At 44.5% G+C, this 1,030,175-nt stretch overlaps 6 protein-coding genes across 14 annotated transcripts; 2 read left to right on the forward strand and 4 right to left on the reverse strand.

The window, feature by feature from the left end:
• Nucleotides 1-20,436: 20,436 nt before the first annotated feature.
• Nucleotides 20,437-26,936, reverse strand: ZIC5 (Zic family member 5). Its single transcript, XM_074983144.1, has 2 exons — nt 25,781-26,936; nt 20,437-20,885 (listed from the first exon to the last, which is right to left on the reverse strand). Exons 1-2 carry the CDS (start codon nt 26,934-26,936, stop codon nt 20,437-20,439), a joined length of 1,605 nt encoding a protein of 534 aa, XP_074839245.1.
• An 8,988-nt stretch (nt 26,937-35,924) lies between these two features.
• ZIC2 (Zic family member 2) lies at nt 35,925-39,229 on the forward strand. 2 transcript variants are annotated; one of them, XM_074983146.1, is made up of 4 exons: nt 35,925-36,924; nt 38,536-38,699; nt 38,930-39,083; nt 39,186-39,229. In XM_074983146.1, the coding sequence occupies exons 1-4, from the start codon at nt 35,925-35,927 to the stop codon at nt 39,227-39,229; spliced, it is 1,362 nt and encodes a 453-aa protein (XP_074839247.1). The 2 variants fall into 2 exon arrangements, with proteins under 2 accessions (XP_074839247.1, XP_074839246.1); XM_074983145.1 differs by having other exon boundaries at nt 38,930-39,229.
• A 41,522-nt stretch (nt 39,230-80,751) lies between these two features.
• On the forward strand, nt 80,752-550,224 carry PCCA (propionyl-CoA carboxylase subunit alpha). Of its 3 annotated transcripts, XM_074989641.1 has the most exons (24): nt 80,752-80,857; nt 95,727-95,804; nt 100,329-100,376; nt 100,472-100,540; nt 151,762-151,875; nt 153,543-153,596; nt 207,160-207,291; nt 236,623-236,659; nt 246,050-246,128; nt 258,562-258,664; nt 267,831-267,925; nt 273,620-273,770; nt 307,626-307,769; nt 309,285-309,359; nt 314,877-314,945; nt 319,981-320,056; nt 353,208-353,318; nt 366,747-366,849; nt 402,342-402,444; nt 449,224-449,322; nt 468,930-468,983; nt 530,460-530,600; nt 545,553-545,630; nt 549,882-550,224. In XM_074989641.1, exons 1-24 carry the CDS (start codon nt 80,786-80,788, stop codon nt 549,948-549,950), a joined length of 2,154 nt encoding a protein of 717 aa, XP_074845742.1. In that variant the 5' UTR covers nt 80,752-80,785; the 3' UTR covers nt 549,951-550,224. The 3 variants fall into 3 exon arrangements, with proteins under 3 accessions (XP_074845742.1, XP_074845750.1, XP_074845757.1); XM_074989649.1 differs by lacking the exon at nt 207,160-207,291; XM_074989656.1 differs by lacking the exons at nt 80,752-80,857; nt 95,727-95,804; nt 100,329-100,376; ... (2 more) ...; nt 153,543-153,596; nt 207,160-207,291 and adding an exon at nt 233,945-233,959.
• On the reverse strand, nt 509,897-632,648 carry GGACT (gamma-glutamylamine cyclotransferase). 5 transcript variants are annotated; one of them, XM_074989701.1, is made up of 5 exons: nt 632,325-632,336; nt 631,485-631,586; nt 627,725-627,802; nt 560,924-561,407; nt 550,370-551,087 (listed from the first exon to the last, which is right to left on the reverse strand). In XM_074989701.1, the coding sequence occupies exon 4, from the start codon at nt 561,404-561,406 to the stop codon at nt 560,927-560,929; it is 480 nt and encodes a 159-aa protein (XP_074845802.1). In that variant the 5' UTR covers nt 561,407; nt 627,725-627,802; nt 631,485-631,586; nt 632,325-632,336; the 3' UTR covers nt 550,370-551,087; nt 560,924-560,926. The 5 variants fall into 5 exon arrangements, with proteins under 5 accessions (XP_074845788.1, XP_074845802.1, XP_074845780.1 ...); XM_074989687.1 differs by lacking the exons at nt 550,370-551,087; nt 627,725-627,802 and adding an exon at nt 509,897-510,703 and having other exon boundaries at nt 632,325-632,396; XM_074989679.1 differs by lacking the exons at nt 627,725-627,802; nt 632,325-632,336 and adding an exon at nt 632,525-632,648.
• Nucleotides 632,649-633,734: 1,086 nt separating this feature from the next.
• TMTC4 (transmembrane O-mannosyltransferase targeting cadherins 4) lies at nt 633,735-710,435 on the reverse strand. 2 transcript variants are annotated; one of them, XM_074989618.1, is made up of 18 exons: nt 710,338-710,435; nt 706,910-707,125; nt 699,555-699,670; nt 695,701-695,917; nt 691,588-691,675; nt 671,366-671,463; nt 668,912-669,004; nt 666,325-666,486; nt 664,768-664,970; nt 662,272-662,443; nt 662,053-662,184; nt 655,655-655,734; nt 651,388-651,495; nt 651,150-651,291; nt 650,217-650,331; nt 648,750-648,862; nt 641,356-641,425; nt 633,735-640,827 (listed from the first exon to the last, which is right to left on the reverse strand). In XM_074989618.1, the coding sequence occupies exons 2-18, from the start codon at nt 707,069-707,071 to the stop codon at nt 640,676-640,678; spliced, it is 2,223 nt and encodes a 740-aa protein (XP_074845719.1). In that variant the 5' UTR covers nt 707,072-707,125; nt 710,338-710,435; the 3' UTR covers nt 633,735-640,675. The 2 variants fall into 2 exon arrangements, with proteins under 2 accessions (XP_074845719.1, XP_074845729.1); XM_074989628.1 differs by lacking the exon at nt 710,338-710,435 and having other exon boundaries at nt 707,031-707,091.
• Nucleotides 710,436-824,221: 113,786 nt separating this feature from the next.
• On the reverse strand, nt 824,222-843,654 carry LOC142005992 (maestro heat-like repeat-containing protein family member 6). Its single transcript, XM_074983147.1, has 14 exons — nt 843,523-843,654; nt 842,323-842,477; nt 841,780-841,948; nt 839,911-840,080; nt 837,876-838,010; nt 837,632-837,746; nt 836,717-836,860; nt 836,186-836,365; nt 830,300-830,455; nt 829,834-829,926; nt 829,393-829,495; nt 828,257-828,322; nt 825,929-826,010; nt 824,222-824,243 (listed from the first exon to the last, which is right to left on the reverse strand). The coding sequence occupies exons 1-14, from the start codon at nt 843,652-843,654 to the stop codon at nt 824,222-824,224; spliced, it is 1,722 nt and encodes a 573-aa protein (XP_074839248.1).
• Nucleotides 843,655-1,030,175: the final 186,521 nt, after the last annotated feature.

The following is a 1,030,175-nucleotide window of genomic DNA, read 5'->3' on the forward strand; positions in this document are numbered from 1 at the left end:
AGTTGGTTCCCTCCATTGTCCTACTCATCATCCTTTACGGTGCCCAGAATGGGTCCAAGCAGAGCCATCCTGTTCATAGGGTGATCCAGGCCAACCCATGCTTCTGGGGGAGGTGGAATACAGGGCACCTTGGGAGGTTAGCAGAAGGCCTGGGCTGGCAGCAGCAAGCAAACCAGGCCGCCATTTTCCTGGTGTCACTCAGGAGAAGGGGCAGAAGCCAGAAAGAGGTGGGGGTGGGAAGTTGGGGGAAGAGTGGAAGCGGGTGGGGTACGTCTGGGGCTTGGGAGAATTGAAGGAGTGGGGCTGGAGCAGAGTGGGCGGGAGACAACTGAGGCCTGGTTGCTCTCTGCTAACAATGCTAGTCCCTGCCACCAATGGCTCCTGCTGCCCTGCACCACACAGCCCCCTGAAGCACAGAGTCCCCCAAAGAGTGGGGCCCAGAGCGGTTGCCCTGGGCTGGCATAAGGACAGGATGGCTCTGAAACTCTAAGACCAAACATTGGTGGAGCCAGGCCCATATTTCAGAATATTCTGTCGTATAGGCACCACAGCCCTATGCAACTCACAACCTAAGGCTGCATCACCGAGACCTGAGCGGTTTCCTCACGCCTGCGGTCTCCTCTCTGGCCTGGGGCCAGGAGTGAGGCGGTGTGGGCTGATGATTTACCACCATCCCACAACCCCCCGCCCAGTGTCAGATGGGGAGCACTGATGCCTCCTGCAGCGACTAGTGGACAACTGCAGATAATAGTTTGGGTGCCTTCCCCCACCAACCTTTCCTACTTTTTGTTTTCTTGCCTTCTCATAACCAAATGGTTTGGGGCCACCTTATTTCCTGCTGAAGGGAGTAGACTACAGAGCCAGGTTGTTGTAACAACTTAAAACACACACAAGAACCGTTGCGGGCTGAATAGGAGGAAACTGGAAGGGGCTGATCATGTGAAACCAACGATGGCGCTTCTTCAGAGAGCTTGTCACCAGGCGTTAGGCGACATAGTTAGGCCAAGTCTCAGTTTAGGCCACATCTCTACAAGGGCTGACGCTTTAGGATTCTTCCAAAGGAGCTATTATTACCTGGTCCGTTACCTATTCAATCAGGCCCCTAGTTTTCATGACATTCCGAATAAGAACAGGTTTTAAAAAACATGAAATCAAACCCTCACTGGTCTCCCAGCTTCCTCCTCCCACAAAACCAAGAACCAGACCATTTTCTGAGGCTACTGGATCAGGGCACTCAGCACATAACACAATTCTGCCTGTGGCCTAGATGGACCATATAAGAAATAACACCTCGGACACCTCTTTGGACACAGTCGATCCACCACGACTCATTGCAGGGTACACACTGTGCATCTAGTGCAAATGTGCCCTACCAGCCACAAGCCACAGTTCCCATTGCCCGTGCTCCAGCGATACTTTGAGAGTCTGAGCTGATGTGCTATAGTTAGGAAATTTCCCTGCTAGCATCTGGCAAAAAATTATTACCAGATGCAGAAAAATGTGGCCTCTCACCAATACAGCTGGAGCCAAAGTACCAGAAAAAAACATTGTTTTTGGGCACCCACCTCTACTCAAGGGCTGGTGGAGCCAGGCTGACGAGTCTGTAGGCTGTAGCTAGAAGGGGATTCCAGCTCAGAGAGGGTGGTAGTCTCCCCCCTTGCAATTAGTCTAATTATTATTGGCGTAAGAAGTTGGCCCAGTGCCCGTCAGCAGCTCCTTATCCCCTGTGAAGCTATAAGCTTGGTGATCCCATCTAGCTTTATAAACAGTGTGACCACATAAGGAACAGAAGGGGATAAATAAACCTGGCGCTGCCCACTAATATACATGGAGTAGCCACAGACCCCTCAGGCATGCTGTTTGCCAGCTCAAGGTGCTTCACAAGTGTTAACAGAAGTAACCAGGTGCTAGTAACACACAAGCTTTAAAACAAGAATGGACAATTCTTATGGGGCATGTCACTACAGCTGTAACACAGGTGATAGTGGTTTACCGCCACAGCTACCCGTCGCCAAAACCCCACTGCATGGCCACCGCTCTCCTCCGTTTGGAACACGTACTCACAGAAAAGCCCAATATTTATAGATTGCTTCTGAACAGTACTGTGCCAAAAGGGAGCCCGTATTTGCTACAGCTCATTCTTTGGATGGAAATATCACATTACTGTGAGGCCTAGGAGCCCCTACTGAGATAGGGGCCCCCGTTGTGCCTGGCACTTTACAAACCAAGTCTGAGAGAGTCCCTGCCCCAAAGAGCTTACAAGCTAAATAAACAAGCCAGACGTAGAACGAGTGAGGAACACACTTGCCCAAGAGCACATAGCTGAATACAGCTGGGAATAAAAACCCAGGCCACCCTCTGTTAGTCCCAAGCTATTGTCTTCATGCTGGACTCCACTGCCTCTCCGACAGACACCTTCCTCCCAGCTCACATCTTCCCAGTCATCAGCTCAGATATAGCTGTTTCTGGGGTGATACTCTTCTGCTTGGTAGTTTACCATAGAAGAGTTGTGGGTCATGGCAGTTGCACTTCAGTAACAGCATTGGTTATTTTTGGCTGGCATTCAGTATAAGGCACTGTTGCAGCAGCCCTTGTTTGGCTGGACTTTTCCCCAGTAAGACAGTTGCACAGGCGCAATAGCAGAGCAGTGCTGCAGCGTTAGCGTGTCGCTCAGGTCTGATGACTGCTCCAGGCATATGGAAGAGGTGGCCAGATTAGTGCATATAGCCCTCTTTCTCTTTGGCTGTAATGGCCTTTCTTGTGCTTGATCTCAAGTCTTTGTGCTTTATTTCAGACTGAAAAATCAAAGGCATTTCTTCCCTGTTTTCTCCCTGACAATTCTTCCCTATACAAGGTTGAACCTTTCTTCTCCACCTCCCTCTGGACCTGCTCAGCGCTGAGTGAATTTGGTGGAGAATGGGAGGTCAATATTGTCTAGCAGCATTATCAACATTTCCACTGCTCACTGGGCTTTCAGAAGACGTTTGGGGTAAATTACAGCTACATGAAAGCACACAACCCTGAGAGCCAGGTCTGTTGGATGCAAACAAATTATATGGGATCACGGGGAACTTGGCCACAGTCATGATAACTGGTTGTCCAGCGAACTAAAATCCTGCCGGATGACAGATGTTGCTGGCAAGAGAATGCTGGACTAGAGGGGTTCAAACTGCACTAGAGTTAACCAACAAACTAGCCAAGGACAAAAATGCACTTTCAAATGCTGTTTAGAAGTTTCCCTTTTCTCCCTCTTCTTCAGCTCTAGGCCTGCTGAAGCCTTTATGAAGGAGGGGCAGAATCACCAAAAAGTGCTGCTTCTGTGTTCTATTTACATTGCTTCTTGTACAGACACCTGCTTGGATTGAGACAGGTGCACAGCTCAGGGTGTCACAATGTGGTGTCCCTAGCATGATTATTACTTCCTATTTCAACAGCTGCACTAGCTCTGGGACTTTAGAAACACCAGTTTTCTAGCTGATCTAGATAGTTAATTAAAAAACGTATTTTGAGGTTAACGGGGAGAAGCCAAAGTGAGCCCACAAAGCAAATAGCAGGACGCTCACAAGCATTTAGAAATCTGTTTGCTGGGAGAACAAGTGGTTTGGTGCAGCTCTAAAAGCATGCAAATAAAAAAACAATTTTTGTGCTTGAAATTAAAGGGTGCCTTCTCCTAGCCCATACGTGAGAACCTGGAATATTACATTGCTGTATAAAATGTATGCCAACCAAACTGCAATAGCTGCAAAATATCTAGGACTATCATGTTGCAAGCCGGATGCAATAACAGGTACATATGCACACAACAGCATTTACTCCTTCTACCAGCTTTAAAAATATTCAATAATCTATGTCAGTCCTGAGAGGGAAAGAGCTACAGTAAACTCTGTCGTATCCAGCATTCTATCAGCCAGAACTCTCACACACCCGGCTTTTTAACCGTGAGTAAATTTTCATTATGTTTTCCATAAGTACAGCTTAGTGAAAGTAAATAGGAATAAATACAGCACATACAGTACACGCTGACAGTGTGCAGTACTACGTTGTACGTAGGTAAAGTTGTCTGCATACATTTTTGTTTGTTGCTTAACATCTAAGCTGTTTTTTTCTTTAGTGTTATGCATTGCTAGCTATACCTCTCTATTATCCAGAGTATTTGAATATCCCACAACCTCCCTGTCCCAGGACTGCTGGATATGAAAGAGTTTGCTGTAGGTTGTATTCTTTCCATTTTACAGATGTGGAAAGATGAGGCTGGCATGGTTTGCTAAAAGGGGAATCAGTATTTAATTAATTAATTAAGAGCTGGGATTAGCACGTGTGCTGGGGAAGGCCAAATTCTCAATTTCAAGCACAGCTCATTTGCCTCTGCTTCGCGGTGTACATAGTGAATGGAAGATATTCTTTTTCCCTGATGTGGGCAGGAGAGAGGAGAAATCTTCCAGCTTCTGATTAAGGGAATTATTTCCTTAGCAAAGAGCTCATTAAACCTCCTTCTGATGGTGCTTTGTTCTATTTGGAGGGCACTATTAGGATTTGCTAGGTTTAACATTCCCACTACTGACTAAAATGTAATGTTCCAAAGTGGCCTAACATAAGACATGCATTTTGGAGCAGGGAATAACATAGGCTGTAAATAATCATCAGTCACGTACAGGATCAGATGGCAAGTGTGGGCACAGTGCCTGAGAAATGGCCATACCCTGTTGGAACAAATGTGCCAGCTGGGATGTAACCAAAGCCTCACTTCAGCCAACTAGATTTTGAAACCCCTTACAAATGTTGCTTTATATTGGATGTTCTCAGCTTCTTCTCCCATTCCAGCCACCCAGTTCCAGCCTGAAGAGACCAGTCTAGCTCCTGCTGGAGTCATGGTCAAAACCACCCTGCGAATACTCTGGTTTTAGACCCATCGTAGTGAGGTGAGGTCTTATCCTGTCCCCACCACTCATTGATTGAACACACCTTGGTTACTCACACCTGCTGGGGAGACAGGATCATCTTGGCAAAGTAAAAACAGATCCTCAGGTGTTAAAGGTCTGAACCACTAAGTAGGGTGGTCCTAATCAATAATACAGATCATTTAATAGTGTTTCTCAGCCAGGGGGATGGATACTTTTTGGAGTATTCAGAGGTCTTCTAGGGGGTACATCAGTTCCTCTAGGTATTTATCTAGTTTTACAACGGGATACATAAAAACACTAGTAAAGTCAGTACAATCTAAAAGTTCATTCAGATAATTACTTGTGTCTACCGCTTCCTATGCCTTATGCTGAAATATGACTAAAATATTTCTATTGCACTTCATTTATTTGGTAATAAGATGGTAGAAAGTCAGCAAGTTTTCAGTAGTAGTCTGCTGTGACATTTTTGCAAGTAGGTAGTTTTTAAGTGAGGTGTAACTTGGTAGTATGACAAAAAAAATAATCTGAGTCCTGGAAAGGGTTCAGTAATCTGGAAAGGTTGAACGGCATTTGTTCCAAAACCTCAGATACCTTAGGACCATGTTTCTCAATTGATGGTATGTGCAACCTTAAGGGTACACGGAGAAGGTCTAGGGGTACGTTATCAATTTTTTTAAAAAGAGGTACTTGTAAAAAAAAGTTGAGAAACAGAGATTTTAAGCCCTCTGGTTGCCAGAAAGGCTCTGTTTAAGTTTGACACGTAGAGCTCCGAAGTTTTCAGCTACCTTGCAGAATGACAGAATGATTGTGCAGCACAGAAGTTGGCAGTGCTTAGGAATCAGCTTTTTGTAGTCATGTATTTCGAGTGACCACTGAGGGTTACATATGTTTAGGGGAGTGTCACCGGAGTAGCCCTGTGAGTCTGTATCCGCAAAAACAGCCAGAAGTCCTGTGGCACCTTATAGGCTAACAGATTGGATGAGGAGGTTTTCTTGTCGCGTTGGATTCTGAAGGTTCCCACGTGCTACCTGAATTGTTGCCCTCCTGCAGCCTACGACTGGCTTGTGGCAAAGCACGGTCCTGGCTGAACCCTGGCTGTCAGCAAACATTTTCCTACTTGTCTCTTCAAGCCTTATCCGGTCCCCTTTCCGCTGCCCAGAGGTCATGCTCTCTCCGGCAAGGACCGCATCTTCCCCGGTTGTTGTTCCCGGGCTGGAGTTTGGGTCATTCCGAAATAAGGGTGCAGAAACTAAAGATTATTTTCCAACCTCCTCTGTGCGCAGCACCGGCCAACCCAGCTGGGGCGCCGGGGAAGGGCGCAGCCTGGTCCCCTTCTGGCGGGCACTCAGCTTTCCAGGCGCTCTTCCGCGGCGGTTTCAAACCTGCTGCCGTCTCGCTCAACTCCCCGGCTCCCTGCCCTGCTAAGCCGGGCCGGGTGCGAGGCGCCCACCGCGAACCCAGGCAAATCCCAGCCAGCAAAGCGCGCTGAGCGCAGACCTTTGGCTCCCGCGTAAGGCACTGACAGCCCCGCGCAGGGCCGCCCTGGCTTTGGGCATCCCTGGGCCGCCCGGCCAAGACCAGCTGCTCCGGGGAGGGGCTCGGGGGCAAGCGGGCCGGGCTGTAACGCCCCTGCTCCGGCAGCAGCTCCAGCGCCAGGAAGGTGGCAGCGCGCTGCAAGCCTGGGGACAGCTAAGGGGAGATACACACCAAGGAACAGGCTCAGCCCTCCTGCCCCGGCCCTCCGGCTGCATGAAGCCGGGCGCCTGCTCACTCGGGAGGGGGAAGCTGGACAAACCCTCTGAGCCAAGGCCGCGGCTCCAGCCGGGCTCCACGCGGCGCCCAAGGGCGCTCTGCTTGCATGGGGGAGGGGCACGGTTTGGCCCTCGGTTCTCGGGACCGCTTTCCCGGCACGCAGCCGCGGGCAGCGCGGGACGGCCGCTGTGCTTTCGTGGCGCCCCGGGCTGCTGGCGGCGCTGCGCTGCTGAGCGAGCCAGGGGCGTTGGCTCCCCGGGCGCTTGGAAACGCCCGGGTTAGTTTTCGCCCGGCCCCGAGCAAGGCGCGTGCGCGGGGAGAGCTGGCCCGCCTGGCTCGCAGGAACAACGCCACGCGGGAGGGCCGGCCCAGCCGGGCCCCTGTGCAGCAGCCTGGAAACAGCCTTTGTCCTCCCAGCCCCCCGCTGGGGTCTGCTGGGCCCTTCCGGGACTCACCTGCCCGGGGCCCCCGGGGTGCTGCTGGCTGCCACCCTTAGGTCACCTGGCACCTGCGGGGAAGTGCCCCCGATCTGCGCGAACGCGGTCCTTAAGGCGCCTGGCTCCTGCCCGCGGGCTCTGCTAGCCGTGCGTAAGGGGCGGGGCTTGCACGGACAGATGCCCTGGGGAGCACATGCACCACGGGCCGGGGGTCTCTGGTTTCTCCGGTGCTGTAAGGGGGGAAGCACCATTTGCAGACGTCCCCTGATTAGCAAATGCTGCTATGTCCTTAGCGCTGCACCGCACTAACCTCCCCGGGACACGTGCGCCCCCGCTCCCCCGCCGTCTTCACCTGGCTTCTGACGGCGGCTGGTGAGGCCGAGCGTTTTCTGCCTCACACCCGGGCGAGGCTGGGTTCCAGCCGGGCACCCCTGGCACCCGTCTGCCAGGCTGGTGGCCCCGGGAACGCGGGTCCTGGCCACTTGCGGGGGGTTGCCCTGTCAGAGAGGACTGGGGCGGGGCAGGCTTAGAACCGATAACGGGTTCCATGTCTCCAGCCCCTGCAGGATGCGGCAAAGGGCGGAGGCAGCCGGCACATGACCGTTGCCCGCTGGAGAACAGACATGTAAGCGCGGACAAAGTCCGTGGGAAAAGCCAGGCTCCGTCACGCCCAAGCGCGGTGCGCTCTGAGCGCTGATGGGGAGATGGAGTCGCCTGAAAGAGTCCAAGCTCCCCAGGGAACGGATGAGGGACACTTTCGAGAGAGGCTTTTTCCAGGGGCGTGGCGAGGGCGCCACAATGCCCGGACTCACCCTGGAAAGTCGGGTCTGCCGGCAGCGCTGGCTGAAACCCCGGCTGCCGCTCAGGCCCGGCGACCCACCGGCAAACTTGCCCTCCGCAGAGTTGTCCTAGTTTAACGCTCCCTGAGTACCGCTAAAAAGCCCCCTCGCCAGGCAGGAATTCGTTTATGGTAGAGATGGGACCCCCGAGCCCGGCCGTAACTGGCGGGGGCTTGCGCGGGATTTTAAAAGAGAAGTTTTATGCCCCCGCCGAGACCCTGCCTTGTGGGGAGAGTGAAATAGTCCTGTGCTGGCTCGCGGCTCCTAGCAGCAAGCCAGGGCTGCTGGTATTTCATGCCGCTTGGCCGTTGTACAGCAAGGTACTCCCTGGCTAGGCAGGGACACGCCCGACGGCCTCCCCTGCTAGGTGCGCTCCTAGCGCAGCTTTGTCTCAGAAGCAGCCCAGCTTGAAATCCGGCTTTTTACCCAGCCCGCCGGGCGTGGGAGGCAGCCCTTCTTGCGGGCCCAAAGAGGTGGTAGAGCAGGCGCTGGGGAGGAGAAATGGCCCGTAAATGTGTGTGTATGAACTCCAGGGCAGCGATCTCCCCCGCTATCCCTAGCGCTAGCTGCAGAGCCTGCAGACTGGGCGGCCGGCACGGGCGCGGCTGAGCGCGTGAATTCAGCTGAGCGGCGGGCGGGGAGGGAGATAACCAGGCTCAGGCGAAGTCTGGGAGCGGAGGTGTGTGGGTAGGAGTGTTTCACGGCGTGCCTGTCCCGGGGGGACAGCAGGAGAAAATCCCGCCCGCCTCAGAGGCGGGGGTGGCCCAGAGTCGCTGCACCTCTGCTCCCAGAGACCCCCGCCCTGTCTGGAGACTAAGGCTCCCCGCGGGGTGCGTGCGCCCTGGCGCCTGGCGCCCTCGAAACCCGGCGCGCGGTGCGTGCGCCCGAGGCGCAAAGCCGTGTGAAAGTGGAGCCGCGTGCGGGAGGGGGGCTGGGCTGGCAGCACACCCGCTCTCAGACCTAACTCCGACAGCCACGCGAACCGGGGCGTCGGTGGTGGCGAGGAAACCCTGCGGGCGCGGGGGAACCGGCAATGGCTACGCTGCGCTTGGGAGTGCGCGCCCGCCGCCCCGGTGAGCCTCTGGCCGGCTTCGGTCGCTGTGCCATCGCGGAGACCCTCCACTTGGGTTCACGCGCCAAATCTGAGCCTCCAGCTTGCTGGCCGGCAGCCAAACTTCCCTCCTCCGCGGGCGCCGGGCCCCAGCCGTGGTACACGTTGCACTTCACACGATGAGGCCGGTCTCACCCCCCACAACCCGGCCCAGGGCTTCGCACGCCCAGCGGAGCCGGCCGCGGCCCGCCCCGAGCTCCCACGCAGCCCCCAGGAAGAGAAGTAACTTGAGGTTTTACTACTTCCCCATTTAGAGCGCGATTGGGGAAACGGGCCGCTCCCCCATTGACTTGCCAGGCCCAGCCGTGCACCCCAGCGCGGCAAGACACCGGCAGCTGAAGTGGCTCTTGTGTGGGAGCGCGACGCGACAAGACCATCCACCGCACCTGGGTGTTCCCGACGGAACTGCCCCTCCCTCGCCAACCTGAGGGCTGAGCCCCGGCAAACGCCCTTCCCCAGAAAGCGCTTGCAGAGAGCGTGGCCGGATGTCCCGCACCTGTCCTGCCCTCTGGAAGAGCCGGTCTGAGCCGTGCTTGGGACTGGGCTGGCCCGGAAGCGGGGGGACCCCACTGAAAGGCACTGGCATTGGGCGCCGCCGAGGCTCGTTTCTCGGGAGCTGGAGCGCAGACCGGTGCGCGTTTCACTGCCCCGGCTGGCCGCGGTGGTGGCCGGCCCTGGGGAAGAGCGCGGGGCGGTGCCTCCCCCACCGCTGCCTCGGGGACTGCTGCAGTCCTGGCCACACTGAGAAAGGCAATCGGGGCTGTGTGATCACCAGCGCGCCAGGCCCGCGCCGCCCGGGCGGGTTACCAGGGCTTCGCCGCGGCAGCGCTCGGGCGAGGCTTTCCCCCGCGCTCCCCGCGTGTTAGAGTCACACCGCGTAACCATTAGTTTCTTCTGCACTGAACCAGCGGGACCCCTGTGGCGAGTGAATAAGACGAGCCGCGTTCGGGCTACTCTCCAGGACAGTTCCTCTAACACGTGCCCATTTCCGCCCAAGCGCACGGGGAACCCCCGGGCTGGAGGCGAAGCCACCGCTCGCGGGGAGCAGGGCGCACTGCCGCCCTAGCCGGCTTTTCCGTTACTGCGAGCCGGGGAACGCCCCGCCCTCAGAGCCTGGGGGGTTTAAACGCCGTTGCTTTGCATCTGGAGCACTGATGTAAAACACCCTCCCCCCGAAGGAATTGAACTGGTGTCTGGCTCCGGGCACTCGTCGCCCTGTGTGCGCGTTTCACACCTCAGTGGTGGCGTTACCTGAAATGGGCGTTTTCCTCCCTACCTAGCGCTACGTGGCGGGCTGCTGCTTTCTTCCTCCGATCCCCGTCCCGGCATCTGCCCCTTGCTGCAGGCGGGCGGGACCCGGCTTCCCTAGCCAGGCAGGGACCCTAGCCTAGGCAGGGCGTTGCGTGTGCAGCCCGGGTGGGAGCTGCGGATAGACGCGCAGCGGCGGGGCGGGAGGTACAACCGAGGAAGGTTGCGGCCGGCAGCTCCTGGCCGAGGCTTCAAACGCAAGTAGGTCAGCCCGGAGCAGGGAGATCACCGCACCTCAGTGAGAGCTAAAGTGCCCGCTCCTCGGTGCAAGGGCTGGAGCAGGTCCCAGGCGCCCGAGCCCTGGCGAGTGTGAGCAGGCAAGGGCTGGGCGTGGCCCTCTGCAAAGCAAAGCCGGGGCGGGGTGGAGGTGAGTCCCTGGAACCGGGCAGCCCCTGCGGAACAGGCCGCCCGAGGCTGGCTGTTGAGGGTCACCCCAAAAAGAGCCCCCGGGGGAGTGTGTCTGTGTCCGTCTCCACCGACTCGCCCTGTGCCAGCGTTCTCTGTGCTCTGCCCCATTCGCACCAGGGGAGCCGGTAGAGAGGGGCGGCCTCTCTGCGCCTTAGCGGGGTGACCCGCATTCCTCGGGCCGGCCGGACTCTGAGGCGGGGCCCTGGGGCTGTCGGTGTCACTCCCGTTCCTCTGGGTGGCCCCCGGGTTATTGTTCTTCGCGCAGCCCCGCCTGCGGCCACTGACACTCCGGGCCCGGCCGCCCTCCTGGCTTTGGCTCAGGCGGCCTCTCCTTGCGGCTCCGGCTCTGGGCGGCCCGGGCAGAGGCGCGTGGGGCCGGGCACGGAGCTACCGCAGCGGCTTCTAGAAATGGGTTTTTCTGGGACCTGCTAGAGAGCGCCGGGTTACAGCGTCGGGGAGCGGCCCGGCCCGCAGGCGCGGGAACGCTCCGGGCGGCGCCGCTGGGCATGCCCAGGCCCGGCGCGCACAGCCAGGGGCGCACGCTCCCGGCGCAAGGGAGAGGGGCCAGCGCCCGAGCCGCCGGCGAGCAGCCCCGGCCCCGCTGGCGCCCTCCCAGCGCCCGCAGGGAACCCGCCGCCGCGGCGGGCTGCAGCGCACCTCCCGCCCGGGACACCCGACGGGCCCCGCCCAGCGCGCGGCCGCACACGTGTCCCGGTCGCGGCCGGTCTCCCCTCGCCCCGCCTGCGCTCCGCGGCGCGCAGCCGGCCGGGCCCGCGGGAGTCACCGGGGAGGGGCCCCCTGCCGCGGAGACTGGCGCGGCGCGGGGCCCCGCCCACAGAGTCGCCTCCCGGGGACCCTCTTCTGCAGCCCGACTTTCCTTCGGGCGGGGAGGTCGGCTAGTCCCCGCCCGGGGCCGGCTCACGCCAGGAGTGTTTGCTACTGGCCGAGGGGGCGAGCGCGCGCACACCTACGTGCGCAAAAGCACGCGCGCGTACATGCTCACGTGCAGGCACACACGCAGCCACACACACCTGCTTGCACGCGCGTGCGCACACCTACGTGCGCACACACGCGTACGTGCACTCATATCCACCCCCATTTGCAAACACACGCGCAAACACGCGCACACCCCTGCAAGCAAGCACGCGCGCACATGCGCGCCCGTGCAAATACAGGCGTGCTCGCACGCCCGCGTGTACACACTCGTGCGCACACACACGCGGCTTCCCGCGCTGGCCGGCAAGCTCGCTTTTGCCCGCGGCAGGCGCACAGCTCTCTGTGCCACGGCTCTGGTGTCCGACACACGCACCCCCCGGCTGGGCCCGTGGGTTGCAGCTGTCAAGCGCATTTCCTGCTCCTGGGGCCCCCTTTGTTCGGGGCCTGGACGCCCCATCTCCCTCCCCCTTTGCCTCCGGCCCCTCTTCTCCCTGGCCCCTTGCTTCTCCTCTGGCTCCTCCGTGTCCTCTCCCACCGCTGCCTCCACTCCTTCCTCTGCCCCCTCGCCAGCCCCCGCCGGAGCCGGAGCCTCCCGAAACCCGCCCCCGCTCGCTGGCAGGGGCGTCACCGCCTCGCTCCCGCCTCGTCTGTCTTCCTGGCCCCAGCCCGCTATGAAGACGTACAAAGCTTCTCCCCTTTCCCTGTGCCGGGCTCACAAAGCCCCGGGCCTGCCCCCCCGGCGCACAGAAGTGCTTGTCCCACACCGCCGAGCCCGCTGGGAGTCGGGCCGCGGGCTGCGGCGAGCCCCGGCGCTCCGGTGCTAATTACAGCTAAATGATGATGTGCTCACTCGGTAATTGATTTAATGACGGTCCTAGGAAACTATTAAAAGCGGGGCGAGGTCAGCCGGGAGGCGACCCGGGGCGCCCGCTCCGCGCGTGCAGCTCCCCCGGGCTCCTGGCACGGACGGCGGGGCTAACAGGTGAAGTCACCGCTGGCCCCGGGGGAGCCCCAGGACTCGCGTCCCAGCCGGCCCCAGCCACTGCGGCCCCCTGGCGCGGCCAGCTCCCTCCCCCAGCGCACCCCCAGCCGCCCGGCCGGGCCCCCCCTGGCCAGGCAGGCCCCGCTGGCGGGTACTCACTCCAACCTCCAGCCGAGCCGGCTCGCCACTGGGCGCCTTCCAGCCTCCCCGAGTCTAACTAGAGCAGGGGGCAGCCGAGCACTGAACTTGGCCCTACCACTGCCGGCCCACTGTACCCCGCCCCCCGCTTCTTCAGGGAACTTCGGCTGGGCTGCCAGGTAGGGTGCTCGGCCGGGCTTGGCAAGGCGCCTGGACGGGGGACGCGCGCCCGCTTCACTGGACGGGCGGGCTTGTGACAGGCCGCTCGGCGGCTGCCAGCTGCGGGGAAGGGGGGCAGGGGCTTTATCTGACGAGCCGTGTCTGGCTTTGCCTCCCTGCTCCTCCGGCGGGGCGGACGCAAGGGCCCGGCGGACACGCACCGCCTGCGCCCGCCCTTGCTTGGCGCTCCTCCGCTACAGAGCTCGCTCCGAAGCGGAGCCCTCGCCTGGGCTGCAGAGCCCCGCGGCTGCCGGGCTCCGGGCTGTCCCGGCTCTTCTCCGAGCGGCCAGCAGCCAGCGCCGGGGGTAAGAGCGCGAGCTGCGGAGCCCTGGCCTTGAGGTCTAACCTCAGCTCCTTGTGTCTGTTTTACCCCCGGCGGGGCCCTGCGCTGCCCCCCCCCCCCACGCCCGTTTTTCAGCGGACACTGAAGTCTACTGGGGTGCGGAGTCTGTCGCCCTCCGCTCACAGCGCACCTACCCCCGCCTTCAGCTTCAGGTCCGGCGTCTCCAGGCTAAGCCTCACTTTGGTGGGGGCTCACGGGAGCGCACAAACCAAAGCAAAGCGAGTCCCCCAGCGCCTGAGAGCCTGGCCCTGGGTGACCTCTGGCAGGTGCTGCAGGAGGGCTGACTCTGTCCTGTGAAGCTACAGCCCGGCAGGGCCCCCTCTGAGGCTGTCGAAGGGGCCGTGCCTTGGGTTCAGGGTTTTGCGGGGTGACTTATGGAGAGAGACTTGGTGCAGGCTGGGGGCCCCCGTGTTTCTCCGCACTCTCTGCAGCGCTGCTTCTCTGATCGCCTCTCACCGCCCCAGAGGGAAGGCAGCCTCAGAGGAGAGCCAGGCCTTTTCTCCCGGTCCAGCCACACGGCTGACTCCCACCCCGATGCCCGCTTCCTGGAAGCCCCGTGGCTGGCTCCAGCTTTCACTTGGGAAACCATCTGCCGCCTGGCCTGGTCCCTGCGCCGGGGAGGCTCCAGAACCAGAGTCTGAAGACAGGGGCCATCCCCGCCCAGGGGCCTGACCTAACCACTGAAGTGCGGAGTCGGGAGGGTGCTGGGTTTTGGCGAGGCGCAGGGGCTGGTATCTGCCCGGGGTGGAGCGGCGAGGCCCCGGGGCGGGGGAGCAGCTGGCTCAGGCTGAGCTGGGAGGTTCTGGCGATTCACGTGGCGCAAACGCGGCCGGTCTGTGCTTTGCCAGCCAGGCTCTGGAGAAGGTGCGAACTCCGCCCTCCACCCTGTGCTGCTGCTTGAGTCCCGCTGCCCCCGGCCGCGCCGGCCCTGCGAGTCCTGCGCGCGTTCCCCTGGCCGACAGGGGCCCCGCGGGGCTCAGGACAAGAGGAGGCCGGGAGCGCGGGACGCGGCGAGGGGAGCTCACAGCTCCAGTGCCAGGGGCACCCCGAGGAGCCCAAGCGGGAGCCCAGCGGACGGAGGCGCCGCCTTACGGAGCCCATCTTGGGCAGGGCCGCCCCAGGCCAAGGGGAGGAGGGAGGTTCAGGCTGGGCGCCCCTCGCCAGGCGCTGTCCACCCCCGGGCAATCCATACTGAAGGCCCCGCCTGGGAGGCTCCTCCTGGGGCTCCCTGCTCCGTGCGCCCTGCGCGGCTGGGCCAGCCCGGCGGGCAGAGCAGCTCCCACGGGTTGTTGTCGGGCTGACTTACAGCTCGTGCTTAGCACAAGCCTCCCGAGGCCGCTAACAGGCGCAGCCTCCAAAGCAAACAGCGGCCCCCGGGGGACAGAGGCCGGCGCACAAAGCGCATTGTGCGGCGGCCTGGCCCCTTCCTCCGGGCCGAGCCGGGGGCCGGGTTACTTTGCAGCCACCGGCCGGGGCCCAGCAGCAGCGCTGTGCGGGGGGCCCTGGCCAAGCGCCGAGGGAAAAGAGTTGCCTCCCGCCTCTCCTCCGCCGGGCGCTGGACGCGTCACCTGCCGGCTGGTCCCGGCAGCGGGGCTGCCGGCCTAGCCCCCCCCTCCAGCCCTGCGGGGAGCCCCGCCCGGCGGAGAAAAGGCTGGGCGGCGCGGGGGCTGCAGGGGAGGGTGCGGTGCAACACCCCTCCTCCCCCCGCCCCCCAACCAGCCGCCGCCTGCGGGCGGGGGGGCGTGGGGCGGGGGTCCCGACCGGTGTCTTTTGGTCCCCCGGAGCGCGGCGTCGGCGGGTCTGCGCGGGGCAGCGGCTGCTGTGCGGGCAGCCGGGCCGGGCAGCGCTGGGAGCCGCGGCCGCGGGCCGCCCGGCCGAGGAGAACAAATCGCGGACAAAGGCGAGCCCTTTCCATTCAGCGGCGTCGTTAGGGCAACCCCCAAGTATTCCTCCCCCCGGAGGGGCCACTTCAAAGGGCGTCTCCTCCGGCGGGGCCGCCCGGGCCCTTTTCGGGAGGCCGGGAGCAGCTCGTGGGCTCTTTCCCAGCGTGTTTGTTTTTCCCCGCGCCCGCCCCGCGCCTCGGGAGCGAACAAAGCCCGAGCGCCCGGGGGAGAAGCGCTGCCCGGGGGTTGCTTTGCTTTGCTTTGCTCCTCCGAGTTGGCCGGCGGGGCCCGGACTGAGCCGCGGGGGGCGGGAGGGGAGCCCCCAAACCCGGCGCGGTTCGGCTGAAGTGGAAATTGACTGAACTAACGCGGCATGAAACGAAAGGTCAACGCAACTGTATCTTAATAGAGTGTCTCGAATCGGGGTGGAGCGCTTTGAATGCCGCCTGCTTGTGCTCGCCTCATTGCCATAGCAATCCCAGCGCGCCGTGCTGATGGGCCAGAAAAGCAGGAGTTTGAATTTCAAAGCCCCTGCCTTTGAACTTCTCCCTGCCTGATTAGGTACTTGCCTTGGGTGCGAGTCTGTGGCTGGGAGCGTGGGGCATGGGGGGGAGGCTCGGATCCCCCAGGAATGGCGTCGGGGGAGCCCAGGCGGCTGGGACCAGGGGGCTTGGCACTGGCGTGGAAGCCACAACGCGCTCGTGTGACTGAGTGGGGGTATGACGGCGCTGATGTGGGTGCGCTTCCCGGGCCGCTCGCGAAGGAGCAGCGGGAGGAGTTCCCTTGCGTGCCAGCCTAGGAAGCCATGTTTCCAAGTGTATTCACAGCGGCTTCACGTGGTAGCCCCGTGTGCGGAAGGTATAGAGAAAGCACGGGGCTCCCCCCCCCGGAAACAAAGCCATGGCCTCAGTCACTCCCTCTGTGGCTGTGGCGACAGTGCCACGCGTGTGCACACTCACGTGGGCCGCTCAGAACTCGCTCGGGTGCGCGTGGGTACCGGAGCCGTCCGCCCCTCGAGCGCCGGGCCCTGTCATTTCCCACGCTCGCCACTTCCCGGACTCGGTCGAAGTTTGGTCGGGCTGCCCGAGCCCTCGGAGGACTGAACGGCCTCTGCGCATAGTAACGCGCGGTGCGAGGTCTCCCAGCGCTGAGCACAAAGGTGGATGATTTAAACAGTGGTGGCGAGGAACACGTTTTGCCGAGAAGAGATGAAGTCTTTGATGATGGCCAACTTAGTGTCAATAAGTGTCTTTCTTTGAGCCATATTCAGATGAGAACGTCTTGCTTGCCAATTGCCATAGAAATCTTAACACACCATGAAGATTGTCCAAGCGCCAAGCCTTCCGTTCTGGGCTAAATTACTTTGAAGTGGCGCAGGACGTGCACTGGTCAATTTTAACTCTATAGACTGGACAGAGAACAGTAGGAGTGGGGGGATTGTGCGTTTTAAAGCAGAAAATAAGAAGGGGAAACTTGTTTTATACTCTCTATACAAGATTCTGCTCATTGTCAGATATCTTTTATCTTTTATATTTCCCATGAATGATTCATGTCTCGGTGGCTTTGTGTTGCCCTCCTTTTCACAAGAAACTTCATTAGAGAGCTATAAGTTTTCCCATTGATTGGAGCTCTCGTTTATGAGTGTTTTTCTGCTTCGTATGTTGGTTATTGTCATTCGGCTTGAAACAACTCTTTGCAACCTGTTTCACCTTTACCACATTTAACAAAACTGACTTTAAAAAAAAACACTATAACCTTTTTGGTGAAATTGTTATTGACATTTTGACCAGCCATTTTCAAGTATTGGGACACCGCATTCAAAACGCCTGAGCTAGCTTTAAAACATGAACAAAAACAGAGAAAAAAATGTCGTCCCTAATACTTAGGTACAGATAGAATACTTTTATCGAGCCTTTTTTTTTAAATATATATGTTAGTGTTCTCTCACTTTTCATTTTCTCCACGAAAACTCACTGATATGTAGTGATGTATTTTATGCAGCTGGTAAGAAATTTATTTGACATGATCCCATAACATTATAGTATATATTAAACGTAAGGTGATATATAATGTTATGAGATTATTTAAATAATCCAGAATAATTTTCTGGAGCACCATGTTTATGCCAGGATTGCTAATAATTACAGCATTCGATACTTTGGATGCAGGATTTGTCCCGAGTGCCAGGAATGTCCAGACAGCTATTACAAAATACACGTGCGTATGTTAACTGCTGGGATTGTCAACACTGTTACTATGATTGTTTTTTATTGCAGAAGTGAGATGTAACATAATACACAGTCTGTCTCGATATCTATCTATCTACGCCCCTGCCAGTAAAGATTTGGTAGCATGTTTCATTGTTTCATTATCAGGAGCCAAATCCTGTATTTCTTCCACCATTCAAGCGATTAGCCCGGTTGACTTCAGTGGGAAACTACTCAGGAGAGTAAATATAGCAGACATTCATGATGAAGCGTGGATGTATGCATTTAAAAGCTCCCAGTTTATCCGTATATTTGTTGACTTAAAATCAAATCTAAATAGCAACAAGCAAAAAAAAATATTTTTGTTGGAAATAATCACAATAGCTCACAAGACTAAGCAAAATATCCTGACTGTACATCTTATTGTTCTTCACTGATGTATTATGACCTGATGTACAAAAATGATCTAGCTAGCTAGCTATCTCAGAGGGGTAGCTTCACACAGACACACACACACCCAAAAAAACCCAAACAAACAAAAAAAAACAACCGAGCAGTCCAGTGGTACCTTAAAGCTAAAGCACTGCTTGTTTTCCATCTAGCTACCTATCTAATCTACACTTCACGTGTCTTTGATGTCTAGCTATCCCTCTATCAGTAAAGCACATGCAATACATAGAAATAATATTTTTATTTATTTGGCGATCACTCTTGCTTTCGTATGGTCGGGTTTACAGAGATGAAGGGTGTTTTTATTTAGGAAGTATCGTGTGTCATCAAATTGATGGGGAAGCGTGTGACCTGGTGTGTGGTATAGTACATAAAAATAGTAGCGTATCCCTCAGTTTCGTATTTTAAACCCCCTGCGATGTAGTCATGTATAGTGCAATCTATTGTTGAAAATTTGTATAAATTAAACCGTTTGGTATAAATCAATAAGACAATTATTTTAACAAGATTGTATTACATAAATTATCTTTGAAAAATCCATACCTTCCTTTATTATTTTCTATTTATTTGAATGGGCTTTGAAAGTGAAAAAAGCAAATAAAATAAACTTTAAAAATTATTTTCTATTCAAGTTTTCTTTCTGATTTTAAAGGATGTCTGTATCTTTACATTCACCGTAACAATATAAAGACAACGTTTAAAGGCTTCCAGTTTGACAGCACCATGCACTGTACTAATATAATATCTCTATAAACTATATATATCATCACCAACACACTGCACAGGAGACATGCAGGAAGAGCTTGTTTTCACATTACATTGTTCATTCAAGTAAGCTGAAAAATATAATGATTTTTAAACAAACCACGGAATCATAAACAACAATCAATCACCAAAATTAATAATAGAATTCTTTGGTGTGTTCTGTACTCTTCCAGAAAAGGAGGATGTTCGAAAATAAATTAATTCAACTGTACAAAATAATAGCAGTCACATACAAGTTATTAACAATGACAAGACTACATCAACCAGTCACAGCACACAAAACAAATTTCTACAAACCCTGTGGGAGGGAAGGCTACCTGTTTACGTATTCAGGGTCTCGGAGGATAAATTAGTGCTCTTTAGTTTATTTGTATGATGCTTATGATGGACTAACATTTTGCATGTGAAATGTGCCGTACCAACCGCAAATAAATTGACTAAGAGTTATTGTCACAGTTCCCTGACCTTTTTCCTTCATTGCTTGACAGCTATACCAAAGGTCATGAACTCATCAGTTTTTTTGCTCCAACTACAATCCTTTCAAATTTTAATAATTGTGACAATTGTTTTCCTCTTTTACTGTAACTGACCACTCTACATGGTCAATTGAGAATTGCAAGGGGAAGGGAAAGAATGAATTCAACCTCGGTTTTATGTTGGAAAATACCAAGCATTTCCCAGTGCCTATCCACAATAGTATAAAAGGAGACTGGTCGGTCTAAAATATCAGTTTTCACAACAGGGTCACAGCTTCTCATATCTGAAGATTTTGCAGTAATAATGGCTCTGATGTCCAAAGCTCTTTTGACCTAACAACACACTCTGCTCCATGAATGGGCTGACTAACAAGATGCAGGATCTTCTCTTTTAAATAAACTTTGCAAAAGGGAACTGAATTCACTTCTGAATTCCATGGGCTATATTTTTTTTTTTAAAAATCACAGTATCACAGGTGTCAGATAGCAGCCGTTTTCTTTTATTCCCCCCCTTTGTCTCAAGACTCAGAATGATACAAAATTGTGCAGAAATGTTGAGAGAAATGCTGCATCTTTTCTTTTAAAAAAATTTTGCACATTGTATACAGCTAAGGGATAATGAAACAAGCCTTGGTATGAAATGCTGGATTTGAGGGAAACCTCAGGCCTCAGATTAAAAAGCAAAAAATTACAAAGTATGTGAACTGAAAGAGGAAAAATAAAAATAAAACAAGGTGTAACTGGTCCAGGATTTGTTGGAAATGCAGCAGGTGGTGATGGTGGTTTACAATCGAGGCCTTTGCGTAACTGGGGCCTACTCGGGCTATTGAGAAGTCCCCCGAATGGTATATGAAGTATTTCAGGGCCATTCCAGTAAATGAACAGGGCCGGATCAGATGGCAGGACACATCCTGAACGCTTCCTCTCTCTTTTAAAACCGCTGCGTTGGCATTGGTGGTGTGTGATATCGACAAACCGGTCTGTCTGTCGACTGAGCTCCCCTGGCATCTTCCCCACCCCTGCAAACGTGCACCTTGGTTGACTGAGATAACCCAGCTTGGTAGTTCATTTATTATTATTTTTAGATATATATATAAAAAGGTCCAAGTCTCTTAATTAAATTAGTGATGTCTACAAACACCATAGGGTTTTATAGACTGAATAAATAGCGGCGACTCAATATGATGGCCGGGTTGTGCCACCCTTTATTTCAAGCTTCCTGTCAGTACATCTGCGTGGTCCAAGCACCCCCAGGTCAGAAACTTGCCGTTGTTTTCCTGGCTAGTGGATAGTTCTCGGCTCAGAGTTTCTATAAGCCTCGTCGTCCTCTTCCGATTCGGAGGCTGTTAAGTTGCTGGAAGGTGTGTGAAGGTTATTGGAAGCCCCGCTGGCCTGGCAGACGTACCACTCATTGAGGTTGGTGACCTGAGGGGAAAGATTGGCAGAGCGGCCCCTGGCTGAGTCCTGGGCAGGGGACAGGGGAGCAGCTAGCGGGGTTCCTGCAGGCTGGTACCCGTGGGAACCAAGAACGGGAGAAAGTGGTGGGGATTTGCAGTGGATCTTCATGTGCTTCCTTAAGGAGCTGGGGTGGGTGTAGGACTTGTCGCAGCCGCGCACTTTGCAGTAATACGGCTTGTCACTCGTGTGGACGTGGGAGTGTTTCTTCCTGTCGCTGCTATTGGCAAACTTCCTGTCGCAGCCGTCAAATTCGCATTTGAAAGGCTTCTCCCCTGCAAGGGAAAACACGCGTCAGTGTGGTCTGGGAGAGCAGCTCCAAAGCCTGGCCGCTCCCGCTGCAGGCCCGGGCGAGGGGCCCTTTACAAACAAACAAACAAGCAAACAAACAACAACGCCTTAAGTGGAACGTGGCCCAGCTGGGACCCAACCAGGTCCCCGGGGGAAAAAAGTTCGTCGCAAATCGCCTCTGGGCTTGTCACGAGGAGATTCCCGGCGCGGTTGGGAACTCGGGCGAGACCTGCCCTGGCGTTCAGACTGCGCTGGGTGGCCCAGGAATGGCATTGGGTAAACTGTGAAGTGTTAACTGGGGCTTCCCACGAGACTCGAGCCGGAGCCAGGAAGCGTCTCCTTTCGCGCGCACAAACGGGGCCCGCGAATGCCACTTTCAAACCGTGCCCCTGTTGCCGCTCCCTCCCCCCACCAGCGCACTTGTCATGCCAGGGCTGCCTTTGCCCGTACAGGGCCGCAGCTCGGCCTAATCCTCTCACAATAGCCTCTAGCAGGCGGAGAGTCTTTCCTCCTCGGGAACCAAAGGAACACCTGTCTGAGCGCAGGGCAGACTTCAAAGCGAGCCACCTCCGTGCGCAACCTGCCCTCGGAGCGAACAGTGCACAGATCCAGCAATGGGCGGTAAGCACGACGAGAGCGGACGGCTCCGCCCGGATCTAGTCACCTGCGACCGAGCTGGGTCTGCACATCTGCTGTAATCGCTTTGCGCCTTGCTCAACAGCTCAAGTGGTTGTGACAAGCAGCCCTCGGCCCCTTTGTCTGGCGTGCCTCAGAGTCCCTCCCGCTCCCGCCACACGACGCTTCGGGCCATGTGTGCGCTGTGACGCAGAGCGGGGCTGCGGATAAACTCTTTCCCGGGAGCCCTGAACCCGGGAGGTGCACAGGCCTCTGGGTGCGGTGACGGGGGAGAACGCGCCGCAGCACTTCTTACGCACGGACTTGAGAAGAGTCGTTTCTCGCCTCTGTCCGATTGCACGCGAGGCTGGTACAGCTACGAGTTTAACGCGCTGGCTGCCAAGGGGTGTGGAAAATGCCGGCGTTGTCCGCCGCTCTGCCCGGCGCCCCCTTTCGCACAGAGCTCGGGCCACATTTGCAAAAAGAGCCGCCGCCTCCGGCCCCAGCCACGGAGCCGCGCCGAGTTTTAGTGCAGAAAAGCTCGGGACCCTGTGCTTTTGGTACAGTTACATCATCTCACACCGCTTAGGACTTGAAAGCAAGGCGGCGAGCTCTCTCGTCCGCGTTTTGCTAACGCCAGGCAAACCTTCCCCGTTCTAGGCTAACTCCAAAGCGAGCGACTCGCTTTGAAATGACACACAGGCCTTTGCGCTTAGTCACAGCGCCCAGCAAAGGCCTAGATCCCCGCAAAACAATCTCTCCTCCCCCACGAATTACGGTGATGAAGACAACCAACCGGGTACTTTCAAACTGCAGTTTTCTAGTACACAGAAACGCCCGCGCACTCACACCTCCCGCGGGAAAGGCTCTCACAACACACACCAAGTAACTCTATCTGTTCATTTGATCTCACATATAGCGCGTCGGGTGGGGGGAAATGGCTGCGTCTGTGGTGTTTCCCCAAGTTATTAGCTTTATATATCCTGTTGTCATTTGTACTCTGGCTAGTCTTAAGAACACTGTTGGAGAACTGAGGTGATTTGTGCCGTTTGCATCAGACACGGGAATGGTTATTAACAATCGGTTCCACCCGTGGTTCGGAAACACGCAACTGTCTCGTTTGGTGACCCCCGGCTTGCAGGGATGAAATCTCACAAAAGGACAAGCCGGCGAGCTCCAGAGCTGTATTTGGTACTCTGACGAAGCGTTTACGTCAGGGGTTAACCATTTGCAAATTGTTGCGGTTTAACGTGGCGAGCTGAAAGGGCTCTGAGGACACACAAGGGAACCTTGTCAAAGTTCTCCAGCACACACACACACACACGCGCGCGCGCGCGCGCGCATCCCAACTCGTGAAAACACGTGCTTCTTTATTGCCAAACAGTGCGCACGCGAAACATTGTCCTGCGGCGGGTCCACGTTTTAAGCCATATGTCCCATTAACATTTTGAAGCAACGCCTTCGGGGATCAGTAAAATATTTGGTTGGAGACAACAGATTTGGTAGCTTTAAGCTGGGAGACCGAAACCGTTTGGGATCACAATCGTCCAGTGCAGCTTAAGAAGCGGGGGAAGGAGGGAGAGAACAATTCAAATTACAGACCTGTTTCTCCTGCCTGGGGGGCTGCAGGACAGGCACAAAAATCTACCAGCAACGCAACCTAACCTGACTGTGAGGGTTTTAAAGGGCGACACTGACAAGAGCTGTGTTGCACTTTGCTCAGTGCTGAGGGACAGCCGAACGGGAAAGCGCGAGGCTGCGGCAGTGAGCTCAGCTTTTCCTTCCGCTCTCGGATTTGGGACCCGAGAGCCGGGAACTACCCCTTCTGCAGGAGACGCGCCTCCTAGCAAAGAGCCGCCGAGCCCGAGCGGTGCCCTAAAAACAACCCCTTCCTTCTCCTCCTCCTCCTCTTCCCGCGGGCCCGGCTCTCAGCCGGCTGGAGGGAAGCTTTGCTTTCGCAGCCGCAGCCCGGAAGGGGCAGCTTGTCTGTTGCAGCCTCTTCCTTCCGTTCCCGGAGGCTGCTGGTCGGCCATGGCCTCCCCGGTGGGTCTGGAGTACTCGTGTCTCCCGCCGCAGCCTGCTTGCCGGTTTCTCCGTCTCCCTCCGGGTTCGGTGTGGGCCGCTCCCGGGCGCGCTGTCTCCAGACCTCTGCGCGTGGGGCTCCGGCTCCCGGTGCTTCCGCGGGTGTGTTTAATGTGCCTGTGCATTTCCGCGGGACTCTCTCTCCGCGCACGTGCACTGGAGTGTGCGTGTTTGTTTCCCTCGGTCCCGGGGTCTCTCTGGATCGGCGCCCGGTTCGGCACAGCTGCGTGCCACTCCGCATCTCCGTGCGCCCCGCTCCCTAGGCATCCCTGTGCGTTTGGCCCGCGCATCCTGCGGGTTTCCCGCTGGGCCTGAGCCCCCTCCCTGCGTTCCCACGGCTGCCCGCCGTCTGCATGGGGGTGTCTCTGCTCTGCATGGGAAGACACCAGGCAGAGAAGAGGCCCGGGCTGAGGCCCAGCCGCCCCTTGCTCCAGCCGCGGCCCACTTCTCCCCAGTTGGGCTCAACAGCCAGCGAGAGCAGCCCCCGAAAATCGCCGCTCGCTTTGTCGGCAGGACGCCCGCGAGGGAAATCAGCCCACCGGAGCGCAGGTAACCGGGGGAGCCGCTCCTGGCCAGCGGCGCTGAGTCCCCGCACCCTGCCGGGGGAAGGTGCGAGCCGCGAGCGGACAGGGACCGCGCTCCCCGAGTCCCAGATCGGCGCCCCGAACAACTGCCAACGGGGGGCGCGCTCTGGGGCCGCCCTCGGCGTGTCCCCTGCGGAAGATCCAGGAGTGAGCCCGGCCGTCCCCGCGCGCTCCGGCCAGCCGCTCCCCGGGCTGGGACTAGGAGACGGCGCCCAAGCGGTCCCCCTTTCGCTTGCCGGGGCATCCCCGCCGCCTCCCCCCTCGCCAGGCCCCGGGAGCCAGGGGGCCCGGCCGCTCCGCGGTGCAGTTTTGGCTCGCAGAGCAGCGCGGCAGACGGCTGCGGACCCACTGCCCACCCGCGGCTGCTCGGGAGCGCCTCCATCCAGCCTTTTCCTCCGGCCGCAAGGCCCGGAAAGCAGAGCCGCCGGCTCCCAGCTGAACTGAGCCGCCAGGGCCGCGCCGTCTTCCTCTCCGCCAGCGCCTCGGGGCGCCCGCCTGCCGTAGGACGGAGAGAAAATCGGTGATCCAGTCCAGCCGGGGCCGCCCGGCGTCACACGGGAGCAGCGTGGGGCCCGCTGCCCTCTTGGCAGCAGCGCACACTCACTGTAGCCCCCGTGCCGGTCAGCGTGCTCGGCGGGGGAATGGCTGGCTGCAGCGAGCACGCCCCGCTCCCTTCCGTCGCCTCCCGGCTCGCTTCCTTTTACCTAAACCCACCCGGCTCTCTATCAGCGCCCCCAGGTCCCAGAAGCACAGCCCTCGCCAGGGATCCCCTCCGGCTGGGGATGGCCCTGCACCAGACGGGTGCCTTTCACTCACACCTCTGCTCCGAGGCACAGCTTGGGCTGGGACCAGGCGCAGGCGGCTTGGAAGCTTCTTCCGCGACAGTGGGAGAAGCAACGTCCTTAAAAATTCACTCACACTCACTCACACAGGCCCAGCACCGCCAAGCCCGCACCGGATCTCGCTCCCCGTGGAACGGGGAGGCGGGCAGCCCTTGGCCGGGGGACTCCCACGCGCGCCAGTCTATCCCTTGCACCTAGCAAACGCGTTTGCTTCATTTAAATAAGACCCGCGGCCCCCCCCCCCACGCCGCCGCGCCTCCCCCCACCGGCTTCAAATGAAGTTCGGCCTGGGACAACCCTCCCGTGCGCCCTTCGGCTGAGACCGTGCCCGGGACCAGCCCCCCCCACGCCCCAGAGGCTCAGAAAGGGAAACATCACCCGGTATTTCGGGCGGGGTGGGGTTTGGTCTGCAGTGGAAGATCCCACCCCCGGTCCCACAGTCCACGCAGGAAAGCGGGGCCTGGCGAGACGGGCCTTGATGTCCTCCTCCTTCCCGGCGTGCGGCTTCCCAGGCCCTGCCTAGTTTCTAGCTCGGGGGGCTTCTGGCTCGGAGGTTTGGCGGCGGGCTCCGGGTTTGGCCGCGCGGCGCTGTGCGTGCGGGAGAGCCGGGGGGGGGGGGGCGCCCCGCGTGCTGCTGGATTACTTATTCATGACAAAGTCACATGGCTGGATGTCCGCGCGCTGAGAGGAGGGAAGGGGAGAAGGAGCCGGCGAGGGAGCGCGGGAGGCGGCGGAGGCCGGGGGGGGGGGACCCACCTGTATGAGTGCGCTTGTGGATCTTGAGGTTCTCGGAGCGCGCGAAGACCTTGCCGCAGCCCGGGAAGGGGCAGGGGAAGGGCTTCTCGCCGGTGTGCACGCGGATGTGGTTGATGAGTTTGTACTTGGCCTTGAAGGGCTTCCCGTCCCGCGGACACTCCTCCCAGTAGCACACGTGGCTGCTCTGCTCCGGCCCGCCGACGTGCTCCACGGTGACATGGTTCACCAGCTCGTGCATGGTGCTGAACGTCTTGGAGCAGGGCTGGCGGGCGGCGCCGGGCGGCTCCTGGTCGATCCACTTGCAGATGAGCTCCTGCTTGATGGGCTGCCGCATGTAGCGCAGGAAGGCCGCGGCCGCCGCCCCCGGGTGGTGGGGCGGGCCGGGGGGGTGCCCGTGGCCGGCCGCCGCCAGGTTCAAGCCCAGGGCGCCGTAGCCGTGCAGCGAGGAGGCGGCCCCGTAGGGCTCGGCCCGGCCGTACAGCTCGGCGGCCGCCAGCCCCAGGCGCAGCTGGCCGTTCAGCGGGTGGGGGCCTCCTGGGGCCGGCTGCTCGTGCAGCGCCGGGAAGCCGGCGTGGGCCGCGGCCCCGTCCGACGGGCCGTAGGTGCCGGCGGCCGAGATGAACACGCCGTGGGGGTGCGGGTGGGGCGAGCCGGCGGCGGGGTGCGGCTCCCCCAGAGCCCCGGGCATGGCCGCGGCGGGCAGCTCCCTCCGCAGGATGAAGTCGCGGACGCTGCTGGTGCCGGCGCTGCTGGCGGCGTAGGGCGCGGGGTGGGCCGCGCCGGCCGGGTAGCTGCTCTGGGCGGCCGGCGAGGCAAAGGCGGCCGCGGTCTGCGCCTCGGGATGCTGCTGCGAGGGGCTGAGCTTGAGCACGCCCGCGTGGGCCATGTGCTCGGGTCCGAACGGCGTGAGGGCCGCGCCGGGGTCGGCGCCCAGCTCCCCGGGGTGGAGGTGCGCGGCGGGGTGGGCGTGGGCGTGCGCGCTGCCCAGCCCCGGGAAGCCTGTCATACTCGGAGGAGGCTGGGGCTGAGCCACTGCCAAATCCGCTAACCTCAGGGCCGGGCTCCGCTTGCGCACGGGGGGCTCCATAACCACCCGCGCCAGCCCATCTACGCGCCCGGGTGTGACTTTTTTCCCGCTGCCCGCCTTCCAAAACATGTATGTATTAAGCGGCTCTTTAACTTCTTTTGTCTGCGCGCCGGACTCCGCGGCCTCCTTCCCCGCTCGCTCCTCCAGCGATTGGCAGAGCCCTCGCCGCGCGCCGGCGGCGCAGTGGGAACCCGGGTTTGGCAGGGGCGCGGGTGGGATTGGAGGGAGCCGAGTGATTGGCAGGGGCCGGGGCAGCGCGATTGGCTCCCGTTCAGGCCGGCGGCCCAGCGGGGACCCGCCCTGACGCGCTGCGCTGGCCCCCTCGGGTTGCTTTTCCCAAAGTTGGGCTGGCCCGAAGTTAGCGAGTGCCAGCCGGCTCCTGCCGCCCCCTCGCCTCGCAGAGCCAGGGCCCCGGGCTCAAACGCGCCTTCCCCCACGCTTGCCCAGCCACGGGACGCTGGGCTGGCCGGCCGGGCTGGGAAAGCGGTTTTACAACTACCTTCCCCCACTCCCCCCTTTCTGGCGCGCTCGGCCCCAGCAGCAATGTGCTTCTGTGTTTATTTGCAGGCTGCAGGCGGCTTCGCTCTCCCCGTCTTCTGTTCAGAGCCACGCTGCCAACTGGAACAAGTTGCGCAGGCAGCTGTTTGGAGAAGCCCAGCCAGGAGAGTCTGACATTCCGGGGAAGTAACGCCTTGGTGCAGCCCTGGAAGGCAAAACTACGCGCCAAGGCTGATTACAGAGCAAAGCCCATTATTTAAGGCAATAACCGCAGAAGCGGCGTGTATTAAGCCGTGTTTCTTTCATTACCAAATAAAGCCAAAGGCGCGTTGCACGGGGCAGAAGCGAGGTTTGCCCAACGCGTGTTGTCAATCTTTACGCAGAGATCCAGAACGCCTGCTGTTCCCAGACAGTCAGGCAAAAAACCGGAGCTATGTGTCTCAGGTAAAGTGGCTGCAACGAGACAAGCGGACCTGTGACTCTTCCCCCTTCCACGTGGCACTGGGACAGCACCCACAACCCGCATGGTTTAGAGAAAACGCTAGATCGGTCCCTTCGTTTCTCACCATTTCAATAAAAGTCCCAGCACACGGAGAGACTTGGACAAACAGTTGATGAAATCACCGGATAATCAAGTGACACGTCTGAGGGGTTTGTTTTTATCTTAGAGCATCAAAAGGTAGATAAAATAGGTAAATACCACGAGGCTCGTTCTTAAAACGGAAAAGCCTCAGACCTCCTGAGCATTGTGCTGTGAGCAATCAGAGAAACCTTCTAAAGGGAGCCTATTACCTATTACCAGCGATTTTATGAACAGGTGCGCAACAGTCGGCAAGAACATTGAAATTCTCCTTGAGGTTGAAACCTTGAGTTGATCAGATATCTCTCTTACGAGATGGCCAACATTTTTGTACAGATCCTCGATAAAGGAGCGAGACTAAGTCGCAATTCGCTTCGAGGGGATCTGGTAACTTTTTCTTAGTCGATTATAAAAGTGATGAGACTATCCTTGGAGCAGGGAAGGTTGGTGTTCCTATTTTTGTGTGCTGCAAGGAAAGCTCCAGCGACTTCTTCTAGAAACCGAATAAAATACCGACGTTTACTCTTCTTAAGCGATGAATATAAAATAGAAAGGACGAGTATGACAGTTATAATCCCAGGCCAAATTTGGTACGCATTCTGTACTCGATACTATTTGCTTTCTCTAGTGACCTGTCCATGCGGAAGCTAAGTGCAATGAAATGGCCATTAGAGGCAAAAATAAGACGAAAACACTGCAGGCAAACTTCAGTTTTCTGTATCTGTACAAGAAAAACTCTCCTTTTTAAGATTATGAGATAAACCTTTGAACTGAGGATCCCATGAAAACGGGCTTCTTAGTTCAGAGTATCCCTCTTACCAGGGCAACTGGCAAAAGTGTTATCGATTAGGTAGTAATTCGGGTTAGTTAGTTTGTTTGTTCTTTAAACGTGTTTAAGAAAACCCTGTGATGATTTTGCCTTTCCACTTAAGACCGGATAAGGGGAGACGAATTTGGACCATAATCACGTTAGAAAGAACGGCTCACTTTCCATAGGCTTACGTCAGGCTGCGGCTTGCTTAGAGAGCGCCCTGTGCTAGCTTTGTTCCACTGAGGAATACCTAGAAAAAAAAGAAAACACTACTCCAAAACCGAGGTTCAGCACTTGGCTCAAGATCTTGTGAGATTTTAGTCAGGTTAGAAGAAAAGAACAAAAATAAACAACCCCTTGCTTTTAAAGCGGGCTGCTGGATGTTTTTATTGTGCAATAAAACCCTTTCTCTTCCAAACAGCTTTTCACAAAAAATTCTGAGCACTTGGTTTTATTGAATTACGGAGATTTAATGGTTTAATGGGTGAATGCACGGAGGAGAAGCTGTAAACGTGAATAATAGTACCGCAGCTATGCGGTATCTTGTACACGCCTCCTTGTACAACTCTTGTTAAACACAGCGTGATATGTATCTGTCATCGATTTAATATGTCTTAATTCAAATATATCTCTCTGATCAATTCCATTTAATGGGGGGCTGTAAAATAAAGAACATATTTTATGGTCAAAGGATAGACGGAAAAACGCCGATAGACAAGTAAGAAGTTTAAATGATAGCCTGAAAACTCCTCAATCTCTGAGGAAACATGAGCCCAGGGAAATGAAGGTGATTGCTCTCCGAATCTGGACGTTGGAACTTAAACTATAACTTCAAACCAGTCAACGCAGTAGTTATGACTACTAATATGATTTCATATTAGGCCTATAGTGTCCTAAAGATATATATTGTGGTATATGAAGTGCACAGAAGATCAGGCAGACACACACAGAGGATAGGTGGGTACACAGACACACACACGTGTACATAAATAGGTAGAGCTCCGCCTTCAGAGAGTTTTACAAACCCGACATTCCCTTTAAACTCTCCTGGACAGGAGCCTAACTCCTGCAAGAGAACTTCTCCAAGTGCATGTTCGGATGGCAGTTTACAAAAGTCAGAATGAACTCTCCTGAGCTTTGGAGCAGGGTTGAAAAATTCCATTTTAAAAATATACAACAATCTTGGCTTTTTTACGCTTGCTTTAAATGTGCGGTAGGTAGTTGTGTTATGTAAATATATGCTAATGAACGCTAGCACCACTTCCAGTCACTCGCCTTTAATGCGCATCTTATTGCTGTTCAGGGGAAAAGAGAGCAACATTTGATGACATGTAAACCTTCTGGGGAACAAGGAACAGGAGAAAACAGATAACGCTTGCCTCAACAAGCCCTTGATACCTGTTAGTAGACCCAGGCTAGCGTACCTTACCCCCTTAAACACAATCGGGTTACTTTTTATGCAAGCAATCAAGAAGACACCTCCCAAACTTCCACCAGCGCCAGACCTGGTTAAACCTCTACCAGTTCTAGGACACTCGCGATGGTGTCAGGGCGGCCCCACATTCTTGCCAGGTGTGGCCCTTCTCCATTAGCTGGCGCCTGGGGTGGGGGTGCTCACAGACACTCCAGGCTAAGGCCTGCTTGCACGCCCTGAATCGCTGAAGAGATACCCGTTTCTTCGCGATGGGAGCAGGCAGGTAAGAAGGGAAGGGAAGGGAAGGGGCCGGGCGGCTGGCAGCTCTGCCGTATTTGTGAGTAGTTTGGTTCTTGAGCTAAGGGGCAACAATGGAGCTCCCAGGTTTATTGCAACGTCAATGAGCCCATGGTGGGTCAGGCGTGGTTGATGCCAGGTTGACTTGCTGCCAGGCGGGCTATTGAGAATGGCAGGGAGCGTGTCTGCCCGGGGACTGGTGCGAAGGGCTCGTTCTGTGCTGGGCTGTCCGGGCTCATCACGCGGGAGTCGGCAGAGGTCAAGGCTGACGCCCCACTGGGCTCCAAAACTCTTCTCCGAAAACCTGCGTCGGCACGAAGCGTCCTCGCCCCGTTCTGGGCGAAGTACGCGGGCCGGAATTCCGCGCTGCCGACAGCACGGGCGGGAACAGCCCTGCCCAAAACGTACGCGTTCAAAGGCGGCGAGGTTTGCCTGAGAGGCGCTCACGTGCCCCGTTTCCAGCCCATCACTCGCCCCAGCTCCGGAGAGCCGAAGGAAAGAAGCCCGGGGCTGATGTGTTTGTGCCTGGGACCGGCGGGGACACGTGCCTCCAAGACAGGCCCTTCTGTTTGCTCCCGCCCAGGGCTCTGCCCGCGCGCGCCTGGTTGTTACCACCCCGAGTGCTGGGTGGCATTGCGAGTTCCTGCAAAGGCCAGCGAAGGGGCTGGTCTCCGAGGCTGCAGAGTAGACGTGCAGGTGGAATTGCCAGGCACTGAGAGGGCTCTGTTAGCGATGCTTTCTAATAGCAGACGGCTTTGCTTCCCACAAACCAGTTAGAGGCAAGGGGGGGAGTTACTTTTGGTCAGGCTCCCCTGCCAGGGTTTAAGATTAAACGTCATATGGTCTTGCATGAATACAGCACAGGGGAGTAAACTGACTTAAAGGTAAAAAAAGGCAGCAGACCCCGGGAGGCTAAGGGTGTTTACTTCCCTGCTGCAGGGCACAACTGGCTCCCCTTCGCCTAGGCTGTGGCTCCTCCAAACTTCAGCTGCTAACAATGAACGCCAACTTTTCCAGCGCCTCCTTTTCCTACGTCCAAAAAGAAGGTAGAAGTCACCGTTGTGGTCGGGCACAAACTGAGCCCATGTCATGAGTAGCCTCCGTTGCGTCCTAAAGGCTTCTCTGATAACGGGCTGATGATATGGTCTGAAAAATCAAGACAATTCCTCCTATAAAACGTGACGCGTCCGCCCCAGGTCTGTCCCAAGTACACTTTTAGATGGCAGAACGCTCTAAAGGCAGCAATTTTCAGTACCCTGCCGCTTAGTAAAAGCGTGTAATAGTTCTAACAGGCCGAGGTAACCCCGAAGACGTCTTACAAAATAGGAAATTGGGCTTTACAGGACAGCGTGTTCATTACACTGAGCTCCAAATTTGGCGTATTTTTTTCTCTCTAGCTGAACGTCAAGGTTTGAAGAAGCTGTTGAGATAAATCAAACGGTGACATTTTGACGGCTTTACTTGTATAAGCAATATGGTTACCATATGGCATTGTTATTTATGAATGACAGCATAAATTGTATGACAAAGTCTATCGCAATAACAGTGCGGTTTATTGCAAAGCTGCTCTGCAGCCACCAGCATTTATAAGGCAGCTTCCATGTGAAAAAGGTGTGTCAGTCAAATTACACTTTCGTGTTTCACATCTTGCTTTTAGGGGGGTTTGGGGGGTTATTTTTACTGTTTTAAAAATACTGCTGCAGCCTGGTAGGGGATTCAGCGTGTCTGGTCTGACAAAATAAGTCTGTGATGTGATGCAGTAGCACAATAACAACTGTGAAAAGCTTGTCCAAGTATTCCCTATTGTTTGGCCTATTCTGCATCCCTTAACCAGCCCCCCCCCCACTGTACTCTGCCTCGCTAAATCACTGGCAAATTCATCTTTATATAGCAACTTTTTATAAGTACAGCTGAGAGAACAATAAACGTTAATGGTATGAAAGAAAGGCGCTCCTTTGTAGGTTCCCTATAGGTTGTGGTGGGTTTTAAGAAATGGCATTTAAAAGTTACAGCTTTGGCTGAGATTTTCATTATTTCCCTTTTCTTTTACATTACACTTCTATTAAACTCTGACAAAGAACTTTTGTTCCGAAGTGTGTTTTACAGAGGGAGCTACAACACAACACATGTGGTCTTCACGGGTCATAGGTCGAACGGCCTAGAAGTGGCTAGGATCGGCAAAATCAAAGGTAACCTGCAACTTAATATCCTGTTGATGATCTTGTTGAATTTATGAGTGTCTGTGATACAGACAACGGTGCAAGTGATTCTGTTAAACTGCTCTGTTCTTTTCAGGTTAAACAGAGCATCATCCCCCGCCCCCCATACTCCTCTTTACTTCTTAAGGAAACAAAGCTTTGATTGTGTACTGAATTTTGTGCGTCTTATCTGTATGTTAAGCCATTAATTCATGAGAGAGAATATATATATATTCACACAGTATATATAAATATACACCCACCCACCCACACGCCTTTAAATGCATCCTCACACAACCATGCCTTCTAAAACCTTCGGCCACACGAATTGTTACAGCTCTACCTAGCCCACACCTCCAATGTAAATAACAATTCACTGAAAAAACCCGGGCGGTGTTTACATCTAATGCTAAACTGCTCCCTTGAAGGTCGGTACTCAGGCAGTAGCAGATTATAAAGGAGGAAGACAACACGGGAGGTTAGGGGGAAAAAATCCCTTGCTCTCCCCCTAGCCCGGGAAGCAATCGGCAGCGGTAAGAGCAGCGCCGAGGTAAAGAGAAACACGTAAAACTTACGAAGAGGGCCGTGCTTCTCGCGGGAAGGGGCTGTGTGCTCCGCGGCTCCGACAGGACCGCGCTGCGGGCGCTTCCACCGACCTGTTGAAAAACTTATTTCAGCCCCTCAGTTTCGGAGGGAGTCGGGCCGGCCGCTCGCTTCCCTCTGCAGAATGAGCTGAAGGCTGCATTTCTGGCAACGGCCCCGCAAGCGGTGGCAGGTCCCCCCCCCTTTCCCTTTTCACCCTGTGACACGGGGGAAAGGGGCTCGGCGGCTCGCAGGGAAATAAAGCGCTTCTCAGAGGGGCCGGCGACATGACTTTGAACTTGGATCAGCTCCTCTGTTTCCTGCAGAGAGAGCGGGACTGGAGCCCTGGAGGAATAGCAAAGAGCGTCCAGGCTGCGGGCTCTCCGGCTGGAATGAAGGAGCGCTCCGCGACCTGGCCCGGGCAGGGCAGGAGGAAAGAGGTAGGCATTGGGTGTGTTCACCTTTTCCCACGCTGGGCGTTTAACCCTCTGTTTTCGCGGACTTTCTTTTGCGGGGGGAGGCGGTTTCCTTTCTCCCACGCGGAATCTGCCCTTAGACTCTCCCGCCGGAGAGGGGTGGACCGCTCTGCCTCTGACTCGGGGGGGCCCTCCGCCCTGCAATGCCGTGGAGAGAGGACAACATCATCTGGTTGCCGGCTGGCCGCCTGGGCTGGAGGGTCAAGCCCGGGGCAGGGATGGTGCAACCTGGAAAGAGGAGGCCGGGGAGCGGCACCCGGGCGCAGAGAGGCAGAAGCGAGGGGCGGCTGGGAGCGAGGGCGCGGGGCTGGAGCTAACAGGCGAGGGTGTCTAGCCGGTGGGCGGCCAGGCCCACGGCAGCTCGGGAGGAAGGCCTGCGCTCGCAGAGGAAGCGCAGAGGAAGCGCTGGCCTCGGCGGGGAGGAGGCGGCGTGCTGGAGCCGGGGCAGGCGTTGAGTGTTTTGAACCAGTCGGTGCAGGGCGGGGGACACCCTCACTTCAGCCCGCCAGGCAGGGAAAGCTGTTTGCAATGGCGGGTTTACCCCACGTACCGCAAAACACGGGAACCTCGCTCCGTCCCTCGACAGCGCTTTGCTACCCCCCGCTCGTGCGCCCGGGGCGGCGCAGCACAGGCCCGCGCGGGCGCCGCTAAGTGTTTCTTCTGCCGCTCTGAGCCCCCCGCCCGCGAGCTCTCGGCTCGGCGCGCTCGGGGGGCCCCGGCGGAGCAGTGCGAGCGGCAGGCTGAGCGCAGGCGGGGCCAAGCGCCCAAAGCTGACCGCTAAGGCGCCGGGGGCCGGGCCCCCACCCGGCTCCGCTGCGGCCACGGCCACGCATGGGCCCGGCGCGCGTTCACCGCGGGGGAGGGGAAGCGGGCTGGCTCCCGGCGCGGCTTTGTTATGGTGAAGGCCGTCGCTGGAACCGACCGGGCTGCGGGCGGCGGCCGGGAAGGGCGCAGAGCTCCCCCGGCGCGAGGGCCGCGGCTCCGCGATGGAGGCGGCCAGGCGCTCGGCTCCCCGGCTGCCCGACAAGCCGGGCTTCCCAGTGCCCTTCCTTCCCCAGCGGCGCGCCGGCTCTGCCGCCCTCCCTCCGGCGGCGACGGGGCGGGGCGGGGTGGGGGCGGGCCTGGCACGGCCCCCCCGCCTGCCTCTGCCCGCGTCGTGCCCCCCGCCCCGGCCCAGCTCCCATGGCTCGCACAGGGCGGCCGAGCGCCGGGGAGGGAGCGCGGCGCGGGAGCGGGAGCGGGCGCGGGAGGCGGGAAGGAGCGGGGAAGCGCCTGCCGCTCGCTGACCGGGCCGGGCGGCTGCCGGAGGGGCGGTGGGAGCGGCGCTGCCAGCCCGGCCTAGGGGGGAGGGGGGATAAAAGCGGCGGCGCCCACCGAGTGCGGGGAGAGGCGGGAGGCGACGCGGAGCGCCCGGCGCCGGGGCCCCGCTCGAAGCCAGCGCCCGGGGAGGCTCCGCTGCGGCCGGCTCCGCGCCCCCTCCCCCCCCGACGCCCCCCGCCGGGCTCCTGTCCTCCGCTGGGGCCGGTGTGAGCCAGGCCGCCCCTCCCCCACCCGCCCCGCCCCTCCCCTCCCTGCCCCTCCCCCCGGCGCCGCCTCCTCCGCTCAGCCCCGGCTCCCGCGCGGCAGAGGGGGGCAGGCGCTGCTGAGCCCCGCGGCCGGGGCGAGTCGGGGCCCAAGTGGGCTCCGCGATCCCCGTCCGGCGCCGAGCCGAGGAGAAGAGGAATAAGAGCGGAGCGGGGGAGAGGAGCCCCCCCCCCCAGCCCCGGCCGCCGGCGGAGCTCGGGAGAGCAGCGGGAGCCGGGTGGCAGCGCCTGTCGGGGTGCGGGTTGAGCGGGGCGCCGGGCGGAGGTGGGCGGCAGTGACATATCCCGGGCAGGCGGGCAGTCTGCGTGCGTGTTGTGTTGTGTTGTGTTGTGTTGTGCTGCGCTGTGTGGTGTGTGTGTGCATCGCAGGGAAAGGCAACGCGATCGCACCCCTCCCTGCCCCCTCCCCCCGCTCCCCCTCCCTGCCCTGCCCGCCCGCCCCCGCCTCGGCTCCTTTAATACACTTTGGTTCTCCGCCTGCCTGTGGACTCTTCGCTCGGTGCCTGGCTCGGCGGCTGCTGGCGCGGCTCGGTGCAGCGGGGGGACGCCGGGTGCCTGGATCCGCCCGCCCGCCGCCGCGGCTGGGTGCGCCGGGGAAGGGAGCGGAGCGGCGGGACCATGCTGCTGGACGCCGGCCCCCAGTTCCCGGCCATCGGCGTGGGCACTTTCGCCCGGCACCATCACTCGGCAGCCGCCGAGATGCAGGACCGGGAGCTGAGCCTGGCGGCGCAGAACAGCTTTGTGGACTCGGCGGCGCACATGGGGGCGTTTAAACTCAACCCCGGGGCCCACGATCTCTCCCCCGGCCAGAGCTCGGCTTTCACCTCGCAGGCTCCCGGCTACCCGGCGGCCGCGCTGGGGCCGCACGCCGCCCACGTCAGCTCCTATTCCGGGGCGCCCTTCAACTCCACCCGGGACTTCTTGTTTCGCAGCCGGGGCTTTGGCGACTCGTCCCCGGCCGGCGGCCAGCACGGGATCTTTGGCCCTGCGGCCGGGAGCCTCCATCACCCGCACACGGACGCTCAGAGCCACCTCCTCTTCCCCGGCATCCACGACCAGCACGGCCCGCACGCCTCCCAAAACGTCCTCAACGGGCAGATGCGCCTGGGTTTGCCCGGGGAGGTCTTCGCCCGCTCGGATCAGTACCGCCAGGTCTCCAGCCCCAGGACTGATCCCTACTCGGCGGCTCAGCTGCACAACCAGTACGGCCCCATGAATATGAATATGGGCATGAACATGGCAGCTCACCACCATCACCACCCCGGTGCCTTTTTTCGCTACATGAGACAACAGTGCATCAAGCAAGAGCTGATCTGCAAGTGGATCGACCCCGAGCAGCTGAGCAACCCCAAAAAGAGCTGCAATAAAACTTTCAGCACCATGCACGAGCTGGTCACCCACGTCTCGGTGGAACACGTTGGGGGGCCCGAGCAGAGCAACCACATCTGCTACTGGGAGGAGTGCCCCCGGGAAGGCAAGCCTTTCAAAGCCAAATACAAACTGGTCAACCACATCCGCGTGCACACGGGAGAGAAGCCCTTCCCCTGCCCCTTCCCGGGCTGCGGCAAAGTTTTCGCCCGCTCGGAAAACCTAAAAATCCACAAACGGACGCACACAGGTAATTAGCTGCGGGGTCGGAGCTCGCTGGCGGGCCGGTGGCTCTAGCAGGGCGCTCGCTCCCACGTGCGCGGGGTGGAGAGGCTGGCCCCGCCGGCGCGCTGCGGCCCTTCGCCGGGGGTGCCTCCGGCTTCCTCGGCGTGAAAGGATGTAGGGGCTTTCTTTGTACTACTGCGTTTATTCCCGTGGCCCTTTACTCGGGCGGGACCGTGCGGAGACTTGCCCGGAGCGCTTTCCGGTGTGAGATGCCAGGCCGGCTGGCCTCCCTCGGTCCTCCCGAGGCTGCACGGTCAGAACTAGAGATAGGATGACGTCCGTGCTCCTCTAGGGCTTGGGGGTGGGCCCGCCTGGGTATTTGCCATGTAAACGGCCCCGTAGGAAGCGGGGAAATTTCCCCTTCCGGGAATGCTGCTCATTACAGGTCAATAGCGCGATTTGAGGCCGGCACATGGCAGGGAGTGTTTTAAAGCCTCCCGTGAGGAGGTGGCCGAAGGGGCTGCGGCAGCAGTTTAGCACAGCGTGCGAGCGGTGGCCGGGGGTCTGAGGGTTAGCAATTGACCCAGAAACCAGGGCAGGTCTGAGAGAAGGACGCTCCCCTTCCTGGGGGTGCCAGGCGAGAGCTGAACAGCCGCAAAACCGACTCCCGCTTCATAGATTATTCATTCCTGTTCCTCCCGGTTTAGCCGTGGGCCGGGGCGCGTCGGAAGAGGCCGGCACACGTTCCAGCAGCTATTTCCGTGAGCGCGAGTCAGATCCATGGGCCTGGGGTTCCCGTAAGGGGTCAGACAGAGGCAACGTTGCGAGACGAGCTTCCTCCGGGTTTAAACCTGGGGAAACGGAGGTGCAGGGAGCGCCCGCGCCTCGGGCATTGGGTGGGAGCGGAGGGGCGTGAGGAGCAACGCAGGTGCTAGTGGAATGGAACGTTCAGTGGCTTCGTCCCCCCGGACGGGGCTCGTTTGGGTTCTCGCCTCCGCAGCGCTCGGGCCACTCGGAATGCCGGCCCGACGGGGCAGGCGGTGTCTGGCAATGACACGGAGGGGTTTGCAGCCGGGGCCGGCTTCGCACAGCCACGCGCGAGATCCCACGTCTTTCGCCGGGACTCTGTCACGGAGGGGTCGTAGTCTGAGGGGCTATTGGATTTTATAGGAAGGGGCAAACGTCTCCCGCTTTTAACTGATGCTTTCGAGCCGGGTGTCCGCTAGCACCAGTGGAAATAAAAACCAGAGCCATAACTTCACGCGGACAGCGCCGTTTCCCCGGCCGTGCCGCAGAGCTCCCTACCGGCTTCGCCGGGGAGTGCTGGGGAAAGGCAAGGGCGGGATGGGGCCCCGGGATATGTCGCATTTCGTGATAAAATACCTTCTCAGGGCACTACGCAAGCGGGCACCTGGCAGCTGCGAATCCCGGCGCCACCAGAAACCGACCCCCGCGGTCCTGTCTTAAGCCCCCGGTGAAGTTGCCCCGTAAACAAACCCTCAGGCGTTTTAAAAAGGGGGGAAATCTTCCTCTGCCCCCCTTTGAAGGCAGGCGCCTGCGGCACGTTGCGCGGTAGGACGGGAGAAGGCCCAGTGGGTCGCTTCGGCTAACCAGCCCCGCGGTGTTTCTCTTGCAGGGGAAAAGCCTTTCCAGTGTGAGTTTGAAGGCTGTGACCGGCGCTTTGCCAATAGCAGCGATCGGAAGAAGCACATGCACGTCCACACCTCGGACAAGCCCTATCTGTGCAAAATGTGCGACAAGTCCTACACCCACCCCAGCTCCCTGCGGAAGCACATGAAGGTACAGCCCCCCGGCGGTTCGTCCCGGGGCATCCCCGGAGGGGCCGGGGGGAGGCTCTCGCTGCCATTTCTCCGGTGGGGAGGGGAACGCAAAGCGGAGCCGCCTCGCCGCCCGGGTGTCAGGTCAGGGAGGCTCCGGCTGGTGGCTGGGGCTGGGCGTGCGGCTGCCCTGCCGGGCCGGGCGCGCCTGGCTCACTGGGACGCTGACTTCCTTGTCCCGTTGCTTTCCAGGTCCACGAATCTTCCCCGCAAGGCTCCGAGTCCTCCCCGGCGGCCAGCTCGGGCTACGAGTCCTCCACCCCGCCGGGGCTGGTGTCCCCCAGCGCCGAGCCTCAGAGCGCCACCAACCTCTCCCCGGCGGCGGCCGCGGCAGCTGCAGCGGCCGCGGCCGCCGCGGCTTCTGCGGTGCACCGGGGCAGCGGCGGCGGCGGCGGCGGCGGGGGAGGCAGCGGCAGCGGAGCCGGCGGGGGCGGAGGGGCCAGCGGCAGCCACAGCGGCCTCTCCTCCAACTTCAACGAGTGGTACGTGTAGGGACCTCGCCGGACTGCTGGGCCACGCCCGCCCTCCCCGCCGAGGGGCCGGGAGAAACAGAGCCGCCGGGAAGGCGCTGGATCGGGCTTGGGTTGGGCTTCAGCCGGCCACAGGATTAACAACTGCAAGGGCCTCCGAGCCCAGGAGAGCGACCCCCCGCCGGAGCCTCCGCACCCACAGCAGCTTCTCTCTTTGGCCTCCCCCCAGCGCCCTCCGGCCCGGCCAGCTGTGTACATAGAGGACTCACTCCTCCTCCTTCCCCCGAGGTGGGAACCGAAGGGTTACTGGATTCTTGGTGTATAGAAGTGCGTCCCATTTGTACACTACGGATTGATTTCCTCCTAGCCCCAGCCCCCAAAGTGAGGGGCTTTTTTCTTTGCTTTTTTTTTTCTTCTTCTTTTTAGTTCCTCCATTAAAAAAAAAAGTAACGTGGAAGAAAATGGGTTCCTTCGTAACTGTGATAATGAGTATTGTGTTCCTTTTTGAGAGGCAACTTGATTGTAAACTTAATTCAACTCTAGACTGGGGGGAAAACTGTGCCAAAGTCTCCATTCTGTTATACACACACTCACTCACACACACACCCCAACAACAACGCTTGTGAATGTATTTTTCTGTTAGCTGGGTTTACACGTGATGTTTTAGTGCTTTTGCGAGTTCAATTTGTTAGTTCCTGTTTGGAAGATTGTGAGGAAAAATAAACGTCGTGCCGTTAGCTTTTCCCTAATAACACCCTTCCTTCTGTAAATACCTGTTACCATATTTATCCATTTGTAATTAAATTATGGTATTAACTTGCTACAGAGGAAACAGTATTTATAAAAATGTTTCTTAACTATAAATATGTACAATTGTGAGCATAAACTGTTTCAGATTTTTTATTTGAAGGTTTAAGTGGTTTCATCATTTCTTGTGATATGTTTTGAGAGTAATGCATACAGAAATATAATAAAATGTGTTGAAACTGCATGTATTGGTCCTTTTTGTGTCTAAAGGCGTTCTTAAGCCAAATAGGTTGCCCCTAAAGAATGAAATTAATTGTGGCTAGAATCTGCAAAACGTTTTTAAGAACTAGCAAAATACCCTTAAGTTGTTTTTTTAAATCACAGGAAATTTCTTCTGTTATGATGGCGTTAACTGTCCTCCACATATCGCATATTCTTTAAAAATCCACTTCATTGGGTGCTAAAAACAATAGTCTTTTGGAAACATGTACATATATATTGGTTGGCTGTATGTTTACATTGAATATAAGATGCCTTGAGCTTTCCTCTGCAAAGTATACCTATGTTCTCTGTTTTACTCGATACCCCATTTAGGTTCTGCATTACTTGTTTTTGTAGAGGGTATCAAAATAGTGTACACTGGAATGTTGTCGAATTAGAAATTCCCAAAACATTGATCTACAGTTGCTCTTTTGGCTGTGGCAGTTGAAATTTCCGTTTATTTTTAAAACCCTTAAACTATTTTTACAGCTTAAAAACACCACCGAAGAGGAGGAAATGAAGGTAGCTTCATTTTCTCGGCAAGAAAAATTTTAAAATGAATTGTAGTGATTTTACTTAAAATGTGTGACAGGCGTAGCCAACACAAAGCTACAAATATTAGCCGTGGGTTTGCAAAGGGGAAGACTAAACCGGGTCTTAATTAACTCTTGCTTACCACTGGATTTTACTCAGAGGCTGTAGGGGTGCGGACCAAGCACCCCGAGTTTCTTAAGGAATTAGACGTCAAATAAAATAGGCGATTTCCCCTTTGCTGGGCAGGGAGCAGCTTTCTGGGAACACCCAAGACGTGCGCGGCACCGGTTGAAAAGGCTGGACTTTGCCAAACAGATTTCTAGCCAGCTAGATGTTGAAAGCAGGCGGATGGAAGAGCCAGCTCCTTCCAACGGGACTCCTAGCGCCCTGGTGTGGCTACGCCGTTGTCAGCAAAACCGTGCGCAGATACTCGGCTCTCCGCAGCGATTGCTGTTGTTGTCCCGGTTTAAAGGGGACTGAGGACTGAGTGCAGCGCTATGTGTCTGTGGGACCCTGATGGAAGCACACACGGATGGCAACGAGCGGTACGTGCTTAGCAGCGGGAGAGGGGCGGAAAAACCTCCCCAGATGCTGCTCCGGGAGCGAAGGAGCCCTGAGCCGGCCCTGCCGAGGCCCAGCGCTGCTGCGGGCTGGAGCCTGCCCTTAATTCCTGTTGCATAATGCAAGACCCTGAAGTAATCAAAGAGCTATTAAAAGCCAATTTATGCGCTGTAATAATATTACACCCAATTATTAAAGCCCTTGACGCGCCGCCGCCGCCGCCGGGCCCCTGGAGCCGCAGCGCTGCGAAAGGCAGCTGGGGCGAAGTTCGCTCTCCTTGAAACGGGCCGCCCGCGGGCCAGCGGCCTTGGCCCAGAGCGCAGCGCGTTGGGGCTCAAACTCCGGCTCCGTTCGGCCCGGCCCGCCCGCGGCTTCAAGCCGGCGCGGGGCCCGGCTCTTCCTGAGTCCCAGCGGCGCGTCCGCGGTGGGGCGGCGCTCGGCTGCCCGGGGGCGGGCGGGAGAGGTCCCTGGCGCGCCTCGGAGGCGGCTGAAGGAGCGGCCCGCGCTAGCCCCCTCATGCCCGGCTCGGGGCAGCCCAGGGCTGTGCCACCGGCTCGGCCACGTGGCGGGGGGGTTTGCCCTTGGCTGGGCCCCGCTTCCCCTTCGGTGGCCTGGGAGCCGCATTCCCCCCGCACGCGCTGAGCGCGCTTGGCCTTTCTAGGAGCCTCCCCGCCCCCCGCACGGGGGCGTCAGGACCAGAGCCGCCAGAGGAGCCCCCGCCGCCTGTTCCGGAAGGGCCCCGGGGAGCAGAGGGCAACGACCGTGGGCCTGAGAATGCCCCTCCCCCCGCACTGGCCGTGAACTTGAACTTGACTGGCCGCTGCCTGGGGAAAAGCAATCGCCTTCCCAGCCCCCCACCCCCCCGCCTCTCGGGCGTTATTGACTGATGGGTAGGAGCACGCGGGAATCGCCTGGCCTCGCTGAGCCCAGGGACGCGTGCGGCGAGCGCCGGCCCTGCCGTGGTCTGTCTCAGGGGACCCTGGCTCCAGCCACGCCCGCCTGGAGAACTCATCCCCCCGGCGGGTGGGTACCCGTGGGGAGAAGGGTGCTCTGGGGACGCGAACCCGTGGGCAGGACGCAGCCTTCTGGGCGCGGCACTGCGAGCAGCACCCCGCTGGCCCTTTCTGCTCTCTCCCACCTTTCCCCCGCTCCTCCCTTTGTCTCTCAGGTTGAGCGCCTGGGGCTGACTAAAGACAAACGCGCCCCCCTCCTCCCGCACCCGCACGCCAAGGAGCTGGAGGCAGGGAGCTCTGCTCCCCGGCAGACTACCTGAAGGCCAGGTCAGCCCCGGGGGCTGCCGAAAACCACAAGAGCTCCAGTAGTCTGGGCTTCCCCTATGCCTAGTTCAAGTGAAATAGCAGCGGGGCATTCAGGCTGTCCCAGCGGAGGGGACATTCACTCTGAGCCCCGCACTACCTGCAAAACCCCAGGCCCAGCTGCGTGTATTTACTGCAAAATTGCAGCTCCCCTCCCAACGACGTAGCTGGAGGTTACGCTGCAAATCAAGGCAAGGCAAGCGGGTCCCCTTCTCCTGCCTTTGGGTTTTGACTCTGTCGAGCACACTGAACGATTTTGCCTGTAGCTGGTTCCTACAACTTAGCTCCCCAAGCGGCAAACGCAGATTTAACATATAAAAGAGTTTAGCTATTTTCTCCTGCCTGTAGGTAATGCAGATTGTGTCCTGTAATTTGCTAGAAATCCACCTTTACCTGTACCTTTATTTGAGAGGGCTGTAACAAATTAGTCGCTTAAAAAAACAAGAACCAAAAAAAAAAACCAAAAAACTTTTTTTAAGAATCCCTGGGGAGGCGGGAAAACTCCGTGTACCAGGGAGGCCGGTATTAAAGTGATAGGTTTAATACGGTGTGAGTCATTTTATGATTTAATACCCCGAACATTCTCCCTTCTGCCCAGCAAAATAAAAACACAACGTAAAATACAAGCGAAAGGTCAGCTTGCCTGGGATCAGCCTGCCGAGAATTCACATGGAAAGCCTCCAAGGTTGTTCAGTTTCATTCTGTCTAGACTTCCCTAAGCCTGGAGCAGCCTTTTAAGTTTCCCCTTTGTTTTCAGAAATTCACACACTCTTTTTTCCACCCCTTGAAGACAGCAAGCGACACAAACCCGCTACCCAACCGCATGTGCGCACTGGCCATGCCGGTTGGTACAGCGAGGTACGTATACTTCTCCCCTAACAGCGTGCTGGGGTTTGGGGGGTCGGGTCAGGCTTCCCCCCACCAGGCGCCGGAGGGCTTCTCCTTTCCCCAGCCGACGTGAACGGCACGTGGGACGGGACGTGGCAGAGATTAAACCCCACTTGAAAGGCTCCAATCCCAAGTGCAATTTAACCCCAGTTCTGGGGGGGGTATTTCCTTCATTCTAGCCCCCCCCCCCCGCCCCAGGCTGCGCCCAGACTTCGCTGCCCAACACCTCTGTGCTCAGAGTTTGCCCCTCTGTACAGGGGCCAGAGGTTCCGTGACTTTATTTCATCGTGCGCCAAGGTCATTGCTCGCCGTTGTCCTAAGGAGAGGAAGCACCACGAGCCGGCTGCCTACCAGGGGGCTGCACCGGGCAGTAAACAATAACAGGTTCTCCCGAACCCCCCCCCCATTGTACCACGTTCCACGCAGCTTTGGAACCGCGCCCCACAGCGCCAGGCCGCTGGCCGACCCGTTTTAGGACAACCCCTAAGGCTCGGTGTGACCCCCACCCCCCGCAGGGGTGGGACCCAGCTGCGGCTTCCTTCCTTCCCGGGGGGGAAACGCGGCGGGCAGAGGAGTGTTGTCCTGCCCAGGCGGGACTCCCGCAGCGCCTTGGTGTGCCAGGAGCCACCCCCAGAGAGCGCTGAATGTGGGTGCCGGCGGCGCCTCTTTCGCCTCCCTGGGCAAAGATCGCGCCCCGGGGCCCGGGCAGAGCGGCTGCCAGTCAGTGGTTTTCCACGCAGAGCCCCTTCGCTGGGGAGCGCGGGCTGAGTGAGAAGCACGGGGAACACACCTGGGTCTCCCAGCGCCAGGGTGGCTCCTGTGCGCCCAGCGATTTCCGAGGGGCAGCGTTTTGCTCTCTGCCGCCTAGCTCCCCCCGCTCCCTGTCATTATTGGGGTGCGGCGGCCGGGGAAGGTGCTGGGGGGCCGGGCCGTGAGGCGGGGAAGGCAGACAACGCTTGTGGATCGGGGCGGGAATGTAATGCGGGTGGCTCCTGGCCCCCAGCACCGCACAGACGCTACAGAGAGTGCAGAACCCACACAACGAGCCACTCCAGCTCGGGACTGGGTCGGCGGGGTGAGCGCGGGCTCCGAGCGGCCGGCCGGCGGCAGAGCGACTGTTTTGTTTGGCTCTTGCTTGAAGCCGGTTGTTTGCGGCGGGGAAATGAGCAGTGTCCCTTCTAACTTTGCAAGTGCCCGTCCCGCTCTCTCGTGTGCGGGGTGTGTGTGTGTGTAAACAGCCCTTCCGCGCCTTCAGTGCCGGGCGCAGGCTGAGGATTAAGCAGCAGTTTTAATGAGAGCCGCGGCTGGTGCTGCATTAGGTGGTGCTAGTTATGAAGATGATCTGACCCGTTTTGATGTAGAGGATCTGACCTGTAGGGAGAGAGTGAAAGGTCAGCTCCATGCAGTGACCGGATTCCTGCTCATTCCTGGCACATGCTGCTACGATATTGATCCAGGGAGGAAGATAAACATAAAAGCCAGATCCTGTGTCATGAATACTAATGAGTGTTGGTTCCAGATTTTAATTGGTGTTGATTTCTCTCTCCCTCTGTTTTTTTTCCTACGGTAAACATTTATTGCAGAGCTCCATCAAGCGAATCTTTTCGGGGGTTCTTCCCCCTTGTGCATCTCTCTTCCTGCAAATCTTCGCTGCCATTTACTTCCCCGAACGGCCAATGTGGAGTCCCAGGGACGCCATTGACTGCATTCATTTCCATAGCACAGTTCGCAGGGGGAGATGCTGCTGAATTAATGAAAACGGGAAAGGCAGAAAAGTTCTTAGAAGACGCATTCTTTCGACCAGGACCCGCATTTCGATCATCCGGTGATTTGTTCAACATATTTCTCTGCAGCCTTCCGCGGGGAAATCCTTCGTATTTATTCTATCTTCTTCTTGGAGTCTGGACCCAGATTATCAGCATACAAAGGGGGAGGTTTCTCTTCAGAGACACCCTCCTCCTCGAAATGTTAAGAGACTAGCCAATGAGCCCAGAAACATGACAATTATCCCGGGGAAGCACTCCTTTGAAATTAACTTTCCTCCCTAGTTCTCTCGGTTCTCTGTGCGTAGGACAGATAGGGACGCCCGCGGAAAAGCGTTGGGAAACGGTTCCAGCAACGCTCCCCTTACGAATTTACTTGCTAAGAATCATTTTATCTGCAAACTCGGAGCTGAACGGTTTTGTCCTCTGCAGTTGACTGAATGAGCTGGGATTCAGGTGCAGTTGTGTGGGCCATAGGAAAGCCCCCTGCCCTTCATGCTGCAGCTAACGTCACAGAGCCGGACGCCCGTTGTACATAGGCACAATGTGCTGTCCTGCAGCAATGACCTCTCCCAACTTGACCTTTGTAAAAAAGTTAAACTCACAGGTCACGAATAATTGTCACGCAAATAGCTCCTGGAAAGATTTTTCTCCCTCCCTTGCATTTTCAGGCTTTTTTTTTTTTTTTAAATCCCCGGAGTGATTTATTATGTAAGTAATTTTAAGGGATACAGTTTACAGCCTGAATTATTAGACTAAACACCTCTGGCTGACACCATAACGCATTGCTTTTGTGCCTGCAGCTGTGACCCACCGCCCCGGTTTCATACCCTGCCTCTGCACATTCCTTTACAATGTGGACTTCCTTCTCGCAAAGATCAAACGGGCTGCAGCCAACGGGTCTCTTTTAACGTACAGGAAAATTAAAACTAAACACGGGCGTATAGGGGAAACAAACGCTCCGTTTCTTTCCCTGGCCCGTCCCCACGCCCCTCCACCAAATAACCGCGGAGCTGAGGAGCCCTCCGAAAGAAATGACGACGGCAGCGCAGGGAAAACAATGGATTTCGGCTGAAACGCTGCGGCAGGAACGGGCCCGGTGGTTTTGCATTGCGGGTGTGTTTTAGACTACACGTGGCAATGCCAGGGGGAAATGCTGTAGCCATAGTCTCCCCCTAACACGCCGGCCTCGGTGATTTCACTCGGGCGCTGCAAGCCCCGGACAGACACACTGACTAGGCGGCTCTCCCCGGGCTTGTCAGCCAAAGGGATTCTGCGCAGGGCCTGGTCCTTTGCAAGGCCTCCGCGGATCGGGCCCCGTCCAGCGGAGCGGTCACAGCCGCCTGTTGTTCGGGAGTTGTTCTGGGGAGTTGGTTTGCTCGGCAGGGGCACAGGTCCCAGGCGCCGGGCTCACTTGGAACCCGCCTCACGCGGGGGGGTGGTGAGGAGGCTGCCCCGAGGCTGGGCCATCTTCCTCCATGCTTCACGCGACGGTGGGTGAGAAGAGGGGACGGTGTAGCTGTGCGCTCCCAAGGCGGTGGGCTCCCGTCCTCTCGGCGCGCCTTCCTGGGCAGCGCTGAACTTCGCCGGCGGGCTCGGGCTCCGCTTGCCTCCCGCCCGCAGGCGGGCTCGTCGTCTCTCCACTGCCCGCCAGTCGTCTCTTCACAGGCAGAGACAAAACAGTCCCAGGGCGACAGGAGGGGACCGACAGACGCCCCCTCACTCCTCAGCGCCCCTTTATTACGCCCCCGGACCTCAGCCAAGAGGCTGGTCCCCGGGAAACAGAGCCACGACTTTGGGCGCTGGTCAAACCTGGGCTGGGGCTGTGCAGAACCGAGGCCATTCTCCTGCAGGTGCCAGGCGGGAACAGGCTGTGACCTTGGCGAACTGGAGCAGCGCCAGCTCCCTGGGACCAAGGACACACCGCTCCCGTTTCCAGAACAGGAATCAGCTCGGGGGTCCCTGGCGGCTGCGGTGCAACTTGTGGTTAAACTCTCAGGCGCGAAGCGCGTGCACCTGGTGAATCAGGCGAGGCTTAGGCGCCCGACTGCATCACCGGCGCAATCGACCGAGAGTTGCCCACTTGTGAAGAGGAGCAAAGGGGGCGAACCGTTCGATGCTGTGCAGGCGATGGCGTTAGGACTGCGTGGGATGGGGCGAGCCGGTTGTGTGCCAAGTGTCTGAAGGCTACCCAGACCGGGGACTCCGGCTTTTTTAGGGGAGGGGGGGAAGAGAAGGGCGCAGTCCGCGGGACGGTCCGATCCGGATCGCTTCGCAAGTCAGCAAAGACAACAGAAATCTGTCGACAGCGTCTGGAGGCGGGTTGTTCTTGGGGAGGGTTTACCGGCTCCTGGGATATACTTGATAAGTATCACGGGGCAGCCGAGTTAGTCTGTATCTCCAAAGCCAACAAGAAGTCCCGTGGCACCTTATACGCTAACAGATATTTTGGAGCATGAGCTTTCCTGGGCAAAGACCCGCTTCTTCGAAGCGGGTCTTGCCCAGGAAAACTTATGCTCCAAAATATCTGTTAGCGTATAAGGTGCCACACGTCTCCTTGTTCTACTTTATAATGTGATGTTGTTCCTTCTAGATCACCGGGACAGGACAGGAGGCATCGGCTCTCAGATCCCACTCACCACCTGGCAGGATCGGAGCGCTTATAACGACCCTTATGCCGCTCTCGGTCATGAGGTTTGATGCGCGTTTCTGCGTTGGAACGAAGTCGCGGGAGAAGCGGTGAGTTTCCAGGATGCACGTCGCCTCGCCAAGGGGGAAACGTGTCTCCACACGGGGCAGCCTGGCTTCTCCAGCAGACCTGTGCGTCTTCCCCTTTATCAGCACGTGCCTGGCTGTCGAAGGAAGCCCTCGGAGAAGATTTGCGATGTGCCGATGCGTTGTCGGGGAGTTAAAGCTCCCCAGCCGTGGAGCACACAGAGGCGCGCGCCAGCGTGTGCTAACCCGGGAAGAGCTCGACCTGTCAAACGCCAACAGGTTGCAGATGCAGCTCAGCAGTGTCCGGGCGACGAGGAGATCTGGGGCTGGGACGTGTCAGAGGGGCAGCCCTGTTCGTCTGTAGCTTCCAGAACAACAAGAAGTCCCGTGGCACCTTGTAGACTAACAGATATTTTGGAGCATGAGCTTCGGTGGCCAAAGACCCGCTTCATCAGATGCATCATCCGCTCTGGGTCTGGGAAGGTTCTTGAGCTGCTAGGCTGACGGAAGTCTCTAACGGCGGACCTGGCTAGCGAGTTCCTTTGGTTTTGCTACAGCGCCTACGCTCTTTTCCCCGGCATTTACTTCTTGCGTCCGTTTGCCGTCGTTGCTTGCAGGGCTTCAGCGCTTAAGGCGACCTCTGAGTGTTTGCGGGATGCCCAGAGGTGCTGCCTTGAGCTGGGTTTGGCAGCCTCAGACGGGATGTGGCTCTCTGAGAGCTGATGCTTTGGGATGGGGGGCAGAGAAGGTAGCGATAGAACAGCCTTTATCTGTGCAGCTCAAGTTTCTCTCCCTTTTGCCCTCATTTCTTTAGCAACAATTTAACAATCGCGCTGGACTTTTGCACTGGGTTGGGTCCTTTAACGCGTGGGTGCAGGTGACTGGAGTAGGGATTTCCCGAGACAATTAATTTCTTACTCGCTTGCCTTTGCAAAGAGGCTGTCTTCAGGACCACGCTAATAATTTTTCTCTGATCGTCGCGTTTCATTTGTTTCCTTAACACCCGTTATACTGCGAAGAGCGAAGAGTCAGCCCCTGTCTAGGTAAATCATCAATTAGACTCTGAGCGGGATTTGGTTGCACAATAGTTTTACAAGCGAGCTAACAAATCTTGAACCTGTGGATTGGCTCTGTTCCGACCCCAGCCGGAAGGTCGGTAGCTTTGCTTTACCCGCCCATCTCACACTTGCCCAACTTCGTTCTCAGGTCGGGTTTAACGCAGTCTAGACCTACCCGCACCCTGCGTCCCCTGCAACGTCCTGCAGAATGGGTCCTAGTGAAACCTGCTGCTTGGGCTTCCCATCTGCAAACCAAAAACCGCTCCTCGGCTGGCTGGACCTGGATTTATTTATTTGCAAGCCCAGTGTATCCCCCTGGAACTAGAGCGTGCTCGGCGGTCCAGCGCCGGCCGATCGAGTTGAAGGTCTGGACATGGTGCCAAGGAGCAGATCAGTATGTGTAACACAAACGCGTTTTGTTAGACCTGATGGATGCTATTTTCCCTTTAATAGGTTTGTAGCAAACGAACACAATCGCCCAATGTATTCCTTTTCAAGGTGCATTGTAACTCAGGTCTATTAAGCCTGCCTCGAGCTCTGTCTCGCTCCTATTGAAGTCTGTTGCTCAAACACAACAGCCAACAAGCGCCAGCTGCCGCAACAAAAGTACAACCCTGGCCCTTTTGTGGCGCGTTTTAGCCCAGAGGAGTGGCGGGGTTTCATTCACAACACGGAGGATTCACGGAGACAATGGGAGCCCAAGTTCAAGTGGTGCCCTATTGATGTCAGATGCTTTTACTAGCAATGGGTATAATTCCTCCTTTCCGCATTAGTTGGGCGGATGGGAAAAGGCAGAGCCGGCGATCGCCTGAGACACCCGCCTACCGCCACTGGGCTAGGGGCGAAGGCGTGCCACTGCCCGGCGCCGCCCATGTGTGCGGTCGGCGAGCTGAGCCCGCTAGGGGAGCTCGGGAAGGGAAGGAAGGACCCGGGCGCTCTGGCGTCGAAGAGGCTTTGGGGCGGTGTCAAGGCGAGGAGTGCGGGACGCTGGCGGCGAGGGGCGGGAAGGCCCGGGGGTGCGGGCTGCGGGCACACAGCCCTCGGGGAACAGCTTGATCTCTGGGTCGGCTTGCCCGGGGAGCCGCTCTGCACAAGCCCCCTGCCGGCCCGCGGTGCTGCAGGCTGGCCCCGCCCCAGCGCTTAGCCCGGGGAATGGAAGTGAGCGCGGGCCACGTGGCGCGCCGGTCGTGGTGCAGTGTGGCTGAGCCCTGAGCGCCCGCGCCCGCTTGGCTCTGCATTGCCCTGGCACGGGCTGAGTTCATTTCCCCTGCTCCACGGCGGCACACACAGGCGTCGGCTGAGCTACCCGGGCCAGTCCCTGAGGAGGAGCCGCCCCGCCCCTGGCTCTCCAGACTTGGGCGGAGGGGCCGGGGGACGCGTGCAGCAGCTCTGCCCAGCCAAACCAGGTTAGGCCTTAGCAGGCAACTCCAACCGCCTTCGAGCTGCTGGGAAGCTGGCGGCCCGGTCGAGGGGGTGGGGATAGTATTGCCCCATTGGCTGTGGACTGTTGCGGATCAGGGGGTGTGGCCTTGGGACTGATCTTTACTGGGCACTAGCTGGAGCGAGCAGGAAGGCATTGCGGTAAACTGAGGCCACGCGTTACACCAACCTAAGGAAAAAAGCAGTCCAGTAGCACTTTAAAGACTAACAGAATAATTTATTAGGTGATGAGCTTTCGTGGGACAGACCCACTTCTTCAGACCATAGCCAGACCAGACCAGACCAGACTCAATATTTAAGACACAGAGAACCAAAACCTGTAATCAAGGAGGACAAATCAGAAAAAAATGGTCAAGGTGAGCAAATCAGAGAGCAGAGGGGCAGGTGGGGGAGGAAGTCAAGAATTAGATTAAGCCAAGTATACAAAAGAGCTCCTATAATGTCCCAGAAAATTTTCTGATTTTCAGCCTTGATTGCTGTTTCGGTTCTCTGTGCCTTAAATATTGAGTCTGTTCTGGTCTGGCTATGGTCTGAAGAAGTGAGTCTGTCCCACCCAAAGCTCACCTAATAAATTATTTTGTTAGTCTTTAAAGTGCTACTTGACTGCTTTTTTGTTTTGATAGTATATAGACTAGCAGGGCTCCCTCTTTGTTACTGTTCAACCTAAGGAAGAGAATGGGGATGGGGGCAATGATCTCATCCTTTCTCCTGCGTGTTGCAAGGGAAGGACACATCACCCCGGCGATCAGGCAACTTTCAAATTGGGGGCCCTTAACCAGAGCTGGGGAGGGGGCCCAGCTGGCAGAACGAGGGAGGGGGGGCTCTGGTGCAAAAGGCCTGGGGAGCCTCGGGGGGAGGAGTCCCTTCTAGGGAAGAATGGCTCCAGCCCTTCCCCCTCCATCCCCACAGTCTCTCCTCTCCTCACTTCCACTCCTGCCCCACCTCTGTCAGCCGCACTGTCCCACTTGTCTTGGCCCCCCTTCCCACAGCACCTCTCCCTTGTCCTCTCTGGACTGGCCCCTCTCCTGTCCCTCCCCAGGCCCTTGTTCAGCCTCCTTGGCACAGCCCGCAGCTCCTGCAGTATTTTCCCTCTATTCCTGTCAGGACACAAGAGAAACTGTGGTTTGCCACTTTCCTATTTTCATAGGCAGCTTCACATCAACCATACCAGCATCTCCTCTTTCTGCTCCAGCCTACCGGATGCTTCCTTCACCATGTAGGAGCCCATGCAAAGGGAGGTCTATGGTGAAGGTTTTGTGGGGGAAAGTGTAACACAGCGTGTCTTACAACACAAGAGGGATCCCGGAGCCTTTTTTCGGATTGGTGCCTCTGGGGTCTTCCTGAAATAAGGCACATCAGACAATAGGTCTGGAACTGGGCATGCGGAGGGTGCTAAAGAGCCTCCTGACTTGAAGTGATTTCCATTAGATACAGGGTTTGTAGTTGGCTTCAGTGGCACTCAGCACAGCCGCTGTAAAAACTGTTCCAGCATACCTGGATTCTACATAGTAACAGAGAGGAAGCCCTGCTAGTCTATACACTATCAAAACAAAAAGCAGCACTTAATAGACTATTTTGCTAGTCTTTAAAGTGCTACTTGACTGCTTTTTGTTTGGATTATACATGGAATCATAGGTGAGCAGCAGTTCATTGGTAGGGCCATGTGACAGAGTAATTCTTCCCAGCCCCACCACCAAGCAACCTCCCTAATGACTCAATTCTGGTGAAGCATTTTTCTCTTCTCCTCATTATATATTCTCAGTGGTTTACATTAGTTGGTAATTCAACTGTTTACTTCCCTTTGCAGCTTCCTGTGTGGCCTTCCACATCCACTTTAGTCCTTTCACAACTGCATTGAGGCTAGACTGCCACAACATTACTCAGTACCTTACAATTTAAGTAATCCCACAGAAAACACTGGAATTGCTTGTGGGGTGACATACCACAAAAGATGATTCAAGGGAGCACATTGAGTCTGGCCCCATGTTATTAATTAAAAGCAAAACTAAGTAGAGAGAAGGTCTGCTTTCTTTGCACTGAGTCTACAAACCACACCTGTACATCTCGGAGAACTTTACAAACTCTAAATCTTGATTCAAATGCAGATCTTTACACTTTATTAGCTTATGTCATATCCTGTCTCCAGATACAAAGGTGTATTGTTCAAATGGTAAAGAATATTTGTAATTTTAAAAGAATGTTACAGAAGCATCAGGCAGTGTTGGCTGCTTATCTAAATACTGAAGAGCTTCTTCTAAAGTGTTTAAACATGTTAATCTCTTTTAAATATGTCAAAGCGAGAGAAAATAATAATAATAATAATAATCTCTTTGCATTTTGGTGGCATCTAGGGGTTACAATGAGGGAACAGAGCCACACTGAAAAATTAACTATTGGAACTATTTATCAAGAATTGTGGTGGATTTTCCATCATGCACAGGATTGTTCATGTTAAAATCATGACTGACATATTCATAAATGCTGTGCTCTAGGAATTATTCTAGGGGAACTTCAGTGTCCTGCGCTATACAAGAGATCAAGACTAGATGATCACCCTTTCACACTGGGTTTCTTTTAATTTTTTTGGCCTTGGAATGCATGAATTGTGCTAGGGAGCAATCCACACGCGGAACTAAAGGGACCTCAGTCTAGATCAGTGTTTCTCAACCTTTTTTCATATAGTACCCTTGAAAAAAGTTATAAGTACCTCCAGACTTCTCTCGCATACTCCTAAGGGTTTGCCTGTCGTTGGCTGAGCAACATAAGTAATCCGAAGTCTTGAAACAAGTGCCATTCAACCTTTCCAGATTACTGAACCCTTTTCAGGAGTCAGATTTGTTTTGCATACCACCAAGTTACACCTCACTTAACAATTACTTATTTACAAAAGCATGCACAAATATCACAGAAGACTACTGCTGAAAACTTCCTGACTTTCTACCATTTTATTCCTTTTATCAAATAAGTAAATTGGAATAGAAATATTGAATTTATATTTCTGCATTAGGCATATGAAGCAATAGAAATAAGTCATTGTCTGAATGAACTTTTAGACTCTACTGAGTTTACTAGTGTTTTTTACATAACCTGTTATAAAACTAGGTAAATATCTTAGATGAGTTGATGTACCCTGTGGAAGACCTCTCAGTACCCCCAAGGGTACACATCCTCTTGGCTGGGAAACACCGTTCTAGATAACTGGTATTTGGTGTTAAAATATTAGTAATATTCTGTAGTCGAGCAGAACAATATAAGAAGATGGCTTTTCTTTCAAGGCATAGAGGCCTGGGATCTGCCAAGCCTAGTTACTAAGCAGGCCCACCTGAGCAGGCATCAGCTGCAGTAGAAAGACCAGCAGAAAGCTGGGGTGAAAGAGTGGGGGGAGGAAACAGTATCAGCTCATCCTGGAAAGAGGAATGGGGACCAATGTATCTTTGTGGCCACTTGGGGGGGATTCATATACCACCCAGCTGATTAGCAGAGAGCCCACAAGTAGGTGTTTTGTTTGTACTATGGTACATATTTCCACATGCCTCCATGCACTTAAAAAAGTATTCTGCACATGGATGGGAAAAATCTGTACACAGATGAAAAATATTAGAGGGAACATTGCTGAGGACCCACATCAGAGGGACATTTACTGGGGTTGGGGCCGGGAGGGCTAATGAGTTTCAGAACAAAATAAACGGCACTCTAATAAGGTGTTTTAATTACCTCTAGCAGGTCTCTGATCTGGAGTTTTGAGGGGTCCAAGAAGGGAAATAAAGACAGGATGTTGCAGTGTGACTTCCAGTCACCAGGGGTGCATGGGAGATGGCTGGCTCTGGTACAAAGAGAAAAATAGTTTTCTTGACATACTTCTGAGGAGAGAAGAAAAATACTCTTGAATGTTCTGTCCATCCGTGCATGCTACATGTATCTATATCTATATCTATCAGGAGTCAGCAACCTTTCCAAGGCAAAGTGCCAAAATTTGACCTTTGACCTCTATGTATGGTCCAAGTGCCAGTGATACTTTTAACATCACAAATAGTCCTACTTACAACAGCTTCATTAATAATAAATTAAGCTGTAGAGCTTTATCGTTTAGGTGGTGGTTGGTAGCATTAGCTGGTCTTTTGCTACTCCACAGGCGGCATGGCATGGCTTTGAGCAAGCTCTCGGCTGCATGGCATGTGTGCGTGTATTTGTGTGTGTGTGGCAGCTGTGGCAGCTAAGCTCTCACCTCATGTGCCAAAGAAAATTGGATCGTGTGCCACTTTTGGCGTGCATGCTGTGTGTTGCTGACCCCTGATATATATCATATGAAGACAAAATTTGAATACAATAATATTGATCTATAAGTCCTGTAGGAACTGTGTATATACATGTTCCATATAAACCAGGCTGGTTGATGTCTGTCTCCCTTCACTGGGCCCTGGGTAGTATCTGTGCATGCGGGCATTGGGGGCTTGGCTCCAGGCCCCCCTGGAATGGCAGAAGAATGGGGCTAGGGGCTAGCCTGCCCCAGCCAGCCGCCAACACTGCCTGAACTGCACTGCACGGGACATTGGCAGCAATTTAAAGGGCCTGAGTCCCCAGCCACTGCTGCTGCAGTAGCATAGGAGATGGCCATGGGCAACTGCCCCTTTTTCCCTCCCTGTCAGTGATCCTGCATTAAAAACATGTTGAAAGAGCATTAAGGGACAAAGTCAAATATTCAAAAGTTAGAACATGCTGGATTTAAGGTTGTACCATGCAAACTTAACTTGATTTTCTTGTGAACAGACATCATGCTACTTTTGTCCTATATCGCATGGGAAGTCTGCAGCACAGCCAGGGTTAGAACCCTGCTCTACCTCTTTCTTAAGTACAAAAGAATAATCTCTCCGTCTTTGAAAATCTCTGTCTCATTCGGAGCCTTGCCTCATTTGGAGCCTCCTGAGGACTGTGGGAGGCTAGGGCTCTGAAAAGCAAAACAGAATAGTTTAATTAATTGCAAATGGTGTCATTAGGATTGTATATGATCTTCTAGGTTAAAAATAGACAGGAAAATGAGAAATTCCATTTTGTGGCACTATACTGGCTTCCTGCATTGCGACACCCACGGAGCTAATGGGTTATCTGGTACCAATAGCAGACTCTCATTTTCAAAGTACACCAGACATGAGAGGGAGAAGTCTGTATTTTACAGGTATTTGCCTCCCCACCCTCTAGGACAGCAAGAAGGGGAGGCTGGCTGGTGTTGTTCAATGGCAAGGAATATGAAGGATCCCAAATCCGGGAAAGCCACTCCAGTGCTGCTATAGTTACTCCAAGTGCAGAAATTGGGCTAAAGAATCAGACCCCACCAATAGCCAGTGAACAGTTACATACTGTGGTTTCTCCTGGTAAATACATTTCAAATATTGTCTGTGAAACAATGTTCATTCATGGCCAAGTTCAGCAGTGAGCATTTAAAATAAAGGCCCCTGGAGCATTATATGTTTGCGTGCCTTGCTTGCACAGGGAGTTCCAGTCACTTTGTTTGTAATAGCAACTAGTTTCCTTGATTTTTCGTATTCTGAACCTATTACACCCTCACCTCCCACCAGACACACCACACTGTCTTCCTGCTCCTCCTCACCTTTCAGACTGCCTGGTGTACCTCCATCTCACCCTACTGCTCCTGCACAGAAATTCCCTGTTATATTCCCTCTCCTAGGACATGGGATAACTCCCACAGAGGTCAATGGAAAGACTCCAATTGACTTTAGTTCAGCTGAACTCAGCTGCAATGAGAGCTCTTGTCCACCTTGTCTGTTTAGAGAGGATGTGCTCATCCTCCACTTGTAAAAAGGATCTTTTGGGATTTATGAAGCAATTGAGAGCAAGAGCCTGGCACTGACCTGAAAATAAAAAATAATAACAGTAAAAAAAAAAAAGAAACACAAATACTGCCATCTTTGTTCTTATGGTTGTTTGTGGGGGGTTGAATATCACTGAGAAGCCCTTGCACTTTCATTTTCTTTAATTTGTGTTTACATGGATTACATTTTTGAGGCATTGGAAAAACACCTACACAGGAAGTGATCCTTAGAGGAGTACAAACAGCTCCTCTGAGAGCTTAACAAAAGCTCCGTTGTACAGAGTTACAGTAACAGAAACAGCCTTGCCAGAAGAATTAATGTCCACTAGCACAACAGACCATATGTATACTGAAGTACATGTTTAAATTGACACCTGTCGAAGAAATAAGCATGTATAAAGAATAATCGGTTACTGCACAAAGGTACAATGAAGTGTAATGTTAACCTAATATTGGATCTGCCATGTGAAATGATGACTTTTTGTGAGTGCTACACCAATCATTTCCTTCCAATGAAATTCAGTGGTGTATTATAGACAAAGAGAATTTTGCAAATGAATGGCTGAATGACAGACTATAAAAATGCTAAAAATTGTAAAATATTTTGTTTGTGTTCAATGGAGTTGTATATTCAATATGCTGTTACTGTCCCATAAAGCCTTAAGAAACTCTGCTAGACTAGTTGATAGTAATGGTATGCTGTAATGTATATTCTGAAAACCCCAGCATAGTGCAGTTGTTAAAACAGGAGATTTATGGAGTAAACATTAGAACCATAAGCCATTCAAGATATTTCTTCCATATTTCCTTGCCAGAAGCTGGGAATGGATGACAAGATATGGATCATTTGATGATCATCTGTTCTGTTCACTTCCTCTGGAGTACCTGGCATTGCTGCTGTCCAAAGACAGGATACTGGTCTAGATGGATCTTTGGTGTGACCTAGAATAGTAATTCTTATGATATTAATTGTCAGTATGTATAAATTATTGTTGCAGTTACACTGTACACTCATAAGGAGTTGTCCTGTTGAGACCACCTTAATATCAATCACATTCAAGTATTTTGTTTGTGCTAACAAAGACACAGTTTACTATGTTTAAGTAGTGATTGCATCAAACATAAATCATACAATTTTTCTTCCCAGTTTGGAGCTCCATGAGAGAATGAAGAAGCAAAGATTCCAGTAGCCATACACATTATGGACCTGACCATTACTAAAGTCAATGGGAATCTTTCAGCTTATTTGCATGCAGAGGTACCCAGGATCTTACCATGAAACAACAGAAACCAGTTAGGTATTTTTATCCTTCAAGTATATTTAATTGCTATCCTTAAGTAAACCTTAAATATATTCCCTATTCCATTAATGGGGTTTACATTTAAGTAGATCTTGAGTGATGCAGAGACCTTGGATATCTCTTTTACAAAGAAATGTATTTTGCTCACCATGACTTGTTATTTGGCAAGTAATTCTTGGGTAGGTGCTTAGGAAATATTTAGATAAATGACACAGTCCTCTGTGATATCAGAATTAATTGCTGAATTCATTGCAGTAAAGAGACTGCAAAAAAGGAATGAGTAGTAGGAATAGATAACTTCTAAGTTAAAAACTTAGCTTCTTTTCATTCAGTAATCAAGAACCAGAAGAGACGAATACAGAAAATATTTGATATTTTAGCAGAAATGTTTTGTCAGAGAATGATTTCCATGAAATGTCACCTGCCTTTTAAGCATACAGTACTGAATTTAAGAACATTTTCTACAGGTTGGCCTCTGTAGTCTAGCACTCTCCGGACCTGACTGGTGCCTAATTAGAGAATTTGTTGGACCATGGGAAGTCAATATTGTCTAGCAGAATTACCAACACTTCCACTGCTTACTGGGCTCTTTGAAGACATTTAAGGGTAAATTAAAGTTAGATAATGGCACAGAACACTGAGAGCCAGGACTGGTGGCTGCAGGCAAGCTTTAGGGAACCATGGAAAGCTTGGCCACACCCGTGATAAGGGGATATCCTTAGAGATATAAAATACAGAAATAGATCCAAAAGATTAATTTTTTCAGCGTGTAACTAAAATCATCTGTTTATCAAAAAATTTTATACTGAAGTTGGAGCTATTTGGAATGCAGCATTTGAGCTCTGCTCTGAAATCTTAGTTTTCAGTTTTCTTTAAATCACTCAGTAGGACCATTTTCTCCACTTTAATAAAGATTGGATTACAGTTTACCGTGACTGAATTTTATGAAACTTCATAGTCATTATGGGACCCTAATTACCACTATAGAACATAGGAAATAAAGTCCAACATGCAACAAAATGGAAAGATTTTTAATTTACTGCATATTTGTGGTACACTTGCTGACCAGTGTTTATGATGAAGTCACTTTTCAAGCTCCCACACAAGCACTTAAGGGTGGCATATAAGACATTTTTAAAGATGAGTAAACACCCATATGTATAGCAACACATCATTAAATGAGTAGTGGATGGAGTCTGGGAGGGGCTGTGAATCTAGGTCACTTAAACTCTCTTTTCAAGAATTGTTGGATGGACAAGTCTTTCTGTTCCGACAATTATAGAGGAGAGGAACCAATAACAAAGAACAGTTAGGTTTGTTAACAAATAACAAAACCCAAGAGATATTTTAGTGTCAGTTAATGGCATGCCCACAATTTGAATGCTGCATGAAGTTGTGGTTACACCATATCAAAAATATATATTAGAATTAGAAAAATTACAGAAAATGGAAACAACAGTTTCTGTGGATATATGAAACAGGTTTCATATGAAGAAAGATTAAAAGCCTAGAACTGTTCATTTTAGAAAAGAAACAAGGGGAGATATGATAGAAGAATAGTGAAGTGTTATCTATCCCTTGACATAGTACAAGAACTAGAGATCACCCAGTAAAATTAATAGGCAACGGGTTTAAAAGAGACTAAAGTAAGTATTTATTCACACAGTGCACAGTAAACCTGTAAACCTATTTGCTATGGGAGGTTGTGAAGATGAAATAGCTATGGGCTAGCCTCCCTGAGCTCACAGTTCACCAGCTGCCCATGCCAGGGACACAACCCCATGCTCTGAGTGGTGCAAAAACTTCAACTGCCAGAATCTGGGGCTGGACTATAGGGGATGGATGGATCCCCCAACCTGAAAAGAAGCGGTGAGTGATGTCCGTGACACTATCCCTCACTCACTTCTTCCTTAGGGAAACCGCACCGCTGTTGCTTCTCACCTAATATGCTCTCCGTGGCAAGTCTTAGGAGGAGGAGAAGGGGACTGGCCACACTGTATTATCAATCTGTGCTGTCCTGTCAGATTTCCTTATGGATATCCAGCAGAATGTTTGTACTGTTGGGAAATGCATTAGTTCCCATAGGGCCCTCTAATGCGTCTCCAACTTATTGGGAGGCCAGGGAAGAGAATGGATTTCTACCTCCAGAGGAGAGGGCTGACAGAAGGCAGAAGCTTCACAGATAACTATTACCTGAAGGTCCCTCCCTGAAGGTAGGGAATGCCAGATCCTGATACACCCTGACAGGGAGTCATTTGCCTCTGTGTTTTACAGCAGGCGGTTGCAGAGACACTGCATCCATTGGAAGGAGACACAACAGTGGAGAGAGAGCAGCTATCCCATACCTGGCTACAGGGAGGGGCCACCAGTGAGTCGACCCCTCTTCCAAGCTCTCCTTGGCTTCAGGGGAAGTTAAATGTACAAAACTGAGTGCCTGGTCAGTTCACTACTGAGTAATAAGTGCAGGATTTTGCTGATGGAACCCTAGTATTTTCAGCTATGTCCCCCAAGCCATTTTGAATAATTAGGGTTTACCTGAATTAGTTAATTAATTTTCTGCTAATGTTCATCATGCTTAGTAACATGACCAAGTGTAGATAAAGAAATTAGTGGGCGGTTTGGTACAATAATTGAAATACAGAATGAGTTGTGTTTAAAAAAACAAGCATTACGCTATGACCATTCCTTAAACTAGGGCTGAACCCCAACTCAAAGGGAGCTCTTTGGGGTAGGGGCACAGCCTCAAGAAGTACAAAGCAGCTCAGGGGCTGAAGCCAGCAAGAGGTATAGTTTCTTCTCAAATAAATGACATAAGATAGTTATTAATACTAAGGCAAAAAATCAGGTATAAGCACATACTGGAGGTATTCCTGATGCTGTTTTAATATGCTGACCTGCTGTGCTTTTTGAAACCAACCTAGAGGGAAAAAACACTTTTTCCAATAATTGTAGAGAATCAAATTTAGATAAAATTGTCTCAAAAGATCTCTAGACATTTCCTCCTGTGACGTTGCCTGCATCCCTAAAGCCCACAAGTTTCAGATTAAAAGAGCTTTCCCTTTTTCTTTTGTTAAGATACACTCTTCTGTAAAGAGCTTTTAAAGCAGCTTTTCAGTATAGATTCATACTTACACACTCCAGGCTCACAGCATTATGACATACTTTAATATTAATGTCCATCATTTCAAATGTTCAATTATCTTTGTATCTACCAAAACAAAAAGCAGTCAAGTAGCACTTTAAAGACTAGCAAAATAGTTTATTAGGTGAGCTTTCGTGGGACAGACCCACTTCTTCAGACCATAGCCAGACCAGAACAGACTCAATATTTAAGTCACAGAGAAGCAAAAACAGTAAGCAAGGAGGACAAATCAGAAAAAGATAATCAAGGTGAGCAAATCAGAGAGTGGAGGGGTTGGGGGGAAGGTCCAGAATTAGACTGAGCCAAGTATGGCTTGGCTCAGTCTAATTCTTGACCTTCCCCCCCACCCCTCCACTCTCTGATTTGCTCACCTTGGCTACGTCTACACGTGCCCCAAACTTCGAAATGGCCATGCAAATGGCCATTTCGAAGTTTACTAATGAAGCGCTGAAATATATATTCAGTGCTTCATTAGCATGCGGGCGGCAGTGGCGCTTCGAAATTGACGCGGCTTGCTGCCGTGCATCTCGTCCCGACGGGGCTCCTTTTTGGAAGGACCCCGCCTACTTCGAAGTCCCCTTATTCCCATGAGCTCGTGGGAATAAGGGGACTTCAAAGTAGGCGGGGTCCTTTCGAAAAGGAGCCCCATCGGGATGAGCCGCGCGGCGGCAAGCCGCGTCAATTTCGAAGCGCCACTGCCGCCCGCATGCTAATGAAGTGCTGAATATGCATTTCAGCGCTTCATTAGTAAACTTCGAAATGGCCATTTGCATGGCCATTTCGAAGTTTGGGGCACGTGTAGACACGGCCCTTGATTATCTTTTTCTGATTTGTCCTCCTTGCTTACTGTTTTTAGACTAGCACGGCTTCCTCTCTGTTACTATTGATAAATTCATGGGGGAGTGGTCCATCAATGGGTATTAGCCAAAATGGTCATGGACACAGACCCATGTGCTGGGTGTTCCTAAACCTTGAGTTGCTAAAAGTTGGAACTAGATGACAGAGGATGGATCATTCAATCATTGCTGTGTTTTGTTCTTTCCATCTGAAGCATCTGGTGCTTGCTGCCACTGTTGAAAGATGGGATACTAGGCTAGATGCACCGTTGGGTATGGCCCAGTATGGCCATCCTTATGTTCTTATGAATGTAATTCAGTTTCTCAATCTGCTGTTGCTGAGTCTGTTTTTTTTAATTAGCATTTTGTCTCCACTCTCCTCTGTCTCTTCAGTTGGAAAAAAGGAAAGAAAAGAAAAAAGAAATTCAGGTCAGGTGATGCAAAAGGAGGTGGCCCTGTTTAAGAAAAACAAAATGTCAGCCATTTATATACAGCTAAGGAAGAAGGTGACAGTAAAAGTTCGCTAAACCAAAGTAAAATATTTAATCTGTATATTATTTAAATAATAAATGCACCAGAGCAATTCTTGGAAGGTAATATCAACACAGGGCCAATCTTGCTTCATGGGAATTCAGTGGAAGTTTTCCCAAGGATTTCAGAGGGAAAAGAATCAGGCCCAAATTCATTATAAACCACGTAATTGCTTCCAAAAAGCCCACTGCAAACTGCAGTAAGCAAAAAAGAGAACATAAATTTTTAAAAAACTGCCACCTATAAACAATGTTCTGATGGTACAAGAGGGAGCTGTCATTTTATTTTTCATCCCCTCCTCACAGAAATTACACCATCAGGGGCCAGGAAATGTCACAGCCCATTGAATTTGGTAGCACAGGAGAAATGGTGTTTCTTGCCATCCACAGTCCATGCTGGAAGGGCTGGGGCTGCTGGTGGTAATAGTGGGATGAACAGGCCCTTGTGTTTTTGAATACAAGTGTAGTATCTGGGCTGAGTATGAAAAGCACTTGAGTGAGCTTACAGCACTCCATTTTAAAAGCTTGCTTGATGTTGATAAATTAAATGTGATAACAAGAAGTAATATTCACTGAAAGACTTAACTGGGCAGTTCAGCGAGGGAATATGCATGAAGTCCGTAAAGCTAAGAAATTCCAGTTTTGTTATATATCTGATAAAAAAAAAGGCCATATTAAAAGGTATATGGATGAGGTGACAATAATGATGGTGTGATGAAAAATGATATGATAAATCTTTTGGAGCTTCTTGATTTTTCAGCTATTATTTTCTTTACCTTAGCATGGTGTTATATAGGATATGTGTGTGTGTGTGTGTGTGCGCATGTGTGCGTGCATGTTCAGATGTGTGGAATATTAATGGAGGTCAGAATTTTCATATGTGAATACATAAAGACATACATCTAAACAGCACTGGAAGGATTGCCAGCGGTGACGAGCAAAGTCCTCCTTAACGTCAGGGGGAATTGCAGGTGCTGATGCTCACCACTTATGAACTTCAGACCTTATTCAGGAGCCTAACTTAAGGCACCCAGTTGTGAATATTTGGAGCCTATTGCCCACATAGGAAATATATTTTGAGGTTTTTCTTCCCATAAGGAGAGAAGATCACCAGGGAGAAAGAACACTGATGCAAGAATGGAAAGTGAGGCTGAAATGAAATAAACTTATCAAAAATATTTACATGGCCATGCTGAGTTTGTTCATTTGTTTTAAGGACAAGAGAGTAAATCATTAAATATCTTCTGAAAAGAGACCTGCTTCCTCCCCCCACCAGGCAGAGTCCATGGGCCAGAGCTGGTCCGAGCTTGCCTGGATCTGGCCTGCGAAGCTCAGGGTCATTCCCTCAACCCTCCTAGTGGAGAGCTAGTGCTTCAGCCATGCAGAGGGGACTTCTGGTTTGGACTGCCAATGTGAGCTCCTTAATGGTGGGCGGTGAGCCCCAAGCCTCATGGACTGGAGCCAGGCAAGCTGCAGACTAGATTGTAGGTTTCTTATTCATCCTCTAACTGAGAGGTGCCTCCCTACAGCCCAGGTTTAGGCACCTATCTCAAGAGGGTTTGAAGCATAATGTATATCCCACACTGGCTAGCTTACAAGACTCGCCACCTAGTAAACTGGGCTGGTGGATCACTGTTTAAGGTACCCCTTTTCTGCCATTCATTGTATAGGAGCCCAGGCACCTAACCAAGGGTACATCTACACTTGCCGGAAGAGTGTCATGGTGGCGGTTGATCTTCCAGGGTTTGATTTAGCATGTCTTGTGGGGGCTGTACCAAACTGAACAATCAGGGCTCCACCATCGACCCTGGTCAACCCTGCAGCCACGAGTCTTAAGGGAAGTTGACAGAAGAAACCCTCCCATCAGCCTCCTGCTGTGGGGTGGCATGAAAAATTGATTTAGGATACGTCAACTCCAACTATGCAATTGAGATAGCTAGAGTTGCATGCCCTAAATCAATTTTTCCCCATAGTGTAGACCTGGCCTGAGTCTTTGTAGTTCCTGTGGTTTTGTGGGGGGCCAGAAATGAGGGGTGCTGTGATGATGAACATTGCAATACCTAAAATCTGTATGTGGATCCCAACCCAGTAATTAAAACAACGGAGAAAATCTGCCCAATTCACTTTGGAATAGGGATACTCTTGTGGTGAATTAACTCCTCCCTGAAAAATACAAGTCTACTTAATAAAGGTCTCTGCAAAGTTTTCACATATAGACACTTGCCCAGAAGAATGGGACAAAAACTTAGGAATCAAAAATGGAAGTTGGGGGATGTTTAATACCTGTGAGACTTTGGTTCTGTAAGTACAGGGCAATTAGTTAACACAGAAGATAATCATACATGGAGCCTTTCACCAGATGAAGTTATAAAGACAGAAGTGAAAAAGGAAAAGAAAAGAAAAGTGAAAGGAGACCCACATTTTCAAACTGTAGAGGCCAAAAACGTTGTCTCCTGTGGGGTAGCCATATTAGTGTACATAATGACCAGACGAACAAATACAAATTTGGAAACTGTGATTGCAGTTGGGTGACTTTGTACTGAATTAGCTCTCAGAAGATACAACTGCTAGATCAGTACAGAAGATTGCAACAAATGACAGGTTAACTGCAGCAGTGCAAATGCATGCCCAATTTAGAGTGAAGGCCTCCACTTTCCATTTCTGAAAATGTAGGTCTTCTAGTCCATTTAATTTTCTCAAGATTTCTTGTGCTGTAGCAAACTTTTCCTCTGGCTGCTCTTTTTCAGCTACGAAAGATCGACTGGATTTTGTACCAAGCTCATTATAAATATTAGATAGGTTTTCCTCCCAAACCTCCTTGTACTATGAAGTTATAAATGATGTGACATAAAAGTAGTCAAACACATTTACAAATTTGCAGTGCCTATTAAGAATCCATTTACTATGATACGACCTGACTTTCAGACAGATGCCAGACCAGATTGTTATTTGACCATAAGTCATACTTCTATTGGCAAGTGGCAAAAAAGAGAAAAACGTGGAAAAGATATCAAGAGTCTAGATTAGTGGTGGAAAAAATGCAAAAATAAATATAAACTTCAACTTTAAAATTAATATTCTTGCTTATTTTATTAACCATGTCTCAGTAACAGGTGCTATATCGGAAATCATGGAAGTTTTTACTTCAAATTAGTATATAATGGTGTTGAAGACAATGATGAAAATATGGCAGGTTTTTGTTACTGTTTTTTGTGACCAGGAATAAACAAAGATGGATCAGTTTTACATCTAATTGCAAGAGGTCTTGTATCACCTACACTGACCACAAGTCCTAGCACTCATTCAGAATCTTCCACAGAAGCAAAACCCTTTGGTAATTCTAGAACAGTCATTAAACAGTCTTTAATCCATTGGCTACTTGCAGATCTGTATCCTCACATCTTCTAGCAAGCTCACTGATTTATTGACACTGCCTGCCAAGTCTATGGCTGCATAGCTTGTTTGTCTCTCCACCCCACGCCCAGTTTTCTGGTATATATACACACAACATTTGGATTGTAAAAGGTCTAATACGTTTGAAATATTTACATGGAATTAAAAGACTTTGTCTAAATTTTTAGAGGCTGAAGTCTGTGAAAAAAACTTCAAATTATACCTTTTTTTGGATGGATTTTCTTGAAAAATCAGAGCTAAACTCAGTTACAATGAAGTAAATTGGAGTAACTCATTTCAACGGAGTTACTCGGTATTTGCACCTGAGTGACCAGTAATTAGAATTTACTTGTAATTTCTAAACAATATTCTAAGAGAGAAGCTTCCAAGTCTTTTTTACTAACTTTTGTGGGCCACTTCCTAAAGACTGCTATTGCTAGAGTAACTATAGCAAAATTTTAGTCTACTTCCAGGTCTAGTGCGAAAAGGGACTTTTTCCCTTGAGAACTGTGTGCATAAAGATATGTTATGCTGTATATTAGGAGAATAGTATGGTTTTACTGACATCACTCTCAGACAAAATGGTTATGTCTACACTACAGAGATCTTTCAAAAGAAGTCCTTCTGGAAGATATCTTCTGAAATAACTTCTTTCAAAAGAGTTCATCCACACACAAAAAAGCAGATCAAAAGAGTGATCTGCTCTTTCGAAAGAGAGCGTCCATGCAGGCTCCGCTCTTCCAAAAGAACAGGTCAGGGACTGAAAAATCAGGTGCCATGAGGACTGCTTTTTTGAAAGAAGGGCCCTGTGGCGCCTCTGCACATGTTTTCTCTTGAAAGAAGCTTTCGAAAGAAGGTGTTCTTCCTGAAATGGGAAAGGAAGAGCGATTTTGAAAGGAGCACCGCAGTCTCTTGGTTTACTTTTGAAAGAACACTATTTGTGTGTAGACGCTCTGTGGGATCTTTTGAATGAGCCCCTTCTCTTGAAAAACCTTTTGAAAGAACTTGCTAGTGAAGATGCAGCCTATATGTGTCCATATTCATGAGAAAACTATACTATAATTGTGTGACAACTTTATTTCGATGAGGTTATTAAGATTGTGGTTTAAGACATTGATAGACTATATGATACTAGACTCTAGAAATGTACACCTCTCCCTTCAGTCCCAAAAAGATGGTGAAGCAAATATGTGCCCCTGAAGGACTGTATCTTTGAGGATTAGTGTTTCCCTCTCTTGTGCTTCTACCTGGGAGTATGAAGCCCTACACAGATAACAGTATGTAACATGTCAAGCAAGGTAAGTTAAATATGTCAATATTATGTAACACTTCCTGAATTGTAATTCACACTCTGGTAGACTCTCTGCCTGGCCCTATTAAAGTCATTTAACTGCTGTGTGTCTCCTTTTCCTCATTTGTAAATCAAAAATACTCATATCAGATGGATTTTGCGTGGATTGATTAAAGAAAATATGTACAATGACGATATTATGGGCTATGTTTCATTAGTAAGTTATTTATCGTCTATGTCATGATGTATATGATTGTGGCAAGATGGATACTGTAAATTAATCCATAACTCAGTAGAGGTACATTGGCAGCTAAGCCACTATTGTAGCATATGATGATGTGCTTATATGAGAAACATACATATTATTTTCATCTCATTACAAAATGATTGTTGTAGTGTTACAAGCCGTTATTACTTCAATGAACCTAACTTTTGTGTTAAGTATCTTGCTATTATTTTGTAATTTATAAACAAGTCTCAGAGTAGGTTGCAATCTTGGTTTAGTGGAGTAGTTCAGTAGTATAAAACAACAGTACCTCTGTTTCCATGTCCTTTTCACTGTGTTCAGTCTCTTCCCTGAGGTGTTGGACTTCAGACATGTTTTATTAACATTCTAGAGTTGTACCCTTCTGACTAAGCAGCCATTAGCTGGCTCACTGATCCTTAACTGCAGATCACTCTCTCTTATATAGGCTGCATTTCCCTCAGGTTCCAAAATAATTAGTCTCACGGCTATGGATGTGATTTCCGTTTAAAGGAATGTAGAAGCAGCACCTCAATCACTGCTGGTGAGTATCCTTATTCATGTTATGTGCCTTTTGTGGTTACTATTTATAGAATACCATATTCTAAATCTACTTAACAATTAGGCTAATACCAGAGAGGGTTATATTTGCCTTCCAGCACAATTTTCAGCACTGAGAGCAAGGAGTTACACATACAGAGCTCCCATAGCAACATGTTTTTGTTAACTGATGTTGTGTGCATAGCTCCATGTACTAAAAATTCACTAAGGACCATGTCAGCCATCAGACTGGACACTGGTCAAGCATCTGAGGACAAAATACTCCTGTAAACGTATAAGGGGATTTTGTGGTAAGTGAATTGTCCCTAACACAGCAATATCACTATTGTAAGCTATACTATTTTGGACACCTACTAAAAATTAATGTGCTCCTTTTTTGTAAGGAATGAATCTAAAGTTTTCATTATTACAGAACATTTTGAGTATTACTTCTGAAATGGTAGTGCATTGAAAGTCCCTAAATCTTTAGTTCTTTGATATAAAAACTGTATTTCTAATCCATTACAACATCCAAAAATGAATGTATTGCTACCCTGGAGGGAAAAAATACCTTTATTTCAGAATACAGAGGGAGAGGCAGGAATGTAATCAGATACTGATGACTCCTTTCAGTCTCATCTACATATATTCATCTTAAATGTCAATATTAAAGAGAAATAAAACAGGATCAATTAAAAATCCCCCTGACATTGATATAATAGCAAAATTAATAGGTATAGTTTTACATAAACTGTCTTCTTCTGGGATCAAAAGAAAAAAATCTGAGAGTAAAAATATCTGACAGATGAAGTTTCATTTAATATAGCCACTTTAACAGAGACTCAAGAAGGTCCTGGGTTCCTAATTAAATTAATTAGGTGCCAAAATGTTTAGCTATTATAATCTTTTACATTTTATCCTGTGGCTTTCATCCCACTGGATGCATCAAAAGTTGTCATCTACCAATAGTAACAGACTATACAATTATTTTAATACAATAACTGGATTAACCATCCCAGTAAAAGCTGTTTATTGTTTCTCTTATTCAGTGGTAGACCAGTGGATAATCTTTTAAGAGAAATCAGGCAATATTTACTTGTTTTAATATAGTAATTGTATATAAATGAGACACTAAGGATGCATGAAGGATATAGGCCCAGATCCTCAAATGGGGAATAGTTACAGAGAGGTAGCTGTGTTAGTCTGTTTCTTCACAAAGCAGAAAAGCAGCCCTCTAGCACTTTAAAGGCTAGCAAAATAATTTATAAAGTGATGAATTTTCATGGAGGAGACCCACTTCTTCAGCTGTTTCCAGACCTCAAGAAGTAGATCTGCCTCACAAAAGCTCCTCACCTAATAAATTATCTTGTTAATCTTTAAAGTGCTACAGGACTGCTTTTTCATTTTGTGCAGATCCTCAAAGGCATTTAGGCCATTAACTACCATTGGTATTTATGCAGCTAAATACCTTTGAAGATCTGGGCCATATATGTAAAAAAGCAAAACTGCAACCAGTTTAAGAATTTGATTGAGTCCCTCTTGAGAAGTGCTGGAGTGTTTTCAGCTCCCACTGAGTTCTGTAGAGGAGGTGATGCTTTGTTTAGGAAAACCACCTAGTGCTCACTGTTCCCTCTTACTGCCTTCAGGGACACACATCATCCTACCTAGAAGAGATAAGGGCTATCCTCCCTAGAAAACCCCACAAGTGGTGTAGGTCTGCCCCTGTGCAAGCTAGGTTGTAAATTACACAATCTGACCTCACAGTATGCCAAACAATTAGGGCTTAATTTGATAGAAATAACTTACCTTGTTTCACTTGTAATTTTTCATACATAATAGGTGCAAATTATGGCATTAAGGTGTCTGCTTGACTTAAAGATGCAGCCACCTGTTTAGATGTCTGAACACTAGCATCTGCACCTTCACAATGGTAGGCTGACCAACACACCTTTCATATTTAGACTTGCAAATGCAATACATATTACTTTGCTAAGGATATGAGAACCTGTCAAAATCTTGATTAGATATATATAATATAAAGAAATATTAGTTAGCAAACAATAAATTAGAAGTTACCATCTTTGGAGGGTAAAAGCAATCCCTTCTGTGTCTCTTTCTTTTTGTACATGTGTATGTGCCAGCCAACTTGTTACAAATGTGGCTATTTTTCTTTTCCTTAATGTGAATCAGACATATAGCAAGAGCCTTTTTATCTCTCTGGGTGGGGAACATTGGGACAATTTGCATACTTACTTTTTTATTGAACTGCATATTTCTTGATAACTCATTTAAAAATGCCAATTTCAACCATTGGCTTTGATCTGTTTTCCTGGTAATTAAGTTGCCTGCCTTTAAACTTCCATCATTTAAAATAACCCTTATTAAGACAATTTCCCCAAACTTCAAATATTGGTTTTCAACTCTGGTGTTAAGGGAATTAATAATGGTTCTGGATATATTTATTTAAACACAAACTGGTTATGCTAAACTAGGAAATTGATTTCCTTGCCTCTAAGATTAACTAAGGACATGAGCCAACAACTTTTTATCCTGTCAGAGGCCTGGGTCAGGAAATAGTTCCATTTATTTCACTGGAACAGCTTACATTAATAAAATCTACTCAAATGACTAGGGATTTTCTGAATTGGTTCCCAAGACATGCTACCATCCTTCTAGGCAGAATGAAATAATCATCTCTGGGTTGGCATTTTAGAAAACGTCCCTTGTGAAATAGCTTCAGTTCTCAAACACAATGTAAGTAAAGATTTATAATTATATGTGTGTAGATAAAAATTTAAATACAAAGATCTGTACATCCTACAGCCTGACTGAACTGCTTCTGAGCTGAATGTTAACAGATCTGAGAGGGATCTAATCAGAAGTTCCAGCTGTGTGAACATTCTTGAGAGAATAAAATAGAAAACAATGTAAGGAGTAGATTGTGCCTCTTAGGCACACCCATAGAAGTAATTAAATAAAATTTACAAGTCTCTGTTTTAATCTGATATAAATAGAACTACACATTTCATGGCATTTTAAAAAATCACTCTCTTCTTCTCTAATTACACCTTTGAATATATGGTAATAGTTTTGATTGCGAGTTGGTTAATAATCTGTGCTGTACAATATTAATAAGAAATTAAAAGGCCTTTTGTTCATATGGAAATACCAAAAACAAAATTTGTTTAAGGGGGATTTTATATTTCACTAGTCGAATGATGGGGCTTTTGTAAAGAAAACCTTTCATCTTAAACATTCAGTACTCCATCACAACATAATTACCCTAATTTGTATTCCACTGCAGAAATAGGCTTTTTCAGTTTAAACAAATTAAGCAACAAATCACTAAGCATACATGACCAGCATTTTTTCAGGTAACACATTATCTGCTCTAGCTATTACAGCTTTATCTTTATAAACTAGAAATCCTGTTTTGTTTTCATGATTTTTCTGAGGATTATGTTGGTCAGACTCTCTAAAGAGGCATTGTGGCTCACTGGTTAGGGCAATAGATTAGGAATCAAGAGGTTATTCCCCACTCTTTCTTTACTGATCATGAGCAAGGCCCTTTGGGCCAAATCCTTTCCTCATTTAGGCCCCAGTTACGGAAAACACTTATGCATATACTTAAGTTTAAGTGCATGAGTAATCCCTCTTCAGTAAAGCACTCAAGCGCATGTTTAAGAACACTAGTGAATCAAAGCTATTCATTCCCAATGATCTCAGCAGATGACATATAACAATTTATGTTCCTTATAAACTGGGATAGTGATATTCTGTCTCTGTGTAACTCTGATTGTTCTGGCTGCCTATATAAATGCATCAGGGCATAAACCAATTTCTAACTGTGATGAGGATGTGAAGAAATTTCCCCTCTGGGCAGTTTAGTTCAGAATGATCTACTGCAGAGTTTCTTGTGCCTTCCTCTGAAGCACCTGACACTAGCCTCAGAGAAAGGGTACTGCACTAGATGAGCCACAGGTAGGACCACTCCTGTAAAATCAGTGGAGTTAAACTGCTTTAAAATAAACTCAACAACAAAAGTAGAGCCAATGTATTCACACTGATGCGGCCATGCACTTCAAAGCATAAAGCGCATGGTTAAGTGCTCTGCTGAATTGGACCCTCAGAGAGAAAGTAAGAGAGGAGTCTTTGCCTATGTCTACTCTGCAATAAAAAATTAAAAAATCTGTGGCACTGAACCTTAGTCAATTGACAGATCTGCAGCGGTTAGGTTGAAAGGGGAGGTGAATCCTGGAGCCCAGACGCCAGCCCCAGACCAAACATTTATTTTGCAATCTTTACTCCTGCTGCTTGAGCCTCACAAACCTGAGTGAGCTGACCCAGACCAGCCACAGTCATGTGGCAAATCTCTTTACTGCAGTCTTGATGTCTGAGGCTAGGTCTACTCTAGCCGCTGAAGATCAAACGCTTAGGTTTGATCTTTCGGGTCACCATTTTGTGCATTCACGAAATGGCGCATTCCGGGATCAGTGCCAAACCTGGAACTCCTTGGGAGCCAGAAGAATTAAGAAATGTCAGTGGGAGATGCGCTCTTCTCAACATTCTGCAGTGAGGACAGGGATCAATGTCAACGGCTGCAAAATCGATTTTAGGTACGCAATTGGAGTACCTAAAATTGTACAGCAGCCTTCAACATTCCTGGTAAGTGTGGACATAGCCTAAGGGTGAATCTACATTTATCTGATGATCGACTGAGCTACAGTTTATCTTCTGGAGACAGCAAAATTGAGCTCTCTGGGCTCAGCCATCAACCGTGGTACTCCACGCTATTGCATGGAGTAAGGGATGTCAGTGTGAGCCCGAAGAGCCCCCATCCATACTAGGTAAGAAAGGTGATTCTGATATGTCAATACTAGCTGGGAGGGGATGGCGTTGGTCCTGTCAAGAGGGCAGGGGACTGGACTCAATGACCTTCTGAGGTCCCTGCCAGCTCTATAAGATGTGTGTGTGTATGTGTGTATTGGTGCAGCTGGAACTGCGTATCGGAAATTTACTTTCTACCCTAATGTACATCAAGCCCCAGGGATAAGTTCAAATGTATGTATGCAGCATTCTCAATTATACAAAGTGAATGTGGTCCCAGATCCTTTATATAATAACAGAAGAAAAGTGGTAGTGATTTAGGCTACGTCTACATGACAGCCTATCCTCAAAATAGGCTATTGTGATGAGGCATAGAGAGATGTCAAAATAGCATACCTGTTATCTTAAAAATTGTTTTGAGACAATGGGCACATTGCATACACGCAGGCAGCTATTTTGCGATACCGCCATATCCCGAAATAGCACCTGCCATGGAGACATAGCTATAGACACATCAGGACTAACTATACAGTATAATCATTGACAGCATGTGGTGGGGCAGTGGGAGTAGTAAAGGAAGGAATTTTGTCTGAATAGCTCAAGAATGAGTAAATTGAATGAGAACCATCTCAGTACCACATTTCAGTGATGTGGGCTTGCAATGAAAAGTGACTATAGCACGTCAGGCCAAATTCAGCACTGATACAAATAGATGGTGTAAAAGTTATACACCTAGGGTCAGATTCATTGCTGTGTTCCAGCTGCTTTTGCACCTTTGATGTAAATACCCATTTTAATGCAAATAAACTGGATTAACAACATAGCATAGCTTGAACAGTCTGCAATGATGCACCTAGTCTCCAGAAGACATTGGTTGGAAGGTGGGTATAAGTATGCTTAAATAGTGAAATGGTATTATTTTTGTGGGTTTGCAAAAGCATGCAAAGAAGATAAAATAATTTATATCAATTTGATATTTTATTGGGACAAAATTCAGTCATCATTAAAGGTACAACTGAACTGACCCTGGCAGTGTCACAGGTGGTACTGTAAGCTTGCATTATCTTTCACCTCCCTCTGGATTCTTTATCTTTATAATACAAACATGCCATGAAACATAAGTTACATTAATTTTGCACAGGCACTGAATCTAGATTAGTAAAAGTTAGACTACAGTATCAGAGGGGAAGCCGAGTTAGTCTTTATCTTCAAAAACAGCAAGAAGTCCTGTGGCACCTTATAGACTAACAGATATTTTGGAGCATAAGATGACGAAGCGGGTCTTTGCCCACAAAAGCTTATGCTCCAAAATATCTATTAGTCTATAAGGTGCCACAGGACTTCTTGTTGTTTTTATACTACAGAGTCACTTTACACCTGTTTCTGGCCAATATACATTCAATGTGTAACATACATGGCCATTAATATCACCCTCAATATGGTGCGGAAAATTCCACAAATTGCCCAGGCTTACTAGCCTGCATTTAGATGAATTTGTCCCTATATCTGTTGCTGTTCTAGATCTCTTGTAAACAACTCAGTGGATACATGTATTGGCTGAATGGACTATTCAATGTCTGTTATAGAGCATTGAATAGAATGATAAAAGAGGGAACACGGATTACAGAGTACATAACACATATTTAAAGTTTATTCTAGCTTTGAATCATTTAGGCACAGAGTTTTCTGTTATGGTTTTTACATGCTATAAATCTAATACTCTATGTAAATTATAATTAATCTATGCAGTTTCCTTCTGCGAGTTGTTGCTTAAAATTAAATCATGCGTAAATGTAGGGTTATATTAGAAGACAAAAGTTTTCAGTTCTCTGATCAGGAAGAAGCAAGTCAATTTATGATGTCTGAAACTGTAGGGTTTGTTTTGTTTTGTTTTTGGCAACCAATGGGCATCCTGAGAAAATATGGGGGCTGGTCTTGTAGGCACTTATAAACATGGTGAACTTCATGAATGTAAATAGCTCCAGTAATTCTTAGTGCTCTCAGGAGTAGAATTACACATGTACTAAAGTATTGTAGAGCATCAGGGCCTTAGATTTTACAATTTTTTAAATAAATGTTTACTTAGGAAGTTTTAACAGGTTTATAAATCAATACTTCATAAGTATCAAAACCAAAACAGTAATAATTACAGCCATGAAATTTTGTTTAGAGCTATTCTATGGTAATATAGGCATCCAATATCTATTTTACAAGGTGTTACTGTATTAGAGTGAGCATCATGACAACACCTGTGACATAGCATTGCCAGTGATTTTATGAACTTGACTGAAATCTCCAATTACACATATTTAACAGACCAGGCATGTCAATGAAATATTATTTTTAAACTATTTATTTAGATTTTATAAACAAATATGATATCCTTGACTTTGAATTGTACTTTTAAAATTTATGCATATAATGAGTGGGAAGTTTTTACCAGAGTTGACCCCCTATTGTTCTTGTAAATTTGGCAGCAATAACTGTGTAATTTTGATCAATTAAGTATTTTTCTTTTTTCTTTATGTACAATTAGTCTTTTTGGGTGACTGACTGTAAAATTAGGATTTAAATGTTTATAAATAAAAATAAATAAAATATAGACGGAAAGCCAAAGTCATCATTCTAGAAAGCAAAAAGGCTTCAAATACAGATGGAGGCTGACTGGGATTCTCCTACACTTTTTCTCCTGTCCCTTCCACAGTGTCCCCTGCCTTGCTGCTGAAGGAAAATGACTTGCATTAGTCAGTCTCCTGCTGCATCAGGTTCTTTATGCATTCGGTGGCTGCAAAGTTGCTCTTTGCAGCCCCATCTCTGTGTAATCCTAGTAAGTTTCCCTTTGCCACGGTGGGGTGCCTCCTTTGATGTGGCACCGTGGGGGTTGCCTACGCTTGAAGGAAGGCCTGCAAACAGAACCCCTTCTGTGGAGCAAAAGAAAACACCAGTGTGATGTCATGTGACTTTTTAAAATATATACTGAGAAGGAACTGACATCCATGTCAGAATTTTGTTATATGGTTTAATGATATTATACAGTGATGTAGATTCGATAGAAAAAGATTTCTCCTCTAAGGGACATCTACTCTACACCTATCTTATGCTATATATAATTCAGAAACTTTCAGGATTTTCCAGGGAAGGTGGGTAGAAGAATTTGGGATGGTTGCTTGCAGGGCATTTTTAGTGGGATCTTTATTGTTAAATATTTTATCTGTGACACCGATGAATTAAATATATTATGACAAATCTTTAAACAGTGTATGTTTTTACATTCGATTATTAACACTTGTATGGCTTGAGTCAGCATTTCTAATAACATACATGGAATATTAAAAATGTAATATCAACAGGGATACGTCAATTTTACTTTCACAGCTCAATTTATATGAGGAAGATAAATTTAACTAATATTTTTGTCCTTTAGTAAGCAAGAGAGATAAAACTAGAGTTCAACTGTCCGCCATTCTGCATCTTCTTTCTCCATGCAATTTCAGTAAATTTATTGCCATGAGAAGTTAGAAAAGAGTTGACAAAATTGATAAATCTATGTCAAATTTTTCAAATACCTGGTTAGGTGCATGTACACACATAGAGGTACAAACTGCAAGTTGATCCCTGAGGGAATTTACAAAGATTGGGTTCACCAGGCACTAACATATCTGAGCAGTCCAAGGGCATGAGAGAGAGGCCGGAAACAGTGTCTGAAAAAAAAAAAGTTCTCAAAGGGCTCGGAGTGCTCAGCAATTGCTGTTCGTGGTCCAAAGTTAGTTGTGTCAGAGGAAGCACACATTAAGATGTTGAAGCAGCATTCCTTCATTGATTTTCTCAGGCCTCTGCACTCTGGAAAAAAGACAGTAGGAAGGCAGGTACTTGACACTATGTAAATTTGAGAGAATCAGACACTTTGCCATGGATTTATGAGATTAGTACACAGGAAATAGTATAATGTATCAGATTAGTCTATCAAGGAATCTAGTAGCCTGTCTCCAACATTGGCAGATGGGTCAGAGGAAACTGAATGTATGCAATAATTTGACTAGCTATAAAGTTTCTTCTTTAACTCCTTCAACAGGAAGTTGGTTTATGTTTGGAAGCATGAGGGTTTAATCTGTTCCAAACCTTTCAGACCTATTAAATACAACCATATAGCTATATTTTCTGAATGAACGTCCATTTTTCTGCTGTTGTTAACCTAGCAGTATCATGTGGCAATGAATTCCATTGATTAATTTCATAATGTGTTTGAAAGTATTATCTTCTGTTTTAAATTAGTTGCCTTTTACATTTATTCAATATGCCCTTTGTGGTTTTGAACACATGGAACCCAGTTATCACCTCTATACTCTACCATTACTTTGGGGACCCAGATCTTCTATAGAATATCTCCCCTGGGACCCTTTGAAAATTTCCCTTCCTGTTTCCCTACAATCTTTGCTGTAGAGTCATAATGAATTCATAGAACCATAGGGTTAGAAGGGATTGATGTTTTATGTTATAGTCAGACTAAATTTAGTCAGACTAAGGCTCACGAGATGCAAGTGGCTCTTTAATGTGTCTTCTGGGTTTTTTTTGCAGTGGATATAAAAATGTTGTGATCTAATTATTAACCATCCATAGTTAATATCCAATTGGGATGCTTTTATATTAACCATGTGTGGTTGATAAAATAAATTAGTAATTTTCCTGAGAGAATATATATCTACATAAACACTAAATATTTTGCCATCACACTGGCTGAATATGAATATATAGCAAATCACACAGTGAATTAACATGACTGTGATTCTTTTGCCTAATGTTGATTGCTGATTTGGCTCTTGAACCAATTGCTAATTTGGCTCTTGTTAGCTTGAAACAGTTTAAATATTAATTTTGCTGGACAGAAGATGGGCTGCCTGCAGAATTCTAACCCCTTGGCATCTATCATCAGTTTGGTGTAGTTATAACACAGGCAAGTTGGGTTAAAATACCTGGAGCTTTATTGAATAATGCAAAGAAAACTAGCATTTAATAACACAAATAAAACTAGGACTCTCTATAATATAAGGATAATGGCTTGGTTATAACTTTAGCCCTAATTCTTACAATAGGACCATGAATAGGAGAAAAATTATACCATATCCTGGGTGACCAGGAAGGACATGGGAACTGGACAATGATGACACCAGGAACTGGATACCAGGAATGTCATGAATGGGTACAGATTGCACATCCCTTAACTGGCCTGCTCAGGACCTGACTTGTCCTGGACAAGAGAATTTGCCTGATGAGGGATGTGTAGGGTTTCTGCAGGCAGAAAGCTATGCCGTCAGGGGCTGCTGCACCTCCAGCTTGCAGCCTCTCTCCCCAGCCCAGGCTGCCATGGGGCTCCAGCCAGCCCCTGCCCCGACTACCATGAAGCTGCAGCTCTCATCCCCATGGCAGCCTCCTGGCTCTTGCTGCCATGGGGTAGGCAGGTGCTCTTGGCTACCAGCCCCCCACCCCTCCACTGTTCTTGCCTCAGCCTCATGCTGTTGCAGGATGACAAGAACTGTGTCTTCAGTCCCTGCACTTCTGCAAGACAGTGGGCGCTCTGGCTCCAGCCCCAGTCCCTATGCTGCTGCAAGGTGCAGGGGCTCCTGTTCTGGCAGGGGATCTGGCCCCCGACCTCCACACTGCTGTGGTCCGGCAGAAGCTCTGGCTCCAAGTCCTCTGGAGGCTCCTGCACCAGTTGCTAGTCTTGCCTCTGGCAACATCTGTGGTCATGCCAGAGGGTGGATGTCGCTGGACAAGAGAGTACCAGATTTCAGAGGTGCAGCTTGTATGTGGATTTCTTCAGTCTTCTGCCTTCTGCTCTTGACCAGCCACCCTGCATGTAGTGATTGGACCCTATCTATGTGGTTTGCACATGCAGTAAAAGACGGGATCCCTCTGGTCTTCCTCTCAGCCAGTTGGCTCTCTGTGGGACGGTCTCTGTCTCTCACTGGAATGACCTGCCAGTGCAGCATCCAGCAACACAGAACCCTGACTGGGTGACAGCCACTCCCCCATATCTGGTCTGGTTGCTAGCAGATTTGCCATCACATTGCACTCTATGTTCCCTCTCTGTCCCCATTTTGGTGCCAAAAACCTGGAGAAGGGGCACCAAAATGGAGGCCAAGTTGTTTTTTCTCTCATCTAAGATGGGTACCAAGATAGTAATAAACCATTTTTTTCCAACGCTCTGAGGTTTATCATTTGTCTAAACCAGAGGTGGTCAAGATACAGACTGTAAGCAGGATGTGGTCCACCGAGATGCTGGATCCGGCCCATGGGCTGCCTCAAAAACAGATCACTCAGACACTCCTTTAAGCGACTTCCTGTTCTCTGCTCCAGATGCTAGAGGAGAGAGGAAGGCTACCTGTGCTGCTCCCAACCCCTTGCAAAATATCTCAGCTCCCAATGACCGGTTTATAGCTAATAGAGCTCAGAGATTTTGCTGGGGGATGGGAGCAGTGCGTGACGCCTCCCCCTCCCTTTTGGCATATGGGGCAGATAGCTACAGGGAACATGCAGCAGTTTTGCGTGGTCTGGGGCTGCAGCCGGCAGAGAGCCTGCCACAGGGCTGTTGGCTGGGAGCCTCCCAGATAAGTATCCTGGCTGCAGTCTGCCTCTGACACTCCAGCTCTTCTCTCCTTCTACCCTTCTGCCCCGCCCCATAATCCTAACCCTCTCCTCTGCACCCCAATCCTCTGCCCCAGGTCACAGCCTAATCCCACCCTTTGTTGCAACCCAACCCCCTGTAATGCTTCCTGCCTCGCAGACCTCTGCCCCAGGTCACAAAAGCCTCCTTTGCCCCAACTCCCTCCCAGACCCCATAGTTCCTCCTACACTTTAACACCTTACCCAAAGCTCCCTTCTGCACCTAAACTCTATCCCAAACCCCACACTTTCTCCATTAGTATCATGGAAGGGTGCAGCTCTTGACTGCTTTCCAAATTCTTGGAGTGTCCCCCCCATCAAAAATTATTGTGCACCCCAGTCTAAACCTATCATAGCAGGTCACTGTCCAATCAGGTCTCCTTTTGGAAACTTCTAGCAGAGGTGCTCATATGACCTCCCTAAGCAGTTGGTTCCATTAATGTACCTTTTTTAGTTAGTAATTTTTTGCCAAGATATAATCTATAGCTGGTATGCTGTAGTTTGAACCCATTGTCTCTTGTTCTCTCCTCTATGGCAAGAAACAACTTTTCTCAAGCAGCCTTTGAAATAGTTGAAGACTATTTTCTTATTTCCCCCCTTCATCTCCTTTTTTCCAAGCTAAATATACCCAGTTCCCTCTGCCTTTGCTCCTATGGCTTGTATTCCATTCCTTTTATCATCTTCCTCACTCATCTCTGGATCCTTTCAGTTTCTCAACAGCCATTCTAGTCACTGGTAACCAAAGTGGGCCACAGTAATCAGTGGCCCAGTGCTTGATAGGAAGGGGTTTTCTACTATGACTTATCTAGCCTAGGAATGTTGCCAACTAACAGCCAGACTAGTCACACCCAAGCACCCCTGGGTGAATGAAATGAACATTACCTGCTAGGGTGCACAACGTGTGCAATGGGCAGGGAACAGCAGCCATGGCTAATTCCCCCTCCCCAGTTTTGAGATGACAACAAGAAGGCGTGTGGCACCTATAGACTAAGCTATTTTGGAGCATAAGCTTTCGTGGACAAAGACCTGCTTCATCAGATGCATGAGGCTGATGGACTTCCACTTCATATGGCTAAATTCAGTGCACGGCGAAGCGGGTCTTTGCCCGCGAAAGCATATGCTCCAATATATCTGTTAGTCTATAAGGTGCACAGGACTTCTTGCTCTTGCGGATAACGACTCACACGGCTGCCCCTCTGATACAGTTACGAGCTGCTGCTTACCCGGGGGAAGACGCCAGCACCACTCAATGGATTGGAGGGGTAGGATGCTTTCTGCGCTTGCATGCAGCACAGCACTTGCCAGCACGGCTGCCAAGCTTCCCAGGAGGCTGGGGCTCCGGGAAGAGGCTGGCTCAGGGCTGCCTGGGCTACGGAAGTAGCCCCAACAGCTCGCAGCAGAGCCTGGCTCGGCGGCCCAGGAAAGGCAACGCAAGATCCCCCGCCGCGCGCGGCCAGCTGGGGGCGGGCAGCCTGGAGCGCGCCGAAACCCTGCCCTCTCAGAGGCCAAGCCGGGGAATCCCCGCGCTACTAGCCGCCTGCCGGGCGCGCAGGGGAGAACGGGTGCGCGCGCGCGCCCTCACGGGCGCTCTCTCGCGGCCCGGGGGCGGGGCAGAGGGCGGGGTGGAGGTAGGCGAGCCGGATTGGCTGAGGGAGGAGGTGAAAGGGCAAGCCGAGACTCAGGCTGGCGGCTGCGGCAGCGGCGATGGCGGCGTTTTTGCGCCAAGTGGTCGTGAGCGCCTGGCGGCAGCCGGAGCTGCGGCTTCGCGCGCTGCAGGTGAGCGGGAGTGTTCGAGCTCGCGCGCTGTTTCAGCGCCGCCTGGGGTGGGGGGTGCGCAGGCGCCGGCGCCGGCGCCGGTGCCGGTGCCGAACCGAGTCCAGTCCCGTCCAGTCCCACGCTCCAACGGGCGGCGCCGGGGGAGCCCCGAAGGGGAGCGTGACGGGCAGTGGCAGGAGCCCAGCGGCGCGGCGCCGAGTCAGCCCCTCGCTGAGCTTGTCTGGGCCCGGGCCCCGCCCCAGGGCTTGTCTCCGGGCAAGGTACCTCCTGGGGTTTGTGCCCCTTCCCGGCCCCAGGTCGCTCCGAGGGCTGCCCAGGTGTTGCTGGGCTGTGACAGGCTCGTGCCGCCCTCTGCAGGGGGCTGGCAGGGCCAGGCGCGAGTAGTGGTACAGTGGACTTCCACATTCAGCGCCCTTCCTTTGGGAGCCAGCTGGCGTCTTCCTGGTTGCTCCGGTGTCTCTCCTTTCTCACAGGAGTGGGCACAAGCTTGTGAAGGTCTTAAATGAGGCACTGTCTTCATGGGGAGCTTGTGGGGGCGGTCCTTGGACTAGGTGTTGTCCAAACAGACAAACCCACACGTTTGTTCAGAAAAGCTTGTGCCCAGTATAATAGGGTGTATGTTGTAACTGCAGGAAAGCAGTTCTCAGGACGGTTGTAAGGCCAGACACTTGGCTGGTATAAATCAGCAAGTCATGCCAGTTTGTTATTGACATATCCAGCTCTGAGCTTGTTGTGCTAATATGAGCTTGGATCACTCTGCATTACAGACCTGCATCGGGAAACTCTGTTAGTTGAGTGTGAAAAATCTACGTGTCTGTCCTGAGCATCATAATTGTATCGGCCTAACTTGTTTTGTAGACTGCTGTGTCAATGGAAGAACTTCTGTCAACATAGCTACCACATCTCCAGCAGATGGATTAAATCCCTTCTGTGTAGGAGGGTCTTTGCTTAAGTGCTGCAGTGGCTCAGCTATCCCAATGCAGTGTTTTACGTGGAAAACTGCCATTTGAGATAAATGCTACACCCCAGACCTCCTGCCCTCAACTTCTATTTCTGATGCATGAGCCAATCAACTTCAATATTATAACTTGATATTTAGCACACTGAAATGTTCAGCTGCAATTTTTTATATGTTGTGTAAAGTTTGTCTTTGTGCTCTCCTTTGAAAAGACATTTAACCTTACCCTGTACAAGAAAGTTAATCATTTAAAAAAAAATGTAGCAATGAGTTCAGTCTCTCTTCCCTTGACCATTTTTTCTTTTGTTTGTTTACTTGTCACTATTCTGTTGACTAGTTTAGCCAGTCTTGTTTGCCATGAATCTTCAGTAATGAGTCTTAGCTTGTTTCCACGCTACTGCGGAAGATCAACCCAATCAGGGTTGATCTTCTGTGGCTTTGTTTCTTGCATGCATGAAATGGCACTTTCTGGGGTCAATGTTGAGAACCACTCATTGATCTGTAGCAGCAACAAAGGGTCCTGTGGCACCTTATAGCCTAACAGAAAAGTTTAGAGCATGAGCTTTCGTGAGTTAACTCACTTCTTCAGATGCTGGTCCTGGTCCTGGACCAGCATCTGAAGAAGTGAGTTAACTCACGAAAGCTCATGCTCTAAACTTTTCTGTTAGTCTATAAGGTGCCACAGGACCTTTTGTTGCTGCTACAGATCCAGACTAACACGGCTACCCCTCTGATACTCATTGATCTTGTGTGAGGACAGCCATAGCGGTCAATCGCTGGTGGTTAAGTTGACCTTTTCTTTTCTTTTCTTTTTCTTTTAAGCTATGTTATTGGCATAGCTACAATTGCGTATCAGCAGTTGACTGCTGTGTGTAGTATAGACATAGACTTTTGTAGAGTCCTCCATTTTCAATTCTGTAGTATGATTGTCACATAAGGAGTTTGGGTTGGCTGAAAGTGACCATCTGATGCAAACAATCCTACTATAATATTTTTGGGGTTAACCTTTACCCTTCCAGAAAGTTGAAGGTAAACCAATTCAGTAGTCCAGTGACAGTGTAAGACACTTCATGCATCAGCTGTTTCTGGACAGAGGCATTGACAGGGCTTTCCTACTGCCCAGTCTAAGAATTCTGCAGAAAGGATGCAGTGTGGCTGCCTGTGGTTCCTTAAGGCAAGTTGCCTGGGAGTGGATATTTGAAGTAGTCGAGGGGGGAGGAGGAGCTGACTTAAGGAATGGATGCAAAGGAGGGCCCCAACTAAAGGGGGAAATATGTGACCTCCCCCATGACTCCCCGTATGACTACTTCCTGCTGTGATTCCAGCCTGGGGCCCTTGTGCGCTCTTCATCCCACGTTACCTCAAGCACATGGGGCAGGGGGGCCTCTGTCCTCCTGGTCTGCTGAACACAGACTTTTGAGCTGCAGGGCTTTCTGGAATGGCAATAGTTTTTTAAAAGGCAGAACAGGGGGCTGCTTGGCAGCCCCACACTAGCATCTCCTACAGCCTAGTTGTATCATCTCCATCCCTTCTGTACAGTTGATCTCTTGAAGTCTGTACAGTCACAACTGAGGACAGGGCTGTAAATGACACCAGAACAGCCATGCTGGAGGACTTGCTGGTGTGGGGTGTTGGCTCCTGGGAGCAGCAAGCCTATGCTCTGCTCCTTTTTCTGTTGTGGATTCTGGGAGAGTGCTGTAGTTCAGGCTCTCTCAGGAACTGTAGCGAGGGGAGGGGGGTGGGAGGAGCAAAATGTGGGCCCCATGCCAGGAACTCTTCCAGCCATGTCCTCTGTCAAGGCTGTACAGACCCCAGCAGATGCAGATGATTTGGAAGGGTTGGAGGCAGTGCAGCCATGCTGGAGGAGCTGCTGTCATGGGCCCCAGGGAACAGCCCCTAAGTTTGGCTCCTTTCCATTGAGGTTCCCTGCTGAATGTGCCCCTCTGTCATCTGGGGAGGGGCATGTGGTCCTTGCCCTTCCCACCTGTCATTGATTTAGCTGATCAGCAGAACTCTGAGCTCAGCAGAATAGAACCGGTCAACAATATTGTACCTCTTAAGTATACTGGCAGCAAAGCTGACATACTACATGTCCTAGGAAAGGGAGGTCTTCGGCAGGTGAGTGATAAAAGCCCTGTTGTAACACCTTCCATTTCTCTTTGGAGTTGCCAGGAAATGGAAGGATGGCTTAAAAATTACATGGCACAGAGCAGTGTTAAATGTTTTGAGACCACAGAACACCAAACTAATTTTTATGTGGAACACCTATGAAAAGTTTCTTAAAAAAACTGTCAGACCAAAAAATACTGAACAACACACACAGCAAAAACACAAAATGAAGGAATTTAATCAGGGGTCATAGCAATGAAGAAGTAACACTGAATCTGATTTTAATAACAGGAAAAATATACATGTACCACACATCCTTGCTAGTTGCTACCCTGCCACAATGCAACTGCAGGCTACTCTTGGAACACCAGCATTTCGTGGAACATAGTTTAAGAAGCACTGGCATAGAGGCCTTGGTACCTGTTCAATGGAGCTCAGACACTGAAGCTTAGGAGCAGAGGTCTTGCATTCAGTTTTTCCGTAGAGCCTGTGCCAAATCCTCCCTAGGGGGCCAGTGGATACCCTTCTCTGGCAGGGCTCTTTGGAAGGGGGTCTCCACACGTTTCCCCCTCCTCCAATGTGTCCTTTTGGCTCTGACACCACTACCACCAGTGCAGCGGGTTGAAAGAGGTTCTGGCTGCTAGCTCTGCACCATTGCTAACATCTTCCTATTGTCCATGGGAGCTGAGTACATGGGTGTCCCATCCTGGACCCAAAGCTTTTCGGGGGGTGGGGGGGGGGAGTGTCCCATGGTGGCTGCCTCAGCCTATACAGTAGCCAGTTCTGTTTGGCCACCAGCTCCCAACTAGCTCATGTTGGAGCTGGGGAGCTCTGCTTCCCGTCCCCACTGTGAAATGGAGCGACTGGATTGACCTGGGAGATAGCAGCCTCTGCTCTGCCATGTCGCTGTGCATCTCCACGGCTCCCACAACTATGGTAGTGTGGCGGGGATGATGACACCTGGCTCTTGCTGCTGCCCCATACCTGGCTCACTGGTAATCCATGAATCCCTTGGGGGCAGGTACTAGTGGGAAGAAATGTGATTTGGGAGAGGGAGGAGCAGGACCTGGACTTTAGACTAAGGGTATGAACACGTAGCCAGGGCGGCCGAGACTGGAGCACAGCTGCTGAGATAGGCCAGATTGTGGAACTGCTCAGGCTGCAGATGGGCCAGACTTTGACTTGCTTAAGGGCAGGCACCCTTCCCACAGAAGTGAAAATATTTTGTGAGAAAAAAGTTTGTAGATCATATGAATAACTTTACTGAAGTATATTTAGTAAATTCTTAGATCTCTTATGAACATGTATCATAACTAGTGAGGTGTATAATAGAAAAACTAGACTGTCACTGACTTTCTTAAAATGGATTCTAAGCCAAACAGGAATAAATTGGAAAGCTTAGTTTCTTGCTCTAGATGTTGACATATATAATTTAATTGAAATAATTGAGGGGAAACCTGTAATTAGACAAAATGCATTATGGGTGGGCAGTAGCTTGTCATACTTAAGTCTGAAACTTATAAACTAAGCCCATTACAAATCCAGTTTCTAAATATCTCTTCCAAAAAATCTTTTCTCTGTGCCAACCTCACAATCTTGCAGTACTTCATTCCGGGGCTGGGTGGGGGTGGGGGTGGGGGGTTTAAAGGAAGTTAACTAGTAAACAGTTAAGTTTATTTGCTCTCCTACCTGTAGTTCCAAAATGACTTGATTTTTAGCTATTCCAAATTTGAGAGTGTGCTATGGAGTTAAACATGAAAATGTTTCTCCACTGCCTTATATTAGAATTTATTTTGTAGTGTGTGTGTGTGTGTGTGTGTGTGTGTGTGTGTTGTGCTCACTTGCAACCTACAGTTTGAGAACCCCTGCTTTACCTCTATTTTAATATCAAAACAAAAAAAAGCAGTAAAGTAGCACTTTAAGGACTAACACAATAATTTATTAGGTGAGCTTTTGTGGGCCAGACTCACTTCCTCAGACCATAGGTCTGGCCCACGAAAGCTCACCTAAGAAATTATTGTGTTAGTCCTTAAAGTGCTACTTTACTGCTTTTTTGTTTTGATAGTACACAGACTAGCACGGCTTTCTCTCTGTTACTATTCAACATGCAAGGCACTCCATTTTAATAGGGTCACAAAGGTCTGGTGTTACACTTGCTGGGGTCCTGGGCCAAAACTTAAGCCTGAGTTCAAGCCCAAACCACTCCATCGGGGCTTCAGCAATAAAATGCCCGTTCCCCTGGGCAGAAGCCCTTGGTCAGCTGCTCCTGCAGCCTCCTTTCTGTCTAGACCCTGCATCTCCAACTGCTCTTTCACCTTACCTTCCACCGAGACTCTATCTCTTACCCATACCCTGCACCTTACCTCCTCCTGAGATTTCGCCGTCCTCCTGCACCCTCCTTCTCAAGCTCCATCCTGCTCTCTTGACAGCTCCCTCCTGCACATTGAACTGCCTCCTTTTTTGGAAGAGGGGGGGGGTGTCTCTACTTCAGAGTCTAGGGATGCTCCACAAAATCTGCTAGCCCTGGGCTTGCAGAAGAGTTAATTTGGCTTGGGATTCAGGATCGAAGTTGTGAGGTGCCTCTGTCAAGGGCCTCATCAATCAGGACTGGTGCTCCCCCCATGTGTCAGTGGCCTCCCAACACAAAAAGGTTTGAAATGGTGAACATCGCCACATGCAGTAAATGGAAAGCATATTAGACTCAACAGATCTAAAAGTTCTGAAGACAAAGTGGCTTGTTAGAGCTGCGCACATGGAGCACCCTCTGCCCGCTCTGTGTGTGTGCCCTACCGCTTGATGGGACAAGTGCATGGCACCAGTGGCGGAGGTGGCTCCTCCTGCAGCTCCCTGTGGTTCTAGGTGCCTCCCCAGTTGTGGCGGCAGTGGTTCCAGTGGTGGGGCAGCTTGCATGGTGGCATTGGCTCCAGTGAGTCACTGGCAGTTTGTGCAGGGGAGTGGGTGCCTGGCTTGGGGGTTGAGGGGCAGTGCTGGGCTTGGGAGGGGGCACACAGGCTGTGGCAACTGTTTTTCTGGGACATCACTGTTTTAGATGCAATATACCATGTTCCTGGGACTGTGCTGAGCATGCAGCTGCCATCCAGCTCATGGATACCAAACTGAGCGCTGCCCTGGTAGTTAAATGAGTGGCAAGCACTTTAGAAGCTTGTGGCCCTGAATTTCTACCAGTTAGTGGAAGTCCCTTTGTTATGTAAGTGTGTCAGTCCACTAATTGTTTCCTGCTATACTAGACTGTCAGCATTGGTAAAGTTCATGTGATGGTGGATGGATTTTCAGTAATGGGGTCCATGAACTGAGAGAGGGTGATAAGGCGCTCATATTCCCTATTTTAGCACCAGCTCACCTTGCCGCAGTGGATTAAGAGAAGAAGCTTCTCTTCTGTGGTTCTGCAGTTACTGATATATTAATGGGGATGCTTTACCAGATTTGATAAGGTGCTATCACCCCCTCCCCATCCCAGCCATGCCCCTCAAGCCTCTGCCAATGGGGGCTACTCCAGCCTGCTGCAGCCTCACAGGGCTGGAGGAACCCCATGCCCACAATGGGTGGGGGAGGAGGTCTGCTCCATCCCCTACTGGTTAACTATAACTGATAAGCCTCATCTGTTTTAGGGTGAAGTCTACTGGTTAAACATAACATCCATAGCATTGATGCTGTCTAGTCAGGGAAGGTGCATGACACTCCCATCCTTAAGAATGCAGGCATGTTCAGAAAGCTGCAAATGGAGATATTTTGTCAAGGCTGGTACATGTGGCATTTCTTTATCAATGCTGTCAGGATCACAGGGAACCTAGCTTACTACTTGTTTCTGTGGCTTGTGATGCTGGTGGCTCATCAGGTGCAGAATAACAGCTAAATGTGCTTTTGGTAGATTGAAAGCACCTTGTACAATAAGAAGTAGTGGGTGCTTCCCATTAAGCGTAATTGTTTTGGTACATACTAATGCTTTATGAAGTAGAATATGATATAATGTACCAAAACCAGTGCAAACTAAAATTGGGCAATTGAAAACAAATGTGTTAATGGAATGGAAGTTATTTTATTTCAGGAATTAAAGGAGAAATCATTCGTGTCTGCTACATAACAAAAAAGCAGTCAAGTAGCACTTTAAAGACTAACAAAATAATTGATTAGGTGATGAGCTTAGTGGGTCTGTCCCACGGTCTTCAGGCCATAGCCATACCAGAACAGACTCAATATTTAAGGCACAGAGAACCAAAAACAGTAATCAAGGAGGACAAATCAGAAAAAAATGATCAAGGTGAGCAAATCAGAGAGTAGAAGGGTGGGGGGAGGTCAAGAATTAGATTAAGCCAAGTCAGCGAATGAGCCCCTAATGACTCAGAAAATTCCCATCCCAGTTCAAACCACATGTTAATGTGCCAAATTTGAATATAAAAGACAGCTCTGATCCAACTGACAGAGACTGAAAACTACAAGATCTTTACCAAATATTCAAAACCGTGAATTATCCACCAGGAGAAATGAAATAAATAAAAAAAAAAATAAAAAAAAAAAAATTGACAGGACCAGACAAATACCCAGAGACTAGCTACTCCAAGATCAGCCCAAGAAAGCCAAGAACAGAACACCACTGGTCATCACCTACAGCCCCCAACTCAAACCACTGCAATGAATTACTAAAGACCTACCACCTATCCTTAATCAGGACGCCACACTCCAGAAGGCCCTAGGTGACATGCCTGTTCTCTCCTACAGACAATTTCCCAACCTTATGAGGATCCTCACCAACAGCCACAGTCTATACCCCAGGAATACCAGTCCTGGAACCGTTCCTTGCAACAAAGCCTGCTGCCAGCTTTGTCCACATATCTACTCTGGAAATACCATCACTGGACCTAACCAGGTTATTCGCAGAATCATGGGCACATTCTCATGTTCCTCAACTGACATCATATATGCCATCATGTGCCAACAATGCTCAGATGCTTTGTATGTTGGACAATCTTCTAACTCCCTTGGACAAAGAGTTAATGGGCACAAAACAGACATAAAAACACTCCTGATCACAAACCAGTTAGTCAGCATTTTAATGGGGTGGGCCATTCTGTTAATAACTTAAGAGTTTGCATGTTACTGAAGAAAAACTTTCACACCACTATTGAAAGGGAGACAGCTGAGCTGTCTTTGTATATTCAAATTCGGCATATTAACATGTGGGTTTGAACCAGGATGGGAACTCTGAGTTGCTATAGGGGCTCGTTTGCATACTTGGCTTAATCTAATTCTTGACACCGCCCCCCCCCAACCCTCTACTCTGATTTGCTCACCTTGATCATGTTTTTCTGACTTGTCCACCTTGCTTACCGTTTTTGGTTCTCTGTGCCTTAAATATTGAGTCTGCTCTGGTATGGCTATGGTCTGAAGAAGTGGGTCTGCCCCACAAAAGCTCACGTAATGGATTGTTTTGTTAGTCTTTAAAGTGCTATTTGACTGCTTTTTGTTTCTATAGTGTATAGACTAGCATGGCTCCCTCTCTGCTACATAGTGACAGAGAGAGTCTTTAAAGTGCAACATGACTGCTTTTATGTCTGCTACAGTTCATTTTGGCTGCAAGTATAGCAATGGTGGCGCACTCAGGTCAGTGTGTGTGTGGTTCTCTTTACTCTACCCAGCAGGGACTTGGAGTGATGTGTGTCTTGATGCCAGATGGAATGTTGTAGGGTGATGTTAAAATGGAGTTCTCCATTGACCGCAAAGGGAGGTGTGCCTATGCTCATTGAACCTGTAAGTCGATAAGAGTCTGTAGCATCTGTGTTTGCTGCCCCAGAAGCAGCATTGTAACCTGGTGCATCTTTCTCTTTTTTCCTGCTGGAATTCCTGGGCTTTTCTCCTGTCTGCTTTTTTGCTCCCTTACCATCTGAAACAGTCATGCTCCAGGCTATCTGTTTGCAGGTCAATGCAGCACTGGCTTGGAGGCTCTCGATGAACATTCCTCCTACGTTTTCTTCTTTCTCCTACTTGTTGTGGTCCAGCTTTCATGGGTGTTGGGGCGGGGGGGGGGGAGGTAAAATGCAGTTATTGAATGAATGTGTGGTCACAATACAAAGCAAAATTTAAGTTTTAGAACTCCCCCTGGCACCCCTCTTTTCACAGTTTTAAACCAGGCTTATTGACCTTTTGGTTTTGAGGTGCCTCTGAACAGTACTGCTTCCCAGTGCTGTGTGAGTAATGGAGGGGGAACAAATTGGTAACAAAAAAAAAAAACTTATTCCCATGGTTTTGAGTGTAGGCTGGTGGCATGGACCACTGGCACTATTTTTTTTTCCACAGGTAGTGGTGATTTTTAGATAATGTCTTGCTCTTAGGAGTAACAGAGATGCAGAAAGCAGAGTTGCTGCTGGTATTCTGAAGTCACCTGGCCCTGTGTGCTCCTGGCTTTGCTGCTATGGTGACAGCCCAAGTCATTGCAGATCGGTGTGATAAAGTGTCTTACTATGAAGGAAGAAAGGCATTTACCATCCCTAGAAGCTTTTGGGAGAGGATTGCGGTGTATCCCTTTTATAAGTTTCTTCAAGGTCTTTTGAGGGGTGCCCCCATGTATACAAACTGCTTCATGTTGCCTTCCCACCAACTCCGCAGGGGAATGAAAAGCAGATACCAACTCTGCCTCTGTTTGTTGTACTGCTACCTCTTCTCGTATGAATGCATGAATGAGATCACTATGCAGTTTTGTGGAGGCTGGGCTCCATCTGTGTACTTAAACACTGTAACAGGATATGGATTCTTAAGCTTTGTCTTAGGGTTTCTTTCCCCTACAATGGACTCAGCTGCTGGAGTTGACAAGACAGTGGTGGAGTCTTGCATGGATTCTGGATCTTGGCATAGCTGAACCTTCCTGACTGTATGTCCTCTCCTGTCTTCCTTCTCTTGGCTGTTCAGGGGGGCTTGCAATGCTGGGCTCTTCAGAGGTATCTGTTTTCTGAAGGATACTAGTGGGGTCTCCACCAAGCATGATATGCAAATTGTATTAAAAGCAGCAAGTGTGTGGCTCAGCATCTGATTACCTGTTGGTCCTGAATGGCCTTTTGGTATTCCTGCTGCCATTCCTTCGCGTTCAGGCAGCACTACTGTTAATGCACATAATACTTCATTGGCTGTGTCTCCACTGCAATCTGCCTGCCCAAGGTCTGTGTTTCCAGAACTGCTCTATAGTTGTGTTTATACATTAATTCTTTCCATGCCAAGAGATCCAGTGCCTCCTGCCTTTTCCAGGTAGGAATATGTCTGGAGCACGAAACCAGTATGGTCCATTGGGCAGTTGTCAGCACCAAAAAAAAATGCTGCTAGGTATGTTCCTTTAACTGGGGAATCAGGAAGAGCTTTGCAAAATGTGTGTGTGACTCCTGATCTGTGTGAACCTGAGCAGTGGAGTTTGATTGTGGCCAGTGGCTAGCATTGTGGGACAGCTGCTGGAGGACTGTCAGGGTCAACCTAGGTTACAGTATCTGTGCTTGTACTATGTCAACCATGATAAGCCAGCCAGCCAACCAACCAGTGCTGAGTCGTGGTGGGTGTACTGCTTTGCTGTAATGCATGTGTTTACATCAGTAGTTGGTAAATTGGAGAATATCATCTTATTGTAAATGTTTTCCTACTCGCTTTATAGACATCTTGGCTAGCTCCAGAGCTGTCAAAACAGGCTCAACCAATGTTAGAAAAAAACAAAACAATGTGACTTAAGTTTGTGTGTGGCTTGTTTAAAAATGTAACTGCGATGCATTAATTGAGTTAGATTACAACTCTGCTGTCTTCTCATGGCTGCTGTGGCTGCCCAAGTGGTCACTGTACTGTATTGCTGTTCCCTGTGCTTGCTGCCCCCAGTGGTGAGTCTGAAGTATGTCATACCCCTTTTGGTGCCCTCCTGTTTCCAGGTTTAGGAAAATCTTGGATTTCATGCATTTCCCAATTTCCAGGTACAAGCACCTTGATTAAAGTTGGGCTAAGAGGAAGGTGCATACCAAATTTCATGGTCTTGGCTTTTGCATTAGAAGAGGAGTTCTTGAACAGGAAGATGCACTCTAAAATGTATAGTAGAAAATAATAAAAAATTGAATATGGCTTCTTGCTCCGTTCTTTAACTGCATGACAGCTTTTCTGTTCTGATAACAGGTGTTTACAATAAATTCTAAGACCTTAAATACATCTTAATTAGCACCATTTCTTCCCTTCTAAATTGCTTTGTTAGTGCACAAATCTCCTTTTCCTGTGCCTTCAGAGTTAAGTTGCTTTGTACCAAGTTGTTTACAGGAATGTTTAGTAGTCTGCTGTTGTAAATTACTGTAGGCTGAAACACTGAAATCTGAGATTTTTCATCCAGCTACATCCATGGTCTGGCAGAACCATGGACTTTCCAGGACCACAGTGTCCTGGGGTGTGGAGGGGGAGGGGCCAGCATGACTAGGTGCCAGAGCCCATGGTAGGGCAGCCACAGCTAGGCTGGTGGCGAAGTGGGTAGGTTGGGGGGAGAGAAGCAGTGGCCTGGAAGCCTGGGCCAGGAGCAGCTGTGAGCTTGCCTTATCCTGGAAGGAGTGTTTGGAGCTAGGAAGCCAGCAGCTTGGGCTGGGGAGTGGCAGCTTGCAGGGGTTCATGGCCAAGGCTGTGCAGCCCAGGGAAGCTGGCTGGGGCTGGAAGAAAGTGGACTGGAAGTCATGGCTGAGGCCAAGGAATGGCAACTGCTGCTGAGCTGTAGCTGGGGAACCTGCAGGGGTCAGGCAACAGCTGGGAGGGGAGCCCAGGAGCTGGAATGCCACCATTGGTTTCCTCTGGTCTTGCAAAATCCCTGGTCCTACATGGCTCAGATTCTGATAGTGCCATACCACAGAGGTTCAACCTGTATTGTTGTTTGTGTTGGTTGGTTGTTGTTTATATATACACTTGGTCCACATCTCTCTGATGGATAGCAGCACCTCTTCCATGCAATTTTTATTCTTTAGGACATGCCTATGATTCTGACTCATTCTGTATGAAGAGCTACCTCTACCTGGTTTCTCTGGGATAAATCCTGCTCCACTGATTGCATTGAAGTCTGAGGAAACCAGGTTTTCACCCTTTTTCTCTGACTGTCTCTCAAGTACTTAGACTCTACTTTGACCCCCTTGCTTCTCTGTGCTCTGTCACTTCCCCTTAAGCCTGACCTTCATACTTCTGGGCCCTTGAGTGAGTACTCATGACACCTAGGAGTGTAGGAACAACTTGTACAGTAGGAATGCTGAGAGTCGCTGAACCAAACTGTAAACTCTGTATGTGATGAAAACCATAAAGCACTTCAAGGTAGGGGGTGTAGCACTAGTTCCCACACCTATCACAAACATGGATGTTCAGATGACTGACTGATTATTTGTGTTGCCTGGAAGTGTTACTAATCTGCAAAAAAACTTAAAATGAACCTGCCTGACTACTCTCTGGTAAACTCCTCATAAGATAGCGATACTTTCAGAGTCAGATAAAAAGCAACCGTCATCTGAAACGGCTTACGCTGCTACATTGTTAGGTGCAGACTCTTCAAAAATGGTATATTTAGATATGCACATAAAAAGCTTCAGAGAATCTACTGGTCTACAGTTGTGGGGCTTCCTAAGTGTTACTGAACCTGTTGTTGCCAATAGCCATCTCTTTCTCTCCCCCCTGCCCCCCTTAAAGTGTCATTAGCAAAGAGAAGCCCAGTATAAGAGAGAGCATGTATTTATCTTAATGCTGCTTTTCCGAGTAAACAATCTAAATGAACTTTTATAAGAGAGAACTTAGTTTTGACTGGGCAAAGTTCACTCTGACTTTGGCAGGAAGCATACGTGTGAAGGGCACATCTGAGCTTGCTGTCCAAGCTGGGCAAAACACACAGTATCTTTCTGTAAGATTCCTCTTTGTCTGAGGGTTTATATCCCTATCAAAACTCATTTTATAAAGTCTTATCCTGCTCACTCCTTTTGACTCACTTGCAACTTCTGATGATGAGTTTTATACAGGATTATTACAGACTGTGTGAAAAGTATATTAGGAGTTGCCACAGTTATATCAGATCTTTAATCATGCCATATGATGGGTATCACTGACTTAGCATTATAAGAATCTATAAGTGAAAAATATTATAATACTTTGCTGTTCTGACTGTTTTGCTCTATGTTCTGCAGTGGTCTTAATTAAGTTGTCAACAGTAGTGCTCTATTATCTTTCCTGAATTGAAAAATGGGATTTAGAAACTCTTAGGTATAAGAGTAGTTGAATTACTCCATCAGGTGTGAGTTATTTATCAGCAGTGAGTTTCTTTGCTGTTCTTCTAGTGCTGTGACTTGAACTGCTCTCTCTGAAATTGCTCAGTTTCTTCCACTCTTGGCTAATCTAAATAAGTCTCTTACTAGAAGACTTTGCTGCCTAACTGTTCATAGGTTTGTTCACATAACTATTTCAATTTATTAAACACTGCTGCTAGTAAAGAACCTTCTAATGCTTTGCATTTTTTTGTCGTGTGCTCTGCTTTTAGCAAAACTGGTAGTACAGGCTGAACCTCTCTTGTCTGGCACCCTTAGGACCAGACTTATGCTGGATGAGAGAATTTGCTGAACCATGGAAGGTTGTTATTGTCTATCTCATTACCAACACTTGCACCGCTTACTGTGCTCTTAGACTTTTTTAAGGGTAAAGAACAGAACAGAACACTGGAAAACTAGGATTGGTGGCTGTAAAACTTTTTATGGGACTGTGAGAAACTTAGCCACACCCACGTAAGTGGTCACCTGGCAAACTAAAATCATGCCGCTTATGGGTGTTGCTGGACGAAGAGCTCTGGAGTGAAGAGGTTCAACCTCTTGTTGGCGGAATATTTCATTTGTGCTTTAGTCATATTGAGAGATTGCAAAAGCTAGAACATGCAAACTTTTATATCTTTTTACAATAAACTGTGTTCCATCAGATGACAGGTTTTCATTAGATATAGCTCTGTGATATATATGAAAAAAATGGGTGCTACACAAATAACGCCTCTGAAATTTTGCTTCCTCCTATAAGTCAGCCATTCTTATGGGGTGTCATCTTTCACTGCTCATCCAAAATTGCTTCTTGGAGACTTGAAATAACTCATCCAGTGGTCTGAGGCACTGGTTAGACAGACCACCAGACTTTCACTTGACCACTTATGTGGCTCTTCACATTTTGTTTTAAAATATATGCAATGGAAAAAGTTGGATATTGAAGCATGACCTGCTAATAACCAGTTTGTAAATGTTTCTTAGCCACCTAAAATTGCTTTTGCCTCAGAAGTATGTACTCTTAGGGGCTATAGTATTTCAGGGATGAGATGTACTGGCAGTATGGTGTGATCAAGCTTGTACATTAGAACTAAACTCTTCTTAGTTCTCTGGCAATGCATCTCCTGAGATGCACTCACTTCCTCTACTCCCACTTGGTTAATAGTAAAACAAATACACTCAATGTAAAATCTTAGGGATAAGCTTTGAAAAGGGCAAACCATGGCAGTAAAAGAGGATTCAAGGCTTATAATTTATGGTACTTAATGCCTCTAAAATTAAATAACTTTAAATCACACTGCTATGAAGACTTTAGTTTTCTTGTTTGGGAATGGAATAAGCTTTTTGGGTCAACCACAATACGCAGGGAAAACTGTCTGGTATTTAATGTCTCTTTATTTTCCTTAAATATAAAAACTAAGAAATTCAAGTACCTCTACTTCCTTGCTGCTGAAAACTTCAAGAAATTCTGTATATAAATTAATTTTGAATCTTTATCCCCTCCACTTTTTATTTGTAGTGTGCAGCATGCCATTCAAGATGGTGCCTAATATCTTCCCGTACTCTGTATACAGCTGAATATGATCCCAATGAAAAGGTAAGCTATAAAATTGGGCTTTCAACTGGTGGGTGTGGGTGTGCTTGGTTTTCCCCCCCACCCCCAGTGTGGTGTTTTTATACTAATACTAGCACGTTGACTTGGTTGCTCACATAGTTAACTGAAAAAAGGCTCTTTTTTTTCTTTTTCCCCATTTGAAAAATAAAATATATAATCTTATCAAACAGTTGTATTTTTGGAAAAGGAAAAGTTTTAATTCTTGGTGGTCACTTGATAGTGAGTAGGACATCTGCATGTCCCCTTCCTATTTGTGAGTCTGTGGATGGCTGATCAGCCCTATTCTGGAGCTACAGGTCTTATCCCAGAAGGGGGAGGTGTTGGTAACTGTCAGAAGGGCTTGGGGCATTTTCTTTGCCCCTCTTTTCTTCTCCTCTCCTTGTGTGCAGTGGTGGAACCTCTCAAATTGTGCCACCCCCTCATGGATTACTGCTCCCCACTGGAGGTACTTCTGGGCAAGGTTCTCCCAAGTGTCCGCACTAATGCCATGCTTTTTCATGTACACCTTCAACATGTCCTTATATCATTTGCTCTGTCCTTGAACTCATGGAAAACGGAGTCTGTTTTGCGAAGTGCTGATCAGACATCCGAACCATGTCATCACTTCCGTTCAGTTGTTGACGATTTAATGGCTTCAGTGGTGTTCATATTCGTCTCTTCCAGGACGCTAATGTTTGTGCACCTATCCTCTAAGAGATACTTAGCTTTCTCCTGAGGAAAGCATTCATGCTGTTCTGGTGCCTTCAAATGATGCTTGTATCTTGTCCAGGTTTCACATGCATGCAGCAGCATTGGAATAACCACTGCATGTTTTGCAAGGAGCTTTGTCTTGGGAGAGATGTTCTGGTTTTTAGAAGAACCTTTGTCTTGGGCAGACAGAAGCAGAGCTTGCATAGCTCATATGTTGGATTTCCTCATCAGTGTCAGCTTTAGTGGAAAGATGCCTCCCAAAGAATGGGAAGTGCTCTACACTTTCCAGCAGTTCTCCGTTGACTTGAACAGAAGGTGCATGAGAGTGTTCTGTTGGTGGAGCACCTTGATTTCTTTTTGATGCTCAGTGTGAAGATGACCTGAAGGACTCCGGTAGACAAAGAGCAGCAATCATGTTGTCATCCACATATCAGAGCTCCGTGATTTGATGTTGTAGAGATCTTACTTTTAGCCTTCACGCTCCTAGTGTTGCAAAGCTTCCTGTTCATTTTATATACAATCTGCATGCTATCAAAGAGGTGAAGGGTCATGGCAGTGACGCAGCCTTTTTAGACTCTTGTCTTTTAGCCTTTGAGGGGCAACTTTGGGATCTATTGTTGCTCAGTACTGGAGCAGTGGTGGTGTTGTGAAGCAGACTCAAGATGCTAATGAATTTTTTGGGGCAGCTGACATTTTGAGAGGATGGTGCATAGGATACTGGGATTGATAGAGTCAAATGCTTTGGTTCAGTTGATGAAACTCGTGTATAATTGCTCTTAAAAGTCTGAGTGAGTCAAAGATAACCTAGAGCATTTGCAGTCTTTGTCTTGTATTAGAATAAATGGTGGGGGGGGTAGGTGAGTGTTTGGTGTGGGAGGGATGACAGTAGGGGTTGGGTGATCTAGCAGGGGGCTGGGAAACTTTGAGGGGGATCAGGGTAGGGGGTGGAGGGTGCTGCAATAAGGGCATAGGTGGTGGGATTGGGGATGGAGAAGTGAAGGCAGTGGGTTGGGAGTGGGGGTAGTGGAGACTCAGAACACAGTGCTTTGGTGTGAGTGAGGAGGGTCTGGTTAGGACAAGTGAGCAAACGTTTTATGTCAGGCCCCACTTCTCATCCCTGCAATTAGTAGGGCCGCCCATCCTGTCTCATGTAATCCAAACCAACAAATTTAATTTCTGTTCATGTTGAAAAATTGCCCCTTTCAGCATGTAAGAAAATAAGCCTGTAAAATTGATAAATCTGTATATAAATAGAAAAACAGTAACAGATATCTCCTCCTCCTTCTCCTCCTCTTTTTTTTTTTTTAAAATTAGGTGGACGAGCCTGAGACCTAATAGCAGATCATGTTGCTTCTCCTCCTCCCCTGGCCCAAGGAAATTTCACACACTCCTGAGGGGGCCTGTCTTGCACTTTGAGCACCTCTGGCTTAGGGAATGGGGGTGTAGATGCCACAGCAGGGGTTCTGGTGTGGGAACTGCTTAGGGCAATGGTGGAGTGTGGTAGTCTGAGGGCAGGGGCTGGGGGACAGAGGGCTGGGGCAGTAGGTGGGGATGGAGGGCTGGGGGGTGGGGAGCTTAGTGCCAGGGGTGGGGCTGGTATGGTGAGGGCAGAGTGCTGAGGTGTGTGTGGAGAGGGTCTGGGCCAGGGGTCTGCAATCTGTAACTCTCTGAGGACTTCTTTGTGGCTCCAGATTCTATATAATTGCAAAGTGTGGAAAAAAAACAAACAAACCCACTCTCCTGTTTGCTTTTGTTGTTTTGGTGAGCATCCAAAAGTTCAGCAATGAACAGCTCATGGCTAAATAGCAAATGATATGTGATGTTGAAACATTGGATAACTCCCCACTTTAATATGTGCAGTGCATTGTGGTATGTGTGTATGCTCTGTTTGTAAAATAGGGGTTACAAAAAGTTGCTTCACTATTAAGGACAGTCTCGTATGTACTTCAGCTCTTGAGTTTAACCAAATTCTGGGGTGGTGGGGGGGTGGCTCTTCTTGCTCTTTTAATTGATCCCTCTTCTGGGTGGAGGGTGAGGGTGCAGAACTCACCCTAGGGGTTTTGTTGGGGAGGGGGTTCAGGGCCATGGTGGGAGGTAAGAGGAATGAGAGCTGTGGGAAGGGGGGAGCTAACAGCAGACAGTTGGGGTATCGGGAGGGTGAAATTGCAGAGCGAGGGGCTTACGTCAGGGGGTTGTTAGATCTCTGGGAGTCTAACCGGGATCACAGTATGGAAGGTGGAGCTGGTCTGAAGGGCAGAGCTGCACGGTCTGGCCCTGGCAGTTCCTGGTCCTAACATCTCTGAAAGGGGAGGGATGGGCCAGGAAGGCTTCTGCAGATCCACCTATAGTTCTGTGAGAGTGAGGGGGAGGCGCTTTCCCATACTCTAGGGGAGGTTGGGCTCCTTGTTGCAGGTGGTCTTTCCCTTGTACCATTGTGAACAGGGCATGAGGGGCAGGGCCATGGTACCTTTTGCTGACCCCATGAGGGGGGTGTGTGTGTGTGTGTGTGTGTGTGAGAGAGGATGCTGTGCCCACACTTTCTGCGGAAGAAGGGCCTTCTGGAAGGGGGATTTCCTTCAGAAGGACCCCTGTTTTCCTTCCAAAAGAGCACTGTCTACATAGCAGCTTTTGCCCCACAGAAGGGGATCTTCTGTAAATGAGATCTCGTGGGAATAAGCAAATGAGGCACAAGAGATATTAATCTGTGCCTCATTTGCATCTTCTACTCCGCTCATCACCATGCCCCTTCAGGAAAGGAGGTGGGGTAGCAGTGTAGATGCGGCCTATAAAGATAAAGTAAACTCTCAAATTATGAGGCAGCTGCCAGATCTTTTTTTTTTTTTTTTTTTTTTTTTGGCTACTTCATGAGTCAATCTAGCCTGCAGCTACTAGCCAAGCAAAACTTTTTTTTTTCCCCCCTCCCTAGTGGGAGGCTTGTTCACTTGGCTTCCATCTAAAGTAAATATGATTGCAGATATTGTGGCAGGATGTGCATTGGTATTGGGCGGCAGGGTAAATATGGCAGTCGTGTTTTATTTTGGAGAGTACAAGTCATTACTTCTGTAGTGAGACTTCAACCTATGGCAAGGGATGCTTCCTGTAATACAAAATGAAGGATGTGTGGAAAATGGGATTTATTGAACAGCTTCTGAAAAGTAGCTTCATGCTTGGCGTAAATTTTGAAAGTGCAGTTTCACCAAGTCTTGACTGTCACTTATTCGAGACTGCCCCTTTCTCTCCCACTATGATTTCTGGTGTGTGTTAGCATAGTTCTCCATTGGCAGTGAAACAGGGTGCTGGGTGACCCTCAAACTGTTAATTTGAAGTTGGGAGAGTATATGCCATGCGTAGAGGCTTTTTAAAAAATATGACCTAAACACTTTCTAAAGCATTGTAAGAAACTGGGGGTGAGGTGGGGTGGGGGGCAAACAGACAATAACTTCCATATTGGGCAGGGGTTGGGGAGGGACGATGCAGCCTTTTTAATTATGCTAGTGTAGTTGAAGTGACAACTCCTAAACAAGGACAAAGGCAGAGTTGAAGCCTGATAGAGCAGCAAATTTCAGTTCAGAATTGGAAAATTTACGTGGAAGGAGACTAATTTGATCATTGCTAATCTAAACTGATTGTCTTCCTTTCCGTAACAGTCATCAAGACTAGATTATTATGAATAGCTTTTTCTTCATGTTTATAGAAGACACCTCAGATTTTTACTGGAGTGGATTTTTTAGATATTTATCTCTTTTTTTTTTTTTTTTTTTTTTTTTTAAAAAAAAAAAGTTGATTGATTCATGAATATCTATTTTCCCCTTTCAGACATTTGAGAAGCTCCTTATTGCCAACAGAGGAGAGATTGCATGCAGGGTAAGTTATAACTAGTAAAGCATTTTCTTCTTTTTCACTTCTTGAACTTTGCCACAAGATTACTTAAATACAGAAAACTCTCTGTTTGTTAACAGGTGATTAAAACATGCAAGAAGATGGGCATTAAAACAGTTGCTATACATAGTGATGTTGATTCCAGTGCTGTAAGTATAGTTTTCTTTTTGCTTTGTGGTGTTTTTGTTTAAGCTTCATACTGAACAACAAGTGTAGCACCACTCAGCAATGCAGCTCTTAACTTTTAGATGACTAGGAATTATCTGGACACTGCAAAGCTTGAATTAGGTGTTTTGGCTTCCTGTACAATTTCTGTGGAGCAGGTAGCATAGACCTGACCCAACGCAGCAAATGTAATGTATCCTATGCTACAGATAATCTCTTGCAGATAGGCATAAGAGGATTTCAAAGTTGGTGGGGTCCTTTCAAAAAGGACTCCCATTTGGATGAGCCTCACGGGAGCGAAAAGCAGCAATTTCAAAGTGCCGTGGCTGGCAGCATGCTCATGAGGGGAGGTGCTGAATGTGCATTTCAGTGCCTCATTAGTATTCTTCGAAATGGCCATTAGCATGGCTGTTTCAAAGTTTTTCCTCTAGGTGTAGACGTGGCCTTAGAGTACAACATTTCAGGATATGCAACAACTTTATACTCCTAGGGATTCTCCGGATCACTAAAGACATACCCAACCTTGCATTCACAGACTACGTAGTAGGGCAGGGAAATGACCTTGGGTCCCAAAATCCAGGCAGTGTCCAAACCCCTGGATGGTTCTGGTGGACCATCTTTTTTTATTTCCCCCTCCCCCCCCACCTTCCCTGAGAAGAACAGACCCTTCATGACTTGTGGCTGAAAGTCTGTCCAGACCAGTGGTCACTGGAAAATATTGCTGTTCAATGGACAATGAAAAGAGTTTGATCTTATTCACCTAGTAGGAAGATCAGGTTTAGAGCATTGGCCTTCTAAACCCAGGGTTGTGAGCTCAAGCCTTGAGGGGGGCCTTTCAAGGTTCTGGGGCAGGTTAGCTTCTAAAAAAAAAATCAAGGATTGTGAGAGGTCCTGCTGTGAGTGCAGGGAACTGGGCTTGATGACCTTTCAAGGTCCCTTCCAGTTATTTGAGATCTGTATGTCTCCTGTTCTGTGAGATGTCAGTTATCAGTAAATAGTGCTTTTAGCAATTTTAGTTGGAAGTCAGTGATTTAAGTGGGTATGATGAACTGACAATTTCACTAAGAGGTATGCTTACACTGCAGCAGGAAGCATGCCTGTTAAGTATAGAGGAATATGGGGGAAGGTGTGTTGGTAAGATGGGAAAATTTGATGCTAGCAATGACATAACCCCGAGTCCTGCTGCAGCTGTATTTTGATTATAATTGGGTTTTAGCAGAGCTTTTAGTGAGCGTGTGTTTGTTTGTTTGGTAATAGTGGATATTAAAATGTTGCCCATAATGACTATATGGGAAGGATGTTGTTGCACACGTTAGTTTAAACTATGTATAATGAAAAAAGCCAAAGAGGTGGCAGGACGTGAAGATGGTCATATGTAGGTTAGTATTCTGGAAAGAGTAGTTTCTCTAAATAGCAGAAAACAAGTTGAAGCTTTAATGGTATACCATTAAAGCTAAGTCTGCAGCTCTGCAAGGAGCTCTTCCATTGGAAAGATTACTCCACCTTGTTGAAATGCATAGGATATGGTGTCGGGAGACCTGCTGACATAATGTGAATGGCCAGCATGAAACTTGTATCACTTGGGGTGGAGGAGGGGAGGCTTTTTCGCACTTTTGAGAGAAACATAAATTCTTCTTTGAGTGTCCCGGTGGGTGCTCCACAATAGGTGTCGGGCTCGCCCGGCGCCGCAGATCGGATCTTCCAAGCAGTTTCTGCCGGACCGCGCATGCGCTGGCGCGCGCCGCTCCCTTGCACACTCCTGGCCACATGCGCGATCCGGTCCCCGCCAGTTCTTCTTAACCGCCGTCGGCTGCAGACGGAATCCGAACTAGGCTAAGGCAAAGTTAGCGTATTCAATGGTTTTAACTGGTTTTTCTTTAAAGTTTTCAAGTTCTTAGGCTACTGCATGTTAACCAGTTGGGTTTTTTTTGAAAAACAACAAGTGGGACGGCATTCAGTCCAGTCCCAGTAACAAGCAGAACACCGGAGGCCAGGAGCCTAGGGCCATCAGCCCTCCTGCCATGGCAGGCCATCGGAGAAGGGGAAAAACAGCACAGAGAAGGTGTTAAGTACCCGTTAACAACTGAAAGACTCACCAACAACGTCCTCTTCAGGATTTAAGAAATGTGAGTCCTGCCGAGAGGCAATGCCAGCGTCTGATGGGCACAGTCTATGCATACGGTGCCTGGGGGAGTCCCATGTCACGCAGAAATGCTCCTTCTGTGCAAAACTAACAGCCAGAGCAAGGAAGGACAGGGAGATGCAGCTTAAAATGCTGCTCTTCGACAAGGCCCTCCAGCCAGACGTGCCGGAGCGGCCACAGCAGGAGGGACCCTCCGGGGCCCATAAAAGGAAAGCCGCCTCCCTCACCCCATCAGCGCAAAAACGGAGGAAAGCCTCCCCAGCCCGATCCCTGCCGGCAGCAACAGCGAGCGGGACGGGAGGAGTGCGCAGCCCCCAGCCGCAGCAACAGCTGATCGGCGGCGGCACGGAGAGCCACGTGGAAGCGGCTCAGCCTCCGATAATTAAACAGCCGCCCCGCATCGCAGGCAGGGCGGCGGCTAAACAAGCGCTGGTACCGGCGGCACCGCAAGCAGCAGCACCGACCCCCGGGGAACCGGCGGTGCAGAGCGCGCAGGCACGCAGCCTGCAGGCACTGGAGGACACCACCCGTGCGGCACCGCCCGTGAGCGTGCCGAGCACGGCGCGGACGGGGCAGAGGTCCCCTACACGCCAGGGGACGGAGTTACCTTCTCAAGGGAGGGGGAAGGCTGCACACAAAACGAGGCACCGCAGCCCCTCTCCAGACAGGGCTGCGGAGTTGCTTTCTTTCAGCCCTCCGCTTATGCTGCAGACTCCAACCAGAAGGCAGGAGTACCCCCCTAGCCTACCTGGAGCCCCCTTCTCCATTTTTACAACCAGCCTCGCCCTGGCTGGGACCACCTTCACCGTTCCTGGGGTTTGAGCCGCTGGAATACTATCCAAAATCGCTCTCTCCAGTGTCCCAGATCTCTCGACGATCTCGCTCCCCCAGACGCAGAGGGTATGCACCAAGGGAGTGGTCTAGGTCACCTTCCCAAGAACAGTGCCTATACTGCCATGGTCGCCCCTATCACGCGGGGCATAGACACCACCGGCAATCTACCAGGGAAAGATCCCCACAGACGATCTCGTATCCCCGAGGGCAATCGCGAACGGGGACAGAGACTCAAGTATCTCAGGGGGGACTGGTTATGGAACCCTGAGATTTTTCCCTCGCAAGCCTCTAGCGAGAGGGTGTACCATCACCAACAGGAACCCGAAGGGTCCAGAGAGGCGTACCCCAGTGGTTCCTCGCTCTCCTGTCCGGACGAGGCTACGGCCCTGGGGGACGTCCATCCTCCGGACGATCTCAGTTTCAAGAGCTGTTTAAGAGGGTGGCCTTCACGCAAGGCATCCAGACAGCAGAGTTGCAAGAGAGACACCATAAGCTCCTCAAAAATCTGAGACCTCCGGCCTCCTCCAAAATAGCAATACCGCTTGATGAAGCAATCTTGCAGTCCACCACTATGATATGGCAGACCCCTGCGACTATTCCGCCTGTCCACAAGAGAGTGGATAAGAAATACTTCGTGCCGGCGAAGGGCATGGAGTTCCTGTTCAGCCACCCACAACCAAATTCCTTGGTGGTGGAGTTGTCGCAACAAAGATCAGACATCTCAATTCAGGACAGGGGGAACAGACAAAGATGCCAAGAAGCTAGAGCTGTTCGGCAGAAAGGTCTACTCCTCCTCCACTCTACTGTTGCAAATGGCAAATTACGCAGCGCATTTAGCGAATCATAATTTCGACAACTACACTAGGTTCACCTCCCTCATGGACTCGCTTCCAGAGGACAAGAAACCGGTGCTCAAGGCCATCGTGCAAGAAGGCTACGCGGCCTCGAGGACGGGAGTTCAGATCACCCTGGATGTTGCGGACACAGCAGCACGTTCCACAGCTACGGCAGTGGTGATGCGAAGGGAGTCCTGGCTCCAGACTTCGGGTATACCGAGGGATCTGCAGGCAAAGATAGTCTATCTTCCCTTCGACTCGCAGAAGCTGTTTGCTGAATCAACTGACTCGGTCCTTCATTCCAGTAAAGATTCAAGAGCCACACTTAGGACCCTGGGGATTTACACCCCTCCATACAGAAAGAAAAAGTACTACCCTCAACAAAGACGGTACCAGCAACAGCGTCCCCAGTACCACAGGGGTTACGAGCAAGGGCGACATCAACAGCACCAGCAGTACAGAACTCCCAGGCGACGTTCCCAACAGAGCCGTCCGTCCTCGGGGCAGGGCCAAAGGCCACAAGTTTGACACACAGATCCAGGGCTGCGCTATCACTACCATCACACAAGGTCATCCGAAGCAGCTATTCCACCATCACCTCCGACCATTCTATGACCAGTGGCAAAGGATCACCACAGACAAATGGGTGCTGGAGATCATAGCCACGGGGTATGCCATCCCCTTCCAGTCGCTCCCACCGCCACGACCTCCACCCAGGCCCCACCTCCAGGAAGCCTCCCACGTAGCGAGGCTCAAGCAGGAGGTAGACCATCTCATGCTCATAGGGGCAGTGGAAAGAGCCGGAGCAACTGCAAGGAAAAGGGTTCTACTCGAGGTACTTCCTCATGGAGAAAAAGACAGGAGGCTGGAGGCCCATCTTAGATCTTCGAGGCCTCAACCGGTACCTGCACAAGCAACACTTTCGGATGATCACAATCGCCTCCATCCTTACGGCACTGGACGATGGAGATTGGTTCGCAGCCCTCGATTTACAAGACGCGTATTTTCACATAACTATCCATCCGGCTCACCGGTGATTCCTCCGGTTCATGGTAGGCAAAGAACATTTTCAATACAAGGTCCTACCGTTTGGCCTCTCCTCGGCCCCCAGAGTCTTCACCAAGACCTTGGCAGTGGTGTCAGCCTACCTGCACAGACAGGGGGTATTTATATTCCCGTATCTGGACGACTGCCTACTCAAAGGGGCCTCGAAGGAGGAGGTACTATGCATGATATGCGTCACAGCAGGCACGTTCTCTTCGCTCGGCCTGGTTATCAATCTGGCAAAATCAAAGATAGACCCCACACAGGACATAGAGTTCATAGGGGCACGCATAAATTCTATTACAGCGAGAGTATATCTACCAGAGACTCGCTTTCGGGCCATCGGCTCCGTCGTGCAGGTCATCACCTTCAGCCCTACGGTGCCAGTCCTGACGTGCTTACAGCTGCTGGGCCACATGGCAGCGGCGACGTTCGTAGTACAGAACGCCAGGTTACACATGCGCAGCATGCAGCACTGGCTGGCGAGCGTATACAAACCGGCAGCACGCACCGTTCACAGGGTGGTGTCGCCCACAACAGAGGTGCGCAAATCCCTGCAATGGTGGGTAAACCCCCAAGAACTTGCTAACAGGGGTACCCTTCCACCAACCACAAATATCGGTTTTTCTTACTACAGATGCCTCCCTCATAGGGTGGGGAGCACACATGGGCGAAGAGGTGACTCAAGGGCTGTGGTCCTCCACGCAGCAGTCACTGCACATAAATATACTGGAGCTCAGAGCAGTGTTCAACACCTGCAGACACTTTTGAGACCAATATACAAGGCAAAGTAGTCGGGATCAGTACAGACAATACCTCCACCATGTTTTATATAAATCGGCAAGGAGGAGCTCGGTCCCGTGCCTTATGTGCGGAAGCAGTGCGGTTATGGAACTGGTGCATCGCCAACAATATAATCTTGAAAGCCTCGTACCTACCAGGCGCTCACAATGTAAAGGCAGACCAGCTGAGCAGGCGTTTTGCACTCACGCACGAGTGGCAGATCCGTCCCGATCTGCTACGACCGATTTTCCACGCATGGGGTTTTCCCCAGATAGACCTGTTTGCCACTCAACACAACAAGAAGTGCCCACGATTCTGCTCCAGGGCAGGACTGGGACGGGGGTCCCTGGGGGGACGCATTCGCGATCTCGTGGAGGGGCCCCCTGCTTTATGCTTTTCCTCCCACAGTGCTGATCCACAAAGTCTTGCAGAAAGCCAGGAGGGAAGGAGCCCGAATGATCCTGATAGTCCCAACGTGGGATCGACAGCAATGGTTCCCCCTACTCCTGCGCATGTCAGACCATCCACCGATGCCTCTTCCGGTGGCGCCGCATCTGCTCACGCAAGCCCAGGGGTCTATAGTGCATCCGCACCCCCAAGGCCTGCGACTACAAGCGTGGTTAATCCATGGCTCAGCTCCCTAGAGAGCACATGTACGGAGGAAGTGCAGCAAGTCCTAGAAAGTAGCAGGAGGACTTCCACCAGGAAGACCTACAAGCAGAAATGGACTCGCTTCACGGCTTGGTGTTCTACCAAACAGCTGGCCCCCCTTTCGGTGCCTACACCTGTAATATTAGAGTATTTACTGGACCTTGAGAGGAGGACTCTCCCTATCCTCGTTAAAGGTCCACCTTGCTGCCATTTCGGCGTTCAGACACGAGGAGGAAGGGCACACGGTGTTTGCCCATCGCATGGTTACCAGGTTCCTCAAAGGGTTGGTAAACCTATACCCCCCTCGGAAACCGCTTCCACCTTCGTGGAACTTGGACCTGGTGCTTAACGCGCTAACGGGACCACCGTTCGAGCCCTTGGCCACGGTTTCCCCTCTGCCTCCTTACGATAAAGACGACCTTCCTTCTCGCAATTACGTCAGCTCGCAGGGTGAGCGAGCTTGCGGCAGTTATGGCAACGCCACCCTGCACTGTTTTTTCCAAGGAGGCGGTAACCATACGGCTGCATCCAGCCTTTGTTCACAAGGTTTCTTCTGAGTTTCACATTAACGAACCTATTGTTTTACCCTCGTTTTATCCAAAGCCTCATAACTCTAACAAAGAGGCGTGCCTACACCTCCTGGACGTGAGGAGGGCGCTAGCCTTCTATGTAGACAGGACCAAGTCCTTCCGGAAAACGGATAGACTCCTAGTCTCCCTTGCTCCCAAATCGAAAGGAGAAGATCTCTCCGCAGAGAATCTCGAAGCACATCGTATCCTGCATAAAAATGTGCTACGAACTCAAAAAGACTCCTTTATTGGCCACTCCCAGGGCTCATTCCACTAGGGTGGTGGCGGCATCAACAGCCTTTTTCAAGGGCGTTGCGCTAAAAAACATTTGCAGAGCGGCGACCTGGTCATCCTATGACATCTTCACCAAACATTACGCCCTTCACAGGGTATTCCAAGAGGATACCCGTCTCTCGACAGCGGTCCTCTCGGGGACAAGCTGCACATAATCCGATTACTCACCTCCTATCTTGGGTTACTGCTGGGTAGTCACCTATCGTGGAGCATCCACGGGGCCAGTCGAGGAAGAAAGAGAAGTTACTCACCGTAGTAACGATGGTTCTTCGAGATGTGTCCCCGTGGGTGCTCCACTACCTGCCTGTCCTCCCCGCTTCGGATCTCTTAGTGTTTTTGCAGGAGCATCCGAGGCAGTTGGTCAAGGAACTGGCGGGGTCCGGATCGCACAGGTGGCCAGGAGTGTGCAAGGGAGCGGCGCGCGCCGGCGCATGTGCGGTCTGGCAGAAACTGCTTGGAAGATCCGATCTGCGGTGCCGGGCGAGCCCGACACCTATTGTGGAGCACCCACGGGGACGCATCTCGAAGAACCACCGTTACTACGGTGAGTAACCTGTCTTTAGACCAGCTTAAGCCGTAGTGCAGACTTGCCCTCAGGTACAGAATTATAAGGCTGTGCTTTATTCTGTCAGTCGACTGATCACCCATTGATACATAATTCTATCTTTTGAATGTCAGTATAATTGTAAATGGTGGTTTTTGTCTGGTTTACTTATCTAAACATTTTTTCTTTTGAGTGAAGTTTGTTTCTATCAGAGTATCCTCTGGGGATCTGTACTAAATTAAACAAACTAATCTAGATTCTTGAACCCAAAAACTGATGGATTTATTGTGCCTTAGCTTTAGCAATTTCCCATTAATTGGGAACATTTAAAAATCAAGGTTTAATCCATCGAAGTCCTGAGCCACACTAATATGGGGGAGTGGAGGAACAAAGGTAGAAGCAAGAATAGAAAGTGTGAAAAGTGTCTGGATGTATCCAAATTATGTTTCAGTATTTAGAATGGAGTGAGGTGAATGAACTGAAGTAGTATCAAAGCTATTTGAGATATGTTTACCCTGCAGTAAAGAACCCCACAGTACAAGGTCTCATAGCATGGATCAATTGGCTTGGGCTAGTGGACTACAAATTTGTAGGTCAGATGTTCAAATTGTGGATGGAGCTTAGACTTTGCAATCCCACCCAAAAAAGGGATGCAGTCTGTAATATTGAAGGGAAGGATTTTGTGTCAGGTTAAATCCTTCTTCTTCTTTTTTTTTTTTAATTTTAGAAAAACAACCTTAAATGTCCAAATATTTTTGGGAGGCTAGAATTAAGCATAGGAATTTCAGGGAAGAAAAAAGCTGATCTCCTTTTGAGAACTCTGTTACTTGTATCTTCCTCAAAGATTATATTGGTGTGTAATACAACTTGTAGGCAGATCTCTCTTCTTGGCCTCCTAATTTTAGTCCATTGATGGCTGATTGGCCCATTTGTGGACCCACACGTTATTACAGAAGGTGTGGATGATGGTAGCTATTGGAGGGGCACAGGGCAGTTTTTTTTTTTTCCATAGAATCATAGAACACTAGCACTGGAAGGGACCTTGAGGTCATAGACTCTAGTTCCCTGCCCTCTTGGCAGGACCAAACACCATCTAGATCATTCCTGATAGGTGTCTACCTAATCTGCTCTTAAATAAATATCTCCCACCAATGGAGATTCCACAAACTCCCTAGGTAACTTATTGCAGTGTTTAACCACCCTGACAGAAAGTTTTTCCTACTGTGTAATCGAAACCTCCCTTGCTGCAGCTTAAGCCCATTGCTCTGTGCCCTATCCACAGGGGCCAAGGAGAATTAATTTTTCTCTCTCCTCCTTGTAACCCTCTTTGAGGTACTTGAAAACCGCTAGCATGTCCCCTCTAAACCTTTTCTTTTTCTAAACTAACCAAGCCCAGTTCTTTCACTCTTCCCTCATAGCTCGTGTTCTCTAGACCTTTAATTCATGTTGCTCTTCTCTGGACCTTTTTCAATTTCCCCACATTTCTTGAAATGTGGTGCCCAGAATTGGACACACTACTCCAATTGAGGCCTAATGAGCACTGAGTAGGGTGGAAGAATGACTTGTGTCGATACATCTCAGAATCACGTTTGCTTTTTTTTGGCAACAGCCTCACACTGACTCATATTTAGCTGCTTGTCCACCATGACCCCGAGTCCCTTTCCACAGTACTCCTTCCTAGACAGTTGTTTCCCATTCTATATGTATGAAGCTGATTGTTCCTTTGTAAGTGGAGTACTTTGCGTTTGTCCTTATTAAAGTTCATCCTGTTTACCTCAGACCATTTCCCAGTTTGTCCAGATCATTGTGAATTATGAACCCATCCTTCAAAGCAATTGCAACACCTCCCAGCTTGGTATCATCTGCAAACAATGAGTGTACTCTATGCCAATATCTACATCGTTGATGAAGATATTGAACACAACTGGTCCCAAAACGGATACCTGTGGAACCCCACTTGTTGTTCCCATGCTTTTCTTCTTAGCCTCTCCTTGTCTGCGCTGCAGTGAGACTTTTCAGAATGTGCCACCCCCTCACGGAATACCATTCTCCACTGGGGACAGTCTTGGGCAAGGTTCTCCCAAGTGTCAACACTGATGCTGCACTTTTTTCATGTGTGCCTTCCGCATGTCCTTATGTTGCTTCCGCTGGCTCCCAGTGCTGCTGTCCTTCCTCCAACTTCCTTTCCCAATGGCAGCCTGCCAGAGGTCCAAGTTTCTTCTGACTCTGGCATTGAACTCCTCCAAGAGAATAATCTTGTCTTTGGGGGGTGTCTCTTCAGGACTGTGTCCAGTTGGGTATAGAGCTTCTCCTTTACATCCTCTTTGGCATCTAGAGGTTTTGTGTGTAAGCACTGATGACAGTTGCCTGTTTAATTTTTGGCAAGCTTCAAGCAGAGAATCATGAGATACTCACTGATGCCAATGGGGACTTCAGAAAGGATCATGATCAGTTCAATTCATTTTTGATGGGAAGTCCTTTTCCATGAATTCATTTTTTCTTCCTTTTGGGGTTCCTTTCCAGAAAAATATGTGCTCTCTGCCTTCTCTTAGCTGTTTTTCTGGCCTATGCATTTCTGCCAGGGCAACTGTATCCATGCTCAATCATTGCAGCTCTTGGGCAATAACTGCCGCATATCTTTCAGGATGCTCACTGTCTGGGTTGTCCAATAGAGACTGAATATTCCATGTTCCAGAGTTTGCTTTTCAACTTCCTCTGCTTAGAGGTGTATTCATTGGGCCTTGTTATCCACAATGGGGATTGAGGTGGAGTATGTTTAGGGCACTGTTTTGAGCTCCCTCCCCATGTGGGGTAAGCACAGCAGATCCTGAATAGGGGTGTTCTTTTGTGGATATAGCAGCTGGATTGTTCTGCCACCTCAGTCCTCAAAATGGAATGACTGAGACATATGTACTGGTCCATGACTTAAAGCTTGCAGATTTCACAATCCTGCTCCCATTGCCATTCACCAGTTGCTATAGGGCTTAAGTTTAGGAGAGTAGAATGCAGAGGAAGAAGCCTGTGTGACTTGATTTGACACAGGGGGGACTGTTTGTTTGCACTGCAGCCACCACGTGGTTCTTGATGAATAGAAGGCTCAGATCCAAGGGCTTGGGATCCATGATGATGAAGTCTTCTGTCCACTGCAGCATTCATCTGCTTTATCAGCTGTTGTAGCATTACCTTTGCTACCTTCCTCCTCCTGCTCTGCTGCTGCTGAGGACGTTTAGGATCATTCTTTGTCTGGACCCGCCCCCTTAACCATGTCGCCATGGCTGATCTTGCTAGGAGTATGAGAATCCCTATGGCATCGCTCTCAGGTTCATTGGAACACACACAAACCCACTCACCATAAAGTGACAACCTGATGAGTGGGGTAGTCAAATCATCAGGATGACGTCTCTTTGTCACTAGCACAAATATTTAAATTCAATGTTCTAATGATCTGACACACTGATAGAATACAGGATAAAACTTGATTTTTTTTTTTTTTTGAGGAATTAAGAATTTTGGGAACTAAGCATCCTGAATAGGAGTATCTATTAAAATCCTTGGGCATGGAAGACACAGTTGGAGGATTCAGATAAACACTGACTGAGATGGAGTTGACTAAATTATTTGAGGAGAAAAAAAAAATATAAGAAATATTCTTGCTTCATCAGCCACAGCTCTGAGATCTGAACAAATAAGTACTTAAAATGGAGTGGAAAAGGATAACCAGTGCCACTTAAAACTGGTAAAGAAAAGACACGGGATTGACTCTTTCCCCCCACCCCCCCCACTGTAACACACCCTGCAAAATCAACATAATTAATGTTGGGCGGAAGTGATTTAAGAGAAATAAGTATAAAATGAAGCCTAACGTGAAGTTTGAAGATGAAAATATTAGACTAATGTCCAGAATGAAGCAAGAAACAAAATCAAGATGTCTGTAAATTAACTGAGACACTACTGCGTTAGAATACTTTCTATTTAAAGGAACTAATGGAATTGGAATCTAGGAAGCTTCAAAGATCTTGGCAATATAGGTGTCAAGGAATAGGTAAAGGATATTGCTGGCTATGGAAATACAAAATATATGTACATAGCGTATGGCCTTAAACACTTGGAAAATATTTTAACTGCAAGCAATTATTTGAAGTAGTCCAGGAAATACTTTATTGTGAATTATTTGAAGGCAGTATAAGCATATGAAAAGTGTAAGTGGCAAAATGAATCTTCTTTCTGCTTAATTAAAAATTGTGCCAGTGGGATATTTGCCTGATGTTTATTTTAGACTTCTTTTTGTTAAAACCAAAAATTGCTGCCTTTTATTGAAAGGTAAAAAGTGTCTAAAACAGGGATTTAGATATTCTTTCCAGAGTAAACACTATTTTTAAGCATTGTAATGTCTAACATAATGAGCTAAAAGCATATGATAAATGAACAGACTAAGACTAATTGGATATGAACAAAAGAAGATATAGCATAAAACAGTGAATGACACACAATTTTATCTGGCATTTTTAACACAGCAGGGATTTTATAGACATAAAAAGTAATGAACTATAAATTACTAGAAAAATCTCATGGGGAAAGTCCATGTAAATCACTGGAACTCTGAACTTAAAAGATGAGTGGTAGTACCTTAATGCAGGCTGTTATTGACTGTTGCCTTTTTCTATGCTGAATTCAGGACTCGCGTGTAATCTGCTTTTGTAGCAAAGTATGCTAAAACCCAAGCGATTTTCATGTTTCTCATTCTGTGGATTGGCTATTTACTGGCCATCCAAACATATACTTTCCCATGAGCAAGAATAAAGCTGACAAAATAAATGTGCCCGAGTTGTTTCTGAATTTACAAATACTGTTCTTGTATAAAAGCAATTTTGTTGGATTCAAATGTCCTGTAGAAAAATCCTACATTGGTATAAGGGGATAGAGCAACTATATCTAAAACTGTACGTAATGTCTCTCTTGTGGCTTTTTTGAAATTCAGTACATTACAAAAATAATTTAAAGCAACTTTTTTTTCCTCTTTGGAAGGCTATACACAGTATTCTTAAAATGTCGGCCTCTACTCAAGAACAAGGTAATTCAGTCATGCATATTTGTTCTAACTGGTCTACTCCTTTAAAGCAACACTATGATTGCTTCTAGTTTTTTGTCTCAAGTTAGTTTGCTTTCAAACCTGCATTCCTGACTTTTTAAATCTACCTTGGCAAAAATAAATAATAAAAGTATAGGAGTTGAGTCGGTTGGTTGGTTAACTTCAGACTATTTCCATTTTGGAAATATTTGCCATTTTGTTTTTTTTTTCCTTTCTGAAAAGTGGAAGCTCACATAGTATGCTGTTGTGTCCAGTTTTGATAAAGTATATAACTGTAGAGGCCTAGTAGTAAACAGGCTGCAGCCAAACCATAAAACACACCTACCTCAACATATATATGTACAGGGTCACTCCCATGTAATAGACCAAGGTAGAAACATACATGTCTACTGCAGTGGTGGCCACACATGGCCTGGAATCCAGTCAGCAAAGCTTTTCTATCTGGTCAGCCGGCAGAGAATGAAGCCGCTGCAGTGGGGGGAAAAAAAGACTTCACAGGCCAAAGTGAGTGTGGGCTGCAGGGTGTAGTCAGGCTAGAGCAGGGGTCAGTAACCTATAGCTCAGGAGTTGCATGCAGCTCTCTCCACTTCCAGTGGCTGAAATAATGGAACTAAACTTTAATTTGGGTGGTTGGAGGGATCCAGCCATTAAACCAATTAAACTCAGTTCCATTTCGGCAAGGATGGGCCCAGGCTGCAGGGGTGGGGAAGTGAGCAAGAGAGCTGGGGGGAGGGATGGCAGAGTCTGCCCCTGGGGGAGCTGTGCAGCCCTGCAAGGCATGGGTGGGGAGGAGAAGGTGATGGCTGCAGAAGAACAGAAGCAGCGCGTGGAACCCCTCTGATGCAGGTTAATCTTGGGGGAGTAGGGGGGGCGGGTTCAGGACTGAGAGGGGTTAAGCCTGGGAAGGTGGGGAGGTGCTTTGGGGCTATTTTGTGTTTGTGGGGTCACCCCAGAACATGTAAATTGCCATGTGGCACCCACTGCAAAAGGTTGACCACCCCTGCTCTAGTGTGTATCTGGGAGGTGGCTATTCTAGAAGAGGGGTCAGCAACCTGTCTTGGGCAGAGTGCAGAAATTTGACCTTTTGATCTCTGAACAGTCAGTGCCAGTGCTACTTTTGTAAGTCGTTAATAGTCCTCCTTACAGTGGCCCCTCATCTTAGTGGTAATTTTTGCTTAAGGATTTCAGGATGGGAAGGAAGTGGGGGCCACAGGATCAAATCCTGACTCTTTCAGAGTCAAAATTATTAGTAATTTCAGTGGTGTCGGGGTTTTGCATCAACTGAGGATCTGATTTCTGGGTAACTTAGCACTGCTCCCAAGCAACAAATAATTCAGAGTAAAGATGGGTGATCATGTTTTCAAAGCAAGAAAATACCTACCTTAGTGCTTCTAACAAACTTTTAAAAGGTTATTTCATATTTAGAAAGATGAACACTCACCAATTCGCAACCAGTTTACAACAAAAGTTTTAAGCTATCATACTTTGACTCTGCTACACACCTGACTTCCTCAAACACATTCATCCTGTGATCCTCCATACTACGCTCTCACATAGTCAAGCATGGAAGCAGAGTGCATAGCCCTGTTAAAAGCATGCCTGTAGGGGTGGGGAGGTGGCACAGAACAGAACCTTGTGTAGGTGCTGGGATCTCTGAGCAGGACTGTGGTGGGCACAGAGGAGAGCCTTGGCCATATGTTAGGTGGTACTGGCTGCAGATCAGGGCTCCTGGCAAATCTTGTGGGGGAAGTAACAGAACAGAGCCCGGATATGTTGGGTGGGATGGTCTCAGGGAACAGGTCACTGGTCATAGGTGCCTGGAGGATGAAGTCACAGTGGCATTGGTGTTGGGGATCATGGCACATGCTTCCTGGAGCTAGTGATTGGGGCAGCTGGAGAGAAGGGTTGGGATGCAAGGGTCAGGAAGCATGCCCCAAGCATGTGCATAGAGGGGGAGTGGAGTAGTGAGTGCAGGGACCTACTCTGCCTGCTGTTGACCCTATGTAATGGGGCAGTTTCCTCAGTGCGGCTGAAGCTAGTGTGGCCCCCAGGAGTGCGGGCAAGTGGCTGCTGGAAGGGGCAGGCTGCCCTGGCCATCTTCCATGGCCTCTGAGCAGCCCCGACTGCTGGCACCACATATCACGGGACTGCGGTTGCTCAGAGGGCACCACTCACGTGTTGCTCTCTTAGTTACCTCTTGCCTGGGACCCACACTTCTGCCCCATGTGCCCCTGAGGCTGACAGAGGCAAACTCTTTGCAGTGGCAGTGCTGGGAGCTGGTTGATGGCAGTCTCCCCAGGGTGGGGTGGGAGGGGCTTCTGTGGTGAGCCAAAGCACGATCAGGGCTGGCTGGGCAGGGGACAGCCTCAGTGTTTTGACTGGCATCTCTGCCTGCTTCCCCTGTCCACGGACAGTAAGTGAGTAGAACAGCCCTGGCCAGGGAGCCACTGCGCTGGGAAGCTGTATTGGGGGGGAGGGGTGTAGCCTCATGTCAAAGAAAATTGGCTCATGTGCCAAGAGTGGCACGTGTACAGGGGGTTGCCACCCCCGTCCTAGAAGTTTGGGGGTGGTTATTTCACTGAGGGGTAGGCATCTTGATACCAACCCACCACAACATAACGATTAAGGTGTGTGTGTGTGTGTGTGTGTGTGTCATAGGTGATTTGGGGAATATGTTTATTCAACTTACAAACTCTGGGCGTAGTTATAAGATGGTTAAGAAAATTGTACTTTCATTTGAACACATCTCTGCATGTGGCTTTAACCCTTCTTGACAAGAACTACCCATCTTCATTCCCAGACCAGTACAGTGGCGGAGGGTGGGGGGCGGGGGAGGATCTTTAGAAAGTCACTAGCTCCAGTTCAGGTGGAAACATCCTGGGATAATGGGGTAGCCTAGGCCTAAAAAGAACAGTTATCCTGTGTCCCTGCAAGGGATTGGGTAAGTAGGGAGAGTAGAAAAGTAGTGGTTTCTTTTTTTTTCTCCTCCTTTGGTAACTGGGTCTCTGCTATTCCAGCTTAGCTTTAGGACCAACCAAAGTCAGAGCAAACTGGCTTAGAGCAAGAAGAGGGTGGGGAAGCAAAGGGGGCCAGGCACCAGAAAGGATCCTGGGTGTTCCCAAATGACTCTGAACCCTGCCCAGAGAATGTTTGTTTGTTTGGGAGAGGAATGCACAACATTTAATACTTTTGGGGGGCTGTTGTATTTCTTCTTGAAGTAAAGAACAGTGGTGTTTTAAAATCCTTTACGTGGGGTGTATGTGACACCTATTATGTGCTTTCAGAAGAGCTAACTTCTGAGTTTTGAGAATTCCTGTGGCTGGAACTTGGGCAGAATGTATGTCTGTCTGAGATTTGGAGGCATTTGAGGGGTCAACACTGATCCTAGGGGCTGAGTAATTGGACTGTAAGTCTTGGCTCTCAGAGCAGGTGCTAGACAGGCAATATGAATCGGAGAATCCTAAGGTCCCTTCCAGCCTTAGGATGTCATCTCATCCAGCCCCCTGTCAAATCAAGATCAACACTAGCTAAATCATCCGAGCCAGGATTTTGTCAAGCCAGGACTTGAAAACCTCTAAGGATGGAGATTCCATCACCTCTCTCAATTTAAAGCATTCCAGTACTTCACCACCCTCCTAGTGAAATAGTTTTTCCTAATTGCCAACCTAATCCTCTCCCTCTAACTTCAGACCATTGCTCCTTGATCTGCCATCCATCACTATTCAGAACAACCTCTCCCCATACTCTTTAGAGCTCCCCTTCAGAAGGCTGCTATCAGATTTCCCCTCCTTCTTTTCTGCAAACTAAATAAGCCCAAATCCCTCAGCTTCTCCTTATAGGTCATGTGCTCCAGCCCCCTAATCGTTTTCGTTGCCCACCACTGGACCCACTCTAATGCATCCACATCCTTTCTGTATGGTGGGCCCCAGAACTGGATGCAATACTCCAGATGAGGCCTCACCAGTGCCAGATAGAGGGGAATAATAACTTCTCTATATGTGCTGGAAATGCTCCTCCTAATGTACCCCTATATGCCATTAGCCTTATTGGCTAGAAGAACATGTTGACTCACATCCAGCTGCTTATCCACTGTAATCCCCATGTCCTTTTCTGCTGCACTGCTACTTAACCAGTCTGTCCCCAGCCTGCACCAGTGCTTGAGATTCTTCTGTCCCAAGTGTGGGGCTCTGCACTTGTCCTTGTTGAACCTCATCAGATTTCTTTTGGCCCAATCCTCCAAATTATCTAGGTTACTGAGAACCCTTCTCCCTACCCTCCAGTGTATTTACCTCTTCCCCCAGCTTAGCGTCATGCGCACGTTAGCTGAGGGTGCAATCCATCCCCTCATCCACATCATCTAAGAAAGATGTTAACAGCACCGGCACTAGAACTGATCCTTGGGGCACTCCACTTGAAACCAACGACCAACCAGATATTGAGCCATTGATGGCTACCTCTTGGGCCTGGCCCTCTGAGCAGCTCTCTATCCGTCTTACAGCTCATGTATCCAATCCATATTTCCTTAAGTTACGGGCAAGAATGTTGTGGGAGACTGTATCAAAAGCCTTGCTAAAGTCAAGGTAATCACATTCATTCACTTTTCCAATGTCCACAGGGCCAGTTACCTCCTCATAGACGCTAATCAGATGGTCAGGCTTGACTTTCCCATGGTGAATCCAGGTTGACTACTCTTGATCACTTCCCCTCTTCCAAGTGCTTCAAAACAGATTCCTTGAGGATCCCCTCCATAGTTTTTCTGGGGTCTGAGGTAAGGCAGGCTCATCTGTTCCCTGGATTGTCCTTTTTTTCCCCTGTTTTTAAAGATGACCACTACATTTGTCTTTTTCAAATCAACCGGGACCTCTATCACTCTCTCCATGAGTTTTCAAAGATTACAGCCAAAGGCTCTGCAATGATAGTTACTATATGGTGCACTTCTGCGGAGATGGATGGAAACAAAGTGAACAGTAAGATGCCTGTGAGGCAGTGTATTACACGAGTTCTTGAATTACTTATTGACATTTTTTGAACACAACGAGGTAGCTTCTAACTGGATGAAATGCTGATGCTGAGAGTTCAAGGAATTAATTTATACTGTGTGAAGTTTGTTGCACACTCACTGCTCTTTATCCCCCAAGTGACCAGTTTCTGAAGATGTATATCTGGTTTTGATTTTTGAGATGAGAACTGTGGATCTGTTATCCTTAGTCTTCTCTTTCATAATTAAAAAAAAATGCATAATTGAAAAGTTGTTTCTCCAAAAGATTACAAAATATTTCTGTGTGCACATTGAATCTCTCTAGTCCAGCACCCTCAAGACCTGATCAGTGCTGAGTGAGTGAATTTGCTGAACTACAGGGGGACGATATTGTCTAGCAGCATTACTGACACTTCCACTGCATACTGACCTCTAAGAAGATATTTAGGGGTAAATTAGAGCTAAAGAACAGCACAGAACATAGAGCCAGGACTGGTGGCTATAAACAAACTTTATGGAACCCCAGGAAACTTGGCCATACCCAGGATAAGTGCACATCTGGTTAACTGTAAAACTTTGCTGGACCATAGATTTTGCTGGATGAGTGTGCCGGACAAGAGCTGTTCAACCAGTAGTACTTTCTTATCTCAGGAATGAAGAGTGGTGCTCACAGTCAGAGGCAAATATTATTAGCATAGTTTAGCAGAACAGTTTCCCACTACCTGTCTTAATGATGTATACAAATTACCACTCGGATCTGGGATAAGATTAGCACGTTTTGCTTTCACTTGTGCATATATGTGCAACTGTATAAAAAGTCAAGATTAAATTAAATCCTGTTTTAAAATGTGTGCCTTTTTAAAAGCAGACTATATTAGCCTGTCTAATTCTGCAGGAACTATAACCTCTTATGAACTTTGGACCATTCTTTTGAGGAAAAATTAACACTGAAAAATCTTGGTAAGCGTAAAAGATGTGTATCAACTTTTTTGTACCACAATTCACAATATACCTCTGTTTATATGAGGTAGAATATGTAGGGGAAATATTGCATCTTTATTTCAAAGTAAAGAATAATATTGAGGCTTAATATGTGGCCTTTTTAACCCATGTTTCAGGTAGTAAAGGATCCTTCTTGGGAAGGGCCTGTGAAAAGCTCTTCATGCAGTTGTACAAAAGACGTAATTTTACCTTTTTTGTCATGTTGCCACACAGCTACTAAATTGCTGCTTTCATCTTTCTCATAAGTATTTTGGAATGTTTCCATTAAAAATTGTGAGGCTCTTGTGTGACTTCTTTCAGAATTCTTTCTGGACATGTGGACTTCCCTTTCTCTCCAGTGGCTACTCATGTTTCTCAAAATTTTGTATGGGCGAGTTCTGGATTGCTTTCTCATTCTGGGTTTTCAAAGATGGATTTTGGGAGCCTGTGCCAGCTTCACTGCATCTTGTCCAGTTCATTTTGGTGTCATGGTGTTAAGCTAACTTGCATTATGTCTGGTGCGGATTTGCTTTTACCCCCTGAAAACGTTCTGTGTCAGGAATGTTCTGCTTTTTTTTTTTTTTTTTTTTTTTTTTTTTTCCCTCCCATTTTAACCTTAAAACTTTCTCAGTGTAAGCACAGGCTATGCATGTTGCAGTTTTACCAGTCTTGATGCAGAGTTCATGTGGCCTGTGAACCAGGAATACTGTGTGTGTGTGTGTGTGTGTGTATGTGTGTTTTTTTTCACTGCCTGAACAAGTGTGAAAAGATTGAGCCATCTGAAGATAATCTTATGAGGTTACTTCCAAAACACTGCAATCTGTAACCTTCCAGTTAGAACTGATTGTTTGGTAGAATTCATGTCCTGTGAATTTTAAAAAAAAATTGGCAGAAAATTTCCACTTCACTTCCTAAACTTTGTCGTAATTTTTACTTCCTCTACAGTTGTGCCTCTGCTATACTAATGCATATTAAAAATTAGCCAAAGCACAGGACTTGATGCTGATGTGAGACTTCAACTTCCCTGGTGTCTGTTGGGAAAATAATACAGCGGGCCATAGATTAATCATGTAGTTCTTGAAATGTGTGGAAAACCATACTTCAGACAGTGGAGAGAGCAACTATGGGAGAAGCTGTTCTAGATTCTATTTTGATAGAGAGGAACGCATTGAGAAATGGCAGAGTCTATGATTCTAAGGTGTGGTAGGAGGGAGAACAGAATTAAGATGATGGATTTCAAGAAGACAGACTTGAGCAAATTCAGGAGAAGATGGGGAAGATCCTCCTGCAAAACAAGTCCTAAAGGGCAAACTAGGCTGAGGGAGCTGGCAGTTCTTCAGAGATATTAAGAGCATAAGAGCAAACTATTTTGCTGCCTAGAAAAGAGGGGAGGTATGGCAAGAAACCTCCTTGGGTTACCCAGGAGGTCTTCAGTTATCTGAAACAGAGTCCCACAAAAAGTTGAAAATAGGTGAAATTCCATAGGGTAAATATAAACAACTTGTAGAGACAAAATTAGAAAGGCCAAGGCTTAAAATGAGATTAAGGTACCTAGAGCCATAATCCATAACAAGAAAAAATTCTTCAACGAGTAGTAGGTAGGCATCCTTCAGTCCTTTTTAATTTTGTTTTTGAAAGCCAGTCTGATGGTTCTTCTTCGAGGGTTCCCGTGGGTGCTCCACCTTAGGTATGTCAGGACCGCTGCATTCATGGGCCGAAGAGTTTCTTAGCAGTGCCCCTCAGCTGGCTGCCCACAATCACAGGGCACAGGCTCAAGGCTCCTGTGACATCTTCTGCACGTGCATGGGCAGCCTGTCACCTCAGTTCTTCTCTTCTTGCCACCGGCCCCAGTTGCATTTTACTTTCTTACCCTCAGTTTATCCTCTCTGTCTTCAACTGCTTCAGTGGTACAACTTGCCACCCCAGATGATGACTCTAAGTCCTTTCAGGACCTGTTTAGGAGAGTCACAGACAGATTTGAAATATTCCTTCCAACATCAAGTGACTTAAAACACAAATTGACAGACATTCTCCACACATCTACATGTAACAGACTGGCAATTCCAATTAATGAGGCTCTGCTAGAGCCAGCCAGACTCCTCTGGAATACTCCAGCCTTGATTTTTGCCCACCTCAAAGAGGCAAGAGCTCAAATACTGCATTGCCCCCTTGGATGCAGAATTCCTTTTCTGTCACCCTTACTGCAACTCATTGGTAGTGGATGCAGTAAATCGGAGGGGAAAGCAACACAATTACAGGGTCAGCCTTGGGAACAAAGACTGGAAAAGGCTGGATGTAGTGGGGAAGAAAGCATACTCCTTCAGCCAGCCTACAATTTCGAATTGCCAATTATGTGGTCCGCCAAATATACTCATGGTTTCGACCAGCTCTACACCTTTTCAGATACAATTCCTGACGACAAAGCAGGAGAATATAAGGCACTCATGAACGAAGGCTGTCTAATTGCAAAAAGAGCCCTGCAATCTGCGTTAGATTCAGCAAATACTGTGGCCAGGTCCTTAGCCTCTGCAGTACTCATGACGTGAGTATCCTGGCTACAACCATCCAGACTTCCCAAAGGGGTCCAGGCCACAGTGGAAGACCTGCCCTTTGAGATGTCTTGCCTCTTTGCCGAGAGTACTAATGAGATTTTACACTCGATCAAAGAATCATGGGTAACCTTGCATACCCTGGGCTTGCATTCGACTACCTCAAAGCTCCCTCAGAACAGACAATCCAACTACAGATACAAGGCACCGTCCTTTAATAACAAGCAATTTGGTAATAGGCGATGCCAGAAGCAGCCTAGGATGAGTCAATCTTCAACCCAGTCCCTGGCTCATCAAGTCCCTTTGCGCTAGTCAGTTTGAAGTTTTGGTTGAGAGTTGGACAGCCCTCTTAGAGCCACACACCATCTTTGGCCCAAGGCTAGCAGCAGTCTACCCTGCATGGCAGACCATCACAGACGACCAGTGGGTCCTGAAGACTGTGCAAACAGGCTATGTGATCCTGTTTTAACGCCAAGCCCCAACACCATATCCCCCCTTTTCAGGGACCCCTCTCACGAGTTGCTGCTCATGCAAAAGGCCCAATGATTACTTTGGTTGGAGGCCATAGAAGAGGTACCCACCGAGAACAGGGGAATGGGACTTTATTCAATGTATTTCATCACAGAGGAGAGACCAGGGGACTGGAGACCCATATTAGACCTCAGATACCTGAACCGACACATTCTCTGTCAAAAATTCAAGATGATAACGCTATCCACTGTTGTCCCTGCTCTGCAAAGAAGGGGACTGGCTGTCCACTCTCAACCTGCAAGATACATACTTCCATATGTATCCATTCACCCAGCACACAGGAAGTTCCTTAGATTCACCATAGCAAATCCAATGTTACCAATACAGGGTGCTTCCTGTGGCCTATGTACAGCCCCAACGATCTTTTCAGACGTCCTGGCAGTGGTCACTGCTTTCCTGAAAACAAAGGGAGTAACCATCTTTCCCTGTCTAGACAATTGCCTGATAAGGGGTCAATTCGGAGTGCAAAATGAGCAAGCAATGTCGTTTACCAGGACTCTTTTTTTTTTTTTTTTCTCCAGTCTAGACAGGTGCATAAACCTTCAAAAGTGCACCTTTACACTAACTCCAAAACTCAAATTCATAGGGGCACTCCTAGGCTGCTACAGCCTTGCTCCCATCACGTGGGCTGAAGGCGATACAAGACCTTGTCGCTGGTCTGCAGCTTATGTTGATTGTACCTGGCAGACCAGTGCCTACTAGGTCACATGGCAGCAGTGATGTCGGTGGTGCCACGTGCACGTTTATGGATGAGACCCATGCAGGCGTGGTTCAGAGTGATATTCAGGTCTCACCTACATCTGCTGAACAGGACACTGAGTGTCCCAGCCAAGGTCAGGAGCTCCCTCACCCGGTGGATGCAACCTAGCAATGTGTGCATAGTGGTGCCTTTCTAGAGACCCCTCCCACATGCACAATCACATCAGTTGCCTCCCTCATGGGATGGGATGCTCATCTTGGGGACCAAGTAATCCAGGGTACATGGTCCACAAGCAAGCAACTGCAACACATCAATCTCCTAGAGTTGAGAGCAGTTTGGTACACGTGCATGCATTTCTCTGCCCAGATCTCCAACACTACAGTCTGCATACTAACAGACAATATGACAGCCATGCGTTTTATAAACAAGCAGGGTAGGGTACGTTTGAAACAACTCTGCCAGGAAGCAGTACTGTTCTGGGAGTGGTGTATCCCTCAACAGATCCAGATTATTGCAGTTTATATCCTGGGCAAGAACAACATACTGGCGGACAATCTCAGCTGCATTTTCTCAACAGACCACAAATGGGAAATCAACAAATCCTCCATCTACCACCATGTTTTCTGCAAGTGGGGCTTCCCGATGATAGACCTGTTTGCTACAGTTTCCAACACTCTCTGCCCCTTATTTTACTCCAGATTTGGATTAGGCTGCAACTTTCTAGGGGATGCATTCAACATCACATGGATTGTACCTTTTAATGTATGCATTCCCACCAATACCCCTCATTCAGAGGGTGATAGCCAAGATAAGGTGGGATGGAGCTCGGGTCACCCTCTTAGCACCCAGATGGCCCAGACAAACCTGGCTCTCTGACCTGCTGCTTCTCTCCAGGAGTCCCGCTCATCGCTTCCCTCCTGTTCTGACAATCCTCTCTCAGCAGAACGACTCAATTTGTCCCACAGCCATCAACCGTCTCCACCTGCACTCATGGTACCTGGTTGGCTGACAGACCTGGAGCTCCTGTGCCCACTGTGGGTTCGGGTGATCCTGGAAAACAGCAGAAGACTGACAACAAGAAAGATGACATCTCAAAAGTGGCAGTGTTTTATACCATGGTGCAAATGACAATCATGCGAACCAGTGCAATCAGAGGTTCCACAAATACTCACTTACCTGACCCACCTGCAACAAATGAACCTATCAATAAGTACCCTCAGGGTCCATCTAGCTGCCATATCAGCATTCCACCCACCAATTCAGAACTGTTCAGTCTTTACTCACCCTTCAGTCAAATGATTCCTGAAGGGTCTTCAGAACCTGTTTTCCCCAAATTAAGGACCCAGCACCGGCTTGGGACTTCAATTTAGTTCTCGCATCTCTCATGGGGAAACCCTTTGAACTATTGGCCACCTGCTACCTGCTATATCTTTCCATGAAGGTAGCTCTTCTTGTGGCAATAACATTGGCATGCAAGATAGGCGAGATCAGCACTCTCATGTCAGAGCCTCCCTACACAACCTTTTACAAAGACAAAGTGGTACTACGTACACACCCTAAGTTCCCTCCTGAAAGTGCTCACCTCATTCCATTGTAATGAGCTAGTCTACCTACTGGTATTCTTCCCCAAACCACATGCCAGTGATGAGCACAAGTCCCTGCATACCCTGGATGTATGGCGAGCACTGGCCTTTTACCTGCAAAGAACACAAGATTTCTGTAAGACAACTCGACTGTTCATCTCCATGGCGGACAGATTCCCAGGGCCTGTCCATTTCCAAGCAGAGACTCTCTAAGTGGATTTCTGGGGTCATAAGACTCACCTGTGCTAACGCGAATAAACGGCCTCCTGCAAATCTTTGGGCACATTCCATGCGGGCAATGGCTGCATCTACCGCCTTTCTCAAAGGTGTAGCCGCAGAAGACATATGCAGAGCGGCAACGTGGGCCTCTGCACATACTTTTACACTTCACTATGCCATACAATCCTTCTCAGACTCTCAAACCAAGTTTGGCCACACCGTACTGTTATTGGCTGACGCATAACATCCTAAGCTCCCACCTCAAAACTGCTTTATAGTCACCTAAGGTGGAGTACCCATGCGGATCCTTGAGGGAGGAGAGGTTACTCAGCCTGTGCAGTAACTGGAGTTCTTCGAGATGGGTCGTCCCCGTGGGTGCTCCACCACCCATCCACCTCCCCTTCCCTTTGGATTTCTACCTAGGAATCCTGATCAGACAATAACAGAGGTGACAAGCTGCTCATGCATGCGCAGTAGCTGTCATAGGCGTCTTGAGCCAGTGCTCTCTTCATCTGGGCAGCCAGCTGAGGGACACTGCTAAGAAAATCTTCAGCCTGTGAGCGCAGCAGTGCTGACACATCTAAGGCAGAGCACCCACAGTGGTGACCATCTCAAAGAACTCGTTACTGCACAGGGTGAGTAACCTCTCCTTTTCCTAATAGGATTTTTATGTGTGTAATGAAGAGCAAATAAAATTTGGTGATTCTCTGGTAGGTCAGCAAAGTAAAAGTTTGTCTTTATTTTTCTGTACTATAGTTATAATAATAGAATGAGTTATAGCTTTTAATTAAATAAGATACATTATGATCTCCCTTACATGATTATTAGCTAGGTATATGCGCTGTTGCTTAAAAATTAAAATATTCTTCCCTAATTACAGCTATTATTGGTGGTGGGGGAATAAAACAGCAGAAATGTAGCACTTTAAAGACTAACAAAACGATTTATTTGGTGTTGAGCTTTTGTGGGACAGACCCACTTCATCAGATCAGTGTAATTCCAATACAGACTAACATTTATAAGTACAGAGGGCCAAAAAAAAAAAGAAAAATTGCAATAGAAACTAACAAATCAAATCTATAGGAGGGGGATGAGGGGTGCGGAGGGTGTTAATTGTCCTGCCTGAGATAATTATGAGCATCAAAGGAAGGGAAGCAGTCCTTGTAATGCGTGCGGTAATTGATATTTCTGTTCATACCACGTGTTAATATGTCAAATTTGAATATGAATTCCAACCCACAAATTTCTTGCTCTAATCTGTTTTTAAGTTCTTTTTGCTCCAGGACACACGTTCTTAGGTCTTTAACAGAATGGCTCACTCTATTGACGTGTTCACTGACCAGCTTTTATGTATTGAGTTTCTTGATGTCTGCTCTGTGTCCATTTATTCTTTGGCAAAGGTTTTGCCCAGTCTGCACAATGTACATAGTGCTAGGGCATTGTTGGCACATAATGGCATATACAGTGTTGCTGGAAGTGCATGAGAATACACCTTTTGATCTTGTAACTAACACGGTTAGGTCCAGTGATGGTATCCCCAGAATAAATATGTGGACAAAGTTGGTAGCGGGGTTTGTTGCAAGGAAAAGTTCCAGGATTAGTATTACTGTGGTGTAGCCTGTGATTGCTGGTGAGAATTTTTCTTAGGTTAGGTGGTTGTCTATAGGGAAGAACATGCCTGTGACTTAGGGCCTTCTGGAGCGTAGCATCATGATACAGAATAGGATGTAGGTTTGTAATAATGTATCGCAGGGATTTTTGCACTGGGTTTTCGCATTTATAAAAACAGATTGACAGGGCCAGATGAACACCCAGAAACCAGGTACTTCAAGATATGCCTCAGAAGAGCAATAACAGAACACCACTTGTCATCACCTGTAGCCTCTAACTCAAATCCCTGCAGCACATCATTAAAAACGTACATCCTATTCTTGATCATGATGCTATACTACAGAAGGTCCTAGGTGACAGGCCTGTTCTTTCCTATAGGTAACCTCCTAACTTAAGAAGTGCTCACCACTTCCAATAAGACAATTTTTTTCTGATGGCCAGTTGAGGTCATGCAGCTCTTGCTTTTAGCCTTCGGTCTCTTGAGATTGAAAGCTTCCTGTTTTGTTCTCTAGACAATCTCTACGCCATATAGAGGCTCGCCATCAATGAGGTGAAGGATCCTGGTGGTGAAGATGCAGAACAGTGCTGGGCAATGACACAGCCTTGTTTGACTCCGGCTTTGACCTCAAAGGGATCACTTTGCCACAGTGTTGAGTAACAACAGATCCCATTTGTGGTGTTGTGAAGCAGTCTCAGGATGCTAACAAATTTCTGGGGGCAACCGATCTTTGCGAGGGTGGTCCATGAGGTGCTACGATCGGTTGAGTCAAACACTTTGGTCTGATTGGTAAAACTTATATATGACGCTTGGTTTTGTTTGCAACATTTTTCTTGCAGTTGACGGGCAGTGAAGATCATGTCCGGTGTTCCTCGAAATGGTTGGAAGTTGCACTGGGATTCTGGGAGAATTATTTCTTTAAGTATTTGCTCATGTGCATTTCAAATTGGGTGCGTACTCCAGTTTGGAATGGACATGAGCAACACATCTCAAACACCAGTTATGGAACAGGTAACTGTCTTTTCTGAGAGTGCCAGGAGTTGGTTGCAAAGATTCAAGCTAAGATTTTCCCTGCCTTCACCAGGAGGCAGATGGCGCAATAGCTTCCACAGTCTGATTTATTGCCCTCTTTGAAGAGACTGACAATCCGTATGTCTCTGTACTCTCATGGCTTCTGTTCGTTATCCAAGATTTTGAGAATCGGGTGTTGAAGTTGTTTGTGGAGCTCTGGCCCACCTTCTTTGAAGACTTCAGTGGGGATTCTGTCTAGTCCAGTTGCCTTGTTGCTCGAATAATGGCATTTTTCAATTGACGCCAGTGTTCTTCTATCTTCGGGGTGTACAGTCAGCTCTCCAAAAGAAGCTGCCATCTGGAAGTGACCCCATCTGATGGGATCCTTCAAGCCTTGTACGTTGATCTTTCATCGGCTCTGCATTCTCCAGTGGTGGTTAGGATTGTCACCAAATGTAGATTGAATGAGGCAGTGATCGGTTCAGCAGTCATCATCACTAGTCATTGGATGTGTTAGAAGGACCGTCCGCTGATTCTGAGCATAGACGATGACATAATGGCACTGCTTTGATTGAGGATGTTGCCATGAATTTTTAAATTTTGTTTTTCTGTCATAAGACTGTGTGACAATAAGTTCGTGTTTTGCACATCTTATAAGCAGGAGCACTCTTTTGGAGCTTCTGTTGAAGACTAACTTTTCAATGGTGGTGTGCCTCTATTCTGACCCTGGCATTGAAATCTCCCAAGAGAATAGTCTTGTCTTTTGGGGAATATCTTTCAAGACTACGTCCAGTTGGGTGTAGAATGTCTTCATGTGATCTTCAGCGTCTAGAGCTGGTGCACAGGCACTCAGACAGTTTCCTGTTGTTTTTTTTGGCAAGCTTGAAATGGAAAGTCATGAGATTCTCATTGATGCCGAGAGGGCTTTCAGGTAAGAAACTTGTCAGCTGATTCTTGATGGCAAATCCTACTCCATGAATTTGTTTTAATTTCTTTGGGGTTCCTTTCCAGGAAAAGGTCGCTTTCTCTTAGCTGCTGTTCTTCTGGCCTACACATTTCTGCCAGGTGTTGAATTGTTGCAGCTCACGGGTGATAATTGCCATTCATCTTTCTGGTCATCCACTGTTTGGATTGTCCATTTAGAGTGTGAACATTTCATATTCCTTTGATTTTTGACTTCATAGAGGTGAACCTATTGGTTGTGGTTATCTAGTCAGGGGGCCTGAGGTTGATTATCTTTTAGGGCACTTTTTCTAGCTCCCTCTGCATGCTGGGTGAGCAGAGCAGTTCCTAAATAGGGCTTTTCAGTTGTGGCCACAGCAGCCGGACCATTCTGCGACCTGCTTCTTGAATCGGAATGACTGATACACAAATCTGCCTACATGCTGGTCCATGACTAAAAGCTTCTGGATTTCACAATCTTGCTCCCATTGCCATTTGCCATTCACTGTAGGGCTTAAGTGTAGTATGCATGGGAAAGTGCCTGTGTGTGATTTCTTCAACATGGGGGGACTGTTGCACTGCAGCCACCACACCATCCTTGATGGATGCAAGGTCCAGGTCCATGATGACGGGATCCATGATGATTGGGAGTCTCCTGTCCACTGCAGTGTTCATGTGCCTTCACAGATATTGTAGTATTACCTTTGCTATCCTCTTCCACCTGTTCTACCATTGAGGGCTTTTTATGATCATTCTTCATCTGGTCTCTCCCCCACTTGACCTTGCTGCCATGGATGACATGAGAGTATATGACTCCTTAAGGCATTATTCTCAGGCTCATTGGAACATGCAAGCCCAGTCACCACAACAAGGTGGTGATCTGGGGACTGAGTTTCTTTAAATTAAAATAGCAAGTAGATTAGACTTTTAATGTTGGTTTCCAGAGTGGTAGATGGTAAGCTCTCTCTTTTAAGATGGAAAGTCCTCTTGATATGTTAGGCATTATGCGCAGCACTCTCAGGATAGACATTGAAAATGGACTTTGTAGCTCTAGACCTCACCCACTGCAACTTGAGACCATTGCTTCTCATTCTATCATCTGTCAGCATTGACAATGGCCTCTCTCAATCCTGTTTGGAACCTCACTTCAGATAGTTTAAAAGCTGCTATCAAATCCCCTATCACTCTTCTGCAGACTAAGCCCAAATCCCTCACCTTGTAGGTTATGTGCTCTTGTCCCCTAAACAGTGGTGCATTGCTCTTCCAGCCCAAGGTCTGTGCTCAAACCCTCAGAGCTTGCAACCCAAACTTTCTCCCACATACATGTTCCTTCCCACAACCCAACCCCTTGTCCCTGTCTGTATCCTCCTGCACCTCAGTCCCCCCATCCCTAAAGTCTTGTACCTGCAACCCAAATTCTGTCCCAGAGCCTGCACTTCTCCTCCTCCCAAACTCCCTCTCAAATAGCCTTAGGAAGTGGTGAAGGGGTGAAGGTGCTGGGTGTTCTGAGCATCACAAACATTTCTGTAAACATGCTGCCCCTGCCTGGAAGTGCTGGAGTTCTGTTCTCAAGGCAGAACTGCCCCTGATCTGTGGACCTTGAGACCTGAAGCAGCAGCTGAGCGAATTTGATGATATGAATTTCATGGCTGCTACTCAATGAATAGTAACAGTGACACTGACAAATGTAAATTTCACATTTGTTTTGGGATCATCATGTATTTGGTTTTCCAATTAAATTTTCAGTTCACAAGACATTTTGGTAGACTCTTGTCATTCCCAGTTGGAGTGGAGGGGGGGGATGACCAAATTTTTTGTGAACTAGGTCTCTGAGAGTTAGCTATCTGTATTGTAGCCCAATACAGCAGAAAATGAAAAGAACCAAGGCCTATATCTACCAACTTGTAACTTGCATTGATTTCTGGTTTTTAATTTCCTTTTGTGGATCTGGACCTAAAAGTCTTACTTCTGAATTTTGTAATTTAGAGGATAATGCTTAATCTTCACCTGAAAAGAACAAAACATAGCTTTGCTGAGAAATTAATTGGAAAAAGAAGCAGTGACTTTTTCTTTTGCCTTCCAGTTCACTGACTGACAAAAATGAGCGCATATTTTTGCGGCATAGTTAATATAGGTAGTATTTATTTACTAATTGATATTCTGAGGTGTTTAGGAAATATTATACAGAGACATTGAGTAGATAGTTGACTTCTCTGAAGCTTTTGTTTGTGGATTCCCTTATTATTCATGAAGGGGTTATTTTGCTTTTCTGCATATTACATTGTGCTCAGATTATTTTTGCTTTTCTGCATGTTACATTTTGTGTTACGTATTCTGTTATTAATGGGACTGTGTATTTTTTCCATTATGAAATCAGAGTCCAATGCTTTTAAATGTACGCTATCCCTCTTGCTGCCTGCTTTGAAAACGCCCAGAGACTGCATTAGGTGAACATCAGATAACAAAGCATATTCCAAATTAAAATCTAATAAATCTAAGTGCCAACATGGTCACGAGCACAGTGGTTACTTTAAATAAAGAGTTTGATTATTTTCCTTTTATCTTTCTGCATTATGTAGCAGATTTAATGTAAATTGCATAATTTTCAAGTTGACTTTGACTCATGAAAATAGTAATTCATTTAAAGTTATTCGTCCAAAATTGTAGATGTAGAATTAATTTTTATTTTATTTATCAGTAAAGATATTTGTCGTGGTGATTTTGAATTTGTTTGCCTTCATTGTTATGACTAATAAATCTATAGAGATTCCTAGGCAGCCTGAATTTGAGGTAACATGGTTTTCTATCCAAAATGTATATCTTGGAAGATACTTTTGCCATCTTTCACTGTTCTAGAACTTTCACTTAATCTTCATTGTGTAATAATCTGAGGAATGTTAATGCTGAATCCAGTTTGATTTTTTCCCCATGAGGCTGTTGCACTGAAAGTGTAACCTGCATTTATTTCACTCCAACTTGTGGAATGTTTTGAAGATAGATAAGATCTCAAATTAATTCTGATTAAAGCAACTAGAAAAGAAAATACTTTTTGGTTTGACACTGGTAGATCTCAATACAGGTAAACAGATCAGTAGTTATCATGAACTATCCTTCTAAAATGCCATCACCTGTCCTTGATGGGGAAAAATTTCTAGGTGATTTTCTTTCTACAGCTGTGGAAAAAAACTTCTTTATACTGAAAGACCAGTGCTCAAATAACTTAATAGGAAGGTTCACATATTTTTATTTATATAATCTTCCAAAGGCTGCTGCTATACACAAAGTCAGGACTGAGGTCTTTTCTTCACTGTCACATAAAGGTGCACACTAATGATCTCCCTGCAAAATCCTACGCATGGACAAAGCACTAGCGGTATTTAATGTGAGGTAGATATGCTAAACACTATACTCCCTGCCTTTGGTTGATCTTACATAGTCTACCTCATGGTAACCACTTCGGGTCCTTTATCACCACCAGGTTTTTACAGCAGGATAGCTAAATTGATACTTTTTTTTTTTAAAAACCTTGTGGTAAAACCCCGCTTCCCCACCTTTTTTGTTGGATCAGTGAAGGCGTAGCTTCAGATGTACTGTATTATCATAAGTGCTAATCAAAAGCCCAGTTCTTTGATACTACTGTTTAGGATTCTATTTAAGGGTCTGTGTCCTTGAAATGCCTGTTTAGTTTTTATGCTTTCTCAGGGTCTGTAATTCTAATTTTATAGAAATATTATGTGAATGATGTTTGAACAATTACTTCACTTACAAGAATGGTGAAACTTCTGCTTTCTTTCACATGTCTTTTTCTGCCTGTGAACAATTTTCTTTCCGACTAAAACAAACTAAACATCTCTCGCTTGTTTTTTTTCATGAGCTTTGTCTTGGAAAAAATGACAGTACTAATTTTATTGATGGTGTTAGGCTAACGAGATTAAAAATTGCAATATTCTACTCCTGGGAGAATTCTGTGCCAAAAATTAAAAATATTTTACCAAAAAATAAAAATGCTCCACGCTATCTTAAATATCTGCAAACATTTCCATATTTTATTTGTCAAACAGAATAAGATAGTCCTGCCAATTTCAGTTATTTTGGTAATTTATGTCAGGAAGTATGTGTGTAAGAGAACAGTCAACAAGAAAAATTTGGGACACTTTTGCTAGTCCTCCATGTTAATATGGAACTTGGGGCTTGTCCGCACTAGCCCTCTTCTTTGAAGGGGGCACGGCAATTTGTCTGAGTGGGAAATATCAATGAGGGTACTTTGAAGTGCCCTTGATCCCAAAAATTTTTATGTGAATTGGCCAAAATTTTTGGGAGTAAGGGCACTTCAAAGTACCTGCTCAACTTCAAAATGCCTGTGGCTACACAGCTTGCTGGCGCTTCGAAGTTGCTAACTTCAAAGTGCCTGCAGTGAGAATTAGCGTACTGAGGTGCTGCATATGCATCACAACACATCATTGCTATTCCCCACTCGGGCTGATTACTATGCTCCATCTGAAGAATGGGGCTAGTGTAGACACAGCCTTTGAGTAATAATTTAAACTACAGTACAGAAATATTCCCTCCATGTTTCAGCAGCAATGCAAAAGCGTGGAGGTCTGGGGGTAATGGAGAAGCTGAGGAGCCTTGGAATGAACCTGGAGGGTTATGGGTGTGGGTGGGAGACGTCATGAAAAAGTGTGTTTAAGTGGAAAGGGAGAGATTGGGAGCCTCTCCCATGCAGACACTGGTTGACTTAATCTCTCATTCAGTCAGGTATATCTATGCCCATCCCCATGTAGCCCTGCAGCCCCGCTCCTATTCATCCTGTGGCTCAGTGCTGTCACCTCACTAATTCCTGAGCCCATACCTTAGTTTGCCCTACCCCACTAGCTCTTTTGAACTCTGTGAGCCCCAACATCCTTATGTCAAGTATCGGAGGGGTAGCCGTGTTAGTCTGGTTAGCCGTGTTAGTTAGTTAGTAGTAGTACTGCTGGTAGTAAGCCTCACCCTTGCTGACTGAGCTAACCTTGTTACCCCACCCTTGCTCTGGCTTATTTATACCTGGTCCTGCAGATTTCCAAGACCAGCATCTGATGAAGTGAGTCTGTGCTCACGAAAGCTCATGCTCAAAACTTTTCTGTTAGTCTGTAAAGGTGCCACAGGACCCTTCATTGCTGTTAAAGCATCCTTGTGTGTTTCTCACTGTCTTTCCTTTGGCTCCTCACCTGGCCCCACTGTGAGGAATGCAGCCTTTCCCCTCAGCTGGCTGGCCTCTCTTCTGGTGCCACAGCAGCCCCTGGCAGGCAAAAGTTGTAACTGAGGTGCCTCGCCAACAAGCTATAGTCAGTGGAGGAAAAAAACTTGACTCTAAGACAGAAATAAATGGTGTCTCTTTTAAAGCTCATTTCTTCGTAGAATATGTTTCTAAAATAATTAAAAGGTTCCCCTCTTCCTAGAGATACAGAAGGGCAATTAGAGTGATGAGTTGAAGAGTCTGCATATTGGAAGTAAAAGGGTGAAAACACCTGAATGTTTGTACCCCAGTTAGTGGTGTTAGATACAGAAGTCCAGAGTGTATGTTCAGGCTTCCTGGTACATGAAGGAGTCGCATCCATGGTGCAATAACTTTCAGTCATCTGAACTTTCCAGGTCAAGGTATAATGCATTTTAAATACCCCATTGCATCTCAATAGCTAGTTCAGTCTGCATTCATAGCAGTCCTGCGTGGTTGGAGTCAGGGTTGGAGGGCAGTAAGTTACAAAGCATTCAGATGTAGGAACTTGGACAGTCTTTCTAACATGATGAATGGTAGTTCCTGTCATTATCTTGGGAGAGAGGGAGACATTGGGAAAGAGTATTCTGTAAGCATCATTAAGGTACCAGTGGTGGTAAACTAACTACAAAATATATATATATATAATATAAAGCTGCTAAAACTACTTATGTATTCTCTGTACTGTCATACGGCCATTACAGCATTTACTGGCCATAAGTGATACAGTAAGTTGTATCACTCTCTCTGGGGCATATCCTCCAATGCTCTTCTTGTAAGCAAGAGTTAATAAATTATGTGAGGTTGTGTTCTCCTAAATGTGTTATGTAAGCAATTGGCCGATTCTCGTAACATTTTGTGGAGCAAGTGATGATTAATTAGATGAAAGTATCTCATCCAAAGTATCTAACATGGGAGTAGAAAGGAATGTAAAAAATACACTCAGTATACTGAGCATGTTATCCCTGGCCTTAAACAGCTTCAGAGAAATTGCTGCTGCATTCCTGATGCTGTCCAAATTTGGAAGTGTCTTCAAAAGACATGGACAAAAGAAGTACCTCATCAGAAAGCTGAGCAGTTAAGAAGCAAATGGATTAAGCACTAACTCCACCTCATTTTCTTGTAAAGATTCTTAACCCTAGCTTAAAGGTAGGTACCTAACTTCTTAAGATGTTTCTGCTGCCATGTGTAACACATAGGGCTAACCTGATTGCTTGCTTAGAGATGTATAGATGTATTATTTCCTTATGGTTTGATTATATGTTTGTTATAATAACTTACAGTAGATTTATATTGGCAATTAGTAACACAGGGGACTTGCAGGCCACAAACTGTGTTGAGCTAAGGCAAAGCTAGCATACACGGGCCGAGGACTTTTCACCTAGACAGCAAAGTCAATGCACATATATTTGGAACTTGTCACCTAGATAAAACAGCCTGCAGAGGGAGTTCCAAGAATGCCCTCAAACTTAGCAGGTACATAATTACTTAGAAAAACATAAAACAATCAGGAAAAAAAACATAGATACAACAAATGTGATAGACAACCACAGAAGGCCCATGGTAACGAGTTGACGTATGTGATTGTAGGTTGATATCAATCATATATTGACCTACAGGGAAAAGAAAACACTTCACTATTAATAAAGTAAGGAAATATAATTAAGGAGAAAAAAAAAAAAGCATCCCTTCTGAATACGTATGCCAGTGTAACATTTATAAAAGTCACATCCCAGCCTAGGGGCCCTAGGAGAAGATGATGTACAGTAAATCTCAAAATGTGCGATTTCTAGTTGCACTTAACTTTCACTGTTCATGGGCAGGAATGAAGAGAAATAAGGAAGATTGCTGCTCTGCTCCTCATTTATTAGTAGGCAAAGTATAAGCTATATGTTTGACTTGGATACATCATGAATTTTGTGGAAGTTTCTGTTACTTCCTATGGTGAACTGCACAGGAACACGGAATTTGTGGTTGTATACTTTTCTGCCACATCAAAGGCCAAACTGCATCCTTGACATTAATCTTAAAAATTCATATTTAAATTTTATTTTCAAATTTGAGTGTTTAGGGGCAAAATATATATTTTATTTGTTTAGACTTCAAAGTTCACAAGTTTAGCTTGATTAATTTTCAGTTAAAATAGCTATTAGACCTCTGAAAATCTTGTCTGATGTCCTTAAAAATGAATTGCATCTCTTTAGTCATGTTCTTTTCCCACCAGTGTATTATAGATATGCTAAAATGTGTAAATATTTGACATTTGCCATGTTAAAAAAAGAAAAGTCAACAAAATTCATGAAAATCTCTGAGTACTGCATTTTATCCATGTGGCCTGCTGCTTGAAATATAACTCCTGGTGTGTATTGTACTATTAGCCCTAGGATTCAATAATGAGATTGAGTGGTGTCTTTCGTGAGCACTCCTGAATGATTGACAGTGAGGTGATGTGAATCATCGTTTATCAAGATATTATCATGTCTACCCTTGATAATTTCTCCCTGCTGTCTGGGGAGATGGTGAGGAAAGATATGACTTTGTGATGTCAAAGTAATTAGTGTTTGTAGGTTTCCAGCTGAACAAACTGGGAGCTCTAATGATCAGGTAAATGAAGATAGAGTGCATTAGTGTCGAAAAAGTTGCAAGGACCTTGGGGAAGAGTATCAACATTTCCTAGGGTTATTTGAGTTTGTCTTCTAATTGTTTAGCTTTATTCATTTGTAAGCCATGGAGAAAATTGCTAACAAGGATTCCTCACAAACAGTTTTCTTATTTTCATGGCATTTGTTGATTTCTACTTTTGGTTGAAGTGTGCCTGCTGTGGGTTGGAGACCGACGCCTTACTGTTAAAATTTGGATACTCATATTCAATAGAGGCAACTGATAGTTAAATTGCATTAAAGAATCATGGTGAGGGTTGTAAGGGGTTTTATGTATGTCATAAATTACTGGAAATCACCTGTGCTTTTTGATTTCTCTGTCTTTTGACCTCTCGTTGGATCACTTGTTCTCTTAGGCTACAGTTAGAGAGTGGTTTCTATTTGGGGATGCATTTGCAGGGCGATTTTTAGTGCAGTATTTTGTTCCCGCTATCCCTTGTCATGAGAGGGGTAGTGGGGAGTTTGAAATAGGCACTTATTTCAAACTTTAGATGGCACCGAGTTCGAAATAAATTACCTCAAAATAACTTGCATGATTTGTGCAATGCAATTTGCATATGTTATTTCAAGGTACAGCTATAGTGTAGCCCTATCCTTAAATATGTTTGGGTTGCTAGTACACTGAAAATACATGGATGTTTTAATAGAACTGTGTCTTTGTACTCTGCATGTGGAATGTCACAATATGTACTTAGCAAAGATAGTGTTTTTAGTGCCATTTAAAAGTAATGGGGTGCATAAAGTCATTACTGAAATTATTCTTTTTAAAAATGGATTGTGTGCATACACTTACCATAATATTTTGCATAATAGTGAAGTTATAAGACCAGCTGAATATAATTTATCCACAAAGTCCCTTAAATCAATATATGGTGGCCACAGTTTTTGGTATACTTAACATGGAGATAGCAATCAATTGCTGACAGTAATTAACATTTATTGAAAAATTATCAAATGTGCTTGCTTCTAACATGTCTTAAATTTACTTCTTCATTTATTCATAACCATGTATTCACAGTGTCTTAACCTTCAGATTTCTTCATGGCTATGTAACTAAATGCAAACAGAATTTAAGAAATTTTAAGAATACATTCCCCATTTTCTCTTCAAGGTTTTCTTTATTTTTTAAACCATCATTGCAAAATCATTAGGTGGGTTAGAATTTAAATACATGGCTTTAGTATATATTGGCAGTTTACTTTCTTGGGTCCCATTCATGTTCCATCCCCACCCCTCCTTTCTTAGGTGAAAGTGAGTAGGCTAGAATCCCTGGCAGGAATTTGTCCACATTAATATGGCTCATCAGAGACATTATACTTAATTGGAGAGCCTGCGGTATAGTAGCAGGAGGCTGAAAGGAATTATTTAGCATTAGCAATGGCTCATCTGGGAGTTGTGCACTAATCAAGGAGCTTGTGTGTTAGCTGTGGGGATGATGGGAATTATGACGATTATGACATGTTAGCACATGTCTGTATGAGAACTGGACAGGCAATGAGTTAATCAAGAAGTATATTAAATAGCTCCCATGCTGATTCCTTATTACTCTGTGTAATGTCTATCAGGTTGTGTACATCAAAAGCAGACAAAATTGTTTCTTGCAGGTAAAGTAGTTACCATTTTATAACAAAACATTTTTTTCTAACAAAGAACCTCCCTGCTTTTGAAGCAGAGGCATGTTACATCCATTCTACCTAAACCGCACAGTAAGTACATGTTTTGGGCTTCAAGAGACGTACTTTAACAGTGTACACCGGTCATCTAAATCTTTACTTTTAGTAGATACTACTTTTACTATATTGTGCTGCGCAAAGGTCGTAATTAGAAAAGGAAATTAACATTACCTTTTTTAAAATGGAAAGCAATTCAGTAGCCTATTAATATTTAACACTTGGCAGCTATAGGCAAATAAAAGCATTAATCTTTCCCAGTGTCAAAATGCTCCAAACCTTGCAAAAAATTCCCTTTAGCTGTAGAGGGTGGTCTGTTTATGTGCCAGCTAGACCCATCATGTGCCCAGCATGGGTAGAGGCATCCATTTCAGATCTGTCATGAAGCTATGAGTTAGCAATGCTAGGAATGTACATGTTTCTAGGAAATAGAACTAATAAATTGAGTTCATTTAAAAAAATTGAAATGTTGCATAAATCCACAAGTACACTGGATTAAATCTGTAGGAAAACTGTCTTAGAGTTACTGTAGAGATGAGCACACACAATCTTTTTTATTATTGTAAGCACTACCAAATTTAATAAAACTTTCTGCCAAACTGTGACCTTCATGTATTAACTTAATTAAAGCAGTATCATGGCTAGTACTCAAAGTGTTAACCTGTAGGAGGTTGTTATTGAAATCCATTTTATCTACGGAGTCAGTATTAGTGGTCAGCAGCATCAGAAGTAAAACTGCAAGAAAAACCCTCCCTTGGGTGCTGTGAGCTCAGCAGGTTAAACTGTCAAAGCTGCTTAAAGAACTGATAGTTAAACCTCCCGGAGTTATAGGTAAAGCAATCATTTGCCGTCAGCAGGGAATGACTTTATTTATCAGGCAGAAAAAAATTCAGTGCTAACAGGAAAGCGGATTTAGTCAGAACCCTCATATTTGCAATACTAGGTTATGTATATACTGTGTACTTTGGCAAAACTTCCTTAGAATTCCAGGTTTCTTCTTTTGTTTAACGGGAAATTAGTTGTTTTAGCAAAGTTTTATAAAATAAAGGGGTTGAATAGGCTATTTGTACTGTTAAGTCCTATCCGATGCTCAAGTTTGTGTGGAAGTTTAAATTTAAGTGAAGGAAAAAGTTGCCTTTTTAAAAAGGGGAGGGGTTATCAGTATGTAGAAATCTTAATTCATATGAAATTTTTACAAAAGGAAAATAATATAAATGTGCAGACGTGCATACAAAATTCAGGAACCCTTTCTTTATGGAACCCTGACCATGTTATCTATTGATATTTTTCGTATGTGTTAAACAAAACATAGTAACGTAATCATGTGCAGACCATAAAACATATATGATAAATATCACAAAAAAGGTAGCATAGTTACTAACACTTTTTCTCAATTTTATTTTTTATGTTTTAGACATGCAATCTTATGCTCCCATAGGAAGGCAGTTATTTTGCGTACAATTTCCTTGTTTCTCTCTCTTGTAAAGGAAAAAAGATTTGTGTGTAAATTTTAATGTTTTAGCTGGTCCCAAATAATCTGTAAAACTAATACTTCTCATTGAAGTATGTACATAGGGAATGAGAGCTGAACACATGCTTTTATGATAACTATTTGGTATGAGTCTGGATGTGGGACGATGACAAACCATGATAATCTTGGCACTTGTCTGCTGGGAATTCTCCAAGAGATTTTGCCCTCTCCTCCCCCAAGTAATTTTTTGACACTTTTGACTGACCATTTTCATTTTTGTACTTCACTGTTGGATTATATAGTATTTCAGAATAAACACCTGTTTAAATATCAGTAATCTGTTTGCACTGCTTTCACTTGTGTAATTCTGAGCCATGCCAGCTACATTAGTGTAATGCAATGGACATTAAGGCTCAGCTGCTCTTGAGTCTGCTGAGGCAGAACTATATTTTTACCTGGGGGAATTGTTCAAAAAGTACTAAAGCAACTGAAAAGGAGGAGGTTCCAGTTTACAATGGGAGCTGCTCAATAGTGTAGCTGTATTAACTGTAACATTGACTGAATACAGTATTTCTTTTGGAAACCATGGAGTATCATTGTAGTCATAATCAGAGAATCTCAAAAATGTGTTGCCGTTGTAATGACGACAGGATTTATGAAGAAGGAGAGGGATGGTCTGGTGCAGAAGGAACTGAGCCATGGCCTCTCACTCACCCTGACTCATTTGATCTACATCAGGGAATGTAGTGCTACTGTATGTAGTTGTGCTAGCAGAACCAAGGACTAGCATTTGAAGAGAAAACAGTGGGCCCAAGCACTCTGTCAATATGTGCTCAGAAGAGAATTCAGTATGGCTGTAAAAGCTGAAGCTGCGGCAACGATCACCTAATAATCTGTAAAACTGTTTTATCAGTGTTCTGTTGTGTAGCAATTACATTATATGTAACTCCAGATACACATGCGCCTGCTGAGTTTTAGGTATATAGAGAGATGATGGTGCATGTGGGACAGCATAGCATAAAACCCTCAATCATTGGTGGGCAACCTTTTCCTCCCTTGCAGAGCTGGAATGCCAGGAATCAGCTGTTTGCAGCTCTTCCAGCTCTGGGAGGGATGGAGTGCAAATTGGGTGATTCGAAGTACTCCTAAAGTGCTGGGAGGGAGAGGAAGGAGCATAAGGGTAGGTCTTCAGTGCCCTTCTGTTCCAGAGGTGCCTGGGAGGGAAACAGATGGGAGGGTGGGGGGAGGGCCGCAGGTTGAGCCCCAGTGGGTTGCTGCAGCCCATTGGGGTGAAGGAGGTCCACTCGTGGCCTACTCACCATCCGTGGTTGCCTATCACTGCTGTAAGCTCTATTTATAGGTGAAACAGAGACCAGTGTAATGATAGTTACCTTCATTTACGTTAAAGACCATTCTACGGCTACTGATCACCATACAGCTATACTACAGAAGTATTTCAAAATAAGATATTTCAAAACAGCTATTTCAAATTACTTTTATTGCAAAACAGCACAGCTACATGAAAATGCATTTCGAAATGGCATTTCCGGACACACAGAGCTATTTTGAATTTGTGCCATTGGGTACCACTGTGGCTTATTTAGAAATAGCGTTATTTTGTGTCTTAATAGGCATAATTTATCCTGCAGTGAGGGTTACTGATTTTGAAATAATGCACCTACTATTTCAAATTTATTTTGAAATAGCACATGCCTAGTCTGGATGTTAGACAATTTATTTTGAAATAAGAGCTGTTAACTCTGTAGTGTAGACGTAGCTTATGACATCCAACTTTTGCAGTTATCTGGCCAGTAGTGTGGGTTTATCCTGTTGGCTTGGTTTTGAAGTTTTTTCCTAGGAGATCCCATTCATCTGCCCATGTAACCGGTGAGTCTGGTTTTTAACTTTCACGTCTTTCTGGTAGGTTATTCCAAAATATATTTCGCCATGTGATGTTCTTTATTCTTGACTACTGGGTGTTTTGTGCTCACCTCTGGGGAGCATTGTGCAACAGCTACCTAATCTTTATTGATTGAGTACATTGGTGCAAACAATTATATGGCAGTGTTGTTTGTGTAAGCATGGTTAATGCTTGGTGATTTTTCAAAAAAGTTGCTGTATGGAATTAACAATATTTGTTGTAATTGGTTCAAATAAATGTCATAAACTGACTAAATGAATATGATTATACTTTTGACATAGACAGCACCCAGCTCTTGTTTCTGTTATACGTAGAATGAGCTGCTTTGAATTCACGTCACTCCAGTTGGTGGTCTGTATAGTAAAATCAGCTCATGTATACTGAGGGGTGTGTGTGTGTGTGGTGGACTTCTTAGTTGCATGTCTGTTAGCTAAGAAACTCAACTCTAAAATTTAACTTTTATTTTAGTGTGTGACTATACTGTGAAAACTTACTTCAAAAGTAGTATCCTGGCATTCCTAGTTTACTGTATTTCAGTGTCTTCCACAGCAAGTTTATTCAGATGACAAGTATAAAGACTTTTTCTATCATCACTGCAAATTCTTTTTAGAAACTGAAAATCAACCTGTGTTCTTCTTTGCTTTTGCATCAATATTAGTAATGAAGATTCTGTGGGCCAAAATCTGCCCTCCATATGCTAAATGGAACCCTTTATCTTCAAATTCACACCCGTAATTTATTAACAATTCTGATGCTTCAAAAGCCAGAAGAGAATTCATCTCAATCTCCTGTTCTATTTGTTCTGTGAGACTAAAGATGAGAAAAGTATCAAAATAACTGAAAAAAACACATGGAATTAATCTTTTGAATGAGAAGATAACTTTTCAGCATCGAACAACTCTTTGAGCACAATGAATTCTGAGCTTTGGTGAAAATCTTATGTATAACTTAAGCCATTTAGTAATGGATATAAGATGTTGGTTTAGGAAGAATGAGAAGGTACTGAAGTACAGGGAAAAGGGCTAGTCACATAAGTAAACATTATGCAACAAATAAGTGCTTGTGAGAATGGGCCCTTGAAGACCAATTTCACAAAAATTACACACACCTCTTTTTGGGGACTCTCAGTTCGGATTGTGTATGCTTCAAAATAGTACTGCAGTCTCATGAACTCCTAATTTTCATCATTTATATTTTTATATGAGAAATATAAAAATACATATTTTATATTTACATAAATATAATTATATAAATATAATAAATATTTACATATTTATCATATATCATATAATTTTGATTGCATTTATCTCGTAAGATGGGGCTTTAAAAATAATTTTATCACATCTGTGTTTTAGTGAGCAATGGGGTATATTTTTGCAAAGTAGTGAATTAAAACTTAATTTGCATTTTTTGGAATTTTTTAATGCCATTTTGTAGGTTTTTAAAGCTACATCACGAAGCGTGTACCCATTAGCCCCATTTTATGATGTGAACTAATTGTAATTTGTCTTGCTGAGCTATATTCAGTTTGGGTTAATTGATTGAATCCACTTTATATTGGAACAACATTGCTCCAATATTGATTTGAACAATAAAATGAGTATTGTTTGATTAAATTTTTGTCCAAACACTCAAGATCCCAAAGTCAGTCTTCGCCAGATCTGAACAGTAACTCTGTGTGCATGTGCGTGCGTGTGTGTGTGCATGTGTAATCATGAAATCTGACAATTAAGAATAGATTCTGCAGGATTCAATCCAGCTGCCATATAGTGTAACTGTGTCCTGAAGAAGTATAAAATTCTGCATATGAAGACCTGCAGTCACAAAAGGTGACCTAGTCTGAAAAACTGGGATACTGGGGAACTCCAGACATCTATCTCCTGAGGGATTGCAGGAAGGAGAGGGCGGGGGGAGAGAAAGTGGGGGGTGTGTGTGTGTGTGTGTTGGGTAGTTACACTCAAGTAATTGGCTTCTGTCACATAGTAAACATCCTCGGCTGTCAAAGGTGCAAGATTTGTGTGAGTGTAACACAAGTCATATTGGCACTTTGAATGTGATCAGATGTATGTTTTTTCTTTTCCACTTCTCCCTGCAAATTAACTTTTAGTTTTTGTGAAGAGTGGGTGGGGAATTATGCTAAGGAGAATGAAAGACACTTTTATATCACGCTATGTCACCAATATACATTGTGATCTCAGTGAAAGAAATGAAGTCCTTTATAGTTTAATGTATACTTGTAGTTTTAGATGCCTAACGTAAATTATACCCTATGGCTTCTTTTAAATTATTTTCATTTTATAAACTGTAAACACTGTAGTTACGTTATGAGTGTTTCCATTCACATCAAAGTGTTCTTATTACATATACGTACCCCCACTTTTTCCCATAACTTCCCATATTTAGAAAAATAGTTGGATTACTGTTTTGAAAATGTGATACATGCAGTCATTTGGAGCATCTGGATGACTTAATGGTGAAGATAATTACCTCCTGGTTAGGTGATCATGCATATTTGTCCTCTGGGGGAGAGGGAGGAGAGTGCGTAGGTGGGTGGATAAGCTCCTCCATGCAAAATTACAGTCCTCCCTTTACAGCTCTGACCATGCCACTCCTCCAGACCCACCCTCTACTCCCAGTCCTAGCTCAGGAGCCTTCTGATTGGCAGCCAAACTCTGATTTACACTCTACCTTGATGAGCCTTGACTATGTCTCTGACTCTCCCCCTTCTCTATGCTTGCCGGCCCAAACTCCTCCCTCTCAGTGAGCAGCCGTAGGGTACTTGCCTCGAGCTCCAGACACACCTCTCTTTCTCATTGAATGACTGCATGCTCCTTCCCTGCAGCCTCTTATTAATCTCCTTTTTTTCTGCCCCAGACAACTAATTGGCCCATTTAAACATCTCCCCCCTGCAACTCTAAATAAATGCCCTTCCCCAGAGCCAGGGCCCCCTCCTCCACAGTTCAAGCTGAGTGCAGTCACTCACCAGGAGCCATGCTGGGGCCTGAGCTGCGGCCCGAGTCATGCCAGCAGGGCCTGAGCTGTGGTTGCACCAGCAGGAGCTATACTGGCAGGGCCTGAGCCACGACCTGAGCTGAACCAGCTGGATTTGTGCCAGGGCCTGAACCACGGCCCAAGCTATGCCGGGTGCCAAGCTGCTGCCACCAACACTTGTCCCACCAAGTGGTGGGGCAAGTATGTGGAGTGGGCAGATAGCACCCATGTTTGTGTCTTGGAGGAGTTGCATGCGGCTCCAGAGTCAGTCACCACACCGTAGTGTCCTGTTCACCACATGTGACAAGCAGGGAACACTTCTGGCTTTTTGTGTGGTGGACACTCATTCATGTGCACCATTGAAAAGTTGGGTAGGATGAATACATTTAGAGTGCGTCTTCACTATACTCAGCAGTATAGATACATGTATCTTACCTCACACTACTCCTTGCATGGGTAAAAATAACAGAGTTGGTGGTGAGGCAAATAGAACTAAAAGATGCTTAAAGTGTGTGGGTATGATATGAAATAGACTACACTAATTTTATTTGTGTAGTGTCCTGCTGCCTTCCTCTGTGTATGTGGAGGGTGGAGGTGGGAGGCAGTAGGGAAAGGCTCGGGCAGCCCTGCTCCTGGAGCTTTTCCCAAACCAGGGCCTCTTTCTTACTGTAGTGAAAGGCTTTAGCAGTAGAGAGCTGCTGAACCCTTTCCTCATTGCTTCTCCTTCTTCCAGAGTCTTTCACTGACTCTTGTTGCCACTCGCACCCTACAGACTGTTATGAGATTTCTGGCACCATGCTCTTAATAACATGAAGACATAGGGGAATAAGCACACGGGTTTGTTGTTCTTAGTTATGGTCTTAACATGTTGTCAGTTATTAATTGAAGGATTGCCCTACCTACAGATGTCATCCTTCTGTATTTGCCCTCCCCCAGTCCCCCTTCGCCCTCCTGTACAACCTGAATTTGGCGGTTCACCAGAGTTGCCGCCGCTGCCTCAGGAACCACAGAACCATGCTGACAGAAGCCACGCCGGGGCCTGAGTCGAAGCCCGAGTTGCTCTGGTTGGAGCTGTGCTGGCAGGAGCTGTGCTGGGGCCTGAACTGCTGCTGCTGCTGCTGCCACATGCTTGTTCTCCGTGTGAAGCAGGCGGACGGCACCCACATGTGTGGCTTGGAGGAGCTGCATGCGACTTCAGAGCCAATTGCCACACCATGGTGTCCCATTCACCACACGTAGTGAGTGGGGAGTGTATTGGACGTGGTGGGTATGAAGCTGGTTTGGTGTGTATAATAGGCTGGGGAGGCTCTGCCTCTCCTTTTGTAGCCATGGCCACTGGACCCTTAGTTGTGGGGTTTGGGGGAGAAGTTTTTGATCTGTGATGTCCAGGACAGGTTCTGGGGCAGCTGAGGAAATGGTAGGTACTATTTAACTTCTCAGTTTCTTCATTAGTGATGAACACAGGAAGCTGTTTAGCAAATACTGCCTCAGCCAACTTGGAACTGTCATGGTGAAGAGCAAAAGTGTCTTCTGGACCAGAGGTGTTTTTTCTTGCAGCAACTTGGGACCTGGGGAGGAGACCCCCATTCTGGCTGCATCTCAGGACTTCTCTGGGCAGGTGGGTAGGGGGTTCAGGACTTTGGCTGGCCTGCAGCTCCTCCAGCTGAGGGGTGTGTGTCTGTGGGATTGCCTCTGGGTGGATGGGTGATCATCTCCACTCCTGCTATGGGGGGATGTGGGAGGTATGGGGCTTCAGCTGTGGGGTGATGGAGAGGGGAGAGGTGCACCTGGGTGTTAAGGGCAGAGCCAGGGCTAGCCTTCTCTAAGGGATGCTCCCCCTGTTGCCTACTGGCTAAAGTATCTTTGTTGTTAGCATGTGTTCTTAACTATAAAGATGGGATGTGTTCAAAAGTCTTGTGTCCTGGAGAATGGCAATTCAGCTCAGAGTTGATGCATGGTCAGAGATTCAGAGCTCAACATATGGCCATGAGAAACTTTCACATGATCTGTTTTTTTTTTTTTTGGTTTTCCTCCTCATATTGTGATGGAGAATGTCTCTCAAGCTGCATTTTTGTGTGTGACGTGACACAGTTCTGGTGACTTTTTTTAAAATAAGAATAGCCTGTCTTGTATTACATTGTAAGGTATATGCTGTCACAGTGCTGCTGTGTCACCTCAAGATTTGCATAAGCATTTTCTAGTTCATGGATTCCCAACCTCTGGGTTGCAACCCAATCATGGGTCACAATTAGATTTGGTAAGGGTTGCCGGCTGGGTGGCTCTGAGCCATGTGTAGCTCTTCAAGGAGCCATTTGCTGCTCTGCCTTGCTGTGCTGAAATGAAACTCAGTTTCTTTGGCTTAATGGCCTGCAGGAGGGATCAGACCATTGAACCAATTAAGTCCCATTTCAGTGTGGCAGGACACATCAGGGAACTGCCTGCTTTGCAGGTGGGGGAAAGGAATAAGAGGGCCATGGGGAGCTGGGCAGAGGAGGCAGCAGTGAGGGTCATCAGTAGCAGCTGCAGCTCAGAACTCCTGTGTGAGGTAGGTCGGGCGGGGTACTAACAGGGGTTTAAGCCTGGGACAGGGTGGTGCTGAGCAGAGCTGAGAGCTGGCAGCACCAACTGTGGGATTTCCAGATGGAGGGGGTGGTGGCACCCCACAGCCCTGTGGCTGGGAGCTGGCTGGGGAGCGGAGCCCTGGCTCCCAGCACCAGCCACAGGACTCCCAGCCAGAGGAGGCAGGGGGACCTGCAGCCTCCCCTGGCTGGTGCTGCCAGCCAGGGCTCCACTTCCCAGCTGGCTCCCAGCCATAGGGCTGTGGGGTGCCATCCCTCCCCTCTGTCTGGGGATCCCACAGTTGGCGCTGCCAGCCAGGGCTCTGTGTCCCAGCCGGCTTCCAGCTATGGGGCTACAGCCCTCTCTTCCCCCGTGCCCCCACCAGTGCTGGGGATCCTTCAGCTTTGCTGACTAGGCTGTGCACCCCAGTTGGCTCCCAGCTGCAGGGCTGCCAGGGTCCCTGCCTCCTGCCCTGATTTTTGGAAATCTTAGTGGGACAGGCAGCCCTGGCTGGGGATTCCACAGGTGGGGCTGCCTGTCCTGCATAAGCTTTCCAAAAGTCTGCCAACTCTAGCTGAGAGGGGTTTAAACTTGGGGGTGGAAGAGGGGTTCTGGTGCTGAGAGGGGTTTAAGTTGCGGGGTAGAGGGAGTGCATTTTTCCTGGGGAGAACCTTCTTCTCTTTCCCCCCAACCCCACCCCCACATATTTTGAATTGCCTTGATCACTGTCTTCCCGAATTCTCGAAAAGGGTCCCTGTCTCAAAAAGGTTGGGAACTGTTGTTCTAGTTGGATGTTTCTTGGATACTTTAATTCAAAAATATTTAAATTATGTAGGCATCATCATTCTAATTTTTCCAATGGTTGAATCACTAATTTAAACGTAGAATATTTGCCATCATGTATTGGTCATGGATGCAGGGTTTGGGATGAAATAATGCTGTGAATAAGTATAATATGTTGATTTGATTTGTGAATTCACATTCATGGGAGTATTGCAAATCTCCATGATGTCATGGATTGCTTAAAGTTTGCCTTTAAGTCTGAGTTAGCTGAAAGATGTGTGATAACACATTTTAGTAGATCTTTTCACTAACCTTTTGAAGAAACTCTGCTGTCTTATGCCAATCATGACATGAGAGAGCTATTCATTATAAAATGTTCTAGATATGTTACTTTTGCAGAAGATAAGCAGCTTGTATGTAGGTGTAAAGACATGACATGAAGTCTCATTTTCAGTCCCTCCCCCCACTCATTCATTAGCATCTTATGATCCTGTTTGAAATATTTACTTTGGAAGTTGGATAGCACAATATTGTTAGTTTAGAGCAGAAACTGACGTGCACATCAAAAGCATACATTCTTCCACTTGTTGGTACTGCCCAGGTACAGAACTGAAGTTCTAATGTTAATCAAAGTCCAATGATTAAATTAATTAAAGTCCAGCGATTTCAACATTTGTACGACATCCAAGTTTTTGGAAAGTAATATGCCTGGCTAAAATCAGCAAGGGAGCAAAGTTGCTATGGCTAAATTTAAAATGTCCACACTACAGGCATTTAATGGATAGGCTAAAGCAACCTGAGTTATGGAGAAGACCTCTGACATTTGCAAATATTGTGAAGAGAAACTTATTAATTCTTCACAATGTAGAAAATATACATGTATGTTTCTGGTCCCTTCAGAGAAGGGTATGTGCAGTATTACTGTGTGTGTCTTTGATCATTGTGAAATAATTTGAAGGGTGCTATTGTAATGTAGATACAAACAATGGCTTTGCAATAGTTACCTATAATTCTGGGTACTGCATATGGTTTAGCTATTGGTATCATATTTCAATGTAACGTGGTATAAGTTATGTAATTTTTGTGGCCTGGTACATGAGCATACATCATGACCCAGTGTGTTACATAGGTAAAATGCCTGATCTAACTAGTGTAACAAAGAGATGGTACAGGAGTATGAATTGATCTTAAAAATGTGACGACCCAGTAAATAATCAGATATGCAAAAGGTTCGTATCACTGCCACGTTCCTTCAGTCACTCAAGCAGCTGTCATTAGTCAATAAATGCCAACTGGCATGAAAATCTTTATGGCTTGGCATGCAGAGTGTGTCTGCTTTTGTGTGCCATGCCAGAGCAGAACAGGCAAAGTGAAACTGATAAAGGATATTGTTGATTTCTGCTTTTTTTTTTTTTATTGTGCTTGCACATACAGTTGAGCAAGTAGGGGAAAGAGTGAATTGATTCTAAGCTATGAGCAAGCCATGGGGAAGATGTTACATGCCAGCAATTATGGAGAACTTGTGGGACGTAGAGAGAGAAGTGAAACAACCAGAAAACAAGGATGGGAAGAAGGAAGAAAACAGGGAGTGCTAAAAGCAGAGGAAGCCCCTCTCCCCCCAAAAAAGCAGGGATAAGAAGGGTACAGGGAAACAGAAATAGAAAGAAGAAAAGCAAAAAAAATCAAAACACACAAATTTCCTTTGTCTCTTACAACCAGGATTGTGAACCAAATGTATATTTTTGCTTGTCATTTTTGTGTGTTTCTCTTGGTACTCAAAATGGTTTTCTAACTCTTCATCTGAAGACATGCTACTGTGCTTCTGTAAGGAAGGCCAAAATGCTGCCAGCATTTACCTGCCTAATGCCATTCAACTGAAAAGTCCAACTCTGATAGTTCACATGTCGTAGATTAGAGATTCCATGAAGTAATGTGCATTTGTAGGTACTGAAGTACATGCTTAAGTTGAAGCTTGTGAGCAGCTCCACTAATTACAGTGGGATAAATTGTGGGAGGTTGTAGAATCTCCATCGCTGGAGATGTTTTAAGAACAGGTTGGATAGACATCTATCAAGGATGGTTTAGATAGTACTTGGGCCTGCCATTGGGGCAGGGGGCTGGGCTTGATGGTCTCTCGAGGTCCCTTCTAGTCCTAGTGTTCTATGATTCTATGAAATTTTATGCTTCAAATTAAGCAGGAATTTAAGCACCTTGCTGAATCTGGGAATTAGGGTTTAATTTTCCAGACTCTTAAAAGCACAACTGAAAATTAGAACCAAAACTCAGGTTCAGAGTCAGTACCCCTGTACCAGGGGTCAGCAACCCCCATCCCCGGGACCAAGAGTGCCATATGAGCTGATTTTTCACCAGCACATGAGGCGGGAGCTCAGCCCTGCCACTCTTCCCACTTGCTTACAGACATGTCACCTGTGGATGCTAACACCAGCCACCACTTAAACGGTAAAGCCCTGCATCCTGATTTGTTTATTAATGAAGGTGTTGTAAGTAGGACTTATTAGTGACTTTAAAAAGTATCACTGGCACTTGGACCGTACATAGAGATCAAAAAGTCAAATTTTGGTATTCCGCTTGGAAAGGTTGCTGACCCCTGCCCTGTGGTATTACAGAATTTTGCTTCTACTAGAAATGTTTTGACCTTGTTGGTTTAAATGCGTCTCAAGCAAAATATTTTTTGTTGCCTGTTCTGTCATTTTTATGCCTTCATATATGTGTGCATGTCTGTACCTTCTATTTCTTTGAATAATCCTGTAGTATGCAGAGGCCAGTTTAAGAGAGAGAGGTTTTTTTTTTTATATACTCATGTGAATTGACAAGTTCATACTCTATTTACAATGTAATATTGTTATTCTGTTGGAGTAAGACTCCTAAAGGAAAATAATCAAGGAACTGAAAATATTCTAAATTACGGTACTTATTTTCATGTAGTTTTAATGCCAGTGTCCAGCTAACTTTAATAAATTAATTAAAATATTTTGCTTATGGTGTTTTTAAAATAATGGAAGATACTAACAAATGGGCCTTAATGTATGCTTGGATTTGTACAAATGTTGGAATGTCAAAACTGATATGATTTTAAAGTCAGTGTCTGTTAAAATATATTAATTATGCAAATTGTAATTAAACATTTCTCATTTGAGATTATATATTTTTTAAAAAATGTATATTAGAATCACTTTGGCATTTCCAAACCAATGTAAAAATTACTGCTTAGTTGCAGTTTTTAAGTTCTTTCTCAAATGAAAATAACCCATGTGTATTATTCAGATGATCTGTTTAAATTTTTCCAAAACCTTTTCCTTTAATTAGTGCTCTAAACTGTGGGGAAAATGGTTATATTTTTATAAGCTAAAATTTGACTTAGATATGTACTTCCCAGTTGCACATGTGAATCAGGATACTATGGATCAGGAATTAAATATGAGCCTGCTTAAATAATTTTCAAGATTTTCTGGTTCACGTACATAGATATTGAACTCTTTAGTCACAGGCTTTAATTTGTGCATGGTGCTGACCTGATGCTGTGCAGGGACACTCACTGCATCCCTTCATTCAATTCACTCTAATTATCCCCAACTTCCTGGGGAGTCTGCTTAGAATTGGCCATGAATGTTTGTTGTTTAAGTATTAAGATATTAGGCTACCCTGGTTACATGTAACAAAGTAGTTTTAGGCTGTGAATTTACATATAGATAATCAGTACAGGAAGCTGAAATTATATTTTGTCATTTATTTAACAAAATATAAAGTATGTATTGAAATAACAAAACATTATTACAGTGACTTAAGCTTGGAGGAAGTGAAATGTGATTTAATATTACTTTGAGTTCTTGTACATTTGATGTTTAATTTCAGTGTGCATTTTAGAAATGGCTATGGTGTATGTTAATTATCTCTGAAACAATCAGTTTTGTGTGCATATTTCAGAGTGGTAGTAATTATTTTTGCTGGGAGCATCTGTTAATACAGAATTTTGCCTCTTCAGGTTCATGTGAAAATGGCGGATGAGGCTGTCTGTGTTGGCCCAGCTCCCACCAGCAAAAGCTACCTCAACATGGATGCCATCATGGAAGCCATTAAGCAAACCAGGGCCCAAGCTGTGAGTCTGAATGAGCCTATCTGCTGCAGCTGTTTCATATATAGAAGGAAGGAAAGCCAGAGTTTGTATTTTAAAAAAAAAAAAAAAAAAAAAAAAAAAGTGATTGAATATGCTATTCCAGTTAGTTCATGTCACATGAGTTAAATGTGGCCGAAATCGCTACTGGAAATCAAAGGCTTTGTAGCATCTGGCAGTGCTGGTCGCTGATCCTGCAGGTGGCTGCTGGATTCAGCTTTCACACCAGGGAGCAGCTTCAGTTCATTCCCAAATTTGCTTCAGGAAAAAAAAAAAACAAAAACCAATTAGTTTTGAGCACTAACCCTTTCCATGCCACAGCAGCTTTTATCAATGTTTTTATAAAGTGTCCAGAAAATGCTTTTGTTTAAATACAGTTTTAATTATTTTTAAAATTACACACATAATTGCACTTGCAAAAAGGTAAATGGTGCATCTAGTAATTGTTTTTGTTGTTTCGTAATATTCACAAAATTCACATTAGCATACGGGGAGCCAAAGTTTAACAGGGATTATATTGGAAAAACAAGCATATAGCAGACTGGAACAATGTTTTTTGTTGTGGTACCAGTGAATTAAATGCATCACGATGAACAAAAATATTTAAATAAAATTTTGATGGATGGAATCAGTCAACACCAGTGATTACGTGGGAGTGGCTCAGTTAGTATTATCACTTCTTTTGAAATAAATGCATTTCAGTACGGCGATTGTTTTAAAAAAAACAAACAAACAAAAAAAAAACCCACTACCAAACCAAAAAAATCCCAACTCTTGAAAATGAATTTACAAATAGTGCAGATATCTGTACTGTTTAAGACCTAATACAGATAAGAATTTGTTCTTGAATCTGTGAGTGTTTCTTTAGGTGACAGTTTATATCAAATTTAAAACAGTGCTGTGTTTGTGTGATTATGCAGAATGTGTGGGTACATAATTTTGGTTTGAGGACACATTATTTTTGTCCCTATTGAAAAAGCAGAACACATTATTCTGTTGGTCATTAGCAGTGCTGTCAGTATTAGAGGTGATAGCACTTCTAATGGTAGTCATTAGAACTGCTGTTAGGTTCTTGTGCTAGAACAATTTTGTGAGAGAAGAGTTGGTGGTGGTTATCAGGGCTGGTGTTTCCTCCACTTTTTCCACTCATGGGTGGAATAAATTTTGTTATGCACTGAGGTATGTGCACATGTGCACCACCGATAGACACAGCTATTGCCAGCTGTGAGAGTTCCTGCTAATCAGCTGGGTAGCCACCGAAGTGCTCATCTTACAGGGGCTTGTGGGGTTGTTAGGGAGGAATAGGAAGGGAGTGGTTGAGTATAAACATTGAGATATGTTTAATAGAAGCATGGCAAAGAGAAAAGGAAAAAAAAAATCTCCATTCCCCCAGAGACAGTCCGCTCCTTCTGTCAGAGACAAGAAGTGCTGCCTCCAGCAAAGCAGTTTTAGCCAATGAATGTTAGTAGATGTGATTTGGCAACGCCAAATCACTTAATCTAGGCTGAGGATAAACAGTCTTGAAATGTTGAGCTAATTTAAATAATAATTGGTGAGGCAGGTGTCTTACCTTGAGAGATGTCTGTGTATTAGTGTCTAGTCTTTGAAAACTGTTTAAATTTTAAAATTCTTCCTGGCTTTTATTTTCAAAGGTTCACCCAGGGTATGGATTTCTTTCAGAAAACAAAGAATTTGCCAGGCATCTGGTAAGTGATTTTTTTTTTTTTTGTATTGTTTTTGTTTTGTGTTTGTGAATCTTTTGTAAAGCACTGACATGGAGAGGTGTAGTAGATTCTTTGAAAACTAGTGTATTAGAAAACTTTAAACATTATCATTATAGCATTTTGAAGACAAAAGTGCACATACTCCAGAACAACCTTCTAATCTGCCAGGGTTAGTTCCTGATAGACCCCCACCTCTCTGTTTACCTGTGCCTCCACAGTTAACGGGCAGTTACTGCTCTCACTGGCCATGGAACACTGTTCACAGTCAGTGGGCGTGGTAGTAAGTCGTGTCCTAGTCTGTACTGCTTCCCTCCTCAGCCAATGGCTTTGAACAGCGATTGTCCAATACCTCAGGAAGCAAAGGTAAATATAGCAGTGGTGGCGGCCTGCCAGAGACTAACCCCTACTCTAATGTGAAGAGCGAGATTGTGATTGGCTTATGCTTGACATATCAAAATAACAATTCATATTACGTTCAAAGGTTATGTTAAAATAAAGGGGTTTTGTGGAGCTTGGGTCTGGAAAGGAAGCATTTTAATGGTGTGGATGGACTTTTGCATTTTGAGACATTGAGAGTGAGGTTGTTGAAAGGATTTTTGAACTAAACGCTGGAGTTTTATGACATACTGAAAAGTACACATAATCACATTAACTCTTTTTATGATACAAATGCTGACTGAATTTAATTCTAATCATCGAGCCTACAACTTAGTTTTGCAAGTAGTGCCATACTGAATGGTCCCAAGTAAAGGTGTGGTGTTTTTGATTGGCGTATGGTGGGAAAAGCCAAAATCCTGAGAGCAGCTTGTTTGTTCACACACCTGAAGATGGTGGTAAATTCCCTATTGTTTCTAGTGCTGTAATATCTGGCAGTTAGTTTTACTGCAGCCTGTTTCTCAAATTTCAGTAGAAAAGTGTTTGTGTGTCCTATAACTAACAGGGTCACTAGAGCCAATGAGCAAAAGTCTGTTTTGTTTTCGTTTAATAAGAAGCTCCTGTCTCAGACTCAGGGTGGGTAGATTTAAATCACTCCCCAAAATCACGGATGTTTGTTTTTTTTTTTTTTTTTTTTTTTTTTTTTAAATCAAGTTACCAAAAAAGCAAAGATTGGCTATGCTTAGATTGCACTTAATTTTGGAGTAAGCCCCACTGAGCTCGCTGGCACTTCTCTTTTCTTAAAAAAGCAAGTATAGGCTGATGTTTCCTTGGAAAAGCTGAGTTGTGCTGAAGTGAAATAGGGAGTAGACTTACAGTATCACCATTGTGGTCTGTGGCCATGATATTCTAAAATAAGGGGCATCCATTATGAAATATAAAATAAGCAAATGACACTGGCATCTTGCAACTCTAGATTTCTTGCTCTAGCTTTCAGTATTGTATACTTGAGTGATCGATTCTAAACCTCCATTCATTCATTCATTCATTCATTCGTGCCATGCTGATTAGCGTAGGCGATCGTGGCCCTCCACCCCTGTCTATTACAAGTATTCTGGAGGATCTCCACAGTACTGTGGCAATGCAACCATGAAGTGATACTGTCCAATATTTTCTCACATTGTCTACCTCATCCTCGCTTTCCATTATACTTTCCTGTTGTCACTAAATTTTCAAGTGCAGACTTTCTAATTATATGGCCTATAAATTTTGCCTGCCTTGTTCTTATCCTATTTAAGTGTTTTTTTGCTGTTGGCTTCATTTAAGACACTCATTCGTCCTTTTGGATGTCCATGAGATGCACAACATCCTTCTTAAAAACCACATTTCTGTGGCTTCGACATACTTCTCAACTTGTTTACTGATAGTCCATGATTCGCATCCACACATGAGGACTGGTTCTACATAACATTGCAGCACTCTTTTCCTAATCTCCAATGATAAAGATGTGTTTGTGAGAATGCTTCTTGTTTTCTGAAATGCTGCTTTCGCTTGAGCGATTTCTGCATTTTACTTCAGTTAAACGCCTACCATCGGATGTGATATAGGATCCGAAGTACTTGAATTTAGTCACTTGACAAAGAACTGTTCCATTTGCTAGTACCTCACATGTTGGCAGTACCTTTTGTCTTCATAATAACCATTACTTCTGTCTTTGAGATGTTCAGCTTGAGTTCCTTCAGCTTGCTTTCTTTATTGAAAACATTAAGCAGTTCCTGAAGATCTTTTTCACCTTCTGCTGTTAAATACCTCAGTTGTTGATGTTACAGCCTCCAATGTTTAATCCTGGCAAACCTTCTATTTTGCACATTATTCTTTCACTGTACAAGTTAAAGAGATCAGGTGAAAAAACAAGGAGTGAGACAAGGTTGTGTTCTATCTTCGCATATCTACTAAGATTTTTTCCGACCCTGATGGCTGCTCTCTGTTCCCAGTAGATGTTTTTAATTATTCTCAAATCCTTCCCATCTATATCCAGTTCTTCCAACAGTTTCATCATTTCTTCATGTTTTACTTTGTTGAACACTTTCTCATAGTTGATGAAGCACAAATATATGTCCTTTGGAACTTCTAGTGCTTTTTCAATTAATGACCTTAAAAATCTAGATTGTGTTACCAGTACCTCTGTCTTTCAAAAATCCACATTGTTCGTCAGAAGTCTCTGACTGTGATTTCTAATCCAGTACATAATAATCTTCAAAAGAATTTTGGTCATGTGACTCATGAGACTGATTGTCCTATGCTGTTCATTCAGTTGCATGTGGTTTCTTCGGCAAGGCAATAAAAACAGATCTTGATAAGTCTTCTGGGATGTGCCCTGTACTGTAAATATCATTTAAGAATTTCATAATTGTATCAATACCAAAGTCTTCTAAGACTTCAAACATTTCACACTTGAGTTTGTCCAGACCAGGTGCTTTTCCTCTTTTCATGCATTTCAAAGCTTTTCTTTCTTCTTCCTTGAGTATAGGTGGACCATCTGCATTCTTAGAGGGACTCAACTTTTCTACTCTCTCATCATCATAGAGTTCTGAAATGTATTCTGACCACCCTTCCAAAATTTTATCCTTTTCCATTATTATCCTATCATCCTTCGACTTCAGACAGCCAGATGATGAACATGGTTTTCCTTCCTATTACCTACTGGATTCGCGTATGCATCTCTTTTGTATCACTCCCATGTTGCTATTCAATGATCTTACACTGTTCATTTAACCAGTTCGCCTTCTAAACCTAATTAACTAATTAAAGAAGCCATAAATAGCTTAACTAGCCTATTTTTTTCTAGTAACACTCAACTCAGCAAACAGCTTGGGAATTTTACTGTTAAATCACACTTATACTGAAAGACACATTACAAAGTGAATTATTTGTTCCACTCAGCCATATCCACATTTTCATCCACATAATTTTCTCCCAATAAGCAGTTTTCCTTATGATGTTTCTTCCTTGCAACTAGGCTCTACAGCATCTTCTTGCCCTGCTAACACTTCTCTGTTCTTACTCAGGGAGTTAATTTCTTCAGACTATTCCTAGATAGGATCTCTCTTATGCCCACAAGGTGTGACAGATCTTCTGTGGCAAAAGTGTGGGGGGAATATAGGAAAGTGTGCGTGTTTACTGAATATCTTCCTTTTTTTTTTTTTTCGCCAGTACACTCTGCTTCCTTCATCCTTCTCTATATATTTGTCTCTTTGATTTTCAAGATAATGTCTAAACTAACTCCTCTGCAGTACTTGTCCCAGGCCCATAAGCATAAAACAAAAACAATCCTATCCAGTTTATATCTTTCTTTGCATGTTATTTTTCAGTCTGCTGAGAAATGGAAACAGAAAGCTGAGAGCTTTCAAGAAGAACTAATAGTTAGGCTGGGGAAACAAGAGCCGTTAATTCTTTTTTTGAGATTGTAAATGGATGTCTATTATGTTTAGGATGAGATTTAATTGTAAATTATTGTAAATAAGAAATTTAGTATTTGATTTAAAAAATATCAGTTTTATTTATTTTATTAAACCATTGCTCTTTATCCACACTGCCCAGACTCTACAAACTCACTACCCCAATACACCTAATCATTATTGGATACACATACATTTAATATGTCAGAAATAATGTAACTTAGTCATTGTGGTCTTTGTTGTGAAAATAAGTTATCAGGGAATCCTATGTGTCTGCTGGCCAGTTCAAGCTAAACTGAATTAACATCTCGCAGGAGCTAGCTGCTTACGTAGTGTTGCAATAGTAGACAATTGAGCAATACAACAGAGTAAAGTCAATGGAAAACCACCAAAAATAAACTGTAAACATTAAAACCACTTGGAGATGAAAAGGAAACATCATGACAGGCGATTGTCCTGCCTAGGAATGAAGAGAGGAGGCAGATGTAATAGTACTGTGCACTGGGCTCCAGCATCACATTAACATAGTATGAAGTGTGTACCCACCCTCATCTCAACTCAGAAATCTGCTCCTAGATACTCTTAACTCCACTACTGACAAGCCTATGCTTTAAACTTCATGCAAATAAACTTCTCCATCTGTGAAGAAGGACTGAGACGACATCCTTTCCTCCTGCTGAAGTTGGAAGGAGTTGTGGCCGCTTGGTTTTGCCTCCCAATTCTTTTAAAACATCTTAAACTGCTAGCTCTACAAAGTTAAATTTTTCATTGTAATTGCTGTTACTGGTATGAAGAACACTATACGGGCCAGGGCTTGAAGTCTCTCTTTCACTTATGTTGGTTTTAATTTTAAGTGACTTCTTTTCCCATTGGATTACTCTAACATTGTAGCTAGTTTTAGTTGGCAGTTCGTTTAAAAATAAAAAAAGAAACAAAAGTATTTGCTTATGTTGTATAACTATTTTATGTTGTGTATATTGCTGTTAAACTTTGAAATTTGATAGTAATTCTCCGAAACTGGGCACATTTGCTAATAATCTGGTGGTTATTTGGTGGTATGTATTGCACTTTGTGTGACAATCTGGAATGCTCTTTTGGCAAGGCTAAGTAGAATGAAGCAAAGGGGATACCCTCTGCACCTCCTGCCCCACCTGGCTTCCTTTCCACAATATCTACAGACACTCATTTTTATCTGTGGGATAAAATGTGGTGTCTAAAAATTCTGGCTGGTGTGACAAAATGAAAGTATTTTTATATGGTTTATTTCACAAATTTATATACTTAGTATATAAAAAGAGAATACAAATTATAATGCTTCTAATTAATTTTTCCTTTTTAAAAATATTCTTTATAAAAGATTCACTTAAGCCCCAATCCTGGTCCCATTGAATGCAGAATTATACTATATGTCTCTAATATAATGATTCCTGTTTTTCTTAATGATCACTGTTGTATTTCTCATCCATATATTTAAGCTACAAATTGAAGGCTCCTTCATTTCTCTTCATTCCTCTCTGTCACAACCGTCCTGGATTAATGCTAGGGTTGTCAATTAATCACAGGCATCTACTGCAATTAATGTGTTAATTTTGCTAATGGCATTAATCATGTATCTTTGGTTGGGGGGAGGCATCAGCTGCAGAGGGTCCTAACAGTGTCAGAACAGGCACAGTAACCCAATATGCCTCTTGAGGGTGGGAAAAGGAGAGGAAAGAAGAGGAAGTGGCTCCTATCCTAGCTCCAGGGGAGGGGGAGGGATCCTGACACCACCATGCCTGTTTGTCCCCAGCCAGCCCCTTGTTCCAGAACATATCCTTGGAGAGAGAACAGAGACCTAGCCTAGCAAGCTCAGCTTCCTTGCACCAGCCTCTTCTAACTCTCCTTGTCACTGTGTCCCCCCACCCCCCGTTCTCTTTGACTTTGCTCCTGCACAAGTCATTGTTTGCTCATGCTCCCTGAATACAGATTTCTGAGATGAAACTGTCTTCCCCTTCAAACAGGTGGTGAGCTTAGAAAACCAGACCAACAGGAGCAATGTCAAGAATGTCTGTTTCCTACACAGTACCCCATCCCATTTCCAGAATATTGACTTTGAGATTTAAAAAAAAACAAAAAACAAAAAAACCCCAAAACCTTATCCCTTCAGTAAGCCAAGACTCTGCTAAGGGAGTCCCATACAAAATAGTACACACAATAAAGGCTGACTCAGCAGCAGTAGCTCTGGGGGGCAGGAGAGAGGGGGAGGGAGGGGAAACTTGCACAATTCACTTCTCTGTTGAATGGTAAAATCTTTTCATATCCATGTCAAGGACTGAGTGGATTTGTAGGGTCTAAAGATTAAATATATTTGAGAGCAGATTTTTTTAAAAGAAAAAACAAACAAACAAACAAAAAAAAACCCCCAAACCCAATTCTGTGTAGGTTCAACTTTCTTGATAAAGAGATTGAACTATGGCATTTGTACAAAATGAATTGAAGTACTGGTTTTTTACAGTGAAAATATTTCAATTAAAATTGAGTGAACACTGTACACTTTGTATTTTGTATTGTAATAGAAATCAATATGTTGGAATATTTAGAAAACATCAATATTTCCTTGATATTCTGCTTAAAATAGCAATTCATTGTAATTTTTTAATCTCAAAATTGTGTTATTTTTAGTTACTTGACGGCCCTTAGTTAATATGCAATAGCATAAGTTGGGTTTTTCATTCTGCGGTTTAGTGTAGGTTTGGGTTTTTTATTTTGGGGTTTGTGGTTTTTTTGCTTTCATAGGCTGCTTTTGATATTTAAAAGTAATGATAAAATACGTTTGTGTCCTGATTCATGCATATGCATCAGAAGCTATGCCACACAGTTCCCCAAAGCTTAAAAAAAAAAAAAGAAATATACTAAATATCATAAAATCACTGCTCTAGCTATAAGAGCAATAATGAGTGAAAGGAGAGTTTTGTCTTTAACATGTGGAAGGTCACTTCAAATGTAATCCTATTGTCTGTGATTTGAACAAAAGCATGTCTTTGTGTTCATTATTGCTGAAATGACTCATTGAAAAATACACAGCAGCAAACAGCTCTCATAGAGAAGAGTAATCTGCAATGGTCTTAATGTGTTGCTCATATAATCTGTTTGCTGAATTATTTTCCCTTTTTCCTGCTTGTGTTTTCTTCGTCCTTGTAGCAATTCAATAAAATGGAAAACCATATGCATCTTTGGGATTTTAAAAAAAATCCTGTCAGCTTTGACAGAATACCATTTTGGAAAAAAGTGAAATGTACTTACACCTGAAAATCAGAGGTGGTGTTTGAAAAGGTCCAGTCGAAGCTCATTACTCGCAGCCCACTTTCTAGGCTTATCCTTTTTTATTTTCCTCTCATTACATAGGAAATACAGTAGGCCATTTTTTTTGTTTGTTTGTTGTTGGTTTTTTTTTTTTTTTTTATTAAGTAAAACTCTCTGTGGAACATTTCATAATCAAAATTTAATGTCCATATCTAAGATATTGAGACTTATTTTTTTATGATCTTGTAATTCATTTAATTTCTGTGAGCTAAGTAACACTGAAGTTTGCTGTACACTGGATATCTAAATTCTGTTTTATTAAACTGATATGCGCATTGCCAAGTAAGTGTGTTTGGGCCTGACAGCCTTATTTTACATTTCAATTTTTTTTCACAGGTTGAAGATTTCTAGTCTGTACATCTGTTAATGTCTTATGTGGAGAGAGTGATTTTATTAACTGGGGTTACCTAATTCAATCCACAAATATTTCAGTACTTGTAAATGAAATTATAAGCATAAGCTACATGTAATCAACTTGAGTTTTGCTGGTAGAGTAATAGAACGCCATCTCCTATATTGACAGAAATGTAAAGGAGGAGTTGTAAAGTTCATCATGGAAAAGATTTTCAAAGGTACGACTGATTACTAGGTGTCCAATTTAAATGAAAGTCAATGAAGTTAGGTGTTCAACAACTATTTATGCCCTTGAAAGCTGTCTCTGTATAACAGAGGGAGTTCTAGTAATCTCTAGTGTTTAGGTCACACAACACTTCCTGTATAAAATGGAAATTGTTCTTCTGATCTCTTTGAGAAGTTCTAACATCTGCATTATTTACCATAAGCCTTTGAAATTTGGCCATAGGAAAGCTCCCTGGGTAGAGAGATTTCTTTGTCACCCATGCATCTGTTATGTTTCTCTTTCTTTGCTGTCATTTTTTGAGGAAAATTTGGATAGCATGCCAAAATAACTACTGAGCATAAAGGGTCTAATGACCCAGGACCACACAGCAGCAGCACCATCACTTTCATCCTATACAATGCATTGTGAATCCCTGGAAATTACCAGATCAGCTATCCCAGTACAGTTGGAGAGAGCTCGGCCAGGCTCGCACTCAGAGCACCTCTTTAGACCTTGCGTGTCAACCCCACGGCCCATTCCTTTCTGGGGGCATCAGATAAGGCAGGCATTTCTCCACCTCCTGGTGGATGGAGACAAAACAGGTGTTGGGCTGGGATAGAGAAATTTGCTTCAGCAGCCCATCCGTTCCTGTTCCAGGAATATAAGCCTTCACCTGTTACCAAGGTGTGATGAAGGAGAGGAGTAACACCCTTTTCTGGACATTCCAGCCATTCAGTTAACTAAAGCGGTTAACTCTTGAAACCTCACCTTAATTTTCTTGCCTGTAAAGGTTAAAACCATAGGCAGTGGTTCCTAGAGACTCTGGAGGAATGCTACAACAGCAGGAAATGAATTGTCTCTTCTGACAATGGAGACACAGTTTGGGGTTTTGAATTGGAAGCAGTAACCTTTCTGGTCCTATCTGTGTGTGTCCAGAGGAGAGCTGCACAGACATGATTTAAGCCAGGAAGACAGGCATGGAGGATTCATCGATGACATGCTGAGGGAAGGACTAAATCTTGAAACTACAGATGAGTTAAATAAAACAGAAATGTTTAGTCAGACGCAATCAAGTTATTTTCTTTATTTTTGGGTTTGTGAATTTCCGCATGCTGAGCACATGTAACTACCTCTTCTCCTCTAACACACACACTGACTTTCCAAGCTGAATCTCAGGGAAGCAATTCTGTGTTTTAAACCATTTTTTTTAAAGTTGTTCTGTAACACCTTGCAAACAAGTAACGTTTCACCAAGTATGTTTCCTTTGTTTTATTAATAAACATTACCTTTTTAAGACTGATCTGATTCCTGTGTCCTAGATTGCAAGAGGTTCAATGTGCATGTGCCTAAGACTGCAAGCCATGTTACTAGGAAAAATTAATTTTCCAAGCTCTCTCCAGAGGGTGGGTTAAAGAACTTGGTTGTACCCCGCCATCAAGGAATTTCCAAATGTCTTCCTTGATTCTTAAAGGGCTTTTGTGCATTTGGGTGGTGGCAGCAATACCAATCCAAGGCCAGGGAATCTGTTACCCTATTTTTTTTTTTTTAAACACTTTCCCTTAGTGGGAAGGTATTTTAAAGTCTCTTGTAGACCCTGACCTTCTGCACCCCAGAGTGGGAACAGCCTAGCTATCAGGCAATGCTAGTTTTTAGTCTTAAAGCTCTATGGCTAGGGCTCCCTGCTGCAGCAACATCCATTGTTGTGCTGGACCAGAGAATGCAGGATAAGAGTGGTTCAACATTTATTAAAATCCTGGACATTTTTAAATATATAAAAACCTAGCTGGGCAGAGATTTAAAGACTGAAATGCTAAAGATCTGTCTTAATTTGTTAATGAAGCTGCTGTAAGTAGGACTACTAGTATCACTGGCACTTGTGCTGTACATAGAAGTCAAAAGTTCATATTTGAGCGCTCCGACTCAGAAAGGTTGCTGACTTATGATTTAGTATTTTCTTAAATTTTGAGTGCTTGGATTTTGTAACTAAAGAGGGTTTTAATAGGATTTTGTGCTGTGCAATCTACAGAAGTACATCTGGATAAATATCTAGGTTCCATTTTAGTGGTGAGGTATGGATCTTGCTTGTGCAGTGTTTTTAAAGTTTTAATAAAAAATGCTTACTCCTCTTCTATTAATTACTGTACAATGTGGCTGTGAAAAGGTCCAAGCATCCACAGCTATATTTAACCTTTTGAAGGCTGTATTCAGATTCTTGGTGGAATTAATGTTTTAAAAACACCCGTAGTAAAATAACTGAAGAAACAAGATACATATGGAAATAACTAGTCACATGATTGTAAACTGTTATAAGCCTTGTCTTTCCTATTACCTCAAACTACTCATCCCTTAAATCTCACTTTTTGTAGTAAGACAGGCTATATCTAGACTAGACATAAGTCGACCACTGATGCACAATTTTAGCTATGCCAGTTGTGTAGCTAAAATAAACTTATCAGTGCTATGTCTCATCTAATGATAGTCTTATCTAATGACTGCTATGGCTGTCTATACAGAGGAAGGTGACAGGAGTGTTTCTCCTTAATCCTCACCACTTGTCTAGAGTTCCAAAGTCGACTTTGATCCCGGAAAGTGCCATTTTACTTTGATTCGCTCTTGCCTCCTTCATTGGTATGCAGTGTTTTCTCTCCAAGCCTCCTATAATGGCTTGGACAACAGCAGGTGTCTGCCATATTGGCTTTTCAAGATATGGCAATTTTGAGTAGCAGAGCTATCTTTGCTTGTGGATATGGCTATAGGATCTTGGCAAATTTGTGCTGGTCTCTGACAGCTCTGCTAAAGAGATGTCTATGGAGGCCGAAACTCTTTTGAATAGGTCCTGGAAGAGCCAGGGAACCAATACAATCTCAAACACAGGGTTAACAGCATTTTATTCACATTATTTTCTCCCCAAAAAAAACAATTGCTGGAGATGCATTGTGAACTTACGTAAACTCAACAAGTTTTTGTGGACTCAGTGCTTTAAAGTGTTAACCCTGGCAACCACAATTCCACCATTACAGAAGGGAGTGGGTTAGGGTTCTCTTTAGAGAAAGGAGGTTGACTCTCATTCCCCAAACTCCAAGAGGCCTATCTTCATGTCACTATTAATCCAGTGTGCAGAGTTCTGCACTTCATACTAGGCCACGTCCAGGCAAAATACAGCCACGGTCTGGATTCGGCAAACCAAGCCACAAGATCTGGGCCACAGATGCAGTGGGTAGCCATAGACAGGCTCCATGGCTGCCCCACTCCTGTATGCTGCTCAAAGAAGTGGCTGTGGGGCCCTTTTTGTATTACAATAGCTGTGAACCCATGGGTGGGGGGAGGTTTGAGTATTGGCTGGTTTTGGGCCAATGGGAGCTTCCTGTTTAAAGCACCACTGCCCCTCCCCTCTGGTCTGTAGCTATTCACAGAGGCACACAGCCTGCCTATGAGTTCACCTGTGCTGCTTGCTGGGAGCCAATCAAGTAAGTCTTGCAGCCAGAGTCTGCCTCTGGCATCTCCAGCTCTCCCTCCTCCCAAACCACTCAGCCATCCACTGTTACGTAACCCTAATTGTCTGCTCCCCCTTCTCTACCCATACATCATATAACCCAAATCCTCTGCCTCTCTTCTTGCACCCATGCCCCCTCAGAACCTGCCCCCCAAACCCCTGCCCAGGTCACAACCTTCTCCTTCCATAGGTCACACCCAAACTGCTGTACCCACTCCTATGCCCCATTCTTTTATTCCAAGCTCCCTTTTGCACTCAAGCTCCATCCCAGACTTTGCGCCTCCATTGATATCATAGAAGAATGAGGCCCTTGACCACTTTCCACATTCTTGGAGTGCCCCACACCACCATCAAAAATTATTGCCCACACCTGCACTAGGCTATCAACATTACCAATGCAAAGTGTTTCTCTTCAAATTATTAACAGCTGTAAGGTATTCTGTAAGGTTCTAGTTGTTACTGCAGCTCACCCCTACAGGGTAGGGCTAATGATCTTCCCATATTTGGTTGACTGCCTCATATGAGCACCAACGCAACAGAGAGCAATACAAGCTGCACAAAATACATTAACCCTCTTCACCATCCCAGTAGTAAGGTGGTATTAATAACTATTGTCCAGGCTGATCCCCTCTCTGACACTCCAAGTGTGGAAGGTGAGGGTCTGCAAGAGACCTTAAAATAGCTTGCCTCCATAGGCTTCTACTTAAAAGCTTCCCAAGGTCACAGATTCCCTGATTCTGGGAGGTAGATGCTACCACCCAACTGAGAAAACATCTCTTTAAAACCCAGAAAAATCAAATTTGGGATATCTCCCTGTGGGATAATCCCAAACTCTTAACACCTTTCTTAGGAGACAGCTTTAAACAAAGAGGAAGAAAGTAAGCTGCAATCTGATAACTGACCTTTCAGTCTTAGTCATACGTATACACAGACACTTCCCTTGGACACAGGAATTCAATTATTGCCTTAAAGAACAAGTAATTTATTAATAAAAGATAAAGTGTACCAATAAAGTGATGATAAAGTATACTTTGTTTCTAGGTGTTACAAAGCAACTTAAGAAAAGGTAGGTAAAAGCACAGAGAATTACTTCCCTGGGATTCAGTTTAGAAGTTACAGTGTATGGGGGGAGGAGGGTGGTACATCAGTAAGCCTGAAAAGTTCCACACCAAACCCAAAATAACAAATAACCTGATCATATCTGACTAAATATTTTCTTTCTGCTTACATATCTGTATGCCCAGGTTTTGTTGTGGCCTGAATATTTGCTGGATTTAAGCCTGTTGAGGATTAAACATCTTGGTGTGTCTGCTCCAGCCAGACAAAAGAAATATCTTCTAAGCAGGTAACTGCTTCAGTTCAAAAGACTCCTCTCTCCCCACTGGCTCATCTGGCTGCTTGCCAACAGAGAACCCACTCTTTCTGGGTTGAACCCTTTACAGGCATTCATGACATTAGCCTTGTGAAACCATTTTAAAATTCTTGTAACTGACAGCATTTCTTTGTTACCAATAATCACATTCTGTACTCTATGGGTCTTATATCAGTCATCCATTTCTAGTCATTTTGGAAAGTAACGTTTTCAGTAACCGTCTGCTTAAAATTCCTAATAGAATTGAAAAATTGTGTTACTCTTTTTTATGGAAAGTGTTACAGTAAATTGGCAAGTAACAGTATAGTATCAGGATTCAGTGCTTTAAAGATTAAGATGAGGAATAATTAATGCCATTTATATGTTTTTGTGCCATATCTTCCAAAAGCCCACATTTCTGTAAGTTGGGTACAAAATTACTTTGTTTAGCACTGGCAAATGTTTGTTTTCATGTACTAATCCAATTTCAAAATTTTCAGGTGTATATTTTTAGAGGCTCTGGAAAACGTTGTCTATTAAACAGATAATCTGTATAGGTATAAAGAATGCCCTGGTTTGTGACAAAAAATACACACTTTTGTCTTCTGTTTAGGTTAGTATTTTCTGTGACCTCTCTGACTTTACTTCATTGTGCATTATCTATTTGGCTTTATTTTTGCTCAATGCATACAAGACACTGTTTTCCTCCTCTGTGACAGAATCTAAATATATTTCCCTTACCCTTTTATTTACAAAATGTTTGTTTTTAAACTCCAATAGTCTGTTGAAATGTGGTGTGAGCCAATTTCTTCAATCTGTGGGATTCCTACAAAATCTGTTGATTCTAAACTAATGTAACGCTTCTTCTTAATCATTTTGTCACTGTGTCATAGAGTCCTGATTTTTTTTTAAATGATTTAACTATATACATGACAGGCAAAATATCTTGCTTTAACATGCGTTGTTGTTTTTCCCATGAGACGCTTTTCAGTAGCAGTTCATTTAATAAAGTTGGCGGTACCATAGGTGAGTGGATTTATGGAATTCTGATTTGTCAGATTCGTTATTTTTTCCCCTGATGAGCGGCAGGGAGCTGGCGCCAAGTCTCATGCAGACCAGCTGCTGTGTTCAGGTGCCGCTGCTCTTGGGAGTGCGTGAACTTGGGCTATCTTGAACCAGCAGCAGCATCAGTTTCTGGGCGCCAAATGGGGCCAGCTCTTCTGCTCTGTCTGGGAGAGTTGGAGAACTTTGAGTGCCACCTGCAGGAATCTTGCTGCCCCGGTTCCTCCTCCTCAGTATAGAGGGGGTGATGCAAACATTGCTCCTTCCTGCTTAAGAGCCTATCCCCAGGCACAGCACTGTACTTGTCCTTATTTACTTTCCAATCCAGGGTTGAAAGTAACTTAAAATTTCTAACTGGTACAAATCAGTGTGTGTGTGTGTGTGTGTGTGTGTGTGTGTGCTGTTCTTAAAATAGGGGTTACAAAAGTATAGTTTGACATTTATTTTTTAAAGACTGTCTCATATTCACATGCATTGCAGCTCTTGAAGTACTGATTTTTTAACTGAATTTGAAAAAAGGTTCTTCTTGCTGTTTGGTTGCAGACTCCTGGTATAGCATAAAACTGTCCCTCCCCATCATGAACTGCTGCTCCCACGTGCCATTGATGTGCATTGTGAGCTATGGACCTGCTTCCATCTTCCTGCAGTTGTTTCGCAGGACCCTAGAAATATGCGATTTAAAAAGGTTTTCCAAATGGATTTAGTGTAGGACAGGCACATTTTTATTTAAATGTGGGTCATTCCCTTACAGCATGAGATGGGGGCAAACCTACTTTTAGGATTTTCTCCTTATTCTGCTTCATTGTCACTCTTCTCATGTAGGGCATATTTACAATAAGAAAAATAAGATAGAGAATTACCTATCAGTGCAGGTATGGTTATCTACTTTGCTGCTGCCTCAGTGAGAAGAGGAACGTTTAGAGCCCTAAGAATTATTTTGCACTGGAGTGACAAAAATACAATTTACTACCTTGCCTCTTGGCAGGGCGGATGGGGGAAATTTTACTGTCAGGATTCACAGTAAAATAATCCTTTTTCTTGAAACAGCATCCCTTGCCCAAGGAAGCTGACCTTCAGTCAATCCAGTGATGCCTGCCTTCCTGTCCTCTGGGGCTCCCTACCACCTTGTTCTGCTGGGCCAGCAGCTCTGGTCTCCAGCCAAGGAACGGAGTTGGGGTTACTGCCCCCCCCCGTCATAGTGACCCTGAACCAGCTCACCTTTGTGAGGGCTCAGCTACAAGGCCTGTTAATAGAATCCAAGAACACCCCTCTGTGTCCCCCATCCCCCTTGGACAAAAATGCCAAATAAATCTGTCATACTCTGTGTGAGATGGTCTAGATCAGGGGTCTGCAATCTGCAGCTCTGGAGCCACATGCAGCTCTTTAAGGACATCTTTGTGGCTTCTGACTCTCTAATGGCAAAGCTTAGAAAAACAAAAAATAAAACCTCCTGATTATGTTCAATAAATGGTGAATGTCTAAAAGTCCAAAAATCTAGTAGCTGTAACAGCATCATCCTTCAGTCTACATAGACTATGGAACGCACCCTTCGTAGTTCCATTTGGGATCATCGTTTGCAGCGTCGACTGACTGTGAAGGCCCACACGAGAGTGACAGTCCTTGCTGCATCTGTTGCATGTGTAATGGGGGTCTGGCAGGTCCTTACGGTGCTTTCTGTGGGCTCGCTTCTCCTCTGCTAGCTGTCTGATCCTCATCTCACCCTTCTGAAGGCCCTTGTGTAGTTTCTGCCTCCATCTGCTGTGATCGTCTGCCAGCTCCTCCCAGCTGTCCGACTCGATGTCTACCTCCCTGAGGTCCCTCTTGCAAACATCTTAAGTCCAAAAATGAACAACTTATATCTAAATAGCAAATGATATGTGATCTCGAAATGTTGGTTAATGCACACTAGCATCCTCCAGAGAGAGAAGGTTCAGGAGCGAAAGTCAGGAAGACAGTGGTATAAAATGCATAGAGAGTGTGAGGATATAGAATATATAAAAAGCTTGTGAACATCCTGCAATAAACATGTATCACATTACAAACCATTGTGTATGTGCTGTTCTTAAATAAGTGTTACAAAAAGTGTGGTTTAATGTTATTTATGAAGGACCTCCTATTCACATGCTTTGTGGTTGTTGAATTATTGATTTTCCCCCCCGCCCCCCAGTTGAAAAAAAAATAAAGGCTCTTCTTGCTCCTTTGGGTCCTGACCCCTAGGTCATGCTTGGACCTGCCTCAGCACAAGAATGGAGTAGCTGAGCTCTTGAGATCCCTTTCAGTCCTATAAGTCTGTGACTGTGATATTTTTGCTTTCTCAATATGAAAAAATGTTGTTCAAGTTGTACAGAATGCTTTTAAATGAAACACTGCTTGGAAACCACACTTTTAAAATAGTTCACTAAGGAAATTATGACATTTCCAAAAATTCCTTTGTACTTTACCTGGAAAAACAAGCTGAATTTGCCCCAGTTTAATTAAAAAAAAAAAATTTTGGTGCCTCAAAATAATTTTCTGATGAATTTATTCTTCATTTAAAAAATAAAAGCCCATACAGATTTACATTCAGCCGTAAGGGTGCATCTGAAGTAGGAAAATTCAAACCTGTAATCTTCCAGTGGTGTTGATCCATATTTAATTTTTAACTTAAGCAATTTTTAGGGCAGGCTTCATCTCTTTGTGTGTGTACAGAGCCGAGCAATGCTGGACCTTTAAGCTTCTGCAGTTTAAACTATTATTTAGAATTAATGAATCCAGCTCTCAAGATGAGGGAAAAGCAGAAGAAGCATTTTTAATTTCAAATATATTATATACATAAGTATGTAATTGGTAAACCTCATTTGCCAGCACTTGTTAAAAGCCCTTTGTTGATAGAGCCAGTGTAGTAACGATGCAGTAAGAATCAAACTTTTAATATCTGCTAACACTCAAAAATTTGTGCTTCATGTTCCATTTTGAAGATCTTATTCTTACTTCCCCTGGAGAGTTTAAAGTGCTTCCTATATCTTAATAATGCAGTTAACGATAAAGAATTTTCTTTTTATCTATTTGATTCTGTTTGAAAGGTGGTTTACAAATATATAAAAGATGTTCAGAGTATTCACTAAGTTTCTACATTTTAAAATCAGCTAACTGTAGTAAGGATAAATTCCTTTAAAAATATAGGGATGACTGAACAATCACTTTTTGAGTTATAAATGTGGGAAAATACATTATTTATATATGTGTTCAGTGCATTTTTATTTAAAAAAAAATAAGGTGGCGGCACTCAGCCAGCTCTGTGTGCGTGCCACCAGCAAATCCTATGACTGGGGCTACCAAAGTGCCTATATTAAGTATCAGCACAAAAAAGCACTGTATGCATGTGTTGCTTATTACTGAAAATGTCGATAGTTCAAATTTGGTTAAAATATTAAGGTTAAGCTGTTTTACTGGAAATTTTGATAAATAGCTCAACAATTTCAAAGTTAGGTACCAAATTTTGGCAACCTAAGTGAGTGGACCTGCTTTTCATACACACTCAGCTCCTATATCTTCCACTGGTTTCTATGGAATGCAGTTAACCCCTATAAAAATAAGACTGCTTATTAAGGTGAGTAAATGAGGATGTAGGTGTCTAATTTGGCATGCAGATTTCAAAAATTATGTCCATATTTTGTGAGTTCTGTTGTCTGTCACCAACATTTAGATGTGTTTGCGATAAAAACTTTACTACATTAATGAATCCAGTGTTAAATAACAGAAATTCCTCAACTGTCAGATTTTTACATGCCCCCTTCTGCTCAAAACTAAGTAATTGTAGTTGTTCATCCCAGTGTTTTGCACTGGTCTTACCTATTGGGGTAACATCAAGCACAATATTAATAAAAGGAAAGGGTACTTTTTTGTCCCCTAAACCTAGGGAATTTCAGTTTTGTCAAATTGTAATAAGGAGGGAAAATGTCACAAGGATTGTGTGCTGTGTTGGTGGAAAACCGCGTGAAATAATGAAGAGAAATTCTTTAAGATGACTTCCCACTTTGGTGAATATTTGCTGACAAGAAAGTTTTTGTTTTATTCAATGATGTGAAATTTGACACTTAATATTTTACATTTACCAACTACGTTTCTAAAGCAATAACCTCTTAGGCAATCCAGATTAATTTATGAGGATGCCAGTGTTGTTGGGGATATAATAGTGTACATATTTCTGACTGATTAAATAAATCTATGAAATGTCAAATGATTTTCTTAACCTTTAGGTCAGAATTAGTAGGTAGCAAAATACTGCTGGGTAGCAGCTCTGTTACTGTTTGCAGATAGGTTTTTAATTGGTGCTGAATTGTGACTTTCAGTACATACAGGGTTAAGTGAAAAGATTGTAGTAATCTAGTGAATATTTTTCCTTTAATGTGCTCATTAGCAGTGGAAGGTCTAGGTTTTAGCACATGTTAGTAATTTACATTTCATTGCTGAGTGGCTGCCCTTGTTCAAGAGTTGTTTCTAAGCCTGATGAATATACTTGTATTGGGAATAAACAGAGTAGAAGAATTGAAAGCCAAATACCCTGCCAGGCTTTTCAGTAGGTTCTGAAGTTTCCAGTAGATCACTGATTAGCAATGCATGGAGCAGTAAGAAAAGTGCAAAGATATGGTCTGCAAAAGTTATCACAGATGGGTTATCCCATTAAGTCCCCCACTCCCCCCCACTTTTTTTATAGCTACCTGTGCACCAAATTCTTTCTTGGCAGGCCTCCTGTTAATATGAAAATAGTGTATTAGATGTGAACAATGCAATGTCAACCAGGTTCCTTTGCCCCCTCCTAACTTCTAAGCTAAGTCTAATTGTTATTCAATGAGTCCTAAAGAAACAAAGGACTTGATAGGCTTTACAGCTTCCTGGGATCATATTACTCTGATTTGGATCATGGTGAATATTTGTTCTGGACTCAGTTATTTCCTTCTGCCTGATTTGGTACCAGTTTCTTCTGGTTTTATTTGAAGATTTGCACAGGTAACAGTGTAAAAACAAATGCACACAGAAGCGTGTGCACGGGCACACACAGTGGTTGCTGAGATATGGGGCACTTTTTAAAAACCTGTGAGCTGTTTTGAGAGGTTGAATCTAATAGGTGTGGAAAAAATTGTTTAAGTTGGTACTAAAAGCAATATCCTTAAAAGATTAGTGAAACGTATTCCTCACGGAGTGATATTTTTACAACTTTGAAATGCTAATTTAGAAAATGTGTATTCTGAAATACTTTGCTTTGTAAAGAGGATGTGCCATGTACAAATGGATGTGATAGTTATATAAAGACAAGCAGATTTAACAATATACAGTTATATATATATGAAGTTACACAGATTACCAAGCATTTTTATTGCAGATGTCCTAGTAGAAACATACTGATTCTTCTATGAATATTAGAAGCTTTGCGAAAGAAAGTTGACATACTCACAAATAAAAGTGTTGAAGTGTGTGATGTACAGGATTGTTTATATTTAAAACTGCTTTAATAGGATTTTGGGACAAAAATATATTTAATGACTGGAGCAGGGGAAATACAGTAAAAGGTATTCTTAAATATTTAAATATGTAAATTGATAGTACAAGGCAATAAGAATGAGGTGGAGTTATGGCTCCCTGACTGCAAAGGTTCAAATTAATTCAAACCTCACAGTGCTGAGAACTGGGAGTGAGTTTGTTGTATACCCAGATTTTGCATGTACATCATGTTGCCATCAAGCCAGTATGCAGGCCAGTTAGGTTTAATGAGGTTGTTTCTTCCTTGCCTTAGCGTTGTCCCGACAACTAGGGTCAGTGGCTCTTGTTTTGTCTCCAAGTGTTCTTGTTGAATATCTCTTACAAGCTAACACCAATCTTCTTCATGTCCTTCTCCAGAATCTCAAAGCACTTTTTGTGGGGCTGGGAATTGACTTCAGTTTAACTTCTGTGCCAGGAAAGATAGCGGAGCAAGTAATTAAGGAATTCATCTGCAAACATTTGGAAGAAAATAAGTTGATAGGTAACAGCCAGCATGCATTGTAAAGAACAAATCATGCTGAACCAATGTGATAGCTTTTTTTAATAACATAACAAGCCTTGTGGTAAGGGAGAAGCGGTGGATGTGCTGTATCTAGACTTTAGTAAGATATTTGATACAGTGTCGCATGATCTTTTATTAATAAACTGAGCAAATAAAACATAGATGGGGCTAATATAAGGTGGATGCATAACTGGCTGGATAACTGTTCTCAGAGAGTAGTTATTAATAGCTCACAACCATGCTATAAGGGCATGACAAGTGGGATTCTGCAGGGGTCTGTTTTGGGACTGGTCGGTTCAATGTCTTCATCAATTATTTAGATATTGGCATAGAGAGTATGCTTAGTAAATTTGCAGATGATACCAAGTTTGGAGGGACTGCAACTACGTTGGAGGATAGAGTCATAATTCAAAACGTTATGGACCAGCTAGAGAAATGGTGTGTGGTAAACAAGATGAAGTTTAATAAGGGCAAATGCAAAGTATTGCACTTAAGAAGAAATAATCAGTTTCACTCATACAGAATTGGAAGCAACTGTCTAGCAAGGAGTATTGCAGAAAAGGATCTGGGGTCATAGTGGGCCACAAGCTAAATATGAAATCAACAGTGCAGTGCTGTGGCGGGGGGGCGGGGGTGGGAAGACAGACATATATGATTCTGGGATGCATTAACAGGTGTGTTGAGAGCAAAACCCGAGAAGTCATTCTTCTCTTCTCTGTGCTGATTAGGCATCAGCTGGAGTATTATGTCCAGTTTTGGGCACCACATTTTAAGATATATATGTGGAGAAATTGGAGAGGATCCAGGGTAGAGCAACAAGAATGATTAAAGGTCTAGAGGACATGAGCTATGAGAGAAGACTGAAAAAAATTGGGCTTGTTTAGTTCAGAAAAGAGAAGATTTAGAGGGAACATGATAGTTGTTTGCAAGAACCTAGAAGAGTGTTATAAGGATGGGGGAGAAAAATTGTTCTTCTTGGCCTGTAATGATAGGACAAGAAGCAATAGGCTTAAACTTCAGCAAGGGAGATTTAGGATGGATAGTAGGAAAAACTTCCTGTCAGGATGGTTAAACTTTGGAATAAACTGCCTAAGATGGTTTTGGAATCGCCATCACTAGAGGTATTTAAGAGCAGGTTAAATAGACATCTGTTGGGGATGGTCTTGACCAGGTGTCTGCAACTGAAACAGTGAGAAGAGACGTTTTTTCAAATTCAGGTACAAAATCAATACTTCAAGAGCTGCGATGCATGTAACTATGAGACAGTCCTTAATAAATGATGTCAAACCGTACTTTTATCACCCTGTTTTAAGAACAGTACACACACAATGATTTGTACCAGTTAGGAAGTTGCTACCCCCATCACTAGGCTTTACCTGCCTCAGCCCCCAATTCCACACCGTATCCAGAAGCTTTACCCTCCCACTGCCCCATCTCACACCCCTCTCCCCCACCTTCAGGGTTCTAAATCAATCATTCAGGAATTAAGAAATGCCAGAATTAAGGCTGCCCTTGAAATTTTTATTTGGTTCCATCTTGCTGGTGCATTTTGGTAGTAGCTAATCACATGATCACATAGTTTGTTTCCATAGTATCCCTCCATCATTCAGTGATTCAGTACTTGAAATTTTTTTATCCTCCACGTTCAATGGGTAGTCTTATGGCTTATATGAAACATGCCAGCCGACCCAGAACAGAATACAAAATTATAAATTTCTGCCTGGGTTATTTATTTATTTAGGGCACTTACCACAGTTTGAATAATTTAGAAATGTTAATCAATTTGTCTTCTCATGGCTCCTCTGCTCCCGTCCCTGCCACCCCTGTTCCTCCCTTTTCAGCATTCTGTTGTGGCCTGGTTGTTTCCTCTTTTTCCTTCCACATGGCTGGGATGCTTTTGCCAGGAGCAAAGAGAACATCCAAGATATTGTTTCTGTTTATGGCCAGACAGCTCTTGAGACGATCCATTTCAGAGAGAAGTTTTCCTTAATTCCTGAAGCTTTGACTTAAGCATGCTTCGTACAGTTGGACTCTATAGAGAATTAAAATGGCAAACTTGAAGAAGTATCTAAGCATGTGCAAACTGAGACTTTCAGAGGCTTATAACTTAGCCAAATTTGGGCATATTTTCCAAGTATGCTCTTGGTACTAGAGCATCTCTCTTACCAACTTCCAAGTTTCTAATACAAAGCATAGTGGAACTAGAGCTTCTCAGTGAAATAGCAGGAAGAGCTCTTTTAACAGGAGGAAAATGATGTATTTTCATTCTTGGAAAAGTCTGAACCATTTTTGTTGAAGCTTTCCCAAAAGAATTCAGTCCAAGTTAGAGGCCAGATTTGGAAACCTTCCATACAAACTGTTAAAGTGTGGCCAAAATACAAGCAGTAAAAAAGAATCTTGTAATGTGGAGTGTCAAACAATTTTAACTAGAGTTGAAACTGTAATGGGGATCAGCTTCACCTATTATACTGAAATCTATACAAGAAATAAAAATGTGCTTGCAATAATGAATTTGTCCTGCTTTCGCCACAAATTTTTTGTCATTTTTCAGGTATTAATAGGGGTGCATTCTGTAGTAGTTTATTGTACATTTTTAAGGGTAACATTATTTTTGACTACATTTTTAGTTACTTCAACCAAACTACTTAAAACACTTTTATAGTCATTTCAATGCTTGATAACTTCAGGGTTCAATGCCCCTGTACATTTTTCAAATTATTAGCTTCTTAATGCATATGGTTTTAATTTACCCCCTAGTGGTGTCCTTAAATGGGTTTTCAAGAATTTTGAAAGTGGACGACTGTAGTTGTGCTTCAGTGCTGGTCCTGATTGCTGACATAGAGTTTCTTAAGTAGCTCCTACAATTAAAGGGATGGGAAGTTCAAACAGCTCCTACAGCAAAACCTAAAAATCCTCTTGAAAATAGATTTGGATTTGGTTTCCAAGAATCTTTTTGCTGTGTTTATTTCTGATGCTTTGCCTGTTGCTTTTGTGAATGCTTTACTTCAAAAAATTTTACTTTAATAAATTGAGTACATTAACTGTGATTTGTCTGTTCTTCTGAACTTTTTTCAGTTTTAAAATTCTACATAATGTTTTAAAAATGTGTTATTAAAATACCATTTATAACATAAAAGTAATTTATCAGAAGTTGCATGAGGCTATGTATATTCTCAGTAACCAAGACTTGAGTACAGACATTGGTCTTAAATCTGCACAATTAATTTTGCTAAACATTTGCTTAACATAAATTTGGATAATATGCTTTGTTCCACATGTCAAGAAGTTACAGAACAGGGTGGATTGATTTTAAATTAATGCAATTTAAAATGCTAATTTAAATCGAGTTTCCCACTGATATTACTTCACATTTCTTCAAGCAATGGTGCAAATCTGATCACTAAATTATGTAAATTTACAGCTCAGTACAGCATTTTACATGATCTAAGTATACTTTGTGTAATTTTTTTAGGTAACATGATTTTTGTTAATTTAGGAAATAGTAGATGATACTCATTACCTATGTCAAGCTGGAGATTCAGTAGCAGTACATTAGGAATGACAAAAACTAAATTCACGTCATGGAACTGGAAGAGACCTCCAAAGGTTATCAAGCCCAGTCCCCTGCACTTGTAGCAACGCCCAGTACCATCCTTGACATTTTTTTTTTTTTTTTAGTGCTCCAGACCCTTGAAAAGCCCCCTCAAGAATTGAACTCCAAACCCTGAATTTACAATGCCAATGTTCTAACTGCTCATACACACAAACACAACAGCACTTATATTTTATTAAATTAAGTGTTACATAAATGTTTCATATTTGCAATTGCAGCAGTCTCCTGAGTTGCAGGCTGGTGTCTGTCCTTAAATGCTTTTTTTTTAATTTTCGGTTTTTATTAACTCTAACAGGCAAGTCCTGAGAACGCTAAATGAGTGGTGTCTTTAAAACTTCTGCACCTAGCTCTCATCTTGCCCACTCCTGCTGTCATTCCGATGCAGATTAGATTCCAATTTACTTAAAAAAAGCTAAAATTAGACTGTACTTAATTTTTAGAGTAAGCCCCGTTGAAAACAAGTGTAGGATGGGGTTCCTTTGGGAAAGCTGAGTTATGCTGAAGTGAAATAAGGAATAGATTTATGGCATCACCACTATGGTCTGTGGCCATGATCTACCAATATAAGAGGTATGTATTATGTAATGTAAAATAAGAAAGACAGTGGCAATTCCAGATTTCTCTTACTGCAGCTTCCTGTACTATATACTTGAGTGATAGATTCTAAACCCAATTAAATAACTAAACCTACAATGATTAGCTAAGATGATTTTTTTTCCTAGCATTATCCAACCCAGCAAAGAGCTTGGGAATTTACTTGTCAAATCACAATTACACCGAGTCTTGAAGAGAGATGCACTGCATAGTTTATCCACATTGTTTTCAGACATATCCACATCAGTTTCTCCAAATAAGCAGTTTTCCTTATGATCCTAGAATACCAGAACTGGAAGGGATCTCAAGAGCTCATCAAGTACAGTCCCCTGCCCTCACAGCAGGATCAAGCACCATCTGTATCATTCCTGTTAGATATTTATACAACTGTTGTTAAATATCTCCAGTCACGGAGGTTCTACAACCACCCTATGCAATTTATTCAAGTACTTAACCACCCTGACAAGAAGTTTATCTTAATGTCCAACCTTCGTTGCTGAAATTTAAGCCCATTGCTTGCTTCTTGTGCTATCATCAGAGGCCAAGGAAAATAATTTTCTTCCTCTTCCTTATAACACCCTTTTAGTTCATCAGGTTCTGGTGAGTTGAAGACATCTAATTTTTCTAAGAAATCTTCAGCTTTTTCTTTCCCTTTTTTAACTTATTGTCTTACTCTGTTTCTGTGATCAGCTGCTATGTTAGCCATCCAGTGTCCATCAGCCTTCTTGGTGAAAACTGAAATACAGATATCATTGTGTCGCTGCCATTTTCACATTTTCAGTTATTGCTCTTCAATGAGCAACAGGCTTACCCTGTCCTTGGTCTTCCTCTTGCTTCCAATATACTTGTAGAATGTTTTCTTGTTTCCCTTTATGTCTTGAGCTAAGCATGCTTTCTGTGGGACCTCACCTACCAGCTCTGAGTTTATCAAAGTTTGCCTTCTTGAAATTCTTTGTTTTTCTGTTTTCCCTTCCACCACTGTTCAGAATCACAAACTCTCATCATTGCATAATCACTTTCACCCAAGCTGCCTGCCACTTTCAAATTGTCAACCAGTGCCTCCCTGCTTGTTAAAATTCAATCTAAACCAGATCCCACCCTCCAGTAGCTTTCTCCACTTTCTGAAATAAAAAATTGTCTCCAGTGCATTCCAAGAACTTGTTAGATAATCTGTGCCCTGCTGTTTTTGTTTTCCCAACAGAAATGATGTTTTATTCTTGCATTTAGGCCTCATATCTTCTTAAAGTGCTTACACTTGACATGTTTTCCTTTTACACAGGGGATATATTTCTTCAAAATAGCTCTGGGTAGTGTCTATTTTACACCCAGAAGTCAGGCCAATTTTTTGTATAGGAAGCTGTGTGTGCCCTGAATGAAGTCCTTCACTTTTTTTTTCTAGTCCACTGCACTGGGCCTTTCTGTGCTGCCTCCTTCTTTTCCTACATATTGTCTCTCTGTCTCAAAGACAACGTCTGAACTTACTGCTCTGCTGTATTTGGTTGGTGCCCACTACTGCATGATCAAAAAGCAAAAACAATCCAATGCAGCCTCTATCTGCCTTTGCATCTGTTAGTTTGAGGCAAAGGTTGAAAATGAAAGTCCAGAACTTTCAAGCAGCAAGGTTTGGTTACTAGGCTTGACAGACCAGAGCCATTGGTTCATTTTTATGAAGTTGTAAATGTGGCTGTAGCAGGTTTGTGACATGATTTTAATTCTGTTATTTTTAAATGAGAAATTTAGTATTTTGGTAATAATTTAAGAAAATAAAATCTGATTTAAATCTTATTTTTAAATATTTTAATCATTGATTTTTTTTTTTTAATCCATCCTGTTATAGGACCTGTTGCTCTAAGTTTTCACTAGAGACCACCCCAGGATTACACTCATATGTCTTTTATGAAATGCCACTATTGGATTAAAGGAAAAAGAGAAACTAAATTTCAAGCCTGCATGTGCTTCCACCCACACATGCAAACCCTCCTGCACTCATACACTTACACAGGTGAACTCAACCGGGCAAAGAGTTGCACAGGGATAGCAGAAAAGAAGCTGAGTAATAGCTGGTCCAGTGTGTTTGCCTGGAGTCATGAATCTAGGGCAGTGAGCTGATTATAGGACCCCCTTGTCAGTATGTTCTCTTATTGGTGTAGTACTCAGGATCAGGCATCCAGGCCCATCCATCATGGGGAGACAGGTAGGGGGCCGTGGCCTTGGACCACCTCCTGCCTCCCCACCAAGCTAAGACTTAACTCCTGCAGAGAGGTGGTGGCAAGAAGAAAGTGAGAACTCCTGGAGTTTTGCACCCATGTTTGTATGCTTCAGTATGGTCCCCCTGCCCCAGGACTCTGTATGACCATGAGTCATCGGCTAACAGCAGATGGGACTTTGATCTTCACTTGATGAGGCCTCTCTCTCTTTCTCGTGTGGATTCTTTTGCAGTGCTCAACTCCTATTATTCTCTAGCCATCAAGGGCTGCTGGCAGCTGGTTGTCTAGACAGGCTGGCTTCAGGGACTGATTCCGTTGCACACCCACATTCACAATTTCCTCACTCTGGCAAAGGAAAGCTCACTTCAGAGAATGAAATCAACTCATGAACCAAAACACAAACATATAGAACAAAGCCACATCTACAAAACAAAGCTGGTTACATAGTTTACAGAAAGTTATAGAACTTAAAATCAGCAACCACTGTAAGTAGCAGAACTTACATCTGCATTGTACTGGACATAATGGAGTCTTTATCCATTGTTTTTTAATTAAAAATAGCTTTCAATTAAAACACAGTATATGATTTTCATGGGTAAAATGTCTAAAGCTGTGTATTTCTTTGTGTGTGTATTACGTTTGTATCCAGTTTCAGCCATTTACACTTTCACATTTGTATTGCGAAGATGCTGGTTTATGGCTGATTTGTGATGTTCTCAGTTATACTCTTTTATCTTTCAGCAAACTATTGCATTGTTGTTGTATTTTGTTGCACTGAAAATTAGTTAAAAATGTGTTTGAACAGTTAATTGTTTTCTTCAATAGGTGGTGTTGGTGAGGATTTTTTCCAGAATTTTTTTTTTTTTGTCACAAGCAACAACCAAATATACCACATGTTATTTTTGACCAAATTAAATTAGCTGTTTCCTTCTGGAGAAAAGGAAGGTAGCTTTTCATTATACTTTCAATTAAGGCATTAGTTTTGCTGAGGGATAGGTAAATGAGGCGTTTTCCTAGTGGATAAGTTCATTATTTTTAACAACCTTCCATTGGTCCAAAGATTAAAAGCTGGTGATCACAAATCAAGATTGGGTAAATGTTTGGATTCTGGTGAAGAGTCAATTTTTTTAACTAGGTTAGGCATCTGGTATAACTTATTCTTGTTTCAAGTATTTCATATTATTGCCCAATGCAGAAACCATATCGTACATAAGAACTGGTTCTCATATGCTGGGTTTAGCCCTATGCACACTGAAACGGTGGTAGCATGTCTGTGTTTTGATCTTTTATTCCTATGTGTGAGAGGACCGTGTTGGCATTTGGTCCTTTTGAGTATTTGTTGCTCTCTGTGGACTTGGCAACAGACTGGTTCACATTGAAGGTATGTTTACACTGCGTAGCTTTCAGTAACAATGCTGTGTCTACAGAGCCCTGTTGCCAAAAGTCAGCATGTGTGAATGATTTTTATTGACAGTTCTGCCAGCAAAATACTTCCATCCCTAACACTTATTTTGCTTTGTTGGCAGGGGAGTTAAGCACCCATGTATGACAAAAGTTTTGTTGATCAATTGCAAATGTAGACATAGCCCCAGAAGGTTAAGTTCGCGGCTTCAAGGGGTGGAACCTTATTTTTTTGTGAATAAAAGTATTTATGCAGAATCTGACAGCAGGCAATCCGGAGGATTTTGGTATGTTACATAATCACGGATTGGTTCATCCTTATCCCTTTCGCTAGTGTGGAGAAGTGAGATGTGGCATTTTGTATTCTGGATGGCACAGAAGATTTAAAGTTGGAAATTAATTTAAACAAGGAGTATTAGTGAAGTGGAGGATGTTGGATACACTCTCCTCCATAGCTAGTGTGTTTTGCAACAAAGGGTCAGATTTCAGCTGCTGCTGTTTTTTGAGTTAAGTACAATTTAGGATGGTTTTGAATGAAGAACAACAAATATGGAAGGCCTTGTTTGTCTATAGGGTTTTTCATTTTTCTGTTGTTAGAGGATTGTGTGAAGATCTATATACAAATCATCATTCGGTAGCATGTCAGTTTGAGCAGGACAGCAATCCTCAATTTTGTGGAATTAATTTTTGTGAGACAGAAATAGTTTCCTATGATTTCTTACCTATTATTGTACTACTTCATAGAGGCCCCATTACAAAAGGGGAAAACAAAACCAATCCCTTTCCCAGAGAACGCGGAATATTTTTCTTCCTTTGTATTTGCTCATAAAGCACTCCATTTCTTCTTAGTTACCCATATATACCTTTTTAAAAAAACAATCTAGGAACATATGTTGTTAAAAAAAACAAATTGTTTATGGTTGTTATTTAATACAGATTGAAAATTTCTAGTCTGGCACCCTCTGGAGCGAACAAGAGAATTTGCTGGACCAGAGGAGGTCAGTATTGTCTAGCAGCATTACCAAAACTTCCTTTTCTTACGGAGCTCTTAGAGGACATTGAGGGGTAAATTACAGCTAAATAACACAGAACGCTGAGAGCCAGGATTGGTGGCTATAAATAAGCTTTATGGGACCACGGGGAAACCTGACCACACCCATGGTAAGTTTTAATCTGCCTACCTAAATTATGAATGTTACCAGGCGAGAGTGTGCTGGTTTAGAAAGGTTCAACCTGTGTGATGTTTAAATATCAAAGCATGTTATGGAGACTACTAAATGAAGCTTTTTTCAGACAGAGGGATGCACTCTTCCTATAAATGCCAGAGTGGTAAATTATAGCTGTTGTAGTCGTCAATGATCTTTTTCCTACAGTCTTTGATGTTAGAAGGTCTATTTGCATGAATAAAGGTTTGTAGGATTGGGCCATAGGTCTCCCCTTCCCTCCCACCCAAAAGCTTTCCCTATATTGTTCTGGAATTCTTATTAAACTTACATAAATCTAGCATTAAGATATTATGTGTTCCAGACTGAAATTAGTGATTTCCTTATTTTCACATTTTTCCTATGTTTTAAAGATCTTTGGAAGCCAGCATTTTTGCTTGATTTTCCAAAATATGCCTTAACTCGCTTTTTTTAACAACACCTCTGATTAATTACTTTTAGAAAATGCAGAGAGGATTTTCCCTTGAATTAGTTCATTCTGCACAGTTGATCATACCATTTTTCCATCAATTTGTGGTTTTTAAATTTTGTTCTACTGGCTTTTGCGTAGTTTATTTATCTGGGGGGTGTATGATATGCAACCATTTTGTAGATCGTGAAGACTGTTGCGAACATGTAAACCTCAGCATTATTGTACTTGTTTTGGTATTCTGCACATTACATGATATCTCTAGTTTAAGTATAGTTAATACAGTCTTTCATGTAATGGCTCATTTTAGAAAAATGAATATGTACATTTTGCTCAGAGTTTGGGTAGTTAACAATATACTGTATCAGTAGGAGAGTTAGGTCTAGTAGCAACACCTATAGTTAAGGTTGTCTAACATTTTCTATTACAGATGCTTATTTTTAGTTATAACTTTGTCACACTTCGACACTTTGGGCTCCTTTTCTATGCTTACTCTGTCTCGAGCAGAGTTTTCTTCAAAGTTTAAGTGAAAATGGTTGAGCTATTTCCAAAAAATGACATTAGAAGAAAAAAGTAGTTCTGCCAATGCCAGAATATTTTCCAGACAATTTTTGAATGGATTTGGAGCAGTAACTTTAAATTCATTATCAGTACTGCCTACCAAATTCAGGGCCATGAAAAACCTGTCATGGACCATGAAATCTGATCTTTTGTGTGCTTTTACCCTATACTATACAGGTTTCACAGGGGAGAGCAGCATGTCTTAATCTGAGGGGTTCTGATCCAAAAGGAAATGGCAGGAGCGGTCACAAGGATATTTTAGGGGAGTCGCACTAGTGTCACCCTTGCATCCATGCTGCCTTCAGAGCTGTGTGGCTGAAGAGTGGTGCCTGTTGGTCAGGTTCCCAGCTTTAAAGGCAGCACCCCTTCAGCATCAGTGTAGAGGTAAGGGTGGAAATACTATACCCTGCCACCCTTATTCATGTGTGGCTGTCTTCAGAGCTGGGAGACCTGGAGAGTGGCTGCTGATGGAGAGCCCAGCTCTGAAGGCAGCAGAGTTAAAGTAAGGGGTAGCAGTAGCCCAGCATACCATCGTTACTTATTCAAGTAATGTTTCCATGGGAATTTGGAGATTCTTCTATAGTTCCTTCTCTACTGTCCTTGGCTGCAGATGGAGCTTCTCTCTCTGTCTCTGTCTCTCTCTGTTGCTGAAAGGCAAAAAAAGCGATAGTGTTTTTGTTCTACCCTTATCCAAATAATCTTTCCTGTTAAAGCTTAAAAAAATAAGTTTTAGTTAAGCTTCGTGTTAGAACTAGTCACTGCATCATCGCTATGCTGGTCTCACTGGGTTTCAAGCGATGTGCAATGTGCAGGGCATCAGTCTGCTGAAAAAACTGGCACAGGAGACCAACAGTACAGACTCTGTGCATCCCTCTTCCTAGGTCGGCATCCCAACTGCCCCAATATATTGCTGGCCTCCAGTGCCGCCTTCATGGAAAGCGCCAGATGAAAAGGCTGCTGTGATGTCCCTGGCACCTTCTAAGCTGGAACCACTCAAACGGACGCTCTCAGAGCCAAGCTGTCAGCATTTGGTGCCTTCGGCGCCTCCAGCACCATCGGCACTACTAGCTTCAGCTGTGTCCACACCTGGGTATAAGAGGTCATCAAAAACTAAGAGCCCTCTCTCAGTGCCAGAAACGGAGCACAAATAGCACTGCCCCAAGTCTCCACACTACTTTCACGAGGCGCTGACTCAACACCGTGCAAGTCCAGGGCCAGGCATTGCCTTGTTCTTGTGGGGCACTGGGACACTGCTTTGTCTAAGCCTCCGTCACTGGACTGCAACATGGCATCCAAAGACTCCCCATCAAGGGTATACATGGTGGTCCTAGTGCCACCCAGCTTGCCACAATGTGTGTTGCCAGCACCCCTTCCATCCCCATGTTTGTCGAGGCTTTTGGGGTTCTTGCATGGCTCTGGGACTAAACTGTTCACCCCAGGAGGGGATGGCTGTGACTGAAGGAGTGTCTTCTCATTACAGCACTCCAGTCCCACACTCTCCAACTGGAAAGACACACTGCCTACAATGTCTTACCTGCAGCTGCCTGTGCTGTCGTTTGCACACCACTATCTTTATGCACAAGAGCCTGCTCCTCACTGGTCTTCTTGGCAAGCATGGACCCATGCACTGCCAGCACCATCCACTGTGTCCAGGGAATGGCCCTTGTTACCATAGCCCACCACGTCAGCAACATATCCCCTGCTGGAGCATTCCAAGGCAGAGGGCTCCCTGTCAGACGGTGAAGACAGGTCCCTGTTGCACCACTCCTTGTTTTCACCAGGCAATACGGTAATCTCAGTCTGACCTCCCCTTACGGACGACTCACAGGCTATCCAGGCGCTATTTCAGCGGGTTGCCCATGGTCACGAGAAGGACCTACAGGAGGTGCAGGTCAAGCAGCATAGGCTTCTCCGCACTCTGCAGCCTCCCACCTCCTTCAGAATCGTGCTGCCTATGGATGAAGCAATAATGGACTCTACAAACATAATCTGGCAGACACCAGCATCTATTCCTCCCCCCAACAAGAGGAACAGCAAAAGGTAGCTTGTGGCCTTCAAGCTATTCTCCCATCTACAACCAAACTCACTAGTGGTCAAAGTGGTCCATAATAAGTCAAAGTCCTTTCATTCCACTTCTCAGGACAAGGTGAGCAAAAAGTGGGACATCATGAAGTTTATTCTTTGGGCACCCTATTCCTGCAGACGGTGAACTATGCAGCCATGCTGTCTGATTATCACAGAATCATAGAACATTAGAATTGGAAGGGACCTTTGAGAGAGCATTGAGTCCAGTCCCCTGCCCTCACGGCAGGACTGAGCACATCTAGACCATCCCCAATAGCTGTCTGTCTAACCTGCTATTAAATATCTCCAGTGATGAAGATTCCACAACCTCCCTAGGCAATTTATTTCAGAGTTTAACCACCCTGATGGTTAGGAAGTTTTTCCTAATGTCCAACCTAAACCTCTTGTGCTGCAATTTAAGCCCATTGCTCCTTGTCCTATTCTCAGAGGCCAAGGAGAATAATTTTTCTCCCTCCTCCTTGTAACCCTCTTTTAGGTACACTACCCCCGAGATATGTGAAGATTGCTTTTTCTGGGCAACCTTGCGTAACTCAAATTTTGTGCAAGTTGGGAGGAGCCAGGAACCAGGCATCAGCCTGGCTCCCAGCTCCCCTCCACTGGTAGGAGCTGGGAAACTGACCAGAACACTTTTGATAAGTTTCCCGTCTCTTGCCAGTGGAGGAGAGCTGGGAGACAGGCTGCTGTCTGGTTCCCAACTCCCTGCTACTCCTGGGGACTGGGAAACTGACTCGAGCAACTGCTGCTCACAGGAGACAGGAAACTGAACAGTGCTGCTGTGCTGGTCAGCTTCCCCACTTCTGTCAGTGGTGGCAGCCAAGAGTCAGGCAGCTCTTCCTGTCAGGCTGTCTGCTGCTGCCCTGACAGGAGCCGGGAAACTGACCAGCGCAGCAGCTGGTTAGTTTCCCTGCTCCTCTGAATCTTGTAGAGCTGGTGCCTGGAGCCAGGCACCAGCTTCCTGCCACTCAAAGTTTGTGTTTACCTGAGATATGTGCAAATTGAGAGCACAGATCTTGAGGGGGGGGGGAGGGTAGGGAGTCTATTATATTTATAAACTGCTATAATGTCCCCTGTCTTCTCTTTTCTAAACTAAACAAGCCCAGTTCTTCCAGTCTTCCCTCAAGCTCACGTTCTCTAGAATTATTCTGGTTGTTTTTTTTTCTGGACCGTCTCTAGTTTCTCCATATCTTTGTTGAAATGTGGTGCCCAGAACTGGACACAATACTCTGATTGAAGCCTAATGAATGCTGAGTAGAGCGGAAGAATAACTTCTCGTGTCTTGCTCTCAGCACTCCTGTTCATGCATCCCATAATCATGTTTGATTTTTTCACATCAGCATTGCACTTTTGACTCATATTTAGCTTGTGTTCCAATACCTCCTCTATCAGCTCCTTGAGTATTCTAGGACATGTTTCATCAGGCCCTGGTGACTTGCAAACATCTAATTTTTCTAAGTAATTTTTAACTTGTTCTTTTTTTTATTTTATGCTCTAAATCTACCCTTTCCACTAGCATTCCCTGTTAAGTATTTCTGCATCAGACTGCTCAGTGAAGACTGAAACAAAAATATTAAGCACCTCTGCCGTTTCCAAGTTTCCTGATGATGTTTCTCCTTCCTTACTGAGCAGTGGGCCTGCCATCTCAACTATTCTCAACTGAGGGGGTTGGTTTCCACCTTACCTAATCAGCAACACCCAGCCTTCATGAATGCTTTATCCAAAGTGCACACCACTGCCTATATGGCACTCCAGTCCGCAATGGAGGAGGTGGACATGGTGGCTAGAGTCATGGGCCTTCACTGTCAACATGAGGAGTGCTTCATGGCTCAACCATCGGGAGTTCCCAAAGACTTCAGTAGAAGGTGGAGGAACTTCCCATAGACAGACCACACCTGTTTGCTGAGAAGACTGACAATGGTGAAGGATTCTCTCAGTGAAGAATTCTCGTACCATGCTGGGGATGTACACCCCCCAGTTTAAGCGGGCTCGGTGCTGTCCATACCAAAGACCACCGGAGCAGTTCCAACAACAAGCACAATGCTCTGAGCCCTACCAACGGCACAGGTTCCCGCAGTGAAAACCTCACCGACAGCCACACCAGCAGTCTGCGGCATCCCACCCTTGACAGCCTAAGCAGCAGTTTTGAGGGTCTGCTTGGGAGCTGGAGAGATCTTCCTGCTTTAGCTGTCTTCCACTCTGCCATTTATTCCCCACTAGCTCCCCCCCACCCCGATCTTTTTTCATTGCTGGGTTGCCATTACCTTGGCAAAGTGGGTCCTGGAAGTAGTGGCCTGGGGATATTCCATCCCATGTACCTCTATTCCTCTGACCCACCCCTGCCATCTTGTTTCTCTTCCAGAACTCTTCTCACAAGAATCTACTTGAGCAAGTGGTACAACACCTCCTCTGTGTGGGTGCTGTCAAGCCGGTGCCATCAGAGTTTCAGGGCAGGGGATTCTACTCCATGTACTTCTGAACCCAAAAAAAGAATGGGGGAGGAGGTCCATCTTTGACCTCAGGAGGCTCAACAAATACGTCCTCTATCGACGATTCCAAATTGTGACTCTTCTGACAATTATCCTGGTACTCGAGAGAGAAGACTGTCTCTCAGCTCTTGACCTACACAATGCCTATTTCCGCATCACAATCCACCCCGATGCACAGGTGCTTCCTTTTGTTTTACAGTGGCGTTGCGCTACTACCAACCTCAGGTCCTCCTCTTTGGGCTCTCCACTGTGCCCAGGGTGTTTTCCAGCACTCCGGCGGTTGTGGCCACCCACCTGTGTCATCATGGAGTGATTATCATCCCGTATCTGGATGATTGCCTCATAAAAGGTCCCTCGTTTCCGGAGACCCTTCGCATGGTAAGGGACACGACAGATCTCCAGCTCTGCCTCGGCTTCCATATAAACTACAAGAAGTCCATACTTCAACCCACGCAATCTCTAGTGTTCATCAGGGCCCAGATAAACACCACAACCGCCAGGTCCACTTTCCCAGTTCAAAGATTCCAGGCCCTGCATGATCTCGTGCTGGTGCTGCAACTGTCTCCCACTATCACGGTGTGTGTGCGCCTCAAGCTGTCACGTGGCCACCACCACATACGTGGTCAAGCTGACCAGACTGCACATGTAGTGCCTTCAGACCTGGCTGGCCACGTGCTACACCTGGAATGGAAACCCGCTGTCCAAATTAGTGACCATCTTCATTGCACGTTCTTGTTTCCCTTCAGTGGTGGACATGTCCTGCCAACTTTCTTACCAGGCTGACGTTCTACCAACAGCTCCCGTCTATTACCCTTACTACGGATGGTTCCCTTATGGTCGAGAGCAAATGGTCCTTCACTGAGCAAGTGCTCTGCTGGAATGCAGAGCGATCCGCTGTGTTTGCCAGCACTGACAGCACCTCACACAAAATGGTCAACATCCTCACAGACAACACCACGTGCATATATTATATCAACCCTTGGGATGGGTTCGGTCCCCGTCCCTGTGCGCAGAAGGCATAAAACTGTGGACTTGGTCCCTTCAGAACCACATTATTCTGGTGGCCACATATCTGCCCGGGATACTGAACGTAACCACAGACACCTTCAGTTGCTTGTTCTGTGATCGCCACAAGTGGGAGATTGATACGGTAGCCCTCAACCATGTGTTGCAGCTTTGGGGTCAGCTGTGTGTAGACCTGTTTGTGACCCAAGTCAATGCATTGCCTTCACTACCACTTCAGAGTGGGCCTGGGGAGGCACTCACTTGAGAAGCCTTCTCTATCAAATGTGATGCGCCCTTTCTTTTATGCATTTCCTTCTCTTTGCTTAATTCACAAGCTTCTAGTCAAGGTCAGACTGGATTCTGATAGCCTTATCCTGAAAGTCCCATTGTGACCAAGACAAACTTGGTATCCTTACCTGTACTGGCTGTCAGTGGTGACTCTGTATCCCTATCTTCCTTGCAACAACCTTCTGTGTCAGGACTTCAGCCACACACTTTACCCCAATCCATTCCAGCTGTCTCCATGCATGGCTCCTGCATGGTTCTAGAATGCTGAAATCGTATGTTTTGAGGGAGTGAAAAGGGTTCTCATTAACAGCAGATGGGAGTCCACCCACAAGTCCTTCTTGTACAAGTGGATGCCGTTCTCTTGGTGGTTGGGCGCTAATCATCTTATGCCGCCTCACATGGTGCCCTTTCCTGTCCTCCTTGACTACCTGCTGCGCCTGTGTGAGTGAGGCTTACCCCTCAGTACTATATGCGTGTATGACACGGCATTGGCGGTGTTTCACCGAGCAGAGGATGGGATCTCCTTCCTCACTCGTCTTATCACAAAACGTTTTTTGATGGGTCTGCAAAACCCTCTGGTCTTTATTTGGGACCTTAACCATGTACTCCACTGCCTTATGAAGCTGCCGTTTGAACTGCTGGCAATGTGTTCCTGGCTGCATCTGTTGATGAAGGTGGTGGCCAGGGGTGTCGGGGAGCTTAGTGCTCTGATGGCTGAATCTACTTTATGTGGCGTTTGCCAACGATAGAGTCAGGCTTCTCCCTCATACTAAGTTTCTCCCTAAGTTTCCCTCTCGACTTCATATTAACGAACCTATCCACTTACCTGCATTCTTCCTGAAGCTGCATTGTAATCCTGTGCATGTGGCTTTGCACAGTTTGGACATTCATCATGAGTTGGCCTTCTACATCAATTGCACAGAGTCTTGGCGCAAGTCTCCTAAGCTCTTCTTCTCCTTTGCAGAGCAATCCAAGGGCCTGTCCATTTCATCTCAATGGCTGTCCAAGTGGCTCTCCACCTGTGCTTCACTGGAAAGATCTTCCAGGTGCTGTCACCACCCATTCTACCAGGGCTGGGTCTTCTACTACTGCTTTTCTCAAGAACATACCCCATAGGGCCATATGCAAGGTGGCGATGTGGTCCTCCAGCAATACATTTGCACAGCACTGCACTCTTTCCTCTTCATTTGACTTCTTCTGTTGACTGTAATAGTTACAGTACTGGGCTTCAAACCCAGCTCCAAAGTTTGACTACTGCTTTATAGTCACCCAGAGTGGAATATCTACAGGGACACTACTCGAAGAAGAAAAGGAAGTTAATCACCTTGTGCAGCAGTGATAGTTCTTTAAGATGTATGTACCAATGGGTGCTCCACTTTCCTCCCTCAATCCCCTGCTTTGGAGCATCCTGCTCTATTTGCTGGGGTGGAGAAGGAATGGAGGATAGTATGAGAAGGTGCTACTGCTCATGTGCAGCATGAGAAACATAGCTGTAAAAGAATCTTTGAGCACCAGCACGAGGACACACCAACACACCCAGAGTGGAGCACCCACCTCGAAGAACCATTGTTACTGGACTAGGTGAGTAACTTCCTCTTCTGAGCTGCTGGTGGTGGTGGCTCTGTATTCAGAGGTGGGCTCCTGACTAGCAGTCATGCAGAAGTAAAGGTAGCAATACTGCAACCCTCTCCTGCTACAGCTCCTTTTTGATCAGGATCGCGACAATTACAACGCTATGAAATTTCTGATTGAAATAACTGAAATCATGAAATGTTGTGACTTTTATAAAGTTTTATAACCATGAAATTTACTGAAATGGACTATGAATTTGGTCAGGTCCCAGTTGTGTGTATAGTTCTATGCTCAAAGGTGAATCCTTTGCTATGTCTTTGCAAATCTACATAGATTTCAGTTTGGCATATGCTCAGTAGAGCTTGTTAAAATGTGACGACTGAGATCCATGAAGCTGCACTGAGCATGTTTCTTACTCATAGAGCTCTCTGTGTGCCACCTACATTGCATGTGGTCATAGCCCTCAGCAAAGTGTCGTGTTTTTTTTTGTGGGCAGCAGATGTGGTTATTCCATCTCAAAAAAGATCTATTGGAAGTCGTAAAGGTTCACAAAAGGACAATGCAAATGATTGGAAGTATGGAACGGCTTCTGTGTGAACAGACTAAGACTGGGTCTTTTCAGCTTGGAAGAGAGAGGACTGGATATAATTGAGAGCTATAAATCATGACTGGCATAGAGAAAGTGTTGAAGGACATGCTATTTACTCCGTCTTATAACACAAGAACTACGGGGTCTCCAAATGAAATTAATAGGCAAGCAGGTTAAAAGAAAGAAGTATTTCTTCAGGCAGTGCACAATCAACCTGTGGAGCTCTTTGCTAGAGGATGTTGTGAAGGCCAAGACTGTAACAGAGTTAAAAGAAAAAAAATCATGTAGGATGGATCCATGAATGGCTATTACGTAAGATAGGTGAGGACACCCTCCCAACCTATGTTTGTTAAATGTTAAAATACAGGGGCCTGATCCCAATTCCCCAAACCATCCTGTGGATGGAATAGCTTGCTGACTGCTAGCCCCTTATCCTTCCCCTCATGTTGTTTGGTGGGATGGGTGTTGGGGGGGGAAGGAGGTGGCGGAACAGGACCCACATGTCTCCCATGAATGGGCAGGTGTAAAGTGTTCGTCCCTATATTTATTGCTTGTATCGCTGCACTACATTATCTTCAGCTGTTTTTGTCACATAGTAACAGAGAGGTAGCTGTGTTAGTCTTTAAAGTGCTACATTTCTGCTTCTTTGTTTTGTTGGAGTGCAGACTAACAGAATAATTTATGCGGTGGTGAGCTTCCGTGGGACAGACCCACTTCTTCAAATCTGAAGAAGTGGGTCTGTCCCACGGAAGCTTATCACCAAATAAATCATTTTGTTTGTCTTTAAAGTGCTACATTTCTGCTACTTTGTTTTTGTCACAGTTCATCCCATATGCCTGTAGCTACATCACATGCCACTTTTTTATTATGTTCACTTATATGTTCATTGCTTGCTCAAGATCATCATGCTGTGTATTGTAAGATGGAGCATATTCTCTTGTCTGCATTGCTAAGTGGCATCTAGGCTGGAACTCCAGGGTCCTAACATATTTCTGTATTTTCAAAAGCAGTCAATATGGTGTTGATGGTGGTCATGTAAGTTTGATTCGTATACAGTAGAACTTCAGAGTTACGAACACCAGAATCTTGAGTTGTTAACCAGATGCTGCTTCATCGGGAATAGGAAGTATGCTGTCAGACATCAGCAGAGGCAGCCGCTCTCCCCAGCCCCACTGCCTAAAAACTCCCAGCCCTGTAGAAGCATCTGTGCAGAGAGTGTGATGGCTTTCAGTTGGTCAATAAATTGCAGCTCCGGAGATGACGTTTGTATGTTCTTTACATTTTTGAGCTCTTTTGTGTTCTGTCATCTATACCCATTCAGTGCCTTTGTGGAAGTGAGTCTTTTATGACTGTTGTGTGAGCTGCATAATTAATATGAATTTGCTGTCATAATCCAGCAGACCTAGCAGCCTTTATATTTCCGTTTTATCTTCTGGTCTCAGCATGTTCACTGTTGCTTGAATCACTGATTTAACAGGCAAGATTTCCTTTGAGGAATCTCTTCCAAATATGTTGCCTTCTTGTTTGAAATTGACATTTGGCCTTACTCAGTTTAAGGTTATTAGCTCTTGTAATGTGCAATTTACATTGGCCAAACTGGTCAGTCTCTATGTAAAAGAATTAATGGACATAAATCAGACATCAACAATGGTAACATACAAAAACCTTGCATGTTGAATAGTAACAGAGAGGAAGCCGTGCTAGTCTATACACTATCAAAACAAAAAGCAGTCAAGTAGCACTTTAAAGACTCGCAAAATAGTTTATTAGGTGAGCTTTCGTGGGACAGACCCACTTCTTCAGACCATAGCCAGACCAGAACAGACTCAATATTTAAATTTAAATATTTAAATATTGAGTCTGTTCTGGTCTGGCTATGGTCTGAAGAAGTGGGTCTGTCTCACGAAAGCTCACCTAATAAACTATTTTGCTAGTCTTTAAAGTGCTACTTGACTGCTTTTTGTTTTGATACAAAAACCTGTAGGACAACACCTCAGTCTCCCTGGACACTCAGTAGCAGATTTAAAAGTAGCAGTCCTACAACAAAAAATATTCAAAAATAAAATGGAGAGAGAAATTTCTGAGCTGCAATTCATTTGCAAATTTGACTCATCAACCAAGGATTTCAGGGAAACTGGGAGTGGTTGGCCCATTCCAAAGCAGTTTTGCAGTTTCTCTCTTGATGTTCACACCTCCACATTAGCATCTGACAATGGGCCACATCTCTTTCCCCCCCCCCGCCCCATGAACTGACTTGTTTTCTCCTCTCTTGATGTTCACAACTCCACATTAACTGCCGATGATGGACCATTTCCATCCTGACTGAATAGAACTTGTCAGCTCTGGCCCTCTCCTTTACTGAGATCCCCTCTTTAAATCCACCTCTGAACCCCACCCCCAACGGGTGAAGCAGGTCTTTGCCCATGAAAGCTTATGCTCCAAAAAATCTGTTAGTCTATAAGGTGCCACAGGACTTGTTTTTGAACATACTGGGGGATCAGTGTACTTACTAATTAGCTTGGGCACTGATTAGAAGAGGCAGAGTTTAATATTTGTAATTTAGAGTTCAAATTTAGCTGGTAATATTGGTGAAAAATACAAATTAATGTAATGATATTATAATCAGAGTTTTGTTGCTTTTTAAATACAAAGGGTCAGATTCTTGCTTGTTTTACTCATTCAAGAGTAGAGCTATGTCTGCACTTGCCCTGAACTTTGAAGGGGGCATGGTAATCGGGCTGATGGGAGCCAATGAATATGCAGCACTTCCTTAGCCTAATTCTACCTCGCAGCAACTTCGAAACATCGAACTTCAAAGTGCCAGCATGCCATATAGCCATGGGCACATTGAAGATTTTGGGGAGTAAAGGCACTTTAAAGTAGCTTGCCGGTACTTTGACATTTCAGAGTTGCTGTGGGGGAGAATTAGCCTAATGAAGTGCTGCATATTCATCACAGCACTTTATTAGTAATCTCCCATCAGCCTGATTAACATGCCCCCTTAGAAATTCGGGGCAACTATAGACCTAGTCTAAGTAAATTGTGTGCCGAAGGTGAACATTGCCACATGTGCAGGCCTTCATATGCTGTAAGTGGTTAAATCAGCAGCTATAACACCCCACTCCTCTGAAAATAAAAACAAACAAACAAACCACATTTGTATTCAGGAGGAGGAAAAAAACCCTGTATTATAACTTGCCTGATATAATTTAGAACAGTTGAACACAAAACAGAGCAGTTGGAAAGAAACAACCGAAGAAGGAAAGGCTAGATATTTGGTGTATTTCAGTGAGCTTGTTGGTACTAGCGGCAAGAGAGTTTATCTTCCATTACCAGATAATCGATTTATCCAAGAACAACAAGAAGTCTTGTGACACCTTATAGACTAACAGATGACATCAATGTAGCACAGGTAGAGGAGGGGCGCTAGGGGATGAGCACTGAGAAAGTGTTGTTCCGGGTCAGCCATAAAAATGTTGGCATACTGTGGGGCCGTGCGGGTGCCCATAGCAGTGCCACTGATTTGAAGGTATAATTTGTCCCCACATCTGAAATAGTTGTGGGTGAGGACAAAGTCACAAAGCTCCGCCACCATTTGTGCTTTTGTCCTATCAGGGATAATGTTCCTAACAGCTTGGAGTCCATCTTCATGTGGAATATTGGTGTAAAGGGCCTCTACATCCATGGTGGCCAGGATGGTGTTTTTAGGAAGGTCGCCAAAGGATGGTAGTTTCCTCAGGAAGTCTGTGGTATCTTGAAGAAAGCTGGGGGTGCTGGTAGCATAGTGTCTAAGTAGAGAAACACATCCTGGTAGTATAGGGTCTAAGTAGAGAACCCCTGCAACAGACCTCCCTACCAACTCTGCTCACATATCTACACCAGTGACATCATCACAGGACCTAACATCAACCATACCATCAGGGGCTCCTTTAACTGCACATCTTCTAATATAATATAATGCCATCACGTGCCAGCAATGCCCTACTGCAATTTACATTGGCCAAACTGGACAGTCTCTCTGTAAAAGAATAAATGGACGTAAATTAGACATCAGGAATGGTAACGTACAGAACCCTGTGGGAGAACACTTCAATCTCCCTGGACACTCAGTGGCAGGCTGAAGGGTGACAGTCCTAAAAGAAAGAAATTTCAAAAATCAAATGGAGAGAGAAATCTCTGAGCTGTAATTTATTTGCAAATTTGACTCCATTAACCATGGATTAAACAGAGACTGGGAGTGGCTCGCAGCTTACAAATGCAGCTTCTCTGCTCTGGGTATTAATATCTCCCCATTAGACTCTGACAAAGACTCACATCCCCCTGTCTGATCTGACTTGTTTTTCCTCTCTTGATAAGTACTATTGATACTGGGCCATTTCCACCTTGCTGAATAGACCTTGTCAGCTCTGGCCCTCCCTTTTACTGGGACCCAACACTTTAAATACCCCTCTGAAACCACCCCCCCCCCCCACTCATGCATCTGATGAAGCAGGTCTTTGCCCATGAAAGCTTATGCTCCAAAATATGTTAGTCTATAAGGTGGCATAAGACTTCTTGTTCTCGAAGCTACAGACTAACACGGCTACCTCTCTGGTACTTGTCAGCTTTATCCAAGTTTTCTGCGCACAAGTTCAAGCGATGCTTTTTATTCTAGCAAACAATTTTTTTTATAAGATGGTTTATTCTCTCTATTTGTGAAATGATGGTCTTCTCACACTGTGGTATTGTTGGACATTGTAATATATACTGTAATATGTGATGTGGTTAGATTGTGTTACATGTCTCATAGTTACTAGAGTTTATATAGATGTTGAAAGATCTTAACACTTCACAGCCTTAAATTGACATATTTTAGAATGGTTTTATCTACCAATAAAGTGCCTTTAGACTGAGGGATGATCCTATTCAGCTTCAGTTTGATAGCGCATAACAACAGTCAGTGTTCCTTTTGATTTTTCCATCCATGTGCAGAATAAATTTTGTTATGAGATCCACCAATAGTAAAACATGTTGCCAGCTGTGGGTGGCTGTCGGCACTCTGCTAATCAGCTGGGTGGCACCTGAATCTCTCCTGCACAGCTGCCCAAGCACTCAGCTTATAGAATAATACATTTTTGCCCGTGTTCCCATGTAAGGGCAGGAAATGAAGAATACTGTGTCCAACTGCAAAGTAAGGGACGGTAAGTATGCAGGATGTAATTACCCAATTTGGAATGTGTTCAGGAGAGTGGGCTTACAGCCTTAGTCTTCTGAAAAGTGCCACTGGATATTTAATGACCACCTCATTTTTTTTGTCATTAAAAACTGGGACCTCCCACCATCATGATGCTCCAGGCACCCTGCTGTGACACTAGCTCATTACTAATTTGTTGAGACAATGCCACTTACTTACTCACCAATACCACTTTTTCCAACATCAGTTCTGCAACAGACTTACATTGGGCAAGTCATCTGTGCTCTCTGACTCAGGATTTCAATTTGCAATACGAGTTGATTGATGCTTATTCAGCTTTATAACTACTGCAAGATCTTTGCGGGGGGTAATATTGAACGTTATTCTTATTTGACTTAGATGCATTTTCTCTAAATTCTGATTCGCTCATATGGGATTACTGAAATTAAACAAAATCCTGCAACTACAAGGTTGAGAGCATAAGATCTTTGGATAGAGACTTTTCGCTCCCAATGTTCGTACAGCACCTAGTACAGTGTGGTCGTGCTACCTGACTGGGCACGTGAGGCACTACAATAATACACACCATTAAGAATTTATTATGTCTGTTACTGATTATCATTATTTGTTGAGCGCACTTGTGTTCATGTTATTTTGTTACAAGCACGTGAGATAAGCAGAAGCATGATCTTCCTGCAGAATTGGAAACTGTTGTAAAAACTTCAGAGAAGAAAGTTTCATTCTTCTATTTATTTGAAAGGCTTCATGTCCACCTATTATAGTGAATGGACAAAGTTAGAGTTGTAGGATATGTAGATAAGTCTCATGCATGTACATATTTTGAATTGTTAAATACAGGTTTGTAGGTTTCTTTTAATTTTAAGTTTTAGCTTGGTAATGTACAGAATGTAAAATGCTCATAAGAAATGAGCCTAGTTCTACAGTAACAAGGGAGACTTGTTTAGCGAAAGGAACCCCTTCCACCATCAGTGCCTGTTTTTCATTTAGTGTAATGTATATTTTATATTAAACATCTACATCAGTGTTCTGTGCCAAGTGCAGTTATTGCTTCCAGACTGACAGGACAGCCAACAGCTTGGAAAATAAAGTACTGGTAACTTTCTCTACTGCAGATAGTAACAATCACACTTTGAAATAGTTCCTTTGGTAAAGATAAATGATAGGTATATTAGAGGAATCCTAATTGCCTTCCCCAAACTTTCTTTGGTGAGCTGGGGAAGTGAATACTCTGTGAAGAATAAATCTTAGTGGCTGTTTATATCCTGGAGGAAAGGTAAGTTGCATGATAATTAGTGTAACTAAAAGCATTGATGGGAATGGTGTTGCATCAGATGAGTAAAGTTTTCTGCTCACACTTTCAGATGGTTTTGTACAACCCTTGCATCTTGTGAATGGTTTTAAATATTACACCCAAAAACTTGTACAAATGGTGAGCTCTTGTCTCTGGCAAAATCCTCTATCAATGGTCTTGCAAGGACTAGAACTGATAGAACTTTTTTGTCTTGCACTAAAATTGAAAATGGTCTTTACAAGTGTGGAAGATTGAGATTACACTTGTTAGCGTTTGCCATTTCCTTTGTGTATACCTGATTTCTTCCCTTTATCTTCATGTAATCAGCAGCTATATCCATTTCCAGAATCTAATTGAACGTAATGAAGAAAGAGGTTGGGCTGTTAAGCCTTTGCATTCTCTGCCCTTTGTGCTGATCATGGTGCTAAAAAGAGATGAGTTAACATAAACCTGACTAGGCTGTTTAACCTTTTTTTTTTCCTTCTGGAAATGTAGATGCAATAACATTTGCAGCTGAAAAGGCTCATTCCCAGTTTCTAATGTTTAAGGATGCAAATGAAGCATTTTGTCTTTACTGTCGCCTGGAGGTGTTATGCAAAAAAACAGAAAAAGGTTTCTAGGATTAGTTCCACAGATTTCTTTTATCATGTAAAAAAAACCAAGGCTGGTTTCAGTACTATGAACTGAAGAAAACAATATGGAAAACACCCAGAGAAAATTCTTACTTGTTTCATCTGTTTTTACCTAAGTTTCCTGGGTGTTCATTACTTATGAAAAGTTAAGTATTTAGTTCTGTTTTGGTCCATAGTGTTAGGTTAACTTTGTATCCTTTGTGTGATCCTCATTTTGTTGTTTTTTCGAAAAAAGTATTATGGAGACAAATTAAGGATCAGTTGTTTCAATGCCATGTAAGTTACTGTACACACAAATCTTGAAGTAGCTTTTCTGTTATAATGTGGTTTCTGATAACATATATGGTCTAGTTCTGCATTTAGGTTCTTGAGAAATGTAGTTACCACAAAAAGGTGAGTACTTAGATAATGCTTAAGCTTTGATTTGGTATTTTGTTAAATAGATTTGTCTGTAATATTAAAATCCAGAGCAAAAGTTTGAAGGTTTACAGTCCAAATGTTTTCATATTTCTTCATGAAGACAGTTAGCTTTTCGAAAGTGGAGGAGAAAGCTGCTTAATTTTTTTGCTGTTGTCTTTTCTTTTTATTAATGATTTGTGTTATTACATTGTTACAAATTGAAACATTCTAAATAAAGAAAATATAGTGTATTGCATGTATTATGAAATTCCTGTGTTATGGTTGAAAAATGGGAAAGTTAGTACATACTGTACAATAATGTGATTTTTGGAACACTTGTGCCACTATGAGATTGATATGCATTATTGTGCCATTGTAACAATAGTAAGCATACAAAAATTAATCAAAACAAAAAAAGCAGTAAAGTAGCACTTTAAAAACTAACAAAATAATTTATTAGGTGAGCTTTTGTGGGACAGACCCATTTCTTCAGACCATAGCCATACTAGAACAGACTCGATATTTAAGGCGTAGAGAACCAAAAACTGTAATCAAGGTTGACAAATCAGAAAAAAAAAATTATCAAGGTGAGCAAATCGGAGACCAGAGGGTTGAGGGTGGGGGGTCAAGAATTAGATTGACAAGTATGCAAAAGAGCTCCTATAGTGTCCCAGAAAATTTGCATCCCGTTTCAAATTTTCTGGGACACTGTAGGGGCTCTTTTGCATACTTGGCTTAATCTAATTCTTGACTTCCTCCCGCTCCCACCCCTTTGCTCTTTGATTTGCTCAACTTGATAATTTTTTTCTGATTTGTCAACCTTGATTACAGTTTTTGGTTCTCTCTGCCTTAAATATTGAGTCTGTTCTGGTATGGCTATGGTCTGAAGAAGTGGGTCTGTCCCACGAAAGCTCACCTAATAAAGTGTTTTGTTAGTCTTCAAAGTGCTACTTTTGCTGCTTTTTTGTTTTGATAGTATATAGACTAGCACGGCTTTCTCTGTGCTACAAAAATTAATATATGAGAAACTTGAAAATTCATTTCTAGCATTATTTTAATTTAAAAATTTGTGCCTTAGGTGATGCTGACTGTCTACATATATTGTTACTGTTCCTTGACTCTTACCCAAGAGGTTACATACCTTTTTTCTGAAGCAAGCAGTTGCAAGTGTAGTGGATGAAAACAAAAAAGCAGTCATGTAGCACTTTGAAGACGAACAAAATAATATTTTAGGTGATGAGCTTTCATGGGACAGACCTACTTCTTCAAATCTGACTTCAGTGGAATTAGAGTCCTATAATGTAGTCTTGTGTACAGTCTGTATTGGGCCAGAAACAATGCTTGGAAGCCATGTTTAAACTTAATTTAAGCATGGTTCCATGTAAAATGGAATTGTGAAACAAATTAATTATCCTTATTAGTGTTAATTCTGGTGGAACTGTACTTAAATGTAGTGTAAACACTAGGGTTGCCAGATTTTTGGGAAGGATTTGTGGGACAGGCAGCCCTAGCCATGGGACCCCCAGCTGTGTGTGTGTGGGGAGGGGGTTGGGGGAGGGAGGAGGAAAACCAGCAGCCCTGTGGCTGCCATGGCTGGGAGGCTAGTGCTGGACTGGGGCACCTCATGTGCCAGCTGGCTCCTAGCTGCAGGACTTCTGCCCCCTGCAACTCCCTGAGGTTCCCATGGCTGGGAGCTGTCTGAGGCGCAGAGCCCCACCATCAGCTGCAGGAAACCTGGCTGGGGCTAGGAATTTCCATGACAAGTTCTGCATTTACGCAAAAATGTCACTGCAGGCCATTTTTGTGTAAATGCAGTTACAGGACTTTTCATGGAAATTCGGGCGTGTCCCACACATTGTAGGATGTCTGGCAACCCTAGTAAACACTGTGCCCGTACCCTCTTTGCAACCCATTACAGATAAGGCAAGAGTTCAATGTTTGGTGCAACATGATGTCGTCCTGTTTTGTACCCTGACCATAGGAGGCTTCTCCTTGTCATAATGCCAGTAGGTTACATCGATTATGTATGTCATTTTATTAGTGCTGTAGGGCCAAAATTCATCATGTCAAATAAAATGATGATCAAATTTATTTCTTGCTAAATGACTGTCTGATCATGTGTATATATTGCCATAATTATGTATGTGTTAGTGAAGAGAGGGCTTAAATTCATTGTCGATGGCGGGTTGAGAGTTGTTTTAAAATCTCTTCGGAATTGTTCCAGAGTCTCTTTGCCATGGGGCCAAATGCTAAAGCTACCATCAATATAGCGTAAGTAAGAGGAGGAGTAATAGGGGGCAAGAGCTGAGGAAGTGTTATTCTAAGTCAGCCGTAAAAATCTTAGCCTACTGTGGAGCCATGTGGGTGCCCATAGTAGTGCCACTGATCCAGAGGTATAAGTTGTCACCAAATTGGAAATAATTGTGGGTGAGAACGAAGCTATATAGGTCAGCCACCAGATTTGCTGTGATAACATCAGGGATAGTGTTCCGAATCGCTTGTAGTCCATCTTCATGTGGAATGTTGGTATAGAGAGTCTCTACATCCATTTTTAGCTGTTCATAAGTGTAAGGAACCATAATTAAGCAGAGAAGGAAGGAACCTACTGTAACCCTCCTTGAAAAGCGTAGTTGTCTCATCCTAGGGAGATTATGGCAAAAAGCCTTAGATTTGAGTTTCTGTTGAAACATAAAAAAGACTCGATTGCTGTAGAAAACATTATAAATTTATTCCTAACAAAAGTAGAACCATCAAAATTCCCCTTATTGTAATCTGCTTTTCTGCACACATGAAACAGCTAACAGATTTTTACCATTGAATACATGACCATTATCTTTCTAAACAAAATGAAGATGCTTGTTATGCTGAGTTTGTGGTGAGACCTGAGTGCAACAGCATAAACACAAAATAAAAACTTGGCAAGGTTTGGTGTTCAGTAAGTTTTGAGCATATTTTTGAATCTTATATGTGGGGAGAGAAAAGTTGGAAGTTCTTGATATTTAGTATAATTTGAATTTGTCATTCTCGGATGAAAGGGATTTGGTCTGCTTTTTTGGCATCTTTCTTGGATATTTGTTGAATTTGTTTTATTGTAGTATTAAAGAATATAATGTGTGGAGTCCTGCCTTTTGAATGATAGTCACACTTCATAGTGTAAAATCACTTTCAGCATAATTTAAGCAGTGGGAAAGAACTAGAAGGTGACATGACCCACTGTAACTAAACTAGCTTCACATGGGGAAAACCTGGTAGTACTTTCTGTCTCCTGTTGAGATTTTTAGAGTAGTTTTATGGAAATATAGACTTGGAGTTGTCCGATGTACGAATTTACTGTGCTACGAGTGTTTTTGAAAGGGAGGGATTGTTACCCTCCCTCTTTTTGGGGGGGATGGGAAACTCAATTTTTAAGCTTTAAATTTGAAGGAAATAAATTGAAATACACCTTTTTAAGCTCTGTTCTTACTGCTGAAAGTGTAGAAAAGAAATAAGTCTACATTCTAATGTGGAGTGGAATCATCTCTCTAGAGTCTATTTTTCCTGGGTAGTTTTGGTTTTTTTTAGAAAACGAACAAGAGAGATGTTTTATTTGTAGGAACTATGGACTGCTCAGTACAATGGGAAGCCTTGGCCTGGCCACAGGATCTGTTCCTGTCATTTTTAGGTCTTTAGTACTGCTTTTACAGAGGAGTATTCAGACTTGATCCTGTGAACTGCTGAACTCTAGCTTGGATCCAGTAAACGTTTACACATGGGCTTAACTTTAAGACTGTGATTGGTCCCAAGTCAGGGTGGTTACTTACATGCTTAAATAATTTGCTGAATGGGCTTAACAATGTTCCCTCTATTTTTTGCCATTCATGTGCAAATAATGTTCTGTGCCCTGAGACATGTGAGGAAGTGCACCACCATTAGAAACACATGCTACCAACTGTGGGTGCTGTGACACTGTGCTAATCAGCTGGGTGGCATTTGAATTGCTTCTGGGTGGCTGCCCGAGCTCTCAGCTTAGCGGGAACATTGGTCACAATACTTGGCTCCTTGTAGAACTGAGTCTGTAATGCTTTCCTCTAGGCTTTTAGGAGAAGTTTTTCTTCATTACTTTTTCTGCTCCTTTTCTTCTTAGGTTTTCCTTTATTCCTCTTCCTCCTCTCCCCACCCCTCAACCTGCACTTTCCCAATGTATCAGGATCTGAGCTGCCAACAATACACGCAATAACTGGCACTCATATTACTTCAAAGACCCCTTTTTAAATAGAAAAATGCAAAAAAAAATAAGATTTTTTTTTTTAAAACAAGTTGAACCTTTCTAATGAGATACCCTTGGGACCAGACTTGGTTCTGAATAAGAGAATTTTGCCACACCAATAGGAGGGAGGTCAATATTATCTAGTTTTATTACCAACACTTCCACTGCTTACTGGGCTCTTAGGCCTGGTCTACACTAGGGATGAAAGACAATCCCAGATACACAATTCTAGCCACACCGTTTGCGTAGCTAGAATTGACGTATGAGGATCAGCTTTCTTCCCTGGTGTAGATCAGGGATCTTCGGGTTTGTGCTGATGTCCCTTACTCTGAGCATCAGCATGGAGAACCTGGGTGGACGGCCAAGCTCAGAGAGATCAGTTTTTGCTATGTCTTCACATACTCAGTAAAATTGATCCCCTGAAGATCAATCATAGTGTGCCGACACCCCCATAGGCATAGATGTGTCCTTTGAAGACATTTAGGGGTAAATTGGAGTAACTAACAGCACAAAACACTGAGAGCCATTATTGGTGGCTGTAAACAAGCTTTATGGGACTGGAGGTAACTTGGCCGTATCCATGTTAAGTGGCTAAAATGATGCTGGATTACAGATGTTGCCAGAGGAGAGCGTGCTGGACTGAAGAGGTTCAACCTGTACCAGTGTCTTCGTCAGTATTGTGGACTGAATGGTAACTGCTTCCTGAGGGAAAAAAATTTGTTCCTGTTTTGTATTCACAACTACTTAAGATGTAAGAATAAGAAAAAATCCCAAACACCCTCTTTATTGTACCAATAATATCGATGAATCAGATTCTCTTTTTAAATTAAGTAATTGGTCATTTCTTCAGAGTGAAATCTCCAAAAGATCCAGTTTTTAAATGGATTACATGTAACTTAAGGACTTTTTCAAATGTGCTGAATTTCCCCCTCTGTGATTTGTGAAATTCTTTCTTTTTCCTTCACTCGCTTCTGGAAGATGAGTCCCTTTCTTCAAAAGGGGGTTCTTTGGGTGGGTCTTTGCCCACAAACACTTATGCTCCAATATATCTGTTAGCCTATAAAGTACCACAGGACTTCTTGTTGTTTTTGTGGATATAGACTAACACTACCACTCCTCTGATACTGGTCCCTTTTTGATAGTTCGAGAAATAGCTCAGGTTTTTTATTCTGTGTGCTAGATCCACCTGAAGGAAGCATAACACCACATTCTCAACCACCTATGTCAGTGTTTCTGTCAGACACTTTAAAACAGAATTCAACTTAAATATCTTCAAAGAATCTCCTAGTTTTCTGTTTTAAGACTAGTTTACATTCATATTTGTTTTCTGCCTTAAATCCATTTAAAGACGTAAGCCCTAAGATCACTTAGTCTGAAACTAAATCTGAACTTTGTGCTGCAGGTTCTCAAACAATTCTCTGAACCACTCCAACAAACCCCTTAGTATTATCTGTTACTTGACTCCCTCAAAATATGCCTTTTTAGATGTAGTCAGAACTGATTTTATTTTTCCTGAACAAAGTAATTGGTGCTTGGACCACTCCCCCCATGCTGAGCTCTAAGATCAAGTCTTTATTTTGAATCAGTGAGAACATCTCTTTACTGTCTCTGCATTCTAAGCAATCCCAAAGAGACCATTTTACACAAACAATGTGCATTGATTGTTATTTTGCAACAGTGATGTTACCTTTTCACACTTTGATGCTATATCAATAAGTTGCTCTTTATTGACACATCAATATAATGTGAAGGCAGAACTACCATGACATCAGCCATAGGCATAATAAATGATTACACTGTTTTTAAAACAATGAGGAGTGCTGTGGCACCTTAAAGACTCTCAGATTTATTCGGGCATACTTTTAACCATAAAAACTTCACTCTGTGCCCAAATAAATCTGGTAGTCCAGGGATGGCCAACTAGTTAGAGATTAAGCGCCACAAATAGAGTGCAAATAGCCATGTAGATAGATATGTGGCTCTTTGCACTCTATCTAAATATATAATACATGGCTCAAAGCCCTCCTCCTCCACTAGAATGAGGCACCCCCAGCCCCTGCTATAGCCCATTGCCCCCATGTATCCAGATCCAGTCACCCCAGTCTCCCAGCTCTAACCCAATGCTTGTCCCCTCCTGCAGAACCAAGCCCACTCAGCCTCCAATGCCCTCTCACTCCCCCAGAACCGGGCACCCCAGTCCCCTGTTCAAACTTGATGCCGGCAACTCACCAGAGCGGCCATCATGGTTACTGCTCCTGCCATGTGCTTCTCCTACGACGCACTGGAGCACATGCACAAAGTCGTGGATGGCACTCCAGGTGCACAGCTCCAAGCAGGAGCTGCACTGAATTGCTACAAGAGCCGCATGCGGCTCGAGAGCTGCAGGTTGATCACCCCCGTCATAGGTGAAAAAGAAGATCCCCATTAGCATTACCTGGACAAAAAGAACAAAATTATGTTTTATCTGGACTGCCTTGCTGAGGAGTTCATGCACTATTTTCTAGAGGCCACCTATTTGAAAATTCGTGCAGCCTAAGAGCCACAGGTTGGTTAGTTTTTCAAGTGCCACCGGACTCGTTGTGTTTGCAGATACAGGTGAACATGGCTACCCCTCTGAGACTGTTTTAAAAGGATAAAATAAATAGCTGGCAACCTAACATATGCATACACCCCATACATAAAATAAACTTTAAATGTGAATTACGAATTCGAACTTCAAAATAGCATGAGTGTTAAATGGCTTTTCTTCAAATACTGAAATACAGTAAGAAGTCCTTCCTCAGTGCTTTCTGTTGTGGTAGGTTCTATGTCTACACTGAAGAGCTCTTTTGGATACCAAGGTATCCTGAAATAGCTGCTCCATGTCCATGAAACACACCCGTTATTCCAAAATATTTTTTAAAAATAATGAGTGCACTATTTTGGGATCCGTCTGTACCTGGTTGCAGGAGAAGTAAGGGATGCTTTGAAATAGCACCGTATTTCATCATTTGGTGCTGTGTAGACTGTGCCAAATCCCAAAAGAGCCTATTTTGAAATTAACTCAAAATGGGATATACAATTTGCATATCTTATTTTGAGTTTAGGGCACAGTGTAAATGTAGCCTTAGAGGGGTTCTTTATTTTATATTTATTTTTTAATCAAACTAATGGAAAAAGCCATAGTGAGTGGCATGACTGCTGTTTTGATGGTTAACCATAGTCCTACTTTGATATAATTGTTCTGGCTCTAATTTTTGAGTACAAAAAACACGCAAGCTTTCCAAACTATATGTGTGCATGCACACACAAAATGAAAGTAGTAACTTTTACCAAAAGAGACTGTGTTGCACTTGCACCTGCGTAATATTGTCCCTTAGAAGATGCCAATAACTGTTATAAAATGTAAAGTTTTAATTTAAGAAACCCCAATTTTGTTGCCTAGCATCATAGGGAATAAATGAAGAACATCATAATTCATGCTATTGGTATTAGAGTAACTTTTATGCCATCCTATACCAACTGAATGTGGAAAACCCCATTTGTAAGATTTTGCTTTTCTGGACAATGCATACAAATATTATGTTTTCCGTATTCCAGTATTTTTAATATTTTTTTAAGTTCAGTCTTCAAAGTATTTTATAATGTTAAATAAGAGACTTTGTACTTTCATTTTGAAGTTGGAAAAGGCTTTGGTTTAAAGAATGCATAATGAAATTTTGAACTGTATTATATTTTAGCAAGCAATCTTTATAACTCACTTGTGGCTATTTCAATCATTGGTTAACTAGGCTCCTCTCAGTCAAGGGATATTCCTAATTTTCAAGTTGGAATACTTTGACTTGCTGCTGTTTTGTTTGGCCTGGCTTTGATTTATACAGGCACTGATTATGGGGGCTTTGCATCTGTGGGTATTCATGTTTAACGAGTCTGTATATGTTTTTAATGTAACAGCTCAAATGCTTCTTACATTTCAGTTGTGTTTCAGCATAAATGTTATTTTCCAAATAAAGTTTCATTGAGAAATTTGGAATTTTTTGTGTGTGTAAACCTATAATGAACTCCTGCTTAAGGATGTTTTTTCTCAATTTAAAACTTCATTGTCTCCACAGGCATCAGAAGGTGTCACATTTATTGGACCTGACACACATGCTATTCAAGCTATGGGAGACAAAATTGAAAGCAAATTATTAGCCAAGAATGCAAAGGTCAATACAATCCCTGGCTTCGATGGAGTGGTCAAGGTGAGAAACTGTTAGTTTAATGGCTATCTCTGCTCTGTAGAATCTCACATTGTTTAAATCAAAGTACCACTCTTTTCAAATGAGTGATATAGGATGCAATCATAAATTCAATATTCCAACTTCAGGGGAAGATCCAGCTGGAAAATGTCATGGCCCTGATATTTTTAGTGGCAAAAACGCTGAAAAGGAAGGGCTGTTTTAAGAATGGAATGTTCTGTCAAATATTAAGCAGCATGCCATGGACAGCATACAAAGCGTGATTCCTCAAAACACATTCATGTTTTAAATTACTTTTGAGATAGGTTAAGATGGTGAGTATGAGTTTAATATCACTAGGTGTATGCGCGTGCACACACATGCATGTACTCCTTGATGTGTGTTTTTTCTTCATTTTTTCCCTGTTATTTTAACTTTATTGGCATGACTTAAGTAAAGTATTACTGAAGTTAAAATATTAAATATTTTATTGGCAACACAGGTTTCACAGTGGCATTTGCATTTCATAAACCATGTGTATTTTGAACTTCCCTTCAGTAGTGAGTCTATTGTAGATTACTAGGTATTACTCGGTATTTCTGCAAAAAAAACTGTTTCTTTTCTTCCAGAGTTATGGGCAGTGCTTCCTCCTTGCTTGGAGTAGGAATTCTTACGCTATTTGCTATAGGTTGTTCAGCCATCTTTGCGGTGTTTCTTTGTCTCATAAAATGAAATGGAAAATGTTTTGATTTCATCTGTCCTTTGCCATATTGGTTGTGATGTTGGTTTCTTCTTTAGGGTGTGTCTGTTTGTGGGCTATATAATAGCGGCTTATAATACAAAACTGTTTTGACAAAATTAAAATTTGTTAAAACTTCCAGCTTTTGGGGTGAACTTTTCATGTTTGCTGTTCAACCTCAAGTTGACTTTTTAGGGTAAATTTGAGCAAAAATCCCTTCATTTGTTTTTGTTTTGGGATAAAGGAGAAAATATGTTGCCCACATTTTTAAAAAAAGTAATCAATGAATATTGTTGCATTTTGAAGATGATGTGAGCAAATGAGTTTCTTGACATAATGGTGACCATGCTGCCAGAACTGGGGGGAGGAATAGCTCAGTGTTTGAGCGTTGGTCTGCTAAACCGAGGGTTGTGAGTTCAATCCTTGAGGAGGTCATTTAGGGACTGGGGTAGATAGATATCAGGGATGGTGCTTGGTCCTGCTAAGAGGGCAGGGGGTTGGGCTAGATGACCTCCCAAGGTCCCTTCTAGTTTTAGGAGATGTGTATCTCCAATTATATATATATATTTTCATTATATTTAACATGGGGAATTTAATGCAAAATGTCTAGGCTGTGAATTTAGAATATAGTTGTGCCTTTGTACAGTTTGGGTTATTCCTCTTTCAAAATGGACTAAGCTAAACTCCATAAAAGCATTCTTTGCACACAATAAATGTGTCCAAATAAGGAAATGGTATGGAATACTCAGGCCACATGTACATTACAGCGGAAAGTTGATTTAAGCTACACAACTCCACGTACATAAATAACATAGCTGGAGTTGTTGTATCTTAAATGGAGTTTCTGCAGTATCTACGCTGCAGGAAGGTTAATAGGAGAAACTCTCCCATCAACTTCCCTTCATCCTCTCAGCTGGAGTAGTGTGACAGGGTTGACATGGGAGCGATCTGTGGCTGATTTTGGCAGGTCTTCAGTAGATCTGCTAAATCAGTTGCTGTTGGATTGATCTCAGCTCATCAGTCCAGGCTGTATTGTAATTGTAGCCTGAGGCATAGTTTATATCCAGTGCTTTTTTGTCTAGCAAAAAGGGTGCTGGAACTCAAGCCCCAAACTGCCCCCCCTCCAACCCACAGGCCACTTAACCCCCGCCTCCCCAACCCACAGCCTCTCCTGCCCCCAGGTAGCTTAACCTTAAGCCACTTCAGTCCTGATGATTTGTAAATAATTCTCTGAACTTTTGTAATTGTTTCTGCTGCACTGCCTTTTAAACTCTGCAACTCCTTGTTGTTTTAGATCTTGCAACTCAAAAATCTTTGTAACTCTAAGCAACTTTGCTTTCTAAGTTCAGAAATTTATTGTAAGCTTGGTGATTTTAATTTTTTGTAACTTTTATCCACTCTGCTTGTGGCTTGTTGTGGGCTGCAGTTCTTTCCTCAAATATGAATGTGTCCCAGCAAGGCTGAGCAGGGCTGGTCTCTCTGGTTGTAGGGAAGTCCCCAGGCATGCTCCTTGATGGTGAATGTGGATGAATCACAGGGGTGGTACAGAGGCAGTAAAAGAAAAGAGCACCTGGTCTCCATAAGTGTCCTGTTTGTGTCCCACAAAGCTAGGCACTGCTCCTGGCTCCCAGCTCTCTGCTACTAGTGGGAGCTGGGAAACTGATCAGGGATGCTGTGCTGTTTTAGTTTCCCAGATCCCACAGCTTGGGGAAGGCCAGGAAATTGACTGGGGCTGCTGCACTGTCAGTTTCCCAGGTCCTCCAAGCTGCAGGGACCTGCGAAACTGACAATGTTGCTGCACCTGGCTCCCGGCTCAGAATGTGGAGCTGAGGGAACTGTGGTATAGGTTCCCACAATGCACTGCTGCAGCAGTCGGTGTTTAGTGATTTCAGTGTGGAAGCAATGTGTTGAATTTGTTGGGAGCCTGTGGGAAGTGAGGATACTTAGAATGGAATTTAAAAAAAACAGCATTATAATATCAATTTATATGTAGGTGTGTGTGTGTGTGTGTGTGTGTGTGTGTGTGTATGTGTGAGAGACAGTGAGAGAGCAGGCGAGCTGGTTCCCTCTCTAGTTTAAACCGTTAGTGGCAGCTCTGTCCTCTTTAGTTTAACCATATAATGGAATGTTTAATTCCTTGATCAGTAAACACATACTAGTGTAACCCTGCATGGTAGGTCTAGTGTTTAATTAAGGCAACATCAGCTAGGTCCCATAAAGTGAGAGGCATGAAACTGATGCTGCTTATAAAGAGAAATCCCTCAGGCCCTCTTCAGATCCAGAGAACCTAGGTCTCTACCATGAGAGATGTCTCGAGGAGCGGTCTTAGACTGAAGACCCATCTACCTCCTGCAAAATCCAAGCAGTCTACGAAACATAAGCTCTCAACTTCACTCCAGAGAGAATAAGAAAGAAAAAGCATTCTCCAAACAAGAAATCAGCTCCCGTAATCATGGCACTCTCCATCTCTGGCCAAGAGGTACCTGCAATGTCCGGTATGCAGATGTACCAAGGGCAGAGACAAAAGAGTTGCCATGCCCTAGCTCTAGTGCACATGTGGAGAAACAGCACTCCAGCTTGGCACCATCAGCGCAGAAGTTGGCACCGTCACCAACTGCCATAATGCAAAATACAGGTCCCTCCAGTGCTGTCAGTGTAGGTAACAATGCTCACGCTGGCACTGACATTCCTGGTACTGCCACTGCATTCTAAACACCCAGAGTTAGCATTAACTTGGGTACCTGGAACACTGTTCAGTACTCATACTAGACTAAGCTACCCATCACTTACTTGGTCATCACACCAGCAAGTTTGGCATCTCCATTCTGATTAGGTAAGGAAGAAGTGGTAGAAGCGATGCCATACACACCATGCCGCTCCTCCCAGTCGCGTGTCTTTGGCTTTAAGGGACCTAGCTGATGTTGCCTTAATTTACCCTAGAGACTTCATTTATTCTACCTGGGCAGTGGGAGTCTTATGCTTAGATGCCACCACCAGTATGCTTGGCCATATTGGAACCCTTGGACAAAATACAGAAATCAACCCCAGTTTACCTCCACACCCATACCTCCTCCACCTACTCAAACACCCTCACTGTCTGCTCCTTCACATGTTGAACCAGACAGTGTACCTGAGCAGGAGAGCTTGCAGCCTACGCATATGTTCTCCTCCCTCCCAGATGAAACCATAATGCCCCTCACCCCCAACTGTGGGGTATAATTTTTAAATAATTTGGAGATGTCTTTAGGAGGGTGGCAGACTCACTGGACATTTTTATGGCAGAACTATTGGCGTCTCACCACAAATCAACAGATATACTCCAAGCATCCCTAACAAATAAAGTAGCTCTGCCTTTCAATGAAGCCATTATGGGCCCTGTTTAAAGTCCTATGACAAACTCTTGCCACAATCCCACCAATCTTCAAGAGGGTAGATACGAAATATTATGTTGCAGGCAAAGGCACAGAATTTCTTTTCAACCCTCTAGCTCCGAACTGCCTGGCAGTTGAGGCAATGCATTATGGAGGCAAACAAACACCATTCAAGTCAGCTCTGTATGACTGGAATGAGAAATACCTGAATACTTTTGGAATAAAATCTTATTCATCAGCCTCCCCACAGTTCTGCACAGCAAACTGTTCTGTGCATTTGACAAAATGAAAAACCTTTGTTCTTCCTTGAGTGTCCCCGTGGGTGGTCCCTGATAGGTGTCGGGCTCACCCCGGCGCTGCAGGTTGGATCTTTCCAGCACTTTCTGCCGGACCGCACATGCGCCGGCGCGCGCCACTCCCTTGCATGCTCCCGGCCACGTGTACGATCCGGTCCCCGCTAGTTCCTCTTTAACCGCCATCGGCTGCAGATGGAATCCGCTCAGGCTACGGCCAGAGTTAGCGTATTTAATGTTTTTAAAGTGTTTAGAGTTTCTTTTTCAGTCTTTTAGCTTAAGTTAGCTTGTTATTGTTTTCAAAAAAAAAAAAAAAAAAAAAAAAAAAAAAGAAAAGAGAGTAAAAAGTAAAGTTTTACAGCCTTAGTAGCAAGCGGAGCAGCGGAGGCCCGGGAACTTAAGGCCATTAGGCCTCCTGCCGCGGCAGGCTGAGTCCGAGAGGGGAACAGGCACAGAGAAGGTGCTAAGTACCCTATTAACAACTCAAAGACTCACCACAATGTCCTCTTCAGGATTCAAAAAGTGAGAGTCATGTCGCGAAGTGATGCTGGCCTCCGATGGGCAGAGTCAGTGCATTAGGTGCCTCGGGGAATCTCATGTCACCCAGAAATGCTCCTTCTGCGCAAAGCTCACAGCCAGAGCAAGGAAGGACAGAGAGATGCGGCTGAAAATGCTGCTCTTTGACAAGGCCCTCCAGCCAGACGCACCGGAGCGGCCTCAGCAGGAGGGACCCGCAGGGGCCCATAAAAGGAAAGCTGCTTCCCTAACCCCATCAGCGCAAAAATGGAGGAAGCTTTCACCAACCTGATCCCTGCCGGCAGCCACAGCAAGGGGGATGGGTGGAGTGCATAGCCCCCAGCCGCAGTCCCAGCTGAGCGGCAGCGGCGTGGAGACGCACGTAGCAGAGGCTGAGCCTCCGATAATCAAACAGCCACCCCGCACCGCGGGCAGGGCGGCGGCCAGGCAAGCGCCAGAACCGGCGGCACCGCAGCTAGCGGCACCAACCCCCGGGGAACCGGCGGTGCAGAGCTCGCAGGCACGCGGCCTGCAAGCACCGGGGGAGACCACCCGCGTGGCACCACAGCGGAGCGTGCCGAGTGTGGCGCAGACAGCGGGGCCGATATCCCCTTTGTGGAAAGGGGCGGAGCCAGCCCCACAGGGGAGGGGAAAGGCAGCACAGAAAACCCGGTACCGCAGCCCTTCTCCAGACAGGGCTGCAGGGCTACTCGCTCTAAGCCCTCCACTTATGCTGCGGACTCCAACGAGGCGGCAGGGGTCACCTCCAGTATACCCTGAGCCCCCATCCCCGTTCCTACAGCCAGCATCACCATGGCTCGGACCACCATCGCCCTTCCTGGGCTTTGAAACCCTGGAGTACTGCCACAAATCAGTCTCTCCATTATCTCAATCACCCAGACGATCTCGCTCCCCCAGACGCAGGGGGTATGCGCCTCCAGAGTGGTCCAGGTCTCCATCTCCGGAACAGTGCCCGTGTTGCCATGGTCGCCCCTATCATGCGGGGCATAGACACCATAGGCATACTCCCAGGGACAGATCCCCCCAGACGTTTCAATATCCCCGAGGGCAATCGCAGACAGGGACGGAAACGCAGATATCTCAGGGGGAGTTGATTCTGGAACCCCGAGATTTTTCCCTTGCAAGTATCTAGCGAGAGGATGTATCACCGTCAACAGGACCCAGAGGGGTCCAGAGAGGCTTACCCTAGCGGTTCCTCACTATCTTCCCCTGATGAGGCCATGGCCCCAGGGGACGTCCATCCTCTGGACCATCTCAAACAGTTGCAAGAGCTGTTTAAAAGGGTGGCCTTCACGCAAGGCATCCAAACAGCAGAGGTGCAGGAGAAACACCATAAGCTCCTTAAAAACCTGAGACTTCTGGCCTCTTCCAAAATAGCTATTCCGCTGATGAAGCAATCATGGAGTCCGCCACCACAATATGGCAGACCCCTGCGTCCACTCCGCCTATAAACAAGAGAGCGGATAAGAAGTACTTCATCCCGGCGAAGGGCATGGAGTTCCTGTTCAGCCACCCGCAACCAAATTCTCTGGTGGTGGAATCTTCTCAACAGATGTCAAAAACTTCTCAGTACAAGACAGGGGGAATGGACAAAGATGCCATGAAACTAGAGTTGTTTGGCAGAAAGGTCTACTCCTCCTCTACCCTACTGTTGAGAATGGCGAATTACGCAGCGCATCTAGCGAACCATAATTTCGACAACTACTCCAGGCTGACTTCCCTCATGGACTCGCTTCCAGAGGACAAGAAGCCGGTGCTCAAGGCCATCGTGCAGGAAGGCTACGCAGCCTCTAGGACAGCAGTTCAGATCGCCCTAGACATAGCGGATACGGCAGCACACTCAACAGCTACGGCAGTGGTCATGCGCAGGGAGTCCTGGCTCCAGACATTGGGTATCCCGAGGGATCTGCAGGCGAAGATCATTGATCTCCCCTTTGACACGCAGAAGCTGTTTTCCGAATCAACCGACTCGGTCCTTCATTCCAGTAAAGACTCAAGAGCTACTCTCAGGACCTTGGGGATTTACACCCCTCCATACAGAAAGAAAAAGTATTACCCCCAACAAAGACGATACCAGTATCAACCACAGCGTCCCCAGTACCACAGGGGCTACGAGCAAGGGCGACATCAACAGCACCAACAGTACAGAACTCCCAGGCGACGTTCTCAACAGAGCCATGCGTCCTTGGGGCAGGGCCAAAGGCCACAAGTTTGACACACAGATCGAGGGCTGCACTATCACTACCATCGCGCAATGTCATCCGAAGCTACTATTCCACCATCGCCTCCAACCATTCTACGACCAGTGGCAAAAGATCACCATAGACAAATGTGTACTGGAGATCATAGCCATGGGTTACGCGATTCCCTTCCAGTCGCTCACACCGCCACGACCTCCACCCAGGCCCCATCTAAAGGACGCCTCCCACGAAGAGAGACTCAAGCAGGAGGTAAACCATCCTATGCTTATAGGGGCAGTGGAAAGAGTGCCGGAGCAACTCCGAGGGAAAGGGTTCTACTCAAGATACTTCCTCACAGAGAAAAAGACAGGACGCTGGAGGTCCATCCTAGATCTTCGAGGCCTCAATCGGTACTTGCGCAAGCAATGCTTTCGGATGATCACAGTCGCCTCTGTACTTACGGCACTGGACGATGGAGGTTGGTTTGCAGCCCTCGACTTACAAGACGCGTATTTCCACATAACTATTCACCCGGCTCACAGGCGTTTTCTCCGGTTTATGGTAGGCAAAGAACATTTTCAGTACAAGGTTCTGCCGTTCGGCCTCTCCTCGGCCCCCAGAGTCTTCACCAAGACCTTGGCAGTGGTGTCAGCCTACCTGCACAGACAGGGGGTGTTTATATTCCCATATCTGGACGACTGCCTACTCAAAGGGGCCTCGAAGGAGGAGGTACTTCGCATGATATGCGTCACAGCAGACACGTTGTCTTCGCTGGGCCTGGTCATCAATCTGGCAAAATCAAAGATAGACCCCGCACAGGACATAGAGTTCATAGGGGCACGTATAAATTCCATCACAGCAAGGGTTTATCTACCAGATGCCCGCTTTCGCGCCATCTGTTCCCTCGTGCAAGTCGTCACCTTCAGCCCTACGGTGCTGGTTCTGACGTGCTTACAGCTGCTGGGCCACATGGCAGCAGCAACGTTTGTGGTACAGAACGCCCGATTGTATATGCGCAGCATGCAGCACCGGCTGGCAAGTGTCTACAAACCAGCAGCACACACCGTCCACAGGGTGGTGTCGCTCACGACAGAGGTGCGCAGATCCCTGCAATGGTGGGTGAACCCCAAGAACATGCTAACAGGGGTGCCCTTTCACCAACTACAAATATCTGTTTTTCTCACTACCGACGCCTCCCACGTAGGGTGGAGAGCACACATGGGCGAAAAGGTGACGCAAGGACTGTGGTCCTCCATGGAACAGTCACTGCACATAAATATACTGGAGCTCAGAGCAGTGTTCAACGCCTGCAAACACTTTCGAGACCATATACAAGGCAAAGTAGTCGGGATCAGTACAGACAATACCTCCACCATGTTTTATATAAATCGGCAAGGAGGAGCTCGGTCCCGTGCCTTATGTGCGGAAGCAGTCCGATTGTGGAACTGGTGCATCGCCAACAATATAACCTTGAAAGCCTCGTATTTACCAGGCGCTCACAATGTGAAGGCAGACCAGCTGAGCAGGCGCTTCGCACTCACACACAAGTGGCAGATCCGTTCCGATCTGCTACGACCGATTTTTCACGCATGGGGATTTCCCCAGATAGACCTGTTTGCCACTTAACACAACAAGAAGTGCCCACAATACTGCTCCAGGGCAGGACTGGGACGGGGGGTCCCTAGGGGACGCATTCGCGATCTCGTGGAGGGGCCCCCTGCTCTATGCATTTCCTCCCACAGTGCTTATCCACAAAGTCTTGCAGAAAGCCAGGAGAGAGAGAGCCTGAATGATCCTAGTAGTCCCAAGGTGGGATCGACAGCAATGGTTCCCCTTACTCCTGCGCATGTCGGACCGTCCACCGATGCCCCTCCCGGTGGCGCCGGATCTACTCATGCAAGCCCAGGGGTCCATAGTGCATCCACACCCCCGAGGCCTGCGACTTCAAGCATGGTTAATCCATGGCTCAGCTCCCTAGAGAGCACGTGTACAGAGGGAGTGCAACAAGTCCTAAAAAGTAGCAGGAGGACTTCCACCAGGAAGACCTATAAGCAAAAATGGACTCGATTCACTGCATGGTGTTCTACCAAGCAATTAGCCCCCCTTCCTGCACCTATACCTGTAATACTAGAGTATTTACTGGACCTCAAGAGAGGCGGACTCTCCCTATCCTCGTTGAAGGTCTACCTTGCCGCTATATCGGCTTTCAGACATGAAGAGGAAGGGCACACAGTGTTTGCCCATCCCATGGTTACCAGGTTCCTCAAAGGGCTTGTAAACCTATACCCCCTCGGAAACCACTTCAACCTTCGTGGAACTTGGACCTGGTGCTTAATGCGCTAACGGGACCACCGTTTGAACCCTTAGCCACGGTTTCCCTCCATCTCCTTACGATAAAGACGACCTTCCTTCTTGCAATGATGTCAGCTCGCAGGGTGAGCGAGCTTGCGGCAGTTATGGCAACGCCACCCTGCACAGTATTTTTCCAAGGAGGCGGTAACCTTACGGCTGCATCCAGCCTTTGTTCCCAAAGTTTCTTCAGAGTTTCATATTAACGAACCTATAGTTTTACCCTCGTTTTATCCAAAGCCTCATAACTCCAACAAAGAGGCGTGCCTACATCTCCTGGACGTGAGGAGGGCACTGGCTTTCTATATAGACAGGACTAAGTCCTTCCGGAAAATGGATAGACTCCTAGTCTCTCTCGCTCCCAAATCGAAAGGAGAAGGTCTCTCTCTTCGCAGAGAATCTCGAAGCACATCGTATCCTGCATAAAAATGTGGTACAAACTTGGACTCCTTTACTGGCCCCGCCTAGGGCTCATTCCACTAGGGCGGTGGCGGCATGGACAGCCTTTTTCAAGGGCGTTGCGCTAAAAGACATTTGCAGAGCGGCGACCTGGTCATCCTATGACACCTTCGCCAAGCATTATGCCCTTCACAGGGTATTCCAAGAGGATACCCGTCTCTCGACAGCGGTCCTCACGGGGACAAGCTGCACATAAACCGATGACCCACCTTCTGTCTTGGGTTACTGCTGGGTAGTCACCTATCGTGGAGCATCCACGGGGACAGTCGAGGAAGAAAGAGAAGTTACTCACCGTAGTAACGATGGTTCTTCGAGAGGTGTCCCCGTGGGTGCTCCACCACCCGCCCATCCTCCCCGCTTCGGATCTCTGTTTAGTGTTTTTCAGGAGCATCCGAGGCGGTTGGTCAAGGAACTGGCGGGGACGGGATCGCGCACGTGGCTGGGAGCGCGCAAGGGAGCGGCGCGTGCTGGCACATGCGCGGTCCGGCAGAAACTGCTGGAAAGATCCGACCTGTGGCGCCGGGGCGAGCCCGAAACCTATCGTGGAGCACCCACAAGGATACATCTCGAAGAACCATCATTACTACGGTGAGTAGCTTCTCTATATATTGCCCCTGAATATCCTCTGGGAGTTCAAGTCCAATATAGCTGAGGGCTCTGTTACAGCAAAGACCACATTGCAGGCCTCACTGGGCTTGGCAAGTACAGCAGCATGATCTTGTCTATAGCCCTAGTAATGGACTGTATCTCATGGCTTCATCTCTCTATCTTCTCTGAAGAGGTACAAAGTACAGTTCAAGATCTTACCTTTGAGGGACAAAAATTATTTGTGGAATCCAGACACATCTCTGTATGTGGTAAGGGTTCTCCTGCCACACTGAAAACTCTAGCCATGTATGTACCTCAACCAGGTTAAAAACAGGGATGCTATTATAACCAGTGCTTCCATCCCACATGTGCAAAGAGCGTACTACCAAGACTGGAGACGAAGATAGCCATGACAATGCCTACAGCAAGAGAGACCGGCCTAGATTTTATAGGGGTACCTTTGCTTCAGTTATGCTTCCCCCACTCCCACCCCCCCACAGAAAAATTGCTCTACAAAAGCATGTTTTCCTATGTGGATTCCTTTTTGGTTTGTCCTAAGAATGACCTATATCGATAATGACTGAAAGCTGGGTGCTCATCAGTATGGATCTGCAAACACTGAACAAAATGCCATTGCTAGTGCTGGTGATGGAAATGCTTGTGGGAGGGGCTGAAACGTCTGAATTGCTTGTATTCAGAGAAGAGTTCATTGGGATTTTACAATGGCATTACCATCAATAAGCATACACTGCCTTGGATCAAACCTTGATAACTCTTCTAGCTACACTGGTGTGCTCTCAGCTTGTGCAGTCTTTATGTTGATGGGAGTGCTGAAGTATTGCAGCAATAGCATGCAATCTCTGATCCACTGCTGGCTTCTGTGTCCTGTCTTTCAGCAGCTACTTCATGCAAGGTTCCAAAGACTTAACAACTGTCTAGTTGAGTGGTTCTTGTTCGAGTGATTGCTCACATGCATTCCAAGTTGGGTGTATGCTGGCGCATGCTCAGTTGCTGGAAGCGTTTTGTCATTGCCAGTAGCCATAGAGTCAGTGCAGCGCCCCCTGGAGTGGTGCCTGTATGGCCTGCCCCCCACTCAGTTCCTTCTTGCCGTGCTGTCAGTTGCTGGAGCTCTTTCACTTCTTGTGTGTTTGCTGGTAGCCTTTACCTGTAGTCAATTGATAGTGTAAATAGTTTAGATAGTCACCTGTTTGTTGTATATAATTCTACTTAACGGGTACTTAGCTGAGGTGGGACTCTAACTCCTCTTGGTGCTTTGGCCAGGGGATGTTGGGCTCTCCAGGTTTTAAAACCTGCTCAAAATGTGGCAAACAAGTGTCTAAAAGTGACTGAAGCGAGGTGCCCTGGCCTCCCCCAGACTCAGAGGTGGAGGAGGCTGCTCAAAAGCCCTGGTGGGCGGACCCTGAGCTGGAACACCAGTGCCCTGCCCCGCAGAGGGCGGTTCCTAGGGCCAGAAGGGCAAGGGATGGGGCTCGAGGCCCATTAAATGCTGGGCCGCCATGCTGGGAGGAGCCAGCTGACAGTGCTGCTGGGGGCGGGAAGCCCCCCGCCAGCCAGCTTGTCGGCCAGAGCTGCCCCCCACCTGCCGAGACCAGCCTGGGCAGCTATGGATAAGGATGCCACAGGCGTACTTCCTGGACCTACCAGGGTCCTCACGCTGGTGGAGGGCCCCCTCCCCTGAGCCCTGGTCAGGACCAGAGAGACTGTCTGGGGCTAACTACCCAGAGGCCCCGGAAGCACCCCATCCCAGAGTTTGGCCGGACGCCTGCAGCGCAGAGGCCTGCGACTGCCCTGAGCCTGCAGTTCTGCCACCGCCAGACTACCCCAACGTCATAGAGATGTCTGACTGGCCGGAGCCCCCGAAGGCAGACTACTTGGATGAGACCTACCCACCGGGACTGGCGACCGGGCTGACTTGGATCCCACACTGATGGAGATTGAGGTAGGAAGTGGCCCGGGGGACCGCTCCCCCTGAGCCAATGGCGGTGTGTTGCGGTCTGGATCCCCACTACCAAGCTCAGGTGTGAGCGATGCACAGGGCCCTGGGCCGGGTCACAGTGGAGCGGGAGGGCCTGCGACCCGCTACCCCCTCCCTGGTGGGGTCACCCCTCGCCTCTCTAAAGTTGACCCTGGCTAGGGGGAAGTATTGTGACTGCTGCCGTGCCCTGAACCAAGAGCTGGGCTTCCCCAAAACTGTGGGCACATACCTGCAGCCCCACCCTGCTGCAAGGGCTGGGCGTCCAAACTACTTGCGGGACCCTTGCCCTGCCCCAAGCTGAGGGCTGGGGCCTGTAAGCCGCCGTTTGGCCACTGCCTGGCCCTGGACTAAGGGCTGGGCTTCCCAGGACAGAGGGTGTGACTGCTGCCCTGCCCTGAGCAAAGGGCAGGCCCCTGACTGTTTGACTGACCGCGGCCATGCCCCGAACTGTAGGCGGGGCCCTCCAGCTGCTGGCCGACTGACTGCCAGCCCTTAAAGGGGACAAAGCCCTGGCACAGCTTGACCCAGTGGGCAAGCTGTATGGGCCCGCGCCACCCAGAGAGGCACAGCCATAGCACCAGGCTATTACAGTGACCCACATAAGACTTGTTTCAGCTGCCTCAGTGAGGCTTACCTCTGAGAATGCTGCTCTATATGCAAGGCCTTCAAGCCTAGAACTTTGAAGGACAAGGCACAATGGTTGAAGGTTTTCCTGATGATGGAAACCTCACAACCAGACATTTCCCCAGTGGGAGCTCAGAGCGGTGCATTGTTGATGCACAGCACTCCGGCACCATTGGTGCCATCGAGAGCTCCCGACTCCGGGATGAGGACTTGGCACTTAGCGCTTCACGATGCCATAGGAGTCAGTCCCTGGTGCCTCGCAAGATAAAGAGGTGAGACCAGGGCTGGTCCCATGAGAGGGCTAAGCACAGACAACCCTCTAAGAAGTCCTCTGGTTTGCACTGTGACCGGGGTCCCGAAGTATGAGCATCGGCGCTGGCACGAGGCAAGAGCCCGCGCTTTCGAAGGCTTCCCTCAATGCTGGAGGCTTTCAGTGTGGTGCAGGGCCTCTTACAGATAATGATGCCGGTACCAACACCTTACCGGGAGTCTTCATTGCCACAGGAGTGTGCACCGCAGACGCAGGCGCCAGCACAGTTGGCAGGGGCACCAACATGGTTTCTGACACTGATTCAGCCCCTGAAAGTGGCTACCCCCTTTGGTGCCTTGTATCACGCAACACAAAGCGTGCAGGAGCCATTGAGCAGCATGGGTCCCATCACACTGCCATGGTCATCGGCGTCTGAGTCGGCATCGGAGTCAGACTCTTTTTTACTCCAGCTCAGCTCGGAGTAGGATCACAAGGTCGTCTCGGCGCAGTGGACATCAGTACCAGTATTGGCACCCTGCAGTGGGGGATTGGCAGATGCCCCCCCCAGGGCACCCCACCATGCCCTTTTTGGGCCCCGTCGGCAGTCCACGAAACACAGGGGCAGGCTGTGGGACTCCCTACCAGGGCGCCTGGCACTCCCTGTGTGCTGAGGTCTGCACGGTCTGCTTCACTGAGAGCAGGCACCCTCAGCAACTTCGGCACCGACACTGGCCCCGGCTCAGTCAGCACCAGTCCAAATTTGGGCACTGGCCCCACAGGCGTCACGAACTATGGTGCCATCAGTGTCGGCACCGGCAGGCCCAGTGCCATTCCAGGTGCTGAGCTACTCTAGCATGACGGCACCACAGCCCACGTTGTTGTGGGGTGCTGCACCGCAGGTGCTGAGCATGGCACCACAGACTACAGTGCCGGGGATTCAAACAGGGGAATTTGAACCCCCCAGGCTGGCAGTCTCAGAGGGAACTGGGTGGTTGTCCTCATCCTTCCCAGACAAGGCATTGATGGGGACCTCAGCATCCCCAGTAATGGGAGAGCATACCAGCAGTTACTGAGAAGGGTGGCCCAAGGCTTGGGTGTGCAGGCGGAGGAGGTCAGAGACAAAACGGACCTGGTGACAGACATTTTATCAGCGTCTGGGCCCACTAGGGTGGCACTGCCCATTTATTAAGATGATGGCCAACATGACAAAGACAGCATGGCAGGCCCTGGCCTCAGCCCTACCCACAGCCAGAAAGAATGAGCGCTGGTACTTTGTCCGGTCCAGGGCAATAAGCACGTTTTCACTCACCCTCCCCCGACTCCCTGGTTGTGGATGCGGCTAACCACAAGGAAAGACAGGGGTTTCAAAGCCCTTTCCCGAAACACAAAGAGGCCAAACACCTAGACTTGTCTGGCAGAAAAGTTTATTCAACTGGTGGCCTTCAGTTAAGGATCACTAACCAGCAGGCTGTTAGCAGATACGCATATAACAGAGCCAGCTTGTCTCGCTTTTCAGAAGTGGTTCCACCAGAGAGCAAGACTGAGTTTAATGCTGTGGTGGATGAGCAGAGGCTCCTATCTAGAGCAGCGCTGCAGGCCACACTAGACGCAGGGGATGCGGCTACCAGGGTCATGGCCTCTGATATAGCCATGTGAAGAGGGGGAGCATGGTTACAGGTCTCGGGGCTCCCCTATGTGGTCCAACAAACTATACAGGACCTTCCCTTTGAGGGACCCTCTCTGTTTTCTGAAAAAAACAGATAAGACTTCACAGTCTGAAGAACTCAAGGGCCACCCTCTGTTCGCTGGGTCTGCACACACCCGCAACTCAGAGATGGCACTTTACCCAGAGACCCCATTTTAGACAATTCCCGCAACAGCACCTGGACATCAGCAGGAGATGGAGCTGCTCCAATAGGAGATGTCAGGCCCACCAGACACAACGCCAGAGTCACCAAAAACCCCCTACCGGGGTCTGAACAGCAGTTTTTGTGGGGTGGTTGGGAGCGACACACCGGCCAGTACCTCAGTTCCAGCTCAACTTTTGTTTTCATCCCGCCTATCCCGCTTCTACCGTGTATAGTGCAACATAACGTCAGACCAGTGGGTCCTCCTACAGGGTAGAAAGGGGATATGCTATCCAATTTTCTTCTTACCCTGCTTCTCACCTCTCCTCCCTGTCCCTCTTCAGGGACCTCTCTCATGAGACATTGCTGAAGTTGGAGATAGTCCCTCCTACAAAGGGGGTGAGGGGGGCGCTGTAGAAGCGTTGCCCCAACAATTCCGGGGCAGGGGGTTTATTCCTGTTATTTCCTAATCCCCAAAGTGAAAGGGGGTTAAGGCCCATTTTGGACCTGCGAAACCTAAACAAATTTGTGAAAAAGATAAGATTTCATATGAGATCCCTGGGCCTAATTATCCCAATGTTGGAATGAGGGGACTGGTTTGCTGCTCTCGACTTACAGGACATACATTTCCACATAGCAATTTATCCAACCCACAGGACATTCCTCCTGTTTGTAGTAGGGAAAGACCATTACCAGTTCACAGTCCTCCCATTCGGCCTCACCTCGGCCGTGAGGGTCTTCACCAAATGCATGGCAGTGGTGGCAGCCTTCCTGCGCAGACAAGGGGTGCACCTCTTTCCCTACCTGGATGACCGGCTAATCGGAGGTCACTCGCAGTGCCAGGTGGTTCAACACGTGCAGCTGATATGACAGACATTTGACACACTAGACCTCATAGTAAATGAGGCAAAGTCAGCGCTGACCCCCACTCAAGTCATGGAATCTGTGGGCATCCGACTGGATGCAGCGCAAGCCAGGGCCTTCCTGCTGCAGACAAGGGTTCAAGCTACGGCATTTTACATACACAGACTGATCAGGTTCCCTACCACAACGGCCAGAGGATGCCTCGGGTTGTTGGGCTACATGGCATCATGCACGTTCATAGTACAGCATGCCAGGTTATGAATGCGTCACTTCCAGTTGTGGCTCACCTCAGTGTACGGGCCTGTCAGGGACAATATAGACATGTTAGTGACAGTCCCTCCACGAGTGCTATTGACACTACACTGGTGGCTAGATGCTCATTTAGTCTGCATGGGAGTGCCCCTCAACCCTCCTCAACCTTCCCTCTCCCTAGTCACAGATGCCTTGGACTTGAGCTGGGGAGCGCATTTGAGGGAGCACCAAACTCAGACCCTGTGGAGCAAGGACGACACTCAGCGCCACATAAATGTTCAGGAGCTCAGAGCGGTTTGGCTGGCATGTAAAGTTTTTCAGAGCTATCTGAGGGAGCAGTGTGTCACAGTCAGCACAGACAATACCGCAGTGATGTATTGTATTATATAAACAAACAAGGGGGCACAGGCCCTTGCACTCTGGGACTTCTGCATCCAGCACCAGATTCTCCCGAAAGTGTTTTACTTGCTGGGGGCACACAACCCCCTGCAGACTGTCTTAGCAGGCTCTTCATGGACCACGAGTGGTCATTACACCGGGAAGTGCTGCATGTCATTTTCCAGAAGTGGGGATGTCCCCAGGTGGATCTCTTCGCCACCCATCTCAATGCGAAGTGCCAGACGTTCTGCTCTTACCAGAACCAAAGCCCGGGCTCCTGGGCAGATGCCTTCAGCAGTCACAGGTTGGGCTCTCTGCTGTACGCCTTCCCTCCGGTACCACTCATCCACCGAACACTACTCAAAATTCAGTCAGATGGCGCATCAGTCATTCTGATGGCCCCAGCATGGGCTGTACAGCGTTGGTACTTGGCCCTCCTGGAGATGTCTGTCTGTGACCCAGTGGCACTTCCATCATGCCTGGACCTGCTGACACAGGAGGAGGGGAGGCTGCAGCACCCAATCTCCAAGCACTACATCTCATAGCGTGGAAGCTCCATGGCTGAAAGCAGTGGAGCCCTTGTGTGCTGAACCTGTCAAGGAAGTGTTGTTAAACAGTAGGAAGCTCTCTACAAGGGAAATATATGTAGCTAAATTGAAAAGGTTCACTGTCTGGGCAACTCAGAGGGGGCTATGCCTGGAGCAGTCCCCAATACCACATATTCTAGACTTGTTATCCTTGAGCCAGGAAGGGTTGTTGCTGTCTTCTTTGAACGTGCACTTGGCAGCCATCTCAGCCTTTCATCCTGGGCCAGGGATGTTGTCAGTCTTCTCAGACCCTGTGGTAAAAAAGTTCATGAAAGGAATGGAAAGGATCAAACTGCAGGTCTGCCCCCCTTGCCAGTGTGGGGCCTCAGTTTGGTATTGTCAAAATTTATGGTCGGGACATCTGCAGGGCAGCCGCTTGGTCCTCCATACACATGTTTTCAGCCCATTATGCATCGATGCAGCACACATGGGAAGATGCTATGGTGCCATCATATAGGCGCCACTCCAGGGGGCACCGCACCGACCCTATGGCTGCTGGCTAGGGCAAAAAGCTTCTGGCAACTGGGCATGCGCCCAGCGCACACCCAACTTGGAATGGACCTGAGCAACACATCTCAAAGACACCAGTTACAGAATAAGTAACTGTCTTTTCCTGAACTTTTTTGACATGATACTCCACTTTTTGGTTTTCCATAAACCTTCATGCTCTCCCCCATTTTTTGATTGACATGAATTTAACCTTCATGAGTTCATGATCAGCTAACTCTTAACAATTCTTATAGGGAAGATTAAAAATATGCATAAAACATTAAATAGTATTTTATTGAAAATTTTAAAATGAAGAAAAATATCAGAGTAAATATTTTAATCAACTCTTAAACCACTTCAGAGCTAACTAAAACTTGACTAAACTGCAGTAAACTGAATGAGGAAGCAATGTACTGGTAGTTAATGGTTAACTGAATAACTTTTTTCTAGTCATTTACTTTTGAAGACAATACAGGAAGCTGAAAACAGAAATTTAAGCAAATAGAAGCAATTTCAGTCAAATTAAATTGAGATGGATGATGCTGTTTTTCCCTCACAAGTTCAAAAATTCTAGGTTTGAAGGATGAAAGAACACAATGCAAGTCACTTTCCACTTCCAGCCGATTGCACTGTTTTGGATTTTAAGAGCATGAGAGTTGAAAAATCAGCTCTACAAAGATAAATAGAACAAAAAGGAATGATCAAAAACAGTGCTTCTTTTCCAACTCTATGGTAAATGGGGAGGTATTTTTACTCAAAATTCTTGCAGACTCACGGGTTTGAAATTATCCTTTGCACTTGAATCCACGCATGTCAGTACAATGTCTTGTGCTTGCAAAAGGTCTGGCAATGAATCCACATCAGTATTGAATGGATCTCACACCAATTTTCAAAGAAAAACAAAAGAGCAGTCAAGTAGCACTCTAGAGACTAACAGAATGATTTATTAGAGACCCACTTCTTTAGATCATAACTATACCAGAACACACTCAATATGTTTTCAAGGCTGGCAAATAAGAAGAGCAGAGGGGTGTGGCAGGAGGAGGGTGTGGGGTGGGGAAAGCAAGAGTTAGATAAAACAAAGTATGTAAAAGAATCTTTATAATGGGCCAGGTAATTGCTGTCCTGGTTCAAACCATATGTTAATGTGTCTGTGCTTTATATATTGAATCTGTTCTGCTATGGCTGTGATCTGCAGATGTGGGTCTGTCCCACCAGAGCTCATCACCTAATACATCATTTTGTTAGTTTTTAAAGTGCTACTTGACTGCTTTTTTGTTTTGATTGAATACAGACTAAGAGAGCTATCTCTCTGTCACTATTCAGTTTTGAAATAGGATTATCCAAGGTGGCATCCGGAAAATAATGCATGAACTCAACAAGGCAGTCGAGATGAGATGTAATTTTGGTGTTTTGATTCAGGTAATGTTGATCAGGATCTTCTTTTTCAGCTAAGAGCTCATTGCGATGAAGGAATGACAAAGTTTTTACACAAAACAAAAAAGCAGTCATGTAGCACTTTAAAGACTAACAAAATAATTTATTATGTCATGAGCTTTCCTGGGACAAGACCCACTTCTTCAGATGTGGAAATTCTGGTGAAAGTAAACTGGCCTGGGCTGGCACTTCCAAAACTGAATTTTATCCATGAAAGCTCTGATTGCATCGTAGTGGGCAATGATATTTGCATTTCTTCCTTGTGCCTTGAAAGTGAAATTGATAGCCTCAAAAACATCCTTAGGGTATGCCAGTGAAAGGTAGAATGTTTCATCTGTGAAAACACCAAACAATTCTTTTTTTCTTAACTTGGGAGAAAATTTCCCCTTATGCTTGAGGTTTTAGAGTCAGCTCAGCATGTTTCCTTTCGAGAGCCAGTGGACTTCATGTGAAACAAGAGCTTTATGATCAGCTCCCACATCTTAATAAAGAGCTGCAAAAAACCTTTTATTTAAAGTGCTCCTCTTCATGACATTGACGAGTTTGATTGCCAAAATCAGCAAATTACACAGGTCATCTGGAAGGGTCTCAGCAGCCAAGGCTTGTCTGTGATGATGCAGTCAATCCTAGTTATGGCTGGATTCTTTTCTTTGAACAATGTCACAAATCCAGAGTGAGAGTCAAGTATAGCTGGGGCACCATCAGTGCAGTGCAAACGCTGACCAGCTTTTCTCATGAAAGACCATTTTCTTGAAAAAACTCAAACTGTTGCCAAAACATTGGAAGCCTTTTATGTGGTCTCCAGTGCTTTTGTGAACAACGTTTTTTTTCCACAGCTCCATCATCCACAAACTGACAAACAACTGACAGTATTGAACTTCATCAGTGGTATTGTTGCACTGAATTGCGAAGAACCTAGATAGGTTTATTTTTTTCCAAAACTTGTCTTTTTATGTGGTCTGTAAATCCATCAAGGTGATGCTTCACCGTGTTATCAGCAAGCAAAATTTTTTATAATTGTTCTAGGTTTCAGCACTAAGTACAATATTCACAACAATCAACAAGCACAGTTTTACAAGTGTCTTCAATCACATAAGCTTTCTGTGCTTTGGCAATGAGCAGTGACCCCTTGTAAGATGCTTGCACCAGTTGGGCTATCTCCTGATGGAAAAACTCCGATAAAAGTCCGGCTTCGTGCATTTCAAGCATTGAAGTTGGCATCAGAATACTCTTTTGGCTGGTCTTTCAATGCCTTGTGGTTTGTCTTCAAATGTTGCTCCAGACGGCCAGGTCTCATGATGTTATTCCTGAGAACTGCATGGCATAAAACACGCTGAGGGAGGTCAACCCCCACACCTTTTTTTTTTTTTTTTTTTTTTTTGGGACGGTTAAGCCAAACTTGATTATACTCTTCATCATGCTTCCTTTTCTTTGTCACAGACATTTCTATAAAAAATTGTTTGGGCCTTCAATATATCAGAAGAATTTCAGCCTCTCAGTTCACAGAAATTAAATAAAATACTGTTAAAATTGCTTTAAAAATTCTGTAATTAACAAGACCCATTTATGTCTCTGTCTCTGTTTTTCTCTCTCTCTCTTTCTGAAGAATTAACATAATATTTTGGTGACATAAACTTAGATGCCAAATGTAATGATTATCTTTGTTTAATTAAAACAGTCACAAATGATTGAAAAGCATTACACACACACAGACACAGCAAACTATTATAGGGTTATAATCGACATTTGACATTTTAAAAAGAATAGAATTTATCTTCTGTTGAAGAAATGACAAATAACACAGACACTATCGTGGCAGTGAATATCAGCAAACTGAGCAGAACATGTGGCTTAAGAGAATGTGATTTATTTTCCAAGAAAGCAACTGAAAGGCAGATAATATTGGCATTTGTAAAAAAATATCTACGATACAAAGAAGTTGCTTTACATGCTTCAGACTCCCCTTTTGTTAAAAATAACTCTTTCTTCTTTTAAGGTCATGTGGGGATGCTGAACCATGCTCATTATCTGACGATGAATAATACAAATAAATGTTGACATCTACCCGCTATTTTTTTAATATTTGGAATAGATTAGCAATTCTGATGGGTGCTTATGGCAGAGGTGATTAAATGCAGGTGAAAACTGAGTTTCAGCTGAATTCGACATTAAAAATTGATTGTTTTTCTTATGGTCTCAGGCTCCCCATAATCCTCTCACACACCCCTATGGGGATGCACCCCCACTAGTCTAGTTGTATAGTAACAGAGAGATAGCTCTGCTAATCTATATACTATCAAAACAAAAAAGCAGTCCAGTAGCACTTAAAAGACTAACAAAATAGTTTATTAGGTGATGAGCTTTCGTGGGACAGGCCCACTAGTCTAGTTGTTACTCAGCTGAACTCTGCTTTTTCTGGCACATTGTCCCTAATCCTAAGGTCAAGTGAGGACTGCCACTGGCAAGATTATCCATTGAATAGGATCCATGGAGTTAAATGTTCATAAATGGCTTTTATTTTACATACGCACAATCATCAAATGTTTATAGTACACTTAGAATTGTTATATTGCTATTTGTAGGGACTTGTTTCTTTTTGTACATTGTGAAAAGCAAGCCCACAAAATCACGATAAATTGTTAGTAAACACGAACAATACAACTAATAAAACCAGTGGGGAATTTGACGATATATAGTTTTTCTGAAGGCCTGTTGTTGAAATGCTTTTTGAACAAACTAGCTCAGAAGCTCTCAGAAATGAATGGAAAAAGGAATGTTGGTGATATGATGTTTATATTGTATGTGGATTTCAGGCTGCCATATGTGACCTTTAATACCAGTTACAAACAGCAGCGTCTTCTAGCCTTCAGTGTTTGGATGAGCTCAGTACCTGCTTCAGTGAAGAGCGATGTCCATCAGAATTCCTCTTCCCCATCCCTGAAATCCTGCTAAAACAAAACTCTCAAATCAGATTATATTTCCTGCTTCCTGGGGAGAAAGGGAAACTGTTTCTTTTTGATTCTTGGAAACGAGAAACAACCTACAGATATGCATGCTAGTCAACCCTGTTCCAACATGAAGTAAAGCCTTGAACAGAGGACAGGTTGACTTGAATGGTGAAGCCTTTTATACAGTGTGGGTAGACCCATTAAGAACCCCATCAACTGAAGCAAAGGATGAAAGTGCCTGCCTGGGATTGCCATTAAATCCCTGATTGGAAGGAATCACAACAGGTGTAAACCTGTTTATTGTGTTGTTTCTGCATCACAAAATGTTACAGGGCTTTTAGTCCCTGGTAGACAAAGTTTTCTTAATCAATCAGCCAGGGTGCAGAGCATCTTTACATTCCATTCACCTGTTCAGCCAGGCAGTGAGGAGCTCAGTGGATACTATGATGCATCTGATGAAGCGGGTCTTTGCCCACTAAAGTTTATGCTCCAAAATATCTGTTAGTCTACAAGGTGCCACAAGACTTTTTGTTGTTCTCGAAGCTTCAGACTAACATGGCTACCTCTCTGGTACTTATCACAGGAGTTGTAGATGCATTGAGAATAATGAGGAGCTTATGGTGTTAAGGTCTCAGACTTGCATTTCTGCCTTTCTAGTGACCACTTGGCCAGTGAGTGGGAAAGCCTTCAGGCACTTCGGTGTTTGAATCCCTATCTGGCTTTTCATCAGAACAAGGCAGTCGTGAAGAGTGGGATGTTTAAAGAGACAAAGGGCTGTTTATGTTCTCTCTTTCTCCTGAAATTAATTGAGAGTTGGATACCTAACTCCCCTTTGTGCCGAAATCTGTTCTCCTTTTTCTTACCATGATGATTTCCTTTTTCCATTTGGAGCTTAAAGTGTCTTCACACTCCCTGTGTAAAGGGGATTTTGCATAATACTCTAAAGACAACTTCACAAGTTAAAAAAAAAAAAAACTCAACCCAATCTGGCTCTCTATTTTTTTGTTTTGTTTTGGTGGATAAAAAGCAGTAAGAAAGATCCAGTGCTTCACTATCTTGTTCAATTCAGGACTGCCTTTAGGGAGATTACATTGCAGGGTGAAGAGCTGTCTGTTTATTAAATCACCTAATACATTATTTTTGTTAGTCTTTAAAGTGCTACAGGACTGCTTTTTTGTTTTGTGAAGATACAGATTAACATGGCTGCTTCTCTGTGTTTATTAAATGTCATATAAGAAGCGCTTTGACATGTTACTGGGTGCTTTACATGGGTGTATGTCTGCACACTGTATAAGATTTTCAAAGGGATTTAAGCCTCCATTTGAAATTTTGGAGGGGCCTGCAAATGAAAAAAGTTGAAAATCAATGATTTTAAGATGTAGGAGACAAACAATGAGCTGAGCACAGCACTGCACAACAGTTCAGGCAGGAGATGCTGTGGAAAGGTTATTGAAGAAGGTATTGTACAGTAGAAAGGATGCCTTCAGGGGTTTGTCTTTTAAGAAGATAACTGAAAAATAGAAGAAGAGATTACCTGGCGTACAAGAGATGGGAGCATAGCTGTTCTGTCCAGCAATCTGTTGGACCTGCCCACTGGCAGTGTTGGGAAGCAGTCTCAGTTGGCCCCAGCCTACTCTGCTCCCCTGTCTCCCAGCTGTGGGAGGGCTTGAGGCAAAGGTTGGAACCACCCCTGCACTCACTGGCGATGGCAGAAAGCAGAGCACCATGGCTGGCTGTTGTAGGAGCGGAGCAGGCTGGGGCCAGGTGGCTCTGCTTTCCTCCTGTGATGGACTCCCTCTTCTCCCACTGTGAATAGAAATATGCATAACTTGGAGATGGTTTGGACAAAAATCTCATGCAAGCTATCGATTTTAATGTCTGCCGGATCTCTCTATTCTACTTCTGGGCATGTATCACTCTTGTATATGAAGTTAGAAATGTTGTGTGTATGTCTGTTATAACCCATAGTTTTAAATGTGCTAGCATGAGGTATTTTGTCCAAAGTGCCTTTGAGATATGCATATTTATATTCACAAATGAATTTTCATGAAGCCTAGAGAAGGGTCCTTCACACCTCCACTGTGGGTGAATGTGAGAGTGGGCCTGACCACCTGCTGCCAGCACCAGGCCCCTGATCGGCTCCTGGGCCGTATCATTTGGGGAAAGGGGTTTTAGGAAAAGGCTAGAATAGCAGTGGATGGGGGACAGAATGGGGGTGGGAGCTTGGTGGAAAGGGGTTGAGTGGGTGGGAGTCTGGAGCGGGGAGCGGGGGGCATTGGGCCTGGATGGGAGACTGATCAACATGCATGAAGATCTAAAGTCAAGAGTGGACGAGGAAGATGAAGGAATCATTGAAGGTATAGAGCAGGGGTCTCAGAATCATGGGCTGAGCCATCTATGGCCAGAGCATATTTGCAGTCCCATCCAGAGTGGGAGGGGAGTGTAGCCGTACCCATTCCCCAAGCTAGCCTCCTTCCTCCCATTGCCCTGCCCTATCCTCTTTGTTGCACCACACCTCCCCAAGGAACATGACCTTGAGGATTCTGGTGGTGCTTGTTATGGGGTGGCAGCAGCGGGTGGGTCCCCCTCCATTTCCTGTGGTTGGCTGTGCTTCCCCTTGGGTCTCACTGCTATGGGGAACATGGGAGGGCCCGACTACTGGTGCAACCTTACAGCAGGCTCTTCCTCCTGATAACCCAGAGTCTGTGTATCCTGGGGCTGAGCAGAGGTGGAGCTTGGGGAATGGGTATGGATAGGCCTATTTTACCCCTCATCTCTGTATTGTACAGATTGTTAATATGCACTGGCTGTAGATGTCCCATGGACCGTGAGTTTGAGACCCCTGTTATAGGATATTGAGAGGAGCAGAAAAAGTAGGGGTAAGAGAAAATGAGAGCACAGCTGCAGGTGAGAGCAGAATTATGCAGGGAAGTGATAAGAAGCTTGAATTTAATACAGTAAGATAAAGGGAGTCAATATGGGGGCAATTCAGGATTGTGCAGTGACGGCTTGAGAATGTGAGATTTCAACAATGATTATGGCTAGATTAGGGCTTGGTCTACATCTTAAAATTTAAATCAACATAGCTGCATTTCTCCAGTGTGTGGAAAAACCCACTTCTCTGAGTCACATAGCTATGTTGTCCTAATCCCTAGTGTAGATGCAATTACGCTGAAGGCTGTCATTCTCCAGCTATGCTGATAGTTTCTTTAGTGGAGACATGGCAATTAAGGAGGGAAGTGAGAAGCAGAGAGACCAACGCGAAAGAAGTTCCAATAATACTCAAGGTGAGCAATGACCAAGCTGAGTGGTGATAAAGAAGCATAGGTGGGTTTCTTGCAGTTTGAGAAGCAACTGAAGGTAGGGTTTTACAGGGTAAAACTGTAAGGGAGGAAGCAGGGTAGTGAGGAGGAGGAGGAAGAGGAGAAGCTGTAGTGAAAGGTGGGTGTGGGGAAGATAGTGAAGGAAAGTTTTTGTTGCTGGATAGTGTCCAGTTTACTTGAACAGCAAGTGCCGCAATGGTAGGTGTAGGTCCAGCAGGATATCATCTGTAGATGAAATTCTCTCCCTCTGAAGTCAATGGGAGTTTTAAGATAGATTTCAATTGAGTGAAAATTTTGATATGTATGTTTGAGATATTTCTACTTCAGCTCATCTGATGAAGCAGGTTTTACCTATGAAAGCTCATGACCAACAAACTTGTTAGTCTGTAAGGTGCACCAGGACAAATATTTGTTTTTAAAGTTATAGACTAACTACTGGCTACTCCTGTGAGACTCCTATTTTTGTATGTACAGTAAAATCTTTCATATCTGTCATTCTATCACCTGAAACTCTCAAATAACCAGCATTTTAACCATAGGTAAATTTTACTTATATTTTCCATAAATACAGTGTAGTGAAAGTAAATACAAATAAATACAGCAAATACAGTATAAGTTTACGGCGTACAATAGTACTGTCGTTGGTAAATAAAGTACTCTGCATACGTTTTTGTTAATATCTAATCTGGTTTTTCTTTAGTGTTATGCATTGCTAGGTATACAGCTCTATTATTCAGAATATTTGAATATTCGGCAGCATCCTGGTCCTGTGACTGCCAGATGTGAAAGAGTTTACTGTATATATGTATATATACCTGCAAATCATGCATCTGGTAAACTGGACTGTATTAAAGCTTATGCCCAAATAAATTTGTTAGTCTTAAGGTGCCACAGAACTCCTTATTTTTTGCTGAAACAGACAGTTACTCCTCTGAAAACAAATATTGGACGTTAATAACTGTTTACCCATTAGTTTATGTTTCCCAAGTTCCTCTACGCAACCAAACATCCCCACTCCTGAAAAGTATTATGTAGTCATTAATAAGTAATAAAAATCGTAAAACTCCCAAAGTCCCTCAACTAGTTTACCTAGGCAATATACTTGTTCACAGTAGTTTTACTTTTTTTCCTGTCTCCATGTGCTGGTGCCAAGCAGAGGGGAATTTAAAACAAATGAATAGGTAAGAGATTGCTATTTGATATAACCCAAATTAATTTTAATGGTCTTCTAACTTAAATAATAGATTCAGCCATTTGTAAAAAATATAAGTTGCACCATTTTAAATATTTTAAGTATATTGTCCAAATTAGTAAAACATTATTATAAGAATGAAATAATGTGGTAGAGTTGTGTAGCTCTCTATAACTAATCTGAACAAAAACTCGTACAGCTTATTTGTATTTACAGGAAACATCAGTGGTCATCAATGAAACTGTTACAAAAGATGAAGTCCCTTAGAATATTTTAAATTGCTTTTTTAATACTCATGTTTTCTTTGTATACTTTCCACACATGATCTTATGCACTGGGCGGTCCATTATTTGTGATACTGAATTTTTCCATGGCAGCTATGCAGTGGCTCTGTCAGAACTACTTAGCACCAATAATGTAAAAATAACTTCCCTAAATTTTTATTATAACATGGATAGTTGCCATATTTATGTAATGCTTAAATAAAATGCACTGTATTAAATTTTCTGTTTCAGGGAAAGAGATCAAAAGGCAAATTGTTGGAGACTGGATTATGCCAGTTGTTTGTACATTTTTCTTGTTTCAAAGCAGACCTTGAAAGCTGAAAAAAATGCATTTAATTGCTGTTGTGCAATTGTAATCTTAATACATTAGAGCTGGTAAAAATACTGATGTTAAAATAGTGTAAATAAGTGATATCTTCTTAAATTTGCTGCTGTTTTTAGGTTGAAATGATTTGAGGCAATTAATGCCCCTGATATTGCACGATTTATTCTTCAAAATTGTTGATTGTATGTGTATAAAACAAACATGACTCTGGAAAAATTGTCTTACAGTAATTTGCTGCTTGTCTTTCTCTGAACTTGCAATTCCTTAGCCACTTGTTTGCAGGTAACTAAGTGAAAAAATTTACTCTATTTGCTTCCCCCTCTCCCAATTCTAGTTTGCAAATATATGACTGAATTTGCAAGAGAAAAGAAATGTAAAAGTTTCCTTCTTGACTCTAATCGTGGCTCTTCATCAGTCATCACTCTTCCTGCATTTTGTTCAAGAGGCTCTAATTGTCTGCATTTGGCAGGTTTAACACTTCCTGACAGAGAGGCTATTAAGGGGAAGTATTCTCGCATAACTGTCACAGGCAGGAACAAAGAACCTTCAAACTCAATGTGTGGAAACCACTAACATTCTTAAATGACCCTTTTCATGCATTTTTATCCCTTTAAGCTAAAATTTGGAGAGTGCAGGGTCATGGAAAGCAGCAAGGTGTAATAAAACAGTAAACCTTGATTTTATTTTGTAGATTTATCTCTGACTTAAAAACAATTGTTATTTGGAAAAATCTCATTAACAGATGTGACTGCTTGGAATAAAAAGACTTAAAACTGATGTAGCTTTCAGGACTGCTTTGAACTTAACAAGCACCGATTTGTGGAGCAGACTAGCTAATGAAAGGAAATTAAATTTTCTGACAACTTCCCCTGCCAGCCTCCTTATTCTTCATGGGGCTGTTACTAGGTACTGAAGACTTTTAAAGAGGATTTTGTTTTATTATTGGACGTAAATGAACCAGGTATGAACATTTAGTATGTATTCTTAAAAATGTTCTGACCTGGGTGCTTTTACAATGAGTTGCCTTGAAAACTTTAAAAATATGTCAACCACTTAAGTTTCAGACACACTCAGCAGCTGCTGGTTTCCAGACATTTCTGCCTGTCATTCAAATCTTTAAATGAATGTATAGTACATACATAGTATAAATATTAGCATTTTTACATGGAATTTTCAGACTTAAGCTGTGTCACTATCATAAAAAACTTCTTTTTACTGTAATCTAATGGAAAAATATTGTTGTGTGTGAAGGGAAGCAGAATTTAACTACTGTATGAGATAGAAACTTTGGATGTTACAAGTGAACCTGTGCTCAAAGTACCTTGGGAGAATCATTTTACTTTTCCTGGCTTTTTGCTCACCACCACTCCATTGCAGTTTCCATAATAGCGTTCCATAATAGCATCTTACAGACTGCTTTTGGTCATAGAAACAATCATTTCAATTTATGCATTTCATACAACAGTTCAGTTCAAAAAACTAAAAAAGGTATATTGAAGGCTGGAGGTTTAAAAACTGCAAAACTGAAGTTGATGTGAATTATACGTGGAATAAGATCGGCAAGATTTAGCCCTTAAAGAAGTTCTGTGAGATTCATTCCAAATCCTATCCAAACAGTAGAGAATCAACTCCCCCTGCTGACAGCATCTGGAAAAACACAACACATAAATAACTGAGGACAGAAACAAGCAGGCAATGGACAAGCTTTAATGATCTGATTTATGATCCATTATTGACTGTAAACTTCTAAATTCTACCATTTAAATTCCTTCAACTGCAGAAAATAATTTTGAGATTCTGGTAGTGCTTCCTGTCAGCTGATTACTTGTTGCTTTGAGTTTCTCAGTATAATAATGATGAGGTAGAATTTACATTCCACTTATGGTATTAATTTTACATTCCTCTGACTGAAAAGGGTCACAAGGTTGTAAAATCAAACATTAAATGAATCAGAGGAGACAGTAGTGCAATATATGACTGCCCTAAGGACACAGTGCAATGGCTGATGGGATTAATGTTAGGTCTCATTTCCTGCTTTTACAGGATGCAGATGAAGCTGTCAGAATTGCAAGGGAAATTGGTAAGTTCTTAAATTAGCTATGGTGGGATTTGTGTGCCTCTCAGCAGACATGGTTGACTAAATTGAATGTGTAATAAGTAATCCCTAAAGAACAAATAATGTTTTAATGGTTTTTAAGTTCCCCCATCTTAACGCCCTCTTAAATCATCACATTTTAGCTTTACAAACTGAGGTTGAAAGACTGGGTATGTGAATGAGTTGCAGACAGCATATAAGAGACAGTGAGCATTGGCTACTTTAAAAAAAGGAATTTATTTTAACGTATTCATGAAATTAAATATGGTATCCTTTTTGCCTAATATGTTAGGCATGATACATTTTATATGGAGGCTAACAGAATGTTGGTTAGGTTCTTCATCATTATTTGGACCACAGTTGGCATGCATACAGTTGGGACCACCAACTTTTCTGCTGTCCTATGCTTGATTAAAATTAAATCACCATTCTGCACCTAAATACACTATAGAATGGAAAAAAGTTAACAAAAACCTACTTGGGACTCTTATTTTAGAGTGTGATAGATGCCTTTGGACCTCTTTTAGGGAAGCTTCCTTCTGAGGAAAGTATATGTTCATGTTCTTCCAGTTGAGCACATGCTTAAATGCTTTCCTGAATTTGGTCCTAATACTGTAAAGCAGTGGTTTTCAACCTGTGCTCCACAGAACACTGGGGGCTTGCAGACTGTGCTTAAGATTTCCAAAGGGGTCCATACTGCCATTTGAAATTTTGTGGGAGCCTGCAAATGAGAAAAGATGGAAAACGACTGCTGTAAAGTTGAGGGGACAGCTTGGATGGGCTTGCTGGTTACTGTTGTTACATAAATCTAAGGACGTGTCAGGGATTTTTTTTGGTTGTAATATGTTTTTAATGGTATAGCTACGCCAACATGAACCCCTACTATGGATGCTATCAGTGCAAAAGATGATTAGTGCCATCACATCTTAGACTGGGCTAAAGGGGGTAATTTGTGGTGCTGAAAAATACCTTTTCATACATTCCTTCTGAGTTTTCATTGCTGTAACTATATTGCACTGGTTTAACTGCCCCAGAATCTCAGGTATAGACAAGTTTTAAATTAGGATGGCAAAATTTAATTCAGCATTTCTTTTGGCTAGCTTTTATGTCACTGTTGTGAGAGCAGGTGGTGATTGATCACTCGCTGTTCAAGCGGAAATGAAAGGAAGACAAGATTACTAGCAAAGGTAGAATTTTTGCAGGAGAAGTTGTTTAAATTACTGTGTTATATTATGGAACCTTTTCGTACTTTTATATACATCTTCTTCAACTTTATTTGTATACAGGTTGAACCTTTCTCATCTGGCACCTTTGGGACCTGACTGGTGCCAAATGAGAAAGTTTGCCATACCAGGAGAGCTCAATATTGTCTAGCAGCATTACCAACACTACCGCTGCTTCCTGGGCTCTTAGAAGACACTTAGGGGTAAATTAGGACTAGATAACAGCACAGAACACTAAGAGCCAGGATTGATGGTTTTACACAAACTTTATGGTACCATGGGAAAGCTGGCCACACCCATGATAAGTGGATATCTGGCTAACTGAAATCATACTGGACTACGGATGTTACCAGATGAGGCAGTGCCAGATTAGAGAGGTTCAACCTATATTTTGATTTGCAGAGTTGGCTTTGTGGGATTTGTGATCTAAAAGACTTACCTACAAATGTTTTTTTGTAAATGAACCAATGATGTTTGATGCACACAGGAAAGGGCAATGGTGCATTCCAAATGACTTTTAAAACTTATTCTTGCTTATTTTTCATTTTTGGTCCCCCTTATGTCCTTCTGACTTTACTTTTTCTTATATGATTTACCCCAATAGGCTCATGATATCGCTTCTTTTTATTAGCCATGATGGGCATTGGAGGCAATTGTAGGGAGTTATATAGGTAGCAGAATTTTTTTGTTTCTCTAGTTTTAAAAACTGTGTTTTAAAAGTTTACTGAATTCTGCTGTATATTAAAGGGGGGAAAAAGTCACTTTTTGTTCTTCACCCTGCCAGCTTAAATAATTGAATTCCACTAAGATTTCTAAGGCTATGTCTGCACTTGCATTTGCTTGATGAAACTTTTGTTATTCATAAATGCTTATCCTCCCTTCCCACCGCACGTCGAAGTATTGGCACCATAAGTGTAAATGTGAACACTGCTTTGTTGACAGGAGCACACTCCTGCTGATACAATGAAAGTCACTAATTAAGGGTAGAAGTATTTTGTTGGCAAAAGTCACACACTCTGATTTTTAGCAAAAAGACTTCGTCCACACAGCCTTGTTACACAGTATAGACATACTAAGTTGTTGTACAGTTCTCATCATAGTTAAGTGGAAACAAAAAAGCAGTCCAGTAGTACTTTAAAGACTAACAAAATAATTTATTAGGTGATGAGCTTTTCTGAGACAGACCCACTTCTTTAGACCATAGCCATACCAGAACAGACTCAATATTTAAGGCACAGAGAACCAAAAATAGTAATCAAGGTTGTCAATATTGAGTCTGCTCTGGTATGGCTGGGATCTGAAGAAGTGGGTCTGTCCCATGATGGCTCATCACCTAATAAATTCATTTGTTAATCTTTAAAGTGCTACTGGACTGCTTTTTCGGTTTGATGGTATATAGACTAGCATGGCTATCTCTCTTTTACTAGTTAAGTGGAGTGCATCTTTTCAGAGTTTTAGCTGGTGGTCTGTGATGTAAAGGGATCTAAAATGAGGAAATAGGATACAACTGAAATCTCCATTTGTATTGTGCCTGTCCCTTGTGCAGGTTACCTTTTAACTGTGTTCATTGAGACAATCCTGTTTTTCTAAAAAGCGTTAGTGTAAAAAAACAAAAACCTGTTCTGATGTCACCTGGAATGCATATATCAGTGTTCCATCCAAGTAATGCCCCTGGCTGATGCCGCCACCTGCTTCTTAATGGTGCATTCTGACTGGCTGTCTGTGAGCAATACTGGATGTGTAGCATGCAGCATCAGTTTTCTATCTAATAGTGTCTGTAACTTTAAGACAGTGATGGACAGCCACAAATCATGGGTGGGCCTCATGAGTGGCTCTCCTTTACCTCAGTGGACCACAGCAGCTCAGGACCCACAAGAGCTCTGCCCATGGCTCTGCAGCCTCCCCTGCCCCATTGTCCCTCTTCCATGGAACTCTCGTGCATTTGGGTTATTTACTCCTCCCTCTCTCTCCCAGCACTTTCTGAGCACCGCACATGTGCTGATTCATGCTCCGTCCCTGTTGTTCCACCTCCCTCTAAGGGCTTGAACAGCTGTGAATGGAGCAGTGCAAATCAGCCAGTTCTGGGAGGGGGCAGAAATGAAGCAATAGTGCTGTGGGGGGCGGGAGAGGAGAGGAACAGGTAAGTTCAGAACTCCTCTGCCCCAGTGTGTGAGGGACATAGGAGAGGGGAACAGCCAAGAAGTCCTCAGGCCTCCTGTGGAGCCCCAGTGGGCCACAGTTTGCTTGCCACTGGTCTAAAACAAGGCCATCATTACTACTAATAGTTAACCCTCGTACTCTGTGCAGAGCATCTGTCATCTACAAATCTCCTCCATTTTACTCTACCTTGGGACAGAACTTTTAACAGGCTGTCATTACAAATATCTTAAAAGAAAGACAAAACATATTTTGCTGTCCAGTCATAAGTTAGGCAATTTTTTTCTTTCCCCTGCATTAATTGGTGTAGCATTTTCTTGATTTTCTTCACCATGGACATCTCTTGTTTTCTCTTACAATTTGAATATTCTGTCTTCCTGTTTCTGTAAGAATTTTAGTTCTTCCACAGTTCTTTCTGTAATACATGTTAATTTGGTCTTATCACTTGCTCTTCTCATTTAACATTTTTACGTATTTTTATTCTCTTCTCCCATCACTTTTATGGATTGTCAGTTTCTTTTCCTCTTCTCATTTTGTTGTTGTGGTCCATTCTTGCTTTCTTCTTCTCTTATTGCTCCATTCTGAAGAGCACTGTTCTGTGTAATGTGCAGGCAGTGATATGAAATCAGCAGGGATTTTGTTTTTGGGTAATCTCCTGGCTGTTCCAGCTATTCAGGCTGTAAGTTGCAAATTGAAACTTGAGAGAGTCCTGATTTATGAAGTGTGGTCAGGATCTACTAAGTTTCACTTTGCACCTTGCCATCTGAGTGAGCAGAACAGCCAGGAACCAAAGTCAATATAAAACCAAACAAAGCCCCATACAATTACAAAGTAGCTGGAAAAACATGCTATTGTCATGTTTCAGTCCACTCACAGCTAGCTGATGTTAATGTTGCTTAAGAGGGATATGGAAAATAAACTTTTATTTCTGGACATAGACAACTTTTGGTTCAGAGGCAGCAATTTTATAAAAATAACTTGAGAGTACCTGACAGTAAGACATATTGACAATGGTAAAAGCTAAGTAGTAGCAGAGAAAGGGAACCATCACAAGTCCTTACAGACTACATTGGATGCTAAGATACTGAATATACCTAACTATGCATAGACTGATTAGGCCTACTAGATGTGCAGGTGAATAAGTCCCTGATGGTATGGTTGATGTGGTTAGGTCCTGTGATGACGTCGCTGGTGCCAACTCTGCGCATATCTACATCAGCGACATCATCTCAGGAACTAACCACATCAACCACACCATCAGGGGCTCATTCACCTGTACATCTACTAATATAATATACGCCATCATGTGCCAGCAATGCCCCACTGCAATTTACATTGGCCACACTGGACGGTCTCTATGTAAAAGAATAAATGGACACACATCAGACATCGGGAACTGTAACATACAAAAACCTGTAAGAGAACACTTCAATCTCCCTGAACACTCAGTAACAGATCTAAAAGTAGCCATCCTGCACCAAAAAAAAAAAAAAAAAACACCCAAAAACTTTGAAACCAGACTTCAAAGACAAACTGCAGTGCTGGAATTCATTTGCAAATTTGACACCATCAACCAAGGATTGAACAGAGACTGCGAGCGGCTGACCAATTACAAAAGCAGTTTCTCCTCTCTTGATGTTCACACCTCCAAGTCAACTGCTGCTAATGGGCCACATCCCTCCGTGAGTGAACTGACTTGTGAGCTCTGGCCCTCCTCTTGACTGGGACTCCCTCCTTTTCATGAACCTATAAAGTTAGACCCTCTTCTGGAACCCCCACTCATGCATCTGACGAAGCAGGTTTTAGCCCACGAAAGCTTATGCTCCAAAATATCTGTTAGTCTGTAAGGAGCCACAGGACTTCTTGTTGTTTTTGAAAATACAGACTAACTTGGCTACCTCTCTGATACTAGGCACAGAAATGTAAATCTGGGGCAAAGAGTAGAAGACCCACCTTGTTCAGATATTTTGCCACTGCATGGAAGATTAATTGAATCCTTGCTGCCAAAGCATACTATCAAAAAGGCTATTAGTTTTGAGTTTGGCTGGATTTTTTAATTGTTGCAAATTTTTAATCCTTGTGCATTTATTCAGGTTATTGAGATGGCAGTCAAAGTCTGAGAGGTGCAGGCCTATCATTGACTAGGACAGTGATAATTAATGCTTCAATATGTTTCTCCCAACTGATACACAAAACTTCCTAAACCAAGCCGAAGCATTCTCAGCTCCTATATAATAATATTGACAAGCCTATTAAGTTTGTCAAATACCTAAAGGGTCCCATTGGGCATCAGTTCCATTCTTGACCTGAGGCCAGTGTCTCAGATGATCTTAAATGATTCTTAAAGTTATATGTAGAAAATAAATGAAAGTGCTCTGATTTAGTTTAGAAATGTTAAATGCAAATTCTGTTAAAGTGAAAGGCAGCTACTCTGCTTAGCATCTTTGAAAACAGGCTATTTTTTACATATGTATTTTGGAAACTAATCTTAAACACAACTTTTTTTTTAAAGTATTGGTCCTACTTTATTGTATATTGGCTGTGTCTATACTTGGCCAGAATTTTGAAAGGGCCATGCTAATGGCCTAATCAGAGAATACCTATGAGGTGCTGAAATGAATATTCAGTGCTTCTTTAGCATGCTGCTGGCCATGGCACTTCAAAAGTGCTGCACTTCAATTGCACGCGGCTCATCTACTTGGGGCCCTTTTCAAAAGGCTTTCGACATTTGCGGGGCCCTTTCAAAAAGGGCCCCATGTAGATGAGCCACATGCAATCGAAACATGGCACTTTTGAAATGCTGTGGCTGGCAGCATGCTAATGAGGCACTGAATATTCATTTCAGCACCTCATTAGCATGGCCCTTTCAGAATTTTGGCTAAGTGTAGACACGGCCCTTATGTTTTTAATGTTCTGCTGCCTTTTCAAATGAAGCATTTCTAATTTAAATTTCAAGGGCCACATGTCTCCCTGCCCTCTTTTAGCTGGCATTGAAAACATTTTAGGACACAGACCAAACAGAACAGTATTGACAAACACAGAAACCTAGAGGTAGAGTTCTGTTTTAGGGAATGGTTGATGCATTCACATAAAATAGGAAGCAACCTCTGCTCAAAATTCACATATGGACTTCTATGAAATTTGAAAAAGGTTGGTACTCTTTTCTCCCAATTATTTTTTGTTTTTCTTTTCTTATTTCAGCATATCTCTTAAATACTGTTTTTGAATCCTACTGTAACATAGAACTGCCAATTCCCTACTACCTGATCAAACTGAGAGAAACTATTTCAATGGGAGACCTGTTTGAATCATTTTCTAATGCAGAAGTCAAACATGAGTCTATTAGCTAGGTTTGTCAATATGCATGGGTGTCTTTTTTTGGTCCAGTACTTGCAGGTACTGAGTACTGGCACCTTGGCAGCCCTAGCTACAGGATTGGCTGGATGGGAATGGGGGTGAGAGGAGCCGTCTGAATACCAGCCCCTCATTTTTTTCAAAAAAGGCATTGGTTAATGCTGTTGTGTTCAGTCCATGACTTAATTTGTTTTCAGTGCCAGCTGAAAGAGGATTAGGAGAAACCATTACCGCATTTATCATTTTTCCTCTTAACTAATAAAAAAAACTCTCTTGTAAGGCACAAAAAAGAGTTGACTGCACACATAAATACACACTTATATAACAGTATTGCTCTCATCTGCTGACTTCCTTTTAGGTTCTGACTGGAAGCAGAATTTGTAAGACTATTGCAGAAATTTTCTCCCTTACCATAGAAAGTTGTATGTGTGTGTAAAAACTTGTGCTGTTTTTTTTAACATATACTGTGACTATCTATAGTTCTCGATTTGCCACCTTACTCTTGCTTTTTGGCAATATTATATGTATGGATTTCATATTAGCTGTACATGCACATAAAATGCTGCAAAACTCAGTGGGTCATGTCAAACAGAAAACCCCTTTACATTTTAAGTTAAATAACCCAGTTTAGTCATCCTAGATGAGATGTGATTTAGGGGTTTTTCGGTATATAAACACACGGTATACGGCACCCCCAGCCCCTGGAACTAAATGTCAGTACAATTACAATTATTCTTAAAATGTCTGTAGCTTCTGTGTATAAGAAAAATAAATGTGTCACTCAGTTGAATATAATGGGTTATACTAGGATGAAATGATTAGCATTGCTGGTAAGAAGATGAACTTTTCAAGCTTCAAGTGGTATTATTACTATGGAGCACATAACATTAATTTTTATTTTTAGCATTAGATTGGAACATAATAATTGTCATACTGGATCAGACCAATGTTTCATGTCATCCAATATGTTGTCTGTGATAGTGGCCAGATGATTCAGATAATGGAATAAGAAATCCACAGTAGACAGCTGTAGGGTAATCTCCTTCCCACAATAGAACTCATCTAATCTTGAATATTTAGATATTAGCTGAAGGCCTGAAGTATGAGGTTTTACATCCCTTCCAATATACTTCTTTTAGCCTAAATGATAACTGAGATATTCTTTTTAGCCATAAAAATGTCTAATCCCTTTTCTAAATCTCGCTAAATTTTTGACCTCATTGATGTTCTGTGGCAAGGAGTTTCACAGTCAAATTACATTTTGGGAAAATAGTTTCTTGTATCAGTTTTGAATTTGCTGCCTCAGTTTTGTTGAATGTAATTTTGTTTTTGTATTATCAGGCAGGAAAATTCAGATGCTTCCAATCTGTCCTCCCTAGACCATTTATTAGTTTATAGAAGCTTTACTATGTTCACTGTTGCTCACCTCCTTTCAATGGTAGAAAACACAAGTCTTCTCAATTTCTTGTTGTGTAAAACCTTATCCAGGTCCCATTGTTCTTGCTGGCCTTCCTCTGACTCACTTGCACTTAAATAGATGTGAAGTGTTTGAAAACTGAGGGACGAAACTATTCACAACTGGTAGAGCTAAATAAGCAAACAGTAAAAATTACAGTGAAATTTGTTGCAGTCATTGATTTGGCCATCCTCATTTTGACTCAAATCCAGATATTCACTATTTTCCCCAAATACCTTAATTCCAAATCTATCACCCACAGAAACAAGTCTTCATGTTGCAAGGACCGATCAAGTTTTTAGTGCCGAGACAAATCAGCTTGGTTAGAATTTGCTCTAATTAGCATTCTCAGAAATTATACTTGCAGCCCTGTGGCACGAGTGATTTTTTTCCCCTATTTTGCAAAATACCCAACTATCAAAGAAGCTATTCCAATCTGATATTTAACTATCAACTGTCCTACAGAATAGTGTAAGACTAAGGGAGATGAATCAATGCAAATATGAAATGACCTTTGCAAAGTTATTTGTAATTGAAGTAGTTATGCTACTTCTATCTCTCTAACACATATTCAGAAAACTTTCAGAGCCAGGCTGAAAAATTCTTATTAAGTTAACTACTTAATATGAGCAAGTGTGTCTGATTTTAGTCCCTTAACTTGGTGTTTGCATCACATCAGTTCGTGGAAAATTTTCTAACTTCTATTGGTATATAATGTTCAATATTTTTATTTACCTTTTTAATGAGAGTACAGCACGGCTCTTTTGTAGTATCAAATAAATGTAGTGTACTATTGGCCAGTATCTAAGTTGTTACTGTTGGCTACGTTGACTTGTAGCGTAGAAACATCCCTGATCTATTTCTGCTTGTAAAATGAGTGTTTTTAACTTGATCAGTAAAAATACTTGTTTCATCAGTAGGACACAAATAAAATTTATTTGTAAAGTTATGTCAGAAGTAAAATACATAACTTTTCTCACAAATCACTTTGCTACTTGGTGAATCTGTTCACTCTTTTTTTTAAGGGGGGGAATAAATGAAATAGAACTATATTTTTATGACCTCAAAATACTATATTGTACTGTAGTCTCAAAAAAGGGCAAGTTTTTGAATAAACCACTTACTTTGTCGCTGCATTATTAAACATGGTCAAAGTTTGAACTTCTAATTGTTCCCCCCTATTAGGTTACCCTGTCATGATCAAGGCCTCAGCAGGTGGTGGTGGGAAAGGCATGAGAATCGCTTGGGATGATGAAGAGACCAGGTGAGATGCTGTCCAAAAAAACTAGTCTTATCAAAATTCCATTAAAACACTGTGAACTGACAGTCAGCTACCAAATGTGAAATGGAGAAATTAGATCGTTTTTGCTTTTATCCCTTTTGTGGAAATGGTATAGAAAGTAAGCTTTATGCTCTGGTGGCTTCTTCTAACTCCGTTTCTAGTGTGGCCTTATTTATTTTATCAAAGTCTTGCAATTGTTTTTATTTGATATCTTTCAATGTATTTTTATGTTGTCAGCATATTAGGTAAAGAAAACAGTTAAGCCCCAGTCTTGCAAGTATTTATTCATGTAATTAGTTCTCTTATATTCTCCAGGACTGACCACTAATGTCCAGAAACACATTTGTTAATATTTTCAGGATCTGAGCCATATCTGATATTTAAACATAAAATTATGTAATTATCAATAAACTACGAGATGCACCTGACAGGTACTGGACAAGAGAATTTGCTAGACAAAGGGAGGTCCTGGGTTTCTGCTGCCAGGTGGCCTGGTGCACCCAGGAGCTGCCACAAGCCCAGCCAGCCATGTGGTCCTACGGGACTCCAGTCCCGGCCCTGCATTGCCATGGAGCTCCAGCCCCTGGCCCCACTCAGGTAGGTGGGCAGTTGCAGGACCTGGCCCCACCTGGGCATGCGGAGATTCCAGGCCCCAACCCTGCCCAGGCTGACAAACACCTCTGTTTGGTCTGACCGCCGCTGCTCTGGCCCTAGGTGGGCTGTTGGCCCCAGCCCCAATTGGGCTGCTAGAGGCTGGCCCAAGACTAGGAACACACTGGTCCTGGAACACCCACAGTCCTTCCTGACCACAGATGTTGCCAGATGAGAGACTCCTGGATCTGAGAGGTAAAAGGTTTCAGTATTTTATAATAGGTCTTCCCACGAAATAGTGAGCCCTATATGGCACTTCTGAATTCACTGTAAATATTTCAGGATACATTATTTATGACCTAATAATCAGGAGTCCAGTTGCAACTTACTGTGTTAGTGACATCACAGAATAAAATATTTTAAGATAGCTTTAATGCACTAGGAATTGTCCGAAAACTTTCTCAGTGAGAAAAAAATTAAAGTTGTTGTGTCTTTGCCTAATTTAATACTAAGTTGAATGCTGCCTATGCAAAGGCTAGTGGAAAATTCAACACATACATCTATAATTAACTTATTTTGATTTTACTTTATAAATTTGTCTTCACTGAATTGCTTCTGAGTATATAAAGGCAAATTTGGTTGTGTCATTATTTAAAAATTAAATGATTATAGGTTCTAAAATCTGGAAGAAAATAAACAAAAATGAATAGCCAATAACTAAGCAAATTTTACATATAAAGAAAACAATGTTATTTGTGTTCTTCATTTCCCGTAGCTTCTTTATGTTGTATTTAAAGTAGGATATTAAGGATAGCCTGTTCAAATGAGGATTTCGGATAATACACTCCATATTTACAAGGATGCTTTGCTCCTTTTGCTATAGAAATACAGAATTATTCTGTTGGGCTGTTATATTCAGATATTCACTTCTGGTTTTGTTCAGAAATTTCACAAAATAAGTAACTTTTTAAAAATGAAAGTGCAATATGAAACCATGATTGCTAAGTCATTTTAAAAGAGTTTGGGTAATAATTGGGGTAGTTAGAAAGTTCTCTGTTGCAGATGAGAGATGTCAAGAGAATCTAATTAAACAAAAATCACGTCTATCTTAATGTTGCTGCTTTAGGACTAAAAGATACTTTTTTTGTCTATGGACAAACTGCTGGAATACCATTCAATTTTTCAAATAATAGGGCATACTACTTAGTACAGGGACTCTGGACCATACAGGAATCACATCTTCATATAAATATCCTAGAACTAAGGGCGGTACGCAGGACTTGCGAACAGTTCCAACCACTAATCCATCACAAAATGATCACGATATCACAGACATTATGGCATGTTTATATTGTATCAGTCAACAAGGTCAGATGCAATCCTGACACCTGTGTACAGAGGCTATACGTGTCTGGAACTGATTGATAAATAACCATATAGACAGCTTGGCCATATGTCTTCTGGGGAAGCAGAACTCCACAGCAGATACCCTCAGCAGGCAGTTTCACCAAAATAACGAATGGGAGATGCAGCCCCAAGTTCTACGTATCATAGTCTGAGTAATGTGATTTTCTGACTGTAGATCTGTTTGCCACAGCACCCAATACTAAATACCCGAGGAGGTACTGCTCCTGAGCTGGACTGGGGTAGAACTGCATGGGAGATGCATTCTCACCTCCTCAATGTGTTTCCACCCCATTCCCATATTACACAGGGTAATCCACGAGGTGCAACAGGATGGCGCATGACTTCATACTCATAGCACCTCTTTGGCTTCGACAAATCTGGTATCCATATTTGATGCAACTGTCTGTAACTCCTCCATTATGTATTCCTCCACGTCTCACTCAGGACAATGGCAGACTCAGCCATACGCATCTCAGAGCATTCCAACCAACAACCTGGCTTGTACAGGGGGAATGGAACTAAAACTAAAATGTTAACAAGGAGTTCAATCTGTACTGCTTAACAGCAGAAAGCCCAAGTACAAGAACTTGAATGTGAACAGCTTCATAACAGTACACTTGGCTGCTGTTTCCATGTGTCACACTAAGACTGATGTCAAGTATCAGAGGGGTAGCCGTGTTAGTCTGGATCTGTAACAGCAAGGAAGGGTCCTGTGGCACCTTATAGACTAACAGAAAAGTTTTGAGCATGAGCTTTCGTGAGCACAGACTCACTTCATCAGATGAAGTGAGTCTGTGCTCACGAAAGCTCATGCTCAAAACTTTTCTGTTAGTCTATAAGGTGCCACAGGACCCTTCGTTGCTGTTACTAAGACTGATGGTTACACAGTATTTACACACTCTATCATAAAAAAGATTTATAAAATGCTTTAACTCATTCCTACCTGTAAAACCACCAACTCCTGCATGGGAGTTAAATATGGTACTACGCACACTTATGGGTAAACTGTTTTGAACCTATGGCCACATACTCATTGTTTCATCTTTCAGTGAAAGTGTCCTTTTTGATAGTATCACTGGAGCCACAAGACTGGCATCATTTGTGACTGATCCACCCTATAACTTATTTCAAAAGACAGGATCACATTAAGACCACATCCAAAGTTCCTACCAAAAATCATATTTCATATCTATCAACCAATATGCTTACCTGTGTTTTTTTCCAAAACCACATGCAGATGCAGAACATGCTAGACTCCACACACTCAGTGTCAGATGAGCACCCGCTTTCTATTGGCAAAAACAAAATTTTTTGTAAATCTCCAAGACTCTGGTATCAACTACAGAATGCTCTCAGCAACACCCAGTTTCCAAACATAGACTCTCTAAGTGGATATCTCAGTGTATGAGATTTTATTATGAACTAAATAACATACCTACGCCACAAGTATGTACGCAGTCCTCCGGAGGTGCTGCCGCCATCTGGGCATTCCTTCACAGCATCCCAGTCGATGATATTTGTAAGGCAATAATGTGGACATCAGTACACACATTTATGAAACATTACGCAATCAAGCAACACTCATCAGCTGATGCCCATTTCGGATGGTCCTCCCTGAACATTGTTTAAGATCGTATTCTGAATTCCCACAAACCACAACAGACACTGATCCTTAATCTCCTTATTTGGAGCACCTACAGAGACATTCCTTGAAGGAGAAGAGAAGGTTATGCACCTGTGCAGTAACCTGAGGTTCTTCAAGATGGGTCTCTCTGTGGGTCCTCCACAACCCACTCCTCCCCCTACTTTGGATTTATAATACTTTTCCATGGTAGAGAAGGGATGAAGGGTGGTGTGTGACGGTTAATGGCCACTATAAGCATAAGCTGTGAACCACGCATGAACCGCAACTGGGGGTACCATTGCTGAAAAAATCTCTGCTTATAAGCACAAGGTGCCAAGACATCTCATGTGGAGCACCCACAAGGAAATGCATCTTGAAGAACCTCAGATACTGCACAGGTGAGTAACCTTTCATGTTGAGAGTGAGGAAAAAAAGTTTAGAATCTGAACTCTATTTTGCAGAAGGAGAAATATAATAAAACACATCTTTTTAATTTTTAAAAGTTATCATTGATGACGTGACATTTAAATTGTCTGAGTATAGTAAAGTATTTTTCTGTTTTGTGTAGCTACAAGAGAATAATTTCTGATTCTAATCACAAGAGGCCTATTGACTTTCATTTTTGAAGTCGGTGGCTCCAGGGAAAAGTGTTTTGCTGTTCTTATCTGGAGCTTCTTATTCTGAATGTGGTCAGGTGGGTAGTGACAAACATTTGCCACCTGATTAGTTACTGGTATCCTGTGAGGTGAATTTGTGAATTCAGTCCACTTGCAGTTTTAAAAAGATGACAGTTTTTGGTGTTGGTGATCTAAGCATGGAGACTGAATTAATCTCTCAACCACAGAGGCAGTACTTCTAGAACAGTTGTGTAATATGTTGGTAGATGAGTGTATGCGAACTCATGTTGCTTTTTCCCTGTGGAGGTAGTTCTGAGCTCTGTGAACATGACACCTTCCATAAATTCTAAATTCATTTTAAGTAACTTTGTTTTAAAAAACAATTACTGGATTTTTCAGGATATAGAATATTTGGTGCAGTTTGTAATCTATATTCAAAAACAGGATTCACAGTGTTTTGCTTAAAGAATTAAGGTTAAAGAATGTAGATTACGGTTTCTAGCATAATAGAAATTGAATTTAGAAAAGACATATTTCAACTACTTCACTCCTTACTATTGCAAGATTATTACCCTGTTGTGTCAATACTAGTGCTTCATCCTTTCTATTTTTGAAGGTCTTATGTGATAACTTGAGATTTTATTATTTAGTCCTATGGATCTCAGTCTTGGAAAAATTTTCAGCCTAAATTTTCCCATATTAATTTCATCCCATTATTCCTAATTATATGTCATTCTGCAACCTTTAATAATTCTTTTCTCTGTTTGGTATTTATACTCATCATGCTGTTGGAAAGTTATCAAGACCCTCATTAATCTCCATTTTACTGATATTCTTCGTAAGTAATTTTGGCCAGCTTCCTCACCATTTTTATTGTACTCTTCTAAACTCCCTGCAAGCTATGAATACCTTTGTGGTAATGAGATGTCTAGAATGACCAGTTGTAGCAGAGCTGTATGAATGACAATTGTCCCCTTGTGTAGTGAATAACTTCTCTGCATAGACAGTCTAAAATCATGTGATTCCTCTAATTTGCTATCTACGGTCACCTCAAGCACTCTGTCAGCATTACTTATGTCATGGAGAAAATGCATCTCCCATTCAATTTTCCACTTGGGTGTATGTTTGGAACAGATTTCTAGGGAGTTTTTATCTGTTGGCAATTTTTATAGTGGTCTCCATTAATTTTTGCAATCATGTAATCAGTCCTGAAAATCTAATCCAAGGTCTCTGGTCTCCCTTCATCTCCAAGAATGATTGCTCAACATCAACATTTGGGAGCTTTTGTTTTTCAGTCCTACGTGCCTCTCCATCAGCACTAGGAATTGATGTGGCGAGCGGAGGGTTACCATCTACAAGCATAGTCAATTTGTGCCTCCCCATGCTGGGAGGTGAGAAGGGCATGATTTGAAGGGGAGGCTGTGACCAACCCACCTATCTCCCTTGCCCAGTGGACCTTGCGCCTCTCCCCCTCACCCCCATGTCCTTCCTGGGACTGCTGTGCTATCCCTGTATCACTGTTCCAAGCTTCCTGTGGAGAAGGTGTGTGCAGGCTGGGTGGCGGATCTCTGCTGCAGTAGCTACTGGGGACAAGGGTCAAGTGAACTGGAGACACCTCTCCCTTGCTGACAGCCAATCTCAGGCAGGGAGTGAGCTACCACCGCCCCACAGCCACGCTCTCAGGTAGAAGTCATTAGTGGCACAATGTTGTCTGTCAGGCCTCACGTTCTCTGTATAGGCACCCACCCTTATCTTAGAGCTTGAGCTGTGGAGGTATGTAGTGGGAGGCATCTCCAGGAAGGCTACAGATTGTATGCATCTCTCAGCAGCACGCATCACTCCTTTCTCCCCTTTGCTTGGATGGGAAATATGCTCACCTCAGCACTGGAATTGGTGTTGTGCAGGAGGTTGGATATATGCAATCCTGTTCTCTCCGGCATGTTGTGCTGCCTCGTGCCCTCACGACAAGGTGGTTTTAAGAAGAGCCCGTCAATGCTCTTTCTGGTCATATGTTGGCTATTTTACTTCTTTGTGGTCCCATAAAAGGTAGAGCAGGCGCAATTACGCTATTTATATGAGGCAGCATTTCTGCAATGGGATTTATCCTTGTTTTTCTAGAAAAACACAGAATCCCATTCAGACCTTTGGATGACATAGTCATGAAACTATAAATACATAACTGCTTCAACAAGGTGTTATTTTCAGGTGTGTTATGGTAGCCTTTAGACTTGGAAATTATGCTCAGTGATTTTTCCTTCTTGTCAGTTTAACAGCAGCCCTAAGTACATTCTTGAGATGCATTTGAAGTTTTGTTATGATGGGCCATTTGTTTGCCTAAGTTGTGCCCTGATCTCTTTGTTGCAGCTGAGGCAATTTCTGTCTCTCCTCACATTTCTTGGTCTTATATACCTCCCACTCAGTGTTGGAGAAGTTTGCAAATTATCCTTTTGAAGGTTGTCATAAGAAAGCCACTAAGACTGAAGTGTCTGTGAATTAAAGATAATATTCATCAGCCTTCAATTGTGTTGAAAGGCTGTATTCAATATTGTTAAATGCTGTTCTGTAAGAGGCATGGGAGTTTTGTGAGTTTTCAGGGCGTAAGTATTTTCTTCTGAAACTTCAAATGCCCTCTGAGTCATTTCCTCAACTCCTTATCTGGCATTACTGGTTGAATCTGTCTTTGTAGCTCATAGCTATTAGATGCTTCAAGTGCCCTTAGAAGGTAAGGCCACCTTGCTTGGTTTACTATTTTACAACATTGTCTTTAGTTGCTACTGTTGAGCATTGTTGGAGAGGAGGAATATAACATGAGACAAAATAATTCACAAGTAATTCTATTTGTCATAGTCCTGTTTCCTTACCTTCCTATCCAAAGAGCATCAGTTGGAGTTTTGTCTATTGCCCTGCTCTGGAAGCGTCCCTGTAAAAGAAGAGAATAAGTTGAAACTTCTATACACTTGCCTTAATTGAGACAGAAAGTGTCTGTGCAGTGCCAGCACTTAGACTGGCATTTTCCCCCATTAATTAGTATTTGGTTGCGTCCAGTATTGGATATTGTGATGTCACATTATGTCCTGAGTCTTATGTATGCTATCTGTTTCTGCTCAAAGAAGGTGGTTTCTACAAGTGAAGTTAGGCTGAGCCTTACATTGAAGGCATGCAGTGATCTGGATCATTCCATTTCAATTCAGCCAACATCAAGAAAACTTGAGGGTACTGGTTTTTTTGAATACATGTTTCCTACCAAGAAGTGTAGTCTAGGTGGGGAAAAAAAGACATTAAAGGAACCCTACAGCATCATTGGAGCACTAGTCTAGCGCACAGTTCAACCAGGACTGGCGCAGTGCAGAGACTATCCTTTCACTGGCCTCTCCTGAGCTGCCAATGAGCTTGTCAGCCATGTCAAGGATCTGAGGTGGTATTTCCTAATGATTTGGCTTACTGTGCCACTGGTTCAGTAGCGATTCAAAGGGAAGAGTGGAGCTCAAAATTCATAATATCTTTGTATGGCTTGCATCCAGACATTGTCTCTCTGCCTAGACTGTGTAATGTGTAATCTGACTAGATCTTGTGGCTCCCTTCAAAATGAAAATGAAATTAATTTATATATTAATATTCTTCACTTTGTGGGCAAAAACACAAAAGATTTAGAAAACAAGTGGATAAATAAGGTCAAAGTATCTAATTGAGAAAATTGCGTATTTTTAGGTTTTACAGAAGCATAGTGAGGTAATTAGGCATATTGATTTTTTTTTTTTTAAACAAGCATTGCAGTCTGGATTTTTAATTTGCACATGCTTCAATGGAGGAAAAATAAAGCAGTCAATCAGTTGTGCATAATGCTGTCTGATGTAATGTTTACAAAAGCAAAACCTTTGATTTAGTACTTAAAATGGTTCCAAATCTGTTTTGATAAATACAGATGTATCTCTGTGTGTGGGTCTGTATTTTGCACCATTTTAGTTTGTTATTTAGTCAGATAAACTAAAGGTGTTTCTATTTGCATACAGGTGGTATAACTTTGTTTGTACAGAGCATGAATACCCTGAATTTCATCATCCTCTTGAATAAATAAATTATATATAGAGGTTAAAAAATAAAAAAATGGTCTAAGGGAAAAATGGAATGCATACTAAACAAATTCAAAATCGTTTTAAATTATAAAACAACCATTACCTAAATGTGTATGTTGCAGAGGATGATAGAAGTACCTTTAAATATAATACTCAAAAGTGCGCCACATTCACCCATCCTACAAAAATACTACCAGAGGCTTAGCTTAGGACACTGAACTAGGTTTGGGGGAAAAGAAAGTCACAGCGACCTCCAACTGATAGGCGAGTGTTGAGGACTGCATCACAGCCCTTCCCTGACTACTATTCCAGTCCGTAGGCTAGAACAGAGACTGCTACCATTCTGCAGGAATGCTGATAGAGCTACTGCATTCCTGCATGTGAAGATACAGTGGATCACCACCCACCGCTCCTATCAAGTGACCTGTTTGCGGACAGCTCAGAACCTATTTCTGCTGGGTGAAGCGGTTGCAGAGACCACACTATGCAGTCTTTTGGACCCCATTCACTATAGTTATGTCTACACTAGCACATTGTCACCAGAAGTTACTCTTGGAACTCTTGTGTCACTCTTCTGCTGACAGAGTGGCCAAACAGAGTGGACCCCAGAAGTCTGTCATGCAGGGTTGCATGGCTGGCAATCCCTTCTGCCCCGTGCGATGCCCATTCCTTGCCCGTGCTGAGGTGTGCCTACCTCCACGAGGGACAGCACAGCTACTACAGCAGAGTTCACGCTCTTTCTGAGAGAAAGACAGTGTTTTCCAGATAGTCATGGTGCCCTGGGCTTGCACTGGCCCCACCCAGAGGTGCTTCATCTGCTGCATGTGAGCACGGCTGCCCTCTTCCTCCTCTTCCCCAAGGAAGGTGAGCCTGGCATGACTTTCAAAGAGCACAGGTGTTCAGGGGGGTCTGAAGGCACAGCACCAGTTCCTACTGGTGGGTATGGCACATCATGGGGCAGTAGGACAACCAGCAGTGGTTCCAAAATTTCTGCATGTAGAAGGACACCTTTCTGGAGCTCTGTGCCTGGCTTGCCCCCGCCCTCCAGAGACAGGACGCCCGGCTGTGGCCTGCCATCCCTGTGGAGAAGCAGGTCGCCATCACCCTATGGTAATGCTCCACTCCTGACAGCTGTCGGTCTGTTGGGAACCATTTCGGCATGGGGAAGTCCTTCATTGGAACCATTCTCATCGAGGTAAGGCACTCTCAGGCTGCAGGCCCTGGAGTCTGTGTGTGTGTGTGGTGGGGGGGGACGCAAGGGAAAGCGAGGTCAGGGGTGCAAAGGATGGGTGGGAAAGCCTTGTCCCTGGGGGACCATGCCATCCCACTCTCACACAGGCTTGCTGTCGGGGGAGCCAGCCTTCTGGAGGGGCACCTGTAGAGCTCAAGGGGGAGTGGATGAGAGGGGGCAGGGGCTCCCACCCAGGGCTCCCTCCCTCAGTCCCTGATGTGTGTATTTGGTCCCTTCCTCTTGCAGGTCATGTCAACCATCAATACATTCCAGCTGTAGAGGGTCATCCGTCTTGCAAACATGGACATGGTTGTGGCTGGATTTGCCACCCTGGGGTTCCCCAGCTGCTTCGGGGCTGTCAACAGAATCCACAACCCTATATACACCCCAGAACACAGCTCAGCCAAGTTAATCAACCTCAAGGGATATTTCTCCATTGTGCTGCAGGCCCTGGGCAACCACTGTGGACAGTTTTTCGATATCTATATTGGGTCGTTGGGCTGGGCACATGAAGCGTGGGTGTTCCGCAACTCTGGCCTGTGCTGGAGGATGGAAGCGGGTACCTTTTGTCCCTCACCAGGAGCTGACTGTCAGGGACTTGCATGTGCTACTGTGCCTTGTGCGGAATGCTGTCTTTCCTCTCATGGCCTGGCTTATGAACACCTACACCGGTCAGCTGGGTCCAAGCCAAGAAGTCTTTAATGCCTGACTCAGCTGGGCCTGGATACAGGCTGAGTCCACGTTCTGCCACCTGAAGGCACGCTTCAGGTGCTTCCTTACTCGCCTGGATGTGCGGGAGCACAGTGTGCCCTGAGTAGTGGTGATAGCGTATTGTGTCCTCCACAACATTGTGGAGGGGAAAGGGAAGGCCTTCCTCCTGAAATGAGAGGCAGATGCTGGCTGCGGCTATGAGCAGCTGGGCACAGCTCCTGTCCGCCAGTCACATTGGGATGGGCTGTGGATCTCAGAGGCCCTAAGGAAGAGCTTCTCCCATGGGCCCCCAACCACCATCCCCAGGGCACCCCCAGTGGGGGCCTTGGACCTGCAGCCCTACCCCATCTCCACCACAAGCCCTCCCTTTGCGCTCTCACTTCTCCCTGACTCCTCCCAAATAAAGAGGGTTGTGGGGGTGGTCAGCAAACATCTACTTTACTTAAACAGGGATAAACAGTTTGAAAATAAACATTGTGATAAAAACCTCTTTACATGCAGTGTGATAACAGTGAACTATACACTGGGGGGGCTTGGGACAAGAGGTGAGGGGGCATCAGAACTTGGATAGTGGGATGGAAGAGTGGGGGGCATTAATCCATGGTGGGTGGGCACAACTCTGGGGGGCAGCAGGACCCCAAGTGGTGGCCTCCGGGTCCCTGTTGGGACAGGGTTGGGGCCTGGAGCACGGGGAGGTATGGAGGAAGTGGGGCTGAGCTGTGTTGGGCTTGGTAGGGGGAGCAGGGGAGGGTTGGGTGTGGGGGAGCGGGTGTGGCAGGGGGGCGGGTCGGCATGACCTTCATCTCTTCCCCAAAATTGAGGAAGGCTTGGGGGATGACTGGTGGGGGCAGGGGAGTGGGGATGCCTGCCGCAGGTTGTTGGACCAATAGGTCTGGCCAGACACCAGTGGTAGCGTCTAATGGGACATCAGTTGTTCCCTGGCCCATGTCCACCACTCCCGGTCCCATGCCTGCCACTCGCAGTCATCTTACAGCCTCTGCTTCAGGCAGTGTGGGTCCTCTGGAGGTTGTCATTCCACTTGCTGCTTCTACCCACAGGGTTTCCAGGGCTCCCTGCAGCTTTAAGGGTGGTCAGAGGCAGGGACCATAGAACACATCTTGCTTGTTGAGAGGGTGTCCCCCAGAGCAGCTGCACAGCTCCCTGGAGGCCTTTTCTGTCAGCAGAGGGCTCCCTGAAACATCCACACTGTCTTTCTGTTGAGAGGTCTCTGTGAAGAGAGTTGTTCTGCCTCATGGATGAACAGTAGAACCCTGTCAACAAAAGTGCTGTGTTCTGTCAATTTAGTGTCGACAGAATGCTGTGGTAAGGTGGATGCTCTGTGGTTTTTGTTGACAAAACGTGAGTTTTGTCGACAATACTCTAGTGTAGATGCAGCCCCTGTGTAAATCTTACTCAGTAGAAATTATTCTTAAATGTGTGTTTCACTAGTCGTATCCAACAATAATAGCTACCCTATGAGGAAAATGGAAATCAATACATTCAGTATCTCAATAATCAGATGAATGAAAATTGAAATTGTTACGTCGTAGAAAGAATAAATAAAGGTAGGAGAAGAAGTCACATTAAGGGCTTAGTGCATATAATATAAGCCTGAGATCTACCATAGTTTTGGGAAGAAAAAGCTTGTGACTGTAGTCAGGTATGATGTTAAAATTGTGCAGTTAGTAATGTGGAAAACAGATGAATTTACATAGAAGAGCACCCACAATTTGTCCTTTAATTTACGTGAAGCTAACCTGTGGCTCTGTTGTTGTTTTTCAACTATTGGAATTTCTGAAAAAAAAAAGCGGATCCTTTCAAAATGTAAATATTGTATTACATGATTGTTTTTGGAATTTTACCGTATTTTCTCATGGAAAATATTTAACTTTTGCAATGTTGTCCAGTTGTCTTAAAAATGCTCAAACTTTTAAACTCCTCTGAGTTCTTTGTGGGAGAAGTTTTTTACTTTTACTTTACTTCTGTTTGTTCAAGAGAGTCTTTGTTTTGCACTGTTAAAAAAAATGTACACATAGTGAATCTTGTGTGTGTGTGTGTGTGTAAGTAAAAAAAAATTGATGGTTTAAGTAGAAGCTGAATTTGTAAGGGGAATAATTTTCTGTATTGTCAGCCTGGCTTTTTTGCTATTGTTTTTTTAAAGGGAAGGATTTAGATTTTCATCTCAAGAAGCTGCTTCAAGTTTTGGTGATGATCGACTTTTGATAGAAAAGTTTATTGACAACCCTCGTCACATAGAAATCCAGGTTTGTACATCTTCCATTTGAAATGGTCAAACCATGAGAATGATTAAATATCCATTATAACTGCAAGCATGCTCAAATGTCTTGCAAATTTAAATAAATTAGTACAGATATAAAACTTTACAGTCATACCCCAAGATATGCCCATTCGAGTTACGAGAATTTGACTTTGAGGAGTTTCATTTAATACTCCTACTTCAGCTTACAAGGCATTTCTTCCCATTTACGAGGACTGATTTGGAGGCTGGCGGCTCTGGTAGGCAAGTACCAAGGGGATGGAGTCGGCCACATTGGTCTTGATGAAGAGGCTGTACAGGGAGGTGGCGGTGCCCTGCGAGCGGGCAGCAGTCTGGTGCGGGCAGGTAGACTCGTCTGAGTCCCAGCAGTAGATTACACCGCTCTGCAAGATGTGGATGCTGGGCATGCAGCCCATCCCGACCCCACTGCTGCCACTCGCCTCCTGGGCGTCTTGGCGGCCGCCGCCGCCCACCCTGCACAGCTATGCCTCGGGCACTGCTTGCCATCTGCGGTGCTCCCTCCCATTTAGTGCCTGGCTCGCCTGCTGCTGTTGCCTTGGCTGCTGCCGGTGGGGCCTCTCTGTCGTGCAGCCCCACATGAGCGAGGCCTCACCCCTCGCCAGCTGGGGGCCCCCTGTGCCTGTTTAGCTCCCCACGTGGCCAGCCCCTGGCAACGCCCCCTCCCTGCTTAACCTAAGCTGCGCTCAGGCCGGGCTGCCTCCCACTGCCCTGCTTTGCCCTGCCCGCCCCCTTGCACCAGATTTAATGGGATTTGGTGGTGGTTTAGCATAAATGGGTGTAAATTTTGGAGCTCAGGAGCGCATAAAATTTTTCCCATTGAAATAAATGATTACATTTTCAACTTATGAGAATTCACCCTAAGAGGGGTTTTTCAGGAGTGAATTACCCTCGTAAAGCAGGGGAAGACTGTATTTTGTAACTCAGAGACATTGATTTGGATTCAGCTGCCCTGTGAAGTTTCTTTCAGAGTAGATTCTGGAAGTGGCAAGCTTTTTTCTTCCACTGCACCATCTCTTTTGGTAGAGTGTTCTGATGGGTTCATCACAGCTCCAAAAGTGTGTGGTGGGTGCTGCCTAGTATGTTAGGGGTGACTGTCGATGGTGGCTATACAATGTGCTGATCTAGAACATCTACTGAACTGCCTCCTGCAGTAGCGGTCTTGCAGAGTATCCATCGCAACTTAAATCTCCCCTTCATGGCAGAAGCTCTGAGTGAGGCTATTTGATGCATTTTTACTGGTGCTAATTCATGGGGATGGGTTTTACTGGGAGCTATATTTTACCCCTTTCCATTAGCGTAGATTTAATTTAGCCCAATGTTATCACTCCTGTACTTCAGATGGTAAAATACAGCTGTGGGATGATAAAATAAAAGCCTTGCCATCCAGTGCTTTACTATCAGAAAAACTCGATTACCTGATACCTGCTATACACAGCAATACAATTGCTCCCTTCAGTTAACTGGAAAAATTCTGATAGCTACCTGTCATCGTTTTCCAGCACTTGTGGAAGTCAGATTTGTAAACTTGCCGCAGTAAAGGTTGTTCTTGTCATGCCTCTGAGTAGAAGGTGCAGTGTTAAGTAAGATTACTTCATTTCTTAAACAATTTTGCATTTCGTGAGAAGGCTCAAGTAAGTGCTGGCTTTGATTAACCAGCAATCTTCATTTCCCGTGCATCCCAGATAACAAAGCTTCTACTGTAACATTTTTGCTTCTACTGCCCTTCTGTTTTCCCAGAGGATGGGAGATGATGTACATCATTTGTCTGAACTTCTAGTGCCCACATTTTCTTTTTTCTTCCCTCCTCCCTATCCCACTATCAAAGCGCTCTTCAAGCTAAGATGGTCTAGACCAGGGGTTCCCAAACTTTTTGGAATCGGGCCCCATCTTTTGATTTTTGAGAAACCATGACCCCACCATCCTTTACCATCATCCAACCCCCTTTTAGCAAAAAATTCAATTTGTAATTTAAATTAAACACAAAAGCTTGATATAAAAATTTTATTTAAAATTAAAAATAAACACAGATAGTTTTTCTTGGCCCCTTGTGGGGGCCTGGTGCAGCCCCAGCAGGCCAGCTGCCTGAGCCCCATGCCAGCCACAGCCCGCCTGAGCCCTGTGCTGCCAGAGCCGTCCATCAGAGCCTATTTAGCCCCATGATGCTGGGGACGGCTGCCCACCTGCCAGCCCGAGCCACCCCAGCCCTGCGATGCTGGGGCCAGCCACCCGAGCCCCGCAAGCTGACTGCCCGAGCCACTCCCTTCCCCCAAAGCCAGGCACCTCCAGCCCCCCACTCTCACCCCATCCTCCTCTCCTGAGTCAGGCACCCCCAGCCCTCATCCAACCCCACCTTCCTCCTCCTCCCCCTCCCCTCCCCAACTGACATTCACTCATCTTTTCAGGAGGCAGCTAGCTCCAAGTGGGTCTTCACTGGCTGCCTTCTTTTATAGCGGCTACATCGGGTTGCCCACGTAAAATGGCAGGGGCTGAGAGCTGGAAGCAAAGGCTGGTGGTTTCTTCGGGTGGGGTGAATGAAAGTGAGCGCTGGGTTGCCTCATGTCCCCCCGGGTTGCCTCCCCCCCCCTTTTTGGGAAACCATGATCTAGACCCAGTTTTTTCCAGAGCATATTTAACATTTTCTTATTTGTCTAGAGAGGATTGTTAAAGTCAGTGCATTTTCTGTGGAAAAAAAGAGGTGCCAGTACTCAGCCAGCTCCCAGCTGGCAAGTACCAGCACAAAAAAAAGCACTGGTTTAAATCAGTCAAGTGCATTGGATACAACACAGGAAAATGAAATGAAGATCATCAAGGGGTCTGCTGACTTATGATGCATATAATTAGAACTACGTGCATGTAGTTGCTATGTAGTCAATTGAGCCACTTAAGGAGTGTGTAGATGTAGCCTCATGGTTCACAGTATACAACTGCTTTTTTACTTGGAAAGGTTAGTTACAAAAGAAGATGGATTTTGATCTTGGGCCCGATCCCCAAGTGACGTAATTTGTCATAGCTCCACTAAAGCAAATGAAACTACTCCAAATGCCCTCTGCTACAAGCAGCTCTTTTTAGTCTTGAAGATAATTTTTTTTTGTCTCAGAGACACTACTACTCTTTCAAGAATTCACCAAATCTCAAAATTTAAAACAAGGCTGTGTTTTGAAAATTAATACATTTAAAGATGTCTTAACAAGTGGGAAAAATATCTTCTAATGCATAAGCATTAGAAGAATAACACAGCAAAATATTACGAAATCTTCCAAGATAATATCTTTTGGATTTTTAGTACAGAACAAGAAATTAGCAGCTCAAAGATCTAAATGCAGAAGTGCAATATCAACTACATAAACACAATTGTACATCAAAATTGTGCTAAAATTTTAATAATCTGTATGTTAAAGAATTGTTAAGTTGTTGCCCCAGTGGGTGTATAATATACTGTGCTTGATTCATATTCTATAAGCAATATCTGAGTAATATTTAGACTGAATTCAAAGTCAAAAGACCATTCTCAGACTCATCAATTGCTCACAATTTTGGGGAAACTTAAATTTATTTAAATTATTTTATTTTATTAAATTATTTAAATTATTTAAAACATTTTTGAGAAAAAATATCCTTAGATTTTCAGGATTGATTTTGTTTTTCGCATTTTAACACATTCTTCAATAAAGTATAGTGGCTGTTCTGACAGTGTTTGTATTGCGTCTAATTTGATATGGAAACAGAAACATATCTGTAAACTGTACCATAGAAATTACCCTCAGATCTGATAAAGATGAAACATATTTATTACATCATACTTATATTTTAATTTAGTCAGAATATGTGGCTCTAGCTATAATTCCTAGGTGCAAAACATTGGGCATGGCATACGTTTAAAACAATCAGTGTTTTGGATACAACTGTAACAAACCTGAATGGGATTCTTTTACTGTTTTCTTAAGACTCTAGGTAAAGCAATGTGAATAAAGATTTTTCAAATATATTTATAACTAATCACCAACTCCTGTATCTTAATGTGAGAGGTTTTTTGCCAGCCAGAATTGTGAAGAATCAAAATTGTGGAGCCCAAACAAGTACTATTAGTAAAACTTGCTGACTTCCTTCTTCAGTTGTGTTTGCATCAGTGGGTATTGTAGAAATTTAAAACAAATAAAAAAACCCCACCCCAAATCTACTGATACAAAATGCTACTATATTCAGGCACACAGAATTTGGTAAATAGTTATACCTGTTTAGTATTTTAAATCTTTTCTTTCCTATTTTATCACTATAATGTAGCTGTGGATGCTACCCTGAATGAACCTCTTGTGTTAAGAAATCTGTGTGTCTCAGTTTCCTTAATGGAAGTTTCATTTGTTTTTCCTTTCCAAAATATAAATTCCTTATAATTTCTGTCATGTGATCTTGAGATACTTTGACAGCAGTTCAATAATTTGATATAAAAAAAAAAAACCTTGCCGATTTTGTGGACTGGTATCTACTAAGGATGAATGTTAAGGCTAAAACTGTATTCTGGCTTTTGAGTGATCTGGGACTGGTACGATTGAACCAGTTAGCTTCACAGAACACATTAGAGTTCACACAAATAGAGCTTTGGGACAAATTTTCAAAAGTGACTTGGTTTTCATATCCCTCTTTTGGGGAGCGGAGAGGGAAGCGCAACTTCAAAAGGGTCTAATTTTTCACAAGGTGTTGAATATTTAGCATCTGAAAATCAAATGGAAAAGCATCAAAGCATATGACTCAAATTAGACACCTAAAACCATTATTCACTCTTAAAATTTTCGATGCCTATTCTTCCTTTGTGACACTAAATATAATTTCTTCAGTCTCTTGAAAGATACCAACATTAAAATTTAGTGAAATGTCAGCTATTAAATAAGGTTTATAAACCAAAATGATTAATGTTAAATTATATCAAAGTAGCTCCTCACATGTTTATAATTAAGCACGTGTGGTCATAGGCTTGGGGGCCCATAGAATAATTTGTTCCTCAAAAGGGGTAATGTCTGCTTTCAAATTATTTTTTATAAAAGGTAAAAAATGACACACCTCCTCCTTGTTTTTATTTCACTGCATCAAAAAATAGTGAGAAGTCCTGTGACACCTTATAAACTAACAGAGTTTTTGGATCATAAGCTTTCTTGGGCAAAGACCCACCTGATGAAGTGGGTCTTTGCCCTTGAAAGCTTATGCTCCAAAAAATCCGTTACTCTATAAAGTGTCATGAGACTTCCCACTTTTTTTGTGGATGCAAACTAGAAGGGCTGCCCCTCCTGATAATTCTCATCAAAAGAGTAAGCAAAACCACCCAGATGTTTGTGGCAAACTTTCCTGCCATTTCAGTGAATACAGAATTGGATCAAAAGTGTTTTGAAATGCACAGTGCATGTGGCACCTGAAGTGGGGATGTAAGGCTATTTAAGAAGCTGAAAAGAGATTCAGAAAGTAAGTTGCCTGTTTGTGTATTTTGCTTTATATTTAAAAAATGTTAGGATATTTCACATTTGAGAACAATGAGATACAATCAATCAAGTAACATCAGAGATCAAACAAGATGCCATTTATTTTTATAATTGTGGAATAAGCATAATGAATCATTTTTGTCCTCATAATGTATTAGCATACTCTTTTAATCTAGTGTATGCTTTTAGCTACATATTCTATTCAAGTTTGAGAGATTGACCTTGATTCATGTTCAGACTGCTGAACATGCACTTTGAGAACAAGAAGTCAAATATTTATTCATTTAGTGGTAACTTTTAAACTGAGTTTTTTTAACTTTCTTGCGCAGCTGCAAATCTTCACATTCTTAAAAATTTGAAGGGGTTTCCTGTGCTGAGGAATAAAACAAACACTTGTAAAACATAAGAAAAGGCTAAAACAATTAACAGGAAAAAAACAGATTTCATGGCTTGAACAGATTTTTGGAGTCTTGTTCTTATATATCTGACATGAAGGATCTCTGTTTAAAGGAAGAGTAAACCAATGTCCGACTGTAAGGTTTTTGGCTGAATGCAAGTATTACAAATCGAAATGGCATTTGGCTGAATTCAAATAGGAAGTAATGCAATAAATATTATATCATTATTTAGTGTAATGGAGTGTCAGTAATAAATAGCACTGTTTAGCTGATCTTGCAACTTCATAAACTGACCACTTTTCTTTAGTAATTTTTAAATTACTTGTTTTTATCACCACTAATTAGGAAAAATGACATAGGTAGAACATACGTTTTTAATTAGAGGCGGATGGGAATTTCAGTTCACCCTGTAATAATTAAAGACTGTTATTTCCATTTTCTGTAAATGCATTTTGGCAGTGAAACTGCTTCTGAAAACAATTACTTTATTAAACAATTATGTTTGTGTTGTTTCTAAAAACAACTTTTCCATAGAGAAGGACCAAACTCTGGATGTTCCTTTGCTTACTCTGCTGGGCAAGGTGGTCAAAAGCAAGTCTTTGACCCTAATAAGTACTTATGTCTGCTTCTTATAAGCCAAGTTCATTGTTAGTGGCAAAATAATAGTTTTAAGAAGCAGAGTGCAAACATGAGTAATGATACAAGTGATCATACTAGAGACCATAAATACCTCACAACTGGGAGATAAGAAAGGGAGAAGCCAAGTGGTTTTCCTCACGGGGAAGTACATAGATGAGATCAGATTCCCCACTCCGCCACCCCTAAAAATGCTAACCCCTGCTCTATACCCTCATTCCAATTCAAGTCCATGACTCCAAAGGTGTTCTATGGAGTTCAGTTTCTGCAGTCATGGACTTGAACTGGAATGAGGGTATAGACCAGGGGTCAACAACCGCCCTGCCGTGGGTGCAGCCTGTTGTCATTGGCATGCAAGGTGGGAGCTCAGCCCATCCTCTCCTCTGCCATGCAGTTGAGAACTTGCTCAAAGCCATGCCACCTGAGAATTAACAAAAGACAAGCTACTCCTACCAGCCACCACCAAAGCGGTAAAGATCTGCATCTTTATTAATGAAGCTGTAATAAGTGGGACTGTTAGTGACTTGAAAAAGTATCACCAGCATTCTTGACTCTACATAGAGGTCAAAAGGTCAGATTTCAGCACTCCATCTCTGAAAGGTTGCTGACCCCTGGTATAGACTATGCTTTGTAGGATTCTCTATCCTTCTACTCCAGTGCAAGTTAATATACCCAGACACTATGTTGTGTTGCTCTATGTCCTGCAGTGTGCATCAAAATATTCCTTTTAGGAGATTCAGGGGCCAGTTGTGCTTAAGAAACTCTTATGAACATTGGCTGTACAAGCATTTGTGCTGTACAGGGCTATTGGGAAGCAGTGGGGATCAAGTACCAGCACATAAGCAAAAGGCATCTTTGTGGATTTCTCTTGTGGTTCCCCTCAAGTTCCGCAGGTTAAGTAGGGACAAATTAAGCTCCATCCTCACCCCTGTCCCTTGAGGATTTCTATGAAAATGTTGAATTGACATTGCAAATAGATGATGTGGCCCTGCTCCACAAAGCATTTTAACATATGATTAAACACATAACAAGTCCTACTAAAGAAAACTCAGACTTTTCTCTCATTTGACCTAGGTTATTTCTACATTAGTTAACTATTTTGTTGCTGATGTGTGAGCCATAATAGAATTGAGTTCCCTCTCTCATAGGTCTGTGTACTCTGCGGTGCTAAAAGGAACAATAAGTAATTGCTTCAAGAATAGGGAGCAGCATGAAACAAGATACAAAATTTGGAAAACCCACAGAGGCATCAAGGAGGATGGTGTGTGCATAAATGAGTGTAAAGCCAACAAATCTGGGTCATCGGCAGGAGGGAATGCCCTGCAACATTAGGCTATGTCTACACTAGATGGTTTTGTTGACAAAATCCAGGGAGTGTCCAGATTCCCAAGATGTTCTGTTGACAGTAAATTGACAGAACACAGCACTTTTGTTGACAGTCTTATCCCATTCTCCACAAGGCACAATGCCTCTGTTGACCGAGATCTGTCAAGAGAAAGCTGGTCTGGATGTTCTGGGGGGTGGGGTCAGGTGAGGGGTTGGCCTTCTGTCAACAGTCAAGGCTTCCAGGACACCAGGCAGCCCTCTCTGCTCTCCTTCCAGTTGGTCATTTGCTGTGCTTCCACTGGCTGGGTTGTCTGATCTGCTTGGCAATTTGGCCCTGGTCTGGCAACGGAAGCTTTGTTGGAAGATACCTTCTGACAAAAACTTATGTCGACAAATTGCTGTAATCTATTTTAGGGGCTAAAGCCCTGTGCTCGACCACATGAGCTAAAAGCCAGCGGGCTCTCAGCCCAGGCTGCAGAGCAGACACTTAACTCTCCCTTGTCAGTGATCTGTGTGACATCCTCTCTCTTTCTCATCAATGTTCCAAGCTTGCAGGTGCTGTGGCAGCTTCAGTAGCTTGGGAAGGCTCCTTGAAACAACCAGTTAAATTTTGAACTGTATTGTTGAGAAACCTAGGCATTACCTTGCAAGTCTCCTTCTCTTTCCTCACTTTAGCCAAGAGACTGCAAAGTTTTTGAACATTGTTTTTGAGCACTTGTTTTCTGTTTGAGTGGCACTGTCTTATGATTAGCCCATTGGGTAGGCTTCAGTAGTAACTGTTTCTGAAAGCTTTTTATCCACAGATCAATAGCTAAATTGGACATTCTTTGAATAGTATTCCCTTTTGTTGTTATAGGCTATTGTTAATGATATAGTTATGTTTGCAACACCATTTTATGAGCTTACAATATGATTTCATCTCCATCCATTGATTTTCACTTTTTATTTAATTAATTTCATTTTTGTATTTTTCACAATATTTGAAGTGATTGGAACTTTTCCTCCTATAGCCTACATAAATAATATTTAAAAATATAAGTATTGGAGATTTTAGAAAAAAGACAGTTACTATGCTTAGAGGTTGAAAGAATATCAATATTATGAAATAATATTTGAAATACAGCTAATTTTCTATCTAGGCAGTGTGCATTTCTGTTTTTAGCATGTTTTGTGAGTCTCCTTCCTTTTAATGTTTAGTTTGGTGAAACATTTAGATGTTATCCATATGTAATGATATTTGTGGCACACAAATGAAATGACCAAATATATGCATGTGTTTGTTAATGCCAACATATTCTGCTAGGTTTTGGCAGATCAGCATGGCAATGCTTTGTGGCTGAATGAAAGAGAATGTTCCATTCAAAGAAGAAATCAAAAAGTTGTGGAAGAGGCACCAAGGTGAGTGTAAACGTCTCCTCTTATATGTTTTTATTATCATTGATTGCACTTTGGATAGCTACTTCTTTTACATAATGTAGAAATATGAAAAATGTTTGTTCATTGAAAACACCATAAAGACAAGTAGTCGTAGTGTTTAAGTAACTAATGTACTTCTGATGTTGAATGTAGCATCACAATAATCGGGTCTAGCATCGCAATGTTTATCCCATGTTGAGTTGTTATAGTTTTCATTCATAATCTTGTATAAAGTAGGTAGTGAGAGTACTTGTCAGGTAGTTTAGACATACACTCAGAAACTACCTTCTCCTTTTATGATTGCCTCATATCAGTGAGTGCAGAAGCCAAATGAAGATTTAAACACACTGTTTCTGATTACTTTGATTGCTGCATTAATAGGATGGCAGAATCTAGCTCTGCTACTCAGGTGCTCAGTAGCTTACACCATAGCAAGTCCCAATCTAATCAAAGGTGAGTATGAATTAGGAGACGGGTACACCTCCAGCTGCTCATTGTTTAGCTCCATTCATTTCAGGAAAAGTTCAGGCATATTCAATCTTCACAGGATTGGGTCTTTAAAAGCTCATGCACCATCTTACAATATGCTGCAAAGGTTTTACCAGAAAGAATATATGGGGAGATAAAAAAGGAAGTTGCAAAACCTGGATTGTACAAAATCAGGAGGATTCAACAAACTGCATTTAATTATCTATTATTAAATGCAGCCACATTCATGTCTGATATTGCAGTTGTTCATCAGTGCAGTAAAACATTGTACAACAATTTAATGTTCGCACATCCCATAGACATTTAGGATCGTTGTAAGTTACTCGAGTTAAAATTTGATTATGGCTGCAGAGCTACCTCTTCCCATCAGTTACAAATAGCATTTAGAACCTTGATTTTTGTATTGAATCTGACAGCACATTTAACTGCAGGGTGTCACATAACATAATACACTGGCTAAACACGGACTTGGAGGAACCTGACTCACTCATGAGCTCTGATCGCGTTAGAGCAGGAGGTAGTGCTGCTCCTAAGGATAGAATAGGTGGTGTGGTAATACAAATACCAAAAATAATAATTCTGAAACCTACAGAGTACCATAATATGTTACAGACTGAACTCAAAATATAAATTACTGCAGTAAACTCTTGTTTATCTGGTATTTGATCAAGCAGAACTCTCAGATAACTGGCATAATGCCGGCAAACTGTGAAACATGATGCAGCTTCCCTTTTTTCTTTCTTCAGACAGTGCCAGGGTGCTGCGCGAGCCCCCTGCAGGCTGAGCGGATTTTATTGGTAGCTCTCAGCTCGGAGCTGCCAGGTGAGTCCTGCTGCACAGTGGCTACTCCTCCCAGTGCTAGCCAGGGCACTCACAGGTCCCTGGAGTCCAGGCAGAGGTTTGGCTACAAGCCAGCAAACAAGGCTCCCTGTGCTGTGCAGAGATCTCTGAGCCCCATGCCATGTGGCTAACTCCGCGCCCCATCAGCGGTTTGTTGAGCCGCACGGCAAACTCTGAGCCCCACCAGCAGCTCTCTATGCCACGTGGCAATATCCAAGCCCTGCGAGCAGCTTTCTGCACTGTGTGGCAATCTCTGAGCCCCACAAAAGGCCTCCCCTCTGCCTGGCAAACTCCGAGCCCTGCTAGCAGCTCTCTGCCTTGTGCAGCCCACTTCAAGCCCCGCCATTGGCCCCCCGCTGTCCCCACCAAAAGATAAACAGGGCATCAGTTTTGGGGAGCGGATGCTGGGGGTGGGAGGAGCTTCACTTTCTTATGCAGGGGCACTGACTCCTGCCTGTGCCTCCCCCTAGTTACTCTTGATAAACCAGATTATTTGCATATCTGGCAACCTCCCGGTCCTGGGGTTGCTGCATACGAAAGAGTTTAATGTAACTTCCAAGCTCCACAGTATCATCAAAGAACAGAATATATTGGAAAATATTTTGTATTAAAGTTCGATTGATGACTAGAGATACTATTGCAATGGGGAGTAACATTTGCTCTTGTGTCCATCGTTGAGGATGTAAAAACAATAAAACAAGTCAATTGTATTTTCTTTGGCTGTACACTGTCTTGAAGGAGGTCTCAATCGAAATGTCACATCTGATCATATTTTCTCTTCACAAGATAGAAGCATCAAGAACTCTTTCTTCTGCAGCCTTCATGCTGCTAGACGAGCTATTTAGTTAAAAGTATAACAGGTATGTGAGGTGGAGAAGGAGTTGAAGTCAAGTTTAAAATGTTACATTTTAAAATGGTGTGTGATTAGGTTGGAGAAGGGGCTATTTAGGGTTATTGGGTGGTGGGGAGCAAGTGGTTTAAAAGATAAAGAAACAATGCATGTAAAAAGTAAAGGCACTGCAGGGAATAGGAAAACCTCAGTTAATTAACCTAGCTGATTGCAGAGATAATCCAGTCATTTTAGTGTATAAAGCTTAACCACATGGCAGAGATCAAGTTTAGCAGTGTGACACTTCTGTTCCATTCTTCAGCTGCAGCAGGAGGCAAACAGAGACCCCTCAGATATACATTTAGCAAATATAGGAAGATACTACTGTAGTACAGGGAAGTAACTGTCCTTTTATCTATATGAGAAATAATAATGCCTGTTCTTGAAAAGGAGAACGAGGGCTTTAATTCCAACTTAGAAATGTGCTGCTCTTCATAAACCATTCAAACTGTGCTCTGTGATTCATGACATCAACAGAAGTCCCTTTATTAAATTATAGCTTTTTATTTAACTAGTTTCTATGTCTTATTCTGTTCCTGAATCAGAATATAAACCCTCATCTCTTTATATTACTGGAGCATAACCATGCTTTAGTAAGATGTGTTCATTGCTTTCCTCATCCTTGTGTTTCTTGTGATCTCACCAGAAGTGTTAGACCAAAGACTGATACCTTTTCTGAAATCAGACATTTTGTTTTCAGATTACCTTTTGTTATATGTAGCTGGCAAAGAGTATCTTTTTCCATAAAACTAGAGAGCTTCTCTTAATGTGCTAAAAATCTCTGTTTTATATCTGTCCATATGAATACAGATATCTTACCACTCTGCAGAGGAGTGAGGCTAAAGTAGCATTTTTACCTATAAAGGAAAGATCTCCCCATTGTCTGTGGCTAGTACAAAATTGTACACCACTTCTCTTTTGCTTGATGTCAAATATAACTCATTTTACTAGCCCAAATTCTCTGATCATTCATCTTTTAAACAATTTTTTTCAATTAAAAGTCAGGGAAAATACTGTAAACTAAGGCACTGATCTAGCATTTGACTCTGTTCTCTGTGGTTGTGTGGAGCCCCATTGATTTTAGTGGGGCTCCAAGTAACTACAGGGGCCCCCCTGTTTGGTTCTCTTTGTGGGGTGAGACCTATTTCTCTAAAACAAGCCACCATGCATGTTTTAAATATCCAACCATCTCTAAGCAACTCTCTTAAAAACAACTTACGGCAAATCACTTGTTACAGGTGGCCTGATTCTCTATTATCTTTTCATATTTTATTTGCTTGATTATAGTTCTGTGAGATTTCTAAAATAAACTGCAACATGGGTGTAATAAATATTGTTGCTTACTATTGCAAATATGTTTGCTTACTCTTGTTTTGTTTCTAGTAAAGGAAAAATGTGATTTTTTTTTTCCCCCATTTAAGACCACATACAAGGTTCAGCATCTTCCAGGGAAAAAATTTTCCATAGCTTTGATAAAAGCATAAGAAGTTTCCTTAGCTCTAGGTTAACAACCTGGATAGGTTAATCTAAATCTGAACTTGTGTAGTGGAGAGGAATCATCAGAATATATGTTCTTTTGAGTTTGTAAATTCAGTGGCCTGTTGGAGGTGATTTATTTCGTCTCCTGGGGTGAGGAAGCTTGACTGTTGGGGAGCAGTCTTAGCAATGGCTCCCAAGGGAGTAGCTGGTTGCACTTTGGAGCAAAAGAACAACACTGAATGGTGGCCATGCTGTGTTGAAGGGAATAAATCAAAATCAGAAAGTCACATAACTAAAACTCACAGTTTAAGGGTAAAGTTGAGGGAGGAGATTTAGGATCTGAAGGTTGAAGCAGCAAACTGTCATTGGTTGTCAGACTCAAATGTCCTAGATTCTGAATGTCCTAGATTCTCTCATCACAGCCTTGTCTGCATACAAGAAACCCAGATTGAAACAAAACACAGTACAGATGCTCATTCAAACCTCATGAACTTCCAAAGTTTACTATAATTTGAATTACGGAGCAAAACACTATGAAACAACCACACACTTACATTTCAAACAGATGCAGAAAATAAGTCAACCATTACCCTTGGATGCACTCTTCTTTATCTAGGCATTAATATTTCTATAGTGCAGCTATAGTCTGCAGGCTTCATCATTGGCCAGAATTTTCTTAATGTTGCTTTTTTGAGGATTATATCTGCCGTCCAAATAACTGATGCCTTTTTAGTTTGTTTTTTCAAGATCTCAGTATTGTACAAAGTGTATATTGATTTAATTTATATCTTGAAAGTATTTTCTTGTTACTTGTCTGGAATATACTATTAATATTAAAACACATTAATACTGATTACCTTGAATGTTGAATGTGATCATTATTGTTAAAGAAATTCAGAGTGAAGTAATCTCTCTTTGTTAATTCTAAAGTTATCAATCTTCTGAGCATGGATGGAAGTATAGGAATTAATAGTCCTTTAACGATTTTAAGGAAATTTAATGTGGATTAAGGTAGTGTGTGAATTTAATAGACAATATTTATTCCTGATGACCTCTCTGTATGGTGAAAACTAATTCAGAATAAGGCATTCTTATTTCACGTTAAATATGTCTACCTAGAGAGTTGATCAGGAACAGCTCTTCTAGAATAACTCCTGGGCTACGTCTACACCTGCACCCAACTTCGAAATAGCTTATTTCGATGTTGCGACATCGAAATAGCCTATTTCGATGAATAACGTCTACACGTCCTCCAGGGCTGGCAACGTCGATGTTCAACTTCGACGTTGCTCAGCCCAACATCGAAATAGGCACAGCGAGGGAACGTCTACACGCCAAAGTAGCACACATCGAAATAGGGATGCCAGGCACAGCTGCAGACAGGGTCACAGGGCGGACTCAACAGCCAGCCGCTCCCTTAAAGGGCCCCTCCCAGACACAGTTGCACTAAACAACACAAGATACACAGAGCTGACAACTGGTTGCAGACCCTGTGCCTGCAGCGTAGATCCCCAGCTGCCGCAGAAGCAGCCAGAAGCCCTGGGCTAAGGGCTGCTGCCCACGGTGACCATAGAGCCCCGCAGGGGCTGGAGAGAGAGCATCTCTCAACCCCCCAGCTGATGGCCGCCATGGAGGACCCAGCAATTTCGACGTTGCGGGACGCGGATCGTCTACACGGTCCCTACTTCGACGTTGAACGTCGAAGTAGGGCGCTATTCCTATCTCCTCATGAGGTTAGCGACTTCGACGTCTCGCCGCCTAACGTCGAAGTTGGTGCCGCTACTTCGAAGTAGCGTGCACGTGTAGACGCAGCTCTGGTGTACATAAGTCCTTAATTGTTTATTCACCAGCATACAATAAAGTGCCTTTGGCCAGAAATGGTGTCCTATTTGATATATATTTGGGATTTTTTTTGCCTTTCTTTTTATGTAGCTTAAGAAAAGGATTAAATGATCCAATTTGTTTTTCTGCATTTCTAGCACTTTTCTGGACTCAGAGACTCGAAGAGCAATGGGAGAACAAGCAGTAGCTCTTGCCAAAGCAGTAAAATATTCCTCTGCTGGAACAGTAGAATTCCTTGTAGACTCCAAGAAGAATTTCTATTTTTTGGAAATGAACACTAGACTTCAGGTGAGAGAAGCAACTTTTCAGATTCAGAGACAGGGCTAACTAAAATTTTATATATATATCTTCTCCAAAATATACATAGAGCCTGATCCTACAAGTATGAGGAACTGTACAATGAAGCTAATAGGTCCACTTGCACGAGGAAGCTAATGTGCACAAATCTTTGTGGGAATTGGCCCTTGCACAACATATAGAAATGAGCTTCAGTGCTTTGCTCTTTGTTACACTTGACCCGAAGACCTTGCAAGAGGTCACAGTTAAGTGCTACTGTGAGTTCACAGTAAGTGGCTAGGCTTTATGCTTTGATACTTTTCCCTCTTGGTAACAGAAATTTCCTTTTTATTTTTCATCTTTGGCGTGAGTTTGTTGAGTTTCACTAGCAAGGTGATTAAAATACACTGATGTCAGAAATAACAATATCGACAAATTGGATACTACTTAACACATGAATATAGTACAGAAATACTAAAAAAGGATAGCTTGGTGAATTTCAAGATGGTGTTTGTTCTTCCTTGTGGAAAAGACACAATAAACTCTTCCATATTGGGCAGCTCCAGCACCAGGAGGCTGCCAGATATTCAAATATTCTGGATAATAGAGAGGCATACCTAGCAATATATAACACTAAAAAACCCAAGGTTAGATATTAAGAAACAAAAATATATGCAGAGTACTTCATTTACGAACAACATTAGTATTGTACACTGTAAACTTATACTGTATTTATTTGTATTTACTTTCACTATACCATACTTATGGAAAAACATAACTAAAATTTACTTATGGTTAAAATGCAGGTTATTTGGATGTTCCAGATGATAGAATGCTGGATATGAAAGAGTTTACTGTAATATGAAATAAAAATATCTGGGAATAATTATTTTAAAACATTATATATTTATTAGAGGGTCTTCTGTTTAGTAGGCGGTATGTTAAATAACTCTACCTTTGATGATACAGTAGCAGAAAGTGTAACATGCAAATAATTGTTATACAGGGAAACAGTGCATGTCTCAGACTTTATATAATATTGTCAAAGATATAAAAATGCAACTTGCCATATTTCATGTAAAAATACAGTATTATCCCTTTTCTCACCTCCTTTCCCCATGATATTGAAGTGTTAAAGATTAGAGGTTCATTTTCTATATCTGAAAAGGACCAAAATGTGAAACAGTGCAATGGGAACAATAAAATTCGTTCAGTTTCCAGCAGCTTTTAACTCACTAATTGGATCAGATCCCGCCGGATGCAATGGTATGGGGAGGGTATAAGGAGTTCCTCCTGCCTCCATCTTCCATGCTTGACCTGCATAAGGGCCTGTCATATGTGTGGTGTCTGTGCACCAGCGGAGGGGCAGAGAGTAGTGGCCTGTCAAGCTCTCTGGAATGGCTCACAAACCACAAATCTCTGGGCAATCTGGAGAGACAGGGCAGAAAACTCAAACTGGTTGAGAGTTCTCTCCTTAGATTCACCAGCCAAGCATTGAGTGTGATCTTATCAGGGACTATGAGAGTTACAGACAGTCCCGTTGTGTATTTCCATTTGTCTTGCCACCCAGTCACATGCAACAGCAATCACAACAATATACTTATTACTCCTATATTCCCAGTCTCAAAGGACCAGTCACTTATCCCAGGTCAGCTGCACCATGGGTCCTACACCGAAGACAATAATTGTAGCCAATCCTATAATAAACTAACTGAAGATTTATTAACTAAGACAAGAAATAAGAGTTATTTACAAGGCTTAAATAGGTAAAACACCCAAAATTGAGCCTATGTTCCAACAAATAATAGAAGCTATTGTCATATGCAAATACTATGATTTCTTTTGGGCTAATCGAGGCTGAGCCTAGGGGAATGCTTGTTTGTGCTTAGAAATCTTTGCTCATCAGAGTTCAAGCAACACAGAGATCATCAGTTCCTTCTTGACAAGGATTTTTATTCCCTCCCACTGGCATTCAAGCTGATGGAACAAGTCCACCTGCATATCTCCTTTTCTTGGGCATGGTGGGGAGAAGTCAACAGGTTCTTTTGTTCTTTGTTTTATAATGGCTCAGTTGGTGTCAGTGGACAGCCTTGTGTGCACGACCTAGCACTTTCTGTAGTAAGCCAGCCTTTACGTTAATGTTCTCTCTTGTCTGAGGTATATAGCTAAAGAGGTTTACAGTATGAAAACTCAGTACAATGCAAACAACTTTAACATGGTTACATGTTACATGAGATTAATGCATGCAGTATCCTACAAGCATTTCATAAGCTGTAAACACACGTTTAGATATCTAATGCCTATTTTAATAATACAAACACACCGTTGAGCCAAACTGGTACCCTGCTATGCCTTCATTCATATTCATTTGAAGCCTAGGGGCCTGGGCATTAACTGACACCTGATCTGTCAGACTCATAGAGCCATATACCTGTCTTCCTTTCCATCACCCTGCACTAGAGGCACTCCATAACATTGATCCTCCTACAGGCAAGGGGTAGTATTTGGTGGCTGCCTTGTATGGCTTTGTACAGCTCTTGCTAAGGCTGTATCTACCAGGTACAAAGCAGTCCTATGTCAGGTTTGATGAGAAGTGATAATGTCCAATAATTGGTAAGCTGAAGCGCTAATAAATACTTATTTGTTCTGTATATACAGACTGTAATTTGTACTTCCCAGTTTAGTATTTCATAGAAAGCTTCTGATAAATCTTTGGTTTATGATTAAGAAAATTCATATCCTGATACCAGCAGGGATACAACGTCCTAAATTTGCTCTTTTGACTCAGCGTTCATTATTTATTAAGGTGCTAGACTGAAATACAAATGTGATCAGTAGAGTACCCTTGGGCTCAGTTCTCTCTTTAGCTTTTGTTTTTATCATTGTATCTGTCTGTAGGTTTTGCACTGTAATATGCGGTGATAAAACTCTTCCAGTTCCTCATCATCAAACTCATTCAGCTGTGGTGGTGTCCAAATTGCCGAGAAAAAAAAGCCATCAGAACGGAATGAATGCCGTCCTTAGAAAGTTCTTTTAAATATTGTGTAAGCAGTTTGAGAGGTCCCTTCTAATAGCAGGCCCATTCTTTCCAAGTCTAAAGAAATTTACTAACCTTAAATTACAACACTTATGTACATTCTCTAATTCTACTATCTTGGCTCTGTATTGTCTGTAATTAGCATTTCAGTTTGAGGCTGGAGAGTAGCAATTTTCTTTGTTTCTTCTCCAAGCTTTTCCAATAGATCTGTCACTTTCCCCGGCTCTCAAACTTGAGTTTCTGTTCCACTAACAGATATGTAACTAGCATCTAGTTTTTGCTCCCTTCTATTAAAAGCCAAACATAGACACTCTAATGAACCTTCTCCAAATTTAACTTTAGAAACAGGAGAATCTCCAGATGTCCATGTATTTACACTCACTTTTACTGGTACATGCCTCAGCCGTCTGCATCTTGTAAAAGCTGGTTAACCAGGATTGCTGCAGGGTTTGCTCTTTCTGCTGTTTTTCTGCAGAGCTCCCTGCATTTAGTGAAACTTCCCTTGAGGGGCAGTTTGTTAACAGTGCTTTTTAAAGCCACCTCCATACCAGGATTGTCCGAACGTCTTCTGGTGCCCTACACAGACTGAATACCTATGCCCCCTCCCCCCACCCTCTGGGGAGTGGGAAAACAGCTCTGTGCAGGGGTACTGTTCTCAGGGCTGTAGGGCAGGGATTATAGGGGGAAATGAACTGAAAGTGAGCGGTGCAGCTCATCAGTGCTGCAGGCCAGGCGACTGGGGCTGGGTAGGGGAGTGGTGGCTGAGAGGTTGCGAGGGGAGCCAGATGGGAGGCAAAGCAGGGAGCCAGGGATTTGGGCTGCCAGGGCTTGGTGGTGGAGTGATGGGCCTTGGGAGATTGGGCCAATAGGGCTGGATCTGGGAGGTGGAAAGTGGGCCAGGGGATTAGTCCACCTCGAACAAGAGGTGGAGGAGGGGCTGGAGGGTGGGAGATTGGTGCTGCTTCAGTAAGCCATCACTAGGTACACACAGTACAGGGCAATACTTAATTTGGGGCATACTGGTACCCTATGCAGCAGCCTTCTATGCATATGCCTAGGAATGACCCTACCCATAGCACACTTCAGGCACTGTTCCCTTTATTTTTTGGCTTCATTACAATTCATTCCATGTAAAATGCACAGTTGTGTGTCAGCCTTCATTTACCATAGAATTAGTCCCAGCTAGAGCTGATTGGGATTTTTTTCTGCGAACTGGTTTTTGGTCAGAAAATGTTGATTTATGTAAACTGAAACTTTTAGCGGAAACGTTTGTTCCAAAAAAAACTTTCATCAGGAAGGTTTCTCAGGGCTAGGGTTGGGTATAGGGAGGAGGACAAAGAAATGGTTCCATCTCAGGGTAGCTGATAGTAGTGGGTAGATCACTCACTTGGGCTGTGTGAATGCCCAGGTTCAAGTTACTGCTCAGCTTGATTTGGAGTAAGGTCATGAACTTGGATCTCCCACATCCCAGGTGAGAATCCTAGTCACAAGGCTGTACAGCTTCACTGTCTGGCCCAATGATTATTCACAGAAAGCAGAATAGCTCCAGCAGCAAAGAGTGAGGAAGGCATCAGAATAGTCAGTAGCGTGGTGTTTAGGGCACTCACCTAGAGTGTGGGAGACCTACATTCAGAGTCTCACTCTGACCTGGACAGAGCAGGGATTCACATTCCAATGTGTTTCCTAACGACCAAGCTATTGGCTGTTCTAGAATGGGTTGGCATAAACTCACATGCAGTTAACTATATTGGGGCAGATACTGGCCTCTGTTTTAAACTCTATGCTGCCTTACTTATCTTGCTAAAGTAATATGTTATACATTGTTCAGAAACATATGCAGTTGGTCTTACCCTATCATGCTGTTTTAAATTCTTTCTGGATGGTGTTATATTGTGATCAGTTCCTTGGGAAGATTCTTTTTTACCACATAATCCTGTAAACAAACAAAAACAAAGGAAGTTTTTTTTCTTTTTATTTCTGTGAAGATAGAAGATTGAGAGAGCCAGTACACCAGATATACGATTTCTTTTGCCATTGACATGAGTTGTTTGTTACAGATGTTTTATTCTCAATCAGTGGTTCAGGGAAAGTGAATTATTATTTGCTGTCAGCAGAAAAATTTTACATCTAACTGTCCTGCCATCTGCTGAAGACTACAAGAGGGTGTGAGATCAGCTAATTTTGTTAGAGAATAAATCATTTTTGCTATCATGCAGAAAGTATACAGCCTTAGATCCTTCACGTATCATTTACAAGTGAGCTTGCTGTGTATTGTTGGGTATTGCACATTTGGAATAGCTTTCAGGCAGAGTTACCACTGTTAGGCAGAGCAGATGTTGCATATTTGATGCTTTATAGCCACTCAAGGAGTGCATTGGTTCATGTTGATTAGTTGTCATTTGGTTAACAAAAAAAAAAAAGAGTAATCAGAAGTTGTGTAAGCAAGCCTTGAAATAAATAAAAAGCAGAATTTCAGCTGTATAACTTAGGGCAAAATTTCCCTTTTCAGCAAACATTCAACATTGTTTTCTTGCTTTAAGAACACTTTTGTTGAAATATTTCTATTTGGCTTTATTTCTTGAGACACTAATGTTTATGAATAGGGTATATATGTAATAAATACAATGTTGCTATATTTCCTCTAATACAAATCATCTGATGAGGGCAAAAAGGTTCAAAGTGTTAGAAGTAATTGTTTGAAATACTTCAAATTCAAAAATGTAACAACTTAATACATGGAAAATATTTGTGGAATTGTCCAAGGTATGACGACAGTTATTTAAACAATTTAGTGTATATATAGTCCAGGGATTTAGGCCTATGTATGTCACTTGTGTATATATATTATTCTGATGTTTTAAAATCAGGATTGATTAGTATAATATGAATTAATGTTTGTATAAACCAAACTCAGCATGATATGGAAAATATGGCATGTCACTTTTTTGTCAAAATACGAACAACTTTTGGAAAATATCATGCTATAGTCAGAAAATTGTATCCTGACTTTCATTTTTTTATTTTTTAAAAGAAAAATTTAACACAGCTCTGACAGGGTGGGTTTCACCACTGGCGTGCCTCCTGCAGGCTATCCTGGGAGTCAGCTCCGTTCACCATTGTGCCCTATTTTTGTGGTGCCTTGCCACATTTACTTCTGTTGCTGGACCTTTGTCACTACAAGGACCCAGTATCCTCTTCAGGACACAGCCCACTGGCTATGCTGTACGGTGTGCTCCCTGCCTCTGGGAGAATGTCACGGTCCTTTAGTTTGGTCACTTCCAAAGTGGTGAGTAGGAATGGAGAAGGACAACCTGGACCCATCTGCTGCTTCAGGTGCTGGCCCAGAGAACCTGTAGGTAGTTGCTGCTTGCGGTGCTTCTTGTGGTGACTCTTTCGACTCCTTAGATCACACTGGGCCCTTTCTCTGAGGACCTCACAATCTCTTTGACCTTGCCTGAGGGCCTTAGCTTGCTGATCCCTGCAGTCTAGCATGCTCTGCCTTTAGCTCCCCAGGTTTTGGCCTTCAGCACTGCTCCATCCAGGGTGTTTGCTGCCTTCAGCATGCAAAGCACTCAGTCCTCCTCCCTCCTCAAACTTCAAAGAGTGACTGCAACTGCTCCGCAATGCTGCTTATATGGGCATGCCTAGCCCTGACTAGCTGATCCTTGCAGACCCCTCTAATTCGCTGCTGCCTAGGGTTCTGTTAAATCCTTATGAGTCTGTGTAGGGCACCTGTTCCATCACAACCACCTGCGAATATAAGTGTTTTGGAATTCATTCTTGCCCACTCTGATGTGAGTGTTGTATGTCTGTACTTCACAAGAATGGAGAAAAATATCCTTGCAAAGTATAATTGATAGAATTTCATGTCTTTATAGTAGAGCCACCAAAAAACAAAAACCAACCAGACCGGAAAACCCCCCCCCACCAAACTAGCGTCTCTGATGTTGCAGGTGAATGCCCTGACCATGATTGAACTATTGACCTAGAGGTGAAAGGTTTCTGACCCTCTTACCAACTAGAATGGGTTGGTCTTTCTGTTTCCTTTGTGACAAATTTGGAAAGATCTCAGGTTTTTTGCTTGATACAGATTTGGAAAATATTTTGGAACCTTGAAAACTTTCATGGCATGGGAAAAATGTATTAATGTCCAACTCTTGTAATGAGCTCTGTGTAAATAAATAGGAAGATACAAACAGAAGTTGTTGCTGTCTGTAGCAAATCTCTGAGAAAGTGATAGTTTTTTGTTTGGTTTTACAGGGGAGGTAAGGTAAGTGGGAAGAGGTGGTTGTCATTATACCAGAAGATTGGACTGTTGAAATATGCGAAGTATCTCAAAGCAAAATTTCAAGTGCAGTTTGCTCAGGCTTGTTGTATGTAGCATTCTTTTCACTTTGTCTGTCAAACAGGTATCAGATAGTAAAGGTTTTCAGTTGTTACTAACCTGTGTTGGATTTGAACTATTAACCTAGAGGTGAAAGGTTTCTGATCCTGTCACAAGTCACCTAAACCTCCTAGAAACTAGTCTTTTTGCAAAGCTTATGCCAGTTGTCCCTGACTGTTTTTGAGCTGTAGGAAAAGGTGGTTTTGTTGCCGGACAGCACTTCTTCACTCAAGATGGGCAGCTGACAGTTGATTAGATTTTACCTCACTCTTGCCTCCTTAATGCAACTTGCATTATATAGGTGCTGGTTCCTTTTCAGACTCTCAGGAAATGTCTAGCTTGCAGGCTTCTGTCAGGAGCCCAGAGGTCTCCCAATAGAAATCTGCCACTGCGGGAGCCTTCTGCCGACATCCTGGTTATCCTCTTTCCATGAGGAAGAAGGGAAGTTTCAGCAGAGGGGTTTTTCCTGACATTTGGCCCCATGTGGGCAGGCCAGATGTCAGGAAAGCCTCTCCCAACAACAGTTTCAGCAGGAGACATTTGCGTATCTCTTGCCAACAGATCTCTTCAATCTAGACATAGCTTGAGAAAAAACTACAAACACCATGCACCTGTAATAAAATATATCAAAAAGGGAAAACACAAGAATTTCTTTTTTGATATTGAGAATAAGCCTAAAGAAAAAAACCTGAAGATCTTTCTCCAAGCTTCAGGTGAGTTTATTAGTTTTAATTATTTCGATATGGAGAATATTTAAGAATGTGGCCATAGACAGCTTAGTTAGAGGACTTCAAGAGGACTCTGAGGCTATTGCTGAATATAAGGGAATCTAGAGGAAATGGAACATATAGAAAGAAAGGTGTAAGAGTCTATCAAGTGTAAAATGAGAAGAAAATTGTACAGCATTAATAGACTGTTCGGATTTTTGAATAGCAGAATTTTAGTTTACACAGAAATCTTGGAATTATGAAAAAGGAAATACATTGAATTTTCAAGAACAATGTGAAAAATTATACTTTAAAAATTTAACACAACCTGTATAAGTAAGCACTCTGGAAATGACTTTTGACTGTTATCTGTGGGATGTCATATGTCTGTGCAGCACAGCTTAACTGCTGACTTCCACTTTGTCCGGGTGAGAGGAGAGAGGTAGTGCTCGACCCTCTCTCCTCTACCCCATTCTCACTGCCACTCTTTTCCTTCTCCAAGCCTTCTCTTTGCCTCTTCCCCACTTCTTTCCACCCTCTCCAATGAGCAGGCCCCATCTCTACTTCTCCTGGGGCTATTTTCGTGCTGCAAAACAGCTGTTTCATGGTGGGATGCAAGGGGAGACAAGTTGATCATCATAGCTGAGAAGTGTTGAAAAGAGGAAAGGACGGGAGATCTTCGCAGCCCGTGGGAGCTGAGCACCTTCTAATTTTTCTCCAAAGGTGCTCCAGCCCTGGATCACCCACAGAGTCCATGCCTATGCAGCACAGTAATAGGGGCAGAGGAGGGGGCAGGGGATGGGATGGGAAGGGGATAGGAGAAGGGGAAATCATTGTGAAGTAAATTTCACAAAATAGAATTCTTAAATTTCAGATGTGTGGTAGATCTTCCAGAATATCAAAATGTGGAAAGTTTTATGGTGATCATGGGAAGAGGATTATGAATCTCATTAGAGCCTGTAGATACAGGGAAGTTTTATGAAAGTATTTGGTACATGATGTCTTTATTAATTCTGATGTATAAAACCAGGAGGGTGCGCCCTCTGCTCACTGTGCTCGCCAACCCCCTCTCTTCTCAGAGGAAGAGGGAAAAAATAAGCATCTGCGATATCTTGGAATCATTTATCCAGTATCTGTTATGTAAATATTAGTTTGGTTTGGTTATTTAAACTGTATTTTGTTGATAAGGGAGAGTCCATAAGGTCTCAAGTAAGTCATGCTTTTGTGAGTCCATAAGGTCGCAAGTAAGTCATGACATAATTTGAAAACTTTGCGTTGTTATTTGAATGTAAAGAGTTCTATCACATTGCTAAAACCAGAAGGGATGATATATTACTTTTAGTCCTATTGAAATTCAGATTCTGTGGGCCACTGTGCCTTTACCAGTCCAGTTCTTGGCTGGATTTGTTTACAAATGTTATTGTTTCAGTGGTTGTAGTCTGTAGCTCTGTTTAATTGGGTGAATAGATGATTGTGATTAGGTATGATTTGGAAGCCAGAGGACAAGCCTAGGGTCCAGACGCATCTGCATTCTAATTCATACTCTGACACTTACTGGACTGGGACTTTGACTAAGTTACTCTTTGCGTTTTTATCTGTGTCCCCAGAAGAGTTAAGAGAGGCTAAGTAAGCAAATATATTTCTTATTTCTGCTCACCACTGGGATACCTCCTTGAAGCTACATCTGATGAATAGATCTGCCTGGTCAGATGCTCCCTTCGGTCTCCTGTTTATGCTGCGTCCCTTTCATTCTTCAAGACTTGCAGAGCTTTCTTTTCCTAACTCAGAACGCTCCCTTTTTGTGTGTTGGGATGTTGCCTTTTTGTAGTTTGGCCCTCTGGCCAGGTCACTATGTGGTTTCCCCCTTCCGAGTCATTAAGTCTCTGGATTGACTGTATGAATATTGTTCCTGGCAGTTCTGTAATTCAAAACTGTGGCTCTTCCCCAGTGGCAGTAAGGGAACCCCTACTACTACTCTGGATTCTAGGTCAGACATCCATAAAGCAATGGCCAAAGTCTGCACTAAGACCTTGCTGCCCTTTCCCTGGGCCTTTGCCTGCTCCATCTCTATCAGACTTCTGTTTCAGCACCCTATTGAGTAAACTGCCTTTATGCTCTGGATTCCAGAGCTTCTGCTGCCACGTGAGTTTCTGCCTTTCCCTCTCAGAGCCCAGGGACACTGAGCATTCCTGTCGCACCGTATAGACTACTAGATTTATTTGGGCCTAAGCTTTCTTGGGTGAAAAAAAAATCACTTTGTCAGCGGCACCTGACAAAGTTATTTTTACCTACAAAAGCTTATTGCCCAAATAAATCTATTAGTCTATAAGGGGCCACAGGATTCCTTGTCGTATTTGCAAATACAGACTAACCAAGCTATTCCTGGTGGTCCAGAGAGTGACTGTAGACTTCCATACTGTAGCCCCTTTCTGCTGCTAATTTTCCCAATTTTATACCATGCCATCTGCCTCCCACCCAGCTGGCCTCCATCCTCAATCAGGGCTTGTTTATCAAGCCTATTTATCCCTCAGATGTGGCCTGTCAGTTACTTATCCCCTTTTACACTAACCCTTTTTGGGCTAGTGTGGTACGAACACCCCATCAGAAAGCTAGCTGCATGTTATGGTGGATCAGAAGGACATCAGTGACTAGCTTTGAAGGGGGTGTCACTTCTGCTCTCCTTCCAGTGGTCCTTGCAGGTGGTCCACATCAGTATTGGCATGTCCTGGCACCACAGATCAGAACGTTTTGAGAGCAGTGCTCCCCCAAGCACCACACCTGCACATTCAGCATCTCGAATTGCTGACACTCCATGGAGTGTGTGTGCGGCACAGTCCCGGTCAGATTCTTTTTACCCATCCAGGCTGAAGACGGGCTTCAGAGCAGCTCTTCTTTCTGACTGGAAAAAAAATAGAAATTCATCATTAGCTTTGACTTTGTACCTCATACTTTTAGTAGTTTTACCTTTTTAACACACCGGGGGGGGGAGGGGAGAGCAGCTGCTGCGGTGGCGGCTTTTTTCCTTTTAAATATGCTGCATTCCCCTGGAAGAAAGAGATGTGACTCATGCAGAGACTCAGCGCCTATTTCTGATGGCCATGTCTCTTGTGTGAAATGCTTAGAAGAGTCTCATGCCTCTCACAAGTGCCCGTATTACCTGAACATGTGGGCAAGAGTGAGAAAAGACTGTGAAGTGCGGCTCAAGGCTGTACTCTGGGAAGAGTCACTTCTTCCATCAGGGGACAAACCAGAGGTGATGCAGGTGCAGCACCAACCCTCTGACAGGGCAGCTTTATCACCCTGCAAAGGCGCTCAAGCTGCAAATGCTTCACCGGCATGCTCTGCTTTAGTGCTGCCCAGAGCCACTTGCTTCCTGATCCCATCAGTATCTGGCACTGTAGAGACATGCAGATCAGCCTCAGCCAGGAGAACTGAGGCAGAGGCCAACCTAGCCATGTCAGTTGGCATTTTTGAGGCATCAGCTTCAGAGAAGCTACATATGCCTCCACCAGCACCTCCTACCAGCTCTTCTTCTGTGCCAGAACAACCAGCACCACAACACAAAAAAGCACTGCTTAAGACTCGGCACCTACAAAAATCACCTCAGCCTGACACAGGAGCAGTAGCATGTTTGCCACACTCCACAGTGTAGGGGCACATTAATATCCCAGACGGTGCCCCATGCTCATCTATAACACTATCCCCAAGATCCAGTTATGGTAGTGGACACAGAAGTAGGCATTCTTCATCGAGTGTCCCCGTGGGTGCTCCACAATAGGTGTTGGGCTCGCCCGGCACCGCAGATTGGAAACTTTCCAGCAGTTTTTCCTGGATCGCGCATGCGCCGGCCCGCACCGCTCCCCTGCGCGTCCCCGGCCACGTGCGCGATCCAGTCCCCGCTAGTTCTTTCTCAACTGCCATCGGCTGCAGACGGAATCCGCTCAGGCTACGGCCAGAGTCAGCTTAGTTAGAGTTTTTTCATATAAATTGTTGGTTTTTTTCTTGCAAAAAAAAAAAAAGACGAAAGGACAAAAAAAAATGTAAATATATAGTAAAAAAAAAAAAGAGAGGAGCGGAGAAGATGTGGGGACGTGAAGGCCAGTAGGCCTCCTGCCTCGGCGGGCTGGGGTCTGCGAAAGGGGAACAGGCACGAATCTAGTGCTAAGTACCCTGTTAACAGCTCAAAAGACTCACCACGATGTCCTCTTCAGGATTCAAAAAGTGTGAGTCCTGCCGCGAAGCTATGCTGGCCTCCGATGGGCGTAGTCAATGCACTAGGTGCCTGGGGGAATCACACGTTACCCAGAAGTGTTCCCATTGTGCTAAGCTCACGGCCAGGGCCAGGAAAGACAGAGAAATGCGGCTGAAAATGCTGTTGTTTGATAAGGCTCTCCAGCCCGACATGTTGGAGAGGCCTCAACCGGAGGGATCCGCTGGGCTCCATAAAAGGAAGGCGGCTTCCCTCACCCCCTCAGTGCAGAAACGGAGGAAGCTCTCTCCAGCCTGATCCCTGCCGGCGGTCACAGCAAGCGGGACGGGCGTAGCACACAGCCCCCAGCCGCATACCCAAACAAGCGGCAGCGCAGCAGCACACGTGGCAGAGGCTGAGCCTCCGATTACTAAACAGCCGGCACGCGCAGCAGTCAGAGCGGCGGCCAGGCAAGCGCCGGAACCGGAGGCACCGCCACAGGCAGCACCGACCCCTGCGGCGCCAGCGGTGCAGGGCCAACAGGCACGCAGCCTGTAGGCACCGGAGGACGTTATCTGCGCAGCACCGCAGCTGAGCATGCCGAGCGCGGCGCTGACAGCAGGGCTGAGATCCCTGGCATGGGAGGGGGCGGTGCCAGCCCCGCAGGGGAGGGGAAAAGCGAGAGTAAAAACCCAGCACCGCAGCCCCTCTCCGAACAGGGCTGCAATGCTACTGTCAACAAGCCCTCCCTTTATGCTGCGCACACCACCCAGAAGATCTGGGTCTCTTCTAGCCTATCCAGAGCCGCCTCCTCTGTTCCTCCAACCAGCATCACCATGGCTTGGGCCACCTTCGCCCTTTCTGGGATTGGATCCCTTGGAGACGCTGGGGGTATGCGCCTTGAGAGTGGTCCAGGTCTCCATCCCAGGAACCGTGCCCGTGTTGCCATGGTCGCCCCTATCATGCGGGGCATAGACAACATAGGCATACCCCCAGGGACAGGTCCCCTCAGACGGTTCACTGTCCCCAAGGTCAATCGCGGACGGGGATGGAAACGCAAATATCTCAGGGGGAGTTGATTCTGGAACCCCGAGATTTCCCCTCACAAGCCTCCAGCGAGAAGATGTATCACCGTCAACAGGACCCAGAGGGATCCAGAGAGGCTTACCCTAGTGGTTCCTCTCTATCCTCCCCCGACGAGGTTACAGCACCAGGGGACGTCCACCCCCTGGACGATCTCAAACAGTTCCAAGAGCTGTTTAAAAGGGTGGCCTTTACGCAAGGCATCCAAACAGCAGAGGTGCAGGAGAAGCACCATAAGCTCCTCAAAAACTTGAGACCTCCGGCCTCTTCCAAAATAGCTATTCCGCTCGACAAAGCAATTATGGAGTCTGCTACCATGATATGGCAGACCCCTGCATCCGCTCCGCCTATAAACAAGAGAGCGGATAAGAAATACTTCGTCCCGGCGAAAGGCATGGAGTTCCTGTTCAGTCACCCACAACCAAATTCTCTGGTGGTGGAATCGTCTCAACAGAGGTCAAAAACTTCTCAGTACAAGACAGGGGGAATGGACAAAGATGCCAAGAAGCTAGAGTTGTTCGACAGAAAGGTCTACTCCTCCTCTACCCTACTGTTGAGAATTGGCAAATTATGCAGCAGATTTAGCGAACCATAACTTTGACAATTACTCCAGGCTGACTTCCCTCATGGACGCGCTTCCAGAGGATAAGAAGCCGGTGCTGAAGGCCTTCATGCAGGAAGGCTACGCAGCCTCTAGGACAGGAGTTCAGATCGCCCTGGACGTAGCAGATAAGGCGGCATGTTCAACGGCTACGGCAGTGGTCATGCGCAGGGAATCCTGGCTTCAGACATCGGGTATCCCGAGGGATCTGCAGGCGAAGATCATTGATCTCCCCTTTGACACACAAGTTGTTTGCTGAATCAACTGATTCGGTCCTTCATTCCAGTAAGGACTCAAAGGCTACTCTTAGAACCTTGGGGATTTATACCCCTCCATACAGGAAGAAAAAGTATTACCCTCAGCAAAGACGATACCTGTATCAACCCCAGCATGCTCATTACCAAAGGGGCTATGAGCAAGGGCGGCATCAACAGCACCAACAGTACAGAACTCCCAGGCGACATTCTCAACAGAGCCGTGCCTCCTCGGGGAAGGGCCAAAGGCAACAAGTTTGACGGACAGATCGAGGGCTGCACTATCACTACCATCGTGCAATGTCATCCAAAGCTAATGTTCCATCATCGCCTCCGACCATTCTACACCCAGTGGCAAAAGATCACCACAGACAAATGGGTACTGGAGATCATAGCCACAGGTTACGCGATTCCCTTCCAGTCGCTCTCACCGCCACGACCTCCACCCAGGCGCCATCTAAAGGACGCCTCCCACAAAGCGAGACTCAAGCAGGAGGTGGACCATCTTATGCTTATAGGGGCAGTGGAAAGAGTGCCGGAGCAACTCCAAGGGAAAGGGTTCTATTCAAGATACTTCCTTACAGAGAAGAAAACAGGAGGCTGGAGGCCCATCATAGATCTTCAAGGCCTCAATCGGTACTTGCGCAAACAACACTTTCGGATGATCACAGTCACCTCTATACTTATGGCACTGGACGATGGAGATTGGTTCGCAGCACTCGACTTACAAGACGCGTATTTCCATATAACAATCCACCCGGCTCACAGACGCTTCCTCCGTTTTATGGTTGGCAAGGAATATTTCCAGTACAAGGTTCTTCTGTTCGGCCTGTCCTCGGCCCTCAGAGTCTTTACCAAAACCCTGGCAGTGGTGTCAACCTACCTGCACAGACAGGGGGTATTTATATTCCCATATCTGGATGACTGCCTATTGAAAGGGGCCTCGAAGGCAGAGGTACTACGCATGATACGCGTAACAGCAGACACGTTTTCTTCGCTGGGCCTGGTCATCAACCTCGCGAAGTCAAAGACCGACCCCACACAAGACATAGAGTTTATAGGGGTACGTATAAACTCTATTACAGCAAGGGTCTAGCTACCCGACGCCTGCTTTCGCGCCATCAGTTCGCTGGTGCAAGTCATTACATACAGCCCCACGGTGCTGGTCTTAATGTGCTTGCAGCTGCTAGGCCACATGGCGGCGGCAACATTTGTGGTGCAGAATGCCAGATTTCATATGCGCAGCCTGCAACATTGGCTGGCGAGCGTCTACAAGCCGGCATCCCACACAGTCCGCAGGGTGGTGTCGCCCACGACAGGTGCGCAGATCCCTGCAGTGGTGGGTAAACCCGAAGAACATGCTAACGGGTACCCTTCCACCAGCCACAAATCTCTATTTTTCTTACTACCGGCGCTTCCCACATAGGATGGGGAGCACACATCGGCGACAAGGTGACGCAAGAACTATGGTCCCCTACGGAACAGTCACTGCATATAAATATACTGGAGCTCAGAGCAGTGTTCAACGCCTGCAAACACTTTCGAGACCACATACAAGGCAAAGTAGTCGGGATCAATACAGACAATACCTCCACCATGTTTTATATAAATCGACAAGGAGGAGCTCGATCCTGTGCCCTGTGTGCGGAAGAAGTCCAGTTGTGGAACTGGTGCATCGCCAACAATATAACGCTGAAAGCCTCGCATTTGCCGGGCGCTCACAACATGAAAGCAGACCAGCTGAGCAGGCACTTTTCACTCACGCACGAATGGCAGATCTGCTCCGATCTGCTACGACCGATCTTTCACACTTGGGGGTTTCCTCAGGTCGATCTGTTTGCCACTCAGCACAACAAGAAGTGCCCCCAGTACTGCTTCAGGGCAGGATTGGGGCAGGGGTCCCTGGGGGATGCATTCGCGATTTCATGGAAGGGCCCCCTACTTTGTGCGTTTCCCCCCACAGTGTTCATCCATAAGGTCTTGCAGAAAGCCAGAAGGGAGAGAGCCCGCATGATTCTAGTAGTCCCAACGTGGGATTGACAGCAATGGTTCCCCTTGCTTCTGCGCATGTCGGACCGCCTACCGCTCCCCCTTCTGGTGGCACCGGACCTACTCACGCAGGCCCAGGGGTCCATAGTGCACCCACACCCTCAAGGCCTGCGCCTACAAGCATGGCTAATCCATGGCTCAGCTCCCTAGAGAGCACATGTACGGAGGGAGTACAACAAGTCCTGGAGAGTAGCCGAATGACCTCCACCAGGAAGACCTACAAGCAGAAATGGATTCGATTCACTGCATGGTGTTCTGCCAAGCAGCTAGCTCCCCTTGACGTTCCTATACGTGTAATACTAGAATACTTGTTGGACCTCAAGAGGGGCGGGCTTTCCCTATCCTCACTAAAGGTCCACCTTGCCACTATATCTGCTTTTCAGCATGAAGAGGAGGGGCCCATGGTATTTGCCCATCCTATTGTTACCAGGTTCCTGAAGGGGCTGGTAAACCTGTACCCCCCTCGGAAACCGCTTCCACCATCGTGGAACTTGGACCTGGTGCTCAGCGTGCTAATAGGCCCACCATTTGAACCCTTAGCCACGGTTCCCCTATGTCTCCTTACGATAAAAACAACCTTCCTTCTTGCAATTACGTCAGCTCGCAGGGTGAGTGAGCTCGCAGCAGTTATGGCAACGCCGCACTGCACAATATTCTCAAAGGAGGCGGTAACTTTATGGCTGCACCCAGCCATTGTTCCGAAAGCTCTTCAGAGTTCCACCTTAACGAACCCATAGTTTTACCCTTGTTTTACCCGAAGCCTCACAGCTCCAGCAAGGAGGCGCGCCTACATCTCCTGGACGTGAGGAGGGTGTTGGCCTTCTACATAGACAGAACTAAGTCCTTCCGGAAAACGGACAGGCTTCTAGTCTCTCTCGCTCCCAGGTCAAAAGGAGAGGGTCTCTCTTCCCAGAGAATCTCGAAGCACATTGTGTCCTGTATAAAAATGTGCTACGAACTTCGAAAGACTCCTTTGCTGGCCCCGCCTAGGGCTCCCTCCACCAGGGCGGTGGCGGCATCAACAGCCTTTTTCAAGGGCATCGCGTTAAAAGACATCTGTAGAGCGGTGACCTGGTCATCCTATGACACCTTCGCCAAGCATTATGCCCTACATCGGGTATTACAAGAGGATACCCGCCTCTCGACAGCGGTCGTTTCGGGGGCAAGCTGCACATAAACCGATTACCCACCGCCTTACTTGGGTTACTGCTGGGTAGTCACCTATTGTGGAGCACCCACGGGGACACTCAATGAAGAAAGAGAAGTTACTCACTGTAGTAACGATGGTTCTTCGAGATGTGTCCCCGTGGGTGCTCCACCACCCGCCCATCCTCCCCGCTTCGGATCTCTGTTTAGTGTTTTTCAGGAGCATCCAAGGGGGTTGGTCAAGGGACTGGCGGGGACCGGATTGCTCACGTGGCTGGGGACGCGCAGGGGAGCGGCGCGTGCCAGCACATGCGCAATCCAGGAGAAACTACTGGAAAGTTTCCGATCTGCGGCGCCGGGCGAGCCCGACACCTATTGTGGAGTACCCATGGGGACACATCTCGAAGAACCATCGTTACTACGGTCAGTAACTTCTCTTTCATCGGGCTGTGCATCTCCTTCTCCATCACAGGCCTCTTGGCACTCATACACGGAGTATTCCCTTCAGCTACATCCCATTTGGGCCAACCAACCATAGAATCATAGAACAATAGAGCTGGAAGAGACCTAAAAAAGCCATCAAGTCCAGCCCCCTGCCCTAGGTAGGACCAAACCCATCAGATCAGCCCAGCCAGGGCGTTGTCAAGGCGAGACTTAAACACCTTGGCTCTGTCTACACTAGCCAAAAACTTCGAAATGGCCATACAAATGGCCATTTTGAAGTTTACTAATGAAGCGCTGACATACATATTCAGCGCCTGATTAGCATGCGGGCAGCCGTGGCACTTCGGAATTGACGCGGCTCGCCGCCGCGCGGCTCGTCCAGACGGGGCTCCTTTTCGAAAGGACCCAGGCTACTTGGAAGTCCCCTTATCCTATCTGCTCGTGGGAATAAGAGGACTTCAGAGTAGCGGGGTCCTTTCGAAAAGGAGCCCCATCTGGACAAGCCGTGTGGCAGCGAGCCGCGTCAATTTCGAAGTGCCGCGGCTGCCCGCATGCTAATGAGGCACTGAATATGTATTTCAGTGCTTCATTAGTAAACTTCAAAATGGCCATTTGCACGGCCATTTCGAAGTTTTTGGCTAGTGTAGACACGGCCCTCCAGGGATGGAGACTCCACTACTTCCCTGGGTAGACCATTCCAATGCTTCACCACCCTCCTAGAGAAAAAGTTTTTTCCTAATGTTCAGCCTGGACATTCCCAAGTGCAACTTGAGACCATTGCTCTGTGTTCTGCCATCCGTGACCACTGTGAACAGCCTCTCTCCAGCCTCTTTGCAACCTCCCTTCAGTAAGCTGAAGGCTGTCATCAAGTCCCCTCTCAGTCTTCTCTTCTGTAGACTAAACAGTCCCAATTCCCTCCTCAACCTTTCTTCATAGGTCATATACTCCAGCCCCATAATTATTTTGGTTGCCCTCCGCTGGACCCTCTCCAGTGTATCCACATCCTTCTTATACTTGAGGGCCCAGAACTGGGCACAGTACTCCACATGTGGCCTCACCAAAGCTGTATAAAGAGGAATAATCACTTCTCTGGATCTACTGGCAACGCTTCTCTTCATGCAACTTAATATGCCATTAGCCTTCTTGGCTACAATGGCACACTGTTGACTCATGTCCAGCTTCTCATCCACTACAACTCCCAGGTCTTTTTCTGCAGAACTACTACCGAGCCAGTTGGACCTCAGCCTGTAACAATGCTTGGAATTCTTCTGGCCCAAGTGCAGGACTCTGCATTTATCCATATTGAACCTCATCAGATTTCTTGCAGCCCAGTCTTCTAATTTGTCTGAGTCACTCTGGACCTTATCCCTTCCCTCCAGCATATCTACCTCTCCCCCTAGTTTGGTGTCATCCACAAACTTGCTGAGGGTGCAGTCCAACCCCTCATCCAGGTCATTGATAAATCTGTTGAACAGAACAGGACCAAAAACCGAACCTTGGGGCACTCCACTAGAAACCGACCACCATCCCAACATCACTACCCTCTGGGCCCAACCTAGACAGCTTTCTATCCATCTTACTGTCCATTTATCCAATCCACATTCCTTTAACTTGCTGACAAAAATATTGTGGGAGATCATATCAAAAGCTTTGCTAAAGTCAAGATAAATCACATCCATTGATTTTCCCCTATCCACAGAGCCAGTTATCTCATCGTAGAAACTAATCGGATTTGTCAGGCATGACTTGCCCTTCGTGAATCCATGCTGAGTATTCCTGATCACTTTCCCCTCCTCCAAGTGCTTCAAAATGACTTCCTTGAGGAGCTTCTCCATGATTTTTCCAGGGACTGATGTAAGACTGACCGGCCTATAGTTCCCTGGATCATCCTTCTTCCCTTTTTTAAAGATGGGCACTATATTTGCCTTTTTCCAGTCACCCGGGATCTCTCCCAATCTCCATAACTTTTCAAAGATAACAGCAAAGGGTTCATCAATGACGTACACCAAACTCCCTCAGAACCCTCTGATGAATTAGGTCTGGGCCCATGGAATTATGTACGTTTAGCTTTTTTTAGATAGCTCCTAACCTGTTCATTCCCCACCAAAGGCTGTCCACCTTCATCCCACAGTGCATCACTTACCGCATTAGTCTGGGAGCTGTCCTTGTCCATGAAGACAGAGGCAAAGAAAGCATTAAGTACTTCAGCTTTCCTGACATCATCTGTCACTGGGTTACCTCCCTCATCCAGTAGAGGCCCCATGCCCACTCTGATCACCTTCTTCTTGCTAGCATGCCTGTAGAAACTTTTCTTGTTATCCTTCACATTCCTCGCGAGTCGCAATTCCAGTTGTGCTTTCGCCTTCCTGATAACTGCCCTACTTTCTCGAGCTATACATTTATATCCCTCCTTAAATACCTGTCCAAGTTTCCACTTTTTGTAAACTCCCTTTTTGTGCCTAAATTTCCAAGGATTTCCTCATTAAGCTAGTCCGGTCTCCTACCATATTTACTTCTCTTGCTGCACATCGGGATGGTTTCTTTCTGCGCTTTCAATAGGGCTTCCTTAAAATACTGCCAGTTTTCCTGGACTCCTTTTCCCTTCATGGTGGCATCCCAGGGGATTCTGCCCATCAGGTTGCTGAAGGAGTCAAAGTCTGCTTTTCTGAAGTCCAAGGTGTGTAATTTACTGCTCTCTTTCCTTCCTTTGGTCAGGATCCTGAAGTCTACCATCTCACGATCACTGCTTCCCAGGTTGTCACCCACCTCTACCTTCTCTGTTGGTTCCTTCCTGTTTGTAAGCAGCAGGTCGAGCTGTGCACGACCTCTGGTCGGGTCCTTCTGCTCTTGTACCAAGAAGTGATCCCCAACATTCTCCAGAAACTTCCTGGACTGCATGTGTACTACTGTTTTGGTCTCCCAACAGATGTCAGGGCTGTATCCCCCACATCAGTTTCCATCTCAGTGGGGCCCTTGGGATGTATGGCAGGGCTACTGACCACATTTCTCTCATACCTACCTTTCAAGACACACAACCTCTACACCTCAGCATCAGCACACCTCCAGGCACTCACCCACAATCTGTGTACTCCTCACCTGCTCACCCACTTTCAGTAACCTCCCAAGTGGGTTCCAGTGAGCACGATGATTTACCTCACTCAGACTCAGAGAGCTCCTCTCAGGGGCCTAGATCCAGGCAGTTTGAAGCAGTTTTCCAGATCTTGTCTGCCCCACCGGCAGATGATCTGAAACAATTCGAGGAATTATTTAAATGAGTAGCCCAATCACAAGATTTAACATTACAAAAGGATCAAGGCAAACAATATAGATTATTTACTATATTACAGCCCACAGCATCCTTAAAAATAGTGTTACCCATGCATGAGGATATCTTTGAACCTTCACATGCTCTGTGGGAAAAATCCAGCTTCTATTTTGCCCACAAAGCACAGAGCAGATTGAAAATACTTTGTCCCTGAAAAAGACGTGGATTTTCTTTTTTCCCATCCACAATCAAATTCAAGGGTTGTGGACTCACTGGGACCTATAAATTATCAGATAGGATTATACTATCCCTTTTACTTCCATGCCTCCTACCCAGTCCCTTTTCAGGGACCTATCTCATGAGCTCCTATTACAAGCAGAGGTGCAAAAGTTGCTCACCTTAGAGGCAATAGAACCTATCTCCAAAGAACATTGGGGAAAGGGGTTCTACTCCAACTATTTCCTCACAGCCAAAAAGACAGGGGGATAGAGACTGATGTTAGATCTCAGGAAACTGAACAGGTTTATCCACAACACAGAGCTCAGAATGGTGACCTTTGCAACCATCCTACCGACACTGGACAAAGGGGACTGGCTCTCAGCCCTCGACCTCCAGGATACATATTTCCATGTAACTATCTATCAGTCCCACAGAAGATTTCTCAGATTCATTGTGGCCCAAGACCTTTACCAGTATAGAGTCCTCTCTTCTGGCCTCTCTAAGGCCCCTCGAGTATTTTCAAAGATACTTGCAATAGCCACAGTACTTCTCAGAAGACAAATATATCATCATTTCCCCCTACTTCAATGACTGTCTAATCCAGGGCCCTGCCTACTAACAAACTACTTTCATACCAGCTACTACCAAGGAATTGTTTTCCCAACTCATCCTGCTTATCACTATACAAAAATCTACCATACAGCTCACAGAAAAGATAGGGGCATTACTAGACTCTGTCACAGCAAGAGCTTACCTACCACCCCAAATATTCAAGGCAATTTTCAATCTCATTTATTTGATCAGGCAGGCTCCTTTCTCCATGGCTCGGATGTGCCTCCAATTATTGGGGCATATGGCTGCCACCATGTTTGCAGTTCTATTTGTGAGACTACATGTGCATTGCCTAAAATAGTGGCTCACTCACAATTTTATACCAACCCGACACAACCTGTTGAAGTGCCTTGCTCTCCCCCCCCCACCAGTGCTACAGTCTTTTGAATGCTGGATGACTCCAGCCAATCTTGTTGGTGGTATAACCTTCTACCGACCAGACCCTTCAGTGATTATAACAACAGGTGCTTCACTCATGGACTGTCAGAGGGGCCCACTGTGGCACAACATCAATACAGGGAACATGGGACCAACATGAGAGACACTTTCATATTAATATCCTAGAGCTCAGAGCCATTTGCAGGGCTTGTGCCCATTTCCTTTCTCTGATCAGAGGCAGAACTATCTATGTTCTCACTGACACAACACCCATTATGTTTTATGTCACCTGACAGGGGGTTGCCTGATCACACACTCTGTGTGCCGAAGCACTCAGATTCTGGAGCTGGTGAATCAAAAATCAAATAACCCTGACAGCAATGTACATATTGGGACAACAGAAAGTGAGAGCCAACAGACGGAGCAGATATTTTTCGGATCAGCTTGAGTGGGAGATCAATACCAATGTACTCCTCTCAATCTTCCACAAGTGGGGCTTACCAATGATAGATCTCTTTGCCATGCCTCACGACTGCAAATGTCACAGATTCTGCTCCTGAGTGGGACTAGGCAGGAGATCACAAGGGGATGCCTTCACCATTCACTGGACAGCTCCTCTACTCTATTCATTTCTTCCATTCCTGCTCATTACCAGAATGATTAACAAGATCTGATCGGGCCACTCGAATCCTAATAGCCCCAGTCTGGCCCAAATAACTGTAATTCCCTTATCTACATTATCTATTGATAGATCAGTTGCTCCTGCTTTTGCTGGTGCTGAATTTCCTGACACCACGACAAAATATGCCACTTCAACATCAAAACCATGAAACTCACTGCATGGCTTCTCCATGGTTCCAGAATGAAGAATTTACCTTCTTGGACAGGATCAAACATGTCCTCCTCAACAGCCATCATCCCTCCACCAGAAGCCCCTACCAGAACAAATGGGTGTGCTTTCAACAATGGTGTATGATGTGCAATTTACATCTCACTACTGTCCCCAGAGCTACCTTGCTCAACTACCTCATGGACCTCAGTGACACAGGCCTCACTATCAGCTCTGTCAGAGTATACCTGGTGGCAATCATGGCCTTCCACAAGTTGGTAGATCATTCCTTTCTCTTTGCACACCCCAAAGTGAAATGTTTTCTTACAGGCTTGCAGAAAATGCATCCAAATTGACACCCTCCAGTACCACCATGGGACCTAAACTTGGTGCTAGATGCATTCACCAGATCACCCTTCAAGCCATTAGCCATTACATCTGCACAATAGCTATTAATGAAAGTGGCTTTTATCGTGACAATAACATCCACTTGAATTATAGGAGAAATCACATCCCTCATGGTGGACCCACCTTTCACTCAGGCCCCATCCAAAGTTTCTCCTGACAGTTATAACTGACTTTCACGTAAACAAACGCATTTACTTACCTGCTTACTTTCCTAAACCTCGTACCTCTTGCAAAGAGGCAATATTACTTACCTTTGTTGCAAGGTGGGAAGTTGCATTCTACCCTAAAAGAACTAGGGAAACTAGAAAATCAGACAGACTCTTTGTGGCGTGGTTAGGGCCTCGCGCAAGAACAGCTGTTTCGGCACAGAACCAGTTCAAGTGGATTGCAGGTTCCATGTGCACTGCATATCAACTCCAGGGCAAACAACCCCCACAGACTATCAGGACTCACTCTACGCAGGTGGTGGCCACTACGACAGCCTTCCTGAATAATGTAACATTAGTGGACATCTGTAGGGTGGCCACATGGTCTTCACACCACACGTTTGCACAGCACTCTTCTTGGTAGTCTATCATGTCCGACAATTATGTCTTCAGCTTGCCCAGGCTCATCGGTTATGGACTTGTATGTGGCTGAGGATTCCAAGCCTTGAACAGCATGGGCATTCATAGTAGGGGCAAGGGATTTGTCTTGGCTCTGGTGCTGTTGCTTTTCTCCTTTCACGAGCATCAATCAGGCGTATGCATCGCTGCTCTTCGAAGTTGTCATACACGTGTCATACGAGAGCACACCAGCCTGTTCAGTCTTCTGCATGCTGCTCTAATTGCTATGGCTTTACTCCATCATGAGCAATGTTGGTCTTCACGCAGTCTTTATACCTCTTGCAAGGTATACCTTGATTCCTTTTGCCCTGGGAAAGTTCACCCTAGAGGAGATGCTTAGGGATTCTTGACTCCTCCATTTGTATGACGTGCCCTGTCCAGCAAGGCTGTGCATTCAGAATCATGACTTCAATGCTTGTGGTTCCTGCACTGTCAAGGACTTCCAGGTTTGTGACTGTCATGCCATCGAATGTGCAGTATGGGCCTCAGGCTGCATGTGTGGAAGTGCTCCAGCAGAGTGTCATGTTTTCTGTAGAAGGTCCAGATTTCACATCCATAGAGGAGACTGGTCAGTACTACAGCCTTGTACACTTTGTTTAGTGGACTGTCGGATATTGTGCTGATTCAATACTCATGCTCACAGACGTCCTAGTGCGTGGTTGGCCTTGCAGATCCTGGCATTGATTTCTTTGTTGAGGGAGCCATTATTGGCTATCACGCTGCTGAGGTACTTGAACTTCTCCACTGTTTTTAACTCTTTTCTTTCAATAGAGATTGAGTGGGGGCGAGCAGCAGATCCTGGAGCAGCCTGAAACAATACTTGTGTCTTTCTTAGGCTAGTATCAGAGGGGTAGCCGTGTTAGTCTGGATCTGCAAAAGCAACAAGGGGTCCTGTGGCACCTTATAGACTGATAGAAATGTATGAGCATAAGCTTTTGTGGGCAAAGACCCACTTCGTGCATCTGACAGAGTGGGTCTTTGGCCACAAAAGCTTATGCTCGTACATTTCTGTTTGTCTGTAAGGTGCCACAGGACCCCTCGTTGCTTTGTTAGGTGAATTATCAAACCAAAGAGGTGAGTGGCTTTAGCAAACTTGTTGACGATAAGCTGGAGATCAGATTCTTTGTGTGCCATAAGTGCACATTCGTCAGCAAAAGGGCTTCAAGGATGAGCCTCTCAAGTGTCGAAAAGTGACCCATGAAGCCTATACTCCATTGTCCAGGTTCCTAACTGTGTGGCTGAGGATGCCCATGAAAAAGAATAGCACTGGGGCCAGGAGGCACCCTTGCTTTACACCATTGGATATCTCAAATTTATGTGAGGACTCTCCCTTCAAAAGAACAAAGTCAGTCATGTCATAGAATAGGCATATGAGGTTGTCGAATCTTCTCAGGCAGCCAAATTTTGACAGGATAATCCACAGGGCTTCTCTGTTGATGGAGTCAAACTCCTTGTTCAGGTCTATAAAGACAGCATATAGATCCAAGTTTTGCTCCTATGCACTTTTCCTGGACCTGACGAACAGCAAAGATCATGTTAATGGTGCTGTGGCCTGGATGGAAACCCCACTGTTCCTCTGGTAGGTTCTTCTTTGAGATGTTGGTGATCAGACAGTTGAGAATGACTTGAGCCAAGATCTTCCCAGCAGTAGAGAGAAGTGAGGTGCCCCTGTAATTTCCACAGTCAGCTATGTTGCCTTTGTTCTTGAAGATTGAGATGATTATGGCATCCCTAAAGTCTTTGGGTGTGTCTTCTTATTTCCAGATGCTGATCAAAATACTGTGAAAGGCTTCAAGTGATACTGGTCCTGCTGCCTTGAAAATTTCAGTAGAGATACCGTCCATCGCAGGGGCTTTGACAGAGCTGGTCTGGCTGATTCTTTTTTGACCTCATCCATTGTGGGGGGCAGGTCAAGGCTGTCTGTTGTGGGTTTCTGAGGGATCTGGTCTAGGGGTGCAGGGTTGACAACGGAGGACCTGTTGAGCAGGTAGCTGAAATGCTGTCTCCACCAATCGCTGATACTGCTCTTCTCCTTCAGGAGGGTCATACCATCTGCAGACTGGAGAGGTGAAGTACTTGGCTTTCAAGGCCCATACAGCTTTGATAGCACTGAAGGACATCTTGGAGGTCTTGGTGTCAGAAGAGTATTGGACTTCATCAGCTTTGCTCTCCTCTCACTCATCTTGCATTTTGCGAAGTGCAGTTTGCACCTGACTCTGAAGGAGCTTGAAACAGTCATGTTTGGAGATTGAGGACTGATTGTTTTGCCGTACCAGAAACGCGTTCTGTTTTTCCTCTAAGATCTTCATGATAGTCTCGTCATTTTCACCAAACCGTTCTTGGTGAACTCTTTTTTTAGTCTGTGTCAACTTGGCTGACTCCATCACCAGGGTTTTAAACTGGTCCCACTTTTGTGTTGGGTCTCCAGTCAGAAGTCCATGGGATATCAAGACTTCATCAACACAGGCTGCAAATTGCTCACGATGACCAATCTGTTGCAGCTTCCTGATGTTGAAGGAGGGCCTGACAACCTTGAGCTTCTTGCAGTGCAGTGGTGTGATGTGCAACATAAGGATAGATCTGATGAGTCCAAGATCAGTCCAGCACTCAGCTCTCCACATGGCCCTGGTGATCTTAACATTGTGAATGCCCCGCCTGCGACTGATGATGTAGTCAGTCAGGTGCCACTGTTTTGATCTCTCAGGTCTCATAGTGCTCTCCCTTGTGGAAGAGGGTGAGAATGTTCCAGGCTCCAAATATGATCTTTCTTTTCACTGTTTTTTGACCAATCTGAGGGTAAAACTGCCAGCCATGGCACATGGGCCAGTTTGGTTGGGACAAGCAATTTCTGGGACACCTTTTCTAGTCTCCTCCCTCACTTGAGGGTGAGCAGTGCTGCTTCTAAAAAAGTCTGCTCAGTTGCCTGGGATGTTGCTGAACTCCTCTCTTGTCCCGGGGTCAGAGCCGAGTGACTAAAGTCCATAGGCCTCCTATGTGCAGGTTTGGAACTACAACTCCCAGTGGTCACCTCCACTTGTTGCTTCACCCCTTTCCCATTGTCGCAGGACTTTGATGTACAGTAGACCTTCAGGTTATGCGAGAGTTCGGTTCCACGCACCATGTCAAAACTCGAATTTCATGTAAGTGGGGGTCCTGTTTTTCCCCCTGCAGGCGGGGAAACAGCAGAAAGGTAAATGGCGGGGGCAGTTGGGGAGGGTTAAGGCTGGCAGTGGGTTAAGGTCGTGTGCTATGGGGGCTAAGTCTGGGGTTTGTTAGGGTTGCAGGGGGATGAGGGGTGGAGTTGAGCCAGAGCTGTGCGTGGGGGTTGTGAGCTGGAGCCCTGCTCAGGTAGTGAACTGGACCACGGGGCGTTTGAACTGGGGCCTCACATGGAGGGTTTGAATCAGAGTGCGGGGGGTTGAATTGGAGCCACGTGCAGAAGGTTTGAACTGGGGTGGGAGGATGGAACTGGAGCTACCCGGGGGGGGGGGCCTTGAACCTGGATGGGGGTGTTGAATTGGAGCTGTGTGGGGGGCTTGAAGCAGGGCGGGAGGATGAACCCAGGGCTGCACATGAGGGGTTTGAACCAGAGCAGGGCAGGGCAGGGCAGGAAGGTAGTTTGAACTGGAATCACATGTTGGGGGGTTGAACCAGGGCAGGAGGATGGAACTGGGGCTGCGCATGGGGGGTTTAAACCAGTGCAGCGGGGCGGGGGGGGTGAGCAGAAACTGGGGGTGGGGGTGGGGAGTGAGCCAGTTGGGAGGTTGAACTGGGGCCAGGGAGGTTGAACTGGAGTTGTGCCTGACCGGTGGTGAGCTAGAGCCAGAGGTGGGGGTGGGGGGTCATCAGGAGCTATGCATGGGGGGTGGGGGGTGAGCCAGGGTGTGCGGAGCCAGCGGGGAGGGGCGTTGAGCCAGGGCCAGGCAGGGAGAGAGTTAAGCACAACTGGAAATCACACATTTCCAGGATTTACTGTAGGAATTGGGGGTCAGCCATGTAAGAACAGAGTTGCATACTCTGGGTTTGCATACTCTGAGACCTTACTGTAAACAGAAGATGTAGAAGAATAAAGTAGACTAATAAAGTAGACTGATTTGAGAGATGACAATGTGCAAAGAACCTGTGCAGGAGAATGTTTAAAATGGAAAAGCTGTTGGGTAGAGGCAGTTCCACTTGGCCTCCAAAGCCTGGTTGCAGTGGTACGAAAAGTCATCACAGCTGGAGGCTTCCTAGGCTGTAGTGAATGGCAGTGCCATCTGCGGTGCCTCTCATGCCCTTTGCTCTCCACAGAGCATTGCAGAGCTACCTTCCTGGTTGTTGGATCTTATATTGATCTCATCCATCCAGTCTGCCAGAGCCGACTTTGCATGCTGGGATAGGCAAGTCTCGATCTCATTGAAGGTTTCAGACCTGTCGGCTACCCTCACCTGGTTTAGCTCGCCTGTTGAAGTGGTTTATTGGGGTGTGGCTGCTGCGCATGCTACAGCTTTTTGGAGCCACAAGTGAGAGCTGAATGCCAGGTGGTGACCAAAGGTCTACGAACTACCTCCGAAGAGTCACAAGTCCCCCCACACCAGAGGTGCTACCCCTGCTTGGACACCACATACACCGCACAGCAGTACGTTTTACAAGAAGTGCCAATACTTGCCACAGCTCGGCAGATGCAGTCCTTCCTCCATCCACGTAACACTCCAATACCATCTCCACCAAACGGGTGCTGCTACAGAGTCACCTGAGTGGAGCACCCTTAGGGACCACTCAAAGGAGAAGTTATTCACTTGATGCAGTGGTGATGGTTCTCCGAGATGCGTCCCTGTGGGTGCTCCACTGCCCTCTCGTCCCTCCCTCTGCTTGGAGTCTACAGGGACTTGAGGTAGAAAAGTTAGAAAATGGGGACTGTGCCATGCATGCACTTCACAAAGCAAATACAGCTCAAGATGCTGAATGCCCAGGCGCGGCACATGGGGGAGCACTGCTCTGAAAACATGACAGTCTACAGCACCAAGATGTGCAGAGATGTGAGTGGAGCACCCGCAGGGACACATGTAGGAGAACTATTGCCACTGCACCAAGTGAGTAACTTCTTTTATAGATGGTTGGTGACCACAACAAAGGGGGCTTATGGGGAAAGGGAGTTCAAAATTGAAGTGTAGGGAATGGGTCCTCTGGATACTAGCTATATGTGGGGGATTAAGTGAAATTTCTTCAGCAGGTAGATTTTGCTCCTTGGGGCATTGAAATAGGAACTTATTTCTCATTGTAAATTGCATATGGCCAGTTGCATATTCTCCATTTGTTAGCACCACCACCGTATCATCCTGACTGCTCATGTTAGAGACCTATGACTCAGGCTACGTGGAGACATGGTGGTGGGTTCTTCTTTGCGTGGCACGCACCTCTTTTTACACGTCTGCAACTTGTCATGGGATCAGTTATGTTGGGCTCCTTGGTCTTGTGATACTACCTGCTGCAGTTTCTTTGTTTTCATACAGCACTGTTAATGATCCCTGTAGTGGTACTCCTGGATACCCCATGCAGTCTTGTAGATGTCGACATTTTTGCATCCCTTCCATTGCTGTGCCTGTACCATTTGTTCTCGTCATGGGTTCTGGAGATCCAGTGCTTCCTGTGTACTCTACTCTAGACTAGAGTGCACCTGATGTGTGTACCCAGCCTGGTCAGATGGGTAGTTGTACACAGTAATGGGAAACGACAAGATATACTTGCTAAAATGGACACTTGGAAAAAGTCATTCAAAAATTCAAAGGGTTTTAAAAATTAGGGCTGGAGGCTCTGGTTTCTGTGACCACTGGGCCATAATTGTGGTCAAAACCGTTTTAGGTTTTGTGAGAAGGCTGCTGGATGACTGTTAGGATTAATATAGGCAATGAAGTGTCTCTATTTGTGCTACATGGTCCTTGGTGTGTCAGTCATGGCTCAGTGCCACTCAGGGAGCTGGTATTGCTACATGGGTGCAATGGGGATCTAGCATCAGGGGAGATAAATGGAGACATAGTCCTGGTTTACTTTTCCAGTGGGTCTACACAGAGTAGCTTCCATTGATGTAACTCACCTACTACGTACGTAGGCATCCTTCAGTCTGCACAGACTATGGATCGCGCCCTTTAAAGTTTCAATTTAAGTCTTCATTTACAGCGTCTATTGTGACTATAAAGACCCACACGAGAGTGACAGTCCTTGCTGCATCTCTTGCAGATGTAGTGGGTGTCTGGCAAGTCCTTATTGTGCTTTCTGTGCGCTCGCTTCTCCTCTGCTAGCTGTCTGATCTTCAACTCGCCCTTCTGAAGGCCCTTGTGTAAGCCCTGCCTCTATCTGCCGCGGTCGTCTGCTAGTTCTTCCCAATTGTCTAGCTCGATGTCTACCTCTCTGAGGTCTCTCCTTGCAGACATCTTTGTAACGCAACTGGGGGCGTCCGGGGGGTCTTTTGCCAGAGGCTAGCTCACCATACATGATGTCTTTTGGAATTCTTCCGTCATTCATCCTGTGGACGTGGCCAAGCCAGCGGAGTCGATGCTGCCTGAGGAGGGTGTGCATGGTTGGGATTCCAGCTTGCTCGAGGACGGCTGTGTTAGTAATTCCACTTCTGCAAGGAGTTTAGCACTTAAGTAGTTGTCTGTGTATACGTTATGTTGCTTACATCACTGTTGTTGTCTCTTAGAATCTGTCCCACAATACCTTTATCTGACAGTTAAATCAGTGCACGTGCTCCTGGTTAGGACACACATCACTGTCACAAGGAGAATAGTTTGGATATACGAAGACTATATAATTACTGCAGTGGCTGTATGCCAGTGTAACTTAGACTACTTAATATTGTAGTGTAGACTTGCTTGTAGTTAGTTAGTATAGTTAGTACTATAGTTAGTACTATTAGTTAGTATAGTTAGAATAGTTAGTACAGAAATGTAAGTTGGAGGAGGAAAGAAAAATGAAAAAGAAGCTATAAGCACAAAAGGAAGTCATCTCTGAAAAGAGTAAAAGCAAAGTAGAATAAATAACCTATTGAAAAAGGAAGATTACATTAAATAAGGAAATCTATTTAAAAGACAAACAGGGGAGAGAGAGTAGGAAATAAATCCAAGACCACTGTGAACAAAAGAAAAATATTTAGCAAAATAATCACAATGTTTCCATTACTTGAGGGAAAAAAATAGTTTCCTTTTAAGGAGCCAATTCAACAGCCTTTGAGCCCTCCTCCCCTGTAAGACTTGTGGGACTGGACAATTAGGTTCAGATCTTGCAGGTGAGCTCTGGGGGTGTGGATATTTGAATCTTCATGGAGTTTATTACAAGATCAGGACCACAGTTTGAACAGAATAAAATAATTTTACTCACTTGGACTAGAGCATCATATTTTGCATATTGCTAAAAATATAAAAAAAATGCAAAAAAGATTACTTTGACTGCTTCATGCCACTGACATAGTTAAAAATTCAATTTAGAATATACAGATCAGTTTTCACCCAATTTTATGGATGATATTTTGGAGATCTAATTATGCAAGTGTGCTAACAAATTATTTGACTAGAAATTTCTAATAAAACAGTCTGTTAGTTCTGATGTAATATGTATGTAAAAGAGCTTAATTGCCATTTTTAATACCATTTTCTTCAAATACAAAGGGAGTATTTTGAAACAACAAGATAATATTGACCAAGTCAAAGAGCCTTATTGTAGTGTAGATTAAATAAATGTTTGCGACTCCTAAGAACCAAACAAAAATATTTCTCTTTCCAGAAACATTCCTTGTTATTTTGATCATCAACAATGAAGCCGAAAAGCACAATGATGGTATTGTGCCTGGAATGCTAAGTGTAGTCCAAGAAAAATGATGAGACTAAATAATAAAAATGTCATTTTTTTCAGAAATGTTGCATTTCATTTTTTCAGCATTAAAATTCTCAACAAGTTTTAAAGTTAAAGATATTTGTCAATTATAATCCTAACTGTGAGAGCAAATTTTCTTGACCAAAGTTTATATACAAATAATTTGCTCTTAAAATTTGTTATAATAAAAATTAAGTGCTTCAGTGTTAAACCAAGTATGGCTGCTGAATTGCTTCCCAATTTCTCCAGCTAGGGTTATTGAGTGTGACATATTAGAAAGTATCATGTGCCAGGTAAAATCAAGATTGAATCCCAAAGGTGTGTTCTTAAACTGCACAATCAGATCCTTATTTTCAATCCCATGTCTATGCTTCAAAGAATAGGTGTTTATTTCAGTGATGATTTGTCATTAAAATTATGTCAAAATGTCTTAGAATGTTGTTGAAACTATAAAAACACAACACACAGAGGACTAATTATGGGTGCCATCTGTTTATTTTTACAAAGCTTTTCTTTTCTTTTTTTTCTTTTTAAAAACCAGTGCATCATCTTGCTCTGATAAACCACAAGATTATTATAATGACTCTTTTCCTTCAATTAATATACTTAAACTAAGGAAGACAACAGATTTGTTCATTGACCTTTTCCTGTATCATAAAATGTATATAATATGACATCTCTTGATAGAGAAATCTTTGTGAAGTGCATTTTCTTAAGATATTTGGTCCTTAAAATAAAATTGCTTTATGATAAACATGGCAGTTCTGTCATATTTTTTACTTGAGCATTGCAACTTCCCTCATTGTGTGTATGGTATGTTAATAGAGTATGTGTCTGATTGTGTGTACATAGTAGGACCATAATCCAAATTCTTTGGGTGCTTTCATTGCACAACTTTTCCACTATGATTTGTCAGAGATTGCTCTAAGTTAATAAACATTTTCAGTTTACAACCACATAAAAACCACGTGTATGTGCATGCGCGTAAGTTTGCACATGCACCCAGCCCTATCCAGCTGTAGTCTGAATGATGGGTATTCCCATGGCAGCATCATCCAAAGCCGTTAGCAGCAATTTGCTGAGAGAGCAGAATGACTCAACTGGTCCAGCCCAGCTATTGTGCCTGCTAAGCACTACACAGATAAGTCTGGAGGGAAAAAAAAATGAAGGATCCATCTGCTCATTTCTGCTACACTGCGCTGATGTAAGATTACGCTAATCTGGTTGCTTGTCAGGACAGGTTAGTGAAAACAGGCGAATGGGTGAGATTTAGGGTAGACTAGCTCTATGGAAAATCATAAGCTGCTCTTGTATATGCCATGTTAAGTGTAGCAAAATGGGTTGATTATCAGCTACTTTGAGGATTTCAGTTAAAATATATTACGTTGCTAGATTAAAAATGAGTCCCTTTTAAAACTTCCAAAGAAACAAGAAACTAACACATCTTCACCAAATACTGTTGTGCTGTGCATAATAAAGCATGCTTTCCTGTTTTTGCAGTTTTGTTTTTACTCCTTGGGGTTAGTTATTGTATTTACAGTTTTCTTATTTATTGTACTTAAATGTTTTCTCCCCAAAAAGATTGTTACTGTTGTTGGTGAATGTGTATGAGTTTTTTGTTTTTTCATTTTGTTTGTTTTGTTCTTGGGCTTGCTTGTTTCTTGAGTTTGGTTTGGTGAAGAAGTCCAGATTTGGAAATTAATCCTTGTCCCATTTTTGGCTGGTGAGATTTGTTTTTCTGTATTTGTTTATGATGTGTTTTTTTGGTTGTTTTTGTTACCTACTGACTGTCAGTTCTTGACCTTGCAGGTTGAACATCCCATCACAGAATGCATTACTGGCCTGGATCTAGTCCAAGAAATGATCCGTGTTGCTAAGGGTTACCCTCTCAGGCACAAACAAGCTGATATTCCCATCAGCGGCTGGGCACTTGAATGTCGAGTTTATGCTGAGGTAAAATAAGTGGTATGGGGTGGGAGGCTGTATGTGGAGCAGTAATACCCAGGTGTAGAGAGACACTAAGGAGAAGTGAAGGTTAATAATTTGAGATTTTTGATTTGCTACTTGCTAATACAACTAATTAAATAACGCTTTATGTTGATTTTTATGTCATAATTCAAAAGAATAGTCTGTGACCAATAAAATTGCCACATAATACCTTATAAAAACCTGTCTCCTGCAAGTAGCCAATAATCAATTCAAAGGAAGTTAATGCCACATTTGCAGCCCAATTTAATACGATGATTGCGCTGTATTCCATTTTCTTCTGCACTACTAACCAGTACTTTGGGTTCACTTGCTTCCACACTTTTGTTAAACCTTTTGGCTTAAATATTTAGGTAATATTTTGTAAACTGTCAAGCTTTTAATGGTACTGAGACATTTGCTAATAGTTCAGGAAGTGTGTTTGCTCTTCTGAACCTATATTTGCTTTATATGACCAACTTGAAAAGTGAATTTCAAAGCCATAATTGCTTGTTAAGTTATATTATGACTTCTGATACTAATATAGGGAAAAAACCCTGATTTAGGGAAAAAAAATCCTTTTAAGCATGACGAGGAGACCAGCATTGTACATTAATTTGTTGCTAGCATTATTTTTTGCATTTGGAGATTTAGACTTTTCCACTGAATGAATAATATTCAGCTGCCTCCATTTTGTTTTAAGAATGTTAATGTTTTAGGCAATGGTGTCTTTATAAAAATAAAAAAATCAGCATCTTGGCATGTGTTTTTCCATTTGACTATTGCTGCCTTTATTGCCCAAGCCATCTTAATATATCTTGTTCTTCTTTCTTTATTTTTTCATGACAAAACAATTGTTGCTTGTTCTGCTCATTACAGCATGTATATGACTGTTTAGATGAATAAATGTATTTGATCTGAGTGATAAAGTATGCATTGAGTATTAGTATGGCTTTACTAAAGTAGTGGGTATTCAAAATTGTTGCTCAACCATCTCTGAGTATTAAAGGAGAATGAATAACAGAATCCTGTTTCACCATGAGTATGTTGTTCTGTTCACCACAGAATTTGTTGTACTGATAAGAGTGTAAGGAATATTATATAGGAGATTTTTAAAGGCACAAGGGAGCCAATTCACATAGAAGCTCAGCTTCCTTTGACTTTCTAATGACCCTTTTTGCCTTTTGAAAAATCTCCTTTTATGTCATCCACTCTCCCTTCCCCTCAAACCTTGAAGATGGCGAAAGAGATGACTCTAATATAAAGATTTCACTGAGCAAAGTTACTCTTTCCTGCATTATTAATTACATTCCAGAAAGATGAGTTTGTGACAAGTGTTCCAAATTTTCCAGTGGAAAAAGAGAGACCCCAAAATAAGTGATTCTGGAAAGGGAGTGTGAATCCAAGATAGAGGAGGCAGAAGCTGTTAATTTTGCAACTACTTAAGCTTGTTTCCTGTATGTTATGACTCCAATGGTTTCTCATGTTTTACCTTCATTTCAGGATCCCTACAAATCTTTTGGTCTGCCATCTATTGGCAGATTGTCTCAGTACCAAGAACCTCTACATGTGTCCAATGTAAGTGACTGATACTCTGATTTTCATAGGTTCGAGATGCTCAGGTCTTTACAGGTGATTAATCCCTCTGACAGTCAGGCCCTCAGTTTCTATAATTTCCAAAAGGTGGTTTGGGGAATTAATGCAGTTGTTTGTGCTAATTTAATATTAGATATAAAAATGCTATGCTAACCAAATGGGTCTATAAAGTTTTGTTCTGTTTTGGAATATTTGCATTTTATGTGTCACAGTTTAATCCTTTCAAACAATCCTAAAATATAAATATGCTGTAGAGGAAATCAGATGTTCGAATAATTATTTAACTGCAAAGGATTGCATACCCCAAAGAGAAGCTGGACTACTACTACTGTTCAAATTTTCAGCCTTTTTAAAGTAAATAGTTTATTACACTTGAAGAAAACTGAGTATTACACATTTTAGTACATAGTCAAGCTATTCGGAATGGCTGCTTAACAAACAGTTTTCTGATGCATGAAAAGAACAGGGACATCTTTCTGTGTAATCAAAGTAATAAGTAATAAATCCACTATGTCAGCTGGTAGAAGACCAAGACTGTACCATCTGTGAATGTGATTATTCAGTGTGATTACTTGCATGGAAAATAGTGAAAGATTACAGGAGGAATCCTAAATTTGGAGATGTTATTGGATATATGATTTATTTCACTTCTTAAATTGTTTTTGCCCATATGCTTCCTAAAGGGACCTGACCCTTTCTGGGCTGTAAGGCTTCATGCTGTGTTCAAAGCCTGAAAGCAGAAGAAAAAATTGTAAAGATTTAACAGGCATTATGTGACGTTAAATAGAAGATAAGAAAACAAGTATCATGGGATGTAGCTAAACATTTTTAATGAAACAGAGTGTATTAAATAAGAATTTATAATGATTATGCGAGTGGTTGCTAGACATTTTACCATGTTATAATAGCTAACAGGATGTCAAACATTTTGCCCTTGCAAGTTTTTGCAATTTGCAATTTTCCAAACGTGAGACCTGTTGAAAGTACAAGTGATAATGGACAAACTATACCCCCTACAGTCTTTGTCCCACCAAATCTTTCTTCAATTAATGTTGCAGCAGGAGTTTTATGTAATAACATTTGCGCTTGTGAGCCATCCATAGAAAGAAAAAACAATTAAAATGCCTTAAATGTTCTGCTTACTGCTGTTATTTGCTTGTGTGAATGTTGCATGTCAGCTAAATGGACCACGGAACAGATAAAGTGATTGGGTGCAGGAGAGTGCACACCAAGCTCTGTCTATCATTATTGCTGGGAGCAATCAAATTGATGCCAGCAGGACAGTAGACGCGTTGACAGCTGTAATTATGTATCTCCATGGTGATCACTTTTGGCCTGTCATGTAGGCCCACAAGTCCCCTCCCTTGCAAGTATTTAATCAGATTGGGCTGTCACTTGTCAGGTAGACAGGGCGGGCTGGGAGTTGTGCTTAGGGGGAGAGGTGAATTGAAAATGAAGGGTGGGAGATGGCTGATAGCTTCACGTGGCCCATCATGGTACTGAAAAAAAGAAATTTTAATTATGCTGGAAGCTTCAGAGAAATGGTTTGAGTATCTCAGAGAGAGTAGCTGGGCTGTTTTCTTTTTGTTTACTCTTATTGGCTTATTAAAAATAGCTGTTCTATTTTTATTTCACAAACCATATATTTAGTCTTTTCTTCTGTGGCAGCAGAAAATGTGCAATATTGGAGATTAATTTGTCTTGTGAGGATGTCACATACTTAAGAATAAAATTAATTTGACTGAAGAAGTTGAATATTCTATTGAAGCTATTGGTACTTCACCATTTTTTAAAAAATTTGCTCGGAGTTGAAATTTGGCATAGAAAGACTCAGGGAAAAAACATGATTTAAATGAGTTTGGTGGCTTTTGAAATTAAAGGAGGTAAGGGCATGTGGGTAGTTGGCTGGATGAGGGAAGTAGAAAGAGGAAAGTTAAGAAGATGGGGCCTTGGTGAAATGTTTTTCCTGTATGCCAAGAATTCTATATTGGTGGTTGTTTTTATCTCTTTCTTTTCATATAGACAATTATACAACTTATAAGAAATATACCAGCTGATAGCTCAAAATATTTGTAAGGTAGCGAGTATTTAATTTGTTAAAAAAAGCTTAATAGGAGGCTGCAACAAAGAAATCGGTATCATCAAGATTGTGACAATAGAAACTTCTTTCTCTTGCACCTTGTACCAAACTGACTGTGCTGCAGTTGTCATTAAGATTTGAAGTGCTCCCAAGCCATTAGCTGCTAATGTAATCAACAATCCATTATTCAAAGATGCCTGTGTTCACAGTCTGAAGGAGTGAGCCTCCCTGGCTTGGCCAACAGAGTTGGCATAGTGGGGCTTATCCTAGAGCAGAGGTGCGCAAATTGAGGGGGCGGGCATGAAATTTTGTAGGGGGAGTGCGGCACGATGAGTTGCTGGGTCTCAGGCTCGTCCATCTAATTAAAAATGTTGAAATACGTTACTGGTTTCATGTAAGTGTGGTCACATTTATATACCAATTAATAACGTTTTTACATTTTATAGACTTATTTTCTTACACCTGCCGAAAGGGGGTCTTTTTCATATGACCGTAACCAAAATTACCATTGCCTTGGATTACATTAACAGGTTGGGGGACTCTGCTAATTGCAGGGATGAAAAGTGGGGCCCAGTGTAAAAAGTTTGCTCACCCGTGTTACGGCTGTAAAGCTGTGAAGACTGTACTTTGAAGCTGGGGCTGGAACTTGAGCTCTGAAGCCTAGGGAAGGGAGAGTAAGTCATATGTCTCTTAGACCCAGTATTGCAAGGAAGCATGTGTGAATGGAACTCTGGTTGCTTAAGATAGTGGGATTCCCTGGTGGTAATGTGGTCTGTCAGTGCAGTGTTCAGGTTTTCTTAGACTACCTAACATTTAATATAGTAATGCACAATGGCACCACAATATTACATTGCTGAAAGTATTTGGGCTATGAAAGGATCTTGAATTGTATACTCCCTGTAGTATTTTTTTTAAATACCCAGAAAAGAAAAATATTAAGTAAAAATAATGCTAATAAGTGTTACTCTTATCTATCAAGATAAATGTGCACAGGCCTCTTAAATAAAGGTGTCTGTTATATCCAATTGTAATTGTTCTGTTGCACAGTATAGTTTACAGGATTATCTTTTGTCAGTCTCCTCATACACTGAAGCAGAGCAGAGAGAATTGAGAATAACAAAAGTATTTCCTTTTTGCTATCAGTTTGTCATTTTTATTTAGTTATTTTATAAAGATTAAATTTTAGAGGGAATGAAAATTATTATTTAGAAAGAGGCCCTTGGCAATTTTTTTCACAAGTTTATGAAATTATAAAGCAGTTCAAGAACCCTTTTTAGTTCCTTGTTGTTTCAGTGTATTTCAATTTTTGAATTAGTGTGGATATATCCAAGTACATTACTATTATATATGTCTCTGTGTGCAGTATATATGGTGGAAATATTTGTAATATTTGTAATGTAATTAGTACATTACAAATATGTAACGTAGAGCTGGGAAATTCTAATTTCTAATCCTGGTTGTCCCACTAACAGCCAATCACAGTCAAGCATAAACGACTACTCCCATTTATGTCTGAAGCAGTAGCATCTGCTTATTTCACATCTGAATTTGTCCCTTTGTTCTATGTTTCCTCACTGTAAAGTTGACATAGTAATCTTTATATATCTCAGAGGGATGTTATAAGGATTAATTATTTTACATCTCTGGGTTGCTTTGGAACTGAAAAGTGCCGTATAAATCCCAGGTGGTGGTAGAATACGTACACAGGTATGCTCCATGTTATATATGTACGTACTATGCAGTATAAAAAGCAATATGTTGTCTGTAGGAAATAGTCTCGACTGGCACTGGATGGACTGGATATCTTAATGGTTCTTTCCTATCTATGTGTACGTGCAAATGTAGTTGCTGCACAAACACATAACCGTTCACAGGGAGGAAGGGTGGCTTGGGCTATGTCTACACTAGCCAAAAACTTCAAAATGGCCATGCAAATTAATAAATTTTATTAATAAATAAAATTATAAAATTATAAAAATAATAATAAAGTGTTTAATAAAGAAAATTCTGTCATTAAACCCATGCAAGGATGTAGTGTTCATTGGGGAAATAGAATAAAGCTACTAGGCTGTCTTTTAGGTCATTTGGATAGTAAAGTCCTCATCCTGCTCACATGGTTTCTGCAGACAAAGAGGGTCTACATGTGGCCCCTTGATAATTACCTAAAGTAAGATAGTAAAGGTCTAACCACCATTGTGTTGACTTTTTTCTGCCTTACTACCATCAAATGATCTGTTGTTTGTTAGAAACGGTCCTTCCCACAGGTAAAGATTTAAGTGAATTTCTAGGTCCCACTTACAATGTAAGGTATCAAATCTCCAGTGTTTTAGCACTTTCTAGTTGGATTCATGTGTCCTTAAGATCCTGGGGATGTGCTTGTCAGTCTTGAATTATGTTGATTAGTGTTTTTTTTTAAGTGCGTTAGATTCCAATATTCACCAGCAGAAATATAATAAATATTTGTTTTCTAGAAATTGCTCACTTTTAAAGTTTTATATGGCTAACCTTAGTGCCCCACTGATGAAATCAAACTGAGAGATGAAAACAAGAATCAGCAATATACCAACTGACTTGTTGGCTGGTTAACAGCAATCAGTTTCTTCAAAAGATTTTTTTGAACTTGTGCTACTCCTTCCGCTATGAAAATTGTGGAATCCGAGCTTTAATTGGGGCTATGTCCTTACAAAGCAAAACCATGGAAAAAGCTGTGTAAACATTAAACCCCCAGAGGAGCAGCAGCAGCAGCAGCAGCTGAAAAAAAAAAAGTGGTTTATTGTCGATAGGGTGAGGCAGAAAAGGAAAGTGTTACAGACATGAAAGCTACAGGACTAGTATTCCTATAGTGCTGATAAGCAGAGTTCCAAAGTTCCTGCTGAATGAGCCTTAGTTGTGTCCCCGGCAGAGCTCTCAGAAGGGCAATAGTGGGACCCAAGGGATGTGATTACATACGTATGAGAAAAGTATGCAATTACAAGGGGCATCTTTCATGCCAAGTGTCAGTTGTAGGAGTAATTACAACCACATTTTATTACAGTAATTAAGTCAGCATTGATTACATTGAAAGCTCAGTTTTAGAGTTGCATAAACCACTATATATTGAAAGTGATCAAACCCCAAATCTATCTGCTCTTGAATTTAACAAGAAAAGCAGTAATTTTGACTAACAGTGTAAGTCTGCATTTGTGTTTTTGTTTTAAAGGAGGGAGTAGTAATTAAATACTTTTCCCATAAGAGGGAGGTGGGAGAGGATTTTCTAGCCCTTCCAGAAGAAGATTATTTTACTTTCTTATAGGAAAGTGTGAAGTGTAGGTCTTCTGTGAGGTCAAAACTTGGTTTTTATTCCGTTGTGAAGATCTATTTTCTCAATATCTCTCTCTCTCTCTCTCTCTCTCTCTCTCTTTTTTTTAAATTTTCCGAAGGTACGTGTTGACAGTGGCATACAAGAAGGAAGTGATATTAGCATCTATTATGATCCCATGATCTCAAAAGTGAGTTGATTTTTTTTATATTCTACTATATAAAATACTAATTTAAGATTGAAAAGTTTTAAATCAAGAGACATTTTGTTAATGAGCCAGTATTTCAGAGCTGCTTGATATGATATGTATAAATGAAATATGAAAAGGAAAAGTCTATGTTGAAAGTGAAGCTTAATATGGAAGAAAATTTACAAGTATGCCTGATCTCACGGAAATTAATTTGCCCGTTTATGTGATTTTTTTTTTTTTTTTTGCATAATTCTTGCTGTATTTTCAGATTTTTAAAAGCATTTTAATTTAAGCAAGAGTTTGTGCTCTCAGGCTACATCTACACTACACTGCAATTCAAAAGGACCACTTCTGAAATACACTTTTCGAAAGAATGGCCTTCAAAATTGCACATCTACAAGCAAAAGCCACGATCCCCTATTTCGAAAGAGTGGCCCAGCATTTCAAAAGAGAGGGTCTACACAGCCATGGCTGCTATTTCAAAGTAGTGGGCCAGGAAACAGGGTGGGAGTATGTGGCGTCAGCCACAATGCAGGGGGCACAGTGATGTATCCCACTGGGAGCACCCACAGGGGAAGTAGGTGCCCTCCTGCATCCTGTGTCCCAGCCACAAGTTCCTAAACACCCGGGCATCATGAGCCCTGCCCAGCTACCCCACATGCTCGTCCATGAACTGGCCCCAGGCGTTGACAAGAGCCTAAAGGACCTGTACCCCTTCTGTTCACAAAAGCACCTGTGCTATGATCCGGGTCACGGATGGCGATGTGCATCTCATCCAGAGTGCTGAAACAGTTTGGGAAGCCCAGCTCACGAAGCCAGCAAGGGCAACGTCTAGGTCTTCGACAGCAATGATCTGGCACAGGAGGAGGGTGCTTATCTCCCAGATGACCTGCATGGGGTGGAAGACACATGGCTTCCAAGCCCTTCTGGGGCCTGCAGCCAGCTGCTCCCTTAAAGGGCCCCTCCCAAAACTCACACCCTGCCTGTGCTCTGGGCTCCAAGGCTTGCCACTGCATACCCTGCATACCCTGTGCAGAAACATGAGCTTTACCAGGGACACCATGCCCATGCCTCCCCAACAGTTGCCCAAGGAGGAGTTCATCTGGGCCATGGCCAGCCTGCTGGCTGTGCTGTTTGCAGCTCTCCTCCAGCAGCACTGGAGGGCCAGTTCCATAGGCCTCCTCCTGCGGGCCATCTGCCAGTGGCTACTTGTCCAATTTGGCAACACTGGGTGTACCCCAGCATCACCGAGTGGTGAGACCACCTGATGCTGGGGGAAAGGGGTGGCTGCAATACTTCAGGATGACCAGGCAGACCTTCGAGGAGCTGTGCCACTGGCATGGCCCAGCCCTCCAGCACCACAATATCGTGATGCAGCCTGCGCTCCCTCTGCAGAAGAGGTTAGCGATAGCAGTCTGGAAGCGGGCCACCCCAAACGGCACCTGTCTGTCAGCCATCAGTGTGGAGTAGGCAGAGTCACCATCAGGGAAGTCCTACTTGAGGTAAGCCTGGCTCAGGCCACACACCCACCATGGTAAGGTGACCACCGGGCCAGGGGCCGGGGAGAGGAGACCCTGCAAGGGGCCAGGAACCACACAGCCATGCAAATGTGTCTTTCACCCCATGCAGGTCATCCAGGAGATAAGCACCCTCCTCCTGTGCCAGGTCATTGCTGTCAGAGACCTGGACGTTGCCCTTGCTGCCTTCGCAGGGCTGGGCTTCCCAGACTGTTTTGGCACTCTGGATGGGATGCACATAGCCATCCGTGCCCCAGACTATAGCACGGTTACTTTTGTGAACAGAAAGGGTACCACTCCGTGGTCCTTCAGGCTCTTGTCAGCACCTGGGGCCAGTTCATGGATGTGCATGTGGGGTAGCTGGGCAGGGCTCATGATGCCTGGGTGTTTAGGAACTTGTGGCTGGGGCGCAGGATGCAGGAGGGCACCTACTTCCCCTGCGGGTGCTTTCAGTAGGAGACATCACTGTGCTCCCCTGCATTGTGACTGACGCCGCATACTCCCTGCACCTATGGCTCATGAGGCCCTACACAAGACTTACCAACCCGTCTCAGGATGAATTCAACACATGCCTGAACCAGGACAGGAACACCATTGAGTGGGCATTTGGGCGTCTCAAGGGGTGCATTCACTCCCTCCTCACAAGGTTGGAGGTCAGAGGTCAGCCTCCCAAATGTGCCCTTGGTTGTTGCGGTTTGCTGCGCTCTCCACAATGTTGCGGAAAGTAAACAGGAGCCCTTGATGCAGGCCTGGGCTGCGGAGACCAGTGCTGGGTACGAGTAGCTGCCTGCTGCCCGTTTCTGCCAGGCACAAAGGGATGTGGTGCGAGTCAGGGAGGCCCTGAGTGAGGCTTTCGCCCAGGGCCTGCAGTGACCTTCCCCCATCCACCCTCCCTGAACACCCCCCCCCCCCCGCCATGGCCCACCCCTCACTGCTCCCCCCCAACACACAATAGGGACTTTAGACAATATAGACTTCAAAACTGTAGTAAACTCTGTAGAGCTGTAGCAAAAATAAACTTATAATGTAAGCTTAACAATAGGTGCCTGCAACTATATATGGGGGGACTATGTATAAGAGGGACCCAGGGTGGCATTGGGGAAAGGACTGAAGTTGGGAGAGAGCACCGGGGTGGGGGTCTGGTGAGCCATGGGGGCTGCAGGTGCCTTTACTGCCCTGGGTGTGGGGCCTCCTATGGGGCAGGGATGGGGCCGAGACCACGGGGAGGTAGGGGTGAGGGTTGGGGGTGCTGCAGCCTCAGCATTCCCAGGGTGTGCAGGGAAGGACGGGGGGCTACAGGGGCTGGTGCTGAAGGGGCCACATTGGCCACCAGCCACTGCTCCAGTTCCAGGCAGTTGGCTGTGGAGAGGTCCGGAAGGATCAGGGCAGCACTAGAGAGATGCAGGGGGAGCTCCAGGGGGGTGGTGGGTGAGGGAGGGGTTGGTTGGTTGAGGTGGGTGGCCACAGCCTGGTGAGGGTTTCCAGGTAATCTGTCGCCCGTACCCACATCTCCCACTCTGTCACCAGCCAGTCCCAGAGCACAGCTGTCACGTCTCGTATGACGGCCGGGTTCACCACCTCCCCCTCATCCCCCCTGTTGATGATGGAGTCTGGCCCGGAGGTGTCTCTGCACAGCCTTGGGATGGAATGGGGTGGTGACCCCAGGGGCCAGGGCTCAGGCTCCAATGCCCTCCTACGCCCTCCACAATCCCTGATGGCCTGGGGGCCCCATGGCATACTGGATGCAGAGTGGTCCCTGCATGGTGGGGCTCGCGCTGGGGTTGGTCGCCCCCGCGTTCCCTCCCCAGTTGTGCGGAACATGGGGCTGTGCAGGGGGCAGGAGCTGAGTGGCCACCTGCTGGCTGTGGCAGGGATGGGGTCCCCCTTCCCAGCCCCTGAGGCATACCGAACACCCAGTACCTACCTGCTGCTATCTCCGTGAAGACTAGAGATGCTCAGCTGGAGAGGGCCTGGCCGGATGATCCGGAGGGGATTGCAAAGATGAGGGTCCCATCGCTGAAACCCTCATCATTGCGGGCAGCCTGTAGGTTGCGTTCCCTCTGGTGGGGGATGGTCACACCCGAGAGTCCTGGCTCCTCCTCCTCTGTGGCTGCCTCAGGCTTGGGCTTGGGCTGGGGGTGGGGTGGGTGGGCTAGTGGGTGGCTATGTCGAGGGTGTGCTCAGGGGGTGGCACCTGCTTGGGCCCCAGGAGGCAGTCCTCATAGTGTGGACACCAGGTGGGAGGTGCCCCAGAGCGGCTGCTGGCATCTCGGCTGCGGCAGTACGCCTTCCTGGGCTCTTTGACTTTTGACCGCACCTTGTCCCCAGTGCGGCTGGGGTGCCCCCTAGGACTGAGGCTACTGGAGAGGCCGTCCAAAGCATCTGCATTTCGGCGATGCACCCAAGTCTGGAGGAGGACTACCTCTTTCCCCCAGAGGCTGAGGAGGTCCTTGAACTCCTCCTTGGATCAGGAGGGGCCCCTTCTTACTTGCTGCTGTCTCAGCTCCCAGGAGCGCTGGGTGGACTCACCAGGGGACCCCTGTGGCGCATGGGACTCCTGGCTACTTGCCATTGGGACAGGGTTGGGGTGGTGATCTCTGCCCTGTTGTCAATGGGAGGGCATTCAGCTGAGAGCTTGTGCTCCCCATGCTGCCTGCACGCTCTCTGTTTCTTGCCATGAGTTGCCGGGTGTGTATTTCCTTAAACGTGGCCAGCAGTGACAATAGAGCCCCACCTGGGATGGCCAGAGCATCTCTGTGCTCCTGCAGGCTGCTGCCACGGCAGACCTGCTATTTTGAAAGACTGGACTGCAGAGCATCTACATGTTATGCTTCGAAATAGGGTGCTATTCCCAATACAGGAATGGAAAAACGACTTCGAAATGTGGCCCCATTACTTTGATCCCAATTTTGAAGTAGTGAATAACATGTGTAGGTGCTCTGTAGAGCTTTTTGAAAGGAGGCCTTATTTTGAAATTATTTTCTAAATAAATTGCTAGTGTAGACACGGCCTCAGATTTATCCCTTGTTAGTTTAACACTTCGATTTTTTTGAGGAAAGACCATAATCCCTGACAAAAAATGTGGTTTGTCTGACAGTACATTGCAGTTATTTAAGCGTAAAATTGCTATAAGGATATTATAGTTAGTGTTTTAAGGATCCATGAAATTCAGAATTAAACTTACAAGTAAAGAAGATCTTAAGAAATATGTACTTTCAAAATCTGAGTTTCTGACCTTAATTGTAATTGTTTTGTAGCTCCAAGGAGAACAGAGAGACATATATAGATATGATTAAATCATATAAAGAAAAATCCCTGATCTTCTGTCTTTTAATGCCAGAGGGTGAGATGCCTCTGTCTTGTTTCGGGGAAGGGGCTCCCGGAGACAGATAGTAATATGTGCAAAATTATTTCTGGAAAATACATATATATGATCTATGAAGTTTTTTTAAAGACAATTATAATTAATTTAGAAAAAAATGAATTTTTATAGCTAACTTAAATACTTCTGTTTTTAGCTAATTACATATGGCTCTGATAGAGCTGAAGCATTGCAAAGAATGGAAGAGGCTCTGGACAATTATGTAATTCGAGGTAACTACGGAAATTTGAGTTCCTAGTGTGGTAGGCTGGCATCTATTTCAAGAAAACAGCTTGAAAATGTAGTAATTAGCAAATTGAGTAAAGTTCCTGCTTATTAAGTGCAAATGAAACCAGGAAAAGCTTGTGTTAATTAATCTGAGAAGATACATCAAACCTAAAGAGACTTCATTTTTTCCTGAAGCATTTTAGTTGAAAGTAATTAGTTAAATAATTTAATTTAATTACTTTCAAAAACTGATAAAAGCTCTTGAAAACTCATGCTGGATCCTGCATTTATCCTGTATTTGTCCTGTGAAATTCAAAGGCAAGTATATTGTAAGAAGTAATCACTCTTAGTACTTTCATATATTTACGGTGTTCTTACAGTACCCAGGTTCAGCCAGTTGGGAAGAGGACAAAATGGGGCATTTGACATGGGGCCCAGCAGTTCAAAAGGTCCCTGGGTCTCCAGGCTGCCACTATCACATGAGCAGCAGCAGCTGGATCTTGTGTCCTTTTAAATTGCTTCCTGAGTGCTGTGCAGTGTACTCACAATGGCTTTCAGGGCTGTTTGGGGGTTGAGGGAGTCCAGTATGTCGCTTTGGGAGTCACCAAGGCACGGTCTCTTCTGGGAGTGCAGAGCTGCTCCCACCTTGCACAGGGGCACAACAGGTCTGCCAGCCCCCCATATGCTTTTTCATTTTAAAGGATGTTGTTAGCACTGGGGGGAATATCAAATCAGACACATTTGGACAATATTTAGAACTCCCCTAGATGATGATGATGGCGAACATCTATTTCAGCTTTCTTCCTGGACCCAGCTCTTTGTGGAACATGGATGATAGATCTTGACTCTTCCTCTCTAAGATCTGGAGAAGGTCTTTGTTTTTCCTCTGAGTTCAATGGTGAATACATGAAGAAGCACTGTCTTGGGGAAAATTTTGTGCACTTTCCAACCTGTGAAGGTCCCTGGGTGGGGCATTGTGTCTGTGTGAGAAGAGCCATCAGGATGATGGCTTAGGTTACCTCCTTGGCGGTGTGGCTGAGAAGGAGTTCTTCAGTCCCCTTCCAATTTGGAGTCTAGGGATGGAGAAGTAATAGTTAGAGGTTTTCTGGTTTTTTGTTTCGTCTCTCCTGGTGCCTCCAGAGGACAGCACCAAGGAGATGTAAGGTCTGGGGCTGGAGGTACTATACAGATCATCTTTCAACCACATAGCAGAGAAAGTTGACTTTAAGGCACTTAACTCGATTTTACATTGTGATTGTCTTCACTGCAAATACCATTAGGTCGATTTTATGGGGTGCTAAGGTCAACTTTCTCACCCCACCCCCCCAAGCGTCTTCCCGCATGCTAACAAGGCGCTGAATATGTATTTCAACACTTCATTAGTAAACTTCGAAATGGCCATTTGCATGCCATTTCGAAGTTTTGGGCTAGTGTAGACGTAGCCCTAATGGTCTGCTTGCCATGTTTTGGAGATGTGAGTGCAATGGCCCCCCTAGAGTGTTCTTCACATCTCTATGGTAATGACCCACAGATTTCTCTCTCTCTCTACTTCAAACCTGGCTCCTTCAGCCAGATACACTACCACTACTGTACCACTTTTCCATTGTATTTTCTTTCCTTGAGAATAATAGGAAGTCTTTCCCTAGTTGCATGGATCCTGTTAAGTTTATTTTCACTGAGGGAAGAGAAGCTAATCACTAGAAATGAACGCCCTCTGTCTTTCTCTTCTTCTTTTGAGTCATGCTAACCACTAGACACCAGTGGCCTCTGAGATCCCATACTTCTTCTTCGAGTGTCCCCGTGGGTGCTCCACCATAGGTGACGGCTTGGCCAGCGCCGCAGATCGGATCTTCCAAGCAGTTTCTGCTGGACCGCGCATGCGCCGGCGCGCGCTGCTCCCTGGCGCGCTCCTGGCCATGTGCGCGATCCGGTCCCCGCCAGTTCCTCTCAACCGCCGTCGGCTGCAGACGGAATCCGACTAGGCTAAAGCCACATAGCGTATTCAATGACTTTATTTGTTTTCTCTTTAAAGTTTTCAGTTATTTAGGCTACCATAAGTAGCCGGTTGTTATTTTGTAAAAAAAAACAAGCTACGGAGGGACAGCTCAAGCCAGTCCCAGTAACAAGCGCCGGAGGCCGGGAGCTAGGGCCATCAGCCCTCCTGCTGAGGCAGGCCATCGGACGGGGAAACAGCACAAAGAAGGTGCTAAGTACCCATAAACAAACTCAAAGACTCACCAACAATGTCCTCCTCAGGCTTTGAAAAATGTGAGTCCTGCCGAGAGGCGATGCCAGTGTCCGATGGGCACAGTCTATGCATAAGGTGCCTGGGGGAGTCCCATGTGGCACAAAAATGCGCCTTCTGTGCAAAATTAACAACCAGAGCACGGAGAGACAGGGAGATGAGGATTAAACTGCTGCTTCTTGACAAGGCCCTCCAGCCAGACGTGCCGGAGCGGCCGCAGCAGGAGGGACCCTCCGGGGCCCTTAGAAGAAAAGCTGCCTCCCTCACTCCATCAGCGCAAAAACGGAGGAAAGTTTCTCCAACCCGATCCCTGCCGGCAGCAACAGTGAGCGGGACAGGAGGAGCAAGCAGCCGCAGCAACAGCTGATCGGCGGCGGCACGGAGAGCCACGTGGAAGCGGCTCAGCCTCCGATAATCAGCCAGCCGCCCCGCACCGCAGGCAGGGCGGCGGCTAAGCAAGCGCCGGTACCGGCGGCACCGCAGGCAGCGGCACCGACCCCCGGGGAACCGGCGGTGCAGAGCGCGCAGGCACGTAGCCTGCAGGCGCAGAAGGACTCCGCACGTGCGGCACCGCCTTCGAGCGTGCCTAGCACGGTGCCGACGGGGCCGGGATCCCCCGCCCATCAGGGGGCGGAGTTACCTCCCTTAGGGAGGGGAAAGGCTGCACACAAGAGGAGGCACTGCAGCCCCTCTCCAGACAGGGCTGTGGAGCTCTTTTCTCACAGCCCTCCGCTCATGTTGCAGACTCCAACCAGAAGGCAGGGGTCCCCCCTAGCCTACCCGGAGCCCCCTTCTCCTTTCCTGCAATCAGCCTCCCCATGGCTGGCACCACCTTCACCCTTCCTGGGATTTGAAACGCTGGACTATTATGCAAAATCGCTCTCTCCAGTGTCTCGACGATCGCCCTCTCCCAGACACAGAGGGTACATGCAAAGGGAATGGTCAAGGTCACCTTCCCAGGAACAGTGCCTATACTGCCATGGTCGTCCCTACCACGCGGGGCATGGACACCATCGGCAATCTACCAGGGAAAGATCCCCACATGCTACCTCGTACCCCCGAGGGCAATCGCGATCGGGGACAGAGACTCAAGCATCCCAGGGGGGACTGGCCGTGGACCCACGAGATTTTCCCTCGCAAACCTCCAGCGAGAGGGCGCAACATCACCATCAAGAACCTGAAGGGTCCAAAGAAATGTACCCCAGCGGTTCCTCGTTTTCCTCCCTGGATGAGGTCACGGCCTTAGGGGACGTCCATCCTAAGGACAATCTCAAACAGTTTCAGGAGCTGTTTAAGAGGGTAGCTTTCACGCAAGGCATCCAGACAGCACAAGTGCAAGAGAAACATCATAAGCTCCTTAAAAATTTGAGCTCCCCGGCCTCCTCCAGAGTAGCAATACCGCTTGATGAAGCGATCTTGGAGTCTGCCACTACCATATGGCAGACCCCTGCAACTATTCCGCCTGTCCAAAAGAGAGCGGATAAGAAATACTTCGTGCCGGCGAAGGGCATGGAGTTCTTGTTTAGCCACCCCCAGCCAAACTCCTTGGTGGTGGAGTCCTCGCAACAAAGATTAAAAACATCTCAATTTAAAACAAGGGGAACGGACAGAGATGCCAAGAAGCTAGAGCTGTTCGGCAGAAAGGTCTACTCCTCCTCCACCTTAACGTTGCGAATGGCAAATTACGCAGCGCACTTGGCGAACCATAATTTCGACAACTATGCCAGATTAACTTCCCTCATGGACTCGCTTCCAGAGGACAAAAAGCCGGTCCTCAAGGCCATAGTGCAAGAGGGCTACGCGGCTGCGAGGATGGAAGTTCAGATTGCTTTGGACGTTGCGGACATGGCAGCACGTTCCACAGCAACTGCAGTGGTGATGCGACGGGAGTCCTGGCTCCAGACCTCGGGTATACCGAGAGATCTGCAGGCGAAGATAGTCGACCTTCCCTTCGACTTGCAGAAGCTGTTTGCTGAATCAACTGACTCGGTCCTTCATTCCAGTAAAGATTCAAGAGCCACACTCAGGACCCTGGGGATTTACACCCCTCCATACTCAAAGAAAAGGTACTACCCACAGCAAAGGCGGTACCAGTACCAGCAACAGCGCCCCCAGTATCACAGGGGTTACGAGCAAGGGCGGCATCAGCAGCACCAGCAGTACAGAACCCCCAGGCGACGCTCACAACAGGGCCGTCCGTCCTCGGGGCGGGGCCAAAGGCCACAAGTTTGACATACAGATCCAGGGCTGCGCCATCACCACCATTGCACAAGATCATCCGAAACGACTTTTTCACCATCGCCTCCGACCATTCTACGACCAGTGGCAAAGGATCACCACAGACAAATGGGTGCTGGAGATCATAGCCACGGGGTACGCCATCCCCTTCCAGTCGCTCCCGCCGCCGCGACCCCTGCCCAAGCCCCACCCCCAGGAGGCCTCCCATGTAGCCAGGCTCAGGCAGGAGGTGGCCCACCTCGAGTTCATAGGGGCGGTGGAAAAGGTGCCGGAGCAACTGCAAGGGAAAGGGTTCTACTCTCGGTATTTCCTGACGGAGAAAAAGACAGGAGGCTGGAGGCCCATCTTAGACCTTCGTGGCCTCAACAGGTATCTACGCAAGCAACGTTTTCGGATGATCACGATTGCCTCCATCCTTACAGCACTGGACGATGGAGACTGGTTCGCAGCCCTCGATCTACAAGACGCGTACTTCCACATAACCATCCATCCGGCTCACCGGCGTTTTCTCCGGTTCATGGTGGGCAACGAACACTTCCAATACAAGGTCCTACCGTTTGGCCTTTCCTCGGCCCCCAGAGTCTTCACCAAGACCTTGGCAGTGGTGTCAGCCTACCTGCACAGACAGGGGGTGTTTATTTTCCCGTATCTGGACGACTGCCTGCTCAAAGGGACCTCGAAAAGGGAGGTTCTCCGCATGATACGCGTCACAGCAAACACGTTCTCCTCACTTGGCCTGGTTATCAATCTGGCAAAATCAAAGATAGACCCCTCACAGGACATAGAGTTCATAGGGGCTCGCATAAACTCGGTCTCGGCGAGAGTATGCCTACCAGAGGCTCGCTTTCGAGCCATCGGTTCCCTCGTGCAGGTCATCACCTTCAGCTCTACAGTGCCGGTCTTGACGTGCTTGCAGCTGCTGGGCCACATGGCAGCGGCAACGTTTGTGGTACAGAACGCCAGGTTGCACATGCGCAGCATGCAACACTGGCTGGCAAGTGTATACAAGCCGGCAGTACACACCGTTCACAGGGTGGTGTCGCCCTCACCTGGGGTGCGCGAATCCCTGCAATGGTGGGTAAACCCCGGGAACTTGCTAACAGGGGTACCCTTCCATCAGCCGCAAATATCGGTTTTCCTCACTACGGATGCCTCCCTCATAGGGTGGGGAGCGCACATGGGCGAAGAGGTGGCTCAAGGACTGTGGTCACCCACGGAACAGTCTCTACATATCAATGTTCTAGAGCTCAGAGCAGTGTTCAACGCCTGCAAACACTTTCGAGACCGTATACAAGGCAAAGTCGTCGGGATCAGTACAGACAATACCTCCACCATGTTTTACATAAACAGGCAAGGAGGAGCTCGATCCCGTACCTTATGCGCGGAAGCAATCCGCCTATGGAACTGGTGCATCGCCCACGATATAATCCTGAGAGCCTCATACTTGCCGGGCGCGCACAACGTGAAGGCAGACCAGTTGAGCAGGCGTTTTGCGCTCACCCACGAGTGGCAGATCCGTCCCGATCTACTATGGCCGATTTTCCACGCATGGGGGTTTCCCCAAATAGATCTGTTTGCCACTCAGCACAACAAACAGTGCCCACGATTCTCCTCCAGAGCAGGGCTGGGCCGGGGGTCCCTGGGGGACACGTTCGCGATCCCGTGGGGGGGCCCCCTGCTTTACGCGTTTCCCCCCGCAGTGCTGATCCACAAGGTTCTGCAAAAAGCCAGGAGAGACAAGGCTCGGATGATCCTGATAGTCCCAATGTGGGATCGCCAACAATGGTTCCCCCTACTCCTGCGCATGTCGGACCGCCCACCGATGCCTCTTCCGGTGGCGCCGGATCTGCTCACGCAAGCCCAGGGGTCCATAGTGCATCCGCACCCCCAAAGCCTGCGACTGCAAGCGTGGCTAATCCATGGCTCAGCTCCCTAGAGAGCACATGCACAGTGGAAGTACAGCAAGTCCTAGAAAGTAGCAGGAGGACTTCCACTAGGAAAACCTACAAACAAAAATGGACTCGCTTCATGGCTTGGTGTTCTACCAAGCAGCTGGCCCCCCTTTCGGTGCCTATACCTACAATTCTAGAGTATTTACTGGACCTCAAGAGAGCAGGACTCTCGCTATCCTTGTTAAAGGTCCACCTTGCCGCCATCTTGGCGTTCAGACATGAGGATGGAGGGCACACGGTGTTCGCCCACCCTATGGTTACCAGGTTCCTCAAAGGGTTGGTAAACCTCTACCCCCCTCGGAAACCGATTCCACCCTCGTGGAGCTTGGACCTGGTGCTTACCACACTCATGGGACCACCGTTCGAGCCCTTGGCCACGGTTCCCCTTCGCCTCCTTACAATAAAGACGACCTTTCTTCTTGCAATTACGTCAGCTCGTCGGGTGAGCGAGCTTGCGGCAGTCATGGCAACGCCACCCTGCACTGTCTTTTCCAAGGAGGCGGTAACCATACGGCTGCATCCAGCCTTTGTTCCCAAAGTTTCTTCCGAGTTTCACATCAATGAACCTATTGTTCTACCCTCGTTTTATCCAAAGCCTCATAACTCCAGCGAAGAGGCGCGCCTACACCTCCTGGACGTGAGGAGGGCGCTAGCCTTCTACGTAGACAGGACCAAGTCCTTCCGGAAAACGGATAGACTCCTAGTCTCCCTCGCTCCCAAATCGAAAGGAGAAGGTCTCTCATCGGAGAGAATCTCAAAGCACATTGTCTCCTGCATAAAAATGTGCTACGAGCTCAAAAAGACTCCTTTGTCGGCCACTCCCAGGGCTCATTCCACCAGGGCGGTGGCAGCATCAACAGCCTTTTTCAAGGGCGTTGCATTGAAAGACATTTGCAGAGCAGCGACCTGGTCATCCTACGACACCTTCGCCAAACATTACGCCCTTCACAGGGTATTCCAAGAGGATACCCGTCTCTCTGCAGCGGTCCTCTCGGGGACCAGCTGCACATAATCCGATTACCCACCACCTATCTTGGGTTACTGCTGGGTAGTCACCTATGGTGGAGCACCCACGGGGACACTCGAAGAAGAAAGAGAAGTTACTCACCGTAGTAACGGTGGTTCTTCGAGATGTGTCCCCGTGGATGCTCCACTTCCCGCCCATCCTCCCCGCTTCGGATCTCTGTTAGTGTTTTGCAGGGGCACCCGAGGCGGTTGGTCGAGGAACTAGCGGGGACCGGATCGCGCACATGGCCAGGAGCGCGCCAGGGAGCGGCGCGCGCCGGCGCATGCGCGGTCCGGCAGAAACTGCTTGGAAGATCCGATCTGCGGCGCCGGCCAAGCCGTCACCTATGGTGGAGCACCCACGGGGACACATCTCGAAGAACCACCGTTACTACGGTGAGTAACTTCTCTTTCTCCCTCCTTCCTTGAGAATAATATGAAGTCTTTCACTGGTTGCATAGATCCAACTTTGTTCCATTTGGGTATCATGGACTTCAGCTTCTGAAGTCCACGTGTTGGGTGTATTTTCACTGGGGAGGACAGACTGCTGAAAAATGGGCATGTTCTTCACTTCTGTGTAGTGACAGCTCATAAATTTCTCTCTCTAGTTCAAACCTGGCTTCTTCAGACTGCTCCCCCCTTCATTTGTATTTAATGTCAGTTTGGAGTCTTGAAAAAACTTTTGTAAAAGCTACCTGTTTCCATAAAGATGGTTTTCTGTTTAAAAAACAACAACGTTGCCTCTTTCTGTAATGTGGGTAGCTGAAACAATTTCTGTCATTGGGAAAAGAGACTGCTTGAAAATGGCTCCCTGTTTTCAATAGCAGGGGAATGAAGGCAATGAACTGGGAAGATGACATCACACAACCACTAGCAATGGGGTGAAGGAACTGTGGAATAGGTGCCCACAATGCACTGCTGCAACAGTTGAACTTTGGCGATTTAGTGGGGATGCACTAAGTTGACTTTGTGAGCAGGTGTGGGCACTCAACTATTAAAATCTACTATTAGAAAGCTGACTTTAATAATTTTGACTTTATTTTGTCATGTAGATGTAGCCTTAGAGAAATGGGAATACTTGGCTTATCACACAGATCAGTGATTCTTATCCTGGGGTGCACACACCCCTGGGGTTGCGAGATGCCCTTTCTGGGGGTGCAAGACATGCCAGAATTTTTTAGAAAATAAATCATCAAAATCACAAATTAAGCACAGGCACATAAGTACAACTACTTTGTTTAATCAAATCTATGTATTTATTAACATTATACTTTTTTAATGATTACTGTAATATGAAAACAAAAAAATTATTTTTAAGTTTTTAAGCTATTTTAGTGAAATTATCTCACTACAAAGTACAGCGTATCGCCCTGTTGTGGGGTATTTCTTGACGCATGCGCAGATGATGATGTGGCAGTGCCGCGGCTTTGTTTGAATTCGTTCTGCTGCTAACTGTTAACGCGTAAGTTACAGTTACTTCCACAGCAAAACTCTGCAACATCTCTGGGTAGTACTTGCGTATTTTTTATGCCTACTGTTCTATTATTGTAGTGAGAAATATGCATTTAAAAGTGTATAGGCCCCCCATTTCCATTTTTGATAAGGGGTGCAAGAACGTATTTTGAGAGCTGAAGAGGTGCATTCTGCAGTAAAAGTTAAGAACCACTGACATAGATAGGGTTAGGTATATGCTTGTGGACTCCAAGCTTGTGTTTAAGGCTTTTGGCAGCTCATTAAGGGATTGGGAAATGTATTAACGCACTAAAAAAGTAATTGATTGACTGAAAAACATAAACCGCATTTACATGGCAAATTTAGAGCCATACTGTGCTACTGAATTGGAAGCAGAGTTTCCTGGAACAATTGATATAATAATGTATTTATTATTTGATACATTTATTATCATGTTAGAACAAGCTTGAAAATAGTGAAAATTGGGTAACCGCCTTGACAGATTTTAAATGGCTTTTATTAAGAAACACAGAGAATAGCAATATTGCAATTTTAAATGTTTGTGTTTGGATATTTTGTTGTTTTCCTTGCTATAATGGCTAATTAATATAATAGGTTTATCTACAATCCATGTTCTCCCATGGCTTTATTCTGCAGTAGTTGTTATACATTCTTATTCTTACTTGTGTCCCCATTGTGGGAAGGAAATAGAATTAGTTAGTTTTGCTATTGCATGGCTTTCAAGGCTATTGGATATTCTGACAGTGTTTGGAGGTTTTGTGTATGTCGTAGTTAGGCTAATGTAGCATATGCATCTGGAGAAACTTGGGGCACGTCTACATAGTACTGCAGTGTGTTCTCTAGGGGTATGATTTAGAGTGCTGTAACGTGTTGTATTCTAAGTTCCTATGCCGATCCTCCTGGTGTGAACTAATGCAGTCCTGTTTCAAACAAAATTATGTTAATGTGTGCCATGCTTTTTTCGAATCATAGAACACTAGAACTAGAAGATACCTCAAGAGGTCAAGCACCATCTAGACCATCCTTGATAGGTGTTTGTCTAACCTGCTCTTAAATATTTCCAGTGATGGAGATTCTGCAACTTCCCTAGGTACTTTATTCCAGTGTTTAATCACCCTGACAGTTAGGAAGTTTTTCCTAATATCCAATCGAAACCTTCCTTGCTATGGTTTAAGCCCATTGCTCCTTGTCCTATACTCAGAGGCCAAGGAGAACAATTTTGCTCCCTCTTCCTTGTAACCCTCTTTGAGGTACTTGAAAACCGCTAGCATGTCCCCTCTAAGACTTCTATTTTCTAAGTTAAACATGCCTAGTTTTTTCAGTTGTCCCTCATAGCTCATGTTCTCTAGATGTTTAATCATTCTTGTTGCTCTTCTCTGGATCTTTTCCAGTTTCTCCACATCTTTCTTGAAATGTGGTGTCCAGAACTGGACACAATACTCCAGTTGAGGCCTAATAAGTGCTCAGTAGAAGAATGACTTCACATGTCTTGCTGTCAACACTCCTGTTAATGCATTCCAGAATCATATTTGTTTTTTTTGCAACAGCATCACATTGTTAACTCATATTTAGTTTGTGGTCCACTATGACCCCTAAATCCCTTTCCACAGTACTGCTTCCTGGACAGTCGCTTCCCATTCTGTATGTATGAAGCTGATTGTTCCTTTCTAAGTGGAGTACTTTGCATTTCTCCTTTTAAAACTTCATCCTTTTAGATTATGACCAAAGCAACTTCGAAGTCCCCTTACTCCCCACTACTTCCTGAGGAATAAGGGGAGTTTGAAGTTGCCCGGGCACTTTGAAGTACCGGTGGGTGCGCCGTGGCTAGATGCGTGCCGGTACTTCTAAGTTGAAAACTTTGAAGTTGCCGCAGGGGAGAATTTGCTTAATGAAGTGCTGCCTATGCATGGCAGCACTTCAGTAGTAAACTCCCAACACCCTAATTACCATCCTTCCTTCGAAGGAAGGTGGTAGTGTAGAGAAGCCCAGAGACTCACCAGGTTATCAGAACCAAGATAGGCTTGTTCATGGAACTGGGTTTTGTGGATCAATGCCTAGAAATCACCCCTGACTTCAGTGCAGTGCCTGGAATTCATAAAAGTCATCCTCCAGCACATTACCAGCTAGAGCACTTCTACGCCCACATGGGTTCCTTTCTTTGACCACACTCTCACGTGTGCTGTGCAAAATAGTCTCCAAAATATCAGTCAGATATATCAGCTCTGGGGGCACACAGCAGCTGGCGGAGCAGTGTTGCCACATGCTTGGCTTTCCCTGTGGTGTTTGCAGATGTGGGTCAGTTCAATTAACAGACCAAACAGAGACAGGTTGTGCAAACCTGTCACTGCCTGTTGTATAAAGTCTCTGCACACCCCAGTACAATGCAGATGTAAGTCCTTTAATTTTCTGTAAGCTTTGCAACAGTCACTGCTTGTATAACCCTTAATTTTTGTAACAGTAGCTTTATTATTGATTTAGCTTTATTCTATATATTTATATTTTGTTCCATAAGTTTGTTTTGTACCAGCTACTAGGTCTGTTTTAAGTATTATAAGTTAGTAAGCAATTGTTTACAGATGCCATTATTCTGCGGGGCAATCTTTGTTGTTCATTTGTAGGGGAGCTTTCTTTCTTTGAAGCGAGCTTTCCTTTGTGTGAGTGAGGAAGGTGTGAATTTGGGTATGCAATGGAATGAGTCACTGAAGCCAGCCTGTCTGGAATAGCCAGCTGCCAGCAGCACCTTGATAATAGGAGCTGAGCCCTGCAAAAGAGCCCACCCAAGAAAGAGAGAGAGCCTCAATCAAGAGAAGATCCAAGTCCCATCTGCTGTTAGCAAATGACTTATTACAGTGTCCTGTGTCAGTGGTGATGACTCATCCTAGGGCAGTGGGACAGGACAATCGATATTGGAATGAAACATATAAAAAGATGGGTGCAAAGCTATAGGAGTGTGTGTTTTTTTTTTTTTTTTTTCCTTGCCATCACCACTCTGCAGGAGTGAGTCTCGGCTGGCAAGGAGGCAGGAGGAGGCTCGTTAGAATGAGGTGCACATCTAAAGGACCTTACAACATAAGGCAAGCAGTCATCCATCGTGATGTCCCCTTGCATCAGACTCCTTGAGCTCAGGGCATTTGGAAATGCCTGCTCCCATTTCCTCCTGCTGACCAAAGAAATGCACATGAGAGTCCTAACAGATAACATAACACATATGTACTACATAAATTGACAAGCAATTGAGTCACCCTCCCTTCGTACAGAAGTAATGTACGTGCACAAGACGACAGGAGAGCCTTAGCTTTTTACCTGAATTGCGCAAAGTTTTTGAGGAAGTCCCTTTAGGCTTTTCCTCTCTATGGAAGAAAGATCCACAGGCTCAGCAATATCAGCCCAGAGACCTTCCCAAGAGAGGCTTGACATTATCAGGCATTATTACCAAGTTTGCAGTGTGACCCTTCCAGGTGCCATTCATACCGTACTTCATGAGGTCAATCTCCTCATCCAGCACATTCCTCAAGGAGGTTCCTGTCTCACGGATTTGTAGAGGAGCGATGGAATCTTCAGTCCACACTTTGCCAGAACGCTGTGGAAGCTCTGGGGGCTGCACCCCGATGCCATGTTCAGTTTCATGATACTCTTATTTGTAACAGACCCAAATCTGAAGTCTAGATGCTTCCAGAAGTGTGCTGCTCAGGAGTTACCTACAGTGAAGCACCATGGGCAGTGTTCCCTTTAATTTTTTCCATTCAGGTATGGAACAAATTTTATGGGCATCGAGGCATGGGTGGATGTGCACCACCCATAAAACACATTCTGCGGGCTGTGGTTAGCTGTGGTGCTCTGCTAGTCAGCTGGGTGGCACCTGAATCTCTCCTTGTTGGCTGTCCAAGTGTTCAGCTTATAGGGAACACTGCACATGGGGATACTACTCAAAGATGTTTTGCATTTTGTGCGGTCATGATAGATCTTCAAGATGTGTTCCCTTATGGGTGCTCCAGAATCCACCCTCTTCCCCTCTACTTCATAGCTGTTGTCAGTGACTCTGTGATGAAGAAGGAACGGAGTGGGGTAACTGTGGACAGTTGCTAGTCTTCTGCAGGTCTATAGGATGCTGCTGCTGAAATTGTCTCATCAGCAGCACAAGGATGCACGTACCCCTAGAGGGACAGCTTGAAGAACCATTGTTGCTGCACATGGTGAGTAGTTAACTTCTTTTGGGACCATTACATTGTAATCTGGTAGAGTGCACTACAATTTACAATGTTGTAGACCTCACTGCTTTACTGTATAGATGAGCCTAGGTAGTAGTAAGCCTCTTCCACTCCTACATCTTGGAGAATAGGCCATTGACAACCATTCACCAGTGTCCCCTGTCTTGGGTGATCTTTTCCAGTTCTGACCAGGTGTATCCTGTTTTTTCAGTGTCTGCCTTCAGGTCTCTATGCCAGGTGTTTCTTGGGTGCCCTCTTTTTCTTTTTCTTCTGTAAGTTCCAACTTAAGGTTTGTTTAGTGATGGTGGTGGTTAGCTTTCTAAGGGTAAGATGAGCCTACTGAAGATAAATCTTGGTCCAAATGCTGTCAATAGAAAACACTCCCACTGACTTCAGCTGGGACTGGTATTTGGCTCTCTGCAGCACATTGTCTCTTTATTCTCTCATACTGTGTTCTGCAAAATGTTTAAAAGAAAAACAACAAAAATCTGGTACTTGGGTTTTTGGATTCTGAGTAGTTTACTTCATATTAATGATACAGTCTTTCATGTATAACACATTACATAATGCTCGTGTGAGTCAGATTTTAGCATGAACTGACATAGCACAGCATGGTGTCATGTTGTTGTACATTAAATATAAGTTTTAAATGGAAATCAGCAGATATTTTTCACACTGTACTTATTGTGCATATAGCTAGTGCATAATCTGAAATGAAACCAGTAGACAGAAACAAAGGATGTACTGTAAAATACAAAGTATGCACCAGCTGCTGAAAATTCTGGTTTGCTGGTCTACCCAAGTTATCTTTAGTAGTGTTGCAAAAGTTAACAGGCTCTCAATAAGTTTTTAACCTATAATCCAGCAAAAGACAGGAAGTTTAAATTTCTGTGTGAGGCATAAATGATCACATCCAAACAATATAAAGTGATAGTCCATAATCCAAATACCAGATGACTGTGATGGTGACTGTCAATGAATTAGTAGCTTCTGTCTAAAGATCACCAAAAGAAATATGAGCAGCAATCATTTTAATTAAAAGTTTCTGTGGTCAAGACTAGAGTTTGTTTCTGACCTCTCCCCTTACAGGTTTACTCAGTTTACATAAGAAAAAGACATGACCAAAGCACAGTAAAGAGGAAATCAGTTTTATAACCACAACATGTGAGGAAAATATTTTATTGCGGATAGTTCTCTGAAAAGACCTGGTGTTTGTGCAGCGGTGACCAAAAATGTAACAGAATGCTGGGAATCGTTAGGAAAGGGATCAGTCAGACAGAAAATACACTTGAGCCTCTTTAATCAGATGATGTAAGAAAAGCCGAAATACTCAATGCTCTTTTTGCCTCAGTCTTCACTGTCAAGGACAGCTTCTACGCTACGGTGCTAAATAGTGCCGTATGGCAAGGTGGAGGGCAGCCATTGGTGGGGAAGAAGTGAGTTAACAGCTTCCTAGAAAAACTAGATGTACACAAATCCATGGGACTGGATTTAATGCACCCAAAAGTACTGAGGGAATTGGCAGATGTCATTGCTGGGCCTTTGGCCATTATCTTTGAAGACTCTTGAAGATCAGGAGAGATGCCAGATGAATGGAAAAAGGCAAATGTAGTGCCCATTTTTGAAAAAGGAAAGGAGGACAATCCAGGGAACTATAAGCCTGTCAGCCTTACCTCAGTCCCTGGGAAAATAATGGAGAGGATCCTCATAATATCCATTTTGGAGCACTTGGAAGAGGGGAAAGTGGTCAAGAGTAGTCAACATGAATTCACCAAGGGCAAGTCTCACCTGACCAATCTGATAAGTTCCTATGATCAGGTAACTGGCCCTGTAGACATGGGGATGTCAATGAATGTGATATACCTTGACTTTGGCGAAGCTTTTGATGCAGTCTCCTACAACATTCTTGCCCATAAGTTGAGGAGCTGTGGATTGGATCCATGGACTATAAGATGGATAGAAAGCTGGCTTGATGGTCAGGCCCAATGCGTAGTGATCAATGGCTTAATATCTGGAAGGCAGTCGGTTTCAAGTGGAGTGCCCCACTGCTTGGTTCTGGGGCTGGTGTTGATCAACATCTTTATCAATGACCTGGATGAGGGACTGGATTGCACCCACAGCAAGTTTGCAGATGACATGAAGCTAGGGGGGAGATTCCGTATGTTGGAGGGTAGAGATGGGATCCAGAGTGATCTGGATAAATTAGAGGATTGGGCCAAAAGAAATCTGATGCGGTTCAACAAGAAGTGAAGCGTCCAGCACTTGGACGGAAGAATCCGAAGCATTGTTATGGGCTGGGGACCAACTGGCTAAGCAGTAGTAAAGCGGAAAGGGACCTAGGGGTTATGGTGGATGAAAGGTGTCGGTGTTAAAAGGGGGAATTGCTAACCTCTCTACCCGCTCTGGGCAGCCCCAGCTAGCGCAACTGGGGGCGAGGCTCCCAGACACCAGCTGTCCGAATTCTCAAGGGCCTAGGCCTGAGATGGTAAGGAGGGACAGCGGAGACCTGGCGACGTAAGCCACCCTGCCCCTCTGCAGACTGCCCCCATCCCCCTCCGGCAGGGAGACCTGGGGTTATGCATGTACCCTTATCGCAGTACGGTGGAACTTGCCCCTGGCAGGCAGTGGCTGGTTACCAGGGCAAGGTTGAGGCGAAAGAGGGAGGCTTTAGGTATGGACTTGGTTAAACTATTGATTCTATTTATTTAACAGAGCCAACAGCAAGCAAACAGGCAACAACACATATAAAACAAACACATAAAACAATTCATAATAAATCCTATAGACTCACACTTATTATTTTTAATATTAACTCCATAAAGGCAACCTGTAGGACTTTCTTTATTTCACCGGAAGGCAAAAGAGTGAGGTTAAGGGAAACTTTTAGGAAAGAGGTTTAAGAAGCTTTGTTAATCTTAGCTCCGGGGGGCGGGGTGGGCGCTACTTCCCCCCTTTGTGCCCTGGCCGGGTTGCTAATTCGACCTATTGGGGACCTTAGGGCTGTGCCTTCTAAGGCCTGCTCCCAGCTGAGTGAGTGTCTTTGGCCTCCCCAGCTGGGGCTTGGAGAATCAGGATAGGGAAAAAGGAATAGGACATGTGCAGGGTAGACTCGGGGAAGCGGGAGGCTGAGCCTCCACCGTATCGACCCACCTGCACAATAAATGTCACTAGTAAGTAAGAACCAACGGTATAACTATTTAAACTATAAACTATTTTAAACTATAATCTATAAACTATTAATACAAGTATGCAGCTTTGGTTATTGCTCGGATTTGGGCGGTCAAGCCCGGCCCTAGGGTCGAGCCCCGGGTGCAGCCCTTCCCTGGCGCTGGAAAGGGCGCGGTTGGGGTGCGGCCCCAACCCCCTGTTAGGGGACCCAGTACCCAAAGTAAGTGTTTTGCAATGGAGTTAGGTGTCTAATTTGTTGATGACCCGGGCTGCGCCATGGTACAATAGGTAATTTACGTATTTAATGGTCCAGTCCAGGTAAGTGAGTCACGTCCGGTGTGTATGTAGATCCAGATGAGCAGGCACAGACGCCGGGGAGCGCTGATGGTAGTGGTGACGGGTCCCTGGTTGTGTCACCGGGTACGCAGTACACCCACCAGAGTGGGGGCCAGTTCGCCACCCGGTGACTTGGCCAAGGGACCCGCTTGCTGCTCCCCGACGCAATGCGCAGCTCGAATGCACTGAGGCGCGCGGGGGCGTTGGTGTCGCTTCTGCCTTGATAGGCTCCTGAGGTGACCTGGAGCTCTGGTGTCCCTCAGCTCCCAGCTAGCACCGCCTAAGGGCAGGCACGCTGTAGTGATGTCAGCTCTGGCGCCACCTGAGGGCAGGCGCTGCAGTGATTTTTCAGCTGTCTTTGGCTAGGTAAGCCTGGCCTCGGAGTTCAGTGGACGCCACTGAGTGGCCACACTCCTCTGTATGAGGTGACAGGGTTCTCACCTGATTCCCTCAGGGCTGCAGAATGGTGAGCGGCTCCTGAATTTATAGAGCAGTCTCATAAATATTTATAACATGATTAGCATACGAAGGTTCTGTGCAGGTAGTTTTCAACTAGATCCTCCTCTTGGCTGAAGGTGCTAGAAACCTTTCACCTTCAGCCAATCGGAGGACCCCTTTTCAAACCTGCTGCTATGAATAATTCATGAGTTCAGGTTGCCGGGGAAACCAACTGACACAGAGTAACTGTTGCAGGGGGCTGCTAAATGGCAGCCTATGTAACTTTAGATTCTACCTGTACCTGCATTGATGTTAATGGCCAAAGGCTTGTTTCCCCTGGCCCACGGGGACGATAATGCCCAAGAGATAAAAATCCCTGACAAAAAGCTGGATATGAGTAAACAGTGTGCCCTTGTAGCCAAGAAAGCTAACGGCATACTGGGGTGCATTAGGAGGAGCATTTTGAGCAGATGTAGAGAAGTTGTTGTTCCTCTCTATTCAGCATTGGTGAGGCCACATCTGGAGTACTGTTTCCAGTTTTGGGCTCCCCAGTATAGAAAGGATGTGGATATGCTGGAGCAGGTTCAGTGGAGGGCAACAAAAATGATTAAATGGTGGATCACATGACCTATGAGGAGAGGCTGAGGGATGTGGGTTTATTTAGTTTACGGAAGAGAAGACTGAGGCGTGATTTAATAGCAGCCTTCAACTTCCTGAAGGGCTGCTCTAAAGAGGATGGAGAGAAACTGATCTCAGTGATGTCAGATAGCAGAACAAGGAGCAATGGTCTGAAGTTACAGAAGGAGAGGAGTAGGTTGGATATTAGGAAAAACTACTTCACCAGGAGGATAGTGAAGCACTGAAATGCGTTGCCTAAAGAAGGGATGGATTCTCCATCCCTAGAGGATTTTAAGTCCCAGCTTGACAAGTTCCTGGCTGGGATGATGTAGTTGGAGTTGATTCTGCTTGAAGCAGGGAGCTGGACTAGATGAATTCCTGAGATCCCTTCCAGCCCTATGAATCTGGCAATCTTGGGAAGCAGGCTGTGCCAGATTATGGTATTTTCTGGACCATGGGGGTTCATGTACCCTTTTTGTTTTGAAGGTGAAAATAAAAACATTTTGCAAAGTACTGTTTTTTTCTATTTCACATGTAACATAGACAGCAATACATATGGGAGCCGAAAGGAAGGTAGGACGCAGGAGCATGCTGTGGGTAGGGCTGCAGGGTCTGGAAGCTAGGGTGCAGAAGTTCACTGGGGTGCGAGGAAAAGAGAGTACATGATGGGGATGTAGGGCTTGGGCATGAGTGGGTGGAGCACATACCAGGTTCCCAGTTCCCAGGGGCACACATGGATCTGTGTCCCCCTGCTACTTCCAGGCATCAACCCCCTCCACTATTGGAGCAGTGGAAGAAAAGCCTTGGGACAAGTGCTTCACTGCGCTGTGGTTCCCACAGCTGTGGAGAGAGTGGGAAGCAGCAGTGCTCAGAGCTGCTTCCTCTTCCCCCGACTAGCACAGTCTGAACCACAGCTTGCTCCTGGATCATGATCACACACATGAAGGAGGTTCAAGTGCATCATATTTTCTCTGCATAAATCCAGGTGATGCCCACACCTTGAATACTGCATGCAGATGTGATTGCCTCATCTCAAAAACAATATGTTAAAATTGGGAAAGGTACAGTGAGAAGCAAAAAAAAATAATTGCGAGCATGGACAATTTTGGAAGATATGATACTGGGTGAGATAGACCATTGGTCTGACCCACTGTGACCACATGTATGTTCTTATTTTTTTCAAACTACAGCTCAGAACTGGTGTTCTTTTTAAACCCTATAGCTGCGTCTACACGTGCACGCTACTTCGAAGTAGCAGCACCAACTTCGAAATAGCGCCCGTCGCTTCTACACGCGTCGGGCGCTATTTCGAAGTTAACTTCAACGTTAGGCGGCGAGACGTCGAAGTCGCTAACCTCATGAGGAGATAGGAATAGCGCCCTACTTCGACGTTCAACGTCGAAGTAGGGACCGTGTAGACGATCCGCGTCCCGCAACGTCGAAATTGCTGGGTCCTCCATGGCGGCCATCAGCTGGGGGGTTGAGAGATGCTCTCTCTCCAGCCCCTGCGGGGCTCTATGGTCACCGTGGGCAGCAGCCCTTAGCCCAGGGCTTCTGGCTGCTTCTGCGGCAGCTGGGGATCTATGCTGCAGGCACAGGGTCTGCAACCAGTTGTCAGCTCTGTGTATCTTGTGTTGTTTAGTGCAACTGTGTCTGGGAGGGGCCCTTTAAGGGAGCGGCTGGCTGTTGAGTCCGCCCTGTGACCCTGTCTGCAGCTGTGCCTGGCATCCCTATTTCGATGTGTGCTACTTTGACGTGTAGACGTTCCCTCGCTGCGCCTATTTCGATGTTGGGCTGAGCAACGTCGAAGTTGAACATCGACGTTGCTGGCCCTGGAGGACGTGTAGACGTTATTCATTGAAATAGACTATTTCGATGTTGGCTGCACGTGTAGACGTAGCCTATATTCCAATAATTACTCATGTACCTCTGCTGCTGTCAGACAAGGCAGGTAAGCATGCAAGAACGTAGTGAAAGTTTTGGTTGATGGAGAAATAGTTGAATATTGAATGTAATCATTTGACTTGATTCTGGTCACTAATATGATCAGCAAACCATTTTTGTGCTGCAGTGTGGTGTTCTGTGAGTTCCCATCTCTCATTCTCATCTCAAAAGAGGGCACAGTGATCCCAATCAGTGCTGCTGCATAGTAATTTTCTTATTAACACTGCTTTAGGAAAATCTGACTTGAACATCTATGTTTTTAATAGAATTTATCTTTTCCACAGACTTTTAAATTTTATGTCTGAAGAAGATAATCATTTGAACTACAAGTACAAAATACAATGTGATTTTGTCCAGAATTCCCATACAGAAGACAGAATGTTTGAGTAGTTGGATATGATCATTTAAGTTGATGCTGGTCCCTAATATGCTGAGAAAACCTTTGGTGTTCTGCAGCTTTGGCATGATTTGTTCCTGACAAATCCATCCTAGCTATTTCTTATTACCCTGTCATCCCCGCAATGTGTTCAATTTTATTGTTTAATAATTTGTTCCAGTACCTTTCCAGTTATTAAGGTTAGTCTGATTGGTCTGTAATTCCCTTGGACTCTCCTTGTTCCCTGTTTTAAAGATAGATAAAGTGTTTGTCATCCTCTAGTCCTCTGGAGCTTCATCGGTCCTTCAGCGATTCTCAAAGATAATTTTGAACAGTTCTGCAATTGCTTCAGCTAGTTCTTCAAGTAGCATAGGAGGAATTTTGTCAGGTCCTGCCAACTTGAATGCATCAGATTTACAGAAGTTGTCTTTAACCAGTTTTTTTCCTGTTTTGGCTTGCATTTCTTGTTAATATTGTTGTTAATATTGTGCTGAGTACCTGGCCACTATTAAACTTTTTTTATTGAAGACTGAAACAAAATAAGCATTGAAAACCTTCGTCTCTTTGATGTCACGAATTGTTGCCAAATGGAGGACCTATACTTTCCTTTATCTATCTTTTGCACCTAATGTATTTAAAGAACCTCCCTTGATTGCCTTTTATATCCCATGGTAGGTTTCCTCTTTCATTTTTCTGATTTTGTCCATACATGCTTGTGCTATTTTTTTAACTCTTCCTAAGCAGTTTATTCATGAGTCCAATTTGTATAGGATTCCTTTTTAATTTTCAGGTCATCTTGGCTGATATATTTTTCTCTTGCATAGAACCTAGCTTCTTAAATTTTGGAATTCATGTTTTGCTTTCCTAACTTTGTAGTCTTAATCATCCATAAGTATTCTTTTTGGTAGTTAAATATTTATATTTGATATTGATTCTTTTTCTTCTTGGCAAGATTACAAACATCTGATCTGTGAGCAAAAAGTGGCATGGTGAAATTAAAAAATAAAAACTTAAGAAATTTATAAATATATTAGCGACATAACAATAAGACCAAATTATTAACCTGTAGGGAACCAGTTTTAGCTTAAGACGAGGTCCCAAAATTTCATGAGTTTACAGGACTTGACATTTTCCTTGAGAGATACTAGTTTCTATTTGAAAAGCAACGGAGTTGGGCACAGTTTTGCACAGCTCAGAATCTCTTCCCTTTATTTATTAAGATTGAGTATTTTCATGGATTCCAAACTCTCTCTGCTCTAGAGGGTAATGCCTAATGGGATAATCTCAAGAATCTTGTTTATATTGTATTTGTCTGAACTGCATTGACACACAAGGTTTGAAGTTCAGTTGGTTAGAACTTGTGTATATCAGTGTTAAAAAAATGAGTGCAGAAGAAATACAAAATTCCATCCTGTTATCTCTGTGGCATCTGATGAAGTGGGTCTTTGCCCACGAAAGCTTATACTCCAAAAAGTCAGTTAGTTTATAAGGTGCCACAGGACTTCTCATTGTTTTTGCAGATATGGACTAACACAGCTGTCCCTCTGATACTCTGTGACATTCAAATCCCAATGTTAAAAATAAAATATCTTTTTTGTTCAAACATAGTCTGCACATCTTTAATTTAAAATATTAAGGTTTTTATTTGATTTATTGATGCAATATTAAAGCAGAATTAAAACTATTTTGTAATCTCAAAAATGGAGCTAGTATATGATGTAGTCTCACTCTGGAGTTACTGCCCATCTAAATCCCACAAGTGGTAGAAGGGTTAATTAAACTTCATTTTGAAATTAATGTACCAGTATGTGCATTGTATTTTTTTTTATTTTTATATGTATATAAATTATCAGAACAGCTAAGTTCCACCAAATGCTGGTTTTGGTATGCCTCCTTTTAAAAAAGAATAAAATCTGCTTGGATCGGTACATCATTTTATATTAATATTTTGTGCTTTATACAAATCGTCCGTTCTTCTTTAGGTAATATACTGCACTGCCTAAGAGGGGGAGAAATTTTTGTTTACATGGTGTTTTATGTGAACATCTCCAGGTAAAAGGTATTTGAGTCTTTGAAAATTTCTATGTAAGAGTTCAAGAATCACACTGTTTTCCAAATAAAAACATTTACTCATTTTTAGGGGCGGGGGGAGGAGGGAGGGACAGAGAGAGTGACTGGCTAATAGCCCAGGGGACTACAAATGGATGGCTCAGGGACCGCTAATGGAATACACAGCCTTTCACCACTTCTGTGTCACTAGTTCAAAGCAGACACAGGTTGACAAGGACTTTTATTGCTATCATTTTAATGGCTAGTTGGTGACCTTTAGGTCTTAATAGAGTTTCTAGTGGATAGGTATCCACCAGGAGCAAAGCACACCACTACAGTCTCAGTAGAGAGTCTAGGGACCGAAATGGCATGGTGACTGAACCACCTTCTCCCACGAGATGGTCCCTTCATGTCTGGTTAAAAGCATATTGGAACAGGGTAAGGAAGCTTCCTATGCTCCTTTTGTACTTGCTCTGTGATCAGGTAGAAGACTTTGTTAGTGCTGCCAATATTACACGTTTCATAAGCACTACATTTACTTAGAAGATGTGTAGTAAAATTATATGGTTTGCTAGGAGAAAATCAGTTTCTTCTTTATGTAGTTTCCCTATGGGAAACTCTAGATGTGCATGCATCCTTGAGCTGCTGAAAAGAGAGCTCCAGTAGCAGTGTTCATTGGACCCACACATGCACCATGTCTCCTCATACTGCACCACAAACTCACCATTATGCAGGGGCTAACCCCTTTCAATATCTTCTTAACTGCCCCGGGCTAGCAGTCTTTTAAAAATACCCTCTGAATCTACTTACCTGTGGCTACTCTCCTAGTACTAATTGCATTTTTCCCCTTTTTAGATTTTATCTGAGAAAAAACAAAACAACACACTTATTTTTTTCCCTCCCTTTTTGCCCTCAATGGGGTACTTTTCCCCAAATGGGATGTACCTGGTTCATTGAGCTTCACAAGGTGTTTCACTTGTAAAGAGTCAATGCTGATCAGGGATAAGCACTCTCAGTGTATTTGCTACCTTGAGGAAAGTTAGATACAACCAAAGTGTAGTCTTTGCTAACAGTTCTGCACAAGATCCTGCAAAGACAGAGAGCTCCACTAGAAGATTATCTTCATGGAGGTAGCTGTCTGATCCCAGAGGTACCAACCAAGCAGACATAAGTCTTCCCCACAGATATATACATCTAAGGGCTGTGGGTCACAGAGGCAGCTGCACCCCTCTCTCAAATCTTCTAAGGAGAGAAGGAAGCCCCCTTAGTGAGTCCTGAGATAACAGCAAGCAATCACCATCTTGCTTGGTGTTTTTGGCACCATTGGCAACAAGGTCATATCAGTTCAGCATCCCTGGCTTATGAAAACTGACAATAGTCAGTACCACTGACAGCCGTGGACCCAATAGGCACTGGTACTGAGTCATTGGTACTGAAGGACATGGTATGTGAGCCTGCGTTGGTACCGGTGGCTCAACTAGCAGAAGAATAACCAGTATGAACAAGATTTTCATCCTGATGGCGATAGAATCAATAAAGGCAGAACTTGGCCATTCAAGAGACATTAATGTACTGGAATTAGTGCATTCCCTTTAATTGAAGTGCTCTCCCACAGGTTTCTGTACATTACTGTTCCTGAAGTCTGATTTATGTCCATTTATTCTTTTACATAGAGACTGTCCAGTTTGGCCAATGAAAATTGTAGTGGGGCATTGCTGGCACATGATGACCTATAATATATTAGTAGATGTTCAGGTAAAGGAGCCCCTGATGGTGTGGTTGATGTGGTTAGGTCCTGTGATGATACCACTGGTGTAGATATGTGAGCAGAGTTGGCAGCGAGGTTTGTTGCAGGGATTGGTTCCAGGTTTAGAGTTCCTGCGTTGTGATATATAGAAGGTGTGAATGGGCCACTTCACCTGTGGGAGAGCACTTCAGTCTCCCTGGACACTCAGTAACAGATTTAAAAGTAGCAGTCCTAAAACAAAGAAATTTCAAAAATCAAATGGAGAGAGAAATCTCTGAACTGTGATTTATTTGCAAATTGGACTCCATCAACCAAGGATTAAACAGAGACTGGGAGTGGCTCACCCCTTACGAAAGCAGCTTCTCAGCCAGGGGTGTTAATATCTCCCCATTAATCTCTGACAATGGGCCTGTCTGATCTGATGTGTTTTTAGTTCTTTTGATAATGGGCCATTTCTACCTTGCTGAATAGACCTTGTCGGCTCTGGCCCTCCCTTTTACTGGGACTGCACCCCTTTAAATTCTCCTTTGAACCACCTCCCCCAACTCATGCATCTGATGAAGCGGGTCTTTGCCTACAAAAGCTTATGCTCCAAAATATCTGTTAGTCTATAAGGTGCCACAGGACTACTTGTTGTTCTCGAAGGTACAGACTAACACGGGTACCTCTCATACTTGTCCCCCTCACTGAGACCATTATAGGCCTGGCAAAGACCGTCTGGAAAACTGGGATTTCAGTAGCCCTGACCTGCAGGCATGTGGAACAAAAATTCTATGCGATTTCTAAGGAATCTGAATTCCTTTTCTTCCACTTGCCACCCAACTCCATTATGCTGGACACAGGCAACTGTCACGGCTGATGACACCAATCAAGGGCTTTTCATTGCGACAAGGATTGGAAGCACCCCAATCTGTGTGGCAAAAAGTGCACTTGGCCACTCTGCTAGATTCACTGGATTTACTGGAATCTGCAAGACTGCCATCTTTTGCCTCTGGACAAACTGGTAACCTCTGTGTCTCCTGCTCACCGTGATGAATTCAAGTAACTCCAGAATCATCTCCATAGAGTTGTTGGTGAACTACAGATTCCTCTAGGGATCCCAGCAGAAACTGTTTGACATCATCCATGTGCCTAGATCCAACATATTGTTCCATATTAATGAAGTTATAATGGAGCCAGCTGGAGCTGTAGGGCACATTCTAAGACATTCTAAGACTTGTGATCCCACTTTCAAGAGGCTGGACAAGCTATATTATGTGTTAGCCAAAAGGGCCGTGTTTTTGTGTTACTATTTTGTGTCACTATTCTTCCAACTCTTCTGTGGCTAAGCATCTTTGAAAGGCTTAGACAGCAATACCTTTAGTCTGCTCTTGTGGACAAAGAGGTGCGCACCTATATCTGTTGGGGAGAAAGGTACTCTTGTCATCTATTCAGGATTTCAGGGTAGCCAACTACAGGGCATTAGTCCAAGTCCTCTGACTGCAGAGGTGTGAATGGGCCACTTCACCTTAAATGGTCTCAGAGAATAAGTGTTAACTATTTATAGTCTCATTCAATTTATATTTAGGTGTAACACTCTGAGCCAGGCTTTTCTGCACTGCTGTAGCATCCTCCTCTTGGTAAAGGTAATTCACTTTACTGAGACTTGGTGGGTAGGTCGATGGTAGAACTCTTGGGCCGTGTCTACACTATCCCAAATACATATTCAGCACCTCATTAGAATGCTGGCAGCCGCGGCACTTTAAAATTGCTGCGGATCGCCGCTGCACAACTCGTCCAGACGGGGGTCCTTTTTGAAAGGACCCCACCAACTTCAAAATCCCCTTATGGGGGGGGGAATTGCCGTGGCTCGGGGCTTTGAAAATCCCCTTATGGGTGGGGAATTGCCATGGCTTATGGGGATTTCAAAGTTGGTGGGGTCCTTTTGAAAAGGACCCCCATCTGGATGAGCCGCGCAGTGGCGAGCTGCGGCAATTTTGAAGTGCCGTGGCCACCAGAATTCTATTGAGGCGCTGAATATGTTTTTCAGCACTTCATTAGTAAACTTCGAAATGGCCATTTGCATGGCTATTTCGAAGTCTTGGGATAGTGTAGACGTAGCCTTGTTGTTTAGATCAATTTAACTGCATTGGTAAAGAGTGGGGATTTTTCATACCCCAAGCAACATGGTTATACTAACCCAGTTTCCTAAGGTACATTTCTGATTTGTCAACCTTGATTACCATTTTTGGTTCCTGTGCCTTAAATATTGAGTCTGTTCTGGTCTGGCTATGGTCTGAAGAAGTGGGTCTGTCCCACGAAAGCTCACCTAATAAACTATTTTGCTAGTCTTTAAAGTGCTACTTGACTGCTTTTTGTTTTGATAGTATATAGACTAGTACGGCTTCCTCTCTGTTGCTATCCAGACCTCAGTACTATTTCTAGACCTGAAGGAGAGATTTGTGTAGCTCAAAAGCTTGCTTTTTCACCAACAGTAGTTAATAGAATAAAACATATTACTTCATTCACCTGGTCTTTCTCATATCCTGAGACCAATAGACTACAATATCACCATAAACAGCAACGGAAGATGCCAAATTTTGGTGTCTGAAATGGAAACTCCACAACATGAAGGGAAATAGTAAGCAAAATTTAACTGCTACATCTACTTTCTGAGAAAATGCAACAAAGAAAACTCGCTGTCTGTAAGCCTCTAACTACTTCATAGAATTCCAAAAATGCTAAACAGCTTTGCAGAATTACTTCAGAAGAGCTAAGTTACCATCTCGTGACCTCATACACTCCAAAAGGGCATACCTTAAACAAGAAGACATCACATAATTCTGCTCCAGCATAAACCATTGCATCAGGACACACATCATGAATACTGCACAACACCCCCACTTTCACCAGTTTATGAAGCTTATTGCTAACTGGAACAGAGTTGTCTGTACTCTCGAAGGGACTGACTTTCTGCCCCCCCCCCATAGAATATGTCATACTAACTGGCAGAGAGCTGAAATAATTATTTTGCCAACACTGCCTCAAAGAATTCTGTCACAAAAATTCATCCACATCTGCGAACTGCCCACTATCAGCCATAAGAAAAAGAATCATTTGACTGAAACCACACACTTGATCATTGGTTTGAGTGCTTCAGCGGAAAAACAATGACTGTGAAATCCTTAAGAAACATAATATCTACCACAGTCTTTCCACAGCTGACAGAACAGATGTCTCAGCCCTGAAATCTAACTACCAGATAGAGATCAAAAAACGTGCCATCATAGTTCTCAACTGTGATGATTATGTTGAATCAACTGTTAACACTTTGACACCATCTACTATAAAAAACTCAAAGGATCTTATGCCACAGTTTACCAAAGGATTTAGGTTTATCATCCAGTCCTTCCCCAAGCAACTTCAAAAGACACTCTACAACATCACCCTCTCCCAAAACTTCCTACCTGCTTCCCAAGATAGGCATTTATCACTCACAGTGGCTGCTTTGCTGCCTGTCTCACATATCTACAGAAAAATGGTAAATATTCAGATCTCTGCCTATAACACATTGCCAAACTTATCCATTCCATCTTCACCCATAACTGTTTCTTGATCAATATGCTTTGTCCAAAACATGAGAACATCCAGGAGTAATAGGATAGCTCCCCAATCTCTTCATAGTCGAGGAATAATTTTGCAACAAATACACTCTGAAATCAAAGATATACCTGAGGTACATTGATGATATTTTTATATTCTTGACAAGCTGCCCCATAGACTTCTATCACATCATCTACAGCTATGACCTATCTGTAGAACGCTCCCACACCAGCATCAGCTCCCTGGACATGACGATTCAAACCTTACGGACAACAATGTATAAGAAACCCATGAATAATTCCCTTTTCCTTCAAAAATCTAGTAACCACCTCAAATACACCAAGTACACTTGGTTATCTGCAGCCAAGCCCTCATGTAACACAGAATATACTCAGAGGAGACAGTCTGGGATACATATTTTAAAACATTTGAAATTGCCTTCATCAAACAAGGACATTCTGCCAGAGAAGAAGATGTATCATGGAATAGGCCACTAAAGTACCCAGTGAGAACCTATTTCCAGAAAGAAAATAATCCCTTTGCATCACACATCCCTAGTTGTCACTTACCAACCCATGCTGGAATCCATATGGGGTATCATTAAACAATTACAACCCACATGTGATCAGGTGAACATCTGGAAAGATTTCTTTCCCAAACAGTTGTTCAGGTCTTCAGACAACCCCTATCTAACCATTCCAACTGCAAGGACATTCCCCATAGGTCAGGATCAACAAACAAAACAGCATCAGGCCCTTCTGGAACAGATGCAAAACCTGCAGCTCTGTCTCCACTTCTGCAGTGATCATTGTCTGGAATTGTGACTCAGTGTAATACTTGAAATTAATTAGTATCTGAGGTTCTTGTATAGTAGTCTCCAACCTTTTTATCTCCTTTTTATCTCTTTTTGAATTTAAAGACACCCCTAGACCTACTCTTGACTTTCCCTGAAGCCCTGCTGCACTCACTCTGCCCCTCCTTTTCTCACTCTTTCATTGGGCTGGATTTGGGATGGGTTGGGATGCAGTAGGGGACTCTTAGGGATGTGTGTGTGGCGGGGGTGGGGGGTTTGAGATGCAGGAGGAAGCCCAGGGGGTGGGGTGGTATGGAATGTTGCTCTGGAAGAGGGATCTGGGCAGGGGGTTGCAGTGCAGGAGAGGGTTCAGGGAGCAACTAGGGAAGGGGCTAAGAATTGGGGCTTGGTGCGCAGGAGGAGATGTAGGGTGGTGGCCTGAAGAGGGAAATACAGTTGGTGTGTGGCCTTCTCCCAGGCAGCACTTACTGCTGACATCTCCCAATTTAGCAGCACAGCGAGACAAAGGCAGGCTTCCTTCCTGCCCTAGCACCATGCCGCTCCTGGGACGGGCCAGTGTGCCCCTGTGGCACTGGGGCAGAGTGTGGGGGACATACGGTTCCTTGTGCTGTCCCTTTCTGCTAATACTGCCCCATTATCTGGGCTTGGTGGTTACATGCAGGAGCAGTGCACCAACACTACCTCCCCACCTGCTCACCATGCACATGGGGCTGGCTGACTGTTTCTGGGAATGGGCTGGCAGCATGAGGCTAGGGCAAGCAGAGAGCCTGCCTTAACAGCAGCCCTGTTCCACCACCAGAGAGCACAATCGACCGGGAGACTCCCCGGGATCAACCAGTCAATTGTGATCGACCAGTTGGTGACCACTGTTCTTGTGAGACAAAATAGAATGCCTACTCAATGTAATGACTTGTAAAGTATAGCACTAGAGTATTTTTTCAAACTTGCTTTGCTAAAACATCAGTCAATTCAAATTCCATATAAAATGAACGTTGTTTTAGCAATCAATAAGTATGCAAATAAAGTTCTTTCCATTCCACTTAACACAATTAAAATTCTCAGCAAGTTAAATATATTGAATTGTTTATCTGTGGAGAGGCATGTAGGGCTCCAATTAAGTTTACATGGATAAATGCAGATTTGTGTTTGTGAATGTCAAGCTGACAGAAGCTTAATACTGTAAAAGGGCTAATCAACACTGAATATGTTTAGTGTCAGTAAATATTTATTGTGAAAATCTTGCTCGTGGAATGCTAAGGCAGAAAACCAAGTGTATTCTGTTTTCTTAGTGATTAAATACTGTAATTTGTATATCATCCTATCTGTGATCTTTCTTTACAACTTTGCTTTGTGTAAAATCATTTATATCACTTCATTACTTTGGTGATGATGTTTTGGAGAAGGACAATATATGAGCTTGGCTATAGTTGTTTAATAAATTTAAAAAGGGGTGAATTTATTGGTATTTTTGGTTTTGCTCCATGAGCATATTACAGATAGCATGGAATTGGAGCAAGTACAGTGTAGATAGGTAGGCAATATACAGATTTCATTATATAGCTATGACAGTGAATTTTGGGCCTTCTGTTTGTATGCAAGGGTACAAAGAATACTAAACAAATTATGCCAAATTATGTTGTGGTTTTGCACAGTCATTGATGTTCACTAGGAAGTAGTTTCAGACCACAAAATTATTGGACCCAAATGGTGTTCTATATAATTTTAAGTCTCCTTAAATTAAAAGCTAAAGCATTAACACAAAGCATCCTCACACTTTTTTGAGGCTGCAGTTGAGGAATATTGACTGAAAATTAATAGATAGTAATAAAGACTTAGAAGTACATCTTAAGCAGATATTTTATTTCATATTTTAAGGAGGACAATATGATGGAAAGAAAAAAGTTTTAAAAAAAAAAAAAAAAAAAAAAAAAAAAAAAAGCTACTGGCATTTACTACTGAATTTTAGTGTATTTTACCTCACAGCATGTATCTTCACTTCCTGGTCCAGGTCAACTGACTCGGCTCTCGGAGCTCAGGTTGCAGAGTTATAAAATTGCAATGTAGCTACTTGGGCTGGAGCCTGGGCACTGAAACCCAAAAAAGCAGGAGGATCCAAGAGCCTGAAGGTCTACATTGCAGTTTTATAGCCCCGCAGCACAAGCCTTGTAAGCCTGAGTCAGCTGATGTGGCCTAGTCATGGGTGTTTTATTGTAGTGTAGATGAGAAGTCAGAGACTGGAATAACAAAGCTGTGATTGTGATACTTATTTGTACTGGCAACTTTTGTAACAATGTGAATGAGAGGTAGAGAAATAAAAGGGTATTTTATGAAGGAAACAAAATGGAACTGAATTTTAGTGATTTTTTTTAAGCTCATGGTTTTCTTGATTACAAAATGTTGTTTATTTTTATTTTAAGTGCTGGACTGATGGCAGAATTAGTCAATTGCAGTAGTTCAGTTTAGTTTCTAAGTTGCATGAAATAAGCCATAGCTGTTGGCCTCTGTTTGATCCTGTGGGAGTGGGGGCTAATGTCTGGCCAGTGTTTGGGAAGCAGCAGGTAGTCAGCAGCAAGCTGTTCTAGGGGTCCATGTATCTGTAGCCTGGCAGTTATTTGCACACATATGGAGACCTTATGAACTATGACAGAGTTCATGGTAAATTACAAATGTAAAACTTCTAGACTTCTGAAGACTTAGGATGGCTTATTATTGTTGTTAATATTTTCAGTCTATGACTGGGACCATCACTGAAGCTGTAAATTCTCTTTTAAGGAGTAGATCAACCATCCATTCATTGTTTAGATTAGTGATCTTGGGAACAGATACAGTCTTTCATGGTACTTTGAAAGAACCTACTGCATATTAAATTGCTAATTTACATATGTAGAACACACATATCATTTCCCAAATACATAGGCTTTCCTGCTTTTACTGAGCCTATAAAAGGACTTTTAGAGTTGAAAGCACTGCAGAAGCCTCTGATTTTTTTTTTTCCTGTTGCACATGATTTGGAGCGAATTAAGATAGTTATGGAAGTTTTTGATTTCAGGTCTTTTGGGGCAATCAGTTGAGACACCAAGATCTTTGTCATCTGTCATCAGCCATCATCTCAACAGGGATCTTGCAGCGGTTTAGGAAAGAAGAACATGAGATGATATGGTTTCGCATTGTAACATATTACGTTTTGCATTCAGTCCAAGTCAGAGAACACTGAAAGGCTAGTCTGTTGCGTTTTAATTACAATTCTGAAGCTGCTCTTGAAAATCAGTCATTTGAACTGAACTGCAGTTTCAAGTCAAATGGGAAAATTAGAGAAAAAGTTACTAGGTAGCCTTTTATGCTTAGATAGCTCTGCTCTGCTCTGTCCAAAATATAGATATTTGTTCCCAGTTCACATTCCTTTATCTTCTGTAACAGTTCTGTGTTTTTTTCCCCTAAACTGTTAGGTATATGTAAAATGGAATGTTACATGTATATAAACATACAAGCAGCTTGGCTGACCTAATCAGCCAGGTGGTTTAGAAGCTCATCTTCTTTTAATCTCATGGTCATATTCTCATAGTTGAGCTAGATGCATGATGCTGGTTAATGGTGCATTAGCTAGTCTTTAGAGCTGCAGCATTGTTTCAGGAGGCATAAGTCAGATTCCATGTGTTGAAAGTGGTTTCAGTATCTGCCACACAGAGAGCTAAAAATACATACAGACAGCAGACTATAGATAGAAAATGTTTTTTAAAAGTGTGTGAACTGGGTTGTGCATAAGATAAAGAGAATGTTTGCTTTCATTTCTCAAGCTGGAAAAGGAAAAAGTTTATTCCTTAAAAAAAACAACTATTCCTTAAAAAAAACCCTGATGCACTTTGTTTCTTGGTGGTAACTTCACTTCCAATAAGAGATTGTAAATGGCTATGTGGATATGAAGCTTGATTACATTTTCCTATTTTGGTGACAACGGTAAAGCATTTTCATGTTTTGTTATTTTCAATTATGATTGTCTTTAAGACTGATGTGTAGTTTCTCCTGAGCTCTGAAAATATGCCTGTCAAGTGGCAGTCTCTGAAATACAAAACTAAATGCTTTCTTCTGAACGTTACAATGTTGTCCCCCAAAAGAAGTAAGATGGAGGGGAAAAAGTAAAGAAAAAGATGAGAGAAGGAAGTGACAGAAAAGAATAAGCAGAAGGGAAAATGCAAAAACCAGTTTTTAACATTTGCGCCTGTTAGTGCAACGTAATGCTGATGGGTAGAGACACAAGGGAGTGAAAAAATTGATTAGAGATTTGCCTGGGCAAGGTTGAATGAGAGGATATGAAGATAGTATTTTTAGAGGGGATGGCATACAAGTATGAAGAAAACACAGATCAATCTTACAAAATAAGATACATGACGGTTAGCTATAGATTTTATATAAATGCATCAAACTCACTGGAAAGACAAAGTGGGTGAGGTAAAATCTTTTAATGGACTAATGTTTCCATTGCTATATACGTAACTTTAGTAACAGAATGTTTCTAAAACCTAAGAATGGTAAGGTGGGTCTGGTTAACTGGAAACACTAGGCTTGTTGCACTGGTACTCTGATGGATCATCACTGAGCTATCTTGAGGTCCTTAGTATATATGTTTGGACTGAAGCAAAAAACCTTTCAATCACTTTTTACCCATAATGACTTCATTAGATTTTTGGATCACGATCTGTTAGAGGTGAGAATTGGAATGTTGTATGTCTAATTAAGCTGAATTGTCCAGGAATAGCCAGTGTCTGAATACTACGTAGAGCAGCTTCCTCAAAAAATGGTTGTCGCTATTATGGTTGCAAAATTGCCTGACTGGAATTCAGTGGTGGGGTGGGGTTGGGGGTGGAGGGGGAAGAAAAGCAGCCCTCGGAATATGTTTTCATTTTGTTTCTCAATGTTGCTTGCAATGAACACATTCATCTGATTTGACTCAATGTTTTATTCACAGGTGTGACTCACAATATAGCTTTGCTGCGTGAAGTCATAATCCATCCACGCTTTGTTCAGGGGGACATCAGCACGAGGTTTCTTCCTGATGTGTATCCTGATGGCTTTAAAGGTTTGTCCTCCTGTGAAATGTTTTGTGTGTGAAAAATACTCTTCGTTATTATAATTTCTGTTTTACTTCCTAAGTGAGTTGTTCTCTAATCAGTTATTCAGTTTTTAAATGAGATCATTTGTCTACACAGTGTTTTGGAATTTTTAATAATGGGTTGTAAAATTGGAATTATTGTCCTTGAACTTCAAAAAGACATTTTTTGTCTCCAAATTGAAAATTAAATATAATGTGACAGGGAGAAATTATATATTTCACATACTTTGATACTTAAAATGCTAGAAGAGTCATTCTGCTGAATATGGGCACAATCACAAGTGTTGCACTCATAATTCCTGTTGGCAGATGGGTCATCAGTGGGAGTTTGAGGCACTAACATCTTGCAAGAGACACTGCATCAGATTGGGCCCTGTGGTATCATGGAAAGCACACTGTAATTTATCATTTTTAATATTCAAGTAATAAGTAATAGAAGTTAGGGGAAGTAATGTCTTTGTATTTCTATAATCTGTTGGAAACTTAGTTGTTTCACTGAGAAATTAAACCTATTAGGCAGTCTTTTTTTTTCCTTGTGAGTTTTTGTTTTTGGGACCTCTCATCCTATCTGTCTAATTGAGTAATGATGCACATATATATTTTATAGCAGATAGAATTCAGACTCTTGGAAAACAGTACATGACCAGTAAGGCCAGTGACAAAAAAGGAAGCAATTTAGATCTTACCTTTCCTGTAGTAGTCACAGGACTTTATGAAAAGGAGGTCTGGAACACCATAACATGGCCATAGGTCCTTCTGACAGAATTTGTCTATTGATCCTTCTCACAGACAAATTCAACCTCCAAGCAGTCATTTTGACTGATTGAGGACTTCATACTGACTACATCCACCTATTCCTTCCATTGGCAGATGCCTATCTGTCTTTCTCTGTGTTTGGGAAGAGATCATGTCAGACGAGTGAGTGCTCATGAAATTGAGGCAGGATATGTTAGCTAGGTTCATGTCCCTTTTCTGACTCCCCTCCATCTATACACACCCCTGCCCCTTTTCTGGATCCATTCTCCTGAGACTGTTTTTTTGTTTTGAGCAACAGAGTAGATCCTCATCTGTTCATGGTATTTCCTGGTCTCACAGTATTCTGGTGGCCTTCATCCCATTCAAGATCTAAGAAAGCTCTGAATTGCATTATCAGGAAACATAGTTTAGGATGGTCACCCTGTTTATTCTTTGGGGAGTAGAGACTGGCATGGTACCTTATATTTATAGGATGCTTACTTATAGCAGTATGTCTCTGCTACAGGACTTTATGTAGATTCATAGCAACAGCTATTACGGGCACACAATGCCTCCTTTTGGGCTGTAGTCAGGTCTGAGGGTCTTTACCAAGTGCATCTCACTTTAAGCATTCAGATGTTTCCTTATGTGGATGATTGACTAGTTTACAGTATATCAGGCAACTCTCCAGTCCAGAACAACATGTGTGTCATCAGGGAGTTGTTCTCTCGTATAAGTCTGGAAGTAAAGTTGGACAGAAGAAAGTTACAACCAACACTACGCAAAAGCTTTATCAGCGCAGATCTCGATGCTATGACTGCCGTGTTTTACATTCCAGTGGAAAGATTTTAGTCCATAGCCTTTCTTCACAAAAGTTTCTAGTGCAATCTATTGAGAACAGTGTATGTGTCTACAGCCCTGTGGCCTTTTGCATGTAGATAACTGTTCATGCCAGTCTTCAGTTGCTATCTGCAGGTGTGTCTCCAGTCAATAGATCATGCTATCACACGTCCTCTAGACATATAGACTCCATGAGTGCTACAGTCTCAGGACTGATAGTTGGTACCAATGTATGCAGAGGGTGGGGTTCCTTTCTGTCCCCAGTTCTGAATATGACCCTGGTGACAGATGTATTTGCTGAGGGGTGGCGGACCCATCTCAGTCAACTTTGAGCACAAGCTCTTTGGTCATCTGAGGCACTCTCATTCCACATAAATGTGGTGGAGTCAGAGCTATTTGTTGGGTTTTCAAGGCATTTGTTTCTGCCATCAAGAAATGTGAGCTACAAGATCTTATGGACAGTACCTTCTGAACAGTCATAGAGATGCAAGATCATCTCAGCTATGCAAAGATGTCATCCCATTTGCAGAATCAATGTACAAGAAGCAATGTCTTTCTGAAGACATTCCTCCCTTCAGAAGTGAGGGACATAATTATAGTCTCCCTCAGCAGGGATTTCATAGACCATTACAAGTGGTCAATCGGAAAGAATATCCTCCAAATCTTTTACCAGTGGTGGGGCGGCAGGAGGCATGAGGATGTAACCTATGATAGACTTGCTTGCTACTGACCTGAAAATCTAGTGCAAGAGATTTTGCTCCATGGTTGGGTGCAGTTGGCGTTCCATTTCAGAAGCCTTTCTTCTTCCCATGTTCACTCATCTACGTGCATTCCGTCCAGGTCGTCAAATTCCAAGGATAGTATGGAAACTGAACAGAGAAGAAGCAGCTTTAATTCTCATGGCACTAGCCTGGCCAAGGTGCTACTGGTTTTGTTTTGTGTTTTGTGTTGGTTTCCATTACATCTCCCAGTAACTTTGTCCCTACTCAAGAAACGTGTATCTCAAAATCAGCACGGGGCCCTGCATTCCAGTCTCCAATCTCTCCAGCTCATGGTATGGTTGATCTGTGGTTGAATACTCATGAAAGATTTGCACTTTTAAAATGTTCAAGCCATTTTGGTGAGCAGCAGGCATTATGTGCACTAGAGTTACAGCTACTGCAAAGTGGAAAATATTTTCAGTTTTGACACTCTCTCAACACACAGAGCTCAAAAATATACTTGTCTGTTTTGTTACACCTGAATTATCTGGCCTTTAGGTTAGCTGCTTGGGAGTTCACCTGGCTTCCATATCTGCTCTGCATCTGCTGTTGGGGTGGATTTTCCATCTTCTCTTACCTTCTGATTTCCAGGCTTCTGAATGGTCTTGTCAGCATCTAGCCACTTACTCAGACCATAGCCAGACCAAAACAGATTCAATATTTAAGGCACAGAGAACGAAAAACAGTAAGCCAGGAGGACAAATCAGAAAAAGATAATCAAGGTGAGCAAATCAGAGAATGGAGGGGTGGGGGGGAAGGTCAAGAATTAGATTGAGCCAAGTATGCAGACGAGCCCCTATAGTGACTCAGAAAGTTCCCATCACGATTTAAACCATGTGTTAATGTGCTGAATTTGAATATAAAAGCCAGCTCGGCTGCTTCACTTTCCAGAACGGTGTGATAATTCTTCTTCAGTAACACACATACCTTTAGGTCATTGACAGAATGCCCCATTCCATTAAAATGTTGACTAACTGGTTTGTGGATCTGGAGTGTTTTGATGTCTGTTTTGTGCCCATTGACCCTTTGTCTAAGGGAGTTAGAAGTCTGTCCAATATACAAAGCATCTGGGCATTGTTGGCACATGATGGCATATATGATGTTAGTAGAGGAGCATGAGAAAGTGCCTGTGATTCTGTGAGTAACCTGTTTAGGTCCAGTGATGGTATTTGCAGAGAAGATATGTGGACAAAGCTGGCAGTGGGCTTTGTTGCAGGGAAAGGTTCCAGGACTGGTGTTCCTGGGGTATAGACTGTGGCTGTTAGTGAGGATCCTCATGAGGTTGGGAGGTTGTCTGTGGGAGAGAACAGGCATGTCACCCAGGGCCTTCTGGAGTGTAGTATCCTGATTAAGGATAGGTTCCGCACCTAATAAACTATTTTGCTAGTCTTTGAAGTGCTACTTGACTGCTTTTTGTTTTGATAGTGTATAGACTAGCACAGCTTCCTCTCTGTTACTAGCCACGTACATTTGACTTAGCACCTTTATGGATTCTTAACTTAGTCTAGTGTAGCTTAATAGGTTCTCCCTTTGAACCTGTGATGACAACATAATTATCTTTATTGTTCAGGAAGACAGTGTTTCTGATGGCAGTCACTTGTGCAAAGAGAGTTTGAGCTTTTTCAGCTGGTCCTCCTTTCACAGTCTTTCAAAATTTAGTATTAGGTTATACCCTAAGTTTATGCCAAAAATAGTATCAGCTTTGCATCTGAATCAAACTGTTCATTTTATGTGTGTTTTTCCTGAAATCTCATTGTTCCAAAGCTGCAAAGAAATTCCATACTTGAGATTTTTTCAGGGCATTGGCACATTATGTGGATTGTAAATCCTTTTGACTCTCTCCAGGCTTTTTGTTGCCTATGCTGAGGGTTAGAGGTTAACTAATAACAGCCCAGCCCATTTCTTATGGATTTCTGTTTGTATTAAAGCTGTTCTGTGATCTTGATAAAGTCTCCCTCCATGAAGCAGAGTTTATCAGAGAGCATAGTGTATGCTATGTGCTATTCTGAGCAGCATCCATATAGTGACATCCATGCTGCTTAGCATACAGTACTTAATTTTAGTTAAAATGAAAACACAAATAAGTTTAGTATCAAAGAACAAAGACTCACATGAGTGTAAGTAAAAATATTGGTAACAAAGTTTACATAGAAAAGAAATCTTAGCATAGCAGTGTTCATCCCCGCTCACAAAAGTGAGAATCTGTGTATGGTCCTTTTCAAGAATGGGGTTTAATTGTATGATCTGAGTTTTGTATTATATTTTTTCTATTTAATTTTATTGTAAAATATTAAAGGTAAAGATATTAATAAGGTTGAAAGGTTTAAAAGTTTTTTGTTCTTCCGATAATTCATAGACTCCTAGAATCATAGGACTGGAGGGGACATCAAGAGGTCATCAAGTACAGGTCCCTGCACACAGGCAAGAACAAACACTATTTAGACTGTTCTTGACGAGAGTTTGCCTAACTTGCTCTTAAAAATCTCCAGTGATGGAAATTCCACAACATCTTTCAGCAATTATTTCAGTGTTTAACCACCCTGACAGGAAGTTTTTCCTAATGCTCAACCTAAACCTCCCTTTCTGCAATTTAAGTCCATTGCTTCTTGTCCTAGCTTCAGAGGTTAAGGAGAGTAATTTTTCATCCTCCTTCTTGTAACAGCCTTTTAAGTACTTGAAAACTATTATATCCCCTTTCAGTCTTCCCTTTTCCAGATGAAACAAACCAGATACTTTCAATCTTGCCTCATGTCAAGTTTTCTAGACCTGTAATCATTTTTATTGCTCTTCTCTGGACTTTTTCCAGTTTGTCCACATCTTTCCTGAAATGTGGTGGTCAAAACTGGGCACAATCCTCCAGTTGAAGCTAATCAGCATAGAGTAGAGTGGAAGAATTACTTCTTGTTTCTTACTTACAATACCCTTTTAATGCATCCCAGAATGTTTGCTGTAACAGTATCACAGTGTTGACTCATATTTAGCTTGTGGTCTACTATAACAAGTCCTAGGTCATCCCTTTCCGGAGTATTCTTCCTAGGTAGTAATTTCCTACTTTCTTTGTGTGCAACCCATTGTCTATATCATTGTGAATTATAATCTTATCCTCCAAAGCACTTGCAACCCCTCCCAGCTTAGTGTCTTCAAATGTTACAAGTGTATTTTCTATGCCATTATTGAAATAATTGATTATGTCTGAGGAGTCTGTCTTTTTTCCATTTAAATATCATTTTTAGAAAGGGACCTGCCCAGCCCCAAAACATACTGTTCCCCTCTTTCTCCCATGTGCATTCCAGGTAACACAGAATCACACACCTGGAGGCACAAATATCGGTGTACACCTTACGATGATCACGGGGAAAACCAAGACCAGCCATGTATCAATGACAAATTTGAGTTTTTCAGGAATTAGTGTCCTTGATAATGTCAAACCTCCTGACTCATATGAGTTGGCGTCTGACATATTTGCCAACCAACCGGCAATTAATTAAAAAAAGGAAGTTAGCATCCATTTATATTAATCTAACTTTAGATTATGCATTGTACTTTCAGCCTCATTAGTTTTGTGTTTAATTTTTGTTCACCCTGAACAGATAACAATTACTATGCTAGTATTAAATGAAAAAAAAATGGGCAGAAAACCAGTTGAATGTGGGGGGTGGTGTTTCTTGTTATTATTAGGACACTTTTTTCCTGACAATGAAAACGAGATTGTTACAGAAAGAATGACCTTTTATGTAATTTAATTTGAAGATGATTATTTAAAGTAATTGCAAGACCTGTTTTAGCTCAGCTTGGGGGATACAGGTCTGTATTGATTTAAACAGTCATGACATCAGAGACAAAAATACCTCTTCTCTTTCTTTCTACCAAAACAGTATTGTGCTGTCTAGTTGTAATAAATGAGTGCCAGCTAGTTTTAAATAACTCAAGCTGCAGAGCTTTTGTCACTTTTGGAATGACTTTTATTTTGATTTTAAAATGTAAACCTAAAAGATTTTCTGTCATGTATGTGCTTCTCTGATTTGTGATACAACAGCTTTACAGTCAGTGCTATAGTTTTACATATGAGCAAGCACAAGGAAAATCTGTTGGGGGGGCAAAGAATGTGTGGAGATGGGGGTAAAAGTTGTGTTTATGCCACCTTTATGTGTCTCAAATTTGGGGTCTCTCTAGGATGTGGCTCCTGGTGTAAGGTAGAGCAGCCCCAGGGCTCTTCAGCAGGAACTGTGTAAGTGGGCAAGGCAGGGTTATGTATGTTGTGTCTAAGCTGCTTCTGCCTCTGGAGAAATCAGGTATGGCCCCTCTACATCACAGAAATGGCATAAAGAAACTAGTGAGGGCTGGAATCTAGTGCAGGTTATGCACTGGAATGATATCTGAAGAATAGGAGATACCGTCAAAGAGGACCATACCTAACGTGGAGTAGGAGTTATAAGGGAGGTGCAGAGCTGAAGTTTACTGTGTACCATGGTCATGAGATTTGCCTTGTCAGCCAATTCACTGTGAGCAGGCGAACTGCCTTTATTTCATTAACTTTATACATGATGCATGAAAGTGGTGGTCTGAGTTATTGTGCTTTTGATTGGCAGAGGAAAATGAATCTGTTTACTTATAAAGCTAGTTTATGCATTCGCTAAATGGTATGGGAAATCTGGCCAAGCTGACTGCCTCTGAATGCTCTCTTCCTTAATCAGTTAACCTCCCTTAACATATCAACTGCTTATTTTCACAGCTCCTGTTATATAATACCGCTTATTAATGATTCTGAAGATGCAGCAACAGTCAGTGGGGAGAATAAAGATAAATTGGGAACTGGCTGACTTTTTATGGTGAATATAAAACATGCATGCAGTCTAGGGATCTGCAGTGTGCTGGAACCAGAGTATTTTGGTGAGGTAGTAGCTTCTCTTTGAAATTCTGGAGTCACTGCTTCTCAAATATCTACTTATCAAAGAGAAACTGTTTTTCTTTCTGTCTTGCCACCCTGGTGAAGAATGCTTCAGAGGTGACTGCTGCTTTCAGATCTCACTATTGCATGACTAATGCTAAGGGCTGGATTGTGATACTGTTACTGATGTTGAGTATTATCATAGAATTCGAGCAAGCCCGTTAAAATCTGTGAGGGCTATATATGGAGTAGGTAGCATAAAATGTGAAATAAGGATCTTATTAATTGATCCTAACTTAGGACAGTTGTCCCTGTTTAGTCTTTTAAGTGGAAGTTTAAAAGCAGCTGTGCACAGAGTACACTAGCAGAACCAGAACGGGTAGGTCAGGGATACTGGGGTTTAGAACAGTAATGAAGCCAGAAAATTCATCTGAGTTTCATAAACTAATTTAAATAGGAGAGAAGATGTTCTTGAAATAAAAAGGTCAGACATTAAACAGGTGCTTCTTATTCTGATCATTGTGGAAAAGTTAACAAAGTTGAGATGTGGCAACAGTATTTTTAAGGAGATATGCCACTCCTCTCCTCCCCTTCACTTTATGTAATATTGGAGTATTGTTACTATATTTTCTTTCATTTGTTTCCCCCATATCTCTTGATTTCTCTCCAATGATATATTTGCAGTATTGTTTTAGTCATGTCGTTCCCAGGATGTTAGCGAGAAAAGGTGGATGAGCTCTGTGTGGTTTGAAAGCTTCTCTCTTTTACCAACAGAAGGTGGTCCAATAAAAGATACTGGACTTTACCATTACAGAGACAACAGGAATAGATTCTTCCCGTATTGTCTAAATCTTGCAGTTAGATCCATGTGGACAGACCAGGGCTATCTAGTTGCATTGTTGGCTCTCATATTAGTGAGATGATCTAGTGATGACATGTATAATCTTGTCTTTGTGGTAGATGTAAACACATTGAATCAGAAAGACCATTTACAGCATGTCATTAGGCTGAGTTCCAACAGTATCTTAATAAAGCTTGTCATTACATGATCATACAAACCTGTGCCATCTCATACAATTTGGCAGTTAACGTAGTACAGACGGTCACATGCAGCAATGGTTGATTTTTTGTTTTTTAATGTAATGCATTTTTCAGTTGTATAGCAGCTGTGAAAAAATATGGTCTTACAGTGACTGATAAAGTCCATAAATGTTGTGTGAGCCTAAAATGAAAGACTTGTTTGTCATGCACAGGGAACTGTGCTATGTTAAATAGAGTCTTAAATTTCCTGAACTGAAGAGAGATCATAACTTTAAATGTTTTTACTTTTCAGCAAATATCTCAAGTCATGACATTATATTAAAGCAGTTTTTCCTTCGATAGTAACAATAAACTGTCTATATAAAGAAAGTAGTCGTATATAGAATTTCATAAGTATATTTCCAAGGCTGTGCTCTGAACATTCTTCAGTAAGGTGTGTAGGTGTCGTTGTGTGATTTAGCATTATGCTCAATTCATGTTTCATACATGATCAGTGTATGCTAAATAGATTTAAACTGTAGGATTACAGATGTATAAGAATGTTAAGTTTTCAGGAGTGATGAGTATGTGTAAGGTATAGAGGCATGTCTGGAATGCAAGACCTGCAGCTTAAAAGACCAGTGAGATTTTAACTTAGCCATAGGCCACAGGCTTAAGAACACTTGGAGTGAGTGAGTGAGTGATCTAGGAACATCCAGTGCTAGCAAGGCCACAAGATTGTTCCAAAAGATGTGCCAATAGGTAATGGTACAGAGACTTATTTTGCAAGAAGTCTCAGTGTGCTATTCAAGATCATTAGACACCTGATTTTCACATCCTGAAATGTCCCTCGCCTAGACTTGACTGACATGGTTACATTGTGAGGGGGTTAAAAATTCACAGCTTGGAGCAATGTAGTTATGCCAGTCTATCCCACCCCCCGGAGCTCAAGATGTAGGTATGACCTTACATTTAAACTAGTAACAATAGGCATCCTTGTCTTGCTTTGTTTTCTGTTTGTTTAACAACAAAGGCAAACCATGACAAATAAAGCAGATATGCATTTTTTCTGTGCTTTTAATAGTGAAGACCTGCATGTATCTCTTACTCTGTTGTTAAACTGTTTCAACGTACTGACATTTTGTTTGCTGTTTGGAGTTTGATTTTTATTGACAACTGAGGGAGAAGATAGTTTTTGCAATATGGCAAGTGCAAAAATAGTTATTGATTTAATCCAAGATGAAGGTCATAAAATAAAACCTGCAAATTGGAATCTGTAGTTTTTCGTCATTCTCATGTACAAGTTGATGCTATTTGTACTCATGGGAGTATGTTCTCACACACACATTGGCACACGTGAATTTAATCACACATACTTGTTATGGGTTTTTAGGGCGGGGGGAAAAGGAGATCTATTTTTCAGCATATAAACAACTCTGCTTTATTGGGTCAAGACACAGAAAAACAAAATGAAATCTCATTATTGATAACATTTACACACTTGGAGATAGAAAGCTGGGAGCTCACTTCATCTTATATGTAGTGGTCAGATCAGTTTGTTCATGCAGCTGTGGACTCATGTACGTTCAGTGGTGCCCAGAGCTGCATGCATGGTGCCGCCCTTTGGCAGCAATAAAAAACAGTAATGCTGGCTGCCCTGCTGTCCACTCAGGTTTGACCATACTGGCCCTCCATTGTGATGGGGTGGCAGGTGGGCCAAAATTGATGAAAAGGTGTGGCAACCTGACGTGACATCCTTTCTGTCTCCCAGGTACCAGATCACAACACCATTCACCCACTTTTGAAGCCACTGCCATCTCATCATGCTAGCGAGCTGGCAGGGACAAATTTGAGTGGACAGTGAGGTGGATGGTGCTGCCCCATCTCATCATGCCAAGGAGATGGCACCTGCCTGGGGATTCCCCTGGGAGACTGCTTGGCTTTTTCCCACTTCCAATAGCCCATGTCTCCCTCTGGGGTCGGAACTGACTCTGCACCCGAGCAGGCTGGGCTGGACTGAAAGATGGGCTGAGCATGGTACAGATTCAGTAGGCAAGGTGTCAGTTGCTGCATCAGGGATGTCTCTACAGGAACTGATGGTGTGTACTGCCTCTAACATTTCTGGGGCGTCCCTGTGTTTGTCCCTAAAATACACACAAATTCAGAGGTCCACATTTTCATTGTGCTTCCACATGGTTTCCACGACACAGAAAGAGAAAGCTCAAGATTTTTCCTTTCAGGAGTTCTATTTGTCCATGAGTTCATTAAAATACATTCAGTTTCCATTTCCAGGCAGAAGGAAGCAATAATAAACAGTGAGTGAAGGAAGTTAGAGTAATCTGTAGCCAGAATAGTTTAATACTAAATTTAAAAAATAATCTATGCAGACCTGTATGTTTTTGTCATTCCTTGTTATCCTTAAATTTTCATTCTTTGGTTTGTGTCAAATGAAGGCATTTGCCATTAACCTACTTGGATACCACTGCTGCTCTCTGGATTTCAAATAGCACCTTCCAGAATCTCTTTGCAAGAAGTGCCAACTCCAATTATTGTACATACTCATCCAATTGTCAGAGGGCATCTGTATTTTGAAACCATGCTACTGCACAATTTATAGTAAAGCCTGCTGCAGGAATTTTCAAGAATATATGTAATATATTTTCCCAAGAAATGTACTAATTTGACTTTATGGAAATTAACATGTGTTAATAATGATCACAGGTAGAATGAGAATAACATTGAAGACCCTTTCGAAGGGTCATTTGGTGATGATGATTGCAGCTTTCTGTACATGACTCCTTACTTATGTACCTGTGCTTCATTTTAAGCAACTCGTAACCCCTTGTGCTTTGCTTGTGGTGCCACACTTATCCTTCCATATGCTATCTTCTCATGTAAACTTCTCTGTGTTGTCTTGCATGCTATCTGCTGTGACTGGAAAGCTCCTCTTGAGCTAATCTGCAATGCCAATAACCTCTTGATATTTAGGCCTGACTGAAAGACTGAATTCTGTTGTGCTTCCTATGAGAAATTTGCCTGATTTTACTATGGAATCATACAATCACAGAAGATTATGCTTGGAAGACACCTCAGCAAGTCATCTAGTTGAATCCCCTCTTAAAGCAAGACCAAAGTCAAATAAATCATTCCAGACAGGGCTTTGTCACACCTGGCCTTTAAAATGCCTAAAGATGGAGATTTCACCATCTCCCTCGGCAACCCATTCCAGTGCTTAAACTCCTCTCACCCCAGTGAAATAGTTTTTTGGTAATATCCAACCTAGACCTCCACTGCTGCAACTTGTTCCTTGTTCTGTCATCTACCATCACCAAGAGCAGCCTACGTGCATCCTCTTTGGAACCACTCTTCAGGTAGTTGAAACCTTCAATGAAATTCCCCACTCATTCTTCTCTTCTACAAGTTAAATAAGCCCAGTTCCCCCCAGCCTCTTCTCAAAGTCATGCACCCCGGTCCCCTAGTCATTTTAATTGCCCTCCACTGGACTCTCTCCAATTTGTCCACATCCTTTCTGGAGTGGGTGATACCAAACTGGACACACTACTGCAGATTTGTTCTCATCCATGCTGAATAGAGGGACATAATCACTTCCCTTGATCTGTTGGCAGTGCTCCTATTAATGCAGCCCAATATGCCATTACCCTTTTTGGCAGCAAGGGCATGCTCACTCATATACAGCTTCTCATCTACTGTAATTCCCAGGTCTTCTTTTTAAAGAACTTCAACTTAGCCAGTTAGTCCCTAGCTTCTGTAGCAGTGGAGGAGATTCTTCTGTCCTAAGTGTAGGACTCCTACACTTGTTCTTGTTGAACCTCATCAGATTTCTTTTGTCCCAAACCACCAATTTGTCAAGGTTCAAGATCACTCTGGACCTTATTCTTACCCTGTATTGTATCTACTTCTCCCCCACAGCTTAGTCGGATTCTCAGACTTGCTGAGGATGCAATTTATCCCATCATGTAGATCATTAAAAACTGACACTCCACTTGTTAATTGGCTGCCAACTAGACATCAAGACATTAATCACTACCTGTTGAGCCTGATGATCCAGGCAGCTTTCTGACCACCTTATAGTCCATTCATCCAATCCATACTTAACTTGCTGACAAAAATAATGTGGGAGGTCATATCAGAAGCTTTGCTCGAGTTACGGTATAACACTTACACTCCTTTTCCCATATCCACAGAGTCAGTTATCTCATTATAGAAGGCAATTAGATTAGTCAGACCTGAGTTTCCTTTGATGAATTCATGTGGAGTGTTGTTAACCACCTTTTCCTCCAAGTGTTTTGAAATAGATTCTTTGAGGACCTGTTCCATGATTTTTCCAGGGGCTGAGGTGAGGCTGACTGCTCCGTAGTTCCCCAGATTCTCCTCTTACCTTTTTTAAAGATGGGCACTGCGTTTGCTTTGATTGAAGACGAGGCCAGGGATCATCTTAAACACTCCACTTTTATGTTATATCCATTCTTCATAACCATAATTTGGCTGTCTGTCTTTCTAGTCAAGGTCTGTGGGAGAGAGAGTTCGTACCACTTTTCTGTTGAGAAAACACCTACTCTACCATAAACAAATAATGATCTCCCTCGTCATACCCATGTACAGTGCATGTGTGCATTCACGTGCATGAGTTTAATAGATGGTAGGTGTAAAAGGGTGACAAGTAATTTCAGTTCCAGGTATTTCCAGTAGGATATATTGGTTGCAGTGGGGAGGGAGGGAAATTAATCTGTAGCTTTTATAAGGTAACATATTGAAAAGAATTCTGCATATGTTGAATAAGTTCAAATTTACAGATGGATTCTTTATCAGCATGAGCCACAATATGTCAACCAGTGACATTTTACTAATGAAAACAAGATGCTTACAGAATCACTTAGTTTTTTCTTTCAGTTGTCATATTGTTTTTAACATAGACACCAGTGTTAACAGTAGGGCTGAGCTGTATGAAAACATGTTATTTAAATCCTGGAACTGTGAACGTTTGCCATCATAAGTGTTTCTTAATTTAGGGAAAAATAGATTTTGACTACAGGCCCTAAATAGTGTTTTTACTGATTATTATTTTGTGTGTGGATAGAAGCACTACATTAACTCATGTTTTATAATTTTTAAAATTGTTTTGAAAACCAGGACACAAACTGACAGATCTAGAGAAGAAGGAACTACTGGCAACAGCAACTTGTCTGTATGTGGCTGAACAACTGAGATCACAGCAATTTCTGGGGACTTCAAGGTAAGTTTATTTCTGGGAATTAAAATGTAGTGAATAATTTTCATAATGGTGTCTTTCCATGCACAGGAGGATTGCTGGTGAAAAACTGCATGGTTCCTTAATATAGTCTGTTTTTTCTAAGTCCAAATGAGCTTTAGTTTAGATTCTGCCCTGGCACCTCGTGCTTCCTGCAATAATTCATACATAGTTATTTTATCCCATGTATTAACAAACTGGCACAACAAAGTGTTATGAGCCAGTGTTGTAATTAACGCGCATCAGGATTTTCATTAATGCAAAATTTTGCTAGGTTAATAACTAACCACAAATTGAGCATCACAAATTTCTCATGTGCCTGTTTGATGTTATCTCACCATTTTGGGAAAGGATGACTATTCAGCTGTGTAATAAATATTCTGAAAATTTTGTGCATTCATGACTAATTCTGTACCTTAATGAAGAGACTTATTTTAGGGTCTAATCCTGCGAACACTGTCTGATGTGTAAAAGTGCAGAATGAAGGCCTTGCTTTCGAAGTATTTTCTTGAGTACAGAGATTAAATAGGAATCACTTTTTTCCCCCCCATTCTTTTGTGTGGTAGTTGTTGGTAGCCCACTTCACCATTATTATTTGGCCATGCACTTTTAGGTATATTGTGGCATGGATTACCCATGTTGTGCACCCTGCTGGCCAAACATGGCTCTACCAGTGTGAGTTTTTTCTCCAGGATGAATAATCTCAGCTCTCCACATAGTCATCTGTGCTGGAGATGCAGCTTATCTCTCTAGTTAAGTTAAAAACAAAACTTAGCCCTCTTGGGGTAGCAAAAATCCAAACTGAAAAAGTCCCAACAAACAAAGAATCCTTTTGCCTTTGGGGATCTTCCTCTTCAGAAGAGGTAGCCTACTCTCTGGGCTACCTGTTTTGGCGTTTCTGTGAGAGGTTTTCTGGCTCTCAGAGGACTCAGCCCCCCAGGGTGATTCCACTGGCTTAATATTTTTAACCTCTTCTGGGCTCTGTTCCTTGCATCCTGTTCTGCCCCGTGTGGAACACTAGTTCCCCTGGAGTTTCTGGCCATCTACAGACTCTGGGTCAAGGCCTTCCACAGAGGTATGCCTACTCCCTGAGGTTCCAGATCCCAGACTGAGCTCTCTATGCTTTGATTAGACTTAAGTGTCCATTAAGCTGGCATCTGACTTTCTTTAGATTCACCTTCTGGTGGGGAAGCAGGTAATTAATTGACACTGGTGTAGCTGGCCTCAGTTTCCTGAACAGGGCCAACTATACCAGTGTCGTTCTGTGTCATAGTAACCAGTGACAGAAGACTAATTCATTTCTTTTGTTCTTTGGAAGACTGCTTGTTACTGCCATGATGCAAGCATCAGGTCTCAGGCCTGGGATCTTAAACTGGAGTCTTTCTTAGTGTATTTCAGAACCTTGCTGCTTTTAGTCAGCACGTGTCCAGAAAAGGGTCCAGAAAGGAGCGACAAGAATGATCAAAGTTCTAGAGAACATGACCTATGAAGAAAGGCTGAAAGAATTGGGCTTAGTTAGTTTGGAAAAAATAAGATTGAGGGGGAACATGATATTTTTCAGGTATCAAAAAGGGTGTCATAAGGAGGAGGGAGAAAACTTGTTGTTCTTGGCCTCTGGGGATAGAACAAGAAGCAAAGGGCTTAAACTGCAGCAAGGGAGGTTTACGCTGGACATTAAGAAAAAGTTCCTAACTATCAGGGTGGTCAAAAACTGAAATAAATTGCCAAGGGAGGTTGCAGAATCTCCATCTCTGGAGATATTTAAGAACAGGTGAGATAAATGTCTATCGGGGAGTGGACAGTACTTGGTCCTGCCATGAGGACAGGGGACTGGACTCGATGACCTCTCCAGGTCCCTTCCAGTCCTAGCATTCTGTGATTCTATGTGAATATATAGCCTTTGTCTGGGAAGTTTGCAACCACTGCATATAATTCATCAAAATTTCAGCGTGATTCTTTTATTTATATGTTGTTGAGGTTAATGGCTTTTTTAAGTGATAGGCAGAATGGAGGGTGGACATTCAAATTCTGTGTTAGTGGTTTGACAAAGTATATTCTTGTAGAGTACTGTTGATCTGGATAAACCATTTTTACAGTGGTCAGAAGTAAATCAATGGTGGTTTCTAGACATCTTTATTTTTATTTCAATCCAGAAAGACAAACAGTACCATATTTAAAAAAAAAAAAAAAAAAAAAAGAATTTACAAGCATTAAGGCTTTCTAAAGCATCTGTAAAGGAAGATCATTGCTTGCATTATGCATCCACACTAGGGAGAATAGTAACAGAGAGGTAGCCGTGTTAGTCTGCAGCTCCAAGAACAACAAGAAGTCTTGTGGCACCTTATAGACTACCAGATATTTTGGAGCATAAGCTTTTGTGAGCAAAGACCCGCTTCATCAGATGCATGAGTGGGGGTGGGGGGGAGGCTTCAGAAGGGTATTTAAAGAATGGGGTCCCAGTAAAAGGGAGGGCCGCAGCTGACAAGGTCTATTCAGCAAGGTGGAAATGGTCCATTTTCAATAGTACGTATCAAAAGAGGCAAAAACAAGTCAGATGAGACAGGGGGATGTGAGCCATTGTCAGAGTCTAATGGGGAGATATTAACACCCAGGGCAGAGAAGCTGTTTTTGTAAGCTGCGAGCCACTCCATCTCTGTTTAATCCTTGGTTAATGGAGTCAAATTTGCAAATAAATTGCAGCTCAGAGATTTCTGCCTCCATTTTATTTTTGAGATTTCTTTGTTTCAGGACTGCCACCCTTAAATCTGTTACTGAGTGTCCAGGGATATTGAAGTGTTCCCCCACAGGCTTCTGTACATTACCGTTCCTGATGTCCGAGAGTAGGGAGAATAGGGGAACTTGATACTCCCTTTATTCTCCTGCATGAGTTACAACTCTCCATACCTCACAGTGCAATGGGAGAGGCCATTGCTTCTCAACCAGAGGGAAATGAGTGATCAGCGGCATGAATGGACCAAAGCTTTGATTGTTCTTGGCACTGGTCAGAGTAGAGAGTTAGGTATTCTGCTAGTGCTAGTGAAAAGTAACAGATTACTCTCACCCTTCAGACAGATAGGTTGTTCCTCCCCTTGCATGGTGAGATATGGAGGATGTAAAAGAAACAGTGGGCTCTCAAAAGTCCCAGTTTTTCTTCTTTGCATCTGGCTCTGATACAGTTTGGTGTCCATGCAGAACTCAGTCAGGATATTTCATCCATTGATCAGGCCAAATCTCTATTTTTTGGGATGAGAGAAACCAGAACACGCTATGGCGAAAGGGTAACATATTTGTTTATCCAGTGCTCCATGAGACCCTGATCTCCAGGTGCAACTGTAGTATAAATATAATAGTTGCAAAATTTTGGTGAACTCAGCTATGCTGGAGCTTCTCCAGGAGCTTTGCCTGGAGTCCTGCCATGAAGCAGCATAGAAACACATGGCAGTATTTTGTAGCCAGAGACACTGAATCCTCCATTTGAGTATCAGGTGCCCAGTTTAACCACAGTGATAGATTAGAGAAGCCAGTGACTAGTCATTCTGTTTGCCATTACTCTGAAAGGCAAGCTTGGAAATTAGTTCACATATCCATACAGGAGCCATATTATCTTTGTTCTGAGGAAAAGATTATTGTGACAGCTCTAGAAATCTTTCTGGTCAAAGTAAGCTCTCCTTTCTACAGTTGGAAGGCAATAGTGTTCTCATTGTTTTGTTCTAACCTTCGGAAGGTTGTGGCGTAAATGGCATTCCTGGAGTTCTGAAGATATAGCTCAAGAATATAGACTGTATGTGCTGATTGTACCCTGTTCATCTCATTCTTTCCAAAAGACGTAGGGCCTCAAGATTGCTGCACTTGGTGGCTTGCTAGGTATCTGGCAAACATTTCATAAAAGTCACAAGAGGCACTGGGGGAATGTATATGAGCCTCACCTGAAGAAGGTTTGCAAAAGTAAGTTTTCATTCTTCTGCAAAAGCCTCCTTTGCTAGGAAGGTGCTGCCAGGTGTGTTCCACGTAATACCTTTGATTATGAAGCTTTTGCTTTATATGGCGGGAACTTCAGTTCCAGCCTACTATTCTGCCAATTAAACTCTACTAATCCTTTCTCTCCCTACTTCTGAGATTCACTGCTTGCAATTTCCCACAGCTAATGAACGCAGGGAGAAGCAGTACACAGAATGAGATATTTCTTTCTTGATAATTTTCTTTAGCAGCTTCTCTCCAAATTCAACCTACTCTAGAAATGTGGTAAATTACCAGAATTTAAAATAAATGTTTTCTTTAAAGGGTGACTAAGATGTATAGAATATCCTGCACAACCCACAGAAATGATCCTTCCAGCTTGATCAACAGAGTTGGGCTCATGGAGCTCATGTTATTGTGCTAACAATAGCTGGATAGAGAGCCCTCTGAAGTAGTGGCTAGGGCTGGAGCTTACAGCACCAGCACAGATTCCACTAGCCCATGTCTGTTAACCAGGCTGAGACGCTCACTTCTGTGGGCTGTGTAGACATATTTGTAGTTCTTATTAAATTAAATTTACTTTATATCATATTATCTTAATGCCAGAAGAGGTTGCTGAAGAGTTTATGTAGCTGAAGAAGAACTTTTCTGCTGGCCTGAGGTGAAGGGCAGAGCTTAGTGCTGAAGCCTCCAGCAACAGCACTGGGCTATCTCTGAATTCTACAAGGAGGGGCCATTAGGTAGTTCATGAGGAATGAATGGAAACATTGCTAACAGAAAATTTTCAGGTGAGAGATTTCTTGATTTGAATGTGCGGGCAAGGAATAAAGAAAAGTTCAAGGGTTACAAAATCTCTAACATTTTATTCCTAAAGAAAATATTGTCTTGAATGTTAGCTGTACAGTTTAAAAGAGAGAACAAATTTGAACCAATTTCTACTGCAAAGTCAAATTTGTAAGCCAAACGTTATGGGAGTAAGGTAGCTTGGTAATTCTGTCATTTCTTTCAGTGGTCTTGTTTAGTGGCAAACCAACAAGAACACACTCAGAACTTGACTGTTACCTTTTACTTAAAGTTCTGCCACATGAAACTCTTCCTTTACATCCCCTCAGCATAAGGAAACAAGTCCTAGAGACCTATCTGAGCCTTGTTAGCTAATGCTGAATGTTATCACAAACAGATCCTATGTACCATTGAATTGATTCATTCATGTCAGAAGTCAAAATTGAAAATCACAGCTTCAAAGGTGGAGATGTATTGTCATTATGGTGTGAGGATGAGCTTCTTTGCTGTCAGTTAGCAGTATGGTGTGTTTTCTGGACTTTCAGATTAGAGTCCAAGAGTTGATCCGATCTGACTGTGCCCAGTGAGCAGAGTCCAAATGAATATTTCTTGTAGTTTTCCCCTTCAGTTTTCACAACTGGGTGATTTAGAGGCCAGTATTTACTTATTGGTATCTTTGAGGTGTATGGATTTTGTTAACAATATCGTAGAACCGCAAAGATTCAGTCACCAGTGTTATGGATTGACCAATCAACTGGACTCCAGGTGAAACTGGAAGTAAACAATCAGGCTGAAGCAGAGACTTGATCCCCGACCCCCCCCGCCCTCCCCCGCAAAAAGGAAAAATAAAAGCCAAAAGAGCAAACACTGTACAGTGCTTGTATTGCATCTTAAAGGAGGGCACATCTGAGCTGCCTGTCTCCCTGCCCCCTCCCAGTGTGTGGGCAGCCACTGATAGTAAGACACTGGGGCTGCCAGCCTAAGGCAGTTGGAGGCAGCCAGCAAAACAGGAGCATCCCTGGGGTCTTCATTGCTTTCAGCCCTGCCCTGGCTGGGAAAGGGCTGTGAGCTGTTTTTACACACACCACTGCTGGGAGGGGGACAAGCTTGTAAACTCATGTGAGGCCTGACTAGGGAGCTCAGCAGCTGCTGAAGTCTGGCCTAGAGTATCAGCTGCTGGATCTGGAGCCCAAACTATGCTTTGTTCAGAGTTGCAAACATTTCAGAGTTACAGGCAGCCTCCATTCTTGCGGTGTGCCTCACCGTGAGGGTCTGGTGCAGTAGCACTGCCTGCTGAGGCCAGGTAGCAAGAAAGTGACATAAAAAGGTGTGCTTGTACTTACAAAAGAAATAAAAATAAAATTACCAATGATTTTTGAATGATGAAGCTTTTCTAAGGGAAAAATCTGAAAAGATAAATATATATTGTATATTGGGGGTGTGGAATCTGTAGCCTGCAGGCTGATCCAGCTCATTGCTTCATTTGAGCCAACCTGTGGCAAGTCTCTGCAAAGCCTGTCCCTGCAGCACCAAGGCAGAGAAGCAACTGGGGAAGCTCTGTATGCTGCACCTGCCCCTTGTGTCAGCTCCAAAGCTCCCATGGGTTCAGAACTGCAGCCAATGGAAGCTGTGAAGGCGGGAGCTATGGGTACAGGCAGCGCCCACTGCACAGAGCCGCCTGGTCCTTTTGCTTAGGGACCAGACATGGTGAAAACTTCAGGGGCCAGCGCAGAGCCAGGGCAGGCAGGGAGCTTGAGGTAAGCTCCATCTAGCAGGAGCTCAGATACTGAACCTCCTTCTGCGCTCTAACCCTCTGACTCAGGTTGGAATCACCTCCCATGCCCTAACTTCCTCCCAGAGCCTGCACCCCCGCTCACATCCCAACCCCACCCTCCTCCCGCATTCACATTCTCTCCTGGAGCCTGCGCCCCAAAGCTCCTCCTGTACTCCATCCCCCTCTCCAACCCCATCCTGAGCTCACTACTGCACTCCAAGCCCCTTTAGCCTGGTCTGGAGCCTCCTCTTGCACCCCAGAGTTCACACTCCTCCCCAGCTGGAGCCCTCTTACACCTGTATCCCCTCTGACACCTGAACCTTCATTTCTGGCCTCACCTTGGAGACTAGGGGGAGCCCTGAGCACCATCCCACCCAGCACCCATGGGGCTGTATGGCTCCCAACTTATTTTATTTCTGTGGTTCATTGGCCACAGTAGAGAAGATGTTCCCCACCTCAGTGATGTAGTATTCTTTATAGTGCTTGTTCATTATTCTTTGTTTCCAGATCCTTTCACCCTGAGCAAACTAAAGGTTTAGTTCCTTAGCTTGACTTTGTGTATTCTTAGCCTCACTGTTTCTTCCCACCATGTACCCCACCATGTGTTGCATTAGAATTACGCTTTTACAGCTTTTTTACTTTTGTGTCAAATCTATTGCAAAATATATCTATACAGTTGAATGGTTATTTTGATTAAGAAACAAAAACAAAATAAGCAAGACTTGCTCGTGCTGCATAAAAACAGCTAAAATAGTCCTTTTTAGTTATATTTTTATCTTGTGTGTTTTAGGCGATGCTATTCTGTTTTGGAAGTGGGATGCTATACCATCCTGAGGGGAGAATTAAGGGACATTGTAACTCACAAACTGCTATATCCATTGTAAGTGTTCTGTGTCCCAGGGGAATAAGGAGGGACTGGCATGAGGGGCAAACTGCATATATCTTGCTTTGTATGAAGAGAGCCATTGCAAACTGTTGGAGATGTGTCAGTAAGGAAGAAGAGCAGAATAAGGACCTGTGTTGTTGGCAGTAGACCAAAAAGCTTGTCTGTTTGATGGTCTTCACCAAGCATGTAGTTCATTATGGGTGAAATGCATGCTTGAAGTTTGTATTCTAGATCTTGGTTGGGTGATAAATCAGGGTGGGCCTGGATCCTTGGATCTAGCCTGCGAGGCTTTGGGCTCCACCTTCCAGAGCAGGAAGCCTGAACTCACTCTCCAGAGCTGGGAGCTCTCCATGTAGCTGAAATATCAGTGCCAGCTCACCACTCCGTTTGTGGGCAGGTGATCTCCAAGCCTCTCAGGCTGGATCCAGTCAATCCAAGGCCAGATCTGGCCTTCAGGCTGTGCCTGGCAGGGGAGGGAAGTGGCTCTGCATACAGCTGTTATCCCTCCCCCTGCCTGGGGGAACAGCAATGCTGGGAAGTGCTCCTTTGGAGGCTTTTCCACAGCTGCTCCCATTGGTCTTTGGTGGCAGATGTTGTCAAAGGCTTTCTGTGCAGACATCATTGCTGTACCTTGTTTTGGCTGGAGGGACTGCTTCATGAACCTCATGAAGTGATTCCACTACCCAACCAAAAGTATTTGTTCCTAGTCCCTATTGGCCTGATGAGTGGAAAAACTGGTTTCTGCAATTGAACCCAAATCCTTTGCATGATTGTGTGAAACACTAATTACAGGGAACTGGCCAGATCCACTGTGCTGACAAGTTGAATTATGTTTTCATTAGGGTCAAATACACAGCTTGTTTCATCTATTCTGAAATAGATGGGGTTCTTTGTTAGGACTATGTGACATAAATAATGCAGGTTGACAGACTAAATACTACAGTAAACATCTTAACTGTATTAAAATGATTAGCTCTCATGAAAGGTATGGTAACGTGGCTGGAGCGTACACAATTATTTCCACTGTTGGCATGTATGCAAGCATAATTGGGCACCAATCCTTTTGGATACATTTATGAACCACTAATTAGAATAACTGATGAGGGAAGTAAAATAATGATAGTGATAGAACAGCAGATATTTTTCTATTCATATGCTCGGTTTACAGAGGCCTATAATGCCAACAGCTTCATGGAAATGAACAGTGTCACAATTGCAAATGGCTGCTCATTAGCATAATCACACAGCTAATTGGCATAGCTGCACGAGATCTCTCTGCCAGCAGAGGTTGCTGCCGGCAGTACACAGGCCATGTAGCTGTGCCTTTGCCAGCAAAAACCCCTTTTTTCAGGTGTAAGGGGCTGGCGACGGGGGAGGGGTTTGCTGGAAGAGGCACATCTACATGATCTGCTTTCTGATGTCTGGGAGATCTTGTGTGACTATGCTAATTAGTGGCATGATTATGCTAATGAGCAGCCATTTGCAATGTCAAGAATGCTCATTTCCATGAAGATGCTGGCACTGCAGGCCTGTGTAGACCCAGCCATACAGTATAAATTTTCCTTGTTTTTAAACTGAGCTGGTTATTCTTTCAACAGTTGTCTTGGGAAACTAGAACATTTTTTTTTTCCCAAGCCAATTAGCTAATGAAATGCTTTGCACCAGGAAAGTCAGTTACTAGTGTGATTATTTAACTGTGATATTCAGATAATAGGAGCGCACATTTCCTACAGGACGCAGCTGTGAATGATTGATGATTGTTTCATTGTTCAGCTTTCACTTATTTTACATATAACCTTCCCTGTTTATTCAGTAGTCCAGTTTATTGTGAAAGTGGTGCCACCCACAGCTGCTGAACAGATTTACATCTTCTAGTAAAATTTTGAGGCCTTCGTGGCAGAATTTGATCTTCTTTCAAGTGGAAACATATTTGGCTAAAGTGATTCCATCTTATTTTATGTCTATTTGATGTAGTTGAGCCTGTGAGACCTAGCTGATGTTGAATAGTTGAATCGTCATGTTTTGGCTTTAGTCTTGTTTTTGTTAGTGGCTTGGGAAGGGTATAGAAGAGAGTCTGCAGGTGTGGCTACATCATGCTATCTCATGGGTCTACTAAAGTAGTGTTTATACTTCTAAACCCAATTGCTGACAGTGCTTCCTATGTGTTGCTTATGTTGGCTGCTAAGCATATTTTCCTAATTTTTGTATGGGTTTTACCCTTTCATCATTTATGAGTTGGAAAAAACCACTGAGACTCCATGCCCATATTACCTGATACTGCATGTAAAAAGAATGGTAATGCGTTAAAAAATATTATTATGCCGCTTGGGAAAAAATGAGAGGTTTTCTTCGGTCTTGATACTGAGGCAGAAGACTGGAAACCAGGATATTTAGATTATATTTTTAGCTCTTGTTGTGTGACCTTGGGCAAATTACTTAACTACATTTTGCCTCATCATCAGTTAATTAAATTATTTTCTTACGATACAAGATTATTGTGAGGATGTATTCGTTAGTGTTTGTAAACTGTTTTGAGATTCTGTAATGGAAGATACTGCAGAATTGCAAGTTATTGCATAAAATAATTTTTATATAACTGTATTTATGTAGCTGTGATATTCAATTACACATGTATTAAAATATTTGTTTCCAAAGAAAAGTATCTGCTGTTAAGATGGTATCTTCAAATATTAAAATAAAAGTATCTTGTTTCCATCATTTAAAGCTTATTACATAGTAAGGTGGGTCGAAAAGACTTCTGATCAATTGATTCTCATATTTCTGAAACAACTGACTCAAAAACTTTAAATAACTTATAACCTTACTAAAGCCTTGATGCTGTATTCAAAATAAAATTAATGAGCTAAGAAAACTGAAGCATCTGCAGGAAGGCTTCTGTCTGTGTAGTTGTGGTAGATTTGTATACAACACCTAACTAAATGCTTTGGACTAAAACCTCACTTACACACAATAAGTTCTGGGATGAGGGAGTCACAAGTCAGTTGCTTGCAGCTTCCTAGCCTTGTTTCTTATTTTCTCTGTCTTCTGTCTAGTTTGGAGCAGCTATTCAGGGATCAGCAGAGTGCAAGACCTTTCAGGAATGCTTGCTTCTCTACAGCACGTTGATGGATCTGGTAGGCTGTTTCTACACATGCTAATAAACAGCCCAAAATATGCTAATGAGGTGCATATGTAAATTCTTGGCACCTTCATTAGTATAAGGTCACATGATTTGGAGTCCGGAAGATGCTCTTCCAGACTTCAAAATGGCGTGTAGAAGTGTGGCCCTGGGGGGGTCTTCCGTAAGGATGTCCTCCTTCTGGAGGCCCCTTCTTCCTGAAACAGCCGACATGTTAGTGGCATAATTACAGCTTGAGATGATTAGAAATAGCCGTAGTGTGTGGCCTGGAGTGCACTGCGTGCCAGCCAAGGATTCTCCCGTGCTGGGTGAATGCTAAGCTTGGCTGCTCACTTGAAGAAGCTTTCTGTTGCTGTTGCACAAGTGGAGAAGCACAAAGGAGCCAATGCCAGAGCCAACATCAGGCCTGTGACTTGCAAAAAAGAAAAATTGCACTGATATAAAAACAGACTTAAATTTAGTAGTGTCATCTATGCAGGCCTCTTGCAAGGAGATAGTGTTCTCATTTGTGGCACAGTCTAAATCATCAGTAAATAGTATCAGCAATGTTATGCTATTTTTATAGAGCTGCAATAATAACATGAACTGTTACTGTAAATATAACTAAACATTTATAGTTCACGTTACTCTAGAGATACACCTCTCATGTGATAGAAAGAGAAAACTATTTGTTTTCATTTGGTGAGGATGACTACGTGTAACTCATTTGTGGCTTTATTTCATTCTACCACTTCAGAGTTGTATAGTCATTCTTAATGTATGAAAATAAGTCTGTGTCCTGATTTCATTGTCAACAACTCAAGCATCACTTTCAAGATTTCTTATGATGGCACCAGAATCCCTTGCTGTATTAGTTGCATAATTACAGCTTGAGATTATTATGATACCTGCTCTTTTTCTTTTCTCTGCAGACTATGCCCCTCTTTTTCTTTGTAACATCCTTGCATGTACATGGATATATTTATGTTTTGCCTCTAACTTTTTAAGCAGTTCTTGAGTATTTTTGACCTCTCCTCTTTTTCCTAAACCATTTTCATGTTTGTTGCCCTTTTCCTGGAGAAGGCTAAACTGTTGGCTTATATAATTATTTAAAATCTGGCATTTGTCATTCTTTGTGTTTGATGTTCAGATACTTATGATAAAAAGAAGAGGACACAGATGCAGGTGCATTAGAGAATTTTTTAGCTACTGAAGTCCACCTAGAACTATCATAAAATATAAATGTTTGAAGGGAATATGTTAAAGAATGTATCATGGGATAGTATTCATGGAAAGTAACTATCTTGAGAGACTCGATTTACTGGTACTTACAAGTCAGTGGTAGTGGGATGAAGAGTACATGCTGTCTGAAAGGACAGCAAATGACAAACATTTCCAAAGCCAGTTGGTCTTCCATTTATACTTGGAAATCTATTGTGATGATGGTTATGAAATTGGTGGGGAAAACACCACTGTGGGCATTCATTCATGCATAGGGCAACCACAGTGCCCTGTCCCAAATATGCAACAGGGAGATGGTGGGGTAGTGGGGTGGCTTCTCCAAGCCCCGGGGAGCTGGGAAGGAGCTGGCAGCCACAGGCAATTCCTTGGAGCCCTGGGGAAGTGGCAGCCCATGGCAATCCCTGGGAGTCCAGGGAAGCGTCCGCCTCTGGTCATCCCCCAGCGTCCTGGGGAAGCTGCAGCCAGCAGCCACCCAGGAAGCCCCAGGGAAGCGGCAGCCCCCAGTGCTCACAGAGCCCTAGGGAAGTGGCAGCTGCCCATGCTCCACCTGGTTCCCAGAGGCTCAAGGAAGTGACTCCCACCAGCAGCTGCTGGCGGAGAAGATGGAGGAGAGGGCTGGCAAATACAGGACAATTTGTCCCTTTTAAAAATTAAGTTGGGACACCTTTTTGGTATCCCAAATAAAGGACTGTCTCACCCAGTATGGGACGGATGGTCACCCTGTTCATGCAGCCGTTGGAATTACCTACAATAAGCAGTATGAATGCTTGAACTTGATTGACTATCTCCTCCTAGTGTAGGCCTAAAGCAGCAGGCACCATTGCAGTTGAGGATGCAGGGGATAAAACCAAACCTTTCCTGCCTCCTGTCAGACAGGGTGACCCTCCTGAGACACTGGGCTCATTTCCCGTTGTCCTCCTCACCACCTGCGGAAATAGCAGCAACTAGAGGAGCCTTCACAGTCTCTTGAGGTGACCAGTTACTTAGCCCTGAATTATGAACTCCATGTAGTTTTGCAGTGTATGCCTATTGGTTGCTGGTCCATCTTAATCCTACTGCTGTCCCTACTAATGCAGCCATTCAGCTGCTGAGCCTTTACCCCTCCCCATTATTGTGCTTTCTTGCATTCTTCTTCCTGTTCCATCTCTCCTTTTGCCTTTCACCCCTTGGTTTCCTTCTCCCTTTATCTGCTTTCTTCTCTGAATCCAACAATCCCTTCCTCTCACCTACTTCAATGCCATTTAACGTTGTCTTGTGTTTGTGTGCGTGTACATGCATGTGAAACATATATTATATGACCTAGAATTAACATTGAAACCCTTCCCTGGGACTACTCGCATAATAAAGAGAAACAAGAGTTAAAGTGTTAGCATAATCGAGCCCTTAGACTGTAAGCTCTTTGGGGGCATGGCCTGTGTTCTCCTGTATGTGTTTGTATAGTGCCTAGCATATTTTGGATGCTATTGCTTATAAATATTAACAAAATAAATGTTGCAAAAGTGGGGAGAAAAAGTGTCTGTCTCATAGAAGTAGAAGTTTCATTCTGTATTGCCATTTAAGTTCAGCATACTTTTACATATATGTGTGCTAATTTTCTATTTTGTAACACACTTAATTTATGGCTCACAAAAACTATAGTTAGGTAGAAAGTATAGAGTAAAAGAATAGATAATGTATTTATTCATATTATGGAATAGCACAATTTTAAACATTTCTCTTTTCTTTATTCTGCTGCAGGAGTGGGGTGAGATATAGAATAGCCTCATTATTGTAGGAGTATTTCTCTGTTCCCTGCAATGATTCCAAAAGCTCTTGCACACTTCATCAGTATTATTGTAATTCTTTGGCTGCAGGATATTTGGCAGCTGTTGCACCCCACTGGCAAATCCTATTCATACTTCTCTTCTATTCACATTGCCATTGGAGAATTGATTTCTCTCTCTCCTGCTCTAACCTTTCCCAATTCATTTTGGATTGTTCAATGTGAAACATTTTAATTTCATATCATACAGCCACTCAGCTCACAATCCTTTTTTAACCTGTCTCCAGGGTAACAGCATAGCATGCTTTCTTTAAGCAATCAAGTTTTTATTTCACATGCTTAATGTTGCATTAAATGTTTGCATTTTGTTTAACCCCCTTAACTACTTTGAACTGCAAATATGTTCTGTAGGGTAATGAAGTCTCTGATTTCAGTGTCAAGTCTTCATAAAAATTGCCTTTTTAAAAATAAAATGTCCGAAGATAAATGTAGTTAATAAGAACATTATTTAGTAAAATCCCAAATGGCTGAATAGGATAAGCATCTGTAGAATGAGAACAAAAGTTTTCCATTGGAAAAACGTTCCAGATGCCTATAATCACTGGACCTGCACAAATGAGAATTACTTTTTACCTGTATGTGCTTCTGATTGCATTAGTGCATATGAATTATTAACACTGCAATAACATAACTAAGACATGAAAAATTTCACTACACCAGTCATCCTGTGAAATTTGTATACCTGATGTGTATAATACTGTTCGCTGAATAGCAAGTGTTTTTAAATAAGTAAAAAATTAGAGTTTAATATGGTACAGTTGACCTGAGAAAGACAATATGAAAAACTTCATATTTCCCTTTCATTCCAAATATAATGACAGTAACCACAAACCCTGAACCTGTAGTTTTGGAAACTATTGGAAAATGAGAATGAAAAGGAGTGCATATAAAATACCGAAATGTAAATAATTAAAAAGTAAAATGAAACAAAATGCACGTTGTGATATCATATTGGTTGCTTTCACATATGACCTTGTGTGCAAATCTAGCTTTTCTTGCTCAGATCAGTAGGGCCAAAAAGTTGTCCCCCGCTCCCCCCAGTCTGGTATTTTTTTTTAATTAGAATTCAGTAAATATACTTAAAATAATCAGAGTTCTAGTGTTTGATTTATCATTCTGTGTTTTTAAAGTACTGCTTAAAGCTTTTTTTTCTTCCTTTGGTCAGATTTTTTTCTTTACTTACATGCGTGTATATACAGAGAAGCTCCATTTATTTAAATTTAATTTACACCAATGTTACGAAGTACAAAGTTTGGTTTAACAATATATCCAGGCTTTAGAAAAATAACACTTAAATTGTTGCACAATTATGGCATTGTGGAATAATATTAATGTACGCTCCCAGCCTTTTAAAATTGGACTCATTAGTGAGTTTCTAAAAATGCATTTGCTTTGGTATCCCATCCTAAATGAGGTTTTGGTTTGATACAGCTCTTCTGTCTTGATGAGTTGATGGCTCATGATAAAGGTAGACCCACGTAGTTTTTTTCCCCTTTCAGTGGCACTCAGCTAACCCTAATAGGATTTAAGTGCCAGTTAATCTATTAATTTCTAAACTCCCTTTCCAGTCTCCTTAACTACCAAATGCTATTACCTGCCAAAGAAGTGGTTTGGCAGGGTTTGCTACTGAATTTTGCCAAAAGGAGCCAAACGTATGGGAACTGTTAATTTATTGATTCTTTTAACCTCAAGGGAGCTCTTGTGGAAAGTATATTACCTTTTTATCTAATGTATTTTAACAAATCAGGAGCTATTGGCTCGAAATTTGATATGCCAGTATACAAGCTGAACTTCAATGCAGTTATATTGTTTTATTTAATTTAGTGTGTGTTTTTTAAGATTCAGTGTAGAAGACTAAACGGAGATTTTTTTACAGTGTCAGATCACCTCTGCATAATTTTTGGTGTTTAATTGAAAATTAAAGCAACATTTTTCAGACGGAAAGAAGTCTTAATCCCTGCTTTATGTGCTTGATAAGACACTCGCAGGTACACATGTTGGAGAAGGATAATCCCAGAAAGAGATCACTGTCATTGCTTTCTCTCATTTATGAATCGTGGCATTGTCTTCCGTTGCTCTTTCTAAGAAACTTACGCTAATTCTCACATGAATATAATCATAACTAGGATAAAGTTCCTCAAAAACATGCCAGTCTTCATACCCTTCCTCCTTCTGAGAAGGGAAAGGGGCTCCCTTTTTATTGGCCCTACTATCGTCTCATTCCATTGTAAATTAGGAGGAATTTCACTATGTCAACAGCAATGCCGGTGTGAAGCTCCCTTAAGTAGGGTCACAGACCCATTTGTTTGCATTTCATAATGTGGACTTTTCTATCTCTGATATTGAAAGAAGAGTGGCATGAATGCATCACTAATCTGAGTCTTTATTGAATAAATCAGCTCAATAGATGAACATTTATCGTTGTTTAAAGACACTCTCTGTGTTCCACATAATATGTGTACTTTCTTTTGTTGTACTCTGGCATTGTGTTTACTTTTAAAGGAAAACTGTGATAATCTATTGTAATGTTACAGATGTTTAAGTGATTGAGTATTTAAAACCTTAAAATAAATTTACTCCATCTCTAAAGGCTTTTCATAAGATTTCAAAGAAATTAATTTTCTTTCCTAATCTGTTTTGAGACTTCCAGAATCACAGCTCCATGTCTGATTATTAATGGTATTGTATTATATTTCAAACATTGAATTGATTGGTAATTTACTTTTTTATTGGATGTAGTGCTTTAGCTTGTCTTAAACTCTTGTACTTCAAGTGGAGCATAGGACATCTACAAGTCCCTCTACTTCACTCTGTCTCAAGACAAAGCTTCTAGCTGACTTCTGAAGTACCCAGTTTTTGTCCTTCAGTCTCATTAGATCTTCTCCACGTTGTCTGGGGTCTTCCTCTTTTGCATTTTCTTTGTGGGTTCCATGTGAGAGCTTGATGGACTATGCTGGGTGATGGTTTTCTGAAAGTGTGGCCTAGTCATCCACACTCTCTCTTTATTTGAATGTCAAGTGGTTTTTCTACTGTGTTCCAAAGCTCCTCATTTGTGACAAAATCTTGCCATTTGATGTGAAGAATGTACCTCAGGCATCTGTTTATAAATGTCTAGCTTGTGATTTGAAGACATTTTAGTACACCAGGTCTCGCATCCATAAAAGAGCACATTCTTCACATTTGTATTGAAGATCTGCAATTTCGTCGTCACAGGTATTATTTGTGAATACCATATGGGATGAAGAGTCATGAATACTTTCCCTATCTTGGCACTGATATCCTTGTCTGTGGGAGGGGTTGTGGTGTGGATGGGGTAGGGCTGTGTGGCCAACACCCCACTGGGGGTGTCCTGGGGAGGGTTACTGAGGGCCATGGGAGTTCTCCCTCAGGGCTTCCTGGATCCTCACCCTATTCTGATGGGCCTGGCAGATAGCAGCTGTGCTCAGCTGCTCATATGCACACCCTTTGTGGCTGATGGTTACCATGCACTCCAAGAGTAAGGCCTCCCTCTTCTCTTCCACACTATTGTGCAGGACACAACATGTTGCCACAACTTGGTGGATGTTGTGCTCCCCCACATCTAGGCAGGTGAGCAGGCGCTTAAAGCATGCCTTGAGGTGGCCAAAGGCACCCTTGGCCTGCATCCTGGCCTGGTTCAGGGGGTCATTTAACAATTGCTGGGTGTGGTCCAGCTGGCTGGCATGAGGCTTCATCAGCCAGGGCATCCCCCATGGTGCAGATTGGCATCTGCACGTCCCTGACCACCACTTCATTGCAAGAGATGAATGTGCCCACCTCCATCCTCAAGCACAGGCTGGATTTGCAGAACACATGGGTGTTGTGTGCCCAGCGCACTTACGTGGCGTAAATGTCTGTGAACTGTCCACAGTGGTTGACCAGCGCCTGCAGCACCATCAAAAAGTGTCACTTCTGGCTGATATAATTGTCTGTCCTATGCTCTGGGGCACAGATCGGGGTGTGGGTCCTATCAATTGCCTCAATACAGTTTGGGAACCCCAGGGCAGCGAATCCAGCCACAACTGCATCCACATCTCCCATATGGATGACCCTCCACAGCAGGAGGAGGAGGATGATGATTGTCACAACCTGCAGAGGGAGGGGACCGAACACACTTGTTGGGGACTGAGGGAGGGAGTTGGGGTGCCAGTCCCCTCCACCTTGAGCTCTCCAGGAGCCCCCGCCCCCCGAGGCCATGCCCCAGCAGTAGGTCTGTGTGAAGGTGGGACAACATGGTAGTCCATGGGGGGGCTTCCCCCACACCCTACCCCCACCTCTTACACCCCTGAGCCCGCTTCCCTAGGGCCCCCCTTGGGTAGAACACCCCACTTCCCCCTGTACAAGAACTGCAACCCAAGAGTGTTTTACCTTCCTATGCTGAAATGGCTGCCCACTGAGTGGTAGCAGTTGGGGGTGGTGAGCATTTAGAGGGTGAATGCAATCTGCTTCTCTATGGGCACAATGGGCTGCAGCCAGGTGTCCTGTCTCTGGAGGACAGGGGCGTGCCAGGCACAGAGCTTCAGGAAGGTGGCCTTCCTCATTTGGAAGTTCTGTAGCCACTGCTGGTCATCCCACTGCCCCATGGCCCGCCTGTCACATCAGTCGGAACTGGTGCGATGCCTCCAGATCTGCCTGTGCAGCTGGGGCTGGGGTGGGGGGTGGGGGCAGGTGCAAGTGTGACTATTCTTTAGCCATAGTGAGGTCCTCGCCATTGGTCTTGAGCTTGCCCTATGTAGGGAAGAGGAGGACAGCCATTGGAAGGTTCAGCAGCTGCTGAAGCACCTCCATGTAAGGCCAGTGCACGCCTGGGAGCTGATCTGGCACCGTGACTCCCAGGGATGAGCTGTCTCCCAGAAAGAAGCAAAGCCCTGCTCTAGCTGTGCTGTCCCTCAAGGAGGTAGGCATGCTTGTAGCGTAGGCAGGGAACAGGTGTTGGGGGTAGTAAGGGGTTCCTTTTCAGAGTGCAACTTGCTCAGGCTCCTGGAAGGAAATGGTGTCCTGCGACCCTGTCCGCTATGGTTCTGGGTAGCTGTTTCACCGGTAGAGCAGCCGGACAGACTGTCCACTCTATTTCGACAGAGCAGATCACTCTTTTGATCTGCTTTGTGATCTGGATGTAATCGGTCAACAGAAGTTTTGTTGCAGGATATCTTCCCACAAAAACTTCTGCTGACAAGTTGCTGTAATCTAGACAGAGCCTTTGATTCAGCAGTACTTTTCCCCAGCCTGTGTTGTCCACTTTTCTATACAACAGTGAGGAGCTGCTGCTACACCAGCCTTTCTGGTGCCAAACGCTGGCTGCCACAAAGTCTCCTCTCCTAGTTCAAATTTCCCCAGCTCCCCGGTCTCTCATAGACCACCCACTTTCCATACCCTTCTTAGCATCAGCTCCCCCTTTCCCTGACTTTATCTGCATGTTACCCCATTCTGAGATCCCTCATACCCTTCCTTGCTCTAAGCCCCTTATGTGCCATTTCTCCTTCCAGCTGCAGTTCCCAGTACTCTACAAATTTACTTCCGTCTGGCTTCTCCAGCCCCCTTCTAACCTACAGGCATCTTCCCAAGAGGGGGTCATGGGGTTAATGGCTCTATTCCTACTCCTTGGTTTTCATAGGGTTGCCAGCTGGCCCACTTCCCAGGTGCTATCTTCTGGGAAACTACCAAGTAGGGATGCTGCTTCCACAGTAGAGCAGGCCACCCTCTCTCCCCTCACAAAGGAGGGCTGAGGAAAGCACCACATTCAGTAGGAGAGTTTGACTTGCATTCTGAGGGAATCTACATCAAGACACTGAGTGCAAAGAGATCCTGAGCCAGGGAGGGACAGCTAGATTGGAGGTTTGGGTTGAGTCTATGGAGCTGTGAGCACCCTATCCCCTGAGTGTCAAAATCTCTCCCTGCTGTGCTTCCATCCTAATACCTGTATATCTTCCAGACAGCTATTCTGCATTTTCATTAGAAATTATGGTCATCGTATTCTTGCCATTCACTATTCCCTGTTCAGCTGCAACTGGTGGTGGTTCCACCTAGTTTCCAGGAGGTATCAATTAGAATATTATAGACTCTGGAGTTTGGACCAAAATTATCAGTTGTGTAGCTTTGTTGAGGTTATTATGCCATCCAATTTTATTCTTATGCCTCTGATACCTGCTTCTGGAAATTATTTGTTTTTTGTGTTTTACCTATCTTCCTGAATAACTGTTTACCTTCAGGATTTCAAAAATCGTGTTTGCAAGTCAACAAAGTGTAATGCATGTCATCTTTGTATAACTTCCATTGAGTATTTTTACTATCTGATTACTTTCCAAAGTATGGGCAATTTATTTTTCTCTATTTTTCATCTGTGGAAGTGATGTTTGATAGAATAAGTGATTTTATCTGAAAGCTTTACGAAGAAGAATTATCAGTATTATGTGTGTTATAACACAAAATGGGAAATGTCTGTTCATTCATTTCTACCAACTAATAACAAGGAGTGTGAGGAATCATGTTGAAAGAAAAAGTGTTTTTGTTTGTTTGTTTGTTTTAATAGATTCTCATGGTCAACAAATGCTTTATCAATAACTTACTCCGTTCTGATAAATTTGGAGACACATTTTGTAAGAATAAATTGTATGTCTACGCTAGAGAGGCTTGTGTGTTCAAACAAGAAAAAATATTTTCATAAGAGCAATTTATAAGCATCTAGTGATATCGAAAATAAATGATTTTGTTTCCTGATTTACCAATCAAGTGCACAACTGTGGACACACATACACAACAAAGTAAAAACCCCACCCACGGCAGTGAGCCTCAGAGCCTGGGTCAACTACTTGGGCTTGCAGAGCTCATACTGTAAGGCTGAAAATGGAAGCACAGACTTTCAGGCTTGGGCTTCTGTTTTTAGGCCCACAGTATAAGTCCAGGTCAGTTGACTTGAGTTCTGAGACTCCCAGGCATTGTGTGTGGTGGTCTTTTTTTTTTATTTTTATTTATGTATTTATTTGCATGTGGACATACCCTGTTGTAACCAACCAGGCTCAGGTTCCCCAGAAGGTGAGTGCTATATTTGGTTTATTGAAAGCACGTGACACCCGCGATGGGAGCCCCGGAGACGCCGCAGTCACCAGTGGGGGAAAACCCGATGCGTCGGAGCTTCGCTTGGGGAGAGGCTGTGTAACAGGCCTCCTAACACTAGCTGATAAAGCTGAACTCATTAACATAAGATTGCCTAAAATTGCCTATGCATTCCTTATCACTATCTCTTGTGGCCTACTGCCAGTGTAGCCTTGAAGTCTTGGCAAGTGCACCTTGTTCTGCAGTAGTTCCCATGGCAGGGTTAGTTATTTTGCAGCTTTTCACCTTGCACAGACTGGTCTGTTTAGATTGTCCTGAGGATTCACAGAGGGGTCGGACTGCACTCTTGACCATTACAATGTCTTCTCGCACCCTACAACTGTATATGCGGGTAATCCCTGGCCTGTTCTTTTGAAAGCCCAGGGGCTGTGTGAATGCTGTCTATTGAAAGAGCAGATCAGTCTTTTTGATCTGTTTTATTGTGTGTGGCCCTGATCTTTCGAAAGAAGTTTTCTAGAAAGAGATCTTTCAGAAGAACTTCTTTCAAACATCGCTGTAGTGTAGATATAGCCATTGAGAACAAAACACTGTTGTAACATTTCCCTCTAGATCCTTTTACTTCTCTTAGCCATTAATCATGGTATGATCAATCTGTCCTGATGACTTACTCACTCTACCATATGAAGAAAATAGACAAATATTTCGTAATGTTTCCAGATTTAAACTTCTCCTTCAGTAATCTGATTTGTAAGAAACGGAGAATACCCTGTTGCTCCCCACACACATTTATTTATATAAGGGACAAAAAGGTCATCACCACATCAGTTTTCTACCAGTGACAAGAATATATGTAACTGGGCCCACACCTCAAAATTGGCTTCTTTTTGGCACTAATTGCAGTGATTTCTGGGCTTTCGTTTTACAACCACATTTTATATGCAACAGAGAATCATCTTTTTAAAAATTTAGCCCATGTGGGGAAAAATGGTTATCAATAAAGAGCAAACAAAAATTAGAAGAAAGTAGAAATTAAAGCATCATATTGAAAATAATGCTGCCATAATTACTTGTTCTATAAGCACTTCACAAATTCGGAAGAACTGGACTGCAGTAAGCCACTACTTGAATGGGAGATATCCAAGATATAGCTGAGTATTAGAGATGTGGTGTTGATCATTAATTAGGTGTTGCTGAAGCATGGCCTTAGCATAATATTGGGATAAGTTGAACTACAAAGACTGCTCTTAAGATGAGCTATAAAACAGATCCAGATTACTTAAGGACAACGTATTACCTATGGGCCTTTTCAAAAGAATATAGCATTACTAGCATCCTGGCAAAATTCCATTAGGTGTATTTTGCCTAAATTTCCCCTACAGTTTCAGCTGACTGCAGTAGCGTTCTTCATTTCCTGCTATATGCTTTGATTTGAAGAACACTTAGCATGCTTTTAAAGTTTAAGTGGCTGAATTGCAGTCCAAAACTATTGGGAATTGTTGCTGTTTACTTTTAAGCAAAGCTTCATTCCCCCTCTTTTGTGTGTAATTGTCTGTCTACAAATATGATATACTATTTTGATTGGTGTAAATTGCTTTGAGAAACAGTAAGATAAAAGATGCTGTGTAAGGGCAAGGTATTTTTAAACAGAACTTTAAGCATCTATTTTTAAAAAAAAAAACTTTGGCCTACCATCAGTTTTAATGGGTGATGGATTTCTGGCTGTGACATTGAACCTATACTTTTGAAAAAAGGCAATGGAACATTATTACAATTTCCCCTAAGCTACTTCTGTCAAAAAATAAGACCTCACTTTGTTCACAAGTATAATGGTATTTAATCTCTGTATATATCACTGTGTGCTACCCTGTCAGGATCTGAGCCAAAGTCACAATCACATGAACCTATGGCCATGAAGTTAGAGACTTAACATCCAATGACCATATTGTCAAAAAGTGGTGTGATTTTTAAAGTGATTAGTAATGAAACAGTGAGACCAATATGGTAAAATGTTGGTAAATTTCACTATTAAATTAGTAAAGCAAATCCCACAAGTAAAGCTTGTTCAAAAACGTATCCGGCATTCAACACTTATCTTTTATGTCAGACTGAAGGCATATTATAATATCACGAGGTCTTAATACATAAAATATTACTAAAACTAAAAACTGAGTTTTAAACCATACCAAACTTAGTCCAAATATCTTCATGACAAAAACTGCTATACAATCAGATGGAGTTAGCATTGTCTGCTGAAGCAAATTCAGGCATTAGGATTAGAGCCCCACAAATCCTTGGCTGTACTCTTTATAGAGTATTGTTTAAGAGTTTGGACTCACGGACCTCCTGAGGTCTCTTCCAACCATATGATTCTATGACTGGATGTAGATACAAATTTTGTATCTGTACAGGACTCTAATTAAGATACCCAAGTCTAAATAGGGGTTTCGTGCACTGAAGATCTGCTCAGGAAAGCCTGTGGCTTGAGTCATTATTAGTCCTTTATTTCACGATTATTATTACAGTTACTCTTGTCATTTTATGTTAAATAATTGTTTAAAAATGTAAAGAAATGGGTGTAAAATGCATTAATCTGTGTGATGCAATGTTCTCCCAATAAAATGTTAATGTACTGTGACACGTTTGATAGAAAAAATTATAAAATGCAATAATTGTATTGGCAAGTATAGTAATACTTTTCTGTTTGCTTGCAGTTGCAATGTTTTTCTTAATATGTCAGTGCCATTGACTGATACAAATATAGTTTACATGAATAGTCCCTAATCCCACAAGTACAGGTCTAACCTCTCTAGTCCAGTAGTCTTTGATCCAGCAACCTCTGTGGTTCAGCATGATTTTATTTGGCTGGATATCCACTTACCATGAGCGTGGCCAAGTTTTTCATTGTCCCTTAAAGTGTGTTTACAGCCAACAGTCCTGGTCTCAGTGTTCTGTGCAGTTATTTAGCTGTAATTTACCCCTCAATGGCTGTTTCTGCATTACAAAAATAACTTCGAAGTTGCTTACTTAGAAATAAGCAACTTCAAAGTAGAGCATCTATACACACCCTACTTTGAAGCTAAACTTTGACGTAGGGCACTACTCCATTCCTGAGAATGGAGTAAGGACTTCGAAGTTGGGCTCCCTACTTCAAGTTAACTTGAAGCAAGGGAAAAGATATTTAGATTCTCTGCTGGCTACTTTGAAGTAGTGCCTAACTTCAAAGTTAGTTCCTAGTGTAGATGCACCCAATAACTTCTAAGAGCCCATGAAGCAGTGAAAGTGTTCGTAATATTCCACGCAATATTGACTTGTCATGGTTCAGTAAGTTCTTTAGTTTGGCACCAGTCAGGTCCTGGGAGTACCACACTGGAAAGGTTTAACCTTAGTCCCATTGACTTGGATAGATCTACTCAAATGAATATTGTTCACAGGAATGTACTCATAAATTCATCAAATTATTTTTAAAATAAATTCCTCTTATTTGTACTTGTCAGAACATGATCTCAGTATTCTTTTTGTCACCTAGGAGGACACTGCAAAATAAAACCAGGAGAAATATCTTTTTATCCAGTGTTACGGGGTTTTAGTGTTTTGATTTTTCCCAGGAGAAGCACAATGCTGAATTTGGGCCCCAACAGGTAATAAGAGATCTCGAGTTCCAGGTACCTGGATTTAAAATAATTTGTGTAATTTGAAGACTATACTGGCTTTTGAATTAGTTTAGAATCACTTCCCTTATTCACTCAGAACCTGATCCAAAGTCAATGGGAAGCTTTCCATTTATTTGACTGTGAATTGAATGAGGCCCTTATATTATATTAAATCCAGGGAAATTCTACTTGCTGGCATTCTGGATTTACACTTTTGTGTAAATGATGCCAGAATTTGCCCCATATTGTTAATGTTTTGATTTTATTCATTTAACCTTCAGTGTTACAAAATCACTTTGCTACTCAGTAGTCAACTAGCTCGTCCCTTAACTGGCTGACAAAAGGGTGTCTAGTGACTATAAATGTTTATATTTGTGCTTGATCCACATTTAATATAAAGGCAAACTAAATAGAAAAAAAATTGCTGGAACTGTTGAGTAATTCTTTCAGGCTTTGTCTTACAAGCTAGCACATTATGACTAGCAAAGGCCATTTTTTCTGTGACATACTCAGAACTGTAATGTAGCTTGTTATAGTTTGTCTCTTGATGAGACATATATAAATGAGAGAGAGAGAGAGATGTGTTTTTTATATACGTACATGTGTGATTATGTGTATGTATGTGTGCATGTAAGTAAAATATATAGTTACTGAGTATGATATTCTCAGATTTTTAGGCCTATTTCACATAATTTTTAGTTCTTAAAAATGCCCCATGAAAGTGGTGCTTTTATCTTTTCTGTGCAGTGATGAACTTTTATGTTGGAAAGTGTTGAAAGTACTCAGATAGCAATGCTTAGATTTTTGTTTTGTTTGGCAGTGCACTTCTGCTTAGAATTCCTTTAATCTATCCCTTCTATGCTTTTATATTCATCTTGATAGCTGAAGGTTCTCTGAAGGATTTTTCTTTTTATATAAACTTATTAAATTAATAGAGCTCAAAAGTGTGAGCCTTTTCTTATTTGGGGGAGGGACATCATAAGATGGACTCTTGTGTGAGCTGTTAAATTTCTATTTGCCTTTCTTAAAAAAATAATAATTTATATGGTAGATCTAAAGTTTCATTAAAACTGCTTATGCCCTGTCCCAGGCATTTTAAGTGGGCCATCTGTCTAAACATCTCTGTATTTTTTTCTGATCATTTCCTCGACTTATTCATGAGCCATGGGAGGGCTCCTTTGTAGTCTCCATGTAGCTGGTTCAGTCTACCCCCACTGAATACATCTATGTGCTTGCATAACATATCTTTTCACAGTGCTGAAAATTCTCTGAACTTGGTTCAGATGAATGGCCCACTTTCTGAAGGTCTTTTTTTCCCCCCTGCAAAGATTTGTATGCAGAAACTGACCTCAGTGGCTACAGAATCCAGCACATTATTCTTGATCATTTTACAGGCCACCTGCTGTGAAAGTTATGATGAAGGATTTCTTAATGATTCTTTGACCATTAACATTGTTTTAAGTCAATATTTCACTTTTATTTAACTGCTGAATAGGTAATTGCACAATTGAAAAACAGCTTTACTAAGTGTCACATAATCTAGTTTGCAATGATCATAATCTTTGATAACTGGAGAATTTGTTAGGATAGTTTGGGGGCCTGTATTTATCTAAAATTTTATGCAGCAAAAATATAAGTGTAACGAGCATTTGTAGGATTTTTAGAACATTATAGCCTACATTTTGAATAGTAAGAAATCTATATTCCATTTCATGATCCTTTAGGAGATGGTGATATTTATTTTAGCCCATTACACCATTAGCAGCAATCGGGAGACTGACGTTTATTTGCCACACGCTACAGAAAATTGTAGTTTTACTGAGCTCCTCCATTCTGATTGGTTGGTGACAGTTAAAGTGGAGCAGCCTCAGGCAGAGCTATTACTTGATTCGCTTTTGTGAATGTCTGTTGTGCTTGGTTGCTTGTTTTTAACTAGAATAGATGAAAGTTTAACTAATGTATGTTTTCCAGGAACACAATAAGTGCATGTTGATCTAAAATTTCAGCATTTACCAGTTTTTCCACACTGAAAATATACTGCAGCAAAAAAAAAAATGAGAAATATAATTTCTGCTGCTCATGTAATATCAAATAAACTTTTTATTGGTTGCGGGAGAGAAAAAGCATTGCATGTTGAACAATATGTTCACATATATTATGAGACTAGGTTAACATTTATTAAATTTAGGGGGGAAGTCAGAGATATAGTGCCTCAATTTACATGAGGGATGCATTCCCACCCACCCTCGCGTAACTGGAATTTTGTCTAAGTCAGGGAGAGGGCTTTTTTCCCCTTGCAGAATGCACATTCTGCAGCTGGGGGAGCAGCAAGAGCACCTGGAGCTCCTTTTGAGAGGTAAATCCTGGTGTTGGAGGGGGCAGTTGGGGAGGGTTAAGCCTGGCAGTGGGTTGGGGCCATGGGAGGGGGTGGGGGTAAAGCCTTGGATGGGTTAAGTCTGCGGGGGTGGAGGGTGGAGTTGAGCTGGTGCTGCGTGCAGGGTGGGCAGTTGAACCGGGGTGGGAGGTTGAGCTGGAGCCACATGTGGGAGTGGTGAGCCAGCGCTATGCTTGGGTGGTGAGCCAGGCTGCCAGGGATTTGAACTGGGGCCAGGGTGGGGGAGTTGAACCAGGGCAGGGGAGTTGAGCTGCAGTCATGTGGGGAAGGGAGGGTTTGCACCGGGGCTGTGCTTGACGGGTAGTGAGCTGGCGCAGCCTGCGGGTGGTGAGACAGCACAGGGTTTGAACTGGGGCCGTGGGGGTTGAGCTGGAGCCGTGCGTGAGCTGGAGCTGGGCGGTGCGCCAGAGCCTTGCACAGGTGGTAAGTGGGGTTGAGCCAAGGCTGCTTGATGCTGGGGGCAGGGTGTTGAGCCAGGGCCGGGGGGAGCAGGTTTTTGAGATGCACTTAACTCGTGTTAATGCAAGTTACACGTAACTCAAAATAGCACATTTTGAGGGTTTACTGTATACAGGAAGTAAATAATACAAATTACTGATCATTTTCTCTTCCATATTTTTTGATATTTTGACAAGAAATATTCATAGAAGTGACTCTAATACTTAAGAGTTCTTACTCCTAACATGTACCTGCCTACTGTTTTTCTTAACACTTCCCTCAGAAGGGGATTCCAGATCCAGAGGCTTAGAATTACTGTACCTTTCGAATACCTGTGTTGCTGAAGGGCACATTGCTGTGGACCATGCTCACCTCTGCCCTATACCCTCTTCCTGTTAGAATTTCCTCTGCATCTCCCTCGCTCTGGTCCTTCTACTGCAGTTTCTCATTTCTCGCCTCCTTTGCATGCCCACATAATACTCATATTAAGGGAGAACAACATGCAATAGTCCATGGAGCCACCCGCATCTACTCCATTTTTTCCACCAGCACCCAAAACCAACCATTATTTTTCGCCTCATTGAATAGCAGATATTTTGGAGCATAAGCTTTTATCAGATGATGAAGTGGGTCTTTGCCCACAAAAGCTTATGCTCCAAAATATCTGTTAGCCTATAAGGCACTACAGGGCTTCTCATTGTTTTTGCGGATACAAACTAACATGGCTACACCTCTGATTCTTATATTTTGCCTGTTGTCCTTGCCCTTACCATGGATTGTGAGATTTGTTTGAGATCCCTTCAAAGAAAGCTTGTGTGAAACTTTGAGCCCTAGTCCCACATATTTTATAATGGTAAAAGTATGTGGAGATAGGGAGAGTTCTTTGCTTTTAGTCTGGTACAAATATATCAGATTTTGACCCAAAATACAAAAGTTGATATAAAACTCTCTTAAAATGACCCTCAAGAATGGAAATGCTTGTGTACTGGCTTTGGAATGTTCTTCACTTATAATGCTCATGCAAGTAGATGTTAGCAATGTCAGGGTGCCAAATTAGGGAGGCACATAATAAATGCATATTTGATTCTTTTCCTGCTATCTGCTTTCCAGGTACTATGTCTTACATTTCAACCACCCCGCTCACCAATCATCTTCTTCTTAACAAATGCAAGTTCCCATCCTTTATTTGGGCTAGGAATGTTTTGATGCAGTCTTTGCCACAGTTTCTGCATAGCTGATCAGGATTAGTCACCATTGCTCCTTGGATCTTGGATGTTCAGCATTGGCCAGTTCATTCATCTGCACCTCAGTTGTCATATGTCCTTTGCGTTCAGGCTTGTTTCCCAGTGACAACAGGATTTCTTCTGACTCTAAGCCTCAGCAGTTCAGCCACGCCACATGGGTCAATTCAGGAAATTTTCCTGGTGGGATAGATTCTAGATTGGAGTCCAGTTGCTGTTAACTTGAAGTACCCTGCCCACTCAGAAGATATAAAACATATTTGCTGTTGAGAAGAAATCCACCTTCCTGTTCCTCCAGAAGTGAGAATTTTTCAGAGGAACAAATGGCCAGATACCTTAATTTTCAGAGCTCTAGATCTCAGGACTCTGAGGAGTATCCACACAGGACAGAGAGCCTTGTCCAGTGGCAAGAAGAATTATTATTTTCCAGTGCAGCCTGACCTCCTAAATATCATCACAGAAACTTTTTCTTGGACCGTGGGTGGGGGGAAGAATCACATATCAAGGCAGTTTAGCAACTTTGGTTCCCCTTCTAAGTCTGGGAAGCTGTCCTTAGGTTAGACTTAGTAACCATAGGATTATGAACAAACTGCATCCTGCTGAAGGACACTCTATCTCTCAAAGTCTCATTTAAAGGGAAATTAATCTAAACAGATTTAGGATTCTCAGGAGCTAACTTCCAAATCCATCTCATTCAGCACAGCTGCAACCAACTATTACAAACCCATGAATGCTCAGTTAACAGAGCTGGAAAAGTTAAAGCACCTTTCTTTGTACAAGCATATTGCAGTTTCAGGAAACAAGAGAATTACAGCTAGCAATAAGACATAGCTTTGCATTCATCCTGCTGTCCACCAGTGTGATAGAAAGAAGGAGCCATATGACTGAGCTCATGGCAGTTAATCTAATGAGATTAAACAAGGACAGGACTTTGCATGGATGGAAGAATCCCAAGCATTGTTACAGGCTGGGGATTGACTGGCTAAATAGCAACACAGCAAAAAAGGACCTGGGGATTATAGTGGATAAGAGGCTGAATGTGAGTCAGTGGTGTGCCCTTGTAGCCGAGGAGGCTAATGGCATATAAGGGTGTGTTAGGAGGAGCATTTCCAGCAGTTCTAGAGAAGTTGTTATTCTCATTTATTTGGTACTGGTGAAGCCACATATGGGTATTGCATCCAGTTCTGCCATCTCCTGTTCCCAAGTATAGAAAGGATGTGGATGCACTGAAGAGGGTCCAGTGGTGGGCAATGAGAATGACTAGTGGGCTGGAGCACATGACCTACGAGGAGAGGCTGAGGGATTTGGACTTATTTAGCTTGCAGAAGAGAAGTGTGAGGGGGTGATTTGATAGCAGTCTTCAGCTTCCTGGAAGGGGGTTCTACAGAGTTTGGAGAGGGGCTGTTCTTAGTGGTGGTGGATGGCAAAACAAGGAGTAATGGTCTCAAATTGCAGTGGGAGAGGCCTAGGTTGGGTGTTAGGGAAAACCATTTCACTAGGGCAGTGGCTACACTAGCCCCCCCCGCCTTTGAAAGGGGGATGCTAATGAGCCACTTTGGCGGATGTTAATGAGGTGCTGCCATGAATACACAGTGCCTCATTAGCATAATGATGGCTGTGCATGTTTTTGAAAGTGCCGCTTTTGAAATGCGCACTGCTGGTGTAGACAGGGGCCTTTCAAAAGGGCCCCCTGGATTTTGAAAGCCCCTTCTTCCCAAAACCAAATTGGAAGTGGAGGAAGAGTAAAGGGATTTAGAAGTAGCGTGGGCACTTTGAAGTACCTGCAGCTGACCCACAGCTACATGCAAGCTACCACTTCAATGTTTCACACTTCAAAGTTGTAGCAGGGGATATTTAGCCTAATGAAATGCTGCTTTTGCACCGCAGCACTTCATTAGTAATCTCCCAATACCCTAATTACCATGCCCCCTTCGAAGTTAGGGGGTAGTCTAGACACAGCCACAGTGTTATTTACAAGTGTTGGCAGTATAGACAGCACCTCTAGATAAGATCAGCTGGGAATTTTTGAGTGTGTCATACTTGAGCATGTATGCCTTTGAGTCCAAATTCAAGATTTTCAGAGGTGACTAGTGATTTTTGCGTAATGTGGCCACCTGAAATGAAAGAAGTATGCAACCTGTATACTACCTTGGTGTGTTCCATGTAGTTGAATTGTAGAATAATAGAACTTGGAAGAACCTTGAGAGATCAAGTTCAGTCCCCTGCACTCATGAGAGAACCTAGCACCCTTGAGATCATCCCTGACAGATGATTGTCTAACCTGCAGTTAAATATCTTCAATGGTGGAAATTCCACAAACTTCTATGCATGCATAATGAAGAGCATGTGTATTTGATAGGAGGATGAGGAAAAACAGGCACCTGTGTAAAATGAATTCCAGTATTATCTATATTATTATACAAGAATAAAACTCAAAAATTTGGAAAAAGAAAGATATACAGATTGTTTATCAAGACTGTGCCTTTTGGAATAAAACTAAGATGCTTTTAATTTTTCTTTTTTAAAACTTTGTACACTTTGGCTTCTCACAGCATGTAAATACAGGGAAGCGGATGAGTTTTTGCATGTATGGTGCTGTAATATGATGTATAAACCCCTTACTAAATGTAGATCGGGTGAGGAGAGTCCTGTTCACAAGCAAGCAGCTTCATAACAAACTCACACATCTACAACTCTGAGGTAGGAACACACAGCTGCAAACAGTAGAGGAAACAAGTCCTGCTATAAAGGGGAAAGTGCAGAGAAGGAATTGGGGGCCGAAAGATTTGGGGTACCAAAGAGGTGGCAGTCCCATACAATGTTGCCTCCAAGAAAACAGTCAGGACACTGAAACAGATAGTAAGCCACAAAAAATGATGGGTTGACAGGCTGAATTGAAGGTGAGGGTCCAGGAACTGACCTGACTGAGTAAACTAAGCTGTCTCAGGAGAAGCTGAAGCCTCTCAAGAGGTGATGACAGGGACCTAAGTGTATGGTGAGCAAGAACTGGTGAAATACAACACATGGGGCAACTCAAATTAAGAGTGGGACATTTATAACCAGTTAAAGGTTAAAAAGAAGATCATGTGTAGTAGTCTTGAGAAAAAAAGACTGAGTGGTAATATAAGTCTTCAAATATGTTAAGTGCTGTTACAGAGGATGGTGATCTGTTCTCTATGTCTCTTGAAGGTAGAACAAGAAGAAACCGGCTTAATTGTCAGAAAGAAAGATTTATGTTAGGTATTAGAAAATGCTTGTAACTACAGAGGGTCCCCATTATAAGTCCAGGTTACATTCCTAAATCACGCAACTTCTAGCGAAACAACTTATTAAGGGGATTAATGCCCATGAGGAATAATGTAATTAGCTTGAGATGTGTTCCCAACACATACAGTTCACACACTTGTAAATACATATAATGTACATATATCCCATAAAAATGAATAGAAGTAGATAAAACAAGTATGTTGTTCTTGCCTTGTAAATGGATTTGTTGTGCTTGATGGTGGAAGTAGCAATACTGAAAGAATACCTCCTGCTTGGTGAGGGTTAGGTGGAGTAGAAGGGAGATGGGACAGGGGAATCATCCACCACCATCTCTCTCTCATCCACAGTGTCAATTTCTTCTTCCTGCTCGGTGCCTAAAGGCTGTGCAACAACTGTTGGTCCCACTTCTTCCATGTCTTGAAGGTCTGACAGTCCAGCTTCTTCCATGACTGGTTCAGATTTCTTTGCTTTCCTAAAGAAAGACTCTGGTGTTGTCTGCTTGCCACCACAAATTTTTGCATCCAAAATCTCTTGATAGCATAACAAACTGTCATTTAGGAGATGTACAAACTTGGAAGAGCGATCAGTTGGATGATCATGAGTCTTCATTGTGTCGATTATTTCATCAGCAAGGTTAAAAATATGGTGAAGAGACTTCACTGTAAGTCCTTTATTTTCCTTCTTTGCTGTTTCTTCTTCATCTTCATCCTGGCTTTTCTCTTCAAATGCTTGCTTATTTAGCTCTTCCATATTTTCATTACTTAGAGGTTCTGAATAAGAAGCAAGCAATTCAGTCAAATCCTCTGTCAACGTTTTCAAACACTGTCTTTGCTAGCATCATCAACTCCTTTCAAACTGTAGTCTCATCAACACCAACAAAGTCATTCACTGCTTCAGGAGAGATTTTTTTCCACATACTGTTCATGCATCGAACACTTATTTTATCCCATGCTGTGCCAATGTGCATTGCTCCATCCATTATGTTCAAAGTTTTATAAAATTCCTGCACGGTTGGTTTTCCTTCGCCATCTGTATCCTTGATGAGTCTCCTGAATGTCCTGTGTAGACATAGGCTTTAAAGTTAGCAATCACACCTTGATCCATTTGCTGGATCAGTGGCGTAGCGTGTGGTGGTAAAAACTCAACCTTAATGTTGGGGCATAATGATTCGTAGTCTTAGTCATGTGCAGCAGCATTGTCTACAAGAAGAAGAATTTTGAATGTTAGATTTTGTTCTTTGCAATATTTTTTCATTTCCAGAACAGAATAATCCATGAACCAGTCATGGAATGTTTGTTTTGTTATCCAAGCGTTTCACTGAGACTTCCATGTGATGGGGGGATGTGACCTGATGTAAATTTTCATGGTGCAAGGGTTCTCGCTGTGACAAACGACCAGTGGTTTAATTTATTGTCTCCCTTGGCATTGTCACCGAGTAAGAGCATCCAGCAGTCTTTTGAAGCCTGGCACACTTTTTTCATTAAGAGAAAAGTAGGCTTATTTTGGCATTCATTTCCAATGAAGTCCCATCTCATCCACATTAAAGAGTTGCGTATCATATCCTCCTTCTTGAATGAGATCTCTCAACTTTGCCTTGTACACTTCAGTTGGCTCTGTGTTGGAACTCGCTGCTTCACCTGACACTCTAAAGTTCTTGATCCCATAGCTTGATTAGAAACTGTGAAACCAGCCACAGCTAGCATTAAAAGCTTCTTTAGAAGTACCTCTCATCTTCTGCTTTTCTTTATCTTTCAGGAATTGGAATAACCTCACTGCCTGAATGGCACTGAGACTTATCAACGTATTCTGCATATGCAGATCATCCAACCAGGTAGCCAACATTGTCTCCATCATTTCCATCACCTTGTTGCTTTGCTGAGCAGTCTTTACAGACGAATGCTGTGTTGTATGCTTAGCCTTTTACATTATATCATCAGCATTCTTGGCAATGAACCTTTGTTGGAGGTAGGCCAAGATGGTGAGCAGCATTGGCAGCCTGTTCACCATTTCTGATGCACTTTATCACCTCTATTTTCATGGTGGGACTCTCACTAACATGTTGCCTCTTGAAAATAGTACTTAACTTTGCACTAACACTTGATTTCCCAGTCATGGTTAAAGGATTACACAAATATATTAAGACAAAGTATGTGCACTTGCAATTTGTTCATTTCAAAACTTACAAACAGTAGGGAGGATGATGCAAAGGATTGTGGTCCCTTGAAAACGACTTGTGTGGATCTGTGCAATGTATAATGAGTTTAGTTTCCTTAATTAATTGATAACATATGTGAAATAACTTATAATAAGGTGACTTATAACGGAGACCGCCGTATAGCTATAATTAAGCTCTGGAATACATTTTCAAGGGAGGTGTTGATACACTGCAAATAGCTATGATTGATAGTCTAGGTTTTTTTTTTTTTCTCCTGCCTCAGTTCAGGAGGCTGCACTTGGACTTCCAGAACTTCTGGCCTTACGATTGTATGAGTCTGTGATTCTACAATTAGCATAATATATGATGGATATAATGCTTCAGGTATCTAGTAGTCACCAAACATTTCATAAGCATCACACTAGGATTCAATTTTAAAAAGAGTTAAATCTGGACACTATAGTGTATTTTTACAAGGTGCTCTTGCAATGCAGAAGAGGCAGCATGTGAGACCAATTGGAACCTAAAAACATCAACTCAGTGAAATTCAGATTCTTGACCAACCTGGATTACTATTTCTTTCTTGTTGCTAAATTTGTTCCTAGAATCCCCAACAATATTGAAAGCCCATTGCACTTGTCCGTACCATGACATATAGAGATAATCTCTCAAAAAAAAATTCCACTTAAAATTAAGACACACGTTAATATAACAGACAGTAGAGAAGGCAAGATGAAGGTAACAACTGATACACAATGTATGTATTAGAAATACAAATTTCAAATATAGTTTAAAACTATACAGCTGCAAATATTTTCTATTTTTTTTAAGCCTGACAAGACTTGAATTTCAGGTTCTGGTTCCCTTCTGTATGTTTGTCACCAATTTGATGTAGCACAGAAGCTACAGTTCCCTGGATTGTCTTAATTGTGTGAGGTCATAACCTCCTGTAGGAAGTATATAGAATGCTGAACTCAAGTTCCGGCATGCAAAGCCTTCAGTTTATTGTATCTCCTGAGATCTGTCGGTAATTAAAGTGTGTGTATTATTAAAAATAGTGCATGCATATTTGTTTGGCTGGATTTCTGTGCTTTTGTATCTAACTGGCCTTTAACTTAGATTTGTTGTGAGTAATTATGATGTGTAGGGGATGGTGAACCGGGTTTGCTCTTGAAGTTCCAGGTAGTCTTACCCATCCCGCTCCCCATGCACCCAAGTGCCACTCCCCTTCTTCCCTCAAATCATCTCCTCATCTGTTTTTCACTCTTTAAATATTTCTTCCATTTATTAATTTTTTTCATCTGAGGAAGTGGGTTTTACTCATGAAAGGTCATAACCTAATAAACTTGTTAATCCCTAAGGTATCATAGGACTGCTCATTAATTTTCATTCTGTTTGCAATATCCCCACAGCAATGATGTCTGCATTTTGGGATTCTCCTTAAACTTCATCAGTGCACTTCCTACACAAGGTGTCACGGCAAAGCAGAAAATATCTCAAAAGGCTTCTTTAAAAAGTTTTCTCTTTATGTGCCATAAAGGACACGAAGTTGTATCTGCTAGTTTTTCCAAACATTGACTGTGACAGTAGCCCTTAGGAAAAAAAAAAGTTCACGTGATTAAAAATGGGGAAAAGCTGAAATGCTGTTAAAATATTCTTTTTCCATTCCTTGCTTTAGAATTTCTCTTGCTAAAGTGGAGCTGAGGCACTGGGAGCTGTCAGTACAACTAGGAGATGGAACTTTCTCTGCTACAGTTTCAAACAACGGGTCAACATTCTCCGTAAGTTTTGCTTGTTTTTTAAGAAATGTGAGGCATTGACTCCGTATATATTATTCTTGATTGTGGTACAGATCTCTCATCTGTTCAGTGAACTAATGCAGTTACACATTTGTTTCATCTTCTGCAGGAGGTCTTATTGTAAATTAGAATATCATCTTCCATATGCTAAAAATGGTACATTTCCCAAACAGGGATGTAGCTATGTTCTAAAGTCGATGGAATATTTTTGAATTCTACGTTCTTCTTATATATGTTTTCTAATTAACATAGTTGTTGTCTAATCCTTACATAGAAGTGAGCTTTTATGCTTTGCCACAAGGGATATTTGAGAGTAAGAAATGAAGTTGTAATTTAAGATACTGGCACAAATCAGACTAATCAGAAAAAAGTTGTATTGGAAGAGATGACTGTTAATCTCAGGGTGCAAGTTGTGTCTAATTGCTCTGTATGCTGACCCTTCATTTTTGTCTGTAAACTCTTTGCTTCAGCTGCACAAATATGCATGAGTTGACTTTTACAAAACTTACTAAACAGTTTTTTTTTCCATTTTGTGCTATTGACAGTAAAAGGCATAAAGCATTGATTATATTATGGTGGAACGATAATTATTGATGACAAAATGAAATCAAGCTAAGTCAGTAGTGGGTAAACTTGGGGGGTTGGGAAGTGAAGTTTGTGGAGGAAAATATTTTTGTAAGTTTATAGTGCTAATTTGAGAGCTAACCAGAGCATTTTAAAAATGGACACAAAATTTACTTGGTCAGTTAAAGTTTTAAGGCTGGTATTTTCCAAAGAACTTCAAAATGATATGCCTTCTCAGAAGATCCTGAGGTAAACAAGTATCTCCTGTTACAAAGGCAACTCTTTCAAGTTTTCACTTTTGCTTTGTTTAAAAGCTCTCTTTATTTAAAAAAAAAAAAAAAAGCAAACCTGTAATGATTTTCACTTGAAATTAGTCAGATTTTAGGTAGCCATTCAAATTTTTATGAACTCAGGTGTATTTAATAGTTAGATTTTTTTTTTCTTCCTTTCATAAATGAGGCAGGGATGTGGCTAACTCCACCTGCCAAAACTTCTACGGCCTTCTGCCTCCCCTGTTTCTGTTCCCTGTCCAATAAGAAATACATTGACAAATAATAAGGGAGCAGAGAAGTAAGAGAGAGTGGTTATAAAGAGAGAAATCTTTTGAAGATGGGAGATCAGCTCAGTCCCAGATCTGAGAGGATAGATATCGTACACTGGAAGGACAAAGGATCAGGTGAGCAGTGTGGTCAATGTTTCTTTTTATGCCTGTACAGCTCTTTAGCCTCTGAATTTTTATGAGGAAGAAAGTAGTTTCAAATTCTGACAAGTGTCTGGTTAATACTCTCCACTTTTGTGAAGAATTCCACAAACTCTTTAAAGAGTACAGTCCTGAGAATCTGAGGTTTTCATTGTTCCGTAGCTATGGGAATCACCTTGATGTGAAATTATGTTCCATGTTCTAAGGCTGTAGTGTCCAACTACTTCTGTAGCCACATTATGTGGAAAATGTATTTATTGTTTAAGCCCGCTAGCCACACTCAACTGGTCAAATAGACACTCCTGGCTACTGGCTAGCATGATGGACAGCACAGTCCTAAAGTTTCCTTCACACCCCTTTTTCCTAAATAACTAGCAGTGTCTTTAACCTAGATAATTTGTTGCAAGTGTGTTTTGTGTTCAGGTTAGTTTCATTGGGGTAAAAATAATAAATAGTGTGCGTAAAAACTTGCACGAGTTTAAAACATACTGTCCTCAGGCGACAGTTAAACTGGTTAAGTTTGTATGGAAAAGGCCTTTAAAACCAGAATTAAGTTTCTGCCCATGATAGTTATCAAGATGGTCTTGAAAACACAAAAGGGGTACATTCATTCTAGAGTCTGCATAGAGCCTGGCATATCTGAAAGGTGTGAATTGTCCTGTTCGGCTCAAACATACAAAAATGAAGAGTACATTTTAAATGCCAGTATTGTTATTTTATCAGGAAAAAAGCACATGTGCATATCCTACAATTAAAATGATCCCCCTTGCCTTCCCAGCTGTGAAAAGCCCCATCTGTCCACTAGCCAGCTGTCAGAGCCTCCAGCTTCTTCAGTGCCAAAAACAGCAACATATCAAAAAGTGAAAATGTTGTGACAGCCTAAAATAAATGGAATTTAATATCAAAATAAATAACACAGGAGGAGTGGTACTGATTGAATTAGCTATGAAAAAGAAGATAAAACCATCAATATATTAATTTAAGTGAAGCTGCTCCAAAATTCCCAGGGAACCCTAATGCAGAATTTAGGTCCAATTTGTCATGGCCTCTTTGGTTCTACATGCTATTCTAAAGACAGCACCACCATCATAATCAAAGGGTAAAGAATATGGTGTAGGCAAGAATGAGTAGCTAAAAGGGAAACTTTTTGCAGTACTTAAACTGTAACTTTAAGAAAACAAAAGAGCAGTCCTATAGCACTTTAAATACTAATAAAATAATTTGTTAGGTGATGAGCTTCTGTGGCACAGACCCACTACTTCAGATCTAGAAAATGCTCAGAATTTTCCAGATCTGAAGAAGTGGGTCTGTCCCACGAAAGTTCTTCACCTATAAAATTAGGATGAAAGTCTTTAAAGTACTACCAGACTGCTTTTTTGTTTTGTGAAGATACAGACTAACATGGCTACCTCTCTGTGACTGACTGTGAAGAATTTATTATCATTTCATGCCATTTCACCTGAGAGAGAGAAGCTGGAGGGCAGGACAACAGGAAAACAATCTCTGGAGTTCCAGCTTGGCAGAACAAGATGGCCGCAGAGGTTCCTACCCTTGTCCCAGTATTCCAGGCAGCAGGTTTATGCTTTTCCCTCAGGCTGTAGACTGCAGACAGGAGCCCTACTGGGCATCTCCACACAGTGTCACAGGTCAGTATGTAATAAAACAAAATACATGAGGGGGAAAGGGAGGAGTAACTGGACCCTGTGCGGTCTAATGGGTCAGCCAGTAGCCTGCTGGGTTGTCGTTCTAGGATGACCAATAACTTGCTACCTACTTTGGATAAGATGCTGTATTTCTTTATATTTTAACCAACCTAACTGGAAATGGATGAGAGAGGTGAATCTCCCAAGTGATCAAAGGCTGTATCTGACCTAAACTTTACTGGGTCCGAATATATTAAAAAACAAAACCCAACCTTTGGGGACTGCAAAGCGAAAGATAACCATTATTCAACACCAAGACCATGGTAAAAGCAGATTATTGGATAATTAAAGACCAACATCATTCTGTGTTTATAACTTTCAAATTTCTTCTTACCCTCACCTACGTCATGGGTGTTCTTGGCCACTGTACAACATAATAAAAATGATCAAATCAAAATCTTTTGAACATTGTTTTAAAAATCATGATGAGAAAAAAAAAAAACCTCTTAAAACTTCAAACAATAAAAATTGAAGAAGTGGCAGAGAAGTCCTGTTTTTTTGAGAAGTGGGTGTAGTATTCTATGGATAATGCAAAGCCCAACTGCACTGACTTTCCAGTCAAACTTTTCACCTAGAATGTGAAGAAGCAAATACAAGCCATATGTTGAACTTTTAGATATACTCTTCCCTGTTGTGCTGATGTGACCAGGGATGCTGATTTTGTGCCTTCATAGGTTGTAACAGAGGTATCTGAATCTGTTGTACAGTTGGATAATTCTGTGGTCAGTGAGGGGATCATCTTCCCAGCTCTGTTTGGTTTCCTGGGTTCTCTTTATAGTTTTCTTCTCTTACTGTTATTGTGAAAGTAATAAAGAATATTGTGGAGTGTCAAGCAACAATATTTATTCATATTTTTGTAACCTGTTGATATTTTTAAACTCATCTGTCCAGCATACTCAGAGCTCCCACCATGTCAGACTCTCTCAGTTTTTAGATCAGACTGCAGTGGCATATCTTCCCAAAATATATCTGCCAAAGGGCCCAGTTTACAGCGATCACTTCAGGTCTCTAAAATACCATAGATGTAAAGAATATTTTCTATTTCTTGTGCCTACAATAAGGTTTGGAAAATAAACAGCCCAAGGCATGTTACAAATAAATTAAACTCTCCATTCCCCATTGTCCCTCAGCTACTCCAATATTAAAACAATTTGTGCAAATAGTAACAGAGAGAAAGCCGCACTAGTCTATATACTATCAAAACAAAAAAGCAGTCAAATAGCACTTTAAAGACTAACAAAACGATCCATTAGGTGAGCTTCCGTGGGGCAGACCCACTTCTTCAGACCATAGCCATACCAGAGCAGACTCAATATTTAAGGCACAGAGAACCAAAAATAGTAATCAAGGTGGACAAATCAGAAAAAAAAATTATCAAGGTGAGCAAACCAGAGAGTAGAGGGGCAGAAGAGTGGGGGAGTCAAGAATTAGGTTAAGCCAAGTATACAGACGACCCCCTATAATGACCCAGAAAACAAGGGTTCAAACCACCTGTTAATGTGTCAAATTTGAATATAAAAGAGAGTTCAGCAGCCTCTCTTTCAAGAGTGCTATGAAAATTCCTCTTCAGTAAGACGCAAACTTTTAAGTAATTAACACAATGGCCCACTCCATTAAAATGCTGAGTGACTGGTTTGTGGATCAGGAGTGTTTTTATGTCTGTCAGTAGGTACTGCCCCCAACTCAAACCACTGTAACAAATTTTTAAAGACCTACACCCTATCCTTAATCAGGATGTCACACTCCAGAAGGCCCTAGGTGACAGGCCTGTTCTCTCCTACAGACAACCTCCCAACCTTATGAGGATTCTTACCCACAACCACAGTCTATACTGCAGGAACACCAGTCCTGGAACTTTTCCTTGCAACAAAGCCCGCTGCCAGCTTTGTCCACATATCTATTCTGGAGATACCATCACTGGACTTAACCAGGTTATTCACAGAATCACGGGTACGTTTTCATGTTCCTCAGCTAACATCATATATGCTTTCATGTGCTAACAATTCCTGGATGCTTTGTATATTGGACAGACTTCAAGCTCTCTTAGACAAAGAATTAATGGGCACAGAACATACATAAAAACACTCCTGATCCACAAACCAGTCAGCCAGCATTTTAATGGAGTGGGCCATTTTGTTAATGACTTAAAAGTTTGTGTCTTATTGAATAGGAATTTTCATAACACTCTTGAAAGAGAGGCTGCTGAACTCTCTTATATTCAAATTTGACACATTAACATGTAGTTTGAACCGGGATGGGAATTTTCTGGGTCATTATAGGGGCTCGTTTGCATACTTGGCTTAATCTAATTCTTGACTCCCCCCACCTCTTCTGCCCCTCTACTCTCTGATTTGCTCACCTTGATAATTTTTTTCTGATTTGTCCACCTTAATTACTATTTTTGGTTCTCTATGCCTTTAAATATTGAGTCTGTTCTGGTATGGCTATGGTCTGAAGAAGTGGGTCTGTCCCACGAAAGCTCACCTAATGGATTGTTTTGTTAGTCTTTAAAGTCCTACTTGACTGCTTTTTTGCTTTAATTTGTGCAAAGTATGTTTATTTGAGCTTTCTAGATCAGGTGGTATCCCTGTGTCAGTTTATCTACACGTACCTTAACTATTCAGAAATTTTACACCTAGTTGTTTTGTTTAAAATCTTGTCTACCTTAATGAGATCTGTTGTCTTGTACAATATAAACTCACTGACTTAACTCGATTTTGTTTTCTTCGCTTTTTTGATTATCCTTTTGTACTGATTGCCAGAAGAACCTATGCTTATCCCATTTCAGTCCTTGAAAGATAAAAGTCTTCATGCTCCAGCCCTCAGTTTTCTTATCAGTTGTGTATTTTTTATCTTTCACGAAATTATTCTATCATCATGATATCAACAACCATTTTTCAAACCTTCTGGCTTTGCCTACACTTCGAAGGTTTTGTCGACAAAATCCGTGGATCATCCAGATTCCTAAGGCATTCTGTCGACAATAAGTCAACAGAACGCAGCACTTTTGTCAACAGTCTTAATCCCACTTCTCAAAAGGCATAATGCCTCTGTTGACAGAGATCTGTCAATAGAAAGACAGCCTGGACATTCTGGGGGGCCACCTGTTGACAGACAGGGCTCACAGGACATCAGGCAGCCGTGCGTGCTTTGCTTCCAGTTGTTTGTTTTGTCAAAGAGCAGCTGGACAGTCCAGCCACTCTCTGTTGACAGAGGGGATTGCTATTGCGATCCGCTTGGCAGTTTTGCCACAATCTGTCGACAGAAGTTTTGTCAGAAGACATCTGTCAACAAATGGCTGAAATCTAGACATAGCCTCTGTGCACCAGCATAGTGCCGTGGCGCTGGAACAGTTTTTAGGGTTGAGTGATGAGTTATGTGCCCCCTCCCCCCCCCCCCCGTGTCTTTTCATGAGCCTTTGACAGTTGCCAGCTGTCCTGGACTGACTGGACACCACGCTATTGAAAGCCAGTGTGAAGACACTTATGTTATGAACAGGGTTATGAACTTCCATGACTGGCCTGGAATCTCCTGGAATCAGCATCAATCTCTTGGGGACAGCTGAAAGCAACCAGGGAGATTTTAAAAGGATATTTTTTAAAAAAATGAAATTAATCATGTTGGGGAAAGCATCTCCTGGAATAGCTTCAGTCAGTTGGGAACCCTAAGCTGCAAATAGGGAGTGTCCTGTTCAGCTGTTTTGCCAAGAGACCATCTGTGTAGGTGCTGTGCACAGTATAAGTGATGTGAAGGGCTTTGGACTGACCCTCTGCATTGTGGGTGAATGTCATATCTAGTGAGAACAACAAGAAGTCCTGTGGCACCTTATAGGCTAACAGATATTTTGGAGCATAAGTTTTCCTGAGCAAAGACCCACTTCGTCAGATGCATGAGTGGAGGGGGGTGGTTCAGAGGGTGTTTAAAGAGGGGGGTCTCAGTAAAAGGGAGGGCTACAGCTGACAAGGTTTATTCAGTCAGGGTGGAAATGGCCCATTATCAGTAGAATACATCAAGAGAGGAGAAAACAAGTCAGATCAGTCAAGGGGGATGTGGCCCATTGTCAGATTCTAATGTGGAGGTGTGAACATCCAGAGCAGAGAAGCTGCTTTTGTAAGGGCCAACCACTCCCAGCCTCTGTTTAATCCTTGGTTGATGGAGTCAAATTTTAAATACTCCTCTGACCGTCTTCCACCACTCATGCAGCTGACGAAGCAGGTCTTTGCCCACAAAAGCTTGTGCTCCAAAACATCTGTTAGTCTATAAGGTGCCACAGGACGCCTTGTTGTGCTCGAAAATACAGACTAACATGGCTACCTCTCTGATGGCTGGTGAGAGTCTTTCATCACGGAAAGCTTAATTTAGTTTTATTTTATAAGAAAAAGTAATGAGAATGATAGAGAAATTTAAAGAGATATAAACAAGGGAGAATTTTAAATACAGTAGTCCAGAATCTTCTGAGCTTTAATTTATTGAATTCGCCACCCTATAATTTTCCTGTTGCAAAATAAAGGGTTCAGTGAGGAACAAAAGAGTGAAAGATAAATAATTACATGATTGTGCGTGTCCTCTTTTCACTTCTACAACCCACCGTTTCTTCTTTTCCCTCAGTAGTTTTCAGTATTTCTTTCTTTCTGTTATGAATATTTCCAGAACCAGAAAACAACAGAACAGTTTGAATTAGTATCTTTATTATGGCGAAGATGTTGGCAGAATGGGGAGGATTTTATTATTGTTTTTGGCTACACACACTAACTTCACAAAAATTTAAGGGTGAATCCAGTGGACATCATCAGTAATTACACTTTAGAAAGAACACTGCTTTCTCACTCTTTTGTTATTTAGAATTTTACAGTGCCCATAAATATGTCAGTTGCTTTGGAGTACATATTAAATGCTATAGTTCTGCCCAAAAGGGTGTACAATCTTCTTTGTTGCCTGCTTACAGCTCATATTTCACAATGTATGTTGATATTCTTTTAAAATAACAATGAGAAGTCTTGTGGCACCTTATAGACTAACAGATTTCTTGGAGCATAAGCTTTTGTGGGCAAAGACCCACTTTGTCAGATGCATTCGTCTGTCAAATTAACAAAGGATTTGCAGCTATGCAATATACTATTACATATATTTTAAGATATATCTTGGTAAGGTAATTTTATATAAAATTTGCCTCATTCTTTGTTTTAATCTTGCAAGTTCCCTGTGTTCAAAGTATGTGAGAGCTACTCTGAAGCATTTCTTTGCAGTTAGCAATAATTTTTCTCCTTTATCACATTTGAATATTTGCTCCATCCCTCTAGGACTTTTCTTTGCTCTAGCAGGTACATACACATGGCTTAACCTCACCCGCTCCATTTATATGGCAGAGAATTTCCAGATGTTTTCATTTACAGAGTAGCTTCTTATCACTGTAGCGTTGTCAAATGTAAGCTGTAAAACAAAGTCACGTGAACAAGGTGAAGTAGTTTGGGAGTCACATCTAACAAATGGAAACTTGATCTATTCCCAGTAGGGGTCTGTGTAAATCAAAACTCAAAATAAAATGGATAACAGCTCAGATTATGTTTTCAGATCACTGTTAAAATAGTGTTATATTTTTTCATTGTGTTGAATCATTTCTTAAATTCAGGAAAAGCAAAAGGATATAGAAGTGAATTTATGTGGGAACCAGGTATGACTTGTTCAGCATAATGACATTTATTTAATGAATGTATATTAAAGGCATGGTTATTTAGGAGAACAGCTTACATTTTTCAACAAGATACTTGTTTTACATGTCTACTTAGGTGGACAGTTGCACTTAAATACATATTAACATTTTCAAGAGCAAAGCTACTACTGTGGATCTAATTGAGAGTATTAAGATACATGCATAAGTTTGTCTTGTGAACTGGAGTCATGATTATTATTAATATATACAATTTTACAGACAACATGCTGTTGTCAGTAATTGACCATATCCTGTGTTGTCAATATATTGTAATTAAGTAGCTGTATGCCTGAATTAGTTAATGTATGCATGTGTAATTAATTATGGTTAAGTCTCAAATTAAAAATGTAATTAATTAAAAGCATGATGTAATCCTGTGTTCATTTGCTGCAAATCCAGTTACTAAAAGGTACAATGGATTTTTAAATTATTTTGAAGATATTGTTTGTTTAAAATATCCTTTAAAATCAGCCAAAATCACATCAACTGTGACAAAGTTTATAAAATATTGTAAAATGAAAACGTATAGTATAATATAAAATGTAGATTATACATAAAATAGTTTTACGTGTCCCCAACCCCCATTTAATGTATTAAACACAAATATATGTGCCATAGAATATTCAGATAACTAATGGGTTCTCCCATACTCATGTCATATTTATATAAATATATAGCAGGTTTCCCAGACCTGCCTCTCTAAAATAAATTATTTAATTTAAAAGCTAAAATAAAAATAAATGAGACTATTACTATTAATATAATTTATAGTTAATGCCATTGTGGAAGGTGAACTTTAGGCATACATGACTAGGGTGTGAGGGCAGAATGTTAGAGATGTACCACTAGGTGTAATTGCCAAAAATCTGTAAGAGTTAAAAAAAGAATATTTAGGGGAAAATGTTAATAATCTAAGGTAATTAATGTGTTCTTTATGTGAAAATAGGCTTTTCCCTGTCACTGTTTTTCTTTTTAGTTAGAGTCCTTTGTTAGTTTGAATGAAGGGAAGCAGCAGATTTGAGGGCACAAGTAGAAGGGGTCAGGTATATTTCACAAGGGAGAACTGATCAGTTTACAGCTATAAGCAGAAAAACTTTCCCTGCACTTTACAAAATGCCAGTGATTCACTTGAACAGTCACATACTAATATGTCATCACTGTAGGTGCGCAACTGTCCAAGATGCTTAAATTCTTCTTTCAAAAATGTTTTTAGGTACTAGTTTGTATAATTACTTCTTACTGTGCATTTAAAATACTTCATACCTAGACGTACTGTCCTGACACGGTTAGTTTCAGGCTTCCTTTGGCACTAGGCATCAATTTGTGTCTCAAACCCCAATATAGAAAGTTAATTAATTCAATGAGGGATAGCCCAGCAACAGCTTTAAAATAAAATAACTAACTTAAAATAAAATATAAAATAGATAAGGAAAATGTGTATCAGAGTATAACTTCTGTTGGCATGAAAGTTGCTCATTCTGGTCTCCTGCCTACAGAATATTTTTAGGAATTCTTTTTCCTTGAAAGTACTCAACTCCTTTTTTTTAATGTATGCAAGATTGCAGTTTGTGTAGATTTCTTGGGTAATTTTTAGCTATTTGTATAAGTTCCATCCCACATTTAAAAAAATTGTCATGTTACAAAGTAGTCCACTAAACTTTCTTAATTGAGGCAGGTATGAGATTTTTTTCAAAAGTTTTCTTATCTACCTCATTGAACTGTATAAATTTAAATCCTATGCTGAACTTCTGTTTTTATCAAACAATAAAATGTTATCTAATAACATTCAGTTTGATTTTAAGTATCCTAAAGTGCACTGCTTCAGTAGCATTATTAATATATAGTGCCCTAAATTATGCTCAGTGGCTCAGCTTGGAAGTGTAATGTTCTTGAAAGCCCTTTGTGTAATAGCTATAAGGATCTTTTGTTGATCTTCTGTCTTATATAGCTATTTGCTTAACCTCACCTGCTGCCTGAGAATGGTTTGAAAGAAGGAGGGAGTTAGAGGATGAGATGGAGTTTCACTGAAGAAAGTGTAAGCTGAAATTATTATCTTCTGCTTCCCCACCATTTTGTTAATGGGACAGAGTTTGAAGAAGGCATGGCATTTTGTTGGGGAGTGATCTGTTGTCATTTTTCTCTGATTTATCTAGAATTTCTCCTTTAACATGCTGAACATCCAACTTGAATTATTTGGAACTATTTTACTGCTTCCTTAATTGTCTTTTCTCTTTGTTTGTGACGCAAGTAAGAACAAAAAGAAGTCCTGTGGCACCTTATAGACTAACAGATATTTTGGAGCATAAGCTTTTGTGGGCAAAGACCCGCTTCATCAGATGCAAAGTTAATGCTAACCGTAGTACCTTTTTCCACTGTTCTCTGAACTGGTTGCTCAAGAGCACCTCAGCTTTTTACTATTAGCACCACAGCTATATAATTTATTCTTTTAGTCTAGTAAGTATTTCAGAAAGCCAATAATACTATTTGTGTACCATCATCAAGTCACTTTGTCAACAAAATGTAGTTAGAAGGTGTAAAAATGACTTTCACTTTAGCAATTGCTCCGGATTGTTCTGGATCAATCTATATATGTTCAGTTTTGGAAAAAAAAAAACAAAAAGTATTTACTTTAAACAATATCTCTTGAGCAGTGATGGGCAACCTGCAGCACGTGGGCCTCGTGTAGCCCACGTGGGCCTCGTGTAGCCCACCAGGGCTGCACTTGAGGTCCCTGGACTCCCTGGTGGCTGCCCCTTCTCCCACAGCATTCCAGCTCTTTTTTTCTTTCATAACTTTCACAGTCATCTTTTTAAGTGAAATTTTGAAGCATGATATCTTATAATGTTAAGTAAGCTTACCATTGGTCAGTTTGTAAATTTTTAGACAACATAAGAAGGCCCTTGCTTATATACTTAGTTACCCTCGGGTGAATTTCTGTGATATAACAAAAACAAAGAGAAGTCCTGTGGCAGCTTATAGACTAACAGATCTGCCACAGGACAGAGAAATTGCTTTTGCGGATACAGACTAACATGGCTACCCCACTGATAATTGTGATAGAACAGGTACCATTAAATGCACATGATTTTACAAACTAGGAATGACAAGAGTTTCAATCATTGAAAGTAAAATCTAAGTAAAATATGTATGAAACTATAACATTTTGCTTTTTTTAGAAATCCTGTCTTTGGGTAGAACTATATTTATTGTGTCTCTACTGTCTTCCTTTCTCTTTTTGGTCTTTTGTTATTAGATTGTAAACTTCTTGTGGGTGAGGGCATTTTGTTTTTATTTATTTATGTTTTGATTATGACTATGATACTTTATTAAAAGTAATATGTCATTAATTCAGGATTCCTAAAACAAATCATAAGTAAAATATCTCTAGGAACCTTTTTCATCACCAAGTTGTATCCAAGACCATTTTTTTTTCTTTTAAAAGAAAAAGAACCATAATTTTGTAGAATGAATAGATGAAAAGAGTTATGAGCTCCTCCTGCTGGTGCAGCAGCAGCAGTAGTTGTAGGGAAAAGCATGTTAACATAATGTTAAGAGCCTGGCTTAAATCCACAAAAGCAGCAGTTTAAATCTGCAACTGCTGACTGAAGTTTCAACTTTAATTTTGTTGTCTCAGTATATATGAACATAAACCAATAGGCAGCCTCATGCTTCACATCTGGGATCGCTGACTCGTAGGCACATAGGGGCTAGGGTGCAGGGAGGAAGTATAGGGTAGTTTCAGCCTGGAGTTTCTTTCTTAGCTCTAAATTTTCTTGCTTTTTTCAATGCAAAGAAGACTATTAACATTACTTTAATGTAATTTTTATGGTTGATAAAAATAATGCTGTTGTAATGGTTAGATGTGCGTCAGCTGTGACTAAATGTTTTGATGTAGTCTTCTCAAAAGACAGACTAGAGCTTTCCTTTGAAATATGTGAAGCAGTTTTAGACACAGCTTCTCAGATGGATCTAATTAGTCTTTCATAGGACTGGATGTCCGTTTGTTGCAGCTGAATTCTCATTTCATTCACCCATAACTAGAAACACCTCTCTTCAAACGTGTTTCTTCAAAGAAAGAAGGGTGTAGGATTCCATGTTTTACTGCTTTTTGATGTTGGTTTCCCTTTAACTGAGAAGACCTTATGTTTATACAACTGTTATTATTAAGAAAACATAGCTTTGTTCATGAGAGTTGACTCTGTATCAGTGTTGGCTGTTGGTAGAAGTCAGAATCTATTTAATAGAGCTTGCTATATCAGACTAGTGGGACAGCTATATGTCTGGCTGTTAAGCTAACTGAAGAAATATATGAATGTAAACAATGTTTTAATAAAACAGGAAATGCTTTTTGTAACAGGATAGAAATAAAGATTAAGGACTACCGGTTACTGGATTCATCATATTTGTTACTGGATGAATTTGTTACCGGTTACTGGATTAATCATATTTGTTACTTAAGCACAATTGCTGCCAGAAGAGCATTGTCTCCACAGCTATATATACCTTTGCTACAGCATTCCTTATCTTAGAATGAGAAACATTGCAAATACTTTGGGTCATAAATATTTGCTGAATTAATATGTAACTGTTAAATAGCTGATACTTAGATATATCAGTGGTTGGAAATGCCTCAGAAAAGGGGTCAAATTCTCAGCCTACTCACAGCCCCAACTGGCTGCTTTTGGTAGTGAAGATCAGCTGTCTTGAATGTTCCCCTAGAGCAGTGTTTCTCTGTGACTCCTGAATCGCATCTGTGGCACTATGGTGTGAGAGTGTATATCAAACAGGCAAACCAGGAAACCAGAGTACCTGCTGTGCAGCATTGACATTCTAGTATGATGATGTTTTATTTGCCATAAATAAATATTGACTCACCGGAGGGTAGCATGTGGCAATATATGGGGCAGTGGTGTTCGAAGAACAATTTTAGGTTTTTAAAGATTAATTTGTTTTTAAACTTCAGTCACAGTCAGGAGTGTAGCAATGGGAAGGGCCCTTTGCCTGTCCCCTCAAACTTGTCTCTGTGCCAGGACTGTTTTTTCCCCACCTGTCGAATTGTCCCTATCCCATTCTACTTCCTAGTCCAACCTAGTCTCCCATCCTCAGCCGTATCATCACAGTTCCAGTCTCACTGTACAACCAATCCTGGTTGTCACTACAACTGCAGTCTCCCAGCCAGTCCCAGCTCCTCACTTCAGTGCCTTATCTGATATTTAACTTTTCTTCATCCCAGCCTCCAGTCCACATGAGCTTCACAATACTGTTTCCTTCCATGGGCTCCTTGTCTAATTCCAGTTTTACCCTCCAACTACTTCTCCTACAGCATTTTGCCCCTATATCTCTGCCCAGCCAGCCCTAGTTCTCATTCTGCACCTTGACACATCAGGTCTGTCAGTTGTAGGGAAAGACGTGCTCTGCCTCAAGCTGAAGCATGCCCTGTTCAGACAGACTATTTGGAGATTTTAGTTGTTAAGCTATAGCAAATCTCTTCTGAGCATGTGCAAACTGCCATTTTTTCAAGGATTTTACAACTTGCGATAGTGTGGGTATGTTTTTTTCCCATGGAGATGGTAAAAGATAAATCCCTGATACAAAGGCAACTCTGTGAAATTTCAAGTCTCTTACTTCAGAGCATAGTGATGTGAAAACTTCTTGAAGGAAAAGAGCACTAGATAAACTGGGCAAAACAGCATATTTTTTTTCTCACTTAATTTTTTTGAAATTATGAAATCTGTTATTTGTACTGAAAGCAGAGTCTTAGAATAAGATTAATAACAGTCAGTGTTGCTAGTCCCCCATGTTATATGGTTCCAAATCCTACATCTATATGCTGTACAAGGTATTGCTCTGTCCCTTTCATTTTATCTTCATTCCAGTCCTCCTTTTGCTGTTTCCTGTTTCACCTATCCAATCTATTTGGTTGTCTCCTGAGCAGCTCCATCAGCTGCTTCCTTCTTTACTGTGATCACTTTCTGGCTTTTTCACTGTTGGAGCAGCTCTGTTCTTGTGTACTAGCGGTTTGTACTCTAAGTCAAGAATTTTTGTTATGACAGTTTTGCCCCATTGGAGGAATGTTATTGTATCACTCTGATGAATCTCCAGTTAAAGCTGCTATAGTAGACCAACCACTCTGATAGCAATAATTAACTTTTTTTGGACTTCTTGGTATGTAGAGAAGTTTGAGAGTGTATGTTTTATATTGTTTGCAGAGAGGATTCAGTTTATATGTTATATGTTTGACTGTAAAACCAAATGGGAATTGGGCATCAAAATCCCCTGGATTGCTTTGAGGAAATAAGTCTTAATTCAGTGATGGTGTTTGCTGATGGAATGAACATGATGAACAATAAAAAGTAAATTTTAGTGTTCCTGATAAAGTTGTTGCTTTATTAACACATTTGGGACCTGAAATTTTCTATTTACCTACTGATAGATTACAGCTCTCATCAGTGAATATAAATAGATTTAATCTTTTAAAGAAATAATTTGGCAAGTCTGGAAATGGAATGCAGACATTTTATTTTTATTATTTGTTGTTTTTTTATTTTTACAGGCTGTTTTCTTAATGTTTTTGATCATTCTTTGGTACTGTAACCCTGTTTCAAAGCCTTACTTTGACCTTCTGGCAGTGGGGACAGAACCAGACTCAACAGTTTAGGTAGTAATACTCTAGCCTAATGTGACAAGGCTTATTAAGAATTTTGGATGACCTTTTTAACTTAAGATATTTCTGCTCAAATGCTGTTCTATTGAAACTCAACCATCCTGTCAATGGGACTTCTTAATTTCCTTTGGAGTCACTTTACAGGAAATAGTCAATCCATATTTTTTATTTGTATGTTGAAATGGATCACTGACTCTTGGCTGGAAAAGGGATTCTAAATGCACCTTTGTTCACCTATACTCACTGTGAGGATTTTTCATTTCCATGGCAACTGGCTGGGATGCAAAGACTTCTGCCATGGGAAAAGCCTGCCCAAGGATTCTATCTCAAAAATAGTAGCAGCAATAATTCCAGTGCTTAAAAAATCTGCAAATCACATTGTTTTAATAACTCAATAATGCTGTAATACAAAATACTTTAAAAGGCCTTATTCGGTATCTGACTCAGACTTGATACACTTTACTTCCTTATAGTCCCCAAGGCTGTAAAAGATAGATACAAAGAAACACACAAAAGTATTTTGAAATTTGCCTCATATGCATTAACAAGGTCAGCTCCCAGACTATGGCACTAGACACTGCAGTATTGGAAGGAGGTGGGCAGCCCTAGATGGGGAAAGGACAATTTAAGAGCTATTTAGTAGAGCTAGATGCACACAAATCCATGGGTCTGGACTTAATGCATCCAAGGGTACTGAGGGAATTGGCAGATGTCATTGCAGAGCCTTTGGCTATTATCTTTCAAAAATCATGGAGATAGGGAGACGTCCCAGATGAGTGGAAAAAGGCAAATGTGGTGCCCATCTTTAAACAAGGAAAGAAAGACAATCTAGGGAACTATAGACTGGTGAGCTTTACCTCAGTTCGTGGGGCAGTAATGGAGGGGATCCTCAAGAAATCCTTTTTGAAGCACTTGGAAGAGGGTACAGTGATCAAGAGTAGTCAAAATGGATACACCAAGTCCCACCTGACCAATCTGAAAAGTTCCTATGATGAGGTAACTGGCCCTGTGGACATGGGAAAGTCAAGGAATGTGATATATATTGACTTTAACAAAGCTTTTGACACAGTCTCCCACAACATCCTTGCCCGTAAGTTAAGGAAATATGAGTTGGATACATGGCCTGTAAGATGGATAGAAAGCTGGCTAGATGGTCAAGCCCAACAGGTAGTGATCAATAGCTCAATGTCTGATTGGCAGTCAGTTTGAAGTGGAGTGCCCCAAGGACTGGTTCTAGGGCTGGTATTGTTCAACATCTTTATTAATGACCTGGATGAGGGGATAGATTGCATCCTCAGCAAATTTGCAGATTACACTAAGCTAGGGGCAGAGGTGGGGATAGGGTCCAGAGTGACCTAGATAATTTGGAGGATTGGGCCAAAAGAAGTCTGGTTAGGCTCAACAAGGATAAGTGGAGAGTCCTGCACTTGCGATGGAAGAATCCAAAGCATTTTTACAGGCTGGTGGCAACTAGCTAAGTAGCAGTGCAGTAGAAAGGACCTATGGATTATGGTGGATGAGGGTCTGGATATGAGTCAACAGTGTGCCATTGTAGCCAAGAAAGCTAGTGACTTATTGGGCATTAGGAAGAGCATTTCCAGCGGATCTAGAGAAGTTATTCCCCTTTATTCAGCACTGATGAGGCATTATCTGGAGTATTACGACCAGTTCTGGGCTCCCCATATAGAAAAGATGTGGATGCATTGGAATGGGTCCAGTAGAGGGCAACAAACATGTTTAAGGGGCTGGAGCACATGACCTGTGAGGACAGGCTGACTTGGGCTTATTTAGTTTGCAGAAGAGAAGAGTGAGGGGCGCTTTGATAGCAGCCTTCAGATTCCTGAAGGGGAGCTCTAAAGAGGATGGAGAGAGGCTGTTCTCAGTAGTGATGGATGGCAGAACAAGGAGCAATGGTCTGAAGTTACAGAGGGAGGGGTGTAGGTTGGACATTAGGAAAAACTGTTTCACCAAAGCTGGGTCTACACGCGTCCCCTTTCGAAAGGGCTAAAATTGACTTTTGGCAGTCGAAATAGCGGCCGTCGAAAGGGAGCACCCGATGCCATTAGTGGATTGACATTTCGATCCGCTCTTTCAAAGTGCTGCTGCGGTCTTTTGAAGGAGAACGTCCACACGGCTCCAAGCCCTCTTTCAAAAGAGGGGAGGCAGGAAACATCATGGATGGGATCCCATGGCCAACAAGCCCTTCTGGGGCAGCAGTCAGCCGCTCTCTTTAAAGGCCCCCCTGCCCGCCCTCCACTCCACAGGAGCCGAGTGCTCCCCAGCTTTTCCCAGCCCAGCAGAGCTCACTTGTGCTCAAGATGGAGGTACAGCAACAGCTCCTGCAAGAGGACACCCTCGTCATGGACGCACTGCTGGCAGTGCTGTGCACCATCGCTGCAGCTGCACCCGATCTCATCGGGTGGCTAGGTGGTCCCCCTGGGGCCATGGGGTCCTGCAGCCAGGACACCACTGGGCACCACCCCGGGTGCCTCGACACCTCTAGACCTGCCCCAGCAGCACCAACTGGTGTGAGTTCCTGGTGTGAGGGGAGTGGGGCAAGGAAAGGTGGCTGCGGAACTTCGCATGTCGAGGCAGACCTTTGAGAGGATCTGCCACTGGCTCGCCCCTGCACTCTGGTACCAAGACACCTGCATGCAGCCAGCCCTCACCCTGGAGAAACGGGTCGGGATCGCCATCTGGACGCTGGCCACCCTGGATTCCTACCGCTCCGTGGGACTTATGGAGGTAAGGTAGGGCTGGGGAACACATCCCCCATGGGTAGGTGGAGGGGCTGAGACGAGAGGACCCACCGCTGCAAGGGCCAGATGGAAGGGGGCTGTATGGGGCTGGAGCCAGATGGGAGGGGGGCAGAATGGGCCTGAGGCGTGTTAGAGACGGCCCGGCACACCTGCACTAGAGCACGTGTCCCCCCTCCCCACATGCAGGTCGTCAGAGCCATCAACACAATGCTGCTCCATAAGGTTGTCCACCTGGGGGATCTGGACAACACCGTCGCCGGGTTCCAGGACCTGGGCTTTCCGAACTGCATCAGTGCTTTGGATGGCACGCACATCCTCATCTGTGTCCCACCACACAGCACTGGCAAGTATTTCAACAGGAAGGTCTACCATTCAGTGGCTCTCCAGGCCCTGGTGAATGCGAGGGGCCAGTTCACCGACATCTATATGGGCTGTGCTGGCTGCACCCATGATGCCTGGGTCTTCCAGAACTCTGGGCTCTGCTGGCGCATGGGGGCCGGCACCTTCATCCCCCCGTGGGAGATCCTGGTGGTGGAGGATGTCACCATGCCACTCTGCATGGTGGCAGATGCGGCATACCCCCTGCAACCGTGGCTCATGAGGTCATACACGGGACACCTCAATCTCACCCCAGAGACATTCAGTCAGCGCCTTAACCACGCCCAGAACGTTGTGGAGCGGGCCTTCAGGCGTCTAAAGGAGAGGTGGAGGTTCCTCCACACATGGCTGGAGGTTGGAGTCCTCAACATGCCCCAGGTGGTGGGCCCCTGTTGCGTCTTCCATGGTGCTATGGAGGGAAAGGGGGATGCCTATGTCCCCGGGGGAGGGGACCCCTCCATCTGGCTCCAGCTATGAGCAGCCGGGCACCGCCCCCCTCCACCAGGCCCACTGGGATGGCCACCGCATCAGGGAGACCCTCAGGCAAGCCTTTGCCAATGGCCACTTCTGACCCGCATATATACCCACATCCCACGCACATCCACCAACCCCACCGACACCCCACCCACACATCCACCACCCACCATCCCCCCCGAGGAGCACAGCACGGAGTGGTGAACTGTATATTTATTGAGACTATGTGTTATGAACTATGTACAGGTGGGGGGAACTTAACCTGGAAGAGGGTTGGGAGTGCAGGGGTGGTGGGCCATGAGCCCTGTCGGCCCCTGGAGCCCCTGCCTCCCCGGGTGTGGGGAGCACTGGCACGTAAGGCCCAGAGAGTGGCGGCAGTGGGGGCAGGCTCAGCGGGGTCCAAGAGGCAGGCAGCATTGGCTGCATGGTCCCAGAGGGTCTGGCCAGTACCTTTTGAGGGTCTGCAGCAGCCTCTTCTTCCACCACTCCATCTCCGTCTCAGCAACCCACAGGTGCTGCTCAGCCACTTTGGCCTGGCACTGGCTGGCTTGGTCCTCCTCGGCTTGGCAGGGGAGCCCTCTGGCCATGGGCCTGCCAGTGTGCCATGTGGGGTGGTGTCCGGCTGCCTCCGATGTCCACCGGGGGGGGCTCTCTGGGACGAGGGATCGCACTGGGCTCTCCCGCTGCACGGATGGTGCGGCTGTATGGAGAAGGGGACAGCATGTCAGTAATGTGCCCTGGATGGAGAGGGATCTGGCTGTGGCCCACCCCCCTGCAAGGGGCACTGCCCCACCCCCCAGGGGCTGGGCATCCTGTCCAGTGGGGGTGCATCTAGGGCTCTCTCGTGTGGGTGGCCCATCTCAGCCTGTGGTATGCAGTCCACAGGTGCTGTTCAGCACAGAGCGGCTGCTGCCCATGTGCGGCTTGTGACGCCATCCACTGGGGGTGGGTGCTGGGCATCGCTGGTGGACCACCACAGTGTGCCGCATAACATGGTGGGCTGGCATGTGTGCGCCCAGGACCACTGGTCCTGTGTGCAGGCAACTACCTGTTGCATGACCCCCACCCTACGGAGCGGGTGCGTGCCCCTCCATGTACGTACTGGAGGGTCCCTCTATGACGTCCAGGGATGCCCAGCTCCCAGTCGCCCAGCTGGGATGATTTAGTTAGGCTTGATCCTGCTTTTGGCAGAGGGCTGGACTAGATGACCTCCTAAGGTGCCTTTCAGCTTTATGATTCTATGCACCTTCCATGTACATGCTAACCACAAGTGCTGTCTTAATTGCAGATAGCACACCAAGTTTACAGCAGGGGCAGGTCAGGTTTCTATTTGCTGGCCAGATTAATAAATATCTAAGAATGGCTTTGTTATGTCAGACCAATAGTCCATGTAATCGAGTATCCTGACTTCTTACAGTGTCCAGTGCCAGATGCTTTAGAGGAACAGAATTTTATTGACAGATCATATTGTCATCCAGTACCGTTTTCTAGACATCAGAGGTTAGGGACACCCAGAGCATGGGGTTGCTTTACTGGCCATCTTAGCTAATATCATTAATGGACTTCTCTGCCATGAACTCATCTAAATCTTTTCTGAACCCAGGTATACTTTTGGCCTTCACAATACCCACCTGTGTAGTATTCCCTTTTGTTTGTTTTAAATCTGCTGGCTGTTAATGTCATTGAATAACCCTCTTGTTCTTGTGTCATGTGAATGGGTAGACAAGACTTTATTATTTACTTTTTCTACATGCCATGCAGGATTTATAGACTTCTCTCAGATCCCTCCCTAGTCATCTTTTTTCCAAGCTGTACAATCCAGATCTTGTTAAACCTTACCTCACACGAAAGCTGTTCCCTACTATTAATCATTATTGCCCTTTTCTGTACTTCTTCCAATTCTAATGTATCCAGTTTTTTTGGACTGGGTTAACCAGAATTGTATTTAGTATTCAAGATTTGGGCATACCATGCATTTATATATAGATAGTCTCTGACTTACAAATGGATTACTTTCTGAACAACTGGGCATAACTTGATTTGGTCGTAAGTCGGAAATACCCTTATACTGTAATTCCTTGAGGTATGCTAGGGTCATGTTCCACGCAACCCTCGTGTACCTTGAATTTTGTCTAAGTCAGGGAGGGCTTGGGTTGGGGCCCTGGGAGGGAACGGGAGTTAAGCTTGGGATGGGTTAGGGTGGGAGGGGTAGTGGGAGGGTGCAGTTGAGTTGGGGCTTGCAGGGGGCTGGACCCAGGCAGCAGGGGGTTGCGGCGGGGGTTGAGGCCGGCCAGGGGGTTGGAGCCAGGGCTGCGGGGGTGGTGGGTAGAGCACAGTGTGCCACTCAGAGGGAACATGTGGGGCCCAGGGCTGACTGCTCCAAGCCCTACCCTTTCTACCCCTGGCTCCACTCCACGTGGGTCAGAGGTTTGGGATCCCACTTCCATCTTGCCCGTAGCACCAGTCAGTGCCACTGACTCCAAGATCTTTCTTGAACAGTAACAGCTCATCTAGACCCCATCATTTTGTATGTATAGTTGGGATTGTTTTCCAATGTTTTTGCATTTGTCAACATTCTGGTTTTTTTGTTGCCTGGTCACCCTGTCAGCTTTGGACTTAACTGAGTTATTTTGTATGTTTTCAGACTTTACCACCTTTGTCTTGTTTTTCCAACTTGTTTATGAATATGTTGAACAACTCAGGTCCTAATACTGATCCCTGAGGGACCCTGCTGTTTACCCCTCTTCACTGTGAAAACTGACAAATTATTCCTACCCATTTGTTCTGTTTTTAACCAGTTACTGATCCATAAGTGGACCTTGCTTCTTATCCCCAAGACTCCTTACTTTGCTTAAAAGCCTTTGGTGTAGGACCTTGTGAAAGGCTTTGTGGAAGTCTGAGCATACTTTCTGCATTGGATCATCCCTGTCCACACATTTGTTGACACTTTAAAGAATTGTAACAGGTTGGTGAGACTTTTAGAAAATCTGGCACATCATCTGTGGCACATCATGTTCATTTGTTCAATTTGACCGGTACTTAGCTGTCTGTAACTGTCTGGAGTATGTGTGTGTGGGTTTTTTGTTTTGTTTTGTTTTATTGTTTTTAAAAAATCAGCATCACATTAAGTATCTGCCACTCGTGATCACAGATGGTGATTTAAATAATAGCTGAAATACCACAGTTAGTAGTTCTGCAATTTCATATTTGAATGGCTTCAAAACTCTTTGGTGAATTTATCTGGTCCTGGTGCCTTATTACTGTTCAGTTTATTATTTTATTCCAAAACCTTCTCTATTAACATCTCAGTCAGGGACGGTTTGTCAGATTTGTTACTAAAAAACAATGGCAGAGGTGTGGTGCTTCAGCCCCACACTTACATCTTGTGTAGTAAAGACCAATTAAAATAATTAATATGGCTTCTTTGTAGAGGCCTGGTCTTTGTTGAGTAACCCTTTAAGCACACCAATCATCAAATGTTCTTTTTTGGCCTAAGTATACTTTTACACTTGACTTGGAAGAGTGTATGCTCCTTTCTATTTTCTTCAGTAGGATTTGACTTCCAATTTTTAAAAGAAGTCTTTTTGTCTCTTTACTCTGTTTAGCCATTGTGGCATTCTTTTGGTCCTCTTAGTGCTTTTATTTTTTTAACTTGGTATGTGTAGTTGGAACCTTTATGAAAGTGTTTTGTTTCCAGTCATGTTGCAGGGATTTCACTCTAGTGATGGTTTTTAATTTTCATTTAGCTAATCTCATATTTGTGTAGTTCCCCTTTTTGAAGTTAAATGCTAATCTGTGGGGTTACATTGATATTTCTTCACCTCACCCTCCCACCAAATATTTTATCACATTATGGTTGCCATTACTGAACGGCTCACCTATAGTCATCTCTTGGACCAGATTCAGCATGCCACTTAAGACTAAATCACTCTGCACTAATTTCATAGATGATACCTATCCCAGCTTTCCTACAATATGTTGTTTGGTGGACAGTACATCGCTCTCTAGCTCCCACTGTTGACCACTCTGTCTTCAGTCCAAGGAACAAAGATAAGCAGGTGCATTGAAAACACCTTGTCTTCTTCCTGATTTCTTATCAACAAGTTTTACTGGAGAATCTCTTGAGTCCTGGAGAGTCTCCTGAGTCATCAGCTGCTGGAACCTCAGACTATTTATAACTACCGTTGCCAGCTTTTTTATGTTTTATGAGCACCCAGTCTTACCTAAGGTATATAACCCACGCCAGATAACAAAGAAAGCACCTAAGAAAGTCTAACGCCAGAAGAAATTACCAGTATGTCTAGTCTGACCTCCCTTACACCAGCCTTTAGGAGACTAAAGTATTGTTTGTCACAGGCAGAGAAGAGGAAAGACTATGGTCTACCATGCCCTCTGCCGTAGAGGCAGAGAACTGATATGGCACAATATATCCAGATGATCCTAGAAAGCACCCCTTTTGTGCCATGCTGCAGAGAAAGGCAAACCAGAAAAATGTGGTATCTGCCAGTTGAACATTGGCAGAAGTTATTTCAGGACCTTTATAATTGTGATCAGGTAAACTCTGATCATGTGGGCAAGACCAACCAGCGAAGCGTCTGAGAAAGTGAATTTGCTGGCTTGCTTCAGAGCATGAACCTACTTCTTCCAATGTCTGTCTTCAACCATGGTCATCTCTAATACTTTAGAGCAGTGTTTCTTAAACTTTTTGAGACCACAGAACACAAAACAATATATTTGTGGGGAGCACCTAAGAAAATTATCTTAAAAAAAAAAAATTGTCAGACTGAAAAAAACCCCAAACCAGCCAAACAACAACATATACAGTAAAATCAAAATGAAGTAATTGAATCAAGTTATCATAGCAATGAAGAAGTAACATTGTATTTAGTTTTAATAACAGAAAATACATGCCATCAGTGTATGATATCAAAAATTGTCAGTCCCTCGTGACGCACCTGTGAGTTGTTCACGGAATGCAGTTTAAGAAATTCTGCTTTAGAGAACGGAGATAAAAAAAAAAAAAAATACTTTCTTTCTGACCCATGCATGCAGCTATATGAAGTTGTGAAGCCTGAAATTGGGGAGCAAAGACAGAGGGCCAGAAAAGATTTCCAGGACTGATGAGCATAAGCCTCTTATTACTGTAGGGATCCCTGTCTTATAGTCCCACTCAAAAGTTTATCGAGCTCTATCTTAAAATCTAATTAGATTGTTTTCATTTAAAACTTACTGGGAGACTGTCCCAGAACCTTCTGTATCAGGCAAGAAGAATCACAATCATTCAATCCTTCCAAGGAAATACAAATCATAGTTTTCTGTGAGCAAAGAAATGTTTGTCCATCAGCTTTTGTCATCAATGTCACACAACGCCCAGGCAAACTGACTCTGCATGATAAGGCTGGATTAGGTAGACTCTCTTCTTTATGTAGAAGTATATATGTCATGAAAATGTACATTTTTTGGAAAATTGACTACAGTCTTGGGGCTGAATGCTCAAAAGTAGTTAGGCTGCTAACATCCATTGATTTCTACCTCTTTGTGAGCCTTCAGTACCAAGTACCTGATTCCAGTGCTACCCAGACCCAGAAATTCCAATTTATTTCAGGCGGTATTGTGGGGCTTAGCATCAGTGCAAATCAAACTTACAATTGTTATCTGAAACATCACAACCCACAAATGAAAACGGCACTACTTTCTACTACCTTCTCCATTGAAATAGTTCAAATAATAGTTGAGAAGCTTGAGACAAAGTTCAGGTTCTGTAGCTTCCTAAACTTGAGGTGAAATTTTCACTTCCTGTGCCTCCCAGAACAGACTTTCCGACATTAGGCTCAGTTCTACATCTGAGTCTCCACAGCTTTTGAAATGAGGCAACGGAATATAACACAGGTTTCTTTTACGGAGTGACAGAAACCATGACACCCTCCAAGAACAACTCTGTTAACAAGGCCTGCAGTATAACGTGGCTCAGAATGAGACTGTTGTAAAGACATGGAATCATGACAATGTAGATGAAAAGCTAGCACATATTGGAATTGTTTAAATTATAGTTTTCTTAAAATAGATTCAGCCTGTGTCCTGAAAGTAGAAGTCAAAATGGCTATATTTATCAAGCATTAAACTAAGATTCATTTTGGCACAGCCCCATAATGCCACATTCTTTGTAAATAAGAGTTAACAGTTGCCTGTGGTGGAAACTAAATGGAGTTCTTCAAATTTCAGTTTTCCATCCATCTGTTTTCCAGCCTCTGCATTAAGTCTTATATCGTCTTCTAAAATTTGAAGTTGCTAGCTAAGTAGCAGTTATGCCAACAAAGAGTATTTTGCAGGTAGGCTCTTTATTAACAGATGAACCAAACTACAAAGATACAGTTGTTCAGCAAACTATAATCCTGCTTTCATTCACAAAAAAAATTTTCAGTTTTTTGTCACGTGCATGAAAGAGATCTGCCTTCTTTTGTCAAGAGACATAACGTAAGAGAAAAAAAAAAGTCCCAGATTATATGTAAGGTGTAATATTACAGTACACTTCAGAAGAATTGGACAGTTTTGGAAAAAATAGAAAGGAACCCAGGTGTGTTATCTTGCAGAGGGTTCTGCCTCTGATGGGGGAAACATCCAGCCCCATCACTGACTGTGCAAAGCTGTGTTTAAACAAGGAAGAAGCGCACAAAGTTCTTGGAGTTAGAGAGAATGCCCTGGTTGGCTGGCTGTATGGACTCCCTCTGCTTACCTGCATTTCTGCCGCCTCCTAGTTCCAGCCTCCCCACCTGTGCCTGATACCTGTCCTCCTTACTTCAGACTCTTCTCTAATTTGTTTTTCTGCTTCACTCTACGTCTCTGCCCTTATGCCTCACCTGTGGCGCTGGCTCTGATCCAAGGCTTAGCACCTGATTCTAACCATTAGGTATGACCCTTGTGTCCAGATCATGCATTAGGTAGGCTTTCCCTGGGTGCCATCCCAGCCAGAGGAAGGAAGGAGCTTGCCACGCAGACTGTTGGTGAGCTGCATGATCTGACAAGGGGCTGGTTCTCCACAAAGCATCAACCCATCAGCGGAGTATGAAGGAGCAGTGGGGCAGGTGGGGTAAATAGGCACAGCAGGGAGAAGGCTGTGAGAGAGGAAGCATGTAAAGGGCGAATGGGTGAAGCAGAGGTGGCATGTAATCAGCCGCTGCCCGCTTGCCTGCCTGCACTCGCTGGCCATTGCTGCAAGCAGCCAGTGGTGGCTGCAAACAGGGTCTGGGGAGCCTGTTGGTCAAGAACTGACATGCCGCAAAGACTGTACTGAGGGAACAGCTTGGAGAGAAGCCAGCCCCACACACTGCAGTTTTGCCCGATCACCATCCTACTACACTCATGCCCACCATCAGTCGTAGGAACACAACCCCCCATCCCTCTCTTTCTCTCTGCTAGTGGATGGGCACTGGCCGTGAATGATCTGGCTGGCAGTAGGAACTACCACTACTCATGGGAGGGAAGAGACAGAAAATATGGGTCAATGTCTTCATTTTTTAAAAAAATAGTAGGGATGCCAATGTCTTTTTCTTCTTCTTTTTTTTGGGGAGGTGCGGCTGTTTCCTCAACTTATCCAGTTTTACCTACAGTCTGTGATCATATTCATATATTTAATAATACAAATACAAAACGAGGTTTCTGAATTAACTGTGAATGACCATTTTAATGTTACTTTGCATGATGTGTATGTGAAGAACAAGTGACGCCTTTGAAAACTGTATTTTGTGTTAGTAATTGTTCTGTAGTCAGGTTAATGCTTTCCAAAGTCTTACAGGAAATTGAAGATCCTGATTTGAAGCCACTGATAAATCAACGCGTATGTTTGAAGGATGGATATACAAGTATACAACAGATTTCTACCATATATGTGATAAAATTATTATATGTAGTTGCTAAAATGTATAGAGTACAGACTATTCTTGCAAATTATGTAGTTTTAAGAGCCATATGCATTTATTGGTATTTAGGGAGAGCCTTTTGTTTTGAAAGATACTTCAGTTACAGAAGGGAATGCTATTAGAACTAATAATATCTCTCAGAGAGGAGACGACTTTTCAAGTGAAACAAGTGTTTGTGAAACTCCTGAAAATAGTAGAACTGTGTGTATGTTCTTTAGTCCCTGGTAAATTCCCCTACAGCAGAGGTGAGCAAACTGGGGGCCGGGCTCCCCTTGGAGAGGGAGTGTGAAATTTCAAAAGGGGAGGGGTGCACGGCATGATTGGCTGCTATGTGTCGAGCTCATCCATCTAATTAAAAATGTTGAAATCTGTTACTGTTTTTATGTACGTGTATTCACAGTTATATACTGATTGATGAAGTTTCACATTCTAAGTACTCATTTTCTTACACATGTTGAAAGGTTTTTTTTCGTATGAACATAACTGAAATTTCCATAGATTTGGATTACATTAGACAGGTTGGCAGGGCCCTGCTAATTGCAGGGACAAAAAGTGGGTCTCAGTGTAAAAAGTTAGCTCACCCCACCCTACAGTACCTACCAGAAAATAACAAAAGTTACAAGGTTGTCATTTTAAATCTAATCTTTTAAACTTATACCTCCTGCTGCCATAGGTCTCTGTCTAAATGCCATTCAGAAACATAGATATGTATTGAATGTTGTTTATAATTGTAAGAGGACAAAGTGAGCATTATAGATTTTTAAATATATGATTTATCTTGGAATACAAACCCATATAGTAAATAAAACTGTATTTTACATAGCCATAGGTTTGTGAGGTCTTTTCCCTCCTCTTTAACATCAAAACTGCAGAATGATTTGAGGGTAAGGGAAGGTTGGATGGATGTGCACAGTTATTTGATGCTTTTGGCAAAAACTAATGTTCTCTACTACTTATAATAATAGTACAGTAGGGTCTCAACATTCGTGAGGGTTCCATGTTCAGAGCCCTCGCAAATGTTGATTTTTGCAACTATGGGGGGGCAGGGGCTCAGTGCCCTGGGGGAAGTGGTGGCTGCTGGCACTCCCCACCCTGGAAGAGCGGCGGCTACCGGTGCTCCTTCCCTGGGGAAGTGGTGGCTGCTGGCGCTCCCACCCTGTGGCCCCGGGGAAGTGGTGGCAGCTGGCACTCCTGGCCCCAGGGAAGCAGCGGCTGCCAGCGCTCCCGGTTCCAGAGCCCTGGGAAGCGGCGGCTGCTGGTACTTCCCGCTGGAGCCTTGGGAAGTGGCAGCCTCAAGCTGCCGCTCATGAATAATTGAATTCATGAATATTAAGTTTGCAAATATGGGGACCTTACAGTATAGTTAGTATGTTTTTGGGATACTGACATAAAACCTGCGATATCCCTTTCTTTTATGTATTAACATTTACTTGAGTAAGTTGTAAAGCCTGAAATAAAGATCAAATACATTAAAATCAGGAGTATAAACCTTATAATATGAAATTATGTAAGTCTAAAAAGTGCTATGCTTAACGAACGTTCCAGTGCTTCTGAAGAGGTTAAAACCTGTTCTGGCAGAGTCCAGTGCCAAATGTTGTAACTGCGGAATGATTAATGTAAAGATTAGCCTTTCCAGTTCCACCAATATCAGACTTCCTATGTGGAAATAAATAAAATAGCTTTTAGTTTGCTTCTGTGGACATTTATTACAACAATGTAGATACGTTCCCAGAGATGGTTCTTATTTCTTATATAGCATCAATGAAAATTACAAATTGCTCTGTTAACTTGGCTTGCCTATTAGTTTCACTATGCCAAAGAAAAAATCTCTGGATGGTAGAGAAGAAATATTTGTTTTTCCTGGCTGTTTGTATGTGCTGTTTTTATTTATAATTAAGCATGAATATTGACATTCTAAGTGGAACCTATTTTTTGACTTAGTGAAGTAATTTTCCCACATTAACCACTTCTGTAGTTATTGTGCAATGTTTTTCATTATACAGAACAAATAGATGCAGAATGGTAGAAAATCAATAAAATAGCACCCTGCATATTAGCTGCAAAGAAATGGCTGCAAAGTCTTCATCTGGAAGGATCTGTAGGGGAAAGGACACAAAAAAAGCTACATCAAAAGCAAAGTGGGGAATTAATGTAGAGAAGATGAAAGGGAAAGAAGCGAGCAATGTAAGTGGAGGATTAAAAAAAGCAGAAGCAATCTTTTTTTCATGCAACGGATGAAAAGATGTTGGCTGGGTCTACATGGAGCTGCTCTCCTGGCAGCTCCATGCTAATGAGTAGCCTCACAATTACAAATGACTGCTCATTAGCATAACCACATGAGAGCTCACTCTCGGCAGAAGTGGGGTGCCAGCAGTAAAGAGGTTGTGTGGACATGCCTCTGCTGGCAAAAAGCCCCTCTCTGCCAGCCCCTCATGCCTGTTTCACTTACATCTACCCTATCTTCTCCACATTAATTCCCCAGTTGCTTCAAGCATAAGGGCTGGCAACAGATGGGCTTTTTGCTGGCAGGGGCACGTCCACGTGCTCTCTTTACTGCCAAGAACAAGCTCTTGTACGGCTATGCTAATGACCCATGGGACCATGCTAATCAGCAGCCATTTGCAATTCTGAGGCTTCCCATTAGCATGGAGCTGTCTGAAGAGTGGCTCTGTGTAGACCAGGCATTGAGAATAATTGTTACAGGAAGCCAAGCTGCGCCATCAAGTTGAAAATGACGTATATTTACTAGCCATAAGAAAGCTAGGGCTTGTCTATGATTTATGAAATCATTCATTTCCCCTGTGGTGGCTTCCTAATAGCTCTCTTAGGAAAGTGTATCACCTTCACTGTGAGACTCATGAAAGCCTATTTAGCTCTGTCAGAAGTTAAAATACCAAGAAACCGTCACTCAGCATTAAATATTTAGTGGCAACTATTTTATTTTAAACGCCTGGAGCCAGATCCTCAGTTATTGTAAATTGGCATAGCTCCAGTTGATTTCTGGCTGTGTGTATTTGCAGTGCACCCATCCCTCATTTAATGAGTTCTTTACTTATGAGTACTTGCTAAAACAAGGAACATATATACCTACCTTTATTCGCTATGTGAATGAACATCCCCCACTTACATGAGTGGGGTCCCTGGCCGGGGAGGGGGCGGGGCAGGCCTGTGGCTGGCTCAGCTCCAGCCATGGGATCCCTGGCTGTGGGGTGCACCCGCAGCTGGAGCCTTCTTCCTCCTTTCCCTCAGACATGCAGCTGTCTGACAGCCCTTAGGCTGGGGGAAGAGGGGGGAGAAGGCTCTTAGCCTGGTTCCCTCCCTTGCAATGGCAGGAACGTGAAACTGACCAGCCATGAAGTGATCAGTTTCCTGGCCCTGCAAGCCACGGGGAGACTGGAACCAGCCTGCCCCTGGTTCCGAGCTCCTGTTACTCTGGGAGCCAGGAAACTGACCAGCCCTGGTGGTTCGTGGCTCCCCTCCCCTTACAAGAAAATTTGAGTTATGCAGAGGTTGCAGGAACAACCCCGGGGTAACTCCAGGGTTTACTGTATTCGACCACCCACCTGCCTCACCCTTGGCCAGGTTTTAACTGCCCGCTCATGGTCCCAAACTGCCTCCAGCCATAAACCCGCCCAGCAGCCACAAACCTCCTCCAGCTTTGGACCCTCCCCTGCAGCCCCAAACTTCCCCCTGTCTTAGACCCCCCATGCATCCCTCAACAGTCCCAGCCTTAGACACTCCTCCTCCTCCTCTAAGAGCCGCCTCACTGGGGCTGCTAGGCTTGGTTTCCCCCCAACCCTCCTGCTCCCAGCAATTAACTCAAGTGTTAAGGTTTCAGCACCTAGGCATAAGGTAATTGCTATCTCTAGTGAAAGAGAGAGCTGTCATCTCCAGCATTTATCACTATTGGTAGATATCTGCCTGAGGCAGCAGTATTAAGAAATTGCAAATGGCTTCTTTAACAGCTACATGCCAGCTGGGCAGTTCCAGCTGAGACCTTTAACATATCTAATGAGACCCACGTATGGGTCCCGACCCATAGGTTGGAAATCCCTGCTCTACATGCATACACTGCATCCTATTTCTGGTGTCAAACTATTCAAATACATCAGAAAAGTACCTAAACTCACCTGGTTTATGTCAAGTTACAAGCCCTTGGAACAAACTGGAGACTTTTACATGTATTTTAATGGGAATGAAGTGTCGCTCTTATGAGTTTTCGCTTACGAGCAGAAATTTGGGAACCAGTTGTGCTCATATAGCAAAGGATGAGTGTATTAGGTTAAAACCTACCTGTTTAAAGTTGTTTGTGTAGAAACAGCAATATGTAGTTACTTGTTTTAATAAGTGGAAAGTGGCCATGATACAAAATAAACTGAAGCTATAATTAGGCAAAATAGTGCCTTCATTTTCTAAATAGTGCTGCTGATCATTTAGAGCTAGATTGAGCTGCTGAACAGAGCAACAAATCACTGCTGAATAAAGGATAACATAAAGCTATACGTCCAAACTGGGGAATTGGGATGCAGGAGTTTCTTCTCCCTGGTTCCGTTTGGTCCAGTAGAGAACTAATTCCTTCAGTTCTTTATAGGTTGCAGCATTTTCTCCATCCGTGTTCCATCAGCGTTTCACTCAGTCCACTTGCTTATAGGTGAGAGCAGAAGTGCTGCAAAATCTACTTGTTTATTGGAAGGCCACACATTAGGATTGAAAGGAACTACAGTAAACCTTCAAGTTACACAGGGGTTGCGTTCCTGCAACCCCAGCATAATTCAAATTTTTACGCAAGTTGGTGTGGGTGGAGAGATGTGGACCAGGCTGCAGCCGGGTTCTGAGCTCTCCTGGGCTTGGAGGAGCTGGGAAACTGACCAGCCAGGAGCTCTGCAAAGGGAGGGGAGCTGGGAGCCAGGCTGCTGCCTGATTCCCAGCTCCCTGCTTCTTGCAGGACCTGAGAAACTGACCGGGCTGCCACTTGGTTCCTGCATGAGCTGGTCAGTTTTCTGGGTCTCCCAAATGTCTGGGAGCTGGAAACTAAGCAACAGCCTGGCTCCTGGCTTCTCTGCCCTTGCAGACCAAGGAAACTGACTAAAGCAGCAGCCTTGGTCCCCAGCTCCAGCCAGTGGAGAGGAGCCAGGAACCAGGGACAGTTTGGCTCCCAGCACCCCTCTGCTCCAGCCCTCCACCAGGCTGCTGCCCTGGTCAGTTTCCTGGCTCTGGAAGTGGAGGGGAGCCAAGAACCAGGCTGCTGCTTGGTTCCCAGCTCCCTTCCATTTACGGGACATGGGAAACTGAACAGCCCACCAGGCCTTATGGCAGTGCTGTTGGGGGAAGGCAAGGAGAAGGCTTTTAGCCTGCCTAGCTGCCTGCCTTTTCCATGCAGCACCACTGTCAGGCTGACAACCACGTGTCTGGGGGAAGGCAGGGAGAAGGGGATCTTAGCCTGCCTACATGCCCGCACCTGCTGGCATCTATGCAGACTGACAGCCACAGAGCAACTTCTAGTTGTGCTTAATTTGTTTTAAGGTGAGTTATGCAAAACTTGAAGCCGTGTATTTCAAGGGTTTACTGTAAATTACCCTGCATTGCTGCATTAGGAACAGTGAAAGTCTGTCTCTTTATGAGATGACAAACAACTGTAGTTAGGGAAGAGAGAAATTCTGCTTTCATACTACATATATTGAAATCTGGCAGAAATACTAATTCTTGCAATAGGAGAACTCGAGCATTAATTTCTGCCAGGTTTGTTTCCAGTAATGGAAAACAGTGTCGCCAGAATCTGCCTGCTCTCATGGGAGCAACCCTTTCAGATGGACAGGGAGTAAAGAATGTAGTGTGTTCTTTCAGTGTGTGAATTGTACTCGGTTCCTCTAGGACAGGGGAATCAAACCTTTTTTCATCAGGGGCCACATGGCAATTTTTTACATGTTCCAGGGGGGCTGAACACAAAATAGACCTAAAATCTGTCCCCCCATCCTCAGATTTAACCCCTTGCAGCCCCAAACGGCCTCCCCTGCCCAGGCTTAAACCCCTTGGAGTCCCACACTGCCCCACCCCCAGCCTTAAACCCCTCCCCCAGGCTTAACCCCTCTCAGCCCCAAACCCAGGATTAACTTACCTTCCACAGAAACTCCACCTGCTGCTACCCCCTGCTGCACCTTCTCTGGGCTGCCGTCTCCTCAGCATGGCTCTGTGACCCCCCCCGCCCTTTTACTCCCTTCCCCCATGTACAGTGCGAGCAGCTCCCTGCCCTGCAGTGCTGAAATAGTGGGAATCAATTTAATTGGTTTAACAGCTGGATTCCTCCTGCGAGCTGTTAAACCAATTAAATTGAGTTCTACTCTTTCAGCTCAGCAGGGCAGGGGGCCCGACCAGGAGTGAGCGGCAGTAGTGGCAGGAGCCACATGTGGCTTAGAGCCACCCTTCGTGCCTTCAAAATGGCGTTGCTTCTGGCTCTGCAGGCCAGATGAAAAGGCTCTGTGGGCCATGTGTTGAACTCCCCTGCTATAGGAGGTGGAGACCGTCTCCCCCTGTATTTTAATTTTTCCCCCTCCTTTCCTCTGCTTTTGAACATTGTCCGTAGGCATCTGAAACAAGAATTGAGTGCGCAGGTTAGACTGCTAAAGGCAGCTGATCAAGAAAGGAAGGCAAACATAAGATTTTGGAAGAACAAATTTCACTCCTAAGAGACCAGGAATGTTTTCTTTGGGAGAATTGAACTATTTTTAAAGTTGTGTGTGATCTTTTAATTTCTCCCCTTTCTGCTGTGAGTGCTGTGGTTTCAAGGCCTAGTCCTCTCCTGTTAAATGTACTTCAGTGTGTGCCTAAGTGTGTGCCTATTAGGATGATGTAGCTTTATGTCACCCCTTGTTCAGCATGGATTTGGTGCAAAAGCTCAGTCTAGCTCTAAATGATCTGTCACATCCATATCTCATGATGCCCCTGAAAATGGCCAAAAAGTGAGAAATTAACAATAGTCAGTTTTATATTTTCTGGAAACTCCGTGATTACACTGAAAATGAAATTTTCTTTACTTTAAAAATCATAGAATCCTAGAAATTGAAATGGAATAGTCCTGTTAGGTTAACTTGTCCATGTTCTCGCCAAAGTAAGGAAATTTATTGTAGAAAACAGTTTTCAATCCAATCTAGTTGGAAATGTCCCTAACTTCTCTACTTGGGGGATGGTATTCCATGGCCTAATATATGAATTGATCAGGACACATAGATAAATAAGATACAGGGATTTAACTCATTAACACTGGATAAGAGGGCAATATGCCACCTGCCCATTTGTCTCCCTGTTTGATTGAACATTTAATTAGGTCCACTGCAGGATCCAGGACTACCTGCCATATAACCAGTAGCTCAGGGTAGGCCCTGTTGTTTCCCGCTCAGTGATATGATGCTGCTTCATTTATATTATATCAGTCCTTTTTGCTGCTGTATTGAATTTCAAACTAATTTCTCATTTGCTGAGTTCAAGTAGTTTTTCTGATCTCTCTATGCCTTGTGAAAGGAAGATTTTAAAGACCAGTTCAAAAGTAGTACTGCAGGTTGAACTGCTCTAATCTGGAATGCTCTTGTCCGACAACATCAGTAATCCGGAATGATTTTAGTTAGCCAGATGACCACTTATCATGGGGGACGCCAAGTTTTCTGTGTTTCCATAAAGTTTGTGGCTCTCAGTGTGCTGTGCTGTTATTTAGCTGTAATTTACCCATAAATGTCTTTTAATAGCGCAGTAAGCGCTGGAAATGTTGGTAATGCTGCTAGGCAATATTGACCTCCTATGGACAAATTCTCTTCTCCAACTCCAGTAAGCTCTAGAAAGTGCCAGCCTAGGGAGGTCCAACCTGTAGTAGCTATCTCTTTTAATTTTTAGTTTCACACCCTTGCATTTCTCCCCCTTTATTACTGTCCCTCCTTCACTTTATACTATTACAGGTTAAACCTCTCTTGTTTCATTGTGATAGCAAAAAACAAAAAAACCCCAAACAAACAAACAAAAAAAAGAACACTTGTCTGTGAGAAGCCCACACAGTTGCATGTTGTTTAAACAGGCTAGGATAATATTTATGGTATATTCCTACTTTAGATTTTGGTGACCGAGGTGCAGTGTGTCCTGTTATATTGTATCCGGTATGAATATGATAGTCTTTTCTCCAATTTCTGAAATTGTGGGGGATGCCTCAAGAATATCTAATTGTTACAGTAAACATGACTTTCTTTGTTGTATGGTATGCATGTTTATTTCAGTCAACTGTAAGACTCATTCTAGTGTTGATTTGCAAAAAAATTTGAATATAGATGATTACAATAAAGAGGTAGTTTAGAAGGCACTCACTTCAATTTGGAGTTACAGAATTGCATTTGTATCATAAGGCTTCTCTGGTGGGGAAATTATTTTCATTTAAGTCTAAAGGATGTCGGTAATCTGCCTTTAATGCCAAAGTATTTCAGGGTGTGCACTTTACTTTTTCCCTTACATTTACGTAGAATGGAAAACTGAGTGTTCCAAACAACTTGTGGAAAATTTTCCACATCAGCTTTATATGTGCTAAAATACAATTACATGTGTTCAGTTGAATACATAAAAAGAAATAGAGTTAATTACTGTGGGAAAGATTTTTTTTTCTTAAAAATACTGTTGATTACTTTTTAACTGATACTTTTAACATGGCAAATTTGAATTCAGCCCCTGGTTTAAAAAATCAGTGGCAGACTTTTAGCACCTAATTATACTTGACTTAGTGAGAATACCAAAAATCACAGCATACATACAGCATTTATTTGCACAAGACATATCAATGTCAATGTCTACCTACTAAACAACATAAAGCCACTATATGCTCAAATAAATAAAAATAAACGTAGAAATTTCATGTTCGTTTCTACCAAAGTAATTATTTTTAAAATATATTTCTGTTCTAAAATCTGATTGCCATCAAAAATGGAACAAGATTAAATCTACTTTATCATCATGTGACATGGCTTTACAATAAGGCCATTTTCCTTTCTTATCAGGCTTCCACAGGTAAGTGGGAAGAGATTTTGGATCATTGTCAGAGGCAACTGGTTCAGGGACTGCAGAGGGAAGCAGCAGCCCAGTGCTGCCCCTACTCTGCCGTGTCTACCACATCCCACAGAAGTACCACGCTGCTTCCCAGGGGAAGACCGTCCCTTCCCCTGAAGTGGCACAGCCTACGAGTCTGGGGAAGGACAGGGCTGCCCCCGTGCTCGTCAGAAATGACACACACAGTGAGTGTTGGGGATGCCTGTGCTTTCTTGTGCACACTCATGCGTCACCAACAACCATCATCTACCTCTGAAGTGGAAGAATGGAAAGGTAGTAGTAGTAGGCGTCCTTCAGTCTGCATAGACTATGGATCGCGCCCTTTAAAGTTTCAGTTGAGGACTTCATTTACAGCGTCTATTGTGACTATAAAGACCCACACGAGAGTGACAGTCCTTGCTGCATCTCTTGCAGATGTAGTGGGTGTCTGGCAAGTCCTTATTGTGCTTTCTGTGCGCTCGCTTCTCCTCTGCTAGCTGTCTGATCTTCAACTCGCCCTTCTGAAGGCCCTTGTGTAACCCCTGCCTCCATCTGCTGCGGTCATCTGCTAGTTCTTCCCAGTTGTCCAGCTCGACATCTGCCTCCCTGAGGTCTCTCTTGCAGACATCTTTGTAGCGCAACTGGGGGCGTCCAGGAGGTCTTTTGCCAGAGGCTAGCTCACCATACAGGATGTCTTTTGGAATCCTTCCATCGTTCATCCTGTGGACGTGGCCAAGCCAGCGGAGTCGACGCTGCCTGAGGAGGGTGTGCATGGTTGGGATTCCAGCTTGCTCGAGGACGGCGGTGTTGGTCACTCTGTCCTTCCATGATATTCCAAGGATGCGTCTGAGGCAGCGCAAGTGGAAGACGTTCAGCCTCTTTTCCTGGCGGGCATACAGGGTCCAAGTCTCGCTGCCATAAAGGAGGGTGCTGAGGATGCAGGCTCTGTAGACTTGCATTTTGGTGTGAGTGTACAGCTTGTTATTCCACACTCTTGCTGAGTCTGGACAGAGTTGTGGCCGCTTTTCCGATCCTCCTATTTAGCTCAGTGTGCAACGACAGGGTGTCAGTGATGGTGGACCCGAGGTAAACGAACTCGTGGACAACCTCTAACATATAGTTGTCAATGCTGATTGATGGGGATTCAGCAACATCCTGACCGAGTACGTTCGTCTTCTTTAGGCTGATGGTAAGCCCAAAGTCCTTGCACGCTTTGGAGAACCGATCCAGCAGTTTTTGAAGCTGGTCTTCTGTGTGAGACACTACAGCAGCATCGTCTGCGAACAGCATGTCTCTGATGAGGACTTCTCGCAGCTTAGACTTAGCTTTCAGCCTTGCAAGTTTAATCAGTTTCCCATCAGATCTTGTGTGCAGCAAGATGCCCTCTGTTGAAGATCCAAAGGCATGCTTCAGGAGGAGTGCGAAGAAGATCCTGAACAATGTCGGAGCAAGCACGCATCCTTGTTTGACGCCACTCCTGATTCTGAAAGCATCCGATAATGCGCTGTCATATTGGATGGTTCCTCTTATGTTTTCATGGAACGACTGGATCATCTTGAGTAACCGTGGAGGACAGCCTATCTTGTGGAGCAGTTTGAACAGACCATCCCTGCTGACCAAGTCAAAAGCCTTGGTCAAGTCGATGAAGGCTATGTAGAGTGGCTTTCTCTGCTCCCTGCACTTCTCCTGCAGCTCCCTTAGAGAGAAGACCATGTCAACGGTAGACCTCTCTGCGCAGAATCCGCACTGCGATTCGGGGTACACCCTCTCAGCAATCTTCTGGAGTCTGCCAAGGATGACGCGAGCGAACAGTTTACCAGTGATGCTTAGGAGGGAGATTCCACGGTAGTTGTTGCAGTCGCTTCTGTCTCCTTTGTTCTTATACAATGTTACAATGTTAGCGTCACGCATATCCTGTGGAACCTCACCCTCTTTCCAGCACAGGCACAGTAGCTCATGCAGGGGTTCCAGGAGTGTGTCCGCAGCATATTTGATTACCTCTGGTAGTATACCATCCTGACCAGGGTCCTTTCCTGCTGCAATGCTGTTGATGGCTGTCTTCAGTTCATCCACAGTCAGTTCTTGATCCAGTTCGTCCATTACTGGTAGGAGCTCGACGGCATCGAGGGCTGCGTCAACCACAACGTTCTCGCGTGAGTACAGCTCGGAGTAGTGCTCAACCCAGCGCTCCATCTGTTTAGCTTTGTCAGCAATGACTTCACCAGATTTGGATTTCAGAGGTGCCATCTTGTTCTGGGTGGGTCCTAATGCCTTCTTGATGCCCTTGTACATTCCTCTGAGATTACCAAAGTCGGCACAGGTCTGGATGCTGCTGCATAGCTGGAGCTCCAGCTATGCAATGGAAAGGAAAGTTAGTAAAAAGTGGTTTTTCAAAAGTGAGATATAGCAAGTAAAAGACAGTTAAAAATCAGTCTTGCTTAGTGCTTGCAATGAATAGACGTGAGATTTTACTTTTAATCTTCATCAAAGAAGGGGGAATATCTGCTCTATTTTGCCATTTTCTGGCTGGTCCTATATGAGGCCTCTTGTTAACAGCATACAGTGTAGCCAAAGCACTGCTTTAAACTCTCTCACTTAGTGACTATCCCAGGTACACCTTCCACAAGCTGAGGATGAGACAGAAAATGGTGCATTTAGGCCACATCCTTATGTCTAGCCTAAAGGGAATGGCGTGTGAGCTAGCCACACCAGTTGTATGCTCTGGGGACTCCCTGCTAGGACAAATGCCAGCAGGATAATGCTGAATAGTTTCTGTATTCTTTGTGCTACAAGGTTGGTGCAAATGGAATGGAGCAGGGAAGAGAATCAGGCTGTCTCTTTCTTTCTTTTTCTGTAATAAGTCTGTGAAAACTTAGAATCATAGACCTGGAAGGAACCTTGGCTACGTCTATATTTAACAAAATTTCGAAATGGCCATGCTACTGGCCAGATCAAAGAATACTAATGAGGTGCTGAAATGCATATTCAGCGCCTCATTAGCATGCCGCCATGGCATTTCAAAATTGCAGCATTTCACTTCTGCGCAGCTTGTCTGCATGGCCAACTCATAGGAATAAGGGGATTTTGATATTGGCAGGGTCCTTTCAAAAAGGACCCCTGTGTAGACAAGCCCCGCAGGAGCAAAATGCGGCAATTTTGAAGTGCCGTCGCTGGCAGCATGCTAATGAGGCACTGAATATGCATTTAAGCACCTCATTAGTATTCTTCGATCTGGCCATTAGCATGGCCATTTTGAAATTTTTGGTAGGTGTAGACACAGCCCTTGAGAGGTCATTGAGTCTTGGGCCCTGTGTTCATGGCAGGACCAAGGGTCATCTAGACCATCTCTGACATGTGTTTGTCTAACCTGCTCTTAAAAATCTAACATAATGGAGATTCCACAACTTCCCTATGCATCTTCCCCCTCAATTTCTCTTCCTGACTAAACAACCCCACTTTTTCCAATCTTTCCTCATAGGCTGTTTTCTAGGCCTGTAATCATTTTTGTTGCTCTTCTCTGGACCCTCACCAGTTTGTCCATATCTTTCATGAACTGTGGTACCCAGAACTGAACACAGTACTCCAGCTGAGGCCTAATCAGTGCAGAGTAGAATGTAAGAATTACTACTTGAATGATGGTTACCTTTTTTTTTTTTAAACATTGTCACACACACTCATATTTAGCTTGTGCTATGACCCCTAGATCCTTTTGCATGGTACTCCTTTGTAGACAGTCATTTCCCATTTTGTCTGTGTGAAAGTGATGGTTTCTTCCTAAGTGGAGTTCTTTGCATTTGTCCTTATTGAATTTTATTCTATCTGCATCAGTCCATTTCTCCACTTTGTCCAGGTAATTTTGAATTATAATCATATCCCCCAAAGCAAGTGCAACTGATTCCATTTTGGTGCCATCCACAAACCTTACAAGTGTGTTTTCTCTGCCATTGTCTGAATCATTAATGATACTGAACAGATCTGGTCCCAAAACACACCCCTGCATAATCCCGCTTGTTATGCCTTTCCAACATGACTGTGAACCATTGATAACTACTCTGTGAATGGTTATCCAACCAGTTATGCATCCACTTTATAGTAGCCCCCTCTAGGTTTTTCCTACTTATAAATGAGAATGTCGTACAAAAATGTATTGAATATTTTATTAATGTCTAGATATTCCACAACTACAGCTTCTTCCTTATTCACGAGGCTTGTTATCCTATCAAAGAAAGCTATCGGGTTGGTTTGACATGATTTATTCTTTACGAATCCATGCTGACTGTTACATATCACCTTATTATCTTCCAGATGTGTGCAAAAAGATTCCGTAATTATTTGCTCCTTTATCTTTCTGAGAATAGAAGTTAAGCTAACTAGTCCAAAGTCTCCTGGGTTTTCCTTATTTCCCTTTTTATAGATAGGCACTATATTTGCCCTTTCTCATTCCTTTGCAATCTCTGCTATCTTCTGTGCTTGTCAAACCCTCTACATGTCTGCAGGTTAAAGGTACTGCGGCTGTTACAAAATATCCTGATAAACACCAGTTTCTCAGCATCTAATTTCTTTAACTCTTTGTACTAGTGGGTTTAGACATACTGGCTGTGTCTACACTTGCCCCCAGTTTTGAAGGGGCATAGTATTCAGGGCCACAGGAGATTACTAATGTGCAGCACTTCATTAGGCTAATTTTCCCCTGTGGCAACTTTGAAGCGCTGGCATGCGTGTAGCCCTACTTCAGCGTCGCTTTACTCCTCAAACTTTGAAGCTTTGAAATTGCCGCAGGGGAAAATTAGCCTAATTAAGTGCTGCATATTCACTGTAGGACTCTATTAGTAATTACCCGTCTCCCTGATTACCATGCCCCCTTCGAAGTTGGGGGCCAAGTGTAGACAAGCCCATTGAGAAGTTCCAGCTGAGGTCTGTGGTTTTAGGATATCATCTCCCTTGTCTGAGCCCCCTGAAGACATAGCTCTAACACGAGAGTGGCATTACAATCAGATTATATCCCCCTCCTCTGCTGTTTTCTTACTACATTTATTGGGACTTTAAAAAATCTCTGTAAAATAGCTTAAATGCAGCCTGTTCCTATGTTCTGCCAAAGTGAAAATTGTATCCATTTTTGTTAGAGCCAAGCAATTGACCATGAAACAAAACAGGTTTCCCTTAAGCAGACCATGTGGTGTTATAGGAAAGAAGGTTTGATCTATGTATGTCCCTACATTTAATATTTGCTAATTAGTTATAAAGGGTTAGGAAGATAAACATCACGTGTATGTGTGCAGTTAGCTTACAAATATAAGCCACTTCTCAGTGATGACTCTGCAAGAAAATTTGAAACCACTGAACACCAAAGCATTTACCATAGTAAAATTCATTTAAAGGTATAGTCTCTGTGTCTCTTAGACTTTTCTAAGGGGACTTTTACCCTGATGAATGCCAAAAGCAGGCTCTTGTTGATCAGATGGATAAATGTCATTACTTTTCTCTTTCTTTGTTTTGCATTTTATTTCATTGCCACCAGCTGAAAAGATGCTATTCGTTCTAGTCTTTCCCCATTACCTCCTTAATGGTACACTCCAATTTCCAAAGTGAAATATAGCAAGCCTCCACTGAAAATGTACATGAATCTGTTACCTTGCACAGTGGAGCCGACAGCCGCTGTGGGCCCTGGGCTAAGGTGTGTGTTTGTAGGGGGTATGGGGAGCTGGCTTCATGTCCCTTGAAGGAGCAGGTCCTCAGGCAGAAGGGTTGGGGCTGGGGCAGCCAGCCCTGAGTACCATCCAGACTGCACAGTGCCCTACAGGTGTAGTGATTCAAATGGGTCTGGGGCTTTGGCTGCTGCCACAGTGGGCACTGGGACAATTGCCCCTTCCTGCCCTGGTCAGTAAATCTGCCTTGCAGAAAAGAAATCAAATATGGAGCTGACTTTGTGTATATTTGAGTTAGTGGAGAGGAAAATGATTGTGTAGTTATAGGCTATCCACTCTCTAAATGTGCTAAAATGCTTTGAAAATCTGAAAGACATCATAGTACTCCATACAACACAGAAACGTGCATTTGAAGTAAGAGCATAGCAATTCACAATCTTCTGGTCTCATTCATAGCAGGTAAAAGGCTGCCTTGATGATACTTAGAGCAAATAAATTTCTCTTCTGCTGAATACGTAGCTTGATCTAGTTTGGCACAAAAGGGCAGGAGCTATAAATAGTTAACTGAGCTTTCTCCAGCAAAGTGATGAATGGGCTTGAACACTCTCTTGGGGCCTTTTTTAGAAGGAAGTGCAAATATGAAGAAAAGGAAATTTTATAAAAATGGGTTCTTTTAATGAGATTGAAACCTCACATATTTTAACTTTTTTTTGAGAGTACAAGGATGACCTTCAAAGATATTTAATACTGACCTTGCATGCGTTTGAAAAAACAGAGAAGAGAAGTAGTCAGATTTGTGTTAAATTGATGTGACTATACTTTTGTCAACATGCTAATAAGGATAATGCACCTTATCACTGACTACTTAATTTGTGCCAAGGATGTTCCTATCATACAAGCTTTACCGCATCCAGCTTTTATTTGAAAGCCACTGCTAGCAGGCTTAATGTGAGCTCTCCTCTTTCGTTGCCTTTCCTGATCTGCCCTTGCATTGTGCTTCATTGTACTTTTCCCCAAAAGCCTTGCCTGTCCTGTTTACTTTCAAGCACCTTTTCTGCAGCTCCTCTTAGATTTGTTTTAACCATTGCTGTCATTGTGGAGAGTGATGTTCTGGATCTAGCCTAAATAAGACTGTAAGTTTTATACTGTGATATAAATACCTCCATTGAAATGTCATGTCAGTGATGAATATAGTAAATAACTCTCTTCAGAAACCTGTTGAAGAGACATCTATTTTCATGATTTTTCCAGTTCATTTTTTTCTGAGGAAAGGTAGTTTTCAGTTGAATTTAAGCAACTGAAAGTCGTGAGTCTAAGCTAAACCTCTTCTTTCTCTCACTTTGCCATACAGCCAGCCCAACCAACCAAATGGTCTTGCACATTCAAAACCTGGCATGTTCCCTCCAGGGTCCATAGGAGTTTCCTGATTGGAGGGTGTAGTCTTACATTAGCCCAGGACAAAAATTAAAGGATTAGTACTTCAAAATTTACTGTTTACTACTTGGTATCCATCAACCATTCAGGCGTACTCTTGTCCTAGTGTGTCAACTTGTATGGTCCAAATGGTTGTTGACAGGGGGTGGTATCTACAGATCTCAGGCTATGTCTATACTAGAGGGCTTTGTCAACAAAACTAACATTAGTTTTGTTGACAAAACCTGTGGCGCATCCAGATTCCCAAGGGCATTGTGTCATCAGTAAGTCAACAGAACGCAGTGCTTTTGTTGACAGCTATACCCCACTCCCCATGAGGAATAACGTCTCTGTCGACAGAGATCTGTCAAGAAAAAGGTGGGTCTGGAGATTCTGGGAGGCTTCTGTTGATAGAAAAGGTCTCCAGGGCACTGTGAAGGTGCCCTGTGGGACAGCCTGTTTACAGCAATTGGGCTCCCTGAGGAAACCTTGTGGTAGGAAGCTGAGAGCGTGGAAGCCGCAGAGGTACCATCTGCAGTGCCCTGCAGCCACTCTTTTCATCTTGTCTGCTGTGGTTCTGGCTGGCCATTTGTTGAGAGAGCAGCCAGGCCATCCAGCCACTCTGTCGACAGGATGGTTTGGCCACTCTGGCCATGTCTACACTCAGAGGAATCTTCAAAATAGCCATGCTAATGGCCATTTCGAAGAATACTAATGAGGCACTGAATGCATATTCAGTGCCTCATTAGCATGCCGCTGGCCATGGGACTTTGAATTTGCCTCATTTTGCTCCCACGCAGTTTGTCCAGATGGGGGGTCCTTTGCAAAAGGACCCCACCAACTTTGAAATCCCCTTATTCCTATTACCTGTCCCTTTTAAGCATTAGAGATTTTGCTACCCCCTGTTACCTTTCCAAAACTTTCTTTGGACTCTCTTTAGTGAACACTGCATATTTTACTTCCTCATTTGGCTCTACTTATCTTTCTCAATGGTAAAAATAGGGTGGAAAAATTGCAATGTCTGAATTTTCTCCTTTTCTACACAATCCACAATAAATGCTTCAGTGTTTGAACCAGGCTTCACTATTCAAGCCTTCTTCAGAGTCTCTGATTAGCATCATCTCCACCCTCACAGTGCATTCTTACCCAGTTCCTGAATGCTAACTTCACCTGAATCACAGATGGCTGTATTTGTATATATTCTACTGAGTACTCACAGTCTGGTAAATTGACAGTGCGATGCTTTCTTAGGACATGTCTATGCTACCCACCAGATCAATGGGCAGCAATCAGTCTAATGGGTTCCTTTATTTGTCTAGCATAGACACAATGAATTGATGGCTAAGAGCTCTCCCATAGGCTCTGGTATGCCACCAGAATGAGAAGCACAGACAGAGTCCATGGGAGAGCATACACCATCAACTCACTGCAGTGAGGACTCTGTGGTAAGTAAAATTAAATGTATTGGCTTCAGCTGTATTATCCATGTAGCTTAAGTTGCGTAACTTAGATCAACAGCCCATAGTAATGCTGGCTAGGCCTTTTACACAGCTGATTGCCGTATGGAGGTGTTTGAGTTGCACTCTTCACTCTTGGCTATACATACATTCAGCTGTGGCTGCTATCATACTATACAGGAGTCTTGCAGAAATACAGCTCCAGAGTGGAATCTCAGTTGCTGCTTTGGTCTGCTCTGACATCTGCTCTCATTTTCTTGATCTTGAAACATGGCAAGATGATGATGATTTATTTTTATTACTTATTTGTATTATAGCGCCAAGGAGCCCCAGTCAAATACCAGAAACCTATTGTGTTTGGTACTGTACAAATACAGAAGAAATGATGATCCCTGCCCCCAAAGATCTTAATCTCTATATAAGAGACAACAGTTGGATACAGACAGGGAAGTACAAGCAAAGAAAGATAGATAGTAGTCTCAAAACACTCACAGCCTAACTGCTACCATGTTCTGGTAGGCATTGCAACACAGGAGGATTTGGAGGAGGGATTTGAAGATGGTCTTCTAAGGTGGTTGTTTTTAGCACAACTGTTTCTTAATAGTGCTCATAGTGATGTCAGTAGAGGTTTGTCTTTTCTGTAAATTTTAGTTTGGGTGGACAGCTTTCTGGTGAAGAGTGTGAAAACAGGGCTCCAGGTTTGTTCTGCTATTTCACAAGTTTGTACTGTTTTCAGCAGAGATAATACCGGCCAATTCATTTTTATTGACATGGGGACAGATTGACTGGCATGTTCCGGCTGCTTTGTGCTGCTCCTTCAATGCAGAGCAGCTGTAAACCTAGTTTAACTTAAGCCAGGTTGATGGCTGTTTCGTGTCTCTGAAACAGTGCAAAGCATCTGGATTGTGCCAGCTGGTCTAGCCTTTTGGTGAACCATTATAAATTACTTTGTTTTATTCATGATCTCTGTATATAACAATATTTAAAGTACATTTTATAGGAATGTTGAGTAGATCATATCAGTTAAAGAAACTCTTATATTTTAAAATAAGCACCTGAGGATTTAGAGCTTTCTTGGACTAAAGGTTTTCCAAGTGAAAATGAATGTATGCATGTTGGCCATAGATATGATGTAATATTTGCTGCATTATCCTATTGTGAGTTATACTAAATGATTGCTAAATATCTAATTTTTAGATGTCTTTACCATGTTATCAAAAAGTGCAGTTTTTCTGTGACATGGTTTTCTTCCAGTTTTCTGAGATAAATTAAGTGGCATGAAATACAGGTGATTTTGGTAAACCTAATGTCATTGATTGGACATATTGTGGGTCTTTTGAAAGTATAACTGGATGAAGGATAACAAAATCCATACTATTTTCCTATTATTTAACATTTTTAGTTGAGATTTCATTTATGCTTTGCATTTGCATAAATAGCATTTTATATGTTCGAAGCACTCCACGCATTAATCAATATAATATAATTGAATATCTTTTTAAAGGTTTTTACTAACATTTTGTTAAACTGTGCTGTTACTGTAAGGTCCTTGTAGCATAATACAACATTCAGCAATTTGTGACAATATTATTTTAACAGAGGGCCAATAGCCCAATTAGAGTGAATATAAGAGGGTACAGTCAGCCTTATTCTTTTTACTAACTGTGTTTCGTAACTCAGCTTGTTTGTTCTTCAGTAGAAAATTTTTTTTATTTAAAAAATCCAGGAAGAAATTTTTTCCCCCAAAGTCTGTCAGAATAACCATGTTGGAATGTAAAGTGTGAAATCAGTCCTCTGATTAGCAGTGGATAGAGGAAAAACATGACAACTTGCAAAGTTTGTCTGGACTTTGGGCTGTAACACCAAAGAATTAATTACTGCTTCATATTAATCAAGATGATAATGCAAAACCCTTCATTAGGAGTACCAGGAGAGTTCTTCCTTGGTCCTTGGAGAGGATATTATATGCAAGCCCTGTGGTGTAGGTTGCAAAGTGTCACTAGAATTTATGTGCATTACTTGTCTAATTGCAGTAAATGTAGCATGTCCAGATAGATTTAAAAGTTGGTTGGGTGTTTGTTACTTGCTGGAAATCATTCGAAATCTCACTACTCAGAGGCAGCTGTTCACAGGTCCTTCACCTCTCCCCAGAGATACCTAGAAGACTCTGTTGTTGGACCCTGTCTTTTACGGCAGAAGCGGTAAACATGACAGGTTGTTTGGGAGCCATCTGTTTTAAAACGGTTTCTGCTTGGTATGCAGCAATGAACTTGAGATCAGTGTTTTGTCTGTCTTCATGGTAACAGTCTTGTTTGGTGTCACAACAGGTGGAAGTTGATGGAATGAAACTAAATGTGACCAGTGAATGGAACCTGGCTTCACCCTTACTATCTGTCACCATTGATGGCACTCAGAGGACTATACAGGTAAATTCACTGACATGTTATTTGTAGAACTGAAATGACTGCACCCCTTCAGATCTAAAAATACTGTGTATCTGTATGGATACTAAATTTTATGTATAGCAGAAAAAATATTAATACCTAGTTGCTCTATCATAGTCTTTCTCCTTCCATTTAACAAGTCTGGAGTTTTATTGAGGTGGATTTCTGGAGAAAATGTTCAAGAAGCTAACATGTCAGAATGCTCTCTATATCAGAGGCAATATCACATCTTTCAAGTCTCACTTTTTGGTGGACCTCACTTATTTTAGTCTGAGACTTATCTATGTTTCTCACAAGTACAGTGTCTCCTCTCTTTTATTGTTGAATTTATTTATTTATTTAAGGAAAAAATCCCAAGTCATTCCTGCATGAACAATTTTGTGTGTCCCTCATTTTGAGTTTTTCCAGATTGAAATGCAAGAACTGATATTTCCCGTGTTACTGTTTTTTAATGAATGTATATCAGTTTCTTGCTTTAAAGAAAGAAAAAAAGAGCAACAGCCTAACCCCCACAAAACTAAAGAATTGCATAAGTTGCATCTGATTTTAAATTATTCTCTGTGAAAGTATTTAAAAACACAAAATTGCACAGCCAGTTTTTTTTCTCAAGGTAAGGTGGTTCAGAATTTGTTCAGGCTACATCTACACTGCCACTTATGTTGATATAACTCATGTCATGTTGGGCTGTGAAAAGCCACCCACCAGAGCTTCATAAATTACAACGACCTAAGCACTAGTGTAGACAGTGCTATGTCAGTGTGGGAATTTCTTCAAACAACATAACTACCGCCAGTCATTGTGGCTGAATTAATTAAGTTGACAAGAGACCGCACTCCCATCAGCTTAGAGCTGGGTACACTAGAGCAATGGTTCTTAACTAGGGTATGCAAAAGTCTTCCAGGGAGTACACCCACTCATCTAGATATTTGCCTAATTTTAGAACAGCCTACAGGAAAAGCATTAGACAAGTCAGTACAGACTAAAATTTCATACAATTACCTTTATACTCTATACAGTGGATGCTGAAATGTAAGTACAATATTTATATTCCAAACAATTGATTTTATAATTAATGGCGAAAGAAAGAAAGTAAGTAATTTTCAGTAATAGTGAGCTGTGTCCCTTTTATAGTAGTCTGTCTGATTTTGTAAGTATGTTTTAAAATAAGGAGAAAGTTGCGGGGTACGCAACACAAGTTAGACTCCTGAAAGTGGTATAGTAGTCTGGAAAGCTTGAGAAGCACTGCACTAGAGATCTTACAGCAGTGCAGCTGCACTGGGTCAGCTATACTGCTGTAAACTCTCATGTGTAACAAGAGCCTCATTTACTAAATATTCATTTTGATCAGGGTATCTGCAGATCCTTCAAGTCAGGAATGTAATTAAGACTCTGAAACCCTTGAATTATTTGAAAAAAGCATAAATGTACTCAATGATTGAGCATTTTTTAAAAAATTACTGCTGAACACGAACATCTGTGTTTTGCCTTTTTATTTATGGCAAATGCTGCAATGATGACCTTTTCTGTGTGACTGAATTTGAACAACTTGAGCTTTGCATATTCAAAATGGTTGTATTTCCTAAGCATGGTACGAGTAGGAAATGAGTGATTGCTCACTAAATGCCCAGGCATACATATGCACAAATGGGTGTTTCTAGCATATCTGTGTTTTTTAGGAACAATTTGAAGTTTTCTTGGAGGAAAGGTGCAGATGGACAACATTCTCACCTTATGTCCTCCAGAATTGACCTGCTATTATCTAAAGAAAATCTTTAGAGTCTGCTCACTTCATTAACATTCAATAAGACGCAATATACATTTATAAAAATATAAAAGCTGAGCAGAAGAAATCCAGCCTATTTGGTGTGCACTCGTGTGTTTTCAGCTGAATTTCCATCGAAACTGATTAGGACTGCATAGTAAGGACATAGGACAGCGATATGTAGCATTAGGAAGCTATTCTTTTTGCTGACTAATAATAGGAAGGTGGATTATATACCAAAAGCATGATATCTGAACTTGCATCTTCATTTAATGTACAAGCCACAGAATGTTGCCATAACTGGACATGTTTGCTGCAAGGTGGCTGAGCCCATTAATGGGTTCCTTGTACTGCTGGAATACTTTTTTTCATGAAGTGGTTGCAGAGTGACTCCAACTGCTGTACAACAAATATGTTGGGGGTGTCAGTAATAAAAGGTATAATAAATATGGTTATTGTTTCTTCTTGAGATATCTGCAAACCTTTGTTTATGTTCAGAAATCCCGTAGCTTGGAAAGTTATAGATGCTGTTATTATCTATATATGTAAAATTATGGTTGCAATGTGATTAACCCTTGATATTTGCTCATTGGGATCCAAATTGGATTTTTTGTTGTTTCTCTAGACTTATTCCTCTGTCAGGACCAAATTAGACTAATGTGTTCCTATAGGTCAATTTGTCCCCAAAAGCAATTGATCCCCTTAGTGTATCTTCCTTCAGCAAGTGTTTGCCCTAGAGCCATTTAAGCAACTAACATAAATGAATCGAATAATTCCAGCTGTGCTTTATTAATTTTCAGACATTCTAATTTCTCTCCATAGTTTCATTCAGCTAAATTTGTTTAACCAGTGTTTTCTTTTTGAGTATTACATTTCTTCTGAAGATTGATTTATGTACCTGGGGCTTGATCCCAAAAGGTGCTGTGTGATTGAATCCAAATCCAGCAAAGCCTTTAAGCACATAAGGAGTGAAGAAGGAAATAATTTTCAAACATTTTGTTTTAAAATATATTTATGCAAATTATAGTGTAGCTATTCAAATTGTTTCATATCTGTCGCCCCCTTAAAATTACCAATTAGACAAGTGAATCCACTTTCATTCATCTGCTAAAGAATCTGGGTTCAAAATAGGTAAAGGAAGAAATGGTTAAAGCCAAATAGATAAGTGATGTGCAAAAATGGGTCAGTACCAGAAAATATCTTGGTCCTGAAAGGCTGAAATCAGTGGGTTCCTTTTCTTAAAACTGTGTTCTTATGTGGTTTGAGAATGCAATGCCCACTCCTCTGAGAGTCTTTTACTGATGTGTCTCAAATACTTTTGTTTATTACAGTTTGTCTTATATGTGTTTCAGACCCTAATTACAGGAACTGCAAAACTTTGTTTATTTTTGTTAAAGCTATAGATAAATTTGGAATGCATTAGCAAGTGATGGGCATGAAAACTGATTGATATCTTCCAATTGTACACAGCTTTGTACACACTTCATTACTTTCACATTGAAGTGGTTGCACCATCACTTTTATTATCTTTGTGAAAGAGAAATATTTTGTGTGCTCCCTCTTCTTTTTCGCAGATGAGGAAATAAGCCTGGCTTTCCTCTGAGCTTATAGGATCACCCTATGTTTTTCTCATTTTTTCTGTAAGCCCCCAATCATCACAGCAAAAGGAGCTCATTCGTGTTTCTTCACACATGACAAGAAGGGTTGCTGCGCAGTGACTGATTTTTCATTGCTTCGCTTGTCACCTGTTCTTGTCAGTTGAAATAAATGCAAGAGATTTCTCAAGTGCTAGTTTAAAAAACAGCACAGCCTTCCTCTGCATTCTCACCCCTTCTATCCCAAATCCCTGAGAAAAAGGAAAAAAAGATCAGTGAGTTTTGCTGAAGCATGGAGTACTGTATTTCACTCTTCCTTTAAAAACAAACAAAAAAAAAACCCATAATCTCTGTTGTGCTTGATTCTCTGTGCTGTCCCTCATTATTTCCCTACCTCCTGTTATGCAAGCAGAGTGGTGGTTCAGCGATTCCTCTTTCTCCATAGCAATCCTAAGTGCTTAACCTGATTTTATGAAAGAATAAGACAAAAGATTTCTCTACTTCTTTTCATTCAGAGACAAAACCTTCCAGGGCTTTGATTCCTGTACCAAGCCACCCACTAAGTGTTCTCCCTCCCCACTTATGGAGGAGTAGGTTAAGGCTAGGTGTTTGATTATAATTGGTCAATTGACCAGTCAAATAATGTCAAATATTTTAAAGCACTAATTTATAAGAAAAATGACAAAAAAGTGTAAGACTTTTGGGTCTCAAATAGGCTTACCCTTAGGTACCCAACTACAAAAAAATGCAGTTACTTAACTAAGTCATTTTAATTCAGAAAACTTCAAAATAGAGTGAACTGATTTTCTCAAAAATGAAAGAATAATTATTTTTATTTTAAGCAATATGAGGTTGGCCTTTAAATATGATCATTATTCATAAAATGAACGAAATAAAAATAAAACACACAAATGGACTCCATAACCCGCCCCCAACATAATTGTAAAAAACGTTTATGCTAGTCAGGCAGCAGGCCAACTCTTCAAGTCATTTTATGGCTATGCATCTTTCCTGTGTTGGGGGCAGAAGTTTAATGACTCTGAGCCTTCCTCTTCTTCTCCTACTCCCTTTTGAGTTTATTTCTGTATGATTGCCTAGTCATTTGTAGGTTGTAAGCTTTTAGGAATAAATACTGTGTCTTTTAACTTGTTTTTAATATGCTTTTTAAATGGCATGGTATGCAAATAAAGATATACATACGTACAATGTTTCTAGACGATTCCAGCCAGTCAAGATTCTCTACTTTCAATTAATTAATGCCCCAGTTGGCAGCATTATAATGATCAAGTGAATGGCCAAGATATTTTATAGTAGGTTTGTTAACAATGGATAACAAGAGGCGATGAAAAAAGTGAGTCTCTTGACTACATCTTGGCACTCTGGCTGGAATATCTGACAATATTTAACCATGTTCAATTTATGGCTGTCAGGTTACACTGTTTGATTGATTGAATGGCTTGCAAGATCTAGAACAGCGTAAACAGGGCAAACCAAAAATAAGGTGGTCCATGTGTGAAAAATCCTTCTAAAGAGCTACAGAAACATTGCTCAGACAGAATAATTTTCATCCTAAGAAAGTGAAAGAACTAAGAGAATGGGCAGATTCCCCTCTTTTGTGCTATACATCTATACAGACTTTTCTAGAGACAGCTCCAAAAGGACAAGTGTTAGTGTTCTTCTTTTCTCTTTACAAAATGAGCCAACCATAACTGGCCTGGTCCGGTCTGTTCTGTTCTGGTCTGTTCTGTTATGGCTATGGTCTGAAGAAGTGGGTCTGTCCTATGAAAGCTCACCCAATAAACTATTTTGCTAGTCTTTAAAGTGCCACTTGACTGCTTTTTGTTTTGATAGTGTATAGACTAGCACGGCTCCTTCTCTGTTACCATGACTGTTCAGGATTGAAGTCAAAATACCACTCCCCAGCACCAATAGTTCATTGTCTTACATCCACCATCTAAGGTAGTTTGATTCCAGGTTCTTAAGTGGGCTGTTGAGTCACATTTGGCATCCTTTCAAAGGTGTCACCATTGGGGCCAAGCAACTAACATATAAATACCTAAAAAAAAAAAAAAAAAAAAGGAAATTCTCATCAAAACTGAAATTTGGCATCCCATTTCATTTTGTCTTCAAAGAAATCTTTTGAGAGGAGTGAAAAATTCTTGATAAAGGCTTAGCTAGCAAAACTGGAAACTCTGCAAAGTGCTACAACACAAACTCTTCAAGATCCCTAAAATTGGTGCCACAAGGACATCCGAGGTAAATTCCACTGAGAGAAGCCACCATTAAGGGGATTCGCCTCTTCAGCATGCTTTACAGTCTGTATGTAAATCATTTTGCTGCATATGATCATAGCAGTAATTAACTGGGGGCTCGTCTACATTAGCCCCCTCCTTCGAAGGGGGCATGTAAACAAGCTAGATCAGGGAATACCAATGAGGTGCTGCACTGTATGTGCAGCACCTCATGAGGCTAATTCTCGCTGCCTGAACTTTGAAGTTTGCTTCAAAGTACTGGCAAGCTATGTTAGCCACAGGCACTTTGAAGTACCTGCACAACTTGAAAGTGCCCTTACTCCCAAAATGTTTTGGGAGTAAGAGCACTTCGAAGTTGTGTGGGTACTTCAAAGTGCCCGCGGCTACATTGCTTGCTGGTGCTTCAAAGTTTGTAACTTTGAAGTTCCCATGGTGAGAATTAGCCTTAAGAGGTGCTGCATATGCAGTGTAGCATCTCATTGGTGTTCCCTGATCTGGCTTGTTTACATGCCCCCTTCTAAGGCAGGGGCTAATGTAGACGAGCCCTAGGTGTACTTGCCAACACGTGAATTATCTGCTTCAGTTTGTCAGCTAATTCATCCGTGTTGGTGAAAGACTCCCCGCACTCCGCATGCAATAAAATTGATACTATCAGCACAATATTTCATTGTTTACAAGTGGATGGTCTGAGAAGGGACTGAGACTTCCTTTGTTTTTAAGAGCAAAGGGGACAGAAAGGGCTTTCGTACGCCCACATCATCATCATCATTTTTCCCAGAGGAGTTACAAGTCCGAGAGACTCAAAATACTTGATATGAATGGTTCACACCCAAACAACAGATGAATATGTATATTCAAGCATTACTTTCAACTAGTTAATGTGCTTCTCTCCTGATACACAAATTGTCTAGTATTGACTATGGGCTCTTCTGAAAAAAGGAGCAGAAATACTTTATCTTTAAAATGCAGTATGCGTGGGCTGCAGGTGTCATAGGCACGATAAGGTCTTCTCTTCCCAAACTGCCTGAGAAAGCCCCACCCGTGCTTTATCACTAGGTCCTCTCTTGCCTGCTCCTGGAAGCTGGGGCAGGTAAGCTAAGGACATCGTGCACCCCTGGAGCCACTCTAGCCACCTGACACTGCGGATGGTGGCTCAGATGGGGCTTTGGAGTGCTTCATGGTAGGAGGGCCAGGCAGGCAGTCTGGCTTGGGGAGGCTGCAGGTGCATTGCCCACTCAGCATGTCACCCAGTCTCCCCACGCTCCCAGGGCTGGGGACACACTGTCCAACAATTTTGGGCTCTGGGGCCTGGAAGCAGGTGCCAGTGGCTATGATGCTGGGGGGGGGAGTTGTTGGGGCCAGTGCCCGTGGAAAGGGAGAAGTTGGGGCTGCCTCCCCCGCCAAGGGGTTGCTTGCCACCCATGGCAATATGCTAACATGGGAGAAAGGGGGACAACTAAGAAGAAAAAGGTATCATGGATTTCTGGAAGAGGGTTTGTGTTCAGCCCCAACTGTGGTCACACTGATGATTATTTTGAAGTGTAGGATTTCACAGTGGTGTGTTGTCTGCACTGCATGACAATTTAAGAATACAAGGCATTCCAGCACAAGAAAATTTGTGCAGTGTTTCCAAAACTTGCTAACTATTTTGTTATGCAGTATTATTGTAGTCATGATAGTCCCAGGATTGTAGAGAGACAAAGTGGAACAGACGTAGAATAGCTCTGTGGAAACCTGAAAGCTTATGTCTCTCACCAACGGATGTTGATCCAGTAAAAGATAGTGTCTCATCCCTCTTGTCTCTCTAACTGTTCGGTTGTGAATTAACATAATAACATGATTTAGCGAAAACAAATCTGAAAAAGTCATGAGGCGGGCTGATAACATTTTATTGGGAACATGCACAAGACCTAATAACTAATCAAGATGACATTGTTGAACTGTTTAACCAAACAAGCAAAAATCGACTAATTATGTGCACCATTTATGGGAGTTATGTTCATTATCATAAGGCGTTCATTAGAGACTATTAAAAACGGTACATTGTCTAATATTACAAATAATTAGCTAACTGGTATTCTTCCCACTGTGTAACAGAGGCTGTCATAAATTGGAAATGAGTTCAATGTTGTAGGCAAATTCCACTTAGGCTGTGTCTACATTATGAGATAAAATCGAATTTCAAGGGGTTAGCTCAATATTGTAACGTCACTCTCTTCGCAGTTAATATTATTATCTCGATTTATTGAGCCATAATACCAATTACAATATATTGATATTACAGGACTGGGTAGCATCAACTTAGAATTTAAAATCCGAATCAAGGCTAGTGTGGAGGCGCCATATCCTTAATTCGATTTTATTAGCCTCCAGAAGTGTTCTGTATATATCCCAGAAAGCTACTTGGTGACCCTCCATGTATGGCCGCTTCATTGTACGCTGCTGTCCATCCAGGTGTGCAGGAATATCATCACAGTAAGCCGTCAAAGTTTTGATTGAGCTGGAATTGGAATTCAGCAGTGCCCAGCCCTGTAAATATAAAGGACGCCTATTATGAAAAAAATTCTTTGCCCATCGCATTGCACCCCATTGGTAGCCATTGCATCATTAGCCATCTACAGCAATCATGAGCATTCAGGGTAGTGATCTGCCCAGTACTTTTCAGAGTCACAAGAGAGCTCCAGTGTGGACCCACTAGGAGAGTCTGGATCTTCTTGTGATTTGAAGAGACCAATTGGTGGCGAAGAGACTTTGGGTGACCAAGAGAAATGCGGCAGTCTGTGATCAGAGGTCGCGCAAGACTACCGCCCATGGTTACACCCAGGACTCAAAGCAGTGCTGAGTGAAGGTGAAAGAACTCTGTCAGGTCTATCAAAAAGTCCGGGAAGCCAACCAAAAGCTGGGGCAACTCCACAGACCTGCTGCTGTTATGAATAGGTGCATGTGCTTATGGTGAGCAACCCCACCATGGAGCCCAGTCTGAATTGTGACACTTTTGGAGGCCCTGGTGTGGTATTCAGGGTGAGCCCAGAGGAAGAGGGCAATGGAGAGGAGGAATGGGGCAATGAGCAGGGGACGAAGGAAGTTCTGCCAGACAGCCCAGAGTTCTTCACCATAGACTGGTAGCAGAGAAGAATTGAAGAAGAAAGAGGAGCGAACAGGATCTTATCCTGCAGCACATGGAAAAGGATGAGGCAGAGCACACCAAGCTGATAAAGGAGGCTGCTAAGTAGTGTCGTAATACAGCTGAGTGGCATCAGTCAAGCTGAGTTTAACCAGAGAATGCTTAACTTCCAGCAGCAGCAAGCGGCAAAGCTGACTGGGCCATGGCAAAACAGAGTGAGGCCACGTCCAATCGCGTAATGGCAGTTACAGAGCAAACAGAGGTCTTGTGCTTACTGCTGCAGCTGCAGTACCCAACACAGTACTCCAGGAGCCGATGAAAGAGCATGTGTAGATCCTCCATAGGCCCTTCTTTTGAAAGAGTACTCTCCATGGTGCTGGATTTTTTGTTCCTTGGCCCATTCTTTTGAAAAAGCAGGGTGGCATGGATCCTCTCTATTGAAAAAGTGGATAAATTTTTTGTGTGTTTTTTTATGTGTGGACTCACTCTTTCAGAAGAGTTTTTTGGAAGATCTCTTCAAGAAAAACTTCTTTTGAAGGATTGGTGTAGTGTAGATGTAGCCAGTGAGTTAGATCTTAGATGACAGATAAAATGCTTTTTAACTTGTAAACAGCAGTGATATAAATAGGGGTAGTTTTGGGATATATCTTCAAAGCTCACCTTCCTGGGTAAGGTGAACATGCTTCAAGACAAGAATTGCTTCCTGGAATTGAGGATATGTTTGTCTCATTTGGTTATTGTATGGTATAGTCTTTAAATAATAAATGTAGCTAAGCTTCAGATAGTCTGTTGAACATTCTTAATTATGAGCCCCAAATGTAGTCAGTCAGTTTGCTGTGCATTTTATTCAGCACTTTGACTCCCCGCAGAGCCCTGCTTTTGCCTTTTGGTGCCTAGTGCAGCCCGAGCACCTGCACAACCCTGTCTCTTGCTAGGGAGCAGAGCAGTAAATTTGCAAGGTGTGGGGATGACTGTTTTCAGGGCTGTGGAGTCAGGAACAGGGAAGGGAGAGTAGTGCAGCCTATTAGGGCTGTGGAATGAGAGATTTGGACGACTGGGCTGGGGAGGTGGAGTGAAGGGTCAGGAGATTGGGGTATCAGGCAGCGGCTGGGTGCCTGGGAGATTTGGCCACTGAGGCTGGAAGATAGGGCAGGGGTCCAGGAGATTCAGGTAATTAAGACTGGGTGGAGGAGCCAGTGGCCCAATCCTGTATCACTGGGAGGCAGAGCTGAGGCTGAAGGGCCAGGGGATTGAGCCATTTGACCCAAGAGGTGGACTGGTGTTGGAGGGTGAGAGATTGGAGCTGCTTGAGTTGGACGACGCTAGGCATATGCTGCATAGGGTACTAATCAATTCAAGGCATAGTGCACCAAATTTAGAGATGCCCTATATAGCTGCATACTCTTTGTATGCCTAGGAATGGCCCTGACTCAATCACATGGGCCTCTGAAGAATATCAGGCGGGACTAGGTGATCCATCTCCTAGGCTTCAGAGTCAACTTGTTGAATAAATTACTGTGGATCTAATTTGCAGTAATTTATGGAGTGTTGTCATCTCACTGTGGAACTCTTAACAGCTCTTTCAGCCACAACCCTGGTTAGACAAGTTCTTTAATGCAAACCTTAGCTAGGGAACAGAGGTAAGAAAGGTGCCTATGAAAACAAGGGGCTTCTTGTTGCCTCCAGATCTCTCATGTGGATCTGGGCAGGGAAAAGGAGTGTGTGGGGAAGGGAAGGGGTGCAGTGTACGTTCTCATCCAGGGAGAGAGGAAAACCATGAAGGCAGAAATTTGGGGATGTTTCTCAAATTTTAAAATACCGATTTTTTTTTTCCTATTTCTCTAGTGTAGAGATAAGTCACATGTAGGTATAGTCCATATTTCCATAGGTTAAATTATCTAAATGTCTAAAAATTTTGGACGAATCAGTGTTTGGGTTCCCAACATGATAAACCTTGGAACTGATTTTGAAAAAGTGTTGGTACCCTCAATGCCTGTTGCATCCAGCAGTGTGTCAAGTTGGAAACCTCTTGATTCACTCTCATGTAGGGGTTCCAGGAGTGTGTCCGCGGCACATTTGATTACCTCTGGTGGTATACCATCCTGACCAGGGGCCTTTCCTGCTGCAATGCTGTCGATGGCTCTCTTCAGTTCATCCGCAGTCAGTTCTTGATCTAGTTCGTCCATTACTGGTAGGAGCTTGACGGCATCGAGGGCTGCGTCAACCACAACGTTCTCGTGTGAGTACAGCTCGGAGTAGTGCTCAACCCAGTGCTCCATCTGTTTGGCTTTGTCAGCGATGACTTCACCAGATTTGGATTTCAGAGGTGCCATCTTGTTCTGGGTGGGTCCTAATGCCTTCTTCATACCCTCGTACATTCCTCTGAGATTACCAAAGTCAGCACAGGTCTGGATGCTGCTGCATAACTGGAGCCAGTGGTTGTTGGCACAGCGCCTGGCTGTCTGCTGTACTGTTCTTCTGGCCTCTCTAAGTGCTTCCTGGGTACTCTGGCTCGGTGAGCGTTTGTACTCCAGGAGTGCAGCGTGCTTCTTTTCAATTACTGGAATCATCTCATCGGAGTTAGCTTCAAGCCAGTCATTCGTGTTTCTAGCTCTTCTTCCAAACACCGACAAGGCCGTGTTGTAAACTGTATCCCTCAGATGTTGCCATTTGGATGTTGCATCGGCACCCCCAGGGCCGCTGCGCAGATTTTCCTGGAGGGTCTCTCTGAACTTTTCAGCTTTCTCCGAGTTTGCCGTCTTTCTGGCGTCAATGCGGGGCCTTCCAGCAGGTTTAGAGTGGTACAGCTTCTTGGGTCTCAGCTTGAGCTTGGAGCAAACTAGCGAGTGATCTGTATCACAGTCAGCACTATGATAGCTGCGTGTCAGAAGGACGTTTTTGAAGTTATTAAGCCTAGTGATGACCACATCTAGTTGATGCCAGTGCTTCGAGCGTGGGTGTCTCCACGACACTCTGTGCTGTGGCTTCGTTTGGAAGAATGTGTTTGTGATGCACGGATTGTGGTACGTGCACAGTTCAAGGAGACGCTGTCCATTGTCATTCATTTTTCCCCACACCAAAGTGTCCTAAGCAGGAAGGCCATGAGGCCCAATCAGCTTCAACTCTTGCATTGAAGTCACCCAAGATGTACAGTTGTTCACGAGCAGGTATTTGCGCTACAGCAGCACTAAGCACGTCACAGAATTTGTCTTTTACTTCTGGTGTGGCGTACAGGGTTGGAGCATAAGCGCTGATCAGGTGGACGGGACCGGCGCAAGTTTGAAGCGTGATCCGAAGAAGTCTTTCTGATCCGCCCATGACTAAATCAACCATTTGTAGAAGGGTGTTTCTGACAGCAAAGCCAACACCATGATCTCTGGGTTCTTGTGGCTGTGCTGGAAAGAGGGTGAGGTTCCACAGGATATGCGCAACGCTAACATTGTAACGTTGTGTGAGAACAAAGGAGACAGAAGCGACTGCAACAACTACCGTGGAATCTCCCTCCTAAGCGTCACTGGTAAACTGTTCGCTCGCGTCATCCTTGGCAGACTCCAGAAGATTTCTGAGAGGGTGTACCCCGAATCGCAGTGCGGATTCTGCGCAGAGAGGTCTACCGTTGACATGGTCTTCTCTCTAAGGGAGCTGCAGGAGAAGTGCAGGGAGCAGAGAAAGCCACTCTACATAGCCTTCATCGACCTGACCAAGGCCTTTGACTAGGTCAGCAGGGATGGTCTGTTCAAACTGCTCTATAAGATAGGCTGTCCTCCACGATTACTCAAGATGATCCAGTCGTTCCACGAAGACATGAGAGGAACCATCCAATATGACGGCGCATTATCGGATGCTTTCAGAATCAGGAGCGGCGTCAAACAAGGATGCGTGCTTGCTCCGACATTGTTTGGGATCTTCTTCACACTCCTCCTGAAGCATGCCTTTGGATCTTCAACAGAGGGCATCTTGCTGCACACAAGATCTGATGGGAAACTGTTTAACCTTGCAAGGCTGAAAGCTAAGTCTAAGGTGCGGGAAGTCCTCATCAGAGATTTGCTGTTCACAGACGATGCTGCTGTAGTGTCTCACACAGAAGACCAGCTTCAAAAACTACTGGATCAGTTCTCCAAAGCGTGCAAGGACTTTGGGCTTACCATCAGCCTAAAGAAGACAAACGTACTCTGTCAGGATGTTGCTGAATCCCCATCAATCAGCATTGACAACTATACGTTAGAGGTCGTCCACGAGTTCGTTTACCTCGGGTCCACCATCACTGACACCCTGCCGTTGTACACTGAGCTCAATAGGAGGATCGGAAAAGCGGCCACAACTCTGTCCAGACTCAGGGAGAGAGTGTGGAATAACAACAAGCTGTACACTCACACCAAAATGCAAGTCTACAGAGCCTGCATCCTCAGCACCCTCCTTTATGGCAGCGAGACTTGGACCCGAGGCTGAACGTCTTCCACTTGCGCTGCCTCAGGCGCATCCTTGGAATATCAGGGAAGGACAGTTACCAACACCGCCGTCCTCAAGCAAGCTGGAATCCCAACCATGCACACCGTCCTCAGGCAGCGTCGACTCCGCTGGCTTGGCCACGTCCACAGGATGAATGATGGAAGGATTCCAAAAGACATCCTGTATGGTGAGCTAGCCTCTGGCAACAGACCTCCTGGACGCCCCCAGTTGCGCTACAAAGATGTCTGCAAGAGAGACCTCAGAGAGTTAGACATCGAGCTGGACAACTGGGAAGAACTAGCAGACGACCGCAGCAGATGGAGGCAGGGGTTACACAAGGGCCTTCAGAAGGGCGAGATGAAGATCAGACAGCTAGCAGAGGAGAAGCGAGCGCACAGAAAGCACAATAAGGACTTGCCAGACACCCACTACATCTGCAAGAGATGCAGCAAGGACTGTCACTCTCATGTGGGTCTTCATAGTCACAATAGACGCTGTAAGTGAAGTCCTCAATTGAAACTTTAAAGGGCACAATCCATAGTCTATGCAGATTCACTCTAAAATAAAGGCTGCTTTAAAACAATTAGCTATGATATTTAAAATATATTAAGAATATTCCCAAGGGCTATAATTTAATTGTAATTATTTTTAGCTACTTTTTATGTTTTGTTTTGTATATTTTGATACATTTTATCCCTCTGTTCTTGCCTTGGTGCCAAACATTTACAAACACATACCACCAATAATATTTACATATTTCTAAAAAAAAACAAGTATTTTCCAGTCTTACCTTGAGCAAATGAGGTAGTTTTCAGCATCATAATATAAAATTTGTTTGCTAAGATTTAATACATATATGTGTATTTGTTAGTGAATATTCATGTTGATTTAACACATTGTTTTTTTATTTGTAAGTGAAGGTACTGCTATTGGTCTGTTTCAGTTTCTTTGTTTGCAATCATTTCTTCTCTCCACCTGCTCACAGCAGGTAATCTGCAGATCCAAGAGTATCTGCACACTTTTGGCAAATACCATGAGAGCTTATTTTCTAATATCTGCATCTGTGTGGTGTGTCTGTCTCTCCCTCATATATTATAGTTGCGGGAGTGGAGGTTAGTTTCCCTTCCCTTTACCTCTCTTTTATAGCATATTTTTCAATTTCATTTTTATCTGAAGGTACTCGTTCATTTTAGCTTTAAGTACCATGCTTTCTGTAACTCTGCTTTGTTGTACCCTGAATAGTTCATTGATACCCAACTAAATGTCAAACCAGAAGAATTTGGAGTAGTGCTGCACAAACTTCTTCTAATTTAGTGGGAAACACCTGATTAAATTGATTTCTTGCAGAATGCTTGCATTATTGCATCTAGTCAAGCAGATATGTGTGACTGCACCCATGTCTGTACTTGTTAGTATGTGCACATGGATTTATCCTTCATAGATATATACTTTGTTTACTCAGGTTATATTCTGAATGCACACGTAATATTTGTGTGTGTATACATTTACATACATGCACACACACAAGAAACATAACATATATAAAAACACATAAAATTAATCATATGTGAATTTGATGGCCATTAAAATTTAAATGATTTTTAAAGTTAAATCCTATTTTCTACAAGTTTTGGTTTAGTTTAGTTGTCTGTCACAAGAGTGCCCATGAAAAAAGTATTACAGTTTTAAATGGGATTTTGTTAATTTAGAATCTCAACGTGTATGAATTTAATAAAACAAGAATACAGAATATGTGATTCACACATATATGCAACATAATGTGACCGTTTACTGTTTTCACAGAAGAAAATATACTTAAGCTTTGTGGAAACAGTTGACATATGCTTTGCATTAATTATTTTCTGCTTCAGACCTCTAAGAAAATGTTTTGCAGCTTACTTTTAAAAAGATTTTTTACATGTTACAAATAGTCAGCTATTCTTTCTGGTTACTTACATTTGATTACTTTCCCATTATCGCACATAATACGCAACTGTGTATTAGCATGTATAGTTCATGTAAGTATACATCTTAGAATAGGTAAAACTGATACATTCTTTTTCTAAAAGTGTAGAAATAGATGGAGACTGTTATAGCCTTTTTCTAAAAATATAGAAAGTAACAGTAACTCATAACCATCTTTTTTTATTTTCCTGACAATATCAATTGCATTTGCCAATCTCAGAAATAAGCCCACCAATAGAACAAAAATAACTCCTTTCAATAAGCTTTAAAAAATCTAATCACATTTAACAGCTGAGATTTATTTATAACTATAATTTGAGACATTAATTATGATGATATGCTGACTTCTTTTATAATTTGATGTTTCAAAGCCTGGCAGTTTTCTTTTTGGTCTTGCTAACATATGTTTGATTTGCAGAGTCTATACACTTTTTTTGTTTGTTTTTAATATGCCCAGAAGGAAAATTTCTTTCTCCCCCCTCTGTGTTTTTTAATTTTCCTCTCATTCCCTGCCCCGACTTATTTCTCCTCGCTCAGTTAATTTGAGCGATGGAATTTAATGTTTACAGTGAACTCTTGATACCATTGAAGACTGAATGCTATACTGCATATTGGATACAGTGTAAGTAGGTGCCATGGGGACTTATACTGCAAGGCCTATGCCCTTTCAACAGTGACAGGCTAAGGAAGAAGATATTTATCTTCTTAACCCTGATGTTGTGGTTATGGAAGACAACATCTGGGTATAAAAAAGTGTTTGGTTTTAGATTGTAGATTACAGCCTACATGTTTCTGAATTTATTTTCTAGATGACTCAACAGGTATCACATGAGCAGGCATTTTAATTATTTGAAATTGTGATGTAGTCCTTGCATTCTTTGGATCTGTTAGCTGTGAGTAGTCTCATTTGAAACAAAAGGACTGCTTATATGAATAAAGACTACCTGCATGAGGTAAGGTTTCCAAGATTGGATCCATATCTACGAAAACCCGCAGGTCAATTCATGATACAAGGCTATTGTTTATAAGTATTTAAAGGATAAATAGAGTCAAGTTTTGTTTTGTTTTGTATTCTTCTATGAAATTATAGCAAGTGGCAGGTTAGCCCCAAAATGGACATTTTATTATGCTATGAAATTATTGTTAATGGCCTCTTCAAGAGAACAAAAGGGCAGCACAATAAGTGACAGCATTCTAATGAGGGTGGAGGGCATTCCAGGAAAAAAAAAAAAAAGAAATTAAATCCCTTAGGTTATTTTTTTTTCAATGTGCCATTTTCTGACAGCTTATCAAGTGGTCAGTGCTTGTTTGTTTTGGCATATAGTTCATTCATTGTAGACTGTCGGTGCTTTGTTCTTCCTTGCAGTTTCCAAAACCTGATTGTGTTTATCCTAGACTGTGGGAAAAGTGTATATTCCTGTTTCCTTTATAAAAGTAAACGTTAGGTTTTGTATGAAATTTTATTTCCCATATTTTCCATTCCATTAATTATTATTGTTGAAATATGTCAGGCCTTGGCACATCCTTCTTTGTTTTCATATGATTGTACAGATTGCAGTGTCAGTATACGAACTGTTAGAAAGTGTCTCTCCCCGCCCAAAAAAAAAAAAGGCAATGGTAGGAAAGCTATTGCTTTTATTTATATATATAGCTGCAAAACATGCCAGATTGACAGCATTTAACTTAGAACCACTACTATTTAATATTTTGTCACTTCATTGTAATTGTTTTTAAAATGTAGAAGTTTTAAAGATAGCTATCAGTGTTTGCATGGTTTACCTTTCTGTTTAAAATATTGTCTATTCTATACATACCCTGTATATATCTATGCATTTTTACACGTTTTGAATTTGGTCGTTGTTCAGCAAAGCACTTAACCACATACACCGTTTAAAGGTCTAGGCATACAGTAATTAGTGATCAAACTGAAATGCTAATTCTAAGTCAAAACACTTCTTCTCATCAAAACACTTCTTCCCATCAAATACGTTATTAAGTATAACAGTTTCGGTTAACATAGAATTTGTCTGTGAAAAGTGTGCTGTGTACTGTTTTTGAATTGATGGAGGAAAAGACTCAAAAGAAGCAATAATTCCTTGTATATTTCCTGTATTTAGGTTACAGGTAATACCACGTATAACCAATAATGTGCTTCCTTTTCTGCTGCCTAGTGGCTTAATGACAGTATGCTCTATAGGAGGTTAGAGACTTCAGCCAACAGCTCCAAGCGCAGTAGATAACAAAATATTTCACATTTTTTTTTCTTTTTTCAAAGGTGGAGCCTTGAATGCATGCATTTTACAGCGCTCTGTCACAAATAGGAGACATAAATATCTTTTTAGGATAATTGACATACTTGACATTTACAGTGCTGGGCTATATGAAGTGCAAATACAGATATACGTGTGCCATAGAGTCACAGACCCAAGAGTTGAATAAGTCCTCGTGAGTTACAGTATCACAGAGTTAGAGGGGACCACAAAGGCCATCTAGTCTAACCCCCTGCCAAGATGCAGGATTTGTTACATCTAAGCAATCCAAGACAGATGGCTATCCAGCCACCTTTTGAAAAACCTCTGGTGAATGGGCTTCCACCAGCTTTCTAAGCGGTCTGTTTTAACTGCTCTTAGTTATTATAATGTTCATCTCCCTAAAAACATACATTTTTCATTATACGTGTCATATTTAGAAAAGCTGGATATGCACAAATCCTTGGGGCCAAAACTAATGCAGCCTAGAGTGCTGAAACAGCTGGCTGATGTAATTGTAGAGGCATTGACCATTATCTTGGAAAACATCTGGTGATGGTAATTGTGGCAGATCCTGGCTACCTGAGAGAAAGCCAATATAGTGCCGATCTTCAAAAAAGAGAAGGAGAATATGGGGAACTACAAACAAGTCAGCTTCACTTCCGTGTCTGAAACAGTCATGGAGCAGATCCTCATTAATCCATTTTCAAACACTCAGAAGAGTGGCAGGTGATCAGGAACAGTCAACATGGATTCACCAAGGACACATCATTCCAGATCAATCTAATTGACTTATATGATGAGATAACTGGCTCTGCGACTAGGGGAAAAGCAGTGGACATTAGCAAAGTCTCTCACAGTATTCTTGCCAGCAAGTTAAAGTAGTATGGCTCGGATGAAGGGACTATAAAGTGGATAGAAAGCTGGCTAGATCACTGGGCTCAACTGGCAGCGATCGAAGCCTCAGTGTCTTGTTGGCAGCCGATATCAAGTGGAGTGCCCTAGGAATCTGTCCTGGGTCTGATTTTTTTCGACATCTTCATTAGTAATCTGGTTAATGGGGTGGACTGCACTCTCAGCAAGGTCGTGAAGGACACTAAGCTGAGGGGGGTGTTACATAAGATGGAAGGTAGGGATAGGTTGTAGAGTGACCTATATAAATTGGAGGATTGGTCCAGAAGAATCTGATGTGGGTCAGCAAGGACAAACGCAGAGTCCTGCTGTTAGGAAGGAAGAGTCCTCAGCACTGTTATAGGCTGGAAACCGACTGATCAGCAGCAGTCCTGCAGGAAAGAACTTGGGTATGACAGTGGATGAGACGTTGGATTTGAGTCACCAGTGATACCGTTAGCCTTCCTGGCAACAAGGGCAATTGGGTTGCATTAGTAGGAGCATTGCCAGGAGATTAAGGGAAGTGATTGTTCCCTTGTATTTGGCACTAGTGATGCCACATCTGGAGTATTGTGTCTAGTTATGGGCCCCCAATACAGAAAGACAAATCGGAGCTAGTTGAGTAGAGAGCAACAGAAATGATTAGGGGGCTGGGCTCATGGCTTATGGGGAGAGACTGGGAAAACTGGCCTTATTTAGTGTTCAAAAGAGAAGAGTGATGAAGGATTTGATAGAGGCCTTCAGCTACTTGAAGAGAGGCTCCCAAACAGGATGGAGCTAGGCTCAGTGGCAGCAGATGACAGAACAGGAACAATGGTCTCAAGTTGCAGTGAGGGAGGTCTAGGTTGGATATTAGGAAAAACCACCAGAATGGCAGTGAACCACTGGAACGGGTTGCCTAGGGTAGTGGTGGAATTTTCATCCTGAGTGGTTTTTAAGTCCTGGCTTGACAAAGCCCTGTCGGGAAGTATTTAGTTGGGGTTTGTCCAGCTTGGAGCAACGTGTTGGACTAGATGATCCAAGGTCTCTCCTAACCTTAATACTCTATGATGTGATTATGTGATTCTATGTTTGTTTTTAGTACTCTTCAAAATAAATTTGTTAGCCTCTGTTAAATCAAAAACTGGAATTTGAGCTTAGCACTGAAGCTCTTCAGAACATTTTTACATTGTGTTTATTTTGTGCATATGTATATTTCTACATGCATTTTTGGTTATTTCCTGCAGACTTTACAAAAATAAAGTAGAACTGCTTCAACTTACTGAGAAAACTCATAATCATTTTTATACCTATTTCTTTCAGTGCCTATCTCGAGATGCAGCTGGAAACATAAGTATTCAGTTTCTAGGCACTGTGGTGAGTATTCAAAATCTACTACACTATTTCATGTTTTCATTAACATATAACTAACAAGAAAATAAGCTGTTGATAGGCCTGTGTTCATGATTTTTTCCCCAGTATCTGTTTTAATATGTGTGTGCTTCAAAGCAGAGGATATATAAAAACCCCATTCCAGGTATACCAAACTGCATGGAAGCAAAACTGTCCTTCAGTTAATACTACAAAATGTTTACATTCCACATTTCACTTCATAAATTAGTCTATAAACCTTTTGGTCCCTAAAAGGATAAGGCATAAGGCACACTTTCAAAAAAATAGCAACAAAGGGTCCTGTGGGACCTTAAAGACTAACAGAAAAGTTTTGAGCATGAGCTTTCGTGAGCACAGACTCACTTCAGAGTCTGTGCTCACGAAAGCTCATGCTCGGAACTTTTCTGTTATTCTATAAGGTGCCACAGGACCCTTCATTGCTGTTACAGATCCAGACTAACACGGCTACCCCTCCGATACTTTCAAAAAATAAGAGATTTTAAACTTGTGATCTCTTGGAATTTATTCAGATTTCAGTCCATTTTATCTGGTTTCTTTTCTTCCCCCAGTCTCAGCTCATTCATTGATATTCTGTACATCAGCATGAGTGGCCCTCCTTCATCTCAGCAAACCATAATATTATAACCAAGACTATCTCCCAGGATAGGGTAGTTTCGCTAAGAGTGCTTGCCAACCTTAGAATTTGTGGGGTGTGCGAACTGGACTGTGGCATTGCTTTGACTGGATGCAAAGGGAGTGCCCAGCTCTCTCAGCCAATGTTGTGTGGATTCAGCACACCCTTCATTTCATGTGCATTTGCTTTAAGTGCAAGTCACTTTAGCGTTGCTGGTAGGAAAAAAAATACATGTGTAGTACCCAGAGGTACTGAGACCTCATCTGGAGTGAGCGAAGTCTCTTCTCTACAGCCTCAGCTGAGAGCCAGCTGACCTTGAGCTCATGTGGTAGAGTGCAGGGCTTTAGTCTCTATGCTTGCAGGTTCTACCCCTGGGGCCGGCAACCCGGGTCTGTCAGCATTACACATGGATGGAAACCAGCAAAATCTGTCAACCCTACATGTGAACAATAGTAAACAAAGTGTCTAATGGGCCACACACAGAGCCCCAATGTAGCATGTAGCCCTTGGAGTATAGGTTGCCCACTAGTGCGGTACATCTTTGTCTGAGCCCAGGAATGATTTCTTTCACTCTGTACTCCTCATCTTCAAAGCATTGTAGTAGTCATCCCCCCAGCTAAGGTGGACTAGATGACGTTAGCTTTTTTCAGTAGGTGATTCAAAGCACTGCCTCTGTCATCATCATCTCACTCTATCCTGAGGAGCTGAGGGGGCCGCTTCCACAGCTCTCCCTCAGTTTTTGCTGGCCTGCAGAATTAATAGACTAAGAATCAAAGACAGATCTCTAGAGTGGGGTAACTAAGCAATAGAACTGATCTTTTACCTTTTCCTTGTGTCTTGGGTACTCATCCAAGAGATGGAAAACAAAATTGTGTGTTAAGTGATGGATGCTTCTAAATCTACATACTCTATATCAAAATGGTATGTTAATTCTGTCACTGTTTAAAGTGGTACCAAAGGTGCTATAATTTTGTTTTTTCACCCTAATTATACACTTAAGGCTTTGAACAGGTAAAAAAGTAAAAGTAAACTTCCTGTAATTACTTCTGCTTATGGATCGTGATTTTACTTGGATATCATTGATTACCAACCACATTAGTGGTGTTTAACAATCTGTAAACAGTGTCTTATAGGGTTTTGGCAATGGTCACTTGCTTCACAGGAAAGGATGTTGCTCCATGGCTGGTCTGACAGCCTCACCTCAGCAAAATATTATTCTTCAAACTATCAGAGAGCTAGTCTGTATCTTCGAGAACAACAAGAAGTCCTGTGGCACCTTATAGACTAACAGATATTTTGGAGCATGAGCTTTCCTGGGCAAAGACCTGCTGCATCTGACAAAGTGGGTCTCTCCCCATGAAAACTTATGCTCCAAAATATCTGTTAACCTATAAGGTGCCACAGGACTTCTTGTTCTTCTTCAAACTGTGTGACATAAGCAAGCGAACACATCTTGGTTGATTAATAGTAAGAAATCAAAGTGAGCTTTAATCAAAACCCTACCTCTGAGCATCTGCAAACTTTGAAATGTACTCGGCAAATCCATGGTAGTGACTTTCTTTTTATTTAAGTGGGATGCATGCAAACTGATACTAATTAGCTCACACTGCTTTATCTGGTCTGCATCTGTTCAGAAAGCCTAATAATTATTTAATGAAGACAAGAAAACCACCAGAATATGTTTTTGGAGAGGGAGGTGCAGAAGAGCTTAAAAGTATGCACTATCAGGCACTTAATACGATGTAATATAAACTAGTCTTGACATGTTTCTTGTTGGCTGAACATAAAGAGAGAATGTTAATCAGTAGATGAGAGAAACGATAATGGAAACAAACCTTTTTATAAGTTTACTATCCAGACTACATGTAAGATATTTTCAGCGTTTGGAAGCAAACTTGATCATCTTGTGCTGCAGAACTGGCTAGCCATCCTGAGGTGTGGCATATGAAAATTGGAGAGTTGCAGGATGAAGAAAAAGCATTCGGGACATTGTCTCCTTTGCAAAGTGGGTCTTTACCAGTCTCATTGTCTGTCACAATCTTTCCTGCTGCTTGGTCACTCTTCCTGGTGCCCATGCTCCTGTCCATTCTTTTTTCCTTGTCACCTTCCTTCCCCATGCCTTTGTTCTTATTAATTAATATTGTGCATTCCCTGCACCTCAATCTAGTACTGAATATAGAGGGATTTTAAAAAAATCAGAACTGCCATGATGTTTGTCAGATGAGGACATAATTTATGTATTGCTTCCCTTTTCTCTCCCAGATATCTAAATTTCTTTTCAGATTACAAGATTTGGGCCAAGATGATATGACATATGTAGATTTCTCAGTTTCCTGCTTGCATATGATATGCATGACTGTAGAAATTGGTTAATAAAACCATTTATATTTGCTTTTAATATTATTTTCTATTGAGAGATGAAAAAAATAGCTTCAAACATTCTCTGTTTCACATATACACAAATTCATCTTGAGTTTCAGAGCTGGCAAGCAGCACAGTGCTATTTAGCGCACACACCATTTACCTTTCCTTCAGCGCTATTCTTTAGAGCCAGCTGATTGGGAGCACAGTCATCCAACTTGTCATGAGGGCATCAGCTTAGATAAAATGATTTGCTTGATTTTGTGACATTAGACAGCAAAAGCAGTTTTGTTCCTGGCTCTTGATAAGAGGTTCCCTTTGCCAGCTGACAGACACTGAAAAGAAGCAAATGTTTTTCTATTAGAAACCTCATTGGAATCCCATCTAGATAGTTGACAGACAAGACAATGTACAAGGCAGTAAAATGACTTGCAATTTAAAAAAAAAGTTTAATGTGATTATTAAAACATAGTGTTTAGTAAACCTGTGAAAATGTTCTGTTAAACACAGAAAAAGTGTATGTTTCTGCTGTTTTAAAATGGAGTGGAAAAAGTCATGCTGCTGTTTCCAAATGAAGTAAGGATCATGAGATGAAATTCCACAGTGTTGACATCATTTGGATGTTTTCAATGGATCTTTAGTAATTATTTCCTGTTGCTGGACAGGATGAGAAATTCTTTGCTTTTTGGACCTCTCTCTTCTATTAGTTCATAGTGTCATTAAAAAGTTTATGCATTGCTATTATTACTAGCAGACTAATATAACATTAACACTGCGGATCTACAGTCATAGATCATTGTGTTAGGTGCTGTACAAATAGAATTAAAAAAAGGCGTGAAATGCTTTAAAAGGAAATATAAAACAGTAGTGGATACAAGCAGATGAGGGAAGTGCAAGGAAAGCAGGAGGCATCTCTTCCTTGATTGCCTGAAGACATTGCTTCTATTCTTTATACAGTAAGTCTAAGATTTTCAAAAATAGGAGATCTGAAGTTAGGCTTCTAGCCCCTGATTTAGACATGTGCCTGATTATGAAAAGTGCTGAGCACCCATTATTTTCTGCTGACCTCAGTGGGACCTGCTGGCTTCATAGTACTTTTGAAATCTGGCAAGGATATAAATATAGATATAGGTACTTAGCTTTAGACTCTTCTTATTAAAAATCTTGACAGAGATGATTACATTACATTACTTTTGATATGTTATATTGCTATCCTGATGTATCTTCCTGAACCAAACCTTGTATCCCACAGGCTCTTGGGACTGAGCAGAGTTTAGGCACCATCTCTTCGTCTCTGGACATCTAGGCACACACTCCAGATGCAGACACTGTCTTACTGACTTTTTGGCAGAAGTAGTCCAGTTGCCCAGGTCCTGAAACTAGTGCTGGTTCTTCCTTGAAGCTCTTGCGTCCTTTCAGAGTTCCTCTAAAGCTGTTGACCTGCAGGTTTACTGTTTCCTTGTTTTGGGACTATGGGACAGAGTAAAGAAGTAACACACGGACTCTGTAGAGGAATTTTTAAACAGAGGTACTGTACTCATAGAGAAAGCACAAGAGCAAGACATACATATCTGTGGAAAAACAAGACAACTGGCACACACATTCCCCTCCCAGCATCTTCACCACCTTTGGTTTTTGGCTGTCCTTTCAGGTGTTTCAGGGTTGCCTCCTTTTCATCCATGAGGCTCTCTGTCTCTGCTGCAAAAAACTCCCCCTAGATTGTTCAGAAATGGTGTTTAAAAGGTTTCCCCACCCATTTAACAGCAGCTCCCAATCTACTACTACTTTTCAGCTATGGAGTTTCCATTATTTGAACCCCATCCCTTACAAGTCATGTGGGAGAACAAGCTTCCTTGAATATCCCAATCATTCTATCAGGACTGAGTTCTTCAATGTTGGCAATTTTTTGATTGTCCTGTACTGACTTCCAGACAGGGTTTGCTAGCAATTAATCCTTTCCAGCAAGCAGCAGTTTTAATATTCATTGAAGATTAGAGTTATAAACAGAGTTCGTAAAATCAATAAAAATTCATAGTTTTGCATAGACACATTCACAAAACCGTCACATCTTGTTACCTGGTTTATTGAATGCTTGTCATTTTGTGGATTTACAATAAATGTGTGAATTTGTTATAGATAAAAGCTAGGATTAAATCAACTTCAATCTTCAGTTTGTTTTTCCAGGTAATGTACCTGAACTACACTTTGGTAACCTCTTAACATATCCTTCAAGAAGCCACCAAGTCCATGCCTTTCCTGTACCATTGCTGATGGTTATACATTTTGGGGAACTTTTCAAGCAATGCATTGTCAGTTTCTTTCCCTGTCATCTCTTGCTTGCATTGTTGCATGGGTCAATTAAGTGGCACTGTAAAATGTGATGCTCCACTGTATGAGACTGTGACTCAGGATGCAATGGGAAATGTTTAGTACAGATCAGTCCAATTCTGAACATGCTTGTATTTCAATATATAGCACTTCTAAGATTTGAGCTACGAAAGCTTGTGTGGACTGTCAAAATGGGTTTTGAAACCTCTGAAGGCTATGAATATATCTAGTGGAATGTGTAGACAATATTAATAGCAAGGAGATAAATAATGTCACACACATTTTAATCTTGTAAACTTTACTCTGGTTTTACCTGGTTCTTTCGGTCTTTCTGTCTGTCTGTCTGTTTTTATGTTCCTGAAATGTACCTATCATTGAGTTTTGCCCCTATCAAGAATTAGTCTGCTCCTCAAAGGTAAGGAGGGGGTTTGGCTCTTAGAGCCTGAAGGTCACTCAGGATTCTTGCTAATATGAATTAAGTTCCTCTGAAGTCAGAGCAATCCAATGATCTTTGGATTCATCCCCTTTCTTCCCTCACCCCCGGCTCCAGAGCAGCTGGCAGCATAGCTCCAGTGTGATTTCTGGCAGCAGAGTTACACAGTGCAGAAGGGACCCTAGCGGAAAGTTAATAATTGCCTCAGGAAACATTATTTTGGTGTGTGCATTTCTTTTGAATATGATGGCAAGCATACTCTCCTGTCTTTCCGCAGCATGGAGTTACTCGCTGTTGTTGAGGACAGGAAGTGATCGCTACATAAAGAATTCTCTTTCAGTCATGTTTCCTAGTTTTAAAATGTAATAGTATATTAAGATACATGTTAGAGGTGGAATTTCAAAATACACTTAAGTGATTTCACAATACAAGCCTCCCTGAATGTCACTGGGACTTTTTTCTAAATTACTTCAACATATTCCAGCTAGAATCTCAAAAAAAAGTAAGTAAAAATGTCATTCTTTGCATTTAGTTGTCTGATTTTTAGAAAAACTCAATGAAAAAACCCACAAGAAATTCTGTTTATCAGCTGTAATAATTAAACAGTCACCACTAATATATTACATTCCTGCCTTGTTCAGAGAAGGGCACAGTCCCACATTTGTTGTTGCAACTCCTAAAAAGTTAGGTTAACAGCGCAGAGCAGTACATCTGTTTGGACTGGGCTGACTCTCTTTCGTTGGTACCAGAAATACGTGCAATACTCTTGGGCCAAGATTTTCCAAAATGGGCTTATAGCTAGGTGCCTCAAGTCTTATTTAGGCTACTGTATAAGTGGCTTGATTTTCAAAAGTGCCAAGCACTGATTAACTTTCATTGGTTTCAATCATGTAGAGCTGCTGGGTTCAGTGCTCTGAAAAATCAGGGCAGTTACTTAAGTACCTAAATAAGGGCTCAAGCACCCGTGTAGCAGCCAGTTATTTAAATCATGGCCATTGTATTTATATGAAAGCTTAAAATTTCTGGTTAGAATATGCAGTGATGTCATTTGTAAGGTGGATTGCACTACAATACTTGAAAATCCTAAGTGAGGCCATTTGTCTCCTAGAAAAAAATGAACTGTACTTTCTAACTTTCTCTGTTTTTTTTTTAGCCTCTTATTCAGCTCCTTATAGTTTTCACTGCAAGGTCAAGGGTTTGGACTTGGTGGCTTCTTGAAGGGTAGGTTAAGAGGTTGCCAAAGCATATTTCAATTATATTCCTGTGCATGAATTAAGACCTACAAGTAGTGCTTGAAGTCTGCCGTATTAAGATGATTACATCATGGTGCATATTGAGCCTTTCTTTTCCAAGGAAGATTCCTGCTGCCAAAAAACAAACATATGTGTAGCCTGCATTTTTAAACAGCTTTTTGATAGCTACAGCTTTGGCATTTACCCAAGAGCTGTTTAGGAGATATTAATTTATATGGCTGAGAAGCTTAACTAGGGATCTTAATGAAACAAAGGCATGATGAAGTTAGTAAAGCTAATTTAAGTCTCAGAATGTACATTTGAAATTAAGTTTTTATTGATAATAAATATACTTTGTTTCTCATTAGTCTTTTAAGCTTCAGTGGTAATATCTGTAAAATAAAATATGTTTTACCAAGATTTAACATTAAGAATGCTATTAATATGACCCTTGGTACAGCAGCACAATTAGATTTCAAAGTGAGCATTTAAGATGTAACAGCGATTAATGACAACCATTGAAAACAATTTTGAACTCCATCGGTTTAACTCAGGAGGGTAAACTTAATATGATAATATATCTAGTTGAATTGTATCAGCTTAGCAGGAAAGCATGCAAATATGTGACCCTTACCTAGCATCTAAATGGATGCTGTGTTGATAGATTTATCAGTTCCATTAAAGAACTTTACGGAACTTTGGAATTTCAGCAATCGTTCCCTTGGAGGCTGAAAACCAAACCTGATCTCATACTGGGACCATTCTGGTCTGCATATTTCCATAATTTGCCTTTGCTACTAATATGACAGCAAGACGCAAATAACTGTTTCTAATAATATCAAATAGAGTTGTGGAGGACAGCATTTTAATGTAGTAAAAGACCTCCCCGTGGGGTTGTTATTGCCACTGTAGAACAGCAGTTACACAGTTGCAACAATAGTCTCTTAATTGATTCGTTTAATTAGCAAGAGATGAAGCTTGTGCTCCATCTTGTCTTTGATCTCATGGAGGCAGTAATGAAGTATTCTTTGCATTTGTCATTCTTTATACTGAGGTAAAAGTACACTAAATGAAAAGTTTCAAATGCACTTTCCTGCAAATTTTGAATTTTTTTTATGCATTTTAAGCTTTCTCTTACTACTTTTATTATTTAAGTACTGCTTCATCATTCAGGTGTAGGAATAAAATTGATGACAAAGCCTTAATGTATTAGAGGTGGGAATTGGTAACCCAGATTTGCTTGCATTTCTAACCTAGATATGCAAGCCTAGGAATTATAGGAATAGTAGATAATTCTAGTCACAGTTCACTAGATTTAGTCTGGAAGAAATAAGGTCAGATTAGTGAAACTGGCCATCTGCCTTGCACCAGCTTTTTAGTTTTATTTTTGTTCCCCCTCTGGATAGACAATGAGTGAAAAGAGATTCTCCTTTGGCTTGATTATGAATAAGGCTATGATATAGTGTCTGCATCAGGAAAATGAAGTAACTTTTATCCAGTGTGTTTAAAGTCATGTAAAGTAGAATGAATGTATGTAGTTTTAATCTGATTTTCGTTTCCTCTTAATTTAATCTTTGTCTTCTGTTCAAGGTTATTCTTCCTTATGGAGGGAAAATATTTCTTAGAACAATACACTCTCCCTGTTAATGCTAATTAAGAAAATGAAGGTTACCTTGGCTTACTTCCATTGTCATAATACTGATCTAAAACAAAGGAGCTCTTGTTAGTCTAAAGTAAATCAACGTAGTGAATGCATGATTCATCCATGTGCTCAGTAGATTTAAGATCTGTCTCACTCTGATTTTTACAATGTTGTTACTAGTGAGAACTGTGGCACGGGAGATGCACAGTTATGGAGCACAGTGCAGCTTGATGAACTCTTTGCAGAAAAGGCGTGATGTGTGATTGAATGGGCCATCTTTTTGGAGGAAATGTACATGAAGAGCAAGCTTGTTTTGCAATCATTAAGGTTCCTGAGACAATTTGCACAAGCCCCATAGCATTTTCCATACGCCATATCTTGGCCAAATTCCACTTTGTGTAATTATTGTCTACCTACATAAATTCCCACCACAGCTTCAGCAGCATTTGGTATTCTGCACTTCGTGTCCTCATGTGTTGTGGTGTTGCTGTGCACTCTTAGAAGGTGCAGTGGCTGTATTTCAAATGCAGGTGAAGTGATTCCAGTACACATCCTTAATAATTTTTTTTTTTTGCTCCCATTGCTGAAGTTTCTGGGTATATGACATAAAACAATAACTTAATGTGGTCACAAGAGACAACACAAATAACCTAACTGCTCCACTTCCTAAACATCATAACAAGAATCTCCCAGTGGATAATCTATAGACAATGTATCTTTGACAAGAAAGCTTAACCTTGAACAATACTGTGAAGACCAGTAGACCTTCTAGTGCACTACAGCAGGGAGTCAAGGAGATAGTCAAGAAGCTTCAGGTGTAAACACCTTGCTTCTGCATGTCAGTAGTTTGTATACCAAGGGGCTGTGAGTTGAAATGTGTTTCTGCCTTTATAATAGTAACTGGTAAGAGAGGCTGTCTTTACATGTCCTAAATCAGACTGAAGACCTTGCATCTCACTCTGAGGCAGATGGAAGACTAGTGCAAATCTCTGAATTCAGTTGTAACCTTTTCTGCAGCTCAAGCTCTCATCCGCACTTGGTTGTCTCTCACCTTGAATGTTACTGCCACTGCCACCATCACCTTTTGCCATCTCATCCTTTAGTGGTTTCCTCTGAGGCCTGCTGCTGTGAAAACAATCTCTTCCTGCTAATGTGATTTCTCTCTCCTGTTTGAATTGACTCACTGCCTTCTATGTGAAGTTCAGTCTTCTCTTCTTTTTCAAGGTCCCGCACTACTTTGGCCGAACCACTTTGTATTTCCTCCTGTTTTGACTTCCAAGCATCCTTTTGTTGAATCTTTGTTGCAGACTTGCCTCCATAGCTAATTCCATCATACTCCTGTGCTCAGACTCTCACTTCTCTTGTCTGCCATCAAACTCCTTCTCCTTCAAGTTTCTTTTAAAAACATACGTTTTTTTCAGAAGGGTTGTGGTCTCTTGAAGTTACTGTCTTCAGTCTGATTTTACACCCTCACCAGGTGGCTTATGTACTCATTCTGCCTAGGGTCCCTCTGAGGGGGCCGTGAAAAAATGAGCAGTAAAGAGAGAATGAAAGATGAGCAGCATGGATGAAGCAAAGATAATGAGTTAAAAGACAGTAGTAGACAAATAGGCAGGAGCTTGGCTGGGCTGCGCATTAAAGACACGGGCAAGGAGTATAGATGTGATGTAGAAGAGAATGGATGTGGTAAAGTAAGGTAGATAGTCACCTACAACAGCATTTAGGAGAAATGTAAGTAATGACAAGATGAGACGCCAGAGAGGTGTTTTTAGTAGTCAAGGTAAGAAATAATTAGTGATGGAAAAATTGAGCAGAGGAGGCAGGGAAGAAAGAGGGTATAGAAAGAAATACGTGCTTGGAAATTTTATAGGAATTTAATGAGAGAGTTAATGTGGAGGGAGAAGAGGGTTCTGAGCAGAGAAGTAGGCTGAACAGTAAATTTGAATAGTGAGTTTTGCAGTGTTCCCCTGTGATGTAACTATGGACACAGGTGAGCCAAACCAATTGCGCTAAACTTTCTCTTTACCCAGCAGAATGTATTTAAAGCTACATTTTCATTGCTGTACCAGGTTTCTCAGGAACCTCTGTTTCTCAGAAAAACAGCCAGTTTGCCTACCTTGTGTCAAATAAATACTGGTGCAGGTAGGCAATCCATTTCTTCAGTTCGTTCATTCCATTTAATATTTATAGCCATTTACCCTCAGAAGATGGCTGCATGAGAAATGACAGGCAGAGAAGTTGTGGTAGGTCCTATAGAGCACAGAAAGTATCATGCTTGTATGAACCTCTCCCAAGTGCCAGTCCTTAGTTTTGGAGAGGTGCCATATATGCAGCAAGCACAGGAAGTATTAGCATAGCAAATTGTGTTATGAGCAACAGAGTCACAACAAGGTACTTCCTGTGTCTGGTAGCTGTTTGATTTGGGAAGAGACAGAAGAGAGAGGTCAGGGAAATGGAGATGGAAGGGCAAAGTCCACACTGTTGTAACAACAGTGAAAACAAATTGCCCAGGTGCCCAAGTGTTCCTGTGCATGCAATATAGTAAGACTCACTGGAGTACAGCAAGAGTCCATCAGTGTTGCAAAATCCAATTTCTACTGCAGTCCTAGCCCACCAGGCTCTCCCTCTCATTCCTGTTCCTCCTAATGGATCATTTTACCCCAGAGTACTCTCACATACCAACTCTCCCTAAATGCTTGTTTTATGCCAGATTTATGTTGTGGTTCAGGGAACGATATTATATTTTTGAAATATCTAAGTTCATATTCTGTTATTGGTCTCCCAGTGCTCAAGATTCTCAAGATAGGATGTCTTTGCTTGTATCTTGTAAACACTAAACATCATATTAGTGCTTAAAAATAACCCATAATGCAGAACAAGGGCATGAGGAATCCTCCTTGTCTCTTCAGAGTTAAGAGGTCAGCAATCAGTGCAATCATATGTCAAAGCCAAAGCTAGGTCTGCACCATTCCTTGACAAGGGGACAAACAGGTCAGAGACCTGAGAGGTGTTTTGCAATCTGCTTGTCCACCATCTTACTCAAAAAGGGAAATAGGAAATCAGGCTATAGTTGGCCATGGTATCGTGGCTTCGTAAAGCAGAGGCTACGTTCATCATCGCCCAAAGCACTAAGCCACATATCCTCTCCTAAGAGAGGCATTTATATTACCAACCCTGAAAGGGTTAGTTGCCTGAAGCTATATAGTGAGTCTGTGCTACTGGGATTAAAATGAAGAAGTTTCATTGCTCCTAACTGAGTCTTTTTGATCACACAACCGCAAATATAGCAAACCCTAGGTACAATGAGTGATATTCATGATAAATCTGGAGCCTTATGAAGGCCAGAGACAAGTCTCAAAATCTTATTTAGGAATTAGAAGCATATTAATTTGCAAGGAAAGAAGGGATTCATGAAGGCATTATAGAAGAGCAACATATACAGAGAAACTGAGCATAAGTAATTGTAGCTTCAGGTAGGGTTGAATTCATTTGAAAAGCAGGGAGAGTAAAGAGTAGAGAAAGCAGCTTTTACAAGAACTCATTCTGATACATGAACAATATCCTAAGTGAGGGGCGATCAGAACCTTTGGTTTTAATCCAGGAAGAGTTGGAGACCCATACTAGAATAATATATATGCAGCAGACTGTAACTGCAAGGTATTGCATGTATTTGAAGATCAAGAGAACTGACAGGTTGATGTTGCTTAACCTGTCAAAATCCAGCTGGAAGGTGGTGATGGAAGCTGTAGAGAAGGTTAAGAAGAGATTAGCACCCAGAGATAAATGGAATTCTTGAAATAATCCACCATTAGTGCCCTGAAGAAATAAAGGTTTAAAGAAATATCGGTAGGGTGCCCAGAGAAATGCAAAGATCTTAGACGCAAGGTGTCAGGCAAATAGAATCTCTATCCAAAAAAGAAGGCACTTTTTCTTCAGTGGAAACTGTAGATTTATGACCTTGTTAAAAGAAAAATGATTTGTGCTAGTATGCAATATCACCATTTTTCAAGAGAATGGTAGATAGCCTGTTGCAGAAAGAACAACTGCACAGACACTGGGGTCATGGAAGCTTGCTTCATTAACATGGAAGTTCATTGAGAGACTAAGCAGAAGAAAAAGAACAGTGAAGTACTCTGACCATCTCTAAATTGTCAGCGGTTCAACAGTTCATTTCTTGCTCTTTGTTATTCTTCAACATTTGAACCTTGTTCATTTCAATTTAAGACTCGCCATTTGATTATTTTTTAAAATAGAGCAGAAGCTCAGTGTTTGGGCAGAAAAACATCTGCCACACAGTTTACATTTTAATCTATTCCTGGAGAATTTGATGGGAGGTGAAGGGATCCAAACATCAGTGATTTCCCTGGAATTCAAGAATGATGATTACAAAAATATTACTGAACAATTTGGTGCAGGCAGTCTATTTGCCAAGAGTGATATATATACATGAAAATGACATCAGACTGTGGCAGAGACTGCTTTAATTAAGTTTCTTGTTAAGGCTTGGTCTACTCCAGGGAAGTTTCCCAAAAATTCTAATCTGTTTAAAACTATCTTTAAAATTAGGCAGACCCATATTGTAGAACAGGCTCCAGGGGGCATGAACCATCTTCAAAACCATGCTTAGCACAGAGAGAATGCTGGGAGGTTCTACAGAAATAGAATGAAACAAGACTTCTGCTCCACTTCCTCATTTCTTTGTTTGGCTTACTTTTGTGGTATATTCAGTCTTCTGTGAATACGAACTGTTCTAGAGTTATGTTGGAAATGGCATTGAACCAGTGTCAGTCATTCAGATGTTTCATTCAAAATCAAATCCAGAATGACACTTTTTATTGATAGTCTTGATCGCTTGCTCTTCCACATGATTAATATTGTAATTTTACTGTTCTTGGGTGATGTCTTTATACCCTAGTGATAACAGTGATTTGGGAGAGTGTGGGACAGTAGTTGTTTGGTCCCATGAAGCACCTGGGTGTCTCTTTCTTCAGATCTAGGGGTCCAACTGTGTTGTGCTGTCCTTTCACCCTGGTTTATGTGGTGGCTTTTTATAAAATATGCAATTTATGTACGGACATGTTGGAGTGTAGGGAATGGTGGGGCTAAGGGTCATGAGTGTCCATAGCAGATAGGAGTTTCCTCTTTCGCATTTGTCTTCTGTTTGTGGTTCTGCGTGTTTTGCAGTGGTATTAACATCTGTTGTGGTGATGTAGCTTATCACACTGTTGGAGCTGGGCACTGAACAACATGTCTCCCAGTGCAGTAGGCTAGGAGTCATAGGCAGTGGTGGATCTAAGCAGCCCCTTTATCTCTATTCTACAGAGAGTAGCTGAGTGAACTCCCATTGGCTTTAGCTGCCTGGAGTGCTGCTGTGTGTGCAGGATGTAGAGCTATGAAACCCCTACTGGCTGGTGTAGGGTAGAAGGAGTAAAGAGACTCATGTAGCTCCTTTCTGTAGGTGAGCAAACTATAAATACCAGAGTTGGAATTCAGACTGGATGCTGTACCTACCACCTGCATTCTTACATATTACAAGCAGCAGAGTAATCTTTAATTTGAGGTAGTCTTGTGCTGTTTTAATACACAGCATGGAAGTTGAATGGCCTTTCAGTTCTTGATCTAAATGCAGAGAGATGGCGTCTCCTGTCCACTGAGATTTAATTGCAGCCCAGATATGGATAACAGAGAAGTCCCCCTGCATATAGAAGCTGCCCACCAGCATAGCTGCCTCCTATACCAGCTTTTTAGCTCCACTCTAGTATTCTCAGAAAAGGGGAGGGAAGAGGATTAAAGACACAGGGTGTGCTGGAGCAGGATTCCACTGTGCTCCTTTCTTCGTTGGTGTAAATTAAAGCAGTCTCCCAGAGCTAAGCCCAGAAACATGTGTAAAATTAGCATTTTTATGTCATGTCAAGATTTCCTGATATAACGTGCAACCAAGACTGGCTTTAAAATAGTTAGCCTTTAATTTTGTTCTCCCTGCTCCTCCTCAGGATTTCATGTTTGAAGGCTCCATTAGTGTCTGTAACAGTGAGAGAGTAACGCAGATGGTAAACATTTTTACCACAGAACACCAGCAGTGAGCACTGTATCACTGATTTAGTAGTCTCTGTACTGTGCTTGCTCAGCTGTACCTAATCACTCTCATTTCCTTCCCTCGGGTTTCTGGTCTGCTTAGAGAGACTTCACCAGCAAGTTCAGTGACATTTCACTGACATCAGTCAGCCATTGCTCAGTTCCCATGCGTACCACTCTGTGGAGCCAAAGGCTCCATGATAGAGTATAAATTGCTTTATATGGTATTCTGTGGCAGCGCAAAATGCAAATTCACTAGTCTTACTGTAGTATATTTAACCATTTTGGGGAAGGGGCTATGCCTGCTATTCGAGTTGGTACTGCACTTAAGGTATTGGGGCCTTTCAGTGCTACCATAATATGAATAATAATCCTAGGGAATCATGTTAAGCCTTCCCTCCAGAGCTTTGTGGGCCAGCTGCCATAAAGGAGGCTTCAGTGGATTTGTTACAGCTCAGAACATTTTTTAAGTTTGTTTTCTTCCTGAGCCTATAAGTAAAATTGTGCAACATGGAGGTGTGATTAAGGGTTTTAATAGTCTGTTTATTTAGTTCAAAGAAATCTGCACTTTGAACAACATTAATTATAATATTATGAGCCTTAAATAGGTATAAGGTTACCATTTCATTTATTTACAGTAAAACTCTGATTATCCTATGTCTGGTTATCCAACATGCCATTTTATCTGACACTGCCTGGGGCCTGGGCAGCCAGCAAGGTCCCCCCCTGCGTTATCCGACGTTTTCGGTTATCCGACCATCAGTTGTTCCCGATTATGTCAGATAATCAGGGTTTTACTATATTTAGCAGCAACAAAATAACAAATATAGAATGCTTCCATCTAAAATGCAGTTAGATCACCTTTATCGGAGTATAAATACAATGCCTGGTATATGTTTCATGTCAGTGTTATATGCCACAAGTGTAATTATTTTGTTTTGGTCCATTTTTTTTCATAAATAATCATTATGTCCATATACCACATCAGGAAGGTATTTGGGTTTGTTTGCCGTTCTGACTTTAAAAAGACAAAACAAAAACAAATCCCAGTTCTTTGTTACAGGCAAAGGCATTCAAAGAGTTTTTCTTTGTCAAATGGAGTAAATCAAAACTGTCTGAATTTCTAGCCAAGTTCACGTTGTCTGAAATAACATTTCATTTTCTGGAGAGAGAATCCGATGCGTAGTAACTAAAATCTCTGGCTAAATTCATTTGAGTAATCTGACCTTGAATAAAAAAAGAGCAAAACAAATACTTTTTAATTCTTGTGCTTTTTATATTTACATTGGCATAGTCTTCCTAGATAAAATATTCTGATATTAAGCAGTCCCTCTAATTTTACTGGGTTCTGTTTCTTTTTATGGTAATACACACTAAGCAGGAAGGTCATTATATGGAGAAAAAAAAAACTGTCAGCATAAAAGAGAAAGTTAACATTGCACATGTTGTCTTTGTTTATGAGGTTCCTGGAATGTGTTGAGAATCAAGCCAAGTGATGGCTGAAGTTGTTCTTTGCAATGTGCTGGTCAGCTTCTTCATATGTTCCTCTAGTCACAGGTACCTCTTGAAAAGGCAGGTGATAAAAATATCAGTAAAAAAAAGTATCAAGCATTTTTGAATGTTAGCGTATATTAAGAAAAGCTAAACCATTTCTGAAGACCACCTTCAGTACTTGTATTCCTACAGTGTGAAGGATATGATTGAGATTATACTTAATTAACCTCTATTATTCATTGTAAAAACACTGAAATAACTATTCAACTCAAGTGACTGCATGGTTTGGTCTCAGATTAGCCACAGGGGAGGCTCAAGTAGGGTGCAGAACAACAAATCTATAGAGTTTACTGAGTTATTGTCCTCCACAAACCCCCTAAGCAGAGGATTTCCTGAAGTAGGCCCCTCCAGCCGCTCCCAAGAGTTTCAATCCACTCATTTACAAACAAGCTGTAAACCAGACTCAGTAGTCATGGGCCTAACCTGGCTTGGTCTGGCAGTCTGCTTTCTCTGTAGAAAACTTAAGGCATTCAAGGCGTAACATTTCAAGGCATGACAGTTATGGTCTGTTCTCTCTGGTTGGCCAGAAACTGAGCTGTTCCCCTTCCCTTTTAACTGCCCCTTCACTCCCTGACAGTGAGTACAGTGGGGCAGGGTTGAGTGGGCAGCAGCAGCTTATTAAAGCCTTTCTGGCCGAATGTGGGATTGGTATACCCCATAACTAGATCTCAAACTGAAATCCAGGTTAGGTCAAGAGATAGTGAATGAAATTAGTGCTGTGAAATCATAGTGACCTGTACCAAAAGCCTTGGTGACTTCTGTCTGCAGGCCTGCTGAGGGGCAGGAGGGAAGGTGCAGTTTCCCCAGGGCCCAGCATTTCAAAGGGGTCTGGAGCACTGGCTGCTGCTGCTGGCAAAGTAGCAGCAGCCGTGGCCAGAGCTGTGAGCCCCATTGAAGTGGCATGGTGGTGCTGCTCTGCTGCTTTGTGCGGCCCTGAGAGAAGGGGTGGGTGGGCGGGGGGCAGCCAATGGTCCAGGTTATGCTAAAGGCTGACTGCCCTTTGCCCTGCCCCTCCTGGGGACATGGAGCCGGGTCCCCTCCCACTACCTTGCCCCAGGGCCTGTGGTGACTGTTGGCCCAGCTGTCTGTCTATAACAATGCCAACCAATTGATGTTCATTTGTGACATTTGCAGTCTCAACAGAGGCCAAAGGTTATATGCTCACAGAAACTTAGCTATATCTTATCTTTAGAGCTCACCCTTCTGGTCCAAAGCATGTTTCAGGCACGCAGCTAGAGCAGGCTGGGGAAATATGAAGTTTGCAATAGTAGCTTAATGCTGGGCAAAAAGATCCTAGCTTGAGTAAGACGCGCATTATTTTAATTTTTTACTTTGTTGCATAGCAGTTGTACTTCTGACTTACCTAAACTGAAAACTTCCGCACTCAAGTTCATACTCAAAGTCAGGAAAATCCTCCTGCCCTCTGAAATATAAGCATTCTAACTGAATGTTAATTGGCTGTAAGAATGCCTGCTTAGCCATTCCTTCAACGAAAGGAGATGTCTAATGACTTAGACATAAAGGATAAGTTCCACTATTAAAAGATAATAGCAAGTGAGGGAAGGAAAGGGAAGGTGACTAGCCAGGAAGGATTAGCCTGAGTCATAAATTTCCTGCAAGTACTTGAGTATGTGTTTGAGCGGATTATTTATTTATTTATTTATTTAGAATATTTTTCTTTTAAAGAGTGAGTTTCAAGAACTTATGGACTGGAGAGAGAAACTTTTTGAAGTAAACACAACATGCTGCCTTGTAGGATTACAGAGAATAAATGTTGTTGCTCAAGTTACAAAAGTTTCCAGTATTACCTAAGAAGGGCAATATGCATTGTACTAGTAAGTTTAATATGCTAGTTCCCAGATTCTTTGCCTTGGGGAAAATGAAATGTTTAAAAAGCTAATCTGTTTATTTTCTGAGTGTTTTCCCATAGGTAACATCTCTGAATATTTATGATCCTAATTTGTTCAAGGAAACCCAAAGCAACTATTACAGATAATATATTAGGGAACCACGTATTGTCTGATGTTTTTAAAAAGATCAGTACTCTCTGACTCAAGGCAGATAAAACCAGTGTGAGTGACAGTCTAGGTAGTGGTCCTCTCTGATGAAATAGACTAGTATCTGTTCACAAAAGACAATGCGGAAAGTTCTGCAGATGTAGGTCAGGTACACAACATGAAATCACTTGGAAGTGACAGGTATAATCCTAGGTATAATCACACTGACTTACGTTTGCTTGAGTTAATATATTGTGAGATCTAGTGTGTAATCTTAAGTATCTGTGCATCTGCCTTGTGAGGTAACATGAGCCTATGGTTGTCTCATTTTCATTGTGGTTTATGACAATGGATTCCTTCACAATCCAAATTTGTGTATTTTTCAGTTGTGTTAGTGTCAGAAATGTGTGGTGGTGGACACCACAATATGCTATTTTCCAATTTCTATATGTAATATAAGCCTGATCTTATTTTTGCAAGGATAGTGTGTGAGCTGCTTTTTCTATGGAGCAGCCATTACTGATAGCATGTTTTTATCCATTTACATTTCCCCTATTTAAAAGAGGCACTTAGAGCTATTTGGGTATCAGTCATTCAGCATATCCCTAGCTACTTTTGATTTATACAAAATATAAAGGGCCTCTGGTCCCAACTATCATGTCTATGGATATCTGGACTCAACAGAGGATTTCACTGAATGAGAAGATGCTATGCTAGAAATACCATGTATTTACTTTTTATGGAATTTCCAAAATATATCTTTGAACTCAAAGCTGGAAAATGTCATTGCTTCTACACCCTGATAAAGCTGTGGCATCTGGAAGTGACTTAAGAAGAGGCAAGAGTGAGTCTGTAGTTACTGTTCCGGTTTTGTTCTGAGTACTTCAGATATTTTCTTTCTGCCAGGTCTTTGGTTCAGCTCCAAGAACAGGAGAGGGATTTCCTGTGCTGGTAGCAAACGTGCTGTTCAGCACTGGGAGTAACCCCAACAGCAAAGCCCAGGTAGTGCTGCTCTGGGACCAATTCCACATTAATACAGCTGCTAACAGGAGTGAAAGTTTAATTACCAGTATGACATTTGACTCTATAGTGAACTGGAAATAAATTCTGAAACAAGAAGTATGTCTAATAGCATTGTTGGGTTTTTTTATTTTATTTTATTTTATTTTTCTTCTGTGATTTGATGCTTCTTGTGACAAAAATATATATTACTGGCAACGCTGTAATTATTTAATGCAACTTTATAATATAGTCATGTTTTCTCTATATATCCAATAACAGAGTCATTTGTTTTATGGAGGAAGAGGGATAAACTGAGAAAATCAGCTTGGAAAAATAGTTTAAAAAGTATAATATTTTTCCATCAAATTATAGACCTGTACCGTGCCAGTTGAAAGCATGTAATGAATAGGAAGTGAGCGCTAATCTATCTGGCTCTGTCTGAACTCTTATATTTCTGTTTATCACAGTGGGAGATTTTAATATTCAGCTGATGGTATTTTATGTTTTGCTGATTTTCAGGTTGAGATAGTGGCACTTAAAATCAAGTTGACTGGCTGAATGAGAAGTAAGGTTTTATGAGAATTAATGAAATCATGCTATTTATGAATTTTGAATAAGGAGTAGATTATTTAAACAGCATTAGAAAATGGTTTAATGAGCTAGTTTAGCTTCATTTCAAAACTGAGTTTCAAGCGTATCATGAAGATCTGGCCCAAAATAGAGTAAAGGCCAGATTCTGCCCATCTTACTTATGTTTAGTAGTGTCTTACTCAGATGAATATGACCATAAGTGACACAATTATGAATAAAATTTAATTACTGGACTGTTTTAATAAATAACAGTATTTATTACCTTTTAATATAAATTACCTCTGCCCACCCCTATATCACCCTCTTATTGGATACCTGGCCTGTCTCCACTGATTATTCAAAATACCGTTGTTAAACATGCTCAAGCTTTGTGATTGGTGCTGACTCAGCAGATCAAGACTTTAATCTTCCGGATTTTTCATGCTCTGTGGCACTACTGCTTTAAGTCATAACTCCACTGGACAAATCTGCACTTTGTTCTGACAGAGATTAAAAACAAGCCACTCTGCATCCCCTCTGGGCAGTGTTTCCTGGAGAGAATGAAAACACATTTTTATACTTTGATGATACTATATTTGTGATGAATTTGTCATTGGGCTGTAACATCTACTGATAGTGCGGTGCATGGCACCAATACATGAACCAATGTTTTCTTTAGAAATTATCTATTTTTTAAAAAAACAGTCTGTGGTCAATTGATGTTGATTTTTCTCCTTCCCTCACCTCCTTCATAATATAACACTTAGGCTGCATCTACACTACAGATAAAATTGAATTTGAGGCAGTTAGCTAGAATTTACCATGGGACTGTCTTCACTGTAAAGACCATTAGCTCAATTTTGGGTGCACTAATCTCAAGATTACAAAATTGCAGTTACCTGACGAGTGTAGCATCAAGCTCAAATTCAGAAGTTCAATTAAATGCAAGTGTGGAAGCTCCATGTCTCAAAAGCGAATTTATTAGCTTCCAGAGGTGTCCTGTAGGTAACCCATAATGCCCCTCTCAGTGCTCTGCTCTGACCACTGCTCTACAGTAATAGGAAGAGCCTGAATTTCCAACCGGGAGCAGCGAGCCTTTAGCTGTGGGCTCACGTTAGTATGACAGCCTGAGATATGGCTTCTTTCTTTCTATGCTGTTAGCGGGGTGCATGCACCTACCCATTCAAATAGCCCCTGCAGGGAGTTTGCGGCTCTGTCTGTACACTTGCCATTTTTTCCTGTGTGGCCTGGCGCCACCCTGTGCCCTGCTGTACCATGTGTCAACAAGGCTGTGCTAGGGGCTGTGCTTGCATAACATGCTGAGAAGCTTCTTCTAAGCGGTTTACATTTGTGAGTGAACCTCTTCCCTCCCCCAGGGGTGCCACACAGTCTGGGTCTTTCAGCCACATCATGTGGGTAGCCCCCAACCCAACCCAATAAAAAGATGTGCCTGCTGTTCAGTGCTGACAGTGCTGCTAGTTGCGTGGGAAAGAGGGGGCTTTGCTCCCACCATGGGGCAGTCTCCCCCAGTTGTTAAGGTACTGGGGGCTTTGTTCCCGCTGCCTTAGGGAAGTTTCCCCCACTGGTTAAGATACTGGGGTCTTTGCTTCTGCCAGGGAAGAAACAGCTCAGCTGGTCATCCACTGACCCCATCTCCCTTCGCCCATACCTGGGCTTGCTGCTGCTGCCGCCGGGGAAAACTCTCCCCGAGTGAGTAAGGTGCTTGTTGCTGACGGGGGGAGGACTACTTCAACTAGTCATCCAGCGACATCCCGCCATTGACCCATACCTGGGCTTGCTGCCGCCAGGGGAAAACCAACAATTCTTTTTTTTTCCTGCACAGTCCAGGACCCTGAATTAAGACTCTCCCCAACACCAATATAGTGTATGGGGAAACCAACAATTCTTTCTTCCTACATTCTTCTCAATGTAAGAAACATTCTGGGCTCCTGCATTATTTTCAGGGATCACATTTCAGCAATGATGGGAGGTGGGATGGATGGATGGCGAGCTGAGAATACAGTCTCTCATTGAAAGTTGGGGGCTGGCTGTAATATTTTCAGAGGGAGTGCTTCTGGTAGAAGTTGCACCATTCTGCCCAGGTAGGGGTGGTTTCAAGAGCGGGGAAGTGGCTGGGGGAGCCAGTTGAAATGGCACAGGCACCTGGATGATCCCAGAGCACAGATCTCCCAAGTAGCTTCTGACAAGCTCCGTGCCCCAAGATGGACACCTGTGTAGTGAAGTGGGAAGCCCAGAAGTCCTTTCTAACTCAAATCCTTTCTAACACCACAAATTCTCTTCTTTCTATTCATGAGTACGGGGAGCTGTAGGCTTTTCCCCTGCCTGAGGGAGATGGCTTTAGCTGTTATGGTTTGCACTTTCCTCAACTTTGCTATTATCCTACTGAAATTCAGACAGATTGGCCCAGAAATTGTGCACTCTGATGGCATCTCTCATCACTTGCTTGCACTCCAGCAAGCAGCCTGATTCAGGGGTAGGCTTTGGAAAAATGGTGCAAAAATTCCTTTGGCTGTTTGCTTTCAACTGGGGCAGGGGTGAGGGAGATACCACAAGCAGTATTCTGTTCCTGTAATATTTTGAGGGAAGATGTTTCTGGTTTCAAGGGGGAGGAAAGTGGCCGTGGGGGCAGTTGAGACGGCACTCTCACCTGGGTGATCCTGGCAAACAGTGTCATTCTTCCATGTGGATATGACAGTTCCCTGCCTGGCTGCTAGTTGGCTGATCAGGCAAAAAGTTGTACCTAAAGCTGTTATTTCTACTAGGAAAAAGCAGCTGGGCAACCAGTTTACGTGGTTCAGTCAACTTCTGAAGCCCGCCTATTTAGTTTTATTTTGCCTGGGATTCCCTACCTTCCCTTCTTCCCAAGAAAATGGCCATTTGCTTTCCATGGGAAGAGAATGAGGGCAATACAATGTGGGAAGAATGACATTACATACCCACAGTCACTTGCGGGGCATTTTTTTCCCATACTGCACCAGCGAAAAAATGCTGCAGGGCTGAGGGAGCTGTGGGATAAGTTCTCAAAATCCACTGCAGCAGCAGTTGATGTTTGTTGATCCAGAGTGTCAGAACTAACTCAACTTTGTGGGGAGGTGAGGATAATCAAAATTGAATTTATAAAACCCAGCTCTATAAAATTGAATTTATATTGTAGTGTAGATGTAACCCTGGGGTTACTGACTCAGAAAACCATTTAAGCACATTGAATAGTAACAAAAAGGAAGCCGTGCTAGTCCATACACTATGAAAACAAAAAGCAGTCAAGTAGCACTTTAAAGACTAGCAAAATGGTTTATTAGGTGAGCTTTCGTGGGACAGACCCTGAGTTGGATCTCATAAGAATCAACATGGACCCTTTTTAAAATCTGTTCTGTCAACAGGAGATCCTCAGCCAAAGTTTCTCCCAACAGCGTAGCTGGTCCACCTCCCCAAGAGTTTCCAGTGACATAACACTGTCTACACTGAGGTTAGATTAGTGCAATCATGTCACTCAGGGGTGTGGATTTTTCCCACCCCGTAAAACTTAGTTATGTTGATGTAAGTTTGTTTGGTGTAGACCTGGGGAAAGAGAAGGCCTATCATTTATCCCCTTAAGATGCTGCTCCCTTATCACAAATTGACAGTCTCGCTCTCAGTGGTTTAATGCCAGGTGGAGATATAGAGTGGTTTGTTTTTAATCAGGTGCATTCCACCATCCTTTTTTGGAAGCGAAGAGCCGCATGTCCAGGGGTCGGCAACCCTCAGCTCTCAAGCTGCATGCAGCTCTTTAAGGAGCCACTTGTGGCTGCAAGCGCTGCCGCTGCTGTCTCCACTTGCAGCTCTGGAAGCTGCCACCACTTAAATGCTGCCTGCCATTAAAACTGAATTTAGGTTTTCTGGTCTACATGGCTGCAGCGTTCAGAGCCGCTGAGCAGTCAGCTGCGGAAGGGAGCCTCCCACGTGTTCTGTGTGGGGGGAGGTCTAAGCCTGCAGGAGAGCTCGGGGAGGGCTGGTCGAGCCTGCCCCTGCTGAAGCTGCGCTGAGAAGGAGGAGGCAGGCAGGAGCAGCGGCGGGAGGCGGCAGCCATGGAGGAGCAGAGCAGGAAGCGGGCTCACGCCCCTTCCCCTCAGAAGCACACTGCCCACCGGCCATCACCAGGAGCTGTGGGCAGGCACCCTCGACCTGACAGGGAGATGGGAAGAAAGCGGCTGGCTCACTCCTGCCCCCAGCCTGGGGGGCCTCGTCGTCTTCCAGCTGCCACCCTGCTCCCGCCTGCCTGGCTGGTGCAGCCTGGCTGCTGGAGTCTGCTCTGGGCACTGTGCTCAGTGGCAGCAACCACAGGTGAGGGGGTGGCTCAGCTCCATCTGCATTGAAGAGAAACAGGCAAAGGGGGAAGAGAGGTAGCAGCTCTTCTGCCAGCGGTTTGCTTCCCCCTCCCTTACTGCCCCTGCTGCTGCCACGAGCTGGGAAGCACCCACTTGCAGCACCTGGCACTAGTGCCACAGCTGCCCGGACTGCACCATCTGCCTGTGCTGTGAGGGGGGCAGGGTAGGCACTGGCTGTAGGCTACCTCCTCATACCTCAGCTGCCAGGGGAGGTGGGCAGCCCACAGAGCAGTCATCTGAGGCAGATAAATCCTGTAGATTTCGGGGGAGGAGGGTTGGGGCTGTAAGGCATTAAGCCTGGGGGTGGGAGGGGGAGCGGTTTGGGGCTGCGATGGGTATAACCCTGCGCATGGTTTGGGGCTGAGAGGGATTTAAGACTGGGGGTTGGGGAAATGATTTGGGGGCATGAAGGGTTTAAGCCTGGTGGATTGGGGGGGCAGTTTGGGGCTGAGTGGTTTAAGCCTGAGGCGGGGGGGTGGTTTGGGGCTGTGAGGGGTTTAAGACAGGAGATTGGGGGTGCTGTTTGGGGCTGAGTTCTGGGACCTTTTTTTCTAGAAAACAAGCACTGGCTAGGCCTGTTTGTGGGGTGTAGGGCAACTGTGGGCTTTCATAGCCCGTCTGAGTGCCAGGATGTCCCAGTGATTTCCTTTTGTAGGCCAATGTGCAGGTGTTTCCTTGGCCCAATTATAATGAAGGGTTAGAAGCACAGGGCAACAACTTCTCCCACCAGCATTACATTTAAATCCAGTTCTGGAGGCAAAGGAGAAGAAAGCTCCCACCTTCTGCAGCTATTGCTATCCACAGTTCCTTAGAAATTCAAACCTCTCCCTGACATCGTGATGGTTTGTGGCCATTGTAGCTCTCATGGGTCTCTAAGTTTGGCTGTAGGTGTACATAATTTAACTACACCCAATTCTACTAACCACACCAGATAAAGATGATAAATTTCCATGATAAAAACAGCAGTCACATTACCACATGGTGATGCTAGTGTGTACATACTTAAAAATAGTGGTGGACAGCATATAAAAGTAAAATAACAAATATATCTAGACCAGAATCTCATCTTGTATAACTCATCATAATGCTATGGAAGTAATCAGTTTATACCAAATTATACCATCTAAGTATCTAGGCCTGCTTATTTAGTATTATTTCTTCAGCCTTACTATGTTGTGATTAGCATGCCGAAGGAGTGAACCTTTATAGGGAAGGGGAAAAATAGATTTAAAATGCTTGGATAATATAATATATGGAGACACACATCTCATAGGACTGGAAGGGACCTTGAGAGGTCATCAATTCCAATCCCCTGCCCTCTTGGCAGGACCAAGCACCATCCCTGACAGATATAGATATCTACTTTAATCTGCCCCAGACCCCTAAATGGCTTCTTCAGGGACTGAACTCACAACCCTGCATTTAGCAGGGCACTGCTCAAACCATGATTTCTACCACCCTTTCTTATGGTGCATAGTACCTTACTCCATGAAATAGTCCCATGGGATTGCTCAATGAGTAGTACCTTATTGCACATGAGTAAAGGCAGAATGTGATCTTTAGGTAAGAAAAAGCACAAGCACTCGGGCTATTTCTAAGGCTTGGTTTTCAGAAATGCTGAGCCCCCATCAGTTGTCGTCACTGGAAGTTGGAGGTGCTTAACACCTTTCAGAATAAATTGACTATTGTTGGTTACTCCAAAACCTCTAACTCTGGGCAAGTTATTTCCATCAACTGATAGAACTATAGACCTTTTTTCCTACACAGTTGTCTGTAGCTCATCAGTGACATCTTTACTATGCGGGCATGCATGCTGACTCAGTGGGAGTTTAATTTCATCTGTAATGAATCATTCTCAGCCTCTGGACAAAGAATATCTCATGCACAAATGTTTTTTTAGTGATCATGTCAGACTTCTTTTTTTAGTGCACATAATAAAAGCCAGGTTTTCAAAAAGGTATCTGGCTTTGTCTACACTAGACTAGAGCATAAAGTTGACTTTAAGGCACTTAGCTCAGTTTTGCAATGTGACTGTCTTCTCTTCGAATACCACTAGGTTAATTTTAAGGGTGCTAAGATCAACTTGCTCACTCTGCTCCTCCTATGCGTTGTAACACCAAGTTCGATTTTAAAAGGTCAAATGCTAATCTGGAAACAGTGTTACTTTTAATTGATTTCATTGGCTTCCAGGGGTGTACCGCAATGCTCAGAATGCGTCCGTTCTGGCCACTTTCAATTCTGCAGCTGTCCAGGTGTGCAGGATGTAGGTAACAGGAAGCCCAGCAATTTGAATTCATGTTTTTTCTGGCCAGTGTGGCAATCTCATCTAGCCAGGTTTTTCAGGGTCGCAAAAGAGCCCCAGCATGGAGCCATCAGGAGAGCCAGGGTCTCATTTCTGTGTGGGTGGATGAATCTGAGCTGAGTAAACACCAGGGGTGCTCAGCAGTGCTGGGTGAAAATCAAGCTCCCCCACACACCCACATGGCTACCAGGCTGTGTGAACTATGCCCGCAGACAGCGGCATGCCCTGTCCTGTGCATGGTTTTATCACTTGAGAGGGCTTCTTCCTTGCACAGGGTTTAGCTGAGAAACTTGTTTTCCTCACTTCACATTTTATGGGACTGCCCACTCCCTACTGCTCCACTCCAGCCCCCCAAACCGCCATGCAGCGGCTACTTTTTTAAGTAGTCACTCCTGTGACTGTGCTTCATGTCGTCCCTTTTTAAGAATAGTGACTTTTAAAAATGACCTTGTTACCAAATGTATTTCACCGCCTTTGGGCAGTTCTGGGAGCGCCTTGCTGTTGCTGTTGCCGTTGCCAGTCATACAGCCTAGCTCAAGAATCATTGGCATGGCAGCAGAATGTGACTGAGGGACATGTGGAGGGAATGGAGCTTGCTTTTTAAAGAACAATTACCTTGTTACCAAATGAGTTCTGGGAGCACCCAGCTGAGTGAACCATTTCAACAGGTTGCTCAACATGTTTTCTACGCTTCTCATTTGTATGGGGCAGCTCCACCCACAAGGTGCCGTGCGGCTAGTGGGCTAGCCCTCTCCCACCACACCTTGTCACAGCTGGGCTGTGCAGACCATGCTTCCAGACTGGCATGTCCTGCCCTGCGCAGGGTGAAGGCTTCTTTCCTGCACAGGATTTAGCAGGAAAGGCTGAGAAACTTGTTTTCTCTACTTCACATTTTAGGGGACTGCCGCCCTCCCCACCGCAAGGCATCATGTGCCTGGACATCTAGCCCCTGCACCACCACATCACGTGGCAACTGAGCAATGCAGACCATGCCTGCAGACAGCGACATGTCCTGCCCTGCACAGGGTGAAGGCTTCTTCCCTGCACATGGTTTAGCAGGATAGGCCACAAAACTTGTTTTCTGTGCTTCACGTTTTACAGGACTGTTCCCCCACACCCTCCCCAAACCCCAAAGTGCCATGCAACTGGTGGGCTAGACCCCTCCCCCTACCACATGGCTAGCCCCCACCCCAATACACCACCTGGCAGCTGGTGGTGAGGACCACACCTGCAGATCATTCTATGTCCTGTTCTGCAAGGGTCTTGACTGTTTGTGAGGGCTTACCCTCATTGGGATGGAAGCAGAATGTGACTGGGGGACATAGAGACCACTCCCCCTTCCCAAATCATGTGGCTCGGTGGAGGGTTTCCTACGATGGAATGGAGTGTGTGGGCTCGCTCTCGCCCTTCCCTGTCGTACACAGGCAGTTGCTAGGACTAGGGCTTCTTTACCAGAAGAGGCAAGGGAGTCCCTTCATTCTTTCCTCACCTTGTCTATCTTTTAATGCTTCCTTAACAACTTTTCCTCCTCTTCTCGAGCCACTACTACTTCTGACAGGGTAATAGCTCCTTCCAGCAGCCACTAGGCACCAATGTTCCTCTGGGATTATTTTCTTCTCTTCTGTTTAGTCTTGGGGATTCATAATGAGTTCGGAGCTAATACTTCCAATGGTCCCCTTGCCTCATGTTAGAGACATCAGTGCAATGGCCTCCCTGAAATGTTCTTCACTTCTTTATGGTGACAGCTAACTCTCCCTCTTTCTCTCACTCTCACTCCTTCAAACCTGGTTCCTTCAGATACACTACCACATTTTCATTGTATCTTCTTTCCTTGTGAATAATGTGAAATCTTTCCCTAGTCACATGGATTCCTGTTTGGTGTATTTTCACTGGGGGAAGAGACTCAACCACTAGAAACCAACACCCTCTGTCTTCTTTTCTTTTGAGTCATGTTGACCACTAGACACCTGTGCACTGTGGGATTCAATAACTTTCCTTCTTTCCTTGAGAATAATATGAAGGCTTTCACAAGTTGCATATACTCACTTTGAACCATTCCTGTTCGGTGTATGTTCATCAGGGGATAAGACTTCTGAAAAATGTCCATTCTTCACATCTGTGAGGTGATGGCTCACAAATTTCTCTCTTCCTTTAAAACCTGGCTCCTTCAGTCTCTCTCTTTCTCTCTCTCTCTCCACTTTATTTAATGTCAAATTGAAGTCTATTGAAAAACTCTTTTGTAAAAGCTGCCTCTTTCTGTAATGCGAACGACTCAAACAACTTCTCTCGTCGGGGAAAGAGAATTCTGAAAAATGGACATTTGTTTTCAATGGCCGGGGGGGTGGGGATGAGGGCAGTATAGTGTGGGAAGATGACATCACACCCCCGCAACCACTCCCAAGGCATTTATTTCCCATAACGCACTGGCAAAAAACAAAAACAAAACGGAATGCAACAGGGCTGAAGGAAGTGTGGGGTAGGTGCCCACAATCCATTTCTGCAACAGTCGAACTTTGGCGATTTAGTGGGGACACACTGTCGACTTTGTGAGCAGGTGCGGAAACTCAACTTCAGCTTTATAAAATCTAGTGATAAAAAATCAACTTTAATAAATTCAACTTTATTTCATAGTGTAGACATAGCCTATATCTTTGTGTGGATGTAAATTTGTGTAGCTACCATGTGTGAGTATGCAGTGGGTGACTTTATGGATGTGTGGCCAGTTAAGGGTCCATTCACAAGTGGAAATAATTCAGTAAATGTATGCACATCAGTTGACACACAGGCTGTAAATTGGACATATACAGTTATAGTGCCGCATCCCACACACATTTGAAAATATGTTCCTATATGACGTTTTAAAAAATCCCTACTGACTATAATGATACTGTACAGGAAAGTAACATCATCCAACAGAGAGGGAGAGAGAAAAATGTTTTAATCAAAACAACAAAGAAAATTCACACACACTCATAAATTAAAGGCTTGCTAGTGGCAGGTTTTATTTTTTTTAATTAAAAAGTGAAAAATTAAGTCTCAAAGCACTTTTCATTTAAAATAATTTAATTTCATCATTACTTATTAATTAATGCTGTTTTACCATGGAAGAGGAACTTTATTTATTGTGTTTATATAACAATGCCTGAGAAACAGCATGGCTGCTTATGTCACAGTGATGTTGGAGTAGTTTAACAACAAATATTTTTAGTGTTCAGTGTGCTGATGGATCAATTAATCCTATTGCTGAAGGTAATGACCTGCTTGAGTAGTTTAGGGAAACAGTTCAAGTGTCAGTTTCACAACAAAAAAGTCCCAAAAGGAAGAGGAAGCAATTCGTTCACAATGGGACATGGTGCAGAGGAGGATAAACTGCCTTCAAAGATTTTTGTTTTGAGTATTATAGTGTTTATTAAATAGTTTACTTCAAAGGCCTTTGCTTTAAAAAAAATTTGGTTTTCCTGCTATTCTTGTTCATTGGTTCGGAATTGCTATAAGTAGCTCATATCCTGTCCTCTGTGGTCTCAGGTGGTTGGCTTTTGTTCGTAAAATTGAAGCTTCAGCTTAAAGAGCCCTGTCACAGTTTACGTGATTAACAAGTTGACAATATATTTTGAAATTTGATGGAACTTTACATAAATCTTTGGCTTTTTACTTATTATAAGGATCCTGGGCAGAGGCTGTGTGCAGAGTCAGAGCACCTAAAATAAAAATTTTCTGAGAAAAGATTTTGTACACCCTTCAATCTCCAAAAGAAGTGCTCTATTTTTCAAGTATTGTAAACATTTCTGTATTGTTTTGTTTTCCAGCCACTAAGTATTGTGTCCAGTACCTGTCTTTCAATTATGAAAAGCTGGCTTAAACTACAAAGGAAGGACTGGATATGGCCCAAACAATTGCTCCTATAGTTCTCTGGTGCTGGCCAGATGAACAAAGCAGTTGCTCAGCTCTCCCCTTCCTTTCCTTTTTATTTCCAGGCTTTTAAAGTCCATTTCAGGACAGTAGTTGATGAGCAGCGTTATACTACTCCCTTCCCAAACACTACCATTGTCACCACCAGTTTCCTTCACTGGTAGCACAATTTGGAGATTCAAACAAAACAAAACAAACAAAAACCCACTCCAAGCCCTAAAATCTTTAATAGAACAGGACCTACTGCTGAGATACTTTCTTCTGCATGTCCCTATGTTCTCCCAAGCAAGTAAAGATGAGAAGGTGTATTGTGATTGGGCCTATAAATTTTCTTTAGTTGTGAGCTCAGTTTTAAAAACTATGTGAAATTTCACATAAAATGTCCCAGTGATCCATAATAATGAATGCTGGTGGGCAAAGTTACTAAAAAGACAGGTTTCAGAGGGATAGGTAGCCGTGTTTGTCTGTTTGAGCAAAACATGAAGCCTGATAGCACTTTAAAGATTTAACAAATATATTAAGGTGTTAGGGCATAAGGTTTTGTGAGGTACAACTCCCTTCCTCAGATGCTGAAGAGAAAACAGAAAAAGAAGAAATACAGAGATGGGAATGTGGCATCAGTGCTTATGCTAACAACATCAGAGGAGATGTGGCTTAGGGCCCAAGCATCCTGCTTTCCGCCACAACTGAGAAGCTGCACACAGAGGGCCAGAAGAGGGAGGTGTACAGAGCAGAGCAGGCTGCTGGGCCAAGCCATTACCCTTGTAATCCTCCATGACCCTTCCATCCATAAACAGTGGGGTGGCCCCTAAAGGTGCGGGGGCTGGAGCAGCTGCCCTGATTCATCTTATGGACAGGATGACTCTGTCTGTAAGCCTTGCTCCCAGACTGCTCCATGCTTTGCCGTGGAAGGGTTTTTGAATGTGAATAGTAACAGAGAGGAAGCCGTGCTAGTCTATATACTATCAAAACAAAAAAGCAGGCAAGTAGCACTTTTAAGACTAACAAAATAATTTATTAGGTGAGCTTTTGTGGGACAGACCCACTTCTTCAGATCATCGCCATGAATGTGAGTGTTTGGGAGTTTCTGACTTCACCACCCCATTCTGTCACCAGCTGAGTTATATCTGGACATGTTTCTGCATGGATGTGTTAGGCTTTGTCTATACTAGACATAGCAGTCGTCTGCTGATAAGTGATTTTAGCTATGCCAATTGCGTAGGTCAAATCATCTTATCAGTGGTCGATTGCTATGGCTGTCTACACAGAAGAAGGTCAATGGGAGCGTTCCTCCCTTCGACCTTCCTCAATCCTTGCCACTCATGAGGAGTTCTGGAACCAGCTGTGCTGTTGTGTGCATGTGCAAAACAAACCCTCGGAAGATCGACCCTGAGTGGGTCATTCTTTCACAGTAGTGAGGCTGTCAGCTTAGTCTGTGTCTGGGACATAGCAACCAATCTCTTTTTATTCTTCCTTCAGGGAATACATCTGGGAGGAATAGGAGAATTCTGTTTGAGAGAAAAGGCTAAGTCTGGAAGCCAAATTTTAAGGCGTTAGTCCCAAGAATGCCATTTATGTATATGTTTCTTGGTGTACATTCTGCAGTAACATTACTGGAGAAGCATGCTCTTGCTCTGGCAGGAGGGAACTATTTTCCTGAAGACTTCAGTACAGAAAAATAGAGACCACTCTCAGGGAGGACTTCAAAGCCGTGTCAGTGGCTTGGAGTCTCCTGGTGTGATGAGCTGAAAGGAATTGAACCACAGAACTGCAATTATGTTTGTAATAGATGGATGAATAGATTTCTTCAAAGTGGCTGTAAGAACCATGGCAGCAAAGCAGCCATCAGTTCTAGCTAAAAACCTGGCCAGTCAATAATTATTAAAAACACATTTTTACACTTCAAGGCCCTTTGAGAAGTATTAAAGGGGAAGATTGGTAAGGTAATGACCAACACCTCTGAAAAGATGAAGGGTGAGAGTCTATGCCAGGGGTCAGCAACCCCTGGCACAGGTGCCAAGAATGGCAAGCAAGCCCATTTTCATTGGCACATGGGACAGGAGCTCAGCCCCGCTCCTCTTCCCCCATTCAGCTGGGAGCTTCCCTGTGGATTAACAAAAAACCAGCTAATGCTACCTAAATGGTAAAGCTCTGCATCTTAATTTATTTATCAATGAAGATGTTGTAAGTAGAACTATTAGTGACTTTAAAAAATATCATCAGCATTCAGACCATATACAGAGGCCAAAAAGTCAAGTTTCAGCACTCCTTCTCAGAAAGGTTGCTGACCCCTGGTCTGTGTTGTGCCTTCAAGAGTTCTGGAGGGGTGCCTGTGAATCTCCCAGCATTGTGTACTATAGGATTACCCTGAGGTGTTTCTTCCAGCTTTTGTCATACCTGATATACTTCCTTTAGGTCAGGGCTTCTCAAGGAGTGCTTGGAATATGCCATGTGAGTTGACTTGCTCAGTTTGTGCACCAGGGAATTTTTTCTTTGACCAGACCCAAAGATTTTAAAGGCTTTTTGTTGCTTTGGTCTGTTACCTAGTTTAAAATGACCAGAGCAGAATCAGAATCTCAGAGTGTCATCTTGTAAATCCCTGTAGAAGAGCAAAAGTTCAGGAAATGGATCAGTTCCCGATTTTCAGTCCAAGCTGTCAGCCAAGCATGCTTCTGCATGTAAAACGAAATGTTTCAAGCACATATGGATCAGATTGCTACACAGCTTTGGTTGGAAATACTGCATCCAAAGGGATCAGAACCCATTTAGTATATTCCATTGCAACATACTGGACAGTAAAGGATCCTGCTGCCACAGAGAAAATCTATGAAGCTGCCTTTAGGTCACCCCTTAACAGCTTTGTAAGCACAGTTTACTCACAGTCTTAACCTGCAGTTCTCTGCAGAAAAATCCTTTGGAAAGCAGCTGCTCCAAACGTTTGTCCCAATATTCTAATTTTCAGCAGCTGGTATAATCACGTTCTTCTATCCTGTGTATTTCCCCCTCTTTGTTAATATTTCCATACCATTTTCTGCATCTCAAATGTGCCACAGAGACAAAGCTATGTTCCAGAAGGGAAAATATTTCCTCCTATTCCTCCTACCACTGCGCCATCACTTCTGGATCCTCATAGCACAACTGAAGGGTAGGGAAATATTGTTATTCCCATTTTACAGGTAAACTGAAGCAGAGAGATGATGAATAAGCTGGCCAATCTTATACTAGAAGTCTGTAGTGGAGCCCCTGAAATTGAACCCGGAGCCTTAATCATAAGACCGCCCATCCCTTCTTGGCTCAAACATATCAGGACTGCCAAATATAAACGTTAGCTGACTGTGATAGATATAGAACTTTTAGTCTGTGTCTACACTAGGAACTAACTTTGAAGTTAGGCACAACTTCGAAGTAACCAGCAGAGAGTCTACACGTATTTTTCCTTACTTTGAAGTTAACTTCGAAGTAGGGAGCCCGACTTCGAAATCCTTACTCCATACCCAGGAATGGAGTAGTGCCCAACTTCAAAATAGTATGCAACTTCGTACTACTGAAGTAGTAAGCAACTTCAAAGTTATTTTTGTAGTGTAGACATAGACTTAGTGTTCAAAAATAGGTGAGTCATAATTATCAGATACCTCTTTTTAGAGATGCTTAAAAAAGTAAGTGTCAAAGTCAAAACTTGTATCAGTACACCATGTCGGTGACTTGCTCAGTCATGCCTAATGTTGTGGGTGAAAGGAGAAATCTGAGGATTAGTCCATTGGTCAGACCCTTTATCCCCCCTCACCCCCCCAGTTCTTTCTGTCCACACAAGTAAGGTTATAAGAGCAAACAATTTGGAAAACTAAAACATGATTCCTCAGCAAAAGAGTATTACTTTTAGATTATAAAAGTTTTAAAGCAACTACTTGACTTGGAGAGGTGCTCTTGCACTGAGTGTTCGGTTATTTAAGATGATGAACGTGATATGACAGCTTAGATTGATTTTTTCGTATAACAGTATTGACTCAAATATTAAATTAAGGTATAGAATTATTATGCAACTATATAGAAATTTATAATAAAGATGAAATGATGTAAAGTGAAAACCAGATCAGTCAGAGTGAAACAAAATGTTAAACTAAAAATTAATTGAGTTGATAGCATCACCTTAAACTATCCTGCTGCCCCACAGGCACACCTGAGGTATTGGGGACTCCAGCAGTTACAGTAGCTTTCTGAATTGACCCTATGTTATATTGATTTCAGTTTGTCACTTCGTGCAGTCAAAATGTAAATTATGCTGGCTACTCTTCTACTTTCCAGTATTTCCAATAAATCTCAAAGGTAGTGTACTAGCTATACTATTTTCAATGTAATTTTATATTTGGGTTTTAAAATTACAGTAGCTTAGTGTTCACATAATTTCCTGAGACAATGATGAATCCAAAACAAGTAAAGAAAAATCTCTTTGTGGTCAATCAACAACTAGTAGGACATCTTCATGTCACCCTCTTATTTGTGAGTCAGCTGATGGCTGATCAGCCCAATTTTGGAGCCACAGATCTTATAACAAGGGGTAGCTGTTGGAAGAGTGCAGGGCAGTTTCTGAAGCTCTTTTCTTCTTCTCCACTCTTCTCATCTGCACTGCAGCAGGACCTCTCAAATTGCATCACCCCCCTCACTGATTACCAGTCTTCACTGGAGATGGTCTTAGGCAAGGTTCTCCCAAGTGTCGATGCTGATGCTGCACTTTCTCAAGTGTGCCTTCAGCATGTCCTTGTATTGCTTCTGCTGGCCCCCAATGCTTCTCTGTCCTTCCTCCAACTTGGAAAACAGAATCTGTTTTGAGAGCTGCTGATAAGACATCTGAACCACGTGACCAGTCCAACAAGTTGTTGATTAATGATAATGGCTTTGATGCTGCTTATATTCGACTCTTCCAGGATGCTAGTGTTCATTCACCTATCCTCCCAAGAGGTATTTAGGATTCTTCTGAGGCAGCATTGATAATATTGTTCAAGTGCCTTCAAATGTTGCTTGCGTGTTGTGCAGGCTTTACATGTGTAAAACCATGGATCAACCACTGCGTGGTATACAAGGAGCTTTGTCTTAGGATAGATGTCTTGGTTCTCAAAGTCACTTTGTCTCAGATGGATGAAAGCAGACTTTTCAAGGCTCAGAGGATGTGGATTTCCGCATCGATGTCAACTTTAGTGGAAAGATGACTTCCAAGTTATGGGAAGTGCTCCACATTTTCCAGCGGTTCTTCATTGACTGCAATAGAAGGCACATGAGATTGTTCCTTTGGCAAGGGTTGGTGGATCACCTTGATCTTTTTGATGTTCAGTGTGAGGCTAAGATTATCATATGCTTCAGCGAAGGCACTTAAGATGGTCTGTAGGGCTGTGGGAGAAAGAACAGCAATCATGTTGTCATCCATGTACTGGAGCTCCGTGATCAAAGTCATGGAGGTCTTGCTTTTCGCCTTCAGTTTCCTGGTATTGAAAAGCTTTGCATTCATTCTATAGACAATCTTCATGGAATCTGGAAGCTTGCCATCAATGAGGTGAAGGGTCATGGCGATGAAGATGCAGAACAGTGATGGGGCAATGATGCAGCCTTGTTTGACTTCTGTTTTGACCTCAAAGGGGTTGCTTTGGGATCTGTCGTTGCCCAGTACTGTGGCAGTCATGTTGTCATGAAGCATCCTCAAGATGTTAATGAATTTTTTGGTGCAGCTGATCTTTGAGCGGATAGGCCACAGGGTACTACGATTGATTGAGTCAACTGCTTTGTTCAGGTTGATGAAACTCACGTACAAGGCTTGGTTTTGTTCACAACATTTTTCTTGCAGTTGCCAAGCAGTGAAGGTCATGTCTGCTGTTCCTCGGAATGATTGGTAGCCACGCTGGGATACTGGGTAACCAGCTAAGGTTTTCCCAGTTGCTGCCAGAAGGGAGATGCTGCAATAGTTTCCACAGCCCCACTTGTAGTCCTTCTCGAAGAGACCATGTACAGTGTGTGTCTGAAACCCCACAGCACCTGGTTCCTATCCCAGATTTTGCGAATCAGGAGGTAGAGTTGTTTGTGAAGTTTTGGCCCACCTTCTTTGAAGACTTCAGTGATGATTCCATCTAGTCGTTTTACCTTGTTGCAGTTCATTGCTTTGATGGCAGCTTAGACCTCACTCGGTAGGAAGTGTTGCAAGATCCTCACTAGGTGGCTACTGAGGGATTTGGTCAAGGGATTCTAGGATCATGGTGGAGTGGTGATTTAAGAGTTTATTATAGTGCTCCCTACAGTAAGAAACAATGGCTTCATTATTTTTCAAGAGCTGGGTACCATCCTTTGATTTCAGGGGCTTGATTCCATGATTTCTCAGTCCATGAACAGCTTTGGTAGCATTGAAGAAATCTCTTGTATTGTGGATGTCTGTGAGATGCTGGAGTTCTCGTGCCTTCTCAATCTACCACTGGTTTTTCAGAGTCCTTGTTTTATGTTGGACTTCTGCCTGGCATGCACTTCTCTCTTCATTGTGCAGCTGATGTCACTTTGCCAGGCCCTAATGTCTTTTTGCCTCAGTCAGGCATTCAATTTCCACATCATTCTCATCAAACCAGTACTGATGCTTCCAGGACTGGTAGACAATGGTTTCTCCACAAGCTGTAATGATTATATTTTTCAGTTGATACCAGTGTTCCTCCATATCTTCAGGGTGTACTGTTGGCAGCTTCCTTTGAAGTGCTGTCTGGAAGTCACTTCATCCTTCAAGCCATGTACGTTGATTTTTCATTGGATCTGTTTCCTCTGACTTCTCCATTTGCTGAAAATCCTAATTGCCTTTGTGGATCAAATAAAGCAGCGATCAGTCCAGTAGTCATCCGCATAGTCATCGCATTTATGAGAAGGACATCACACCACTCCTGAGTGTGGACGTGACATAGACTGTGAAGTATCAGTGCTTTGACTGAGGATGCTGCGATGAGGTCTTAATTTTGTTTTTCGAGCAGAAGAGGTTGTTCCTGTTGATGAGTTTGTGTTCCACACGTTTCATAAGGATGAGCACTCTGTTGGAGGAGCTGTTGCCAACTCCTTTCCCAATGGTAGTCTGCCAGAGAGCTGCATCTCTTTCGACCTGGACATTGAAATCCCCCAAGAGAATAATCTTGTCTCCTTTGGGTATGTCTTTCAGGACTGTGCCCAGTTGGATGTAGAATTTCTCCTTCATGTCATCTTTGGCATTTAGAGTTGGAGCATAAGCACTGATGACAGTTGCCTGCTCATTTTTTGGCAAGCTTCAAGCGGAGAGTCATGAGATGTTCATTGATGCTGACAGAGACTTCAGATAGGATCTTTGCCAGTTTGTTCATGATGGCAAATCCTACTCCATGAATTAATTTTTCTTCCTTTGGGGTTCCTTTCCAGAAAAATGGGTGTCCTCTGCCTTCTTCATTTAGCTGTCCTTCTTTCTAGTCTACCTGATTCTTCCAGGGCAGCTATATCGATGTTGAATGCATGGGCAATAATTGCTGTGCGTCTTTCAAGTTGCCCACTGTCTGGATTGTCCAGTAGAGTCTGAAAATTCCATGTTCCAAACTTTATTGTTCGGTTTCAATGGCATAGAGGTGAACCCACTGGATGTGGTTATCCAGTCAGAGCCAGGGGGCAGGGGGGAAGAAGAGGTGAACTATGTTTAGGGCACCTTTTCTAGCCCTCACAAAGAGAGGAAAGAGCATCTTTGTGGGCAGGCTTGCAAACCCAGTGAGGAGGGCTTTAAACTAGGTTCATCAGGGGAAGGTGACACAAGCCCTGAGGTAAGTCAGGAAGGAGGGAACAGTCAAGTGGGTTTTCTGGGTGAAAAGGAGAAAGTGGGCCAATCGGCCCCTTCTCTAAGATGCTTGTACACTAATGCCAGAAGCTTGGGGAACAAACAGGAATAATTGGAGGTCCTGGCACAGTCAAAGAAGTACGAGGCGTTTGGAATAATGGAGACTTGGGGGGACGATTCGCATAACTGGAGCACAGTCATGGAAGGTTATAAACTGTTTAGGAAGGACAGACGGGAGAAAAGGAGGAGGAGTTGCGCTCTGTGTGAGGGAGCAGTATGATTGCTCAGAGCTCCAGTATGAGGAAGGAGAAAAACCAGTTGAATGTCTTTGGGTTAAGCTTAGAGGTGGAAATAACAGAGGTGATGTTGTAGTTGGTGTCTGTTGTAGACCGCCAGATCAGGGAGAGGAGATATATGAGGCTTTCTTCAGGTAGCTAAGTGAAGCATCCAAATCACAGACCCTGATTCTCATGGGAGACATTAATTACCCAGGCATTTGTTGGGAGACCAATACATCAGCAGACAGACAATCCAGGAAGTTTTTGGAGAATACTGGGGATAACTTCTTGGTACAAGTGCTGATGGAACTGACCAGGGGCCATGCGCAACTTGATCTGCTGCTCACAAACAGGGAAGAACTAGTAGGAGAAATAGAAGTATGAGGAAACCTGGGCTGCAGCGACCATGAGATCATAGATTTCAGGATCCAGGCAAAAGGAAGAAAGGTGAGCAGTAACACACAGATCCTTGATTTCAGGAGATCAGACTTTGACTCCCTGAGAGAACGGATGAGCAGGATCCCTTGGGAAACGAAGATGAAGGGGAAAAGAGTTGAAGGGAACTGGCAGTATTTTAAAGAAGTCTTACTAAAGGCAAAGGAACAAACCATCCTGCTCCATAGTAAGAAATGCAAACATGGTAGGCAACCAGCTCAACTTAATGGGGAAATCCTCAGTCAGCTTAAATTCAAAAAGGATGCATACAAGAAATGGAAACGTGGACAGTTGACTAAGGAGGAGTACAAACATACGGCTGGAGAATGCCAGGCAGTAATCAGGAAAGCAAAAGCACAATTGGAACTGCAGCCGGCAAAGAATGTGAAGAGTAACAAGAAGGGTTGCTACAGGCATGTTAAGAATAAATGGGTTATCAGAGAAGGTGTGGGGCCGTTACTGGATGAGGGAGGTAACCTCATGACAGATGATGTAGGAAAATCTGAAGTATTCAATGCTTTTTTCCCTCAGTCTTCACGGACAAAGTCAACTTCCACATGACCATCCTAGACAATGTAGTATGGGAAGGTGAAGGGCAGCCATCTGTGGGGAAGGAACAAGTTCTGAGCTATCTAGAAAAACTAGATGTCCACAAGTCCATGGGTCTGGATATAATGCACCCTAGGGTACTGAGGGAATTGGCAGAGGTCATTGCTGAACCTTTGGCCATTATCCTTGAAGACTCTTGGAGATCGGGGGGAGATAGTGGATGACCGGAAACAGGCAAACATAGTGCCCATCTTTAAAAAAGGAAAGGAGGACAATCCAGGGAACTATAGACCGGTCAGCCTTACTTCAATCCCTGAGAAAATAATGGAGGGAGTCCTCAAAGAATCCATTTTGGAGCACTCGGAAGAGGGAACAGCGATCAAAAGTAGCCAACATGGATTCACCAGGGGCAGGTCCTGCCTGACCAATCTGATTAGCTTCTATGACGAGGTAACAAGTTCTGTGGATATGGGGAAGTCGGTGGATGTAATATACCTTGATTTCAGCAAGGTTTTTGGTACGGTCTCCCACAACATTCTTGGCCATAAGTTAAGGAGATATCAATTGGATCCTTGGACTATAAGATGGATAGAAAGCTGACTTGATGGTCGGGCCCAACGGGTAGTGGTCAATGGCTCAATATCTGGATGGCAGTCGGTTGCAAGCAGAGTGCTGCAAGGCTTGGTTCTGGAGCTGGTGTTAGTCAACATCTTTATTAATGAGCTGGATGAGGGACTGGATTGCACCCTCAGCAAGTTTGCAGGTGACACAAAACTAGGGTGAGAGGTAGATATGTTGGAGGGTAGAGAGAGAATCCAGAGTGACCTGGATGAATTGGAGGACTGGGCCAAAAGAAATCTGATGCGGTTCAACAAGGAGAAGTGTAGAGTCCTGCACTTGGGGCGGAAGAATCCCAAGCATTGTTCCAGGCTGGGGACCGACTGGCTCAGCAGCAGTATGATGGAAAGGGACCTAGGGGTTATGGTGGATGAAAGGCTGGATATGAGTAAACAGTGTGCCCTTGTAGCCAGGAAGGCTAACAGCATACTAGGGTGCATTAGGAGGAGCATTTCAAGCAGATCGAGAGAAGTAGTTGTTCCCCTCTGTTTGGCACTGTTGAGGCCACATCTGGAATATTGTGTCCAGTTTTGGGGCCCCCAGTACAAAAAGGATGTGGATTTGCTGGAGCAGGTTCAGTGGAGGGCAACAAAAATGATTAAGGGGCTGGAGCACAAGACCTGTGAGAAGAGGCTGAGGGATTTGAGTTTGTTTAGTTTTCTCTTCTGTAGACTTAGAGGTGATTTAATAGCAGCCTTCAACTTACTGAAGGGGAGCTCTAAAGAGAAGGGTGAGAAACTGTTCTCAGTGGTGTCAGATGGCAGAACAAGGAGTAATGGTCTGAAGTTGAAGAGGGAGAGGTGTAGGTTAGATATTAGGAAAAACTACTTCACCAGGTGGGTGGTGAAGCATTGGAATACGTTGCCTAGAGAGGTGGTGGATTCTCCATCCCTTGAGGTTTTTAAGTCCCAGCTGGACAAGGTCCTGGATGGGATGACTTAGTGGGGGTTGATCCTGCTTGAAGCAGGGGGCTGAACTAGATGACCTCCTGAGGTCCCTTCCAGCCCTATGATTCTGTGAGGTGAGCAGAGCACATCCTAAATAGGGCTGCTCAGTCATGGATGCAGCAGCTGAACCGTTCTACCACCTCAGTCCCCCAAACGGAACAACTGATACATACATCCACTGCATTTGTGCTGGTCCATGATTAAAAGCTTCCAGATTTCACAATCCTGCTCCCATCACCATTTGCTAGTTGCATAGGGATTAAGTTTTGGGGAGTAGTATGCAGAGGAAGATGCAGGCGCATGACTCCTTTTAACGTGGGGGTACTTCTGCACTACAGCCACCACATGATTCTTGAGGGATAGAACGCTGAGGTCCAATGGCATGGGATCCATGATGACAGGGAGTCTCCTTTCCACTGCAGTCTTCATCTGCCTTCACAGCTGTTGTAGCATTACGCTTGCTATCCTCCACCTTTTCTGCTGTTGAGGATTTTTAGGATCATTCTTCATATGGACTCTCCCCGTTGACCTTGCCACCGTAGGTGACCCTGCTGGGAATATGAAACTCGCTGTGGCATCACTCTTGGGTTCATTGTAACACAGAAGCCCACTCACCACAAGGTGAATATATGGAGAGTGAGATAGATCTGTGGACATAAAATGTTATATGTCAGATATTATGATGGAATACTGTAAGGTTAAAGGCCAAAACCTTAGGGGACAGAGGGGAAAGACAATGCAGCATTTCAAGTTGCTATACTTGTTTTTGTTGCATAATATTTTTTCCCAAAGCTTGCATACAAAAACTATCCCAGCTTTTATGTCCAATCAAAAAATTTATTTTGGCTGGGAAATAAACCTTCTTGTAAAGTTTAAATTGGTTTGCACGTTTTTGCTGAGAAAGTGAACATCAGTTCAGATAATGGCCTGTTAAGGTGTATGAATTCAAAGAAAATGAGGAGCTTAGTTGATTAAATCAGATATGAACACTATAGTTATAGTTTGTATGAAACTGGAATACATTTCTTTAAAAACACGTACATACAATACATCAGTATTCACCCTGATTAAATAGAGCAATTTGCTTAGGTTCCCTTGCTTCTTACCAAAGGAGCGTTTCATTAGTAAGCTGAAAAACCTATGAGCTGTTGCAGCCTGTAAGGAATTTACAGCGATATACTTTCCTAGATTTTCTGTGAAATAAAACAGAGATTGCTCAATAGTTGACAAAGTTGCCAGAAGGAAGGATCAGTACTTCAGTAGACTGGGAAATGATTGCTACAGGCAATGTCCAACATGCAAGGTGAAATTATGAGTGGCTTAAGAGAACAGCAGACCAAGCTGAGTAAAGGCTTCAGTGGAAAAACAGCAGTGCCTTGAAGATATTGCTGTCGGCTTGTAGAAATTTAGGGAGAAATTTTCAAAGAGCATCTAGGCACCCACCACCCAGTGCAAATCAGTGGGAGAACTTACATCCTACTGTCTTTGAAAATCTCGCCCTTAGACTTTTTTAAGAAACATCCAGAGTGAATTTATTTTGCTAACCAAGGAGTGTGGCTCTTTTATGTAGTTAACAGCAAAAGTGCTTCAGAAATTCTGCCATGATTTTGTTTTTATGATTTTGAATGCACATTATATATATCTTAAAATTATTGGTTGATTTGGATCAGTTGATTATCCTATTCTTTTTCTGTTCAAATGAAAAATAGAAATGTTGTGGATGCATATCATTGCAGTAATTTTAGGTGTCTATCCAAGATTTCTATTTTGAATGGAGCATATTGAATTTTAGTTCATATGCTCTCCACAGCATTTGGATTTTTACCCTTCAACTCACTGTTCATTTAAAAAGATTATTTTTTGAAAATGAAAAAGTTTTAAATTTAAATCACTGATTCATAAATCACTGACAAGACAAAGAGCAAAGTCTTTAAACCAACGGTGGTGAAATTTTAATAAGATTCGGGTGTCAGATTTTTAAGTCGATGCCTGTCATTTTGCTCAATATAGACTTTGTCAGAGGAAGGAAATATTTAGCTCATATTGGGATCAGTGACTAATTTTTCAGAGGTTTCCTTTACCTTTAAGGGCACTAGCTGCACAATTTAAAACCTTGAACAGGAATTCTGTAAAACCTAGATGAAGAACTGAAAGATTTTGACCAAGATCAGGCCTCCCTTCAGTTACATTTTGTTCATAGACCACAAAACACACATTTCTGAGTATTGATTGTGTTCATTTACCACAGTAAAGTGCATTCATTGATAACTACCTGCTGATATTGAATCAATTTTATGTGAACCATAGGACATTATTGTCAGGTAGGGTAAATAATATTGATTCAAATTTTAAAATGAATAGATCATAGGAGAAATTAATTTAGTTCTATGAAGTTATTTAATTATGCTTTATGACTGTTTTAACACTGAAGGTCATGAACAAATATGATATAAGGAAAGATACAGCCATGGGGTTACAAGCAACACTTAGACAATGACAGTGAATGTAGTTTCTTTCTTCAAAAAGTTCCAGTGAATGTAGTTGATTATTCTTGATGTAGCATTCTGATTAGCTAAAAAAACTCTCACAAATTCATTACTAACTACAACAGCACAGCTCTTCAATTACACTTACACCATCTTTGCTTCACTTTTAGTGGACAAACTTTAAGGCTTCAGCTATTACTCTGAAAAACATATATTCCAGTTCCAAAAAAGTTTGACCCACAAAAAGAACAAATAAACAAAAGTACAATAAAAAGAAGACATAAACCCTGTGATGAATTTGCTGCCTGCCTGTGCCTGAAATTGAGCTAAGAGGACAGACAGATACTAAAGTCAAAGCCATTACAAGTGTAAACTATGCAGACATTTTCTTCAAAATTGTTTTTAACATCTTACAGTGACAATGAAATATTTTCTATTTCAACAGCAGTCTAGATGTTAAACTATAATTGCTTTAAATGTTTTCACTCTGTAGGGCCATATAACTTTCATCCTAGAGTTTAAATAATCGGTTTAAAGAGTTCTCTGAGATGTTATAATTACTTAACAGATTTTGGAATACTGGAGAAGTCACAGAGGAAGGGAAAAATTTGTACATTTTGTCAGCATTCAGTAAGAGGAAACCAGATGACCCAGGTAACTATAGCTGGTTAATTCAACATTGATCCCAGGAATCAGTCATAGAAAAGCTGATATAGATGCAATCTGTATAGAGTGGCTACCAGCCATCATGGTATGATGGAAAATAGGGGCATATCAAACAAACTTGATATAATTCTTTGAGATTATAAATTGGGTTAAAAGGATCTGTTGACTTAATAGCCTTCTCTAAGGCATTTGATTAAATACTGCACAATAAAGTGATTAAAACATTTACACTGCACAAAATCCATGTCACATGTAGTGAACTGATTTAAAGCTCTGTAACTGAGAGAACTCAAAACATAACTGTAAATGGAGAATTGTCATTTAATAGACATGTTTGTAGTGGTCTCCTACAGTGCTCTGTTCTTGGCCCAGCATTCTTCGATATCTATATCAGTGATATGAAAGAAAATATAAAATTGCTGACAACATTTGCGTCTCACAGTTGGTGGTATGGTAAATAACGACAGGTCATATAAAATCTACAGCACAGTTGGGATTGCTTGGTTATCTGGACTCACTCAAACGTCTTTTAATCCAGCTAAATGCAATGTCATGCATGTTAAGAACAAATTATGTAGGTCATATTAAGAAGACGGAGGCCTGTATTTTAGAAAGGAGTGACTTAGAAATGGTCCTGGGACTCTCGGTGGGGTAACCAACTGAACATGAGCTCCCACTGTGATCCAGTGACTGAGGCTCTGTCTACGTAGGCAAGTAAGTCGACTGCAGATATTCAATTCTAGCTATAGCAGTTGCATAGGTAGAATTGACATATCTGTGCTCAGCTTAGCTGGCCACCTTTACTGAACAAGGTTGGTGGGAGAAACACCTGTTGACCTCCCATACACCTTGTATCTTGTGAGGAGTACTGGGGTTGACTGCAACCCCTAAGAAGTCAGTTTTGCACATCTCTACCTGATGTACGAAATCAAACCCCAGAAGATCGACCCTGAGTGGGTTGATCTTCCGGGCTGGTGGAGACAAAGTCTAAGCGATAGGGTGCCCATCCATCCTGTATTGGGCAGGACAGTCCCGTTGCCCCGACTTATTTTTTTAAAAGGAACGAATTGTCCTGTATTTGGGCAGTCTCCCCCCGTGCCCCCCCTTTTCCGCCGACAGCTACACAGATGCAGCTGCTGGTGGGAGTCTCTTCCCCGACCTTCGGGGAAGCACGAGCAGCTGGTGCTTCCCCGGAGCACTGGGGGATCGCTGGCAGCTGCTGCTTCCCCGGAGCACTGGGGGATCGCTGGTGGCTGCCACTTCCCCAGGGCTCCAGGTGAGGGCCAGCAGCTGCCACTTCCCCAGGGCTTCTGCTTCCTCTGGGGGAGGGCCGGGGGCTGCTGTCTGCTTCCTGGCTCCCCGGGGCTTAGAGGAGCTGGGAGGAGCCACCCCTCGCCCCCACATCTCCCTGTCCCATATTTGGGACAGAGAGATTTGGTCGCCCTACTAAGAGAGCAAATGCTAACCTCAGATGTCTAAGCAGGAAAATGTGGAGAAGACTTACTGCTTACTATGTGCCACATTAATATGACCACATCTAATAATATACTATTTCCAGTCTTGTCAACCACACAAAGGAAGAAGTTAGTGGTATAAGTAATTTAAAAATCTTACCAGTATGGGAACTTGCCTCCAGGTCCCTGGAAGGGCAGAGCCTCACAGAGAAGGGTACGAATAGGGGGTAGCCCTTCAGTGCCACACAGGAGAGAGTGTCAGAGGCTGTGGGCCTGCTGGGGCCTTTCAAGTCACCATGCCCTGGGAAGCAGGCCCGTATGGCCTTTCCACACATCAGTGGCCCTGGTCTCTCACCCTCTTCAGCAGCCCTGGCAGTAGGGTCTGGCAGCACTTTAACATTGACTATGTATGGGCCTGTACCAATGGCAGCTGCTTACGGATATGCTCTATTGGCCTGCAGTGGCTCATTTTCACGTCTGGAAAGAGTTCAGGAAAGAGCTACAAAAATTATATAAGATCTGTGAAGTCTGCCTACAATGAGAGAATTGAATTTATTTAGTCTTGTCTGATTTATTCAAGAAAAGGTAGGAGGAGACTAGTAGAAGTCTCTCTCATTAAGCAGCCCAAGGCACAACATGATCCAGTGATTGGAAGCAGAAGTTAGACAAGTTGAAGCTATAAATATGATGCACATTTCTAAATCAGTATAACTTCCAGTTGGAACAATTTACCTATGAATGTGGAGGATTCTTTGTCATATGAGGTCACATTGAAATCAGATGTCATTCTTCAAGATAGGATCCAGCTCACCCAGAAGTTGTGGGCTTCATTCAGAAATCCCTTGGTAAAATGCCCATGCTGTGCAGGAGGTCAGACTAGATAATTATAAAAGCTATGAGTTGTATCACTTTTTAAAAAGTTGAGCTGAAAACTCCAATCTGTTTCATTAACCTCTTTCAATGCAACATTTTGGCCAACTGCATAGGAACTGCAACTTCTGTTATCCTTTGCTGAGTAGTCCTTTTTAGCTCACAGAATTTTATCTTCTCAGACAATAACAGAGTGCTGGCAGTAATTTGGGATAAATGTGAGTAAAAATCTTTTAATTTCTGGAACTTCTGTATGTCCCATTCTCATTAAAATTTCATTTTACCCAATACCGTAGGACACACTGGTTTAGTATTAGCTTTGTTTAATTTTTATTTGAACCAGGTGCAGCTGCTTTTCCCAACAAATTTTGAAGTCTATCCAATAGACTGGTAAGTCTTGAAAGCAGTAGAAAAATGTGGAAGTGTATTGAAAAGTCTGCACTGAGTTTGCAATAAGTTTTTACAGTTTTTTGTGTCAGGGATATCACGATTGAAAATAATTAGTAATTGCTCAGATATCGTACATAAATGGATTTTTCCCATTTTCCCTCCCCATCCCATACCGGCTGAAATTTGCAGATTTGTGCTTCCTTTTAAACTTTATAGGAAGTTATTTATGTTATAATATTTGCCAGATTTATAAGATTTTTAATGTAACTGTTACACAATTTGCAGTCCACTATTGCCAGTTGTCACTAGCAGGTACATTGAATTTTATGTCTTGTGTTTTTACCTTATATTTAAGGTCTTGTGTTCCATTTTCATGTATTTTTTTTCTGTCCCTTCTGGTCTGCCCACGTTCATTTGTCTGTCTATCTTTGTCATTTATCACTTTTCCTTTACTTTACGTTGCATTTTTTACCTGTACTTTTTTCTTTCCTGTTTCCATTCTCCCACTTCACAAGTCCTAGACTGTGTCTACACTGAGCCATAGTGCCTTGCAGCTTGATATAAATGAGTGGTCACAAAAATGCAAATAGTTGCTCATTTACATATTCTTATGGTTAATTTACATATTTGCACGAGATCGCCCTGCCAGCAGAGGCTGCTGCCGGCAGAAAACAAGCAGTTTAGATGTGGTTCTGCTGGCAGAAACCCCCTTTGTCAGCAGCCCCTTATCCCTGATTTTTTTCCAGGCATAAGGGGCTGCCGACAAGGGGGAGGTTTGCTGGCAAAACCACATCTACACTGTTTGTTTCTCAGCCAGCAGGGTGTTCTTGCTTGAATATGCAAATTAGCCATATGAATATGCACATAAACAGCCATTTCCACTTTTGAGACAGTTCATTCACATCAAGCTGCTGGCACTACGGCTCAGTGTAGACGCAGCCCTAATGTTAGACTTTAGCAGTTCTGGTATGTGTAATGCTCCAATTACGAATATCGTTAGATGTAGTACATATAAATAAAGCATGTCATTTCTAACATGAGCAGTGATGTTAGCAGGGTCTTTTTTCTGCTGGAATGGCACAGAATGGCGTTCCTGCACCTTTTTCCTGGCGCCTCTGCCATTTTGGAAGGCAGCTGGGCTGTGCTCCCTTTTCACCACATGTGGCAGTGGACAGGGCAGCAGGGGGTGGCAAAACGCAGCTCATTAGAAATGTACATATGGAGTGCCCCTCCTCCTGCTTTGCACATGCGCAGCTCCTGCAATCCTGGGTGGCTTCTGCAGCTCCACCTGGGAGTCACACAGCTCCTGATGCCCAGGCATCCGCAGCCCAGGTGGACCCAGAGGTCCAGCACAGTTCTGGAGATCCAGTGTAGTGCTTCCACAACTCTGGCGGCCCAGCGCACCTCTAGTTGGAGCAGTCCCTGTGGTGCCAGATCAGTACTTCACTGGCATTCACTTGTGGGGAGGACTGGGGGTGCCTAGCTCTGGAGAAGGGGAGGTCATTCAGGTGGGCAGTTTGGAGGTGCCTGTTTCTGGGGGAGGAGGGCATTGATTTAGAGCTAGGAGTGGGGCTAGGAGGTGCCTGGGTCTGGGGGTGTGTGGCTTTGGGGGAGGAGGGTGGGCATTAATTTAGAGCAGGGAAGGGGAGCTGAGGCTGCAGGGTAGGTGAAGCCTGGGGGGTGGCAGCTCAGGAGCCACTGTGGGGAAGTTAAGTGGCTTGGGGAGGTTAAGCTGCCAGAGTGGTTAAACTGCGCGAGGAGCCAGTCTGGGCCATGCGCGGGGGGCGGGGGGGGTGTTAAGCCACCGGGGGGGGGTTTCAGGCTCGCGGGGGGACAGTTTGGGGCTTGAGTTCCACTACCATATAGCAATCAACACTCATACACTTATGATATATTACACTCACTCACACTCTCTCTCTCTGGCGTGCGCGCACACACACACATGCGCACAAGCACACTCCTGTCTTGTTGCTGTTAACCAATAGTTGGTCCCCGTAACTGCACTGGCCCAGTGAGTTAGATGGGGGAGGGGTGGAGCTGGGCTTCTGCTGATCTGGATCGGTGCTCCAGTGTTGACAAGACAAACCCGGGGTCCCTGTGCAAGACGCTTTCCATTTATAGTGTTCTGTCTCCTGTGCATGTTGACACCAGTTAGCCATCTCATATGCATATGCGTAATCTGGAAATCCAAATAGGACAACATGCCAATCTGTGCTAAAAGAATGAGCAAATGTGGATAATAGATTCAAATTGCTTGTGCAGGTCTCAGTCGCATCATGAAATCATCCCAGGAAACTAAATGTTTTGGTGAGCTAAAACTTAGGTAGTGTACATATGTAAAGCTGAGACCCAATATAATTGGTAATTTAGTACTCAGGATTTAAGATACACAATTTAATTAAAATATTTTTATCGCATTCTAACATTAATGATAGTTACCATGCAATAATATGGTTTCTTTCTTTGCCTCCAATCTCTTTTGTTAGTTTTATTGAAGCCGGACTAAAGTTGTTAAACAGAGTAATCTAAAATGGGACAGTAGAAAGGAAGGTAAAGAAACAAATGCAATTTTTTTCTAGTATTAATCAGCAATCACTCATTTGATCCCTCCTGGGGACTAATGCCATGATTGCCTCTGGGAAAATTGTAAATATAAAGGAGTAGTCTATAAAGGATTATTTTTTTCAGCCTACATTGTGATTATTTGATATAGCATCTTTCCTTTAAGTGGCTGAAGGCATGAAACATTTAGTAGAGCATGTTGGGTGAAACCTTGACCCTGCTGAAGTCAATGGGAGTTTTGCTACGAAAATGCAGCCAGGATTTCATCATGGTGTCTGATATGAGGATGCTACTAGTAATCCTAAATGCACTTCCAGTTTGTGGAGGTGGTCTGAGGGTGATTAGGCACGTACAAATTGAACCTCTTCCATCCGGCAGCCACAGGACCTGGCTGGTGCCAAATGAGACAATTTGCCAGACTATGGGAAGTCAGTATTGTCTACCATATTACCAACACTTCCACTGAGAACTGGGCTCTTAGAAGATATTTAGGGGTAAATAACAGCACAGAACACTGAGAGCCAGAACTGGGGGCTGTAAACAAACTTTACAGGACCACGGGAAACTTGGCCACACCTATGATAAGTGGTTATCTGGCTAACTAAAACCATGCTGGATTATGGATGTTGCTGGATGAGAGAGTTCCGGGTTAGAGAAGTTCAACCTGTAGCAGGTAGTGTGCATGAAGGAGATTTTACAGTTTACTTACAGCTACATGCATGCTCTTTTGTGGCTTTAATTTGCATGACATAGGCTCAGGAAAATCTTTTCTCTGGCTTCACTTCATGAATAGTCACACTCCTCTGCTTTGACTTGTGGATCTGAAACAATCTCAAAATGCATCTGAATCTTCCAAGCAATCACTGGCTTTGTGTTTTCTACCTCAACCCATAGTTCAGCCCAGGACTCACTGAGAGGTTCACAAATTCATCCAGATCTTGAAGATCTTCTCAGAGGGGTAGCTGTGATTGTCCGTATCTTCACAAAACAAAGTAAGCAATCCCATAGCACCGTAAGGACTAACAGGGAGGGAATAGCTCAGTGGTTAGAGCATTGCCTTATAAACCCCTGCTTGTGACCTCAGTCCTTGAGTGGGCCTTCAAGGGTTTAGGACAGGTTAGATTTAAAAAAAAAAAAAATTAAAAAAAAGTCAGTTATGGTGATAGTACCCTGCACTCACGGCAGCACCTGTTACTTGATGCTCTCTCAAGGTCCCTTCCAGTTTTGTGATATATATCCATATATCATTTTTTGTGGGTACTACCCACTTCTACAGATTATGAACACAATCTGAGGAAGTGGGTTTTACCCACAAAAGCTCATTACCTAATAAATAAAATCGTTAGTCTTTAAGGTGCTACGGGGCTGCTTCCTTTATCATCCAAATCTTGGCTTTGTAGCAATGCCCTGGTTTCAGAAGGCTGTTACAAAACTTCACACATCTGTCTGCCTGATTATTATTGCTTGTTGTTTGTATTGTCGGTAGCATGTACGAGCCCTGTCATGCACCCGACTGTGGCACACACCGTACAAACACACAACAACAAGATTATATGACTTAGCATATGGCATATTGGGACCCATTGCGTCCTGCATGAGGTGCCTAAAGCCAACAATAAGTGTTTGATAACCAGGAAAGTTTGTAACAGGCAAGCTCTGAGCAATAACTGTTTGATAATCAAGCACCCAATTCACTCCTTTCATCCCCTGTGTAAAATAGTTATTAAAACTCATCTTGCTATAAATACAATATATGGTCCATTTTAAACTGTTCCCCATTCTTACACATCTGACCCAGGGAAGAAAGTGATTTAGAGTCTGTGTCTGAACCCAATAAAATCATTTTCAGAAGTACCATTGATTTTGGCGGGAGTGGAATCAGTCTGTTAGTATTCAGCCACCATGCAAATATGGAAAAAGCAAGAGTTGTGTTTTGTTTTTTGCAAATTGCAGCAATATTGCATGTTTATAAAGCCTGCCTGTTTATTGACAAGTTTGGGCCCTTAGTTGGTGGTGATACTTGTTACAAGATTTTTACAGTATTTATTTGACTTTTCTGTAAGCTGATATTACTTTAACTATGGATTTTTCAAGTGAGGGCTCTATTATAGTGATTTTTTTCAGAGGTTTATAGACTGGTAATTAAATAAAACAATTCAAGCCAAAATATAGGAAACAGGCTGTTCCTAGCAGATGTTGGCATTGTGATGGTATTGAAAACAAGGCTTTTGAAGAGCTATATTTTTTCTTTTAAGTTATTCGTCAGTTATAATGTATCATCCAGACCACTGGTCAAACCAAAATACATGTGTTCCTTTGTGAGCATTGTACAGTTAATTGCCAATGGCCTTGCTTTTATTACTGTGGAAGTGCCACTTATTCCAGCAAATTACCTTTACAACATATGCACCTACTTGTTAGACAGCTTGCAGTCACCTGTGGGTTGAGCACTGTTTATTGCCACCTTTATTCTTTGTGCACCTGCACAAGTCTTCTCTGCAGATAGCAAGCTCCAAAGTAGTTACCTCAATTAAGCCAAACTTTCTCCCTTTGAAAGATGCTAAAGACCTGCTCTTAATGGTATCATTACCATTAACTACAGCTACTTACTAATTATAAGAACAAGAGAGGGGAGGCTGGTTACCTATGTGTTACTGTGTTTGTATTTCAGTATTCTCTGCCCATGTCATCATTATATTTATGATATATTTCACATCTGAGCAAACAGAAATGTTAAAATTAAACATGATTAAGTATCCAGGACATGATTTTGTTTTGCCTGCTATTGTTCTGTTCTGTTCTGCAGTGTACCTTCTTTTTCCTGTAGCCCATGTGCTCCGAGGACCAAATGTTTGCTTTTTTTCCTGCAGTTTCGGCCCCATGTTAATGAGAGCTGCTTAAAAAATGCTGTTGTTTACTTATAAAAATTGGACGCATTTTGCAAAATGTCCCATTTCTCAACTAGTGCCCCTGCTGAGCAGCCCTGTTCTGTGGACTGGGGAGAGCAGCTGAGGGAAAAGTGCCTGGCTTTGCCTACTCTTAAATTTCACTAATACAAAATAAGCAGGGCAAATGTGCTTAAACATGTAAAATACTTGTATACATTAAATGAAACCAGTAGGTAAAAGACTATGGCATGTGATGGGCTTAGTTATGTTTAATTGCTCTCCCTGCTCACAGCGGTCCAGGCACAGCCTTTTTCCTCCTTGATCCTGCAAACACATCTACCACTACTTGTGAGCATGTGAATAGTGCCATTGGCCTCAGTCAACGGTTCACGTGTGTGATGTTAAGCACGCATGTTAGTATTAGGAGGATCGGAGTCTGACTGCATATTTGAGTTTTTGTTTTAACCCTGGTACGGGTTTCCCCAGTCCTTCTCAAACAGACCCTATCTGAGATACGTACACCTTCACAGAAGGAATTTCTAGTGTGATGAGAGCAAGAAGCAGTCTGTTCATAACATAACTAATGTGCTTTTCCCCATTAGAAACCCCGTGCATTGGCAATCCTACTCTGGCCACACAATAGGTCACTTGACTGTTTCCATTATGAGGTAGCTCTCTATGGGCTTGTAGTTAAAGGACAGATATAAAAGTAAATGTTTTAAGTATGGATTTGCCTATAAACGTAAGCAAGAGTTATGAAAGTGATGTATGAGATCACTGTAACATATTGACATTATCAATTATATGTTATTAAACAGCTTAGCTAACTGAATGATTTACCTTGTGTTTAACTGCCTTTTTCAATTAAAGGTTGCAAATGCTGGGGAGCTGGGGCACAACAGTAGAAACCATATATTTTCTCCTGTTAACACCAGCACTGCTGACATGCAAGCGATGGGAGTGTTGGCATTTTGCTGCAGGCTGTAATGGGCTAGTTTAAATGGTCTAAAAAAGTGATTAATGATTAGGAACAGGGCTGTTACACAGCTTCACAGCTCTTTTCCTCAATGCGTTTCCATTTATGTCAACTACCTGCACACTTGGGAGGTGTTATTTCAAAGTAGTCAACACGTTTTTTTTTTTTTTCTGCTGCCATTTGTTTCCATTTCATAGTCCTGTTGGTTGTTTAGATGTAGCTAATGTTTCTTTACAGTTGGAAGCTTCACTGATAAAAGAGGATTATCCACAGCCTTTATTAGTCTAGCGACCAAAAGGTAAACTGTTGAAGCTGAGTGTCACTTTAAACATGAGGGAGTTTCTTTCCTGATATCACACTATACTTGGTATTATTTGGTAGATAGTGTAACAGACACTTTATAGGATATCCTGAAATTAATTAAACAATTCACTTTTTCAACAGAGACAGTTTTCTTATAAACATGTTAAGTCACAAGGATTAGAATTTGCAGAAAAAACTCATTTGCATGCTAGTACTGCTTTATTATAAACCTGTAAAACACTACCAATTATATTTATGTATATGTGCCTACTTCTCTGTGTGTGTTGCTTTGGGAAACGAGACAAGAGACTTTTTCTGAAACTACTGCTAGACATAACATGTCCCCTTTTCCCTTTACGTAAAGTCAGATAAACACAGCAGAGTAGTGGCAATTGAAATACCATGCATTTCTGTATGCATGGGTTACAGCCTTGTATTAGGTGTGTGTTGGATTGCCATTGAAACTTAGCATTTGCCTACTGTTTTCTTGCTATTGTCTGTAAGATACCAAATAATTTTTCTATGCTTGCATTTGGAAGAGTGTGGTAATGGTTGACAACAGTTATTTCATGGGTGACCACAATATGAAGATAATTCTTATCCCTCTTTCCTTCCCACCCCCACTCCTATATTGCTAGATAAAAATAGGATTTTGTCATACATTTCTTGTTTACATAGTAGAATCTTGTTACTTCTAGGGCGAGGAGTACATTCCTGCCTGGGAGATCTTCATAGCACTCTGAAAAAGGAGCATACACCACTGAATGGGGCAGGTTGCTGATCAGAAGCTGAAATGCGCCATTTATGTGGCAGAGCTTTCTGGTACATGAAGTGTTGGAAAGCCCAGCAGCAAGCTTTTCCTTCTTAATGGTCTTGTTACCTTCCAGTGATGCTACTCACCTAGAACCTCTTAATTTGTTTTCCATTAAGGTGCTCTCTACCAGAATGCCAAAAAGTCATAGGGTAAGAACATCACCATCATAGGGCCAGGATACCAAAATGGACTAAATGTTAAAAAATAGTTAAGGAAAATAACACTTAGCATTGTTTTCAAGCACTTTCTGCATTCCTCAGTACACAAAAGGCACACTGCTTTGCTATTGAATGTTCTTGCAACCATAATAATTGTAAGTTGTATGTTTGAATTAATTTTGCATGAGTATAAACTTCATAGTGGCTTAGTGAGATGGGGGAAGGGACTCCCCAAGATTTTGTCCTATATATCTATATCAATATACACATTAATTGAACTTCATGTAATATATTGTACTGTATGGTTTATTAGTGTAGCTTCCCTATTCTTTCTGCCTAATTATGATGTCTAACTAGTCAGCAACAACTTGGATTTTATTTTAAAACAAACTTTTGTAAGTTGTAAGAATTTGTATATGTTGTTTAATGGGAGGGTCAGCAAAACATCTCTTATGGATGGTCTGCAAGTGTTACTTATTCATTCAGGCTCCCCAAAAGAGTATTGTGGCCATTCAGCAGTCCAGTTCTCCCAGTGAATTTTCTTGTAGATGTATGTGTCAAGATTCATTACATCTACTTTTTAGTTTTCCATTTAGCTCAAACACTTCATTGTAGATTCTGTTTCCAAATCACAACATAAAATTATTTTTCCCCCATCCATCGGTACAGCACTACCCCCTCCCAAGTAATTTAAGTACTACTGCTCATGGGCAGGTTTCAAAGAAACCTCATCTCCATATGGTTTTACTTGATAATCCTTTATCCGCCATCTTCAGTTCTCATTCCCTTGCTTTCTTGCCTGTGGCTACATTTCTATCTCTGCATCAATTAGCACAGTGATTTATACAACAAGCAAGCAGTTTAGAGGTAATGGTACACAATTAACATCTCATTCCACCATAAAGGGTATGCTAAATACCCCAGTCACTGCTTTCTCTGCCTTGAATTGAAATAAGTGTTTGTCCTAATTCATATGCTATCTGATGTGAAGTGGGCCTGCTTTGTACTGCACTACACCATTAATCTAATTATAGATAGCTGCAAATGAAGTGCTGTCTGTGCATAGAGACTAAAGAAAATAGCGCTTTTGTCATTTAGCATGACTCTGGAAAGCAAGATTGCACTTTACAGGGCACTCTGGCAAAATGGAAATCTGAATAATATTGCTGCCTGTTGCATCTTTTCTAATTACAACAGCATTGTAAACACAACTGGGCGCTGATATAAATAGAGCTGTAGATATGCTGTCATGTGGGTTGTAGAAGAAAATCCTCAGAGTGCTGTTGTATTAAATGATGCATCCTGATTGACAGCTACCTTGAGACTGCGCTGATGGAGTTGTCAAAGCATTATGCTAACAGGCTGCTCTAGTGACTGCAGATGTACAAAGCTCTGCGGCTCACAGAGCTTTCTAACTGGTTTCTGTTCATTTCACCTTGTTCGGCTCGGTTGTAACTCCAAGAGAAGGACATCTACAAGCTTAAATTCTGTATGTTTTTGATACTATTTGGTCTCCGGCTAAAGTGAGGGGAATGTGTTTTGCATGGCTTTAACCTTTGGTAGGTTTTTCTAGAGGGTCAATTGTATATCACACAATGAATTGAAAGTGGGAAGCATGACTGAATTGCAATTCTAATTAAGTTTTTGCTGTTGGATTGTGTACTGTATGAGGGTGATTTTCTCCTTCTTCCCCCTCCCCCTCCTTTGCTACTATTAAAGGCTCATGACTTTGTGGCTATTCATTTTTGACTGTCGTATTCTAGCCTGTGTAGTGTTTACTCTTGCACTATATGAGGGATGTAGTTGTTTGTGTGGAGATCTTAATATTAGTTCTTATTACCACAGTGTGGTAGTAAATTAGCTCCAGAATCCAGGGCTGAAGAGTTCAATCATTTGAGACTTACTTTGAAATCTCCTTGTTGAGTAAGAACTCCTTTTCTCTGAAAGAAGATGACTGCCATCTTCAAATAGTATGGAATAAGTACACAAGCTTTCCTATTTATATGTTATGGTGAAAATATAAACAAGGACATGGTCACTGCTTTGAAATGTAAAGAGGAATTAACAAGACAATGTGTTGATAATAGTTCAGCCTTGAACATTACTTATTATTGACTTGAATCTGAACCCCCACCCCACTCGTGCATCTGACAAAGTGGGTCTTTGCCCACAAAAGCTTATGCTCCAAAATATCCATTAGTCTATAAGGTGCCACAGGACTTCTTGTTTTTGAAGATACAGACTAACTGCTACCACTCTGATACACTGAAAGAATGTTACTCATGACCTCTTGATAAAAGCTCACCTAATAAACTATTTTGCTAGTCTTTAAAGTGCTACATGACTGCTTTTTGTTTTCATAGGCTTCACGGCTCCCTCTCTGTTACTATGACCTCTTGATGGGCAATTGACACTTGTTAGCGGATTTGAAATACAAGGAAGCTCACTAGGAGCATTAAAGGAAAATTACCTAGTTAATACAGTTTATTAATTCAAAAGCGGACATTATTCTACTGTATGGATTATACTTGTTTTACTGAAAATAATCAAGATCCACAGTGGGCAATTTATTTGCTGGAAGCGGAGCAATTTACAATTTTTAAAATATCCAATGGCATTTGAATGATTGCAAGTCATGAGAACATGAAATTAAGGTATAGAGGGAAGATCATATTTCATGAATTAATGCAAGTATAACAGGCTGCAGTTTCAATATCATAATTGCAGCATATTATGTACTGCTTACTTGGTAGTTTACTGAGTTCTACCTGTACAGTGTACTTAGTTTTTCCTTAGGTGGAAATGTACTTTAGACATGTGTTTTGACCTCCTTTTAACCACAATTTTCTGCCTATATGTTTTCTTTCTCTTTTTATCACTTATTTGAGATTTTTATGCCAAGTTTATTATATGTTTTTAATTTATCACCTTCTCTTTGTATTTTTATTTCTGCACATCTATTATTCCATCTTCTCTAGTCATAGAGAAGTATGATGTGTGACGTGTGATTTTTTTCATTACATGCATAAAATTTATTTACCAAGAGACCTAAGCAAGCCTACTATTTCTCTAAGATGACTATCAGCTAATGTCCCCATTTCTACCATGGTTTTTGTTTACTAATGGTGGACTTCAACAATCCCATGAAAAAGAAATAATTGCTTTTTATCCATTTGGGCTACATGGCTCTATCCAACAACTTTATTAGCTTTACTTTGACTAACAGTACCCTCTGAAACCCCACAGAGGTGAGCATTGGCCAGAGGTGGCTGCTGATGAGTTCGGATCTGGTCAGTGGCAGATTTCACTGCTGCTAAAGTCCACTGACACTCTGCTTTTGTCTCCAGCAGATGTATGTTCTGCTTTAGACCAATGGAAACGGTATGGTCTCTGACTGTAATCCCACCTCTGCAAGTGGTAACAGGGAGATAAGTTTCCCCTGTTCCCCCTCACCACCCAACCAAAAAACACCTTAAAACATTGGGAATTTTTGATTTTAGATTTTTTTATTCAGTAAAGCAAAACTTCAACAGTATGACATGTGACAGATTTGGTATGTTCCTAATTGTCTTTGTGTTAGAGGCATCTGGGGGGGGGCATTGTTTGATTATGTTGGTCTTCCTATGGCCTTTGCAGATCTCATCAAGCCACATGTTTATGTCTCAGGGTTAGGATCAAGAGCTAGTGACCCTCTCTCTGTAATATGGTCTTGGAGAGCTAAGAGATAGCTTTACAAAGGAGCCCTTATGTGGGGATTTGTGGGGTCCAGCAGAAAGTAGAAATACATCAAAGGTAACTTTAAAAAAGAACCTTCTTGCTGGTGCTTTGTCTTTTTTTATATTCTGAAAGGTCATTTATTAGCCAGCTGCACCAAAAAAAGGCCTTTCCTGAGAAGTTTACTGTTGTTGTTTTGTACTTCTTGATTACAATAACTCTCTTATCCCCACAACAGACTAAAGAACAATAAACAAATACAAAAGGAAAAGGAACAGATCATCAATAACAAAGACCTGCATTTGAAAGCTGTTAGTTTACTGACTCTCACATCTCATTCCAAGCAAAGCAGGAGTCCTGCAGAGAAAGGAATGTAAAAGATATGAAAACGATAAAGAAAGTAAAACCTGAGTTTTTGGTTGGTAGAGATACTATACTTTAATATGGAAAATTGAGCCTTAAAGAATAACATCCCTAAAGACACTCTCCCATTCTCACCTCCCCCTGCAATGCTGCAGGTTTTGATATGGATGGGGAACTATTTTGAGTATCAGAGAGGTAGCTGAGTTAGTCTGTATCTTCAGAAACAACAAGAAGTCCCGTGGCACCTCATAGACTACCAGATTAAGTATTTCCAGCTCAGTGAAGTATTATAAAATGGCTTGTTCTCTGGAATTAAAGCAGATTTTTTCCCTGCCCTTAAATTTTAAGTTTTGAGGTCGAACAGCACAGAAGAATTGATCTATATTATACTTAGAAAACCAATTGGAAGCTAGGCATAATATTTGAAAACCATTTCAAAGTAATCTCGAAAACCATACAGTAATGCGAGTCCAGAAAGCTAACTTATTTTGTTTTCCTCGAAGGCCTAGTTTTTTTATTATTATTATTATTATTATTATTATTATTTTCAAACTATGAGTACAAAGCAGACACTAACCAGGGATACTGAAACTGTGCAATTTGTTGTAATTATATTCCCCCCCCCATAGATTTAATGAAGGACTTTTAAGTATAATTTATCTTTGGTAAATAGTCCCTCTGCACAGAATGTTTATTAGATTGACAGCAGAATGTACTCTGCTAGCTTTTTTCCGCCTGCCACTTATGACTCAGATGAATTTAAATAGGAGCAAAAAGCTTTTATTTGCACTGTAATTTCACTTAAGGATCATATCCTTCAGAAACTGGCAGACACTTGTATGTCTTGATTGCAACACACACACTCAAGAGTAAAGAAACCCGCATAAGATGTTGTTATTTGACCTGTCACATTGTCACAATTCTGCTCGCAACTTATGTTATCAAATCTCCTGTAGGCATCTTCTCCCACCCCTCCAAGTGCGCCTACATGCACAAGAACAATTTTTTCGAAAGGGACATGGCAAGCAGCACACTGCATTCAATATAGCTATTTGTGTGGAAAAGCAAACACCTTATTTTGTTTTTGAAAATGTAAATTCTCCATTCTTACTGACGACACGATGCCAACAGGGTATTTTGAGTTAAAGCAGCTTTTCATATACCTAATAATGCAGGCTCATGTGTGCTGTATCAGTCCCACTCAAGGTCTGTGTATTTTGGTGAGAGCCCCAAAATCTCAATATGGTATATAGAACTTTCTTTATTGCGGTTGGACATAACTAAATTTAGAGGTTTTATTTGTTTCATATGCCATATTTCTGATACATTCAAAATATTTTCCAACCAAATGGTTACACTTGTTACTGCATATGTTCCATGTATCCAGACAGCATTTATGTAGGTTGATAACCCTCTGTTAAAAGTAAACAACGTATAGCTATAGAAGGCTGTTTCTTGAGGATTTCTTCAGCAATTAGCTTATAGTTTTCTTTTCTGCAACATCCCATTTTACCCATAGACGAAGAAGTTACATTCCCCTTTGCCTTCATCTGTGTTCCTTTGTGTAAAAACAGAGTAGAGAGACTCCCTTTAACCAAACAGTTAACTATTTCAGTAGACAATACACTTCTAAAAAGTGAGGTGTTCATTTTGCCTCATCAACATACTAATCAAAATTTCAAGTGAACTTCAGCCTACAACGCTTATTAGTGAAACCTTTGTTTAAATTATTGATGAAGTGCATTGCTCTTCTTCACTCAGTTGATGTTGGCAGATTATGGTGTTTCTCGCAGGGACCTGCTGCCATCTGCTGGATTTCTACATTTAGTTTCACATGCACTGCAGCAGATTTGAAGAAAAACTCTCACTAGCTGAATAAAATGTCTATGAAAGCGCACACAGATTTTAAAGAACTAAAGTAAAAAGTAAAACTGACATGCCAGTGTACATCGTTTCAGAAAGCTTTAGTTCAAAGGGATGCTCTTAACTAGCTCTGGCCAAGGTATTTTGTTTTATTTTATGATTTATAAAATGTAGTACAAATTTTTTTCTTTTTAAAGCAGACAAATAGTTAAATGGTTCAGGTTGGACAAGGAACATCACCATTATCTTGAGGGTTCCATTCTTTATTACATCACATCGACCTGTAAATAGGGCATTTCCATGCTTTGGTTGCCACATGGTGCTCGTATGTGATAATATGGAAATGAAGTTGTCCCATTTGTTTTAATTAAAAAAGCTGAATGAAGTAAAAGATGTAAACACTGAATGAAAAGTACAAAATAAAGTAATGTTTAGCATTCTTTCATTGTTAATAGTCAAAGGAGGCATTAGTTATTCAGGGCTATGTTCTAATTCTGCTCAGTTCCATTGGTATATATCTGAAACTAATCCATGTAATTACCCCAGGCCTAAACCAGGGTAACTCAAAGTAGGATTTGGTTTCTTCTGTATTTTTGTGAAAATATGTTAACCTGATTTTTAATCCAGTATTTACCTTTTAGTTTTATTTAGTGCTACTATCTTGGGTTTTCTGTTATTCCTTTTTCCTCTGATATTCAGGTCACGAAAATTGTGACATGAATACCAAACTTTAGACATTCCAGTGTAGCTAATGTGTGTATAGTACAAAAACAGTGTGTCTTAAGCTATCATACAACTAGTACCTCAGTGTGAGTCTTTTAGATCATTACAAAGAATTCACAAGAGACACAAGACTAAATATTTTAAAACTTCTTTCTTTTGGTCTTTTCCTTAAGTACAAGTTACGAATACTGACCAAGCTTGCTGCAGAGCTGAATAAGTACATGCCAGAGAAAGCAGTGGAGGATACAAGTAGTATTTTGAGATCACCAATGCCAGGAACAGTGGTGGCAGTTTCTGTTAAGCCTGGAGACTTGGTAAGAGAGAGTCTTTTGCTATATATGATTTTATATTATATTTCACACAGTTTCCTCCCCAGTATAGTTGAAAGCCTGAACTAGTCTTTTTACAGGACTTTCGTTTGTCACATTGCCTGGAGAATGAGTAATTGTGTGCATTATTTGCTTCTTTTTCATTATCTGTTGTTTATTCCTGTTTAAGCTGTACTCTCTGGGGAACTTTCATACATGGGTAAGAACAAAAACTCATCTGAATAGCATGCTGTTCTGTAACCAATGCCCTGGGAGGAAGAAACTTTTTGTTGATTGTGGTGAGGGAGGTTGCTTGATTTTTTTGCCATGGATCAGTTAAGCACAGGTTGAATGAACCTGTTTTGTCCAGCACCCTCAGGACCTGACTAGTGCAGGATGAGAGAAGTTGCTGCATGGTGGGAGGTTAATATTTTCTAGCACATTACCAACACTTCCACTGTCTACTGGGCTCTTAGAAGACATTTAGGGGTAACTTACAGCTAAATAAGTGCACAGAACACTGAGGCCAAGACTGGTGACTGTAAACACTTCATGGGACCATGGGAAACTTGGCCACATGAATGGTAAGTGGTCATCCAGTTAACTAAAATCACGCCGGAATATGGAGTTTGCCAGACGCAAGAGTTCCAGATTAGAGAGATTCAACCTGTAGTTGTCAAACACAACCTTCACATTTAGGTGACAGAACAGATGTTAATATGTCCCAAGGAAGAGTTACTTGATTAAACAAAAAAAGCTGTTGTCATTTAGTATCATGACAAGAGTTCTATGATTCAGACACTCTGAAGGGAGCATTCTGTGCTCAATAAGAAATCTCTGTAGGCGATTTCCTCACCCTATTTTGGGAGCAAAATCTAGGGAGAGGAGGGCAACAGGACACAATAACAGATGTATATTTGTATTCTAGTAATAATATATACATCAAACGTGTGTACATATACACTATCCTGGCGGCTTCCATTTTTTAATTACATCATACAGGACTAGTTTTGTGAGACTGCCAAGCACAATCACATTACATAAAATTGTATTTAAGAGTCAAGGGACTGGAATCCGGTCCATCTGACAGCGTTGAAGGGAGTGGTGCTATACTGGGGTAGAGGACATTACAATGAAGCAACACAGCCCTGTGTCTAAAGCACGTGACTATGGTTTTTGGTTGGCCGGTGCCATAGACAAATAGAAAATCGTAGTCCCTGAATTTATAGTCTGTCTAAGGGTACATCTGTGGAGCACAAAAGGATCATCATCAGCAAGTCTTCAGAGCCTGGGCCAGCAGACTTGGGGCTTGTGCTGGGGGGACGGGGTGCTCAGAACAGCTCAAGTTATGGCACAGGCTGTAGTCTGGGCTCTGAAACGGTGTGGGTGGGAATCACTGTGACCAGGCTCCAGCCCAAGCCTGAATGTCTACATTAGCCCTACAGGATGAGCCCTATGAGCCCAAGGCATTTCAACCTGGTTCTGAGACATCTGCCATGTTTGGTTTGATGTGCAGGCATACCCAACAGGGACCAATCCTGACAGGTGTTTTCTGTAAGATGTGTGCTTGGGCAGTCACCCAGGAGATACTCCAGTGCTGTTCATCTGATTATCAGAGATCCCACAACCACTCACATTGGGAAGTATGTGTTTCTATTGGTGGTACACAGCTGCACCTGCTTGGGTGCACATAACAAAATTTATTCTGCACACGGATGGATAAAGTGACAGAACACGGATCCTGACTTCATTGAGACATTGTGTACAAATTAGGTAAGGATCCCAAATTACGCCATATTTAATCTGGAAAGATATTGCTTTGTAAAATGGGGATCTTTGCCTCCGTACATTTATATTAAATATATTGATAGCTATATGTTTGTGCTATATAATTGTATATAAATCAAATGTGTGTGCATCTATACATGCAAACACACACACCAATCTGAACTGATTCGTGTTTGGTAAAAAAGGCAACCAGTAGGAAAACTCCATCATGTCTTGTTGCAGAGGGACGCATATATATTGACTGGTTATAATTGCTGCTTGAGGCGAAAGCAGTTATATGTACACTTTTTAAAAAAAACTTTGAATTTCTTTCACCACTGAATCTTAACTGAATCTTTCTGATGGAAGAGTGATTTTATATACAGGAAGACCTCCATGGAATTAAGGTGGATTACTCACTTGTCTAAAGTGAATTGTATGGGAGTATCTGCAGGATCAGGGCCTGGAATGCTCAGATGCCTCTCTTAAAAGCAATCAGAAAAGCTTATTAGTAAATCATGTGTGCTTACACTAAAGTGTTAGCAATCTGTCAAGAATAAAAATGTTCAGTTGTTGGTAGTTTACGAAAGATCTTGAGATCTGCCTAAAAGCTAGTTGTAGAATTGACTGCTTATAACTGATTCATCTCATGTGGAGTTTGAAACCCACTGCTTCAACATAGAGGCGGTAAGAGTTGCATAGTGAGTAAGGTACTAAGCAAATATTTGTTTTAGTGGTAGGAAATAAAATGTTTTCAAAATATTTCAAGACTGAGCAGGTTTTTGTAGTATACTTTTGATAGATAGTATAAATGGAATGGGTTTAAAAAAGTTAATTCTGCTGGCTATTTAAAAATGTTTTTCTTGTCATTTTTCATGACAAAATATTTTGTCATCTTGAAGGAATAAAGCTCTGGGGGAATGGGGCCATGGCCAAGGAATTAAAAACCTCACTGTACAAATTCACAAGTGGTGCAGTACAAATGTGTAAGTGGTCAAATAATGTGTGGAGATTTTTTTCCCACTTCTCTCCTGGAGCTTTTTGCTGGAGGCATTGAGTGGCAGAGTGCTTGAACAGCATCTCTGTTCTGTGGACCTGAGCTTGTCAATGCTAATTTTGTGGCTTTAATTACAAAAACACATTTGCATTATTGGAAAGAGTTTAACTTAAAACCCCTTCCTTTCCAGGACTAGTGTCAAAACTTAGAAAAGGAGCTGAGGTAGTATCAACTATCAGGACTGAGAAAGCAGTGGGATGGTGTGATTTAGATTACTTGCTTTGGCTGTTCACCAGAACTACACTCAGTACAGCTGTTCAAGGCACGATGAACAGGGAACTGTAGCTCTCTGATAAGTACAAATAATTTCTGTTCCACTGCTTAAAAGTGTTCTGATTTTCCTTATTTTTCAGGGTGACTAAAGAGTTTGTCATCTTTGTATTTCCAGCTGTATTTACTGGTTAAAATTATATGGGGGTCTGAAAACAATACAGCTTCAAAGCAGGGAGAAATGAGATGCATTTTCTTGTTTTGCTACAGGTTATAGCTATTATGAATAAAAAGACATTGTATTAGCTGTTCCGAGATTTTTTTAACTTGTGAACTATGCTGAAGATTATTGGAAGATCATATAACAGTCTCTGCACCAGGACTGTCTTCTTAAAGAGATTATTTCAGAGACTTCATTGAGAGGTTGTCTACATTAGAGGCAGCATTACAATAGAGAAGAAACTTCTAGTCAAGGGGTACATAATCTTTGCTTGAATGGCTGTATTTACAGCTGTCCTTATTGTCAGCCATTTAGTTTTGGGCATCTTGATTGGCCAGGTAAAACATATGGTGTTTGTTAGTTGCTCTCTGTGTGTTCTTAGTCTAATGACAAGCCAGCTATAGTCTCTTCATTTGCTTTCCTCAGACTTTATAGGATTGTTTTTACAATAAAATAACATTCTCTTTTGGCTGCTATTTATGAAAAATACTTTGGGTTGCTGAAGCATGATAGAAGGCTGTATGTATGTGTTCTAGCGAATCTGATAAGCAGTTTGGAATTCACATCTGCCAAACAACTAGTGCACAAGCAAGAAATTTATTTTCAGTTGGCTTGATAACCACTAGGGAAAAACACTGCTTATCCAACAGAGGAGTAGGACTTCTGAGGAATTTTTCAGCTTTATCATTCGTGTCTATTTTCTTTATTATTCTCCCCACCTTACCAGAGGGATGTAATAGATGTCATTTGCTTGTTCCTGGGAACAGCTGAAACCAAAGTAATGTGAACAAAAAAACCTTGTGAATTTGTAAACTCTCTGAATGAGAAAAAGATATTATTATTTAGCAGATGAGTCTTCAACTTAGCCTTAACTTTCATATCTTGTTTGCACTGATAGCATTGTCTGTCTGGTAAGGCACACCCATTTTAATTTTCCCCGAAGGGGATTACTATAAAGAAGTACATATTAAAATGAAAACCCTTTGTTAAAAGGCCATTCAGTATGGTCAATACTGAGGACATTGACAGTGCTAAGTTAGACAGGAGAGGTTATACACAGACAAAATCATAGACTAGGCATTGGTCTTGTTCGCATTTACTTCAACGGGAGCACAGTTGGACCCTAGTCACAGATTGTGTACCTTGTCATCTTCATACACCTTCAGTAAAATGCTACTGGTACAATTGATCTTGCAACAATTACAAAAAGTACAACAAAATCTAAAAACTCATTCTGAGCTGCACAGAATCTGTATTAATCACAGGGCAGAATAAAAGAGTGCCTACTAATCCTTTGTATATTTTTTCCTCTGATATTCTGCTTTGAGCGCTGTGCGTAAAGAATCCTGCAGACTGAAATCAATGGAATATGGGAAGCGACAGCATATTACGGTTCTGTGGGTGTAGCTCAAATGTTGTGTCATGGTTGCAGAAAACCAGTCAGGGTGCTTCCAAAATAGGTTCTCTCTGTAATGCTTCTGAGCTGGCTAGTCATTGTACACGGCAACAGCAGCTGACCTTAAAGGTCCCAATGGCTCTTTGAAAATATTTATTTTTTTTACTTCTGCAATTTTGCATATATCTGAAATGCAAACTTTTTAAAAAATGCAGTAGCTGGAAATAAGTGGCAATAATAAGCCAGATACTATTTAGTAAACTCCGGCCTGTAGAGTTGGATGAATCAGTTTAATTCTTTTCTTTGGGCATCTATAAATAAATACTAAAGAGGAATGAGTGTGGATAAAATGTCCAGTCATGACACGGATTTATATTTTATTTGTTTGTTTATTATTACAGCCATAAGGATTCTGCTAAAGGTTTCTTTATAACTAAGATTGTTATCTTAGTTTTCAAGATTTTTTTTCAATAAATGTAAGTCTACCATGATTTGGAAATATTATCATAAGTCAAATAGTTCTTTTAAATGGACATTTCTAACTTCCATGACTTTCAATGTGAAGCTCAAATTTGCAATTTAAAACTTTGCCTGAATAGAAGAAGTCTGTCTCCTGAGACTGCTCCAGACAGTTTTTCCCCAAAATATTGATATATTATGGAATTTGCTATTTGCATAATTTCAGAATTAAGATTCAAATCCCAAAGATTGTTTAAAATGCTGTTAGGCTTGAAACAAATTGGGAGATTTTATATTTTACATTGTATTAAAATTTTCTGGCAGTAGAGTCTAGAAAAAGGTGTGTGTGGATCACAAACGCATCCACTTAGTTTTTCACTTAAATAATTAGTGAAAAAACAAAATCTCTGCAATTCTGCCATCCAAGCATTGGAGTGGGGTGTTTATGTACTACCTGTTGCTTTTTTTTTTTTTTTTTAACCAGTTTACTTAGTTTCAAACCTTATTTGCTATTCAGCCCCAAAAAACTAAGTGAAGTAGATTTGACTTTCTTTTTTTTTTTTAAACTTTATGCCCGTAAAAATTCTCATGCCAGCTGGTGAGAATAACCAAAATGGAAGACAGAAGGAATGGGACAGGTTATTTAATTTATACCTTTTACGCAGAAATCTGATATTATGTAATATACCAGAATATTTTACAAGCCATACACATTCTCCATTCCAGTGATGAATAAACCAAAGGTTTTCCTGAGTTTGTCAGTGCAATTACTTCTTTTTGTTCAGTTTTTCCTGTGCGTGTGCGTGTGCAGTGTTCCCAATATGGGTGTTAACTACATACTGCTGTAAAACATAGATTATGAACTTGATGAAATGTGATAAGGAATTTCACTTGCCATTTTGAGTCTGTACGTTTTATTATAGTTCTTTATTGTCTTATTGTAAGGAAAATTGTCAGTTAGTGAAGCTGAAACAATTTTTACAGTTTCAGAAGAATTCACATAGCAAAACCACTCCAATATTCCCACCATTCTGACACCACAAGGTTGAAGGCAATAGTTAGATTAACTGTTTTATGTATTGTGATTTATGACAGTAAGTGCCTACCATTTTGAAATGTATTACTTGTTAAAAGTGTATGTTCTATGTAGCATTTATATTGGCCTAAGACTGCATTCTTCTGTATACAGTAGACATAGATTGAAGATATCTTGGACTTCGGGGTTGTTAAAGGTGAAATTCCATTGTAACAATTAGAAATAATTCATAAATAATGAGAAGTCCTTATGAGAGAAATATGTGTAGATGCCACACCAAAAAAAAAAAAAAGAAAAAAAATGGATGTTTTACCAAATTCATAAGGTCTTTTAAAAGATCACTGATAAATCAAAATATTTTTATGTGGAACAGAAACAGCCTTTCTGTTAGGCTGTTAAGTCTATGTATGTCCCCAGTATAACTGCTACCATCAAAGTACATACGTCGCTAGCACAGGATGAGCTTTCCCAAAAAAGTTTGGAAATTTCTGAAAGCACTGGAAGTAGGAGCATTTTAGTTAAGTGTGGATGCAATGACTAGTGTTCATGGCTGTCAGGAGGACACCACTGACCTTTGGTTAATCAGAGGTCAGAAGATCTTAGATGTGCTATACCTTCATGCATTCATTAAAGGAGTGTGGCATAAAAAGTTTAATAATCATCTGTCAAGCACTGTTAATTGCTGCTAATTATATTTTCAACTCTATAGCTTCTGTTTTCAAGTTAATTTGGAAGGGAGAGAAAATCTGCATTAATTATGTTACGCAGATTTGGACAATGTCAAGGAATTTCAGTTTCTGCTTATCAAATTTCTCCTGAATTGTTTTGTACTTGAGTGCTTGCTGCCAGAATGCTAACAAGTCACAGAGAAATATGTCACGGGGGAGACAGGGGAATGGGGAGATACCAGAATAAACTACGTTTAAGAAAGAATTAAGAAAATTAATATTGAGTACTATTTTCAAGTAGTTTCTACATACCATTGTGCACAAAAGGAATATAAAAAGCTTTCGTGTACCAGATAGTGTTCTTACAGCTGTAATGATAACAAGTTGTATACGTGATTGTAATAATTTTGCAAGAGTATATTCAATATTTTGTAAGTCCAAGGTTGCTTGGTTGTTGCTTTATAATTTTATAATCTCCTATTGTCCATTATCAGTATACATAAATATGTGAGGATATCAATGTGGAAATTAAGGCAATATTGAGAGGTATTTGCCAGCCTCTCTCTCCGAGGCTCAGAAAGGAGAAAAGATTAAAATCAGATTCTAACCGCGCTTTTAACCAAATCAGAGATGCTTTTTGCTGGTGGATATTACTGGGCTTTTCTTCATATCCAAGAGCTTTAAAAATGCATTGCATTGAAGCACCTGTGTTCTAAATACAATAGTATTAAAAATGTAATTGAAGGATTTTCACTTTTCTAGACAAATCAGCAGGGTTGATATTGATCTACCTTTTTAGGGAGCCACAGTGCACCAGAAGGTGATACTGTAGAGGGCCCTGTTAAGTCCTCAGAGCCTTCTGTCTAATTTGGCAGAAAAACACAGAATGTCAGACAACAAAAGAACTATCCCGTTCTACAAGAAATCTTCATCACACCCACCCACCCCCTCCTCAAACAAACAGAAAAGAAAAAAAAGACTTAATTTTTTCAGCTGCACACAATGATCCAGTGCTCACTGTTGCACTGAACACAGTTGCTGTCAGAAGAGGCAGGAAACAGTTTTCTTTTAATTGCTGAAATCATTCGGAAATGCTTCATGCACTGCTTCTATGCAGCAGATGCTGTGCATTAATTGGCCTGTGTAGAACTGACCCAGGGTTCCTTGCAGCGGGCCCAATTTTAGGCAGAGTGTTTGAATAGCTTATTTATTATTTTGTATAACCTAGCATACATTATGTGTGCTTGCACGTGTTGTATTCATGGTCGGCAGTTTCTAATGTCATGTGGGTTTCCAAACCTGTGTTTCTCTGGTAATGTACTAGCAGCAGGTAAGCTCTAAATACCATCCATCAGAAGCTAATTTTTTATCCAGATACACCAATGACTGATGAACCTGTCTTTTGTATGAATGTTTAGCACAGTAGAAAGCCATATGCCACTGGCACTGGTTCCTATGCATTCTTTACAGTTGCTAGAGAGTAGATTAAAAAAAATTCGCCTGCATTTACATCCCTTTAGTCTTTTATTTATTTAGCAGTTACCACTTTCTCAAATAGCTCTATTTTTTTAACAGCAGAAGGCGATTTGGGCCTCTTAAAAGCAATCCAATGACTACTCTCATTTTCTTTATCAAGAATATTACTGCACACCCTTAATAGGGAACCTTGTTTTGTTACTCCCCGTCTGTTCAAAACAGACCTTAGCCCATTAGAAGGTCCTCCCTTGTGTGGGAAGACCACAGCTGTTACTGTAAATCTCATCCAGTAACTGTATCACCCCCATTTTGTGGCTCTGAAGGATGAAATTGAGAAATGGAATACTGTGCAGTCATCCTTTACGTCTCCAATTTTAGGCCTTTGCACATCATTTTCATGGTTTTATTCCAAGTCAAACAACATTAGTGAGCAAAACCATCTTCTGCTAAATGCCTAGCATGAAAGGTAGTTTTTACAATCCTAATTTTATTTTTTAAACAGAGAAATCCAAAAAGTCAACTTTCCTCTCAAAATCTTTGTGGTGTCCTCAAGGTTGTTCATGGTTTGAAATCCAAAAGGTAGTTAGAGGCCTAAGATTAAGTACAAAGGAAACAAGAGGTGAGCTTATTTCACAGCACATAACTTAAAAAGGATTCTGTTTCTGTAAGTCTTGTGAAGTGAATTTAACTTCTTATGAAGGATATTGGGGACTTTAATCAGAAATAAGTGGTTTAAATCATTAGCACAACAAAGCAAACTGTAAGCTTTAAGATAAAATCTCTGGGGAACAACTCCTCTGAAAATAAATGGGACTTGATAGATTTCCATATCATTTATAACTTCCCTTAATTACACTTGGAAGACTTGCTAGTAAAACTGGAAAATTGGCAGCCTATATCCATTATAGTAATTTTACCGACCATGGCAAGCAGCTGGCTTTACTGGATTTTATTTCCCATCACTTACAATTAATCATCAGCTGGAGATGTCTGAAACTCTTCAAAATGTAGCAACACTGTGTGACATTCAGGCCTCCTTAAAATGCTAAAATCTGCTGAGTAAATGGGCTGAGTTTTCCTTCAAGCTAACTCATTTTGGTGCAAGGCAGGCTGCTGCTTAATGAGTGCCACTTTGATAATCGGATGCGAATGTGAACCTTGACCCTATGTCAAAGGAGGAGACGCAGTAAGCTGGATGAAAAATACAAGATTCAGATTTACAAAGTTTACACCAATTAGACATGGAGTGGAGAAATACATCAGTGCTGACTGAGTTTATCAAAAAGACTTGTGGGACTTGTGACCATTTTGGAAGCCTAACATTGAAGACATCCTGTCACAATCATTAAGTCTTTATCAAATGATTCACAAAAGTCCTAAAAGATGTGCACTATACTTGCAAAGATCTCTCATAATAGTGCCCTCAGATGTGAGTTGTTTTATTGTGTATCTGAATTTTAAAGAGCCATCTTTGGGAGTCCAATTAATCCTTATGTTCCTTCTCCCTGCATAATGAAAATAGTTCAAGGTTGCTACTTTTCAAATGCCACTTCCACTCTTCACCCTGAATTATTTAGTTAGAAAAACACTGAAGACAATTCCAAACATTGTGTGTCATCTTTCTTTAAGACTGGATAAATAAGACCACACAGTCCCTAAATTATAAAGAAGAAGAGTCAAAATATTATTTGCTATTTGGAAATTTTTTATCTATATTTTTAGATGCAGTTAGATATTACGTTCATGTCTCATTTCATTTTTGAATTTGCTTAAAATAAAAATGAAATTAAAAAGCCATTGAAATATTCAGTGATACACTAAAATGAGTTCTAGAAATTAAATCTAATTAGTTCATTTTTATATTCACATTAATCCAAACAATATAAGTGTAGGTTGTCCTATTTTTATATAGCATAAATCTAGTAAAATAAAACAAAACCTTCCACTCTTTTGTTTTCTTTTTAACAAAAGGAAGAAAAGGGCCTGAGCCAATGCAAACTAATCAGAACTTGGGTTTCTTATTTTTGTTTTGACAGATTTGGGTCATCAATGTAAAATATAAAGATGAATATGAATCAGAATTGGATTTCATTGTTTTAATATACACAGGGAAGAGCTAGAATACATGAAAAAGGCCTGGTACTTTAAAAAGCTCAGACTAATCCTTAAATAAATGAGGAAGGGTGAAGTTGTACACACGACTAAGATCTTAATTTTCAGGCTACATAATACAGAGACGCTAAAGGATACACACAATTATGTCATGAAAGAAATTAGAGAAAGTCCAAAATAGTGAAAGAGAAAATAGATACAAATGCCTAATTTTAGGATTGTACAGTGAAAGGAATAATAAAGATTTAACCCAAGAACAGTGATTAAACTCCTGTACTTTAGTGATGATTTCATCAAAGCAGTTTTAAACAAATTGTACATTATCAGAAGTACTGTCCCAGCATTTTAACTTTGGCTACCTACCCAAAGTGCACTCTCCCTTCTAAATGAGTAAAAATACTAGATGTTGACTAAGTTACTTTGTGTGCTGGATTTTTTTTTCTTTTCTATACAAGCACCAGCTCTTTCATTGTCATCCCTGTAAACACACATCTGTATCACACACAAAACAACAATGAATTTGAGGCCAGAAGCCATGGAATTCAGAATACAGATTTTCACTAATTTCCAACCATTTGCTGTGCAGTACCTGAGGTGCACAGAGACAACTCTACAAAACAAAAAAGCAGTCTACTAGCACTTTAAAGACAAACAAAATGATTTATTAGGTGATGAGCTTTCATGGGACAGACCCACTGCTTCAGATCGGGAAAATCTGTTAAAAGTAAACTGGCACAACAAGAATTTCACAGAGAGATAGGGGAAAAAATTAAATGAAAACCGACAAATCAGATACATAGGACAGAAGGGGGAGGAAAAGGGGGAAGAAAATTACATACTGCAAGTGTCTATTAAGTTAAGTGAGATGCCTGAGATCACTACGATATCAAAGATGGGGAAACAGTCCTTGTAATGCTTACAGTAATTGCTGTCTTTATTGAGGACAAGCCTAAAAGTGTCAAACTTGAGAATAAATTCCAATTCAGATGTCTACCTTTATAATCTGGTGTTAAAGTCTCTGGCTATGTCTACCCTCGAGAGCTTTGTTGACAAAACGCACAGTGTGTCTGCACACAAAATGCATTTTGTTGAGTCTGTCGACAAAACTCAGCACTTCTGCCAAGAGCATTCTGACTCTCTGCGATGAGGAATAATGCCTTTCTCAACAGTTTCTGTCAACAAAAAAGCTGTGTAGATGTTCCCGGGGCGGGGGGTGGAAACGACTTGGTCAACCCACAGGCTTCCGGGTCCCTGGGCAGCCTAGTCTGCTGTGCTTCCATTTGGCAGTGGGCAGTCTGGCCACACTCTTGTTGACAGATCAAAACAAAAAGCGGTCAAGTAGCACTTTAAAGACTAGCAAAATAGTTTATTAGGTGAGCTTCCGTGGGACAGACCCACTTCTTCAGACCATAGCCAGACCAGAACAGACTCAATATTTAAGACACAGAGAACCAAAAAAAGTAAGCAAGGAGGACAAATCAGAAAAAGATAATCAAGGTGAGCAAATCAGAGAGTGGAGGGGTGGGGGGGAAGATCAAGAATTAGACTGAGTCAGATATGCAGACGAGCCCCTATAAGCCGTGTCTACACGTGCACGCTACTTCGAAGTAGCGGCACTAACTTCGAAATAGCGCCCGTCACGGCTACACGTGTTGGGCACTATTTCGATGTTAACATCGACGTTAGGCGGCGAGACGTCGAAGCCGCTAACCCCATGAGGGGATGGGAATAGCGCCCTATTTCGACGTTCAACGTCGAAGTAGGGACCGTGTAGTCGTTGCGCGTCCCGCAACTTCGAAATAGCGGGGTCTGCCATGGCAGCCATCAGCTGAGGGGTTGAGAGACGCTCTCTCTCCAGCCCCTGCGAGGCTCTATGGTCACCGTGTGCAGCAGCCCTTAGCCCAGGGCTTCTGGCTGCTGCTGCTGCAGCTGCAGCTGGGGATCCATGCTGCATGCACAGGGTCTGCAACCAGTTGTCGGCTCTGTGTATCTTGTGTTGTTTAGTGCAACTGTGTCTGGGAGGGGCCCTTTAAGGGAGCGGCTTGCTGTTGAGTCCGCCCTGTGACCCTGTCTGCAGCTGTGCCTGGCACCCTTATTTCGATGTGTGCTACTTTGGCGTGTAGACGTTCCCTCGCAGCGCCTATTTCGATGTGGTGCTGCGCAACGTCGATGTTGAACATCGACGTTGCCAGCCCTGGAGGATGTGTAGACGTTATTCATCGAAATAGCCTATTTCGATGTCGCCACATCAAAATAGGCTACTTCGATGTAGGCTTCACGTGTAGACGTAGCCATAGTGACTCAGAAAGTTCCCATCACGATTTAAACCATGTGTTAATTCGGAACATTAACACATGGTTTAAATTGTGACGGGAACTTTCTGAGTCACTATAGGGGCTCGTCTGCATATTTGACTCAATCTAATTCTTGATCTCCCCCCCCACCCCTCCACTCTCTGATTTGCTCACCTTGATTATCTTTTTCTGATTTGTCCTCCGTGCTTAGTGTTTTTGGTTCTCTGTGTCTTAACTATTGAGTCTGTTCTGGTCTGGATATGGTCTGAAAAAGTGGTCCTGTCCCACAAAAGCTCACCTAACAAACTATTTTGCTAGTCTTTAAAGTGTTACTTGACTGCTTTTTGTTTTGATAGTGTATAGACTAGCACGGCTTACTCTCTGTTACTCTTGTTGACAGAGCCGCTCACTGTTCTGATCTGCTTTTGTATGTGGAAGTGATTTGTCAACAGAAGTTTTGTCAGAAGGTCTCTTCTGACAGAAACTTTTGTGTTGACATATCACTGTAGTGTAGACTGTTTAGGATGCAGGTTTTCAGTTCTTGGATGCTATGGCCTGCTGCATTGAAATGCTCACTGATGGGTTTATGTGTACTGAAACTCCTAATGATTGATTTGTGTCCATTCATTCTTTGGCGAAGTGATTTTCCACTTTGAAATAAAATGCAGGGTTCTTAGAGCAAATATGTTCCCACTTCCAAACTCTGGTACTGCTGTTGTTAAGTCTGACAAAGGCGTAATGCAGAAACTTCATTTAATCTAGAAGTAATGGGTCTCTGGCTTGCTTCAGCATCCTGACTGTTTCAGCAGGGGATACTGGTGAGGCTTTGAAGAAAGTGTAAAAATACACCATTAATTCCAGCCCAGAGCAAGGTTGGGGGAGAGGCATTCCTTCAATACATAATTACATAAGCAAGGTCTCATTTACATAAAATACATTCCTATACCTGGTCTCCGCTGGCTGCTCTCATACTACTCTGCTGGATGGCACACCCTCAGTAACTGGTCCTAAGGTACATGTTGACAATACACTGAGACAAGCAACATGCCCAACTCTGCATTAGACCATCTCTTGGCATCCCTGTGAATCACATTCCATCATGTCCGTATACCAATAAATACCATCACCTGAACAGTGCAGGAAAAAAAGGGCAGAATTCAGAGGCACTAAAACCATTTGTTCTACAGGAGTCATAGGAAAACCTGTGAAGATCACTTAGATGTCTCAGGAAAGCTCATCCTTGCAGGCACTAAACAAAACAGGAAGGTTACTGGTGGTCAGGGCACAGGGCATGTTCCATCCCAGGTAAATTTGTTGAGAGCCATTTCCAATGATCATCACAGGATTTCCAAAACTGTCCTTGTGGTCTGTTGCTTATACCACACTGGTTCCCCTCCCCCTTCAATAAATGGGTAACTTGCATAACAAGCACAAAACCTCAAGTGGTTTGTTTTGTTCATGCACAGAAGAGAGAATCTGATTCCTAGTCACAGTCAGCCCAAAAGTGTTGCTGCACAGTCGGTTGCTTATAACCTTGAGCTTGTATATGTCTGTTAGCAGAGCGCAAAGAAGCGGAAAAAGGAAATGAGAGAGTTTCCCTTTTAAGAGCCATCAGCTGTAGTGAAAATTGTCATTTCACCTCCAAGAGACCCCTCCCCTTGGTGCCCCGGTTTCCCTCTAAGCAAGCCAAAAACCGTGAGCTACCATTCAGATAGTGACGTGCAAAGTTGTGCCTTCTTGCTCTGCACTGGTCTGCTGGGGATTGTCAAAGGCTCTAGTCTGTGCTCCAGAGGACTAATGCCAAGAAACATACAGGCTCCTGAATCAGGATTAGTATGCATATGGGTCTGAGCCAGGGAAGTACAGCAGTCTCTCTGCAGTCAAAACCATATACATTTTGTTCTGGTCTTCATTGATTACTGTATGACTGCTGTTGGAAAGAGTGAGTTTGTAGCCTTCAATTACAAAGGTGGGATCAGAGAGGGTCACTTTATTTTGGGGTTTCTTCCCCATTCCCCCACTAGGCAATCAATTCCTTTTCTCTGTTTTTAGTTTTGATTAGCCAAAGGTAAACCTGTCATGTCCCGCTTCTTCTGCTATGGTCTTTTATGAGACAGCTTGCTTTCAGGTGTTCTGCAGAATTCATTTTAGAGTTTGATAAACTTGGCATAAGGAATGAAGCACTTTATTTTACAGAAAGATATAAAGTCAGAGCATTTAAAATCCTTCTCTTCTCATCTTTGTATTGCTTTAATTTTACCAGGTCTCTGATGGGCAGGAGATTTGTGTAATTGAAGCTATGAAAATGCAGAACAGTTTGATCGCTGCTAAAAGTGGCAAGGTATGTTTTCTCTCAGCTTTTATAATTGCATATGACTTGCCAAATTAGACAGAACTTATGAAATAAAAAGATAGGAAGCTATGGTAGTTAGTGTTAGTACCATTGATTTTCATTTTTGAGATCTTTCAACATGAGGCGCCTTTAATTTTTAACATTTATATCTGCCTAGAAAGCTGCTAAATAGTTATAAGATTTAGATGACGCAGCATGATGTGGTTTTATGGGCTGCAAAAATTAATGTAAATGAGTTCTTCAAAAAGATTTGTCCTTAATATAGCACAATTCAGACTGGCTTGAAGGAGCTGCAGCCAGTTCTCCAAATTCCATAATTTTAGATTACAGTTAAAAGCAGAGATCTTTTTGCAATAAAATTAATTAAACACACATTAATTTCATATTGCCCTATACTTGGAACAATGATGAAATATACTTGTAGTGTCAGTGAGTACAGTTTATCATAGAAGAGCATATTGCTTTTAAAAAGTAACAGGTTCGGGACCAAGCATTTTTGATGAGGCAGTTGTTACATGGGTAGTGTCCAGGAATGTTCTCAGCTCTCTACAGACCTACACTGTGATTAGATCTCAGCTGTCAACGGTAAACAACTAAGGACCTCATTGCTGCAGACATATGCATGCTCAACTTCATTGACTGTGGTGCTAGCAAATCCTTAGGTGGGATTAAGCTATGTCAGGGTGGTCAATCTGTGGCCCATGAGCCAGAATCTGGCAGAGCTGGCAGCGGCACAATTTTGGAAGCATGCTGGGTGGCTCCGAGCCACATGTGGCTCTTTAAGGAGCCAATTGTGGCTCCTGCTGCTGCTCACTCCTCCTCTGGCTGCCTGCGCTGCCATACTGAAAGAGTAGGACTCAGTTTAATTGGTTTAATGGCCAGCAGGAAGAATCTGGCTGTTTAACCAATTAAGTTGAATCCCATTATTTCAGCGTAGCAAGGCAGGGAGCTGCCCACGCTGTATGTGGGGGAAGGGAATAGGAGGGCTGGGGGGAGGCACACAGCCACACTGAAAAGATGGCAGCTCGGCAAAGGAGCAGAAGGGGGTGGCAGCAGGTGGAGCACCTTTGTAAGGTAAGTTAATCCTGGGTTTGGGGCTGTGAGGGGTTAAGCCTGGCAGTGGGGGTTGGCGGGTTTGGGACACTTTTTTGTTTGGCTCCTGGAACATGTAAAAAATTACCAGGTGTCCCCCAATGAAAAAAGGTTATCCACCCCGGTCTAGGTAAACAAAATGCAGGCAAGAGAATGAGAGAGCAATGTGCAATATTTTACTATGAGACTGTACTTGCTTTTCTTTTACTCTTTTCATTTTTAATGTTTGTTACGGTTTAGTCTTGATCATTGTTTCCCCTTCTCATTTATTTACTCGTTGTTAATAATTTCACACATTACAGTGGTGACTTACACTAGGCAAAGTAAATCAACCACAGATCCACAGTTTTAGCTGTGGCAGTTGCATAGCTAAAATGGATGTATTTATGCTCAGCTAACTTGGTTGTCCATACTGGGGAAGGTTGACATGAGAAACTCTCATCTCATGAGTAGTACAGGAGTTGACTACAACCCCAAGAGGTCGATTTTCACACATTCATACTAGACATGCAAAATTGAACCCTGGAAGATTGACCTGTAGCAGGTCGATCTTCCAGGGTAACATAAATGTAGCCTCAGTTTAATTTAACCTTTACCTATTTATAACTTTGCCTTTGACTGATTCACACTGCAACCCACAGCCAGTCTGAGTGTCCTCCCCTGCACATCTCCAAATAGTAGTAATCTTCTTTTAACTGTCTCCAGACCCTCTTCCTGCATGCATCTGGGTAACATTTGGCTTGCACCATGTCCAATATGCCATTTCTTTCCTTTTTAAACCAGGATTTAAGAAAGACCTAAGCTCTAAGTGGTCTCTTTGCTATTACAATAAAAACAATTTGGGGATAGCAGCAATAAAACATTCCAAGCCAGCTCATTCTGGCTGGTCAATAATTAATTAATTGATGACATGACCAAACATTCCAAAATTGACAGTTAGCCTTAACTGCATGGATCTTCAGACATAGTTTCTTAAATAAATTCTTCAAAAGACCATCTTTAACTAACTGTAAAGGCAACCTGATGTCTTTGCGAGGATGGCGTATTTTGGTAGCGTTGGTGCTGGAGTAGGTTTTGTCCACAATAAACCCTTGAAATGCTCAATTTCAAGTTGTGTTTAACTTGCATTAACATGAGTTAAAGGCAACTCAAAATCCTGCTCCCCCCCACCCTGGCTCAACCCCCCCCCCCATCCCCATGCAGCCCCCATTCAACCTGCTCCAGTTCAAACCCCCCATGGCCCAGCTCACCACCTGTACCTCGCTTCAAGCCCCCACTCCATCTGGCCCAGCTCACCACCCTCAGTGCATGGCTCTGGTTCAACCCACCCACCTGAGTTCAAACCCCCCGCATGCAGATCTAGCTCAACACCCACCCCCACGGCTCTGGCTCAACCCCCCTCCCATTCGGTTGCAGCTCAAATCACCCTCTGTGCGTGGCTCCGGCTCAACCCTCCATCCCACCCAGGTTCAACCCCTCCTCTGCCCTGGTTGAACACCCTCTGTGCGGTTCTGGCTCATCTCTACCTGCTCTGCAGCCCTAACACCTCCCCAGGCTGGGAATACAACCCTCGTGTAACTCGAAGGACTACTGTATTTGAATCTGATTCATGCTGTTTAGTTTTAGTTTTTTCAGCTGGAAGATGTTCATTTTCCCTTTTTCTTCTGTATTTCCTTCCACAGCCAAATCCAGGTTTTGTGTTTTTAATTTCTAAAACGAATGGCTGGGTTTTATTTAATTTGTGTCTGTTTGTAAAAGGAGAGAGCAGTTCGGCTGCCTGATGAAAATTCTAAACGCTGCTTGTGTCAGAAATAGATGTTGCCCAATGTAGCATCCAATAAATTTCAGAAAGCATAGGTCTAATGACTATGGAGGGCAGGTCTACATGACAGCGGAAAGTTGAATTAAGGTACGCAGTTCCAGCTACTTAAATTACGTAGTTGGAGTCGCTGTACCTTAATTGGGGTTTCCATGCTGTCTCCAATAAGGAAGGCTAATGGGAGCATTCGTTCCCTGATGCCCAACAAAGGGCAGGAGTACTGGCAGCGATGAGGGTGCCTTTTAAGTTTGATTTAGGTGTCCCTACAAGGCACTAAATCAAACTCTTGAAAATCAGCCACAGCAGCGTTGATCCTCCTGGAAGTGTAGATGTAGCCTGAGTTTTTGAAACTCCTATGAGAACACACATGAAGGGTCTTTTTGCATTCAGAATTTAAAGTAGCTATTTGGAAAAAAAAAATATCCACAGTTACAGATCTCGTAGTTTTAAAGCAAACAGATTTAGAAATACAGATCTGCTTTTGAAAAATCCCATAGTGTTCTTGCCATTGTAGGGTCTTCAATCACTACTGTGTTTAGCTCCACATATTGAAATAAACTTTGCAGTCCCATAGTGGGTATGTGGGACGGGTTAAAAAAAAAAAAGGAAGCCATGACTTCATCAGATTCAACTAGATATACAATTGCATTTGTTTCAAAACTATGTTTCTTTGATTTCTTTTTAACATTTTTATTTTGTACTTGTGACGTTTTTGGGTGACGTGTAACAGTTATGTTCTGAGTCCTTGATATCTCTCTGGAGCAGGGTGAGCAAACCTTTTACATCGGGCCCCACTTTTCATCCCTACAATTAGCAGTTCCTGCCCTCCCCCCAGTCTCTCCAATGTAATCCAAACAGATGGAAATTTCACTTATGTTCATATGGAAAAAGCCCCTTTCAGCAGGTGTAAGAAACTAAATCTGTAGAATGTGAAAACTTTATTAATTGGTATATAAATGTGAATACACAGACGTGAAACAGTAACAGATTTCAACATTTTTCATGAGATGGATGAGCCTGAGACCCAGCAGCCAATTGTGCCACACTTGCCCTTATGAAATTCCATGCCCCACCCCTTCCTGGAGGGGAGCTGCCCCTGCTCTGGAACAGTGTTCAAGTTGGGTTGCTTACTAAAGTTTGTGAGGTGTTTTGAGAGCTACTGATAAAGTGCTAGATATTACTGCTATTAACTCAGCAATCCATTATTTATTCTGTGCATGTACTGTACATTTAGGCATATACATTACTGTACGTTGTGGAAGCTAAAGAACTTACAAAGCCACGTTTAAAAGAAAGAGTTGATTCTTATTTTCCCCTTCCTATTTTAGGTGAAAGCTGTGCACTGTAAAGCTGGTGAGACTGTTGGGGAAGGAGATCTGCTTGTAGAACTGGAATGAAACACGATTCCTTCACATTACTGCACAATTCAATTAACTCTATTTCCATTCATAGTATAAAATAAAGATATTAATAGAGAAACAAGAGGTACTCCTATGCAGCAAATTTTAGTCATAGTTATTGCATAACAGTGACACTCTCATCAGCAGACAGATATTAACACTACCAATGGATGTCAGATTTTTATTTCTATAAATATTGTACATAAGATTTGTAATTCTCCAGATTTTAGTATCAAAAACAAATCAATAAAATTTAACATTTCTGCTTATATATTAAGGCCTCTTTGAATGTATTTTAAAAGTAGATATTCAAGTTCAGCCACTGTAATACCTGTAATTTCAAATGTGCATGAATCCCATTGTAGAAAATAGTTAAGTGAAATGTAATCAGTGAGCAAACAGAACTACTAAGTGTTTGATTTCTGTTCAGCTGTATTGTAACTGGCAAAAGTTCCTTAGAATTTTGAAGCCTCTCCACATAAAACAGCTGTAGGTCTGCAAATTAGAAAATGGTGGTGGTAGACTTGTACCACAAGAGCACCCCTTCCACCCCCCAACAAAAAATGTACAGCAGATGTTCTAAACAATCTACTGTTGGTTGATGCTATAAAAGAAGACAAGCAAGTCTGTATTCCTCACTGGTAAAAATGAGTTTACGCAGGTGTGCAGTAAGCTACTGTGGTCCTTAAAGAACTCTGATGCCTGGTTAACAACCACATCTCCCCCACCACCACCTCCCAACCCACACATTTACTGAGGTGGTACTCAGATGTAGTTTGTGGGAAACTTTCAATTTGTTTAAAAATAAAAGAGCATTTGTTCCAGATTTGTGATTACTTTCTGCTGCAGGTTAAAGGAATTGAGCCAGAGTGGTTACTGAAAAGGTTTTATCAAACTCATTACTGATACTCCTGCTTTACTACAACACATTTCAGCCACCGAAAGAATTGTATTACTTTATTCACAAATAAGCAGAGGCAAAGGTAGCTATACAAACTCATCCTGTTTTGGATCTTTCTTGTGCTCTGTTCCAGACTACAATTAATGTCTCCAGCATCCTAATATGCCTATGTAGATAATGGTTAATGACCTTTTACCAGCAGCCTCCCGATCTCTTGCATGGCAGCAATGACCCTGAAAGTAAACAAGTCCAACATTTACTTTAACTGTAATGGAGCTGAATGTTCCATTTAGAAAATTTTGCAGAGGCTTCTCTTTATCCCACCCCACACACGATTACAAGAACATAGGAAACTCTGCCCCACAAAGCTGTTTGTTGCAATTTTAGTTCAAGTGTTTATACCATGAGCCTAATCAGCTCTGCTCTTCACTTTACTGCTGCCCAAGTACCTAAGAGAGGATTAGTGAGCTTTTGGTTTGGGTAGCAATGCCACCAGTTTCTCTCCTAAGGTTTAACAATTACTATTACTAGAAAGAGCTCTTCCTCCTAGCTAGGATGCCAAGAGCCTTTCCATAATGGTGATGAAGGGTAAATTTTTCAAAATCATTTACCTATGTGCTGAAATTCCCATCAACTCATTTCAGCTAGAAGTGTTCCCTCAAGCCCCACTTTGCTTGAAGTGTTTGATGTAAGAGGTATTTTCATTTCAGCATAAAAGTGAAGATAACGCCTTACTCGTGGGCTATTTCTAGATGGTTATTAGCTCACATGGCCAAATTGAAACCACTCTCTACCACCTTGAGTATTAACTTGATTTCTGGGTTCCTGCCACCTCAAGCCCACAGGCTACAGAAAAAATAATTTAGGCATGTCTGAATCCTACGCTGATTGTGCCTTGGTCTATTCTACAGTTAGGCTGACATAAGGCAGCTTAACATTCACCTAATTGTGTCCACCCTACAGGCTTGCTCTGGCTGAGGCAGGTGCCCCCTCAAACCTCCCTAACCTCCACAGTATTTTATCTCCACCAGAGGAATAGGGCCTATGGCGGCATAGTTAGGGCAATATACAGTCAACACTGACACTTACAGGAACTATTGACTGTCTTGTCAGCGTAGCTGTAAAATTGACAAGAAAGTTCTCTACTGAGAGCATGTCTGTAAGCTCCTGACTAAACTCTGGCTGTAGCACACCCCCCCAGAGGTAAGAAGCCCCAGCTGTGCTCCCACCAGACTGCTGAGCACCCTGGCTCTTCCCTGCTCCATTTCAGTCATTGGACATGCATGTGTTGAGGATACAAACCCAATACCCTGAAGCAACGTGGGTATCAACTACCAGAGTAATTAGGGCAGTGGCTCAAACTTGACTTCACCTAGGGCAACTTAAAGACTGTAATGGCTCTTGCGTGTCCTATATTCAGCAACCCCCGTACTGTATATCCAGACTGCCAGTTTTAAAGAAATGTATAAGACTAGCAGCCCGCTTGATATATGTAACAAGAAGCCACATGAGCGTCTTCAGAGTTTCAGTCAAATTGTGTTTTAGCCCTTATCAGCTGTGAAAAAACTTCAGTGAAAACTTTTTGTGGGTCTGTGTCAAGCAGCCTCAATTAAAAGCTGTATCTGTTTTAGCAGCATGTTTACAAGTATCCTCTATAATTTTCCTGCACGAGTCTCAATGAAAAGTGAAGTTATTTAATAATCTTCTTGTGATCAGCATGCAAATCTTCTGTTGTCATCAGTAGCATAAAACAAAACAGCACTCATGGAGCACTTTTAAGACTAACAAAGTGATTTATTCAGTGATGAGCTTTTTGAGGGATAGACCCACTTCATCAGCTCAATCGCATTTCCAGCTGAGACAGGTTTGTCATCTACCCTCAACCACACTGCTAAGGAGCTATAAGGGGTCTTATCTGGAGGTAGGTTGCAGGACCTTTAGTAATCGCATGAATACTGCAGCTATAATAGCACAGAAATTACTATACATAAACTCCATTATTAAATAGCTAGGGTGATTACACAAGATTAATTCACTGATTAGTACATAAAAACAGTACACAAGTACAAATATACCTAGACTAACACCATACTCCCACTCCCTCCTGCTGGACTCAAGGAGTTGAAGCACCAGCCTCACTCCCTTGGGGGTGGCAGGGGAGACTGTGTTAGAGGAGAAGAAACTTGGGGGAGGGAAGTGTGCAAAAAAAAAAAAAAAAACCCTAGTACCAATAAAATAGAAAACTAACAGAAAACCAGAAAGCAGGGAGGAGAGGGGAGACAATTCAGACCCCGTCGGATGTGAGGTATCATAAGTTTCCCTACATGACTTCAGCCCAACCTTTCAAAGCAAAAACTAGACTTCTTCTTCGAGTGGTCCCCGTGGGTGCTCCACCGTTCCTTCTCCACCGTAGGTGTCGGGCTCGCCCAGGCGCCGCAGCTCGGAAATTCTTCAGCAGTCTCCGTCGGGTCGCGCATGCACCAGTGCGCATTGGCTCTTCGCGCACTCACGGTCACATGCACGATCCGGTCCCCGCCAGTTTCTTCTCAACCGCCAACAGCTGCAGACAGAATCCTCTCCGGCTCCAATGCCCGAGACAGATAAACTCATTTTATTCGTGTTAATAGTTATAATAATAATAGTTAGCAGTTATATAGTTATTATAGTATTAGTTTACCGTGTTTATAGTTGGTTTTAGAAGTACAAGACTGTTTTAAGCATTGGAGCGGCTGCCTCCGGGAGGGCCCGCTAGTTTTGTCAAGCCTTCAAAGGCCAACAGTTGCTATTGTTTGGCAAATAGACTGTTAGCACTTAAGGACTCAGAGAGTTAAATTCTAACAATGTCGTCCCCCGGTTTTAAGAAGTGCGAATCTTGCCGGGAGGCCATGCCTGCTTCGGTTGGCCACAGCAGATGCATCCAGTGCCGAGGGGAGACCCACGTTCCCCAGAAGTGCTCCCATTGCTCTAAATTAACGAATAGAGCTAGGAAAGATAGAGAGATGAGGCTAAAAATGCTGCTCTTTTCAAAGCACTTCAACCTGCCTCATCAGAGAAGCCCCATAAGGAGGGCTCTTCAGGATTGCACAAGAGGAAGGCTGCCTCTTTGACCTCCTCTGTGCAGAAGGAGAGAAAAGCTTCTCCAGCTCGATCTCTGCCCATTACCTATGGGAGCGGGACGAGCGAAACAAAGTGCCCGGGCACGCTGGCTTCTTCTGCTGAGAAAGCCGCGGCACGTGCACCCGCACAGGGGTCCACGGTTCTTCAGGAAACGGCACCGAGGGCTGTGCAGGCACCGGACAGACCGGCACTGGCTACTGCGGCACCGAAAGTTTCGGCTCCGACGGCACCGGAGCAACACTCGGCACGAAGCCCTACGGGGCCGAGTGAAGCACCCCGAGCGGCACCAAGAACGACGGTGCCGAGAACAATGGCACCGAGAACAACGGCACCGGGGGCAGCGGAAACTAGCACGGCACCCACTACGGTGCCGAGCCCTCCGGCACCGGTCAGACCACCAGTGATGCCTGAAAGAGCAAAAGCTAAAGCAAAGACCCAGCACCGCAGTCCCTCCCCTGAGGTAATTGCGCTGCCATTATCGCCGCGATCACCACCGGAGATTCGACGAGCAGCAATACCTTCAGCCTGCCACAGACGTCCATCTCCCTTTCTCCAAAGTCCATCTCATGAAGTTGCACGCTTCTCACCATCATCTAGCAGAGACCCCTATGAGTATTCTCACAGAGGCTCTCCCCATACGTCGGTGTCATCTCGACGGTCACGGCATTCCCTGCATCACCCTTACATCTTTGGGTCGTGGTCCAGGTCCCCATCACCGGGACCCTGTCCCTGTTGCTATGACCACCACCATTATACGGGACATCAACATAGGAGGTCTGCATCTCATTATAGATCTCCGTCAACTCCTCCTCAACGCCACAGTGCACGGCTTCCACCTGGGGGAACACCGCAAGTTTCCCAATCAGAGGCTGGATCAAAAGATTTTGAGCCTCACCTCAAAGCTTCAAAAGGGCAACCATATGAATACAGCCAGGATCCCGAGGAACTGGAGGAGAGATACCACAGTGATGCCTCCTCATCCTCTCCAGACAAAGCGGTGATTCCTGGGGACATTTCCCCCCCAGATGACCTAAAACAATTCCTGGAGCTGTTCAAAAGGGTAGCTCAATCTCAGGACATTCAGGTGGCGGAAGTGCAGGAAAAGCACCACAAGCTTCTTAAAAACCTCAGGCCCCCGTCCTCTTCTAAAATAGCTATACCATTGGACGATGCAATTATGGAGGCAGCCACTAACATATGGCAAACTCCAGCCTCCGCTCCTCCTAACGACAAAAGGGCAGACAAAAAGTACTTCGTCCCTGCTAAAGGTATGGAATTCTTGTTTAGTCATCCACAGCCAAATTCGCTAGTGGTCGAATCCTCTCAACATAGATCCAAAACGTCCCAGTATAAATCTGGGGGACTGGACAAGGATATAAAGAAACTGGATCTTCTCAGTAGAAAGGCCTACTCATCATCTACCCTGTTGCTTCGCATGGCTAACTATGCTGCCCATTTGTCAAACCACAATTTCGACAACTACTCCAAACTTACCACCCTCATGGACTTCCTCCCGGAGGATAAGAAGCCGATCCTTAAGGCAATTGTACAGGAAGGTTACGTGGCTTCTTGAGCAGGCGTCCAGATTGCATTAAATGTAGTGGACACAGCGGCTCGTGCCGTAGCCACTGTGGTTGTAATGCGCAGGGAGTCATGGCTCCACACCTCCGGCATTCCCAAGGAACTACAAGTAAAAATAGCAGACCTTGCCTTTGACAAAACAAAATTATTTGCCGAATCAACCGACTCAGTCTTACACTCTAGTAAAGACTCCAGAGCGACACTTCAGACTTTGGGGATATACACCCCACCATACAGAAGGAAAAAGTTTTATCCTCAACAACGCCGTTATGGTTACCAACCGCAACGTACCCACTTTCAACAGGGGTATGATCAGGGACGTCATCAACAGCCACATTACAAGGCCCCTAGACATCGACCTCAACAAGGCAACGCCTCCTCAGTGCAAAATATAAGACAGCAGGTTTGACGGGTACGTCGAGGGTCGCGAAACCAAGACCGTCTCTCAGTGCCAATCTCAGTACATGTTCCATCACCGACTCAAGCCATTCTACCCACAATGGAAAAGCATCACTTCGGACAAGTGGGTATTGGAGATTGTGAACACAGGATACACGATCCCCTTCCAATCATTACCTCCACCAAATCGTCCCACCGCACCCCTTCTCAGAGACCCCTATCACCTACCGGAACTAAGGCGGGAGGTGGACCACCTCCTATTCATAGGGGCGGTGGAGAGAGTACTGGAGCAATTTCAAGGCAAAGGTTTCTACTCCAGGTACTTCCTGACAGAGAAGAAGACAGGAGGGTGGAGACCCATTTTGGATCTATGGGCACTCAACCAATATCTGCGCAAACAGCACTTCAAGATGACTACGATGGCTTCAATAATCACGGCACTAGACGACAGAGATTGGTTTGCAGCCCTCGACTTACAGGATGCGTATTTTCATATCGCAATTCATCCAGCGCACAGGCGCTTCCTCCGGTTTATTGTTGGCACAGATCATTTTCAGTACAGAGTCCTTCCATTCGGCCTCTCTTCAGCGCCCAGAGTCTTCACCAAGACCTTAGTGGTGGTGTCAGCATACCTGCACAGACAGGGCGTTTTCAACTTCCTGTACCTGGATGATTGCCTGCTAAGGGAGCTTCCCAGGCAGAGGTATTACGGATGATACACATTACCAGAAACACATTTACCTCACTGGGCCTCATCATCAACTTCTCAAAGTCAAAGACCGACCCCACGCAAAATATAGAATTTATAGGGGCTCGGATAGATTCTGTCATGTCAAGGGTATATTTGTCCAACACCCATTTTCGCACCATCGAGTCTCTAGTACAACTAATAACATACAGCCCCACTGTCTCAGTCCTAACGTGCTTACAACTACTGGGGCGTATGGCGACCACCACGTTTGTGGTACAAAACGCCAGGCTGCACATGCGAGGATTGCAGCATTGGTTGGCAACTGTATACAAACCATCAATCCATACCGTTCACAAGATGGTGTCACTCACAACGGAGGCACGAAGGTCACTAACATGGTGGGCAGACCCCAAGAATCTACTAACAGGGGTGCCCTTCCGCCAACCACAAATTACTGTTTTCATTACAACAGATGCCTCCCATACGGGATGGGGGGCACACATGGACAACAAAACCACTCAAGGTTTATGGTCCCCTGCAGAGAAGACACTGCATATAAACATATTAGAACTCAGAGCAGTGTTCAATGCATGCAGGCATTTTCAGAATTATCTGCGCGGAAAAATAGTCGGCGTAAATACCGCCAACACCACCACCATGTTTTATATAAACCGAAAGGGGGGGGCCAGATCTCGTACACTCTGTGCGGAGGCGGTCCGACTGTGGAACTGGTGCATTGCCAACAATATAACCATAAAAGCTTCATACTTACCGGGTGTCCACAACGTAAAGGCAGACCAACTCAGCAGACACTTAGCGCCCACACATGAGTGGCAGATCCGTTCAGACCTGCTTCACCAAGTGTTCCGCAGATGGGGTTTTCCCCAAATCGACTTGTTCGCCACTCGTGACAACAAGAAATGTCCCCGATACTGCTCCAGAGTGGGCATGGGACAGGGGTCTTTGGGGGACGCCTTCATGATCCCATGGAAGGGCCCTCTACTTTGTGTTCCCTCCCACAACACTCATACACAAGGTCTTGGAGAAAGCCAAAAGGGAGAGAGCACGCATGATACTCATAGTCCTGACCTGGGATTGGCAACAATGGTTCCCATTGCTTCTACGCATGGCACAGCATCAGCCATTTCCCCTACCAACAGTGCCGGACATTCTCACACAGGCTTGGGGGGTCAATACTGCACCCCCACCCGCAAAGACTCCGGCTACAAGCATGGTTAATCCATGTCTCGGCGCCCTAGAGACTACATGCTCAGAGGGAGTGCAGCAAGTCCTGGAATGTAGTCATAGGACTTCCACCAGAAAGACTTATCAACACAAATGGTCGCGTTTTTCCGATTGGTGCTCTTCCAAGCAACTGACACCTCAGGACGCCACTATACCTATGATTCTGGACTACCTGCTACAACTCAAACAAAAGGGACTCTCTCTATCCTCTATAAAGGTTCATCTGGCGGCTATATCAGCTTTTCGACATGAAGAGGATGGATCAATCATATTTGCCCATCCTGTTGTCTCATGCTTCCTAAAGGGGTTGGTAAATCTGTACCCCCCTCAGAAACCAATACCGCCGTCATGGAGTTTAGACTTAGTTCTACACACGCTCTTGGGACCGCCCTTTGAACCATTGGCTACGGTCCCCCTTCGACTACTTACCATTAAAACGACCTTCCTCCTGGCAATCACGTCAGCTCGCAGAGTGAGCGAGCTCGCAGCCATAATGTCCACACCACCCTGCACGATATTCTCAAAGGAGGTGGTGGTCTTACGTTTGCACCCAGCCTTCGTTCCAAAGGTCTCTTCAGATTTTCATATCAACGAACCAATAGTATTGCCCTCGTTCTATCCTAAGCCTCACAACTCGAGCGAAGAGGCACAGTTGCACTTACTGGATGTAAGAAGGGCACTGGCCTTCTACAGCGATAGAACTAAACTTTTCCGGAAAACGGACAGACTCCTGGTGTCCATTGCATCCAGGTCAAAAGGGGAAGCACTGTCTTCGCAGAGGATTTCAAATCACATCGTGTCATGCATAAGACTGTGTTATGAGCTTCGCAAGACTCCTCTGCCAGTTCCGCCCAGGGCCCACTCCACTAGGGCGATGGCGGCGTCGACGGCCTTCTTCAAGGGAATCGCACTGAGAGACATCTGCAGAGCGGCGACGTGGTCTTCCTATGACACCTTCGCCAAGCACTACGCCATGCACAGGATGCTTGATGAAGATACATGCGTGTCGACAGCAGTCCTTTCAAGGGCAAGCTGCGCATAAATCGGGTACCCACCTCCTTTTTCGGGGGGGGGGGGTGTTACTGCTGGGTAGTCACCTACGGTGGAGCACCCACGGGGACCACTCAAAGAAGAAAGAGAAGTTACTCACCTGTGTAATAACGATGGTTCTTCGAGATGTGTCCCCGTGGGTGCTCCACTACTCACCCGTTCCTCCCCACTTTGGAGCTCTGTTTGTGTTTTTCAGAGACATCCGGAGCGGTTGATCAGGAACTGGCGGGGACTGGATCGCGCACGTGACCGTAAGCGCGCGAAGAGCCGACGTGCATCAGCGCATGCGCGACCCGACGGAGACTACTGAAGAATTTCCGAGCTGTGGCGCCGGGGCGAGCCTGACACCTACGGTGGAGAAGGAACGGTGGAGCACCCACGGGGACACATCTCGAAGAACCATCGTTACTACACAGGTGAGTAACTTCTCTTTCTACACCCTACGATTGTTCAGGGTACACATACCTGATGGGGGAATAATACTAACAGCTGCTTTGAATATGCGTAAAATTGCAGCCTCATTAACAACCTCCAAAAATGGGCATTTGGAGCAAGATCCCACCTAAGCCCTTGGCCTTCCCTTTACAATCAACAGGAGCGTGGATCTGATAGGGCCATACCATCTTGGGAGCACACATGAGAAAAAAAGCCATCTACTAGCTAAACTAAAGTCTGGGAATGCAGATGCATTCCCATTTATATCTGTGTGGAACTGTCCAGAAAGCCATACCGCCCTAGCTCAAGCTAATGTCTTTCAGAGAACCCCGTAGGCCTCCCGCATTACTGCTAAAATGGAATAAAACAGCAGAAGGTAGAAAGAAATAGCAGGTAATAACAAATAGTATATTTAGTTCACTATTTTGGCTTTTTCTAGTTCTCTCTATTTTTTGTATCACTTCTTAGAGCACTTGACAAGATGTAATTGTTTTCTTTTCAGACATTTGCTGACTGAGGATTGTTGTGCAGTAATCTGAGCTGCTTTTTCAATGTGCTGAAACCAGCCATATTTCATTCTCTGTGGTTGCAGTACCAATACCATTTTTAGTTTTACAAAACTGACATGTCACCACTTACTGTGGAAAAACCCTTCTACTCAGCTGCTTTTATCTTGACTTTACAAGAAAAAGCCCAGTGCTGAAGTGTTTCACTCACCAATCAAAAACAAATTATTCTTTTTGGTTGAGGGAACAAGTAGAATTTTGCCAGGCTTGCCATGAGAGTTTGCATGTGTATGGTAATGAGGCCAGCAATGCTGTGGCTGAAAAGTTGCAAAAGGCCGTAGTGCTTCAGTAAAGGTACAAGTTGTACCTCCCTCATCTGGCACCCTTGGGACCTGACCAGTCCTGGACAAGGGATTTTGCCAGACGAGGGGTGGTCGGTGTGCTTGGAGCTGCCCTCCTGCCCCCCCTTTCCAGACTTTGCACTGGCTCTGAGGCACCCCTGCCTGTGGCTTTCCAACACCACCTGCAGCGCCCCCCCTGGCTCCCAGCCCTGCAGGTCCCTGGCTGCTCCCAGCCCTGCAGCTCCCCAGCTGGTCCCCAGACCACAGTTTCCTGGTCAGCTTCCTACCGGCTCTTTGGCTTCCCCCTCCCACTGCTGCACAACCATTTTCCCAGCCACTGGGGCCCTTGTGCTCACTGCTGGCTCTCCAGCTGCTCTCCAGCCACTTGGCCCACTGGCAGGGGCTCCATCAAGGACACTGACTCCAGCACTGTGCTCCATCTGGGACTCTTCCCCCCCACCCCACCATCCCCATCCTCACCTGTTGCAGCAGGTCCAGTGGGGGATCCAGCTCTGGCCCAGGCCAAGCAACCCTGCCTCAGTCCCAGGACTCGCTGGTCCTGCAACATCCATGGTCATGTCAGACAACAGATGTTGCCAGATGAGAGAAGTCCAGATTTAAGAGGTTGAACCTATAGTCTACATATATTTGAGGGAGGAGTGTGATCAACATGTGGTTAGTGCATTTTGTCAATATTTTGTTACCTTCTATTTGTTCTCTCTACTTTCACGGGTCACATAATGAAGACCATGACTCCCAAAGGAATTGTAATTGTTGTAGTAGGGGAGATTTATCCACTCTGGCTGGTAGGTAGTTGTGCTGTAGACAAAGCATTCCATAATGCTGTTAACAGCTGGCCTCTCTTCAGGTGCACTGCATTTATCTTCCCACTCTACTACTGCAATTCTCAGAGGAGTTCGTTGATACATGTCTGGGCAATTTTCAAATTCATCAAGGAATTGCAGCATCTGGTTATCAACAGAATAAATCTCCCCATTAACATGCTGTCCCTTGCCTGGGATGTTCAGCAAAAAAGGAATGTTGTATTTTTCTGCAATCACCAAAGGGTATTTCTCCACGGTGTGTCCCCTGCCTAGGAATTCTGATGTTCCATGGATACCATTTCTCATGTGCTGGTGGTTGGGTTGGCCTCTTTTAAGGGTTCCATACACAAAGACACGAGCCATTCTACCGACAGAATAGAGACTGAAGTAAGTATTGCTTCATCTTTCATAAAATATTACATTCAAAATTCAGTTTACAATACACATTCAATGTACATATACACAGCTATTTGGGCATAGAACTAAGCAAGGGAATGTTCTTACATGCAATTTACAAGCATATAAATTGCCACATCAGCATCTCTCCTCTTGCTCAAACCTAGCATACGAAGTCTATTCTATTAATCTTTCATTTTCTCTCCTGTTGGTAGGTACTTTCTACTCTTGCAGTACGCCAACCACAACCACCACCAAAAGTATTTTTGCACTGCAGTGAAACCAGAATATGTGGTTCTTTCTTTCACAAGGTTACATAACCCTTGCTGTAATGATGCTTAATGACAAACTAAAAGCAACCCAGGGAGTTATTTCCATTACCAAACAACTGCACTACCATTTATACATCCTTTGCCAAAGACAATGTGGAAATCCTTCAGTTATGGCCAAGTATTGTATGGACATGATTACATTTTTTAACTGTCTGTTCCCATACCTATTACATTTGAGGGTTGCCTGCAGGAGGTTTTAAGACTGCCTTTGACTTTTTTATTTATAGCAATAACAGTCTTAGCATCTGGGATGCTTTCCACCTCAGAAGAAAAGTGTGTGGCTACCCTTATCCCACATTTAAAAGCCCTTTGTCTCACACTGAAGAAAGTGCTTTGCTAAGAGACAACAGAATCGATCCATTTCAACATGAATGTTTGGCTAATTGTCACACAGGTAGAGGGGTGTGGCATTAACCATTTAAAAGCAAAATCAAGTGTTTGAACACAGCATCACATCATCCTGTTATGTTGCATGAGAGCATACAGACAAGGAGACAAGATTTATTTCTTCATATGATGCTGCAAGCTTGGTCCCACCTTAAATCAAGAGAGGTGTCTTGAAGAGGTTTACAGAAGCTCTGGCCTAAGGAAACAGAGGACTAGGACGCCTGATTTGCAAGAATTTTACAATTGTACCAAGGCTCAGAAACAGAAGTCGCCATGTGTGACGTTTCAGAAGTATAGTGGCAAAAGCATGCCATGGGGTTAGTCCATTTAATGTGTTGAAGAATCTACTGGAACCTCAGCATTGTGAGTCACTATGAATTCAAACCAGTGACAATAATACCAGATTTGGGGTGGGAGGCAAAGTGCAAGGAAAGTGAGATCACAAATAAGTCACTGCCAGTTGAAAACAATGGTCCAAGTTCAAGGCTCAGTGTTTCCCTATAAGCTGAGCACTTGAGCGGCTGCCCAGCAGAGACTGAGTGCTGCCCAGCTGATTTGCAGAGTGCCCACAGCTGGCAGCATGCGTTTCTATTGGTTATGCACATCTGCACATGCCTTGGTGCACACAAAATCTACTCTGCCCACAGATGGGGAAAAAGGAAACACTGGCAAGGAATCAATAAAAAGGGATAGAGAATAAGACATAAGATATCTTATTGCCTCTGTGTAAAGCCATAGTATGCCCACATCTTGGATACTGCCTAGAGATGCGCTCACCTCATCTCTAAATATATATATATATATATATAGGCATGGGAAAAGGTTCAGAAAAGGACAAGAAAACAGTTAGGGATTTGGAAAGGGGGCCATGTGCAGAGAGATTAAAAAGACTGGGACTTTTCAGCTTAGGAAAGAGGAGACAGTGTAGGCCTGTGGAATTCCTTGCTAGAGAATGTTGTGAAGACAAGGCCTTTCACAGGGTTCAAAAAAGAAGTAGATACATTCATGGAGGTTAGGTCCATCAATAGCTATTAGCCAGGATCATAAGAGTGGTGTCTTAAGTCTCTGTTTTTCAGAGGCTGGAAATGGATGACAGGAGAGGGATCACTTAATGACTCTCTGTTCTGTTTACTCCTTCTGGGGCATTGGCCACTTTTGGAAAACAGGATGCTGGGCTAGATGGACTTTTGGTCTGATCCAGTATGGCTGTTATGTTCTTAAGGACCTGTTAGACTTATCCATTTAGCAAAAAAGGTGCCCTGGGGTACTTGCAACAACTGTAAAATGACAGCTTACAGATTGGGTACTACCAGAGGACTGGTATGCTCACAAGCCCATTGAGACCACAAGCCCTTTCTTTTCTGAATGATGAGTAAAAATGTTATTTACCATGGCAGGGGAGACAAGAAAAGGGTGAATTTGAGCACATATCAGGGAAACAAAAGCCTGATTTGAAGGTGATGCAGAAGGAAAGTATGGTACGTGTTGTTCAAGCCCTTGCCACTGGCCTTCACCCTTAACTTACTTTTCCTAGGCAACACTTGAACAAAGACTGAATAAGTACATTGTCTGAGTCCTGGTTTTACTTTTGAGTGTAACAGTCCATAGGGGTTAGTGTGGGAGAAGGGAGTGGCTTTACAAAAAGGTATGAAACAAGAAGCTTAAGCTGTCCCTCTTCCCTAACAAAAGCATTTTCAAACTGTTTGATACTCTTCCAATTTTCACCATCAGTCACTAAACTTCCCTCACAGTTCTCATTTTTACCTAGGGCAGTCGACTGGCAGCTACTTGCCAAAATGAGGCAAACCTAATGCATTTTTGAAAGAGGCTTATTAGACAAAATCTTTAAAGCAAAATTGAATTAACATGTTTTTTTTTTTTTTTTGTTAATTGTTCTTAACTTAGTGAACCTCAAATATTTATGGCAGGTAGGGTACAGCTGGATTATTCAAAAGGGTATGTTATTGATTTATACATTTGTAATTTTAAAAGACTCAGCAGCCCCTTTGACATAATGGTATTACTTCAGTGAGAAAAAAAAATATCTACTAACACCAAATTATATTGTTTCCTCAAAACAAAATTAAAAACCCAAACTTTGGGGGAAAAAAGATCACACTGATTTGCTCTGTGTTCTCTCAAAGTATAGTATAATTTAGTTCAACATAATTTACCATTCATGGTGTGGAATGAGTTTTGGGATACAGTTCATTCCCTTACAATAAAAGGAGTATTAATATTCGGTTGTTCTTAGTCCCTTTTATAAGAAAACCCATTACCTTTCAGCTTGTGTTTTGAATAACAAACACCGATCCTTCAGGAAAAAAACTTGTCCCAGTGGGGATTGAGACAGGATCAGAGTTAAGCACTGAAACATGCAATTAATTCCCATTAGGGGATTAGGGCACTTGTGTTCACTTTGAATCAGAAAAATGAATTGTGAATTAAATTGTTCACAACCAAGGGGTTACTTGCCAGAGTTAATAAGGTAAAATATAAAAAGGAAAACTAAAATAAACACAAGAAGCTCAATTGTAAATAGTGCGTCTGTAAGAAAAAGATATGTTTTATTTTCATTGAACAGATTTTCTGCACTGTGCATCTGAAGTTACTGTTTAAAAAAAGTGTCCAGTGGGAAGGCTGTTGAAGAAAACATGCACATACAATTTTCATTTATTAAAGTGTACTGAATGTTTAATATTATTGGACTATTTTAAAATCAACAGTGCAGTCCCAGTGTCAGTTTGGTGTGACATCACATTTAAAAAAGTGAATTTACCATGTAAAGATCAATGCATAAATGGATGTTTCAATCACCGTCCTGCATCTAAATATAACACATCTGTCTAGTGTAACAAGACCTGACCTGCTTTGCCTCAAAAATTGTGACTTCAAGTACACAACAATAAAAAGCTACTATACTTTTTCACAGTAAGTTCACTTTAAAGCTAAATTATTAAAGTGGCCAACCTGACTTACTTTTGAAAAAAAAAATTAAATGCAGTCCAACAAGAGCACAGAACACCCATACATGAAAATAGATGCTGACTGTAGTTTCCTGTAAGCACAATTTACACAGTTCTCTGCATAATGAACAATAAATCCCGTTTGTTGCTCACTCTGCATTACAACCAACCAACCACCCACCCTGATTGTTGCTCATTGCATCACAAAAACAGTTACAAATGATTAGCATAATTTCTGATCACTGTATTTTGTTGATTTAAACACATTTTAGCCACCTTGTGGCAAGAGACTAAAGAGCAGGATCTAATTTTAAGACTTTCAAACTGCTAAATCACACTCTAAAACATGTTGTAGGCACTACTACCAGATAAAATATTTAACAATGAAAACAAAAAGGTGCCTGCCTCTTCAGGTGATCTAGTTTGACACTTCATACCTCTACTACCCTAGCCTATGGAAAAATCAGGTACTATAATGCACAACTAGCTCCCTGAGCAAAACAAACCCATTCAAAAGTACTTTCATGAAACATTCATAGTATAGTCATTAAAGTTTAATGGCATGGGAATGTGAGTGAAATATGTATGTCATCTCTTCAAATTATTTCTTTTAAGTGTGAGTGACAGCCTGCCAAACTGTTGATGCAACGTATCGCTAGTCATTTTGTCAAGGCTAGACGTTAAGACTAGAAGGTAAAATAACTGCATTTTTGGATAATGAAATTAGAAACTGTAATAGGTTACAATAAAAGTCAGCTCTAAACAATGCTAGAAAACAAACAGAACTGCTGAACATGAGCAGTAACAAGACTTTAATAGTGTATTCACTTATAAACCTGCCTAACAACTGATTCTCTGCTTGATGTTCCCCACAGCTTACTGCCTAACAATTGAAACATTATGGTTGCATCTACACTAGCAAAGTCTTTCAAAAGATTTTTTGAAAAAAGGGGGCTCTTTCGAAAGATCCCATAGCACGTCTACACACACAAAGTGGTCTTTCAAAAGTGAATCAAAAGAATGTGGCACTCCTTTCGAAATCATGCTTCCTTTCCTGTTTCAGGAAGAGTGCCCCCTTTTAAAACTTTCTTTTGAAAGAAAACGTGTAGATGCGCTGCAGGCCATTTTACTAGAAAGCGCAGTCATCAAGGGGCCTGGTTTTTTGACACCTGGCCTGCTCTTTTGAAAGAGCAGGGGCTGAATGGACGCTCTCTTTTGAAAGAGCAGATCACGCTTTTTATCTGACTTTGTGTGTGGACGCACTCTTTTGAAATAAGTTCTTTTGGAAGAAACCTTCCAGAAGGGCTTCTTTTGAAAGATCTCTGTAGTGTAGATGTAGCCCATGTGAAAGTGATGCCCGGACCTATTGCTAAATGTTAGCTCAGTAGACCTGGAATTGGAGATTAGTCTAAACTGTCATAATTAGACTCTTTGCTCGAGGGGTATCTCTAAAACAAGACCACTGCCCCACTTGCCAAGCTGTAAATCCATAATAAATAGCCTTTCTATGATTTTTCAGACAATTGTTGGCTCTTTCTAGGGGTTTTAGAAAGAGACTGCCCTAGTGCAGCAGCAGGGATGTTAGCCATCATGGTAACAGTGATTTGAATTTTACTTTGTTGAAATTTTTTTTGCAAATAAGAACTATATCCATTTCTCCCCCTTTATACAGTAACATTATTTTCCCCAGAGAAAAATTCTTAGTGTTGGCTCAATGACCAGATATAGTTACACATTAATTCTTCAGAAGTTTCTTAGAACTGTAGGAAACAGGTGAAAAAACAAAATGCCTTGAACTTTAAACTTGAGCTCAGTCTGTTTCAATGAAATGAATTTTAAGGTCATTCTTCACTCAATGCTAACTTTCAAGGAGGACCAACATGCCAGAAAGGACTCTTGGGACTGCATCCTGTTGGTTCTTTGATGCTTTCATTTTGTTACTTGCTATTTTCTTTATAGCACAGACATGGGCTTCCTGCTTGGGCCGACCCCTTTTCAACCTCGCCGAATACCTCAGAACAGTTTATGGCAAAACACCTTTCTTGCATTAACCACAGAGGCACCAGTGAAATGATGGTTCCTTTGAAATCAAGAGGTTACAGTCCCCTCTCAGCAGTCGTTCTCTCACACTCTGAAGTGCTGGTTTGTAAAAGCAAACAGCATTATAGTAACCAATGCCATGTTGGATATTACTGAGGAGTACCTGTAATGTTGCACCACCCTATTTTACAGATTCCTTTTCACTCCAGCATTAGATGTTTTAGCATTCTTAAACCTAAGCATTACTGTCTGGAAGATATTTACAACTAGCATCTACAACTAAAGTGTCCTTCTGTCAGGAATTGCAACAGTGTGAAAATTCCTGGCACTAACTCACCAGCATTGTTTAATAATCAGCCACATTTTTGTCATTCACTTTGATGATGCATGGAAACTTAGGTGTGTTTTTTCACATATTAAAAAATATTTTTGTTTTCTTTTTCCAGGCCAAAAGTTAACAGTACGTGAACAATAATGTAAAGCGTCTTTTAACAATCTTCACTGAAGAAATGCACATCTCTTGCTATATAAACATGCCAGAGTAACCAGCCCAAAATCATATCTCCACCCCAGGGCACAACGCTTCAGTTTATATTAAAAAACATGTATTTGCCTAACAAGTGTAAGTGCTAGGGCATTGTTTCACTTTCAGCAGGAAAGAAAAAAAAAACGATGGAGTGGGTTTAAAGCCAAATCAGCATTGGGGGGGGCACCCCAAAAAAGTTTGCACAGAGGACATCACCTTGTTGTCCACAAACACTGCTATCTGTATTTCCATGCAGCTAGTTACAACATACATTTGACACTTCAGAGTAAAGCAGGGGTAGGGAAACCCCAGCTTGCAATCCACCCCATGAGGCTCTCCTAGGTCAGGCCCCCAAGGATCAGGGACTTCCCTCCCCATCATCCAACCCACCGTGAATGTGGGTTATGGAACCCTGAGTGTCGGAATGGAGGCAGGCAAGCTGGGAGCAAGAGCTGGCCCACAGATTCCACCTGGTGGGGGAAGGAAGCAGTGGTGCCAGCGCTCCTCTTCCTCCTTCTCCATGTGAGGGAATGGCAGTGCAGGGCTGTCTGGAAAGGCTTTTATCCCCACCTCTTCCAGGCACCAGCCCCTGTTGCTCTGATTGGGCAGAATTCTGGCCAATTAAAGCAATGGTAGGGCAGTGCCTGGGAGCAGCAAGAGAGAAACCAGCGGGAGCAGCATGGGGAGGTAAGTGCCATCCCCATCACCCGTCCACTCCTGCACCCTACCTCCCACCCATATTGCCCACCCTTAGCCTGTTCCTGCACCCTCCCTCCCCATGGCTCCTGTACCCCTCCTGCACAGCCCCCCCCCCCATGGCCACTCTCTTCCTGCACCCTCTCCCCCCTACACACCCCACCTCCAACCCATTCCTACACTCTAACTCCTGCCCAGACGTGTCACTTCCAGCCCACTCCTCAATCCCTCTGCTACCCCACCTCCTGCCTATTTATGCATCTTACCTTCCACCCAGATCTACCATCCCCAGCTCATTCCTGCGCCCTCCCTCCCATCCACACTCCAAACAGTCACCTCCCAGACCACACATCTACCCTCTACCAGGCCCCTACCCACACTGAACCCAGAACAACCCCATTTTTGGCCCCACGCCAAGCCCACAGAAGAGTTAACCTGGCCTGGGGGGTGGGGAGCCCTGACCCTCAGCCCCACCCTTTCCATGTCCTTGCCCATGATGCTGGCGAGTGAGAGGAAAGCGGTGTTTCGGGGGGTCAAATCAGTGAGACTTTTGTGGTGCCTTTTTTTGGCGCTTCTCACTTATATGTGGTTCCCAGCTGATTTTTCTGTGGATCAGCAGCCCATGACCCAAAAAAAAGGTTCCCCACCCCTACTGTAAAGGCAGAATACAGGCATTTTTAAACCTGAGTTAAAAAGACAGTTACCTGTTCTGTAACTGGTGTTCTTCGAGATGTGTTGCTCATATCCATTCCAATTGGGGTGTGTGCCGGTGCATGCCCAGTTGCCAGAAGCTTTTTTTGCCCTAGGGTCGGTGTGGCGCCCCCTGGAGTGGCGCCCGTATGGCCACCCATATAGGCACAGCGCGACCCGCCCTTGCACTCAGTTCCTTCTTGCCAGCTACTCTGATGGGGGGAAGGCGGGAGGGTTTTGGAATGGACATGAGCAACACATCTCGAAGAACACCAGTTACAGAACAGGAAACTGTCTTTTCTTCGTGATTGCTCATGTGCATTCCAATTTGGGTGAATGCAAGCCAATGCCTAGGAGGCAGGGTCGGAGCCCTGGAAGGAGTGCAGGACAGCCCTGCCCACCGCAACGTCATCCCGTGTGTCTTGCGTTTCTGCGTAATGCACTGCAAACGTGTGAATGGAGAACCAAGTGGCCACCCTGCAGATGTCCTGGATCGGGTCCCTGGCCAAGTATGCCGCAGAGGATGCCGGTGCCCTGGTGGAGTGAGCCCTGATCAGGGGAAGGGGAGCCCCCGTCAGTTTGTAGCACTCTCCGATACAGGCCACTATCCAGGAGGAGATCTGCTGAGAGGAACGTGGGTGCCCCTTCATCCTGTCCACCACTGCAAGAAACAACTGCTGCGACTTTTGGAAGGGTCTGGTCCCGTCCACAGAAGATGACCAGCGCCCTCTGGACATCCAAAGTGTGTAAGCTCTGCTCCCTAGGGGAGGCATGGGGCTTTGGATAAAACACTGGTAAGGTGATGTCTTGGTTAATGTGGAAGGGGAAGACTGCCTTCGGCAGAAACACCAGATGGGGTCTCAGCCTGACCTTATCTTTGTGGAACACCGTATAAAGTGGGTCCACCGTCAGGGCCCTGAGCTCCGACAGCCTTCTGGCTGAGGTAATGGCCACCAGGAATGCTGTCTTGTAACTAAGGAATAACATGGAACAGGTGGCAAGGGGTTCAAATGGGGAGCCATAAGCTTAGACAATACCAAATTAAGGTCCCATGTTGGCAGGGGCCCTGAACCTGCAGTTTGACTCTTTCCATTCCCTTCGTGAACCTTTTCACCACTGGGTCTGAGAAGACCGATGACATCCCAGGCCCTGGGTGAAATGCTAAAATAACTGCCAAGTGCACTCTCAGGGAGGATAGTGGCAGCCCTGTCTGGTTGAGGGCCAGCAAGTAGTCTAGGATACAAGGTATTGGGGCCTCCCCTGCGGATAATCCCCTTTGAGTGACCCATATCGTAAACCTCTTCCATTTGGCTACATATGTTACCCTCGTAGAGGACGTCCTGCTGTTTAACAATAATTCCCTGACAGGTTCGGAGCAGGCCAGCTTGACCGGTCTCAGCTATGGAGCCTCCATGATGTGAGATGCAGTGCGTGGCGACTGGGGTGCCACAGTCTCCCCTCCTCTTGTCTCAGCAGATACGGGCATAGCGGAAGCACCTCTGGGTCATGAACGGACATCTCCAAAAGAGTCAAGTACCAGTGCTGCCGAGCCCAAGCTGGGACCACCAGGATAACTGATGCTTGGTCCGAACGAATTTTCAGCAGTGTTCGGTGGATGAGCGGTATCGGTGTGAAGGTGTAAAGCAAGGGTCCCGACCAATGAATGCTGAAGGCATCTGCCCAAGACCCCAGGCTTTGGTTTTGGTAAGAGCAGAACGTCCTCCACTTTGTGTTGAGATGAGTGGCAAAGAGGTCTACCTGGGGACGTCCCCACCTCTGGAAAATTGAACTCAATCTGTCGGTGTGTAATGACCACTCGTGGTCCATGAAGGACCTGCTGAGGCAGTCCGCTAGAGATTTGTGAGCCCCAGGCAGGTAGAACGCCCTCAGAAGAATCTGGTGCTGGCTGCAGAAGTCCCAGAGCGTGAGGGCCTCGAAACACTGGGGTGATGAGCGTGTGCCCCCTTGTTTGTTTATGTATTGTCTGTGCTGACTGCAACACACTGCCCCTTCAGTTCACTCTGAAACACTCTGCATGCCAGCCAAAATGCTCTGAGCTCCCGCATGTTTATGTGGAGCTGAGCCTCGGTCTTCATCCACACAGCCTGAGTCTGGCAGTCCCCCAGGTGTGCCCCCCAGCCCAAGTCTGAGGCATCTCTGACCAGGGAGAGGGAGGGTTGCAGGGGATTGAAGGGCACTCCCATGCCGATTGACTGGGCCTCTAGCCACCAGTGTAATGCCGTTAACACTCTTGGGGGGACTGTCACTAACTTGTCTATGTTGTCCCTGACAGGTCTGTATACTGAGGCAAGCCACAGCTGAAAGGGGCGCATTCGTAACGTGGCATACTGGACTATGAACATGCATGCCGCCATAAGGCCCAACAGTCTGAGGCATCCTCTGGCTGTTGTGGTTGGGAACCTGATCAGGCCTTGGATGCAAGACGCCATGGCTTGGACCTTGCTCTAGAGCAGAAAGGTCCTGGCTTGCTCTGCATCTAGTCAGGTGCCCACAAACTCCATGACCTGAGTTGGGGCTAGTACGGACTTTGCCGTGTTCACTAGGAGGCTTAGTGTTTTGAAAGTCTGTCACATCAGGTGCACCCATGGCGCCACTGGTTGCTGCGACCAACCTCGGATCAGCCAGTCATCTGGGTAGGAGAAGAGCTGCACCCCTGCTTGCGTAGGAAGGCCGCCACTACTGACATATTTTTGGGATAGATTCTCGGGCCGAGGTGAAGCCGAATGGGAGGACTGTAAACTGGTAATGGTCCTTCCCTAGCACAAACCAGAGGAACCTTCTGTGAGGTGGATAGATTGTAATAGGGAAATATGTCCTGTAAGTCAAGAGCGGCAAACCAGTCCCCTCGTTCCAGCATTGGGATAATTATGCCCAAGGATAGCATATGAAACTTTATCTTTCTCACAAATTTGTTCAGGTTTCACAGGTCCAAGACTGGCCTTAATCCCCCTTTCACTTTCAGAATTAGGAAATAATGGGAATAAAACCCCTGCCCCCAGAATTCCTGGGGAACTTCCTCTATAGTCCCCTTTCCCTATCAACCAACTAATTTAACAATAAAGGCTGCCAGCGAATGCTCAACAATGAGGGAGCTCCAGCAACCGACAACTCACTGAGAAGGAACTGAGTGGGGGGTGGGTCAGGTGGTGCATATATGGGCGACCATACAGGTGCCACTCCAGGGTGTGCTGCACAGACCCTAGCGCTACCAGCTAGGGCAAAAAGCTTCTGGCAATTGGGCATGCACTGGCGTGCACGCAAATTGGATTGCACATGAGTAATCACTCAAAGAAGAACGTAGGTTTTGCAGCCAGGTGAGCACATACTAAGTCTCAGAATATTTCCTGTTATTGCATAGAAATGTTTGAACTTGCTTTATTACTAAAGCTCAGATTGAGTATGACTATAAAACATAAAAAAAGAATGGAAAAGAAAATATGGAGCTCGACAGACTGCAAGAGTCCAGGCCTGTCCATGTGGTGCATTAGCCCACCTAGAAGGGCATAAATTACTGTGCACACAGACACACCACACAATAATGAACCATGCAGACCCTGCTGCTAGGCACTAAGAGTTGTCCACTGCATATTAAATTCCATTTCAAATGGTACTACATTAATACAAATTATGGAACTTCTCATGTACACCAGCAGGTCTACATGGGCCACAATTGCAACACTAACAAATAGTGCAAGTTAGATCCCTCAAGTGCAGACTAATGCATAGTGTAAATAAGTCCTCAGTAATCCATTCAGTATTTAAAATCAACTTTTCTGTAGCACTTCATAAAAGACTGCAGAGATGGCCAGATCACTGCTCAGCGAAGTTCTATGCCTCTCTTCAAGAAGCTGAAAAAAGCCTACTAAAATGCGCTTAGCCTGGAAGAAAGAATTTATACAGCCTCCCTGTAAAGCTGAACATCATCTGACTGCCTCACCAAGACACAGTTGCTTTGGATGCCTTTATTCTTGCCAACATAAAAAGAACAAAGCATTCGATTCCCTGAGAGACTTTGTTCTGTCCCAGGTAAAATTAAAAATGCTGTAAGCGTTCAGGTGGTGACATCTTAAATCTTTAGTATGAGGTTGTTTGGGTCAGTTGGAATGGAACGTCCTGAACTTTGAAAGGAATTTTGTGTTTGTTCCTAAAACTGTTTTGTCAGGAAAGGATTGTAGAAACAGTTTCTTGATTGGCAAGGCATTCTCACTGACCCGTCTTGCAGAGATGACTGGTTACAAGAAGGATCCATTTAAACAAATAGGAAATACAAAGAGCCATAGGCTAAGAAAGCTGCTCTATTAACCATTTCAAAAATAAATTCAGCTTCCAGCTGGTACTGGGTAGTTTGGAAGGCTGGCAGAGTTTCACCACTTTTACGATTTAAGAATGTGGGTATGGAATGCCAAACCTTTCAGAATACTCAGAAGAGCCACATAAAAGTACTGAATTAAAAATATTCTTTTATTATTGTTAAGCAATTTATAATGTTAATTGGTGTATGTTTTATGTGTTACAAATAGGCCCTTGTAAAATCAAAATGGAGTCCATGAACTGAGACTCTGGATTCCATGTTACTTATTGCATCAGACACAGAGGACTTTTGAGACCAGACTCTGTTAGGTGTAAATAGGTCAACCTGTTTTTTCCTAAAGGGCAATCTGAGGGTTTCCTGCCGAAGCCTCTTTACATGCTCTGTACAATCACAGTAGTGTGCTGTCCGTCTCAGTGCTAGTGCATGTTGAGTTTACGTTTGTATGTTGCCACTTGCCACTCTCAAGTGTCGTGTGTATGCCAGTTCGTCATCTGTTCCTTAGCGAGGAGAAAGTTGTCTACTTCCATCTCTGTACTCCTGCAATCTAGTGACAAACAGTCATCCTAAAAGACTCCTCTCTGCGACGATCAGCACCGTGTGCTGGATCTCACCAGCATTCCTCCTTGAGGGCTTTAAATTAGCCTGAAGGTCGTAGGTCCCAAACATTGCACAGTGTACTCATCCTGCACATAAAGGGTCTTTTCACAGAATCATAGGGCTGGAAGGGACCTCAGGAGGTCATCTAGTCCAGCCCCCTGCTTCAAGCAGGATCAACCCCTACTAAGTCATCCCAGTCAGGACGTTGTCCAGCCGGGACTTAAAAACCTCAAGGGATGGAGAATCCACCACCTCTCTAGACAACACATTCCAATGCTTCACCACCCACCTGGTGAAGTAGTTTTTCCAAATAGCTAACCTACACCTTTCCCTCTTCAACTTCTGACCAGTACTCCTTATCCTGCCATCTGACACCACTGAGAACAGTTTCTCACCCTCCTTTTTAGAGCTCCACTTCAGGAAGTTGAAGGCTGCTATTAAATCACCTCTAAGTCTTCTCTTCTGTAAACTAAACAAGCCCAAATCCCTCAGCCTATCCTCATAGGTCTTGTGCTCCAGCCCCTTAATCATTTTTGTTGCCCTTCGCTGAACCTGCTCCAGCAAATCCACATCCTTTTTATACTGGGGGGCCCAAAACTAGACACAATATTCCAGATGTGGCCTCACCAGTGCCGAATAAAGAGGAATAACTACTTCTCTAGATCTGCTCGAAATGCTCCTCCTAATGCACTCCAGTATGCCGTTAGTTTTCTTGGCTACAAGGGCACACTGTTTACTCATATCCAGCCTTTCATCCACCATAACCCCTGGGTCCTTTTCCATCGCACTGCTGCTGAGCCAGTCGGTCCCCAGCCTGGAACAATGTTTGGGATTCTTCTGAGCCAGGTGCAGGACTCTACACTTCTCCTTATTGAACCGCATCAGATTTCTTTTGTCCCAGTCCTCCAATTTATCCAGGTCCCTCTGGAGTCTCTCTCTACTCTCCAATGTATCTACCTCTCCCACTAGTTTTGTGTCATCTGCAAATTTGCTGAGGGTGCAACCCAGTGCCTTATCCAGGTCATTAATAAAGATGTTGAATAACACCAGCCCCAGAACAGGAGTCTTGCGGCAGTCTGCTTGAAACAGACCGCCATCCAGCTATTGAGCCATTGACCGCTACCCATTGGGCCCGACCATCAAGTCAGCTTTCTATCCATCTTATAGTCCAAGGATCCAATCCATATTTCCTTAACTTATGGACAAGAATGTTGTGGGAGACCATATCAAAAGCCTTGCTGAAGTCAAGGTGTATCACATCCACTGACTTCCCCACGTCTACAGAGCCTGTTACCTCATCATAGAAGCTAATCAGATTGGTCAGGCAGGACCTGCCCCTGGTGAATCCATGTTGGCTACTTTTGATCAATTTCCCCTCTTCCCAGTGCTTCAAAATGGATTCCTTGAGGATTCCCTCCATTATTTTCCCAGGGATTGAGGTAAGGCTGACGGGTCTATAGTTCCCTGGATTGTCCTTCTTTCCCTTTTTAAAGATGGGCACTACATTTGCCTTCTTCCAGTCATCCGGTATCTCCCCCGATCTCCAAGAGTCTTCAAGGATAATGGCCAAAGGTTCAGCAACGACCTCTGCCAATTCCCTCAGTACCCTGGGGTGCATTAAATCCAGACCCATGGACTTGTGCACATCTAGTTTTTCTAGATAGCTCAGAACTTGTTCCTTCCCCACAGATGGCTGCCCTCCACCTTCCCATACTGCATCATATAGGACCGTCATGGGGAAGTTGACTTTGTCCATGAAGACTGAGGCAAAAAAAGCATTGAGTACTTCAGCTTTTCCTGCATCATCTGTCACTAGGTAACCACTCTCATCCAGTAATGGCCCCACACCTTCTCTGACAACCTGTTTATTGTTCACATGCCTGTAGAAACCCTTCTTGCTACTCTTCACATCCCTTGCCAGCTGCAGTACCAATTGTGCTTTCGCTTTTCTGATTACTGCCCGGCATTCTCCAGCCATATGTTTATACTCCTCCTTAGTCAACTGTCCACGTTTCCATTTCTTGTACGCATCCTTTTTTAATTTAAACTGACTAAGGATTTCCCTGTTAAGCCAAGCAGGTTGCCTACCATGTTTGCATTCCTTACTACGCAGCGGGATTGTTTGTTCCTGTGCCTTCAGTAAGACTTCTTTAAAATACTTCCAGTTCTCTTCAACTCTTTTCCCCTTCATCTTTGTTTCCCAAGGGATCCTGCTCATCTGGTCTCTTAGGGAATCAAACTCTGCTCTTCTGAAATCAAGTGTCTATATGTTACTGCTCACCCTTCTTCCTTTTGTCCGGATCCTGAAATCTACGATCTCATGGTCGCTGCAGCGCAGGTTCCCTCCCACTTCTATTTCTTCTACTAGTTCTTCCCTGTTTGTGAGCAGCAGGTCAAGTTGCGCATGGCCCCTGGTCAGTTCCGTCAGCACTTGTACCAAGAAGTTATCCCTAACATTCTCCAAAAACTTCCTGGATTGTCTGTGTGCTGATGTATTGGTCTCCCAACAAATGTCCGGATGATTAAAGTCTCTCATGAGAACCAGGGCCTGTGATTTGGAAGCTTCACTCAGCTGTCTGAAGAAAACCTCATCTATCTCCTCTCCCTGATCTGTCGGTCTATAACAGACACCAACTACAACATCACCTCTGTTACTTCCACCTCTAAGCTTAACCCAAAGACACTCAACTGGTTTTTCTCCTTCCTCATACTGGAGCTCTGAGCAATCATACTGCTCCCTCACATAGAGCGCAACTCCTCCTCCTTTTCTCCCCTGTCTGTCCTCCCTAAACAATTTATAACCTTCCATGACTGTGCTCCAGTTACGCAAATCGTCCCACCAAGTCTCCGTTATTCCAACCACCTCATACTTGTGTGACTGTGCCAGGGCCTCTAGTTCTTCCTGTTTGTTCCCCAGGCTTCTGGCATTAGCGTACAAGCATCTTAGAGAAGGGGCCAATTGGCCCACTTTCTCCTCTTCACCCAGGAAACCCACTTGATTGTTCCCTCCTCCTTCCCCACTTACCTCCGGGCTTGTGTCACCTTCCCCCTGACAAACCTAGTTTAAAGCTCTCCTCACTAAGTTTGCAAGCCTGCCCACAAAGATGCTCTTTCCTCTTCTAGTGAGGTGGATCCTGTCTCTTCTCAGCAATCCCTGTTAATGAAACAGAATCCCAGGGTCAAAGAAACCAAATCCTTCCCTACTATACCACCTACGCAACCACACATTTACCTCTGTGATTCAACGGTCCCTCCGTGGACCCCTTCCTTCCACAGGGAGGATAGATGAGAAGGCCACCTGTGCTCCATATTCCTTGATCTTTCTCCCAAGGGTTACATAGTCTGCGTGATCTCATAATTTTCTATCTCCTTTTCTTCCCAGGCCAAGTGGGATAGTTCCAGCCTGGGCTTCATACCCCACTGCAGTTACACTCACGCAGTTCATAAAGGATGCTTTTGTTTTAGTTTACCCTTTGTTGTATTAATCATATGTTGATTTTATCTTCCTTTCCCCAATCAAATCCCTTTAATATAGGTCTTAGTTGCATCCTATTCTTTTATCTGTCATCTTTTCCTATCCACACCACATTGGGAAAGTCTATATAGAATAAGGAAGTTAATCCAGCAGTGACAAGATATGGGTAGAAGTGAACCTGACATCTCTGAGACAGGGATTTCTTTTCCCTCATTCCCAGTTTTATTCTCTTGTTGCCTATTCCCCTGAGGTAGCAGTACTGAGGCGGTGATGAATCTGCCGAAAAAGGAAGCACCGGCAGGGTCTTGACTGGAACTTTTGCATGGAGATCATGTTCAGCACTTCTGAAACTGAAGATATATCATGCAGTGATAGGTCCTGCAGTCTGGACTAACACAAATCAGCTACGCAGAATAGCCAAATTCATTAATTACTATTTTCCAGGCCAGCAATAAAGCTTGCCTGGATCATGACAGCATACTAGTAATGTGACACCATATGATCTTTAATGAGGAACAATCACTATCAAAGATGAATTGATAAATCCTCTGGAGAGGAGAGCTAAGGCTTGTGGAGCTACACAGAGCTCATTATCTTTGATTTCTTCCTAGTCACCAAAGTTAAAACTGAAAAAGCACACAAGATAGTTAAATTAATTACATAAGAAAGGTATTTAACTTGCACATTTGTTTTCCTCTCAATTGTCCAAATATCCAACTGTGATGTTGTTACATTTTTAAATGAATATGTTAAAGATAATAATATATGGAGATAAACATCTCATAGAACTGGAAGGGACCTCAAGAGGTCATTGAGTCCAGTCCCCTACCCTCTTGGCAGGACCAAGCACTATCCCTGAAAGATTTTTTTTAAACTATTTGACCCACACTGCTAAGTGGCCTCCTCAAGGTTTGAGCTTACACCCCTGGATATAGCAGGCTAATGATCAAAGCACTGAGCTATCCTCCCAACCATTAGCATAAGTACTGTCATAGGTTTGTACCAAATCCCATGCTATGTGGGCCAAGTGTTGAGGCAGATTTGAGTTATGGTGTTTAGTTGCTTTTTGAATGAACTTCATTTAGTTTCCAGCATGGATTCTCGTTTGGATTCCATTAAAAAAATGGCCACTAGTGCCAAGTCATCTCCTTCTTCCCTCAGCTAAGGCAGGAAAGACTGGATCACATGACCAGAATCTGCCCAGCCACAGGAGTTTATAAAAAGGGGTGGGGCAATTTCCTGTCAACAACAGCAGTAACTAGGGCAACAGCTGCAGGCTGTGTAGGCATTAGAAGATCTAGAGGAGAACTCTGGTAGCTAGGGTAGCATCTCTACACTGCTAGGCTTTGTAGGCCATTTTAATTTTGTGACTAGAGTAGCAGGTATACATTACTAGGCATTATAGGCCAGTGTAATCTATTGATTTTAGTTGGAAGACAGTTTGGGAATCAATCATATATCCATGCACTTGTATTTACCATTTCCTTTAGGTACTCTCCACACAGGATGTGTTTTTTAAAAAAAAAAAAAAAAAAGGAAGGAAGTGGAACATAACATCCATTCAGACCCAAGTGCAGTGCTGTTCTTGGCTGTCATCCTTATTCTCTCCTCCTGTTGCTACCAGACCTGCCTGTCCTCTGACTACAGGACTGCAGTAGGGCAGGGGCAAGAGGGAGGGATAATACTTACCTTCATTCATTTTTACGTTTGACACCCAGAAACTTAATAATGTTGTTTGTTTATACTCTTGTTTAACAAAATCTGTGCTTGTTTATCTTTAATTCATGTCATGGTTAATGCCCGGAAAGGGTGTTGAACTTGTATTTCGGGCAGGCTTGGTTCTTTGTCCCCACTGTTCAGGTAACAGAAGCCAGGAGTCGAATGAAAGCTGGTAGTTCACTGAATCTGTTTATGCTGCGTATATGTTTGCATCATTTAATATGTGGAATTATAAGTACTGGATCTGTGCTGTGCTTGTATTTGAAATGTTAGTTCTAGGAGACCACAAGAGGTGGTGCAACAACCTATTGTAAAAGGATCCCTAGCCAGGTAAAGCAGTAATTGATTCCAATCCACATCTCAGGAATTATCTGTGGATATGTATTCTGGGAGACTGACAATGGCAGAATGCCAAGAAAAGGACATCGATGGGTAACATGCTCATGTGATTCTCCACCTTGAATGTGCTTTCACAAAGAGAGAAACAGTGGATTTCCCTCCATTCTCTCCAGTGGATTTCCACGTAGGCATGGGTATGAAAGGGAGCCTGAGGTTCCTCCATTTTGTCTTTAATCCTCCATCTTCAGTCTTCAATCCAGCTCATCACTTCAGAAAGATCTCTGCTATGAACTGAACCTGGGAAGACTGCTGACCCATCTTAAAGGATGTACTCTAAAGACTTAAGATAGCAGCCTACCACCTCTTCAAGCCTGCATTAAGAATTTTGTGAGTGGTGTATATAATTTGATTGCTGTAACAATCCTTACTCTCACACTATTATTTCTTTTTAATCAATAAACCTTTAGATTCTAAAGGACTGGTACAATGTGCTGTTTTGTGTGTGTGTGTGTATGCACAGAGAAAGGTGTACACACACACACACACACACACACACACACCCACCCACCCACCCCTGGGGATGTGTCTGGTACTTTGGGACTGAAGAACCTGTGTGGATCTGGTGAGACTGGTTCTCAGAATCTTTCATTTGTGTAAGGAGGGATACTGGTTGCAGCACAAGAGAAGTTGGAGTGTCCGAGGGAGTTACTTCTTGTTGGCCAGAGTGGCAACAGATGTGTTCTTTGTAGCTGATTTGGTGTGTCTTATAATAGAAGAACCCATAGTCGTGCACTACCAATAGCCTGGTTTTAAGCAATTAGGCCTGGGGCTTGGCTCTTTTAGTTGTGTCCAGAAAAGCCTCCCCTATTACAGTACTTTTTGTTGTTGTTTGATGTATCTAAGCCAAACTACGAATTCTCTTCTCCTTGGAGGGTAAAAATGGACAAGCACAGAACATTGTCTGTCCAGATCTCACTCCCCTTGCCCTAGAAATCAACATGAGCTTGTCATATAAACAGCACACTAGAACCACAAGATTCTCTAAAAGATTATAAATAGTTCTCATTCTCAGTTGTGAATTTCACTTTGTTGATCAACGAGATGACAATAATGCAGCTTTTAATGTTATCGTTCATCCATGTTCCATCCACTGCCACTCATCCAAAGACAGCAGACAGAGAAGATGGGTGAAGTAATAGCTTTTACTAGATCAACTCTTATTGCTCAGTTACAATCTTTCAAGTTACACAAAGCTCTACATACATCAGTAGTTTGTATCTCACTGTCCTGCAGCTATCGCTCTGAACCAGACAGGAGGATGCTATTATGGCATTTCCAAATGAGCTCATCTTCAGCCAATTACAACTCCTCTTGCATTCTAAGGGTGGGATGGGGGACACCACTTCCCTTGGCAACAGTGGGTTGAAACAAGTTCCTCACAACCATGAATTGATCATAATCCTAGGACCACACACATGGCTTCTGAAATTTCAGAAGAGATGAGATGAGATGAAGTGGCCAACCAGAGGTTGAGGAGAGTGATCCTTACAATGACAGCTGCAATGTCACAGAGACTTCCTATACAGGGGAAGAGTTAGGAGATACCAAATGCTGTGCACGTCTCTTCTAATGTCTGTACTGGAATTCAGTCCTAAAAAAGCAGTGTCTCTGCCAGCTGGGTATCAAAATCAAGTCCTTATAAGGTCTCGGATCCTAGTTACTTTCTCCAGGGTAAGAATTTTGCTAACGTGGGGGGTAAAAACCAACCTACCAGCCATAGTAGGTCTTTTACAAGTGATGTAACAAAATTTGGACATCTTGGGTCAGATCCTAAGGTCTGGGTAAGCTATTCTTGGAGAAGAACTCAGGCAAAGCTAACCTCTACCATAAGCCAGAATATCCTAAATACTGCTTTAATTTACACTGGCAACAGCCCCCCAACACTGCCTACATGACGTGGTACTCTTGGTAAGGAGCTGTGTAAAGTTGATTTAATTACCTGCCAGTAGGGGAGCTCAAGGAGGACGCAAAGACAAGATTTAAATCAAAAACTGCCAAAGAAGTGCTAGTAATAGAATCAATTTCTGTCTCTTACAACCATTAAGACTGGGGTGAGGGTTGATGTAAAAAGAGCTGGACGCTTGCTTCTTTATGCAGGGCTTTATCCACCCATTCAAGAACAAGAGGAAGTCCAAAGCTAAGATTCAAGGATATATGCAAAAACGCCAAGAAAAAATTCAACATTGATCTAAACTCCTGGGAATCTACATAATCAGATTGAAATACCTGGTGAGGATTGCTATGACAGGGCACATCGTCCTTTGACAGTATATGTGCAAGTCACTCAAAAGAACTTTTGTCTCAGAAGGAAAAACTCAGACTCAAGAATTCAGAAACAGACTTACATGTGATTATTGCAATTGACCACGCAAATCCAATTTTGGACAGCTAAGCTATGAGAGAAGCTGCAGACTCAAACAATGCCTATAGATCCTCACCACTGCAGCTAACCACCGTCTCTTGAGACAAAAAGGGGCCATAGATAGAGCCACCCATGTAAAAACCAAGACTGTCCCCAAAGCTTGCAAAATCAACCACCATACATGTCATGTTAAAAAAGTTTTATATTCTTGTTTTGTCCCTGAGTGGCCTTCTTAGGCATAACCTGGCTTAGTTGTTGTTTCTGCAGCTATGTCAGGATCCCAGCTCCCACCCCTGAGACATCCTAGAGGACCCCAGCACTGCATTTGGTAACTCTTAATTATTATTCTTCTCAGATCCCTACTTCTCCTGCTTCCTTTACACCATTTGTGGTTAAATTACAAGATGCTTCTGTGCTAACGTCACCCCATAGTCCATTCCCCCTCATGGTGAGGTTGCTCGTGTGTCTTAGTGACCCAGAGAGCTATGCCAGCAGGAGCTACTGCTCCTGGAAGGGTCACCCAAATTGGATAGGTCAAAGCTTAGAGACCAGACATATTTAGCTCACCTCTCTCATAGGTAAAAGGGGTTGACTTAGTTTAACAACCCTATCCGTAAAACCCAAAAGTTACAGAAACATCTACAAAACACCCTACAACTACACAAGTCTTGGGAGGAGCTAGCAATCTACATGGATTGAGTATGAAGTGTGGTAGGTAAAGCTGAAAGGAAGCTGCCCCATAAATGACCCTTTCCTCACCCAGGACAACCACTTAGTCTGTGGAACATTCAGACCATGTATCAAGTGGGGAAGACAGTGAAGATAACAGAGGAGATTAAACAGTAAAAGCTTGCAGGTCGGGATTCGAGAGAGACAAGATGGACATAATATGGGCAGCTACACCTGGCAACAGGTGAAACCCTCATCTACTCAGGACATGAAGAGGAGGATACACAACACACAGAAGAAGTCATGGGCTTGATGTTACAAGAGTGGCATCTGATGCTTTAATGGAGTGGACAGGAGTATCGCCTGGAATCACCACAGCCTGATTCTACACCAAAGAGCAGAAGGTACTGACTGTGCAGTGTTATGCACCAACCAACGAAGTGGCTGAGGAATGCAGAACAGACTTCTATGAAAAACTATGAAGTGTTGTGAACCAGAAAACAAAGAACGATATCTTGATTTGGATGGGCGACTTCAACGCAAAGAGTGGAAGCATAAATACAGGAAGAGAACAGATCCTGGGTTAAGAAGGCTTAGGCAACATGAATGAAAATGGAGAGTGCTTCAGTGACTTTTGTTCTTTCAAGAGTTTGGTGATGGGGGTAGTATTTTTCCATGCAAAAGGATCCATAAGGCTTCACCGGATCACCAGTCAGAAAACCAGACTGATGACATCTGTATCAGCAGTTTTCAGAAGATCTTTGCAAGACATCCCCCACTAGAAGAGGATCAGATATAGGCTCAGACCACCATTTGGTCACTATAAAACTCAAGTTCAAGCTCACGAGGTACACCACAAAAGTGACCAAGCTGGGACTGAGATTCAACATGGAGCAGCTGAAGGATATGGACACAAGAGTCGGCTTTCAAGTGGAGATATCCAGCAGATACGCACTTCTGACAAACCTCATCCAGAAAGATGCTCCTACAGAACAAATCTGGGAACACACCAAAAAGAAAGGTTACTCACCGTAGTAACGGTGGTTCTTCGAGATGTGTCCCCGTGGGTGCTCCACATTAGGTGTCGGGCTCGCCCGGCGCCGCAGATCGGATCTTCCAAGCAGTTTCTGCTGGACCGCGCATGCGCCAGTGCGCGCCGCTCCCCCGCGCGCTCCCGGCCATGTGCGCGATCCGGTCCCCGCCAGTTCCTTGACCAACCGCCTCGGATGCTCCTGCAAAACACTAAACAGAGATCCGGAGCGGGGAGGATGGGCGGGTAGTGGAGCACCCACGGGGACACATCTCGAAGAACCACCGTTACTACGGTGAGTAACCTTTCTTTCTTCTTCGAGTGTCCCCGTGGGTGCTCCACATTAGGTGACTACCCAGCAGTAACCCAAGATAGGAGGTAGGTAATCGGATTATGTGCAGCTTGTCCCCGAGAGGACCGCTGCCAAGAGACGGGTATCCTCTTGGAATACCCTGTGAAGGGCGTAATGTTTGGCGAAGGTGTCACAGGATGACCAGGTCGCCACTCTGCAAATGTCTTTTAGCGCAACGCACTTGAAAAAAGGCTGTTGATGCTGCCACCGCCCTAGTGGAATGAGCCCTGGGCGTGGCCAGTAAAGGAGTCTTTTTGAGTTTGTAGCACATTTTTATGCAAGATACGATGTGCTTAGAGATTCTCTGCGAAGAGAGACATTCTCCTTTTGATTTGGGAGCGATAGAGACTAGGAGCCTATCCGTTCTCCGGAAGGACTTGGTCCTGTCCATATAGAAAGCTAGCGCCCTCCTCACGTCCAGGAGGTGTAGGCGCACCTCTTTGTTAGAGTTATGAGGCTTTGGATAAACAAGGGTAAACAATAGGTTCGTTAGTATGAAACTCAGAAAGAAACTTTAGGAACAAAGCCTGGATGCAGCCGTATGGTTACCGCCTCCTTGGAAAAACAGCGCAGGGCGGCGTTGCCATAACTGCCTCAAGCTCGCTCACCCTGCGAGCTGACGTGATTGTGAGAAGAAAGGTCGTCTTCATCATAAGGAGGCGGAGGGAAACCGTGGCCAAAGGCTCAAACGGTGGTCCCCTTTTCGCATTAAGCACCAGGTCCGAGTTCCACAGAGGTGGAAGCGGTTTCTGAGGGGGGTATAGGCTTACCAGCCCTTTGAAGAACCTGGTAACCATGGGATGGGCGAACACCGTGTGCCCTTCCTCTTCGTGTCTGAACACCAAAATGGCGGCCAGGTGGACCTGAAACGAGGATAGCGAGAGTCCTCCTCTCTTGAGGTCCAGTAAATACTCTAATATCACAGCCGTAGGCACCGAAAGGGGGCTAGCTGTTTGGTAGAACACCATGCCGTAAAGCGAGTCCATTTCTGCTTGAAGGTCTTCCTGGTGGAAGTCCTCCTGCTACTTTCTAGGACTTGCTGCACTTCCTCCGTACATGTGCTCTCTAGGGAGCTGAGCCATGGATTAACCACGTTTGTAGTCGCAGGCTTTGGGGGTGCGGATGCACTATGGACCCCTGGGCTTGCGTGAGCAGATCCCGCGCCACCGGAGGGGACATCGGTGGCCGGTCCGACATGCGCAGGAATAGGGGGAACCATTGCTGTCGATCCCACGTTGGGACTATCGGGATCATTCAGGTTCCTTCCCTCCTGGCTTTCTGCAACACTTTGTGGATGAGCACTGTGGGAGGGAAAGCGTAAAGCAGGGGGCCCCTCCATGAGATCGTGAAGGCATCCCTCAGGGACCCCCGTCCCAGTCCTGCCCTGGAGCAGAATCGTGGGCACTTCTTGTTGTGCTGAGTAGCAAACAGGGTCTATCTGGGGAAAAACCCCATGCGTGGAAAAATCGGTTGCAGCAGATCGGGACGGATCTGCCACTCGTGCGTGAGTGCGAAACGCCTGCTCAGCTGGTCTGCCTTCACATTGCGAGCGCCTGGTAAGTACGAGGCTTTCAAGGTTACATTGTTGGCGATGCAGCAGTTCCACAACCGGACTGCTTCTACACATAAGGCACGGGACCGAGCTCCTCCTTGCCGATTTATATAAAACATGGTGGAGGTATCGTCTGTACTGATCCCGACTACCTTGCCTTTCAGTTGGTCTCGAAAGTGTCTGCAGGCGTTGAACACTGCTTTGAGCTCCAGTATATTTGTGTGCAGTGACTGCTCCATAGAGGACCACAGCCCTTGCGTCACCTCTTCGCCCATGTGTGCTCCCCACCCTATGAGGGGGGCATCTGTAGTAAGAAAAACCAATACGTGTGGTTGGTGGAAGGGTACCCTTGTTAGCAGGTTCTCGGGGTTTACCCACCATTGCAGGGATTTGCGCACCTCCGTTGTGGGCGACGCCATCCTGTGAACAGTGTGTGCTGCCGGTTTGTATACGCTCGCCAGCCAATGCTGCATGCTGCGCATGTGTAACCTGGCGTTCTGTTCTACGAAACGTTGCTGCTGCCATGTGGCCCAGCGGCTGTAAGCACGTCAGAACCGGCACCATAGGGCTGAAGGTGAAGCCTTGCGCGAGGGAGCCGATGGCCCGAAAGCGAGTCTCTGGTAGATACGCCCTCGCTGTAACAGAATTTATGCGTGCCCCTACGAACTCTATGTCCTGTGTGGGGTCTGTCTTTGATTTTGTCGGATTGATAAGCAGGCCGAGCGAAGAGAACGTGCCTGCTGTGACACATATTATGCGTAGTACCTCCTCCTTTGAGGCCCCTTTGAGTAGGCAGTCATTCAGATACTGGAATATAAATACCCCCTGTCTGTGCAGGTAGGCTGACACCACTGCCAAGGTCTTGGTGAAGACTCTGGGGGCTGAGGAGAGCCCAAACGGTAGGACCTTGTAAGTCGAGGGCTGTGAACCAATCTCCATCGTCTAGTGCCGTAAGGATGGAGGCGTTTGTGATCATCCGAAAACGTTGCTTGCGCAGGTACCGGTGAGGCCTCGAAAATCTAAGATGGACCTCCCCGTGAGGAAGTACCTCGAGTAGAACCCTCTCCCTTGCAGTTGCTCCGGCACTCTTTCCACTGCCCCTACGAGCATGAGATGGTCTACCTCCTGCTTGAGCCTCGCTACATGGGAGGTCTCCTGGAGGTGGGGCCCCGGGTGGAGGTCATGGCGGTGGGAGCAACTGGGAGGGGATGGCGTACCCCGTGGCTATGATCTCCAGCACCCATGTGTCTGTGGTGATCCTTTGCCACTGGTTATAAAATGGTCGGATGATGGCCTTGAGCACTGGTTTCGTGCCCTCTGGAAGCGAGTCCATGAGGGAGGTCAACCTAATGTGGTTGTTGAAATTATGGTTCGCTAGATGCGCTGCGTAATTTGCCATTGGCAACAGTAGCGTGGAGGAGGAGTAGACCTTTCTGCCCAACAGCTCTAGCTTTTTGGCATGTTTGTTTATTCCCCCACGTTGCGACGACTCCACCACCAAAGAATTTGGTTGTGGGTGGCTGAACAGGAACTCCATGCCCTTCGTGGGCACGAAGTATTTTTTTTTTTTTTTTTTTTTTTTCTCTTTTGTGGACAGGCGGAATAGTCGCAGGAGTCTGCCATATCATAGTGGCAGACTCCAAGATTGCATCATCAGCGGTATTGCTATTTTGGAGGAGGCCGGAGGTCTCAGATTTTTGAGGAGCTTATGGTGTTGCTCTTGCACCTTTGCTGTCTGGAAGCCTTGCGTGAAGGCCACCCTCGTAAAACAGCTCTTGGAACTGTTTGAGATCATCCGGAGGATGGACGCCCCCCGGGGCCGTAGCCTCATCCGGGGAGGAAAGCGAGGAACCGCTGGGGTACGTCTCTCTGGACCCTTCCGGTTCCTGCTGATGATGGTACACCCTCTCACTAGAGGTGTGCGAGGAAAAATCTCAGGGTTCCATAACCAGTCCCCCCTGAGATGCTTAAGTCTCTGTCCCCGGTCACAATTGCCCTCGGGGGTACGAGATCGTTCGTAGGGATCTTTCCCTAGTAGATTGCCGATGGTGTCTATGCCCTGCGTGGTAGGGGCGACCACGGCAGTATAAGCACTGGTCTTGGGAAGGTGACCTAGACCACTCCCTTGGTGCATACCCTTTGCGTCTGGGGGAGGGAGACCGTCGAGACCCTGGAGAGAGCGACTTTGCCTAATAGTCCAGCGGTTCAAATCCCAGGAAGGGTGGAGGTGGTCCCAGCCAGGGTGAGGCTGGTTGCAGAAATGGAGAAGGGGGCTCCGGGTAGGCCAAGCGGGGGGGGACCCCTGCCATCTAGTTGGAGTCTGCAACATAGCAGAGGGCTGTGAGAAAGCAACTACACAGCCCTGTGCGGAGAGGGGCTGCAATGCCTCCTCTTGTGTGCAGTCTTCGCCCTCCCTTGAGGAGGTAACTCCGCCCCTGACATACAGGGGATCCCGGCCCCGTCCGCACCAAGCTCGGCACACTCGAAGTCGGTGCCGCATGTGCGGTGTCCTTCGGTGCCGGCAGGCTGCGTGCCTGCGCGCTCTGCACCGCCGGTTTTCCGGGGGTCGGTGGTACCGGCGCTTGTTTAGCCGCCGCCCTGCCTGCGGTGCGGGGCGGCTGGCTGATTATCGAAGGGTGAGCCGCTTGCACGTGGCTCTCCGTGCCGCCGCCGATCAGCTGTTGCTGCGGCTGGGGGCTGCTCGCTCCTCCCGTCCCGCTCGTTGTTGCTGCCGGCAGGGATCGGGCTGGGGGGCATACAGGGCATTCCGGCGTCCGCACCGAGCTCGGCACGCTCAAGGGCGGTGCCGCACGTGCGGTGTCCTCCAGTGCCGGCAGGCTACGTGCCTGCGCGCTCTGCACCGCCGGTTCCCCAGGGGTCGGTGCCGCTGCCCGCGGTGCCGCTGGTACCAGCGCTTGTTTAGCCGCCGCCCTGCCTGCGGTGCAGGGCGGCTGGCTGATTATCGGAGGCTGAGCTGCTTCCACGTGGCTCTCCGTGCCGCCGCCGATCAGCTGTTGCTGCGGCTGGGGGCTGCTCGCTCCTCCCGTCCCGCTCGCTGTTGCTGCCGGCAGGGATCGGGCTGGGGAGCATACAGGGGATTCCGGCCCTGTCCGCACCGAGCTCGGCACGCTCGAGGGCGATGCTGCATGTGCGGTGTCCTTCGGTGCCGGCAGGCTGCGTGCCTGCGCGCTCTGCACCACCGGTTCCCCGGGGGTCGGTGCCGCTGCCTGCGGTGCCGCCGGTACCGGCGTTTGCTTAGCCGCCGCCCTGCCTGCGGTGCGGAGCGGCTGGCTGAGTATTGGAGGCTGAGCCGTTTCCACGTGGCTCTCCGTGCCGCCGCCGATCAGCTGTTGCTGCGGCTGGGGGCTGCTTGCTCCTCCCGTCCCGCTCGCTGTTGCTGCCGGCAGGGATCGGGCTGGAGATACTTTCCTCCGTTTCTGCGCTGATGGAGTGAGGGAGGCAGCTTTCCTTTTAAGGGCCCCGGAGGGTCCCTCCTGCTGCGGTCGCTCCGGCGCTTCTGGCTGGAGGGCCTTATCAAGAAGCAGCATTTTTTTTTTTTTTTTTTTTTTAAAGCCTGAAGAGGACATTGTTGGTGAGTCTTTGAGTTTTTAAGTGGGTACTTAGCACCTTCTTTGTGCCGTTTTCCCCGTCCGATGGCCTGCCTTAGCAGGAGGGCTGATAGCCCTAGCTCCTGGCCTCCGGCGCTTGTTACTGGGACTGGCTGAGCTGTCCCTCTCCTAGCTTGTTCGTTGTTGTTTTTTTTTTTTTTTTTTTTACAAAATAACAACCGGCTAGCTTATAGTAGCCTAAGTGCCTGAAAAAAACTTTAAGAAAAAACAGATAAAGTCGTTGAATACACTACTTGGCCTTAGCCTAGTTGGATTCCGTCTGCAGCCGACGGCAGTTAAGAGGAACTGGCGGGGACCGGATCGCGCACATGGCCGGGAGCGCGCGGGGGAGCGGCGCGCACCGGCGCATGCGCGGTCTGGCAGAAACTGCTTGGAAGATCCGATCTGCGGCGCCGGGCGAGCCCGACACCTAATGTGGAGCACCCACGGGGACACTCGAAGAAGAACTGCTGGAAAGAGACATGCGACAAAACACTGGGAAAGAAGACAAGACATCACAAAAAAGTGGATCACAGGAGAAACTCCAAGAAAAGTGAAGAAATGAAAGGACAGAAAAGCAGCAGTGAACAACAACAAAACAAGAGCAGCCACAGCAGAAGCTCAGAGACTGTAATCAGAAGCCAACAGAGAAGTTTAAAAGGCTATAAAATGGCACAAGAAGAGCTTTTGTGGAAAACCTGACACAGCAAGCAGCAAGATGCAGGATGAAGAAACTTGAATGAACTGTAAGACATTAAAAGCGGGGTCACGGTGTACAGTGGACCAGTCAGTACAGGACAAGCAGGGATGTATGCCAACAGATCCAAGTATGCAGCTCAGTAGATGAAAGGAACACTTTGAAGAGCTACTGAAACACCCTGCCCATATGGAACCTCTGGAGCTGCCATCAGCAAATTAACAGCAACAGACCTACAAAAGAGGAAATCAGAAAAGCCCTGCCCATGTTAAAGCACCTGGTCCAGACAACATCCTTGCAGGAGCAGTCAAGACAGGTAGTGGGATATTAGTCAACATGATATACAATCTATTTGGGAAAATTTGGGACACTGAGGAGATCCCACAAGACTGGAAACATGCCTACCTTATCAAGCTTCCAAAGACAGACAACTTGAAGGAATGTAAGAACTGGAGAGGCATGATGTTACTGTCTATTCCAGGAAGAGTGTTCAGTTGGAGTCTCTTGAAGGGAATGAAGCCAGAAATTGACAGAAAGCTCAGTGAAGAAAAGGCTAACTTCTGAAGCAAGAGATCTTGTTCTGACCAAATAGCAATTCTCAGAGTGATCACAGAACAATTTCATGAGTGGAGCTTCCCTCTGCACATAACCTCCATAGACTACGAAAAAGCCCTCCACAGCATTGATAGAGACACTTTGTAGATACTGCTGCAACATCATGGCATACCATCCAAAATTATTAACCTGATCCATTCAATGTACAAACCCTTGACATGCCAAATTGTTTAAAATGGTGTCTTGACAGAATCTTTCAGTATACTCTCAGGAGTGCGACAAGGGTACCTAATGTCATCTTTCCTGTTCTTGATCACAATGGACTGGGTTATGAGCAAGACAACAGATGGCCATCAATGGCACACTCAGTGGACATTTTTCAAAACAGCTGGAGGATATTGATTTTGCTGATGATATTGCTCTCCTTTCACACTGACATGAAAGCAGAGAAGAAAAGGTTGCAACTCTAGACAAAACTGCCTCAATGACTGCACTGAGCATTAACAAAGTAAAGATCAAGACAGAGAGGATCTGCCAGTCCAACACCACCACCATCACACTGGGAGGGGACGACCTGGAAGATTTGGAGTAGTTCACCTACCTGGGGAGTATTATCAGCAGACACAGAGGAACAGAGAAAGATATTAGTGCAAGAATAGGAAAAACAACAGCTGCATTCAAGCCTCTTCATATAGAATTCACAAATAATAACTGAGAAGAAAAATATGTGGATCATCAACATAAATGTGAAGAGTGTGCTCTTGTATGCATGCGAGACCCGGCATACAAAAAAATCAAAAAGCTTCAAATCAAAAGCTACATTTCAAAACAGATGCCTGAGGTACATTCTTCACATCAAATGGAAAAAGACTTGGTCACAGACGAGGAGCTTTGGAACAGAGCAGGACAAGAACCACTTGACATACAAATCAAGAGAAGAAAGTGGGGATAGCTAGGCCACACTCTCAGAAAACCATCATCCAGCTTAGTGCATCAAGCTCTCACATGGAACCCGCAAGGAAAATGCAGAGAGGAAGACCTTGGAAAATATGGAGAAGATCTGAGCTTGAAAGACAACAACTGAGACACTCCTTCGGTCAGAAGTTTTGGCCTGAGACAGAGTGAAGTGAAGGAGACTTGTAGATAACCTATGCGCCACTCGGAGCACAAGGGTTTAAGTCAAGTCTGTGCTAATGAGTAGCAAGGTGGTCTTGACAGTGAAGGGCCAGTCCTAAGAATTCTGTCTGGGTCCAAGTAAAATACTAGCCCTTTGATTCTTTCTCTGTCACAATACTGCTTACTGGTGAGACCTATCTTTGCCAGTAGCTCACCCATCTAGTAATACACTGATATAGTCATTGCTTAGGACCAAGTCTATCTGGCCCTCCATCTCCTTTTCCCAAGATACCAGAGACCACATATTATCAGTCCAAGTAGCAGCAAGTTTATAATATAACCTCATTCAAGACACCTTGGCAATAGAATCTTAGAGTCAAAGCTGATGTAGTAGTAGGCATCCTTCAGTCTTCGCAGACTATGGATCGCGCCCTTTATAGTTTCAATTTAGGACTTCATTTACAGCGTCTACTGTGACTATGAAGACCCACACAAGAGTGACAGTCCTTGCTGCATCTCTTGCAGATGTGGTGGGTGTCTGGCAAGTCCTTAGTGTGCTTTCTGTGCGCTCGCTTCTCCTCTGCTGTCTGATCCTCATCTCACCCTTCTGAAGGCCCTTGTGTAACCCCTGCCTCCATCTGCTGCAGTCATCTGCTAGTTCTTCCCAGTTGTCCAGCTCGATGTCTACCTCTCCAAAGTCTCTCTTGCAGACATCTTTGTAGCGCAACTGGGGGCGTCTGGGAGGTCTCTTGCCAGAGGCTAGCTCACCATACAGGATGTCTTTTGGAATTCTTCCATCGTTCATCCTGTGGACGTGGCCAAGCCAGCAGAGCCAACGCTGCCTGAGGAAGGTGTGCATGGTTGGGATTCCAGCTTGCTCGAGGACGGCGGTGTTGGTCACTCTGTCCTTCCATGATATTCCAAGGATGCGCCTGAGGCAGCGCAAGTGGAAGACGTTCAGCCTCTTTTCCTGGCGGGCATACAGGGTCCAAGTCTCGCTGCCATAAAGGAGGGTGCTGAGGATGCAGGCTCTGTAGACTTGCATTTTGGTGTGAGTGTACAGCTTGTTGTTATTCCACACTCTCTCGCTGAGTCTGGACAGAGTTGTGGCCGCTTTTCCGATGCTCCTATTTAGTTCAGTGTCCAACGACAGGGTGTCAGTGATGGTGGACCCGAGGTACACGAACTCGTGGACGACCTCTAACGTATAGTTGTCAATGCTGATTGATGGGGATTCAACAACATCCTGACCGAGTACGTTTGTCTTCTTAGGCTGATGGTAAGCCCAAAGTCCTTGCACGCTTTGGAGAACCGATCCAGCAGTTTTTGAAGCTGGTCTTCTGTGTGAGACACTACAGCAGCATCGTCTGCGAACAGCATGTCTCTGATGAGGACTTCCCGCACCTTAGACTTAGCTTTCAGCCTTGCAAGGTTAAACAGTTTCCCATCAGATCTTGTGTGCAGCAAGATGCCCTCTGTTGACGATCCAAAGGCATGCTTCAGGAGGAGTGCGAAGAAGATCCTGAACAATGTCGGAGCAAGCACGCATCCTTGTTTGACGCCACTCCTGATTCTGAAAGCATCCGATAATGCGCCATCATATTGGATGGCTCCTCTCATGTCTTTGTGGAACGACTGGATTATCTTGAGTAACCGTGGAGGACATCCTATCTTGTGGAGCAGTTTGAAGAGACCATCCCTGCTGACCAAGTCGAAGGCCTTGGTCAGGTCGATGAAGGCTATGTAGAGTAGATGATGATGATGTACATAACTCTGAAAACAGCATGCAAATGAGCTCCATGGTGTTTGCAGCACAACTTGTGTATGTGTAAAAATCTTCCAGCAAACATGACACACACGCAATAAAATGCAGAAATCTGACCAGAGACCTCACCTATACAGTGATGATAATACGAGCCCTCTTTGAACCATGCCTACAACTCCCCACTGCACTGGTTCTGCTCCACTGGAGACTGAAACAATGAGGACTACAAAATAAATAGCTTTTGTTGAAGTGAGCTGCATTCAAGTGATGCCTGTTATACCTGTAACTCTAGTCTGTGGATGCAAGATATATAAAATCTACCTAGTTTAAGCAAGGCCTATGAGCTACTGATTCAGATAGAAAGCAATTCATCCAGTCACAATGAGATAGTTTGCTTCACAACCTTAAGATCTAGAAACACTATTTTTGTTTGGATCGAAAGCCTTACTGTGCTGAAGTCTGATTTATTTATTAAGCATACTGGAGCTGATCCACAAAATGGATGGTTCACATTATTAAGGGGAGGAAGATATGCCCCCCTCATTGGGCCAGGGCAGGAAGGGCTCTAAAAGCAGGTGATAAAGTCCACTCCACAGCTCTTGGTCTCCACAGTGGACCACACTATTTAAGACTTAAGGGAGCTCAACAGCATAAAAAGGAAAGCAGTGTGCTTCACAAAGTGGCTGCTTAGACACAGTTCCTTGGCTCTTAGGCACAGAGGACCTAAGGAGTGGGCTGCGTAGATGTGAGCTAGGAATTTGAAGAGCAGCCAAGCCGCAGGAGGAAATAATGGATTAAATGCTGTTGACTGATTTTGATTTGTGTAACACCCAATTCAAAAGGCATGAACACAGTGATTTGACCCTAGTCATGGGGATAGACCACAACTTGCAGCAGTAATCACTCATGGCCATCCATACCAAAAACAATTTCACAAAGGCCAGCAGGACTCGACACAGCTAGAAGCAAAGCACATATTGATTTAGACTTTACAACCTCATTATTAAGCAAATAAAATAACCTAAACATAAAGAAGATACCATTTAGGGCTGGAGAAATTGGTAACTGATCAAACTTAAAGATAATGTTAAAAAGTATACACGTCTAAAAAGGACAATGCAGCCCAACAACAACAACTTACTGGAAAAGAACTTTTTGCTCTCAAAACCAATCTACACTGAACTTTGATGCAATTAAATATACAAGCTACTGAGACAGCTCTCTCATTTCCAATGAGATTATGATATAACCTTTAACAGAATTTGGTCTATATTTGAGTGCAATTATCTAGGGATACTTATGAGCCTTTATTAATCATATACCAGCCTCATCAGGCAAACATTTAGTTACTAGTGCTAGTTAACCGGAGAAAGAGAAAGCAAAATCGTACAAGGCAGCAGATCCTCAACAGGATTTAAGTGCCTAACTGCTTAAAAACACTCAGTCAGCTACCCCAGGAAGGTACCTAAATGTATAGACTCTTATGTTTCCACTAATAAAGTCTGTCAGGTTCCTAAAAACTGCTAGTGATTGTATATATAGCCACCTAAGTCCTGATGTCAAAGCCTACCTGATAGAGGGATCCTTAACCTAGATATGCTCCCACCTATCTCACCTGGTTGCAAGCATTCTCAGAGGCTACCCAGCAGACTGTGCCTGAAACAAAGAGGAGGTGATGCAACTTCAGCCAAGAAGTTACTCATCCAGGCTGCAGGTGACCCAAATTCCAATTCCCAATGACTATTTATACAAAGTGGAACACGTTCAATAGTCAGGATATCCCATAGTCCAGTAATAGGGCACTGATTGTGGAAGATATGAGATGACATCAAACACATAGAAAATATGATCCTGCCTGCCACATCCTATGATGTGTTCCAATCATTGACCTGAAGATTATAAAAGGGGCACCATCACATTTTTTTTTGGGTTTGTCTGTGGCAGGAAAAAGCCTAGATACCTAACTGTCTGAGAGTGTTCAAGGCAGTGTGTTCCAAGCACAGATAAGTACCTCCCTCCAACACAGCATTTCCTGTGGCTCACGCAACTTCCCACTCAGTATGATGGCTTTTGAGGATCCCATTCTCTAGCACCTAATGCCTCCTATATTGCATAGGAGCAATGGGTTACTAACTCAGGGTTTTGGATTCAATTAAGATATAGGGTGCCTATAATTATGCTCAGTGCTGCAATACCTATGTACCCTTTGTGGATTTGGCATAATGTAACCAGAGAGCTAATCAACTAAATTTAACTGTAAATAGAAAAACAGGCACAAAATTCAAGATATAGGGAAAATAGAAACAGTATAAAACATTAAAGTTGTTATAAAGAAAATATTTTTCATTTTCTGACTCCTCGAGGTCCCTTCCAGTCTTACAATTCTGTAACAAGAGAGGTCATTCCAGTGAAAAGACATAAAATTATCACTTTTGTCTCTGCATTCTGACATCTATTTAAAAATGGAGGGCTAAAAATATTAGTGAAACAGTTTGTCATTTTACAATTCAGTATTTACTTCAGGATAACTGTCAACTAAAAAATGCATGTTTCTTAATATGGAATGCATTCCATTTTTTACTTTCAACACCTGGTGTCACCAGAATAACAGTACATTTCAATGAAAACTCTGCAGTTGTACATCCCTTGATTTTAAGGCATCTAGTCAAGTACTTAAAAATAAAAACAAAAAGGAAAACTATTCCATAGAAAATTAAGAGCAATCATATATCAACATGACTGTCATCACTAAGAGGACAGATTAATCACACATTTGCCTTGTTAGGTCATTTAGCAATGAAGTTGGCATGTCAAAGTTTTCAAGTGACTACGCTGGGGTCTTACTGATGTTAAGAAAGGTCAAAAGCAATGAGAAACAATGTGTCAAAACCTCCTATTCTAATTGGAGCTAAATCCTGCTGCCATTAAAGGTGAATGACACTTTACTCTTGACTCCAGCCAAACCAAAAATTGGCCTATAGTAATCAATGCTTGCTTTCTAAGTAAGTGCCGGTTATGACTTTTCCACCTAATCTGTGGCTATATGAATCAAGGCACTTGAAAAAAATCTGTTAAGACTACAAAAGTAGGAATATTTTTCTGTTTTTCTGGAATGCCCCCATCTTCAAAATAATAATTCTACAGTTCAGTTCTAAAGATCCCCTTTCCTCATCTACTTTATGCAAAGCAAATTGACAATCCTGTAAATAATGAAGGCAGACCTGGTGACCTTGGATTTCATTAACTAGAAAGGGTGACGCTAGTAAACACAATGTACTTTTTATATTACTTTAATGGGTACAAGAGGTTGAAATCTTTCCCAGGTTTCACTGCTCATTGTAAAACCCAAACTGAAGTTTGGCAGGCAACTAGACCATAAAATTGTATAATCAGCTTGAGTAGTTAGAAAACAGAAGAGATTTTTTTAAATGGCTTTTGAAAAAGAGGCCACTGTGAATGCCCACAACTACGAAAAAAATAATGAAAATATTTACTGCATGTAAATTTATGTTGAAAACTGAAGACAATGTGGTATAACAAGTGAATGCCTGTTATAGAGCTCCAAAACAGATCTTTCCCTTTTAAAAAGAATAAAAACCTACAGTTAAAGATACTTTACAACTCACTGTTTAAAACATATGTTCAAATAGTTTCCTACCTATTTTTTCCTCTTTTCTATGCATACCAGCTCATTACTACATGTTTCTTCATAAATGCTGAGCTACTGATAGCTTTGATTTTATATCCTCCTTGTATAGCTTTCAAACAGTTTTTTAAGCATAAGGAGATAGAAAAATACACAGTGTTATATGGATTAAGAATTTTTTTTTTCAAAAACTATTATAGATTCACAGATTTTAAGACCGGAAGAACTATCTTTCCAACAATCACTGAAAAAAATTCCTTTCCAGAAAAGATCAATTCTGGATCTTTAACTAATGTTTAGAGGCATTTCCAACACTCACACCAGCCTGTTCTCCTCAAAACTGGCTTGGTCTGGCCAGAACCCTATGGACGGAAACCAGAATTAGAAAATTTCACGCAATTTGGGTGGGGGATGAGAGGGAAAAAGCGGGGGAACCAGGAACCAGGCAGCAGTATGGCTCCCAGCTCCCTTGGGGTTGCAGGAGCCTGAAAACTTACCAACGCACCAGCACTGGTCAGTTTCCTGGCCGCAGTCAGTGGAGAGTAGCAGGGAGCCACACTGCCCCCTGGTTCCCAGCTCCCAGCCATTCTTAGAGCCAGAAACTAGGCAGCCACCTCGTTTCTGTCCCCTACCCCCACCGCAATTGCTGGAAATTTGAGTTACGTGACAATGCACAGGAGTGTAACCCGCATGTAACTCAGGGGTCTACTGTACTTGTTTATTTGTAAAAATCCACTTACTTCTCTTTCCAAATACACATTTGGTTCTAGTGTTTAATTTCGTGCAAGCTGTTTCTTTTGAAGTTCAGCTATATATTATCTGACCCACTATCAACATTTTGCTCTCCTTCACACAATATTCTGAACTTTATCTTCTTATAATTTTACTTGTGTTCCATTTTTTTCTTCTCCTTAATCTACACAGTTCCCACAGCATAAAACAAATCTTGTACAAAAATATTTTTATTTTAGCATGCTTTTTTTCCGGCGTGCAATTATGATGGCAAAAAGATTTCGGACCACCATGTTTTTTTAAAAGTCATCTCATTAATATGTATTAACAAGAAACTTCCAAAATACAGATTTATATCTAATTTAAGCATATATTTTATTGGCTTTGCTGACCACAGCCTTGTTACTAAGGTAGAACAGTGGTGAAAGACTAATAGAGGAAATCAGTACCGATAGAGCAGTGATGGGCACTCTGCTGCCTGCATGCTGCCCATCGAGATTTTGTGTGGTCCTTTGGAAATTTTATTTACCTTTGCCCAAGCACAGGATTCTCAGATTCCACTGGTTTCTGCCTGCATAGGATTTTTTCCCCCTCGCAGTATTACTAAAGCGATGGCTTGTGAAGTGAAGTACATGCCAATTGCACACAACATTGACTATGAGCCCCACACACTCCCTTTGTGTCCAAAGCACTGCTATGATTCAATGGGCACACCCTGCAAATTCCAGGTATGTGACCACACTTACTGAAACTACAGTATTCCTGGGGACCATCTTGGTTACAACAATCCTACATGGAGGGTCTCTCATGATCTGCTACTGCTATTCCCAAGCTGTTTATGGGATAACTATAGACAAGACATGTGCTTTTCATGCAGGTTTCAAGACCAGCAGCAAATTTGGGGCCCAGTTCTACACAAATACAATTCTAACTGTCTTTACATATGTGGTCTCAGTGAAATCAATGGAACTACTCACATGAGAAGTATGTATGTATTTGAGCTATATTGCATGGGTATAAGCAAAACTAGGGCCATAACAAACAGAACTATGCACAAAGGTTTCCTAGATAGTTAAATAAATGGTTATAGTGTTTCATTTCAGACAATATGCTACACAAACTGTATCAGCAGCAGTCCTCTCCACAAACCAGAAATAATTAGAAGTTCAGCTCCAAGAACAGCTGCTCATCTAAATACTAAATTTTATGCATGCTGTTCATACTGCTGTGTTTCAACAAATATCACAAGAACCATATTACTTGGGAGTTTGTGCCTCATAAGAGATAAAGTCATTAAGCTTAAAAACGTCTTCTGTAGAAACCCTGAAAATATTTATAAATATTTTTTCCATTCTGCAAGGCTGATGCTAGCAGAACAACTTGAACACTTAGCATAGAATCAGCATTACCTAAAGACTCCCAGGCTACATCTACACTATGCATATTCAACACCTCATTAGCATGCTGGTGGCTGCAGCTCTTTGAAATTGCCGCTTTTCGCTGCCGCACAGTTCATCCAGACGGGGGTCCTTTTTGAAAGGATCCCGGGAACTTCGAAATCCCCTTATTCCTATCATCAGATAGAAATTTACATGGCCATTTAGAAGATCTGGGCTAATGTAGACATGGCCCAGCTGATAAAAAATACAGCAAAAATCATTGGAAAGAACATACTTGAAGAGGCTAAAAAATCTGCAAAACAAAAGTTCTCCCTAAATATAGCTGGTGAAACACATTAACTATGGACCAGTCCCTTCCATCCCCCAATATCTAAATATCAGATAAGCTTATCTTGAAAGTCTGTCGTAAGTGTCTTAGGTTAAAATTTAAAGTGTAGAAAATATCAAAACTATTGAGACAAAACTGAAGTGATCATTTTCCAGGTAAAGAAGCCCTAATTTTCTTAAACCACATTTTATCATTAGTGTAGATTGCACCTCTAAAAGCTGGTACACTCTTATCTAGGAACATCTGCGATCTGGCAGGATCACAGGTGTCGCCAGATGAGAGAGTAGCAGGACAGTGCAGTAGTAGGAGCCCTGTGACAGCAATGGGCCATGAAGTTGCTGGTGGTGGGAGCTGCAGCCGCCACCTGGCACATGGCAGCGGGGTCCAGGAGGGGCTGGGATCCCAATCCCCGTCTGCCCCACAGAAGCAGAGGCTGGGACGGGGAGCTTCTGTCTGCTCCACAGCAGCATGGGGCTAAGAGCTGGAGCATCCAACTGTCCTGTGGCAAGGCAGGAGCTGACTGGAGCCTGGTCGCAGCTCCTGGGAACCTGGGCTAGGGCCAGTGTCCTAGGGGAGGCTGAAAGCTGGAGCTGCAGCAACTTCAGGGCACAGTGCTGTCTAGTTGCAGAAGCCTTGGACCTCCCCTCAACCAGCAAATTCTCTTGTTCAGGACCTGTCAAGCTCTGAGCATGCTGGATAAGGGAGGTGGCGACTTGTACTTTATTGTTGCAGAACTGTGCCAAGTGTGGAGGTAGTTAGGTCCTGAATCATAACTGAATTTTTATGTGAACAAAAACAAGCTGTGAATAGTATGCATCATGGGTCAGCAACCTTTCCAAGGAGGAGTGCTGAAATTTGACCTTTTGACCTCTATGTATGATCCAAGTGACAGTGATACCTTTTAAAAGCCCTAGTTACAACAGATATAAAGAAATAAATTAAGATGCAGAGCTTTCCCGTTAGGTGGTTGGTAGCATTAGCTGGTCTTTTGTTAATCCCCAGGCGGCATGGCTTTGAGCAAGCTCCTGGGTGCATGGGGAGGAGTGGCGGGGCTGAGCTCCTGCCTTGCATGCTGATGAAATCAGCTCACATGTCATTCTTGGCACCCATTCCAGCGGCTGCTGACCCTTGCTGTACATAATATATTCTGCCAGAAATTGAAAACATTAAATCATAACTTTATAAGAAATTTAAATTCAAGAAATAGACTGGCAATGCTAATTTAAAAAGTTGCTGGGGATAAATAAATTTAATTAAAAAAAGCTTAGTGCTTATGGGTGTGTAACACCACCAGACCTGGGTTGCCGGCCCAAGCGACAGAACCTACGAGTGTAGGGTCTAAAGCCCTGCATCCTACCACACGAGCTAAAGGCCAGCTGGCTCTTAGCAGAGACTTCACCCACCCCAGATGAGGTCTCAGTGCCTCTGGGTACTACATGCTTCCCTGGGCTGAGGAAGCATGTCCCGAGCTTCTGAGACCTTCCAGCAGTTCTTCCTGGCCAATGCAACAGTTGTAATACCAACAGACCCAGGTTGCCAGCACCAGGGACAGAACCTGTCAGCATAGGGTCTAAAGCCCTGCACTCTACCACATGAGCTAAAGGCCAGCTGGCTCTCAGCTGAGGCTGTAGAGCAGAGACTTCACTCACCCCAGATGAGGTCTCAATGCCACTGGGTACTACAGGTGCTTAATACCATAACTGAAAATATTGCTATTTGCCACTAAATATGCCCTTAAAGATCAATTAACTGCTAGTGGCAAATGGACAGATGAGATGAAAGAAGTTACTTACTTTGTGCAGTAACAATGATTCTTCAAGATGTGTCCCTCCGTGGGTGCTCCACAGTAGGTGTTGGGCTCACCTAGTACCACAGGATGGAGACTTTTTCTTAGCAGCACTCAGTGGGGCTGAGTAAGTGCAATCCCAGAGCATGCCATTTGTCACGGTATTGTCTGTGAGAATCTAGAGTTCTGTTTTGAATGTGCAGCAGGAAATACTTGCAAGCATTGAAAACAGCTGGTTACTAGAGAAGGTTAATATGTAACCTCTGTTCATCCCTGGTCCATTGACTTTGGACCCGATGTTGCTGGCAATGTGCTCCCCAGCCAAGAAGAAAAGCATCCATCGTAATTGGATAGGCTGGTTGGGCATAATGAAACAGGACCCCTACTAGGGTGTTTCATTCTTGGGTCCACCAGCATAAGGACTCAGTTACCTTTTGAGGTACTGGTACCTGTCTGTGTATTTGATATCTGCCAGGGATATATACTGACCCCAGCCAATGCTGAAGGCAGAGAAAAAGTAGCTGAGCACTGGGGACAATGTAAGTAGCGACCAAGGAGGCGAGCCAATGTAAGGAGGCAAACACATGTAAGAACAGGAGCTGGAGGGCTGAGGGTAAGTTGTGATATAAGGCCTTTTATAGCCTTGTTGCACTACTTAGGGAGATAAGCTCACGCAGTTGTGGAGTTGAGCCAAATTCCTACGAAATTGATGCATGCGGTAGGTTTCAGGATTGATTTGGCAATGTTTATAAAGGAACCCAAGGGATTGTAGGAGCTGTCTCATGAATTGGATCATGGTTCTTGTAACATCCTGTGATGGTCCTCAAAAGGAGAAAATCATTGAGATACAAGAATATGGTGATGTCTTACCCTCTGAGGTGCAACTGCTGGTGTAAGGACTCTGGTGAATACCCTGGAGGCAGATGAAAGCCCGAAAGGAAGGACTCTGTATTGATAGTGTTGTGCTCCAAGGGTGAAATGCAAGAAACAACTGTGGGCAGGGTGAATGGTCACTAGGAAAAAAGCATCTTAAAGGTCAAGGGCTGCGAACCAGTCTCTCTCGTCCAGTGCAGGGATTACAGAAGATAGTGTGGTTATCTTGAAATGCTGATTGAGAACGTATTTGTTTAGTTGCCCTAGATCTAGGATGGGTCTCCAACCCCTTTTTCTTTTCTGTTAAGAAGTAGTTTGAGTAAAATCCTTTCCCCTAATGTTGTTTGGGAACTTCTTCTATGGCTCCAATTTGTAAAAGGTGTAGAACTTCAAGCCATAATAAGTTCTCATGGGAAAGGTCCCTGAAGTGAGGCTGGTAAGGGGGTAGGATGTTGGAGGGATGGAGAGTAGAGGGATAGTATATCCCTGGGTGATGACGTCTAACACCCATCTGTCTGTGGTTAGTAACATCCACTGGTGGTAACAGGGATGTAGGCAGTGATGGAACATTTGATAGTTGTGCACTAGAGAGTGTAGGAGGTTTGACGAGCCCTTGACCCAAACTTGAAACCTGCTGTTTCGAGACCAGTGGAGGAACAGAGCGGTTATTTGGGGTTTTGTGCCTCTGATTTCTTGGTCTAGTGGCATTTCATTGATAAGATTTGTAGGACTGCTTTGCAAATAATTGTATATGGCTATGGCTGCTTTATCAGGCCGAGTTTAGTGCCATCTGCAGTGCTGTTTTTCCTGCAGTGTGGCCTTCCTGAACTATAAATTTCAGGGTAGGTCTCTTGTCTTCAGGAAGAAGAGAGATTATTGGGGAAAGTTTAGAATAACTGTCAAAGTTGCAATTGGCTAACAGAACCAAATAACTAGCTATGTATAGTTGGAGCATAGAAGATGAATAGATCCTTGTACCAAATAGCTCCAGGTGCTTATGCTCCTTGTCAGCAAGGGTATTTTTGTACATTGATGATTTTGCAACATCACCAGAGAATTTGGTTGTGGGTTCAAGAACAAAAAGTCCATGCTCTTTGCTGGGACAAAATATTTTCCCTTAACCCGTTTGTTGGTGGGTGTGGCCGGGGCAGGCTTTTGCCAAACCTCATCTGCTGACTCCATTATGGCCTCGTCAACTGCTAATCTGGCACTTGCAGGTGGTTGTAAATATTTTTAGAAGCTTTTGTTGCTTCTCAGGTATTTCTGTTAAAATAGCCTCCAGGCTGACCGGCACTCTCAAACGTATCCTGGAATTGTTTCAGGATGTCAGGAAAAGACTGGTGTACAGACAAGAGTGCTCTTCTGTGGGACACGGCAGATTGAGCAGGTGGTGAATCAGAGGGTAGGTGTGACTCAAGAGCATCCGGCAGGTCAGTATCATTCAATTCTATGTCTTTCCCTTTATGTGAAGAAACCGACAAGATAGGAGATGTCTGGTCCTGTGGCACAGCACAGGGTGCTCTTGGAGTCATCCCTAATGGGACTGCTGTAGTGGCACAGTGATCAACGTGATCAAGGTCTGGAATAGTAAGGTTCATGTGGATGGCGACGGTAGCGATGATCTAAATAATAATGCACTGCATGGGGTGCCCTCAGGGACGAATGTTGAGACAAACAGGTGCTTCTACAGTCAAAATATCTACTATCCCTAGAAGAACATGGTGATATGAGGGCTTCTGGAAATTTACCACCCCTTCTAGTGAGCTGTCTCTGTAATCTGCAGAGTAATAGGAATGAGGAAATGATAATACATTGGTGTCTTGTAATAGTGATCCCTGTGATGGCAGGGTGGACTGGTGGGAAACAGTGTCCCTATAGTGACTTAGTTAAAGAACAAGAGCTGTGGTTCCCTGGGGGAACTCTTGTTTAGCGTTGGCTTTTCACGGTGCCATTGGTGAGAACTGGTGCTGTGCCAGGGTTTGATGTTGCTCTCCTGGTGCTGGGACAGAGCACAGCACCGCATGTTCCTGTGGCACTGATGAAGGCTGTGTATCAGCTGGTGCCGGCTGCGCACTCAGCACGGCAGCCACCGCTTGGACTGCCAGTGATGGCCATGCCACTGTTTCAGGCAATGCTGTTGCTGCGGGCACTTAAGCTGCTTTTGCTGAGGTACGGCTTTTCGTTTTAGAAACAGAGATGAGCTTGGGCTTTTGTATGCCCAAAGTGCCTTGTTCATCTCCCGTGCTCACTCTGGGCAGGGAGCACAAAGGGGAAGGCTTACTTTTTGCCTTAATCCCCAGTGAAGAAGGGGTAGTGTCCCTGGCAGAAGGGATGTTTCCTGGCATAGAAAGCCAGTCTGGCAGTGGCTTGAAAGCTTTATCAAAGAGGCACATTTTTAGTCTCAGCTCCCTGTCCTTTCCAGCTCTTGTGGTTAGGTTCTTACAATGAGAGCATTTTGGAGGAATAGGAGCTTCTCCAAGGCAGTGAATACATTCCTCTGAGGTGGGCATAGGACTGCGGCACTTTGAACATTTTTTAAATCCGAGCGTTAAAGATATTTTTATGTTCTTCTACTTTAATTTTGTTTTGTTTCTTCTGCTCTCTCCTTGTTCTTTTTTTTGTTTTTTTTTTTTACAAACAGGTCACATCAACAAACTACGTATAAGGAATATGAAGCTATCGAGAAAGAAGGAAGTTCTTTTTTTTTTTGTAACTCACTTAAGTATGTTATAAACAAAAAACTATACATATAGAAATAAAGAACTAATAACTATAGACTAACTAAAGGCTAAGTATTCTCTATCTACAGGTCTGAAGGGAGAAGAGACAGCCAGGCTCCGTCTGCAGCTAAGGGAAGCTATAAAGGAACTGAGGAGAGACTGGGGCTGCACATGCTATCCCTAGTGGTGGGTATGGCATTTGCTGGGATTGCACATGTGCAGCCCAGCTGAGTGCTGCTAAGAAAAGTCTCCATCCTGTGGTGCTGGGTGAGTGCAACACCTACTGTGGAACACCCACCGGGACAGCACTCGAAGAACCCTGATAAATTTTCTAACCAAAATTTCCTTATACTCCTGAAATGATAAATATGGACAAAAAGTAGAAGGGGTTTGTATAAATTATAGTGAAAGCAAAGTCTAACATTATGGAAGATAGGACAGTATCAGCATTAATGCGCTCATAACATGCTGTCCTTGCACTTTACCCATTTATATTCTTTGAGAATACAATACATTATTCTTTTGTGAGCATGTACAGTAAATTGCCCCATATTACAGACTTTTATAGACAATCACAAACCCTAGAAGCCTATCATTGCTGGATTTAAAGCCATCTCAACACTCTTTTACCAAAAACCAAATAAAACCTCTCTCAACTCTCAGGAAACTTTAATTGATATAAAAGGAGAGAACTCTATCACATTCTCAGGTACAACTCAGAAGCATAAGAGGTTGCTGCTGGGGGAAAACCTCCGGTAACCTTACTGAAAAGGGGATCCTCCGAGTGATGTGGTTCAGTTTAAATGCAGAACGCCACTGGTTTAGATCAGTGACTCTCAAACGTTTTGCCCCATGGCCCACCCCATTCATCACAAACCTTTCCACTGACCACCAGCCAACAGAATGTGTTTGCCTACCTCTAAATATCTTAAATACAAAATGATTCATATTAAGCTACTGGAGCATAAAATCATAAATACACAGCTATAACATAAGGCAGGCAAATATTTAGACCTTATGGTGTATATCATGTTAGTTTACCAAACTTAATTTTAAGTAAAATATTAACATGTCCAAAACAAAAGGTGTGAACGGTATCTTTACTTATGGCGGGGTGGGAAGCATTTTTTGGGTTGGGGGGGTCACACAACAGTGGAGAAAAAAAAACCCACAACTCCTCTTCCACAAAATTCACGGATGTGACCCTCAACTGAGACACATCACTCCCCTCATACCACAATGCCACAGGGGTGGGGGAGGGAAGAGGAGAGGACCAAGGCTGAAGGTTTGTCACAGACCAGAGTAACTCTCCTGGGATCTCAGGGCTATGAGATTTTTGTGAGCCTTCCTAGGCTCTGGGTGGAACTAAAAATGAAGGGTTCAGTGACTGGAAGGAAGCTGACCGGAGTGAGATGGGAGTGAAGGGTCTGGGTGGCCAATGGCAGGTACGTGTGAAAGGTCTGGACTGGAAGGAGGGTGCAAGAAGAGGGGTCTGGCCAATGAGCACCCCATAGCTCTGAGTGGTTCTTGTATCACTGTTACTGAAATAAAATGAAAGAGGCTTTAAGTGCAGAAAAAAATAAGTTTTGTTTTTGTTTCAGGTGAAAGGTCTGGGCTAGAGGGAGGGTGCCAGTGGGGGCTGAGGGTGGGGGGCACTGGCCAAGAGTTTGAGGATACAGGTTAGCATGTGAGTTCTGAGTGGGCAGATGGTGCAAGAGTGGCGTAGGGGGTCTGGGTCTTGTCAGGGATTTTTATCCCTTGGGCATTATTGTCCCCGTGGGCCAGGGGAAACAAGCCTTTGGCCATTAAACATCATTACAGGTACAGGTAGAATCTAAAGTCATATAGGCTGCCATTTAGCAGCCCCCTGTAAAGGTCACTCTGTGTCAGTTGGTTTCCCCGGTAACTTGAACTCATAAATAATTCATGACCTGAGATTCAAAATCCCGGCCTCTGATTGGGCACCTGTGGAGAGGTTCTAGAAACTTCCACAGGCTGGAGAACCTGGTTAAAAACCATGGACAAGATCATGAATATTAAAATCAAATCATAAATCATGCATGAGAACACCAAATAAAAGGCGGCGCAGCACAGCATCCAGAGTCAGTCTGGGGAGGTCAGTCAGTCTGGGCGCAGCACAGCAGTGAAGACGACTTTTCGAAGAGCTCCTAATTCAGAAGAGCTGAAATCAAAGCAGCATCTGCCTCTAGGCAGTGCTGCCCAGAGCTGATCACTGCAGCTCAGCCTGCCTCAGGCTGAGCTGTGAGGTGGTGCTGCCGCCTGAAGACTTTGCGAAGAGCTCCTGACTTTGCTAAGAGCTCCTGAGGCAGCACCAGCAGTGTCCATCAGCTGCTGTGGTGCCAGCCCCCATCTTTACCTCAGCGACCACAGCGATGAGGGAGCAACAAGCAGGCCCTGAGGTGAATCAGTCGGGTGGCGAACTGGCCTTATCACTAGGGTGAGGTACTGCGTACCCGGCTGTGAGGCCCAGGGTCTGCCATTCAAGCGGCACCCTCGCTCCCGCCGCCACCCACCATTTTGCGGCGTCGACGCCATCTTCCAGACGAGACCTACCTACCTGACTGGGACTGCAGCGACGGACACGTAAACTACCACAGGCCTGAGGCCTAGCCCAGGCCATTTGAACTACCACAGGCCTGAGGCCTAGCCCAGGCTGTTCTCTCAGACAACTCAATACTTTGGGCATTGTGTCCCCACATCGGGGGGTTCGGGGTCGCGACCCGGACCGCGCCCTTCCAGGGCCAAGGAGGGGCCACACCCAGGGGCTCGACCCCAAGGCCGGGCCTAACTGCCCAGATTAAAATTACTAACTTGAGAACTGCACACTTGTATTAATAGTTTTATAGTTATAGTTTAAATCAGTTAAATTGGTTGCCTAGTTAGTAGTAGTAGCCAGATATATGTACTTGTTAACTTAAGGTGCAGGTGAACTGACCCAGTGGAGGTTTAACCTCCCGGTTTCCCTACCTAATTCCCTTACCTATCCCTATCCTCCAAGCCCCAGCTGGGGAGGTTTCAAATTCCTCACTCAGTTGGGAGGAGGCCCTAGCAGGCAGAGCCCTAGGTTCTCCAATAGGCTGGCCTAGAAAACCAGCCAGGGTGTAAAGGAGGAAGGCATACTGACCTTCCCCTGCCCGGAGCTAAAATTAACTCAAATTCCTATACCTCTTTCCTTTTTCTTTCCTTCTAACTACCTTTTTACCTCCATCCTATTAAAGATAACCATACAGGTCTGCCTTATGGAGTCTTTACTACTTATTATTATTGTAAGTGTTTAAGCAATATATTAGTTGTTACAGTTTAATATAGAAGTAGTAGCTATAAGTGTTTAACAAAGTACAAAGCTTGTTCAAAAACGTTATAATGAATTGCCTTATGTGTCTGTTTTACATGTGTTGTTGCCTTTTCGCATGTTGTTGGTTTTGTTAATAAATATTGTAGTTGTTTGTATCTTCCAAGCCTTCCTCTCCTTGTCTCACCCTCCATCCTAAGAGCCAGCCTCCTGCCTGCCAGGGAAAAACCTCTCAGCCTCTCACGCAGTGGTATAGGGCAAGTGCACATTCCCGCGGCCTCCTGCCGGAGGTGGGTGGGAGCAGTCTGCAGAGGGGCGGGGCGACCTCTACTCATCGCTGGGTCTCCGCTGTCCCCTCCTTGTTCCATTCTCTAGGCCTTCTGAGGATCCAGACGGGTCACTGGTGTGGGGTTAGTGACCATTGCTCACAACTGCCTGCACCGACAGGTCTTGGTGGGAGGGGTTATATGAGGAAGATGGGATGGGAGTTCTGGGCATCAGTGGGTGCTTACCTGGCTCTATGCCCCCATCCACTCCCAGGCATCAGCCCCCATGGATCAAAGGGAGCAGCAGGGAAAGCCTCCAGGTGAGTGGTTTCCCATGCCACTATTCTCCCACGCAAGGGAGAGGGTGTGGCAGTGCACAGAGGGGATTCCTCCCCTTGTGAGTGGGATCCAGGCCATGAGGTTTAGGGTCCCTGCCCCCCCAACAGCAGGAAACCAGTGCTGACGCACCAAGTTTGCGGGGGTGAAGCAGGGTGGACCGGAGTGGCAGTATGTACTCCCAGATGCAGGGGGTGGGGTGGGGAGGGTCCAGAGGCCCCAGCCCCAAGGCCAAGGCCCACCTGCAAGATGATGATAGACCACAAGTAGTCTGTGGAACACATTTTGAGAATGACTGGTCTACAATCTAGGGGAAAAGCAAATTCAAATTTTCTTCTGCACTTGAACTCTCATTTCATTTCAACAACAGCGATACAAGAACCAATCAGAGCCATGAGGTACTCATTGGCCAGAGCCCCCTTCTATTTTAGCCCTTTTTATTCCCTTCCAAAGCCAAGAGTGGGGGCCTGGTGTCTGGGCAGCCCAGGGTCTCCATAAAAATTGCCCAGGCTCGCGCCTGGAGAGATACTCCAGCATCGCTTAACAGCGTTGAACCAACACGGGAGGCAATAGATACTGGTTATAAGCTCATGCTCGATTGGCGTAGTGAATGAGCGCCAGTGGTTGCTTCCGATGATGGGAGAGATCATCGCATCTCACTGGACAGTCACCGCCAGCCTTAAGCAGCCCCCAGCCAGTAGGGTACTGTTTCGCCACAGTTCGCTTGCCTCACTGGCTGCATGAGACTTAAGGTTCCCAAACCTGACAAGTGACTGAAATGAGCGCCAGACAAACCAACAAGAAAATTATTAAGAAAAGGAAAGCATCAAAGTTTCAAGCTTGCTTGTTGGAATGTACGGAACATGTTGACTGGTTTGACTGAAGATCTTCAGGACATCAGCAACATCTGAAAGACTGCTGTCATCAACGAGGAACTGAAGAGGCTCCAAGTGGACATCGCCACTTTGCAGGAGATGCGACTTGCAGCTTCAGGATCCCTAAAGGAAAAGGGCTACACCTTTTTCTGGCAGGTCAAAGGCCAAGAGGAACCCAGGGAGTACGGTGTCGGCTTTGCCATCAGAAACACTCTTCTGCAAATGGTGGAACTAGTCACAGGCGGATCAGAAAGACTCCTTCAGGTCAAACTTCAAACCTGCGCTGGTCCCATCCACCTGATCAGCGCTTATGCTCCAACTCTGAACGCCACACCAGAAGCAAAGGACAAGTTCTACAACGAACTCAGTGCCGCAATAGTGCAAATACCTGCTCGTGAACAATTGTACCTTTTGGGTGACTTCAATGCAAGAATTGGAGCCGATCATGACTCACGGCCCTCTTGCCTAGGTCACTTTGGTGTGGGAAAAATGAATGACAACAGACAGCGTCTCCTTGAACTTTGCACGTACCACAATCTGTGCATCACAAACACATTTTTCCAAACCAAGCCACAGCACAGAGTGTCATGGAGACACCCATGCTCGAAACACTGGCACCAATTAGACTTGGTCATCACCAGATGCAACAACCTCAAAAACATCCTCCTGACACACAGCTACAACAGTGCCGACTGCGATACAGATCATTCGCTAGTCTGCTCCAAGCTCAAGCTGAGACCCAAGAAGCTGCACCATTCTAAACCAACTGGAAGGCCCCGCACTGATGCCAGAAAGACAGCAAACTCAGAAAAAGCTGAAGTGTTCAGAGACACCCTTGAGGAGAATCTGCACAGCAGCCCTGGGGGTGCTGATGCGACATCCAAATGGCAGCATCTGAGGGACACAATCTACAATATGGCCTTGTCAGTGTTTGGAAGAAGAGCTGGAAACACAAACGACTGGTTCGAAGCTAACTCCGATGAGATGATTTCAGTCATCGAAAAGAAGCGCGCTGCACTTCTGGAGTATAAACGCTCACCAAGTCAGAGTACCCAGCAAGCACTCAGAGTAGCCAGAAAAATAGTACAGCAGACAGCCAGGTGCTGGGCCAACAACTACTGGCTTAAGCTATGCAGCAGTATCCAGACCTATGCTGACTCTGGTAATCTCAGGGGAATGTACGAGGGCACAAAGGCGGCAATGGGACCCATCCAGAACAAGACGGCACCTCTGAAATCCCAATCTGGTGAAGTCATCACTGACAAAGCCAAACAGATGGAGCGATGGGTACTACTCCGGGCTGTACTCATGCGAGAACACTGTGGTTGATACAGCCCTCAAATGCTGTCGAGCTCCTGTCAGTCATGGACGAGCTGGACCAGGAACCAACTGTGGTCGAATTGAAGAAAGCTATTTGACAGCACTGCAGTAGGAAAGGCCCCAGGCCAGGATGGTATACCACCAGAGGTAATCAAGTGTACTGTACTGGAGAGAAGGTGAGGTTCCACAGGATATGTGGGACGCCAACATTGCAACCTTGTATAAGAACAAAAGGAGACAGAAGTGACTGCAACAATTACCATGGAATCTCCCTCCTCAGTATCACTGGTAAATTGTTCGCTCATGTCATCCTCAGCAGACTCCAGAAGCTCGCTGAGGGGGTGTATCCTGAATCCCAGTGCGGATTCCGCGCCCAGAGATATACCATTTACATGATCTTCTCCCTGAGGCAGCTGCAGGAGAAACGCAGGGAGCAGAGGAAGTTACTCTATGTCACCTTCATCGACCTGACCAAGGCTTTCGACTCAGTCAGTAGGGATGGACTGTTTAAATTGCTCCACAAGGTAGGCTGTCCACCACGGTTACTCAAGATGATCCAGTCTTTCCACGAAGACACGAGAGGAACCATCCAATATGACAGCACATCATTGGATGCCTTCAGCATCAGGAATGGCATCAAACAAGGATTCGTCCTTGCTCTGACATTGTTCGGGATCTTGTTCACACTCCTCCTGAAGCACGCCTTTGGATCCTCAACAGAGGGCATTTTTTTTGCACACAAGATCTGATGGGAAACTTGTTTAATCTTGCAAGGCTGAAGGCTAAGTCTAAGGTGCAGGAAGTGCTCATTAGAGACATGCTGTTCGCAGATGACACTGCTGTAGTGACACACACAGAAGGCCAGCTTCAACAACTGCTGGATCAGTTCTCCAAAGCATGCAAGGACTTCGGGCTTACCATCAGCCTCGAGAAGACAAACGTACTTGGTCAAGACGTTGCTGAACCTCCATCAATCAGCACTGACAGTTACACGCTAGAGGTCATCCACGAGTTTACTTACCTCGGGTCCACCATCCCTGACACCCTGTCGCTGGAGTCTGAGCTAAACAGGAGGATTGGAAAAGCAGCCACAACTCTGTTCAAACTTAGCAAGAGAGTGTGGAACAACAACAAGCTGTACACTCACACCAAAATGCAAGTCTACAGAGCCTGCATCCTCAGCACCCTCCTCTACAGCAGCGAGTCTTGGACCTTGTATGCCCGCCAGGAAAAGAAGCTGAATGTCTTCCAATTGCGCTGCCTCAGGAGCATTCTTGGGATATCATGGAAGGACAGAGTGCCAAACAACGCCGCCCTCGAGCAAGCTGGAATTCCAACCATGCATACCCTCCTCAGGCAGCGGCAGCTCCGCTGGCTTAGTCACGTCCACAGGATGAATTATGGAAGGATCCCAAAAGATATCCTGTACAGTGAGCCAGCCTCTGGCAAAAGACCTCCTGGACGCCCCCAGTTGCGCTACAAAGATGTCTGTAAGAGGGACCTCAAGGAGGTAGACATCAACCCAGATAGTTGGGAAGAGCTGGTAGACGACCGCAGCAGCTGAAAGCAGGAACTACACAGGGGCCTTCAGAAGGGCGAGATGAAGATCAGACAGCTGGCAGAGGAGAAGCGAGGCTGTAGAAAGGACAGCAAGGACCTGCCAGACACGCACTACATATGTAGCAAGGACTGTCACTCTCGTATGGGCCTCCACAGTCAGTCAACACTGCAAATGACAATCTTAAATGGAGTTATGAAGGGCGCGATCCATAGTCTACGCAGACTGAAGGATGCCTGCCTTATTCCCTTCTCTAAAAACATTGTCTCCTAGTACACAAAATTCAGAAGACTATAGCTCTGGTATTTTTCATGAGTTCAATGAGCTTCATAAAATTTCAAGTGACTGGCTCCACATTATGAAAACTGTATGTATTTAAGCAGTCTCACAGCAAACATTGCAGCGTTGAAGCAGATAACTAGTTTGATGTGTAAAAAGCTTTTTATATGTATATAATAAATATCCTGCTGGGGTTCCCCCTATAAAATCTTCTGATAGGACAAAATTAAGCCTGAAGTGATAGTTCCATATATGGTGTCATGCCACTTCTTGATCATTTACATAGTTTCACAGTCATTTATAAAAGTTTTCCTTATGTGGGACAACCAGAGCTGTCCCATCCATAGAACAAGGTGAGGCGATTGTACCAAACTCCATGCTTTTGGGGGGCCCCCACGGCAGCCACTCCAGCCATCCTAAGGATGGGAAGGGGAATTACCTGAGGCAGGATGTGGTGGTGGACACCAGCAGCAGGGGGTTGCCTCCCTCTGCCCCATCACAATGCAGCATAAGCGGGAGCCTGCTCCACCGCATGCTCCAAGCCCGCTGAGCCCCATTTCTCCACAGCACTGGAAAGTGACTGGTGCTCCTAGCCACTTGTGGAGAAGTAGAACTCAGCGGGCTCAGAGGGTGCGGTGGAGCAAGGGAGGCTGCCGCTCACATTGCATGGCAACTGCAGGGGGAAGGCAAGGGGAGGTGACCGACTGCCTGTTACCATCCCCGTGCCTCTGCCCCAGAATGGCAGAGGGTCAGGAGGCAGGATGGAGGGTGAAGTGGGGAAGGGATGGGGCTTGAGGCACAGAGGATTGCCCAGACCCTCCGCCCTCCTGTCCCCTGTAGGACAACCATACTCCTGTACAAACTCATCTAAATTTAGCTATTCAACTATCCCTTCCCCAAAATGTTAATTGTTCCCAAAGAACATACCCACTCTTTAGAAAATAGGGCAGGAATAAAGCAGCACTCTGACATAGTGGCGTAACATAAATGGGCAAGAGTACTTGGAAAAGTGTAAAAGTTCATGTTTTCACATCCCACATATCTGCTGCACTGTCCCATTTTACTGGGCTTATTGCACACTATCGAAGATTAGATTTTTATTTACTCCTTCCTTACAGAACACATTATTTTTGTCTTTTGCTATTTAATCACAAAAGATTTTGCAAGAACAACAAGAAGTCCTGTGGCACCTTATACACTAACAGATATTTTGGATCATAAGCTTTCCTGGGCAAAGACCCACTTCATCAGATGCATGAGTGGGTGGGGGGGGGGTTCAGAGGGCTATTTAAAGAATGGGGTCCCGGAAAAAGGGAGGGCCAGAGCTGACAAGGTCTATTCAGTCAGGGTGGAAAAGGCCCATCATCAGTAGTCTGTATGAACAGAGGAAAAAACAGGTCAGATAAGACAGGTGGGAGATATCGTCCACTGTCAGTCTAATGTGGAGGTGTTAACACCTAGGGCAGAGAAGCTTCTTTTGTAAGGTGCAAGCCATTCCCAGTCTCTGTTTAATCCATGGTTAATGGAGTCAAATTTGCAAATAAATTGCAGCTCAGAGATTTCTCTCTCCATTTGATTTTTGAAATTTCTTTGTTTCAGGACTGCCACCCTCAAATCTGCTACTGAGTGTCCAGGGAGATTGAAGTATTCCCGCACAGGCTTCTGCACATTACCGTTCCTGCTGTCTGATTTATGTCCATTTATTCTTTTATGTAAAGACTGTCCAGTTTGGCCAATGTAAATTCCAGTGGGGCATTGCTGGCACGTGATGGCATATATTTTATTCGTAGATATACAGGTAAAGGAGCCCCTGATGATATGGTTGAGAACTGAGGAAGCGTTGTTCCAGGTCAGCCATAAAGATGATTCAAATCAGTGGCACTGCTATGGGCACCCACATGGCCCCACAGTATGCCAACATGAGACTCGGAGTGGCTTGCACCCTACAAAAGAAGCTTCTCTGCCCTAGGTGTTAACACCTCCACATTAGACTGACAATGGACCATATCCCCCCCATCTTATCTGACCTGTTTTTCCCTCTCTCCATGCAGACTACTGATAACAGGCCTTTTCCACCCTGACTGAATAGACCTTATCAGCTCTGGCCCTCCCTTTTACTGGGACCCCACTCTTTAAATACCCCTCTGAAACCCCCCACCCTCCAACTCATGCATCTGTTGTAGCAGGTCTTTGCCCACGAAAGCTTATGCTCCAAAATATCTGTTAGTCTATAAGGTGCCACAGGACTTCTTGTTGTTCTCGAAGATACAGACTAACACAGCTACCTCTCTGAAAGGATTTTTCATGAGTGAAGCCACATATATATATAATTGGAGATATACATCTCCTAGAACTGGAAGGGACCTCAGGAGGTCATCTAGTCCAATCCCCTGCCCCCTCTGATACCTATTTGCTCTAATTAGCCTCCTCAAGGATTGAGCTTGCAACCCTGGGTTTAGCAGGCCAATGCTCAAACCACTGAGCTATCCCTCCCCATCTAACTTCTAATTTCCATTTGCTCCCAATCTGATCACACACGATTTATTTCAAGAATCATATCTTCAACATCATGTCAAACTGCTCATCTTCCTCAGGCTTTCTGACCAACGGTAGAGGTGGTCACTTCCACTTCAAATTTGTTCTACCTATTCTAATACTTCTTTCTTCTATCATTTCCTAGAACACCTGGTCCTGTCCCCCACTTCTCCATGAAGAATAATTTTTTGATTCCTCCTGTGACAACCTTAGCCCCCTCACCCAACTGTTTATGATTACAACTCTAACCTTGCCTCAGCTCTCACTGATTCTTCCATCCTATGCATCCAGATACACAGAACTAAAAGCCTATTGCTAGCATGAGCAGCAGGTGCATTAGGCCAGGGGAACTCTGCCATGGCACCCCACTGTGGGATGTCACAGCTTTTTTTACTTTATTATGCTCTAGTTCTGGACAGCTGAGGAGGCAGTATGTGCTATTCAGCTTCCCTGGTTTATCAATAACCTCCCCTAAGCTCCAGAGAGACTACTGATGAACTCAGGAAGCTGAGTAACACATACTGACTCCCTCAGCTGCCTCAGAACTTGGATGGGGCATACTGTAAGTATCTTTGAATAGATGCTTTTTCCCCAGAGAACCTTGGGTCTCGGAGAGAAAAGGGAATCATGGCTTTCCCGTTTCCATGGCTGGAGTTGATTCAGAGTGCCTCTGGCCAGGGCAGGAGCGCTTAGAAGCCCCAAAGAGATTGGGTGGTGGCTCTAGACACAGGACAGAGGACACAGGTGGAAAGGGTGGAGCTGGAGGCTAGCCTCTCCAAAGGGGGGCTTCACCCGCTGCCCATGAGTGCATAAACCTGAGCTCACTGGTGAGCAAACCAACATAGTTTTTAATCAATTATTCATAGGAGCTATGTCTACACTAGAAGCATCTGTTGTTAGAAGTCACTGTAGACAGGGAAATCTCCACAGAACCTCTGTCAATAGATTGCATCTACACACAATTTGCTCTGTCGACAGAGAACTGCCAGACTAAACTGCCCTCTGGTGCCAGAAAGCAAACGGCTGCCTGGCAACCGGAAGCCCTCTTTGAACAGAGAAGTGTCTACACTGCTCTTCTATCGACAGTACTCTGTCGGCAGATTGTTATGCCTGAAATTTTTGAGGGATAATACTGCTGAGGCAAATGCAGAGTTCTGTCGAGAATCTGTGGACAGAATGCTTTAAGTGTGTAGATGCTCCCTGAGTTATGTCGACAGAAAGGCACCTCCTGTCAACAAAACTCTCTAGTGTAGACCCAGCCAGGATGTCTCACTGCCTCCATCATCTTCTCACTTCTATCCCTTCTCACTGAACAGAATTTACAGTATTTTCTTTCTGCTAATGGAAAGTCATAAAAGAACCTACTGCCTTATTACTAGGTAACTTTTATTCAGTCCAGCTTAGCATTGAGGGTGAGAGATGGGAGGATCTAGCCCAGGGCCAGGCAAAATACAACCCACAGGCTGGATCCAGCCTACCAGGGCTGCATATGGCTGTATGCATGCCCTGCCCAATGCTCAGGAAAGCCAGCTGCAGGGCTCTGCGAATGTACAGAGCCTAGGGGAGGCCTATGCAAGGGAATGGAATGCAGGAACCCTAGCTAATGAACCTGCTGGACTGCTGGCTGGGAGCTGCCCAGATAAGAGCCTCCCAGCCCAAGCCTAGCTCTGGACCCCAGCCCCTCCAACACTCTGTACCCCTGTTCCACGCAACTCGAACCAAGTGCAACCCTGCTCCTGTACCCATATCCCTTCCCAGACAGCACCCTCCAGCCCCCACACCTCTCTTCCAATTCAGAATCCTCTCCTGCACCCAGACGCCCTTCTGGACCATGCCCCCACGACCCCCTCACTAAAAGGACACTCTCCTCAACCCACATTCCTCACAGCTCCCACACCCACTCCTGCACCAAATCCCTTAGCTCAAGCTCCCTTCTGCATCCAACCTCCATACTAGACCCCATACCACCTCTATGAATATTATGAAAGTGTGTAGTTCTTGACCACTTACAAAAGCCTTGGAGTGGGACACCCCCCCGTCCCATCAAAAATTATTGCCACCCTGATCTAGCTGCTAGAGAGGGCTGTTATTCACTCTAGTTTGGTCAGTAGAAAGATCCATAAACCCTGAAATACAAGAAAAAGAAACAGGTAAGAAAGATTCGGAGAACAAAGCTACTGGCTGTGAGAAAGCAGGAACCACAAGCCAGTGGTAGAAGTATGGGAGATGAATGTAGAGGAAAGGCCAGATAGGAAGCAGCCTGTGCTGGCAGAGGGCCACCATTGGCTGAAGCAGGATGAGCGTGTGCAAGTGTTCCAATGAGGGGACCTCATACCTTGTTAATGGACTGCCTGCAAGGACAGAGTTAGAAATCATTAGACTAATTAGTTTTCTTGCAGCGGTTAAAGTAGTTGTGTTAGGGTATTTGCCCTATTATGACTTTGTTATATCATTACCATTTGTGAGTTAAGAGGGACTCAAAGGAGGACTAGACCCCACAGAACTAAGCATTTATAGTGCCTAAAGGCCTTGCCTCTGAGCTTATAATTGCATGATCTGTATACCAGACATCTTAGAGTAGTGATTTTCACCTTTCTGCCTCCGCATTTGTAGACCACTATGAAATGCTCAATGGAGCTCTTTGGAAATCTTAGGTATAGCCTGCAGACCCCTGGGGGTCCATGAACAACAGCCTGGAAAAAACCCTGATCATGAGGGAATTGCTGTGACAATTCTCACAGTGTACCTTGTGGTAGGCTTGGTCACAATACACAAGACTTCACTATTCTTTCATACCTTGATGCTTATCTGCCCTTGATCAGCCTATACACACAGTCTACGTGCTTTCTTTCGTCACTGAAAAGTCCTTAATTTCACTTTACCCAATAACAAGAGCACCTCCAAACAGACTCAATCCTCGTATCACAACCATTAAAGCAACATTTTCTTCCTCATCAATAGATCTTCCACAATCTTTGTACTTATGTAGACAAGCATTTACAAACACCACAGACTATTTAAGCATATGATACATGTACACAAAGCATGCACAACCTTAAACAACCAACCAAAAGGAAGTAGGAAAGTAAGAAGCATGATTAAATGATAAATTTTGAAGAGTCAGTCAGGCAAATGCATCTTTCATTAAATGGAAATCCAGCTTAAATGGAAAGGAGTATAGCTCTGAGTGTTAAGATGACATATGATCAAAAAAGCTGTAGAAAAAAAGAAAAGAATATTTTAAGTATATCAGGCAGGAAGTCTGAGAATCATATTTCTAAACCAGAAACTCCAATAATCAGAAAAAAATACCAGCTATCAAAAGGAAGATGCTGAGGGCTGAGATATGTACTCAGGAGCAGGTAACTTAGATGCATGGTAAATATGCATAAGATGTACAAAATAAGTTTATTAGGCGATGAGCTTTCATGGGGCACACTCACCTCTTCAGATCTGGAATTAATTTCGAAGAAGTGGGTCTGCCTCACAAAAGTTCATCACCTAATAAAATAATATTTTTAGTCTTTGAAGTGCCACACTTTTTTTTTTTGTTTTGTGAATATACAAACTAACATGACTACCTCTCTGTGATTATACATAAGGCCCATGTCTACACTAGCAATGAACATCAAAATTACTTCTGAAGTTAGGCCTTACTTTAAAGTTAAGCATGGAGTATCTACAAATTATACATTACTTCGAAATCGTGATCAAAGTAAGATGGCCCAAATTCAAAGTCCTTATTCCATTCGCGGGATGGGAATAGCGCCCTGTTTCGAAGTGTAACTTCAAAATAGACGCGCCCCGTCCCATAACTTCGAAGTAGCGGATCTGCCATGGAGGCGGCCCACAGAAGCCTGGAGATGACCCAGCCAGCCCAGACGGGGACCTATCGTCACGGCTGGCTATGCATAAAGACATAGCTACCCAGAAACTCCCCAAAAACACTGCGGCGCCAGCGGCCCTCAGCCAGGCATGTCAGCCAGCGAGGAGCCCTGTGCCCCTCTGGAGCCCACCAGTGAGCCCAGCCCAGCTCTGAGGGGCGGGCGAGGTCCTGCTCCAAACCAGCATGTGGAGCTGGTTTGCTGACGTGTACAACTGGCTAGTTAGGGGCCTCACCAGCCAGGGCACCCTACCAGGGGTAGGGGGCACATAAGAAGAAAGGCGAAGGAGCTCCAGCAGGCCTACAGCCAAGCCTGGGATTCGGTCAGCCGACTGGGGGCATGGCCCACCTGGTGCCCCCATTATGATGCGCTCCACCGCCTCCTCGGGCTGAAGGAGGTGCAACTAGTGGAGCATCTCCTGAACACTGCTGCCCACACCACAGAGACCAAGAAAGAGATGAAGGCGGCCACGGAGGACAAGCCGGGACCCTCAGGCACCACCAAAACACACCCAGGGGACAGAGGCTGGAGCAAGGATAAGGGTTCCAGCAATGGGACACTCATCACCACCATCCCCTTTGGGACATTGAGCCAGGACACCTCCAGTCAGGTGTCACTGGAATTCATGGAGGTACCAGTTGGTAGGTATGGGGCATTTGGGATGCCTCGGGGGGGGGACTGTCACAGGCAGCGGGGGGCCTCATGCCCGTGTGATACTCAGCACATACCCCAGCACAGCCCCCCCACAGTCCCCACACCTGGGAAAGCAGAGGGAACCGAACCCAGCCAGATCCTCACCAGGTGGGAACCCCTCTGCACCCAGGATCCCAGGAGCACCCCGCCCCCCGGGACATCTGACACCAGGGGCTGTGGCGGGGGGCCAGCAGAGCAGGGGGCCCCAGAGTCAGGACACAAGACTCACAGACCATCTCCCTGTCCCCTTCTGTCTCCACAGGTCCGCTGTCCAGGAGCCACCCCAGACCAGTATGGGACCAGCCAGCAGCTGAGGAGGGCCAGGAGTCAGGCACCCCACCTCAGCCCGCGTTCCCATGGGGTCACCAACGGGCCAGGTGCTGCCACTTATGGGGATGAGGAGGCGGTCGCCAACAGGGTCATCCTGTGGAAGATAACTGCAGTGCTCTGGGACTGGCTGGCAATGGAGCAGGAGGTGTGAGTGGCAGATAGCTTAGAAACTCTGATCCAGCAGCAGACACCCACCTCTCCCAACCTCCCGCTCTCTCACCAGCCCACTCCGCAGCATCTCCTGCAGCCGCCTCCCCCACCCCCCGGTGCAGCTGCCAACCTTGGGACCCTGCTCCTGCCTGCCCCCGGCCCCCTGCCTGGCACTCAACCACTGACTGGTGGCCAGTGCCACCCAGGGCGAGCAGGTCCCTCCCTCCTTACCAGCTCCCCCATCCTTCCCATGGCTCCCGCTGATCCTGAGGCTGCCGTACCCCACCCCCAATGCCCCTACCTTCCCATTGTCGAGCCCCAACCCAGCCTCAAAGGGGTCCCTGCAACTGGGGCAGTAGGAGGTTGCACAACTGCTGTGACTCCTGGCCCTCCATGCCGGTGGACAAATGAGTCCTCACTCACCACCCCCAAGTTGGTTCCTTCCCCCAATGCCCCCGCCTGATCTCTCTTGTATCTAGTTCCCCTCTTGGACATAGTTGTAGGCACCCATGTTGCTTAGAGGTTTATAAACGTGCAAGTTTTATATACAATAGTAAAGTTTAAGTTCCACACCTGCTCCCGCATCCTTATTGGGTGGTGGAGGGGTGGCAAGAGGTGGGGGTGTGAGAAGAGGTGTGGTTGGGAGTTGGCTGGGGGAGGGTCACTGTAGGCCCCAGGCGAAGGCCTCACACAGGGTCTCCTTGACACGCACCCCATCTCTGTGCAGCTGGTGGCACAGGGCTGCGGGTTGCTGCTAGTACCTGGCAGCAGGCTTGTCAACCCAGCCCTGGGTGAAGGGCTCCCCTTTGTTCTCCACAATACTGTGGAGAGCACAGCAAGCCGCAATCACCACAAGCACAGTAAGGAGGCTAACCTCCAGCTTCATGAGGAGGTATCTAAATCCCCCTGCCCTTCAGTCACCCAAATTTCCCCTCAACTGCATGCTTGGCCTGGTTCAGGAATGTGTTGAACATATCCTGAGACAGGTCAGTCAGTCTTATGGAAGGCCTCATAATCCATGGGTGCTGGGGGTGCATGGCACTGGCCACAATGCAGGGGTCCATGGTGAGATCTCCTACTGGTAGTTCCCGTGAGTGCCCTCCTGCATTTGGCAGCTGAGCCACGAGTTCCGAAACATCTGGGAATCATGCGTTGTGGTCCGGGGCACGGATGGCTATGTGTATGCCATCCAGCGCACTGAGGCAATTTGGGAAGCCCAGGTCTGCGAAGCTGGTGAGGGCAACGTCCAGGTCCCTGAGGGTGACCACCTGGAGAAGAGCGTTGATTGCCTTGATGACCTGCATGGGGTACCAGTCCGATGCGTCCATGAGTGCATGACTGGGTGGTACCCGGCTCTGTGCAGGGCCATGCCTTGCCTGGTGCCCCTTATGGCGGGTGCGTGGCCCCATCCTGGCTTACCTCAAACAGGACTGCCCTGATGGTGGCCTTGCCCATCCCGAACTGATGTCCAACTGAGTGGTGGCTATCCGAAGTGGCCAGCTTCCAGAGGGCAATGGCTACCCTCTTGTGCAGGGGGAGTGTGGGCCACATCCTGGTGCTGGAGGGCTATGGTGAGCCAGTGGCAGAGCTCCTTGATTGTCCCAGCATTGCCAGATCACCAAGGTGGGGCACAGCCTGCAGAAGGAAGCATCTACATGGGCCTACAGGAGGGGGCCTATGAGGCTGGCCCTGCTGTGCTGCTGGACGATGAGCACCAGCAGCACTGCAACAGGCTGGCTACGGCCTGGAGGAAAGCCCCCTGAGGGAGCTGCTGTAGATCCATAAAGGTCACTGCAGCGGCTTGGCTCTATGCTCAGTACTGCCTGCCAGCCCTGAGCACGTGCAGGGTGTGTGTTGGGAGGGGTCCTTCAAAGGAGTGGCTGGCTGCAGGCCCCAGAAGGGCTTGTCAGCCATGCAACCTCCATTTGAGGCATTTCCTGGCCTCTTACTTCGAAATAGGGGCCATGGGTGTGTGGACACTTTGTTCTGAAGTGCTGGGTCTCTACTTTGAAGTCACAGATGGTGAATTCGATCCGCTTGTGTGTGTGGCTCATTTTCCAAGGTTGTTACTTTGAAGTTGAACTTCGAAATAAACTCCTTCAAAATTATGGTGTAGACATAGCCAAGATGTGCACGACTTACTCTCAAAACAGTACATATTGAATGAGAAAGGGTGCCATAGTCTTCAGAGTAAGATAAACACCAAAGCCAGCTATTGCCCAAAGTTTTCATATTAGAGTGCCTAAAAGTTAGGCTCTTAAAATTAATATGTATGTCACCAATAAATGGTCTGATTTGCAGAGATGAGTGGTAATGGGATTTGTGAATGCCATCACTTCAGAAATTAGACTTATTTAGATGATCAATATGAATTTTAAGACTGCCAAATCTGTAATGTTTGATAAATGTATTTTAATAATTTATATATTAGTTACAAATTTTGAAAATATTCATTGCTTTTCTATAAATTTGCACACTTACAGGATGGAGTACTTCGTCCTAGGAAGCAAGGACACTGGAAAAAAGTTTTGAGCATAGCAGTGAACAATCAGCTCATTGATTGAGAATGACTCTTTTTGTAGTGTGATACTCTGTCTGAGAGCGCTAATGTGATCCTGAGATGCATAAACAAGGGCATCTTGAGTAAAAATAGACAGGTTATTTTTATTTGTACTTAGCACTGGTGTGACTGGTGCTAGAATACTGTGGCCAGTTCTTGAATTTTGGGTACTAGAAGGATGTTGATAGATTGAAGAGAACATTGTTAAATATTCACCAATCTAGCAGAGAAATGTACGATACAGTACAATACAATGCAATGGCTAAAAGTTGAAGCCAGCCATCTTCAGACCGGAAATAAAGCAGACATAAAAACATGAGTTATTAACCACTGAAACAATTTATCTTGAGTTACAGTAAAGTCTGCATCACTGACTGTGTTTAAATCAAGATTGGACAGATTTCTAAACAATATTTTCTAGTAATTATTTTGAAGAAATTCTGTGGCCAGTGTTTTACAGCAGATCACAGTAGATCAGTGTTTCCCAAATGGCGTTCCACAAAACCCTGGGGTTTTGCAAAGTGCAAATAAGGGTTCAGAGAGAAAATTCCATTACAAGAGCCGAGTCCTCTGTGGCTCCCTGCCCTGCTGCCACTGCAACGGTAGAACTCAATTTAATTGGTTTAACAGCCAACAGGTTGGCAGGAGGGATACGGCTGTTAACCAACTGAATTAAGTTTCATTATTTCAGCGATGGCAGGGCAGGGAGCCACAGAGAGCACCTCACTTGCCCCATAACCCGAGCAGCCCCCCCTCGCCCCTCCCATGGGTATGGCTTGCCTCACCCCAATCAGCAGAACACCGCCATGCCAGCCTTGCTTCTGCTGGCCACATGTGGCCACCCAGAGTACGCTTTCTAGCCAGCGCCACAGATGGGTTAGTCCTGGGGGGCCAGTCTGGAGCTGAGGCAGGTTAATGCTGAGGATGTGTTTGCAGGATTGGGGGCACAGCCTGGGAATGGGGTTCCACAATTTTCTTCCCCACAATTAAAAGGGTTCCATAGCCAAACAAAATTGGGAAACACTGGACTAGATGACCACAAAAGGTCACTTATGAGAATCTATAAATCCAGAGGGAAATTGAACATTCAGGAGCTTAAAAGAGAGCATGAAACCTTTCAACCTTCCCCCAGCTCAGTGTTCAAATGCAGCACAGGTCAGAGTAACTGACAAGCTATTACCAACAGTATGCAGTTAAGGGGCATGATGTGGCATAAACCTGTTTCCATCTCCTTCAAAAAGGGAACCAGAAACTGAGCTTTTCAATCCTAGAAGCATTTGTTTATATCCACACCGAGAAACACTGGCAGGCCAGCACTGAGTTGAGTCAACTCTAGTTATATTCCTAAGTCCACTGTGATCAAGTACTTTTTTGTATTGCAAACACATACAGCACATAAACAGGAAGGTTAACAAGATGCTTGAGCAGAGCTGAACTGAAGCAACTCTCTACGTTATCCTGAAATATTTAATTTTAAGCTCAGATATTTCCTATACCTCAAGTGATGAAGTGTTCCATGCTAATTAACCATGATTCAGGGCTGCTCATGAAACTGTTTTTCTTTTCATGTTGATGGCTGTTTTATACAGCTTCAAGCCAGGAAACACTGCAGGTCAAACAAGAGTCTGTATTTAGGCTTTACAGCTGGGGTTCTGAAGTCCTTTGTTATCATTTCCAAGCAGAAATGACATTCAACACCCAATTCAGTAAGCATTACAGCAACTCAACCCTGAGGCCCCTGCTCTCTGAAACAAAGTTTCCCTGAAGCTCAGAAAGATCCTGCTTCAAAAGCAAAATTGAACATAAAATTGAATACAAGAGTAACAGTCTAACTTCTATTAAGGAATCTTTATGGATCTCCAGTGCAGTAGCCTACAATGAACTTGGAAGGAGGGACACAAGTTGCAGGGAAAAGAGTTTAGAGAAGGTATTAGGAAGCAAGTCAATGTACATGCAGCTTGTGGGACTGATGGGGTACCAGGATTAGCACTCAACAGCAAGGGAATAGGAGAAATGTAGCCCTAGCTCACTCTGCTCTCCAGCTACATAGATCCACTTCCTGCGGATGAGTGCATGGTCACTCTCGTCACTCCCCAGAGTGATGTGGCCCAAAGAGCACAGCAAACTAGGGCTGTGTTGCTTCACTTTCACCACTACTGCTAGTGAGTGAGTGAGACCAGACCTCCTGACGTAGGCTCCAGGGCCACCCACTAGTCTCCTGTTGGCTGCTGTCTGCCCCTTGCCCTTCCCACGCATAGCATTTGGGGGTGCATGTGCCCCACACATATTGCCCCTGCTTGTGACCCCACACAGACTGAGGTTGTGCGGAGAAACTTAAAAAAAAAAATCCCTAAGTAAGCAGCAGAAACTCTGCAGACATTAAAGATTCCCTAATTAAACACAGGATCATTTGTGAAACTCTAGATTTCAGTTTACAAGAAAGTCTGTTGACAGAAAAAGATCTAGCAAGGATCGCTGAACTCTTTTGAAAAGAGACAAAACTGCCTGGCTTATTCAGTATGACAAAAAATCTGAGCAGAGACATGATTGCTCCATATAAAACACAAGGCATCACTGACCTTGAATGAAAAGCAACATAAGCTGTTAAAGGACAATGTTGGCACAAGGTCAAATGCTTGTAAAGTGGCTGTGAACAAATTCAGACTGGAAATATGAAAAAATGTTTCTGACCATCAGAGGGGTAAGGCTCTGGAATCCCCTCCAAATAGAAGTTGTGGGGACAAAACTAAATTTTAAGAGACAGACAGATTTGGGAGTACAATTATATGATGAGCTTGCTTGTGATGGTTTGGAGGTGGAGGGGTAGCGTTCAGCAGTCCTGGAGATCACTTCCTGTTTATATCATGTTCCTGAAGCTCATGTTTCAAGATTTTAGCTGGCTACCATCCGTAGTCAGGAAGAGATTTTTTTGTTTGGCCCCTGAAAATTTTAAGAAGGTTCATTATTATTTTTATTTAAATTGCCTTCCTCTGCAGCAGCTGAAAGGCAGCACTAAGTATTTTCAGATGCTATTGCTCACATATGCACAGTCACTGCCATATGCAGGGTGAGGAAGCAAATTTCCTCTGGGACAGATAGGTAGGGATCCTGGCAGTTTTTCACCTTCCTCTGCATCCTGAAGGCATGAGCCACGTGAAGTTTATCTAGGTGTACTTCATTTAATCATTTCACTGCCACTGTAAGGGCGTTTAATGCTGGCACACCTTGGTTCTCCTATTCTCTGCCTGTGTCACATAATAACGTAGCCTCTGTGAATCTCATTTCCATTATTGGGCTTAGTGTCCAAGTACTGGGTGGTGGTGGTGGCCAGTGATATTCAGGAGATCAGAACGGAATGATGGGCAGTGATACATGGAGGTCAGACTAGATGACCTACTGGTCCCTTCTGGCCTTAAAAACTCTCCAACTGTCCCCAGAAAGGGTCAACAATGTAAAAGCCACTAGTGTATAACAAAGTACACAGATGCAGTGCTAAAGACCCCAGGAAACCATGACAGAGATGGACCAACCAAGAATGAAAAAATGAATTAGTGTGTTGCTTTCCACAACATAAAAAAGGAAGAAAGAAAAAGCTGAATACTACAAGACAACTGAGAAACAAAACCACCTCACGTCTCAATACCATGGCTTCTCCAACAAAAAGCACAGCATGGAGTCACTGAGGGAGAGACTTTCAGTGAAGAGCAGGATATCTGCTGTTTGACCCTAGCATATTCAAAGATTCTCAGTGTTCAGATATTGCAGAAGTTTGCCAGCTGTTCAACTGCCATATTTGCAACTGTGCTATTATAAAATGACCAACTTTATTCCAGCTTCACTGTGAAGACAGTGGCAGTGTGAACCCAGCAACACCAATAAACAGCAATATTATAAGTGTTGGTAACATATAATGAAACCATTCTAAGGATAATGAGCCTGTCCATAAGAAACATCATCATTTGAACTTGATAGTAGCTGACACAGAAAAACCACCTACTGCTGGACAGAAGTGCAGTAAAACCCAAGAATTTTATCACAGTTCAGAACCAGAATTAAGTCAATAAGAGAGCAGGTGGTAGTCATGGTGTCTTCTGTCCAGAATTCTAACTGAATATAAGGATATATTTCACAGATCAAGCTCAAGTCAGAAATAGACCCTCCCTCCATATCCAGTCCATGAGATTATCAAAACACAAAGTTACAGGCACTCAGTGAAGAAGTGAGCGGCCAGTCTGACAGGAGGCATCATTACAACTGTTGAAATGAAAGCAAAGTAACTTAACAGCCTCATGGCAGTCAGAAAACCATCAGGCAAACTCCAAAACCACTGAACAGAGCATTGAAAAAAGTCACTACTGATTACCAACAATCGAGGACATACTATTGTGCTTCAGGTTGGAATTTGGATCAGTGAAGGGCCATGTCACAACTTTCCTTGGAACCCTTGGTGCCTGAAATGCCATAGCTGACCTTCCCTCAGTCCAAACCTTCCACAGAAGTACAAGATGCTGGCTTCCTTTGTCTCCCTAGGTGGAAAAAATCTTTGCCTAAGCAGATTTCTCACCTATATTCAGTTTCCAGACTTCAAACCATCTCTACCTGTTTGCCTGTTGGGTAAAAGCACCATCTTTCTAAGCTTGCAAGAGCTCTGTCTCCTGGAGTGAGTTTAGTGTTACATACTAAGATGCCTTCTACACTTGTGCTTATATTCTCTCAATATCAATGACCTTGTTTCAAGAGGCAGGAGAACTTCATGTTGTTTTTTCTTTCCTGAGGCCTTCCCATTTCCCTAACAGTCTGAATATAAATGGGGCATACATAGTTTGTCATCATACCTTGCTTAATTTCATTGGAGATAGGTGGGATAGTCCCCTCCTGTCTGGGAAAGACCTGTTGTTTCCTTTGGTCACAGACTGTAAAGCATAATAATGAGTACCCATAATTCCTTATGTACTGTTAATGCATACAATTCACAATTATTTTACTCAGTGTATCATAAATTTTGATAAAACATTTCACTTTATACTTTTATAATATCTAATCAAGCAATCAAATTGCTTAATCACTCAAGGTTCAGACCCTCCCATGCTTATAGTCCAGATGAACTTCCATGATGGGGTATAGATGCCAACCCATCTCTTCTTCCCTTACTCCAGTTGGTTAGTTTTACAACTTAGTTCACTTAAAATACAAATTGTCCCAGCCAGATGACTGAGCTGATCATAACAGCAAACAGAGCTTCTGCCACTTAGGTAGGAAAGATCTGTTTATCAATTCTCCCAACAAACCTGGTTTAAAATACACATTAGCCATAACCCAGCATACAGCCATAACTATTCAGACTGCATACATACATCACACAAGATTATTAATTATCTTAAGTGATTAGTTTCTTCATTACATTATGTGACATCTTTTAAGTACATTGAGCTGGGGTATATTGCAATCATCAGGCTATCTGAAACTCATTAGTGATACCAGTGAGCCCCAGCCCTCTGACACTTGGTTGCTGTAAGGATCACATCTCTCCTCCTACAAAACTGAAGGAGAACTAGCTACTGAATGACTCAGAGAGCAGAACAGCTCCTGTTACTATATTCTCCTTCCCCTTCATACAGAAGAAACCTGTTTTTTGTCATCTTTAGTATCCATAATTTTACCTACAAACTTGTTACAAATATCAGTGATATTCACGGGAGATAGATTTAAATCACCAAAACAAAGCTAAGACAGACTGTGATTAGGGTGCACTTAATTTTTGAGTAAGCCCCACTGAACAATTACTTCTGTTTTGAATGTCAAGTGGTTCTAGTCCTGCTCTGTTCCAAAGTGCCTCTCGTCTGCAACCGAGTCTTGCCATTGGATGCGAAGGATGTACCTCAGGCAACTGTTTATGAAGGTCTGTAGCAAGTGGCTTCTGGGTACCCATCTGGTACCCAGATTGACAGAGCCAGACGGGTACCCAGAAGCCACCTGCTAAAAGACAGGCCTCGCAAGGAAGACAAGAGACCACCACTGACCATCACATACAAATCCCTCCTAAGGCCTCTCCAATGCATCATCAGTGATCTGCAACCCATCCTGAACAATGATCTTTCACTCTCAATTGCTTTAGAGCTGCAGTGTCCAACATGTTTACCACATGTAGTGAACAGGACACCATGGTGTGGCAATTCAAGCTCAGGAGCTGCATGTGGCTCTTGGAGCCTTTAAATGCACCTCCTCCTAGACCTGCACCAGGGGAGTGTCATCTGCCTGCTCCACACACATGCCCCACTGTTTGGTTGGAGAAGTGTGTGTGGGCTGCAGTGGCAGCTCTGGCGGCCCCAGAGGTGCCAACGGCTCCAGCAGCAGCAGCTCCAGTGAGTTGCCAGCACTGATTTAGAATGGGAGGCTGAGGGTGGCCTGGCACTGGGGGAGCAGGAGGGCATTCACTTAGAACAGGGTGAGGGAACTGTGGAGAATATGGAAGGAAGACAACCACAAGTGTGGCCATCTTTGAATTCTTATTGGACACCGCTGCTTTAGAATATGGGTCAGCAACCTCAGCACAGGTGCCAAAAGCAGCACGTAAGTCAACTTTCATGGGCATGTGAGGTGGGAGCTTTGCGCTGCCCCTCTGCCCCCATGCAGCTAGGAGTTTACTCAAAACATTGCCACTTGGGGATTAACAAAAGACCAGCTAATGATACCAACCACCATCTAAACAGTAAAGTTCTGCATCTTAATTTATTAATGAAGCTGTAGTAAGCAGGACTATTAGTGATTTTTAAAATTATCACTGGCACCTGGACCAAAAAGTCAAAGGTCAAAAAGTCAAATTACAGCACTCTATCTTGGAAAGTTTGCTGGCTACTGCTTTAGATGGAATGAATGAAAGAGGGCCCTTTGTTGAGCAATTAATCCAGTCCCAACTTTCAGCAGCTGGAGGTTTAGGGCTAAGCTTCCTCTAAGCTGCATGGCTGCGCAGCTGCCTAAGCCCCAGACCAGCCCCAAGCTGGAACTACCATGGCTAAGGGAAAGGCACCTCCCACCTCTCAGCCCTAACCAAGCCCTATCACAGTGACACCCCGCATATAGAGCTGGTTCTAAAGCTGCTGTGGACAGAGAACAGACACCCCTTTCCTGGCCCCCACACAACCTAGCTCAGCCCTGCTTCAGCTGGGGGGGAAAAGGTGCTCTCCCATCCCCTCTCTCCCAGACATGCCTACTGGAGCTGCCGCAGCAGCAAAAAAGCATCTCTTACTGCAGCAGCTCAGGGCCAAATGAGAGGGCTGGGGGAGTCCTTTCCAGCATTTCCTGTAAGCTGAGCACTTTAGCTGCTGCCCAGGGGAGATAAAGATGCCATCCATCTGATTACCAGATCACCCATAGCTGCCCATGACTGGCAGCATGTGTTTCTATTCATGGTGCACATCCACACACAGGCTGTGTCTACACTTGCATTCCTCTTTTGAAAGAGGTATGCAAATGAGGGAAACTGAAAATGTAAACGAGGTGCAGATTTGACTATCTGGTACCTCATTTGCATATTCTTATTTCAAAATAGCTTCTTTCAAAAGAAGAAAACCAGCACAGACACTGCTCTTTCGAAAGTAAACCCCATGTTCAAAAGACTCCTCATTCCCTTTTTTATGGGAAGAAGGATTTTTTCGAAGATGGGGTTTACTTTCGAAAGAGCAGTGTCTACACTGGTTTTCTTCTTTCAAAAGAAGCTATTTTGAAATAAGAATATGCAAGTGAGGCACCAGATATGCAAATCTCCATCTCATTTGCATTTTCAATTTCCCTCATTTGAATGCCTGTTCTGAAAGAGGAATGCAAGTGTAGACACAGCCATGCAGTTTATTCTGCCCATAGATGGAAAAAAAAGTGGAGTGAACACTGCGCTTCTCCCCAGGATAGCATGTATCTCAAACATTTCATTCTTAGCCCCACCCTAGGGCCTGCATCCTCATCCAGCACCTCAGCCTTGTGCCCCTTCCCACACCCCAACCCCTCAGCCCTACCTGATAGCCCACCTCCCAGAAGTTAAAGTAGAAAACTGGAAGAAACTCAGGCTACAACAGTGATCAGGAAAATACAGACACTTAAAAAAAAAAGCTGTAGCAGGTCTGATATGCTTACTTTGACAACCAGCTTCAGAATTCAAACAATTCAGTACCAAATGGGGATTTGGGCAAGACATCTTCCCCAGGGTACCCACAGTGTTCCTGGTAAGCTGAGTACTTGAGTGGTCACCCAGTAGAATGTCAAATGCCAACAGCTGATTAGCATGTGCCCACAGCTAGCAGCAAATGTTTCTATTAGTGGTGCACATAAAATTTATTCCACACATGGATGGAAAAATTTAGAGGGAATATTGCCCCCATGACAAAGGGAAGGCAGATTCTGCAAGAAAGACAGTGAAGAGATTGATGACAAAAGCAAAACCAAACAGGAAGGGACGCACAGAAACTGACAGGTTTGGTTTTCCTGTCCTCTGTTTCCAGTGAGGGTTAGTTTCCTGCAGCCAAGGCCAGGAAAGACACTACACAGAAGCAGAGAGAATGCCAAGCTAAGCAGGCACCTTCTTACTTCCAAGAACCCACTCACCTGCGGCTCCTAAGAACGGATGAAGTGATCTTACTCCAACGACAGACAGCTGCATAAAGTAGGGACAAATGCATCAGACCAAGCTGCTGCAGGATCCAGGACCTGGGAGAAAACAGATACAGGGCAGTTGAAGACAAAAGCCAAAGACAACTCTGTGGTAGCAGCAGTGCAGACGGCCTCAAACTGATAGTTCAGCTTGCCCAGGGCTGTGAAACTATGGCACCAAGGCCAGGAAGACCTAGAACAAGACTCAGTCACCAGCAGGCCTGATATGGAAAGTCAGGAGATAAAAGGGGATAAAAGCCCACAGAACAGCCCCCAGCAGTGTGTGGCAGCCCTGGGTAGGGGCACAAACCACCCACAAGAGCTATTGCCCAGACAAGACATTTGCAGGTCAGCCCCCTTGAAGAACTGAAGGAAGGGAAGGGACGGAGACAGGAAGGGTAGCTCAGCAGTTACAGCGTTGGCCTGTTAAACGTAGGGTTGTAATTTCAATTTAAAGCCACTTCAGGCTCGGTAGCAAATAGGTTTAAAAAAAAAAAGGGGCCAGGGATGGTGCTTGGTCCTGCTGTAAGTGGCGGGGACTGGCCTGGAGGAGCGCTTAAGGTCCCTCCCAGATCTATGCGATATGTATGTGTAAGGCGGTGGACCAAAGGCCAAGGTGTCTCTGGCCAGCCCAGTCCCAGCCACTCAGCAGGTGCCTGTAGAGAAGCCCCAGCACCGGGTGTTGAGAAGACGGTAGGTGTCACTCCCGCGCACAAGCCGCTTAGGCCCTACAAGCGGTTCCGACTGTCGCCCAGCGGCGCCACTAACTCATTTACCCCTTCACCAGAGCGGTACCTGACACTTCGGCAGCAACGGTATAAACAGCCGCGCTTGAAACCAGCTGATTGGTTACAAAGTAGCCCGAGACCCCGCCCTCTCTGCCACGTGCCCTCTTTAGTCCAATCAGATCGTCTTGGTGGCTGCTGCCTTTATGGGAGGGCCGAAGGGGGGGTCCGGCTTTTTGAATAACGTCACAGCCCACCCAGCCCACTAACGTTCTGGCGACAGCCTGACTGTCCGTGCGGCGCTTCTTTGCCAGCCTGGTGCGCGCTGCTTCCGGGCTCCATTGCTGGATGCAGAGCCTGGGCGAGATCTGCCAAGAGCCCGCAGCGTGAGAGGAGCCAGGCAGCTACACAGGTAGGGGGCGGAGCCAGGGGAGAGGGCGTTGCCGTGGAAACACCCGTGCTCCAGAGCATGCGCAGAGCAGGTCCGGCTTTCGTGACGCCGGGCTGGGCCGACGGCCGCCTACGAGCCAGGAAGGGTGCAAGGCGCATGGTCCCAACTCATGCAGTTGGGACCAGACTGCTGAAGATGCTGCCTCGGTCCTTTTGCTCCCCTTGGCCAACGCACCCGTCCCCTGCTGGGCGAAGGGGCCCTCGTCCCTGGCTGCCGCCGCCTGCCGTAACCTCCCTGTGCTCCTGGTGCCAGGAGCAGGAACAGGGCACCTTGAAGCTCTTGTCTGCATCTCTGACCTTCCCCCCGCCCCACCCTAGAGTTTTCTCGCCATATAGCTCACAGACTCCTGAACCCCAAGGCCGTAGCCCCTTTAGGGGAGCAGGCGAGCACAAACGTCCCAGGGCCAGGCAGTGGGTTATGTGACAGCCCCAGCTTCAGGATCCCTGGGGGCGGGGGAGGACATTTTGACTAAGTCAAACTTTATTTCTCTGTAGCAGAGGTAGCCGAGTGAGTCTGCATCTTCAAAAACAAGTCGTCTTGTGGCACCTTATAGGCTAACAGATAGTTTGGCACATGAACTTTCATGGGCAAAGACCTGCGTTGTCAGGGGCATGAGTGCATCTGTGGGCTTATTTATTTCTGTGGGCTCAGTTTATTTATTTCTATGGGCTCTGTTCCCCAAGAGCAGGGAGGCCTGCAGAGGTTCTTGAGCAGGGAAGAAAACAGGCCTTCCATTCCCTTCCCCAGGCAAACTGTACAGGCCCAACCTCTCCTGGCCCCACGGCAGAGAGCTAACTTTTTCAGCTTCTACCTTTTTCTAGCCACCTACTTGCACTTTTTTCCAGAGCACTGTCACACACATTTACTGCCATTCATTTTTGCAGGGGAGCCAACAGAGCTTCATCCCACATGATCAGTATTTCAAATGTAGGTAACCAGTTTCCATGATGCCTAGCACAGTCTGAGTGTTGCTGTAAGATATGTGTTTAATTACAAGCAAAAATGAAACCTCTAACAGGATAACAAAAAGGCAGATTTATTGGCTTTATTACAGATGCTTGCTTCTTTTTTGGATTAAACTTTTAAAATTGGAATATACTGTTTGCAAATAATTAACAATACATCAAGAAATGGAATTCAGTTATCAGCAAAACCACTTATTTAAAATTTCTTACAACCAGATTTCTATAAAATTACACAAGCCCTGAATCATTTCTAAACACTGACACATACCAAACACCATGCAAAAACACTGCAATGCATTATTCTAATGGTATGATCGGTCTTTCAGTATATAACTCATGCAGGTACAGGTATCTGCATATTTAAAAGCAGGAGGTGTACAGTACTTAACCTTTACAGTATTGAAATCTGATTGGTGTTCTTAGTTTAATTCCTTGTAGATTATGGTCTTTCACAGAACCAAAACTGTTTGTGGAAGGCACATTTGAGACACAGGGCAGGCTGAGTGGTGTGGGCACCAGCCAGGCAGAAGAACATTCTGTGAACAGTTATGCTGGCAGGTGAGTGTTAGTAGACTGGGTGGGCAGTTTTAAAAGACTCATTTAGGAAACTTACCTTTGAAAACGTCTCAGTTTTGCTCCTAACTGTTGCTGGCTCCAATTTTATAGATGCATACAGCGCAGCTAGAACACAACTTTTGATAATACTGGTCTTGCTAAGTGCTGCAATTTCGGAACGTTTAGACGCACCTAGAGCTTGATCTTCAGCAATGTTAAGTACTGACATTTGCAGTTACAGGGTGCGTCTACACTAGCCAGCTGCTTCGAAGTAGCTGGCACAATGTCAAAATAGCACGCGTTACGTCTACACACACTGTGCGCTATTTTAACATTGAAATCGACGTTAGGCGGCGAGGTGTCAAAATTGCTATTGCTATTCAAAGATGGGAATAGCGCCCTACTTCAATATTCAACGTTGAAGTAAGGCACATGTAGATGATCCGCATCTCGCTACATCGAAATAGCAGGATCCTCCATGGCGGCCATCAGCTGAGGGGTTGAGAGACGCTCTACCCAGCCCCTGTAGGGCTCTGTGGTTGACATGTGCAGCTGCCCTTAGCCCAGGGCTTCTGGCTGCTGCTGCAGCTGCGGGTCCATGCTGTGTGCACAGGGCCTGCAACTGGTTGTCGGCTCTGCAGACCTCGTGCTGTGCAGGCTGTGTGTGTCTGGGAGGGGCCCTTTAAGGGAGCGGCTTGCTGTTGCCCCAGAAGGGCTAGTCTAGCCTGTGACCCCATCTGCAGGCTTTGCTAGCCCCTTATTTCGACAGGGAGCGCTTGTGTGTGTGGACGCTCCACATTTCCTTCCGGGGCTGCTCCTTTCAATTTTCTCCATCACTACTACAACATTGAACGTCGAAAGCACCAGCCCCGGAGGATGTGTAGACGATACATGTCGAAGTAGCCTATTTCAATGTTCTTACTTCGAAATAGGCTACTTGATGTAGTGTGCTAGTGTAGACGTAGCCAAAATAAACAGGTAAGTGCTTGGCACATCCTGAGGCTGGCCCTAAATATGACAAGTTGGACACTTACAAAATGGAAGCTCCCAAAGTTAGTCTGTACTTTTGAAAAGTTTCCACTAGTGAGTCAGTCAAAAAATGACTGACAAGTAGTAGATGGCACAGACTCTACCTCCAATCTTGCGGTTTATCCACAGGAGCATGTTGCCTATCTTTGCTCTTTCTTTGGAATTTTGCTCAAATGAATGAGCAGTTATAAGACCATGCACTTGTGACCTCAGTCTGTTGCCATGGAAACTAACACACTGTTACACATATAGATTTATGACTTCACTGCATAAACAGACATAAAAGGACTGGTTAGCTGGCAAAGAGAAACACTAGCCTTCAATCAATTAGCAATGATAGCAAGAAAAAATTTTTTTTAAAAATGTCCAAGTGGGTTGAGGCTTATAAAATCCCCTTCCTTTGAAAACTCTTGTTATATCTTCTGCATATCCTGTTTTGGATATCCATTGCTCAACAGCAGGGGAACATGTTCCAATTTAGACTGGTCTCAAGCCATGCAAACAATGGCTATGCTGGTAAGGACCAATGTGAATTGGAATACATTTCCCTATTATACAGTACTATAATTGCTTCTGCCAGCCACGTGCAAGTCTCATTACCTACAGAGGATGTTCTCCATGGTGACTAAAAAGATGTCAGGTGAAGGAAAGCCCAGTGTAAAGGAGTTTGTAAGTCCTATGTCATCTTGAACAGTGTGGAAAACTGATGCATCATGGAAAGATGTCACTTTGCAATGAACTGTGTTTAGTGCTGTGCATAGCCAGATGTTGTCCACAGCTTCATGGGCTTTATTCCTGCCCTCAAGCAACAAACTGTTAGCTTCAAGGAAGCAAAGGAGAAAGATGTACAGAAGTGGTTGGAGCTTCAGGATGAGCAACTGATAAAGGAGGAACAGCCTGAGTTGGACCCACAACAGATATCTGAAGAAAGCAAGATGATGTAGGGCAGGAAGCCAGGAGTCTGAAAACAAAGAATCTCTGTCCTTTGGCTGGTTGGATGATGGAACTCCTACAGAGCAGTGATCCTTTTTGTGAACAGTCTAACAAAGTTTCCAGGGCTCTTGATGCAGTAGCTTGCTACAGGGAGCTCTGTCATTCACAGATTCATGCAGGAGAATAGATATCAATAAAATCCTTTTATTAAGATTTCTGCAACCAAAAAGCCAGCCACCCAAAAGTCCAAGAAAATGCAGCTGCCATTCCTACCTAAGTTTAGCATAGATGAAAAAGTTGTGTTTTTTCTTTTAAACAATGTTAGTAGGGGATCTACATTGTATTCATTGTTTTGTGTATAAAATGTATAAAACTGTATAATCTTGATGTTGGAAAAAGGAACTGTTCAGGTGAAAATAATATTGTCATAGGTGAGTGTGGTAAAGTGAATGCATCCCTCTTTATTCCATTATTTGTTATTGGAAAAAATTTCCCAGTATATATTGTTTCAGTAGCCACTGCCCTCTTCAGGAGTGCAACCCCAAAATATATGGGGGACCCCGAATATCTTTTTCTCTTGCAAGCAGTATTTTCTACACTAATGCAAGATTTAGCGATCAGGTCACTGATTCAAGAGTTATCAGGTGTGGAAAATTAAACATTTTTAAAAGGTATATTCATAAATATTTGAATAGGCCCAATACCCTGAGAATGATTTCCAAGTTGGGAGGATAAAGTGGAATATATGGGATTAGCTACTCTATTTAGTGGTCTTGAAAGATGTATTTCATATAAACAGAATCCTGTACATTCTTCAGAAGTGAGTTGAGCTCTGACATTATGCTCTGCCATAAGTGTATCATTACGGTGTTCATAACTTCTACAGAAAACATAAAACTGCTGGAGTGCTTCCACACACGCGGCCTGAGGTCGATACTGCACATTCGATGACAGGACAGAGTTACGAACCTGGAAGTCCTGGACAAAGCAGGAACCATGAGCATCGAAGCCATGATTCTGAAAGCCCAGCTTCGCTGGACAGGGCACGTCATATGAATGGAGGAATCAAGAATCCCAAAGCAACTCCTCTACAGTGAACTCTCCCAGGGCAAAAGGACTCAAGGTGGGCCTTGCAAGAGGTATAAAGACTGTGTGAAGGCCAACATTGCTCATACTGGTTTAAAACCAGATCAGCTAGAGCAGCATGCAAAAGACCAAACAGGCTGGCGTGCTCTCGTACGACACGCATGTGACAAGTTGGAAGAGCAGTGACGTACCCTCCTCACTGATGCTCGTGAGAGGAAGAAAGCAACAGCAGAGCTGCACCCACGGAGCCAGGACAATTCCCTTGCCCCCACTGTGAACGCCCATGCCGTTCAAAGCTTGGATTCCTCAGCCACATGCAAGTCCACAACTGATGAGCCTGTGCAAGCTCAAGACGTCATCGTCAGACACGACATACTACCTACTATGTTCATAAGCTATTACCTTTCAGTTTTATTGCACTGATAACTTAAAACAATGAAGATCAACACAAAGACTAAGTGATATTAAATATCCTGAAAACAAATCAAGATGAGATCATGGGGTTGGTACTAGAATGGTAAGCCAACTTTTTAAAATACTAGCTAGAGTACAAAATAAGAGGTCCAATCCATTAGAAACGCATACAAGGAGAAGTCAGAATCCCCATGTGACTGTGTTTAATGGATTTGCTCTGTAATGAAACAGAGATTTCACGTACCAAGTATAATATTGATCTATTGGATTAATACAAAGCTAACAGTACATGCCAATAAGGATGATTATACATATGAATTGCATGATAGGAATAATAATTTAGAACTCAATTGTGTCAGACATTGTGGATAAACAAATATGGCTTGTTTTTATAAAACATTTCTTTTGTTTGCTAGAAACTAGTTTACATAGCAAAATCCATCTTTTTTTTCTCTGCTAGAGGCCTATTTAATACAAATGCCTTCTACATCTGATTCATATTAGTCTGAGCTGTAGGACAGAATATAAAATATCTATAAAAACTTGCCACTTGAATTTTAGTTAAAAATGTGGCACTTTTCTAAGCAAAACTGCATTTTAAACAGAGTACTTCAGATGCAAAATATGTACGTGGTATTCAGAAGGAAGTCATGTAATCTTCTGTACTATGGCAGATATGCATCTTACATTTTAAATAATTTTATATTTAGGTGAGTGATATATGAAGAATATTCCAGAACTACCTGTACTATATTACCACAAGTTAGGAAAACTGCAAATATTGCATGAATCAATTTCTTCCTACGGAAAAAATACAGAACACTGGGACATAAAGAGGAAGTCAAATCACAATTCTGACATCCACTGGATTATTCTTCCCATTTCTTTATAAAATAGATAAACATTTACGGAAGCAGCAACATTATGCTGAGCTATGATACCAATACGGAAATAGCATCTGACTCCGTTCTCTGTGCTGCTAAGTCATTCTCAAGTGCAGCATACTCCAAAAGTGGGGCTGTTCAAATGTCTCAGGTGTTTCCATCTAGTATTTTTCTCCGTTTGTATACACTCATCCCTTGCTCTATGAGCACAGTTGGTTTCCAACTTTGTGCTTGCAGACGAACTTGTAAGAGGGACACTAAATTCTCATTAAAATACACGTAAAAGTCTAATTGGTTCCTAGAGCTCGGCAAAGGAGTGGCAGCAGGTGGCGCTGCTTTTGAAAAGTAAGTGAACTTCGGGTTTTGGGGTAGGAAAAGGTTAAACACTGGGGGCAGTCTGGGGCCATGAGTGGGAGGGAGGGTTAAAACCTGGTGGCCAGCAGGTGGGTGGGGGGTTCAGGCTGCAGAAGGTGTGGTGTGTGGTCCTGCAGTGGGGCAGGGTCGGGGTGGGGGGGTCAGGCTGCAGCAGGTTAGGTCTACCTGGCTGGTGAGGGTCAGGCTACCATAGGGCCAGTCTGTGGGGCTGGAGGGAGAGGGGGTTAAGACGGCTGCAGGCTGGGGCCATGGGACCAGCAAGGAGGTCAGGCTGCCACGGGGCCGGCAGAGGTGGGGGGGCCAGGCTGCCGTGGGGCCAGGCTGCAGGCCAGCACGGGGGCTAAGGCTGCCGCAGGTTGGGGCTATAGGGCCAGCAGCAGGGGTCAAGCTGCTGCGGGGCCAGTGTGAGGGGGAGGTCAGGCTGCCACGAGTTAGGGCTGCAGGGTCCAGGGAGGGTCAGGTTGCCACAGGCTGGGGTTGGCGGGGCGTCAGACTAGGGAAGGTTGGAGCCACAGGGAGGGAATTAGCCTTTTATTAGCAGGGGGAGTTCACGCAGAGTGAACTAAGGTAAGTAAATGTGTCCCTCGTTTAAGCAAGTACTCATTTAACAAGAGGTGAAGTGTGTTGAGATGTTTTTACCCCGAATTGTCACTTCAGCAAACTCATCCTAAAATCTAAAAGCAAATCTTGAGTTCTGGTTTTTGCGTCAGTAGCAAAGGATTCTGCCAGCCAGTTTGTGTGTCAATGATACATGTGCAAAGGTTTTTTGCTTAGTTTATTCCTGACACAGGAATTCCAAGTTGCAACCTCCTGAACCAGTGGGGGCTTCTATACCCAAGGAGATACGGATTAACCAATGGCGTAGCAGATTGTTTGCCCCACCATCCTGCCGCAAGGTTTAAAACAACTTTAATCTGCTATTTGGGGAACAGTTCTAGGGGAGTTCTGCCATCAGAGGCTGACTAGGAAAAGTCTGCTTCAGTGCACCTCAGGCACCACTGCCACAATCACTCATCAGCCAGTGCTGCCTATTAACACTACATTTTTCTGGGCAGACTTTCTGTCCCTAAGGTCCTTCCACCCTAAAAATACACTGAGTGCACCATCACAAGTGGTTGATTACCCTATGCTAATCAAATTGTGGCACTTACACCTTTGCCCAACCCTAAGGCCTTCAATGGGTTTGCACAGGCACAAATGAGGACAGAGTTTGGACCTAAAGTTGTAATGACTGTTGATGTGCTATACAGACTGGAATCCATTTCGATTTCTGAATAGCTATGACTGGAAACATGTGAAGGATGACATTATTAAGTAGGAAAGTGCCATTTCTTCAGTCACTTTGTATTTTAATATTCTACACTGCTACTAATAATCAGATGAATGAGTCAACAGCATACAAAAATAAACTTTGCTATTTACTTACTCTGTTGTGAAAAAAAATGTGAAACTCCATCCTACATTAATTTCACACGTCAGTGTATTTAACAGACAAATACTTAAAGATTTAAAAAAAAAACAGAAAAAACTAATTCTTCAGCTAAAATTTTAGAAGAGCTGAGTGAATTAGAAGATACATTTCTAATGTAAGATCAAATCAAGCATTTGAGTGTGCATTGGTAGTGCTGTAATTATTATTTTTAAAAATTGTGATTGAATTCTTCACATGGTTGAAAGTAACCATGTAACAAAAGGTACACAGCATGCACTGACAGCCTAAAAAGAAACATCAGACATCGCCTCTCTTTTGCAATTGTTCCAGTTTTCTTTTTAAGAGGTTGTAGTTTTCCTTGGTTCCAGGTGCAGCAGGGTCAAGCTTCAGAGAGACTTCATAGTGTTTCTTGGCTAAGTCAAGATTTCCCCAGCGATGGTAAAGCACAGCTGAAATAGCAATGAGGAGTTTGCATTAACAATATTGTTGAATAATGGACAATCTTGCCAATCACTTGGAAAATAACATTAAAACATTTGTTTCCAATAAAATGTTTTTTCTTTTTTTTCTTTTTTTTTTTGCATGCTGGTTAGTGGCATTTGTTCTTTTGCCAGCTGCAGGAGCAGAGCTTGGAGGAAGAACTGGCCATGGAATGATGGAGTAATGAATTTTGTTGTAGCCATAAATTACTGTATTTATGTGAGCTCATAAAAATTTACAAGTATAACTTAAATGAATCAATTTGCAGCCACTGAAGTTCAACCATCTCCAGGCTATTACGTGCAACTTGTCTGATCTATCATATCCTGTGACAGCTTTTAGTTTTTGATGCTCCATTTCCTGGATAGCTTTCTAGAAATTAGTCAGAATAGAAATCCATCCAGCAGGAACAGTCTCAGAACTGCTTTTTATACATGACTGAACATAAGGAAACATCTGATAAAAACTTGCACTTGAGGAATTAGAAAAATTCTTACCCAAGTTACCATGATAACTGGCTGCACTTGGATTGGCTTTAATTGCCTTGAGGAACAAAGCTTCTGATTCCTGTGTAGTTTGAAAGATGATGTCAACAGTATAGGTTACTCTAGTACTACACACAACGCAAAGTGCACCCAAACACCATCAAAGACTTCACAAATTGTATTAAAGTTGTAGACATATTTTCTCATCTACGTAACGTATTACCTCCCCACAATATTTTTATTACACACACACACACACACACACACAATTATATTATCTCCCCTATATTTATATATTTTCTCATCTATACAATAGATGTATAAACCCTGCCTGACCACTTGCTCTCCATTAAATAAACTACATTAATAATACACAAACAACAATGTATCACAGGCTACTGCTATTTTAGCAGATAGTGGTATCCGATACAGGTTGTACCGCCCTGGTCTGGAGCTGACAAGTTCCAAATGAGAGAATTTGCTGGACAAGGGGAGGTGTCTCCTGCCATGGGCCCCCAACTGCCTACTTCTGCTCCCCCTCCCCAACTCACCTGCTGAGCTCTGGGTGACCCAACCCTGTTGTGGGGCTCCCTGCTGTCCCAGCCCATGCTCTGGCCCCATGCTGCTGGGGGGAACACCAGCCCTGCAGAGCTCCAGTTCTGGCCTCAGCCCCTCTGCTGCTGCCAGCGGGGCTGTGGTCTGCCCCACACATGGGGCTCCAGCCCTGGTCTTGGTTTCCCCAGGGCTGCAGCAGGGTTCCAGACCCATCCATGGCTCCGTCTCCTGGCCTTGACTCCTCCAGGACTTGACTTCAGCCTCCACTGGCACCAGCTCCAGCCCCTCACTGCTGCTGCCAGGGCTCTGGCCTTGGACCCTTGCTGCTGTGGGCTTACACAGGTCACTGGCCCTGGGCTGCCCACCTCCTTGCACCTGGCAGCCTACCCCTTCCATTCCTGGGCTCTCTGGTCCATGAGCATCCATGGTCCTCGGATATTGCCAGACAAGAGACTGTTGGTTTTGAGAGGTGCAACCTGTACAGTTAAGCTTGTACAGCAGTCTACATTTTATTCAGATTTTCACATACTCCTAATGTTTCAAAATACTCTCTGCCTTTTAAGTAGACGTTTCCCTACTCAATCGTGGCCCAAAGTAATATTCTGTTTTGTATTAGTTTTAAGACAAAGCTTTTGTCTTAAAGTTTCATTCTTCTATCATAAAATTAACCACTTTTTAAACTTTATTGACACAGCATTACAGTAAACATATCTGAAGCTGAGATCTGCATATAATCCACACTGAGGAACAGTGTATCTACTTTAAAATAGAAAAACTACATTATCATTGGAAAAAATCACTCCTTCTACAAGGCTAAGTGTACACACCAGTGTTATTCCTGAACAAGCTATTCTAGAAGAGATATATAATAGCCTATTCCAAAATAGAACAGCTACACATAAAATGCATTTCAAAACAGTGCTCAGCTATTTTGAAAGAGAGACATTGGACGCACTATGGCTTATTTAGAAATAGGCTCCTGTCCCCATCTACAGCCCCTATTTGGAAACACCTATTTTGAAATGGGAGGTATTCCTTGTACAATGGAGGTTTACCAATTTTGAACTAAGGCATCCACGATTTCAAAATTATTTAAAAATAGCAATTGTGTTGTGAAGACGCTCACATAGTTATTTCAAAATAGCAGCTGCTATTTCAAAATAACTTTGTGGTATTGACATAACATACCCCAAGTGTCCTCTCAATATTTCCAGTTGTGGGATGTTCCCCCAGCATTGATGACTTTTGGGAACTTTTTAGAAAAACAAAGTCTTCTCATAGCACCAAACATTCAGAGCCAAAATCTGGTCAGTTTCGTAAACAAGTCCATGTTTATCTTCCTGAAGATAGGTGCTAGTGTGGAAATCTTTGCTCCTTTTTAAACACATCATCATGTTAAACAAAATAAGTTTAGATATTTTAAAAGGATAACTTAGGTAGTTTTTGTGCTGCTGTACGTTTTAGATTCTTGGACAGTCTCCAGCTCAGTTCCCCAGCAAAAGAGAGACAAAAGACCCGCTCTAAGGCTATGTCTAAACTACAGGGTTTTGTCAAGAAAACGGCCATTTTGTCAACAAAACTCTTGGACTGTCAATTCCCAAGAGCGTTTTGTTGAAAATAGATTAACAGAATGCAGCACTTTTGTCAACAGCTGTACCCTGCTTGTCACGAGAGAGAACGCCTGTCAGAGACCTGTCCAAAAAAAAAAAAAAGCCGATCTGGACATTTCAGGGGCCCTTCTGTTGCGCTTCTAGTTGGTCATTTTGCCAGTAGAGCCGCTGGGCAGTCCAGCCACTCTCTTTCGACAGAGAGAATTGCTCTTTCAATCCCCTTCAGAGGTCTGGACGTGATTTGTCGAAAGAAGTTTTGTCACAAAATATCTTCCAAGAAAAACTTCTGATGACAAATTGCTCTAGCTTAGACATAGACCCTGTGATATATTTTGTGTTCCTTGAGTCTGAGTATAACCACGCAGCAACTGGGAGGTGCAACTCCCAAGGTGGACAGACAGAAGTGCTAGCTCTGCAAAAACAGCACCATGGCAGCTGCAGCATGGACAGTATCCTGGGCAAGCTCCAGGAATATAATCCCACCCAACCCCCAGATATGTATTCGGTAGCTACTGCAAGACTCCATCTCTGCCACTTCAGCCACATTGTTGTTTCTGAACAACAGCTTGAGCAGAACTAGCACATATATGAAAGCTGGGAATTACACCTTCCATCTGCCATGTAGGCATACCCTAATGCATGCTGTCACTGTCCAATACACTTCAGGAAAGGCCACTATTACCTAGATCAGGGATGGGAAACCCAGGCAAGATTGAACTGAGGAACCCAGGCAAGCCTGCAGCAGGCAACTAGTGTGGCACTCCATCCTCACACCACTCCTCTCCCCACCCCCACTCATCCGATGTGGCTGGAGTACTAGCACCTGTGTGTGTGTGTGGGGGGGGGGGAAGCCCCAAGCTTTGCAGGCCAGATCCAGCCCAAAGTCTCTGCCTGGAGAGGGGAGAGGAAGTGGTTCTCATGCTGCTATTCCCTCCCGCCCCAGTTGGGAGAGCAGCACGGTGCTGGGAGGCAGTGGGTGGTGCCTGGGAGTGGAGTAGATGTGGAGCCACATGTACCTCCTATGCAGCTGCACCAGGTAAGCACCCCCTCTTCCCATCACACTCATGCACCCACCCTCCCACGCCCTCAGCCTGCTACTGCACCTTACCTCCTGCCCAGACTCCACCCCCCCACCCCAAGCCTACTCCTGCACTCTAGCTTCCATCCAGGCCCCACACCACCATCCTGCTCCCTGGCCTCCCCCTCCTGCACACTGAACTCATTTTTGGCCCAGTGGGGCTGGAGCATGAGAGGAGTGAGGTGTCTCAGTCAGGGGCCACACCAGTGGTATATGGGTGGTGGGTTTTTTTTTGTTTTTGTTTTTTTTCTCCAATTGGGTCAGAAAACGTTCCCCACCCCTACCCTAGACGACTGTCTGGTGTATGAGCCCTTTATATCTCAGGCCCAAAAAACAAATACAGGCTGTCCAGTGAGAGTAGTTCTATAAACCACAGCCACGATGGCCTACTCTATCCTTACATGGCAACAACATACTGAACCATGTGTACGAATTCTTTAGAGAGAGGAAAACAGGACTTTGGTGGCAGGATTGTCATGTCTCCAAGCTGATTTTTTACGCACACACGCACCCCTCTCGAAAAAAGCCTGCCCTAACATCAGAAGCAGAAAAAAAAGAAAATAGGAACAAACCCACACTTCCCACAATGTTGGAATCTCTCTGCATCCAATAAGTCACAAACTCAAATTTTGGAAAAACTAGATGTCTGCATTTTACTATTATGAAGACACAGCCAGAGTGCACACATGTGCTGCTGCCCAGTCTTTCAATAAATTGTCACCAGCCACGCAGCAGAAGCAGCAAACACAGGAACTCACTCCTCCTCTATCCAAGTATTATAGAGTTCAGTAATTGTACATGATGGTCTCCAGAAAACTGAACAGAACACATTTGCAGCTGAATCCCATTACCATATGCCTTCTGGCACATCCTCACTGAAAAGGTTTTTTATTGCCACTGTTTTGCTCAGCAGTTAGTAGAAGAGCATCAGATTATTAAAGGCAATTTGAAGAACATCCCATTTGTATTACTAGAGATGTGCATTAAATAAACATTTCAGTACACTGGGCAATATTTCAGTTGGTCTGGACAGCCAAACCTTTAAATTAAGTGTTGTAAAGATGTCTGCAGCACCATAGGTGTTGAAAAGACATGCTGCCTATTCTATCTGCTGCCAGAGTTGCAGCAAAAAACTCAAAATTTTGTCTCAGATAGGGAGACCCATGGAATTAGTCCATGCAATTAACATATTGTGTTTCTTGGGGAAAAACAAACCAACAACAACAAAAACCACTGTGGATATACACATAATCAGTGTTACCTCTAACTTTTTCCATCCTTGGCAGAAAAATATTTATGTGTACCAAGGCTGCCCACTGTGGGTGGCTCTGGGAGCTTTGCTAACCAGCTGCATGGCACCTGAATCTCTCCTGGGTTGCTTTGTCCATTTCAAAAGGTGGTGTACTTAAGAAAGTAAACTAAATTGCTAAAACCAGATCTCAAGTAAGAAGTTCCATCACTCTTATGCGTAGAAGTTAAATTTCTGTAAGAGTAAGTCTGGAAAAATGCAAAGTGAATTTGAAACTAAAGGGAACATTGCTGCCTTTCAAACTGGCAAAGCACTTCCAAATCAATAGAATGCTTCAAAAGAAATACAGATTGAAAAAAACATGCTTAGTGTGCTTCCAGGGCAGAACTGACACTTTAGCAACTCTTATGCAGACACATTATTTATGAGAATATCTATCCATTAAGTGCTGGAAGCCATATCATCATTCAATCTTTCTCCTCAACACAAATTTCACTCAACATGTCTAGGCACTTGACACATTCTAATCTTGAATCTTTCTCCCAGAAGAGATCTCTCAGACACCTCCTTTTCTTTCTGTCCTTGCAGCTAAAACTCTTGTCATCACCCATGTAACTGACTGCTCCCTAGCCTAATGCGTACATTCATTTCTCCCCTCTAGTGCATGCAAAATGTAGCTCCTTGAGACCATTATCCTTCCACATTGAACCAACCACATCAGTTCCTTCTTTAAAACCCTCCACCTGTTCTCCTCTGCTACACTACATCAAGTTCAAGCTGCCTGTAGGCCCTGCACAACTCTACACTTCCTGATTGATCATATTGAGCTTCTCATCACATTTTCCCTGACTACCACTTTCTGGTTCCTTCCACTCCACTAATGATGCCAGAGCCACATTTTTCCCCACAAATATCTCTATAATATCTTCCATACAACTTCACTGTGAACAGAATGACATTTGTGAGCTGGTCATGAAAGCTACTCCCCTCTTCTAAGTCTGCTGTGAAGGCACATTTATTCTGTGATAACTACAGCAAACTTGCCCGTTAGTCTTGCATTATTTTTCTTTTATCTCATTTTTTTTAAAAAGTTTTTGCTTTACCACGCCATACATTAGCCTTGAGACTAACCACAGAATCCTATTGATGCCTCTTTTTTTCATCCAGGAAAGAAGCCTCAAATTAATCTGTAATCTTCTCAGAATGGTCTACTGTCTATTATGACATACTTTCTCCTAGAGAAAATCCGGGAGTACAAAGAAAGCCAAGTAAAGCAGCTGTAGCCATACAGGTATTATCAAGACTAGCTACAGCAAGTACTGCTGGTGTGATTAGAGGACAAATAGATAGGCTGGACATACGGCTAAGTCTCATCATCCTGGAACAAGGCACGACAATGGAGATAAATATCACCTGACACTGTGATCAGTATTTCATACATGTAACTATTTTATCCTGAAAGTTCATAAGTACTTCTAATTCAATGCTATCTTACTGTTACAGATCAAAGGACCTTACTAAAGCAAACTTATTTGTAGGAAAACAAAAAGCAGTCAAGTAGCACTTTAAAGACTAGCAAAATAGTTTATTAGCTGAGCTTTCGTGGGACAGACCCACTTCTTCAGACCATAGCCACAGCCATAGGAGGAATCTTTAAAGCTTCCAAGATTATACATCTCCTCCTGCCTTCAGAGGAGGAGGATGAACACAGAGGCGAGGGCAACTACATTTATTCTTAATAAGTGGCTTATTTTCAGTCAGGAATGCCACAAAACAAGACTAACTTTTGGCACATTAACGAGCAAACATAACTCAAAACACCTTTGTGCCACACATGTACATCTGTGTGCCACCGCTGATCCATTTGCAAAATGCTCCACAGACGCATGATTTGATCTTTTGTTTGCTTGATCTTAAATTACCCATTACAGAAAATGAGACCAAACAGAACAGTTAATTGCACTTTTCTTCCTCACTGCCCTTACATTATGTAGTCTCTTGTTAGTGCATGTTTTATTTCTCCTTCATGCTGAAGCAACGGTGACAAATAACGATCAGAATAATTAATCAAGAGACTATATACCTGGGGCAGTCAATTACTTTCAGAAACCAATGTCTAACTCTTACCAGATGAAATGAGTTTACCTTCTTATTTGCAGGTATTTTCTTTATGTTCAAGTACAAGGATTGGTTGTTCTTTCTGACCTGTCCCTTCTAAAGGCTTGAACACATTATATGGACTCTGTTCTTTGACATTTTCAGCACAGCAAATTTAAATTCTAGAAAACCTCGCAAAACACTCTGCAAATATTTACAGCTCTTTTTGTTCACGACATAACAGGGGGTAAGGAATGATCATCATTGCTATTTTACATTTGAGAAACTGAGGCACGGAGCAATGAAGTACTTTGCCCAGTGTCACATAAGTACTGTGGCATAGCAGGACACTGAACCCCAACACGCTGCTTCCTAGTGCGGTACCCTCCTCCCACATATTTCCCCTTTAACCGCAAAAATTCGCATAATTTCCCTTTATTTCAGGAGGTAGGAATCATCTGATCAGAATAATTAATCAAGAGACACTATACCTGGGGCAGTCAATGGACCAAATCAGGTCTGCCAGGGTTAGCCAGACGCCTTGTTTATCTGAACGTCCACAGGCACAGAGCCCCGCAGCTCACAGTTGTGGAGGTTCCCTGATCTCAGTCAATGGGAACTGTGGGAAGTGGCTCAGGCCAGATCACTTTTTGCTGCTCACTGGCCCAGAACACCAAAGTGCAACCCTTGTGATCTGCAGGGCTCCATGCCTCTGGATGCTCAGGGAATCAAAGTGCCTGGCAGGCTGCCAGCAGCTAACCATGATGAACCGCATGCAGCCAGCATGTTGGATGCTTCTCACCCCTGCTTTACATACCTTATATTTCTGCGATTTCCCCAGTACGTTTGCCAAAGAAAACATAAGAGAATGATCATTAGGAATCAGTTCCAGGGCCTCTCTTCCAACTGCTTCGGCTTGTGCTAAATTCCCTGGGAGTGCACGGCAGGAGGAAAGAGAAAAAGGAGAGAAAGAAAAACTTTTTAACATGGCTAATATTTTCACTACTGTTCATCTTGTGAGCATACGTACACTGTATGATAAATAAGACTATGAGAGCGTCATGGAGGTCACAGATTCTATGACTTTCTAGGACGTCCAGGAATACGGTCAGGGCTGGTGCTCTTTTTAGGGAAGATTCTGGAACTGCTCTTTCAGGGGAGATTCTGAAGTGTACACAGTTTCTAAGTAAGATGAAGCAACAAGATGGTGCAGCTTCAGAAGGCTGCAGGCATTTTTAGATGTGTGAACTCTAATCCAGACCCACCTACATCCACATTGTTTAACTATATCCAGAGATGCCAATACCCTCCCTAAGTTTTTCATAATTTCCCCCATTTTGTACATGGAATTATGAAATTACTAAATGAGGCTTAAATCTACTAATTTGCAACCCCAAGAGCACTTGCATGCACATGCAGACACAAACAAGCAAAATAAGGGGCTGAGTGTGTGTGAGAAAGACACACACACACACTCAATCACCACCACTTAGGTCCAAAGAACACAGCAAACAGCACTGCAACCCAGGAGAACGTTCTTCTCCATGCACAGTGAGGACCTGATAGAAGACAAGCTGTGGTGATTTTGAATCGGGCTCTGCTAGACTCACCCTCCAACTCACAGGCTGCATGTTGTACTCTAACTGCCCCACATGGAGCCTGCCAGACTATGTCAACATGCTCTATCTACCTAGAACATGCCAGCATATGGAACAGTGCACTACACATAGCCTGTATCTTGGGTGGTGAATCCAGCACCCCAAACTTCACCTGACAATTGCGGTGATCTGCTTCCTATCAGACCCTCACTGCAGAGGCCTTGGGAGCTGGGGAAGAGGAGAGGGAACAAGACAGAGGGGAGAAAAGAAAAGGAATATTATGTTGGGAAGAAGGTCTACACTTAGCAATGACCAAGGTAATTATGGGTCCTAGCTGGCATAGAAGGACAGCTTTGCTGGTGCAGAGTCTCCTTTTCTCACTGTTTGGGGGTGGGAGTCAGCAACACAATGTCAGAGGGCAAGTCCCTCACCTTGGCCATCGGCAGGAAGGGGCAGGGGAGAGCTCCCTGTTTCTTTAGTGTGGAAGAGGAGAGGGGTCTGGGTTTCTGTGGAGTTAGGGAAATGGGGCAGAAAGAGGTCTGGGCATCCTCATTATTATCTTTTTTTCCCCCATAAACATCCCTGAAAGTCTCAGTGCCATGATGGCATTTCCGCTATCCCTCCAGCTATAACTATATACAAGTACTGTTATGTAAGCAACCATGAAAGCCCTTTATATACTGTACCTGTATTATCAAGTAATATAATCATGTTGTTCCAAGCCAAACTGTGCTGTGGTTTCAGAACTGTAGCATTCTTCCATGCATTCAATGCATCTACATGGCGATTCAAATCTGCATACTGAAAGTAAGGCAATCACAGTTACTAGATCCTGATCTGCTTTTGTTGTATAGTTATAGCTAAAGAGGGTACAGACATTCATCTCTCTTGTTCAGTATCGCATGTGCTTTTTTTTTTTTTTAAAACAAAGACTAAAATACTGCTGCATGTAGTAACAGAACTCTCTCTCATTCAGTAGACAAGGGTGTATTAAAGAGGGTATAAATTGTTTTAAGAGTGGGGGCATTTTAAAATATTAAAAGATAATTTCTTTTATTGAAAACATTGTATTTTTCTTTTGCTTTTCGTGTATGATTTGCGTATGGGTTTCGGCTATACATGTACCAATGAAAAAAGAAGGGGCATACACATCTTTTTATTTATTTATTTTTTAAAAAGAAATCTAAATAAAACATTGACACCAATCTACATTGAACTTTTTTTTCTTATGGGTATAGCTCTGTTACACAAGAGTGTTGAAATATACATTATCAGAATTGAAGTTAAGATTTTGAAAAGTTATTAGTAATCATCTCCTGAAGGAACAGATACCTTTGTGAAGTACAGAAGCCAGATTTCTTTTTCCGCAAATCATTTTTATCTATCTGTTTTTGCATGAAAAAGTAATGACAACACAGGAAGTAGACCTCTTTCATAAATGAGGGAGAGGTAGGTTTGAGACCGACAAGGTTTTGAAAATATGGTATCACCCCCACTGTACAATCAAGCAAATCTGAGTTATTTTCAGCATTGTGTGAAAAAGCAGAATTCGAACTGAAAACCTATGACAATTTAAATATTTTAATCATATGCCACAATTTCTTTCAAAAAACACTTACCAACCGTCCTAAATTGTAGTAACAATCTGGGTATTTTTTCCTGTGTTTTATTGCAGTCCAGTAGCTTTGCTCTGCCTCTTCAAACCTTTTTAAGCTATTCTGTACTATTCCTAGATTCATCCATGCAGCAGCAAAATCAGGCCTAGGTAAATTTTTAAAATACATTTTAGCATTTGGAATAGCACATCCCATTGTACTGTGGTCAGTTGACACAACGTTTGCCATTCTTTTAACGTACTGTATTTGCACAGCTAAGGACAGTAGGCCCTCTGCTTCCTGAAGCTCATTTCTTTCTTTCAAGATATTTCCAAGGTTGTTCATGGCATGTACATATTTAGGATTCAGCCTAGAAAATAAGAAAATGTGTTACTCATAGGCTGCGTCTACACTAGCAATGAACTTCAAAGTTAATTTCGAAGTAGAGTGCGGAGCGTCTACACATTTTGCATTACTTCAAAATTAATTTCGATGTAAGGGGGCCCAACTTTGAGGTTCTTACTCCATTCCTGGGAACGGAGTAGTGCCCTGCTTCGAAGCTGAACTTCAAAATAGGATGTGTGTAGATGCTGTGCAACCACTATTTCAAAGTAACAGGTCCACCATAGCAGCGGCCCCATAGGAGCCCAGAGACACTCTGGACAGCTCAAGCGGGGCTCTATGGTCGCTGCTGGCCATGTGTCAGGAAGCAGCTACCCAGCAACCCCAGACAGGAAGCTGAGAGCATGGCAGAATCAGGGGAACCATGAGCTCCCTGTTACACGGCCCCCTCTCAACACCGGAGCTATGCCACACTCCCCCCCGCCCCAGCCCTCGCAGCTGGCAATGGCATCAGCCAGGAGCCCCATGACCCCACCCCAGAGCCCACAGCAGCCAGGCAAGCAGTGGCAAAGGAGGGGGCCCTGCTGGCCTGAGGCTGAACTGCAGGATCTCCTGGAACTGGGGGTGGGGGAGACAAGGAGGTCCTGCTCCAGACAGGGTGCACCACTGTACTGCAGAGGCATTAGAGCAGCTGACTGGGGGCTCGCCGCCCGGGGCACACCATCTGCACCAGGGAGTGCATCCACATGGAAGTAAAAGAACTGCGTCAGGCACACTGCCGAGTGAGGGATGCTGCCAGCTGCCTGGGGGCATTGTTCACCCACTGTCCCCATTATGAGGAGCTGCATTGCCTCATGGGGTCATAGGAGGTGCCCCCATCATGTCACCTCATGGACACGGCTGCCCCTTCCACATGGACAGAGAGGAGCCACCGGGTCCATAGGGTGCCACCAGCCCCCTCTCAAGGGACCAGGGCGCCGAGGCTGAGGGCGGTGACAAGGGGTCCAATGATGGGACTCTCATCATTGCCCTCCTCTCTGGGACAACCAGCCGGGCCTCCTCAAGCCGTGCGTTGCCCGAGGTCCTGGAGATAGCAGCCGATAGGTATGGAGCACTCAAGACACCATGGGGCCTGGGGATGGGGACCCCTCTCACCTCCAACAGCCCCACAGTCCACACGCCCGGGGAAGGAAGGAGGGGCACCAAACCCGCCTCAACCCTCACCATGCGGGAACCTGCTGCACCTGGGATCCCACGGGGCCTCCTGGGCCATCGGGTAGCAGGGAGTGAGGTGGAGGGCCAGCAGAGCAGAGGCCCCTACCCCCAGGGTCAGGACACAGGACTCTCAGTCCACCCCTACAGCCGCTCCAGCCCTGTCTGGGACCAGCCCACAATTGCGAAAGGCTGGGAGTCCACCCCACAACCCCAGCCCACATCGCCACCGCCAGGCTGGATGCTGCTGACGATGGAGGGATGAGGAGGCAGCCGACAACCCAGCAGTCATGTGGGAGATGACTGCCGTGCTCCAGGACTGGCTGGTGATGGAGCAGGAGGTTTGGGTGCAGGAAGCTGACAGCCTTGAAACCCTGACCCAGGCTGTGGCCACCTGCCTCACCCAAGCTCCTACTCCCTCACCAGCCCCTGCTCACAGTGGCTCCCCCTCAGCTGCCTACCTCCTGGTGGCTCTGTCCTGGCCGCCCGCTTCAAACTGGCTCAGTGGCTCACGGCCAGTGCAGGCACCCTGGGAGTGGCCCCTGCACACGTGCCACCCCCCGTTCATCCTGGGGAGGCTGAGCCCGCAGCGCTCCCGCCTTGCCTCTACCCCATGTGGTCCCATTCCTGCAGGGGGTCCCGGACCTGGGGAGATAGAGGAACCCGCAGTCGCCCTGTCTCCTGGCCCTCCACCCCAGTGGACGAATGAGCCCTCCCCCACACCTCATCCCTCCTCCAAGATTGGTCCCCCTCTCCAGCCCCATGCATCCCTTCTGTATATCGTTTCGCCCTTGTAAACAGGTTCAGGCATTGTTTAGTTGTTTTGAAAAAACATTTTATTATGATTAACCCCAGTAAAAGTTATCATTCTAACCCTAATCCTGAGTCCCTAGTGCATGGTAGGGGAGTGGTAGTGGTGGCTGGGGGGGCAGTGGGAGAGTGTGTGTGTGTGGCAGGGAGGAGCAGGAGGGATAGCTCTGTGGCCTGAGCACTGGACTACTAAACTCAGGATTGACAGCTCAATCCTTGAGGGGGGCCATTCAGGGATGTGGGGCAAACAGGGAGAGGAAACAAAAAAAAAAAGGGATGATGCTAGGTCCTGCGCCAAGAGGGCAAAGGACTGGACTTGATGACCTCCTGAGGTCCCTTCCAGCTCTATGGGATCTATAGCTCTACTCTAAAAAAAAAAAAGAGGTATGGTTGGGAGGGTCACTGCAGGCACAGGGCAGCAGGCAGCTGCTGGTACCCAGCTCCCAGCTCAGCCCTGCATAAAGGGCTCCTGTTTGCCCTCCACAACACCGCAGAGAGCACTTCGGGCATGTTTGGGAGGCTGACATCCAATGCTTCTGAGGCGGCAGCAACCAAAATCTCACCTTTAACCTCCCAAATGCCTGCTCTACGGTGCTCCTGCTGGGGTTAAACAGCTGTTAAAAAGGTCTTGGGACAGGGTGCTGTGTCCTGCGTAGGGCCACAGGAGTCACAGGTGCAGCAGGTATGCAGCATCAGCCACGATACAGGGGGACGTTGTGATGTTCCCCAGCAGGGGCTCCTACAGAGGGATACAGGTGCCCTCCTCCACCCGGCATCCCAGCCAGGAGCTGTGAAACACCTGGGTTTCATGGGCCTTGCCCAACCATCTCTCACACACGTCCATGAAGCAGCCCCTTGCATTGACCAGGATCTGGAGGACCACAGAATGGCACCCCTTCCTGTTCACATAGGTACCCGCCCTGTGGTCCAGGGCCTGGATTACGATGTCTATTCTGTCCATTGTGCTGAAATGGTTCGGGAACCCCAGCTCTGCAAACCCAGCACGGGCAATGTCTAAGTCCCTGACGTCGACATGGCAAAGGAGCACGTTATTTATTGGTCAGACAACCTGCATGGGGTGGAAGAAAGATACATCCATGAATGCCAGTCCAGGTGGTCCCCTCCCCAGCTCCCTATTAGGGCTCCCTTCCCCACCAGCCCTCTCCCCGTGGTGGGTCTGTAGTCTGAGCCAGGCTTACCTTGAGCAGGACTGCACCACTGGTGGCCTTGCCCAGCCCAAACTGATGGCCAACGGACCGATGACTGTCTGGGGTGGCCAGCTTCTGCAGTACTACTGCCACCCTCTTCGGCACAGGGAGCACAGGACGCAGTCTCACGTCGTGGTGCTGGAGGACTGGAGTATGCCAGTGGCAGAGCTCCTTGAACCTCCTCCTGGTCATGTGGAAGTTTCTCAGCCACCGCTTGTCGTCCCAATCCCCCAGCACTAGCAGGTTCCACCATGCCATGCTAGTAGGGAAAGCCCATTGGCGCCGGCTCACTGGGAAACTGGGGACGATGCAGCAGGGCCCAGCCCAGAGCCCACAGGATGGGGCCGATGCGACTGGCCCTGTCATGCTGCTGGAACACACCAGCAAGCACCACGGCCAGCAGGCTGGCCACAGCAGAGAGAAGATCCCCCTGCGGGAGTAACTGGTTAGGCATCTTGTCTCCGGCTAGCTGCTCCCTCGCAGTGTGCAGCCTGACAACCCTGAGCACATGCAGGTGTTGGTAGGGGCCCTTTAAGGGAGTGGCTGGCTGTGAGCCTGAAAGGGCTTGTCAGCCATGTGACACCGTCCGCATCAGTTCCTGGCCTCTTATTTCGAAATAGCAGCTACTGGTGTGTAGATGCTTCCTTTCAAAGTACCAGGAAGCTATTTCAAGATAAAGGCTGGGGGCTTTGTGTGTGGACACACACAACTTCAAAATCTGTTATTTCAATGTTGGACTTTGAAATAAGCAACTTTGAAGTTACTGTCTAGTGCGGACACAGCCGCAGGGAAACAAGGTACAGTAGTTGCTTCCCTTCCTTTCAGCTGGACAGTTAGTTTTGCAGTCTGCGACATCCTATAACTGCAAACCACAATTCCCCATTATCTCAGCCTTACTAAGCCTGAGAAATTAAAGAACTTTCAGGATAGCATAATGAAACAATACATTGAAAATACCTTACAGCTTCTCTGTAGTATTTGATTGCAGCTGTTTGGTTGCCTTTATCAGCCAAGTTTTTGCCAACATTGTAGTGAACCTGAAAATACAGATGACAATTTTATCCAAATGTTCCAGACAGTCAGATATACTAAGGGGCCAAGTTGCTGGCTGCAAATTCAGTATTTGTTTCTCTCTTTGCTGAACCTTTTCATGAGCACTTTTTTCATGCTTCAAGACTTCTTTCCCTCATGTCAGCAATCAGGCATGAGAAAGGTTCCAGATGATTCCTGAGAGACAGACTTTATTCATGAAGAGGGCACTGAAGTGTCTGACAAAGAAATGGACAAAGTTGGGGTGCGTATACCATCCACTTTGCTTCCTGATATTGCAATGAAGTCACATCACTGAGAGATCAGCCCTTTTAAGATGGGGTGAAAAACAAAGGTACATTACTGAAAAGCTATTTTCCAAGCTGATTAACACCTAGATTGTTCCTTGAATGCACAAGCCATTTTAAGAGACAACAAGAGGACAAACACGCTCCCAGGTACACACAGACATGTATAAAGTGCACCTTACTGCTTCCATGTAGCTAGACAGACAGCCAACTCAACTGGCCACTGCATAAGAGAACCACGGACAAGCTTCCTTGCCACCCTTGTGCCCCCTATGGGGAGTAAGAACAGAGTAATTAATCCCTGCCTTCTGTGGAGCACAAGAGTTGCAATTCTGCTTAGTCCCAATGTGTGCTATTGAAGGGAAGCACCTAATACTCTTCCCTAGCCATTTGTGTACCTGGGTGAAGGCTGGGGAAAATCTAACCTTTAGTTATTAGACGATAATATTTTACATTCTTCCTTCAGAAATAAAATGGCCTTCCGTGGGAAAATGCACTCATGTTCCAGAAGAACACTTCGGTTTTCCGTTTAAACATTTACAAGCTGATGTAGCATTTTATTCTCAAATCAGTATTAAAGGGAAGATGTTAACTTGAAATGGCCTGTTACTCTTTTCCTAGTCTTAAGAGGCAATTATCTCAAAATTAATATCTTTAAGAAAAAAAATAATTACAGCTGTTTAACAGCATAGTGTTCTCTCAGAGGTGGATGATTGGAAAGGTGTTATCTAAAAATGCATTGTAGTATTTTAGAGATACTCTAGAATAGAGCCTCAGCAGAATGGCTCCATTCACACTAATGGAGCTGTCCCAATTTACACTAACCAAAGATTTAGTCCTGTACATTTGTCTTTATGTGATATACCAGTCAGATTAGGAAATCAATACAAACCATTATCAACTAGGCAATGTAACTGAATACTGCTCGGTGGTAGGACTGATCATACATGGTGCTCAAAGCACAATACTCGAGAAGCATTGTTGTTCCCCTACCCAAAAGCAATACTGTGGTCCAACTGATTCCTGTTTTTTTTCAGCCAGATATAGTAAAAGAGGTAATATGATACAATTTCTTCTTCTTCAAAAACAAAAACAAAAAAAGTCACACCACCTTCACTTGGAACACTGGTTGTGCAGTATACTACATTTTATTCCCTCTCCAACAAAGTACTGTATGCTCATGAGTACTACCCATCTTTCCTTTCACGTGTGAAAGGAAATGGATGACCATATCCAGTATTAAAGGGGACAATATATTTATAGTCTTACTAAAATCTATGATGCTTTCCTCTTTTGCAAGGTTGTTTTTGACTTTCTTGAAAACAAACATGAACATAAAAGAGAGCCAAAGTCAGTGTACAAGATTTTAGGATCATAAAGATGAATTCCTAGTGTGACACTGGGGCCAAATCCATAAATTGGAATCTACCGTAAGATTATATAGGTTATTTTACTTACGAATTTGACATGGGTGCAACTTCTGCGGGAAGATACTGCGGTGACATTAGATGTTACGAAGTGAAATTCTAGAGCTGAAAGGCCTACGTGTACGATTCAATATCGCCAGAGAAGAGGCTGAGACAGCATGAAATGGAGTCAAAACCTGGAAGGCACAGACTAACTACAACTACCCAGTTGCTTCATGGACAAAGGAAAAAGCAGAATGCAGGAGACTATGCTACACATGTTTCTGAGAGTGTTTCTTTCAGCAACCACTTGAAAACAGATGGGAGACGCAGGCATGCACTGCGAGTCAAGACGAACCAATTTTTGGATGCCAGAAACACATAACCAATGGACCCTTAATCACCATCTAAACTACTCCACTAGAAGACTTTATGAAGCCATTGTATTTGAGAACAAAATATTTAGTTATTTTGAAAGAGCTCCTCATGGAAGTCATTGCAATTTTTTTAAAATTAGAAACTTCTAAAGAAAATCCAACAACAGAGAGAATTTGGTGTTAAAATTCAGGGATTAGTTTAAAATGATTCTTGCAGCCAAACATATCCACTCTCTAAAAGGAAAATGGAGTAAATATTTTCTACTGGTTTAATGGCTGTGTTGTTGCAGAACTATGAATTTCCTTTAGGCTGTGTCTACATGTGCCTCTTTCGAAAGAGGCATGCAAATGAGATGCAGATTTACATATCTGGCACCTCATTTGCATATTCTTTCAAAAGAGCTTCTTTCGAAAAAATATGCAAGTGAGGTGCACCCCAATTAGTTCATGCTCCACACCGGGGGACAGTGGATCAGGTGAATAGTTAATGGGCTGCCAACCAGAGAGAGCACAGTAAGTAGACTAATCGAGCTCAACTGAACTAAGAGACTGGAGAGACCAGGGTTTCTGGCTGAGACAAGCCTAGTTTTAGGTCAATAAGATACTAGGGACAGTTCGCTACAGGGGACAGCATACACATCTGCCAACAAAGCCCCAAAATATGAATACAAGAAGACTTCACAGCCCACAGGGGCAGAAGAATTATCCACATTCATTTGTTCTCCTTCAATATCCTGGAAGCAGTTTGGGTGTTGTGACTTGGCCAGTGGACTGACACACAGAAATTCTGGAGTTGGAGGCAGGTGGCCAGCAGGAGGCATTGAAGTCAGACAACAGTAATATCCTACACCTACACAGGGGGTGTTCCAGGGTAAGTCCCAGTACACATATCATGGCCTGATGGTTCACAACTCTAAACTGGATAGCAGCCAAGAAATAGCTCTTTTGGCCTCTAAGATCCAAGTATTTACACTTTTTTTTTTTTATCTTGAGAGAGCGTGTCCTGCAATGATATTGCTTATTTCTTTCGTTGACAGCAACAACCACCAAGGACAATGAGCAGTCTTGTGGCACCTTATCAACTAACAGATTTTTTTAAACATAAGCTTTCGTGGTCAAAGACCCACTTCGTCAGATGTGGTCTTTGCCCACAAAAGCTTCTGCTCCAAAAAATTGGTTAGTCTAAAAGGTGACACAAGACATCTTATTGTTTCTGTGCATACAGACTATCACAACTACTCCTCGGATACTTGTTACCACCAAGGAGTTAGGGGTACAATTGGAGCGGGAAAGAATATGCCAAAACCTTGACTAGCACATTGCATTATTGTTGGCCTATTTGCATGTGGCTGGGATGGTTGCTGCCCAACCATGTGGGCTGGTGAAAGAAATGTCTCATTAAATGGTCAAGACAAACTTTCCCTGGGTAGAGGAATGCAGCATATCTACCAGTTGAGTTTCTTGTATTTCCTCCAAGGGGATCTGTGGCAATTTAGCTATTCTTTTAATCCAATCTTGAAAGACCCCGAAATCATCTGCTGGTGGGGGTACAACTACCTTACCGGGTGAGGATGATGTATTACTTTGCATCTCTTCCTCAGCTATTAGCTCCTGTTCCTTGGGAGCAGACTACTGCAGTATTGGTGGCTTCCGGCTTGATGAATCCTCTTGCATGACAGCATCCTATAAAACTGATCACATAAGGGATCTGGAAATTCCAAAAGCCCACTGTGGTGGAGCACAGGGGAAGGGAATGAGACCCAAGAGGTTCCTGGCATCTCATCCTCAAGATATAGCTCTAAGGAGAAAAGGTTGGAACGGGACTGTGATGGAGTCCTGAACAGAAATGTCAGAGAATTTGTCATCTCCTGTGTCTAACAGCAGAGCCATTGGTCTCTGTACTGCTGGTCAAGGAAGGACCATACAGCTAACTGGAACTAAATTCCGTGCACACACTTCAATTCTACATCAATCTGGTTTAATAGATTGGCAAAAACACCACTATGGCAGCTCCATTTTTTAATTGAATTAAACATGAAAATGAATACTAATCTCTGTGCCCGACATTTATTTTGATAATAAACTTACGTTATGCTGTCCACAAACTTATGGTTTTCAATATGCCACATATTTTAGTTTTGAAAACAAAGATACATTGTAGGAATGGCCAGGATAGAAGCCAAAGGCTTCAACAGCTCATTAAGAATCATCTGCAGCTTTTAGAACTTGGATTGGTACGGAAGGCAATTTGGATTGTGGATTAAGAACACATTACCTAGATTTTCTACTGGAAAAAAATTAAGATAAAACAGTGAACTAGTTAATTTAGATATTTAAACGCCATCTTAATGTTTCAGTGTTAACATTTCAGTGAGATGAATGGGCAGGTTACAGCCCTAATAGCTATGCTGTTTGCAGTCTCAGGAAAACAGAATGGTAGTAGTAATGACTGGTTCCCACTTGCATGTTTACTTTCATAATTATGAAGACAGGAAACAACTTGAAAGATGACAGAAAGAAAGCTCATACTGTAAAGCACAGTTCCGTGGAAATGGTGAGAATTCTTCAATCGTGGAATAATACTGGAGGTATTTTTATACTCGTTAGTAGTTTTCAAAAAAACAAAAACAAAAATACCCCTGAGATTGGCGGTCTTACTATGACAACAATCCCTGAAAAGCTAACATGATTGGAACTGAAAAGGATGAGTTACAGTCCTGGGAATTGTAAATATGGAAACACCAGTCATCTCCTTATTTTAAAGGTGGCTGTTAGACTAGCAAATTTGATGCACACCTCCCCACCAAGCGACACTAACTACACTCACTCCCTTACAAACCCTTTATGACAGAACATTTTGAGAAGGGTTCATGCAGGCACAAAGATCTGTTTATATTTTACAGCATGTAGTGTTCCTCCAGAATGAGATATACTGATGTAATCATTACAGAGTAGAGGTTTGCCGACAACTACCTACCAAAAAAAATCTCAGAAACAAGTTTTTGTTCCTTTTATTGAGATTAAGAAATAATGATATGTGAAGTAAGCCCACCCTGTTGTAAATGTTGGCAAAAGATCCTTTTTAAAAGGTATTCCCCGCATAGTTCTGTTTAAATTGCATATTTTTTTGCTTCTCCAAGTCAATTTTTTAAATAAGGAAATTTGGGGTCCTGATCCACATTTTCTTAAACATTTCTAGACTACAGAGCTCCAAAATTCCGTGAACTGGTACAATATTTTTCTACAGAGATGTTGTCCAATGGAAATCTCAGCTAGAACTTGCAAAATGAGATTAAACGTAAACTGCAGCTATACTTCAAAAAGAAAATGGCAAAAATGTAATAGTTTACAAACAAAGAGATGGGGAATATTTCCTCATTGCTGCAAACCAAAAAACTCAAAGGGGAGGGGGAGGTCAAACTTCAAGCTTTTTTCTTTGTGGGTTTTGCAACAATGCTGGTATTGAAAGCTGGTATTATGCTCTTAGAGTTACAATAAGTGGCAACACAGAACTCTGAGCCAAAGAATGTGGGGGGCTTACAATGGCTTTTAACTGCCTTTGAACCCTCCTGATATTGGGCTTGCAGGGGTTTCACTGAGGATAGCCTTTGGCTGTTTTCTGCAGTGCCTGGGGAAATCATCTTCAGTCTATACTGGAGGCTTTTAAGGCTCCTTTTCATCATTCTAGCCATTTTAATGGATGTCAAGGAGCAAGAGTGAAGATCACAACCATAGATTCTGCAATTCTGTTGAGACGAGTGATTCAGTTCATTCTCCCATAGCCCTGTAGAGGCAGCACAGCTAACAGGACAAAGGGCAGAAATACCACTGAAAATAGACAAAATAGGATTCTAAAGACAAAGCAAATCAGTTAAATGCATTTTTAGGATTTTTTTTTGTTTATACAGATTATGAGACTGTTGCAAAAAGTAATTAACTAACATATGCAACTATTGAACCAGATGGTACTAGTTACGTATTTAAGTATTTGCTCTTTTCTTATTTGACTGGAGCTCTTCATTTAAGTCACTTTATTTTCATCTTTTCAAATTTTGAACTAAAGTATTCAAAGTTTGCACATGCTGAGAAGCTGACAATATTGTCACTATAATTTCAGTATCCATGTTAGATTGTGCTTTCACCAGGCCAGCACTGTATAAGAGATGCTGTACTGCAAAGTATTAATCATGTAGAATATGAAAAAGCTAAATAAAAAGTGAGCACAAGCAACTTACTTTAGCATTAAGAGGACATACAGACAGAGCACTCTTGAAGAGTTGTTCTTCAGACCTCCACTGGTTACTGCGGATAACACAGCGCAGCAAGTTGATCAACAGGATCCCTAGAATAGCAGCAGCAAGCATTTTCTTGAAGAAAGGAAATACAAGTTAATAATCATTGTTTTAAGGTTCTTCCGCTAGCCTTGGGTATCAGTTTTTACTGACTGTTAGTACCTTTTTCTTATCTTGTTTGCTCAACAGACCAAACCCATACGTTAGTAGCATACAATAGCCAATACTGGGGAGGTAGAGGACTCTCTCTGCAACAACAAATCCGACTCGGAAGAACAGGTTACTTGCAGGAAGAAAAGGGATAATAAGAAATCCCAGTCCGAGTGTAAGAATTCTGGAAATAAGAAACAGACTCACAAGTTAGGAACAAAAATCAGAAGAAAAAGTGCTTCTGTTAATAAATAAAAACTGATCACCAGACATGGCAAGCTATTACAATGACTTACCTATTCATGGCTATCTCCCATTGAATTTCAATGGGATTAAGGTACCTAACTCTCCTGGGCTTCTTTGAAAATCCAGCCGCACTTCCCACAAAATTAAACTGGAGTCAAGCACATGGATTCCAGGACGCAAAATGACCCTAAAACTGGAAATCATTAATTCTGTTCTCCCTGAACCAAATATACTGGCCATAAAACCCCCTGATTACAGCTATCTACAAATACTTCAAATTAGCAAGTAGCCAACTTCAATAAAATATTTGAGTGTTTATTTAAAAAGCCACCTCAAAGATGCATCATAAATTAGTTAAGGAAGGAACCATACTTGAAATAACCCTTTTTATTGTCAGTGGAAGACCTATCAAATACGCTAAGTATTCATGTCAGAAAGCTGTCCTATTCATCATAAGAGAGAGCCACCTAAGTATCTATACATAAACATTTAAAATAATTTACACTAATTTTTAATACAACTCTGAGAACTTGAAACTGAAGTCGGGTATCCCCTACTCCCAATGTGCTAGGCCTTTCGTCAATTTTCAATATTCTTTTGTTAGTTCAGATGTGAAAACGAATGCTGGCCAACTGGCTCTCTGTGTTCCTGCCCCACCCTGGAGCAGGGAATGGAGGCAGACACACGGGCTGCAATTGGCCTTCCCTTCTCTTCCCTTCCAGGAGGAGGTAAGGGAGTGGCTTGGCTTTAACGCGGTCTAAACCTCACCCATGTAATCCAGCTGCCATTGGATGACCGGATCAGGGAAAATCCACTGGCTTGCTTCCAGCTGCAGAGACATTGTGATATAGATGATGTTCCTGCCCACTGCTGGCCTGTAGTCATTTTGGCTTTGTTCCGGTCCCACCCTTAGCCCCTCCTGTTACACTGGATCCCAAGCAGGATATGCTGATGACCAAATTTTGTTCAGGGTTTGGACGGATTCCCCTCTTCTCCATGGCAGAAGACTGTGGGGTTTTTTTTTTTTAACCTTCCATCAAATATTCAAGCTACCTGATTTTGGGATTTATAGTAGGTATGTTGCAAATTTGGCTAGTCCCAGTGTAATGTGCCCTTGAGGGAGAAAAGGGAGTTAAGAAAATGTCCTGTATTATGTGCATGTAACTCAATGGGTTTCTTGGGCCCAGGCCTCAAGCACCACTTTGAATGGTAAAGGGGTCCCTGTCTCATGCAGCCTGGGCTCCCTTCATCTCTCCTACTTCCTGTGTGATGAGGGGACTGGGCTGAGACCTTAACAGGGGACTGCCCCCATAGCCACCTTGAGATTTGCAGAACTTGGGCCACTGGCACATAAGTAAATCCCACAGTGGAACAAGCTACCAGGGCATTGGGGAATGGGTTCCTTAATAGTTTTTAAATATTTCAGCTGCTGCATTTAACCATATTCTGCTGTGCAAGTCTCACTGCTTCTGTCTCTACATTAACAAGAGAGTACTGACTTAGTAATCACTTAAATTGTACAAACTGGTAAAAGCACTGGGGAAAGGGAAGCATATAACAGATTATCCTTTTAGAGGGAAAAAGAGGCACTGCCAAAAATTAAAACAATTTGAACAATAGATGGCATTGGGATTACATTGTTTATATAATTTTAAAGCGCTGGCAAATTGATCAGTTAAGGAAATATAAAAGTGCAACCTAAACATATGAGAGATGTTAAACTATTTTATTATATGAAAGGCTTCTATTTACAGAAGCTTTTAGTTTGATTTTTTTTTTTATAAAGTATTGTTTTTCCTCAATTATTTTCTGAATAACCCGTCATCGATAAAAAAACAAGTAATCTCTCTGGGATTGCATTTTATTTTTAATCAATGGCCAGAATGATTACATCTTTTCAAAGAAGTCCCCTTTTTTATTATTACAAGAAGAAAACAGAATCACAAAAATAGGGGCACAACACATCAATTACTCTCTGCTCTGACCACAAATTACTTTTTACCACCTACAGTGCTAAGGATCTCAAAAAGCCATTTCAGGAGGAAAATAAAGCAGCCATCCATACCCCTTTCTACAAGTTTGCTTCCCAGTAGTCAATGCTCAAATTGGGATGAAACTGTAATAACAGCTATAAATATTTATTTGAAATACATTTGCTACATATTGGTTCCACTGAATTGTTAAAATGATTAGTACTGGATTTAACACAATAATACTGTATTTAACCTAGTGTGGAATTTAAAATTCAGCACTGTCTCTTACCTTCTCTTATGGCTGTCTTCTGAGCACAGAGCTTGGCATATCAGGCCAATTAGGCAGAACCAAAGTGCTGGTAGTGCAATTATTCTCCAGTCACTGACTGATTTAATAAGGGGTATGCAGCCCATTGACCAATCAAAACACAGCCACCAGGGACACAGCAGCAACCATGCATTCAGCGAATAGTAGTAATTATAGTTTATAGCCTGTCAGTCAAAGGAAAACATTTATTTGATACTAAACTTTCGGAAAAAAAAATCCAACTTCAGCCATCTTTGTTTTCCTTCTCCTCTGCTCCCCACAATGTATCTTCTAAAATACTAAACGTCCTAACTTAAATGCTGCATGAGTTTAATGAAGTATAGGTCCATTACTTTTGCATTTTTAAAAATAAGTTCTTTTTCATCAAAATGATTTCCATGCTTCTCCTATTCAGGATGGGAGATCCAATTGCACGGAGCCTTCTAAGTATGTGGATCTGGATGTCACAATCTCCCAAAATACGAGAAAGTGCAAAAAAAAAAAAAAAAAAAAGCCCAACTTCATTATCAGGTATGCCAACACTGAAATAAAAGACCAACAGCTTCTGACTTGGGGTCCATCTGCAGGGCTATAAAACTGCAGTGCAGATGTTGGAGCTCAGGCTGGAGCTCTGGCTCTGAGACCCACAGGTAGAGAGAGTCCCAGAGCCCAGGTTCCAGCAAAGTCCAAACATCTTCACTTCAGCTTTATAGTCCATAGTCCAAGCCTACTGACCTGGGCCAGACAGGGATCTCTTACTGCAACGTACCCACTGTAGGCAAAGGCACAACAAACAAAACACACAAGCAAAAACATAACCAGCCAAAAACATGGTGTTATTTAATTAAAAGTGAAGAAAAAACACAGGACCAATGTTCAATGTTTCTTAAGAGAATAGACAGCAAAAAGATTATATTTCTTTCTTTATAATAAATAGTTGTCGTCTTAAAGCAAGTAGATACTGAAATAGATAATTTGGTTTTATGGCAGTAAAACATATTCCCCCTTCGATATTTAGAATGCATGAATACTGTTTTCTGTCAGGGTATTTCAGTATCTACTTGCTTTAGGACAACAATATTTATTATAAAGAAAGAAAAAGAAAGAAGCTCTTCGGCAGGAGGACTGCACTTTCTGATTCTTTGTACACAACCTGGTATATTGTGGGGGATTTGGGAAACAAATAACCAAGAAAAAATATAATAAAGGCTGAGAACTCCCTTCTCAATGGTTTTATTTTGCAGTCTTAACTGACTAATTTGACAAGACAGACTTATTGCAAACAAAGATTATATTCCCATGAACATATTAAAAAAAAAGGAGGAAAATGCACAGTATATTAAAATAAAACCACACAAGATTTACTGAAAAACAACCTTCCCTAAAGAAAATAATCACATGAGCAAAAAAGACAGCTACTCATCACATAATCCACAAATAAAAGAAAAACTCATTTAGAAGTGCTGAAATAAAACTTAACTTTCCTTTTAAAGACCCAGTTTTTTGAACTTGCAGAGGTATGAAAGGTTTGCGACTTACCCTCACAAACAAGTTGTCTGCAAATGAAGCTGGATTATCTACCTCAGTAAAAGCAGGTGGTCCTGTGCCCATAATTCTCCAGCGCATGCAGAGCATTGTGGCCCCTCCCAAGAACAGAAAAGTTATCCTAAAGAGGAGTCCCTTCCGAAACAACCCACCAGTCTACAGGAGAAAACAAAAACAGGACAAAATTTAACACCTTCTGATCTTGTTCTCACCCACTTAAAACAGAAATACCCTGACAGAAAACAGTATTCGTGCATTCTAAATATTGAAGGGAATATGTTTTACAGCCATAGAACCAAATTATCTATTTCAGTATCTACTTGCTTTAAGACAACAATATTTATTATAAAGAAAGAAAAAGAAAGAAGCTCTTCAGCAGGAGGACTGCACTTTGATTCTTTGTACACAATCTGGTATATTGTGGGGGATTTGGGAAACAAACCACCAAGAAAAAATATAATAAAGGCTGAGAACTCCCTTGTCAATGGTTTTATTTTGCAGTCTTAACTGACTAATTTGACAAGACAGACTTATTGCAAACAAAATTTTGCTGATGAATGAATTACGAAGAATTTTTTCTTTAAAGAGCATCTCTATCAATCTCTGGAAGTTTAAACTATTTTTCAAGGTCAGTTTCTGTCCAGGGATTTAAGGAACAGATGTAAATATGCAGAGAGTGTGGTGAAAAGATCAATACACTGAGAATAAACATGCAATGTACAGTGAGCATTTAATTTTAAAAGCATCTGAATTAAATACAACTGAAATATTTCACTGAGTGTTCTGTTTTAAACAGATGTTTTACAATATTGTTCCAAAACAAGTGGGTTTTTTTTTTCATTTAAATCTATACAGTGTAAAATTATGTGAGTTAATACATGAGAGATGCACAGTGAAAAATTACAGATGAGGAAACTGATATAATTTTTAAAAGTGTGACTAAACTGAAGTGACTCAGGAACTTGGCTTTTACCATAAAGCATACCATTGCAGCGTATATAAGATTTATTATGGGGAAACAAGGCAAGATTTCCATCCTTAAGACTGCCTCTAATGTTCCAGTACGATTTTGTTTCCAGTTCACTCACCATTACATACAGGGTATGGAATTTTTTGTTTTATGGAAATCATCATGGTGGAGAAAAAAAATTTAATAAACACAAGTTACAAGAAAAAAGTTAGGTTCAGGGCAGGAGGGGAGAAACTGTTAGAAACCTGAAACTATATTTATACAAAGATTCAAATTTCCATACACAGGTCAGAATGATTTTTGGAGATGAGAGAAGTTATAATTAATGAGTTATTAATATTTTCCATCATATTTTCATGGAATAAAGTTTTCCACATATATTCCTAAAGATTTAACATTGTACACCAGAAACAATGCTTTAAGCTCTTTGCATTTTAAAGAGCTTCACTTATAAATGGTTTATCTTTGAAGCATTCTCCTCACTGAAACTCTTAAGTGATTCTGCTTAGTCCCCTACTGATCCCACGACTCCTCACTTTTCTTACATTGACTGACAGACAAATTATGCTGCTGAGCTCTCGGACACTCCTCTTTGCTGCTAGAACTACCCCTTTCCCTTGAGCTGGTCATCTTTGCCCAAATTAGCTGGTTCATTTCTACAGAGCCTGCTCCCATTTACTGAGCTTCTTCCTAAAGCTCCACACGGCCTTCCGTTCGCACTTCATCCTTGCAGAGTTTATGGAAGCTCCATGGCATTTAAACTAAACCCCAGGGGAGCAATGAGTTTCTGCAGTTTCACACCAAAGTCCAATGAATATTGTTCTGTCTTGTTGAACCATCCACAGGAGGGAGAGATAATCAGTTTGCTTTAGTAACTCTCTTCTCTTGAGGGACTATCCAGTTGCAGGCAAAAGTTTTACTCAAAAGCATTTACTCAATGCTTGTTATTTCTTGGATGTCCTCGCCATTGTGTGTGTGATGTACCAGATTTCATACGAGCTGATAATGGATAGATTAGGTCCTACTGTTGACACCTGTTTATCCTGCAGTGACTTCCACTGGAATAACTAAGATTCTCATGCACAGCAACATTAGGAGGTCTCTTTCTTTCTTGTTAAACTGTTCTAGGGAAACGAAGTATCAGATTGCCAGAAGAGATAAAGTAATGCTCTTACGTAACAAGTACCACTGTACATATGGTAACACTTGCTTTTTCTGCCTTAAAAATCTGTGTTGTGAACCTGGATAAAGTAATCTCTCTTCACATTGCCAAAGGGATGTTGTCAACATCCAGTTTTGGTTCCTAGTTATTGACCGGGAAGACTGGTCTTGGGACTGACTCCACGTTAGAGATAGCTTTCCTCAATATTCAGACCTCACCTCTTCATATATTGCAGTAAAAAGAGCAGGTGTTAAGTCTCGCTGGATACAGCGATGCTCTACCACGACCATTCATGTTGCTGCAAAAGACGTTCCAGATCATTGCCTTGTTTTGCTTACTCTGAAGTTGCATCTAGTTTGTTTATTCCACTCTCAGCACATGAAAAAATGCCATCTTCACAGTCTTATATTGCCTGCACAGATAGAATGAACTGAGACTGGCACACTCACCTCCAATAACTTGCCTTTATGTAGTACCTTTTGAATAATTTCTAAAATATTTAGTTTGTTAATCACCAGAGCATCAAATACAGCATTCACACCCTAAGTAACCAAGAGAGAAAGAAAAACTCGTTTAGTAAAACGGTATTCTCAAAATCCTTCTTGAGCAAATCACTATGCATCTTAATTCTGAACTTTATACAAACTGCTTCAGTGCACCAAGAAAAGGGGAGAATGCAGCAGGAGACCTCTGCACTTCAGAGTATGTTGCATGCACCAGGGTGCACAGCCAGCTGGCCAGCCTCCTGCGCATGTGCAATGGGAGGCATCAGAAAATTATCCCACCTTTCCTCTGCTCTCCCACTCCCCCTTTGGAAGCCAAGCGGTTGCAGTCATAGGGACTAGCGCAGCAAAGTGATTTTTTTTTTTTTTAAAAAAAGCCATCCATCCCTTACCTCTGACTGTGTACCAGTGAAACACTAAGCACATGTTGGCTGTATGGTGGGGAGGTAAAACCCCATTTAATTGGTTAACCGGTTAAACAGTAGGCTTAATTGGTTAACCCAGGGGTGAGCAAACTTTTTATGTCAGACCCCACTTTTTGTCCCTGCAGTTAGCAGGGCCCCCTCAAAACCTGTCTAATGTAATCCAAGCCGATAGAAATTTTGGTGATGTTCATACAAAAAAAAAACCCTTTTGGCACGTGTAAGATAGTAAGTATGTACAATGTAAATCGGTGTATAAATGTGAATACACACACAAAAATAGTAACATATTTCAGCATTTTTCATGACATGGATGAGCCTGAGACCCAGCCGCCAGCCAACTATGCTGTGCCCCCCTTCGGAAATTTCCCGCTCCCCGGAGGGGGGCTCTCCCACCACTTTGCACAATTAAAATGGCAAGGGGAAGAGGGGGGAACTGGGGACCAGGGCTCCTCTGGCCAGGCTTAAGCACCCCTGCCTCCTCCAGCCTCTACCTGTTAACCATAACTGGTAGGCCTCATTCATTTGACTCTGTTAACTAGTTAACCATTAACATCTCTACCTGCGAGGTGATGCAAACCTTCTAAAGACCCCTACAGGATCTGAGGGCATTCAGCACTTTGCCAGACAAAACCTTTAAAATCAAGACTAAAGTTAATGAAGTTACACTGGCAAAAAACAAGATGAGAATCAGAACCCATACAGCCTTCTGTTCTTGTAAGTCTTTTACCCTGACGTGATATTTTCATGACATATTCTCTGTCAAACACATCCCATCCCCACAAATAAAAGTTCAGTAGCACTTATGCATGAGGGAGGCAGGAATCTAGTTGGAAAGGGGCATCTCCATATAAGTTTTCATTTGTGTATGTGGTTTCTACAGCTCCTCTTTACCCTCGTTTTTAGTCCCTTCAGCCTGTGCTTCCTCTTACTGTAAAACCCTTATCCCTAAACCGGGGCTTGAATATAAGCATCCTAACAATGCAACATCAACAAAAAATAAAAGCTGAGGGTGCTACTCAAAAATTGTCACGTCACCACGAGCAACACCACCACCACCACCACCACCACCACATAAGTTACAGAGCAATTTATATGGCTCCCACGCAACAGATTTATGTCTCCCATACATGCCTGTGAAAGATAACATATTTAAAACAATTTGTACTTATGCTCCAGGATACGTCTTCTGTAATTTATTTTCTCTTCTTTACACCAAGAACAACATGAACAAGTTTTTTCATTCCTTAAGTATTCCTTTGTTTTGCCTCTCCACCCCACCTACTTATAGCTGAAGCTATTCTCCAGCTGTACACGTACAGTCGCACACACAAATTTTGCCATCTCAATGGGCTACTGGTGAAGCAATTGGAGTATCAGAAACAAGATGACCTCAAGTGACTAAAAAAAGATACAGAAGCACAAATTTAAAAAAAGAAGGTTCCTATTTAAGTACATGCTTAAAATAAGGAAGAAAACCAATTAAAAGTGACACATAACCAGAACAGCTACTTTTAATCAGGCAGCATCAACTGTTGCTTCAAAAAAAAAAAAGGATACAGGACACACAAAATCTTTGTCATTTAACATCATGAACAATACTCTGCAGATCTGCTGGCACCAGGTGCCCAACATGACAATCAGACATGCAAAACACAGGCATCTAATGTGGAATAAACTGAAACTGGCATTATAATATCTACAAAGTAGACAAGTAGAGACTTCTAATCGGTACATGCAAACTGCTCACAGACACAAAACAAGCATAAAAGGAAACAGAAGTACCAGGCACAACAGAAAAAGAAAACCTGGCTAGGTCAATGTTTAACATTCATAAGCCAATTTTCTTAACAGACTGTCTAATGCAGAAGAACAAGCCAAGTTGTTCACAAAAGTAGGGAAGATTTGCAGCAGTGTGTGTGCAGTAGCAGCTTATGGATGCTAAGGCCAGAATTTAGTGGTTATGTAGAGACCTTACCAGAACTGTAATTCCTTGTTCTTTGCACAGCATGGCTATTGCACCAAGGAGAACACTTGCCAGTACCCAGAGTATAGAAAAATGGTTCCCTTCCTTATCTGTCAATGTAAAATATGACATAAAAATGGTACATAAACCTAAATGAACACTAGAAATTTTCTTTATAAAAACACAACACTATTCATTTTCTCTTTAAATCTTCTCTCCTATGTCAAATGATTCACCTTTTAAGACTAGAAGATACCAATAGCAGTACACTGGCATCTGTCCCTTGAAAACAGCTGTATAGTGCACAATAGACATTCCTGTTTGGTACACATTCTGGTCTATCCAAGTCTAATTTGGAAGAGGCTCCACATAAGTTTTCACAAAAACATTACCTTTAAACCCTAACCCCACTCTGTAGACACAAGTTTAACACCCCTGGCAACAGGTCTTGTTACCAGTCGCATTCCCAGGCTGCCAGCGAATAAGTAAAATTCGTCCTAGTTATTATATGTGAGTTATTATCCATGTGAGCCAGATTTTTAACTGTGGTTTATTCTGCAAGGTCCACTGAGTTAAAAGCACCTGCACGACTGATTTAAGTAGTATATCAGGGTACTTCACCAGGGAATTCTAGGCCAAAAAAAATAAAAATTCTGCACACAGAAATTCTGCAGATTTTACCAACAAACAAATAAGGAGGCTCTAGCACGGCAGTCGTAAGCACTGCAGCCCCATCTCCTGCCTCCAGATACAGTCACATTGGTGGGGCTGCACCCGGACAAGCAGGCTCAGTCCAGCAGGATCTAAGCATGAAGGGCAGTGGTTCCCAACCTTTTCAGTCACACTGCACACTTCAATGATGCAAACAATTGAACGGCACACCCACTTTTTTTCAGCTGAATTGGTTGCTCAGAAACGTCACATTTACTGACATTTACTATGGTTATGGTCTTACTAAAGAGGTTTGCAACACGTTAGTACATACAACAAGCTGAATGAGGATCATATGCATTAATGTTTCAAATCCTCCACAGAACACACCACCTTTGGCAGGTCAAAAAAAAAAAAAAAAAAAGGTGGGCAAGTCACGCTAGGGATGCTGAGGAAATTCAGCAGTTACTCACTTGCTGGGGGCGGGGTGGGAGGTAGCTAAAGAGAGTGGATCTGCAAACAGAGACAATGAGGGGAAATTGACAACATTTCACAGCACACTTGGAGAGTTCTCATGGCACACTGGTTGAAAATCAGTGATGTTAGGGGGAGCCAAGTGTGGGACAAGAGGGTTCTGCTTGGAGCAATCTGGCTGCAGTCAGCTTAGTGGGAGAGCGTCCAGGTATAGATCTGGACGCATAGGGGCTGCGGAAAGAGGGGGCACATTCCAGGTACAGGGTCAATGGGACTCTACCGGTGAATGTGGTTGGACGAGGGGTACTGGAACAGTTTTTATAAGGGAGGTGCTGTGAGCCATTGAACAGAACTGTAAACCCTGCCTAAAATGGAAGCCACTTCACAATGGTAGGCCCATTGCTTAGTGAGGAGGGAGAAAGAGTAACAGGAAAATTGGAAATGGCAGAGATGCTGAATGACTTCTTTGTTTTGGTCTTCACCAAGAAGTCTAAAGAAGGAATGACTAACATAGCGAATGCTAGTGGAAAGGGGCAGGTTTAGAAGATAAAATAAAAAAAGAAAGAGTTAAAAATCACTTTGAACAGTTAGGTGTCTGCAAGTCACCAGGGCCTGATGAAATGCATCCTAGAATACTCAAACAGCTGATAGAGGAGGTATCTGAGCCACTAGCTATCATCTCTGGAAAATCATGGGAGACAAGAGAGATTCCAGAAGACAGGAAAAAGGCAAATATGGTGCCCATCTATAAAAGGGGAATAACAACAATGAAGGAAACTACAGACCAGTCAGCTTAACTTCTGTGCTAGGAAAGATAATGGAACAAGTAATTAAGGAAATCATGTGCAAACACTTGGAAGGTGGTAAGCTGATAGGGAACAGCCAGCATGGATTTGTAAAGAACAAATCACGTCAAACCAATCTGATAGTTTCTTTGAAAGGATAATGAGCCTTGTGGATAAGGGAGAATCAGTAGATGTGGTATACCTAGACTTTAGTAAGGCATTTGATATGGTTTCGCATGATATTATCAAAAAACTAGGCAGATACAACTTAGATGGGGCTACTATAAGTTGGGTGCAAAACTGGCTGGATAACAATACTCAGAGTAGTTATTAGTGGTTCTCAATCCTGCTAGAAAGGTATAACAAGTGGGGTTCCACAGGGGTCTGTTCTGGACTAGTTCTGTTCAATATCTTCATCAACGATTTCGATATTGGCATAGAAAGAAAGGTTACTCACCGTAGTAACGGTGGTTCTTCGAGATGTGTCCCCGTGGGTGCTCCACATTAGGTGTCGGGCTCGCCCGGCACCGCAGATCGGATCTTCCAAGCAGTTTCTGCTGGACCGCACATGTGCCGGTGCGCGCCGCTCCCTTGCGCACTCCTGGCCACGTGTGCGATCTGGTCCCCGCCAGTTCCTTGACCAACTGCCTCGGATGCTCCTGCAAAACACTAAACAGAGATCTGAAGCGGGGAGGATGGGCGGGTAGTGGAGCACCCACGGGGACACATCTCGAAGAACCACCATTACTACGGTGAGTAACCTCTCTTTCTTCTCCGAGTGTCCCCGTGGGTGCTCCACATTAGGTGACTACCCAGCAGTAACCCAAGATAGGAGGTGGGTAATCGGATCATGTACAGCTTGTCCCCGAGAGGACCACTGTCGAGAGCTGGGTATCCTCTTGGAATACCCTGTGAAGGGCATAATGCTTGGCGAAGGTGTCATAGGATGACCAGGTCGCCGCTCTGCAAATGTCTTTTAGCGCAATGCCCTTGAAAAAGGCTGTTGATGCTGCCACCGCCCTAGTGGAATGAGCCCTGGGCGTGGCCAGTAAAGGAGTCTTTTTGAGTTCGTAGCACATTTTTATGCAGGATACGATGTGCTTCGAGATTCTCTGCAAAGAGAGACCTTCTCCTTTCGATTTGGGAGCGAGAGAGACTAGGAGTCTATCCGTTTTCCGGAAGGACTTGGTCCTGTCTATATAGAAGGCGAGCGCCCTCCTCACGTCCAGGAGGTGTAGGCGTGCCTCTTTGTTAGAGTTATGAGGCTTTGGATAAAACGAGGGTAAAACAATAGGTTCGTTAATATGAAACTCAGAAGATACTTTAGGAACAAAGGCTGGATGCAGCTGTATGGTTACCGCCTCCTTGGAAAATACTGTGCAAGGTGGCGTTGCCATAACTGCCGCAAGCTCGCTCACCCTGCGAGCTGACGTGATTGCGAGAAGGAAGGTCGTCTTTATCGTAAGGAGGCGGAGGGAAACCATGGCTAACGGCTCGAACGGTGGGGTCCCGTTAGCGCATTAAGCACCAGGTCCAAGTTCCACGAAGGTGGAAGCGGTTTCCGAGGGGGGTATAGGTTTACCAACCCTTTGAGGAACCTGGTAACCATGGGATGGGCGAACACCGTGTACCCTTCCTCTTCGTGTCTGAATGCCAAAATGGCGGCAAGGTGGACCTTTAACGAGGATAGTGAGAGTCCTCCTCTCTTGAGGTCCAGTAAATACTCTAATATTACAGGTATAGGCACCGAAAGGGGGGCTAACTGTTTGGTAGAACACCATGCCGTGAAGCGAGTCCATTTCTGCTTGTAGGTCTTCCTGGTGGAAGTCCTCCTGCTACTTTCTAGGACTTGTTGCACTTCCTCCGTACATGTGCTCTCTAGGGAGCTGAGCCATGGATTAACCACGCTTGTAGTCGCAGGCCTTGGGGGTGCGGATGCACTATGGACCCCTGGGCTTGCGTGAGCAGATCTGGCGCCACCGGAAGGGGCATCGGTGGACGGTCCGACATGCGCAGCAGTAGGGGGAACCATTGCTGTCGATCCCACGTTGGGACTATCAGGATCATTCGGGCTCCTTCCCTCCTGGCTTTCTGCAAGACTTTGTGGATCAGCACTGTGGGAGGAAAAGCGTAAAGCAGGGGGCCCCTCCAGGAGATCGCGAATGCATCCCCCAGGGACCCCTGTCCCAGTCCTGCCCTGGAGCAGGATCGTGGGCACTTCTTGTTGTGTTAAGTGGCAAACAGGTCTATCTGGGGAAAGCCCCATGCGTGAAAAATCGATCATAGCAGATCGGGACAGATCTGCCACTCGTGCGTGAGTGCGAAACGCCTGCTCAGCTGGTCTGCCTTCACATTGTGAGCGCCTGGTAAGTATGAGGCTTTCAAGGTTATATTGTTGGCGATGCACCAGTTCCACAACCGGACTGCTTCCACACATAAGGCACGGGACCGAGCTCCTCCTTGCCGATTTATATAAAACATGGTGGAGGTATTGTCTGTACTGATCCCGACGACTTTGCCTTGTATATGGTCTCGAAAGTGTCTGCAGGCATTGAACACTGCTCTGAGCTCCAGTATATTTATGTGCAGTGACTGTTCCGTGGAGGACCACAGTCGTTGCGTCACCTCTTCGCCCATGTGTGCTCCCCACCCTATGTGGGAGGCATCTGTAGTAAGAAAAACCGATATTTGTGGTTGGTGGAAGGGTACCCCTGTTAGCATGTTCTTGGGGTTTACCCACCATTGCAGGGATTTGCGCACCTCTGTCGTGGGCAACACCACCCTGTGAACGGTGTGTGCTGCCGGTTTGTATACGCTCGCCAGCCAGTGCTGCATGCTGCGCATGTGTAACCTGGCATTCTGTACTACGAACGTCGCTGCTGCCATGTGGCCCAGCAGCTGTAAGCACGTCAGAACCGGCACCGTAGGGCTGAAGGTGATGACTTGCACGAGAGAGCTGATGGCCCGAAAGCGTGTCTCTGGTAGACACACTCTCGCTGTAATAGAATTTATGCATGCCCCTATCAACTCTATGTCCTGTGTGGGGTCTATCTTTGATTTTGCCAGATTGATAACCAGGCTGAGCGAAGAGAATGTGCCTGCTGTGACGCGTATCATGCGTAGTACCTCCTCCTTCGAGGCCCCTTTGAGTAGGCAGTCGTCCAGATACGGGAATATAAATACCCCCTGTCTGTGCAGGTAGGCTGACACCACTGCCAAGGTCTTGGTGAAGACTCTGGGGGCCGAGGAGAGGCCAAACGGTAGGACCTTGTATTGAAAATGTTCTTTGCCTACCATGAACCGGAGGAATCGTCGGTGAGCCGGATGGATAGTTATGTGAAAATACGCGTCTTGTAAGTCGAGGGCTGCGAACCAATCTCCATCGTCCAGTGCCGTAAGGACGGAGGCGATTGTGATCATCCGAAAGCGTTGCTTGCGCAGGTACCGGTTGAGGCCTCGAAGATCTAAGATGGGTCTCCAGCCTCCTGTCTTTTTCTCTGTGAGGAAGCACCTCGAGTAGAACCCTTTCCCTTGCAGTTGCTCCGGCACTCTTTCCACTGCCCCTATGAGCATGAGATGGTCTACCTCCTGCTTGAGCCTCGCTACGTGGGAAGCCTCCTGGAGGTGGGGCCTGGGTGGAGGTCATGGTGGTGGGAGCGACTGGAAGGGGATCGCGTACCCCGTGGCTATGATCTCCAGCACCCATTTGTCTGTGGTGATCCTTTGCCACTGGTCGTAGAATGGTCGGAGGCGATGGTGGAATAACAGCTTCAGATGAACTTGTGCGACGGTAGTGATGGCGCAGCCCTGGATCTGTGTGTCAAACTTGTGGCCTTTGGCCCTGCCCCGAGGATGCACGGCTCTGTTGGGAACGTCGCCTGGGAGTTCTGTACTGCTGGTGCTGTTGACGTCGCCCTTGCTCGTAACCCCTGTGGCACTGGGGACGCTGTGGCTGGTACTGGTACCGTCTTTGTTGAGGGTAGTACTGTTTCTTTCTGTATGGAGGGGTGTAAATCCCCAGGGTCCTAAGTGTGGCTCTTGAATCTTTACTGGAATGAAGGACCGGGTCACTTGATTCAGCAAACAGCTTCTGCGAGTCGAAGGGAAGATCGACGATCTTTGCCTGCAGATCCCTCGGTATACCCGAAGTCTGGAGCCAGGACTCCCTTCGCATCACCACTGCCGTAGCTGTGGAGCGTGCTGCTGTGTCCGCAACATCCAGGGCGATCTGAACTCCCGTCCTCGAGGCCGCGTAGCCTTCTTGCATGATGGCCTTGAGCACCGGTTGCTTGTCCTCTGGAAGCGAGTCCATGAGGGAGGTTAACCTAGTGTAGTTGTCGAAATTGTGGTTCGCTAGATGCGCTGCATAATTTGCCATTCGCAACAGTAGTGTGGAGGAGGAGTAGACCTTTCTGCCGAACAGCTCTAGCTTCTTGGCATCTTTGTCTGTTCCCCCTGTCTTGAATTGAGATGTCTTTGATCTTTGTTGCAACGACTCTACCACCAAGGAATTTGGTTGTGGGTGGCTGAACAGGAACTCCATGCCCTTCGCCGGCACGAAGTATTTCTCGTCCGCTCTCTTGTGGACAGGCGGAATAGTCGCAGGGGTCTGCCATATCGTAGTGGCGGACTCCAAGATTGCTTCGTCAAGCGGTATTGCTATTTTGGAGGAGGCCGGAGGTCTCAGATTTTTGAGGAGCTTATGGTGTTTCTCTTGCACCTCTGCTGTCTGGATGGCTTGCGTGAAGCCCACCCTTTTAAACAGCTCTTGAAACTGTTTGAGATCGTCTGGAGGATGGACGTCCCCCGGGGCCGTAGCCTCGTCCGGGGAGGAGAGCGAGGAGCCACTAGGATACGCCTCTCTGGACCCTTCCAGTTCCTGTTGGCGATGGTACATCCGCTCGCTGGAAGCTTGCAAGGGAAAATCTCGGGGTTCCATAACCAGTTCCCCCTGAGATACTTGAGTCTGTCCCCGTTCGCGATTGCCCTCGGGGATACGGGACCGTCTGTGGGGATCTTTCCCTGGTAGAATGCCGGTGGTGTCTATGCCCCACATGATAGGGACCACCATGGCAGCATGGGCACTGTTCTTGGGAAGGTGACCTGGACCACTCCCTTGGTGCATACCCCCTGCGTCTGGGGGAGCGAGATCATCGAGAGACATGGGACACTGGAGAGAGCGATTTGTGATAGTACTTCAGAGGCTCAAACCCCAAAAAGGGTGAGGGTGGTCCCAGCCAGGGCGAGGCTGGTTGTAAAAATGGAGACGGGGGCTCCGGGTAGGCTAGGGGGGACCCCTGCCTTCTAGTTGGAGTCCGCAGCATGAGCGGAGGGCTGAGAGAAAGCAACTCTGCAGCCCTGTCTGGAGAGGGGCTGTGGTGCCTTGTTTTCTGTGCAGCCTTCCCCCTCCCTTAAGGGGGTGGCTCCGCCCCTGACGAGCAGGGGATCTCGGCCCCCTCCACGCTGCGCTCGGCACTCTCTTGGGCGGTGCCGTGCGGGCGGTGTCCTCCGGTGCCTGCAGGCTGCGTGCCTGCGCACTCTGCACCGCCGGTTCCCCGGGGGTCGGTGCCGCTGCCTGCGGTGCGGGGCAGCTGTTTGATCATCGGAGGCTGAGCCGCCTCCACGTGGCTCTCCGTGCCGCCGCCGATCAGCTGTTGCTGCAGCTGGGAGCTGTGCGCTCCTCCCGTTCCGCTCGCTGTTGCTGCCGGCAGGGATCGGGTTGGGGAGAGTTTCCTCCATTTTTGCGCTGATGGGGTGAGGGAGGCGGCTTTCCTTTTATGGGCCCCGGAGGGTCCCTCCTGCTGCGGCCGCTCCGGCACGTCTGGCTGGAGGGCTTTGTCGAATAGCAGCATTTTAAGCCGCATCTCCCTGTCCTTCCTTGCTCTGGCTGTTAATTTTGCACAGAAGGAGCATTTCTGCGTGACATGGGACTCCCCAAGGCACCTTATACAGTGACTGTGCCCATCAGATGCTGGCATTGCCTCTCGGCAAGACTCACATTTCTTGAATCCTGAAGAGGACATTGTTGGTGAGTCTTTTAGTTGTTAATGGGGTACTTAGCACCTTCTCTGTGCTGTTTTCTCCCTCTCCGATAGCCTGCCACGGCAGGAGGGCTAATGGCCCTAGGCTCCTGGCCTCCGGTGCTCCGCTTGTTACTAGGACCGGACTGAATTCCGTCCCGCTTGTTGTTTCTTGTTTTTTTTTTTTTTTGAAAACAACAACTGGCTAACTTAACAATAGACTAAGAACTTGAAAACTTTAAAGAAAACAGCTAAAAACCATTGAATACGCTAACTTGGCCGTAGCCTAGTCAGATTCCGTCTGCAGCCGACGGCGGTTAAGAGGAACTGGCGGGGACCGGATCGCGCACGTGGCCAGGAGCGCGCAAGAGAGCGGCGCGCACTGGCGCATGCACGGTCCGGCAGAAACTGCTTGGAAGGTCCGATCTGTGGCACCGGGCGAGCCCGACACCTAATGTGGAGCACCCACGGGGACACTTGAAGAAGAAAGTGTGCTTATTAAATTTGCAGATGACAGCAAGCTAGGAGGGGTTGCAACTGCTTTGCAGGATAGGGTCAAAACTCAAAATGATCTGGACAAGTTGGAGAAATGGTCTGAGGTAAACAGGATGAAGTTTAATAAGACAAATGCAAAGTGCTCCACTTAGAAAGGAACAATCAGTTTCATACATACAGAATGGGAAGCGACTGTCTAGCAAGGAGAATGGAAGAAAGGGATCTAGGAGTTATAGTGGGCCACTAGTTAAATATGAGTCAACAGTGGGATGCTGTTGCAAAAACAGAAAACATGATTCTGAGATGTATTAACAGCTGTGCTGTGAACAAGACATGAGAAGCCATTCTTCCGCTCTACTGTGTGCTGGTTAGGCCTCAGTTGGAGTATTGTTTCCAGTTTTGGGCACTGCATTTCAAGAAAGATGTGGAGAAATTGGAAGGGTCCAAAAAAAGAGAAACAAGAATGATCAAAGGTTTAGAGAACATGACCTATGAAGAAAGGATAAAAGAACTGGGCTAGTTTAGTTTGGAAAAAAAAGAAGATTGAGGGGGGACATGATAGCAGTTTTCAGGTATCTGAAAGGGTGTCATAAGGAAGAGGGAGAAAACTTGTTCTTCTTGGCCGCTGAGGATAGAACAAGAAGGAATGGGCTTAAACTGCAGCAAGGGAAGTTTAGGTTGAACATTAGGAAAAAGTTCCTAACTGTCAGGGTGGTCAAACAGTGGAATAAATTGCCTAGGGAGGTTGTGGAATCTCCATCCCTGGAGATATTTCAGAACAGATTAGATAGATGTCTGTCAGGGACGGTCTAGACTCTACTTAGTCCTGCCATGAGGGCAGGGGGCTGGACTTGATGACCTCTCAAGGTCCCTTCCAGCCCTAGCATTCTATGATTCAAGGCAGACGATCCATTGGCACCTCCTGCCCCCTGTTCCAGCACCTGTGGTTGGAATTTGGCAGGGGAGGAACTTGGGTGCAGGGGGTTGGGAGTTCCTAAGGAAGGGATTCAAGTATAAGAGTGGTCTGCAGTGTTCTCTCCTATTTTTTTCATCCATATGTGTAATAAATGTTGTTATGTGCATGGAGGCATGTGTGGATGTGCAACACCAGTAGAAACACGAGCTACCAGCTGTGGGCACTGTGGGTGCTCTGCTAATTTGCTGGGCACCATTTGAATCTCTCCTGTGTGGCTGCCGAAGAGCTCAGCTGAAAGGGAATATTGGTGGTCTGGGTGCAGGGGTGATGCCTGATTGAGGGGGCGGGGTATGAAGGAATCTTGATGCACAGGGGTTGGATGAACAGCTGTGGTCGAGTGATGGGGATAGGAAGAATGGCGGGATTTGGCATTTCCTACGACCAGCAGAGCTTTCTGTGGGCGGATCAGACCTGGGGCCTGGCTGCTCCTGGTAGGGGGAAGAGGAGTCCTGTCCTCCCCTGCCCCCTCCAGTCCAGCCAGGACTAGCAGACGAGCCTAGTATGAGGTAGAAGCCCCTCAGCATCCCTCCAGTCCCAGCGGTAAATCATTACCTCTCCACCAGCTGCTCCAAGGGCCTGAAACAACATTCCTGAGCTGCTGGGAAGGGTGCATGACCTCTCTTTCAGCCTCTCTTTGCCTCCCCATCATTCTTCTACATGGGAGGAAAGAAATCTGCAGGGGACATGACCTCTGTGCACGTGCAGTGGAACAGAATCCCCAAGGAGCAGCAATGTCTGTAAGCTGTGCACTTGGGCAGCCAATCAGAAGAGATTCACATGCCATCCAGTTGATTAGCAGAGCGCTCACAGCCGGTAGCAGGTGTTTCTATGGGTGATGCATGCCCGCACATGGACTGTTGCACATAGCAAAATCCATTCTGCACATGGTTGGAAAAAAATCAGAGGGTAACTTGCCCAGGAGCAATTACCCAGCAACCTCAGTAGTGGAGTGGTGGACCTGCTGTGCAGCAGCTAAATTCTGCAGTCAGGAAACACAGATTATAGTAACATGAGAAATTCAAGGTCAGTGGGAGGACACAGAGGGTGACTAGGGGAGACTACTGTGGAGTAGAGCTCTTAAAGGCAGCTTATTGCTTGACGGCTGATGCTTTCAGGGCAACATAAGCAGGCATTTCCAATATATACATCACAACATGCCTAACTGTCACAAGATACTTCTGTATTTGGTGCTTTTATCTAGGACCATACATTTTGAAGAGAAGTTAGGAAAAATGAAGGTTTATGATTCAACGTTCCATTCCTTGTCATGCCCTGTCTTCAGAACATTTTTGTTCAGAGAATCACAGCAGTTTTTGCATTGTGGAGATGATGTTTTCTGGGTGTCTGGATTTTTTAACCAGAGAGTTTGGTGTGGCTTTTAAATCTGTCAGATTATAATGGGGAAATTAAATATCAGAAGCAGTATGCTAGAATAAGACAAATTATCTTAAAATGATAAGTACTAGTAGATAACTCTTCAGCACCCATGGCAAGAGCACATACATATATATACCCTTGAATACTGCAGCATTTTCCTTCCCCTCCCCAGGGAAGGGAGTGGAATGTAAGAGAGAGAATAGAGAACAGGAGGTTACTGCACATGCTTCCTGAAAAGGGCAATGGGATCATACTTGAACCTGTTAGACACAAGGCCGTTGGCAGTTGGTCTTAGTGATTAAAGTGAGAGCAAGGCTGGAACAAGGGCAAGCACAGCAGAGGGCACGAGATGCACTGAACAGCCAGCCAGCTGATGTTGCACAGTTCAGAAGCCAGCCAGTTGCCCTTCCTGACCAGTCAAGTGGTGCAATCAATCAATCAATCAGGTAACCTGCTGCTGGCCAGCTGTGCTTGTTGGGGTGGCAGGAGATTAACTCTGTTGCAGACCCTGATTCATGCCAATACTCCCTTCACCTCCTTTCAAGAGTGCTTCCTGAGGGCCTCAGGACCTGCTTTCTTCATGCAAGTGTCGTAAGAAGTGTGCAGCTCAGGGTCATGGACCTGTTCCTCTAGTTCCCACAGCATTTAATCCAGGCTAATCCCTCCCAGTCAGTTAAATACTGGAGCCTTCGCCACCATCAGCAAGGGTCCGAAATGTGCCAAATCATGTATTCTTCCTACTCTTTTGAATGGCTATCCGTAGGGCTGTGACGTAAAAGGCATTTGCAGTATATGGTTTTAAAACAGGGCGACATGGACTATAGGATGGTCATTAACGAGATTCCAATAGGTGTAAAATTACTGGATTAATCTGTTCCACAATCTGACAGCCTCTCCCTGCACCTCCTCCAAAGTACTGATGGTCCAGCTTTGGGGACAGGAGAGTAGACCTAATGTTCTGGGCAGATGGCCAGACTTTATACCACACTGAAGAGGTTAGGGAATGACTGACAGTGCAAATCAGCATATAGTGGGGTAGGCTGCCTTAGCATCTTCTAATCAATATTTAAGCTTTCGGTGTGTCTGATGGATATGAGCATGGCAGTCAGAAATGGCAGGTGCTGGGAACTTGGTGGGGTTGGGGCGAGGGTGGAGAAGCAAAGATGGAACCCATGCTTAGCAAAACAAGAGGGGATGTTGAGTGGGACACATGTGGCGGTGTTGTAGGTGAACTCTTTGTGAAACATAAGTGATGGTACAGTAAACTCTCTCAACTGGCATTCTATCATCCAGAACTCTCAGTTAGCCTCCGTTTTAACCATAAGTAAATTTTAGTTATCTCTTCCGTACGTACAGTAGAGTTAAAGTAAATACAAATACAGACTGCAAAGACAGTATAAGTTTACAGTGTACAGTACTACTGTTGTTGGTAAATAGAGCTCTCTGCATACATATTTGTTTGTTTCTTAATATCTATTCTTGTTTTGCTATAGTGTTACACATTGCTAGGTATACCTCTCTAATATCCAGAATATTTGAATATCCAGCAATCTCCCAGTCCCAGGGCTGCAGGATATGAAAGAGTTTGCTGTAATTAAGAAAGCCATGTAGGTTCTGCTTCAGAAACTGACTGACATGTCCAGTCTGACAGATGGTTTTGGGTGGTAAGCAGTCAAAGCTCAGTTGTCAGTTCTCAGCAGGAGGAGGAGTAATTCTATGCCCCCACACAAAGCACAAAATGGGACCCCTCCAATCAGAAACTATGCTAGTTGGTATCCAATTAAGGCAAACGATATTTTCTTCAAAAAAAAGGAGGTGTGTCTCTTGGGAGGCATGGAGGCCCCAAACATGGTACAAAATGCAGCATCTTCTTAAGAAGATCCACTACCACTATCATTGTGGTGTATCCTAGAGAGGAGCACTTGAGGACAACCCAGACTTGGAAAATCATAGTTCAGGGTTGACAAGGATCTGGCAGTAGCTGCAGGAAGATACTGTGGTCTGACACAAGTGTTTTCATACAGGCACAGAGACTGCAGGACCTCCCATAAATTTCTACAGAAGCACACAGGGCTGGCCACTATATGTTCTAGACATCAGATCCCGGGTCCTGAATTGGGCAAAGTGGACTGCCATACAACCATCATGGCAGAGTCTTAGGACTTGGAGCCAGCTGGCTCCCCAGCACATAGACGTACACCATAAGGTAGAGGATTCCATCACAAAGTGTGAATGCCAAGCTAGACTGATGGCTGGTATCTTGTAGGGCCCAGTGGATTTGCGTATCAGTTGGTTCAGTGGGCAACAGGGACCAGATAAAGAATCAGGTTGCAGACTGTGCTGCTAGCAATAAACTTGGAAGGTCAAAGGCTCATGGATGAGGTTTCCATGTCAGGATTGGAACACCTGCCCTTTGCAAATAGTGTGTACCTTCCCATTCCTTGTTCTGGTGCAACTGGTGATCATGAAATCAAAGAATGTAAAGAAGAGACCACCAGGCCTGCCACTGGTTCAGATTAGAAAGAGGTTTGACCCACGCCAGTTCATCTTCAACAGCTGTGCTCAATTCTACACAGAAATGGTGGTACTGTGATCACTGGCTACACTCTACACCACAGCAGACAGTCAAGGTTCCTTAAGTCACAGGCTATACACTGTGGGGGTTCAATGGGAGAAAGTCTCCTGTCGACTCCCTTACTCTTCTCATCCAGGGTAGATTAACAGGGATGACAGTACAGCGATCTGCAGCCAATTTGGCAGCTCTTCCCTAGACCTGCTAAATCATCCACATGTGGATTGATCTCAGAGCATCAATCCAGGCTGAAATGTAAATGTAGCCTTTGCCAAATTTTTCTGATGACAGGAACCTCAATTACCAAAACACCAGAAGCGCGGGACCCACTGATACCATCTGCACCTGAAAGTTCTGTAGAGTCTCACCAACTCTGTTAATCAAGGACTGGCCTGGAAAGGACCCATGTTGGAGAGATGGAACCCTAGTCTTGTTCTGAAGGACTGCCCCAACTGGGCCACAGGCAGTATAGCTTAATGGTTAAAGGGAAAGTTCAGCCTACCGATTATAGCAGGGTTCTGAGTGGAAAAAATCCAGGAACAAGTCAAGAACCAATAGCCAAATACTAAAGTGTAACCAGAGTTGTAAGCCAGAGGTAGAGCACAGGATCAGTTCTGGAGACAGGAGCCAAATGCAAGAGATTGAGTGCTAACCAGGGTCATAAGCCAAGACAGAACAGAGAACCAGTACAAGTTGAACATCTCTTGTCCAGCACACTCTCATCCTGCAACCTCCATAATCTGTCATGATTTTTAGCTAGCCAGACAACCACTTGGCATGCATATGGCCAAGTTTCCCATGGTCCCATAAAGGTTGTTTATAGCCACCAGTCCTGGTTCTCAAAATTCTGTGTTATTATTTAGCTGTAATTAACCCCTAAATGTCTTTAAGAGCCCAGTCAGCAGTGGAAGTGTTGGTAATGCTGCTTGACAATACTGATCTCCCATGGTTCAGCAAACTCTCTTGTTTGGCACTGGTCAGGTTCCGAAAGTGCTGGACTAGTGAGGTTCAGCCTGGATTAGGAAAGGTAAGAGACAAAAGAGAAACTTGGGACGGAGCAGAGCAGAGAACTAGAAGCAGGCACCGGAACAGGAGCAAGCATAACACAATACGCACTGAGCAGCCAGAGAGCTGCTTCTGAACTCAAAAGTCAGCCACACTTCCTGACCAATAACATGGTGCAGCCAAGGAGGTAGCCTGTTGCAAGCCAATGGTACTTGTTGGGACACCAAGTAGGCTGCTTCTGCTGCAGACCCTGATCCCTGCAACCACCTGGAGAGTCACAGCCAAACAGAAGAGACTTGGAAATATAGATAATAAAAAAGCAAATGATATTAAAACAAGCCAAAGTAACCTTTGGCATAACTAAGCCAAAGATACTGATGAATGACCCCAGGGATACATTTGGCATATATCAAACCAAAGGGTTATTCCAGTTCAGAATGGAAATATATACTTCGATAACGGAACCACTGCCTACGTCAGAGGAAGGATGACCTTATGATTAAGACGCATGACAAGGACTCAGGACACTGAGTTCAAAGCTCCAAACTCTGCTACAGACTCCCATTTGCCTTTATTTCCCATCTATAAAACAAGGGTAGCAAAACTTCCTGTCTCCCATTCCTTATCCAGGTTTCTTGCTTAGATTAAGATCTCTTTCTACATGCAGATATAACATCTCACATAAGACTGCACAAATCTTGGACCCTCCAGATACTACTTGCATAGGATGAATATAAAAAAAGCAAAATTAAAAACCTTCATTATAAAGGATTATAGTCAGTTTTCAAAGAGAGATACTTTCATGCCTGGGTTATCTACTACCATAAAGTTTTCAAGTTGACAACCACATTTTTCTCCATCGGTCTGTCATCATCACATACACATGGGAGCAAAATTTCCTCATGAAGTAAGATGCAACTTATGTTTCTCCATACCACAGATATGGGCACGTACTGTATTGTAATGCCAGAGGCCAAGAGAAAACCAACTCAAATATCTAACGCAAACTGCCACAGTCCCAGACAGCTGCTAACAGCACATCCATTTTACATTTGTTGTTATGGCTTTGGGTTGTTTTTTTTGTTTGTTTGTTTTTCCCCCTCTCTCATATACACAAGAAGCAAAGACTACTTCTTGGGCACATCTTAACACTCAGAAGGCAAAATCATCTTAGCACTCCAGGTGTAACCAGGCGAAGTACAAACACTCCTAGAAGCTGAAAGTGCTCATCAAGAAAAGACAAATAAAAATCAAGAGCCTCTCCTTCAAAACTGCAGTTCTAGTCCGTTTACTTCCTCTTGCTCTCAAAAGGACAGTACCGTATTGTAAGAACATAATATGGGTACAGTATTATAAGACTTCATCTTAAAACTTAAAGGAGGGAAATTTTCAGTTAAATATGTATTTTCTAATGTTTTTCCTTGGGTACTTTTTATTCTTTATGCAGAAGTGCCAGTAGCAAGCAAAGCTGAAAAAAGAGATCCAGAAGAAAGGCATTTTCCAATGCCACCAATTAACTTTTGAACAGTGCTCTGAAAATGTAAAGCCCTGTATAACTGCTAATTATTATTATAAGACTCACATATCAACAGAGGTAATCAATTTAATGCAGCACATTCCCTTTACATTGTTTTGCTTCCCCCTAGGAAGATCTACTGTCAGAAAAGGAAACCAATCTTTGGTTGGCAACCGTACCTACTTGAAAGCAGTACACTGTATTGAGAGTGGGCACAGTGCCACAACAACAGATGGGCACAATTGTAAATAAGCCAAAGAAACAAAGTGTGCATTAAATTCCTCTTAAAAAAGCTATAAAGCTACGCAGGTTTTTGAACTTGTATGTTAAGAAATCTTAAAACTGCCCCTTCCTAGAACAAGAATAAGGGTGAGAGTCCAGGAGACTGAACAAACAGCCCTTAGGAGCTGAAACAAAAACATGAGAGATGGTCATCTATTCAGACTGCTGTGGAGGGTGAACTTTTCTAAATACCGATAAACAGGGTGCTCCACACTGTGGAATTAATTAAGTCTAGGCTTTTCTACTGCAACTGATGGCCAGCTTGAATTTTAAGGTTATAGCAGCCATATTTTTGAGGGGTCATACTGCAGCACTCAAGAAAGCAAAGTTCACTGTTCTGCTCTGGAGAGACCTTACATATATTACAAATGGTTCAATGAGAGAGAAAAAAAAACAGCAATGGCCTTCCGCCACTATCAGTTTTTGGGCTGGCCAAACAAACAAGAAAGTATCTCCAGAGTACACAAACCAGCTACAAAACCACAACACCCCAATTAACGTGTTGTTTCAGTCTCTCCTTCCTCAAGAAAAGGCCTGTCCATTTTTGAGCTCCATTAGACAAGTCTCAGATGGCAGATTCAGACTACCTTCGTTCAGCTTCAGAGAGCTGAAGTAAGAACTCATTGGTCCAAAGAGACCAGGCTAGTGCAGTAAGCTCTTTGATATCCACAGGATGAGGAGACTGACAGATAATCAAATATTCTGGATAACAGAGTTCAGTCCTCACGCTGGCAGGCATGCAGAGGAACCTGTTATCTGCACTCACCCAGAGGGATGCAGGGCAGCACTGAGTGGGATGCCCCTGCCCCTCTGTACACAAACTCCAGCTCCATTTCTTTTTTTCCGGGCTCTGTGCTCTGTTGTAGGACAGCCATGGGCCTGGGCAGGAGGAGGCAGGTTTGCAGCTACCATCTGCCAACCCAGGGCTCTGCAAAGCCCTCCAAGATGGAGCCACAGCAAGGGGAATAGGAGGTGACACCACAAGGGGAGCTGCAGCTGGCTCCAGAGTTGGTCCCCCCCTTTGGCTGCCAGCTTTCCCCTTTAAGAGCAGGCAGTTTCTGGTGGAGTTGGCACCAGCAGCAGGCAGGCATTGGGTTCAGAGGAGAGAGGTAGTGCCTGTTGTCTATTTAAATAGTTAGATAACTACACGATTAATGGGGCTAGATTAAGCGTTTCTTCAGGGAACATGATGCCAAAACGTGAGGTTTGTCAGCTACCATCTAAATGTTCCTCTAGGAGACCCACTTCCAACTAAACCAATAAGATTTTATTGCTGCCAGCTTATTACAACGTATCTTGTGGCCACCGCCAGAGGGGATGGAGAGAGCACAGGAGTTAAGCTGGTCATTTGAGAGTGTCGGTTACTCAGACACCAGTTAAATAAGAGTTAACTGTACCTGCACCTGGGACCTATGTCTTAGGAAAGAGGAGGGTAAGATCTCATCATTCCCCTCCAGTTATTTCACTCCATCTAGCGTTGCTGTTCCGTTCAGTTATGTATTCTCTTAGGACAGCTACACATTAAACTGAAGGTGGTCGTGATTTCTAGCTTAAGCAGACTTACTCACACTAGCTCTCATTAAGCTACTAAAAATAGAACGTAGCCAAAGCAGTGGGAAAGGTTAGTCTGAGAAACGAGGCCTGAAATATTTAAACAACAGAAGAACAGTAATCCACCAACTGTAAAACAGCTTAAAATAGTTCACAAAGCTTGCTTCAACACTATAATGGTAATCTTCATGCAGAAGAGATGAATATTTCCCATCTCAACAAAACAGGAGTAATAGAACTATGAGACTGCATGTGTCTCTAGTTTGAATGTTGTGCTGTTAAAGACAGCATGAGATGGGCAGAAAAGAAAAAAAAAGGCAAAAACAGAACAGTCACTTTTGGGATATAAACAAACAATATAGGAATCGAGGGTATGATCCTTGATTTAATATCTTGGCCAAATATTATTCACATGCAGTGAATGTCACAACTTAATATCATCCCATGTCACACAACTATCACAAATCCACAGAGCAAAACACCCGAAACAGGACTGATTACAGAGCTGAAGACAAAGCAAGGCAGGATGAACCTTACATTGTAGACCTCTTTATTAATTCCCCCAAGCACAGTGCATTAAAATTCAAACAACTTTAAGAAAATCAATATTCCACATGTATCTTGCATGACCTATTCTATCCAAACAATTGCCAGTTCTTGATTTTTCTAAAACCCAGAGGAGATTTTCAGTCACAGATAGATAAATAGAGGGAGAAATGAGAAAAGGAATTTCCCAGGGAATATAATATGACTTGGGAGTCTCTCAGGATGTGGTGAGAACAATCTGTCTTCTCTGTGAAGAGTCTGGGCCCCTCAAACTGGAGATCTTCTGCAGCTCTTTGGGCAACCCAGAAAGGTGTAGCCAAGAAACCTGACTGCACCATCGTCATGAAGACCAAGGAGGTTGCTGTATCAGCTGTCTATTAGTGCTGATAACAACACTAGTCTGGCTATAAACTGATTGTAAGAATGACCTGAAACTGCTCCTTTTGTGTCTCCTCCAATAAAGTTCCAAGAAACACATTCAGTTTCCCATAATTAATCAAGTCATTTAGCCTAGACAGGTTAGTAATTCACAACTTTAAACTATTATGTTGCTGACAAATTTGGGCTTGGCAGGACAGTGTTTGTATGGGGCGGACATGGCATGATGTTGCTTTATTCTCTATCATGGAGTTGTCTTATGGGTGTTGGAATAGGAAGCATGCCTCTTTTGAGAGGGATAAAGGGATTGGGGTTTTTGGGTCTCTTGCTGGTTGGTGCAAAGTACGTGCTAGATGATTTTCATAGGCTCTAAAACCAAGTCATTAATTTGGAGGCGAAGGTATACAGAATACCCATCAATTTGTGACATCTGTCTCCCACCTCCTATATGGGAATCTCCAGCTCATCTGCCACCCTCTTGGTAAGAACCAGAAAGTTATTAAAATCATCAACTAGTAACTGGAGGTAAGTTAATAAAAACTAGTATCTTCTAACACCAAATATTCTTAAAAGGTCACTAGTATTGCTGTCTGTCCTACACAATACACTGATTTAAGTACTCTACAGGTCAGCAATTTCAAAGGTTAGCCCAGTGGCCACTGCAAGACATAGCTTCAGAAAACTGAGTTCCTGTCTTCCTACTTCAAGGGACAAGGATGAGGGGTTAAGGAAAGATAAGATTGACTCTTCCATGGAATTTTTCTCCAGCTTTACTTTTCCTGTTTCCTGTGAACAGTACCAGGAAGAAAGGTGTCTGCAATTCATACTTTCCAATGGACTGTTGTTGTGTGTAATGGGACAGCGTATATGAGAGAGAGCCTCCACACACCTGAAGAAATCTGAGGTGAAGTCTGTAAGCTTAGTATGACCTCCCCCAGACATGTGCCAAGAACAACTTTGGTAAGGATTCTGACTGAGAATAAGACTGGACCTGTAAGCTAAGAAACTTCTGCTGCCTTTGTCTTCTCCTGCATTCTGATAAGCAGGATTTGTTTATTTACAAGGCATATACCAAGACTGCATAAAAAAACAGATCTCAACTTTTTCTCCCAAATGAAAAATTCCCACGGCTCTGAGGATTAGTTAACTGCTAGCCTGAAAAAGAAGTAAACGTGTAAGCACGCCACTGAATTCAGAGGGTTTAGTCATGGAAGTTAAGAAAGCAGGACTTGGCTGTATATTAAAACACAAGGAGGACCAATGTCGACAAGTATGCCAAACAGATTAAAAAAGAAAGTTAGCCTGTCAATCTGTGCCATAAAATATATCTATTTAAGCAGATCTATGCCTTTCTGTTCATAAAAATAAGCCATGTAACAAAAAAGATCATTGACATAAAATGTGTATAACTTACAATGGGAGACAGTATGTTTCTCTCATTCCCTCTAGTGACATGTACCTGTTAACATAAAATCTTCTGTATTTCCTGACAATTTAAACAGCAGTAAAAATTGTTCATGTCAAACTGACAGTTTAGGTTACTGTAATTAACAGATGCTGTGAATAAAATAATAAATCACGCAAGAGAGACAAACATAATACTTACTTTCTCTAAAGGCTTTACAGTAGCCAAGGAAAGACAACAAAAAAAACAGGGCACACAGCAGGTCTGCTCTGCCAACAATCCCTGCAACCTTTGAAAAAAGAAAAAGAAGAGAGATTTACTTTGTTTATCATCAAAAACATTTGTTAAAGAAAACACAAGGAAACTTACAAGTTATTGAAAATATGAAATGTACATATTGTCAACTTCTTCCATTTCTGTAAACTGCTTTAATAAATGTTAAGACCATAGGCACTTTCCCTGATTTTGGTGGAATATTTGTTCATTGACATAAGAAGCTAGTAGATGGCTTGGCTTTTACTCACTGAAAATTTGCTAAAAAAAGTCTGCCATGGATCAAGCCACTTATTTATATAATTCTTGGATACAAATTTTGAATGCTTACAATCCTACAGCTGTGGCATCTCAAACTGAAAACTGAAAGAATCTTAGCTTTCAGGAGAGTACATTTTGAGCCCTTTTAAAACAGCCTTTAACCTTTAAGTCAAAAGAGATCAACTGTTCATGCTGGCATCCCTGGAGCACATGTACATAAAAACCCTCTGGAAAAAAGACTGGACCCACTTGTTTGTCTCCCACTCCACTTACGACGGGGAATTAAGGACTACAGAGGCTACTCAGGCTATGCTATCAAAACAACAGAGCAGTCCAGTAGCACTTTAAAGACTAACAAAATAGTTTATTAGGTGATGAGCTTCCATGGGACAGACCCACTTCCCCAGATCTGTCCACGAAAGTTCATCACCTAATAAATTATTCTGTTAGTCTTTAAAGTGCTACTGGACTGCTCTGTTGTTTTGATAGTACACAGACTAGCACGGCTACCTCTGTTACTATTCAGGCTATGCTGTTGCTCTATTTTTTTTTTCCTTCCAGAGGACTGGAAAGAGGAGAATTCCTCCTCCACTAGTCTTCTCTTGGTCAAGTCATAGGGTTCAGAGTGAAATGCAGACTCTAAAGCAAGTCTGAGCTACTCTGACATGAGTAAACTGCATCACTTAGAATTTTTGCGAGTTGAAGAACCCAGTGGTTTGAGTGCAGGACTGGGCATTGATCCAAAACCCACAGAAGTCAATGGACTCACCCTGATATCAAATGAGCTTTTGATTCCAGTCCTATGGGGGAAGAAAATGCTTAAGTTTAATCCCAGATCTGAAAGAACCAAAGTGACTTTGGACAAGTCACTTAACCTCCGCCTCCATTTCTCCATTTGTTAACTGAAGCTGATAATACTTCTCTAGCTCATAAGGGTGTTGTGAGGATTAACTCCACGTAATATCCTTTGAAGGTGAGAGAAACTGCCGTTTTAGGAACCATTTTCAGCTAATGATTTAAAAGAAGTCTAGAAATAAATGTTAATTTATTGCATCAAAGAGCCTGGTTCTCTAATACTCATAGACATTGAATTCAGTGCACTACTTGTATGAAGCAGTGGTGAAGAATCAGGCCCAAAGCCTCAGGTCTTGAAGTAAAATTAAAAGTATGTGTTAATATCACACAAGCTATCAAGTTCCATGTAATAATATTTTATCAAATGTTATCAGGAAGAAACACACATTTTTGTTTTTAAAAGACAACTACACAGCAGCAGTACTTACCCATTATTCAGAAAAAAAATCATACTGACATAACAAATTTTATATTCAGACACGACTAAGATTAAAATATCTATTTTACAAATGAAAGCATTTTAGATTCCTTGTGTTTGTACATGCCCGATATCAAAACAGAAAACTGACAAAGTCTTCGCAGTTAACCTATGTCAAAACATGCCATCTAATTTTAGAGATGCGTTGTCATGATTTCAAGGCAACTGAGTTTTCAGCATTATGGAAGGTGCAGTTTGAGTAGTTAGAAAGGCATGCATGCGTGTATGCTGGAAGCACACAATATCTTAACTGTTACAGTAAAATAGTCATTGTAAAAGACTTAAGATCAGATGGTGCACAGATGTACTTAATCTGCAAAACAATGAATGAAATCTTAGAAAAGTCATGCTTATTTTCTACCAGCTACATTCCTCTTTCCATAATATAAACATATCATATATTTTTAGTCCCAAATCCTACAAGTTCACATAGATAAACAGATCCTTGAGCCCATGAAGATTATCTTGCAGAATGAGATCTTGAATAATATTCAGAGAGCAATTTAAACAAATATGTGATTTACAGCGTGACAAGAGAACTAAAAATCTTATCAAAAGAGCAGGAAGCAACCACTCTATCGTTCAGGTGGCACAGAAATTTCACTTTAAGTTTCAGATTCTCGCATGTACAGAAGTTGTACTTTCCACCACTTTTTTGCCCCACATCTGGTGTGAAGGGAAGTTAGGAGTAATTTTCTCACAAGCATCAACTTTATACTAGTAGCCACAGTTCCGCAGTTTGCCGAAATGCAGAATGTTCTGGCCACACCTCTACTCAGGGTGTGGGATAAGAGAACCTGAGGCAGAGCTCTGCACCTAATTCTGCTACAAAACTACAAGTCCCCACCAGACTAATTTAATACAGCTGTGTCTCTTCTTCACCACCAGCATGGTGCAAAAGTGATTGAGCAGGCCAAGGATATGGCTCAAAGAGATGGAGTAAATCCCTTTACTATATATAGAAAATAATGTTGTACCAAGTGCACTTACTTCTAGGGCAAAGAATGAAAGTTAGAATTAAAACTCTTAGGCTGGGTCTACACTTGCCCCCAATTTTGAAGGGGGCATGTTAATCAGGGCAATAGGAGATTACTAATGAAGTGCTGCGGTGAATACGCAGCACTTTATTAGGCTAATTTTCCTCCGCGGCAACTTTGAAGGATCGAACTTCCAAGTGCCAGCATGCATATAGCTGCGGGCACTTTGAAGTACCTTTACTGAGGACTAAAGGCACTTCGAAGTGCCCATGGCACAGGCATGCGGGCACTTCGAAGTTTGACACTTCGAAATTGCCACGTGGGAAAATGAGCCTAATGAAGTACTGCGTATTCTCCGCAGCACTTCATTAGTAATCTCCCGTTGCCCTGATTAACATGTCCTCTTTGAAGTTGGGGGCAAGTGTAGACAAGCCCTTAGTAATTTACAATATAGAAGCAGTTAAAATGACTCCTGTTAGTTGATTACTACTCACAGATTTTAAGGTTGGAAGGCACTATTTATGCTTAGCTAATCTGACCCCCTCTTGTGAAACAGAGACCATAGCACTTCCTCGAATTAATGCCTGCATAAATTTAATAACTACTTTTGAACTAAAGTCTACCTTTTAGAGAAAAATCCAGTTCTAAACTAAAGTATTTCCACTGAAGGTGAATCCAACATAATTCTTGGTAAATTATTCTAATATTTATTTACCCTTGCTGTTCAAGATGTCCACCTTAGCTCAGTCTCAATTTGTCCAGCTTCAATTTTCAATCACCAGACTTTGGTAATCCAATTTAGGCTAGATTAAAGATCTTATTATCTACAGACAAATCAAATCAGCCCTTTAACCTTTTATTTGGTAAGCTAAATAGACTGAGCCCCTTGAGTCTCTCACAATACAGCATGTTTTCCTTTTCCTTAATCACTAGCATGACACTCTTCTGAATCCTCTCCAATTTATCAACATCTTTTTTGAACTGCAAACATCAGATTTGGACACAGTGTTCCAGCAGTGGCAGCACCAGCTCCAAATACAGAAGCAATATAATCTACCTACTCCTAACAGAGATTTGAGTTTACCTGGAGGGGGGTGGGGAGGGAAATAACAGTGATTAAGCACTTGCATACACAGTTTATTAATGCCTCTCCTCTGCTGTTCATGAAATAACATGTCCAGCAATGTGCTCTTCTGCCACTAATGAAAGATGGATGGCCTGAAACAATAGAGTGTTTCTTTACCTATTGTACTTAAATTATTTATTTTTATATTGCCCTAAATACTGATTTACGAGCATATTAACCATAAAATGATATAGCTCTCAATGTAACACATGTGAAACTGTAATAAGATACTCTTTCTGGCAATGATCCACACTGTGCAGTTTAGAGGGGTGTTCCATGATTAACATTGGTCAAGAACTTTGCAGATACAAAATGTTATAGAAAGCTATGTATTACGTACTTACACATTCAGTATGCACTGGATGCACAGCAAATAGTGAAGCAGCTAGAAGAGACGATTTTGGAGCAAGGTTTAGCCTTCTTCCTTTACTGCTGTATTGCAGCCCACCCAGTAATATCGAGAAGACATCAACCATTAATACCGAGATAGCACAATGCAGTATTATATTGATGACATGAAAACCCACTGGGCGAAAGCCTCCAGCAAAGAAGTAGTTCATTCTACGTAAAAACAAAAACATCGAGATTAAGAGTCAGTCAAGAGCTTGAAGACACACCAAGAAAAAAAATTAAACATTTGAGGAAAGAGAAATCGCCTTTACATGAAAACCTTAATATGAAAACTAAATTTTAAATCATAACACACACACTTTACCATTGTTCTGTCATCCTCATAGGCCCCTGCTACTAGGCCGATTTCTTCTCAGAAAGACTAGTTTCCCACAGAATAACTCGCACCCTCCGTCCCATTTGCAGCAGTCATCCATTAAAGCACCAAGAGTATGTTCACAAGCTCCCAATGGAAAAACGGCAATTGTAGCTGTTTCTCAGTTGGTGTCATATCCTAGTGCTTTGGGGCACAACGCTGCATAAAATTAGAAAGTTGAAGAGTCCTGCAGAAGAGCAGCCCAACTTCCTGGAGGGCATCCGTGAACTTCAGAGATAGTGTGTACACAGGCATGTCTGAGCATGTGACTGGCAAAGATGGTGTAACAGAGTGCACATTCAGATAAAACCTTCAAAAATGTTTTAAAAGTCCACACCTCTCCTACACTCGTATCTGACTTGAATGGACACAAAAGATTGCATGATGCTTTCAGTAAAAAAGGTTTTGTCACAGGGTCCATGACCAAATTTTTTTCCTCACAACATGCATGGCCTATTCATTGTTTACTGCAGGCTGTGAGCCTGGCCACACAAGTGCATTTCAGTGGTGCTCTACGCATACAGTTATGCAATGTGTTTTGGGATTTTGCACAATGAAAAGGCTCACTAAGGGTGCAAGTGGATGTAGCATTCTTTTGGGGATAACTAACAGGTGCATGTGGAAAGAGGTCAGGAAGGTAGGCTGAAGAAGTGTGCCAAGAAGGAATTGCTAATGGTTAGGCTGTTTGGATGACAATTCTTGGAGGAGCTATGGGGGAAAAAAACATCTCTTGGGTGGGGGTGGGGGCAGAAGTGTACTACAATTTTCTGTACAATACAGCAGTATGTTAAAAACACACAGAAATTTAATTTAGATGATGGATTTCATCAATATGTTTAGCCAACCCGCATCTGGCTCAGGTGGAGTTCATTTTCATAAGCTAACCAGCCACAAATTGTGTTATACACACAAACACAATGCCTCAAAGAAGTTAGGGAAGGACAGTTTCTCGCTTGAGGGAACAGCATTTTACTGGCCACTTCCATGTGCATCTCTATGGTGTAAAGGTTTTCAATATTGTGGGTATATGTTTTCTGTTTAAATTAACCAGGGTGTTACTGGAATCAAAATGAGTCCTGAAGAGAAAAAGAAATCCTTTTATAACATGTTTTATGCAATCCATGAAGGCTATAATAAGCATGTCACACACCCCTCCATTTATATTATATTTGTGGTGCTTAGAAGCCCAAACTGAAACTGGGGCCCCACTGTACTAAGCACACAAATACATGGTCACAAGCTCTTTCTTGACCATGTGGGGAAGGACGTCAAGGCTTTGTGCAACCTATGCTCTCACCATTATAGCTGAGTCAAACTGAAATGGGGAGTGCTTGCCCAATAGTTCCTCCTGAGAGCCTGGCTCTGCCCCCTTTACACTGAACGGGGAGTGGGTGGGCAGGCTCACAGCCTGCAGTAAGCAGCTCCATGAAAAGGCTAAGAGAACTTGCTCCTTTCCCAGGCTAAGTAAGGAGTACGGACAGAACTCTGTGTTCTATTCCCAGAGAAGTGAGGCTACATGCCATCACTTATGTAGGTTGTGAAGTGTGTGAACTTCTACAATCTAGCCGCTGTGCGCAAGTCCCATAGGCCTTGCTCAAAAAGCCTACAAACTAAATAGACAGGAAAGAGGCGGGACTGGAAAACAAAGGATCACTTTTTAATTCAGTGGAAGAGCTGGGAGAAGAACCTGTATGCTATTCACTGAGTCACCCTGTCTCCTGCACAGCTATCGTAAGAAAGCAACAGTACATGTATAAAGATGAACTGACACATAGCAGAAAGTACAATAGATTGTATTTGGGGGATGGGGAAAGGTTAAAAAAAGGATCAAGCTGAGGCTGGGGTAAATGGTCCTACCAAAATGCAACCAACCCTCCGGAAAACAAGAACAGAGCCCATTACACGCCTTAACTCACTGCCTTTAAGCACCTAGAAGGTATTATTGAGGCACTACAGCAAACCCTCGAGAAGAGCATTTTTGATTTGCACTTACCTCACACTAACACATGTTAAGTGCAAATTGAAACTGCCCCCCCAGCAGCCCTCAGCTCCCCTAGCTGGGAGTGCCCAGTGGGCATGCAGCTGGTTGCAGCATGGTTTCTCCCAGATGGGACAAACTGTGCCACAAGCAGCTGTGTGCCCTCCAGCTGGGAGAAGCCAGGGGCTGCATGGCTGCCCTTCACTTCCCCCAGCTGCCCAATCCCCCAGCCAACCACCCCCAATTTACACAAAATTCGATTTACGTGGAGGCTGCCCAGGACGCAAATGCCGCATAAATCGAGGAATTACTGTACATACTTCTGATTGATAAATATGCATCATTTTTTAAACTATATAAAAATCAACCAAGATGTACACAATTCAGTCTGCTTCCACCAAATGACTGTGGTGACATAAATAAATGCCTCAAGCTACATTCTTAGGCTGCATCTGTACTAGATTTTGTCAACAAAACTCAGAGAGCATCCACATTAAAAATGCATTCTGTTGACAGTAAATCAACAGAACTGGGCACTTTTGTCAATAGCATTCTGCCACGCCCCCAGGAGGCAGAATACCTCTCTTGACAGAATCTGTTGACAAGAACCAAGTGTGGATGCTCCAGGGAGCCCTTTTTCAAGGACCAGGGCTTCTGGGACACCGGGCAGCCCTGTCTGCTGTGCTTCCGGCTGGCCGCTCTGTCAACAGAGTGGTCAGGCAGTCTGGCTGCTCTCTGTCAACAAAGCAGATCGCTTTTACGATCCACTTTGCTGTCTAGGTGCAATCTGGCAAAAGAAGTTTTGTTGGAAGATACCTTCTGAGAGTAACTTCTGCCGACAGACTGCTGTAGTGCAGACATAGCCTTACTGTTTAATATCACAGCACCTCTTGCTATATGAGAAGGAAAAAATAAAACGAAAGAAAGAACACTGGTTTAGATAATCAAAGATTTTTAGACTAAATTTGTGGAAGCTACTTAGACATTACAATGTTTAAAGAGAAAAGAGACAACTACATAGTCTAAGATGGAGATACTTTTCTTGATATATGAAATATAACTTTAGAGTAAAGTAGGAGACATTAATAGTAGAGTAGAGTAGAGTATGTTAACTCTTGTGAATAATATTTCCATCTGCCTTGGCTCTGCTTTTATTCCAATTAGGCAGAATTTATGCTTATGTGGAACACCAACACAAGGACTATGCATCAAGTCCTTCATACTGGCTCTCTGCATATTGGTGTTTCCAAACCTGCAAGTAGCTGTGGGAGGTGGAAGTTCATCTGCATGGACCCTACTGCAGGATCAGGTCTTGGAAGTTAAGCCGGGTAGCAGTTACCCTGCAAACAAGTTATGGCAGAAATTTCACTTCCTTCAAAGTTTTTTTCCAAAACAAAAAAGTATTTAAAATAAATCACCAAATCCAGCAGTCTGTGCATGACACCAGCTCCCACCTGAAAGTCAGGACAGTAAGCGGCCGATATGATTTGTGGCTGGTATTGCTGCTGAGTTTGCCACCCCAGAAGTCATGATGCCACAGGTCACCAACTGGAGTTTCTGCCCTGAGGTCCTGAAAAGAACATACGTTAAGCATAAGCACTCAATCATTTCAATTTAGGTAGAGCAGTTGAAATGAAAACAGTCACAAACAAAACAGACTGGCACCAGCATGACAATATTTTATCAACAATACTTATTAAGTGTTCTACTGTCTGGCTAGTGAAACCTGATGGATAGTTCCAAGCCTTTTCAATACCCTCTTGTATTCCTTTAATTATTGTGGGCTAGATCCTTAGATAGCATAAGTCAGCATAGTTTCCATGAATATCAGAGGGTGCTATATTGATTTCCACTAGCTGATGTTCTGGCTCAACAGCTCTAGTGTTATATATATTAAAATACATTTAATTTTTGGACAATATCTTATTTTAGAGCTAAAATCTTTGTAAACAGGAATACTACAAGCTTTCCCCCACTAGCACCAGGAGAAGAACAATTAAGAAAGTGCAAGGAAGATATATAGCAAGAGACTAGAGAGGACACTCAGGCTACATGTACAGAGCAGCATTATTTCAGAATAAGCTATCCCTGAAGAGATTTTTCCGGCACATCTTATTTTGAAATAGCACATCTACACACAAAATGCATATCGAAATAGTGCTCAGCTATTTCAAAATAGAGCATCTACACTGAGTGGCCAGCACGGCACCCTGGAAGGGGCTGGAGGCCCCCTATTTTGACATAGCGCCTATTCCAAAATAGTTAATTTCAGAATAGGCGTTATTCATAGTAGAATGAGGTTTACAAAATAAGCAGCCCACTATTTCAAAATTATTTTGACATAGTGGTTTTGCTGCCTAGATGCTCGCAAAGTTATTTCAGAATAGCGGCCAATATGCCAAAATAACTTTGCTGTGTAGACCTACCTCCAGTGATTAGTTCTTTTTAAAATCCTGTTGGGAGGTTTCCTTAACTTTCACATAATACCACTAAGCACTCTGTTTCTGACATAATGAACCTATAAGCAAATTCCCCTATGCACTATTCTACAGGAAAATTAATAGCAATAGTTAGGAAAGGAATTTATTAGATACCACCATGAAGTAAAATCAAAATGTGCCTTTAGTTTGATCCAAAACCACAACCCCACTCATGAGTAAGACGTCACAACCAAAAACAGTAACTTCATAGGAGAACTGATATTATGGGTGCAATCAATTCCAGCTAACCTGATTTCCTGTTCAACTAACACAGTAGTAAAACATCCAAACCAAAATACCACACCATCACCATCACATCAAGCCAAGAACAGTACCTTCTCAGGAGTCATTAAACAATACATTAAGGCCAAGCTGAGCACTGAATTCAGCAGGGTTGCAACTCCACCACATTCCTATACCTGAAAGGGTATTTTTGTGAATTGGGAACTAGATAGGGACTGTAGAGACCTGAAGTTAATTCTCAGCTCCACTGCAGACTTCTTCTATGACATATTGCAAGTCACTTAGAGCCTGATTTTCTACGCCATTATAATTGTTTGCTATTAACTTCCCATACATAGAATGTGCAAAACCACCAGAAAATCTAATGTATTTCTTAAAATATAAAGCATTACAATTTGCATACCACCTCTTTTTATGTTAAGATTCTATCAGTAACTAAAGGTACAACCAGTGTGGGAAACAGTACTCAATATCATTATGATGATAAAACAGAATGTGAAGTTTAAAATAATTTTCCATAGTCTCTAAATGCTGCAGCTAGGAAACAATTTGCACAATTTAATCCAAGTTTATTTTTGGTCTTCAGTATGCCATAAGCAGGCAAAGCAAAATATCCAGAAATACCTTGTGATTTGATTGCACTTCATTATTACCTGAATTCTCCACTGCTTAGAAGTGGTGAACTTGCTCACAGAACTAGAAGCTTGGAGAAAGCCATGTAAAACAGTTCATTCCCCTTAATGGGATTATACTAGAAAAGGAACTGTTTTCTTTTCCTAAACTGTAAGAAATTTGCATCTGTTTGAAAAGTGATGTATGATTTTCTTCACTGGAACATTCGACAGGATTTTCCAGACCTGAGGAAGTGGGCCTGTCCCATTAAAGCTCATCACCTAATAAACTACATTGTTAAAGTGCTGCTTTGTTCTCCACTGGAGCAGAAAGTGAATACCTAGGAATCCCTATATATTTGATTAGCAGTAGTCTCTGCACAGGAGGGTGCTGTACTTGAAGAGACGTCAGCTCTTCTACAGAATGGCTTACGGAAAAGATGTCTGAAATTCATGCTAACTCACTGGTTTGTTTTGGCAAAATAAATAGACAAACCACTGCTGCATAACACTAAAAACATGGTTTTAAATGACACATAAGCATCTGGAAAGCCACTTTAAACACCAGTAAAATCCAGCAACAGAATAGGCCACAATATGATAAGTCATAGGGCCAACTAACAACATATACCTTTTATTACAACAGTAAAGTGGGGCGAAGAGCTAGCAAGTTAACAAAAGGGTCACAGTGTGGTTATGTCTACACTACATCATAAAGTTGATTTTAAGGCAGTTAGCTCAATTTTACAATGTCACTATCTTCACTGTGAACATCATTAGTTTGACTTTAAGGATCGCTAAGGTCAATATTATTACACCCACAAAGCAAGATGGCATCGTGCCTAGCTCAAATTTAAAAGGTCAGATTAATACTCCCATGGAAATGGCAATTATTTACATCTACTTTATTGGACCCAGAGGTGTCCCATATGTATTCCATAATGCCCCACAGTTGTCCGCTCTGGCTGCTTCCATCTCCACTGCTCTCCAGGTGTGGAGGAAGTAGGTAACAGAAAGCCCGCGAATCTGAATTTGACACCAGGAAGCCTGGGAAATTGAAACGGATACCTGGGCCCATTTTGGATTAATTTCTTTATCATCAGTGCAACGATCGCACATACCCATGGAAAAAATAGCCCCAACAGGGATGGTTGCTTCTTCCCTGTACAGGATATAGCAGGAGAGGGCAAAACTTTTGTTCAGGGCTGGTGCCAGCCCCCACCCTACCACACCATGTGGCAGCTAGGCTGCATGGTCACACTTGCATGAGAAGCTGAGAAACTTCTGCAGTTCACATTTGTACAGGGGCAGCCCCACCCCCACCCCCACAGGTGCTATGCAGTCGGGGGTCTACCCTCCACCCAACATCATGTGGCTAGCCTCCATCCCAATAAAAGCAACTGCCTGCAGTGCAGTGCATGCTATTCTGCCAGACAGCACCATGTCCTGGGTTGCGTGCAGTGAAGGGCCCAAAGGCAGGAAAGGTTTTTGGGGTCTGGCTGTCACTGTGGAAAGCCTGCCCCCCACAGCAAAGATTTTGGGGGCTGACTGTTCACTGGGAAGGGAAGTCACCCCCTCACAGCAAAGATTTTTGGGGGCTGGCGATCGTACCTACAGGGAATAATAATAATAATAATAATGCAAAAGTGTTCTTTTAATGGGGAAAAAGCAGCTGAGCAAGCAGTTTACATGGTTCAGTCGCTTTCTGAAATCAGCCTATTTGGTTTTCTTTTGCCTGGATTCCCTCATTTTACTTCTTTCCTTCTGCAAAACTGGCCATTTGCTTCCCACAGGAGGGGAATGAGGGCAATGCAATGTGGAAAGATGACATCACATACCCACAACCTCTTGGAGAGCATTTTTTCCCCATACTGCATCAGCAAAAAAAACAGAATGCTATGGGGCTCAGGGAACTATGGGATAGGTTCTCACAATGCACTGCTGCAACTGTCAATGTGTGGCAATTCAGTGTGGCAGCATAAACTTAAGTCTCCTCACCTTCCCACAAAGTCCCCACAAGGTCAAGTTCCAATTTATTAAACTCAGCATCATAAAATTTAATTTCATAAAATCTAATTTATATGGTAGTGTAGACGCAGCCTAAGAAAACACTAGCAAAGCAAGGCTCAGTGGATCCACAGAATGCCTTCACCTGCATTTCACATGGAATGAAATTAAAATAGGGCATGCAGTACCTTTTAAATAAAACTAGTATTCATTATGCAACTTTCCCTGTTCACCAATTCATAACCAGTTCTACATTTTTGGTACCAATCAATATTTGTATATATTTATCTAACTCCTTATTAAAAAGTTCTAGTGGCACCAAAATCCCAATCAATTTCTAAAGGAATGCATCAAGCTTTAGATCAGGAATTAAACTGAAGTGTAGGCTGCAAAAGTAAGAACAAGGTTATTTAAGCAATTGATTTAGTTTCTTCTCCTTGCCTGCAGCCAGAATCTTAGCACAGCTTTTTTATTTAAGTACGTGTTAGTAAACTGAAACAATGGCATTTGTTTGGTAAACGTGAAGAAAACTGGAGTAAGATAAGTGTGGAAACTGCATTGAAACAACCAACTACACTCCCCAGCGCCTGGGTTTAAATGTCAGTTTTTTTAAGATAATGAAATTGCATCATTTTCCCTCAAAATTTGCAAAACCAGACTTTCCCAGGAGATGTATCATTTTACAGATACAAAGATTACACAATGCATTGTACATATCTACATTCTTCTGGGTTAGGCTATTGCTCACTTACACAGAGTATGTCTACACTTATGGCGGGGGGATGGCACACCACGATCGATCTTCCAGGGATCAGTTTGCCACATCTCTGAAGACACGGCAAAATCGATCTCTCCAGGCCTCTGCCATTGACTCTGGTAGGCCACACTATGGCAAGCCCAAAGAGCCCCGATCTAAACAGGGGCAAGAAGTCAATCCTGATACGTCAATTTGAGCTATGCTAATGACTTAGCAAGAATTATGTATGTAGGATCGACTCTCTGTCCTTGTGTAGACCAAGCCACAGGAACACTACATATTTATTTGAGCAATGATAACTGCCCCCCCTCCCCCCCACCCCTCCTCTCTCTGATTTGCTCACCTTGATTATCTTTTTCTGATTTGTCCTCCTTGCTTATTGTTTTTGGTTCTCTGTGCCTTAAATATTGAGTCTGTTCTGGTCTGGCTATGGTCTGAAGAAGTGGGTCTGTCCCACGAAAGCTCACCTAATAAGCCATTTTGCTAGTCTTTAAAGTGCTACTTGACTGCTTTTTGTTTTGGTAGGATGCTGAAAGACAAACTGTAGGTGGCCATCTTTATAAGCTACAGTTTCTCACAATATAGAGCATATTTTTTCTAGGTTTTAGGGCCAACTTTATGGCATTCTTCTCTTCACTCTTTTGATGTCAAAAGAGCAGAGCGTACGGGGGGGAAGTTCTTCTGCATCCATTCCTTTTCTTTTTGCTTCCATGTGCCCCTCTTACCACCTCTACCACTTAATACCTCCTCGATCAGACCAGGACCAGTCAAATAAGGCCAGGCTCTACCTAACAGCCCACTCTCGTAAGATGTTTTATTCCCCTTGGGAGGCACCTCAGGAATTGAAGGGACAATATCTTGCAGGACCACACCTTAAGCTGTCCATTTTAGGATTTTATACTTTAAAATTATGTAGCTTGAAAACTGGCTAAGGGGAGTAAAGCATGATTAGCTAAACAGTCCTTTAAAAAGTACACGATTCCCAATGTGTTAAAAACTGTGTCTTCAAAAAAAAGCAAATACTACCTTAATATGATTTTCTATTCAAACAACTATTGCAGTTGCCATAGGAATGCCAAAGGAAATGGTCCACAAAACTCCGTTACCCTAGGATTTATCTGATGAAAAACACTGAGAACTCCTGCTTAGTGAAACTCACCATCAACCCACCCTGCAAACACTTCTGCACAAGAGTACCCTTATCCGCTTGGCTTCCATCCATCACACAGGCAGCAATGGAAAGCCTCACACTGACTTCAGAATCATAATCTGAATTTACTGAAGCCTATGATAAAACTCCTAGGACAAGATCCACAAAGGGATTTATGTGCCTAACTACCACTTTGAGTACCTAAGTCTAACATCACAGGTACCAGTGAGATCCTCAAAAACCTCATTCACCTGGTGCCTAAGCCTGGAGATGCTGAAATTCATTAGGTGCTTAAGTTTGTGAAGTCCCACATGCACCTAAATTTTTGCTACCAAGTATCCAAGAAACAGCGTCTATCCTGAGGATACTGAGTGGCTCAGTCCTCTACTTCAGGCCTAAACCCTGCTGGAATTCTTAGACTACGTATTCCCCCACCTGACTCATTTGTGGGACTGATCCAGTAGGCCTGCTAAGAGCACATCTCGCAGACCATGGTGCCACAGAAAAGGACACCTGGAAGGACAACAGGTCATATTCTGGACCTATGTCTGTGTGTCTCCTTGTACCCAATAGCCCAGTCACTACAGTACTCACCCAAGATGTGGGAGACCCAGGTGCCCACTTATTTGGAACAGGGACTTGAAGCCAGACCGCCCCTGTCCCAGGTGAATAACCTAACCCCAAGAGCACTGGCAATGATGGGGTAGAGGGCTCACTCCCCCCAACTCCCAAAGGAAGGACTAACAGACTTGGGTATTTTATTCCATTAAAGGCTCATGTCTGTGAAACCTGAGCAGAGGATGACACCTCCCTTTGATCCTGAGTTAAGAGATCTAACCATTTTCAAAGAGCAGGACAACTCCTGCTCTTCTCCTTGGCATTTACTACTGCCTTCTTTAGCTGACTTCCTGCTCATGAGCTTGACGGTTTCTATGAATCCCTTTCTTAAGTGCTGGACATGCTTCATACAATCCATGGGATGCCTGTGTACCTAATTTAGGGCTATTAATGCCACTGGTCCCCTAAATCCCCTTTATATATGTCTATCACCAATTACTTAACCGGAATAAGAATGGGTCCATAGGCTTCAGTAAATTCAGGCCTAAATGTTGCACATAGCTAGCCAATTTCATCCTCAGTATATAGGTGAGCAAAGCACATTTTATTCAGCAAAGGTGCTGCTACTCTACCATGGATCTCAACTGGATAAAGAGAATTAAGACAGGGCAAACTTACTAGTTTGTTCATTACTGATTCCTTGTTTGTGCACCAGCATCAAACCAAGTAGTCAATAAACTTTTGAGAGTAAGGATTCATTAGATTATTTGTGCTGCTTCTGCTTGCTTTGCAACAAAACAGTAAAGCACAGATTTCATGTAGCATTGACATAAATAGTGGCTTACTTTAAAACAATCTTTGCATAGTTAGACGACAATTTTTAAAAAGGGTGGAGGAAAAGGAGAAATTCAACTCAAAATTTCTATTTTAGGCCCTGTTAAGTAGGCGGAATCCGTTTAAATTATTTTTTTCTACTACAGTTTAAGTCTGAATAAACACACACCTTATTATTGATGATAGCTTCGGAGTCATCAAAGACAAAATCTCCATCGTAGCTGTTAGCAAAACACATGCAGGAAACAAGTCCAACAATAATTTTAGCCCAATAAGAGGGAAGCACAAACCATGATATTTCATGATCCAAATTAAATTCTGACTGGGCCATTCTGTGAAATGCTTGTTCCAAATGTGGAGCTTCAGCATTATGTTGGCTGCAAATCTGAGGAAAAAAATTGCAGTGTACAGTTACACTTAAACACTTTAAGCTTTGGTTAACTAAATGAAAATCATGCTGACATATTTTGCACAGGAAAACAATGTGTTACATAAATGCACTTCTGAAATAAATTAAGGTAAAAAGGAAAATTTAAAAATATCAAAATCTCTTTGAGCATAATTTGACATTTGAGAAAAGAGCATAGAGTGGAGTTATAATCCTGATGCCGACACATGCTACCTTGAAAGCCTGAGCAAGTCACTACTTTTTGGATTCAAGTTTGCTTGCTTTTTAAATAAGGATAATACATCCATGTCATAAACATAAGCCTTGTGGGAATTACAACATATTTATAAAGTTCTCTGAGGATAAAATGACAATTATATGTACACAATTACACCATGAGATCACAATAAACCCAAGTACAACCATTCTGATGCACTATGAAGGATCTAAGTTTGCAAGGATTCCATGCGTAGAATTCACAGGGACTTCTCTTAGAACTCTGTGCACGTGTTGCCTGTTGAACTAGGCCCTACAATTGGCATTCAAAAAAATGCGGTCAAGAATATGGCTGTCAGTTCAGATTTGATGGATTCCTGGAGGTTTCATTATATGACAATCTTTAATTCCTGGAAACTCCAGGACAAACCTGGAAGGCTGGGCAAGCCTAGTCAAGAAGCACAAATTTAAGATTCCAACAACAAAGTTTATTAGCAAAAGCAACGAGGGGTCCTGTGGCACCTTATAGACTAACAGAAATGTATGAGCATAAGCTTTCGTGGGCAAAGACCCACCTCATCAGATGCAGGTAGTATTAGGTCATGCAGCACATCATGAATATTTTATAATGCACATCTTACTACCAGAAAGCTAAAATAGGCACATAAACAGATACCGATTTAATAAAGACAACAAGAAGTCCTGTGGCACCTCATAGACTAACAGATATTTTGGAGCACAGACTTTCGTGGGCAAAGACCCGCTTCATTTAACAAAGAAAAAGTACATGTTGCAACTCTGTTTTATTAATGTTGTCAAAACCTTAAGATTTGCACTGCCTGACTTTATGATTTTACCGGTGAAGCCTCACTGGTGGATTTTTAAATTTCACCTCCCAGCTTTAATAATTTAAGATGGAAAAAGTCTAGTTATTTATCGTGTGGAGTTTAAAAGCTCTGCTGGCTTGGCCAATGGAAATGATAAAGTTTCTTGATCTATGGCTGTTCAGCCTGCAGAGATTATCAGTGGAACTTGTAAATTCCTGGAAAGAGTGTACACAATCCTAACCTGAGTAGGTACATGTGAATGTGCATGCACACCAAGCTCACTATTGTGTAACCCTATTCTGTTGAGATGCAGGTGTGGAATGGTATGAACCTGAGAAAGACAGAAAGAGGAAGAGTCATGAGGAAGCTACTGAGCAGAGCAAATTAGACCAACCCCATCAAAAGCAAAAAATATTTTCAGATATAATCCGCTTCTTATTTACAATCTAATGGAAGATTAGGTGCATAACTCTTAATCAGAAGGAAGCCTATACACTGCTACTAACAGCTTACACAATACAGTACTGGCAATTAAAGCGACAACTAAAACATTTCAGCAGCTGATCTCAATTCCACTTCCCCAGGAAGTTTCCCCTTATACTGGCTGCTTTTCCCCATTTTTCTCATTTACATTTGCCATCATTATTTAATAGTACCTATGTACAGGATAGGCCAATATGTGTGCAGGGGCGGGAGGGGAAAGGGGTGTCATTACACTGACAGAACTGTTAAACCGTCAGTTGCTATGTCTATACTAGAGCAATATGTCGACAGACGTTACTATCAGAAGAGCTCTTCCGGAAAAACTTCTGTTGACAGACCTCATCCACACACAAAAGAAGGCTGAAAGAGCAATCTGCCTGGTCACTCTCTTGACAGAACAGCCTACCAGCATCTTAGCAAGCAGGGCTGCCCAGTGTACCAGAAGCATTGTCTGTCGACTGAAGGGCCCTTGGAGTGCCTATGTGGCTTTTTTTCATTGACAAAGGTGTTATTCTTCATCATGGAGAGGCAAAGCGCTGTTAGCAGAAGTGCCAAGTTTTGTCAACAGAACACATTGTGTATAGATGCTCCACAAGTGTTGTCAACAAAACCCTGCTTTTGTCCATAAAATTCTCTCTAATGTTCACTATGTGTAGAATATGGGGGAGGAACAATATTTTCTCATACATTATGTTTAACCAGGACCTATGTGCTTGATGCCAGGGGATCACACCACAGAGTGTCTGACAAATGCTCTTTCTGGTACATTCAGTGCATCCCTCCATTTCACTGCTGTCCCATGTGACGCAATGCCTAATAAAATACCATTGTAGGGGTCTCATTTACAGGCAGAAGGAAAACTGCATCTTTAATATTACACATTACCGCACATTCTTATTATCTGCCAACGTATTGACACACACTGGTGCAGCTCAAGACTAAGCTGTAACCAAAACAGACGACTTTGGTGTTTGTGAATGAATGAGGCTGTGTCAGCTCAGACCGAATGGGTTGTGTATGTCGGTAAAGAAACCTGGGCAGAGAGTGCTGCCTGCAGGAGAACGCCTCCCTAGCCCTACCGGGATAACAATTTAAGCAGTCCTGCCGCACCTTGAAGACTATGTCTTTTACTTATTAGCCTGTGCAGGTGAGCCCGCCTACCGGGCATCTCCACCCATGGCCCCGCTGCAAGAAGATAGCCGATCACCAGCGTGGGTGGAGGACTCAAGAAAGTTAATCCTAGTTTCCAATGCCACAGCAGGGGGAGGCAGGCGCAGCGAGCTCAACCCTGGAGCCCGTGCTCGGCGGCGGCGGCAGTAGCAGGAGCCCGGTGCAGAACGCACGACTCGCAAGTAAGGGGGCGGCGGCCCCACACACCCCCAAGAGCTGCAGCCGCGGCTCGGGGTACTGCTTTGTCCCGGGAGCGGCCCAGGACTCGCACACGAGGCAGCGGGGCTCGCAGCGCCGGCGACGTGTCCGCGCTGCCTCCGCTGCAGCAGGAGTCAGGAGCCGAGCCCGGCCCCTGCCTGGGGAGGTGCGGGGCAGCCGCGGCCACCTGCCCAGCGGGCCCCCCCCGCCCTGGCTCCAGCCCCTGCCCCGGCGCACTACACAGGACGGCGGCCCCCCGGCAGCGCCCCCTGCCCTGGCCCCTTGCGGCACGCGGGACGCCCCGCAGAGCTTTACCTGCCAGGAGACGGAGCCAGAGCGGCATCTCCCACCCGGCGGCGAAACTCTACCCGCGCTGCGCGCCCGGCCGCCGCCGCCGCCGCTGGAGCTGCTGGGGTGGGGGAGGGGCTGGCCGGGCTCATGCCCCGAGAGCCTCCTCACAGCCCATTGGCCCGCGGCCTGCGGCGCCCCGCCCCGCCCCGGCAGCCGACCGCTTCCATTGGCGGCCGCCTCCGTGACGCGCCACCGAGCGGCCGCGGGGAGCGAGAGGAGCGGAGCTAGCTCAGCCCGCGGGAGCAGGGGAGCTACGCCGGGCCCCACCCCGCTGCGTTACACACAAAGGCGGGAGTGGGTGGGCTGCGGCCGCCCGCCCGGCAGTGCGCAGGCCCACGCGGCTGCTGCCCGCTGGTTTGCTGGGTGCTACTTCATTCACAAAAATCTTTGTCTCGGTGGCACCCTTTCCTCGCGCGTGTGGCTAGCCGTGCGGCGGCGAAGCGCGCAGGGACTGGCCTGCTACTTACTCCCGCCTCGCTCTGCTTTCTTATTGCCCCTGGTTGGTTGTTTCAGGTTGGGCTTGTACTAGTGCCAGGCAGGAGAGGGCCTGGCCCCCAAGGAGCTTACGACCTGAAGGAGGTTTAATGTATCCTCTGTGTAGTTCTCTTGTGCTTCACAGGGCATGTCTGTCTGTGGAAATAAGTTTTCTCCCGTACTGCTCCAGTACGGGATTATAAATCCTTTGCAATAAGAAGGCAGAATACAGTTGCTACAATATCCAGTTCTAGGGGCAAGTAATCAGGGTGCTTGCCCAGGGCACCAGCTTCTGGGAGCATCAGTACTTCTGGGCCAGTTGTTTTTGCTCCTTTTCTCTGGAGGATGCTGAAAGCCTCTGCTGCCCTGGCGAGCAAATGCCTTAGGTTCTGTTTGTGCTAGGGTTGTCAGTTTTGGTTTGGATGTACGCCTGGAGGTTTCATCCGGGGCATAATCTTTAATTAAAGATTGATCTTCTAGTTTCAGGGGATACCAAAGCAATCCTGGAGGGCTGGCAACCCTGTCTAGTGATTGGGATTACTAATGAGTTTCACACAGACAATAAACTACATTTGTTAAATGAGTGAACAAAGTGTAATTGGGGACATGTTATTTTTTCTCATTGTATTTGTTGACTTAAGCCCTGGTGGTATCATGAGTGCCATACAAGCAGACCTTTCTCTTTAGGCAGACAGCTCTTAAAGTGTTCTCCCACATGGACCTCTTTGTAGGAAAAAAGCCTATTTGAATTTATTATGAACAAAGGAAAGCAAGCAAACTGCAGCACAAAATTTACTTAGTACAAGTGTACTTTCATTTAAGCTGTTGAGATTATACATCCCACAGAACTGGAGATACACATATCTCATAGAACTGGAAGGGGCCTCAAGAGGTCATCAAGTCCAATCACAGCAGGGCCTATCACCATCTTGGACACTTTTTTTTTTTTTTATATCTAACCTGCCCCAGAACCTTGAAAGGCTCCCTCAAGGATTAAACTCATACTATTTAATGTTCTAGTATCTTTTCTAAAAATAGTGAAGTCGTGGTAGGATGAGAGCCCTCTACAGTCATCTATGAATCTTTGCTAAGGGCAGAGTAGAGACAATTTTTGTTTGGTGACAAGTATCAGAAGGGTAGCCGAGTTAGTCTGTATCTTCAAAAACAACAAGAAGTCCTGTGGCACCTTACCGGCTAACATATATTTTGGAGCATAAGCTTTTATAGGCAAAGACAAAGCAGGTCGTTGCCCACAAAAGCTTATGCTCCAAAATATCTGTTAGTCTATAGGATGCCAGAGGACTTGTCGTTAATTTTTGTTTGGAAATTCTGAAGTACTTGTGTTATTAAGAGTCAGATTTAGTGAGGTTTTCTCATATATAGCAGTTTTCAGTCATGCATCTCAGTACTGGGAAGGATTGCAAACACTTTCGAAGACAGGATTAGAAATTAAAATGACTTTAGACTGGAAAATAGGTTTGAGATTAACAAGATGAAATTCAGAAAGATAATCACAAAGCATTTCACTCAGGAAGTGAAAATCAAAGGCACAACTACAAAATGGGAAATAGTGCCCCATTGGTAATGCTGCAGAAAATTATTTGGCAGTTATAGCAAATCACAAATTAAATATGAGTCAATAAAGTGATGCAGTTGCAAAAAAGGCTAATAGCATTGTGTTGTATATGAACAGGAGTGTTGTTTGTAAGACACAGGGTAATTGTCTTACTCAGCTCAGGACTGGTGAAACATCAACTGGAGCAGAACCATATTTTAGGAAGATACATGCAAATTGGAGAATCCCAAAGGGAATAAAAATTATGAAAGGTTTATCAAACCACATTTATGAGGAAAGATTGAAACAGGGAGTACATTTAGTCTTGAGAAATGAAAACTGAGTGGGGATCTGAGAATCTTCAAATGTGGTAAAAGGTATTGAAAGAGGACTGCACTTAAATGTTCTTCAGGTCCATTGAAGGTAGCACAAGAGGTATTAGGATAATCGGGAGCAAATAAATTTAAATATTAGGAAAATTTGTCTACCAATAAGTGTAGTTAAGCTTTTAAAATAGGCTTTCAAGAGAAATTTTGGAATCCACATGATCAGAGGTTTATAATAGCAGGTTGGACAAACACCTGTGAGGGAATATCCAAGTTTACTTGGCTCTGCCTCAGCACAGGGGGCTAAACTAAATGACTTCTCAAGGTCACTTCCAGCAGGCCTGCTCAAAGGTCCAGAGAGGCCCAGGCCACTTTTGCTTTTGATGCCCTTTACAATAATAGTCGGACATAATTTGAATATTATTTTATTTAATACTTTCCTAGCCTTTTTCTGTACAAATGCTCTAATTATTGAGAGATGTGCAAAAAAACAAGTGCAAAACTTATAAAATGCCAAAAAATAAACAAGTGTCTAAATTTGGGGCTCCCTTTGAGCTTGAGGCCAAGGTCACATGGCCCTCTTGGTTTCCCCTCTCTCCCTGACTTTCAGCTCTACATATCTATGCTTCTGTGATGAGGTTTAGAACATTTTAATGAAAGGGAAAACAGACAATGTGGCAAGGCACTAAGCTTTGTATTGAAACTTCACATCTGCCCCTTGTGCTACCAGCATCACAATTCATGGTGCAATTTGCCATAATTAATAGTCTTTCTACATGTCTAAAGAGCAACACAGTGCAAAGTCACAGAATCAGAAACATCAGAGATGGAAGAGGCCTATGTGATCATTCTACCTCTCTTCAAATGCAGGATGCTTCCTTTGTCAGTTGAGGGAATCTGGCTGTACATCTCATGGATCTGGTTGATATGGAGTTGGCTGTGAACAATTCTGTATCATGCAGAAGCCAAAGTAAGCTGGTGCACCGCTCTGGCAAGAAGGAGCCAGCTGGCTGGGGCACTCAGCTGCAGGGAGAGGCATGGCATGCACCCAGCCACTCTTCTGAGACTCTCCTACAGGCTGCCACACTAAGCAGCAGTGAGCAGATAGGCAGGTTGAAGGGGCTGGCAGGGAGTGCCTTTCCCCACTGGTCTGGGACTGCCCTAGCCCTGAGCCTTCCTCAGGGTGGCATTTAGGGAGGGCAGCGGAAGCTAAAGCCCCCCAGAGAGTCGCACAGGGGCGCTGCCTGCTGTTCCCCTTTCCGTCAGGGAGCAGAGGAAAGCAGACAGTGCATGCATTCCTCTCCCTCCTGACTAGGGAAGGGAGGGGGCAGAGGAGGAAGTGTCCCACACTGTGAGTTTTCCTCTCACTCCCTGAGAGCAATGAAGGGATATAGCAAGCAGCCTCCTAGCATGAATTCTGGGAGGGGGCTTCACCTGTTCCTGCGCCCCCCCCCCCGCTAAATAGCACCCTTGCCCCCCTGCACTCTCCCCTACACACACATATCCAATCCCCTGCCCTCAAACACTCCCCAAACCTGACTCCTGCCCCCCTACACCTCAACCCACTGCCCTGAGCCCGTCCTCACACACCCCCAACACTGACCCCTGCACCCCTCCACACACACCAAACCCCCTGCTCTGAGCCCCCAAATCCCCAAACATCTGCCCCGACTCCTTCACCCCGTGCGTCTCCATCCCCTGCCCTGAACCCCTACCCACATTCAATCCTTTACCCTGATCCTCCCTGCACTCCATCCCACACTTGAGTTTGTTATGGATATTGTCATATTGCAACTCCAAACCCTGATACAATAGTACCTGTAAGAAATGTAAGTTACTTTCACGTCTAGCTGATGGAAGTGTCTATGTCAACGTGTATGCACCAATGCTGAAAAACCTGTAATCGTGTCTCTCCAAGGCTGCCTCCAGCGGGGAACAGTTTACTCTAATGGCCGTACTCTGACTGGTCAATATGCTAAGGAGTTTGGCTGGAGCTGGGAGAAGCCATTTATTCAAACCTGCCAATAGGAACTGAGGTTTGGAGAGTGAACAAAGCAACCAGATGTTGTTGGCTGGATATATAAATGTGAGGGGCTCACAGAGGTTTAGGAGAATCATGCTTTTTTTCAAGGAGGGAGATTAGTGCTTTAGACTAGGGGTGGGGATCCTTTTGCCCACAGGCTGCACATGGTTCGTCAAAGTTAGCCACTGGCAGACCGCAAGACAGCTTGTTTACCCAAGTGTCTGCAGGCATGGAGCCCTGCAGCTCCCAGTAGCTGCGATTCACCTTTCCCAGCAACAAGAACTGTGTGGAGCGGTGCAGGCGAGACCACTGCTTCCCACAGCTCCCATTGCAGGGGAATAGCAATCCATGGCCACCTGCAGCTGCAGGTGTTTGTGATTGCGAATGCTCTGGTAAACAAATCCTCTTGTGGACTGCCAGTGGCTAGCTTTAGCAAACCACATGAATCTGCGCACCAGAGTTTTCCCCACCCAGACGTGGCCTTTGGGGAGGGTGGGTGCCTTGGGCCCCACACCACCAGCGTGCTGCCGGCTGCCCCACCACCCTCCAGCTGGGCCCTGCTCAGTGTGCTGCCTTGGGTCCCACCCACCAGCTGGGCCCCACAGGGCTGGCTCTGCCCCAACCCTATCTCAGACCAGTCAAGGCTACAGAAATCAAGTTGACCTAGGGAGAGAGGCTCCAGGATCCAAATGGCAAGCCGTGAGCTGCAGCAAGAGGATCCTGACCCCAGCACAAATGAGTGATCCAGCACGGTGAGGAAATGGAGCCAGGAAATTCTTTCCCCAAAAGGGAAGCAATTTTTATAAAGGACCCTGCTGCCTCAGTGCTACCCCTCTCTGGAATCAGTCTAATCTCCTGTGATGATCTGCTAAATAAAATAAACAAGAGATAATTACGGTACAAATAAAATAAGGGCTTTGTTTATAAAACAACTCAGTGGTTAATGCCTCCAAAGGCATAGTGCCTAGATCCCAAACTAACCATACGTGTGTTACAAGGATATGAAATGATCTATTTCACCACCCTTCACAGAACTCGTAAGGACCAAGCAGAAATGAGGGAGCCACACAGGCACATACAGGACCAACAAGACAGGACCACCAGGAGTCCAATGAAATGTGAACCACAGCGAGGATGACAGGAACAAGGTAGATGTCAAGAGCAGGCACAGGTGTGATCATCTCTAGATGGATTGAAACGCAAGCACATGTTGTCGCGTTGGTAGACAGCATCCTGTGCAGGCCACAGAACCCTTACATAGCCTGTGCTTGCCAGACAGATCTTACTTAGGTTATGTGTCCTTTCCCACAGCTGTTCCGATTGCTGGGCAGCTTTCCAGGGAAGAGCATTGACAGACCCATGAGTTGAGAACCAATACAGAGAATAGGGGGTAAAATGGCAAAATAAGCCTACTAGTATATTTGTGTAGGGACTGTTATTTTTGTATAAATCTATGCATTTCTTGTGCTATTTAAAAAGAACAACTGTGTTAGAATGTTGTGCTGTTTGTGTTCCATGTTACCTCTCACGTGCCCTTCAGATGCAGTTTTGGAGAGGGTGTATTACACTACGTTGTGAGGGAGTCAGCACTGATCCCAGGAGCTGGCCTATTGGACTACATGGTCACCTTTCCTCAAGAGGTGTGCTAGAAGGAGAATCTGTATCCTGAGATTGTGCCTAGGAATCCTAAGCCAGGGCAGTGCCTGGCCTCTTTTCAGGCAGACAGAGGTCATGGGATCCAGCGGTTAGATCCCCTTGCAGTGGTCTGTTGAGCACCCAAAAGGGGGTGTTTGACCAAATCTATAGTAGTCCCTCGCAGCGCTCTTTCTAGGGTTCCTTATAAAAATCCCAAGCAATGGGACTTCACACCATTTCTTTTGGAAGCAGGACTATAATCTAAGAGAGTTCATTGTCAGGAAGTTTTTTTGATTTCCTACCTAAATTTCCATATTATTCCAGTTTACGCCGCACTGAACCACTTGAAATAATTCCTGTCTCTCACTATTGCTAGTACTTCAAGACTGTTGTCTTACAAGACTATTGTAGACTTCTCCAAATCCAACACTCATCTAAGCCACACTCCCTGTATACCTCCTGAACTTCTTTAGCTTTAATGACATCCAGGGAATGAATTCAGGAACACAGTTTTATTCAGGAGGGATGCTTAAGCATATGTTTAACTTTAAATATATGCCTAAGTCCTACTGAAGTCAACAGACTTTAATTGTGTGAAAGTAATTTCTAGTTTCTCCCATTGCATAAATTCTCACAGTTGGTAGAGTTGTACCAATTGAGTAATTTTACATTACATATTGTTCTAAGGAGGATTTGATTCTATTGTTTGCTATTCTATTTTTTGTCTGCCAATGGGCCAGTCATATCAGAGAGTAATTTTGCCATGCCAAGTTGTTTTGCACACAAGTGTGATACATTTGTGCATCTTTGATTCATGCTTAGTAAATGGTATTTTATTTGCTCAGCCTAAATCTGCTAATATTATCAGCTCTGGTCAAATGCACATGCCCACATAAACCTACATAGCCTTGGCCAGATCTTCAACTAGTGTAAATCAGGTTCTCTCTTATTTACATCAGTGGAGCTGGGTTGATTTACAGCACTTCAGGTTCTGGCCAACACATATTAGTCCTGCCTTCTTGTTGTTTTCAGAGTACTGTACTTAATTGGTATGCGTCTTCAGCCTGTTATATCACCCTCTGTAATGCATCACCTTGTCACACTGACCTTCTGTTCTGTTTCAGTTAATCAGATGAGTCACAGAGCAAATACTTGTTTTAGGAAGAGTTCATTATGTTGTCCCTTCAAAATCTGGTTCAAATCAATTATATTTGCACAATTTATCTCCAGTCCATTGGCTTCACAGCAGTGTTACTACACTGCTTCATTTTAAAACAGTTGTTCTTAAATACACTTTAAAAAAAATCTAGGAAAAATATCTTGGAGTGAGGATCTAACTACTCTGCAGTTTTTTCAGCATGTTAAATTGATTTGCCTAACATTATGTTGCAAGGCTGGCATGAGACAAGGCATTTTTAAGAAAGGAAAAAAGTGTACAAACTACAGGACATGTTATTTTTAAGCTTAGGTATAATATTATTCATACTGGAATAATTATGCAAATATGAGGATGTAAAATTAATATGGGACTTTGTTAATAATATAAGTTTCTGAGCATGCCCCTTATATTGTACATATTTTCAGAAGTTAGAATAAATACTATCTGAATTGGATGTTTCTATAATTAACAGGAGTGCAGAGTTTTCTCTGTGCAATGAACATGCCTCCCAAGTATTTTCTGAACATAACAAAATGGACTGCATGGCATAATGTTTGGGCATGCTGTCTTTCATTTTATTTTAAATTTTAAAAATATGTGTAGTTTCCTTTAAACATGTACTTTAGAGTAAACTCTTCTTGAATAGTAATAGATTGTGAAGACCAAATTCAAAAGGAAACCATAAAAGAACTCACTTGCCAAATATTAGGCTTTGATATTGCAATTACATTCAAGCTTAACTTTATATGAATGAACAGACCCACTGAAGGATCACTACTCATGTGTAAAGTTAAATAGTATTCTTAAACATTATTGGACCAAAAATAAATGGCTACCAAATATTTATTTCATTTTCTTACTATTAGAAATAGTACTCCTCCTCTCTCTCTGTCTCGATAACAAGTTGGACATTTTTTATGTCACCCTCCTATTTATGAGTATGTTGACAGCCAATCAGCCTGATTCTGGAGCTGCAGATCTTGTAAGAGAAGACGCACAGGTTGGTAGCTGTTAGAGGGGCATAAGGCAGTTTTTGACACTTTTTCTTTTTTCTCTGCCTCTCCTCATCTGCACTGTGACAGGACCTCTCAAATTGTGCCACCCCCTCATGGATTACCATTCTCCACTGGGTATAGTCTTGGGCAAAATTCTTCCAACTGTTGACACCGATGCTGCACTTTTTCAGGGGTGCCTTCAGCATGTCTTTATATTGCTGCAGCTGGCCCCAGTGCTCCTGTCCTTCCTCCACCTTCACAGTTGTTATAGCATCACCCTTCCTATCTTCTGCCTGTTCTGCCATTGAGGACTTTTAGGATTGTTCTTTGTTGGACCCTCCCCCTTGAACTTGCCACCATGGGGAACCCTGCTGGGAGTACGAAACTCCTTACTGCATTGCTCTCGAGTTCATTGAAACAACAAGCCCACTCACCACAACAAGGTGACAGTCCAGAGAGTGAGATTCCTCTACAGGGAGATTGTGAAAGGTATTTGTTTTTATATACAGGTTGAATCTCTCTCATCCAGCATCGTCAAGATCATCCTGGTGCCAGATGAGAGAATTTGCTGGAATACAGGAGATCAATACTGTCTAGCAAGATTACCAACACTTCCACTGCCTACTGGGCTCTCAGAAGACTTTTAGGGGTAAATTACAGCTAAATAACAGCACACAACACAGAGAGCCAGAACTGGTGACTGTAAACAAACTTTATGGAACCATGGGAAACTTGGCCACACCCATGGTAAGTGGTTGTCCAGCTAGCTAAAATCATCCTGGATTATGGACATTGCCAGATGAAAGAATGCTTGTTTGGAGAGGTTCAACCTATACAGAAAAAACAACATAGCACATCAAAATACTTTTTTAATTCAGAAGGTTAGACTCTGTCATTATAATCTGCTCTGAACCCCAAGACCCACAACACTGCCTTTCTTTTCGATTATACAGTTATAGCCTAACACAAGCCTTAGCTTTCTCAGAAGATTTTTTTTTTTGTTTTTTTTAAGGCTAACTTCTTCCCATCTACAGTAAATCTAAGCCTCACAGGAAAAGTACTGATGCAATTATAGCAACTGACAGAAAACTGAGATTTAGGCATCAGCTTTCTGTGCATCTATGTAGCTTTTGCTAAATGTAAGCTTTATTCAGCCATGATACTTTCCCCTTATTTTTCCATTTCATCTGATCTGCCAGATATTGAAGTGACAGTAACTATCAGTGTTTAGAACAAAGCAGATAATGGAGGAGAAAATTTAAATGGAAAATGGATTGCTTTAATCGTTTTCAAAGAGGGATGAGATTTTCTTCCCAAAATTATTTCCACGAAGAGATTTGAGCCATCTAAACACTTAGAAAGACCAAATTTTCTAAGATCATATAAATTATTTTTAAATCTTAAATTTTTATGAAGAATTGCACTGTCCTTCATCAAAACACCTTCTCCAGTATCAATGCCGTCACAAACAATTTATAATTCATTATGTTTCTCTGCCAGTTTAACAGTCTCCTATACACAGCTAATTTAAAAGACTGCTGTATCTATCTCCCTAAAAGAGATTGAAACTTGATCATACACTGAAGCCAGGTTGGTTAATATACTTTGGGAAATGAGGGAGCAGAATAGAAAGAGCACAATTTCCTGACTGCCCAAGCAGAAATTTAACCAGCTTTTGTCGAAGGGCACGTTGATTGATAAGTAAACAGGAAAATCCGTTGATCTTCCATACACTTGCCTCTGTTACGAAATTGAAGTTTTGGAGCCTGGTTCACTGTTGCCATCCACCACTGATGTGGCCATTTACATCAATGCAAAGTGGTAGAGAAATGGAGCCATTATTTTTTGGTAGCATTTGGAACTTCCATGGAAGGCCTGATGCTGTGTTTTTCTGCAACTTATGTATTCTCATTTAGGCCAGATCCAAGTGGATGGTAGGCATCAGAAAGATGATATTTGGTAGTGACTGGTATAAATGATCGCACAAAGTGCAAAGCAACAGTCAGGCAGGCCTCGTGCATTTTTATGTATATGTACTCTCTTTTCCCTCTGTTTGGTAAGCATTATATTACAAACTAAGGCTCCAGTTTTGCATCTTGTTTCATGCTAGTGGACCTCTGCCAAGCTATGGGTTGGAGCCCAAAGCGATAAAGTAGGAAAACATTTAGAACTTCTTTTAAGCTCAACACAAAAATAATAATGGAGCACTTGAGAAATAAATATAATAAGATATCCTAAAGTATAGTTTGTTTTTGAACTAGATTTGTTAATTCCAAAGAGCTAAGAATATGACATGCAAACACACTGAAAATATTAAAAACCCTGGTAGAAACTTACAAATCAAAATATATGCTTTTGAAAATATTCTCCCAAAGGGCAGTGGGAAGGTTTTAAAACCTGTCTGATAAATATCTTGTTTGAGGCTGGGTGAGTAGTACCAGTAAAGGACAAGCAGCAAAGTCTCTTGCAAAGCAGAAGGGAAGACATGTAAGCTTCTTTTCCTAACATCAGCATTGTGACAGCCTTGTTATTTTTTATTAAAATCATTGTTCTTCCTGGATATTTCATAATACATCTAGAGTTCTAGGTAGGCACAGGTATAAATCTGAATACAGTAATTAGATGATTAAATTTTCGTGTCTGTTCACATAAGCATGTTGAAATTTAGTGCATATGAGTTAATGTGCAGTGTAATTAAAGTAGATACTTGTAAATACCATTACTCTTTCCTACTTTCTTGCTCAGGAGTAATTTATTGCTGCTTCATGACTTTTTCTTAAAAGAAGAATTAGCTTCAGCAAAGCTGTTTTCCTTCAGAGATCTCAAAGGGCTTGGCAAAGAAAGGGAAGTACCATTATCCCCATTTTACAAATGAAACTGAGGAGTAGAAAGGTAACGTGACTGGCCCATGAGTACTGAGTATATCAGTGGAAAAACTGGGAACAGACTCTAGCTCATCCAGCTTTAAGGGATGGCTTTACTCTGTTGAATACACAATTTACTCTTAATTATTTATTTATATGGTGGTCAATGGTGGCTTAGCTACTGGGCCAACAGGCCTATGCTTAGAGGCCCTGGCCAACTGGGGGACCCTGTTAAAATGGATGCCCCTGTGCTCCAGCCTGCTCTGCCCATCTGTCTTGTGCAGTTGCTGGGGAGCAGGGTCCAAGCACAGCAACTTGCCCTGTTCTGCCCACCCTGCTCTCTTGCCACTGAGTGGTGGAAGCCCTTGTACCCTGAGCCCATTTCTCTACCAGTGTGTGGGCAGCAGGAAGGACCGTAGGCAGAAGGGGCAGGGGGAACTTGTTCTGGTCTAGGGCCCCACAAAAGCTTAACCCACCTCCTTGGTGTGGTAAAGCCTCCAGGCCACGCTCCACTGTGATAGGCACTATAAAAACATATAAAAAACAACTGTCAGTGCCCTGAAGAATTTATCCTATGCAACTGTGTCACAGCAGTATTGGTCATCCATACAGGATGCTGGACCTTTATACTTTAAAAACATGTTGCAGTTATTTAGTATGTGATTCAGTCTCTGGGGATTATGGTAAGGACTATCTCTACTGGTGCTGCATCTGGTGCAGGGACAAAGAGAAACTGCTTGCAGGTTCTCTGTCTTGGGTCTCCTTGGGGCTGATTCATCTCCTACCACAAGTACAAGCAATCCTAGGAGCAATTTGTGACTCAGTTCCGAGTTCACAATTCTAAGGAAGGGTAGAAGGGAAAACAGTACAATAGAGATAATGGATTTCAGGAAGGCAGATTTTGGTAAACTCAGATAGCTGGTAGGTAAGGTCCCATGGGAAGCTAAACTGAGGGGACAAACGGCTGAGGAGAGTTGGCAGTTTTTCAAAGGGACATTATTAAGGGCTGAAAAGCAAGCTATCCCGCTGCGTAGGAAAGATAGAAAACATGGCAAAAGACTGCCTTGGCTTAACCAGGAGATCTTGCATGATCTCAAAATAAAAAAGGAATCGTATAAGAAATGGAAACTAGGACAAATTACAAAGGACGAATATAGGCAAACAACACGAGCATGCAGGAGCAAGATTAGAAAGGCTAAGGCACAAAATGAGCTCAAACTAGCTACAAGCATAAAGGGAAACAAGAAGGCTTTTTACAAATACATTGGTAACAAGAGGAAGACCAAGAAGAGGGTAGGGCCATTGGTCAGGGAGGAGGGAGAAACAGTAACAGGGAATTTGGAAATGGCAGAGATGTTTAATGATTTCTTTGTTTCGGTCTTCACTGAGAAATCTGAAGGAATGCCTGACATAGAGAATGCAAGTGAAAAAGGGGTAGGTTTATAAGTTGAAATAAGAAAAGAACAAATTAAAATTTACTTAGAAAAATTAGATGTCTGCAAATTGCCAGGGCCTGATGAAATGCATCCTAGAATCCTCAAGGAGCTGCTAGGAGAGGTATCTGAGCCTTTAACAATCATTTTTGGAAAATCGTGGGAGACGGGAGAGATTCCAGAAGACTGGAAAAGGGCAAATATAGTACCCATTTATAAAAAGGGGAACAAGAATAACCCGGGAAACTACAGGCCAGTGAGCTTCACTTCTGTGCCAGGAAAGATAATGGAGCAGGTAATTAAAGAAATCATCTGCAAGCCTTTGGAAGGTGGTAAGGTGATGGGAACAGTCAGCATGGTTTTGTTAAAAACAGATCATGTCAAACCAATCTAATAGCTTTCTTTGATAGAATAACGAGCCTTGTGGATAAGGGAGAAGCGGTGGATGTGGTATACCTAGACTTCAGTAAAGCATTTGACACAGTCTCACATAATATACTTATCAATAAACTACGCAAATACAACTTAGATGGGGCTACTATAAGGTGGGTGAACAACTGGCTGGATAACCGTACCCAGAGAGTAGTTATTAATGGTTTTCAATCCTGCTGGCAAAGTATAACTAGTGGGGTTCCGCAGGGGTCTGTTTTAGGACTGGTTCTGTTCAATATCTTCATTAACGATTTAGATATTGACATAGAAAGTACACTTATTAAGTTTGCAGATGATACCAAGCTGGGAGGGGTTGCAACGTCTTTGGAGGTTAGGGTCATAATTCAAAAGGATCTGGATAAACTGGAGAAATGGGCTGAGGTAAACAGGATGAAGTTTAATAAGGACAAATGCAAAGTGCTCCACTTAGGAAGGAACAATCAGTGTCATACATACAGAATGGGAAAGGACTGCCTAGGAATGAGTACAGCAGAAAGGGATCTAGGGGTTATAGTGGACCACAAGCTAAACATGAGTCAACAGTGTGATGCTGTTGCAAAAAAAGCAAACATGATTCTAGGATGCATTAACAGGTGTGTTGTGAACAAAACACGAGAAGTCATTCTCCCGCTGTACTCTGGACTGGTTAGGCCTCAGCTGTAGTATTGTGTCCAGTTCTGGGCACCGCAGTTCAGGAAGGATGTGGAGAAATTGGAGAGGGTCCAGAGGAGAACAACGAGAATGATCAAAGGTCTAGAGAACATGACCTATGAAGAAAGGCTGAAAGAATTGGGCTTGTTTAGTTTGGAAAAGAGAAGATTGAGGGGGGACATGATAGCAGTTTTCAGGTATCTAAAAGGGTGTCATAAGGCAGAGGGAGGGAACTTGTTCTTCCTTGCCTCTGAGGATAGAACAAGAGGCAATGGACTTAAATTACAGCAGGGGAGGTTCAGGTTGGACATTAGGAAAAAGTTCCTAACTGTCAGGGTGATCAAACACTGGGACGAATTGCCAAGGGAGGTGGTAGAATCTCCATCACTGGAGATATTTAAGAAGAGGTTAGATAGGTGGCTTTCAGGGATGGTCTAGAAAGTGCTTGGTCCTGCCATGAGGGCGGGGGGCTGGACTCGATGGCCTCTCGAGGTTCCTTCCAGTCCTACTCTTCTATGATTCTATGATTTGTAGAATGGGGGTAATAATACTTATCCTTTGGGTTGCCAGACATCTGAATTTCAGATTTTTTACTTGAACACCTAATAGAAAAGGGATCTTCACAGCTCCAGTCTGGGCCTCCGACTAGGATGTTAAAAGTCCCGTCAGCAGTGCTGCAGGGAACATAGACTAGGGTAGGCTCCCTGACTCCAAACAGATCCTGAATATAGCCACCAGGTCTCTGAAGCCCGTAGGTGCAGAGTGGCTCTGTCCACTGCTCCTGCCTTGAGTACTGGTTCTGCAGCTCCCATTGGCTGAAAACTGGAATCAATGGGCTGGCAGTGTTGGCACCTACAGGCATGAGGGCAACCTGGGGAGCCTCCCTGGCCAGTGATGTGCCTAGGCTGCAGCATCCTGGTGACTGCTTCGTGGTCGTTGTGGTAAGCATTGTCAGAATCCCTCATCCCAAGCGTAGTCCTGCATCTCAAACCCCTGCTACAGACCAGAGTTTCCCCCCACACCCAAACTCCCTCACAGAGTTCACACCCAACATCCTCCCAAGCCCAAGCCCTCTGCTCCCACTTGCACTCCTGATCCCCACTCCCACCCAAGAGCCCACATCCCCCAGTTGAAGCCCTCGTTCCCCCCACTGCACCTCAACCCCTTGCCCCAGTCCAGTGAAAGTGAGTGATTGCCATTGTTTCTGGGCTCATAATTTTTTTATACATATAATCAAAGAAGTTAACTCATGTCAGTTAAAAAGAGACACATCACTGTCAACTGGAAATAAACAGAACATATACACACTCCACTCTCATCCCCTCAGGCACATACACAGGAGAGCTTCCAGCCATTCAGCTCTTTGAACATTTTGTAGAAGCCTTTAGGCAGATTCCATGAATATAAGAGGTTCCTGGGGGGCTACCATTTCCTCTGTTTTTCAATCTTGTTGTATTTCCAAGTGAAGTGAGGATTTTAGGGAATTCTTTCCCCATTGCACTAACATCAATACAGTTTTCGCATTGCTTACCAGTGACGGGCGTGCCCTCACGTAGTTCAGGCACAAGTTGTTATTAAGATATCTTCCTATCCCAAAGTTAATGAACTCAATGTTTTCTTTCTCTGTAGTATAATTTTGGGGCTCTCACTAGTTAGAGAAGCTGTGTAACAGTGCTAAACAACTACAGCCAACCTAATTTCCCCCTACAATTATGTACATTTTCTGACTTAAATCAAGTGTTCAGTGGTGAAGGTTGCCGGTTATTCTCATCTACCACTGACTTCACTGATAGTGAAAGGTGAATACTACATTTATTGCAGGAGTCACTGAGCACCATACAGGATTGTTCCCCAACTTGTTTACATACAGACTTTCTCCAAAAGCTTCCTTTCCAGCAACAGCTCTAGTGAGTCTCCAGCATTGGGTTAGGACTGGGGGTGTGGGGAGGGGACTGGATCTATGGGAGGGGGAGAGTTAGAGTGGGGGCTAGGGGTACCTGGCTCTGGCTGAGGGGAGGGGAATGGGGTTGAGGGGGTTGGGGGTGACTGGCTCTGAAGGGGGAGATAGGATTGGGTTAGAAATGCAGCAAAAATAGCTGGGGCTAGTCTTCTACTATCCATTAAATGTACAATAATTCCAATTATATTATCCCAGTAAGTTCCACCAAGTGTATTTTTTAAATGTTTTCCTTAGTGCCACGGTGGTTCTTTAAATACACAGGGAAAAATGTAGCAACTCTTGACTGCACTAATAAAAAATCTTGGTGGAACACAAATCTGCTCCATCCCACCAATTTTAAAATTTCTTCAGGTGACACTATTTTGTGCTTAAGTTCAGCAAGTATTACTGTCAGATGGTGCATCATGGTGTGGATCAAGCCTTGAGTCTTTGTGCCCCACTACAGGACTGAAGCTGAGCACTGGACCCTTATGTCATGTTGAGCTGTTGAGTGAGTGAAGTGAGTGTCTTTTTTTTGCTTCAATTCTCATTGGTGGGTGGCCCCCAACTGATTTTTTTTCTGTGAGTCAGCATTCCCTGGCCAGAAAAAGGCTCCCCACCATTGTTTTAAAGAATTAGAATAAGGATGAACATGCTGCTTCAGACAACAGAACAATTGTTTTTATTCATCTGTGTCAGAAACAAACCAAACTCTTTTTTTTTTTTTTAATTTTGCAGATTTGGAGAAGGCCCAGTAAATCCTCCCAGCCCTCCTCATTTTAGCCCTGTGTGTAAAGACTTTTATTATCTCCGTGGAAGGACGTTTTTGGTGGACTTGAAGGGAGAAAAGGGGTGGATTTCTTTACCTTTAGTGATAGGATAATCTTTTGAGGAAACTGTTAGGGGGACTAGAAGGCCCAGCGAGGTGCGAGTGTAATATTATTGGATTGTGGTATGAACATACAATTCATCATTGAAACCTCTGTTGTATGTTTGCATCAAATCTCGTATAAAGTGTGCCAAGTGAAGGTGTCCATAGAAAGAGTATGAGTTACTGGTTCACTTTATACTGTTCATATGCATGTATAATTTTTGTATTTGAAGTTAAGGGTATTGGCTATGTACTTGTATTTCAGATGTTTGGTTCTGGGAGGCATCAACAGGAGATTTGGCCAGTCTATTGTGAAAGGGTGAGTAGTCAAGAGAATAGAAATACTTGACTAACAATGGGTCCTGGGTGATGCCAATGCACATTGAATGAGCTTTCCTGTGAATGTTCAGCTCAGCATAGGTGACTCATACTTCAAAGAACTGAGTGCTGCATGGCAGGTGACATGCTCATGTTACAGACTCCATCTTGGAATATATTTTTACACGATGAGAACAATGGGAGTCTCTCCACATAAATGGAGCTATAACAAGGGCCTTTGAAGTTCCTCCATTTTGTCTTCAATCCAGCTTCTCACCCCTCAAGTATCTTTGGTATGAACTGAAGCTTTGGCAAAGAACTGATGATCCATTCCAACAGTGGATATACTCCAGAGACTTGATTTAAGACAGCAGATTATTCCACCTCTGTTAGAAGCCTGCACCAATAATTTTGGAATTTGTAAATGCATTTTATTCCTTTAAACTCCCACCATTTCTTTCCTTCTTTTATTAATAAGATTTTTGATTCTAAGGGTAGAAGCGCTACTTTAAAAAAGCCAAGCACTACTTCAAAATTATTTCAAAATAGCAGTTGCATTGTGTAGACAGTAGGACAGCTATTTTGAAATAACACAGCAAAGTTATTTCAAAATAGCTATCCTACTGTCTACACAATGCAACTGCTATTTTGAAATAATTTTGAAGTAGCGCTTGGCTTATTTCAAAATTGGTAAACTTCAGTGGCTGTATAAGCTTTTGTGGGCAAAGACCCGCTTTGTCAGATGCATGAGTGGAGGATTCCAGAGGAGGGTTTACATATATATGCTTACAAAGAGGAGGGAGTCTCAGTCAAGGGGAGGGCCAGAGCTGACAAGATCAATTCAATCACGGAGGATGTGGGCCAAATCCTCTGTGACTGAACAGACCTTGTCAATTCTGGCCCTCCCTTTGACAGAGACTCCCTCCTTTTCATTAACCCATCTATTTAAACCCTCCTCTGGAAACCCCACTCATGCATCTGCTGAAGCAGGTCTTTGCCCACCAAAGTTTATGCTACAAAATATATATTAGTCTATAAGGTGCCACAAGACTTCTTGTCATTTTTGAAGATGGAGACTAACTCGGCTATCTCTCTGATATTTGATTCAGTGGCTGTGTCTACACTTGCATTCCTTTGCAAATGAGGCACTGATTTACATATCTCATGCTTCATTTACATAATCTGTGTTTGGAAGAGATTCTTTCCAAAGAAAAAAAGCAGTGTAGATGGGGCTCTTTTGAAAATAACCCCCATCTTCAAAAGAACCCTTCTTTATGAAAGCTCATCACCTAATAAATCATTTTGTTAGTTTTTAAAGTGCTACATGACTGCTATTTTGTTTTTTTAATGGAAAAATATACTATATATATATATATATATATATACACACACACACACACACACACACACACACACAGGCTTTGAGAGGCAGCCCACCTCTCAAAGCCTCTGTGGATATCCAGGTGACCGTGTTGGACATTAATGATAACCCACCCGTCTTTGAGCAGGATGAGTTCAACATCTTTGTGGAGGAGAACAGCCCGGTGGGCTCCATTGTGTTAAATGGGTTTTTAACCTAGTAGAGAAAGACATAAGAAGGAACAGCTGGAAGCCAAAACCTGACAAATTTAAAAGAGGAAAAAAAGCAGATTACAGTAGACAAGAAACTGGATATGAGTCAATAGGCACTTGTTGCCGAGGCAGCTAATGGCATATTGTTCACATGAGAAGGAACATTGCTAGCAGAATGAAGGAAGTGATTATTCCCCTCTGTTCAGCACTAGTGAAGCCACATCTGGCATCTTGCATTCAGTTTGGGGATTCCCACTACAGAAAACCTGTGGATAAACCGAAGAGAATCCAGAGTAAGGCAACAAATAATGTTTGGGTTGCTGGGACAGATGCCTGATGAGGAGAAGCTGAAGGAACTAGGCTAATTTAGTCTGCAAAAGAAAAGAGTGAGAGGGGATTTGACAGCAGCCTTCAACTACCTGAAACAGGGAGGGGGTTCCAAAGAGGATGGAGACAGACTGTTTACAGTGGTGAGAGACAACAGAACAAGGAGCAATGACTCATGTTGGGGTGGAGGAGATCTAGGCTGTATATTAGGAAAAACTATTTCACTAGTCGGGTGGTGAAGCACTGGAATGTGTTGCCTATGGCGTTCATAGAATATCCACTCTTAAAGGTTTTTAAGGCCAGGTTTGACAAAGCCCTGGCTGGAATGATTTAGTTGGGGTTAGTCCTGTTTTGAGCAGGGGGCTGAACTCTATGACTTCCTGTGGTCTCTTCCTGACCTCATCTTCTGTGATTGTATGATAAGGCACACAAAATGTTCCGTAGAATCATTATGGATAACAATTTATTCCTCTAATAGGAATATGGCATTAGGAATATATTACCGACCACCTAACCAGGACAGTGATAGTGATGCTGAAATGTTAAGGGAGATTAAAGAGGCTATCACAATAAAAAACACAGTAATAATAGGAGATTTCAATTATCCCCATATTGATTGGGTACATGTCACCTCAGGACGGGATTCAGAGATTAAATTTCTTGATGCCTTAAATGACTGCTTCTTGGAGCAGCTAGTACAGGAACCCACAAGGGGAGAGTCAGTACAAGGGCAGGAGATGGATGGCAGGAGATAAATCACTTGATCATTGTCTTCTGTTCTCCTTCTCTGGGGCACCTGGCATTGCCCACTGTCGGCAGACGGGATACTGGGCTGGATGGACCTTTGGTCTGACCCAGTATGGCCATTCTTATGTTCTTATTTAACAGCAAGGAGGATTAACCATTGAAACACACTGCCAAGGGAAGTGGTGGCTTCTCCATCTCTGAAAGTCTCAGGTCAAGAGTGGATTCTTTTCTGAAACATAGGCTTTAGTCTAACCCAAGCCACTGGGTATAGTACAGAATTGGATGAAATTCTGTGCCCTGTGTTACATGGGAGGCTACAGTACATGATATTATCATCTGTTCTGGCCTTAAATTGTGCGAGTCTTTGAAAAGAGGGATGAACATCTTTCTTCCTGTCACAAACACGCAGTGTAGTCCAATAGACAGTTCACTCAGCTGGGTGTAATCAGATCTTTGTTTTCTTCCAGCTCTTCTGCTAACCCACTCTATGGTCTTAGCTCTCTGTGCCTCAGTTTGGTGTTCTGTAAAGGGGGGATAATAAGGCTTACTAATCTTAAGCAAGCACTTTAAGAAATACCGATGAACAGAACTATATAAATGCTTAGAATTCTCATCTTATCTCTGGTGATCCCTCCTCTGGTGACAGTAGAAGATGAGTGGCAAGATCCTGATTCCTAGTCCTGATATCTACAGATTTGGTTTTACTAACTGTTTCCTGCACTCAGAAGAACATAAGAACAGCCATACTGGGTCAGACCAAAAGTCTGTGTAGCCCAGTATCTTGTCTTCTGACAGTGGCCATTGACAGGTGCCCCAGAGGGAGTGCACAGAACAGGTAATCACCAAGGCTGTGTCTGCACTACAAAAATTATTTCGAAATTGCTTACTTCGAAGTACAACTTTGAAGTAAGCAACTTCAAAGTTGAGCATATACACAAACCCTACTTCAAAAGTAGACTTCGAAATAGGGCACTAATTCATTTCCAGGAATGGAGTAAGGACTTTGAAGTTGGGCTCCCTACTTCAAAGTTAACTTTGAAGTAAGTGAAAATGTGTGTGGACTCTCTGCTGGCTACTTAGATGTAGTGCTTAACTTTGAAGTTAGTTCCGAGTGTAGACACACCCCCTGGGAATGGAGTAGTGCCTTACTTTGAAGTTTAACTTCAAAGTAGTGTGTGGAAGCAGCTTCGAAGTTATTTTTGTAGTGTAGACACTGCCCAAGTGATCCATCCTGTTATCCATTCACAACTTCTGACAAAGAGAGGCTAGGGACACTAGAGAGGCTAATAGCCATTGATGAATCTATTTTGATGTATTTATCTAGTTCTTTTTTTGAACTCTTTTAAAGTCCTGGTCTTCACAATATCCTCTGACAAAGAGTTCAACACGTTGACTGTACAACGTATAAAGAAGTACTTCTTTAACTTGGTTTTAAACCTGCCACCTATTAATTTCACTTGGTGGCCCCTAGTTCTTATGTTATGAGAACCAGTAAATAATTTTCTTTATTTACCTTCTCACACTAATCATGATTTTACAGACTTCTATCAGAGCTCCCCGTAGTCTCCTCTTTTCGAAGCTGAAAAGTCCAAGTCTTTTTAATTTCTCCTCGTATGGCAGCTGTTGCAAGCCCCTAATCATTTTTGTTGCCCTTTTCTGAACCTTTTCCAATGCCAACATGTCTTTTTTGAGATGAGGTGATCACATCTGCATGCAGTAATCAAGATGTGGGCGTACCATGGATTTATATAGAGGTAATAAGAGATTCTGTTTCTTATTTTTCCTCTCTTTTTAAATGATTACTAACATTCTGTATGCCTTTTTGGCTGCTGCTGCATACTGAATGGATGTTTTCAGAGAACTAGTCACAATAACTTCAAGATCTCTTTCATTCATGGTAATAGCTAATTTAGTCCCCATCATTTTATATGCATGGTTGGGATTATGTTTTTCTATATGTTTTACTTTGCATTTATCAATATTAAAATACATCTGCCATTTTGTTGCCCAGTCACCTAGTTTTGAGATATTTTTAGAAGCTCTTCATTGTCTGCTTTAGACTTAACTATCTTGAGCACTTCAGTATGATCTTCAAATTTTGCCACCTCACCATTTACCCCATTTTCCAGATAATTTATGACTATGTTGAATAGGATTGGTCCCAATACAGAGCCCTGTGGGATACCACTAGTTATTTCTGTCCATTCTGAAAACCTACTTTTTATTCCTAACCTTTGTTTCCTATCTTTTAACCAGTTATCAATCCATGGGAAGACCTTCTTTCTTATCCACGACAGCTGACTTTGCGTAAGAGCTTTTGGTGAGAGACCTTGTCAAAGGCTTTCTGGAAATTTAAGTACACTATATGCACTGGGTCTCCCTTGTCTACAGGCTTATTGACCCCTTCAGAGATTTCTAATAGATTAGTGAGGTGTGATTTCCCTTTACAGAAACAATATTGATTTTTTCCCTTACAAATCATGTTCATCTGTGTGTCAGAGAATTCTGCTCTGTACTATAGTTTCAACCAATTTGCCCAGTACTGATGTTAGACTTACTGGTCTTTAAATGCCAGGATTACTTTTAGACCCCTTTCTGAAAACTGATGTCACATTAGATATCTTCCAGTCATATCATACAGAAGATGATTTAAGGATAGGTTACAAACCACAGTTAGCAGTTTTGCAGTTTCACATTTGTGTTCTAGCGGAAGTCTTGGATGAGTGCTATCTAATCCTGGTGATTTATTACTAAGTACCTTATCAATTTGTTCCAAAAGCTCCTCTAATGACACCTCAATTTTGGACAAGTCCTCAGATTTGTCACCTAAAAGGAATGGCTCAGACTGGGGAATCTTCCTAAAATCATGAGTTGTGAAGACTGATGCAAAGAATTCTTTTAGTTTCTCTGGAATTACCTTATTATCCTTGAATGCTCCTTTACCATCTTGATTGTCCAGTGGCCACACTTGGGTAGTTTAGCTGGTTTCCTGCTTCAGATGTACTTAAATACTTTCCTATTACTTTTTGAATTTTTAGCAAGCTGTACTTCAAATTCTTTCCTAATTGTTTTTAAACTTCATTTGACAAAGTTTATGATCATTTCTATTTTCCTCAAGTTTAACTTCCGCTTTTTAAATGATGTCTTTTTATCTCTCACATGGTTGTTAAGCCATGGTGGCACTTTTCTGGGTTTCTCTGTGTGTGTGTGTGTGTGTGTTTTATAACTTGGCATGTACATTTAAGTTGACACTGTATTATGGAGTATTAGAAAATTTTGCTTGCCACTTGCCAGGATTGTTGGCAATGTACTATTTAATTTCTGCTTAACTAACCTCCTCATGTTTCTGTAATTCCCCTTTCTGAAATTAAATGCTACATTGTTGGGCTGCTGTGGTGTTTTTCCCACCAAAGCGATGTTATATTCAATTATGTTATTATCACTATCTCCAAGCTGTCCAGCTATTGTCACCTCTTGGTCCAGATCCTGTGCTCCACTTAGGACTAAAGCAAGCATTGCCTCTCCACTTGTGGATTCTAGAACAAGTTGCTCAAGAAGCAGTCATTTAAGGTGTCAAGAAATTTTATCTTTGCATCCAATCCTGAGGTGACATATACCCCAGTCAATATGGAAATAGCTGAAATGCCGCTTTATTGTTGTGTTTTTTATTTTTATAGCTCTCTAATCTCCATCAGCTAAGTACTTCATGACTGTTCAGGATTTTTCAAGGAAAGGACTGCCTGTTTGCCTCTGGACAGCATAACGCAGCAACTATTATACCAGAAATATGAAATAATAATAATAATAGCCCAACATTATGAGTTCTTAAGCTCAAATCCTGTGTGATGGATGATTTCAGTTATCAATTATCCTCCTGAAAAGCTCATTGAAGTCAGTGACAAGATTCTTATTGGCTTCAATGGGTTTTGGATTGGGACACGTGAATAGGGAGCTGCAGGAGTGAGTCCCATTGTAATTGTTTTATGCCTATGTTAATTTAATTGTTATAATTGCATGGTATTGATTGACTCAGGCCAAAATGATTCAGACATGACTGCAAAGATCCTGTCACATCTGTAACATAGTATAAATAGTACTACCAACAATCTTTAGCCTCACTGGAGCTGGCCAACCAGGTGGCCGGTGGTGGCCAACCAGCAGCTCTTGAGCTGCATGCAGCTCTTTGAGCCTTTAAATGCAGCTCTTCCTCAGAGCCACATGTGGGGTTTGCCCACCTGCTTCATGTATGTACCCCATCGCTTGGTGGGAGAAACACATGGTGGTAGTGATGGCTGCAGCTCCTTAGAGCTGCACCTGGGGTGTGTTGCTCTTCTGTTTCATGTACGCACCCCAGCACTTTATGGGAGAAGCATGTATCAATGGTTGCGGCTCCAGTGAGTTGCCAGCATGGAATTAGAGTGAGGAGGTTGCGGGTACCTGGCTCTGGCTCTGGCTCTGGGAGATGGGGAGGGCATTCGTTTAGAGCACTAAGACTGGGGGTAGTTGGCTCTGGGGGAGGGCATTGAGCCACTTATTATATACTCATTTTTATATATCTATATATCAATGTATATTTATGTTTATATATTGATATATAGATATGTAAAATATAAATAAATACATAATACATGGCCCTTTTGTCCCTATCCACCACTATTTTGGCTCTTTGTCTCTAACTGGGTTGGCCATCCCTGCTGTACACAGTTTTCCAGATCAATGCAGTGAGATGGTTCACTTTGGAAGTAGCCAATGCTGTTGCCTCCTCAGCTGGAAGATTTGTGGTTATGTGCTATAAATTGTTCTCTCTCCTCTCCTCCAATACCTATTAGAGCATGAATATGCTTCTTAGCACTCCTCCATTCTGTAGTTGAGGCTCGTAGGAGACAAAGACTAGGAAACTAATTTAGATGTCCCTCATGTACCATTAAGCACCAGCCTATCTACATTCCCTATTAAAAATTCCTTGGAGTGGTGCCAAGTTGGATTTCTTACTTTAAAATTCAATCCAACATAATGTTAGGAGCTGGGTTTTTTGGTGTTGTCTGTTTTTAAAGGGACAAAACTTTGATATTATAGAAATAACTTTAATTGAATTAATAAGTACTCTGCTACACTGAAACAAATCATTATCTTTGGCTTAATATTTGTATACTATAAATGGCTTAGAATTTATGTTCCACCAGAATCCATTAGTTAGACATGAAGCAAAACTCCATTAACAGTACTACCTAATTAGTATCTAATAATTTTTACCCTATCCTTTCAATGTGAAGGTGAAATTAAGCATAAAAAGTTGTACTTATATTAAATCTCTTTTGTTCAAGGACACACTACATCTTTTCCAGCAACACACACAACAGCTGCCCCAAGGTTTATGCAGTGATAAATGAGTTTCTATTTTTTAAATCTTTAAACTTGCATGCAAAAATAATGAATCCAAACCCCAGGACAGACGGACAGACCTGGAATTTTGACATATAGGGCTCATCCCTAGAGTATAAAATTGTCATTTCACACATTTTATATGACTTTGGGAGGAATATGGACTGACAGAATTCCAGGTCTATGTGGCCACTTAGGTATTTCTGCCATCTTCATTGTTGCACCCAAGTTCTAGATCTGAGAAATAGAAAGCCGTATCAGTGCAAAAACCTGAGGTATATTGTTTGTAAAGATGAATGCTTAAATACTATAAATGTATTCAGTGTTAACTGAGAATAAGACTGTGCATAGGAAGTCATTACTGGATCACTTTTATTAGTGAGAACGTACTCCTAAGAGAAATTGCACTGATGTCAATTTCAATATTTGAGAGAGTAAATGCACAGCAACACAAATAAGTGTTCCATCATCAGGTTTAACCTGTGGTTAATTATGCTATTAAAATATAGAGTTACCATTATTTTGAAACCTTTTAAGTTCATTGTCTCCCTGACTTTTGGATTATCTTATTCCAAACCGTCCGTTTGTTTTTAAAGGGACTAAACATTGATAATATAGAAATTGTGTTAATCGATTTAATAAGTGCTATTTGATCTTTGTATAAACTGTTCTCTGAATGATTTATGGGATAGCATCCTCATGATTTACCACATAAGAATGGCCAGACTGGGTCAACCATCTGACCCAGAATCCTGTCTTCACAAGTGACCAGTGTCAGGTGCCCCGGAGAGAATGAACAGAACAGGTAATCATCAAATGATCCACTCCGCTACCCTTCCCAACTTCTGGCCAACAAGCAAAGAACATCATCCCTTACCATCCTGGTTAACAGTCATTGATGGACTTATCTTTTGGACTTCAGGATAGCTAGAAGAACTAACTGATGATGAAAACAATTCCCCTATCTCTGAATTCAGACTTTATTTCACTATGGAGATTACAGTTTTGAGTCCATTCACTGTTTATAAGTAATAGCCAAATCAACATTCTTACATGCACAGAAGCATCACTGGAAAAATCACTTTTTTAAAAAACTGGTAAAGGACTGCATTCAAATAAGAAAGGTCCCTGTGTAAAAGAAACTGGATAATCCTTGAGTGCAGTTCAAAAGTATCTCTACCCCAGAACCCAATAAAGAAATGAGAAGGCAATGCTTGTGTGGAGCATGACAGAACTCAGATTGGGAGCTACAGTAATCTACAGTGTTAGGTGTTAAGTAGATATAAATGGACCAAAGTTATGCAGATAATGGGAAGCGTTTCTCATTTTGCTGGGATTTGCCTCTTATTGACAGTGGTGGGGAAGGGGGAAATGTTAACAACTAAATCATCCATTCTGGAAAGAAAGCAGATTCCCAGCTAGGGAACGGATCAGATGTCTCAAAGCCTTGCCCACATCTGACTCTAGGCAAGCTCTTCTGCAGCAAAGGGGCAGGCTGGGGATGGAAGAGGAGGATACCGAAAGCAGGATGTGCTAAGCTGACTACTAATATGGCCAGAGTCTGCATAAACATTGACATATCTCTATTCTGTCTTGTTGGGCCCTCTGGTTAAATGAGACCCAACAAGAGCTGCAAAAAGGATGTTTTGAGGACTGCTAGAGGCAGTAGTATCAGAGGAGTAGCCGTGTTAGTTTTGCAGCCGTGTAGCTGCAAAATCAGCAAGGCCTATGGCACCTTATAGACTAACAGATATTTTTCAAGCATAAGCTTTTGTAGGGAAAGACCCACTTCGCCAGATGCGTGAGTGACTCATGCATCTAACAAAGCAGGTTTTTGCCTGTGAAAGGAGGCAGTGGGCCATTCAAAAATCAAAGTACCCAGTTCTAGTTTCCCTGAGATCCCCTGCAATTCATGCGCTTAACGGGTTTGGGAGCCAGAGCCAAATGACATGCTAGTGACCCCCTCTGACTCTGACAGAACACGCTGGCTAAGTCTTCTTTTGTTTTCTTGCAGATTTTCCTGTTTCTTATGTGAAATTCTTCTGTATGGGAGTGTTAGATGGGCCACAGTTTGTCAGAGCTATTCTAAGTTCCCAGATTTCAGTCTGTGAAGGAACTTTCCCAATTTGATTTGCAGTTATTACTGGTACTTGAAGAGCCATTACCCAGTTCATAGTCACACTGGCAAAGCATCAAGTCCTTCCTCAGCTTGTCCTCTTGGAAGCTGTAACAGTTTTGGGGCTCATTCAATAACAAACCAGTGAATGAGAAAGGAATAGAACTTTAATAAAACAAACTGAAGAGCCTCTGCAGCGAGCTACTGCACACAGTCCTGGGGAGTTCCCAACTTCTGCCTGCCTCCAGGGCACAACTTTAAATTCTCACACTCAGAACAAAATTCCTTGAAGGAGCATCTACACTTTCGTAAGTATATCGCTACATCTTCCCTCTTAAATAAAAATTCATATATACAGCTAACAGATATCTAATAGCACACATTAACTTCTCAATCTTAGATGCAGACTTCTCATTTTGCTTAACCCCACCTCCCACCTGCTTTGGGCCCCATCCCAATTCCATCCCTCCCCCCCAGGCCCCAACCACCTTGCATCTTCCCGCCCCTGCTCCATCCCCATCCTGCCCCATCCCAACTCCTCCCTCCGCTCCCAGAGCTTGAACATTACAAATCAGCTGGTTGCAGTGCTACAGAAGTGCTGGGAGGGTGCGTGTAGAGTTGGTAAGCCTGGGGCTGCGGACACGCAAGAGGTTGGCAGAGGTGTGGAGCAGTGGGTGCTCTGCAGCTACAAATCTTTCCCCATTGTTGTTCCAGCCATGGATTTGGCATCTGTGTTCTCAGCCCTTTTAGTACATTTCCATAAACCATATCAGCTACCTAGAGATGAGAGGTAACTAGCACATCAACCCCAAGTGAGTCTTTACCACTTACTTTCCTCATATATCCTTCCTTCAGGTGCATTACCAAGTCTCTGAGTTTTTCAAGATGTTTGATTGCCTATGCTGATCTTTTTAGTAACAGACTTTCATTAGAGTTTGAGTTGTTCTCGTGTTCCTTCATAATGTCTGCGTTGTGCACTGATAATGAAGGGTCAGATGGGAAATGCCAGAGCCCACATCCGCTGTCAATATGTTGGAACTTTCTGAGAGTACTTGTTGATCCCTTCAGTTATAACTACATTTCTGGTCTATATGGAATACATAAGGCCTTGGATGCAGCTGTTTTAATGGTTCCCCTTCTGGTAAATTCAGCTCTTTGGCTAGTGCTTTCACAGTATATGCTGTTCTGCATATTTGGAGAGCTGTTTCTACAGTTAAGTCTCCTTCACAGAACACTCTTTCTGTAACTATATTGTCTTTAATGCCGCAAATGATTCTCTGTCTGACCAGGGAGTCTGCCAGCTCATGAAAGATACAGCTTTTACTGTTTCCTTAATTCTGTGACATGTTTCTCTATATTGTCATCAGCTTTTTGCATGCAGGTAAAAATCCGTCTCTCTCAAAGGCTTCATTCCTTTTTAGCATGCAATATTCCTCAAATGAGTCAGTATTTTAGTTGATGCTTTCAAACTTCTTCAAACTTAAAATTATTATAAATCTCTGTTTCCTCCTCAACAACGTGCAAAAAGATTGCTGATTTCATGTCATCATTTCTATCCTCTACCTCTATGGCTACTAAATACAATTCAAATATGTCTGATTTTTTTCAGTTCTCTGCAACATTGCCTGACAATTGCAGACTGGTTGGAGGCTCTAACACATCCATTTTTGCCTTTCCCCACCTTCTTTAGCTGGTCAAACTATGACTGTGCTAACCAACAACATGCAAAAGCCTCTGTGCCTGGTATTCCATATGCTTCTCTGATGCCTCCTTCTATCTCTACTTTGAGTTGCAAACACCTGACAGAGTTAACTTCAAAATAATTGAAGTTTCCTTCCCATTCAACACTTCTACGACCATCTAATTGTAAAAACAACAGACCCGCATTGCCAGCACTAGTGATTAAACCTGCAATCATAGGGGCTAAAGCCCTGTGCTCTACTGCACAAGCTAAAGGCCAGCTGGCTCTCAGCCAAGGCTGTGAAGCAGAGCCTTCACTCACCCTAGTATGAAGTCTCGGTGCCTCTGGGTACTACATAATGATCTTGGGATTCATTAACAAACCAGCAAATGAGAAAGGAATAAAACTTCAATAAAACGGGACAGATTCTGCAGCAAACAGTCATGGAGTATTCCCAATCCCTGCCTCCAGGACACATCTCCAAATTTCCACACTTGCAACACAGTTGCTTAGGGGCATGCACCTCCAAATCTGTCTTTCATAAATATGCCTCTACAGAAACTGATAGCACGTTGCCTATTAAACACAGGTATAAAACTGACTAAGGACTTCAGGATTTGGCCCTTCATTTTCACTTATTTCTTACACCAGCAACAGACCCAGGGGACAAATCTTGACTGATTTAAAACTAATGCTAAAAATGCCATTGACCCTCAATGAGATCAGGATTTCAGTGACAGAATTGCTGCAGGAAGAACATAGCGAGGACTTCAGCTTCTGGTCAACACTGCACAAGCAGCCTAAACCTCTCCCTCTTCTTTTTAAAATGCAAATCAAGAACATGAAAAGAAGCCCTGTATTGCATGCTGGTGGCTAACTGAAACCAGGGCTCAGAGAAACAGTGAAAGCCAGTATAAGTGCATACAGCTGTTCCAACCTAGCTCTTAGTTTTATTCAGTGGCATGAAGCTGTAGAACAGAGGCCAGGCTTTTAGCAATGTATTTATGGAGCAACTATATATGTATAAATATATATAAACAAACATATATTTGCTCCATAAATACATTGCTGGTATATATATATGTGCCTGGTATATATATAATACGGAATAGCTATTTAGGAGGGCAAATGATTAGCTATTTATGGTAGGCTTGTGAAGTGTTATTGTGGCCTCTGCCAAAAAAAAGATAAGCCAGTAATTTATTGTAGTCAATAAAATGTGCAGCCACCCACTAGATGGTGGCAAGGAGCATGTTTTAAAGGTTTGTTTACAGTGGTTTACCTGCTGTCATTTTAGCAACAGAGCCAGATTAGTCTAACATTCACACATACACACACACACAGTCCTGTGAAATAGCTGCAAAAACCTTTTAGTTGTGAGTCTCAGGTATCAGAGGAACAGGAAGAAGAGCAGGGACAGGAGTGAGTTACTGCCTGAAGGTTGCAGAGGCTGAAAGGGGGAAAAAAAAACTAGCTTGACATTACTGTGATGGTGGCCTGACTGATCACAGGGTAAGGGTGTTTTCTTATATTATTAAATATAATATAGAACAGGTGGAATTGCATAGCTCCCAGTGGACTCCCTCAATTCCCTATCCTGGCCAGTCAGGGGTCCCCATGGTAACCTCTGTGAGGAGGCAGCAAGGGGAATCTCAGATTATGCTGCTCGCTCAAATTCCCATTCAAAACCTCACTTTTGCCATGTCACTTATGAGCACGGGTGCCAAGAGTAAAACGCAAGCTGATTTTCATCAGCATGAGAGGCGGGAGCTTGGCCCCACGCCCCCTCCCTCGTTGGCCTGGGAGCTCACTCTAAGCCTGTGGATTAACAAAAGACCAGCTAATGCTACCAACCACCACCTAAACTGCAAAGGTCTGAATCTTAATTTATGTCTTACTGAAACTGTTGTAAGTAGACCTATTAGTGACTTTTATTTATTTATTTAATTAGGTGCAAAATGTCCTCAGGCATAATAAACCAAGTAATCGAACTGCTGAGTTGTTCATGTGGCTGGTTATCTAGGTGACCATGTTATTAGCCTTCCTCTCATTTCTTGTGTGTTTATGAGCCTTCCTTTTTGCATCATATCTGAATTTAGCCTGTAGCTCTTCAGAGCAAAGGCTCTGACTTCATTTATTCCTGTGAAGCATCTAGCATGCTTCTGTAATGGTACATGTTAAAATGTTGCAAAAAGGTTGTGCGGATTAGGGCAGATCAGGGGAGCTCCCCAGTGTTGCCCATTTCCTGTTGTGTGTGTTTTCATATGGTAGTTCCCAGTGTCACTTGGTGCTGGTAGGTGTGATACTTGCTCTCTGCAGAATTTTCTTCTCTACCAGTAAGCCAAGATACTCACTGCTCTTCCTGTGCATCAGCTCCCAGATACTGCCAGCCCCACTTGCATAGACTGGCAGGTGTCCCAGGTGTATTATCTATAACAGCTTGTGGCCATGAAGTGACTCTGGCATCATTGTTGAGGGCACTGATTGCAACTCCGTGAGCACAAACACCAGCCAGTTCACCAAAATCCATCCCTGCTTAGCAGGATTTGGCTGGATGTGCATACCATAGCTTAGAGCATTCCTGAAGAAAATGAGAGGTGTTTAAGAAAGATTAGTTAGATATACTATATGGAAATCACAGAATTCTAATGCAAGGAAATATATGTGTGAAGTGCTTTACCATAGTCTAAACAAAATACTAAGGGTTCATATCAGTGAAAAACACTTCACACAGATGACCAAGTTTACTTTAAAAAGCCTGTTTTGTATGTGTATTTTTGTAGTTCATCAGTGTTAGAAAAACCACAGTAAAGAAAAGGTCTCAAGAGCATTAAGGAAGGCTGACATCCCCACTCACACATAGTTAAGTTTATCAAACACACCTGCAGGATGATGACAAGTGTATGAGAAAGGTCTCTTCTTTTTATTCTACCTACCCGGTCTAGCACCCTCAGTACCTGGACAATCCTAAACTAGGAAATCTGCCAGAGCCTGGTAGGTCAGTGCCAACCCCTTTACTGCCACTGGCCGCAATATTCTGCTCCAGCAGCAGTGAAGGGGCCGGTATTGCCTGAGTGGTTTTGGGCGGTGCATAGAGGAAGAGGCATGCTGGCTGTGGAGCCTTGTGACCAGGACAGCAGCCCTGTGGGGCTGCGCAGCCACTCTGCCTCTTCACTCAACTGTACTCCCCATCCCTGCTCTCTCCGTCCTTCCTGGGGCTTGAGTGCTGCCAATGAGCTGTTAGTGGTGCTCCGGAAGCTCTGGGAAGGCAGGGGAGGAGTTGCTCAGCATGGAATTCTGGCTTTTTCCTGTCAGTGTGCAATCCCAGAAGCACCCATGGGGATGCTGGACCACTAATGTTGCTGGATTATGGAAATCTGGACTATAGAGGTCCCATGTGTACCACAGCATTCCATGCTGCGCACGCAATTATACAGGCTATGTCTAAATTAAAGGGATTTGTCAACAGAAGTTTTTGTTGGAAGATATCTTCCGACAAAAATTTTATTGGTAGATCACAGCCAAACTGCCATGTAGATTGCATGAGCAATCCGCTCTGTCAACAGAGAGTGGTTGGACTGCCCAGCCACACTCAACAAAACGGTTAACCAGAAGCTCAGCAGACAGGGCTGCTTGCTGTCCAGGGCTGCGTCTACACGTGCACGCTACTTCGAAGTAGCGGCAGTAACTTCGAAATAGCGCCCGTCACGTCTACACGTGTTGGGCGCTATTTCGAAGTTGAAATCGACGTTAGGCGGCGAGACGTCGAAGTCGCTAACCCCATGAGGGGATGGGAATAGCGCCCTACTTCGACGTTCAACATCGAAGTAGGGACGTGTAGACGATCCGCGTCCCGCAACATCGAAATAGCGGGGTCCTCCATGGCGGCCATCAGCTGGGGGGTTGAGAGATACTCTCTCTCCAGCCCTTGCGGGGCTCTGTGGTCACCGTGGGCAGCAGCCCTTAGCCCAGGGCTTCTGGCTGCTGCTGCTGCAGCTGGGGGTCCGTGCTGCATATACAGGGTCTGCAACTAGTTGTTGGCTCTGTGTATCTTGCACTGTTTAATGAAAGTGTGTCTGGGAGGGGCCCTTTAAGGGAGCGACTTGCTGTTGAGTCCGCCCCGTGACCCTGTCTGCAGCTGTGCCTGGCTCCCTTATTTCGATGTGTGCTACTTTGCCGTGTAGACGTTCCCTCGCTGTGCCTATTTCGATGTTGGGCTGAGCAACGTCGAAGTTGAACATCGACGTTGCCAGCCCTGGAGGACGTGTAGACGTTATTCATCGAAATAGCCTATTTCGATGTCGCAACATCGAAATAAGCTATTTCGAAGTTGGGTGCACGTGTAGACGTAGCCCAGGAGTCATAGAATCATAGAACACTAGAACTGGTAGGGACCTCAAGAGGTCATTGAGTCCAGTTTCCTGCCCTCTTGGAGGGACCAAACGCCATCTAAATCATCCCCGACAGGTGTCTATCTAACCTGGTCTTAAGTATCTCCAGCGATGGAGATCTCCCTAGGTGACTTTTCCCAGTGTTTAACCACCCTGACAGTTAGGAAGTTTTTCCTAACGTGTAATCTAAACCTCCCTTGCTGCAGTTTAAGCCCATTGCTCCTTGTCCTATCCTCAGAGGCCAAGGAGAACAATTTTTCTCCCTCCTCCTTGAAACCCTCTTTGAGGTACTTGAAAACCACTAGCATGTCCCCTCTAAATCTTCTCTTTTCTAAATTAAATAAGCCCAGTTCTTTCAGTGTTCCCTTGTAGCCCATGTTCTCTAGACCTTTAATCATTCTTGTTGCTCTTCTCTGGACCTTTTCCCATTTCTCCACATCTTTCTTGAAATGTGGTGCCCAGAACTGGACACAATACTCCAACTGAGGCCTAATGAGCGCTGAGTAGAGTGGAAGAATGACTTCTTGTGTCTTGCTCACAACGTTTCTGTTAATACATCCCAGAATTATGTTTGCTTTTTTTGGCAACAGCATCATACTGTTGACTCATATTTAGCTTGTTGTCCACTATGATCCTTAAGTCCCTTTCTGCAGTACTCCTTCCTAGACAGTTGTTTCCCATTCTGGCTATGTCTACACGTGCCCCAAACTTCGAAATGGCCATGCAAATGGCCATTTCGAAGTTTACTAATGAAGCGCTGAAATGCATATTCAGCGCTTCATTAGCATGCGGGCGGCAGCCGCGCTTCGAAATTGACGCTCCTTGCCTCCGCGCGGCGCATCCAGACGGGGCTCCTTTTCGAAAGGATGCCGCCTACTTCGAAGTCCCCTTATTCCCATGAGCTCATTGGAATAAGGGGACTTCGAAGTAGGCGGCGTCCTTTCGAAAAGGAGCCCCGTCTGGACGCGCCGCGCGGCGGCAAGGCGCGTCAATTTCAAAGAGCGGCTGCCGCCCGCATGCTAATGAAGCGCTGAATATGCATTTCAGCGCTTCATTAGTAAACTTCGAAATGGCCATTTGCATGGCCATTTCGAAGTTTGGGGCACGTGTAGACACAGCCTCTGTGTGTGAAGCTGATTGTTCCTTCCTAAGTGAAGCACTTTGCATTTGTCCTTATTAAACTTCATCCTGTTTACCTTAGACCATTTCTCCAGTTTGTCCAGATCATGCTGAATTATGAGCCCATCCTATCTGTCAACAAAGGGCCCCCCAGAACATCCAGACCAGATTTCTGTCAACAGAATGGGCGTTATCACCCATTTACAAAAAAACAAACCCTTTAAAGAAAGATTTGTCACAGATCCCTCCTGCTCCAAAGAAAGAGAGGAGGTGGAATGACCAACATTTCCTCTCAATCTTTTCATCTGTGTACAGAATAAATTTTGCTATGCACAGAGGTACACATACATGCTTCCAGCTGTGGGCGCTGTGCCAGTGAGCTGGGGTGGCATTTGTATCTCTCATGAGGGGCTGCCCAAGTGCCTGGAACCCTGGGGTGACTCTAATATGGTTGCTACTCGTTTCTCTCATCTAACTCATTAGCTTTTCAGCTCTCTTCTCCCCTTGTGTGACTCTTATTAGGTTTTAGCAGTTCTAGAAGCCTTTCAACCTTAAAGCACATTGGCTTAGTTAACAACCATACAGAATTGCAGTTTATTATCTAATTTCATAACATCTCAGTTATTTCTTTTGCGATGAAAGTAATGTTCATGAAAGCTGCTAGAATAACAGTTCTGCACACTAGAGTCTTATTTGTCCATCAAGAATGCACATCAGCAGCTCAGGTATCAATATATTGGCTTGCCAATCTGTCTCAACCTTGACATACAGCGAAATAAATTTTTATTTCTTAAAAATAAGAAATGTCCCTCTGGAATTGATGGACAATTTTCTATGGGCGGAATTGTAAATTCATGCCCTGAAGGGATGAGTACGTTAGTGCATTCCTTCCCCTTTAAGCTGAAACTGCCAAGGGTTCCAGAAGAGCAAAGGTTCTGTGCCCTATTATCAGTCCCTTAAACCAACTGTGCCTCAGCTGCAAAATCTACTCATGATTCTAGGTTTAGCTATTTGAAATAAAGATGAGCCAAAACCAAAGCCTTGGAATCAAACAGCTCTAAAATTTGGGGGAGAAGATGGACTTGGAACATGGCTGGTCCCTCTCTGTAATGATAGATTCTTCACCCAAAACTACCAAACTTTAGGGGAGAGGTTGGGTGAAGATAGTGGAAGGGAATGAAATGTAAATCAGATCTACATTTTGCAGCTTAATCTTACGACTACTTTTGATACCAGTATATCAGACATAATCCTGAACATGATCCTCACCTGCCAGGTTAACATAGAGGAGACTTGATTGGATCTGCAAGGTGATGGACAATTTTGGAATGAGAAGGGAGTGTGTGCGTGGATAGGCCCTTCCCCCTTGAGACTGAAGAATGCAAGCTAATGGGCTTTAACTCCTCACAACCATGAAATCAATCATTTACCTGGTGTTTCTTGAGCCTTTTAACCCCTTTAAAGCTAGTTTTCATGCCTGTGTCATAGATGATCTTCAGCATCATTTACTTTTCATTTAATGTCAGAACATTTGTGGATAATTTCAGTAGCTCAAAGTACACTAAATGCAAGGGGAGGGTTCCCACTGACTTCAATTGTCTTTGGATCAGGTAGTCAGCAAGTATGGGTCACATACACGGGTGCCTGCTGTTGATCATTGCATACAATTAGGTTTTAAAATATTATCCCCTTCAGCTTTTTTTCTGGAGTAGTAAATTTAGGGACTCTTCCTCATGTTCCTAAAACCACATTTAAAATATTGCTTGTGAGCCTGCCTGCTGTTACCAGCTGCAGCCTGCACTGTTACATTATTCATGATTCTTGACTTCTCAAAGTATGGGGAAGGGGAGGAGGGGCGAGAAAAACACACAAACATCTCCTAGTAGTCATTCATTAGCAATTTCCAATGTTATGCTAAGCGTTTTCAGTTTATTATGCTTGATAATGATGATAACTTAGTGCTATTTGCATATTTATAAACATATGAGAGATTGTACACTTATTAAGTATTAATATAGTCAATTCAAAATTAATTCATAAGCAATGAGATAGATTTCTTTCTAGTGCATTTGCTTGCTAAGAGGCTCCACACGGAACAGTAGAGTCATGTACAATTTCTAAGCAATTTTACATTCTTCTCCCTGTCACATTTACAGGTTTTGGTAACTGGCGTTGAATCACTGCAACCGATAATGATTCACCTACCCACACTTATTGCCCGCATGTTTTTCTTATGGAATCATCTGAATCTTTCATCACACCACTAAGAGATGGAGGATTCATTTCAACATATTTTCTTTTTATTTCTTTTCGTTTTTGCCCAGAGCCTTTTTTCTTTTTCATTTTTTAAAAAATAAATACAAATTAAAGGCTCACTTTTGTAAGATTCTGAATGCCTCTGTGGAAAACAGAACCTGTCCGTTCCCTCTGACAAGATGCCTAGCACCTGGCTGACAGACCTTGTATATTGACTTAAGGATGCAGCCCATGGACCACCATAGGAAATGAGGGTGCTCAATAGCTTCCAGAGGCCATTAGCACCTCACAGAATTGTACTTTCAGGACCTGATCCTGTAAGGTGTAAAGCACTCCCTAGGTTTCAGGAACTGTCACATCATAACATTATTTACAGCCATCCTAGGGCTCCAGAATCCAGAAGACATCTCTTGTGCCTTATTTTGGGCTGAGATAGCCCAGAATTGGGGGCAGAGTCTTTTTAGTGCCCAGCTTAATAACTGTAAATTACAAATTGAATCCATTGTGAGAAAAAAATGCTGAAGAATTAAATGCCAATCTTGCTTACTTTAAAAACTTATTTATTCACAATTTTTTTCAATTCAAAATTTGTGGCATAGACTCACGCTTAATTTTAATAATAGTTCATTGGTGGTTCAAACATTAACTAATTAGTCCTCACAAAACTCCTGTGATGCAAGTAGGGAAGTAGGTAAGTTTTATCTCCACGTACTGGTGCGAAATGTGAGACTGATCAGTAAATTGGCTTGTTCAAGGCCACGCAAGAAGTAAACCCAAAGACAGAGTCACAATTCAAGAGTTCTGACTCTTGTCTTTGTGTTTATTTCATGTACTGTCTTCTTTAAAATACAGTGCCTTTGAAAAATGGGGAAAACGGTTAGAATGAAAATGTTGAGTGGCTGATGTCAGTATTGTGAGCATAATTAGTGTGAAATGCTGAGGTTGTGGGTGTAACAAGTGAAGCATGTTGTGGATGTTTGAGTGAGGTTTCTGAGTATTTTCATTTTCTTCCCAGTCTACCTTCTGTATTAGCACAGTGGATGCAATATAGATGCACAGCAAACATTTGCATATTTGTGTGGATGTGTGTGTGTGTGTTGGTGGTGGGGGAATCAGTTTCTCCAATTTGCACACTCTTCAGGTAAGAAGAATTGTTGCTAAGTAGTAAGAGATGGCATGTTCTTGTTAAGGGGAGGTTTCAAGAGACTTTGCCTGACTTGTTTGAATTGCCTTCACTGAAGGTTTGCAGATAAACCTAGAGAGGGGTTTTAAAACTGGAAAAAATATACTGGTAGTGATAGTGTCAGGATGCTTTGGAATGCTTATATTAGTAATTAATTTTTTAAAATAAAGCCTTAATTAAATTAAAATTAATGCATTTAAATTTAGAAAATCCAAGATGACTAACCCAAACAGCAGATATGAGGATGATATACTGATTCTACTTCTACGGAACATAGGGGTCCATTATCTGTGATGTAATAATTTCAATTCATGTGACACAATGGTAAATTCCCCTTCCAGTGGGGAATGACTCAGAAAACCTCATAGGGATATATCACAGCCCCTGGGAAATATGGAACTTCCTGTCATATGTAGGTACACGTTACTGGGTGAGGCAATGCTAATACACCCTCATCTCTGGAAACTGATTGAAGATGGAAGAAGATGCTTGAGAAGCAGTGGTAGCAGTCTCAGGAGAGCCCTGCAAAGAAAAAGCTACCCAAAAAGAAGTTGTCTGAGCAGTAGTAGCAAATTGCAAGGTTACCCCTGGGCAATGGTTGCTTCTGCAATCCATCCAGCAGGGAGCCACCACCATAGCTACCCCAGCAGTAAAACAGGCATCTATCTCTGTTACCAGAGAACAGTGCTTTACCTCACAAGCAGCAGCGCAAGACCTCTAGCAGCAGCAGTCAATGCTTGCAGCCCAGTAACCACCAGCAGCCATCACTCCCCATTTGTGGCAGAAGGACCCAATAGATCCGGGTGGGGAAAGCTCCCGCACACCGGCCAGAGGTGGTTTGTCAGGGACAAACACTGGCAGGCTGCCAGATGGTGCGTTTACCTGAGCATCTGTGGGCATGGAGCCCCACAGCTTCCAGTGGCCATAGTTCATCATTCCTAGCAAATGGGAGCCTTGGAAAACAGCGTGGGCTGGGCCACCATTTCCTGCAGCCCTGATTGGCTGGGGACAGTGAACCATGGTCACTGGGAACCATCAGTGTCTGTGTTTACAAATAGTCAGGCAAACAACTTGTCTGACAGCCCCTCAGGGGCTAATCCTGACAAATTGTATGTGGCTAGTGGGCCAGAGGTTCCTCAACCTTGCAACAGATCAGTCAGGGCAAATCTGGTATTTGTATGAATTTAATTTTATTTCTGTTTTACCATCCAAACCTGTATTTGTTCATCTGTAAATAAGGGTGGGTGTCTACAGTCTTAGTGAGATCTTCCCCTACCTATCAGGTAACCTTCCGGCCAGCACTCACTGGGTGTTTAATGTCCAGTACTAATTGTTAAATATTCCAGATTAAATTATTATTGTTATATTGTTACAGAGAGAGTATTAAGTGAATAATTATTAAAGACTGTTAAGTATATGGTTATACTGTTAGAAAGTCTGTCTTTTATTTGCTGCACCTACTCACCCCTCTTAACAGTAACCTTTCTTGTATCTATCTGTACTCTACTATTGTAACCACTCACTTGTCCATTATTGATCAGAGTACTGTATCCATTTCCTTTCAAGGGTCAGCAAGGCTAGATTTATTGCTCAACCATTCCTTTAGGGCAGGCCACAACCTTAGTTACTATTTTAGATAAGCTATAAATCAAAGTACAATAGACTCCCAAGTTACACTGGGGTTGCGTTCTTCCAACCCCCGCAGAAGTCAAATTTACCACACAACTCAGGGGAGCCAGGAAACTGAGGAAGGCACCAGCCCTGCTCAGTTTCCTGGCTCCAGCAAGTGGAGGGAAGCCAGGGACCAGGTGGCAGCTGGGCTCCTGGCTGCCCTCTGCTTGCAGAACCGGGGAACTGACCAGGCCTGGTGCCCTAGTCAGTTTGCCAGCTCCTGTCAGTGGCAGCAGCTGAGAACCTGACTCTTGGCTGCCACCACTGACAGGAGCAGCTGCTGCCCCTGACAGGAGTGGGGAAACCTCTCCTGTCAGGGGTGGCAGCCCACTTGCTGTCAGGGGCCACAGTTTTGTTAACCTGAGACACACAACTTGGTTGCATGTATTTCAGTGGTTTACTGTCTTAAACTAAAAGCATGTTTTGGGACTGGTTCTGTTCAATATCTTCATCAACAATTTAGATATTGGCATAGAAAGTACTCTTATTAAATTTGCAGATGATACCAAGCTAGGAGGGGTTGCAACTGCTTTGGAGGATAGGGTCAAAATTCAAAATGATCTGGACAAATTGGAGAAATAGTCTGAGGTAAACAGGAAGAAGTTTAATAAGGACAAATGCAAAGTGCTCCACTTAGGAAGGAACAATCAGTTTCACACATAGGCTGTGTCTACACTAGCCCAAAACTTCGAAATGGCCATTTCGAAGTTTACTAATGAAGCGCTGAAATACATATTCAGCGCGTCAGAATGACGGCAGCCGCAACACTTCTAAATTGACACAGCTCGTCACCGTGCGGCTCGTCCAGATGGGGCTCCTTTTTGATAGGACCCTGGCAACTTTGAAATCCCCTTATTCCTAACAGCATTCACCCCGCAGCCTGGTCAAAATGGGCCCGCAGGGCCTCCTGGACCTGGATCCCCTCGTGGTTGGCTTGGCAGCTTGGGGCGGCGGGTGGCTGGGGGTAGGCTGTGCCAGCCTTCACAGCCCAGCCCTACATGCATGCCTTCCCCTTGCCGTCCACCAGATTGTGGAGTGCACAGCGTGCACCGGCACCCTGGGGGATATCGGGGAGCCCCGCGTCCAGGCAGGTGAGGAGGCACCTCCAGCAGCCTTTGAAGCAGGTGAAAGTCCTCTCGACCACCTCGTGTGCATGGTTCGGGCGGGTGTTGAACTGCTCCCAGCTGGCGCTGAGGTGGCCTGTGTAGGGGTGCGTGAGCCAGGGCTAGAGGGGCTAGGCCACATCCGCCACAAGGCAGAGGGCCATGGTGGTGTCCCCCAGAAGAGGGACCTCCTGCTGGGGGATGTAGGTCCCTGCCTCCAGCCAGCGGCACAGGCTTGAGTTCCTAAAAACCCGAGTGTTGTGGGTGCTGCCAGGCCAGCCAACATATATGTCCAGGAAGCTGCCCCAGCTGTCCACCATGGCCTGGAGGGCCACCAAGTGGTAGCCCTTTCTGTCCATGAAGTGCCCTCTGCTGTGCTCCGGGGCACATATGGGGATGTGGGTCCCATCCAGTGCCCTAAAACAGTTAGGGAACCCCATGCTGGCAAACCCTGTGATGGCTGCATCCAGGTCCCCGAGCTGCATGAGCCTGTGGAGCAGCAGAGCATTCAGCGCACGGACCACTTGCGGGGGAAGGACATGAGCACCCGTGAGGGGTGTGCAGGGTGTGCCTGGCCCTCCCCCAGGGGTCTCCCCTGCCCCCAGGGTTCCCTTACCTCCATGACGACAGCCCCAATGGTGGCCTTGCCCACGCCGAAGTGCTGCCCTACGGATCGGTAGCTGTCTGGAGTGGCCAGCTTCCAGACAGCGATGCCGACCCGTTTCTCGACGGTGAGGGCACGTCGCATGGGGGTGTCCTGGTGCTGCAGGGCAGGGGTGAGCCACTGGCAGAGCTTGAGGACCATCTGCCGGCTCATCTGAAAATTCTGGAGCCCGCGGTCATCGTCCCACTCCCCAGGCACCAGCCGCTTCCACCACTCTGAGCTGGTGGGGAACCTCCGTAGCCGGCGGCGTACCCGGTGGGAGGAGGCCGGGAGGGCTACATGGTGGTCTGGGGCACCTCCTTCATCCCCTGAGGACAGCTCATCTTCTAGGAGATGCTGGGTGGCCTCCTCCATGGCACCAAGCAGGATGGCCACTGCCCTGGGGGTGGCCATGTGGGCTTCTGGCTGCTGCTGCTGCTGGGGGTCCATGCTGTGTGCATGGGGTCTGCGAGTGGTTGTGGGCTCTGTGGACCTGTGCTTTGCAGGCTGAATGTGCCTGGGAGGGGCCTTTAAGGGAGCGGCTTGCTGTTGCCTCGGAAGGGCTAGTCCGCCCTGTGACCCTGTCCACAGGCTTTCCTAGCCCCCTTATTCTGATTGGGGCTGCTGTTGTGTGTAGACACTCCCCTGAGGGGCCTATTTCAATTTAGTGCTCTCCTATGTCAACGTTGAATGTTGATGGCACCAGCCCTGGAGTATGTGTGGACGCTACACATAGAAATAGCTTATTTCGATTTCGCTATGTCGAAATAAGCTATTTCGATGTAGCGTCCCAGTGTAGACGTAGCTCTCGTGTTTTATACCCCAAATGTTAGATGAATGGATGCCACTTTTTTGTCTGTAGCCGACACAGCTTCCTTCAAACTAAACATTCACAAACTAAAATGATGCTATTTTGTCATTATCTTTTTATTCTTGGTACTCATGCTCCACACCAGGCCAGCAGGAGCAATCACTGTTGTATGGCACTGTATGTAGTGTTGACAAAGAGTAATATATTGTGTATGGCTTGCATTGCAGAATCACAGAGAACTCATTCCGTCTATACAACGAATGCAAGAAATGGTTGAACTAATGCTAAAAAATAGGGCCTTTCAAATAAACAAAACTAAAATTAGCATGGAAGATGATCAGCTATGTAACTTGCCTACTGAAGAAGCATATTCATCCCCACTGTGTGTGTATTTTGGAGAGAATGTGGAACACCTCTAGCTATTTTTTTCTCTTTTATTCCCTTTTTGTCTGTGAAACCAACTATCGCCACTGTGGGCTCTGATTCTGAGCAGGAGGTATTGTTGGCAGTCCATGAATGCCTTGGCCATGGGCCAACTGTAACTGTGAAGAAGTGAAATAAATTATACTTCATGACTTCTGGTTTACTCTTTTTTATAAACGCCAAAACATTTCTGACATTTTTGCACTAGAGCTGAGAAATATTAGCCTCCTTTCATAATATATAGTAACAGTAATCATGTAGATTTCCTTTTTCCCTTCCTACTATTCATATGCATTTTCTGCCCCGTCCCCCCAAATCAGTTTTTCAGCAAGAGTCAGGCAGACCTTGACATGTTTCTGGTACTCATATAACACATTTTGTGATGTCAGGTCTTCCTGAGAATTCTGGAGAGACTCCAAGTTTTCAGGACAATGAACTGAAATTTTGGAGCAGGTCAGTCAAACATCATTTTTCATTCCACTTTGCTGCAGTGACTATAACTGCTCTGCCCTCTGTCTTTCTGCAGCAGCTGACGCCTAACTGGTTTTAGCAATAGCCTCAAGCTGGTGGAGATAGCTGAACTTTTAAAGAAAAGGTGAAGGCATGAGCTGCCTACTGCTATTTTCTGTTGCAGGAGCTGCTAGGTTCCTGGCCTTGGACTGCAGATGTTCACAAAGCAACTGCCAAAACTGTGTTTGGGGAAAGGATACATGTGTTACTTGGCACTAAAGGGTTAAGGAAGCCAATAGGTTGCCTGCTTCTTCACTTAACACAGTGACATACAATGAAGTGAAAGATGAGATGGTGCACTCTCAAAGTCACACAGAGAAGACAGATCTAGGAAAGACTTTCCAGAACTGTCAGTGTGCTACCTGGTACTGAGGTGAATGGAAATTTTTCATAATAGAATGGTATTTGCATGATGCGCTGAAGAAGAATTAGTATACTGGTAACAGCTACTGATTGTTCTGTAGTACAGCAGGGACCCTTATTACAGAGCAGAATTTATCATGAATAATGGAAATTGCCTGCATAATTTCTCAGTGCAGGGGGACGGGTGACAGTCACAACTGGGCTTTCTTGTGTAACTGCTGAAGATTTCTTTCTTTGTGCTTCTGCTCACATGCAAAATAGGAAGTTATAACACGTGCAGTTGTTAGTTTAACAAATGGTTTTAAAATGCCTTGAGAAGTTAAAGGCAATTTGTCTTCACTTTAAAAAAATGCTACTATTAAGCATAACATTGCAAGAAAAATCTACAAAGCTGCTAATAAAAGCTAGGAAAGTTAGAGCCAGTCTCTGGTACGTAGGATGCATATTGTAGATGTCTCCAAAGAGTGATTAATCTTACCTAATAGATAGGGACTTTACATTCTCTTTTAATGTAACAAAAGCTTGTGATAAAATGTCAGCGTATTTGGTTCATTATATGCTTTTGTAACACTTGGAACACACCTTTTTACTCAGCAATTTAATTTGAAAGTACATGGGATTCTTCCTTGATTTTTCTCATTATTTTTGTCTCCCCGGCATTCTAACCCTGGAAGCTGTCATCAGAACAATGAGGTCAAAACTGAATGTCACTCTAGGGAAGCCAAAATATCTAAATAACAAGTGGTGTCATTCTAAAGCTGTCATCCAAGAGTGTTGCTAGGAAATGTCTTGGGTCTCCTATAGCTGTTGTTATTTTGAGTACAGCAGTGCCCCAGCAACCCCTCAGCAATATAAGCATTATTGAGTGCTTGATGCTGTGGTTTTGTAAGTTATATTTACATGCATTAGTTCTTGTGAAGTAAGATGAGAAAGGTCTCCTAAAATTAAGGAAATCATTTTTCCAATTATTTTGGGGTCCTACATATTTACAGGTTATGTATTTCTCCAATGTTTTGTTGTTCTCCCATTTAACAGGAAAGCAAGATTTGTGAAATCCAATATAGGCTGGCAAATTTCACTACTTCAATTGCTACAGGCGTATCACAACTTCCTAATCAGCCAGTGCCATCTACTGTATGTGAATTAAAAACAAACAATGCAGGAAAAAATTAATTTGCAGAAGCACAGCCTTCTGTATATTTACTAAATCACTGCATTCTGACTGGAGGAATTGCAAAGAACAGATGTTAACTGATGCAGCAACACATACCCTACAGTGAGAATAATGTGCCCATCTTTGCTCAACTTGATAAAAATATATTTAAAATAGCCTTAAATGGTTTCATTTTTATGTGGTGTAAGGAACATTCATTCCTCTGAAGGTTGCAATAGAAAAACTGGCTGTAGCATTTACACAATTTTCCTTAGGGCTTTGGTGCAATAAATGCTTTGGCTGTACCTATTGACATTTATTATACAACAGGGATATTTATTCCCCATTCTGCTATGTTGTGTGGAAAGAATGTTATCACCTTCATATCTCTTTGTTACTTCCATTCCAATTGCTCTCTTGTGATGTAATGCAGAATTGAGGTATTTTTCATTAATGTGGTTTGCCATGGAAACTCACATTAGATAATGTCTGGATGGATCTGTTGGTATACGTATGACTTCTTTTTCTTGGTTATCATTGGCTTCTGGCAATGTATTTATTTTCAGGCCTGCACTTTGCTGCAAATGGAGATAAAGCACAAATTAAACACACACATATTAAATATATATTTGTTGGAAGTTGTCAGGAACTGTCCAAACAAATGTTTTTCCTTGGAAAATATTGATTTTTCAGAACCAAGTGCATTTGTGAGAATCTGTTTCAATGAATCTTCCAGTTTAAACAAAAAAAGTTCTGACAATTCAGAAAAGGTCAAAACAATTTTTTTTAAAAATTGAAACAAAATATTTCAAAAGAATCATTCCACTTTCATATTATTGGTTCGAGAAAGTTTCAAGATTTTGGCTTCTTTATTTGAGACAGGACAACTCTTTGAAATTTCAAAAATTCTTGTGGAATGAGAAAGCCATGTCCAGGCCAGCTCTAATTTACATACGACCAGGTTACACTAACATGCCCTTCATGCAGAAGGATATTCCATACATAAATCACTACACTTTCACATGAACAAGGGCCAAGCCACTTGCTAAGCATACTCTACCCCATCCCATATCTAGCTGAATCCTCTCAGTGAGACGTTGGTGCATGTATGGGAGATTGGCCCAAGCACCAGAAGCTTCCCCGGGGCCCAGACTGTGGCTCTATCCTGAGGCCCTGCCCCATTGGAGTTGCATCTAGAAAGGGATGTGAAAGGCAACAAGAAAGGTGTCTACAGGCATGGGTAGCATACAAAGGTGGTCAGGGAGGGCATGTGGCTGTTAGTGAACGGAGAAGGTAACTAGTGACAGATGATGTGGAAAAAGCTGAAATACTCAATGTTTTCTCCCCCTCTATTTTCTCAGACAAGGTCATCTCTCCAACTGCTGCATGGGGCAGCACAGTATGTGGAGGAGGCGGGCAGCCCCCAGTGAAGGAAGAACAGCATAAGAACTATTTAGAGAAGTGGACATACATAAATCTATGTGGCTGGATCTAGTGCATCCAAGGATACTGAGGGAGTTGGCTGATGTGAATGCAGAGCTATTGGCCATTATCTCTGAAAACGCCTGGCAACTGGGGGAGGCCCCAGGTGATTGGAAAAAGTCAAATGTTGTGCCCATCTTTAAAAAGGGAAAGAAGGAAAATCCTGGAATTGCAGACCTGTCAGACTCACCTCAGTACCTGGATAAATCATGGAGGGAGATCTTCAAAAAGTCCATTCAGGAGCACTTGGAAGAGAGGACAAAGATCGGGAATAATCAACGTGGACAGGGCTTTTTTTCTAGAAAAAAAAAAGTGGCAGAACTCAAGCCCCAAACCACTCCCCTGCCCTGAGGCCCAACACCCAATCATGGCTTAACTCCCCTACTTGGGGCCCAAGTCGCCCCTCTGGGGGGAGGCCTGAGCCACCCCCCTAGCAGCTTAACCACCCGTGGGCAACTTAACCACCCCCCAGGCGGGGGACTTTGCTGCCCTCAGGCTTCACCCCCCCCCACAGCCCCAGTCCCCACTCCCTGCTCTAAATGAATGCCTTCCACCTCCTCCAGAGCCAGACACCCCCAGCTCCCCACCCAGCTCTAAATCAATGTCCTCCCCCATAAACAGGCACCCACAGCCCACCCAACTGAATGCCTTTCTCCAGAGCCAGGTATCTCCAGCCCCCTATAACTGAATGTTGTGCCTCAGTTTTGAGAAAGATGTGGAGAAATTGGAAAGGATCCGGAAAAGAGCAACAAGACTGATCAAAGGTCTAGAGAACATGACCTATGAAAAAAGGCTGAAAGAATTGGGCTTGTTTAGTTTGGAAAAAAGAAGATTGAGGGGGGACATGATAACGGTTTTCAGGTATCTAAAAGTGTGTCGTAAGGAGGAGGGAGAAAACTTGTTCTTTTTGGCCTCTGAGGATAGAACAAGAAGCAATGGGCTTAAACTGCAGCAAGGAAGGTTTCGGTTGGACATTAGCAAAAAAGGGTGTCATAAGGAGGAGGGAGAAAACTTGTTCTTCTTGGCCTCTGAGTAGCAATGGGATTAAACTGAAGCAAGGGAAGTTTAGGTTGGACATTAGGAAAAAGTTCCTAACTGTCAGGGTGGTCAAACAGTGGAATAAATTGCCTAGGGAGGTTGTGGAATCTCCATCTCTGGAGATATTTAAGAACAGGTTAGATAAATGTCTATTAGGGATGGTTTAGACAGTACTTGGCCCTGCCATGAGGGCAGGGGGCTGGACTCGATGGCCTGTCAAGGTCCCTTCCAGTCCTAGCATTCTATGATTCTGTGAGTATCCCCCTCTGTGGCACAGGTCTAATGATGCTGAGCTTTGTAAAGCCCTGTGAGGGCTACTGATGAGAAGTGTGACATAAGAGCTATGTGTTAGCATTAGCATATGTGAATTGGTATATCTTGATTGAAGCCTATGGAATGACACCAGTTCACACCAGCTGAGGGCTGGCCTAATTATTCCTATAATTCCATTGTCTTTCTTTTCAAGTGCCAGCTCTCAGGACCACTGTTGGTCCTACATGCCCTGAAATGTTTTCTTTCCCACCCAAGTAACTAGCAACGGCATTAACACAATACAGACAGCTTTGCTTCCAATCGCATGTGGGATGAGGCTCACAGCATTCTGCAGACTCTCTCTCTCCCCGTCATATACAGCGACAGGTGGGCCAGTGATGCAGGAGGAAAGAGAAATAAAGAGCCTTGAGGACTTGACTGGGCGTACTGGAGATGAGAGAAGTGTTGCCAGCTCCTCTGCTGCACCTCAAACAGACCAAGTTCAACAATGGCCGTGACACTGGAGTGTGGCTGAATTGGGCTATAAATCAGTTTGCCCAATCATGTGGACGCGGCAAATCTTAGTCCCTGCCAGACTAAGGGGGCAGCTCCAGCCGCACGTGATGGGAAAGCCCCAGCTGCTCACGTCAGGAAAGCTCCAGCCACAAGTGGTGGAGTCCCTCCAGCCACTCATGACTGGAGCTGCCCCACCATGCGTGGCTGCAGGGACCCTGCTGCACGCGGCCAGAAAAAAGGTGCCGGAAAAACCATTCCACTGTGTTCGGGTAGAAAAAAGCCCTGAACATGGATTCAGCAAAGGCAAACCATGCCTGCCCAACCTGTTTCTCTTCTGTGATGAAGTAACTGTCTCTCCGGATACGGGGAAAGCAGTGGATATGACATACCTGGACTTTAGCAAAGCTTCTGATGTCGTCTCTCACAGTATTCTTCCTAGCAAGTTAAAGAAGTATGGATTAGATAAATGGACTGTAAGCTGGATAGAGCGCTGGTTAGATTGTTGGGCTCAGTGGATTGTGATCAACAGCTCGATGCCTGGTTGGCAATCAGTATCAAATGGAGTCCCGCAAGAGTCAGTCCTGGGACTGGTTTTCTTCATCATCTTCATTAATGACCCGGGCGGCGGGATGGACTGCACCCTCAGCAAGTTCACAGATGACATTAAGCTAGCGGGAGAGATGTATGCTTGAGGGTAGTGACGAGGTACAGAGTGATCTAGGCAATTTGGAAGATTGGGACAAGAGAACTCTGATGAGGCTTAACACCTATAAGTGCAGAGTCCTGTGCTTAGAACATAAGAACCCCAAACACTGCTACAAGCTGCAACCAGACCGGCTAAGCAGCAGTTCTGCAGAAGAGGACCTGGGCATTACAGTGGATGAGAAGCTGGACATGAGTCATCAATGTGTCCTTGTAGCCAAGAAGGCTAGCAGCATAACGGGCTGCATTAGTAGGAGCATTGCCAGCAGACCTAGGGAAGTGATTGTTCCTGTATTTGACACAGGTGAGGCCACATCTCGATTATTGCATCCAATTCTGCCCCACCTTCCCCACCCCAGTACAAAAAGGATGTGTACAGCCTTGGAGGCATTGGAGAGAGTCTAGCACAGTGTTTCTCAACCTTTTTTTTTTTACAATGTATCCCTTTAAAATAATTATAAGTATCCCTAGTACCCACAGTTTTCAGACATGCAAAATATTTTCTACCATTGCAAAACATTTGTTTAAACAACTTAATTGTAACTGGTTGATTGGAAGAAATTGCCAATAGGCAATAAACTTGCCATTGTACTTATGATTGTGCAAAGAGAATAAGTAAAAAAATATTAAATGAACATAAAATAAGTCCAATTTTTTTCTTCATATCTATGTATATATTTTTATGCAAACATCAATGAATAGTAATCAGTGAAATTATATTAAAATTATAATTCATTTAATGCAAAATTTGAGCTTGTTTGGATGAAATCAAATGTTCAAACCTAGGTTTCATACTGTTGAGGGCCACAATTAAATCAATGTTTCTGATATGGTTTCCTGCGCACTAGCTTCTTCCAAGTCTGCAGTTTTATTCTGTGTTTTCACATTTTAAACCCTTTCAGTTGTAATTACAAATACTAAACTAAAATTGTACAAATAGCAACATTATCGCTCACTTTGGATAACAAGCATAATATTCCAGAACCAGGCACCGCCAGCTCCCCACTTTAACCCAATGCCCCTCCCCTCCTCCAGATCCAGGCAGCCCCAGCCCTCCTCCCCCTCACTTTAACCCCATCCCTCTTCCTCCAGAGCCAGGCACTCCCCCGCCCGCTGTAATCCAATGCCAGCCACTCATTGGAGCCACTGCTGCAACGCCCTTCTCCCTCCAAGGGCTAGGGAGGGACGTGTGTGCACAGTGACACACAGTGCTCTCGCACTTCCCAGCATTTTATTGCTCAAAGAGCTGCACACGCTCCAGCACGCGTACCCTCCAGACTTCTCTCACTTACCCCTAAGGGTACATGTACCACATGTTGAGAAACATGGGTCTAGTGGAGGGCAACAAAAATGATCAGGGGGCTGGAGCATGATTCATGAGGAGAGCCTGAGAGGGATTTAGGCTTATTTAATCTACAGAAGAGAAAAATGGTGGTGGTGGTGGTGGATGGGGGAGATTTGATAGCAGCCTTCAACTACCTGAAGGGGGGATTGCAAAGAGGATGAAGAGAGGCTGTCCTCAGTGGTGACAGATGACAGAACGAGAAGCAATGGTCTGAAATTGAAGTGGAGGAGGTCTAAGTTGTATTAGGAAAAACTCTTTCACTAGGAGGGTGGTGAAGTACTGGAATGGGTTACCTAGAAAGGTGGGGGAATCCCTAGAGGTTTTTAAGTCCCAGCTTGACAAAGCCATGACTGGATTGATTTAGTTGGAATTGGTCCTGCTTTGAGCAGGGTGTTGGACTTGATTACTTCCAGAGGTCTCTTTCAACCCTATGATTCTATAAGTCATTTCTGAACATGGATGGGACTACTCATAAGTTTGAGCATCTTGCTGATAGACAGCCAAGGGCTTTGGCTCAATGAGGGAGGAAAAATGCTCAAATTTAGCTCAAGATAGCTAATATGTGACACCTAAATCCAACCTAAACTCAGTCTTTTTCATGGTAGATACCTCCTCAACTTGATTTTAGTTGCCTGCCCTCCGCAATTGCTTGATCCACTAAAATTGAGCTACAAGGTTTTAAGTCAGCTTTAGCTAACACATGCTTCCCTATTCAAGACAAAAATCTGTGTGACTTGCCCAAAGTCACGTAAAAACCAGTGGCTCAGCCCAAGAATTTAACCTACAGCTGAGTCTGTAGTGCCTTCACCATAAGATCGACCTTCCTTACAAGCCACAAGATCAGTCCAACATTTAAGTAGCAGAATTTTACTTAATGTAATAAAATTATAATTTGAGCTAGTTAACATACAGCACACAACCTTTCAAATGTCCTTTCTGATAATTATTGGTTAAAAAAAAAGAAAAAATATCTGGATAGCTTTCAGTTGTACAGCTATGTCTGATGCTATTAGTCAGAACACTTAATGTAACGGAGTATGTCTGCAGTGTTATTTCATTGGTTTGTTAAGGCTGCAAAGCACCTATAATGGGTCATCCCTTTCTCTGTGGCTGTGGCTGCACTAGCACCCCACTTTCGAAATGGGGATGCTAATAAGCCACTTCGGCAGATGCTAATGAGGCGCTACCATGCATATGCTGTGCCTCATTAGTGTAATGGTGGCCACACACGTTTTGAAAGTGCCACTTTTGAAATGCACGCTGCTGGTGTAGATGGGGGCTTCGAAAGCCCTTTCTTCCCTTTTGGATTTGGGAATAAGGGGCTTTCGAAATTTGGGGGCCCTTTCAAAAGGCCCCTGTCTACACCAGTGGCACGTGTTTCGAAAGTGGCACTTTTGAAACGCTCACAGCCACCATTATGCTAATGGGACACTGCATATGCATGGCATCACCTCATTAGCATCTGCCCAAGTGGCTAATTAGCATCTGCCTTTCGAAAGGGGGGTGTTAGTGAAGCCACAGCCTGTGTGTGCTGGATTCTAAAAATCACAGAATCATAGAATCACAGAGCTAGAAGGGACCTCAGGAGGTCTTCAAGCCCAGCCCCCAGCCCCAAGCAGGATCAACCCCAACTACGTCATCACAGCCATGACTATGTCAAGCCAGTACTTAAAAACCTCCAGGGGTGGAAATTCTACCACCTCCCTAGGCAACACGTGCTTCACCACCCTCCTGGTGAAGTAGTTTTTCCTAATATCCAACCTACTCCTCTCCTTCTGTAACTTCTGACCATTACCTCTTGTTCTGCTGTCTGTCACCACTGGGAACAGTTTCACTCCATCCTCTTTAGAGCACCCCTTCAGGAAGCTGAAGTTTGCTATTAAATCACCCCTCAGTCTTCTCTTCTGCAAACTAAATAAGCCCAAATCCCTCAGCCTCTCTTCATAGGTTGTGTGCTCCAGCCCCTTAATCATTTTCGTTGCCTTCCGCTGAACCTACTCCAGCACATCCACACCCTTTCTATATTTGGGGGCCCAAAACTGGATGCAATGCTCCAGATGTGGCCTCACCAGTACTGAATAGAGGGGAACAACAATCCCTCTAGATCTGCTCAAAATGCTCCTCCTAATGCACCCCAACGTGCCATTGGCCTTTTTGTCTACAAGAGCACACTGTTGACTCATATCCAGCCTTTCATCCACTATAATCCCTAGATCCCTTTCCACTGTACTGCGGCTTAGCCAGTTGGTCCCCAGCCTATAACAGTGCTTGGAATTCTTCCATCTCAGGTGTAGGACTCTACACTTCTCTTTGTTGAACTGCATTGGATTTGTTTTGGCCCAATCCTCCAATTTATCCAAGTCACTCTGGATCCTGTCTCTACCCTCCAATATATCTACCTCTCCCCCTAGCTTGATGTCATCCGCAAACTTGCTGAAGGTGCAGTCTAGTGCCTCATCCAGGTCATTAATGAAGATGTTGAACAACACCAGTGCCAGAACCGAGCCTTGGGGCACTCCACTTGAAACCAACCGTCATCCAAATATTGAGCCATTGACCACTACCCATTGGGCCTGACCATCAAGCCAGCTTTCTATTCATCTTATAGTCCATGTATCCAATGTATACTTCCTTAACTTATGGGCAAGAATGCTGTGGGAGACTGTATCAAAGGCTTTACGGAAGTCAAGGTATATCACATACACTGACTTCCCCATGTCCACAGAGCCAGCTGGTGGGGATGAGCTTCATGGACTAAATGTAAAATAAGGGTGTAAGCAAATCTGCCATAAGACTTACATAATTATCATGTTAACAAAAATGAAAATGACTAAGTTTTTGCTAAACCAAGAATATGTCTCTAACTATTGACCTGGGAGACTGTTTGGCACTAATTTCTTACTTGAATAGTAGAAGCACTATGTAGGAGACCTTGTGAACAAATAATGAATCTGCAAATATTGACTAGATTTTTGATAGAAACACCCACAAACACTGAGGGCAGGAGCCACAAAGTGACTTAGGTGCCTAAATGCCACACTTTGGTGCCTAAATCTCAAGTTTCGGTGCCTAAATCCCAATTGGCCCCACTGTGATCCACAAATCTCCTGCTGAACTCTCTAGGTGCCCAAACTAAGTTTTCATGGTAAAAGTTCCCTAGGCATATAATTTCTGCCTCCAGACATGTGCACTGCAGTCTTATTCTAAGTGTCCACACGCCTATCTCTTGTATATATCTCAGAGCAATCCAGAACCAGGAAAAGAGGCATTTAAACACACAAGTCTCTTCAAATATCCCACCTTGGCTATGTCTACACTTGCCCACTTCTTCAAAGGAGGCACAGTAATCAGCCCCATCAGAAAATACTGATGAAGTGCTCCAATGAATATGCAGCACTTCATTAGGCTAATTCTCCCTGTGGCAACTTCGAAGTTGCAAACTTCAAGGTGCCAGCAAGCCGTATAGCCATGGGCACTTTGCAGTACCCACACAACTTCAAAGTGACCTTACTCCTCAAAACTGGGAGGAGTAAGGGCACTTCAAATATGTGCAGGTACTTCTAAGTGTCCACAGCTACATGGCATGGCAGCACTTTAAGTCTGCAACTTCGAAGTTGACGCGGGGAGAATTAGCCTAATGAAATGCTGCATATTCACTGCAGCACTTCATTAGTATTCTCCGATCAGGCTGATTACCGTGACCCCTTCGAAGAAAGGAACAAGTGTAGACACAGCCCTTGTGTGTAGCACACTGTTGGTAGGTAGTCTGTCGTGTCCGACGATGACATCTTGAGCTTGCACAGGCTCATCAGTTGTGGACTCACATGTGGCTGAGGAGTGCAAGCTTTGAATGGCATGGACGTTCACAGTGGGGGCAAGGGAATTGTCCTGGCTCTGTTGGTGTGGCTGCTGCTGTTGCTTTCTTACTCCCACAAGCATCAATGCGGTGTACGCATTGCTGCTCTTCAAAGTTGTCATACGCCTGTTTGGTCTTTTGCATGATCTGGTTTTAAACCAGCATGAGCAATGTTGGCCTTCACGCAGTCTTTATACCTCTTGCGAGACCTACCTGGATTCCTTTTGCCCTGGGAGAGTTCACCGTAGAGGAGTTGCTTAGGGATTCCTGACTCCTCCATTCGTATGACGCACCCTGTCCAGCAAAGCTGGGCTTTCAGAACTATGGCTTTGATGCTTGTGGTTCCAACTCTGTCCAGGACTTCCAGGTTCATAACTCTGTCCTCCCATCGAATGTGCAGTATTGACTTCACGCTGCATGTGTGGAAGCGCTCCAGCAGTTTGAAATGTTTTCTGTACAAGGTCCGGTTTTTACAGCCATACAGGAGACTGGTCAGGACTACAGCCTTGTACACTTTCAGTTTAGTGGACTGTCGGATATTGTGCTGATTCAACACTTGTGCTCTCAGATATCCTAGTGCCCGGCTGGCCTGGCAGATTCTGGCATTGATTTCTTTGTCAAGGGAGCCATCATTGGCTATCACACTGCCAAGGTACTTAACTTCTCTCCTGTTTTAACTCTGTTCCTTCAATAAAGATTGAAGTGGGGACAGCAGCAGATCCTGGAGCAGGTTGAAACAGCACCTCGGTCTTTCCTAGGCTGATGGTCAAACCAAAGAGGCAAGTGGCATCAGCAGACTTGTTGGCGATGAGCTGGAGATCAGATTCCTTGTGTGCCATTAGTACACAGTCGTCAGCAAAAAGGGCTTCAAGGATGAGCCTCTCAAGCATCTTGGTTTTAGCATTCAGATGATGAAGGCTGAAAAGTGACCCATCAAGTCTATATTTTATGTAGACTCCATGGTCCAGGTCCCTAACTGTGTGGCTGAGGACGCACGTGAAAAAGAGGTTGAATAACACTGGGGCCAGCATGCACCCTTGCTTTACACCATCGAATATCTCAAATGGATCTGAGGACTTGCCATTTGAAAGAACAAAGCCACTCATCTCATCGTGGAACAGGCACATGAGGGTAACGAATCTTGGCCGTGTCTACACTAGCCCCAAACTTCGAAATGGCCATTTCGAAGTTTACTAATGAAGCGCTGAAATACATATTCAGTGCCTCATTAGCATGCGGGCTGCCGCAGCACTTCGAAATTGACGCGCCTCGCCACCGTGTGGCTCATTCCGACGGGGCTCCTTTACGAAAGGATCCTGCCTACTTTGAAGTCCCCTTATTCCTATGAGCAGATGGGAATAAGGAGTCTTCGAAGTAGGCGGGATCCTTTCGAAAAGGAGCCCCGTTGGGACGAGCCGTGCGGCGGCGAGCCGCATCAATTTCGAAGTGCCGCGGAAGCCCGCATGCTAATAAGGCACTGAATATGTATTTCAGCACTTCATTAGTAAACTTCGAAATGGCCATTTACATGGCCATTTCGAAGTTTGGGGCTAGTGTAGACATAGCCCTTCTCGGGCAGCCAAGTTTTGACAGGATAATCCACAAGGCTTCTCTGTTGACAGTGTCAAACACCTTGGTCAGGTCTATAAAGACAGCGTACAGATCCAAGTTCTGCTCTGTGCACTTTTCCTGGGCCTGACGAACAACAAAGGTCATGTGAATGGTGCTGCGGCCTGGGTGAAAACCACACTGTGACTCTGGTAGGTTCTCCTCTGAGATGCTGGTGATCAGATGGTTGAGGATGACTCGAGCCAAGATCTTCCCAGCAGTACAGAGAAGGGAGATTCCCTGGTAGTTTCCACAGTCAGCTTTGCTGCCTTTTTTCTTGAAGAGCAGGATGATTATGGCATCCTTAAAGTCTTTGGGCATGTCCTCTTCTTCCCAGATGCTGATCAAGAAGTTGTGAAAGACTTCAAGTGACACTGGTTCTGCTGCTTTGAAAATTTCTGCAGGGATACCGTCCATCCCAAGGGCTTTGCCAGAGCTGGTCTGGCTGATTGCTTTTTTCACCTTGTCCATTGTAGGGAGCAGGTCAAGACTGTCTATTGTGGGTTTCTGAGGGATCTGGTCTAGGGCCACAGGGTCAACAATGGAGGGTCTGTTGAGAAGGTTGCTGAAGTGCTCTCCCCACCTGTTGTTGATTATGTTTTTCTCCCTCAGAAGGGTCATGCCATCTGCAGACAGGAGAGGTGTAGTACTTGGCTTTGAAAATCCATGTATAGCTTTGATAGCACTGAAAAACATCTTGGAGTTCTTGGTGTCAGCGTAGCATTGGACTTCATCAGCTTTACTCTCCCACCACTCATCTTGCATTTTGCGAAGTGTCGTTTGCGCCTGGCTCTGAAGGCGTTTGAAACGATCATGTTTGGAGATTGAGGACTGATCGTTTTGCCATAGCAGAAATGCGTTCTGTTTTTCCTCTAAGATCTTCATGATGGCTTCGTCATTTTCATCAAACCAGTCTTAGTGAACTCTCTTTTTCAGTCCTAGTGTTGACTTGGCTGACTCCGTCACCAGGGTTTTGAACTGGTCCCACTTTTGCGTTGGGTCTCCAGTCAGAGGTCCATGAGACATCAGCACTTCGTTAAGGCAGGCTGCGGATTTCTCACCATGACCAGTGTGTTGCAGCTTCCTGATTTTGAAGGAGGTTCTGACAACCTTGAGCTTCTTGTGGTGCAGTGGTGTGATGTGCAGCATAAGGACTGATCTGACGAGTCTATGACCAGTCCAGCACTCAGCTCCCCACATGGCCCTGGTGATCTTAACATCTTGAATGTCCCACCTGTGACTGATGACAGAGTCAATCAGGTGCCACTGTTTTGATCTCAGGTGGATCCATGTGGTCTTGTATTTATCGGCTTGCCTAAAGAGAGCGTTGGCAATCGTCAGGTTGTTTTCTGCACACAAGCTCAGCAGAAGGTGGCCATTGGCATTCTTGTTACCAACACCATGATGCCCAAGCACCCCTTTCCAGGCCCTACAGTCCTTCCTGACCCTGGCTTTGAAGTCACCCAACAGGAGAAGCTTGTCACTAGGAGGAGTTGCTTTCACAAGGTGGTCAAGGTCCTCATAGAAACTTTCCTTTGCTTCATCACTGCTAGTCAGTGTTTGGGCATAAACGCTGATGACTGTAACGTGGTGAGAGGTGTTGAGGGGGAAGGGGAGCTTGATTAGACACTTGCTGATGCAAGTTGGTAGGTCAGGAAGCTGGTGCAGAAGTGATGTCTTGATGGCAAGTCACACTCCGTGGATTCTGTCTTCATTTTCTGGCCTGCCTTTCCAGAAGAAGGTGTAACCTCCTTTTGGCTCGCAGATGGATCCTTCCTCTGCCAGTCTGGTCTCGCTCAGGGAGGCTCTGTCAATGTTATAACGTGCCAGTTCTCTTGCTATGAGGGCCGTTCTTCTCACAGGCTTCATATCGTTCTCCCTGTCCAAGAGGTTGTGAACGTTCCATGCTGCAAATATCATCTTTCTTTTCACTGTTTTTTGACTGCTGTGAGGGTAAAACTTCCAGCTGTCTCATGCTGGCCATTTTGGTTGGGACAAGCAATTTTTGGGACACCTTTTCTAGTCCCCTCCCTCACTTTGAGGGTGAGCAGTGCTGCTCCTAAAAAGGCCTGCTCAGTCGCTTGGGATACTGCCGAACTCCTCTGTCATCCTGGGGTCAGATTCGAGAGACCAAAGTCCATAGGCTGCCTAAGTGCAGGTTTGGAACTACAACTCCCAGTGGTCACCTCCACCTGTCGCTTCGCCCCTCCACCATGGCTGCAGGACTTTGAGGTAGACAGAAGTATGAGAATGTACAAAGAACCTGAGCGGGAGAATGTTTAAAGTGGAAAAGCCATTGCACAGTGGCAGTTCCACTCTCTTGACCTCAGAAGCCTGGTTCCAGTGGTACGAAAAGTCATCACAGCTGGGACTTCCTAGGCTGCAGTGGATGGCCATGCTGTCTTTGGTGTCTTGTCATGCCCTTCGCTCTCCACAGAGTGTTGCAGAACTGCCTTCCTGGTTGTTGGATCTTGCTGTTGATCTCATCCGCCCAGTCCGCCAAGGCCGACTTTGCATGCTGGGATAGGCAATTCCCTATCTCACCGCAGGTTTCAGACCTGCCAGCTACCCTCACCTGGTTTAGCCTGCCTGTCAAAGTGGTTTATTGGGGTGTGGCCACTGCATGCTTCAGCTGCTTGGAGCCACAGGAGAGCTGGGTGCCAGCTGGGGACCAAAGGTGTACAAACTGCCCCAAAGAGACACGACAAGTCCCCACGCCAGAGGTGCTACCTCCCCCTGGACACCCGTACTGTACTACTAATTCAAAGTAGCATTTAAGCATCTTCTTAAGTCCACCTGCACTCACAAAAATGCATAGGCATGCTCTTAAAGCAAAAGCATGCACCTAATGAGTTTTGAACTCATGGGGAAATGATTTGGTGAATTGGGTTGAATTGCTGCAGTGGGACTTTTTTAGCTAGCAAAATAGAACAACAATAGTAGTTTTCTCCCAACTACCTCCTTTTGCTCTTGATTTATAAAAGCACTTGCTCTTCTGAATCCTTTCACTGTTTTGCTTTCTTAATACTCTTATATTTTCCGTATATTACCCAGGCTCTATTTTTACGTGGCTGTACAATTTGCTGTGGAATTCACCCTTACTGCTGAATTATCCTACAGAATCTCAGCTTTCCTTTAAAAAAAAAGCAATGTTTATGAACGCACACAAAACATGAATGAAGTATAAACTGGTGCAGTTACATCTGCCAGAATTTACAACCTGAGTCTGTAACTTAAAGGTAACAGTTTTAAATGTAAATTTTGTTGACGATTAATTGTTGACCATTTCAGCAGAAATAACTCAAATAGTGTGCGTATCCTGTAAGTGCTACAAAAACCAACACAAGAATTACTTAGCAGACCATATTGTTCATTTTAATATTTATTTCCATAGAACATAATATTTTAAAAAGCCACAGAATTACCCCAGCTTTCACTAGCATGATATGGAATCCAGAGACTTTGCTACAAAATGTAGATCCAGCTTGACACAGGGTACGCAAGGGTTTGTCCTTGCGGTCTGTAGCGTTCCTTTTCTGGTTGCCTGCTCACTTTGCCGTTTCACTTCCCTTCAGCTCTTTTAGACATTTCTCATGTAACTATATAGTCTCCTATTTTTTTGATTTTTCTTTTTCATAGGAAGTGCAGTTTGTTGCGCTCTAATTACAATTTACCTTAGAATTCCTTGGTCTTTGCCTACAGAACCACCTCTATGCCAGCCCTCTCATGGCTCTTGTAGAGGGGTGACCCATGTAGTGGAGGATCTTCAGCTCACTCCTTGTCTGTCCTCATGAAACCCCTGCAACAGTATATTCTTGTGCTTCACTGTGCTTATGGCTTTTGAATACAGTGGAACTTTGCCGCTGGAATTCTTCTAAAAGCCAGTTCTCACCCCATAAAGAAGAGGGGCTCACAGTATGTACAGAAGAGAATTGGGAAAAGGTGGATCCCAGAACTCAGCCAAGCCAACAATATACATTGCATTATGGAAGCAATTCATTTGATACTAGTCTCCTTTTTTGGTGAATGTTTCTCATCTTATAACCAAGACCCATCACATTCTTATAACTTTGTAAAAAACATATTTAAATGTTGGGATTTTGTATCATTTCAAATTATTTTCCCCCTTTGAAATTCACATCCAGTTTCTGTTCCCCCAGCTCACCTTGGTTTTAATTGGCATAGAAAATGTGGGAGCAAGTGATTCATGATGTGGCCTGTTATGGTTAAAGACATTATGTCTTCATATTAGGTTGTGCAGTGTTTCTGCTTTTGAAATTTTTTCTGTGTAATCATAGGATAAGGCGTATACCTTAGATGAGCTGAGCTGATTTCTTATCAGTTGTTTTTTTTTTCATATAACAGTGTTTGCACTGCCCATCTTTCCTCTAAAGAATCAATCAAGAGGCAAACAGCTTACTGCTTTATTGCTTATTGTTAACTGTTCAGTGCACTGAGCTAAAAATGGCTCACATTTCATGAAGTCTATGAATAATTGTGGTTTGAGCATTGGCCTGCTAAACCTGGGGTTGTGAGCTCAATCCTTGAGGAGGCCATTTAAGGACTGGGGCAAATAGATGTCAGGGATGGTGCTTGGTCCTGCCAAGAGGGCAGGGGACTGGACTAGGTGACCTCCCTTCCAGTTCAAGGAGATGTGTGTATAATCCACAATTGAAGATACTGATCCACATTTGGAAAGCATACCTCAAAGCTGTTGAGGAAGTGATTAGACAGGATCAGCTCCCACAGGACATATGCATGATCTGAAAGTCTCCCATTGACCCTCATGGGTTTGGTTCAGGCCTTGACTGTCTTCAAAACACTCCTTTTGGTAGTCAGAGCTTGTCTACACAGGGAACCAGCTATTCTTGATTGTTTCCATGGCTACGTCTATACTGCAGCGATCTGTTGACAGAAGTTACTGTTTGAAGAGATCTTCTGGCAGAACTTCTGTTGACAGATCATGTCCACCCACAAAAACAGATGGGAAAAGCAATCTGCTCCATTGACAGAGAGAAGCTAACTGCCTGGCTGCTCTCTTGACAGAACAGCCAACTGGAAGCTCAGCAAACAGGGTAGCCTGGTGAAATGGAAGCCCTGTCTGTTGACAGAGGTCCCCCTGGACCATCTACATGGGTTTTTTGTCAACATACTGTCAACAAAGGTGTTATTCCTCATTGCAGAGAGGCAGAACGCTGTTGGTGGAAGTGATGAGTTTTGTTGACAGACTGTCAACAAAATGAATTTTGTATGTAGACACTCTGCGAGGTTTGTTGACTATCTGTCTGAGTTTTGATCTTCTGCTTAATGTAGACGAGCCCTCAGAGTGCCTTACTCAGAAGTAACTAAATGATGGTTATCCTGTTAATCTGCTTTAAATTCACATTCTAGCTTATTCTGTGTAAATTTGCATGTGTAGACAAGTTCTAAGGTGGTTTGGAAAATTTTACGTGAGGTCTGTAATTTCTGAGGTGGTTAGGAATTAAGATTCTGCCCTGGGTTAGAATGAAACTAGATTGAGGCTTCATCACAGCCCCCATTTGCACATTTCACACGCTCAGTTCTGATTTGCTATCCTTGCTTAGGAGAAGTCCTGATCATACCTATATTGAGGTACACCACCAAGAACCTGCATAGGCTTCACTGTGAGAGACAGCTGAAAGATGTTTTATTTTCTGTAGTAAATTTCAACAAAAGCAAAAACTTTTCATTTCTTCCATTTTTTCCCTGATTTTCTTTTTGGGGTGGGGATTTCCAGAAAGAGGAAATTTTTTGATGAATACGAAAAAAATTCACAACAAAAGAGTTTGATCAAACAAAAAGCCATTTTTGATAAAGAAGTCTCAACTAGCTTTACTCATGGGCTTGTATTCAGGGTTAGAAGGTCTTAGTATTAGGAAGAGGAGGGAGGCTTTGGCTACGTCTACACGTGAAGCCTACATCGAAGTAGCCTATTTCGATGTGGCGACATCGAAATAGGCTATTTTGATGAATAACGTCTACACGTCCTCCAGGGCTGGCAACGTCGATGTTCAACATTGACGTTGCGCAGCACCACATCGAAATAGGCGCTGCGAGGGAACGTCTACACGCCACAGTAGCACACATCGAAATAAGGGTGCCAGGCACAGCTGCAGACAGGGTCACAGGGCGGACTCAACAGCCAGCCGCTCCCTTAAAGGGCCCCTCCCAGACACACTTGCACTAAACAGCACAAGATCCACAGAGCCGACAACGAGTTGCAGACTCTGTGCATGCAGCATGAATCCCCCGCTGCAGCAGCAGCAGCCAGAAGCCCTGGGCTAAAGGCTGCTGCACACGGTGACCATAGAGCCCCACACGGGCTGGAGAGACAGCGTCTCTCAACCCCCCAGCTGATGGCTGCCATGGAGGACCCCACAATTTCGACGTTGCGGGATGCGGATCGTCTACACGGTCCCTACTTCGACATTGAACGTCGAAGTAGGGTGCTATTCCGATCCCCTCATGAGGTTAGCGACTTCGATGTCTCGCCGCCTAACGTCGAAGTTAACTTCAAAATAGCGCCCGACGCGTGTAGCCGCGACGGGTGCTATTTCGAAGTTAGTGCCGCTACTTCGAAGTAGCGTGCACGTGTAGACACAGCCTTTATGACTTGAATGACATAGTTCCTGTGTGACAAGTTATCTAAATGTTTTGTCTGGTAAATTTGATATTCTGTCATCCTCTGCAAAATTGTTAGGCAGGGCAAAGGTGATCTGTAGGCTTCTTTTTTATCTTAATTTTAATTGTTTCAGTGTAGATCCATCCAAAACCCATAAAAATTTGTAACATGAGGAACTGCTGATAGCGTGTGAAGCAACACATTGTACAGTATGTGTACTTTGTAGACACTCTCAGGGCAGGACTACACTAGAAGGAAAGGTTGATTTAAGCTATGCAACTTGAGTTAAGTTAGTAGAATAACTCAAACTGACATAGTTTAGATCTACTTACCATGAGATCCACACTTTGGAGGGGGAGGGTTCACAGAAAAAAAGTTCCAGCCAACTGCTCTTAGTCATCTCATTCTGCTGTAGTACCTGAGTCAATGGGAGAGTGATCAGTGGTTGATTTAGTGGGTCTTTACTAGACTCACTATATCACACACCAATGGATTGATTGCTGCAGAGTTAAGCCCTTAGTTCAAGCAGTTTATTTCTATGAAAACCAAAAAGGGTTGGATGTGGATATGAGAAGTGCAGTGTACGCAAAGGTAAGTTTAAGCCACCTTTCTTCCTTCCAACAAAAATCAGAATAATTCATGGCTGGTCAAAATTATACCCAGTTATCCACAATTCCAAAGTTTCACTCTGACAGTTGGGGATTGCTGGAGCCCAGGATCCCTGTTAGCATTCACTTTTTGCCAAGGTCTGAGAGGGAGAGGTATAGAGCCCAGCTGAAAGCTGGTTCCAGGATATAGTCCTTAATCGAAAATGTCCTAACATAATAAGTGGTGTTTTATAACAAACTAAAGACATGATATAGCTTGGGAAAATGCACAACACCAACAATGAATAATTAATAACCTTTCAAGGTCATTAATTGCTCAACAAATTCTCAAGATCCTGATTATGAGAACAACTGATTGGTAATGCAATGGCCAGCATAATTTTCATTACTGCTTAAGCATAACCAAGTGGATTTTTAGAGGTTTTTATGATTAGTTGATTTCTTCAACCTGCTTTTCAGGGAGGCTGAGCAATAACTTGCTATTTATATTCCTGTCCAGCACACGTTTGCATTTTACATTTTTGTAAACTAAATGAGTTGTTTCATGTTTCTCTCTCTCAAATTTGATTGTAAAAACAAAATAGAGCCATAAAAGAACTAGATGGCCATCTGCATTTGTAATCTTTTGCATCTCTCTATAATGTATCAGTGAATCCTTACAGCTCATAATTACTGCAATAACTTATCTGATGATCTGCATAAAGTGCTAGTTAGCATTGCTGCAAATATTAATTCTTTATAGAGCAAGGCATTCAGCAACTATCACAGATCCAGGCAGTTTTCCACAGTTAAATGCTAAGGAGAAACATGGGGTTAATTTTCTGAATCAGAATGCTTTTCAGAGCCCAGTTTTAAGAAAATCCTTGTACCCTGTCATTTTAGTGAGTATCATCCAGCGTATTTTCTAGTGAAGTATCTGCTTCTGCATTGTGGCATCACTTTTACTCTCCTAAAAATCTACCAAATTTACCACATGCACATTTAATTGCTACTTATCTAAAATAGTGCTGATTCACTTAGGCTTCTGTCTTCTATTCACATGATAGATTTTAAGTGCCATTATTTAACTGGTGATGTGTCTCAGCATGCCAACGTCAAGTACAGAAGCCCTAATGGTGTGGATCAGTTACCAAGATTATTTACCATGTATGAAACTGCCAGGAGATAGAAGAGGCTTGATAATTTTGGTTCTCAACATGAGCGGTAATAAGGTTGTTTCTTGAACAATGCTGTCTCTTGGGAAAAACCAGCTAACACAGCATTACCTAAACCCCATAACACACAGTAACTTCATATGCTCATTGTTTGCCCCAACACTGCATCTATTCTCTCATAATTTATTGGTTTGTGTATTCATATTCTGTCCAGTGTTTTACAGTTTTGAAGGACACAAGGCACATCTGTGTAAGCACTTGGTGCAGCACTGATTTTTCACTTTGTATAGTAAAGGTGCAAACACATGTTGTTAATGTACAGAAGCCATTACTGTGATTGCTATAATCATGTCTGGGAAGCAAAGGGAAGACCCAAAAGAACTCTTTCAGAAGGATGTGAGGGTCAAAGTAGAATTTCATTAGGGACTGTTTCAAAATTCTTGTCCATTCAGGAGGCTTAAATTGCATCGTATGAGCTGTTCTAACCAGCTGCACAATTACATTATGTGAGGGTTTGGATTGCTTGGAGAGTGAACACATTTCACTGTGTGTTCAGTTATTTGTAATTCTGTGCTGAGCGTGGCAATATTTTACTATAATTTAATTTGACATATTGCCATTTTGCAAATGTATATTATCTTATTCAGCTGAAATTGTGATGTTATGCTGAGATATGGAGAATAAAGACTAGTTCTATAAAGTATCTCTAAAGTAAGACGATACCACACTGCCTTCATTATGAAGTTTGCTTTGTACACATCTCTTTGCTTCACTGGACCTAGCCACACCATCAGGGACTTGTACACCTGCACATCCATTAATGTGATATATACCATCATGTGTCAGCAATGCCCCCCTGCCATGCACATTGGACAGACTGGACAGTCTTTGTGACAAAGGACAAATGGACATAAATAAGATATCAGGAATTGGATTACACATAAACCTATGGGGAACACGTTAATTTCCCAGGACATAAATACAATAATGGGCATGGGATAGCTCAGTGGTTTGAGTATTGGTCTGCTAAACCCAGGGTTGTGAGCTCAATTGTTGAGGTGGCCATTCAGGGGCAAATAGATTTAAAAAAAAAAAAGATCTGCTAGGGATGGTTCTTGGTTCTGCCAAGAGGGCAAGGGACTGGACTTGATGACCTCCCAAGGTCCCTTCCAGCTCTATGATGGACCCTAAAGCAGCTGTCTTGTTATAAAGTGATTTTACCACTCGATTACAAAGGGAGACATCTGACTCAGAATTCATTGGCAAGTTTGACACATTTAATCTGAGGCCTAACAGAGATTTTAATCATCTTATGTGTTAAAAGAACAATTTCCACACCTTTGATGTTCACAGGAATGGTACCCATCCCAATTAATTTAATTTATTCTTTCCACGGGTCCTATTAATAATACATGACTTCCTCACCCTTTTTTCCCCTTCTTTGTCCTCCCGGGCCCCATAGGTGTATATATACGCTGCATTCTCACTTTTGCTCCAGAATCTAAAGAAGTGAGTCTTGCCCATGAAGGCTCATTATCTAGTAAAATTGTTAGTCTTTAAGGTGCCACAGGACTGCCCTTTCTTTGGGTGAAGCTAGAGAGTCACACGGGTAGCCCTCTGAATCTCTTTGCATTGTTATTTAATACATTTTTCCCTCTTGTGTGAACAGGTGAATTTGGTAACTTCATTGACTGACTTTCCTTAAGAGAAATAAAATGAATTAGCCTGTGGAGAGAGGCAGGGTTGTAGGGAAATTGGGTATAATCTTTATATCTTTCATTGGGAAGAAATGACTCTTTCAGTATGTCCACTTGCCACCTGACCACTGTCCATGTAATTTGTGCCCCCATCCTGGTGGTACCCACACCCAGTTTTCTCCTCGCCTGTGGAACTCAGTTGCCCCTAATCCCCTAATTGTCTCAGTGACCTACTGCTGTTCATCATCTACTCCATTTCCACAGGAGCAAACTGCAGTTTTTATTGACCACTCACCACAGGCCAGGGGAGTTGGACCTGCTGCTTACTCCTGCTCTGCCTGATCTTTTGCAGCCTTAGGACCTTCCTGGTCCCCTGTTGCTGGGCCTCAGCATGGGATTTACTCAGGCCACACCTCCCCTGGCTCACTCTGCTTTTTCCTCAGCACTGCTCTGTCCAAGATGCCCCAGCCTGCAGGCAGCTTGGTCCCTCTCCCTCTAGAGCTGGAGCAAGAGTGGGCTTCTTCTCTCCAGCAACCTTTCTTATAGGGCCCACCTGGGTCCTCGTTGGCTGTCTTCAGCCTCTTTCTGATTGGCTTCTGGCTCCAGCCCTCTCCCAGGGTTGCTTTAAGCCCTGGTAACCCAGGACGGGGCCCCATTGCAGCCCTATTATAATACTACAGGTTTAACCTTACCCAGGGCTGATCGTCCGTAAGTCAATTACTCTGTTTTTTTGGCTAAATGTTGCCAAATGAACATTGTGTGTTTACAATGTGCCAGTATTTACTCTGCTTACAATACTGTCAAAGTATTTCAGTTTCATGATACTAAATATGTTGTATAAAACAAACATAACAAAATTATACTGAAAATAGATGATAATTTCTAAGTTAACTATTATGAGCAGATCATCATTTATATGGTGGAAAAAAGCTCTTCTAGGGTAAAAGAAACAATGAGTTTTAATTCATGCAGTTCCCCCTGCACCATTCCATCACAGGCCTGGCCAGAGTTTTGCTCTTACCTCTCTGGAACTGACAGGGTATTTTATTTTACTGTATAAATCTGTGGGGCATAAGAGGTTAGTGGAGTGGAGTTCTGGTACTTCTATGCAGAGACCCCGTGCCTCTGTATTGTTTTTATGATGCTCTGGAATCCATGCCTGGCCACGTCACCAGCTAAGTGACTCCTGCCCTTAAGCCACCTACTGACATGCAGTTTCCAGTCCTTAGCATGCAACCATAGAGCTGCTTCTGAGAAGTCAGGGGACTGGAGCATGATGCTACAAAGGAGACCTCTGCCATTCCATTGCTCCCAGACCAGATCCACTAGATGTATATGGTTACCTATATTAATATAGGTGATGTACACAAGTGTGTGGACCTCAACAATTACCATAGCGGCAAGCCTGATTCTTTTTACATCTCCATGAGGTCAGACAAAACAATAGTGTTTTATAGCCAGTCTCTTTTGTGGAGTTACTGATAGGGCTTCACTGTAATGTGAGGCGGCTGCAGCCAGATCAGAATAACATAAAAAATATTCTCCAACTTTCAAGACTGACTGATTCATTGAGAAAGGTTCAATGGGAGCAACCAAGTAAGCCTCTTTCTTCCCTATCTCTTTAAGCTGCTGGGAAAGAATACACAATAAAGATTTTCCTAAGAATGCTGTTCCTTGTTTCTTCTCCCAGTACTCTGGTGACAGGATGTATGTAACAGGCTTCGCGTATCACTTCTAAAAACACATAGTAATTTTTTAAAAAAATTTTAGCTGTTTTATTAGTATTTTTGTTGTACATACCTTCCCTTCTCTCAGTCAGTTAAGGATTTTGTAGTCAACTAAATACTCTACAGCAAGGTGTCCCAAACTGGAGGCTGTGAAGAAATTCCCGGGGGAGGCATGAGGCAACTCAGCTCCCCTCCCGCCATCATCCCCTGCACCCAAAGAAAAATCTGGACTTTGCTTCCGGCTCTCAGCCCCTGCCATTTTACATGGGTGACCTGGCACAGCCACTATGAAAAGCAGGCAGCTGACGAAGACCCACGTGAAGCTAGCTGCCTCCTGCAAACTTGAGTGAGTGTGGAATGGGGAGGGAAGGAGGAAAAGAATCGGGTTAGAAGGGGGCTAGGGGTGCTTGGCTTGGGGGAAGGGGAACTGGGGGTGCCTGACTTTGGGGAAAGGTAGGGGCTTGGGTGGGGGGGCTCATGGGCTTGGGTGACCAGCTTGCTGGGTTTGTGGGGCTTGGGTGGCTGGCCCCAGCGTTGCAGGGCTTGGGCGGTACAGGCTGGTGGCTAGGTGGTTGGCCTCGTCTGTGTGGGGCTCATGTGGCTGGTGGGTGGGCGGCTAGCCCCAGCAGCATGAGGCTTGGGCGGGCAGCTGGTGCAGGCAGCTCTGGAGGCTGGCACGGGGCTCAGGCAGCTGGCCAGCTGGGGCTGCACCAGGCACCTGGAAGGGGCCAAGAAAAACTACCTGTGCTTATTTTTAATTTTAAATAACATTTTTATATTAAGTTTTTGTGTTTATTTTAAATTACAAATTGAATTTTTTGTTGAAAGTGGGGTTGGATAATGGTAAAGGAGAGGTGGGAGGGCGTGAGGGTTTCTGAAAACTCAAAAGAGGGGGTGTGATGCCGAAAAATTTGGGAACCACTGCTCTGCAACCAGGAAAGAAATATCATTGACTGCCAGGGATATGAACTAGCCCTCTACTTGAGCTCTAAGAATCACAGAAGTAGAATATATGAACAATAGGAGAGATATTCTTCTTTGGTGTGAGGACTTGTCAGCGCGGGTCAAATACCTGGAGACCACACTTTGAAATACAGGCGTATTGAAAATAAAAATTATAAATCATCTCAGAGCCTTGGCAACTGCCTTTTGCCTCAGAACCCTGGCTCCCTGCTGGAGTTTTGGCAGTGTCACTTCAAGTTGCCTGGGGAGCTTGCAGATCACAGAACTCAAGTTTCGCTTCATGGCTAGTGTCAGAGGCTGAGTACTAGTGCACTGGAGAACTGAAAAGCCCAGAGGGAAAATCAGAAGCAGGAAACTGTTCAGATTAGAACAACAGATGGACAAAAAATCAGTGACGATATCACTTCCTCATGTTGGTCGGCAGTGTATTATGCAAGCTGCAGGTGTTTTTGCAGATAAATCTGGGTCAGGTGGACAAGCAAGAGCTTATCCTTACACTGTGCAGGGCCCCCTTCTAACCCCTCCAATCCTGTGCATCAACAGTAACAGAGAGAAAGCCGTGCTAGCCTATATGCTATCAAAACAAAGAAGCAGACCAGTAGCACTTTAAAGACTGACAGAATAATTTATTAGGTGATGAGCTTTCGTGGGACAGACCCACTTTTTGGTTCTCTGTGCCTTAAATATTGAGTCTGTTCTGGTCTGGCTATGGTCTGAAGAAGTGGGTCTGTCCCATGAAAGCTCATCACCTAATAAATTATTCTGTTAGTCTTTAAAGTGCTACTGGACTGCTTTTTTGCTTTGATTATGCACCAATAGATACCTATATTCTCACTTACATATATACTAGCATAATAACCACTGAGCAACCCAGAAGATTTTGACCCAATAGTTTACATTAGTTATTTTGTCTGAGGAATATTTCTAAGATTTTCTGAATGCAATATTATTAAACGGTTTATGTGAGTAACTCTTCACAAATGGAAGAAAGGTTTCACAAGATGTTCCTTTGGATAGTAATTAATTCCTCTAGTAGCCCTGCTGAAGTGAATGGGACTGTCTCAGAAACAAAGTACCACTGACTTTGAGCAAAGGTAGCAGAATCTGGCCCATATGCAGTCAGTCCAGTGCGACCCCCAGCCAGACATCATAGGCTCATAGGCTATGCCTCCACATGCTGCAGCATGGTAATGAACCATTTGGAAGATGCTAATGAGGCATGGTTGCAAATTTCCTATGCCTCATTGGCATATGGGCATGTGGTTTGGAGTCTGGAAGAAGCTCTTCCGGACTCCGAACCACATGCCCATATGCTAATGAGGCACATGAAATTTGCATCTGTGCCTCATTACCATCTTCTGGACGGCTCATTACCATGCTGCTTCTGGAAGAAGCAGCATGTGGAGACGCAGCCATAGACTTTAAGACCAAAAGGGACCATCATGACTGGGGGGGTCTCAAACTCCTGGTCCACCAGCCCTGTGAGGCGTGAGCAGTTCCACAGTGTGGCCCACCCATGGCTGTTGGAATGTGGGTCACTGCAGCCCTTTGGCAGGGGGTGCCATACCCTTTGCTCAAGCCCAGCCGCTGCTCCATTCCTCCCACACTGCACTCCTTTCCTTAAGCCCCCTTCCCAGAGGCATGTGGCCTCAGAGATTACCAGAGGGCCTGGTGCAGGGAAGCAGCAAGGAGTTGGGCCCCCCTGCAATCTCTGTGGTGGCAGAAGCAGAGCAACTGGGCTGACCTGGGAGATGGTGGCACAGCAGAGCAGGCTGCTGCATTGCTTCACTTCTTTGCTGCTCCCACTACCATGGTGAGTGCAGGAGGTCCTGAATCCTGCTGGGGCCCCAGTGCCTCCAAGGCCTCCTGGGCTAACCTAAGTATGAGGAACTGTTCTGTGCACAGGAGAGTTAGGGTGGCTACCATGGGATCCCCAAAATGTGGGACTGGGGTGGTTGCCACAAACCATGCTACGGATGGATGGCTCTGCACACACATACCCTGGGCCACAGAAATATGCTGGTAGTGTTGTGGGGCTAGCAGCCAGAAGCCCGTTTAGCCCTGCTGGGCTGTGGGCCCCCAGGTGAGGTTTAAATTACCAGGAGACATAGGGAGGGGCTGGGTCATGTGGGTAGCAGGTGAGGACAAGGCAGGGTCAGGAGACCTTCCCTTCCACCTACCCCAGCCAGTGGGGGCTGCGCACTTGCTCACTAGGAGGAGTTGAGGACTGAGAGGGGACTTGGGTAAGCTGAGTTTGAGCCCCTAATCATGACCAGTGTAACTTCCTGTACATTACCAGCCAGAGAGCCTCACCCACCCACCCCTGTTAGGCCCCAACCGCTGGCTGAGTTGCTGAAGTAATCAAATCGTGGTTTAAAGCCGGGGTGGGGAACCAACTGCTCACAGGTTGGATCCAACCCACAGCTGCCCTTGATGCAGCCCACAAGGCTTGGGGCTCCTTGCTGCAAGAGGAAGCCCTGAGCCTTCTGGGCCTGGTCAAGGCAAACCAGAGGAGGATCCAGCCCATGGGCTCTGTCTGGCAAGGGGAGGAAGTGGCTGTGTGTGAGGCAGGGGGAGTGCTTCCTGCAGGCACTCCCCTTGGCTTCCAGGCCAGTAGAAGCAGTTGTGGGGAGTGAGTGTTGCCTGCAGTGAGGGCTTCCCCACAGCTTGTAGGGCGGCATGGAGCCATTTGCACCTTGCTGGGCTGCACTAGATAAGAGCCCAATCCCCTGCCCCCTCCCACCAGCCCCTCCACACCCAGCCCACTCCCCGGCAGCCTCCTCCCATACCCTAATATTTGGCCCCACCCCAGAGCTTAGTCAAGCAGGCAGTCTACTAGCCCAGGGTCCCCAGAAAAGTTAATCCAACACTGGGTGTAAGCCTTGAGGCTTGGCCCTTCCTCCTGGGGCTGGAACTTGAGGGGAATAAGCAAGTGCTTTTTTCCCCCCTTGCTCAGTAGGGGGGCAAGTCACTGAGGGTTATTTGTTTCTCACTTGTGTGTGGCCCCTCACTGAGTTTTCTGTGGGTCAGTGGCCCCCTACCTGAAATAGGTTCCTCACCCCCAGTTTAAAGACGTGAATCTACCACATAAGCTACCTTAAATCTGCAAGTGCCCAGTGTGACATGCTGCAGAGGAAGGTGAAAACCCCCAGGGTCTCTGCCAATCTGATGGAAAATTGCTTGCCAACCTCTCATGTGAGGATTGCAGGTGGGCAAGACCCACCAGACCAGGGCTAGCCAAAATATGGTCCACGAGCTGAATCTGGCCCACAAAGCCACCAGATCCAGCCCATGGATGCAGGGAGGAGCCTCAGGCAGGCTCTGTGCCTGCCCCACCCATGCACACCGCTTAGAAAAGCGGCTGCAGGGCCCCTGTTTGTTTTTCACCAGCTGTAGCCCGGGCTGGGGGAGAAGGTTCACATGCCACTCCCCACCCTTTAGCAGCCAAAGCAAGCTTCCTTGCTGCAGCACAGAAAGCACACTGCACCTCTCCCCATCTCCTCAAATTTATAGCTATGTAGAGACACACATGGCCCCTGGCGTGGCAGGGCAGGCACAGAGCCTGCCTGAGAACTGTTGTACCAAAAAGTATTGCAAGGAATCTTTTCAGGGGGAAAAGACAAAACACCACATTTATTGGTAACACACATATAGCAATCAACACTCATATACATATGATATATTACACACACACACGCGCACAAGCACACTCCTGTCTTGTTGCTGTTAATCAATAGTTGCTCCCCGTAACTGCACTGGCCCAGTGAGTTAGATGGGGGAGGGGTGGAGCTGGGCTTCTGTTGATCTGGATCGGTGCTCCAATGTTGACCAGACAAACCCGGGGTCCCTGTGCAAGACGCCTTCCATTTATAGTGTTCTTTCTCCTGTGCATGTTGACACCAGTTAGCCATCTCATGCGCGTATGCGTAATCTGGAAGAGCAGTCTTACGAATATGCATTTAGACATCAGTGGCACCTTCTCCTGGGTGGTGCTTCCAAAAGCAGGCACTTGTTGGTGACTCCCAAGGCATCTGACGAAGCAGGTCTTTGCCCATGAAAGCTTATGCTCCAAAATATCTGTTAGTCTATAAGGTGCCACAAGACTTCTTGTTGTTCTCAAGGCATCCATATGCCCAGTCTTCTTTTGATGGGCCACTTCACAGGTTCCATTGTTCTTCTCATTCATCTTGGATCTAGCTTCTGTCCCTTCTCCAAACCTTGCAATACCTGGAGGTGCTTGTCTTCCACGCCTTATCCATCCACACCTCATTCACTCAACATGGCAATCAATGAAGCAATCCGAAAATAAAGGGTACAAAGAGGTTTTCTTTACCTTATCTACTTCTAGGAATATTCTACAAAATATAAAATTTCTATGTAAAAACAATTAATACAAAGTTTCTACATTCTATATGAAAATATACCAAATTCCCATGTGAACAGACAATACAAAGTTTCTACGTTCTAAATGGAAAGGATACTAAATTTCTATATAACAGGGCTTAATACAATGATACATAAAATAACTTGCTACAATATTTAAAAACTCCAGTGAGAAAACAGTTAAAACAAATATATACCTACAGAATCAGCAGGGCTGCTGGCTGGGAGTCACCCAGGTAAACCTCCCAAGCCACAGCCTGCCTCTGGGACCCCAGCACTTCCTCCCCCCCAGTCCTCTGCCCCCCAGTCCTGCTTCTCTACCCCACATAACCCAAGCCCTCTGCTTTCCTTCACCCATAACCCACATAACTCTAACACTCTGCCCCCTCCTGCCCCCGTACTTTCTCCCACACCCTGCATCCCAATCCCCTGCCCCAGGTCACAACCCTAACCCCTGAACCCCTGTCCCCTTCTCCAGATTACAACAGCCTCCTTCACCCAAACTGCCTCCCAAACTCTCCTGCAGCCGCATCCCTTACCCCAAGCTCCTTTCTTTGCCCAGCCTCCTGCCAAGATCCCACACCTCCTCCATTAGTATCATGGAACGGTGCAGCTCTTGACCCCTTTCCAAATTCTTGGGGTACCCTCCCCATCCAAAATTATTGCCCACCCCTGCACCAGTCAACTGGGAAAGAAATTGTGGTAGTTACTCAGAGCCCTCAGGGTTTAGTGTCCTATCAGTGGCTGTGGGGCATATTTTCTGCTAGTAGTCTCAGATGAGTTACGTGCCAATTTAGATCGTCTCCTCATTCCTTCCATAAACCCATAAAGCTCAGTCTTGCAGCAGGTTAGATTTTTTTGCCTCCACTGCTCCCCTTGGAAAGCTATTCCGGAACTTTACTCCTTGAATAGTTTGATATCTTAATCTAATTTTGAGCCTAAACTTGTCGATGGCCACTCATATCTGCTTGATCTTGTATCAACATTGATACTTAACATGGATAAATACCGGAGAGTGAGAGGATATTTCTATCCCTGGGATGTATTTGTAGAGTGCAATCACATCTCCCCTCAGTCTTCTTTTGGTGTGGTGGAACAAGCCAAGGTCTTTGAGGCTCATCTCGTAAGGTAGGCTTGCTCTTCCTCTGATCGTCCTAGTAGCCCTCTCTCTGTACCTGTTCCAGTTTCAATTAATCTGTTGAGCACATAGGAGACCAGAACTGGACACAGTATTCCAAATGAAAAGTCAGCAGTGCCTTGTATAACAGTACTAATGCTTCCCTGCCTCTACAGGAAATACCTCACCTGAGCAATCCTAGGACAGCATTAGTCTTTTTCCAAGTCACATCATATTGATGACTCGTAGTCAACTTGTAATCCTTCGGTACTACCCAGGTCTTTCTCCTCTGTCACTTGCAAGTAAGAAGTCAACAACATATAGCAGAAATACTTAATGTTAATCCCTGAATGCCTGATCTTACATTCTGCACTATTTTATCATATTCTTATTATACCAGTTTTCAAGGCCATCCTGATTTTCTTAATGATATCCCAATCCTTCTCTGTATTGGCAATGCCTCCTAACCTTGTGTCATATGGAAATTTTATTAGCATATTTTATTAGCATACTTGTTTCAAGGTCACTAATAAAAATGCTAAATAAGATAGATCCCAAAACTGATCTCTGAGGTGCTCCCTTGATAACGTCCTTGCAGCCTGTTGTCTCACCTTTAGCTGGTTTCTTATGTACCTTTTAACTAATAGTTTCCCATGTGGCATTGTATCAAATGCCTTACTAACATCCTAGTAGATTAGATCTACTTCCACAGGCACTAACCTCAAGAGCTCCTGGGTACTTGATCCTCCCCTGCAAGCCACAGTCTGTCCCATCCCCTGCCCACGTCTTCCCGCAAACCCAGTCCAGTCTGCTTCCCTGACTAATTCTCTTAATTGTATAAAGTTTTCCCTTATGAAATCATGGACACTGGTGGCACACCTACGTTTGTTTATCCTTCCATCAACAGGTTCACCCTCCCTTGCTCAGCAGCCTTGGGACCTGAACAGTCCCAGACAAGGGATTTTGCCAGACTGGGGTGGTCAACTCTGCCCCCTGCTGGCCTCAGCCCCTGCTCCTGGGCTCCCTACCTACAGCTTCCCAACTGCTTCTCCTCCCCCACAGGCTCCCCAGCTGCTGGCTCCCAGCCCCAGCTATCCCTCCCAGGCTGCAGTACTCACAGTGTAGAGATTTGCATAATCATCTAATTGTTTTTTTAAAGTAACTGTACTTAGAATATGCAAATATTTCACTTCTGAGTTCTAAAATTCCTCAGCTCTGGTTGGCTGCTCTACTCAGGGGATGTCTACATTACTGAGTTTTGTCCCCCAAAATTGTTTTTCCTCAATGTAACAGTGACAGTATTCATACACTAATGTGATTTTTTGTCCAGAAAAACACCCAGTTTCAATGACAAAAAGCTTCCACCTCTACTATTTTTTTCTTTTCCCCTCCCTTTATTGTCAACAAACAAGTCAATGTAGATACCCTGGTCTGTTTGGTTGACAGAACTGGCTTCCACCAGTATCCCACAATGCCTGCCCTGATGTCTTTGCTCAGCATTGTGATCTCTGCTGCCCTGAAGGTGCACATCCTGCCCAAAGCTCAGAGAAGTATCTAACATCTGAGGGAGTTTGGGTAACAAAGAGCAAATCACTGAATGCTCCTGTTCTGCCCTGAAAATGAAGCTGGGGAGGGGTAAAGGTCAGGAAAGGACATAATAGGAAGTGAATAAAAAAGAAAAATATAATGGAAAACTAAATTGCATGATGATAAGTGGCAAATGAAGTAGGAAGAGCCATAATGATATCTTCTTAAAAAACCTTTTGCCTTTTAGCAAACAAAACAAAACAAAACAAAACAAAACGCCAAAAGCAAAATCCTTTTACTCCTTTAATTTAAGACTAAAATATTTAAACAAATATTCAGTATACTGATTTGATATTACTATTTGGTTAATAAAATCATTGGCCTTTGGCATTGGAATCTATTAGTCCATATTATGAATATTATCTTGTAACCTCAAGGCATCTTCTAGCTGTTATTATAATAATCAGAATACTTATTAACTTCTACTACAGGAAACACTAACAAGTTTTCTTTCAAATTAAATCTAAACTTGAATGACTAAATACAATTAGTACTTTTCAATATGAATAAAGTCCATACAAATATTTTATTAGTGTAAATTGGCCTCAGTTGTTCAAAATAAAACAAGTTTATGCTTTGAATAACACTGTGGTCTCTAGAGAAAATAGTGAAATAATATAAGTCTTGATTTGTCTTTTAGTTCTGAGGAAAATACAGTTATTCACTGGCCGTATTATTGTTATATTCTAATTTTTCTGACTCAGTCAATGAAATATTTATACTCTGACCTCATTTCTCCTTCAGTTTAGTTACTCTAGATTTACACTTGGTGTAGTGAGCAGAGAATCAGACTGGTTGTTTTCATGTGACTTTAAGAAGGTAGTTTTGTCATACACCAGACCCCTGACTTACGTGGAGGCTGCATTCTTGCGCTACCCTGCGTAAGTAAAAATTTGTGTAACTCGAGGGAGCCAGGAAACTGACTGGTGCAGCAGTGCTGGTCAGTTTCCTGTCTCCTGTGAGTGGCAGGGCTCTGGGCTGCCCCCTGCTCACAGGAGTGGGGAAAATGATCAGCACTGCTGCACCGGTCAGTTTCCCTGCCCCTGTCAGTGAAGGCAGTCAAAAGTCAGGCTGCTGCCCCTGACAGGAGTTGGGAAACTGCTCCTGTCGGAGGTGGCAGTTGCTCCTTTCAGTGGCAGCAACCAAGAGCCTGGAGTGGGGAAAACACTTCTGTTAGGGGCAGCAGCCAAGTCAGCTGTTGCCCCTGACAGGAGCTGGGAAACCGACCAGCGCAGCAACGCTTGTCAGTTTCCCCCCTCCTCTGAGTGGCGGGCAGCGCCATGCGCAGGAGCCAGGAAATTGACCAGAGCTACTGTGCTGGTCAGTTTCCTGGCTCCTCCGAGTGGTGGGCAGCCTGTAGCCAGCCACTAGCTCCCCATCACTCAGGGTTGTGTTAACCTGAGATATGCACAACTTGAGTGCACGCATCTCCAGGGTTCTACTGTATTTAAATTATAGTTTGTTCGCAGCATACACAGAGAAGTCTGATAAAAATACACATATTCCTGCTGAAAGGTTGCTTCCTAACACCACAATTTACCAGAACCCCAATGCTCTCTAAGGCAACGAGGCACAGCTCACAATACCTGCCTTAAGCTGATTCTTTCCTGGGTGGCTGACACTGATTCTTGCAGAGCACCTGGCTTTGCAAACTTGACCAGGAATTTATGATTCAAACACAGACTTCCACACACCCCATATTTAAATCCTATTTTTATTATACTGAAAAGCCCTGTGAATACCTTGGCAAAAGGGAGCATGTCGTCTGTTATCTGCTGCAAAACAGATGCCATTTTAATTATCGCCTATTCATTGGGTCTGAAATATTCTTTCAAATAGTAAACCAACGTTTTCATGTCTTGCATCTAGGAATAATTTTGAGGCAATGGGAATGACTTAATTTCATGAGTACCAGAAAGTGTTGAAGTTCAAGCTATTGCTGGATTCTATGCGGTGTTATTCATTCCCAATTTTAAGAGAAAAAAGAAAACAAGGAGAAATCATTTAAAAACACAAACAAAATTAAATCTTAATATGAAAGAAAGTTTTCATTGATTGTACAGCATGACATTGTCTTAATTCTTTATAACGTTCAGTTACAATAGAGATTCAAAAATGTCTGACACTTGAAGATAGAGCTAGACTGTTAGACTGTGTCTACACTAGAGGGTTTTTCAGCAAAATGGCCATGTTGCCAACAAAACCCATGGAGCATCCAGATTCCCAAGCCATTCCATTGACAGTAAATTGATGGAATGCCACATTTTTGTCAACAGCTGTACCCCACTCCACATGAGGTATAATACCTCTGTTGGCAGAGCTCTATTGACAGAAGGCCAGTCTGGATGTTCTGGGGGGCTCTCTGTCGACAGACACTGCTTCCAGGACACCAGGCAGCCCTGTCTGCAGTACTTCCTGTTGATTGTTTTGCCAACAGAGTGGTTGGGCAGTCCAGCCACTCTCTTTGTTGACAGAGTGGATCGCTCATGGATTGCTTGGAAGATGGTAAACTGATAGGGAACAGCCGGCATGGATTTGCAAAGAACAAATCATGTCAATTTGCCAATCTGATAGCTTTGTTTGATAGGATAATGAGCCTTGTGGATAAGGGAGAAGCGGTAGGTGTGGTATACCTAGACTTTAGTAAGGCATTTGATACGGTCTTGCATTATATTCTTATCAATAAACTAGGCGAATACAACTTAGATCGGGCTACTATAAGGTGGGTGCAAAGCTGGCTGGATAACTGTATTCAGAGAGTAGATATTAATAGTTATCAATCCTGCTGGAAAGATATAACAAGTGGGGTTTTGCAGGGGTCTGTATTGTGACCAGTTCTGTTCAATATCTTCATCAACGATTTAGATTTTGGCATAGACAGTATGCTTATTAAGTTTGCACATGATACCAAGCTGGAAGGGGTTGCAACTGCTTTGGAGGATAGGGTCAAAATTCAAAGTGATTTGGAGAAATGATATGAGGTAAACAGGATGAAGTTTAATAAAGGCAAATGCAAAGTGCTCCACTTAGAAAGGAACAATCAGTTTCACACATACAGAGTGGGAAGCGACTGTCTGGGAAGGAGTATGGCAGAAAAGGATCTAGGGGTTATAGTGGACTACTAGTTAAATATGAGTCACCAGTGTGATGATGTTGCAAAAAAAGCAAACATGATTCTGATATGCATTAACAGATGTGTTGTGAACAAGACACGAGAAGCCATTCTTCCACTCTTCTCTGCACTGGTTAGGCCTCAGGTGGACTATTGTGTCCAGTTCTGGGCACCGCATTTCAAGAAAGATGTGGAAAGGGTCCAGAAAAGAGCAACAAGAGTGATCAAAGGTCTAGAGAACATGACCTATGAAGAAAGGCTAAAAGAATTGGGCTTGTTTAGTTTGGAAAAAAGAAGTTTGATCGGGGACACGATAGCAGTTTTCAGGTATCAAAAAGGGTGTCATAAGGAGGAGGGAGAAAACTTGTTCTTCTTGGCCTCTGAGTAGCAATGGGATTAAACTGAAGCAAGGGAGGTTTAGGTTGGACATTAGGAAAAAGTTCCTAACTGTCAGAGTGGTCAAACAGTGAATAAATTGCCTAGGGAGGTTGTGGAATCTCCATCTCTGGAGCTATTTAAGAACAGGTAAGATAAATGCCTATCAGGGATGGTTATATCAGCAGGGGTCCCAGTAAAAGGGAGGTCCAGAGCTGACAAGGTCTATTCAGTCAGGGTAGAAATGGCCCATTATCAGTAGTCTACATCAAGAGAGGAGAAAAAACAAGTCAGATCAGTCAGGGGGGATGTGGCACATTGTCAGATTCTAATGTGGAGGTGTGAACTTCCATCCCAGAGAAACTGCTTTTGTAATGGACCAGCCACTCGCAGTCTCTATTTAATCCTTGGTTGATGGAGTCAAATTTGCATATGAATTGAATCTCAGAGATTTCTCTCTTCATTTTATTTTTGAAATTTTTTTGTTGTAGGACTGCTACTTTTAAATCTGTTACTGAGTGTCCAGGGAGATTGAAATGTTCTCCTACAGGTTTGTGTTTGTTGCCGTTTCTGATGTCTCATTTATGTCCATTTATTCTTTTACGTAGAGATCGTCCAGTTTGGCCAAAGTAAATTGCAGTGGGGCATTGCTGGCACATGATGGGATATATTATATTAGTAGATGTGCAGGTAAAGGAGCCCCTGATGGTGTGGTTGATGTTAGGTCCTGTGATGATATCGCTGGTGTAGATATGTAAGCAGAGTTGGCAGGGAGGTTTGTTGCAGGGATTGGTTCCAGGTTTAGAATTACTGTGTTGTGGTCTATCGTAGCTAGTAAGGATTTGTTTAAGGTTGGCAGGCTGTCTGTTGGCGAGGATACTCCTGCCTCCCAAGGCCTGTGAGAATGATGGATGGGTTGCAGAACCCTGATGATGCGTTGGAGAGGCTTTAGCTGGGGGCTGTATGTGATGGACAGTGGTGTTCTCTTGTTTTCCTTGTGAGGCCTGTCTTGTAGCAGGTGGCTGCTGGGTACCTGTCTGGCTCTGTCAGTCTGTTTCTTCACTTCCTTAGGTGGGTATTGTAGTTTGAGGAAAGCCTGATAAAGGTCATGTAGATGTTTGTCTCTGTCTCATGGATTGGAGCAAATATGGTTGTACCTTAGCGCCTGGCTGTATACAATGGGTCATGTAGTCTGCTCTGGATGGAAGCTGGAGGTGTGTAGATAAGCATAGCGGTCTGTGGGTTTTTGGTATTGGGTGGTATTTATGTGACCGATGCTTATCTGCACAGTAGTGTCCAGGAAGTGAATTTCTTGTGTGGACTGGTCCAGGCTAAGGTTGATGGTGGGGTGGAAACTGTTGAAATCACGGTGGAACTCTTCAAGAGCCTCCTTCCCATGGGTCTAGATGATGAAGATGTCATCAGTGTAGTGCAGGTAGAGGAGGGGCACTAGGGGACAAGAACTGAGGAAATGTCATTCCAGGTCATCCATAAAAATGTTGGCATACTGTGGAGCCATGCAGGTTCCCCTAGCAGTGCCACTGATTTGAAGGTATAAATTGTCCTCAAATCTGAAATAGTTGTGGATGAGAATAAAGTCACAAATCTCCACCACCATTTGTGCCTCAGTCTCATCCAGTATAAGGTTCCTAACAGCTTGGAGTCCCTCTTCATGTGGGATATTGGTGTAAAGGGCCTCTACTTCCAGGGTGGCCAGGTTGGTGTTTTCAGGAAGGTCACCAATGGATTGTAGTTTCCTGAAGAAGTCGTTGGTATCTCGAAGAAAGCTGGGGCCACTGGTAGCATAGGGTCTAAGTAGAGAGTCCACATATCCAGACAATCCTGCGGTGAGAGTGCCACTGCCTGAGATGAGGGGGCATCTGGGATTCCCAGGTTTATGGATCTTGGGTAGAAGGTAGAATAAACCTGGTTTGGGTTCAAGGGGTATATTTGTGTAGATCAGTTCCTGTGTTTTTTAGTGGGTCTTGAGCAGATGCTGTAGTTTCTGTGTGTAATCCTCAGTGGGATCCTGGGATAGTGGCTTGTAGAATGTGTTACTGGAGAGTTGCCTGGCAGCCTCCTGTCGGTAGTCTGTCCTATTCATGATGACAACAGCACCTCCTTTGTTGGCCTCTTGGATGACAATGTCAGAGTTCTTTCTGAGGCTGTTGATGGCATTGCATTCTGCATGGCTGAGGTTATGGCGTAAGCGATGCTGCTTTTCCACAATTTCTGTCTGTGCATGTCAGCGTAAGTGACTGGCAAACAATGATTGCCATCAGCTCGATTTATCTCTACTCCCTCACCCCGGAGAAACCCTTGAAAAATTATGGCAACAAACACCTGCACTGAGGGAGAGAACAGCTGCTGACCCAAGCTGGAAAGATCTGTCTGGCCTGCGAAAGTATCTACCTGAATCAATATTTAGGGTGAGGAATATTATTTGGAACCAATTTCTGTAGTGTGTTAAGGAGAGCAAGCATATTTTGTGTATTTACTGAAGCGATCTTCTCCATTCTTTTTGTTACCACTTATAACCACTTAAAATCTACGTATGACTTTCAGTTAGTAAACTTTTCTTGTTTATAATTAAGTTTATGTAATTTCTAATTGGAAGAGGAGAAGCTCCCTTCCTTCACATTGAGGTAGGTGGTGAATGTCATTTACTTTTGGATTTTTATCTCAACGGCAGGGTGAACATCTGGGTGCTGGAGTAAATCCCTGAAGTAGAATCCTCCCACAGCTGAGTTCAGTGTCTGCATCTGCAGCTGAGTGTGGCCTTGCCTGTGGGTTTTACTAGAAGAGGCTGAAGAGCCTGGCTCAACAAGACCACATAAAAGGAGGCCAAATCTGGCAATGAAGTCGGAGTGGGGCTCAGTGTTGTCTACGCACTTCAGATGACAGCCCAGGGTCACAACTTGTCACACCGCAATGGGTAACTTTTGAGAAGGAGAATAAAGCCTTTATTGGGGGGGTTTGGAAGTATTCTTTTGCTGGGAAGTACTCACAGCCAACAATAAAAGCTGTCCCTTATAGGTAAGGGTTAACAATAGTATGTGTTGGGCGGAGCAGGGATGAATAGGAACATTGATATTGTAAGAGTAGGCCAGACCAACAATCCTCTAACCCTATGGGTCCTAAACTTTTTAGTACTGTGACTCCCTTCCTGATACTTTAGAATTTGGTGGCTCTCAATAAGCAAATTTCTTTCTTTCTTTGATTTAAGAGCTCAGAATATTAAAGTGTAACAGTTTTGCAGCTTAATCCAGATACAGGTATCCTGTTTTATTATATAAAATGATCTAATCTGGGTTTTTACAACTGTAATTTGAAACTAGATTTTTCTTACCCTGTTCAGACTCAGATTTTAATAAGAATGCAGTTCAAGGCAGTCCTGTAGATGCATAATGTTTGCCCGACTCTGACAACACCAGATGTGAGTTGTTTTCTAAGTTTAAGCAGTTTTTATGTTTAGTTTTCACAGACTTCGTTGCTGAAAATCCAGCCTCTCAGAGATAACTGGAAGCAGCACCTTCATAGCTTCATTACTGAGCTACATGTACTCTCCTCTTAAAAAAATCCATATTTTTCAGATTGGGTACATTTTAAAACCTGGTTTTCAGGATATGATTACTTGATTATTCTGAGAGTTTTTCTTGAGCTGAGATAAAGATTGGAGCAGTCAACTTTTTACTGAAAATGAGTTTCATATCCAATCAGTATCTGGCAAGTCATGTTAAATTCCAGGAAAATAATAATCAACATGTGAACGCCATCCAGACTAATGAGTTATATCTGGTCTTTAATAAAATATTGGTAGCTTCCATTCTGTTCTGTTTAAAAGTCTAATAACACTTGCAACATTTCAGTAACTCCTATGTCAAAAATCCTCCAATTTATATTTTCATATAATAATCTAATACATTATAGCTGTATTTCCACCTTCAGGTATTAGTTTCAGTGCCTTCAGTTTGCCAGATAAGTCAATCAAGTAAGCTAATGTAGTCAAGAAGTCCACATAACTGATTAAATCTACAAGAATTGTTTCCCAAGCAGAAAAATTGTAATTTTATCTTGAGCTTCAGAGAAGTGTTGTAACGCTTTCCCATATGCTAGCCAACTGACTTCTCTGTGCAACAGAATGTATGCGTGGTCAGAACCCTTCCCTTTGCATATCATAAGAAAACCTTGCATATTCACTGCTCATGACTATAAAATTAGCAATTTAAAATCAGCATTAAGGGCTTCACATACTTCAGGCAGCTCCTTTGATCCTTTATCTTTGTGATGGATCATGCAGTGTGTCCAAACTGCTGCTGGTGACACTTTCTTTATTTGTGCTTCTACAGCCCCACTTTCTTTCTGGTCATGGCTGCTGCCTTATCGGTGCACAACCACACACGCCTACCCCAGCTGAGACCTTCATCCACTATGAGGTTACCAAGGGCCTAAATTATTTCCTCACTAATTATTTAAGTTGGGAGTTCTTTGCAAAATAAAAGTTCATCAACTAGTTTATCTGCTTTGACAAATTTCACATATCATAGAAGGTGAACTGTGTTTGTCTGTGGATATATCAATCTGCAGTGCCACATATTGAATGTGTCTTAGCTTGTTCCATCAGTTGGTCTTGGACATTTTCTGGAAGGTCATCCATCAGCAGTATTCCCAGTAAGCTGTGTGACCCAGTAGAGATTCAGATGCCACCAGATGATTAGCAGAGTGCCCACAGCTGGCAGCATGTGTTTCTACTTAGGGGGAACATCTGCATATGCCTCAATGCACATAACAAAATTTATTCTGCACCTGGATGGAAAAAAAACAGAGGTAACATTGGTCATCAAAGTATTGGTGGATAGCTTTATTTGACATAGGATGGTGCCCTGGCTACTTGTTTCCCATTCATAATTCTACATCTCTACTGCTGCCGGAAGCAGAAGAGTCTCACCAATGGGGCGTGTTTGTGTTTTGTACTTCACCTGATTGCAACATAATCAGAGGTGCAAATGATGTGGTGCGCAGCTCTGGCGAGAGGTGGATGAACTGTAACAAAAACTAGCAAGGAACTATTTCAGGTACACTCGCCCCTCATTAAATGAGTACTTTACTTCTGAGTACTTGCTTAAACGAGGGACACATACACTTACCTTAGTTCACTAGATGAGTGAACTCCCCCCCGCCACTAATACGAGCCTTATTTCCCATCCTGCAGCCCTAACCTGCCACAGTCTGACCCTGGCCCTGTGGCCCCAACCACAGCAGCCTGACCCCTTCACCAGCCCCACAGACCTAACCCACCACAGCTTAACCCCGCTCCCCACTGGCCTGCACACCCAATCTGTAGCAGCCTGAACATGCCACCTGCCCCATGGACCCAACCCACCACAGCCTTAAAGTCCCTCGTCTGCTCCAAGGACCCAACCCGCCACCAGATTTTAATCCCCCCTCCCGCTTATGGTCCCAAACTGCCTCCAGTCTTGAATTCCCCGCAGCCCAAGGTTCACTTACCTTTCAAAAGCAACGCCACCTGCTGCCACTCCTTCGCTGAGTTAGGAGCACTGGGAACCAATCAGAGACTTGCATGTGTATTTTAATGGGAATTTAGTGTCCGTCTTATAAATTGGGAACCAACTGTGCTCATATAGTGAGGGATTTGGACTGTGATGGGACAATAACTATAAGAAATTTGTTACTTTCACATCTGCATAAAATTCTATTAAGGCTTTTTGAAGAACAGCTGTTTCTTTGATTTCTAGATATCTCTGTAATTTACCTGACCTTTTACCTTCATCAACTTAAAATCAAATGGATTAAGGCTGTGGACTTGCTATAGAAATAGCGACACGCAAAGATCCAATGATAGCATAATGATCATTGAATTGTCTATGGCTCTTTTGTTGAACTTTGTTAAAATGCTCTTCTGTTTGCTAAATGTAGGCTTTGCACCTGGTAGATGTCATTCCATTATAAAGATCACACACACCTGTTTCTTCCTCAATCCTCTTCCTCTGCTGGTGCTGGGACCTGCTCTTTACTTTTCACCGTAACAGGAAGCTTTCAGCTGAGATTTCCTGAGGAATGTTTTTGTAAGTAGGAAGTTTCTCTGCTTAAGGTCCTTTCCTCCGTCCCAGAACATAGAAGCATCACGGGCAGCATAAAACACAGACCTATAGGTAAGACAGGTGATTTTTAAGTCTAGTTTAATAGTCTCTTAATTACTAAGAACCAAATAGGTACATCAGTTAAAATTTCTCCTCAAACACAAGTAGAGTTATCAAACAAAAAAGAGGACACCCCTGAGAGGAAGTGTATCTGTATCGGTATCTACCTACTCATGTTATATTAACCTGTTACAGTATAATATAGTATATTACTACAATGTGAGTTGGTAGACACCGATACAGATACACTCCCTCTCTTTTTTGAAAGATCAAATACAGCAACTCCAAACACTTGGGGCTCTCCCAGGAGCCTTTCATAGCTCCACAGGGAAGCCACACATGACATCTACCTCTCTGTTACTGTTCTTACCCAGTAACCCATCTCCAATAATGGAGTCCAGAGAAAGAGAAATGGCCCCAAGGTTTCCTGTGGATGCATGCAAACATCATCTACATATAACTATAGCTGATCTATCACTTGAAAAATTCCAGCCCCGGTCAAAGCAGATCTTCTCATCAAAATCCTCACCACCAGTGTCTTTTCTTCTGCAATGCTCTGCTGTGCAATAATTTCACAAAGCCACTCAGCACAGTCCACAGGTAAAGCTGAGACTACTGCATGAAGCATCCATGGTCTCAATAAGATTTATACCCATAGTGACAGGGGAAGGATGTTATTTGCAGGATGATTTCATTGCTCCCAACATCATAAATCATTTTCTGAAATAACTATGTAGGAGTCACCAAGCCAAGAAGGCTTAAAGGAGTGGTGATCAAAGTGGGAGGGAGGCAGGCCCCTTCGAGGGTTTGTGAAATTTCTTAAGTGGGGGGGAGCAGCACGATCAGCTGTGGGGTCTCAGGCTCATCTATCTTATTAAAATGTTGAAAACTGTTACTGTGTTTATATCTGTGTATTCACACGTGTATACTGCTTAATAAAGTTTTACTTTTTACGTACATATTTTCTTACTCCTGCTGAAAGGGTGGGTTTTTTTTCATATGAACGTAACTGAAATTTCTGTTGCGTTTGGATTACATTAGACAGGTTGGGGGCCCTGCTAATTGCAGGGATGAGAAGTGGGGCCCAGTGTTGTTTTGTTTGCTCACCTCTGGTTTAAAGTAATGAGTATCTATGCCATGCAGGAGTCAGCCACAAAAGGTGGGGTTTTTAAGAAGTTTTCTATGCTGGTGCAACTCTGCTACCATTGACATTGAAGATACGATTCCCACTGATACCAACAGGAGAGGCCAGGACCAAGAGCTTTTGAGAATCTCACCCATTTTGCTATGCTAGTGATCATGTTCTCCTTCCGTTTCAGCCAGGAAGAGTGTCCAGTTGCAGATTTTTCCTCCTCTAGCCAGTTTTAAGGTAGCAGCACTTCTAAAGTCTGAGTGAGCCAGGAGTCCTCTGAGGGCAGCACAGCCCCATGACAACCAATTCCTCCACAGCTGGGGCCAGCGCTGTGCCTTTCAGGTGCAATATGGAAGAGATTTATACAGTGAATCTGTATGGTAGAGCCTGCAGAATGTGCTCTCTATTTGAGATTTAGCTTGCTTGAGAGCGCTGGTGGGTGTGACCCTTCCTGCGTGTACCCAAACTTGTGAAGTGCCTTGCTAGCAATTGCACTTCACATAAGAAAATCTTGTCTGTCCCTCCAGGGCATCAGCTTCCCAACTCCACCAGCTGTGGAAAACAGAAGCAGCCTCCTTGAGGCTTTGCAGGACCTGCTGTCACCTTCACAAGTTTGTGACTGGCACACCCCAATCCTTGAGCCTTCCAGTGTCTCTCTTCAGTGCTGCCAAGGTGAGGGGGCTGACATGGGTGGGGCTGTGGGGAGCAAGGTAGATGCAGCTGCAGCCAGAGACCCAGGCCTTTTCAATCACCTCTTGAGCCTGCAATCTGGGCAGTGTGGAGGGCTTGGTGAGGGAGGCTACCCCCAGCCCTACCCTTGCATTAAAGGCCTGAACTCTTTGGGAGCGGGGGCAGAACCAAGCCCCACCACCTCACCCGGGGTCCAGCAAAGTCTGTTGCCAGCCCTGTCTCCCTGGTGTGTTCAGCCCCTGGGCATTTCCCATATTCACAGATTTGCTGCTTCCAAAGAAAGAGTACTCCCTGCTTGGCAGTTCTGTCTCAGATGGCCACTCCACTCCACACATGGCTCTTAGTTATATCTAGAGTAAGAGGAAGCACTGGAAACAATGAGAAGTCCTGTGGCACCTTATAGACGAACAGAATTTTGGATCATAAGCTTTCGTGGGTAGAGACCCACATATGAAGTAGGTCTTCGCCCACAAAAGCATATGATCCAAAAATTCTGTTAGACTATAAGGTGCCACAGGACTTCTCATTGTTTTTGTGGATACATACTAACATGGCTGCCCCTCTGGTACTTGAGCACTGGAAACAAATGATTATATATACAATAAAAACATAACATGCATTCTAGAGAATAAACTTAAAGAACAAGATGCTTTCCTATCTTCTAGAGTATTGCCCACCCAAAATTGCAGTTCTTTCCCAGCAAGGCATGGCTGTGGCCCTCCTTTCAAAAGACAACCACAGCCACAGCATGTTTCCTAGGTGAAATACCCTGTGTGTTTCCTTGGATTCCAAGCCTGTCTCTCAGGCTACGTCTAGATTACAGAGATTTGTCAACAGAAGTTTTTGTCAGGCGATATCTTGACAAAATATCCGTCGACAGATCATGGCCAAATTGCCAAGGGGATTGCAAGATTGATCTGCTCTGTCAACGGAGAGTAAGTGGACTGCCCAGCACTCTCTCGATAAAACAGCCGACTGGAAGCACAGCGGACAGGTCTTCCCTGTGTCCCAGAAGCCCTGTCTGTTGAGAGAGGGTCCCCTGGAATATGTAGACCAGCTTTCTGTTGACAGATCTTTGTCAGCAGAGTCGTTGTGCCTCGTGGGGAGCGGCATACTGCTGTCAACAAGAGTGCTGCGTTCTGCCGTCTTACCGTCAACAGAATGCCTTAGGACAGACAGGTTGTGTCTGCAAAATGGCCATTTTGCTGACAAAAACTAATGTAGAGATAGGTTCAAGTCATAGCCAGGCAACCCCTTGATACTTGTGAACTCAACAACAGAATCAATGTACAGGATGAAGCAATGTGCCTTTTGCCTGTGGCATGCAGTACAAACATGATCAGGCAGGAAGGCAAGTGTCTGCTACCTCCTACGTGAAAGGAATACCATCTAGATATGCCACCGTCTGGTGACCTGCCTGAACTCCAAAATCTCAAGAACATAATTTTTAATATCGACGCACAACTCCTTAAACGTAACGTTACCCACTTGGGGGATTGCACTGTGATTATTATGGCTAGTGGGCTCCCAGCTCTCAGAAGAGACCTCTCATGCTACGCTTTGATGAACTATTATGCATATATCTGATTCAGGGGGTAGCATAATTCTCTGCACTGCTGTGCCTTCTGCCACTTGGCATCACTGGAGTCCTTGGATCACAGTGGGGTAAGTTGATTTTTGAGACAACAGGTAAGCAGTAGTATTTGCTTCCAAAAGACAGTCATCTGCTGTTTATCGGCCCAGGAACAATTCACATAATACATACTGTGGGATTCACAGCCTGTTTTAGGGTGGAAAAACTCACTGCAACATTTAATATGGAGCAACTAGAGTAGCTCCAAGATGAATTGAATAAGCACATTTGAAAGCTTGGGCTATATGCTGCAAAAGAATATATTGAAGAGTGTCCGGTTACTTGAGGCTGCTGGAAATGTTACTTAACAAGGAAAGCCCTCTAGGGGGTAACTGGAGCTCACTGGAAAAATGATGGCAAGAACTAAACTGTAAGGTGGTTGAGGAAATTACATATTGATTTTAGGAATAAGTCTGGGGTTCAGTGCTATTAAACTCCATTCAGTGGTGTTAATCATAGGTTTTTCTCTCTCTCTCAGAAGATTACACCAGTTTACCCCATGTTATTTTAGCTTCAAACATTTTATACGTGATCCTTGGAGTCTCTTTACTTACAGAATTTTGTGAAAACTGTAATTAAAGATAATAAGAAAAAAATTGTCCTGTAGCACAGATTAGAACTACGTTTCCTAGTACCATATACAGGGACTGGGTCTAGTCTCACTTTTCACTCTCATACTGTTACATGGAGTGCTGTGTAGTCATTTTCACTGTGTGAGATCAGAATCGCACCTTTGGCAGATAGGCTATGTGTACCCTACAGCAGTCTATAGACAGAATTTACCGTTGGAAGAGATTTTTCCACAAATCTTCTGTAGACGGATCACATCCACACACAAAAGTGAATAGAAAAAGCGATCCACTCCATTGACAGAGAGCGGCCTGACTGCTCGGCCGCTCTCTTGGCAGAATGGCCAACCAGAAGCTCGGCAGACATGGCTGCCCATTGAACTGGAAGCCCCACCTGTGTTGACAGAGGAGCCCCTGCCCCGGAGCATCTACATGGCCTTTTTGTCCACAGAAACTGTTGACAAAGGCATTATTCCTCATTGCGGAGAGGCAGAAGGCTGTCGGCGGAAGTGCTGAGTTTTGTTGAACGACTGTTGACAAAACTCATTTTGTGTATAGATGCTCCATGAGTTTTGTTGACAAAACACTCTAGTGTAGACCTAGCCTTGGAGTAACTCTGAGAGAAAGAGCTTTGTTTGAATAGGTTTCATGATCTGAAACACCTGGCAGCTGTTGTGTACTATTATTTTATTACATTTTGATTTCACTTTTAATACCAAATGCTTACCAGAACAGCAGTGGGACATGGTACTGCTGCCGTAATGAGGATCACATGCAGTTAAACCAAAGGGCCAATTTCTAATTTTACATTTACACTGGCAGAAATTCAAAGGGATTCCTCTGAAGAATAATCCTTCAGATTTTTGACTGTATAGTGTAGATAATAGTTTGGCCCAAAGGGTTTACACCCACTTATAGCAGTGGAAATTTCATCCCAGCATGTCTTTCTTTTAGTGTTGGTATCTCAAAATAAATAGGTAGCTGAAAATGTAAGATCACACTTTGGTTTTGCCTCCAGTTCCATTCGTCAAGGCTATGTGTACACTGCATTCTGTGTGCAGAAATGGAATGCAAATGAGCAAGATCAAAAATGCAAACTAAGTGCATTTTTACATATCTTGTACCTCATTTGCTATTCTTGTGTGATTGTGCTTCTGGAAGAGCCTTTTCTGGAAGCATAAACAGCCATGAACATGGGGTTCCTTTGAAAACAGGGTTTGTTTTTGAAGGAACCCTGTCTACACAGCTGTTTTTGCTTCTGGAAAAGCCTCTTCTAGAAATGCAATTGCATAAAAATATGCAAATGAGGTGCAAGCTAAGTACATCCACACTTCATTTGCATTTTTTGATCTTACTCATTTGCTTTTCTCTTCTGATAGCAGAATTCAGTTGTAATCGCAGCCCAAGAGACATACAAGTGGGCAGAAGGAAATTGGATATTAGCACCTTCACACCCCACAGAAAGATCCTTTTTTTACCTTTGCCTTCCTGTAATGACACTAGCAGAATGAATATGAGAATAAGACTCACTAATAGAATGTGAATGAGTCTCTTAATTATTTATGAATGGAACTGGAGGGGAGAAAGAAAGAAAGACGAGAAAAATTGTACTAGGAAATGTAGCATAAAGTTAGCTGTAATGGTCAGGGTGGTGAGTAAGAAAGAACGGTTCTACTCACATGTTAGTGTTCATTCCCAGGGACAATTCACATGCAAGTCTGTTTTTTGCAAGGATGATACCTGAATTAGAAAAGACTTTCAGTGTTTTATCTATATTGGTCTCCAGGATTTGTCTCATCATTGCAAGAATATTTATAGATTCCTGTGATTCGAAAAGCCAATATAAGTTCAGGTAATAGATTTCCCAATCTCTGAAAGCAATTGTTATTTTGAAAGCAGAGACAAGCTTGAGAGAAATACAAAGTAAGGGACTGAGAGCAACATAAAGGACAGTCTTTATTTTTCTATTTTGCCTTGTGTTTGCAGCATGACCTATGGAGATAAGAATGGGGTGAGAAAAAGATTACATTTTTCACGCTAAATCAGTCCCAAGATGCTATTCAGTCAAGATTGCTAATTCTCTTATGCAGGGAGCTGAAGTGAGACCATATGTGTCATGTATTATAATAACCCTCTCATAAAATCCACCCAGTTCGTGCTGTATTTAAACATTCCATTTATAGAAGAAGATTAAAGTTGGAAAAGACAGATTTCTAAAAGCAATAATTTTAATAAATTTAAATTAAACTGCTATTCAGAAAATTGTTGCATCTTTCAAAGACTAAATTGAGAATTGCAGTGTTGTTATAGCTGTGTTGATCCCAGGATCTGAGAGGGACAAGGTAGGTGAGGTAATATTTATGGAACCAGCTTCTGTTGGTGGAAGGTGTGAGCTTTTCAAGGTACATAAAGCTCATCTTCAGGTATGGAGAAGGAAGTCAGAGTGAAATCAGAATTGGTCCAATAAAAGGTCTTACTTCACCCACCTTGTCTAGCAAATTGACAGTGTCAGTTGATAGTTTAAATAAGATATGGCAATAAATTTATTACTACTGAGAAGATATTAATTGTAAGACACGAGTAATATATAGGCAAATCTGTCCTTTTGCTTAAAAAAAGCCTTAAGATAAATGCTCAGTCTACTAAATCTAAAACAAACAGTCATGCATTTGTTATTTTTTTTTTAAACAGCAGAGGGGCCAGCTTTGATGGAGTAGAGATAGGAGTGGCACTCAGGGAAAGGTGGGGTGGCTGTGGAGCCCTCCATCCACAGATCAGGATGGAAATGGTGCTCTGGGCCACTGGCTTGCCACTGGGCTTTGCTCCAGGCCCACCTCTCCCACCAAGCACCTCTTATCCCTGTGCCTCCTCCCTCCCTCACTCCTTCCCTCCTTCCCTCCCTCTTTTCCTTCCTGAGCTTGAAAGCCACTAATCAGCTGTTTATGGTATTCCAGAAGCTCTGGGAGGGAGGGCAGAAGTTGATGAGGTTTTCCCTGTGAGCGTTCTAGCACTGGATCGTCCACAGATGCTGGACCATGGATGTTGCTGGACAAGGGAAATCCAGATTATAGAAGTTCAACCTATATCTTCTCATGGAATACAATCCAAATCATGCTTCTGGAATACAATCCAAATTGTATTGTCGTATGTCTTTTCTTCTTTTCTCCTTCTTTCTTTGAAATCTGCAGGACATTTTCTACTTACAAGATTTGAAGATTGCACTTGTTTGGCTCAGAGGCTTTCATTTGCCTTGTTTGATATTTCAGGGAGAAAATTGGTATAATGACAGTAGAGGAAAAGAATAGTAAACTTCTGCCCCTTGCTCCCATGACAATAATATTTTGCAGTAACAAAAATGCATCAATTCATAAAGGTAATTTTCTGGTTTGTGATGCTGGTCTCTCCACCACCACACATTATGCTGTGAAAATGGATTTAACAAACTGCCAGAGAACCTGCTTCATAGGGCCTGTTCGTTTTGTTTACGGCTGAGCCAGTTAGGGGTGTCGTGGCCTTGCACTGATCTTACAATGGTTTTCCATCACGTAATTCTCTAGACTTCTGCAGAGTTATTCTAGGTTTAATTGACATGAAAGCAGAATTTGGCCTACTGGCTTCAGTGGCCTTTCTCCTGCATTGGTGCAGGTGAGATCAGAATGCCTGTTTTTAAATTAGGCTCTATGAAGTTTGTGTATCCCTGTACGCTTTTTGACAAGGGGCCCAGTTCCACTACTCAGTGAGGACTGAGGAGTATATAACAGCTTGTAGGGGTAGATTTAAAAAAAATTCTCGAGTGAAGAGAATTGTGTGTAATATGAATTTCTGCTGGAATCATCAAAAAAGCTCTTTGTTTATTTTAACTGTCAGAGCATAACTAGCCTTGAAGCCTATCGGTTAAATTTCTCGCTCTAAAGCCCTGTCTACACGTGCACACTACTTCGAAGTAGCGGCACTAACTTCGAAATAGCGCCCGTCACGACTACACGTGTAGGGTGCTATTTCAATGTTAACATCGACGTTAAGCGGCGAGACGTCGAAGCCGCTAACCCCATGAGGGGATAGGAATAGCGCCCTACTTCCACGTTCAACGTCGAAGTAGGGACCGTGTAGTCGTTGCGCATCCCGCAACATCGAAATTGCGAGGTCCTCCATGGCTGCCATCAGCTGAGGGGTTGGGAGAAGCTCTCTACAGCCCCTCAGCTCAATGGTGGCCGCATGGAGCGGCCCCTTAAAGGTCCCCGCCCCCTCCCTTTCTGTGCAGGAAGCTAAGAGAGTGTGCAGGCAGCAGCAATAACATGCGGCTAGCCTGCACGCTCTTCAGCAGCCCCAAGAACCCCCCAGAGCACCAATGGCCGCCCGGCAGCCCCCCCAGCCCCCCCAGCGGACCCCCCCAAGGGGAGCCAGGGCATCCAGGCTGGCAGCCAGGCCGGCAAGCGGCAGTGGGGCCCCTCCTGGACGGAGGCTGAGCTTCGGGACCTGCTGGGGCTCTGGAGCCAGGAGGAGGTGCTCCAGATAATGGGGAGCAAGAGGCGGAATGCGGATGCGTTCGCTCGGCTGGCCGAGGGCCTGGCCACCCGGGGTCACCCTGCCCGCACTCCGGACCATGTCCAGAGTAAAGTCAAAGAGCTGCAGCAGGGTTACGCCTGGGCCCGGGATGCGGCCGGCCGATCTGGGGCCGCCCCCATCACTTGCCCCTTTTACAGGGAGCTCAGGGACATCCTGGGCCCCCAGCACACCTCCTCCCCTCTGGCCACTCTTGACACCTAGGCTGAGGAGCCCCAGCAGGCCCCGGAGCCGGAGTCCGCCCCAGAGGTAAGCCCCGCACCCCGGGGGCCCCCCCTGGAGCCCACCCCCGGGGCATCGCAGCAGGAGGAGGAGAAAAAGGAGGAGGGGGACTCCTCCTCCGCTGAGACGGGGCTGCACATCCTCCTCCCATCCTGGAGCAGCAGCCGGGCGTCCGCCCCCCGGGTGTCCCCGGACCATGGGAGTGGACCTACAGGTATGTACCCCCCCCCGGTGTACACCCCCGGGGTTGAGGGACGGGGGTAATAGATATGTGGCCAGGGCCCTCCACATGCCCAGATGGCCATGGCCCCAAGGACAGCAGTGCCATGTCCCTCACAGGAGTGCATCAGCCCCTGCCCCCCACCCCCAGCATGACAGTGCCATGCCCCATCCCCGGGGCAGGGGGGAGTGGAACCTCTAGGGTCCCCCGGAAGGAGGGGGTGGGACACCCCGCAGCAGCAGCAGCAGCAGCAGCAGCAGCAGCATGTGATGGAGTGGGGGGAGTGCAAATGTGAGACTCAGGCTAGATATGAGCAACAAGCTGAATAGCTCCCAGGGGCAAAGGATGATCGTGGGGCTACAACTGGCAGGTGACACCTCTGCCCTGAACAAAGAGGAGGGAGGAGCCGAGCTGGCTTTGAGTCGGGGGGGGGGGCGGGGGCCGCAGGTAGAGGCTAGGGGAAGGGAGAACTGGAAGGCAGCCAGCCTGGGGAGGGGGAAAGCTACACCCCAGAGGGGCACCCCTTGGGGTCTTCTCCCCAGGATGGGTTGGAAGGACTGTCTCTGACTGCTGTACTGTCACTCCTGGGAGAAATTGGGCATCTGCGGCCTAAGAAACCTCTCCTGTCAGACCCTGCTGAGTGAAGTGAGAGTCACTCCCGCCAGGGGACGGGGTGCAGTGCAGGGGGACCCGTGAACCCCATCACAGCAGCATCTCCCGGGGATGGGGATGGGGAACCTGCAGCACAGGGGTTGGGGGACAAGGACCATGGCTCGGGGCCCACACTAACGCCTGTCTCCACTCTTCTTCCCCACCTCCTGTGTTCCGCAGCTGCACCATTGGAAGGACCGGAGAGCGCTGGCGAGGCTTCAGTGGTCCCGGAAACCCCTCTGGGGCCATCGATCCAGGCAAGCCCCTCGGCGGAGGACCGACCGGCCCCACAGCGGGCAAGACGGCGGACCCAGCAACACCACACGCCGGCGACGGACCCCCAGCTGCTGGCCATCCATCGTCGGCAGCTGAAGGTCGCGGAGCAGCATCTGCGGGTGGAGCAACGCCGCCTCCACCTCCAGGAGCGGGCTCTGGCCTGGCTCCAAGAGGCATGGGGGGCCTACATGGAGACCTTCAACCACCTCGTGGACTACCTGGCCCCCCATGCCACGCTGGCCGCCGCTGCGCCTGCCTTGAGTGCTCCACCCGCCACGCCACCCGCTGCTCCGCTCGTCGCCGCGCCGTCCGCCGTTGCCCCGCCACCGAGGGCTGGACCACCGAGGGACACCTGGGGCCAGCTGAGACTCGCTGGACGTATCTTCCGGTCCGCCCGGCCCCCAGCCAGCCCCGGACAGGGCTGTGGCCGAGGCGGGGCTCCCGGCCGCCCACCCCCAGTGCCGGACTATAGGGGCGTGGGGCCCATGACGTGGCCCCCCCCTTGTATATAGTTTTGGGACTTATTTATTTGTGTCCCCCGTTTGCCCCATTCTCCCCCCCATGTAAATAGTTCTCCCCTTCCTTGTAATCCCTGGTTTTCGGTTTTTTGTACACATAATATATGCAAACTTTTTTATTATTCACTTATATAATAGTTTAGTTAGAAGGTCTTGTATATAGTTTGTTGTTATTAGTTAAAAAAGCAGTTCAAAGAAAACCAGTTTCATTTCACCAACAAGTGCGTGCTTTTATTTGTCCAGGAAAAGTGTGTGGGGGAGTGTGCTGTTGGGTGCTCCGTGGTGTGGGCGTAGGGGCAGGGAGTGTTGTGGAGGAAGGAGGGTGGGGCAGTGGAGAGGCCTGGCAGAGTTCACCCCGCAGCCTCATTGAAGTGGGCCCGCAGGGCCTCCTGGACCTGGGTCCCTTCGGGGTCCACCTGGCGATTGGGGGCAGCGGCTGGCTGGACATTGGCCCTGCCGGCCTCCACAGCCCAGCCCTGAAAAAAGGCCTCCCCCTTGCTCTCCACCAGATTGTGTAGGGCGCAACAGGCACCCACAATCTGGGGGATGTTGTTGGGGCCCGCATCCAAGTGGGTCAGGAGACATCTCCAGCGCCCTTTGAGGCGGCCAAATGAGCGCGCCACCACCTGGCATGCGTGGTTCAGGCGCTGGGTGAAGCGCTCCTGGCTGGCAGAGAGATGGCCCGTGTACGGGTGCATGAGCCAGGGCTGGAGGGGGTATGCCGCATCTGCAATGACGCAGAGGGGCATGGTGGTGTCCCCCACAGGGATCTCCCGCTGGGGGATGTAGGTCCCCGCCTCCAGCCAGCGGCACAGGCCCGAGTTCCGGAAAACCCGGGTGTCATGGGTGCTGCCAGGCCAGCCCACATAAACGTCCTGGAAACGGCCCCGGCTGCCCACCAAGGCCTGGAGGACCACTGAGTGGTAGCCCTTGCAGTTTACGTAGCGTCCTCCACTGTGTTGCGGGGCGTGGATGGGGATGTGAGTCCCATCCAGAGCCCCGAAGCAATTGGGGAAGCCAAGCGTGGCAAAGCCTGCGATGGTGGCATCTGGGTCCCCCAGCCTCACGAGCCTGTGGAGGAGCATGGCGTTCATGGCTCGCACGACCTGCAGGGGAAGCACATGGGAGAGCACCAATGAGGGGTGAGCAGGGTGTGCGTGGCCCTGCCCTGCCAGGGCCCCCCTCCCCTCCGCTCCCCTGCCCTGCCCTGCCCTGCCAGGGCCCCCCGGCCCCCCCCCCCCCCGTGGGTCCTCTTACCTCCATGAGGACAGCCCCGATGGTGGCCTTGCTGAGACCAAACTGCTGGCTCACAGATTGGTAGCTGTCTGGAGTGGCCAGCTTCCAGACAGCGATGCTGACCCATTTCTCCACTGGGAGGGCACGCCGCATGGCGGTGTCCTGGTGCCTGAGTGCGGGGGTGAGCCACTGGCACAGCTCCATAAATGTCTGCCGGCTCATCCTGAAGTTCCTGAGCCAGCGGTTGTCGTCCCACTCCTCAAGCACCAGCCACTCCCACCAGTCGGTGCTGGTGGGGTAGCTCCACAGGTGGCGGTGTGTGAGGCGGGGGGGCGGTCGGGGTGCTGCACGGTTGGGGGTTGAGTCCTGCTCCCCTGCAGGCTGCTCCTCCTCCGGTGTGGCAAGGAGGTGCTCAGATGCCTCCCGCATGGCATGGATCAGGGCAAGCCCTGCTCCTGCAGGGAGGGCTGGGTGGACCTCTGGCTGCTGCTGCTGCTGCTGCTGCTGCTGGGGGTCCATGACTGCGTCGCCCGAGGTCTGTGTGCCTATGGCTCTTCACACCGCGTGCTGTGCAGGCTGTGTGTGTCTGGGAGGGGCCCTTTAAGGGAGCGGCTAGCTGTTGCCCCGGAAGCGCTAGTCCGCCCTGTGACCCTGTCTGCAGCTGTGCCTGGCATCCCTATTTCGATGTGTGCTACTTTGGCGTGTAGACGTTCCCTCGCAGCGCCTATTTCGATGTGGTGCTGCGCAACGTCGATGTTGAACATCGACGTTGCCAGCCGTGGAGGACGTGTAGACGTTATTCATCGAAATAGCCTATTTCGATGTCTCCACATCGAAATAGGCTACTTCAAAGTAGGCTTCATGTGTAGACGTAGCTTAAGTGTCCTTCAGGTGTACCTATTCACCTCCAATGTTCTGTCAAAGGCTGTAAACATTTGACTTGCTTGCACAGCCCCTGTTGGCTGGCCAGGCTTTCTGTCTGAGGGCCCCCCGGGGACAGCTTCATGCTGGCCCTGTGATCCTCTCCTTCTCACAACTTAGCCTTGTACCAGGTTGCATATTGTGTCATTTCTGCAGGGGTAAACCAGTAGTTCAACAAACAACTATCCTTTGACCTCCAGACCCCAGCCACATTAGTCTTCAACCATGTTATCAGGGGGTTTCAATATTTCTTACCCTTATCACAGGATTTCCACTTCACCTTCCACGGTGGGCTGATACGAGAACCCAGGTTGTCCCCCAACCCTGGGTTCCAGTCCAGGGATCCAGTAATAAACAGTTCAGGTCTCACTACGCACCGCTCTCATTGCCTTCTTATTCTACTTCCTACCTTTCCCAGGCTCCAAGTGAATCAACTCTTCTCTCTACAGACCTCTACCACAGACTCACTGCAGAACTTAGCACTTTCTGCCCACCACTTTCTGCAATAAGTTCCTTTGCAGGAGAGTTTTCTCAGTTCCCTGGCAGGGCAGTCCCTGACTCAGCTGGAGTTCTCCTGTTCCCTGCAGGCTTTTCCTCCTACCACCAGCAGCATGGAGAACCCTCAGTGCACTCACTTCCTCCCACTCTCCTTCCCAACTTCCTTGGGCTCCCGGTTGCATGCCTATCATCCTCCAAGGGGAAGCCATCTGCCAGCAGTCCCACTCAGTATCCTGGCTCCAGCTAGGCTTCGCTAACTGAATGAGTCAGGAGATTGCTCTTCTTCCTGGTCATTCCTTACAGCAAGTGTAAAGGCGTTGGTTGATTAAGTGCACAAGCTTTCATTAACTCCTTCTGGCTCACTCTTGGGGTGGGACAACCCATCACACAGGTTCTGCTGGGATTCATACACAAGTTTATCATATTACTGCCTCAGCTCCAACATCCTCTCAGGATGCATGGGGTCTCCACTTTTCAAGTCCCAGCATATACTCCAGGAGGTGAGGGCATCTTACCACCTGCTTCTTTGGCATGCCTTGAGCGGCTGCTGTGGGAGAGGGCTTCCTGCCAGCCCCAAACCACTGGGTCTTTGGATGTTGCCATTGGGCCCTTGCCCTGTGAGCCTCCTTGGTCATACCCTACATACCCCCAAGCCAGCTGCATAACTCGCAACTGGTCCACCTCCAAACCATGCCTAGAAAACAACTGCATATGTTCATGCTCCATATCCTTCCTTCCTCATATCACTTCCACATCCTCTCCATCCTCATGGAGCAATGAGCACAGGTATGTACCTGGTGTAGATCACCCCTCTTCCCTCTTCTGCAGGGTGAAGGAGACCATAGCACATCTATCTCCAGTGCACCAGCTTGCAGCCCCTTTTCCAGCCCTCCAGAACCTTTCCCTCAGGTTCTGGCTACATTTTCTCCTATCATTCCTGATATTTGCATACCCCATCCACAGACCCAAAGATCACAAAACGTCTCACCACTGTCCTGCAACCATGGGACCTATTTCTACTCCTCCCTCTCTGTTCACTTTTCCTCCCTCAGGTCACACAGACTCTTCTTTAGGACACAGGGATCAAATCATTGCCTCAAAAATGTAACTTTTTCACAAAATGACAGAAAACAACTTAAACATTCTAGTTGCAGCACAGAGAATTTCTTCCCTGGGATTCAGCTCAGAAGTTACAGACTACAGGGGAAAGAATCAAATAATTAACCAGAGAACCTCCACACAAAGTCCCAAAATATAAAATATCTCATTGTTAACCCTTTACAGGCATTCATTCATGACCTTATTTCCACACATCCCTGAGGTCACTTTTACAGGAAGAGTTATTTTGGGCCATGTCTAATGGATCCATGGATACTTTTCAGGAGTAGGGGCACTGTCTGTGGCTCTCTGCTCAATACCCCTCTCTGGTTCTCTGATTTTGACCTACAACTTCACTCTCATTCTTGTTTTAACATTTATTGCCCTCTGAACTCTTCTAATGCCTGGGTCCAGTGGTTCCTTTCCATAGTGAGGAGCAAATAAGCTGTGCTCCAAGTCCTAAATAAGGGTGGAGGTGAGTGGAGTGTTGAACTGGGAAAAAAGGAGGGCTGCTTCTCAGTGATGACCTGCACCACTGAGACTGATTTTGCTATTATGAGACTGGTGTAGTTACAGCCGTGGCTTACACCACACTACTAACAGGAGGAATGGGATTACACCCAAAAGAAAGAGAACCACTCCCTGGGGTTTTTCTAACTCCCAGTAGTTATATAAAACAGCCCACGGGTTGGTGGAATTCACCTGCTGTTACCTATCCTAATTTCTAAGAGCTGTTACCTATACCCAAGAAGTGTGAGTTTCAAGTTTCAGGGGATGGGACTACTTAAGGGCTAATAGGAGGGTGTGATGTGCAGACCCAAAGAACACTCCGTTCTGTAGAACAGGGAGGTTCAGCGGATCACGCTTCCCAGCAGAGGCAGCTTGTTTTCAGAACTTCCCGGCCACTGGGTCAAAGACCTTTCGGGGATTCTGGGGCATCTTTGCCTCAGCCTTACACGTGACCCTTACAGGCTCATGAAACTAAAACATAAACACATCAAACATATAGACAGACTTGCCACAGGACAGGATACAAACAGACAGAACACAAACAGAGTTAATGAGATCATTACTTACACAGTTAAGCAGATACAGGAATAAGACGCACCGTTGCATCATGTTACTTGAGCTAGCTACACTACTAATACAGATTTTTGCGGTACCATTAGGTATTCGCGCCCTACTCTATCTAACTCCCGAGCAGGTGGGAGAAGCGGCGAAGGGTGATCAGGCCTTGTTGCAGACAGCGTCTGGTCTCTCCAGGATTTGGGAGTTCCTCCTCCTCCTTACGTTGTTGCCTCTCTTTATGGTCCTGCCGTTTGCTGGCTCCACCCGAGGCCTGACACATCACATCCTGGTTGCTTCTGTTTCTCCTCACCTGCAGCCCCTCTCAGCCCCTGTCCCCATTTTACACAACAATACATCTCATACTTATTTTGTCCTTTTAAGGTACGCAGCTGGCACCTTTGAGCTGCTAGGTCAGAGGCCATGGGTCTTTCCTGTACAGGTTTTTCCTGTTTAGACCAGGGGAGAAGAGGCTGCTGAAGCCACATACTGCTCATGGTGCAGTCTGCAATCAATTCAGTAAATTCTGGTGCTAACTGGTTTAGACTTGCCCAATTCACTTGGTTCTTCAGTTCTTGCCCTGGGGTTAGTGTTTTAGCCCTTTTGTACTGAGGCATATTTCTCTATAACATTATAAAAGGGTCTCTGGACCCTGCCTCCATCCCACGTACCTCATTGTTCAAGTGCCCATGCAATCCACCCTAACATGCTTGAGCGTGGCCATTCACTTAGGGGTCATCAGGTAATTTTGCACACATAGGTGGGATGAGCTAAGGGATGTGCCCATCCCTCGTGACTCAATAGTCCACTATTCCTTAGGGCTTTCATTTTAATTGTGGTCCTGAATGTCAAAGTGTTATGTCACCTCTCCTTAGCCTTTTTTACTGGAGATCAGGAGGATTCAACTGCGTATTTAAAAAATGGAAGGAGAAAAGGGACTGATCCACTCAGCCACACTGAAATTGGTACCACTTTTAAAGATGATACAAAATATTACTTCCTAGAGTGTAAAGTAAGAGATGGCAGGATGACATTTCCTTTGCTATTTTCAGAGTGTAAAGGATTCAAGGTTGAGGTTAAAAAAAGTGTTAGATTCTACAGATGACTGTTGACAGAGTTCTGCAGTTATCATACCAAGCACTTTCGTCTACTGAAAAGTGTAATCATTTAACCAGGTAAGAAAAACAAAGGCAGGTTTATAGGATTATTTTTTGCAAGATTTACTGAATGTTTCCAACAAACTGCATATTTACAATCTGTGCAAATCCATTAAAGTCAAATGAGCTTGCATTCAGATCTAACAGATTTTGGGCCTAGGAAATTGCTTTCGGAGTTAGTAAAAATAGATTTGGACATGATTAAATATTCTTTAATAGTCAGAATATTTAGACACAATAGATATTATATCTTTTTTTAAAAAAAATGAGATAACTTTTTAACATCTCACAAAATGCCATCGCTACACAAATTAGCCTGTTATTTAGGGCCTGGCATTGTATTTGAACCACTTGAGCAGTGCTCTGAGAGAGAAAGAGAGAGAGACACAATGACAGAGAAAGAGAGTGAGAAAGCAGCTCTATAAAGTATCTGCTTTGACTTGATCTCGTTCCTCATCACTTTTGTTGGTGAAACTCAGATTAATAGTAGGGCCTGTTCTTACTGCTAATGGAGCAAAATCTACTTTAGTGCATAGTGCAGAGTAAGATTGCAGCACTTACGTGTTAAATCCAGGCAAACTGTACACACCATCACTTTACAGTCTGTAGATTACACTTAGCTGTAAAATACATCTTCATTGAGAAGGTTTGCAATACTTTTAGCTTGTTTAAAATAGCCCTGTGTTTTAAATCTTCTTTTATACTAAAAAAGAAAGCTCATGGGTGATCCTTGTTGCAAACTCCAGCTCTTGTCTAAACAGTTTTTTTTTTAAATTAAGCCTTTTTAAAATTAAGGAGAAATTGTTTCTCTAGTGGCTTTGAAAATCATTTTACAATGAAATTCTATCCCTTCCTATGAATTTAATAGCCAAGCTTTGCCTCCAGGGAAATTTTTTATTGTGTAGGCAGCTTTGTACACCCATTAAAACTGGAGTTTATAATTGACAGTCCGTGATAACATACATACTGAGTACTGTTAAATAAAATGTTTTAATTTAATCATGTAGAGAGCTTGTTCCTGCTAACATTACTCGTATAAGTAATTCTATAAAAGCCCATTAACTACTCAGGTGTTTAAAGTTCATAAGTCTGGAGTCATAATTACTGAGCCAATCAAAATATATTATCTATAAACTCTATGCTTATTTTGTAAGATGCTATGTTTAGATGTTACTTCATAATTCCCTTTATGTATTAATCCTTCATTAATAACCATAATAAATTGTGTGGCTAGAGTATAATAATTTCTTCTTCAGGGCATTGTAAAATGCAAGAGAGAGATGCTAATTCCCTGACGTTATGATTAAACCTTGGTAACCATTCTGTCTGGAATCATTTGTTTGCTAATACTGTATGTCTGGTCTGTATTGTACAGAAGTGCTTTCACTTCAACCTAATAGAAGAAGACAAAATTAGCACTTCAAAATGAAAACTTTAAGTTTTATCTGAGAAGTGTGAGCAAAATAATGTAACTTGTTTCATGCTCTGATTCTCTGCACCACTGGGTTAAGTATCATCCTCTTTAAAAAACAGACATAATGAACCAAGCCCTATGTAATTCACAAATTGACAGAATACGACAACGTAGACTATTGGAGCAGTACGTGGGAGGAGGCAAATTCAACCTTGACGTTTGTAGGCATAACCCTACCAACTTCAAATCAACCTGGAGTCTATCAGCAGAGGGATGGGAATTAACCCCTCCTGGTCTGTCAACCTTCCTCACTTGGGACCAGTCAGGTTATGAGGATGCTGGAGCAGGGAGGTCCTACCTGTGTTTCTAAAAGATGGTATCAAATGTGACATTCCCCTCCTGGCACTGACTTACACAGTAAATGAAATTCAGAATCTTTGTTGTGTTCACCTCAGAAATGTGATTGTGAGCCCCTTGAAATTATGTCAGTACCTGGCTCAGCTACCTCAGCTATCATCCCAAACATTGTAGCGGTTTCAGAGAGTAGCTGGCAGTGTGCCTCTGCTGGTATGGCTATGGTCTGAAGAAGTGGATCTGTCCCACGAAAGCTCATCACGTAATAAATTATTTTGTTAGTCTTTATAAGTGCTACCGGACTGCTTTTTTGTTTTGATACAAATAATAATATGCATAAATACTATGTATTTGCTTTGTATTAGCCTGAAACAGGGTGAGCATACTCCACACTAGGCAGAAAAGGGTTAATCCCGCATTTTAGGCAGAGGAAATCCCACGCCTCAGATTGTACTGAGCATGCACCGATTGCTTGGTTATTATAAAGGGGAGCAGCCCAGCTCAGTCTGCAAGGAGTCAGCATGTGTGTTGGAGGTCAGGCCATCCCTGTCAATAAGCAAAATATGTAGCCGTGTAGGCTGCTATGAAATTTGGGGCATTAAATTGCCCCAAATTTCATGGTGCCCAAGGGAGCTGCATGCTGGGATAGGTGGTGTTACAGTCTCATGTGGAAAGACTCATCTCCTGGCTGGAACCCTTGTGGACCATATGCAGCAGGGACATCTGGCTGGACAACCCACCCCTACTCAGCCCTTGCCTCTACTCCACCTCTGCTCTACCTAAAGAGAGATGGGAGGGATATCTCAGTCATTAGAGCACTAGCCTTGTAAACCCAGGTCTGGGAGCTCGATCCTCAAGAGGGGCCTTTCAAGGGCCTGGGGCAGGTTAGATTTAAAAAAAAAAATCTGTGTCAGGGATGGTGGTAGATCCTGCTCTGAGTGCAGGCGACTGGACATGATGACCTTTCAATTCTATTTTTATATCTATAGGGTCCAACCAGACCATGGATGTTGCCACTACACCCCTTGCCCCAGCCCTGATGTGTTCCACCCCTTACCCCAAGCCCCCTCCCCCAAGTGCAAGGGGTTTGGTGACAGCAACAGGGGTCAGGGCTGCCCCTACACCCAGAGGCGGGGGTAGGAAGTGGATCAGCCTGCTCCATTTCCCAGGTCCCAGCCCTGTCACTCCACCTCCTGCTGCCAGTGAGTCAGAGAGAGGCTAGGAGCCAGCAGAGTGGGCTGGAGCCAGGTTGCTAACTTCCCACTGCTGTGGGCCTGACCCATGCTGCCTCTTTTGTGGTTGCCCTGTTTCTGCCTGCTGCAGCCCCAGATCCCTCTGAGGGCTCTGTAGGACACCAGAGCTGCTAGGGACAACCCAGGGTGGAGACTCCAGCCCAGGAGCCATTAAAGCCCTTGCTTGAGATGCCAGAGGCTTGCTGTCTGCTTGGAGTCAGACTCCCATGATATTATCTGTGCTGAGGAGCTTGGAGACTCAGGCTGTGTCTACACTACGAGAAAAAATCGGTTTTAAGTCAGTTAGCACAGTTTTTCCCAGTGCCTGTCCTCACTGTAAATTCCATTAGCTCGTTTTATGGACCACTAAAATCGACATGATATCGAAATCCTAAAATCAAAGTAACCTGATGGGTGTAGCGCTCTATTCGAATTTAAGAATCCAAATGGAGGCTAGTGAGGTTGCAGCATGTTTTTAAATTGAATTCATTAGCCTCCACAGACGTCCTGTATGTGCCCCAAAATGCACCACAGTTCTCCACTCTGGCCTCTTACATCTCCACTGCTCTCACGTGCATAGGAATTAGGCAATAGGACCGTTAAAATGCGACACCTGCAAGCCTGTGGCTGTAGGGTCATGGGGAGGCTGAAAAATTATCTTTCTTTTTCTTTGAGAGGAGTGCAGCTGTGTGGTCTGTGCTTCTGTGTAGACCCCTAGTAGCTGCCTTTTTTTTTCTGCGCTGCCTGGCGCCAGCTGCTGCAATCCCCGACCCCCCCACCATACCATGTGGCAGCTAGGCTGTGGGTGGGGGTTGTGCTTCTCTGGTAGTAGGAGAAACATCTTTTCAGCTGTTTACTGTTGTCCTGACCCCCACATCCCCTCTCTTCCCTCTCCCCAGAGGCGCCACACAGTCTGAAACATTCCCGCATCCAGCCACATCACCTGGCTTGACCCTGAACCAATAAAATGAAGTGCTGTGCAAGGTGCCAGGAAGATTGCATGCAGATGGGGGTCACAATTTTCAGGGCTGGCTGTAGCTGGGGCTCTTTTAGTCACCCAGGGAATGTCTTCCTTGGTGGTCATGATTTTCAGGGGCTGGCTGTAGCTGGGGCTCTTCTAGCTGTCTGGGGGATGTCTCCTCTGGTAGGCATGATTTTTGAGAGGTTGACTGTAGCCAGGGGTCTTGTAGCCTCCCCGAACCATACATGTCTTAATGAAGGGAATGTATTAGCCATACATTTACCACAGTTGTTGAAGTAAGGCTTGCAGCAGGGAATATTCATGTCCTAAGGGTCTTCTTTTCCAGGTGCAAACCTGGCTGTAGTCTGGGGTCTTTTAGCCTGATAAATCATGCAAGTTTCAGTGTAACAACCTTGTGTACTTGGACATAAGGGTCTTTTTTGGTAGGTGGTCTAAATCCAGCTTTATATACTGAAGGGGACTCCATGGGTGGTCACAATTTTCGTGGCTGTCAACTGTGCCGTCTTTTAGCCGCCCTGGGGCCATTACTAATGATTCATTCTAGTTTCAGTGTAACAACTGTGTCTACTTACACATACAGAAAATGGCAGGGGAAATAGGGGAATGAAATATGGGAAGATGGCATCATATACCTACATCTACTTATGGGGCCAGGTTGCAATGCGGCTCAGGGAACTGTGGGATAGGTTCCCACAATACACTGCAGCAGCACTCGATTTAAGCTAATTGTGTGTAGCAGCAGTAAGTCAATTTTGTGGCGAGCATGTGGGAAAGTGAAGATGCTCAAAAATCGAATGGATAAAACCCAGAGTTAAGAAATCGATTTTAACAAAATCGACTTTATCTTGTAGAGTAGCTGCAGCCTCTGACACCATATGGACTGCAGCTTCAGCAAGCCTGGTAGGACGTAACCCAGGGAGAAGTGTTCCCTGTAAACTGAGTACTTGGGTGGCCATCAAGGAGAGATTCAGGTGCTGCCAAAGCTAATTAGCAGAACAACCACAGCCAACCTCAGTGGGAAGTTCGTATTTCTGTCTGTGGTGCACAGACACACCTGCACTGGTACAAAATTTATTCTGTCCAGGGATGGAAAAAAATAGCAGGAACGCTGGCAGGGAAGTGGAGCAAGTGATGATTGTTCCCATCCAAGTAAGATCAGTGTGTTGCAGCTGGAGTTCTTGTTGACCCAGCGGGAAAGCACTCCACTACTGTTAAAGCCCTGGCTCAGGACCTCGTGAAATCAAATGGTCCCAGGTCCCTCTACCTTGCCACTACTTCCTCTTTGTCAATAGCTCCTGGATTTGACCATTAAGCCACACTGCCATTGAAATTAGTTTCTAATAAGTCTATTGAGATCAACAGATTTTTTTTTTTACATCTATGAGAAGAGAGAATCAGAGCCAAAAATTCTCTGGGTTCATCTGTTGTGGTCTGTTTAGATATCATTATGATACAGTGCAGATTTGGGAATAGGAAAGCCATATTTCTCTCTCTGTTGTCTTCCATCTGTTTCGTCCTTTGGGGGGGGGCCTTTAATGCTATGCAGTATACTCAAGAGGTTCCTCTCCCTCTAGGAAATGATTAACCATAATCAAAACCCTCATTTGACTATTTAGAGTCTTCATTCCCTCCCCTCCCAGCACTCTGTTCTTCTGTATCTGTTATTTTATTCACCACAAAATACTGTAAATAGTAATAATTATGCAAGCTCTCTCCTTACCTAAACACCTGCTTTCCCCTAGCAAACAGGAAATGAGCTTTGTTCTATTAGACATTTTTTTGCAACTGGTTTTCTAGGTAAACTGTGAAACGTTTTTCGGGGATGACACATTTTTTAAGATTCACTGAAAGTCTCCAACAGAAAAGCCATTGCACAGCCTGGGTTAGACACTACCTTTTGGTTTTGCAGAAAATATTTTGCAAAGTTTAAATCAAGGTTTTTCCTTAGGTAAATGCTGGGCTAGAAGGAGGAGGTAAAAGCTGCTTATCTGGTTCAGCATGAGGAGGTGTCTATTCCGTCAGTTTTGCCTCCTTCCATATCATAGTTTCTCCTCTGGCTGATCTATTGGTTGTGGGGGGGGGGGTTATTGGTATTTTGACCCTGGGCAAATTAAGAATCCTCGCTGCCCAGAGCAAATCAAAAGAACCCAGAGAAAAGCCAAAATAGTCCTTTATCAGCCTCCTCAAACTCGTACAGGTTGGACTTCCGTACTCCAGACTTCCTTTGTCCAGCAACCTCTGTGGTCCAGCATCCCTGTGGGCACTCCTGGCCTTGTTCCTATGGGAAAGCTGGGGTCGCATCCTCAGCAACTCCTCCTTATCCTCCCAGAGCATTCAGAGTGCCAGAAATAGCTCATTTGCAGTGCTCAAGCTCAAGGACCAGGGTGGAGGGAAATGCTTGGGGCAAGAGGCAGAGTGGCTGCAGAGCCCAGCAGCTGGGGGCCAGGAGCACAGCCTGGTGGCCACAAGGCTAAGTGTGATTCTGCAGTGCTGCACTCCTGGCTCCTGAGCATGGGGCTCCGCAACCTCCCTGCCTCTTACTCTGAGCATCTACCCCAATCCCCCCTCGGTCAATGCCAGCTCCTCTGCTACCACGAAAGCAGAGCCCTGCAACCAGTGGCAGCAAGTGGTCCTGCACTGGCTTGCCCTACTGTCCCAGGAGTAAAAGGGGTTCACTGGATGAGTGGTGGACAGAGGCGAGACAAGCGGTGAGCATCAAAGAAAGCTGTATTAACAATGGCTTAACTAGTGTTATGGGGGTGGAATTAAGGGGAAATACCTAGTGCGCTCTAGCCGTCTACCCCAACACGATGTCCGGTGACGGACTGGGGAAAGCCTGTACTTATGGGGCGGTTACCAAAGCACAGATGGCGAGCAGAGCCCACACCAACATCTAGCCAAAAGGGTCCGGATTTTCGGTGGGCTGGCCGATGGACTTGTCAAGGTACACGCATCTCTGATTTGAGAGGGGGGAGTTTAACTTTTTATCGGGATCCGGACACGGAAGCAACCCCTGGGCCAACGTCAGTGAGTTGTGCCCTTTTGCCCTTTTAAGGAATTAGGCATTTTTCCTTTTTAAGAGCTTTTAATGTTTGGTGAGGCGGGAGCCTAGCTTCCTCATTTGTGATTAAGCCCTTAGCTGGCCCTGCTTCCTCATACGTGGGGGTTTGTCAATGCATATTGGCATGCCGGGTTCTGATTGGGTAGCGAAGGCTTGATCATGCACGGGCTGCATGAAGGCCACAGCTTGCAACACTGTTGTGATCACGCCACATACGGCTGTGCCCACACCTAGTCTGGCAAATTCCCTGTCCCAAAGGTCCCAGACCCAGGAGGTGTAGTTCTTTTGCCATAGGTGCGCTATGTCCATTTCCTCTCTGTAGGTGGCACTGTTGAGGCATCCTCTGCTACAGACACTAGCCCTGGGCTCTCAATTCCTGAGTGGCAGTCTAATCTCAACCCAGAAATGCCCTGTTCCACTGTCTCACACGGTCATTTTATGCAGTGCCTATTGATAGTCAGACTTTCTTTGACACTTTCCTGGCCTCTTCTGCTAAGGTCACAGTCAGCCAGGAGCTACTACCAGTTCTTCACCAGTTTCAGAACAACTTCCCACTGTAGTACTGCTCCTGTTAGTTCTCCCTATGCTAAGAATAGGGTGCCTCTTATATTTCCCAACTGCACAGGTTTGAAATCATCTGCTTCCTAACTTAAGTGGTGAGAAGAAGGTGGGAACTGGTCAAAACTGGACCTGAAGGTCTTAAAGGCCCACCAAACCTTGTGACACAGCTGGATATATAGCCCTCTAGTGGTATATCCTACCTTCCTGGAGTAGTGTCTAGCACAGCTGCTGCTGAGAAAGGTACTGCTCCATGGAGGAAATGGTGACAGAATCCAGCCCTTTGTGCAGGAGATATTCAAGAACATGATCGATGAACTCAATAGGCACTAATAGCTGATTACAATAAGCACTGACAAGAGAGTTTCCTAAAACAAATTATTTATTTCAGTCTCATAAAGAACATCTAGGTACATGTTGTGTAAAATTGGACACTGTATTATTATTCCAAAGTTTAAATACCGTGCATAATGCCTGCAATAGCTGAACAACATTTCAACACCCACATGTTTATGAGAAAAATGAAGAGCTTTTTAAAAACCTTGGAAACAACAGGACAAACCTTATTTGCTGTGCATGTTCTTATAAATTCAGGATAGCTAACAAGTCAGTTAAGATGTTAATATGTTCAGAATTTCTTATCTAAATAGATCTGGCTCAATTATTATAGCAAGCCATCAGTCATTTGTATTGCTTCAGTGAACACATACTGTCTGAGTTGTACTTGAATTCATTAATTCCCTTTCACTTCGCACATAAATATTGTACTTGACACGCTGTCCTTGGTGATGTATAATACCAATCTACTTCTAACCTAAAGGCCCCTTTTTTTTCACGTGTGCTACACACTGAGACTTCAGGAAGCTCATACGCATGCTTATGATGGCCCAAGTTCTCTCTAAAAACCTCTGTTGCTGAATGATAAATAGTCAATTACTTCTCAGATTATCTTTTGTTCTGAAGATCTAGCACTTCCAAAGGATGGATTGAAAAGTGTCATTTTTAGAGGGCCATGCATGTAAAAACTCCTGGGTTTTATGGACAAGAGGAAGAGACCACCTGCCTTTTCATTCGTAAATGGAAACGTCATGTTTTGTTCAGGCTCTTAATGCCATTTTAAACATCTGCAGCACTAGTGGCTGTACTATTTAGAAGGCCAGAATTTTATATCCAGCCAGGCTAAGACTGAGGAGGTGTTTGAGAAAAAGCAGCTTGTTGAAAGGAATTTTAAAAACCTGTTTTAAATACACAGTGGTCACTTGGCATTTAGCATAACCTACTACTACTACTACTGCTTGACCCTTGTACTCTGCGTGGAGCATAGGTCACCTACACGTCTCCTCCACTTCACTGTGTCTTGGAACAAAACTTCTACTGGCTTCAGGAGTACCCCAGTTGTTGTCCTTCAATCTCAGTAGACCTTCTCCACGTTGTCCAAGATCTTCCTCTTTTGCATTTTCCTTGTGGGTTCCAAGGGAGAGCTTGACGGGCTATGCTGGATGATGCTTTTCTGATAATGTGGCCTAGCCAGCACCACTTTCTTCTCCTGAGTTCAATGTCAATTGGTTCTTGTCCTGCTATGTTCCAAAGCTCCTCATTTGTGATGAAGTCTTCCCATTTGATATGAAGGATGTACCTCGGGCATTTGTTTATGAATGCCTCTTAGATTGTGATTTGAAGACTTTCTAGTACACCAGGCCTTGCATCCATACAAGAGCACGCTCTTCACATTTGTGTTGAAGATCTGCAGCTTCATCTTCACAAATACTATTTGTGAACTCCATATGGGATGGAGAGTCTTGAATGCAGCTGTTGCTTTCGCTATCCGGGCACTGATATTCTTGTCTGTTCCTCCATCTATGCCCATAATGCTTCCCAAGTAGGTAAACTGCTCCACATTTTCTGGGTCATCCCCTCCCAGTGCGACGGTGATGCTGTTGGACTGGTTGATCCTCATTGTCTTGGTCTTTTCCTTGTTAATGCTCAGCCCAGTCATTGAGGTATTTTTTGTCTAATGTTGTGATCTTTTCTTTCATGCTTTCATGTTTGTTTGAAAGGAGGGTGACATCATCAGCAAAATCAATGTCCTCTAGCTCTTTGAACAGCGTCCACTGAATGCCCCATTGATGACCACCTGTTGTCCTGTTCATAATCCAGTCCAGTGTGATCAAGAACAGGAAAGGTGACAATAGGCACCCTTGTTGCACTCACTGAATGTGTGTAATGTACGATGAAACAATGAAAGTATGCTGAAAAATTCTGTCAAAGCACCATTGTGAGCAACTTGCCATGTCAATGGTTCACACATTGAACGAATCAAATTAATAATTTTGGATGGGATGCCATGGCATTGAAAAAAATTAATTTAGTATAACCACGTCTATTATAAATAAGATTATGATATAGCATTCTGTGCTCATATGAGCAACCCAGCAAATTGTCCCTGACCCTGGTATGAATTTGCAAAGGCAGGAGGGCATGTGGCACTCCCCCCTCTTGCACTGGAGTCCTTGCACTCATTCAAGTCCTAGCACCCAAAATCATTGGGAAGAAAGCAGAGCCATATCTGGGTCTGTGTTTCCAGTCCCCATGAGCAGGAGCATATGTAACACCCCCTTCAAGAGTGGTGCAGTAATTACATTCCATCTGCTTTCCTGGATACCCAGTACAGTACTTATTGCAGAGGTAGGGTGTTGACTTCTGCAAACCCTCCCTCCCCACCGCACATGAAACACAGTGACACTATCAGAAACAAAGACATAACACTTTCTAGTGGTGAAGCTGGAACTTAATAGCAAAAGACTTTGAAAGCAGTTAGTTTTCAAGTTCCTTCTTCAAGAGGCAACTTTCCTACCAATTATGTTTAACTGTAACTAAACTAAAGCCCTCCTTGACGTAAGTACAAAGATATACTCAGTTTAACTCTGACGAATGTAAAGACCCTGATCCATTTTGGGTGCTAGGGTCTCTTTGAAAGACAGGTAGGTATTTATGCCTTTACATGTCCCTATATACTAAGTGAGTAGGTCTTACATTATGACTTCAGTAAGTCCTGGATGTGCAGCAATGGAGTCTTTCAGCAGTGATATTTCCCACTAGTCATAACCCTGTCCAGAAACTTCTTCATATGTTATAAACCTAAACCCCCAAAAGAGTCTCCTCATTCTTCTTTCAAAGCCCTGACAACTCACCAATTTCTAAAATGAATTATTCTTTTTATAAACCCCAATACCAACTGCCAACTTTCTGATAAAAGGGAGATTGGATGAGATTTCATCTGCTTTTTCATTGGCCAAGGGGTCACCGTGGAGCACTATGGAGTACTCTTGGAGTGTACACTGAAGCTGAGAGGGTGCCTCCTGTCCTGGTATATAGATCTGCTTTAGCTCTGCTAGACCCAGAGTGCTACAGAAAGCAGCATGGACTTTGTAGAACAGGCACTGCCTTTATCCATCCAAGCTCAGAGCCAGGCCAGGCTTGGACTTCAGGAGTCTGAGGACTTCTTTGACTGCTATTTTTAGTACTCTCACTCTAGCCGAGCTGGTGTGAGTCTGGCTGCCTGGACTGGGGGGCATATTCCCAGCTGCAGACAAGGCATATCCTTACAGTCCAGGGGTTGAAGTGCAGCTCCATGCTGTATGGCCCAGATGGCTTGAGACCACGTCAGTGCTACACCTCACATTCAGAGAACAGAGAGGCCACAGGGCTAGTCCCTTTTACAACACTGAAGTGGAAGCCCAGGCTGTCTGCAATATCTGGAACTTGGCTGAAAACTGAACCAGTTAAGAGACCTATTCTTCTATGGCTCTTTGTGGGTCATTTCATCTTCCTATTTAAAACTGGGTATAACAAGTAAGCCAGCCACTCATTTGAAGGAGGCTTTCCCTTTTGTAGCAGAGTACAGCATAGCAAGCTCTCCTCTGTTAGAATCCACTGCTGACAGCTGCTCTGGCCCTGCAAGAGCTGCTACTCTTGCAACTTGGCCCTGCAGCTGGGTCACATAGGGTGCATCTACACAGAACTAACATCGAAGTTAATTTCAACGTTAGGCACCACTTCGAAGTAGCCAGCAGAGAGTCTACACAACTCTTCCCTTACTTTGATGTTAACTTTGAAGTAGGGAGCCCAACTTCAAAGTCCTTACTCCATTCCCAGGAATGGAGTAGTGCCCTACGTCAAAGTTTAACTTCAAAGTAGGGTGTGTGTAGATGCTCAGCTTTGAAGTTGCTTATTTCGAAGTTGTACTTTGAAGTAAGCAGCTTTGAAGTTTTATTTTTGTCGTGTAGACACGTCCATAGAGTTCCAGCCTTCCTGGGTAAACTAATTGTCCAAGAAACAATTGTTCACTGACTTCACAATAGAAATTAGGTCTGACTCCTGACTTATGTTTGGCACCATGGGATTTCAATAGATCGTTTCACTCAGCAAGGGGCATCAGCTCCGTTTTCTTCAGTAACGGAACCCACTGAGTTCTGATCCAGGAACCTGTTAACTGTCAAGGCCTGACTACACAGACGCAGGGCCCGACTACCTTGTCCTACACAGACCCAGAACCACCTCCTACCTTGTCCTCTTTTGTGTCTCTGCCACAGTCTCCTCTTCGCTCACAGGTTATCAGCTCCTCTTCCTTCAAGTTTCTTCCCCAGGCTTAGTGCCATATTTCTTAGCGTTTTCTACCCTACCAGTAAATTCTGCTGCATGAGAGGTTTTTCTGTCCTGCTGGCAGGGCAGTTCCTGACAGAGCTGGAGTCTTCTTGATTCCTGCAATACCATTCCTTCCCTCAGCATGCAGAATCCCAGAAGGATTCTTTTTCCTTTTACTCATACTTCCCAACAGCCCTGGCCAACCCTCCTTCAGGGACTTTCTGTTTCTCAGCAGTCCCACTCAACATCCTGACGCCAGCAAGGCTTCTCTTACTGAGTGAGAGTCAGAAACCTGCTTTTCTTCCAGATCAGCCCCCAACAGGGCTGGGTTCTGTCCTTCTAACTCCCCCACCTAGGTGTGGCACCTGTTGCCAGGACAAGGATGACTGAGCACATAAGTTCTTATTAAGAACCTTCTGGCCCAACATGAGGTCGGTATCTCACATCACAAACATTAGTGAACATTCTTGGTTGAATTGTCCAACTTCTACAGAAAAAAAAAAACCAAAAGAACAAACAAGGCAGTTTCCCTGCCATGATGAGCTGTCAGAGAACTGACTTCTTTGTTAATTGTTAGGTGTTGCTATTATAAAGTTATCGGAAGAAGAAGATCATTTTCATTGAGAAGTACACACATTACTGTCTGAGTTCCGCTTTATCTTGATATTAATGGTTGTGATACTATGGACAGGGGGTGTAGGATCAAATAGCAAATCCACAAGAACTGAAACATAAAATAAAATTCAGTTAAAACCATGGCACAGGAAACTTCAACCATTTCCTACAGAAAAAGTCTTTACTAGAGTTGGCCAAAATATTTGACAAAAATTTCTTTTGGTCAGAAAATGCAGTTTAAATTGAAAGTGTGAATGTTTGTAGAAATGTTGTGACTTTCATTACACATTTAATGGAAGAGGTTGATGAGGTGGACTCTGCTCATTTAGGAGGAGGAGAGAGGTGCCAACCAACAAACCTTACTTTTCAATCTGAAGATGGACATTTGAACAGCATTCTGTTTCATGAGAATTTTCAAAAGGTTTCATTTTCATTCCAGTGCAGAATGAAAACCAATTTTGAAAGTCCAAAGTCTTCATGAAACAAAATTGTTTGGCCTCTGGCCAGCTCTAGTCTCTATCTTTTTCTGTGACCTAAATCTAGTATATCCTAGGTACCTCTGCAGTCCTCTCGCCACCCCATTCCCCATCTCCAATATCCTACTTGCCACCTCCCATTTACTCCTGGCATTCTATAGGGAGTTCTCTGTGACCCCACAGGAGATGCACTTATTCCAAAGGTGACACATTCAGTGCTCTTTTTTCAGAAGGTATTGGTTTGAGATACTGGATTTGCAGCCAAGAACTGGAGAAGTTGCCAGGGTTTCAGGAGGGATGTGATGGATCCATTCTAACAACTGAGAAAACCTCAGCTAAGGTCCTCAGTGAGTTGTATCCCTCTGTGATTAAAGATATGAAACAGCACACAATAGCTGTGTCTACACGTGCCCCAAACTTCGAAATGGCCATGCAAATAGCCATTTCGAAGTTTACTAATGAAGCGCTGAAATGCATATTCAGCGCTTCATTAGCATGTGGGCGGCAGCCGCGCTTCGAAATTGATGCTTCTTGACGCCGCGCGGCGCGTCCAGACGGGGCTCCTTTTCGAAAGGACGCCGCCTACTTTGAAGTCCCCTTATTCCCATGAGCTCATGGGAGCCCTGTCTGGACGCGCTGCGCGGCGGCAAGGAGCGTCAATTTCGAAGCGCGGCTGCCGCCCGCATGCTAATGAAGCGCTGAATATGCATTTCAGCGCTTCATTAGTAAACTTCGAAATGGCTATTTGCATGGCCATTTCAAAGTTTGGGGCACGTGTAGACACAGCCAATATGAGCTATCTCATAATCAATTGGAGCTTTACCACTAATTTCAATGGGCGCTGGAGCTGAACCATATTTATTTATATTTCACTATTTTACTTGTAGGGCTTCTGGCAATTCCTGAGTTCAATGACTATAAGCTTTAGCATGATGTGAGTTTCTATTAGAAATGCAGAAACTTTAAAAAGTTCAATGGTTTGAGTTGGATCCTTTCTGAAACCTTGTCTGTGCTAGCTGAGCCTCTTAGGTTTGTAAATTTTGGGATGGAAAGTTCAACAAATTGCTTGAGATATGTTCTCCTGATTGTGGGGTGTGTTCAGCTCTACGTGTAAGCACAAATACTGTCACAGCTCATGGAAATTCTCCTTGAGGTCAGAAGGCAGCTTGTGCTTTTGGAGAAGGAGCTGAATTTGATAAAGATCCTGAATATTAAGTCTTTGGTAGCCATGGATCCGTCACATCAGCAGTGTGACAATAACTGAGGTCATTTGCTCGTTTCTGCATGTTTCTATTACACCAAATCAGATAAAGCTTACCACGGGTAGCAGCAGGTCAAGGCACATGGTTCTGGATAAAGCCTGAATACCCTCTCCACTTCCTCAGTGGTGATACTGGCACCTGTGTGGATTGATAGTTCTAATTCTAATGTTAAAGGCATGGAAGCTGAACCAAAGAGCAAAGGGCAGGTCAGAACTGCCTCCTAAAGATAGAAATGGCCTAGATTGTCTCATGGTCACCAATCCCAGCTGCCCTGGGGACTCCAGCATGGCTCACTCATGTATTCCAGAAGTCTCCTCCCTGTTACACGGAGAGCTCTGTCTAACCTCCTTCTTAAGTGATTTTCCTGTAGCAGCCTGCTCTGAGCTCATCTTGTGTGAGCTTTGAAAGCCTGATCCCCTGCTAAATATCAAGTTACTAGGACATGGTGGAGGAGGGGGAGAGGTCAAATGCTTGCCTGGAATAGCTGATAATGATTGTTACATATTTGAAAAACAGCTAAAAACCCTTTAATTCAGTTAATTATGCCAAGATAGTCTCACCTGTGACCTTGTAACCCTCAAACCTTGAAACTCAAAACTGGCTCTTGAAGGTGAAAACATTTTTTAAAAGAAATGTGTATTTGATTCTGAATGTACAGGTTGTCCCCAACTTATTCTGAACACCTGGTCATAACTTGATTTGGTCGTAAATCGGAAATACCCTTATACTGTAATCCCTTGAGGTAGTTGAACTGGGGTTCGCAGGAGGTTGGACCCAGGCAGCAGGAAGTTGGGGAGGGGGTTGAGCCCCTCCAGGGGGTTGGAGCCAGGGCTGCGTGGGTGATGGATAGGAGGGTTGGATCTGGACCTCTGTGCGCCAGGGGTTGGGAGTCCTGGGTGCAGGCTGAAGCCGGGGAGTGTGAGCTGGGGCTGTGGGGGCCTGGGGGTGGTTGAATGGGATGAACTAGGGTAGGGGGTTGCTGGGGCATAGAGCCTCATGCACTTACAGCGGCTGACAGCTGGAGCCCCACGCTGGTGGCTGACAGCTCAGCACATGCTGGGGGTGGCAGTCAGCTGGCGATGGGGCAGTTGAGCTGGGCGGAGGGGGATTGAACTGGGGTGGGGGTGGTTTGAACTGGTGGGGAGGGATAGAGCCCCTGCACATGCTGGCAGTGGCTGACAGCTGGAGCCCTACACGTGGGTGGGGGTGTGAGCTGAGGCCAGGGAAGGGAGCGGTTGAGCTGGGTGGTGGGGTTTGAACAGGGGGAGCACCAGGTCGCGTGGAGAGGGATGGAGCCCTGCCAGGGGCTGGGAGCTGGATCCCAGGCGAGGGTTGAAGTTGGAGCCCCATGCATGAAGGGGGCGAGCTGGGGCTGTATGAGGGTTGAGCCAGGTGGGGGAGGGGTTGAACGGGGGTGCACTGGGGTGGGGTGCTTGAGTGGGGGACAGGTTAGAGTCCCGCATGTGCTGAGCCAGCCATGCAAGGGGGTGATTTGGGGCCACACAGGGGTTCTGTCCGGGTCCGCGGGGTTTGTGTACGGGGGTGGAGTTCGATGCCTGGGTGTGTGTGGGGGGTTGGGGTATGGGGGTTGGAGCTGAGTCCATGGGGGGTTGGAGGGGAGCCTCTGGCACACACTTGGAGCCCCCCACTGGGGGAGGTAAGCTGGGGTGCATGTGGGGGAGGGTGAGCTGGAGTATGGTTGTAAGTATGAATGGTTGTCAGTCGATGTGTTTGTAAGTCGGGGACCACCTGTAACAGAGTTATCTAAGCTTCACCCTGTAATTTTACAATGAAAATGGCTGCCCAAAGGGAATCAATAGGGGTACCGGCTCCACTTTGCCATCCACCACCACACCTGCATCTCAAGCAGCTCATCAGCACATCCATTTGGATTGCCAGGAGTAAGTCTGGGACAGAAGGATAGGTGATTGACTCACTCTGCCTGAGTTTAAGGGAGTAATTAGCAATGGGTGGCTCCCTTCCCCAAAGCAGCCACCCAGGACAGTCCCCAGAGAGCAGGCAGTGAGGAGAGAAGAAGATGAGAATGAGAAACTGATTAGGGCACCCCGATTCTCCACCCTGATAAAGTTTTAGATCTGGCCAAAGGGTGCCTCCTACTTGTGCTAACTAACAACCTCACCCAGAGGTAGTGCAAAGAGAGGAGGGTGCTTTAACCTGCTTGGGGGCAGAGAATCAGCAAATCATAACTGTTTGCTGGTTCTCAGGTTGCAGCCTAAATGCAATTGTTACACTAGGGTTGATATGCAGATACCAGCATTGAAGGAAAGAATGGAGATGTGAGCTCACAGACAGGCACATGTAAATGTCTGTGTGTATCAATGCCAGGTCACATATGCAGTGTTAAACTGGAAGTCATCACTTACCACACTGTAATAAATTCATGCCTTCCTTTTGCACTAGTCTGTTTTCCAGATGCTGTATTATGATGTCTGGAGGTACAATAAAAACATCAGACAATATTTCTTATCTTCCAGTGATAATGTCTAATATTTTGTTCTGTCACCAGACTCGTAGATAGTGAGATGGATGTCTGGCAGGTAGTTTGCCTCCAAATGAAATAATATCTACAACGTCCTAGACCAGGACTCCTCTGGGGCAGATCTGGGCACTCAGGGTAGGGTACAGGGAGTAACAAGAGATGTGAAGGCTCTAATGTATTTCCTTTATTTTTGCTTAAACATTAGTGTTACGTTCTTTGGGTGATGGAACTCAAGACTCTTGAAACTAGTGGATTAGCTCAGAGGTCAGCAACCCCTGTTACAGGAGCCAAGAGTGGGACTTGAGACAATTTTCATTGGCAGGTGAGGTGGGAGGTCAGGTCTGCCCCTCCTCCCCCATCCAGCTGGGCGCTTGCTCAAAGCCATGCTGCCTGTGGATTAGCAAAAGACCAGCTAATGCTACCAACCACTACCTAAACGGTAAAGCTCCGCATCTTTATTTATTAATGAAGGTGCTGTAAGCAGGACTATGAGTGACTTTAAAAAGTACCACTGGCACTCAGACCATACGTGGAGGTCAAAAGGTCAAATTTCAGCACTCTGTCTCGGAAAGGTTGCTGACTCCTGGATTAGCTCATGCTGCTGTAGGAAACACTCCTGAAATTGCTAAGGGTGGTGATAAAAGCTGAAGACGACCAAAAAACTTAGTATTTACCAGTCCTTTTTTTGTAAAAAGAAGAGGAGTGGTACAGCTTCTTGCCTCTCCTCACTGCCCCACCAGGTTTCCGCAGCTAGAGCTGCTGGAGGGGACAGAGGAGGCTACAGGTCCTGTGATGCTGTCGGGAGAGCAGCGGGTGCTCCAGCAGCCCCGCAGCTGGTAGCTGGATGGAGCACTGATCCCCACCATCAGCCCCAGCCATGGGAACCCCAGCTGGAGAACCCCACAGCCCCGTGGCTGGGGCACAGAGCCCCACTGGCAGCCCCAGCCATGGGAACCCTGGAGAAGAGATGCTGGTACTCAATACCGACATGTACCACCGCAAAAAAGCCCTGGTGTTTACCTATGAATATGCCAGCAGCATTTCTTGTAGAAGCCCGTGAGCTCCTGAGATACTCTTGGGCTTGTTGTAAGAAGCTCCATAGTCTGTCTGGATACTGCTCAACCTTAAAAAAAAATGCCCGACAAAAACAACAACAGCAAAAAAAAACAGCAAAGAAGAAATTCAGTTTAGTGAAGAGTGAACATAACCCTTTCCCTAATGCCTATCAGTAAACAACCCTGGCTTTTTAAGTATGATGAGTCACTGCCTAGATTATCTCCAAAGAGCGGAAATACTAGATGGCAATGGTGTGGAAGTTCATGAGCCATACCAGGGGATGCACTGAAGAAGATGAGAGCCCCTCACAATTTGAAAACAAAGCTTAGGTTCGTTAGCTTCCTTTCCCTCCATACCACTGAAAAAGAAAGACCCAGAACAATGACAGTCCCAGAATTCCCTTACAAGCTGGTGGCAGACAGCATCCCATGACTCCTGGTTGTCATTTAAGGTCCATCCCAAGAAGACTTTACACTCCTGTAAGGTGTTTGCACAGCTCTACAAAAGATGAGACAAGGAGGGTTTCCAACGATAAAAGATGAGTAACAATAAGTACTACTATCAAATAGGTGTCAGCTGAGACTAGAAATCAAATTGAAATGAATGCAAGTGGGAGTGGTCTGAGGGTCATATATGTCCCCTCTGGCCTTTAACATACTTTTGTTCTTAGCACCCATAGGGAAGTAGCCTGTTAGGGGCCATGTGTTGTCTGAGACATTCATATCCCTCTCTTCCTGGTAATGGACTAGGTTTTAATTATACCCTATCAACCTGCACAGAGTGTATGACGCAGCCTTGGGACTTTAGCAAGATAGTCTGAGGATCAGGCTTGTCAGTGTTGTGCTGTGGAATTTATGGCCGTGGCATTTACCTTCATCACATCAGGACACGGTTGCTGCAGATTTATCAGCAGTGGGACCATACTGCTGAGGACCTGCTCCTGCAGGAGGGATTTATCTTTCCCGCTCAAGGCTTGGAGCAAATCCACAAAAAGCTGACCAGCAGCACAGCTTATTTTGCGCCTCTCCTGTGAATGAAAAGGGAAAGAACCAGAGAGGTAGCTGTGTTAGTCTGTAGCTTCGAGAACAACAAAAAGTCTTGTGGCACCTTATAGACTCACAGATATTTTGGAGCATAAGGTTTTGTGGGCAAAGACCCACTTCATCAGATGCATGAGTTGGGGGGTGGTAGTTTCAGAGGGGTATTTAAAGAGTGGGGTCCCAGTAAGAGGGAGGGCCAGAGCTGACAAGATCTATTCAGCAAGGTGGAAATGGCCCAGTATCAACAGTACTTCTCAAAAGAGAAACAGTTTCTCTGCTTTGGGTGTTGATAGCTCCCCATTAGACTCCGACAAAGGCTCACATCCCCCTGTCTGATCTGACTTGTTTTTATCTCTTTTGATAAGTATTGTTGATACTGGGCCATTTCCACCTTGCTGAATAGATCTTGTCAGCTCTGGTCCTCCCTCTTACTGGGACCCCACTCTTTAAATATCCCTCTGAAACCACCCCCCTACTCATGCATGTGATGAAGTGGGTCTTTGCCCACGAAAGCTTATGCTGCAAAATACCTGTTAGTCTATGATTAGTGATTCTGTGGGTAACCTGGTTAGTTCCAGTGACATTATTTCCAGAGAAGATATGTGGACACGCAGAATCATGGGCACTTTCTCATGCTCCTCTACTAACATCATATATGCCATCATGTACCAACAATACCCAGATGCTTTGCATATTGGACAGACTTCTAACTCCCTTAGACAAAGGATTAATGGGCACAAAAGAGACATCAAAACACTCCAGATCAACAAACCAGTTATTCAGCATTTTAATGGAATGGGGCATTTTGTTAAGAGTATGTGTGTTACTGAAAAAAACCCTTCGCACTGCTAATCAAAGAGAAGCAGCCGAGCTCGCTTTTATATCCAAATTCGGCATATTAACACGTGGTTTGGACTGGGATGGGAATTTTCTGAGTCACGAAAGGGGCTCGTCTGCATACTTGGCTTAATCTAATTCTTGACCTTCCCCTGCCCCCCACTCTCTGATTTGCTCACCTTGATCATTTTTTTCTGATGTGTCCTCCTTGATTACTGTTTTTGGTTCTCTGTGCCTTAAATATTGAGTCTGTTCTGGTCTGGCTATGGTCTGAAGGAGTGGGTCTGTCCCACAAAAGCTCATCACCTAATCAATTATTTTGCTAGTCTTCAAAGTGCTACTTGACTGCTTTTTGTTTTGACAGTATATAGACTAGCATGGCTCCCTCTTTGAGGTTTTTGAGACTCATACTGTGACCTTGGCTGTGCAAGTCATAGAACATCTGTGTCCCCGTTTTCTCATTTAAACAAATGAGGATAACAATGTTTACCTACCACACAGGGGTTCTCTGCAGCTTAACTAGTTAAAGTTTGTAAAGTACGTTGAAGATGAAAAGCTCTTTACCTTCCTGGTGCTAAATGTTGCTGAATTAAGGCAATGGAAATATCTTCAGCACATACAGTGTCTCTGACAGATGCACGCAGGAGAGGCACTACTCTCTAGCTGTGTCTACACGTGCACAAAATGTCGAAATAAGTGGCTTTCTTTTGTAAGAGCGGGAGGAGTGTCCACACGTGTAACACTGTCTTTTGAAAGGAAATTGAAGGAACAATTGAAGGGCACAGACATCGCAATCCGAACTCTGATCCCGTATCAGGAAGATCGGCCCCTTCTGAAAAGCTATATCAAAGGAGAACATGTGTAGACGCTCCACATTCCGCTTTTTCGAAATACGGGTTCGCCATGGTGCCGGTCAGCTGGAGTGCGGGGCCACTCCAGCTGGCAGCAGCTGGTCTCTATGGTCCCTTTGTGCGGCTGCCTTAAAGCTGCACACACGCAGGAAACCCGTTGCAGGAAGTTGAAACTGTGCTAGCAGCCTCCGCATGTGCTCCAGCCCCACACTCCAGTGCCGCAGCCATGGCCAGCAGCCAGGCCCCAGTGAGCCCTATGGCCCCCCGCCCCCCCCCGCCCCCGACTTCCCACAGGACTCCCAGGGCTCTCGGGGGAGAAAAGAAAAAGGGCGCCCTCCTGGACGGAGCGGGAGCCGTGGGACCTCCTTGGCCTCTGGAAGGAGGAGGAGGTCCTCCATGAGATGGGGGTGAAGTGATGCAATGCTGCAGCCTTCGGCCGCCTGGCTCAGGGCCTCCTCACTAGGGGCCACCTGGAGTGTACTCCAAGGTGAAGGAGCTGCGGCAGGGCTATGACCGGGTCAGAGACCAGGCCAGCCGCTTCGGGGCTGCTCCAGCCACATGCCCCTTCTTCCGGGAGCTCTGGGGCATGGAGGGGCGCGCGCCCACTAAGTAGGGTGCGGGTGACGCAACGGCTAGCCAGTCGCACACAGGCCCAGTGGTTCCGGGCACGCACAGGCCAGCCCACCATGGTATGCGGCACCCCGTGGTGGCTTAACAGTGATGCCCAGCACGTGCCCTCAGTGGACAGTGCTGCATGCTGCACACGGGCAGCGGCTGCTCTGTGCTGGACAGTACCTGTGGACTGCACAATGCAGGCTGGGATGGGCTATCCACATGACAGACCCCTGGATGCACCCCCATTGGACGGGATGCCCAGCCTGTGGGGGGCGGGTCAGTGCCCCTTGTGGGGGGACCCTCAGCGGAGGGCACAGGTGGGTGGGCCACGGACAGATCCCCCTCCATCTGGGGCACATTATTGACATGCTTTCCCCCTCTCCATACAGCCGCACCATCAATGGGCCGGGAGAGCCCAGTGCCATCCCTAGTCCCTGAGAGCCCCCCAGCGGACATCAGAGGCACCTGGACGCCACCCCATGCAGCACACCAGTGGGCCTGTGGCTGGAAGGCCCCCTGCGGGGCTGAGGAGGACCCTGCCAGCCAGAGTCAGGCTGAAGTGGCTGAGCAGCACCTGCAGCTCACTGAGGCCGAGATGGAGTGGTGGAGGGCGGCCTGGGAGAGGCTGTTGCAGACCCTCGAGGGCATTGGCCAGACCCGCCAGGACCATGCGGCCAACGTTGCCTGCCTCCTGCCCCCCTGCCACCTCACCCCCTCTGAGCCCACCCCCTCCGCCCCCACTAAGCCTGCCCCCACCGGGTCCACTCCCCATCCTTACCTGCTGGTACTCCCTGCACCCTCTCCTCCCTGCCGGGAATCCTGCACCCAGGCAGGCAGAGGCCAACAGGGCTCACGGCCTACTACCCCTGCCCCGGAATGAGCTCCCCACCCCCTTCCAGGTTAGGTTCCCTCCATCTGTACATAGTTCACAAGGCATGGTCTCGATAAATGTTTATTTACTGTTCACCACTCTGTGCTGTGCTCCTCAGGGGGATGGTGGGTGGTGGATGTATGGGTGCAGTGCTGGTGGTGGTGGGGATGGTGGATGGTGGATTTGCATGAGATGTGGGTGTACATGCGGGTCAGAGGTGGCTGTCGGCAAAGGCCTGCCTGAAGGCCTCCCTAATGCAGTGGTGTCCAGGTGGGCCTGGCGGATGGGGGAGGTGTGTGGCTCCTCATAGCCGGATCTGGCTGGAGGTCTCCCATTCTGGGGACATAGGCATCCCCCTTTCACTCCACAACATTGTGGAGGATGCAACAGGTGCCCACCATCTGGGGCATGTTGAGGACCCTGACCTCCAGCTGCGTGTGTAGGAACCTCCACCTCCCCTTTAGGCCCCCGAAGGCTTGCTCCACAACATTGTGGGCATGGTCAAGGCACTGATTGAATGCCTCCCGGGTTGAGGTGTCCTGTGTATGGCCTCATTAGCCACGGCTGCAGGGGGTACACCACATCTGCCACCATGCAGAGCAGCATGGGGACGTCCTCCGCCACCGGGATCTGCTGCTGGGGGGTGAACGTGTTGGCCCCCATGAGCTGGCACAGCCTGGAGTTCTGGAAGACCTGGGCATCATGGGTGCAGCCGGCCCAGCCCACACAGATGTCAGTGAACCGGCCCCTCATGTCCACCAGGGCCTGGAGCACCACCAAATGGCAGCCCTTCCTGTTGATGTACTGGCTGGCGCTGTGTACTGGGGCGCGGATGGGCATATGTGTGCGCCATCCAAAGCGCTGATGCAGTTCAGAAAGCGCAGGCCCTGGAAGCCAGCATCGGTGTTGTCCAGATCCCCCAGGTGGACGACCCTATGGAGCAGCATCATGTTGATGGCTCTGATGACCTGTGTGGGGGGAGGGGGACACATGCTCTAGCGCAGGTGTGGTGGGCCATCTCCGCCCCCTGCCTCGGGCCTGTTCTGTCCCCCTCCCATCCGGCCCCTTGCAGTGGTGGGTTCCCCTCGCCCCAGCACCCCCCCACCCATGGGGGACGTGTGACCCACCCCTACCTTACCTCCATAAGTATGGCCCCGACGGTGGCCTTGCCCATCCCAAACTGTTGTCCCACGGAACAGTAGGAGTCTGGGGTGGCCAGCTTGGTGATCCCGACCCGTTTCTCCAGGGTGAGGGCTGGTCGCATGCAGGTGTTGTGGTGCTAGAGTATGGGCGTGAGCCAGTGGCAGATCTCCTCAAAGGTCTGCCTTGACATGCGGAAGTTCCGCCACCTTTCCTCACCCCATTCCCCTAGCACCAGGCGCTCCCACCAGTCAGTGCTGCTGGGGTGAGTCCAGAGGCATTGAGGCACCTGGGGGGGGAGCCCAGTGGTGCCTGGGGGGGCTCGCCCGGTTGTGCCCTGGGTGGAGGAGCCCTATGGCCCCAGGGGGACCGCCCAGTCACCCAGTGAGATCAGGTGAAGCTCCGGCAATGGCACACAGCACTGCCAGCAGGGTGTCCATAATGAGGGTGTCCTCTTGCAGGAGCTGTCGCTGGGCCTCCATCTTGAGCACGACTGGGCTCTGCCGTGCTGGGAATGGCTGGGCAGCACTCGACTCATGAGGAGTGGAAAGTGTGTGTGTGTGTGGGCCTTTAAAGGGAGCGGCTGACTGTGGCCCCGGAAGGGCTTGTTGGCCATTGGACCCTGTTCGCGGCGTTTCCTGCCTCCCTTCTTTCAAAAGAGGGCTTGGAGACGCGTGGACGCTCTCTTTTGAAAGACCGTGGCGGCACTTCGAAAGAGCAGATCAAAATGTCGATCCCATAATGGCGTAGGCTGCTCCCTTTCGATGGCCGCTATTTTGACCACCGAATGTCGATTTTCTCCCTTTCAAAAGGGTGCTCACTTCTAGACCCATCTTCTGTGTGGGCATCTGCACACTCTATCAAGTGGTTATCTGTGTGTGTGTGTATATATATATATATATATATATAACACCATATCTGAACACTGGGCCTTTTATGTTGCTGTCTGTGATGTGTACATGACAATAGCAACACACTGTATTGTAGCTTATACACACTGGGCTTGATTTTGGTCCTCATACAGGTTTTATGCTGGTGTAACTCCATCAGCTTCAGTGGATTACTCCTCACGTGCACCAGTGAGAATGCCAATTCAGGCTCTTTGTCAGGCTCGTTGTACTGCTTGAATCCTCTCAGACAGGATTTTAGCCCATCACTAGTTGAGTCTCCTGTCCTTAAGGAAGCAAGTCTCTTTCTCCCATCAGGAATTATTCTTACCTAACAGGGCCTGCAAAAAAGAGTGCTTGGCTGCAGCTCCTGTTTGCAGGCAGTAATAGACAAGAGTAGCAACAATAAAGTATAGCATAAGATTTGGCTACACACACACACCCCGCCCCCCCATGCCCTCCTGCAAAGGTTTAACCACACACACTTCAGTGGTCCTGCTCACCATTGTGCCTTACATCAGTTAGGAATGGGTGAAGTTCTCTGGCAATCTGCACAAATTCTGTGTTGAGATGAGCCTTTTGCTTCTGGCAGGTGACAATTTTGGTAACAGCCTCAAAAGCCATCAGAATCACCTTCTCATCTGGGTCATCAAAAGTCTCAAGGATATCAGTAAGCAGAGCTTTGACCTCCTTCTTCTGCAAGAAACAGAAATTTGTTTCCTTCCCTAGAATATAACAATGATCATGTAATCCCAGAGTTAATTCCTCTCAGCCTGATGGAAAGGAAGATACCCAGAACACAGCAAAGACATTCACCCTCCTGTAGCTGGTGCAGACAGTATGAGAGACAGTGAGGGACAGTTATTTTTCTCCTACTTGAAGATTCCTGGGCAGCTGCTATGGCTGTGTGTATTTCTCATTGGCTCCCTCCCATGCTTCTTATTCTGCTCAGGCATAGGTGTGGTTTGTTTCATTGCTTTCATGGAAGGCGTAAATACCCTTGACATTCCTAGAGTTTGGTTTCACATTCAAACAATCACCACTCACCTTCTGCATGTGAAGTGCAACATTTCCAAGTCCAAGAAGAGCAAGCCAACGGACAGTAGGACTTGGGTCTATGTGCCAGTTCTTCAGGTGGCCCAGAATATATAGCTGTTTTAATGTCACATATGTGGACTCAGTAGAGAGAAGCTAAAGAGATAGAATACATAGTAAGTAGCCAACAGGCAATAGACAGATTTTACTATGGGTCATATCAGATAAAAAATCAATTAGCAGTTGCCATGTACCTTATGTGGTCATTTTAGGCCCAGAGGGGATGTAAATCGCATTAAATCAGAATGGCAATGTCTTACAACCACTTTGGCCATGTCTACACTAGCCCCAAACTTCGAAATGACCATGTAAATGGCCATTTCGAAGTTTACTAATGAAGCGCTGAAATATATATTCAGTGCTTCATTAGCATGTGGGTGGCCATTGCACTTCGAAATTGATGTGGCTTGCCGCCGTGCGGCTCGTCCCAACGGGGCTCCTTTTCGAAAGGACCCCGCCTACTTCAAAGTCCCCTTATTCCCATCTGCTCGTAGGAATAGGGGAACTTCGAAGTAGGTTGGGTCCTTTAGAAAAGGAGCCACGTCGGGACGAGCTGTGTGGCGGCGAGCCACGTCAATTTCAAAGTGCCGCGGCTGCCCGTGTGCTAGCGAAGCGCTAAATATGTATTTTAGCTCTTCATTAGTAAACTTTGAAATGGCCATTTATATGGCCATTTAGAAGTTTGGGGCTAGTGTAGACACGGCCTTTGAATTGGTATATATAACAATACAAGGTGAGGGTGAAGGTGAGACTCTCCCCATGGCTCAGCTGAAATGTTGATGCAGATGACCCATACATTCACTGAGCTAGCTTGAGAATGAGCAGTTCCCAAGAATCCCAGATATTCAAAACGGAAAAGAGTCTTACCCCAGTGAACAAGGCCATTGCAGTCAGCTTCTGTTTGTCATCCCCATGGTGCAGGAGAGGGGCCACCTTGGTAAACACGGCAAAATCCAGGCTATGATGGTATTCTACAATGGCTCTGTTGAACATATATAAATAATCTTACTGTTGGGGTAGAAAGAAGAACAAGCCAAGGACTAGAGGAGATGCCAAACAGAAACCTTGTTGCCTAGCACAGCCAGATGAACTCAACACTCTGACTGCTTACCTAGCCAGAAGAAGAACTCCTTCCAGATAAGTGTCTGGCATAGATAACAGGTCCCAGCCTCCTGCCAGACTCACAGATAGCATTAAAGAGGATTTTTCTCTTTTCACCACAGCTTTCAGAGCCTCCACTGCACAACTAAATTGGGGACAAGAGAGTGATAAATGACTGACATTTGGTGACATACGAAAGACATAGCATTTTTTGCAGTGCAGTTGAAGGGATAAACTTGCATTTTTATTTTGTGTTTTTAAAATTTGTATATGTTTTTAGGGGTTTTGTCAATTTAAAATATTTATTTATTGATTGTATTATATGCAATGGCCTATGGCGGTGTTGCCCAAACTTAAAACATTCACGTGCCCCTTTTGGGACTTTGGCTTTATTGGTGTACCCCCTCTCTCAGTGCTGTCCCAGTGCTTGTCTCCTGAATTTTAGTAATTTATTTTCTGCCATGTACCCCTTGAAGTCCTTTTGCATACCACCAGTGGTGCAGGTGCCACACTTTGGGAAACTAGGCCTCTGGCTAAGAGGCTAAATTAATTAACTAATGTATTTAAGACATCAATACCACTCTCATGCACATCTTCTATTATAAATGAGACTTTGATCCCACATTTTTCACCACATGGTGTCTTGTACTGGACAGAGTGAGAATTATGTGATTGGTATCTCATAGATGTATTCAAATGTTTACTGGTATATGCCACCCTACAAGGAAGTGGCTGCACTGATGAAGAAATGTGACCAATGGAGTCTTTCTTTGGTTCCAATAGGACAGGCCTGTGTTTTTGGAACTAAAATTCCTAGGGTCTGTGCCTTCACCTGACCTATTTGTCTACCATAGCTAACACCGATGCTTACATGTTAGTTATGTTTGTGGCTCTAGCGTAAAGCCAAGATATCAGTGCTATGAGCATCATGATACTAACCTACAGCAAGTGTTGGCAATAACCCATTTATTGAGATATCGATGGAATTTGCATCCTTTGAGGATCTGGAATTTTATACTACACTCAAACTTTCTGAGCCTTTGAAAGGCAGCTGGTAGGCACTTCTCTGTTTGATAGCAAGTGTCTGCTGGGGATCATCTTGTCCCCATGCTAATTAAATTAAATAAAGGAATGCTCAGGATAAATGTATCTTTTGGGTGCAAATTTTCTTTCTTTCTTTTTTTTTATACTATAAACAAGAAAAATAAAAACATTTCACCTGAATGTCCTTTTAGCATTTTGATTCATCTGAACCTAAAACTCCAAACGAACTTCAAAGGAGTAAGAACCTCCAAACACCACAATTGGAAGAAAGCCCCAGTTATTTACTGGAAACACAGTGTAGAAAGATTGGCTGAGTGTAACACAGAGCTCACGTCTTTAGATTATCCCTGGGCTGGCACACTATGTTAGAAACATTTCTCTTTTCATTTCAGTTCCTTTAATACAGCCTTTTGTGGCTGTTTAATGTTTTCTGTTAATTAATCATTGGCACCCAGGCCTTGTACCCAAACAAATAAGCAGGGAAGGCAGTGGGTACAAGTATCAAAATGAACCGAAGCCGAAGAGATGAAGCAGGAGAGTGTCTATTTCTAGACATTCTAATACTTTGCATATTATCTGCGTTTTTAAAAAAACATACATAGATTAACCTCCTCCCACCCCATCCTCCAAAGAACAGTAATTAAATATTGATAGTGTTTCTTTTGCATTAATTAAAACCTCTTATCTCAAACCAATTGTGGAACATTATTTTAAGAGATTGCTCAAACAGAACTATTCTTCTAGGGGGGACAGGCCTGACTGGGGAATTGTCTTCTAACCAGAATGTTCTAAATACTCTCCTCAGAATTTCCCTATTTAGGTCATCCCATAGGAAAGTTTCTATGTTAGGAGTTCCTCTAGGGCAGAGGTTCTCAAACTCTGAGGCCATGGATTACCACTGGGACTTTGATGATGAGGATGAGGATGAGGATGAGGATGAGGATGATGGTGATTAACAGAAATAGGTTTATCCACTTAATTAGCACCTTGTCAGTAATTACCTCACAAAGCTGGATGTTTGGAACTTGTCCTCCCAGCCACATACAACCTCAGGGAGGCTCACCAGGTAGTGCAGCTGAATGATGAGGAAGATTAACACAGATACAAAAAAAGCACCCATAGGAACTGTGCATTCTTTATTACTGAATATTATGCACAGGGCCCTTGTTGTCTGAAAAAGATAAATATGAGACACACATTTAATTCTAAAATCTTCCATCTCCCTCCAACATTTATTCTTCTCTGCCACAGATAAGATTTTTTCCTCTCCTGGCTCACAATAAATCACAGAAGATGGAACTGTGTTCTATGAAATATTAGATTAGAGCAGCCAGCGCACTGCCCTGCCATGCTACAGAAGGCCCTACTTCAATTTGCACCTTGGTTGCTTATTTCATAAATGGCAGGGCCTGGCTGTATGGAGGAAGCAGAGCACTCATGCCTAGAAGAGGGGTCATAATGCTTTAGATTCAGTGTGAGAGTCCCCGGAAGGGAAGTGTCACAATACCCTCCTAGAACTATCATTCCGAAGGAGTGATACTACCAGATGTAGCAGAATACCACCAAAGAGCGCCCGACGGGTATTGTGGACCACTCTGGTGTGACACAAGCTCTACTCATATAGCTTCACAGTGATCTCCTCACTGAACGAGTAGGTTATATCATGGCCTACAAAAGGACTGATGTTCAAAGCTCCTGTAAAAAGGTTAATGGCTTGGGTGGGTTGAGAGAAAAGCAGGGAAAGATGAAGAAGCTGACATGGCTTTGGCAAGACATGGAAGATCTCTTTCCTGTTTCCATGTGCCATGGATGCATGTCTCCAAATTCAGACGTACAGTACTGACTACAATATAGTATGTTTTTCTTTCTTTGTGGGGGGAGGCCTTACCTTGTTGCAATAGTAACATGGACCCTTCCTCAGTTTGCCTGGCCTGTGGGTTGTCTGGCTTCCCAGCAAAATGAAGAGCAACTCAACAGCAGGAGCATTTGGCCAGTACATATACCAGTATCTTATGCCAGCAAAGAGCTTGATAAGGGGCATGCAGTTCTATCAGTGAACCTGCTTTTGCTAGCTTAGCCTGTTGCAGCCCCCTGACAGACATAAGCTATCCTGGTAAAAGTCTAATGTTACTGTTATACTGACATCCACACCTGGGGCTTTGTTTTCCTTGCACATATATGTCAGTTACAGATCACTGCACATCAGCCCCCCCAACTACCACAGCTACGTCAGCAGAAGATTAGATCTGAGTTAAATTTCACTCTTTCAACAACTACTTATTGGGCCTTCCTGGAGCAGTCTAAACAAGCAACCTACACTGTCTCAGTGGTGTTCCTTTCCTTGTGTTATTCCAATACTTCATTTATGCCGTGATTCAAGACCAAACAAAAACAAAAAGTCCCAACAAATAATACCTGATTCAGTCTTCAGTCACTCTGGTCTCTGGCTCTCTGCCAATGTTTACAATGAATTCCGATACCCATGCAGGGAAGGGAGGAGATGAGGTGGGAAAGGGGAGATTTTGCCTTAGCCTTTACTATAAATTGAGGTCCTAATTGTACCTAAAAGTACTATCCATCTATGGACAACAAACCAAGCCCCAAAATACAAAGCAGGCCAATTTCTCCTACCCTCATTTTATCTTTCTTTGTGGCTTAGCTCTGGCAAGGCTTCCACAGCAGTAAAAGCCACTGTGTCAGAGTCGCACTGGAAAGACCTAGCTGCAGGCCATTCTCTTTAAGTCTCTCCATTTTCCCAGGGATGAACGTTCCCTGTATGAGTTGCCGTGCAGCGAATAACTCCTAGGTAGCTGTATAGACAAGTGTCAGAAACTTGGGGATAGGATGGGAATATTTTGGTTATTACTTACAGCTAGAGGCAAAAGAGAGGCATTATCCTCTAAGTTACTTTTTGACTCAGGGGTTTCATTCTTCTCAAAGCATGGTCTTCTTTTTAACATCTCCAGCAACTCAGCAAGCACCCGGCGGCTAATAGGCTTTTTGGTTCTGCCTAGGGCCTCCCAGATCTGAGTGACATGGCTGCAAATTTGAAAATACAAGAATACATGATTCAATAGGATCTCTTCACAGTAGTACTGAGTTAGTAAGCACAGCTATGCCCACAAGTGGAGGTCAGTGAAGGAACTGGACCTTAGTCCTGGAGTAGCACAGTGGGGAGCTGAAATAGTGATTAAGGAAAGGGAATCATGTAGTCTTCAAATGGAGGAACTGCTGTTGTGCAACAGGCACATTGTCCTAGCAGAAGGCATTCTGAGTTGGCATCACAACAAAGTTGACAGGGATTATCATACTTCTCTGACTCTTTGATTTTCTAGTTTTTAATTACACACTCTGTTTTACATATCAAAGAGTCATCTCTGGAACTAGGAAGGAGAACTGTGCCGCTGTTTTACCTGTCACACGGGAGTGAGAATCTCAGTAGAGCTGAGACGACTTCTCCTGTGTGACTCTCAGCTAGTAAACACACAGCCCCCACAGCTGCCTGCCTGGCACTGTCCTCTTGAGTTGCCTGCAGGTGGAAATAAATAATATCCATGATCTCTGGCACCTGCAAAAAGATAATAAAACAGGTTTAGAGTCCTTTCTTCCTCTGCCAGTTTATGTCTGAATGCAGCAATGATGACTGGGTGGGACTGATTCGTGGCACTACAGAATTCTCCCTGATGAATAATGGACAAAGCAACTCCAGGCTTCAGAAAAATAAAGGGCTGTATGCTACAAGGTGATGAGCACATCCTACACATCCTCAACTTCCATGGGTTTCAATAGGAGCTGAAAGCCCTAAGTATTTTGCAAGATTAGACACTGATAGAGAAACAAAGGGCCTATATGGGAAGATTTGCTAATCCAGTTCATCAAGTGACACTATTGTAATTGCTGGCTTCTGAGTAATCCTGATTACATGTGACAATTTACATGATTGCCCAGCGACTATCATTAGCAAAAGCTGAATCTTTAAGGGTTCAGACATTTGCCTCAGATATGCATCCAAAATATAGACACTTGTTCAAACTATCTCACCCCCCAGTGTCTGAAAAACTGAATTTAAGAGCTTGAAAATTGGGTTCACAACAGGATTTCTGGTCCTTCCTGCTTCTGTTGAGTCTGGAAATACCACAAATGTGGAATTTCTTGCATTATTTTGGCACTTATGCTTCTATTCACACCCAGATTTAGGAAATACCAAGATGCAGTGACAATGAAAAACAGTGAAAAGAAATAAAAATCAAACAAGCTGTCTTAATTCCCTAAAAATGCTTGCTTTAAAGTGACAATCAACTTGCTAACCTCAATTTACATATGGTATGTCAGATGCCTTTTCTTGTTTGCAGACTACACTTTTGTACAGACAGGATAAAAATACTCGCAGACAAATATAGGAAGGATTTGCTCATCTACCTGTTAAGCAGAACAAGTCAGGACTACACAGTCCTTGAGGAAAGAGTTTGGATTATCTTTTTAAAAAGATGATTCTGAGCCTTTGCTCCATCCTGCAAACTTGGAAAGAGAAAGACAACTCAGGGACTCTAAAGAATGCCAATTCCATCTTCTAGAACCAGAAAAGGGAGCTCTAACATTCACAGTCTCTTTACCTTTTCCTTTATATTGTTCCTCTGCTCTTTCAGAACTGAGGTCAACATTACTGCAGCTGCCTGAGCATTGATTTTCACTGTGTCTCTCAGACCAGCCACAGCTACAAGGATCTGGCTGGTAACTGTAGCCATAGGTCAGATTCCTCATAGATCTAAAAAGAAGAGGGAAAGCCTATTGTAGATAAGAACGTAAGAATGGCCATACTGAATCAAAGCAATGGTTCATCTAGTCCATTATCCTGTCTTCTGGCAATGGCCATTGCTAGGTGCTTCAGTGGGCACGAAGAGAACGGGGCAATCATCAAGTCATCTCCGGTCTCAGCTTCTGGCAGCCAGAGGTTTTGGGAAATCCAGAGCATGGGGCTCCATCCCTGACCATATTGACTAATAACCAAGGTTAGACCTGTCCTCCTTGAATGTATCTTATTCTTTTCTAAACCCAGTTATACTTTTGATCTTCATAAGGTCTGCTGGCAATGAGTTGCACAGGTTAACTACGCATTGTCTGAAGAAGAACTTCCTGATGTTTCTTTTAAACCTGAGACCTATTAGTTTCATTGGATGACCCTTTCGTCTTGTGCTATGAGACGGAATAAATAACACTTCCTTACTTTTTCACACCATTCATGAGTTTATGGACTTCTACCATATGCCTTCCTTTGCTATCACTTTTCCAAGTTGACTAGTCCCAGTTTTTTTAATATGTCCTCAGACAGAGGCTGTTCCATACACCGATCATTTTTTTACCTTTTCTGTATGTTTTTAAATTTCTAATACATCTTTTTGAGACAGGATGACAAGGACTGTATGTAGTATTCAAGGTGTGGGCCTATCACGAGTTTATGTAGTGACATTTACTGTCTTATCTACCCCTTTCCTAATGGCTCCTGACATTTTGTTTGCTTTTTTGACTGCTGCTGCACATTAAGTGTATGTTTTTAGAGAACTGTCCACAAAGACTGCAAGACCTCTTTCTTGAATGGAAACAGCTAATTCAGACTCCACTGTTATAAATGTATACTTGGGATTATGTTCTCCAAAGTGCATTACTTTGCATGTTCCCAACACTGAATTTCATTCACCAGTTTATTAGTCATTCAAGATCCCTTTTTAATGCTTTGCAGTCTGCTTTGGACTTTTATAGTCGCAGAGGGGTAGCTGTGTTAGTCTGTATCTTCACAAAACAAAAATGCAGTCATGTAGCACTTTAACAAAATTTTAGGATGATGAGCTTTTGTGGGGTAGACTCATTTCTTCAGATCTGGAAACAGAGCAATATTTGCAGATCTGAAGAAGTGGGTCTGCCCCGGAAAAACTCATCACCTAATAAACTGTTAGTCTTTAAAGTGCTACATGACTTCTTTTATGTTTTTGGGTGTAAATGTTTTGAGTAATTTTGCATCATCTACAAACTCTGCCACCTCACTCTTTTTCCAGATCATTTATGAATATCTTCAACAGCATTGATCCTCCTACATATCCCAAGTGGACATCTTTATCTACCTCTCTACATCATTTTTTCATACACCTCTCCCTTGTGTTTTAATTAGTAACTGATCCATGAGAAGATCATCTATCTTATCCTATGACTGCTTACTTTGCTTATGAGCCTTTGACAGGGAAGCTTTTCAAAGACTTTCTGAAAGACCAAATATACTCTGTCCACTGAATTGCTCCTGTCCACATGTTTGTTGACCCCCTCAAAGAATTCTAGTAGATTGGTGAGATGTGATTTCCTTTTATAAAACCTTGCTGACTCTTCCCCAACAAAGCATTTTCACCTATGCGTTTGATAATTCTGTTTTTTGCTGTTGCTTTCACCTATCTTCCTGGTACTGAAATTAGATTTACTAATTGTAATTCCCAGGCAGGCCCAAGGGAACACTTTTAACAAATTGGGGTCACATTAGGTATCTGCTAGTCATCCAGTACAGAAGCTGATTTAAATGATAAGTTACATACAACAGTCAGTAGTTTCCCAATTTCATATCTGAGTTTTTCAAATGATAGACACCACCTGCATCCAAAAGACTGATATTATCAGGAGTTGGAGAAAAAGCTTCTTTCCTGGTGTCAGATGAGTTATAAAATCTCTCTGCAGGTTTCCTTAATCTTTAATATTCTAGTTTATTAAATGTCTTGAATGTATGAGATAGGTGTTAAAAAGATGGCCCAGCAAATACAGGGTAAGTGTGTGGAGGTGAGTGGGCCAGTATCATGTAGATGAGGGCCAGCAATCTGCCAGACAGCATGCAGGGAAATATGCACATAGAGGACCTTGTTGTATGTAGGATTAAGTGGGAAGAGAAAGAACTGGAACTGTGGAGAGAACTGACCAGAAGCATACAAACAAGATGCCCTGAGCATGTGGGAATATATAGGCCCAGGGAAGGCTATGGGCATAGAGAGAGGGCCAGAGCATGAGAGGGAAAGAAGCCGTGATTTGCATAATAAGTGGTGAATGTTTGTACCTCACAGTTGTCCTTCTCTTTTGCTCTAAGGAGAGATCTGTATTAAAACTGAGTTAGGTCTTTGCAATTTGCCCTTTGGCACTGATATTCTCTTTTTCCTCTACCTGCTTCAGGGGGGTGACCTCTGCCTCATCTGTTATAGTAATGGGCTCAGTCCCTAGGCCACCAGTTAGAACCTTCCGCTCCACCACTCTGCCTCTGATTTTTGTTTTCAGCACAGAGAGTCTCTCCTACCCATGAGCAACGTGCTGAGCTTTCTCAGAAGTTGCTTGCTACTGTTGGCTCACAGTGTTTGTCTCATTCCCCAAATTCAGCCATATATTTTCATTGAAGAAAATGGGCTCTGGTTCTCGGTGGGCACCTTTTCCAGCTCCAAATAGATAATATAGATTTTTTTTATGAATCTCTGAATGGCCATCCTACAAGCAAAATGCACCCCCTTTTTTATTCCTACAGCACGGAATCAGGGTGCTGCTCCAGTGAAAATGTAATGAAATTGGAAGCCAGAAGCAACTTATTCTAATTAGCTCTGCCACTGCTTGTATGTAGCTTTTGGTGCATCCTTTTGGCCAGAATTTCCAAAATGATGCGTCTGTGACGTCAATAGAAATTGTGGCTGCTCAGCAGCTCAGGCAATCAATGTGGAAACACAGGAAATGCCACACTGGATCATACCTATGGTCAACTCCGTAGCGCCCTGTCTCTGACAGTGGTCAGCACCAGCTGCCTAAGAGGAAGGAGTGAAAATTTTGCAGTAGGCAGATATTGGGTAATCTGGCCTCCACCTTATTTCTCACTTTAATCTTCCATAGTCAGAAAAAAGGTTTTCTAAACCTTCCATCATTCTTATTACAATCCATTATGATAACTCTGGGTAACTTCAGACATTCAAGTTTGAAATGTTGGCCCTAAATTATTGATGCCTCAGGTTCTCATGTGTAAAAGGGAGCTAATAGTTCTTATCTACTTACCACACAGTGGTATTAATTAATGATTTTTTCAAAATATGTGTGGTAAATTTAAACTTCTCTCTTCTTAGTTTAGTTACCTACATTTTTCTACTAGCAGGTATATTTTGGTCATGATAAAGTCTTTATTTCAAAATATTAATTTATATTAATTAAAAGTTGATATACCAAGACAACTTCACCTAAAAATAGGTCTTATTTGTTTCAGAGTCAAAGGGGCACACTGACTAATGTGCTGTGGAGACAAGATTGTACAGGGTTTCCAAAAATATTAGAAGATGTCATTAACGATTAACATTTTATTTTGCTTTGGAACAGCTGAGCTCACAGATAGCTGTTTTATGCTTCCAATGCCAAAATGTGGTCCCATATAACAAACATTTCTTCACCCAGACAAGGACTACAGATTCAGTAATTCAAATTTCCACTTTACGAATCATGTAATTCAAAACTCTAAGCCTGAAATTTAATGTTTTTAAATGCCATTCCTAAGGGACTGCTCAAATATTGGGTATATTCAGGTGAAGAGTTTCCCCAGCTGTATGCTCTTTAAGGCCGTGTCTACACTAGTCAAAAACTTCTAAATGGCCATGCAAATGGCCATTTTGAAGTTTCCTAATGAAGTGCTGGAATACATATTCAGCGCCTCATTAGCATGCAGGCGGCTGCGGCATTTCGAAATTGATGTGGTTCACTGCCACGCGGCTCGTCCAGATGGGGCTCCTTTTCGAAAAGACCCCAGCTACTTCAAAGTCCCCCTATTCCTAGCTGCTCACAGGAATAAGGGGACTTCGAAGTAGGCGGGGTCCTTTCGAAAAGGAGCCCCGTCTGTACGAGCCGCGCAGCGGTAAGCCACGTCAATTTTGAAGTGCCACAGCCGCCTGCATGCTAATAAGGCGCTAAATATGTATTTCAGCGCTTCATTAGTAAACTTCGAAATGGCCATTTTCATGGCCATTTCGAAGTTTTTGGCTAGTGTAGATATAGCCTAAGACTTTTACTTCAAATTCTATGCGCCATTCAGAAAACTGAGAGCTACTGCAGTAAATCTGGAATTCAAAATAAGACTTAGCCAGGCTGCTGTTGGCAAAAACCCTGCAGACAGCATCAACCTGGTAAATACCTCCTGCAAACTACAGAACAGGGTGGGAGGTGGGAGATGGCAGCCAAGTGGTGAATGGTGGTGCTTTGAAGCATGTCAGATCGGATTAGATAGAATTAGAATAATAGAGAGTTAGAGATAGTAAAAACCGTCAGCCTATACTGGCTAGCAATGCAGGTGTCCAAGGTCAAGGCATACTGTATGGAAACTTCATTTAGAGGTACCGTGGCTACAGGGAAAACATAGCTCCACAATGTGACCTGTACACTACTATTAAAAGTGTGCTGTGTGTTCCCACTCTACGCCCAGTACACAAAGGATGTGAGGCCGTTATCCTTCCCAGCTGGAGGAGTCAGCCCTTTAGCTGAATCCGTATCTCTTAGCTTAGCTTTTAGCTCTGTGCCGTACTCACAACCAAGATGGTGGCCAGGCTATGGAAGGCATAGAAAGTGACATACACAAGGCCAGGAGGATGTGGCATGATATTCACAAGCTGACAATAACTGCCACCCAGAGAGTAGCAGGGCAAATCGTGGCTGACAGGATGAGCACAGTAAATGCCACATGGAGATGGAGCAAGTGCATAGAAGCCTCTGGGGAAACAGGAACATCCACTTACATGTCTGAGATGATGGGGAACTGAGTAAGAGGCTATGTCTCCAGTTTGATTTCTGTATTTGGGGAAGCAGCATCTGCCTTAGTGGACGTAAAACATTCATATGGGTCTGGGGTAAGGAAAGACCTGACTAGCCATCAGGAAGCAGGAGCAGAGTACAATGGACTCCCTTATGTCACAAGTATTGTGGTTACCATGGCAATGGCTAGGTGAGAGTAGGACAGTCTCCTCAGGACACCCAGAACCATAAGTCACTTTGTTATCCCTTGGCCTCACAAAGAGAGTAGCTTAAACAATAGCTTAAACAATAGTACAAATGTGTGCCGGGGGGGGTGAGTGTGTGTGTTGTGCGGGAGTAAGAGAGAGAGAGAGAGAGAGACTGTGTGTGTTGGTGGTGGAGTAAGAGCCAGAGAAACAGGATGTGTGTTTGCCCATGGGCATGAGAAGTATGAGTGTGGGGGGGTGCTGCACCCCCCTCCCCAGGATTTTCTCCAACTGGCTTCTCTGCACCTGGGTGCTGGCCTTGCTGCTGGCTTCACTAGCCCTGTGTCTGGCCTCTGGGTGGTCACTCCGGGGTCTTGCTGACCCTGCTGGCTTTGGCACCCCTCCTCAGGTTCCTGCTGCCTGCCATCCCTGTGGGCTCTTCAGCCTGCCATCTGTGGGATCCAGGTCATTGGTTTTAGAAGCTGCGCTGCTACTCCAGGTCCTGTCACTGGCTTGGGGCCCTGCAGCCACCTCCAGCTGTGGCTAGGTTGCAACTCTTCTGGACCTGATGCCATTTATAGCAATAGCATTCAATCCATCTGCCCAGGAGAGTTGGCTACTCTTGGTGTGACCCCAGCTTGGGGTGGGGATGGGTGTGAGCATATTTGGGGGGCACAGCTCAGCACTCCAACCCTAAAAATAGTTCCAGTGTCACTGCTTCTGACCCAAAAGCAGCATCACAGACTCTGGTCCCCACAGCAGAGACCAGACAGACAGAGGGAGGATGTTACTTCCCTGACATCAGCCCAGCCTTGCACAGCAGACAGGAAGCTCCCAGGATCAGCATAGCTGGGGTGGCTCCAAGCAGGGGGAGAGGCCAAGAACATGGGGAGCCAGTAGAGGGAGAGCCAGAGGGTAAGGTTGCCAATTCTCCAGGATTGCACGTGATGTGATGAAACCTCCAGGAATACCTCCAATCAAAATTGGCAACCATTCCAGGGAAGCATGGCCCTTTCAATCTGAAAAGTGGGAGAAGGGTTATGTTGTAAGGGAGAGTGATGGGGGAGGGGCAGAGAGGACCAAGCAGGGACTGGGGTCTTGTGGGGAAGCAATGCAAGAGCAGAGGTATGGGAGTCGGGGCAGCATGAGGGTGGAGGCTGGAGGCGGGGGATGGGCAGCGGTGGCCCCTACAGCCGCAGATTACTGAAGAGCTGAAATGGGAAGGGAGACGGAAGAGGACATCCCTGCTCTGGAGGTGTCCCCTCAGCAAAGCACACTGTGGGTGATCACCCAGCATTCCTCTCCTTCAGGCTGGCCTTGGCTATAGATTTTAAAGCATGAGATCAATGTGTCCTTTATTCCCCGTATAGTATTAATAGATACATCCCACAATGAGATTAGTCACCAGTTTTCAAAGAAGGCCTCAGTCTAGCCACTTTTATAGTACAAGGGTAGGAAATAAAATCAGTTGATTTCAATTGCTTATTGTCTGAGGTTCATATCTCCTGTTCTCCCTGGGGATGTCTGGACTGATTGCTACAATGGGGCTCTGGACTTAGGCTCTGATTCTGCTCCCCTTGAAGTCATTGGTAAAACTCATGATGCAGGATCAGGTCCCACATAAAGGTTAAAACTTATTTTCCTGTTATTGACTTTCTAACTCTTGGAAGAATTATTATTTCCTTATATCTATTTTGTGTTATCTTGCAATTCATCATGGAATTTGGCAAACAGAAATATTGAGCACCGCAACAAGTGAAATGAGTGACAGAAGAAAAAACTGAAAAAAATTGTGAAAACTTAAGGAACTTAATCCGAGAACTCATCCCTTGATAATTTAGGCAAAAACAAGAGAATAATTTCTAAGGGTTAGAGAAGCCATTCTGGATCCTGAATAATCAGTGTAGGTATCTTCTGTTCTTTAGACTGTATGCCCTCTCAGGCTGTGATTGACTATATTCTGTTTTGTACACAGAACCCAGGCTAGTGGGATCTGAGGTTTGACTGGGCATCATCATAATCACTTTTGGTATCAATCAGTATAAAATCATAAATAATGTCATTCCAAAATGAAAAAAAAATGGTTGTTTGCTGACACCTGAGATGACTTTCCTGTCCAGATCCTGGAAAGATGCAAGAAGAGAAGACACTCTGACACTCATAATTTGTCCAAATTTGCTGCATGTAGGCTTATCCCTTGTCAATTTCAAGTCCCTGTTCCAAGCACAAACGAGGTAGAACTGCCCAAAGAAGCAATTTTAAGAATTTTTAACATGGGCAAAACAACATACTTTTTCTTAAGCTCACTGTGAGAAACTGCTGAATCATTTCAGCAGAGATTTTCCAGAAAGAATTGATCCTATACAAACACCAAGTTGAGAAACCTGTTGCCCAATTGGCTGAAGTTGGCAGAACTACAAATATCTGAAAATAAGCTGTTAAGGAAAGTACTGGAAAACCTTTAACTGAATTAAACATTAAACCAAGGTTCAACCACTTGTATTCATTATAGAATCCAGGTCACTTTTTACGAGAGACTGTGTGCTAGCTCTGGTGTTCTGGCTATATTCAGGTTTCAGTAGGTATATTTTTTCCTGTTTAATGTCTCCTGACATTTCAGCTGGATACTTTCCCCCTTTCATGTATTAACTGTATATGTAATGCTGCTGCATACTGTTAATTTTCCCCTAAGTATTGTCTGCACTTCAGGGCAGGTGAAATTATTTTTGTTCTTATAGATGTAAAATTGAAAAGCATTTTAAGACACTACAATATAGGTGCAATAACACAAATATTGTGGAAAGAATGAAGCATAACTGTAGGATTTGCTCAACAGCCCTTGTCAGATATGAATCTGAGTGGGTGTACATCAAACATCAAACAGTACCTTAATATCTTGCCCATTTGAGAAATACTGGGATCATAATTGGACCGGTAGATGATAGCACTATAAATAGAGTGAGACAAAAGAAAATGAGATGTGAATGAGAATTTATAATAATGTTTTGTATAAAGTCCCTGTCATTAGCATCCATCTGGACAGTGCTGATTAATTCTCTTAGCACAGGTGCAGACTTCACCAGGCAGGGGATGTAAAGATGAAAGGATATTTGATGGCAGAGAACCCAGGAAGTTGAACCATCATTGGAATTAATGCACAAACACTGACAAGCTGTAGATTGCCCTAATTTTCTATTATTAAACTTGTTATTGGTATCTGAAATGAGTGATTCAAAAGTATGCCATTTTCAAAGAGAACTTTTTCATTTTTACTTTGAATTCCTTTCCAGAGGTACTCATTGCGTGACCTTATGCCACGGGCTTTGTTCAATCTCTCCCGAAGTTTGAGAATGTAGAGACTAACCATGGTCAAACTGAATGGAAATGCCTGTAAAACAAAAGAAAGAAACATGCACTGTACAGACAATCAGAGCAGAAAGGCAGAGTATCTATCTATCTATCTATCTATCTATCTATCTATCTATCTAATTAGCATCTTGGATGGAAAGATAGTCTTTGGATTAATTTATGTGCATCTATTTGCACATTTAAATTGCTAATGTCTGTGACTCTGCAACTTGGCTCATGCATTGATTCAGTGTAGATACCTACTACAGTGATGGAATGGGTTCTTCCATCACAGCAGTTAATCCACCATCTTATGGGAAGAAGTCTTCTGTCGAGCTAGTGCTGCCTACACAGGGGGTTAGGTCAGCATAATTATGTTTTTTAAGGGTATGGACTTTTCACACTTCTGAGAGATATAGTTGGGATCACAGAGACTTGATGGGATAATATACACAATTGGAATATTGATATAGAAGGGTACAGCTTACTCAGGAAGAATAGGCAGGGTAAACAGGGTGGAGATGTTGCCTTATATATAAAAATGTACACACCTGGACTGAGGTGGAGATGGACATATGAGACAGAAGCATTGAGAGTCTTTGGGTTAGGTTAAAAGGGGTAAAGATCAAGCGTGAGCTTATGCTAGGGGTCTACTACAGACCACATACCTAGGTAGAAGAGGTGGATGAAGCTTTTTCTCAGCAACTAACAAAATCATCGAAAGTGCAGAATTTGGTGGTAACAGGGAACTTTAACTATCGAGACACATGTTGGAAAACTAACACAATGAGGCACAGACAAGCCAATAATTTCGTGGACTGCACTGAAGACAATATTTTATTTCAGAAGGTGGAAAAAGCTACTAGGGGAGAAGGTGTTCTAGATTTGACTTTAACAAATATGGAGGAACTGGATGAAAATTGGAAAGTGGAAGGCAGTCTGGGAGAAAGTGACCATGAAATCATAGAGTTCATGATTATAAGGAGTGGTAGAAATACAGACAATGGATTTCAGGAAGGCAGATTTTGGTAAACTCAGAGAGCTTGTAGGTAAGGTTCCAAGGGAAGCAAGACTAAAGAGAAAAACAATAGAAGAGAGATGGTAATTTTTGAAAGGGGTGATATTAAAGGCCCAAAAGCAAACTATTCTGCTGGATAGGAAAGGTAGAAAGTATGGTAAAAGACCACCTTGGCTTAACCTGGAGATCTTGTATGATCTCAAAACCGAAAAGGAGTCTTATGAAAAGTTGAAAATGAGGACAAATTACAAAGGATGAATATAAGCAAACAATACAGATATGCAGGGGCAAGATTAGAAAGTCAAAGGCACAAAATGAGCTCAAACTAGCTAGAGACATAAAGCGCAACAAGAACACATTCTAAAAATATATTAGAAGTGAGAGGCAGACCAAGGACAGAGTTGGCCCACTGCTCAGTAAGGAGGGATAAACAGTATCAGGAAACTTGGAAATGGTAGAGGTGCTTAATGGTCTTAATGGTATTCACCACAAAGTCTGATGAAAGAAAGACTGACATACCAAATACTGTTGGGAAGGGGGTAAGTTTAGAAGATAAAATACAAAAAGAACAAGTTAAAAATTACTTAGAAAAGTTAGACGTCTTCAAGTCACCAGGGCCTGATGAAATGCATCCTAGAATACTCAAGGAGCTGATAGAGGAGGTATCTGAGACTTTAGCTATCCTCTTTGAAAAGTCCTGGAAATCCGGGGAGATTCCAGAAGACTTGAAAGGGGCAAATATAGCTCCTATCTATGAAAAGGGGAATAAGAGCAACCCAGGGAATTACGAACCAGTCGGTTTAACTTCTGTGCTAGGAAAGATAATGGAGCAAGTAATTAAGGAATTCATCTGCAAACATCTGGAAGAAAATAAGGTGATAGATAACAGTCAGAATGATCTTATCAATAAACTAGGCAAATACAGCTTAGATGGGGCTACTATAAGATGAGTGCATAACTGGCTGGATAACCATTCTCAGAGGGTAGTTATTAATGGTTCACAGTCATGCTAAAAGGGCATAACAAGTGGGGTTCCACAGGGGTCTGTTTTGGGACTGGTTCTGTTCAATATCTTCATCAATGATTTAGATATTGGCATAGAGAGTGCGCTTAGGAAATTTGCAGATGATACCAAACTGGGAGGGACTGCAACTGCTTTGGAGGTTAGAGTCATAATTCAAAATGATGTGGACAAACTGGAAAAATGGCCTGAGGTAAATGGGTGAAGTTTAAAAAGGACAAATGCAAAGTTCTTCAGTTAGGAAGGAACAATCAGTTTCACACATACAGAATTGGAAGCAACTGTCTCTCAGGAATACTGCAGAAAGGGATCTAGGTCACATAGTGGACCACAAGCTAAACATGAGTCCACAGCGTGACACTGTTGGAAAAAAAGCAAGCATGTTTCTGGGATGCATTAACAGAAATATTGTGAGCAAGACCCAAGAAGGCATTCTTCCGCTCTACTTTACACTGATTAGGCCTCAATTGGAGTATTATGTCCAGTTTTGGGGACCACATTTCAAGAGAGATGTGGAGAAATTGGGGAAGGTCCAGAGAAATGCAACAAGAATGATTAAAGGTCGAGAGGACATGAGCTATGAGGGAAGACTGAAAGAACTGGGTTTGTTTAGCTTAGGAAAGAGAAGACTGAGAGGGGACATGGTAGTGGTTTTCAATTACTTAGAAGAGTGTTACAAGGAGGAGGGAGAAAAAATGTGCTTCTTCGTCTCTGAGAATAGGACAAGGAGCAATGGGCTTAAACTGCAGAAAGAGAAGTTTAGGTTGGACTTTAGGAAAAACTTCCGAACTGCCAGGGTGGTTAAACGCCGGAATTAATTGCCTAGGGAGGTTGTGGAACCTCCATCACTGGAGATATTTAAGAGCACGTTAAATAGACATCTATCTGGGATGGTCTAGACAGTTCTTGGTCCTGCCATGAGGGCAGGGGACTGGACTTGATGAGTGCTCGAGATCCCTTCCACTTCTAGGATCCTATGATAGCTTTGCTGATACAAGTTTCCAGTATAGAGAGGGAATTATGTACCTTGCTCTTTGGACCTTTGAAAATATCTCCCTAAAATCTTACTTAGAAGTCTACTAGTCAGACACAAAAGTTCATGCTCATTATTCACCCTGTGTTACACAATGTTAACCTAAAATAAGATCAGTACTTTGTCTAGTCTTCATTAGTCTTCAACACTAGCCACCAACACTTTGTCTACAATCAGAAGATGTACATTCATTTTTCTGCATGGTTGAAGGTGCTCCAATACCCATTTTCCATTAAGAAATATTGCCAATTGTTCAGGTCCCTAGGCCCAGGGAAAGGTTTACTACATGAAGGATTGCCAAATTTACCACATCTTAATAGGATTGTCTTAGTAAATTCAAATGATCCTTCAAAATCTAAACCTTTGAAAAGATTGGGGTCTATATTCATTTCCACAACATGGCTTCTTTCTACCATTCCAGCAGTGGAAAGGGGTCAAAAAGTTGCCCTCACAAAGATCTGAGGAGTCCATCAGTTACTGAACTGTTTCCATGTCTACATCTACATAAAATCTTGGAAACTATTAACAAATGCTGTGTTACATTCTGTGATACAGAGTGGTGAAATGTAGCCCTAAAAAGAGGCTTGAGGAAGTGGGTCTTACCCAGAAAAGCTCATTACCTAATAAATAAATGTGTTAGTCTTTAGGGTAGTACAGGACTGCTTGTATTTTTTGCAGAATATGTTCATCATAGAGTGTCTCTAATTGGTTAAGCTCTAGTGTAAAAGCTGGCCCTGCTTCCTGGAAGAGGTTTATGTTGGGGGTAGACTGTGTAGAGCGTGTTTTAAGCTGAAAAAATTAGACTAATGCTATGGCTGTTCTCAGCTATCCTGGACTGTTTGGCTACGTCTACACGTGCACGCTACATCGAAATAGCTTATTTCGATGCAGCGACATCGAAATAAGCTATTTCGATGAATAACGTCTACATGTCCTCCAGGGCTGGCAACGTCGACGTTCAGCTTCGACGTTGGGCAGCACCACATCGAAATAGGCGCTGCGAGGGAACGTCTACACACCAAAGTAGCGCACATCGAAATAAGGGTGCCAGGAACAGCTGCAGACAGGGTCACAGGGAGGACTCAACAGCAAGCCGCTCCCTTAAAGGGCCCCTCCCAGACACAGTTGCACTAAACAACACAAGATCCACAGAGCCAACAACTGGTTGCAGACCCTGTGCATGCAGCATGGACCCCAGCTGCCGCAGCAGCAGGCAGAAGCCCTGGGCTAAGGGCTGCTGCACACGGTGACCATAGAGCCCCGCAGGGGCTGGAGAGAGAGCGTCTCTCAACCCCTCAGCTGATGGCCACCATGGCGGACCCTGCTATCTCGATGTTGCGGGATGCGGATCGGCTACACGTGCCCTACTTCGACGTTCAACTTCGAAGTAGGGCGCTATTCCCATCCCCTCATGGGGTTAGCGACTTCGACGTCTCACCACCTAATGTCGATTTCAACTTCGAAATAGCGCCCAACACGTGTAGCCGTGACGGGCGCTATTTCGAAGTTGGCGCCACTACTTCGAAGTAGCGTGCACGTGTAGACACGGCCTTTGAGGTGCAAAGGAGAGCAGGAACTGGCTTCTCGCTCTGGACTACTATAGTGCTGCTGGTACACATATGGAAGATTGGGACCATTGGTAAAATTGTAGACCAGGAATCATAGCTCTGTTCTACCATTTATATGTCAGCCGTGCATAATTATATGGATTCATGTTCCTACCATGTATTTCAACAAAGGAATATTTAGGGCAAAATATATCAGGAAAATGAACCACTTAAAATGATATCACTGCAAATATCTCCAGAGCACAAGTGCTTTGAAAATGTATAGTAGAAAGGTTCATTGATCTCAGGATGGGGGCCAGATGTTTCTCTGAGCAATGGGTATACCGAAGCCATGTTTTGCCCACATAAAAAAACAAAATTTGCTTATACAGGATTCCATCAAGAAATGGCCCATCTATACCCACAGTGAGGCACACAGGTGGACTTATGCTACTGAGTATTGTGATATATACAATTAAAAATTCAAAGCTCAGGTTCCCTGGTTTTGTTAACTGGGCTTTGAAACCACTCAGATGGTGGTTACTATCTGCAGGTTATTTTTTACCTACTGTTCTTTCTTTTGAAAATCACATCTGCTATGAAATCTGTATCTCCTCTGTGATTTTCCCAATGTTCTCCTCTGAGTCTCAAAAGCTGTAAAACTAGGAATGCTGCAAGAGAAATGCTTTACTGCATTAAGAGTATTGTGACATAAATTCCCACTTAATAACCAAAGTAATAAATTCCTGTCTGATCTGAGCAGTAAAATGAGATGAAAAGACATATTTGTGCCAGTGTATATCAAAATAACTGTGAGCTGTGATTCCCTATCAGACTTCGTAAATATTAGGTCTGACATGACAACTGAGCTGCAGAACGGCAGACAAGACAGCAGCAAAGTATTTGTTATGTTTATGATACAAACTTTACATCTCGTTTTTTTGTTGTTGATAAAGTAGTATGTTCAATAGGAGGAAACAACTGTATCATACACGTCTATGGATTTATAATCACCAATTTTTTTCCTCCTTTTTAATGGAAAAGTAGTAAATTTAGCTCCTTCTGCTTCAGCAAAGAAAAAGCTGATCATATTCATGTCCTCAAGTGAGGGTTCCTAAAAGTGAGAGCAATAGCTCCTGCTAAAATACTGCAACCAAAATGAATGAAGATTTTTACTATTCTTAATATGAAGACACAGTCTCTCCACTGTATGTGGTTATACTTGAAATAATCTAGTGTCTGAGAGCAAGTGAAAAATCTGTGTATAAAGTAACTGTACTTCAGACAGATGTCTGCTTCTCTATCTGTGCTACAAGCCACATGTCATCCACTTGACTTCAGGTGATTTGGGAGGATGATCCTTTGAGAGAAGAGTGGCTGATAGTTTAAAGGCATTTTCTCCTCATTCACTTCTTTTTATCTCTTCTCATGTTTCTGTTTTTCAGTCATTCAGGGGTGCTTGTACCTGGTGTAACACAGACCAGTTGGGAGCAATGAATGCTGGTACCAACCAGCAGGTCTGCACTGTATCAGGCTGTTGGTGTGTGTGTGTGTGTGTGTGTGAGAGAGAGAGAGAGAGGGAGAGAGAGAGGCTGCATCTACACTATGAGGTAACTTGATATTTAATACATTTGAATATTTAATCTTGATATGAATTTGAATTGTCTACAAAGCATCTTGAAATTCAACCCACCTTTTTTCCATGTTGAAGTTCGAAAGTGTGATCACTGCATTGTGGGTACCTATCCCAAAAAGTGCCTTAGCCCCAGTTGCTTGTGGGTGTTTCATGTTGGAATTCCAGAATTCCAAGCTCTGTCCCAGAATTCACTGCTTCACTAACCCCGCAAGAAAAGAGCTGGAGATCTCACCATTTCCTGCTGCAGCATTCCAGCACAAGCATGGATCCACAAAAGCTCCAGGTCGTTGCACAGATCATTTCGGCGACCACTGCAGCTATCACACAATTTGTCCTTCAGTTCCCAAGTTCAGTGACACTTGGCTGTCCTACTGGTGGTGTTGATGATGACGAGGATCATTTAGCAGAGCAAATCTTCCAACTGCAGTCCAAGAACTTAGAGCTACTGGGTGCCATGAATGCTTTGCTGACAGCAGAGCAGTGGTTTTGGACTTGTGAGACTAGTACACAGTGGTGGGACTGCATCATTTTGGAATCCTGGGATGATCAGAACTTTTGCATGTGTAAGTCCACCTTTATGGAACTTTGTGATGTTCTGGCAGCTGCTCTGAAGTGCAGCAACACAAAAACGAGGCCAGCTTTAAGAGTTCAGAAGCAAGTGGCAATTGCACTGTGGAAGTTTGCAGTGCCCAACAGTTACCAGTTAGTGGGCCTTGCTGCTCAGGGCTTTGCTAACTGTGGTGGGGCAATAGATGGCATGCACATCCCTATCATAGTCCTGGCCCACCTGGCTTCAGAGTATATTAATCAAAAGGGGTACTGCTCCATGGTGATGGTAGATCACAAAGTTCGTTTTGCTGACATCAATGTTGGCTGGTCAGAGAGGGTTCATGACGCACACATATTCTGAAATTTGGGATTGTACCAAAATCTCCTGGATGGGACCTTTTTCCCTAATCAGAAAATCAAGATTGGCAATGTGGAGATGCCCATTATTATATTCGGCCCATCTGCTTGCTTCATGAAGCCCTAAACAGGAGTCTTGGACCCCAGCAAGGAAAACTTTAATCACAGACTGAGCAGGTGCAAAATGGTCGTGGAATGTGCCTTTGGATGTTTAAAAGCGAGGTTCAGATGTTTATTGACATGTTTGGACATTTCTGAAGGTAATGTTCTCACCATTATCACAGTGTGTGTGATTTGGAAGCTTCTTTTAGCTATCTGAAGAAATCCTCATCTCCCTGATCTGGTGGTCTATGGCAGACATCAACTACAACACCACCTCTGTTGCTTTTGCCTCTAAGCTTAACCCAAAGACACCCAACTGGCTTTTCTCCCTCCTTATACTGAAGCCCTGAGCAACCATACTGCTCCTTCACATACAGTGTAACTCCTCTTCCTTTTCTCCCCTGCCTGTCCTTCCTAAACAGTTTATACCCTTCCATGACCATATTCCTGTTATGCGAATCATCCCACCAAGTCTCCTTTATTCCAGCCACCTCATACTTCTTTGACTGTACCAGGGCCTCTAATTCTTCCTGTTTGTTTCCCAGGCTTCTTGTATTTGTGTACGAGCACTTTAGAGAAGTGGCTGATTGGCCCACTTTCTCCTCTTCACCCAGGGATCCTGCTTTGTTGTACCCTACTCCTTCCCCACTTACCTCAGGGCTTGTGTCACTGTCCCTTGCTGAACCTAGTTTAAAGCCCTCCTCACTAGGTTTGCAAGCCTGCCTGTGGCAATGCTGTTTCCTCTCTCTGTTAGGTGGATCACATCTCTTCCTAGCAATCCTTGTTCCCACAACAGAGTCCCATGTTCAAAGAAACCAAATCCTTCTCTGCGACACCACCTACACAGCCACTCATGTACCTCATCAATTCGATGATCCCTACCCGGATCCTTTCCTTCCACAGGCAGGATGGATGGCAACACCGCTTGTGCTCCATATTCCTTGATCTTTCTTCCTAGGGTTATGTAATCCACAGTGATCTCATGAGGTTGCTCTGAGCTGTATCACTAGTTCCTACATGGAGAAGTAAGAGGGAGTAATAGTCTGCAGTTTTGATTATTTTTGGAAGAGACTCTGTAACATCACAGATTCTAGCTCCTGGTAAGCAGCAAACTTGCTGGGATTCTAGGTCTTGAAGGTGGATGGATGACTTCATCCCTCTTAGGACGGAGTTCCTGACCACTACCACTCGTGTTGTTCTCTTAGAGGTGGTGGTCATAGAACCCCCATCTCTAGGTCTGTGCTTCCCAAGCCTTGCAGTCTGTGGGGTCTTCTTCTCATCCATTCCCTGTGAGATATCTGCCCCAGCTATCTCCACTGTATTACCTGTGCAGAGAGGCTGAAAGCGGTTGCTTAACTGCACTGGAATTGGAAATACATGGCTATGTCTACACTAGCCAAAAACTTCGAAATGGCCATGCAAATGGTCATTTTGAAGTTTACTAATGAAGTGCTGAAATACATATTCAGCGCCTCATTAGCATGCGGGCGGCCGCAGCACTTCAAAATTGATGTGGCTTGCCGCCGCGCAGCTCGTCCAGGCGGGGCTCCTTTTCAAAAGGACCCTGGCTACTTTTTTAGTCCCCTTATTCCTATCTGCTCATAGGATGAGCTGCGCAGCGGCGAGCCACATCAATTTCGAAGTGCCGTGGCCGCCCGCATGCTAATGAGGCGCTGAATATGTATTTCAGCGCTTCATTAGTAAACTTTGAAATGGCCATTTGCATGGCAATTTTGAAGTTTTTGGCTAGTGTAGACAAGGTCCATGAATTGGTTTTCTTCTCCTGGAAGTAACATGCTTCCAGTTCTCTTCCTTGTTTTGAACAACCTGCTGTTCCTGCATACTGAATGGAGCCTTCTATCCAGAAAGTCTTCACCTTCTCTGATGGACTGTAGAGTTGATATTTTTACCTCAAGTACTCCAACCTTCCAAAATGGCAACCAGCTTGCACTTGGGACATATAAAATTCTTTGTATCGTCTGGGAGGAAGACAAACATGGTACATGCCATGAAGGTTACAACAGCAGACTTCTCAGTAGACATGTCACCATCCATTTTCCCCCTTTCTTCAGAGAGTTCCCCTAGATGTTTCTGGTGCCACCTTGAAGGGCACAAGAGAAACAAACCTATAAGAAAGGGACAACTGGTATGGGGCTCCCTCGCAAGGTGAACTCCCAGGCAAACTCCCTGTTAGCTGCTTCTGTTCACAGTGTTCACTGTGGCTGTCTTCTTATAAGGCTGCTAGCTGGCTCGGCCCAGCTTAAAGCCTGGCCTCTGATCTATGTTGTAATTCAGTCCGGACTCCATGGTGGGATCGTTCCCCATAGCCATATGGAGCTGTTGATAATAGCGGCAAGTCTGTGGAACTGTCCCAATCACTGGTTGGCTTCCTGGACTTTTTGATAGGCCTGCCGGAGTTCTTTAACCTTCACCTGGCACTGCATAGAGTCCTGGGAATAACCTCAGGCGGTCATCTTGCATGCCATATGATCAAAAATTGCTGCATTTTTCTTGGCCACCCAAAGTCTCTTTGCCACTGACTGGTCCCCCCAAATGGCAATGAGATCAAGAATCTCCTGGTGGATCCAAGCTGGGGCTCTCTTGCGCGCCTGAGAAGTGCTAGTCAGATCGCTACCCTGAGTGCTCATGACTGCAGTACCGGGCTACTGAAAACTGCTACCTACATGATGCAATGGCTACCAGTGCAGTGTGATGGCTACTGATACGATGTGACATGATGAGCAGAGGGATTTTTTCATAATATATATTTTCAGGGCGAGGCTGCTAAATTCCAATTCAAATTTTAATTCAAATTTAAATTCAATCAAAACTTCGCGCACTTACTTTGACCTTCCTGCACACCTGACAGCAGTGCACGAAGAAGCAGCCATACTTGGAGGGTCACTGCATAGCTTTGTGGGGACACTTCTATGGGCTAATCAATTTGAATTATGGACATGGCGCTTCCCTACTAGCCTTGATTTGACATTTTAAATTTGAAGTTGATGCTATACCCATCCTGTAAAATTGATATTTTGTAGTCATTATTATGACTCAATCAATCGAGTTCACAGTATTAAGTGTGAAGGCAGTCATGTTTTAATACAAGCTACCACGTTGAAATTTGATTTTATCTTGTAGTGTAGATGCAGGCAGGGAAAGGGAGAGAGAAAGCAAGTAGGTGGGGTATCAGGAAATGCAGTTTAAATGTTTCTATTTACAATACCTCAAAAGGAGATGGCTACAAGATGACATATGTCATTGTTCCAGTTCAGTTCTAAAGTAGCTTTTATCCTTCGGTTAATTGAATACTTCTGTACATGCATTTTCAATAAATCTAATTTGGTATTTGCAATATAATTCCACATCAGATACAAACCTCTTTTATTTCTACATTACCTTTGTCAATCTCTGATGGTTATTTCCTGCAAAATAAATACAATGGCTTTATATTAAATACTATTCAGAGACTTTTTAGTCAGCTTGTAGCAGTTTAAATAAATCAAGTCTACAAGGTTATGTCAAAGATTTGGTCTTCTTTGTGTCTGTAATTTTATTTTAAATTTTAATATCTATGTATTATTTATTTATGTATTACTTGTATAGTGCTGTGAACATATGCAGCACGTTAATCTAGGTGTAGAAAGATGGGGTTCCTTACAATCTAAAGTTAGGTTAAAGATATAACAATCTGCATTTGTCATGGGAGAAGGGGCAGGCACCAAAAAGAGAAAGATACGGGTCTTCTTGGTTCAGACTCCTGCAGAGAGTGAGGGGAACAGGTAACTCTCTCACCATTTTCTTCTGAGTTTCTTAGGGCAATGTTTTGTTATAAAATTTATAAGCAGCTTGAGTACAAAGGCATTAAGAAAATTATCCCTTTTAAAAAGAAAATGTATTTAAAATGTACTGTATAAGCCAGACCACTGGGGAAAGGTTAAAAAATTGAGTGTGTTTATTGTAGAAAAGACAAGACTTAGAGGGGACATAACAGTTTTCAAATATATCAAAGATGGTTACAAGCAGGAGGGAGAAAATTGTTCTCCTTAGGCTATGAAGACAGGACAAGAAGAAACAGGCTTAAGTTGTATCAAGAGAGATTGAGGTTGGACACTAAGAAAAACCTCCTAACTGTCAAGATGATTAAGCACTGAAACAGATTATTGAGGGAAGCTGAGGAATCTCCATCATTGGAGATTTTTATTGCAGGTTAGACAAACACCTATTAGAGATGATCTAGATAACACTCAGTCTAGTTGTGAGTGCGGGGGACTGCTCTAGATCATCTCTCAAGGTCTCTTCCAGTCAGATGAGTCTATGACCTGCTCCATCTCTTATGACTTCAAGTGTGTTAGGGTGGATTTTATCTGCTTCCTGGATAGCTGAGGTAGCATCTTTCTTAGCCACCTGGTTTCTGACAATCTCTTTCTCGAGCATTTAACTATCCCTACTGATGCACTCCATAGTGAACCTAGGCAGCACCTAACTTGGGGCTGAGGATTCCACTCTGCAGAGGGCCACCCAAAGATTAAGAAGCCAGTCAAGAAGCATCTAAATCCCTATTAAAACGGGCTGTATGGGCTCTCAGTTAGGACCCCTCTTCCCATGGATGCTTTTGCTGTGCCACCCACTGGCAGGAAGGCTAGGAGACCTAAGCTGCGGTTACACTACCGCGTTCTGTCAACAGAACTCACTGACTGAAGAGGTTTCCCGACAAAACTTCTGTTGACAGAGTGCAACCACACACAAAAGCAAATTGGGAGAGAGCTCTGCTGTCTCAATAGAGCAGCCAGACAGCCTGGCCACTCTCTCAACAAAACAGGAACCCGGAAGTAGAGCTGTCGACAAAATGCATTTTGTGTGCGGACGTTCCACCAGTTTTGTCAACACAATCAGGGTTTTGTCGGAAAAACTAATTAGTGTACCAGTCGCCCTAGACACTCCTAGACCAGTCACCAGCTCTTCCTATAACCACCAGTTCAGATTCCCCTACCTGGTGCAGCTTCTCTTTGTCAGCTAAGTTAAGAGCAGAAATCTCCAAAGCTGGAGAGAGGAGTGGGAACACTCCTGCTTGTAGTACCTCAGTGCCACTTAGCTTAACCCCTGATGGGTTAGAAGTGACAAGGAAAGCTGGAAGTGAGTGAATTTCAAACTGAAGATTCTTCATGCTACAAACTGCAGTGTGTCTTGCTATCTCCCTAACCCCCACCATGAAAATAAATAGAAAGAGAAACTCTTGATAATGGAGTGGTGCTCTGAACTGGCTGTGGTAAGTCATTATGGTATGCAGCTCCATTTTCTTTCTGCATAAAATTAGGGTCAAAAACTTACATAATCCTTTTTTTGGCAGAATCTAAAATTACATGTCTGATCTTTTATGCAAAAGTATTCCTTGAAAATACTTTTGCAATTCCAATTCTGTCTGGAACAGAGTGACAAAGGCCCAGTGGTGGTTCACTATTCTATGTCAGCCATTCTTGTCAGGCCTGGCACATTCACTACCTCTGTAGTCGCCATCTGTATCTAAAAAGAGTCAGACAAGGTAGCACTGGGATACAAATGCCTTATTCATCATTAATACTAAGGCATGTTGTACATATGTGCGCACAAAGAGTTATGGATATGTGCTAGAATTATGTTCTTAAAATGTGTTTGGTAAACAATGCATAAGTGCAGTCTGGTTAGACAAAGGAATGTATATTTGTTTGTCTGACCAGCCATATCGTCAGGCGGAGACAAAGAAGATATATTTACATAAAAGGTAAATAAATCTAGTAAGTGGGAAAAATAGCCTCAACTATAAAGACAAGGGGTCTGAAATGCAAATGATAAGCAATTGAATCAACTGAGTGCATGCAATGCTACTGAATTATAAACATGTATCAACTACGGTCTTTCATAAGAGCTAATGACTCACTAGTAATGCGCCATTGTGAAAAATATGTATTAATACTATATGAGGAATTATAAATACTCTGAGATATCATGCCCTGAAGTTTGTGATCAACCACATGGAGAAACAGGCTTTTCCCTTGGCCATAAGGAAGATAACCTTATGGAATCGAGCCAGTGGAAACTCTTTTACAGATCAGAAAGAGGATGGGAGGTCCACAGGAAGAAAAGAACAGCATAAGGTCATCTTGCCTTTTGAAGCAAGGTCAATGAACTCTGAGGCCATGTCTACACTGGCACAAAACTTCAAAATGGCCATGCAAATGGCCAAATTGAAGATTACTAATGAGGCACTGAAATGCACATTCAGGGCCTTATTAGCATGCTGCCAGCTGTGGCTCTTTTAAATTGCAACGTTTCACTCCCGCATGGCTCATCCAGATGGGGATCCTTTTCGAAAGAACCCTGCCAAGTTCGAAATCCCTATGAATTGATTGGAATAAGGGGATTTCAAAGTTGGTGGGGTCCTTCTGAAAAGGACCACTGTCTGGATGAGCCGCGTGGGAGCAAAACGTGGCATTTTTGAAGAACCGTGGCCATCGGCATGCTAATGAGGCACTGAGGTTACCACTGGGAGTCGTAGTCCCAATCCCGCATGTAGGCGGTCTGTGGACAAGTGGTCGTCCAGCTCTGTACCTGGGGCAGCAGAGTTGCCCGGCAGCATCCCAGGCGTCTGAGCAGTCCTCTTTAGGACAGCACGGCTCAGCCTAGTAAGGGGGGGGGCCTAGAAAAGGGGCCTAAAAATTGCCTGCCCCACAACAACAACTGGCCAGCAAGCCGCGGCTGGCAGTTCAACCCTACTTGCGGTCGAAACCAAAAGAAAAATTTGAGAAAACTTACCATTGGTGTATGGAATGTTCATACCCTCATGGATCAAGAAGCTGTTGCAAGACCTGAGAGAAGGACAGCTCTCATTCCTTGTGAACTAGCCTGCTATAACATTGATATAGCAGCATTAAGTGCAACAAGATTGGCTGGGGAAGGTTTCTTGAGTGAACCAGGAAGTGGTTATACCTTCTTCTGGAAGGGCAAGACTGAGACAGAGGATAGAATACATGGAGTCAGTCTGGCAATAAAAACCTCATTGATGCGTCAACTCCCAGACCTTCCAGTGGGTATCAATGAAAGATTGCTGAAACTACACTTCCTACTAAATGCCAAATGTCATGCCACCATCATCAGTGCATATGCACCCACTCTAACATGCCCTGACAACTCAAAGGAACAATTCTATGAAGATCTCGACAGACTGATCAAGGCCACACCTGCAACAAACAAACTACTCCTACTTGGAGATTTCAATGCCCGAGTCGGGGCTGACAATGAGAACTGGAAAGGAGTAACCAGGCCACATGGTGTAGGCAAAATGAACGGCAATGGAGTACTCCTTTTGAGCCTTTGTTCTGAAAACGACCTGACTATTACCAACACTCTGTTCCAACAAGCGGATAAATACAAAAAATGTGGATGCACCCTAGGTCTAAACAGTGGCATCTGATAGATTATGCCATTGTCAGAAGGCGAGACATCCAACATGTACTGATCACCAGAGTAATGCGAGGCACAGAGTGCTGGACAGATCACAGATTAGTCAGGATGTCTCTTCAGCTTTACATCGCTCCCTCTCAGCACAAATGCCTTAAGCATGTGCGACCTGCTTTTAACATAGCCAAACTGAAGGATGCCCAATGTTTCAACAATTTTCAGAAGAGTCTCGATGACAAATTAACATCCCATGGTCAACTGATCGGTACTGTAACTGGAAAGTGGGATCACTTCAAGCAGATAATGATTGACACAACAATAACATTGCTTGGACCAAAGAAAAGAATACATCAGGATTGGTTCGATGAGAACCAAGAAGAAATATGTTCAGCACTGGAAGTAAAGAGAAAAGCCTTTACTGAATGGCAGAATGACCCCTCCTCAGTCTCCAAATGGGACCATTTCAAGCACCTTCAGAGCAAAACACAGAAAGACCTCCGTCAGATACAAGACAGCTGGTGGGAGAGCAAAGCCAAAGAAATTGAGCACTATGCTGAGACCCACAACTCAAAGATGTTCTTTAGTGCTATTAAGACTGTCTATGGACCTTCTAAACCAAGGACTACCCCATTGCTCTCATCAACGCTGATCAAAGACAAAGAGGGCATCAACAAAAGATGGTGAGAACATTTTAGCAACCTCCTTAACAGATCATTGACTGCGAATAACAACGTCCTCAATGAAATTCCACAACAACCCATCCTGACAGATCTTGACTTTCCGCCCACTATAGATGAAATTAAGAAAGCTGTTTGCCAGATGAGTTCAGGAAAAGCTCCTGGAAAAGATGGGATACCAGCAGAAATATATAAAGCGGCAGGTCCAGCAGCACTAGCAGTGTTCTATAGCGTGATCATCAGCATCTGGGAGGATGAAAACATACCACAGGACCTCCATGATGCTATTATTGTCTCCCTTTTCAAGAATAAAGGCAGCAAAGGAGAATGTGGAAACTACAGAGGCATATCCCTCCTCTCCGTTGGAGGGAAGATCATCGCCCACAACATCTTGAACCGCCTAACAGCCAGTATTTCCGAGGCAAATCTACCTGAAAGTCAATGCGGTTTTTGACCTGGCTGGAGCACAGTTGACATGGTATTTGCTGTCAGACAAATACAAGAGAAGTGCATTGAACACAACATGCACCTGTATGCTGTCTTCATAGATCTGACAATGGTGTTTGATACCATCAACAGGGAAGCCCTTTGGACCATTCTAATACGACTTGGCTGCCCAAGAAAATTTGTCCAGATTATATGCCTTTTCCATGATGGCATGACAGGTGAAGTACTGTCTGATGGAGCCACATCAGCCCCCTTCAACATCACCAACGGCGTGAAACAAGGATGTGTTCTCGCTTCTGTCCTATTTAACCTGTTCTTTGCATGCATCCTTAACCATGCAATGAAAGATCTGGACCAAGGTATATACCTGAAATACTGGCATGATGGTTCACTTTTTGACCTCCGTCGCCTGAATGCAAAGACTAAGACAGTGCAGAAACTCCTTTCTGTGGCACTCTTTGCCGACAACTGTGCCCTTATGGCTCAGACTGAAAACGATCTTCAGCACATTGTCAAGAAGTTTGCTGAGGCCTTGCAACTTTTCAGACTAACTATCAGCCTCAGAAAGATAGACGTTCTCCATCAACCTGCACCTGGATCAAATGCTCCTGTCCCGATTACCTCCATTGACAGCATTCAGCTTAAAGTAGTGGAGAACTTTAAATACCTGGGTAGTGTCATATCCAGTGATGGATCACTGGATAGTGAGATCAACACGCGAATGTCCAAAGCGAGCCAGGCACTTGGCTGTCTGCATGTCAAAGTTCTAAAACACCACAAGATCCGGATGTCAACAAAACTGCTTGTGTACAGAGCTGTTGTTCTCTCATCTCTTTTGTACGGGTGCGAAACATGGACACTATATAGGCATCACATCAGCAGCTCGAAGCATTCCACAGACGCTGCCTCTATAACATCATGAAGATCTGCTGGCAAGACAAAGCGCCCAATCTTGAGGTCCTCGAGAGAGCCCATATGACAAGCATCAAAATGATGATTATGAAGTCACAACTATGTTGGACCGATCATGTCAGCCGCATGGATGCCAACAGAATCTCTTGCCAGCTTCTGTATGGTGAACTCTCCCAGGGCATCCGGCATATAGGTTGTCCCTGGAAACGCTACAAGGATACCATCAAAGCCAATCTGCAGTACAGCAGTATCAAACCTAGGGACCTTGAGGACGCCGCCAGTGACAGAACACAGTGGCGTGCAACAGTCAGAAATATCTGCAGTGCCTTTGAGGAAGACAGCTGCTGGTGTCTACAAGAGGCACGCGAACGACGTCACAGAGCATCAGCAATGCACAACCCACTGACTGCGAACTTCCCACGCACCATCTGCAGCAAAATGTGCACCTCTAGAATTGGATTATACAGTCACCAGAGGGCACACCATGAGACCAGTAACAGATGATCTGCACAGATTTGTCATCATTGGATCGATGGACTATCATTAATGTGACTCTTTAGCTAAGCAGTGGAATGCAGAATTCCTAGATATACAAGGCATCAAACAATATTTTTTCTGGGCACATATAAACCGGGCTGTAACACCATATCAGTAAACCTCAGTTACACTCAGGAAAGTACTAAAAGTAAAGCTCAATAAAATGTGCAGGCATATGAGATCTGTATGGAAAAGTGACATCCATTCCATCTGGTATTTTTCAGTGACTTCTAGTCAAGTACTACATTTCATCATGAGTAATCCTCTCTTATTGTCTGTTCCTGCTGCTTCGGTAATTTTCTTTTTGCTACATCTGTGATTTTACTGTGGATTTTTATCACCTACAAGTAAAAGGATTTTTTTTATATATTTACTAGCCATTGAAGTGTATTGTCTGAAAAATACTTAATTGTGAGTGAAATGAAATGCAGATTCAAAGATGACATGGTAAACATAAAAATACATGTATGCTGATAACAAAACAAGTATTGAAAGTGCAAAATATAAATACAAGACACACAATATACATGCTGGTATTTGTAGTGATTATTTTTAACCTGCCATGGTTTGATCTTAAAGTATTTCTGACAACCCATTAAAACTAGGATTCTGGCAGAAGACGTAATGATATTTTTCTGAGAGGAGGAAACTTTATGAGATTTGATTGTGATGTTTTTAGTATGAACATTAAATCCAGAGTTAAAAGTATTGTACATTGCCACCTGTAATGGGAGAGAGTTACTAGAAGCATTAGTGGTCCCATGCCAACTTAGTCAAAAGAGAAAGTGCTGTGAAGAGATGGATTCTTTCTGTTACTTGCAGAGATGTGGCAGGAGAGCAGGGAGGGTACAGGGAGAATCCTGCCACTATCACATTCTGTACAAAGCTCATGGAGTGTTCCACTTCTTGTTCTCAAGGGACCCAAGGGACTGCTCTCTCTGGACCTTTTCAGCAATCCTCTACATCCTTTTGAACCAGCGAGATTGGTGCAGGGGGCTTGAGGGCTGGTGAAAAATGGTCTGGGGAATACTCTCTAGTCCATGGGGTCTCTGTGCCATCACCACAGGGAGCCCAAAATGCAGGAGGCATTCCTGGTAGGCCAGGAGCTGAATGGGGTTGAGTGAGGGTGTCCCAGAGGAAGGCATGGATGGACTGGGGGAAATATGGAGAATAGTTAGGGTACACTCCAGGGTGCTATTCTGCACATTTGGAATGGCCCTAGGGGTCTCTGCAAGAGGGGCGCAAATTTAGAGTAGACTTCAGGGAAGCTGCTAGGTTCCCAGCTGATAGTTTATGGCCAGGGAAGGTCCAGACTCCATCCCCTTTGTCCCTACATTGGAGCAGGTGCCAGTGGAGGGGTGGATTTCTGCCACGGGGCACAAGCCCAAAGATGTAGAGACAAGAGCTGCTTGGAGTTATCTGAACAAGGCATTTTTCATACAAACATGTTTCTAGAAAAATTAACTTTTTCTGAAAAGTGAAGAGATGGGGTGGTGAGTAATTCCAAAATTTTATTTGGAAGCCCATTTTTCAGAAAATGAAAAAATTCAGTATCCTCTTGTCACATATTTCCTTAATGCTCTTACAATGATTTGAACATACCCCCACCCTGCAGTCTGGTTTGAACCATGTGTAGCAAAAACAGCCTCAGGGTTTTTCTTGAAAAGGTACTTTCCCCTTTTTGGCTAGCTCTGATTTGGAGAGGCAGCTGTGATGACTAACACGGCTACTACTCCGTAACTATTCCCGAGTTACCACTGAGCCGAAAGCCTGGTCCGTGCAACATAGCTCAGTGGCTACGAGCTGCATTGCAATGACCTAGCTGTGGCGGTGTCTTCACTTAAATTTGACTCCTGACAATGTAACTGCCTCTCAGGGCTGATATAGTAACATCACCTTCCTAAGTGCTGTAGACTCGTGGTCAATGTAATCGGGTCAATGCAGCATCAGTGTGTAGTTGCTTATTTCAACTGTTACTGGCCTTCAGGAATCGTTCCACAACTCTCCACACTGACAGTACAGTTGACGCAAGCACACCTGAGGCAGATGCGCACCGCTGCCGCAAGGAGACAAGTGACTGCACAAACACCATATTTAATAACCGTGTTGGCTGCATACTGATGAAAATTCAGTTGACTCAATTTTGTACTGTAGACATTGGAGCCCTAGACATTGGAGCCCTAGCTCCCACGGTGCCTGAGTCTACTCAGACTGCGAGAGTCACCCATGAGATGACTGGCTGAAGCACGAGCAGATGAAATCTGGAGCATATGCTGGCTAGCATGGGAACGGGCATAGGCTGGAGCTGGAGGTGTCTGTCAGAATTACTAAGCAAGAGGACTGTTCCCACACAGAGGTAGTGACAACGAGCAGACTAGAAAATCTCCTTCCCTTAGGATCTTTTACATCTGTATTGAGATCACCAGCGAGGGTAGGTCCTCACCTATGGGTTTTGTCTAGCTGCATGCCTTTAAATGGTTTGCCTAAGTTACCTCCACTTAGACCAGTCCTGAATTTTCTCCCCCACTGGCTGATGAGAGTTTCAGTACCTCATTTTCCAGAACTGAAGCTGTTTCAATGCTACTTTACCTGCAATGGACCACTGAATTCTTTGCCTATCAATTTAAGTCTATGTTTATAGACAATATTGTTTTGCTTCAAATTTTATCTTTCTGGAACAGCCCCTAACCAGTCATTAGAAATGTAGTGCTGTTCCAGAGCTTGCATTACCTTGTGCTTTATTTCAGGTGCTTTCAAATGGTCATTGCCTAATCTTCTGGGTTCAGTACAACCCTGACGTCTTCTTGGATTCACAGCTGTCATCTGATGCTCCTGTTAGTTACATAGTTGCAACACAACACAGTCTGTTACAAAAATGTGATTTGCCCACGTGAAGTTCCCTAATTTCCCTGAAACAGAAAGCACACTGATTCATAGGGTTCTGCAAATCCACAGATATCTGATTCATATCCACTAAACCCTTTTAGACACAGTGGAACAGATGTTCATACAATCACACAGGGCTCTACATGTGGGGATGGGTTATTTATTTATTTACCCCTGTGGGAAGTTCCACATGGAGTGTGAAAGCAACACATCTTGACTTTGGTCTACACTTTTGCTCATAAAGGCCTCCCATTGCCACACACAGCTTCTGACCCCCACCCTTCTCCAGGTCTTGCTCAGGACTGTGTTCCCAGCATCTGCCCCTTGTGCTCCATCTTTCTTATTTGGTTTGTGTTCTTGGAGTCACCCTGCGGTGTGTAGCCCCCTTCCTCCCACCTTCTTGGTCCGAGTACTGCCACAGCTGCCTGTAGGCTCTGGGCATAGCAGCCTGTCCTCCAGGGCTCCAGCGGGCCACATGAAGCAGCAGCAGGTGGGGCACTCAGAAGTACCACTGCCTGCTTCTTCTTTGAGCCTGGTTCATCAACAGCCCTGTGATGGAGCACACCTGAGAGGAAGGCCACCACCCAGGCCCTGCTCACCAGGTACTCTGAGGAAAGGGCTTACTAGGGCTCCACTCTCTATTTCTTTGCAAGGTGGAGGGCAAGCAGGTGCCCTCAAGCCTGAATTTACTTGTAGTGTTAAAAGTTGCTCTCCTTTTTCGATGGAGAGCTTGAGGGGTATGTGGTGGAGGAGGGTGGTATTACCCAGACTGCAACATCCTCACTCTCAATGCTTCGAAACCCTCCTGTCTATTGTTGCTTGGCACAGGCGTTCTATTTCTGGCATTTATCTTTCCTTAGTGTGGATAGAGGAAACAAACCCAAGCCTGCTCTCCACCCAGCTACATTTCTTATTTAAAAGCCCTTCACTTACTTATTTCAAGGCACTTTTCTTCAGTCTTCAATCCAGCTCATCTCTTCAGGAGAAACTGTGCTATGAACTGAGCCTGGGAAGTTTGCTGAACCATCCTAACAAAGGATGTACTATGGAGACATTTAAGATAGTTGCCTATTCCATCTGCTGCAAGCCTGCATCAAGAACTTTGGGATTGATGTATATAATTTGATTACTTTAACAATGTTACTCTCACCCTATTCTTTCTTTCTTTTTATTAATAAAGCTTTAGATTTTAGATTCTAAAGGACTGACAGCATGCTCTGTTGGGCAAGATCTAAGATACTCATTTGTATACGTAGAGTTATAAGTATTGGCTCTGGGCTTGTAGTTGAAATTGTGGTTTCTGGATGACCACTACCCAGCCTGCAATATGAAGAGTCTGGGTTGATGGGTAGGAAGTTAAGTGAAGCCCAGGGAAAGAGGAACTCAGTCAGGAGTTGTGGTAAAGACTTCAAGCTTCCCTCTGCCAGCTCAGGTGACAAGTCAGTTCTGCTCTCTGAGTCTATATTTAGTAGAAGCAGACACAAAATTGGTGGTGATTGTAAGTCAAATTTTGAAATATCAACCACAGAAATAGTGAGGATCCTGGTTATAATTTATCCAACCCCTATAGTTTGAACAGAATTCTTTTCCTGGTCTAGGAAATTTACTCAGGGTGTCCGAGCTAAATGCAAGAGGGCAGAGATAGTTTAGCATACGTAGTTAACATAATTCAAAGGACCATTTAAGGTGAAGTGGCCCATTAATATCCCTCCAGTTACAGGGAGAAAATGGATGGTGAGGCAGGAGAAGTGAGAGACAGGGTTTTTAGTGGATTGCAGATCATTGTAATAAGTTATAAATCTAAAGTGTCTGTTCTGTCCATGATTTCTAGTGTCCCATTTGCTGTATCTCAACCAGTTTTCTAAGGCATCAATAACAAGTATGTGGGTGACACTGGACAATCACTGTGCTCTGGAATGAACTCGCACAGGAAAATTATACAAGACAAAACCACCACATCCCTTGTGGGTGAATACTTTTCATAAAATAATCACTCTACATCTGGCCTCTCAGTCCTCATCCTCAAAGGAAACCTGAACATTTCCCAAAATGAGCCTGGAAACTTAAATTCATAGCTCTGCTAGACACTAAAAGTCATGGTCTGAATACACTATTTATTGGTTATTACAGCAATCTGTAACTCAGTAATAACTGCCCCTCCCATACATAGCTGTTTCCCCCACGTCTGTTCCTCTAAAAGCAACGAGGGGTCCTGTGGCACCTTATAGACTAACAGAAATGTGTGAGCATAAGCTTTCATGGGCAAAGACCCGCTTTGTCAGATGCAGGTTGTGGAAATTTGCAGAGGCAGGTATGAGTAGGCAGGGCAGAGCAAGGCTGGAGATAACAAGGTTAACTCAGTCAGGGAGGGTGAGGCCTACTACCACCAGCAGTTGACCTGGAGGTGTGAACACCAAGAGAGGAGAAACTGCTTTTGTATTTAGCTATCCATTCACAATCTTTGTTTAATCCTGAGCTGAGGGTGTCAAATTTGCAGATGAAATGCAGCTCAGCAGTTTCTCTTTGGAGTCTGGTTTTAAAATTTTTTTGCTGTAGGATAGCTACTTTTAAATCTGTTACTGTGTGTCCTGGGAGATTGAAGTGCTGTCCTACAGGCTTTTGTACATTGCCATTTCTGATATCCGACTTGTGTGCATTTATTCTTTTATGTAGTGACTGTCCAGTTTGTCCAATGTATATAGCAGAGGAGCACTGCTGGCACACGATGGCATATATTACATTGGTAGATGTGCAGCTGAATGAACCTGTGATGGTGTGACTAACCTGGTTAGGTCCTGTGATAGTGTTGCTGGTATAGATATGTGGGCAGGGCTGGCACCGAGGTTTGTTGCATGGGTAGGTTCCTGAGTTAGAGTTGCTGTGGTGTGGTGTATAGTTGCTGGTGACAATTTGCTTCAGGTTGGCATCTTGTCCGTGGGCAAGGACTGGCCTGCTTCCCAAGGCCTGTGAAAGTTGGGGATCATTGTCCAGGATGGGTTGTAGATTACTGATGATGCGCTGGAGGGGTTTTAGCGGAGGACTGTAGGTGATGGCTAGTGGTGTTCTGTTGGTTTCTTTCTTGGGCTTGTCCTGTAGTAGAAGTCTTCTAGGTACATGCCTGGCTCTGTTGATCTGTTTCCTTACTTCCTCGGGCGGGTATTGTAGTTTCAAGAATGCTTGGTAGAGATCCTGTAGGTGTTCTGTTCCTTTGTATTACTACAGGATGTTAACAAGCCATTCCCAGAAAACGTGCAAACTACTTATGCTGAACAATCTACTCCACCTTGCTTTTAGCAATAGTGCTAAGGCTAAGTCTCCATTACTACTCTACTGCCCTGAAACCTTCCAACTCAGGGGTGTGACCCACCCCGTTCCCCCAAAATGCAAACAAGTTGCTGATTTGCATATCCAGCACCTCATTTGCATAATGACGGCCACTCGTTGTCTTGGAAGTGCTGTTTTTGAAAGCCAAAACAGCCATGTAGATGGGGTTCCTTTGAAAGGAAGCCCCACTTTCGAAAGCACCCTTCTTCCTTTTTTCAGTCATATGGGGCTGGTGACAGAGGGAGGTTTTGCTGGCAGAGGCACGTGTACAGTGCCTGTTTACTGCCAGCAGCAGCCTCTGTCAGCAGGGAGATCTCACGTGGTTATCCTAATTAGCTGTGTGATTATGCCTATGACCATCCATTTGAATTACAAGGCTGCCCCTGTCCATGAACCTGCTGGTACTATAGGACCATGTAGACCCAGACCTAGTGATCTATCTCCTATTGTCTTGATCTGCTGTGTGACCCGGGGCCAAGTGCTTGGCTGCTGTCCCTTTATTTCTCCTCCCACACTATGTGTGTCTTGTCTACTTAGATTGTAAACTCTTTTGGGGGAGGGACAACTTCATATTCTGTGTTTGTCCAGCACCCAGCACCGTGATCCCACAGCCTCAACTGGGGCCTGACCACACTTCTATAATACAAATCATAGCAAAAATGCAATTTGTATTATTTTTGTTGGCCACTGAAAGTGTCTGTCCTCCCTCATGATCGAGTGTAAGCTATTCCTAAAAGAATTATTTGCCACTAATGTTTGACAAACATTTAAAGGAGTCCAACAGAGGCTCATTATCAGGCCTGCTGATCGGGGCTGGGGAAGGGAGCAGTTGCACCAGGGCCTGGCATTTCAAAGGGGCCTGGAGTTCTGGCTACCACTGCTGCTACTTTGACAGCAGTGTCTGGAGCTCTGGGCCTCTTTGGAGAACCACAGCAGTGCTGCTGCACCATTCCACATGAATCTGAGGGAGGGTAGCACCACAGTCTTAGTGGCTCTCAGGCCTGACTGCCCTTGACCCTTCCACTTCCACTTTTGGCTCTCCCCCTTTAGTCCCTCCCTGTCAGCCCCACTGCTCATTAAACTTGAAACGAGTCTTTACGGAGAATAACAACATTTCAATTTCCACTCAGAAAAGTCTCTTAGAAAGGGTATCCAGTTTTGTTTGCCACTTTCAAAGCTTGATTCCTTAGCCTAGTTCACAGACTCAAGCATCGTTAAAAGTTCATGTGGGAATGTTCGTTCACAGCACACACGCTGGGAAGGCATGGGTCTAATGGATTAACAGTCATTCATGTAAGTTGGCACTGTTCCCGTCTCTGACCAGATCTAAACTGTGATGCAACAGTACTCTCACTCAAGAAGTCAGATTTCTAGAAGGCCAATGTTTTCTAGAGGTCAGTAGCTAAAGCATACAATTGTGTCTGACTATACAGTACAAAGTTAATAATTTAATCAAATTATCCCCAAAGGACATTAACTCTTCACCACTCCAGCTTCACAGGCTATTGCTTTGAGATTTTTTTTTAATCTATTAGAGACTTTGTAGACCATTTTTCTGCCATTGCTTTTCAGAGAAAATTTGTATGACAAAGCAACATGTGCGTGTGTCTGTCTTGCCTGGTTCCCTCAATAGTGTCAGGGTTGGATCATTCTGAGTTTGCTAGGAGACACATTCTTTTATAATGGACCACAGGGCTTAATGAAAATGCATTTTATCTTTCAAAAAAACAACTTGGCAAGAACTTCTGCTGAGCTAAACTGATCCTCTTGAACATGAGTGTGTTTTAGCCACTCAGGAACATAGAAAGAACCCCATGTGGTTCACTTTATGTGACCTATTCCAGCAGAACAGCCTCACCCTCCATATATACCATGCATAAAGCCTGACACGTTTCATGAATATCCAGCTGGATCCAAACTGGTTGCAATAACCTTCCACAGGGAGTTCACATTATGAACAAAATTTGAGCAACCCACTGCTGACTCAGAGAAAGCAGAGATCCAAAGCAAAGAGTTAGAGTGATTTTACTGTCCAAAAATCAGTGTTTGCATAACTCTGATGCTATCATTCAGTCCATAAATATTCTCGTTTCTCTTTCATTCAACTGGCCTCTCATCTGCCACTCTGTGTAACTAAATCCTTCTTGACATCTTTCACTAAGACACCACATGAAAAATTAAGTTTGCATGTGTGTGTAAAGTAATGCTAATTTGATGTAACCGTTTTCTTTAATTTACAGACCTCTGGGATGTGTGAATGTTCAAAAGTGCATCTTAAGCCATACTTCTCAAATGTCCTTCACTTTCAAGGCCACTGCTCACTCTAGTCCCAGCTACCTCTATTTGATACTTATTTAATGTCTCCTCATGTCTGGTGCTGAAAATTATTTGTGCCAGAAAGAAAGAATCAAGAAATTGAGGGTCTGGACAAAGTTAGTCACACTAACAGACAGGATCTCCTGACAATTTGAAGTTTCCTCCAAATATACTTAGGTTGTGCCCCTCATTCTGAGCGTGCTACACTTTGCATCCCATATTTGGGCCTTGGCAGACCCTGAGGCATTGTCTGAAGACATATGTCATTCTCTGAGTCCCACCTTCCAACCAACTTTCACACTGAGTAGCACTTATTCATGTGAAGAGTTCTATGGAAGCCAGTAGGATTAACCATACCAGTTTTTGTCTGCATGTGTAAACTATGCAAATTAATGCATGTTTGTGCTAGTCAATAAAGGGAAGCAGTGGACCATCTGACATCTTTAAGTTAAGACTGATGTTTTTCTAAAACATATGCTATAGCTCAAACAGAAGAACAGCTTTGGTGCAGAAATTATGAGGTGAGGATCTTTGGCCTGTGTTATGTAGGTCAGATTTAAGAATCATAATAGTTCCTTCAGGCATAAAAAAGTGTATTAATCACTCAATAAATTGAAAGAAAACAATTTTTGCATTTGTAAACTAATTGTTTATTAATACATAGTGGTGATATATTAGTTATCTATGGCTACGTCTACACGTGCAGCCAACATCGAAATAGTCTATTTCGATGAATAACGTCTACACGTCCTCCAGGGCCGGCAACGTCGATGTTCAACTTCGACGTTGCTCAGCCCAACATCGAAATAGGCGCAGTGAGGGAACGTCTACACGTCAAAGTAGCACACATCGAAATAGGGATGCCAGGCACAGCTGCAGACAGGGTCACAGGGCGGACTCAACAGCCAGCCGCTCCCTTAAAGGGCCCCTCCCAGACACAGTTGCACTAAACAACACAAGATACACAGAGCTGACAACTGGTTGCAGACCCTGTGCCTGCAGCATAGATCCCCAGCTGCCGCAGAAGCAGTCAGAAGCCCTGGGCTAAGGGCTGCTGCCCACGGTGACCATAGAGCCCCGCAGGGGCTGGAGAGAGAGCATCTCTCAACCCCCCAGCTGATGGCCGCCATGGAGGACCCAGCAATTTCGACGTTGCGGGACGCGGATCGTCTACACGGTCCCTACTTCGACGTTGAACGTCGAAGTAGGGCGCTATTCCTATCTTCTCATGAGGTTAGCAACTTCAACGTCTCGCCGCCTAACGTCGAAGTTAACTTCGAAATAGCGCCCGACGCGTGTAGACGCACGGGCGCTATTTCGAAGTTGGTGCCACTACTTCGAAGTAGCGTGCATGTGTAGACACAGCTTATGTGTGAAAAAACCCACATTGTCTGTGGAGGCACTGTAAGGCCATATACACTTCATTTTCATGCAATGGATGCAGTTTGAAATATTCTTGTAGTTCTGCAGCATAACAGTTGACAGTGTTTCCAGGTTTGTTTAGCAGCATGGTCTTCTCTCTGAGGCAGATGCAGGAGAAATGCAGAGAGCAGAGGAAGCCACTCTATATTGCCTTCATCGACCTAACCAAGGCCTTTGACTTGGTCAGCAGGGATGGTCTGTTCAAACTGCTCCACAAGATAGGTTGTCCTCCATGGTTACTCAAGATGATCCAGTCGTTCCACGAAGACATGAGAGGAACCATCCAATATGACGGCGCATTATCGGATGCTTTCAGAATCAGGAGCGGCGTCAAACAAGGATGCATGCTTGCTCCGACATTGTTCGGGATCTTCTTCGCACTCCTCCTGAAGCATGCCTTTGGATCTTCAACAGAGGGCATCTTGCTGCACACAAGATCTGATGGGAAACTGTTTAATCTTGCAAGGCTGAAAGCTAAGTCTAAAGTGCAGGAAGTCCTCTTCAGAGGCATGCTGTTCGCAGACGATGCTGCTGTAGTGTCTCACACAGAAGACCAGCTTCAAAATCTGCTGGATCAGTTCTCCAAAGCATGCAAGGACTTAGGGGTTACCATCAGCCTAAAGAAGACAAATGTACTCAATCAGGAAGTTGCTGAATCCCGATCAATCAGCACTGACAACTATACATTAGAGGTCGTCCACGAGTTTGTTTACCTCGGGTCCACCATCACTGACACCCTGCCGTTGAACACTGAGCTAAATAGGAGGATCAGAAAAGCGGCCACAACTCTGTCCAGACTCAGCAAGAGAGTGTGGAATAACAACAAGCTGTACACTCACACCAAAACGCAAGTCTACAGAGCCTGCATCCTCAGCACCCTCCTTTATGTCAGCGAGACTTGGACCCTGTATGCCCGCCAGGAAAAGAAGCTGAACGTCTTCCACTTGCGCTGCCTCAGGCACATCCTTGGAATATCATGGAAGGACAGAGTGACCAACACCGCCGTCCTCAAGCAAACTGGAATCCCAACCATGAACACCCTCCTCAGGCAGCGTCGGCTCTGCTGGCTTGGCCACGTCCACAGGATGAATGATGGAAGGATTTCAAAAGACATCCTGTATGGTGAGCTAGCCTCTGGCAAAAGACCTCCTGGATGCCCCAATTGCGCTACAAAGATGTCTGCAAGAGAGACCTCAGAGAGGTGGACATCGAGCTGGACAACTGGGAAGAACTAGCAGACGACTGCAGCAGATGGAGGCAGGGGTTACACAAGGGCCTTCAGAAGGGTGAGATGAGGATCAGACAGCAGAGGAGAAGCGAGCCCACAGAAAGCACACTAAGGACTTGCCAGACACCCACCACATCTGCAAGAGATGCAGCAAGGACTGTCACTCTCGTGTGGGTCTTCATAGTCACAGTAGACGTCGTAAATGAAGTCCTCAATTGAAACTATAAATGGTGCAATCCATAGTCTATGCAGACTGAAGGATGCCTACTACTACACATTAGGCCTTTGACTTATGTGAGCATTGGTTCAGACCTCTTTTGAATAAATTTGAACACGATGCCTATGGAAGACAGAGCAAGGAAAGCCTAGGAAATCTTGCTCCATATGTGCTTTGACACTGTGAATATTTGATGCTGGTATTGCAGCAAACAGCCTTCATAAGAGATTTAAATAACTAAAATAATGGCTTTATGGACCTACTGTTATATCCTAACTAAAGAATTTGGTCATGCATTTACAAATAGCTCCTGGAGGCCAGCTGTTCTCTCACCCTGTGCACGACTGCAATGATTTTTGTGCAAAATATGCCTTGTGAGGTGTCATTTGAAAATGAATAGCACAGCATGGCCAATAATAGCTTTGTAAATTGATATAAAAATGTTGCATGTGCAATGTACTTAATTCAAATTTTATAAATATTAAAAGTTGACATACATATTTTCTTTCATCAGTAAAATTGTACATGCTGTTATACTAATATGTTTGATGTTTCAGTTTCTTTTTTCTAGTAACATGGAGGTGTTTTCAGTAAAGTAATTGAACCCTTTCTTCCAAATGTATTACTGAGGCTGAGACAGAACCTAATTTTTTTTTAGCCTGACTCACACTTAAGGTAAGTCTACACTAGGATATTAGGCTGAATTTGTTAAGTTTGATTTTTTTAGCACTTGAATTTGTGCTTTGACTTTGACAGCAATGCACTGTGGGTGTCTATCCCACAGTTCCTTCTTTCCCCATGCATTCTGGGTTATGCTCCTGGTGTCTGATGGGACAAAAAGTGTACTGAGTGGTTCAGGATATGTGTCATCAGCCTCCCAAAGTGCACTTATCTCCCCCTCCCATTTGAAAGCAAAGGCAAACACTATTTTCATGCTCTTTTTTCACTGGTTATCTGTGCAGATGCCATAGCAAGGCTAGCATGGACCCCATTCAGTCTGAAACTGCTGTGGCCATCATTCTGAACATCTAACACATAGCGGTGTGTTATGTGCAGAGCTCAGCCAGGAGCCACTGGGATGAGGAAGACATTGAGGAGGACACAGACACAGATGTCTGTGAACACTGGAGTGGAGCAACTAGCAGATGCTGGCTGCATTCAGTGCTGTTGATGGAACAGAGGTTCTGGTTGTGTGAAACAAGCTCAGACTGGCGAGACCACATAGTTATGCAGGTATGGGATGATCAACAGTGGCTGCAAAATTTCTGCATGCATAAGGCCACTTTCATGAAATTTTGTGAACTGCTTTCTCACACCCTGAAGAGCAGCAATACCAGGATAAGTCAGACTCTGAAAGCTCAGAAGCAAGTGGTAATAGCTCTGTGGAAGCTTGCAACTAGTCAGTTAGGAATCAATTGCACTGGGTAAATCTACAGTGAGGGCTGCTGTGATCCAGGTAGCCAAGGCAATCAATACTCTTTTGCTATGAAAGACAGTGACTCAGAGAATTGCGCAAGACATAGTGGATTGTTTTGCCATGATGGGGTTCCCTAACTGCAGCGTGGTGATAGGAGGAACACACATCCCTATCTTGGCACCTGCTCACCATAGCACAGAGTACACAAACTGCAAGGTTGTTTTTTCTCAGTGGTGTTGCAGGCATTGGCAAATCAGAAGGGCTGTTTCACTGACACCAGCCTGGGATGGCTGGGAAGAGCACATGACATGTGCATCTTGAAGAACTCCAGTCTGTTCAGAAAGCTGTAAGATGAAACTTTCTTCCCAGATCAGAAAATTACTGTTGGAGACGTGGAGATGCCAATAGTTATCCTTGGAGACCCAGCCTGCCCCTTACTCCCATGGCTAATGAAACCATACAAAGGCAGCCTGGAATGCAGTAAGGAGCAGTTTAGCTACAGACTGAGCAAATGCAGAACCATAGTAGAATGTGCTTTTGGACGTTTAAAGGCCAGGTTTAGGAGTTTATTGATTCAATTAGATCTCAGCAAAAGCAACATTCCCACCATTGTGGCAGCCTGCTGTGGGCTCTACAATGGGCGTGAGAGTAGGGGGGAAATTTCATGCAAGTATGGAGGGTTGAGGCAGATCATCTGGTCACTAAATATGAACAGCCAGGTGTTAAGGCAATAAGAAGAGCACATCGAGGGGCACTGCTAATCAGAAAGGCTTTGAGAAACAGCTTTGTGAATGACCAGACAGTGAAAAGACAGTCATGTCTATTGCTGTTAATGAGGTGCCCTCTGTATTATGTGCACTGGTCTGTAATCCCTATAAACCTTTCCCACACCTGTGCAACACAAACAATAAAGATACTGTTGTTCAGAACTTATGCAGTTTAATTTGGGGAACAAAAGGAAGCACACAGTAAAGGAGTTTGGGGGAAGGAGCTTTGGAGGAGGGTGAGTGAGGGCAAGAGATGTTTTGCAATCACAAGAGGGGGTATGTCTGCGTTCTCTTCTGGGAGGCATCCATGGGGCTGATTGGAAGGCTGTTGGTGAAATCAGCTGCTTGATTCACTGGCTCACCCATCTCTTTCTCCTCCTCATCAGCCATGCCTTTCCTGCTGTTGCCTGGGGCTGCCTGAAGAATCTCTTGGGAGGTATCCATGGACAGCTTTTGGACAGTGGTTGAGTCCACACCCAGAAACCCAGGCAGCTGTTCACAGAAGGAGCATATTTGTGGTGATGACACAGAACATCCATTTGCCTCATTTGTCTGTTGCCTATCTGAGCTCCTTTATTTTCACACAACACTTCTGGGCATTCCTGGTGTATCCTTTTTTCCACCGTGTCCTGTGAGATTTTGGCATAGATGTCAGTGTTTCTTTTGCTGCTTTGTACTTCTCCCAGAATACATATCTCCATTCCCCAACAATAAGTCCATGATTTCCTGAATGCTTCATGCTGGAGTCTGTCTGCAACCCTGGGAATTTATGGGATGTGGTTTCTGTTCTGTCACCATGCTGGACAAACAAGAAGAGAAATTCAACCTTTCCTGGGCCATTTCCTGCACACCTGAAAAACAGTGGAGCTGAAAGTGATGGCCAGAGTGGTTACAATGGGACATCTCCAGGGGGCCAAGAATGTTGAATTTCACAACACTTGCATCTGCACTACCCTAAAGTTGACCATGCAAAGTCAAATTTGGCATTGTTCCTCATGGAAAGTAGGAGTACTGAAATCAGCTTTACGAGCCCTTAATGTTGGTGGAACAGGACTGGTGGTGTGGACATATTCTTAAGAAAATTGACCTAATATACTTAAGTTTGACCTAACATGCTAGCAAAGTCCAGGCCTAAGTTGGCCCTCACTCTGCAAGTAGTCCCTTTAGTTTTGATGAGATCACTTGTAAAGTAAGGGCTCATACTTACTTTGAGGGGGACACAATCTAACATATACTCTGTCATTCATTAATGCCTGTAAAGGGTTAAACCCAGAAAGAATGGGTTCTGTGTGGGCAAGCAGCCAGGCGAGCCAATGGGAGAAGGGAGAGACCATTTTGAACTGAAGCAATGGCCTGCTGACAGAGGTCTTTTGTTTTGTGGCTGAAGCAGAAAGAGATGGGCAAGATGCTTGATTTTAAGTAGGCTGACTGACTCCAGTAAATATCCTGGCCACATCATAATCAGAGCATAGATATGTAAGTAGAAGGGAAATGCTGAGTTAGATGTGATCAGGATAATTTTATTTTGGAGTTGGTGTGGGACTTTCTAGGCTGGTTGGTGTATTTCCCCTGCACTTTGTAACTTCTAAGATGAATCCCCTGTCCCCTTAAAAGTGCCCCATCCCATACCTCAGCCTGCACACCCCGAGGGCCAGCAACCCTGTTCCCAGGCAGAGAGAGAGAGAGAGAGAGAGAGAGAGATTGGAGGTAGCATTCTGGACCCCAAGCAGCACACCCTCTCCATTGCAGCTGTGGCCAGCACCCTGGCTGCAGTCCTGGCTGCTGTGCTGCAGTGTCTCCAGGTGGCCAGCATAATAGCCACCCTCCTGGATGCCATCCTCAAGGTGCAACATCTCCAGCTGGTCCCCCAGGTCATCTGCTGCCTGCGGAGCTTCTCCACAAGCAGTGACTGGTGGGACCGGGTGGTGCTGGAGGACTGGGGTGATGACCGGTGGCTACAGAACTTCAGGATGACCAAGGGAACACTCCTGGAGCTGTGCCACTGGCTTGCCCCAGTCCTCCAGCACCAGGACGCACACCTGAGGCTGGCACTCCCCTTGCACAAAAGGGTGGCCATTGCCCTATGGAAGCTGGCCACCCCAGACAGTTACCGATCCGTCAGCCACCAGTTCAGTGTGGGCAAAGCCACCATTGGGGCCATCCTCAGCAAGGTAAGCTGTGCCCAGCTCACACCTAGATTGCATGCAGGGGGTGGGGGCAGCCTGGGGACGGGCACCATTGGGAGAAGGGCGGGCACCCTGGGGACAGGGGTGGGGATGGGGACAGGCACGGGCGGGGAAGCCACACCCCACCCCATGCTCACAAGTGCGCCCCCCTATGCCCTGCAGATCATCCAGGCGATCAACAAGGTGCTCCTGAGACAGCTGGTTCGCACCGGGGACCTGGACGATGACATCTGGGGATTCCAGGAGTTGGGCTTCCCTAACTGCTTCAGGGCACTGGAAGGCACCATCGGCATCTGGGCCCCAGAGCACAGCCATGGGGCCTACATGAATCGCAAGGACTACCACTCAGTGGTCCTGCAGGCCCTGGTCAAAGCCAACGGCTGCTTCCAGGACATCTATGTGAGCTGGTCTGGCCGTGCACACAACGCAAGGGTCTTCCAGCACTCAGGGCTGGGACGTCGCATGGCCGAGGGGATCTTCCTCCCCCAGCAGGAGCTCCCCATTGGGAACACTACAATGCTGCCCTGCCTTGTGGCAGATGAGGCCTACCCCCTGCAGGCATGGCTGATGTGGCCATAAACTGGGCACACCCAGCTGAGCCAGGACCTTTTAAAATGAGCGGCTGAACTGTGCCCAGAACACCATGGAGTGGGCATTCAGCTGCCTCAAGGGGCATTTTAGATGCGTCTACTCCAGGCCGGAGGTGGGCCTGGAGGTGGGCCTGGAGTTGGGCCTCCCTAATGTCCCAGCAGTGGTCAGGGCCTGCTGCGCCCTCCATGACCTGGTGGAGAAGAAACATGAGCCCTACATGCAGGGGTGGGCCGCCAAGGTGGGGCGTGGGTACGAACAGAGGTAACCCCCACCACCTTCCACACTCTCCTGCCACCTGCACCCTGCACACACACACACACACCAGCACACATGCATGGGGTGACACAGGGTAAACCATAAAAATAAACTATTTACTTTGAAAAACTGTGCCCCTCCTTTTCTAGGGGGAACTATATACATGTGGGGAGAGGGTGAATGGCAGAACTATTTACATGCCTGGGGGGAGCGTGAATGGGGAGCTGGGGGGGGGCCTCACCCCTCCATGGGGCTTGATAGCTTGGAGCCCCGTTACCCATGCCCACCCCTTTCTCCCCATGTCTGGGGGCCCCCTGGGGCCGGACTGGGGCCGGTGGCATTGGGAGGTGGGGTGCAGCTCAGGCGTGGTCCCCATGCTTGTGCCGGGCTCAGCACAGGGGGAGGTGGGAGCCGGTGGCTTGGCCTCCATCTGGCCAGCCCTGGTCAGCAGGATGTGGGCCAGGCAGATGAGGCTGGCTGGTGGGAGGTTGGGAGGGAGCAGGGCCTCCAGGTCGGCCTCCTCGGGTGGGGGCATTGTGGAGGAGGCAGGGAGACTGGCGGGGGAAACCACTAGGAGGGAGACAGAGGACTCACAGGCAACGGGGAGGCGTGGGTGTGGGAGTGACTCGCGAAGGAGCAGTGGCAGGGTCCTGGTGGCTGACCACAGCCTGGGTGAGGGCGTCCAGGTTGGATGCCACCCGGTCCCATGCCTGCCGCTCCATGGCAAGTCACTCCCGCACAACACCCGTCAGCTCCCTGAGGACGGCTCTGTGGGCCGTGTCCCCTGCCTCCTCCTCCCCGGCCTGGTGGTGCCAGTGGAGGGACCGGCGGTGGCCCTGCACTGGCCCTGTCCGAGGCCTGGGCTGCTCCCCCTCCCCCTTGGTAGTCGGGCTCCCTGGGCCCATTGTGGGGCTGTTCCGTCTGCTGGCTGCTGGAGCTGTAGAGACAAAAGGGTAGAGGAACGGACCATTAGTTGCAGTGAGGGACCCCTTGAACCTCCCCGCCGTGCTTCCCACCCCATTCCAGGGTCCCTGCAGGGACCGCATCCAGGGTTCCCTCCTGGGTTGTGGGAGTGCTAGCTCCCCTCTGCCACCCTCCATCCCTCAGCGGCCTGGTGGTCCATGGTGCTGTCCAGCCCGCATGGTGCTGGCTGCCACATGTCAGTCCTCTGGGGCTGGGGTGGAGGGGCCATCTGGCCTACCTGTGTCCTGGGGCTGATGTCCCTGTGGGTGGGCAATGGCCACCCTGAGCAGGACTGCGTGCCCCCTCCCCCGGCCCTGCGGCCACCAACGTGCATGGTACATACCTGTGGGTCTCTCCAGGAACTTGGGTGAGGCGCAGTCGGAGGGGGCCAGACTGGATGGGCCAGATGGGACACTGATGATGAGGGTCCCCTTGCTCAAGCCCTTATCATTGCTGCTGTCCTGGATCTGGGTGGGGGTGCCTGCGGGTGGCCGGTGGTCCGGGGTGGTCCTCGCCCTTGGTGACCGTCTCCTCTGGCTCTGGTTCGGTCGGTGGGTCAGCGGTGTCCAGGTACGTGGCTGGGGTCCCACCTCCTTGGGCCCAAGGAGGCAGTCAAGTTCTTTAAAGTAGGAGCAGCTGGTGGGCGCTGCCCCAACCACCCGGCCGTGTCCCGAGCCTGGCAGTAGGCCTGCCAGAACTCCTTGACCTTGGACCTCACCTGATCCGGGGTGTGGGTGGGGTGACCCTGGCCAACAAGGCCCTTGGCCAGGTGCTCAAATGGACCTCCGTCTGCTGCATGACCTCCTCATCTTCCCACAGGGCGAGGAGGTCCTGCAGCTCGGTCTCTGTCCATGAGGGGGCCCAACGCTTTGGGAGCTGGCTTCCCTCCTGGGAGGACTCCACCTGGTCTCTGGATGGCCCCTGGGGTGGGCGGGAGTCCCGATTGCTGGCCATGGTGCCGGAGGTGTTGTGGCTTCCCTCCAGGTCGTCGCGGTTGGGAGCGGGCTGAGTGGCAGCGTGGGCTCCCTGCAGCTTGCACTCTCTCAGCTTCCTGCCTGAGGGCTTCTGGGAGCCTACGTGCTGAAACACGGCCAGATGATGCAGCCATAGAGCTCCGCTTGTGCTGTGAGCAGTGCCGCCACCTGCCAGCTGATCGCGGCCATGGAAGACCCGCTCTTTCAAAAGAGCAAGCCGCAGAGCATCTATACTTGCTCTCTTTTGAAATAATCTTTCAAAAGAGGGCGCCTGTCCCATCCCGGGAGCAGAGGACCAACTTCGAAAGAACGGGGGAGTTCTTTTGAAGTTAATTTCAAAAGAGCACCGTGTCAGTGTAGACGCTCCGTGGCTTCTTTTAAAAGAACTTGGTCTTCTGATCTGAATTTCGAACGTACTTTCTGGGGTAGACGCACCCTAAGTATGTAGATGCTCCCTGAATTTGTTAACAGAAGGCTTCTTGGAGTGTCAGAGTGAGGAATAATCCTGACATAGGAGCACATTTTAAAAGATGTTTAGGCATTGCTTTACTGACCACTAAAACACTGATCAGATTTAGGAACCTAAGTTGCAACCTGGGCCGTGGAATTGCAGTACCACCCATGTTTGGCCCAGCCACGCTTCCACTGGTGAAAGGGTATCCAGAACAAATTTGTGAGAGGAGTGTGGTGCAAAGGCATTCTCCTACCTTCCACTGTTTGGGGAGCCCTGGCCCCAGCTGCCCCCTTTCGCCCTCCCTCTAGGCTGCCCAAAGTGACCCTCATCATCAGATCTCTGTCTGAGTTGCTGGAATCACAGGGGTTGCTGGGAAAAGTCTTCCAGTTTCTGATCTAAGGCATTTTTGTGTATAACCCCCTCCCAATAAATGGAACAAAAAAAGAGAGAAACAATGAAGAAATGCACAAAGCAAGATGTGTTGAAACATTAATTAACTATGCTAATTTTATAGAGAATTAAGGACACACACCTCCACAAATGCTCTACTGAGGGGACATCTTTATGTTTGTGCAACTGAGCTGAAGGGCTATCATTTATAAAAGTTACTGAATGAATCTGGAAGACAATGGTAAACAATCTGAAACTGAGACTTAAAGTGTCTGCTAGCAAAGCCAGTTACTAACTGAATTTGAATTAAAATAGAAAAAGGTAGGGAAAATTACCGCCCATACTTATTCAATTACTAAAGAAAGAGAGAGCCAAAAAAAGAAAAAACACATTGCTGCAGAATTCTCTGAACTCTTTTTTCCTTGATATTACAGTTAAATGGAGAAATAATTATCTGGCTAATTCTATCCTGCAATCCTTCTGCACATATAACTTTTGAATTACTGAGCACACAAAAATGTGCACCGAAATCTTGAAATGTGAAGGAAATTTGATGTTGGTCTTCATGAAGTCTGATTGCTCTGAATTATAGTTGTCATGATGGGCTGAGGTAAAACTAGATATTTGTGTGTGAAAGAAAATGGTTGGGGGCTATTTAAAGACCACACTGTATTCAGCCTGACCCGCAGAATGTTTTTTGATCACCCATACTTTTATAATTCACACCTTTGTATCCCTTTCTGTGGTTATATACAGTATCTACAACACAGGGCCAAGGAGTCATTACATATTTGTATCGCACTTTGACAATTCTTTGTTTCTTGTTATTGTGTTGGTCTAGGCTTTCTCAGCCCCTAATGTACAAAGAAACATTCGGTATAACATCAGAATAGTATTAGATCATAGACATTCCAAGCCTGTCTACCCTTCAGACCAGAACACATGTTTGGAGTCATATGGTGCTTGCTGCAAAAATTAGACCAACCAGTAATGCACTGCAGTCAAGTGCATCCATATTTATTTAAGATTGTGAACTCTCCACAAAAATTTCATTCCTAGAAACCTGGAGAGCATGGAAGACATTTAGAGAATACGAAAGAAAAAAATCCTTTAAGCAGATGAATGCTAGTCAGCCTCAATGTAGACTCTAAAGGGTCTTGTGTTAAGGAAGACATCTAGAGACTTCTGACTTCCTGAATGCTACATGGATTTTAGCTAACTGTAAATAACCATGAACAAAGAATATCTCAGTAGCCAATATTTTTCTCTGCTGGTACCAAATGAAATTCATTTGGTATCAGCTGGAGTTTTTATAGCGCTAATGGGAGTTATTTTCAGTAATCACATCAGTCTGTAAGTATACAAAGGCAGCAATTTCTCTAGTAATCTGGAGATCAGTTTATACGTAGGGGGTATGCTTTAGACTGTTTCTGCAGTGCAAGCCTTTATCTTAATAAATGCAGTGAATCATAAATAAAAGGGAATAATGAAAAAGAACATTCAACTAGGCTTAAGTTGGGCCTGGAAACATTTCATAGGGTGAACAGCTGAACTCCCAAACATGGGTGATGTTCAGTAAGCCCTATGCTCAACGCGGAACAGATATACGTAAAACGGAATCTGATTGCTGCTTTACTGTATAGTAATTCTGCCAATGCCTCTTTCAAGTCTGTCCTGATATATAAACTGGGCAAGTTCCACTGGGTCAATTGGGCATATATGGAACCATCTTTTTTTAAAAGTAAAACTCATAATTTCAACAGACATCAGTTTCTCACAGGACCAAGTGGCCAAGTTTGCAGGTGTATATAAATTGTATTTTTTTCCATCAGTTGAAATCCAGACAGCAGTGTCCTTTTTAAATCAAAATAAGCTAATTAGTCTTTCACATACACTTTCTCAAAATTTTCTGATGGGCAAAAGTGGATGATCTCAAAATTGTCCTGAGTGTGGAAAGTGATCTATATTCTAAATATTTTTAGAACCTTCCTACTTACACTTTTTTCAATGTGCACATTTCTCTGTGTGCTAGAGTCAAAGAAATGTGCCTGCAAAGCAGTGAGATTTTTGGAAGAAAGCTCTGGGGAGAGCTTCAGGGCAGGTAATTTCTTGTCCCCTGGGCTCCCATCATCCCCATTCCCAATGGTGAGCCCTGGTATACAGGCTGCAGCCCTCCTCCCCATTGCTCCCCCACTTAGGGCAAGAGATTCTGGGAAGTGCTTGGGCTAATCCTCCCAGCCTGGGAATTTGGCAGGTATTCCCCCAGCTCGTTACCTCCTATGGAGATGGTGAATCCCCAGCCATCTGGCCACCCATGCTGCTACAAGACCAGGCGGGGAGGCTGCAACTGCTCTCAAAGCTGGACAAGGGAAGGGTCTGTGCCTCCACCCCTTTCTTGAGCCTCTGTCCCTGTCTGTCCCATGGTTAGAGCTACAGGCATCCCTTTTTAACCCCAAGGCAGGGGAGGTGGAACCCTTTACTGCTCCACAGATTGAAGGGTTCTGGCAGGATCACAGTGACACTCTGGGCTCCAGCTGTTTTGCTTGCCTGTGATCAAGTTGACTTGGACTGGTGGCCACGGACCTTCCAGGGAGTTCTGGCACTCCTATTCTTTAGGGCTCTACTTGAGCATTCTACTGAAGCCACTAAAGGTATTTCCATTTCTTGTCTTTACTTGAATCCAGATTGTGCTGGATTTGAACTATTAGCTTCAATCAAACCAGTGAGTAGTCCGCCTTTGGCTAACTTTTCTGAGCTCACTTCCAAACTGAGATTGGGGTTGTAGTGAGATAGAACCAATGTGTTCAGGGTGAGTTTATTCTGTGTTGCTCAGATTATTCCATGTTTAAAATAAGGAAAGGCTCCTTGCCTGAATGACTCATGAGCTATTTCAGTCATGAGTGGCCAGGCATGGGTAGGATTCACAACTCTTGGGTTGAGATTCCTATTGGGTGCCTAGAACTACTTCACCAGGGAATGTGTGTATTGAACTCTGGGAATGCAGACAGGCTGCTCGTTGCTGTGTGTAGGCAGTGTTAATCCTTTCCTATGGGAAAGTGATATGAGGGAAAAAATTAAGTATGATCACTTTCTTTTAATGTTTTTTAGCACATAAAGGAAAGGAAATGGAACAACATGGTGCTAACTCTCTTCCTTTCCAGTTGCTAAGTCATAGTAAAGGACATTTAGGCTATGTCTACACTAGCCAAAAACTTCAAAATGGCCATCCAAATGGCCATTTCGAAGTTTACTAATGAAGCGCTGAAATACATATTCAGCGCTTCATTAGCATGTGGGCGGCCGCGGCACTTCGAAATTGACGTGGCTCGCTGCCGCGCAGCTCGTCCAGACGGGGCTCCTTTTTGAAAGGACCCCGGCTACTTCGAAGTCCCCTTATTCCTATGAGCAGATGGGAATAAGGGGACTTCGAAGTAGGCAGGGTCCTTTCGAAAAGGAGCCCTGTCTCGATGAGCCGCGCGGCGGTGAGGTGCGTCAATTTCGAAGTGCCGTGGCCACCCGCATGCTAATGAAGTGCTGAATATGTATTTCAGTGCTTCATTAGTAAACTTCGAAATGGCCATTTGCATGGCCATTTCGAAGTTTTTGGCTAGTGTAGAGACGGCCTTAAAAACATCTTAAATACTTTCCTCCTATTACTTTTTTTTCTGTAATTGTTTCAGGGATGCTAGCTGGTCACTAATGCACAGAGAGGAAAGTTGTGTGCAAGCATGAATGGGAGGGATGGGCCCCGTGGAAAGTCTTTAGTAAGATGTGAACCATACTAAGGAAAAGATTAAAAACTTCTAGTCTAGACAGTTCAAACTCTTCACCCCATCAGCCCTTCCAGCACACTGTTTTGTGAGGAAGGCCAAAGCCTCTTCTCTAATCTGTTCCTATCCATTTCTCAGTCTCCCTTGCTAGACTGGAGCACTTTATTCCCTCTTTTGGGATGTCTGCTATTGCCCCAGTAAAGGTATGAGACCCAACTTAAATTCTTTTAAACAAAATAGTATTTTTATTAGTAACTGCACAGAAATAGAAGGTAAGAGTAACTATGGCAAGATGTAGAAAGTACCTTTAAGATGGTATTCAACTGAGTCACCCAGTATTGAAATATTATCTAGAAGTACTTTCTTACTTCACAATCTGACAGTTCACTCTCATGGGCACTTGTTCCACAAAGGGAGCATCACATTGTAATAGTGAGTATGTAGCCCATTAGAGGTCAACTGTGAAGGCCCTGCAACTGAGATTAAATGATCTAGTCCAGACGCTGTGTGATGACCACTCATTAGTAGTACAAAAAGCACATTATTTTTCAAGTACGAGATAAGAGTTCCTACTCTCACTGCACGTGCATACTTGCACAAGCACAGGCGCCAGACAGAGGTACTATTTAAAAAAAAATCTATTTTATTATTAACAGTGGATGATGCACTAAACAACATGCTATTAAGAACCAGAGAATTCCAAATTAGCAATTAGAGATCACAAGCTTCTCTGCAAAATAAGTAATTTTTGTGGTTCTGATTATTGTCCTTCCCCTGCAAAATCCACTGCTGACGTTAATAAGATTTTTGTTAAATATTTGTCTTCTAAACTATTTGTGTGCCCTCCAGATCCTTATCTGATGCCTGTTCCGAGAGCCATTGTGACTGATTTCCATGATCTATCAATCAGGTCCACAGCAACTGATCTTGCAAATCCCTACTTCTTGTTTTTCTTTAAGTTGTGCATATGTGTAAAGTCCAATTGAGTAAAGATGGGCCTATATCTAGCAATATAAAGTTACAACAACTTAAGGTTCAACAAACATAAAACATTCTTTTATCATGAATTAACTTAAACTGCTCTGGAAGAAAATAACATAAGTTACATGCATCTTGCAATACTCACAATAAAAAGTAAAAGCTTTTAAACACAAAAGACTAGATTTTTAAAGATACATGGTCACTTAGAAAGGTTTTTAGAAATATGTAGCACCATTGAACTCAATAGGAGTTAGGTGCTGAGATGCCTTTGAAAACCCTGCTGTGTCTCTTAATACCTTTAAAAATGAGGCCCTAAACCTTTTATAAATCGATTAAATACATGTAACATAACAGAAACTTAACTCTCAGATCTGCACACGGGTAGGTAAGGGATGCAAATGTACTCATCTTTGCTGTGCTGTGCAGAGAGCTCCTGCAGGGCATGGTGGGGGAACCCAAGACACCATGGGAGCCATAGTTCTTTGACCACTTCCCTGCCAAGAGAAATGAGGGAACTACATCTCTCAGCACAACATTGGCCGTTAGCTATGGGAAACTAACTACAGGCTGGAACTCCAAAAATGGGTATTCCCTGGTCCGGCGACATCCCTGGTATGGCAGGATGAGGGATGATCCTGGACCAGAGGGCTGGGGCAGGAGGACAACCCAAGCTGGCCTCCCAGCAGCCCCACAGTGGGCAGTGAGCCAGATCCAAAGGCGGCATCCCCCAGCAGCCCTGCAGGGGGCCAGAACCAGAGCCAGAGCCAGAGCCAGGGTGCTGATGTCCTCTGGCAGCCCCTTGCAGGGTCAGGAAGCCAGTTCTCCTGGCATCCCCATGTGGAGCTGGCATGGATTACCTAGAAAATGTAATTTCTATAAAACCTTTATTACTTCAAACATTTTTTGGTATGTGATAAAAAAATAATTTTACCAATAAGTGTTTCCATCCAAATTTTTCATTAACCTCTCTTATGCATTCTCATTGCACAACTATTTTGAAGTCTTTTGCGTTTAAAAGAATTGTGGTCCATATTTACAAAAAAAAAGACAAAAACACCCACATCCACAGAAATTCCTGTGTACAGGCCTGATCTCTCTGATGTTGTGTTTTTAAAAATCTATCACAACAGTAAAACTTCCTCATCTATAGTATTACTGTTTCCAAATCATTTGGCACTATAACTGTCAGTAGAGTAAATATTTTGAATTATTGGAACCATCTTTAATTTTGCACATAAATACATTGTTGTCTCTGCCTCCTTTCAAATACTGTTTTCAGAGCCATAGAACCCAAGCAATAGCAGGGAAAACAACCAATCCTTGCTTAACAAAGAAAGATTTTCAGGCTTCTGGCAGTAGCCATCTGTCATGGCTGACTGTTGATAATAAAGAGAAAGTTACAATCACAGTGTCCAGATGTTCCATGTTTTATAGATACGGACTCCTGTGTGCTTGGTAGGAATGGAAATTTATCTGGCTTCCAAAGCAGATATTTTTTAAAAAAATGAGACTCAATGTTCACATTTGCTGATATTTTACTGGGTAATGGTGTTACACTATCTGTAGCACCAGCCTCTCCTACCATGTGGTTTGTTTGAATTTTCTTAAAATGAGTGTTTTATCTCATTCCCCAGAGTATCTTTGCAGGAAGTTCTGAGGAAATCCTGCTCCTTACTGAAGTTAAATTTCTCTTGACTTTAATAGGATCAGAATTTGACCCGTATAAACTTTCTTTGACAAATAGGCCACTTGGAGATCTTAAGATTTATTAGATATGATCAAACTGTTTAGCACTCAAAACTGCGCTCCGCTAGTTATGGGCATGAGCCAGTCAAAAAATGCCCCTTTGAAGCTGATTGCAAAAGAATTCTCAGTGACCAAGGCTTGATATGGAACACTCGGTAAAATTACTCCTGCTCCTCCTCAAGTGACTTCAATGTCAATCAGAAGTATGTTCCAATTAACATCAAATTAACAAATATTCCAATTAACGTCACGTAAAACAGAAATACTGCATTATCTGGAGTCTTTTTATTTACCTTTTTATCTTTAAGGTTTTCATGTGGAGAAATATCACACACACACACACACACACACACCCCTCTCACACTAGGAGTGGGTTGATTGACTGACCTGACTCAACCTTCCTGCCCAGTGTACTCTACTCTCCAGGCCTGTCTGGGCTCTTGGGTTAGACTCACCTCTCCTGGTACCTGGTGCCATGTCTTCTTGAGCCAACGTGTGGGGGGCAGGCATGGTCATAACCCCCACCCAGACGTCTGTTGGGGTTCACACCAGAGCATGGGCAGCAGCAGCCTTTCAGCACTGTGCAGACGGGAAGGGATGGGAGCTGCTTCCATCCGCAGGGAGGTAGGGGTGGGAAATGAGGATGATCTGGCCTGTGTATCTGAGAGGCCGTCTCTCTCCCCACCAGCCTGCTTCCCTGCTTCCTGCCTGCACGGTGTTGAAAAGCAGCTAACGTATCCAAGCTGCTGCTGGACATAACACATCCACTTCCTGTCCTCTGGCTAAAGTGTGGGCAGGAAGGGGTTAAGCCCTAGGGATGCATTGTGCTCCATGGATCATCGAATCTGCCTGCAGGGGCTTCAGTGTACCTGGCCACAGAGGTGCTTCAGCGGGGAGGATGCCTAGGGAACAGAGCAGCTGTAGATGCCCTGGGGACAGGACTAAGTTGAAGCATGTAGGTAAAGAGGGTGGCCTGCAGAGTTGGAGCACAGACTGGAAATATCTTCCTCCGTGCCAATGAAGAGCATAGCTGAGGACCAGAGAAGCTTCCCCATGCCAGGGCTGTTTGGGACTTCGGCATATGTAGGGCTTATCAACTTCTGGCCAGCCCCCTGGGCCATGGAGTCTTGAGCTTTCCCTGGTTTCCTCTTCCAGCCCAGGCAGAGGCAGTGTGGGAAGGAAGGAGCCTGCCAGGCATGGTGTTAGTGAGCTGAATGATACAACGAGGGCAGGGATCTGCAACCTGCGGCTCTGGAGCCACATGCTGCCCTTTAAGGACTTGTTTGTAACTCCTGACACTATACTTGCAAAGTAAAAAAAAATCTCCTGATTATTTTTAATAAACGATGAATGTCTAAAAGTTCAACAATGAGCTCATATCTAAATAGCAAACGATACGTGATCCAGAAACACTGGATAACTCCCCCTTTAATATGTGCATTGCATTGTGGGATATGATACTGTATCTGTGTTTTGATCATGTTGCTAATAAAGTCTTGATTTGGAAAAGAAAAAAGAAGCTTGTGGCATTCTAGCCGTGAAGGGCAACATGCATTTTAAGAATGAAACTGAAATTAAACGTGAAATAAAATTGGCATAATTAAAGTGGGTGCTGGAGTGAAAGTCAGGAAGACACTGGTACAAATATACACATGTAAAGTATGAGGCGATTGAAAATGTAACAAAGTTTGTGAACTTCCTGCAGTAAACATGTATCGCATTACAAATCATTGTGTGTGTGCTGTTCATAAAATAGGAGTTACAAAAAGTTTGATGTTATTTATTAAGGACCTTAAGAACATAACATAAGAACATAAGAACATAAGTATGGCCATACTGGGTCAGACCAAAGGTCCATCCAGCCCAGCATCCCATCTGCCGACGGTGGCCAATGCCAGGTGCCCCAGAGAAGGAGAACAGAAGACAATGATCAAGTGATTTATCTCCTACCATCCATCTCCTGCCCTTGTTCTGAAGGCCAGGGCACCATACTTTATCCCTGGCTAATAGCCATTTATGGACCTAACCTGCAGAAATTTATCAAGCTCTTTTTTAAACCCTAATAGAGTCCTGGCCTTCACAGCCTCCTCGGGCAAGGAGTTCCACAGGTTGACTGTGCGCTGTGTGAAGAAAAATTTCCTTTTATTAGTTTTGAACCTACTACCCATCAATTTCATTTGGTGTCCCCTAGTTCTTGTATTATGGGAAAAGGTAAATAATTTTTCTATATTCACTTTCTCCACACCATTCATGATTTTATATACCTCTATCATATCGCCCCTCAATCGCCTCTTTTCCAAACTGAAAAGTCCCAGTCTCTCTAGCCTCTCCCCATATGGGACCCGTTCCAAGCCCCTAATCATCTTAGTCGCCCTTTTCTGAACCTTTTCTAATGCCAATATATCTTTTTTGAGGTGCGGAGACCACATCTGCACGCAGTACTCAAGATGTGGGTGTACCATAGTTTTATATAGGGGAAGTATGATATCTTTTGTCTTATTATCTATCCCTTTTTTAATAATTCCTAACATCCTATTTGCCTTACTAACTGCCGCTGCACACTGCGTGGATGTCTTCAGAGAACTATCCACTATAACTCCAAGATCCCTTTCCTGATCTGTCGTAGCTAAATTTGACCCCATCATGTAGTACGTGTAATTTGGGTTATTTTTTCCAACATGCATTACCTTACACTTATCCACATTAAATTTCATTTGCCATTTTGCTGCCCAATCACTCAGTTTGCTGAGATCTTTTTGTAGTTCTTCACAATCCCTTTTGGTTTTGACTGTCCTGAACAACTTGGTGTCATCTGCAAACTTTGCCACCTCACTGCTTACCTCATTTTCTAGATCATTGATGAACAAGTTGAACAGGATCGGTCCCAGGACTGACCCCTGGGGAACACCACTAGTTACCCTCCTCCATTGTGAAAATTTACCATTTATTCCCACCCTTTGTTTTCTGTCTTTTAACCAATTCCCGATCCATGAAAGGATCTTTCCTCCTATCCCATGACCACCTAATTTACATAAAAGCCTTTGGTGTGGGACCATGTCAAAGGCTTTCCGGAAATCTAGGTATATTATGTCCACCGGGTGCCCCTTGTCCGCATGTTTATTAACCCCTTCAAAGAATTCTAATAGATTAGTTAGACACGACTTCCCTCTGCAGAAACCATGCTGACTTTTGCCCAACAATTCGTGGTCTTCTACGTGCCTTGCAATTTTATTCTTTACTAGTGTTTCTACTAATTTGCCTGGTACTGATGTTAAACTTATCGGTCTATAATTGCCAGGGTCTCTTCTAGAGCCTTTTTTAAATATTGGCGTTATATTGGCCGTCTTCCAGTCATTTGGTACCAAAGTGGATTTAAAGGATAGGTTACAAACCACTGTTAATAACTCCGCAATTTCACATTTGCGTTCTTTCAGAACCCTTGGGTGAATGCCATCTGGTCCTGGAGACTTGTTACTATTCAGCTTATCAATTAACTCCAAAACCTCCTCTAATGTCACTTCAATCTGAGTGAGTTCCTCAGATTTATCACCTAAAAAGGCTGTCTCAGATTTAGGAACCTCTGTAACATCCTCAGCCGTGAAGACTGAAGCAAAGAAATCATTTAATCGCTCCGCAATGGCACTGTCTTCCTTGATCGCTCCTTTTATATCTTTATCGTCCAAGACCTTCTCTTATTCACATGCATTGTGGTTCTTGAATTACTGAATATTTTACCAAATCTGAAAAAAGTGGTTCTTCTTGCTATTTAGTTGTTGACCCCAGGACCAGTGTCTGGTTCTCTGCACCGTGCCAGGAGCAGAACATAAGAGCAACAGTGCTGGGGGTACGTTCCAATAGGCACAGCAGGGAGAAGGCAGCATGAAGGGATGCATGCAAAGGGCTGTAAGGAGGACAGCAGAGGTGACATGTAGCCGTCCATCAGTGACCTAGTCAGGGACATCAGCTAGCTGGCCAGGGAGAGGATTTACTGGCTCTACTAACTGCTCCTACTTGAAACTGCTCCTACTTGACTTGAAACACTTTTGACATGAAAGCTGAGGGTATGCCTACACTACAGAGCCTACGTTGCCATAGCTGGGCCAGCAGAGCCACCTAGTTTAGATGCAGACGACAAGCACAGGAGTTTTGCTGTTGACATACCACCACCACCTCCCCAAACAAACCTTCTTAGATGCACAGCTTGGGAAGTCATGCCTAGCAGTCACAGCAGTGGCACAGCCCAGTGTTCAAAGACATGGGTCAGGAGTCCAAGAGCAAGCCAAAAGGCAGGTCTCAATTACTTCGACTTCAAAGACAGATGAGACCATCATGATCATGTGATCTGACTTCCTGCACATTTAGGACGCAGAATCACATACATCCATGCCTGTAATAGACCCACAGTCTGACTGAGTTAATGATGTCCTCCAGTCATGATTTAAAAATGTCAAGTTATGGAGAATCCATCATTTACACTAGTTGAAACCCACAGATTGTCTCTCATAGACACTTCACATTGTTCCCTTCTTTAGTCTTTTAATCTAATGCAAAAGTCACTAAGATTGAAAGTATCCATTTGTTTTTTGTGTATGGAAAAACATAATATCAGTATTGTCAAATTCAAGCATACAAAAATATCTGGAGGCCATAAATCATGAAATAGGCTGAAAATCATTCGAATAAAAATAATGAAATTTGAGTCCTTTCTATTTGCCTCCTCGTCTCTAAGCCTTGATGGCGGGCACTTATTCATACCTTCCAGCTTTTCTCTACACCTTTGAGAGCCAGAAATTTAGCTTTAATAATGATGGTAAAAATAGGTTTTCAGTCTCTTGACAGCAGCTGTTTGTTTTAAAATCAAATATCTCAAGACTTGTAATAAAACTGTGAGAGGTGGTACCATTGCAACATGGCAACGGCTGAACACAGTAAGTACCCTTCCCTGAGCAAAGGCAGCTAGCTATACCTGGGTCCTTCTGATGCACAAAGCTAGGGATACAACTTGATCCTGTGCACTAAACCTTTAATTTGCTCAATACCATTTTTAGTGTAATAAGAAACTACATTCAAACTGCTGTATTTTTTTTTTTGGCTAAAAGTGGATTGTTTTCACAGAACCGTTAAACAGTTCTCATAAGCTTCTCCCAGAATACCAGCCTGATGCATTTTTTCTACACAGTGGTATTAAAAACAAATTCAGGCAAACACAAACAGTCCAATAAAAATGCAGGTGAAAAGCCTATAAGATTCTAGAACACGTGCTAGTCCTCACCCTACCTCAGGAAATAATCCACTTTTTTTTCCAGTTTGGTAGCCAAACTGAAAAATCTGTGGGAAGATTGTTTTGTGACTAACTGAAATGGATTTTTTTTTTTTTTTTTGCTAACAGGAAAAAAAAGACAACCCAAAAAACAAAAAGCAAGCCATCCCCACCACAAATTGTGCAGGTCAAAACGGAATGTGTGGACAGTTGTTTTGAACTGACATTTTGTTTAGAAAATGTCATTTCCAAGCAAAATGTCAATATGAATCATGTTGACATTTTTTAAAGTTTTACTATAAATTTATAAACCAAACTCAATCCAAATTTGCAGACTGTTTTAGGACCACACACACACACATCTGTTGGTTTTGGCCAATTTACTATTCTCTGGAAAAACTTCTCCAAGCTCCTTTCCTTGGTACCACTACTTGTGCCAGTGCCAGCATGGCTCCCGTCTATACTGGAAGCCCAACGCTCCTTGATGCTACTAGCTGTATTGCCAGCATTTGTCCATCCCATGATGAAATCTAAATTTAATCTCTGTGCTTTCACCTTCTCTGCCTGTGACAAAACAGACACAAGGAACAGTTCCAAAACTCTAGCTCTTTCCACAATGAAGAGAATAAATTTGCATGCTGAGCGTCCCTGCCAAGCGTGGTTCTAGAATTCACAGCATGGGCCTCTGCTTTTGCTGTGAGAGTCTCTCTAATGGACTCCAGCTACACATCACTTCTGTGCTCCCAGTCCCTCAGCATAGTGTCTGGAACCTCTTTGTACCACAAGTTGTCTCTCAACTTTAGCTTTCTTTGTGGACATAGACTGTTACAGTAAACCTGTTAGGAGGTTCAGCCTGCAACCATCAATGTGTCCGTCATATGGATCACAGGAATAATCCTCAAATACATAATTTAGCTACGTGGCTGAAGTCACTCATATGTTAAATGTTTAAAAAAACAGGTTTTATTGGTATTGTATATGCTGTAAACTGTGCCATGTTCTTAAACAAAGTTGTGAATTGCACTTAGCAGCGTTGGGATTTTTCTTTGGTCTGTTTTAGTGATCAAGGTCACGCAATTACAAAAAAAATGATAATGATATATGTGCAAGGACTGTACTGTTTGCTTAACAGATATATATAAAACTGTATGCCAGGACTGTTAAACCATGACCAGTATTATGAACATGTGTTTTGCTGTTAACAAAGGGCCTGAAAAATGGACATTCAAAATGTCTTCCCACATCTTGTTTTTCCTAAACATTTTCCTTGATTGGCATTTGTCTATTCTGGCCTAAAACCTGGTCTTACAAACTAGTCAGTTTAAACTGGTATCTTTTTTATTCATCCTCATCAGTGACAGTAGCTGAGCACCTTTCGGAAGTGTATTGAACAACGTAAGATTCTACAGTGGTTTGTCTTTTAATCAGTTCAAGGGTATGTAGCCATTAAGAGAACACACGCGAGACAATGATTTGCTCTTTGCTGCTTGGAAATAAGCAATGGCAAAAGCCCCATTGAATTATACTGTATCATGCTGTGCTAGTTCTAAGGGTTAGAATGGTATCACTGTCTCAGTCTAGAATCCAGTCAGAGTGAACCATTTCTTTCTTTTCTTTCTTGTACAGATACTATTTTATGGGGCTTCATTTGAAAAGTCAGCATTACTTTTTATTATAACTAGGGTGTAATAGTTGCAATGTCTGTAACATGGAGTTTATTTTGTACTGTGACTAGGAGCAGGATTTCAGAAAGCTGGAACATAGCTGAAGCAGATAACGATCAATTTGTGTATGGAAGAGCAGAGTTTCTTTTATGTATATTTAATAGCCTTATCAAATGAAGCATCTGGTTTAAACCGTATTTTCTAGGTCTATGATTAATCCACTTTTTCTGTCCTTCTGCATACCAAACACCGGCTGCTCTGCTTGCAGGACAGAAAACCTAAGGAGTGGCTGTTGTATAAAATCAATTAAAGACTGATTAAAGCAATATGTATGCAAATTACATAAAAAACAACCTATATTAAAAGAGAATGATTAAGGTTGACAAGTCAAGCCCTCGGAAGTTCTTAAATGCCAGAATTAAGTTGGTCCATCCAGCCATGATTGGACCCCTTTGGGAATCTGAATTATGATAGTCTTTAATAATAACATGGCAGCATGCTATTTTTTTTCTTCAGCTGGCACACTACCTCATTGTTGTCCAGTACTTCTTTCACTTGTCCTCCCTTTAGGTGCAGCTGCAGCCCTTATTTATGCTCTCTCTCCGGCTACGTCTACACATGCACGCTACATCGAAATAGCTTATTTCGATGTAGCGACATCGAAATACTCTATTTCGATGAATAACGTCTACACGTCCTCCAGGGCTGGCAACGTCAACGTTCAACATTGACGTTGCGCAGCACCACATCGAAATAGGCGCTGCGAGGGAACGTCTACATGCCACAGTAGCACACATCGAAATAAGGGTGCCAGGCACAGCTGCAGACAGGGTCACAGGGCGGACTCAACAGCAAGCCGCTCCCTTAAAGGGCCCCTCCCAGACACAGTTGCACTAAACAACACAAGATCCACAGAGCCGACAACTGGTTGCAGACCCTGTGCATGCAGCATGGATCCCCAGCTGCTGCAGCAGCAGGCAGAAGCCCTGGGCTAAGGGCTGCTGCACACAGTGACCATAGAGCCCCGCAGGGGCTGGAGAGAGAGCGTCTCTCAACCCCTCAGCTGATGGCCGCCATGGAGGACCCCGCAATTTCGATGTTGCGGGACGTGCAACGACTACACGGTCCCTACTTCGACATTGAACGTCGAAGTAGGGCGCTATTCCTATCCCCTCATGGGGTTAGCGGCTTCGACGTCTCGCCGCTTAACGTCGATGTTAACATCGAAATAGCGCCCAACACGTGTAGCCGTGACGGGCGCTATTTCGAAGTTAGTGCCGCTACTTCGAAGTAGCGTGCACGTGTAGACACGGCTTCCAAGTCCAGCACTGAATGCAGAATTTGTAATTTCCTCTAGGACATCGCTATAGTGCTCTCACCACAGTATCGGAGTATTTCCTGAATGAATTTGACTTCCCCACACTCCTATAAGTTTAGGTAAGATAACTCCCATTTTACAGTTGAGGAAATGAGGGACAGAGAATAAGGCCAAACATGGGGACTGTGTTGGGGTGCCCAGTGCAAGACACCGATCTTTTCAGAGTGCTCGGTATTTGTATTGCACATATAACTCTTACAGCACTGTTCTGTCAATGTTACAATTATGAATACACAACCCTTCTAATCTGGCCCTAGGGGATTCATGAGTAACAGCCAATCAATGGCCACAAATATGTAGGAACATTTCTGTTAAAGGGATTTGCCCAGTTTATGGAAGAACACAGTGGCTGAAGCAGAAAGAGAATCAACTTGCTCAATCACAAAGCCATTCTTTTTCTTCCTATAGTCCCTGCCTCATTCACTACACACCTTTCAGCTTCTATACAAATGAGGCTGGGTCCTACAAATAACAGACTGCTTCACTACACAGACCTGATCTAGTCCCAGAACACTGTCCATCCTGTGTACTACAAGCACATTTTTGGTAGTGAGTCTCACAACCATTTGAGGAATACAGAGAAACACAGGACACTTTTACCATGCTCGTGGACATTCACTGCTGGCCTGTGACAGCTGTGCTCTTTAACTGCAGTGTGGACATTTGGGCTACATCTGGAACCCAGTTTCTAGGGCCCCATTAGCTGTGTCTACACGTGCACGCTACTTCGAAGTAGCGGTACTAACTTCGAAATAGCGCCCGTCATGGCTACACGTGTTGGGTGCTATTTTGATGTTAACATTGACATTAGGTGGCGAGACGTCGAAGCCGCTAACCCCATGAGGGGATGGGAATAGCGCCCTACTTCGACGTTCAACGTCAAAGTAGGGAACGTGTAGTCGTTGTGCGTCCCGCAACTTCGAAATTGCGGGGTGCTCCATGGCGGCCATCAGCTGAGGGGTTCAGAGATGCTCTCTCCAGCCCCTCAGCTCAATGGTGGCCGCATGGAGCGGCCCCTTAAAGGTCCCCACCCCCTCCCTTTCTGTGCAGGAAGCTGAGAGAGCATGCAGGCTGCAGCAATAACACGTGGCTAGCCTGCACGCTCCTCTGCAGCCACACACACCCCCACCCGCCATGATGGCCGCCCCCCAGCCCCCCCCAGCACCCTCAGGGAACCCCCCCGAAGGGGAGCCAGGGTTCCCAGGGCAGGAGCCAGGCCGGGAAGTGGCAGCGGGGCCCCTCCTGGACGGAGGCCGAGCTTCGAGACCTGCTGGGGCTCTGGAGCGAGGAGGAGGTGCTCCAGGTAATGGGGAGCAAGAGGCGGAACGCAGATGCGTTTGCTCAGTTGGCCGAGGGCCTGGCTGCCCGGGATCACCCTGCCCGCACTCCGGACCATGTCCGGAGTAAAGTGAAGGAGCTGCGGCAGGGTTACGCCCAGGCCCGGGATGCGGCCGGCCGATCTGGGGCCGCCCCCGTCACTTGCCCCTTTTACAGGGAGCTCAGGGACATCCTGGGCCCCCGGCACACCTCCTCCCCTTCGGCCACGCTTGACATCTCGGCTGAGGAGCCCCAGCAGGCCCCGGAGCCGGAGTCCGCCCTGGAGGCAAGCCCTGCACCCCAGGGGTCCCCCCTGGAGCCCACCCCCGGGGCACTGGAACAGGAGGAGGAGGAGGAGGGGGACTCCTCCTCCACCGACACCGGGCTCCAGATCCTCCTTCTGCCATCCTGAAGCAGCAGCCGGGCGTCTGCCCCCCGGGTGTCCCCCGACCGTGGGAGTGGACCGTCAGGTATGTACCCCCCCGGTGCACAACCCCGGGGTTGAGGGGCGGGGGTAATAGATATGTGGCCAGGGCCCTCCACATGCCCAGATGACCATGGCCCCAAGGACAGTAGTGGCATGTCCCTCACAGGAGTGCATAAGCCCCTGCCCCCCCTCCCAGCACGACAGTGCCATGCCCCATCCCTGGGGCAGGGGGGAGCGGAATCTCTAGGGTCCCCTGGGAGGAGGGCATTGGACACCCAGCAGCAGCAGCAGCAGCAGCAGCAGCAGCATGTGATGGAGTGAGGGGAGTGCAAATGCGAGACTCAGGCTAGATATGAGCAACAAGCTGAATAGCTCCCAGTGGCTAAGGATGATCCTGGGGCTACAACTGGCAGGTTACACCTCTGCCCTGAACAAAGAGGAGGGAGGAGCCGAGTTGGGTTTGTATCGGGGGCCGCAGGTAGAGGCTAGGGGAAGGGAGAGCTAGAAGGCTGCCTGCCTGAGAAGGGGGAAAGCTACACCCCAGAGGGGCACCCCTCAGGGTCTTCTCCCCAGGACGGGTTGGAAGGACTGTCTCTGACTGCTGTACTGTCACTTCTGGGAGAAACTGGGCATCTGTTGCCTAAGAAACCTCTCCTGTCATACCTGCTGAGTGAAGTGAGAGTCACTCCCGCCAGGGGATGGGGTGCAGTGCAGGGGGACCCTTGAACCCCATCACAGCAGCATCTCCCGGGGACAGGGATGTGGAACCTGCAGCACAGGGGTGGGGGGACAAGGGCCACGGCTCGGGGCCCACACTAACGGCTGTCTCCACTCTTCTTCTCCCCCTCCTGTGTTCCGCAGCTGCACCATCGGAAGGACCGGAGAGTGCCGGCGAGGCTTCAGTGGTCCCGGAATCCCCTCCAGGGCCATCGCTCCAGGCCAGCCCCTTGGCGGAGCAATGACCGGCCCCACGGCGGGCAAGACGGTGGACCCAGCAGCAGCAGCCGCCGGCGACAGATCCCCAGCTGCTGGCCCTCCACCGCCGGCAGGTGGAGGTCATGGAGCAGTGGCTGCGGGTGGAGCAACGCTGCCTCCACCTGCAGGAGCAGGCGCTGGCCTGGCGCCAAGAGGCATGGGGGGCCTACATGGAGACATTCAACCGCATAGCGGATTACCTGGCCCCCCATGCCGTGCCGGCCGCCTCTGCGCCCGTCCTGTGTGCTCCACCCGCTGCGCCACCGGCTGCTCCAGTCGCCGCGCTGTCCGCCGTCGCCCCGCCACCCGCCATCGAGGGACATTCCGCCAAGGGAGACCTGGGGCCAGCTGACACTCGCCGGCCGTATCTTCCGGTCCGCCTGTCCCCCAGCCAGCCATGGCCAGGGCTGCGGCCAAGGCGGGGATCCCGGGCGCCCACCCCCAGTGCTGGACTGTAGGGGTGTGGGGCCCAGGACATGGCCCCCCCCTTTGTATATACTCCCCCCACTTTTTTGGTTTTCGGCCTTGTACATAGTTTGTATTTATTTATTTGTGATCCCCGTTTTCACTGTCTGATCCTTCCCCCCCATGTAAATAGTTCTCCCCTTCCTTGTTATCCCTGTTTTTTTTGTTAATATACATACATATATAATATTAAGTTAGTTAGACGTTCTCATAGTTATTATTAGTAAGAAGAGTTGCAGTAAAGATGTTTGATTTCACAAACAAGTGTCTGCTTTTATTTGTACAAGAAAAGTGGTGTGGGGTGTGCACTGTTGGGTGCGCCGTGGTGTGGGCGTAGAGGAAGGGAGTGTTGTGGGGGATGGGGGGGCAGTGGGGGGCCTGCCAGTGTTCACCCCACGGCCTCATCGAAGTGGGCCCGCAGGGCCTCCCGGACCTGGGTCCCTTTGGGGTCCACCTTGCGACTGGGGGCAGCGGGTGGCTGCACATCGGCCCTGGCAGCCTCCAAAGCCCAGCCCTGAAAGAAGGCCTCCCCCTTGCTCTCCACCAGATTGTGTAGGGTGCTGCACGCACCCACAATCTGGGGGATGTTGGTGGGGCCCGCATCCAGGCGGGTGAGGAGACACCTCCAGCGCCCTTTGAGGTGGCCAAATGAGCGCTCCACCACCTGGCGTGCATGGTTCAAGTGCTGGTTGAAGCGCTCCTGGCTGGCAGAGAGATGGCCCGTGTACGGGTGCATGAGCCAGGGCCGGAGGGGGTATGCCGCATCTGTGATGATGCAGAGGGGCATGGTGGTGTCCCACACAGGGATCTCCCACTGGGGGATGTAGGTCCCCGCCTCCAGCTGGCGGCACAGGCCCGAGTTCCGGAAAACCCAGGTGTCATGGGTGCTGCCAGGCCAGCCCACATAAATGTCTTGGAAACGGCCCCGGCTGCCCACCAAGGCCTGGAGGACCACTGAGTGGTAGCCCTTGCGGTTTACGTAGCGTCCTCCACTGTGTTGCGGGGCGCGGATGGGGATGTGAGTCCCATCCAGAGCCCCGAAGCAACTGGGGAAGCCCAGGGTGGCAAAGGCCGCGATGGTGGCATCCGGGTCCCCAAGCCTCATGAGCCTGTGGAGGAGCATGGCGCTGATGGCGTCGACGACCTGCAGGGGAAGCACATGGGAGAGCACCAATGAGGGGTGAACAGGGTGTATGTGGCCCTGCCCTGCCAGGGCCCCCCTCCCCTTCCCTCCCCTCCCCTGCCCTCCCCTGCCTGGGCCCCCCTGCCCTGCCAGGGCTGCCTCCCCCCTCTCCGCCCGTTGGTCCTCTTACCTCCATGAGGACAGCCCCGACGGAGGCCTTGCCGACGCCAAACTGCTGGCCCACGGATCGGTAGCTGTCTGGAGTGGCCAGCTTCCAGACAGCAATGCCGACCCATTTCTCCACACTTAGGGCACGCCGCATGGCAGTGTCCTGGTGCCTGAGTGCGGGGGTGAGCCACTGGCATAGCTCCAGAAATGTCTGCCGGCTCATGCGAAAGTTCCTGAGCCAGCGGTCGTCGTCCCACTCCCCAAGCACCAGCTGCTCCCACCAGTCGGTGCTGGTGGGGTAGCTCCACAGCTGGTGGTGTATGAGGCGGCGGGGGGGTCGGGGTGCTGCAGGGTTGGGGATTGCGTCCTCCTCCCCTGCGGGCAGCTCCTCCTCTGTGGCAAGGGGGTGCTCAGCTGCCTCCTGCATGGCATGGAGCAGGGCGAGCACTGCTCCTGCAGGGGCGGCTGGGTGGACCTCTGGCTGCTGCTGCTGCTGCTGCTGCTGCTGTTGCTGGGGGTCCATCATGACTGCGTCGCCCGAGGTGTGCATGCCTATGGCTCTACAGACCGCGTGCTGTGCAGGCTGAGTGTGTCTGGGAGGGGCCCTTTAAGGGAGTGGCTAGCTGTTGCCCCGGAAGCGCTAGTCTGCCCTGTGACCCTGTCTGCAGCTGTGCCTGCCACCCTTATTTCGATGTGTGCTACTGTGGCGTGTAGACGTTCCCTCGCTGCGCCTATTTCGATGTGGTGCTGCGCAACGTCGAAGTTGAACATCGACGTTGCCAGCCCTGGAGGACGTGTAGACGTTATTCATCAAAATAGCCTATTTCGATGTTGCTATATCGAAATAAGCTACTTCAATGTAGGCTTCATGTGTAGACGTAGCTATTGAGTGGGTGGGGGGAGTAGGGTTGGCTCCCAGCCAAAGTTCGTGGGATTGTTGGTTTTTTTGACAAATAGTTTATTTGATGAAAAATGCAGTTTTGGGTTGATTGACATGATTAGTATATTCAGGTCAAATGCAGCAAACTGCTTCAGAAAAAAGAGAGAGTGGAATTCCAAAAAAGCCAAAATATTTCATTTCAACCTTTACAAAACAAAATAGTTTCACTTTTCAATTCAAAACTGTATTCTGTTTTGGAATTAGCCAGATTTAACCAAAAAAGGGATAAGAAACATCTAGAAATGTTTGGTCTTGCTCACCTCCACATGTAAACAACAACCTGTGCTGGAGAGCTGGTAAAAATATTAAAAAAAAATTAAGATAGTGTTTTTTTCACAATGTATTAATAATAATTGCTGTAAACAGGAGAGTCAATATAGGCAACAAGACACTCCATGTCAAAAGGTGGCAGCTTAATCAATGATGTTAATATGTCATCTACATTTTTTTTGTGAGATACTGACAGTCAAATGAACAATGATCTCAGTGCCATCCCACTGGTTTTCACCAGACAGGAGAGATATGTACCTGTTCCTCAGGCTGTGGTTTCTGCTGTGCCCAGCACCTCAATGCCCTCTGAGCATCCAGCCATGAAGAGTACATTTGTCCCCAAGGACCCATTCTGCGCTCAGAGAAGCTGAACTGACATATGGTTCTCCCACTGAAATCAATGGGATCCCTAAGTTTAGCAGAATTTAGCCAGCATATTTATTATATTTTTATAAAGGTTTTGGTTTATGCTCAAAGATTCGATAGGAAGGCAGACAGCCTTCTAAAGGACTTAGTGAGTATTATTGGGTCTGGAAATAAATGTGTCCACATATTAATAATAAAAGTCTAACTAGCCGACTGTGAGCGACAGCTATATTTTACAGAGGCTATTTTAGTTTTAGTTTTAGTTGCCAAGAGGCAACTTTGCATTATAGTCTTGACAGAGAACACTAATGTGAAATCTTTCCTGCTGAAATTCCCCAAATGCCTCTTGGTTCTTTTTAGTTAGTAAGATATGCCATGAATAGTTGTCCCCTGGAATTCAGAAAGTTCCATTCACACATTTTTATGATGAGAATATTTGCATTTCATAAGTAGAGACTAAGTAAATTTTATGAAACGTGGATTAATTGCTTTTAAAATTATTACAGTAGAGTACATGAAAGCTGGTTTCAAATTCCTTTCCCCCCAATCTTCTTATCTGAGTTTCCACATACAAGTCATTATAGGCCTAAAGCCACAGAACAATTAGTAGTCACAACAATACTAGCAGAAGTCAGAAGGAGAGGGCATATTAGCAGCAGTTTTTAAATTAAGCTTGATGATTGCATTATAACCCTGGTAAGAAAGTGGAGAGCTGGCCTCTGCAAAGGAGTTTGCAAAGTAGCCAAATAGGGACACAGGGTTCTAGGCTGGAGTTTCTGTGACCAGGCCCTGCCTACTTGTTGGGTGGGAAAAGAAGGAGAGAGTTCTTTTAGAAGTGAGAGGAGAAAGCTCCAGTTAGAGTGCATAGGAGAGCAGGGGCTGGCTGACTTGAACTGGGCTGATCCTCTAAAGCCAAGGACAAATATTAGCTGGACTGTCCAGGTTCCAGGGACTGACATCACTGCAGAGGCCAGGAGAAGTCTTAAACAGACAACAGATTGTGAGTAACAGGTTTGTTAAATCTGATGACTTTTGTTTTCCTTGTGGGATATATGCACTCCCTGGAAGTGTGGGTGGAATCAGAACTGAGACAGTTTTTCAAATCAAATCTGAATTCCTTAAATGGAAAAATACACTCTCTCATGGGAAAAGTTTAATCAAATATGAATACTGCTTTGTCCATTTGAATAAAATAGCTGATTGGACTGCAGCAAGGAAAAGAAATTATAGCTAGACATAGATATATTCAACTGGTTGTATACAAAATTATTGTGTATAAATATGTGTCAATGAAGCTCTCTTACAAAAGCTTGCAGTATTTTGAACCCAATGGTCATTATGAGATACAAATATGAATTGTGGTTATGAATTTATTTGTGTATGTAAAACTGCATTCATATTTTAAATTAAGCAGACAGGGAGGGACTGCCTCCTCAAACAGATGGAGAGCCTGGCTTCAAGAAATTAGCATTGTACAAGTTAGGAAAAAGACATGGGTGGACCATTAAAATTCAGGGGGAAATATGGAACCAATTTGAAACTAGAAACAAAAATAAAACCAAACACCACCAACAACCTACCACTTAGTGCTGGAAAACTAAGGCTTGGTTATCAGTATAACAATAACAGCATTGCTCAAGGATACAACCTAACTCCAGCACTATTTCAAAACAAGAACTTCCCCGTCAACATGGCTACTGGCTTGTCAAGTAGCTATGCACAGATAACAGCTTCACTAAGCACTGTAGAAAGAAGACAATTTTCTCCACCCTGAATAACCATGAGTCACCATTCTGAATGGGAGGGAGGAGGAAAGAGGGAAACTTAAAGGAAAAAAAATCTTCCACATCTATTCATTTTAAATCTATTATCTAGAAGAAAGCTTCAAAATTTGATATGATGGAACTAGCATACAAATATTTGCTACATTTTATAATTTCACTGTGTTCATTTGCTCAATAACTTTAATGAATTAATAATGCTTCTCTGTTGATGGCAAAAGCCAAGGGCAGACTTACTGGAGTAAGTCCAATTGCATGGCCTCATTGCTGGAGATATTACACAACAGATTTGAAAAGATCTCTACGAACTGGCTCCTGACCCTCAAAATATTTGATTCTTGCTTTGATGGTGCAATAGTTATTTCAAGGTGCAAAGGAGGTATACAAAGGCTTTTACAATAATTATTAAATAAGCAAATAGCTTACACATACTGCTTGAATTATCAGTTACATCTGGTGGTTACACTTCCGTGTGAGAAGAATGCAGCTCTGACACCCATGTGCTCTAACTGTAGGTCTGTTTTTACAGGCATGAAGTGAGCAGGCTGAACACAAGCCACACTTGCAAACTACTCATCAAAACAAAATAGACTGATCACTTGGAAAGCCTTTAGTTCAGGGGACTGAACTAGATGACCTCGCAAGGTTCCTTCCAGTTCTGTGCTTCTATGATTCTATGAAATAAGCTTCAATAATTTGAAATAGTTCAGACTATTTTGTCAGACCTTGTGAATGGATATGGTGGTCGGTCCATTGAAGTAAAGACGGCTGTTAGAAGCTACAGCATCATTGAAATTCTTGTTCTCAGCTGAGGTTATGAGAGTGATTGTTTGAAAGTGAATAACTACTGTCAAAAGGAGCTAATGTACCTTGCTAACCACCTTGAGTTGATCACTGTTGCCTCTGAAGAATTTCAATGAAATAGACAAGAGAAGATTTTGCCTCAGAGATTTCATCCAGACAGCCAGTTTTGAAAGATACATCTGACGAAACATCAATATTAAGTTGTGCCAAAACAGACAAGATATTGCTCTCAAAATGTCAAGAATCCAAAATTACTAAGTGAATTTCTAAGTGAATGAATTTCTAAGTGAATTTCTAAGTGAATGAATGAGGGTAAGTGGTTTCATATTTATTCTCAACTGACTGATGAAACAGACAGTGAACTGCAAACAAGCACCTCTGATAAGAACTCCAACTTACACTAAAGCTTGTAAGCAGTCTGTTTCACGAGCACTCTGAAATCTGAAAATTTCTAGGTTCTGCCAAGGAATTAAACACAGCTTTCCAATGTATTTTGAAAGGTTTATGGTGGTCTTTGTTGTTTGGAGCATTAACTGCAGCTTGTGAGAAGTCCTTTTCTTGTTGGAAAAGAATTTTATCCCACAGAAAGATGAGCATGACTCAGGAATAAAAGAGAAACTTAAGTCTCCTGCCATATGAAAATGTTCTGATGTCAGAACTGACAGTTGTTGTCTTTGAGAAAGCATTCAGATGCCATTATCAAAACAGATTTCACCTTCTGTTGGCTGAACACTCTTTACGTTACACAGTGCTTTCCTGGTAAGAAGTATACCTTTATATTTCTGAATCTTTTTGAGTGCTTAAGCATTTGTCATACTGAACAGTTGTATATGTATGGATCTAATTTTTCTTATTTCCTAAAAACAAATTTTTAAAAAGGTTCTGAGCCTGCATTTTAGACTGAGTATATGAACTTCTGAAGGCAAGCACAACCTCCCCTCTTGCCATGCAGCCTGGCCACCTTGAGTCAATGTCTTAGCTACACAGGTCCTTGGAGACAATGAGATGCTCGCAATGTAGGAGGCACGTTGGAGGCGGGGCATGAGATTTTTAAGATATGCAAATATCTGACAGTTGCAGAGGGATGGTGGGTATGGAAACAACTATTCTTCACCACCCAAAGCAACTTGGTGTTGGCCATTTTGTATGATACATTTGGTGAGTAAGATTGTTGGGTTAACATGGGTAACAGTTACTTATATGCTGCTCCTGAGGCTCACTTGCTATGCACCTATCTATAGTGTGAGGGGCAGGGAAACTTGGGGTATTTCAATCTGAGCGTGATGGAGCTCTTGCCGTGCCATCAGATCCTTGGAATTTCTAAATGTTATATATGACAATTTTTTAAATTGAAAAGTATTGCAGGCAGCGTGGAGGAATTCTATAGTAGACTTCCTAAACACAAAAAGGGACTGATAACAAAACTAAAAATTATGAGTAGCTTAGGCCCAAGTGATTATGTCTTGATCCCATTTATGATGTGAAAGCAAAACAAATGTTATATATACACACACATACTTGGTGCTTCAACAGGGCCAGTTGCACAAAACAAATAGGAACCAGATCAGCTGTGAGGAAGAATGTAACTAGAAGAGTGTGAATGATACCCAGGACTCATTTCAGACCTTCTCACTAAATGCTCCCAAAGCCACAATCCAACAATTGAGAAGGAGGTCAGTGATGGTTAACAAATTGACCCCTTTTAGAGGGGAACTGAAGACAGCTGTAAAAATATTTCTTTCTACAGCAAATGGAACAAAGGGGAATTTGATAATGACTATAAATTGTAGAAAATAGAGGGAAGCCAAGTAACACAGAGAACACTATGGGCAACAGAGTAAGAGCAATTAACCATTGGGCTGTGATGTGTTCTATATCACTGCTGATTTTTAATCAGTATCAATTTTTTTTTCTGAGATCTGCTTGAGGGTGTATTATGGAGGCAATTTCATGGCCTGTGCTGTACTGGAGGTCAGACTAGATCACAACAGGCCTCAGAGGAAACAGCGGCAGATCTTCCTGAAGCCAGGGTGGGTAGGTCTGATTTTCCCTGTGCTTCTGGAAGCTTTCCAGCCAGAGGGTCCTAACTGCTAGTCCCAGCTGGGCTGGACTTTCTCTTCCCCAGCTACAGGAAACTCTACAGCTGCAGCCTTCATATCCCAGCTCTGAAAGCAGTGCGGAAGTGAGGGACTCTGAAGGCTGCACAGCCCCAGGGGTTTCTACAGCTGTGGGAGGTGCCGGAAGATGGGTCTGATCTCCCCACCAAGAGTGGTTGTTATGGGAAAGTCCTGTTCCTCCTCACCCCACCAGGACCAGCAGCTGGAACACAATGCCTGGTAGGCGTCACCAACTGGGCTGTCCCAGTGCTGCCTCTTCCATCTGCTCCCTCTGCATTAGCTAGATTTCATTGAGGGGGGATCTGATTTCACAGGCCGGGATGTGTTTTTCACAGCTGTGGTTTTGTCAGGGTCTGGTTACACTGATTATATTCAATGCCAGCTTTTAAAAATGAGAAAACAATAGATATGGAAATGTACCTATCTCACAGAGCAGAAGGGACCTTCAGGGGTCATGGAGTCCCGTCCCCTGCCCTCCCAGCAGAACTTATCACCACCCTGGCAGATTTTTTTAAAATGTATTTCCCCCAGGTCCCTAAATGACCCCTTCAAGGGCTGAACTCACAACCCTGGGTTTATCACTGAACTATCCCTCCTCTCTGTACCACTCTGTATGGAGGGTTCTTGAACTATAGTATGCAGAAAACGGCTGGACAGTTCACTGTCTCATTACATAGCTATACATATATCATATGGAGCTAAAAATAACCACCCAAGTGTCTGCTGCCCAGTAAGTTGCAACCTTCGCAGTAAGAAATGCTAAGTTAAAACACAGTCATTATGCAGTCGTCAGCCCCTCACGTGGAACCGTCGACATAAACCCTTTGCGCCCCAGGAGTGACTTCTGGCAACCAGACCTGATGCTGCTGTGGAGCAGCAGCTGCTCCTACTCTCCTGTCCCACCTCAAACCCTCCTTTACCATAGTTGATGCATAGTCGATTTAGGGCTAATGTTATCCTTATTTTAACAGGACTGTTCCATAAGTACAATTACCCACGTGCTTAAGTGTTCTCAGAACGAGACACACTTGGTGGCAGAACGGATTGGTAGGCTCCCCCAAGTTGTGTCAGCTCCACAGCTGTATGCCCCAGGTGCAGCAGAACATACGCAGTTCCACTTGCGAGGAATGTGAAGGGTTAAAACCATAGACACTGGGTCCCAGAGAGTCACTGGGAAAGCGTGAAGTGTTGGCAAGAAGCCAGGAGAGCCAATGAAAGCAGAGTGTGGTTTTTGGAATGGGAAGCAGGGCCTTCCTACTGCAGTCTGTGCGACCAGCAGAGCAGGAGAGAGGTGAATTGAGCCAGGAAATAAGGCATGGAGTTTCCAGTGACATCCATGCCTTGGGAAGGACTAAATACTAGAACAACAGATATGTTAGTAGAACAGGGAATGTTTAGTCAGATGGGATCAAGTTATTTTCTTTATTTTTGGGTTTGTTGGACTTTTCTGTGCTGAGCTTGTGTACCCTCCTGCCCAGGCCCAGCACCATCACTTTAAACTGAATCTCAGGGAAGAAATTCTCTGTGCTTTCATCTTTCGTTTTTCAGTTGCTCTGTAACATACAGAACCAAGTACTGTTTTACCAAGTATGTTTTCTTAATAAAAACCTTTATAGGATCTTGATCTGATTCCTGTGTCCAGGATGGCAGAATGTTCTGTGTGCATGTGGTTAAGACTGCAATGTCAGCTACTAAAAGAATTATAGTGTGTTTTCAAATTCTTTCCAGAAGGAAGGTTAAAGAGCTTGAGGGTACCCTACAGAAAGACATTCCCAAATGTGTCTTTCTGGGTTCTCAAAGGGGGATTTTGCATTGGGGTGGTGACTGCAAGCCATCCAAGGTCAGAGAATCGGTGACCTTGGGGAGTTTTTAAACAGAAGCCTTTAGGAGCAGGGTATTTTAAAGTCTCCTGTAGCCCAAGCTTCTGCACTTGAAGTGCCAGAGTGGGGAACAGCCTGGTCACTATTGAAATGAAAGCATTCTACTGTCCATATGCCCATGTTTGAATTGAACCTGGATGCTCACAGTTCATTCCCATTTGATATATTATGTTATATAGTATCCAGATGCAAGCATTCTAGAAACATTGGAGAGACAGGGCAGCTTGCAAGGCAGACTGGATATCAATATGGCCCCTTTTTGTCTTGAGAGATGGTGGTTTGCAGCGCTGGTGAGGATCTATGGGCAGTGTTTGAGTCTGCATCTTCTCTCATGGTTTATTCTCCCCATATTGGGTTTGCACGGCCAATTGCAATAACCGCATGTCAGTCTATTTCTGAATCCTTGAGTCTGAGAGTTTTTCCTTCTAAGATGAAGTTCTTTTGTGTGGCTTGCACATACACTACCGAAGGATGATGTGCCCTGTTGCAGAATGGATATCAGCACTGAACCATAATCAGGAGAAGAAACAGACAGAGAAGTGAATCTGTTAAAAATAGGAAAGCTGGATAATATAAGAGCTGAGCTGTTACAAGCTGGCAGAGAAATGCAATCACATTAGAAAAAATAACTAAAAGGGGATGGGAAAAAAATGAGGTACTGGATGATTTATAAGCTTGTTATTAGTGTGGAGAAATACCATGATTAAAGTAACTGTCAACAGATTAAGACTAGTTTGAGAAGAAGTAGTAAATCAAGAAGAGCGTAGCTTCAGACCAGGCTGAACTTTCATTGATCAGATATTCACGCTTTGAAGGTTTATGGAGGAAACAAAAGCAAGAGAGAAAATTAAAGATCCTGGCTATTTTCATCCTATTGACAAAGGCATTTGATTTAGTTTGGAGGGAAGCATTACGGAATGTAGTAAAATCATATTAAGTTTGTCACACTGAGCGAAGTGGTTCACAACCATGAATGCCAACCTCAGGGCGGACTGTGAAAAGCAGAGCAGACAGTCCAAACTGGTGGTACTTTCTATACTTAGATTTCATGGAATCATAGAACACTAGAGCTGGAAGGGACCTCAAGAGGTTATCGAGTCCAGTCCCTTACCCTCACAGCAGGACCAAGCACGATCTAGACCATCCCTGACAGATGTCTATGTAACCTGCTCTTAAATATCTCCAGTGATGGAGATTCCACAACCTCCCTACATAGTTTATTCCAGTGTTTAACCTCCCTGACAGAAAGTTTTACCCAATGTCCAACTTAAACCTCCCTTGCTGCAGTTTAAGCCCATTGCTCCTTGTCCTATCCTCAAAGGCCAAGGGGAACAGTTTTTCTCCCTCCTCCTTGTAACACTCTTCAAGGTACTTGAAAATGGCTATCATGTCCCGTCCCAGTCTTCTCTTTTCTAGACTGAACAAGCTCACTTTCACCCAGCCAGTAACCAGTGTGGACTCCTAAAGCACTATAGCAGCCTTACCATGGCATCACAGAGAGTCCCATTGAGCTCTCCAGTCTATCTTACCACCCAGGCCAGCTGGCCTTATTGATAGTTGGTTGCTTGCATTCCTGAAGACCAGTCACTTATCTCAAGACAATTTGTACATCAGATTTCACACCAGAGACAATACCAGGGTTTGAATTTATAGTAAACTAGCTCAAAGGTCATTAACTAGGAAAAAGAAATGAGAATCTGATTTACAGGTTGTAACAGGCAAATATATATACACAAATGAATTATAGTCTAAGGTTCCAAAAGCTCAGAGTTATGGGAATCTGTTTGTATTGAATGCCTTTCAGGGCTGATCCAAAATGATTCTGGGATGTCTGCTTCTATTTTGTAGCACTGTGAGAGGCCAAGGCACGAAACAGATAAAAAAGTTTTTGCTCCCACTATCTTTATTTCCTTCTTCCAGGTTTCAACCCTTTTGCATGTAGCCTCTTCCTGGGTGTTCTGTGCAATTAGCAAAATCTTTTTATTGTGATGTTTCACAACGACCTGTTTAGCTTTGATAATCCTTTCTGATGTGCAACAAGTAATGGCTTTCCTAGGGATTTAGCATTTGCACCGAGGTATAGTTTTCTTCTTGTTTCATGAATCAGGTGTGAAGACTCCTGCAGTGAAAAATTTGCAGAATTAGTGCAAAATTAGACAATTGGTTCAAGTCAAAATTTGGTGGAAGAAAAGGGGGAATGGCCTATTAAGTACTGGTATGTTTTATGTTTTGACAAACTTCAGTGCTATGATATCTGGAGCCTAGGGCTCCTGGTAGGGCTGTCCTAGGCCACGGTCATCCCAGGGAAGTACAGGACCCCAGGCAACCCCACCCCTCCAGTGCCCTATGTAGGGGGCCCAGGCAATCCCCTGACACAGGTCTCACCCCATCCTACTCCACCCCTTTCCCCAACCATATTCCTGCTCCTTCCTGCCTCTTCCTGCCCCTGGTCCATCCCCGTGCTTGAAGTCCCTTCCCTGAACAATGCAAGCCGGGGATTACTGGGGGGGCCTGGCAGGGAGCAGTAGCAGAGATAATGTTAAGTGGAGTGCCCAGAGGCTAGGTTGCTCTGCTTTCTGCGGCCATGGTGAAGTGGAATGCAGTGGGCTGGGAGAGCATGCAGGGCAGAGCAGAGCAGAGCAGGCTGATGGGTACTTGGCTCCGGCTGCCCCAGTGGGGTGGGAGGTGTTGACCCCTGCTCTCCCCCTGTACCAGGCCCTCCCAGTAATCCCCATGGCTTGTGGGTAACAGGTGAATCGTCCCATCCATAGAACAGTTGAGGCAGCTATAGGCGGCCCCCCAAAACTCATGAAAGCCCCAAAATGATCTTGAGAACATTGCCTAGATTAGGGATATGTGGACCTGGGGGTTGTGTCAGGTAAACATCTGGTGGTTAGGCATAAAACACATAGAATCATAGAATCCTAGGGCTGGAAGGGACCTCACAGCCCCCTGCCTAAAGCACGATCAACCCCAACTAAAACATCCCAGCCCGGACTTTGCCAAACCAAGACTTAGAAACCTCTAGGGATGGAGATTCTACCACCTCTCTCGATAAAGCATTCCAGTGCTTCACCACACTCCTGGTGAGACAATTTTTCCTAACATTCAACCTACACCTCCATTACTGTAACTTGAGACTATTGCTGCTTGTTCTGCCATCCGTCTCTACTGAGAACAGCTTCTCCCCATCCTCTTTAGAGCCCCCCCTTCAGGAAGTTGAAGGCTGCTATCAAATCACCCCTCAATCCTTCAGGCCCAGCCTAAAAAGGTGACGTAGACCCATGTCATGGGCTCACAAAACTTATAGGAAGTGGGCGAATCCCTTGCTTGGGGTAGCTAACCCCCAGCCCTGCCCCTTCTGCATCCATCGGAACACAGTCCCAGTGTGGCAGTTGGCCCCTGCCCCAGGCATGGATCCCCACCCCAGAGCACTAGTCAGCACAGAACTAGCCTCTTCCTCTACCCCTCCTATGGGCCCAGGGCACCAGAGATCTGGTCAATACACACCAAGCCTGCCTCAGAGCACCAAAGTGCTGGAAAGCTGAGCAGCATGGCGAGGGTGAACATATTTCCTGAGGCCAAATATGGGACACCCTGGTGGGTACAGCTCCCTGGCTGCCCCACACCTCAGGGTGCCGGAAAGGGGGCTGCTGCCCCAGTGGGGGACCTCCCCAGCTGCCCCACGCTTGGGGGCACCAGGAACGGGGCTGCTGCCCCTGCAGTGGACCTCCCCGGCTGACCCACACCTCGGGGCACCAGGAATGGAGCTGGCACCCCTCGGGAGACCTCCCCACCTGCTCCGTGCCTTGGGGCACCAGGAATGGGGCTGCTGCCCCTGTGGAAGACCTCTCCAGTTGTCTCACACCTCAGGGCACGGGAAGGGGGCAGCAGCCATGCCAGTGCTCTTCCTGGCTCCCCCAAGCAGTGGGGAGTTGGGAACCAGTTGGCAGCCATGTCGGTGTGGCTTGCCCAGCTGCAGGGAGGTGGGAACTTACGGTCCTTGTGATGGTTCTCCCAGCTCCCACAGGGTGCGGGGAGCCAGGAACTGGGCCAAGCTGCGGGGAGTCAGGAACCAGGAGGCAGCCACCCCAATGGCAGGGCCCCATGCTGGCTCCATCTCCTGTGTGGCTGAAGAGCACGAGTATGTACTCTCTGTGCAGCAGGAGGCCTGAATATGGGGCAATTAGCCCCTTTGTTAAAATAAATTGGAATGCCTTCCTGGCAGCTGAAATACAGGGATGTCCTGGACAAGATGGGATGGATGGTCACCCTAAGCATGGCCCCTCCCCAGCCTCCTTGGCCTGCATCACTTAACCTGAGACCCAACCAGCTTGCCCCAACTCCTTTGAAGCTCCCCCTGCACCAAACTGCCAGCCCCAGCTCAGGGCAAGCCATATGGCCAGAGCAGCTCCAGCCCCAGCACAGGTCAGGCAGCACAGCTGGAGTCCTAGCATGGAGCAGAGCAGTGTAAGGTGAAGTGTGGGGGAATGATATTGTGTGATCTAGAATTCAAATCTTGTATTTAGAGCACAGATGACTGCGTAACTGAAACCATTGTTTGAATTAATAATGATGGTCTTCATTACCTTGGAAAAATGGTGTATTCAACTTGGATGTACAACTACTTTGTCTTCTTGGCATTTACTGTATCCTGGAAACGTGACAAGTGTTGAAATACAGCAGAACTCAAGTTGCAGAACAAGGAAAATCTCATATGCACTTAGCAGGCTTGTTAGGTGGCAAAGGTTCCAAGAAGGAGGAGTTTAAAAGAGATGTATTTTAGCTGCTTGATAGATCAGAGTAGATGGTCACAGGCAAATGCCGAGAGCCGCATGAGACAAAATGTGAAAGAGATGCTGAACATTCACTAATTTTACACAGAGATTTGAGTAGAGCATGTGCAAAACAATAGTGGGAAAAATATGCCATTGTAGTTGTAAAATATACTCGTAAAAAGAGTTTTCCTGTCGTTGCCATTATTGTTATTTTTTACATGCTGAGCACCACCACAGACATACCTGTCCAGAAAGGTGAAGGTCTTCCAAATAATAATAATGTTACTTACTACAGGCATGCTCCTAAATTGCCAAGGAGACCAGATGCTGCGCTAAAAGAACACTTCAACAACAGAAAAGCACTTACACCATCTATAATGTTCCTTTTAAACATTCTCGGAAGGTCTGTGATGAACCTGTTTGCAGAAAGGAGTCAATACTTGATATGGGCATTAGATGGGGAAACAGTATAAACTGCTGTTTAAGGTGCTCTGACCTCAGAATTTGGATCACATTCACTCTTGCTCATTGTAGAATGAGTCACCCACTGTCCCTGACACAGGATTTATGTCATTACTTGTGATTGGTTCCCAAGGATAGCTGTGGAATTATTTCTCTTAGTTGACAGGCATAAACATCCCCATGACCTCAGACAAACAGAGACAGCGCAGCAGAAAGACATTTTAAATGTGAGAAGGACAAAAGGAAATATGAGCTTCTGTGCACAACAATGCCAGTTCTGTAAAAGAAAGGTGAATGCTGTTTGAATCAATACTTGGGTCACAGGCAGAGGCATCCCTATTTGGGACTGTAGGGTGCGAGAAGCCTTTGCAGTCCGACCCCTCTGTGAATCCTCAGGAGAATTCCAAACAGACCAGTCTGTGCAAGGTGAAAAGCTGCAAAACAACTAACCCTGCCATGGGAGCTACTGCAGAACAAGGTGCGCTTGCCAAGACTTCAAGGCTATGCTGGCAGTAGGCCACAAGAGACAGTGATAAGGAATGCATAGGCAATTTTAGGCAATCTTATGTTAATGAGTTCAGCTTTATCAGCTAGTGTTAGGAGGCCTGTTACTGAGCCTCTCCCTGAGCAAAGCTCCGATGTGTCGGGTTTTCCCCCACTGGTGACTGCAGCGTCTCCGGGGCTCCTGTCGTGGGTGTCACACGCTTGCAATAAACCAAATACAGCACTCGCCTTCTGGGTGCAGCCTCGTTTCTGGGGAACCCGAGCCTGGTTGGCTACAGGGACTGCTCAAGGAGCTGTGCAACTTAGAGCAGTCCTTGACACTACTTGAATTGTTGACACCCTGGAATAGCTGCATATGTAGCCCATAACAGCTGTAGTGTAAGTGCTGAGGCTGCTTCCCTGCTTTCTCTGACAGGCTCCCTTCTGGTCTGGCTGTGCATCATAGCTGCCTCATACGCTGGGTGGTACAGGAGGGAAGCATACATCTACCTACATCGTGCCTTTGTTGCCCTTGAATTCCCCAGGGGGCTGCTTTACCCAATCCATGCCTCTTTATGCTATTGGAATGGTGCAAAGGGGACATACCTGTTCCTATATATCCCAAACAGAGGAAAGCATCTGCTGTGCATTGTTTATTGATTGTCTTCCATACAGCAGATTAGTTCAATTTGACTCTGGAACATTTTATTAGAGTAAAAGCCATGTTATCTGGTACTTGGATAACTGCCCTAAGTTCTGCTATCTGGCACCAAGACCCATGAGTCTGCTTGCCTGGTGGCTGCAGGGTGGCTGTCCTGCCAGTAGCTGTGGAGAATGGCATCCCGGGGAAGCCATCATCCCAGCTTGGACCGGTTTTCCTGCCAGAGCCCAGTTCCCTGTCAGGGCCGGCAGTGGAGCTAGCTCTCAAATAACCCTAAGAACTGACTATCCGGCAATCCCCATTCGCAGCAATGCTGGATAATCAAGCTTGTGTGTGTTTTGCTATCATAAGTTTTCACTCAATGTGACAATGTCACATTCATACTATTATGCTGTCTAATTTAGATTGGTTACTTGCTATGTATGAATTCAAAATAAGGACAAGGGTCTGCATTTTTAATCAAAGTTTGGGCAGATAGAGGGCAGGGAGTGGGGGTGGAGATGGGAGAAAGGGGAACCAAAAACCCACCCATGAAACTGGACAGTTAAAATATTAGTAATTTAGCTGCCATTCCCTTTATATCTGTGTGGTTTCATTGTGCTTGATTTCTTTGACTTTATCAAGTCTACAGCTTACAAGTCACTAGGTTCGAACTAACAAAAGGTCAAACCTGCAAGTATGAGTTGGTCATGGGACTTTCCTTACTCCTTTAATAGAGTGAAAATGTGTAGAATCTCCCTAGAAATCACAGCTCGCCAACATGAGGGAAGTTACCCAGAGAAAAGGGACTTGGTTTAATGCCTCTGCAAAATACATTATAGATGTAAAGAACCAAAAGGCACAATTTTGAAAGACCAGCATGGAAGACAGAAGCCAGTGTTTTACATTTCACTTCTCCTAGTGAAAATACACACACACGTAGTTAGTATTCTTGAAGAAGCAATATGCCTCTCAGTTAGTATTAACAGCTAACCTGAACTCACCAAAGCAGCAATGCTGTCATCTAACAGCAGACAACTTGTTTTGTTTTGTAGAGGTGGTTTGGAGATTTGAAAATTCTACTTAAGAGACCAATATGGAGGAATCACCCAGCTGCAGGAAGGATTTCAGCTGATACAAATGGTACTATTAATGATTGATGTAGGAGCACACATTTTAGACTAGAGTTTAATTAGGTAAGTGTTGCAGATTGTTTTGGTTGAAATAACTTGATGGGACATAAAGCTATTATGTGGCTTCACATCAACTGGGTCTCTTGTGAGCTGAAACAGGACTGAGATAGAAGGAAATGCACTCATGACATTTTTTTTGAAGATGAGTCACTGGAACTATTTTTTAATAAAAAGGGCATGACACTTTTTCATTAGTTTTGTGGGTGGATTGATTGCTCATGAAAGTGAGGCATGAATAGTACTGACTTGGGTCAAAACGAATGCAGGTAGGTATTGTATAAGCTTCCCTTCACACAGGTCTGGCAGTAGTTTGGAAATCTCCTCGTATTCCAATCCTGATTATCATGCCAAGTGGCATCTGCCTACTGAACCAAACTCTGTAGTATATTTTGCTCTGGACAAATGCCCAGAAAGGATTGAAATGAAGAAACCACACCCATGTCTGCATATGACCAAAGCAGAATTTGAATAAGTTACATACTTTAAATTATTATTGCTTGTACTTAATATGATAAATCCATGCCCAAAGGAGGTTATGGTCTAAGCCCCCTTCATTGTATAAACAGTGCATAGGCAGATTGCATTAGCCAATGTAAGGCTGTGTTTTTCCAATAAAATTACATAGGTATTACTTAGACTATGTCTACACTGTGAGATAATATTGATTTTAAGTTATTTAGCCTGATTTTACCAAATGCCTGTATTCACTGTAAATTCCGTTAGCTTGGTTTATGGTGCACTAAAATTGACATAATATCCATATCATAATATTGTAGTAACCTGTTGGGTGTAGTGTTCAGTTTGAATTTAAAATTCCAAATGAAGGGTAATAAGGTAGCGCCATGTCTTTAAATCAAATTCCTTAACCTCCAGAGATGTCCTGTATGTGCCCCACAATGACCTGCAGTTCTCCGCTCTGGCCTCTTACATCCCCACTGCTCTCAGGTGTGTAGGAATTAGGCAACAGGAATGCTGTTTCATTTTGGCACCTGGAAGCCTATGGCTGTAGGGTCATGAGAGGCTGAAAAATCTTTCATTCTTTCTGTGCTGTTAGCGCAGCTGTGAGGTCTGTGGTTCTGTGTCCACCTCTCCTAGCTGTCTTTTTTTTTCTGCGCTGCCTGGCGCCAGCTGCTGCCCCCTCCCCAATCATGTGGCAGCTAGGCTGTGAGTGGGGGTCTTCCTTGTATGGTAGGACGAGGAACTTCTTTTCATCTGTCTACATTTTGTCCTGCCCCCCCCATCCCCTCCCTTCTATCCCCAGAGGTGCCACACATTCTGGAACTTTCCCTTGGCCACATCACATGACAGTTGCTCTTTGGTTTGGGGTCGTGCTTGGATGAGACACTTCTTTTCAGCTGTCTACATTTTGTCCTGCCCCCCAACATCTCCTCTTTTCCCCTGCCCCCAAGAGGGGCCACACATTCTGGAACTTTCCCATGCCCAGCTGCATCCTGTGGCTTGACCCTGAACCAATAAAAGGATGTGTTGCTCAAGGTGCCAGGCAGCTTGTGCAAGTGAGTGTCCTGTAGCAGGCTGGGGGAAGTCTCCCTCAGCAGCTTGGATATTGGGGGGCTGTCTGCTATTCGGGGGTCTTTTATGTGCCTGGGAGAAGTCTCCCTCAGTGGACATGATTTTCAGGGGCTGTCTGTAGTCTGGGGTCTTTTAGTCGTCGGGGGGAAGTTTCCCTCAGCGGACATGATTGTCAGGCAACAGAAGAAAATACTTTGTCACTAGAGCGTCTGTCCTCTCAGAGGAAATTTTTTGTATGGGCTTTATCCAAAGACCAGGGGACTGGCTATAGTTGGGGGTCTTCTAGCCTCCAGGGAGAAGTCTCCCTGGGCGGTCATGATTTTCAGGACTGCCTAGAGTCAGGGGTCTTTTGTCCACCCAGGGGAAGCATCCCTCAGCAGTCACAATTTTTGGAGCTGTCTGTATTGGGGGGTCTTTTAGCTACCTGGGAGTAGTATCCCTTGGCAGTCATGATTTTTGGGGCTGGCTATAGGTGGGGGTCTTTTAGCCACCTGGGGGAAGTCTCCCTCCACAATCATGATTTTCGGGTAACAGAAGAAAATACTTTGTCACTAGAGTGGCTGTCCTCTCAGAGGAAATTTTTTATATGGGCTTTATCCAAAAGCCAGGAGGCCGGCTGTAGTCAGGGGTCTTTCAGCTGCCTGGGGAAGTATCTATGGGTGGTCACTGTGGCAACAATCAATGTTGACAACTTGTGTGTGGCAGCAATAAGTCAATTTTGTGGGGAACATGTAGGAAGGTGAAGGTGCTTAAAATCAAATGGATAAAACCCAGAGTTAATTAATCGATTTTAGCTCGTTGCGTAGACGCAGACTTAAGGTGTGAATTTTGACCAGCTAAATGAGAACAAAAAGTTTTGCGGGCACTCTTATTTCAATATGAGTGGCTTATTTTTAGTTCAGCTTAATTTGATTAGTTACATATTAAGGCAAACTGAAATAAATCACACTTACACTAAAATAAGTGTCTACACAGCACTTTTGCATTGGTTTAACTATATCAGTTTAAAAGCCAGTTCGAGATATTCTGTTACAACTTTTTCATGTAGGTAAGCCCTTAGCAGATGGAGCATATGTCATCAGAAACAGTGGTGGGGAAGTGTATCAGAAGAATAAGGTATCCACAATAAAACCACAAGTGGTTATTTATTAGTGTATGAAGCACATTAGCTCCAAAAGAATTCCAAAGTATACTAGACTACTCACTAGGTCTACAGCACAAGGAAGTGAGTCTATGCTGATGTGTCTGTCACTGGTAGCTTGTGTAGTAATAGCATCAGACTGGCTTAGCATATGTATCCCTGCCAGAAAAGATTAAACAAAATCTGAGGAGGCCTAGTCACGGAAAAAGTCATGCCTGCAAGAAGACATATGCCCATTTATATTCAGATATAAAAACCATGTTTTATCACACATATTTTGAGCACCACAGGCCTGTCTGGTGATTAGAGTAAAAATAGATTATTGTATTATTTGCCATTTTCTTCCACATTAAGGTGAAGTAAAGAAGAAATCTAATATAAATTTCATTATTTTAAAAAAATAGCCTAAAGTTATTCATATAAATCTCAAATACAAACTAATTCATTCACCAATTAACTTCTCCACCTCATTGCCCCTTTCCCACCACCAGGTGGGATCCCAATTGTGTGTTTGTTGCTCCCCCCTGCTTCCCACCTCATGACCTGATGAGGAGCCCATTCCCTGCATTTACCTCCTCTGCTTATCATTGGTGGGGGATATGCCAGCTAGGCCCCATGCCAGCTGACAGCACCATCCTCTATCTAGAAGAGCTTCTATGGCTGTGACTGGGGGAAATAGTGTTCTGAGAACTCACAGGGAGATGGCGCAAGAGGAGCTGCTGAATATAACACAGGGAGGACTGACTTGGGTGTCTGATCACCTTAGCAGTACCGACAACTCCAGACATTCAAAAATCATGGGTATGTGTGTGTGTGTTTTGTTCTTAAATCTCATGGTTTTGAGCCAGTCTCCTTTCATGGGCCTGTGAAAGGCAATTTGGCTCAAAATCATGAGAAAACCCCACACATTTTCTCTGTAACCATAAGGGCTAGAAACTAACTTTTTTTAAACCAAAGCTTTTAGATTCACATGACTCCAGGAGCCAGGGAGAGGTGAGGCCCTAAGAAAATTACCAAATATCATAAGATTTATGATAAAATTGTGGGAGTTGGCAGTACTTTTTCTGATAAAGAGGCAGCAGCCAAAGCAGCACTCATGTCATTGCAAGTCCAATTCGTTCCCCTGGAGAGGGTCTGACTGAGGAAAGGAATGGCTAATTATTAGATTAGTTTGGGCTGTGAAGAGCTAATGAGCTAATTAGCCCTTAATGGCAAGAGCAGAGAAAGCACACAGGAAGGATGTGGGAATGGGGAGTGAAAGCAGGCAGAGGGAGAAAGAGAAAGGCTAGCAGGGCCAGGACAAAAGGAGAGCTGTGGGGAGAGGGGTCCTCTCTTTCCCATGACAGGATGCCATTGCAAGGAAAATAGCTGCTGGGACTGTAAAAGGATGGCGGTTGATGAAAAAGACATAAAGTACAGAGTAGTGATTACAAACCAGCTGTGTCAGACCCATTAGTGACAGATTTAAAGCAAACTGAAATAAACTACTTCTACACTAAAATAAGTGTCTACACAGTGCTTTTGCATAGGAAGACACAAGTGGAAAGCCTTCACCTTTACACCCTATTTAATACAATCAAAACAAAAAAGCAGTAAAGTAGCACATTAAAGACTAACAAAATAATTTATTAGGTGATGAGCTTTCATGGGACAGACCCACTTTTTCAGACCATAGCCATACAAGAACAGACTCAATATTTAAGGCATATAGAACCAAAAACAGTAATCAAGGTTGACACATCAGAAAAATATGATCAAGGTGAGCAAATCAGAGAGCAGAGGGGTGGGGGTGGGAAGTCAAGAATTAGATTAAGCCAAGTGTGCAAAAGAGCCCCTGTAGTGTCCCAGAAAATTTGCATCCTGGTTCAAACCACGTGTTAATGTGTCGAATTTGAATATGAAAGAGAGTTCAGCAGTTTCTCTTTCCAAAGCAGAGTGAAAATTCTTCTTCAATAAGACACAAACTCCTAAATCATTAACAGAATGGCCCACTCCATTGAAAAGTAGACTAACTCTTTTGTGGATCAGGAGTGTTTTGATGTCTGTTTTGTGCCTATTAACCCTTTGTCTGAGATAGTTTGATTTTTTTTTCTGATTTGTCACCTTTGATTACTGTTTTTGGTTCTCTGTGCCTTAAACATTGAGTCTGTTCTGGTCTGGCTATGGTCTGAAGAAGTGAGTCTGTCCCATGAAAGCTCACCTAATAAATTATTTGTTAGTCTTTAAAGTGCTACTTTACTGCTTTTTTGTTTTGATAGTATATAGACTAGCACGGCTTTCTCTCTGTTACTATTTAATACAAATGCCACTTGGTACGTGCAAAATAAAGTCTGGATCCTGTCCTTACACAGGTGGGTGCATTGTCTACCACAAACAACTTGTGTGAATAAGCAATACAAACTCACAGAAATAATGTTTTGCAGGATCTGGCCCTTTGGACATGGCTACATTTGGCAAAAAAGTGTGATTTTCCAATGAATGCTAGGTAGCTCTCTTATTGTAAAACACCTACATCCGAAAAGAACTCAGTATTTTTCTCCAGATAGGCATGTGTAATTTCTGTTACTATTAATAGGAGATTATTGTATAAATCAAGAGAAGCAAGTGAACCACAGAAGCATAATGTTTAAATTGCGCAGAGCTGCAGGGCAGTTAGTGATATAAAACCATTTTTGTCTGGGTTGAACCCTAAAGCATCACATCTATACACCAATGCTAGGAGCCTGCATAATACACAAGAAGGATTGGGACTGTTCATTTATTAGCATAAATTTATCCATCTGGCGTTATTGAGACCTGGGTTAAATTGCACTATAAGAATGTTAAATATCAATGGTTGTAATCTATTTAAGAAGGATTGAATAAGCAAGAGGGGAGGGGATTGTCACCAATGCTTTTTTTGTGCTTATACTTGCCAGTGCTGAGTACTGGAAACTCAGCAGCTCCAGCTGTGGGATTGGTTGGTGGTGGGGGGTGGGGGTGGGGTGTTGTCTGAGTACTGACTCCCTTTTTTTTTTAACAGGAAAAACACTGACTGTCACGATATGTAAAAATGGCACCATCTGCTTCCAAATCAGTGATCATTAGAATAAACGATCTTGAATGTTTATGGATCAGTGCCCTAACGGATAATGTAAGAGAGCTGGTATTTTCCTACAGGCTACTAAATCACACTAGAGTTCAAGATTTCCTTATGCACCCAAGTATAATATATAAAGAAAAAAGTTGTATGATCTATGATTAGAGTGACAAATACTGGAGGTCTCTGATGCCAGAAGAAAACAGCATCTTTGCAATTCCTAAACTGTACAGATGACAGTTTGCTGACTATAAGAGTATTGTGGTCAACAATTCTTTGTCTTAGAAGAAAATGAGGAACTGATCACAGAACTAAAAATTAATAGCAGCTTAGGCACAAGTGATCATGAACTGATTGTATTTATATTATGCAAGCAGAAAAAAAGTCCACCATTGTAATAGGGCCAATTTCATAAAATTTAAAACAATTTTAGGCTGAACGAGATGAGAGGGAGGATTTAATCAGTAAAATATGAATGATAACTGGAACTGATAAGAACTTTTTAGTAGGTGTCCCCAAAGCCACAATCACACAATCAGGGGAAAAGAACCACAGGGGGGACTTAAGGCAGCAATAAAAATAAAATAAATAAAAATAAAATAGAAAAAAGTATAGCAAATGGACAATGATGTAGTGACTATGAATCAGAAGGTAGGAATAGGTGAAATTTGATAAGGGAAGTCAAAGGACACAAGGAGAACTCTATGGCCAGCAGAGATAAAGACAATAAGCTGACGTTTTTAAAATATAGACTCATGAAAATGGTATCGGTCAGTTATTCAGTGAAAATGATATAATTATCAACAACAATGCATAAAATTCAGAAGTGTTCAATACTGCAATATTTGGAAATAAAATCAGATAATACAGTCTTGTCATATACGCTATGTCTACGCTATAGTGATCTGTCAACAGAAGTTACTGTTGGACGATATCTTCTGAAAAAGCTTCTGTCGACAGATCGTGGCCACATATGAAAGCAGATCACTCAGTTGATCCTCTCTGTTAACAGAGAGTGGCCAGGCTGCCCAGCCACTCTCTCAACACAACAGGCAACCAGAACTACAACAGACAGGGCTGCTGGTGATCTGGAAGCCCTGTCTGTTGACAGAGGGCCAGCCGAAGCATACACATGGCTTTTTTGTTGACAGAATCTGTCGACAAAGACTTTCTGCCACATGGGGAGAGGCAGAAGTCTGTTGACAAAAGTGACGAGTTCTGTCTACAGAATGCATTCTTAGTGTGGACACTGTGGGTTTTATCAACAAAACCCACTAGTGTAGATGTAGCCATAGTGATAACACTCCATTCCTCCAGTGTCCCTGGAAGATGTTAAATGGCAGCTAGTAAAGTGAGACATTTTTAAATCAGGAGGCCCAGAAAAAGTGCATCCAAGAATTTTAAGAGATGGCTGAGGAATCTGAGTGACAGTCAATGATGATTTTCAGTGAGTTTTGGAGCACTGGGGAAGTGATAGATGATTTGAAGAAAGCTAATGTTGTGACAGTTTTTAAAAAGAGTAATTGGGATGATCTGGGTAATTTTAGGCCTTTCAGCCTGACATCATTGCTAGGCAAGATAATGGAGCGGCTGTTATGAGACTCAATCAATAAAGAATTCAAGAAGAGTAATTTTTAAATGAAAATCAACCTGTCCCTATGAAAAATAGATTCTGTCAAACTAATCTGATCTCCCTCTTTTTTAATGAAGTTATAAGTTTGGTCCATAAAGGCAATACTGCTGACATCAACTTCTATAAGGTGTTTGGCTTGCTACAATGTTTTTGATTAAAAATTTAGAATTATATAAAATGAACATGGTACACAGTACATTGATTAAAAACTGGCTAACTGAAAGGTCTCAAAATGTTACTGTAATATCATTGCATGTGTGTGTTGCCAGTGACACCTCATGGGGATCAGTCCTTGGCTTAACACTCTTACACGTTTTTATCAGTGACATGGAAGAAAACATAAAATCATCACTGAAAAAGTATGTGGGTGACCCAAAAATAGGGACAAATCTAATCTAATGTATCTATCTAAATTTTAGAGTGCATATGTCTGTCTCTGAGTTCATCTAGTCATGCATCTGTGTGTCCATATGTTCAAGAACTCCTCCTAAATGGTGAGAGCTAGGACCACCAAATTTGGTATGCAGCTTCATCTTATTCCAACCTAAAGCAAGGCCAGGATTTGGTTATTCCAGGAAAATGGGATGTGCCTGGAATCCGGTTGTTTTTCGTAACGTGGAAAGGGAGCGGGGTGGTCAGAGGCAAAGTTATATGGACAAATGACACCAAAGGCAGGGAGCACTGGGGACAGCAAAACTGCAGTGTGACCATAGGGGGCCAGCCACACCAGGAAGAGAGTGGCCACCTGGGGATGGGGCTTTCACATTACTGGCCCCAAGATCAGGTAAGTGGCCCCCAAGCCCCATAACCCTCCATCCTGGCTCTCTGGTGCAGTGCTGGACTGGGAAGTGGTAGGGAGCCCTGCTGGCCACTGGCTCCACCACTGCAACACCCCTGCAACCACTTGTGGGGCAGGCATTACTGCCCCCTGTGAACCCCATCATGAACCACCAACCTCCACCCTTGCTCCCGCATCCCCATCCCTTTCATAAGCCCCAGACCCTGTCATGAGTTCCCCAAACCCTGCCCTAACTTCTGCACCCCATCCTCTCCCCTGAACCCCCCCAAACTCCCACCCCTTTGCCCTGAGGGACACAAGCATCACTGGGTAAATCTTCTAATGGTAAATGAAGATGACATGGCACTGATTCAGAGCAATCTGGATTGCTTTGCAAACTGAGCACATGGGCATAGCTTCGAAGTTAGGCACTACATCCAAGTAGCCAGCAGAAAGTCTACACCCATTTTGCCTTACTTCAAAGTTAACTTCAAAGTAGGGAGCCTACCTTCGAAGTTCTTACTCCATTTCCAGGAATGGAGTAGTTACCTATTTCAAAGTTTAACTTTAAAGTAGGGTGTGTGTAGATGCTCTACTTCAAAGTTGCTTGTTTCAAAGTAGTACTTCGAAGTAAGCAACTTCACAGTTATTTTTCTAGCGTAGATACAACCCATGTGTTTAATATGGTTCTGTAAAGCTGTGTCTACACGTGCAAAAACCTTTGAAATAAATGGCCCTTTTTCAAAAGAGCAGGAGGAGCATCCACACATGTAAACCTGTCTTTTGAAAGAAAATCGAAAGAACGGGGCACAGACTTCGAAATCCAAACCCTGATCCTGTATCAGGAAGATCTCTCTCTTTTGAAATAATAAATCAAAAGAGTCCACGTGTAGATGCTCCACAGTCCACTCTTTCGAAATACAGGTCCGCCATGGTGCCAGTCAGCTGGAGCGCAGGGCCACTCCAGCTGGCAGCAGCGGGGCTCTATGGTCCCTGCGTTCAGCTGCCTTAAAGCCGCACGCATGCAGGAAACCCATGGCAGGAAGCTGAGACCGTGCTAGGAGAAGCCTGCACATGTGCTCCAGCCTGACTCTCCAGCACCCTTATGGCCAGCAGCCAGCCACCCCATGAGCCCCACAGCCACCCCGCCGAGCCCCCACAAGGCTCCCAAGGTTCCCAGGGGGAAAAAAAAAAGGGCTCCCTCCTGGATGGAGCAGGAGTTGCGGGACCTCCTTGGCTTCTGGCAGGATGAGGAGGTGCTGCACCACACAGGTGTGAAGCGGTGCAATGCCGCAGTCTTCGGCCACCTGGCAATGGGCCTCCACACTAGGGGCCACCCACAGCATACTGCAGACCAGGTACGCTTCAAAGTAAAAGAGCTGTGCCAGGGATATGCCCGGGCCAGGGACCAGGCCGGATGCTCCAGGGCAGGACCAGCAACGTGCCCCTTCTACAGGGAGCTATGGAGCATCCTGGGGCCCCAGGAGAGTTCACCCCTGTGGCTTTCCTGGACACCTCCAGGGAGGAGTTGCAGCCAGAGGAGGAGGAGGAGGAGCAGCCCGGACCGGGGACCCAGGAGGGCAAAGGGACCACGGACTGGTCCAGTGAGGAGGGGGAGCTGACCATTGTGATCCTCTCCCGCTCTTTCAGCCAGGTGATTGAGGGCTGGACATCTCCAGACGTCACCGAGGGATCCTCGAGTATGTCCAGGGAGGGACGCACACCTACTCCACAGGGTGGGGGCAACACAACGGCTAGGCGCCCACACGCGGAACCAGTGGTCCCAGGCCGCACACAGGCCAGCCCCCACATGGGATGCAGCACCCCGCAGTGCCACACCAGCGACGCCCAACACCCGCCCTCAGTGGACAGCGCCGTAAGCCGCACAGGGGTGCTGGCCGGTCAGAGCCGGATGGCGCCCAGGGCCTGTGCACCACAGGTCAGGAAGGGCCACCTGCGGGAGAGACCCCTGGAATCACACTCAGGCTGGGAGGCCCAGTCCCCGGGGGAGGGGGGGCGGTTGGTGCTCCCTGGAGGGATCAGTGTCCCTTGGGAGGGCGGGGACCCCATGGAGTGGGCTCAGTTGTGTAGGCCACAGCTGGGTCCCCTCTGTCCAGGTCACGCTACTGATATGCTATCCTCCTCTCCACACATGTAGCCAGACAAAATCTCCCCACTACAGACCAGCTTTTGCCTCCCCTCTAAGGTGCCTCCGAGCACACAGGGCACTGAACAGCAGTTAAACAGCACAGTCTTTGATGCCTTACCAAAGGGGCCCAGATGTGCTGGCTCATCGTGACCCTGAGGAACTGAAAACACAGATAGAGGGCTAGCAGGCTAACCGTTAACGAAGAGCCTCAGAGAACTGCCCTTGGCTGGCATTAATGGAGTGATGCACCCACACAGTTATCCCAGAAGAGAAATCTCTGCCCTAGTAAAAGAATGTCCTGTACTCCCAAATTCTTTATCTCCTGTCTTACAAGTGCAAATTAAGTAAGAATTGCCCTTGTAAAAACTGGCGTCACAAAAGACAGACCAGTATGATCTGGCACCATAGATAAGAAAGAGAATACGTGACCCAGGGGGTATAAAGATGGGCCCAGCAGCACACTGATTCTGAGTGCATCTCCACCAACTACCTGCTGGTCGGGTCAGGTGATTGCCTCCTGAGGTCCGCAACTGGGGATGCCCAACCTCGTATTCGTCTTTCCGTGGAATTGAGTGACCGATCCTGGCTTGGCTATTCTGGTATCGAGAGACACAAGGAGGGTAAGATGTACCCACATTAAGGTCTCCTTTTGATGTACACAGTTAAAGAATTAGAGATCTATAGACAGATGTCATTGTATTAAGATGTGGTTGTATTGGATTATAACGTAACCTGTTAACACCCGTACTCTGCTAGCATACAAGAAGTAGACAATAGCCTTTTGTAACAGCACGCTTATAACTGTAGCTTAATAAACTTGTAACTAGTTAAGATCTAAGCCTGACTGCTGTTACTCTCTGTCACTGAAACACAGCCGGCGCAATCAAAAGAACTTTAACCATTTGGTTACCACAGCCTGGCCATAGGTGAGAGTGCGAAGAGCCTCGCGTAGAGTCGTGCCGCCTCCACGGGGCAGACTCCTGAGGCACCCGTCAGCCAATCCGGGCTGCCCGCTGCGATGGGACAGTGCGTCCTAGCAGTTGAAGTCTCGGGTGTGATAAGGCTGTTAGTGCTACCATTGGGGCACCCGTCAGCCAATTTTGGCTGCCCACTGCAAAGGAACTCCCTGCTCTATCAGTAAAAGACTTGGGTGTTTAGGACCCTGGGGCATCCGTCAGCCTGGCCCCGGCTGCCCGCTGCGAAGGAGCCCTGCGCTGTAGCAGTTAAAGACTGGGATGGTAACAAGGGCATAGTTGGTACCTCACCACACATTACCCGGCCACCGGCTAACAGCACACCCGCGCCATCCGTGGGCCAGGAGAGCCCCGCACCATCCCCCATCCCGGAGAGCCCGTCTGCAGCCGTTGGAGGTGTCTGGACTCCACCCCAGGCAGCGTGCCATCGGGCCCGTGGCCGGAGGGCCCCCCACCAGGCTGAGGAAGACCCAGCCACCCAGTGCCAGGCCGAGGTGGCCGAAGAGCACCTCCAGCTTGCCCGGGCTGACATGGAGTGGCGGAGGGCGGCATGGGATAGACTGCTGGCCACCCTTGAGGGCATTGGCCACGCTGTGCGGGAGCACATGGCCACTGTGGCCCACCTCCTGGCCCCCCCTCCGGCATCTCCTCCTGCTGGCCCTGCACCCTCCGCCCCCACTGAGCCTGCCCCCTCCGCCCCCACCCGGCCCACGCGCCAGCAATATTTGTTGGTGCTACTGGCACACTCCCCCGCACCTCCAGGGACCCCGCACCCGGGGGGGTCAGGGATTCCAGGGGCCAACAGGGTTCGTGGCCCACCACCCCTGCCCCAGAATGAGCGCCTTGCCCCCCTCCAAGTTAGGTTTCCCTTGTACATATTTTTACGAACACCCAGTTATATAAACATTTCTTTATTATTCACCACTCTGTGCTGTGCTCCTCAGTGGCTGGTGTGGGGTGGATGTGCGGGTGCGGTGCTGGTGGGGGTGGAGGTGGCAGGGATGGTGGGTGATGGATGTGCATGGGATGTGGGCGTGCATGTGGGTCAGAGGTTGTCATCAGCAAAGGCCTGCCTGAGGGCCTCCTGAACACGGTGGCCGTCCTGGTGGGCCTGGCTGATGAGGGTGGCACCCAGCTGCTCATAGACAGCACCAGCCGGAGGGCCCCCCCCACCAGGGACATAGGCATCCCCCTTTCCCTCCACAATGTTGTGGAGGATGCAACAGGTGCCCACCACCTGGGACACGTTGGGGACCCCGACCTCCAGCCGTGTGAGGAGGCACCTCCATTGCCCCTTTAGACACCCGAAGGCCCGCTCCACAATGTTGCGGGCATGGTTGAGGCGCTCACTGAACGTCTCCCGTGTGGGGTCGAGGTGTCCCGTGTAGGGCCTCATGAGCCCCGGCTAGAGGGGGTACGCCGCATCTGCCACCATGCAGAGCGGCATGGTGGTGTCCTCCACCACGGGGATCTCCCTCTGGGGGACGAAGGTGCCAGCCGCCATGCAGCGGCAGAGGTCGGAGTTCTGGAAGACCCAGGCATCGTGGGTGTGGCCAGCCCAGCCCACATAGAGGTTGGTGAACCAGCCCCTTGCATCCACCAGGGCCTGCAGAGCCACCAAATGGTAGCCCTTTTGGTTGATGTACTGGCCGGTGCTGTGTGGCAGGGCGCGGATGGGGATGTGTGCGCAATCCAAAGCGCAGATGCAGTTCAGGAAGCCCAGGTCCAGGAAGCCAGCGACTGTGTTGTCCACTTCCCCCAGGCAGACAACCCTATGGAGCAGCATCACTTTGATGGCCCTGACGACCTGCAGAGGGGGAGGGGGACACATGCTGTAGTGTGGGTGTGGTGGCCACCGCCTTCCACCTTGGGCCCCTTCTGCCCCCCTCCCATCCGGCCCCTGGCCCATGCAGCCCCCTCCCATCTGGCCCCTGCCCCATCTGACCCCTTGGAGGGGAGGGTTCCCCTTGCCCCGCCCCCCTGCACACCTGGCCCCACATTACCTCCATAAGTACAGCCCTGATGGTGGCCTTGCCCACCCCGAACTGCTGTCCCATGGAGCAATAGGAGTCCGGGCTGGCCAGCTTCCATATGGCAATTGCGACCCATTTCTCCAGGGTGAGGGCTGGCTGCATGCAGTGTTGTGGTGCCGGAGTGCAGGGTCGAGCCAGTGGCAGATCTCGTTGAAGGTCTGCCTCAACACGTGGAAGTTCCGCAGCCACCTTTCCTCGCCCCACTCCTCTAGCACCACGCGCTCCCACCAGTCGGTGCTGCTGGAGTGGGTTCAGAAGCGTCAGGGCACCCCAGGGGGGTGCCTGGCAGTGCCCTGGTGGGGGGAGTCCTGTGGCCCTGGGGGCACCATGCAGCCACCTGATGAGCTCGGGTGCAGCAGTGGCGAGGGTGCACAGCACTGCCAGCAGAGCGTCCATGATGAGGGCGTCCTCCTGTAGGAGCTGTTGCTGGGCCTCCATGGAGGGCACAAGTGGGCTCTGCCAGGCTGGGACAGGCTGGGCAGCACTTGGCTCGTGTGGAGGGGAGGGCGGAGGGAGGGGCCCTTTAAAGGAGGCAGCTGGCTGCGGCCCCGGAAGGGCTTGTCAGCCATGGGACCCCGTCTGCGGCGTTTTCTGCCTCCCTTCGTTTGAAAGAGGGCTTGGAGCCATGTGGATGCTCTCTTTCAAAAGACCTCGACGGCACTTCAAAAGAGCAGGTCAGAACGCCGATCTGAAAAATGGCGGTGGGTGCTCTCTTTCAATGGCTGCTTTTTTGAAAGCTGAACTTCGATTTTTGCCCTTTTGAAAGGGTGCTTACATGTAGACACAGCTTAAATGTACAGATCGGGGAATAAACAACATAGCCGTATTTAAAGAACCAAATGGGAGGCGGTGACTTTGGAAAGAATTTGTGGGCTGTAGTGGATGGTTAACTGAACGTGAATGCCTAGTCTGGTGCTGAGGCAAGAAATGCTAATGCTGTCTTGGGAGCATAAGCAGAAATCTCAGGTAGAGGAAGTGAGGTTATACTAGCCCTGCATTTGGGAATGGCGTGGCAGATGCTGGAATCCTTTTTACTATTCTGGTGGGCACAATTTAAGAGAGATTTGATAAACTGAAGAGGACTCAGAGAAGAAGCACAAGAACGATTAAAAGGGCTGAAAGCATACCTTAAAGTGATCAAATCTAATAGTGTGTAACCCTTCTATTAATGCCAGGTGCCTGCCAGAAGGTCCGGGTTCAGCTCCTAGGGGTTTTCTGTGAATGATGCAACCAACTGGCTCAAGCCCCCACCCAGTGACCTGGGACAATCTCACCCCAATTGGTGGGTGCCTGTAAGGCAGTTCTTCACCTCTCGCAAGCACAGAGTCTAAGACAGAAACAGCTTGTTTAATAACAGTAAGCTAATCCAAGTTTACACAGTGACATATGCAATATATCTAAACAAAGGAGAGATAAACCCCTTTAACAAAGTACCATTCCCATACTTTATAGAACCCAGTCTCTTGCTAAGGGCTCTTTGCCTTTACACCACACACACTTACAGGGTATATCTCTCACGGTGCAGTCCAAGACCCAGAGTCCACAGACACCTCTCCATGGCACTGCTAGCTGTCCACTTGTCTGCAGCTTCCCACTGACTGCTACCTGCTGGCTACTTGCTGCTTCTCCTACTAGCCATCCACCAGTCGCACCATCCGTCCACCTGCTGCTCCTCCTACTCACCACCCACCAGTTGCACTGTCTGCTATGGGTTTGGCCTGACGCAAAAGCCTGTGATTTCAGTTGTTAACATCTACCAAAACAGAGCCTCATAAAAGAATACAAACACTATTATCCAGCTCTATCTTTTAACAGGTAGGGAGAACTAGTCAAACCAGGCTTATAGCTACATGGCTAAAACTTAGACTGCACGCACGCACGCACATCTGTCCCCCTCCTACCTCATAATGCCTTAGAACAGGGGAGCTCTGTGCCATCCATGTCTTATGCACTTATGATGACTGCCCTGTCCCCCACAACTACTTCAAGCATTGGTGAGGTTTCACAATTTTTATACTGAGTGTTAGCATAAATTGTGATTTTACAACAATGTGTTTACAATAAACAAAATTCCATTGCTTCCTTGCTACCCATCAGGCTTTGTTTGCAAGGTATCACATATGCACACCTTTGCATTCTCATGCAAATGATGTCTGGGAGACACATTCCTTCCCAGACACATTCCTCCCAGCCTTCAGCAGCATTGAGTTCCTGCTGGCACATTCCTTACAGGTACAATCTCTTTATCTTAACAAGGAGATGGTTATAGGCTAACTTGATTATAACAATTAGTATCTGGACCGGGAACAAGTATTTAATAAATAATAGACTCTTCAACCTAGGAGAGATGTGTGGATTTGAAAGTTGAAACTAGGCAAACTCAAAGACTGAAAATAATGCATACATTTTAATGTTGAGAATAATTAACCATGGGAACAATTTAGTAAGGATTATGGTGGATTCTTTGTCACTAACAAATTTAAAATTGAGTCGATTTTTTTCCAAAAATATCTGCTCTTGGAATTATCTTGGGGAAGTTTTATGGTCTGTGTTATACAGGAAGTCAAAGTAGATGATCACAGTGGTCTTCTCTGTCCTTAGAATCTATGGAAAACCTACATCACACTTGAAATGCTTCAAAAGATAGTCCCTGTGTCTACACGAGCCCCTTCCCTTCGAAAGGGGCATGTTAATGAGTGGGTTCGAAAGATGCTAATGAGGCGCTGTAATGAACATGCAGCACCTTATTAGCATAATGGCAGCTGCAACGATTCAAAAGTGCGGCTTTTCGAATCGCACACTGCTCATGGAGATGGGACCTTCTGAAAGGACCTCCCCCAGTTTTCAAAAACCCTTCTTTGAATAGCCGCAGCCACTATTATGCTAATGAGGTGCTGCATATTCACTGCAGTGCCTCATTAGCATCTTTTGAACCTGCTCATTAACATGCCCCTTTTGAAAGGAAGGGGCTCGTTTAGACCCAGCCAGTGTGTTTTTCAAAATCTGCTCCCTGAACGGGCAGAGTTGGAGCCAGTGTTAACATTTGGAAAATCCTCCTCCTCTGAAAATAGGAAAATGAAGAGCTCAGTTCTCTTATTTTGATCAGAATCTGCAGAACTGGCTGCTGAAAGGTGGGCACCTAAATTCAAATTTGGACATTCTGATGAGGTGTACAAACCTCACTCTGAACAACAAGAGGTTAAGGGATTATTTTGGACTCAGCCAGCTCTGCCCAACCTCCTGCTGCCCACATGCAGCAAATGTTCCATTGTTGGAGGTATTAAAAGTCTATCTCATTCAGGTGGCAGAGCAGTAGGTGAGCAGACCTGCAGCCCACAGCTCCAGCAAAGAGAGAAGGAAGCCTTATTGAAGGCACAGGAACAAACCATCCCGATGCGCAGTAAGTAAAGTGAATATGGTAGGCAACCAGCTTGGCTTATCAGGAAAATCCTTGGTGAGCTTAAACTAAAAAAGGGAGCATATGAGATGTGGAAACTTGGATAGATGACTTAAGGAGGAGTATAAATATATTGCTGGAGAATGCAGGGGAGTAATCAGGAAGGTGAAAGCACAATTGGAACTCCAGCTAGTAAGGGATGTGAAGGGTAACAAGAAGGGTTTTTACAAACATGTTAGCAATAAGAGGGTGATCAGGGAGGGTGTGGAGCCATTTACTGGATGAGGGAGGTAACCTGGTGACAGATGATGTGAGAAAAGCTGAAGTATTCAATTGTTTTTTTGCCCCTGTCAGCTCCCAGACTATTGCATTAGGCAATGCAGTATGGGAAGGAGGTTGGCAGCCCTCAGTGGGGAAAGAACAGGTTAAGGGCTATTTAGAAAAGCTAGACATACACATATCCATGGGTTCAGATTTTCTGCATCCAAGGATACTGAGGGAATTGGCAAATGTCATTGCAGGGCCTTTGGCCATTATCTTTGAAAACTCGTGGAGACCAGAAGAGGTCCTGGATGACTGGAAAGAGGCAAATATAGTGTCCATCTTTAAAACAGGAAAGAAGTACAATGCAGGGAACTATAGAGTGGTTAGTCTTACCACAGCCCCAGGAAAAGTCATGGAGGTGATCCTCAAGGAATCCATTTTGAACCACTGGAGGAGGGGAAAGTGATCAAGAGTAGTCAACATGGATTCACCAAGGGCAAGTCATGCCTGACCAATCTGATTAGATTGTATGATGAGGTAACTGGCTCTGTGGACATTTGGAAGTCTCTGGATGTGGTGTACCTTGACTTTAGCAAAGCTTTAGATACAGTTTCCCATAATATTCTTGCCTATAAGTTAAGGAAATATGGATTGGATAAGTGGACTATAAGATAGACAGAAAGCTGGCTAGATGGTTGGGCCCAACAGGTGGCAATCAATGGCTCAATGTCTGGCTGTTATTTGGTTTCAAGTACAGTGAAGTACTGGTCCCAAGGATCAGTTCTAGGGCCGGTACTGTTCAACATCTTTATTAATGACCTGGATGAGGGGATGGATTGCACCCTCAGCAAATTTATGGATGACACTAAGCTAGGGGGACAGGTAGATAGGTTGAAGGGTGGGGATGGGGTCCAGAGTGACCTAGACAGATTGGATGATTGGGCCAAAAGTAACCTGCTGAGGTTCAACAAGGACAAGTGCAGAGTCCTGCACTTGGGACAGAAATATCCCAAGCATTGTTACAGGCTGGGAATCAACTGATTAAGTAGCAGTGCAACAGAAAAGGACCTGGGGATTACCATGGATGAGAGGCTGGATCTTAGTCAATAGTGTGCCCTTGTAGCCAAGAAGGCTAATAGCATTTTAGGGTGCATTAGGAGGAGCATTTCCAGAAGATCTACAGAAGCTTTTATTTCCCTCTTTTCAGTGCTGGTGAGGCCACATCTGGAGTATTGCATCCAGTTCTGAGCCCCTCCAGTATAGAAAGGACATGGATGCATTGGAGCAGATCCAGCAGAAGGCAATGAAAATGGTTAAGGGGCTGGAGCACATGTCCTATGAGGAGAGGCTGAGGGATTTGGGCTTACTTAGTTTGCAGAAGAGTATTCTGACTGTATTCTCAAAGTTAGCAGAAAGAGGATAGAAAAGTCTAGGAAAAAAGATTTTTGACTATTGAAAATAATACAGGGACCCTCAAAAGCATGAAAAAAGAAAAGATAGGAAAGTTTTTCAGAAAAGACAGTTGGAGATGGGGATAGTCTTTGGCTTTCCAGTGCACTATAAGGCTTCTGTGCAAGGACTTCACAGTTTCCTTCTCTAGATTATTTAAATTTCCAAGGAAATACTGAAGACAATACTGCATTTGTTTCTTATTCCAGATGGAGAAACCTGAAGGAAAAAAAGAGAAAGGGTAACAGGATTGTAGTCAGACAGGCCCAATCATTTGTTGTTGTCTCATCTCAAGAGTGTCATGGGATTAGGACTAGAAACACCCACTCACGGAATGAGAATGTTGCAGGGACATATGACGGTGGCTTTGTAAACGTAAAATCATTAGCAATGTCCTGGATGAAAATAAATATTCGTGTTCTTTTGGGCTATAGTGGTGTAAGGATTTTGATGACTTAGACCACGTCTACACTACAGAGTTATTTCAAGGTAACAGCAGTTATTTCAAAATAACCTTCTAGCATCTACACTACGCACATGTTATTTCAAAATAAATTTGAAACAGCAGGTGCATTATTTTGAAATCAGTAACCCTCATTTCTGGAGAAATATCACCTTTCTCAAAACTCATATTGAAATAGGTGCTGTTAAGACCCGGAATAGCACTATTTCAATATAAGCCATAATGGAGTCCAACTGCACTGTTTGAAATAGCACGATGTGTCTGGAAATGCAATTCCGAACTAGCTGGTGCTATTTCAAACTGCAGCATTTGTGTGTAGCTGTGTTATTTTAAAATCACATATTTCAAAATAGCTGTTTAGAAAGACCTTATTTCGCAATACCTTTGTAGAGTATGAGTGACATTCTTTTCTCACTGAGCATCAGATACATCTTCAATGGGCTGCCATGCTATACTGCTCAAAATTTATAGCTGCTGCCAAAGCTGGTGGGAACATTGCACGCTGGCTATATTTTTACTTGAATTTGAGGTGCCATGGGTGACAAAAGCAGTTTATCTTTCATTATGTTATTTATGCAGAGAGATGCAGTATAGAAACTTGCCTCAGCTGTTTCTGTACCAGATAAAGTCAAGAAAGATTTAGCAGATGTGGCATTCTTTTTGTGCGGTAAGCCAAGCGAAAATGTAGGGCAGGTGTAGGTAATAGGGTACAAGGATGAATATTATGGGCGTATTGGAGCATCACTCAAAGAGAGCATTGGTTAGGTTTCTATTCCCAGTCTTGACACTGACTCAGTGTATGACTTCAGTCTATCACTCTGCCTCAGTTTGCAGACCTGAAATACAGAGCTAAATATACCTGTCACCCTCTTTGAAGCTCTTCAAGACCTACAAACAATAAGTGAAATGTTTTAATTATGTATTACCTACATGCAGTTTAGAAAGTTATTGCAACTGAGTATGAGTAATGGAAATATTGTTCTGAAAGGTCTATGGGCTAAACAAAGCTAAAAAGGCCATTTCACCAACCTCATTAATTTCATGTCAGGCACACCTCAGGGTATTGTACTTCCCAAAGCATTGATTCTGTTGTAAAATGAAATTATTATTGACCAGTCATTCTATGCAACTACCGGCACTGTAACACGTCCAAAGACGCCCAGCCCCTTGGCCTAGGGCGGGCGGCAGCAAAAGGGGTTAGAGCACCAGCCTGTACTCAGTTCGGGTGGTCAGCGGCTCACCGCTACAACACCATACAGGCCCCAGCCCTCAACCTGGGGCGGGGCCGCAGTTCACAAGAGTAATATAGTTCTGGGCCCAGCCCTCAGTCCAGGGCAGGGCAGCAGTCCCCAAGTACTAGCACAGTTCTGGGCCCAGCCCTCAGTTTGGGGCGGGGCAGAAACACAAGGTTTAAACACAAGCCCAGCCCCAGTTTGGGGCGGGGCAGCAACACAAGGTGTAACCACAGGCCCAGCCCTCAGTTTGGGGCGGGGCAACAACCCAAGGTTTTAAGTGCAGGCCCAGCACAGGCTGGCCCTGTCAAGGAAGGGGGGTAGGGGGTCGCAGGCCCTCCCACTCCACTGCGACCCGGCCCGGGGCCCTGGGGGTTGCTCACACGCAACCCCAGCAGTGGGGATCCAGACCGCAACACACTGCCATGGGTTCGTGAGCGTCGTTCCCCTGGCCCTTCCTACCTCACCCTCTGCTGGCGGAAGGTCCCAGTCCATCTGGTCGAGGGGTCCTCCTAGGTCGGTCTCCTCCGGGTCATCCACCCTCGGGGGCTCCGGCCAGTCGTCCATAACAATGTCGTTAGGGTAGTCAGGCGGCGGCAATACAGGAGACGCAAGGCGGTCCTGGGTCTGAGTGCTGTAAGGATCTGCTGGGACTCTGGGGCAGCCTGCTCCCGGGGCCTCTTCCAAGGCGGGGGGGTCTCCGCTGGCGGGAAGGTCCTGGTAGGTCTGGGAAGTCCGGGTAGTTTCCTTGGGGCATATGGACCCGGGATTGCGTGGAGCCTCTGGGGGCCTGCTCCTCCGGCCTGGCCGGGCGGCCGCAGGCCCTCTCCCTTTGGTTCCGAGGAGCTCGTGCAGGCACGTCCTCCCTGCCCGGAGGCCCAGGCCCGAATGGGTCCTGAGTCTCGCCTTTGGCTCTTCTAGCCCTTGGCCCCGCCCTCTGAGGGGCGGGCCTCTGGTCTCCTGACTCCGGCCCTGCCCACCAGGGCCTCTGCATAGCCTCCCCTGCCTCCAGGTCTGCAGGAGGCCATACTGACTCACTACAGGCACATTATAAGAAGACCACTGGGGTAGTAAAACCTCTGCATTCTCTGGCCTCACAGGTATGAACTTGTCTGTACTCCTGTTATGTTAGAAATCATATGTGTGTTTAATTAATGCTAGATCTTTATGATGTTCATTATAATTTACCACATCATTATGGGTTACTATGGACACATGACTGGAAAGGTTATAACAAATTTATGGCTAGAAGATAAGGCATTTTTTAATTTTTTGCAGCATTTAACAAGAAAATCTAGGCAGAATTCTGCTCTCAGAGTTGCATGTAATTCCTCTGAGGCAGAATCTGACTTTAATTCACAATAGGTGTGTGCAGTTCTGCATGGAAAACTCATTTGCACCACATTGAAAGGGCATAAAAACAGGTCAGCTTGGCTTTAACTGTGAGTGTTATGTAGGTTCAAGCTAATTACTTTTCAGCACATAGAGACCTGGAATCTTAGCTGCTTGTTTTGAGATGTCATTTGTAAATTAACTGTCAAAATCACCAAACTTGTGTGAGCTAAATGGGTCATTACATCAGCTGAAGGAAACATGGGGGCACTAAAACATTTTATATAACCCGGAATTTTCACCATTATAACTTCTAGTGAGAACATAACTTTTGAGAACTCAAGTTAACGTTACCTGCTTCGTAGTCTTTAAGGTTTAGATGTTCAGCATCTTAAATGTTTCTAAAGCTACTAGTAAAAGCCCCTTAAGTATACATCTAGCACAAGTAAAAATTGGCAAGAAGAAATCCTATTATGGGTACAGTTGTTCATTCCGGGCTACATTTTCATGATTCTGTTAATGCTAATCTACAAGAAAGGATGGTCTGTGCTTAAAAATGTACTACATTATGGGTTTGATGTCCATGTCCATGGGTTTGATGTCCAGTATGGTGTCCATATTATGGACACAGTTATGTCAGTATAATAGTTTATTTCTCTTCTCATACAAGAATAAACTATGGAGACATAAACACTTCTCTACCAGTATAACTGCCTGCCTGTATATTTGAAGTCTTTTAACTTGTTGTGTATAAACAAGTAATAACGATCTTATCCAAAGCCCGTTGTAGTCAATGGAAGACATTAGAGGCCCAAGTGGGCTTTGGATCTAGCCCTACGTGTGTAGTATTATGTTGCCTGAAGACTTTAACTTCACCTAGTCATTCTGTATATTTTGTTTCTGAACTGTATTATGTGTTTTACTTAAGCCCTGACAGGACATGAGACTGAGGGCATGTCTACATGAGGAGCTAAATAAAGAGTGTGAAGTTAATGAACCTGGTGTACCCAGAAATAATTAGTAACAGAGAGGAAGCTGTGCTAGTCTATATACTATCAAAACAAAAAGCAGTCAAGTAGCACTTTAAAGACTAGCAAAATAGTTTATTAGGTGAGCTTTCGTGGGACAGACCCACTTCTTCTTCAGTGGGTCTGTCCCACGAAAGCTCACCTAATAAACCATTTTGCTAGTCTTTAAAGTTCTACTTGACTGCTTTTTGTCCAGAAATAATTGGATGAGATTGGAGAGTTTTAAGCACTTAATAAGGTCAGAGAATAGGGGTTCCACAGAAGAAGTGGATGGTAACTCAGGAGAGTTAGGGCTGGCTGGGTCTCAGGCTTTTGGAAGGAATAGATAAGGATGAGGACCAAGGGGAAGGACCATCAGCCCCCAGCTATCCAGAGATGCACCCCCACCAGAGCTAGATGAGATTCTCCCAAGAGTTATGACCAGCAGGGAAGGAATAAGTAAGCTGATGGGGACAGATTTATTTCCTGACAGAGTTGACTTTATGGAGGAGGGGAGAGACTTCTCAACCTCAAGCTGTGTCTATTAACAACTTGCCCAGGTTAGTGGGGAGGTGTGTAAGAGCAGTTCCTGAGGAAAAGAGCATGTTTGAGCTAGAAGGGGATAAAGCATATAGGGTGGACACAAAAACCCATCAGACTGGAGAGGTGAAGCTGCACCTTCTCATCCGGATGAAGTGCTGGAGGGAAATATTAGGGTTGGCACACACAAATGCCCTGTGGGGGACATCTCAGCTGGGAGAAAATGCTGAACAGCCAACTGCACTGGTTTCACTGGCTGGCCACCCAGGAAGAAGTATGGCAGTATTGTGTCTCCTGTCCAGAATGCCAGGGAATGACCCAAAAGAAAGTACCTCAGGCCCCACTGGTACCCGTCCCTGTGGTGGCAATGTTCTTTGGGAGGATTGGCACGGACCTGCTGGACTTCTTGAAAAAGATTGTGGCAGGTTATCAATGCATATTAATTATACTGGACAACACCACGTTAATACCCTGAGGCCCTCCCTCTCAGCTCCATAAAGGCGTTGGATGGCCCTTATACTGGAGCTGTTTTCTTAGGTGGCAGTCCCTCAAGAAATGATTACTAATGAAGGTACTAATGGTATGACCCAGCATATGAGAACTGTGCAGCCTGTTAAAAAAAAAAGGTGTTACGAATATTGGTGTACCTCCTTCAATCTGTTGGTGGAACACATTAATAAAATTCTCTCTGACCATTGCAATCCATCTGGTTTGGGAGTCAGGTGTTGGATATGAAAGTGGAGCAGAAAAAAGAAGTCTAAAGAGGTGAAAGGAATCACTGTAGAGGGTTTGTAATCAGTTTTTAGAGTGCACAGGCAGAAACTGCCTGAGAAAATAGTCTCTCAGAAAAGCCCAGCAAACTTTGGAGGAGAAAGAGGAGACTATCCAGGAGTTAGGAGATGGGCTATAAGTAGGTTTTGAGATGTTGTTTTTACTTCTCCAAAAGGGACAAGAATGAAAGAAAAAGTTAGATAAGTGTCAGTACATGCTCAGGAATCAGGCGAGGAAACTTGCTGTTGGTAGGAGCAAGTAGCTGCCAGCCTAAGATTACTGGATGGCTATAAATCAGACTGTGGTGGGCTGTTGGTTCAAAGAGTTGGAAGATACTTGTAATATATTAGAAAGTGTTATGATGAATTGGCACACAGCACTGGAGTATAGCAGGGCTACAAAAATGCCCACTGCTGGGAGCGCTGAGAGAGAGCAAGTAGCGAGCTGGTGGGTTGAATATCTGCCTGTGTGGCTGAGCATTTGTTTTGCAAAGAGAGGCAGTTTGAAAGTGTGTTTGTTAAGTTCTTCCTTTGTGTTTCAGGAAGAGCATTTGATAAGTTTGCAAGGTATGAATTGGGAGTGCTTTGTTCCAGGTGGACCTTCAGGGCCAGCAGCCTTAAAAGAAGGCAGACACAGCAAACACCTGCGAGCAGCGAACAGGGAGTATTGCATGGAAAGCATCCAAGAGGATCTCAGGTGAGGCTTTTGGGAGGCTGTGTTGTGAGCTGGTGGATTGAATATTTGCCTGTGTGACTGAGTATTTGTTTTGCAAAGAGGGGCAGTTTCAAAGAGTGTTTGAGAAGTTCTTCCTTTCCTGTTTCAGGAAGATGAAGGGAAAAAGAGTTCAGGAGAGCTGGCAGTATTTTAAAGACGTCTTGCTGAAGGCACAGGAACAAACAATCCCACTGCATAGTAAGAAATGCAATTATGGTAGGCAACCAGCTTGGATTAACAAGGAAATCTTTGGCCATCTTAAACTCAAAAAGGATGCACATAAGAAGTGGAAACTTGGACAGATGACTAAGAAGTATAAATATATGGCTGGAAAATGCTGGGGAGTAATCAGGACAGCAAAGGCACAATTGAAACTGCAGCTGGCAAGGCATGTGAAGGGTAACAAGAAGGGTTTCTACAGGCATGTTAAAAATAAGAAGATTATCAGGGAAGTTGTGAAGCAGTTACTGGATGAGAGCAGTACCTAGTGGTGACAGACGGCAGAACAAGGAATAAAGATCTGAAGTTGCAGAAGGAGAGGAGTAGGTTAGATATTAGGAAAGAGTTCTTCACTAGGAGGCTGGTGAACCACTGGAATGCATTGCCTAGGTAGGTGGTGGAGTCTCCATCCCTAGAGGTTTTTAAATCCTGGCTTGACACAGTCATTGCTGGGATGACTTAAATGACGTGAATCCTGCTTGAAGCAGGGGGCTGGACTTGATGACCTCTTGAGGTCCCTTCCAGGCCTATGATTCTAAGTAAAGATAGTGCTGGTGGTGCCACAGACTAAAGCTGTGGGCATACTTGGCCAAAACTTCAAAATGGCCATGCTAATGGCCAAATTGAAGAACACTAACGAGGCACTGAATTGAATATTCAGTGCCTCATTAGCATTCACATGTTGCCCGATGTGGCACAGCTACACTTGGGTCCTTTTTGAAAGGACCATGCACAGTTTGAAATCCCCTTATGCCTCTCAGCTGAGGGGAATAGGGGGATTTTGAAATGTGTGGGGTCCTTTCGAAAAGGACCCCTGTGTAGCTGCACCGAGCTGCCCGCGTTCGGAAGAGGCGCTTTCGAAGCACTGCAGCCTGCAGCATGTGAATGTGAATGAGACGCTGAATATTCAGTTCAGCGCCTCATTAAAGTTCTTCGATTTGGCTGTTAGCATGACCATTTTGAAGTTTTGGCCAAGTGTGGCCACAGACTTAGAAAGGTGGGGGTGCGTTAGAGGAGGACAGAGCATCATTTCCCACTCCTGTTGGTATGGTGGAACTAAGCTGTGGGGACAGTTACTAGAAGTAAGGCAAGACCATGAGCTCAGACTGACATGGTATTCGCAGGAGCAGAATCGGAGACTGAGTTTCAGGAGCCACAGGGAGAGTCAGAGGAAGAGGCCAGCGTGAAGCAGTTATGAGCAATCTGCAAGCAGAAAAGGGAATCCCAGAATGGCACAGCAGGAGGTGGAATCAAACATCATCTTAGAGGAGCCAACTGCTGATGCAGAAGAGATGAGTGGAGCGAAAGAGAAAGAGCGATCTTCTCTCTTAGGCCACATCTCAACGAGCAGATTTCCCAGCAAAACTGGACTTTTTACAGAAAAAACCACAGAGCGTCTACACGACAAATGCACGTTGTTGGCAGTTTGTCAACAAAACCTGGCACATCCACTTGCAGTGTTATACCTATCCCCATTCAGGTATAACGCTTCTCTCAACAGTGTTCTGTCAACAAAACAGATGTGTAGATACTCTAGAGGACTTTTGTTGACAGGCAGGGCTTCCGGTTCACCAGGCAGCCCTGTTTGCAGAGCTTCTGGTCAGCTGTTTTGTGGAGAGAAGTCTGGGCAGTCTGGCAGCTCTCTGTCAACAGAGTGGATTGCTCTTTCGATATGCTTTTATGTGTAGATGCGATCTGTCAGCAGGAGTTTTGCCAGGAAATCCCTTCTGACAGTGACTTCTGTTGATAGAGGCTTCTCATGTAGACTTGGCCTTTGGGTCCACCCCAATAAAGAAGAGGGAGTGCCTTTGGCAAATATGATTGTGCACAGACTAGAAATACCTGTGTCACAAGACACACAGCTAGTGCCCATGATACAGTAATCTGTAGGTTATGAGACACAGAGAGAGAGAGAGAGAGAGAGACAATAGTCTGATGTTACATTATGCTTTAGCATCTAGGAATTCCAATATGCGCAGCTGCAAAACTCACTCTTAGAATTCTCCTGTGTTTATTCCACTCCCCCTTCCAGTGGTAACAGAGCATGAAAGACCACAACCCCAGGACTGTGTACCTCTCACTACAGTGATAGCAGTGTGGCATGCTTCACCAAGTGGGAAAAGACAAAATGAGTGTGGACTGCTTCACCTGGGATGGAGGAATCTGTCAACACAGACCAGCCCGATTAAGCCAGATCTGAGTGTATGTGTGTGTGAGAGGGGGGTGTATGATGGGTTTTACAACCCCACACAGACACTGATTGTGAAGGAATAATTCTGCATCACGAAGGCCCTAACCCAAAGCACCTGCAGAGCAGGCCCCAGATGGAGGATCTGCTCAAAGGAGCAAAGTGGAAGTCAAGCAGAGGGGAAAGTAAAGGAAGCAGTGTCTAAAGGAGGGAGACAATTTGCAGCTTCTCCTGAAAAAGCAATACCCAGGAGTGGAGACAGTGAATAGTATGAGCCTATGCTGCTCATGCTCCAGGACTATTCCAGGCTCAGGGGTCTGGATCCACCAATGTTTTTAGCTGGGTCTCTCCCTCTGCCCCAGCTCCACCTGCCACCTCTGTGTGCCTTGCCCAGAGCATCTCCTAGCCCTGTTTGCTGCACTTTGATGACTTAAAAGGGCCCAGGGGCTCCTGGCCACTACTGCAAGGGCAGCTTCCTGCCTGTCTTGGCTGGGCACTTCTCCCAGGAGCAGCCAATACTGTCCCTGCAGCCCCTTGGGGCTCTCAAGGTACCTGTGGACAATGGCACATGGAGACTCACTGACAACCTCACTTGAAAGATACAGCTAGAGGGGTGTATGGCTCACTTTTGGGAAGCCATGCTCTTCACCCCCTCCTGCACCCCAAATGTGTACACCAGTCCAGAGCCTGCACCCAAAGTCACTCCCAGGGACTTAGGTAGGTGGTGTGGGCAGTATATGAACCTGTTCTGGGCACCACCAAAATTTATACAAACCTGCTGCCCTTGCATAGGAGAAGATCTGGACTACAGGTAAGATCCAACTAAGGGGGTAAGGACCTGCCTCTTTTCTCTCCCCCACTCTCTGCTGAGGAGAGTAAATAGACAATAGGAGGATAACTGGGGAATGCTCTGTTGACTGACTGAGCTACTGGGATTGCCTGAGAACTCCTGCGGGGGAAAAATGGGCTGCAACCACACCCAAAGTGGAGAGGTAGGAAGCAGCCCAGGGAACCCTGGTGTACCTGGCCAGTAAGAGCTGGTTTTATCCAACAAAATCACAGCCCTCCTGCTTGTGTCCTGATCTGAGACCTGATGGATAGGGGAGGCACAGGGTCCTCTACCTTTCCTTACCCCATCTGTCTGGAAGAACTCTGGGACACCAGGGAATTGAGGGTTCATGGCCTGCTCACTGCTGGCCTCAGAGTGAAACCCACTAGAGTGCTGATGCAACACACAAAACTTCAGACTTTTACTGACCAGCCTCTGTTAGGGAAGACCCCTCTTGTCTTTTGGATCCAGTGCATGTGAGGGACAGGAGAGAAAAGATGGGTCCCTCTGGTGCCTGCCTCACTTTCGTATAGTTTCAGCCTGCTCTGAAAAAAAAAAACATTTTCATCTGGGAGCTAGGGGACAAAGAGTCTATGTGGAAGGGTTGTCCTGGCTGGCTTTTTCTCACCTGTTTGAGCTCCTTTTGTTTTAATTCTTTCCTGAGGGCTCTGTTTGCTGCTTAAATGGAAATTAAGGCAAGCGCACATGCCTTTGCTTGTCGGTTTCTGTTTGAGCAGTTTTGTGGGGTTTGGAACACATGGTAATGTCACCACACCTATTTTATCAGGACAATGATGACCAAAAAATTTTGAGTTTTCAAGCGACACATTACCAGGCATATGTTATACAAAGATTACTGCAAAACCATGTAGGTTGTGAATACCAGGGTGTATTTTGTCACAATAATAAATAGTTCCAGTCCATCTCCATTACAAACATAATATGAAATGTAAGATATAGATTTCATTTAATCTGAATCCTTTTAAGAAATGTTTATATTTATGCTTTGTTTTTACATAGCATAAATTATTTTTATGTGATTTTTGCAGTCAACTTCCAGGTGTGTTATTGACTTAGGACAATATTTGCAGCTAAAGATGACTAAGTTAAGCTTCTAGAACCATGTGGAGGGACCTAAAGATAAGTTGGATTGATTTTCAGAAATGCTGAGCACACATGTACTCATATTGACTGTAGAAGCTTCAGGTGGTCACATAAATTTAAAAATATTGCTCTTAGTTTTCAAAGCATGCATTAGCTTCCTAATATTAATGCCTCTTTTAATCTGCCTGTGGCATATGTCAAACCAGTGTATCAACTACGCAGTAGAAAAGGCTCTACTTAGCCATACCTTTCTTTGTGTATGTTACTTTTCTGCTTTTTTAAACAAATATTTTGTCATCCTCAAATGGTTAAATGGAAAGAAAAAAATGTAGTCAGTTAGGACCCAAATCCCTTTGATTCTCATTAAAGAGAATTTTAATGGAAGTAAATATGATGGGGAAATGCAGATCTTAGAAGACTCTTTGAGCAATTTCTTTTGGTCTGTAACTAGGAAAGCATTAATATATAATACTTTGTAACTGTCCCAGAACTCATTATTGTGTGGAATGAGGCCAAGTGAATTATTAGTGGCAGTTTCTCATTTAATGACTAATGGCTCAACCTTTGGAAACAGTGGGAGAGAGACATTTATCAGCAAAGTTATAAAATGCATTTCACAGAGGTGTCGGTGCAATTAATATATGGTTCTAACAATACAAGAAAGGGTTCACTATTTTAATTTCCCTTCCATTTTAGGACTGCCTTAGATTTCTTTTTAAACTTCAAGGGAAAAAGTGCTAGCAATTTCTTAACCTTGTTAAGATCTGTTGTTCTGGTTAAGTTCTTCCACATATTGATCAGTTGCTTGCATCTATATTAAGGATGTCTGAACTTACTTGAGTAAAGTGTTAATTGACATCAGCCTTAGGAACAAAAGTGTTGTTAAAAGTTTGGTTAACATTTCTCCCTTTATTTTCCAGTTGTCTTCTCCTAACACACATACTAGGAGAAAGGCTGATTGTGCAAGATTTCCACCACAACAGCTTGATTCCAGCACTTTCAGAGCTCCAACTGACATTTATGGGAGTCTTAGAGGTATCAGGAATGTGGGATATATTCCAATTTTGAGACTAAAGATAGTTTGGTAAGGATGAGATATATATCAACATTATCCCAACCCAACCTCTTCAGCTAAGATGCTTGAGTATCACTATTGTATGATTCTGTTAACTCACCAAACCATAATCACACTAACCAGTCAATTGATAGTTTTTTGGGGAAGCTGTGATTCAGCTTACAGACAAGGGGGAGCATATGAGCAAAGCCTATAGCTGAATCCTGAATTTTCTCGCAGACTAACCAGAGCATGGTAAGTTTGTTCCTTCAGACTCACTCACGCTGGTGGAAATAATGCGAGTTAAGCTAGTAGAGATGCCAAATGAGGGTGACATCAGAATGAGGTTCAAAACTTGGAGTGTGGTGCTCTTCTGAAGGTGCCATCTGTTGTTCTCACAGGAATACTTTCAAGCAGTGAGACATGAGCTATCAGTGACTGAAGTCTAGCTAGAATAGTCATTGACCTTTTCTGCAACTCCTCATTTCTAATATTTGTTTCAATGGCTAAACTGATTTCCTGTCTTTATCACTTTTGCTATCTGATAGCTAAAACATGGGCAATAGTAGTACAGACATTTAGACATATGATGTTAGGACTGGTACTGTATTAAACACCAATAATTACATGCGATTTCACACCTAGAATTTGTACTTTCCAAAAAAAAATGTTCTTGAGAAAACTGGAAAAGACACATAGAGCTTAACAATTCAGAGCAATAACAGGTGTTATCATCAGTTCACTGTCCTCCATATTTAATTAAGACAACCACCAGAATGCAAATGAAAATCCAGTGTGCGCCAGTACTGTGGTAATCAGAACCCTCAGAAGAAAGATCCGTGGAAGTCTTAAGAGAAGCCATTCTGAAATACACATAATTTCATGCAAATTCACAGAAAAATGACTCTTCTCATCTTGTGACTACAGCTTTAACAAAACAGGCTTAAGGTTGGTAAAAGAGCTGGGTTATCTTATAAAGAACTAAGCATAATTAATTGTTAGGGCAAAGCCTACATTCTTATGCAGGCACGTTTCCCATTCACTTCTGTGAGACGAGTCAAATCTGTTGGAACCCACCAGGGCCATGTCTACACAGGCAGCTTCTGTCGACAAAACTGGGTGACAGCAGAATGAGGTTCAAAACTTGTTGAGCATCTACCTGATTAAAGAGCTCTGTCAAGTTTGTTGACAAAACTCAGCTGTTCAGCTGGCAGCATTATGCCTCTCCCCAGACAGGTATAATGCCTCTGACAGTGTTTTGTCGACAGAGTACCCATGTAGACACTCCTGTTGACAGAGGGGCTTCCGGTTCCCCAGGCAGCCCTGTTTGCAGAGCTTCTGGTCAGCCATTTTGTCGATAGGGTAGGACAGTCTGACTGCTCTCCTTTGGCAGAGTAGCTTGCTCTTTGGATCTGCTTTTGTGTGTAGGCACAATCTGTCAACAGAGGTTTTGCTGAGGTTTCTGTGTCGACGGTGACCTCTGTCGACAGTAGCTGCCTGTGTAAATGTAGCTCAGAAGTACACAGAAGGCAGGCGGGGAGTGGGGAGTGTTTGCTCTATCGTGTGCACCCTTCTGATTTAACAGACTCCCATCTATGGACACAACTTCTTCAGGGTCTACTGGATAATTTTGGAGATAGGGTCAGGGAAAAGAAAAGTTTGAGCTAGAAACTATTGATCTCCTATGGGCCCATGGTTACATGAAGCTTCAATATATAACCCAATATAAGCCCCAGAGTCTTTTCAGCACTATTACCACCTAGGCAGAAACACCACTTAACTCTATGTACTCTTCCCAGAGGTCCTCTTAATGATATGTCTCCCCCACCTCCTCCATTTTCTTTCCTTTTTCTTCCTTTTTCTCTCCTTTTCCCCCTTCTTTCTCTTTCCTCTCCTGCCATCCCTCACTCCTTACTTTTTATATTTTGCTGATTTCTCAGTTCTTTCTCAGTTGTGCTCCAGAATCTGAAGAAGTGGGCCTTTCCCACCAAAGCTCATTCCTTAATAAATGAAATTGCTAGTCTTTAAGGTGTTACTGGACTGCTTGCTTTGTTTTGCAAAGATACAGATTAACACATCTAGCCCACTGAGACCACCTAGGCAGTTAGTTCCTATTTTGTGCTTGTGTACTGGATTTTTTTTCTAACTGTACTAATTTGCATGTGTCCGTTTTGAAGTTAATTTTGTTGATTTCAAAACAATTCTGTAATTTGTCATGGTCATTCTGAATCCTATTCCCATCCTCCAGACTGTTTGTAACTCCTTCTTGGTGTCATCTATAAATTTTATATGCATATTCTTCACTCCATTATCAGGTCATTGATGAAAATATTAAATAGTATCAGACCCAGGATAGCACTCTGGAGGCCCCACTTGATACAGCCTCCCAGTTTGACAGCAAACTACAGAGAGCTACACTCTGAATATGATTTTTCAACCATGATCCTATTTTATAATAATTTTATCTAGATCATATTTCCCTAGTTTGCCTATGAGAACATTAAGCGAGACTGCCCAAAACAGTTCCTTAATTTTACTACAATGGAAAGTTTGGAAAGCCAAAGGAAATGGAAGAAAAAAATGTATACAGATTGAACTTCTCTAGTCTGGCACCCTTACAGTAAAGTTGGTCTTTTCTACTATGGCATTGTCAGAAACATATCTGTGCTCTTCCATTTCTAGTTCAAGGAGTTATGAGAATTCTGATAATGACAATTCCGCAGAAAAACTTCCAGTAGGGAAATTAGAACTATGATTATTTTCAGCATGAATATTTCTGAGCCAGGAATAAATTCATGATCCCTGCTAGAGACTTAATAAAATACATTTCATGCCATCTGAGAGCAACGGAATAGTTCATTTTAATACACATTTACACTGTTTAGAATCTCATATGCATTTCTTATAACCATGTGACAAATAACAAACTACAACTGGGCTGTGGCCACACTAGCCCCTCCTTTTGGAGGGGCTATGGTAATGTGGCATTTCAGCAGATGCTAACGAGGTGCTACCATGAATATGCAGTGCCTCATTAGCATAACAGCAGCTGCATGTGCTTTGAAAGTGCCGCTTTTGAAATGCACGCCGCCTGTGTAGCTAGGGGCCTTTCAAAAGGAACCTCTGATTTCAAAAGCCCCTTCTTCCCAAAAACAAATGGGAAGAAAGGGCTTTCGAAGTCCAGGGTCGTTTCTAAAGGCCCCTGGCTACAGGAGCAGCACGCATTTAGAAAGCGCACTTTCAAAGTGTGTGTGGCCACCATTATGTTAATGAGGTGCTGCATATTCATGGCAGTGCCTCATTAGCATCTGCTGAAGTGCCACATTGCCATAGCACCTCCAAAAGGCCACTAGTGGAACTATACCCAACGTTGAATTCTTTGAAAATTTTAAAGAAACAAAAGAAGCTTTTTTGTTTGTTGGTTTTGTAGTTTTTATTTTTTATGTTGGGCTGCTACAAGTGTACTTTAAAGCTAAGTCAAACTAGCTGCATTAGGCCATCTGCCAGATAATTTAATTTTAGATTTCCCTGCTGAACTAGAATCATCATTGTGCTAATAATTCATATATAACACATACACAAACTCAGATGTTCCCCATTTCTTAAGAAAGAGACTTTCCCCATATAATATGATTTATTTTCTTCCTTAGATGCCTAGTTTAGACTCCTGATGACTTTGGCTGTGAAATTTGACTAGTTTAATTGATGAACATCAAGCCTTTTTCATGTTGTAAGCAGCTCTCTCTTTAGTTATAAGTACATAATTTATCAGAGGGGTCATTTTCCATATATCTAAATCACTGCCATTGAACAAAAGGGAAATGCTCAGATGCACAGTTTTAGCTCAGCTTACAGTCATATGGTAGACTGATAAATGAAATGCATAGGAACCCACTGTTCAGTCCCCCATCCCAGCCCACCCTTCAAGTTCAGTACTCCTGCCCATTAGCCCCACCTCACCTCTGTACAGCATTTCCCCCATGCACATATTTCAACTTGTTCTGTTTCGTTTCGCTAAATATGTTTATTTCCCCCAACAGTAAAGTTCATGGGGCGGCGGGACCAGGAAGGTGTGTATGTAGTGGGGAAGCATGAGGGATGAGGGAGTGGGGCACTTGTGGTGCGGAGGGTGGCTGGGAGGGTCAGGGCAGGCCCTGGGCAAAGGCCTCGCACAAGGCCTCCCGGACCCTCACCACAGCCCTCTGGACATGGCGGCATAGGACAGCAGGCGGCTGCTCATACCCAGCCCCTGGGTCTGCAGCCCAGCCCTGGCAGAAGGGCTTCCGTCTACCCTCCACAATCTTGTGGGGGACACAGCTGGTGGCAACCACTGTGGAGATATCGGGACGCTAATGTTCAGCTTTGCGAGGAGGCTGCAGAACCTCTCGTTCAGCCTCCCAAATGTTTGCTTGATGGTGCCCAGGAGTAGTTTAGGTGGCTGTTGAAGATGTCCTGGGCTGGAGTGGTGTATTTGATATAGGGCTGCATGAACCAAAGGTGCAGCAGATACACGGCATCAACCACGATACGGGGGTGCATTGTGACGTCCCTGAGCAGGAGCTCCCATGGTGGGACACACATGCCTTCCTGCATCCAGCATCCCAGCTATGAATTCCAGAACACTTGGGAATCCTGGGTCCTGCCGGGCCTCCCCACGCAAATGTCCAGGAAGCGGCCCCTTGCATCCGCCAGGGCCTGGAGTACCACGGAGTGGTACCCCTTCCTGCTAATGTAGGTGCCCCCGCTCTGGTCTGGGGCCCAGATTGCCATATGGGTTCCATCCAGTGTGCTGAAAAAATTCAGGAACTCCAGTTCTGTGAACCCAGCGAGGGTGGTGTCCAGGTCCCTGATGGTGATGATGTGTTGCAGGAGCACAGTGTTGATAGCTCAGATGACCTGCAGGGGTGGAAAGAAGACACGTCCATGAACACCAGACTGGGTGGCCCCCTTCCCCCTTGCCCAATAGCCCCCTTCCAGGGTGGGTCTGTAGTGTGAGCCTGGCTTACCTTTAGCAGCACTGCTTCAACGGTGGCCTTGCCTACCCCAAATTGGTAGCCTCCGGACCTGTGGCTGTCTGGGGTGGCCGGCCTCCACAGTGTGATTGTCACCGTCTTCTGCACTGGGAGCACTAGCCACATTCAGGTGTCCCAGTGCTGGAGGATTGCAGCGAGCCAGTGGCAGAGGTCCTCGAATGTCTGCCAGGTCATGTGGAAGTTCCTCATCCACCAATCATCGTCTCAGCCACTGCTTGTTGTCCCAGTCCTCCAGCACCAGCTGGTCCCACCACTCACTGCTAGTGGCGAAGGCCCATCAGCTCCGGCTCACGGTTGGCCTTGAGGGAGGGGCAGCAGGGCCCTGCCCAGGGCCTGCAGGATGGGGCACATGCGAGTGGCCCAGCCATGCTGCTCAAAGATGACAGTGAGCAGTATGGCCAGCAGGCTGGCTACAGTGGTCAGAAGATCCTCCTGGTGGAGTGTCTCCTTCCCTTTCCTATGTATTTGATTTTTCAGTTTTTATTGCAATCTTTTTTGGTCCTCTGTATTTACAAATGTCAGTCGTATTGGAAATGAGATTGATCTGATGAAATATATCTGTGCCATGAAAGCTCATCACTGAATAAATGATTTTGTTAGTCTTTAAAGTGATACATTTCTGCTGTTTTATTTTTTTTTTGTTGACTTTTGAAGAGGCAATTTAGGTTAAAGTGAGTTTGAGCTGGCTTCTGGGTTACTCTGATCATTAACTGTCTACTTTAGTAGCCATTAGAAATTCTTGTCTGGAGAGTATTCAGTTTTATTGCCGAAAGCTCCTGTAGATTGGTAGTGAATGCTGCTTCAGGAAACAATCCAGGGATACTGTACACAAGCCCCAGAGGTCCATTTAGGAAAAAGAGGAGTGGGAGAAAAGTTCATGAATTTCTCCAGATGGTCTTGGGTGGAACACCCACGTTCTTGGAAGCTGGCCCTGGTGAGAAAAAAGGGCGTTTCCATTGCAGTGGCTAGGGAAAGTCTCAGTCTGTTTAGGAAGCTGCTTGTTAAAAAAATAATGAAGAGTTGAAGAACTATCTATTTGAGCCCCTATTTAAAATCCGCAAAGCAGGCAAGGCACAGTGTCATATCTCCTCCTCCCTGGGACTCATGTCAGTAGTTTGATTCCCAAAGAGCTGTCAGCCTGCCGCACGCTTTAGCAGAAATGCTGAAGGGTTTGCTTGGGAAAGGAGGTAGGAGGCATTTAAATGAGTGTTGTCGTTTGCCAAGATCAAAGCAAAAGTTGCACATTTTTACAAGTGTCATGTGGGAGAACAGCTAATCGCGGTAGTGCAGCAGCACAGCCAGCGTTGTTAACAGTGCAACACATGAGTGGCCGGTGTCTGTAACATGCCCTGCTGCAGCAGCGGGAGATGCTTCTCACGGCAGGGTGAGGAGAGAGTGAAAGCCAAAGTACCTCCAGTGGGAAGAACAGAGTAAGAAAATTAGATTGAAGCACAATGGGGGAAAGCAATCAGAGAGTGGAAGGAAGACAATGAAAGATCAAACTGATTAAGAATCTGGAGAAAGAACAAACTTCAGAGATTTGTGACTTTTAATAGCACAATTATTTTTTAAAGGAAACCACCCATGAATCTCTCAGTGGCTATAAGCACAGTATCAGAAGAAGGATGCCTAGAGAAGATACCTACATCTAGCTTAATCACTACAAAATGCCGGAAGCAATTGGAGACTTGATGGGTGGGTTTCCACAGACAGGAGAACAAAAACTTGTGCTCCAGAGGAAACCTCGCCAAGTATTTCAAAATGTCAGAGAGACTGATGCCCCTGGCTGTTCTCCGTTCAGGTAACTGGTTCAGCTGGGAGCATGAGCCATAAAGATACACACACATCCATGAGAGCTCACAAAATACACATACGTGTCTACAAGACAGAAAATGCCACTCTGGCCACTTTCTGGCAGTCATAAGCCAAAGCAAGCAACTAAATTGCTGCAGAGACAATGAAGAGAGCACAGTAGATGGGGAACTGGGACAGAAGCTGCTAATAACCGGCTCATTTGTGGACATGTAACAGGCATTCTACAGCTACAGATAATGAGGGTGATTGAATGCACCATAATTAGGTTCTAACCATTCTATTGTAAATAACAAGAAGTCAAGAAGTCCTATGTCACTTTAGTGAGTAACAAATTTATTAGGTGATGAGCTTTTTTGGGTGAAACCACTTCATTGAATGGGATTTGGAGTGGAAACACAGAATCCAAGATATATATAACAGGGAGTGAGATGCGGGGGTGGGGAAGAGGGAAAATAGTTACCTGTCATTAGTAGGACCAGTTAATGGGGCAAATTACTCTGGATGTTTCTCATTCCTGTGAATATCAAAGATGGGGAAATTTCCCTTGTAATGCATAAGGCAGTTAAGATCCCTCCTCAGGCCAAGGTTAAAGGTATTAAATTTGTAAATGAATTCCAATGCAGATGACTCCCTCTGTAGACATAAGTGAACAGTTTACAAAGAAATTTTTAGGGCTTGTCAAAGGAGTCCATATGACAGTTTTGGAGACTACAGATTTGTCTTTCTCTATAGAACAAGAATGTGAAGCAGCAATGTCAGCTTCTCTGAATATGGACTGATTTATAGTAGAAACTCACATCAGTAGGGCTATCTATGTCTCCAGGAAGTTGACAAGTGCAGGCCCGTGAGAGATATAGCCAGGTCAATAGAAGAATTTCTTGCTTTGAGCTAGCTTCCACCTCTCAGGGATGTGGACTAGTTAGGCCAGTGGGAAAACCCCACCCATCAGTGTAAGCTGCAGCTGCATTGAAGCACTGTAATGGTGCAGCTCTGTTCCTTTAGCATTTTAAGTGCAGTCATACTCGATATTCCTCAATATGGATCTGATGAACTAACCGTGAGCACTGAGATGCAAATTCAGTTGTTGCTCTCCTCAGGAACACTGCTAGTTGGTGTCATTTGTGATGATTTATGTAACTCAGCGAATAGGTGGCAGATGGTAATTATCTGTCAACAGTATCATCCAGACCCAAGTTTACAGCAGAACTCCAAAAGTGAAAGACTAAAATTGTGACTCACCACTTCAGTTACATGGAAGTGTAATCCCTGTGAATCAAGTCCTCTGTGTCCCTTTACTATTCTCTTAAACTATTCACCATCTTTACTCTATTTTATATTTTGTCCCCTTTTTCAGCCTGAATCGTTAGGCAATGTTCAGGGCCTCGTGGGTTGTTTATAGTAAGAAAGAAATTGATGATTGAGTCAGGCATACTCTTTCAAATAACAACATTTGTTCACAAAGAAAGTACATAAAATCCTGTTTCCCTGAACACAATAGGATCAACCAGCAGGAGGCAGGTTTTATTTGTTTAGGCTGTGATCTTGTCCTTGAAAAATTTAGTAGAAACATCCACCCTCTTCTGAAGGCAGGCACTTTGCTTTCAGTTGCAACAAAATTTTCACTCTAACTTATAACTGCATGGATTTCTTGTTTGGGCAAACATAGAAAAGCATTTCAAAATCCCAGACTGTCTTCAGCAATTATACTTAAAATACGATGATGCAAACTTTTCTATTACCTTAAAAAGTTATTCGGCCAAGAGGAGTTCACTATAAGAACAGCCATAAAGGGTCAGACCAATGGCCCATCCTGCTCAGTGTCCTGCGTCCCAACACTGGCCAGTGCAAGGTGCTTCGGAAGAAATGAACAGAAATGGGCAATTATTGAGTGATCCATCTGCTGTCACTGAGATCCAGTTTCTAACAGTTCAGGGACATCTGAAGCACGGGGTTGCATCCCTGCCCACCCACGCTAATAGCCATTGATTGACTCGTCCTCCACAAACTTAACAGTTCTGTTTTGAATCCAGTTATATTTTTGGCCTTCACAACATCCCCAGACAACAAGATCCATGGATTGACTGTACTAAGCGAAGAAAAACCTCCTTATGTTTCTTTCAAACCTGCTGCCTATTAACTTCATTGGGCAACACCTGTTTTTTTGTATTATGTGAAGGAGTAAAAAACGCTTCCTTATTCACTTCACTTTTTCCACACCATTCCACACCATCTGTGATTTTATAGACATCTATCACATTCCCTTTAAAGTCACATCCCCTTTAGAGTAAGTTACGCAGCCTGAGCCTTTTAAATCTCACCTGATATGGAAGTAGTTCCATACCCCCAATCATTTTTGTTGTCCTTCTCTGTATTTTTTCTAATTTTAATGGATATTTTTTGAGATCAATCCAATCTTCATGCAGTAGTCAAGGTGTGTACATATCATGGGTTTATACAGTGCCATTATATTATTTTCTGTCTTATTATCTATCCCAACACTACTGGTTCCTATTATTCTGCTATCTCTTTTTTATTGCTATTACACATTGAGCACATGTTTATGGCGAACTGTTCATAGTGAAACCTCGATCTCTTTTTTGAGCAACAACAGTTAATTTGGACCACACAGCAGTTGATATGTATAGCTGGGGTTATGTTACATTCCTTTATATTTACCAACATTGAATTTTATGTGCCATATTGTTGTCCAATCATTGAGTTTTTTGAGATCCCTTTGTAACTCTTCACAGTTTGTTTTGGTCTGAACCATCTTGAATTATTCTGTATTATCTGCAAAAGTTGCTACTACTTACACCTCTTTCCTGGTATTTATGAAGCTGTTTAACAGCACTGGTCCCACTACAGAGCCTTATAGGAGACAACTAATTACTTCTCTTCAGTCTGAAAATTGACCATTTATTACCATTCATTGTTTCCGATCTTTTAGCCTGTCACTAGTCAATGAGAGATCCTTATATATAGCAGATCACCTTTTATTGCATTTTTCTTGCATTCTTACAACTTCATGAAGCATGATTTCCCTTTACAAAAGCCATGTGGGTTTCTTCAAAGGGTAGGTTATCAACCCCTGGAGCTGTGAAGGCAGCAAGCATTATCTAATCAGACCGAGATCGTTTTGTGAGGAGATATGCCATGCTGGTAAGTGCCATACTGTACTATTTGGTTCATACATTTATGAGACTCTGGCCAGGTCTACACTGCAAAAGAAATTGGACCTAAGATATGCAGCTCCAGCTATGAAAATTGTGTAGCTGAAGCTGGCATACCTTAAGTCGAACTTTGTGGGTGGCCTCGCTCTGGGAGGTTGATGGGAGAAAACTCTCCTGTGGACTTCCTTTACTTCTCATGACAGCAAGAAGTACCACAGGAGACAGGGGCACCCTCTGGGTTCAATTTAGTGTGTCCCTACTAGTTGCACAAAATTGAACCACAGAAGATCAACCGCAGACTTGTCCTCAGGTCCAGTGCCTTGCCACTTGATCAACACATTCATTTCCTTGGGGAGAGGGGCAGAGAGCACTTCCTGCCACTCTGTAATATAAATTCAGTGATAGCCCTGATAGGTCTTGGGGGAAGACGTGTCCAAGTATTATCATCTGGAACCATTGGGTCAGAAGCAGCAGCCTGGACTAGAACCTTTGGTCTCATGCAGGTTGGTTATTCCTATGTTCTTACAGAGGAACATAATAAGTGAGAATAACAAAGTCCTGATCCATGAATTTCTCACTATTTTTTCTCCCTTGAGACTATTTCAAAGATGCGTGGCTATCTGGGTCCAAGTTCATCTGGCTACCCATATTTTCTCCATAATTTGGTCATGTCAATAAGGGAGTGTTATTGTCACTCAGAGCAGCAGGAATTTTGTGTTATGTGTTTCAATATTCCAGCCTTGGATCTCCAGCTGTATCCTCCTCTTCCCCGCTTTTGTCACAGTGGGTATGTTAGTTTAGGATCACATTTATCATTTAGACTTTTTAGGAGAGGATGCTAGTATTCTGCATAATAGTAAATTAGAGGTATGTACCCATCATCAAGCAGTCTGCAAGCATTTGTAACGCAACATTCCTCTTCTGTTGTAGGAGTAGCTCAAAGTAGCAGATTGTACTGCATGGCAAATATCAAGAGTCACGACTGAATGTTTTTCAACATTGCAATGAATTTTCAAACCTAAAGCAGCTGGTTAGCAGACCCACTTGACTTTCGGAGCAAAGAGAAGCATTTAAAAGCAGCACAGGAGAAATAAAAAGAACTCTTGTAAATCAGTTAGACGATATTGTTCAGCATTGTCTCAGGCTTGCTAGTATAAATTGGAAAATGAGGATGGCATGTGTCCAAGTACTCAGCTTGGTTGTAACAACGTTCTGTTTGATTGGATTTCATTAGCTATAAAACCTGCGGACACATTTAACACTGTTGTGATCATCATATATTGCTCTTGATCCATACATATTTCATTACTGCCAGCCCCAAGTATAAAAAAACCCAAAATTGTGAGGTGGTCACCTCATCCTCAAAAAAGATACATTGGCATTAGACAGGTTCAGAAAAGGGCAAGTAAAATGATTAGGGGTTTGGAATGGGTCCCCTATGATGAGAGATTAAAGAGGCTAGGACTTTGCATCTTAGAAAAAAGGAGACTAAGGGGGGTTATGATAGAGGTACATAAAATTATGAGTGGTGTTGAAAAAGTGAACAATCATTTACTTGTTCTCATAGGCTGCGTCTACACGTGCACGCTACTTCGAAGTAGCGGCAGTAACTTCGAAATAGTGCCCGTCGCGGCTACACGTGTTGGGCGCTATTTCGAAGTTGAAATCGACGTTAGGCGGCGAGACGTCGAAGTCGCTAACCCCATGAGGGGATGGGAATAGCGCCCTACTTCGACGTTCAACATCGAAGTAGGGACGTGTAGACGATCCGCGTCCCGCAACATCGAAATAGCGGGGTCCTCCATGGCGGCCATCAGCTGGGGGGTTGAGAGATACTCTCTCTCCAGCCCTTGCGGGGCTCTGTGGTCACCGTGTGCAGCAGCCCTTAGCCCAGGGCTTCTGGCTGCTGCTGCTGCAGCTGGGGGTCCGTGCTGCATATACAGGGTCTGCAACTAGTTGTTGGCTCTGTGTATCTTGCACTGTTTAATGAAAGTGTGTCTGGGAGGGGCCCTTTAAGGGAGCGACTTGCTGTTGAGTCCGCCCCGTGACCCTGTCTGCAGCTGTGCCTGGCTCCCTTATTTCGATGTGTGCTACTTTGGCGTGTAGACGTTCCCTTGCTGCGCCTATTTCGATGTTGGGCTGAGCAACGTCGAAGTTGAACATCGACGTTGCCAGCCCTGGAGGACGTGTAGACGTTATTCATCGAAATAGGCTATTTCGATGTCGCTACTTCGAAATTAGCTATTTCGATGTAGCGTGCACGTGTAGACGTAGCCATAATGTGAGCACGAGGGGACACCAAAGGAATTTAATGGACAGTAGGGGTAAAACAAATAAGAGGAAATTCCTCTTCACACAGCACACAGTCAAGCTGTGGAACTCCTTGCCAGAGGAGGCTGTGAAGGCTTGGACTATAACAGGGTTAAAAAAGAGCTAGATAAATTCATGGAGGTTAGGTACATTAATGGCTATTAGCCAGGATGAGTAAGGAATGGGGTCCCTAGCCTCTGTTTGGCTGTGTCTATACTATGAGATAAAATTGAATTTAAAGGAGTTAGCTCTACAGTAAAACATCACTGTCTGCACTGTAAATGTCATTAGTTCGATTTATTGAGCCCTAATACCGATAACAAAATGTTGATATTACGGGATGGGTACAGCATCGATTTCGAATTTAAAGGGTCAAATAAAGGCTAGAGTGGAAGCGCCATGTCTTTAATTCGACTTTATTAGCCTCCGGAAGCATCCCGTATGTATCCCACACAGCTACACAGTGACCCTCCATGTATGACCGCTTCCTTCTCTGCTGCTCTCCATCCAGATGTGCAGGAAGAAGGTCACAGGAAGCCTGCGAATTTTTGATTGAATTAGAATTAGAATTTGAATTCTGCAGCTCCCACCCCTGCAAATGTAAAGGTCTGAATGTGCAGCTGACAGAACCAATTGGGGGTGGACAGGGCTGATAGCACAGCTGCTTGCTGCTATGCTAATGTCCACAGAGGACACACAGCACAGAGAACCTGGGTGGATTTGGGGGAGGGCTGAATTCTGTCACTGGGTGCTCTGAATTCTGGGACACTGCTTCGCATTCTGGGATCCTAACATGAAACATGCACAAGCAACCAGGGCTAAGGAACTGTGGGATAGGTACCCACAACGCACTGCTCATGCTGATGAACTTGCATAGGGCACTGGGGATGCGCAAACTCGATACGGAAAAATGATGGGTCGAATTTCAAGAAGTTTTGTCGACACAAATCCAAATTTATGAAAAATCAAATCTATCTTGTAGTGTAGACTTAGCCTTTGCCAGAGACTGGAGATAGATGGCAGGAGAAAGATCATTACCTGTTCAGTTCACTCCCTCTGCGGGACTTGACTTTGTCCACTGTCAGCAGGCAGGATGCTGGGCTGCATGGACTTTGGTCTGACCCAGTTTGGCTGTTCTTATGTTCTTATTAGAAGTGTGATATGTGTGTGACAGTCCTAGCAGCTCACACAGGCTGGGGATGACCCCCCTGCTGTCTGTAACCTGAGCTGTCAGGTAACACCGCTGCCCCTGAACAAAGAGTGGGGTGGAGCCCAGCTGGTTTTGAATCAGAGGGTGGCAGTTAGTGTGGGGTTGTAGGAAGTCAGTTAGCCTGTGCTGAGGGGAGAGGGACAAAGAAGGGGGCTAGATCCTGGCTTGGGAGCACCCCTCAGGTCTCCCCTCACCAATTTGGAGTGTGACTACATTCAGCCATGGACTACAAGCAATTAGGAATACCATCCCTGATGTTACCACAGCTAACCTGGTGTCTGACCTCTGTAACTTTGTTCTCACCCACAATTATTTCTGATTTGGGGACAACTTATACCTCCAGATTAGTGGCACTGCTGTGGGCACCCGCGTGGCCCCACAATATGCTAATGTATTTATGGCTGACTTGGAACCACGAGTCCTCAGCCCTCGTCCCCTATTACCTCTCCTTTACTTACACTGCATTGATGACATCTTTATCATTTGGACCCATGGTAAGGAAACTCTAGAAGAATTCCACAGAGTCTTTAACAATCTGCACCCCACCATCAACTTCAGCCATGACCACTCCACATGAGAGAAACATTTCCTGGACACTACAATACAAATCACTGATGGCCTAATCACTACCACTCTCTACTGGAAACCCACTGACTGCTACTCTTACCTACATGCTTCTAGCTTCCACCCTGCACACGACACAATCCATTGTTTACAGTCAAGCCCAGAGATACAGTCACATCTGTTCTGATCCTACTGACAGAAACCAATAACTACAAGATCTCTACCAAACATTTATAAACCTGAATTACCCACCAGAAGAAGTAAAAAACTAAATTGACAGGGCCAGATGAATACCCAGAAACCAACTGCTCCAAGGTAGGCTCCAAAAAAGCAAACAACAGAACACCACTTGTAATTACCTACAGCCCCCAACTCAAACCACTGCAATGCATCATTGAAGACCTACAACCTATCCTTAATCATGATGCCACATTCCATAAGGCCCTAGGTGACAGGCCTGTTCTCTCCTTTAGACAACCTCCCAACCTTAAGAGGATTCTCCCTAGCAACCACAGTCTATACTACAATAATACCAGTCCTGGAACTTTTCCTTGCAACAAGCCCCGTTGCCAGCTTTGTCCCTGTATCTATTCTCGAGATACCATCACTGGACCTAATCATATTAATTACAGAATCATGGGCACATTCTCCTCTTCCTCAACTAACATCATATATGCCATCATGTGCCAGCCATGCCCATACATAGTGTATAGAGGACAGACTGAAAACACTCTTTAACAAAGAATGAGTGGACATAGAACAGACATCAAAAATCCCCAGATACACAAATCTGTCAGCCAGCACTTTAATGGAGTGGGCCACTCTGTGAAAGACCTGAGAGTGTGTGTTCTACTGAAAGGGGAGTTTAACGATCATCTACAGAGGGAATGCTCAGAACTAACATTCATATCCAAATTCGACAACTTTAACATGTGGTTTGAACAGGGACAACTATTACCTGACCCATTATAAGGACTCTTTTACATATTTCAATGTTTTATGTAACTCTTAACTCTCCACTCCCACCCCCACCCTGCTCTGTCCCTCTGCTCCTCTGATTTGCCAACCTTGATGATAATTTTTCTGATTTGTCGACCTTGATAACAATTTTTGGACCTCTGTGCTTTATATATTGAGTCTGTTCTGGTTAGGCTATAGATCTGGAGAAGTGGGTCTGTCCCACGAAAGCTCATCACCTAACAAATTATTTTGTTAGTCTTTAAAGTGCTACATGGCTGCTGTTTTGTTTTGATACAACATGGATTGGAATGACTGTTTTTGGCTATTATACTGACACCTCTATACTGTGCTGTGCCTCTGCCCACTAAGAAATTTCTTTTCTGCCTACTGAGTGAGAGTCACTCCTGCCTGTGGACAGGGTGCAGAGCTTGGGGACCCCTGAACCCTATCACAAGAAGTCACGAGATTTTGTGAATAAAGTAATATATGTTGAGTTGATTTATTAGCTCTCTTGTTTCTGAGCCTGTAGGTGACATTTCAAAATCTCCAGATGCAAAGGCTAGTTATTTGCTTTTCTTTTAAATGAAAGCTGAGATACTTACTTCATCACATGTCCCCCAGACGATGGGGCTCCAAGAAAACCACACACCATGAGACTCATGAAAACAAGTTCAAGAATTAGCGGCCATGGTTTGAATTGCCCGGCAGTGTCAGTGGAAACTCTCCTGAATCAAAGTCAGCTCAGGTTCTAGGTGTGCAATTTGTCTTTTCTCTCCTATAATCTGGTGGCATCTCTTCTCTTACCTGCTGGCTGCTAGAAAGTTCTGTGTGACAATGGGTGCAGTGTATTGTGAGGGGGTTAGTTGTCAGTGCTCTACCCCCAAACCCAAACCCAGTCCCTGCTCTGCCTGCTCTGCTTTCTTCCTCTCGTTGCGCCCCTTCCCTCAAGCCTCCACGCCCCAGGGTCATGGCCTCGGGAATTTCTGGGGGGCCTGGTGTGGGGCAGCAGCAGGGGTCAGGTCCTCTCACACTCACTGAAGCAGTGTGAGGCAGAGGGAAGTGGAGCAGCCGGGCTGGCAATGGAGCAGAGCAGAGCAGAGCAGAAGCCCAGAGCTCCTGCTGCCATAGTGGGTGAGGGAGGGGAGTGGTGGCTGAACGGGGTTTGCCAGCCCCAGCCTGCCCTGCTCACTGTGGGCTAACCTAAATATGGGGGAGGGGGCCCTGGCCATAGGATGGTTGGGGCGGCTGCAACAGGCCCCCCAAAGCACTGGCCCAGGGCAGCTGCCCTGAATCATCCTATCAATGGGACAGCCATGCACACACCTCCCCTGGGCCACAGGGACATGCCAGCAGCAGCACAGAGCTACCAGCCAGAAGCTGCTCTAGCCCCATCACGCCAGTTGCTGGTGGAGCTCTCAGCTGCCCTTCCCCCGCCAAGAGGGGTTTAAGTTGCCCAGGGGCAGTAGATGGGGGCAGAGGATGTGTGTGTGTGATGGGGGGATGTGTGGAGTCCCCTGCCCCTCCCTCTTGGAGCCTTGACAGAGGGGTCTGTCTGGTAGCCCACTAGGAGGATTTCAGGACTGGTATCACCCCTGTGGTAAGTCAAGTTTGAGGCTTCTGGTATAGGCCCTATGTGTGGTCTTGGGGGAGTCATTTTACCTCTCTTTGCCTCCATTTGCTATCTGTAAAATGGAAATATTTGCTTACTTCACTGGGTATGGTGAGGATAAATTCACAAATACGCAGGAGGCAGTCTGCGAATACTACAAGGTGGGGAGCGGAGGGACTTGTACTTACATAGATAAACACAGGGATAAAAGCCATTTGAAGACTGTTAGAAAGTATGAGCTTCAGGGCCATTATTTCTACTGCATAGGAGATAAATGGGAGAGATAATGGAGGCCAATTTGATACAAAGAATACAGAATGAACATATAAAATAAAATGCCATCATTTCAGCTGGTGATGTTCACCAGGTCTCTTTTAAGACTCCTTAGCCAGGGGGAGACCTTGTGTCTGAGGGCACTAATGGTCAACTGCACGATGAGTCATCTTAGGCCTGGAAAAGCAATTCTGTGTGCATGGCACAACACATAAGCGAAGGCAAGGTATTAAAGGTTAACATGTGGTTAATGGCTGGGCTATTTCCCTTCCACTTCCTATTTTCCAGGTAATCTTTTCCTTTAGTAATTTGATCAACAGTCAAGCTGAAGGTGGCATTTTCAAAATGCCATTTCTTACTGAAAGGTTAGACCATTAATGAAACTTCAGACAAAATATAGGGTTTTTTTGCTGCATTTGGTTTAGATAGAAGATAAAAGGTGCATGGAAAAGTCAAACATTTGGCATTTGTAGTACTTCCAAGTCACTCCACTATTAAGGGACAAAAACGGTGTTTGTCTTTTCACTGACCTAATGTCTATTTGGCTGGTAGAATATTTTTTTCAGTTTTTACTTATTTGTTTTTGCGTTGCATAACATCTCACTAATCACTAGGCAATGTGCAACAATATTCCACAGTGAGCTGCCTTAATGAACCAGCAAATTTGGTTCAGGTTTAAATGCATAATAAAAACAGAAAGAATACAGAAGGGAACTTGAAGGAGTTCAAAAGTAATTTAACTGAAAAAATTATATACTACATCAAAAACACAAAGCTCATTTAAATAGCAATCCCTTTGTTGTCATCCCACTGAAAATAAGACAGCCTGTGCTGGGGTTTGTGGGAGCCCATCCAATATGAGGCAAGAGCACCTCATCTCCCTTGATGTGTAGGGGCAGAGTCTACACAGCCTTCCATTTATGTCTCAGTATGGGTGCATCTACAGTAGCCAGCTACTTTGAAGAAGCCGGCACAACGTTGAACTAGCACGTGTCGCGTCTACACACGCCACGTGCTATTTTGATGTTGAAATTGACATTAGGTGGCGAGACGTCGAAATCGCTATTCCCATCCAAAGATGGGAATAGCTCCCTACTTTGGCATTCGACGTCGAAGTAGGGCGTGTGTAGACGATCCGCGTCCTGCTCCTTTGAAATAGCAGGGTCCTCCATGGCAGCAATCAGAATTTATGGCTTAGTACAGCAATCTTCAGCCTTACGTCACAGGATGCATTACTGCTGTGGTAATGCTCGAATGGCCACATCAGGGATTAGCTCATGACCAGTCTGATAATGCTTCCCTCGCACCCCATGGTCTTGCTCTCCCTGGAGCCAGATGACTCCCTCTTCATCGCTCAGGGTGTTCCCTCCTCATGGCTTGGCCTTCTGGTGAGGTCCTTATTGTTTTCCCCTTCCAGGGTATCAAAATCTCCCTGGACAAACTATCTACACACCATGTCAGGCAGCCTTTGAGTCCAAGTCCAGGAGAAGCATCACTTTACCAGTGGCTGATAAAGGAACCTGCAACTGCCTTCCACTCTGAGTTCCAGCCCAGGAGCTCCATGCTTAACAACCAGGCGCTGCTCTGTCTCAGCCACTGTTGCTGTTTCACTGCTGTTCTGCTTCTCTGTTTCCTGGCCCATCTCTGGGTTTACCAGCCCAAGCTTTCTCTGTTTCCTGCGGCTGCTCTCCCCAGTTCCTCTGGTTCCTTGTCAGACTCAGTAGTCCAAGGCAGAATCCCAGGTCTCACCCACCCTCACAAACTTCTTTTTGCCCCGGATCATGCTCCCTTCCTAGGGAGTGACTGTGGAACTCCTTCCTGCAGCCCCGTATCACGCTCAACTTCTAGTTCTGTAAAAGTCTAGCCTAACTGAGCTTCATATTCAGTGAAACAACTGCCATTCTTGATTCTCCTGGAAGTGCAGCTTATAAGGTTAATTGACCCTTTCACTCTACTCAGGCTTTTCAGGAAGTAGGCAGCCCATCAAACCCAATAACCCCCTTTTTTCCTCCTATGACTTCAGATGTGTTAAATAGCAACTTCACATTGAAAGATCTCATAACTTGTGACAGCAAATTACGCCAAATAATGTGTCAATTCGTATTTAACTGTCACCCTCTGAGCCCTTTTCCCAGACCTCAAGAAGAGCTCTGTGAAGCACAAAAGCTGGTGGGCAGGTCTACCTGACACAATTAATTTGGTAAAATTTATGTTGCTCAGGAGTGAGGAAAAGCCACGGCCTTCAGCGATGTAGTTGTACTAAGCTAAGCATCAGTGTAAGCAGCACTATGTTGGTGGCAGCACTTTTCCTGGCACCATAGCTACTGATTCTTGTAGAAGTGGATTAAGTAGGCCAACATGAGTGCTCTCTTCTTTCGGTGTAAAGTATTTTCAATACAGCCATGCAGGTGCATAGGGCCCTAATGCAGCCTTAGAAATACAGACCTCCTGAGTCTCTTCCTTCACCAGATGTTGGTCCAATAAAGGATATTACCTCACCCATTTTGTGTCTCTAATATCTTGGGACCACAATGGCTACAATAACACTGAAGGCATTACTGGGTACATGATTCTTGCTTCTTAGGATTGTTTGTTTGCTCCCGAGGATTGTTGCTTCATGTGAAATTCACCCTGATGCAGAAACTTCACACCATTTAGATCCAATTTAAACCCTTCCTAAAGGGCCAAACCCAAGGAGGCACTGAACTGCTACATCTTCCACCAAAGTCAATGTGCTAATTGATTCCATGTCAATGTGCTAAATGCCAATTTCACTCTTCCTGAGCATAGTCATCAGTTTGTGACACATTTTTTTGACAACAGCCAACCTGTGATTTAAAAGAGAAAGGATTATAGGATTATGACTTTGGATGAATAAATTGCAAGAGCAAGTGAAGTTCTAAGTCGTCACTAGTGTAATGCTTGTGTCTTTAAAGGATAAACCATGAAAATACAGAAAATGGGGTGCAAAACCACACCAATTTTTGGAGGCCATAGTTTGGGGTCACAAATAACGGAAGAACCATTTTGTTAATGCTATACTGGTAGACACACTGATGGTTAGACTTTACAGGTCCAACCTCCCGGGTCTGTCACTCATGGAGCCTGAGGAGTCCCAGACCAGGGATTTTGCCAGACCAGGGAGTCTACCCTCTGCAGGTCTCAATCCCTGCCCCTGGGCTCCCTTCCCCACTGTCACCTGGGGCTTGCCAACTCCCTCTTTCAAAAAGTAGGCTCCCCAGCTGCCACCTCCTGGCCCCAGCCGCCCCTCCCAGCTGCTTCCCCAGATCACAGCTTCCCACCCAACCCCAGGGATGGCCACCACTCCCTGACCAGAGGCTTTCAGCACAGCCCTGGCTGTGCTTCCCCAGGCTGTGGCTTCCCACCTGGCCCCAGAAATGAGCTGCCATGAGCCGCTGCTCCCCCATTTGGGCTGCCAGCTTACCAGCCCAGGCCACTGCTCCCTGCTGCTGCTCCTGGCCTGGGCTCCCTGGCTGCTGCTGTCCCCCACTTTCCACAGACCAGCTGTGACTGCCCTGCCCTGGGCTCCTGCCCACTGGTGTGGTTGGCCTCTCCAACTCCCAGCCCTGGGACTCCGTTCCTGCACGATCCATGGTCCAATAGGATCACAGATGTTGCCAATGAGAGTATGACAGATTTGGGAGTTTCAACCTGTAATAAGATTTGTTCTGGCAATTAATACAATAAAAATGAAGGCATGAATATGTTGTGTTCGTGCTACTATATATAATGCAAGTTTCTTGCTAAATGTTGTGCCAGATTATGGTTGGCTATGAAATAGTATGCAAGTGGTGATGAGGAGCCATAAAGAGCCTTACACCTCTTGTTATGTGCTGGGAAAATTGGGACAAAGATAGACTTGTGCTCCCTTTGGCACAAAAAATGTGGTCGTAGAGTAGCACTGCTGGAATGCAAATGCCCAGTCTTGTGAGGGGCAGAGCTAGACATTTCCTCAGCAGCCGCATTTCTCCTCTCGTCCTGGAAGCATTCAAATTTTCAGCTAGTGTCAAGCTGTCATGGATCCATAATCTGTCCCTAAGTAACCCTCTGAGTTAAGATGCCTGTAGGAGCCCCTGTTGGGACAAAACACTTTGCACCACATCTTAAGCACGGTGGAGTGTTTTTCAAGTCATGACTGAGCCTAGTGTGTTTTTTAAAGCTGTCCATGGAGCATCAGTTGACCTTCAGCTATATTACATTGCTTGAGAACATGTGTACTGATGTGATGGAATGTGGAAATCTATCATTCAAAATACTTGGAGTATATATTCTTCTTTGAAGGCCGTGTGTCAGTGAATCTTGAGCTACGCATCAAGAAAAGCACGTCTCCTTTGTATTTTCCTGTAACGTCTGCATCTCCATATGCAGCTTGTTATTTGGCTTGGGTATCCTGATTATTTCAGCTTTTTGTATTTCATTTTTGAAATATATATACTATAGTCTTTGGATTCCCTAATGAATTATTAGACCAGCACATCAAATTATGGGGCTTCAAGTGCAAGATGTCTATCTGTCTCGTTGCATATGCAGTTTATGTAAAAATATGAACAGGCATCTAATTTGCCCACTACCGTGTGACTTGGCAATATGGTTTTGCTACAAGAGTTTCAGAAAAATTATTACAGACCAGTGGATCATATCTGAAAGAGCAAAGCATCAAATAAACTGTTGCTTTTAAAATAAAGTTAATACATGTTAATATATGCTAATATGTATTTCAACAGTGCCAGAAAATGGTATCATTTTACTGCAGAACATTGAATGGTCTGCTCACAAGAGCAGGTGAGTCACCTTCACAGACCACTGAACTCAGAGTTCAAAGATACAAAGGAAGGTTGAAAAGGTCAATAAAAAGGTCAGATTTCTTACTACACATCATGGGAAGTTTGCTCGTTGTCACTGAGGATGATGTCCCAAATCTTCACTTCCAGTGACCTATATTCAGATTTACTAAAGTCTCAGTCTTGAGAGGCCCAAGAAGAAACAGAAGGCTAGGGGACAGATTTAGGTCTCAGTTACCCTGGTGCCCACTTCACTCAGTGGAGTTACTCCAGTTCCGCCCAGTCGTAGTGCATGCTTCTCTAGTACTGCCTTTTATGGTCCCTCATAGGGCTGCAGGTACATTGTGCTCAGCTCTTTTTGGGGCATCTTAAACAATTACCCTGACCAGAGAATTCAACCCTTCATTGCGGGGGCTGGTTTACTCATTCATTCTACAGAGGGTAGCTCACTTACTTGGCTGCTCGAGTTCACACCCAATCTGTGTCCATTGAAGAGTGCTGGCCAGTTTCCTTCTCTGTTCAGGAGATTCTGGTCTGCCTCCTGGAGCTAAGTTGTACTTCCCACAATCCTTCTCTCCTTCTCCTTAAGACAGAAGACTCCTAGCAGTCTTCCTTGCAGTTGGAAGTTGATGTTAGATCAGCCATAGAAACACCGGCAACTTCTCCTCTAACTGGCCCTTCCCCTAGGCAGTCCTTCCTCTCTCGGTCTGGGAGTGTTGAGCAGGCAGCCTTAGGTCTCCTGCTGTCTGTCCCTGCCTCCACAGAACCCTGCAGGACTCTCATTTCCTGCATCTGCTTTGTTATGAGCATATCTCCACCAAATTCATGATCCATTTTTGTAAATTTCATGGTCGTAGCATTTAAATCTTTGAATTTCACAGCTTGCTACATTTACATCTTAAATTTCACAGTGTTATAGCAAAACATGAATGTTGATTTTAAAACAGCTAAATATAAATATGTAAAGCCACTGATGACTCCCCCCTATGATCTGCCCATAATATGCCACCCTTATTTCTGTTCTGCTGCTGCTGGTGGTGCTGCCTTCAGAGATGAGTGCCCAATCAGCAAATGCTGCTCTCCAGATGCCTAAGTATGAAGATGGTACAGAAGCAAGGACGACCCTACCGGAACTCCTCTACAATACCCATGCAATCCCCTTCTAGCTCAAGACCCTCAGTTAGAAAAACACTGCTGTATGGTAAAAGTACACAAAAGACCAGATTTGAGGCAGGGGGAGACCAGATTTCATGGTCTGTAGTGTGTTTTTAATGGCCATGAATTTTCTAGGGTCTTAGCTATGTGAGAGGAGGCAGTTTATGCTCCATCCCCTTTTCCCAACTTGTTCCCAATTGCTTGAAGGAAGATGGCTTCAGTCCTGCCTTCTCTGAAAGGCTCCTGGCCCCAGGCTCAAAAGAAACAGTACCAGGGTATGACTTCACCCATGGTAAAATTTGGGCTGCTGAGCCACTGGGTCCCCTTAATTCTCCACCCTGGGATGCCTTCCACTGTGCTTCTCCGTGAGAGCAGCCACTTCTGGCTTGCAGTGGTCAGCATGTAAATCACTTTGAGTTATACTGTATAAGAGCTACGGCCAGTCATCCTTGAATTACAGAGCAACACCGGCAAACTCCCAGTCATAGATTTGCCCTCAAAAATGTGTGTTGTCTAAGTCCAGTGCTCTTTCTGGACAATACAAGCTCATATATAGCTCATCATTTTTATTAACAGAAAATAATATGCACAAATACTGTTATTTCAAACGGTGTTTCCCAAACATTTCAATCCAGGCACGCTCCTGGATACAACAATCAAAAGTGTTTATTAACCATTGAAAGAAAGATTTCTAAGTGATTACAAATAACAAGGCACAAAAATCAGAATTGTTTATAAGAAAATAAAAGTGAAATACAACTAAAGTCTAACTTAATAACATGGGCAGAAAAGGCTAAGGGAGGCTGACTCCTTAGATAGCCAGACATGGCCCACCTCACATTCAATTCCCAGGTCCCTGTTTCAGTTGTGCCATTGGGCTCCGGGGGCTGGGACCACACCATCTGCCTTCCTGGGTCTGGGGTCTGTGACAGCACTGCAACTCTCCCTCCTGGCGCTCTAGGTCTGGAGGTGGGGCGGGCATCGCAAGCCTTAACCATTCTGGCATAGAGACCAGCAGCCAGTATGAGGGACTCTGTTTCCTTGGGGGCACAGAAAGGGCAGAGCCTCAGATGGAAGGGGTGGAGCTGGGGGAGTTAGCCAGCCAGCGGTTCATGCTTAATGTGCTAAATTCTCTCTCACCACTTGCTTCTGTATTCTTGCTGGCTGACTTTCATTCAGCCAGGATCCCTACCCCAGTTCAGTGTTACTTTCTGTGACATTGATCTTGATACCATGGAGAGAAAGAAAGGGAGGAGTATTTTGTGGCATCTGTTCCCCTGTCTTACAATTTTCTTTTTCCTCTGAAAATCATCTTCATCAGAGATGCAGGGGACAGAAACTATGTGTAGCTGGGAACCACAAAGTGTTCTGCTATCAAGATCTATGTTTTTCACTCATACCTTCTTTCCTGACAAAGAATAGCCATTCAATCAGATAACAATCCATTTGATTTCACTGACACCTGGCTGAGGCTTTAGTTTGCTTTTTGTCCTGATGAACTGCTGTGTACCTGTTCTTGTACGCTTGAAACATTTCTCAGTAATGCCATGCAGTAGAATCTTATAACTTGACATTCCAGGTTTCCACACATATTTTACCAGGACAATAATGATCAGCAAATTATGAGTTTTCAAATGATAGCTCACAACACGTATTTTATACAAAATTTACTGTAGTCTTGTAAAAGGGAAGAATATGGGGTGAAGATTGTCACACAGGGTTTCCTCCCAAACCACACTTACTTTTGGGACTGCTTCATGTCTCCCAATTTTCCGTGATCTCTGTATCTGTTATCAGAACTTTCAACTCTAAAAGAGCCATGTGAGGTGGAGGTGGGGGAGGGTGGAATGACCAGTTGGCAGTACTGCCTTTAAGGGTGTAACTATTCTGGCATATCACAGAAAACAGAATCTACAGTGACAGGTCAACAGCTGTCTGTTCCACATCGGCCTGGCAGCTGCTGTGTGTCAAACTGGATTCTGTCAGGCTGCTCTTATTTGTGCCAGTAGATAAAGGTCTTGCAGGCCATTCCAGCTGCGTCTACACGTGCACGCTACTTCGAAGTAGCGGCACCAACTTCGAAATAGCGCCCGTCGCGTCTACACACGTTGGGCGCTATTTCGAAGTTAACTTCGACGTTAGGCGGCGAGACGTCGAAGTCGCTAACCTCATGAGGAGATAGGAATAGCACCCTACTTCGACGTTCAACGTCGAAGTAGGGACCGTGTAGACGATCCGCGTCCCGCAACGTCGAAATTGCCGGGTCCTCCATGGCGGCCATCAGCTGGGGGGTTGAGAGATGCTCTCTCTCCAGCCCCTGCGGGGCTCTATGGTCACCGTGGGCAGCAGCCCTTAGCCCAGGGCTTCTGGCTGCTTCTGCGGCAGCTGGGGATCTATGCTGCAGGCACAGGGTCTGCAACCAGTTGTCAGCTCTGTGTATCTTGTGTTGTTTAGTGCAACTGTGTCTGGGAGGGGCCCTTTAAGGGAGCGGCTGGCTGTTGAGTCCGCCCTGTGACCCTGTCTGCAGCTGTGCCTGGCATCCCTATTTCGATGTGTGCTACTTTGACGTGTAGACGTTCCCTCGCTGCGCCTATTTCGATGTTGGGCTGAGCAACGTCGAAGTTGAACATCGACGTTGCCGGCCCTGGAGGACGTGTAGACGTTATTAATCGAAATAGACTATTTCGATGTCGCAACATCGAAATAAGCTATTTCGATGTTGGCTGCATGTGTAGACGTAGCCTCCAATAGCCATACTGTAATAAAGACTCACACATTTTATGAATTCTTGGCCATACCCAGAGGCACAACTTTGGACAGTGAGCTCCTTGTTTTCGAAAGAGCATGAACAAATGTGCAGAAAGCTGTCTCTGGTAATGTATGTGCCACAGATTCTACCCACCAAAGAGTGGAATGAAGGGAGAGTTGCTAAATGTTGAGGAAGGAAATAATCATGCTTTCTGATGTCCGTGAAGTGCTTGGAAGAAGCAGGTTGGTGTATAAAGGCTAAATGTCTCAAATCTCCTTATCAACCACATTGCAACTTTTCTGTTCTTAATGAACTTTATTAATTTGAGTTCTGTGAAAACACAACTTTCAAGAGACACCAGACTGGTCATCCCTCACAAACAGCTATGAAATATTATGTGAGTTTGTGTGAAGCTAGGGCATATGGATGTGTCAAAGCTCTGTTCAGAAGGGATCTGAAGGATTTGAATAAACCTGTAAAATAAAGGCAGTAATCCTTAACTTCAGGTAACATAGAGGAGCAATTGACCTGTTTGAGATGTCGGCTTTTGTAGCATCAGTCTTAAACATCCCCCCTTTTCAAACCTTGCACTGACCCCCCCTTCTCCTCTGCATCAAATTTGAATTTCTGAAATGAAATTCTGGCCCCATTTAAGTCAATGGGAGGTATGTCATCGTGTACAGTAGAGTCAAAATGTCACTCTTGGTTTACTATCTGAGGCCCAGGGTTGCTAACAGACTCGCTGGGCCCCTGAGCAAGGTAGGGACTAGGGCCTGGCTCCATGCCCCCAGGAGGAGCACGGCTGTGGGCAGAAGGGGTGGGACTGGGGCTAGTCTCCCATAGGCAGCCCAAAGCAACACCCAGAGTGTTCTGCTTCTACACCAGGCAGCACGAAATGTACCATGCATGGCTCTGGCGGTGATTTAAAGCAGTAGTGCATTGGCATCTGGGAGTCCCAGGGCCCGTTTGAATCACCTGGGCCCCTTTGCTCCCTCCATCAGCAGGCCTGCAGAGGCCCCACATAAATATGCTTCTTCTTCTACAGCCAACCTAGTCTTTTCCTGTGTTGTAGCCAGCTCTCTTATGAGCCTACTCCAGGTCTGGGTCACCCTCCCATTTCTAGTTTTCCAGGGCACTTTCCTTTCATCACTCAAATACCTCTTCAAGGCTCATCACTTCCATGCCCATAAAAAGACAGTCAATAAAGACTAGCAATAAAAATTAAAATATGACATCCATTCAATAAGTTGGGTCTTCACAGTTTCACACGTAGGTAGGCAAATATAAGAACCTTTCACATAAGCCAGTGATTGATAGAAACATGTAGTGGGTTATGTATTGTTATTACTTTTATTACTACAGTAGCTTTCAGAAGCACTAATTGGAACCCAGAGTTCCATCCTGCTATGGGCTGTACACATTTATAATAAAGACTGTCCCAGCTATCAGGAGATTACAAGGTACATAAACCATGAAATAACCAGTTCATAAATTAGTAGAGGAGGGGAGACAAGTTAAACAGTGAAACCACTAGGGTTAGCCTCAGAATTTGGTGTCTCGGTATGTGGTTGCCAAAATAGCCATGTGCATGGGCAAATACCATTCATGCCAATAACCAGCCAGTCAACCCTGAGGTCACCACTGTGAGGGGTAGGTGATAGCTCAGTAGTTTGAGCATTGGCCTTATAAACCCACATTGGTGAGCTCAGCCGTTGAGGGCACAATTTAGGGGTCTGGGACAAAGACATTATTTCAGGGTGAGGGTTAGCTCAGTGGTTTGAGCACTAGCCTCCTAAATCCCCACTTGTGAGCTCAATCCTTGAGCGGGCTATTTAGGAGCCTGGGCTAAATAGGAGGAGGGGAAAAAATGGGATGGTGCTTGCTTCTGCCAAAAGATGTTCTCCCAAGGTCCTTTCCAGCTCTATGAGATGTGTATCCTGCTATGGATTGGTATGGGAGTTGCAGCCTGCTCCATGTCTGTTTGAGGCTGGAATATTTCTCCTAAGAAGACTGCAAGATCTTCATGCAGGAAGCTGCTACACACAGTGCATTAAAGTGATTCTCCCTGGGCCATGCAATAGCTATTTGCATGCCTAATATAGGTGCACAAAAAGGCAGGAGAACAAATTTGAATATGCAACTTTGCAAATATGGTCCATGCTACCCAGATGCTTTCCCCATCTGCTTTTTTTAAAGTTAATAAAAATCAGTTACCTTCCAACACCCACATATTTTTATTTAACATAGGTGCTGCATATGTTATTTTCAAATAATTTTGAATATCTTGTAAAAAACATGAGAAACCTTTGCAGCATGAAAAACCTGATGTTTCTGTTAGTAACATGTCACATACTCGCACTTTCACTTCAGTTGCTGTGAGGAATGCCTATTAAAAGAGATGTTTTCTAGAATTTGACCTTTTCAAATAACATTTTACACTTAACTTAACATTTGGGAACAGCTGAAAGCTCACCATTCACATTAAGCATCTGTCCCATTTAATTTCCTCACTCTCCTTCCTCTTCAGTCTCAAACCTATTCAAAATCAGTGGTGATGGAGAGACGGCTCACTTAATGGGATACAAAAATGCAATGGGACCATCTCAGAAATGGCAAAATTATCCATATGCAAATAGAGATATATAAAATATATAAAGACGAGGTATTTCTGAGGGTTCTGTCACCCTACACCAACAGCCTAATGTTCATCTATGGCCACCTTGTTTGTTACTGCTCCTATTCTGATTTTGTTATAGCTGGTTTGGCTGAGGACAGACTTACTTGAAAAGAACTGGAAAGAAAAAACACAATTTCCTGGTCTGAATTTCAGTCACCATCTGGAAATGGGAAATTAGGGTGGTGGACTGTCTTAAGCTGATCCTTGCACCATCTTCAACAAAAAATGTTTCATAACGAACAATGCTGCTATTGCAGGTTGCTTGTCTCTATAGCTACTCCATATCTAATTTCTATGCAGAACAGAAGGGAACAGCTTTGCCTAACCTGATTCTCTAACATCCTGTTAGACCAGGAAAAGGCTGATATTTTTCAACTGACTTTTCTCCCACTGAGGCTACGTCTACACGTGCACCCAACTTCGAAATAGCTTATTTCGATGTTGCGACATCGAAATAGGCTATTTCGATGAATAACGTCTACACGTCCTCCAGGGCTGGCAACGTCGATGTTCAACTTCGACGTTGCTCAGCCCAACATCGAAATAGGCACAGCGAGGGAACGTCTACACGCCAAAGTAGCACACATCGAAATAAGGGAGCCAGGCACAGCTGCAGACAGGGTCACGGGGCGGACTCAACAGCAAGTCGCTCCCTTAAAGGGCCCCTCCCAGACACACTTTCATTAAACAGTGCAAGATACACAGAGCCAACAACTAGTTGCAGACCCTGTATATGCAGCACGGACCCCCAGCTGCAGCAGCAGCAGCCAGAAGCCCTGGGCTAAGGGCTGCTGCCCACGGTGACCACAGAGCCCCGCAAGGGCTGGAGAGAGAGTATCTCTCAACCCCCCAGCTGATGGCCGCCATGGAGGACCCCGCTATTTCGATGTTGCGGGACGCGGATCGTCTACACGTCCCTACTTCGATGTTGAACGTCGAAGTAGGGCGCTATTCCATCCGCTCATGGGGTTAGCGACTTCGACGTCTCGCCGCCTAACGTCGATTTCAACTTCGAAATAGCGCCCAACACGTGTAGACGTGACGGGCGCTATTTCGAAGTTACTGCCGCTACTTCGAAGTAGCGTGCACGTGTAGACGCAGCCTGAATGACCTATGTGATGTGGTGTCATCTCACTTCTCGTGTCTCAGTGTATTATTTAATGCTGGCAGGGGTGGCAGTATAACCATAGGTTATGTGTCCTTTAAGAATTCAGGGAGGAGTTAACAAAGTAACACATGTTCTCATGCAAACTATGTCAACCTGCCCCATCCATGTAAGTTCAATAGAGGAGTTCCCTGGCTCATAAAGTAATGGAAAGGACTCCAAAAAAAGTTTATATTCATTTATTTTTGACTTGATAGCCAATAAAATTCCCTATGCCAAATTTTAGGAACGTTCAATGTAATGTTAACAATATGGGGAAGGCTGGGGGTTTACGTGACATGCAGGAGAAAGATGGTTACCTAGTCCCAGACCTCCTCGCTCCCCACTTAGCAGTTCATCTTTAATTATTACCTTCCTACCAAACTGGCAATAAGCTCCTGTCATAAAAATTTAAATTAAATCCCCTGGATAAATGTCAAACTGTTGAATATGGATTCCAATGAAAAAATGGGGGTGGGGAGAGAGAAAAAAATAGGCCTGAATCATTTAAGCAGCAGAAGAAGGAGGTCACAAAGCCACAGCAGAACCTAACCCAGAATGTTGGAGCACTGAAATAATTCCTCACGGACCAACTGGATTCCGTCTCAAAAGACATGCTCTAAAGTTACATGGGATGTAGAATCCCAGCTGGCTCCCTTGGAAAATGAGCAGCGAAAGACTGCCGTCGATGCCAGTAAAATTAAAGAAGAAACTGCCGCCTTAACGGTTAGACTAGACAAAATGGAATTAAAAACAGGATGACTTAGAGAATAGCTCTTTGCCTCTTGGGCATTGCTGAAGGTCTAAAGGGGAATGATAATATTAGCTGTTCTTAGAAGCTGCTCCCTGGGATACTTAAATTGGACCCCCTCTCTGCCCCCGCCCCCCAGTTTCCCTCTTAGATAGTGAAAGAGTCCATTGAATGCTTAGTAGTAGAAGGCTGTAGTTTGGCAAGCTCAGAAGCATCATCTTCAAGATACTGAAGTCCAGTGATAAAGCAAGGTTAATGAACAGGGAAGCTGAAACCCTGATGTACAAAGGCCACAGCATCTCTCTTTTTCCTGACTTCTCAGCTCAGCTGCACAAAAAGAGGGCTGCATTCAGCAGCATAAAGCAAATCCAGAGGGGGATCAAAATCAGATACAGCATTAAGTACCCATCCATCTTCCTCCACTATAGATGTATCAGGCACCACAAGAATTGGTAAGACCCGCTCTGAAGTGTAGCAAAAACTTCAACAACTGAGACCAGATTTGACCAACAATAGCAGAGTGGTATTACCATAAAAAGCACTCCTCAATACATTTAAAAATCAGTTTGTTTCCCCATGCGTCCTTACAGATATGGTAATATTTGCGGATGTAGTCCAAGATCCTCTGTGCAGCAGAGGGTGACCTGATAGGGTGACCATCCATCCAGTTTTTCCCAGAATGGTCCCTTACTTACATTGTCTTACAGGCATCCCTACTTTTTTAAGGAAACAAGCAAATTGTCCCATATTTTGCAGGGTTCCTGTTCCCTGGCAACTGGTGTCTCTAGGTGGCAGCCCCTGCTGCCAGGAGTCTCCTCCGCTGGGTGGCTGCCCCATTCCCTGGCACCCCACGGAGGCAGCCTCCACTGCTGGTGAGCTCTGCCATGGGACAGCCTCCTAATTCTGTGGTGCCCCATTGCTGGGAGGTTGTGGAGCTCCCATCCCTGGTGCTTCACTGTGGGGCAGCTGCCCCCCATCACTGAGGAGCCCTGACATGGAACAGCAGCTCCCCCCATAACTGGAAGCCAATGTCCCATATTTCCCATGGGGCAATGTGGTCACTCTAAGCTCTGGGAGCTACAAGTTGTGAATTACAAACTGTGGCATGTTAGGAGAACTTCCCGGTTCTTGCCAGGATGTACCCTCTGCCCCATTGCAGGGTCTAGCACTGACTGAGCCGGCAGCCTTTAACTTCAAGCAGAGGGGAGGCTGCTGAACTGTAGTCCTGGTCTGTGTTACTTACAGAATAAAGCCTGTGCCTGGTGGTTTGATTCACACACTAATACACAACTCAGAGCACACAAAGCAACCTTAGGCCTACTTTCCCAAAGTTGTGTAAAAAGTCACAAGGCTTCCCTATGTTGAGTGACCACCTACTGGTTAGTGAACAGGAGGGGTTACACTTATATAATCTTCCAGCTCCTAACAGCTAAACTGCTAGACTGAACTCTTGTTATCTTCTTTAGAGCTGAGCAATAACAACTGTATAGCACTGCAATGCATAGACTTAGCAATTTAACAGTAAGCCGGGGGTTGGAGCACCATCTACTGACTGCAGTATTATTTGCACAACTTGCACAGCTTATATCTTTGCCAGCTCTGCCTCTCTTGGATCATGTGATGGTACCCACAAGTCTCTCGGAATAGTAAATACTCCTGAGATGTAAAGCAGCTTAGTGTGCAGGGGGGTAGGAGGGATATATCAGTGGTTAGAGCATTGTCGTTGCAAACCCAGGGCTATGAGCACAATCTTTGATGGAGCCCTTCAAGGTTCTGGGACAAGTTGTGGGGACAGCGATAGGTCCTGCTCTGAGTGCAGGGGACCTGACTCAAAGGCCTCTCAAGGTCTCAGCCAGCTCTCTGAGATACGTATACCTCCATGTTTCAACCTAAACCTTAAATACTAGTTATTCAATTTGCACAGGGCATTTCACATACTAGGGATATGACTTTTATTGTTATTTTTTCATATTTAGATTTTTTTTACTGATTTGTATTTGATTTAGCACATCTATTGTAAATTTACATCTGAGGAGTCTGTATATATGTTTATGCATATATGTATGTATATGTAAAATCTTCTATAGGTAGGAATACATTATACATATTGCAGAATACTCAATTGTATTTACAGGGTAATATTTGGCTTAAAATGCTTTCAAATTTAGACTATTTTTAGAAAATACAGGGAGGGGAGGAATGGATTAAACTGATGCCATCAGTGATATTAACACATCGACACTTCTTAAGTCTATCTGTAATTTTTTCTGTTACAAATGTACTTTGGAAGACACATGGCTAACTCTAGGTCTCTTTGTGTACCTGACACTCTTAAGCCGTGTCTACACGTGCACGCTACTTCGAAGTAGCGGCACTAACTTCGAAATAGTGCCCGTCACGGCTACACGTGGCGAGCGCTATTTCGAAGTTGAAATCGACGTTAGGCGGCGAGACGTCGAAGCCACTAACCCCATGAGGGGATGGGAATAGCGCCCTACTTCGATGTTCAACGTCGAAGTAGGGCACGTGTAGACGATCTGCGTCCCGCAACGTCGAAATAGTGGGGTCCGCCATGGCGGCCATCAGCTGAGGGGTTGAGAGACGCTCTCTCTCCAGCCCCTGCAGGGCTCTATGGTCACCGTGTGCAGCAGCCCTTAGCCCAGGGCTTCTGGCTGCTGCTGCTGCAGCTGGGGATCCATGCTGCATGCACAGGGTCTGCAACCAGTTGTCGGCTCTGTGGATCTTGTGTTGTATAGTGCAACTGTGTCTGGGAGGGGCCCTTTAAGGGAGTGGCTTGCTGTTGAGTCCACCCTGTGACCCTGTCTGCAGCTGTTCCTGGCACCCTTGTTCTGATGTGTGCTACTTTGATGTGTAGACGTTCCCTCGCAGCACCTATTTCAATGTGGTGCTGCCCAACGTCGAAGTTGAACGTCGACGTTGCCAGCCCTGGAGGATGTGTAGACGTTATTCATCGAAATAGACTATTTCGATGTCGCTACATTGAAATAAGCTATTTCGATGCAGCGTGCACATGTAGACGTAGCCTTACAGGCTCAGCTGAAGGCATACATTCATCAAAACTAATCAGTTTGATATGTGTAAGTACAGACTATATCTAGAGATATGATTTTACTGTATCAAAGGGGAAATGCTTAACTTTAGAATAAGGTTGTATGTCTTAATATGGTAGAACTCAGGAGTTATGAACACCTCTGAAATGAAAGTTGTTCATACTTCTGAAATGTCCAATGGACAAAATGTTACTTTGCTCATTCAGTTGTGACAATACAGTTTTGAAACTTTACTCTGCAGAAAGAAAATGCTGCGTTTAGCCATTCTCATTTAAATAAAACAAGCACAGAAAGTTTCCTAACCTTCTCAATTTTTTTTTTAAACTTTTTCCCTTCGCTTTTAGTACTTTACGTTTAACACAATACTGTATTGCATTTGCTCTGTTTTGGGGGGCAGGAGCAGGGGGTCATGGCTGCTGCCTGATTGGCTATTTTTAGCTCCTGATGATGTGTTTGGTAGACCCGTCAGTTCATAACACTGATGTTCATAACTTATCTACTTTATTGCCATGAATTTTCTAAGTGGGTGATGCTGGAATGTGAGGGAACACAATCAACCTTCCAAAAGTAATAAAATATTAAGCCTCCTCAGACAAAAAAGATCCAAGGAGCTTTATTGCTGAAAACCCATCTAGCACAAGTGTCAGTAGAATCAAGAAGATGTGGCGAGTGTTGAGTATCCATCATTGAATTCTAAAACCAGATGCACCTTTATCTTAAGTCATCAAAGTATTAACTTTCAATGTATAGAGCAACATTTCCAAAAGTGTGGGCTGCGGCCCAGTACTGGTCCTTGGGAAAAAAATACCGATCCTTAGAAAATATACAAATTATCACTATGTACTATTATTATTGAGAATAAATAATAAACAGTGAAAATGTATTAATTTTTCATTCTTTTTTGTATGTGTTTATATATTTGGCCCCCCAAAAAACGTACTGAAAAAAAATGGGTCCCAGCTATATAAAGTTTGGGAAACCCTGATATAGAGTCTTAGTGTGACTCTGAAAAAATATATACCCTGCCTGAATGCTCAAAAATGTTAATTCTAGGTAGGTAATTCTGAATTTTTCAAAGACATCGCAGATAGTCTAATGAAAAGACATCCCTGTCATATTTTAAGGTGATTGAAATACTTAACATGTGGACAAATCAAGTTATCTGAGGCCCAGCTCTCAGAGCACATTGGAGTTCTCGCGACACTCGAAACTTCGCAGCACAGCCACAGCAGCACTTTAACGTGGCAGTGTAGCCACAGAAGGAGTGCTGGGTGAGAGCTCTCAGCACGCTAGGTAATCTACCTCTGGGAGAGGAGCAGCTTACTCTGCTGGGAGGCTGGCTCCTGTTTGCTAGGGGCCAGTTTACACTGGGGCTTTACAGTGCTGTAATGTGCTCTGTGTGTGTGTGTATTTTCACACCCCCTGAGCCAGAAAGTGGCAACACACCGAAGTAGCAGTGTAGACTTAGTCTATGCCAGACCTTATCAATGTATGAACATGATTTAAAAGCTATGTGGAGACTGAGACATTATCCATACTGCTCTACATTACATTCATCTCACTCTAGAACTGGGTTTTTTCTTTTGTATTCACAACTGATTGCAGGATGCTTAAGCAGCTTTTGATAACACAGACTGAACTTCTCTAATCTGGCACCCTAATAGCCTGATGGACAAGAGAATTTGCCAGACCATGGGCGGTCAATATTGTGTAGCAGCATTACCAACACTTCCACTGCTTACTGGACTCTCAGAAGATATTTAGGGCTACGGCTACACTAGTGAGTTTTGCCTACAAAACCACAGTTTTGTTGACAAAACTGGTGGAACTCCACCCACGAAATGTGTTTTGTTGACAGTATGTTGACAAAAGTCAGCACTTCCACTGATAACCTTCTGCCTCACCCAGATGAGGAAGAGCGCCTTTTGTTGATGGGTTCTGTCCCCAAAAAAGCTGAGTGGATGCTCTGGGGAGGCCTTTCCTTGACAAACAGGACACCCAGAACAATGGGCAGCTCTGTGTGCTGTGGTTCCAGGTGCCTGGTTTGTCGAGAGAGCGGCCAAGCAGTTTGGCTCTGTCAACAGAACGTGAGCGCTTTTCCAATTGGCTTTTGTGTGTAGCTACACTGTGTCAACAGAAGTTTTGTTGGGAATTCTCTTCTGACAGTGACTGCTATTGACAGATCTCTGTAGCATAACCGCAGGTGGGGTAAATTAAAGATATGTGACAGCATAGAACATTGAGAACCAGGACTGGCAGCTGTAAACAAACTTTTTGAGACCATGGGAAACGTGGCTACACCCATGGTAAGTATTTGTTTGGCTAACTAAAATCATGCTGGATTACAAATGTTGCCTGACAAGAGAGTTCTGATTAGAAGGGTTCAACCTGTATATTAATTTCAGATCATGCTCCAGTTATTCTTACAAGATCATTACTATCTTCCAAGTTGATGCTGAGTACAATCACACTAAAAATGCAAAGTTTTTTTCTTCCATTGATTCATTCATCTCAAACTTCATACCACAGACTAAGCTCTAATAAACTTCAGATACTATCTTTTGGGTGAATGCTTAAAGTGTGCTTCGCAAAAGAAGAGAAAAAGACTCAGATTACTAAATTAAGTGCATTAGGAAATAGACAAATTGCAGAGAAAGCATAAGACTTATCTAAATAACAAAAACTTCCTAGATTTTGTAATCAAAGACAAATACAAATATAGCAAATACTTATTTAGCTTAAGTGAAATTTGCACTCAGTGGAGTCAGGCAAAGATATTATGAATGAGGGGATAAAGCAGGAAAACTTTCAGAAAACTTAAGATGGAACTAGACAACAACATTTGTCTCCTTATACAAGAAGACAAGAATGCCACTCTTGAACCAATAATTAATATAAGCAATTCTATTATGCTTTGTATAAATCAGACAACCAATCTGACACTAATAAATTTGATTATTTCTTTGAAGGCCTGCCTTTTCATACTCTTAAATTCAGAACAATTTTGTTCACAGACAAAGCTATCCAAGGCAACCAAAGAGGTCAAACAGGCTATAAAATATTAACGTTAGCAAGCCCCACATGATAGATCTGGCAGATTTGTACACAACATTTTATAATCATCTATCTGGTATTTATTCAAGTCTTCATTGAAACATTCCAGAAAGAAACCAGGTCTCATGATATGAGAACTGTTTTATTTTTTTTAACATATTAAAGAATAAAAATGGCTGCAACTCTGGTGACATCTGTTCCATAACTGTAGTAAACACAGACTGCAGAATAATTGCAATTTTTTTTTAAGTAGCACGGCTGAAAACCAATCTCCCATCAGTTATATACGCGGGTCAAGTTGGGTTTATTAAAGGAAAGTTGGCTGCTGAGAATACCAGAAAAAATTGCTCACTTGATCCCGCAAGTTCAGTTGTCAGATGTTCCCCCCCATGGCCTCATCTCTAGGTGATAGGGTAGAATTGCCTTTTCTAATCTTTCTTATCTAAGAAAACATGACCTATGAGGCAAGATAAAAAAAAATCGAATTTTTTAATCTGGAGAAGAGTGAGGGTGGACATGATAACTGATAACAGGTAACAACTAATAAGTTGTTAAAAAGAAGAGGGTAAAAAACTGTTCTCAATCTCTGAGGACAGGGCAAAAAGCAACGTCTTAAATTTCAGCCAGGAAGATTTAAGTTGAACGTTAGGAAAAAAACTTCCTGTCAGGGGAGTTAATCACCGGAACAAATTGCCTAGAAAGTCTGTGAAATATCCATCATTGGAGGCTTTCAAGATCAGTTTAGACAAAAACCTGTCAGGAATGGCCTGGTTATTACTTTGTCCTATCTTGAGTGCAGGGGACTAGATTAGGTGACTTGTTCAGGGGCCTTCCTATCCTACACTTCTATGATTATATAATTCTATAATTATAGCATCCCATCTTACCATAGCTGATAGAAGTAGGGGTGCTGGGGATGTGGCAGCACCCACTGGTTTGAAATCGTTTCCATCACATGCAGGTTTACAATCTGATTCAACGGCACTTAGAATGCCCCCTTACATAAACTGTTCCAGACCATTATGGGATAACCCTGTACCTCAGGATCAAGGCCAACTCCAAGCTCAATATAATTTGGATAGAAAAAGATTTAAGAAAAATTAAAGATATAACACAAGGGCTACGTCTACACTCGTACACAACATCGAAGTAGCCTATTTTGAAGTAAGGACGTCTAAATAGGCCACCTTGATGTGTATCGTCTACACATCCTCTGGGGCTGGTGCTGTTGACATTCAATGTCAAAGTAGCGACAGGGAACATCGAAAGGAGCCGCCCTGGAAGGAAACGTGGAGCATCCACACACTTAAACCCTCCCCATCAAAATAAGGGGCCAGGAAAGCCTGTGGACCGGGTCACAGGCTGGACTATCCCTTCCGGGTCAACAGCAAACCACTCCTTTAAAGGACCCCCTCCCAGACACACCTGGCCTGCACAGCATGAGGTCTACAGGGTACTCTCCACACTCTCGCAGACCAAGTCACAGCAGATATGGACCCCCCAGCAGCAGCAGCAGGAAGAGGAGGCCCTCCAGGTAGTCATCCAGGGGGCAAGTGCCCTGCTAGGTGCTGCCCAGGAGGCCGCCCAGCGGTTCCTGCCAGAGGAACTCTCCCTAGGGGCAGATGGGGATGCCCCTGACCTCCGGGCTCCCCTCTTCCTCTCCCGCTGGATGCTCCCCCACCTCTGGAGCTATCCCAGCAGCTCCGAGTTGTCAGAGCAGCTGGTCATGGGGGAGTGGGACGACAACATGTGGCTGCGGAACTTCTGCATGCGCCGGCAGAACTTCCTGGAGCTCTGCTAGTGGCTCACCCCCACACTGAGGCACCAGGACACCCAGATGTGGCGCGCCCTCCCCATCGAGAGGAGGGTCGCAATAGCTGTCTGGAAGCTGGCCACTCCAGACAGCTACCACTACGTGGGACACCAGTTTGCAGTTGGAAAGGCCACATTCGGGGTCGTCATCATGGAGGTAAGGAGGCCTGGACACGCACCCACTGGGGGGCGAGGGGGGGCCATGTGTGGGGCTGGAGAGGGAGGGGCGCCGGGGAAGGAGGGGCTGAGTGGGGAGGTACCCGGGGAAGTGCCCAGGAGAGGGGTTTGGGGGGAGGGCCCTGGGCCACCCTGCACACCCTCATGGGCACCTGTGTTCCCTCCCCACAGGTGGTCCATTCGCTTAATGTCATGCTGCTCCAGAGGGTCATCCAACTCGGGGACCTGGACGCAGCTGTCGCCAGATTCGCCGCCATGGGGTTCCCAAACTGCTTTGGGGCTCTGGACGGGACCCACATCCCCATTCATGCCCCGGACCACAATGGAGGAGGATACATAAACCACAGGGGCTACCACTCTGTGGTTCTGCAGGCCATGGTGGACAGTCAGGGCCCTTCCAGGACGTGTACATGGGCTGGCCCGGCTGCACACACGATGCCCGTGTTTTTAGGAACTTGGGCCTGGGCCACCGGCTGGAGGCAGGGACCTACATCCCCCAGAGGGAGATCCCTGTGTGGGACATCACCATGCCTCTCTGCCTCACGGTGGATGCGGCCTACCCCTCCAGCCCTGGCTCATTTGCCCGTACACTGGCCATCTCAACTCCAGGCAGCAGCAGTTCAAAGCCCACCTGAACCATGCCTGTCAGGTGGTGGAGAGGACCTTTGGGTGTCGGAAGGGCTGCTGGTGGTGCCTCCTCGCCCGCCTGGACATCAGCCTCCAGAACATCCTCCAGGTTGTGGGTGCATGTTACACACTCCACAACATTGTCGAGAGCAAGGGGAAGGTTTTTGTCCAGGGATGGGCAGTTGACGCCAGCATGGGCTTCCCCCAGCCGGCTGCCGCACCCAGCCGCCAGGCCCACCATGAGGGGGTACGGGTCCGTGAGGCCCTGCGGGACCACTTTGATCAGGGAGACCCCTGAGCACCTCCTTGGCCTTTCCCGGAGGACCCCCCCATGCACAGCCTGCACACCACCCCCAACACCCACACGCCACCCCCACCAACAAGCACGCGCCTCCAGTTATTTGGAAAATAAAACCCTTTTTTTTTATTTTGAAAACTGCAACTTTGTTTTGTGCACAACAGAAACTGCAACCAATATACAAAGGGGGACAACTATATACATGGGGGACAACTAAGCAAATGAGGGCCCGGCAGACGGCTCGGCTATTGGCCCATCAGTCCGGGTTGGGGGTAGAGGGGCAAACCCCTGGCAGGTACGGCTCACGACCCCCCCATGTCCGTGGTCCCCAGTGTGGTCGGCTGGGGGCTGGGAGCACTGGCAAGTATGGCTGGGATGCCTCCACTGGCCAATCTTCAGCCCCAGTGGGCTCTGGTCCTGGGGATCTGGCAGGTGGGGCGGCAGGTGGGGCAGCAGGCAGCGAGGCAGGTGGGGCAGCAGGTGGTGCAGTGGGGGGGCATTGGGTGGAGTGGCAGGGGGGCGGCCTGGGGGCAGCTGGGGGCGGGAGCCGGGCGACAGCCTCCCGGATTGACCTGGCTATGAACCGGAAGACCCCCATGAAATCCTCCCACGCCGCCCACTCCCGGGTGGACTCCTCCCAGTTAAAGCGGAGTCTCTCCTCCACCACCTCCGTCTGCTGCCAGAGAGCTGCCAGGAGTTGGGGGTCCACAGGGGCCATCCCCATGGTCTGGCAGTGGCAGGACTGTCCCGCTGACCTTGGGGATGTCTCCAGGTGCTGGCAATGGCTGACCTCCGGCGGGCTGTCAGGGATGACGGAGGGTGCCTGGCTGCCTGGGGCATCAGATGGTGCAGCTGCAGAGAGGGAGGGGAAGGCTGTTAGTACCATGCCCTGGCCCATGGCCCTTTCCCCCCCACCCCTCCTTGAGTGCTGGGTCTCCACCCCATCAGTGGGTGTGTTGTCCCTGTTGGCTGTCCCCATTGCATGGTCCTCCGGCCTCCGGGGTTAGGGCACAGTGCTGTCCATGGGTGTGGGTGCTGATGGGCGCTGATGGCTGTGCCACCATCCTGGGATCGTGCTGTGGCTGGGCAGTTGCAGGTTGGGGTCCTCTGTGGGTGTGAGAGGCTCCTGGTCGTGTCTGGTGCCCCCGCCCCGTGCCCCGTGGGTGTGTGCCCTGTGGGGTATGTACCTGACCATCCACTGCCATGGTCGGGGGAAGCCCGGTGGGTGGACGCCCGGCTAGTGCTCCAGGAAGGGAGGTCTGTGATAAGCCCACGCTCCTCACTACTGGATCCCTCCTCTGCTGTCCCTGGGGTGCGGGGCTGGCCTCCGAGCTGGACTCCAGCTCCGAGGCCTGCTGGGGCTCGTTGGCCATGGTGTCAAGGATGGCCGGGTGGGAGGAGGTGTCCCAGGGGTCCTGAGATCCCTGTAATAGAGGCAAGTGGTGGGGGCGGCCCCAGACCAGCTGGCTGAGTCATGGGCCTGGGTGAACCCCTGCCGCAGCTCCTTCACCTTACTCCGAACGTGATCTGGAGTGCGGGCAGGGTGACCCTGGGCAGCCAGGCCCTCGGCTAGTTGGGCGAATGCTTCTGCATTCTGCCGCTTGCTCCCCATCACATAGAGCACCTCCTTTTCACCCCAGAGCCCCAGCAGGTCTCGGAGCTTGGCCTCTGACCAGGAGGGCCCCCCCTCTTTTTTGGCCCCCTCTTGGCTGCTGGGGGTGCCTGGGTCCCCACAGGGGGGGAGCCCTGGGGGTGCTCGGGGGACTGGCTCGATGCCATGGCTGGTGGCAGTGCAGATCGGGGCCTCTGGAAAGCGTGCACGGCTATCACAGGCGTGTGCTGCTGCCTGCATGCTCTCAGCTTCCTGCCACAGGAAATCTGGGTCCGTGGTGCTTTAAAGGCTGCTGCGCGCAGGGACCATAAAGCCCCGCAGGGGCTGGACAGAGTGTCTCAACCCCTCAGCTGATGGCCACCATGGAGGACCCCACTATTTCGAAGTAGCAGGACGTGGATCATCTATACACACCCTACTTCAACGTTGAACATCGAAGTAGGGCGCTATTCCTATCTTTGGATGGGAATAGCGATTTCAACATCTTGCCGCCTAATGTCGATTTCAACATTGAAATAGCACACGGCGCCTGTAGATGCGATGGGTGCTATTTCGACATTGTGCCAGCTACTTCGAAGTAGCCGGCTAGTGTAGATGCACCCAAGATGGTAGACTTGACTCCTTTGATTCCATGTGTAACAAATGTAAACTTCTGCTCTCTCAGTGATCCTTCATTAACTGGCTAAGCTCAAAACAAAAAAGCAGTCCAGTAGCACTTTAAAGACTAACAAAATAATTTATGAGGTGATGAGCTTTTGTGGGACAGACCCACTTCTTCAGGCCACAGCCAGACCACAACAGACTCAATATTTAAGGCACAAAGAACCAAAAAAGTAATCAAGTTTCACAAATCAGAAAAAAATTATCTGGCAAAGCTCAATGATTCGTGTAAGGACACAATAGGGTATAATTGGTCTGTTTCAAGTCTCTTACCTCTACCAGAAGAGGTTAAGAAATATTGTTAGATGGTAATGATGTTAAATTAGGTTGCGTGGAACCTCCTACCAATGTAGGTCCAGTAGCCTGTTTCTGTGATGGACAGTATCTGTCACCTGGTGATTGTTACCTCATTAATTAAAGAAAAGGATTAAATTTTTATATAAACTGAACAGAAGAAATTTATTGCGGGATAATTTACAAATAAAAAGAAGTAAAGAGATAATTGAAAACAACATAAAATAATTAATTGAACACAGTAGTCAGTCCCAGAAACCAATACAATAGACCCCCGAGTTACATGAGGGTTGAGCTCCTGCACGCCCTCATATAAATCAAATTTCGCACATGTTGGGCGGGAGCCGAGACCCAGGGTGCCACGTGGTTCCTGGCTCCCCTGGGTTTGCAGGAGCCAGGAAACTGACCAGCACACCAGCACGGGTCAGTTTTCTGGCTCTCAGAGTGGCAGGGAGCCAGGAACCAGGCTGGGCGACGATGGGGAAAAGCTGCAGGGGTGGGGCTGTCTGTCTGCCTGGCTACCCCCAGTCTGAGGAGCTGGGTGGGTATAGAGCTGCGGTGGCGTGGCTTCTGCCAGCAGAGCGAAGCCAGGGAGAAGCTATGGTGGTGCGGCTGTCTGTCTGCCTGGCTTGCCCCAGCTGGCAGAGCAGAGCAAACAGACAGCCACAGCAGAGCGGATTCTCTCTGGCTTCCCCCAGCTGGTGGAGCCGGGGGCTGGAGCAGGGAGCTGGGATTTCGACTTGTGCTTAACTCACTTTAATGCAAGTTAAGCACAAGTTGAAATCATGCATATCAAGGGATTACTGTATTATAAACCCTTGGCAAGGAAATGAATATGGTAAGTAGAAAAACAGTTAATAAAAACCTTCTTTCTAGTTCCTGCAGGGTGTTCAGGACCTCAAATCCGTTGGGTCATGGGGAGTCTCAGGAAAGGAACTCTGAGTGCTTCCGTGATGGAGAATTGTCTCAGTAGCGGAAAGCAGAGTGGTGAGATGACAGGCTGTTGGAATGGAGTCTTCAGTTGGCTGGATGGTTTGCTGGAGTCCATGAGGTGCTCTTGAATGAAGACTTGTGCTACTCTGCTGCTGGAATTGGCAGCAGCTGCACTAGTTCTGTGTCCGCCTTCTATACCAGTTATGATGGGAAACCCGTCCCTGACAGGAAGTCTGTACACTCTGCCCCTGTGATGGAAACCCAGCAGGATGTTCTGCCAGATCCAGTTTGAACTGGAACTGATCTACTACTAAAGAAGAAAAAAGGCGAGAAACATAACAGACAAACAGAAGGTCACATGACCAAGATTCCATTTTGTTTTACAAAATGGATTCCCTGCCTTAACATACATTCAACAACTTTTAACTTGAAAAACCTAGGATTTACAGCCTTAACAATATGGATACAAAATCACTTTGTAGGAATTACTGATTAGTGACTTAATGTGTCATGTTCCACTTGCAATCTCAGTCTCAAAGGAAAATAGGGGAAAGAACTTAGCCTTAGCACCACAGCTGAACCCTGTGAGGTCTTAATGTGAAAAATAGTTCAAATTCTTTATCTTCATGATTCTTCCAGAATGAGATATTAAACAGGTACTGCCATGACTCCAGAATATTTGTTTAAGGCTAGATTGACAACACACTGTCTATTAGAGATGCAACCAGCCATACAACAATCTTTCACTCATTCTCTGTGTCTGCCCCCAAAACGTGTGTGTTCTGAAACAACACATTTAGTGCCCTCTAGAAAATTGTAAGTTGTGCTTTATTTGCTTCTCCAAATAATGTACTCTGCATGTTGTTATTTGCATGGTATTTCCATTGAGTATATGTTTTGTTTCACAGTGGGTTTATATTTGATATAAAACCAACACAAATAAAAATTAGACAACCCATCAAATCCATGCAAAAGATAACAAACCACACAAAATCTATTTTCTGATCCTCACCATATATTCTAAAATAACCCATACCAAGTAGATCATTAAAAAAAAACAAACCACAGCTAGAAACCATCCCAGCAACCATCAAAATGTGAGGGGAAGAAAATAAATGAAAGAAAGCACAAATGTTTGAATTTTATCTCCCCAACCCATGCATATATGGTCATGTATCCACAGCCTCCAGCATTGCTCCATTAATTCAGATACGCCAATGGGTGTAACCACTTCTCCTGCATTGAGCAAGAGATGATGCATTTACAGAGTGCCTGAAGTTCACTTGAAAGGGTAGGAGGAAGGATGGAAGTGTTTTACTCTCTTCTTCTGACAGGCCTGTTACATTAGAGGATTTTGCAAGTTTCATTTTGAATGAAGCCCAGAGAACTGGCTCATATTTTGTGTGGTGAAGGTGGAGAGAAGACTCTTAATCCAGGTGGAAGAGCACCAGTTCAGAAAAGAGGCTAATAATCAAAGTGCGTAAATGATTTTAACTGGGAGCATAGAAATAAATGCCTGTGTGATCAGAGAAGAAAGCCAATTATATTAATGATAAGAAGCATTCAGATCACCAGCTGATGTTTCCTTGAGCAGAAACTGGGGAGAGAGCCAAAGATCACAACTGTCAAAGCTTAAATAATTGTTCCAATATGTTACCTGAAAGAAGACCAAGAAATGCTACACTCAAACATGCCGGCAGTACTCCGAGTTTTAGGCAGTCAGGTTTTTCTCGATACAAAGAAACAAGCTGTCCAAGTCCTTTCCTCCACGAAATGAATTTAAGGTCCAAAGGGTACAAAATGGACAGAAGCATTCTAGAAAATTCTGGGATGAACAAGGTACCTAGGGACAGGGAAGAAAAGAAACAGGAGATACTAGAAAGATCACTAGAAGAACCAGGCGGCAGGGGGAGAGGGTTTCTGATTTTTGCCTTCTGAATACTTGCTGTCTGTTTTGGTTGCAGTGAAAGTCAATACGTCCAGCCTAATGAATAAGATTTAAATTGATTATGTCAGAAACTTACAGTAAACTTTCGAAATGTGCAATTTCGAGTTGCGCTTAACTCGGATTAACATGAGTTAAGCACAATTCAAAATCCTGTTCCTGCCAACCCTGGCTCAACCCCCTGGCCCTGTACGGCCCAGGTTCAACTGCCCTGCAGCTCCAGCTCCCCACCTCTACATGTAGCTCCAGCTCACCACCCCTGCCATGCTTCAACCCTGCCCCAGCTCGCCACACCTGCGCGCAGCTCCAGCCCCGGCTCACCACTCCATGTCCCCACCCTGGTTCAAATGCCCTCTGAGCAGCTCCAGCTCATTCCTTCCTGGAACCAGCCCCCCGCAGTCCTACCCTACCCAGGGTTAACCCCCCTTACCCCCCGCCCATGGCTCCAGCCCCGCACCAGGCTTAACCCTCCCCAACTGCCCCCCCAACCCCAGGATTTTCCTCTCCAAAGGAGCTCCAGGTGTTCTTACTGCTTTCCCGGCTGCAGAACATGCGTTCCACCAGGGAACCTCCCCCCACCAGACTTGAGTGAGATTGGAGTTATGCAAAGGTGTGTGGGAATGCAGCCTTGGTGTAACTCAAGGCACTAATGTATAGACATTACAAGGCTGTGCAGAACTAAAAGCAGACTGTAAAGGCAGGCCTGCTCCCCAAGACAGTGCTGGCCTCAGGCTTCCCCAGGCACCAGCCTTGCCTTCCTACATACTAACAGGTCTGTGTGAAGTGCTGCATGTGCAGAAGCCATCTGGAGTATATAATTGGTCTGACAGAAGTCCTGAACTATGCTACATGTTCCCTTGCCCCATACCCTGGCATCGACTCTTTTGGCTCACTACTCAGAACAGTGGTTCTCAACCCACGGCCTCATGTGGCCCATTTAGCACGCAGCTGTGGCCCCGTTCAGCTGTGTCCTAAAGGCTGAAGGGCTGGGTCCTGGCTGCCCAGAGATTTCCTGGGCTCAGGGTCCATGCTGCTGTCTAACACTTAGTCCTTGTCAGCAGGCTGCAGCCTATGTGGAAGCAATGGGGTCAGAGTCCAGGCCACCCAGCCCAGCAGCCTTTAGGGTCTGAACTTTGGGGTGATGGTGGCCACCTGACCAAGGAGGGTCACTGTTTTGGCTGCTGCCCACTGCTGAACCTATCAGGGTAGGGCACCTGACCGCCTCCTGACCTCTTGCAGCAGAGTCTGGATCACACTGGAGCCAGGTGTCCCCATGCAGTGGGGTCCAAGGTCAAAGTCTTTTCTGCTGACTCAGCACAGCAGGGGCTGGGGCTGGGGTACTGCTGCCTGTCCGGCACCCTGCTCTGCTCCTCCTGCCCACTGTCTGTGGAGCTGTGTCTGAGCAGAGGGCACTGTGGTTGTGAGGATAGGTAGGGGCACTGTGGTTCTCAGCCTGTGGTCCACAACGAAAAATAGGTTGAAACTGTGCTGACTTAGAACAACACAGTGCTTGTGTCAATCCCAGGGCATTTGCGAGCCAGGGTGGGTGAGGCTGCACCAGTACAAGATATGACCTCAACCATCTTGTCTGTTTTCAAAAATACCATTTTATCCCTTGTCAAGCATTCCTGTAACACTAGTCACAGATTTTTTCTTCAGTAAAGAAGAGGAGAAATGGCCTAAACATGTTGAGATTCTCTTAACTAGTTGAGTGGTTCTCAAACAGGAGGACAAAAAGGGACTGGGGAGGGGTGACAGCTTTCAACCCTCCATGTAATAATGTCATGACCTGCCGAAGGGACACAACCCCCAATTGAAAACCACTGTATTAGTCCTAAGTCTCTCAAAGCTGTTTAAGACCTCAGTGAAAGACTGTTATCAAACAAAGCATCTCTAGGCAAATGCCTAGGATAAGAAGAGAGAAATGTAGGGCACTAGCTTTCTAAGGAAGACTAAGTACACACCATAGACTAAGTGAAATTCAGCATTTATAAAGTAATAGTTGTTTCAGGCTGGTGAGCACTTTGCAATATGTCCACTAATATTTTTAGAAAGTACTGAGCACCTCATAGGAACAAACAATCAGATCCCAGATGGTCTTGTTGTTCAACATCTGTAACTCTCTCTGTTCTCTAGAGATGCGCATAGAATAATGTATTCTGTTTAGTTGGCCTTTTTTCTGCTAGTAGAATAGCCATCAGCAAATCGTGGTTTCCTCAGATTTACTCATGATTGCAAAGTATTTGTTCATAGTCTTGGAGCAAACTTTTAAAACTTTGGATTGACTGCAAAGAGTGCTTTGCATGTACTTGATATTTGAATTTTGTTAGCTGTATCTGATCAGATGAAAACCCTCTTACTCTTTCTGTTTCTGTTCTCTGAAGGGATGAGCGTACAATCACTTCTGGAGCAAACACACACTTGCACAAGCAAAGTGAAGACTCCTCATCAAACGTCCTTGTGCTTGTGACGTTTAAATCTGTCTGCCTTGAACCTTTGTGTCAGTACAACTCAAACACAGAAATGTTCACAGCAGGATGGGTACAAGCATTGCTGAAACAAATTCATTTTAAAGATGCAGTGTGACGCTAGCTTGCCTTAGAATCTTGAAGTAATATTGTAGGTAACCTCACAGAACATACTCAGAGATTGGTACCAAATCATTCAAGGTACAACAAATAAATGCAGTTTGTCCTGAGAGAGCTCCATTAAATGAGACATCAGGGGGAGTTCAAGGTGCTCTCTATCTGACAAGATGAAGACCAATATCATATCTTTCTTCCAAATGTGTGGAAATACACACTGAATAGTAGTGCCCCATTTCAGTGGTGGAGGATGTAAGTGTCTGGACAAAAGGAATAGAATGATGACACAAGGGTTAACATTCTTGGTAATTTTCAGTTTACTGTCTCCGCCACCGAACCACATCGCTGGCGCCATGCTGGGATGCTGACAGATGAAGCATGTCTGTCTCTGTGTCCCTTAATACTTCAACCTTTTATCTTCTGGTCCGTGACAAAAGTGGTGCCTACTGAGACACCACCCATACTGTGACTATCCTATTGTTGTTTTATATTTAAAGAAGCTCCTGTTGTTTATTGAAATATGATACTACCAGAAATCCAACAGGCATTTATTGAAATTGTTTACTTGCCTCATAAACACTAGCTTTAACAGCTATTGCAACAAACTCACATTTCCTCTAAAATTATCTGTCGGTGACAGAGATATTTGGATTAAAGCTCTAAAGGAATCTAGAAATTAATATGAAAAAAAAAGATTAATGAAGGAGGGAAGAAGCTATCAGAAAACTTTTCACTGTCCCTCAACTGTTGTTAAAGTTTTCAGATTATGTTTCAAACTACATAAAGAGTAGGGAATAAATGGTAAATGTTAAGCATACTGACAGGTCAATTTATTCATTGGGAATAATATTCATTGCAAATTTAGCTTTTTTAATATCAGTGTAAATCATTTCTGATTCAATCCTGATAAGTAAGAATGTGTTTGTCATTCCCAAGCATGTGTGGAATGGATTAAGTCTATGGAGTGATTAGAAAATTTTAACCTCATCTATTCACCATTTATTATTTGGGGTGTTAGATAGGTCACTGCCATCAGAGGATATGTTTCTACTGCCTGGTTAGATGGCTGAGACATTTTAAAAAAGGAGAATGATTGAGCATGGATAAATAATTTGTGTTGTATATTTGGGAATGAAGCAACACGTTAAATTTGATGAAATTTTTGAGACTTGCTGTTGTGAACATTTTCACTGGTCTCTATTTGAATGTGCAGTCAGTGAATAATAGGACCCCACAAATAAAGGAAAGATGAAGTGATTGTACCACTTATTCACAAAAAAATATGTGAGAATCATTTTTGCATTAATCAACCAGCAATATTCACCACACAGACAATGAAAATAATTTTGTTATTATTATGATTAGGTCTGAAGAGTCATAAAAGGTAAGTATACTATCTTTTGTCCACTTTTCAATTTTAAGTGTGGCTGTCAAGAAAAAAGAAACTATGCAGTTGTGCACTATTTATAATAAAGGTTATTACTTGCTAAAAATCCCTTATTACTGTGCTGCAGTTGACAATAAGGGAGACTGTGTGCTTACCAACGCATGCTCTAATTCAGGGGGTCCCAGGACAAACATTTTTGTGGCCTCAGGGTATGGCCACTAACTCTTGCTGATGGTCACTCTTACACTCTCCACCCCAAATATTTAATTAGTTTAGGGAATACAAATAAATATGGATTGCAATTGATTTATTGCTAGCTAATGAGTCTGTTGTGAAAGTCATATTAATAAACAGGGAAGTCCCCCTTTCTACAACAGACTTACTCAGCCCTGCTGAACCTGGGGACCAACGAAGCCCAGAATGGAAGGCTGAGGGAGGCAGCAGTTGGCCAGAGCCTGAAGCCCTGAAGCCAGAGGCCAGAGGCCAGGGCCCTGCCACTGAACAGCTGGAGTCTAGGGCTGGACCCTGAAGCTTGATGGCCAGACTCTGCTACCCATCCAACCCTGGGCTGAGGCCCGAAACCTGATCCCTCCACCCCTGAAAGGTGGGAACTCACTGACTGCCAATTTTCCCAGTGTTGTGCCCTAGGTGTCTCCAGAGGGGGACACGGTCAACTCTGGCTGGCAGCCCCAGCAACCAACACCAAGGCAGCATATCCAGGAGCAACAGGAAGGGAGGGGCCATTACTTTGTCCCACCCCTTCATAACAGCCCAGGAGGCTGTGCCCACAAGACAAGTCACTGGTGGTCATATTTGAGAAAAGCTGCTCCACTTTATCATTTGCCTCTTCAAACATATTTGTGTGTGAATCATCATCGTACCTATTTTAATGACTGAAGATAGAAAAAAAAAATCATTCCAGTAGGTACCAGTTAAAACTGTTGCTTATTAGGATGTGCTGATAGAACAGTGGGTAACACGGACCACAAGAGCTTTTGGAAAGTGATTAATGGTTTGTTTGAAGAATGGCTTCCTTAATTTAATAATCTGCAGCTGAACGTCCTGTGCTATGGAATGACCAAGTAGCTGATGGCTAAGTGGAGCTAACAGGGTGTGACATGTCCTTGCTGTGGTCGTAGGGACAGCAGCATCGAAAGGTTAAAACCTGAGACTCCCGCTAGGAAACAATCCACTGTTGAACGTGCATAAGGTCGAGTGTGAAAACAGTTTCCTGCCTATTTTTAGCTCTATGAAGAGGAGAAATCAATAACCCAATAGAGCGTGCAATCCTTAGTAAGAAATAACTGCCCCACTGTGGCCACAGTCACACTGGCTTCATGCTCTGCCAGTAAAGACATTCTTCTACATATCCACACGACTAAGGGTCTTCGTGTTACTCGTGTCCTTTGGTGGCCTTCTTCAGACCTTTAAATAATTATGAACCAATGCCCATTGCATGGCCCAGAGATGCACACCCAGGACTGGGCAGCTGTTTGGCCATTCAATAAAAACCTCTAACAAAACACTATGACTATAACAGCCCCCCCACCCCCCCGCTCTCAGTATGCTAATACTGCAGTGTGCCCACTGCAAAGTCTTTGGAGCAGTCTTGCTATAGGTTTGTACAGCACCTAAGGCAGTGTTTCTTAAACTATGTTCTGCAGAACACCGGTGTAACCATGAACAACTCGCAGTTGCACCACAAGCTTTTGGAAAACTAATTCAAAATATATATTTTCTGTTATTAAAACCAAATATGATATTACTTCTTCATTGCTATGATACATGATTAAATCCTTCATTTAGTTTTATGTTTTTTGGTTTTTTTTTTTTGGGTCTGACAACAATTTTTAAAGAAAATTTTCATAGGCATTCTGCATAAAAATATTATTGTTTGGTGTTCTGTGGTCTCAAAAAGTTTAAGAAACACTGACCTAAGAGACCTGATCTCAGCTGGGGCACCTGGGCAGTAATGTAAATATTAATTGACTGACTCTGCAAAGAACAGGTCTTGCCCAGGAGATTTTTCTTTGGGTTGGTGGAAGCCAAAACATATTATTGAGCTCCTGGGAGACATAAAATTATCAGCTGTGTTCACTTTAATGAATGTTGAACAGCGACAGAGAGATAGGCGTGTTAGTTTGTAGTCTATCGAAACAAAAAAGCAGTCAAGTAGCACTTTAAGGAGTAACAGACTAATGTATTAGGTGATGAGCTTTTGTGGGACAGACCACCTGCTGATGATCTGAAGAGGTGGGTCTATCCCATGAAAGCTCATCACCTAATAAATTATTTTGTTAGTCTTTCAAGTGCTACTTCACTGCTTTTTTTTTAACCAATGTGAAATTTCAATTATAAATGATGCCGTTATTCCATATACAGCATGTCTTCTGTGTTTTCTGTTAACTTTTGAGTTCTCTCCAAGATTGCCAGCAGGTCTGCCCACTCAGATGCCGTGGTATTTTCCTTCCGATTGTTCAGCTGATCCGTTCATTATAAGAAAATGGGCCTACGTTCCTTCAGCCTCACTTATGCGATTTCCAGTCAGGCTCAAGAAGCGGCTTGAAGAAAAATTGGCCAGTTGGTGAATACTGCCTGGGAAGCTTCTCCCAATGTAGCTTGTGCATCCTTCAAGAAAAGATTTTACTTTTCAAAATGTACTTTTAATTGATTTTTGATGGGGCAGTTAGGGCAAGGGGCCAGTAACAACTGGCCCAGGTTGTCAGATTTGATTTATTAAACCATATTTGCTAAGGCCCCTCACCTCAAGAGAAGGGTGCATTGTAAAATGAAGGTAATAGCATCAGGAGATTTGCTTGTATGGCATGTCATCATGTCTTTGGTTATTAGGACAAGCACACAGGAGAAAAATCCAGATTGAAAAACTACTAACATCTTTTTTATCTCATGTTTATCATCAGTGACCTTAGTGACCTTAGTCGATGAAATACTGTCCACAAGTCAATATAGCTGATGGCCACGACAGCTAGAGGAACTCTAATAGTACTGTTGCTGAGACTGCACACACAGCTGGTCGGGGTGAAAGCTAACACCCAGGAGGATGTCACCAATGAGTAGGTGACTCAAATCATTACACGTGTCAAAGGACAGGACAGCCAATTAAGAGTTGGCCAGCAGGTGACTCGTGAATTTCAAACAGCTGTCAGAATGAGATGGACGTGGAACTGCACAGGCTGTTTCTAGAACATATTGGTACAAAAACTTTACACCAAATGAATGAATGAGGTTCCATTTGTGCTAACACTGCACTGAGGATGTTGCAAGTAATTGCAGGTAATAAGTTTGCCCTTGATAGCCCTTGCTAAGTACCACAGATCCACAGGCTCAGGTACTGCTTAAAACAGTGGCACACCCTGAAAGGGTCCCACTCTTCCCCATGAGGAGGACCTAAGGTGACTCTCAGCCCCATCAGCCTTGAAGCCCTCCCCTGCTCCTCCTCTCTCCCCTGAGATCCGACACCCTAGCTCTTTTGGAGGCCAGAAGCTGTATCTGGGCAATGTGCAGTGCTGGCTGCTCCTAGGCAGTAAGAGCCACCTAGGAGGGAGACCCAGCTTCAGGGCTGGCAAAGCCCTTGCAGGTTTGGAGTGCAGAGCCCACAGGGCCAGGGATGCCAGGATGGAGTGAGTCAGTCCAGGCTGCTACTGGGTCTGGTGCTTTGCTGTTCTACAGTGATGTGTCAAACGCACTAAATCCCCACTTTATATAAACCACTGCTTGTCATAAACAGCTGCCTTTAGGCTGCCATCTTTTCTCTGCTGTGACAATGCCGCATGTGTTGCGTCTGACCCTGCAAGTAAAGGGGGCTGCTGCTAGTGAGGGCACACTCGGAAGAACACACCAGCCTTTGTACTTTCTCTTCACCATTCTATCCCACAGCGGCTTTTCTTGCTAGACCATGAGCTAGTGAACACTATTTCAGTGAAACATTTACCCTTCCCCCCCTACCTTCAGCATTTGCTGTCACAGAAGATTTTTCCCCTGCAGATGTCATTACAGATGTCCCCCTAGTGGACTGTCTCCAGTTTCTTGTAACTGGAACTCAGGTGGCTCCAAGCCAGCCAGCTTTGGGCAGAGTCTAAACACTCTTTCTAGTTTTGGTCCTGTCATGCCCATGTCAGATTGCTGAGCGTCTGTTTGGCCCTCTTCCTTGGGAAGTGATACTCCTCAGTGCAACTACCCTAGTGAAGAAACCTCCCCAGTCTCCCAAGTCACTCAGGCAATGACTGCCCAGATTTCCATCGCCACAGCCATTCTGGTTAATAGTTTAACTCCTGGGATGCTTGTGGCAGGTCTGGCAAGGAACCCATACTTTACACGGGCATGTCTTAAAACCCCCACTCTAATTTATATGCTTAATACCTACAGGAATTACAGCTGTTATGGCAAACAAACAAGCCAAATGGACACACTCTCACCTCGGAGCCTGTGCTCACCTCTTATCTTGAGTCCTTAAGCCCAGTCCATGGGTTGGGTGAGTAGGCTGCTTTCACCTGGCAATGTTTAAGCGTGAAAGACACTGGAGTAGAAACAACCTGTCCCCTCTGTCATACGTGCAACCAATCAGCTTCAGAACCTGAGTCACATGATTAGCTGAGCCCTTCCAGTCCCTTCTGCAGTCCAAAGCGGGAAAACTACTACCTAGCCTAGGAGTCAGCAACCTTTCAGAGGTGGTGCACCGAAATGTGGCCTTTTGAGCTCTATGTGCAGTCCAAGTGCCAGAGATACTTTTCAAAGCCATGAATAGTCCTATTTGCAACAACTTCATTAACAAATAAATTAAGCTGCAGAGCTTTACTATTTACGTGGTGGTTGGTAGCATTAGCTGGTCTTTTGTTAACCTACAGGCAGCATGGCTTTCAGCAAACTCCTGGCCACGTGGGGGAGGAAGGGTGGAGCTGAGCTCCTGCCTCATGTGCTATTGAAAATCAGCTCATGGGCCACTCTTGGAGCATGTGCCAAGGGTTGCTGACCCCCTGACCTAGACTGAAGTTAACTAAAAGAGGAGGGACTCTGAGTAAAATTGCCACTAATGTTTCATGTTAGTCTTTATGGGAAGATGCTGGGCATTATAACGAGCTGCTCGGAACATATCCTTGACAGCTTCCAGGGTTAAGTCACATTCTTTAGCAGGGTGATTACAGTATGAAGTGAAGGGCACAATGTGAAAAATACACATAACAATCCATCGTAGATGTTGCCAGAATTTGCTAGAATCGCAGGCACCTGAAGTAAGACTTAGGCCCTCAATTTTTATGTGCTTGTTTTAGCCTGAGCAGCTTTTTAGATTATGTGCTATTTGCCACTGACATCATATAAGCCCAGGTTGAATGTCAGAAAAACAGACCACATTTTGGGGAGGGGAGGATTGGCACTATGACCAAGCCACAATGTGCTTCTTAAACAAAGAAAAGGGATTTCTTATGACCAACCTCTCCCTTTATTTTTCCTAAAACGGAGTTAACTCCAGTCAAAGCTAAAGTACAGAAAGGCTTACCTGGGAATCACATTCTTCTCATAGGCAGACCTGACTGAGCAATCTGCTTCACCTGAGCTCAGTCCCACTTGTCTTAGGAGGGTTTTTGGTCTTTTCTGCAATGTTTAATGGGTTTTTTTATCCTGGCCTGGACTACAACCAGCTTTTCCTATCCCGTCAACCTTTCCATATGTAACCCTTCTACTGAAAGCAGCTGGCAGCAACCAGGGCCGGGTTCAACATCTAGGGGTTCCTTTTCATCCATCTCACAAAGAACCAGCTCAAGCCCCCATCCAGTAACCTGCAAAATTCATACACCCCTGGTTGCCTCAGAGAGCCAATGCTTCCCCACTCACATGCACACAGTCTGAGTGTAGAGAAAAAGCTTTTAATGAAAGAGGCAGAGAAGTTACATGGCATTAGCTTGGGAAAATACCACACCCAGGGTGCATCTACACTTGCATTCCTCCTTCGAAAGATGCATGCAAATGAGCTAGACCGAAATGCAAATGAGGTATAAATTTGCATATTTGGCACCTAATTTGCATATTCTGATTTCAAAAGAGCTTCTTTTGAAAGAAGAAAGCCAGTATAGACGCTGCTTTTTCAAAAGTAAACCCCTCTTTGAAAGAATCCTTTTTCCCTTTATTTAATACTACGGAGTCTTTTGAAGATGGGGTTTATTTTCGAAAGAGCAGCAGCTACACTGGTTTTCTTCTTTCGAAAGAAGCTCTTTTGAAATGAGAATATGCAAATTAGGTACTATATATGCAAATTTATACCTCATTTGCATTTTCAATTTACCTTATTTGCATTCCTCTTTCAAAAGAGGAATGTGAGTGTAGATGTACCTCCAGGCCATGTCTACACTAGCCAAAAACTTCGAAATGGCCATGCAAAAGGCCTAGGGAATAAGGGGACTTTGAAGTAGGTGGGGGTGCTTTCAAAAGGAGCCCTGTCTGGATGAGCCCCGCGGCGGCGAGCCGCGTCAATTTCGAAGTGCTGCAGCCACTGCACGCTAATGAAGCGCTGAATATGTATTTTAGCACTTCATTAGTAAACTTCGACATGGCCATTTGCATGGCCATGTTGAAGTTTTTGGCTAGTGTAGACATAGCCCCAGAGTTCATAACCATCCCCCCCCCGCCCCGAACTAACTGTTCCAGCTCATATGGCTTGAGCAGCGGCCTTTGCATCTCAGGCTCACCAGTTCCACAGTGTAAGGGTCCCACTCACATACCCAAACTTTGTCCATACCCACCTTCAAATGCCCCACTTACAGATCTGCTCAGTACATGCAGACCCTGACACATCACTCTGATGACTTTCCTTATTGAGCCTGAAGCAATACCACCTTTGTGCTGGGCCTGCCTTCTGCTTGCTCCTGCCAGTTACTTTGCTAGCCACCTGTCCACCACTTTGTGGGCTTGGCTTGAGGCAAAAACCTGTGGTTTTAGCTTTCAGCCTCAGTATTTACCATAGTGGAGTCTCACACAAAAAGAATACTGACTCTAGCACTAAGCTTTTAGTTCTACCTTTAAACAGTGGATAGGAGAACTATCCAGATTAGGCTTCCAGCCAAAACTGAGTTTCACCCAAGACTCTTCCACCAGTTAATACAACCAATAACTCCTCCCCCCCTGCTACTTCACACTGCTCAGATGAGGGCAGCTCTGTGCGAACCATATCTTCCACAGCGATGATGACCACCCTGTACCCTGACAACAACTTCAAGCATTTGTGAGACTCCACAGTTCTTACACTGGGTGATAGCATAAACTGTGACTTTAGAACATGCTATTTACAGTGGATTAAACTCCATTGCTTCACCTGCTTCCCATCGGGCTTTGTTTGCAAGGTATTACATATGCATACCTTTGCATTTTCATGCAAATGATCTCTAAAGGACACATTCCCCAAACCCTTCAGCAGCATTTAGCTCCTGCTAACACATTCCTTACACTCACAATCCACCTGACAGAGGTATATTGACAACTTAAAACTGTAGCTTGAGCCTTTGGTGTCCTTGGCTTTTAATTATTTTGTTTTTAAGTGTTTAGGTTTTGTAAACAATGTCATAGCTAAACAAGTCTTTGGAATTCAAATATGGATCTGAAGTGCGTGCCAGCTGGCATGCTATATTCCTGCAATCACTGGTAATATCAATGACTCTGTTACTACTGAAGTCTCATATTATGCCTTCTGCCAAACAGCATAAAATAGGCAATGTAAATGACGACAGTTTAATGAAAAATGAACTCCCCAAACAAAACCAGTGAGAGTTTCTCTGGAATAACTGTCAAGTTAATCAAGGGTCATGTGTCATCTGTGAAAGTTCTTGGTGCTTTTAAGATGTTGTCACCATGGTATCTAAGTGGTGGGCTGAGCACACCATGAATTCACCTTCTGTTGCTCCAAGAACACAGATAATAACCACCACATCCTATCTGAGCCTTATCCATGCAGACTGCTAATGTAGGGTAATGTTAGCTCTCTAGCTTTCCAAGAGAGTTCTCAGATCCCATGATAATAATGCCCTCCCACGTAACACAGGGTTTTAATAAGTACTTATTGACACAGTCCAGAGCATTTATTTACTGTATCTAGCTACTGTGGCTCAGTGGAAACTAAAGTGTTTGATAAGAATTCTAATAAAGGAACCCAAGCTGAAATAAAATTGCTACAGTGGCCAGATATGCTACCCCCACAAATTCAAGCAGCCTCAGAGCAACGCCTGTGTGACAGCTTCTGATCAGTCTAAGAAAAACAACTTAATAAAAGCAAACCCAAGCATAGGCTGTCTTATATTGATGGAAAACTGCCTTATAACATTTTAGCTTACACTTCAAACGGAGTTCTTGGCTACACCAAAAAGTTGCACTGGTTCACTAATGAAGGGTTTTTAACCTGGTTTATTTAATTGATGTAAAATATCCATGAACACTCTTATTTTGGATCAAGCAAAGTTTAATTTGGTTTAACAGAAAATAGAAATGCGTTGATGGTAAAGTGAAATAAGTGTTTCCACAGAGGGTTTGACTTGGTTGATATAAATCAGTTTAAAAACGAATTTTACCTTTTACTTAGTGCCACCGGCTCTTACAGACACGGCCTTACCAGTGCAAGGTAAAACTGCTATGTTCAGGGTTAAAATGAATTAAGAATCCACACGCAGTGAGGCAACGATTTCCCAATGGCTGCAGTTTGCTGTTCCTGGCTGATGGGAGTGTCAGGAAGCAGTGCGGGTGAAGGGATGTGCTGGCCACCACTTCCTGTTGCTCCCATTGGTTTGAAACAGCGAACCACAGCCACTGGAAACTGGGGGGGCTCTGTGTCTGTGGGTGCTCAAGTACACAAAATGTTCTGGTGTGCCAGTGGCTTACCCTGACATTCTGGGAGCCAAAGTGTGCTGACCTTTGATCTATGGTGATGAAGTAGACCCATAGATAAGCCATCTCCTCTGCTCTTTGACATTTCCTTTTTTTTTTACCAAAAAGGTGGCTTGTGAACGAATAGCTAGAGTAAGTATCAACAGTAGAATTTAGTTCCTGTCAACATAAATGCCCTACTATGCTGATTTAATAACATTACCTCAACAAGAAGCATAGAATCAATATTGAGGTACTTAGGTCAACACAGTACTGTAGACACTGCAATGTTTACATTGTTAGCAGCTTTCCAGAAGCCATCCCACAATGCCTCACACTGACAGTACAGCTGGTACATGTGCTCCTGGTGAGGACATGAATTGCGACATAAGGAATGTAGTGTGGACATGCAAAAGCCGTTTAATTCCTGCAGAAGTTGTATGTGGGTGTAACTTTGGCCAATATCAGTTTGTAGTGTAAACACTCCAAAGACACTAACTCTGCTGGTGAATGGAGTCCTGCAAATCCCCTACATAGAATGGCCAGGATTATAACCTCCCTGCCTAGAGTGGGGAAGGAGGTAGGATGGGGTGAAGCCGGTGGCAGGGCAGGGGCTCTTTAGGGAGGAGTGGGGTGAGGAGGTGGTGATTGACACAGCTTTGCATCACTGTTGTGCAGTAACCTGTGGTATTGTTGGGCTATGTTTACACTGCAAGGTTATTTTGAAATAACAGCAGTTATTTTGCAGTAACTTTGGCAGCGTCTAAACGGCGCACACACTATTTCAAAATAAATTCAAAATAGTGGGTGCAGTATTTTGATTCCATTTGCATAACTGGATAACGGTCACGGAAGGGTATAAACTGTTCAGGAAGGACAGGCAGGGGAGAAAAGGAGGAGGAGTTAGGCTCTGTGCGAGGGAGCACTATGATTGCTCAGAGCTCCTATACAAGGAGGGAGAAAATCCAGTTGAGTATCTTTGGGGTAAGCGTAGAGGTGGAAGCAACTGAACTGATGTTGTAGTTGGTGTCTCCCATAGACCGCCAAATCAGGGAGATGAGGTAGATAAGGATTTCTTCAGACAGCTAAGAGAAGCTTCCAAATTACAGGCCCTGATCCTCACGGGAAACTTTAATCATTTGGACATTTGTTGGGAGACCAGTACAGCAGGACGCAGACAATCCAGAAAGTTTTTGGAGAACGTGGGGGATAATTTCTTGGTACAAATGCTGACAGAACTGACCAGGGGCCATGCACATCCTGACTTACTGCTCACCAACAGGGAAGAACTAGTAGGATAAATAGAAGTGTGTGGCAACCTGGACTGCAGCGATCATGAGATGGTAGATTTCAGGATCCTGACAAAAGGAAGAAAGGTGAGCAGTAAAATACAGACCCTTGATTTCAAAAGAGCAGACTTTGACTCCCTGAGAGAACTGATGGGCAGTATCTCTTGGGAAATGAAGATGAAGGGGAAAAGAGTTCAAGAGAACTGGCAATATTTTAAAGAAGTCTTACTGAAGGCCAAGTAACAAACCATCCTACTGCATAGTAAGAAATCCAAATATGGTAAGCAGCCACCTGGAATTAACAGGCAAATCCTTGGTCAGCTTAAATGCAGAACAGATGCATATAAAAAGTGGAAAAGTGGACAGCTAACTAAGGGGAACTATAAATATATGGCTGGAGAATTCTAGGCAGTAATCAGCAAAATGAAAGCACAAATGCAACTGCAGCTGGCAATGGATGTGAAGGGTAACCAGAAGGGTTTCTACAGGCATGTGAACAATAAACAGGTTATCAGAGAAGGTGTGGGGCCATTACTGGATGAGAGAGGTAACTTAGTGATGGATGATATAAGAAAAGCTGAAGTAGTCAATGCTTTTTTTTGTGTCAGTGTTCACAGACAAGGACAGTTCCCACACTACAGTGCTAGACCATGAGGTATGAGAAGGTGGAGGGCAACCCTCAGTGGGGAAGGAACGAGTTACGAGCTACTTAGAAAAACTAGATGTACACAAATCCATGGGTCTGGATTTAATGCACCCAAGGGTGCTGAGGGAATGGGCAGATGTTGTTGCCGAGCCTTTTGCCATTATCTTTGAAGACTCTTGGAGACTGGGAGAGATCCCAGACGACTGGAAAAAGGCAAATGTAGTGCCCATCTTTAAAAAAGGAAAGAAGGACAATCCAGGGAACTATAGACTGGTCAGCCTTACCTCAATTCCTGGGAAAATAATGGAAGAGATCCTCAAGGAATCCATTTTGGAGCACTTAGAAGAGGGGAAAGTGATCAAAAGTAGTCAGCATGGATTCACCAAGGGCAAGACAGGCCTGGAAATCCAATTAGCTTCTATAATGAAGTAACAGACTTGGTGGACATGGGGAAGTCAGTGGATGTGCTATACGTTGGCTTTGAAAAGCTTTTGATGCAGTCTCTCACAATATTCTTGCCCATAAGTTAAGGAAGTATGGATTAGATTCATAGATTGTAAGATGGATAGAAAGCTAGTTTGATGGTTGGGCCCAGCAGACAGTGGTCAATGGCTCAAGATCTGGATGGTGGTCAGTTTCAAGTGGAGTACCCCAGGGCTCGGTTCTGGTGACGGTGTTGTTCAACATCTTTATTAATGACCTGGATAAGAGACTGGATTGCACCCTCAGCAAGTCTGTGGATGATACCAAGCTAGCGGGAGAGGTATAGAATCATAGACTCACAGAATGGTAGGACTGGAAGGGACCTTGAGAGGTCATCAAGTCCAGCCCGCTGCCCTCATGGCAGGACCAAGTACTGTCTGGACAGATATGTTAGAGGGAAGAGAGAAGAGCCAGAGTGACCTGGATAAATTGGGGGGATTGGGCCAAAAGAAATCTAATACGGTTCAACACGGAGACGTGTAGAATTCTGCACTTGGGACGGAAGAATCCCAAGCATTGTTATAGGCTTTGGACTGACTGAATAAGCAGCAGTACGGCAGAAAGGGGCCAAGGGATTATGGTGGATGAAAGATTGGATATGAGTAAAACATGTGCTGTTGTAGCCAAGAAGGTTACTGGCATATTGGGGTGCAGTAGGAGGCATTTTGAGCAGACGTAAAGAAGTTGTTGTTCCCTCTATTTGGCACTGGTGAGGCCATATCTGGAGTATGTCATCCAGTTTTAGGCCCTTGAGTATAGAAAGGATGTGGATGTGCTGGAGCAGGTTCAGCAGAGGGCAACAAAAATGATTAAAGGGCTGGAGTACATGATTTATGTGTACAGGCTGAGGGATTTGGGCTTGTTAACTTTGCAGAAGAGAAGACTGAGGGGTGATTCAATAGCAGCCTTCAACTTCCTGAAGGGGAGCTCTAAAGACCACGGAGAGAAACTGTTCTCAGTGATGACAGATGGCAGAAGAAGGAGCAATGGTCTGAAGTTACAGAAGGAGAGGAGTAGGTTGGAGATTAGGAAAAACTGTTTCACCAAGAGGGTAGTGAAGCACTGGAATGCGTTGCCAAGGCTATGTCTACACTAGCCCCAAACTTCGAAATGGCCATGTAAATGGCCATTTCCAAGTTTACTAATGAAGTGCTGAAATACATATTCAGCGCCTCATTAGCATGCAGGCAGCCGCAGCACTTCGAAATTGACGTGGCTCACCGCCACGCAGCTCGTCCCGACAGGGCTCCTTTTCGAAAGGACCCCGCCTACTTCGAAGTCCCCTTATTCCTGTGAGCAGATGGGAATAAGGGGACTTCGACGTAGGCGGGGTCTTTTCGAAAAGGAGCCCCGTCGGGATGAGCTGCGCGGCGGCGAGCCGCGTCACTGTCCAAGTGCCGCGGCTGCCCGCATGCTAATGAGGTGCTGAATATGTATTTCAGCGCTTCATTAGTAAACTTGGAAATGGCCATTTACATGGCCATTTTGAAGTTTTTGGCTAGTGTAGACACAGCGCAAGAGAGCTTTTTAAGTCCCAGCTTGACAAATTCCTAGCTGGGATGACTTAGTTGGGATTGATCTAGCTGAAAGCAGGGGGCAGGACTCGATGACCTCCTGCGGTCCCTTCCAGCCCTATGAGTCTAGGATTCTACGAACCTCATTCTACGAGGACTAATGCCTGTTGTGAAATAAGCTATTTGAAACCAAGTCTGAAATAGGTCGAAATAAGCACTATTTTGAAATAAGCCATAATGGCGTCCTATGGCACTATTTCAAAATGGGCATATGTGTCTAGAAATGCTATTTTAAAATAGCTGCATGCAATTTCAAAATGCATTTTTGTGTGTGGCTGCCATACAGACATAGCCTTTGAGTCCTGTAAATCTGTAGATATCTGCAGATGCAATTTTTGCAGATTAGACGCGGATGCTTTTTGTATCCATGCAGAGCTCTGCTGACAGGATTGCTTCTCCCATTGGTGTAGGTACACCACCTCTTCAAGAGGTGGTTGCCATGCTGACAGAAGCCCTCCCATCAACAAAGTGCTGTCTAAACTGTGGTGTAGGTAGGTACAGCCCCACTGCCTTGTGGGTTATCCTGGGAAGGAGCAAGGGTAAGGGAGTAAACCCTGACAGAAAATCCAGAGGGGAATCCTAAGGTGGTTCTGTGCCAACTTCTGGCATTGACTCGGCAACTCCTGCAGCTGAGCTGGTACCAGACGTAGAGGTTATCCTCTCCTTTGGACTATAGCAGTAAAGCTGAGAGAGGGACACTGGCGTCTGGGCAGCCCAGGGTCCCAAAAAAATTGCCCAGGCTTGCGCCTGGAGAGGTACTCCAGCATCACTTAACAGCGTTGAACCAACATGGGAGGGAACAGATACCGGTTATAAGCTCTTGCTCGATTGGCATAGAGAACGAGCGCCAGGGGTTGCCTTCGATGGTGGGAGAGATCATCGCATCTCACTGGACAGTCACCACCCGCCTCAAGCTGGGCAGCCCCCAGCCAGAAGCGTACTGTCCTGCCACAGTTCACCTGCCTCACTGAGTGCGTGAGAGTTAAGGTTCCCAAACCTGACAAGTGACTGAAATTTGAGCACCAGGCAAACCAATAAGAAAATCAACAAGAAAAGGAAACCATCAAAGTTTTAAGCTTGCTTGCTGGAACGTGCGGACCATGCTGACCGGTTTGACTGAAGGTCTTCAGGACATCAGCAACACCCGAAAGACCTCTGTCATCAATGAGGAACTGAAGAGGCTCCAAGTTGACATTGCTGCTTTACAAGAGATGTGACTCGCAGATTCGGGATCTCTAAAGGAAAAGGACTACACCTTTTTCTGGCAGGGTAAAGCCCAAGATGAACCCAGGGAGTATGGTGTTGGCTTTGCCATCAGAAACACCCTTCTACAAATGGTGGAATTAGTCATGGGTGGATCAGAAAGACTCCTTCAGGTCATACTTCAAACTTGCGCTGGTCCTGTCTACCTGATCAGCGCTTATGCTCCAACCCTGTACGCCACACCAGAAGTAAAAGACAAGTTCTATGGTGTGCTTCGTGCTGCCACAGTGCAAATACCTGCTTGCGAACAGCTGTACATTTTGGGTGACTTCAATGCGAGAGTTGGAGCTGATCATGACTCATGGCCTGCCTGCTTAGGCCACTTCGGTGTGGGAAAAATGAATGAAAATGGACAGCATCTTCTTGAACTTTGCATATGCCACAATCTGTGCATCACAAACACATTTTTCCAAACCAAGCCACAGGCACAGCGTGTCATGGAGACACCCATGCTTGAAACACTGGCATCAACTAGACGTGGTCATCACTACATGTGATAACCTCAAAAACGTCCTTCTGACATGCAGCTATCATAGTGCTGACTGCGATACAGATCACTCGCTAGTTTGCTCCAAACTCAAGGTGAGACCCCAAGAAGCTGAACCACTCTAAACCAACTGGAAGGCCCCACATTGATGCCAGAAAGACAGCAAACTCAGAGAGAGACGAAAAGTTCAGAGTGACCCTCAAGGAGAATCTGCACAGCAGCCCTGGGGGTGCCAATGTGACATCCAGAGGGCAGCATCTGAGGGATAAAATTTACAGCACAGCCTTGTCAGTGTTTGGAAGAAGAGCTAGAAACACAAATGACTGGTTCAAAGCTAACTCCAATGAGATGATTCCAGCCATCGAAAAGAAGCGCGCTGCACTCCTGGACTACAAACGCTCACTGAGTCAGAGTACCCTGCAAGCTTTCAGAGCAGCCAGAAAAACAGTACAGCAGACAGCCAGGCGCTGTGCCAGCAACTACTGGCTCGAGCTATGCAGCAGCATCCAGACCAGTGCTGACGCTGGTAATCACAGAGGAATGTACGAGGGCATCAAGAAGGCATTAGGACCCATGCAGAACAAGATGGCACCTCTGAAATCCAAATCTGGTGAAGTCATTGCTGACAAAGCCAAACAGATGGAGCGCTGGGTCGAGCACTACTCCAAGCTGCACTCACGTGAGAACATTGTGGTTGATACAGCCCTTGATGCCATCGAACTCCTACCAGTAATGGACGAACTGGATCAGGAACCAACTGTGGACGAACTGAAGAAAGCCATCGACAGCATTGCAGTAGGAAAGGCCCCAGACCAGGATGGTATACCACCAGAGGTAATCAAGTGTGCCACGGACACCCTCCTGGAACCCCTGCATGAGCTACTGTGTCTGTGCTGGAGAGAGGGAGAGGTTCCACAGGATATGCGCAACACTAACATTGTAACTTTGTAAAAGAACAAAGGAGACAGAAGTGACTGCAACAATTACTGTGGAATCTCCCTCCTAAGCATCACTGGTAAACTGTTCGCTCGCGTCAACCTCGGCAGACTCCAGAAGATTTCTGAGAGGGTGTATCCCGAATCACAGTGCGCATTTCGCACAGAGAGGTCTACCGTGGACATGGTCTTCTCCCTAAGACAGCTGCAGGAGAAATGCAGAGAGCAGAGGAAGACACTCTATATTGCCTTCATCGACCTGACCAAGGCCTTCGACTTGGTCAGCAGGGATGGACTGTTCAAACTGCTCCACAAGATAGGCTGTCCTCCATGGTTACTCAAGATGATCCAGTCTTTCCACGAATACATGAGAGGAACCATACAATATGACAGCACATTATCGGATGTTTTCAGCATCAGGGGCGGCATCAAACAAGGATGCGTCCTTGCTCCGACATTGTTGAGGATCTTCTTCGCACTCCTCCTGAAGCATGCCTTTGGATCTTCAACAGAGGGCATCTTTTTGCACACAAGATCTGATGGGAAACTGTTTAATCTTGCAAGGCTGAAAGCTAAATCTAAGGTGCAGGAAGTCCTCATCAGAGATTTGCTGTTTGCAGATGATGCTGCTGTAGTGTCACACACAGAAGACCAGCTTCAGAAACTGCTGGATCAGTTCTCCAAAGCATGCAAGGACTTCGGGCTTTCCATCAGCCTAAGGAAGACAAACGTACTTGGTCAGGATGTTGATGAATCTCCATCAATCAGCAACGACTACTATATGTTAGAGGTCACCCATGAGTTTTTTTACCTCAGGGCCACCATCACTGACACCCTGTCATTGGAGACTGAGCTAAATAGAAGGATTGGAAAAGCATCCACAATTCTGTCCAGACTCAGCGAGAGAGTGTGGAATAACATCAAGTTGTACACCCACACAAAAATGCAAGTCTACAGAGCCTGCATCCTCAGCACCCTCCTTTACAGCCGTGAGTCTTAGAGCCTGTACGCCTGCCAGGCAAAGAGGCTGAATGTCTTCCACTTGCACTGCCTCAGGTGCATCCTTGGAATATTGTGGAAGGACAAAGTGTCCAACACCGCCGTCCTCGAGCAAGCTGGAATGCCAACCATGCACACCCTCCTCAGGCAGCAGTGGCTCCGCTGGCTTGGCCGTGTCCACAGGATGACTGATGGAAGGATCCCAAAAGACATCCTGTATGGCGAGCTAGCCTCTGGCAAAAGACCTCCCGGATGCCTCCAATTGCGCTACAAAGATGTTTGCAAGAGGGACCTCAGGGAGGTAGACATCGAGCCGGACAGCTGGGAGGAGCTGGCAGACAATCGCAGCAGATGGAGGCAGAAACTACACAAGGGCCTTCAGAAGGGCGAGATGAGGATCAGACAGCTAGCAGAGGAGAAGCGAGCCCACAGAAAGCACAGTAAGGACCTGCCAGACACCCATTACACATGCAACAGATGCAGCAAGGGCTGTCATTCTCGTGTGGGTCTTCATAGTCACAGTAGGCGCTGTAAATGATGATCCCAAATGGAACTACGAAGGGTGCGATCCATAGTCTACTTAGACTGAAGGATGCTACTACTACTAGGTAGGTACAACTAAGTTGTTGGAATGTGTGTATTTGCCACATCCCAGAGCGATGTACATTTGTAGTGTAGACCAAAGTTAAGGCTGGGCAGATAACTGAGAAGGACATTTAAAGTAAAAACAAAACGAAACAACCCCCCACCCCAAAACCACAATCCACAAAAAGGCTTTTATTGTGTTTTCGTGAGTGATGCTCTATTTAGCTTTTAAAATATATAGTGTGTTTAGGAAAAAAAAAATGTCATGAACAGCCACAACCAAACTGTGACCAGAGGAGTTTAACCAGGTACGGCAAAATGTTAGCACGCAGTGTAATTATAATGTGTAGATGAGCAATGAGCCGAGCCACAGGATGTTCCCCCTGCTCAGAACAGAGGCATTTTTCTTATGCCAAAAAAGTAAAATAAAAGGCATTGTCACAGCACGAGGCTTGGAAGTCTTTATGCTGTACAAGCAGCAGAGTAGTAGGGTTGGAGAAGCCCAGAAGGTAACATTAATGATCGAGGCAAAATGTAAGCCTCCAACAGGAACATCCAGCTGGAAAATAAGACTGATTTCCTTTGTAAAACTGCAGTCAGATCCAACATGTGAAAACTAAAATAATGATAGTGATGTTTAGCCCCCTAACTGTGGGAATATTAAGAACATAAAATGTATCAGGCTGCTGTCTGGCAGGTTTCGAGATTTTTTTTTTTTAAACAGGCTAATTGATGGCATCTGAGCAATCAAATAAAACTTAACAAAACAAAACTCTTATCTGTAAAGCTCTGGCACAGTGAACCAGCATCAGCATCATCCAAGTGTCTAATCATGTGACTAACCCAGTTTGAAATTCATAGATTTCAAGGTTGACAGGACCATTGTGAGCATCTGGTCTGACAACCTCTATAGCACAGGCCTCAGGATTTCCTCAAAACAATCTGTAAAGAATATCTTTCAGAAAAACAGCCAATCTTGATTTTAAAATTGTCTATGATGGAGACTCCACAAGGACATTTGGTCAGTTTTTCCAGTGTTTAATTGCCCTCACTTTTGCAAATGTATAATTTATTTCCAGTCTAAATTTGACTAACATCAACTTCCGTCTATTGCAGCGTGTTAGGGTACATACATTTTTCTGTTAGATTACAGAGCCCATTATCGACTGTTTGTGCTCCTTGGTGCTACTTATACACTCTTAGCAAATCACCCCTTAACTGTTCATTTGTTAAACTGAAGGGAATGCGTTCCATGAGGTGATACTCTCTGTGAGTGGTTTGTACCTGGCCCCGGGTGCCCTAGTAGCTAGGCCCCCTGGCCAGGGCCTGTTGGGTGGTCTGCAGCCCCCACCCAAGAGTCTATGGGTTGAGTTTGGGGCATGGCCCCAAGAATCTAGTTCCCTTCTTTAGCAGGGAGAGGGGTTTCCCGGGGGGGGCTCCCCACTCCCCTCAGTACCTGGGGGAGGGTCCTGGGCTGTGCCCTCGGGCAGCTAACTGGGTGGTAACTCTGGCCTGGGGCCTCCTGCCTCAGAGCCAGCTCCTGCCTCTTGACTGGTCAGCCCCAAAATGAGCTGGCTTCCCTCCCTTTATACTCCTCCAGGACTGACACCAGCCACAGGTGAGCTGGGGTGGGGCTGATTGGGCTACCAGGACATGTTTAACCCCTGCCTTGCCTGGCCTCCCTCTCACACTCCTACACATCCCGCCCCTCAAGACCCCCCCAGGGGTCTGCCCCTCCCCCAACTGTGTTCCTTCTCCCCTAGAAAAGAAGTCCGCATTTGCGTGATCCGTTCCTGCATGATGCTGGATCTGGAAGGAGGTTTGGAGGGAGAGGTACCACCTCATGATTCTGGAGTTTTTCTCTTTCATCGCCTGTAGCCAGCGCAAGGGGGCGTGGTCGGTGACGAGGGTAAAGTGTCTGCCCAGGAAGTAGTATCAAAGGGAGTCTATGGTCCATTTGATGGCTAGGGCCTCTTCCCCTATTACTGAGTAGGCCTTCTCCCTTGGGAAGAGCTTATGGCTGATATAAAGAATCGGGTGCTCCTCGCCTCCCACAATTTGGGAGAGCACTGCTCCCACCCCAACATCTGAGGCACCCATCTGTAGCAGGAACTCCCTCGAGAAGTCAGGGCTGTACAAGACCAGTTCTCGGCAGAGCTGGGCCTTTAGGGCCTGGAAAGCTTCCTCACAAACTGGGGTCCATGGGATACAGTTAGGAACCTCTTTCCTGAGGAGGTCAGTAAAAGGGGCAGCGATGGAGAAGAAGCTCGGGATGAAGCAGCAGTAGTACCCTGCTAACCCCAGGAACTGGTGCACCTGTCTCTTCGACGATGGGAGGGGTGTATTGCTGGAGAGCTTGGACCTCCCCCACTGGGGGTGTACCAAGCCCTTCCCCAAGGTGTACCCTAAGTAGGTGGTCTCATCCCTTCCGAGGTGGCATTTTGCTGGGTTCGCTATCAGGCCTGCTTCCTGGAGGGACCGCAATACAGCAGACACATGTTGTAGGTGGGTCTGCCAATAGCGGCTATACACCACAATATCATTCAAATATGCTGCAGTGTGCTGGCTACGGGGACATAAAAGCCGATCCATTAGGTGCTGGAATATAGCTGGGGCACCGTGCAGCCCAAAGGGCATGGTTCGGCACTGGAAGAGTCTGAAGAGAGTGGAGAAAACTGTCTTCTCCTTGGACTCAGGCGTGAGGGGGATTTGCCAATAGCCCTTGGTTAAGTCAAGGGTAGTGATATATTCGGCTTCCCGAAGCTGATCGAGCAACTCATCTAGCTGGGGCATTGGGTAGGCATCGAATTTGGCTATGGCATTCAGCTTTCGGAAGTCAATGCAAATGCGAGTGCTCCCGTCCGGTTTGGGGACTAGGACTATTGGGCTTTTCCATTCACTGAAGGATTCCTCGATTACCCACAGTACTAGAAGTTCTTGCCTTACCATCTCCCTCAACTTCCGGGGCAGGGGTTGAGGCGTTTCTCGGACCTTAACCCCGAGTTCAGTCTGGATATGGTGGACAGCCAGGTGAGTTCGACCGGGTTTCGTTGAAAAGAGTGAGGAAAAGTCAGCCGCTAACTTCTGGGCCTGCTTTCTTTGCTCTGGGCTAAGGTTGGGCCCAATCTGTACCTCCCTAGGGTTTGCCACCTCCGCTGCCTGGGGCCCCAGTTCTGGGTCTGGTGTGTAGGGAGTGATTAGTAGCCCTTCCTGGGCCTTCCAGGGTTTTAAGAGATTTACATGGTAGATCTGCCACCCCTTACGCTTATCCGTCTGGTCCACCTCATAGCTCACTGGGCCCACTTGCCGGACAATCTCGTAAGGCCCCTGCCAGTGGGTGAGGAGCTTAGAGTCTGTACTTGGCAGTAGCAGTAGCACTCGATCCCCTGGCTGAAACTCACGGAGTCTTGCCTGCCTGTTGTAAGTTTCCTCGTGGGCCCGCTGTGCTTGGAGGAGGTTCTCTCGGGCAAATGTGCCTAGAGCTTCAAGCCTCTCACGTAGGTTGAGCACATATTGCACCATGTTATTGCTTCGGGAGGGCTGTTCCTCCCACATCTCTCTCACTAGGTCCAGAATCCCCCGCGGCTGCCTCCTTTACAGGAGTTCAAAGGGTGAGAACCCTGTGGAGTCCTGGGGCACCTCCCGAACTGCAAACATGAGGGCGAGGAGAAGCTGGTTCCAGTGACGTGCATCCGTCAGCACAAACTTGTGGAGCATGGCCTTCAAAGTCCGACTGAAGCGTTCTACTAGTCCATCAGTCTGCGGGTGGTACACGGACGTTCGAAGGGTCTTGATCCTTAGCAGCTGGCAAAGTTTTTGCACTGTTTGGGACATAAAGTTTGTCCCTTGATCCATTAGGATCTTCCGAGGGACCCTGACCGATGACGTTCATGAGCTCAGTGGCCACCCTTTTGGCACTCATGCAGCATAGTGGCACGGCTTCCGGGTACCAAGTTGCATAATCAATAACGAGGATGAACCGGTATCCAGTGGCCGACTATATTGACACCAATCCGCATGAAGGGTATAATCACGAGTGGTAAGGGAACTAATGGGGCCTTCTCCACGGACCAAGGGGCTGTGAGCTGGCACTCTGGGCAGGAGGCACAGAAGTCTGCCACCTCTCTGTGGATGCCAGGCCAAAAGAAGCAGGCCAGGATCCGGGCCAGGGTCTTGTCTCTTCCCAGGTGTCCTGCCATGGGGATGGCATGGGCAAGCTGCATGATCTCTCTCCGATATGGTCAGGGGACCAGGAGCTGACGGTGCACTTCTCCTGTCTGAGGGTCCTTCTCTGTGTGGTAGAGATGGTCTCCCTGCATTTCAAAATGACGGAACTGTCCCACTGGATGGGATCCAGTGGCCTCCCCATTCACTGCTGCCACCTGATCATATGCTCAGCTCAGTGTCTCATCTGCCCGCTGCTCCCCCACAAAGTCTGAGGGCTGGGCAAGGACTGCAGATTCAGGCAGTGGGCGTGGCTCCCTCTCTAGCTGAGTGGGGCTCAGGTCCACCTGGGCTGGGGCTGGTCCCTGCTTTTCCCATGCTTAATGGCTGGGGTTGCTGTTCCCTAGCTGAAGGCTTCCCAAGCCCTGCCAGTAGTTCATGAAAATGTCCCCAGTCTCTACCTAGTATTACTGGATAGGCAAGAGCTGGGGCCAGGCCTACCATCGCTGGTTCTTTGTGCCTTCCCACCCGTAGGGTCACCTGGGTGCAGGGATGGGTCTTTACAGCCCCATGGACACACTGCAGCCTGATGGTGCCTTGGGGAGGCCCTACATCAGGCATGAGCGCTTGCTGAACCAGGGTCTGGGCACACCCTGAGTTGATCAGCCCAATTGCCTCTGTCCCATTTACAAACAGAGGGATGGTCAGCTTGGCAGGGCCTTGGGGGCGCGCCTGTGTTTGTGGGGTCCAAAGCTTCCCCAAGTTGTGCTTGATGTATGGGCAGTCTTGGGACCAGTGCCCACTGCCCCCACACATGAAGCAGAAGTCCCATTCCGGGGTGGCCTTCGGGGCGGGGGGGGGTGTCTCCTCGGGGGCCTGTGATGGGGATGGATGTGGAATGGGATCTTCAGGCTGGGGCATGAGTGGGGTCACTGTTAACTTGTCCGAGAGGCGGCAGGGTTCCCTAGGGAGGAGCTGGTGGGTTGGTTCAGGGCCCAGGGGTTAAAGCCCAGGGTTAGCTCAGTAACTCTGGGTGTTTGGGGACCCTGGAAGGAGCAGCCAGTGCTGTGGCCCACCCCAGCCTTGTGACTCCTGGACCCCCTCAGTCGCTCGTGCTGGGGTGCCTCTGGCTGACCTGGGACCTACAGAAGGAGTCATCCCCGGGGACTTGGCCGCTAGATAATTCTCTATCAACTAGACGGCTGCTGTCACGTCTTCCAGACGGTTCTTCATCACCCACTCCCTTCCCCAGGGGGCAGGATCTGTGTGAACTGTTCAAGCAGGATTTGCTCAGCTACCTGCACCCTGGACTTTCTTTTGGGTTTTAACCACCTCCAGCAGGCATCCCGCAGCTTCTGGGCAATGTGGCAGGGCCAGGTTCCAGGCACCCATAATTCCCCATGGAAGCGCTGTCGGAAAGTCTCTCCTGAGATATCTAGAGCATCCAGGATTGCTGCCTTGACCTGGGCATAGTCCTGAGCAGCCCACTGGGCTATGGTGGCCACCCGCTCAAAGGTCTCCAAGAATGCCTCTGGGTTGTCTTCCGGTCCCATCTTTGCGAGTTTGATTGGGTGTCGGAGCCAGCGCTGGCAGCCCATCCGGGGTTTGGGATTGCATCAGGGAAGTTACCTGCTGTATCAGCTGTTGCTGGTGGGTTGCTAATTCCCCAATTAGTTGCTGTTGCTGCTGAGCTATCAGTTGGAGCAGATGGTGCTGCTGCTGGCTGGCCTGTTGCTCCACCATCCACTTCAGCAGGGGCTCCATTGCTTCAGTGGTTCGCCACTTGCTGGGTCTACGGCTTGCACTGTAGGATGGCCCTTCCACAGGGCCAGGCTATACTCACATTCTCCACCATGTGTGAGCGGTTCACACCTGGGCCCAGGTGGCCTAGTTGTTAGGCCCCCTGGCCAGGGCCTGCTGGGTGGGTCTGCAGGCCCCACCCAAGAATCTATGGGTTGAGTTTGGGGCATGGCCCCAAGAATCTAGTTCCCCCCTTTAGCAGGGAGGGGTTTCCCAGGGGGGCTCCCCACTCCCCACAGTACCTCAAGGGAGGGTCCTGGGCTGTGCCCTCCAGAGGCTAACCAGGTGGCAGCTCTGGCCGGGGGGCCTCCTGCCTCAGAGCCAGCTCCTGCCTCTTGGCTTGTCAGCCCCAAACTGAGCTGGCTTCCCTTCTTTTATATTCCTCTAGGCCTGACACCGGCCACAGGTGAACTGGGGTGGGGCTGATTGGGCTACCAGGCCTTGTTTAATCCCTGCCTTGCCTGGCCTTCCTCTCACACTCCTACACTCTCACTAATTCAGACAGCATTGCCAAAACTTTCCCTAAATTCTGACACACATGTAGTGCAAACATTTTTGCAACCAATTTCAGCAAAACTTTTGCTGGGACACTATTGTAAAACTTCAGTTTTGTGGCAGCAAAAAAAGAAGAAAAGGCTCTTCAACTCCTGAGTAGAAAAACTCAGGCAGCTGAATGCTAGATGTTTTATTCCTGTTAACACTCTACTTAGGCTTTCCTTTCACTGAAAATAAGCTGCCCTTTTGCAAGGGATGCTTTTGTGATGACTGTTCAAATTAGTTGCCCAAATCTCCCCTGATGAATAAGGGTGAGTCAGGTAAAAGTACGAACCCTACAATGCTATTAAAATAAATAGCCAAATAGAGAACTTGAAGAAGGGGGCTAAATGTGCTGCATCTACGCTTAGCTCACGGAGAAGTTAATAAATCTGGTTCTAAAGGTACTTCAGCAATGAGAATGGCCAACACTGTTCATGTGCTCCCACATTAGAGCCCTGGAGATAAAAGGAAGGTTAATTGAATTTGGTTGAGCTTCCTTTGTGTTGAAGAGCAATTGAAAAGTCAGGACAACCAGCTTGCCCATCAACAGCCTACGTTTTGAGACAATACCTAATAAAACAACATCAAGCCCCTTCAGAAGTTCTGAGGTGACACAATGTGGAAGAGAATCTGCCAATGAGATAGCCCACCTGGTTCACACTTACTAAAGAAATCATCAGTTTTGAGTCTCCCAGGCAAGCATCTTGCTCGAATTTTTAGTAAGAAGTAATATCTCCTAAGCACAAATGCTATCCAATTTTGGTTACAAATGTACCTGCCTGAAATATGATCTGCACCACTTGGTCATATGCCCATTTAAGGCTGGTGCTCAGACTTTCTGAAAGTCTGCTTTCATTTTTGTGCTGTTTACACTTACAGCTCTAAGTATCGCTCTGTTTGAAGTCACTGGGTCTTTTGCCAGGGTTGGGACCTGTGGGGATTCAAAATATTTTTTTCATTTACGTGTGATAACTGTAGGCTTGGTTTCATAAACCAAGGGTATTGTGTGCAGCAGGAGATTTGGTCATGTGGGAGTGTTCATCTGGATGTGGCTCTTTTTTTTTTTTTTTTTAACTTAGGTCCATGCTTTTAGCAACTTCTCTCTTTCCTAGGACACTTATATTTCCTTTGGGGATCTAGAACTTAAATGCTACCCCTGCTAATCTGGGCTCCAGATGACATGTTAAATAACCTGTTCTTTTACCTGCAGCCAAGTCATACACAAGGTAAGTACATCAAATATACTTGCAAAGGAAGTCTGGAGGGATGGATTTGGTTTAATGCAACTCACTTTATTAACGGAGTACTGAAAGGCAAGGACAAAATGTTTGCCAGGTGTTTTTGTTTTTTTTAAAAAGACAACTCGCAGTAACAATGATTTAGAAAGTTTCTGCAGTTCCATTGAAAACGAAGAGTATATCTTTTATAAATCCAAAATTTCTCAGATTGTTTTATATACAAAAGCTGAACTTCAAACTGACACAAAACAGAACACAAAATACTGGCCTTGTCAAAGATGTTTTGAAATTTTCTTTAAGGTTTAGTCACAGTCTACTTAATAAACCATAGAATGCACACATTAGATTACTTTAGATTACTTTAAATCTATTATGTAAGCTTCTACTAGTTTTAAACTCAAATGTACCACAGACCAGAAAGAATACATAGAACACAAATGTGTATGTTATGATGCTTCGAGAGGATTACCTTTTAAAAATAGGTGTTCAACTGCACACAGAGAATCAAATGTTAGGAGACATCACAAAAAAATGTGTTTTATAGTCAACACTGAATTTGCATCGCTGGTGATGGTATCAGTGAAAAATACTGTCTTCTGATGATTCTATATTAGTGTTTTGGCCAAAAACCACTGAAGAACACTGACAACTGTCAGTTTTTGAAAGACAATATTACATTCAGAGCCATACATTAACAGTGAGCCTTTCATGAGAACTCACATCATATTAGAACAATCTATCATTTCCATAGGAAACAACGGTAGCAGACGAGGTCTCAGCTATACTGCAAAACTGTTGTTTGGGGCCCAGCTATAAAGTTTACAACCACCAGTGTTTAGCTGAGGAAACGACCTGTAATCCCCAGCCTATGTATTTATAAAAAAACATATATTGTAGAGTTTACAAGATGTGTGCCATACTTCATGGCTTATTCCTGATGCTTTGGGTCACTTCTTTTTCCTATCCCTACATTTGTATCGCATCCAACTACACTGAAAACTGTTTGGGACGCTGACTAATTCGCTTTTATTTGTCAAGTGTTTTGCATTGCTGCTACTACTTAAAACAAACCATCACCCAGTTGTTAGAACCTGACTTCCCAGGAAAGATGGGATCAATAACTATTTCACCACATTATGGAATCATGATACAGTCTTGGGTTTGTTGGACAAGCACATGAGTGAGAACATAGGTAAAACTTGGTTCACTTCTATCTAGATGTGTAAAACTAAACTGTATTTCAAAAGCCTCAAAGTTGTAAAGATGACCCCAGCTTTCTATTTTATATAACATCTCTCTTGCTTCCCCTCTATTTACTAGGCCAGTGACCCTGTCAGGGAAGGAAATTAAGTAGTTCAGCATTATTTGTTTTTGACAATCCATGCTGGCTGTTCCTTATCACCCTATTATATTTTAGGCACCTACAAAACGATTGTTTTATGAGTTGCTTCGGGTATCTTTCCAGTACTGAATTTAGGATGACTGGTCTATAATCTTCCACATCGTCTTGGTTCCCTTTTTTAAAGTCAGGTGATATCTTTCATCTTCTTCACCCCTCAGGAGCCTTCAGGAATTCTAGGAGAAATAGCTAATGGTTCCAAGATTGTGTTAGCTAGTTATTCAAGTAGCCTAGGATGAATTTCATCAGGCCTTACCAATTTGAATCTAATTAACTTACCTCAGTGTTCTTTAATCTGTTATTTTCCTATTTTGACTTGTGTTTCTTTCTCCTTGTAGCTAATATTAATTGTATTAGGTATCTTGTGATCATTAACCTTTTATCGAAGACTAAAGCATAATGGCCATTAAACATCCCAGCCTTCCGGATGTCATCAGCTCTTCTTCCCCACTAACCAGAGGACCTATATGTTCCTATATCTTTCTCATGCTTCTAGGAAGTGTCTACACTAGCCCAAAACTTCAAAATGGCCACGCAAATAGCCACTTTGAAGTTTACTAATGAAGCGCTGAAATAGATATTCAGCACCTCATTAGAATGCCGGCAGCCGCAGCACTTCAAAATTGACGTGGCTCACCGCTATGCGGCTCGTCCAGACGGGGCTCCTTTTTGAAAGAACCCTGGCAACTTTGAAATCCCCTTACTCCTAGCTGCTGTTAGGAATAAGGGGATTTCGAAGTTGCCAGGGTCCTTTCGAAAAGGAGTCCCTTCTGGACGCGCTGCATGGCAGTGAGCCACGTCAATTTCAAAGTGCTGCCGCTGCTGGCATTCTAATGAGGTGCTCAATATGTATTTCAATACTTCATTAGTAAACTTCATTAGTAAATTTGCATGGCCACTTCAAAGTTTTGGACTAGTGTAGATGTAGCCCTAATGTATTTAAAGAACGTCTTCTTATTGCTGCTTATGTCCATTGCTAGCTGTAACTCATTTGGTGCGTTAAGCTTTCTGATTTTTTTCTTTATGATTCTGCAATTCTTTTCTATTCCCCTGTAGCAATCCATCTAAATTTCCACTTTATGTAGGATTCCCTTTTGTTTTGATAAGTCATTAATAGAAAACACCATCTTGTCTTTCATGGGTAAATATTTCTTGCAAAATTTTAAAATGTAATTTTTTTGCTGATTTTTCATGAAAATCAAACACTTTGCATAATTTACCAGAAGAAAAAATACAGTTTTTAAGAGCCAATTCATCATTTTCTGATTTTAAAATCAGCTATTTTTTGCATATTTAAGAAAATTATAAGAAATGGACTAGACTTAAAATTCAGAAGCTGTCCTTTGTCCACCTTGATTACTGTTTTTTGGTTCTCTGTGCCTTAAATATTAAGCCTGTTCTGGTATGGCTATGGTCTGAAAATGTGGGTCTGTCCCACGAAAGCTCACCTAATAAATTATTTTGTTAGTCTTTAA

The sequence above is a fragment of the Carettochelys insculpta genome, chromosome 1, assembly GCF_033958435.1.
Source record: "Carettochelys insculpta isolate YL-2023 chromosome 1, ASM3395843v1, whole genome shotgun sequence".
Classification (NCBI taxonomy): domain Eukaryota; kingdom Metazoa; phylum Chordata; order Testudines; family Carettochelyidae; genus Carettochelys; species Carettochelys insculpta.

Bases quoted from the DNA above. Each gene is read 5' to 3' on its own strand.
- ZIC5 (XM_074983144.1), bottom strand. From the start codon at position 26,936: ATGTTTTGGAAGGCGGGCAGCGGGAAAAAAGTCACACCCGGGCGCGTA. The intron at 20,886-25,780 runs GTGGGTCCCCCC...TTTCCCTTGCAG, and splicing joins CCACAAGCGCACTCATACAG to GGGAGAAGCCTTTCAAATGC.
- ZIC2 (XM_074983145.1), top strand. From the start codon at position 35,925: ATGCTGCTGGACGCCGGCCCCCAGTTCCCGGCCATCGGCGTGGGCACT. The intron at 36,925-38,535 runs GTAATTAGCTGC...TTTCTCTTGCAG, and splicing joins CCACAAACGGACGCACACAG to GGGAAAAGCCTTTCCAGTGT. The intron at 38,700-38,929 runs GTACAGCCCCCC...GTTGCTTTCCAG, and splicing joins CCCTGCGGAAGCACATGAAG to GTCCACGAATCTTCCCCGCA.
- PCCA (XM_074989641.1), top strand. From the start codon at position 80,786: ATGGCGGCGTTTTTGCGCCAAGTGGTCGTGAGCGCCTGGCGGCAGCCG. The intron at 320,057-353,207 runs GTAACTACGGAA...TTTTATTCACAG, and splicing joins GGACAATTATGTAATTCGAG to GTGTGACTCACAATATAGCT. The intron at 366,850-402,341 runs GTAAGTTTATTT...TCCTTGCTTTAG, and splicing joins CAATTTCTGGGGACTTCAAG to AATTTCTCTTGCTAAAGTGG.
- GGACT (XM_074989687.1), bottom strand. From the start codon at position 631,558: ATGCATTTGTCCCTACTTTATGCAGCTGTCTGTCGTTGGAGTAAGATC. The intron at 561,408-631,484 runs GTGAGTGGGTTC...TTCTGTCGGTAG, and splicing joins TCCGTTCTTAGGAGCCGCAG to AATGGCTCGTGTCTTTGTGT.
- TMTC4 (XM_074989618.1), bottom strand. From the start codon at position 707,071: ATGGCCCAGTCAGAATTTAATTTGGATCATGAAATATCATGGTTTGTG. The intron at 651,496-655,654 runs GTATTTTCAATG...CTTATTTTCTAG, and splicing joins TACTACAGAGAAGCTGTAAG to GCTGAATCCTAAATATGTAC. The intron at 641,426-648,749 runs GTATGTAAAGCA...CAAACTACACAG, and splicing joins GGAAATCGCAGAAATATAAG to GAATCAGAAGCTTTGTTCCT.
- LOC142005992 (XM_074983147.1), bottom strand. From the start codon at position 843,654: ATGGCTACAGTTACCAGCCAGATCCTTGTAGCTGTGGCTGGTCTGAGA. The intron at 841,949-842,322 runs GTAAAACAGCGG...TCAAATTTGCAG, and splicing joins TTCTCACTCCCGTGTGACAG to CCATGTCACTCAGATCTGGG. The intron at 829,927-830,299 runs GTAAATGCCACG...CATCTTTTGTAG, and splicing joins CGTGTCCTGATGTGATGAAG to AGCTGTGCAAACACCTTACA.